We start from the raw sequence: 1,153,433 nt of genomic DNA on the forward strand, positions 1-1,153,433 counted from the left end.
AGAGTTTACCCAACCATTGGGCCACAGATGAAGAACAGCCACGCAGCAAGTGCATGTAGGCATCACCTTTGCCACACCTGCAGGGGTTTGAATGTCTTCAGAATATCTGCGAAGTACACAGGTAGGCATTCTCCTTGGAATATTCATGTTTTGTTTTTATTTAACCTATAAGACGCAATATTCTTCTATAAGCTATGTGTCTAAATGAAAGGACAGAGTATAGCATACCCCTGCATGACTTTACACACAGGAAATTCATCTCTTCATTTCTGAAATGAGATTTTAAATTTATTTTATTTTAGTATTCGTTATTTTAGTACTTGATGATTTGTTTAAAAATTGAAAAGTGTTATTTTGTGAAATATAACATTTTGTGAAAAATAGTATATTTATTCACCATAATTGTTTTATTTCTCCAGTGTGAGTGTGTGTGTGTGTGTGTGTGTGTGTGTGTGTGTGTGTGTGTGTTATGGGTATTCACCCTCAGCCCTTTTTTATTTTGTGTTTTAAGGCACAATCTCACTAAATTGTTGATTTTCTCAGCCTGAGCTGCAATCTGTGATCATTCTGTGCAGCCTCTAGTGCTGGAATTACAGCTATCTATTCAATGTTAAACATATAAATAAGTTTCTATTAATCACATAAATAATTTTTCTATTGCCTTTTATTTTATGCTTTTATAATGCCTAGCACTGGATTACCTTTGATCTATTTGTCATACTGTTAGTTTTCCACTTAGTGCTGTGTTCCTCTCCACCTCACAGCTATTCAGCCTTTACTGCTTTGCTTTCTATTATTATTATTATTAATCATTATTATCATTATTATTATTTTGTATGAGGATCGAATTTGCAACTTCCTTGGCCTCATTTCTATTCTTTTGGCATCCATTTTATGTTACCAGTGTTCGTATATTTTCTATGTCTTATTTTTCTTCTTTCAGTACTCAGATTTTTTCCAGAAATAATGCAGTCGGCTTTTTCTGCCTGTATCTATTTTTTGTGTCTCTTCTTAGATATTTTTGGTGGAGATTTCATTCACATATCAAATTTTTATTGTGATTATTATCTTTCAATATTTAATTAATGGGCCTTTGGGCAATATAATAGTGATGAGCTTATCAAATTAATCTTAAATACCATTTAATACCAAATACCAAATTAATCTTAAATACCAAAGGAAGTACCAACCTTTCAGTTAGAGGTTTCTTTTCCAGTTCTGTAGATAAAGTTAAGATTTGTAAAAGCTAGATCTAGTAGAAAGACCTGCACTGACGTCTGTCATCCGGGGCTTCGTTGGTAAAATACTTGGTCATTCTTATCATGAATACAGAGGTTATAATTTATGTCATTGTGTCAGAAATGCTGCTGGATATTTTAGTCCTTCTACATGTGGTACTTCCTTTAGAATCAGCATTTATGTGTAATGTGTGTGTATATTGTGTAATTTATATCTTCTCTCCCTAAAACATGTTGAGTCTGTTTTTAATAAAAGTATACCTAAAAGGACCATTACATTACAATCAAGTCAATAAATAAAAAATAAAATAATTAAAATCTCATATCTCACTCACTCATCAAACACTTGAATATCCATTGTGCCAGATGTTAATTAAGAAATCAAATCCAGAAAACAAAACAAAACTAAGAGTGTAATATAGTTTCCAATTTTCAGAAATCACAATCTAGTAAAAAGAGACAGAATTAATTATCAATATATTGAATACTATGTTAGATATGTGTGATGATTGTCATCTATAAGCATAGATTTGATTTATTTATCCTTTAAAGTGCAAGTCCACTTACCTTGATTTTCTTAACTTATTATAGGATATCTTGGCAGTCTATAAAGATGAGGAACAGCTTGGTCATTCGTAGATAAAAGAAAGAATTCTTTCATTGTGTTGTACAAAAAGTATACTTAATTATTCTTTCAGAGCTTCTTTATTCCATTATATCAATGCAAATATCTCACATGTCAGTTTAAAAAAAAAACAAAAACAAAGGAAAAGTCAGGTCCATGATCCTTGCTCTCTTCCATACTGGTGAAATTTCTGTAAGCCACAGCAATCTGCCACTAGTGTACATCCTGAAGAAGTTAAGGGTTTGGGCAATTGTATCAGACTTTAAGAAAGCTCGTGATAATACTTACTGTCCTAAAGAATTGACACCCACAAGACACCTTATGCTTTATAAAATGATTAAGTTGAAAGAAGATGAATAACAATAATGCTGGAAGAGAACTTGTTGAATTACATACATTTGAGAAGATGTAGGGCTAAGTGATGTAATTATTAGTCTGAGAATACTGAATTGGATGGATAACAAAGTCATCTATGGATACCAACTTTCTTGAATTCTAAGGAGGGTTTCTAGTACTATTAGAGTTTCCTTCCCATCAAAGATAAGCAAGACTTTGGGCAGGTACACTGAACTTATGACCTCAGGCTTATTACTGCTGGTACTGTTATGGAAAATGTATCTAATTTGTCTTTGATATCTGCTTTTTTTTCCATTTCCATTTATCCTTCCAGGTGATGCCATCATTGTATTCTCTAAACTCAACTCTAGTTTTATCAGCATTCTGCTTGTCTTCTGAAAGCTCGAACTCTAGCCAGTTCTTTATGACCCTCTTGTGAGCTGGAAGTAGGCCAGCTTTCCAAATTTAACTGCTATACCACATCACTCAGTGGATATTTAGCTTCAAATATATCTACTCATCACACTCATCATATTCAAACTTTTACATTTATTTCTTTGTTTACATGCCTTCCTCTATCTGGGTATCCAAATCCGACACCTCTTTCTATTTCCATTATCAACTGCTTATCTACACAGATTTTCCTGGTACTTAAGTTAGAAACAAACTTTCTGTTCTGTAATCATTAACATATCAGCATAGAACTTCATCCCTATATATCTTCACACATACAATTTTCTGCATACTATTATAATTAAATATAAGTCCTGGTCTTTTTAAATTCTGGGGAAAAGACTCTCATTCACTGTTGAAATAGTAATAATAGTTAAGATTTATTGAAGATCTACTCTTATTTTAATATATCCTGCCAATAAAGATTATTGTATTAAAAGGTATCCACTTAAGAAATACAGTTAAAGGATGACACATTAACTGCTGTATTACAGGTGAGATGTGATTGATAAAACACTGTACTATCTGATTTTAGATCCTTTTTTTTTTTGGTGAGCCAGGGTCTTGCTATGTAGTCCAAGGTGGCCTTCAAGTCAGTTTATAACCCAGGCTGACATTGAGCTTATGTTGATCCACCTAGCTCAGCCTCCCAAGTGCTGGGTTTACAGGAATGCACTGATGTACTTAGCTCAGTTCCAAACTCTTGACACTGGCTGCTCATATATGCTCTCCATGTTTTTATTCCCTTTGCTTCTTTTTATTTATTTTTAACCAAAGTGCTTATAAAAGATCTGGATAAACAAATTAAAAAATCAAGAAAGGTATGTATTTAATGGTTATGCGTTTATTTCTTTTTATTAGTATCATTTTTATCCAAGCCCTAAGACAGGAAAATTTTATTCTTTGTACATAGAAGACAATTGATGTAAGACTTTTTTCCAAACACTTAAACAATAAAGTTAATGCTACAATTCTGATTTGAGCTTTTTAACACAAAAAAATTTGTATTATAGGAGTTTTAAAAATTAATATACTACTTTGAAAAAGAATTATGAGAAGGCAGATGTTACACAAACCTAGAATTTGATAACAGACAGTTACATCTGATCTAAATTTTGACCCAGTTGACATTATGTTAATTTCTTCCTCTGCTGTAAATCACAGGGCAGAATGTCGCTCAGGCTTTGCTGTCATTGGCTGAGTCAGCAATTGGCATGCACTTGAAGAAGGGTGGGAGGGACGGGAAAGCCAGAGCATTTCCTGTTCTCTTCTTTTGTCCCTAGTGGCACTGTTGAACTTTCTGGCTTCCCAGAGAACACCAGCAGAATCATTCAGGGCCCTGGCTTTTGTTACTGGCTCTTAGATGTCTAACTTAGGGATGCTTGCTCGTGCCCTCCCTTGATGGGATTCTCAGCCACGCCATCATCTGGGTACCAATTTCTGGTTCCAATTTTAAATAATTTTAAATAATTAAATAGTTCTTTTTCTATGTGCACTCTGACTGATAAAAGAACGTATGAAATCATTGGTGACATGACCAATGTTTTGAAAACTTTTTAGATTTAATATTGAGAATATTTTATAAACGTGCATGCCATTCTTTATATGTGAAGAGAAACAGAGCATGCAGTTTCTTGTCTACAGATAAGAAGTGTTGTGTCAGTAACTATCTCACGCCCTCATTGCCAGTGGTAAATGTCTCCTCTGTAGCTGGTCAGAGTTACTGACGTCATCTACAGCAGTAAACACAGTGGAGTGGGGTTAATTAGAGAATCAGAAGTTCTATCTCAAGCTTGGCAATAACATTTGAATATTTGAAACCAGTTAATGACAAAAGATCCATATAATACTGGAGCATGCAGTTGACATGGTCGAAAGGTCAATTATAAACCTGTCACATATTTTTAAAATTATAACATTTAATTTAATTAACAGAATTGTCCATTGGACTTATCGTGCCCTGCATCACTTTAGCTAACCTTTATTTTTGCCCTCAGTTGTCTTAATTGAGTACAATTATAAACACACCAGAAGGAATATCTATGTTATTTCTTGTATTCTCATATTGGGAAGTGTTTATATGGATGAAGTTCTTTTTTTTTTTTTTTTTTTTGTCTTTTTCCTTTTTATCGGTACCGGGGATCGAACTCATGACTGCCTGCTTGCAAGCAGGCGCTTATGCCGCTGAGCTAAATCCCCAGCCCCTGGATGAAGTTCTTAATTTGGCTGCAGAGAAATTAGAAGTGATAACTGATTAAAAGAGGGTTAGCTGTGTTTCTTTCATGTTTATGTTACAATTTTTAAACAAGAATGCAGAGCACTGTAATATGCCAGGGGCCTACATTTACATATTATGTTAATATTTTCAATACAGCTGGATGGGGAATTTTAGTTCATGGATGGGAAAGGCATCTATTAAGAAATAATAATTATATGACTATTAAATTAGGAACGGGTACCACATCCAAACTCTCAGAGAAGATGGTGGAAAGTGTTAGGTCACAATTAGAAGACCTAGGTTTGAATCTTTACCCAGCTCATTTACTATTTCCTGACTGGGCAAATCCTTGGGAGTAATGCTAGTATCACTGGGCCAATAGAATGGGTGGAGAAATAATGTAGATAAATAATTTCTTCAAAACAAAGAATACAGGGCAACCCACTTGGGACACCTCCTCAGGAGCTTTTCCTATTCCCCATTCCTTTTCTCCCACAAATTTTCCTAAAAAACTAAAAGAATACATTATCATACTACTGCACACAAAGTCTTTAAAAAGATCCAAAAATTTGCCAGGTTTTAATAAGATGGAACATAGATGGTTTTACCATATTTTGATATAAGTGAAAGTAGATATATTTGAAACTTCTGATGTCCCTGTCACTTTTCTTCCCCTCAGAGAATCATGTTTTATGAGAATGAATGGAATTCATGAAAATTTCTATTTCCATGCTGCCCTAGTCATGACGGTGTCTCTGCAAGGTCAGATTACTGAATTTCACATCTGGGAGGTAACTTTGTAAAATAAATTATCAAAAGCAGAATACATGTTCTTTTCATCCTTGTAACAGTTGGAGAAATGTTATGTGAGAAAACTTTCTCACCTTCATATTTTCTTTTTTTAGCAAACATAATGAGAAGAAATGTATTAAAATAATGTATCTGACTAATTAGATACATTATTTCTTTTCTACCTGGGTAAGTTTAAAGTTGATTTTAAGTTTCTTTAAATGACCTATGTATTTAAACTTACAAGTATTTGGTCTAATTGCAAAATATTCCCCTGTGTAAACAATACAATGTAAATTCACAAATATGGTATACTTTTTGCAGATACACAGTGAAAGGAAAACATTGGACTTACTTCCTTGTTATTGGATATATTTAAATATATTCATAAATTTTCACAAGCATTCTTAAAAAGCAGTTTGATTTTTCAAAATAACATATTGGTATTTTTCATAGTGTTACTGACATATACTTTGGGTCACATTTTTTAAAGTAAAATAAGTACTTTTTATATAACACCAGAAATACCTGTTAGTTATCTATTAAATCACTAATTCTCTAAATATTTCTGGTTTTCTCCTTGATTTCTCATTTATTTTTTAAATGTTTATTTGTGCTAGTATATTTGCAGTACATGATGATGTCATTCATTTTGAGTGAAAAGGTGCATGCACAAGACACATCTTACTTCTTTTTTTATCTCCTTTTTCATCTCCTTTTTATCTCCTTTTCCTCCCCACCTCAATTTGTTGGTTCCCCCTCCTATTCATAAAAGGTTTATCTCTGTTTCTGATTATCTGTCTTTCATTTTGCTCTTCTAGTTACTGATATTTTAAGTTTCTTATGTAAAAGAAAGCATATGTTATTTAAGCTTGTGTGTCTGATTTATTTCACTTAATATTATGGTCTCAAGGTACATCTGTTTACCCTTCTTTATGGTAGAAGAGTGCCCCATTGTGTATGAACACCACACTTCCTTTACCCACTCATGTGTTGATGGGCATGTAACTGCTTCCAAGATTTAGCTGTTGTGAATTGGAGGTTATGAACATGATTATGTATACATCACTGTAGTATGATGCCATTTTTTTATTGTTTTGCTTTTTTTGGGGGTGAGATCTTCCTCAAATCTTCTGTCTTTGTCATATGACCCTTTTAGTGTGTTTTTAATATATCTCATCTATGCTTTGGAAACTGTTCACTTTGGCCAGGTGCAGTGGTGCATACCTGTTATCCCAGCACTTGGGAAGCTGAGACTGGAGGATTGCCATGCTTCACAGATACCCTGGACTACAAAGTGAGTACAAGTTCAGCCTGAACTGTCTGGTGAAACCCCATCTCAAAAACAAAGTATAACAAAACAAAACAACAACAAAAAAAACTGTTCACTTGGAATAGCATCCAATTTTATGTTTTGAAAGTTATTTTAAATTTTTGATCAATTGCTCCTGTTCACTCACTCTTATGTCTTCTTGTGCGGTAGTGCCCAAACTTTGGTTAATTTCCACATCAGTTTTCATTTAGGGGCTTCCCGGAAGGTGTGGTTGTCTGGCTGTCTGAGCATGGGGCACTGACAAGTGGTTGGAGCTGTATGCTTGGTAAGGGTGAAGGTGTTCACAAGAACCACCTTTGTGGCTTTTGCCAGATTGTGTCTTGTGAGAAATTCTCAAGTATCCACATGTAGGTCAGTTTTCCAAAGCTGTCACAAGGTGCCCAGGATAATCGTCTCAAAAAGAGGGGAGCTTTACTTTGCACTGTTGCAGAAGCCAGGCCTGTGGTCAGCAATCCTCCAGAGCAAGAGTGTGAGGCAGGACAAAGATGGGGATACCTGAACCTCTGGGGTGCGCCTGAGGGCCAGTGGTGCACAGTGATCTGTTGGAATCACATCTTTAGTCTTGGATCTCCCAGCCACTGCTGCTGCCTTTATATCTCTGGGCGCATCACCCATGCTTTCAGTTTATTCAGAGCCCTTTGCAGGAACAAAATACCCCCTGCTGGATGGAGACCGCAGAGCGACCAGGAAGCCATCCAGGTGATTTCTGCCCTTTTCAGCCCTACCTCTTGTTCTCTTTTGTGGTAGCCACATCAGCTGCACTTCTGCCCTTCTGGGGTTTGAGTCAGGCACCTTTTGCTTTAGATTTTCATCTCTCTGTACTCTGCGACTACAGCTCTCTCAGTTTTGGATCTTCCAGTATTTTTCTGGCAGCTCGTGCTAACTCCTCTCTTCTCATCATTTAAGACTATACTTTAACAGTCTTCCTACTTCAGGAACATTTTAAACAATATAAATGTGAGTAGTCGTGTCTCAAAAGGTGGCCCAGTGAGTTATCTTCAGGTATTGAAAAAAAGCTATGTGACAAAACATATTAATGACAACCTGTAGCCAATGGCTGCAGCCATAGTTTACATTTCAGAATATGTGGATTCCTAAAGAATTATTTATAAAAATAGACACTGTTTCTTGTGAAAACTGTAGATTCTTGTTTAAAGGATTAAATATTTCATAAACTTTTGTCTGCTAATGCCAAAATCAGTGTTAAATTGTGTCAGCATAGTTCAATAGCAGCATTTAGTCGTGGATGGTTTTATCTAGTGCTCACTGAGAATTGGCCTCCTGAGCCTGACTTTGTCTCTTTTAGTCTTATCTTAGCATAGATAGTACAAAGACTTCATTCCAGTGCTGAAGTGTGAAGGTATGAGATAAAGATCACATTACCTGCACAAGAATGAGAAATAGATGACTTACCGTGTTTTCACATTCTGAAGGTTTCTAGGTGAAATTTCCTCCCCATAAATGTCAGTTAAATAAATGTCTGAAACAGTGTTATTTTCTTCTACCAAGAATGGCATTAGAATTTCTATGCCTTATTTTGCCTGTGGGACTAAATTATAGACAGAGCTCCAGAATTTGTTCTGCTATCACTCCTATTTTTAGGAGTAAGATTTATTTAATTAAAATGATTGGGAAAGTGTCACAGAGGCACAGCCCTATAAATAGTGAAGAGATTATAGTTACAAAGACTTTCTTTCCAGAACCAATCATTTACTATTTCTTTCCACAGCATTTGCTTCCTGCCATGAAAAAAAATTGCTTATAATTTTTATGATAAAGTGTAAAGCAGTATTTTTTATAAGTAGGTAACAGTAATATTCTGTTTTTCTCTGGTGACTTATTCCATAGCATATAAATGTGGGTATAGCTTAACAGATAAGAAAAACAGGTGTAAAAAATAAATTAAAAATTAAAACCAAATAATACATTGATTGTGTTTAAAGTGCTTTCTCAAGCTGCATCTTTTGTGTCTATAAATATCTATTTCTGTCTGTAAATCTCTGATTTTTGTCACAGAAGAGAATACTATAAATTGAATTTAAGGAACGCACGTTCTATGATTGGGTCTTGGAATCTGACCCACTCCTGAAATAGATTTACCCAGTCATCATTATACCAAGAGTAGGGGCCACACCTGAGGTATGGTACTGAACACAGTAGCTTGATGGCTTATGGAAAGATGACAGGGATCTACTTTGAGAGAGCACCAGGGAGATCCAGGCCGGGACACAGCATGGGCTCCTAATCTTAAACTGCTTTCATCTCAGGGATTGTAAATTGGTATCTGTTGGTCCATACTCTGACGGATAGGTTTTGTTCTTGCCATAGTGGCTGAGCTCTAGCAAGGTTTACCTACATATTTAAGTCTGTCATGAAAAGCTGAAATACCGGCTCGCAAGCCTATGGCTTAAAATAAATTAGGACAAGCCCACAAAGGGTTAGACAGCAAAATTAATGAGGACCAAGCTGGAGTCTACAGAAAAGGGTAATATGCTCTTCCTCTTCCGACTCTTCTTTGATTAGTTTTTTATTGGGCTCTGGGGAGTGAACTCTAGCGTGTGTGTGCAGTGGGAGAAAGATTGTTCTCAGAAGATCCACGTTTGGAAGCAGTAGCTGGAGACTGTTAAATGCAGATGGGAATAACACAGACTTTGCAAGCTGTATAAAGACTTTGTGAGTCTATGGAGTCTTGAAATTGGGTGGCATTATTTTTGCAGTGGTAGGGTCTAGAAATCTAAGTCAGACTAAGTAACCTCTGAAGTAAAGGTCAACGTTCTAAATTTGTGGGCTTATACTTTTCTTGAAGTCTATCTTAAAGGTCTGTATTTTTGAAAGGCTAGTCTATAAAATATAATTTTCTGGTCTAACTGGTTAACATAAACAAGGATGCAGATTTTAGATTTCTTAAAATTCCTAACAAATTCAATTTTATATTAAATTATACCAGTTTTGAGCAAAAATAATGCATGTGCAGATGGTGCTGAATTGCATAAAATTAATTACATGTGCAAGTTTTTAGTAATTAATTCCAGTGAGGCCTATAAAGATCCATTGTGAGCAGAATTACATGCTGCTTGGCCCCTCTCTTCGAACCTGAAGATTGTTTTTGCATTTTTGAGAGCAAGTTAAAGTGACATAGATTTATAGAGTGCATTTTAGGGGATATACATTAAATTTATTTTGGTTAAAAAGAAAAACTGAGCTCTTGGTTATGACACATTCCATGCTGTGAGTTTTCATGTAGAGGGCAGCCATCTCTCCAGGACGCCAAGGTCAGGGCCACAGTGCTGGGGCCACTACCTGCTGTATCCTGTCCCTTCCACCTGGACTTAGGGCTGTGGGACTGGTCCCATGTCTGAAACCTTGGTTGACGCTTGCTGTGTAATGTTCATTTCCCCATCATTTCCTGTACTTTTCAGTGCTTATAATACAAAAACTTAATTCAGGCAGTTGAATATTTGAGTCTGATATTAAGTGTATTTTGTCCAAAACAGGAAAGCATCTGGGCTCATTAAAGAGGCTACTAATACTGGATATGAAAGGAAACAAGAAAATTGCAGACTTCCAATTCAGAATGATAATACCTAAGTGAGAGTTTTACTAGGTCTTTAGATTCTACTTGGAATCGTGTGTTGTCAAAACCTTTATGAGTTTGGGACTTACGGAACCTGTTAAACCATTCTAATTTCAGCTACATGGGAGGTTTATTTCTATTATGAAATACAGTGCTTGATTTGAATAATGCTTAAATAAGGCATTAAGTTTAGTCATTCCTCTTTCATGCGAATGACATTCAGTAGTATCATGTAGGTGCCAAATTTTAAATATAAGCTTGAAGACCCTTAAAATAACTGCTTCTTAGAATATACAATACAATGTATGGTTTTTTAAGTATCAGCAGTCAGTTTCTTTATCCACACATATAGCTATATCGCTCCACGCTGGATGTATACAAAATTAACCATGGGATTTTTCAGGACAAATTTAATCTTGAGGTGCTTTCTAGACAAAGAACAAAGCCCACTCACATGCACGCACACATGCACAGACACACCGCACATACACACTTCACACTTATTACTAAGATGTTTCTTGCCTGTTACAAGTAGAGAAACTTATACCAAATTTTGCAGGGCTAGGAAGGGCTGCTGGTTCTTTTGCTTTTTAAGCTCATGATCATGTCTTCATTTGAGAACAGGCATTGCCTCGGTAATCAGAGGAGGCCAGTCAGAAGACCCCAAGAAATCATGTGGTCACAAACCTTGTATCCTACAGCAGGAGGGCCTGCATGCCATGCACCTTCCCCATATACCTGTAGGCTGTCCTAGAAGGAGAAGGAGTAGGGAGAGAGAAAGAGAAAGCAGAGAGAAGCTGATCAAATTATATTAAATGATGTGATTAAGCTTTAAACCTATTAACAACAACTGGTTTGTATTTATTGTTTATTCATTTCTTTTAGTCAGAAGATCGGACCTTAAGAGAACAATCAGATCACTTCTATAGATCTATTCTATCCACAAATTTGAGTTGCAACATAAAATATGTGTGATATTTTCAGAAGAATTAACATACATAAGGGTCATATATGTATTTCTATTTATATCATATATTTAGTTCAAATATAGTTCAAAAGCATTCATTGAAACTGGGAATTGTTTTTAATTTGAGTTTTAGTTATCTTCAATGTTTGTCTCAAATTTAAAAATTGAAATATTTGGGATTTTTACTAATCGTCGTGAACAGAATTGCTGACTCAAAAATCTAATTAGCAGTTGTAGAAGTCTTCTCAGGTTGTTATAACAAATCTGCCAGGCTGATTTGTGGTCTGACAGCAGAAACGTGTTCCCCTCCCAGTCTGCAGGTCCAGAAACGTGGCCTCAGGTGGGTGACAGGTCTGCTGAGGGCCCTGCACAACCAGATTGTCACTGTGTGCTCATGTCTGCTTCCTGGAACAGCGCCACCTTTCTCCTCATAGAGCAGAGATCTTACTGGATTAGGGCCTCAAGATCATCACCTCCTAAAGGTTGTGCACCTTAGGGTTAGGACCCAACATACTAGTTTCTGTTGAAGAGAATTCAGTCAGCTTCAACTGTATTATTTACCATGTGTTCGCAAAATTTTCACTTTTGATTTATGCATATATTCTTGACTTTTGGCTTTCTGAAGCATAAGCAATGAATTAAATTATGTTCTTTGTATTTCTTGTGCTCAAATGCTTTTTAAGCTGGTGACTCATGTAGGGGGAATATCATAGTATTTGATTACTGGTATAGTAAATTGACCCCCTGTTCCATTCTTTATTAATTCTGCGAAAAATAGAACTCACATATTTTCAGTTTTAGGACTGTTCCAACTCAGAAGATATTTGAATGTCCATTAATGCAAGCAGTCCTTTAAAATAAAAGTTTTTTAATGTGTAAAATAGCCAATTAATGAGAAGCTACTTTATTTAGCCATACACCAGGCATAAATAAGTTAATTTAGCATAGATAATTGGCATAATATTTTCAAGCAACTATAATCGTATGTTTTCATTGCTTATCCTGATAAATCACACTCCCCAGTACTATGCCACCATCACAACCCTACTAATAGAGGGAGAAATATTTTGGGGCGCCATCGGTCCTACCTCAGAGGTAGCACGTACCTAGGCTGTGTATTGCAGAGGGCTGTCACATCTAGGGAGGCGCCAGTCACAATATATGATAGTGTATGTACTTCAACAAAAATTTCCTAGCAGGTGGCAATAAAATCTCTCCACTTAAGAATATTAATATAGGGAGGAGGAGAACATGGCGGACAGACAACAGCAACTACCGAAGGCTCTCTGGAAGACTCGGCTCAGAGGCCAGGAATGATGCGGACTAAGGAGTCACGAACCAGTAGAGATATGCTCTGCTGACTCAGGAACGAACTGGGCTGAGAGAAACCAACTTAAAATATAGTCCTGGCGCTAAAATAGGAACAGAAAAGGCTAGGTGTGGAGGCTCGACTACGCGCCATTGGAAACCGCGATTTGGGTATCCCGCCGCGATTTGGGTTTCCCGCCGCCCGGCAGCTGGCTGCCTCCACAAGCGGCTCGGCAAGGAGAGACACGCAGAAGCTCGGGAACGGGAGTCTGCGAACGGAGTCGAAAACAGGACGGACAAGAAGGCGTACACAAAAACTGACTGGTGGCAAGGTGAGCGAGAAAACTGAGCCCCTACCACAGTTTGACTCCAGCGGAGGTCTTTTTGGGCTCGGGCAGTCCTGTAGGAGCAGGGCGCCGTGGCAACTCCAGCCACACATTCCCCTCTCGGACGGGATTGGTGAAAAGTCCCTGGCCTGAGTGACGCTGCTGGCGGACTCCCTAGGCTGGCCTAACCCAGATCCCAGAGCCTGACAGTGGCCCGGAGGAGCGACTGACTCCCGCGTAGGCTGCCTCCTCCGCGACTCCCTGGTGCGCAGCGGTGGGCGGGAACAACTAGCCAGCGCAATTTGACCAGGCTGTGGCTGACAGGCAGGGAAGCCGGGCTTCCTTTGTAAGCTTGCATTTTATAAGGAAGAGAAAATATGGGGAAGGGAAGCAACAAAAAAGGCTCCTCGGCACCCAATCCTGAGAAACAGGCAATAGTGGACACCGCACCAATATACATTAAGCGCCATCTAGAGAGCCTCATAGACCAATTCAGGAATGAAGTTATCAATGACATGAAGCTAGAAGTATGCAGAATAGTTAGAGAAATGCTAAGCACCACCCAGGAAAAAACAGATGGTGGAATGGAAGAACAGAAAAAGAGGGGAGAATTGCTTGATGGAGAAAACAGAGAAAACATTGAGTATGTGAAGCAGGTTCAAAGGGACTATCAAGAAATTAAGAAGTCTATCGAAGACTGGCATAACAGCTTGAAAGAAACTAAGGACAGACTATCTGAACTGGAGGGCAGACTTGTAATATGGGAGAATGAAATGAAAAACTTCTTAAAAATGACAAAGAAACAAACAGCAATAATACAAAGACAAGAAGATGATAAGAGGAGCCATAACTTAAGGATTAAGAACATAAAAGAAGAAGTAGGGACACAAACAAGTGAACTACAAAAGCTACTCACAGAAATAATCCAGGAGAATTTTCCTAATTTAGCAAAAGGTAAAGATACTCAGATGTATGAGGCATACAGGACCCCAGCTACCTACAACCCTAACAGAGAAACACCCAGGCATATAATAATAAAAATTCCAGAAATTCAATACAAGAACAGAATATTAAAAGCTGTAAGAGACAAGAAACAGACTACTTACAAGGGAACACCCATCAGAATTACAGCAGATTTCTCTTCACAAACCATCAAATCACGAAGAGCGTGGGGGGAAATAATTCAAGCTTTGAAAGATAATAATCTCCAGCCAAGATTGAGATATCCTGCACAACTGTCCCTGGAAATTGATGGAAAAACGAGGTGCTTCCAGGATAAAGAGGAACTGGGGGAATTTGCAACCACCAATTCAACCCTACAGAAAGTATTGCAGGATATTCTAAAAAAAGAAAAATACAAAGAACCCAGAAATAGTGGCGGGGAGGCTACAACGAATGGAGCAGAGAACAAAATGAAGAAGACAAACTGACAGCTACTGACAGAAACAGAGCTCAACAGAAATGAGACAGAGACGATTGGATGATAGGAACAGATATTTTGGAGAAAATGACATCTTTATAGGTAATACTGATTTAGTACCATCTTGTTTTGAAGTCTCATCTAGCTTTTGTTCTTCTGTCTCCAATGGTCTAAACAGGTTGTATCTTATTGGATTTTATTATGTACGATAGTATAAGCAAAAACCTTGTAAAGACAAGGAGACTATACAGAAACCATTGTTCATTTTCTGTTAGTCGATTCTAAATACTCTATAATGCTGTCATTCTCTTAAATGGTTTTACATTGTTTTGATATACTTAATGCTACAGTATATGAAGTTGTACTCAAGGACTTCAAGGAAAGAGTCAATATGGTAACTACTTTTGGGTCGGAATATCTGGTGGTGAAACACTATTCTGCTTAAATGGTTATGTTTTGGTCTGCCCTGTTTCGCTGTTATGCCCTCTTTTTTTTCTCAATCTCCACTCCATTATTTACTTTTTTATTTTTATCCGTTTAATTAAAGGGAAAAAATAGCAGGATATAATATAGTAACCCACTATGACTTTCTATTATCTCGATTTGAAGCCCTGTATTACTCTCACCATCTTGTTTTTGACTCAGGTTCCTCTATTCTGTTTTGCTGGATAGTATCAGGGTCGAAAGTTTAGGCATCAGCTGAGAAGATAATGAGATTCATTATAACGCCCATTCTCGTTGACGTTTATCTACTTTTGAAGACCTACAATATCTCCAATGTTTTGGTTTTGTCGGTTTTATTCTATACTGTTTTGTTCAATTGTATTACAACTAATGATATAGGCAATTCTATTAGAAATAGCGGGAGGCATTATGGTAACCATTGTTGATCACCTTGTATTATGTTTTTATGTTATCTATTATATCCACCCTTTTGACTTGACCGATTCGGTTCTCTTATGTCACATTTGGTTTTACTCTCTTCCAAAAAAGCAATAAGAACTGTGGGAGCAATGAAACCCCAAATGTGTAATAGTCACAGTACAAAAGAGAGGAAAAGAAAGTGCTCTAAACTATATAACTGCATGTATATTTAAATGTATGAGATAGAAAATGATATCACAGAGTTTTATTGGATCAGTGAACAGAACTGTTTGCAGTATCATTGTTGGAATGTCCACTCTACAAGCTTTAATTTTGTGACTTGAACAATTATTTCTAAGATGGCAATATGTAATCCATTAACTAGTGACCTCCTACTGCACATTTTTTTCTTCTGTAAATCTGTATAACTTGTACCCCTTCACTGTTTTTTTTTTCTTTTCTTTTCTCCTTAAATAAAAAGAAAAGAATATTAGTATAAGGCAACAATTTTCTGTTAAGAAGACAAGTTATTTGAGAAAGAGCCATCTTTTCCTAATTTTGAATAAGGCAGTGAATAGGCTGAATACACACCTCCCAGGGAAATCAGGAAGACTGAATGATTCATAACACTGCCCAGCTTAGAGAATGTTCAAATAAGTATTAACTACTACACTGCTACAATGGTGAATACTACTGTCACCATTCTCACATTTCCACAATGATGAGCAGAGAGGCCTCACACAGGTAAGCAATATCATTCAGCAGAAGAGAGCCTCTTTCTTACTTAGAAACTGTGTCTTCCATCTGGTGTTATTTAAAGAAGCTCCATTGAGGACTTGAACTTTAAATAGCATGAGTATGTAAGATGAAGGAGACTGATGAGTGGGATGTTCCTCCCAGTATTTTAGAAGTGAGGATCAAAGACTTTTAAGAAAGGGTGCACAAGTTCCAGAAAAGCTGCTCCTCCTTCCCCGTTCTGGGTGAGCTATCATGTCAGTTCAAATCTCCCAAGAAGAGGACTCAGGATTTGAAGGATAAAGGGAGGTAAGGCAAGAGTCAGAGGGAAAACCTTCAAAGGGGCCTGTGAAAGGAGAAAGAGAAGGGAAAATAGGTGAGACTAGCTTGGCTCTAGCGCTAGAGTCCTGCTGGCTGGGAACAGCCAGAAGCACTGTGTTTTTTGAGGAACTCCATGCTGAATCGGCAGGTGAAGGAGGTAAGGCTGCCTCTCCATGTGCTCTCTGCAGCAGACTACTTGTGGGAACATCTACATGAGAGATCTGTAGAGCCACTGCAGGTAGGAATTAGTTTTCCAATCCTACCTTGTTTGTTTAAAGGCACAAGTCAAACCCCACACACATACACAAACATGCATGCACATATAAGCATTTTAAAAATGCAGTCGTATGAAGCAAATATTTACAGAATCAAAGAAGAAATAACTATAATAATAGGAAACTTCTGTATCCCATTTTCAATAATAGGTAGAACAGCTAGCCGGGCGTGGTCATTATCCCAGCTACTCAGGAGACTGAGGTGGGAGGATCACTTGAGTCCAGGAGTTCTGGGCTGTAATGCACTATGCCCATCAGGTCTCCACACTAAGTTGGTATCAATATGGTGACCTCTCGGGAGCGGGGGACCACCAGGTTGCCTAAGGAGGGGTGAACTGGCCCAGCTCGGAAATGGGGTAGGTCAAAACTCCCGTACTGATCAGAACAGCTAGACAGATGATCAACAACAAAGGAATTAGAAGTCCTGAGCAACACTAAATGGACCTGACAGATGATACGAACATTTCTCCCAACATAGCTGAGGCATATTTTTTTCTAGTCACCCGGCATGTTCTCTAGGATAGCCCATGTTTTAGGTCACATACCAACTCCTAATAAATTTTCAAATTGAAATCCAGAGATTTTTTTTTGTGATCATAATAGATTGACAGTAGAAATCAATTATGAAGGAAAAACTGGAAATATGTGAAAGTTAACACTCACAGTCAACTAATAGTCAAAGAATAAATCAAAGAAAACAAAGATTAAATTGAGATAAATGAAAGCACAGCATACTAGGATGTGTAAACACAACAAAAGCAGTGCCAAGAGCCAAGCTGTATCAGTAATTAGAGAAGAAAGAACCCAAATACACAATGTAACAAACTTTACAACTTAGGAAAACACAAAAAGGGCAAGGTAAGACCAAAGCTAGTAGAAGGAGGAAAATAAATAGTAAAGCAAAAACAAAATAGAGAATAGAAAAATAATTCTGGAAATAAACAAAACCAAGAATGGGCTCTTTTTTTTTTATTTAAAGAAAAGGAAACAAAAAAATACATGGAGATAAAAAGGGTAGAAATAGTACAAAATTACAGGAAAAAAAATGGTAAGAAATCACTGGTTGATAAGTTACATATTGTTATCTTAGAAATAGCTGTTCAGGTTACAAAATTAAAGTATTTAAAATGACATTCAAAAAGTGACACTGCAAACTTCTGCTCAGTGATCGAACAAAAACTCAGTAATATGGTTATCAGTCCTACACACTTGTTTTACATCTCAAAGAGGGTAAGATTAAACATATCAAAACAACAAAACAGTTAAAAAGACAATTTAAAGAAATAAAGATTTCAAAGCAAGTCCACTGGAGATCTTCACTGTCTGTCTAACTGTCTCTAGTTTCCTGCAAATAGTTGTCCCCATCTTCACCCACGTTATATACTTATTGCATATTATAGAACTAATCAAATCATTACAAAATGATGAAGGCTTTTTAGGTCTTCAAGATCCAACACTAGGAAAGACAATAATAACTACCATTGCATCTCTCATTCTCTTTGTGGTAACCGTCCCCATCTCTACATATGCTGAAATTGAACTCAAGAGACCAGACCAATGTCATTCTAATCCGCGAACAATAGTATTGCTAGAATTTATATCATACTGCTACAAAATTAGCGTTGGGATTCTTAGCGTCTCTTCAGAGTATCTATTCATTACATCTTGCATTATATAATCTGTTCCCGTAAATAATTTTTTAAAAAAAAACTCGTGTGAATTTATACATATATATCTATCCTCTCTGTATTATAGGGAAAAACAAGTAGTAACAAGACAGCAAAACAAATTCCTAGAAAAACATGCAATGGATAAGACATATAAGACCACAATATAGGTGATCTTCCGTAGTTACTATGTTTTCTCTTATTATTTTCAATAGATTTATTCACAACATTGGCTTAATATAGTTAAACATAGTATTGCCTATTTTTATAAAAACACAACTTTGAAAGAATTGTAGGAATTGAGAGCTGTTAATAATTAATACCAGTATGGATATCCTTTATGTCTTGTCATCTTCAGAGTAGTTGCCTCTACTTTTAGGGTTGATACTAACAAGCATACCAAATTCAAATAAAATCAGCCAAGGCCAACCCATGGTCTTATGAATCGGATTCAGTTAAGATCAGTCTTAGTAAGACAATGTAAGTGATACAGGATTTCAGTTTAAGTTAATAGGAAAGTAACCATGGTATAACCTGCTATTTTTGGGTCAGATGTCTGTGCCCTCAAATCTGACATGAGTGGACAGACCAGAACAAATTAAATTCAAACTAAATATGGCGATAAGACTACTGTGTCTTTTAAATCCTTGTACACTATTAACAATGACCTCTGCCTTTTTTACAGTGTTTCAGAGCTGTCTATACTAAAGACTATAGCTTACTGTCTCTGCCTCATATCTACTTTTCTGCTATAATTTGTCCACCTTATTCCCTCATTCCACTGTCTGCCTCCTTCATTGAGGCCTCTCTGCCACTGTTGCTGGAATCCTGGTATCCCTTTCTCTGGAATGTCCTTCAGCACTCTCTGTAGGGTTGGATTGGTGGCCACAAACTCCCACAGTTCCTCCTTGTCTTGGAAGCATCTCATTTCTCCATTAATTTTGAGAGAGAGTTTTGACGGGTATATGAGTCTTGGTTGCATATTATTTTCTTTCAGGACTTGGAATATTTCCTCCCCATTCCCTTCTTGACTTAAGAGTTTGTGTTGATAGGTCTGTTATTATTTTGATAATTTCCCCAATGTAGGTAATCTGCTTCTTTTCTCTGGCTGCTTTTAATATTCTGTTCTTTTGGTGGATTTCTGGAATCTTGATTATTATATGTCTAGGCGTAGATCTGTTTTGGTTGTAGGTAGCTGGTGTTCTGTATGCCTCTTTTATCTGGATATCATTTCTTTTTTGCTATACATGTGAAATTTTGCTTTAATATGTCTGTGAATATTCTTTGTATTTCATTTTTGGTTGCTCCTGCTTCCTCACTCACATTCTTTATTCTTAAGTTATGTATCTTTTTGTCATCTTCTAACCTTTGAATTATTTCTTTCTGGTTTCTTGTTATTTTTAAGAGATTTTTTTCTTTCACGATCATATGTCATAAATCTCTCTTCAAGTTTCAGAAAGCTGGCTGTAGTTTCTGTCAAGGCATTTTGCCAGTGTTCAATGGAGTTTTTAGTTTCTGGTAATCTCTTTGGATCTGTTTCATGTATTCTAAGTTATATTTAAATTCTTCTTCAGAAGTTTCTCTTTCTTTTCTGATTTCCTCAGTTCTTCCATCTGTGTTCTCTTGGGCGGGGCTTGTCATTTCTTTAATTAATCTCTTTATATTTTGCCTCACTTGGATCAGGAGTACAGCTTTAAATTCATCTATGAGGTCATGGAGGTATTTTTTAATTTCAGCTGATGCTGTGTCCAGTATTGGATGGTTACTGTACTTGTTCTCTTCAGTGTTTACTTCTCCTGGGATTATTTTCTCATGTTGTGCAGCTGGAGATTTTTTTAAAAATTTTTATCTCTTGTCATGTTTCTGGTTTCTTTCAGACTGGAGTGTCCTGGGGGTCTCTGGCCCTCTCCGTATTGCTTGGGGCCTTCCAGAAGCGTGCTGACTTGAGTTTTTGCTGTCCTCCCCAATTTGCTGTTATCTGGGGTAGGCTGGGATGCAGGGGTGGTACAGGTGAGCCTCCAGCCTCTGTGCCAGTCAATCCGTAAATTAGGCTGTACTTTCTGGATGTTACTGAGTTGTGACTATTTTGTGTCTGCTTATTGGGCCCCAAGCAGAGGCTTGGTTCAGCCCCAGCAGATCCTGCCAGTTCTCTCTGTGCCAGAAGAAGCTGACTAATGTCACCGTGGCACAGGGTTCTTTCCAAATCCCAGCTGTTCTCTTCCAGACCCCTCTGTGCCTGGAGCACCAGGACAGCGGGTCTCCCCAATTCCAAGATGTCTTCCACTAGTTCTCTGTATGTTGCTGAAGCCAACATGGCATTAGGCTCTGCCCAATTTCAAGATGTCCTCCACCAGACCTCTACAGGAGTGACTTGGTGATGTCACCAAGCCACACGTTCTGCCCAACTCTAAGATGTCTTCCACCAGACTCTCTGTGTTATTGATGTCCCTGTGGTGGCGGGCTCTGCCTAGTTCCAAGATGTTCTCTGGCCAACCCCAGCAGCCACAGGACCCAGTCCCCAGTACTCACCATGGCTCGGTGCAGGTCCTTGTCTTGAGTGTACTGCACACCACGCTGCTTGCTCTCACTGCACTCCTGGCACAGCATGGAATGGTCAGAAAACTGCATAGAGTTTGGCTTCAGAGCTCCAGAGCCTTTCACAATCTCCTGTGGTGCAGCGGGCAGTCCTGGCTGCTTCTCGGGGTCCTGGGTCTCAATTTCCAGCAGTCACCATAAGCCAACCCAACTTTTCCTGTTGGGTCCACTGGTCAGTTTGCCGCATTAAAAGCGCGGGATTTGCAGCGTCCTGTTACTAGCCTTCGCAGTCTCAGCACAACTTTAAATCCTCCAGCCGCACTGTCTTGGTTAATAAGAATTGTTATCCATTCGTCTGGACCTCTCCATGTTGTCATATTCTAGCATCTAATATGATTTCTCCGGAGAGACTCTCCGCCCAGTGCCCTACCAAGCTGCCATTTTAGGATCCAAGAATTGGCTCTTCATCTAAAGACCCAAAAAAGGCCAGCTGTGGTGGTGTATGCCTGTAATTCCATCACTTAGGAGGCTGAGGCATGAGGATCACTGTGAGCTACATAGTGCATCCAGGCTGGAAAAAAAAAAGACCCAAAAGTAAAATCACTAACAATAGTGGGCACATTAGTACTGATTTTACTACAAGGGATATAAGGCCTACAAGGGATACTATGAATAACTGTACAACAACAGATAGAATAACAGTGAAATGGACACATTCCTAATGCATGGTTGCTTAGAGAGACTTAGTAAAGAAGTTTAATCAAGGGTCAGCAGCAAAAGCACCTGCCTGGCAAGCACAAGGACCTGAGTTTGATTCCCAGCCCAAAATAAATCAGTAATGATAAAAAAAACTCACAATAATAACACAAAAGCCTGAGTTCTACCAAACTTTTAAAGAAGAAACATCACCAGCCTCTTTAAGCTCTTCCAAAAATGTGAAGAAAAAGAAACAGATTCAGACCTATTCTCAGAGGATAGCACCCAAAGCAGATGATAACTCAAGGAAACACAAACCAATATCCCTGATGAATACTGATGTGAAAGCCTCAACAAAATACTGGCCTATGGTTTCCAATAGCATATTAAAAAGAGTCAGCATTTTAATTAAGTGGGATTTATTCCCAAAATGTAATAGTATCTCAACATGAAATTCGACTAATGTGATATTCACGTGAACAGAATGAAAACAACACCCACACATGATCGTCTCAACCAATGTATTTCACAAAATCTAGCCCTTTCTTTATAAAAACTCTCAAACCTGGGTTGAAAGGGAAATATCTCAACATGATAATGACAATATTTAAAAATATATGCAGCCATCATCATGTTTAATGCTAAAAGTCTAAAAGCTTTTCCTGGAAGATAAGGAGCTAGGTAAGGGTGCTTGTTTGCATTAATTCTGTTTTACTTAAAAATAGAAGACTTCAACAGAGAAATTAGGTAAGGGAAAAGAATAAAAGGCATCCAAAGTGGGAAAAAAGAAGTAAAATTACCTCTGTTCACAAATAACATGATCTCATTTGTAGAAAATGCTAAAGATCACACACACACACACACACACACACACACACACACACACACACCTCTGTCAGAATTGATACATGATTTCAGGAAAGTCACAGAATACAAAGTCAACACTTAAAAAGGCCTATAACCTTTCTACGAACAATGTGAACATGAAACAAAATGACTCTATAGTAACATCAAAAGCAATAAAATGCTTGGAAGTAAACTAAGATGGCAAGAAACTACAGTAAAAATTACAAAACATGATAAAGAACTTTTTTTAAAGACAAAAATTGTTTAAAGACACAAATGAAAGACACCTCCTATCTATGGTTTGGGTGAACAGTAGTTCAGTTGTCAGTACTACCCATTGCCATTTACAGATTCAAAGTGTTTCCTACCTAGATCCCAATTTTTTTTCCTGCAGAAATAGAACAGCATATTCACAAATTCACAGGAAATCTTCCGGTGTTCTGCATAGCTAAAATGATCTTGTATAGGAGAAGTGGAATATCTCACATTTCTTGATTTTAAAACAGTATAAACAAGAGCAGTCACAGAGTGTGATGCTAAAAACTGACATTCAGACCACTAGCATAGAAAGGGCACAAGTCAACCTCAAAAAATGAGGTTGATTGATTTTTGACAAGGGTGCCAAGACTGGTCAATGGATAAAGACATCATTTGGGAAAACGATATTCACATGTGAAAGAATAAATTTGACCCTTACTTTACATCACATACAATTAACTCAAAGTGCAAAAAAGCACACTTTGAGTACACCAAAGCTAAAATAACAAAATTCTTAAGAGAAAAAAGGTGATTAGTTCCAACAGTGAATTCATTACATTACAAATTCATCCTTCTTTATAGTACAGTAGTATTCCTTTGTGGATAAATACTGAAGTTTCTTTATTCATTCATCTATTGGTGGACATACAGGCCACCTTCAAGCTTTAACTGTTATGAGTTACACTGCTACAAATATGGATATGTATGTGTCACTGTGTGTGATGTTTTTAACTTTTGGGGGAAGCTACCTTGAAGGAGAATATCTGATTCAAATGGAATCTGTATATTCTAGAAATAGAATAGACATTCTGGAAGCACAAATAGAAATTCTAGAAATAGAAATTCTAATTGCTGTTTGATGTTTTGAGGCATCTCTATACTGATTTCCATAGTTGTGGTACCAGTTTATGTAGCAGGATACTTCCTATCCCCATCCTACACCACCACTCCAGCCTCACCAACATTTATTATTATTCAATTTCTTCATTATTGCTATTCTTTCTGGAGTAAGATTAAATCTCAGTGTGGTTTTAATTTGCATGTCTTTAATGGCTAGAATTTTAGTCATTTGTAGGCACATGGATGCAACTTAAGACCATGGTGTTAGGTAAAGTGAATCATACTAACTAGCTTAAATATTATATAACTTCTCTTATATGAGAAAACAAAAGTATCAATAATTTCAAAAATAACTAAAAGTCAGACATTAGGAAACAAGGGAAGAGGTCTCTTGCAAAAGGGAAAGGGATGCAGAAAAGGAGGAAAAGGAGACACAAATGAAGATATACTATGGTTATGGGCATATCTCGTAATATAAATTATGTAGTGCAAACATATACTAATAAAAATTGAAAAATAAGAAAGCATAGGCAACAGAAGAAAAGAATAGACAAATTGGACTACATCCAAATTTAAAATATGCATCAAAGAGCCTATGGGCATAGTGAAAACACAAACCAAAACAATGAAAAATATTGGTAAGACATTTTTCCAAGAAATTGGTAAAAGGTTAATATTCAGATTATGCAGAGGCTTAAAAATTCAGTTAAAAGTAATTTCAAGTGCCTAGTACACCCGTGTGGCTGCCATCTGGGACAGTGCAGGGATAACCCGAAGAGCGTGGGCACCCTTGTGCCTGCACTGTCACCCTGTTGACTGGGTGAAGCAACCAGAAGCCCCGGACTCCAAGACGAAAGCTTTGTGAGGGGCTGCAAAGTCAGCCTTTCAGCCCATGTACAAAAAATACACTTTCATTTAAACCTTAAAAAAAGGAATAAAAAGGGGCTGAGGATTTAGCTCAGCGGCACAAGAGCCTGCCTTGCAAGTGTGCGGTCATGAGTTCGATCCCTGGTGCCATTAAAAAAAAAAAAAAGTTAAAAAATTTGAATAGACAGTTCTTCGCAGAAGATACACAAATGATGAATAAACTCATAGAAAGATGTTCAGTATCACTGGTCTTTGGGTGGATTCAAGTCGAAACCGCGGTGAGGCTCCACTTACAGCTCAAAAGGCACTGCCATCAAAACTGCATGCCAAATAAAGCAAACAGGACATAGTTACTCCTGGAGAGACTGTGAAGAAAATGGAACTTCCGTATATTTTCACTAGAAATGTAAAGTGATGCTACTGTTGGAGAGAACAATATGGTGGTTCCTCAAAAAAATTAAAAATGGAATTACCAGATAAATCCGCTATCAGCTTTTATGTCTGTAGCCCAAGAAATTAAAACAGCAACTCAGAGAGGTATTTGTGTAACTATCTTCAAATTAGCATTATCTTCACCAACCAACAGTTTGAAAACAATACACCTGTATTTTTCTCGTCTCCTTCGTCTCTCTTTGCTGTTTGCTCTGCTCTCATTTTACTGGTGCTCTGACCCTGGGCAGGCCGAGGCTAATGTATGTATGACTTTTTCTGTAACAACAACAATAAAAAAGTTAAATTTTAAAATTAAAAGAAGCTCATAGACTCAAACTATCAAGAAGGAAACATTTTTGTACAGATGTATTAGTATATATTGATAGTCTAAGTGTTAGAGTCCAAAAGTTTAAAAACCGAAAAGTGTATAAAGTAAAAATGTTATAAAGAGCTAAGGTTAGCTTGTTTTGAAGAAATAAACCATTTCTTTGTGAGTTAACACAGTCTAAAGCATGGTGTAATGCTGGTAAGGCCTGCCAGGATGTCCTAGGCCTCCTGCTCACCACCACTCCACACTGACTGGTACACAGCAACTTCCAGTCCTGAAAGCTCTAGACCTGTTTCTAGTCTGAGCTTTCGTACTGCATGTTCAGTTTTTAGGTATGTTCAGGTTCGTAAGTGATTTTGGAATGGTCAGAAAATTGGCTAGTAATATAGTTCTCAGACTGAATTCCTTGGTTATGTGTCACCAGACTGTCTGTGCTATGTCAAACTTCTTTGTGTCAACTGAATTTTTTAAGAATGTTTATTAGATTTGAGTATTTGTTTTACTCTATGTTAGGAGCATTAAATTATTTACTTAGCTATGTCTCTCACTTTTGCTAAATAAACCTCTCTTTCAACATTAATCTTTTTCTGATTAAAATACTGCAACATTTTAAGAGATTAGTATATCTGCATACCTACAAAATCATGTTAATACTGCTTTGGAAGAAAAACCATATAAGCAATAGTGATGTTTTAAAGAGTATGATGACAGTGAGACTGCTGAGTCCATCTGTAAGCATTACAGACAAAACTAAATTTTACCCCATGTCTTTATACTGCACATCATTTCCCAGAGTCAAGACTCATTGCAGAAGGATGTAAGATATTAGAAGGGAATGACGTTTTCATTCTGATTCCAAGCAGCTGAATAGGATCATATCCTTGTAAATCAACTGTATTCACATTACTTGAATGAAAATTACATAGTTGAAAGAGCTTGGCATATGTATCCATGCCCAGAGTCACATTTGGAAAACCAAGTGAAAACACTATTTAGCACACATCTCCCTCATACTGTGAATTCTGTTTTCTGTGTTGCAGAGAGCACAGTACAGCTGGTTTTTTTCCAGCCATGACTTGACCACGCCAAGCCCTTGGCCTCCCTAAGAAGCTCCAGCTTTGCTGACCATTATCTTATATTCCAATTCCCTTTCTTCTGGTATTCAGCAAAATGTGGAAAGCCAGTGTTCCACATCTTCTTTCAATCAAGGACAGTAAAGGGATGGGGAAGGGCTCAGCAGTAATGTTTGTAGACAGTGATGGAACAATCACTTCCTATGGGTTTCAGGCTCTCGACACTGTTGAATTGACAGTATAGGTTGCCTATTTTACTAGCTACTCATTTACTTTCCTAGAAATATTTCTTTTGCTAAATTTATGACAAATCATCATCATAAAGTTCTAGTGTAATTGAGTAAGATTCTTAACAGAATGCTATTATAAATGTAGAGGCCCTGCTAAACACCATAGTATAGTAGGAAAAATATGAAAATCAAAATCTAAATCATTCTGTATACTGTACTGGTCACTTTCTCATTGCTAGGACAAAATGCCTGACACCAACAACTTAAAGGAGGAAGAGTTTATTTGCCTCGTAGTGTCAGAGGATTCAGCCAATGGTTGGTTGGTGCCAGGGCAGAAATGGTATGAAGGAAGATTGTGGCAGAGAAAAACTGCTAAACCCATGATAGTCAGAAAGCAGAGAGAGACCTCTTGCCAGCGTGAGAGATCGGCCCTTGAAAGGCCTGGCCTAGTGACCATCTCCAGGTTACAAGATAGAAAGTTGTATTCTCCTGAAATCCAGAATTACGAGCTCGGTGAGAGAATCAAGAAACATACACTAGATAAATTTTTGGTAGAAGTAGAAAACCATGCAAAGAGGAATGGAATAAACAGTATGCACGGAAAAGGGAATAGTAGAGGAGAGACCGAGTCTGAGGAAAGCGTGCTTAACAGCGAGAAGAGGCAGCAGGAAAAGAAAGAATAAAGAAAAGAAGAAAGGAGAGGAGGCCTGCCAGGGTGGAGAGACATGATAGAGAGAGGAAGCGGACATCACACATTAGAGAGGGGGAAAACTTGGCAGCTTTAAAGGATTTAGAAATTTCAGGAAAAGCGTGACAGAGCCAAAGTTAGGTAAAATGTGCAGTGTTAATGCTATGTGACTTCTGTTTTTCTGAGATTTTTTTTCCCACAACTTTGGATTCATTACAATTTTTATGAAAAAAAAAGTTTAGAGTGTGATCATCATGATATGGCATCTATAGAATTGAGCCAACAAGTGAAGGAAAAAGCTAATTATAAATGTATTGCAACATATTGTTTAATGGTTTGTGAAACACTGGAAGTCATTTTTGAAGAGTAATAAATAATGTGCCCCTTAACTTTTTTTTTTACTTACATGTTTCCATCTAATACCTTTGGATCATTTAAAATCAACTCCAGAATTTTGCATGTCATTTTGACATCTCAGAGAGTTCAATTTATGCTTGAATGTCACCATTAATCCAACAATGCCAGCTTTTTCCTCCTGAAACAGTCATGCTCTTTAAACAGACTAGGCAAATTTAAAGATTTTCATATCCTTTAAAATTTTTTTTGCTTTTTTATTTAATTTTATTTAAAGAAGAAAGAAGAGAAAATTTTAAAAACATGAGAAAAAGTAAAGAATTAAAAAAAATTAACATAAAATTGCTGGTTGGTACAATACATATTGTTATCTTAACAATAGTTGTTACAAAATCAAAGCATAAAAAGTGGCTAGGCACTCAAACACTGACAGTGCAAACCCTTCAGTTCAATCATCTAATAGAAATTTAGCAATATAGTCATCTATCTTATGCACTATACATTTATTATATCCTTTAGAGCACTTTTCTTCCCTTTCACTTTTACAATATCTATTATACTTTTTGAATCCAGTTGTTCTGTCAGTTCTTATTATTTTTTATACTAGTGAGACAATGTGATATTTATTAATGTGAGTCTTGTTTATTTCACTAATGAGGATATTCTCAACTTGCCTCCATTTACCTACAAAGGCCTCAAGATCATCCTTTTTCATAGCTGAATAATGTTCCATATCATAAAAATAACACCTCTTTTTCATGCACTCTGCAGTTGATAGGCATTTGGGTTGTTTTCAAGATTTAGCTATCACAAATTGTGCTGCTATGAACATAGGTGCACATATATCACTGTGACATGACTTTTGCAATTTTTCTGGAAAAATGCCCAGGAGGGGAATAGCTGGATTGAATAGAACTTCCAATCCTAGTTTTTTGAGGAATCTCCATACTGATTTCCACAGTGGTTGCACCAGTCTGCACTCCCAGCAGTAGTGGAGAAGTGTTTCTTTTTCCTGCATCCTCACCATTTGTTATCGGTTGTTTTCTTGATGGCAGCCATTCTTTCGGGGATGAGATGAAATCTCAATGCTGTTTTAATTTGCCACGTCTTGAAAGACCAGTGATGACTAGCATTTCTTCATGTATCTATTTGCCATTTGTACATCTTCATCTGAGAACTGTGTGTGCATCTCAGAGGACCTTTTTTTGGAGAGGGTCTTTGAATTTGGGGCTTGATGTTTTTCAACTCTTTATATGTTCTGGATATATATAAGTCCTTTGTCTGAGGGATTGTTGACTATAATTCTTTCCCATTCTGTGGGTTTTCTTTTCACTTTGTTGATGATTTCTTTTGAAGTGCAGAAACTTTTCAATAATATGAGATCGCAGTTGTTGATACTTTAAAGTGTTTCCCATGCACTTTGCGTTTTGTTCATGAATTCTCTGCTTACCATTATGTCTCCAAGACATCTACCTGCCTTGTCTTCCAGTATATTTAGTGTTTCTCTTTTAATATTTAGATCTTTGATCCATTTTGACTTTAGTTTTGTGCATGGTGATAGGCATGGGTCTAGTTTCAGTCTTCGGCATGTGGAAAGCCAGTTTTTCCAACACTATTTATTAAAGAGGCTGTCTTTCTTCCAGTGAACATGTTTAGCCCTTTTGTCAAATATCAGGTGACTGAGTGTCTTTGTAGTTGTGTTTGCATCTTGTTATCTGTTCCATTGATCTCAGGTCTATTTCTTTGCCAATACCATGCTGATTTTATTACTGTGGCATTGTAGTATAGTTTCAAGTCAGGAATTGAGAAGCCTCCTGTTTTGCCTTTGTTGCCCAGAATTGGCTTTGCTATTCTAGGTTTCTTCTGACTCCAGATGAATTTTAGGATTATTTGCTCTAGATCTGTAAGGTATGTTAATGATATTTTGATGGGGATTACATTGAATCTATATAAAAGTTTTGGGAGTATGGCCATTTGCACAGTGTTGGTTCTTCCTAACCAAGAGCAAGGAATATCCTTAATTTTCTAATATCCTCTTCGGTCTTCTTTTTTAGCACAGTATAATTTTCAGCATATCGGTCTTTTACATTCTTGGTTTGGTTGATTCATAGGTATTTCATTTTTTAGATGCTATTGTGAAAGGTGATATTTCCATAATTTCTCTCTCAATGAGGTTTTTGTTTGTGTACAGGAATGCTATTGATTTTTGAGTGCTGGCTTTGTATCCAGCTATGTTGCTGAATTTGTTTATTACCTCTAGTAGTCTTTTGGGGTCTTCTATGTAGAGTATCATGTCATTTGCAAATAATGATACTTTTACTTCTTTTCCTATTCTTACTCCTTTTATTTGTCCCTCTTGTCTGATTGCTCCGACTAATATTTCCAGAACTATATTGAATAGGAGTGGTGATAGTTGCCTTCCTTGTCTTGTTCCTGACTTTACAGCAAAGGCTTTCAGTTTTTTTTTCAGTTAGTATAATTTTGGCTGTTGGTTTGTCATAGATAACCTTTACCAGATTGAGATATATACCATCTATTCCAAGTTTTTGTTGTGTTTTTAACATGAAAAGTTATTGGACTTTATTGAAAGCTTTTGTCTGCATCTATTGAGATGATCATGTGATTTTTATTTTTGGTTCTGTTGATGTGGTGTATTACATTTATTGATTTGTGTATGTTGAACCATCTCTGCATTCCTGGAAAAAAATCCCTCTTGGTCATGGTGTACAATATACTTGATGATTTACTACATTTTATTTGCCAATATTTTATTGAGAATCTCTGCTTCAATGTTCATTAGTGAGTTTGTTCTGTAGTTATTCTTTGGGTTGGTGCTTTTTCTGGTTTTGGTAGTAGAGTGACACTACAAGAATGAGTTAGGGAAGACCTGATTCTCTTTCAGTTTCTTTGAAGAGTTTAAGGAGTATTTGTGTTAAATATTCTCTAAATTTCTTATAAAATTCAGCTATGAATCCATCAGGACTTGGGCTTTTCTTTGTTGGGGAGTTTTAAATCACATTTTCAATTTTGGTAGCTGATATTGGGTTATTGTTTAATAGCTGATATTGGGATATCTTCTTGATTGAGCTTTGGTAGTTCATATATTCTTAGAACTCTATCCATTTCCTCTGTGTTTTCCACCCTATGTGAGTAGAGATTTTCAAAGTAGGTGTTCATGATCTTTTGAATTTCCATGGGATCTGTAGCAATTTCCTTCTTTTCAATCCTTTTTGTATAGATTGGAGTCTTTTCTTTCTTTTTCTTGATAATGTTGGTCAGGGGTTTATCAATTTTGTTTATTCTCTCATAAAACCAGTTCTTTGATTCATTAATACTTTGCATTTTTTTAGTTTCAATTGCGTAAATTTCTGCTCTACTCTTTACAATTTCCTGTCTTCTACGAGCTTTGGGTTTGACTTGCTCTTCCTTTTCTAGAAGCTTGTGGTATAGCATTAGGTTATTTATTTGTGTTTGTTCCATTTTCTTGATGTGAATACTTATTGCTCTATATTTTCCTCTAAGGACTGCTTTGATTGCATCCCATAGGTTACAATATATTGTATCTGCATTTTCATTGTGTTATAGGTATTGTTTTATTTTTTCTTTAATTTCACCTGTAATCCACTGGTTATTCAGAAGGTTGTTATTTAATTTCCATGCATTTATGCAGGTTTTGCAGGGGTTTTCTGCTATTGATTCCTATTCTAGTGTGCTATGATCAGATATTATGAATGGGATAATTTTGCTCCCTTTGCATTTAGTTAAGAATGCTTTATGAGTTAATATATTGTCCATTTTAGAGAATGTCCCATGTACAGCTGAGGAGAATGTGTATTCTGATGTGGTTGGGTGGAACACTCTGTAAACATCCACTAAGTCCAATTGCTTACAGATATGATTCAGTTCAGTTATTTCTTTGTTGGCTTTTATCTAGTTGATCTATCTCCTTGTGACAGTTAAAGTCTATTACAGTTGTATTCTTGTGTACTTGATTTTTCATGTCCATTAGTATTTGTCTTAAATAGTTGGGTGCTCCTGTTTTTGGTGCATATATATTTATAATTGTTCATTCTTCTTCTTTTAGTTTTCCACTTGCAAGTATGTAGTGGCCTTCTTTATCTCTTTTAATCATTTTAGGTTTGAAGTTCACTATGTCTACAAACAGAATAGCTACCCTTGCTTTTTTTCTGGGTTCCTGTTACATGGAATACTGTTTTCCATCTTTTGACTTCTCATCTATGAGTTTCTTTTTGAGTCAGATGTGTTTCTTGTGTACAACATATTGTAGGATTTTGTTTCTTGATCCATTCTGTCAACCTATTTATTTTGATAGGTGAAATCGTTTATGGATATCACTGATATGTACTGGTTTGATTTTGCCATGTTGTGTTCCAATTGTTGGTTTCCTGCTTTTCTCCCTTGTTTAATTTCTTGTCCATCCTGGTGGTTTCTTTTTGTTGTTGTTGTTCTGGAGATTGTGGTCATATATATCTCTATTTAGCATGTCTTCCAGTACCCTTTGTTGGGTTGGTTTGATGGACATGAATTCCTTCACTTGTTTTTTGTCATGGAAGTGTCTTGTTTCTCCATTAAATCTGAAAGACAGTTTTTTTGGGTACATCAGTCTGGGCTGAAAGTTGTTTTCTTTCAGGGCTTGAAATACTTCACTCCAAGCTTGTCTTAACTTGAAGGTTTGTGCTGAAAAGTCTGCTGTGACTCTAATGTTATTTCCTTGATAGATGAGTTGTGTCTTTCCTCTAACAGCTTTTAGTATTCTGTTTTTGTGCTGTATGCCTGGAATCTTAATTATTGTATGTCTGAGTGTAGATTTATGTTGGCTTGGACTGTTTGGCATTCTCTATGCCTCACTTATTTGTATATCAAGTTTTTTTTCCCTGTGTGTGGGAAGTTTTCTGCTATTACTTCTGTGACTAATTTATTTATGTCATTTGCATTGACTTCTGCATCTTCACTGATGCCTATTAGTATTATATTATTTCTCTTTGCATCGTACTGGAGCTGTTGGATTGTCATTTCATGCTGCTTTGTTGTTTTTATAAGTTCTACCTTTTATGATCACTATCTGTGATCCTATCTTCAAGGTCTTAAATTCTATCCCCAGCTTCATTTAAAGGTTTTACCAGCTTTTAATAGAATTTTTGTTTCTTGGATATCTCTTTGAAGTTGTTTCATGGATTCTACTTGTCATTTTCCTTCAAAGTTTCAATCAGTTTCATTCAGTTTCAGTCAGTCAAACTTTTCATTCAAAGTTTCAGTTTCTCATATTCCTGTAATTTTTTTATCTATTTCTTCTCTAGCTATGTTGAGCAACTTATTTCCTAAGGTTGTTATTTCTCTCTTTACGTAAGACATCATTTCTAATTTGATTTGTTCTATAGCCTCATGGATTTGTTTCTTTACTTCATTTGCTATCTTTCAGGGATGTCTGGTGTATGACTTTTGAAATCCTCTATTTCAGTGTCATCTCTACTTGTTCCTGATGGACTAGATGTTTGAGATTACATTTTGCCTTTTTGTTTTGTCATTTTCACCTTTTGGGTAAATATTTGGTCTTTCAATTCCAACACTCTCAACTGTCCATAGTGTGAATTTTAGAGTCCTACTCTAAAATCTTTTTGATGTTTGTCCAATTTCTGGGTACCACAATGAAGAGGAGAGCCAGTCACCTGAGGGGTTCCTGAGTATCCCATCCAGCCAGCATGGTAATCCACTGTAGTCCAAGGTTCTGGAAGAAGGAGTTGAATCCAAAGATCAACTGCAGTACTAGGTCCAGGAGGCAGGTGGGTTCCCCAAGGAATGGGCCCATGGTGGCAGTCCAAGAGTACTCAGTTGTGCTGGGGGTATCCCAGGTGTTCCAGACCGAGGGGCAGGCTCATGGCAGCAGTCCAAGGTGGCTCAGTCATGTTGTGGGTGTCCCAGGTGTTCCTGTCCAGGAGACAGGCACAGCAGTGGGAGTCCATGGTGACCTAGGCCTGCCGAGGTGACCCAGGCCTGCCAGGGTGGCCCAAGTGTTCTCTCAGAGGAGTGGACCCAGCAACAGCAGTCTGAGGCAGCTAGGGCTAGGTCACACTGGGGCATCCCAGGTGTTCCCGCAAGGGGTGGGCCCAGTGGCAGCAGTTCAAGGCATAAAAAATTATTAATTTATGTTTGCTACACTGTAACTGATTAAGAATCTTTTTGCTACCAGTATGGAACCTTAGCTCTAGAACTATCCTTTTTACTTATCAATTGTATGCAGTACTTTACATACAACAAATATTCAGTAGTTATATGCTAAATGAATGAAGTAACCTTCAATTCATCCTGTAGTCTGTTTAAATAATCCTTCTTCCATTAGTTTTAACGTGTTGTATCTTATTGGATTTTATTATATGTGATAATATAAACAAAAACTTTTATGGACAAGGAGATTATACAGAAACCATTGTTCATTTTCTGTTAGTTGATTCTAAATACCCTGTAATACTGTCATTCTCTTGAACAGTTTTACATTGTCTTGATATGTTTGATGCTACAGTATATGAAGTTATACCCAAAGATTTTAAGGGAAGAGACACTATGGTAACTACTATTATGTCGAGATTATCTTGTGGTGAAACACTATTTTGCTTAAATGGCTGTGTTTTGACCTGCACTGTTTTGTTGTTATGCCCTCTTTTTTATCTCAATCTCCTTTTTATTATCTACCTTTTCATTTTTATCCTTTTAATTAAGGGAAAAATAAATAAAAAATAGCAGGATATATTATAGTAACCCACTTTGATTTCCTATTAACTTAATTTGAAACTCTGTATTGCTCTGACCATCTTGTTTTGACTGATTTTCCTCTATTCTGTTATGCTTGATAGTACCAAGTTTGAAAGTATAGGCAACAACTATGAAGACAATAAGATTCATTGTGATGCCCATTCTGGTTGACTATTATCTTCTTTTGAGGTTCTCTAATGTTTCCAATGTTTTAGTTTTATTGGTCTTATTCTTTAGTGTTTTGTTCAATTTTATTATAACTGATGATATAGGCAATTCTTTTTAAGATAACAAGAGGCATTATGGTAACGATTTTTGATCAGCTTGTATTTTGTTTTTACATAATGTATTATGTCCATCATTTTGATTTGACTGACTCTGTCCTGTTATGTCACATTTGGTTTTACTTACTTCAAAAAAAAATAATAAGAACTATGGAAGTAATAAAACCCAAAATGTGTAATTGTCATTGTACAAAAGAAAGAAAAAGAAAGTTCTCTAAAAGATATAATTGCATATATATTTAAGTGTATAAGATAGATAACCATATTACTGAGTTTTGTTGGATCATTGAACAAAACCGTTTGCAGTCTCACTGTTTGAAAATCCCCTCTATATGCTTTAATTTTGTAACTTCAACAACTATTTCTAAGATGACAATATGTAATTAACTAGTGATTTCTTACTGTTATTTTTTCTGAAATTCTGTATAACTTTTACCCTTTTTCTGTTTTTTTTTCTTTTTTCTCCTTAAATAAAATTAAAACAAAAACAAATAATCCTTCACATTCTTCTTCAGGGTGAGCAGACTTTTAAAGACCTCCAAAGTCTAAAAATGAAAATCAAACACCAGGTACTCATTTGGGTCTCAGTGGCTTTATAGTGACAGATATAAGGGATTTTTTTTTTGTAGTGGGGGATTGAACTGTCAGCCTTATGCTTGCCAGGCAGGTGCTGTGCCACTGAGCAATATCCCTGGCCCAAAGGGATTATTTTTATATCATTAGCTAACATTTTTTATTCCTGGTCCTTAGTTTTTTGAATCCATAGCCACTAATGGGAACTTAGTGACTCAATGGTAGGAACTACTTCATGAGGGAAAGACAATGAGTGCAGTACAAAGACATCATTGCTCAGTTTTCAGTACCAAAGTTGACCTTTTAAATCCAGAGTTTATTGCAAAGAGCAAACAATTTCACTGTGAAAATAACTGATCGGATACTGGCTGAATCAGATAGCTTAGTCCATGAACCACAGAATTAGGAAGGATTCATAATAATTCCTTGAGTCAAGAGTTAAATTAAGCAGGAAAGAATGGAAGGGGGTCTATCAAGAGCTTGTCTGCAAAGGTCTGAGACCATCTTGACATCTTTTCTTCCTCATGTTAGACTCTCTGTTTGGATCTGTGTGAGAAAATTCTGGAGTGGAAGCACACTAGCTATACAAGAGAATGACTCTAGAACAGTCCTAGAATAAACATTTGTGTTAACTTTACAAGACCTAAAGTCATAAAAAGTCCCTGTAAACCCCTTTTGAGGGGCAACTAGTAATGGGTTCAGTCTTGTACCAGACTCTGGGGTGAAATCAGTGCTTCTGAATCAAAGCTGAAAGCAGATGCCTGTACTGCAAATGCTGGGATCCCTAGGGAACCAACCAGATTTGCTAACCCAATTCCACTCTTAGAGGCCCATGTCCTCACAAAAGTGGTATATGTGTTACCAATGTTTTTCTTTACTGTTTGCTTCAGGGAACTTTTTAGATTGTAACTTATAGACAACAGAAACACTTGTGTAAGTGCACTGTCTGATGCATTAGGGCAGACATGTATAACTGTGTTAGCATCAAAAACAAAACAGAACATTTCCACTCACAAGTTACCTCAGTTCCCGCCCATCCACCTTCAAACCTAGACAACCATTGCTCTGTTTAGTATTACTATGTATTAGGTGAAATAAGTATGTATTCTATTTGTGTAAGTCTTCTTTCACTTAGCATATCATCTGTGAGAAGCACCCATGTTGCTTGAATCTATAGTTTCATTTCTGAGTAGTATTCTATTGTGTGACTATACTATACTTTGTTATCATTCTCCTTATTGGTGAGGACCTGGTTTATTTTTACTTTGGGACTATTACGATAAAGTGAGTATGAATATTTATTTACAATCTTTGTGGGAGTAATGTGATTTCAATAAAATACATAGAGGTTAAAAAATTAACAGAAATTCTTAGACATATTTCCACATTACATGACCCAACAAAGAACCAGATTCACAAAGCACAGTTGTTTAAGGTTTATTTGTGGACCAGCAGTGAGATGAATAAAAAATGTAAGCTATGAGTTTGAGGGAACTGGCCTTAGAACCGAGAGACCAGGGTCCCAAATCCCAGCTCTGCTCACATTAGTCATGTGCCCTTTGCGACCCCATTCAAACCTCAGGCTTCTGTTTTCTTATCTTTCATATGAGAAATTTTATTTGGATGACCTTTTAGATCTCTTCCAACTCTAAACCTTTCTGTGTGTTTTAAGGGTTGATCACTTGGAAAATCATGAGTCAAAGGGCACAACACAAAAGTCCACAGTAAAGAATGATGTTTATGATTGGCCATAAAATTGATACTCAGCTATAAAGTAGTTAATATCCTACAATATAGCCTCTTTAATAAATTGTTTTTAAGAGCAGTATGAATTATACATTGCAAAGTTTCCCAAGATTTTTGTTTTCATAGAGTCTTAAGGTTTTGTGGAAGTCAAGGAGAGTCGTGTACTTTTTCAAATTATGCTTTTAATTTTGAGGTGCTCGTAGATTCACCTGCAGTTATGAGAATTCCAAGTGTTCCTATTTATCCATTTTCCCCAAATGGCTCCATCTTGTAGGATCATGCAGCATCATGACCAGGGCTATATGTACCAAGGGACGATTCTGGTGGCCCTCACTGGGAAGTTTCCTGTCTTACTCTTTAAGGCCACCGTGTTTTCCTCCACCAAGACTCCTGACAACTGCTAATCTACCCTCGTGTCTATATTTTTATTTCTAGAAAGTGATTTTTGTGGAATCATATTTAACTTTCTGTAGTTGAATTTTATTATTCAACATAAGTTTCTAAGAGTTCCATCCAGGCTGTTACATGTTACTAGTAGTGCATCACATTTCAGTACTGAGTGGATTCCATGATGTGAGAATGTCAGTGTTTGTTTCATACTTTGCCCTTTGAGAGCCATTGGGTTGTTACCAGCTTTGGGTATTAGGAATAAAGTCACTGTAAATCTTTGTGGATGGGGTTTTGTGTGAACATAGGATTTAATTTCTGTAGATCAATGCACAGACTATAATCATTGGTTGGCATGGTATTTGCTTGTTATATTTTAAAGAAACTATCAAACTGTTTCCAGAGCAGTTGTGACATATTCTATTCATATAGTAATACACAGTAACCAGTCTTTCCACAACCTTGACTACAACTGATGGTGTCATTATTTTTACAGGCTTTAAAAAAGATAGCAGATAGTACAGAGATACCCCACACATCTTCTCCTTTATTAACACTTTACACCCATTTTGTTATAATTAAAAGTAGGTGTTGGCCCATTATTATTAACTAAAGCTGATAGTTTATTCAGAAACCTATAGTTTTTGCATAATGATATTTCTGTTCCAGAACATTTTCTAAGGTAGCCTATTAGATGTAGTTGCCATGTCTACTTAGGTTTCCCTTGGAATAATGATTTTTTTGGACTTTTGGTTACATGATGGTCTGGTGCTATAATTTTACCAGTTAAAGGTAGAAAGCTCTCTTTCCATTCCATTATCCTTACCCATTTCAATTGCCTTAAATTTCTCCTCTACATACTTAGAGGCACATCAGACAATGTGTTATGGTTGACACATTGTGTTAACTTGAGAAGTTTAAAAGTTTAACTATGAGCCTCAGCAGGAAGCAAAATCTTGACTGTAAACATCCTCAGCCTATACAAATAGAGGGCACAGAGCTGGTATGGTGCTCTGGGAGGAGGGGTAGCCTGCTTACAATATAAGGGAGGAGAAGAGGCTTGTTCTTTCCCCACTTTTGTTCTGGCTGCTTTTTCTGACTGCTGCCTTGAAGTGTTTTCTCTGTGCCATTACATCCTGCCTTGGAGACAATTGATTATGTACTGAAACCTCCACAAACAGCGAGCTAAATAAAGCTTTTCTTCCTTCATTTTGGGTGTTGAATATTTTGTCCCAGCAATGAAAGAAAAGTAACCAAGGCACAGTGTTACATTTTTTTTGTTTTAACATTCAAATAAGAGGAGAAAAAAGGTAATTCTCAAGAAGAAAAGTATGTTTTAATGTACTCATTGTTGAATGGGTACATCTTGATGCTCCAGGTCATTTTTTTACTGTTTTCTTTCTGTTTAAAGAATTTCCTTAAGCTTTTCTTATAGAATACATCTGATGATGTTTAATTCTCTCCATTTTTCTTTATCTGACAGACCTTGATTGCTGAAGAATAGTCTACCTGGATATAAGGTTAACCATTCACAGTTGTTTTCTTTCAGCCTTAAAAAGTGCTGTTGGACTTTTCCTGACTCCTTAGATTCTGGTGAGAACTCCCCTGTCATACAAATAATTTTCTACTGTAAGTAGGGTGCTTTCCAATTGCTTCCAAATGTGTTTTTCTTTAGCTTTTAGAAGTTTGACTGTGATATGTCTTTGGGTGAATTTATCCAGGGTTTCCCTGCTTGAGATTTGCTAGGCTCCTTGAATATTTAGGCTTATGTCATTAGCCAAATTTGAGAAATTTTCAGCTATCATGCATTACATTATTTTCCTACCCTATCCTTCCCTCTTCTAGAAGCATGGTAATATGGTTCATTAGAGCTGTATTCCTTTTTAAAAGTCTTTTCTATTGTTCCGATTTGGCTAATTTCTCTACCTTCAACTTCACTGATTCTTTCCTTCATTCTATTATTTGAGTTTTGTGTTTCAATTCTATATTTTTCAGTTCCATGTTTTCATTGCATTCTTTGGTGTGTCTTCTACTTTCTGAGACTTTTTAATGTTTCATTTATTTCAAGAATGATTTTTTTATTGGAGGATTTTTACAATGGGTCCTTGCTGGATAATTCTAATGTCTGTCAGCTTATATCAGTAATTGTTGCCATTTCTTTATTCATGTGGAAATTTTCCTGATTTTTGGAATGACAAACAATTTTGATCTTGACTGGGATTTTCATTTTATGCCATAGGACTTTGAATCTTATTGACACCTTCTGCTTTAGCCCAGAGGTCAGCACCACAGTCACAGGGGTACAAGCTCTGTGTCAGCTTTGTCATCAGAGTCCTACAGATTGGATGTGTGTGCATTGGTCCTGTTCTGCCCACAGCCAGGAGCAATGCTGGTGTTGGCTGCACCCAAGATGTGGAGCACCAAGACTGAAGTGGGAGCAGCACACACTCTGCCACCGTATTCCTAGACATTCCCTTCACAGAAGCTGATGTAGAGCCATACAGAGGAAAATTCCAGGAAACCTTGGCACATCAGAAGCTGTTACTCACTCTGGTGAGCCAGTGTCCAATGATGACAAAATTGGAGGAAGTGCAGCATGGCTTCCCTTCATGTCTAAAGACACCTGAAGTACTCAAGGTTGAAAGACTGGCCATTTGGGGGAAGGGCATCTGGGAGGATGTCATGAGTAGGTTCTGTGTGTTGTTTCTGAATGGCTTCTTCAGTGACCTTTATAACTCTGGAAGGTGATGATAAATTCTATTTTTTCACTAACCCTCCTCTGACATAGCCTTCTTGGGGATGGGGAGGTGGACATCCTTATTAGGTGTGGAAATCCAGGCTCCTCAAGCACCTGGTGGGCATGAGACTATCTTCTTAATCTCATCTGACACTATCAGAAGAAACTGTGACACCACATGATGGCCTGGCAAGGGTGAAAATCTAGGTTTCTCACTAAGACCTTGCTAGCATGGATGAGAAATTGGTCTGCTGCTTTTTCTATGGCTTTTGGCTGGATTAGAGTAGCTATTGCCTAAGAGTTTACTAACTTGGTAGATTTTTTCCTTTTTTTGTTTTTTTGACTGAAAAGACTAGGTTTTGTTGTCACTGTTGTTTTGTCCGTACGCTTTGGAGTTTGTGGGTTTGTAGCTTTCCATCTGCTATGCAATATATGATTTAAATGACAGTCCAGCAACAGCAGCATGGAACTCACCACTATTGTTGTTCTCCATGTCCAGAGGTCTCTGGCTGGACTGTGTCCTTCTCCTTTTCAGAGCTATCTTATGTGTGGGTCAAATACAATGTCCAGGGATTAAGAAAGAGTATGTCAGCTTCATTTCCCAGAGGTAGAAATCTAATCCTTTGTATGTGTATTTAAGGTTATATGTTAGAACTCAAAGAGTAAATTAGAACTGCATGTCTTTCATGGGCTCATTCTAAGAAAAACAAGAAGAAAACTCCTTTATGTGAAATAATAATTTTCAATAATCTTGTTTAAGTTGTGGCCACTTCTATTCTCAGTTTCTGTACCTATCTCGTGATTTCTGAGCTTATTCTAGAGTCTGCATTAGCAGAAGAAATCACTACAAACTGCTGAGAGTTGCAGAACCTGAACCGTGTGATTTATTTTCCTTGATTGATTGAACAGTGTCTGTGCATTTAGTCACCATCAATAACCCCTTCACACCCAAGATTAAATAATTGGTTAATTTGTCTTTTCAAAAGCTATAACTCTCTAAAATTGTAATCTCCCTTAATTATTTACTCCCTTGATAATAATCATTGCAAAAGCCAAATAATCATAAGAAATTACACTGGACATCTCTGCCTGTGCTGTGTCTCAGACAAGATTCTCTTTTCCAGGATCTCAGATATTTTTGTTCCAAGTTGTGCCCATATAGGCTTAGGTACAAATGAATCTAAATGATCTGAATGAGATCCTGACTGCCTAAACTCTACTTACAGGTTAGAGATGAGTGGGGGAAGAAACTCAGAAGTTAACCAATTTGTTGAAGTTTATACAGTGAATAATTTCTGACTCCAAAACTTCAGGTCTTTTGTCTCTTTTTTGAGATCGGTGATATGGAAGACAGTGGAGACATGAGAGAGTACAGCGTTCTGTGAAGCTTCTCTGAATGTCGCCATGGAAACCCATTCAGGCATGCTAAGTACTGACCACATGCAGCACCCAATGCCGAGCTCAAGGTAGATGAGTCAAATAGCATTGCCAGAGAGGAGTGTCCTTCAGCTAGAAGCACTTACTATCTTTCACCTGGAACTCTGCAGTGGTTTATTATTTAAAAGTCCTATGGACATTGCTAGCTACCTCAGTCATGGACTTATTTGCAAAAAAAAAAAAAAAAAAAAAAAAAAAAAAAAAGACAGAAAAGAAAAAATGAGAACTCTATTCAAAAAGCAGAAAATGTGAAGTCATGGATCTATTTAAAAAATTTAGCTATGAATTCAAAAACAGGAAAAGTAATCATTGAAGGCAATCAAATAAAAAGCTTTTTCTTTTCTTTCATTGTATCTTTATTGGCTTTTCAAGTTCTTTTTGCTGTGTAATGTAATTCTAGATAGAGCAAAAATTAAATCAAGTTACTAGCTTTAAACATTCTTCCTTATGTCCATGTCAGTTGTAATGGAGTATAAAAATATAGAAGGGACACAAGTGAAAAAGGATATTTTATGTTTATTGGTCATTTATGTTTCTTAGATTAGAACTTCATTGCTTTCTTTTTACACTGAAGCAAATTCTAAGTCACACCAATGTCTGATTTCTCAGGTTGTTTTTGCCCTGTATCCAGCTCTAGATATAACAGATTACCTTTTTACTTATTTGTGTCTCACTGAGATCTCACACATTGTGAGTGTACCAGAGAGCTGTGTGCATGGGTTGTGAGGAGCACTGTGTACAAATAGTCAGCAGCAGAGGGTGACAGGGATGTGGCCCATCTGTGCCCCTTCCACTCACAGGAATGCTCCATCTTCTCATTCAATTTCATTTTCATTTACAAGGCACAAGTTCAAAGATGAAATTATTGAGGTTTTTAAGAGACTGAGTACTGACCCAAGCACAGATTTGAACCTGAACCCTGAACACAGGCACAGATACATCATGAATCTGGGTCTTGGGGGGGTCACAACAAGTTTTCCTGCATTTTTAGCATCTTAGACCTAAACTATCTTAGTTTTTGTGTTTGTTAACCTTCATGCTACACTTTTAAAAAAATATATTTTGAAGGCAGGTCTTTTCCTGTTCCCTACAGGATTTATAGTTGAGCTCCTTCTTGCAGGTGGGACTTTTTTTTAACTGTACTTTTAGCCTGAGCTGTGTTCCATGTCAGCACATTGTTGGCCCTGTTGTTTGAGTAGAGCTGTCTTTATGTGGTTCCTGACCCCACTGCATGCATTGCTTTCTGTTATTTTTGTGAGTGCTGCTGTTATAGGCCAAAGCCTATTTCGACAATGAGCATATGTGAACCTTCTGCTGTGTATGCTGGCAAAATCATTGCCTACAGTAGAACTCAGTCTTCATAACTGTGCCTTAACTAAACTGTCTCCTGTTCCTTGGTTTTTTTATCTGAAACCCCATAATGCCTATAGCTTGCTGCTGATGTGGTGGAGTGCAAGATGTATTAAAACTACGTCAACATAATATATACATAGATTTTTTTTGCTTTTAAAGACAAAGACACGTGCATACACAAAGTCAAACTGGGTCCTAAGTTTAAGTGTATTTGTTTATGCAGGTTGTAAGTCACGTTCAAAATGTATAAAAGTCTAGCTTTCTGCAAGCATAAATTATTTTAACATTGAAAATAGGTTTAAATAAATCTGTAAGTTACAATATATTAAAAATGAAGTGTGTGCTGTGCCAGAGAGACCTTGGTCACATACTGATCCTTGTGCCTGTAAAATTCATGAGGACACTTCCTGGGACCTTGTGCTTCAATGTGAGTTGTCAGCACACATGGATGAGGGTGCCAGCAGGGAGGGAGATGGTACAGGAAGGCTCAGGGAACAGTTAGTGTGGGGCAGGAGGCAGGGCTTTACAGAAGCAGGGAACTGTGGGTTACCGGTTGAGGAACATCAAGGCCGTTCTCTGTGAAGGATACAGAATTCCTGCATCCTCCATTTTGTAAGTGATTTGTCTAGAAAACAACCAGGCTTTAGTGAACAGAGGAATAATACTGGGAAACGGGCCTGAGGAGAACTGTCTTGGGAAGTACCTGTAGCTGGATGGGAGAGGAGAAAGGCTGTTTTAAGAGGTCACCGAGTGGCTTCAGAGCCACGGACCACAGGTAATAGCTGAACAGTTGAGATGTATCTAATACTATTAACAAACAATTTCAATTTTTTAAAAATTTTAACCAATTTCAACGTGAATTTAAAAGTAAGAGTATTTTTCATTAAAAACAAATGTATCGTTTTGGTAGGACTAAATTTCACTTTAACCACCGAAAGATGATTACTATCGTGGGTGTAATCTCATCACATGGCAGGCTGAGGCAGGAGGATCACTGTAAGACCAGCCTGGGCTGCATAGTGAGACTCTGTCTCAAAAGAAGAAAGAAAGAAAACAAATTTATTTCCTGAAATGTACAATATGTTAAAAAAATACCCTGTGAATTTCAAATATATTACAATTAAAGATAATTTATTTCAGAAATAATTTTATACTACTACATATTGAAATTGTTTTTTATATATGTGATAAACAAAACTATTATTAAAATGAACTCTCTCTCTCTCTCTCTCTCTCTACCGGGGATCAAACTCATGGCCTTGTGCTTGTCAAGAAGGCACTTATGCCTGCTGAGTTAAATCCCCAGCCCCATGTTTTCTTTTTTTATGTGGCCACTAGAAAATTTACAATTACTTATGTAGGTTGCATTATATGTTTACTAATATTCTGAGCTGGCTGATGAAACAACTAGTTTTACATCCAGAAAACATTTTAATAATGGTGATGACAACTGTATTTTCAAGATTCTTTTTTCTTGTCCATATCAATGATAATCTGGATTATCTAGAGTTTATTGAATAAAAGTAAGTGACCAATGTTTTAGGCCATTAAAATTACTTCTGAAATAGTTTCTTTTGACTGAAGTTAAGTTAGAATTCTGGTGAAAACTGGGTTATAGAAATTGATGTGCCAGCTAAATATTGAGCTCCAATCTCCAGCCAGGTGTTCTGGCACGAAGGAAGGAAGAAAGGAAAGAAAGAAGAAAGGAAAAGGAACAGAACAGAAAGGAAGAAAAGGAAAGGAAGAGAGGGACAAAATGATGGCACAGTGGGGATCCAGGATGACTAGTTGTTCTTGAGGAACAAAAGGCCATGAGGCAGCCAGAACCTCAGTATTTATTAAGGAGGAGATGTTTGTTTGTTAATAGTATTAGATACATCTCAGTATTTATTAAGGAGTCAGGTGACTCAGAGTGTGGTGATCTTAAACTAAAGCGTATCTTGCCCTGGAGCATCTTTCACCTTAGTAGTCTTAGTCTTAGTCTTATTTTTACTCTTATTCTTAGCATTAGTCTTAGTCCTAGTCTTAGTAGATGGGAGAGGATGGCCAGCCCCTAATAAGAAAATGGGAAATGTCACAAGGGAGATATCAATAATACCAAGCCTTTGTTTATCCCTTAGGGAAATATCTAAAAGTAACCATTGTGAGTTTGTGGTTCCCAACATTAAGCCAAATTCTAGAAAATTAGACTATATAGAAAAATTGCGATTATGGTAGTATTAAAAAAAATCTGTGTTTCTGCACAACATACTGTGATGATCAAATAGGGAATATATTTTATCCAAACTTAAAACACTACCAATCAAAAAGGTGGCAGATAGATAAGAGCAGAATACAGAGGCTCCCTGAGACAGACAGCTCAGATGCCAAAATAAAACGTTGTGGGGAGTTCCAGACAGAGGAGATGGAATCCTCTCGACCCAAGAAGAAAGTAATGTGAAAAAAACCAGTCAAACATGCAGTCCTTGGGCTACTATCGAGGCAGCTAAGATTCTGTGCTCTCGTGTGCCAAATTCCCACCGCTTTGACTCACTGAAATTGCAGTCACGCTGAAGTTGCACTTAAGTCAGAGGTCCATGAACCCAATGGAGAACAGAGGCGGCAAGGGACCTGCACTGACCTGCAGTGAGTGCCAGGAATAAAAGCCTTCTACGGGAAAAGGGCACCAACTGGACAACATTTTGGAATTGAGCAGGACTGGCAAGAACAAGGAGCAGCAGTGACGTCAGTCAGTTATTCCCTTCCCAGACCAGACTGGTGGGGTATACTGGGCCTGGGCCATGCCCCTGGTGGAGACCCAATAAGTTGTCCCAAACCAGTTCCCTACAGGCAGCACACACTAACGCAGTGAAGGCCTTAGCAGGTTGGCTGATCAGGAGGGGAGGGGGCAGCATATGCTGCCCCTGTTTGCACCTCAATAGCACACTGAAGTGGGCAGGATCACCTAGCCAGCTGCTTCAGAAGAACGATAACCAACAAGGAAAGGGACTGGGACCTCCTGCATACACCTGTATGGCAGAAACCAAAAACATGACAAAAGGAAGAAACAAGAAAAAGTCCTCAGCCCACAGCCCTGAGAACATTTATCCAGGAGAGGTAAATACAAAAGAGACTGAGGGCACCAAACATGCAATATCAGACACAGCAGCAGTGGACATAAAGAGATATTTTGGGGACCTATAGTTCAAATGTGAAATATTTAACCAAGTAAACAAGATATAAGTAGATTCATAAAAGAAATTCTAAGCACCTCTCAAGAAGACACAGACAGAAAAATGGAGGAACACAAAAAAAGGAGAGAAATATTCAATGAAGAATATAAAGAAAACAGAGAATACATGAAGCAGGTTCAAAGAGATTACCAGTAAATAAAAAAAACCATTGAAAGCTGGCAAAACTGCTTGAAAGAAGCTAACTATGAGAACTGATCTTGTAACGTATGATTAAATGAACAAATACTTTGAAGAAAAAGAGACTACAGTACCCAGTGCTGATACCATAGTGTCATGATGTGAAATCCAGAAATACTATTATTCTTTGTTCAGAGTGATTTTAGCCTGCTTTGGTTTGTTTCATCTCTACATAAATGAAGGTATGGATAACTGCATGTATGTTTAAGTGTATAGGATTGATAACTGTATTACTAAGTTTTGTTGGATAGTTGAACAGAACTGTTTGCAGTCTCACTGTTTGAATCCCCATTTTGTATGTTTCACTTTTGTATCTCGAACAACTGTTTATAAAAGGACAATATGTAATCATCAACTAGTGATTTCTTACTGTTTATTTTTTCTTTGAAAGTATGTGTTATTTCTACCCATTTTCTGTTTTGGTTACTCTTTCTTTAAATAAAATTTAAAAAAACACTACCAGATCAGCACTATTGAAGATTATGGATTTCAGAGCTACTCTTTTGGGTTTAAATTCTGAATTTGTTGCTGGGGAAAATTTCTTAACTTCTCTCTTCCTCAAATTCCTTCTTCATTTTGAAGAGAATGGTAACAGCAACCCTCTTCCAGGTCCTGTGAGATTCACAGGACTCCTTCATGCAAAGCCCTTAGAAGAGTACTAGGGACATAGGAGACACTTAATATTAACTCTTACATGTTATTGAAAATACTATATATGTGAACAGGTATACAAATATGTTATAGGCCCAGAAATATTCATCATAAGCAATTCAAGTGAGACAATCCAAGTACTCTTTCAAAATATTTGTACATTAATTTTTCATTTACTTTGAGATGGAGATAATTCACATTTATGTATCTGGTTTCAAGAGTCAGACAGATGGGCTGAGACAATGGCTTGGTCTGTGACTGAGGGCAAAGTGCCTGACCCGTGGAAGTTTCCTCATGTCTGTCAGGAGCACAGATGAGCGTCCACCCTCAGGAGGTAACAAATGGAGAGTTTAGCATAGATCTTGATGCACGTGATCTGATGACTATTATCACTTTCCCTAAAAAAATTCTTTCACCATGCTGTAAACCTGGCACATTTTATTTTAATCTCAATACAAGACTGTTTTTGAATGATCATAGAATTTGAAAGACCATATCATTCAATTTTTATTTTCATTTTCTGTTTTCTCCTTTGAAGTTAAATTTATGATACACAGCCTATTGCTATGAATCTTTTAATCCTCCCTCCAGCATATAAAACTATTAATTTGTTCTGGAAAATAGATATCTGATAAGTCTATTTTGAAACCCAATACCCTGATTTTAATTCTTTCATGTTACAATTATCTTGTGATTTATGCCTCTGATGTAGATGCTTTCTGACTCATTTCTGTTGACTTGACCATGTTTTGGGGCTAAGCAATTCAACAGAAATCATGATTAATAAAAGCTATTTTAAGGTTCACTTCTTTATATAAAACTATATACATTTTCTTTTTTAATAAGGGGTCAAAACTCTTAAATGGTCACTTTCTATATGCAAATGAGACAAGATATTTTATAACAAACGTTTATTTTCTCATTGTCCACATTTCTATACCTGTGTTCTCCATTAGAGCACAGGATTGCAAATGATATTCCTGGTAAGCATTGTGGCAGCCCAGATGCTGACCAATGGGTGCAGGAAGCAGGGACTTTCCTCCCACGCTCCTCTTGACAGAAGGTGTGGAGAGTTTTCAGGGAAGGAAGCTTCTGAAATGCCCGAAGGCAGACTTTATCTTTTGTATTATATGATCTTTCCTACCTGTGAGCTACGTGGCACAATAAAATAATTATAAAATTTATTTTTCTCATCTTTGCTCTTCAGGGTCTACTTAACAGGTCTGATTATTTCCTGACTTGAACCCTGCTTGAGATTCAAGACTAACATTAGAAACAGAAAATACCTATTAAATTTTATGTGCCAGGGGTACTGAACTTAGAAAGGATTCTTAATTTATGTATCTCCTCATTTAAACGGATATATTTTCCCCTTAAAATCCATTTCATTTCAAAGAGGAAAAAAATAAAACAAAATTTCAGAGCACATCAATCAGGGGGCAACATAAATTAATAAACCATCACCTGCTCATCAAGTTGGGGCTGATACGAGAATTCCCTCTTGAAAGAATAAGGAAATGGTGGATCATCAAGGATAACACATTTTCAGTCCTAACAGGGTCTGAAAGACAAGCTGGAGAGGGGGTAAAAGAAGTAGCCAAGAGTTTGTAAAATTAGAGGAAGTCTAGATAGATCTAATTATGAAAATATCCAAGAGATGGGGGAGATAGGAGGGAGTGGAGAGGGGACATAAAGAAAATTAATGTATATGTGTACCATCTACACATAATGGATGTAATCATCATGCACTATAAATTTATACTAATAAAAATAAAAAACTTTTTTTTAGAAAGTCTAAGGATAAAAACATGAGTTGTGGGTGAGTGGAAAAATTACCGAAACTAACAGGTCATTTTGGATGAAAAGCTGAAAGTTTCCTTATGTTTAAATGGAGCCAGAATCCAGTAACATCTTGTGATTAACTTTCTGTTATAATAGTGTATTTATATTAATGCTTTTCAATAGTGTCGGGCACATGGGAAATTGTCAATCAATGGCAGGTTTTATTACTGCCGTGTTTCATCATTTTAATTTGAATTGAGGAAGCTGTACTGGATAGTATTTGCCAAATGTGAAAATTCAGAAATGGCTTCTTATATCATTTCACAAACTTAAGTGGGTATTTAGTGCATGCTATTCAACCTTAATGCCTTCCTGGCTATGTCCTATGTTTTCTCATCTTTATTATTATCACAGGAGGATATAGAATTTCCTGTGGCTCATGATGAGTTCAGTGATTTAGAAATCAAGCCCTGTAGCTACATTACTTATTCAGCTGCTGAACTGTGTGACACACCGTTTCATTAGTCATACCAGGTTGTTTTGGAAATATGTCCCATCAACCTATAAATTATGGAACTGCTGTTATAAATTCATAACAAAACTATATGGGAAGTTTCAGATTAAGTTCATATTCTTTTTGCCTGAATTAAAATATGAATGAGCTATTTTGCATCCCAGACTTCGGTTCACTGAAAGTCTAAAGTGGGAGGATGATGTTAGAAAAAAAAATCTGAGAACACAGTATTATTTCAAGTCCAGACCCGAGCTATCATTTTGACAGATGCATGTTCTTGGCTTATTTTAATACTTAGCTTGAAAAAAAAGATTAAAGAATTCTAGTTCAGTCTTTTTGTGCATTTTCAAATCTACAAATTTTTGTACTCCCATTGGGGAGAGAAGATTGGAAGAGATTCCAAAAACAAAGTGGAAGTTTTCTGTCTGATGATGATTGATCCAGGATGTTGTGGGTGGCTCTCCTGTGACTCTATTTTATTAGCAAACAAGTATATGTCAAGTGCTGGTTTGTATGGTCACGGTACTTGATGTCCTATATGCAACATGGCATGCCATGGATACATATGGCAGAGGATTCATTGTATTGTCAAATGAATGATGTTGATAACAGATGCTATCAACCTGCAGAGTATTGTCTTTTATTCCAAGATACTATGGGGATTTCACAGGCTTGACTGCTGTTTCTCTCCTCTTTTTCATACTGCTGTTACTCACCTCTTAGTGGTGATGGAGATAAATCACAGTAGGATTTAGTACAGCTAGAAGAGGAATTAATGTAGTGACGCCAAACACAGACTACTATGTTATCCTAAGTAGCCTACGCCTAAGGTTTCCTTAAAATGTTGTTAAATGAAACTGGATTCCCTTTTCATAATTGTAGTGCTTAATGTTTGTATTTGGCACATAGTTGAATCTTAGATGTTTGTATAAACAATGTTTCATAACATTTTTTAACCCAGATTTTCAAACAAGTCCATGAGCAGATATCATGTTTACATTATTAGTTATACCCAGCTTTGCAAACTATTCCTCTACCTCACATGCTATGTACAACTCTCAGAAAGATCTTTTGCAGGTACTTTCTATATTAATCTGCTTATATTTTCTTTTTATTCATATGTTTATTGAGTGCATATATATATATATATATATATATATATATATATATATATATATATAGTTTCTGTCTCTGCCTTCTATTGGGAAGACAGGCAGTAAACAAAGAAAAACAAAATACGTATGTCGGTAATTATAAGGAATAAGAAGAGCAAATAGGGTTAGAGTATGCAGAGAGACTGTAGACAAGACAGGGTGTTCAACCTGGTCCCTTCTAAAAAGCTGCTGTTCAAGTAGAGCTGTAAAGGAAGTGAGAGAATAAACAATCCTCAGGTGGCAAGAACTACAAGTGGCTCAAGGCTGGAGTTCCACTGGTGAGGAAAAGTAAGGAGGCTGCAGAGCTGGCTGGGCTGAGGAATGCAGACAGTGATAAGGCAGGAATTTATAAAGGCACTAGGGGCTTCATTGGAGAACTTTCAAATTGTTATGAGGACTTTGCATTTATTCTGTGTGAGCTGGGGAGGGATGCCAAGATGTGACTTATGCCATAAAAGGAAAGCTCTCATTTATTGAGATTGGAACTTGGGAAAATGACTAGAGATAGGGAAAACATTACAAAAGTTTTTGAACGATGTTTTTGGTCGAAAACGATGGTAGTTTAACAGGAGTGTAGCTGGTAACTGAGAAAAATGATAGAGGTGTTTGATGTAGTTTAACGGCAGGGAGATGATTTATTAATAGATTAGATATGGGCTGTGGAAAAATAGGCATCAAAGGTATCTCTCAGAGTCTTTGGAAGCATCAAGCTATGTATCCTGAGTCAGAAACTCATAGGAGAGAAACAATAATCTGTATGTTTAAAGGCCAACAGTTTGGACTGTGATGCTTTCATTTTGAGGTAACTGTCAGCCATTAAAGCAGGGGGGTGCACTGTCAAGTAAATGAATGAGCTTAGAGTGGGGAAGAAGTGACACCTATAATATAATACGGAGGGTCTTCTGCATGTAGATGACATTTATAGCATGCAGCTTAATGCAATCACCTGGAGAGTAAATGCTAATAGAGACAAGGGTGGGTCAGAGACTAACTTCTTGGGGTGCCCCAAAGTGTTAAGGTAAAGAAGACAAGGCAGAATCAATCATACTTCCAAGAGAGACATGAAGTGAGGAAGAATACCAAGACACTCTATCAGAAAAACCAAGAAAGAAGGTGATTCAGGAAGAAATTATGAAGTAAGTTAAGTGCTGCTGAGAGGTTGAGTAAAATGTGAGCAGAGACCTTTACAATATCAGGATCATGATGAGCCCTTTCTTGAAATGTCCTTTCTTCATCTTCTAGCCAGTTACTACTCAAGTTGTATCTACTGTATAAAAATATTAACCCAAGAACAAATCAAACACACAGGTGCATACATGGATACACATACACACACACCCAGAAGAAGAGAGAGACAGAGTGAATGAATGAATGACTGGGAAAAAGCCTAAGTCAATAAAGTAGCAGAGTCTGGGCTAAATGACAGTATTGACAGATGTAGTTTTGCTGGAATGTTGAGCTATGGGTTAAACATGTCTCTTAAAAAGGGAGTGGAAGAAGATGTCAGTGGTATTCCTAGAGCCGGCTATGCTGCAGCAAGAATTAACAGAGAAGAAAGCTACAATGGAGCTTTTGTCTCTGAGCATCATCATCTAGTCTGATGACAAATGAAAGTCAGCTTTCACACATCATGTCACTGCTGTCTGAAGAAAAACAAACTCTTGACATTGATATTACTCTGTATGGTTTTCACCTCAAATATAGTGGCCATTTCTGAATGGTGAATAAATCAGTCTTTCAAATTTAGGAAATAAAAATTTGGAGATATAGTGTTTGCCTTGCAAAGAAGGCAGCCTTTAATAAGAAAAACTGGTACAAAGAAGTTAGAAAAAAAGATCAAAGCCTCCTCAATAAAAGAAGATTATACAGATGACTCATTGGATAACTAGGGATAAAAAGTATAGTTATGAGTGGAATGACACCACACCTACCTGGATGTGAAAAGAATTGTGTCATGCGTTAAACGGAGCCATCTACAATTGTTCTTCCTTTGTGTTAGGCTATTGGGAAAATGTAGAATTGAGGGTTTTTTTTTTTTTTATCGGTACCAGGCATCAAACTCATGACTGCCTGCTTGCAAGGCAGGCGCTTATGCTACTGAGCTAAATCCCCAGCCCCTAGAATTGAGTTTTAAGAAGTTTTTTTTTTTTTCTTCAATCTGCAGCTAATGAAAGGTAGATGCCTAAGTAACTGCTGGAGCATTTATACATACACAGTGCTGGAAGGGAAAAGGTGAATAGATCTAAAATCTTCTAAAAGTAGTCATCTTTTTTCACATATTAATTTTTATGAAGTGTTATCACATGGTCTTCAAGTGATAAATGTTGGCTGTTGTTCTAAGAATGTATTTATTTTCTCTTATTTATAGCAATATGATGGTTATAAAGGTGAAATGACAATTGTAAGTTTGAGGGTCTAGCTCAGTCTTCTTAAACTTTAATGTGCATGCAAACCACCAGGAGATGTCTGGAGGCTCCGATTCTGTGTGGAATGGCATCTGAGGTGCTGTATATCTGGCCAACTCCCAAATCAATTCAATGCTGCTGACTGGTGCATGATTCTGAGTTGAAAGTTACAGAGCAGTTGAACTGGGCTTCCCTCATGATTGTTTGTAGCTGATTCTTTCTTGTGCTGAACCTCTTTGAAGCTGATCCCACCTTATCTGTTTCAATCTTTGAGTTTGTGCCATTCCACATAGATGAAGATCATGTTACTGACCAATAGATGGATGTGCTTTCAGTAGTGAGAAGCAATTTGTGTGTCTTTTCCTGCTAATTCTGTAGAGTTCTTTATTTTAATATATTGCAAATAGATATTAATAAAGAAAATATAAAAAGCACTCCTCTATGAAAAATGAAGCATGCTTTCATAACAAAATAGATTGACAGTACATCGTGTACCATAATCTTACCATAATCTTAATAAATTGTGTACCATAATCTTAAAATAGCCAAAATGTTACTCAGAAAAAAGTCATGGACAAAATGACTATCTTACAAAAAATAAACAGATAATAGCAATAAACTCTCATTTGAAAGAACTAAGAGAAACTAGTAATATATATGAAACTAATTAGGAAATAGAGAGAAGTTCAAACAAATTATTCTATTGTTTCAAAAACATTTCAGTATATATTTCCCAGATTTCTTTATGGCCAAAGGAAACATTTTGAATATTGTGAGTATTCTGTGGCCAAGGAACAGAATGAAATTGTGACCTTGTCCTTGTTACTCCTGTGTCCTAAAGCTGGCCTTTATTCAATTTTGCTAAATCCTTTTGCTAATGAGTCTAAGGATAATGCTAATTGTTATTTGTTGTATTCCAGGACTTTAGGCCAATGAAGTCCTGTTAGAAATATGGGCCATTGTTGTTTGAAGAAGAACTGTATTCAATTTGTAGGAAAACTAATACCAATACTGATGAAACTGATCCAAATTAATCATCTCATAGTTTAAAGCACTCCTCCTTTCCCTTGTCTACATCCTTTAAGACAGTAGCGGTCAACCCTGGCTGTCTATTAGCATCATCCTAGAAAGACACAGAATACCTAAACTGTAATTCCCAACACTCAAAGTTTTGATTCAACTGGTAGTAAGGGTTCACTAGTATGATTTGACTGAGCTTTACTCTTACTTATTTATCAGTACCTTTCTGTCGCAATATGTTTACAGATTCATACTATTCTAGTATGTCCCAATGGCAATTTGGGTTGAGAACAAGTATTTTAAGAGCTGGAAGAGGAGATATTTTTAGATAACTCTCCTTCTCTCTTTTTTTTTTTTTTAGGAAAAATATGAACTATATAGAAAGTGCCTGAAATATAGTAAATATTCAGTACACAGTGGTATTTAACATGTAGGTTATTTTTGCCTGAAGATTCCCTATTTCTCCCAAAAGAAATACAGAAGAGTGACTGAAGACAACTCTAAAACCTCTTTTTCCCCTCCTTCTGTCTTTTTCTCAGTCTATAAGAGCTATTACTCAAGAATCTCAAGGAGCATTTTCTGCTCACCTGTTTTCCTTTTCTCTTTCTTGAGATTCTCACACTTTCAAACCTTCAAGCCATATTTTGAACATTCCAATGAAAATTACAAGATAATCAAAGATTCATAAGAAATGCATAAATTAGTACCAGAACAACTCCGAAGGGAAGTAACTACAAAATAATAGAATCTAAAGAAAATGGCTAAGAATTAGCAATGAGCCAGATAAATGTAAATGAAAAAATTTAGAAGTAGACTATAAAATAGAAGAAATACAAGAATACATACTGACATATCAAAAAATTTAGTATAGGAACTAATATGTAATTTAGAGGAATGTGGATTCAACAAACACCGTAAGAACAACAATAGCAAATAAGAAAAAAATATTTCAAGAAAATATTGAAAGCATACAAGACAGGTTAAACATATTGATTATATCAATAAATACAATTTGATTTGATTATATCAATAAATGCAAGTTGATTAACTCATTTTTCAAAAACAGAATTATTACTAAGTAATGTTCAATATTGCTATAACAGGAGATAAAAATAAACAAATTTAACAATAAAAAGATATAGAAATACATCAAAGGGAATAATGTCTCTAAGCTATTTAAAAATATCCAGATATACATACTATCATGATAATGATACTCAAATAAAGGAACAATAAAAAATAGGGAGGCAAAGAAACATCATATCTGATTGGAAGCTACCAGAGCACTAACCTGCTATCCTAAAAATCAATCATTTCAAAAAAGAATAGGGAATGTTCTCTACTTGGACCTGCCTAGCACACATAAGACCTGGGCTAAATGTTCAGCATGAGGAGGGAAAAAGAAAAAAGAAAGAAAGAATCTCAAACTTTATAGTATAGCCTTATATTTCTGGTGAGTATGAAAGCCTTAGTAGACACTTAATCTATCTAGGTAGTTTATACTAAAGGAATAATAGAATGTGAAAAATAATAGGTTTGTGATTTCTAATAAAGGATTCAGACTATAGTCATTAATGTTATTAGGGGAAAGTTAATGGTGAATGTTCAATTGGAGAGATCAGACTTCCACCACTGGCCAGTTTTATCATCAGGAAAGTGAGGTGATGAGACAACTTGTGTTTTCTCCCTCCATACAGCATGAATAACAGGGCCATCTAGTATGTTTTCAGATTGAGCTTGCATTCTATTGGAAATAAAGGGGTCAGGGGGAGAAGTTAAACAGTATGATCAGGAAGAAGTCAGCCAAATCTAAAATAGAAAGTTTTCTAGTAAAGCATGACCCAGTCTCTCCAATGGCATTTTAAAAAGGTGACTATGGATTCTCTAATTTAATGATAGCTTTTAAAAGATTTAATGGTATGTTATCCATATTTTCCACCTGACTGGGATAGTTATTTTAATTCTGCTTTCCCAGTACTGTGTGGCTATTATTAATCCTCCTTTACTCTTAGAAGCATTTAGCATAGAGTTTTGGATTCTATGATCCTTTTTTTTTTTCTTTTTTGAGACGGGGTCTCACTATGCAGTTCAGACTGGCCTGGAGCTCACTTTGTAGCCCAGGTTGGTCTCGAACTCCCAACAGTCCTCCCACCTCAGCCTCTTGAGTGCTGAGATTACAAGCGTGAGCTACCATGCCCAGCTCTATGACTACCTTCCTTAAGAGACATAAGAAATACACCGAGCCCCAGGATTTAGCTCAGTGACATAAGCACCTGCCTTGCAAGTAGGCAGTTGTGAGTTCGATCCCTGGTACCGATAAAAACAAAAAAGACAAAAAAAAAAAAAAATACACTGAAAAGGCTCTTGTTTGAACACTAGCCAAAACCACATTAAAACCTACCAAAAATTTGTGTATATGCACACAAACTCTTTTTTGCTAACACAGGGGAATCAAGAATTGAGAGTTGAGTGATACAATGAAATTTCCCTTAGAAGATTCTGTGTGACAATGGCAGACTATCCTTCAAAAACATAGATGCAAAAGTGTTGAGAAAGAAAAATCAAAATGAAGTGATGAAAAGAGAACAATTATAGGATCTTGAAAAACATATAGGATCTCTTTATGCTATCTTATCTATTTCCTGTAGTAACCTGAAGTTATCCCAAAGCAAAATATCAGAAAGCAGAATGGGAAAAAAGTAAGGGACATGGTAGCTGTGAGTGCTTTTGGAGAATTTCACAGCATATACTGTCATAGCTAATTGGTCAAGTAGGGTCAAGAAATACAGGATTTTACCTTAGCACCTGGCATAGAAAGGCACTCATGCTATGAGAGGCATTAGGTTAATGAGACAGAATTCAAAGAAAAGTGTGATGTAATCTCCATATGTCTCTGTGGAAGCAGAACTCTGTGGAGTTCCATACTCAGCTCTTTTCTAAGAGAAAATTCCATTTTCTCTTCTGTCTGAATTGTACAGTTGAGTTTGTATAAATGAGGAGTTTCCATTATGCATCTTATTTACCAATTCTCATAGTTTGGATCAAAATTTTAATATACATCCATATAACTCTAAATGTCAAATATCAAAATCTGAATAGTATAACTATTTTCGTGAAAGCATGACAATCTCCAAATAGAAGAGATGAGGCAGTCAGTCACCATCAAGTTTATCGTAACAGTATGTAGAGAATCAGAAAACAGGGGAATATACGAGTGGTTTTCAGAGCTGAATCAATCTGTTATGAGAATACCTTTTCTGCCTACTGTTTTCAGAAAAAAATATAAGGACAGGAAATGAAAATTCTTTTGTAAAGATTCTGATATTTCATAGGCTGCAAGAAATTGCATTCATGCCTTCAGATCATCCCTGAGAGTATAGTCCATAGGGTCTCACCCCTATGTCTCTACATACTGCTGTACAAGAAAAGGTAGCCTGAGGAAAGGGTGGTGGCAATGATCACCATGGATACTGCAATCAAGATTTCAAATAAATTGTGTGGTGTTATCTTGGTACCTGTCAGCAATTCATCCTGGGAGGTGTGAAAAGTACCCAAAACAATGAGTACCCAACAAATTTTTCTGGCAATCGGTACTGATGAATTCTAGCTTGCATGCCAGGTACCAAATGCAATGAGTTCAGGGGCCAAAAGTTTACATGAAAATGCATTGAATACCAAATATGAGTTTCAGAGCAGTTAAGAACCAACGTGTGACTGTATATTTGAGATAGAAGTATTCATTATGTCAAAGATTTTTCTAGATTTAGGCCAGGTTATTTCTTTTCAGTTACTAATGCACATTTATTCCTGACACCTTAAAATATTAATAGATGACAGATACATCAAGGGACTCTTCTTCAAAAAGATTCTGGAGAAACTATGGTTCTGTCAACAACACATGAGCAGAACACTCTTTGGAATATTTCTTATTCCTCTAGTGAATAATACTCTTTGATTGATTATATTTTGAAATGTAGATGAAATCTAGGGTCTTGGTTATTTTTCTGTCATTGCTGGGACAAAATTCCTGATATCCAAAATGAAGGAAGGAAAAGTGTATTTAGCTTACAGTGTTTGAAGGTTTCAGTTCATACTCAGCTGGTTCCAAGGCAGAGTGGTACAGCTGAGGGGCAACAGTTCATGGTGGTTGAAAACAATAAGAGGGAGAAGGGCAAAAGGAAGGAGCACACCTCCTTCCCTCCCTTATATCATATGCCAGCTCCCTGCCCCTGAGCATATACAGCACTTACACTGTTGATCCCAGCACTAGACAATGAACCGATCACAAGCACTAGACTCATCCGCCTGTGAAAGGCCTCTTCCCCAATGACCACACGGGGCTTTGGGGGGGGGCATTTAAACACAAGCCATAACATGCCACCTCCTGACCTCCCAAAGACTCATCACATTCTTTATGCAAAAGAGATTTAGTTCATTTCCAAGAGTTGCCAAAATCCTAACAGTTTCACCATTGCTGAAAGGTCCAAGTTCCAAGTTTACTCTGAGATCTAAGGCAAACTCTTAGCTCTAACCCCTGTACCAATGAAAACAAAGTTAAACACTTCCAGTTTTCAATCGCACAAGATAAATATTACCATTCCAAAGGGTACAAACAAAGGAATGGGACCAAAGGAAGTCCAAAATCCAGCAGAGCAAACAGTAAGTCCTGGAGTTCCATACTCAGCATCCGATGCAACCTGGTTGTGAGCTCCAAAGGGCTTGAGTGATTCAAGTTATGGCTCCCACAGCTTCTCTCTTGAGCTGGCTTTGCTTCCTCCTTGAGGATTCCTTAAATGATCCACACTCTTGACTTTTCCAAACTTCTGGTTCTCCATTTCACCTTTTGCTTCACACTCACAGCTTCATACCCTGCCCTCTCAGGGGCACACTGCCTGGTCTTCCAGGCCTTCTGAAATCAGAGTAGAACCCTTTTTAACCTCAGAACTCTTGAATTCTGTATGCACCTAAAACCAGCACCATGAGAATGATGCTGAGGTCTGCTTCCACCTGGAACAGTAGCCAGACTTTCCTTTCTCTTGGCTATAGGGGTCAAGTACCTGGATCACTGGGCACTCTGAACCAGGTTATGGGGAACAAATTCTCTAGGCCACTGTCATTCTGGAACCTGGTACAGCTGTCTCCAGTTTGGAACTTCATGTGGTCTCTACTAATTCCGGAGCATAGTGCTCTATGGCTTTCTCCTCAAATCAAATTCTTTCACTTTTGTAGTTTTAAGGCTGCAAAGCATGGCTACCCACTGCTGCTTGTGATGCCCCAGGCCAACGTTTCTATTCTCCTCTTCCTTCTTTGCAGCTATTTTTGTACTCCACAGCTTTACTGGAGCTTCCTTTCTAGCCAAACTCACAATGTTTTAAATCTTCCTGCTGGACTCTTTGCTTTTGATTCACAACAAAAATCTGGCTAAAATCCCCCGATTTTGACCATGCTACTGTCTCAACATTTGACTACCTTAAAATTTCTTCTACCAGATCAATTAGTCTCTTCCCTTAATCTTAGTGTCAGGCAAAGTTTACAGACACAAGCAAAATGCAGACAAACTTTTTGCCAAGTTGTAATGTACATCATCTGGAGTCCAACAGACAGTGCAACCCTTCTTCCTGGCAGAAACATCCTAGGCCTGGTCTTTACTGTCAGGATTTCTATCAGCCTTCTAGTCTTCTGAGTTCTGACCAGAATCACCCATACAGGACATCCTAAAGCATTCCAGCTCTACTTTCAAGTGACATCTTCAAATCTTGCCAAACTCTTCCCACAAGCCATTTCCAAAGGCTCTTGAACCACATGGTCAGGTATAGTCACAACAATGACCTCACTCCTCTGATACCAAATTCTGCCTTGTTTACTTTTCTTTCCTCACTGGGACAAAATACCAGCCACCCAAAATGAAAGAAGTAAGTATTTAGCTCACAATTTGTGGAGGTTTCAATTCATAATCATCTGGCTCCAAGTCAGGGTGGTGTGGCTGAGGGGCAACAGTTCATGGAAGCTGTGGCAGACACAAAAAGCAACAAAAACAAAAGGGAAGGAGCACAGATAGAAGATATTGTTCTGTCCTTATATTGTATGTAAGCCAAATGCATTTGGGTGTAGCACTCACACCCATAATTCTAGCATTGGACCGTGAGTCAGTCACAAACTCTAGAAATCAACCTCCATGACTGCATGAAGCTTTGGGAGGACATTTAAACACAAACCATAACACTAGGAATTCTGCTTTACTGGGGCCCATATACTTCCAGAAATTAGAATTCAGATTTAATCTCCCATAAATAACAGTTCATGTAGTATGAGAAGGTGAAGTATAATGAAAAGAATAGGTTGTTTGCCATCAAGAATGTGCATGAGTGTGCATGTGTGACCCTAGAATGGTCACTTACTGGCTTATAGGGCTCAAAGCAACCATGGAAATCAAGATAGATTTAAAAATCAGAGTTAACTAAGATGGCAAATAGGAAAATGATTGTGGATTTATAAATATTTTATATACTTATTACAGAAAATCATTTAGCAATAAACATCTTTGATGGTAATATTTGATAAAGATATAATTTTGTGTTTGTAAATAGTTCAATAAAATTTGGCTTATTTTTCTATTTAATGTTTATTAATAAACTATGGTCTATTTTAAGACATGCTGGGACAAAAAACTTACATAAGACTGAAATGTATAAATCCAAATATAGCTTAGGGCAAGATAGTTTGAAGTTCATGTTTTCCAACCTCTATGTAGGTGGAAACAATTTTATAGACAGCAGATTATCTGATCAAAAATAACTTGGAGTAATAATCTATAGTCAATAAGACAGTAACTGAAATTTGCACTCAAAATAAGAAGGAAATAAGAAGGAAAAGCATTTTCTATGCTTGTTTGGTCAACTTTTCCTTAATAAATGATAATCTTTTGCCTGTCTTTTATAATGGCCAAAAGCAAAGGAATTTCTAGAAAAGCAAGCAAGTAAAATAGAAACAGGAAAGTTTCATTTCCGGTAGAAACAAAGAACAAAAATAATTCAATTTACAAAGCTTGGCCAAGTTGAAATGGCTCTAGACAAAAATCTACAGGATATAAAGGAGAAAGAAAGTTGTTTAGAATATTGTAATGGGATGCAATTAAGGAAAAGAAAATGTAAGCTGAATATCAGAAACAATTTCCTAACAGTCTATTACAGTGTACATTAGTTTCCCCAGGGAAGAAATGGAAGCCTCATTGCTTCAGTCATTTAGAGCTAGACTGATTCCCAGAGGGTGTGGTGGCTGGGAAGGAAATGCTTATGAAGAGTCCTGACAGTCCGTCTAGGTTAATTTTATCACACAGTGAAATTCTGCTCCACGTGCCAGGAGGGATCTAAAATCATTGCAGTGGGGGAGTTCTGTCACTTTAGAGTGGATGGTTTACCTGGCCACAGATCTAGATTCTGCCGCTAGTGTCAGATCATGTTTGCTTCTAGGTAAATTCAGTGTGCTGAGTGCTAGGACACAATGGAAAGAGGGCCATGGATGGTGAAAAAATCTGAGTATGGCTGCAGCTTCTGCCATTCCTAAGCCACAGAGCTTGCTTTGGTCATCTAGAAGAAATGGACTAGTTCCTCCCCTTGACTTCACAGTTTCCTCCAAAGCCTGCTGAAGAGAGAGAGAGGTCCAGTGTGGGTGCTTGTCAGTCATGACCATTGCCTGCAAGACAGTGCTCCATTGAAGGTGCTTGGGAAACCAGTTTGTATTAGTTATTAATCCCTAGTAACCAAAGTGTTCTTTTCATTTCTACAGCATGTGGAACATTTCTTTTTAGTAGTCTTTAGTGGTTTCTAATTTATCCATTTTTTTCTTTCTTACCACAAAGATAAGACTTTGTTCTTCTTAAACACACCCATTTCCCTAACCCCAAGATTTTCCTGATACTTCAGGACCCAGCCAGCATTAATATAAAGTAGAATCTAAGCACTATGTAATGTAAGGCACCATTGTAACTCAAAAAGAAAATCATGCTGATCATAACTGTGACAGGATACTTCATCTCTTGGAATTTTTATTTTTTGCTTCTCCATATAAATTTCAATATTTTACTAGAACATAGTAATTATATAAAATATTAAGTTTCATCTCATAGTTTGAATTCACTCCCATTGTTCTGGTACCTTCCTTTATCCTCCTCTCATCTCCTTCCTGTTTTCTAATTCTCCTTCTACTGTCATGTAGTCTTGCCCCCACTCCTAATTCCACAGATTGGAGAAAATATGACATCTTTCTGAGTTTGGCTTATTTAGCTCACATAATAAACTCAGAAAATTGGAAAAATAAAAGGTAGTTTATATATACAACAGAGTGTTACTAGGTCATAAAAAGGGAAATCATGTATCTGTAGGAAAATGGGTGGAACCACAGACTGTCATACTAGGTAAAATAATCCAGAAGCAGGGAAAGACTCATTATTGTGGTAGAGAATTAACCAGTTACATCCTAGTGAGTGTCTTGAAACTGATGGAGTAAGTTGTCATACTCTTAAACAATTTCACATTTGCAGTGCAACTTTTTCTATATTTCCTCAAAACTTAGGAGTTGTTAATACCAATCCAAAGTTTAGAAAAATATGGTCTCATGTGCCATGCCTTTCGTTAAAGATTTTCAATGATGGACTCAGGTTTTCTCAGGAGCTGGGTTAACCCCTGTTCTGCAAAATTCGTTGTTCACACTTTGCTGCAACAAAAACAGAAGAGCACATTTAATCTCTCAGAGTCCTTCTTCTGTAAGTCCAACAAATCATTCTGTTTCTGCTTTCAAGAAAATGAGTAATTTCACTCATGCCTTTGAGGATGGCTATTTGCTTCTGGACTAGTCAGTGTACATGTCGCTGCACGATTTCTGTGCCTTGTCCAATGGCAATAACATTTCATTTCAGTACAGACTCCTGCTGTAACTTCTGAAGACATTTTAAATGGCAATTAAAAAGCAACAGTTGCAGAATAAACATGACCCAATTTAAGTGGCCATGCTAATAGCCATGACCACATTAGTTTATGTGTAGAAAAGGGTAACTGGCACGTGGTAGAGAGTGGCAGGAAGATGGGCAAAACCAGATTTTCTGGAAACTCCTTGAGCCTTCCATTCTTGTGACATTTTTACCTCAGGCCTCATTCACCTCAGCTGGAAAATTTCACTTGTCCTTGAGGGAAAGGTAAGTTGTTGAGAAATAATCACAGGTAGCTTCTCTCAAAAGAAACTACAGGTCTCCAAGGTGTTCCTCCTCATGTAAGCATCCTTTGTGGTGAAATCCACAAGTTAGAGCATTTGAAACCTTCTTGCCATTTTCAGAATTTGTGTTGCTCTGTCAAGGGGACTATCCCCAAGCCCCCATCCTATAAATGTACTTCCTTCCATGATCATTTCCAAGCAATTCCTCCAGAGACTTTCTGAAAAAAAACCACCTTCCATTCTTCCAGATAGCCTCATGCATTTTAACAAATGTCAATTTCAAAATGAATTCTTGTCTTTTAAGGTGTTAAACTATGAAAAAATATGTGTCTTGTAAATTAGTATAATGACTTATCAATCAAAATAAGTCCTTTCTCTTATCCTTTACTGTCTAGTCAATGACTATTGCTGTATCATCAATGATGTTTGGGTTTCTTTTCCCTTCTAGGGTCAATCTCTAATGATGGCAGGATTAGTGTAAAACAGTTTTTTGTACGCATGTGTGTAACTTTTAAAAGTTGCCAGCATTACAAAGGAATATGTATGCTCTTAGCCCTGTAAGTCTGCACCCCTTTTTCCCAGTGCATGAATAACTATTGAGCACTACTGTGCACTGTACTGAATGTCAGTCTCAGAGAGCTCAGTGAAGATAGGCATGGCACTTGGGCTCTTGCCAAGTCTCTCTGGCATGGTGATCACCTATTTGATGGCCCAGAGAGCTTGAGTGCCACCAACACATGGACTCCAGCACAAATTGAGTAACTGCCCTGCATCACAGACATTTTGGCTTGTATGGTGTGTGTGTGTGTGTGTGTGTGTGTGTGTGTGTGTGTGTGTGCATGTGTGTCCAGATTAGGAGATGCAAATGCACCCAAAATTTTAGTGGAAAGGTAGATGATCTTTTGGAGAAAGCGATGGGGATCATGTGTTGTCGTGTGAGGGCTCCATACCGCATCAGGCCTTCTGTGGAACCGAAAGAGCCAAGTTTCAAGTCAGTAGAATAATTTTTCTGGGTTCTGCGCACATTAAAAAAATAAATGGATAGAAACAACTGTTTAAACTTACTGGAAAAGTACTTTTAAGTGACCATAAACCATTCAAACCCATCAAACCATTCTAAATTTGAGAAGGGTAAGCAAATTACTGGTGGAATGTTTAGTTAGCATTTATTGCTACTTTTCCATGATTCACTTTTAGTGATACCACCGAGCTGTGCTCTTGCTATCACATGTGCACTTTATAGCATATTCAGTGCTCTTGTAAACCAACACATAAGGCTCATTTATACCCATGCTGTGACACGTGGCACATAATTTACCCATCTCAAACAATTATAGGGGCTTATCACTGCTTCTGTGTGTAGGTCTGTTATGCTATTCCTTTATAACAGGCTTACACTTTCTGTATTAAGTATCTTACAGCTCAAATCATGGAAGAAGCTGATTAACCGATATAAGTAATATATTAGCACAGGCTCTAAAACTATGTCTCTGACTACTTATTGTCTCAATATTCTTAAGGTTTCCAAGAATTTAAAATGAGCAAATATCCATCCATATTTTTGTGCATTTACTGAATTCCAGTTAGATAAGCAGTTGATATTCATTGCATCATTGAAAGACTATATCGAATTTAAAGAATTAGATATAGAAAGCTCTTATTTCCCTTGGTTCCTGCAGCTATCTTGTCCAAGTTCCTGTGCTCATGTAGCTTATTTTAAAGTGTGAGCTCCTTTCTTCTAAGGTTACGGTATGATGCTTAATTTTATGTGGCAGCTTCACTAGGCTATCATATCCAACATTCATCAAACATGCATCAGGGTTTATTCCGTGGAATTATTTTGTAGATGTGATTAAAATCTATAATCAGTTGATTAATTTGATAATCATGTGAGCCTCATCTGACGAGTTAAAGTCCTAAGAACAAACAGAGTCTTCCTGAGAAAAAAACGGATTGTAACTCAAGACTAACAAGCAAAACTGCACCGTTCCCAGCAGGCTGGCTGTAGCATGTATTCAAGCCCATGTTTGCAGCTTGCTGGCCTGCTCTGCATATTTGACTACTGGTTTAACTCTGACAGTTTCATAAACCAATTTCTTAAAATGAGTCCTGTTGTAAGATTCACACACCCATCTGGTGCTGCTGCTCTGTGGTTATGACCAACACAGCAGACAAAGATGTGTTCCTGACTATGAGAGTAGAGATAAAAAGCTTGGAACCCAGATTTTGTAATTAGATTATCATACTAGCAGTTCCCATTCTTTGTAAGTCTTAGATCTTCTCACTAGTTTCATTATACAGTCTATCTCATGTTCTCTCATTCGGCCCAACTTGCCGTAAGAAGCACAAATCCATTTCCACGTACTAATATGTGGAAATACAAATCCATTTCCATGTACTGACTATACTATATATTTTTGCTGCTACTTATGATAGGCATCATTAATTGAATGAATAATAAGATGACTTTAGGTATATTTAGATATGAAACAAGTAGTTTATCTGTTATGTTCATATATTGTTTATGTTCATATAGGTCTAAATAAGTGTCCCAATTTCCATAGGCAACACTTTTAGTGTTTTATTTATGAAGTAAAAGCTTACAACCATTCCTCATTGTAAAACCTGGAGGTGTCTGCCCCCTGGGACTCCCGTCTTAGTGCTGCTTTCTGAAGCAGAGAAAACCTTTTATATTCATTGAAATATTATGGGTAATGATCCTTAAAAATTTTAGCCAGTCTAATGAGTGCCTCCCAAGGAAGGAAGCAGTGACAGTTGGAAAAATTGACTACTTTGATATCCCATTGATTAATGCTGCTACAACAGGAACAGACAACAGGAAGATAATTTCTAATACTAAATTAGCTCTGTGAAAGCCAGTCCATTGACTCATATTCTATTCAAAGCAGCACAACTGCTGCTCTTCATATATGACAGAATGCCCAACTATTGCTGATATAGTTTCAGACATATGTTGCATATTTTAGTCACAAGAAGTGCAAAGGAAAGTCAGGAGTTCTGAATTGTATTTGAGCCCTTCTGGCAGAATGAATACTGATTCCATATGCATTTCAGAAGATTATGTTTTACAAGTGAAGTGATAAATATAATGTATTAAAAAAGGTAGGAAATCTTAAAATTAAAGGTTTCAGGGTGGAAGGTGCAATATGCCTGCAATCACAGGGTGTTTTTTTTGTTTGTTTGTTTTGTATTGTTTTGTTTTTTGTCTTTTACTTTTTTATCGGTACCAGGGATCGAACTCAAGACTGCCTGCTTGCAAGGCGGGCGCTTATGCCGTTGAGCTAAATCCCCAGCCCCAATCATAGGTTTTGAAAAAAGACCTTTCTGATAACTTAAATGTGCATACAATAGAACAGAACAGTTTTTAAAATTACTCAGGGAAAAAAAATAGCCATTAAGGATTCTGGTTAAGAAGCCTTGACTATTAATGCGAAAAAGTTATTAAAATTTCTAAAGTAGAAGCATTATAATAATCTAGAGAGGTTTATGATTTTTCCATTTTGTTTCTTGAACTGAACACTATGACAGTTCCTTTGCATTAAAATGCCATCAAGGCTGGCTGCATTGTCCTGTGACCTGTGCTGTTCCAAGAGGTCCCTTGCTCAGCAGGGCCCCACACTTGATTTACAGCTCTGTTGGAAATATAGGGAGACTTTTAATGGTGTTGTCTGAACTTGTATTTTGTAGGTGTGTTTTGAGGGGCTAGTGGAGCACACGCATAAGCAATGGTGACATGAACATATAAATGTGGGACCTTACTCCTTGTAGCTCCCATCCCATAAAATGTTCATGATCCCCCATGAGTGCAAGACTCTTTTTTTTTTGTCCTGGAAATTGAACCCACATACTTTCACTTGGCTACACACATTTCAATACAACCCCCCTCAACTGTTATCTCGATTTTAAGTTGAGACAGTGTCTCTTGGAGTTGATAATTTGCCCATGTGCCGGGCTTATATTCATGATTTTTTTGCCTAAGCCTACCAGAGTGCTGGGATTACAGGCACACGTCATCATACCCTGCTAACCACAGAATTTCTGTGGGCTCATCGAGAGCTGAAGTTCAGAAAGGCACAAAGTCACGTATCTCAATAATAAGTAGGGGAGGCCATGGTTTCCTCTTGAACCAGAATGTGCTCTGCATGCAGAAAGAGGGCAAGGGTGTTCTAAGAAACACTGATGACCATGAAACCTGCCCTGTCCTTTCTTCCGCTGTGACCTTCACAAATTAATTGGACAACTAGAACAAAAAGGAGATAAAAAGGCAAGACAAGAGCAATTGATGATTCCTTCCCTACTCAACAGTAAGCCTGAAATAGACAGTATTGTTAGAGCTACTGCACACCAAGAAATGGAATAAAAACAGGTAAGTTGATTTATGGTCATCAAATGAAAACTGCAAAACAAATGCAAATGAGAACTATGCAAATAACACATGCCATTACAGTGACTCTACTCAAATGGTTAAATGAGCTTATATTCAGATTTATAGGTGGCGTTGGACAACAAAAGTTAATATGCTAATGATTTAATTTTTCATGACTTAGAATGACAATAAACAAAAATGAAATAAAAATCCAAAATGCTATTACAAGTCATGAGAAAGATCATGAACACAGGAGAAAGAAGTAACTTTTAGCACCTTATACAGCAGCGTTATTTTCATGCTTTTTGAGCAAGGGATCTCACTGTTTCATTTTTCACAAAGTCTCACAATTATGCAGCTGACCCTGAATGTCATCAACTCTCTTTTCATGCCTCATCGTTCTTTTGGCTAACCCAGAGTTTCCAGCAGAGGTTCTTTTTGGCTTTCATATGAATTCTTTCCTGTTGGTTCCAGTCCAATTGCCCATTCTGTTCTCACATATTCAAGGCTTTGTTACTTGTTTTGTTTGATTTTTCTATCCACCTACATATAGGATATTGTATTTAATTTTTAAAATTTTAATAGTATAAATGCAATATGTATATGCACAGCTTCCCATGATGAATGTATTCACTATGTATCACAAACATATACTAGTGAAAATCTATAACAAAATAGGTACAAACAGGAAAGATAATATAATATTCCCTAGTAGCAAAATTCATTCATTGGTCCTAGTGATTGGAACAATAGAAGCAAAATTTGTCAAAATAAAATTAAACATCAAGCTAGCTCTCCTCATTTTGGCAGGTTATCTAATTGTACTTCAAAAAGACCTTTTACTCCAATTCTGTTTTTCTCTGCTAGAAGATATTTTTTTCTTTTCTTTCTCTTCCATTTAGATTTTTTCTAAGATGTGTAAGAATTTTCTTCACAACAATTTGGAATATACCGATGGAACACACGTGACTGTTGATTGTCTCATATTCAATCACCAACTAATTATATGCATGAAGTGTTATTCAGTAGTTTTCCAGTTGAGCACACCAACCTATCATACTAATATTTAAGGAGAACTAATATAGGTTTTTCTATTTTAGTTGACTGAAACACCCTCCAAAATATTTGCAAATATTAATATGTATGTGCCTTTGCATTGTAACTTGATATCTGCTGACTGCATGCATATACTCTTCCTGTCTGTTTTCCTATTACGTATGTATATATATATATATACATATTACGTATGTATAATATATATATATATATTTCTCTTTATTTATACAAAAGTGAAATAGGCCCCGATTGTCTAAGTGTTACTTAGCAGGTTACTATCAGCTAGATAAATAAGAAATGAAGTTTATTAATGATGAACAGCTGAAGCTACTAAAGTTGCTACTCAGGATCCAAGGCAGATTGGTTCCAGGTCTCCCAGATACCAAAATTCACAGATCTCAAGTCTCTTGTATAAAGTGACATGGTTATCTCCATATAACCTACACTCAACCTCCTGCACACTCTACATCTCTAGGTTACTTATGATACATAATCCTATGCAAATGCTATGTAAATAGTTGTTATACTCTACTTCTTAGGGAATAATGATGAAAGAAGTCTGTCCCTGTTCAATTTAGGTTATATTATTTGAAATATTTTTGAACCACAATTGGTTGAATCCATGGCTGTGGAGCTAACAGGTAAGGAGCACTGATGAGTGCGCTCTAGAAATGCAAAGTTCCCTTACTAGACATCTGAACAATTTTTTTAAAAAGAAAAAAAATTTCAAACATACCAGTTGTATAGTCTTGAACAAATTGCTTAACTACTAAGCAACTACCACCTTCTTCATTTGTAAAATAAAGTTGATAGTATAGAACTAAACTGCTATTGGAGGCCTTGTACCAAACACACTTTACCTCTTAATACGTGGTATTACTGTTGTCGCTGTTGTTGTTTTGTCACGTACAGCTGATGCCCCAAACCCGTGCCCACCTTCTTATGAACCAGCAGAGGCTGCCTTCGGAATGGAAGCAGTGCTGTGCTGAGGTGCAGTGCTGTGCTGAGTCTTAGCAATAGGAGCAATCTTGTTGCTGGCTCTGAATTTCCCAGTGCTTTGTAGGGTGCACAGCTGCAGGCCCAGGAAGGACAGCAAGAGCTAAGTAAGCAGCTCTCTGAGGAGGGGTAGGGAAGGTATCTGATTACCTTACACACGGTGAGGGCTGGGCTCACCCCCCCCCCCCCCCCGCTTTGAAAGTCGGTCTGATGAAGCAGCCTATTTCATGGGGCAGAGGAGAGGATCCTGGGAACATCCCCAGGGGAGCCCGGAGCGCCAAGGTCAGTGTGTACAGTGACACACTGGAGCAGGAGGCTGGGGCCCTGCCCTTCAGCTCCTGCCTAGAAACCCGAAGCAGCAGGATGGGTAGGGGAATCACTCCAGTAACATCTTTCAGGGTCTTTCAGATAGATAATTTTGCCCTGCATGAACCCTTGCTATAGTACATAGAGAATAGGAAACTGGTAAAAATGATTATAAGGAAAAATTCAATTATTTCTGCTCTGTCTTCTGAATAAATTTAGATGATTTTCCTGGGGGTGGGATGGAATACAATCTTTTAGAAATTTCAAAATGGCCTGGCTAGGCTTACTTCGTTTGAACAATTTCACAGCATGGATGAGCCGGTCTCATCCAAGGCAGCTATGCAGCTGGCAGTATTGGGGAAGATGGTCAGGTTTCTCACACTGGTGAGAGTGTTTCTTGCCTCGGGTGTAGAGGTCAGAGATGCCACCACACATCTTAGGAGGAGAGGATCTTGCAAGGACCAGGATCCTCCCCACCCTTCAAAGGATGATCCAAAGATGCTGACCTATTCACAAAAGATTTCAGATGTGTCCATTAAGAATGTGAAGAGCCTTCTTCAAATACATTTAATCAATTATTTATAACTATTACTCCTACTACACAGGCTTCTACTTGTGACAAAATTAGTGCTGAAGTTCAGGCTCTTGATAGCTTCTTGAAATGATATCCGTTTAAAGATGGTTTTGGTTACACGGCTATCACTGAGAGCAAATTTTAACATCCAGTAAATGTTTGAAGTAACACAGATAGTGAGACAGCCCTAGTGTTATAAAAGGCTTCTCCTATTCTAGCTAATGAAAAATTTTTGTCATTATTTTCCCAACTTTATTGCTTTAGAATCTCATACCCTTAGGTTAAGTAAAGATTTGAAAATCTATTTTGACTTTATCTATTGTCATAAATATTTTGTATTAAGTAGATGTGTAGTAGATTGCTTTTCAGCCAACAAAATAGTAGATTTGCCATAATCTCATGAAGACTTGGAATCATAACCCCAAGCATGAGAGAAAGTTGAGTTTGTTAAAGAACTTACAGTGTTAACAAATACACACATATTTGGGCACATGATTTCATGATTTTTTTTTAAATGTTCTCTCCATTTTTGTACTTTGCTCTGCTTCTGGAAAAATATCTTATTTTAGTCTTCTTTAAAAATTTATGATGCCAAACTAAATGTAACTGCTTCTAGTAAGAAGCCGGACTGCATTCACCATTAATTATTTTATGACCCTGGAGTCATTTTCTCAGAACTTTGTATAATGGAAATTATAATAAGGACTAAATAAGATTATGCAGCAAAAAGTGTTTCACCCCCTACCTGGCTCAGAATGAGGTTCTCAGTAACGGGGCATTATTTTTCCCTCTCTACTCTTGAATTCTTGATCCATTAGAAGTGCTTGTAGCGGTTCATGGTTTATAGGCACCATCCATATTTTAAAAGAAGGCATAGATCCCACTTATCCTTATTTGAATTTATTAGTTTTTACAATATTAGTTTTAAGTACTCTGCTCATTAGACACAAATGATTTAATTGTCTGGACATGCTTCAGATTAAGCAGCAGAGTAAGAAAAACAGACTTACTTTAAAAAACAAATTGGAATCCTGAAACCTGAATTGATATTTTAAACAAAGGGAGAGGGAAACCCCACTTTAAATTCTAAAGGTTTTTTCTTTGTTATCAGTTTGAGATGCAATAGTTTTCCTGCTTTATGTTTGTAAGACAGGATGGGCTGTGATGTTACCAAGCCCACTGGAATCCTATCAGAAAATATTTATTTGTATTGTTGACTTCCTGGGTAATTCATCCTTCTAGCAAGGATATAGTTAAGTAGGAAATTCAGGAAAATGTCTTCCTTTTTAGACTGTAAATCACCACTTTACTATCATTGGAAGTCGTGTGAAGTCATGCAAGGCAGGGTAAATGAAGAGAAGCCAGCCTGTCTTAGCCTGTTTCATGAAGATCTGATGATATGCCCACTTCATTACTCAAGATGCTTTTGTTACCAAGAAAGAAGAACATTGAGAGAGGTAGGTACTCAATGTCTGCCTAAAAGTAGACATGAGTCTCTTCCAACAGATACATAGCAACAGACTAAATAGAACCCACCAGCTGTTAATTTGTTAATTTAGAAAAGCAAGAATATCATGTTTTTTTTGCAGTCCAGATTTCTGTGATTTAAGCATTAACCCATCGTATTTTCAAGTGATAGCTAACAATATGCAAAAATCCACTACTATTCACAAACCTTTGAAAGTTCTAACCTCATTTAACAGATAAAATAAAGGCAGTTTACTCACAACCTTTTAAAGAAGCTGAAAGAATTTTTCACTTAAGGTGAATAGCTTCAAAGACATATGTGTCTTTCTAGTGTAAAACAGCATCCTACCCAGAGAGAACTATGTTAGAAGAAAGCTTGGGGACTTGTCTAGATTAATTTCAGATCTGCCTTCAGTTCCAAAATGACCTCATGTACTTCACTTCATGGTCACCTTCTTGGCCCACTGTGATATGTGGACTGGAGATTGGCTGCCTTGAGATTTTGTTTTTACTTTTCGAGTATGCGAGTGACGTTTGCCTGTTCATCTGAAGAATGAAGTAAACTTGATTAGGTTTGTTCTCCATTTGGGAGCAGGAAATTAACTTGGAAAATGATTTAAATCTGTTGCCTGGGGAAGGATTTTTACTGCCCCAAGTTCAATAGTTCAATTTGACAGAAGCTTCTGCCAGATTTCTCATACATAGCTGTGTTTAAAAAAGGATGAAAACAAAGCTACTTTAAATTTCATTAACTCAATTCTTGTACCTGTCCAAGTCTGGTGATCTGTCAGACACAAAATACTGTCCCAGTAAACATTTCAAGTAGACGCATATTACTAGTTTCAAAGAAGAAGAAATACATGTACTTGCATATGAGTTAAAAGTCTTTGGGACTGTCATTTCATGTAATATTGGTATTTTGTATAATATGTTCTACATTTTTCTTTTGTTTGGACCACAAATATATGCCATGTAAGTCAGGAACTATGAAGACTGATAGAATTTTTAAGTTATTTTGACTTATTTCTGATGATACACATGATAATTATACTGAAAGGTCAAAGAGGGCAAGATATTCATATTAATACCTATTTCAATTTGTGTTTATGTGCAGGTAGATCTCAATTTTGGGTATTCATCTCTATTTATCACTGTGTCTCTATAGTTAACATTGGTGTAAACAATAGTCCCCATGAATGCTAACATCAAAAAGCCCTAACTGTGCAATACCCTCACACACACTGATATTGACAGGTGCCTGGTCTATTGCTATGTTGTTTCTTCTTAAAATCCTTCATCCAATGTCTTGAAATAAGATTCCTACTTTTCCTCAAAGCACTCACACCCATATGTTTTCCCTTCCCCGAAAGAGTAATTTCGTTTCTGCCTGGTGGATTGTAGTCATTGCACGCCAAATTAGGCTGTGGTAGCCAATGGCTCTTGGCCACTCCCCGCCAGCCAGCTGTCTATAAGCCCCCTCCCTCTCTCGTCTCAACTTTGTTTCCTGCTCCTGATATCTACTGGGAGTTGATGGATCTGCCTCTATGTGAGGTTGCCTCAGTCCATTTTCTGTTGCTAAGCATTCACATCATCACCAACTGGCTAAGTTTTAAAGACAAAGGGTTTCTTTGGCCCATGCTTCAAGACAGAGCTCAGGTGGAGTCCCATGATGTGTCAGGGGACCACATGATGGGGCATAGAGGGTGTCAAAAGACCCAGCTGAATTAGATTCATTGCAGACCCACTCCTCAGATAGTCCATTGCCCACTAATCCTAACCCTAATTAGGTTTTTGAGTTCCCACCTGGCTTCACCTTTTAATACTGTAGAATGAGGATTAAATTTTAACCTGTATTTTAGAGGAGACAACCCATATTAAAAGCCATAGCATTGTGTAATCATTGATGCATTGTGTCAACTTGAGAAATTTGGAAGTTTAATTAAGGAACTCATCAGGAAATCAGGGTCTTCAATTTGTAAACATCCTCACCCTGTGCAAAACAGGGCATGGAGATTTTGTGATGGCTACACCCCTACTGGGGGACTGGTAGCCTGCTTACAATATGAGGGAGGAAAAGAGGCTTGTTCTCCACCCCCCTTTTTTTGTTCTTGCTGTTTCTGCTGTCTTCTGCCACCTTGAACTGTTGCCCCTGTGCTATGCCCCCTGTCCCCACCTTGGAGCCTGTTGATTATTGACTGAAACCTCCACACACTATAAACTAAATAAGCCTTTCCTTCCTTAATTTTGGTTGTTGGGTGTCTATGACAGCAACAAGAAAGAAATAACAAAGACACAAGGATATCAGCAGAGGAAAAAGAGCAGAAATTGAGCCCTAGCATGCAAGCTAAATCTTTTGCCTATTAGTGATACCTGCTAGTAATGTATATCTCTTCCCATCATATTGAGTAGCCCAGATCAAACTGTGTGACCAAATTTAACATCAGTGGGGGGGGGTGCAGTTCTTTTACAAGGAGTGTTTTCACAAGGTAGAATCATGAATATTTTAAATAAGATTAAAATCAAAATTAAAATTGCAGTACACATTACATGATCCAGTATATACATGCACAGAAAAACTGATGCAGGAAACATACTAGGTACTTCATAAAGATTTACTGAATGAATATTGCTCTGTGGTGTACTCTGATATTTCTGATTGCATTCTGCATAAAGTACTTATAACAACCCACTATATTTTATATTTTATGATTACAATTTTAAAACATTCATTTAGCAAATGTGAGAACATGAAAGCAATATAATTTCAATCCTTCACTCTTTTTTTCACAAGAAAACATAACATACATTTGATGAACATTTTCTCTGTGCTAGGTGTGTGCTCACAGCATTGTTGTAAAATGATTATAGTGAACTGAACTAGTCATGGAAGAGGTCCAAGGTTATGATTTTCACAGATAATCTAATAGAAACATATGGCGATGCTCACATAAGAGAGGCAGATATGTGAACAGGGAGGCAGCCTTTGATGAAAAAGGTTTCCCCAAAGACATGATACTTATCTAGATCGTGATAAGAAGTCATAGAACTTTGAAATGCTACAATATTAAGACAATTCTCAGCAGCATGAATGTTGATGGCACATTTGAAAAAGCGAGGTATAGTTTAAAAGAGTCATAAATATTGGTGGGAAAATTAGGGCCTTTCACATCACCTATAAACTATTCTTCAGCTACTATGGTAGGTGTAGCAGGAACTCTTGGTCTGGGACCCTTAAACAGTCATGTGAAAGAAGAGCAGCAAAGCTGTAAGAATTTTGTTTTATAGATTAGATGTAAGGTTAACAAACTCCTTAACTCATACTGTTGTTATAGATGAGCTTTTTGTGTCTTCCACGGTACTGAGCTGATTTTTTCTTGTAAGTTTTCCCAGATGAGATCTGTCATTTACCAGTTCTTCAGGTATAAAACAAATCAACCTTGGCATTGTTGTCTATACAAATAAATTCATAGCAGTTAACTTCACATCATTTGGGAAATATGGGAGCATGTAACTTGTAAACATCTAAACATAAGAAAGCTAAGCCATGGTTCTCTGGGATAATACTGAGGCCAGCATCACTATGTTCCTGAAGGATTTCCCCAAGGCATGCAAGATGGGCACTGCTGCATATTAGGAAAAATAAGAAGGAAAAAGGCCAGGAAGAATGAGCAAATTCACAGAGGCAAACCAAAGTTTTCTAGAAATTTTTCACCGAATTTGGCCCCTAACTCGTTAGTGAAAAGTCCAACTTCATATCAAATGGACAAGTCTAGTGTCAAAGGAAGCTGAAAAATAAAAATAAGTAAATAAATACATAGATAAAACTGCAATAGCCCTGGCCTAAATAAAATTAAATTTTCTTATAAGATACCATGGTCACATCTGTCTACCTAAACAGGCTCGCTCAGGGAATCAAATGAGGCAGTATCTTTAAAAGGGCATGATAATTTAAAAAAATCATTAATAAGTAAAAATTTTTAAAATAAGAAATGCATACATTGAAGCCTAGCTAACTAGCTGTCCCAAAATGTATATGACAATTCCAAGTACCAATTCAAAAACATACACATGGACACACATAATTATTTAGAAAAATTGGCTACTTGTCTAGATATACATTTGGTCATCTAAGTCTAAATGCTTTCATACTATTTACAGATAATGTATATTAGTTTATCATTAACTTTCACACATATTTAGATATAGCCATATCAAATACATACACATTAAAGTCACTGAAAAAGTAAAGATAATATCCCTTCTCTTAATTATATGCTACGAAGGACTCAAAATTTTTCACAACGTGATACCATGAATTCATTAGAGGACCTCACATCAAATTATTATTTACATGGTGATCTTATCTTTTCCAAAGATAATTTTAACTGTAACCTTGGAATATATACATTAATAAGGGTGGTAGATGTTCACATTTCCTACAAATTTTGCGGGCAATCTGGAGGGCTCACAGAGTTTTGAAAATCTGAGCAGAATGTGGCCCTGTCTGAAGGAGTCAAGAAGACCAGTGGAAGATTGGTCTTCCATTGGTAACCCTTCTTGGGTGTGTCATGGTACACACTGCTTCAATTATATAGTGATTATTCTATTAGCTGATGAGGATGGGACCTGGTCTAATGGGTTGAAAATGCAACAAGCAGTGTTTTTGTTAAATAATAGAGGGAAAAATAAATAAAAGCTTCCAGAAAAATGTCTTCTTTTCCCCACTGGAAATATTCAAGAGACAGAATCATTGCTGCTTTAATAGCTGACTTTCGAACATGATGGAAGAGATGCTTTATCTATATCTTATCTCTACTTCTGGACATTTATTTATTTCAGTTTTGCATTATTATTATTCCTTTCTAGAACAATTCACCAGTAACTTTTATATCATTACATTGTGATTAGAGCAAGACAGTGTTTGTGAAGACGGTAAATTAAAAAACACTGTAACAAAAATACAAACCAAAATAGTGCAAAATATTATGATCTAGGAGAGAAGAAAATGGTGCCTTGCTAGGAGGCTGGATGCAGAGTCTTTGCGGAGAAATCAGATCAGATGCTAGAATATGACAACATGGAGTGGACCAGATGAATGGATAACGATTCTTATTAACCAAGGCAGTAGCCAAAGGGAAAAATAAAACTAGAAGAGGAAGGGAAAGGAAGGAAAAGCACGGGTGGAGAGCTGAAGCCAGATGTGCTCACTAAGACCCGTTCTGCACTGTACGAGGCACACCCAGAGTATCCAAGATCACGCTGAGACCACAGCTGCTGATAACAGGAGTCAGCAAATCCCATGGGAGTATGCAGTGCACTGAGCAGTGGATCCAAGGGGAAGAGCTATATTGGCTCTTGGTGACTGCTGGAAATTGGGACCTGGGGCCCTGCTAGGCAGCCAGAGCCACCTGGCTGCGCTAGAGGAGACTGTGAGAAGCTCCTGAGCTCCGAAGCCAGACACCATGTAGTTTTCTGACAGATTTGCACTGTGCTGGGAATGCAGTAAAGTCTTGCGGCACAGTGTGCAGTGGACACAAGAGGAAGATCTGCATTGATTCCCGGTGAGTACTAGGGACTGGGTCCTGTGGCTGCTGTCACTGGCTGGAGGACATCTTGGAATTGGGCAGAGCCCAGCACTATGGCATCCTCAGTGACACAGAGAGGACTGGTATAGGACATCTTGGAGTCTGCAGAGCCCGGCGCCAGTGTGACATCAGATAGTCGCCCCTGGCACAGAGAGGTCTGGTGGAGGACATCTTGGAATTAGGCAGAACCCAGTGCTGCAGCAGTGTCAGTGTCACAGAGAGGACTGATGGAGGACATCTTGGAGTTGGGCCAGGCCTGCACTGCGGTGAGATCTGTCATCGAGCCCTGGTGCAGAGAGAATGGGCGGGATCTGCTGGGTCTGAGCTATGCCTCTGGTTGGGACATAATAAGCAGATACAAAATGGTCACAACTCTGTGAAGTCCATAAGGTACAGCCTAACTTGCAGATTGACTGGCACAGAGGCTCGAGGCTAGCCTGCACCATCCCTGCATCCCTGTCTGTACCTCAGATAACAGCAAATTGGGGAGGGCAGCAAAAACTCCAAGTCAGCATGCTTTGGAAAGACCCTAAGTAATAAGGAGAGGGCCAGAGACCCCCAGGACACACCAGTCTGAAAGAAAGCAGAAACATGACAAGAGAGAAATTTTTTAAAAATCTGCTGCCGAACCTGGGAAAATAAGCCCAGGAGAAGTAAATACAGAGGAGAATCAGTGCAGTAACCATCCAATACTAGACACAGCTTCAGCAGATATAAAAAAAAAAACCTTCATGACCTCATAGACAGATTTACAACTGTACTTCTGATCCAAGTGAGGCAAGATATAAAGAGATTAATTTAAAAATGACAAGTCCCTCCCAAGAGAACACAGATGGAAGAATGGAGGAACTCAGAAAAGAAAGAGAAACATCTGATGAAGAATTTAAACATAACCTAGAATACATGAAACAGATCCAAAGAGATTACCAGGAAACAAAACTCCATTGAAAAGTGGCAAAATGCCTTGACAGAAACTAAAGTTAGCCTTTTGAAACTTGAAGAGAGATTTATGATATATGATCATGAAAGAAAAGACCTCTTAAAAATAATGAGGATCCAGAAAGAAACAATTCAAAGGCCAGAAGATGACAAAAGGATACATAACTTAAGAATAAAGCATGTGAGTAAGGAAGCAGGAGTAACCAAAAATGAACTACAAAGAATATTCACAGTATATTAAAGGAAAATTTCCCAAGCATAGTAAAAAGAAATGATATCCAGATAAATGAGGCATAGAGAACTCAAGCCACCTACAACCAAAACAGATCTACACCCAGACATATAATAATCAAGATTCCAGAAATCCACCAAAAGAACAGAATATTAAAAGCACCCAGGGGAAAGAAGCAGATTACCTACAATGGAAAAAATTATCAAAATAACAACAGACTTAGCAACACAAACTCTCAAATCTAGAAGAACCTGGGGGGAAATAGTCCAAGCCCTGAAAGAAAATGATCTGCCACCAAGACTGATATACCCAGAAAACTCTCTCTCAAAATTAATGGAGAAATAAGATGTTTCCAAGACAAGGAGGAACTGTGGGAGTTCATGGCCACCAAACCAACCCTACAGAGAGTGCTGAAGACATTTCAGAGAGAGAGAGAGAGGAAAAATATCAGGATTGCAGCAACAGTGGCAGAGAGGCCCCAATGAATGGGGCAGACAGTGGAATGAGGGAGTAAGGTGGACAAATTAATGCAGTGAAGTAGAATAGCAGACATGAGGCAGAGATGGTAAGCTATAATCTTTAATATAGATAGCCTTGATACACTAAAATAAAAAAAAACAAACAAGCAGAGTAGATTAGGAGACAGGTTCCATCGAGATGCTCTGAATGGGAAATACACTCAACTTGAAGGAGTGTTAATAAACTGAAAGTCAAAGATGAGAAAGCAATGCTATATGTGACAGGAAATCAGAGAGAAATAGGGACAATTCATCCAGCAGCTGCAGATAGATTGAAAAGCCATGACACTTTTGGGCAGTGTAGAACTACACAGCTGGAAGGAAAGAAAACTGTATGACTTTAGTGAGTATAAGAGCACAGCTCAAGATCAAGCTCAGGGGTAAAAGGTTCAGCAACACTCAGATAGACAACTGGCTGGCCCTCTAATCTAAAAACTAAAGTAGCTAGTGAGACCCAAAACATACAAAGCATCCTGAGAAAGGGAAAAGTGAAAAATAGCCTAAAAGGGGAAGGCAGAGGTCATTGTTAATAGTGTATCAGGATTTAAAAGTCACAGTAGTCTTATCGCTTATTTAGTTTGATTTTATTTTGTTCCAGTCTGTCCATTCATATCAGATATGAGGGCACAAACATCTAACCCAAAAATATTAGGTTATACCATCATAACTATCCTTGATTTCCTATTAACTTAAACTGAAACCCTGTGTTACTTACATTGTCTTATTATGACTGATCTTATTTGAATCTGGTTTGTTAGACCACGGTTTTGCCTTGGTTGATTTTATTTGAATTTGGTATGCTTGATAGTATCAAGTCTAAAAGTAGAGGCAACTACTCTGAAGATGATAAGATGTAAAAAATATCCACACCGGTTTTGATTATTAACCACTCTCAAGTCCTACAATGTTTTCAAAGTTGTGATTTTATAAAAATAGCTATGTAATACTATGCTTAACTATATTAAGCCTGATGATGTGGACAAGTCTATTGAAAATAATAAGAGAAAGCATAGTAACTACGGTAGATCACTTAATATTGTGGTTTATGTGTCTTTTCCATTGCATGTTTTTCTAGGAATTTGTTTTGCTGTCTTGTTATGATCTGTTTTTCCCTATAATACAGAGAAGATAGATATACATGTAGAAATTCACACATGGGAAGAATTTTTTAAACTATTTATGGGAACAGATTATATAATGCAAGATGTAATGAACAGATACTCTGAAGAAGAGACATTAAGAAACCCAATGCTAATTCTGTAACATTATGATATAAAATCTAGCAACACTATTATTCACTGTTCAGAGTGATATTAGTCTCTTAAGTTCAATTTCAGCATACATAAAGATAAGGACAGCTACTATGAAGAGAATGAGAGACATTATGATAGTCATTATTGACTTCCCCAATGTCAGATCTTGAGGACCTAAAAAACCTGTATCATCCTGTAATGATTTCATTAGTTGTATAAAATGTGATATGTATTCAATGTGTGTGAAGTTGGGGACAACTATCTGGAAGAAAACTAGAGACAATAAGATAGACAGTGATGATGTCCAGTGGACTTGCTTTGAAATCTGTATTTCTTTAAATTGTTTCTTTATGAACTGTTTTGTTCTGTTTTGATATGTTTAATATTATCCTCTTTAAGATAAAAAACAAGTGTGTAGGACTGATAATCATATTACTAAGTTTTTGTTGGATCATTGAGCAGAACTGTTGGCAGTGTCACTATTTGAATATTACTTTATATGCTTTAATTTTGAAACCTGAACAACTATTTCTAAGATGACAATATGTAACTTATCAACTAGTGATTTCTTATTGCTTATTTTCTGTAATTCTATATTATTTCTATGCTTTTTTCTCCATGTTATTTTGTTTCTTTCTCTTTAAATAATATTAAAAATTATGTTCTTACTGTAACACAGAGTTCTGCACTAGTGCCAAAGCAGCATGCTCTAAGTACCATCCAAGGTCCCTGGGTGCCCCTGATATCTAGTACTACATGAGGTCAAAAAGTATTTTCACAATAATACGAGATCACTTGCCTTTTTCACCGTACTGACACTTGAAGTGATGGTATAAAACAACAGCTTTATAACTCTAACATCTTCACATGTACCAAGGCCTGGCACAGAAAAGTGTAGTTAGTGACTGTGTTTTCTAGCATTGTGTACTCTAAACACACACAAAAAAAGAACAGAGACCAGTTTATCCTACCAGTGTCCTTCATAAAGCACTCATTGCAAAATATTAGTTTTATGAAATCTTGATCTTTGAATGCACAACTTTTAAACATTCTCTATGAGATGTTGGGCAGAGCAGATGCTTAGAATACTTGTGCAATGCATCAAAGTCCCTGGTCGTGAAAATTCAAGCCCTGTAAACTCTACTAACTTTTCAGTTCACTCCATGCTTTCCTGAAAGCCAAACTGACAGAATGTGGTTCTAGGTCCTTGGGTATTCGGTAGTCATTTTCTCAAAAATTAATAAAATGAACATATGTCAAGGAAACAAGACTTACTTATAATATCATTGGCAATCAGTATGTTGCACTGAGAATTGAAATTGTTAAAAGTAATATTAACCAAGAAGAACTTATTTTTTCTGACTTTTCTGAGGAAATCAGGAGTGATAGTAATGAATGTAATTTTTATCTTTCTTTTCCTCTCTCTTTCCCTCTGACCTTTCTTCCTCCCTTCGCTCCTTTCTGTGGTGAGACTTGAACCTGGGGCCTCACTTATGTTAGCCATATACTCTGAGCTACCTGCCCAGGATGTGGTACTGCCTCTTACAGATCAGATAAACTGAACTACCACTTGTCAAGGTTTGGTTTAGAATCAAAGTATTCACAATCATCTGAAAAAGTTACTAAAATATTTCTCACCTTTTCCACTGCTTATCTTTATACAGCCAGATTTTCTTTGTATACTTCAACCAAAACAATATATAACAAAAGGAATACAGAGAAAACTGGAGGATCCAACTATCTCTTATTAAGTGTAGCACTAGATTTGTAAAGACAACACTACTCTTCTCATTACATTTCATTTGTTTTTAAAAATATAGTTATTGTTCATAAATAACATGTTTTAATTTTAACACATAATATATTAGTACTACTGGTAAATAGCTTAATATATAAGAAATTTCAAATTTTCTATTTTAATTTTGGATATGGTAAAAAATCGAGGTAATCACACAAGTAAATGCCATTTTGGGGTCTTCTATTAATTTTAAGACTATATAGGTGTCTGGGGTCCAAATATTAGTGAACTATGCCTACAGAGAAATGAATAAAACATTTTGCTTCACATTATACCATTATTTGACACAACTGAGAATTTGACTCATGGTTTTTGTTCTCCAGTATCCATTTTCATCATTTAGATAAGAAGACAACCTCCTTAAGCTCTCAGTGCTTTTTATTTTTTTATTTTTTATTTTTTTAAGAGTAGAATACATTTATTGAGAGAAAGAAAGCTCCTATTTGAGAGAGACAGAAGGGGTCCCGAGCGGGTTGCCCTCACAGTGCTTTTTAAATCTTAACAATCCCTAAGGTCAGTGTGTTTCTCATTGTGTTTCACATGATGATTATATTTTTTTCTTCTGAAATCTTATAGAAAGTCAAAAATGATGAGCCTTGGTATATTGGTGAACCCATTCTGGGCAGAAATAAAGATAAGAAACCAGTTGAAGGTGTTTGATGCTGCCTTAGCACTGCCTACCAGCCTGGCATTGCTACTCACGGTGCTGGCCCTGGGGGAGCTGCACAAAGCTGTCATCCTGAGTGATAGACACTGACTCCAAACTACCTTAAGCCCTTAGTGGTCTGGTTTGATTTATCTCTTACTTTGTAAGAAAATATAATTCTATCTTCCACTATTTTTACCTAGGATTGTCTTTGGCAGTGGCACTGACAGTGTCTCTGAAAGTTAAGTCAATCTGTTTCTGAATCTCTGTCCAGCAATCAGACATTTGAGCTCTCAGAATATTGTGGAGAGAAGCTTTAAAAGAAATCTAGTAGGGCTGGGGATTTAGCTTAGCGGCATAAATGCCTACCTTGCAAGCGTGTGGGTCGTGATTTCAATCCTTGGTACCCCCCACCAAAAAATCTAGTGCACGATCCACTTTCTATTTTATATTTGACTATTCTGTAGATTATTTTACCTGCAAGGACTGTGAAGGTGAGTTCACCATGCTACTACTGAGAAATACTGGTTCTTGAACTCCAACTCCTGCCTGCCTTGGGAACTTGTTAGAAATGCAGAACCTAGACCTTGCTCTGTGGAATGATCGGTCAGAGTTGGTATATATTTTTCTTCTCCACTGATTTGGAAATTCACTATTATATATTACTACTGAATTAGTAAAGTATTAAAACACTGAAGTTCTGACTTCTGTGAATCACCCTCTGCCCCTTGGCAATAAAGGCTAACATAATTTACTATCATATAGTTCAAGAGCTTGACAGAGTAACTGGGCATTTTAGGGGAGGAATACATATAAAATATATTAGCAAATTTACAGAAGTTTAATTAAGTCTGTGTAAGGCAGCTAATCTATCTCTTCTAGGCTGCACTTTAGAATTATCTGGGAAATTTTTAAGAAACCCAGTCTAGGATAGTTGGTTCAGCATTATTCTATGTGTTAAGATTTTTAAAAACTCTTAAAATGAAGCAAAACAACAATTGAGAGTCAGTGTTATAGAAAACGGCAAAGCCAACAATAGCCCTGCCTTGGCTTCCTCGCTGTAAGCATCTATGTAAGCAGGCACCAAGGATGAGCTTGGTGTTTTCTGAGGCCCTAAAGTTCACTTGTGTGTTAGTTTTTAACCTGCTTTTATGAAAGCAATGGGAAAATTAAACTGAAGTGACGAGGTTATACTGTCAAATAAGTTATATAAAGTTTAGTAAATAGGAACCCAACTTTCATTCTGAAACTGTGATTTGCAGTCCTCCAGGACTCTGTCCAGGTGCTGATTGGGAGCTTTACTAAAGTTATTGCTTACTTTGGTGAAAGTAATAGCTTTGATTCAGGGCACCAAACTACAGTTTTGCCTACCAGCATCTTGATCTTTGTTGTTTCCAGATGTACACACTGCTCCTTGTTTAGTTACCAATATATAAATTACTTGTTTTGCTCAATGGTTCCAAAGATTTAATGCCCATTTTTTGTCTATGTGTGTGAAATTTTCAGAGATGTAATTTGTAATTACTATAAACCAAGTAAAATGATCAAAAGATAATGATTTTTTGTAAACTATAAGGAAACATTGTGCCCGTGGACCTCACACAAATGTTAGATTCCCATAAGATCTTCTGACATGGGATAATCAGTCACTAATTCTTCTTGCACATGTGTACAACCAGACTGTTGTATGAATTCAAAACTACACTTCTCTCTTCAGATCAAGTGGTAAAATCCATCAGCAGCCTGGAAAGATGTGATAAGTTTCTCCTGACCTTAGGCAAGGTCTGCTTCTACCCAGCAAGGCACAACTTGGGAGGGAACCCAATCATGGCTCTTTGGGTTTTGGCAGACAATGCAGCCGAGAGTGACCACAGCAATGTCTCTAATCTTCTCCAGGCTGGCTGTCAGCTCTTAACTGGTTCACAGGTACGCTTCTGGTTTAAGGACGAATAAAATAAATAAATAAATGATTTAAAAGTCCTTGTTGAAATTGAGGGATGAGATTTATCTTTTTCTTTCAGTCTACAGAAGGCTTGCAGTTGTACTTTCTCATCTGTTTAAAATGTAAATACATGTTTTTTTTTTAAATTGAGCATTTGACAGTACTGCAGCTTATGAATTTTTGTCTCAGAGGACAGAGTCTTTTTTTATTTTTTTTTTTTGAGAACTCATTCTTTGTAATGTGCACATTAGCAGAAATAACACCCCCATCTCGTGGTTTCTGTGGGAGGTCAGGAACCTAACTTTGGGGCACCTTGTTGTAAGTTCCAAAAGTACTTCCTGTCATAAGGAGATGGCAAATTTGTGATCCATTGAGTACATGTATTGGCTAATGTTGATGACCACCCCAGGTACCTCTTAAAATTAGAATAAATTATGCTGGACATATTGTTGAGTCTTTTTGCTTGAGGATTAGTTGCTGTTTGTGTTGGGAGTGTGTATCTGTGAGTAATGCCTATTTGACAATATACAGTTGTACAATTTCTGTCTTTCTAATCTCTTAGTGGATTATGTTATACCAATCCCTTTCTAGTTTAGTGTCCATTCAATAATAAAAGCATTTTCTTTCTTTGCTACTTTTGTAGAGAACATTTCTTATTTGGAAAGTTTTGTGTTTAAATACATTTCCACTGTACTGATTTCTCAATAGTCCTTCTCCTGTAGTATTGGAGCCTCACTGGTAACCTTCTAGTTCTAGATTGTAGCTATTTAGTGTTTGTTGCTTCAGCCTAAAAATGCTCAAATTTCAGCCATGTTTTCAGCTGGACTTTATTATTTTGTCACACGTGCTCTTGCTTGCCTTGGAGATTAATGAAGCACCTTCCAGCTGAGTCTGGGTCACTCCTGGAGTTGTGACCTTGGTTGACCTTGGACTCTATATCTGCTCCCTGGCCCCTTCCTCTCTGGCTCTTCTCTGCTTCTTGAGTGCCAGGGGTTTGCAGCTTTCTTCCACTGTGCCCCTCGGCTTTGGAGCCCATTCACTGGATCTGAAACTGCCTGCCAAAATGAGCCTTTTCTCCTTTAAATTGTGTATATTAGGTATTTGCTCACCCGCCATAGCTACTTTCTTGCTAGTAGACAATTTTTGCCAACCAATTTTCATGGGTTTCTTTTTCAGTGAGAGTGTGTTTTACAAATACTATCTATAAAATTCCATCTCCCCTTTATTCCTGAATTAGAAGGTATTTTTAAACCTTCTTAATTTAGATGTAAAAAAATAATTTTAAAAGTTCTCTGATTATTGCCTTACAGAGATTTCAGTAAATGTAAATTGCTAACGTTGAGCTGAATTTTAACTACGGAGACTGACCATTGCTATGGTATTATTAATATCTGTAGGATCCACTTAACCTATTAATAAATGGAGAGAGGTACAGACCTTGGAAATAAGAGTCACAGTTAATAGGGAATGGTCTTACAGGATCAAGAACAATTTCAGCCTTGGCTCTTTTTACCTCCTGAAAGACCTCTTTCTGAACAGCCTTGGAGTTGTACTTTTCAGCCAAAATTCATACAGAAAAATGCCTATTAAAATGGATTCTAAAGCTATTATTACTGGGACTGAGTCAGAGAAAATACATTATACAATGAGTGTTAGAGCCAAAAAAGGAATGGGATAGGTAATGTGAAACAAAGGTGCTCACTGCCTCATGCAAGTGAAAAAGAATTTTGAAGGTCATTTGCACATGAATAAAGACACTTCTCTACTACTGCCTGGTAAACTTTCAAAACACACAACATTAGCAGAATGAGAGTGTGCTTATGCCTTTGGACAGTAGGTTAGTATTATCTGATTTCCATGTGATGGTTATTAAATTTAGATCAAGCAGAAGGATTGTCTGTCTCTGTGATTACTGCCATACAATCATCAGCTTGAAAAAAAAATAAGTAATTGCCTGTTTTAAATACCTATATCAAATACTAAATAAATCTTTCTCAAAAAATAAAATACTATAATTGGTCCTTTCATGTATAGTACTTTAATAAACATAGTAATTCATTTAAATTCAACTTAATGAGCACTTTATTAGGCATCTATATGCATTTTCAAAGTGCTCTGAGTGCTATAAAGGAAATAGAAGGTATAGGCCCTGCCTTTACAAAAGCACAATATCAAAAAGGAATGGAAATAAACTGGACAAAAGTCCAGAAATAATTCTGTACTTTTCTTGGTATGGGATACAAGAGTAATATATCTTATGTCCTCTAGGTGGGACCAGTTTCACATGACTTACATTTACATGGTGGTTTTTCTTTTGCTTCTTCTGTTGCCCCAAATAATTGCTTGTCTATAACACTTTATAGTTCTTTAATAACAACCTTCCTCCCTTATATAAAATGTAGGTGACCAGGTTTCTTCCAAACCATAAAGCTGAAGTTAAAATGCCATCAATATTTGGGGACATCTCAGAGAAGAACAGTTCAGATATGAATTTTAAAAGAACAAAACATTAAGTAATGCTTGTTAAAACACCATAGGGAAGGCTTTATTAAGATCATTGTGATGCATATAGGGACCATTGCAATAGGTCCTTGCAACAGGAAATAGACATTGGCTTTAGCTCTGAATACAGCGTGGACAAACTGGAATTTATAGAAAAGGAGCAGGTTGGAGATCAGAATGTGGTATATTGCCAGGAGAAAACAACAGGGGCAAATGACACTGACTCAGCTGACCTAACAGGATTCTTGCTAAAGACAGACTAGAGTAATCAGATATCATCTGGGAGATGTTGGAGAATGAAGAACCCAATCAGAGAGAGAAAATCACCAGATGCACCAAGGGTATGTGATTCTTGCTAAACTGATTTAGCAAGGCACTTTGGTAAAGTCAGATTTTACAAGAAAGTGCAGAGATGAACCTAGGAGAATTTTAGGAACCTGACTAATCATTGGCCCAGCAAAGAATCTTTATCAATGTTCATTCCTGCTTGCTTTGCTTTATTAAAAGGAGGCTGCGATGAAAATCAACCTGACAAATTTGAGGGACTATGTGCAAAACGTTTTAACTCTAAATGAGGGCTCCGAATTAGACCTGACAGTTTCCCTTGGATGACAGGCTGCCTCTCATGGATACTTTGCAACTAAAAAAGGTCTTTTTCTTTGAGGCAATCAAGCAGTCTCCAGTAATTTATTCAAGGATCTAGGAACTGAGCCACAGCTGCAGGTGGTAGGGTGATTGGGAGGGAGGGGGTAAATGGGTCCTAGTATCCTACTTACTTATTAGAGTCTGCATTAGAGATGTGTTCAGCAAAGTTAGAGTAATGGCAGATATAAAAGAATAATTCAACTGAATGAGTTAAATGCTGAACTGAGCTAAGAGGAAATTTTTAGGTCCCCATGTCTGAGAGACAGCACAATCATCAATGGCAATGGTTCAAAACTGTGCCCTGATAATGCATATCACCTTCTTCCCAGAAGCCCCTATACCTTCTCCCTCCCAAAAGTATGTGTGCCAAAGCTCAGGCATGTAAAGGTTTACCCAACCCCCTGCACTCTCATAAAATAAATCAGCTCACATCAGTCCCCAGAGCCCTACCCCCATCAGAGCCTATATCAGGCAGAACCTATGGTTTGTTTGTAGGAGAGCCGCCACAGCCTTCTCTGTGGTGACTCCCTCTGTGTCCCCCCTCATTAAACTTTCTTATCTACTTGCCTGCTCTCTTTAATATTCTGAACTGCTCTAGATTGAGCACAAATCACTCAGTCAGAAATTGCTGGAAGATTTTAGGGTGAAGATTGGTGATTTTGATTATTATGTCCAGGCATGGACAGCTAGCCATGCATGTCGTGACACAGCTGTGCTGGAACATATACCTTCTGGGGATCCTAAACCTAGTATCTTTAAGAAGCTAAAGAAACAGTTTAAAATAAAAGAAGACAATTTATTTGAAGGTGGGGAAGGGAGGAAGAAACAGAAAACACATGTTGGATGAGTGGGTAGAAGTATTAAAAAATGAGTAACTTGTGGATTCTTGCCCACAGCTCCTGTTTATTAACACCCTTATCCCTTGTGGCTCCTGGAATCTGATTTGCTCCCTGACTTATCTTTCATCCAACTCTGAATTTCTTCTGGCTCTGACCTTTTTTTGGTAAAGGGTAAGATTATGGATGTGTCACGGTTTATGTTGGTGGCCCCCAGGCCTCATGCATTTGCGTTGTGCATTTGTGATTGGTTCATTGCCTAGTGCTTGGATTGGGGGTGTGAGTGTTCCCTGGCCTAGAGGTGGAGCCAGGATGTGATGTAATGGCAGGAAGAAGGTATGTCTTGTTCTCTTGCGGGTTTCTGTTTTGCTGTTTGCAGCCACCATGAACTGCGCCCCTGGTATGCTACCCTGCCTTGGAGCCAACTGAGTATGGATTGAAACCTCCAAAAACTAAGAAATAAATCTTTCCTTTCCCAACTTGGTGCATCAGGTATTTTGTCTCAGCAATGAGTAAAAAGTAACTAAGACAGGATGGGAACCTTATGGACAAGTAGTTTAAATTCAAGGATTAAGTAAAATTGTTCTTATTTAAGAACTTCCTGCTCCTGAGTTTCTTCTGCTTCTTTGCCTTTGTCTTTCTAATGGGCCCAGTCTAGCTGTTTTTGCCTTTCTAATTATTAGAGTCTAGCTGCAGAGGTCAAAGCTGCCTAACAAGCTTAATGAGGTTTTCATCATACCTCTTTCCCACCTACAGATCCCTCTGTTTCCTACATGATGAAGCCATTGTATTTGTTAATTATCTCCTACTGAAATTAGGTTATGTTATGGTTTAGATAGAGAGTACCTGACCTCTCCCCCATTCCCAAGGAAAAAATCTCTTATCAACCCAGAGGGAGCACTTCTGGAAGATGATTGAATTGTAGAGGTGCAGTAATTATCAGTGGATTTATCCACTAATGAATGCAGTAGCCAAGTATACTGTTAGGAGATAGATCACTTGGGTACATGATCTGCAAGGATGTAACTCCCTCCTTGGATGTTTCTTTCTCTCTATCTGCTTCCTGGATGCCGTAATATAAGCAGGTTTGGGTCTACTGTGCTCCTCTGCCATACTATTTCTCTGCATTGGAGCTGGCTGACTATGGACTTAATGTTCTAAAAACTGTAAACCAACATAAACCTCTTTTTTCATGTGTCAAAAGTTACTGAGAAAAAATTTGGTGCCAAGAATAGGATTGCTACCTATGTAGTTCATAGCCTTTGGATCTGGTTCACAGGAGAACTCTGGAAAGGTTTGGAGATACAGGGTAGAGAAGCTATGGAAGTAGAGTAAGTGAAACTGAATGGGAGATTCTGGGATCTCAAAAGACCAGAATGCTGATACAAAAGCAGACAGTGAAGACCAGGCTCAGTAGGTTCCAGTTGGGAACAAGGATCACACTGGCAGTTGGCCTGGGTAGAAAATTTGTCTGTATTTCACCCATGTCCTAACACTTTGTGAGAGACTCAGATAAAGGGTGTACGACTAATTAATCTGTCAGGGGAACTTTGAGGAGGCCCAACATTCAGACTGTGACATGAGTACTACTAGTTGCTTTTAGGCTTATCTATCATGAGTATAAGGACCAAAAAACAAAGATGACTAGTTTGAAACATTTTGCCAGTAGCTAGAAATTAAATGTCTATAAATTTGGGACCTGTAAACTTGGGTCTGGTAAAGTTAGTGCCAAATAGAGTTTGTTGGCTGAAAACATTAGCAATGAAAGGAGCCAAATACTTTACATCAGGGCAATAGGAAAATGTCTTCGGCAATAGGAAGTCCCAGAAATCTACAAGACTCCACCCATTGCAGGGTGCAAAACTGTAGTAACTTCATTTGAGAAGAGAGCCCTTGGGCACTCTGCCTGAAAGGGCTTATCTAGGGAACTAGTTCCCTAGGATTCTTTGCACAGTGCTCAGCCACTGAAGTACACAGAGAGGCTTTTGCAACCATAGTCCCCTATATGGACTGGCTACCGCATAAGCTAGTGGAAAACCTTGGCATCATCTATGTGCTGCTGGTTTTTCAGGCATGCAGAATGCAAGAGTTATATGGCCATGGAGGCTTCCACTCTGATCTTAGAAGAAGGCCTGAGAAGCCACAGTGTCTCTTCAGAGAGAAGTACATAGAGCTGTGAGGGTGAAACCAAACTTGTAGTGGAAGATCTGCCGTGTGCCCACCACTGCCACTAGAAAGCTCACTTCCTGTGAGCAGCCTACATGAGCAGGGGGATGCAGCCAGAACTGTCCCTGTGCACCATCTGCTGCTGCTGGAAAGCTTGCCTCCCTTAGGTAACCAGCACAGGCAGAGAAAAACAACCAGGTATGCCCCATGCACCCACAGGCCACTATTGGAGACTTGCTTCTTTGAGGTAGTCAGTATCCATCAGAAGAATCAGACAAACACACTCCTGTGTGCTGCTTTGTACCTCCCAGTGTAGGCATACAGACTGAGAGAAAAAATACCCCTGGTCATTGGGGAAGTCTCAGTGTAGCTGCAGGGGTCTGGAGAACCCTGCCCTATGCCTTGCTACCTCCCTGGGAACCTGGGTTCAAAGAAAACCAGGTCCCTGGCTCATTCTCCTGCACCACAGAGGAGCAGGCAATGTGGGACCCCACAGCTGGCTTGTTGGGAAGAACCCAGGAAAATGTTAAGATGGAAGAGTCAAAGGCAGTTTCAGACCTCCAGCTCACACAGAACAAGTCTGGGAGATATGCACATGGAAGAAAATGGAGATCATACCTGAAATCTGCAAGAGGATAGAAACTAAAGAAACAAGTTTGTGGAGCTGTAAAAGTAATCAGATCAGAAATAATATCTCAGATAAAGAAGAAATCACAAACATAATGAAAGAATTGCTGAGTATATCAAAAGAAGACATAGATTTAAAAAAAAAAATGTAGCACAGGAAAATGATGGAAACCTTGCATGAACAATATAGGAAGGAATTATAATGCCTGAAACAGATTCAAAGAGATATCCAGGAAATTTAAAACGCAATGGAAACCTGGAAAAACCATTTGAAAGACAGACTTTCAGACCTTAAAGACAAGATTAAAACTAGTGGTCATGAAAGGAAAGTTCTGTTACAAACAAGGAACCAGGAAGTAACAATTCAACAGCTACAAGATGAGACAGAGAAAAATAATTTAAGAGTGATAGGTATAAGTGAAAAAGCAGGGGTCAACATAAATGACACAAAAAGACTATTTATAGAAGTAATAGTAGAAAACTTCCCAAACATAGGAAAAAGAATCTGGCATACAGATTAAGTGAGGTATATAGAATGCCAACTGGCTATAACCAAAATATATCTACACCTAGCCATATAATTATCAACATCCCAGAAACTCAGCACAAGAACAGAATATTAAAAGCTGTTAGAGAAAAACAAAAACAAAAACAAAAACAGATCACCTATAAAGGAAAACTCATCAAAATCATGGCAGACTTCTCAACACAAACCATCAAATCAAGAAGAGTTTGGTTTTAAGTGTTTAAAATCCTGACAGAAAACAACTTCTAACCCAAATTGATGTACCCTGCAAAACTATCTTTCAAAATTGATGGAAAAATAAGATACTTCCATGATAAAGAACAACTGAAGGAATTCATGACCATGAAACCAACTGTACAAAAAGTGCCAAAAGATATTCTAGAGAGAGATCAAAATGACCATGGTTCCAGGAATGGCAGATAGGAGGATCACCTAACAGGACAGGCAATTAAATGAAGGGGAGAAGTGGAGGGCCAATAGGAGGAGGACTGCATGGCAAAGACAAACCAATACATGCTGGTTTTAACCATTACTATAGATGGCTTCAATTCAGCAATAAAAAGAAACACAAGAAGAATGGATCAAGAAACAAGGTCCATCAATATACTGATGGAAACACATTTTAACTTTTGAAAGAAACTTTGAAAGAAAATCCATAGACTGGAAGTCAAAGGAGAGAAACAATTGTTCCACATGACAGAAGATCAGAAAAAAGCAAAGGTAACTTCCCATCAACAGCAGAGTGGAATAAAAAAGATATGGTATTTTCACACATGGAAAGCTACCCAGCTATAAAGTAGGAAAATCTTGAGGCTTTTGTACGTAAATGGATGCAACTGGTAATCATGCTCATGGATGAAATGGTTTGGACTCATACAAGTCAACACTAGTGTAAAAAACAGAAGTTAGTGGGATCCAAAAATATAATATATATTATGAAAGTGATAGGAGAAGAAATACCTAAAGAGGGAAAGTGGTAACCACTGTTAATTTCCTGTTATCTTATTTTGAATTCTTGTATAATTTTCATAGTTTTGTTAGTTTGGTTTTATTCTGTCTTGCTTTGTTAGATTTTACTGTGTCTGATACTATGGGCAGCTATTTTGAAGATAATGGCATATGTTATGGTAACTATTGTTGATTTCCTATTATCTTATTTTGAAGCCCTATAGTACTTCCATTCTTTGGTTTTATCCATTTTGTTTTGTTTGATTTAATTATGTGTGATGGTATGGACAGCTATTTTGAAGAAAATAAGACATTAGGGTAGCCACTGTTCATTTTATATTATACTGTTTTGAAGTTCTATGCTGCTTTCATTCTTTGATTGGTTTTATTCTGTTTTGTTTTACTTTTTTATTATGTTTGATAGTATGGACAGCTATTTTGAAGAAAAAAGACATTATGATAGCCATTGTTGATTTTCTATTATCGTGTTTTGAAGTCCTGTAATGTTTTCATTCTTTTGCTTTGATTGGTTTTATTCTATTTTGTTTTGTTTGATTTTATTTTATATGAAGGTATAGACAGCTTTTTTGATGAAAATAATAGATACTATGATAGCCATTGTTAATTTCCTGTTATTTTGTTTTGAGGTCCTATGATGCTTTCATTCTTTGTTTTGGTTGGTTTTGTTCTCTTTTGTTGTGTTTGATTTTATTGTGTGTGATAGTATGGGCAGTTATTTTGAAGAAAACAAGAGACATTGTGGTAGCCACTGTTGATTTCTGGTTGTTTTGTTTTGAAGTCCTGTATCACTTGCATTGTTCTGTTCTGATTTTCTTTATTGTGCTTTGTTTTGTTTGGCTTTATTCTTTTTAAAATAAAATTTAAAAAAATTATAATGGAAACCTCAAGAAGAGCTGCCAGGAATGTGGGTCATCTTTTTTTTTTTTTTGATTTAAAGAAAGATTAAACAAAACAGAAAATAGGTAGAAATAGTACTTACATTCAGAGAAAAAAAGAGTAAGAAATCACTAGTTGATGTTGTTGTTTTACAAATAGTTGTTCAAGGTACAAAAATGGAACATGTAAAGTGGGAATTCAAACAGAGACTGCAAAAAGTTCTAAACAACTGTCCAACAAAAACTTGGTAACATGGTTGTCAATCCTATACATTTAAACATACATGCAGTTATCCATATCTTCATTTATGTTTAGATTAAACAAACTAAAGCAGGTTAAAATCATTTTGAACAAAGAACAATAGTATTGCTGGATTTCACTTCATGACACTCCATGATCAGCACTGGGTACTGTAGTGTCTTCTTTTTAAAACTGAATTTAAAGAAAGACTAAAAAAAACAGAAAATAGGTAGTAATAATACATACTTTCAAAGAAAAATAAACAGTAAGAAATCACTAGTTGATGATTACAGATTGTCTTCTTACAAATAGTTATTCAAGATACTAAATTGGAGCATATAAAGTGGGGATTCAAACAGTGAGACTGCAACCAGTTCTGTTCAACTATCCAACAAAAACTTAGAAATATGGTTATCAATCCTCTACACTTAAACACATATGCAGTTACCCATATCTTCAATTATGTTGACTTTCAATAAACCCAAGCAGGCTAGTCTCACTCTGAACAAAGAATAACACTGTTGCTGGGTTTCACATTATGACACTCCAGAATCAGCACTGGGTATTTTAGTGTCTCCTTTTCTTCAAAGTATCTGTTCATTTCATCAGTTGTCATACGATCAGTTCTCCTAAACTGTTCACAGATTCTACACATGCATGGGTCTTAACATGTATTTTTTTTTTAAATTTTGAAAATAGCAATTATGCAACAGCATAAGACAGAACAAAGCCAATCGAGACAATGCTGTGAAGTTGGTACAGGATTTCACAGTAGGATACTGGGATAGTAGTACTAAGTACTATGGTATATCTCTTTAATTTAACAATAGCTATCCAGTCAATTATGTGTTGTTAAATCAAATCAAAAATAGAACATTGTAAAATGAATTGAGAATATTAAATAGAGCAAAAGAAATATAGCAAAAAGTAAAAACAACCTATGCCTTCAAACAGAAGATAGAAGGAGATCCCCCAAATTTGCTATACTGTGTATGGTCATCCTCCCAAGAGATGTTGAAATATATATTCCCAGTAGGTAAGGGGGGAGGGGGCAGGTGGGAGAAGGGTGCTTGATTTTCAGCTCCCATGGAAGTTGTCTCACAGGTAATGGTTCTCCTCTACGCCCAAACTTCAGGTGCTTATCAAGAGGGCAGGTGAATAAGCTGCCCCAATCCCTCCATGGCCGGAACTCTGGAGCTCTGTTCTCCTCCTGGTCCGCATTGCAGACGCTTACCGAGAGGGCGGGTGATCCCTCCATGGCCGGAACTCTGGAACTCTTTTCTCCTGCTGGCCCGCGTTGCAGATGCTTACCGAGAGGGTGGGTGAATAGGCTTCCTGAATCCCCCCATGGTCGGAACTCTGGAGCTCTGTTCTCCTCCTGGCCCACGTTACAGACGTTTACCAAGAAGGTGGGTGAATAAGTTGTCCTAATCCCTCCATGGCCGGAACTCTGGAGCTCTGTTCTGTGGGTCATCTTTTAATGAAAGCCATAGACTTTGAGTGGATCTGCTCTAAAAGAGAGGCCATGAGGGTTGCAATCAGAAATGTCACTAAGGCAGGACTTACAAAGCTCTCTGGAGCTCATCTCTCACCACAACTTACCTGAGGTACTGGACACTGAACTATGGAGTTTAATGTTGGACCTGTGGGGTTTTAGCCTTGTTATTGTCCCATCCCATTGTATTTACATATTTTTATCTTTCAGAATACCTTTCATTGGGAGTATTTAACTTCCTTTTAAAATATTTTATAGGGGTTCACAATAAAAAGTTTGCTATAAGTCACAAAAGACTTGGACTTTTTAACAATACTGAAACTGTTCAATCTTTCTGTGACTCTTAAAGATGGCCTGAATGTGTTTTGCATAAAGAGATTGCATGACTCTTGGGGCCAAGGACATAACATCATAGTTTAGATCTAATATGTCCTTCAAAACTCTCATGTGCTCAGAGGCAAAGCTTTTCAGAAGGAGATTGGAGCAAAGACATAGTACTCATTCTTGGATTCAGTAGCTGAGTGTGCTCTTAGGAGGTTGTTGGTGGCCTTTTGACCTGAGAAGATGCATCTCACATTCCAGTTACTTATGTGTCTCTGCTTCCTGGGTGCCATGATGTAACCAGATTTTTGTCCTTCATGATCTTTTACCATCTTTTCCTTCCTTGGAGCCAGCTGATAATGGAGTGAATCTTCTGAAAACAAGAGGCTAAAATAAGCCTTTCCTCTTTAAATCGTGGGTGTCAGAGATTTTCTTCCAAGAAATCAAAAGTGACTAAGGTCTCTCCTTGTGCAAACTAGGCCCACAGATTTTCAATCTCTCTTTCAACGATTATAGTTTTAAAGAAATGGCTCTGAGTCCCATGGAGAAAGATACCACTGGGCTGTAGAAGAATTACACCTCAAGTTTTCTGAAATAAATTCTCAAAGAGAATTCTTAAAGAGAAGAAAGTTTGAGAGTTTATTGTCAGGAAGAAACCTACCTAAAATTTAGGCAAGCTAAGGAGAACTTTGGGTGTTTTGCTTTCATAAATAAATAAAAAAATGTTTAAAACATTTTTTTCATTCCTTCCTTTTCTCTTTTCCCTGAACACACACAAAATATATTTCTTCTACTCATATTCTTTCTCATTCTCTAATCTGTGAAGCCAATGCATAGGATAACAGGTATATTAACCTACTAACCTTTCCTTAGGTTGTATGAACCGATAATAGGCATTTGGATCAAGATCCCACTGTCATGATACTCCTAAATTTAGCAACAATCATATAAAGCATGAAGAAATGTATTTATTTTAAAACTAAATATATTTAAATAGATCATTCATGGGAAATTTGTGATATTTTGTGGGATGTAAATAAAACCATTATTACATACATAACCGTCAAAGGCCCTAAATTAATTTTGCCTATCTTATGATATTGGTGATGAGATAAAATGTGCAAGATAATTTTTATTTTTCATAATACATAATTCATTAAAACTAATATTATGGAGTTCTGCTTCCCTAAATGACATTTTTTATGTTATGTTTGACATTTTTAGTGTTATATTTACTATGTAAGACTAAAATACATTTTAAAGTATAAAAATGTGACTAGATTCCTAATATGATTTAATATAGAAGCAATACTTAATTATAGTCCAAGATCACCATCACAGAATTTACCACCATACACCATGTCCTCATGGTGGTTTGGTGCTCACCGATCACTGTGGAACCTAGCTAGTTCTACACCTTGATTTTCTTCAGCAGAAGGCCACAGAGACAACCACCAAGGGACCAAGCTGACTGAGGATGAGACCAACACCCCAGAGAAGCGGTAAGCCCAGAAAAGCAGGCTGCTTCCAGAAGAAATAACGGATGGATCAGCAGTAGTAACCTTAAGGAAAGCCCATGGCTGATGTAAACTACAAAAGCAGCATGAAGTTTTAACCTAGAGTGAGCTGGAGGTACAGAGCTAAAGATAAAATCCATTGCAGTATCTACCATGTTGCCATAGAAGGTTAATCTGGTTAATCTGAGAATGGGTCGGTTGTGTAACACTGAGCCACAGAGGCTGGGAAGAAGGTAAGCCCTGCCTTCCATGGTAGGAGGCCAGCTTTATTTAGTATGTGTGGGTCTGAAGATGATGGCATTGAGTCCAGTGGTTTACTTAAGCCTACATCCCTCTGGCTACTTCCTTGGGAGACTAGTGCCTGACTGCTTCCCTGTGTACCAAAGTGAGTGTGGATGCAACCTGGCTTAGACAATTGCCATGGTCTCAGGTTTACAGATGGGAACAGGTTGAGCTGGGAGGGTCACCTCACAAACCTGCAGGCTTAGAGTAGGGTGGAAATTTACCGGGTTCCAAAGACTGCAGGTCCTGGAAAGAAACCAAACATATGAAAATGCACAGGACAGGGCTGGGGGGTTTAGCTCAGTGGTGTAAGTGCCTCCTTGGCAAATGCAAAGTTGTGAGTTCCATCCCTAGTACCAAAATAAAAATAAAAAAATAAAAAAAAGAAAGAAAGAAAGAAAATCCACAAGACATTGCTTGCTTTATTTTTTTGGCCTTTATCATTTTTTATGGTGTTTGGAGTATTTTTTCTTTATTTTTGTCATCATCATCATCATCATCATCATCATCATCATCTCTGTTTTGGTTTTCTTTTTTCCTTTCCTTTTCTTTTCTTACTTTTTCCTTTTTAAATTTATTCTCTTATTCTTTTTTCTTTTTTTCTTATTAGTTTATCATCTATTTTTTCTCATGTGTCTTTTTTTGTTGTTTTTTTTCTGTTACCTTTGCCAATTACTATTAATTTTCTTTTATTCTGTAAGAAAATGTCTTGTCTCCCTTTCATCACCTTCTCCTCATCTTCTATTGTTTAATTTTTCAAACCTTACTTTTTTGATGCTGTCATTCCCCACATCCTTTGGCCCTACTAGTATAAACATTAAGCTTTACAAATCTATCAATAATCGACTATTTTCTGTTACTGTAGAACACTATTCTATTGTTAGTGAAGGTAAAGTTGTTCCACTGGGTAGATATCTACTGTAGGTGAATATTTCATTTTTCTCAATGTTTATACTATCATTATATAGCTCTTTTCTATGGATAAAGATTGCATTATTGGTTCTTAGGGTTTATCAATATCCAGTTTCTATTAGGTGCTAAGAGGACTTAGAGAGGATTCTTTTATAAGTTGAAGTAAAGTGCTTCAAGCTCTGAAAGAAAACAGCTTCCAAAACCAGACTGATATAACCTGAGAAATTATTTTCTAAAATTGGTTGAGAAATACATATATTCCCATGATAAAAAAAACAAATAAAATTCATGACCACAAAACCACCACTCCAAAAAATTCTCAAGGACATCCTAGAAAGAGTCAATGAATATAACAATCCCAAATATCCAATAAGATGAAGGCACGTGGTAGAGTAAGCAGTTAATAGAAAGGAAAAAAAGGGAATGAGGAGGAAGATAATACAATGACAAAAACAAGTCAAAACTGATCAACTGTAAGTATCAATGTGAACACTCCGGATTTCCCAGTCAAATGACACATATTGGTAGAATAAGGAAATTGGAAAAGACACAAATCAGTATAATTAGAAATGAAAAAGATGAAATCCTAATTGACATCAGCAAAATGCAGGAAGTTACTAGCAACTACTCCTCAAATCTATGTGTCAATAAAGAAGAAATGAATTGACTCCTGGAGAGAAATGAATCACCAAGAACTAACCAAGAAGGCTTAAAAACCCTGAATAATTCAATAAAGGGCAATGAAATTGAAGTAGTAGTTAAAAAAAAAAAAAGCCTACCAACTCAGAAAAGCCCAGGCCATGAAGGATTCACTGCTAAGTTCTACAGAAACTCCAGGGATGATCTATGCCTGAACTACTCAACCTAATAAAATTGAATGGAAAGACATACAAAGTCATTCCCAGAGGCCAGCATTACCCTAATTCCAAAGCTGGACGTAGATCCAACCAAAAAGGAGGACTCTACGCCAATATCTCTAATGAAAACGGATGCAAAAATCTTCAAGATATTGACAAACAGAATGTAATGAATCGTGAAAAAGATCATACATCATGATAAAGTAAGCTTCACTTACACAAATCAATAAATGTAATTCATCATGCAAACAGAAGGACAAAAGCCACATTGTCATCTTAGTAGATGCAAAAAAAGACTGATACAATCCAATGTGCATTTATGAATAAAACCTTCAACAAAATAGATATAAAAGGATTTTATCTCAGTCTGATAAAAGCCATTTATGACAATCCTAGTGTCAACATCATATTAAATAGGAACAATATGAAAACTTTTCCTCTAAAATCAGGAATAAGACTAAGATTTCCACTTATCAGCTCTCCTGTTCAAAATTTAGCCATGCAAAATAAAGCAATGAAAAGGATATGGATAGAAAAGGAAGAATTCAAGTCATTATTGCTGATGACAAGATCTTCTATGTAGAAAATATTTTTTAAAAACTGCCTACAGACTAAAATTAATTAATGGAGTATTGTAGTTGGATATGAAAATCAACACACTAAAATCAATTACATGCCTGTACATTAATAATTAACTCATTGAGAAAGAAATTAGGAAAACAGTAACATTCATAATAGCATCATGAAAACCGAAATACTTAGAAGACAACCCAACCAAAGAAGTCAGAGACTTCCACAATAAAAATTATATCATTCTGAAAAAGGAGATCTAAGAGGACATTAGGAAATGAAAAGTTATCCTGATTCCTGGATAGGCAGAACCAATCTAGTCAAAACAGTTCTTCCCAATCTGATACATAGATTTAACACAGTCCTCCTCAGAATATCAACAACATTTGTCACAGATCTAGAAAAAAGAATTCTAAAATTTGTATGGAAGCAGAAAAGACCCAGAATAGCAAAAACAGCCCTTACTAGACAAAAGCAAAATGGGAAGCATTATAATCCTAGATACTTAGTTATATTTCAAAACTATAGCAATAGCAGACGTGGGATTCAAAAGAATAGATTGGAGGACATAGAACCAAAAATAGGCACATTCAGCTATTTGATCTTTGACAAAGGGGGCCAAAAAATACACTGGAGAAAAGAGAGCCTCTCTAATAAATGGTGCTGGGGAAATTGGGTATCCACATGCAGAAGATTGAGAAAAAGAAGAAGAAAGAAGGAAGGAAGAAAGAAAGAAGGATAAAAAAAAGGCTAAATCAGCAGTTGAAGATTGTTTTAATGATTTTACTAACTTGCCCCACCTGAAGCTCTAAAGTTAACAATAGCTTAGAATTTGTTTTAACTTTTGCTGAAAGGACATAAAGATTCCTTTGACAGTTTCAAAGCTGTGTTCATCATACAGACCTTCATATTTGATTTCCTGTCTGATTTGTCTTGTGCTCTGGGGCTTTGTAAATGTCCCGGCACTGATTAGTTCTCTGATGTTTTGCATATCACTTGCTTTTTTCCATTGTATCACTGCAGTAGCTGTTGATGTCTGACTTCAGTGATGGGTGCCAATGAACTCCTGGCCCTCTCACTGACTCATCTACATGTCTTCCCACTCTGGTGAGTAGACACCTGACCTCAGGACCAGTTCCACGCCAGGGCCCCCATGCCCTGACGGCCACTGTGGGTACAGCCATTCTGAGTAACCATTTCAATCAGATGGTTTGTGCCATCCCTCCGTTCAGAAACTGTCAGATAGTTAATAAAAGAACAGTTTTAAGAACCTGCAGCGGGAACCCTGTTAGACCCCAGATGGTACAAACGACATTTGGGTAGGTACCTTTCTGCATGCGAGCATCTAGACCGTGGTGTATTAGTAAGATTTCCCCTCAGGCATAAAATACTTCACGTACATGATTTAAAGGAGACGGGACTACCCTGGAGGAGGACAGATGCTCAGGGTAGGGAGGCCGGGAAGCAGAGAGAACCAGAGGAGAGCCTGGGACATGGGCTAGGCTAAAGTCGCACTCAAGGACTCACTCTTTGCAGTGGACCCTGCCTCCAGCTGCCCACTCGTTCATGAGTGAAGCACTGAAGAGGTGTCTTCATGATTCATCACCCCTGCAGGCCTCACCCTGCACCAGGATCAAGTCTCAGTACAGGAGGTTTAGGGGACAGCTGGTACCTAAGCCATAGCCAGTAGCTCTTCTTGGCTTTCCACGTGTAGCCTGCCACTCGCAGATCTGCTGATAGAAGGAACGTCCTCCTGACTAGTAAAACTCAACTGTAATTTACCTTTTTTCCCTCTCTCTTGGAGAATTTAATGTGGCAGCAGGGAAGGACAGACAAGGTCTGGAGGAGAGAAGCACATACACTGCAATCCTGACTTGCCCTGGAATAGTGGAGCACAATGAAACTCTTCTTCATCAGAAATAAGTGAAGGTGAATGTCCCTTCCACTGTGTGACTTGTTGACTTGTGACTGGACAGGAACAGTTTCGCCTGCACACTCTGATCAACTGTGCTGTCTCTTGTTCCAAGGCAGCAGCGTTAATGAACCGAGGGGTCCAGTAGGAAATGCTGTGATTGCTGCTGACTCACAGTGTGTGTACTTACATGGTGACTGGTGGTGATTCCCTTTGGGTGAGTTGTTCTCCATGCTGTTTATTTTATTCACCCTGACAAAAGTGTTGCTGACTTTATGTGGGTCATGAAATATTTACTGCTTGCTCAACTGATGAAACACCTCTCCTGTTAGGAGCTTGCTGTGCACCACAGGAAATTTTGAATTGCACATCTAATTCCTTGATAGGTATTTATGTATGAAAATAGTGCAATATGGCATCAGGGGCAAAGCCATGGGGAATGGAAAGCCAGGGCTGGACAGTGGTTACCTGTGATTCCGAGGTAGTTGTGTTCTATAAGAAGTGGTGAATGTGTGTTTGTGGGACATGCACATTCTAATTCCATGAACAGCACCAATGTCTGGCCCAAGACTCTATTTCAGTCACTCGGGGAATGGGGTGGGAAGTTGTAAAGAAATCTGTCTTCCACTTCACCAAACAAGCTGGGGAAAAGCATCTCAGGTGTCTTTCCTGCTATTTATAACAGGTGTGAAGCTGGTGGTCAAAACTCCAGGCTGAATGCACCCTCTTCTGTTTCATGATACACAGCGCTGACGCAGTGGAAATGCAGAAAGGAAGACAAAGATTTTTAAAGTCCTCACGAACTCCGTAAACAGGAGAGCTTGTCTATGATAGCCTAATTCATGGCGGCTGGCCTCAGAAAGCTGTTCTGTACTTCCGTGGCCCTGGGGAGTGGGTGCTGTCCTCTCATTTCAGTTCTGTTCAGTGCACTCTAAATCACAGCAGCCCTCTAAGTGCTGGCTGGGTCAGCTTCCATGCTGATGGAGCTCAGCTTCCAAAGAGTGATGACAGTGGCAGAATTTTGGACAGAATGGACGAGCCATTTCAATGCAGGGACTAACCTAAAATTCCACTGTGACCATGAAATTGATACATAACAGATGCCTAATGAATGTTTGGAGAATGAATATACAATGCATTTATATATGCACGAATCCAGACTGTTTTTATCACATCTCTTCCACATAAAATTAATAACTATAGATGCTTTATGTTTTTATTTTGTATAATAATCTGAATATTATAAAGAAAGAAAATGCAACATGCTGTCTGGCTCTGGTGCCTCCTGTTGATCACAATAATTATTTTTGTGAATCATATTGGCCAGGTGGGCTCCACTTACTTATATAGCACATTTTTTAAATTGTAATTTGTCAAGTTAGCCATTGAGACAGAAGAAAGATGTTCCACATATGTTCCATGGTTCTAATAAGTTTCAGGCACTCAGATATGTGATTTGGTCTTCTAAGGATACAGAAAGTCTGGACACTTGGTACCAGTACCTCCATCCAATTATTCAAGGTTATGTTTCTGTGTGCTTTGATCCAGTTGAAGATTGCCTGTCAAGCACTATCTATGCCCCTAAACCTGGTACTTCTGTCTCTCAGTTCCTAAAAAGTGTATCATGATTGTTTTCAAAAGTCGTTCTACTGTGAGTGTTGCAAGCTATATTTTACTAATTGAATATATATATATATATATACATATATATATATTTTATGTAGTAAGAAAAACAATTTTATTCATTTTTATGTACTATTAAATGTTATTAAGAATTATCAATATTTATAACTTGAAGATACCTATGATACCACATTTTGCGGAGAAAAATCAAAACTAGATCATAGCTCTATTTTCACCTTTAACAATAACCCTATGGTTTTGTTTTATTTTGTCTTTTTCATTTTTTATTGGTACCAGGGATTGAACTCACGACCACCTGCTTGCAAGGCAGGTGCTTATGCTGCTGAGCTAAATCCCCAGCCCCTAACCCTATGGTTTTAAAGAGCAGGTAGGGTAATGTCTTCTTGCCAGGAAAGGGGAATTGGGAAAGTTTTAAAGTGATCCTTACAGGTAGATAAAATTCTATAGGTGAGTGAAAGTTGTATTATAATATGGAAGCTAGAATATGGCCAGCTTCTTCTGGAAGGATAACATATAGAAAGACATACTTTAAATTCAAAAGAAAAAAGAATTTAGAAGTTAGTAATAACTTCATATACCTAGGGAGAAATTATTCTATCTGTGTAATTTACATGAACATTTCCTTGATGTACTTCTTCTAAACTGGCCTTAGGACAAAAATGTCCTCACTGTATTTCTATCCCTGTAGTTTTAGTTTAGCCACTAAGCCCCTAAGGTTAAATTCTTTGCATTCTGCCTATTTTTTATTAAAATATATCCTGAACTTTTATGTTAATGTTTAGAAACTAACTTCCCAGAATTACAATTTCAAATATGATATTCATTAAATTGGTTTTGATATGTAAGAGTTTACCAGTTACAATTTTACTACAAAACAATATGCAAATGAGCCTGTTCCCACCACCAGTGAGCTATGTGACTCAACTTTCCAATGGTGTTGGTCTGCAGTGATGACTATTATAATTTCTTTTACTTAAAACCTGTATTTAATTCTTAGTCTTCAATGTGTTTACATTTTGTCCAATCTATGTTTTTCTTCTTAATGGATAGCAGTTTTTATATATTAAAGAAATTAGACCATGATTTGTGATATGAATTGCAAACATTTTTGAAACATTTAGTTTCTCTATTTCTAATTATGGTAGCTTTTTAAAAGTACATTCTTTTTATGTAAGTAAAAATTATATAAATGAAGTGCAAATATTATTTTTGAAGCTTTGATGAAGCATAATTAAAATCTCTGTAACCAAAAATTATGGCTTTTTACAAATAGACTAACTGGTTAACACGTGTAAACCACAAGTATGTATTATAAAACTATCACTCTAGACAAGATAGTAAATACATTCATTATCCTCCCTGTGAATTTCATCATAATTGCTTGTAGTCTCTTGATTGTTTAACAGCCTCCCAAAACTCTGAATTCTGTATTTTTATTTTCCTTCAGTTAAAAATATTCTGAGATTTCATCTTTGAAGAAATTTAGGCTCATAGAGTTTGTTTCTCATTTTTCAGGGATCACTCACTGATTTTAATGCTCTGAAAACTTGCTTCATGTACCATGTCTTGTTCTGTAACCGAACCGAGGTGATTTAGTCACTCTTTCTCTATTTTGCATAGTCTCTCCTGTAATCAGATTTAACATCTTTACTTTTGATGTATTTGGTATTTATTCTTCTACTGGGAAGAACTCTAACACTCAGATTTTTTTTCTTCTAGTATCATTTTGTTTGTATTTTTGGAATTTATTTTGGTGTAAAATATGAAATGTAGAATGAGAATCAGTACCATTTTGCCCTTTTGTGTATTTCTTCTTTGAAATGATCTATTTCATAGAAATGCTAGAGTGCTCTCCCAACTGTTGAGTAGTATAGCTATTTGTCATATTCTACATTTCAATATGCATCTGAATGTATTTTGTGTCTCCCTGTTACCCAAATACTGTGTATGAATCTACATTATAATCTGGCAACATAGTGACATAGGATAGAACTCATCGTATTTTGTTCTTGATTCTTCAGAATCTTTTTTGTTTTTTACTTTAATGTAACACAAGTAGTATTAATAAATAATATGTAAAAATCACTTTTCACAAAAATAAAATTTTATAACAAAATAAATGGTTAATATAGTATGTACTCATGATTTCAAAAGAATTGCCAAAATGTTACCCAGAATACAAGTTGTAGACAAAAGAGGGCCATCTTGCAAAGAAGAAATACACAAAAGGGAAAAATTTCTTTTTGATTAACAAAAAGAAACTGCTAGTATAAAGGAAATAAATTAGCATGTGTCTTAAAATATTTTTGAAGCAATAAATAAATAATTTGGGAAATTATTTGAACTCCTTACTTCTTGCTTATCTATCTTCTATTTTGCTCTTCACTGATGTTCAGGGATTGAACTCACAATCACACACTTGCAAGGCAGGCACTTACACTGCTCAACTAAATCCGCAGCCCACCTTCACTGAATCTTACTTGGGTTTTGGCTCTGCAGAATTTGCAAGAGTGTGTCTATTACAAAAAAGTCTTCTAGAATCATGTAAGATTCATAGATTATTTTTAAAAGACTTTGCTTGCTGCTTGTGGCCACCATGAACTGCTGCCCCTCTTGAGAGCTGTGTCATTTTGCCTTGGAGCCAACTGAGTATGGACTGAAACCTCCAACCTGTAAGAAATAAACCTTCCCTTCCCTAACTTTGGGCATCAGGTATTTTGTCTCAACAATGAGAGAGAAAAGTAACTAAGACGGGGCTGGGGATTTAGCTCAGCGGCATAAGCACCTGCCTTGCAAGCAGGCAGTCGTGAGTTCAATCCCCGGTACCGATAAAAAGGAAAAAGACAAAAAAAAAAAAAAAAAAAAAGAAAAGTAACTAAGACAATATATCTGAAGGTTTGTTTTCCACATCATAGTATGCCATGCCATATTAACAACACAAAAATTTGAATTATGATAGTGATTGAAGTACTTTTTATGTTTTACATTAATTACATTAAGGATTTAATATAATTTCCATATCCTTAATTTACATTAAAGACAAAACATGCAAATGTCATTCTGAGGTTAAAGTACCTATTACTAATATTTTGGAGTATTCTGGGGCAGTTAAAATATCTTTTTCTTGTTTTTATAATCCCCAACATGTCAGAATGGGAGTTTAAAAAATCTTGTTTCAGGAATGAGAATACATAACTCTAAATATTTAAATGATGATTTTACACATTCAGTTTAATACTATAAAACATTAGAACTATTTATAAGAATAATTTATCCTCATTAATAAAGCTTCAGTTTGAAGATTTAACTGAACAAATATGCATTCTTGACCTTTGAGTCATAGCCTCAAGTCAAAAAGGTGGCAGACCCTTGGCTGTCCACGGAAAAAGACTGAAGGTTGAAGTGTCTGGCATAAATGCATTGGGAAGGGAAGGAGGTGGTGAGGGAGGAAGGGTGGATGGTGGCAGTGAAGTGATGGGGGACTGTTTATCGCTAATGGCACACTACATCAAGAGTTTGTCAAATGTGTGTAGGATTCATTGCTTGTTTTCACTTAAGAATTCAGAGTGGTTGTTCTGAAAAACATGGCAGTAGTCCAAAGTATGCATAGGAGATGTTAGTGACAATTATGTATCACAATTGCATTAGGGACTGGCTATAAAATCTTTGACTCTTACAGAATGAGTTTGGGAGGTCTTTGGTTTATTAGGTCAACTGCTTGTATTTTGGCACAGTAAAGCTTTCGATCAGCTGAAGGGTTCCAGATATTATCACGGTTTCATTCTACCATTCATCTAAAAGTACTTTTATCTGCCAGTAAAAATTTCCCTTATAAAAACCAAACTGGGCTCCTCAAACAAGAAGTGTGGCTTCTGCATTGCACCTGTGTTGTTGTTGTAACGATAAGATGATTTTAAGGTGATAAAATTATCATTTTACAGTTTTTCAATAGTAAAATGATTATAGTCAGATGCTTGGACCGTAAAATTCTCCTTGCCTAGTACATAAAGGGAATCGTATTTACCGAGGGCAACGAGGTGATGATTGTCTTTTTCTTTCTTTGTTGTCCCCTGTAACCTTTAGCCAGGGTTTTCCATTTGCCTCCCACATGTTGTATCCTCCATGAGATGTACATGTTACCATTAACTTCCTCCCTCTGCCCAGGAGGAGGGTTGCTGATAGTCTTATCCTTACTTAAATGAGCTCCCAGTGTGACAGCTTGCCACAAAATATTAGTTTGAGAAAGCCCTGAAGCAAGACAGGGACGAGTGGGCTGCCAGCGTGAGTTTAAATGCAGGGTGAGGATGAGGGTGAGCTGGGTGTGAAAAGGTGCCAGCATGGCCTCAGGAGGAGGAAGAGGAGAGAAGAAAACTGATACAACAATTGGTAGAACACTTTGTCTTTCACTACAAGACCCTTAGAGCTTCTTCTTCTCTCTGTCAAGTGACTCTCGATGGAGTCCCAGCCCAGTTCTGCTCATGGAACTGTAACCTCAGTGCAGCTCCTCTCTGGCTATAAAAAGGAGACCATTTGGGCTTCATATGTGGAAATGTTGATGCCTTCTTAAATTGTTATTACTGTCAGGCGCAGACTACTAACAAACACGTGTGGTTAAATAATAGTGATATTGGAGAGCCAGAGCAACGTTTTTCATTTCATTGCTGACACAAAGCCTGAAACACAGTCATCAGCTTGAGCCTCATAATCTGACCTCCAACTCCCCAGTTTCTGCTCATCTCCCGCACGCACTGCTCCAGCGGGCAAATCCCAAATCCCATGAAGCTGGCTTCTCCACACTTGCGGCACTGTGCTGTCCACCCTCCACTGTGAACTTTGCCTTTGCTTCTTGTATGGTTTGGTGGCTCTGTTCAATGACCTGCCCCTCAGTATCACCAAAGATACTTACTCATTTGAGGCACTTTGTTCTGTGTTTCTGATCTTAGAGACTAAAAATTAGTAACTCTAAGTAACATGTAGGGCCACATAGGCAAGACAACATACAGCAAAGCCCATGACAAATTTAAATGTAAAAAGCACTCAGGAGAAGCCATAAAACCAATTAAATTTAACATATAAAATATAACGAAATATATAAAGCAATCATGAAATTATAAGGCATAATCAACAGAAATAGTTAAATTTCAAAAATATAAAGTCATCCTATTTTTATGACAGCTCAAGTAAACAAAAGTGGATGCAATAAAACTTTGGATTGCAAGTAACATCCTTGATTATTCTGACGTATTCTAGTATTTCATTGGGCCATATGATTGTGTCTGTGTGTCTAGCTTCTTTATTCAGCGTTACAAGTTTTCTCTCACTGAAATATAATGTTTGTGCATATTTATAGGACATAGTAGGAAAACTTGACACATGGATGCAATGTGTAATGAACAAATCAAGGTTGAAAGCACATCCCTATCTTCAAACATCAATTAAGTCTATACTTTGGTTACTTTTGTACTCTTTTCTTGATTTTTTGAAATACATCGTGGATATGTATTAATAGCATAATTAACGTGCTATACTATAAAAACCAGAATTAATTCCTTCTCTTGTGTTTTGATGCACTTCATAGTATCTGTTGATTAGTATTCCAATGCAATATTCTATGAGATTGACTTTTTACTTTATACAAATGAGGGACAACACATTATATTTTTCTACTTGTTTCATTTAACATAAAAACTTTCAATATTACCCACACTGTGGCAAATGACAGGATTTTTTGTTTTTTGTATGGATCATCCCTCCCCCAATAAAACCTTAGATTGTAACTTATCCTTCTAGTATTCTGCAAGAGGAGCAAGCATTTCTAACAAATTTTAACTTGATAAGCAAGCAACATCTTGAAAACAAGTAGTATATGATATTGAACAACATGATCACAACTAAGCTAATGATTCTTCTCTTTCCTCCCCGCTGCAGGATTGTAAGTGGTCCTCTTCCAACAGCTAGAGGTTATGGAGGAGATCTCATCTTCAGAGGAAGAGGAGAAAATGGTAGAGGACTCCCTCACTTCAAATGAGATCAGGGAGATGTGTAAAATGTGGGGCACAGTATAAACTATTATAGAAAAGCACTATCTGAATGTGATCGTGGCAATATAAATGATATCTGTTTAGCAACAACAAAATGTCACATTTCCATAAAATCCTCAAAAGGAGGCAAAAGCAAGTGTCATTGGATAGGTTCCTTTTTAGAGTTGCAAGAAAAAGATTCCATTAGTGATAGTGAAAGCACCCTACAGAATAACCCTCCTCTCTCTTGTCTCCCTCACACCAGTCACAAATGTTACCAAAGGTAAGTGCAATGTTTATTTTTCTTTGTTTTGTATATTATTTTTTTGTATTATATTACAGTATTGTAATCATTTTTAAATGGGTATTTTTGGATTGTAGGATGAATTATCTGAGTTCCCATTATTTCTGATGGGGAAATTCCTGTGATATATAAATGCTTTGGATTATAAGCATGTTTCTAGATTCAATTATATTCAAAAACCAAAGTTTTATTTTATATATATATATATATATATATATTACATACAATATATACCACGTTTTTATCCATTTATTCATGGAGAGACACTTGAACTTGTGAAAAGTGCTGCAGTAAATATGAGAATATGGGTATTTTCCTTGCTATAATGTCATAATTTCATGTGGATATATACCCTGTGGTGGGATTGTTAGTTCATAAAGTATTTCTAATTTTATTTTTTAAAGGAACCTCTGCAGCATTTTACATTTTGGCTATATCATTCTACCTTCCTAGTGGCAATGTGTAAGCATTTCTCTTTCTTTGCAATCTTGTCATCATTTTTTTTTATTTTAAAGAGAAAAAAACAAAATTTCAAAACAAAATAATAGGAAAGTAACAATGATTAATACATTGTTATCTTTAAATTAGTTACTCAGATGTGATCTTTTTATACAATAGTGTACTACTCAGCCATAAAAAGGATAAACTGGAGACTTTTATAGGTAAATGGATGCAGGATGCAACTTGAGACTATACTCATAAGTGAAATAAACCAGACTCATTTGTGTAAATATAATATTGTCTTCCTAGTATGAAAAGCTGAAAGAGTAAATAAGATCCAAAATGTATAATAGATATTGTGAAATGGTAAGAAATAGTCATCATTTAAAAAAAAAACTTTTTTGATAACAGTCACTTTAACTGGAGTGAGATCATTAGGCAAGAAGTTAGACATTAGAAGACTTGGAAAGTGACAGGGGATTAAGTGAGAACAAGATACAATTTCTCCCCTTTTCTTTCATTTAGTAGTCAGTAACTACAGATAAAATCCAGAAAAGCTTACTATTTCAAGCTCTGGCCCAAGAGAATGTCTCCTCGTCTGAGCATGATGGACCCATACATAGTCCAGACCATGTGAAGGGCTGGAAAAGCCTCGAGGTCTAGAAACAGCTACTTGGGGAGTGAACAGGAGCCTTCTCCCTCTGCAGATGATAAAAATAACTCCATTTTCCTTGTAACAAAATAGTGACCTTGGAAGAAGTGAGTGACATTCTTTGCAGGTCCACTGAATCATAACTGTAATCTCAGTCTTATTTCAGCACAACTCCCATCTTGGTATCTGCCCACCTTCATGCTTGGAAATTTATTCTGTCTATCCACCACTCTGAAAATCTGTTGCTTTGCAGTAGCTTTGCTTATACTCTGAATAGCTGCCTGTGTGTCTTTTCTGAATTCATTCATCCAAGACACAAAGAACTGAGGAGCATCAGTGGTTCCTTATGGTGCTGAGCTCCAGCTTCTCCATGATGAGACGATACTTTGCTTTGGTTTTGATTTATATATTCCTGGTGATGGATGATATTGACCATTTCCCCCTCGGTTTCTTGGTCATTTGTATGTCTTTTTTTTTTTTTTTGAGGAATAAAAATTCAGGTCTTTTTCCTATTTTGAAATACTATTATTTCATGATATTTTTGGTGTTATTTGAATGCTTTTATATTCAGGATATTAATTCTTTGTCCAATGGATTTTTGTAAATATTTTCACTTATTCTGTAGGTCATCTCTACACACTGAGGATTGTTTCATTCACAGTGTAGGAGCTTGTAAGTTAGGTGTAATTTCATTTGATCATTTTGGGGGTTTTTTGTCTATACTTTCTGCAGGGGTGAAGTGTTCTATGATATAGAACTAAAACGTCCATCACATGTTCAGAATTGAGGACGTTGAACGGTGACTGCTCATGTACTGTAAACTATGTTCATCAGTGAATTAGTCCATTAATGAGCTCATAGCAGAGCATCAGAAAACAGGCTCTAGTCAGAAGAGGTGCGCGGCCTGGAGGAGTGTATTCTTGTCTCTGGTTCCTTGCTTCTCTCTTTGCTTCCTGGCTGCTGTGTGATCAGCTTTCTTCCACAATTTCCTTCTGCTTTCCCTTTTCTGCCTTGGAGCCAACCATTATTCATGGACTAAAGTCTCTGAAGCTGAGTCAAAATAAACCTCTGCTTTTCTAATTTACTGGTGTCATGTATTTTGTTTCAGTAACAGAAAAGTTATTAACAGAAAATTTGCACCGAGTGGAGCTGCTTCTGTGACTGAACTTGACTCTATTGTTCAGAATCCTTTGGAGATGGTTTGTAGAAAGAGTTTGGAAAGGGTTAGAGAACTGGGATGGAAAATGTAAGGATGGCTGTAAACTGAACCCAATGAGTGACTCTTGTTTGGCTGAGAAGATTAGAATGTGGACAAGAATTCAGAAAGTAAAGCCAGGCTCATGAGATTTCAGATGGGAAGGAAAACTGTGCTGGATATGGACCAGAGACATGTATGTTTCATTCTGGAAAGTACTTTTTGTATGTCTTTTTCCATGTCTTAAATTCTGTGAGGTTGAGTTTAAAAGTGGTGGCAGGAAATCTGACAGGAAATTTCAACACAACCCAAAACTCAAGATCTGGCCTGAGTACTGCCATCTGCTTTTCCATAGACCTATGCTCAAAGTTAGTAGCAAAAAGCAGAGCTAAAGATGTGAAAGTTGTGCAGTTGGTCAGAAAGGAAGTGCCTGTAAGGTTAGGTGCCTATAAAGCAAGGAGGGTGACTGTAGGAAAGACTGGCACCATTAAAAAGAAGGTTTCCATTGGAACAATAGGAAATATGGCTTGGGGTCATCTCAAAAATTGTTAAGACCCCATCTCACAGGTTCAAGAGTGGAAAACTGTAAAATACTTTTAAAGACTTAGATTTTAAGGAGACTTCAAGGGGCTCTGCTAATTCCAGGCTGCCCAGGGAAGTATATATCCAGACTCCAGCCATCCAGGCACTCATGCATGGTCAAAGGAAGCTCCTGCTACTACTCAAGTTGGCACCAGAATTTGGTGTCATCCACATGGTATTGGTTGTGCATGCATGCAGAATGCAGAAGTTGTGGGGTCATGAAGGCTTTCACCCAGATTTCAAAGGAAGACATAGACAGCCAGACAGTGTACCTCTTAGAGGTCAATGTTTAAAACTGTGAGCATAAAGAGGAAAATGCAGCACAAACCCACCAAAATAGGAGATGCCAAGAATGTAGAACATCTATTGAAGAAAAGTATAGAAAGCAAGCAGAGCAGAGTCAGCCCAAGGACTGCACCCAGGACCAAATGGGTGGGGTTGCTGGAGTCTTTAGAGTTTCTGCTCCATCATGACTTTCCCTGATTGCTGGGCTTTCTTTGGTGCAATCCCTTTCTATTCACCTCTTCCTCTCTTGAAGTGGAATGTATAACCTGTGTCCTTCCATGTTGAAAGCATTTACATTTATTTTTGAGTTTTAAAGAGACTAAGAGAGAAGCATTTGCCTTGAATCTCAGAGTAGACTTTGGATTTGGAGTTCTCAGCAATTCTGCAACTGTTAAGACTTTAGTGACTGGAACATGCACTAAACACCTTCTATATAAGGAGGTGGGCATGATTTGAGGCTGCAAGTGGAATGTTATAGCTTAGATCTAAAGTCAGCCCCAAACTCACCTCTGTTCACAAGTGGGGCTTTTAGAATGTGATTGGCTCCTCAAGTACTATGATCATCACTGGTTAGTCTATTGCAGAGCTCATAGCTGAATGTGCTATTAGGGGGTGGAGTTTAGTCTGAAGAGGTGGTCCCTGGGGTGTGACTGGGAAGGGTACATTTTTGTCCTCTCTCCTTACTTCTCTCTCTGCTTCCTGGATGCCATGGTTTGACCAGCTTTCCTCCATGATGCCCTTCTACAGTGCCATTTTTGCCTTGGAGCCAGCCAGCCATAAGCCAAAGGGTAAAAAAAATCTCTGTTCCTTTAAGTTGTGAGTTTCAGGTATTTTGTTCCAGTGATTTGAAAATGACTAATACATATCCAAAAATATTTCTCCTACACCAATGTCTCAGAGTGTTTCATCTGTGTTTTCTTGTAGAAGCCTTATAGTTTTTAATCTTAACTTTAGATCTCTCATCCATTTTGAATTGATTTTTGTATGATCAGAGGTGAGGAGATTCAGTTTCGTTCTTCTGCACATATACATCCAGTTTTGCCAGCGTCATTCATTGAAGTCTTCCTTTTCTCCAACATCATCAGCAAAATAGCTTTGAAATTCATCTGTTTTGAAAGTATGTTTATTTTTATTGATGTAAAGTATTCTGTTGTATAAAATTCTGTTGTATAAAATATGTGTCTTAATCTACTTTTCCTCTTAATGAAAATCTGGAGAATTTCAAGTTTTTGACTTTTATAAATATAGCTAAAATGAATAGTATGAATCATATACTGTATTCTTTATACAGGTATAAAGAATATGGCTATCCAATTGTTTCAGTGTAATTTGTTTATAAATTATTTATCTGTTATAGTAGGTTACCTTGTCACCTTTGTTGAAAATAATTTGATTATATATTTGTAAGCCTATAATTTTTTTGTACTCCAGCCATTTTTAAATTTTTATTTTATTTCGTGTGTGCATGTGTATGTGTATGTACATATATATGTATCTGAGGTGGGGTCTTTCTGAGTTGCACAGACTTCTAACCCTCCAGCCTTGTGTTACAGCAGTGTGCCAGCATGTGCACTAATTCTATAATATCTTTACTATTTGTTTTGTTGCACTGGTTTATTTGGCTATTCTGTTGCCTAATTTGACTGTTGTGTGTTTATAGCAGCCTGGAGTCAGGTAGGATTCCTTTTATTTTGTTCTTCCTCTATGTAATTTAGTCTACTCAAGTTCCTTTGTCCTTCAAAACTAACTTTAAAATTGGCTTTTAAATTTCTAAAATGAGTTCTGGTAATATTTTTATTGAGGACTAGGTTGAACTGAATCTATGGACCAATTTGGAACTAATATCTTAATATTAAATTTGTAATTAATATCCTAATATTAAATCTTAACCTGTAACTACAGGATTTATCTCATTAATTTAAATCCTCTTTAATTGAAATAAAAAATGTCTTACAGTTTTTAATGCAGATGTCTTATATATTTTATATATATCTTTTGCTTCTTTTTTAAAATCTTTTTTTGGTACCAGGGATCAAACTGAAGACTGCACTTTCCAGGCAGGCACTTGATCACTGAGCTAAATGACCCTCCCTCTTTAGTTAAAAATATACATACAAAATGTTTTAAATACTCTTATAAGTGGTATTTTTAATTTTGTCTTCAAATTTTCACTATTAATATATGTAAATATAGTTATCATTTCAATGTTGACTTCCTGTACTTTGACTGAAGGCACTGAATTTAATCAGTGCCTTGAACTTTTTTGGTAGATCCTTTAGGATTTCCTAAATAAAATAGTCATATTATCTGCATAACAAAAGGGTCTACGTTCTGTTATTGCCACTTTGTGTCCCATTGCTCTATTCATTATCATAGGCTCATGTGGAATAGAGACCATAATCTGGGCTCATTGCAGGCCTGCAGTCCTAGACTCCTGGAGGCCAAGGCAAGAGGGTCACAAGTCTGGGCCCAACCTGGGGAACTTGGTGACTAAACAAGATCTTATCTCAAAAGTAAATAAGTAAATTAAATAAATAAAACAGTTGAGGATGTAGCTCCAAGTGCAGGTGCCAGGTTCAATCTCCAGTACAGAAAACCAGACAAAAATACAGTAACAGTGACAAAAATAGACTTTGGTCTGTGTTACTGATTTTAGGGAGAAAATGTTTAGTGGTTCACTAGATCAGCCCCAGATCTTCAGGATTCCTGAGATGGTTTGAGAAATTTTTTTCTATTTGTAGTCTATGGTGAGTTCTTAAAACAAATGAGAAGTCGGGCATGGTGGCACAGGCCTGAAATCCCAGCACTTGGAGGAAGAGGATAATTGCAAGTTCAAGACCAGCCTTGGCTACAAAGTGAGTTCAAGACCAGCCTAGAATACTATCCAGACCCTGTCTCAAAAAGACAAAAAACAAATGCATATTGGTCAAAACATTTTATTTCTCAGTCTTCTAATGTGATTAATTATATGGACTGTTTATATCGGCTTAACCTTGTATTTGTGGGACAGATCCCGTTTAGTATAAAGCTTACCATTTTTTTGTACATCAATGAACTTGATTTACTAACAGTTCATTAAGGATTTTTGCCTGTATAACTCAGGGTTATGTAGAACAGTGGATAATCTAACAAGCATGCTTTCAATAAGAAAAGTTTCTGATAATTAGAATCAGAGTACAACATCAGTATAAGTATTTCTTCCTTAGGTTGTCTGAAATCAGACACATTCTCCTTCAGATATGTTTGATGAATCTTTGGGAACAGAATCCAAAATAGGATTGAAATTATGCAGTGGCATCAGAGATCATAACATAAAAACTTGTTCTGAATTTAGATTTCTTTTCATGAAATCTTTAAGGGAAATTTTGTAACCTTGTTAACATTTTCCTTTTTTTTTTTTTTTTTTTTTTTTACATTTACAGTTGGGATTTTTCCACTACTGTTGTATAAATTTTTACCCAAAACTCTAAAAGTTTCTTTGAAACTATTATTGTACTCCTTTCATGGGAAATAAGTAATATAACTCAGAAATTATGATTCATGTGACTTTATGGAGCATACAAAAGAAATGCAACAAAACACCCTTACTCTGGTGTTAGTCTACACATAACTAATCATTTTTACTTAAAGCCACAATAGACTTGTTCCTGGAACCATCTTTCATCCAGAGCATAAAAGGTTGATGAAAAATAATGATCTAGCAAAGCTGGAGAAAGCATTAGACAGAACTGTGGTTTTTTAAGCCTCCCCCCAAAAGAACACAAAATAGAGAAAAATAGTACTTCATAATTTAAAACCCTTCATCTAGTGATGAAAATATTTTATAGTGTCACAAAACTCATGCAGTAGTAATTTGGTAGTACAGGCTACTTTGTTTTGATGGGTTAGAAAGGCAAGGGAATTATTAAAACTATGACTCACATTAATTGTAGCTTTGGAGACATCATTTCACCTTTCTGAGCCTCTCATATTTTCTAAGATGAGAGCTTAAAAATATGGTTTGCAAGATTTTTTCAGTTCTCTTATGTACCATGACACTTTAGAATAAGGAATAATCATCATGATGACTCTGGTGCATTGTACAGTGCTGAAACGGCCTTGAGTTATCAGGGAAATCATGTTCAGAATAAATTCTGTTGTGGGCTTTTCTTGTGTTTGCTTATCCACCCCCTCTTCCTGCTTTTCCTGGGACTAGCACCCAGATATTTGCTTGGATATTCCTTCTGCCTTCACGCAGTCCACTGCTTCAAGGTTGGTGAAGGGGCTCAAGTTTGAAATGCTTGGGAGAGTCACATACCTCTGATTTCAGCAGCTTGTTGCTATATGGGAGAAAAAAAAATCTGAGTGGATCGAGTTTCACTGCAGATCTATTATTCAGAAGCTGGAGAAATGCTTTGTATCTATGCATTCCTGAGAAAGAAAGCATGAAACCTTTGGAGCCAGGGTAGCCCTTGCAGAGTCACAGAGCCTGGCTGTCAGCAGGGCCAGCACTACAGAGACTGGCCCTCAGCCTGGGGCCAGCTGAGGAAGGGCCCCAGCCACACTGAGCTTTCACTGAGCCTCATGTCCTGGAGACTCCCAGCCCTTCCAGTGGCTCCTTCTGTAAATGTCTTTATTCTCTAGCTGGTTTTCTTGAGGTGTTTACTTCGAATCAGAAACACTCTATTGGTTTTAATTGGGGAACTGCTTTGATGTAAGGCACTGTGGCTCCAGGGAGTGTGGGTCCCCCACATGTGTGTTTATCTCAGGACAGAGCATGGTCCCAGGAGCTGTGGTTCCTCTTCGTGCCCAGTCACTGTGCCATCCTCCTCCTCCATGCAGCTGCGTACTTCCTTTGAAAATCTCCTGCCGGAGCTGCCTCTTACTTTCCCTAGGGGAACTGCCTGACTGGCTCTTTTTGTGATTCTGGCAGCATCTACAGTGACAGTGTCCAAGACATTCTGTGCCCACTTTGACCAAAGAATCTAGCATTCTCAGCAGGCACTAGTGCCAGAAGAGGCATGTGGATCTGTAGAGAATCATAAGTTTTCTTTATATTAATCCTTTATATTTAGAAGGAGGAGTTTTGTTTCTGCTTGGGGCTCCCATATGCCTTGTCATAGACATGTGAGGGAAATATATGTGCTGTAGAATGGAATAAAGCCAGCCCCAAAAGGACAAAAATAAATAAGAATGGATACGAACAGGGAGAGGGCCTGAAGACAGCCGCAGGACCAGTATTCCTGGTGTGACTTCACTCTGGAATTTCCCTGTTTTTTGTTTTTTGGTCAGTAAATTCCCTGTTAAGTTGAATCTAGCATGCACTGGATTTCTACAGCTTCCAAGTCCCGACTAATAATACGTAAGAAAACCTGCTCAGATTTCTTTATGTGTGAGGGTATCTCCTGGCTAATTTAGCAGCACACCTGTTTATGTCCCTTTCTCCTTGGCGTTTTTACTCTTTTCTCAGTATTGGATACACATGTACTACTGGGGAAACTGATAGCACTCCCCACCCCACCCCGAGCACCCCAAGCCTCCCATTCCTGTCCAAAACCAGCTTCTGCGTGAGGACACACCAGCTGGCTCTTTGAGTCACTGCCTGGGCCTTCTATTGGCACAGACACATCTTTGGGGCTGCGTGATCAAGCATACCGGCCAGGATATGAATTACTTAACTGACATCGCAACATGATACTGCTGACTGTGTACCCAGCATCAGTCAGCTGGTATAGTGGGGATCATGAAAAGAGAGTGTTTTTATCAGTCTTGTTGGCCATAGCCATCTATATGATCATATTGTCAAAGCTGAGGAAGCACTCAGGCTTAACCATTTGCATAAGCCTCACTTGATAGGGCACTTGATCCTTATTTTTGCTGTACTTTAATGGAAAATGCACATTTTTTTTTTTTTTTCATTTTAGATGTTCGGCAATGACCCTAAGGCTGGCACAAATGCAGCTATGTTGCTCATCCCTGCAGTACCCATGCTTAATGAGCTATAGTGTTTTTGATATGACATACTGTGGTTCTTTAAGATATCAGAATACTGGCTGGATAGCACTCAAAATGTGGTTAGCTAGAGTCCCTATCTTCCAAATAACCTGTTGCTTTCCCTTCTCTAAATTCACCTCTCTTACCTGTCCTAGTATCCAAATGCACACGCACACTATTCTATATGAGCAATATCTGCCTTCTGTAGTTTGGTGTCACTCTCTGCTTAAAGGTGCTTAGAAAACTAAATGGAGACATCATTCTCATTCTTGCATTCAAAACTATCCTTAAGAAGCTGTATTACAAACAAGAGGCTGTGTTTTCCTTTGGCATCCATTTCCAGTTCACATAATCTGCTGGGATTTAGGAGTTACACAATCACACAGTGGCAAACAAAGAAAATAATAGATGAACAATGCTTAATATATTGTGTATTGTTGTCTTCAAAGTAGTTGTTCAAATTAAAGGATACACACATTAAAAATGATCAAACAATAACAGCACAAATTGTTCTTTTTGATGAACTAACAGATTAGTAGCATAGTTATCTCTTATGTGTGTGTGTTTATGTATGTGTTTAATCTTTTCCTTTCTTTTTTCTCCTTTCCCCCAATCCAGTTGTTTTCTTTTGAGCAGTTTCTTCCCCTTCCATTTTCACAGTATCTATTGTACATTTTGGATCTTATTTACTCTTTCAGTTTTTTATACTAGGGAGACTATAATATTTACACATGTGAATCTGATTTATTTCCCTTATGAATATGTTCTCAGATTGCATTCAAATATCTATAAAAGCCTCAAGTTTATCCTTCTTTAAAGTGGAGTAATACTCCATTGTATAAAAATACCACCTTTTATTTTTTTTTGAAGCACTTTGTTTTAAATTAGAATGTTCCAAGATTTATCAGAAGTAACTTTTAGATCTCAAGAAGAATTAGAAGGACTGTTACATCTCATGAGGGTAGATTTTTTTTTTATCAAGGTCTTGTTAAAAAAAAAAAAAACCTACACCAACAAAAGATTCAGAGATGTAAGTTCAGAAGGAAAAACAAAATCACTTTATGGAAAGGGAAAGGACATGGGGAAGCAAACTCACTCTACTGGGAAAAGGAGAGGAAATAGGTAGACGGACACGACCTCCTTGTTAAAGAAAGGTAGAGGTCCCAGAGTGGGCACCTGGGGTCTTCATTCTAAGCCTCTTTTATTACATGGCACGAAAGGGCTTTTCCACTTGAGAGCTGGTATAATTTGGGCTGCGAGATCTGGGCGTTGTCCCTTTTAATGCCTACCTGTGCATTCTTGGATAAACACTTCTCTGGCTTCTTTGTGCTGTCCTGGTTCCTATCTTGTGAGATGTACAGCAAAGTTACATTCGAGGCAGAGTTAGCTAAAAGGCTATGTGTGCATTTTAATGTATTACTATGGTGAGAGAATAATAAAACACGTACATGTGTGTGAATGTCTAGCTGATACTGCATATTTTACATGCTAAGTGAGTTTGTGTAATGTGGCCCCTCCCCACTCTGTGTCCTTTTGTGCTTAATTGATGGTGGGAAGAGGAGGGAACTGAGACCTTGGCACCTGGGGGGAGCCAGGACAGGAGGGAGCTGGGCCTCATGGCCTCTTTCTGTGTGTTCTTGGTTGTTTTCTCTGTAGGGTCTTAACTCCTTATTTGCCAGCAGTCTCACTGAGGCCCTTTAACTTTCCTTGCCTGCCCCCTGACTTTCTCTACAAGATCTCACAGTCACTGCTATATCTCTGCGGAGAAGACCTGAATATACAGGTGTAATGCAAAGGATACATGCATTCCGGTAACTACACTCCAGTCATTTTTCCTCTTCATTTTCTCAATAATAACATTTGCTCTTCTTGATGCACAAGTTTCTCAGGATATTGTGACCCTTAAATACTATTGGTTAGCCACATTACCACGTGTATTCCAACTGGCTCATTTTGACCACTTTAGATACAATTTTATAACAAACATGTGAGCCGGGTCCAATCCTTTGTCTTCCTGGGAAGTGTTTGATAATAGAAGAGGAAAAAATTTCTCACCAAAGAGAAAATTGTGGTTGGTGCAAAACTATATTTTCTGTTACATTTTGCCTAGAGTTTTATTTTCCTCTCAGAGGACTATAAATAATTCTTCACACAGTTTTCAGGGGGGTTATATTCTGTACCAACATAAACAAAGGAGGGGCATCCTTACGGTATCCTTTCAAATCCTCAAATGTTTAGCTGTTCAAAAATAACCCCTCCATGGTAACAGAAAAGCATCCTGTGGTTAAAGCACTTTGTGTCCAAGAAATAACTGTGTACCAATAAACAAAATATTAACTGTAATAGATACAAACATTAGCTGAGAAAACCTAACAGAAAATTTCACATTTTTACTATTATATATATATATATTTCTGAATTTGTGTTCAATTCACAAAGCCTAAGAAACAAGAATCTTTAAAATAAGTTACAATGATAAGAAAAATATGAGAGCAGTTAAAAGTATAGAGCACCTCCACAATGCAGAATTTCTTAGTACTTAGTGAGTATTTAGAAAGACATTGATACTAAATTTCCTTTATTGCCTTGTGTGTGGTAGGGTCTTGAGACTTTCTCTAAGGACAGATCATGCCTATGATCTTCTTGAAGACCACCTGCATGACATTTCCCTTGATATATTGCATCTTTCCCCAAGATCTTATCTGACAAAATTAACTCTAATATGAGATTCAGTAGAATCACATAATCTTATCCCAAATAAAATCACTCATTATTAAGGATTCATTCATGCTTTACAAACATATTAGGCAATCTGAGAAACCATGTATTAATCGGTCTGTTTTATTTTGTTTCACTCCTCTGAAGAAAGAAATACCCTGTGGGTTTACTTTGGGACATGGATCCTTATGTTAATTTTCTAATAGGTATCATTAGCATTTATAAAGTGCTGTCTTATAAAGTATGCCGAACTGCCTTCTCAGATAAGGGAGCCGAGGTAACAAGATAATATAGTAACTGAGTGGCAGAATTGAAGTTAATACTCAGACAATTTGGTGCCAAAGTCCAAGTATCGACTCACTACCCATTGAAAATTTGACTTTCAACCTTGAATTACTAGAAACTTAAATCTGCCACAGAATGTTCCATCTATAGGGATGAAGATACATGAAACAAAATCTGGAGACTGGAGTTTTAAATCAAGATGCTTACTTTACAGTGTACCATCAGAGATCCCTGGCATAGAGACTAGAATGTTCAAAGTGCATCATCTATGTATTCTTCCCTTCTGTGCAGTCACATGTAGGAAGTTGCTGTATTCTGTTGCTGTGCCAAGATACCCGAGAAGAGCAAACTAAAGGAGGGAGATTTATTCTCATGCATGGTTTTAGAGGCGTTAGGCTATGGTCTCTTGGCTCGGTTATTTCTGGGTCTGCGGTGAGACCCAGCATCATGGCAGAGGGTGTGGTGGAGAGGGCGGCTCAGCTCACCTTAGCTGGGATGCAGTTAGGAAAAGATTCAGAGAGGAAGGTATCTGGGATACTACGCACATTTTAAAGTTATGCCCTAGTGACCTACGTCCTCCAAAGGGATCCTACTTCCTGATGGCTCATTCAGCTATAAAATCACGGATGGATCAGCGCATTGACATTAGAGTCCTGCTGATCCCGTCACTTCCCCAAAGTCCCATCTCTGAACACTACTGCATTGGGATCAAAGCCCCAGACACGAACCTTGAGGCATATGTTCAAAATATTCTGAGTAAGAATGGAATTAGACTGAGGGGAGTTAATGTGATCACTGTTTTTCCATTGTGTAGTTTAAGGACATGAATTGATGAGTTGAAAGTCTTCCATCATTGGTAGGATGAAGTTCAGTGTTTTCCCCACAAAAACTGTCACCAGTGTGGTGATTGGATCAAAATGAAAGACCAAAGATGTATGCCTAGTCACCATTTTCTCTAAAAACCAAAGAAACATTTAATATTTTCAACTAATTTAGTGAAATCCATGAGTATGGAAAACTATACATGTCATTAAAAATGAAAACTATCATGAAATTCTTGAACTATAGAAAGCAAACATGAATAGATAGTTGAATACAACCATAAATACCAGAAGTTGAAACCTGACCTGAAAGAATACTTCTTTGACAGTAGGGATACTCTTGTTGAGTGGAACCTGGGACTTTGCATAGGGGGATTTAACTGCTGACCTATGTCTTGTGTGCTCAGGACAAATAAATTTCCCTTTCTCTTCTACGTGGACAAGCACCAGTTTAAGTGTTAAATGGTCACAAGATGAAGTAGAAAGATCAGGATGCAGAACAGAATTATAAAACCAGGATAAGAGGGGCTGGGAATTTAGCTCAGCGGCATAAGCACCTTCCTTGCAAGCAGGTGGTCGTGAGCTCAATCCCCATTACCGATAAAAATGAAAAAAGACAAACAAACAAAAAACAAAAAAACAAACAAAAAAACCCAGAATAAGATACCAAGAAGTACTGGGTCAAAGAAAGACAGATCTAGTCATGACCTTTCAAGATATATCCCACACTTAGCATCTCATGAGTACAGGGGAAAGCTGTAAATCAGTGAGGCAGTAGAGGGTTATCTAATTTAAATATAATCACCTAGCTACATATTCCATTTACCCATGTGAAGGAAACGAAGACCATGAGAATCATCAAAAGAAATGTAAGTGCCAATAATATTTAACAAAACACAGTAATAAAGGAAAAAGGAGAAAAGAAACAGAGCAATAGAATAGAAGAAAATCTAAAGCATAATTAATATTTAGTTGGGGAAAGTTACAATAGAGTACTATGGTTATGAGACAACAGATAATTCGGACATTAAAATCAGACTGAGAAAGATCTGGAACAGTGCCCAAGTCTTTGAGTAATAGGAAAACAGTCCATTATTCAGACTAACATGTAGCCAACTGTCATGTATTGAGTGCCATCACTAGCATTTTATTTAGAATATTGTTATGTCTATGAAATAACATTTTTTCCCCTGCCACATTGCTAAATTTCAAGATAGGTTTAGTAAACATCCCTAACTGTTTCAAATAGTCTTAGATGCAGAAGTCGGTCAAATATGGCTGCACTCATTTTTTAACATGATTAGCTAGGATAATTAGGAAAATTGATTCATGTACCTATGTAAGCATTAAATAAATATTATTCATTGGTAGCACTTGCTCAGCGAAACTTCTGCTGAGTTCTGTTCTTCTCTAGTCATATTATTTGAGCTATTGTGGATGGATGTTGTTCACAGCTCAAAAACTCAAAATGTCAAAACTAAGACAGATGAAGAAACAAGCAGAAGTGTCACTTCTTTTTCATTTCCGACGCCCACCCTTAAAGACAGATGCCCTCTATTTTCCCCTGGGAACCACTGAGCTCTTGGATGTTATTGATTGATAGCGTCTCATGCACGTTATCCACCAGAGAGTGGAATCAGAGCTACGGCCCAAATCTGCTCCACTCTGTTGTTCTGTCTTTACAAACATTTGGCGTGTCACAAGGATAAGTTCAAAGTTGACCAATTCATAAAAGTCTATAAAGGGGACGGTAGAACTGTTTCAAGTATACTAAAGAATAACAGTCATTTTTCCTCCAAATGTCACTTTTTTATTTCTGTGTGGAGACAGAATCTCGAGTTGGATGGATTACAATGCTGTGTCAAAATGGCATTTCCTTCCTGAAAGGGACCAGCTGTAGACGAACGTTCCTGTTCCCACCAGCAGAAGTGTCTTTGTCAGTGGGTAAAGTGAAGATGAGAATTTAGGTGAAAAAATATAGCTTAAAATATTAACAAGCTTTCTGTTTAAGTACACTAAAGGTTTCCTTACTTTAGTATCTTTCTGGAAGAGCAGGACGTATGATTTGTACTACAATATTGTTGTAGTATTTCATCTTGAACTCGGTGGCCTTGTGTATGGGATTGAGGGAAGATTTATCAGGGATTAGTTAGTTGCAAAATGCTACACTTGATCTTAGCCAAAAGGCTGAGAGGCAATGGTTAGTTGTAAAATGAAATGGGAGGATGCATTTGTAAGAATGTTCTAACACAATTTTTGTTACACAGTGAAAGAATATGTGCATAAACACTGTTGCTTTCTTTTGAAGTTTAGGGCTGGAGATTTAACTCAGCGGCATAAGCGCCTGCCTTGCAAGCAGGCAGTTGTAAGTTCGATCCCTGGTACTGATAAAAAGGAAAAAGACAAAAAAAATGTATTGTTGAAATTTAAAAATAGTTTAACAGATACATAAAAATATAAAATTACACATATTTATGAGGTGGCATTGATGTTTCAATACAAGTATATATTGTGTAAGATTCAAGTCAGTATAGACATATTTGTTTATTTTCCCTTCTTTATGGTAGAAACATTCAGAATCCTTTTTCTGGCTTTTTGAAATAATGATACATTACCATTATCGAGATTCAACCTCCTGTTGAACAATGCAACAGAATTCTTACTGTTATTTATTGCAACTGCTTTCTAGGTCATCTATAGCATAAATTATTTATACAATCAGCTGATCATAGGATTTAATTAATTTGGATTATTTATTAGAAAGCATCCTTGGGATTTGCTAAGGCCAGATATGAATGACAATATGACTGAGATGAATGGTAAACAGAGTAAATCTTTCCTTCTGCTTGATTCTGTCAGCCCTTACTAAGACAAATATCAATGAGTGGACTGATCCCAAAGAGCCAAACACCAGGCAAAGTCTTCTCTGCCAGTTAACACAAGGAACAGACTAGTTTCCTGCGTTTTCTAGTGAGAATTCCTCCTTAACTTTTCAACTATAATGGAGAAAATTTTAAGACATTAAAAATATCCCAAAAACCTCTTTAGTAAGACTATATTCAAATGTGCTACAATCAGTAATGTTACGAAAGTTGTTTTAATTCTCAAGGAGAACTCACTTTACTGAATGGTACTTTTTCTTTTTTACTTATGCAGAAAATTGGAATGAGCTTACAACCAAAATTAAGTGCTAGTTGAGACCAATTTCAGAACAAAAGAAATGACAATGTAGATATAGATACAAAACAATTAAGCATTATTACTAGAGATAATTGGACTATTGGGATTTAAAAATTCATTTGAAAAAATAACTGCTCTAGTGGACATAAGTAATTGATGGTTTTTACCTTACAGTTAGGAACATTAAGCTAGGGACATTCCTATCGCATTGTAAACTGCAGTATCTTTATGGGTCTGTGTATCTGGGATTTAAAGACTGGTGTATGAGAGGTCTTTCCATTTCAGCTTACTTCATGATCAGTGTGGCTAGCTATGTGTGTTCCTGGTATCAATCATGCGACTTTGTTTTGATCCAGCTTATCTGTCTTACTGTCCTAGTTATATGCTTATTTTTGTTATTGTCTTCTGAAAACACAACTTATTATTAAAGTAATTGCCTCTGATTATTTTGTTGCAGTATTACTTATAACATCAAAATGTCTTATAAGCAACATTTATTTTGACATGTTTGACATGTTAGGCAACTGGGGTATATGATTAGAAGTAAAGATTAATAATACAAATTAAAAAGAATGTTAATTTATTTTTTTCTGAAAGCTTATTAACTGAAGAAGACTTATTTTAAAGACTGTTTTGAGTATATATTGTCAGCAAAATCATGTTCATAGCACAGCTCATTAAATAAAGTAATTTAACCAAAAACAAGCCCAAGTGAGTACTAGTAAGTTATAATAGCGCAGATAAAATTGAATTTCTGTGAAAAACTGTTTGCCTTTTTAGATACTAAGGAATAACTAATTTCTACATATGTATTTAGAATATTAGAGAATTTCATCATTTTTGCTTAACCTTGGGGTTTTTAAGAACACCATAAAATAACCTTAACTTTTTCTTAAGTTGCCGTATTTTTCAAGAAGTTAGCACTATTTTAGATGTTTTTTTTTGCCATTTTCTTACCCTTCTTATTCTCATGAAGTTATTTGTTTAGTCTTTCCTTCTTTCTTTCTTTCTTTCTTCCTTTCTTCCTTTTATGTTTTTGGCAGTACTTAGGACACAATCCAAGGGTGCCCTATTGTGGAATTACATGATTAGCCCTTTTGATTAACTTATTTTGAGACAGGCTCTTGCTACAATGCCCAAGCTGCCCTACGGTCATTTCCTGAGTAGCTAGAACTCTGGGTAGCTATCATTGCACCAGCCATGTACATTCTTTAGGCATAACATGACCAGATTTCATAGAAAGGAATCATTTAAGAAATTAAAAATTTTATTTTCATTTTTCGTATTACATTTTCCTGTTAGACAATCACTGATTTTAATATAGATGAGCCCTGTAAGGTAATGTTCTTTTAGAGGATCTCTGCTAATGTCTATGCAAATGATTTGATTATTTTCATTTGTGCATCTGTCTTTAACTTATTTATTTGCTTGTCTGTTTCTTTGTTTGCTGTTTATTTTTCCTAAAGGAGATGAACTACAAGGGCAGAGGTTTTTGTTTTATTTTAAGCTCCATTTGTCACACAGGACATTCATTTATTTTTTTCCTCCTTGAAGAACTCATGTCTTGTTGCTGAGATAAAATACTGTACACTCAGGTCAAAGGAGGAAAGGTTGAATTTACCACAGTTTGTAACGGTTCAGTCCACTGTGGGCTGGCTCCAAGGCATAGTGGCATGGCAGAGGTTGTCACAGAGGAACAGCAGTTCACAGAAGCCTGCCCTCTATCTGTCCCATTATATTCCATCCAGGCTCCAAGCCTACAGACCAGTGCCACCCACACCTGAAAATATGATGCACCAACAGTCCTCGTACCCTTCATCCACATTCACACTAGCTCCAGCCACCTCTTTAAAGCTCCACCCATGAGAGTATTGAGGGGGACATCTAGATGGGAACTGTACAAACCTGCTTATTTTCTGTTACAGTGCTGAAGATAAAGAAGCTAAATACTGTGAAGTACAAAAAATTAAATTTTAATCGTTATTTTGCACTAAGACCTTCCATCTCTTTAATAAGAGATTATTTATTGAAGAATTGTTAGGAGGATCAAAAATATAACACGTACAGACCATGTAGAAAAATGCTTCCCACACGGTAACTGTCACATTGCTCTTGCTTGTGCAAATTATAGTTCATCTCCTTTAGGAAAAATAAACAGCAAACAAAGAAACAGAGAAGTAAATAAATAAGTTAAAGACAGCTGCACAAATGAAAATAATCAAATCAGTTGCATGGATATTAGCAGAGATCCTCTAAAAGAACATTACCTCAAAGGGTAACTAAACTACATGCAGTTTTGTGTTTGCCTGAGTTATGTTTAATTTCAATTATATTTTAATAGTACACAGTGTACTGATGTGATTCCAGAAAGTGGAACTGTACCAATTGAGAAACTTGTTTCTAATCCACCTTCTTGGACTCACTTCCTCACCTACTTTAGTAATCATTTTTAGAAATGTCTGGTTTAGTCTACCAGTGATACTTTAAACATATAGACTCAAGGAACCAATTTCATTACTATTATTACAATGAGTGACTCTTTGAGTTGATGTTTCCAGATCTACATCTTACATGTTTAAATGTGGCTCCTTTGCTGACCCAGAGGGGGTGTAGTCAGCATTAGAGTGGGGCACTGCAGAGGCGTTGCGGCCTTTCTGAGTACAGCCTCCACCTCTCAGGCTCAGCTGCAACTTCAGACTGAAACACTGCACTCACTCAGAGCCCACAATTTCTTCCCTAACTCCTTGCCAACTCCTGAGCTCAGAAGCAACCACAGCTGGCCACTCCTTGCTGCCCAGTGCAGGAGCTCATTAACCAGCAGTCTTTGCTCTACTGTTCTACTGTGATGGTTGAACCAATTCTCTGAATGAAGCTCCTGTTGCCCAGTCCTCTCCCCTTTCCTCCCTCCTTTCATTGACCTGCCTGGCACGCTGAAGGCTCACTCCCCTGCTCCTGTATCTTTCTTTTATCCATACATTAGTGCTCAGTAAAACCTCTTTGTTGCTTGTCTCTCTTGTATCTGCCCCTCATAGGTCTTGAGCTGATTCAGCTGGTGCAGAAGTGATTTGAGAAAGCATGCAGTAAACTCGGCTTTGATGATTGTATTGTGTGGAAACCCCAACTGGAATGGAACGTGGGACACACAGGAGGGGATCTGTGTGTTCTTTGGGATGGTGTGGTGTGCTGCAGCTCAGAAGCAATGAGAAACAGAACCGCAGTGATGCAGTCAGAAGAATAAAATTCCTAATTACTTGAACAAGTTTACAAACAGTTTCCTCCAGGAAAATTTCAAAATAAGAACGTAGCCCAGAGACATTGATTGTAGCCTTTTCTGAAATAGTAAAGACTCCAACTAAGATCTTCTTATACTTTTGACATACAGAAACTCTGAGATAATAAATGTGTCCTTTTTTAAAAAAATGTGTCTTGTTTTAAGTCACTAAGCTTGTGGTAATTTATTACATGGTAGTAATAATAACAATAATAATATCCAGCTCAGTCAACTTCCTTTAAACCTTACTTGCTGGTAAAGGTGCTGCCCCTCTCCACTAACTGTTTCTGTTTTCATTGAGGACACTGTTAGAAGTCTCTCCTCTGCAAAGTGACAGAAGCTGCCACGTGGTGTGCCTACTCCTCTCCTGGTGGCTAAGCTAGTAACTAGAATCAAACTTTCAGGTTAACTCAGCTAGAAATATACTGAGTCTTACAGTGACAAAAGAATCTTTAATCCACAGCAGCTACAGAAATTAGCATGAATGCACTAAATTAAAAAAACAGTCACCTGAGATTGGAACTTGAGGTTAGTTGATTGAGTAAATCTGAAATGTAAATCTGGATAAAGAAGAAGTCACTGTCTTTGGTGTCATGAATGTGAGTATAGGACATAACACCACAGCAAGCGCCCTCGGGGACAGGAAAAACAGTGCTATGCAGCAATTAGAATCCTGGAGAAATGCTAAAATTCCTGTTTTCCTGGCCAACAGTAGGGGAAATAACAACAAAGATCGGAGACATAGTGGATCCATAATGCAAGGCCTAAAGATGAAGCAGAGGATTCTGTCGAATGTAGAAGCCAAGAGTTTACACCATCCACCCAGTGGAAATAGCAAGTGTTGGAGTGTTGGCAGCATCCTGAGCTGTGTTTGCCTTGCTCCTCCTCAGGCAAGAGCTGATGGCAGGAGAGAAGCTTATAGCAAAGGGAACAGTGGGACCCAGAGTGCATTCTCCTGAGCAACACCAGTGGATCCCAGGTAGTTTCATGGCTGTTGAGATTGGAGGGGAAGCCTTAGAGATTTAACTTGCAAACAATTGAGATGATGGTGAGACCCAAACAGACAGACAGCCATGATCAAGCTCTTACTACTCACAATAAAGCAAAATGTGGAGAACATGATTGTGGAGGTAGTAAAGGCCTCAAATAATTCTGATTCCTTGCTCGGTTCCTGGATCTGAACACATTTTATGAAATGAATTCCACTGACTAAAAAGATAAGGGCTCCAAAAGAGAGAATGTAATGATAGCAGTGTAACGAGTGCAGGTGGTAAGGTTTCTATGAGTCCTGTGGTAGATCCTGTGGTGATGGCGATGGAATTGATGCACAGCAATGCGGCATGGAGTTTATAAACTCTGACATGAAAATGACAGCACATATCCCTGCCTACGCCATCTGCAGCAAGGGGTTATGCACCTTCTGAGAAATAATTCCTGCTGTGTCACAGGGCCCTAGAGGATGGCTGTTAGGAAGTTATTCTCTTTACTCACCAAGTCGTATAGTCAGTGGATCCATCCATACTCCATTCACTGTGAGATAGAAATGCTACATCCTGGATTCAGTGTGAGCAGAGAAAGAACTATCAGTATGACTCGCAGATGGCCATGTCCACATTCAGGGGTGGCAGTGAGAGGGGACTCCTTCCTATAGGACAGAGCTGCTGGCAGGGCACTTGGTCATCTACTCTATCAGAAAGGAGCAGTGGGCTAGATAAAGCCCATACAGATTCCCAGGCAGAGGCCAAGTGCCTAGCACTGGAACTGTAGAAATGGCAGGGAGGTCTGGAGTAAAATGAGGAGAGAGAGACAAGGGACAGAGAACAGAGTTTAGGATTGTCTATCATGTGTCAGTGCCAACAGAAGTTGTCAACTACTACAGAGATACCAAACAACAAAGTAGACAAAATGATTTGGCCAAAGACTTTAGCTGGTCTTCATCTAGAACTGACGTGGAGGGTATTTGAATAGACTGGCCGAAGTGCAGAGATGACAGTCACACATTGGCCCTATGGCCTGTATTGCTACTTACTCAAGGATGACACAGCTACTGCCACCTCCAGATGTTCACCCTTCTGGTGGGGGGCAGCAAGTGGAAATCGCTGACCACCGAGTCACACTAGAGTTCCATTCTAGAAGAATCAAAGTTCACCTCACGGGTACTTATTTCAGTTGTGGGTAATACTTGTGATTCGTTTCTACGTTTTTTGGTTCTTTTAGGTAAGCACCACACAGAAGCTTACTGAATGTCAGATACACAAATTATGGGATCTCTCATGGCATCCACCAAGGTAACCACTTCAGAAGTAATGTGATACAAAAGCAAGACGTTTGCAGAATCTCATCCACACAGCCTGGAGGCAGTTGGTGATGTTGGAGTGATTGGGCCAAAAACCCATGAACAGTAAAGGGGGCAGCCTAACCACCTAGCATTACTGGTAATCACCCACCTGGGGCCTTCATGCTTTCTGTGAGGTCCTAAGTTCATGAAGGGGGAAACTCTTGTCAGGGGGACAGAAGTCCCACACTTGTGAATGTTTTAGGTCTGTGTGTTTAAATATCAGTAGGTGAGAAAAGGCACTACTCTCTTGGCAGGAGTGATTGTCCCTGGTTTCCAGAGGATGTGAGACCTCAGTCCAGCAAGGATGGAAAAGAATATGTGTGGGGTTCTGGTGGCCACTTTGCCACCTTGTACAGACTCTGGTTCAGGTTTGGCTGTGAGGAAGAACGGGTGTCTTCCCTAGCTGGGTGTGGTTACCTGGGGCCTAGATGGGGCAGAGTAAGCGTCTGAGCTGCAGAGACAGCTATGGCCAGCAGCACCTCTGTGAGTAACTGCAGAGACTGGGCTGCAGTTTCTTCCTTCCCGTCTCCTCGCACCTTGCACAAAGGTCACACTTGTCAGAAAGTGAAGCCTTCTGCCTTCTCCCTCTTGACTCTCTTTGGGCATCCCTTTCCGTAGTCACTCACACTGCTAACTCTGCTTTGGAATCTGCTTCTCGGAAGATTCACACTGACACCTGAGGTAGAGGCCCAGGAGGTTCTCATCACTGGGATCAGCACCAAGCAGTCTAATATAGTGTAGAAATCACTCATTTCTTAAGTCACTTTCTCGTACTCCAAAACCATGGAGCTCTGCATGTTTTGTATGTAATATGTCCAACTATGTACACAAAGGAGATGATTATCCTTTATTAAATAATGGTGTCTATTAACCTGAAACAAGAGCAACATTCATGTATACTTTTTGTGTTAACACATAAGCTATAGAAGTATAGAGAGACTCAAGTGAAAATACGAAGTATTATATGTTGTAATATACCTCTTTTCTCCTTAAGGGGAAAAAGACACTTTTTAATGTCGATAAAATCATCTTCAAAAACAAGTACAAATAGGCATTTCTGCAGGCACAAAGGTTAGGTTGCTTGTCTTCTACTGAAGTCAACAGCTGCAGTGGTCTGTGACCATGAATTGAAATGCATCGTCAAAACAGAGCATTGTAGCTAAGTTTACACAGGTGTGTAATACCGAAAATATTGAAGCATTAATAATTCTGGCAGCATCACTTTAGCATTGGTCTAATGAGGATCAGTATTTAAATCATCACTAAAGGAACTTTGGATTTACACATCTTTAGGGATTACTATTTTGCATATATGTGTGTATGTGTGTTTGTGTGTGTGTGTGTGTGTGTATGTGTATGTGTGTGTTCATAAATTGTAAGTTCATAAAAGATGAGAAAGAAGATGCAGAGAGAGTTGTTTCTATCAGCGCAGCATTCATATCAGGTAGAGTTATTTCTTTAATGTGTTGCACGCATCAGGACAGCTTCTACCATGAACCTCTCCTTGTCAAGGACTTACTTCCAGCTGCAAACTCTCCCAAGAGCAGCCAAAGGGGAGATAAACTCCCTGACCTTTCCTGTGTGCTTGAAACCCTATCTCTAGCTCTCATTTCTCTCACTTTAGCCTCTTTAGAATTTAACTATTTGCTGTAATTTCCACCAAGAAGCACCCAAAGTTAGCTGAAATTCATGCTGTGGTATAGTAAAACATTTTATTAGCCTTGTCTTTGGCTTTTTTTTGAGGCAGCCTCTAAATCCTTAGATTTCCCAGCCATCAGAGTGTGTTTGTTTGTTTGTTTGCTTTTATGGTCATCCCAATGAGCTGCAGTAGAGTTCATGCTAGTGAGTGGGTGGTAGAGAATCTCTAGGTTGATCATACTAATGGGCTATGGAATGAGCCAGGTGAGGGGCTTACCATGCCTGGAACGCTCGAATATGTGATTAGAGAGCTGAGGTTTTGAGCTGCATATCAGCCTGAGACAGGGTCAAGATAATGAGTTCATGGGGGCTGAGGATTTAGCTAAGCGGCATAAGCACCTGCCTTGCAAGCAGGTGGTTGTGAGTTCGATCCCCGGTACTGATAAAAAAGGAAAAAGACAAAAAAAAAAAAAAAAAAAGATAATGAGTTCATATTTGACACCTAGGATTGGATCCATCATGCCCTTAGAAATCCCAATTACGACTCTATAATGACTCTCAGTACAGGTTGCATGGCTGAGGGATCTGTGCTTTAGAAATACAGAAACATCACATTTGGGATCTTGTGGACCCTGCCCTGTGCATTGCTTTATTTGACTGATTTTTTTCCCTTTTATAAAAAAACGTAAGGTAGGCATGATGTTTGTCGGAGGTCTGTCAGTCGCTGTACTGAATTCTTCAATCTTAGCTGGTGGTGGGAACTTCTAAGTCAATAGCCAGTTTGCCACTGTCATGGGTGGCCTTGGAGCTTAGCCCTGCTCTAGGTCATGTAAGGATCACTGAAGTTATGTACGGATGGACCGATGCATTTGTGTACTGAAACCAATCCTGACCTGAGCTGAAGTCTGATGTAACTTGAGTTGTGACTTAAGGACTGTACTACAGTCTTTAAACCCCAGAGCATAAGCTTTTCCTAAACCCAACCATCTTATTTGGTGAATTGTTTCTCTTCCCACATCATCAGCCATTCAGTCCAGTTTTATTCCCTTGTAAACCTCTCACAGCCTCGCCTGCAGTTCACATTCACTGTCACTTGTGTAATCTTTTCTATTTCAATACTGTATAAAGTGCTTTATTTCTGCTTTAATCTACTCTGTATTTCTCAAATTTTATCTCTTACCCTTCCTTCGAGCTCAGATCTTTCCCAGAAATGTTCATGAGCCCACTATCATGTCATTCGACTAGCAGATTCTAATTTATTTGTTAAATCAGTGCCTTCTCGGTGTCCAAGCTCCAAGAAGGTCCACGAGGTGGCCTCACACATCTCTTCGACTGTCTCCTTTTTACATATGTAAAACTTTTGCTCCAAACCAATTGCTCATTTTGTTTTAACTGCCAAACAATAAGGATCTGTCTCCATTCCACTGAAAACTGTGTGTGTGTGAAATTATGTTTCCCCTGCCTATTCCCCTTCTTATTTTAGTTCTCTCGCCCTATGAGTATTTTTGGACCTTCTGTTTTTTAGGATTTGTCGTTACCTCTAAATACCTGCACACCTTTTATGCATACTGTATATTTTACAGAGAGTTTTCATTTGATTTCAAGTCTGAATAAACTGGAATTTTAACTTTTTTATTATTCTAGTCCCTTTCAAAAGTATACCATTAGTTTTTGAAAATAAGCAAATATAATAGTTGTTTTGTGATTCAAAGAACTAGCAACATGTAAGACTTGCACCAACTTTCTGGTTTTGTTGTGGGTTTTATCTAATTAACATGCACAGTTGTCTGGCATATAAAAGACAATGAAGGTGGAAAAAATAGTACGGTTATTAATTTTTAAGGAGTTCTGACACAATCTAGTACTTTAAATGGCCTTGAAATTTTAGGGATAGTGTTGTTTATATGACTCTGCTTGTAGCCATTATAGAGAAACTACATTCATTTGATGTTCTTCAATATGGCATGTGTGATTTTTCTAATCCAAACTTGTCTCACTTGAATCTTTGAAGACAACAGAGCTCACAGCTCTCTCCATCAAAACAAACCAAAATACACATGAGAGCATAACCGAGTAGTCCTCACTCTTTCCTGTCAGGAAAGGTCCCATGTCCCAAATATTATTTAAGAAGCAGCATTTCCAGGCAGCTTTGCTATCCTTAATTTAGCATATCTTCTTGCACTGCTCATATGCTCCTGTGTAACTGAAGAGTAAATATTGCAATTCCTGTAATTTTCCCATTTTTGTGGCAAAAAAAAGGAAAACAGGATTCCAGTGTCTCTGAAGAAGGGGGAAGCATGAATCAGCACTCATTTAACAGAAAGAGGGTTTGGGCTGAAATAGCCTCTGTGTGAGATAATGCAGCCTTTTATTAAAGATCACATCCTGGAAATTGCCTACAGGGAATTTACTCAGCATTTTGGGCAAATGAGTTCTTGGATATTACATCTGCATTTGTTTTAAAGAGGTTTCTATATTCTTGACTTGACAAATCAGTAATAATACTGAAGAACTGAATTTTGAAGTGCAGAGCATCTAATCTGGGAATAAAGATAAATGTGTTTGAAAATAAAGATGAAATGGATAGTGAAAATTTACTTTCCTGAAAAGCCTTGTCTGATAAATTTCAACTTTCCTTGTAAGAGCCTACATTACTTTTACTTACTGTCAATGGAAATACATTGTTACAGGGCTTACTTTGTTAAATGTGATCTTACAGTTGCTCTATATTGCTACATTTGAATTGGTGGTTTCTCTCAAACACTAATTTAGATCATTTACAGGCTTGTGGATCAATACATATTTTAATATGCTCAGAAGAAAGATTCTGTATTAATTTCCATCTCATAAAAGGGTTAACAAAATCACATAATGATACAGTTCTATACAATGACATGGTGACCAAAAGGTTGACTTTTACTTTCTTAATCCTGCCTCTTCAGTTAGTTGTATATATTGATTGATTTGGTAAGAAATTAGAGTAGAAGAAATCTAGCATTCTTATTTTAAACACTTGTTTATTTAACAATGTTACAGACATATGGTAGGGTCTGGTAACTGAAGATCATTGGCCATCAAAGTTGGCTGCAGCTGGAGCCAAATGAACACTTCCAATAGGCAGAGCAAAAGCACAAGAATGATTGACTGCTTTTTTGGTGAAGGCCTAGTTCCAACTACTGGAGATTCCAACATCTTCTCAGATGAACAGAATTCATTGGCGGAAAGTACCTGAAACCAAACCAGATAGACACGGTTGACAAAGGCTGCTTGGGAAAAGTTAACATGCAATGAAGATTATGTTATTATAACAGAGCGGTATGCTCTGACAGCAGAGCAGATTCTAAGAAGATGCAGGAGATGAGGAAGCACAGGATAGCTACCCCGGGAGTCATAATTTTATCCCTTAAGTCCCAGATTTCCAGACACTGGGTCAGAGAAGAAGGGACCAGAGTGGAAAGTGGGGAAAGATGCTGTCCTGTCACCAGGCAGGCGGAGCTTGAGCTGTACACTTGGGCATCTGACTGACCCAAAGGTGTAGGTCTCAGAGTCAAGCATGTATTTCTAGGGCTGAGCTGAATAGAGAAGGTTAGGTTAGAATTCTGCATGCAATGTCACTTGTGTCTTTTGAGCCTGCTGCTTTTACATTCCTTAGTAAGAGGCAAGAATTGTTTCAAATTCTTTGCTTGGAACTCCAAACTGACAACCCTTTCATTGTTTGTCAGGCATCTGACCAAGCTTCTGAAGAGCTTAACTTTTGATCTGAGTTGCAGAAGGTGGAAGAAGGATAAAGAGAAGAATGAAAGACAGCATTTTACCTGCAAGAGATACATCAGTATGCTTCACAATTATCAGAAACACTCCACTCAGTCATCACTTTATGAACATGTTCTACACGTTCTACAGTTTTAGGTATTAGAGTTATTAAGACAACAGGACATGTTTCTTCCATAAAGAAATACACATACTCATGGGGACACAAATAAGCAAAACACAAAGACAAAAACTAAATAATGTAGCATGTGGCATTCTCCAGTGAATTTGTGGGAGGGTCAGAAGAGTCAGAAAGTATCTTCGAATAAGTGGGAGTTCAGCCTGAATATCAGATGTATTCATTGTTAAGTTTATTTGTACAAAATAGCTCTCTGCTGAGTTGTGACAAGTGGTTACATCCACGGTAGTAAATACATTAGTACTGGGTTTTGAATGCCATGCTGGGGCATTCTGATTTGGGAGATGCAGGGGATTATTTAAATGTTAAAAGTAAGTGCAGGCACATGGCAGAAATTTACCTATGACTTCTTTCATTAGGGCCCCCAGAAGAAGAGGGAGGACAGGCAGGAAGTTAAATTAGTTATTTGTTTTGTACAATAAATAGGGTACTTAGGAGGGAGCACAGATCGTCAGGAGATGAGACTGGGCTCTGAAGTTGTTTCAGATGGTTTTTCCTTACCATGGTCTTTCCACCAAAACTAGAGGAGAGCAGAAAGCTGTAAACCAATCAGGGAGTGTAGCTACCCAACAGGTATCTCATTCCAAGTCTTCCTGTGCTACTCTCTTAGCATGTAAAAACAGTTTTGGGAAATAATATGGAAACAAATACAAAAAAGGGAAGAAGGTGAAGGTATTAATATTCACACATGTGTCCAAATATGAAGGTATTATCAACATACACAGTAGATGTTATTTTCTTTTTTTTAAATTTTATTTAAGGAGAAAAGAAAAAAAAAGCAGGGAAAGGGTACAAGTTATACAGATTTACAGAAAAAAAATGAACAGTAGGAAATCACTAGTTGATGGATTACATATTGTCATCTTAGAAATAATTGTTCAAGTCACAAAATTAAAGCTTGTAAAGTGGACATTCCATCAATGATACTGCAAACAGTTCTGTTCAATGATCCAATAAAACTCTGTGATATCATTTTCTATCTTATACACTTAAATATACATGCAGTTATATAGTTTGGAGCACTTTCTTTTCCTCTCTTTTGTACAATGACTATTGCACATTTTGGGTTTCATTGCTCCCACGGTTCTTATTACTTTTTTGGAAGAGAGTAAAACCAAATGTGACATAACAGAACAGAATCGGTCAAGTCAAAAGGGTGGACATAATAGATAATGTAAAAACATAATACAAGGTGATCAACAATGGTTACCATAATGCCTCCCGCTATCTCTAATAGAATTGCCTATATCATTAGTTATAATACAATTGAACAAAACAGTAAAGAATAAAACCGACAAAACCAAAACATTGGAGACATAGTAGATGTTATTTTCATCACAGTAGAAGGTGCTTTGCCATTACTCTGCTTCAGAATGCTCCCTTATATTTGAATAGACCTGCTCCACCATTCTTGTCACTTTCTGAAGCAATTTTTAAAGTCTTCTTTTGTGAGTGTCTTTATCAAGTGGCATCAAAGCCATGGTGAGTGCTGCTATTCAGGTCCACTGAACAGAAAGGCAGGCTCACAACATTGTTCTGTGTTCTAATCTACCTTATTCACTGGATCTGACACTGGGCAACTTCTGGTTCTTCTGCACGGGCAACATGATCATGAAACATAAATGTTTAGAACTGATTTAGGACATCAAGGCAGTCAGGACAGTGCAACAAAAGACAGTCACAGAAACGAACTTCTAGACCTGCTCCAGAAAATGGCAAAAATAATGGGATAAGTGTGTTCAAGGTGGGAGTGGGAGGAGTTATATATTGATTGAGGGGCAGTGATAGCAATGTATCTTTTAAATTAATTTAAAAAGTTACAACTCACTGTGTATGTTGATTACACTGTGAACCATTGGTAGTTCATCCTGCAGAGCCTACACGGAGGCTTTGTAAGATGCAGCAGTGGGCACAGAGAAGCACATGTACACACTTTGGGCCTTGGTGTATTAGAATTTTGGCCATAATTTGATGTGAATTCACAGTGTCATTAAGTAAAGAGCATCCAGAGAGTTAATGGCAATGTGCCTTTTAATGTAATACTTTTTGAAATTTAAACAGTCACTGTCGTTTGTCGTCATGCCATGTATCATTCCTTTGCTTACCAAACCTGCTGTTGTCATTTTTAACAGTATGATGAAAATGTTCTAGATGAAGACAAGAATGGCTAATGGGACAGAACTGGCTCCAAGTCAGAGTAGGACCAATAGCAATTTAACGTATCTAAGTATTATTTTAACACCAAATGATCTTTAAAAAATGGTGTGAGAATTAAGCCAAGTCAAAAAAAACTCATCATGATAAATAGCATGGAGAAAAGGAGGAAGAAAACACATATTTATTTCAGGGATTATGATGGGCACATTTTAGAACAAAAATATCTTCTCAAGTTAGAATGTGTATGTATAATGTTTTCATTTTCTTGAGAAGTTTAGTAGAATAATGCTAGTTTATGTTGTAGCTTGGCATAACTGACGCCATCTTGAGCCCTGCATTTAACTAATGCCCTGTATTTGACCCAGGAAAATGGAAAATTACTCAGGGTATGAGTCCCATGAGAAAAGCAGAATGAGCTGTACCCACAAGAGAAAAATTAGTCTGCTCAACGAAAGAAGCAGGATACAGGTGTCAACCAAAATTAATGTAAGGTTCTAGCTGAACTGTTTCCAACAGGATGTCTTCTGTGATTCTCTGTTTTAAAAACTCTGTAACTTTCCAGTTTGGTGCCACTTATTTGGACTCTGAAATGGTGGGGGTCTATATATGAGTGGTCCTGAGCTCAGGTAATTAAATTTCAAATTTATCAATTTGGCTGCGTGGATTCCTATACTGTTGCTCACGAACCCACCTCAGTTTACCACAATAAATTGGGTTATAACATAAACAATATTGAAAAATAATATAGAATTAAGAAATTAAAACTCAGATAAAGTTAAAAATTTATAGGTTATTAGTTACAATTGCATATTCTTAAGTACAAATATTTTATACTTTTGTTTAAATGTAGTTTCATAATGGCCATCCTTTAAGTCATTATGAAAATAGTTACTTTTGACCTCCCCATTGGTAAAATCTACTTTATGACAGGTCATTAGTATATTTTTCTCAAGGATGGAACACCTGAAATTCATCTTTGTCATAGAAAATTAGCAAAGCAGATATCCTATAGATCTCAGGATACAAAAATCATCTGTATATTTTGAAGGCAGTGGTAATCACACAAAGATAAATGAAAAACAATGTACTCCTTCCTTAAACATTCTAATTTATCTCTCAGTTATCTGTTTTTGAAGTATTCATGATTGATTAAAAATCTGTGTAAAAGCTACTTATAACAAAATAAATTACCCTTTAATATCTAATATAGCAACTTAGCATTTGAGAAAAAGAGATATCCATAAAAGCCTAATATATTCAGAATTTGACAAAGTATGACCTATTTACTGAAGCAGAAAAGGCACTGCAGGTTTCTCAGTGCTTCTTTTTTTATTCCAAAGTAGATAAATCATACTTAGTAACTAAAGAGGGGCAATCTTTCCAGACTTAGATATTTAGGGAAAAGCAGGAAGAGAAAATTGGGGCAGGGTTTGCACAGTAATTTTGACTAAAATACTCTCAAGACAAACAACTGGTGAACTTAAAAAGACTTTCTAGAACTATCAAAATACGAGAAACATTTAATGAATTTTTATAAAGAATAGTAATAACTGTAGACTACTCCGTGTCTTTTACCTGATGTGGAATATTTTATCTATCTCTCTAGGTTATCTTAGTTTGTTGAAAAGAAAGTTTGTGTTACTGTCTGTTTCTTGTTTTCTAAGAACGTTTTTGATTTTTGTCTTGTACTGAGCAACTGCTCTGAAGACAGACACATGCAGTGTAACAACTATCGCTGTTCTCTTACTTGGTTATAGGTCATGGGTATTTTTTCATAAAATAAGAAAGAAATCATAGTCATGTTGCTGCTTTCTTAAAATCTACTAAAGTTTTTGTGAGAATTATAAATATACTGGAAAGAGAGAAACAATTGTATTATGCAGAGCCCTGGGCTAGCCGTTGTGTCTCCTCTTTGGAAGCGCTGTTCAGATGTACCAATTTAATTCTCTCTCTTTGCTGGATTAAATACAAAAGTAAGGAAAAACAGTTGGTGTTCATGGGCAATTTCTTACAAAAATAATATATACAATAATAGTAACATACTGTGTATTTTAAAAGGTAAAATATTTTGAGAATTTCACCAAAAGGAAATGAAAATGAGGAAATATGTTTCATCTGCTTTGCTACTACACATACATACATGCAGCAAAATATCACATATTTCTCATTTTATGTTTTGAGCATTAGTTAAAAATAAATAGAACTTAAATTTTAAAAATCAAAATTAAAAAGATATAAAACATACTGAGGCCCTCTGTATGTTGCAAAAAGAAATTTTCGTGTCTTGCTGCAAAATAGTATAATATTAATATAAAGACTGACATACTTTGTATTACTCACATTTAAAATAGATCAGTAAGTCATTAATTCTTTTTAAACCATCCAAAAGTCCTTCCAAAACAGATACATATAAAAAAATTATCGTTTAAAGTCTTATAAAATACTGTCATGGTAATTCATATTATAATTAGTATTATTTTAGACATCCCAAGTGGTTAACAGCATATTGGTAAACTAGAACAATGACTTGTTCATTCCTCAGCCACATTTGTATATTTTACCCTCACCCATGCTTTAAGCTAAAGTTAGACTTAGGACCAAAATTGAAATTTCTAACAATGTAAGTATTTTGTCTTTTTTTGGGGGGGGGGGTTAATATAAATTTAAAATTATATACTAGGATTGAAAAGGTTTCAAAGAGAGTTTTTTTTTATTATTATTAAGAAAGAAAAGTACTGGTAATAGCTTTTAGGACCCTTAAAAAACCACTCCCATTCTAAATCCAGAAGGACAGAAACGATCAATAACACTGGCCATTTGGCTTAATTCAGGTTTTCTTTAATGAACATGCTCCATTCTCACTAAAAGCATTCTTGCAAGCCTGGGATGGATTTCGATTTCCTGGCGACTGACAGGAACAGAGGCTTTAATGAAGCCTAGAGGGACCCACCTTGCTCTGTGCCACTTTCCTTGGCCGTCGTCTTAGTGCCACTGAACTCAGAAGCATATGGCATTTTGCTGTGGACTCACGACCCGTGGATCTACAACAGTTAGCTAAATTAATTTTCCCCATGTTTTGCTCTTTTGTTTGTTTTTGGTATCAGGAGTCAAACTCAGGCCCTTGCGCTTGCCAGGAAGGCACTTATGCTGCTGAGCTATATCCCCAGCCTTTCTCCATAATCCTTGATGTACATTATTTTAGAAACACATTCCAACACCATGGATCATTTTTGAGTATGTAAAGTCTGATAAGTGTAGGCATAACGATCTCAAGGAAATATGAACCCTGAATTGGTTTGATCATTTTATTAATATTCAGTGAGATTGTTTCTATTTCTGTAGTCACTTTCCTAGTTCAAGTAACCATTAATTTGTGTCTAATACAATGTCATTAACACTGGGAATACTTAAAAAATCGCTTCTGATAAATGCACAGCATCTAGACTATTATAGTAGCTCTTGTCCCACTTATTCAAATTTATTCCAATTATTTTCTATCCAGTTGTCAGAAAAAACTCTTGATTTTCTACCATATTCAATTCTCTGCTTGAGAAAGTAGATTTTTTTAACAAATCAAAATTCTATGCCTGAAGTTAAATTTATCTATCAGTTTCTATGGGTTCCCATTTCTTAATCTAGTTGATTTATTATTACTTCATCACAGCTATATATTTCTCTAAAAAAGCACATTTTAATTTTGGGGATCTAACAAATATAGTTAAAATTTCAAAAATGAAAGTTTTAATGAATCCCAGAGTAAATATACCAGTTCACTGGTGAACACTGAACAAGCTTTTGTGATTTCAGAAAATTCTCCTGCCGAGGATCTAAATCAGAGGTGGCCTGGAGGAGCAGAAAATGATGGAGTGCAGAGATGAGGGTGCAGCCATCGCTGCCTCCTTTTCTCCCTAAGTTTAAACCCGTATCATCTATAAGGAGAGGTTTTAGTATTCAGCAGGATAGTAAATCTTCTCAGAGAAGAGTAGTTACCCACACTGAGTACAGGAGGATGGGGGCAGAAACTTTTAAATGAAGATTTTAGGGCAGTCCTGTGTTACACAGAGGGAATCAGGTCCTCCCCTAACATTTCATATTGCAAATGGAAGAAGCAAAACATACTTAAGATCGAATGTCTCAAAAAGTATAAGAGAAATGAGGAGACTTTCAAATGAGGAGACTTTTGTCTGCTTGTGGGGTGACAATCCCCATGTGTGCAAAGATTAATTTTAGAATTCCTCATCTGTAGGTGACCAGTGAGCACGGTTTTGGCCCAGGCCTTGGATTTAAATGGACTGCTTTTCTTGAACGAGATTATTCATTGTTTCTGCATCCCAGGGCCATTGCTGTTGCAGACAATGCCATCATTTTGCAACAACAGCAGAACTTCCCACTCAGTGACTCCTCCGCCCACAACACCTGAGATTTGGTCCATCAGCCCTATCAGGAAGTGTCAATTCCATTATGAGAAAACCACTCCAACAACTATGACATTCAACACAGAGGCAGGCGACAGAGGTGACTACCTGTTTTATCTCATGGGAAGTACGCGTGCCCAGATATATTCTCTGATTTCAGCCTAATTATGTCTTTAGCTGTTTGTCTTTATGTCTGTAATTGCCACGTTACTTTTTTTCTAAATGACAGCTTTTTCCTTTCACTTTCATGCTACAATGGCAGCTCTACAGAAAAAAACAGCACTCTCTGTATTTTATATCCAGCTCTAAATCATTTGATTGCTTTCTACAGAGTCAACCTTCTGTTTCATTAACCACTTCCCAAACACCAAACGCAGGGCAACTCCTGGAAATAATATGTATTTGTTTATCCATTTGCTTCTCCATTTTGAGCTTAGCCTCTTTCTCTACTTCAATCTGGTCACATCAGCTCTGGTATCTCTATGGAATTTCCTGAACTGGAAGTTGTTTTCAGTGGCTAAAAAATGCAAGTGATTTTTAATTCAGTCCCAGGGACATTTGGCATGATCCAGAAATGTACCCAGCCACCATAACAAAAAGTGGTGTCAGCTGCCCATCTCCAAGAAGTATTTGGTCAACAAATCAACAGTGTTGCTGTTGAGAAGCCTTCAACTAATCCAACTGCTTGTATTTCCATCCTGTGCATAATTTGATTTCTATTTGTGTACATTAAATCATCTGTATTGGAATATGAGCTTATAGAACAATATGACAGCACTGTTCGTGTGCTTTTTTCAAAAGCCTACTAAACATCTGGCATATGTGGGCACACACAAAAACTTATACATCTATCATTTATTAAAGAATAAATGTACAAAAAGAAAATTACTTACCAATAAAGCTATGTTATATTCAATGTGTATTTTCTTTGATGACCTTGGGAATTAGGTTGCCATTGAGAATCTTTTGCTAATGAAAATCAGTTAGGATTTTCTGGCAAAGACAGAAGTTACAGGTCAATGCATGTTTTAACTGATATGCAGAAAAGCAGACATTTTACAATAGTGACTAGAGTTTTATAATTAATACACTAATAATTGGAGTTTGAGGTTTGCAGAGCTAGTGTGTCATTATTGCCTATGTTTGTTATGTTGAATTTGTTGAGTTGCTGTTTTATCCTGTGCTACAATTGAGTCTTGCTTCATGAAGGTCTCTTGACTGCTGCACATGGGTGTTGGTTAAATCTGCTCCCATTCGTTTGTATTCCCCTAAATGGAGTATCTAGCTCTTGGGTAAAATAAAACATTGTTACCTTGCCAGTTTGCTGTAAATATTTGAAAATTATTGCTATTAGAATACATAAACAGTTCCTTAACTTCCCTTATGAAATAAGCTGGTGCATTTTGCTTACTAATGAAAGATCTATGCTTGTGTAATATACAGTAGTCTCCCATATAAGTGAAAACAAATGGAGCTAGTGGTTTCCAGGTCTACAGGCCAATGTTCAAACTATCTAGGCCACCATACAATGTCCTCCAAACCTGCTCCTACTGACCCTTTAGGCATATCTTCCACACACATTCTGCTTTTCACTGAACCACTTTCCTTATATTCTTATACAGCTTTCAATTTCTCCATATGTAAGGCTTATGTCTCTTTTCCAAATTTTACAATCATAAAATGAACTTTTGATTTTCTTTCCATTTCATCCTACCTTCCTCTTTAAATTGCTGGTCTATAATTCAGGCATCTCACCTGTCAAACTTCCAAAAAGACTTCTCTTCTAAGCCATATACTTCTGCCTATAAACTCATAATATCTTTACCACTTTAATAATTTATACTGCCATTTCTCTCATTATATTTTCATGTTTTTATTTTAATTTTTTCTCAGACTGTAAAACCTTGGTGGCAAGGACTATGATTTAAAAACACTTTGCATCAAACTCAGCACCCACTGGAATGTCCTATATATAGTAATTGTCCATTATGCAGTAGCTGGATAAATGTTATATGATATATAATATATAATGTTACTTTTGACATAGAAAATATCATAACAATGTAGTTATAAAATATGATATATAGTGTTTTTCCAGTAATAATGTACATGTCAAGAAAAAGTCACATGACTGTTTGCAGCATAATAACCAAATAACATCCCCATAATTCATTGCAGATGTGATAACCAAAAATGACATGGGGACCTTTTGGATCCTGATTTGGACAAAATAATTGAAAAGGGACATACAATCAGAGAAAAGTGTATGCGAAATGTGTACTAGATTATATTAAGAATCTGTACATGCCTGTTATGTCAAAAAATTCTTGCTATTTAGAGACGCATACACAATTATTTTTCAACAAGTTTGATATTTGCTTTGCAATAGTAAAAAAGTATAAGGGAGAAAAAGAATTTACAACCTTTGGCCAAATAGTGATACTCATTCGAGTAAAGGGAAGGCTATATATTGTTCATTATACTGTCTCAATTAGGTCTAAATATTTTCATAACACTAACTTTAAAATGCATGAAGAGCTGCTGCGGAGCTGTCCTTCAATTATTTTTACTGTAGGAGACTATCCAAGAATTTAAGATATTAAGATTCTGGTGCCTTGTACATATTTTTATTTCACTGTGTATGTCCTGCACCTGGAAGCAATCCATCATTTGAAATCACCCATTGGTTGCATAATGTCCTACTGCCTTGTTTGTGGCAGGAATGTACTGAGTGCTTAGGGAATCTAGATTTCTACTTTTCTTTCTCTCAGGACCCCAAAATTATGGTCCCTAAGTGCCTGGCTTATAGGAAGTAGAGTCAACACAATAGACAAATACCCCAAAACAATACCTTCTCTCATTCTTTAACAAAACAAAACATTGTTATTAGTACTATACTTGTGTTCAATATATAGGGTTTGCTTTGCTTGTGTGGGGCTGGTACATGCACATATCACAGCTTAATTCCTTTTCTCATCCCTCTTCCTCCACACCCCTCCCTCCCCCAGTCTCTTGACTCCTCTCCCCTTTGACAAGGGTGTCTCTACTTCCTATGAACTCTCTTTTTCTGAGTGTAACTCAGCAGCCCTGTAAGAGTGTAGATTTGTTTTTCATGGACAGCAAAATGGGATCTACTCCTCAATATCATGGACTAGAGCTGATGTGAAGAAAATCTTCCTTTAATAAATGATGAGGGCTCAGGGAAATGGAGACAGAAAATTGTAGTTAGGCTCTACAAGAAAACAGTAAAGAAATAATGGCAGCCAAAGATGGAAAACAAATGAAACAGTGAAGTGAACTTCAGACTCAGTCATAGCCAGGTCTTCCTCTCATACGCATCACTGTCTCCCCACTTCTCTGGCCATTTTCCTAGACCAGCTCTTCTTTCTCACTCCTTCAGTTGATACAGAGCCTCTATCTCACTTATCACTATTAGCACATCCAAAAATTGTCCCCCAAAGAAATCCAGGTTACATTCTTGGGCTTGATACGGAAACGCAGTCTCCAAAGAAGCCCTTGAGCCTCTCAGCTTTCTCCTGCCACTCAGCTGTCTCTTCCGTGGCTGGGGTTCACCTCTGGCCTCGTGGACAGCTTTCTCAACTTCTCTCTTGTTCTTTTCACTTGTAATCTTTTCTCTGCTCAACAAACACTATGCGAAGCTTCCAGATTACTATAAATCACTTATTGACCACTCCCTGTCTAAACAGAACCTTTTCATGCAGGATACCAGGTTCTATAAATCTCTCCTATGTCTGCCTTCTAATCAGGATTCACTCCTGATTTCTTTAAACACATGAAACTAAAGCAACTGAACCAACTGCAACAGATACTTTGGAGACTCCTTTCTTTGGTTTATGATGTTTCTGTTACATTCCAAACATTTCAACTTGTGATAACTTCCAATTTTTCCTTTCATTTTCCCTTGACATGAAGTCTTTCCTGGTCTTTGTCATAATTATTCTCTGCAAATTTCTGAAGTTCTTGATTTTTTAAAAAATTAGTGTTACACATTAGCACCCAGTGTCAATTTCATTTCTCCATTTACCCTTAAGTACTGTAAAAGCTCTGTTTGATTTATTTTTGTATCTCTGTTCTCTGCCACAGTGGCCTGTGAATAGTAAACGGTTAGCAAATGTTGATTAAAACCTGGTAGCATAATACTGAAAGTCTAAGTAAGACAGTTTGAGATAAAAGTAAAGCACTACTTTCATGAATCTAAAAAATTATGATTTTTCATATGTAATTATGAAATAAATCATTTAATTGGTTTATGCCAAATATTAAATACATTCATTTTTTACATATCACAGTTAATCTTCACAATTATGTCATTTTACAGATGATGAAACTAAATCTTGGGCACTTTACGAAATTTGTTTGTAATGGTCTACCTGATATGCAAATCCTCATTTCCCTGAAGCCAACCCTTAGTACTTTTTTTAAACTTCACTGTGTGTGGGAAGTCCTGAAATTTTAAAGTCTCAAAGGGGTATTAAAAAATAGTTTTAAAAAATAGGATAAAAAATAACAGGATGCATTACAGTAACCTACTTTGATTTCCTATTAACTTGATTTGAAACCCTGTATTGCCCTCACCATCTTGTTTTGACTGATTTTTCCCTTATTCTGCTTTGTTTGATAGTACCAAGTTCGAAAGTATAGGCAACAACTGTGAAGACAATAAGATTCATTATGACGCCCATTCTGGTTGACTATTACCTACTTTTAAAGTCCTGTAATGTCTCCAATGCTTTGGTTTAATTCTGTACTGTTTTTTCAATTTTATTATAACTGGCAATTCTTAAAAGAGCAAGAGGCAGTATGGTAGCCATTGTTGATCACCTTGTATTTTGTTTTTACATTATCTATTATGTCCATCCTTTTGATTTGACTGACTCTGTCCTGATATGTTGCATTTGGTTTTACTCTCTTCAAAAAAAGTAATAAGAACTGTGGGAATAATAAAACCCAAAATGTATCATTGTCATTGTACAAAAGAAAAGAAAGTGCTCTAAAGGTTATAACTGCATATATGTTTAAGTGTATAAGATAGATAACCATATTGCTGAGTTTTTTGGATCATTGAGCAAAACTGTTTGCACTCTCACTGTTTGAAAGTCTACTTTATATGCTTCAAATTTGTAACTTGAACAACTATTTCTAAGATGAGAGTATGTAATCTGCTAACTAGTGATTTCTTACTGTTTATTTTTTAAATTTTGTATTACTTGTGTACCCTTTTTCTGTTTTTTTCTTTTTCTCCTTAAATAAAAAAAAAACTAAAAAAGAATAATAAATAAAGTAAAATATATGTATTCATGTTGCTGATTTATTTAATGAATGAGCTTTTCCCTCACTGTTTTATGGAGCGAATTTTAATTTTTACTTTAAATTGACTACCTAGAAGATAGTCATTCATGTCATTTTTTCTTTAATTACTTTCTTTTATGCGATTTCACATAAATTATTTGCTTGAATGCACTGAAAAACATAATCTTCACTAATTTATCAAGAGTAGTTCTTAGGTAAAAATGAGAAGCTGAATTGCAGCTCACATGCAGGCATGCCACAAGCCTGTATACCGGCCTCACACTCCCACACCTATGTTTTTCCCCACTTCTGGGACTGTTCTCAGAACAACCTCTAATTCTAAAGAGAAAATCAACTTGATGGCCTCAATTTCCACTTGCTTCAAAGAGTTTTGTTTCTTTCCAGAAATCTTTCAATCTGAAAGGATTAGGTAATTGTGAGAATACATGAAATACGGTTCTTTGAAGCAAAATGTCAAATTGCATTTTTAAAATAGTTTGGGAAATGCATTGCTTTCCCAAGATGGTCATTTAAGAGAGTTCATGTGAATGTGAAGAGCTCTGATTGGTGTGTGTGTGTGCATACATATGTAAATGGCTAAATATTTTTCTACTATGTGTATATATCCATATATTCTGATATGCGTATTTCTATTTCCTTAGCTGTACCTATACCCTAAATATTATGTAACTACAATATGTCAGAAATGTCATTAGTACTTGAAAAGGAACAATTCCTTCTGGGACAAGGGAGACAGAAACACTCGTGTGACACAGGTGTGGCACTCAAGGGCCCACAGAGCTTCTGCATCCAGGGGTTAATTGAGGGCTCCTCTGAGTCAGACAGGCAGAAGGCTTCTGCTTCCGGAGCGCTGCTCCCGCGTGGTGCTGCAGGGCAACACACTGGGTGGGTGGGGGGGGGGGCGACTGATGATTAGATACACTGGGAAGACCAGGCCCTTAAAGGCGTGGGAGCATAACACACCTCAAAAACTCAGAAACGCAGGGTGAGAAAAGAAAGAAAATCATTTTATGTTTCAAACACCTTTTATAAAGGTTCCTCCTTGTTTCCTGTACACACCCTTTAATAACTCATTATCCATGTTAAGTAGACCTGTGATATTTAGGCTGAAATTGCTTGTATTTCCTTCCAACAAATACGTACATTGTTATGCCTCACAGTGTCCTGTTTTTTAGTTGGTTGATCATTTAAAGGTTGTGAAACTATGGCACGTTTTTTAATCTCTAAGTGTTAGTTTTTTTAACTTGTGAAACAGAGACGGTCTAGTACCTGCTGATAAGGCTGCTGAAAAATGAGGGTCTATGCACGCAAAGTCTCGCAGCGTGCTTGGCCCCTGCAGGCGCTGTGGTCTCCGGGATTCCTCCAGCTTAGCTGCGAAGCTCTCCTGTTCCCGCGCGGCCTTATCCTTCCTTCAGTAGTTCTCCGTTAGAAGGGTATTATGTAAATGAGCGCACAGTGCTGGAAAGAGCTAACATTTTCTACAGCAAACACGAAATAAGATCCAGGCGCACCAAGTAGCCTAAAATTGTGCATACAGAGTCCTTGGCTCTGAGGCCAAAGAGGAAGCCAAACCTTCGAGGCTATTTTGCACAGTGTGTGTCTGTTGTTTAAGGGTCTGGGACTTTTTCTTTCTGTTCTGCTTTTTGTGAGTTTAAGGGAAAAAAATATATGAATTCCTTCTTCCTTCAGCAGGACCATTCAGGGCCTAAGGTAAAAACTACAACAACAAATCACATGGCTATTTTGGTTGTGCAAAAAATGACAGTGCTGGGGCCTTCTAGCCCCATTCAGCGCTGCAGCATGTGCCGGGCAGAGAAGGGACTCCGGTTACCCCCAGTCCCAAATTTAAAAATTGCGTGTGGTGTTATAACGAGGTGCTGCATTACGTCCTGTTGACCTGGCCATTATTAAAGAAGATAATTACTCGATTTTCCTAAATTTAAAAAGTTGCAAAATTTATGGCCTTTGTGATCTAGCTTTGTATAAATTCAAAAAAATTCCTTAAGTCCTTCATCATTCACAGCATCATCATCGGCCCCAGACAACACACTTTGCTTCTCAGAAAGATAATCAGGTATTAGGCGCCTCTGCATCTATATTTTTTAAAACTAAGAAAGAACGGGTAGAAAAAAACCAACTATTTTATGTATCTAAATATGCACTGTATTATTTTTATAACCTTTACTTTCATGAAGCTAATGTTAAAATTAGATTATTGAGAAATGATTGTTAAAGTGCTCAGTAAATGTAAAATCATTATGCAAATATGTTAACTGATCACAACAATAAATTGACACGTGGCAATTTGATACTTCAGTTTATGATTTTACTTGCTTTATATCTCAAATGAGGGGCCAACCTCAGGCAGTATTTTCACAAACATATATCAATAAGTCAATAAGACATGATGTTTATGTAAGTTAATGTACAATTATCTATGATTACATATAATCATGGATAATTATGTAGCATAAATACTGAAGTCTGACATTTGCTTACCATTTCTCTGTGCCATAGTAATGAATTCTGTTCAGTGATTAGTTGTGACATGAATGATTTTATAAAATCAATTCCAAGATGCACTTAGTAAATTTTAACGATTTATAATCAGGGTGCTTCTCATCGTGAATATCCAAAAATCTGCTACTGATTTTTATATCAAAAGATTTTCATTAAATATGTAACAAATGATACAAAGTTTTGTAACAAGTTAAAGGAGTAGAAGCTGTTATACCAACATATGTCTAGCCATCTTTTGTAGATATATCATTCAATTAGCTTCCAATCCCATATGCATTCCATTCACTTATTTTTGCTATGACTTCCTAGCAAAAATGAACTCTTCTTATTCCTTCGTCATTAAATGCCATGATAGAGGTAACAAACTTCTCTAATATTAGTTTTCAAAGGCCAAGTTGTGAAATATGAACAAGTATCTTAGCAAAAATAAACGGGCTAGAGTGCTCTAACCTATAACAACTTGGATCGGCTTTGACCCAGACATAAAAATGCAGATAACAGCCCTGAAAGCACAGAGAGGGCTTCTAATTAAGAGGAGGAAATCTTCTCGAGGTGACTCAGTTTCAGGTCTTTTGCAGCTTGACCTAAATGTCATTTTTCCCTTTACTTTAAATTTCAAAGCAAAGAAGCAAATCAAATTAATATAACAACTCTGTAATATTAACTTGAAACTAGCTATTAGTGTTATATATCATCTTGCATTTTTATGAACTATTTTGATATTATTCTCATACCCCACATATAGTTTCTGTGGTGCAATACATGGGAAGCCAATTACCCAGTGCTTTCATTCTCTTATAGAAGAGCAGAGTCTGACTTTAGATTGAGAACAGATGATGATATCCTCATGAAAACAAAAGGTTGCTTTAAACTTCCCTAGCCACCTGTCGTCCTCTCAGCATGTTGTCTTCTCTTCCCTTCTCTATCCTAAGATTGTCAGGTTATCCACCCAGCCCGTCACAAAATGCTTACTTCATACTCTGGCAGGTGCTGTGCTAGATCTTTGGAATGCCAAGATGAGCATGTTTCACCTTCCAGGACATGCAAATGATCAGATACTTTCAGTCTTGTGGTTAAGCTGTAACACAGGGCAGAGCAGAGCCGGCCAGGCGACAGAAGAGCTAGGTTTTGTCTCAAGGGACCAGAGAATGGCCAGGAGGATAGGATGTGAGTCAGTGCAAGTGGACTGAGTAGTTATATTTGTAGGTTTTTCTCTTTAGCCTAACATTTTATTTAACTCTTCAGATAGAGCCCTGGAATGCTACATTGATTATTGAATTTCCAGGCATACTCTGTAGCTCCAGGGCAGATTTTGTTTTTCCTTGAGCTTCTCTAGGGGCTTGATTTTTGAGCCTGATCCAGGAGAGCATGACACAAGGTGGCAGTAGCACTCACAAGCTTTATCAGGAGCTACTCTGACCGGTTCTGCAGGAGGGCAGTCCACTGCAATAGGAGTGCAAAGACAGAGATGCAGGCGTGGTGTGGGACAAGGGGACAGGACTGGAGAGGGGTTCATGATCTCGGCGATGCTGCTCAGCAGCATTGTGGGAGAGCTCTGGGTCAGAGAGCTCTGAAGGGCAGTCGTGGCTCATGTCTTAATGACCTAGGACTTGTCCATTGCCAGCAGATGTGGGGTGAAGTTTTGCAAGGCATGCAAAACAGGCAAATCTTGGAAGTATAAAAATCCCCAGACCAAAGATGAGATCTAACAGAGGCCAGTTTTGGCTCATTTATGTCACAGCATCACATGGGTATCATCAGATGTCATTTTAACAATGTCATCCAGGTGTTATAGAAGGATCATCAATCTCAAGAAGAGCTGGTGGGCCTTCCTTCTTAATAGCATGGTGTCATCAATCCCTGAGACAGAAACTGCATGGTCACACTGTTCCTCCCTGGCAACAGATCACTTCCTAAGCATTTCACCTACCCAGTTCTCCAGGTGGAGCTACACGTCTCCTCCTCGGCTTATAGTTCAATGGTCTGCTAGGTTAATCTCATTTAATTTAGAACCTCTTCCCATCAGTTCCCTAGCCAACAGTCAGGGTTGTCTTTTGAAATTTGTATTAGCTCATGCTAGCTTGTTATTTGAGTGTTTGTTTTATTTCACTCTAAGGCTGTGTCTTCCTGGGTTGCCCAGTCTGGTCTCGATCTTCAAACCCTGGGGTTGCAGGCACACACCTCTGCCTTTTAACAACACTCTGCCCAGAAACCCATGCAATGTCTGTTCTTACCTGTCCTCCAGATGCTTCTCCTACCACCTCGCAGGGAGCTTACCAACAGCCACTGACTGACAGACCAGTCTGTGCCCAACCCACACCACGCACAGTTGCATTGCTTCCTGCTGGCTGGGGCTCCTCTACTGGAGTGTAAGCAGCTGCTTTCCTCCTTTAGATGTTGCCTAAATGTCAACTCCCTGGGAAGGTCTTCTGGCCCTGCCTGGAAGAGACACAAGCCTCCCCCCATCCCACTCCCTTTATTCCCTCTCAAGTTTTCTATGTATTTCTGCCATAATAATTTCAGTATGTAATGGAGATCTCCTTTTTACTTATTCTGTGAACTTCTTTAAGCTTCATGAAAGCAGACTCTGTCTCGCTCACTGCTTTTTGATTTGTATTTGTATTTTTGTTCCTTTATTAGGTCTCTAGTGCAGTGCCTGGCACATAATAGAATCTTTACTGTTTGTTAAATGAAATCATGCGTATGGTCATGAAGAATAAAAAAGTAAGGGGAGGGAGAGGATACTTCCCTTAAGTCCTAACGTGCTGTTTATGATGCTATGCAGTTAATGAATACAGAAAATTCAGTACTGCCTTTTTGGTAAGGCAAAGGAATTCAAATAACTGGGAAATAGAAACTGCCTCTGAGTAAGTTTGAAAATCATGAGTGTGAGTACTGGCAATCACTGAGTAAGACTGAGCTACATAACAATAGGTTGTGATCAGCTATTCCCTAAATGTTTCAGGCCAAAGAAGCAAGAATGAACTTCACTGGGATGTGAAACATGTATTAATAAATACTTTGCACTGTGGAAGAATAAAGTAAAAAATCTGAAAATCCTGTCTACCATGCTTTTTTACATTTCTAAGACATTGGTGGCGGTAATGCCTTTTCATTCTTATGTGTCTATTCCTTTTTTCTTTTTTCTTACTGAGTTTTAGTGGAATTTATCTATTCTGTATTAGGAGTACAAATCATGACAAAATAATCATACAAAGAATAAAGCTATGACAGAAAAACATGTTTCCTATGAACTCGGCAGTATTCTGAATGAACCTCAGGTCTCAAGCACACTATGTCTGCCAGCACGGCCACTGAGCCACATCCCCAGGCCTGGGACTTGTTATGTAGGGAAAGGAGTGCTTGATGCTATAGGTGTGTTCTACAGATACCAGGATTGCACCAGGAGAGAAGAAATGGGAATTTGCAGTGATAAATACAGGAATGTCCAATTAGTTTTTCATTATACCATTTGGAAATCATTAGCTTTTTCACTAAAGTCTTTATAGTTTTTATTAATGGGAAACACCAACAGTGAATAGCAAGATTTTCTTGTCTTCTTTCCCTTCTTTGGTGAAAACAAACTGCAAACCAGCTACTTTCTGAGAGGAACAAGATTGTAAACTTACACAACCTTGGAGTGGAGAGACAATTTACTTCTCTGCCTTTCTATGCTGCTTGTTCTCTTCTTTCTACATTTTTTCTTCAACAAGACCGAAGATCTGATATAAGTAATAATTGGGAAGTGTTCTTTGTTCTCACTGACCCAGCCACTCACTATTATTTATGGAACAGGTCTCTATGAGTACTGACTGTGTGCCTGCCTCTGTGCGAGGTTTGTTCAGTAGTGAAGGAAGCTGAGGTAAAGGAAAATTTGTGGAGGAAAGGTGACAACATGGACAAATACACACTTATAACACACAGATGGACATTTGTTCTCTATGTTACTTATACACATGCATTTTTGATTCACTACACGTTTATATGAATTTAAATTTCTCCATTTACTTCTGATGCCTATTTTACACATACTTCATGTGAAGGATAATTATCATATATGCTGCAAAGAAAGTGAGCAGGTTCTGACATACAGAACCAGTTGTTAGTAAAGGAAACCATGAGAAGGACAATGGCAATCCCCAGGAAGGTAGCTCAGGGATATTCTTACATTTAAAGTAAGTGGCAATGGTTCTTGGAGTCTCTGTGCTGTTCAGTGTGACTTGAAGAATCTCTGGTCTAGAGCGTGTCCCATGTGTGTGACCAAATACACACACATCCAGCTGCAGGATGAGTACATAAGTATGTCGCTTAGAAAAGGAGATGGAAATACCAGCACAGATGCTGGCGACATGTAGAATGCATTTAGCTCACAAGCTTATGCTGTGAACCTGCTGTGTGGAGATATAACAGATAAAGTGCCCCTGATCGCAAAGCTCTGAGTGTAATTGGGTAGAATAAACAGACGCCCGAGGAGTGAAACCAGAGGCAATGGACCACGTGTGGAGAAAGCTGTGATAAATGGAACAAACAAAGCCTACTGAGCCTACCAGCTCACCCCTTCTCAAGGAAAGGATTTATTGATGTAGCATTTACTTAATTGATGATGGGGTGGTGGGGATATATTTAGATGGACACAAATGGTAAAGACTTAAATTTAGGAAGACAACTCAGAGGCTACAGCTTCTGGTGAACACTGAATACGACAAAGACTGGAGGAGCTTCCTCTAAACCAGCTCAAGCGCTAGCCTCCTCCTCTGCACCTATTTCCCTCTGCACCAGTGCTGTTCAACAAAGGCAGAAAAGCTTCTACAGGCAGGTCACAAACAGCACATATTTAAAAATAACCAGTGTGTAAGTAAAATCTTGCTAATACTAAAATGATTAAAAATTAAAAATCTTCCTTTTCAAGAAGTTAATTTTTGTCTGGAATGTGAAGTATTGTTAAGATCTGACAAATGTGTTTTGAACAAATGCCAAGTGCCAGTGAAGGTCCTGGGTATCGGCAGGAAGGGCCAGACATTTCCTCGCACAGGTGTGTGTCTGAAGGGAAACGGAATCTGCATGTACCTTAATGTACACACAAGGCAGGCACAGCTCAAGGACACTCCTGGGCAGAGGAGTAGTGGCTGAAAATTCACATCCCCAGTGAAAGAAAGCAAAAGACAAAAATTATTTTAGGAAGAGGATCCAGGCAAAAGAATGGTAGGCATGGGGAAAAACAAGGAAGACTTTGTAATATAGTGTTTTTAGATGCACGGTTAATACATGTTTTGATGTTTAAAGTGTAAAAGAGGTTAACACATGAAAGGATGCAAGACTCTCACTGGAGGCTTCAATATTAAAGGACTTTTGGGAAAATTAAGGTTAATTTTTAAGATATGGAGTTGATTTATGGCTCAAATTTTCTTTGTTGGATAGAAAGCACAAAGAATACAATTTCCAAATGGTTACTAACAAAATCCTGTCATTTCTCCGTGTGGAAAGGTTCTGGGAAAGATTAACCACCTGTGCGTGAGTGGAAGTGGTGCCCGGAGAATGGGATTGAGCAGACAGGACAGGCGGAGCAGCTACGTGAACCCAGCAGGGCTTCATTGCTCTCTACCGTGCTAGGAAGCACATGGGCGATAAGCTTGCCTCCTCCAGCCAGGTTCATAAACAAGATGCTGCTTGAGGACCTCTGACACTGGCATTAGCAATCTTAGAGAAACACACTCAGTGTCCCTGTGGGTCATGGAGCAGAGTGGGCTTGGAGGAGAGTCTTGGAGGTGAAGGAGAAGCAGTAGGCCTGGCTGCCGTGCAGCTCCCGAGAGTCTCAGGTCAGTCAGAGCAGGAGCGTGGCCTGCTGAACAGTCACACTGAGACCTTGTTTTGCACAGGGCGCCTAGTCAGACTGCAGAGTCAGTGCCCAAACAGAAAATGAGATTACGTGCAGTACCCAAAGGGCAGGACTACCATGCAAGGAATTCAGCAAAGAAGAGACAGCTGATCAGAGATTGAACAAGCAAACCAGAAGAGAGTGAGACAACTCCGAAACCAGCAGCACTGTGGCAGCCATGGGCTGGTGACACCTGCCACACGCAGCTTCTCATGACAGGGCGGGAATGGAAGCCAGCCAAACTGGAGAGGCCAGGGAGAGACTGCTGCTGGAAAGGCTAGGGGACAAAGTCAGTGGCATCTCCTCCTGGCCCTCTCCTACCCTGCTGTCCACATCTCCAGCCCCAAGGCTGCGTGGAAGCCGGCGAATGCAGGGAAACAGATGTCTGGGAAAGGAAGCTGGGATCAGCTGAAAATGGATTCAAGAACAGAAAGCCCCAGAATAGAACCTATCCTTTTTTTTTTTTTTTTTTTTTTTTGTCTTTTTCCTTTTTATCGGTACCAGGGATCGAACTCACGACTGCCTGCTTTCAAGGCAGGCGCTTATGCCGCTGAGCTAAACCCCCAGCCCCGGAAGAACCTATCCTTAAGACCGGTTTCCTCCCCCCTGCCTCACCTGGCTAGGTCAGTGGGAACTGGGCGCATGCACAGTCACAAAAACTGATTCTGCTTTACTTAGAAATGTTCATCAGAAAAGACAAGCCAGTGTTTTTCTCTAAAAGAGATTTCATGTTAACATCCTATTTTGTGAAACTGCCTACATGCAAGGTTTTCTCTTTGTTGTGCTAGGGGATGCCACACATGGGAAAGTCTTTGGAACAGCTATTGAAGCCTTATTTGTCTAAATGGTTGTGCTGGACCAACACTGAGTTGGGTCTCTGTAAATTTAGTGGCCATCAATATTTTGATAAACACTATCGCCTGAAACGATGCAGCAGGAGGTTAGGTACCATCTGTTTGTTTCTGTACAAGCACTAACTGCTGAGAGAAAAATCTGATGCTCATTTCACAGATGCAGTATAAGCAAAATGCAAGGTGAAGCCTTTAACATAATTATTGTACTTTTCATTTACATAGTGCTTTGTGCATGTCAGTGATTAGATGTGCTTTCATTTAACCAACTTTACAAAACTTGTGGCAGTTGGGTATAAGTTTCTAAAACATATAAAACCTCAACAAGAAAAACTGAAAAGAGGCAGTGTTTCAGGAGAAGGCTGAACAGCCCTACTGTCTCCTCTCCTGTTGATATTAAGAGAATGCACTCATCAAGCATGTTGTTCTCCACACCAAACATTTTCTGCAGTGTGTCACATATGCTAGCTTGTTTCATCAAGAGTCCTATGTAGTAGGTACTGTTATGTTCTCATTTTAAGGATAAGGAGACTATGGCTCCCAGCTTTCATTAACTGATAACAAACAAAAGATGTATAGTCTAACCAAATACTATCACTCTTAAGCAGCATCTTACTTAAATATTTACTCAGTAAGCAAAATTTCTAATTATAGAGATTTCTGTTTATATTGGGTCCCTTTCTTCTAAAATGTGCATATAATTCGGTGGTGTGCTAATAAACTGGCTCATTGGCTCTCTATAAGAGAAATTAAAGTCCTGGATTATAGCATTTTCCTATGGCATAAATGGACTCATCAACATCCATTAAGCTACCAAAGATGTCCCTGAAGCTCAGTGGAGATGGCATGGACACATGTAGCTCTCCTGAGCCTTACCAATGGGACCAGCTTACTATCACTGATTAAAATTACCACTGTATTGGAGATGACATGGTCCATTCTAGAAATAACCTTAAAAATTAAAAATATGAATTAATTTTACTTTCAATTTTTATGTGATCGGATGTGAGTTAAACTATTTCGTTATGTGTTATTAAACCTTGCATAAGTAGTAATCATGTTTATTTTTAGTATGCTTTTACCAGGATGATTATAAGACTTTTCTGAGATGAATCAACCACAAAGCACCAGGTCAGAAGTGCAGGGAGACCAAAAAAAGCCCCCATCCCCAAGATGCCCAGCAGATACAGGCCTGGAGCAAGGTATCAGGTGTTTCCCAAACCTCAGTTCCATAAACTTATTTTGCAGCCAATATGGATACTAAGATTCCCTTTTGCAGTTTCGAAGTTCTAGGGTTGGATCCAAGTTTTGAATTCCACATATTAGAATATGGAGATGTCACTGAATACTCTGTGGGGGGTGGCCTTTATGGCTTTAAATCTTAGGGCCATGTCAGCTGAATAGAAGCCATCTGTGGAGAAATAACCAAAACTTCCCTTGGTGGCATCAGGGATGAGCTGATATGGTGCTGCCATGTGACAGCAGCCTCTAGGCCCAGCTATCAACTGCCTCTGCCCTGATTCCAAAATCCATGCTTGTTTTTAAGCAGCAAACTGGCACTGTATGAATGAGGTCATCAAAGCTCTCTGAGATCAGCTCATCATTTTCTTTTCCATCAGTATTTTGTTTTCTTTTCAGTCTCTCTTCTTACTATTTTATCCCTATGAAACTGTTTTCAAATGTATTATAAAATTCCACAGGGAAAATATGAGCCTCCTCCCTCTCCATCCCCCAATACAATGAAGGTCAGGGAAGCTTGGCTTCACCTGTGCTGGGAGTTCTGCACTGCAGAATGAGATGAATATTCTTTGTGATCTTCTGGCAGGGCCTTAGGGTTCTACTACAGCCCAATATGGAACAGTGACAAAACAGTTCTCTCCTACAAAAACACAGGCTCTGCACGTAGCTCTTGGGAAAGCTTGGGAAATTTTCCAAGCCTTGCTCCTGCCCGTGGGATAGTTTTGGTGATGCCCCAAGAGGAGAGACTGGACTGAACAGGAGTTGTGCAGAGGTTCTGAGCTGAAGTTTAAAAGGACACCCTGCTATTAACGTGCATACAATCCCCTTATCTCTTGCATCTTTTTTCCATTTAGCTGTTTTCCGAGAAACAAAAGACATAAAAGCTTACTCTTACAAGCTAATGACTGTGAAGTCTTTGGCAGCCCTTGGTTGCAGATCGAAAAACAAAGAAACAGCCCCCAAATTTTACTAAAACATTTGATCATCCCAAAGGAGATCAATGCAATTTTCCTCACAAGCAAGGTAGAATGAGTAAACTAAGTAAATTCAAATGTCTCACTCATTCAGTAAATATGTATTATGCGTATCTTAGAACAACAGTCCCTATGTTAAAGAACTAGCAAAGAAGAATTGAATAAAATATGAACCCTGAGCTTTGGGAGTTTGCAGTCTAAAGTGTAGTCACTAGTCGTTATTAAATTTTTGATTGTGTATATAAATATCAATCAATAATAAATATTAGCCATCACAGAGGATGTTAAATCTGATTTACATTTGATCCTATCATAGATATACTACAAAATAGTTTGTTTTTAGGCATGTATTGGTACAAGCTTGATTACTTTTTCAAGAACAATGGATCTAACAGACTGGATCTAATGCAGTTAGGAATCTGAAATGCAAAATAACCTTAAAAATCAAGATTTTATTTTATGCTAAAAAAGCAAAAAAAAAAAAAAAAGTTTCGCTTACCTCTGTCCACATATGAACTTCCTTTGAAATCTTATTTCTTCTATGGCACCATGTTTTGTAAATCTCAGCTCAAATTAACTTCTTTAAATATCTGCAATATTAATATATTAATATGTTCCACATATATTTTGATACACTACTGATTATTCATAGTGCATGTCAAAATCACTTGGAGAGTTTTAGAAATACACCTTTCTAGACTTCTACCTCAGAAATGTATCCATTCAATGCAAGCAGGGTTGTGACATCTCTATTTTTAAAGCAACACATTTGACAGTGATACACACTTCTAGTTAAGAACCATGATCCATATCACACTAAATGACTTGGCATTTACAATAGCACAGAACACATATTTGTACATTTACACTATCATATGCCAAAGCAAATTGCAGTCCTTTATTGTGGACATGTATAGACTTGAACTTAACTTTGCTATCTATGGCACAGTGAAATTTATAATAGCATGTATTTCTAAACAGTTTTTGTTTGAGAAAAATGACAAGGGATTTCCTCTCAATAACCTTTACATCATACTGTCTCATTTGTTTTTATATTGATACTCTTTATATTGTGATATAACAAATTTGATTATAAGAAATAGTTGTTTATCTGTCTTTATTTCATATAGTTTCCCAGAAAAATTTTGAAATTGAAACAATGCCTAGGAAATTTCACAGAAGGATTCTCTCTGTCTGTCTCTTTCTCTGTTTCTCTTTGTCTGTCTCTGTTGCTCTGTCTCTCTGTCTCTGTCTCTCATAGTCCAGTCAGATTTATACTGGTACTCTTCTTTATTTGGGCTGTGTCAAGGAGAAAAACAAAGAAAAGATAAAGAACTATAAAGTACTCAAAGTGTGAAAATTAATATTTTAGGTGTTATAGTAGCGTCAGAGAAGTCGTTTTGGCCCTAAGAAATTTCCTCTGCATCTTTTTTGTCATATATTCTGATAACCAGTTACTCTGTAAGACACCTAAACATAGAGTGGTCAGAGGTACAGAAGCCTCCAGTTTTCATTTCTAACTTATGAGTCAGTTCGGACCACAGCTACAACAGCCCCTACACATTCATGGGGTTTAAACATCCTGCCATGCAGAGTTCATGTTAGCATCAGCATAGAGTAGGCTCTAGGAGAATCATTAGCACTAATGTAATGATTGATATCAATACCTTGAAATACAACCCAGCTCAGTTGTAGTTCCTTCGGTTTGGGCTCTTTCCTGTTTTAAATAACACAGCACTTAGCTGGAGTGCTATATTTGGTGGCTGAAGCAGGAGGATGGTGAGTTTAAGGCCAGAATGAGAAACTTAGAAAAGCTCTGCCAAAAAAAAAAAAAAAAAAAAAAAAAAATCAAAGGGGCGTGGATCTAGCTCAGTGATTCTTGGGTTCTGTCACCAGCACCACACACACACACACACACACACACACACAGCCATAATAGTTACAACTAAGATACTAAGAATAACAATAGACTATTGATAATCTTTGACTCCAGTAAGTAAAGCCACTCTCATGGCCCAGCAGACAGAGATGTCTAAAACAGAAAACAGAAACATTTCTTGACTCTTCTATATTGCTATCTGGCCAATCATATTTACCCTTTTGCTTTAGAATAAATGAAAATTTGAGGAAGGAACAAATTATCAATCCTATTCTATCACATTCTGCTCCCTCTGTCCAGTTTCACCCCAAATTATACCCATGTTTATCAGATGAGCTTTCATGGCAGCCCTGTTTTACAAAACTGTTTCCCTCTACTACTAAGAGCTGAAACTTGGAAGAATGACTACAGTCATACATTAGGCAAAGGCGCTATGAAGATGTGTTATGTATGACAGGTAGCGTTTCTTGTCATGGGACTTTGTTTTAATCTCCCACTTCCCTTAGTACAAGAAATAATTCAAACATTTATTACATTCTCTCAACAAAATGTATTTCCTTATTGGTTGATTTTTGTTTTGGTTTTTACTCTGTCAGTCAGGAATTTATAACTTCAAATTTAGGTAATATAAGATACAAAATCATGTGCCTATGAGAATCAACACATTAGTGTTATGCTGCTACACTGCGATATAAAAGCAAACAGTTCCTCACTGTTGATATTAATGCAGTGTCTCATTTAGCTCTCATTGGATGCAAAGCACTCTTTTACCCATTCAAGCACCTGTGTTTGGGCTCTATGTGGGCACATGAAGTGTTCTGCACCTGTCTCATAAGCAGAGTTCATCACTGAAATCAGAAGTGGATGAAGGGACTCACCTCACTTCTACAAATGACCAACCACCAAATAACTGGTGTCAGCTTTATCCCAGTTTGGGGGCTCTCTATCAACACCTTGTTGTCTCAGGTGAGCAGAACAACTTCCAAGCATCAAGCAGTCTCACTGACAGGCATCTTTTGAGCATTGCCACCTGAGTTCCCAATTCACTCACGGCCCATTTAACAACCGAGACAGTTGTTAAACATACTCCAAACAAAATAAATTATCAACCTCACCTTTCAAATTTAATGGCTTTTTATATTCTGCTGAATTTTAAAGAAAGTTTAACTTAAAACAGCTATGATCTTTCTTTCTTTTTTATGAGAGCAAATGAAGATGCTGACAATCAGCACTCACTGCCATTAGAATAAAATGTGAAATACCTGTGAGCAGCTAAGACAAGATAGTGAAAATATGGCTTCCCATGACTCGGGCAGGCTTCTGGCTGTTGCGATGGGTATTCTGTAAAGGAAACTGGCTTATGTCTTGTACTAGTCTATTTACTGGCACAAGCACCATAAGCCCAATTGTTTGCCCTCACTGCATACAAAGCTTTATGTCCATTACCCAAAAGCAAAAGATCACGCTGCTCATGGGCTGCTCAATCCATGCTTATGTGTTACTTTCACACCCAAAGTTATTTGATAATTAAACTCTAAGGAGTCACTTGAGAATTCAGTTTAATGAAACCTCAGCTATTATAAAAAATTCTCAGGATTTCTGTAGTGTCTATTAGCTAGAGTATACATCAATATTCAAAAATCTACTCTTGCATGGGAATGAAAGAAACCACACATTCAGAAGAAAAAGACCACTTTGATATTACAGATCAAAATAGGATTCTAAAAGGAAAGGCCAGGGAAGGCCAGCTAAAAATATTTTAATTGCTTTTTTACCTTGTAATACCATTAATATTTCCACTTAAAAACAGCACGGTTAAAGCACTAGTTCATTGAATGATGTATTAATTCAACAAGATTCACTTCACAGAAATTTTTTGAAGTTATTGAAAATTTATTTCCACATAAATATTGCTTTAATTTAAAATGTAATAATTTATGGATTTTGTAGTTATTTGGACATAGCAGAATTCTATTCACAGATTGTTAGTCTCTCAAGATGAGAGATCTAATGCCTCTAATAGGAAGTTGATAGTTTGTAAAAGTGAGGTGAGTCTCTTCATCCACTTCTGATTTCCCTTATTGTCCTAAGCTAGTTGAACTTCATTACACATTGGAAAAAGAAAATAAAAACAAGAATTGAGGAAAAGAGTGCATACAGTTGCCTTCTGGAAACTAAGGATGATTTCACACCATGAATGGTATTTGTAAATTTTGGTTGTATATGTATTTTATAGAACCATGGCTGTATCCATCTTCCCATCCTATGGCATAACAGGGTCAACAGGAGTTTCATAAAAGGCACAAATGAGAAGCAAGAGTAAGAGACAACTTCTCCCTGACAATGCACGGCAGAAATGTCAGTGCTGGGTGGGTGAAGTTCAAAGCTGACTGCTTCTAATTATAAGGCAATGAGCCTTTCACTGTTTAGTTTATTTGCATTATTTATACATTGTCTCACTGCAATATTACAACTGAATTGACTTGAAATTGATTATTTTAGCTCTATAGTTTTATTATTGGTAATAAATAAGGGTGGCTCCTTGGTGCTGTACAACAATAAGAAACTTCTGAGCTGGGAGACTGACTTATTGCGACTGGAATTTTAAAACATCATTTGATACAAAAACAAAGCTTACTGTAACATCGATGGGATTTTTAAAAAAAAATTCTGCATAGTTTTAGCCAATGATTCTTATTTTGGCTCACATCTTTCTATTTTTGATGCTACTGAACAGGTAGCATCCATGGCTATTGCATAGATAAGTGGATTTAGGAATGAGATAATAAATCTTCAATTTACTTTCAATTAAAAATCAATACAGTATGTTACCCCAGTTATTAATAGCAGATTTTCATATGTCAAAATGACATTTTAATAATGTACTAGGAATAAGCCGTGCCATTATTATGTGAATATAGGATATAATATATTGGTGCTGAGTCTAGTCAGATCTACTGGAAAATACTTAAGTGTTTCAGTCTATACACTGTAACCGATTATAAGGGTATATTTTGAAATATAATGAGGATTATATAATTTTTAAGTAATGCTTACATTTTCTGCAAAGGCTTTGGGGAAAACAATTATCTTGTGTTAGACAAATGACTCATTTAGTAGATAATAGCTTTTATACACTTCGTTGTTTCACAATAGAAAAGAGTGTTTCAAACTACCTCAGCCATAAAATTGGAGGTGGGGTAAATATAAAATATGGGATGTACTGTAAGTTCCTGAATTAGGAACATTCCAGTTATGAACTTTCACAGACACAAAGGGACCTCAGATTACAAACATTCATTGATGTGAACAAATCATGGAATGTGATATTTCGGTACCTTGATTCTTTTCATGTTTCTTGTTGCAAACTGAATTGGATGAGAACCCAATCCTGTGTCTGCTGTATTTGCCACTATGTGCTTACTGGATAATGTGGTAGTATACAGTTATACAGTGTATGCTCTTTTTATGCTTTACATTGTATTTTTTTTTTTTCCGGTACCGGGGATCGAACTCATGACCGCCTGCTTGCAAGGCAGGTGCTTACGCCGCTGAGCTAAATCCCCAGCCCCTTTACATTGTATTTTTGTGTCAAAGGTACAAAAGATTTACTTGTCACAATTAAAAATGAATTCAAATGAGGAATATTCTCCTGGAACAGAGAATATTCATTTTTAAGTCATGGACTTACTGTATAATGAATGAAATTGAAAATAAATAATAACTACTACACTTAAGAGATGCATAGCTGTGTATATTGCTGTGGTGCATGATCTCATTAAGAAAACAGTTATTTGTATGTAAATATCCTTTGAGAACTAAGTATTATACCCACTAGTTGGTAAGTTTATGAAATTGACTGAATATGGTTCAAAATGTTAGTATTACTCAGGGTTGTTTTGAGAATCAAAATTCACTTTTCCAGTAAAACAAAGTCTAATAATAAATGAAATAAACATCTGATATCTAATTATATAATTATATAAAAAATATAAAACATTTATGTCTCCATATTTCTCAAAAATACAAACTCAGAAAACAAGGAAATATTTGGTAAATATTTACCAAATATCATTATAATTTATCTTTTTAAATAAACACAGGCACTAGAAAACTCTACTGCATAGTAAGAATCATATGTTTTTGTTTTGGATATTGCAGATATAATTTAAAAATCTCTCATTTATACTTGTTTTGTCTTTCATATTCCTCCCATACATGGGGTTGTGGCAGGTGATAAAGATCACCTCCCTAGCAAATACATATTGTCACATAGACTTCCTCAAGTGCATTCCCTGATCTCCCTAGTGCCCAGGGATGCTGGGAGGTTCTGTGCATCCCAGACCCTGAAGTGCAGAGCTTAGCTGAGATATCTGATCACAGGACTAATCATTAACAAGTGCCTTCAAAATCTGAAAATTGAACAAGACTCTCAAATATACTACTTTTATATCAGAACAGGAGCTACATTTTCTGCACAGAAATACAGAAGATTAATTAATTAAATAGTAAAGTATTTATTGATTTGCCACAGAACCCTTCAACAGTAGGTTTATGACAAATAAGTATATTGGGGTTCCTGCTCTGAATGCACTTAGCCAATAAATACAGACAGAGACAAACTGGACCTAAAAACGGATTCCTTCCAGACAACTACACTCTCATGGAAGAAGCCCAGGTCTCTGCACTGCTAAATGAAATTGTTTAGTAAATTAAATTAAGATCAAGCGCTGATCTGTTTAATTTAGACTCAAACCTTCTGGGATGGTTTCTTCAAAACAGAATTCTTGTTTTATAACTAGGAAATTGTTGTGAATTTAGTATTTTGCAAATCAAGCAAAAATTGAACTTTAAAATTTGGGCATTTAGAAATCTCAATTATCTAAAATTCTTTAAAGATAGAAGGATGAAGTTAAGTATAATCAACAATGGCTGAAGTTACATCAGTTCTAAACTTAGTGATAGACTAACAGCTTGATTTTCTTTCTTTTAAAAGTTCTTGTAATCATACATGCCATAAAAATGGTGCTATAATTTATAATTTTGATACATTTTTAATAATATTGATACATTTTTAAAAAGATAAGGATATTATTTCTTAGTGTTTTAAACTTTTAATTTCAGTTCGTCTCTCCTCCCTAAAGTCATAAAAAATCATTACCTAATTTAACTATTACAAGTTCAGTGAGGAAAGACTCTCGAGCTCCAAAGCCAAACGCTGCTCCGCACTGTGCTGGGAGGGCACGCCGCGCGGGTTTCTGACCCTTCCACACCGTACCGGGAGTGCACGCAGCGCAGATTTCTGACTGCTCCGCGGGCCGCGAGTGCACGCCGCGCAGGTTTCCGACGGTTCCGCACTGAGCCGGGAGTGCACGCAGCGCGGATTCCTGACCGTTCCACCCTGTACCGGGAATGCATGCTGCGCGGATCTCTGACCGATCAGTGCTGTGCTGGGAACGTGGGAAAGGTGGGCGGCGTGGACCCTGGTGAGTACTAGAGACCCTGCGACTGCCGGGGTTGGCCAGAAAACATCTTGGAACGGGACAGTGCCCGCCACCACGGGGACATCAATAACACAGAGTCTGGTGGCAGCCATTTTACAGTTGGGCAGAACCTACAGCTCAGTGGCGTCACTGAGCCCCCTGTAGGGAGGGCTAGTGGAAGGCATCTTGGAATTGGGCAGAGCCTGAGTACGTGTTGGCTTCAGCCTCATACAGAGTTTGGGCAGTTCTGCTGTGCTGGTGCTCCTGACACAGAGAGGTCTGGAAGAGAACAGCTGAGATTTGGGCAGGACCCTGTGCCATAGTGACATTAGTCAGCTGCTTCTGGTACAAAGAGAACTGGCAGGATCTGCTGGGGCTAACCCAAGCCTCTGCTTGGGGCCCAATGAGCGGATACAAAATAGTCACAACTCAGTGACAACCAGAAAGTACAGCCTAATTTAGGAACTAACTGGCACAGAGGCTAGAGACTAGCCTGTACAGCCCCTGCAGCCCAGTCTACCCCAGATAACAGTAAATTGGGGAGGACAGCAAAAACTCAAGCCAGCACGCTTCTGAAAGGCCCTAAGCAATTCGGAGAGGGCCAGAGAACTCCAGGACAGTCTGAAAGAAACCAGAAACATGACAAGAGATAAAAATAAAAAAAAAGTCTCCAGCTGCCCAACAGGAGAAAATAAGCCCAGGAGAAGTAAACACCGAAGAGAACAAGCACAGTAACCATCCACTACTTGACACAGCATCAGCTGAAATTAAAAAGTACCTACATGATCTCATAGAGGAATTTAAAGCTGTACTCCTGATCCAAGTGAGGCAAGATATAAAGAGATTAATTAAAGAAATGACAAGCCCCGCCCAAGAGAACACAGATGGAAGAACTGAGGAAATCAGAAAAGAAAGAGAAGCATCTGAAGAAGAATTTAAGCGTAACCTAGAATACATGAAACAGATCCAAAGAGAAAATCAGGAAACTAAAAACTCCATTGAACATTGGCAAAATGCCTTGACAGAAACTAAAGATAGCCTTCTAAAACTTGAAGAAAGATTTAGGACATATGAACGTGAAAGAAAAAGCCTCTTAAAAATAACAAGGAACCAGAAAGAAGCAATTCTAAAACTGGAAGATGACAAAAAGATACATAACCTAAGAATAAAGAATGTGAGTGAGGAAGCAGGAACATCCAAAAATGAAATACAAAAAATATTCACAGAGATATTAAAGCAAAATTTCCCATGTATAGCAAAAAGAAATGATATCCAGATAAAAGAAGCATACAGAACACCAGCTACCTACAACCAAAACAGATCTACGCCTAGACATATAATAATCGAGATCCCAGAAATCCACCAAAAAAACAGAATATTAAAAGCAGCCAGAGAAAAGATGCAGGTTACCTATAATGGGAAATCTATCAAAATAACAGCAGACTTATCAACACAAACTCTTAAGTCAAGAAGGGAGTGGGGAGAAATATTCCAAGTCCTGAAAGAAAAAAATATGCAACCAAAGTTCATATATCCATCAAAACTCTCTCTAAAAATTAATGAAGAAATAAGATACTTTCAAGACAAAGAGGAACTGTGGGAGTTCGTGACCACCAATCCAACCCTACAGAGAGCGCTGAAGGACATTACAGAGAAAGAGAGGAAGAGATATCAGGATTCCAGCAACAGTGGCAGAGAGGCCTCAGTGAACGGGGCAGACCATGGAATGAGGGAATAAGGTGGACAAATTATAGCAGAAAAGTGTAGTAGCAGACATGAGGCAGAGACGGTAAGCTAGTCTTTGGTATAGACAGCTCTGAAACTATATTTTTTTAAAAAAAAAGCAGAGGTCATGGCTAATGGTGTATAATGATTTAAAAGACACAGTAGCCCTAGTGCCATATTTAGATTGAATTTAATTTGTTCTGGTCTGTCCGCTCACGTCAGATTTGAGGACACAGACATCTTGACTCAAAAATAGCAGGCTATACCATGGTAACTATCCTTACTTTCCTATTAACTTAAACTGAAATCCTATAATACTTACATTGTCTTACTATGACTGATCTTAATTGAATCTGAATCGTAAGACTATGGGTTGGCCATGGCTGATTTTATTTGAAAATGGTATGCTTGTCAGTATCAACCCTAAAAGTAGAGGCAACTACTCTGAGGATGACAAGTTGTAAAGAATATCCATACTGGTATTAATTAGTAACAGCTTCCAAACCCTACAATGCTGCCAAAGTTAAGTTTTTATAAAAATAGGTGATACTATATTTAACTATAATAAGCCAGTGTGGTGGTCAAATCTATTGAAAATAACAAGAGGAAACATAGTAACTATGGAAGATCATCTATATTGTGGTCTTAAATGTTTTATCCATTGCATGTTTTTCTAGGAAATTGTTTTGCTGGCTTGCTATGACTTGGTATTCCCTATAACACAGAGAGGATATATATATATGTGGAAATTCACACATGGGTTCTTTTTTTCTTTTTAATTATTTATGGGAACAGATTATATAATGTAAGATGTAATGAACAGATACTCTGAGGAAGAGACACCAGGAAACTCGAGGCTAATTTAGTAGCATTATGATAGAAATTCTAGCAATACTAATGTTTGCTGATTAGAATGACATTGGGCTGGTTTCTTGAGTTCAATTTCAGCATATGTAGAGATGGGGACAGCTATCACAAAGAGAAGGAGAGATGAGTTGGTAGTTACTATTGTCTTCCCTAATTTGGTACTTGAGGACCTAAAAAGTCTTCAATGATTTGATTAGTTCTATAATATACACTAAGTATATAAGGTGAATGAAGAAGGGGACAACTATTTGTAAAAAACTAGAGACAGTTAGATAGACAATCAAGAACTCCAGTGGGCTTCCTATGAAATCTGTATTTCTTTAAATTGTTTTTTTAACTGCTATGTTCTGTTTTGATATGTTTAATCTTACCCTCTTTGAGAAGTAAAACAAATGTGTAGGACTGATAACCATGTTACTGAGCTCTTGTTCGATCATAGAGCAGAAGGGTTTGTACTGTCACTTTATGAATGTCATTCTAAAGGCTTCAATTCCATAACATGAACAGCTACTTCTAAGATGACAATGTGTAACTTATCAACCAGCAATTTCTTACCGTTTGTTTTTCTGTAAGTTTGTATCATTTCTACCCTTTTTTAAAATCTCCATGTATTCTTTTGTTTCCTTTTCTTTAAATAAAAAATTAAAAAAAAAAAAAACAAGTTCAGTGAATGCTTTGATCATCATTAGACTCTTGATTTTGAATGATTTCATATACATCTGCCAGTAATCTGCTGTTTTTTGAAATATTCAATGTTATGGCATGTCTTTAGTAGATATATGAATATATATGAAGAAATACAAACAACTTAAGAGCCCATCAGCTGAAGAATGGAAGAATGGATACAGAAAATGCATCACACACATGCATACTGGAACACTCCTCAGCTACAAAACAGAAGAAAGTCTTGTCGTTTGCCACAACATGGATAGACTGGGGATCATTAAGTGAAGTGAAGTAGTGCAGGTTCAGAAAGATATGTACCTAAAAGTCTTGCTCATAAGGAGAATCCACAAAGTTGTTCTCAAAAGTTGACAGTAGAGTGGTTGGAGAGGCGGCTGGGGAAGATGGGGTCGGAGGACTGAGAAAAAGGTGATCAGTGGGTGCTGCATTGCGATCAGACAGGTGCAAGAGACTGATGTGCTAGTGTATAGCACAGGGTTACTGCAGCTACAACGGCAGGCTGCACAGTACAGAGCAAGAGGGAAGGGTGCTGAACGTCTCACCGTACAGAAATTAAATGGTTGAGGAGATAGATAATGTTTAATGTCATTTGACTCTTACCCAGCATATACATATAGGAAAACATTACATGCCTCCCCATTAATATGCATGCATAATTTGTATGTTTTTCTGTATCAGCCAAAAATAAATTTAAAAATAAGTGAATAAAGCAATAAAATTTGCAAGTATCCAAATAGACATTTTCCCCAAACAATAACAGTAACAACAACAACAAAATAAGCCCTTCTCTTTGTTCTCTTATCTGTCCGCATGTAGTTGGGAAAATGTCCTAAGGTGTGAGGTATCAGAGATGGTAATAAAAAACTTGAAGATGGTGTTGGCCATGAGTTAGAAGCCATGAAACATCGTGGATAAGGTGGACAGAGAAAGAGGTAAAGGGCATTTTCCTTCTAACAGAAGTTCTCCTCAGAGTTGTTAGGCAGAAGGAAACGTGTGTCTGGGAACTGGCTTTGGAAGGAGTCTAGGCATAGGCTCCAGGTATGCTCAGTTGTGTTTAGAGGCTAAGTGTGATGGCTCACACTTCTAATCATCAGATCCTCAGGAGATGGAAGATCACAAATTCAACGGCAGCCTGGGCAACTTTGTCAGACTCTGCCTCAAAGTAACATAAAAATGGGCTGGCTTTCCCCCGAGTTGACTCCTCAGTATGAAAACAAATTCTCTTACAAATACATAATTCATTATATAGCACTGTGAAGTATGAAACACAGCAGATGAGAAACTTTAGCAAAACTGCTGTTCAGTTGCTGGAGACCAAGCTTCACGAGTGCTCACGCTGTGTTGGAGGAGGTATGTGAAAGCAGGTAAGCGAGATGTTAATGAGGCACACTCCTCTTCCATCTCATAATAAAGTATAAGAAACTGAGATGTAAAAACAGCGCATTGAGAGATTCACCTTTTCTGCCCCACTGTAAATAATCTTTCAAGTATGGATGAATATGGAGGATTGATTATCAGTTAGAAAGAACATTACCTTGCTGATATTTGAACAGAAAACTAGACAGTTAGGGGCTGGGGATTTAGCTCAGCGGCATAAGCGCCTGCCTTGCAAGCAGGCAGCCGTGAGTTCGATCCCTGGTACCGGTAAAAAGGAAAAAGACAAAAAAAAAAAAAAAAAAAAAAAAAAAAAGAAAACTAGACAGGAAACTAGAAATCTGGGCAAATATTATACCTTGTATTGGTGACAGCAAATGCTTTGAGAAGACTTTAACATTGACTGGTACCTTCTCCTTCTCTTGTGGTTTTTTCTTCTCTTTTGGAGACAGGGTCTCACTACATAGATCAGTCAAGCTGCCTTTAACACACTTTGTAGCCCAGGCTGGCCTCTTAACTCACAATGATCCTCCTGCCTCTGCCCTCTGAGATTATAAGTATGCACTACCATCCCCAGCTTCTATTTGTGTCCTGCGTGGCTTATACAAAGATATTTCTGTTTTAAAATTGACCTTTATTCTTTAAAGCAGAATTCTGATCCATGTATTGAAGAACAAAGCCTTAAACTGCCTTCATGCTTATTTAATCGTTTTTTAAATGTAAAAATGAAATTTGGATTATAAATGACTTAATACTATAAAGACTATAGCCCTGATTTGAGACAAATGTAGGATAGTTTCATTTACATTTTTCTATATTAGAAATTTTATATCAGAAAGATAACTTTTAGAAAAAAACTAAGTTGCACTTCAATAGAAATTTGTAATGTTTAAAAATGAATATTTACTATATTGCTACAGAATATAAATATGTCATAGACATCTGGCACTACCACCATTTCAATTAAATTTATACAAAACTGTGGACCTCCATTGGAAAATATGTGAGTTGTTAAAATTTCTTTAAAGTATTGAGTTTTCAGGGCTGGGGATTTAGCTGAGCAGCATAAGCGCCTGCCTTGCAAGCAGACAGTCGTGAGTTCGATCCCTGGTACCGATAAAAACAAAAAAGACAAAAAAAAAAAAAAAAAAAAAAAAAGTATTGAGTTTTCCACCTATTAGCTACATGTTATATTACTTCCTCTTCTGCTGACAAATATTTTATTTTCTTTGCATGCTTGTGAGATCTATAGCTGAAGGGTTTTTCTTTTAAGCTTTTATTAGTACATGTTTGTAGTACACAATGATTACATTCACTGTAGGGAATTGGTCACGTACATAATACATTTCAAGTATTTTTCCCTTTCCTCCATCCCTTCTATTTTTCAGCTTCAGATTCACTCATTTTGTAAGATCCTACGAAGTTAACCGCCATTATATACCGATGAAAATCCAGACTAATGCCAAAGAACACATAAAACATGTTAGATACTTATGCTAAGTTAGGGTAACATTTTAGATACATTGTCTGGCATGTATGTTCAAAAAGCTAAAATGTTCCATTGATTTTTGTTGTTACTACAAATTAATGTTGTATCTTTATACCAACCATAAATCATGGATTCAGTTTTGTAAATTACCCTGCTATTGTATTTATTTGCTATTACTTATTGAAAGTTTTGTTTTTCAGTGAAAATTAAACCTGCCTATGTGACCTGTAAAAGCTGCAGATAAATAATTTTCAGTAACAGTAACCTTCACACTGCAACTGCATACTCAGCCATTCCAGGTTATTATATTATTGTTTTAAATCTCCAAAAATGAAACAAAACAAAACAAAACAAAAACCTCTCATTTTCTACAATATACAAACAAGAAACATAGAGATAGAGAATACTCAATGATTGAAATTTAAAGGTATAAAAGTGGTATTCAAAATACCTACACATTTTTAAGTGAACAAGTAAAAAAAAGAGTTATATTTTAGTAACAAAATTTTAAAATATCATTTATCTTCAAAAAATTCGTGCGACTCTTTTATATGTTACTTTGTACCAATTTCATTTAAAAATCATTAGTGCATTGTCATTAAGCCAAATGGCCTTAGTTTCCCTGATAAATCAAAAGTGAAACTTACTGAAAAATTATAAGCTCCAAAAGCATCAAATTAATTCTAATTTATTTATATTTGAATGTGATAAAAAATTTTTGTTATAAAAACATTAATAGGTATAAAAACTTTCTTCCTTATGAATGGCTGTTACTCTTTAAAAGTCTCTGTTTTGTGCCCAAACTGGCTATCTTTGGTGCTCTAGAGAGGCCCCAGCTGTCACAGGCTCATCATTGCACAGAGTCACAACACTATCTGAAAGAATGAATTGAACATGCACACAGCAACTTCAGAACACACTAAGAACGCTGCCTGGCAAGCACAAGGTCCTGGGTTTGGTGCCTTGTACCAAAACCACTCAGAATGAATCATACTGGCTGGGGTCAGACACAATAATTTTTACTACCTTTGGGAGACAGCACTGTGGGAGCTGGGTAGAGTCCAGGGTCATTTCTGATACCAGCTAGAGAAGGCTCACTCTGATTAGAAGGGAGTTTACTTGTTGGGCCGTTCTCTGAATGGCATTTGTATTCATTTCTGATTACTTTAAGAGCCAAGAAAGTTGTGTGGTTTTTGTTTCTTTTCTTTCTTTCTTTCTTTCCTTCTTTCTCTTTCTCTCTTTCTTTCTTTCTTTCTTTCTTTCTTTCCTTTCTCTTTCTTTTGTGCTATACCACAACTTGATTTTAAATTCTATTATCTATTTTTCTAGGTAGAAAAAAATAATTTCAGCCAACTCTGAAGGTGCTGGTGGCAGGAAGCAAGTGGTCTTCTGCCTTCCGCACACTGGTATGTCCAGGGATGTGCCAGTAGTGTGGTCAGCCCCAGGCCCCAAGGAAGAGTGCCTCTCCCCATTCCAAGCCTACCTGAGTTTTTATGGAATAAATAACCTGCTTTACAAAACCCATATTCAAGGTCTCACTGATATCTTAGACACTGTTGCCTCTTGAGGTCTCTTCACTGCCTCTGCAGAGCTTAGGCTCTAACTATATGGACATAGACCAGTCGATGTCTTTTGAGTCTACTGTTTAACGTTCAAACTTTATGTCCAAACTTCTTCACGCCATGTTACTCAACACGCACACTTCTGAATCCCAAAGTCCTCCTTTTTGTGAGTCTTTTTTTTGAGCTTTAAACACAGTTTTTTTCCTCTTGTTCAGCACTGATGTTTCTGCCATGAGTTACTGCATGCCAAGATGCGGTCTGCGTGGCAAGAGCTCCACAAAGTTAAAAGACCACAGCAACAATCAAATAAAGGTAATGAAAAAACCCTGCCATATGGGTTCAGGCATCCAAATGGTAACAAACAATGGGCTGAGTCTTCTTTCATTGCTTTACTAAATCAAGCCTATGACTGGTTGAAAAGGACAAGAACAAAAGAAAGGTGTCAGGCTTCAAGATGCTTTCTCTTTTTACTTTATAAACACAGCAACTTTTAAAATGATTAAATCAGACTGAGGATGCTATTGGAAGGTAACATTTCAGAATTTCTGTAACTTTTAATCTTTGATGCTCAGCAAGACCCTGCGTGCCTGTGATCTCGGCAAGCTGGAGGAGGAGGCAGGAGGAACTCCCAAGACTGGGGCCCTCAGGGCTCTCCCATCTGCTCTCCTGAGAACTTCTCCCAGACTTTTCTTCTCCCTGGAGGGACAGAGCCAACCCCTGCCCAGTGATGCTCCCATCTTCAGGAACAAATGTGTGCCCACAGCTTTCGTCCCCATGCACCTCCGTTAGCCTTTGCCCGTCTCCTCCTGCTTGGGAACCATCAGGCCCTCTCATGTCCATCCTGTAGCTCTTCCTCCCAGCTAACCTGATGATAGGTATTTATGCAGAGCACAGAGGACCAGATTCAGAAGGGTTTCTGTTTATTTTTACCTCGCTTCAAATATTGGGCCAGCCCACTTCAATTCTTCTGGCATCAGGTCAGCCTGTGCACTGCATAACTGTTCCTGTGTCATTTCAGCCTGCAGCTCGCTGGCTAACACTTTCAGCTCCATGTAGAGAAAGAAGTGTGTTTCCAGTAGCAGTTGGTACTTGGTAACTATTCATTTATCAAACAGAATGGCAGGTGAGAAAGATCAGTTTGCTGATCAATCAGTGAGCTAAGTCAGAAAGATAATGGTGGTTTAGAATTTTGTTTTTAATGTGAATCTCATTGACAGAAGGTAGGCACAGGGTTGGGCATTGTGTGATGTTTCCCTTTCTTTATCTTAGTCAGTGATGTGATCTCCTTGTATCAGTGGAGTGAAAGTACTAATACTTTTCCGGGCAACTGAGGAGGGCAGTACAGTCTGAGGGACAGTAGTTCACAACAAAGAAAAGGGCTAAAAATTACCCACTAACTTGTGTTTCATGTGACAAGCTTTTCAATAAATTCAGAAACTTTGCCAGATAAATACCAAATGAGATCTTTATTAAAAAGATAAAAATAACTCAATTCCTTGACAGCAATCTTTTTCTGATTTCAAAAAATGGCATTTAATGCTTTAACTCACTGCTATAGCTTCATGTTGTATCATGTTTTCATGTTATTAAAGATTAGCTAATTCAAAGGAGGCAAAAAGCACCCTTACCTCTATCCTTCTGAGCCCATTACATCTGCTATTCCATTATGTGTTGTTTGCTTGTGAGTACCTGAAATAGTGAGAAACAATAGAAAAATAAAATTAAATGTGACTCTATAGCATTTTGTGCAAGGCAAATATTTACAATTTCAAGTGATGAGCAACACACACTTTCATAAAACTATTAGCATGCAACTCCAGCTGCAGAAACTGAACAGCAGTATGCCTAAGCTGGTCAGCAGCAAAAAAGTAAACCAATCACATTGACAAAAAGCCACCAAGAACAAAAAAACTATAGTTAAAAAATTAATAGTTTTGGCATTCATCCCTACCATCAAGTCTTTTGCTTTCTCTTTTCCATCAAAATTTAGCTTACATTTGATGTTAGAAAGAGTTGCATTACTATTATTGTTAATTTTAGTTCTGTTTATTGCCTTGAGGGTTATATATTGTAAAATAATTTTGGTGCCTCTAGTTAATGTTAATTAGTTGTTTTAATAGCCTATAGACCTATTTGTTATGTTTTTGTAGGTTTACTTTTTTAACTATCAGGAACTTAATAACTGAGAATATTTAACATTACTGTTGCATAGGCAAAATTACAGAGTTACTATTAGTGTTACCTGTTTAACGTTTAGTCATCCTTTGAGTCCTGCGACATATTTCCTTAATAATCATCAGCCATCAAGTCTGATAGTCTCAAAAGAAATATCAGCCCTCTAAACTGCCTTCAAGGGCGGTGATATTTAGCACTGAAAATTACAAATAAAGTTTTTGAGGTTGAATCGCAACAACTGGCCGGTGACACTGATGATTTGTTTGTCAAAACAAATTGTTATCAACTACAAAAATGAAGTCCACGCACTCCTTTGAGTGAAAACAGTCAAGTGAATCTACGCAATGCTTACATGTTGGATGGGATATTTAATGTGCGGGGAAACTCAAAGGTTGAAGAACTAGGCGTTTAGACAGTGGTAAGTGGTAATCTTACCTCTTTATACTCCATTACTCTTTCTCACGAGAGACGCTAATGCAAACAAGTCAATCAGAATTTGTGTTTAGCAAGATAAAGCTTAGAGGATAGTTTAAAATCCATTTATTATTCTAAATCCATTTTTTTCCATTAACATGTTATACATTAGTGCTTACTAACCATGATTCATGTAACCGTTTAGTTTGTTAACTTTTAAATTGTTTAACAACCATAAGTTATTAATACATTTTAAAGTATTACACAAATATCTTAAAACAGGCTTGGGTTCATTTTTGTAATTTTTAAATAGAAAACATTTTAGGCATCTCTGAAGAAGAAATAAAGCAGGCATTTAAAGCTAGAAAACAAGTAATTCCAAATTTAGTTTTTACAAAAGTTTTCAGCTTTATTGACAAATTATGGCAAACATATTTGACAAATTGTGGTTTCCTATTTAGAGAAGCTTACACATGGAACTTTATGTGTGTTTTTTTTTCCTTTTTAACAAATACAGGTTAAAACACTGAACAAATTCAGTTAGCTACATACATACAGTAGCTGCTTGTTTTCAACCCCATTAAGACAGCATTTAAAATTAAATTTACAAACTTAATATCGAACATCTTCATCTAACTAACAGATATTAAAAGACAGGTTAAAACATCTTATCTACAACTTTATTATCAGCTAGTTCAAAAATCGTATTACAGGCTTTTAGTAACCCTAAACAAAGTTTCGCTAATTGGTTGAGATTCAAAATCCGTTAACAGATTCATGCTCTTTCTTAAAAAAAAAGAAAAGAAAGAAAGAGAAGGAAAAAAAAAAAAGATTACACACAACAATGAAAACAACCAAGAGAATATCATCCTACTGAGTGGTTTATAAACTACGCTTGCCAATGTCTCTCGTTCAGGTTGCTGTTTAAAATATACTAGTGTCAATACCACGCCCACAGCATAGAAAGCAATACAAGAAACATATGTGAGTACTCAGAGTAGTTACCCCTAGGGTAGAAAAGATAAACGAAAGGACTATTACTTGTCTCGTTGCTGTTTACGTGGAGACCACAGGCTATGCACTCTCTTTAGGTGCAGTCACGGGTGAGGAGGACCTTCAATATCTACCATAGGGGTGTTCCCTGTATCCCCCTCTCGTTGACCTGGGGGGCGGTGCCTTCAAGCTGGAGCGAGTTGTGGCCCATTCTTCCGTTGCTATGACAGAGAAAGACAGCGACATGCACATAGTTTTGGTTACCAAAAAATCGAAACAATCTTTTGAGACACAGCAGTCAACCAAGGAAAAGAGACTGAACAACAATGAAAGCTAATGTCTTACTATTTTCCCTACAGTCATTGAGAATAAAACTTTTACGGTATTTTTTTTTTTTAACCAAACAGGAAGTTAAAGTCCTTGGATAAGCACACATTTATTAACTGTTCATTTCAGTGCCACAAAATAGACAGGAGTATTGGTGTAACCAACTCTTCATTTAGTCTTATAATCCAGAGTTCTAAAAGGAATTGATGCAGGAAGTTAATGGTTGTTAGCAGTAGACTAACCTGAGAATTACACAGAAGTCCTAAGTGAACAAATAAACAAACCACAAAGAAAAAAAGGAATAAGATATGTATTCTCACTCCTACAAACAGATAGGAAGACTTTGCAGGGTGGGGTCAAGGGTTGGTATTTTTCACATTCTCTGCAGAGGATTCTTATATGGTCCAGGGTTGAGATGTATTGTGTTAAACTGAACAAGACAACCTGAGAGATAAGCAGGGTGTAGAATAGAAAATATAAAGCAAAAAAAAAAAAAAAAAAAAAAAATCTTATATCAATTTTTCCAAATAACCCAGAAAATAGGGAGATATTTAAGATACTAGGTATCTTATGCATCTTGTAACACATTTTCATTAACTTCGATGTTATAAAATCTCCCTCCAAAATGAGACACAGTCAAGGTATGGAGTGCTACAGGAAATAGCTATTGTGAATTTTGTGTTGGCAAAAAATGAACTTAATTTGAGTTTGTTCTGACAATTTACGTGATTCTAGAAACTAGGTGATGTGTGTCTTTCAATCAGAATTTATCTTTCAGTGTGAGCAGATTTTTGTGCGTGGGTGTATGGGAGAAGGTGGTGTGGACTTAGAGAAAGCAGTCACTAGAAAGACAGATACAGTGACATTGATAGCTGATAGAAAAGGTAGAGGTAGTAGAAATAACCACTGGGAAATTTTAAAATTTAAGGTAAATCAAAGGGAACTAACATAGAGCATTTGCATCTGGATAGTTCAAGCACCTAAGAATTCAAAGACCATTTATGAAGGTAAGGGAAGTTTAATTGCACTCACTATAAAGCAAAGGGGAATAATCTTTGACATAGGAAGACAACAAAAAGTTTATCAATACTGGCAAAAATTGCATTTAAATGGATAAATATTAGGTTTCTGAGGAAATACTTCATTATACCATCATTTTTACAAGTTTTACCTCATGGTTTAACCATGAGTTAAACCTCATGGTTTTATTACTTTGGGAAAATGCTTAGGTATATTGCAATATGTGAGAGGACATAAGATAGGAATGAGAAACTAATAAACATGAGAAACATTACCATTGCTCTGAATACAGGTTTACCTAAATCAGGGCTTGCTAACCCATGGTGCTGGAGGCAAACCTGGCCTGCTGCCTGCCTCTGTAAATAAGTTTCACTGGAACAAGGCCATATTTATTTATTTGTATACTGTCTATAGATGTTTTCATGCTATAGAGGCTGAGTGAAATCATTGTGACAGAGATTCCACTGCTTCCAAGCCTAAAATATTTATACGCTGGATTTTGCAGAAAAGCTTTACAAACATCTGTTCAAATGTATGTTAATTTCCTCTTGAAGGGAGTATGAAGCTGTTGATCTTTCTGGTGTACTCTTTTTTAAAAAATTTTATTTAAGGAGAAGAAGAAAAAAAGCAGAAAAAGGGTACAAGTTATACAGAATTTCAGAAAAAAATAAACAGTAGGAAATCACTAGTTAATGGATTACATATTGTCATCTTAGAAATATTTGTTCAAGTTACAAAATTAAAGCATATGAAGTGGACTTTCAAACAGTGAGACTGGAAACAGTTTTGTTCAATGATCCAACAAAACTCAGTAATACCATTGTCTATCTTATACACTTAAATATACATGCAGTTATATCGTTTAGAGCACTTTCTTTTCCTCTCTTTTGTACAATGGCTATTATACATTTTGGGTTTTATTGCTCCCACAGTTCTTATTACTTTTTTTGGAAGAGAGTAAAACCAAATGTGACATAACAGAACAGAGTCGGTCAAATCAAAAGGGTGGACATAATAGATAATGTAAAAACATAATACAAGGTGATCAACAATGGTTACCATAATGCCTCCTGCTACCTCTAATAGAGTTGCCTATATCATCAGTTATAATAAAATTGAACAAAACAGTAAAGAACGAAACCAACAAAACCAAAACATTGGAGACATTACAGGTCTTCAAAAGTAGATAATAGTCAACCAGAATGGGCGTCATAATGAGTCCCACTATCTTCACAGCTGTTGCCTAAACTTTCGAACCTAATACTATCAAGCAAAACAGAATAGAGGAACATCAGTCAAAACAAGATGGTGAGAGCAATACAGGGCTTCAAATCAATTTAATAGTAAATCAAAGTGGGTTACTATAATATATCTTACTATTTTTTTATTTTTCCCTAATTAAAAGGATAAAAATAAAACAGTAAATAATAAAATGGAGATTGAGATAAAAGAGGGCATAACAACAAAACAGTGCAGATCAAAACATAACCATTTAAGCAAAACAGTGTTTCACTACAAGATAATCCCGACATAAAAGTAGTTACCATATACAGATGACTCCAAACATTTCTGATTTTCCAACAGACATTTTGGAGAATTCCGTGCATTTATTTCACTTAAATTACCTAAAACTGCCTCTGATGTAGTAGAAAGGAAAAAAAATTTTGCAAGCTTGAAAGTGCCTTCCTGGCCTTATGCAAAATGAATGTTTGCCCTTTGTCTGTGAGATCATCAAGAATGTATCTGTGCTTTGTACTCTCATGCTATCATATGACTATCATTATTTTTAACAAAAGAACTGTGCAGTTCTTTGCCTCAATTGTTGCAGTGTTAGAGACTCCCAGGTTGTATATGGTGGGTTGTTTGAGCTGAAACCATCTGAGTTTCAAGTTTTCCCTAGAAATCAAAATCCTGACATTCTGAATGGCCTTGGTAAACACTCCTGCCAAACAGCAAAGCACTCACCAGAAGAGTGACAGAAGTAATCATTACATCCACTGCTAGATACTTTAGAATTTTAAATTGGTATAATCCTGAGGACTTCACAGAGATGACTGACATATCTAAAACTACTAGCTTTATTCAACTTTATTTAAAGCTCATTGATGAACTGAAAAGTCTTTATTTCCTAAATATTTGCCAACATTAAAATAGGGAGTGTCACTGTTTACTCTTGTATCCTTGGTGCCTGGAAAATGCCAAGGTCTAGTAAGTCTTAAATGAAGTAAAACGTTGTATAAATGAAAGGACAAAACAGTAAGTAGACGGGGGAACTAGGGAGGGTTTCTTCCATTGACAACCTACAAAACCCCACAGTAACAACTGAATTGAAAAAAACTGACCTTAATATTAAAGTCCTGTATCTAGAAATGTTTTATATATGATATAATGCCAGATTTTTTTTTTTTTACTTCAAAGGGCTTGTCAGCTAAGCACCAAAAGCATTTCACTAAGAAAACCAAAGGCGCCATTGCACAAAATGTGCTCTTTTTAGTTCTCTGTTTGCTTGTGAATCATAGTTTGCCTTTTCCTTCTTGCTCAAGGTAAGATCAGAAACTCTGTTAGTTTAGAGTAAGTATGATTAGGAGGATTATAAAGCAGTCAAATGGATTTCTACCTAGCGAAAGTAAGTTTTAGATTTTCTAAGATTCCTATTAACAGAAGAAATCAAGGATTTATTTCACTTAATTCAAATCTTGGTGCCATTGTTTACATATTCTCAATAACAACAGTGACCTGAGATTAGCAAAAGCATGGTTTCTTTTTGTGCTAAATGTGCTTCATCTATGTCTCCCGTAATATCAGGAGGTTTACATTCAGTTTCTATTCACAAGTGACACATACCAGAAGCCAGTTTGGGCTTGGAGAGTAGTGGCTCGATGATTATCTATCCAATGTCATCATCATCTTGTGTGTCATTGTATTTTATATGGTGAGTCAATCCTTTGTCACTCATCGACAATATTTAGGTTCTTGGATTTCTTTCCTTCAAGTATCACATAAATTTTAGAAATGTAAAGGGATTCTAATCTAAGTCAGCATAGAAACCTTGGACATGGAAAATACCAAATCACAGAGAGATGCAAATTATTCTAATATTTCCATGATGGCATTTCTCTGAGCTAAAAGGTTGTAAGATCTCTAAGTTATAATTTTTAGAATTTATGTGCCCTCCTGGGATCCTATTATTTAGCGAACAATTGAGTTTAAAATGTTTTGGGATCCCTACAAATTTTTGGATCCCTGGCCAGTTGTTTCTGGTCCCTTAATGTTGTCTAGGATGTCATATTAAAAAGAAAAATTGTTACCGACAGTGAAATTTTAAAATGTCTTTATCCTTTTGGGAAATTTTCTTCCTCACAAAGTGGGTAAGATGCTCTCAGTGCAAAGATCATGGTCATGTGTGAACACTGGCTACAGCATGAATGTGAACTGAATTACTCCTCAGAGAGGGTGCCAACTAACCGCTGTCTGCCAGTCTGAAATCTTTGGAACAGATTACAGAGTTGTGATGCTGAAAATAGCAAGGAGGGATATCAGCAATGGAGCATCAGTGACTGGCAACCATTTCTTGGTTTCCTAGTTCAGATTTTAAATACTATACAGAATATGAAATATGAAATACAAACATTTATTATATGAGTAACAAACCATCAAGTGAATCTTATCGTCTTTACTGAAGATTACCACCTACCAAGCACTGTCTTGAATACGAAGATTGTTTAAGGAGGCTTGTGAAGATTATGGGAAAAAACTAAAATGAGATTTTTATAGATTGCAACACAACCATAAGTGATATTTTAAGAACATGCACTGAGCGAGGAGTCACTTCCATCACTCAGCTGAACTAGAATTGAACTTGCACACTTAAAAATCTCAAAAAAGGGATTTTCTGAGCAACAGTCTCAGAACACAGGTGCTGTTTAATTTATCTAAGAGATTTCACTTCTCCCCTGTGCTAGTTATTTTATATCATCAGGCCTGGTTTCTAAACTGTACCCTCTGGTCTATGAGGTAAGAGACCTACAGTGGCTCACACATCGTAAGAGCAAGCTACATATAAAGGATGCTACTAAACAACACCGATTTTAAAAATAAAACAGAAATATTCAAAAAGGCACCATTAGCAAGTAGGGTGTCAAACTCCATGTATTTGAGATACATCATTATTTGTTTTAGAAGTTACTTTTTAAAAATATTAATGGACTGCTCTTTTAACCTGTGGATCAAGTTTTACAGAATGCCATGAGTACATCTCTATGACCTGCTAATAAGCATTGCTGAGGAGATTTTATTTTGATGATGGGATAAATTATCAGGTAATGATTTTTGTGTACCCAGTATCACTTGCTGACTTTGGAAGCTTAGCCTCAAATTCTATGTTCTCAGCAGAATTAGGCTTATGATGTGGGTATTACAAACTTTGGGAAACACGTATGGTGCGAAGAAGAATCTGGATGATTCTTAAAGCCATGTCTCTTCTCTTCCAGAATTTAAAAACTGAGGTCTTTGGGGGAAAACACGAAGCATAGGAACAAAGGGCTGATATACAAGAAGCTGAACAGCAGAGGAAGTACACTTTTAATATTCATCTTTCAGGAAGCAAGTTTAAATTGTCACCAACTGACAATTTAACTGACTCCAATTTGGAGTCAGTTAATTTTGGAGATCAGTTTCTAAAGGATACTGTGGAGATCATGACCATGAGGACACAGCCGTCACACCACACTTCACTAGCCCTAAGTGCTTGGTGCTTGGTTTTCTTGAAAGTTGCAAAAGAATTTCCAAGAAAAAAAGGAAAAAGTTTTTAACAACAAGGAAAAAGCCTGCTCTTTTTATTTGCACTTATTTTTGGTACTCTATAAAGCAATATGTGAAAACCACAACTAACGTATGAAACTTAAGTTAATCTCTGCTGTCACAGGCTGCTGGGGTCTTTGTAAGTAACTTGTACACAAGCATTACAACTTGATTGGCTAAAATTCATCCTGGCCTGGAGTCACTCAGTTGTTGCTCTTAGTTAATTTCATGATCTCTCCAAGGAATATAAATCTATTTAAAAGTGTATTTTAAATATATGCTACAGATTGCTTTAAAGCTGTCTATTTCCAAAGAAAGTGTGTTAGGTTGAGATGTGCTGCTCTTGTTTTCAGTTTTACCCTCCAGGGGTCAAGCACGTGTGAGGTGCTTTTATGTACGATTAACAAATACACAATTTCCTCACAAGACAGGTGTTAATACAGCTTTCATTTAACAGATGAGGAAACTATACCTCGTAAAGTTTAGTTTGGAGGAAGATGCGAGGTTTTAGTCTCTCATGTTTTATCATTTCTCTTCCATCCTTTCATCTTAAAGAAGTTCCAGTTTGGTTTTTTTTTTCTCCCCTCTTCCCTATTCTTTTTTTCTTTCTTTTTATTTTTGGCTAGAAAACAGAACTTAATTTATTTTAACCCCCTTGGATTACATAATAGTGATTTCTACAATTAATTAGCTACATGAATGAGATTACAATTTAATTTTGTTAACAAGATCAGAGGCCACTTCAGGCTGTTCAGGTGCAAATCTAGGTGTTCTTCCCCTGGCAGTAGAGAGCAGGGTGGCGTGTCTCAGGTGTACTGGGGTTCTAGACCTGAATGACTAAACCATTTCATCCTCCCAATTTGTATTCCCACCATTTGAAACTTGCCCAGTTTATTGTTTTAAGCTGCCAAGGGGAACTGAATAGCACTGCTGGAAGAAATATGGGTGACCAGCATCTGCTTCCACAGATGAACGTGCTGAATTATGTTCCAGGAAGAGGAGTCATTAATTTTCAGTTGCGCCATCAGTTATGCTCTCAAAGACTTCAGTTAGCTTCTGGGATGCATTTACAGCTTTCATCACTCTTCCAAATTTTTAATTAGATGTTCTCTGTTAGAAGAAAGTATCACTTGAGATAATCCATTCAGAGAGTGGGCCCTTCTGAGTACTGTTTTCAACTCTAGAATCACAGGAAGCAGGTGGCAGGCACTTGGTAATTAGTTTTAGAATAGGATATTTAAATATTTCACGCCTTCATTTTGGATCCGTGAGAAGTCCTGTGCAACTGTCAGCTGGCAGCCTCACTCTGCGTGGCCATCTCAGGAATCTCACAGGCAGACCTGTGTTTTCACTCTGCCTCTTCCTCATGATGACCTCTGCATGCCTCCTAACACAGTGAGGGCAGGCTCAAATTGTAATCAGGGAGTCTCAGCTGCCGACATGCAAATTTGTCTGCCTCTGGACATTTCCTTAGGTATCTCATATACAACTTTTCCCTAAATTAAAAGCATCTGCATCTTTTTTAAAAAAAATTGAAAGTAAAAACAAAGAAAAACAATACAAAACAGAAAAAAGGGTAGAATACAGAATTTCAAAGAAAAACATTAACACTAAGAAATTACTGGTTGATAAGTTACATATTGTCCTCTTAGAAATAGTTGCTCAAGTTACAAAATCAAAGCTTAAAAAGTATGCAAACACTGATAATGCAAACCATTCTGTTCAATGATCTAATGGAAACTTAGTAATATGGTCATTTACCTTATATGCTTAAACATCCATATAGTTATATCCTTTACAGCACTTTCCTTCCTTTTCATTTTTACAATATCTATTATGTATTTTGGATTTTATTACTTCCAGTTTTTATTATTTCTTACACTAGAGAGACAGTGTGATATTTACAAATGTGATATTTATTTAAATTATGAGGATAGTTTCAAGTTGCCTCCATTTACCTATAAAGGCCTCAGGATCATCCTTTTTATAGCTGAGTAATATTCCATTGCATAAAAATATGTCTTTTTCATCCACTCTGCAGTTATGGTTGTTTCCAAAATTTAGCTATTACAAATCGTGCTGTTATAAACAGGGGTGCACATGTATCACTGTGGCATGATCTTTTCAATTTTTTGGGGGGGGGGATACCCAGGAGGGGAACAGCTGGGTCTAATGGAACTTCTAATTCTAGTTTCTTGAGGAATCTCCATAATGATTTCCATAGTGGCTGTACCAGTCTACACTCCCAACAACAGTGAAGAAGTATTACTTTTTCCCCACAGCCTTGCAACATTTATTGTCAGTTGATTTCTTGATGGCAGCCATTCTTTCTGGAGTGAGATAAAATGTCAGTGCCATTTTAATTTGCATTTTTTGAATGACCAGTGATGGTGAACATTTCATGTATTTATTTGCCATTTGTATATCTTCATCTGTGAAATCGTGTTCATCTCAGATGCCTATTTTTGAAAAGGGCATTGAATTTGGGGGTCTTGATGTTTTTCAATTCTTTATATACTCTGGATATAAGTCCTCTGTTTGAGGGATTGTCAGCTAAAATTCTTTCCCATTCTTTAGGCTTTCTTTTCACTTTGTTGATTTCTTTTGAAGTACAAAAACTTCTTAATAAGATATGATCGCAGTTTCTGATTCTTTGAAGTATTTCCCATAAGGTTTGCATTTTGTTCATGAATTCTCTCCCTACCCATATGTCTCCGTTTTCTACCTATCTTGTGTTCCAATAGGTTTAGTGTTTCTGTTTCAATATTTAGATCTTTTTTCATTTTGACTTTGGTTTAGTGCACAGTGATAGGCATGGGTCTACTTTCAGTCTTCAGCATGTGGAAGCATCTGCATCTTTTTTCTCCATGCTACTTAATCCTCTCTTTGAGTTTTCTGCTTCAGTGAATCAAACTCCTACCTGCCTTGAAACCCATCAATGCCCTTGGCATCTTCAGGACCCTCTCTTCTGGTCCATTCACACTAGGTGTTCATCAAGTCTTGGTTTTATTCTCTCTCCCTGTACATACTTCATCCATTTCTTTCTACCCTCTTTCACCACAGGTCACTATCCTCTGCCCAGAAAGCTGTACTCAGCTGCTTGTTTTCTTTCATATGGCTTTGTGATCATACAATACATGTGATATATATCATGTAATACATATGATGTACATATATATATATATATATATATATATATTTAAAGATGTTTATTTTATTTATTTTTTTTCTAACTTATAGCCAGAGAGACTTTCCCAAGTACAGTCATTGGCCTCTTTACTTGAATTTGTAACACGTTTGGAAATAAGTCTAAATTTCCTAATAAGGAATTCCATGGAAGCCTAGAATGGCCTGAACCCTGCCTGCATTGTAAATGATGGGGGTGATCATATAAAGTACATGCATTCTATGACATCCACTGAAAAAATTCTAGGGTCTAGAAACATAAGAATAGTTATTAGTAAAATTAAATATTTTAAATATTTTCCTCAAAAGGAAGGATATGCTATCATAGTATAGGAGTGGACTTACAGCTTGTTTAGGGAAAGAACATGGAGGATAAGCCAGTTTAAGTAATGATGTGCAGAAGACTCAAACTTCAGGTCCTATTATAAATTTTGAAAAATGAGTGATCTTTCTTTGCCTAATATATTCAGTGAAACATTAGGTTTTCTTTTATAATTAGTAAATACTTATAGATTAGCTTTGTTTTCATCACTTTTTTGTGGACTTAACTGAAGAATGATAATTTCCGGTAGGAGCTCCCTCCACAACCCAGAAATGGGCAAGGTCATGTGGTGTATTTGAAGAACACCTACTGGCTTCTGGGAGACTTGTCCTGAATACCAAAACTTCCTCTAAATCTACCAGATATACATGAGTCTACAAATACTGATTTAAGAGAAGTCCCTAAGTAGCTATTGAAGGTACATGTTTCCAGTTGGCCAAAAAGAAAAAAAAACTAATGCCAAAGTCCAAACTACAAAAAACAATATAAGGGGAAGAAATCTCCTAAATACGTGAGTAGTACAAAGCATGATACTTTTTATAACCTTTTAGAGGTAAAATCCTAAAATACTTGGTGGCCTAGCAAATTGGCAGTTGGCCTTTCTTTATTAATTTTCATTGCATTCTCTGAAATCTAGATCTGTGGTCGTAGCTGGGTTTTGAATTCTGACCTCTATATCCTGTATTAGTTTTTGATTCTATCTAGATGTGGAAATCTTGGTGCTAGTTTTTAAAAATTGTTTATCTTTTTCTATTTATCTTTGTTCAATACTCCTGGTTTAATTTGTGTATATGCCACATCTCCATTTCATAATTTAGTTTCATAATATAATCTTCTATTTGTAAACTTAGATGGTGCTAAGTTTTATCATTTCTGATTGAGTAAGAAAAAATACCTGACAAAGTTCTGGTTGTACTGAAAAGTGTTCCAAAGCAGCTTTGCTGGCAACAGGCAACTTCACAAGCTCCTGTGTTTACAGTCGAGACTGTGACGACTGGAAATGTTAGCAAGATTCGCTATAATCAAACCCATCCATAGTAGTAATGTTTTCAAATTGTCTACTCTGTTTTAACTTCTATCTATGCATTTTATTCATTATTATATTTAGTAAGCTGTCTGACTCTGTACCATTTCATTTCTAATTACTTTTTATTGTTGAATCTGCAGCATGATATCCCACAGCTATAGAATACTACTGTCTGGTGGTTCTGAATATTTTAAAATAAATGTGTCTTACCTTGGATTTATGTTATCTAAAAAAAAAAAGGACATATGCCCAGTGAAAGAACTTCCAAAACTCAAGGCAGAGGAAAAGATGTAAGTAGTAACTGAACACAGTGTTGAAGCTTCTCTGGTGTTAGTCCAAAACATACCGTCATCAATGTCAAAGAAAACCCTGAATCAATTATAAACCTCCGCATGTCAGCCACAGACTGTCTGAAATGTACTAGACTGAAATGTAAGTATGTTAGAGCATGAAAAAATAAGAAGAGGGAGGATAAAAATGGTGATGCAATGTGATAATTTTTTTCTGGAAGAATTCCACTACTTCCTTTGATTAGTGACGAAGGTAGGTAAGGTAACATGGCTTTATAGACGAGGAGACTTAATGTGTAGTTACCTGATGGTTTCACCCTCTCTACTGCCCTAATTTTTGTGTGAGAACAGAAATGAACCCCACAATGGTCCCAGACCAATGATCCATATGGCAGTTTGAAGACAAATCGGGGAAAGCCTCATAAAACTCAATGGCCCTTGTCGGTGCCACGTAGCCGCCCTGACACCCCGGGCTCTGGCTGCATGGTGTCACTCCTGCATTCTCCAGTCAAATAATGGGCTCTCACTCGTTATGCACTGTGGACTTTTTAGCTAGACTTTGCTTCTGGTCACTGAGAGATGACTGCTAAAATGCCTCTTCCAGAAGATGCAGTGCCGCTGTCACTTGCAGTCAGCCCTACTGGGCTCACACGATAACGCTTCCATTACAAAATTGACGAGGCAGGGCTGGCCATGCTAGATGACCCACCGCCGGCATGGAGGGTTTGGGCTCTGGCCTGTGTGGAATGAGGCTGGGTTTTGATACAGTTTGGTTCATTATGTCCACATTCTGAAATCACAATAGGAGCTCTGCATCCTGAGGCTTGTGGGAACGTCCCCAACTGGCAGTGCTTCACTGAACACCACACACAGACTGATGTGCCGGAAGGACAAGGTGGACAGATGGGAAAGGCTGTGGTCTTTATGCTGGGCATCATCCCAGACGGACCCTCTGCCCTCAGTGTCTCTCCTTGGGGCTGGTTCTGAGGGACCTTTCTGCCATAATAAGACTGTAATTGTAAGCATGGTACTTTGCGTATCTACGAGATATCCTGGCAAAGATCAAATCTGAGGGGGTAAAAGGAGCTCTTGGATTTGTATCTATCTGGTCAGAAGTAAGAGTGTCATGGGTCCCCGTATTGGTCCCTGCTATTTAAGTAAGAAGAATTCTGTGAAGAAGTGCTCCCTTTCCTGCTGAGTGCGGCCTGACGCTGGCCAGGCTCTCCTTTCTCTGTTTGCTCTCCTATCACCTCAGCAACCTGAACCTTAGCTCTTCACTCACAATGAGAACCAGCCCTGGCAGAGGTTCTGGAGGCAGTGTGCGTCACAGCTGCTCTGCTCCCTGTATATGGAAAGCCTTTGCCTGTGCTCTTTCTGGACAATCACTGGATCCAGAGACTGAGCTGAAAAGTCTACTTGTTTTCTCCCTCCCTCTCTCTTTTTTCTCTTAATGATCAACTTAATAATCAACTAAGCTGAAAGTTTAACAGGGCACCAGTATGCTAAAGTCACTAGTTCACTGTAAAAAGACAGTGACAGTGAGTCATCACTAATTGTAAATTCTCAACAGGCATAATTCTTTCAACAAACCATGTCTGTGTGTGTGTGTGTGTGTGTGTGTGTGCGTGTGTATACAAAATCAGTTTTCATTTAGTTATTCTTCAATAAATTATGGTACATATTACAAAGGAAGTATATCACATTTATTTTAGAAAAACATATATATATATATATATACTTAATTCTATGCTCTATTTTAATAAAATATTTTCAGGGCCAAGGGTTTAGCTCAGTAGCATAAGTGCCTGCTTGGCAAACGTGAGGTTGTGAGTTTGATCTCTGGTATCAAACAAACAAACCTCTTCAAGCCCTATAAATGCTGTGAAGGACCCTTTTCTTGGCTGTCATACTTACTTAGGGGCAAGAAAAAATTTCCCAGTTTTATATTTTGTATTCTGTACTTTGTGTTTTAAAATTAAAGCTTTTTTCTATATTTTTAATATAAATCAATATCATATGGAATTATATTTGATCTGTCCATCCCAAGATTCTGGAAATAAGCCACTCAACTTTCTTTTTCATGCATAGTTAAAATGACTGTACCATTAGCTCAGGAGAAAAGAAAGTGATACAATTACTTTCCTATGGCTTGTTTTATTGTCTCCACAAGAGTGTTGTTAGGTACATGTGAAATATAATTTTTGTGGATTCTAACTTTTGAGTCAGTTTTTGAGAAAGTTAAGTTTGAGAGTTAACTGTTCAACACACAAAAAAGGAGTGAATTAAATTGTCCATTACTTAAACTTACAACTTTTTAAAAGTACTTAAAACACAGGTTCTATAATACAATGCTTGATTACCTAGTATTACAAAAGTAGCCTGTGCATAAAGTGCAATGTCGACCACAGGAATGGAAATGTCTACTACAAATTTGCTCATGCATTTTTTTTCAAAGTTATAGTAAACAGAGAATGACAGGGAAAACTGGAATGAAGAATAATCTGGCCTTGTGAGAGAAAGTATAAAGACAGGATAGATATCTATCAAAGGATAGATACTATTTAAGAGCACAGCAAATCTTCAGCCCCACAATGTCCATATCAATCAGAAACTTATTCTGAACCTTAGTTTAAATAAAGTAGATACCATCAAGGAAGCTTTGAAACAATTTAAATGACCAGTTCTCTTCTCCAAAGCTTGTGATCCTCATGCTTGGAAGTGAAAAGTAGACAATAGTATTTTCTCCAAGATCACCAGGTGATTCTGAATTGCATAATCAAAGTTAATAACCTCTAAACTACATAGAAGCAGGTCCCAGTATTTTCTTAAATTGTTGATTTAGGAGTGCATAGTTCAAACCAAAACTGAAATTGCAAATATAGTGAGCCTAAAATTAGCAGGACTAGTAGTAAAGCAGTGCTGCCCCTCTCCTTGTGAATGCTCTATTCTTAGGCAGGGTGATCTGCCTCTTGTCTCCACTAATTGGATCGGATCCCTAACTGGAACCTCTGAAACAGTAAAGAAGAAAATAAGCTAATTGCAAAACTAATTTTACAAATGAATTTTAAGGTCCTCTGAAAGTACAATTTGACTAAGGCTTTCATACTTTCAATTTAAAATAAAGTGTAAAAATCTACACTAAAATTGAATTAATAACTCAAAGTGGTATTTTTTTTCTCAGCAACCTATCTTGCAATGATTTCAATATTAATATATACCAGGAAAAATAAACTACTTGCTCAAATTATTTTTAATAATTACTGAAAAAATTCTCAGTATTAAAAAAACTCATCTCCTATAAAATCAATTTCTTCACAAGCCTATTCCTTTTTACTATTAAAAAATGGTCTTTGTTCTTGAATCGCTTGGCTGGCGTGAATGCCGGTTGGTTTCATTTCCTTTCCTGTCATCACAGATTAATCAATGCAGGACTTATTCTCACACTGGGATAATAACTATTCGAGTTCTTCAGCACAACACGGATGCGGCTGTGTTCTGTAATCGACTCAAAGTGAGCACTTCGGTGCTCCAGGACACAGCATGCAAATTCCTTTTGCTTTCATTCATCTCCAGACAGTGTATTAATACCATTCTCCTCGCTTCCACACAGCTGTCACCTAAAATGCCACTGGAGAATGGGTGCATAATTAGCTCTTCAGTTCACACATTAAATACGGTTTAATAAACAGCTCTCTTCTCAGAGAAGACTGCTGTCCATGCGTATCTGTCACTCAGAGCATTGCTTAACCAAGCTAATGTATGCACTATATTTAAAATGTGTCCTTATTGAATTATGAGCTATTTGAACATATCCAAACAATTTTGGTAGCTCTGATAAGTTAGAAAAATTTTAAAAATGCATATTTTGATTTGGAATTTGTGTCAATCAAATATTTATGCTCTAAAAAATAAATTCAAGCTGTCAGATATCAAATATAAATATATATAGTACAAACCTAATAAAACTCTAGTGAATACTATGCACCTATTCAATAAATATCGACACATTACACATCAAATTTTCAAAATAGTCATATGACATTATTCAGCTATATTTAATATGTAAGTGTTCATATTTGTCTTTTGGCAAGAAATAGTCACTTAATATTTAATATGAGATTATCTGCAGGTAAATAATCTGTGATGTATCTCAAAAAGATACATGACTTTCTTGAAGTCCACATATTTATTATTTCAACAATGAAATATGGTCCAAATGACACAAAACATAGTGTACAGAATTCAAACCCAGCATGGTGGCCTGTGCCCATTGTCCCCGCTTCCAAGGCAGGAGTCACTTGAGCCCACAGGTTTGAGCCTAACATAGAAAGATCTCATCTCAATAAATGTACTTATACTATATTACAAATCAGAGTAAATTGTCAAGCTGAATTTTCAAGCCATCTGAAGGAAGCCTCTAAGAGAGATTCCATGTATGACTTTTCGAGTCCAGGGCCTGTGTTTTTCCTGGAGAGTGGTCTCTCATCCGTGCCCAAGGCCACATGCTCTTTCTACCATGAAAATCAGGTCAAGCAGATGTGGGTACAACTGACTCTAGGCTCTTCGGATAACTGTCCATGTCTGGGAAGTGGCCGGGAACTTGGAAACTGAGGCTGTTCCTTTAGCAGAAATAGACATTCCTTTGGAGTTGAACATCCACATCCATGGTATGATCAAAAGGCAACAGCAAAAGGTGACTAATTCAGAAGGAGAGTGAACAGAGAAATAGAGATACAAGGTGTGCACTTTGGAATAAACATCACTGATGTAAAAGATTGCACAGCTCATTAGACAGGAGCTATGCAATGATATTAGTTAGTACAGGAAATATGCAGAATTCATGAAAATCATCTGCATCTGACACTAGTGGTCTCACACCATCTGTACGTGCACTGCAATTGTACTATTTGGGCAATTGGCTGTCACAGGATGAGCAACCTGCTACTGACTACCTAACGCCTAAATACCCACTGCACTGCACCTGATACCACCAGAAGGTGTACTAATTGGGTGTCAAGATGACGATGTTGAGTTTTACTTTTTGTCACCAAAGCTGATCCTTGCTCTGTCTGTATGGGGCATAAAAACATGAACATTCTCCAGTTTAAATCTCATCATCATATGCGTTAATATGCAAGTACTTTTTCATATTTTGGCTATGAATATAGGGATGTGTATCTTTTTCCAAATGAACATATTAGTGGTGAATTGTCAGAACATATACAAAGGAAATGAAACTGTATTTTGTCAAGGTATGATACTAATGACTGAAAAGTGGAAGAAATTCAATGATAGGAAACATTTAAAGAAATTTTAAGTAGCTTGTTCTGTGCTCTCATTTTAAATAAAATGTGCATATTAATAGATTAAAACTATTGACAAAAATATGATGAATGCAAAGAATCTAAAAATCCAGCAGTGTAATTTGGAGTGATTTAAATTTCATTCTTTCTGTTTACTTACATTTTCCACAGTGAACGTATACTAGTTTTTAGAGTAACAAAAAAATCTTATTTTTAGATTAATCAGATTTATATATCTGCTTAGATTTCTAAACTATGACAAAAAGGAGTTTTATGTGTATATTGTGGTACAGAATTGAAATCAGTACCCTCATAGTAAGTGGCATGCCCAGCCCTTTATACTTTTTATCTTTCTCATTTTTTAGGCAGATCACTGTACTCGCAATGCTCCACCCTGCCCTTCCAGAGAGCTGTGATGACAGCTATCTCACCAAGCCTGGCTAGCATGGAAGAGTTATTTTCAGACATCCGAGACAGGAAACGAGGCACTTCTGCTGAAAAGGTCCGTTCCCTGTCCCGGGGCAGAGTGTGCTTAGACATGGTGAACCCCAGGCCTTGGACATCTGCAGGGGCGCAGCTCTTTCCCTGACTCCAAGCACTGCACATGCGGCATCCTTTGCTGTGAGGTCTGCACCCTGACACAGGCAGCAACACACCTTTGAGACTTATTCGCCTCAGTCTCCTGAACAGGACCTCAACCTCAACAAAGTCAGTTGTTACATTCTGTCCTGAATAATTATTCCCTGACATGAAAATTAGGACTCAGTTTCCAGATTAAAATGCGCACAGAGTTAGAATATTAATATTTTCCCACAAAGAGAAAAGGCATGTTGAACATGAAGAGTAAAGGTGAAAAAATTGCCATCAGATTTTCCTAGAGGCTAAACAAAAGACATAAAAGAATGGTCTGTATTTACACATATCATTGTCTAGTCTTGCAACACTCTTTGTATGACTGAGCTGAAATACTAGTGAGCAAATTGCTGCCTACTAATATCTTCTTACCTGGGGCAGTAAAATCCTTTTCTATATTTTCCTCATTTGTTTATAAGGAATTGTGTGCTGGCAGTTTGATCAACGTGATATCTAGTGCTTATGGAAGGCTGTAACTTCTAAATTAAAGTGGGATATTCTTGAATGTTGGTTCATCAGGAGAACCAGGCAGCTACAAAAGCTCAGGACCCATGGAGTTACAGAAGAGAAGCCAGTTTCCCAAACATGTTATTCTACCTCTCCATCACATGGATTAACATTCCCAAATATAAATAATTAAGAAATGGAAATTCCATCTCTCATGGATTAGTCCATCAGATATCATTGATTCATCTCTGCCCTAGATGTCAGGACTTGGCCTCAGGTGAAGGAGAGCCCAGGAGCAGGATTTTACTAAATTGATGTACTAAGTAAAGAAAATACTGACTTTAATTTGAAAATGAAGATCCCATTTTTAAAAACTGTTTTTAGAAGAATATCATAGTTCTCATTTAAACATAAGCTTCAAGAGATTTTTCACTGTAGTCTCCAGAATTAAGAACAGTGCCTTATGTTAGTGATTAAATAATTATGTATTAAATGTGTAGTGCTCTCTAACCTTGCAGAACACTATAAAAGTTTAGAGTACTGATTTCTAAATTCTAAATTCTACACTCATATGGTTTACTTGGTGCAGTTTACAGTACGGAAACCTCTACCCAGCAGGAGCCAGGTAAGGATGTCCACTGTGTATCAATCTGCTCCAAGAGCCTGGCACTGTCTACGTGCAAAAGACAAATGAATTAAAGAAAAGCCCAGGTTGTGTCTCATTTCATTTATTGTCCTCAGCAACTAAATGAACAATGCACACAGTCTGACTCCTGCACAGCTAAGAATGTGACTGGAATGACAGAAATAGTTACTGCTGTCTTTAACTCAGGATGCTCCAGGGTTAAGGGGTGGATGTGTTGGGGTGCTAGGTAATCTCACACCTCAAACTGTTTGAGCTATGGTGTGGCTAACTGCTTGAGCTCTGGGTTTTGGATGCTAAAGTTTTTATTAAACATCATCTCACCTCTCAGGCTTTTCTACTTTCAATGAGTGAAATACATATACAGAACAGAGCTAAAGCTGTTACTTCCTGTGGTTGCTCACCAAGTGAGCCAGATCTGTGCCAACTTGTCCATCGTTTACTTTTCTGAAAATTTGTTTCTGAAAATAGGTTTCATTTGGAGAACACTGCTACCTCCTGCAGCAGCAAAAGACTGGGTTAATTTGCTGAGTGCTGGAGAGGTTTCATTTGAGGGTGAGCTGTGTGATCATTTTTGATTAGTTCTTTACTTGTTTTTCTGGTAGAACAGTATAAAAGGCTTTTCTTCCATTAGAATAGTGGAATAGCACCTGACAACATTTAGAAAACTATACCTAAAAGGAACATCCTTCCCTTTAAACTAATTCAGATTTAAAAGTAGCAGATCTTGTGCTCTAAGATCCTCTAAACTCTGCTCCTGCTTTTGGTAAAAAAATAAACAAACAAATCTAAGCAATCGAACACTTTTGGATTCACTTTCCTGTTCTGTCACTAGCTAATTTTTAACTGAGGCAAGTTAATCTGTACTGTGAGCCCTCATTCTTCATCTGTAAAGTGCAGATAATGACGTGAGTGTCTGGGATTGCACAGGGGAATTAGCATATGCAGTCAGATGCACATGTAATAATCTTTGGCAGTTTGAGGGGTTGAACCCAGGTCTTCACGCAGTTGAGCAAGTGCTCTATTGCTGAGTTATTGTCCCAGCCTGCTATGGTTTCCATTACAGGTTATTTGTATCACCTCTAATCCTCATCTTATCTCATGGCTCAGGGCCATAATAAACTCCAGGTGGGGTGACAGTGGAGTGGAGTGGTGTAGAATACCCAACCACTGGTGAGTATGGAACAGCAGGGGCTGAGCCCTGCAGCTGTGCTCACACAGGTATGCATCCTTGTGTTCAGCTTCCTCTTAAAGATGGAGATAAAGCACTTCCTGTATCAGCTCATTATAAGAAAATACAGGAGAAAGTATTAAATAATCAGCCTGTGACTGGCAAGGATGGTGATGGTGGTGTTTCTGTCTTGCTGCTGGACTCCCCTTGTGTTACTTGGTTCCAGAAAAAGCCTGTTTTTCTGCTCCCATCACTTCCCCTTGTCCTCCCTCCTGCAGCACTACAGCCTCCTACAGGGCCCTGAACAAACAGGCAGCATTCATCATCATTAAAGAGAACAGGATTCTGAGTACAATTTTAATAAAAATCCATGAAGGCAAATATTTCTGAAAGTATCATTTTTCAGTGGTGGTCATCTGGTGTGCATCTTAAAGAACCAGATACTACTCAGAAATCATGGACTATATCAAGATCTCATAGACTCGATACATCTGTATTGGATGAACTTATGATTAAAGCGGTATGTTTAGTTGAATAATACATTTTAAAATTAACTAATTTCATGGCATGAAGAGCTTATTGATTATTCTCATAGGCCAAGCATTATTGGGCACTTTTAAGATCAAGACATGCTAGAAAAATAATTTAAATAATTTAAAAGTTATGTTTTAATAACAATTTCTGGACTTTAAAGTCTTAAATACTTTAAAGGTGTATTACTTTATGATCTTTGTGACACAAAAAAGATAGTGTTGTCATCAAATTAATTACTCAGGCAAAGGATGTGGAACATGGAAGACACTATTCAGAACACTCACAGTGGCTGTTGAAAATGATGTATGATTGTGATTAATTGCTTTTGAAATTTTGATCAAAATTGATCTGTCCCATTTGAAGGCACTGGCTCCGTAAGTCAAATCTTACCCTGGAATTACGTAAATCAATTCATCTTGGACTTCTGTGAAAACTGGCGGGTGGGGGGGAAAGTCACTTTCATCAGAAAGTCACTTCTGAGTTGTCAGTGACTGATGGATGTACAGATTTCTCTATTTTAGCAAAGAAAAGGTCTTACCGTAGCTGTCATAGGCATCCTCATTTACTCCATGACCGTACTCATAGTATTCAGGCACACTGCAACAGATTTAGACAGCAATCAATGTTACTGCAATGGGTATGTGGGGGTGGGGGAGACTCCACCCAGAAACTCCAATGGAATATGAAGTCAGAATGTGTGCTCAGATAACATCCCAAGAGTCTCTAGGCATAAAACACATTTCTAGAAAGACAGTCAGGGAGAAAAACCCAGGTTATTGATCAAAAGTGCTATGATTTCTTTCATGCTACTTCACTATTTCTTTACCACTGTCTTCCAGTTTGATAAACCAAGCTTCCGCTAAAATGTAAGTACAATACTTCAAAATTTCTCAAGAACAAAAGTTATAGGGGTCTATTGCCAAGAGAAAGAGCTATATAAGTTGACAAGCTGGTCAAAGTGGATGGCCTTCAATGCTGTTATCTTTGGAAATACACATCTTCTCTTTCCAACATTCCAACTGTGATCACGTGCCCCCCAGCACTGCCCAGCCGCCTCTGTGCACTTTCCAAACAGAGAAGGGATTACTTTTCAATCAACGATTTCCTAAATACTTCCACATTTCAATCGCTGTCAAAAGGCTGTGTTTTATTCAAAGTATACTTCACTGCCATCCACCTCCCTCCTGCAATCATCCTCCCGTTTTTCCTCTGAGGCTTCATTTCTACTAGTTTTTAATGTCTGACATATGTTCCATCCTTTTTTAAAATACTACTTTGGCCACTTTTATTTAAAAAGAAAGAGACAAAAAATGGAGAAAAGAAAAAGAACGGTAGAATAATACATAATTACAGAAAAATAAATAGTAAGAAATCACCCGTTGATAAGTTACATATTGTCATCTTAGAAATAGCTGTTCAAGTCACAAAATTAACGTATGTAAAGTGACATTCAAATAGTGACACTGCCAACAGTTCTGCTCAATGATTCAACAAAAACTTAGTAATGTGGTTATCAGTCCTACACACTTGTTTTTTATCTTAAAGAGGGTAAGAATAAACATATCAAAACAGAATAAAAAATTCAAAAAGAAACAATTTAAGCATTTCAAAGCAAGTCCACTGGAGATCTTCACTGACTATCTTATTGTCTCTAGTTTTCTTCCAAATAGTTGTACCTATCTTTGCACACATTGAATACATACTGCATATTATAGAGCTAATCAAATCATTACAGGATCATGAAGGCTTTTTAGGTCTTTAAGATCTGACATTGGGGAAGATAATAATGACTACCATAGTGTCTCTCATTCTCTTTGTAGTAGCTGTCTTTATCTTTACGTATGCTGAAATTGAACTTAAGAGACTAGACTAATGTTACTCTGAACAGTGAATAATAGTATTGCTAAATTTTATATCATAATGCTACAGAATTAGCATTGGTTTTCTTAGTGTCTCTTCTTCAGAGTATCTGTTCATTACATTTTGCATTATATAATCTGTTCCTTTCAATAGTTTAAAAAATTCTTCCCATGTGTGAATTTCTACATGTATATCTATCCTCTCTGTATTATAGGGAAAAACATATCATAACAAGACAGCAAAACAAACTCCTAGAAAAAAAGCAATGAAAAGGACACACAAGACCACAATATTAGGTGATCCACCATAGTTACTATGCTTTCTCTTTTTATTTTCAATAGACTTGTCCACATCATCAGGCTTAATATATTTAAGCATAGTATTACATAGCTATTCTTATAAAAACACAACTTTGAAAATACAGTAGGACTTAAGAGCCATTAATAATCAGAACCAGTATGGTTATATTTTACATCTTGTCATCTTCAGAGTAGTTTTCTCTACTTTTAGACTTGATACTATCAAGCATACTAAATTCGAATAAAATCAGCCAAGGCAAAACCGTGGTCTAACAAACCAGATTCAAATAAGATCAGTCATAGTAAGACAATGCAAGTAATACAGGGTTTCAGTTTAAGTTAATAGGAAATTAAGGATAGTTACCATGGTACAACTTGCTATTTTTGGGTTAGCTGTCTGTGCACTCAAATCTGTTATGAGTGGATAGACCAGAACAAAATAAAATCAAACTAAACAAAGCGATAAGACTACTGTGACTTTTAAATCCTGATACACTATTAACAATGACCTCTGCCTTCCCCTTTTAAGCTATTTTTCACCTTTCCCCTTCTCAGGATGCTATGTATGTTTTGGGTCTCACTAGCTCTTTTAGTTTTTAGATTAGGGGGCCAGCCGGTTGTCTATCTGAGTGCTGCTGAACCTTTTACCCCTGAGCTTGATCTTGAGCTGTGCTCCTTTACTCACTAAAGTCATAGGGTTTGCCTTCCTTCCAGCTGTGTAGTTCTACACTGCCCAAAAGTGTCATAGCTTTCCAATCTATCTGCGGCTGCTGGAAGAGGTGTCCCTATTTCTCTCTGATTTCCTGTCACATATAGCTTTGCTTTCTCATCTTTCAGTTTATTAACCCTCCTTCAGGTTGAGGGAGCCTGTCTCCTAATCTATTCTGCTTGTTTTTTTATTTTAATGTATCAAGGCTATCTATATTAAAGATTCTAGCTTACCGTCTCTGCCTCATGTCTGCTACTCCACTTCACTGCATTAATTTGTCCACCTTACTCCCTCATTCCACTGTCTGCCCCATTCATTGAGGCCTCTCTGCCACTGTTGCTGGAATCCTGGTATCCCTTCCTCTCTCTCTCTGGAATGTCTTCAGCACTCTCTGTAGGGTTGGGTTGGTGGCCATGAACTCCCACAGTTCCTCCTTGTCTTGGAAACATCTTATTTCTCCATTAAATTTGAGAGAGAGTTTTTCTGGGTACATCAGTCTTGGTTGCAAATTATTTTCTTTCAGGGCTTGGATAACTTCTCCACAGGCTCTTCTCAATTTGAGAGTTTGTGTTGATAAGTTTGTTGTTATTTTGATAATTTTCCCATTGTAAGTAATCTGCTTCATTTCCCTGGCTGCTTTTAGTATTCTTTCCTTTTGGTGGATTTCTGAAATCTCGATTATTATATGTCTAGGTGTAGATCTGTTTAGGTTGTGGTGTCTGGAGTTATGCCTCATTTATCTGGATGTCACTTCTTTTTACTATGCTTGGGAAGTTTTTCTTTAATATATCTGTGAATATTTTTTGTAGTTCATTTTTGGTTACTCCTGCTTCCTCGCTCACATGCTTTATTCTTAAGATATGTATCCTTGGGGCTGGGAATTTAGCTCAGCGGCATAAGCACCTGCCTTACAAGCAGCCAGTCATGAGTTCAATCCCTGGTATCGATAAAAAAAGGAAAAAGACAAAAAAAAAAGTTATGTATCTTTTTGTCATCTTCTAGCCTTTTGATTGTTTCTTTCTGGTTCCTCGTTATTTTTAAGAGGTCTTTTCTTTCATGATCATATATCATAAATCTCTCTTCAAGTTTCAAAAGGCTAACTTTAGTTTCTGTCAAGGCATTTTGCCAGTTTTCAGTGGAGTTTTGTTTCCTGGTAATCTTTTTGGATCTGTTTCATGTATTCTAGGTTATGTTTAAATTCTTCATCAGAGGTTTCTCTTGCTTTTCTGAGTTCCTCCATTCTTCCATCTGTGTTCTCTTGGGAGGAGGTTATCATTTCTTTAGTTAATCACTTTATATCTTGCCTCACTTGGATCAGAAGTACAGTTGTAAATTTGTCTATGAGGTCATGAAGGTATTTCTTTATATTGGCTGATGTTGTGTCTAGTATTGGATGGTTACTGTGCTGGTTCTCTTCTGTATTTACTTTTCTTGGGCTTATTTTCCCATGTTCGGCAGCTGGAGATTTTTAAAATTTCTATCTCTTGCCTTGTGTCTGGTTTCTTTCAGACTGGTGTGTCCTGGGGGTCTCTGGCCCTCTCCTTATTGCTTAGGGTCTTTCTGAAGTGTGCTGACTAGAGTTTTTGCTGCCATCCCCAATTTGTTGTTATCTGAGGTACACACATGGATGCAAGGACAGTACAGGCTAGCCTCCAGCCTCTGTGCCAGTCAATCTGCAAGTTAAGTTGTACCTTGTGAATGTCACAGAGTCATGACAATTTTGTAGCTGCTTATTGGGTTCCAACCAGTGGGACAGTTCAGCCCCAGCAGACCCTGCCAGTTCTCTCTGCACCAGGATTGGCTGACTGATGTCACCACAGTGCAGGGTTCTGCACAAATCCAAGCTGTCCTCCACCAGACCTCTCTGTGCCAGGGGTGACTATCTGATGTCACCATGTTGCCAGGCTCTGTCCAACTCCAAGATGTCCTCCACCAGTCCTCTCTGTGTCAATGACACCGCCATGGTGCCAGGCTCTGCCCAATTCTAAGATGTCCTCCAGCCAGCAACAACAGCCACAGGATCCAGTCCCTAGTACTCACTGGGAATCAATGCAGATCTTCCTCTTGGGTCCACTGCACACTGCGCTGTGTGTCTTCACTGCATTCCCAGCACAGCACGTTATCGGTCAGAAAACTGCATGGTGTCCAGTTTCAGAGCCCAGGAGCTTCTTGAAGTCTCCTCCAGCATAGTCAGATGGCTTTGGCTACTTCACGTGGCCCCAGGTCGCAATTTCCTGCAGTCACCAAGAGCCAATATAGGTTTTCCCCTTGGATCCACTGCTCACTGTGCTGCATCTTTCTGTTAAGGGTCTGGATTTGCTGCCTCCTGTATTCAGCAGCTGCAGTCACAGCGTGACCTTGGATGTCTCGACGTGCCTAGTACACGCAGAATGGGGCTCAGTGAACAGGTTGGGCTTCAGCTCTCCACCCACACTTTTCCTTTCTCTTCCTAGTTTTATTTTTCCCTTCGGTTACCACCTTGGTTAATAAGAATTGTTATCCATTTGTCTGGCCCTCTCCATGTTGTCATATTCTAGCATGTGATCTGATTTCTCCACAGAGAGTCTGCACCCAGCTCCCTAGCAAGCTGACATTTTTTCTCCCCCACTATATGTACCATCCTTGAAACGGCTGCCCTCCCATTTATTGTCTCATAGCATCTGCTTCTATAGCCCAGTACCACAAAACCCACAGAAAAGGGTGATTTGTACAGACCCTTCCTGCATGTGTTTGAGGGCAGCCAGCCCAGCTGCTGCTCCCACTCCTTCTCTTGTCAGGATCCTGACATTTTCAAATTCAGTGGTCTAGATTCAGTCACCATTTTATCATAGAACATGGTTGATCATTCTGTGTCCTTTCAAACACTTCATTTCCTTTGAGATCCCTCTGAGGGTGTCTGAACCCACTTCATTTCTCTATTCTTCTCTATTGGTGCCTTCCCATTTTCCAACCAACTGAACGTGGGCAGCACTGGGACTCAGTAACCAGAAGTCTCCCCTTTGTGGTCCACATTCCCTATATTTGCAGCTGATGCTGTGGTCTGCATACTTTCTGCTCTGAGGACTTCCACACTCTGTCTCCCCACACAGGCCCTCCTGGCTCCTCTCTCTCATGCATGCCCCCTGTTCATTTCCATTTGCATGGCAAACTGAACATATCCAAGTGCAACGTCTTTCCAGCTTGGTCTCGTTCCTTTTGCGTTCCTCACATCTTTCTCAGTGGTGACTCCTTTACCACTGCTTCTTTTACTAAACAGCATACTATTTTCTCTTTTCTCTCACATCCAGTGTTTAATTTGAACAGCAGATTCTTTTACTTCTGTTTGCAAAATACGTTTATGACCTCAACATGTCTAAACAGATTCATAGCTATAGCTGTGGTTAAGAGCTCTCACTTTAACAAATACATTTACATTTTAACTGGTCTTGTGCCCCGCTTGCTGTTTCTGTTGTCCACAGAGAAGTCAGTCATTTTTATAGGTGTGAATTAGATCTCAAGAATTCTCTACTGAAAATCTATAGGTGTGAATTAGATCTCAAGAATTCTCTACCGAAAATCTTTCATATATTTTAGCAAAAAAAAGATAAAAATCTTATTTGCCCATGTGGCTGGCTTCCCTGGTATGTCCACTCTCTCTACCACTCATTCCTTTTCCACTCAGCTCTGGGCCTGCTGAGCTCTGGTATGCTCCTTCAACATAGCAAACACATGATTGCATCAGGCTTTTTTATTTCCTGCTCCCACTTCCTGCAACAGTCCTCCTCTGGCTGCCTGACCAATCCCTCGCTTGTTCTTTGCTCTCTCACTGTAATGCCCCTTGAGATGTTTACTTGCTCAACCTGTGTGAACTACACCTACATGTATCCCTGGCATTTACCAGTCACATCGTACATGACGTATGAATAAATACACAGGCCTATTTTGGGGCTGCTTTCCTCGTGTAGAATGCAAGTGCCTTGGTATAAGACTTTAATTCCTCTCTGCTCACTTGCTGTTACTGTCCTAGGCTGATTTCCTGGAACAATCTTTGGCACATGGTAGCTGCTCAAACTATATTTATGAAACAAAAGAACCAACTATTCATAGAAAGATTGGTGCTACGTAGTCTCACACAACCATATCATAGTTTTAAAAGGGCGCTCACTAGGTAAAAAGTGATGAAAAATAAGTTAGCATTTGAATAAACAATTCCTATATACTTTGGTTTTACTTTGGGATCGGTAAATATTTATAGTTTTCCCTTCAAAAAGCTCTATGATTTAAAGTTAGGTATTGGTCACTTATCCTCTTTTTGACTTTTAATTCATAAATATCTCAATATTATTTATTTCTTTTATATGATTAAGAAGGTGGATTAAATTTAGGGCTTCATGCATTCAAAGCAGGAGGTTTCTCATTAAGCTACACCTCCAGCTTGCATCCCTTTTAAGCATGAAATATATGCTGTGAAAGTGGCTTAATATCAAATATCAACTGTATAAGGTCTGAGGTTGTGCGGAGGGTGCCAAGGACAGGGTACAAGAGAATAGAGAAAGGCCTAAACTTACACTCTCTGAATGTAGCTGTCTATATCCCTCCAGGAATTCTCAGAGGTCTCAGTATATTAAGTATTAAAAACTTCACTAATAGAAAATGAAGAAGAAGCAAATAATGTAATATAGAACTCTTTTTAGAGATGAAAAGAGAGGCAGAGACAAGTTTGATGATCATTATGGGATGCAATTTATAGTGCACTAACTTCCATTTTTGTACAAAAAAGCTGAGAAAAAAGATGACCTAGCCCAGCTCTCCTTGCTCAGAAGATTTCCACACAAGACACTCAGTGAAAGCACGCAGTGAAATATGCTCCTTAATCTTGTACAAGGCTGTGCCACTGGCTGGTGGTTAAGTGTTTCTGTCTTCCTTCATGTACTTGTCTTAACAGGAATAATTCAATCTGATTCAGAATCTTCATATAGATGTAGCAAATTCCTAACAATTTCCTTATTACATTAAATCCATGGAAGACCAAGGGAAGACGGTCATGAAAAAATAACAAGCAGCATTCCTGTTAGTAGGAAAAGAGACACTAGTATTTTGATTCCAACTTTTCCCTGCCTTTGTTGCAATCAGTTTTTCTGACTAATCCTCTGATTGCACGTCCCAGAGTGTGCTGGATGAAGACTAGCAGCACCAAATACAATCTTGTGGTATTATTATATTTATCACTGTTACAATTTTTATTTTAATAGATGAAAATAAGAGAGAGAAAATGCATAGCAAAGAGAGACACTCTGACAAAAAAGCTGCAGTTGTTGTCTATCATAAATGATACATACACACCAAAGAGGAATTCTAACTTTTAGAACTCTGAAAAAGGAAAATGGAACGTAAAGAACATTTTTAAAATAATGGGTAATGGAGAAATGATGGGTAATAATCATAATGGCCCCTACAGACTTTGTAACTTTGCTATTTGATATCAGTTTTTCCATGGGAAAATCCTACTTAGGTAAATGGCTTGAAGGTAGCAAATGTATCTCTCAGTTACCCATTTAGCTTGATGTAGCCCTGTAATTAAATTAGGAAACATAGGATGTGTGCAAAGGTAGCCGTGGCAACCAAGACCATTTCTGATGTAGGAATAAGTTCCTCATCTTGGACTTGTGTTCCTTCACCTTCTTAGGCTAGCATTTATCCTGCAAACAAAGACAGTGTCTAAGGATCATGGACTGAAACAGAGGAGGATCTCTGCCTCCAAATGGTAACAGGAGTAGATATACTCTGCACTCTCTTTTTCTGCCAAGATTGTTAAAAAAATAGATATTTAAAAATATTGTTTGAGAAACTAAATCTAGAGTTTCTAGGTCACAATAACTTAGTTGACCATACAAGTCATAGCTCTACATAGTTTAGTATGTAGAAGTATGGACTGTTATTAAAGTCCTAAACTATAAAGTTATTAACTTAATAGAAAACTGAAGGACACAAAGTTAAAAAAAAGTCGATAGAGGAGGAAGCAGATGGTTCTCATTATACCATTGCCAGTGACAACTTAAAAGCTAACAGGCCCTGTACATTCATTCAATACCAGGGAAAAATGTTGAGTAAAGCCCAATGGTTAGTGATCCTTGTTGCTTTTCAAAAATTTATGAGCTACAAAAGCTCAAATCAGAAGGGGTCACATTGCAAGAAGAAATGAAAGTAAATGGAACCTTCGTGAGAGCTATTTATCCCTGATTTTTGTTAGTTTTATAATGTAAATTGATAGAGGGGTCAGATATGTGAGATTTAACAGCATTAGAGAAGTTAGCTGCTTTGTTCTCCAATAGCAAGAGATAAGTGTTGCTTGAAGACGTCTTTCCATTTTCCCATTAGTCTTTGTGAATGTACATGATGCTTAGAACATTTCTTAAGTCTCCCAGCATGGACTACTAAGAAACATGAGATAAACACTGTGAAGTTTCCAATGAGGACATATTCTACTGTGCCCGATGCAGAAATGGCCATAGATAAGTCCAGTTACCCTATCAGTATGAAGAAAGTCCTTCTGGGAAATCCAGCATAACTCCCATAAAAAAGAACCAAGGCTGCCAGATACACTAATCAAAAACTTACTTCTCTGGCTTCCTCCCTGCTTGGCAGGATTGTGAGCTGCTGTCGCCATTTGTCCGTTCAGTTTTTCCTTCTGTTTTCCTAATGGCAGTGTCTGTGAGTGTTATTCTGCTCATTTTTGGCCACTTCACACTGAATGTTGTGCATTGGTAGGGTAAGGAGGAGACCAGTAGGAAGGATAATGTGTTGTCAGACTTCAGTCACATCAAGACCTACCACTGAAAAGGCTGCATATTTCCTGGAGAGCCTGGATTGCAGTCAATCCAACTGAACTTGGGTTTTCTTGGATGGGGAGGAGATAGGTACATTTGTTTATTTACTTTTGCTTTTTAATAATGGAAGAAGGAAATTTACATATATTTAGATGACTACAGGGTGTGGCTATGAAATACTTCTAATTGCATCCCTCCAAAATCCATTTGTTCTTTCCTTCATAGATGAAACTGATCAGCTCAAGACTCATATTCCCAGGCACCCTTCCACGTGAGCACTGCTATGCATGGAGTGATGTCACAAATCCTTTACAACATAAACAGTTTTTATCACCATGGGTTGGAATTTTGTTGCCAAATTATTTCAGAAAGCCAGTCTAAGGAAAAAACTTTGGTGTGGAGCTTTTAGTTAGGAAGTTTGAAGATAAATAATGGTAGTTTTTAACTATATAACATTCAATTTCTTTTTCTCTACTGCACTCTATTTTCATGAACCTGGCTGGAAATGTCAGGGCTTGGAGCCTTTGGAACACTCAGGTTAAGGATGGAATCTGATTAGTCTGAGTCTCTCAGTGAGGCACTTGCACCCAGCACAGCTGCTGGACAGGTCTGTTATGGAGGACAGAGGTCAGAAACTTTTCTCTCCTGCAAGCCACTGGACTGTGGTACCTATTTCAACTTAAGTAATATAATTGGCAGTTAAAGATTAATAAAAATTCGGTAAATATTTCTTGAATGAACAAATAAATTATTGGACAAAAGAAGTCAAAGAAGAGATCATTGTATCTCAAAGACAGTCTCAGAAAATTTAGAGATTGCCCAATTATATTGACAGCAATAGGAACAGTAAAAGAAACCAAAAACCCACTCACTTATTTTCTAAATTCAGATTAAAGTTTAAAAGTTTAATCTGATATTGTCCCTGCCTTCTTTATAAGACTGTCTTTTCAAACATGTATTCATATCTAAACTCTTCTTTTTTATATAAAAGCTAACATATTGTGTAGAATTTTATCAGTAATTAGATATTATCTGGGTCAATGCAGGTAATATGCTTAATCTGATTTTATATATGTGCTAGATCCTAGAGAAATTGTATTTGCTGTAACCACCAGGGCAATTAAGTTTCAAAAAACCAATATTTATTGTAATTTAAATAATTCCTGTTTAATTGTAATAGTGTGTAAAGAAATCTTCATCTCAATGTTTTCTAAAATATGAGCTACAATTATAGTGAACTGAAAATTAAATCAAATTATGTTTATACAGCATTCATTTGACCATTTTTTACAATTTCAATATGACAAATGAAACAGATACTATGAAAAAAAAGTTTCTGAGTAATGATAAAAGTGTAAAGACAACAATGTATGCCATTTTTCTAGCCAATTTATGCTTTTAAAATTTTGTTGTTATTGTATTCAATGTACCTAACGTATTTGAAAAGATTTTTACATAGACAAAAGGTTATGATAGTCAGACAAATTAACATATGTTAATAAATATAGTGTAAAAATCACATATGGTTTTAAGGGTTACAGTTAGAGCTAGGGAACCCTAACAACCACATAAAAACACATTCCAATTTGTAAAATATTAAAAATCAGGACTAAAGAATGCCTTGTGGAATTTACAGTCTAGTACAAAAACAAATAAATGTTAAGCATTAATTATAAATTCATTTTTTATATTCATCAAATGCTGAAACCCTAAAAGTAAGTAGAAAGTGGTCAGAGAAGAAGGAATGAAGGAGGCTTACACAAGAGTCGAGCCCAGCCAAGGGCGATGGACAAGAAGGGCGGCATCAGCAGTGACTTCAGGGTGTAGGGAGTCATCAGAGGTGGATGGGGCTCAGTGTTCAATCTCGAGAGACACTCAGGTGACAGAGCCTCAGAGATCTTGTATTTGCTATGGGGAGCAGTTTATATTTTATCTTAGGAGCACTGAAGAAAGGCATAGGTATGATTGTGTTTTAGGCAAGCCACCACGTTGTTGATATCTTTCTTTTTCTGAGGCTGTACCATCAGCACCTGCCACAGTGTCAAACACACATCAGATGCTCAACAAAAATTCATTGAATAAATGGATGAATGAATAATTTTTACAATATTTATCTACTTTGTTTTTATTTTTACACTAATACATATTTTTTGCATCCATGAACTCACACTTACTTATCAAATTAAAATGGCTGTGGGAAATTTTCATATTAAGGTATTTGAAAATATAACTCAAAACTGTTTCATATCAGGAGATAATACATTCAAGATTTGCAGCATAAGTAGGAAGTCTATTTTTAACAGGTTTGCACATGTTCTGGATTAACTTAAATCAGCAATTCAAAAGAACCTTTTAAAAGACTTGGTAGATTCAGAGAGCAATCTATAAATTAAAACTCATATTTCATTTGACTTTACAGAGTCAAATGTCAGGATTACAAACAAGCACTATTTTTGCTCAATTTTTATGAGTATTTCAAAACATGTTCAGTTAAGATGAAACTCACGTTTATTAAGTGTTATTTCTCTGTTGATTTAAATTTTTCCTACCCCCTTGTTACTCCTATCACCTGAATTTTAGAGTTGAGAATTTAAAAATGGAAATTGGGTCTTAAATATTTAAAATCATTTGTTTTAAATAAACATTTAAAACACTAAATTTCTTTGTTTCATTGAAATTCTTCTTCTACTGCCCTTCAGAAGCAATAGGATATTTATCTCTCCAGCATATTTACTACCTGCTTCTTTATCCAGTGGGGGGAAAAAAAATTCGTGAGAAACCATTATGTGCCACACACTGTTTGAAGTGCTACGGCATACGGCAGTCCACAAAACAGAGGAACTTGTGCTCATGAGGTTCACAAGTAAAATTTTTAAAAAATTAGACCAAGTTCTATAGTTGCCAGTATGAAAGCTGGAAAAGCAGATAAAATCACAGGCAAAGTGGGTGAGAAATTCCCAAAGAGGTGACATTTGGAGTTACAAAAGCAAGCCTCAGAAATTTAGGATAAGCTCATTCTAGTGTGTAAATAAACAGAAAACAAATTTGTGTTTTTTTCAAAATTACTGAACTAAATACATGAAACATACATAGATACGTAGACACATAGATACGTAGATATCTCAAAAGTGAGAAAGAGAAAGAACTGGGAGTGCAAGAATTCCAGCCTTGAAGAGGCTCAGTGGTGCATGACATTATTAAGTGAATTATCACATGCCTTTGCTACAAATGCACAGAAACTCTTGAATCTTAGTTTGAAGTGGACACAATTTTAATGATTTACATGTATTTCTTTGGTTGAGCCATAATTTATGAGTAGGATTTCAGTGCTTGAAACATTGGTATAATTTATAATTGTTTCAATACTTTAATCTAGCAGCAGGCTTGATTCTCCGACTGACATGTTGGAAAGTCAGTATATTTTTTATAAAAAATGGTATGTGCAGTGCAAAAAGAAAGATATTTAAACTTACAAGTGAGAGCTGCTATTTTCTGTTTTTATGAGTCTGTCATCCGGGCAAATCATTTAATCTTTCTGGACCCCAGCATCCTCACTTTAATATAAGTGATGATTTTGTCTATCTCAAATATGAATGAGATAGCCTGATAGCTCTGTGATAAGTGCGTGGTACCTTTCAGGGACCCAAGAAATATTAATAATAGGCAATCCTCCAATTAATGAAGGCATAGACATAAAGCTCCTCTTTTTCATATTGATAAAGGTTACAGCACTGAGAAAGTTTCATCTTGAAGTATTCTGAAACATTCAGTAACCATCCATGCCTTCTTAAGTTTCAGTTGATGATATTTAATGCACACAGGATGAAATATGGGCTGATTATTCATAAAGGAAGTGACATATTTGTTCTACTCATAGATTAAAGATCAAGATAGATGATCTATATAAAGCATCTGGCATAGAATTATGATCAGCTTTGCAATGATTTCCTTTATAGAAATTGGTATTTTGAGAGCACCACTTCACGCCCCATATTACACTTCTGTATGCTTTTGTCTTCTGGATTTAACATAATGCATGCATTTCTGCAAATAATCTCCTGCTGTAGATACTCTCTAATCATTTATTTTCAGTTTACATTGTATTTTTCACTTATTTTGACCCTTTATCTCACACATGAAGAGTGAGTAATTTTGTAACAAAAACATTAATCTCCTGTTTTACTGTGTACAATTCTCACTACATTGTAGAAACTGTATTGTATAAATAGATCATCAACTGACTAGGCTCAGTGGTACATGACATTATTAAATGAACTGTCACATGCCTTTACTACAAATGCACAGAAACTCTTGAACCTTAGTTTGAAATGGACACCATTTTAATGGTTTACACATATTTCTTTGGTTGAGGCATAATTCATGAGTAGGATTTCAGTAAAACACTGTATAATTTATAATTGTTTCAATACTTTAATCTAGTTGACTTTGAGCCGGGATGCATTGATGCAAGCTACACTATGACCATGTGTTAATAATGATTTATTTTCTTCCCATTCAAATCACAAATGGGATCTCACCTGTGCTGCATAATATTCAAAAATCAGTTGTTATTTATGGAAGCATTTCATTTTTACACACCACGCTTGAGAATTTACATAAGTGTACCAAATTCTATGAAAATAAAATGTGTATTGATAGCAATGATCCTGTTTTGACAAAATTTGTTTTGTTGTGAGGAAGTATGACCACCTGCATCCAGAAACTCCAGGCATGGGACTGAAGTAAGGTAAGGTTCTGGCCCTTTGTGAATGCATTTGTGAATGCATTATGAAGACAGTACTGCTACATATCAGTAATGATAAATTATTGCAAACAGAAAGGCAATCAGACCTCCAACTGCCTGCTTTTGTGCACCACCACTGTGGCATGCTTTGAACTGAAACATACTCATGCATTTTCACCTGGTCTTTCTCTAGTTTTGAGGCTGCGGAGTGATACCTGGGCCTAGAGCACAAGTCCCTTTGTTATGTTCTAATGACCTTTCCAGCCTCTGGCTCCCATCCCACTTCCCATACACGGTGCCAGGTCTCTCAAAGACAGGAGTCTTCCCATGATGACCATGGGTCCCTGGTCATTGTAATCTCTCTCTATATGCTATTTCCTCTGTTTCTTCACTTGGAAAGTGTATGCTATCCTCCTAGATTCTAGCCTAGTAGTCAGTCTCTCACTGCAGACGCCTCCAACTTCCAGACCAGGCATTATGTCTTTTATTTGTTTCTGCAAGAGTTTGATCACATCATCCTACAGCACAGCTCTCATGGTTTAAGACCCGTTCTTGTTTTGTTCTGTTTTATTTTTCACGCTCGTCCTCTAACTTAATGGTTCTCAATATCTAATAAGCATCACGAGGACATTTCGCTAGCATACAGATTCCTGAGCTTTATGCTTTAGATTCTGATTCAACTGCCTTCATCAGGAAGCAGAAATTTCTTATTTGACTTTCAGTATTTCTCAATAAACAGAAATCTGGCTTTGTATTTTACATAGGTCCAGCATGATGACACTGAGTAAGTGCTTGTTGAATAGGAGTAGTTTTGAACAGTTACACAATTTCTATGTGAATTGTTTGTCAGTCACCTAAACAGTACAACCAGAGAGATTCAGGGATATGTTTATAACTATTCTCATGGAATATTTATTAGTGGCCAATGTCAATTTAAAGGTTTCTGCTAATACCCTTGGTAATGTTTTCCCAAAAATTTCATGAAAAGGAATTTGAATAAAAAAGATAAATACAAGATGAGCTAAGAGGTACAACTAACATGCTTATTTTAAAATTAGCATTCAGCAAAAAAGCTCAAAACCAACCACAAGAGGCCTAAGCAGCAAAGTAAAATATCATAGAGATAAATGTTCATTTCTGTTCTTAGGTTAAAAAATAAATTGGAAAGATACAGGACGCTGGCTTGACAGAAGTTCATTTAGGAAGAACCTAGTTTTCACTAAAAAAAAAAAAAAAAAAAAGCTTAATACACCCAGTAATGTGACACTGGTGCTTAAAATCGTACAATCGCAGTACAGTACGTTGATGGTCTTGGAAGTAAGAAATTTGAAAGGACATTTCTTTGTGTGCTCTTATCTCATAGTAGATCTCAAGATCACTATGCCAAACTGCAAATGGACACCTGAACCACTGCAAAGATTTTAGAAGGGAAAACTGGGTACTTGACAAAACCAGAGGAATGATAAATCAAGAAAAGTTAAAGAAAACTGTCTATGTGAGCATCCATCCTAGTCTATTGTATTTCCAATACAATAAAACTAAATAACAAGTGATTATTAACTATCAATATCAGATAGAAATACACAGTTACTCTGCTGATTATTTTGGGTTTGGCTGAGGCTGGTTGATCTAGGCTGACAGCTGGATCTAATCACCAAGTTCTGTTTCAAGCTATCTACGGGGTGAGGCTCAGCCCTGCCTGAGTTTGGACCTCTGCTCACTACTGAAGTCTGCACCAAGGAAGGCAGGTACTGGGGAAGCTCCTGTCACAGCAATGGCAGAGGTAGTGGGGGATGCACAGTCCTCTTAAGGCTGAAGTGTAGAAGTGCATTATTGTGTTAGTCAAAAAAGGACACATGGTAGTGAGCAGGCAGAGAAACATATTCCATTTGTAGAAGGACAAAATCAATTGCAAAGAGAGAGGAGAGGAACTTTAGCCACCAATATTTGGTTTGGAATTCAAGATTGACAGAGGGACATGATCTTTAAGAAAGGAAGATAGATGGAAAGAAACAAAAGTTATACTTGTGTGTGAGTAGCTTCATGAGTCAGGTTAGAGGCCGATGCATGTAAACAGAGATCCTCCTCAGGGAATAGTGCTACTTCAGGTTAAGCGTTTCCTAACAAGCATAGTAAATAAGATTAAACATGGAATAAAGTGTCTAGGAAGCAATATGATGTTAGTACAAAGGGCCCAGTCATTGGAATAGGACACTTCAAAGCTTGGACCCATTATTTATTAAACTATAAAGTTCCTGCCATGGTAAACATTCTTTATCTGTAACAGGAAGATAAAACTACTTACCTCATATATAATGTCTACAAAGTACCTAATATAAGTAGCTGGCACATAGCAAATGCTTGGCAATATGGTTTTATTGCTTTTATTATTGTGAGAACCTTACTACTTTAGGAAATAATCAAGTATTCCCTGCCTAACCCTTCAGACTTTTATTTTTCCTTTCTCATATATCTCCTATAATTTAAATTACTGAGTATTATATAGTGAAAGCTACAGTCACTTTATTTCCAAACTAAAAGCTCTAAAACCAAATATTTTTCTTAAATTATGTTTTTATATAATTTAGCAACAAAATTCCAATGTAAATTGATAAGGATCTATTTATATTCATCTTCCAATACAATAATATTAGTATGTATTTTAGGTCTAGTATCCCTGGGGGCAATACAGAATACTGAATATAGGCTATACATTGTATTGGCTTTCTAAAATACAAACAGTTTTGGATAGGAAACATCTGATCTAAAACAACACAAAGACAGGATTGTCAGCCTGTGGTACATTAATGTACTGTACTGTTCCCTGTTCTACTTACACTACCAGCAAACCCTTAATAAGCATTAATGTAATGTGAGAGCAAAAAATGTTGAGGAAGTCATAAAGGGAATTTTAATTATGGAAAGTGCATACCTTCTGTATCTTTTTCAGTATCCAATATTTATGCTAGGAAAATTCTATTCCCTTTTGAGGTCCTCTCATGATCCCGTTTTTGTTTTTCCAACCCTAAGATTTCAGTGCCCATCTTTTATATTCTGGCTGTAGTATCAGGAGGAAACACTCTCTTTTCACACTCTCAGGAGGCAAGTGCAAAGTAGCAAGACCTGGAAGTTGTTTCCTGTTTTGTTTTTAGTATTTTGACATGCAATATTTTTAATATTTTGACTATGATCTCAGAGAAGGCAATGAAAGCATAGACAAGTTATTCAAGAAAGAGATGAAAGAGCATCTAACACAAAAGCTGCTGAGCTCAGGCTACAAAACTGCTGGCTAAAAAAAATGAATAATTTTATCCAGGAACAAATTTGGTTTTAATAGCTTTTATGGTTGATGAAGCTGTGTTTGAATACCATTCTTTTCTGGTTCCCGAGAACCATATCCAGACTTCGTGGTTTTCTTTGTTACTTCAGCTGAGCACTCTGGTACTCTTAATTACCTTATGATCTGCTCACTCTGTAGAACACCTGGCTCCTTAGCCATGAACTGTGTTGTTACTCCTTCGTATTGTCACTGATAATACCCTCATCTGGCTAAGTTTCACCTACGAGTGAAATACAAGGCTGTTCTCAGCGCTGCTTGAAAGGCTCCACCTTTCTCCTTAGATGGCTTCCCACATCCTCTCACATCTTCTAGTATCATTTTAAGCACAGAGCTTACTACATGCTGTATCTTTTGTCTTCTCCCTTAATTATTTACAAATAAATCCCTGGACTATGGATAGGGCATCTTCACAGATCATGTACTGTCCTCAAATAGCCATGTGGAAGGATTCTTTATTACTATGTCTTTGGAAGCAGGACCTCCTTATTCTGATTATTTTATGTAGAGCAGAATATAGAAAACAGTGGCCAGGACTACCTACAGCCAGTTTTGTTGGAAGTGTTTAGTTTCTCTAAATCAGTTGCTAGCACCGAAAAATCAGGACTTTATACTGGGAAACTGTTGCAAGGTTACATTTTCCAAAACTGACCATCTTATGGTTTAGATCTAACCTGTCTCCCAAAAGACTCATTCAGAGAGATAAAATACTCAGAAGGTTGCTGGATCACAGAGGCATTGTACTCATCACTGAACCAGCCTATCAGTGTGGCCTGGATGGAAACACAAGAGGTCAGTCTTTAGGTGAGTGCCTCTGGAAGTCCTCTTCTTCCTCCCCTCCTCATCTCCTTTTATTCTTCTTCCTCTTCCTCCCCTTCCTCTTCTCTTTCTCTCTGATTCCTGCTTGCCATGAGTTGACCAGGTTCCCTTCACCATGCCCTTCCACCACTGCTGTTTCTGCTTACAGCCAGCCTGCCCTAGAATGAACCATTTGAAACAATGAGTCTAATAAACCTTCCTTCCTATAAGTTGCAGCTTCTGGGTATTTTGTCCCAAGGAAAGGAAAGGCCCATAACAATAATTTCCATCTTTGAACCAAGTCAATCACTCATTTACCAGTGATACCTAATGCCTCTTCTCTGAAATTTGACTGGACCCAAGACTTACTTAATAACATGACAAAAGTAAATCATAAAAGGCCAGACAACTTCTATGTTGTTGACTGGGACACTCATATCTGGCACCCTGGTGTGCCATACTGAGAGAAAGCCTAAGTGACATGAAGAAGACTTTATATGAGCACCCCTTTCAGCAGTCCAGCTGAGGATTTAAGATTTAAGATCAGAGAAGAATCTTCAGATGATTTCAGGTCCTAGTCATTGGGTTATCTCGGTCTTCTGAGCCTTCTCTGATGAGCCCCAGAAAGAATGCAACAGAGACAAGCCAGCACTGTGTGCCTCGTGAAATTCCTGATGCACAAAATCTATTAACATAATAAAATGGTTATTTAATACCACAAGGTTTTGGAATGGTTTCTTAGCATGGATGGTAAGTGGAAAAGTCTAGATTTCCAGCTTATCTTGGAGAGGAAGACAGAGGAGCTACTACTGGCTGGGACCTTTTCCTTATATAAATTACATATAGTGGTATTGTGCAGTTGAACAAAGTCATTTCTCTAGATTTATAACATACTTTCAAGTTTGTTAGTCTCTACAACTCTTCACTCTATATCTTGGCAAACATATTCACGAAGGTTCCTGACACCTTACGTATGTTTAAAAATATGCTAAAAATGCTTCTAACAATCCATTTGTCCATTTAATGCATATTTGTGTGCTCATTGCATATTTTCTCTGACTTTTTAGTAAGAAGATGGTTTACAGGTCAGTTTTCTCGTCATTGGGACTTAAAACCCATAATTAAAAGATTTATTTTGGCTCATGGTTTCAAGGGTTCAGTCCATCACTGGCTAGCTCCAATGAAGGAGCAGCGTGGTGGAAAGGCCTGCCAGAAGAAATCTGCTCCCCCATGGCTGCCAAGAAGCAGAGAGGAGGTTGTTCAGGGACAAGAATACCCTGTTGCAGGTCAAGTCCCCATTGGCCCACTTCTAGGGTCTATCATGGAATACACAAGACTTTGGGGCAGGGGGAATATTTTAGCCATAAACTGTAATAATTACTTTCTCATATGTAAAATGACAATTCATTCTCTCCATAGCCATTTCATGTCATAACTTACATATTCAAAGAACTGGCGTGCACATGTCTAATTTACTAGTGGCTGAAGTGTGACAAAATTTGGTTGTGCTAGTTTCTTCTATTTCTCTTCCTACTTCCATTTTCCCTTCCAGTCTGTGCTGTGTTTCAGGGGTTATCAAGGGTACCTTCAGCTCTTCGGTTTCTTAATTTTGCTTCCTAATGAGGAACAATGATAGGAGACTAAAAGAAGGAAAAAAGTGAGACTGGGGTATTAACTCTCTATGGGAGGACCATGGTAACCTTTTGAATCAAAGGTCTCAGCTCAGATCAGGTGGCCTCTCTCTCTCTCTCTCTCTCTCTCTCTCTCTCTCTCTCTCTCTCTCTCTCTCTCGGTACCCAGAATCGAACTCATGACCTTGAGCTTGCCAGGCATGTGGTTACACCATGAACTAAATCCCCAGGTGACTGCCTCTTGTTTTTAGGTGGCCTCTCTTACAACTCTCTCTGTCTCCTTTACATTTCCCATTTTGGTAGCAGAGTGTTTCACTCCAGGAATATGAGACCCAGAGACTGGAATTATCTCTTATGTTATTCTGCCAGTGAATATAATTCCGTATTACACTTACCTCAATTTATCCTAATTTGAGTACCATTTTCCCTTTCTACAGCATAGGTGTTGGTAACTACAGATATTCAAAAGGGCATCTGTCTTCATTTTAGAAAAGTTTGGCATTTATTGCTGTATATTTCAGAGGGAGATATATTTTTGCTTTCTTGGCACATTGCTTCAATAGTCTACAAAGATGGCATTTTCCCTCATAGATTATGTTGGTTCCTCACCTGACTCATGGTTCAAGGAAAATAAAGGTTTTTTATTTAGATGCTTTTTGCTTTGCACCAATCTTCAGTTTAACAATTTATACTGGAAAAATTGTAATCTCTTAACATTTCATAGGTAAATTAAATTAATAGTAGAGTCAAAGGTCCAAAACTGATCTTTTGACTTTCATTTGTAATATGAGAATTACATCCAAGTAAATAAAAGATTTTCCTTAATCTATTATCTGCTGCCAATTCTTGATTAACATTTGTGCATCAGGCAGTTTTCTCAAAACCTTGTAAAACTATATGGTTTTAGGAGGTTGTTCTCTGAAAATGTTAATGTCTTTGAGAAATACATAAAATGGAGTAGGAGAATATGACAATATTTGGCCTAATTAAAGATGTTACTCATAAAATGGAACTTGCGTAAGTCAAAGGCTTCAAGCAAAGCAACCCCTGGAAACAGTAAGAGGAGTTCTGCAGTTGCAAGCTCTACATAATAAAATCATCCTTCTGGTTCTTTACTTGTTCTTCTGATAGGCAAGAGGAAAGGCTCATTGGAGATTGCTCCTATTATTCTCCTTAGCAGTTATTCATATGTTATTTAGTTAAGCTCCTCCTGAATAATCTTCCGTAAAGTACCCTTTCAGATCCATTTGAAATTTCCCAGAATTAATGATGTCTTACAAAACAACGGGGATTAATTAAAGTTGTTACAGCTTCTGAACTCCAGATGAACCTCTTGTAGTGTCATCACCTGGCAAATGTCCTCTGACATCTCGGTTGAGGAGGATGAAGTAATTCCACGTAGGTGCCCCCCACCTCTGCTTGCTTTCCACAAAGCCGTGCTCACACGTGGTACCCACTCAATTAAAGATGGGTGGACATGTGGAACAGTTTTCTTCCTCTCTGCTCTACAAAAGCTAATATTTTCTATTTTTTCAAAATTTAAAACCAACATTTCCTCTGACTTGGAGTACTACAAATCAAATAATATTTATATTCTTTGCCAAAATAATGTTCAAGTGATTTATAAATTCTGGAGAAATTTAATGCCTATGTATTTCTCTTTATTTTATTTCTTTAAAAATAATTTTGCTCAATAAATTCAAATCTTATACTTCAAAGTCCAACTAAAGAGCCATCACTTGAAAAAACAATCTAGGCTAATACTGATAGAGAATAAAATTTTTCTCTCCTAACTTCTAACAGTTTATTACTCTCTAATTGTTTGGCTTTACTAACTTCAAGTAGAAGTACATAATAAATAAATAAGTAAATAATAAATATTTAAATAAATATAAGAAGTCATGCAACATATTCAAAGAGTTTCTTATTAACTTCAAATTATTAGAGAAATGTCAAAACATATTAAAATTGAAAAAAAATATTTTCATTGCATGGGCCCATCCCATCTGGCACAAACCATTGTAAGTGTTTATTTAGCAATATTATTTACATGCCTGATGTGCCATTATTTGTGAGGCCGAGACAGGAGAATTATAATTTTGAGGCTAGCCCAGTCAATGTGAAGACCTGTCTAAAAAACAAAGCACAAATAAACAAAAAACAGAGAGATAAAGAAAAAAAGCCTGTTTAATAGACTTTTATTTTTTTCTCCCTTTCCTTTTCTTTGCAGGAAGGGAATTTAAACACAGGGCCCTCATATGAGTTACATTCCCAGCATTCCTCCCTTCATTTATTTAGAAGGTCTCACTAAGTAGCTAAATTGCCCCATCTGGGTTTGAACTTACGATCCTGCCTTAGCTTCCTAGGGCACTGGAACTATAAGCATGAGTCATCCTCTCCCACTCTTAACTGAGTTGTTCACGTTACCTTCTTTGGATATAGTTAAACCAATGAAACTAACTGGAGATAGGGATTTAATAAATTACCTAGTAATGCTTTGGTGTTTATACATTGCAACATGTGCCATATTAAAAATTCCTTATAGAGTTTTCTGCAGTAATAGTATATTCATGATATTTGTTTATTTATTTATTGGTAACTGGGATCAAACTCACAACCACGCACTTGCAAGGCAGGCACTTATGCCGCTGAGCTAAATTTTCAGCATTATTTATGTATTTTTAATCAATGTACTGAATAAGCATTTATTGATACTCTCTAGTGTTTGAGATATTGTATTAATAACTAAGGTATGTTTTTGACTCAAATAGGCATTGTATAATTATTAAAATTTAGGACAATAGTACTATGCTATAAATTTCATGACCTAGTTAATTTGTCACTTCATGTGTAACATTAAATTATCTGACAAATGCATGTGGTTTTGTCAGTAAATATGATACATGTACAATAATTCTGACTTTGATGTTCTTTGAGGAATGACGATCTTATTTTGTGTTACCATAGTGCAGAAAATATTGAGGTTGATATTTCATGTAGTCAACAATCACCAGCTCAGCACATACTCAAGGAGATACCTAATACCTGATATTTAAGCCATATAAGGATATAGAAGACAAAAATTCTAGAAAAGTAATCTCAGTATAAGATGGGAAAAAAGCTATCGAAAAGAAAACATATAGTGGCACTAGAATTCAGGGCTGAAGCAGGTTATTCCCATGAAAAAGAGATAAGGAAAGACTTCTTGGAAGACACCAATTGTGTGCTAGAGGAATGGAAAAAATTTAGCCATGGAAAATTAAGTGGACAGGAAAGGGAACAGAAAGCAGCAGAGGTGCTATAAAATGTTTTGCCTAAAAATTGTGCTTAAAAATTACAATGCTTCCTTTCCCCAAATTATTGTTACCATTAATTTTTATACATGTTGTTCAATAATTCTAATAATTATGCTTCAAATATTCACTATAAATCAGCGTTTAGTTACCAAAATCCTAAAATTTTCTTTGTCCTGTTTCTTAAACTCAGTTAAATTTACTTAAATCTCACTATAAGAAGACACAGAAAACCCCTAATTTTTAGAAAATTATTTCAAAACCTCTTTAATTGAAATGTAGTTTACTGACGTAGATGAAGGAATTGTCATGGCCTATTCTTGTCATGTTTGTAGTATGTTATTGCATTTTCTTCCAGAAGGTTTCCAAACAAGGTACAGAATTTTAGTATCACTATTTTTATGTACTTAGTGTGCAATGATTTGCTGCCAATTCAAAAAATTACAGATGTTCCAACTTGAAAATGTTACAGAAGTTCTAAATATGTAGACAATTTGCATAAAATGCTCCATTTAGCTTTTGTGATGAGATGCCAAAGATTCCCGTATCCTAAATAACTGCTGTGATCCAATATTTGAGGCAACTAAAATATTACTCAAAAGCACAAGCTCTTGGCTCATGTGGCTCTTCTAGTTAACCCACTACCAATTAACCAGTTACTCACTGTTGAAGAGAATCATTTCCATAATAATATGCTAAGTGACACTTGCCTTCACACTCCTTTACCACTTTCAAGGTGCAAAATCCAAACTCTGCATACATATAGCATGCTTTTGGGTCAGAATGACCTTAATGTTGTTACTTTCTTTGTCACTTGACTTGTCCAAATATTACTTAATAAGATGCAGGTCCCCTTGGGTGACAATAAAATTGGTAACTGAATGATTCGTGCCATAATGATTTTGAACAATTAGTTCTATCGACTTCTATCTTATAGCATAAACAACAGAATCACTGAACTGTTACATGAGTTGCCTCTGTTTTCTGTGAGAAGAATCAAGATATGTGCAGGTACTAACTGCTTATGATAAATGTGATCATTATGTATAGCAAAAGTGTATCAATAAAATTAATTTAAAAATATACTTTGTTTTATACCAATTTTATTCAAAATTGCCAAAACATAGGAACAACCAATGTGTTTCTTCAATTGGTAAATGAGGAAATGAGACTGTGATACATCTGTACAATAAAATATTGCACAGTAATGGAAAGGAATGGCGTACTGATATGCATGCATCAATATCATATGCATAGTAGCCTGCTGTGTGTCCCGAGGGTGTATTTTTATTTTCATTTTTTCTTCTCTTTACTGGGACCAACACTACACAGCAGAACCTTACTTTGCACTTCTAACTTTCCCTACTGTTGCAGGCAGCTGAGTTAGAAATATTATGGGGACAGTGAGATAGGGCTAGGTCCTCAACGGAGCTAATGTAGACAACTGGTAGCTACTGGAGAACCTGATGTCTCCTGCTCTGGGCCAGGCCTCAAGACAAAAGACCATACAAATGCACCAGTATTCTGAGACTGATACCCTAAATTAGTTCCCATCCCCCTGGGAAAGAGTCACTGCTCTGTAAGAATGCCCCCTTTCTGTGTGACTAGCTTCCCTATTTGTTCCTAATGTAATCAGTTTTACCTGAACTATTGATCTCATTGGATAACCATAGTTATGTCCCACTGTGAACCCATAAAAGTCCCTAGAAAAGATGGAGTCCCTGGTAACCCACTCAGGACCCCTTCTGTCTCGCTTCAGACGGAAGCTTCCTTTCCCTCAATAAATATATTCTACTCTTACCTCCCTTGTTCCTAAAATTCATTCCTCAATTTTTGAGACCATAAACTCGCGGACATAGTAAGTTGGGTGTTTCATTTCCCTATATTACTACCTCAAATAAACTTTGCCACCATTAAATAAGAAAGAATTTGCCCCTTGTCAGAGTAACAAGGACATTTCCTGATCTTTTATTTTTCAAATGAAAATTACGCTTTAAAGTCACATTGAACAAGTTTCTTGATTTTACTGCTACCTTAATTACAAGTTCACTAAAATAATCTCTAAAAACTACAGTATTTAGTTAAAAATAAGCCTGTTTAATAAGTTGATTAGTTCTGATGATCAGTCTCAAAATAATTTCACTGTTTGCACTTGCAAGATTATTATGTTTTACTTCTCATACATAGTCTAGTAAGCAATTTAATAATTTAAAAAGGTAACAGAAAAGCCAATTGCTTGAAGCTCTTGCACAGGATAACTCATATTCAGATCAAAGAGAGGACCCCTGAGACAGCTGCCTTGGCCTGGCAGGGCCTTACCTCTGCGTTTGTGGTGCATAGCTGTGGTCGTAAGCCTGGTAGGTCTGTTCCTCATACTCCTCTCCATAGCCATCGTCATAGCCCTAAGACAGAAACAGCAGAAACTCTGATTAGTAATTATCTAATTAACTCTGATCTACTTTGGTTAATGGAGTTTTAAACGGTATGACTTTGGTTGAGTTTTTCTGCTTGGTTAGAGAATGTGTATCACACATTACTAGATTAACATTCCACATAAGTGTGAACAAGATTATGCGGGCCAAGTACTAATGTTTGTTAATTAAACTGCATATCAAACAGGAAGCCACACCTGCTTTAAGATTGATTTAGCATTTATTTTTGCTATTGACATTATTGTTATTGATATTAGTGAAGAAATTCAAAATAAAGCAACTTACCTGACAAGAAATGGTGGTACTAATGTATGTGTTACAACCCCAAATGAGGTTTTTCCTACTAATAACAATCATAGTTAAGACACAAAGCAAAGTACAGGACCCTTAAGTTGTGTTCACCTTTCAGTAAAAATAATCTGCAGTCGCTATTGACAAAATACATAGCCATCATTAAATGGAAAAAGTACACATAGGAATGACACAAAGCCCACTTACTTTGTTCTACGCATGATAGTTTTTAAATTTTTGCAGTAAAGTTATGTGCTGAGTGTGATTACCTGAGTCATGCTAACCAAATGAATGCAGGTTTGTCATTTCAGAATGCTTAAGCAAGCTAGCAATTATGTACTCCAGCTATCAATCACGCGATGTGTGGTTCAGTGGCTTTTCCTGTGGTCACTGACTTTAAACCCTGCCATCCATCTTGATTACTCCTCAGTCCTGGAAAATTCTTTGGCTTTTCTTCTAAATTTCTGCTGATACGTTTTTTTTTCAAAATATATATTGTCCCATTCCTACCCCTTTATACGTTCATTTCAGTCTCTAAAGGCTTATAAATCCCTGTTTTTGACTTATGCCAGAAATGTAAATAGAAAATGTTAAGGTGTATAAATTTCTCCAAAAAAAAGTTGGTTAAACTTTTAAATCCATTTAATTGGAGAAATGATGTTTTTATGATTTTGATTTTAAAATATCAAAAACTCATTTATTTCTTTTGTCTTGCCTGATTGCCCTCTACAAATATATTATGTACACATTTTTTCATTTTTAGATTCATGATTTTCATTTTGTCATATTTTTGCTAAATGGTATGGGATAATTTCTCCATTAGATCTTTAAATACTCTGATTTTTAAAAACATAAATATTCTAATATCATCTTTAGAAAAGAATTTACAAAAGAGTTGTCATAAATTTTAAAATTATAAAGTATTCCCAGGCTAATTATTTAAAATGATAGTAAAGGTTTTATGTCCAAAAACAGTAATTACTTTTCTTCCCAAACCAGCGGAGTTCCTTTAGTCTTTATTAATTTAGCATTTTTGTGTTATTAAGTAGCATACGTTGCTTGACATGAATTTGTTATTTTCTATTGCCAGCCATAAGTTAAGATTTAGTTCTAGTATAGATTCCTTCCCCTATTTCTCATGTTCCTATCTTCCTGATACATTTTCATCATATTTTTTGTTAAATATAGTCAGTGTCATTAATAACATATAATTATTATTAAAATTATTGTACATAGTACAATTTTATCAAAATTATTATGTAATGCAATTCTTTTATTTTAATTTGTATTTGTTTTCCTAAAGTTAATAAGTGGTCATTACTTTTATTATATTCTTGGTTTTCTACTTATTTAGAATTAATTGATTTGACCAATATTCATACAAAATAAGTGATTTTCTAAATACCCAAAGCCATCTGATAACATAGCATCTCCTTCTGGGTGACACAGCCCCACTCCCTAAAACCCCCCCTGCACGCAGGTCCTGACTAGTGGACCTGTGGGCCTGAAGGCCCCGGCTTTGCCCAGGCCGGTATTAATGCTGCATTCTTCACCAATGTCATCCGTTCCCAGATCTCAATTCTTGCTGAAACCTTTCTTTCAGTAATCTCTGTAGGAAAGGAATATTTTGATTTTCTCTTTTCCTTCTTAAACTTTACACTTGCTCTCTTACTTGCAGTAGGTGTTTTAACTTCAGAGCAAAAAGTATAATCACGAAAACTCATCTATCCTTCACCTGCATTTACTAACTCTTGAGAATATATATATATATATATATATATATATATATATAATGAATATATACACACATACATATATATATATGGTTGTCATGTTCTATAAATTTTTTCTTTAAAAAGAACCCTTAAAGTCAAAGACTATTTTCAATAAGAAAACTGTGAACTTTGATGCAATGCTTTTTACCACTGCACGTTGCTTATTACTTGTACATAATCTAGATTTGTTTTGTTTCTTTCTTCATTTTTTCATTTGCTAAATACTCACACTCTTTTTACTGTTTTTACATTTTATTTTTGATTAACAAGGACTGGTTACACATATTAATGAGTTTAATCAGTGCAATATTTCCATGCAGGCAAGCAGTGTGCACCGATTAAATCCAACCTCCCTTCAACCTCTGCTCACATACCTTCATCTTCCCAAATGCTATCAGCTCCTAGTCTGCACTCTGTCGACATACCACCACTTCCACACATGACTGAGAACATAGCATGCTGGTCTTCCTGTGTCTGGTTTATTCCCTGAACACAATGTCGTCCCACTGCATTCATTCTCTATGGCTGAATGATATGGCACTGTGTGTAGTGCTCTGAATTTCACAGGCAGCTCTGATGGTACCTTTTGTCACTCACTTTCCTGGGTACTCAAGGAGTTATTTTCATTTTTTAGGTATGAGAATTATCTCTCCAGTTTTTCTTTCCTTTTCAAGTATTAAGACAGTGGGTCTTCTGGATTGGTGTATTAATTTTATCTGTTTGTCCTTGGTGATTTTTTATTTTTATTTTACTTAAAAATTCCATAAATTCATCTTTTATCAGTTTATGAAACAGTTAACTCACATGTGCACACAGGCATTAGCTAGTAGAGCGCGGAGAGGATTTCTGCATTTTCAAGTACAGTTTAATCACCCCATCCTCAGCTTCATGGTTCGCTCTTTTGGCCTCTGGATGCAAAAGTTCATTCCCCAGAGCAGCAAGTTGGGGGCAACATTGTGCTCTATGATGAAGACCCACTGGGTCAGTGGGTCAGTAGGGGGTGGCCTTATGATTCTTGCTGCAAGTGCCTCAGGGGTGCAAACATCATCTCAAGCATGCAGGCTCAGAGTTTCCCCCAAGATTACCAAGTGGCTTCACTCACCTTCCCTTCCTATTTAGACTCATCAGCTCCAGCTCCTAGTTAAGAGGTAAGTATGTCTTAATCTGTTCTGTTTTGTTTTTATTTATATTCCACAGCAAGGAACCAGAAGAGGCAGGGGTGAGGGTAGGTATGTTTTGAAGTCACAGAGTACCCTAAAATCCCCATTTCCCCCATTTCCATCTGTTAAAATGCTACTGACGCATGATACTAATTTCCATGTTACTGTCTTCAGGAAGCATTTCTTTCCCTTGTGAAGCATATGATGACCTTTAGTGCTCAAACTTCTAACAGCCTGTTGTATCCTCTGACAAAAATTTGAAATGTCTAAGCATGTGGTATGTTTATTTTTGTGAACTCTTGTTAGAATTTAAGTTAGAAATTAAGTTACAATTTAAACAAAGATTATATCATAATCACTTCTTAGTCGCTTGTGGTGATTAGTATAGGGGATCCTGTAGACAAAATAAGTATATACTGAATTGTTAATACAGCGCAAAGACTGTTATTTTCCAGTGTAGATATAGATAACTGACTCAAATAAATTATCACTAAAAGAGAAATATTTCAAATGATAGGTCTATAGCAGTAGCATCTCTATAAGGGATAGATTTATCACTTGCTTTAGGGAGACTCTTACATTTTACATTCCATTACTTGCATTTTTACTATTTTAAGAACTACAAAAGAAATCCATATAATATAAATATTCCTTGTTAAGCCCCATTTTCATAAAGCATAGCATGCAATGGCCTCCAAATTGCTGTACTTGGTATAAAATAGAACATAAATGTAGATACATGCACATAATCCATTTTTGTTTCCCAATATTTGACTTGTTTTTAAAATTGTCTTTAATGAGAAATATTTATCAACTTGAATATTTATAAATGTATTTGTGCATGTAAATATTAAAAATAGACAATACTACAAAATAGTGATACATTGAGAGACCACAGTCACAAAACAAAAACCTTTATAACATTTAGGATGCCATCATCCATCCTAAATATTACTCTCAAGTCTTCGTTGTATCAATCAGACCATTGTCTTAATGCTAACATGAAGGGAGAAATTGTGTGCTTTCTGAAGGAGAATGAAAACTGAAGTATTCAGGGGCAACAGGCTGCGCACAGACAGGATCTAAAGCATCCCTGGGAAGGGCACAGACCCCAGCCTCTGAGTACTGGATTCCTGATCAGATTCCCAGACATTAGACTTCATTCACAATTGCAATCTCTCCACACCCCATTTCCTCATGAGAAAAAACAGGGAATGATACAAACTATCTGATAATCTTACTACTGGAATTTATCTATAAGCACCCATAAACCACATCCACATCCACACACAAACATGTGTGCTCCCCCCAACATATCCGCATCACATTAATAGCTACTATGATTTTGGTCAAAGAAGCTGGCTTTGAGAACGGCATTATGAACCCTTTAGAGAACAAACAGAACTCCTGAGGGCCAGTAGCAGGGTCAAATTTACAAAGAATGAAAGCCAAGCAGTCTCTTCTACATTGAAATTATGCCAAAATATAGACTTTCCTTTCTTCTTGAGAATTCGAACGTGGCTACAAAGCTGAGTTGGTATAGGTTCATTCATTAATTCTATAAATATTTTTGAGTACCCAGTAGGCTGTTACAGGAGCTAGAGTTTTGGCAATACAATACAATAGCAGAAATACAATAACAACAGCAACAGTATCAGGAAAACCAGCAGACTGATATGCAAAGAATTTTTACAAAGCTATACATCAATAGAAAAGAAATACAGCAAGTAGACTGCAATTCTGGAAACATTCTGGGAACTGTAAATATTCTTTTGGTTTTCTAAGCCTAAATATGCAGTGCTGGTGGTAAAATCTATAGACTAAAGGAAACATCCTGAAAAACAGAAGGGAAGTAGCCACTGACCACAGGTCCAGTAGATCTGTCTGAGAACTAGTGTGGCTGCTGACATAGTAATAGAGTCACAGAGCTAGCAGGGCATGTGAGACTTCTCAAAGGATCTTGCAACTCTTGAGAAGTATTTTTTTTGAGACCTACATAGATCTAGGATCATATTTTTGTGGCTTTCTTATGAACTGTGCTGGTCAAGTTCTAAGATCAATCACTAAGGTATACAGTTTCCCTCAGAAGCCAGTTGGTATCTGCAAGAGATTCACATTGAAAATGGTTATTTAGATAAGAAACCAAAAGAGGAAAGATAAAAAATTCTAAAGCTGATATTATTTCATTATTTCTACTGCTTCCTTTGAAGAAATTATTCATATTATATCCTGGTTTATTAATGCATTCCTATGAAAAATCAGATGCTGAAGTTATCTGGCTAAAGCAGTTTTAAATTATCAGGAGTCTCAATGTAGAATTCCCTAGAGCATAAAGTGTACATCTGACATTTTAGTAAAAGAAAAACCCCCTAACCAATTAGCATATTTACTTTTCTGGCTGTATACAGATGACTTGGAGTCTACCATAAATAAAAATACTCAAGCATTTATGATTTGTTCCTTTCTGGAACGTGGTCCTCGACAATTATCTCTTATCTCTAAGATTTCCTCATATTTGTATAATTATTAATGCTTTGGTTTTATGTTTTAGGAAATAAATTTAAAAGGTCTTTTTGGCTATTTTCCGAGTCTTTGCTGAGTCTTCCACAAATCATTTAATGTACAATACAGGCCTAAATTGAAGACCTGAGCAATAATGAAAGGAGAAAATTCCTTGTAAGTTCCTAAAAATTATAGATTACTTTATAAATCTGTGTCATACACAAAGCAGCACACAGAACATATAGGTATTACTATGAACACACAGGTGTATACAGTTGGTCTTTTTCAAATCTACTTTGGAAGATATATTTCTCTTCTTTACTATGCCTACTCATATTTCACGTTAAGGAGATTGTTTTGACTCAAATGTTTGTTCTTGGACTATAATTCCTATGCTAACTCCAGTTTTCAAAATGAAGTAATTGTGCACTGGATATAGAATAAAATTGGAACTCAAGGGAAAAATTGTATAATACTAGCTTTACACACAGCTTAAAATAATAGTAATTCATCAGACTTCATAGTGACCTCAAAACTACCCATTATATAGGCATTATATATAAAAGAAGATTCAGATATGAATCCTGTCATTGAGATGTTCTTCTCTTTCTACTTACGAAACACTTTAAGATGTTCTTCTCTTTCTACTTAAGAAAAACTGATCTAAAGAATTATGTGTGTGTTTACACACAAATACATTATAAAGCATATAATTTATGAATAAAATATAGAATTTATTATACATCCTACCCATATACAACTTCAGTATGAGTTGTTAATTCTGTCAAAATCCACGGTTTTATAATAACATAATAATAAATCATAACAGATGAATACATGATTAGTATCTAATTTAGCAAAGGAAGTTTCCATGTTATTGCTGAACATGTATGGCTGGCCTGAAACTACACTGACAGAATGAAAGAGAAATCTCAAATATGTTTACCAGAACTTTAATGTTAGCAATATGAGCAACTTTTTTTTTAAATTAAGAAATAGTTGTCACAACTTGGAAGAATATTTCAACAGTCTGTCCTATTCAGCCTAGAGATAAAACACACACTTTCAATTAAATCTTCATGAATAACATTTTCTCCATAGCTTTCTGCAGGGGAGATAATGAATGAAACGAAGAGTCAAATCTCAGCTGTTAGCATTTGCTATCCGTGACACAAAGGCACCAGGTCACAAAATTTGGAACATTTCCAAGGCATCCTGGGAGGCAGTGTGAGCAGCTGTAGCACACCACTGCAAGGCCTGCAAGAAGATCAACAGTGTACAAACAACTGACACAGCAGTGGAAAGAGCCCCAACAGAGTATGCCATAGGTGCTATGGGAGCACAAGAGAAAGCCTATACCTGAGAGTCTCATGGAGAAATTTGAGGGGACCTTTAGCCTAGGACAAGTGTTTGAAGAAAACTCAATATTTTCCAGGTAGAAAAGCCAGTGAAATGAGAGCATTCCTTTTCAAGGTGTAGCATGTATGAATGAATAGTATCATGACCTGCAATAATAATACTGTGCATCGTGACCTGCAATGATAATACTGTGATCTCTGAATCAGGAAACAGCAGGGATCCACACTAATGAAATCCACGAGGGTCAGTCTGAAGTGTTTCCTAAACCATTGCAATGGTCTATCCGTATCCTGTAGGAAAGGATTCATTTGAAAGGGCTCATGTAGTAGGATGACAAAAGATTTGCATTCTGTTATATTTATAAAACTAAAGATATCCTAGGTCTTTTGGGAATCAAATCCATTGTATATCAGCTATTTTTTTGAACTTGCTATTGATAGTTACTGTGAAGTTCCTGAATAATAACACTAACATCTATGACTATATTTTTTCTTTTTGGTTTTGTTGATTTGGTATTATTATTAATGTACCTTGACATTTTTCACCAAACACTTCCTATTATATACAGAGATTTGTGAAGACTCTGGCTGATGATATTTTCTTATAAAGAATATGAAGGGTTACTGTGGCAGCCAGTTAGAATACAAGGAGGAAACCCTGACACCATTCAGAGTTGGTTTAAGGCAATTAGGTATATAGAATTTGAAACTTTAATAGTTAAATTTGATATATTAGTTCTCACAGTCAGTATTATGTAGAGTACAGCTGAAGTAATCACCATTGTATGCTGCATCTACAGAGAAAAAAAGCTTAATCTACACCATGCTCTACATGAAGATGATGTTACAAGCCTCATATTCCTCTAGGAAATGAAAGTGCAAACATCAAAAGCAATAAATATAATCATATTATACGGGAAGGTCTTATCCTACAAAACATCAGTCAAAATTTATCAAAATATATTGATATAATATTTATCAAAATATATTGTATAATCCCCATGCCAAATGTTCTTGTTTGTTTATTTTCAGACTGACCTGTAAAAATTTCTGGCTTTATTCTTGTGCATATTAATAACCACAGATGTAAAATCTAAAAATATGACAAGAATAGAAATAGAGCCAGTATATTAAGCAGCTTTGAGATATGTTTTTCAAATCAGTAAATCAATACTAATTCATAGAAGCAAAGAGTCTGAAGATTTCTTCTGAGTCTGAAAAAGGAGGAGGGCAGGGTGGTTAATGAATATTGAGTTAAAAGACAGGAGAGAGAACATCTGGTGTGACACACTGTATTTTTTCAAAAGTTAGAAGGAAGAGTTTAAAATACTTTTATCACAAAGATATGATAAATGCTTGAGGAGCAAGATATATTTACCCAGATTTGAATATACAAAAAATCTACCCATAACACAATACCACATAGTGCCCCATAAATATGTACATTTTTTAGCATGTGAAGATTTTATGTTAAGTAAAAGATAAATTTAAAACAGGAAAAATTAATCCTCACACAAAATAGTTCACTACATATAGAAAACAAAAAGTTTCCAAAATATTGTATTATATCATTAACAGCTGGGTGTTTTTTTTTTCAATTGGTAATTGAATTTGAATTTGCCTATTTTGAAAGTTAAACTGGACCATGAGGGCCATTTTTGTAGGTCAAAATGGTCAAATGTTGGCCATTCCCTAACATCAATCTATCATTAATATTAAGAAATATAAAAAGGACAATTTTCTTTCAACTGAAGAGAAGTGAAGATGTTTTGCATTGCTAGGAAGTTTCTGTGGCTTCCAGAAGAAAATCATTTAGAAATTTAAAGATATGAAAAGTCATCCTGCCTCTGTTATACACCATTTTCTCTGAAGACTTTAAAATTTTAACAAGCCTTGGTGACAGATTTAGCATTTGATCATTGTCCTCAGTTGGGATTTTATTTTCTGTAAAACGTCTGTGAGTATTTAAAGAAATACATAAATAAGATAAAATGATGTGAAATTTCTACAATAAGAAGAGGCAAGGAAAACAAAGTCAAAAAAAAATCAATAATAATCAAAAACACCAAACATTCTAGAGTTAATTTAATTTTGATGGCGAGGATCATAAATTTGTCCCAAATCCTGAATGCAAAGTACAGAAGCAGTTTGCAAATGCTGACCTTTAATATTACTGAATATAATTAATAGGCCTGATAGCACCTTGGCATTTAACTTTCTTTATGAAGTATGGTTAATTCTTACAAACAAGTTCCTTTCTAAGCTTAATTATTTAAATAATAAAATGCAAAGAATGTCTACTGCATATATGATCTTTTGGTGGTAGTTCAATTTGTAAAATATATTATGAAATAGTATTAAAATATAAAGTCCACACAAAATGCCAATATTATGAAAGTCAATATTTCCTTAAGATGTAAGGACAAGGACTACTCAGGACAAGTATTTGCTGAACAGTGTGTTATTTATATATTTTATTGTGTTTCTTCCTACACTTTTATTACACATTCTGCTTTTCATCTTGTATAGGTGAGTTTCTTATAAAATATAAGATTATAATGTTGTCTTCCATGGCTTTTTCCCCTGAAAGAATGCCTGCCTTTTAGAGATGACCAGCTGATTTGGAAAGTAGGGGATGGATATGTTCAAATGTGTAGCTTTTGGTGCTGAGCGGGAGGTCAGCTCTCACTGTGTAGGTCATTATGTGGTAAAAACTATCCAAAGAGTAAATGGTTTACACCATTAGTGAGGAGTCACTGTACCTAACAGTTTAGTTCTTCTCACGAGGCGATGCTTACATTTTCAGTTTTCTGTAGAAATCAGTGCATAAATCCTACGAAATACCAACGTGTGCAACATCATTGCCTCTGTGTAGACTGCAGCAACTAAATCACTTCCCAATACATATGTACAGGCAATATAATAGCTACATGCTAAACATTTCTGAAATACACTTTTTTGAGAAAGGAAAAGTTTCTGAGATCTGGGTGTGATGGGAGGACCTATGAAATCCCAGCACTCTGGAAAGCTGAGGCAGAAATATCGCAAGTTCAAGGCCATCTTGAGCAACTTGGCAAAACTGATCTTAAAATTTAGAAAAAAGGCTGATGATATAGCTCAGTGTGAAAGCCCTGGGTTCACACCCTAGTAATGCAAAAACCAAACCAAACCAAAACAAAATATCATGGAGTAAGAGCCCATTAGGAAATATCCTTGCTAGAATTCAAATTCAGTTTTATGGCAACCAGTATTTAATCTCAAAAAAGAAAAACAAAAGGCTTAACATCAATAATGGCAAAATATAATCTCATAGGTGTTTTAAAATAATAATTATAACAACAACAATAGTTGGAGGTTTTTGCTATTAAACATTATGAAAAATTAAAAAAATTTGAGTTAATAATTTTGTGAATATGTTATATATAGAATATCAGCCTTAAAAGAGAAGAAAATTTGTCATTTGTGACAACATGGATACATATGGAGGACATTATGTCACGTGAAGTAAATTAAGAACAAAAACCATGTTTTCCCTTACATTAAAAATATAAATAATTGAATCTGTAGAAGAAGTGGTTACTGAGGCTCTTAGATGGGAAGAATCAGGAGACAATGATGAAATAAGACAGAATCTCAATTAGGAGTGTGGATGTTTTTAACTTTGTTGTACAGTATGGTAAGCACAGTTAATAAGTACTGTACATTTCAAATTTTCTCACCATAAAAATTGCTAAGTATTAGGGATAAAAGATATGGTAACTATTCCATGTTGTTCATAAATCATAATGTTAGGGCTGGGGATTTAGCTCAGCGGCATAAGCACCTGCCTTGCAAGCAGGCGGTCGTGAGTTCGATCCCTGGTACTGATAAAAATGAAAAAGACAAAAAAAAAATAAATCATAATGTCACTTTGTATTCCATAAATTTCAAGGATTATAGAGTGTCAATTTATAGTAAAAAGAGTAATGTATCTTTAAGTTGACATAAAATTAGATGAAAACATAAACTGCCATAACCCTGAAAAGTCTACATTGCTTCTTCTTTTGTTTAATTTTTTTTTAAATTTTATTCAAGGAGAAAAAAGAAAAAAAAAACAGAAAAAGGGTACAAGTTATACAGAATTTCAGAAAAAATAAACAGTAAGAAATCACTAGTTAATAGATTGCGTATTGTCATCTTAGAAATAGTTGTGCAAGTTACAAAATTAAAGCATATAGAGTAGACATTCAAACAGTGAGACTGTAAACAGTTCTGTTCAATGATCCAACAAAACTCAGTAATATGGTTATCTATCTTATACACTTAAATGTACATGCAGTTATGTCCTTTAGACATAGTCATGTCCTTTTCCTCTCTTTTGTACAATGACAATTACACATTTTGGGTTTTATTACTCCCACAGTTCTTATTACTTTTTTTTGAAGAGAGTAAAACCAAATGTGACATAACAGGACAGAGTCAGTCAAATCAAAAGGATGGACATAATATATAATATAAAAACAAAATACAAGGTGATCAACAATGGTTACCATAATGCCTCTTGTTATCTTAAAAAGAATTACCTATATCATCAGTTATAATAAAATTGAACAAAACAGTAAAGAACAAAACCAGTAAAACCAAAACATTGGAGACATTAGAGGTCTTCAAAAGAAGATAATAGTCAACCAGAATGGGCATCATAATGAATCTTATTGTCTTCACAGTTGTTGCCTATACTTTCCTTGGTACTATCAAGCAAAACAGAATAGAGGAAAGTCAGTCAAAACAAGATGGTGAGAGCAATACAGGGTTTCAAATCTAGTTAATAGGAAATTAAAGTGAGTTACTATAATATATCCTATTTTTTATTTATTTTTCCCTTAATTAAAAGGATACAAATGAAAAAGTAAATAATAAAAAAAGGAGATTGAGATAAAAGAGGGCATAACAACAAAACAGCACAGATCAAAACATAACCTTTTAAGCAAAGTAGTGTTTAATTTGAACATTAGGTGATCACATGATAAAATGTACCTTTAATTTTACTCTTTGCAGTATTTAATTATTCTGCCTTCTTTTTGTCTCCTACATTTCTGTAGTATTTTACCCAAGGAGACTGGCAGCCTATAAACCTTTTTGCATAATTAGCAATAAGCATTATCAGTTGTGAAATAAATATGCTTGCCAAATATATATTTTTAGTGAAGCTTTCTGGTTTCTGCTGAATAGTAACATGTTCTACCATAATAGTTTCATATCTGCTTCCCTTTATTAGAAAGAATAGAAATTAATCTCCAAAGTTTTACAAGTTTCAAAGCCAATCTATTTCTGTGGATCCAAAATGTTCAGTGTGATTTAGGGTTCCATGAAGGTGATTCTAATTCACAAATAGTCATATTAATTTTCTGTTAAAAAGAAAACTATATAATAAAAAAGTGCATCATTAACTATAGACTAATACAAATAAAATTTGGTGCTTGGTGGGAACATTGGAAGCTTGGGTAATTAGAGAATGCCCAGGCAATGATTAAAGTTAGAATTCCTGGGACATTTTAGTTATTTTTCCTATTCTGTTATGAATGGCTATTAACTTTGCATTTTTTGAAAAGATTCAGCTGTCAATAGATTTCCTCTACTCCCATTTTTATAATGCCTTTCTAGAAATTAGACAACAATATGTTCAATTCAGTTAATGAACAGAATTATAACTAATGAAACTAAAAGTTTACAGTAATGGATTCATTTTAAATGTGTTAATGCTTAATGGGCTTCACATTGTACTGCAAGCCACAGAACAGCATCCACAGCAAAGGCTTAAAGTTAGTTGTGTATCTCTAAGTCTTTCTGACTCATTCAAGTCATGAAGACAGATAAGATTGGAAATGCTATCAAAACAGAACAGGATCAAGTTTTAGAAAACAATGCACATTTTGCACATCAAGTACCTAAAGGTTAAAATGAACACAAAGGAATTTGCATATTTTAATATATTAGTAACCATAGGAGTCTACCAAGCTGGTCACCCTGGAAGAGAGTCTTTTGAAAGGTCTTTCTACTCCAGTTTCCTATACTTGTAGTTACTTGATGTTGTTGCATTTTATATTGCTATTTTAGGCTGTAAGAAACCAAAATCTAAAATACTGTTGACATTATCAGAGCTGATCTGATTCAAATGATCTCATTCAATCTGAAAGTGGCAGAGAATGAATTAGGAAACAAATTTTAAAACTGAACACCACCTAATGACTTCTGCACACTTTTTGGTCTTTCATGTTAGAAGTTGAAAAGGGATTTTCCGTCTTGTAAAACAAAAGCATGAAAGCATGATGTATCTATTTAATATTTTTCAGTTTTTACTCCTTAAATATTTCAGTTCTGATCTTTGATAACATTTTTTCAATTAGAAAGCAATTTAAGAACCTATCACTTGTTAGTAAATAAGACGTTTTATATTTTTTCATACAATGATCACTTTCTAATAAATTATGCATATGAAAATGAAATAACTAACCCACTTATATAATCTTCATTTTTATGGCAGTTATTTCTCTGTAATATGGAACAAAAGCAACAAAGACTCTTTTATATCCTGAGAAGATAGCATTTCTAATATTTTCTGGACTATTAGAAATATATTAAAATATGATAATGTACTTGTATTCATCTTTAACCTTTTGGCAATAATATACGTGAAAAGCCAGAATCATTGTTTAAAACTTTATCCTGTTCTTAGTTACAACAAAGTTACCAGTTTTATTTTCGGGGAATGTTGTTTTGCAGTGCTGATTGCAAGTTCAGGTTAACTTTTTGTTTTTTAAATATTAAGAGTATTTTCTCTTGTTTCAACAGGTAGGGGCCTCATTGGTAAATCAGATTTAGTTCTCCTTTTTAATACTCTATTTTTAAGTTACCCTGTTCTACTCTAGCCAGGGTCTTTTAAAAAAATACCTTTTCTTTTTCTTTTTAAAAAATGATATCCCAGGCCCTAGTTGGAGCATGGCATTCACGGCCATCCTGGAAGCTGGCAATCTGAGCAGGGTGGAAATAGACACAGCACACATCATCATCGCCCAACCTGACCCACATTCATTTAAGTTTCACATGAGATTTAAAAAAAATAATTCCCAAACCAGGTGTGGTGGCACACACTGATAGTCTCAGCACTCCAGAGGCTGAGGCAAGAGGACTACCACAAGTTTGAGGCCACCCTGGGTTACATAGTGAGTTCAAGACCAGCCTGAACTGCATAGTGAGACCCTGTCTTTAAAAAATCCAGTGAAAAATGTTTCAAATATTTTGGTGGACCACAGCCTGCTATATTTAACATCTTTATGTGTAACTAGCAAATGTAAGGTATTTGGGCTTTGCCATATAGGAACTCAAATTCCCATCAAAGAGAAATTGAAACAACTACATTATTCTACAAGTGGTTCACTTTCCATGCAGTAACTGATTTCTCCCAGACCTGCCACTGCCACCCCACTTGCTGTGTTGGTTCCTGTTAAAATCCTGCTGCGTCAGCGGCTGGACCTCACAGAAGCCAGCAGCGGCTGCCGCTTGGTCTCCGTGTGGTGGGGATGTTTTCCATGTCTTCTCACAGTCACTTGAAGCTGAGGACCGAAATGTGGCTACTGTGACCCAGGAACCAAACCTTTAATTTTCTATGTTAATTTATTTAATTTTAAATTTAAGCAGCTGCTGGGGGTTACTGGACACCGTGGACGTGGGGGCATGAGTGAACAGAGGCAGGGGACAGCAGGTGACTGAGCAGGGAGTTTTAAAGGACTGTGTTCTTCCTCAGATCAAACCCAGCCTTAGAAGGAGAAAAAGGCAAAGGTCTTTGATTTTATAAATGCCACAAGAATGGAAAAGTGATCTTTTTTGTGAATTCTGCCATCCATTCAACCATATTTTCCTGTTCTTTGTGCTTTTGGGTGATTTGGCTTTTCAGTAACTTAGGTGGACTGTGGGAACTTTAAGGAAATATTCTATATGGCACTTTCACAGGAGCATTCAAAAATAAAATCAAGAAAACAATGGTCTAATAATGATCTTTGTCAGTTCTGAGAACATTTCAATGTACAAACATCTAGAAGACAGTTTGAGGGTAACATTTCTTAACTCCGCATTTATTGTAATCATTGTAAAGATTCCACAGCAGATGAGAAAAGAATAGAACCATATACCCAAATCTTTAATGAAGTTAACACTTCCATTTTAAGGCAAGATCTTATGTTTTCAGGGCTGCTATACTCCTTTACATATTGGCAGAGTGACCTCTAGGTTTTATGTCTGAGTGACTGCTTGCGTTTAGCACTTCCATAGCTCATGAGGAAGAGTTATTTTTAAGATTATAGGTTTGCTGTATGGAACAGGTTTGAAAGCACCAGATTCACTTAATTGTGATGCTGGGCATGTTTAAAGCAAGAGCAGCATAAACACAACATTCTGGTGGTAAGGAGTATTTTAAAGAAAGAAAGATGACAAGGGAGACTGCGGAGAACAGCAAAGGAGACAAAACCTAATTTTTTAATAGGTTATGATATGCTTAAGTCTAAACAGGCTCCCTTTAATATGGTGATGAGTGGGAACTAAAGTAAGATAAGAATGTTAGTGATGAAACAAAAACTCAGGGCGGTTGAGTGGGGGTTGCCTGTGGAGTCTGGGCCCCTCTGTCCTCTGCGTGGATGAGGATCCTTCCATCCACACAGCTGGCAGTGGAGCAGCCTGCTGAGCGCTGCCCTGGCTCTCTTCACTACCATGTTCCTGGTTCCCAGGCAGTGGCTCCGTCAGTATGGCCACTGATGCCCAAGTGCTCTTCGGATTCTCTGTTTACCACCTCATCTCACTTTTAGGGACGCAATCAAGTGTTTCCGGAAAAATCCATCTTACAACCCCGTGCTCCAATATTTTTTTCATTTTCCTCCATCACATTTTGCTGGCTTACCACAGAGTGACTGCCTCGTTTACTCATTTGTGACCAACAGAAAGAAGAACTCAGAGGCTATAAATCATCACATGGATAGTCACATTTGACAAATGTTTTACCTCATTCCAAAGCTGAATTCTCTTGTTTGGATTTTTATCTTAAGTGTCCTGCACACAGTGTAGTAGTATGTTTCTATCAAGAGCAAAGTATACAATGACAGCAATTACTATGTTATTACTATTATTATCATATAACACCCTTAATACAAATGTGTAACTTGCATCACATCATGGGATAGTAAAAGAATCCTGAGTGGCATCTTGTGGGATCTGTGCTTAACACTTAAAACAGATTCTTCTGTTCACTGTTAGGAGGCTTATACTTTTATTAACCCCATTTTACAACTGAGAATAATGTATTTTTTAAAAACAATTTATACTCGATTTTGGAGCTGCTGCATTTACTAACGATCTCAAATGCTAATTACAACGTAAAGGGTAACATATCGTTTTTGATCATCTGAGTCCTAGACGGTAGGGGGAGGTGGCAGAGGTTAAAGCATTCAGGACAGAAACAGTAAGGACAGGAACTGAAACAACTGCCCAAGGTTTCATACACAGAAAGGTTGCTTTATTGCAGGGGCACAGATCCAATGGGATGAGGAGGAGAAAGATGCTCAGAGAAGTGAAGAAAAGGCATCAGTTAAGTGATACGAGGCTGAACTCTACGATGAGAGTCACTCTCAGAGCCCTTCATGCGTTTGATAAGTTAATGTACGATCTCAATGCTAAGTGGTGCTACATATCCTCTGGCCAAGTAGGAAACAGGTGCTATCTCCATTTCAGATTGGTGTGCGGATGGATGGGAGGTTAGGTAGTTGGTGGATTAGTTTGTTAGAGTGACCACAATGGAATACAGACAGGACCGTGCCAAGGGTCGACATTCATGTTCTCACCACTCTAGCACCAAGTGATCCAAGGTGCTGTAACAACAGACTTGCCTCCTCCAGACACCTCTCATGGCTCAAAAATAGTGTCTCTTTCACTATCTTTACATAGTCTTTCCTCTGGGTGTATAGTTCTCTGCCTCCTAATCACCCTTTCTTATAAGAACACCAATCATATTGATTTGGGACCCTAACTAGGAATCCCATTATGAATGAATTAATTTTTTAAAGGCACTATCTCCAAATGCCACCACATAATGAGGGCTGGGTGGCTGAGACCCAGTTCTGCCCGTACAGGAAGACAGGCACTACACAGCACAGGAAAGTATGGGATTCCACTTCCTGGCACAGGTCTTAAGAGGCAGTCTGGCCAATCCTGGTTAGGTTGCTGTGGATTAGATTCCCATCAAAACTTGAATTTTACTTGGATTATTCTGCAACATAATAGTTTGTTTTCCCTTTTTATAGGTAAGACGAATAAGCTAGACAGAGTTTAGGTAACGTGCTCAAGATCTTACAGATTCCTAAATAGCGGATGCAGGAATTTACTTTATCTCACACTAAAGCCCAGCTGTTTTTAATGACATAATGCTAATATATTTACTTTTCTTTAAGCTAAAATACCCAACATAATTAAAACTAAAGTACAAAATGGTATGCTATTCAATTACAATATATTGAAACTTACATTCCATTAGAGTTTGCTAATATTTGATTAGATTTTCATAATAGATTTGAACAAACTGAAAACTTATTTTACCAGATAAACACTAGGTATATTGAGAGCCTGAAGTATGCACAATTCTAGTGATTGTTAAAAAAAAAAAAAAAAAAAAAAAACTAGGACAAAAATCTGTCAAATGGAGGTCCCATTCTAGTTTGTTTGAGATGGAGACAGAGAGTAAATAAAATGACTAAACTGAGTATAGGTTAATCTATATGGAATAGATATTATGGAAAAATAAGTATAACCAAATTTTGGCATGGGGTAGAGTATGTAAATTTAAATAATATAGTCAGGTAAGTTTTCCTGAAAGGTTGAAATTTATAGTATTATCTGCATGAGAGGATATGTTCTGGATTAAAAAAAAAAAAACAATTTAAATAGAACACTTGCAGATTTCCGAGGGAACACAAACTCTTAGTAAAATTTCTTGGGATATTTTATTCCTGAACAGGACTGCACTGGATTTAGTAATTCACAAAGCAGAGAGAAGAGGAACATCAGCAATAAAATGAACACAGCGTTCCTCCCTGCCCTCCCTTTGCTCTCTGTCTGTCCCTCTGTCTGTCTGTCCTTCCCCGCCAGCCCCTCGTCCCTTCCATTCTCTCCTGTGCTTCCCTTGCTCACCTCTCTGTGTCTTTAGGGCTCCTCCTTGGGCAGGGCACAGGGCTGTACCCATAGATGCCTTGCAGTCACATTATCTGTAGGCTGTCTTAAGGGGGACAAAAGCTTTTTCTCACTCTCAGTTTTGAAATTCTCAAAGGAAGTCACTCATTCCCGCTGTACCCCTCTGTGGCTTGGGGATGATGGGACATGGCTTGAATGATTCCTTACCAACAACCATATATGCACAGACAGAAAGGTATGGTCAATTTTGGATGGATAAACTCAACCATATATACACAGACGAAAAGGTGTGGTCAATTCCAGATGGATAAATAGACACAAAATAGACACAGACACCTTTCTTAAAGCAGAGAAAGAATCTCAGTCTCAGTCAGTTCTGCGGAGTTAGCCATATTTTGCTCATACTTCTGCGGTGCTGAAATTTTTATTTTTTTCTGGCAGACTTGATGAGAATAAGTGACCATTACTGGGCAAAACTCCTGATTCTCTGTGAGGTAAGGTACAAGTCTGAGAACCAGGAGCTACAAATCTGAAAATGTTAGAGACAGAAAAGGGAAGATTTCATAAAAGCCCCAAAGTGATTCTGTAAGAGTAAGCATTATGTCCCAGGATTCTTGGGGTCACCTTCCTTTTCGATGCTGTGGCTTTTTAAAAAAACTTTGTTCATAGCTTTTACGAATTTTGTAACTGGTCCTTGAAGAAAATGCAGTATTGAGTATAAAGTCTACTTCCTCATTGTGGAATAGATGCCAAACTAGGAAGAATTGTAAAGAAAAAAGTTGTGAATGCACAAAGAAATCTGGGGATAAAAAAGCAGGAATTCAGGGACATTATGCTTCAGCTACACTTTTGAAGACTAATGTGATGTTGCAGTATTTTTTGGTCAATAGGGTTAGTGGATAGAACATTTTAAATATTATTATTTTCTAACAAAATTTCAGTAAGATTTTGATATCAACACCATATTTATCTACAAAATTTAACAAAATGGCTGTTTGAGCACAAATTATGTACTTAGCTGCTTTACATATAACAAATCTGTATGTTAAAGAATTATTTTCAGGTACTCTTATCTGAACAGTTTGATGGTTATGTTATCTTAAGTACAGGATAGTATTTTTGTGTTTAAAAATGTACTAAAATAGAACATCACTAGGGATTAGCTAGAAAGAATATTTTAAAGAAATGCTTTCAAGGTTAGGTATCAAGGTGAAATCTTTAATAGATAAAATTTCATGTAACCTCACATTCTTATTTAATTGGTCCATATTAGAGATTGAACATTGGTAAATTCCTAAAGGTCTCCAAGGTGTAGAAATAAACACCCAGCTTTAGTAGTCATTACTATGGTGTTTTATTCGGTTTAGATTATAGAGGTAAGTTATTAATGAGATTAAGAAGTCACCAAAACTGGTTTACAAAAAACCACAGCATTTTAAAATGAATCTCATGATAGTTACATTTTTTAAATATAGGCAGCTCTTAAGGTAATCATCTTGAATATGCACATAAAATTTAGTAGATGCTTTAAAAAATGTACAAAGTGTGATTGCAATGTACCAAATATTTAGATATTATTTTTTTTACAGTAAAAGATGCATTTGAACCCATTTATTCCATCTTTCTTGCATGCATGTTAAGGTCGTCTCAGAAGGCGTCTTTCATGAGTGTCTTTAGTTGCCCTGTCCTGGTTGTCTCGATGTCCAGAATCAATTCAAAATATTTTTTTCATGGTCATTGTGACTGTGGGGAACAGCCAGAATTCTCATAGTGCCAGACCCAGGGAAAAAGCCAAAGATACTGCAGTGTTTTAAGAAGGCCGCCTTTCTGTTGGATGGCACTGGGCGGCAGTGTTCCCCGCATCTTTCAACACACCTCATGAGGACACTGATGAGAGAGTACTTCCAGAACAGCTTCAGACTTCAGAAAGAGGCAGGAATATGCTCAGAAGTGGAATAGCTGGGTTGAATGGGACTTCCAATCCCAGCTATCCTGTCTTGTTATGTTTGCTACTATAGTGTATGAAGGTATACTCAAATATTTCAAGGAAAGAGACACTATGGTAGCTACTGTTAGGTCAGGTTGCCTTATGGTGAAACGCTATGTTGCTTAAATTGTTCTGTTCTGACCTGTGTTGTTATGTCCTCTTTTATCTTAACCTTTTTTTAAAATAAAAAAATTAGAAAAAAAAGAGAAAGAGGCAGGAACATGGAGATAAGTATATTTAATGTGAAGAGTATTTAGACGGGGTGTTAATGTCAACATAACACTTAAATGCATTTTTAAAATTAAACATAAACTATATTTTGATCATATCTCATATCATAATACTTAATTATCTGAATGTAGTGTGCACCCAATAAAGACTTATTGGCTCAGTACGAGGACTCAGAAATGACAAGTTCTATGATTTGGAAATGGTACTTGTTCTGAGACCTTTCACATGTTAGTTGCTTATGCAACATCTTGATTAATATAATGCACCTAGGGAGATTATTGGTGAGAGTTACACATTAATATATGTACAATCTTTACTATATCAATCTCATTGTCAACTAGCATTTTACCCTGTCTTTGACAGCTGAAGTGTATGCAATGGACCATTTTCTAAACCAGACACATAGTTTTGACAAGGATAACCAATTTTTAGGACTGAGGATTTAGCTCAGTGGCACAAGAACCTGCCTGGCAAGTGTGAGGTCGTGAGTTCAATTCCTGGTACTTTCCCTCAAGAAAGAATAATTGATTTATGAACGTACTAGCTGAATTAGGGAGTAATTTTCATTAAATATTTATAAAACACTGGCTATCTGTAAAAGGTGAAAGAGTTGTAAGATCTGAAGATAATCCAGAATATGGTTATTTGTGAGGTACATTATGAGTCTCCTGTGTTTCAAAGTTGATATATAACTTGTTCTGGATACCAGTCAGTGGCAAATAAGTCATATCTGGAAATGTTGACTAATGAAATAAACACCTATGAATTTTGCTGAAATATAAAAATAATAGTTTAGTTCAAGGTAAAGTGAATATTTTCCAACTATACAATTTGACATCAGTATGCACAAGCATCTTATATAGGTGTGTACTAATGGGAGTATTACCACAACCAAGATGAACATATCCATTATTCTCTAAGATTTTCCCATGCCACTTTATAATTCCTCTCTCTCCCCCTTCACCCCAGATTTGATGCCCAGACCACCACACATCTGCTGTCTGCTGCTAATCAGTATTTTCGAGAATTTTCAATAAATGAAAAAGTACAGTGTGTGCTAATTTTCACCTACTTCCTTTCACTTAATATCATTTTTTGAGTGGCACTCATCTTTCAGATTTTATCAATGCTTTTTTATTGTTGGGTAATATGCTACAGTATGATTTGCTTTATCCATTAACATGTTCCACATACACTTGAAAAGAATGTTTGCGGCTACTGGGTGACATTCTAGAAAAGTTAGATAGGCTAAGTTGGTAGTATTATTCAAGTCTTCACAAATTTGAGGCCATCCTGGGGTACATAGTAGTGTCAGGAAAGTCTGGACTACATAGAGAGATCCTATGTCAAACAATCAAAAAACAAAAATAAGTTTTCTATTCTTTGATAATTTATTTTCTGTTTAATTATTTACAGAGTTCGTTGAAACTCTCACTACAATTGTTGATTTAGCCAATTCTCATTGAAAATCTATCAATTTTTGCTTGAAGTACTTGAAGATTTCTCATTATGAGTTTAAATATTTATGATTATTGTGTTTTGTGATGATTAATTGACTCATACAAAGCATTTTATTTACTCTTGTATGTTTTGTTGTGAATGTTATTTTTATACAGAATAGTCATTCCAACTTTCTGTAAATAGATTTCTATTAAATGTGATTTAATATCATAAAGTTCACATGCTTAAAGTATGTATTTTAAGAATACTGGCAGTCACGTAACCAAAATCTAAATTTTGAGTATTTTTACATTCTCTTCTGAGGCTTGTAACAACTAGCAATTTCTTTCCATCCACTACTTTCACTTCTGCTACAACCTCCCACATGGTTAAGGTAAAACTAACCTAATTTGTGTCTCTAGATTTCCCTATTCTAGAAATTGATTATTGGGACCAGACAGTATATGGTCTTTTGTAACTGATTTCTTTCATTTAGTATAATGTTTCTGAGGATTATCCATTCTGTAACATAGATGAATATGCTATTCTTTTATTGCCAAATGACATCTTGTTGTATAGATATGAAGATGTATTTTGTTTATCTATCCATCAGGTGATATTGTATGGACTGTTTCCACTTGTTGTTTAAATGAATAATGCTGCTTCATGTATTCAGGTACAAGTTTTTGTGTGGACATGTTTTCATTTTTCTTGGGTATATATCAATGGATGAATTTTCTAAATCATTTGATTAACATACACTTAGCATTTTGTGAAAGTTTCAACCTAATTTTCAAAGTGGACGTTTCATTTTACATTGCCACAAGTAAAGTAGAAGAGTCTCAATTTTTTCATTTTGTTCACTCCCTCATCAATTTTCTTTTGCTTGGTGATAGAATCATGTATGTATGTCATGGCTGGAACCTAAGGAGTCTCCCAGATGTCTTATGTTCAGAGGTGGGGTTTCTGGAAGGTGACTGGACCGTGGGGATTCTACAGTCATCTCTACATGGGCTGGATCTTCTGCTTTGATACGTGGGAAGACTGATTTTAACATTTGGACCTCATGGGAAAGAAGAGTTGTTGAAAAGTCCATAATGCTGCAATTGAGAAAAAAGGAACAGAGCTAAGTAAAGATAGTGCTTCTTGTTGGAAGTACCAGTCTCCATAGAAGAGCTAGAAAATGTTAAACGTTTGATAAAAGAGGTCACTAGAGGAATATCCCAAGAGCTAGACGGTGTCTATAATAGAGGAAACTAGAGACATGTTCTCATCGGTAAAGCAAATGATGTTAGAAAGTTAAAGAGCTATGTCATTGACATTGGTCACAAAATAAATTGCTGAATTCAATATAAAACAAGAGAAATTCTCACAAAATGCAGAGAAAAGCACTAAAGAAACCAAGATAAAAAGGAGGGAGAAAGAGATATATTCAGAGATACGATGTACAGCTAAAAGAATACCTGAAATAGAGGTGAAAACAATGAAACTGAAACAAGGAATTAATCAAAGAAAAGTTTCTAGAGTTATAGAAAGAAGTAGGCCTACAAATGAAGTCTCACAAGATATCTTTAAAATACAATAGAAAAACATCTCTAGACATATCCTTGTGAGGTTTTAAATTTTAAGGAAAAAGAAAGAAATTTGTAAGTGTCCAGGCAGAGAAAGCAGGATACTTATAAAGAGGAAAATGTCACGCTGATGTCAAATTTTTCTCTTATAATTTTAAATGCCAGAAGACAATAAAACATCTACAGAGTTTAAAGAAAAATAAATTTGAAACTAAATGCAAAAATAGGTATTTAAGTCAATTTATCATTGAGTTGTGCACAAAAATACAATATACACTTTGCAACTTTCTAAATCTGAAAATAAGTAAAAAGTTAAAAAAAAGTAGTACAAGAGAAAACACCAAGAAAGTGTTAAAATTAGCATAAAAGGTATCAACAGAGGAAGAGATGAGTTACATTCATAAACTGGTTAAATGCTTAATTAATAAAATCCAAGGTGAGTAAAATAAAAGAAATTAACCTCTGACCTGAGATACTCATATTTGTGTAAAACAAAGGATGAAGAAGTTAAAAGGTTATAGACGCACTTCAGGTTACAGAAATGAAGAGCAGTTCTTCATTTCTATAACAGAAGTGAAAGGATATTACATGATATTTTACATTGAAGAAGCTTTTGACATATTCATATGTAAGATTATTGTTTACTATTGTGATATGGATGGTACTTTTATGGTTGTAAATCAATATAGATACACATATTTTAAATTACACTTAAAATTAAAGAATTTTATTCACTTAAAACATTGAATAATGCTTCAATTAAAAAGAAAAATGTAGAAGCAGGAATGGTGGTGCATATCTGTAATCTCAGGACTCAGGAGGCTGAGGCAGGAGGATCATTGCAAATTCAAGGTCAAACTTGCCCACAGAGGAAGATCCTGTCTCAACAACAACCACCACCAGAATAGATGTAGTAAAAACTGCTGGACTCAGACTTCAACAGTTACAGTTGCTGATAAACCAAGTAAATGGAAATTTAAGAAAAAATGTCAAGATATAAAGGATAGCTAAGCAGGTAAGAGGTGGCTGTGTGTAGGTGAAGACTGTATTACTTTGCTGCCTGGTTTGCATTCTTCAGATTACTTTTTCCAGTAATACTTTAGTATATTACAATAAAGCACAAATGCCCACATTGCATTAAAGGGTTGGAAAGCAATAAGATTAACACTGTAAAATCACATACTTTCAAAATATCATAAACCTCCCTGCAATATAGTGGGGGATTGACGCCCGGACCCCTTTGAGATGCCTGAATCTCTTACATAAAATAGCATATGATTTGCATGTCAACTAAACAAACATCCTCCTGTATACTTCAAATAATTTTAGATTAATTATAATACCTAATAAAACATACGTAAATGGGTAGTTAATAATGAAAACAAAATGTCTACACATATTCAGTACATACACAATTATCATTTTCCTGAATATTTTCAATCTGTGGTTGGTTGACTCCAAAGACAGGGGACCCAAGTAATTGGAGGGCTGAGTACATGATGGAAATGTACATGTGCCTGTGTAGTTTTCTTCCAGTGCTCCTTATTCCTTTGTGTAGACTGGACTTCACTGCGGTACAATCATATCTTTCGCTTGATGAACTGCCTTCCATACAGGTTCTAGTAGGAGTCTGTTGCTGATGAATTAGTTCAGTTTATGTATGTCTGAATAAGTACTGATTTCATCCTCATTTCTGAAAGTAGTTTTTAAAGATATAAAATTCCACACTAACAAGCTACTTTCCCTTTCCTTGCAGTTCTGTAAGAATTGCTTCATCATTTCTGGAGTACACCATTTCTTATAAGAAATCTTTGACAGGTATTACCCATTTCCTTTTAACCTTGTGTAAGTGGACTTTCATTTTCTGACTACATTTAAGGTTCTCTGAGTATTGGTGCTTTCATTATAAAGTTTTTCAGATCTGAGTTTAAATATGGAGAAATTTCAGCTGTCATTTTCAAATAGTTTTATGTCTCTCCTTTTTTACCCTCCTTTCTTGAAATTGGAATGGTACTATTCTTTTTTCTCTTTCTCTGTGGAAAGTTTCTATGGTTACATGTCAAAGTTCTAAAAAACTGATTTTTTTCGTGTCATGTCTCAATTGTCATTAATCCCACTTAGTTTACTTTTTACAGTACCCATTCTAGTTTTCTACTCTAAAAGTTGAATTCGTGTCTTTTTTATACATTCTATATGTCTACTTTGCAGTCAGAGAAACTAGAATATAGCTAAAACTGTTTTCATGTCCTTGTTTATTAGCTCTAACATCTGTATCAATTCTGGGCCAGTTTTGGTTAATTGATTCTTCTCTATTATATGTTCATGTTTTCCAACTTTGCATTTTTTTATTTTTTTGGGTGTAGTATATTGTGAGTTTTTCTTGAGTGTAAGATATACTTTTATGTTCATAATATTATTTTATTGAGTTACTATTTACTTATATGGAATTTTTTTTCTTTTCTAATACCTGTTAGGTGGAACCAGGGCAATGCTCAGTGTAGACCTCATAATTTTATGTACTCAGTGAAAGGTTTATTTATTTGTACCCTCATCAGCATCTCAGTGTTTTCAGTGATGTTCTCCAGTACCTTGTGACATCTGAGCACAAGTGTTCTTTCTCGGCTCATGTGAAAACTTGGTACTGTTACATCAGAAAACTTCAGAAAGTAAGTCATTTTTCTCACATGAGTGTATTCTTCACACACATACATCATGGTCAATATCCTGCAGATCCTATAATTCTCTATGTGCATCTCTCTTCAGTCTTGTATTCTCACAATTTGTTGTTCTCCTGGCTTCTCAGCTCTGTGTTCTCAGTTTGCGAGTCTACAATTGCTATATGAGTTCGTCCTCATTGCATCACAGCCTGAAAAAAATCACTCCAGGTGATGGGGCAGCTATAAAGCTCATCTCTCCTGGTCCCCGTCTCCCAGAGGTCATTGTGCTTACTAACAATGTCCAGGGGTTGCAAAACAATTGTTTCATGATTTGTGTTTTTTGATTTAAGTGAAAGTGTAAGTCCAATTCACATGTGCTGGAAGCATCTCTACTATCTGAGTTTTCATTTTAATGGAAATACACTTGGCACTCTCCTCTGCACTAGAGTTGCACTTTTGACATACATGTTTTTTGCAGGCTTCCAACTTTCTATCTGCCCATCCCCACTATGGCTTGCACTATTGTGTGTGTGTGTGTGTGTGTGTGTGTGTGTGTGTGTGTGTGTTTACATGTAGAAGTTCAAAAGATCGCACTCTTTCAAAGAATATAGTGAAAAATGTTTTAAAATCATCACTTTTTGTTTAAAAGAAAACAGTATTTTAAGCAGATACCCATTTACATGTACAGGTGAGCAACGTTGACCAGTGCAAAGGCTGCCTTCTCTGACTTCCTTCACAATGTGTAGCAAGAGCACTTAAACTTCGTACTGCCTTAGTCATGATTTTTCTTGGTTTCCTCTGTGTGTGTGTGTGTGTGTGTGCTTATCCCTTTGTGCTTATAAGAATAGGAAAGTTAAAATTTTATGCCCATTTTCTGTGTGTAATATATTTCTAAGTGCATATATGAAAGAGGTATCAATAGTAATTGTGAACTATCTTGCACCTCATCATTTAAAATATCATTGAACTATTAATAAAATGGATTTACTTTTCCTAATTCTTTTTCTAGAGTTTCCTTTCAATTAAGAAGCTTTGTTTTATCTTAAGTTTCACAGATACCAATGCCCCTGGAGATGCAGTCATAATCCCTAAGCCACTTTTTTCCAAGAGAAGTCTCATTCCTTGGTGAAGGTTGATCCTGGACCCGTACCTCTCACCATGTAATAAACTAAAATTCAAATGGATCAAAGGGATAAATATTAAGGCAGAAACACTTAATGTGCTGGAAGACAGAATAGGCAAAACTCTTGACAACATAGGTGTAGGCAAAGACTTTATAAACAAAATCTTACTGCACAGGAATTAACAAATAGTATCCCATCAAATTAAAAAGCTTTTCATAGCAAAAGAAACCACTAAGAGTGAAGAGACAACCTAAAGAACAGGAAAACAATTTTTCCATCTACTTCTCAGACAGAAGATTAATATCTAGAATACATAAAAAACTAAAAATACCCCAGACCTCAAATTTAAAGATCCAATCCAAATAGGGGATCTGAAATATACTTTTCACATGATGAAGTTCAAGTGATCAATACATAATGAAAAAATTCTTTACATTGCTGACCATTCAAAAGTTCAAATTAAAACAACATTATGATGCCACTTCACTCCAGAGAGAATGGCTATTATTAAAAAATCAACTAATGACAAATGCTGGCAAGGCTGCAGGGAAAAAGGAACCCTTCTCCATTGCTGGTGGAAGCATAAACTGCTATGACCTCTATGGAAATCAGTGTGGGGATCCTCAAAACACTACAAACAGGTTACAGTGGCCCCAGCTATCCCACTTCTAAGTATATTCCTAAAAGAGCTGAAGTTATGCCTCAGTGATACATGCATATCTATATCTATGGCAACATAAATTATAATATCTGGATGTTGGAAACAGCCCATAGATTCATCAAAGGATGAATGGATAAAGGAATTGTTGTATTTACATGCAACAAAGTACTATTCTGTCACAAAGAAAGACAAACTCAAGGCAACTTGAAGTAGACAGATGTACACTGAGACTATAATTTTAAGTAAAATTGTATCTTGTGTGAGGAAAACTGAAGTACAAATAAAGAGCAAAATGAAAGACAGATATCAGAACACAAGAAGAGCTTTTTCAAAAGAGGAGGGAATGACAAAAGAGGGGAGGTGAAAGGAAGAATGAAAAAGGAATTTAAAGAAAAAAACAAAGAATTAGAAGGAAAAAATGTAAACAGAAGGAGCACAAAAAGTTGGAAGGAGGAGAAGGGATCATACAATGGAGTTAAGATGTGTCACACACATGCACAAAGTTCCCATGATGAATGTGATCATTATGTGTTGCAAATATGTACTAATATAAACTTAATTTTTAAAAATAAAATTATTTTGGAAAATGTCTGAGCTCTTTTCTTTCTCTTGTTAGCACAATTCAGCCTCAGGTAATGGAGAACAGGCATGCCCTCTGTTATAATAACAGGTATCATAAATGGTTGCATTTGGTTAAGCAACAAAAATTAAATGAGTGCTAGCAGCCTAAAGGAACTAGAAGCTATGTAAAGAATTTTTAATTCAACTTTAATTAACTTTTGTTTTCACCTAGAACATTTCGTCTTTTAAGCTCGGCCAAGGTCTGAGCCTGTGGGCAGAAATAAATGCTAAGCTCAACTTACTGGAGGAGAATTCCACTTCTTTATACTTCAAAAATATAATATGAATTTTAATTTTTTCCCTAATGCTAAACCCTATCTAAAAAAAGGAGATAAGCTACATAAAATGAATGCTCTGCTATTTTTAATTGGCTAATTCAATTATACATAGTCCTAAATATTTCAAGGGTTCATAGGTGAGAAAATTCAATAAATTTTTAATTGTTTTCACAAAGTATTTGTATTTTTCTCTTAGAGAAGTTTTCATAAAAGCATATAAGAAAAAAGAGACAGCAAGTCTTGAAGACCAGCAGACCAAAAGAGTCAGAGAGAAGATGACTTGCAAAAGAAACGTCACTAACAAGGACTAGAAACTCATGCATGTTAGGGCTATTTTATGATGTCTCTTGGTTTTAGCTTATTTGAAGCAGATATAAAGAGTCCTAAAAATTTATGGGAAATTAATAATTTTGCAGAGTCTCCTTACATTAAATATAAAATCTAAATATATCAACAGATACAACATTCATACGTTTATTAAGTAGTACTTTGAGAAATGTCAGGAAGAAATATTTAAATAGTTTTGAAAGTTCCTTTAGTGATTGAGAGATAAAGATTACAGTTTTCTTTTCCACATTGTTTATGATTAATATTAAATGTATTTCTCCTGGTGAGATTTAGGGAAGGAGTGAGGGTTGAAAGGTACTGAAAGTGAAATCTGCAGCTGCTTTGCGTCCCCAGCATCTTCGGGGGCCATGTGGGACCTGTTTTGCATGCCACGGGCAACAGCTATTTCTGTTGTCTTTTTAGGTAAGGTTTCCCTGACAAACTGGTCTACGTTTTAATGCATTGTCAATGAAGACATGTAATGGATGCGTGAAGCAAAGCAGGTTCCCAAAAGAGGTTGGCAGTCACATAAATTGGCTTTCTTAGGAATTAATCAAGATGGTTAAATTTAAATTTAATAGACATCTTTGACTACTATACACATTTTTAAAAAAAGAAAGTATATGTGTGCTTAGCAATCCATATAAGTATATATTTAATTTTTTGCCAGTGACATATAATATTTGTTTATATTTTCTATTATAATAATATACTCGTGATATCAGCTTCTAAAATGCTAATGGTTCAATTTAATTTATAGGATTTTATATACACCACATAACATGTTCCTGAATATTTACAAAACAGAATTGAAGATCACTGCATTAAGGTACTTGGTACTATTTGTCTAAAGATTTAATACCATGAATGTCAAATAAAAATTACCTAGTGCAAGTTTGTTAAACTTAATGATGAAAAAATCTATGAAATATATACATAAGTACTAAATGGATCTGTCACTACAGCATGATACAGTAGAGAACTAGGAAATGTGAAACCAGATTAACTATTATATGAGTTTGGCTTTAATTCTTTCTATTTTATAAAATGATAGTACTAAAAGTCTACATTGTATTTAGGTGGGGGAGGAGGCTTTACTTTTTCCTATATAATGGAATAGGTACTTCTGATACCATAAAATGACACAGGACCAAATTTTGTCTGATTTGCATTTTAAAAACATTTTCTGTAATAGTTGTTATTGCTAATAGATATGTAAGTTCAATTATATATCAAATAATAAAATAAAATATTGAGAAGTCTCATGTATTTCCCTTGGACTAGGCCTAAGGTATATTAAATAAGAGTAAAAACTCTTCGTGTTCTTTACTCCAAATGGCAATTTCATATGCTAATAAGTTGTTTTGGGGGCTACCTGGGATGGAACCCACAGCTTTGGCACTAAGCTACATTCTCAGGTATATGCTTCAGATTCTTTGTCTTGTTTTTTTATTATGAGATTGGGCCTTACTAAATTTCCCAGGCTGGATTCATACCTCAGTCTCCCAGAATGCTGGGAATATAGGTGGGAACCACCACACATGGCAGCACTCTTATCTTAGCAGAACAGAAAATAATATCACCAAAGGAAAGAACATATTCAAATTTTTATATCAGCCTTTAGATGGTTTAATAAAAACATCCTTTGTAGCAGATTTTTGTCTTGGACATAATGAACAACTACTGAGATACCTTATTGGCAGGTTAGAGTCACACTCTCGAGGAACTGTGTAATTCCAGAGTCTCACCTAGCATCTTGGGTGAGACTAGGGTGCAGGAGCTGAATCAGCACTGCCTCTTATGTATGCCCAGGACATGTAAGAGAGCGCAATCTTGATCTCTTGTGTAAATCCTTACTGTAGTTCAGTGAAACAAGTATTTCTTCACCACATGACAGTTGAAGAAGCTTAGATAGGTAAGAACACAAAACCAGCTTCTCTCACTACAAATTCAGGTACCACAGCCTCTCCAAGAACAGGGCATAGTAAACATGACTTATGGAGAAAAAGAGTTTCCAGGAAAATGACTGAGGACAGAAATGCTGTGTGATGAATCTTCCAGATGGCTCCTTTCACTAGGATACAGTGGGTCCACATCACAAGTCACTGTCTGGACTTTTGCTGTCTTCTTTCCTCTTTCCTCTGCCTCCCATGAGTCCCAAGTGCTTTGTGTCATATGCCCACGCCAAGAGGCATTAAATTATGTTTTTAGTTTCTTTTAAGTTTCTTCTTTGGTCAGGCTAGAGCATGACAGGAAGAGGAAGGACCCTTCTATCTTATTTCAGATGCTTAGAGATTTGATTCCTCTTGGTTCCATAACAGCGTTTCAAGGTGCTTTGCTCAGGATGATCTAATACTTATTTCTTGCCCAACTTCTATTAGTGTCAGACTGATTTCCACACTGACATCTCCTTTTCCTCTGTTAGGCTCACTGAAATGCACTTAGGTTTCTAACTGCTTCAAAGAATAAAAAGGGACACTGGTTTTCTGGCCTTTGGGCATACTGATAAATATCAAGCTAAACATCCTCCTGTCCTATATTCTGTCAACAAGAGTAGAACAAACCCATCAATTCAACAATACAAATTTAAATGGGCAAATGCAATGCAGTCTATTGATTTTATTTCAACTTAATGATGCTAAAACTCTTTAGGTCATTCTTTTCAGGCCTACCTTCTCGCACCCCATGAATATTAGAAGAGCCCCAACTCAAAGTTTCTTTCTGGGGGAGCCTTAGGAAAGACACACATGAGAAGTCTATCCTGTGCTATAAGGAAAGGTCAACAGTTAGTCTTAGGAATGTGACAGTGGACAGGGATGAAGACAGCAGGTGGACAGCTGGCTTTAGAGGACTGATTTTTAGATAGATGTATGGTTAAGAAATTTTTAATTGAAATAATGAAGAACAAGATAGGGTAATCTATAGAATAAAGTGACAAATAATACACTATTCTTGAACAATACCCAAGGAAGAAATTAAAGAATGAGAACAACATTTCAAAAAAAAGTATGTTTGGGGACAGGGTCTTACTAAATTGTACAGGTGAGACTCAAACTTGCAATTCTCCTACCTCAGTCTCACATAATCAAAAATGTATACCGCTGTGCCTGACCTCAGAATGTGTATAAAATGTCAGTTTTTAAAACTACTCAATCAAGAGCAATGCAAATGGGAAACGTGGTACTGCAAAATAGGCATGTGTAATAATTACAACTCATTAATACTCATGCTAACTAATGTTTGATGAGTGTCATATTTCAGGTACTTTGCTGCATTTTTAATGTTATCACTTTTTTTGTAAAGACAAGGTGTAGGAACTATTATCCCCATTTTACTGATAATGAAACTGAGGCGCCAAATCCAAAACTTCACAGCTAGTGTGTGTCCAAATTGGCAATTAAGCCCACCCCTTTGACACTCAAAGTTGATTGCTTAGCTTTTACAGATGGAATCCAATTACACATTAAAAGAAGCTAATAACGCTGATTTACTATCATCTTGTTTTGAAGCCCCACCAAACTATGGCTCTTCTGTCTCCATTGGTTTTATCATGATGTATCTTACTGGATTTTATTATATGTGATAATATAAAGAAAAATTGTTATAGGCAAAGAAATAATATAGAAACCATTGTTCATTTTCTGTTAGCTGGTTTTAAATACTCTACAATGCTTTTATCCACTTGAATGGTTTTACACTGGCCTGGTATGTTTGAAGCTATAGTATATGAAGTTATATTCAAATATTTCAAGGAAAAAGACACTATGGTAACTACTATTAAATCGGGTTATTTGGTGGTGAAGCACTAGGTTGCTGAAACTGTCATGCTTTGACTTGTATTGTTATGTTGTTATGTCCTCTTTTATCTCAATCTCTCCCTTATTCATTAAAAAATTATTTATTTATTTTTTATGATTTTTTTAATTAAGGGGAAAAATCAAAAAAATTAGCAGGATATATTATAGTAACTTTTTTGATTTCCTATTAACTTCTGTATGATAGTTCTGTATGATAGTATTAAGTTTGAGGGTATAGGCAACTACTTTGAAGGCAATAAGATTCACTATGATGCCCATTCTGGTTTGACTATTATCTTTTTTGGAAGTCCTGTAATGTTTACAAGGTCTAGGTTTTATTGGTCTTGCTCTCTACTGTTTTGTTCAACTTTATAATACCTAATGAGATAGACAATTCTTTTTAAGGAAGCAAAAGGCATATGGTAACCATTGTTGATAACCTTGTACTCTGTTTTTACATCATGTGCTATGTCTATCCTTGGTTTTGATTGACAGCTTTGTTTTGCCATATTTGACTTTATTCTCTTCCAAAAAAAAAAAAGTAATAAGAACAACAACAACAAAAAAGAAGCTAATAAACTGTAGTTGTTCAGTTCCTCTCTTGGATGAAGTTTTCAATGAGCTAATTATCCATCTTCTGCAAATAATCAACATTTTAGAGATATTTCAAAGTACATGATAAATATTCAGTACACCATTACCTGTGAAATAGAAATTTAACCAATGACTTAAGAGTAGTGGTCTGAGAAATGAACTCATTATACTGAAGATACTTTTTTTTTAATTGCAGAAGTAGAAAAATAAATCTTCAAAGCCAAAATGTCAAATACTTCTAGATTTTAGAAAAAACACTATATTTTAGCACGATTAATATTTTTTATTGAAATCCCGGAATTTATACACGACCATTTTTCACTGTTAAATCCACTTATGACTCTTAATAATTCCTAACGAATAACACTTTAAATTAAATCTAACTATGAATCTTTTTTCTAAATCCTAAATTTTAGATGTCTGAGAAAACAACTTCTCTCATCTATCTATCTATCTATCTATCTATCTATCTATCTATCTATCTGAAAATTAAAAGTTTAAATAAAAGCCTGCTAAAGTCAAGCAGACATATCCAGACCAACCCTAATAATAAAATATTCCTTCCTTTGGGTAAGCGTGTCTGACAGATGGCCTTAAAGTACTTGAAATGTTCCTTTGTGTAACCCCTGTCTTTACTGTCTTTGTATACCTGATAACCTCGCAATGTAACTTAAAATGTAACAGGACATTTCTTCCTCTGTGTAACTCATGCTTTGTATAGCTGATGGTCTTGCAATGTAACCTAAAATGTTAGCAACCCAAGATTCACGCAACCTTCCAGTCATATTGCACTAAGTTTGCCTCTGTTCCTCTCCTTTGCTTTCCTCATAAAAGCCCCGAAACACTGTCAGCAGGGTTGGCTCCTTGGGAGAGATCCCAGTCAAGTCAGCCAGCATAATAAACTGCCTCCTAAGCCTCCTCAGTGTCATTGCCTCCTGTGTCCAGTCTTGTTTCTGTAACAATATAAGATGATCTATCTATATCTATCAATCTATCTTGCTACCCACTGTTGTTAAACTCTCTGGTGAATCTCCTCTGACAGTCCATTAGAAGCCAGTGCGTGTTATCTCAGTGGCATCCTCAAGCATGTGAGGCACCTGGCCCACTGATATGCAACACACAGGCACAGTTTTAATTTTATTTTCATAGATTGCCTAACATTTCTTTCATTTTATCTCTAGATACCAGGATGATATTAAGAAATTTAAAACAAATGTGCATATAATTTGTTCTTGCAGTAATTCTTAACTCTAAGTTCATACAAATGCTTGCTCAAAATAAAGAATAAGGTAAAAATTTTTAAAATGTGGATAATTTTCACATTATAAACTAAACCTCTCCTTCAAAAATCAACTCTAATAAATCTAGTCTTCAAATCTCAGGTGGATACTTTTTACAAATTCATTTTTGAAAACCCCATTAAATGTAGTCCCTGCCATGCCATCAGTATGACAAAATAAGCTCATTGGTAAAGAAGAAATTATTTTTCTAATTTAGAATTTTTCAAAACCATTGCTTTTCCTAACCCTTTGAGACTGGAAGAGAGATGCTGCTGCACTTGCAACTCCGCAAGGAAACCTGCCCTGCCTGAACTTTCCCCCTATTTAGAGTCTCACGCTGAAAGTTTCTCACAGCAGGAAAGGACACAGAGCACGTGTATCAGTTCCCATAGGCCAAGTTAAGAATCCCAGAAAAATGCCAGAAGACGTCTCTGGACTTGTGTCTTTAGCTATGGAAGTCGGGAACTGTTTGGTTTAAGTGTTTCAGTTTGTTTAGGTGTTGTCTCTGAATAGTTGAAAACCCATACTCTGTCACCATTAGCAAATCAAAGCTGCTCATTGTGCTGATTGACTAGGGGCCCTAAGCTGTGAGTGCAATAAGCAGTCTACCCGTTTCTTCCAGGAAGAGGACTTGCTATGAAAATAAGGTACCAGCTCTTTAATTCTCATTTCATCAGGGCTCAGGTTTGTACTCCTGCCATCAGGTGAGCTGACTGGGGCAGGACAGACTTTTCATGGGTGCAAAATCCATGAACTAATTTGACTTGCTAGGTTTTCACTTCTGTTGTGGACTATGTAAAAGGTTGTTGCTCTAGTACAAATTACTGTACAATTATGGCAGTGGTCTAACATGGAAGAAAGCCAAAACAGGAATGCTTATCACTTCGTCCTTCTTCTTCTTCAGCCCTAATTTCAACTCCTTTTCCTGTTTGTGCACAAAGAGAATTCCAATCAGTTCCTCACACATCATCAATATCTGCCCCAGGCACCACATCCTCATGCATTGTCATTTTCTCTGTTAGATCACTGTACTTGGTTTTGTATGTTTCATGCATCTAGCAGGCCACATGGTATTCAACTGCCATCCTGCAATCCCATACTACGTGATCTTCAGCAGCCATCATGCTGCAGCTCACATGGAGGACAGCTGCCATCTTGTGGTCCTCCGCCATGTAAGAGTGCACTGCCATCTTGTAACAGGTAACAGAGTAAATAGCTGCCATCTGGCAATCCCTCATCATGGAATTAGCAGCACCCAGCTTGTTGCAGGCCACGTGATGACCAGTCGCCATCTTGTGCTCCTTCACCATATAACTGGCAGCAGCCATCTTGTTATGGGTTACAGTAACCAGTTGCCATCTTGCGCTTCCCTCTCACAGGATGATGAGAGGCCATTTTGTGCTTGAACACCTGGTAACTGCCGCAAATGCCTTCTGGGTGGTTGGCTGCTCAGTGGCCTCCCATTCCATAGCCTTCTCAACTTCAATCCCTGTTCCCTCATTGGGAACAGGCTGGTATCCTGGGACTAGTTCATATTCATGATTCTTTCCTCCCTCACCAACCTATCTCACAATAACTGTAAATTAGGTTCCTTTTCTGCTACTCTTATTTCTGTTAATTAACCTACAAAAAGGTTCACATAAGTCTATTATAGTTCAAGTTGGCCAAATATATTTGAGTGCACTCTGATTTTGTAAGATGTTTGTCAATCTGTATATCTGTTGTCTGTTTGTCCAGTCTATTTATACTGTGAAGATCATCTGTCCATGTTTGTCCTTTTATCTGCTCTGTAAACAGCTTTTCCTTTTTTTTGAGATCAACTATCTTTTTCCTTTTCCTTTTACATTTTCAGATCATTTAATCAAGGTTTATTTGTGTTAAAGATTTTAAAAGCATGCTTTCACCTAGGTTGCCAGTTGATTAAAATGATGCTAAAACTCATTAAACAAAATTCCTTGGGGTGAGGAGAACTTGGATAAGACTTCCTTGAGAGCTTGGATAAGACTGATGAGTAAGAAAGTGGCCACCTAGTAACTTTAACCAGCTCTTATTCATTAATTGGAGGCCACAATAATCTCTATAGCCTTATGGAAGACACACCAGCTAAAGTTCATATGGCTAAGACAATTCATTGTTGATGATCTTATGGTATATTCAAGTCTTCAAATATCAAATTGGTATTGTTTATGATGACAAACATTTTCTTTTAGATCCAGACATCTACCTTTTTCTTGTGTTCCAGCCAAGAGATTCAAATCAAGCCAAGATGAGGTCACCAGTCAAATGATAATTTTTAAACAAAAATTTATAAATGTATGTTATATATATGCCGCTATACTATGAGATAGCTAAATATTGAGCAGTCCAAACAATGTCACAAATTTAATCAATGATATCCTATTAAAGAACATGTGTTACAAATGTCATCTCAAATGTTTAAACACCCATGGTGAACAGAAAATAGCAGTTCCATTTAATGTTGGATGTTAACTTTACTGCCTCTACTACATTGTACTGTTATCATTCTTTTCTTCTGGATATTCAACAACTAAATTTTAGAGATAATTATAAGTTCCTTTTAGATTCCTTTTACTGGGATGCACAAGATCTTTTTTAAAAAAGTTGTGTGATGCATATTGAGGCTATCATTAACTATACTCAATAGGCTTTAAATGATACTGCAGTTGATCTCTCTCCTAAGTAAAAAGGTAAAATTAGTAAAACAGGCCATCCTCCAAAATGAGATGACATTAGACATTCTAACAGCATAGGAGATACTTACACAATTGTAAAAACTAAATATGTGTATGACAAATCAATAACATGTCAGTTTCTAAAATTCCCTGGACCTTATTCTTATCCTCTTTATGGGAAGCCATTACTAAAACTATACTCATAAAAATCCTGTTGATTATATTAGTTGGTCTCTGCATACTTAATTGATTCTTTGCCTTTGTCTCCACTAGACTTAAAGTTGTACACCTACCCAACATTAAAATGTCCTGCTTTCTACTGAGGGCCACTAGTTAAAAGCTCTGCAGAGGATCCCTCACTGCCAATTGACAACTTCAACCCCCTTCAGCCTGACAAAGCCAAATTGGTCATTGCTCATTACTCCTCATGGTAGTTGGGTTACTTCAGAGGAAAAAATGGTACAAGCAGCTGAGTCAGTTAAAAATATTATAGGCAAAAAAAATATTATAGGCAGTCAGACAGGGCTAGGGCCTCAAAGGAGTCAGCACAGAGGACCAGAAGTCTTGTGAACTTGGAGAAAACAGATACCTCCCACGGTAGGCCAGATCCCAAGACAGAAGGCCAAACTTTGCTCTCAAACCCCACAGGGAGACCTTCTTAATATGGCTGTCTGTGTTTTCAATAACAGAGATAAAACTCAAAAGGAGGAAAAATAACAATCTGATCTTTTAGCAGTGGCACTTGGAGCTCTAAGACAGGTAAACCAAAGCAAAGCAGAGCTGCCTGGGCCCCTTCTGGACTGTGCTTCAAGTGCAACAAGGAAAAACAATGAGTGAGAGGATGCCCCCTTTGTAATCTCAAGAGCCATTGGAAGAGTGACTGTCCTAACTGCCAGAGAGCAGGTAAGCCATCCTTTAACTTCTTGCCCTCATATTCATCACTAGCTAATCTACTTGGACTTGCTGCTGCTGATTAATGAGGCTTGGGGCCTACAGCCTACATTAAGGTATCCTTCTGAGAGCCTCAAGTCTCATTGGAGGTCTCAGGTAAGATATTCTGTGACTTGTAGACACAGAGGCCAAGTATAGTGTTCCTCCTGAGTTTTCAGGCTGTTGTATGAAGTCTCTGTAGTGGATGTTGATGGCCAACCTACACAGCCTCTATAAATGGGGTCCATTTCATGCAGGTTCCAAACTCTCTTCTTCCACCCATCACTTTCTGATAATACCAACATGTCCCATACCCCTTTTATGTAGGGATCTTCTCCAAAACATCTCCTCTACGTTCTCCCTCCCCACAGCTCTGGTCCTCCAAACACTCTCACATTGTGCTGCAAAGCTGTCTCCTCCTGTCCTTTCTTTTCTGGCTGATCCCATAGTTTGGGATACCTCCAACCCCACCTGCACTACCCATGCTATACTTACTTTAATTCATCTCTGGGATACTTACTTTTTCCTGTGTTCCCAAATATCCTAAAACTCCCAAACATTTATGGGAACTTAAACCTATAATCAAGCATCTTTTAGACAATGTTTTTTTTAAAACCTACCCATTTACTCAACAATACTCCTATTCTCCCCATACTCAAGCTTAATGGGTCCTATTGTCTGGTACAAGATCTTAGGGTAATAAATGACACTTCATCCAGTGGTGCCAAACCCGTGTACTATGTTCTTTCATATCCCTCCCTCCACCACTTACTTCATAGTCCTGGACCTTCAAGATGCCTTTTTTACCATCCCCCCTACACCCTGAATGTCAGGATTCCTTTGTGTTTATGTAGACTGACCCAGACACTCTCAGGTCTCAATGACTAATTCATACCTGTCATCACCATGTTAAAACCTCTCCTCAGGGACATCTACCCCCTTCCTTTCCTACTCATCAATTTCATGGAAACACCCCTGGTCAGGACTGGCAGATAGCTTTTACACACATGCCCCACCACAAAAATTTCAAATATCTTCTTATCTTTGTCTGTACTTTTCAGGATAAATAAAAGCCTTTCCTACAACACCGGAGAGATTGCAGATATAGTTACTAAAGTCCCATTACAAGAAATCATTCCAAGGTTTGGTCTACCTCAGAGTATCCAGTCAGATAATGGTCCAGCCTTTGTTTCTGAGATCCCTCAATAGGACTACAACCAAAGTAGAGTGGCCCCTACCTGGTCTTCCTTGGAACTTCAGTGGTGGTCAAGGTCACTGGACTTCCATTCCTGTTCCACATCACTCAAGCTAACTGGTGCCCTCCTAACCCTAACTACCCCGACTCTGAACATCCTGAGTGGTCATCTCATCTCCCATCTCCTATCTTCATCTCACCAAGGCCCCACAGCCACAATTTTCAGGACAGGTCTTGTTTTGTTATCCTATTTGATGTCTGATCCCTTATATTCTAAACATAAGACCCCTCTGGGTCTTGGAGACACAGCCACAGCCCTACTTACTCTTAGTTTATAATTTCCCAAGCATGATTCAACAGTCAGGCCTTACATTTCTCATGCTTCCCATCTCTCCAACTCAGTCCCTGGACCAAGGACAAGTCCTCCCTACACTTTTACACTTTCAGAGGGGGGAATAATTACCTCTAGTAATTCCACCCCTCCCAACTCCACACTTATTTTTCAGATTCTTCCTCACCATGGCCCTGATGGAACAACATATTTGGATCAAGGGCACTTTTCCTTCTACCTTGCCTGGGTCCTTTAATTATGACTCATAATTACTCATAGCACCTTGTCTTTTTATTTCTCCAATCTAGGATGTGAGCATTTACCAACAAAAAACTCCTTGTCTGGACTAAAACACCTGGTACCAGCTTCTACATGGGCATCAACTGTCATCCTGTCAACCCCCTACACCCCACACAATGCCTCTGTCCAGCAGAAAGTAGTAAGAAGGTCTTTGCCCTTTACCTAGCAATACAAAGATGGGAATGAAAGGTTCTTGCCCCAATATAAATTACTGTACATTTATGCCAGTGGTCTAACATGGTGGAAGGTCAAAGTGGGAATGCTTACCACTTTCTGCTTCTTCTTCAGCCCTAACTACAGCTTCCTTTCCTGTTTGTGCACAAAGAGAATTCCAATCAGTTCATCACATGTCATCAATATCCATCCCATGTGCCACTTCTGATCAGAGTTCATTTAACCCTCTTCCTCTCTGTATCCGGTTGAAGGAGACAGCCCAACTGCCGTGGGTTGTGTGCTGTTTTCCACATCCTCAATAAACCTGTTCTTTTCTTTTTTATACTTTTTGCTTCTATTTTGCCCCAGAATACTAACACTATGAAATGCCATTTCCAAAGTGCCCACCTATAACCTTTAAGTTCAAGAAACCTGGTTTATCATGCAATTCCAGGAAGTATGTGAGACTTGAATATAATTTCTTTCAATAATCTGATTCTCAAAAACCATCACAGGTGAATTAAATTACTCCTCTCTTCAGAAAATGTATATTGTCCACTAACATGACCACATTTTTGCTCAACATGGCTTGCTAGTCAAGTATCACTGTGGGACAAATACTGCCGCATTTCAGCAGGCTGCAATGATGAATGCTTGGGGTTATGTGTTGCCAGGGGCATGACTGGACTTGTCCTGAGCTCCTACTCCTCTGGGACTGGATGGCTGCTAGGCCACAGGCTCCCCACAGCACTGGCAGTAGAGGGGGTACACACATCCCATGTCTTCCCTTGCTTTGTTTACAGCATATTGCATTGGCCAAAGCAAGGCATCTGGCTGTTATACTAAGATGCTGAAAAATTAAAATAATTGATTAAAAGATAATTAACAAAAATAGTTACTTAAAAAGATAGTTATTAGCAATATTGTCATTCTGTACTGAGCTCGTTACCCTAATAACCAAGCACCAACCACATAGTTATAAATTAACTGATCACCTCATTATGGTGTTCTGCAATGCGTCATGTCCCCCACCTTAGTAACCTGTGTGCTATGTCAACTTTTGTTCCCCTTGTAAGAGACAAATGATGTTGTGTCAACCATTGTTCCCTTTATGAGAGACAAATGTTCCTGGAATTGGCAGACCAAGGGCTATTAGTTGGCTAGCCACCCACTGTGAAATGCCTCTGACCTCAAGTAAAGGGGAACAAAGGCCCACCTTGTTTCTGTTTCTTATCAGTATGTACTTAATGATCAATAAGCTAATCATAAATGAACTATAAAAATCAGTCAAAATTCTAACTCAGTTGCACAGCTTTGCAAATTCCATCTGCACTGTATCACTGGGCCCACTAAAATAAAAGTGCTTCTGCCTAAAAACAATGTCGTTCTGCCCCATCTTTTCCATCTCAGGGGTTTTGCCCCATTTTTCATCTCGGGGGCCTTTTGGGGGAATTACAACACTGGCCAGGTTTATAGCCAGGAAGTAAAGAAATTTGCTTTGCGCATCCCAAGGCAATGGCAAAGGCATGAGTGTATAATATAGGACAACAGCATGAACAGTTGAGGACAACGCTTGAAACTATCACAATGGAGAAAGACATTTTAAAAACTGCATCTCATTTTTCTAGGAAAAATAAAAATCTTCAGCCCCAAACTTGTTATGTTAGCTGTAGGCAGTTGCCTCCTGTCACTCAATTTGTACATTCTCAGGCTCTCCTTTTCCAGTAGTGCTGTTTCCCTTGTGCATTCCAGAGGTCTAAGGTGCTCATCCTCTAGGCTGGGCACAGGCAGCACCTTTCCCAGGAAGGGCAGATCCTGCAGCCCGGGCTTTCTGAGTGGTGCTGTAAAGGTCTGCCTCAGTCTTCCCAAAGCCCTGCGAACCTGCGTCTTATATTCTCACATCGTATCTACCAGCACAGTGCAAACATTTGTGAAGGATTTGCTGAAAAAAGAAAATGGAGACCCCAAAGAAGACAAACCAAAAGACACTGTCCTTGCTTTTTAAACTCATATTCTGGTGACCTAAAAATGCATATTGTGCCAATAATTTCAGACAAATGAATTTAAAGTATAAAAGCAAATTGATTTTCTGGATGAGACGAGGTTACATAACTAAGTGGCTTACCCATTTAACAATGTAGTGTGCTGGAGCCACTTAACTAGGTAGACTATCTGTTACATAGTTTAGTGTCCTCTCATCTCCTTTTTCAGCAAGATAACTTAAGTGTTTTCCTTGAAGCTAGTTATATTTTTATATCACATAAAATCATAACATATGACATTGTTAAGAGTAGCCATTACCCACAGAAACTAGGGCTTTACTGTGAATTATATATGAACTACAGAAGAGCAATATTAGAAGGAAAATGCAACTTTTAATGTTCATGCAAGGTTAAAAGTTACTGAAATAACTTGATAATATCAAGCATCACCCTTTTAAATCATAAAATGTGAATCATTGAAGCAATTAAGTTATAGCACTCAAATCTTATTAAAATCATGAAATCAAACTTAGAATGACTATATCAAATAAGTTTTCTTTTATTCTGCTAAAAAACAAACTCTTAAATGTAATAAAATCTGAAATTAAATCTATCAATAAATACAGACTTCTCATCTAGGAATAACTCTTGAGACTGTCATACAGAATTACCTTAATATTTGAACACAGATTTATTAAATCATGAATTATGTAATTTGAAAATACATGCATCTCCCTACAGAGTTTTAGTGTTTAAGCAACCTTAGCCTCATATTCTAGGCATTGATTCTCATTAAGGATATGAGAAGTACTTATTACTCTATTCATCATAATAATTGAATGATAACACTTAAAATTATTTCACTTAATGATTTCATCAAGCAAGGTATTTTATCATTTAGTAATTCTATGCAGACTATCAATTATTTTGAAGTGATAAATAATATAAATAAAAAAGCATTCTATACTAGGACCATAGGATGTGTGAGACAAGCCAATTTTGCCACAATATGGTTCTTCTAATTACATACCAACTTTGTTTTATAAATAAATTTAACAGGGAAATTAGTATGATATGTGGTATACCTTTTAAATGATAAACAGTGTGGACATTTATTATGTATCTATATATATATATATATGCATAAATATGAACTTTTTCACCTTAATACAGCCATACAATTTCTGTTGAATATATTAAGTTGTGCAATATAATTTGACACTGTATATTGAATTTTGCACCAATAAAGTGATAATCTTACATGGAGCAACCTAATATAAATGTTTATTGGCAGGACATTACATATCTGTGTATTTATGCATTAATGTTAATGTTTCATTATTAATTTCTAGTATATAAGGTATCTAGTTTAGTATAAATTTCTAAAATTTTTAAATATTTGTGCATGAACTGGCAACAAAGCAAAATGAAAAATGGAAAAATGCAAGATATGCTATTCAGAACCTAATATTTGAAGAAATAAAGGTCTTGTAAAATGAGATATTAGGATGAGAACCTGTTATTGCTTATGGCTCATCTCTAAAAAATTGCAAATAATCACTACTATTTGTAATATAGGAAAAACAATATTGTTATTTTGTGGGAATATAAATTTGTATTCCTGTTTTGAAGAGTAATTGAACATTTATCATAATGCGTAATATGTGAAAACCCTAGAATTTAGCAATATATTTTAGGACTCTAAATATATGACTAGGTAAAAGTGCAATTGGGTCATGTTTTGAAAAAAATGAAATGTAGTCTTGTGCAAATGCATACAAAATTGGAAAGAGTTAAAGGTTGTTAACAATAATGCCTGTGGAATTGGCATAGTAATTTTCTTTTTAAATTATACATTCTAAAAACACAGAGAAAATGCATTACAGTTAGATTCTTAGCTTTCCAGTATATATTTAAAACTATTATCTGTATTTAAAAGTTATTCCTTTCAAATATAAAGAAAATAAATCCAATTTTCACCTCCACTCCCTCCCCAAAAGGCAGAAAAGTATATATAATTTGTGACAGCACAATAAGTAATAAGATGGAATGAACTTTCATTGTCCAGTGGAATGAAGTTCTGCTTCTTTCTTGCTATTTTCTTCAGTTGAATTTAGGCAAATGCAGTTACTAATTATGTATATTCATTTTCCTGCTGAGTAATTCCTTAGCTAAAAATATTATGAACATTCATACACATGCACAGACACACAGAGACACACACTCCTCCTGATCTCTCCTGCAATTGATACCACGTACCCTTTGATGACGGTGTTAAAACTATATGCAATGCTAGCCTCTAAATTACATTCACTTATTCAGTTCCCAAAATCCAGGAAGAAAGGGAGAGAAAGAGAGACAAAGTTTAAAGAAGCCCTAGAGCCCTGTGAAAGAACTTGATGGTCAATTGTGGTTAGAGCTTAGAAGACCAACAGACTATAAGAATGCAGATAGTAAAGAGAAAGCTCAGGAATTGAAGAAAAACAATCCATGTGTATTACACTTTGGCAATATAATTGTCTACATATTGCCTGTATCCTACGATTTTGTGGGAGACTGAGATAAAGGGGAGAGGACTAAATTCAAGGCAGCCCAAAGTTCAAGCTGTGGTTGTGGTTGGCAGCCTTTAGGTAGACCTACAGTGCAAACTATAGACAAAATCAGAGAAGAAAAATTTGAAACATAGTAAAACCTTGGATTGTAACTTGTTTTGTGACTGTTCCACAAGACTGTAAAGCATTTCTAATAAAATTTAACTTAATAAACAAGCAACATCTTGAAATCTGAGTAGTATGCTGTGCTAAACATCACCTGATCATAACTGAGCCAATGATCATTCTCTCCCAACACATCCATCTCTACTTGCTGTGGGACTGTCAGTGTTCATTTCCCAACAGCAATGGATAATGGAGGAGATCTCACCTGCAGATGAAGAGAAGAAAGAGGCAGAGGAATCCTTCACTTCAAATGAGATTACAGAAATGTGGAAAACAATGCAAAATTCTGTTGCAAAGCATCACTGAAATAAGAATGCAGCATTATGAGTAATGAATTTGCTTAATGACAATATAATGTCACATTTCAACAAAATCCTCAAAAAGAGACAAAAGCAAGTGCCATTGGACAGGTTCCTTGTTATAGCTGTATGAAAAGAAAAAAAAATATTCCATTGAGCCAATATATTGCAGTAATTCTGTGAGTGATAATAAAGCCATCCTACACAATAATCCTAATCTCTCTTGCTTATTCTTGCACCAGCCATGAAGATTTTCAAAAGTAAATGAATGTTAATTGTTTGCTTTTCTTTATAGTCTGTTATTTTGTATTATAGTATTGTAATAATTTTATATGCATATTTTGGTATTGTGGAACTAATCATCTGAATTTCCAGTGTTTCTTATGGGAAAATTTGCTTTGATGTACAAGTACTTTGGATTGCAAGTGTGTTTCCTAGCTGAATTATGCTCCAAAACCAAGGTTTTATTGTACTTAAATTTTGGCCTAAAAAGAATCACTTTAAGAATCAGGGACAAAGTAGATATGGTTGCTAAAGAGATTTGCACCATTAAAAAGAAATCAAATACTTTGAACTGGGACAAGAGAAAGACAACTTGAGGGCATCTCAGGAATCAGCAAGACTCCCAAATCAAAGCTTTCTTTTGAGAATGTTTATGTGGGAAATTGGAACTTTTCCCATGTTGCTGGTTTTTCAAGCATGTAGAATACAACCATTGTGGGGTGAGAAAGGCTTTTACCCATGTTTCAGAAGAAGGCAGTAGAGGCCAGGTAGTGAGCCTCTGACGAGATGGCAATGTATGAAGCTGTGGAAATAAAACCAAAGATGCTGTGGATATCCCAGTAAGCTGGACTGTTAAATGTCAAAGAAATCTGCAGAACATGAGAGGACCCAGATGAAGAGAGAGCTTGAGTAGACTGCACCCAATAAAGTGAGGGTGAGGCTGCTCAAACCCTTGACTTTACGTATCATCAGCATATACTAACACTGAGGTACAGGCTTAATGTTGACATTGCTGAGTTTTAGTCTTGCTTTTTTTTGATTCTTTTTTTTTAAAATCACTGTATTCCTTCTTTTGGGAGAGGTAATGTCTACCTGTATCATTGTATCGTGGGATTATGTAACTTGTTTTTGACTTTTATAAATGTTCATATAAAAGCTTGCTTTTAGTCTCAGAAGAGGTTTTGAACTTTTGAAAAATGTTTAAGCTTTTGAGACTTTGGGGAAAATAACTGAATAAAAGATTAGATACAAGATAGTTGTAGCATGGAATAATTAATGTAGATGGAATAATTAATATATTATTGTACTGTCTGGAGATTAAGTATGGGTTATGAGGATGTGTTTGGGTGTCAATAGGTGGGAGATGATAAATTTGTCAATGTAAAGTGCACAACTGGGGTGTTTGTGCAGGCCATGGAGGTGTGACTTTAATATAAATGGTCTTCACCCTTTCTAGTGTTGTTTGTTTCTCTGCTCTTCTTTCCTGCTGCCATAACCTAAATGCACTTTAGTCATATCTTGCCTTAGAGCCAGCTAACCACGGACTGAGTTTCTTGAAATCATGATCCAAAATAAAACTACACTTAGTGTTGTGGGTGTAGGGTAGTTTGTTCCAGCAATGCGAAAGCTGACTAATATAGTAAATAGATCATGTAGTTCATTCTGTCTCGATTTTCAGGAGTGGGAATACTAGCTCAGATAAATTGATGGTTATCAATATTGCTTCCCAAACACACACACACATACATACACCAAGAATGTATGCTCCATCACAGCACTGTTTTACACAGAGTTGGGAAGTTTGTTAGTTTAGATTTTACTTCTATAATAATAATTCAGGAAACTTTAAAAAAATTCATGTTCATATTTTTCTTTACTTAAATACCTGTGTACATTTTATACAGTTCTTCAGTATTTCATAGATATAAAATTTGTTACATATTATATTAGACTAGCTAATTTACTTATTCTTAAATATTTCTAATTGTTCTCTGTTTTGATGACAGTGTTACAAGGTGTTTAGGAATGTAAAGTGATTTATTTTACCATGTTCCTATTATTAGACATCTAGTTTGTTTCAAATATATGGTGATTATATGTAATTCTTTAATGAATATCTGAGCTCATAAGTCTTTGACTTTATCTCTTCCTATATCTTTAGTACAGATTTATAGAAATAATGTCAATTGCCAAGAAGTGTTCACCCCTAATATAAAATTATGAGTAAAATTATTTATGACTTTATCATAATTACATACTTATTCTTATTCTTATTCTTATTATTTTGGTACTGAGGATAAAACTCATGATCTTGTGCTTTCCAGGTAGGTGCTTAAGCCACTAAGCTAAATCTTCAGGCTCTTACAATTTTGAGAATATTAGATGATATACTATTTTGGGCTATGAATAACTTATAGTTTACATCTTGTTATTTTTTGTTAAGAATAAAATTTGTAGAGCCATTTTGTATAAAATACTGTAATCACTCAGCCTTCCATATGCTTCTCCATGAGAAAAAATAAAAGGTTTCATACCAGACATTTCCTCATTCCTTTTATTATGGTTTTGTTTTCAATATGCAGAGTCTTCTGACCAATCATGAATCTCAAGTACTCTTTCCTTCATTAATGTTGATGTACTAAATCTGTGTAATGATACATTGCCAATTTGAATAATTGCATTATTTTTTACTTTCCTGCAAATAGTTTTATTTGGGAAAGTTTTACTTGTATTCCTTAGAAGTTATAGTGATGTTACTTTTTTACATGAATTTGTCAGAGCAGAATGGATTTTCACAGTAAAGATTTACTGTGAGATCAGTTCATCTCAGGAAACTAAAAAGAAAGTGTGTGCCTTTAAACTATTAGACTGCACAAAGTTTCTTTTTCCCTGTTTGGAACATCAACACATGTATGTTTAGAATACATCCTAATAAATTATTATTAGAAGTATCCAATTAATGAAGTAGTATGTTCTACTGGAATGGCACTAATAAATTTGTGAAAACAATGTTTTTTAGTGCATCAATGCTGATCAAAATTTGGTAGTTTTCTATTTGCTGATGTGATCAAAGTAGTAACTTTACACATCATTATAAAAGAAAAACCCCAATTGGATATTACTGGTAAGTAAAATATTACTCATTGACTTTCATGGTGTACATTATTGGTTGGTGTTTGGATTTGCTTTATGTCATCCATAACTGAAAGAAATATTATGGCACATAAATTCTTGAAAGCTGTTATTCTTATAGGTGTTAGATTTCAGTTATGATTTCTTCCATACTTACTGTCATTTAAAACAAATCATTTGATAAACTTCTGTATTTTATTTTATTAAGAGAGGAAACAGGATTTTTTTCTTTCTCAGGTGGAGCTCAAATGTTGCTTTATTTTATCAGGCAAAATATCAGAGTGAGAAAAATTTGTTGATATACTTTTGACATCTAATTGTGAGGTATTTAGGAAATATATCGGCAGAGGCCCCTTCCTTTGTCTGGAGGAGGAGGGGTCCCGGGTTCCTGGGGCACCTCGGCCCGTACCCAGCCGCGCCTGGCCGTCGGTGTTCGGAGGAGGAGCTGCGCGGATCCGGAGCCGCCTGCAGAGGCCCCTTCCTTTGTCTGGAGGAGGAGGGGTCCCGGGTTCCTGAGGAACCTCGGCCTGTGCCCAGCCGCGCCTGGCAATCGGTGTGCGGAGGAGGAGCTGCGCGGATCCGGAGCCGCCTGCAGAGGCCCCTTCCTTTGTCTGGAGGAGGAGGGGTCCCGGGTTCCTGAGGCACCTCGGCCTGTGCCCAGCCGCGCCTGACCATCGGTGTGCGGAGGAGGAGCTGCGGGGATCCGGAGCCGCCTGCAGAGGCCCCTTCCTTTGTCTGGAGGAGGAGGGGTCCCGGGTTCCTGAGGCACCTCGGCCTGAGCCCAGCCGCGCATAGCCATCTGCGTGCAGAGGAGGAGCGGGGTAGATCCGGAGTGCCCGCAGGAGGCCCTTCCTTTGTCTGGAGGTTTGTGGATATCTCTGCAAGCAGGGAGGGATCACAGGCTCCTGAGGCACTGCGGTCTGTGGTGAGTACCCTAACCCGGCTGCGATCCAAGAGCTGTGGATCTACCAAGGGGCAGGTGGGCGCACAGTGTCCCTGAGGCCCAGCTTGTCTGGAACCGCGGAGTTCTGAACAAGCAGAGAAGGGCCATTGGTTCTGCAGGCCCAATGGCCTGGGGTAGAGTGGTGCCAGAGTCTCAGTAGCTGCAAACATAGAAGGGGATTTTCAACAGATCCTGAGGAGGCTTTCAAATAACACTTGAAACACAGAAATATAGGAAAATAACAAAACGAAAGACCAAATTACAACCTCAAACCTCCAGCCCATCTCAGGAAACCCTAGGAGAAGTGTATCTAGAAGAAAATATATCCCATCCTCCTCATATATTAGACACAATAGCTACTGAAGTTGACAAGCAACTCCAGGAAGCTTTAAAGAAATTCAAACTCGAAATAATTTCCCAGATAAAAGAAGAAATGATAAAAGAAATGAAAGAGATTCTAAATATATCTAAAGAAAACACAGATAAAAAATTGGAGGAATTAAACAAAAAGATAGAATCCCTAGACGAGCAATATAAGAAACAAACAGAATACATAATGCAGATGCACAGAGATATACAGGAAATAAAAAACTCCACTGAAAGTTGTAAAAACCGCCTTAATGAAAGTGAAGATAGAATTTCAGACCTTGAAGACAGGATTGCAGCAAGTGAACAGGAAAGGAAAGATCTTTTAAAAATAACAAGGAATCAGGAAACAACAATTCAACAACTGCAAGATGATGCAAAGAAGAATAACATAAGAATGATAGGGATTAATGAAAAAGAAGGAGACAACATAAAGGATATCAAGAGGATATTTAGAGAAGCAATAGCTGAAAACTTCCCAAGCATGAGATCAGAAACTGACATCAGGATCAGTGAAGCATATAGAACTCCAAATAGTCATAAGCAAAATAAAACTACACCCAGACATATAATAATCACCATCCCAGAAATCCAACACAAGAATAGATTATTAAAAGCTGTCAGAGAGAAAAGACAGATCACTTATAAAGGAAAACCTATCAGAATCACAGCAGACTTCTCATCACAAACGATAAAGTCAAGAAGAGCATGGAGTGAAGTATTCCAGATCCTAAAGCAAAATGATTTCCAACCTAGACTGATATATCCTGCAAAACTATCATTTAAAATAGATGGTAAAATACGATACTTCCATGACAAAGAACAGCTGAAGAACTTCATGAACACCAAACCAACCCTGCAAAAAATATTGAAAGACAGTTTAGATACACAAAGGAAAAAACCACTAAGCAAAGCAAATAATTAAACAGAACAGAAAGATAAAGATGCAACAGCAGAGAGATAAGAATCCTACAATTAAACAACATTTAACAGTAATAACCATTAATGTAAATGGTCTCAATGCACCAATCAAAAGAAACAGACTAGCAGAATGGATCAAGAAACAAAATCCAACCATATGCTGTTTACAGGAAACCCATCTAACCCAGAAGGATACTCACAGACTGAAAGTCAAAGGATGGAAAACAATTCTTCATGCAGCAGGAATCCAAAAAAAGGCAGGAGTAGCCATTCTGTTTGCAGACAACGTGAACTTTAAACCAACAATGACCATAAAGGACAAAGAAGGTCACTACATACTCGTAAGGGGAAAACTCCAAGAGGAAGAGATAACTATCTTAAATATATACGCACCAAACTCCAGAGCGCCCAGTTATATAAAACAATTATTAACAGAAATGAAAACTCAAATTATCAGTAACACAATTGTAACGGGAGACCTTAATACGCCATTGACACCAAGGGACAGATCGACCAGACAGAAAATGAGTAAAGAAATAACAGAACTGAATCACACCTGTGAACAAATGGGTTTGATAGACATATACAGAATGTTCCACCCAACAACATCAGAATACACATTCTTCTCAGCAGTACATGGATCATTTTCTAAAATAGACCATATATTAGCTCATAGAACATATTTAAACAAGTGCAAAAGAGCTGAAATCATCCCTTGCATGTTATCGGATCACAGCGCTCTGAAATTAGAAATTAATGATAAAAGATACTGCAAAAATCCCACAAACACATGGAAACTGAATAACACACTCTTGAGTAATCAGTGGGTCACAGAAGAAATTAAAGAAGAAATCAAACAATACCTAAAAGAAAATGAAAATGCAGATACAACTTACCGGAATCTGTGGGATACAATGAAAGCCGTTCTGAGAGGAAAATTTATTGCACTGAGTTCCCACATCAGGAAAACAGAACGAATACAAATAAATAACTTGATGCTACACCTCAAACAGCTAGAAAAGGAAGAGCAAGTCAAGCCCAAAGCCAAAAGAAGAGAGGAAATTATAAAAATCAGAGCAGAAATCAATGCAATAGAGACTAAGAAAACAATCCAAAGGATCAACAAATCAAAGAGTTGGTTCTTTGAAAGAATAAATAAAATCGATAAGCCCCTAGCCAACCTTATTAAAAAAAGGGAAGAAAAAGCTCAAATTCATGCAATAAGAAATGAAAAAGGAGAAATCACTACAGACCCAATAGAAATACAGAAGATCATCAACACCTATTTTGAAAACCTCTACTCTCAAAAGTTTGATAACACAGAAGAAATAGACAGTTTCTTAGAAGCATATGAAGTGCCAAAGCTAGATCAAGAGGATGTAAAACTGTTGAATAACCCAATCTCGGTTACTGAAATTGAAAATGTAATTAAGTCCTTACCCACCAAGAAGAGCCCAGGCCCAGATGGATTCACTGCAGAATTCTACAAGAAATACAAAGAAGACCTAATGCCGACACTCCTCAAACTATTCAATGAAATTGAAAGGGAAGCAATCCTGCCTAAGTCATTCCTGGAAGCAAATATCACTCTAGTACCAAAACCTGAGAAAGACCCAACTAAAAAAGAGAACTATAGACCGATCTCCCTAATGAACACAGATGCAAAAATCCTCAATAAAATATTGGCAAATAGGATCCAGCAAATCATCAAGAAGATTATACACCATGACCAAGTGGGATTCATCCCAGGAATGCAAGGATGGTTCAATATACGCAAATCAATAAATGTAATTCACCATATCAATAAAGCCAAAAATAAGAATCACATGATCATTTCTATAGATGCAGAGAAAGCCTTCGATAAGGTCCAACATTTATTCATGATAAAAACTCTACAGAAAATTGGAATAGATGGTCTTTACCTCAATATAATAAAGGCCATTTATGACAAACCAACAGCCAGCATCATACTAAATGGCCAAAAATTGAAAGCCTTTACTTTAAAATCAGGCACAAGACAAGGATGTCCTTTATCACCACTCCTATTTAATATAGTACTGGAAGTACTAGCCAGAGCAATTAGGCAAGAAAGAGAAATAAAAGGGGTAAAGATAGGAAAAGAAGAAGTTAAGTTGTCATTGTTTGCAGATGACATGATACTCTACATAGAAGACCCCCTAAGCTCCATTGAAAGACTCTTAGATACAATAAATAAATTCAGGAATGTGGCTGGATACAAAATCAATACTCAGAAATCAATAGCATTCCTATACACAAACAACAAAACCACAGAGAGGGAAATAAGGGAAACTGGACTATTCACATTAGCAAGCAAAAAAATGAAATATTTAGGAATTACTCTTACGAAAGAAGTGAAAGACTTACACAGTGAAAACTATATTACACTGAAAAAGGAAATTGAAGATGATCTCAGAAAATGGAAAGACATCCCTTGCTCATGGATAGGAAGAACAAACATTGTGAAGATGGCCATTCTCCCAAAACTCTTATACAGATTCAATGCAATCCCAATAGAAATACCATCAACATACCTTATAGATCTAGAGAAATCACTCCTAAATTTCATCTGGAACCAGAAGAGACCTAGAATCGCAAAAGCAATTCTAAGCAGCAAAGACAAAGCAGGAGGCATCACAATCCCTGACTTGAAATTATACTACAAAGCAACAGTAGTAAAATCAACATGGTATTGGAATCAAAACAGAGCTGAAGATCAATGGAATAGATTAGAAGATACAACCACAACTACAAACACACTCAACCACCTTATCTTCGATAAAGGAGCCAAGCAGGTTCACTGGAAGAACGACAGTCTCTTTAATAAATGGTGCTGGAAAAACTGGCTCTCCATTTGCCAAAAACTAAAGCTAGACCCATGTCTATCACCATGTACTAAATTAAAATCTAAATGGGTCAAAGATCTGAATATTAAAACAGAAACGCTAAATCTATTGGAAGACAAATTGGGTAGAAACCTTGGAGACATAGGAGTAGGTAGAGAATTCATGAATAGGACTCAAACTGCACGGGAAATACTTCCCAGAATCAATAACTGGGACCACTTCTTATTAAAAAGTTTTTGCATGTCAAAAGAAATCTCCAGCATAGTGAAAAGAAAACCCACAAACTGGGAAAAGATTTTAGTGAACTCTCTCTCAGACAAGGGACTCTTGTCTAAAACATATAATGAATTAAAAAAACTCAGACCTTCAAAATTCAAAGATCCAATCCAAAAATGGGCATCTGAGATGAATACGCAATTCTCAGATGAAGAAATGCAAATGGCAAATAAATACATGAAAAAATGCTCATCATCATTGGTCATTAGAGAAATGCAAATTAAAACCACACTGAGATACCATCTCACTCCTGAAAGAATGGCCAAGATCAAGAAAACCAACAACAACAAATGCTGGAGAGGCTGTGGGGAAAAAGGAACTCTCCTGCACTGTTGGTGGGAGTGTAGACTGGTACAGCCTTTGTGGAGATCTGTCTGGAGGTTTCTCAAAAAGTTGGGATTGGAAATCCCATTTATTCCAGCTACTCCACTTCTAGGCATATTCCCAGAAGAACTGAAAGCATCATACCACAGGGATATATGTGCACCTATGTTTATAGCAGCACAATTTGTAATCGCCAGATCTTGGAAACAACCCAAGTGTCCATCAACTGAGGAATGGATAAAAAAGTTGTGGTATTTCTATACAATGGAGTATTATTCAGCTATAAAGAAGGATCGCATTGAGATATTTATCAATAAATGGGCGCAGCTTGAGACCACACTCATAAGTGAAATAAATCAATCTCGCATGTATGAATACCGAATAGTTTCCCTAATGTAAGTAATGATTCAAATATATAAAAATATGTGATAATCATGATTCCCCATTATGTGGCCTTGAAGCCTTATAAAATTTTCACTTATTAATTAGAAAGGCTTTACTCTGGGCTTTTTGATATGGAAATATTTGAAGCTATAGTATATGAAGTTTTATCCAAATATTTTAAGGAAAAAGACAGACACTATGGTAACTACTATTCTTTAAAAAAAATTATTTAGCTATTTCTTATGTTTATTTTAATTAAGGGAAAAACTTAAAAAATTAGGATATATAGTAGTAACTCTTTTTGATCTCCTATTAACTTGTTTTTGAAGTCCTGTAATACTCCCAAGATCTTGTTTTGACTGATTAGACTCTGTTCCATTCTGTGCGATAGTAGCAAGTTTGAAGGTATAGGCAACTAATTTGAAGGCAATAAGATTCACAAAGATGCCCATTCTGGTTTGACTATTGTCTCCTTTGGAAGTCCTGTAATGTTCACAATGCCTAAGTTTTATTGGTCTTGTTCTCCACTGTTTTGTCCGGCTTTATAATATCTAATGAGATGGACAATTCCTTTTAAGGAAACAAGAGACAATGTTGATAACCATTGTTGATGACCTTGTACTCTGTTCTACATCATGTGCTATGTCTATCCTTGGTTTGGACTTACAGCTTTGTTTTGCCATATTTGACTTTATTCTCTCCCCCCCAAGAGAGTAATGAGAACTGAGGAGTAATAAAATCCAAAATGTGTAAATTTTGTTATAAAAAAGAGAGGGAGGGGAAAAAAAAGAGCTCTAACGGATATAACAACAAGTGTGTTTAGGGATGTTAAATAGCTGACTATATTAATGTTTTTGGATCATTGAACACAGCTGTTTGCAGTCTCTCCGTTTGAATGTCTACTTTGTATTCTTTGATACTGTGATTTGAGCAACTATTTCCAAGATGATATTATGTAATCTATTAACAGGTGATTTCTTACTGTTATGTTTTTTTTTTTGTAGTTCTGTATTATGTGTAACCTTACACTGCTTTGTTTTGTGTTTTTCTCTTTTTCCTCTTAAATAAAAAAAAAAAAACAAAAAAAAAAAAACAAAAAAATAGATAGACCTGTGGGGGGGGGGAAAGAAATATATCACATATATTTCTACTTGACTTTTGAAAAAGTTTTCCATATTTTATGCGAATGTTATAGCCCTTATTAGCAAGGTAGACAACACATATACAACTAAGTAAAATTCTCTTATAGATAGGATAATTTTATTTAAACTAAATAATTCTAGTTTTTTATTGCTGTTTTTGTTTTTGTGAGTTCACATGTTGACTGAAAAGGATGACTTCAGCTACAAGTTCTACTGAGGTCAAATTCACTGATGTCTATATAGAATATGCCATTCCTAGGCAGCAAAATATACACAGATTATATTTATAGAAATGATAAGTTATCATTCTTGATGTCATGCACATAAAATTTCTCCTTACATATACTTTAATGTATTAAAACCAAGATGCATGCAGGAATAGTGAAGGTAATTTAGTGATGTTAGTGTGGTGAGGACTGTGGTTTCCAACTGAGATTCTTATATTAGAACATGACTTTACCACTTTGTTTCCTTGGTAAGTTTCTAACCTCTTTGTTCTTCAGGATTTCCATCTGCGAAGTGGGTAAAGTAAGTTATCTTGTAATTTACATAAAACAGAATTGTGCTTAGAATCTAATAGCCTTCAAGATGCTAATAACCATAGTAATAATGTCTCATTGAAAAGTTACATACCTAATCATTAATATGTGTTGAAAACTTAGTGTACACAAAACAGTATCTATGATCTTGGCAACTTGCAAAAGTAAGTGGAAAAGGCAAATCTTGCAAAAGTAAGTGGAAAAGGCAAATCTTGCAAAAGTAAGTGGAAAAGGCAAATCTTGAAAACTTGCAGTGGGAAAAAACATTATGAAAATGTACATTAAATTTTTAGCAAAACTGAAAATTATAAAATAGATGCTCTAAATATGAACAAATAAAGATACAAAATATGAAATTGGTAAGCACACTGCCATGGAAAGAAGTATAATATTAATGTTTTGAAAAGGAAGTAACAAATGTTTTGAAGCCCTGTCTGCATATAGATATCGGCCAAAAGACAATGCACTGAAAAAAACATGGAGACCTTAGAAATAGATTTGTAGCTGTTGTGGCGTTCATCTAGATGTCCCTCAGGGCCTCATGTGTGCACAGGTGGGGCTTTTCAGCGGTGGCTGGGCCTAGGGTGTGTGATGCTGAGATCAAGGGGGTGTGATTACTGAATCAGTCCACTGATTGTGTGGCATAATTCTGGCCCATCCTGGGTATGGGTGGCATCACCCTAAGAACAGGGAGCTTGCACGGAATAAAAGGGAGAGCATGCTGTTTCTCTTGCTGCTTCTGTCTTCTGTCTGTTGTGACATGAACTGTTTCTCCTCTGTGAAGCCCCTCTGCCACACCACCTTGCCTTGGAGTCAGCCAACTTGGGGCTGAACTCTGTACAAATTATGGGCTAAATAAAAGTTTCCTCCTTTAACTTTGGGTTTTGGGTAGTTTGTCCCAGAAATTAGAAAAGTAACTAAGACAGCAGCATATTGTTTTTAAACCACAAAACCCAAAATTTTGGGCTGCTTTTATGTGAATGGTGTTGGCTGATGATAACTTCTTTACATTTCAAGACATCTCTGGAGTTAAAGGGCTCAGAGTTTGGCTAGTAAAACTAACCTTAACAGATATATGAGCACATAAATCATGAGAAAGAGGAAAAATTTCCCTAAACACATTTATTTCACTTAATTTTCATAGGGGTCAAGTAAAGACATTGATTTCATTCTCAAGGCCAAAAAAAATAAAATAAAATAAAAACCCATTTACTTTATGTAGTTTATCTACCATAGCTCATAAATTGCAAAAATAGTTATGTGAATTTTTATTCACCTTCTAAATTCATATTTTTCTCTGGAAATCATACTGTCAAGAATTATAATGCAGACATTAAATAGCATAGACCTCATATAGAATTAGTAGTCCCTTTGAACCTGCTTCACGTATTCTATGCTTTCTCTGTTTTCTCCATCAAACAATTCTCCCCTTTTTTTCTGTTCTTCCATTCCACCACCTGTTTTTCCTTGGGTGGTGCTTAGCATTTCTCTAACTATTCTGCATACTTCTAGCTTCAGGTCGTTGATAACTTCATTCCTGAATTGGTCTATGAGGCTCTCTATATGGTGCCTTATGTGTATTGGTGCGGTGTCTGCTATTGCCTGTTTCTCAGAATTGGGGGCCGAGGAGCCTTTCTTGTTGCTGCCTCTTCCCATGCTGCCTCTTCTTCTCTGTTCCTTATATATGCAAGCTTATATAAGAGGCCCAGCTTCTCTCCCAGTCAGCCACAGCCTGATCGAATTGCGCCAGTTAGGTGTTCCCGCTCACCGCTGCGCACCAGGGAGTTACGGACCAGGCAGCCTACGCGTCTCCCCTCCCGGCCACCATCAGGCTCTGGGATCTGGGTTGGGACAGTCTACCAGGTCCGCCGGCAGCGTCACGCAGGCCAGGCACTTTTCACCAATCCCGCCCGAGAGGGGGATGTGTGGCTGGAGTCGCCACCGCGCCCTGCTCCCGCAGGACTGCTCGGGCCCAGAAAGTCCTCTGCTGGAGTCAAACTGTGGTAGAGTGTCAGTTTCTCTCACTCACCTCACCACAAGTCAGTGCACGCCTCCCTGCCGTTCGCAGATTGCCGTTCTCAGAGCTTCTGCACGTCTCTCCCCTTGCCGAGCCGCTGTAGAGGCAGCCAGCCGCTGCGCGGCGGGAAACCCAAATCGCGGCTTACAATGGCGCGGTTCCAGCCTCCACACCGAGTCTTTTCTGTTCCTGTTTTAGCACCAGGACTGCATTCCAAGTTGGCTTCTCTCAGCCCAGTTCGTTCCTGAGTCAGCAGAGCATATCTCCACCTGCTTATGTCTCCTTAGTCCGCACCATTCCTGGCTTCTGAGCCGAGTCTTTCAGAGAGCCGCCAGTAGTTGCTGTTATCTGTCCGCCATGTTCTCCCGGAAGAGTCAAATGGCAACTTAATTGTGTGTACTGAGCAATTGGCTAGATCTTACATCTTTGACATCCTCCATAATATATTAAAAGATCACTGTGTGTCTTTCCGGTCTGCAAGAGTCCTTCCATGAGGCCTGTAGGCCGTAGAAGTCTCAGTAAGCAGTCTAGCCGGGACAGAAATTCTCAGCACTACCGACCTCATATAGAATTAGAAAGTAATGTGTAGGGGGAAAATGTTGAAGTTGTTATAAATACCGTTATTGAAGCATACATTAAGATTAAAAGGCAGGCCATGAAGACAAATTTTTTAAACTCTAAGGAGAGTACTAAAATAAAGAACATACACTCAACACAACATTTTAGTGTCTACTTTCATACCACTAAAAGGAAGATCTATTATTAAATAGGAATTACAAAATTCCACAGAATTATTGTAAAGTTAATTGAAAATTCTTGAGAAATCATGCTTTATAGAAAGGCAGAGCACAAATGTTACCTGTTAGTTTAGTTCAGTCCCCACAAATAGGTTTAAGCACATAATGCTTTGCAGAATCAATGGTGATTTAAATCCAGAACAAGACGCTAGGTTGTGCTGAACAAATGAAGTGTATATACTTCATACTTTAGGGTGCTTTTCAAAAGATGTCTTTATTAGAAATAAAGTACAAATCATTGTAAAATTAATACCCTGGCAAGAGATCCTCTTTGGTGCTCAACAGAAGTGCTGTTATTTTTCTCTCTACTTGTTAGAAGTATTTGCTCTTTAGTTTCATCAAGACTTCTTATGCATTAGGCTTGAAAGATGCTTAAGTGCATACAATTTAAAGCAGCAATTGCTAAAGAAATTAATCAAAGCTCTCACAATACACCTTACTCCAGAGTTTTTGAAAACAACAGTATAGGCATGCAGCAGTAGCCTGAACCAGCAAGAAAAACTCTTTAACAGCAGTTCCACTTTAAAAACACCTGCACTGTTCTACCTGTTCCTCAAAATAACTACAAGTTAAAGAAAGGTAACATCCTTTAAACTATCCTTGACATAAGTCTATTCTCTGACTTCTAAAATTAAACACATGAATTTTTCCGAAAATATTAACTTTTCTCTGGTGCCCTTTCTTTAATTAAATTATAATTATTCACTGTGAGATGCGGTTTCTAAAATGCTTAGGATTCTTGTGCACCAGTTCCAATTATGTACAATAATTTATCTTTCATGCATTGCTCTGTCAGATGCAAAAGCCTCCCCAAAACAAGTTTTTATGTGGTTCCATCTTTCTGTCTTCTGGAGCAGTCCATGCACACATCACTGTTTGCTCTTGGACCATTTCATATTACACTTTTCTCAGTAGAAAAGATTGGTGTCAATTTGGAATTGTTTTTAAGGGTTATAAGGTCCCTTGTATTTTTAGTTCATTTTGATTCAACTTTATCATGCTATGTTTTTCTAGATATTTCTCTAATTTAAATGTTCACATTTATTTTCAGGAGAATATTTGCAATACACTTATTTGATTAATGCTCTTGTCTGTGTGTTTTAATTCATCAGTTTGCTCTTTTTGCATGGTTGTTTAATGAGAGCTAGCAAATTCATTACCCTTATTTTCCTTTTTGCCTTTCCACTCTCCTCCTTCTTTATTTCTTTTTTTAGAAAATTCTGTCTTGCCTAAGAATAGATATTCTGTCCCATTCTGGAATATTTCTATTTCATAAATTTCTGTTCTTATTTTTCCTTTTTTCCTATTACCTTCTTTGGAATTTTTTTTATTCTGTTGTCACTTATTGTACTTGCTTAATTCATTATATTTTAACCTATCTTCTTTACTAATGTGCTAGAAGTGTTCTTTTAACAACATGTCTGAGTTGTAACAGATAGCATTTTCATTATCTATGAATTAAAAAGTCTTTCTTAGAAGCCATTATGACTTCTCCCTTGAAGTGCTGGGCATATAAAATATATTTCTTATTGCTTTGTAGGTTGAATATATTCAAATAATGATCTAAATGTTAAAGATAATTGAAATTGAATATTTACTTTAGTCTTTTTATGAATACTTTTTCTAAATGAGCTCATATGTTGAAAGTAGTATGATCTTGTCGTTGGTGGGTGCGGAGTAGAGAATCTGCCATTACACCTTACAGGAGTATTGAAGCTTATATCATCATGTAGTTAGCTATATCTGTAATAAAATGTTTTTTTCTTACTTTACTGTTACTTTTTTATAGTATTGCCTTTCTGCTCAAATATTATCATCATTATTTTCTTTTTAAAAGTTTTCTTTGATATATATTTGATTTGTTTTATAATATTTGTTTTTGGAATGCATCCCGTTTATAATTGATATAATTATCGTACATTTTAATTTAATACCCACTATATACTCTTGGTTTTTGATTTTTTTCATTTACATTGTATATGTTGTCTTTCTTTCTTACACCTGTGAGGTTTTTTTCCTCATTTTATACCTTGTTCTCTATAACTTTGGCAACTACATAATTCACTGATGCATATGCTACTGGCTTATATATGCATTTTTATTTATTTTATTTTATTTATTTTAAATTGATACAATTATTTTATCTTACATAGTCATATTTTATTTTTGGTTTTCATTTTTAGAAATACTTAGTTTTAAATTTCTATGGTATATGGAGAGTATATACCTGTAAAAGGGTAGTTCTTTACTTTTGACATTTTGAAAATGCCATTGTTTTCCCTTTATTTCTATTGTTGCTGATGAGAAGCCAGCATGATAACTTCTAACAAAAAAAAAAAGAAAAAAAAAATAAAACCCAAAAACCAAAAACCAAAAACACATTTACAGTACTCTCATTTGCAGATTTAAATGTGAGGAATTGCAGAATTCCTGCAAATTTAATATAGAATACTTTAAAAGAAGAAATATGTTCCTGAATAGAAAGACACAGCATCAGAAATGTATGGACATGCTCAAATTAATCTATCAGTTAACACAATGGAATTTCAAATTTTAAAAGGTTTATGCATATATCTTACAATTCATATAGAGGTATAAACCCTCAAAAAACTATTCAACAAGACTACTTCTACTCAGTAATAAGACCTTACAAAATATTGGTGATTGGTATCTTTAGCTTTATTTAGGGATAAACTCAAAGAAGTAAAAGTACACATCCATGACTATATAAGAATATGGTGTACAGAAGTATGAATATTATACATAGAAGATGATACAATGGATTTTTATTTTTGTAGCATTGGGGACTGAATTCAAGATTTCACACTGAGCCACCACTTCTGCAATTTCTTTATTTACTTCCTTACTTACAGATGGGTCACACCAAGTTGCTAAGTTGCTCAGTCTGTGCTCAAATTTGCAGTCCTTCAGCCTCCCAGAACGCTGTGAATCTCAGGTGCATACAACAGTGCTAGGCTAAGCACTGTGCATTATCTAGTAAATATGTTCATGCAATGTGCTTAACAAGAAGAAAAGCAAAATTTGAAATGTATCTTACAATATTTATAAATATCTATTACATATCTAAATCTAAAAGTAAAATATATGCACGTGAAAACAAAATGTATGACAATACATTTACATGAGTGGGTAGAATCAAGTTTGAAGGTAGACATGTTGTACCCATGTTATTAAAGACCACTGTGCTCACAGGTGCATGTGGACGCAGTGAAAATATAAAAAGAAACAGAAACTCACCAAATTAGTAAACATAACCGTGAAGGAGGAAGTCAAAACATAGAGATGTAGAGGGGGCACCAACTAAACCATAACATTTTGTTTTTTAAAGATAAATTGGCTAACTACCCCTCAGAAGTCTTTCATGAAATGCAAAGGAAAGCAATATTGCCAAGATCATTCCTAGAAGCAAGCATCATGCTGATACCAAACAAACAAGACAACCGTAGAGCAATCTCTTTAATGAACATACGTGAAAAAAATCCTCAGAAAGATACTGGCAAACATAATGCAGTCAATCATCAAAAACTGTACACCATGCCAACTAGGATTCATCTCAGGGATGCAGGGATGGATCAACATAAGAGAGTGAATAAACGCAATACACCAGATTAACATAACTTGGGACAGAAATCATATGATCATACCCATAGAAGTAGAAAAAACATTTAACAAAGTTCAAAACCCATTAATGATAAAAAATCCCATAGAACACTGGAAAAGGTGGTTTATCTCAATTTTGTAAAGCCATCTATGACAAACTAACATCACACATCAAAATAAATGATGAATCCATCTCATTGCAGAAAGAATGGCTGCCATCAAGAAATCAACTGAAAATAAATGTTGGTGTTGATGCAGGGAAAAAGGAACATTTCTCCAGTGTTGGTGAGAGTGCAGACTGGTGCAACCACTGTGGATTTCAGCATGGAGATTCCTCAAAAAAACTAAGATTGGAAGTCACGTTCAATCCAGCTATTCCTCTCCTAGGTATATTCCCAGAAATTGAAAATGTCATGTGCACATATGTGCACCTATGTTTACAATAGCACAATTTGTAATAGTTAGTATTTTTTTTTATCAGTACCAGGGATCGAACTCACGACCACACGCTTGCAAGACAGGCACTTATGCCACTGAGCTAAATCCCCGGCCCAGTTAAATCTTGCAAACAACCAAAATCCCATCAACTCCAGAATGGATGAAAAAGATGTAGTATTTGTATATAATGGATTATTATCTACTTATAAAAAGGATGATCTTGAGGCTTTTATAGGTAAATGGAGGCAACCTGAGACTATACTCATAAGTGAACTAAATCAGACTCCTCACATTGGTAAAATCATATTGTCTCCATAGTGTAAGAAATAAAAAAAATAGTAATAAGGTCCAAAGTGTATAGTAGATATTGTAATAATGAAAGGAAAAGAAAGTACTCAAAAAGAAAGAACAATTTGTATGTATACACATATAACTGTATGTATATTTAAGTGTGCAAGATAGATAACCATACTAATTCTCTGTTCATCAAAAAGAATAGTTTATGCTGTCGTTTGTTAATTTATAAGCTTAGATAGATTTTGTAACTTGAACAGCTATTTCTAAGATAACAATATGTAATACATTGACTAATGTTGATTCCTTATTGTTATTTTTTAAAATTCTGTATTATTTCTATCCTTTTTTCTATTTTCTTTTTTGAAAATAAAAAAAAAAAAGAAATAATCAAAACCTGAAAGCTTTCACTTAAAAATCAAGAACAGGACAAGGATGTCCATCATCACCACTCCTATTCAAAATAGTTCTGGAAACATTAGCCAGAGCAGTTAGAGAATGTTGGGAGCCGTGGCACTGTCAAGTCATCAGACGCGGTGATTGCGAGGCCTGTGGGAAAGTACAAAAGCCTGGGCTAGATTACCCCTCTCATCGAGCCCGCCTGTGTGGCACCTGTTTCTTATCACCCCACTAAGTTCCCGCCTCACAGGGTAGTCTGCCTAGCTATTAATCCTATATATAGCCAGTGCCTCCACCCCCGAGAGAGAGAGAGACTGAAGCACGCAAGGAGCCGCGGGGAGCGGACCGGTAGAGGCTTCGGGGCAGACTGAAGCACGGAAGGAGCCGCGGAGAGCGGACCGGTAGAGGCTTCGGGGCAGACTGTATAAGGAGAGAATAAAGAAAAGCCTGACCACCGCCAGACCTTGTCGTGTGTCTTTCCTGCCAGCCGGGAGCGGACATCGACATTTGGTGGCCCGCACGGGGATTGATCAACCCCGAGACGCGGCGGTGGACTGCATTCTCCTACACAGTGCTGCAGCTGCAGGACAGGTGAGTAGAGGATAAGCCTGGGCCCTGGGTGGCGCGCACCTACAGGGTTTGTAGACTCCTCTCAACCTCACGCGTAAGTGGCGGGTTTCTTGGGCCTCACGCGGTGAGTATGAAACATAACACCAGAACTTAAGGTAATAAAAGAGTGTAAAACATAAACATAGAAGTAAAAATAACAGAAGATATATTAAAAATGGGAAACATGCCAAGTAAAGATACACAGCCTTGGTGTTGGTCCTTCGGAGACTCCTAAAGTCCAAGGACCTCAAGGTGGGGCGTAAGACTTTAGAAAATTTCCTTGCAGAGATTGACAGCTTTGCTCCCTGGTTTCTGCCTACAGGGCATGTAAACCTGCCCTCCTGGGAAAAGTTGGGCAGAGACCTTTCCCTAGCAGAACGGGAGGGTAGAGCTTCAGTCTCTGCTCGTCCATTGTGGGAAATGATACACACGTGCCTAAAGAGTGAGGGTAGTTACGGGGGGAGCTCTCAAGAACTTGTAGAAGTACGCGAGGTGTTTGAACAGGCACAGTGAGGAAGCTCCCGAGAAGGGTCCGTCAAGGAGGGCAGAGATACAAAAGAGGAAGCCGAGGCGCGGTTTGTGTCTTTCCGCAGGAATCGGGACGAGAGCCAATGTGGGTCCCAGAGAGGTTGACGCGACAAGTCCCTCGACTGAAGATCAGGCCTGTTCCACCAGAGGCCAACTGCAGACCCAACAACAAGATGAGCCCTAAAAGAACTGCAGGACAATCCCTTTTTGGGGGCCTGGAACGGCTTGCTCCCCTATGTGCTACCCTTGTATACGCATGGCTCGCTCGCATGGCCTACGACCGCGTTTAAAAGTGACAGGCTTCCCACATTCTCCTCCCTAGACAACAACATGTAGCAGGGTGGGTGAGTCAATGACGGGTAAGAGCGTGCCTCCCCAGCACGACTCAACCTAAGCCAGGCCCTACCCCGTTCCGCTCGAAAGCCGCTGGATTGTTAGATAAATTTCTCTCCGAGGGGATTCGTGGAGAGAAATGAGTGCATGCCTATGTGCAACCAGGTTCCGTCCGGTTCATTCCTGGCCCTAGAAAAAAGGACGAGGGCCTCAGGGCCTTGGTGGACCCTGGGACGGCCGACCAGGGTCTACGCTAAGGGCCTACGGTGGGCCTCAGTTCGGGGCATAGGCCTCTGCACTCTATCCAGGACGGGCTGCGATGCACGTAGCCATCATTTAAAATAAAATAGGGGGAGATGTTGGGAGCCGTGGCACTGTCAAGTCATCAGACGCGGTGATTGCGAGGCCTGTGGGAAAGTACAAAAGCCTGGGCTAGATTACCCCTCTCATCGAGCCCGCCTGTGTGGCACCTGTTTCTTATCACCCCACTAAGTTCCCGCCTCACAGGGTAGTCTGCCTAGCTATTAATCCTATATATAGCCAGTGCCTCCACCCCCGAGAGAGAGAGAGACTGAAGCACGCAAGGAGCCGCGGGGAGCGGACCGGTAGAGGCTTCGGGGCAGACTGAAGCACGGAAGGAGCCGCGGAGAGCGGACCGGTAGAGGCTTCGGGGCAGACTGTATAAGGAGAGAATAAAGAAAAGCCTGACCACCGCCAGACCTTGTCGTGTGTCTTTCCTGCCGGCCGGGAGCGGACATCGACAAGAGAAAAGAAAGAATACAAAGAATAGGTATAAGAAAAGAAGTTAAATTATCACTACTTGTCTATGACATGATACTCTACATAGAAGACCCCCAAAACTCCATTGAAAGACTCCTAGAGTTAATGATCAAGTTTTGTAGCATAGCAGGATACAAAGTCACCACTCAGCAATCAGTGGCATTCCTGTATACAGACGACAAAACTCACCCAGAGAGGAATTAGATAAACAGCAACTTTCACGGTAGTATCAAAGAAAAATGATATACTTAAGAATCAATCTAAAAGGAAGGAAAATACCTTTGCATTGAAAATGACAGTACACTGTAAAATGAAATCAAATAGGAAATCAGAGAATAAAGATATCTCTTGTTTTTGGCTAGATAAAACCAGTAGTGAAATGATCATATTTCCAAAACTGTTGCACAGATTTAATGTAATTCCAATCAAATCACAGAACTAGAGAAGACAATCCTAAAGTTCATATGGAACCAGAAGAGACCTAGAATAGCAAAGGCAATTCTGGGCAACAAAGGCAAGACACAATTTATTTGCAAAGAAAAAACAATTTCAAAAACCAAAGTGGTACTGCTTGTACTTAAAGGTAAGTGCATGTTTTTGATCACATGTAGAAGGATGGGGTTCTGCTTCATGCAGCAGGGGATGTAGGGAAGAAGTCCAGCAAATGGGCAGCATTTGCCATACAAGGCTACATCACTGCTCCTTAGATGTATTTGAGTGGTACCTTCCATCAACTAATTTCAATAACAATCTAGTAAGCTAAAGTGCTTTTATCTTTACACCGAGGACACAATAATCAAAAATCCACCAGTAAGAGAGAAATGTAGGTCTGTCTGGCTACAATATGAAAAACACTAAGTGATCTTCGAAACTCAATTATGTTTATTCCACAAACGTGTTTTAAGCATCTGAGAAGCACCAGGCCTCTCTCACACAAATCTGTACTCTTTGATTGTCTACTGTTGACCTCTGGACTTCCAGGCCCTCTATGGAAAATGCCAAATGCCCAATGCCAAATGCCAATTCCTACTTTCACAGTTATAACAGACACACATTGATTGACTGTTGCCTAATTTTAACATAATTGCCTCCAAATTAAGAAAAACAAAATAGTGCGGGTCTGTGTTTCTGCCCAGGTGGAACGGTCACTGTGATGCACTCGTCACACTGTCCCCAGCCCATACGCACAGCTCCCTATGCTGAGAGTGGAAACATAACAGTATAGAAGTTTAGGAACCTCCGCGCTGCCTCATCCCAGTCTCGCTGCCAAGCAAAAGGTAACCCTGGCTGCATCCAGTTCCTAGGAGAGCTATTAGAGCCACACAGCACCGCAGCACCGGTTAGCAAGGTCCATTGTTACTTTCAGAGAACAGTTCGTTCACAAGTGTGAAACTTACATGGACACTGTACAGATACCGCTGATCTTGCCTACTGAGATAACCTTAAAAAGACGTGATTTTAGAACATAAGAACTATTTATAAATTGTAAATTTTTGTTTATTCTACTTGGCCACTGAAATAATCATAAAAGTAAATAATTACTCTTCATTACATTCATGTCTTGATTAAGGCAGTATTTGAGCTTATTTAACATTTGAAAGGTAAAATACTTTCCTTAGGAAAGTAGGAAAGAATACTTTTATGGATTTCATGACTATTACTCCATGGAGTACTTTTTCTTTTAAAAAAAAAACCTATATTTTTATAGCAGTATAGATTTAGTGCACTTAAATATACCCCTAAGTATATATGAACATATGTTTAATTCTGTATAATGCATGACAAGATTTTATAGTATTATTTTATATTTTTCTTTCAATTAATTTGTATATTTTTAAAATTTACAAGAAATAATAAAAATTTTAAAAATTAATAATAAAAATCACTATCACTACATTGATTTGTATTGCCTATTTGGTTTTTTTGGGGGGAGGTCAGTCTTATTTGTTGTAAGCTTAGAAACCCAAAATGTGCTGTACTTATTATATAGTGTGCCTTTATAACTTGTTCTTTTCCTGTAAAACTTGCATAATTGCCAGTTAAGTTGCAATTTTGTGGCATATCCCACCACGTAACCCCTTCCCTGTGTCCCTGTTTCCTGTAACTGCTTGTTCTGCCCCACCCACCCCCCATTCCTGTAAAACTAAACCAAATTACCTGTTATGGAGACAAGCTGATCCTAAGACCCTGACCCCTCCCCTTACAGTTTACTGCTTTATAACTCCCTGCAGTTCCTTGCTGGGGCACACTTCCCTGACTGCTTTCTGGAACAGTGTCGCCACTGAGCTCAGCTAATAAAGTGCTTCCTTTTTAAAGTTTTTTGGAGTCTGTCGTTTTTTTGGCCATCACATTTTTGAGACAGGGTTTCACTGTGGAATTCAAACTGGCCTTGAACTCAAACTGGCCTCCAATTTGCAGTGATCTTCCTGCCTCAGCCTCCTGAGTGCTGGGATTACAGGTGTGTATAACCACGCCCAGCATTTTTGATGGCATAATTTGAGTCAAAGGAATAAGTGAAAGCCGAGCCTGGACTTGAAGCACATTCTTTGTGCCTGCTAAGGTAAATCTGTGTAAGTCTTGAGTTCCACTGCAGGGAATTTTAATGTTGCACTGCTTTAGTTCCAAGATATCAGATATTATACTTTTATAGGGCATTAATCAAGCAATTGTATATATATATATATGAGTAGACAGAGATACGTTATAGAAGCACCTTTTCTCCTTTTCATTACTTGTACTTGTATTTTGAGGGCTTCTCTTTGTAGATAACTTCTATTATAGAAACATCTATATTTTTAAGCTAAGTCTTTTTCTTTCACATAGTTAGGATTTTTTAAATAATGTGTATCTTCAATAAAATAATCAAGAAATATTACCATCACTGTAACATCTTAATGAAACACTATACTGACTTAGATTTTCTAATGTATCAGCAACTAATTTTAAAGTACATATGCCTCTTTTGTCAAGTTACTTTTAAGCTAGCTTGCTTCCAGTTAGAATTTCTCACATAAGTCCATTCACATATAAAACACAAATCTCTGTTAACACTTCCATGACCTTGATTAAATTCTTCTTGTTATAAAAGATAGTTGCATCGGTAGTTAAGAAGAGTTGAGGAATAATCTTTAATGTAGACATTCTATATTCACATTTCTGCTTTCTTCTGTGGTTAAAAAAGGGATATTAAAATATTATTTAGGATGATTTATTTATTTATAAAGTAGTAAGTCAAGTGTATTAGCTAAAGCATGTTGTCTAAGTTACATAAGTAAAATTATTATGAACAAATGTGTATAACATTACTCAGTAGGACTGGACTTGCTCATTTTACAACAATCCTTTTGCAAGATCTCAAGGGGTTGCAAAACTCCCAAGAGTCATACACTAACTACTTCATATTTCCCTAGACCTAAGTACTTCTGATTAGATTCTGCTTCCCAAAGGTTCTACCACCTCTAACACATCACCTTGATGATCAAGACTTACTCATAATGGGTCCTTGGGGGACTCTCATAACATATGTGCACCACATTATCTAGCTACTAGTTTTATTTTATCTGTCATTCTAAGGAATAACTGAGTTTCTTCAGAGACTATAGTAACTGAATATAAAAGTTCTAACTTCTTATTTTAGTTTTCATAACTGATAAAATTGCATATATTTATGATATATAACATGATGTGCTGATGTAAGTACATATTGTGAAGAGGTATTGCAAGCTAAAATCTTTCTTCAAGATGAAAATATTTGATGCTGCTGGAAAATATCCCCTCTTCCAGTAAAATATATTCTTCTTTATGAATAAGGAATGACATAACACTATCAGTAATCCAGCTAGAAGACCACTACTGATAACAATATTAAATGAAGTGTTAGGAGAGAATGGAAGAACAAATTAAATTTCTATTCATTTATTCAAATAAAGGCACTATTTGAATGATCATCCAGTAGCCATCATTGTATCATTTGGTGGGTATCTTATTGGAGAAGGCATGTTTCTATGGCCTAACTGTGCTTTTTTAGTATGTTGAGTAAAATGCAGATGACTAGGTGTAACTACCATTAGTGGTTTAAATCTGTAAAACTGATTCTTAAATATTTGAAGGTAGAATTATTTTTCAGTGCACAATTATGTTGTTTCTATGTAGTTCTAAAGACAGAAATTGATACTGATTTATTGATGCAGTAGATTCAACTGTGCCTTCAAACACATTATAAACTTACATTTTACATGTTAGGCTATAAACATGAAACTACAAGCAGAATTCTAGTTCTAGTTCCATTAACCACTTTCTTAAAAACTAGATGTCAGTGTAATTACAATGAAATTGAGCTTCACCATGAGGTTTTTGAAGAAGTATTGATCCAGAGACAAATGCGATTCCCCTCAATGACGTGATCCATTTTCTGCTAAATGTGGCTCTGTAATAGCACCAGAGTTATCACTGTCAGAGCCATACTTTTGGAGTGTGTTCTCATTAAAGATAAAGCACTGAAAAACACATAAATGAGGAATGCATGCTGTATAAGATATTTTAGCTTAAATTTGAATTACAGTCTAAATTTCTGTATTTCATTGATTGTGATAGTCGTAACAGAACAATTGGATATTTCAGTATTTGAAATGAGAGATTATGGGAATGTGAAGCAAATATTCAAAGTACCATTTAGTTGTTTTAAAATCAAATTTTCATTTTTTAACTATTTATAAGGCTTAAAGCAACATAAAGATTAATGTATAAAAAAGGAATGAAGGAAAGAAAAAAGTGGAAAATTAAATGAAATTCAATTAAATTTGACACATGATCATAGCAAAATCTATTTCTTCATTTCCAGGATTAAAATAAAAATGATCTGTAATAATGACATTTGATCATATTTAGTAATCCAAGTTGTAGCAAGTGCAATCCACTGGATAAAAGGTTAAATGGTTAGGTGATAATGTCACATTTAAGCGCTTGCCTCCTGACTGTATTTGCAGAAGTAAAAATGTACTAATATCAGACTAATGTTCTATAGTTGCTTTGTGTAGTGGCAGCACAGTAGGCGTAATAAATCAATACAACAAATTGTCAGATCAGTAATGTAGCTTCTCCTGTGGTTCTGCTTCTCATGAACGCAGTGACAATTGAAGAAAAGTGATTACTGCAACCAGAATTCTAAATGAGGTTTGCTACCAATTAGTTTACTGCCCAAGTACATGCTTTGACATTTGGCTAGCTAGACATTCAGGTAACTTTTCATGCAGAAGAATACTATTATACACAAGCTGAAATGTTCAGCTATTCTAATGTCTTAGCTCATTGCTGAAATTGGTGCTGGCAAGACATCTTAAGAAAATACTGACCTTCAAACTTTTGTTTTCTTCTGAGCTGATGTCAAATCAATAATTAAAAAAACCCTAAAGTCAATGTTTTATTGATACTCAAACTAATGTGGTTTGCAAAAACTTTTTATTAAACTTTGCAAGCCAATGTCAGCATAAACTATTGTGTCTGGAAAATATCAGCCTCAAAAAATTATCTGACAAATGTGATGGAGCTTGGTTGACACATTCTAATCAAGACCCGACCTCTTCTTTTCATCATTTCAAGACTATAAATAAATACTGTGGCAATCTTTATATTGTAACTAGGATTTAGCCATACAAATAATAGAAAGAAGCCTGGTGCATCAGTCACTGAATATTTTTGTTTTATAATTTGTAAAGAAGCTTTTATAATGTAAACATTTACAGAGTGTTATAAGAGAATATATATGTGTATATGTGTCTGACTTACATCACAGTTTACCATGCATAAACACTGCTTATACAATAGTTTTTAAAGAAAATGAATATTAAAAGAATACTAATATTACCATGAACAAGAAAGGTTGATATTTAAAAAGATACTGCTTATTACAAATTGAAAAATATGTGTATAAAGATCTGGTGTGTTAGCTTTCCATCACTGTGATGAAATATCTGAGGAATATCCATATAAAGGAAAAAATATGAATTTTGACACACTGTCTCAAAGGTTTCAGTCCTTTGTTATCTGGTTTTATTGTTTCTAGCCCTGGAGAAGGCATAAACATTATATGAAAAGACTTAGAAGAGGAAAGCGATACAACTCATGTATCCAGAAAGCAGAGACAGAGAGAGTAGGAGAGGGAGGGAGGGAGGAAGGAAGCGGGGGAAGAGAGGGAAGTGGAGGGAGGCGGTAGGGGTATGTGTGCACTTGTGTGAGCAGACGGCTTTGTCCTTTTGCTTTGTTCCATTCAGAGCTTCCACCCCATGAGATGGTACCGCCCGTATCCAGGTCAGGTCTTCACCAACAATTTGTTGTACCATAGCCACTCATCTTCCAAAAATAGCCTCACAGATGTACCCAGAAGTCTGGTTTTCTAATTTCCTAGCTGCTTCTCAGTGCAGTCAGGTTGGCAAAGGTTAGCCATCTGGACACTTAAGCTTAAATGTGAATAGCAAAGGGCACTTCTAGGTATGTCTTAGTGGGTTTCAGAGTCATGACTTTGGACTCTGTATCTGCTTCCTGGCCTCTGTCTCTGCAGCAGTGTTGTGATGTTCTGTATTCCTGCCACTATAAGTCAGTGGCTTTGGTCTACTACGGTGGTCTTCCATGATGTTTCTGGCTTGGAGCCACCCAACCATGAACTCAGTCCTCTGAAGCTGTGAGATCAATGAACTATTTCTTTTCTTAAGTAGATGGTGTTGGTGTTTTGGTCCCAGCAACGAGGAGCTTACTAAAAACACCATTTCATATGCCAAAACAAAAATGACTTTAAGAGTAAAATATTTAAAAATATTTAGAGTGGGGGTAAAAAGAATCTACTTCTTAGTAAATATGAAGAGAGTAACATACTGCACTATGGTCGAAGGTTAGAGAATGAGTGGTATTTTGGATATACAAAGGGAATAAAGGGAATGGACACAGTCAACATGTTTCTGATACTTCAGCTTCAGAATAATTGCCATATTGCAAAGTCCAAAAGCACTTTGGCTGTTCTCCGTATCTCCTGGTTTCATGCAAACTTCAGGAATTTTTTCCTGACATCTGTGAGAATGCTGTGATACTTTAATTGGGACTGCATTAAGTCTATATAAAAGTTTTAGAATTATAGTCATTTTGAAAACATTTTTTCTTACCCAGCAACAAAGGATATCTATTTTTTATATCCTTTTTATTTCCTTTTCTGGGGTATGGTTTTCATTGTAGAACTGTTTTACTTCCTCAGTTAGGATAATTCTGAAATATTTTATTTTTCTTGATGACATTATAAATGGTATTATTTTCTTAATTTCTTTCATAATGAGATCATTATTGGTAAACAAAACTATTGACTTTTGTGCATTGGTTTCGTATACTGCTACACTGCTGAATTTGATTATTAATTCTGTAAGTCTTTTGTTGGAATTTTATGGGTCTTCCACATAGAGGATCACGTCATCTGCAACAGTGAAAATCTGACTTCTCCATTTCCCTTTAATTTCTTCCTCTTGATTGCTCAGCTAATGTTTTGACTACTGTGTTGAACAGCAGTAGTAAGAGCAGACATCCTTGTGTTTCTGATTTTCAAGTCCCTTGTGTCTCAGATTTTTCCTATTTAAAATGATGTTGACAGTAGCCTTTGCATAAATTGATTTTATCAGACTGAGATAAGGTCCTTGTATACTTATTTTCTTCCATGTTTTTATTACAAATGGATGTTGGATTTTGTCAAAGGCTTTTTATGTATCCATTGGAATGAACATAAGACTGCTGTCCTTGTTCTTTTTACGTTCATACATGCGTGTGTATGTTTATGCTGAATCATCCTTACATCTCTGAGAAGCCCCGTCGGTTATGACATTATTACTTTATGATGATTTGCTGCACTGTTTGCCACTATCAAGTTTAGGATTTTTGTGTCTATGTTTCTATCAGTTAAGTGACATTAACTGATGCTCTGGAATGAACTCTATAGTAATAAAAAGTGTACATTTTTCCTTCTTAGTGACTATTCAGCGCACAAAAGTCGGCCCTGGGCACTTTGCTTGTCATATTGCTTCCTTCACACTTCACCCATATCACCACTGTGTAGAATTCACCCTTCACCACTGCGTAGAATCGAACATACCACCTTGCTCCCCTCACATCTCCATGTCAGTAAACATGGGGTTAGTCCTGGATTGAGTCTCTTTGAACTTCAACCAAATTCATAAAAGAAAGCAATGAATTAGCTAAAGTACCTTATGGAGCTCTAGGTGAAAATTTACATTAGCTAACTTTCAAGTCCCACGCAAATGTGATTTCATGATTATTTGAATCCTGTGGTGAGAAAATGTCAGGTACATTCTTCAGAGTAAAATAGATACTTGCTCACAGAATGAAAACCAGAACTTTGAGCTGTTGTTATCCTCTGTTTTAGTATGATATAACAATAGATTATGATTTAAGTTAAAATGAACCAACACATTCAGCCTATGAACTAATTATCAATATTCAAAATTATGTATGTTAACATAACTTTGCTTTATGTAAAATTTAGGGTGGCATGGAATTGTCCAGTTTCAAGTGAGTTTGGAATATGTCATTGTGATGGTAGATTGACTGTGCCAACTTGAATAAATAACACCCAACGAAATTGGTTCAGCATAGTTCTGGGTGGGAAGATGCACCCTAAGGAGGAAAATCACCGGAATGTTATCAAATGGAAATGAAAGAGGAAGGATTGCTTCTGATTCTCGGGAGGCGCTCCAGTCTTTGCTCTCAGTTGGAATGTCTTCTCTTGGATTCTAGCACAGACTCTTCAGCCTTCTGGTGCAGAGGCCTCAGTTTCCTGTTATATACCCACACAGGACAGTACTGTGGGCTCCAATCCTTTGACTGAATCCTTCGCATCTCCAGTGCACAGTCCTTCTGCACTCTTCTACACCTGAATCTGTCTACGCCAGCCTGGCAAATTCATATATTTGTATATCTTGCATTAAACCAATTTCTCGAGTAGGCACTGACTGATACAATGGCATATATAACACAACAAAAGTAATGTTTTTTTTTTTTTTTTTTTCTCTCCAAATAACATTATCTTCCCATAATTACTAGGTATATACTATTTCATAGTTTGGGCAAAAGTAATGGGTTTTTGGTGGTCTGTTGTTACTTTTTTTGTGACATAATGACTTCCTCTGCATTTGCAAGAGGTTTTCTAGGATTACCTATAGTCACTGGCAACAAATAAGAGGGGAAGAAAGTGGTCTCCGTAGTGTTTGGTCCCATGACTTTGGTATGATTAGGGGAAAAGACAGTTTCTGTGAGCGTTTCTATCCAGGAAGCAATTATAGAAGAAACAATGTCCTGCTCTTGCTTTTAATAAAAAATGCTGAATTAATTTACTCAGACAAATCAATGAGTTGTAGATTCAGTTTTAACCTTGGGTATTTTCTTCATCCTTGACCAGGCATCACATATTTGTCACTGGCATAACAAAATATGCTCCAGGCTTCGTACAGTTTATATGTGGGTGCCTACCATAAAGTCATATGATTAAAGACTTTTTAATATCATATCAGAACAAACATTTTTCCACTAAATCCAAAAACACATTGGTTTGAGAAAAAATGAATTTCTCATACTACTAATAATTTGCCAAACAGTAACTAAATTTCAGTTAAATAATTAGAATATAATGCTTAAAATGTACAAAATGCTTACACAAAATAGTTGTTATGGCTTGCATTGTGCCTCCTACCCCAAAAGATGTTTCAGCACTCACCTCTGAAAACCTCATGAAAAGGACCTTATTTGGAAATAAGTTCTTTGCAGATTAATAAAGTTAGCACAAAATCCTTAGGGTTGACACTAACTGAAAATGGTTGACGGTACCCTTTTTTAGAGGAAAGGCACCCAGATGAAGACAGAGAACTACAAACAGAAGGTTTGTTGACAGAGGAAGAAATTGGAGTCATATTGCTGTGTGCTACAGAATGCCAAGGACCAGTGACCACGGGCAGAAGTATGGAGTCAAGGAAGGATTCTACCCAGACTACCAGGCTACAATGCTCTGCTGACATGCTGGTTTCAGACTGACAGACCCCAAAATTTGGAGAAAATTAATTTTTATTGTTTTATGTCACCTAGGTTGTCATACTTTGTAACTACAGTCCTAGGAAATTAATACAACTGTGTTACCTATTTTTAAAATCCAATTTCCCAAAGAGAGGCTAGTTTATTTTTCAAGCATAAATCTATTAAAATATAGAATGTCATGCTATTATTTAATGAAACTAAATTAATTCACCATGTTCATTTAAGGTGACCTTTAGAACCCTCCCAGGTGAGTTTTTTAATGCTAATATTTGTGTGTGCAAAATACTCCTGTTAAATCTATGAGAATTGTTCTAGTTTAAACCACATTCTTTTTACAGTTTATTCAGTAGCTGGAAGTTAGTGGATTCCAACTTTGGTGTTTCTTTTTAAGAAAATTTACTTAATGATATTTTTTGCTATAGTCTCCAGAAATAAGTAATGTGACAATAATTGCTGAAAGTAGAGATACAGAGATATAAAATCTATACTATGAATTACACACAGATTTCCTGAAGAAAAATCCCCAAATTAAACCTGATTTCTCTATAATTTAAATTTTGCCCCTTGAATGATAAAACTGTTACAAAGTGCTAATGATATTTCTTGAGCATTATTTTTGATAGTAATGAAAAATAAATACTGATGGTGGTATTCAAGTTAAATAAATTATCAAAGAGCACTCATTTTAGAAAATGATAGGATGTAACATATTACTTTATGATTTTCTTGTGACTGTACAAATGCCTTCATTTGTTTGGCCTCTCATTTGTCACTTACAGAGTCAAAATATCACAGTAATACATTACCATACTATAGAGACATGGCACGTATAGAAATGCTAAGCATTGTATTAAAAAAACTCATAGTGTACTGCATATCCACGAGTGTATTAGACTATTTCTTTTGAGAAAAAAAAATCTAGTCCTGCAAAAAAATAAAGTACATTAGACTTGAAAAATAAAGTGTAATGTTTTTAGGTAGTCTGTTCCCAAATGTTTGTTTTCAAGGAGATTTGTAGTTCACAAAAACCAACTCTGTTATTATCAATCACACTGTTCTGGATATTTATTAGTTGTTGTCTACATTAACACCAAGTCAAATCCGCGGTTTTGTACAGAATGCTCTGCAACCTCACCCAAGTAACCTTTACATAGACTTACAAGTCATTGGTGTATAATAAGGATAGCTTCCACTTAATGAAGCTAGATCTTTATATTTTTAACACTCATTTAAAAAACCAATTAACTCTGGCTCTATTGAACAAATTGAACAGGAAATAAATCAAGTGCTAAAACAATTGGTGAGTGCGAGGGTTTCTGTAATTAGGGTGTTGAAGTGCCCAAGGCTGTCTAGGCAAGGTTGAAAGTGTTGATTGACAACTTCTACTCACGAAAGGCATTTTTGGCACCACCCCGTTTCAAAACTCAGAGGCTTGAATTGCAGAGAAATATTCCTGCAAGTGTCATGCAATTTACAATAGGAATTTCACTTATACTTCAATATATATATCTTGCCAAGACATTATCTATTGTAATTAATAAGATGCAAGTTTACATTTCTTCGTATCAGTTCAGATTCAGAAAGGATATAGTGCGGCCTGCTTAAAAACTCTTGAAGAGAATAGGACAGAAGAAATTCTAAGGACTAGTCTAGGGGAAAGGTGAAAGAAAAGGGTTATTAGGGACACTTAAGGTAAAATATGTTAAGATGGTAAAAATTGGAATCGTCAAAAAGAGAAGTAGAATCTCCAAAGTAAGAGTTTGGGAATGGTGACCTGACACTGTCGGCAAAGAACTGGTATCCTAAAACATCCTGGTCTCAGTACAAAAGGATCCAATTTAGGCTCCTATAAATTCACATGGTTTTACTTGAGACTAGGTGCAATGTACTTCAGATTATACTGGTCCATGTTCGCCAGATAATTTTGACGCTGGAGCATAACAAAGAGGTCACTGGAAATGTGTGCTTTCTTTAGTATACCACTAAATTCACATTTTGTTATAGTCATCTACTTCTTATAGATTTGGTGACACTAAGCCACTTTAGAACACAAGAAGTCTGGAAAGATAACAAAATCTAATTTCTAGATCCAAAAAAGGAGAAAAACAGATATAAAATATTTATATCACCAAGTATTATCTCCATTTAACAATTTTTCTTGTTAATTTAGGTTAATTTTCCCCTAGGATTATGTCCCAGGAGAACTAGTTTATTGAACACCAAAATATTTGGAAAAATCTATAATTATCTTTAAGCTAATTTGTATATACATTAGTCCCTACTCTACATTTCTTTCTCTCTTCTTTCCCACTGTTTCATTTAAATATATTTACTTTAGCTGTAACATCTTAACATATTTTTGCAATTGGAATGTTAGTAGTCTATAAAATATAAAATTATTTATACCTCAAAATAATCTTAAGGATGTGAATACGTGAGATCAAACAATAGCATAAAAATAGACTGAAGATTTTTTATTCAGTTTTAATGAATAATTTCAATCAAAGCTTTTTCATATTAGTTTATTTTCTTCAAAATATTTGTTCTAATGCAGCATAGTTTAAGGAAACAAGAGCCCACTTCATCCATAATGTAATTTTCTTTCCTTTTTTTCCTTCTAGAGAGGTTTCCAAAATTCTGGCACGGATACATTACTGTTTTATGCTGGATACAGATTTACTTATAAATATTACCCACAATTGTGTCTTCAATATTCTATTTATTACTAGCTGAGGACACTGTTCTTTCTGATATTAAATTAGATGTATATATACTCTTTTATAAATAATACTGTACATACAGTAAAGTTCGTCCCTAATACAGATACTGTTCTCCTACTTAGGGAAAGCAGTCTCCATTTTTGCTAATCTACAGGTGGTGAAATATCAGAAAATAAAAGAATGTGACAACTCTTCTAACAGGGAGGAAGAAAATAAGTGGGTAGAGTAGGGGAAGTTTCTTTGAACAGCTGAGTTTCCATGAAAATCAAGTATGGAAGTGGTCAAGTGCCATCTGGGAATGAGCAACAGGGCAAAGGAAATGGCAGAGCCAAAGTTGTGAACAATGAACAAGGGTGTACTTTGCAGCAAAAGAAAGTACTGAGGAACACCTCTGAGGTACTTAATCCTTCATCAGTCAGGTTCCGTGAGACTCAGGGAGGCTCCTTAACTTGCCCAAGCAAGAAAATGATGATGTCAGAAGCCAGTGTGACATGGAACACGCTCTCCAGCCTGGGCTGACAGCAGAGCCACTAACTCTAGTGCAGCCGAAATGGGCAGACTGACCCAGCTAGCTGTGGTTTGTTTTTTTCAAATGGAAATGCAAAGTTAGTGATGGTCTGTGAGCTTCTAACTTAGTATTTAAAAGGACAACCCTGGTGCTGGGAAAGCGTGGGTCATTAGAGATTAAGTATGACAAATTTTAGAAGACTTTTTCCAGAACTTCTGGCAAGAAACAATGGTGACTCACATTAGCCACACTGGATATAGAGGGTTCAGGATCTGGCTTGCCAGGTTAACTCACATAACATCCTTTGGGAGTTCATATGAAAGGTGGAATGGGAGAGCCCACCTATAGTTTTGTTCTGAGCAAGGGTAAATGGAGGTGTGAAATAGAAGAGGAGGGCTGCTGGCCAAGACATGAATTTTACAGTGTCTGAGGTTATGAAATATAAAATACGTGCATTGTTTTAAGCACACAGTTGGATTAATTAATCTGAATTTTGAAGACAGTTTAATTTGGGAAAAATGATTTAGGATTGATGAAAATTAATAATTAGAGGTCAACTAACACTTTCTGTGCAGGATAAAATTTGTCCTTAGGTACCGTCTAGTATCACATTTGTGTGTGTAACTGCTATATTTTAAAATTTTCTGAGCTCATGGAGTTTATTTATGAAAAGGTCTCATTTGCTCGCAAATTTCCTATGGTTTCTTCTATGCACATGGAACACATTTAGTCAAACCAGTTACTAGGATCACGGATTGTAATAAAAGATTTTCTTTGGAAATAAATGATGCTACAGAACTGAAAATTTGGAGAAACAAGTGTTACAAGGCTGATCTATTTACCTGGCATCCCTTCTGCTTGGGTTTCTGACATTAGCTTTGATGGGACTGACTTGATTCCAAGTGACAGTGCAAGGAGAATTTTACTCATAATTGGAAATTTTGTATCAAATAACTACTTAAATTGACTGAATCAGAATTTAAACATTTTCTTCTATTATTCTTTCTTGGATTCCCTCAGATGAAGCATTATTAGAGACCTCTATATTTCTTTAGTAATCAAATATAAGTTCAACCTTGGTAACTTGGATCCCTTGTCTCAGAATATTTGGTTTTTTATTTTCTCATAATAGAAGTTCTTAAAATGTAATTTGTGAACCAATTCTGTCAGAATCTAATGGGGTACATTTAGATAATATTAAATTGTAGGACACAGTAAGACTTCTTGCATCACAAAGTCTAGATTTGTAGCTTAGAAAGCTGTATTTTTACTGAGCTCCTAGGCTAATTCATGTTTTCATTTGAAAATGAGAGCTTACTACTCTAGTCTGTAGAATCTGAGTAGCTGCATTATACCATTAATGGCATGGCAAAGTGATGTGAACGAAGACTCAGCTTGAGCCACCTGGAAATTCTGACTGGTAATGGGTAAGAATCAATGACGTAAGATGTTAAGCTCATACAAAAGATAAGATGACATTTCTAAGATAAATTGCTGAATCAAAGGTGACAGTTGTACTGCTCAGTGGCTGTGTCTATGTCTCCTAGGGTGTGGTCCCTTACTTTACTGCAGGTTGCTGGAGTGATTGGTGGAAGAAGCTCATTTTACTGCAGTGAAAAAATTTTTCTTTACTTATAAACCTTAGAAACAATTTTAAAATTTTTTGCTAGGTTTTAGATATCTACAGGGTGATTTCAATATCATATTGCCAAGATATTTTTCAATCTATCAAACAATTTACTCATCTTTATATAAATCCAGAACAACACTGAACAATAAAAAAGAATTCCTGGTACACTAACAATTGAATTCAATATACACAGATTTCATAGGTGCCTGAAGTATTCCAAATTTGAACCTACTGGGTTGTTCACTGGAGAGAAACCTTCATTTACCAGTCAGAAATAAAATGTCCACACTTTGGATGTGTTCCTTATTTGATGGTTTTCCATTATTATTATGGAAACCTTTAATGGTTTTCCATTATTATTACTATAAAATCTAACTTTCTAAATACTTTTACTTATAAGTGCATGTGGCCTCAGAGTAACTTTCGTGGGTCACCTGTTGCTCCACAATCCACATGTTCCTGTTCATTTCTCTGTGTGCACCAGGGTAGTGCTGTGGCTTTAGACATCTTACCCTTCTGGAATCTATCCTCATGCTCCCAGGTGGCTTCTGCACCAACCCACAATGCTGTGTCTTTCACGCCCACTTTCCTAGGGAAACGATCTTTTCTCTGTGCTCATGAGCTAGCTCATTTATTTCTATATCAGTCTTTGAAATAGACCATTATATTTAGTTGTATGCGTTTGTAAGTCCATACTCTCCCAGTTAGCAAGGGCCATTCCTGTTTTATTTTTTTATTTTATAGCTGTTATGTCTCCAGTGTCCAAAGTCAAGTCTAGGTTACTGTAAATGTACTATTAATATTGTGGTGGTTTGAACTCATAGTCAGAGGTGCTGGCTTCTGAGTTTCTTGAGTTGAAGTAGATTTCATGCATCTGCCTAGATTCTACAGCCATGAGGATGGATGAGCCATACAAGTAATGGTCAAGAAGGCATGATTTGTGAGACATACACCACAGTGTTACCAATCCTTAGCTCTTACTAAAGTTTCCTTCGAGCTCTTCAGAGAGGATAAATGAAGAATTTACACTGGAACCCTTCACCAGAGTTGTGTATAATTTTATGCACAAAACTAAAATATTTAAGTGCATTTTGTTCTTTTTGAGAATGTGGGTTCAGTCTTTCACAATACCTTTACTATCCTTTATGAAATTTTCATTTCAAGAAATCTTTAGATGCAGAGATTGGGTAGAACTCATCTGATGGCCAAAGATTTCTATCTAGTATCTCAAGTAAATTAACTCAGAAACAAAATATCCCTTCTAAATATTGTATGAATATGGGATATTTCCTTCATAATATGATGATTGCTATCAGTAAACTAGTTGATCTTTATAATTCTGTTAATCAGTGGAGTAACTGCTATAAAATGGCTTTCCATTACTCACTTTCCTTGATTTTTGGAGGGTATCTATAAATTGTCCTTTATTATAACAGCAAGTTTTTTTTCAGAGTATTTATATATTCTTAGGATGACTTTATAATGGATATAAAGGTTGTTCAATTTACTGTTTTCAAAAATATGTGGCTGCTACAAACCTTGAGATTGCAAATTAAAACTGAGAAACTTGGGGCCATTAAACCAACCACATACATCTTCCGATGAAAACAAGCACCAGAAAAAAACATATGACCCAAACTATCAGGTCTGTAATCTAAGTTCAGTCAAATAGAAATGTGTACTATTAGTCATTTTTAATTTAGGGATATGAAAAAAAATTAGTTTTACCTTCAGGGTTTTCCCAGAAGATGTTTTCCCCTTATTTTAATAATACAAGAGCCAAATGCCTTTAAAATTGAAAGACGATGGAGCACTTGTGTTGGTCACTGATTTAGCTCTAAATTTATTTATTTTCATTAGTTTTTTTTATAAGTCTGAATTTAGTAAAGCCTGTTACTATTTTTATTCAATTTGTTTAGGCAACATCTCTATAGCACAGGCCTCTACTTTGTACTAGAATCAGAACACTAGAAGATGCAAGTTTTAGAATTTCAACTTTTAAATTCCTCAGAAAAATCAATTTATTTTGGAATTTCCATACAACTTACAGAACTACCAAGATTTTAAGTTTCATTAAGACATTAAATCATTTCTGTTTGTGTTAGATGACAGTATGATGTAGCGCAAATTCAGGTGTGAAACAGATCACTGGATAAAACTTAACTTCCTAAAAACCAAATTTAATACATATTTTTAAGATGAGAATAGGACATTTATCATAAAAATATCATTCAACTGACTGTCAGACTGCCAAATAATGACCTGTATTAAAATTGGGTAATTTATTCTGTGTTTTAAAAATCAGTAATTTCACAATTTTCACTGGAAAATTTTTCATAGAGATTCATCTTTTTATTACAAATTTGATTTAATCTTCACTTTTTATATTTATATATTTTAACTGATATTTGGGGACAAATTATTTCATTAGAAAAAATCATGTAGAAAATTTTATAATTCAGATTCTAAAAATACAATTCATTTGCATTAAAAGGGTATGTTTAAAATGTCAGTTTTTAAAAATTCAATTTATAAAATAATTCTAATAATCTACATATTTTCTTTATTGTGAAATGAAATCCATTGTCAATTAGTGTTTATCTAAGGAGAAATACATTTTTAGTCTTTTGGATCCACAGTATTTCTGTTGAACTGGCTCACACTTAAATTCTACTACTTTGTAGCTACTCACCTAAACTCCCTACACCCTTCATTTTGGCAAGTAGCAGCTTGACTTCTGTGTACTTAATCAAAATTATCTTGAGTAGCTTTGTAGATGGCTTTAATTTTTTTTTGTGTGTGTAAAATGCATCTTCTATAAAGGTCTAAAAGGAAGTTTATATAGAGAGGTGTAAAACATTAAAGAGTAAAAATCACTGTCTGTGATATTTTGACTGAGTGCTCAGAATTGGCCACACAACAGGTCCACATGAGACAAATGGAACATGTAAGACACGGACACTGAAGCCCAAGGTTTGGGCTTCTGTCCAAGCTAACCAGAGAAAGCCACCACCTGTTGGCTGGTCACTGGATCTCAGTGTCCTCCTATGCAGAATGGACATTATGAGAATAATAGCTGCTTCATATCACCATACAAGGACTGAATTACAGATATAGTTATAGCTTAAATATGTCTGTTTGAATACCTATATACCATATATACTAACATAAAAATATCAAATGTAAATGTATATATTTAAGTACAGATTAAGTATGTGTAAAATTCTCAAAATAGTATCTTCCACAATATTAAGCACTATACAATCAACTGTTAAGTAAAATTTTAAGAAACGATACTGGATTAGGATATGAGCACAGAAGTGATTCTATTGAGGAAATACATGTTTACTTTGATAACGTATACATGGCTCTAAACATGACTTTGTAGTCCATAAAGGTGTATAATGTAAATATATTGTATTAATTTAAAATGCATTTAGATTGGTTTAGATAAAAATTAAATCTAAATTAAAAAATACTGTAGCTTATGAATGATCAAAGAGGTTTTACCAAGGTTTTCAGTTTTTTCTAGTTTCCACAAGTCTGCTCTCCAGAATGGTGTTTTTACAGGGCTCTCTAATGCTTATCTTGTGCTTGCTCCCTCCAGCTGCACTGTGCCCATACACTGTACCCAGCACATGCCCATGGCGGGCTCAGTGATCAGGCTTTCTGCCATCTTGTTTTCTGGTAGGTAAGGACGAGAGAGATGCTGGCAAGGGACTAGAGAGAGGATGGGAGAGAAAGGGAAGTGGATGGCTCTCCCCAGGCCACCCTTGTTGTTAGCAACAGTTGCTGTGGAGCAGACTGTTTCTCAGGGCTGCTGCTTCCCCAGAGTCCCTAGCTGTGACATCTCGGCTCATGCCTTGAGGGTAAGATTTTGAGAGCACTTCCCCTTGTGGAAATGGTCTCTCTCTCTTTCCTGTGCACACTCCTCAATTACCCCTGCGAGTGTAGCATACTGTGAATGAGTGCAGTTTGGTTCACTGATTAACTGGTTACAAATTGGCCTTTCTGGTGCATAAAGAAAGCTCCTGTTGAAGTTTCAAAATAATAGGATAATTCACTATTTCCTTTCTGCCCTAGAAGCACTTATTTGCATAAAACCCAATGGTTCTTCAGGGAGACATTTTCTACAGCTTATAAGCCCTAAACATAAAAGTTGGAGAGTTTTGAGTACTTTCATAATGTTTCTAGTGTGACTCACAGACCCAGAACAATATTAAAAGAGAACCCATCATAGCATGATGTAGAAAAATAGACCTCTAGACTTCTAGCTGGAAGGCACCAAGGCCTTTGTTCTCCTCTTCAATTATCCTAAATCTACCAGAACATAATTTCAGTAAGGAAATAGTTGAGACTACATACAATTAAACTGATTGTTTACTTCATTAGAAGATGTAGAATACAGACAGCTCAATGATGAATTCAATTTCTAAGTGCTGGAGTTAAGCACACATCTTGTGGCTTTGGGAAAGCCTATTCAGAACAAATGTTTGTAGTTTTCTGAAGCAGTTAATTATTAGTTTACTCATTCTTTCAATGGCCCTGTGCTAGCAAATGTGATGCACTAAGACCTGGATAAACAGTGATGAACCAAATGGAAAAAGTCTCTATCCTCATCAAGGTCACACCTTGGGCCAAAGAAAGCAGTGAAACAGTCTGTCTGTGGTCCTTACACTCCCTTTGTGGGCGGGGATGTGGGTGCTGGCTGTCCCCAGCTTCGTTTCCTGGTCAAGCAGATAGATACATAATACCCGTAAGTAGGAAGATGATTTCCTCTGTCAGCAGTGCTAGTCAGGGTGCCCCTGCTAAAATGTTACTGAGCCAGTAAACACACAATCAATGGGCTTACAATGAACATAAAATTATCATAAACTGGGTGGCTTACACAACAAAAATTGGTTTTCTCACAATTTTGGAAACTCTGAGTCTGAGATCAGCATGGTTAATTGCAAGCAAGGACTTGGCTTCCCAGAGGCATCTTCTTGCTGTGTCCTTGTACAGTGAGAAAGAGGAGAAAATTCTCTTATGTCTCTTTTCACACGGGCACTAAGAGCTTCACCCTTCTGATCACATTCTAAGTCTGCCTTTAACAGCTCCACACATCACACAGGAGACTGGATTCCAATATATGAATTTGGAGAGGGACACATTTCAGTAAGCTCCTCCAGACTGTGCCATATACTGATGTGTCCGTGACAGAATTTATTATACTGAGCACTTATCATAGTGTCTGTCTATGAGACCGTGACTTAAATGTACAATCATTCATTTAGCTTTGTAAATTTTTACCTATTTAACATACAATAATACACATTTTATAAAAGATTTATTAAACCATTTACTTACAGGTTTATTAAGCCCTGTGGGGAAGAGTTCCACGGTCACAAGTAAGGCTACAAGCAGAAAATGATTCCCATAAACTCACACACAAAATCATTTTTAAGGAAGCTAAGAGCATTAAACTATTAAAAATAGGGTTATATGTAACACTTGATCTTTAATACAGTGCAAACAGGGCAAAAATTTGACCCGCTGACTGGGACCTAGAAAACTCATAGGATTGCAGAATGACAGATGTTGTGGCTCAGTGACCCTGAGTGGAAAGCAATGTGCTGATAGGAGCCGATTCTAAACTGATTTCATCTCTTCTCTCCCCATATTCACTCATAAACATTTCAGAATAACTGCAAAAAATTACATATAATTCCTACTAAAGTAGATCTACTACTCTGAATCGGTGCTGCAATAAATTATAAAAATGGAAAAGTTCACGCTGCATGCAGTTAACCTTTAAGAAGCCTGAAGGAAAAGCATGGGAAGTCACTTCAAGTCAGACTCCTTGCCTCCCCTTTGTTAGATTCTAGATGTTGATAATATTTGAGAAGGTGACAAGTGCGTGAACGCAAGTAGAACTGGTTGTAGGGTAGAGATATGTGAGCTTATGCTTGCCCTAATCAGGCATGAATGGCCTGTTTCTGTTCTTATTTCCTATTTAGAGCAGGTCCTGAGTGAATTTCAGGAATTATGTATGGAGAGCTATAAAGCAGTTGTTGTTGGAAGTATTCTCTAATACCTATCATCAAAGTCTTTTCCAAATTTATCCTCATGGAGCTCGTTGTCTATGAAAAAAACTGGAAGGAATTATTGGCAAGCAACAGAAAATATTGATAACCTGTCCTCAACTTTCCCTAAAGTGATGGGGAGAGATGAATGCTGACTTCTCCACTTACTTTTGGATTCTGCATTATTTGTATACCGTTAATTGTTGGAGCATTTGATTTCCATTTCTCGCTCCTTTTACTACAAGGAACCCGCAAGTCCAGCCTTTTCTCAACAGCTGGCTGCTTACACTTGGCATTTGGCACTTGTGTCTCTGGGCTCCCATCTGTAAGGACAATGTCATACAGGTCACCCTTCCACCTTTGAGCTAAATGGAAAAACAGGAAAATAAACAAATAAAAATAAAACAAATAAAAAAATAAAAAATAAACAGGAGTTTATTAGTAACAATACACTATAGTATTTATTACAGGTCATGATAATAAAATGAAATTAATTTTAGGGATGTAGATAATTTGATGTTTGGTAACATTTTATTTTGTCAAGTCTAACTAAGGTGGTCATAAAATAGGCTATTATTTTGTATTAAGGAAGGAAAATATTTCTAACTAAATTTATGATTCTATTACTGTTGCCTCCTTTTTGTTTTCTAGTACAGGGAATTAAACTCACGACCTCACATTTATCAGGCAGGTGCTTATGCCACTGAGTTAAATCCCCAGCCCAAGTTTATCTCTTTGTCAGAGATGCTATGATTCAAAAATATATATATATCTGAAATTCTGAGAAAAACTGCAGTTGGATCAAGTATACATTTTCCCTAAAATGTACTGAAAATTGTGCTAAGCACAATGTCAGGTCACGAGCTCAGTGAGCTGCTCCTCTTTGAAATTGTCAGCTCTCTGGGTTTAGAAATGGGGTCCTCAGAACTTTGGAAGACATGGCCAGTAGTTTCTATATCAACAGAACCTGAAACTTTAAAAGATATCTACCAATATCTTCTGTTGTTTCAAACTGGAAGACACAAAGTGTATTGCTAATGTCATTATACTACAGACTAAAAACACATAAATGATAAAAAAGCAATTTTAGACATTATTTTCCACCCAGTGCATCTGGATTTACATCCCTGATGCAGATGCGAACAGCATGATTCTGACAGGAAAAAAGTGTGTGCTCTTGTGTGTGAAGAGTCATTCTTGGCATTAAAGTTTGTGATATACCTTTACTATCAGTTATCTATTAACACTTTTTAAATGGCTTAAAATAAATCTTGAGATCCTAATCAATTTTCATATAATTATTCTTATGAGAAAATTAAATTCTAAAAAAAAATTAGTAATATATGAACCTATATAACATAAACCAATCAGGAATCAGGAGCTTCCTCAGCTGTTTTATTTGCCTAATTTTTCCAGTCCTGATGATTTAATCTGGACTCTAGCATGCTGTGCAAGCACTGTAGCACTGACCTATATGACCAGCTTCCTACAGTTTTATGAATAAAATTAGTATGCTCAATGTATATAAAATGTATACCATAAGATCAACAGACTTATCTTTAATTTCTCAAATATCTTCTCAAATCTCATAGTTATTCAAAATATGCCAACGTACAACAGTATTACATAATAATTTTCCACAATGATTTCTAAAGGACAATCATGACCATAGCAAACTATAATATATTCTGAGTGTATTTCTGGAAAATAAATCATTAAATGAAGTGAAGATATTTATAAACTAATAAAACAGGAAGGTACTTGATATTCTAAATTGTTTCTAGATATCACAGTAACAGGTATTTCAGGGTTGGCTTTTTCATGGCATATATTTGTAATACATAAGAATTATATTTACTTTCAGGAACTGCACAGGATTAGTTCCAGAAACAAGGCCACTTAACTCATTATTTGGAGTATGGCTTTGTATATGTTCCTGTCTCTCCTCTTTCCTTCTGTGTATACTTGCAGAGCTTCAAATAATTTCATGAGTGCCAGCAATGTGACAAAGCAAGTAAAAAGTGAAACTTGACACAAGAACATCTGAACTCAGCTGCCATTTCTGCTTTGGAAAGGCCCTGGGCTTGCTTTCCTCCAAGGAGATAGTTGTTAACATACTTAACCCAAAGGGTTGCTGCCAGCATCAGATGAAAACATATTTGTAAAATCCAGTTTTAAACTCTGCATTTTCCTGTTAGGCAAGCACTTTGTTAGGTATTGAGGAGGCTGACTGATAACCCATTTCTTAAGAATGGTAAAGAGGGGGAGAAAGATACAATGACTGAACTCTAGTTGTGGTCTGGGTGTCAGACACTGCCGTAAACCAATGCCTGTGGAATGGTACCTTGAACACCTCTTGTGTATTACCAGACTGAATCATGACATGTGCTTTCCAGCCTGTAGCAAACAATATAATTCTTAAAGGCTTTTGAAAATTAGCTTTAGTCTATATTTTTATCTTTATTAACATAGTAAATTTATTAAAGTTCAATTTTCATAACAATATTGACATACCTTTTCTATCAGACATGTATAATTTATGTTGATCCTCATATAAACGCAGCTGCAACAGCATGATAATTTACTTTGGTTACAACTTTTGCATGATACAGTCTTTTTTTAATATTTCAATGGATTTACCAGAATGGATGATTATAGGACAAAATACACAGGCTGTTTACTTGAGCTATCTGAGAATATCTAGGAAATTACAGTGTGTGGGCCTATTATTGATATGGATGTGAATGGTCCTATAGCATAGCCACAGAATTTTGCTAGCAATTCTTTCTGGCCTCAGTGATGTTTTTCACATTAGCTACATTCTTTGTATTGGAGTCTTTCCAAAGTTCTTGTTTTTGATTAAATTCTAGGCCAGGCAATTGCTAACACCTCTGAAAATGTAATATTTTTGAAATAGCTTTGAAAATGCTATTTCATTCACACACCCTGTAAGGTTTTTTCCTATATAATACCATATGTTCAGCTTCTATCATATATTCCCAATTCAAAAAGCCTTCTGTCTTGTGATGCATCACATCAATCAACAAGGTGTTTATTGAAAGACATTTTGTCATGAGCTATAACATTCCTTCCAGATACAAATTAAATGAAACCCCAGCATATTGCTCCCCATCATTCATCATTCAGAGAAACTGGGTAAGACAGGCTTTTATGACTTGAAAAGCTACTCCAAGGACAAGTGCAGTTCCAGCCATATTTTGGTGTGAAAAATACTGTGGTTATGCTGAACTTGTGACCAGTGTCTCTAAAAAAGCATATTTTGAAATTCATTAAGAAAACCTATCAACTGAACATAATCTCTCTGGGCATCTCTTTCATTGTCTTTAAGGTTAAAGAACATTTTGTCTCCTCTTTCCTTTTTTCTCCCATTCTTCATTTGAACCTTTTATAAAGGACTCTGTTATCAGTGTTTCTTGCCAGCGTTTGGCAGAATGCTACAAATGAGCAGATTATAGGACAGAAAAGGATCAACATCCAGTAAATACTGATGATTTACATCTCTTGATAAATTTTTCAAAAAGAAAATCATCTTATTTTCATTTTCTGCACAAACATACCTTTCGCTTGTGCTTCACATAACCTTAGGAGTAATTACTGTTTTGCCTTTTTACCATGCATATTGTTTCTAAAAATTAATAGCTTAAAAAGCATGCTCCTTAAGTAGAAAATAAATAGAAAGAACTGCTTTGAGCTGTAAAATATATTCTAATTCTTGATATCCCAAAAAGGCTTTTTCCCTACTTTCTTGAATACTATTATTTAGAAACAGAATAATGTATTTAATGAGCATCTGAATTGAAGCTACACTGAAACTGCATAATGACGTGAGCATGTAAATGAAATCACTTAATGGCAGAAAGCTAATTAGCAGCAGAGGATGAATTCTTTCACCTTTGGTAGTTCTGATTTTATTTCAATTTTCTTCATGATAATTGAAGTAAAGAATATGCTCAAAAGCTAATTTCTTTTGGTTTAAGGGCACCTACTGCATTTGCATTTACTGCTAGTTATTTGTGAAGCAAATGCAAAAATATCACTGTGCCTAAGTCCTTAGCAGAGGGACAAGGCAGAGACCTGACTGTTAGCTGGTTTTGCCATGTACTTCTCATTAGAAAGAAAACACAGACAGCAAATTTCATTTTCTAAAACACATTTTGGATGAAATCTTAATGCATGAGTGTCTTTTGAAAAATGGTTAATTTAATAGGAAAAATACATTCTATTTTATGTTTGCTTATAATGTAGCTCAGGTTTACCTAATACAAATTTATTTAAAAGTTTCTTGTGGCAAAATTCTTAAAATAATAATAATATATTATATATATGATTTGCTGATTAAAACTTTTCTTGTTTAATTCATTTTTAAACTCACTTTGTTCTCTCCTTTCCATTAAAAGAGAAAATTAGGACAAATGTATTTTTTGGATCTTACTGGGCTTTGGCAGCAGTCAGGAAGAAAGGTGATTCTGAACTCCCTGTCTCTTCACATGTGCAGAAAATATTTATAGCTAGGTACAGGAAAGTGCCCCAAAGAAAACAAAGGGAAGCAGAGACACACAGACTGGTTACAGCTTCAGTCTGTACTGCTTGGACATGTTTGAACAGTTGGCTGATTGTGACTGACTGAGACACAGCTACTTGTCAGGAGAGCAGGTTATGGTCAGTTCACATTATCAAGTTGTGATATCAAGATGCAGTTCATTATGCATGGAGAAACTTTTGGTCCAACTTAAAATATTTATGGGCACAGTTTCAACCAAATGTTAACCTTCCCTCCCTTGGTCTTTTCTGTCTTCTTTGCTGCCTCCCATCTCTGCTCTTCTCTCTTTCTTCCTCCTCCTTTCTTTCACATGCCCACAATGAGCATAGCTAAGGGATGCCAAGTACACTGGCCAGAGGTCTCCCAGTGGAATTGTTTCTGCCAGAGTGACCTCTTTACTTATCCTAGATTTAAGTTTGCCAATTTGGTTCATAGTTTGAATCTGAGAGCTTTTAATTCTGCAGAGATATAGCTGAAATCCACTGTTGACATGACCAATGCAGACGGAGACAATAGCTTCACACAGTGTCAGTTACAGAGGTTCCTCAAAAACTCTCTTCCCATGCCTGTGTATTAATCCCACAAGAAATGTTCCTTGTCAGTACATTTTACCTCCAATGGCAGGGATCTAGAAGGACTATATCAGTGCCAGGGGTCTTTTACTAATAAACTGTGCTGTGTGATGCCCCTGTCATAACTTATTGATCATGATGTTTTATTCCTCGCTTTCACTATGTAAAGACATCACTATCAGCTATAGTCATCTCACTGGAGATGCTAAGATCTACTGAGGTAACGGATGAGAAACAGTAGAAAGGTAACAACTTATAATGCACTGTACATAACGCTTTCCTCCAACTCTTGAGAGATTTGACTTATGCCTCGAAACAAATTCATATCAAATATATGTTCTAAGCTAAACTTCAACAGGAAAAGAAGTGCTGTGGTATTATTGCACTATGCAATAGGGTACACATCATTTATCCCTCAATCTTCAATGGAAATAAAGAGAATTTGTTGTTCATTACTTTTAAATATGAAGATATTCCCCAAGATGACAAGCATTAGAGCAAATGAAGTGATCTACAGTAACTCTCTCCTTACTTTTCAAAGTGAGAAATCTACGATTCACCAGGAAGCAAGCGTTAATGCACAAGGTGGCGGGACTCAGTGGAGCACAGCAGGGGTGAAAATATCTTCCCATTCTCAGTGCAGTTTCCTGACATCCTCTGTCACACGGGCTAAGAAATGTTTGGGATTTTATCAGACTGAACAAAATTATCAACTGATGTTTCCTCATTTTTGCCAACATTTTATTTGCTATGAAGGGATGACTCACACTTTGGAACTGTCTTCTCTATGCCCAAGGCAGAAAGTGTAATTCATAGTTTTGATATGCACACCCAGGTCACCTGTAGACAAGGACTTCCTACAAAATGAGATACAGTTTTTTTTCCATTTGAAAAATACACATACATCAGATGGATCTGAAAACCTGGCAAAATGACAGGAAGATCAAGGAGTCTACATTTTTAAAAAACTTTATGACATATTTCATGTTTATTATCTATTTACTCAAATAAAATTAGGTGGGACACATTTTTAATGCTTCCAATAAATAAGAAAAATGTGCCTGCAGCATGAAAAATCCTTTGACTGCAACAGATTTGCAACAGATGAATCTAATTTGTATTCAGACACCAGTGCTATAAGTAACTAGCGAAATAAAATAGATGTCTATGACCTCTCTTTAATTATCTAGGAAGGATGACGTTTCAGTTGGCTGAAAGTAACAACAGCATGGCTATACTTAGTGTTATACCAATTAGGTAGGAATTCAAGACAGAATACACACAGATGCACACATATATACAGCAGATTAGTCTCGCTGTATGAGGTTGAAAATTTATATGAAATGAAAGATGCTGAATCCCTGTCTACCTGGCTAGAGCCAGGTTTCACCTCATATCCAAGATTGCCATTCTCTGGTCACTCCGACTTTCTTTCAGTGGCCCAACAATTCATCTACATTAGTGGTTTTGTAGACACCTCTCCTTTGGCTGGAAAGCTGTTCCTTGTACCACAGCTGGATAATTTCTCATATACTCCAGATCTCAGCTTAAAGAGTTGTGGGAAATACATACCAAAATACTTCTTCTTAAAAGAAATCTCAAAGACCTCAGTTTAAAGTAGTTTATTATTTTATATTAGCAATACTTACTTTTCTTACATAGAATTTACAGTACAATTTGTAATTATATATTTATTTTTAACCACATGTGTAATTTCCCTATTACTCCATCAACTCTGGGACTGTTTTCAGTTATATTATACTACATCTAGGTATTGCTATGAGAAAATCAGTAAATGATGGCTTTGAGAGTGTACAACTGATGCGATGGTCAGGTAGATGAGTGGATAGAGCCCAATTCTGTTACCAAAGTAGGCAAAAGTGTTCAGGAGTAAAGTATAAATTTCCACGGTGGGTTATATGTAAATCCAACCTTCTTTATTTTTTGTGTGATGCTGAACAAGTTAATAATCTTGCTTAGTCTTTGTTTATGCTTTTGTGTTTTGGGGTTTACTATAGTAATTAAATTAAAATGATTTTTAGGATAGGAAAAGTTTTTTTAAAAAGGTGAATAGTAAGAATATAGGAAGATTGATACCTTAGTAATTACGAATCAGTGAAAGAAAAAGGATCCAGTGTTTTGATAGCCCTGTATTGAAAAGAAACCTTAAAAATAATGAAGCAGAAATGCAAATGAAGAGACAATGAGCATTATGGGGATACTGAAAGAAGGAGGTAAGAGTAGACTAAAAAGAAGCATGGAGAAGAAAATAAAAAAAGTGCAGAAGTTCATGACTAACGGCTTCCAGAGTTTCAGTTCACCCACCCCCGCCCCGGTGTGAATATTTATCTTAGGATAAAACATTCATTTTGAGGTACTCAAAATTAAGCAATATGTTGTCAGTGAAATTACTTAATTTTTGTTGCCTTTATAAAATAGTACTCATCTTCAATATTATGAGTACAAAGCATTTTGTACATATAAAAGTATCACATTCAGAAATTTTCAAGAGTTTTGCATAATTTTAAGTTCAAATAGATACAAACTTGAACAAAAGTAGCAAGGTTTACATTACAAAAATATTAAAATTACTTACATTTATGTAACTGTTTCTGTGTCAAACTAGCAAAGTATCTTTTCTTTTCTTTTTTTTTTTTTTTTTATCGGTACCGGGGATCGAACTCGCGACTGCCTGCTTGCAAGGCAGGCGCTTATGCCGCTGAGCTAAACCCCCAGCCCCCAAAGTATCTTTTCATAGCATTAAAGTAATGACCTTTGACATTTAGAAGGCAGGTAATATACTTTACTTGTAAGATTTTCATTTATTCTAAAATTCAAGCCATAGAATAGCACCATCAAGCAACAGCAATTTTCTAATTAACATAACATACATAATAGTTAAAGCTACTCTAAATTCTTTATACAAGTTCTTCCTAAAAGCAACAAACACTTCCCCTCACTCCAATTCTATAATCTGGGGGCATTTTAGCTCTGCTGGTGTCCATCAAAAGCATAGGAAGTTTGTTCATTTAAGGCAAACTAAACATCTAACAAGCTGTAACAAGAACAAAATAGCCTCAGTTTAAACACTCTTTTTCAGCTTATTCTCCCTGCCCGCTATTTAAATACTCTAAAAACAAACAGTAAAATGAAACACACTAGGCATTGTTTTGTGGGGTCTATTAGAATCTAAACTCTTTGCTGATGGGGTCTATAGCTATAAATTTTCCTAATTTCTTACAACCCACATTGCACATGAGAAATGTTCACCAAGTACCTTTTCATCATATTTATAAAAAACAAAATTCTTCCCTTTAAAATATCATCATTATATTTAAAATAGAGCAACAAAGTAAAAAGGAATAAAAAGTGACATCCAGTGCATAACGTGGCTTTACAAAGATTAATGTTCTTCTCTGATTTCATTAGCAATCTCATTAATTAATATTTATTGATTTATTACTGATGACCTGGCCCTGGTGCTATGGTTAAACTCTTCTTGTTTCTACACAGTCTATTAAGCTAGAATTGACTGCATCTTTTCAAATGATTCTTGCAGATACATCTACTTGACAGTGGTATGAATCATTTACAACAGTTAGCATTGAAAAGCACAGATGATGCCATAGCATTTATTATCAAACATACTCATTTGAAGAAGTAATTGTTCTGCTACCAGGGCACAACCTTTCATATCATTCCTTAAAGAGGTTTTTATGAAGATGGAAATTTAATTTTTTTAGTAGCTACCAAGTGCCATGCATGAGTACTCACTCCTCATTTTTTAAATCATGCATCTCTACCCAGAGGTAATCACTAGCTAATTTGCTGATTTATGGTTGCAATTTACTAGCCTTAAACATTGTAAAAGCATTTTTGTTCCTTTCTCAGAGCAACAGCAGATGAAGAATGTCTATCTTTTATATTCTCAGCTGAGTAAAGAAAATTCACCTCACCTCTGTGTTCTTGGCTTGCATGACACCCAAAATTGCTTTCTTATTACGTTCCTGCAGAATCTGAACTGAAAATAGTGTTTACCCAGCTACCCAATCTGAAAGCTGCTAAGATTCTTTGTATTGCTATCTATGACAAAACAAGGTCAGAACTCCCGTTTAACATGGGACTCTAATAGCTATTACTTAGGCAGCGTTCTAGTGACATACATACTAAAGAGCAAAATTGGTTACTGCTGCATAGGCTGGCAGAGACTGGCATGCATGACGTGTATTCATTATTCAGTGGACACAAACATTCACATTCAAACCTTGTTTTAAATAATGACAGTCTATGTTAGCTTTGCATGTGTGACCCAAATTTTACATGACACAAAGGAAACCTTTTAAATGCTTCCTGTGGCTGACCTGTAGCTATGTCATAACTGTTAAAAGACCTGAAAAGGTCATTGTGAAAAAGCAGTACTGTGTTTCTAAATTGGCAGACAAAACACAGATAACACACAGAGAGTAACAAGTGCTGACAAGGGTGTGGAGTAATTGGAACACTTGTGCCTTGGTGAGAATATAAAGTGGCACAGCTACTTTGGGAAAAGCCCTAGTGATTCATCAAATAATTAAACACGTTCATCATACAAATGATCGATTCCGCACTTAAGCACACTCATCTAGAGCACTAGAAACAGGATCAAACAAAAACCCGTATACAAATGTTCATAGCAGAATTATTTATATTAGCTACAAATGGAAACACATCAAGTGTCCATCAGTTAATAAATGTATCTGCAATGAGGGATAGCCTTAGAATGGAATGGTATTCAGGTATGAAAAGGAATGAACACTGGATACATGTTGTTACATGGATAACCACTGAAAATAATACACTAGGTGAAAACCAGGCACTGAGGCACACATGGTCTTCCATTGTGTTTGTCAGAAATTTCCAGTATTAGCAAATCAGTGCCATCCAAAAAGCAGATTGGTTCTGGCCAGAAGCTGGGAGAGAGGAACTTGTAATGAGCATAGTTTCTGTCAGGAGTGGGAAAAAGTAGATTGGAATTAGATGGTTGCACAATTTTGTGAATATAACAAAATCCCAGTAATTTATACTCTAAGAAGCTCAGTGATATGGTGTATGAATTGAATTTTCCATTATTATTTCACTGTTTTTATCTTGAGCGGAGGTGCCTCTTCACACAAGGCCCTGATAAGTCATTTTTATTTTCACATGTACATAGAAGCTTATTCAAACTAACTTGTTTCAAGAATCACTTCCATTAGCGTATGATTTAGTTTTTAAAATAGGCTATGGATAATGCTCACGCCAGTGTAAAATGCAGGCTGTTTTTCAAGTATCCTCCTCTTTAGGGAAGCAGGGTGAAAGAGGAGGAGGACAAAAGCTGTTTCTCCTTGAGGATTGTTTCTACATTTCTACAGACACACAGGTTTTCAATATTTCTACATTTGCATACATTCTTGCTTTGTGCCTTGTGCAACCCTATTGCCTATAATGATTTCATTTCTTTCTGTGCTGTTGTTCATATGCTATCCACTTCTTACAGGATGTTTTGTTTCATTTTGTTTTGTTTTTGTAGTAGTGGGGACTGAACCCAGGGCTTCTCTGTTGAACTACAACCCTTTTTAATTTTTTATTTTGAGATTAAGGTCTGGCTAAGCTGTGCAGGCCGGACTTGAAATTGTGATTCTCCTGCTTCAGCTGCCCACAGTCCTGAGATTCAGGTCTGCTCCAGGCTTGACTCTTCTGGCTCATTTAAATCATAGGCTAAACCGATATCTCATTTAAGCAGGAAGCTTGACTGGTATCATGGTTTATACCCAGCAACTAGAACACTGCTTAGCACACAGCAGAAATCCAACGAATAAATAAATGAAAAGATGCATATTAATTGACCTTTAAATTAAGGTATTAATGGCATATTTATTCTATACTCAGTATTTCCCCCTTCTGAAATCATACAAAACTACCTTTGCACTGCGCGCATATTCAGATGTACATTTGACATTTTATGCATTCTTTCTTCAGTTCTGGGGAGCAAACCAGGGCCTTGAGTATGCCAGGTAAGTGCTCTAACGCTGAGCTTAACTCGCTCACTATACATTTCAGGTATTTGGGCATTTGTCTTTCTTTTCTATCTTAGGCAGTTCTTATTTCCACAGTTTTACAATACAGCACCTTGTACTCGGTCTCTGCTCTGTCAATACTGGCTGAATCAAATTGTTCAGTAGAGCTCAATACACACTCTTCAGAAAATGTATCTATTTTGCCTTTTTCTCCTTGCAGGCTGATTTAAATAAATATTAATGCTTAGAAAGGAAAAAAAAACTTTACCCTAGGTAAAATTGAGATATTATAAATGTTTAATTTTTACTTACAATGGTATATGTCATGATAAATTTTTCTTGGAAATTTGGTTTTTATAGAATATATATTAAAAATATATACAATTAACAGAGGAACCTAGACAGAAATAGATCCAAGTCTTGTAGCTTCTGAAGGCAAACATGTATGTTGTAGGTGTTCTCCAATTTTTCAAATAGTTAATGATGGGAGAAGACATCACTATCTAATTCTTATTAAAACCAAAGAATATAGTTCTTCTGGTGACTTTGGCATTATGGTGATGGCAGTGAAATTTCAGAGCACTTCTCACTGTTATTGGAGCATGTGCTGGTTGGTGGAAGATTTGAAAGGAACAAATCTGACAAATTCATTCTGGCACTCTTTCAACGAATGGGAGTGTCTCGTAGAAGTCATACATCTCCCGTTTCTTTACCACTACTATAACTACTGTTTCTAGTCAGTGGTAATATAGACCGAATTACAAGTTACTGATCTAAGTACACTGTCCACAGAGAATAATTTAGGCATAAATTTTTTGGCATTTAGATGCAATTATATGCATCATGAAATTCACACGTTGATTCCCTAACCATTAGTACCCAAAATACGACTTTGAGTTTTTAAAGAGATTATTCAAATAAAATAAGATCACATGCCTGATTATCAAGAGATATAATGTAACAGGTGTCATGAAAAGGAACGATTAGGATGCATACAGAATGAGAGAGGTCCGCCATAACACAGAAAGAGGGTAGCCATTATTGGCAAGGCAAAGAGAGAGCTCAGAAGGAGCCAACCTTCTGACCTTGGACTATGGACATCAAGTCTCACTAAGCAAATGTATTGTTTAAGCCAGTTAAACAATTGCAACTCTAACTAACAAGTGTACTAAATGAAGAGTTGAATATTTATTAACAAAAACTACTAATCAGTAAATTTTAATACAGCATGTATTTGCCAATCATGAAAAGAATTAGTATAAACTTGTAAACGTATTCTATGCTGGTAATAATCAGAGAAATTTAAAATGAAATAGTATTGAATTTAATCATCTGTTATGCGAAAACTTTTCAGTTTAATTCTCATAATACCTAGAATGACTAAATGTGAAATCCTTTACTGGTAGAAGTCCTTTTTCATTAAACCTTTATGGAAAATGATTAAGATTATTTTATAAAGAGATTTAACTAGACCTAAAATATATTGTAGCCAAGCAACTCTACCTTCTTAAATAACATGAACAGAGTGTTAAAACTGAGTGTGTATGTGTGTGTATCATAGGAGTTATGTTAACTTTTTAATTGAAGTGTTACAATGATGAATACATTAAAAACCTATACATGTAACAATAATACACTGTATTATACAATATATTAAAAAAGACTTTAGTGTTAATTCTAATGACAGAAACATGAGCAATCTACTGAAGTGCCACATCCAGATTCTTTCCATCCTTGTATGTTTGGATACTGACCTATTTATTGCCTGACTCTGAAATATGAGCTCTTGACAGTGACCAGAGAATCATTTGTTTTTGGTGCTTATATGCAGATGCACCTCTTGGTTTCACAAACAATTTGGTTTATAATCAAAAATAATCATTTAGACAACATTTTGTTTTGTTTGCAAACTATGCATTAGGTGACAAACACAACCTCAGCCATGTTTTCTGAACAAACACAAGTTGGACATTTTTCCAAAACTGTGGAGCCCAGGTACACTATGTTTGGTACTTGGTAACTTTAGGTCCTTTGGTATTGTTTCAGCTTTTTTCTATGGATTCAGGCTTATTATTCTGTGTTTCATGGGCCTTCTATGATTCAGTGAGATAGTGATTCAGCTCCATCATGAGCTTGAGCCTAATGGGCTAACTGTAGTAGTTACAAACTTTATGGACATTAAATATAGCTCACGAAGTATTAGATGATAAAGAAATTGAAGGTTATGTCATTCTATATAAAAATGATTACAATAGTTTCATAAATATAATACAGTTATACCGTCATACTTTGCCCTCTGTTTTTTGGCATTTGTTTGTTTGTTTTGATTTTGTTTTATGTTTTTTATTTTTATTTATTTTTTTGCTAATACTCCAGCAGCAATGCCTTTTGGGACTTGCAGGTACTCAAAGGGGTCTAGGTCCCTTCTGGAACTGCTGGAGGTAGACTGCAGCCAAGCAGTAGAACACAGAATTTTTGTTAATCTTGCTGCTCTGACACATGCTGCTTGTAGACTGTCTTAGAGGAAACTGCTATGTCAAGAATATAAAGACAATTATAAAAGACAAGTCTCTGACCTTCTTTACTCTGTGCTGATGAGCCTAGCATGTAAAGGATACATATAAAAAGAACAAACTTGCTCTGGGGTATACTTAATCTGGTGATTATATGAAAAGTTCAATAATGATAATAGAGTCAAATAGACTTTGATAAATGGCCAGCATTCCCGAAGGTCCTTTATTGTTTTTGTCTTTCAAATCTGTGGATTTCAATAATCTCTTGAATTACATATTTCAAAAATAAATAAGGAAACTGTGTGTTGGATATGTCTTGAATATGGTCACATAACATATGAGTAACATTTGAAAATATAATTTTAATATAAAATTTGAAAGAATACTTAAATCTCTTAAATTTTCATGTTTTTATTATGATATTCTTTTTATGTAAGTCAATCAATAACTCTATTAATAAAAATAATCACAAATGTTTGACAGACTTCAAATAGGAAACAGGTATGTGTAGAAGAGAAATTTTTAAAAATTAAGGTGGGTATCCAAGTATATTTTTTCTTATGTTTCTCCAAAAAAATAATCTCTTCACTAGAAGTGCTAACTTCTTTTTTTAAAAACTAACTGATTTTTCATAGATAACAAAAACATAATTATTAAATATGTATTTGTAGATAACAATTGTAACATACTATCAGCAGAGTAAACTCAAGTTACTTAAATACATAGAGCTTTTATGCATACTTGTAGAGTTGATCAGATAGTATGAACTTATAAATCTCAAGCAGGCCCATGAAGAATTGTTTATAAATTATTAGCAGACACTCCTGCTTTATATAAAATATTAAAGTTCTGGATATCTAACTCTTATTAAAAAATAGAGTATAATACGGTGAAGATTTTTCAAACAATAAATGGTACACTCTATGTAAACAACAGATCTATTCAACTTACTAAAGGTACTTGTAAAATGTATTTAAATTGTGATAAGTCCTGTTTGGCACCCTGAGTCATGACAAATAATATCATGCATTAATATTATTTTATTCATTGCAATATATTATACAAAGATCCTCTCTTACTTGAGAAACAACAGCCTCCTACTTTATTACACTAAATCTATGACATATTCTAGGCCACACAAACATAATGAAACTTAAAATTTTATTTCATTGTTATTGAAGTCTGCAAGGAAATATCTTGTGCTTTTTTAAAAACTAAGGAAATCAGTTAAAATAAAAATGTAACATTAATATTTCACATTTAAAAATGTACTGTCTCTAAATTTCTAACATTATAATGTTGCATATAAAACCTGATATCTAGGAAAGAGTTGTATACTGGTCATATTTTCTAGGAAACTATGCAAGTAATAAAAGCCATTTTAAAATATTCAATTTATATAGTTACATATATATTGCAATTTAAAGTTTTAAGGTTATAAAGTTGTAAACCAGGAGTGTTGATGCACTTCTGTAAACCCAGCACTCTGAAGGATGAGGTAAGAAGATCACTGTGAGTTTGAGACCAGGTTTGGCTACACAGCCAGTTCATGGCTAACCTAACTACATAGTGAGATTCTATCTCAAAAACACCCAAATGGATTGCAGAACGCTGAGCACCAAAGAAAGAGACTCTCTGATATTTGTAACTCAGACAGTAGAATATAGCAATGTGAAGATGAGATGAGGCAAAAGGGTATCTGGAACCCAGCAAGGATCTGAAGTGAGAATTAGGAGTCCACATGGAGAGCAAAGAGAGAGATCACAATGCAGAGGAGGGAGGTGCAAGTGGTACTTGTTCCCTGAGCTCCAGCTTGAGGCACTGGAGGGGTGGCTGGAACTCACAGATGTACAGTGACTCCTGAGGAGCCCAGAGGCCTCCACAGAGAAACAGAGCAGTGGAATGGAGCAGTGGACACAACTGACTGCAGTGGCTGGTGAGGTATTCAGGTTCAGGTGTACCCCAGGAGAGAGTGATTGGCTGGGAGCCATTTTGTAGAGAAGTCAACTTGGAACTCAGAGAAGCTTTGGGCCAGATCCATCTAGTGGCTCCCAGTATCCGGGTGAGGCAGAACCAGCTCAGGTTAAAAGGAGATCAAGGAGCTGAGTTCAAGTTGGCAAGTAGTCAAGTTAAGCACATAGAATCACTCGAAATGCTACAGGCTGAGCAAACTGGAATGTAACTTCACAAACAAAAACCAGAAGCAGCCTGAATTTCAGTGGAACTAGAGGTCTGGGTTTGTTGGGATTAATGACCACTGCCTAAATTCTATTGTTGGCTTAGATCAATTAACATAGATTCGCGCTCTGTCTACTAATGACAGTACAGACATGCCCTGAAGTGGACATTTCTTTTCTTGCTTTTTTTCCCTTTCTTTGTTTTTTATATATTTTTTATTTTTCTATTTTCTCCTTTTTTCTTGATTGTTCTTGTTTTTATATAAGTAAAAACATTGTTTCTAGGTTTTTTTGTTTTCCCATTTTGTTCAGTTTTTGTTTCTTTCCCTCATGTCTTCTTTATCAGTTTCCAAAGTTTATGTAATCTTCCTTTGTCTTCTTGCCTTGTTTCTAATTGCTTTGTCTTCTTCTATTTCTCTCTTTTTCCCTCTAACTGCTTTTAAAACATTTTTGTCCCATGAGGGTAAAATAGCCATATTGAGGGGATGTTTATTGTATACAATTTTCTGATTTGTCTTAGACTTGTTTATATTACTGGGAATCTTGTTCACATTGTTAAAAGAGGCAAATTACCATGATTTCTCACTTTCTAGGGTATTTGATGCTATTGTTATTACTAATTGTACTACTTCAACTAAGGTGATACAATTATTCTAATCAGTTGTTCTCCCTTGTATGCAAGACTGAGTTTTCCTGAAGGTCAAAACAATACTCTAAGTCAAGGGGCTGTGCTGGAATAGGCAACAACTTCTCATCCCCAACAAACTGAAGGGGTAGGGTCTTGCAACAGACTCAAAACCCAAAATTCAGCTCACCTGGAAAACATCTCTGAGAAGTAGTCGTTTACTAAGAGTTCTCAATACTAACAAAAAAGATACCTACCATAAACAATTTATAAGTACTAAAACAGGAATTAAACTAAAAAAAAAAAAAATAGAACACGAGAAACCACAGAAGCCTGAAACAACCCCAGACTTAAGCTTACAAAGGCCAACACAGGGGACAATGAGGTGAAATATTGCAAAAGACACCCACCTGGATTCTCTGAAGTGGTAACAGTGAAAGCAAAAGAATGAGGGTCTAGACAAAATCAAATTAGAAATAATTTCTCAGACAACTTAGGAGCCATAATGAAGTACATGATTATCAAATCTAGAGAAGATAAGGAGTAAACAAAAAAATTGTAGAGCTTAAGAAAACAATGGAATGCTCAACATAGGAAAGAAATGGGATTCATGAAGTAGATTCAGTCATGTACCAGGAGGTTAAAAATTCCATTGAAATTAAATGCTGCACAATGAAGCAATGTGAGGACAAAATGTTAGATCTACAAGTTAGGATTGCAGATAGCAATCATGAAAAGAAAAAAATTTCTTAAAGAGAGCATGGTGCCACAAAAAATCCAACAGCAATTAGATGATGTAAAGAATAACATAAATTTGATTAGAGTCAATGAAAAAGCAAAAGATAGTGCAAGTGACATTAAAAAATGTGTTCAAAGAAGTAATGTTAGAAAACTTTCAAAGCATGGAATAAGAATTTGATGTAAAGATAAATGAGGTATATAGAACTCCATTAGCCATTATGAAAAAATAAAACATCCCAAAATAAAACATCCAGGATTCTAGAAATTCAACAAAAGAACTAAATATGAAAAGCTGTTAGATTAAAGAATCAAATCACAGAGAAACACCCATCAGAATTACAGCAAACTTCTCAATACAAACTCTTTAGTCAAGGAAAGCTTGGAGAGAAGTATTTCAAGTCCTAAAAGAAAACAACCTACATCTCAGATTAATGAACCCTATAAAATTAGTTTTCAAAACTGATGAAAGAATAAGATACTTCCATCACAAAGAATGCCTGAAAAATTCATGACCACCAAACCAGCACTCCAAAGTGCTCTGAAGGACATTCTAGAAAGAAATAATAAAGACTACAAGTCCATGAATTCCAACAGAATGTAATAGGCAAGGCAAGTAATGCCCCTACTCCTCCAACACTTTGATGAAACTGAAAGGAAGCAATACTCCCAAACTCATTCCTGGAAGCAAGCATTATCTTGATACAAAAACCAAAGGAGTCACCAAAAAAGAAAACTACACGCAAATCTGTCTTATGAACATAGACCCAAAAATTCTCAATAAGATATTGGCAAACAAAATGCAGCAATTCATCAAGAGGATTGTACACCATGACCAACAGGATTAGGACCAACAGAATAGGATTCATTCTGTGAAGGCAGGAATAGATCAACATACCCGAATGAACAAATAAAGCCCAATCACATAGGAAATGTCAAAAAGAATCAACAAAGAGGATCTCATTGTATTAAAAAGCTTTTGTACAGCAAAACAAACCACCAACAGAATGAAAAGAAAACCCACCAAAAGGGAAAAAATCTTGTGCTATTTGTTCTTCAGACTAATATCTAGAATATATAAAAAACTCAAAAAAATAACACACCCCTACATTTAAACATACAATCTAAAGACGGGCATCTGAAATGCGTAGACATTTCTCAGATGAAGAAATAAAAATGGCAAATAAATATATGAAAAAATGTTTAAGATCCCTGGTCATTCAAGAGATACAAATTAAAACTGTGCTGAAATTCTATTTCACTCCAGGAAGAATGGATATCTTCAAGAAATCAACAAATAACAAATCTTGGAAAGGCTGTGGGAAAAAAGGGATTCTTCTTTACTGTTGGTGGTAGTGTAGATTGGTGGAAATCAGCGTGAAGATTCCACAAAAAACTAAAACTAGATGTTCCATATGACACAACTACTCTCCTTAGTATTTTCTCAACAAAACTAAAAGTATCATACCACAGTAATATGTACACATCCACGTTTATAGTGGCACAGTTTGTAACAGATAAATCCTGGAACAATCCAAATGCTCCTCAACTGATGAATGGATAAAGAAGTAGTTTTTTTTTTTTTTTAATACAATGAAGTACTTCTCTGCCATAAAAAGATAAATTTACACTTTTGTAGGTAAAGGGATGCACTTTGGGAACCATAGTCTACAGTAAAATAAATCAGACACACATGTTCAAAAATCACAAGGTTTCTCTGGTGTGAGAAACTGATAGGTAAATAAGGACCAAAATGTATGATAGCTATAATGAAATAGGAAGGAAATGTTCAAATGGGAAAGGAAACTAGGGAGGATGGAGGGAAAAAGAAGGAAGGGAAAAGGAAAAGAGAACTGAAGGAGAAAATGGAACAAAGCTTTGGTAAATGAGGGGAGGGTGTGTTGAATGGAGGTAAGGGGAATGCGGAATAAAGAATAAAGGTATATTACATTCAGGCACAAATTCCATATGATGAATATGGTCATTATGTATATCTGAAATGAGCCAATAAAATTTAAAAAATCAACATAAATAAAGTTATATAGAGATGTAGATAAGCACTAGAAAAATAAAAAAAAACATATATTGTTGTTATATTGTGGATGAGAAATTCAGTGAAAGTTTTGTATGTGTTAGACCCAAAGAAATAAAAACATATAAAATATTTAAAATATAGTTTATATAGATGAGCAGAGAGAAAATCAAAGGAATTTGCCAAGTACCTTAAATTATAAAAAGTTTGATTCTAGAGTTAACAACTCCAACTGTAAATCCTTGAAGTACATTTGCTACTCCATGCTGATTACTGGAGAGACTATTAACAAAATATACTTTAGGCAGAAAAAAATTATCCAAAGAAGACATTATAAATAAGACACACAAAACAAATGATTGAATCTAATAAAAGATATATAAAAATAAACTTAAATATCTAAATTCAGGAATAAACAATACTGAATAATAGTATACGATTCAAGAGATATATGAGAATCTAAATAATTGGTTTTAGGTGTGATTTGAAAGGAGGTTTGAAATACTGATTGTATATATTGTTAAGCACAGGCCCAGATTAATAGGACCAGGGTCTTGAAATTATTTGCATTAGAAATAATTTTTGGCAGTATTTCTCATGATTACATTAATAAACAAAATTTAATTATTAAATAACAAAAAATTTAGGATAATTATACCAATAATAAATCATAAAATATTAAAGAAATAAAATATAAGTTGTTAAGGTCTAAAAAATGTGAAGGATACAGAACTAGAAGTATGGAAAGGGAATAAGAGCTTAGTGGAAAGATACATACAGGTCAGTGAATTTAATATTATAAATATGCTGACACTTTTCCAAACAGTATGTTAATTCAATTTATATGAAAGGAAACAAGATCAAGAGAAAATAAGGTGGCCCCAAGAAAGAAGCAGCAAGGCATCTGTGTGAGCATCCAGACACAATAAAAGCTGACAGCTAAGTTGGTGTATTTGGCTGCAGAAAAAAAACAGGCACCAGAACTGTGAAATATATACAAAGGTCTGAGTAGGGTTTTCACAGCTGTAGGGAAAGAATGGACTTTAAAAATTCTATTGTCTCTTTATCAGAGAAAATGAACAGATTACTATATCATGCCTCAACATGATTTGACTTTAAAAATATGCAAATGCTGACTCACTTGTTACAAAATCTAAACAATTGTCCATTTGTAAGTAATTACACACACACACACACACACACACACACACATATATATATGCAACAAGAAAACTGGGTGATAATTCTCATCTAGTTCAAGATATTATTATTTGAGGGAAATAATGAGAAGTAGGACTGCAAAGGTATGCAAAGTAGTTTCAGATTTGTAATGTTTCATTTTTAAATCTGAGGGTTTATGTATATTTATTAATACTATATGCTTCAATTTGTATAATTATATCACATAACTCTTATGTATGTATGTATATATATATATATATGACGTTTTCATAGTAAAAAGAATTATGAAAGCAACTAAGTACAGAGATTAATTCATTTTTTAATTTTAGGAGAATTATCTTTGACTATATAATATTTCTTTTATACTCAAAGCAGAGAAGTTGATTCATTTATATGACTTTTTTCTCTGTACAAAGACCCTGTATTCAATTCCCAGTACTGATAAAACAAAAATAAAAATAGATTCAGGGTGTCTTGAAGCAAGATATGAGTGGTAGGGTGGGGTGTGGGCAGGTAGAAGAGAAAATCATGCTTATGTGTGAAAGGCCAGTCCCAAAATTAACCCAAAAAGCACATCAACAAAAATACTTATAAGCCTGTTACAGAGGCTGAATAATGTGGTCCTTTCTATGTGTTTCATGCAGAGCCTATTAAAGATGGTATGCTTCAGAAACCTTACAACCTGCACTGCCAGGACAGACCAGGGAAGCTTTGACCAGGGGAGTCTCCACAATGCCATGAAGTATTGTATCTATCTTTCTAAAGAACTGTCTCATGATTACGACACATGCCATTAAAATTAACCTTCTAATAATCATAAAATACAAACAAGTCTTTTTCATCCTTTCCTGTTTTCTTCAAATTATTTTTCTCCAGATCCACAATAATTCATCATATATTACTTTATTTCTGAAAGCAAACTATCACATTTAGTTATAGCTCTCCAACTTTAAAAATTACTTTTTATATTTATTTATGCAAGTATCACTTTTTATTATTTGATGCATGGTTCTGATTTTTTCTTGCTATTATTCTGCAAAGTTGAGGTAGTGAGATTCAGGGATATTCCTTTCAGATTTAAAAAGCTGCTAGAGATGAGAACATTCTTTATCTGTTTGTCACATGGAGTATCCTGAAGCAGGAGCAGTTGACAAATAAATGACCAACTAAAAAGATTAGGTCTTGGAACATCTTCCAATTACTCACTCTGTGGCCTCCGAGCCATTACCTTGAAATTCAGTTGTTCCCTCTCTGCCTTACTGATCACAGAAGTCTCTAAGTGGCCTTCATGTCAAATCTAAGGTGCTAAATTTTATAAAAAGATCAATGTCCACAACATTTTTACTGCCAAATATATTTTTTTAAAAGGATGCATTAAATTGGAGTCTGTCTCATACATGATGGCTAACAGGTTCTTTCAGAAGAAAACAAGCAGTACACTTGTGTGAATATTTATCTGACAGTAGCTCACAATACTAGATTATTACAAATGGCAGAGACACAGCATTACCTGTGAGGTGACATGGGAGAATTCATCACCAGAAGTAGGTGGCTTTATAGAATATTGCTATTACTGTACCTACTTTCTTCTAAAAAAGTATGGGGACCCAAGGTCATCTGTCATTTAGCAAGACACTCACCTGTATAACACCTCCATCACTCAGACTTAGACCTCTGTGGAAAACGACATTTTTCTTTAGTAGTATTCAGTTGCTGCAGAAAGTGATTTGGCAGTTTGTGGCATAAAATATGTATATTTAAATTAAAAGGGTGAAAGAAGCATCACAAGAAAATAATTTTATGTAAACTGCCAGTTCCAGAAACTAATAGAATGAACTCCCGATGATTTTAGATAATGCTTTGCTCCACTTGACCATGCAGCCTCTTTTAGAAAAAGAGTATGTGGCTTCAGGTAATTCATCCAGGTTAAAATTTCATGGGGTTCTTTCTGCCACTAGTGTACAAACATATCCCTTGTAAATTTGATTTTGATAAGTATCATGAGATCAAAATGTACACAAGACTGGGGTTGGTTAAATATGCCCTCTAGAAATTCTCTGGAAGATTTAGGAAGAGATCCCAGCAATCAGAAAATAGTAGTTTTTCCTCTTCTCTGCCTCACTCACATGGAAGCTGAGCATTGTACAGTTCTTCTGGCTCAGGCTGGGTCATTCCTACAGAGCATGTAACTTGAAGGAACCTACCCCGCTCCCTGAAAAGTTGCAGAGCTCTGACAGCCAAGAAGCAATATACGACCCTCAAAAAAGTGAAACTTCTTTAAGAACCATCTGTCCTCACTATTATGCAACTGGAGCAATGACTAAAAATACTTTTGGTAGATAGGTGCTGCTTCAATATAAGGCAAAAACCTTTATGTGATAATGACCTTATATTTAAAATAATTTCTTTATAAAATGTTTCAAACATTCCACTGAAAATAAATCTCTAGTCACTATATGATTACATTATATTATTCTACTTAGTGAAAATGAGTATTTTTTATTTTAATTTTAAAAATCTCTTTTGAAGATTATGTTTTTGTAACTAAAGTTTTTATGGTGATGGAGATGAATTGAGAAACACGGCTTATAGTAAAGAAATATTTGAGTAGGATTTTATTTTTAATTACCTAAAATGCACAATGACCAAAATGTTAAAGTTACTTGAAGAGTTTGGTCCAGTTACTAACTGTGGCTTCCACATTGCTACATCCTTTTCTCTTTTCTATCCCATAGACTTCCAGTGGTTTTTACTTCCTCTGGTGTCTAGCTATTCTGATGCCTGGAGGCCTACACAGCTACATTAGTCTTTCTTTACAAACCTTTTTCTCAAACTTCTTAAAAATATGCAACCAGTCCCCACCAATAACCAACTTAACTATGAATCCCTTCCAGGCATTTTTCCCAGTGACTTATTTCCTTCCTACTTGCTCCCTCCCTGCAGGTAAGCTTTCACATATAAGACAGGAGCAGCACTTAAGTCATCCAGTACCAAGAAGGTAAGTGCGTCTGTGTTCACCAGGGCTCAGGGAAGTGCTTGCCACATATTAAGCGCTACAGGATTGTGGCTTAGAGACTATAAGAATCTTCCTAAACAAACTGATAAATCTGGCAAGGTTAACTCTGGCAGTATTACTCACCTTTTTTAAATCTCAGTTTCCCCAACTGTAAAGTGATAACTACGATATAATAAGATTGCTGCAAAATTAATTGGTTGAAATATGGAACTGCAAGGTATGTGGATCACAATAAGTACTCAATTATGTTATTTGCTTGGATTACAGTGTCACTGTTGTTAACACTCTTGTTTTGGTTGCTACTTTCATTAGTCTAAACTTCCAATAATCTGGCTATATATCCAACTGCCCCAGACTTTTCTGTACTTAGTATTAAAATGTCGAAGATTGCTCACTGCTTTCCACTACATTTCTGTATTTTTACTATAGCACTGGACTTAATCAGTTCTCTCTAAGTGGAAACAAAGCATTCCAAATGTGTTTAGTTTTAATGGAATTTCCATCTGGCTTCCTAACTACTACAGCCTCAGTTAATAAAGAAAATAAAGAATATATCAGCATAAATCTACCAATGCAACCTAGAGTCACCTTTACAAGTTATATTGTGTTCTGTACCTGTGAGCTATTTTCTTTTTGGTCATTTTGTCTTTTTTTGGTGAGGTGTATAGATATCTCACTTGTTGCCCTTTTAAGCATGACCTTTGCCTTTTATGTATTTATAGTCGATAAAGTGTTGGTTTTGAAGATAGAGCTGTCTGAGTCTGTTTCCAAGTAATATGATTGACTGTTGATTTATGTAATTCTTTGAATTTAAAATTAGTGGAAAAACAAAGCTTATATTGCTCATTTTTATTATTGTTGTGTAATGACATATAAAAATCCTTAACATGTAATTATATAATAAAAGTGGCCACCTTTCTTATGTTGTCTCTGTATGTGGAAACTGTCATAATAGAGAATGGATATTAAATGAAGTTGAATCTGATAGCATAATATATTTTAATATACTACATTTGCTGCATAAATTTCAGGATTTTCTCTCTTGTTTATTCCTGTTTTCTTATTCTTGGTTAAGAGCTCATTTGAAAATGAAAGACATTAGCTAATAGCAAGCAAGCTCATACAAGTAAGGTACTTACTTTCATCTACTCATATTACTATACATAAAACAGTAAGACACTTAAAGTTCATCCTTTATGCAGGAGGGAGAGGTTGATGCTTTTAACAAATAAGTAACTAGAGGAGTTTAGCACTGTAGGAAAACAAATATGAGTTTAACATTTGAGAGACAACAAAAACCCACAAGATGTCTTTCAGATTTCTGCAGTTCACCTACACAGAAGTAGGCAAATCCTACACAGAAGTAGGAGGAATCCTAACTTGGAAAAACTCTAAACTGAGAATTAGGTGCAGATACATGAGTGTGAAGAGAAGAGGTACTTGCTAAATACAAAAGTCCACAAGAAACTTGGGATTCAAAAAATAAGTCAGCATGAAAAAAAAAAGACTTAAAAGGTTTTGGAGATTAAAGCTGAAATTTTGGTGGCGGGGGTTTAAATCTTGGTAGATTTATTTTAAGGTAATATTCACTGTTATTATTTTCTGTCTTTTAAATCTGAAGAATTTTTTTACATAAAAAGAAAATCTTATAAAAGTTCTTGACAAGAAGTAAAATATATTTTTATTTAATTATATTTATCAGTGGTGGGCATCAATTATTGTTTTGACTTGTTTTAATTCTGCAAAGGAATAAATCCAGGTTATATTTAATCAATGACACTGCTATGAAAGTGACCACTAAAAATTACAGCATACACTGAATTACATCAAAGGGCAACAGCTTGTATTTTCAAATAGTTCACAAACTAGTTCTGGCAAACCAAGGGAGAAAGAGAATCAGAGGGAAAATTTCTCTTGTTCTCTCTGTTATACAATTCCTGTGATTCCTACGTAACATTCTTTACCACCCCCCTCCCCACACACATATACTAAGAATAGAAAAGACAAGGAAGATTTCAGGCTTATTTGAAGTTGTTATGAAGAAACAAAGAAAGATCACTTGAAGGAACAAACTGTTCATCTTCCATCAATCGAAACCTTCTGTTGGTGCTGTGTAAGATAAAGAACGATTTACTTTGTGTGAGTGCTGATAAGTAGGAGGTGCTGCAGGAGAGTGAATGTAAACACCTGATGGAATATGAAGACTAAAACAAACCTCTGAACTTGGCTTCTAAGAAATAGGAGTTAGAAAAGGTCCTTCCTGTGTCCTTCTGTCAAACTGATCCAAAATAAGGTTATATATAAAGGAAAACTTAGGTTTCCATCATCAGTATGAAGAGAAATAGTCTTAATTCAAATCTTTATATTATTAAAAGTATTACAAAGAACATTTGTAGCTATCCCAATAAATTTTTTTTGGCTTGCAAAACGTTATATGCAATAAACTTAATAATGTGTGTGACAGAAAGAGTGGTCTTTATTTTCCACTGAATGGAAAACTCATAACAGAAGAGAGCTGCAATATGGGGGAGAAATCCTATTTAACGATTCCTCTTTGGATTTTTGCAAAGGTCAACGACAATCTCACTACATAGAATATTTGTATTTAATTAAGTTTTCCTTGCCAGAAAATGATAAGGACATTGCTGCCAAAACACACTGAACAATGTTTCTTAACAAAAGAGAAAAGATGAATTTAATAATTCTTAGGCATGACTTGTCCATCCATAGAGGATGGTGATTTTTTTCAGTGAGGGTACAATTGTCAAAATTATAATTAACTCAGAAGAAATAAAATATTATCTATTGATTTGTGCCCCAGGAATACTTTTAGAAACACATCTATATAAACACATCAAGATTCAACTCATTTTTGTTTTTAATCCTTAGGCCAAATGCACGAATCAAAGATAGAAAATAACAGAACCTAAAATATAATGTAATTTAAACTATGAGAAGTAGCACTCCCTAGGGCCAGGGCAGCAGTGTGGCCTTCTGCCACTGTTGTCATCCACATGTCCCCATTAGACACTCATTAGACCATGGCATTTTTCCCCAACAGAGCCTGAAGGAAACTTTAAAATATCCTGTGGTACAATCCTTTCCTGCCAGGAGCAGCCATCTCAAAAACTCAGAGAGGAAAACTATTTTCATCACTCGAGTCTTAGAAAGGATATTAGTCATCATTGTAATTATCAGGTGCGGGATTCAACACAGTCCTGAGTGATGCTGCCAGCAGAGGAGTCTGCATCTGTTCTAAAGTCATTTAAAATTTAAAACATACTGTTTGAAAGATGCCTCACTCAGACATCAAATGTAGAGGAAGAGTGGTCAGAATTTTGAGCAATGATACTATTAATTGTACAAGTAAATGAATCTGTAGAGAGTGCATAAATGACACTAACTTTCTATGAACATTAGAACCAGTGATACTACCTGGTCATATAGTTTTACAACCTTTCAGTTATTTGTCATATTAGTTACATTTTGAGCACCAAGAACCTGCAATGTATTGTAGTAAATTATTCTCAGTAAAAGAATACTGGTATATGAAGCTCAAACAAGAATATTTAATGGAAGACAGGTAGCTGATTAGAAAGTAGTAAAAATCTTCTCATTAGGAGAAGACTCCTTGCTCTTACGCAGAAGATGTGGTGACATGTGGCTGCCCTCCAGGTATCTCCCAGATGAGATCCAACCCTTCCTTCCATGAAAACAGCACAGGAATTGATTCTGAGTATTATTTAATACCAATTTTCCTCTCCTGCCCAAAACTGTTCCATACCCATGGAACTGAAGGTTGGCAGCTTGATCTCATTTATGAAACTGTTAAGGACTATTGATTTACCAGGGAATTTCTAGTTTCCTTGCTGTTATTGGGAAGACGATTCAGAGTCTGCATTAGATGAGAGCATGGGCTGGAATGCTGATGATAGGTTTTAGTAACGCTGACAAAAAGAGAAACTTCTCAAGAATTTTTCATAATGCACTTTATAAATCAGGTTAACATGATTGATTATACCGGGACAAACTCAGGTAGCATTGAACTGAATTTTAATTATTTTCTCCTTGCCTTATCATGCTATCATACACCTCTTTCATGTGTGGATATTAACCTTTGAAGTAATTTAAAATTAAAATTGGACCAGTATTTCACAAAACAGAAGTTGCTTTGTGTTCCTAAGGTGACTGTGGTTTTAATCTTTTTTTTTTTTTAAGGGAGAATCCAAAATTGTACAATTTTTTCCCTGCTCCAACCTACTCTAGTGCATATTTTCTTAGAAATTTTGCCTTTAGTTTCCTTTATAGGGACAGGTCAAGATACTGTGGGTTCTGGAAATTATATGATTTTGTATTCTTTAAGAAAGAGTAAAAAATTATGAATACAAAGTTTCCATAAATGCATATATTTATTTTGAATGAGAAAAGCAATCATAACCAGTTGTAAAGTTTCAAAAGATATAATGTTACAAATATAAAATCCATAAGAAAATATATTTTTGCTTTGTTAGTTAAAAGTCATCTATGCTTTCCTCCTACTTTTTTAGAAGTAAAATTTTTTGATCGTTTTCTAATACATCAGTGGTTTTATAATGTTTCCTATAGAGAAGAAAGAAAATTCAGGACAGTTTTAGTTTGCTTTATTCCTACAGAAAATAAGTGTTGTAACCGATAGTTTTGAAAACTTCTCTCTCACAGCTTGTGATTGGTAATGTTATAGTCTGCTAGCACACTTCCAGACTTGGGAAACTGCGCAGCAGTCTCCTTCAGGGCTGAACTACTGACAGTTTCCCACAGGACAGCTTTCACCACACAACGCGAACACCATTTCCCTTCCAGTCAGCTTGTGCTGGCTGACCCACACTGTAGAGAGCCCTCTGTCAGGGAACACCTGGGTCACTGTACGGGGGACAGGCTATGCGTATTCCTGGGTTTATTTTTGTAACACAACAGTAGTGATACTTAAACCATGCAAAGACATTATGCCAAACTAAAGCAGGAGCATCAGCACCCACTCTGGTTGGTTTCTCCATGCCTAGCACTCCGTTTACACTCTGCGGGAGCCTGGACTGTGCAAGCAGGTGCTCCTCACGCAGGCCCACTGCTGTTTGATTTTGGGCCTTGCTGCACCTAGCCCGCGACTGTCTTCCTTGCTATGCCCACATTTCAGGAATCCTTGTCAGGCCTTTCCCCGTCTCCATTCTCTTCTGCAATACACCCTAAACACCTGAGAATAAGGTCATTTCCCCAAACCCCAGCTCATTGTTTGCTCAGATGTGAAGTTACCAGTCTTTGAGGTCATTCGTAACCCCATATTATTTTCCTCTCCTGCATGATTTCCATTGTTCCCTTAGGTGAAATTTCTGTTTCACTAAATTATTTTCCCAGTTTTTTAAGATTTGCTTTGAAAGACTCCTTTTCCTTGTCTTTGTCTCACCATCAAATTCCTTTACACAGTGCATTTTCGCTTTCTGTTTTTTTCCTTTTTTGCCTTCTCAAAATTATCTATTATCCAACCTTCTGTGTTTCTTCTCTTAGAGGTTTTCTAAAACATCCATAGCCATCAGTGAGAATTCCCTGCACAGAAGCACACACAGTCTCTATTTGAACCAATATATGCTATGTCCAACTGTCTTTTATTGAATATTTATATAAAATTTTCATATTTGTGTGCATATGTATAACATATTTCCAAAAATACTGTGAGTTCCATCCAACTGCAATTACCAGTCACTTAATTTAGAACTGCAATGAAATTTGAGAGGCCTTTTAGTATGTATGAAATCTCATAAATGGGGAAAGATAAGAGCAAAAAAGACTTCTAATAAAGGAGTCAAAGCTTTATGTAGCAAACATTCATCCTGTTAGTTACTGGACTTTTATCTCCCACTAGATGGTAGGCTTTTAAGCCATACTTCTGGCAGCTAGTTACTGGAGATACTGAATTCTCTGTGGTTGGAAGTTTTCTTAAAAGGGCCGGGAGAGGTCCTAAATACTAAAACAAAGATTCCAAAACTGATGAATGTTCTGGATGGAAGTAGGAAGTAAAAGTTACCAGTATAAACTGATACTATGCAGGACACTATGGTCCTTTCCTGAGCAAAGCACAATTTACCACGGCTCAATGTATACCAAGACACAGAAGCTGTGGAGAAGAAATATGGGTATGCTCTCAACTCCAAGCTTCACTTTCCCCATCATTAAAGCAATGCAGTCCATAAGGGGCTGAGAATCATTATGAGATTAACTGAATTACTATACAGTGACTGGAATCTGACAGGCAATCAAAAGTTTTACTACATTCCCTTTTAATGCATTATACACTGGTAGAGCTGATAAGATTAATATTTTGTTCTGTGGAAGTTTTTGTTGAAGTTTATTTCTCAGTTCTCCAAGTCTACTTGAATCATGATGGTGGATCTTGGCAGGTCAGTGATAAGAAGCTTTAAAATATTTAAAGTGTAGTTAGGATATGTAACAGCAAAGCAAATTCACAAACTTTTTTCCCCCCAGACTCAGCTAAACACTAACAGTAGTTTTAAAACAGAAATCTCAATTTCTGTACACTGTTTCTTGTCAGGCCAGTTGCAAGAAGTGGATTTGATTACCTATGTACATTCTATGTCGTTAGAAATTTAATGCTGAGACCCGGCAGGAGAGAACAGAGTCTGAAGAATGAATGGAACCATGGTGTGATTTATAATAAAGGGATCCTTTGCTATGAAATTTTATCTGAGTGCTAAAAACTCCTTTGAGAGGGCTTCCAGGAAAGATGGCGGATAGGTAAGAGCAGAATACAGAGGCTCCCTGAGACAGACAACTCAAATAATACATCATGAGGAGTCTCAGACAGAGCAAGATGGATCCTCCCAATCCTGAAAGAAACTGAAGTGAAAAGAACTAGTCAAACATGCAGTCCCAGGGCTACTATTAAGGCATCTAGGATTCCGTGCTCTCATGCACCTGAATTCCCGCTGCTTAGACTTGCTAGAACCACAGTCACACTGAAGTGCAGTCGCACAGAAGCGGAGGTCAGTGAGCCCAACAGAGAACAGAGCCAGCAAAGGACCTGCATTGACCAGTGGTAGTGCCAGGAATAAAATCCTTCCATGGGAACAGGGCACCAACTGTACAACATTTTGGAATTGGGCAGGACTGGCAAGAACAAGGAATATCAGTCACTTCAGTCAGTTGTTTCCTTCCCAGACCAGATTGGTGGGGTATACTCGGCCGGGCCACACCCCTGGCTAAGACTCAATAAGTTGTCCCAAACCAATTCCCTACACACAGCACATACTAACACAGTGAAGGCCTCAGCAGGTTGACTGACCCAGAGGAGAGCGGCCAACATACCCTGCCCCTGTTTGCACCTCAGTAACATGCTGGAGTAGGCAGGACCACATAGCTAGTGTGCTTCAGAAGAACTATAACCAACAAGGAGAGGAACCAGGACCTCGTCTATACTCCTGTATGGAAAAAAACAAAAACATGAGGAAGCAACAAGAAAAAGTCCCCAGCCTTGAGCCCTGAGAATACTGATCCAGGAGAGGTAAATACAAAAGAGATTGAGGGCAGCAAACATGCAATATCAGACACGGCATCAGTGGACATAAAGAGATATCTTTGGGACCTCATAGACGAGTGCAAAAGTAAAATATTTAACCAAGTAAATCAAGATTAATAAAAGAAATGCTAAGCACCTCTCAAGAAGACACAGATAGAAGAATGTAGGAGCACAAAAAAAGGAGAGAAACATTTGATCACAAATATAAAGAAAAAATAGAATACATGAAGCAAGTTCAAAGAGATTACCAGGAAATAAAAAACTCCATTGAAAACTGGCAAAACTACTTGAAAGAAACTAAGGATAGATTATCCAAACTGGAAGACAGGTTTGCAATGCGTGTTCATGAAAGGAAAAATTTCTTAAAAATAACACGGAAATAGGCAGTAACAACACAAAGACAAGAAGATGACAAGAGGATCTATAGCTTGAGAATAAAGAATGTGAATGAAGAAGTAGGGGCACAAACAAAGGAACTACAAAGGCTATTCACAGAAATAATTAAGAAAAACTTCCCAAGCATAGCAAAAGGAAATGATATTCCAATGTATGAGGCATACAGAACTCCAACCAAAACAGAGATACAACCAAACAGTCCTATAATCAAAACAGAGCTACAACCAGGCATAGAATAATGAAGATCCCAGAAATTCAATATAAGAACAGAATATTAAAAACTGTCAGAGAAAAGAAACAGGTCACTTATAAAGGAAAACCCATCAAAATCACAGCAGACTTCTTGACCCAGACCATCAAACCAAGAAGAGCTTGGAGCAAAGTATTCAAGTCCTGAAAGAAAATAACCTCCAGCCCAGACTGATGTACCCTGAAACACTGTCTCTAGAAATTAATGGAGAAACAAGATGCTTCCAAGACAAAGAGGAACTGGGGGAATTCACGACCACTAATCCAACTCTACAGAGAATACTGAAGGACATTCTAGAGAGGGAGAAAAGTACCAGGATTCCAGGAACAGTGGAAGAGAGGCCTCAATAAATGGAGCAGACAGTGGAATGAAGAAGAAAAGCAGACAACAGTGGCAGAAAAAGAGCACAACAGAAATGAGGCAGAGAAGGTTGGCTATAATCATTAATATAGATGGCCTTGATACACTTAAAAAAGAAAGAGAGAGAAACACAGGCAGAGTATATCAGGAGGTAGAGTCACCGAGATGCTCTTTATGGAAATATAAAGATTTATATTTCCATAAAAGGATTTATAGACCAAAAATCAAATATGAGAAAACAATGCTCTATGTGACAGGGAACCAGAGAATAGTAGGGGCAACTCAACCAGCACCTGAAGATAGGTTGGAAAGATAGGCTTTAATAGGTAAAGGAATACAATCAGAGATCAAGTCCAGGAAGGGGAAGGTTCGGAACCACTTAGGTAAATAGCAGTTTGCCATCCCTCAATCTAAAAACTGAGGGTGTTCGTGAGACCTAAAAATGCACAGTGCACCCTGGGGGAGTGAAAGGGGAAGAATAGTCTTAAAAAAGAAGGCAGAGGGTATTATTAATAGTGTATCAGGTTTTAAAACCCACATTACTCACACCGCTCTGCTTAGATAGATTTTATTCTGTCCCAGTTTGTCTACTTGCACTAGATCTGAGGGCACAGACAGCTATCCCAAAAATAGCAGGATATAGTACAGTAATCATCTTTAATTTCCTATTGACTTAATATGGATCCCTGTATAACTTATACTGTTTTATCATGACTGATCTTAGTTAAATCTGGTTTGTTTCTTTGCTGTTTGGTATCGACATATTTTATTCAAAACTGTCATTATTGATAGTATCAAATCTGATAGTATAGGCAACTACACTGAAGATGACAAGATTCACTATATACCCATTCTGGTTTGAGTATTACCTGTTTTTGAATTTTTATATTATCTACAAAGTTGTGTTTTTTATTAATATTGTTATGTACTGCTATATTCAATTATACTATATCTGATGATATAGACAATTCTATTGAAGACAACAAGAGACAACATAATAACCATTGTAGAACTCCTTGTATAGTAGTTTTATATGTCTTTTTCATTTCATGTGTTTACAGAACTATGTTTTGTTTTGTCTTGCTTTGTTCTGTTTCTCCCTCTAATATAGAAAAGATAGAAATACATGTTAAGACTCATGCATGCATAGAACCTATAAACAGTTTACGAGAACTGATCTTATAACGCATGACGAAATGAACAAATACTTTAAAGAAAAGAGACACTATAGTACCCCGTGCTGATCCTTTTGTGTCATGATATGAAATCCAGAAATACTATTATTCTTTGTTCAGAGTGATTTTAGCCTGCTTTGGTTTGTTTAATCTCAACATAAATGAAAATACGGATAACTGCATGTATGTTTAAATGTATGGAATTGATAACCATATTACTAAGTTTTTGTTGGATAGTTAAACAGAACTGTTTGCAGTCTCGCTATTTGAATCCCCACTTTGTATGTTTTGAATCCCCACTTTTGTATCTTGAACAATTATTTGTAAGAGGACAATATGTAATCATCAACTAGTGATTTCTTACTGTTTATTTTTTCTTTGAAAGTATGTATTATTTCTAACCTTTTTATGTTTTGTTTAGTCTTTCATTAAATAAAATTTTAGAAAGTAATAAAAATAAAAACTCCTTTAAGATTTTCACCATCTACTCAGCATGGTGCTATTATTTTGTTATAATCGAGACACTTGAACTTTTGTTTCTCTTACCCCATACAGAAGAATCAATAGTCTAAAATTAGAAGAGAAAGGAGAAACACTTGACTGTAGTCTGGATTTGTTACTAATACTTTAAAGGTTGTTGTTGCCAGTGTGTTAAACTTTATATATACTCACTGAAGTGCTTTTTCTAAAAGAATAATTAAAATATGATAGGTGACAGATTTTATTAAAATGAGTTCTGAAAAATATGAATTCTAGCCCAATGATATGTTATTTCAGAGAGAGTCAAGGATATCTGCCAAGTTCATACTATTTTATCCTCTCTGGAAAGTAGTGTCTCCCCTGATTATCCTTGGATGTGGGCATTAAAATTTTCTTTTTGTAGTTGTGTGAAACTCTCTCCTTGCCATTTATCTTAGAGCACTGATTTGTAGACTTCCACCCAGTAGTTAGAGGAGACAAAGGAGATGCCTGCTAACCTGGCTGAATAAGATTCTCTTACCTAGGTCTGTGCATTAAGATGAGACAGTCAGTCACACAGTGTCTGTTGGTGGCCAGAGCTGGACATGCAAATGGCTGCTCTATGGGGGAATATTTTAGTATGAATTTAGTTGCACTGACCAGAGAAGCCCAACTATTCAGTCCAGATAAAACTGGAATAAACATATGATCCAAGGAAAAGAGATGAGATAGGGGTAAGATTCATGATAGTTTTCTACTTCCTTAGCCCAGACCTTTCTTAAGGTCTGATGGCATTACTATTACTAGATTTCATGAGCCTATAACTGTATAACACAACCTCAACATCAGTTATTTCCATTTCACTAAGACGCTCAAAGTGCTTCTTCTGCTATTTGTAGTCAATAATGCTTAATTAATTCACAAAATACAGGTAAAGATCTAGGATTTTAGTAGCACATAGTTTAATAATACTGCATAGTACATGATAAAACATTGTTGTCTTTCATTGAATGTGTACAGTATTTTAGGTAGTTATTCATGCTAAACTTACATGTTTAGGCATATTTATTTATAATCTTTTATATGCTCTTGAGATGCTAAAATGATTATTCCCATTATATAGAAGAAAAGTCTCATCTTCAAAGCATTTAGAAAGTAATACTCTAGTGACAATGGTTGAATTTCAGCCTTGGGATGCAATTCTCTGTTTCAAAAGTCCACCTCCTGCCCATCTAGCAATATTACAGGCTTTCCTATGGCCAGACTCCTCTGTTTAATACCATTCCAACTGAGCTTTCAACTTCTTCATTGGGTCCCTATTTATAACAATACATGAGCCTTCAGTTTAACCCTGCTGCCATGGAAACTTCCCCAAAAGCCATCCTTGGCTTACTCTCTTTCACACATCCCACAGCTACCGTGTCTTAGTTATTTTTTCCACATCTGACATAAAATAGTGGACACTCAAATGTAAAATAGAAAGTTTATTTAGCTCACTGTTTGTAGAGGTTTTACTCCATCATAGGTTGTTCAAGGCATAGTGACAAGGTAGAGGGGTGTCGCAGAGGAGAAATAGTCCAAAGCATACAGGCAGGCAAGAGTGCATTAGCACCTTTTTTATTGCTTATATTTTATGAAGGTTACCCACCCTGAGGCAGGGTAGCACTCACATCCTTTACTCAAGCCAGCACCATGCCAAAGCCATCAGTGAACTTATTTAGTCATCACGCACCCTAGATCTAGCCCTCGGAGAAGTCACATCTATGACTGCAGGAGGCCTTGGGGAAACAGCTAGACACAGCCATAACAGCCCAACACCAAATCCTGACAGACTGCTCCTGAAGGGAGAATCTGGTCACTGGTCAGCCCTTCTATGCTGTTGTTTGGCCAGTGGAGAACACTGAAACTAGTTACACTGTCTCTTTTCTGCCGTGCATCCACCTCTATCCTCATAGTCTACACTCCATGATGCAGTCAAAAACCTTTTAAAGTATGAACCATGTCACTTTTCAGTGTACAGTATTCAGTTCAGTATTCAGGGGACAGTATTCAGTGTTCAGTGTACAGTGACCATGTCACTTTTCAGTTCACTGATAGTGATGTGCTACGCTGTACTACACACTAAGTTGGTCCACTCATCCTTGGAACTTACTGACCACCTCTCTGCACTCTCTCTACTTCAGCTCTGATGTCCTGCTTTCTGACCCCTGGAATATTTTGAGCAGGTTTGATTTCAGTCTTTACTAACCACTGTTTCCTCTACTAGTGATGCTGTTTACAGAGGCAGCTCTTCAGCTTGGACTCTGCTTCATTTAGGCATTTACAGTCCTGGAGAGCTATCCACTTCAGAGTCTCCCCCTGCAGTTCCTCTCACCACCAGACTGATTTCTTTATCTATATATGTTAATTGTCTGTCCCTCCACCCCCCTCCAAAATGCAAGCCTATGAAAGCCCACATTTGATCTTTTAGCTACACAAGTCTGTCTCCAGGGCCTCAGAACAGAGCCTAGAATAAGATGGAGGCTCCACCTGACTGAGCAAACAATTAAGAAAGACTAGATACCTGAAAGTGCAAATTAAAAAAAATCAGATTACATAGCTGTAACATTTTCTGTTTCTAAAGCAAAACCCCTTTGCTAGATTTCTGCTTTAAAACTATAGCTCTTTCTTCTCATGTCTGTGTAACATTCTTATGCTTTGTGATTTACTCTTATTTATGTTGTATTACAGCAGTTTCTTCACTATGAATTGAATTATACATTATCAAATTTCCATAAATATAAAGCATTTGATCAATAACAATATAAATGCAATATAAAGCATTTGATCAATAACAATATTGACTTCTGTTACCCCAAAAGCTCTTCTCTCATTTTTAATTGTTATAAGAATGTTTGCTTTAAGCTTTTTATTGAAGGATGAATAACAGGTAATTCTCATAAAATCTATGGAGTAAAAAGATTCCTCAGAAATTATAAATGAGTCCACCTTCCTTTTGTGGATTTTTAATTCATTCATTTAACATGTATTTATTTTGCAAATATTACATCTCAGGTGAAAGGCAGCAGAATCATAGCATGTTCCATTTATTTACAGGATTAAATACATTTTCTGCCTCTAATTTTGCAATTGTAATAATTGCTGAAGTTTTAATATTGATGCCAGATGTATAAAAGCTACTAAGTGATTACATTTTAATTGTTCCAGTAGCATTAGAGTTCTGTAGTTAATTTTTCTTCGCACTTACAGATTTCAGCAAATGTTTCATGTTCAAGCAGTAAAGAGATCTCTAAAAGCTAACATATAATAAGCATTAATATACTCTTACTGGTACCTATCAACTGTGTTCACTTTTTATTAGGATTAAGTTTTGATTGGTTATTAGCCAGCTCATAAAACATTTATGTTTTCAGTGTCCAGAATGACAGTACTTGTCCTTGAAGAGTTTGTATTTATTGAGTAATAATTCACAGAACACATTTTGAAACAATACTTAGATCAAAAAATGGGAAACTGCAGTGGATAAAGGCAGAATAAGTCTCTTATAGGATAATGACCTGGCTTACGTCAAGTTATTTAATATTTATAGTGATTCCATGATCACAGAAAGCCAACCAGAAACTCCGTTTTTCATGTTTTGAAGTCTGGTAGAAAAAATGGACATGAGGACTAAAATACATTGCCTATCCCTTGTGGAATTCTGACCATGTAAAGGAAGACTCGAAGTGTATTTGGATATATAGTATGAACTGAAGATTCCCTGAACAGGAAAGGGGGATACTTAGAAATACTATATTTCTTCTGCTTATTCTAGACTTTTTCATTATGTATGCTTATCCCGTATCTTTCAAATAATAAAAGAAATAATAATGTTATGTAAATGATAGACATCTAATTTTACATCACTACAGAAGTTTATATTTGTGCTAATTTTTGTCATGTCTCAGGGAAATTCTCTGAGTACATGAAAAATCACATTATGTTTATAATTATTTCTAATATAAACCTTTCTAAATATAAGAAACCCTCAGGACAGGTTGACATGAAAAAGCAAGCTATCTAAGAGGCATAAATAATGACAATGGCACCTGCAGTGAAAGCTTTCTGCACAATGCTCTTGTGTAAATGCACTGCTTAAATTCTACTGCAAATGACATCTGTTTTCCGCAATGAGCATAACTTCCTCTATTCATGGTGTATGAATATTTTTGAGGCTTAGTTTCATAACTAGTCAATTTACCTTGTGCTCACAATCAATTTCTCTAAGGTACTTACATATTCTTCATAAGCCTCATGGGCAGGAGGAGGGGGTGCTCTGTATCCTGGCACTGTTGGTGCCCCCCGAGCTCGAGGGGTCGGGACACCTCTTGCTATAGGGGGCACTGGCAGGGCTCCACGCGTCACAGTGGTTCCTCGAGGGGTGAGGACACCTCGTCCAGGAGGTGGGGGAAGAGGAATGGCACCCCCGCGACCCCTAGGAGAAACAGGTCGCATACAGATGAGAAAAAGCAACAAGCAAAGAGAACGATAACAGATAAAAATTCCCATCTCACAGCCTCTATACAGAGGAACAAAGCTGAATTTATGTTTCTCACTGTGTGTATGTGCCTGTGTATTTTTAGTAGAGATTAAAGTGTAAAATATTGGCTTTCCATACTAAAATATATTCTTTAAAAACTATGATTTATTCTCATAAAAAGTATTAATATTCTCCATTACATAGTTACAAAGCCAAAGAATAAGAAAAACCAGGAAACAAACACCCACATTGATTGTATTCTAGTTTGTAAGAACAACCAAATCAGCACAGTCTGAGAATAGAACTCACTGAACCCTCTAGGAACTGAGTACATGTGTGACTGTCCTTCTATTCAGCAGATTCCTCAGAGTGATACGCTATGTTGTCATTTACAGAACAACTCTCTGCTTGCACTGTGATAAACTGTGTAGCGCTCAGCATGGTATTATTCTGCTCAATATCATAGCTATGTTCAAGGTTACTTGCAATTCCAATTCTACCCTCACTGACATCATCATGCATGCCATCCCCTGAGCTGGTGAAATCACACACACACACACAATGTATTTTCATATAGTTGCTATGGTGCTACTGAAATATATTACTATTTCACAATAAAATGAATGGATTGAATACTCTGTATTGCAGTTCCTGGAACAAAGGTAACCTGCATTAAGAGGACGAGATCAAATGGTTGCTGACTTTTATGGTTTTTCTGAGGCCTTTAGAAAGGCTGAGTGTTTGTCTGAAATCTTTGGGCAAATGCATGGTTATTTCACTTTTTATTATATCTGAAAGGTTGGCCTCCAGAAAGTAGTGCTTTCAGCAGGAACACTAAAGCTTTTGGAAAAATGATGATCATTGGGATGTCAACAACAACGCTGGCTGCACCCCCAGATGGGATGTAGGTTATGTTTTCTGCTATGAATAGCAGCCAGCTGGCTCTTTCTTGCTTGCAGAAAATGAACTTTGAGAAGTGAAGAGTAAGAATTTTGGTAAAGCTTTTAAAATTTTTAAATAGATTATAGAGCTGTACAATAGAAAACTTAGCAGAGGACAGGATGAGCTAATTTATGTGGAACAGTCCTGGACCTGAGGATACAAAAGAACCAGAAACCCAGCTCTGGTTTCCTGTACAGCATCTAGGAGTACAATGTTCTACATTAGCATAATAACTCAAAACAGATCTATAAAAAGGCTATAAATAACCAATTTCACCTTCACTGTGTCTCCCTGCACCTATCTTTAGCCTCAAAAGTAAAATGAGCATGCAGCTAGGTTTTGCAATTCTGTCTCAGCTGCCTGCTCAGTTTGGTATTTTAATACTCTCAGAAATGTTCAAGTTTGGTAACCTATAAGTCAATTAACCTATGTGGTTATACAACTGAATAAGTTAGTAGATATTTTAATTAGATGAGAAGTATATTTTTTCTATGGAAATGCAAATTCTGAACATGTAACAGTTTTTTCTGAGTAAGCGTACCTGATGCTAATATCAAATCTATTTTTTCCTTTCATTTCTTCATCAGCCGATGCCCAGCTCAGCCCCAGGAAGCCTTCCTTCTGGGGCTGGTTCATCACTGCCTGTGCACTCCATCCTTCCTCTTGAGCATTTAATCCTGTTGCTGCTTGCAGTCCGAGAGTCACACCACCTATTTCAGAATACTGTCTAGGGCTAAATCTATAGATTTAGTCTTCTTTCCTTTATTTTTCTGACTTCTTCAAAGAACATTTTCTGTACTTAAATCTTCTCCTTCTATTCAGCCCTGAACCTGCTGTAGTCAGTCAGGTTCTTGCTTTCACACCAGGTGCAGACTGAGATCACCGGGTCTCCACCTACCTCCTTCCACCTACACTGGGCTCATAGCTCTGGGACTCTGTGGCTTCTCCATGAAAGGTAGAGCATGATTTGCAAGCTGTGTGTTTGGGTTTCCATGCTTTCCCTCAGGTCTCCTCCTTCCTCTTTCTCATCCCTCGGCTATTTCACTACTTCTGTTAATCGAATCCTTCTGAAGTATGGGTGTTTCCAACTTTTGTCATTAATTTTCTTTCTTCCTCTCAAGGATAAATCCTGCAGCCTCTAATTCTAAAGATGGCTGTTTACTCCCTAACTGCATGCTGTGCCCTGCCTTAGGCTCATGATCAGAAAGTTCTATAATTATCTCTATAGTAGAGTTACTTAAGGATCTTTAAAAAATTCCAAATTCCAGGCCATTCCACTGGCCTGTTGAATGAGTCTCTGGAAGCAGGAAGCCTCCACTGACTCTAGAGCACCAGCTGACCTGAAAACCACCTTCCTATACATTAGTATAACCTTTTCGATAATCCCGCAGTCAAGCAGCAGTTCTCAGCTACTCTAAATGATGATAAAACACAGCACAAAGAGAACATGCCACCTGCCCCAGGTTGCACAAGCAATCCACAAAGCTTGGATTAATTACAGGGATAATTATATTCTTCATTTAACTTTATCCTTCAAATAATCTTACCAGTCGCTTACCAGATAATAATACCAATCGCTTACCAGACTAGACACAAGAGAGTTATTTTTGTCTCAAGCCACTCTTATTTTCCAACATCCAACTGACATAATGTTTTAACCTCGAATCAGCTCTGCCTCTATACTCAAAGGCTGGTCATGCCTGTGAGTCTCAGATAACGGACTTGCTTTCCACTGGCTTTTGTGCATTGAGCCAGTTTCTCTCTGGCCCCCTTTCTCTCTCCCAATCACTCTAAGCCTCATGACCCTCTGCTTTAGAGACAAATATGATTTCTCTCCAGTTAAAATTCATGGATTCTATGTGTTAGTTCTCACAGTAGTAAACAAAGACTTTCAAAAGCTGCCTCTTACATTTCACTTTCCATGTCTCTCTCTCTGAGTATTGTAGTGATGATGTGTATAAAGATATGTTGTATTTTCTTTCTTCAGTTATATAAAATGAGTTATCATTATAATTTATAGATTTAATGCTTTGTTCTTTGGTTTGCATCATTACTGAAGGATTACTTATCATACAGATATGTTTATTAAATTCCTTTAATTAAATATACTTTCAAAGATTTACTAAAGTTATAAAATAGTTTAGATAATTTTTCAATGATCTAAACAAATTAAAAATTTAATTTTAATAAAGCTTTACCCCAATTGAAATCTTACATAGGTTACTAAATTATAATTGTAATGTTATAATAAGGAATACTATTATGAAACAAAACTATTGTGAATATCAAGACAAATAAATAGAATAATTTTCAAATGATTCTAATTTCAAGGAATAGAGAAGAAATGAGGGCTTGCTTTAGCAACTGCACATGCACTTCAGTTACATAATGTACAGCTCCTAAAAATGACATTTCTGAGCTACAGAAGAGGTCATTTTACATGGTTTAGGTTACGTGATTAAATTCATTTAGGATGACTTGCAATGATGTCACTTCATAATCCATCTATCTACAAGAGATCTAGAGACGTATACAGTTTTATAAACTGGTGTAGTCTTGCAAAAAGTAACATGTGGCATTAATTCTTGCCAATAAAGAAGTGATCCCAAGTTGCATCAGAGAATTCTAATTTTAATTTTCAGAAATAAAAATATAAAAATTAAGCCCTCAAACAGTTTTAGAAATTTTTCCTTTAGTTAAATCTAATTTTTAGAATTGCCACACTTTACATACAAGGTTAGTTTTATCTTTTATATCTTACTTGGAAAATAATTATTCAGAACTTATGTCTGATAATTGTGAAACTTTTTGAAATGTTTATAATTTAACTGTTAAAATTTTGGCAGTGGTGGTTGAAAATATTTGGGCTGTAATTTGAGATATAAATTAAATCTGCAAAATATCTTAGCATTTCTCAAGATAATTTCCAGGCCATATATGAAATAATATTCTGTATCTCCTTTGGAGTTGTAAAGGCCAATAACAGAATCAAGAAAACAAATGAGTCAAAAGTCTGTCTGAAGGCTATGAGCATTATTTATTTTTGTTCTAACTTTTTGCAAACCTGTGCTTTCTTTTCAAAGCTTGACAAATTCACAATCTACAAAACAAATGCTAACAGAGAAAGGTTTCAGTGTAGTTGCAAAGTGAATAAAATCAAATATGACTCTTTCTGACCACAAAGGATCAAATGCATCTGCACTCTGTATTCCTTGGCCAACAGCAATACAAGAAGTGATCTGGTTTTCTTGGTTGGTGACATACAAATTACTTGTATCTATCTATCTCCATGTTTACCTTCAAAGATTAATTCTATACAAAGGCTTTTGAAGGCAAAAATAAAATATAAGTTTTCTTTTTGTGCAAGTGGTTATTGTGTTAAAGGAGGCAAATGTTGTGTATCTATTTTTTCTAATCTGGGGATAAAACAGGATAGTAGAGTTTTAGGTTCATGTCCTTACTTTTTAAGGACAGTTGCTAAGAGCTCAAATTGTGAAGTCTGGAGTCAGACTGCTTGTGTGGTCTTAAGTAACAGTCTGTGCCGCTTCAGCACCTCAGTTTCTCTAAGTAAATGGTAGCTACTCCTAGTGTGTGATGAGTTTGCATCTTTATGAACTTACTAGGTGCTGCATGAGTCATTATACTCTTCAGCTGTGGGGGTGGGATTGTGGTTGACGCTTTGATTCCTGGTTGTGGTCTTGACACAGAGCAGGATAGAAGATGGCTGCCACTGCCCTTTGCTGCTGATTCATTTAAAATAGGAACCAACATACCTTGAAGGGGCCGTGGGAGCTACTCTGATCCCTCTGCCTCTGATCCCTCTGCCTCGACCAGAGTCCTCTGAGCCATTTAAGTAAGATAATTCACGTAGTTGCTCCTGACGAATTTCATCATTGTAGTCCTAGAAGAAAAAGTGAAGGAGTTAAAAAGGGACATGAATTTCTTAGAGCTAAAAACAAAACAAACCACAAAGCACACAATATGAAAATAAACCTTTGTGCTTTTTTGAATTCTTGCATGCAAAATATAAACTTATACAAAGAAGATATATAAAGAACATATACCAAGAAGATATATACATATATGTCATACATATATGTCAGTTTTTATATAGAGAGAAATTAAAATTGCTTCTTCCAGAAAGTACTCTGTAGAATATCAGAATAGATTTCCCAAGGTGTTGCTTAAAGTGTTAGCTAAAAAGGGAAGGCAGTATAGAATAAGGAGTTGGAATGCACCATGGTCATGAGGATTAATAACAAATAACAACATTTGGATGAATATGTGCAGATTATGAATGAATGCATGATTTTCAAATAGCTCCTAATGCATAAACCAAAAGAGGAAAATCCCAAGGTCCAACATAGATGCTGAGTACATATTGAAATCATAAAAAATATGTAACATGGCCCAACTTAAGATACCTGGAAATTGTAGAATCCCACCAAGCAATCCATTGTGCAACATGTAAAAACAAGGATTTTGTATGCATTTTATAACTGGGATTATTGAACTGGACAGCATTAGGAGAACATAAATTTCTCAGTAACAACCAGTGATTCAGTCCAAATCAAAGGGCTATCTTTATATTTCATCGATGTGGAACTATGTGAGTCATTTTAAGTATACTGAAGAGTGAATATGACTCATTATAGATGAAGGCTTTATTTTTAAAGAAAAAGTGCCAGTCATATCTGTTTGTCTTTTGAAAACACACACAGACACACATGCACACATTGCCCTAGTATAATTGGACAAAACTGAGTTACTGTTTGCACTATTTGTTTTAATTGGCCAATTTGATCTATTATTCCTCTCCAAATATACCTTTAATTGAAACCAGGCTAGTGGATTTTCTCATAGTGGCTGGAAGTCGACGAATTCAGAGTAGATATACTTGCAGAAGGTGGGCCTACTGAGTGATATTTGAGGCCACATTGTAGGATGAAAAGTCAACTGTGATATCTACAACAAGCAATGCCCATTTGTTTCCACAGACAGAGCACACACGTGTTTCAGTAGTAAAATGAAGGCTACACACAAACACACACCTCTCCTTGGAAACTAGCATAAATGTGTTTTCCCACAGAAACTTCTTACACATGCCCTTTACCTTGTGCTTCAGAAATGGCCTTGATTATAAGCACAATGGAGAATCACTGCAAAGCATTTATTTTATTTTTAACATGTTGCTTTCATGTTATAATCAGGTGCTCTTCAGGAGCTCTTCAGCACCTGATTATAGTGATAATATATAACACAGATGATAAAAGAGTCATATACTAGAAAATTATAGTTTCTATCATAATGTATTATTCAATTTCTGCCTCCTAATTTTCACATTTAAGCCTCAACTATACTAAATAATTGACATGTCTATTATTTTATTAAGATCAGGAATGTAATAAATTGCTACTAGTGGGTGAAGTGACCAGCTGCCATGAACAGAAACATCAACCCCATAAATCTCATGTAATACTGGTGATTTTAAAGGAAGTATTTGTAGGTTCTTCTCTGAGGAACACACATATTCACTTAGAGTCCCTAGGAATTACAGAAAAAGACTGACTTTATTGGCAATGCTGAAGCTGAGAAAAAGTTTAACAAACTGCATATACATTCATTATATACAAAATGCACCTTAAAGTATACATGCTTTATACCTAAATCAGAAAGTATTAGCCTAGAGATGTGGTCCTCTTCATTATATAATCATAAAACAGATGAAAGAAGAAAAACAAAAGGCAGAAGAGGAAGAAGAGGAGGAAGAGAAGAAAGAGAGCAATATACTAAGCAAATGGTGATACAATGGTTCCCTGTTTGTTTATAACTTCTTGTATCCACACAGACCAACTCACAAATTCTGGCACTAGTCATAAGATTTGCCTTAGCTTAAAAAAATAATTAAAAAGACTTCCAGGAGAACATGGCAGATAGATAACAGGAGCTATGGAGGCTCTCTGAGGTAGCCAGCTTAGAATCCAGGATTGGTACAGTGTGAGGAGTCCTATACCCTGCTGACCCAGGAACAAACTAAGCTAAGAGAAACCAACTGGAAATGCAATCCCGGTGCTATAACCAGAACAGATAAAATCTCAGCCATGAAGCTGGAACCCGTGCATCTGGAAGCCACAATTTGAATTTCTTGCCACCGCTGCTGCATCTGAATCGGTACAGCAGGAACAGAGAGATAGATCCTCTGAGAGTGGGAATTGGTGAACAGAGTTGAGAGTGGGACTCGTGGGGAGCCCTGCATCCATCTGTGGTGAGTGAGAGGAATGGGGACCGTCCATAAACTAGGAGGCTTCAACAGAGGACATTCTGGGACTGGGCAGACTAGCAAGAGGTTGCAGTGACTTTAGTCACATATTCCCCTCTCAAGCGGGGTTGGTGAGGAGTGCTTGGCCTGGGTGATGCCGCAGACTAAGATGCAGTAGGCTAGCCCAAACCACTAGGCTAGTCCCAGCACCTGGCGGTGCCACCTAGCAGCGAAGCCTTGAGTAGGTTGACCTGGAGGCGTGGGACCAGCAGAGGTTGCCCAGGTCTGTGTCTCCCTAGTACACTGAAGTGGGTGGGAACACCTAGTGGGTGCAATTCAATCAAATTGTAACCGACAAAGAAAGAAACTAGGCCTCCTATATATGCTTGTATGGAAGGAACAAAAAGTATGGAAAGAGAGAGCAACAAGAAAGGGTCCTCAGCCCCCAATCCTGAGAACACTGATCTAGGAAAGGTAAATGCAAAGAATAATGAGGACAGAAAACATGCAATATCAGACACAACACCAATAGACAGAAAGCGATATCTCTGGAGCCCCATAGACGAGTTCAAAGGTGAAGTTTTTAATGACCTAAAGCAAGATATAAGTAGAATAGTTAGAGAAATGCTAAGCACCACCCAAGAAAAAACAGATGGTGTAATGGAAGAACAGAAAAAAAGGGAAGAATTGTTTGATGGAGAAAATAGAGAAAACATAGAATACATGAAGCAGGTTCAAAGAGATTACCAGGAAACTAAAAACTCTATTGAAAGCTGGCATAACAGCTTGAAAGAAGCTAAGGATAGATTATCTGAACTGGAGGACAGATTTGTAATGTGGGAGCATGAAATGCTCTTAAAAATAACAAGAAAACAAACAGCAATAATACAAAGGCTTGAAGATGATAAGAGAATCTATAATTTAAGAATTAAGAAGGTAAAGGAAGAAATAGGGACACAAACAAATGAACTACAAAGGCTATTCACAGAAATAATCCAGGAAAATTTCTCTAATTTAGCAAAAGGTAAAGATACTCAGATGTATGAGGCATACAGGACCCCAGCCACCTACAACCCAAACAGAACAACACCCAGGCATATAGTAATCAAAATTCCAGAAATTCAATATAAGAACAGAATATTAAAAGCAATCAGAGACAAGAAACAGATCACTTACAAGGGAACACCCATCAGAATTACAGCAGACTTCTCACATAAGCCATCAAATCACGAAGAGCATGGGGGGAAATAATTCAAACTTTGAAAGATAATAACCTCCAGCCAAGATTGATATATCTTGCACAACTGTCCCTGGAAATTGATGGAAAAACAAGGTGCTTCCAGGATAAAGAAGAACTAGGGGAATTTGCAAACAATCACTTCAACTCTACAGAGAATACTGCAAGACATTCTAAAAAAAAAAAAGAAAAATACCAAGATTCCATGGCAAAGGGCCACAATGAATGGAGCAGAAAGCAAAATGAAGAAGACAAACTGACAACTAATAACAGAAAAAGAGCTCAACAGAAATGAGGCAGAGAAGGTTGGATGGTAGGAACAGCTATTTTGGAGAAAGCAAGACATCATATTAGCTAGTGCAGATTTAATATCATCTTGTTTTGAAGTACCATCAAGCTTTTGTTCTTCTGTCTCCATCGGTTTTAACATGTTTTATCTTATTGGATTTTATTATATGTGATAATATAAACAAAAACTTTTATAGACAAGGAGATTATACAGAAACCATTGTTCATTTTCTGTTAGTTGGTTCTAAATACCTTGTAATACTGTCATTCTCTTCAGTGGTTTTACATTGTCTTGATATGTTTGATGCTACAGTATACAAAGTTATACTCAAAGATTTCAAGGAAAGAGACACTATGGTAACTACTTTTATGTCGACGTATCTGGTGGTGAAACACTATTTTGCTTAAATGGCTATGTTTTGACCTGTGCTGTTTTGTTGTTATGTCCTCTTTTATCTCAATCTCCTTTTTTATTATTTACTTTTTTATTTTTATCGTTTTAATTAAGGGAAAAATTAAAAAATAGCAGGATACATTATAGTAAGCCAATTTGATTTCCTATTAACTTGATTTGAAACCCTGTATTGCTCTCACCACTTTGTTTTGACTGATTTTCCTCTATTTTGTTTTGCTTGATACTACCAAGTTTGAGAGTATAGGCAACAACTGTGAAGACAATAAGATTCATTATGACACCCATTCTGGTTTGACATTATCTTCTTTTGAAGTCCTGTAATGTCTCCAGTGTTTTGGTTTTATTGGTTTTGTTCTTTACTGTTTTGTTCAGTTTTATTATAACTGATGATATAGGCAATTCTTTTTAAGATAGCAAGAGGCATTATGGTAACCGATGTTGATCATCTCGTATTTTGTTTTTACAGTATGTATTATGTCCATCCTTTTGATTTGACTGACTCTGTTTTGTTATGTCACATTTGGTTTTATTCTCTTCAAAAAAAAGTGCTAAGAACTGTGGGAGTAATAAAACCAAAAATGTGCAATTGTCATTGTACAAAAGAGACGAGGAGAAAGTGCTCTAAAGGATATAACTACATGTATATTTAAGTGTATAAGATAGATAACCATATTACTGAGTTTTGTTGGATCATTGAACAGAACTGTTTGCAGTCTCACTGTTTGAATGTCCACTTTATATGCTTTAATTTTGTAACTTGAACAACTATTTCTAAGATGACAATATGCAATCTATTAACTAGTGATTTCCTACTGGTTTTTTTTCTGAAATTCTGTATAACTTGTACCCTTTTGCTGTTTTTTTTTCTTTTTCTCCTTAAATAAAATTTTAAAAATTTAAAAGAAAATGTAACAAATGCAGAACCTGGAAAAGTACTTGTGCATAGCTATTTGTACTTTCTTGCCACTGGAAACCCTGATGCCACCAGGTGAAGAAATTCAAGCTAGCTTCTCAGACTCCAAAACACCATGTGAGAGAGTTTTCAATTGCCCTTTTCCTCCACAACCATTGCATCTCGCATAGGAGTGAGGACATGGTAGCCTATCTAACCGTAGTCAAGATACTAGGGAAACAATCACCTGATAAACTCTAGAATCAGGAGAAATCAATAATACATGATAGCTGTTATCCTTTATGCACTGTGGTAGTTTGAGAAAAATCAACAAAACACAAAGGGAAACACAGAAGAGTTAGCATGCCACAAGACACATACTTCGGATGCACAAATGATCAGTCTGTCTCCAAACTTGCACAAGAGGGAGTGTTCTTGGGCATAGATGGTATCTGAATTTCTTGAGGCAGGTATGGTTTAGTGGAAAGTTAATACATATGAATACTGTAGCTTAGGAGCATAACATTCTTGAGTTTTCCACTACATCACTTTATTTCATGCTCTCCAACTCAACTGCACTGCAGTTTACTTCCTAGACAGCAATCTGTCAACATGGAGAGCTTCTGCCACTCTTACCCATAGGATTACACTGTACACTGAATGTTTTACTGACATTGAATGTTGTTATTGTTTCATATAAGCAAAACTGCTATGTTAACAACTGAATTCCCTATGCAGTTAGCCGGAAACACTCTGTTTTAAGAGATGAGTTATCGGGGCTGGGGGTTTAGCTCAGTGGCATAAGTGCCTGCCTTGAAAGCAGGCAGTCGTGAGTTCGATCCCTGGTACCGATAAAAAGTAAAAAGACAAAAAAAAAAAAAAAAAAAAAAAAAAAAAAGAGATGAGTTATCTTTCAAGCTACGGTGGCTAACACATTGCAGACCAGTACTTGCAGGTTCAAAAGGCCGAGAAACTCAGGTGTGATCCTCTGAAATCTTAGTGCTCCAAAGACCACACTATTCAAGACTGTCTCTTGGCTGATGATGAAAACTATTTGCCAAAATTGCTCTGTAGATGTCAAAATAGCTCCATTCAAGAAACATGATCTTCTCTATACTTCATGATTCCATGAAGGACCTGAGAACTCATCTTTCAACTTCACTGAATCAAGGTAGTCTAGAGGGTCCCACCAGTCTTTCACGGGGCACAGACAATGCAGAGGGAAAGCTCTCTGGCCTTATTTGGCTTCCTCTCTTTTCTCAAGAACATTTGCCTCTGCACTCATTTTGGCATGGACTTTTTAGATGCCCCAAATTAATAGAGAGAGAGAGAGTGGCTACAGAATCAATTTCCTATGATCAAAAAGCTGAAGGCTTTGGTGAACTCATTTATCTTAAAGCTGGTGGGCTGTATTTTATGCAGCACACTTTGCACCATGATTAAATAGCTCTACTTATCAGTCTTCTAAAAAGTGGTTTTTAGATAGGCTGAGCATTATTAAACTGAGTACCAAAATAAATAATCAGTAGTTTTAAGAAAAAACGTGTAAGTTGGCCAAACATTTTCCAATACTTCACTTAATAAAAAATATTAAAGACTAAAGGAGATGAGCAAACATAAACCATATCTTGAGTTGGAGATTAGAACAGCTTTGCAATAATGGAAAAGCTACTGCCTGCATGTCAACGGTGAGTATGAGAGATTAGGGTACCAAATAGTAGAATATCTTGGTAGGAAGAGTTCCAAATCTTAATTTTATTTTTTTCTGTAACATCCAGAATTTTTTTGTTATTGTGGTACTAGTATAAGTTTTTACAATTATGTGACATAACAACAAAATTATTCATAATATTCTATGTCTGTTCCTTTTTCCCAAGGCAAAATAAATTTACCCTATGAGATAATTTCCATGAAATTCATGAGTCTTTCTTTTTGGCACTCTGACAAAGCCCACCCACTGTTATAGCAGACGATGCAAACAGTACACACAAAGCTCAGAACACACAGATGTTTGGATGTTGCTAGAAAAGACTTATTATGCTCACAGTCTGTACACTTAATGTATACGCATACTATCTCGGTTTTGCACACTGCTGTCCATCTGTTGTGCTGGCATTTTGCCCAAATACAAATTGGAAAGATTATTTCACAGGCATTTTGATGCCAGGTAATGGCAGACTACTTGGGGGCACTGTACTGACTGTTTTCCTGCCAATTCCCTTCTGCTGAAACTCCAGGGGCACTGGTGCCACATATTTAAAACTGTGATTAGAGGTACTGGTAATGTGCAACTCAGCTTTACTAATGCCAAGACAGCCAGACGACATCAAGGAAAAATGACAATACAGTGTGCAGTCCTTCAGGTGTAGCAAGAATCTCTCTTGTAGCATAACTTCTAAATAGACTTGCAAATCATTAAAAACCCCAGCAAAGAAAATATAAAGGAGGTAAATCTAGCAATCATAAAAGGAAAATAATCACTTTTCCATGAAAGTCTTTAGTGATCAAACAGAGCAAAGTAGAATCTTGTCAGTTAAGAAACGAAAAAGAGCAAATCGAGTGGATGTTCATGTGCAGTCATGAACTGTGCCATAAAATAATAAGGTTGGAAAATCCTTAATAACCCAGTCTTCTAGCACATTATTTCTCGGGTGGCTCATCTAAGAGTGTGTGAACAGAGCACAGGTTTGTGAAATGGAGCACTGTGTCCAGCACCTATGGCCTGTAGTGTCACTGCAGGCAGCCTATGGGCCCATGCTCAGGAACTCGACCCCAAAATTGGGCTTCCAGGAAGGATCCCAGTTTTACTGTAGCAGACTCTCACTGTTGGCCATACAAAAGATGGTGATGGTTGGAAAGCAGACAGAATTCAAGTTTTGCTCCTAATTTTTTCACAAAATATCATTTCTGGACTAATTCTGTTTCTAGAAAACAAGAAGGTAGTCATAAGGAATCAACTAAACATTTCCCAAGGTGTATCCACAATATCTTCTCAATAAGAAGATTCCTGTGAATATTGACAGGAAGGAAGTTACTGAACTATTACTTTCTACTATAATATCAAAGTACAAGTGATTGGTATGCTGTGTATATATGAAAATGTGGCTATATATTTATTCATATAGTAATTTTTCTGCAAAGTCATACTGAAATAACAATTGCTCCCTAAGCTAACTCATTTATGTATTTCTTTGCCAATAAGAGACACGATGAGAGAAACAGAAAATTTCGAATAACTAGTTATAAGTAGTAGTAACAGCCTCTTGAGGAGAACGAGGATATTTCAGAGTTTTACACATTGCTTTGCAGCACTAGTTTAATGCTGGTGTAAGATATGAATTGTGATTGCAGTCTTAGGTCTCCAGTGGCAGAAGGAGCCTCCTGTGGTTATTAAATGCTTCAGCTTTGCTTGGGCATTTAGCAAACCACAATCACCACCCTTGTCTGTCTTGTGCACTATCACGGATACTGCTTCCAAACCATAGGTAAGTACAGAGAATATGTATGATCTCTTCCTGCCTCACTGTCTAGATAACAGAAAAGTGGGAGTATACATCCAGATTTTAATTTTATGATGGACAAAAGGATTCTCCCAGGTGGTTTGATTTCACTAGGTTTCTAAAACGTATTTAGTTTGAAATTAATTCTACTTGTATTTACAAGCCAGCCATCATAAGGCTTAGAATTCATTTTGAGGAGTTTCATACAGCCTTATATTCAAAAGTTAAAAAAAAAAACACTTGTACAACTTTGTCATTTTATAGACCTATGTTGTTTTATTATTATTATTAACATACTATAATATTATATTATAATTATTATTTGGTACTAGGTACTAAACCAGGGCCTTAAACTCAGCTGCAGCCCAAACTCTTTAAATCTATGTATGTATATATGTGTATATGTAAATATATATATATGAGAGAGATAGAGAGAGAGAGAGAGAGAGAGAGAGAGAGAGAGAGAGAGAGAGAGAGAGAATTTCTCACTAAGTTGCTTATTGGCCATGCTAGCTATAAATTTGTACTCCTCCTGCCCCAGTCTCCTGGGATTACAGGTATGTGTCACCATGTCTCTCTGAGTTATTAATTTTTTAGTAGTTACTAATTTTTAAGAGGCAAAATGTACACAGAAACTAAATCTCATAAAACTACTTTAAAAAAAGAAACCTGCAAAAAACTGCTTTATTTTTCTAAACTGTATGAAGTACAATTAGAACTTTGAGACTTTCCCCAAACTTTTGAGATATCTCAATGTCTATTTTATCTACTTCAGAATAGAGCTACACCATATTTATAGATATATAAATTAGTATTAGAATAATTTTCAAGTACTACCTGTACATTACAATCATGGTCTTGTCTTCATCATTATCAGTGACACTTTAAAAAGTTTGAAAATTGATGCAAGATTAATTAAAGAATTAAGATTTCAAGAGAATGAGAAATAAAACATAACGCCCTGTAAAAAATTGTAGAGTTATCTGATAATTTGATCTCCAACAGACAAAGAATTCTTAATACCCCACAGAGTTAAAGAAACAGAGCAACTTAATAAACAGGAACCACAGAGAAATTTCACCAAAGATATTCAGATGGCACATAATATGAATACTCAACACCATATGCTATTAGAGAATTGCACATCAAAATTAAGAACTATTAGATACCTATTAAAATTTGGAAAATGCAAAATTATAATGCCAAGGGTCTGGGGATTTAGCTCAGTAGCATAAGCGCCTGCCTTGCAAGTCGTGAGTTCAATCCCCAGTACCAAAAAAAAAAAAAAAAAAAAAAAAAAAAAGAATTATAATGCCATTTTAATGCTAGTGAAAATGTAGAATAATGGGAAATTTTACATACTGCTGGTGGGAATTCAAAATAGTATATCAACTTTGTAAGACAGTGTGACAGTTTCTTACGGAGATAAACATATTTGCTGTATAATCTACCAACTGTGTTTCTTAGTATCTACCAAATGAGCTGAAAACTGCAGAGTAACCTAAAAAGAGATATTTATAAGCAGCACTAATCATAACTGGAGAAATTTAGAGGTGATCACGATGTCCTCAGTAGCTGCACAGATGAATCATGGAGCAATCCAAATTGGGGAATTATACATCAGCACATTTACAGGAGCCATCAGGCCCTGGATAGATATTGAAGATATGCTTATTAGTAAGTGAAGAAGCCAGTATAAACAGGTTGCATGTTGTATGTTGTCAACCACATGGTATTCTGAAAAGGTAAATCGATGTAGACAATAAAGGATCATTTATTGTTTGGGGGTAAGGTGTGGGAAGAATATACAGGTGGAATCCTGGGATTCTAGGGCAGTGAAAATATCCTCCATAATACTACCATGGTGGATACATGCCATACATGTGTCAGAACACAGACAATGCACAGCATCAAGAATGAACCCTAAGGGGCTGGGGATTTAGCTCAGTGGCATAAGCGCCTGCCTTGCACGCAGGCAGTTGTGAGTTCGATCCCTGGTACCAATAAAAACAAAAAAGACAAAAAAAAAAAAAAAAGAGTGAACCCTAATGGGAAGCTTGGACTCTGCATGATAGCACTCTAACTAGGTTTATCAAGATTCAGAAATGGAGCACAGTGGTGTGGAATATTGGTAGCAGAGGAGGCTCCCCATATGTGGAAAATCTCTTTACTTTCCTCTCAGTTGTTTTGTATACTTACAATTACTCTAGAAATGGAATTTCTTAAAATCCATCAAAATATGATTTGACAGTATGATATTATAAAACAGACAATCCCATTCAAGGTGAAACAACCTGTGCAAGGTTAAATGTAGGGTAACCAATCCATCTTGGTCTTCATCAGAGATGGTAGACTACCGCATCCTCCCCCAGGAGCACACCTCAGATCCCCATGGAGCTCCTGCACCTCACCAGCAGACTGCATTCATTCTATGGCACCTCCGAGAGCGAGGAAGGACTGGAGGATTATTACTCCTTCAAGCCTCAGAGTCTATGTGATGGAGGTGAGGCGAATCACAAGTAGGAATCTTATGGCAGAAAATATTTTAAATGCTTTGCATTTCTCATATGAATCTACCTTTTCCTCCCCTCTCATTCAGATGTCCTGTCAGCCTAGACTCCTGAGAAATTAGGCCTGCTAGAATTGGAAAAAGATAGATGCTGAGTCAGAGCTCCCACTGTGCAGCACATTCTATAAAGGGCTGGTTGAAGAGATGAATTGTCCCCCAAACCCATGTTTAAAGCCTTGACACCAATGTGTGTCTGCAGATCAAGTGTTTGGGAACAGCCTTGTCAGAGGATGGGGATCCATGGTTGGTTGACAGCCCCTCTAGGCAGAGATGCCACAAAGCTGCCTATGCACCCCACTCCTTCTCTCCCAGTAAAGGAAGCTTGGAAGAGGGCTCTGACCCAGCTCATCCATGCTGGCACCATCGTCTGAGAGCTCCGGCTTCTCAAACCTTGAACCCCTGTATTTCTGTTGCTGAGGCCTGCCAGTCTATGTGCTGTGTTGTTGCAGCCAGAGATGATGGGAACAGGCTACATGCCTGCTGCTTTCCACACGCTCTTTCTGAGAACAGTCCACACGCTCCTTCTGAGAACAGAAAATACAAGAATGCTGTATCATCTTTGCTGCCACATGGGTATAACTGATGCTATCCTGAGTGGTGCAATGTGTTTGACATGTGTGTGGAGTTTAGTTGTTTGACTAACTAATTAAGACTAAGTGTTGATGCAAATAAGTCAGATAGGCTACTTTCTAGCCTGGAGACAGAAACACAGCTATATCTGGGACACTGTCTGTGTGCCATGGAATGAAACACAACTTTCTTCTCCCCATTATATACATTATCTTATCTCTAAATGAAGTCAAGTAAATCTATCCACACTTCTACAGATACAAAGAAGATTCAAGCTACACAGCTAGGTGTAATCTCACATAGTATTTCCATTCATGGGCGTTACATGCATGTGGACCTAGGAGTACACGTTTATGAATATATAATTGCTTAAAATTAGAAAGAAAATAAAAATTGTGTGAAAAGGCCAGATAAAGGAAAAGCGTACTACATAAACAGACAGACATGTATGTGAAATACATGATTTTGTAGAAATGTTTTAAAATACAATGGTTGGTTTAAGGCGTAGTAGGAGAAAGACAGCAAGAGCAATAGAAATGTGACTATGGGCCTGAGAGAAGTGGAGATGAGAAGCTCAGTGTAACAAAATGAGCAATAAATGATAGCATAGCCATTTGTTGGCACACTGGAAATTGACTGCACAGAGCTCAATGAGATCTAAATTCGCAGTGTGATTAGATGAAACTGTGATGTCAAAATCATTTATGTAAACCAGCTGGAGCAAAAGACCAGTTTTACTTTCATTTGTAATATGCTGGATACTGTTTCTGCAACACTCCTATCTGTAGAAATATGACTAAAAATGACCTGTCCTTTGGTAGCTTTTTTCTAAAGGGTATCTTTTAAAATTCTTTATTTCAGATTATTTCTGGCCAGGCTCACTGTACTGTCAAATCTAAAACAAAACAAAGAAACAGAAACACAAAATCATAACCCCTTTCAAATTCTGAAAATTGCTGGCATCGTGATGTGTGATGTGCTAACGTAGAGGATCTGCCTCCCGTTGTGGAGCTGTGAGATCTCATACTGTGCTATGGAGCCTTTGTCATATGATGCTTCTGCAAACAAGAGGGTGAAACACCTCTTCAATGTCTTTTCCTCCTCTCTACATTTCTATGAGTGGTGTGATACAAATCCATATTTATATATTTTGAGTTGTAACAAAAATCAATTTCTACTTAACAAATATGATACATAACCCTAGAAGTTTAAAGTAGATAAAATTATACATATCATGACACAATAGAATATTTAAGTTAATTTTGTGGTAAAGAAATTTAAGTCTCATGACAGTTTCCATGAGTTAAGGTTTAAAAGTATGGCCTGAAATGATCTTAGGTTCTGTAGTGGCAGTGTCTTACCCAAATTATGAACATGATTGTCTGTTCCATCTGCTTGGGTCACAGGCATTGACACCTGTCTGGTGGCTGAGTGTAAAATGGTAAGCCTTCAAAGGCCTCAACATCTGTGTCTACAAAATGAAATTAACAAAATCAACAAGCAAAATCCTATGAGTGCAGGAAGAAATAAGTAAGTAAACATATGTAAACAGCTTCGGACAGTGTCTATCACACACGGAGGGCCAGACAAGTGGTAGCTAATATTTTCCCATGGAGATTTAGAATATCCTATTCTGACACATCTGTTTGAAATGGCAGGCTGGATCAATTGTGAACATTTTAGTTTATTTCTTTGAAGATTTTAGCCAAAAGTTCAATCCTAGATATTATATGTGAAAACATTTTAATCGTACTTTTCTTTGGACTACAATAGACTATGAGATATGAAAAATTTATTTTAGAGTATTAAGGCCAAAAATGAGAAGATTTTAACACAAACTCTGCTTTGCTAAATTCAGGAAGATGCATGGCCATGAGTCAGTTTGTGATTTTTCCTTCTGGATTGCATTCAAACAAGTTGAAAGCTTCCTGCTTCAAGTAGGAAGCTTTTCTGGCCTGCATAGCTGGAAGGAATCCAATCCCAAAATGTGCAGTCAGAGCATATTTAGATTTAGTGTCATGGTATCATCCATCCGACATAAATGTTCAGGGAAGAATGAGGAAACAAAGAGTTTGACTTAAAAGTTTTTATAGAAAAATAACTCATGAAAAAGGTAAATATTTATGGTAAAATGGGAGATTTCTTCATCAGTCCCTGTGTTTGCATTTCATAATGATTACATTTATCATGGGGAGTTGGTGCATGAATGAAACATATCTTAATTGCCTTTTGTCTTATTCTCAATCCGTGCTACCCCGCCCGACTCCTTCCAACTCCTGGTCCCCCTTCCCTTTTGCAAAAGCTGTTTTCATCATTTCCCCTTCAATTCTTTTTTAACCATCCCTGTTCTTCCCTTTCCTCTTCTATTCATTCTCTCTTCTGTTCCCCCATTCATTTGAAAAAGATTTCCCTACTTATTTACCAGAGAGAGAGAGAGAGAGAGAGAGAGAGAGAGAGAGAGAGAGAGAGAGAGAGAAGGGGCTAGAAGAACAGAGAGAAACAGAGACATAGAGACAGAGAGATTGTCACATAAGAGAAACTATGCAATAAACTCATGCGTCTGACCTATTTCCCTTAACATTATAGCCTCAAATTGCATCCCTTTGTATATGAATGCTTCAAATTTATCTTTCTTTATGCAGTACCCCAAGAAGACAAAAAGTAATGAAATAAACTGGTTGTGGTGGTACATCCCTGTAATCCCGGCACTTGGGAGGCTGAGGCAGGAAAATTGCTGTGAGTTGGAGGCCAGCCTGGGCTACAAAGTGAGCTGCAGGCCAGCCTGAACTGCAAAGAGAGATCTTGTCTCAAAAAGACAAAAAAAAAAAAAAAAAAAAAAAAAAAAAAAAAAAGTAATAAAATGGTTGTTATACTAAGATGCTGAAAAATTAAAATAATTGATTAAAAGATAATTAGCAAAAATAGTTAGTTAAAAGGATTATTAGCAGTATTGTCATTCTGTACTGAGCTTGTTAACCTAGTAACCAAGCACCAATCACATAGTTATAGATTAACTGGCCGTGCTGTCACGCTGTTCTGTATGCATCTTTCCCCAAGTAACCTGTTTGCTGTGTCAACCTTTGTTCCCTTGTAAGAGACAAATGATGTTGTGTCAACCACTGTTCCTTTTATGAGAGACAAATGTTCCTGGAATTGGCAGACCAAGGGCTGTGAGTTGGCTAACCACCTACTGTGAAATGCCTCTGACCTCAAGTAAAGGGGAACAAAGGCCCACCTTGTTTCTGTTTCTCATCACTATGTACTTAATGATCAATGAGCTAATTGTAAATGAACTATAAAAATCTGTCAAAATTCTAACTCAGTTGCATAGCTTTGCAAATTTCATCTGCATTGTGTTGCTGGGCCAGCTAAAACAAAAGTCCTGCTTCTTAAAACAATATTGTTTTGCCCCATCTTTTTTCCATCTCGGGGGTCTTGCCCCATTTTTCATCTGGGGGGCTTTTTGGGGAAGTACAACAATAGCAACATATGTCAAAGTACCTACTCAAAGAAAAAAATTAATGCAAGAATAATACTCACTTCTAAGTCAGATTTTTTAATAAAAAATGAAAAGGCAGAGCATATTATATAATATTTAAATTAAATTTTAAAAATTTCACTCATTTAGGGGACACAAAGAGAAGGAAAATATAAAATATCAATTCATTGGTTAAGTATCAGTCATCAAACATATTATTGATATTCAAATTGCATGGTAATATCTATAAGCAATTAACAATGCAAGCCAGAGTTACAGGTGATATCAAGGTATTTTTAATGCATTTGTCATTTCCAGTGCTTACATTCAAAATAAATGTTAAACTGTACTGTTCAACAAGTGTGTTCTTCTGTCGTTAATGTACTAAATTGTTTCTCCTGAAATTTCAAATAGAGTATATTCTATTAACATCTTGAGTTTCATTACATACTCATTAAAACAACTGTAGTGACTTTCTTTTAATATGTAAATGAATATTTTAATAAATTAACTATTTTCTGGTTGGAAAGATTCCTGAGATTTTAAAATTTTTATATTAAAAAATTCTGAAACTGTTAGGGATAAGCAAACAAGTAACATGAGACTGACATTTTAAAAACAGGTAGTAATCTTTCTTCTTCAAAAAAGTAAGTATGACAATAGGTTAGGGTTTATATTTTCATATCCTAGAGTGCTTTTTTTTTTTTTTTTTTTCTTTTGGCTGTTTGTCATACAAAAAAGTCAGCTAAGTCTGGGAACCAGTGCATGTGTGGGCCACTGCCAGACTGGAACAGCTAGACTCCAGCCCCTTTCCAGGGCACAGACTGGCAAACAAGAAGTACCAATTCCTCCCCCAATCCCACCCCACCCTGTAAACAACCTGCTTACCCCAGAGAAACACAGCTGTGATGATAACTATGGAAGTGAAATGAATTGGATGCCTGTGGTGCTTTGGTGTTTCACTGACATTGCAGGCCTAGGGCCGTGGTCTGACCCTGGGTTCAGAGGACAGTGGTACGCAGTGTGACTTCTAGGGTGTCTCCTTCTGAGGGCTGCAGTCACTTTTGATTCCCTATGGTCTTGTTTTGAAGGCCTATGTCATTTCCATTGTTTTGCTGGGTTGGGTTTCATTCTCTTTTGTTTTGTTTATACCAAATCTGATGGCATGAGCAGATATTTCAAAGATGGCAAGATATATTATGATAGCAATTTTAGATTTACTATTGGCTTTTTAAAAACTCCTTTATTCCATTCATTTGTTATTGTTTCTATTCTATTCTGTTTGATTTTTTATATGTCCAAAGTTATCTGCAGCTATTTTGAAGACATCAAAAGGCATTAATGGTAATTATCATTGATTTCATAATGTTTTGAAGTCTTGTATCTACTGGTTTGTTTTGATTGGTTTTATTCTCTTTAAAAAGAAGTTGGCTACATTGTTTTCACTGTTTGCTAAGTTTCTTTTTCAACTGAACAAAATATTAAGGCTACTCTTTCAAGTCAGTGAAAGGAGCTTACTTTTTCCAGTAGCTGACTGATTTTTCATTATATTCCTGTAGTTTACATTTGATCATTTATTATTGATTCTTGAGAATTTCCCACCCTTCATTATTGTAATGCTACAGTTATCATGCTATTACATGGCTGCTTCTAATTCTGAGAGCAGATTCTCTGAAGTATGACTCTAGAAGTCTAAGAGGAAGATTCTGAGTGAGCAAGAGTTTCTTCATCAGTGCTATGTGAAATAAAACAATCTACAATCAGTTAAAGAACCACCCTGAGCACTAGGAGGAATAGTCGATGTCTCCTACCTGAATCAGAAGTGCACTGTGGCTAAACAGACTGGAAAACCCCTAAACACCATGCATGCGGACAGGATGCATGGCAGATCCTGGGTCTCGCTTAAACAGCTATTTCATGGACCCAACAAATCTTAAAAGCAAGGCCCCAACGGATCAGTTTGCAAGTAATTTTGTGGCATTCTTGAATAAAGTTTAAAAAATATAGGAACCTAAAGACATTTACGACTTAGTAAAGTAAGGCTCATGATATGTGACTGTCTATACAAAAATATTAGTAAAGCAAAGAAACAGATAGGATGGACAGGGAAAAGCACATGCTTGCAGTCCCCACACTGAGAGGCTGAAGCAGAGCGCAGCGAGTTCAGGCTTAGCCTGGGCAACACAGTGACTTAGCAAGGCCCTTTCGCAGAGTTAAGGATGCAGCCCCCTGCAAAGGCGTTGGGGTTACGCCCCAATATTATCACGCATGAGCGCACACAGTGATTGAAAGTAACCGGAAACAGCACAAATGTTACAATTAGCTGTTGCTATGCTTCAATCCAATTGTCCCCCAAAGTCTCGGGCTCTGTGAGGTGGGATTTGGGGGAGGAGTCTAGATTGTGGCGGCCTGACTGGTACACTGATGAGTTTACCAGGAGTATGATGTTGGGTTCCATAAACTGCATTCCACATAAGAAGCAGTTAGGTAGATACAGGGAGGAAAGACCTAAACTGAATTTCTAGTGGTAAAGTCACAATATGTAAGATGAAAATACAAAAAAGAGATTAAGATAGATCAGACAAAACAGCAAAAAAGATTCACAAATTGAAAGATATAGCAACAGAAACTGCCCAAAATGATCACTAGTGATAAGAATTACAAAAACAGAAGACATAAATTTTTAATATCAGAAATGTGATACAATATCACTACAGTTTTTGCAGATTAAAATAGCATGTAACAATATTATGGCCAACATTATGCTGGTAAATTAATAACTACATGAAGTAAGCAGGTTATCTGACAAACTCGTAATTTACTAAAGAATATAAAAACAATAGATAATTAAAACAATACTTTGTATGTAAAATGTTTCAAATTTATCTGGTTATTGTAATTAAAACCTTTTCTACAAAGTGAAAAAATGAGTTTAGATCTCTTACGTTGTGAAATTAAGAAGAAATATTATTGTTTATGGAAAAGTGTTTATGGAAATTCAATAGAATATTTCTCAGCTCAATATATAGGAGAAAATGGCCTTTTCCTGAAGAATAAGAGATTTTTGAAATTATAAAAAAAGTTATAAAACAAATTAAAATGAAAAATTCCATAATATCTTCCAAAAAAGTAGGAAAAGCATTTGACAAAATCCCACATCTTGACTAAAATAAAGAAAAAGAACAATAACAACTCAACAAAAGAGAAATAGAAGAAAATTTGCTCAGTCGATGAAAAATGTGTGACATTAGTGTGAAAGACTGAATTCTTTCCCCTAACATCAGGGAAATCTTCAGCTGTCACTTCAGTTCAGCATTGCATTGGAGGTTTGGGCTGATAAAGAAAGCAAGAGTAAAAGATGCTTAAACTGTGAAAGACAAAGAAATTAAACTCTTTATTGACAGGTAACTAATAATTTATGTAAAGAATCTAATGAACTTTACTGAAAACTTAATAGAAGTCATTAATGAATAAATTGACCAATGATATGAAGTCCAAGTATGTAGAAAGTGAATTATTTTTATGTATCAGCAATGAATAATCAGAAATTGAAATTACAGAAATATACTTTTTCCAATATAAAAATTATAAAATAGAAATAATCTGACAAAACACATGTAAGACTTATACACTGAAAATTAAATAACTATGCTGAGAAAAATTAACTTTTTTATTGACTGATTAAATCAATTATTCTTATTGAGTGCATACAATGCACCAGCAAGGGGATCCAGGGATAAACGAAACTGACAAAAATTTTTGTCTCAATTGAGCTAAAATTTTAGTGGTAGAGTGACAAGCAACAAGTAAAAGAGTAAAATAATGTATCAGCTGATGACACAAGCTACTTTAAAATACAGCACGAAAAGGAGAGTCAAAATGCTAGAGAAAACAGCAGTGATTTTCAGTGAGGGTCAGAGGCATTCAGGGGAGTCCTCCTGAGATTAGGAGGATTCTGTGTTCTGGGGTGAACTAGGCAAGGTGGGAACAGAAAGGGCAGACAGGGGAGGCTGTGTGCTGAGAAACAGGGGTGGAGTCAGCATCCTGTCCCTAGGAAGCAGGATCTCTTAGGAAGTCTTGAACAAAGGAGTGATGTGATATGATGTGAGCCTTCAAAGGGCCATCAGGGTTTCTGGATTGACAACAGGCAGGAAGGGGGCCTGTGTGAAATCAGATTAGTGACTTAGCTATTTTAACAACTTGATTTTTTGGCCTAACAATATGGTACCTAAATAAATCAAGCACATGGCAATAAATCCAAATAAGGATAACTTCTTTTTATGCATCAAATGGCCACTCATATTTTTTTCTTTTTTTGATATTTGGCCATCTATTTGGAAACAAACCCTAACCCTCGTTGATTACTGAGTAAGGTGATCAGCCTGGAACAGTATGAATTGATTAAAACCAAAGGTACCATATGGGCTTCGATTTAAACTGTTAATTTTGGGTTAAGTCATTTAATTTGCTCACTTTAGTGAGCTTTTTTTTTTTTTTTTTTTTTTTTTTTTTTTTTTTTGTAATGTGGTATTTCAAACAACAAATAGTCTTGTGATTAAATTGTATGAATTTTGTCCTCACAAAATTAGTTGTTAGAATCATCAAGATTTCAGACAAAGTTGAAATTCCTGAATGATGTTCTGTTTCATAGGACTGTATTGTGTGCTGTGCTTTGCAAGGGCTTAAAGTCATTAGTTAATGATTCTATATGCAATTTATATTGTTAAATATTCAATATGCACATTTTGAAAGAAAAAGTAAGATTATTGTTATAAAGGTATTAAGAGATACTAGCTCACTGATTTACAAAAATGCCTAGAACATGTACTATGAACTGTGGCCATTAATGACAGGATCTCTTATAGTCAAAAAGACAAAGGTATAATCAATTAAATAAAAAAATGCATAGTTTGTGGTACAATAAAATTCTAATGAATAGTTTTATATGAAAAATTTACTGAGTATTACTACACAGTACATATTTTATTTTGCATGTATTATGTATCCAATCTCCACATACTCATAAGTTAAGTCTTACTAACATTTTCAGAACAAGGAAACTGACACTAAAATTAAATGCATTTTTGCAGTTCTAGTACAGTTTTGCAATATATCATTTGTGAGCTCATTTATAACAATTTGGTAGCTCAAGGAAATACCATAACCACATTCATACTCCATTACTAAGCAAACAAAAGTTGATCCAATTCACAATCAATGGATAAAGTACATAGTCGTGCTAGTACTGTATAAAGTACATTTGATGCACAGAAGTGGAAAATCAAAAGATAAGATACTTGCTTTGAATTTTATTAGATGACGTTTTTCAACTAGCTATAAAATTGTGGCACTGTAGCATGTAGATTCATGTCTGCTAGTAAAATAGGGAATGAGAGCAAATAATTACTGGAATTCGTTTTGCAGATGTAGAGGTTGATGTACTGACCTCTCACCAAAAGAGCTCTGGCTATCTTGAATGTTCTTCCTACACAAAAGAATCTTTCTGTTGTTAAAGGAAATGCCAGGAGGTGCTAATCTGCTCTCATTGGTGAACAAATCACATTCTGTGTTTACTTCCCTATATAAAAAGCTGGAAGCTTCCACAGGACAAATGCAAGTTTGTCTTACAGAAAACAATGTGATTGTAATCAATTCACATTGTGATTGCCTATTCAAATGCAGTATATAATATTGCAATTTCCTTTCACTTCTACATTCAATTTTGTACTTTCTTAGTAATTGTAGTTCCTGAAAGTTATTTAGTGTAAACTGCTAAGCAAAGCTCAATGAATTCAAGAGGAAATCATTGCTTTTTCTACCTTCTTATTTACAAACCTCTAATCCTTAGAGGGAAAAACATTTTCAAGGTACAATTTAAAATCATTTCATGAAAACAGGTTAGTGAGCAGGAAATATGAGCCTGTTATTTGTATAATTCTCATTCTGTTGAAGTATGAGTAAATTATTCATAGTCTTCCATTTTTATTCCTTTTATTTAATGTGATTCTTCCCACTATACTTTCCAGCACATTTTAAAACTATACAAACACAAAGACTCATTTAATATCTTAATATTATATGGCATCTTTTAAGAGGAAACTACATGCAGATGGTTACATTTTGTAGACAGAACAATTAATCCTACAGGATGTATATGTTTTCTTAAGTTTATCATGCTTGTGATTTCTAACAAATGTTTTAAAGGCAAAGATAACATCATCTAAATCACATTTATGGCTGAAAGTTAGATTTAACTTGCTTTGGAAAAATTACAAAACTGAGGTTGTTGGCCATAAAATTTTATTTCATTTTTGATTCCCTATTCCATCATTACCATTCTAAAAAGATTATGGGCAGCTTTTGTGTAACGAAATTTGAGAACAAACAACATTATTTATTGCAAAATATAATTTAACAATTACATAAAATCTATGAGTCTATTACAGGGAAACTCCCTTGCCCTACAGATGGCTGGCAAAGAACTCCACTGGGCAAGGAGGTCAGTGCTACCATACCAGAAAGCTGAACCTGGTGTCTGCACAGAGTGGGAGAGTGTGGAAGGGAAGGCTACAAAGCAAACGGCCAGAGAGAATTAGAAATGGGACTCAGGAGTCCGTCCCTTCACTGGAAAACTGATGCCAGGTCTGCCCCTGAATGTGTGACAACTTCACCACCAACCATCAAGGGATCAGTCAGTTATTATAGTTACTACAGTTCTGTATACATACCAAATACAGTAGTCAATGTTATGCTTTTTTTGTTTTGTTTTTCTGAAATTTTTGGAACCTACTTGTTTTCATAATAGCCCAGAAAAAATTTTAGTTAGCCTTCATTGCAAAGTAAAGTTTTATAGTATGATGCAAATTATGTGATATTTATTGCCTGGATGTCTTATATATTTGTTCCAATTCAATTGTGTTTGCTGTTTTAGATGAAAAATTTTAATGTTAAACCTAAGCTTTTTAAAATAAAACTTAATGTTCAAAGAAATATAACATTTAGAGTGAAAGCCTGTATCCTTCCCGCCAAGACTCATGTGGGAGGCTAACCGCAGGGTGATGCAGTTTGGAGGGCCTTCAGGAAGTGACTCAACTGAGAGCATGTTTCAGTGTGGAGCCCCAGTGAATGAGAGAATTAACATCCTCATCTGTAGCTAAGGACAGGCCTTTCTGTGTGCCTCTCTGTAACAAGGAAAGGCCCTGTGTGGACCTGAGACAATGACCTGACAAAGAATCCAACCATGCCGAGGCCCTGATGGGGGACGTCCGGTCTGTGGAACCTAAGAAATAAATACTGTTTAACTACACAGCATCCAAGAAATTATAACTTAGCAAGAAAAGTTTTTACTGATAGTTGCACTGTAACATCAAAGTATTTACATAGTGGTTTTCATAGTTACATTTAAATTTGTGGTGTATGCCCAAATAAATAATAAATATCAATTCTCTTACTTGTATGCATTTCACTTAGGTAGCATTTTATTAAACCAACTGATTTCCACCATTTATTTATCTTAATAATGTAACATGCCTTCCTAAAAGTCTGTTTCTACCATTTGCGTGTCTCTGAGTTATTATGACTCACATCGGTCATTCACATTCAATTTACTGAAAAAATGGGGAAAATACCAAGACATGAAAAGAAGACTTTAGCCATTTGAAATGGATCAGAGACAGAAAACCACTTACTCAAAATGTGTAATTCAGAAAGACTTACTGCTTCTGTCAAAGTTCCTGAATATTATCATGAAATTTAAAAAAAAAAAAAAAAAAAGCACTAGAAATCCAGATTCCGTGACAAGCACAAAACTAACATGGTACAGCCATTGTAATTAACTGTCTTTAATATGTGTTTAACAGAAGAAAATTAAGTGTACTATAAACAGATACACTGTATCTTTTAAAATTCTTGGGTGAAGCTCTTATGAACTTAAATATATCAGCCCTGGGTATCTTAGGTCTCCTTATTCCTTAAATAACAGACTCACTTTTAAACTTCCCTCTTAGTATTCAATTACACCCCTCAAGATTGGTATGTTGGGCTTTCATCACCAGTGCACTAGTACTAAAGGGCAAAGCTTTTGAGAGGTGCCTGACCTGAGGGAAGGACTGGGGCCTCCTAGGGAAGGAGCACCTCCTTCCACCCTTTTTTTTTTTTTTTTTTTTTTTGGTCTTTTTCCTTTTTATTGGTACACTCACGACTGCCTGCTTGCAAGGCAGGCGCTTATGCCGCTGAGCTAAATCCCCAGCCCTCTTTCCACCCTTTTGTTCTCTGTTTCTCTGAAGGGCTCAGCCACAGGCCCTACTGTGGAGGCAGACAGCAGCCCTTGTTCACAACTACTCTGCCAGAGCCTTGGCATGAATATTTCTGTCTCCAGAACTGCGAGGAAATGGTTTGCTTTTTCTTGAATGACTGCAGTTCCTGGAGTTTCCTTAAAGCAGCCTAAATAGATGCAGATACTGCCCCAAAGCCGACATTCCATTTGCAAAGCCAATGAACAGAGAAGCAAGGGCTTAAATTCTCCTAACTGACAATTTTTAGGAAAGGCTTAAGAGAGTAACTAATCCTGGTCACTATGTGAAAATGTCACTTGCTGAACGTTTCAGGGAGTGATAACAGATTCCGTGGGCCCATAGAAAAAGTTAGTTCATGAATTGCCTAGAGGATGAAATGCACAACTTGGAATTAAAATGGCACTTTTTGTGGATGTTCGAAAATATTCTTTATTCTCCTTCTGCTGATGAAGTATACTCAAGAATTTTGTCAAATTTTTTCTTTGTACATGCTTCTCTCTGTGTAAATACTATTTTTGATGCTCTACAGTATAATGAATGTGGGCCTAATTATCCTTCCCAAGGCTTTACATTATTTTTAAGAGTTAATGTATTTTCAGTCTTGAAATTTTTTCATAAAATATTCTTTAAGTCACACATCTGCCTCATTTTCTTGATTTTCTCTTTGAACTCCTGCTAGAAATACATAGAAACTTCTTCCTTCCTCCACAATTTTCTCATCTCATGATTATGTGTTCTGTTAATCAGCCCTGATCCATTTCTGCATATGTTAATATTCTCAATTGTATCTGATCTGCATCCTTTTGAGCTTTTAATTTTAATTATTTTATTTTCTGGAATTTATATTTGGGTTTTTTGGAAAGGATCGTTTCCTTTGTTTCTTAAAATGTCTTTCTTGCCTTGTGAACTGAAAAGGTTTTGGCCCAGACGGGACACTGTAGCTGAAAGAGCCTCAGCTGGAACCAGGGAGCTCCTATCTCCCCCACCCCTAGAGATTTACCTGTGACTCTATTTCCCCCCACCCTTAGGAATCTGCCCCTGGTGCCAAACCTGTGCCAATGAAATACCTGTGTATCTCTAATGGCCCTAGAGCACTACCCTAAGCTTAGGTTACCTCTATACCTCCCAGGCCATGTGTCTGCCAGAGAGATCCCCGGACTCCAGCGACCAGGGGTGTCGGTTATCCCTCTCCGTGTTCTCAGAAGAAAGGCCTCTTTTGTTTTATACTTCGTATCTTTTGGAAATAATCCTATCATGAACAATATATATTCTTTCATGTATTTCACCATTTTAAACATTCTTAAAGTTTCTCTTAGATTTTGCTAAAATATTCCTGGATCCTTCTCTATAACCCCTTTCTGACTACAGCATGATGTCATTAGGTTTCTTATGTCCCCACCTGCTTTGTAACACTTTATTGTTAACTCATCAAGAGTCTGATACACTCTATGTTCCTTTGATTTTTTTGGTGATTTTATTAAGTTTCTTTGGGAATTTGTCTGCTATGTGGAAAGAGCAAGAACACCAATCAAACACCTATTTGTGCTGTGAGGTTGGAAGTCACAGACTTCCCATTTGCTTCTGAGCACACAGCCTTGGAGTCAAAGACCCATGTCTTCACTTGGGTTCCTTTATCCTTTAACAATGTTTATAAAGAAATGCAGAACCAGAAACTCCTGGACAAAGATGTCCATGGTCTTTATTACCAACTCGAAGAAGAACTCAGCTTCATCCTCTAAGGACATCTTTATATCCTGAGCTACATGGGTTCATTCCTAGAAACCAACAAAATTTACTTTTTAATATCTCATATCGTCTTACTTGGAAATTTTACTACTGGCAGTTTTTCAGTGAGCATTTGTATGTGCATGGGGTGGTTGTGTCTAATCTCACCATCCATCAGAGGCACCCAGTACACTTCTACAATCCTAAGCAAGAAATTCAGACCGCATTGCCTATCCTTCTGTTTAGTGCACCAAGCCTAGGCATAAATGTAAACATAACAGCCATCATCTTTCTTCAGAGTGTAATCTGGTGGTGATTTAAGGAAGTAAAACATTTACATTTAATAATTAGAAAATAGAAAAAATACTGATTTAAGATCAGTGAATATTTGAAAGGGGAGTAATATTCTGAGTGAATGAGAAGAAAAATTTCATCAGAGTTAAGAGCTCAACTGGCCTTAGAAACAGATGGGTTTAGGACAGCTAGAGTTTTAAGTATTTCCAGTCAAATAAGCAGATAAATGGGGTGTGGGGTGGCTGGACAGTGAGGCAGAGGGAAGTATATTGTGGCCATAATAACAAGGCCTGACCTTGGGCAGACTAAACACATCAAAGAGCAAATTCTTAAGACTTTCAATATTACTTATTAAGGTGTGTGTGTGTGTGTGTGTGTGTGTGTGTGTGTGTGTGTACGCACAGTACTAAGGACTGAACTCAGGGGCTTCCTGGGCCTACTCCCTAGCCCCATGCCAAGGGCTTTTACAGTAGGAATGCCACGATGTGAAGCTGTCGCCCCAGGAAGGTTGATCTGGCAGTGTTCATGTCATAGAATGAGAGGACAAGGCAAGGAAGGCAATGCAGCTCAGCAGGTGGGTAAAGCAGCAGAGAGAACAGGGACTGACAGGTGGCTCGGTATATTGGTGCCACTTGTTTCCACACACACTTAGATTTCTGTGAGCAAGCGCCAGAGGGTAGAGAAACTTAAAAGGGAGAATTTCCGTATGCACAGGAAAAGCAAGATTGCTGATCCTCCAGCACTGTGGTTCCTCACTGTGGTGCAAATACAAAAGTCCTAAGGGACATGTGAACCTCAAGGAAGGTAAGACTGATCTCTAGATTCAGATTCTGCAAACTCTGATTTATATTCACTAGTGGTTTTCAACTAGAGGGACTTTCACTGCCTAGGGGACAATCTTTGTCCCCAGATCTTTTGATTATCACATTGTGTAGGGGACAGGGGTGCTTCTGGCATCTAGAAGCTTGAGGTAAATGATATTGCAAGATAAAATATCATGCATAGGACCCTCCCTAGCACAACACAACAAAGAACTATCTGGTCCAAAGTGCAAAGTTTTGGCAGCCTTAATGTACACTGCTGTAATGAACTGTACTTCTATAATTGTTGCTAAAAAAAAAGAGTAGAAGTTGCCTACTGTATGTGGATACATTGATGCATTCAATGAATGTCAGACATTAACTTCATAGGACTCATAGTTCTATGCAACCCATTGTAACCTGCTCTATTTACCCTTGTACTTACTAAACTAAAAACGTCTTAGTCTGATTTCAAATTACATAAGTTTATGCTTATTTTAATTTTGTCTTTCCACTGTCTACACCACTGTAATTGAGTGTAAACTGCACCATCGCAAGAATCTTTCTAAGCATATTTCACTAATACTCCTTTCATTGGTGCTTTGCACAGAGGTGTCAGTACTGTTTTGTGTGAATGAATGAATGGTGATCAAAACAATACAGATCTGTGGTAGCCTAACTCATGTCACAGACTTTTAGAAATTCTTAATCTTAGAGAAAAAGAAAGTAGATATGAATGTAAAGTTATCTTCCTTATACTCACTTCCTTCTTTATATTTTTAAGTAAAGCTGTATTTTAGACTCCAATAATTACCCTTCTTTCAAGAACCAATGTGAGGAACCCATTAATGCTGATTATAGATTTTGGGGAAAATGTTAGGGCATACTGACTCATTCCATATTGTTAGGGAGCTAACAGTACCAAAGACAATGGGGTTTTAAAACTACATATTTCCTAACAATTCAAAAGTGCTTTTCCTCCTGGAAACATTATAGCAGAACGTTTTATTCCCCTGATAGCTCACAATAAAGTACACCTGTTTTTACTTAGTTCTTCTGTTTTTGGTACTTTAGTCATGAATCATCTGCTTAACACTAAATTATTTAGTTATCAATGATAAATAAAAGTCTTAAAGCAACCTAACATTTTGATATTAGAAATATAAAAATTATAAGAAACTAGTAACAATGAAGCAATAAATAAATGCTCCAAGTAATTAAATAACTGTTGCAAATATATCATTGTATAACTCCCATTACAAATTTATATGGGTGGTACAAACTTCTAATCCTAATATTTGGGAGGCTGAGGCAGAGGATCACAAGTGAGTCTCGCCTGAGCAGCCAAACACAACTGTCTCAAAATAGAAGAAAAAAAAATTTTTTTTTTTGGTCTTTTTCCTTTTTATCGGTACCGGAGATCGAACTCACGACTGCCTGCTTGCAAGGCAGGCGCTTATGCTGCTGAGCTAAATCTCTATCCCCAATAGAAGAAAAATTTTAAAAAGACTGAGTATGTATGTAACTCAGGGCAAAGGCTTGAGTTCAATCTTCAGTATCACACATACACACAAAGAGAAAAATCAAGCTAGCTCTATATATATATTTAGCTATATCATGCTATATATATATATTAAGCTATATCATGCTAAAGTTGAGCTTTAATAGTGTCCCATTAATTATGTAAGAGCCCTCAAACAATACCACCTCCATTGTGTGTGCGTGTGTGTGCGTGTGTGTGTGTGTGTGTGTGTGTGTGTGTGTGTGTGGTTTTGGGGATCACACATGCTAGGTACGCATTCTTCCGCTAAGTTCCACCCTCTTGCCTTATCTTAGTACTCTGAGATCATGGCATCTTAATTACACAGAATATCCAGCTTGATTGTGATATCTGCAAACATACGTATGAAACACTCTGGTTTTATCCATCCCTTTTATCCTCCTTTACCTCCTGCCCCTTCTTTCTCTTCCTTAACAAGCCCTATTTGACCTGCATTATTTTTTCTTCGGGATTCCATATGAGGAAAAACATAGGACAGTTTTCTGTCTGCCTTATTTCTCTCAATACAATGATTGGGAAATAATCCATCCAACTTTCTGTGAGTGATAAGATCCCATTCTTCTCTGGAGCTATTATCTCTGCAATGTATGTAGGCCGTTGTGCCTTCATCCATTCAACTGAGGAGCACCTAGCTTACTCCACAACTGGACTGTTATAAATCTTCTGTGATCACGTGAGTCCGCAGGCATCTCTAGTGCATGGTTTGATGCCCTCAGCTAAATGCCAAGGAGTGGTATAGCGGTTTCCAATGGTAGGTATGTTGTTCGTGTACTATCTTGGTACTACATACTGATTTCACAGTGCTGTACTAATTTACGCTCCCACCAGCAGTGCTGAAGTGCTCCTTTTTCACATGCATCCTTGCCAGCAGTTATTGTTTTTGTGTTCCTAATGCCAGCCATTCTGACTGGGGTGAGATGGAAAATCAAGGCAGTTTTGATTTGCATTTCTGGTTGCTAAGGATATTGCACATTTTTCATATGATTATTGGCTTTTAAGAGCATCAGTTCAGTTCAGTTGCCTTTGTCTTTGGGCGGTAATTTTTTTTTTCGTTCTTTACATATGCTGTATATTAATCTGTTGGAAGATGACTTGGCAAACATTTTTCCCATTCTGAGGCTGTCTTTTCACCACTCCTTCACTGCGCAGGGCTGGGCCACTTGCTGATTCATTTTCTTGCTTCCTGAGCTAAGCAAGTGCTCCTGTTCAGGAAGTCATAGCTTGGGCCAATATCTTGAAGTCATTTGTCTTATTCTTCTCATCGAATCTAAGGTTTGGGTCTTATACTTACATTTTTTGATCTGCTGGAGTTGATTTTTGCAGAGGGTGAGAGACACAAGTCTAGTTTCAACCATGTACATGTGGATATACAGTTTTCCAGCACTATTTGTTAAAAGATACTGGTCTTTCTTCAATGCATTTTTTGGGACTTTGTCAAGAGTCAGTTATTGTAGCTGTTTGTTTCTGTGTCCTCTATTCTATTGTCCTCTACTCTTAAGATAAGTAAAGTACATGAAAGTAACAGAGGATTACCTCAATTGTAAGACTGTTCATAGATCAGTAGTAGAGGCTGTGCTTTGCATTTGTGAGGCCCTGGGTATAATCCTCAGCACACAAAATAATAATATTTAAATTTATTATTTTCTCAGAGGAATAACTATGTCTTGATATTTACTGTATTAAGAATATGTGATAATGATATGTTACCACTTCTCCGTCCCAGCCATTTCTTCTACTTTGTTACAGCTTTGGTAAGGTTTTTGTAGTAAGATACAAATCTTTCCCGTGAAGCATATCTGGACTACAGCAATATGTCTATGTATCACCTTTGGCCTTCAGATTGTGTCAACACTGATGACCACTATATGACTCATTCAAGTTAGACATTTAGCAACATTAAAGTATTTGCAACATTATAAAGGAGGATTATCACCTATAAAAATGTACCAAGCCACCACTTGAAAATTACTTTTCCTCCTTTAAGATTCAAGATGGAATGACAATGAGAAAAATGTTTTTGTAAAGGCACAGGGGTTGAAGGCTGAGCTCACCCATGCTGCGCCTTGAGGATACTAGATTATACTCAGCACAGTATCCTTCGTTTATTTCTTTCAAACAATGTAAAAGATTAGTCTAAAGTCAAGACTATCTCAAAATGTTTCAAATCTAATTATTTCAAGTACAAGTAAAAGAAGAATACTGTAAGAAAAGTAAGAAAAATACTGTGTCAGTAAGCTCCTGGAAGGAATAAAAATAGGAAGGAGAATAGACCCAAAGTGGGTAAATAGACAAAAACTTCACAGAGATGCTGGGTTTTAAAATGATATTCTTGTTTTCAGTATGGAGTTATATGTTAAAGCAGATTAAAGTTATTAGCAATCAAGACAGAAGACTGGGTCAAATCTTGTATAGAAAACCACATTTCAGGGCTGGGGATTTAGCTCGGCAGCATAAGCGCCTGCCTTGCAAGCAGGCAGTCGTGAGTTCGGTCCCCGGTACCGATAAAAAGGAAAAAGACAAAAAAAAAAAAAAAAACCACATTTCAATTTTGTTATTCACATTTACTATTGACGTCAGACATCTGACAATCACCCATTTCTTGGTTGCAATCATTGTGCGTAAGAAGATACTTGCAAAGTAGAGGATATCTATGGGTCAGCTAATGAAAACCAGCAAAAGTAAATCACAGACCAGCTCATTAGCTCCACAGATTACAATTTGGAAAAGACGGCACATGCTGATTCCTATTTTTGGTAAAGACACGACCTTCAACTGCAGGACATGGAAAGGGACATAATGTTGACACAATCTGTCTCTCTGTGTCCTGCAGCTGAATGTGTCCCCTGCCCCAGGGAATAACCGACTCAAGATCTCCTGGCTTCTGCAGTATGGGATGGAGATATTTTTAGGGAAGAAATGAATTTTTGGGTGAAGGAGAAAAAGACAGGAGGATAAAGGCTAAAGGAAAATATTGCACGTGGCTTTGTAGCCCAGGAACCCCTGAGAGACATTAAAAACTGTGGTTTTTCTATAAATTTCAACACTTCTGGCAGAGGCTAAGGCAGAAGAATTGCAAGTTCAAGCCTAGTCTGGGCAATTCAGAAAGGTTCTGTCTCAAAATCAATAATCAAAAGACCTGGGGGGATGTAGCTCAAATCAAAACCTGGGTTATTCCCCAGCCTCAAAACAAGAGCAACCAAAAGAGGTATAGGATATTGTGGATCATCAGAGACATAACATCACAAAATGGGCTTAGTGAATTTTTTTTTTTTTTTTTTTTTGGTCTTTTTTCCTTTTTATTGGTACCAGGGATTGAACTGACGACCATCTCCTTGCAAGGCAGGCACTTAAGCTGCTGAGCTAAATCCCCAGGCCCAGGCTTAGCGAATCTTGACAACAATTTTAAATCACTAAAAGTTGAGTTACAATATAAAATGTGTATATTTATGTCTGTAGCCCTCAGTTCAAAATTTTTGAGAATTACTGGTGCATGGTAGGTAGATGACTTTTGATTTCAGTTAGAGCCAAAAAAAAAAAAAATGCGAAAAAACCAATGGAAAACAGGAAATGATAACCCATAAAAAATGAGGTTTAGAGTAGGTATAGAGAGCACAGTATATAGAGGAAGAGCAAGTTGGGAATAATTCACTAAAAAACAGTATGTGAGAGATTGTAGTTTACAAAGGCTAATATTTAGTTAAATTTTATATTGCAAAATAATTAGGATGACACTATTCTGGAAATGTCAATGAGTATAAGAAATGAAAATTATGTAAAATTCAAATAAATATGAAGGAAATATTAGGACTTTGTACTGATAAATGATTTTATATGTACTAAAGTAAATGGCACTTTAGCTTAATTTTTCATGTGTTTTAAAATATATTTGTTGATTATTTTATCAGTATGACTTACTTAATGTGTTTTTATGCCAAGGATAACTGCATTGAAAGGCAAGTATGAAATCTAGAGGGTTTTTCATTTTGCTTTTTAGCCAAAGAAAACATAGTCAATATTTAACATACTTTTGCCACTTAGTGACTACTTCTTTAATTTGCAAAATTACATTGGTAATTTAAGAATAGAAGAAGTTTGACATATCCATCTGTCTGTGCACTGCTAACCACTTTCCTAAACTTTCTGTCATATAGTTACTTTTTTTCTTTCTTTTTTAAATTTTTTTTTGGTAAAGTATCATAATTCTTTCATAAAGCATCACTAAGTGTTTAGAAACTAGAAATAATGCATGGCGGGCAGTTAATATCTACGGTGGTTTGCATCTGGACGTCCCCCAAGCCTCACACAGGGGGCGCTTATCAGAGTGGCTGGATTATGGGAGGTGATGCTGGATTAGCCCACTGATTGCTGTTCTGGGTGTGCATAACAGGAAGGATCCCCCACTCCTGCCCAAAAGGTCTGCAGCCTGGATGGAAGGTTTGCTAGTGTGCTTTCTGCTAGCTGCCCGCCGAGCCATGGATTGTTTCTCCTCTGTGCTGCCCCTACATGCTGCTCTGCTTTTGAGCCAGCCAGTTATGTACCGAAACCTCTACAAACTGAACCAAAATAAACCTTTCCTCCTTTAACTTGAGAGTTTGGGGTATTTTGTCCCAGTAATAAGAAAGAAACTAAAACACTCTCATATAGTCTAAGTACTACAGTAAGTGGCTGTGGTGATAGTGTTGGTGATGCTGGAAGTGAGAATAGACAAAATGAGCTTTTTCTGTTAAAAGATATTGTTGCAAACCATTTATATACCTACTATCAATTGTAATTCCATTTATATATTTATATATAAGACATGCAGCTTGTGTAATTATATAAAATTATATGAAACTTTAAAAGAATAACTCATATCCCCAACATTTTACTTAAATTCTCAGCTATAAATATTTCTTAGATTTAAATATATCTTCCTAAATGAAAAATCAACTATAAATTGTCTTTACCTACCATTCTCTTACCTCACACTTTAATGTTATAATAGGAATCAACAGTATTATCTATAGTTAATTTAATTGTTGACACATATGAAGAAAGTCACCAGAAAGTTTATCAGTGCAACATTGAAAGCCAAAATGTGGTGTTTTCTTATATCTGAAAGTTTTGAAAGCTAGCAGTTATGAATTTCTTTCAAAAAAATCTTAACAGAATCAACAAGGAGGCGGGCGGCAGGATGACTAAAAATTCCTGTGTGTTGGAGAATAGCTGTCTTTGGCTAGCTTACAAGGTGACAGCTGATACACTGTCAAAAAGGCTCTGTGAAAATGCTTTTTTGTTGCATCTTAATTCTGCTCCCTTGGATACAGTACAACTCTGAGACTTGAATAGCTTGCTATTTAACACTAAGTGCTGATGCTGAAAATTCAATATATTACTTTCATGTAAATGATCGTATAGTAATCACTACCAATATCCCCAGCTTCCTTCTGAAACAGATGCTAGGAAATGAATTTCCTGAATTAAGATGGTAGAGTGCTGAAATGCTCACTAAAAGTTAACATTCCAGATGTTTGAAGGCTCTTTGCATTCCAGAATTTTATTTTCCACTGAGATGGTGCTACCTTCTGTTTTCTGGGTCAATCAATGATGTTGATAATGATTCTTGGTTCTGTGCTAATATACTTCCATCAAGTGCTACACAATATATGTTTGCTATATAATTCTTTTATATTGATGTATTTATTTCAGCTATACTAGCTTTTAGTTTCTTGTTCTCCCCAGAGTAGGATTATGTGGCTTCACAAGACTTAGAATGTATAAGATGTCTCCTGAGGATCTTGAGAGATATTTCCTTTAAGCTGATTTCTCTTGAGGTGATGCTGAATATCAAATCAAAGAAGAGGCAGAAGCAAATTTTCACCAGTCTCCGTGTAGGTGTGTGTATGTATCTTACATTATTTGTCTATATTCATATACGAATTTAAATATATTGAGTGCTCAAATTCATTCTTGCAATTATAGTCATGAAAATCTTACTGATATGCTCATGGTTAGGAAATATTTACCAAGCTATGGAATTATCTAGTGTCACATACACACCAACATTATGTATTTCCTTGTCTGGCATTTTCCCTTGGTAGAATGTCAGGCATACAGTGACACATAGATTGGCCATAAGTGTCATGTTTCCACTGATTCTTTGTTCCATGATTCTTTTGTCATGTTCCATGATTCTTTTGCTGAATACATAAGATATCACTATTCAGAATGGGCGATAATAAAATGCAGAGAAATTTTAGTATTGATAAAGCTATATTGGGGACAGGTTTACCAACCTGAATAATTGCTACAGACAAGGTATCTCTCACTCTAAAAATGTAGACTTGAAATTGACAAAAGTCACCTTTTACAAACTGGGAGTAAATTCTCTCTGGAGAAGAACCCTTGGTCAGTGGTTTCAAAGTGTATCTCAAATAGGTTAGTAATGGGGGAGTGAACGGGTGATTTATTTTTGCCAACCTGCCAATCAATTTTAATTGACATACAAAATAATATACTGTAGTTTTTTAAAAGTTACTTTTTCTGCATTAGTATGGGGGGCAGCAGAGCAGTATTGCTGCTATGTTCTTTATTATAAGAATGTCTTAAGACATTTGAAAATGTGCCACCTAATTTAACAATAAATATAGATTGGCTGTGTAACCCAGTGACATGATAATATAATACAATCCCTGATAGTAAGGGTACTTTTAGATATTCAAAGTCAGGAGTAGGAAAAGGAGAATGTAGTGTAAATTAGCGAACATTTTATAACTGGCACCAACCATAGGTTAGTGGTCATAAGGTGACCTTGACAGAGCTATTTACAGCTTTGTTTAAAAATGTATAATTTAACTTGAGGTGAATAAAGGGTCTGTCTCACAACAGTGTTTCCATAAGCAATCTCTCAATCTTTTACTGAGGTTTTTTTTTTATAGTCAAAGACATTAAAAAAACACATTAGAGAGATTCTATAATTACACTTTTGCAATTAAAATAGCTTACTAAAGTGAAATAGAATATTATATAATCAAAGAAAATAATTTTTTAGACTAAGAATTACAATACTTTTCAGAGTTCTGTAATAATTATTTAGAAAATCAAGATTAACTATTATGAATATCTGATGTCAAGACTAAAGCAAAATTTGTCAGATTTCATACACATTTTCAATTTCATTTTTATTTACAACATAAGAATATGTAGCCAAACACTGGGCTCAATTTTTCATTTTTGAGTAAGGATGTAAAACTTTTCAAATGCTAAATTAGGTGAGTTGTAATTACAAGTGTTATGTTACAAAGGCATGTCAGAATCATCATATAAGGATGAATTGATGGGGGGTGATGGCCTTTTGTCAGTACACCACTGACTTGCTGGAATCCTAAAACATTTTTGGATATACATCAAATGTTTTTCTACAACTCTGTCCCATTCATGCTTCTGTTATTCCAATTTGGACTTGTAAGACTATTCACTGAGTGCCTTTAAATATGTTTTCAAAATCCACAAGTACAACTTGGACATTTTGATAAGGCCATGTGTTGTCCCATGACTCACATCTGTCCCCCTTATATTATCTACTGTTTTTTCAAGCCATGCATAGTTGTCATTAGGATGTAAATCCATGAAATGGCTTATGAAGACATTGTAACAAATGCCATAGCCTGATGAGTCAAACAGATTACATATGTTCCCAAACTCTACATGGCCTGCAACTGTCATTAACAAAACCAAATTAAATACATACCTGTTTTTGCCTTTCTAACAATCCTTCTGCTAGATTTCAATTCATAGCATTTGTATGGCTCTTCTATTGTCTTCACTGACATACAGTTCAGGGAAGCTGTCGTATAGCAATTCTTATGCTTGTGTGTGTGTGTGTGTGTGTGTGTGTGTGTGTGTGTGTGTGTGTTTTGGTACCAAGAATCAAACTGATGAATTTGCACTTGCCAGGCAGGCACTGAGCCACTGAGCTATTTACCCAGCTCTGAGTGTTGTTGCAATTCTGTTTTCATCTCTATTTTGGAATTTAACTTTATAAATTATTTGTAATTAATGTGTAAACAATTTGAGTATATTAATGGCAGAGTAAAAACAGCTCAAAGTTAAAAAATCTGTTTCTATCACACTCAGTTTAAAATATTGTAAAACATTAAATGCATAATTTATAATTAAACCCTGTATATATATAAGAATTTCAAAGTGCCATCATATACGTTCAATCACCACAGACCCCCAACAACTCAGTGAAAAATAGGGAGCTATTTTTCCATCTTAAAGGTGAAGAAATCATGGTTTAATGGTCCCTCTGCAGTATTCTTTTTAAATTTTATTTTGAAGAGAATAAAACCAAACCAAATGAAACACAGTAGTCAACTGAAACCATACAATGAACACTTCAAAACAAGATAAAAGGAAATCAATAATGGCTAGCGCAATATATTTTGTTATCTTTGAAATAGCTGTCCATGCCATAAAATATATAATAAAATTAGACAAATCAAAACAATAAAACCAAACTAAACAGAACAATGAAAACAGTATGGGACTCAAATCATGATACTAGATTAACAATGGCCACTGTCTTCCCTTCTTAGTACTTCCTCCTCCTTCACTTTTACAATATCTATTGTGCATTTTGGATCCTGCTAACTCCTTTAGGTTTTATACTTGGGAACAACACAATATTCACCCATGTGTCTCTGAACCATTTCACCCTTGAGCATGATCTCAAGTTGTATTTATTTACCTACTAGAGTCTCAAGATTATTTTTCTTTAGAGCTTAGTAGCTTTCCTGCCATGACTTTCTTGTCCACTCTGCAGCTGACGGGCAAGCTACCCCCACTTCTTTCTGGTTCCTTGTCACACAGACCATCATTCTCTGTCCTTTGACTTTCAGCCTATGAGCCCCCTTTCAAGTTAAATGTGTTTCTTGTATAAAGCATATTGATGGATCCTGTCTCCTGATCCACTCTGCCTGTGTTTCTTTTTATTGGTGAATTGAAGCCATCTATATTAATGGTTATGGTCAACATATACTACCTGTCTCTGCCATGCTATTTTCCTGTCTTTGGCTGCCTACTTTTCTCCTCCATTCCATTGTCTGTCCTGTTTGGTGATCCCCCTCTGTTGCTATTCCTGGAACCATGGTCTTTTAATTTCTCTCTAAAAGGCCTTCAGTGTTCTTTGTAGGATTGATTTGGTGGTCATGAATTTCTTCAGTTGTTCTTTGCCATGGAAATAATCTTGCTTCTCCATTAATTTTGAAAGATAGTTTTTCAGGGTACATCAGTCTGGTTGGAAGCTGTTTTCTTTCAGGACTTGAAATACTTCACCCCAAGCTCTTCTTGATTTGATGATTTGTGTTGAGAAATCTGTTGTGATTCTGATGGGTTTTCCTTTATAGGTGATCTGTTTCTTTTCTTTAACAGCTTTTAATACTCTGTTCTTGTGCTGAATCTGAGATTTTGATTATTGTATACCTGGCGTAGATTTATTTTGCTTATGATTAGTTGAAGTTCTATATGCCTCACTTATCTGAATGTCACTTCCTTTTCCCATGCTTGAGAAGTTTTCTGATATTATTTCTGTAAATAGACTTTTAATGTCTGTGTTGACCCCTGCTTTTTTATTCTTAAGTTATGTTTCTTTGGGTATCTTGCAGCCATTGAATTGTTACTTTCTGGTTCCCTGTTATTTTAAAGAGATCTTTGCTTTTGTGATCACAGCAACAAACCTGTCTTAAAGGTCTGAAAGTCTACCTTCAGTTTCTTTCAAGTGGTTTTGCCTGCTTTCAATGGAGGTTTTAATTTTCTGGATATCTCTTTAAATCTAATTCGTGTATTCTAAATCTTTTTTATATTGTTCATGCAAAGTGTCCCTCATTTTCCGATGCTCTTCTATTTCTTTTATCTATGTCTTCTTTAAAGATGCTTAGCAATTCTTTTATTATGCTTTTCATTTTACCTGAGATAGGATTTCTGTTCTAATTTCTTTTATAGCTTCGTAAAGTTGTTTCTTTACTTCAGTTGTTATCATTTCAGATATTTTAAGTGTGTGACTCCTGATCTTTTCTGTGTTTATATTTCCTGGGCCAACTCTGCTTGGGTTGGAGGCCAGAGACTGTCTTTTGTTCCTTTGTCTTGAATGTTCCTGGGTTCTTCCAGACAAGTGGGTAGTGGTGTTTAGGCACTCCCTGCATTGGCTACAATTTCTCTGAAGCCAGACTGTTTGGTTCTTCTAGCCAGTGCTGGCTACATGTATCTGATGTGACCATTGGGTGACCTGGTACAGGGCTGGCTGCTGCTTTCCCCAGCTTTCACTGGCTTCCCAGTGCCTGATGGGAGTGTGTGGGGGCATGGAGCTCAGTCCAAGAAATTTCTACTGGTCTTCACCATGCTAAGAGCTGCTAGAGGAAGCCAATAGCAGTTCTGGTTCTGGTCTTATCCAGCCCAACTCCAAAATTGCTCCTGGCCAGGTGCTCTCTGCCACATGAGGACCGAGTCCTCTGCACGCAGTGCAGTTCTCCACATCCACTGCTCCACTTCACTGCTGCATCTCTTTTCAGAGGCCTCTGGAGTCACTAGCTGCCATGCACTGTGACCTTGCATCCCCAGGTTCCAACAGCTCCTCTCCCACAGTGGGTTCGGCTCTGATGAAGGTGCCACCTTCTTATTTACTCTTTCTGTTGGCTTCAGTTCTCACTTTAGATTCTTCCTGGGTCTAGGGGACCCATTTCTTTCCTTCTTGCCTTCCCTACGATGCTATATTCCGGCATCTTATGTCTCTCAGAGAGGCTGTTTACTCTGCTGCTTACTGCTCCGCCATCTTCCTGGAAGCGTCTCTATATGTTCTCAATAAAAATGTTGACTGTAAATCTTCAAACAATGATGCAGTTCTTGAAAGTTACACCACGTCCTTGATAATGTATATTGATAAGTATTGAGGCAAAGAGTAGAAGGCAAGCATTTTTGCAATTGCCCATCCCTGCTCCACACATGCGCTTGAACACCTGCTGACTCAGAACCATTGAAACCCAGAAAGAAGTGGCATTAAAGAACATCATAACAATTCATAATACTATGAGGAAGACTCTCATTATGCCAGCTCAGTCTGATGAAGTGCAGAATTTCAGTTAAGACTGCCAGCTTTGGCTACAGCCTCCTTCCTGTCTGATGACAACACTCTTCTGCCTCGCGCTGAAAAAACAAGCTGCTAGAACAAGTAAGGACCATCTCAGTCACAACGTTGTTCTGATGGGACCCTCTCTTCATGTTTCTGAAATTCATCTGACCCACACATGCTCTGGAAATCAAAGTCACTGGCCACTCCTGTTGGAGGGATGGAGTGCTCCCCCTCTGCCTACTTAGAAGGCACAAATGCCGTGGAGAGAACACATTTAGAGGCTGAATCAGAAAGAGTGTGGGGAGAGCAGAGGCCACAAGCTAATGAAACCTATGCAAGCCACCATGGTTAACTCAGCAACAAACACAGAAATGAAATCTGTGAGTAACTTAAAGAAGATCTGCAATAAGTTTCTCAAACCCTCAAAAATGGTGGAGCAAAGGAAAGAGATGGCCACAGAAACACTCCAAAGGAACAGACAGACGTCAAGAGAGTACTGCGACAAAGTCAGGATTCGTCGGTGGGTAGCAGACAGGCAGAAGTGGGCTCTGTGTCCATTCCTGGACACCACCTGGCTTAATGCAGAGAAACAAGCTGCTGCGGTGCTGGTTGGTCATCATTTCCAGGGTCACCTGCCAAGATGAGCCATGGTGTGGGGCACTTGCTTTTTATTATTATGAAGAACTCGGCCTAAGGGAGGGTTTTGAATGTGTGCTGGGTATGTGCCTGTGTGTAGGCAGGTGTTTGTACACTTGGCTGTCTGTGTGCCAAGAGAAACAGAGGTGTAATATGGATGATGGCAATCGCTGTGTATATTCCCAGAAGACTTCCAGCTGGGCCAGTGCTGCAGTCAGCTTATCTGAATGTGGAAGACATAGGTGAGGCACAGAACAGTCGACTCACAGTCACAGTGAACCACAGCTTTGACCACATCATAAAACTCACAGACAAGACTGAACCCAAGCAGTGCAGCTCCCATCTGCTGAGTTTCATGGGTCACAGTTTTGAAGCTGTGACAGTCATTGCCAACATCTACCAGGACATCTGCGGCTGCTCATCACTGCAGCCACCACCACAGCCCAGAGAACAGCAGGAACAGGCTGTGGGAATCGTGACAAACCCTGTCCTACCTGATAGAGTCACAGGGCTGGAATGTCTCCTCCTAACTGATGAACAGTGGTGTAAGTAAACACGCCCTCTAGTCTTGGTCACTAAAACAAGATAAATTCAACTATCCCTTTCCACTACATCTGACCCATGTGGCAAATTCTCTGAGGTTCTCTGTGATTCTTTTAAATCATGTTTTAAAGTTCAAAACATTACTACAGTATTCTAATTGGTTATTTTTAAGTTCTTACATCGAATAAAAGTCACTATCATTATCATTATAATCTATCTTCTACTTTTATTGTATGCTCTTCCTCTCCTAGTATGTAATCCTCCCACCTAGGATTTCCTTATTCACCTAAATCATTTTGCTCTTTTCTCTGTACTTGCTCTCCATGGTATAGCAAAATACAGCGGAACAAAATTTCTAGTCTTCTCAATCTGGAGGAAAGGATTTCTACTTTTTTAACCAAAGCCAGGTTTCACTGAGATGTAATTAGTCAGGGCAGTGATGGTGAAACTTTTAGAGATGAGTGCCCGAACTGCAGCCTAACATCCACTTATTTATGACAAAGTACCAACACTGAGGTGTCACCCAATGCTCACTGCTGGGGTGATGCTGGGCGGTCTGGCTCATATGTGCACAGAGTGGTAGGTTCACCATCACTGACCTAGGCTGCTTCAACATGTGTCACGGTCAAGAACAAGAGCTCTTGTGTTCTGTTGTTCTCTTGTTTGCAGGGTAAAATGCCTGCACCCTTGCAGCGAAGGCTGTTAGTCTTCTTCATGCTGTTCCGTTCATACTGTTCAGACTTAGGCATCTGTGACTTAAATTTTGTTTTATTGTAACCACTCATTGCTAGAGTCATTTTCCTAATTCTCAGTACATTAGTATTTACTCTTCATTATATCCAAAGGTCCATTTTAGACTTTGTGTTGATCATGATTGTTTCATCTATATATATATATATATATATATATATATATATATATATGAGGGATTTTCTTTATAACTTCATTCTATTCCTATATTAAATGTTTTATTTCTCCAGCACTTAAAAAAAAACATAATCTTCCATTTAATTTTTCTTCTGTTGCATGTCTTCCTTATACTATGCCTGTTCTGTCCTCTGTCTTTATTACTTGCTCTGTTGAGGTTTGACTTCGTGATCCATCATTTCAACTACGCCTTTGACAACTCTTTTGGTCCTTGTGTCTCCTTGTTCTCACATCAAACCTATTTGACACAGACTCAGCTCTCAGTTAGTCCAGTGTTGTAGTATTCCTGCCTAGCTTGCTGGGGCAGGGAGAGGGATACAGGACAAGGAACTCCAGCAATAAAAGCCGTCACTGATGCTATTTTAACAATATTTTCAAGTTTGCCTCGCATTTGCTATTGCTCGCTCAGTACAAAGGTTATTTTTACATGTCTCTAGTTCTTCCATCTTCATTCTTATCAGATAACACTGCCTTCTACTTCACAGTCACTGGATGACATCATTAAGAATAAAAAATATTGATTTAGGTTAAAAATATAAGGAAGCACTTTTAGTTACCACATCACTTGCTATCTGTATTTATGGGCTGCCTAAAGCTTTTGATATTTTCTTAAAAGATTTAACCTTAAATGTCATGAAATTTCAGCAAATAGGAAACATTGACTTCTGAAGTTTTCTGAATTTAAATTTGATAGATATATCAGACACAAGTAATTAAGACTGGAAGTTCCTAATAAAGTCAGAGAATCAATTAAATGGAAACACACGCACGCATTTCAGCCAGATTTCTTTTGGCATTAACAGGCAACAAAATGATGCACCACAGACTGCCAAGCTACAGAGTTTTGTAGACCACTTCTGAAATGCAGTATGCAGTTTGTGGCAACCATCTGCTGAAATCTCTTTACTCCCTGTCACTTGGCTCAAATGAAATTAAATATCGATAGAAACAATTTCTGTAGAGAAATTAGGAAAGTTAATAGGGAAGTCAATTAAGGGTTTCATGAGATTTTAGTCTTACTTCTTGATACTGCTACTGTTCTTTACTATATAGCAGAACTAAAAATAAAATACAAGATGCAAGAGAAATTAGACTTTGCCGAGTACAAAGAACATGGAGGCAGTTCTTCTGGGTTAGGTAAAGTATGGCATTAATTAATAACAAAAGCCAAGCTGACATTCGATGGCAGCCATATTAGTAGAAAAATTCCAATAAAATGGTAACTTCAGTTGGATAATAAACATTAAGTATCTTTAAATGCCACTGTCAGTACTTTTTGGCTTTCTGCCTCTGAGCTTCTATATTCTAGCCAATGTTTCCTTTCTCACTGACTTAAGACTTGGTTCTAATTTCATTTTTAAATATACAGGATTAAAAATCCCTGTCTCATAATAAAACACTTTCATGATCAATATTGGCTTATAAATTGTGTGGCTTGGAATTTTTTTTCTTTTTTTGTACCGGGGATCAAACTCATGACCCAGAGCTTGTCAGGCTGGTGCTTATGCTAGTGAGCTAAATAGCTGACTGGCTTGGAATTTTTGTTCAGTTCCTTGTCCCTTGATACTAAGTTATTTCTGCACATTTGAAGGGGTTGGCTTTTGGGGTCTCTGTGATTATTACTGGGCTCAGAAAGTACCCCATTACCAACCCTGCTGACATGCTTCATGTCTGAGTGAACCAGCACTACTCTGTGATCTGCTTGCATGCTGGGATTGCAGCACTGTTCTCCTTCTCTCATTCTAGCAGTTTTCCTGGTCCATAACTCTACAAACTCTAGCTATCTTCCAGTTCCTCTACCCCAGGACGTTCCAGCTCTCTCTCTCTTTGTCTCTCTGTCTGTCTGTCTCTCTCTCTCTCTCTTTCTCTCGACAGTAAATGAGAACTCCCCAATTCCAGAAGACTTTATACTGTCATCTCAAAACTGGTACAACTGTTCTACGTAATCAGCACAGACCAATTAAATTCTACATCCAGGTAAAACAAAAAGCTTATAGCTCAAAATTAGGTCTTTAGTTCATCTGCAAGACCAACATAAGTTGTTTCTTTGTCTTAAGTCACTATGTTTCTAGAATTTAAAAAAATATTTTATTTCTTTTTGAGTCACAGAGATATAACCTAGTCTGAGTAAATATTTTCATGTATTTTAAATCTGAAACCACAGATTTATTTAGTCAAATGATATCTATGTGCACAGTTACATTCTTAATAGTAACTGACTCCATTAATTTGTTGATTACTACTTCACGATGCAAATACTAATTTACAGATGGAGAGAATATATTAATGCATGGAGGAGACATAATATTGGGCTGAATTCTTGAAGATGATCTTTATAATTCTAAAACAGTTTAACTGCTTATTATAGGCCAAATTGAGAGATTAAATGATATGGGTAAAAATCTACTACATTTGCTTTTAAAAAAAGAAACAATTTGTTTATTTTTATTTTTAGAGCATTTAAATTTTAATTATTAATGCAAAATAACTATATAAATGATTTTTCATTGCAACATTTCCACACATGTCCTCATATGCTTCAATCATCTGATCGTGTCCACTTTTCGGTCAGTCTTCTCTTGACTTCCTCTCTGTTCCCTTCCCCTATCCTTAGTCCCTCCTGTACTCTCACTGCTCCTTTTGGTTTTATTTTTTTTTCCTTTCCATCTATTTGTAAAAGAGGCAAATTAAATGCCCATTTTCTAAAACAAAACCAACAAGAGCCTTGCAGGACTGGTGCTTCCTGAAAAAACAATCAGAACTACATGGTAATTTTTATGCCCTGAAAGAATACTATACAAAGAAGAAAAGTAGAACCTTTGGTAACTGATTGTGGTTCCGCGTGCAAAATTGTGAAAGCCAAGATATTTAAATATGGTATTAAAAAGTTTATAAGCAGTAATCCCTTTCTATAGTTTCTGGAACAATTGACAATAATACTAAAATATTTTCTACATCCACATTTCTGAAGAAACATGGGAGAAACTTTAACCAACTACTCAACTAACCAATTGCTAACAGCCATGTTTTTTGCATGATTTGATATTTTAAAATTCGGGGCTCACATAAAGTTGAATAAAAGCAAAAAACCCTGAATATCAGGTAAAAATATGACTAGCTTACTCTAATTTTCTAAAATAATCCTTAAGGGCCATAACATTTCAACAAGCAGGATATATCTTCACAAAACTCCAAATTATGTACAGATAAATTCTGAGCATTTATAAAACTGTCTTACACAAATGACAAAATTTCCTATGTAGATTTATTTTTATAGTATATATATATATATATATATATATATATATATATATATATTCAAAGTGAATTGTGAGTTAAAATGGTTGTTAAAATAAATTAGACACAGAAGCTTACATACCCCATGGCTCCTCTTACCTAAGAAACATTAAGTATAAGTAATTTAAAAATAAAAATATACTATAGACAACAGAAAACAGGGAGATAAAGTTGTTGCAAATGGAAGGAGATCTAGTGATGGGGAGGCAAAAGAGGGGAATAAGAAATAAAAATGAATAAAAGGCATTCTGTATATATGCCATTGTGTATTATGTACTGAAAACATGTACTGAGAAAAAAGTGTAAAAGAAGAAAAAAAGAACAGGAGTTTATAGAGAAACTGAGTCAGAATGAGGCAAAATGAGTACATTCTGCAATGCTTCTCCAAATGCATGCAATGAAGCAGGCTCCAAAAACCAAATGTCAGCATGTGAGTTTGGGAAGAAGATCACAGTTTGGAGTATCACTGAGCCAATGGTAACTGTAAAACATTTTCCCATTGCTTTATTTTCTAGCTTGGATTACAGTCTGTCCACAAATTTGGAAGTGACCCTGTCTTGAAAAAAGAGAAGCCTGATGTTTTCCCTGTGACTTTTCAAGAAAGTGAGCATTATGCTGTAACAGCAACATGACAGCACTCTTTCATGCAGCGATTCACCTAGCTTGCATTATTTGCAATAATTGACCCAATAATTATTTACTGGATGCTTGTTAATGGAACCAATAGCTATGAGTATTATAAAGTAGCTGAGAAGGTGGTATGCTTTATAAAAACCAATAGAGAACACAGCAGGGTAAGGCAAACAGGTATGGGCAGGAGGAGTGAGGTAAGTTAAGCAGGGTTATTAGCAAAGACTTGGTAGAAAAAAGACATTTAAAAGAAGAGCTGCAAATGGGGAGGGAGGGTCTATGCTGGACCAGGCGGGGAAGAGGGGTAAGCACCCTGTCTGAAGGCCGCAAGGAGGCAGTCAGCTGTTCTTCTCCAGCTCAAGTAAGGTTAGTGAGTGGCCAGAGGAGGGGAATGATTAAAGGCTCATCCTGGAGGCTGTGTTTAAAATATGTAAGTGGAGATGATACTCACAATAGCACATTTTATAGGAGTATTTTATAAATATCACTCTAAGTAGGACAGCATGATTTCACATTAAGTATATGTGTGCTTCTTTATGGAAACTCAATGGGGATTGGGTTTCATAAGAAATATCAAGGAAATGTAATTCATACATGCATTCATGTTCTAAGACAAGTACATCTTATGAGCAATCTTCAGTAAACATGTCTCACAACTGAACTTTGATAGGAATTGAGCAGATAAGCACCTATTGTAGTCAGGTGTTGCAAGGACAGTAATTACATACAGGACAAGGAATTTATAGTATTATTTTATTATCGTCACCCAGAGTTAAACACAGAGTGTTTCTTGATTTCTTCTGGGACCCATTGGTTGTTTAGGAGATATAATACTAATGGTGTTAACTTGACCACCAGTTTTAACCTGTAACAGCACTTCTATTATTAATCTCTGGACGGATCTGCCGGGCAGGTCTAGTGCATTGTCAATGAAGAGTATAACCATATGTTCTGAAAATTTTCAGTTACATAAAATTTTAATTAATTTGGGCCATTCTCCCAAAACTGTTAAATGGATTCAATGCAATCCCAATGGAAATATCTCAACATACCTCATAGATCTAGAGAAACGACTCCTAAAATTCATCTGGAACCAGAAGAAACCTAGAATTGCAAAGGCAAGGCAGGAGGCATCACAATCCCTGACTTGAAGTTACCCTACAAAACTACTGCAATAAAATCAACATAGTACTGGAATAAAATCAGATCTGAAGATCAATGGAATAGATTAGAAGATACAATCACAACTACAAACACACTCAACCATCTTATCTTTGATAAAGGAACCAAACATGTTCACTGGAAGAACAGTAGTTTCTCTAATAAGTGGTGCTTGAGAAACTGGCTCTCCATATGCTGAAAACTAAAACTGGACCCATGTGTATCACCAGGTACTAACCTAAACTCTTAAGTGGATCAAAGATCTGAATATTAAAACAGAAACACTAAATCTGTTGGAAGAAAAAGTGGATAAAAATCTTGAAGACATAGGGGTATGTAGAAAATTCATGAACAGGAATCAAACCTCACAGGTAATACTTCACAGAATCAATAAGGAATTACATCTTATTAAAACGTTTCTGCATGTCAAGAGAAATATCCAGCACAGAGAAAAGAAAATCAGAAACTGGGAAAAAATCTTAGTGAACTGTCTCTCAGACAAAGGAGTTCTGTCTAAAACATATAAAGAATTTTTAAAAAATCATACCCCTGAAATTCAAAGACACAATCCAAAAATGGGCATCTGAGATAAATAAAGAGTTCACAGATGAAGAAATACGAATGGCAAATAAATATATGAGATAATATTCATATTCATCAGTCATTAGAGTAATGCAAAGTAAAATCACACTGAGATTTCATCTCACTCCAGAAAAAAGGGCCAGCATCAAGAAAACTACCAACAACAAATGCTGGAGAGGCTGTGAGGAAAAAGGAACTCTTCTGCACTGTCTGTAGGAGTGTAAACTGTTGCAACCACTGTGAAGGTCAGTCAGGAGATTCCTCAAAAAGCTGGGATTGGAAGTCCCATTTGACCTGGCTATTCCACTTCTAGGCATATACCCAGAAGAACTGAAATCATCATACCACTATGATATATGTGCACCCATGTTTATAGCAGCACAATATGTAATAGCCAGATCTTGGAAACAACCTAAGTGTCCATCAACTGAGGAATGGATAAAAAAAAGTTGTGGTATTGTTATACAATGGAGCACTACTCAGCTATAAAGAATGATCATGTTGCGATATTTGTAAATAAATGGATGCAACTTGAGACCATACTCATGAGTGAAATAAATCAAACTCACATGTATAAATACCATATAGTCTTGCTAGTGCAAGAAATCATAAAAGTACATAAGATTCTATGGTAATTTTTCATGATTCCCCATTACATTACTTTGAAGCCTTATAATGTTCTCACTCATTAGTTGGGATGGTTTTATTCTGTTTAGTTTGATTTTATTATCTGCAATGGTATGAACAGCTATTTTGAAGAAAACATGACATTATGATAGCCATTTAATATTATTTTGCTTTGAAGTCCTATCATGCTTTTGTTCTTCTGTTTCCATTGGTTTTAACATGTTGTATCTTACTGGATTTTAATATGTGTGACAGTAAAACAAATATTTTGTGGAAAATGAGATAATACAGTAGCCATTGTTCATTTTTGGTTATTTGGTTCTGAATGCCCTGTAATACTTTCATTCTTGTGAATGGTGTTATACTATTTTGTTATGTTTGACACTATTGTATGTGAAGATGTATCCAACTATTTAAAAGAAAGAGACATTGTGGTAGCTACTGTTAATATCAGATTGTCTTGTGGTGAAGTACTGTGTTGCTTACATTGTTCTGTTCTGATCTGCTTTGCTATGTCCTCTTTTGTCTTAATCTCTTTAAAATTAAAAAAAAAATTTAAAAAGATGCATGTTGTACCAGAATTAAGGCAAACTCCAAAATTCAGGTAAACATTTTTAACTTGTTTACACTGTCAGAGGCTACTTCTGTCAGTCAATATCTACTGATGTTGATTGTGCATTTCGAAGGATCAAATAGCTTGCGGCTTGTAAACAAAATTGAGTCTTAATTCTGGGCTTCATAGCAGAAGTCAGGTAAACACAGTATTGAATAGCTCTCATTCACTCTCAATTCATACTTCTTCCTAAACACATGAGACCTGCATTAGGCTACTAATCACATTTTTCATTTCTAAAAGTAAAGTCACCATTTCTGAAAAATGATCCCTTTTCTCCTTTAAATTGATGGGCTAATATTCCATGTGATAGGATTTTTAAAAATTCAAAGTAATGCCTGAAGAATTTAATTAGTAATGTGCTTCACAGACACTGAGTTATCTAAAAATCTGAAAAAAAAATCATTGTCTTGGTCTTTGTTTCAAGTGATTCTGACATTCAAGTCATAACATAAATAACAGACAAAGGAGCAGAACAGTGGTGTGGTAGAAATGAAAGAGATTTACATAGATTTCCACATATCAGTTAAGGAAAAAATATATTTTGTCAAGAGGATTAAAAAGTAATGATCTGTACATTCTGTTCTATGCATGGGTAAACAAGTAGATGCTTAGAAATATTCAGACATTTTAATGTTTTGCTATATAATTAACTGTACTCTACTAATCCATGAATATCAAAGCACTGTATAATGTGGAAATCTATTAGTGATTACATTTTAAAGAGGAAAACAGAAAGAAATGAAAATGGGGCTACTGAGCATTTGATGGATAATGTTTGGAGAGCCATTCCAATCGGAGGTGGAAGTTTGGGTGACTGCAAGAAATTGAAGTGTAATAGACAGCTCACAGTCATGTCTTCACTTTTGTGTACATTTTTATAATGAGCTCTGTTTCTTGATTGTATTACTGGGAGAAGTAGTTAGGGTCAGTTAGCATTAGACACTAAAAAGCCTCATATTTATTTGAAGTTTAGAGACTTTTTCCCTGTTTCATTTGACCAAGCGTTATTTCTAGTAGAGGAAAAGAAATCTCTGGGTGAAACACACTCTAAATGTATGAAAATTGATTCAGCATTTGTATTATGCTTAAAATGAAATTTGGAGGTGAAAATTATACCCTGAAAGGTAATGAACTACTGTACTGTGTGGTAGTAAAATTACTTTGCAGGAAGATAAAATATTCATTCATTCAAGAAGATAATGGTAAGGAAACCTGCTTTTCTGTTATAACTATCTTCAGATAGTGTGAGGCAAAATGACCTGTGCTTTTCACTATAGATCATTTAATAGCTAATATAAAATAAATTTAGCATCTTAATGCAGTTTTTAGTCATGCACTTTTTTTTATTTAAAGAGAGAAGAAAAAAAAAGAAAGGACATAAAAAACAATGCAGTAAAAGGGTACAAATAATACAGTATTTCTAGAAAATAATATATACAGTACGAAATCACCAGTTAATAGGTTACATATTATCTTCCCAGAAACAGTTGTCCATATAACTAAATTAAAGTATATAAAGTGAACATTCATACAGTGAAATTGGAGACAGTTCTGTTCAATGATCCAACAAAAGCTCAGTTATATGGTTTTCCATCCTACACACTCGAACATACCTGCAGTTATATCCCTTAGTCCACCTTACTTTCCTCTCTTTTTTACAATTGCAATTAGACTTTTAGGGTATTATTACTCTCATAGCTCTTATTACTTTTTTGAAGAGAATAAAACCAAATGTGACTAAGCAAAACAGACTCAGAACAGAAGGGTGGGCATAGCACGTGATGCAAAAATAGAATGAATACCAGGTGATCGAAAGTGGTTACCATTGTGCCTCTTGCTATTTTTAAATTGAGTTATCTATATCATCAGGTATAATAGAATTGATCAAAACAGTACAGAACAAAACCAATAAAACCTACACTGAGGACCTTACAGGACTTCAAAAAAAAAAAAAAAGGGGGGGGGTAATAGTCAATCCAAATTGGGCATCATAGTATATCTTATTGCCTTCAAAGTGGTTGCCTATACCCTCAAACTTGATACTATTAAACAAAATAGAATACATAATAATCAGAGAGAACAAGATGAGGAGAGCAATACTGGGGTTCAAGACAGGTTAATAGGACAACAAAAAAGTTACTATAATATGCCCCATTATTTTTTAATTTAGTTTTCCCTTAATTAAAAAATGAGAGAAAACAGATTAATTTAAAAATAGGGGGGAGATTGAGATAAGAGAGGACATTGTAATAGAACAACGCAGGGCAGAACCAAGCAATTCAAGCATCATTATGTTTCACCAACCAGATAATCTAACATAATAGTAGTCGCCAGAGTACCTCTTTCCTTAAACTATTTGAGTGTAACATCACATGCTATAATATCAAGCATATCTAGATATTGTGAAACCTTTCAAGAGAATGCAAGAATTACATGGTATTTAGAACCTTCTAATAGAAAACAAACAATGGTTTCTATATTATCTCTTTGCCTATAAGGAATTTTGTTTATACTACAGCATATAGTGAAATATAGTAAGATACAACATGTTAAAAACAGTGGAAACAGATGTACTACAGCTTGATGGGACTTCAAAACAAGATGATATTACATCAGCACTAGCTTTTATGTTGTGTTGCTTTCTTCAAAATAGCTATTTGTGCTATCATAGATACTAAAATCAAACAACCCAGGTTAAAACCATTGCGGTTAATGAGTGAAAACATTATATGGCTTCAAACCAATATGATTGGGAATCATGATTACCACATACTTCTATGTATTCTTATCATTTCTTACACTAGGGAAACTATTTGGTACTTATACATGTGAGTTTGATTTATTTCACTTATGAGTATGGTCTCAAGCTGCATCCATTTATTTATGAATGTCTCAATGCGGTCATTCTTTATAGCTGAGTAGTACTCCATTGTATAAAAACTACCACAACTTTTTTATCCATTCTTCAGTCGATGGACACTTAGGTTGTTTCTAAGATCTGGCTAGTACAAATTGTGCTGCTATAAACATGGGTGCACATATCACTGTGGTAAGATGCTTTCAGTTCTTCTGGGAATATGCCTAGAAGCGGTATAGCTTGGTCATATGGGGCTTCCAGTCCCAGTTTTCTGAGAAATCTCCAGACTGACCTCCACAATGGTTGCACTAGTCTACACTACCACCAACAGTGCAGGAGAGTTCCTTTTTCTCCACAGCCTGTCCAGCATTTGTTGTTGGTGGTTTTCTTATCTTGGCCATTCTTTCAGGAGTGAGATGAAATCTCAGTGTGGTTTTGACTTGCATTTCTCTCATGACCAATGATGATGAACATTTTTTCATATATTTATTTGCCATTTGTATTTCTTCATCTGAGAATTGTTTATTCATCTCAGATGCCCATTTTTGGATTGGTCTTTGAATTTTGGGGGTCTGATTTTTTTTAATTCTTTACATGTTTTAGACAGAAGTCCTTTGTCTGAGGGGCAGTTCACTAAGATTTTTTCCCAGTTTGTGGGTTTTCTTCTTACCACGTTGGAGACTTCTTTTGACATGCAGAAACTTTTTAATAAGAGGGGATCCCAGTTATTGATTCTGGGAAATATTTCCTGTGCGGTTTGAGTCCTGTTCATGAATTCTCTACCTACTCCTGTATCTTCAAGGTTTTTACCCAATTTGTTTTCCAATAGATTTAGTGTTTCTGTTTAAAATTTAGATCTTTGATGCATTTAGATTTTATTTTAGTACATGGTGATAGGCATGGGTCTAGTTATAGTTTTCGACACATGGAGAGCCAGTTTTTCCAGCACCATTTATTAAAGAGACTGTCGTTCTCCCAGTGAACATGTTTGGCCCCTTTATCGAAGATAAGGTGGTTGAGTGTGTTTGCAGTTGTGGTTGTATCTTCTAACCGATTCCACTGATCTTCAACTCTGTTTTGGTTCCAGTACCATGTTGATTTTACTATGGTTGCTTTGTAGTATAATTTCAAGGCAGGGATTGTGCTACCTCCTGCCTTGCCTTTGCTGCTTAGAACTGTCCTTGCTATTCTAGGTCTCTTCTCACTCCATATGAATTTTAGGAGTGATTTCTCGAGTTCTATGAGGTATGTTGATGGTATTTTTATCGGGATTGCATTGAATCTGTATAAAAGTTTTGGGAGAATGGCCATTTTCACAATATTTATTCTTCCTATCCATGAGCAAGGGATGTCTTTCCATTTTCTGAGATCATCTTCAATTTCATTTTTCAGTGTAATATAATTTTCCCTGTACAGGTCTTTCACTTCTTTCGTGAGACTAATTCCTAGATATTTCCTTTTTTTGGTTGCTAGTGTGAAGGGTGTGGCTTCTCTTATTTCTCTTTCTGTGACTTTGTTGTTAGTGTATAGGAATGCTATTGATTTTGAGTATTGATTTTGTATCCGGCTACATTACTAAATTTATTTATTATATCTAGCAGTCTTTCAATAGCATTTTGGGGATCTTCTATATAGAGTATCATGTCATCTGCAAATAATGATAGCTTAACTTCTTCTTTTTCTATCTTTATGCCTTTTATTTCTCTCTCTTGTCTAATTGCTCTGACTGGTATTTCCAGGGCTATATTAAATACGAGCAGTGATAATGGATATCCTTGTCTTGTGCCTGATTTTAAAGTAAAGGCCTTCAATTTTTGGCCATTTAGTATGATATTGGCTGTTGGTTTGTCATAGATGGCCTTTATCATATTGAGGTAAAGACCATCTATTCCAATTTTCTGCAGGGTTCTTATCATGAATGAATGGTGGACCTTGTCAAAAGCTTTCTCTGCATCTATAGAAATGATCATGTGGTTCTTACTTTTGGCTCTATTGATATGGTGTATTACATTTATTGATTTACATATACTGAACCATCCCTGCATGCCTGGGATGAATTCCACTTGGTCACGGTGTATGATCTTCTTGATGATTTGCTGCATCCTATTTGCCAATATTTTATTGAGGATTTTTGCATCTGCGTTCATTAGGGAGATTGGTCAGTTCTCTTTTTTAGTTGGGTCTTTCTCAGGTTTTGGTACTAGAGTAATATTTGCTTCCAGGAATGACTTAGGAAGGATTGCTTCCCTTTCAATTTCATTGAAGAGTTTGAGGAGTATTGGCATTAGGTCTTCTTTGTATTTCTTGTAGAATTCTGCAGTGAAACCGTCTGGGCCTGGGCTTTTCTTTGTAGGTAAGGATTTAATTACATTTTTTATTTCATTAATAGAAATTGGGTTATTCAGTAGTTTTACATCTTCATGACCTAGCTTTGGTACTTCGTATGCTTCTAGGAATCTGTCCATTTCCTCTGTGTTATCAAACCTTTGAGAGTAGAGGTTTTCAAAATAGGTGTTGATGATTTTCTGTATTTCTATAGGGTCTGTAGTGATTTCTCCTCTTTCATGCCTTATTGCATGAATTTGAGCTTTTTCTTCCCTTTTTTAAATAAGGTTGACTGGGGGCTTATCAATTTTATTTATTCTTTCAAAGAACCAACTCTTTGATTCATTGATTTTTTGGATTTTTTTTTTAGTCTCTATTGCAATGATTTGTGCTCTGATTTTTATAATTTCTTCTCTTCTTTTGGCTTTGGGCTTGACTTGCTCTTTTTTTTCTAGATGTTTGAGCTGTAACATCAGGTTATTTATTTTTATTCGTCTGTTTCCTGATGTGGGAACTCAGTGCAATAAATTTCCCTCTGAGGACAGCTTTCATTGCATCCCACAGAATCCAGTAAGTTGTATTTGTGTTTTCATTTTCTTGTAGGTAGTGTTTAATTTCTTCTTTGATTTCCTCTGTGACCCACTGATTAGTCAAGAGTGTGTTATTCAGTTTCCATGTATTTGTGGGAATTTTGTAGTATCTTTTATCATTAATTTCTAATTTCATAGTGCTATGGTCCGATAGCATGCAAGGGATGACTTCAACCGTTTTGCATTTATTTACGTATGTTTTGAGAATTAATATATGGTCTATTTTAGTAAATGACCCATGTACTGCTGAGAAGAATGTGTATTCTGTTGCTGTTGGGTGGAATACTCTGTATATGTCTATTAAGTCCATTTGTTCACAGGTGCGATTCAGTTCTTTTATTTGTTTGCTGATTTTCTGACTGGTTCATCTGTACATTGGTGTCAATGGTGTTTTAAGATCTCCTGCTAGAATTGTGTCACTATTAACTTGGTTTTTCATTTCCATTAGTACTTGTTTTATATAACTGGGTGCTCTGGAATTTGGTGCATATATATTTAAGATAGTTATCTCTTCCTCTTGGAGTTTTCCCCTAACCAGTATGTAGTGATCTTCTTTATCCCTTCTGATCATTATTGGCTTGAAGTTCACATTGTCTGCAAACAGAATAGCCACCCCTGCTTTTTTTTCCAGTTCCTGTTGCATGAAGTATTGTTTTCCATCCTTTGACTTTCAGTCTGTGGGTATCCTTTTGGGTTAGATGGGTTTCTTGTAGACAACATATGGTTGGATGTTTTTTCTTAATCCATTCTGCCAGTCTGTTTCTTTTAATTGGTGCATTGAGACCATTTACATTAATGGTTATAACTGTTAGATATAGGTTTACTGTTGACATGTTATCTTTCTGCTGTTGCATCTTTGTCTTTTGGTTCTGTTTAATTGTATGCTTTGTTTAGCGGGTTTTTCCTAGATGCATCTAGGCTGTCTTTCAGTATTCTTTGCAGGGTTGGCTTGGTGATCATGTAGTTTTTCAGCTGTTCTTTGTCATGGAAGTACCTTATTTCTCCATCCATTTTGAAGGACAGTTTTGCAGGATACATCAGCCGAGGTTGGAAATCATTTTCCTTTAGGATCTGAAATACTTTGCTCCATGCTCTTCTTGACTTTATTGTTTGTGCTGAGAAGTCTGCTGTGATTCTTATAGGTTTTCCTTTATTGGTGATCTGTCTTTTTTCTCTTACAGCTTTTAATATTCTATTCTTTTGTTCGATTTCTGGGATGGCCATTACTATGTGTCTGGGTGTAGTTTTATTTTGGTTATGGCTATTTGGAGTTCTATATGCTTCACTGATCTTGATATCATTTTCCAGTCTCATGTTTGGGAAATTTTCAGCTATTACTTCTCTAAATATTCTCTTGACATCCTTTATGTTGTTCACTTCTTTTTCATTTTTCCCTGTTAACCTTATGTTGTTCCTTTTTGAGTCATCTTGCAGGTGTTGAATTGTTATTTCCTGATTTCTTGTTATTTTTAAAAGATCTTTCCTTTCCTGTTCACTGGCTGAAATCTTGTCTTCAAGGTCTGAAATTCTATCTTCTAACTTCTCCCTTGAGGTGGTTTTCACAACTTTCGATGGAGTTTTTGATTTCCTGTATATCTCTTTGCATCTCCTTTATATATTCTGTTTGTTTCTTATATTGTTCATCCCAGGATTCTATCTTTTTGTTTATCTCCTCAAGTTTTTTTTTAACTGTGTATTCTTTAGATGTGTTCAGCATCTCCTTCATTTCTTTTATCATTTCTTCTTTTACCTGAGAGATTACTTCTAGTTTGATTTCCTTTAAAGCCTTCCCAGAGTTGCTTCTTTATTTCAGTTACTATTATTTCAGGTATGTGGTATATATTTTCTTCTATTCACATGGCTCCTAGGCTTTCTTGGGATGGGCTGGATGTTTGAGACTGCATTTTGATCTTTAGTTTTGTCATTTTCCTATATTTTTGAGCTTCAAGGTTTGTTCCAAGTGAGGTAGAGAGGTCACCCAGGCTGGGACAAAATTCCCTGCTCCCTCCTTACCCCCTGATTTCGACAGGAAGCTGGATCCTGGGCCCCAGGTGAAGAAAAGAGTTCACTGGGCTGGGGCGGGGTTCCCTGCCTCTGCTGGTCTTACTGGACCAACAGGGAGCTGGAGCCTGGACCCCCAGGCGAAGAGGAGAGTTCCATGCCTCCGCTGGACTTCTAGTCATGCACTTTTATATTCTTTCCCTAATACTAAGATTTTGAGGTGTTTAGTGTAAGGCCCCTTAATCTTAGGTCACTGAAAATCAATCACCTGCACTTTTGTGTACCATGGTAATGAGCACACACATTTTTCAGGGCAACATTACTTCCTCCAGTTATTTCTTTCTCCCTCAAAGATCCATAATCATTGCAGGAAATGAGTAAAACACAAGAGAGGATTAATGTTTTCCAGATTAATTGGAAAACTGTTTCTCAAAGTGCTCTCATGATGATCACTGGTGCAGCTGACTTTAACAAATGTATCAAAAATACAAATTAGACAGCACATCTAGAAGTCCAGGTCCTTGGGATGGGATGGGATGTGGTGGCTGATTTCTTCATGTTGTCACTAGCCATGTGACACATAAGGGTTGGAACTTCGTAAGTATTCCAACTCTGATGTCATCTTCTGGGAAGGGGAATTTTTGTGAGTCTTTAAATTTTAATAAACCACTAGAATAAAGGCAATTTATGACTTCTCAGACATTACAGATTTTTTTGTCCTTTCTATCCTATATTTTAGAAAAACTTCTCCCTAAAAAGTGAAAGTCAAAAGGCTCATGCATTTATAAATTAATAATTTCTAGCAATCAAGCTAATTGAGGCAGTATTAAGAGCATAATTGAGCAATTTATTAAATAATTCCATTTCATGGAAGAATGTTATAAACTAAGACTTATCAAAATTGCTTATTACATGAGATATGATTAAAACATACAGTGAATGCTTAAATTTAAACAAATTTCATTACATGCTGCCATTGATCCACCTCAAATACTCCCACTTGCTTCAGACGCATTTACCTCATCACACTGGCCATTTTTTGAAGCAGCTCTGGAAGCCCTCTTTCATCAGTGTCCTCTGTTGTGTTGTCGTGGCTGCCTTGATCCTATGCATTGATTCAAACAATCTCATTTTCATCTTAATTTTGACTCTTGAGAGCAGCCAGGAGTCACAACATGTCAGATTCACTGAAAAGTATGTAGGGGTTCAACGTAATGTATTTATGACCCTGCCTTTCTGTTGGATGGTATTTGGCAGCAATATTCACTGGATCTTTTATTATACCTTGTAAATGAAAGGGACCTTCTAGAATTGCTTCAGAATCTGGCAAGAACAATAGAGTAAGTGGGTTTAAGTGAGGGGGTGGCATTCTGAGAGGGGATTCATGACATGTCTTTCACAGTAATAAAATTTAAAATTTTAATATTCACTGTATATTTTGATCATCTATGCGTATTGTATATTTTCTTTTAACAATGAAAAATTACTCAGAACATCTGCCCATTTTAGTATATCTAGATCACTTTTAACCTTTTTTTTTTTTTTTTTTTTTTTTTTTTTGAGCCAGAGTCTCGATATGCAGTTCAGGCTGGCCTTGAGCTCATTTTGTAGCCCAGACTGGTCTCAAACTCGCAATGATCCTCCCACCTCAGCCTCCCGAGTGCTGGGATTACAGGCATGATCTCAATCATGTATGCATACTTTAATTAATACATTTTAAAATATATTATTCAATTAGTCATATGAGCATATTAGGACACAAGAAGTTACAAAATGTCATATTTGGATTATAAGGTTTTCTTATATATTTATTTAAAAAATACATAAAACATCATTGACACTTGAGAAAGGCAAAAAAGGACAAACAAAAGGAAGGGAAATAACAATGAGAAAGACAGTGGCAACAGTGTATCACAGTAGATCTAAGGCAAGAAAGAATTAGATTTATTTGAAAATGCCTTGAAATTTAAGCCACTTTCCAAGCAGTGTATCCCTGCCTGTAATTGCAGATCTGTAGAATAAGAGGTTCCGATAGCAAGAGAGCCCCAACTGAAGGGGAGCTGGAGTGCAGGGGCGGGGCAGGGCAGAGCTGGGAGCCTTGTGCCAGAATCCGGCTCCTGAGCACAGTCCTGGTGCTAAGCACATGGAGTATGGAGGGGAGGTAAAGGAGAGGAAACCTGGGTACAGCTGGAGAAGGCAAGGTGCAACAGGGAAGGGTTGCTTTCATGGCTAGGGCACTTCTTGAATTTCCTCACTGCCAGAAACTGCCCTCTGTCTCGCTGAGGCTTTGTGTTACTGTCTTTCCTATTCCTAAATTTCCATGAGAATCTGAGTACATCACACACACGCACACACACACATACACACACACACACACACACACACACACACACACACACACACACACACACACAGGAGCGCTTTCTCATTGCCCCTTCCATAGCAAATGAAATACTCATTAAATCTATAATTTCATTACCCAGGGAAGAGTACCCCAAAACTCCAGAATGGTAATTTCAAATAGTGTTAGCTTGCAGCTTAGAATCAAACAAGGACACTGTACCAGAAATCACACTGAGGACCTTGAGCTTGCCAGGCAGGTGCTGCGCCACTAAGCTATATCCCGGCTGATAAAGTAATTTCAAGTAGATGGTAACTTATCTCTATATTCCTAAGCATAACCAAGGACTTATGTTCATTATCATGCCTGTCCCTCCTTTCCTTCTGTGCTTTAGTTTCCAATATATTTTAGTGTACTGTATAGTAAATGATTTGCTGTACTTTAAGGAAAGGAGGCATCACATTGAGAAGTGATACATAATTTCTGGCAATGTATAATTTCTACACATATCATTTTAAAGCTTCTAGTTCTGCCACAGGAGTTCTGACATACACTGCTTACTTATGTTTAGAATAAATGAAAAGTTCTTTCACTGAGGAGCACAATGTATTTGTGCCATAAAAATAAGGATTGAGAAACAAGAAGAGCCAAACAGAAAAATATGAAAATGTTATCTAATTAATCAGTATCTAAGAAAGCACAGGAAAATGTTCACCTGCCTTGACACTAAAAATAATGTTGGAAAGTGCATATTTAATAGTAATAAGTCCAGATTCACCTACTTGACAAGAAAAACAATTATATGATGCTCTAAATATATAGAGGCTTCACACGAACTATACAACCATGGCTACCATCAAGTTACCTCTTTGGTCCTCTTCAGGACAGACTTAGTGACCATACAGCATCAAGCATTCATCTCTTGATAATGTCCCACATGTGGAACTGATCAACTATCCCTCTGGCTGTCTAAACTTATGTAGTTCAGGTAACCATGCTGGCTTTTACTATCCTCATGGGAAATGATTCTACCAGTAGTTTTCAAATGTCTCTCTTTGGAACTCAATGGTTCAGATAATTCCTTAGGAGATTCCTCAGAAACAAATAGTACATTTTCAAATATTTTTTTCTCCTAACAATTACTATTTAAATCCCCTTACAGGGGTGTGCCTGGGAGAGAACAAGTCAGTATTTCCTGAGAATCAGCCATGCTGGAACTTGGGGGCCAACCAAGAAAGCAATAGCCACCCTTCCTGATAAGTGGCACAAGCCACAGGCAAGCCAGGGAGAGAATAAGTCAGTGTCTCCTGGGAGCCTACCAGTGCAGCTTGAGACTCAAACTTTCCATGCTTTCCCCCACCCCGTCACGCATAACAACTAGATGGTTTCGAGGTCAGCTGGAGATGATAGCAACTAAGATACATAAGGCAACTAAATGCTTATATTGTTTGGTTGATTATGCTGATCTGGGGTCAGAGGTCTGCACATCTCTTGGGAGGATGACAATATGCAATACAGCAAGTATGGGGGATTTCCTTCTATCTTGTCTTTGAAACCCAATATTGTTTTCAGTGTTTTGCTTTGTTCTAATTAATTATTTTGCTCTATTAAATATTCTGTTTTGATTGGTTTTATAGTGTTCTGTTTTTGGTTTGGTTTTGCTATATCTTATTGAATGGACAACTACTGTGACAAGATATACCACAGCACCTATTATGGTTATCCTGGTATCCTGCTCTGAAGTTCTGTACCAATTTCACTGCATTGCCTTGATTGGTTTTGTTTTGTCTTGTTTTATTGTATTTTACTATCTTTAAAATAAAAAAGAACTACCTTACAAACTTATCAATTGTTCTGAGCTTGACCTCTACAATTATATGAATGAGTTCAGATAGGCATGCAAATAGAAGATTTGCATAGAAAAAATTTTCTATGACAGAAAAAAGGTGTGTATTTGATGTCAGGGAAGGAGGGTACTCAAATAATTTTTGGAAATGATTTTATCCTCACCCATCAGGGCACAAGATTGATAATGACCTTCATACAAGGGCAATCTGTGCTTTGCGGTGTTTTGATTGGAACATCTAAGTTCTTCAAAAAGGTTTACTACCATTGGTCACAGGTTTATACATTTACTAATGAGTTGTTCACCTTAACAAATGCTCTTTTACATGAAGAATATGTTTTAAAAAAAAGTTAATCCTTTTTGCATTTTAAAATCTATTTGAGATAAAATGATGCCTATCTTTGGGGAGGAATAGTTTTAGCTGAAATCTTATCTTTACTGTAGCTTGTCCAATTATGAAATTAAGGACCAGAATTTCTCCTTTCACTTTTTAAGGAATTTTACTTTGCTTATAGTGTCTGTTCTTGTTTATAAATTATCTCTGTGAAGATGTTTAAATTCCTCAAATAAGACTATTAGAAATGAAAAGGAAAGGGCAGAAGAGGACTGACATGTACCTCTTCTTAAGGAAATGTGCTGATACTCGATGGTGTGTTTGCTCCCTCCAGTGTTCTGGGTAACTAAAGAGACCAATGAATGAGATTGAGCAGAGTTATTATAATAATCAGTCAGTTGCAAACTTATTTTGACTTAAAGATAACTACTGGTTGGAAAATGTAAAGTTTCAGATGAGAGAAGTAATTGAAAGAAATCACAGCTTCTTAGAATTCCAAAAAGTCTCAAATGTCCACTTCATAAGTGTCAAACTCTAAAATCCTAAACTTTACACAAAGAAAATGAAGAACATGGACAGAGGATGTGTAAGACGTGGTGGCTATCTGAAAGTAGGGAAGATTGCAAACATCGCAGTTGACTCCCTATGTAAAGAAAAATTTTGTAAGCTATGGGATTCTTTGTACATGAATTCTTTGTACATTTACAGTATAATGTAGTTCTGGTGGCTGAGTTGTCAAAATAATACCATTACACATCAGTAATTCAAATTTCACTACCTCATTCTTTGGCTTAGTTATTTGGAAAAAACTTTCCAGTTTGCATAAATAATATGAAGAGTTAATTAGTCAATATAACTGTATTTTCAGTGTGTCTCAAATATATTTTAATCAACCCTATCATTTTAAGGACACACTTTACAGGAACCTAAACTATTCTTCTTAATTAATGTTAGAAGTAATGACAAAATTCAAAAATCCCTGATCTTGTTTATGGAACAAAATACTTTGTATTTTGATATTTTGGATGCCAAGATATACTCCTGAATTCCATGTATTTAAATTAAATATTAATAGTTTAGCCTCTCCCATCTTATTTTTGGCTTTTTATATGAAAAACTAACAAAAGATATAATGTGATAGCAATATCAGCATAACAATAGGATTTCAAGATAGACTTAAAAAATTCTCTGTAATATCAGTAATCTTACATAGTAAGACGTTATTATTACTTTTGTAATTATTTATCATATTCATCTCCAGATCAAAACCCGAATAGCCAATAATAAATATTATATGCAAATATATAAAAGTGATATTTCCTGTTTTATCCAAATTGTTTATGTCACTTATGAACAACTTTTCATTATACACAAATGTCTAACTAGGTCAAATTTTAGATATTGTATGGTTTTTTTATTACCTAATCTGGAAAACAATGTATTGTGAGTAAATTAGGATTTGAGAGTTGGGGCTGGGGATTTAGCTCAACGGCATAAGCACCTGCCTTACAAGCAGGCAGTCATGAGTTCGATCCCCGGTAGCGATAAAAAGGAAAAAGACAAAAAAAAAAAAAAAAAAAAAAAAAAAAAAGACTTTAGAGTTAAGTGTCCTTCTCTGTGGTGTGCTCTGATGGTAAACGCATTGTCATGCCCAGTCTCGGTGCCCTCATCTGAACCAGAGCCACCGTCTGTCCTCAGACTCGTGAAGATGACAGATCATGCCTCTAACCCTCTACCCAGAATGCCCTGCTGGCCTTACACCCTAAATAATGCCACTGCCCCTCCCCAAGGAAAAACCTACAGTTATGAGAGTATAAAGAAACCATTAGTGTAATTGTCCATTAATGACAAGAGTTGTTATGGGTATCTTTATCAGTGAAACAGGCGCTCTGACCTCCTCCCTGCAAGTGCATTCATGAAGAACTGGGAGCTGTGCCTGTAGGTGTGAGAGCGCAGGAGAGAGATGCATGAGTCGACCACGTGTCTTCCCCACTGCTACTTCCCACACCACGCACTCACCCTGAGTCCAGGAAGGACAGGGAGGTGGAGCTGTAACTTTAATTTTAAAGTAAAATTATAATTTGAATATAACTACACATCTTAAGACGTAAATAGCCTAAGCTTTTTCTTATAGGACAATGAATGGAAACCTATGCTATTTATTCATACTGTGATTTAAAAAAAAATATTGGACCTGGGGGTAGTTCAGCAGCAGAGTGCTTGCCTAGCATGTGTGGGGCCCTGAGTTCATTCCCACATGCTTAAAAATTTTTAACAAAGTGACACCATTTACAGAAAAATATAACCAACTCTTGTCTGTATCACACTGAGTACAAAATGCAAACCATGCGGGAAAGCTGGTATTCAGGTTCTTGTATGTGTATCCTTATTCTAGAAAAGCTGGGCAGAAGAAGCAGGAAAGAAAAGAATAACAACCAAGTATGAGAGATGAGGTGCAAGAGACATTTCTTCAAGCCCTCTGGATATCTGGTTTAAATACTGTGTGGAGGAACTGGTGCCTTTTTCACTAGAGCTTGGCAGTTTCTGAGCAGTAAAATGAGATCAGTTAATCAAGGAAGGGGATTTCAAAATAAATTTACAGTGCATCTCATGTAGATGAAAAATTAGCTGATTAAAGAGCAAAAACTAATTGCTAGAACACAAGTTGAAGACATTTCTGGAATACATAATTTTGCCACAAAAATCTGTTTTAAAATGTTATACTCTAAGTTCTTCTGGTTCCAATTTTAAACTCTCAGTATGAAACAGAATCTTTGACTGTGGGTGTCAACAACTCCCAGCAGCAGCTCACCTCTTTCCTTCTCCTCTCTCTTAGTTAACTCTCTCAGGATGGCAGTTGCCTTTGATAGTTTGTTTGTTTGTCTACATTTTTAAAAAATCATTTTCTGTTTCATCATTCTTGTCTACTTTCTCTTCACCTTTATCTTCCTCATGTAATCAAACATAGTCAATCTGATCTCTCTTCAATATATCTCAAATAATTCTTCATAATCTTTATCTTTTACATTCTGCAAATAGTTTTCTGGGTTTTAAATTCTATCAGTATTGTCACAATGTAATTCATATTCTAAGAATGGGGCCTGGCATATATTTGGTGCATTAACTAGAACAATTTATCTTACTATTATGTACTAATAGTACATTGTAACTGTACATTAATGAGTATAATTTATTTTACTTATTTCTAATTGTTTACTCAATTAAAAATTTAATGAACAAGTTATTTAATAGATTCTGCTTAGTGACTGAATTTTTGCCTTTGATTCCTCTTTTTGGACCAGGTTCTTCAATAATCATTAGTTTTCTAAAGCTTCTTCCATCTCCAAAGTCACTTACAATGTTAGCATATATTTATTATGTTTCTACATTAAATTACAGAATGCATATTCAGTGATGTTTTAAGATAATGTAAAATTCACATTTAATCCTCTATAGTTCTTATATAAGTATGAGAGTTTGATAAACTGAAGAGCTAAGAGTCTTGCTTTGGAGATCAGCCCTGGATTTAGACTTACAGATCTTTGGCAACACAAATAACTTTCAGGAATGCTGCTAGCCCACAGGTTAAGGACTACAGAATTTATAGAATTGCAAAAGCACTTCTTTTGACTACAGTATCAGCTAATGGAGAAGAAGTAACTCATCAAGATGAAATCAAGGTGCTGACAGAAATGAGAAAAGGATTCTGGGAATCTACAAAGCAATTGAAAGGCTTGCACAGGGTGCACTGGGAGACTGCAGAACTCTCACAAGAGAGAGCAGAGATAATTTGTGACAAATTGCGTCCTAAGGTACTAAGCTTATCATAACATCCTAACTCAAGACTCATAATTTGGCCCATCATGATGCAGTGAGCATTTGATCATCTGCACTGACTAGAAGTAAAAGAAACTTCCATTAAGCTTTGTGGGAGAATTGCACTCAGATAATTACTCAATGTTCCTTTTCTCTGTCTTCCAGGTTATGCCAACCAATCAGTAGTGCTAAAGTGGCCTTCAATTCCAATAATAATGTAATGCCATTACTAGTTGTGCCTCAGAACCAATAATTTTAGTCATGGTGTAAAGTCATAGGTCTTTATTATCCATTACAACTTATCAAGTAAGAAACGCTTGACATTTGGTAATTATGAATTTCTTAAATAAAATCTGACTATGGTCATAGTGCTATAGCAATTCAGGAACCACTTTGGAGCAACTAACAATTACATCAATTCATGTGGCTTTGTGCTTATTTCCATTAGCTGTCACACTATTAGAATACAGTTAATTACAAACAGAAAAAGGAATCAATTGATTTTTAAGAGAGAAATATGAGGAAATTCTTGACAACATTTTAACAACCACAACTATGAGGGAATGATATCTAGGTTACGAGCTGAGCTACCCTCACTGCACTGAGGTTTATTCACTTATTTATATTATGCTATAATTGAACTTTCTTTGGCTTTAAGATGTTTTTATAATAAAGTTAGAAATCCTGGCATAAGCTAGCCAAAATGTATCAGCTACCTCCTAACTCTTAGGTCTTTCCATTTCTCAATGGTAGTTTTGCTGGCTGGTATTTTTTGTTGTTGTTGTTGTTGTTTAATATATTGTTTTTCCTATATATTTCCCTGTACAAAAGATTGATGAAGTTTTCACTTTTTATCAAGTATGAGTTTCAGGGATACAGCCTTTATCGGTACAAGTTTGCAGTACATAATGTCTACCTTCTCTGTGTGGAGTTGGTACATGTACAGGCGGTTTCATTCGATTGTCATTCTCTTTCCCTCCCCTCATGTCTTGATCCCCATTGCATCTCAGAAAGATGTATCCCCTTTGTTCTAATCAGTGATCTTTGATTTGCTCTTATTTATAATTTGGGTTTCTCATGTAACAGAAATCATGGTGTGTTTAAACTTGTGTCTGATTTACTTTACTTAATATTATTGTCTCAAGGTGCACCCCTTTTCCTAAAAAATGACTCAAGTTTATCTTTTTTTATGGCAGAGAAATACTCTACTTTTTACAAACACATTTTCTTTCTCCCTTCCTCTATTGATGGGCATATGGGTTGCTTTTTATATTGATTGGCGTCATGGCTTGAAACTGCGTGTCCCACAAAGCCTCATCTGGTCACAGGATGAGCTTTTCTGAGGTTGCTGGATCTACAGGGCATGATACAGAGATTGTGGATATGGTGCTAGGAATGATTCATGGTGCAACACTAGGATTGAGAATGCCTTGTCTTGGGCGGGCAGCCTGGATGGAATATAAGGGTCTGAAGCAGGCTGCTGTTGTCACTATTTGTTGCTTTGTTTCCCTCCTGCCTTCTGCCTGCCATAAACAGATTCTCCCCTGAAATGTCTTTCTGCCATGCCACCCTGCCTTGGAGCCAGCCAAGTATGCAATGAAACCTCTAGACTTTGAGTTAAATAAAACTTTCTTCCTTTAACTCTGAATTGAGTATTTTGTCTCAGCAATGAGAAAAGTAACTAAGAAAATCTTCCAAAATTTTATTAAAAAATTTCAGCCTTAAAGTCTAGATCTCTCTTTATCTTCTAGACTGAAAATATGTACTTTCTTTTGTATTTTCTTTACATCTAGCTACTTTCCTGCATGATCATTATTCACATTTTCCTGTTTCAGAGGTACAGTTACAGTTTTTGAAGAATGGAAAGAAAGAATGTTCTCCAAGTCCTTTTACCATAAAGAAGAAAAGGATTTTACTTTCCCTTCATAGTAAACTCTTAGGTTTTCTACATGGATTTCTAAGATCTTAGAAGGGAATGTTATGGAATATGTCTGGATGTCTCCCCAAAGCCTCATGCAGTCATAGGTGGAGCTTCTTCAGAGGTGGCCGGGTCTAGAATGTGTGATGTTGGGATAAAGGGTTTGTGATTACTGAAGTAGTTCAATAATTGGTTTGGCACTTCCACTTAGCCAAGTATCCTAACTAGCGTATAAAAGGGGCTAAAAGAAGCTGCTATTGTCATTTGTGGCTCGTTGTTTGTTTTTCTGTCTTCTATATGCCATGAAGGGCTTTTCTCTGTGATGACCCTCTGCTATGGCATCTTGCCTTGGAGCCAGCCAAGTATGAGTTGAAACCTTTACAAATTGTGAGCTAAATAAAGCTTCTCTCCTCTAACTTTGGGTGCTGGATATTTTTTTCCAGAAGTAAGAAAAGTAATATAGAGAAATAATGTCCTCAACCATGCTACTTCAAGAATTATGGCTATCAACAAGACACATGTCCAATCTAATGAAGGAAAGAAGGGACTTACACTTATGTGTATTTTTCTCTGTGCTGAATTGACTTTAAAGTCTTGCAGATGAAACTAGTAAAGGACACACATGCAATTTTACGTAAAATATAAATAATATATATATATATATATATATATATATATATACATTTTTCTTTAAATTATATGACTCTTTAGTGGTGGTCATTAAAATCTTAAACCAGGCATGATGAAATATTTTGAAGTTCCGTCACTTTTGATAATGCTAAAGTGTTATGTATTATCTGTATTGAGACTGACAGGGTTCAATGAAAAAGTTTTAAATTTTAACTTTATAAATAGCACAGTTATTCGAATCTTTTTTTTTTTTTGTTTCTTTCAGTGGGCTAGAAACCAAACAAAACTTTACGTGTGTTTGGTAAGTGGTCTACCACTGAGCAACACTCCCAGTTCTATAGTTATTAGAGAAGGTAACTGGATAATTTTTTGTTGTCTGTGACCTAAGTCTAATATCCTAGCTGCAATGAGACTCCCTCTTCAGCATATATACACATTCAGTGAGCAACATTTTGCTGAATGCTTCATGATTTCTATTCATTAGACGATGTACTATTTCAATTCTTAGTTATTATTATTCAAAATTTCCAATTCAATTTAATAAAAGAAAGAGTCTGCCAATTTAGTGAAGTAAACCACTGCCATTATTTTGAAGTAACCCATTGGCTTGAGTTAGAAAAAGGGAACTGTATTTGGGATACTAAGGGGCCCTATCAAAACACAACCGATAAAACCATACGTAGCCATCCCGGTTCTGCACTACCACAGAAAGGAATAGTACAGCATGCAATGGCAATGTTTTTATACATCCTTTTCCATCTAAATGGAAGGAAAGTATGCTAACATCATTGATGCATATATTAACTTAGGATTTTATATCCCTTTTGTCATTATTCATCAAGCAATTTATACACAAACACAAAAAAATTTAATACAGTGGTTCTTTGAAAGATGGATTTATAATTGGTAGTGTTCAAATTAATTTCATTGACCTCCTATGGTATGTTTGGACAAGTGATTTTTACATAATGAAACAAACAAACACACAACAGGCACTTCAATGTTTGTGTCTCACAGTTCTGGAGATGAGTGAAGCAGACAGTACCATCCTTGCTTGGTACTGAAGCAGACAAAGCAAATGGGGAAACAGTATCAGGCAGAAAGAATTTCTTAGATGGCAAAATACAATACTGAGACAGGCATCAGCAACCTGCATGGCATTTACATATTTATACATGTATTTATTTTATATAGATAGATAGACCCTAAGGAAAATGAGTCGGAAAATGTAAGTGAAAATGGTGAGAGCATAATGCGACACCTTATTGATATGTTACATAGGGGGGTCAGCAAAACTGTGAACAAAAATATAACAGGATGGTATGATGGAAAGTGATGGAAGAAGGTACTCTGGATTGCATGGCTGGGGAAAAATTTCCCACAGAGCTAACATCTGATGTGATGCCTGAATGACAAGAGCACAGCCATGTCAATATCTAGAAGAAGAATCTTCAAATGCTGTTAGTGAGCAGTGAGCCCCTGCACATCAGATGAAGAAAGCCATGAGGGAGCAGCTTGAAGGGCAGAATGAAATTGCAGAGCTCCATAGGAAGGAAGCTCACAGAAGACACAATGAGTTACTGTATTTCACTGGGGTCTCTACATATGTTGTGTCTTGATTTGGGGGTGCTATTCTCTGAATGTGACCCAGGAATTTATTTGATTGCTTTGCAGAAGGCTTGATGCCTTTTGCTTGGCTATTCTATCAGACCAATAGTCAAATACCATGCCAAGCATGATGCTAGATAATTTGGGATGCAGTGTGGGCCTAGAGGGACATTACCAGCCATGTTTTATGCACCCACACTTCAGGGGAGGAGAAAGTGAGATATAAGTTTTACAATGAAATACTGTCTTGTCACATACATTTTACATCAGAAGTCATTCTAGATCTATCTACTGTAACAATAAATTAGATTTTAAAAATTCATTTACATAGTGCTTTGTGATGTTCTAAGTCCCTTTATATGCACTATCCTATTTATATTCACAAGAATTGTGATAGAATTTAATTATAATTATCTTCATTTTAAAGATGAAAAAGTTGAAGCTCTGAGAATTTAAATGACTTGACTACAGTCATGAGATGCACCAGAAATTTAAGCAGTCTGAGCCTTCCTCTGTTTTACATATATCACCAAATGTCTGGTCTGAACTAAATATAGTAAAATTACTCACTCAATATAGCACTAGGCATTTCATTGAAGAGAAAAGGAAGTGAATGCATATCATGCACATCCTTAAGAAATATGAAATCTATTCAGAGAGTTTTTCAGATGAGCATCAGATAATAGCTTTGCAAAAACACTATGTGCAGTTAAGTATATTCAGATTAGTTTGGGATTATTCTATAATCTTTTGACAAAAATTAAATTTTAAACTGGGCATAGAAATAATGTTGCTAGATCTTGATGCTTTTATGTTCCAGAAATTCTCTCTTCTTCTTTTTACCTATTTTAAAAATCACTGCCAATTGATCTTGCCCATTTCCTGTAACATTATTGCTTAGCTTAAATATCCAATTTCTTCACTTTGTAGATTAATTTTATCTACTCACTTTCTCTGCTGAACAGTTCTGCTTAGACAATGCAGAAAACTTTACTCAGCACTTCCTTCTCATATTTAATCCCAGTGCCAAACCTGATGCCAAGATTTCTAAGTGAATGACCTCCCCCTAGAATGCCAAATTGTCCACACTTAGGAAACTTCCCTCATTTAAGCTCCTCTATTTCTTAGAAAATCAGTGAGTGCTACTCCATGTGCAACTTTAAAATTGCTGTCATATTAAACAAACATTCTGTTTTTCTCACTAGATGCAGTGAGTTTATTTTTCTAACTTTGCATGAAGTTGACAAATGTTTGATTCTATTATATTTGATTATTTTACACAGTATCTTACAATGAGCCAGCACCTGGTATACTATCACATACAATATAATCAATTATTTAAAATAATATAATAGCCTTATTACAGATAAATTATATATCTAATCTCTTTCCCTTCCACTATACTTGCAAATGTTTTTTAACTTAACTAGAAATTCCTAAATACCCATTTCAGGTGATTAAGACACAAGGAAAAAAGTCCACTTCAGACATGTATCAGTAGTATATGACAACATGCCACACACTGCGCTAAGTGATTTTTGTATTGTTTTCATTTCATCTTTATATCAACTTTATAGATACATTATTAGTTTGCAATATGGGTTTCTTACTAAAAAGTCAGTGAAGATTGGAGGTGCATTTTAAAATCAAAACTGATGAGAAACATCTCTATAAAAAGTAAAAAACGCTTACAGGCACCAGGAACTTTTTAATCTCTTCCAATGCGTGACTCATACGTGAGTAAGCTTCCCCAGGTGGAGCGAACACTTCAATTAGAACATGAAGTTCATCACTCAAGTGTGCATATTTGGCTTCCCCACTCTTCCTTAGCTCTTCTTCCTGTGAAAGAAAGAAGTTACTTTTAGCCATATATATCTACCCATCTTGCATTGGCTTAACATTTGCTCAAAATATGACAGAAGGACACAATCTAAGCAAATTTTCCTTAAGTAGAAAGAAAGCCTTTGAGAAAGATCTGCTGTAAGCAGATCTTTTAAAGATTTAAACATTATTTTTGAGTGTTTGAATGACTTTAAAACCACGGCATAATTATTATCTATAACACATTTTAATCAACTGAATGAAAATGCTAAATTGCTGCAAATAAGTCTCAGGAAAGAGGATTAATCCTTCAGATTACATTTACGTTTTGGAAAGAAAGGGTTATTTTGTCTCTGATGTACACTAGTTTACAGACTGTCAGCAAAATATGATCACTGTGTTCTTTAAAAGGACCAGAACTTCCCAGTAACTTTTCCAGAATTTGTAAGTTACTTGCTCATAATAAAAGTAAGCTGCCTCAACTGAATGGTCAGAGTGTCAAACCAAATGCCACTTGCAGTCCAAATTTCCACTACATGATAATCCCTGGATTCACACTCGTGTTTTTCCTATCGCTTGCTGCCTCATTCTGGCCAATAGGATTATGTCACTAGGATGGTGGTAAAATACTACATTGGTATTGATTCTACATGAGCTGCACAGGCTTAAGCAACAGTGCTGGTACTTTGTCCTCTAGATTGTGCTGTAAGGCATCCCACCATCCCCTACCACCTTCAGAAAGGCCTCCTGAGTCAATAAGACGATGCCACACACATGATCCCTATATATATACAGGGAGATGCATTCATTATCTAGTTACAGAAATAATATTTACTAGCATCCATTTAAAGACCCACCAGATCAATCAAATACTTTAATTGCCCACATGGTACTAGGACTGCACAGCAGCCTGGTCATTACTGCTGTTAGATTATGCTGTGGGCTAATCTGTACTTGATACTAAACTGCATCAAGCAATGGTCAGTAGCATTTGTTCCCAATATGGTTATATCAGCTGTGTTTGCTATTGTTGTTGTATATTTTGATACTATCTTGTTGTGCGTGCCCTCCCAACTTTTTAAAATTTTCCAAAAACCTCCAGATGAAAAAGATGCTGTTACAAAATATTTTACTATACGTATAAATTGCTCCTATAGCTGTAATAAGAACACCATTGTACATTAATCAAAATATTTTCTTGTTAGACTCCAGCTTCATCCTTCCATTTTGTGGCTAACCCATCAACGTGTCAGTTTTGTCATTTTTTCATCTCCCAAATTATTCATATGCCAATGTATTTGATGGGGCATGTAGAAGACATTTCATAGTGTTTTGAATAGACTAACGGGTAGGAAGAAAATCATGCTGCATTTTCTCCAATCATAAAGCCATTTCTTTACTCAGGTTAAAATTCTCTTTCAAAGTTCAACTATTTATGGTCTAAAATTTTGGGACGCAATGAATTATATTGTAGAAGACCAGTTAGGAAGATTAAGGTCTAACTGGCTCCTCCGTGAGCGCCAAGGAGACAGAGGCTTGCAGACTTGCTGACACACTAGGGAAAAGGAGCACAGCTGAGATCCTGTTGTTCACACAGACATGTACCACGGATGGTGGGAGGCAGATGAATCTTCTGTTACTGTAATTGCTTGTACCCGTGTCTGAGTGAAGAAAGGCAGGGTGAGCCAGTCACCGAGGGCACTTTGTCAAAGGTCAAGAGGACCCCAGCCCCATTCTGTGTCTCTTTGGGTTTCATCTTGTCGTACCTTGGTCAAGTACAAACTTGCAGGCTAGGTCCTACACTATACTAACTAATAAGGCTTTTTCATTGTTTAGGAAAAAGACACACAATTCATTATTATATTTAGTATGCTTCCCATTATCCCCTTATCCAGGACAATAGCTTGCCACAAAAGCAATGTGCATATCCTATCAGACCTTCTTGGTTGTTACAATGTTATTTTATAAGTAACATATTTGACTTGATGAAGATGCAGAAGAAATTTCACCCAACTTCCCTACAAAAGACTAGAACAGAGTCAGCTGCCACAGCCTTCCTGTGAGCTGCTCCACTGGTCATCCAGGAGATCTCTAGTCAGGAAAGAACTGAACTCAGCCACCAGGAGAGTTCAAAACCTATCCTGTGGCAAGGGTTATGGAAAACTTCCATACCAAAGTCATAAGTAACCTCTGCCTTCTTGTTTAATTTTGGTACAAGAGTCCTTTGCACATCTTCATGCATTTACTCCTCATTGTGGTAGCTTGGCATAACTAATGCCATATTGTGACCTGTATTTGACCCAGAAGAGTGAAAAATACTCAGGGTACAAGTCTCATGAGAAAAGCCAAATGAGCTGTACTGCAAGAAAAAAAATTAACAAATAAGCAGGATACAGGTATCAACCAAAATTAATGTAACATTCTAGCTAAACTGTTTCCAACAGGATGTCTAGCTTTGCGGTTTTCTTTTTAAATGCCCTGTGATCTTCTAGATCGAGGCCACTTGTTTTGACTCTGAAACAGGGGTCCACAGGTGGTCACTGAGCTCAGTTGATAAAATTCCAGAATTTATCAACTTTGCTGCTTGGATTCCTATATTGTTTAAGAACCTACTTCACTCATTACTGAGTTGTCCTTCATCCTGTTGTCTACTTGTTAGGCTCATAGTCACGGGACCCAGGTTGGCAAAGGAGACATTCTGTTACAATACATACACATTTCAATGATAATTTATTGTAATCAAATAATCATGTGACTGAAGTTTTCATTGTATCAATTACAAACACAGTCTATATGAATAAGTAAAACAACAGAAACTTGTAACTCAAAAGACTTTTGTGTTGCTCATAAAAGTTCATATGAGCAGCTTTTTGACAAGAGTCCCTCCTAACCTAATTGCTTCTGTGGCAAGCTATTGTCCTGGATAAGGGGATTGGCCATTGTGTCAGTTCTCATTAGACTACTCCAATTTTAGGAGAATTGGCATCTATATAATAAGGTATTTACTCTTCACCCCTAGAAATTTACTCTTAGCAAATGTTAAGAAAAGTCCCAGTAATCAGAAACTTCATAGTAATATATAACAACAGCTACCTCTTAACTGGAGTTTATTTCAGTTATTCTCCAGATATAGGTACAACTACTTCAAAAATTCTATGAGCAGATACCAACTAGCACTTTACTGTAGATATTCTGTTGTATCCCTGAGTTCAAGAAAGAGCCTTGAACTAAGAGTTAGAAAATGTATCTTAAAAGAACTATCTATGCAAAAATGAAGCAGATATGTTGTTCCGTGGTCTCCAATTCCGTTACATGCACAAGAAAGGAGCTAACCTTAAAGCTGATTTCAAATGCTGTTATGTGGGCTACAGTGGTTCTAAACACAGGCATCCTCAATGACCCCTTCAGCAAAATGAGTACTTCACTCACCCAATCACCTCTATCCAGCTCAACTGGCATCTTTTTATATTAGAAAATATCAGATAAAAGCTATTTTTCTTAAAACTCAGTAAAATAAAACACTAGATAATACTAGAGAAGATGCTATCTGAAGTTTCTTGTAACTTTCAAATTTTTGATTTACCGGGGACTTCTATTCAGAGGCATTCTGACATTTAAATCCCTAGTATTAGAAAATAGCATTTTATAAGTAGATTCTGTGCTACAATAGATAATATTATCAGGAAAATTCAAAATCAGTGGTCATATTTCAACTTAATTTTTGAACATCTGCAATAGGGCAACCACCACACATTTTCAAATATTGTGGCATGCCGTCTTCTTTTTTTTTTTTTTTTTTTTTTTTTTTGTCTTTTCCCTTTTTATTGGTACCGGAGATCGAACTTACGACTGCCTGCTTGCAAGGCAGGCACTTATGCCGCTGAGCTAAACCTTCAGCCCCATCATGCCATCTTCATACCCAGATTTAGAGGTCTCTGGAAGTAGCAGAGAATAGAGGTAAGAAAAAATGAATTTTGAAGTCCGCAAAACCTATACTTGCATAACAGCTCTAATATTTTTTATCTATAGTATTTGAAAATATTTCATTTTCCAAGCTTCATTTTTTTATTTATAAATCACAGATTGTTCAGAAAAAAATGAAATGCATGTCTATCTATCATCTATCTTTATCTCAAGTATAATACCTGGCATATTTCAAGTACTACTCAGATATAAAAGGTTTTCTCACAAAGGAACTAAGTAACTTAGTTGTGGTCATTCTGTTAGAAGAGTAAATTCCTTCTGCTTGACTCAAAAACCACATGTTTACATTAATGGATATTTACCTATGAATATTTAATTCACTTGAAAGAATGTAACTACACAATTTTCAAATTAAATATTGATTAGATGTAAGCAAAACTATATAGGTTTTATTCAGGTGTAGTTTTTAAGTGTATAATTTTAAGGGACTATGTTCTCAAAAATTATTCTAAATTCAAAAGTTCAAATGTTTTGAGAGGATACAGAAAAATTAACACCACTGTGTGCTGAGTCTGCTCAGGGTAATATAACAAACTACCAACAACTGGTAGAGTAAATCACAGACATGTATTTAGCACAGGCCTGAAAGTCTTAAGATGAAGGGACTAGCAGACTCTGTCCCTGGATAGTTGTCTTCTCCTGGCTGGGAGAGAGTCACTTGCTTCTGGTATCTTCACATGCTGCAGACAAAGGCTCTCCAATTTATTCCTGTTCCTACAAGGAACTAATCCCAGACTGAGTTCCCCCAACCCCTCCTCCAAATAGTAGGGATCAGGGCTTCAACATACCATACGGGGTGCAGCAGAACACATTCAGTCTAGTTCTGGAATTTGTAATGTTCAGTAAATCATAACGTTATCTAACCCATAGTACATGGAGATATAACAATGAAGGCTACATACACATCACTGACCTTAGTCACCCAGTTTATGTATTACTGCAATGGGTTACTGTTATGGGTTACTGCAATGTTCCTCACTCAGGAATCAAATGTGTGCATTATAGCATAGTGGTAGCAGGCTGTTCTCAGTAGCTGCACTGGGGAAATACAGGAAGAAATTGTTGTGTTCACCCACTTGGTACAATGAACAGCAAGGTAAATCCACATTTGTCAAAGTGTAAATGGGCAAGTTTTACCCACATTATTACATTTTTGTGCATCTATAACTTTTTACATACATGTTTTTGTTTTTATTTGCTGGTGAAATTAGCCCAGTTCAGCATAGTGTTGCATAAAAATCCACTTTTACAATTTTGGGAGGAGGTTGAAAGTGAAGCAGTATTTGAACTATCAATGATGATGTAGATCATGAAGCCAAAATTAGCAAGATAGGATAGATAGAGAAGTACAGAATGAACCCTTGATTCAGATGAGGTAGAATACAATAACGCAGATAACTATTTGACTAGTCAAAATGTTACAAAATGGACCTGTGTACCTGAAAGAGCCTGCATTAGAATTACGTCAGAAAACGTTGCTTCCTTCTCACCAGAGATCAAACCCATTGGACAGAATGACAACGCTGCAATTCAGTGTGGGAAATTGTAACAGAAGCTATGCGACAAGTTTCAAAATATATAAATAATGAAATACAAGTATAACAATCTATATACATCAATAGTAATATTCAAAAATAATTTATAGTGACACCTTACCATCTGAGCTAGAAGCCTTCATAGCAGTATCTACTCATTCTAATTGGTAGAATCTGAAGGATTTATGGAGAAGTGACATATGAGGTTGAGATTTTTAGAACAATCATGACACTCAAGAGATTTGGTTTCCTTCAAAATTGACTGTTACATTTTGAAGACAAAAAGACCCACCAAGAAAGAAAAATAAAATTCAACAATTGGGTTGCTCATTAGTTGAAAACTTTGTTTCAACTGTCAAGAACTTATTCACCATCCAAAGACAGGACAAGTGAAAAACTTTAATCACTTTGTGGTTATTGAAGATTTCAGCAATATATGTGAAATAAACCTTCCTAATATGGTGTAAAAATATATATCTTGGTAGTTGGGAAGACATTTTGCACCTTGAATTTAAAAATTTATCCTGGAACTTGGCCATTGTGTCATTATTCATGTGGTAATAAACCCTGTAATTCTATGAACAGTTTTTGCATCAGTTTCAAAAAGTATTTCATATTTGGTTTATGAATCAGCCATTAAAGTTACATTTGGAAAGAAAAAAATAAAGAAACATAGCTGACCACTACAGGAGCTATTCCCAAGAACAAAGCCAAGATTCCTGAAAAAACATTGCAAGTTTACAATGGAGAAATTTATGGTACAATTTTTGAATTTCAGACATTGAGGGTCATACAGCAAAGAAAAACAGTAATATTGATATTGTCAACAAACAACATGATGATAAAACTAACGGTAAAGTCAGGAATGGTGGTGCACAGCTTTAATCTCACCACTCAGGAGGATACTGTGAGTTCAAGATCAGCTGATGCTACATAATTCAAGGCTACCCTGGACTAGACAGAAAAACCTTGTCTCAAAACAAACAAATAAAAAGACTGATACAAATGAAGCCATAGATGGCCACATTTTATAACAAAATGAAAGGCTGAGTAGATGTTGTTGACAAGTTTTGTCACTGAAACACAAAGTGTTGGCCAATGGTTGTGTTTCACTGACTCCTAAACATGTCAGGCGTAACAGAAATTGATAAATAATCAATTACAACAGGAAGAATTTTATGTATATGCTCCAAGAATTCCACAAAATTAAAAAAAAAAAGAATTTTGTGAACAGGTAGGTGAAACATCACAAGAACCTCCAAAGGAAGCAAGGCGACCAGTGAGATGCCAAGCACCTCCCACCACTGAACACAGGAAAACACATTGGAATGCTGTCAGGGCAGGCTAGACCTGTGCTCCAGACATGCTGTGGTCACAGTGAAGAGTGCTGTAGATAGTTCTTTGGCAGAGTTCTGTTTGTATTTTCATCAAGACCACATAGGAATTTATTTCTATTGTTACTTTTTAGATCTTCTTAAGCAGATAAAAGTGGATCTTGAAAATCATTGATATGGGAGCTGAGGCTTCACAAAGTGAGTTCCAGTGCACCAGCTAGGGCCGGGAGAGAGTTTAAGACCATAATTCCCAGCGGTTAAGTGCCTACCCAGCTTCCAGACACACTGGATTAAACTTCAGAGGTTTCTCCAGCTCCACTAGACCATGACCAGTGACCTACATTCAATCAGGGGAGCTGAGGGCATGTGAGGTGAGCTCCAATGCATTGGTGCTAGCCTGGGGAGAGCTTTGGACCATCACCCTCAGTGGCTAGGAGCCCACCAAGTTTCCTGGGACAGTGGAGGTGGCTTGGGAGGTCCTGTGGGCCGGACTGGACGATGCTCAGGAACCTCCATTCAGTCCCAGGAGCTGAGGGCATAGGAGGCAATTTTGAACACACCCAGGAGAAGCTTTGGAACATCACTTGAAACATGGAAATATAGGAAAATGACAAAATGAAAGAACAAAATGCAATCTCAAATCTCCAGCCAATCCCAAGAAAGCCTAGCAGCCATGTACATAGAAGAAAATATATGCCATACACCTGAAATACATGAAATAATAGCAACTGAAATAAAAAACTGCAGGAAACTTTAAAGGAATTCAAATTAGAAATAAACTCCAAGATAAAAGAAGAAATGATAAATAATGAAAGAAATGCTGAACACATTTAAGAAGACACAGTTTAAAAATTAGAGGAACAATGCAAAAAGATAGAATCCCTGATGAACAATATAAAAAACAAACAGAATACATGCAGCAGATTCAAAGAGATATACAGGAAAACTAATTCCATTGAAAGTTGTCAAAACCGCCTCAATGAAAGTGAAGATAGAGTTAAAGACCTTGAAGACAAGATTGCAGCCAGTGAACAGGAAAGGAAAGATCTTTTAAAAATAACAAGGAATCAGGAAATAACAATTCAACAGCTGCAAGATGATGCAAAGAAAAACAATGTAAGATTGATAGGGATAAATGAAAAAGAAGGGGACAACACAAAGGATATCAAGATGCTATTTACAGAAGTAATAGCTGAAAATTTCCCAAACATGAGAATGGAAACTGACATTTGGATTAGTGGAGCGTATAGAACCCCAAATAGCCATAACCAAAATAAAACTACACCCAGACATATAATAATCACCATCCCAGAAACCCAAAGTAAGAAGAGAATATTAAAAGCTGTTAGAGAGAAAAGACAGTCACCTATAAAGGAAAACCTATCAGAATCATGGAAGATTTCTCAACACAATGAGGTCAAGAAGAACATGGAGCAAAGTATTTCAGATCCTAAAGGAAAACAACTTCCAACCCAGACTAATGTACCTTGAAAAATTGTTCTTCAAAATGGATGGAGAAACAAGATACTTCCATGACAAGGAACAGCTGAAGAATTTCATGATCACCAAACCAACCATGCAAAGAATACTGAAAGACATTCTAGATACACATAGGAAAAAAACACTAAGCAAGGCAGAAAAACAGAATGAAAAGGTAAAGATACAACAGCAGAAAGGTAACATGTCAATAATAAACCAATACATAACAGTTATAACCATTAATAAATGGTCTCAATTACCAATTAAAAGAAATAGACTGGCAGAATGAATCAAGAAACAATATCCAACCACATGCTGTCTTCAAGAAACACATCTAACCCAAAAGGAAACTCATAAACTGAAAATCAAAGGCAGAAAACAATATATCATGCAACAGGACCCCCCCCAAAAGGGGAGGTAGCTATTCTGTTGGCAGACAATGTGAATGGCAAACCAAGAATGATTCAATGAAGTAAAGAAGGTCATTATATATTAGTTAGGGAAAAACTTAAAGAGGAACAGATAAATATCTCAAATATATATGCACCAACTCCCAGAGCACCCAGTTATATAAAACAAGTATTAACAGAAATGAAAAACCAAATTATCAGTAACACAACTATAATAGGAGACCTTAACACACAATTGACATAAAGGGACAGCTCAACCAGACAGAAAATCAGCTAGGAAACAACATCACACCTGTGAACAAATGGACTTCATAGACTTATACAGAGCATTTCATCCAACAACATCAGAATATACATTCTCTGCAGTACATGGAACATTCTGTAAAATAGACCATATATTAACCCCCAAATTATATTTAAGCAAATGGAAAAGAATTGAAAGTATCCCATGCACGTTATTGGATCATAGCTCCGTGATACTAGAAATTATATATAAAAGGATTTGCAGAAACCACACAAACACATGGAAATTGAGTAATACACTCTTGAGCAATCAGTGGATCACAGAGGAAATTAAAGAAGAAATTAAAAAAATGCCTACAAGCAAATGAAAGTACAAATATAACTTACTGGAATCTGTGGGATGCAATGAAAGACATCTTCAGAGGAAAATTTATTGCACTGAGTTCCCACATCAGGAAAACAGAACGAACACAAGTAAACAACATGATGCTACACCTCAGACATCTAGAAAAAGAAGAGCAAGTCAAGCTCAAAGCCAAAATAAGGGAAGAAATTATAAAAATCAGAGCAGAAATTAATGCAATAGAGACTAAGAAAACAGTTCTTTGAAAAATAAATAAAATTGATAAGCCCCTAGCCAACCTTATTAAAAAAAGAAAGAAGAGGAGGAGCTGGGCAGATCTGGGGTGCCCTCACTGGCCTCTCTGCGTATCTGGAGGACTCTGGATTTCTGCGCCCAGACTGCTGGAGTTCCCTCAGGCTTCCAGGTGCAGTGAAGGAGAGAGGTGGGTTTAAGGCTTCCACATCAGCCTCCCCATTCCCGGCTTCATTTGGAGACCTGCTGAGCTCCCGATAGGTGGGCTGGCCCACACTACCAGCCTAGCCCAGCCTGTTTAGCTGCCGCGCCTGGCCACAGGTCTGCAGAGGAGGAGCTGGGCAGATCTGGGGTGCCCTCACTGGCCTCTCTGCGTGTCTGGAGGACTCTGGATTTCTGCGCCCAGACTGCTGGAGTTCCCTCAGGCTTCCAGGTGCAGTGAAGGAGAGAGGTGGGTTTAAGGCTTCCACATCAGCCTCCCCATTCCCGGCTTCATTTGGAGACCTGCTGAGCTCCCGATAGGTGGGCTGGCCCACACTACCAGCCTAGCCCAGCCTGTTTAGCTGCCGCGCCTGGCCACAGGTCTGCAGAGGAGGAGCTGGGCAGATCTGGGGTGCCCTCACTGGCCTCTCTGCGTGTCTGGAGGACTGTGGATATCTCTGCAACCAGGGAGGGTCCACAGGTTCCTGAAGCACTGCGGCCTGTGGTGAGTACCCTAACCCGGCTGCGATTGAAGAACTGTGGAGCTTCCAAGGGGCAGGTGGGCGCACAGTGTCCCTGAGGCCCAGCTTGTCTGGAACTGCGGAGTTCTGAGCAGGCAGAGGAGGGCCACTGGTTCTGTAGGCCTAATGGCTTGGAGTAGCGCGGCGCCAGAGTCCCAGTAGCTCCAAACATAGAAGGGGATTTTCAACAGATCCTGAGGAAGCTTTCAAGTAACACTTGAAACACAGAAATATAGGAAAATGACAAAACGAAAGACCAAATTACAACCTCAAACCTCCAGCCCATCTCAAGAAACCCTAGGAGCGATGTATATAGAAGAAAATATATCCCATCCACCTCATATATCGGACACAATAGCCACTGAAATTGACAAGCAACTCCAGGAAGCTTTAAAGAAATTCAAACTCGAAATAATCTCCCAGATAAAAGAAGAAATGATAAAAGAAATGAAAGAGATTCTAAATATATCTAAAGAAAACACAGATAAAAAATTGGAGGAACTAAACAAAAAGATAGAGTCCCTAGACGAGCAATATAAGAAACAAACAGAATACATAATGCAGATGCACAGAGATATACAGGAAATAAAAAACTCCACTGAAAGTTGTAAAAACCGCCTTAATGAAAGTGAAGATAGAATTTCAGACCTTGAAGACAGGATTGCAGCTAGTGAACAGGAAAGGAAAGATCTTTTGAAAATAACAAGGAACCAGGAAACAACAATTCAACAACTGCAAGACGATGCAAAGAAGAATAACATAAGAATGATAGGGATTAATGAAAGAGAGGGAGACAACATGAAGGATGTCAGGAGGATATTTAGAGAAGTAATAGCTGAAAATTTCCCAAGCATGAGATCAGAAACTGACATCAGGATCAGTGAAGCATATAGAACTCCAAACAGTCATAACCAAAATAAAACTACACCCAGACATATAATAGTCACCATCCCAGAAATCCAACACAAGAATAGATTATTAAAAGCTGTCAGAGAGAAAAGACAAATCACTTATAAAGGAAAACCTATCAGAATCACAGCAGACTTCTCAGCACAAACGATAAAGTCAAGAAGAGCATGGAGTGAAGTATTCCAGATCCTAAAGCAAAATGATTTCCAACCAAGACTGATATATCCTGCAAAACTATCATTCAAAATAGATGGTGCAATACGATACTTCCATGACAAAGAACAGCTGAAGAACTTCATGAACACCAAACCAACCCTGCAAAAAATATTGAAAGACAGTTTAGATACACAAAGGAAAAAACCACTAAGCAAAGCAAATAATTAAACAGAACCGAAAGATAAAGATGCAACAGCAGAGAGATAACATTCCTACAATTAACCAGCATTTAACAGTAATAACCATTAATGTAAATGGTCTCAATGCACCAATCAAAAGAAACAGACTAGCAGAATGGATCAAGAAACAAAATCCAACCATATGCTGTTTACAGGAAACCCATCTAACCCAGAAAGATACTCACAGACTGAAAGTCAAAGGATGGAAAACAATTCTTCATGCAGCAGGAATCCAAAAAAAGGCAGGAGTAGCCATTCTGTTTGCAGACAACGTGAACTTTAAACCAACAATGACCATAAAGGACAAAGAAGGTCACTACATACTCGTAAGGGGAAAACTCCAAGAGGAAGAGATAACTATCTTAAATATATACGCACCAAACTCCAGAGCACCCAGTTATATAAAACAATTATTAACAGAAATGAAAACTCAAATTATCAGTAACACAATTGTAACAGGAGACCTTAATACACCACTGACACCAAGGGACAGATCAACCAGACAGAAAATGAGCAAAGAAATAACAGAACTGAATCACACCTGTGAACAAATGGGTTTGATAGATATATACAGAATGTTCCACCCAACAACATCAGAATACACATTCTTCTCAGCAGTACATGGATCATTTTCTAAAATAGACCATATATTAGCTCACAGAACATATTTAAGCAAATGCAAAAGAGTTGAAATCATCCCTTGCATATTATCGGATCATAGCGCTCTGAAATTAGAAATTAATGACAAAGGATACTGCAAAAATTCCGCAAACACATGGAAACTAAATAACACACTCTTGAGTAATCAGTGGGTCACAGAAGAAATTAAAGAAGAAATTAAACAATACCTAAAAGAAAATGAAAATGCAGATACAACTTACCGGAATCTGTGGGATGCAATGAAAGCCGTTCTGAGAGGAAAATTTATTGCACTGAGTTCCCACATCAGGAAAACAGAACAAATACAAGTAAATAACTTGATGCTACACCTCAAACAGCTAGAAAAGGAAGAGCAAGTCAAGCCCAAAGCCAAAAGAAGAGAGGAAATTATAAGAATCAGAGCAGAAATCAATGCAATAGAGACTAAGAAAACAATCCAAAGAATCAACGAATCAAAGAGTTGGTTCTTTGAAAGAAAAAATAAAATCGATAAGCCCCTAGCCAACCTTATTAAAAAAAGGAAAGAAAAAGCTCAAATTCATGCAATAAGAAATGAAAAAGGAGAAATCACTACAGACCCAATAGAAATACAGAGGATCATCAACACCTATTTCGAAAACCTCTACTCTCAAAAGTTTGATAACACAGAAGAAATAGACAGATTCTTAGAAGCATATGAAGTACCAAAGCTAGATCAAGAGGATATAAAACTGTTGAATAACCCAATCTCTGCTAATGAAATTGAGAATGTAATTGGGTCCTTGCCCACCAAGAAGAGCCCAGGCCCAGATGGATTCACTGCAGAATTCTACAAGAAATATAAAGAAGACCTAATGCCGACACTCCTCAAACTATTCAATGAAATTGAAAGGGAAGCAATCCTTCCTAAGTCATTCCTGGAAGCAAATATTACTCTAGCACCAAAACCTGAGAAAGACCCAACTATAAAAGAGAACTATAGACCGATCTCCCTAATGAACACAGATGCAAAAATCCTCAATAAAATATTGGCAAATAGGATCCAGCAAATCATCAAGAAGATTATACACCATGACCAGGTGGGATTCATCCCAGGAATGCAAGGATGGTTCAACATACGCAAATCAATAAATGTAATCCACCATATCAATAAAGCCAAAAATAAGAATCACATGATCATCTCTATAGATGCAGAAAAAGCCTTCGATAAGGTCCAACACTTATTCATGATAAGAACTTTATAGAAAATTGGAATAAATGGTCTTTACCTCAATATAATAAAGGCCATTTATGACAAACCAACAGCCAGCATCATACTAAATGGCCAAAAATTGAAAGCCTTTACTTTAAAATCGGGTACAAGACAAGGATGTCCTTTATCACCACTCCTATTTAATATAGTACTGGAAGTACTAGCCAGAGCAATTAGGCAAGAAAGAGAAATAAAAGGGGTAAAGATAGGAAAAGAAGAAGTTAAATTATCATTGTTTGCAGATGACATGATACTCTACATAGAAGACCCCCTAAACTCCATTGAAATACTCTTAGATACAATAAATAAATTCAGTAATGTGGCTGGATACAAAATCAATACTCAGAAATCAATAGCATTCCTATACACGAACAACAAAATTACAGAGAGGGAAATAAGAGAAACTGGACTATTCACATTAGCAAGCAAAAAAATGAAATATTTAGGAATTACTCTTACGAAAGAAGTGAAAGACTTATACAGTGAAAATTATAATACACTGAAAAAGGAAATTGAAGATGATCTCAGAAAATGGAAAGACATCCCTTGCTCATGGATAGGAAGAACAAACATTGTGAAAATGGCCATTCTCCCAAAACTGTTATACAGATTCAATGCAATCCCAATAGAAATACCATCAACATACCTTATAGATCTAGAGAAACCACTCCTAAATTTCATCTGGAACCAGAAGAGACCTAGAATCGCAAAGGCAATTCTAAGCAGCAAAGACAAAGCAGGAGGCATCACAATCCCTGACTTGAAGTTATACTACAAAGCAACAGTAGTAAAATCAACATGGTATTGGAATCAAAACAGAGCTGAAGATCAGTGGAATAGATTAGAAGATACAACCACAACTACGAACACACTCAACCACCTTATTTTTGATAAAGGAGCCAAGCAGGTTCACTGGAAGAACGACAGTCTCTTTAATAAATGGTGCTGGAAAAACTGGCTCTCCATTTGCCGAAAACTAAAGCTAGACCCATGTCTATCACCATGTACTAAATTAAAATCTAAATGGGTCAAAGATCTGAATATTAAAACAGAAACACTAAATCTATTGGAAGACAAAATAGGTAGAAACCTTGGAGACATAGGAGTAGGTAAAGAATTCATGAACAGGACTCAAACCGCACGGGAAATACTTCCCAGAATCAATAACTGGGACCACTTCTTATTAAAAAGTTTCTGCATGTCAAAAGAAATCTCCAGCATAGTGAAAAGAAAACCCACAAACTGGGAAAAGATTTTAGTGAACTCTCTCTCAGACAAGGGCCTCTTGTCTAAAACATATAAAGAATTAAAGAAACTCAGACCTCCGAAATTCAAAGATCCAATCCAAAAATGGGCATCTGAGATGAATATGCAATTCTCAGATGAAGAAATGCAAATGGCAAATAAATACATGAAAAAATGCTCATCATCATTGGTCATTAGAGAAATGCAAATTAAAACCACACTGAGATACCATCTCACTCCTGAAAGAATGGCCAGGATCAAGAAAACCGACAACAAATGCTGGAGAGGCTGTGGGGAAAAAGGAACTCTCCTGCACTGCTGGTGGGAGTGTAGACTGGTACAGCCTTTGTGGAGATCTGTCTGGAGATTTCTCAAAAAGTTGGGACTGGAAATCCCATTTATCCCAGCTATTCCACTTCTAGGCATATTCCCAGAAGAACTGAAAGCATCATACCACAGTGATATATGTGCACCTATGTTTATAGCAGCACAATTTGTAATCGCCAGATCTTGGAAACAACCCAAGTGCCCATCAACTGAGGAATGGATAAAAAAGTTGTGGTATTTCTATACAATGGAGTATTATTCAGCTATAAAGAAGGATCACATTGAGATATTTATCAATAAATGGGCACAGCTTGAGACCATACTCATAAGTGAAATAAACCAATCTCGCATGTGTGAATACCGAATAGTTTCCCTAATGTAAGTAATGATTCAAATATATAAAAATATTTGGTAATCATGATTCCCCATTAGGTGGCCTTGAAGCCTTATAAAGTTTTCACTCATTAATTAGAAAGGCTTTATTCTGGGCTTCTTGATATGAAAATATTTGAAGCTAGAGTATATGAAGTTTTACCCAAATATTTCAAGGAAAAAGACACTATGGTAACTACTATTAAGTCAGGTTATAAGGTGGTGAAGTACTAGGTTATTGAAACAGTCATGCTGTGACCTCTATTGTTATATTGTTATGTCCTGTTTTATCTCAATCTCCCCCTTATTGTTTCAAAAAAAATTATTTAGTCATTTCTTATGTTTGTCTTAATTAAAGAAAAAATTCAAAAAAATTAGGATATATAAATAGTAACTCTTTTCGATTTCCTATTAACTTGTTTTGAAGTCCTGTAGTACTCCCATGATCTTGTTTTGACTGATTAGACTCTGTTCCATTCTATATGATAGTATCAAGTTTGAAGACATAGGCAACTACTTTGAAGACAATAAGATTCACTAAGATACCCATTCTGGTTTGACTATTGTCTTCTTTGAAAGTCCTGTAATGTTTACAATGCCTAAGTTTTATTGGTCTTGTTCTCTACTGTTTTGTCCAACTTTATAATATCTAATAAGATAGACAATTCTTTTTAAGGAAACAAGGGACAACGTTGATAACCATTGTTGATAAACTTGTACTCTGTTCTACACCATGTGCTACGTCTATCCTTGGTATTAACTGACAGCTTTGTTTTGCCATATTTGACTGTATTCTTCCCCCCCCCCCCAAAGAAAGTAATAAGCACTAAGGAGTAATAAAATCCAAGATGTGTAAATTTTGTTGTAAAAAAGAGAGGGAAAAAAAAAAAAGAAACGGAGCTCTAACGGATATAACAGCAAGTGTGTTTGGGGGTGTTAAATAGCTGACTTTATCAATGTTTTTGGAACATTGAACACAGCTGTTTGCAGTCTCCCTGTTTGAATGTCCACCTTGTGTTCTTTGATACTGTGATTTGAGGAACTATTTTCAAGAAAATAGTGTGTAATCTACTAGCAGGTAATTTCTTACTGTTATGGTTTTTTGTTTTGTTTTGTTTTGTTTTGTTTTGTTTTGTTTTGTTTTGTTTTGTAGTTCTGTATTGAGTGTACCCTTACGCCGCTTTGGTTTGTTTTGTGTTTTTCTCTTTTTCCTCTTAAATAAAAAAAAAAAAAAAAGAAAGAAAAAGCTCAAATTCATGCATTAAGGAATGAAAAAGGTGAAAGCCCTACAGACTCTGTAGAAATACAAAAGATCATCAACACCTATTTCAAAAACTGCTAATCTCATACATTAATGCAGAAGAAATGGACGGATTCCTAGAAATATATGAAGCACAAAAGCTGGGTCAAAGAGATGTAAAACTGCTGAATAATTCAATTTCTATTGATTAAATTGAAAATGTAATTAAGTTCTTACCTACAAATAAGAGCCCAGGCCCAGACAGATTCAATGTGGAATTCTACAAGAAATACAAAGAAGACTGAATGCCAACACTCTTCAAACTCTTCAATGAAATTGAAAGGGAAGCAATTCTTCCTAAGTCATTCCTGGAAGCAAATATTACTCTAGTACCAAAACCTGAGAAAGACTCAACTAAAAGAGAGAATTACAGGCCAATCTCCCTAACGAACATAAATGCAAATATCCTCAATAAAATATTGGCAAACAGCATGCAGCAAATCATCAAGAAGATTATACATACACCACGACTAAGTGGGATTCATCCCAGGGTGCAGGGATGGTCCCACAAACAACAAATGTAATCCACCATATCAATAGAGCCAAAAGTAAGAATCATGTGATCATTTCTATAGATGCAGAAAAAGCTTTTGATAAGGTCCAACACTATTCATGATAAGACCCTTACAGAAAATTAGAAAAGATGATCTTTACCTCAATATGATAAAGGCCATTTATGACAAACCATCAGCCAGCATCATATTAAATGGCCAAAAACGGAAGGCCTTTACCTTAAATTCAGGCACAAGATGGGGATGTCCCTTATCATCGCTCCTATTCAACATAGTACCGGAAATACTAACCAGAGCAATTAGACAAAAGAGAGGAATAAAAGGGGTAAAGATAGGAAAAGAGGAACTTAAATTATCATTATTTGCAGGTCATATGATACTGTACGTAGAAAACCACCAAAACTCCTTTGAAAGACTCCGAGATATACTAAATAAATTCAGCAATGCAGCTGGATACAAATTCAATAGCATTCCTATAGCATTCCTATACACTAACAACAACATCCCTGAGAGAGAAATAAGAGAAGCCACATCCTTCACACTGGCATTCATAAAAATGAAATACTTAGGAATTAATCTCACAGAAGAAATAAAAGATCTATACAGGGAAAGTTATAACACCCTGAAAAAGAAATTGAAGAGGATCTCAGAAAATGAATAGACATTCCTTGTTCATGGATAGGAAGAATAAATATTTTGAAAATGCCCATTCTCCCAAAACTCTTAAACAGATTCAATCCAACTCCAATGAATATACCATCAATATACCTCATAAATCTAGAGAAATGACTCCTAAAATTCACATGGAACCAGAAGAGAACTAGAATAGCAAAGGCAATTCTCAGCAGCAAAGGCAAGACAGGAGGCATCACAATCCCTGACTTGAAGTTATACTATAAAACTATTGTAAAAAAATCAACATAGTACTGGAATAAAAACAAATCTGAATATCAATGGAATAGATTAGAAGATAAAACCACAATTACAAACACACTCAACTACCTTATCTTTGATAAAGGGGCCAAACTTTCACTGGAAGAACAATAGTCTTTTTGATAAATGGTGTTGGAAAAATTGGCTCTCTATATGCTGAAAACTAAAACTAGACCCATGCCTATCACCATCTAAACTAAAATCTAAATGGTTCAAAGATCTAAATATTAAAATAGAAACATTAAATCTGTTGGAAGACAAAGTAGGTAAAAATCTTGAAGACATAGGGATAGGTAGAGAGTTCATAAAGAGGAATGAAACCACATGAGAATCAATAACTTCACAGAATCAATAACTAGGATCATGTCTTATTAAAGACTTTCTGCATGTCGAGAGAAATATCTAGCACAGTGAAAAAAAAACACACACACACACAAACTGGGAAAAATATCTTAGTGAACTGTCCCTCAGACAAAGAACCTCTGTCTAAAACATATAAAGAATTTTTAAAAAGCCGGAACCCTGAAATTCAAAGGCCCAGTACAAAAATGGGCATCTGAGATAAATAAAGAGTTCTCAGATGAAGAAATACAAATGGCAAATAAATATATGAAAAAAATGTTCATCATCATTAGCCATTAGAGAAATGCATATTAAAACCACACTGAGATTCCATCTTACTCCAGAAAGAAAGGCCAGCTTCAAGAAAACTACCAACAATGAATGCTGGAGAGGCTGTGGGGAAAAAGGAACTCTTCTGTACTGTTTGTGGGTGTGCAGACTGGTGCAACCACTGTGGAGGTCATTTTGGAGATTCCTCAGAAAGCTGGGATTGGAAATCCCATTTCACCGAGCTATTCCACTTCTAGGCATATACCCAGAAGAACTGAAATCATCATACCACTATGATATATGTGCACTCATGCTTATAGCAGCACAATTTGTAATAGCCAGATCTTGGAAACAACCTAAGTGTCCATCAACTGAGGAATGGATAAAAAAGTTGTGGTATTTTTATAGAAGAGAGTACTACTCAGCTATAAAGAATGATCACATTTGGATATTTATAAAAAATTGATGCAATTGGAGATCATATTCATATGTGAAATAAATCAAACTCACACGTATAAATATCATATAGTCTCCCTAGTGTTAGAAATGGTAAGAGTATGTAAGAGTTTACGGTAATCATGATTCCTCATGACATTGCTTTGATGCCTCATAATCTTTTCATTCATTAGTTGGAATTGTTTTGTTTTGTTTTGTTTGATTGTATCATCTGTGATGGTATGAACAGCTATTTTGAAGAAAACAACACATTATGGCAGCCACTGCTGATTTAATATCATCTTGCTTTGAAGTCCTAGCATGCTTTTGTTTTTCTGTTTCCATTGGTTCTATCATATTGTGTCTTATTGAATTTTAATATGTGATAGTACAAACAAATTTCATATGGAAAATGAGATAACATAGCAGCCATTGTTCATTTTCTGTTATTTGGCTCTGAATGCCCTGTTATACTTTTATTCCCTTGAATGGTTTTACACTATTTTGTTATGTTTGATACTATTGTATGTGAAGATATTCTCAATATTTCAAAGAAAGAGACATTATGGCAGCTACTGTTAATATCCGGTTTTCTTATTGGAAGTGCTGTGTTCCTTACATTTTTCTATTCTGATATGCTTTGTTCTGTCCTTTTTTGTCTTAATCTCTTTAAAGAAGAAAATGAAAAGAAAATCATTGATGTGTATTCTACACATTCATTCCATATTAAAAATTTATTACTTTATTTTCCAGTTTAGTACACATGTTAAACAGAATAAGGTTCATAAATTAAAATTAATAATTCATCAATTGAAATACTTTTAAAATTAATTGTGGGTATTACACATTACCCACAATGGGCCTTAAAAGAAATTTACCATGATGCCCCCCTAACAATCCCAGTTCTTTCACTGAATAACATGCAATAGTAGGCAAGCGATTTCACTGTTTTGGGCTTCTAATTCCTTCCCTGCAAAATGATGATACTGATATAGTAACCACAATAATAAACAGTAATCATATATCATGATCACTAAATGTTATTAGAGTAAACATCTGAGATTCTAAACAGCATATAGTACTAAATTACATATGAACCCAAAGAGTTAGTGTATTCTAAGACTGTTCTAAAACCCTAGTTAATCTCCTATGAGTAACTTTTCCACTGATAGGAATAACCTGAATAATAAAAAAGTTGAAATGCATGATATACATTATACGTGATTTTTTATTTTGGTTTTTACTTTAGTAATTATTATTGTCATATTTTATCCTCAATTTTATAATTTACTAAAGTGCTTTTTGTAGGCTTTTTCTTCTTATGCCCCAGGGAATCTTCTTTTAACATAAATCCTCTTCAGAAATAAGTAAAGTCTATTGTCTACACAGCTTTCATCATCAAGGAATTCAAACAAACACATATTTATTATTTATATCCTGGCCTGAATGGAATTTATCTGAATCTATAAAAGCATTTTTAAGTAGGCATATGTGAAAGTTCTTAAGCCACTTCAAATGAGCTGCCCAAACTGCCAACACGTGACACAGAAACTGTGGCTCGAATCCACAGGGCACCATCCACCCTCCTTTACTCTCCTCCCAAATCCCTGCTCTCTCTGAACCACATAAGGCAACAGTTATTTCAGAGCAAGGTCTTCCACCAGCTACATCAGGGGAGTCTGCATAGCTACACACTCGTTTCCATACCCACTGGATTTACAAAGAGCAGAGTACACCAGAAGATCAATGCAGCAAGGAAGATTTTTTTTTTTTAAAGTCTGGGACTTTCAATCTAGAAAACAAGCATTGCTAAATACAATTATCTTAAAATTGGAGATTGTAGGATTACTAAAGTATATGAGCCTTAAATTAGGAAAATCAAATCAGATCTCTGCAGATTACAAGGGTGGTCCAACTCCTCAAGGTATCAGGTGGTAGTGTCCAGAGCAGTGCCTATAAACCATCAAAAAAGGCATTCAGTCTTCAAGGATAGGAAGGAAATTACCTTGACCAAATGGAATCTATATGAAAATTCATAGAACTCCTCTAAGCTAACATGTAAGAGATCTGTGTTCATACACTGTGTTTGAAAGCCAGGTGCTTAGTAATGAGGATATTTGTAAGTACTCATTTTATGGGAAAGACAAAAATGGAGAAGACATATAAGTTTTCTGCTCCAACTGCTTTCTCAGTTCACAGAGAGTGTTCTGGGCTCAGTCAGGGTTCTGGAGGAAGGACAGGTGTGGGGTGCTGGATAGAGCACAGGCTCAGAGTTGGATGATGAGACTCAGGCAAAGGATGAGCTGTCACAAGTCCACAGGAAAGGCACTCTGCCTTTTACTACTTTAGGAATTTTCTCACTACTGTATTTCAACAGCTATAAATAAATGTAACAAAGAAGAAAATCAAGCAAAACATCTAAACATAGGCCATCTGAATATAAGTCAACTGAACTGCTGGAAAAATATTTGAATAAAAAAGTTTGGAAAGCTGAAGAGACAAAAATCCAGATACAAAAATTTACGGCTTTAAAACATATGCTTTCCCATGTGGAGAATAAATATAAATTAAAAATTAGAACCTACATCCTCCCTGTTAAAATAAAGTAAGAGTGCTCTTTCTTTGCTCTCCTTTTCCTCAAAGCATTCACGTTAGGACACTTACTACTGTAAGGATTTTCTCCTCCTTTTGAAGTCTGGAATGTGTCACTAAAGGGCTCAGGAATTTACTTTGAAATGGAAACTTCCATGGAGACAGCACTTCTGTCTCATATTTCTTTGGGAGAATGAGAGCCCATCAAGGAGTATGTTACTCTATGCCACAAAACTGTTGCCTGTTATAAAAAGAATGTGTTGTTCCTCTGGATAAAGTTAACTAGCTAATTCAGATAGTCACCCAAAATACTAGGGAAAGTAAGAATAATCCATGGGTGACATCATGTGTGAATACTGTCAGAATTCTCTTACTTGGGGCTTAGTTTTGAGAATATGAACCCATACTAGCCCTGGCTATAAAAAACAGTGAGATTTCTTTTTCATTTTGCAGCCTCTTTGGGTTCCCTGTTTCATGCATCACATTCTGAGATAATGTGCATTCAATTCTGTGTTTATTTCCCATTCTGTCTTTTTAGAGAAGATTTTTGGTTGGGTGAAGATTTTGGTTTACATTATATTTCCCCAATTCCCTTTTAAACCAGTGCTCACCTATGCTGTTAACATCCTGCCCATATACCTGACATTACTATCTCCAGTCCACTGGGATGTATTTGTCTTTTTTGCCTGAGGGTTTGCTCTGGCCTGGGGGTAACTCTGCCCATGCACACAGACAGAAGCACCTGTCTTCCCAAAGCTCAGGCACTGGGGAGAGATAGGGAGGTGCTGGCTATAAATACCTGAGGTTTAACTTGCTCAGTCCCCAGGTGGGCTCACCTGGTCTCCCTTCTTAGAATTCCCTAGGAGGGTAAATTCCAGTGGTCTCCAGCTTTAACTTGTTGAAGAATACATCTAGTCTGGGCTTTGCTTACTTTCTCATTTCCTTACTCTTTTACTTGAGCTATTAACTCCTTCCAAATAAACTTAAACCCTAGTAAATCTCAGAGCAACACCACTCCTTACTTAGTGTTTCATACTGTTTTCTGCGGAACTCAAACCAAAGCAGTTCAGGAGATCTATTAAGTAGAGGAGGACTGAAGTAAGGATGTCTCACCAGAAAGATTAAATGCAAAAAGCATTTGATGAATAAACAAAATTAAAAATGGAAATAGGAGAGATGTGGAAGATATATTTAGTAAAAGCTACTACATAAATACTAGGAATTCCACAATGGAAAAACAAAACACCAGGAAAACCAAACATAAATAAGAAACCTGATGGAAGAGGAAAATGTCTACAATAAAGTATACCTTCCTAAAATTTCTGAACATGAACTAAGCCAAGGAAGCAAACAGAAAACTCATACAAACTTTTAAAACAAAACTTACAAAGCAAAAATAAATGATTTGCATTGAACTTCTCATCTAAGCATTTCAGAATTCAGAAGTAATAGCAACATATTAAGTAGTTACTGGGTCCTGTGCTTCCTGCTTTGCACTTGAAATTTTACTTCTTGCTCCAGAAATGGTCCTAGCCTTTGACAACCTTTCTCAAGAACTGAGATCTGTCTGACTCCTCAGTTCCAAAGCCAGGGGTCCTCATTATATAATAATATTATATTACATGTCCCATTATAAAGTTTGACATTGTTTATGCTCTTCCAAAAGTAGAATGCTAAGGCTAACTGGAATGAAGTCCAGCAATGTATTTTCACTAATTCAAAGAGACAAGTCCTACTTCCAACAAGGCCCAGTAACCTGAAATGAATGACGGTTGAATACCCTTTTTGTATAAGCCATAAGTGGTGGTACAGGCCTATAGTCCCTGCCCTTGGGAGGCTAAGGTAGGAGGATTTCAAGCCTGGCAACTGAAGCAGCAAGGAAAATAAAAGATGTGCATCAAATACATAGGTAAAAGTACAAAATACTTTGCAATCACTTTTCTTAGCATGCTGATTCTTAGGGCAGTGGATCCTATATTTCAAGAGGTGGCATCCTCAGGGAATGAAGAAATCTGGAACAGGCATTTTATGAGTCTCCAATTGGACCCAGGAAAAAGTTGTGCTGAGGAGAAACCATGACCAGTGAAGAAGTTAAGATGGTCAGTGAGCAGGGGAAAGTGTTGGGGAAAGGACCATAAGTCATGGGAGTTGGAGAAATGACCTACCTGCTGCCTTTCTGTAGAGATAATGGCTGTTTTCCCTGGGAAAGAAACACTATGTACAGACAGCCTTGAGCACGCTGTGACACTGTAGTCAGTTTGGGTCAGACCCAAGACACTCTGCTTTAAGCCACTTCTATTGGACCAGTGTACTTACAAACTACCACTGGGGGCAGTGCTGGCATTTTCTTTGTCATCTGCCACAGGTATCACTCACACAAGATCCTTCCCCAGAGGATTCCCTTTTATCTTTTTGCTGTCTGCTGCTGTGTGGTACTACACTATTGGACTGTACTCATACGTGCTGTGCTTTTATAATAGATTTATTCTCAATTACAAAGGGGGATCTAGGAAAGAAATTTTTGTCTAACCTGATAGACAGTGCCAGAATTGCCTCTGAGCCCAATGATGCACAAAGGGCAAGTCTGCACAGTCAACCAATAACAGAAAAGCAAATATGGCAAATCCCACTTGGCACAGGGCATATGCCTGGATCTGAAAGGAATCTGAGAAGAAGTGTATCTATTTCAGGAAGGATAACTTATGCAAACGGCCATGCTTGTGAAGGAGATGGGAGGATACCAAAACAGATCTGATTCAGGTACTGAAGTTGGGGTCACTCAGTCAGGGAGGGAAAACAACAGCAAACAGAACAGAACAGAACACTACAAAGGTCAGAAGAAGAAGGTTTTGCAGAGCTGTACAGATGCTGTCCACAAGGAAAGTGTTGGCTGCAGACAGCGTGATGTGATATGCAGTGCTTTCCTTTTAAGAAATGTGTTATACTGATTCTCAGGCAAGTAGACTAAGAAGCAGACACCATTAGGAATATAAAATGGCTAACCACTGACTAAAATATACCTGGTCCCAGTGTGAACAGGCTCCCACAGTTACAGTGGGAGTTCAAGGTCAATATATGCATCAGCAGAACACAGACAGCCACTTTTAGTTTTCTGAAAATTAAACTTGATCATGTTAGTTCCTGCTAACAGGACTGGGTTGATGTCTTATATACCTGAAATTCAGTAATCCCCATTTGACATTCCAAACCTTTATTACCTGACACAGGATCAGTTCACCCATTCATCTTCTGCTACCACTTTTGTAGATACCATTTTTGAATCACAAGAAAACGCTCACCAATCCCTGAAATCACCATCCTCTTCTAAGACCCTATGAACCTTTGTTCTTGCAAGGTTCAGAACAGGTCTACCGGGCTACGCTCCAGACTCAGCACTACAGAAAACATTGTTTCATAGTCCTACATGGAACACCTTCTAAATGAAGTTATATCACAGATATCTGACATTATGGTATCCACACTTTCTGCAGGCTGTGGCTTATATTCCCATGTATGTGTGTATAACTTGAGCAGAGCGGAGTATAATATACAGGCTATTTTGAGAGGATTATAGTATCTAAATACATGTCTATTAAGCTTTCAGTTATTTGGAAAACAAGTTTCCAGGGAAATAAGAAAGAACATAAGAATTTGGTCTTTTAAATAATATCTTACTGCCTGATCTTTCCATTTTCTACACTTTGTGCTGTTGTAACAAAAATACACATGGTAGTTTCTTAGAGGAAAGTTTCTGCTACACTCTTGTGAAATCAGAGAGGATATGTTTTTAAAGAAGCAAATTACTTGGGAAAGACTACAATTGTCTTAAGCAAATTTTATTTTATGAAGATGTTTTTTTCTAAGAAATTAATCTCTGTTTCCAATCAATGGATTGAAGGTTCTATAAGTGCTGAAAAATACAAGTGATGGGCTAGAGAAATTTGTGAGACCTCTGAGTGAGCACGTGGCAAACTTGCATTTGTAATTAAGCCAAGAGCCACCACTCCCAAAAGAGTGAATATGATGACACTGAAGCTGCTACCAAATTTCTGTTGGGCCAGAAAAGCTGAGGAACATTATCTGTAAGTCCATGCAATTGATATCTTTAAAAAAATCTGTAAGGAGGAACATGGGTGGAGACGTAAGGACTTGGATGGATGTGGGTTCCTTCTTGTGCTTTTTACTTCTTGGTAGTTTTTGTTGAATTTGGGCCAGAAGAACTTTTCCTCACTAACCTTGACAGGTATTGTTTTTAGGAATCTCCTGGAAGTCTTGCATCATCCCACACAGATGTTTGCACAGAGTTTATACTCTCTGACTCCTACTCCAAGAAGCAGAAACCTTTAGGCACTATAGCACAAAGGAAACAACAACCACATCAGCTTGAAGTAATGTAATTATCCTACAGCAGTAATGATCAGAGGGCTCATAAGAAAATCTTAACCTAGGCTGTCCGATGTTTGGCAGATCCTTTCTTCATCCAGGCCCTTCCTGACCACTGTGAGCCACAGTAAAGTGTGTGTCCATCCATACTGGCCAGCAGTGAACAATAAATAGAAAAACAGAGGTCAATGCAAAGGGATATTCCTGCACTCCATTCTTTCAATCCTGTAAAACTACGTTGTAGGACTTTTTGTTGTGAGATCAGTTGCTTGTTCTTGTTGCTAATTTATTAAAGTTATGAGGTGAAAAATGCACATATATTGACTATACACAATATCTTTGAGCTGTTCTGTGTATTTTCTCATTTTTAAGATTATTTAAAACTTACACTAGGTTAATGTTACTTGTGTTCTGACTTTTTAGGAAACAGGTTTCTTTGAATAACTCAGATGAAATTAGAAATAGATTAAATCATATATGCCATTCTGTGATAACTGTCAAGTTCACAACTGATAATCCTATTATATCCCATATCATAAAAACAGAGACTAAATTCAAGCCTGAGGCCAGACGCTGATCTGCAGTAGGATTTGCTATTTTCCTCACTGCTGGCTGCTCAGGGAATGAGCTAGCAGCAAGGCAACAGCCAGAGTGCATGAGGAACTCTCTGTGGAAAGCTAAATGTAGGTTATCGAATCTACTGTGCATTCCCTTCCCTGCTCACCATAGGAATGCTATAGAAGCCTTGTCCTAAAGAGGATTTCTACAAAGACAAGTAATCCAAGGGTATAGTCACTCCAGTCTTAAAAGATTTCATTTGGGATTTGAAGGATACTGGAATAGAGCTCACTTACAAGAACAAATTTTGGTAATAGCATGGATTGGCTGTAACTTTTATTTTAGAGCCCAATTTTGGTAAGAAGAAATTTAGTCATTTACTTAAAAATCTTCTATCATTATTCTTTTGACACAACCTACATTGGTGTGAAAAACAAGAAACTAGAAAGATCTAGATAGTGCTTGTTTTGGTTTACATCAGATTACCCCCCCACACCCCCAAGTCTCATGCAATCATGGACACAGCTCAATCTATCATTTGTGACCTATTCATTGTCTGGCACTGGGATTGGTGGTGTGAGTGCTATGCTTGCTCTGGGGTGGAGCCAGCATACAGTGTAACAGCAGGAAGAAGGCATGTCTTTCTCTTTTGAGGTACATGCTTTCTATTTGTGATGCCCATGAACAATGGCCCTACCACATCACCCTGCCTCTTGGAGCCAACTGAGGGATGGACTGAAACCTCAAACCTGTAAGAAATAAACTTTCCCTTCCCTAACTTTGGGTGTCAGGTATTTTGTCTCAACAATAAGAGACAAAATTAACTAACACAATGCTTTAAGTAGTTTCTAACATGCACCTTAATTTTAAGTGACATTATAATGTATAACTGCCTTGATGTGAAGACTCTGTGCTGAATTTTGAAGTGAAGCTTGAGTTCACAGAGTGTAGTGGTTAAAAGCATTGTAACAGCTTATATCTAGACATCCTCCAAAATCACATGTATTCACATAGGCTGGCTTCTAAGAGTGACTGGATCATGGGTATGCCCTGCCACATTAGTTCACTGATGGGATTAGCACAATTCTGGGAGCAGATGATGGATTTATTGAAGAGGTAAGACTCACCTTGGGTTTGAGTTGGAATAGGTGGTCTTTACCTCAATATGATAAAAACCATCTATGACAAACCAATAGTCAGCATCATATTAAATGGTCAAAAACTGAAAGCTTTCATTCTAAAACCAGGAACAAGATTAGGATGTCCATTATCACTACTAGTATTCAATATAGTGCTGGAAATACTAGCCAGAGTAAACAAGAGAGAAACAAAGAGAGTAAACTAGAGAGAAACAAAAGGAAAAACAATAGGAAAAGAAGTTAAATTACCATTATTTGAGGATGACATAATACTCTACAGAGAAGACCCTCAAAACTCCATTAAAATACTTCTAGGCATAATAATTTAATCCAGTAATGTAGCTGGATACAAAAACTCATAAATCAACAGCATTCCTCTACACAAACAACAAACTCACTGAAAAATAAGCCATACCCTTCACAATAGCATCCAAAAAATGAAATACTTAGGAATTAATCTAACAAAGGAAGTAAAACATCTATTCAGTGAAAATTACAGTACTCTGAAAAAAGAAATAGAAGACATCAGAAAATGGAAAGATGTTCCTTGTTCATAAATAGGAAGAACAAATATTGTGAAAATGGTCATTTTCCCAAAATTGTTATACAGATTTAATGCAATTCCTATGAAATTACCATTAGCACACTTCACAGATCCAGAGGAATCATTCCTAATATTCATCTAGAACCAGAAGAGCCTGGCAAAGGCAATACTGAGCAACAAAGACAAGGCAGGAAGCATCACAATCCTTGACTTGAAGTTATACTATGAAGCTACTGTGACAAATCAGCATGGTACTGGGATAAAAACAGACCTGAAGATCAATGGTAGATTAGAAAATACAATCACAACTACAAACACACTCAACCACCTTATCTTTGATAAAGGGGCAAAACAAGTTCATTGGAAGAAAGTCTCTTTAATAAGTGGTAATAGAAAAACTGGCTTTCCATATGCTTAGAACTAAAACTAGACCCATGCCTATCACTATGTACTAAACTAAAATCTAAATGGATCAAAGATCTATATATTAAAACATAAACACTTAATCTGCTAAGACAAAATATGTAGAAATCTTGAAGATATAGGGGTAAATGGAGAAATCATCAACTAAAATCAAGCCACATGGGAAATACTTCTGAGAATCAATAACTAAGATCTCTTCTTATTAAAAAGTTTTGAATGCCAAAAGAAATCTCCAACAGAGTAAAAAGAAAACCCACAAATTGGGAAAAATTTTTAGTTAACTGTCTCTCAGACAAAGGACTTCTGTTTATAACATATAAGGTATTTTAAAAAATCAGATCCCTGCAATTCAAAGATCCAATCCAAAAATGGGCACCTGAAATCAATAAACACTTTTCAGCTGAAGAAACCCAAATGGTAAATAAATATACGAAAAAATGTTCAGCCTAACTGGTCATTAGAGAAATGCAAATTAAAGCCACACTGAAATTCCATTTCATTGCAGAAAGAATGGCCAGGATAAAGAAAACTATCAACAGCAAATGCTAAAAGGGCTGTAGGAAGAAGGGAACTCTTTTGCACTGTTGGTGGGATTGTAGACTGGCGTAACTACTGCAGAAATCAGTGTGAAGATTCCCCAAAAAGCTGGTATTGGAAGTTCCATTTGACCTAGCTATCCACATCTGGGCCTATTCCCAGAGAACTAAAAACACCATACCACAATGATATATGTACTCCCATGTATATTGCAGTTTTTAATAGCCAAATCTTGGAAACAACCCTAAAAGCCTATCAACTGATGAATGGATTAAAAGATGTGGTATTTTTATACATTGGAGAACTACTCAGCTATAAAGAAGGATCACACTGAGGCTTTTAAAGGTAAGTGGATGCGACTTGAGACCACACTTACATGTGTAACTATCATATTGTCTCCCTAGTGAAATAAAGTGAAAGAATAAGATTCAAAGTCTTCAATAAATAATGTAAAAGTGTAAGAAACTGCTCCAATGCGAAAAAATTATGGAAAAGGAGAAAAGAAAGAGGGGAAAGAAAAAAGATATAAATGTGTATACATACATTTAAGATAACCAAGATAATTGTGGTACTAATTCTATTAGTTCTTGGAATAAAATAGTTAACATTCATAGGATTAGATCAATTTTTCACGTTTATAACTGGTAATGTGAGTACTCTTTTGAAGATAACCATGCAAAACAACAACTTCAGGTTTTTTTCTTACCACCTTGTTTTGAAAGACTATACTGTCATTGTTTTGGGCTCTTTGTTGTCTCTTTTGTTTCTTGTTTTTCTAGTAATTTGTTTTGTTTTTCCCTCTAATACAGAAACATGTATAGGCTTATACATGCCTAGAATTTTCTCTATAGAATTGACAAGAATTTATTTTATTACATGTAACGGTATCAACAGCTACTCTGAAGAAAATGAGACATTATGGTAGCTTTTGCTTATTTCCTATCATCTTGCTGTGAAGTCCAGTAATGCTTTTTAGTTTTTGTTTTGATTGATTTTAGTCTGTTTTGTATTACTTAATTTCAATATATATGAAGGTATGGACTGCTATTTTGAAGAAAACAAGAAACATTATAGGAGTCACTGTTGATTTTTCTATTGTCTGGTTTTGAAGGCCTGTAAAGCTTTCATTCTTTTTTTTTTTTTTGATGGTTTTGTACTATTTTTGCTTTGTTTGAATTTATTGTGTGCGAAGAAAACAAGAGACATTTTGGTAGCTACTGTTGATTTCCTGTTGTTTTGTTTTTGAAATCCTGTGTTGATTGCACTATTTTGTTCTGATCTACTTTGCTTTGCTTTGTTTCATTGTATTCTCCTTAAAATAAGAAAGAAAGAAAGAAAGAAAGAAAGAAAGAAAGAAAGAAAGAAAGAAAGAGAAAGAAGAAAGAAAGAAAGAAAGAAAGAAAGAAAGAAAGAAAGAAAGAAAGAAAGAAAGAAAGAAAGAGCAAGCAAGCCAGCTCAATCCTCTGGGAAAGATGCCCAGACCCCAATTCAACCAAAATCAACAGAGTTGTAGTCAACTCTGTCAAAGTAACTCAAGCATTTGAAGAAAGAGATAATTAATTTAAAAACCGAATTATAGCAATAAACTAAATAGTTTAATTATTATGTGTACAGTTCTTGAAAGGAATAATTTTCTTTTCAATGTATTTAAATTCAAAACCTGAATGGAGATATTGAAAATGTCAAAATATTCTGAAAGACTATCAGTGAGATAAAACATCCTTAAAGCAGTTTAACTTAGGCAATTTAAAGAGTGAAAAGCAACTGGTTTAATTCATTGAACAAGTATGTAAGCCATCTAGTAATCATCCTTCACTGGAAAAAGTTTATCCATAATGCACTAAGGTGATGTTTATTACACTCCTGAAAAATACTACTCCGGAATTTCTGGAAAGCATAGAATTCCCTTTAACAAAAACTAAGACTTGTTTTGGATTTACAGGGTTCATGTTTTTGTATTGAAATATTTAATTTCTTCTCTATCCTATGAAAAACCCAAGATTGATGGGATATCCCACAATAAAAAAATAATTTATTTACTGTTCTTTCTGTTTCAAAATCTTACTCTTAAATTAAAACATACATAAAAGTTCCAGAATACATTGTTTGGGTCTTCCTTTTTGGTATGTATTTTTAATTGGGGATGGAGGGTGAGCCCAGGGCCTCACAAAGTACTATGACTGACTACTTCACTTGAACTGATCTGCAAGGCAAGGCAAGACACAGCTTTCTTCTCCTTCCGACCACTGCAGTGACCAACATTCAACTCTAACTCATACATGATTGTGTGTTCACATGTGAATAACTCAGGAAAACACATATCCACATGTACACGTGTTGGAATTGTATATAAGCTGCTTTAAGATGAATTATATTTCAAAACTTTATTGCTTTTTATTTACATTTTCTTTGTTTTGAACTTCTTAGTATTATGCACTTACATGCTACTAAAATTCTTCATTGTACTAAGGAAAATTAAAGATTGATTTGATAGTACTGAACTACTTTAGGAATTGAAAACACCCTACTGATCTTAAAAGTGAACCTAGAAAGTGAATTGACTCATTTATATTACAAGAAATGTCTGATCACCACTTCCCACAGTTCAATTTTTGATGACATGTGATCACTAACTCCAGTCTAGACAAAAGCTTTCTCTAGTGACTCCTGAAGTTTTTGCAGGAATACATGCATCTGTCCTTCTATTAGCAAAGGGACAATTCAATTAAAGAAATTCTAAATCTAGATACCTTCTGAAATTGACATGTGTATTGCTACACGTGACAAAGTATACAAAAATTCATGAGATCAAGCATCTATATTAGGAACAAAAATGATACATAATTTTTAAAGGCATTTTCAGCGTTGTCCTTTCCTTTCTATACCAAAGCACATATTGCTTTTGTGAATTCAAAGGAATGACCTTTCTAAAGCCTCAAATTGGTCTATACAGTGCAAAAAAATTATAAATATTTTTAATATTTCCAAGATTACATTCATTTTAATCAATGTGTAAGTTAGGTGATATATCATTATCCTGGAGAGTTTTGGTAATTCTAGAACACACTGAATTTTAAATTCAATTAAAAATTAACAGTATGGAAGCTTCTCAAAAAACTACAAAAAGAATTACTGTATGATTCAGCAATCTCACTACTAGGTATATGTCTAAAGGAAATGATACTAACATGTCAGAGTTGTCTGCATGCTCTTCTTCATGACAACATGATTCACAACGGATATGAAAAGGAAAACTGGCTACAGAAGAAAACATGATACACGTTCATCACAGAATATCACTCAACCACAGAAAAGGAATTTGCAACAGCCTGGATGGATACATTATGCCAAGTGAAACAAGCCAGGCACAGAGTCAATTACCACATGATTTCACTCATATGTGAATCTTAAAAGATGAATCTCACAGAAATTGAGAGTCGAATCGGGGTGTATCCCCAGCTAGATAGAGCAGGGAAGAGAGAGGAGGAAGGAAAGTTGATCTATGTGCACTAAGTTCTTGTTGCATAGGAACAAGAGTTTCTGATATGCTATACGATGCCTGTAGATAACAATGATGTTTGTGCATTTCACATAGCTAGAAGAAAGGATTTTGAACATACTTACCTAAAGAAATGACAAATGTTTGAGGAGATATATTCAACTTGATTTAAACATTATACAATGTATGCATGTGTTGAAGCAGTATATGGTATTGTATAAATAAGTAGAAATGTATATTTTATGTAGTAGTTAAAATGAATGTAATGCAAATTAATTTTTAAAAACATAGAGCTGTTAAATCATAGAAAGATATATTTTGTTTTTAGAGATTTTATCCTTTCCATCAAATTGACTGCCTATTTGATAAAAACTTTGTAATAAAATAACATATTTAGAATATTGGTTATGATTCAATGTAAAAATAAAATTAGATCATTATATTATGGTATAAGTCAGAGGATATTAAGCAGGTTATTGTACCATTAATAAAAAGAAACAAATAATAATAATAAAAGATTAATAAATAAAAAATAAAGTAATAGCTGGCACAAATGGATGGCAGAAGTATATCTAAGTTTTAATAGAGGCAAAAGGCAAATAAAAACTAGGAGAAAGAGCAAAATACATAGAAAACAAGTAGTTATTAATAATCACTAAAAGAAACAACATACAATGGCTGGTTTAGTGACTTTTGTTTTTAGCATTACATAAACATTGTGTAGTATAGCTTCTGTGTAAATTAACATTTCGGAGTATTTTTACAGAAATCAATGCATCTTTGAGTACATAACTTTTACAGAAAATGTGTCATATTTGTAGCAAATTTTGCAAAATGTGATATTCAACTAGAATCTACACTTTTTTTGTCTATGTTGCCAAGGCTGGTCTGAACTTGGACTCCTTCTGCTTCAGCCTGCTCACTGGCTAAGATTGTGTGTGCCTTTAAGCTTGCATTAAAAGTTCAGTTTTGAGGCTGGGTATTTAGCTCAGCGGCATAAGTGCCTGTCTTACAAGTGCACGGTCATGAGTTCGATCCCTGGTACCGATAAAAAAAAAAAAAAAAAAAAAAAAAAAAAAAAAGTTCAGTTTTATAGAAAGAAACACATAAAACTAAGACTTTAAAAACAAGAAAAATATCTGTGCCATGTTTTGAAAATGGCAGAGATTGTCTATCAACGATTAAATTATGAGACATATAACCCTGACAGAGTCAAATTACAGAGCAAAGCAAGCAAAAGTCCATAATGTTTAGTATGTGTAAAAGTTTGACTGGTATTTTCATTTCTATAGCAAAAATGGAAAATAAGAAAAATATCCACACCTTTGTTTTAAAAATATAGGTCTTAGCTTTGTCAAATTACAGGCCCAAAACTATTAATTTATTTAATTTCTAGTGACAGTTTAGAAGATGAAAGATTGAAGTGTTAAAAGGGTAAATAACCACTAATCTCTATTTTTTTTCCTGCTTGACTATAATGCAACCTTAGAACACCTCCAGCACAGGATTTCACTCAGTCGCTTACATTGAAATGAAAACAAAAAACTGCTGGGACCTGTACAGGCAGTGGGGACCAGAGAGGGGGTGACAGGAGATTAAGAAAAAACTAGACATATCCTAAAAAGAAAGGTGGGACCAGGTGGGACCTGACCTCTCTTATGGAGAGGCAGCAACAATCCAATGCAGTCCGTGTCTTCATCTGTATATAGAAGAAAGAGGGAAAGCACATGACAGGGCCAAAGTGCAAGGTCTCAGCATATTGCTAAGAACACTGAAAGCAAAACATTCTCAGAGCTATCAGCTGTAGTTAACAGGGGAATACCAAAGTCAAACACTTGTAGTCCCAACAACTTGTTTATGTGGCGTGCCTCTGGCACTCCATGTACTCTGAGCTGGCCTTGCTCCAGCCCTGAATGTATAATCAGCTTAGCTTCTCCCCACAGGAAACTTTTGCCATCTCTGCATTGTTAAGAAAATAAGCAATGGAGAGTTCTAGAATTAAACCAGTTTATAAAAACTTGGTATTGTTCAGTGGAATTATAGCAAAGGGAGGAAAAGATATCAAATTAAGTAGCCGGATTTTTGAGATTCAGTCACTGTCCTGTAAGTGGTAGGCATGGGTTTAGGTGTATTTGAGTAATTCAAAATTAGAAAAATATGGACAAATAGGAAAATAAAAACAAACCTGGGTATTATGAAAAAGGATGACTGTTAAACCACCCTAAAATTAAATAGCAATATATCCAATTGACATACATACAAATCAAAAGAAGAAATTATCAACAATGACACAGTGCAAAAGTAACACTCAATGTACCTTGCATGACAGCAAACACTCGCTCTCGAGAACTAATGCAGGGAATGTGGGAAGCAGTCTTTCTTGGTGAGGGCATTTGTAGCCCCCACTACTTGCTCTCTTCTCTTGCCCTTTTCTTTTTGAACCCCCCACTCCAGTCTTGAAAATTTCACTTCTTTTATGGCCTATAGATTATAGTTTAGATGCTTAACTAGCCATTAGACTTTAAACAGCAAGTCTACTTTGGCCAAATCCCCAAAAGGTCTCCTTCTCTCCCCTAATTGGCCATAAATACTATAGAAAGTAGAGCAAATGATTCTATCTCAAGGAGGACAAACTCCCTGATGTCCACCTTCTGTGTGTCAGTTAATCAGATGTGTAAGAAGCTATTGTAACATTCCAAAGTAATGATGATGTTGTAAGAAGTGGTATCCATAGCCATCCTCTGACCTTGTGACATTGCATATGGGTATAAGGAGAAAACAGAACAAAGGATTAGGGTTAGCAGCCCACCACCTGAATTTTGCTCTTGACCCTGCAGCCCCAAATGAAGTGTCATTTATTTCTCAACTCTTGGTTTCCTGTGGGTAATTTTCATGAGTGGGCTGTAACAATGGGTGTTTCATCTATATCAGTGGAGTGGCATATTATGTTTCAGTCACTTTACTAAAGAAGGGCAATTTAAAGGCTAGTGAAACTAAAAACATCTAAGCATCTCCAGATCAAAGTCCTTAAAAAGCAAGTAAAATAGCTTTTAGTGCAATCAATGGTGTTAGTGCGCCAACAACCTCTGTTCTAACCTTAAAATCATCAGTATACCCAGTGTTTCACTAAGCATAGTAGTCATACACCAGAATTTTCTAGGAATGAAGGACTGCTAAGAAGACCTTAGTAGGTTGATGATACAAAACTGAAGACTTTACAATTGTTTGTGCTTCTACAGATTGAGGCTCTTCTTACTGTAATATTGTGCTAAAATCATTGAATACATTAAAAAATAAAAATATTTTAAAAAAATAAAATACTTGTCAGAACAGCAGTAGATAGGCTGCTGACTTGAAAGCACCTGCTGGGGAGGGGATAAAAGTGTAAATCAAAACTTAAGAAGTGCCTGATTTATAAATGACTTCCATTTTGGGAGAAAGTTCCTAAGTCAGATTCATCCTTAAGTCCAATAAAGTGAGTCTTACACCCCTCTGACACCAATATAAAACATATATTGCTTTGTGCTTCCTATCAGTCCCCTCCACATTGCCGTAGCTTCTCATCCTGCTCCTAGACACCCTAGGCTCTGACAGAGCATTGCACCACAGTATATTATTGTAATGCACAGTGAACACAAAGCAGCATTGCTGTGACAGTGTCTAGCAGATGGAGCTACTTTCATGATTTGTTCACATCTGCAAATGCTTTTAATGCGAGGTCCATTTATATCTGTGAATTTTTCTAAGTTGGGGACTTCTTGTAACAGTAACAGCAAAGTAAGTTTCAGTGGCAGGAGCCAGGACCAGGGTTTGAATAAGATTAGGTTACTCACAACTACTGAGTGCTTGCACTTTCCAGCATCATCAAGACATCCTGGCTGTGGCTGCCATCACTTTTTGCGCGTGTTGAGTATGAGGACCAGGAAATACCACCAACAGTATTGGTGCAAAACATACATGTGGTGAACAAGCCTGAAGAGTGCTTTGATTCAATTCTTTGTACTACCTCCTACTCATACATTTCATAAATAGGGACAAGGTGGATTATCTTAAAGGGCTTTTGCTGAAAGAAGGTTATTTGAGGAATTATTTGAAAGAAGCAAGTAAACTTACAAAGAAGATCAAAAGGAAAATTAAATCTTAATAGGTTATGACAGTGCACTTGCTCTCAATGAAGCATAGAGGGCCAAGGTGCCTGTTCTCTGCCCTGGGCAGTCATTCAGGAAGGGAATGCTACTAGAACTATTTGGTGTTCCTGTGTTAAGCTTTCCTTATGGGGATTAAGAAGCTTAATCAGCACAACAATTATTTTCAAGTCTCACAAAGAGACTTGATTTTCCCTACATGGATCTCCAAAATTTTCTATTTTTAAAGCTGGATCATGTGTAAATTAATGGATGTGAGGACTTTTTTTCATATGTTATTAATACTACCACTAACAGTCAAATAGCAACTAGAATTTTCCCTCCATTATATATTTGCTAGTCAGTTGGCAGTGAAAAACTTCTGTTGGAAATATATTCTCAAATATATTTATTTAATAAAAATATCTACTTTTAATCATTTATGTACTCTATAGCAATTATTACATATAATAGTTATGAAATAATTACCCTTATGTAAATATGTTTAACTGTTAAATATTATATCTTTTATTTTTAAATGGTGTTCTTAATATTTAATTATATAATTAAGCAATATAAAATTACTAAAATTTTAAAATTTCAGTGATTCAATAAACATCACAAAAATGTAATATAAATATCTGTGACCACAGAAATTATCTAGTGTACATATTTCTTCTACAATGGCATTATAGTCACAAATGTAATAGAAATAATTTTCTTTGAATATAGGCATAGCTTTAATTAAGATGAGAGTCTCTACCTACCTTAGTAACACTACCTTTAAATTGTGGATTCTTCCAAATACATTTGAAATTATTGTTTTTAGTTTGTCAATTGTAATAATACACAAAAAGAATAATAACAAAACAAAATCACTTGAAGAATGAAAGTTCCTTATACAGAAGAGTATAAGAATCAAGAAAATTAATGTAACCTTTGTTTATTAGTTCACTAGTCATTTTCCTGTTAACATTTTAAAACCTTAGAGTTTAGTTCTTTATTTACTTTGATTATAGAAAGAATTAAATACTGTTTTAATCTAAAATTGCACTTAAGAGAGATTATTGTTTCCATATGTAATCTGTGAATAAAAATAATTATTGATAGCTTCGAGTTAACATTTGAATTTATGAATAATGGATATAGCATTTATATTCACTTTTTCCCATCATGCCATATTGAAATGATATTCAAATTTCTTGACTGTAGCAGTAGACACAGCTCAGAGGTTTGGCTTAAAATAAATAATCAGTACAATATAAGTTTCAGTAAATGTTTTCACTGAATCTGTTTATATAATCTGTCAATTGTTATATATTATCACTAATAAAAATATATAACTATATTTACTGTTAGTAGAATGCATACGTAATTATTAAGATATCATTGTATTATATAATTTCATTTCAATCAACATAATCAAAACAGAATTGTTATAAACTTTAGACAAAGTAAATTACTTTAACTCAATAAATCTCATAGCATTTAGAATTCTGGGCATAGAATTTTGTAGTGCACACACAAAAATATAATTTAGCATTAAAATCTATACCATGTTAAACTGCAATAATATGAGAGTTAATTCAATTTTATGGCTGAGAATTATGACCTTTCTCTTTTATTTTTCATTTATTTAGTACTAGAATCAAACTCAGGACATTGCACTTGCCAGGCAGGTGCTGTACCACTTAACTATCTCTCCAGCCATCCTTTTTCCCTTTATTTAAAGGCAAAAACCTACATTTTTGAGTTTAAGTTAAAAATCTGATTAGAAGTTTTAATGTTCTTGCTAAATAAATATGACATTAATGTCATTGATCAGTAGTGTTACTGATGCAAATATTATTTTAAGTGGTGTTTTTTAAAAATTTTATTTAAGGAGAAAAAGAAAAAAAACACAAAAAGGGTACAAGTTATACAGAATTTCAGAAAAAAAGTAGGAAATCACTAGTTAATAGATTACATATTGTCATCTCAGAAATAGTTGTTCCAAGTTACAAAATTAAAGCATGAAAAGTGGACATTCAGACAGTGAAACTGCAAACAGTTCTGTTCAATGATCCAACAAAACTCAGTAATATGGTTATCTATCTTATCCACTTAAATATACATGCAGTTATATTCTTTAGAGCACTTTCTTTTCCTCTCTTTTATACAATGACAATTACACATTATGGGTTTTATTACTCCCACAGTTCTTAGTACTTTTTTTTGAAGAGAATAAAACCAAATGTGACATAACAAAACAGAGTCAGTCAGATCAAAAGGATGGACATAATACATACTGTAAAAACAAAATACAAGGTGATCAACAATGGTTACCATATTGCTATCTAACCAACAATGGTTAGCATCTTGCTATCTAAAAAGAATTGCCTATATCATCAGTTATAATAAAATTTAACAAAACAGTAAAGAACAAAACCAATAAAACCAAAACACTGGAGACATTACAAGACTTCAAAAGAAGATAAGAGTCAAACCAGAATGGGCGTCATAATGAATCTTATTGTCTTCACAGTTGTTGCCTGTACTCTCGAACTTGGTAGTATCAAGCAAAACAGAATAGAGGAAAATTGGTCAAAACAAAATAGTGAGAGCAATATAGGGTTTCAAATAAAGTTAATAGGAAATCAAAGTGGGTTACTATAATATGTTCTGCTATTTTTAATTTATTTTCCCTTAATTAAAAAGATAAAAATAAAAAGTAAATAATTAAAAAAAGGAGATTGAGATAAAAGAGGACATAACAACAAAACAGCACAGGTCAAAACATAACCATTTAAGCAAAATAGTGTTTCACCATAAGATATCCCGACATAAAAGTAGTTACCATAGTGTCTCTTTCCTTGAAATCTTTGGGTATAACTTCGCATCAAACATATCAAGACAACGTACAACCATTCAAGAGAATGACAGTATTACAGGGTATTTAGAACCAACTAACAGAAAATGAACAATGGTACTGTTTAATCTCCTTGTCTATAAAAATATTGTTTATATTATCACATATAATAAACTCCAATAAGTTACAACATGTTAAGATCAATGGAGACAGAAGAACAAAAGCTTGATGCACTTCAAAACAAGATGATATTAAATCTGCACTAGCTATTATGATGTCTTGTTTTCTCCAAAATAGCTGTTCCTACCATCCAACATTCTCTGCCTCATTTCTGTTGAGCTCTTTTTCTGTCATTAGTTGTCAGTTTGTCTTCTTCATTTTGCTTTCTGCTCCATTCATTGTGGCCTCTCTGCCACTGTTTCTGCAATCTTGGTATTTTTCTTTTTTTAGAATGTCTTGCAGTATTCTCTATAGAGTTGAATTGGTGGTTGCAAATTCCCCTAGTTCCTCTTTATCCTGGAAGCACCTTGTTTTTCCATCAATTTCTAGGGACAGTTGTGCAGGATATATCAATCTTGGCTGGATGTTATTATCTTTAAAAGCTTGAATTATTTCCCCCCACGCTCTTCATGATTTGATGGTTTGTGCGAGAAGTCTGCTGTAATTTTGGTGAGTGTTCCCTTGTAAGTGATCTGTTTCTTGTCTCTGACAGCTTTTAATATTCTGTTCTTATATTGAATTTCTGGAATTTTGATTATTATATGTCTGGGTGTTGTTCTGTTTGGGTTGTAGGTGGCTGGGGTCCTGTATGCCTCATACATCTGAGTATCTTTACCTTTTGCTAAATTAGGGAAATTCTCCTGGATTATTTCTGTGAATAGCCTTTGTAGTTCATTTGTTTGTGTCCCTACTTCTTCCTTTACCTTCTTAATTCTTAAGTTATAGATCCTTTTATCATCTTCAAGCCTTTGTATTATTGCTGTTTGTTTTCTTGTTATTTTTAAGAGCATCTCATGCTCCCACATTACAAATCTGTCCTACCATTCAGATAATCCATCCTTAGTTTCTTTCAAGCTGTTATAAAAACTCTTTCAATAGTTTTTAGTTTCCTGATAATCTCTTTGAACCTGCTTCATGTATTCTATGTTTTCTCTATTTTCTTCATCAAACAATTCTCCCCTTTTTTTCTTCTTCCATTCCACCATCTGTTTTTTCTTGGGAGGTGCTTAGCATTTCTCTAACTATTCTACTTATATCTTACTTTACTTTGTTAAATACTTCACTTTTGAACTTGTCTATGAGGCTCCAGAGATATTGCTTTATGTCTATTGGTGTCTTGTCTGATATTGCATGTTTTCTGTCCTCATTATTCTTTACATTTACCTTTCCTGGATCAGTGTTCTCAGGATTGGGGGCCGAGGACCCTTTCTTGTTGCTCCCTCTTCCCATACTTTTTGTTCCTTCCATAAAAGCATATAGAGGAGGCCCAATTTCTTTCTTTGTCAGTTACAGTTCATTTGAATTGCACCGGCTAGGTGTTCCTGCCCACTGCAGTGTACTAGGGAGACACAGACCTGGGCAGCCTCTGTTGGGCCTGCCCCTCCAGGACAACCTACTGAAGGCTTCACTGTTAGGATGCATCGCCAGGCACTGGGACCTGGTTTGGGCTAGCCTACTGCATCTTAGCTCGTGGAGTCACGCAAGCCAAACACTCCCCACCAATCCCGCTTGAGAGGGGAATATGTGACTGAAGTCACTGCAGCGTCCTGTTCTGGCTAGTCTGCCCAGTCCCTGAATGTCCTCTGTTGGAGCCTCCTTGTCTATAGAGGGGTCCCCGTTCCTCTCACTCACAGCAGGTCAATTCAGGGCGCCCCGCCATTCACATTCTCAACTTTGTTTGCCAATTTCCGCTCTCACAGGTTTCACCTCTCTGTCCCTGCTGTGCCGATTCAGATGCAACTGCAGTGGCAGGAAATTCAAATCACGGCTTCCAGTGGCGTGGGTTCCAGCTTCAGTGCTGAGATTTTATCTTTTCCAGTTATAGCACCGGCATTGCATTTCCAGTTGGTTACTCTCAACTTAGTTCATTCCTGGGTCGGCAGGGTATATCTCCCCTTGCTTAGGACTCCTCACACCGCACCATTCCTGGATTCTAAGCTGGCTAACTGAGAGAGCCTCCATAGCTGCCATTATTTATCCACCATGTTCTCCCAGAAGTCTGAATGGTTTTATTATCTCAGTTGTAGTTTTGTAAAGTCTGGAAAACTCAATGCTTGAGAGAGCAGTTGGTTTCTACAGGATGATTGCTTCTACTTTGCCAGTCTCAGTTTTGAGGAGGCTCTGCTCATGTGCAGCCTGCTGGCACATCTGCTGCAGTTTCAATCCACTCTTCTTTCTAATCAACAAAGTAACACTATATGTGCAAAAGGACTACTTCATGAGAATCAGGTACATATGCAAATATATTTGCCATACAAAGACACTGTTATTAACCTTAACAATTTTTACTACTATTTGTAATACTATCATAATTCTTTTGAAGTCAGTGCAATACTCCCTAATATATTAAAAGAAAATATTAAGGTTCATTCATAATATAAGAAAATAAAGTATTTCTGTGTGCTTTAGCATTATGAATGATTAAATCTTTTGAAGAGTTATCTCCTAAAATATGAACTGACTTTATTAAAGTTACAACAATATAATTTTCAATAAATTCATAGACTTATTAGTAATAAAGGAAAATATTTAAGGACAAAATTAAATTTGAGTTAATATTAGTTTATTTTAGAGATAAAGTATTACAAATGAGTTTGAAAAAAGATAGGACACAGAAATTAAAGTCATATTTTGAAGCTGTAAAGAAAAAAACTATATACTTATGTATTTCTAAATGAAAAGGTGAAAATAAACTACATATGAATTAAAAAAAAGAATGATAAAAGATTTAAAAATAAGAAAACAACCTTTGGAAATTAAAAATAAAACTAGTAAAACTTAAAATTAATAGCAGACCAATTTACAGATGATACCAGTTGAAGACATAAACAGATGTTAAAATAATTATCCCAAAAGCAACACAAAGGTACCAGATGTAAAGTTCACGGCAGATGTAAAGAAATGGAGTATGGAATAAGATTATGAGGCATACATTCAGTGATAGCTTCCAGTGGGGAGAAATGTTGCCTCATACTCAAGATAAAAAAGAGAGGTCTACCCTAAATAAGTAGGAAAGAAAACGTAGAAGAACAACTGATGACCCATGCAGGGTCTAGTGTAAGACACGGCAATACAAGGCACAAAGAAATGTAAGAAGGACAATGAGATTCCTAGAAGAAATGACTGCCAATTAAAAATATGTGTGAAAACTCATTTTGGAAGAGGGGGACCAAGATTAAGTTTTTGTGAAAGCTATCAAACAAACTTTGCAGAGAAATTGCTAAAAATTGTATTCAAGAAGGAAGACTGAACTCCAAGTGAAAGCCAGAGGTGCAAGGAGGAGTGAGCAGAGAGATCTGTAAGCATCACTACTTTCACTACTTGATTAGGTATAATAGTGATCTAACAAAAGACCACCACAACCTAATGTGTGGTTAGAACTCTCTCTCTCTCTCTCTCTCTCTCTCTCTCTCTCTCTCTCTCTTAGATTCACCAAGCAATATATATTAAAGTGTACTTAATTTCTTCTACTGTTTGTGGGTAGAGCTAAAACATTGATCATAATCTTTTAGTTGGGCAAAATAAACATTTAAATAACCTTTCTCTCTCTTTCTAATATGTGTGTGTGTCTATATGTGTGTAATTACAGTATATATATATATATATATATATATATATATATATATGCAGACACATTTGGAAAATTCAGTAATAAAATTTTCTAATTAAAGGGAAAAATTATAAAATCTGTAATAAAACCTGTTACAAACCAGATATTTAATAATAATGATAGAAGCACTAACATATCCATAAGCATAAATTATATTAAGTCCCAAATTAAGAGACAGGAGTTGTTGGACAGAACTTCTTTAAAGCAACCAGTTTTGTATCATAATAAGAAACTCAAAACAAAATAAAATAATACTGAAAGTTAAAAAAATGACAGGTTATGACAGAAAATATTAACCAAAAGAAAACTTACATGTATACCTTCAGTAATGTAAGAGAGCAGCTTCTGCTCTTTAATCAATGTGTCTACTTTTTAGTATCACAACCATTGGAGTCAGAAAACTTCCTCAGATAAGAAAGTTATGAACACAACTCATTTCTGTACACTTAGAGTTTTAAAGAATTCTCTTCTAGCTTCCGTTTACTGTTACATACTTTCCAGCACCTTCTAATATGTTTTTGATTAAATATTTCATCTAGATTTGATAATTGATGTTTGGGAGCACCACTTTATCCTGCTACCAATACTCACAGTGCTCAAGAGAAAACTATTTTGTTGTTTACATCTAGAAATTTTTGCCATAACATAAATATGCCTTACCCATTTTTTAAAACAAACCCTTGAATTTTCTTCTCTGCCTGACTTGTTGATGGCACAGATCATATTTTATTCATGCTAAGTTCTCATGTGAGTTTAATTTGTTGAACAAGTCATTATCTCTCAAAAGGAGAAAGCTAACCTTAATGTAGAACTAACATTAAGCCATGCATATATGTTAACAAGGAACAAGTGCATACCACTTGTTCCCTCCACTCTCTAGGGAAAATAAAATTTATCATGAGAAGTTCAGCGGCTGAAAAAGGGATGCAGGGACAATGGGGAAGTTTTTTGTTTAAGTTGAACTTTTAATGTTATCCATCAAAATAAACGGCAAACACTTCTGTTTGATGTCTTCATTCCTATGCCATATTTTAAAGGCACATTGTATTCAGGACAAAAATTGCATGAGAATATGTAAGTTGTGTTATCTCTGCTGTAAAAATATATTATAGCCCAGGAGAAAGAACCTGAAAAAGCAAAGAAAATAACAGACACACATGAATTCCTAATACTATACGTTAAAAAGTACTCAGCATTGTTGATATACAGATAATGGAGCTCCTCACATGAAAAAGCAGAAAAACTCACATATTCTGACTGAAGTATTCTGCAATTTTATCATTTGTTTCATACAAAAGTTCTCATTTGGGAAAAAATGATGTCTGCATTTAGGGCCCCATAAACAAACAAAATACACATTTGCAGGTGGGTATTAAAGAAATGCTTCAGAGTTTGCCACTTGAAAGGAATTTTTTAAAGTCCTAAGTAAATAAAAACTTTATTTCTACTCATGTGACTGAAAAACTTATCCCTGTACTAAGTTATTAATTTCATTTTTGGAAGAGGGCAGCATTAGTAATATACCTTTGAAATTTGGCAGCATTTAGAGTAGTACTTGATAGTCAACTGTGATGAGTATCAATCGATTTAGTATGAATCTCTAAATTTTAACTATTCCTAAGTTGTATGTAACATCTGACTTTTGAGTTGGGAGCATCAAAAATTGTAAGCAAAAGTAATGAGCATGTGGTTATGAGCTCAATACCAAGTATCAAAAAAATAAAAATAAAAAGCATTCATTGGATGGAGTATTTCCCAGAATGTTCCTTTCCTCTGGATTCAGAAGCTGAGCCTCCTGCCTGACACAGAAGAGGGGCAACCATGTCACTGACTCACACAAAACAAAGCCCCAAAGCTATAAATGACAGTGCTCTGTCATGTCATAATCACTGGAAAAGTTAAATTTTCCAAAGTAAAGTCACATATTGCCAATCTTGTCCATCAAAATTTGTATCAGAAAAGGAGCTCTCTTGATGGAATGACAGTGGGTGACACACACAAATTCTTAAATTCAACACATGTGATTTTAAGTCCCAGATCTGCCACCTCATACTTAAAAACTGACATTTGACAAGCTCCTCAGATTCGTTATCTAGGACACAGGGCAATGGTTCCCCCTGCCACCCCACCTGTAAGGCTTAAAGGATGAAACCTATACAATTATGCCAGTGCAGTTTCTGAAATAGAATAAACATGAAAAATGGTAGCTATTAATGATGTTGTCATCTTTATTATTCTCAACTTGGAAAAACAGATAAACAGCAGGCCTCAAATGAAAATGCAGACTCTAACAGCTGCTGACCACATGGCACCAAATCCTGACATAAGGATTCTCTTCCTCATCTCTGACACATCAAACATAGCTCTTTGTTTTGGGTCTGTTGTTATAGAACATACAATGTTAAAGTACTCTGTCATCTAAACATTACAGCTTTATTTTTAAAAGTATGTGAAATAATTGAGTGCCAAAATAAAAATGTAACAAGGAAACTGCCATACAATAGTGCCTTAAGTAATAAAATGGACATCTAGAAGTGATTAAAAAGCACAGATTGTTGAACAAGGAAGGCTTAATGAGACATTGGGCACTGTTTTGGAAGAACTGGCAAGACACAGTACAGGACCAGATGAAAGGGCAGAGACCAAGGGACAGCAATCCATGAACTGACACCCCTTTGCCTGTCTTTCTGTACACTTTGGCTCCACATAATTTTTCCTTAAAAGTAGTACATTAAAATAGAGTACAAAAATATAGGGTGAACTTTTATGTAATCAATGTCAGATTTAACAGTCCATCAACTTCTTATAAAAATACTTCAAATCCTTACTGAAAATTAAAGCAGTATTTCCAGTATGGTTCAAATTGAGACTTACAAAAATTGAAAGTATTGTATAAAAAAATTTATCACAGAACTGCATGTGTGATTACAATGGATGATTTTAAAGCAATAATACAGAGAAAGATACAACAAAGGCCAAAGATGATTTTTAAGAATTTTCATTACAATATTAACTCATGAGTTTTATTAAACTTTCACTGTGAATTTCCAAAATGCTAGCTATCTTGAAATTCACCTTTTAAAACCAGAAAAGCAAAACCTATCAGCCAAGAAAACTGAGGCCTCAGCACTTTAATTCTCACACCCCACATGAACACACCTGGCCCTCTCCTTCCAGGTTCTCCCTCTCAGTCATGCTCATTTATTTGCCCTCTTTAGCCTTTTTGGTCTCTAAACAAAAGCTCATTATTAACTAAGCAGCAGGCATGCAATGGCAGTAGCATTCTGATATGATCAACCTGCTGTACAAAGGAATTGATCTGATCAGGGTGTTCCTACCTGTTCAGAATCAAAGATGCTGAACTTAAGGACCACCTAGAATGTGGAATGAAGTGGGTAGAAATGGTTCTGTAATCCCTCCCGCAATGCTGACACAGTCTGTAATACTACTTACAATCAAGAATGTTACTCTAAAAATTAACAAGACAAAGCACTGACATGGCACTCATGAAAGTAAAACACAAAAGCCTTTGGCTTAACGGCATTCAACCAATGATAAACACTCCATGAAGCAGGGAATGCATTTTACCTATTAGTTTTCAGCTGGGCATGGTGGCACAGGTCTGTAATCCCAGCACTTGGGAGGCTGAGGCAGAAGGATCACTCCATGAGTTCAAAACCACTCTTGGCTACATAGTGAGTTCAAGGCCATCCTGGGCTATATTAACAGGACCCTGTCTCAAAAAAACAAAATAAAACAAAATAACAACAACAACAAAACAAAATCTAATGATTGGGCTGTGGACTTAGCCTAGCGTCATAAGCGCCTATCTGGCAAGTGTGAATCCTGAGTTCAATCCCTAGTACCAAAAAACAAAACAAAGCAAAAAAGCTAATGATTTTTCATATGCAAAGTTAATTTGTCTCCATTTTCACTGAAAATTTGAAATTTTTTTTACAATACTTAAACATAATTAAAATAAATATCTCAGTCAACTTCTCAAATCTTCCTATTCCCAACAACATGCTATTTTAAAAGGTAACTGATAGCTTTTTAATTTACCAGTAAATGCCATTTATCCACATGGAAAAGAATGCTGCCAATGGGGAAGGAATGGAAACTAACCTGGTTTATTTATCACTCAGGGTTTTGCTCTATTCAGATACAGACTGGATGATATTGGTGAATTATAACTGATTCTCAGGGTGAGACTTAATAATGCAATGCTACTCATGAAGTGGCCCTGTCTCTCTGGGAAAGACACAGGCAGGGAAATGATGCAGTTTACTTACATGTGGTGTAAGGGCACTTAGGAAAGACCTCTAATATGTACATAAGAAATAAAATGCTGTGATTCAACTATAAAATTTATTTCTAATAATTTTATTCAATATTGCTGGCAGAGCACTTGTAGACTTAGATTTTAAAATTTACAAATCCCATGCATATATAAAACCAATATTAGTGAAACACAGTGATCAGGGCATTGCAAGGTGTTTTCACATGCCTTACATGCCATTTCTGAATGTTGTGTCACATCATTCACTGCTCTCTATTTTATGCCATAAATATCAAGTTTTGCTGAGTTACAAACTGCTCAAAACTCAGTAGCATAAAATGATAAGCACCATCGTTCTACATCTGTCATCAGCCGGGAGGTGACCACACAGTTTCGCTGAGGGTGACTAAACATCCCATGTGTCTGGTAGGTGACTGGCCAGTAGCTGGTAGAAGTCACTTTTGGTCAAGTGTCACATCTTTCTATATGTCTCCCCAAGAAATGCTAACTTCATAACATAACGTTCAAGAGAACAACTTCCTTCAAGACCCTGCTCACACCAGGCCCAATAACCCCTCATTGGCCAACATGAGGACTCAGTTCCATGGCATGCACCAGACTAAGACACTTGTCAGGGTGTGCACTGTAATGTGGGCACAATCCAGAGGATGAACACACGCATGCTGCAGACAGGGTCATCAGCTCAGTCTACCCCATTCCTTCCTATCCTAGTCTGAGTCATCAGGCACAAGGGAGGAATTAACATTTCTCAAAAAAAAAAAAACAAAAAACAAAAAACAAAGTATCATCATTATTCTCTTGGCTTTCTTCCAAAATAAATAAATTTGGAAATGTTGAAGCTCACAGGCAGACAACGACAACTACATTTATGACTGTTGTTAGGTTTTTCATGTTATGATGCATGTGTCAATACCAGAAGTGTAGAAACATGAAAAATAAGCATGTAAAAATGAATGACATATATGTAAGTTATGTAACTTATGGCTTCCCAAATAATGGAGAATGCATTAAATTCCTAATGTACTACCAGCACAACATTTGCCTCCCTTGAATAACTGGTATTTTTGTCCTATTTTACAGCAATACTTATTCCAAATATATTACATGAAACTATGTTTAACACTGAGTTCAATAAGGTAATACTGATATTCTTGGCTAGCATATTTATTCTTATCTCTACTGTTGGTACTTTTTAGAATTGTTTTAATAGATACATTTGATAACAGACCTCTTGTAGCAACTGCTGATAAATACTAAGCACTTATTCCATGTTATCTCTTTATGATTATAGCTATTTTAGTATCTTATTTACACTGTGTTTATCATAAATCCTCAAAGTATTAAGAGCAAATGTGAACAGTAAATCTGAAATTATTTTTTCTAAGGATAGCACAGATTTAAAATGACCTAGTACCAAAATGAGGGTAATATTTACTAATCAGGAAAGAGAGACATCATAAGAGATATCTACATCTAATAAGCACATGAAATGCATTCAATGAATGTTTTTGACTTGAACCTAGGAGCCGACTTCTCCCTGTGTGGCAGTTTCTCTCCTGGTGTGTCCATATGGATGTTAGCAAAGCACCTAGACTTAAAGCTTGCCAGTGCAGCTCCACCTGACAGCAGCTGTTTATCTTGCCCCAGTTCCAGGAGTTAACTGTTGGTTTTTCTTCCCTGACTGTATCATGTCTCTCAGTGAATTCTGAATTCTGTGATTTTGATTATCCAAATAGGCTACAAAGCCTTTCATTTCTCTCTCTCTCTCTCCCCCAGAGTTCGTCTTCTAGTTCAAATCAGCACTACGTCTTTACTTGCCCAATGCAGCAACTGCCCATCTACTTTTCTGTGTGCACCCTAGTCCAACCAAAACCCATTTTTACTAAACTGTTATGCTTGTAAAATACAAATCAGGTTCATTCCACATTTTTCCTGTTTGAATTAAAGTAAAAACAAGCTCTTTTTTTCTGGCTTACATACCCTTTTTGTTAGACTATAAAAATTATGTTTAGCATAATTTGAAATCATAGCTAAATTTTATCTAAGTTATTATTATTTTTGCATTATCATTATAAAAATGAGGCAGTACAGCACAAAATTTCTATAGCACTCCAACTAGCTTCATATAAAAGTTTTATATCTTGCTAGTTTGAAGGTCATGATTAATATTCTTAAGCCTTAAAGACTTGATTTCCACATGTTTAGAAATTCTTCACAAAGAGTTGTGAAGATTAAACTAGATTATACACACAAATTTATTAATGGAGTGCTCAGCCCATAATAAGCACATAATAAAGGGTGGTAGTTATTATATTACTTAATGAATAGCATAATAAAATATTCATAACATATTATAGAAGGAAGTAATTGAAAGGTACAAATGAAACAGTTAATGAATATTAACAAACCATTACAGATGACAGAGATGTGAACAAAGAGGTAACAAAATGAGTGCAGTAATGATGGAACAGGGCTTCAGCTACAAGCACCACAGGGAAGCAGCAAAATCAAAACTTGTGGGGAATCCCAGTCTTACATCTTAAAAGTAATTATTTTCATTTAAAGAGATATTGTTTAGTTTCAAAGTCAATGGACTTATTAAAGTAAGTTGGATCATTCAAATTGAAATCAAATTTACACCTTAATAGTAGTTGTTGAAGATGGGAAAAACAACAATAACAATAAAAACATGATACAATATCCAGAATCTGAAATAAGCCTTTTTCTAAACTGTTTTATTTTCATTTTTTATTACTTTAGTACATTGTTTTATAGAACTAGGGATGGAACCCAGGACCTCATGCCTGCAGTCTTTTATGTTTAATTTGTTATTGAGATAGAGTCTAAGGTGCACAGGCTGGCCTCTTGTGATTCTCCTGCCTCAGCCTCCTGAGTAGCTGGACTTGCAAGTGTGTGCCACCATGCCTGTGAAATATCAAGTGAACTTCCTCTGGGAACTATATTAATTTTGAATTTAATCAAATAACTTACACACATAATGACTATTACTATTAAATTTAACAGATGTATTTGTGAATCAAATGTTAATTTTAATTGAAAATAACTTATAACAAATATTTTAATTTCAAATTACCAACACAGCACATTTATAACTAGATAGAAGAGATAAACAGGCAGATAACACACGTCATCAGACTTCATCTCCAGAGTTCCCTGTGAACCACACAGGCATTTCTAAGGAATTGTTAGGTAACTGCCTCTCAGTCCCGAAAGGGGCTAGACCCAAGAAGAGTAAGCAGCTGGAAGCTGACCTGGCCTCCCGCGTGAAGTTTAGGTGAAACTACTGCGGTCATCCTCCAGTGACCCTGACCCTGCTCACAAAGCCAGAGGCACTCGCACAGCCTCACCCAGGCCGCGTGCTGTGCAGCTCGGCGAGTCCAGTGACACGTTCCCTGCACACGTGTGTGCCTCGAGCGAGTCTGAAAAGTCAGCGCCTGGCCTGCAGAGCGGAAGGCCCGAGCCGTCAGCCTGGCTCAACACAGCCATCACCCCCCCACTCTGCGTTTTGAAAATATTGACACTAATAAAAAGAAGCCACACTTTTTCCTGATGCTCCTGGGCTTGTCAGGCTTTCTCTTTCCTTTTCAAAACATTTCTGCGGTGCATCCTCTTTCTGACAAATTTTTTGTTTTTTCAAAGTCGCCACCCAGGAAAAAAATTTTTTTACTACTGGTATTGGACACAGGAGGCGCTATATTTCCAGCCCTATCTCATATAGAGTTTTGCTAAATTTCCAGACTGACCTCAAATTTGAGATTCTTCTGCTTCAGCCTTCTGGGTAGCTGGGATTACAGGTATGTATACTTCTTTAGCCCAAGAAGCTTCTTTAGATTATTTTACATCATGCCAGACAACGGATTCCACCATTCTACTCCTGTTATTTACAGTGTCCACATCTTTTAGGATTAGAGTAAGACCAGTGACAGATGCACAGCATGTTATCAGCTGATGCTCAGTGAGGCGATTTCACTCTTCGTGGACTCCTCCCTTGGCTCTGACCTACAGTGAAGTTTCATGCTGCCAACTGGCAATATACCACCTAACAACATGTCCCATTCACAATGCGGTGTGACATGCAGTTAATACGTCACTCTACAAATGCACAGCTGTACACTTTGTGGGGACAGGAGGGTTCCTGGAGATGGAGAAGGAGGAGGGAGGGGAAGGATAGGAAAAAGGGTCACATACAAATGTGCCAATCCCCTATGAAGAGTACATTTACTATCTACCACAAATACAAACAAATGAAAAATTAAAAAAAAATAAATACAAAGACACAAGCACTCATCAAAGGTCACTGATATAACCAGAGGCAGAGAAGCATTTCAAGCCAGAATCAGTCAGAAGAGTACTAACAACCTGGGTAGAAGAGATGTCGGAATCCTGCTCACTCCTGCATCCTGGGCCTGTGGGCTTCACGGGTGCAGTTTCACTACAAGCTTCTGATCAGAGGGTCTGACAACTAAGTGGGTCACAGCAGTGAAATATGCTGACACTAATGATTGCTACAGCCAAGAAAATATTATCATACCTAAGACTGCACATGTGGTTTACACAATAACAACAAAAATACTCTAATGCAGTGAAATTATTAGATAGTATATCCTTCCTGAGTTCTTGTAATATTATTTTCCACTCTTCAATATATGTTTCATGTAAGTTTGATAAGAATTTCAAAGTAAGTATACTTGCTTTCTTTTAATTTCTCATAAATAATGGATAAATACACTGGACAGTTTTTGTCATGTCCTCCTAGAGATATAAAGATGTTTTCTTTCTCAACTTAAAAAACCTCGACATTTTAATTGAAGTTTTTACAAGGGTAAAGTTATAACAAGGGACTCATCTTTGTCAAAATGCAAGTTCCAAATTGTTCAGTAGATAATTAAAAAAGAGCTATTACCTAGGAGTCAAGGCATAACAAATTGCTATCTAATTCTCTTTGAAAATTGTACAGTATTGGCTAGAATAAGAGTAATAGAATAAAAAAGAGAAAAAAATAATTTAAATTACATAGCTAGGAATATGTAAAATTATAATTTAAGGAACATGAAGTTCAAATGCCTTTAGTAGCATAACTAATCTTTCTTAAATAATATATAATATTTATTTGATTTCTAAAATCATTTTCTTCCTAAACTGAAAACTTAAATTTACTGCTGTCTACTTATAAAATACAATAAATATTTTCAAGTACATGTAATTATTTTTGACCATTATGAAATTTTCATATATTTAAAAATTACATACTTCACATTATAATAACAATAAGAATCCAGTTTCATTTCAAAAATTTTAATAATAAATCTACTTTCTTTTCTTTTATCATCTTTGATTTATGATTCTATGTTCAGGAAACAAAGGTTTTCAAGAAAGGTTAAAAACATTTACAATGACCAAAGATGACCATTAAATGTGTTTGGGGAGAAAATGTATTTAGTATTGGCATGGATGATACTAGTACAAGAAAGAACATACAGTGCTTGGAGGACTGTGGAGTTCTAAGCAAGCAGGCGAGCGCCACCAGTTCCAGAGGCCCTGCGTCCTGGGGTAAGTGCCCTACGCACTTTCTCCTGAGTCCAGCTTGTTTGGGACCCTTGTGCCTTCCGGGTGCACTGGAACAGCTAAGCGGGTCTGCCTGCATCTGCCTCCCCATTTCAGCTGAAGAAAGCAGGTGAGCGCCACTGGTTCCAGAGGCCCGGTGGCCTGGGGGAACTGGGTGCCAGAGTACCAGGAACTGAAGGCATAGAAGAGGATTTCCAACAGACCCCGAGGAAGCCTTAGAATAACACTTGAAACACTTGAAACACAGAAATATAGGAAAATGACAAAACAAAAGACCAAATTACAATCTCAAACCTCCAGCCCATCCAAAGAAACTTTAGGAGCGATGTATATAGGAGAAAATATATGCCATTCACCTCAAATATAGGACATAATAGCAACAGAAATAAACAAGCAACCCAGGAAGCTTTAAAGGAATTCAAACAAGAAATAACCTACCAGGTAAAAGAAGAAATGATAAGAGAAATGAAAGAGATGCTGAATATAGCTAAAGAAAACACAGTTAAAAAATTGGAGGAACTAAACAAAAAGAATCTCTAGATGAGAAATATAAGAAACAAACAGAATACATAAAGCAGATGCACAGAGATATGCAGGAAATCAAAAATTCCACTGAAAGTTGTAAAAACCGCCTCAATGAAAGTGAAGATAGAATTTCAGACCTTGAATACAAGATTGCAGCTAGTGAACCAGAAAGGAAAGATCTTTTAAAAGTAATAAAGAATCAGGAAATAACAATTCAACAACTGCAAGATGACACAAAGAAAAACAACATAATACTAACAGGGATTAGTGAAAAAGAAGGAGATGACATAAAGGGCGTCAAGATGATATTTAGAGAAGTAATAGCTGAAAATTTCCCAAACATGAGATCCGAAACCGACATCAGGATCAGTGACGCATATAGAACTCCAAATAGTCATAACCAAAATAAAAATACACCCAGACATATAATATTCACCACTCGAGAAATCCAACACAAGAATCGATTATTAAAAGCTGTCAGAGAGAAAAGATAGATCACTTACAAAGGAAAACCTATCAGAATAACAGCAGGCTTCTCAGCACAAACAATAAAGTTAAGAAGAGCACGGAATGAAGTAATCCAGATCCTAAAGGAAAATTATTTCTAACCTAGACTGACGTACCCTGAAAAACTGTCCTTCAAAATCTATGGTGAAATAAGATACTTCCATGACAAAGAACAGCTGAAAACTTCATGATCACCAAGTCAACCCTGAAAAAAACATTGAAAGACAGTTTAGATACACTTAGGAAAAAAACACTAAGCAAAGCAGATAATTAAACAGAACAGAAATATAGATGCAACAGCAGAAAGATAACATGTCAACAATAAACCCACATATAACAGTTAAAACCATTAATGTAAATTGTCTCAATGTACCAATTAAAAGAAACAGACTGGCAGGATGGATCAAGAAACAAAATCCAACCATATGCTGTCTACAAGAAACCCATCTAAACCAAAAGGAATGAAAAGTCAAAGGATGGAAAACAATACTTCACACAACAGGAACAACAACAAAAAAAGCAGGAGTAGCCATTCTGTTTGCAGACAATGTGAATTTTAAACCAATAATGATCAGAAGAGACAAAGAAGATCACCACAAACTTGTTAGGGGAAAACTTCAAGAGGAAGAGATAACAATATTAAATATATATGCACCAAATTCCAGAGCACCCAGTTACATAAAGCAAGTATTAACAGAAATGAAAAATCAAATTATCAGTAACACAATTGTAACAGGAGACCTTAACATACCATTGACAGCAAGGGACAATTCAACCAGACAGAAAATCAGCAAAGTAATAATAGAACTGAATCGCACCTGTGAACAAATGGACTTGATAGACATATACAGAGTGTTCCATCCAACAACATCAGAATACACATTCTTCTCAGCAGTACATTGGTCATGTATTAGCTCACAGAACATTTTTAAATAAATGTAAAAGAGTGGAAATTATCCCTTGCATGTTATCGGACCATACTGCTTTGAAATTAGAAATTAATGATAAAAGATACTGCAGAAATCCCACAAACACATTGAAAATGAATAACACAACCTTGAGTAATCAGTGGGTCACAGGGGAAATTAAAGAAGAAATTAAAAAATACCTACAAGAAATTGAAAATACAAATATAACTTATCGGAATCTGTGGGATGCAATGAAAGCCGTCCTCAGAGGAAAATTTATTGCACTGAGTTCCCACATCAGGAAAATAGAACCAATACAAATAAATAACCTGATGCTACACCTCAAACAGCTAGAAAAAGAAGAGCAAGTCAAGCCCAGCACCAAAAGAAGGAGGAAATTATAAAAATCAGAGCAGAAATCAATGCAATAGAGACTAAGAAAACAATACAAGGTTCTTTGAAAGAATAAATGAAATTGATAAGCCCCTAGCCAACCTTATTTAAAAAAGGAAGAAAAAGCTCAAATGCATGCAATAAGAAATGAAAAAGGTGAAATCACTACAGACTCTATAGAAATACAGATGATCATCAACACCTATTTCGAAAACCTCTACTCTCAAAGGTTTGATAACACAGGCGAAAAAGACAGATTCTAGAAACATATGAAGCATCAAATCTAGATCATGAAGATGTAAACCTGCTGAATAATCCAATTTCTATTAATGAAACTGAAAATATAATTAAGTCCTTACCTACAAAGAAGAGCCCAGGCCCAGATGGATTCACTGCAGAATTCTACAAGAAATACAAAGAAGACCTAATGCCGACACTTCTCAAACTCTTCAATCAAATTGAAAGGGAAGCAATCCTTCCTAAGTCATTCCTGGAAGCAAACATTATTCTATTACCAAAACCTGACAAAGACCCAACTAAAAAAAGAGAACTATAGATCAATCTTCCTAACGAACACAGATGCAAAAATCCTCAATAAAATCTTGCCAAATAGGATGCAGCAAATCATCAAGAAGATTATACACCATGACCAAGTGGGATTCATCCCAGGCATGCAGGGATGGTTCAACATACATAAATCAATAAATGTAATCCACTGTATCAATAGAGCCAAAAGTAAGAATCACATGATCATTTCTATAGATGCAGAAAAAGCTTTTGATAAGGTCCAACATTCATTCATGATAAGAACTTTACAGAAAATTGGAATAGATAGTCTTTATCTCAATATAATAAAAGCCATCTATGACAAACCAACAGCCAGTATCATACTAAATGGCCAAAAACTGAAGGCCTTTACCTTAAAATCAGGCACAAGAGAAGGATGTCCTTTATCACCACTCCTATCTAATGTCATACTGGAAAACTAGCCAGTGCAATTAGACAAGAGAGAGAAATGAATGGGTTAAAGATAGAAAAGAAGTTAAATTATCCTTGTTTGCAGGTGACAAGATACTCTACATAGAAGACCCCCTAAACTCCATTGAAAGACACTTAGATATAATAAATAAATTCAGTAATGTAGCTGGATACAAAATCAATGCTAAAAATCAATAGCATTCCTATACAGTAAAAACAAAATCACAGAGAGAGAAATAAGAGAAGCCACACCCTTCACTCTAGCAACCAAAAAAAAAAAAAAAAGAAAGAAATATTTAGGAATTACTCTTATGAAAGAAGTGAAAGACCTATACAGGGGAAATTATAATACACTGAAAAAAGAAACTGAAGATGATCTCAGAAAATGGAAAGACATCCCTTGCTCATGGACAGGAAGAATAAATATTGAGAAAATGGCCATTCTCCCAAAACTGTTATACAGTTTCAATGCAATCCCAATAAAAATACCATCAACATACCTCATAGATCTAGAGAAATCACTCCTAAAATTTATCTGGAGTGAGTAGAGGCCTAGAATAGCAAAGACAGTTCTAAGCAACAAAGGCAAGGTAGCAGGCATCAGAATACCTGACTTAAAGTTATACTACAAATCAACAGTAGTAAAATCAACATAATAGTGGAATCAAAACAGAGCTGAAGATCAATGGAATAGATTAGAAGATACAACCACAACTACAAACACACTCAACCACCTTATCTTTGATAAAAGAGCCAAAAAGGTCCACCGGAAGAACGACAGTCTCTTTAATAAATGGTGTTGGAAAAACTGGCTCTCCAATGCCAAAATCTAAAACTAGACTCATTCCTATCACCATGTACTAAATTAAAATCTAAATGGATCAAAGATCTAAATATTAAAACAGAAACACTAAATCTATTGGAAGACAAATTAGGTAGAAACCTTGAAGACATAGGGGTAGGTAGAGAATTCATGAACAGGACTCAAACTGCACAGGAAATACTTCCCAGAATCAACAACTGGGACCACCTCTTATTAAAAAGTTTCTGCATGTCAAAAGAAATCTCCAGCATAGTGAAAAGAAAACCTACAAACTGGGAAAAAATCTTAGTGAACACTCGCTCAGACAAAAGACTTCTGTCTAAAAAATATAAAGAATTTTTAAAAATCACACCCCCAAAATTCAAAGATCCAGTCAAAAAATGTGCATCTGAAATGAATACACACTTTCCAGATGAAGAAGCACAAATGGCAAATAAATACATGAAAAAATGTTCATCATCATTACTCATTAGAGAAATGCAAATTAAAACCACACTGAGATTCCATCTCACTCCTAAAGGAATGGCCAGGAGCAAGGAAACCATCAACAACAAATGCTGGAGTGGCTATGGGGAAATAGGAACTCTCCTGCACTGTTGGTGGGTATATAGACTGGTGCATTGTGAATGTCTGTCTGGAGATTTCTCAAAAAGCTGGGATTGGAAGTCCCATTTGTTGCAGCTTTCCACTTCTAGGCATATTCCCAGAAGAACTGAAAGCATCATACTACAGTGATATATGTGCACCCATGTTTATAGCAGCACAATTTGTAATCACCAGATCTTGGAAACAACCTAAGTGTCAATCAGCTGAAGAATGGATAAAAAAGTTGTGGTAGTTTTATACAATAGAATACTACTCAGCTATAAAGAAGGATCACATTGAGGTATTTATAAATAAATGGGCACAGCTTGAGACCATACTCATAAGTGAAATAAATGAAATGCACATGTACAAATACCAAATAGTTTCCCTATTGTAAGAAATGATTCGAATATATAAAAGCCTGTGATAATTGATTCCCCATTTATAAGACTTTGAAGCCTTATAAAGTTTCACTCATTAATTGGAATGGCTTTATTCTGGCCTGTTTGAAATTATTGCCTGTGATGATATGAACAGCTATTTTGGAGAAAACAAGACATCATAATAGCTAATGCTTATTTAATATCATCTTGTTTTGAAGTCCCACCAAACTGTTGTTCTTCTGTCTCCATTGGTTTTATATTGTTGTATCTTACTGAATTTTATTATATGTGATAGTATAAACAAAATTTTTATAGGCATAAAGATTATATAGAAACCATTGTTCATTTTCCATTAGCTGGTTCTAAATACTCTGTAATACTTTCATCCTCTTGAATGGTTTCACACTGTCTTGATATGCTTGATGCTATAGTATACAAGGTTATATTCAAATATTTCAAGGAAAGAGACACTATGGTAACTACTAAGTCAGGTTATCTTGTGGTGAAGCACTAGGTTGCTGAAATTGTTATGCTTTGACCTGTATTCTTATGTTGTTATGTCCTCTTAAGAATCTCTCCCTTTTTCTTTAAAAAATTATTTATTTATTTTTATTATCATCTTTTTAATTAAGGGGAAAAATTAGCAGGATATATTATAGTAACTTTTTTCATTTCCTATTAACTTGATTTGAAGCCCTGTATTACTCCCACTATATTGTTTTGACTGATTATAGACTCTGTTCCATTCTGTTTGATAGTATCAAGTTTGAGGGTATAGGCAATTACTTTGAAGGCAGTAAGATTCACTATGATGCCCATTCTGGTTTGACTATTATCTTCTTTTGAAGTCCTGTAATGTTTCCAGTATTTAGACTTTATTGGTCTTGTTCTATACTGTTTTATTCAATTTTATTATACTTCATGATATAGGCAATTCTTTCTAAGGTAGAAAGAGGCATTATGGTAACCACTGTTGATAACCTTGTATTTTTTTTACATCATGTGCTATGTCTATCCTTTGTGTTGACTGACTGCTTTGTTTTGTCATATTTGGTTTTATTCTCTTCCAAAAAAAAGTAATAATTACTATGGGAGTAATAAAATCCAAAAGGTGTAAATTTTGTTGTAAAAAAGAGAGGAAAAAAAAGTGCTCTAAAGGATACAACTGCAAGTGTGTTTAGGTGTGTTAAGATAGATGACCGTATTACTAAGTTTTTGTAAGTGTTGTAAGTTTTCTCACTGTTTGAATGTCCACTTTGTATGCTTTCATCCTCTAACTTGAACAACTATTTCTAAGATGACAATATGTAATCTATTGACTAGTGATTTCTTACTGTTTTTTTTGAAATTCTGTATTACTTGTACCCTTATACTGTTTTTTTTATTTAAAAAAAAAAGAAAAAGAAAACATACACTAAAATGATTCCTGTTTTTTTTGATATTTCACACTCAAATAAGAACATATTATACTGCAAGTGTAATGACACTTAAATATGTAGTTAATGTGAAAAGATTATAGAATAATTTTCTATTTATAAATGTGAATTTTAAAGATAAAGAAAAATATTTACTGAGTGTCACTTAGCATGAAATAGTTGGAATACAGCCTACAATCCACATCCTTCTCTACTTATAAAAGAGATGAAGAAACAGGGCATGGTTTATGTCTAGTGTAGTATTTTCATATATGTATTATTTACCTTATAACACACAGTGTGCATTCTTCTAGTTAAAAAAAAACGAGTTAAATTGTAGTATATACAATTGAGCTCATGGATGAATACACAACATTCCATTATGTTGCTGAAAAATTCACACTCTTCTCAGTAGCACTTGGAACATTTTCCAGAAAAGATGTTTCCAGGAATTAAAAATGTATGTTTTCAAGAATTTAAAAAAAATTAAAATAGTATTAAGCACCTGTACATACCACAATGAAGTTGGAAAACAGTAACAGGAAACTGTGAAGATTATAGACACACATGAAAATTAAATATCTCCCTCTTGAACAATGAATGGAGCAAGAAAGAAATCAACAAGAAAATTAAGACATAACTTGAAACAAATAACAATAGAGATACAGCATACCCAAACATATGGTATTCAGCAAAAGCTGCACTAAGAGGAAAATTTATAGCACTCAATATCTATGTCAAAAAAGCAGAAAGACCTGAAATAAATAAATTACTGATAAAATTCAATGAGCTAGACACACAAGAAAAAAATCAAACCTAAAAGTAGTAAATGGAAAGCAAGAGTGAAGAGGAGGAATAAATGAAAATGAGACTTCAGAGAAAAATTCAAAATATCTATGAAATACATAATTGGTTATTCAAAAGGTAAACAAAATAGACCCTTTACCTGGAGTAGGAAAAAGAAAGTTGAAAAACAAATCAAGAAAATTTGCAGTAGAACGGGAGACATCATATGGTGATGGCAAAAAATACAATTAATCTTTGAGCTTACTTTGAACAAATATATTTCCCAAAACTGATAACCTAGAAGAAATATATCTTATCAAGACTGAATCTCATTGAAACAGAAAATCAGAACAGGTGAGTATTAATCACTGAGTATCTTGGTTACTTTTTACCCATTGCTGAGACAAAATATTGGACACCCAGAATTCAGGAAGGAGAGTTTATTTAGCTCTTGGCTTGTGGAGGTTTCAGTCCATACTTAGCTGGCTCCAAGGCTGGATGGTATGGGGCATCCATTCCTGGCCAGAGCAGTTACCAAAGATGCTAAGAGCAAAAATGGCAAAGGGAAAGGCGCACTTCTTCCCTCCCTTAATACTGTATGCTAGCTACCCATCCCTAGGTGAGTGCAGCACTCACACCACCAATCCCAGTGCTAGACAATGAGTCAATCACAAATGCTTTTGCCAGGCCTCCCCCCTCCATGACTGCATGAGGCTTTGGAGAAACATCCAAACACAAACTCTAACACTGAGATTCACTCAGTGATGAAAAGTCTTCTATCAAAGAAAATCCCATGCTTCAATGCTGAGTACCACCAGATATTTGCAGAATTATACAAATTATTCCTGTATTTTTCTAAAAAACTGAAAAAAAAGAAAATTATTCCAAGGTTTCTATATGAAGCCAATATTTCCTAGTATCAAAACATGAATACACACAACAAAAAGAGAAAGTTATAGGTGAAATTAAAGTTCCTTGAGGAATACAGAAAAATTTCTCAATAAAATACTAGCAAAGTGAATATAAGAGTTTGACCCCAAGATTATATTCACACATGCTCATGTGGTCTTCATTACAGAGATGTGAGGACAGCTCCCTATATTCAAATAATACATATGATCTACCACATCAATAGAATGAATTAAAAAATAACAATGAATAAGGAAAGGGTACATAATTAAATTCAATACCCTTTTATGTGAAAAATTCTGATGAAAACATTAAACATTGAAGGAACATATCTTCACTTATAATAAGCCAGCCACTGACATTACACTGTAAGGGCAAAAGATGAAGGTTTTATTTCAATAATCTGGAAGAAAAAAGAATATTCACTTTTACCACTTTTATTGACCACAGTGTTGCAGGTCTTAGCCAGAGCAATTAGGTAAGAGAAAGAAATAAAAGACATCAATATTGGCAAAGAGGATATCAAATTGTCACTGTTTATATATACATCATATATAGAAAACTTCAAAGATTCCACAAAACATATTAGAACTAATGAATTAGCTAAAGCTGCAGGATACAAAGTCATAAAGAAACCATTAGGATCATTGCATGCCAACAGTAAATTATCTAAAATAGAAATCAAAAGACCATCTCATTTATAATAACTCCAATACATCTATGAACAAATTTAATTAAATAGGTTAAATGTCTATAATTAAAATTAGAAAAAAAGGATGAAAGAAGTTGAAGTGAAAACAAAAAATGAACACATATATTATGTTTATAGATTGGAAGAATAAACATTGCTAGTATGTCATATTATCCGAAAAGTTGTATAGATTCAGTGAAATCTCTATAAAAATTCCAGTGACATTCTTCACAAAAACCAAAATTCATATGGGACCAAAGCAAACAAAAACAAAAAACCTCAAAAAGCCCATATAGCCAAAGCAATCTTGAGCATAAAGTAGTGGAGATATCAAATTATGTGACTTACAAAATTTACCAGAAAGCTATAGTAATCAAAGTAGCATGGTATTGGCATAAAAACAGATATACAAACAATGAACCAACATAGAGATTCCAGAATTTAACCAACACAAGCCCATTCAACTGATTTTTGGCAAAAGTGCAGGAAGCATGCAGAAAAGAAAGAACAACTGCAATAATTGATGCTATGAAATATTCTGTATATACCTGAAAATGGATGAGAATAAATTCTTGTCTCTCATCAACAAATGATACAACAAATCACATAAATAAACTCAAAACAGAAGAAAGACTTAAATGTGAGGTCTGAAATTACTAAGCTGCTGGAAGAAAGCTGAAGGAATGCTTAAGGACATGTAATGGTAAGACTTTTCTAGACCAGACATGAAAGGCACAGGAAAAAAAAAGTTAAACAGAGGCAAATGGGACTGCATCAAATTTTAGCCTACCAAAGAAAACGAACATCAGAGTGAAGTAATAACCTATAATGTGGACAAAAACATCTACAACACACTTCTGCATATATGAGAAACTCAAAAATCTCCATACCTTAAATGAATGAATGAACCAATCAATCAATCAATAAATCACCCTAGTAAAATCTAGACAATAAAATTAAATAGATTTATCAAAAGCAGTCATACTAATGGCCAACAAGTATATGGGAAAATGCTCAGTTTCCCAGAACATTAAGGAAATGCCAATAAAACAACAATGAACTATACCTCACAAAAGTGAAAATGGCTATTACTAAAAATGATGCATAACAAGAACTGTCAAAGATGTGGAGACAGGAAACACTTCCACACTGTTATTAGAATGTCAGTTAGTACAACCATTATCAAAACAACATAGAAGACCATAAAGGAATTAAATGTAAACCACGTACAGTGGTATGCATCTGGAATTCCAGTTTTTTGGGAAGCTGAGACAGAAAGATCTTGAGTTCAAGTTTGAGCAACATAATGAGACTGTCTCAAAAAAAAAAAAGAAAATTAATAACAGAACCACCATATGACCCAATAATCTACTTGTATATCCACCAGATTCTTGGCAACATTATTCACAGTAGCCAAGAAATGTGAACAAAATGTCCATTAACTGACAAAGGAATATGGAAAATGCTGCATACACATGACGTAACACCACAGGCCATGACAAAAAGAATTCAATCATGTCATATGTGACAATGTGTATAAGCAGAGACCATTATGGTAAATGAAATAAGCTAAGCACAGAATGCTAAGTGCTGCATGGTGTCACTCACAGACAGAATGTGAAAAGGTGACCTAATAGAATTTGAAATGGAATTCTAGTTACCAGAGGCTGGGGATGTGGGGGCTGCAGAGGGAGGAATGAAGGTAAAGGAGACTGTCCTCAGTTATAGCTAAGTAGGGTTATGAATTTTTTTGTATGTAACTACACAGTAGGTGACAATACAAAATAATAATGAATTGCATGTTTCACTAAACTGGAATAATTCTGATTGTCTTCACCACAAAGAAATTATGATCAGAAATGCTTAGCCAGATTTAAACACTGCACAATGTATATGTGTATCAGAACATCAATATTACTTGTACAATTTGTATATTTTTATGTAACAGTTAAAAATAAATTCAAATTTAAAAATGAAATTTTGAAAATTTATATAAATGGCCCAGGTGCAAGATGAATGTGTCATCCTAATCTGTCATATGTCGTCTGCGATCCTTCTTCTAATGCAGTGAGAATTTCTAGGTCACCAGAAAAAAACATTGAAATGTTTTGTTTCTACACTTTCCTATTCCACTTCTAGCTTCATGGATAGATACTCTGAAACTCATACAGGAAATCACAGATATGTCAAAAACAAGTTCATCTAAATAAAGTTTTAAAAGGCATGGAAAGCCTTTACAGTCTCCAGTTATACTGATGATAACCAGAATTATTACTCACACCTTGGAAAATAGATGGACTTAATGCTATTTCCGCATTTTGCTTAGGGTATGATTAGAACTGATTCTTGAATGATAAAGCTTAAATGATAAAGATTTTTCCTTCTTGCACTCAGGATTTCTGTAATTTCTCCCCGTATCAGCAAGAGATCCAGTGTGGCATGATGTTCATGGTTGTGGGCCTTTCTTCAGAACTCCTTTACTCGGGCTTATTCCTTCTATGGGTTTAGATTTCCAGGTATATTTCTCAGTCAAACACACAGAGTAAAAGTACATCTTGTGACTACTGAGGAAACCTCACAAGAATCTGTCCTATTTCTTTCATTTTTCTTCCGGAGATATTTTGGTTTTCAGTGGTCCTATAACCTTATAGTTGGAAATTACAACTTTCAACTTTGGGATAAATTTAATAAAATGAGGTAGGATAATCAAATTCTGTCAATCTAAAACAGCTGCACCACTGGGGCTACAGGTGTGCACCTGTAGATATGTCTTTGTCTTGAATGTTCAGCAGTATTAAGGATAAAAATTGTCTTCAAAATAAATTTATCCTGTATTCTGTACATGCAAATTTATTCTGTATTAGTATGAGGTTGTAACACTAGACACAGTGACATGGAGTCACCTGCCACAAGTCAAAAAGCACCATGTGTACCCAGAATTAGTAGAGCAGTTTGATTGCAAGAAAATACCAAAGCTGGGATACAAACCTATGAGCTGATTAACCACTCCTAAGGTACCACTTCAACCCATGTTAAGCTCCCTGATCATACTCATTTCTAGGTGGGTTACAAAGAGGCTGGATGATATGCAGAGGTCAAAGATATGCAGAAGCTGATGAAGACTGGATCTGAAATGTCCTTACAGAACTAGGAGGCAGTTGGGGTAGAGGTGGGAGGTGAAGCAGGGCTTGATGAGAATTGTTGGAAGCACTGTTCTTTATACTAGTGGCTTAGAGCAAGTTTTAGTTGTGGAAATAAAGGTGTGAAGGATATGCAGGGGAGTCAGGCAGGGTCTTTGAACTTGTTGGTGTAAAGCAAGAGTCCTGCTTTCCATACCAAGAGGGGGAGCAGCAGAAAGAGAGTGCAGAGGTGCTAAACTTCAGACATCAGTGCCTCATCCTTCTGCTTCATGTAATTCAGGAGGAAAGCAACACAAAATATAAGACAATGTAGCAAGTCCCCATAATGTTTTTGGATTTTTCTCATGAAAATAATTGTGTTCAATTTTAGACAAAACTGTAAATGTAACTGACCAGTACATTAGGAAAATAAAATAAAATGTAGCCAAAAACTATAACTCAGCAGCCTAACAAACTATATTATTAGAACAATCATTGGATCACAAACATTTTAATGAATTTAATGTTCCTTCAGTCTGTATTACTTAAAAATTAATGATAGAATAGTGTTTAGCAATAATAAATAAATAAATATTAAAATTAAGTTAATAATTGATTCATTTCTTATATACTTAATCTTCTGTCAACCTGAATTTAGTTAGCATTCTGGAAGGTTCTGGCTCCTTACTTGAATAATAAAAAGGAAAGTAATCAGAAAAATAGTAAAACTGATCAAACAATAGTTAACATTTAAAAAATCCCATGCATGAAATACTTTCCCAAATACTTTACATATTCTTGTTTTCTATGTTCAATATCTCTATGAAATTGGTACTACTCTCAATCCTATTTAACAGGTAGGGAAAATGAGGAACCAAGCATTTTGGTGACAGGCTCAACTGATCTGGAATAAAAGCTCAGTTTCATAGTACATGCTTTTTACACACAGACCCAGAGTTTAGCTGGGTTTTTTAGAATCCTGAAACTAAATTCATAAAACACAGATCTGGTTACTCTCTGCACTGCATTGCATATATGATCTGTTTGCTTACTTTTTACACCGATACCAATGCTGTCTTCCTATAGTAATTCATATGCCTGAAATCAGATAGTCTTTGCTCTCTAAGTCTATTGCTGTTAAACATGCTTTCATTTCTCTAAGTCCTTTGTCTCACCACATAAATTTTAGAGTCAACATGTCATTTTAATCCATAAGAAACTTCTAGGATTTTTCTTGGGAATGATGTAGCATCCATTGATCAATTTGTTGACAACTGATGTCTTAAAAATACTGAATATTGGGGCTGGGGATTTAGCTCAGCGGCATAAGCACCTGCCTTGCAAGCAGGCGGTCGTGAGTTCGATCCTTGGTACCGATAAAAATGAAAAAGACAAAAAAAAATTAAAAAAAAAACTGAATATTCCTAGCAAATAATATATCGAATCCATATATTTCTTGATTTATTCAGATTTTATTTTCACTCTGCAAAGTTTTGTGATTTTCAGTGTAATCTCTTGGACTTTTTGAGACTGAGCCTTATGATTTTGTCTTTTGTGATGTGCACATAAACTTTATGGCTTCTTCATTTAAACAACTCAATTCTTTTCTAAGAATATAAAAAACAGCTTTTATATACTATCTTGTATCTTGTTGTCTTGCTAGACTCATGCATTAGTTTTAGTTGGTTTTAGAAATTCCAATGGGTTTTTTTCTCCCAATTATTCACTTTATTAACTAAAGTATTTTTGTGAATAAAATGTACAACATGCTTGAAATGTATTTTGGTAGCAAAATGTTGCCTATATATAGCTAATACTGTCAGAAGACAGATTTTTTTCTTTTCCACTTAGTGTGCTCGCCTACTGCACAGGTCACCGCTTCCATTTCTGGCATGAACGGGAAGAACGGAGCTCTGGAGCTTGGGTAAAGGACTCAGTCTTTTAAAGTGAATGCTCTAGGTTTCCATTAATCTCCTTCAATAAAGCTAGAGAAGTTTTCCTCTATTCTAAAGTTTATCAAGATTATTTTCATTAGGATTAGTGAATTCATCAAATGCTGTTTTAGCAGCCACTGAGGTTACCAAATGTTTTTTTTTTTTTTTTTCTTTAAACATGTCCTGTATTCCTCAGGTTCTGTGATCAAGAAAATATTGTCATGTATCTCTTCTTCTCCAGACTTTGGTAGTTTCTATCTTTTACAGAATTTTACCATTACACCTAAGCTGGAGTGTTTAGTAACATAAAATCATTCTGCACAAATTATTTGCTTTTTAATATTTTTAACACCATCATAATAAAACCTCTTTAATTCCTGTTACTGATAATTTATTTCTTCACCTTGTTAGTTTTATCAATTATATTTATGCAAAAAAGATTTTAAAATTTTTGTTTTTATATTTCACTAATGTTCTTTGAACTTTATTTCCTTTTTCTCTTTATTTTGGTTTAATCTGACCTTTCAATATTTCTGAGTAAGATAAACTCACCGATTTAAAATTTCTTCTTTTTTTAATGTAAGTGTTCAATGTCATAGCTTTTGCCTGCCTATGGATTTAGTGGCACCTCTACCATTTTGATATTGTATGTTGATATTTATTCAGTTCAGAATGATTTCTAATGTGGACATGGTGGTACACAGCTGTAATTCTAGGACTTTGGGAGGCTGAGTCAGGAGGATTGCAAGTTCATGTCTGGGCTGGACAACTCAGTGAGAGCTTGTCTCAAACTAAAAAGGGCTGGCTCAGTGTTAGGTCCTGGGTTCAATTCCCTGTATTGCAAACAAAACATAGAAAAACCAACTTTCTAATCCTCCCCTTTCTTTTTTGAGTTTAGTTTCAGATACAAAAAATGTGCATATTAATAGAGTAACTTGTCAAGTCTATACTAAATATTTAAATCAAATTAAACTTATTTCTACAGGTGACTGAAATTTCTTCATGGTAAAACTTCTAAAATCCCGCTTTTTTAGATTGGTAAGTGTGCACTGTGCCGTGGGTACAGACAATCACCCTTTTGTGAGAGGGCATGGCTTTGTGCTCCCGCCTGACCTGAATCTGGTTCCCAGTGACTGAACTCAAGCCTTCCTTCCTTCTCCTCCCATTTTCTCATCACACTGTTCTCTCCATGGCTATGAGACCAGCATTTTATGCCTCCACATTAACATGAGAACATGCAGTAATTGTATTTCTGTGTCTGGTTTATTTCACTTACCATAACATTTTCCTTTTTTAATATAATTAGCATATATAACTAATTATACTGACGAGTTTCACTGTGGCATGTCCATATCTGCCTATCTAGCCCTCTACCCTCTACCCCCATTGTTGCTGAACACCTCCAAATTCCCCTTTTACTTTTCTTCTTTAACATTTTTACATAGAAGAGAATACATGTGATATTTCTTGACATATGTTTGGGTTGTTGGGCTTAATGTGTCTTTCGGTTCCACCTATTCTCCTCCAAATAACAAGGTTTTGTTGTACTGTAGGTAGGCTATGTACTCCAGGACCCATGTGTGCTCGTGTGTGTGCATGTGTTCACATGCATGCGTGTTTTTTCATCTGTTGACAGTTGTCTAGGTTGGTTTGAAGTCTCAAGTGTTGTGAATAAGAGCATAATAAACATGGGAACACGATCTCTCTTCTTAGGCTGATTTCCTTTCTTACAGTAAATAACAAGGACTGATAAAGCTGGATCATATTGCAGTTGACTTTTGAGTGTTTTGAGAAACCACTCTATTTTCCATAGAGAATATACTATGCTACATCCCAGCAAATCATGTACAATCTTCTCTCTCCACTGCCTGGTCAGTATCATTTTAGTACTAGCCACACTGACTGATGTGAGATGAAATCTCAGTACAGTTGTGATGTGACTTTCCCTGATGCTGGCTTCATCAAGCATTTTTATATATTCATTGGACACCTTTGCTTCCTGTTTTATGTCTGTTCAGATCACTGCCCGCTTATTACTCTGATCATTTGGGAAGGTTTTTCTTTTAGTCATTTTTGAGTTCACATATTCTCTTTACTTATTTTTTTCCTTTGTGGTTCAGAAATGTTTGATTTGTGTACTCATATTTATTAATGTTTCCCAGTTTATTGGACTTCTATTTAGGAAATCACTGTCTGCTCAATATCTTGAAGTAACTCCTTTATATTATCTTGTGGTATTTTCAATTTCATGTCTAAATAATAAGGTTTTGTTGTAGTTTGAGTTCATTTTTGTACAGGAGATATGGGGTACAACTTGCATTTTATACATCTGGATATTCATTTTTCCCACCATCTTTTTTTTTTTTAAAGAGGTTGTTTTTTTTTCATTGAACTGTGTTTTGACACCATTATTAAGAATTGATAAGCTTAAAATTATGTGAATTTATTTCTGAGACTTCATTTATTCATGCAGTTCTAAGAACTGAGCTCAGGGCCTCAGGCATACTAAGCAAGAGCTCTACCACTGAGCCACATCTCTTCTTTGCCTACCTAGCCTGTACATCTAAGTTTTTCTATTTAGAATCATATTATTTCCAAACAGAAAGGTTTTTATTTCCTTTTACTAATTGTGTCACTCCCCCCTTACCTGGTTATTCTTGCTACAATTTCTAGAGTAATGCTGATTAAGAGTGGTAAAATACTTACTTTGTTCCCAAGAATGTTTCTGTTCTTCACTTTCTGTGACATCGGCTATTTCTAGTGTATAATACCCATTTTTTACTTTGAAATATGATTTTTATATACACTTTATTCAGGGCTTTTATCAAAAAGAAATATTTAATTTTATCTAAGAAAAAAGTTTTGTTTTCATCTATTGAGATGATCATATGATATTTATCTTTGATTCTATTTATTACATTTGCAGATTTGCCAATGTTGAGCCATCTTTACCTAAGTGGAACAAAAGCAACTTGATCGTGGTGTATGATTTTCTTTACTGTGCTGAATTCCTTTCACATGTATTTTGTTATAGATTTTTACACCTAAAGTCAACAAACATATTAATCTACAACTTTTTGTGCTGTGTCTTTATTGAGTATTATTATCAGGTTGATATTTACCAAAAAAAATGAATTTGGAAGTGTTCTTTGCCTTCCTATTTCAAGGAATATTTTGAGAAGTTTCAGTGTTAGTTCTTTAAAAATCTCGTAAGAGACAGCAATGAATCCATTTGGTTCTGGATTTTTTCTGTGAAGATGTACTATTCTTTGCATTTAACTTTTTATTTTTGAGCTATTTAAGTTTTGTGTAACATATTGACACAATTTTTGTAAGCCACTTTTCAAAAAGTTGTTTCTTCCAGATTTTAAAAAATATACTGGCCTAGTTTTCAAAATACTGTCAAATGATCTTATGAATTTCAGTGGTATCTATCATAATGTTTCTGGTATTTAGTTTTATTTCTCTTGTTCCACTAAATGTTTGTAAATTTTGCTTTTCTTTTTAAAGAATTAGTCCTTACTTTCACTGATTTTTTTTTTTTTCTTTTTGAGACAGGGTTCCAGTATGCAATTAATGTTGGCCTTGAACTTACTTTGTAGTCCAGGCTGGCCTCAAACTCACAGTGATCCTCTCACTTCTGCCTCCTGCCACAGTCTTAGTGCTGAAATTACGGGAGTGCACCACCATGCATAATATTCTGTTTTCTTCTATACTTCATTTCATTTATTTCTGTACTGATTTTTATACCAAATTTCCCTTTACTGACACTGTGTTTGGTTTGTTCTTGTTTTTCTAATAGTTTGAAATACATGATTAGAAATCTATTTAATCTAATTTATATTTGAAATCTACCTTTGATGTAGGTGCTCATTACTGCAAATTTTGCTCCTAATAATGCTTTTGCTATATATCACACATTTGATATGTTGAATTTCTATTTCCATTTAATTCAAAAACTTTCTAACTTCGCTTTCTGACTTTGTCTAAACAATTCTAGTTTAACAGTGTCTTGGTCAATCGACCATGTGTTTGTACAATTTCAGCAATTTCTTTAGTTATTGATCTAGTTTCATTCTATGATCCAATCAAATGCAAGAGAGTATTTCCTCTTTTTGAATTTGTTAAGACTTGCTTCAAAGCCTAACAAATAATCTATTTTGTAAAAAGTTTCATGTGTAGCCAGCGTGACTTGTGGTGCTGCTTTGTTGTCTACTGTTGAGTTCACTTTCAACTGAACTCTAAAATGTAATCTCACTACAGTGTTTTTCATTGTTATTTGTGGATTTGAACTCCATGTACACCATTTTTAAGTCATAAAGCCCCATTGTTTCTGCCAGTCTCCTAAAGTTGGGGATACTTTATTTCTTCCAGCAGGTTTGATATAGGCAGCAGAATAAGTAGGACACGCCCTCTGTGGAAACTTCTATTGTGGTAGTAGTAGTTCTAATTAGGAACTGAAGATTTCCATAGCATAGTTTTTATTGCCTTTGTTACTTTCCAGAAATTTGGAGGCTGATAGCCCCAGTAATCTTGAAAGATATGGCTCTTGTATTTTGATTCAAGGTGCTACAGTTCCAAATGTTTCACGCGGAGCCTGAATTCACAATTTCCCCTCTGACTCTCTGTCTCTTAATTAGGGGCATTAAAACCATTTACATTTAATGTAAACATTAATGTATTTAGATATAAATCTTTTATGCTATTTTATTTCATCCCATATGTTCTTTTCTTTTCTTTTCTTTTCTTCTTTTCTCTAGATTACCTGAATAAGTCTGGTTCACTGGGCCAACCATAATTATTCTCCTGTGATTTATTTTGGGCTTATACCCACATCTTTAATTAGTAAAAATCTACTGTCAAAATTATCACACTTTAAGACCTGCTGGATATTGAGCACATCAAACAAATATACCCCACTATTTATTGGTATTTGTTGAATTACATTAATAGACTCATATGATTTCCATGAAATTATTTTCAAACTGTTTAAAATTTTCTTTCATTACTTGAATGTTGTTATAAGGGCCTAAGTGTATTCAAAATGCTTTAGTGAAAATGATCAAAGGTAAAATTCTTGCAAAACAAAATACATAAAATTAACACAGTGGTATAAAAAGAATCATATTGTGTTTTACCTTGGCAAAAGTTTGTTCTTTAGTATAATCTGATTGGTGTATGACTTACTTCATTGAAAGGTTATGTCCATCTACATATCTGTATATTTTTATTTAGTCCTATCTCTGTGTTAAATGTAAGTATGACATGTGAGGGTACTGTCACTTCAAATAAAGATAGAATTGCTTATTTGCATAGGAAATAGGTAATGTACAATGCATGATCTGAATATTTGAATAATTTTGAAATGAGTTTAAATTAAATTTTGTTTAAATTAAATTATGGTTTTCCACTGTATCAGTTTAGGTGTTCACACATGTATCTGTCTTCCATAAGGCTCTTTTTACACTTACTGATACTACAGTCCAAATTCTCAAGAGTCGTGTGTATGTAACTTAGTAGACTTTATTACTATCTTGTTCTTGCAAGGTAATGAAGCCTATGGATGAGTGCTTATACTAAAGTCTAATTTATAAAAGTGGTTATACTCATTACAGTAACTGTATACTTATACTTATATTGCCTGACTTTTTTTTTTTTTTTTTTTTTTTTTTTTTTTTTTTTTTTTTGGTCTTTTTCCTTTTTATCGGTACTGGAGATCAAACTCACAACTGCCTGCTTGCAAGGCAGGCGCTTATGCCGCTGAGCTAAATCCCCAGTCCCCGCCTGACTATTCTTAATCTTACTGCATTTCCATGTTTGATTTTACAAATAACATGACTTAATTATAAAAGCTAATTCTTTTTTGAAAATCTACTCTTTAAAAATGACAACTGTTACATTACATATTATTTCATTGACTTTTGAGATTAAATTTATAAAGGAATTCAATGTATTTTTCAATGTACAGAGATTGGAAGGGTGCTTTGTTTTATAAAAAAGGTTTCTTTGTTATATATATATATATATATATATATATATATATATATAGAAGCTAAGTATTATCAACTACTTTAAAATAATTTGAAAAACACATACCTTACTAACACTTGAAGAGGAAGAATTACAGAATGCACTTTGTGCAACTTAAAACACAGCCACAGGTAATAGTGTGGAAGAATTTATGACATACAATTTATACAGAGATTGCATGAGGTTTTTAATCTATTGAAACAGCATGTTTCTGACAGGGTAATGAGTTATGACTAACAGCAACTATCTTGCCAACCAAAATGCACATTCATTCTGCTAATGACAGCAAAATGATGTCACTCCAGACATACTGATATATGGTATTTCAAAGTTAAAATGTAGATGTAAACAAGCAGAACTGTACAACAGATTTGCATAACACATCATACAAGGCTTCCAAGAGTCATTTTAGTGAGGTAAGAATATCATACTGATACTACAGATACAAGACTAGAATCTCAGTAAGGAAAACCAATATTTTCAACTGGAGAGAAAGAAAACAGCAAGAAAATCTTCCTTTTAGCGGAGGAAAGGAGAAACAGTCTGATATTTGCAAAACAGACACAGCTGTAAATAGGAGAAGAATTTTTCTTTTCATGTGCTATACTAGGTACTAGTAAAGTTCTTGCACCATTCAAAGGATTCTTCCTCGGAAGCAAATTATTCACAAAGATTAAAAATTTTCTCTTCATGAAGTGAAAGTGTTTAGCCACCTGCAATGACAAATTTTCATATTCAAACATCCTCAAATTTGCCTAATCCTGTAGAACTCTTTGAGTTAGCAAATCTATCCAAAATAAAATGGCAAATCTAGAGAATATATTTATCCTTCCGTGTCTCACTTTTTCTTTAAACACAAGTTGAGATACTCTATTATCTATTACAGACTAATAGATTCGGGAAAATTTATTTGTACATTATAACTTCCAAAACAATGAAGTTTATGCATACAATTAATATAATATGAGATTTGCTTTTCATTTCTAGTAGTTCACTAAAAGTTTCATTTTCTTTTTTATCTTGATGAAACTCAAGATTATTCTCTTTGGGGTCTTATTTAATAATGTATTTTCTAACCCACTATCACTGCATTTAAACTCTAAGGGAAAGCCCACTCCAAAAACTTCTGGATTCTCATCTCATCAATGACATCTTTGTATAATGTGTGCAGAGTATTAACTTTCTTCTAACAATTCAAAATCTGATAGTTGGAATTGATTTATTCAGATTTTTTTGCTTTTGCATCATTTAGTGAGGACATATGGTAGCAACACACAAAAAAGGTTAAAAGGTCTCAGAAAACTAAATGAAATTAGCATGAAGCCATCATAAAAATAAAATAAAATAAAATAAAAACATTACACCTTTAAAAGCCCAGACAAATGGCAAATATGCAGCCTTGGAAATATTGGAGATACTTAGCTTGGAATATGGGAAAGAAAAAAATGCAACATCTTAGACACAAGCATTTTATATTTCATTATAAACTCAAAATTTCTAAATGCAGCTAAGAAAATTTATTTTTGCAATTATTCATGAATCCATATGTAAGACAGACTTATGAAAATGAGTTAACTACAATGTGTGCCAGATTGTCAACTAATACTATATTTTCCCAAGCCATTTCTGTATTGCTCAAAAAGTCTGGCATGTGTGTCACGGGGTACACCACGTGGCTTCATTACGGAGCAGTGAGGCCTGGTGGTAAGAAACACAGGGCAGGCGCCAGTGTAAGAGGCCTCCAGGACTGATGCTTTCTGCAGCCTCTAAAAGCAACTTTGCTTTTCAACTTTCACTTTTCATACTGAATTCATGCCAATTTTTCTTAAATAACTGAGAAAATGTAAGTCACAAATACCTTATTTAGAAAGGAAGTTTTGTTGAAAAATAGTTATTCTTGTGACAACTCTTATGAAAATTCCTGAATAAATAAAATTTCACCTTAGTATTTTTTAGGTCTCACAGAGATTAAAGAAATTTACTCCTAGTGTAATATAGTGACAACCATTAAATGAAACAATTTGTGTTTCCTTAAAACACTGCCGCATTATGTCAAATTTTCAGTTACTAATTATGAAATTGTAATTGTAAAAAATTTGAAAATTTGATAGAATCAATTTTCTTAAAATAACAGTTATGCAAGGAATTTATTCTGCAAAATACATGGCTCAAAAACAAAGTAGGAATAGAATTTGTTTACTACATGATCTATTATTCAAATGATATCACTCCTGGTTTACCATTGATGCAGTTATTGGCATCTGATTGTTTTCTGAAGGTTTGTGCTCATGTAACTTAACCAAAATAATTTGCTGAACATCATTATCCCAATATAATAAAATATATACATGTTACATATGTATACAATGTCAATGAATACATTACTTTGGCATACTGTAATACTTTTCTCGGTGAAATTATTAATAGAATTTACAGTACTTACTGTCTATTCATTCATCATTTCCTATGGCTTAAAAGGTCTGTGTACCTCCTTGAGTATTAACTTACAATAGTGCTATAATAGAAAAGAATTCCAAAGTGAATAAATATTACTTAGTAATTCATTAGCATCATCCTACAATATTCACTTTTTAAAAAATTCAATGTTTTCTGTTAACATTGTTTCTACAAACATCAACAAAAATAGCTGAAAAAATTTTAAAGTTCTTTACACGTATTTTTAGAAAACCATAAAGTAGTATAATTTTTCCACACCGGAAACGATTCAAAGTTGTAACTTTAAAAATTAAAATGACTTGCCATACATACAGGTTGAAGCAAAAACATATTATGAAAGCAATTTATCAACATAAAATAATTTATAGGCATCATTCTTTCTAAATGAGAGATCATTAATTTTGGATGATATTATAAACAAAATGACTTTGTTAGGTAACCAAATTCTGTTTATCATCTTCTTGAATTGTTAATCAAAGAATCTAATTTCTCTGGGCTCTAAAGAATTGCTGCTTTAAGCTTTCATTTTTTCATCATCCTATTTAACTGTAATCCTGTAATTTAATTGAATGTAATGCAAATACTGCCTGTACTGTGGCAATACAAGAGTTCTTGAAATAGTAACCCATTAAAGTATATTAAAAATATTTATCATGATTCTCATGAGTACCAATAATACAATAAAGAAAAACCTGGGATATGTAATTGGTAGAAGTAATTCACAATAATGACTTTCTATTTGTCCTCATGCAAAACAGTCAGAACAACAGCCACTAAAATATCCTACAAATAAAATGCAAACTCACTTTTTAAAACAAAGCATTAAATTTAATCTTTTTCAAGAAATACCTAAAATTCAGATGTAAATCACTCTAATGGATTTGTTTTTCAAAATTTTCCCGTATTGCATGACTCATAAATTTAATGAACTGTAATTTAATTAATTAATTTATTTATTTTGGTGTTACTGAGGATTGAACAGGGCCTTTGTACTGAGCTACAGTATCTGTCCTTTTTATTTTTATTTTAAGACAGGTCCTTGGTAAGCTGCAAGATTCAAATTTGCAAACTCTTTGTCTCAGCCTCCCAGACTGCAGAGATTACAGGTATGTACCATCATGCTGGCTGATAGGTAATTCTAATCAAGCACATATGAATTTTATAACAAAGGATAAAGACTAGAAATATGACTTGGACACTATGTAAAAACACTATTCTAATGGTGATTTACATTTTTATCTTGGAACATCAATTTTCAATTTTGTATTTTTTCAATCACTATTTTTCAACTTTGATATTATTATCTATTTTCTAGTTCTGTTTTCCTATCTTTTAAGACTGTACAAAGGGAATTTAAAAAATATTGTCTTCCTATTTCTATGAGTGTTATCTTACTATTGACATGATTTTACATTATGAATAGTTACATTATCTTTTTTTTTTTTTTTTTTTTTTTTTAAGAGGAAAAAGAGAAAAACACAAAACAAACCAAAGCGGCGTAAGGGTACACGCAATACAGAACTACAAAACAAAACAAAACAAAACAAAACAAAAAAACATAACAGTAAGAAATCACCTGCTAGTAGATTACACACTATCTTCTTGAAAATAGTTCCTCAAATCACAGTATCAAAGAACACAAGGTGGACATTCAAACAGGGAGACTGCGAACAGCTGTGTTCAATGTTCCAAAAACATCGATAAAGTCAGCTATTTAACACCCCCAAACACACTTGCTGTTATATCCGTTAGAGCTCTTTTTCTTTTTTTTTTTTTCCCTCTCTTTTTTACAACAAAATTTACACATCTTGGATTTTATTACTCCTTAGTGCTTATTACTTTCTTTTGGGGGGGGGGAGAATACAGTCAAATATGGCAAAACAAAGCTGTCAGTCAATACCAAGGATAGACATAGCACATGGTGTAGAACAGAGTACAAGTTTATCAACAATGGTTGTCAACGTTGTCCCTTGTTTCCTTAAAAAGAATTGTCTATCTTATTAGATATTATAAAGTTGAACAAAACAGTAGAGAACAAGACCAATAAAACTTAGGCATTGTAAACATTACAGGACTTCCAAAGAAGACAATAGTCAAACCAGAATGGGTATCTTAGTGAATCTTATTGTCTTCAAAGTAGTTGCCTATGTCTTCAAACTTGATACTATCATATAGAATGGAACAGAGTCTAATCAGTCAAAACAAGATAGTGGGAGTACTACAGGACTTCAAAACAAGTTAATAGGAAATCGAAAAGAGTTACTATTTATATATCCTAATTTTTTTGAATTTTTTCTTTAATTAAGACAAACATAAGAAATGACTAAATAATTTTTTTTTGAAACAATAAGGGGGAGATTGAGATAAAACAGGACATAACAATATAACAATAGAGGTCACAGCATGACTGTTTCAACAACCTAGTACTTCACCACCTTATAACCTGACTTAATAGTAGTTACCATAGTGTCTTTTTCCTTGAAATATTTGGATAAAACTTCATATACTCTAGCTTCAAATATTTTCATATCAAGAAGCCCAGAATAAAGCCTTTCTAATTAATGAGTGAAAACTTTATAAGGCTTCAAGGCCACCTAATGGGGAATCATGATTACCACATATTTTTATATATTTGAATCATTATTTACATTAGGGAAACTATTCGGTATTCACACATGCGAGATTGATTTATTTCACTAATGAGTATGGTCTCAAGCTGCGCCCATTTATTGATAAATATCTCAATGTGATCCTTCTTTATAGCTGAATAATACTCCATTGTATAGAAATACCACAACTTTTTTATCCATTCCTCAGTTGATGGGCACTTGGGTTGTTTCCAAGATCTGGCGATTACAAATTGTGCTGCTATAAACATAGGTGCACATATATCACTGTGGTATGATGCTTTCAGTTCTTCTGGGAATATGCCTAGAAGTGGAATAGCTGGGATAAATGGGATTTCCAGTCCCAACTTTTTGAGAAATCTCCAGACAGATCTCCACAAAGGCTGTACCAGTCTACACTCCCACCAGCAGTGCAGGAGAGTTCCTTTTTCCCCACAGCCTCTCCAGCATTTGTTGTCGGTTTTCTTGATCCTGGCCATTCTTTCAGGAGTGAGATGGTATCTCAGTGTGGTTTTAATTTGCATTTCTCTAATGACCAATGATGATGAGCATTTTTTCATGTATTTATTTGCCATTTGCATTTCTTCATCTGAGAATTGCATATTCATCTCAGATGCCCATTTTTGGATTGGATCTTTGAATTTCGGAGGTCTGAGTTTCTTTAATTCTTTGTATGTTTTAGACAAGAGGCCCTTGTCTGAGAGAGAGTTCACTAAAATCTTTTCCCAGTTTGTGGGTTTTCTTTTCACTATGCTGGAGATTTCTTTTGACATGCAGAAACTTTTTAATAAGAAGTGGTCCCAGTTATTGATTCTGGGAAGTATTTCCCTTGCGGTTTGAGTCCTGTTCATGAATTCTTTACCTACTCCTATGTCTCCAAGGTTTCTACCTATTTTGTCTTCCAATAGATTTAGTGTTTCTGTTTTAATATTCAGATCTTTGACCCATTTAGATTTTAATTTAGTACATGGTGATAGACATGGGTCTAGCTTTAGTTTTCGGCAAATGGAGAGCCAGTTTTTCCAGCACCATTTATTAAAGAGACTGTCGTTCTTCCAGTGAACCTGCTTGGCTCCTTTATCAAAAATAAGGTGGTTGAGTGTGTTCGTAGTTGTGGTTGTATCTTCTAATCTATTCCACTGATCTTCAGCTCTGTTTTGATTCCAATACCATGTTGATTTTACTACTGTTGCTTTGTAGTATAACTTCAAGTCAGGGATTGTGATGCCTCCTGCTTTGTCTTTGCTGCTTAGAATTGCCTTTGCGATTCTAGGTCTCTTCTGGTTCCAGATGAAATTTAGGAGTGATTTCTCTAGATCTATAAGGTATGTTGATGGTATTTCTATTGGGATTGCATTGAATCTGTATAACAGTTTTGGGAGAATGGCCATTTTCACAATGTTTGTTCTTCCTATCCATGAGCAAGGGATGTCTTTCCATTTTCTGAGATCATCTTCAATTTCCTTTTTCAGTGTAGTATACTTTTCACTGTATAAGTCTTTCACTTCTTTCATAAGAGTAATTCCTAAATATTTCATTTTTTTGCTTGCTAATGTGAATAGTCCAGTTTCTCTTATTTCCCTCTCTGTAATTTTGTTGTTCGTGTATAGGAATGCTATTGATTTCTGAGTATTGATTTTGTATCCAGCCACATTACTGAATTTATTTATTGTATCTAAGAGTATTTCAATGGAGTTTAGGGGGTCTTCTATGTAGAGTATCATGTCATCTGCAAACAATGATAATTTAACTTCTTCTTTTCCTATCTTTACCCCTTTTATTTCTCTTTCTTGCCTAATTGCTCTGGCTAGTACTTCCAGTACTACATTAAATAGGAGTGGTGATAAAGGACATCCTTGTCTTGTACCCGATTTTAAAGTAAAGGCTTTCAATTTTTGGCCATTTAGTATGATGCTGGCTGTTGGTTTGTCATAAATGGCCTTTATTATATTGAGGTAAAGACCATTTATTCCAATTTTCTGTAAAGTTCTTATCATGAATAAGTGTTGGACCTTATCGAAGGCTTTTTCTGCATCTATAGAGATGATCATGTGATTCTTATTTTTGGCTTTATTGATATGGTGGATTACATTTATTGATTTGCGTATGTTGAACCATCCTTGCATTCCTGGGATGAATCCCACTTGGTCATGGTGTATAATCTTCTTGATGATTTGCTGGATCCTATTTGCCAATATTTTATTGAGGATTTTTGCATCTGTGTTCATTAGGGAGATCGGTCTATAGTTCTCTTTTATAGTTGGGTCTTTCTCAGGTTTTGGTACTAGAGTAATATTTGCTTCCAGGAATGACTTAGGAAGGATTGCTTCCCTTTCAATTTCATTGAATAGTTTGAGGAGTGTCGGCATTAGGTCTTCTTTATATTTCTTGTAGAATTCTGCAGTGAATCCATCTGGGCCTGGGCTCTTCTTGGTGGGCAAGGACCCAATTACATTCTCAATTTCATTAGCAGAGATTGGGTTATTCAACAGTTTTATATCCTCTTGATCTAGCTTTGGTACTTCATATGCTTCTAAGAATCTGTCTATTTCTTCTGTGTTATCAAACTTTTGAGAGTAGAGGTTTTCGAAATAGGTATTGATGATCCTCTGTATTTCTACTGGGTCTGTAGTGATTTCTCCTTTTTCATTTCTTATTGCATGAATTTGAGCTTTTTCTTTCCTTTTTTTAATAAGGTTGGCTAGGGGCTTATTGATTTTATTTATTCTTTCAAAGAACCAACTCTTTGATTCGTTGATTCTTTGGATTGTTTTCTTAGTCTCTATTGCATTGATTTCTGCTCTGATTTTTATAATTTCCTCTCTTCTTTTGGCTTTGGGCTTGACTTGCTCTTCTTTTTCTAGCTGTTTGAGGTGTAGCATCAAGTTATTTATTTGTATTCGTTCTGTTTTCCTGATGTGGGAACTCAGTGCAATAAATTTTCCTCTCAGAACGGCTTTCATTGCATCCCACAGATTCCGGTAAGTTGTATCTGCATTTTCATTTTCTTTTAGGTATTGTTTAATTTCTTCTTTAATTTCTTCTGTGACCCACTGATTACTCAAGAGTGTGTTATTTAGTTTCCATGTGTTTGCGGAATTTTTGCAGTATCCTTTGTCATTAATTTCTAATTTCAGAGCGCTATGATCCGATAATATGCAAGGGATGATTTCAACTCTTTTGCATTTGCTTAAATATGTTCTGTGAGCTAATATATGGTCTATTTTAGAAAATGATCCATGTACTGCTGAGAAGAATGTGTATTCTGATGTTGTTGGGTGGAACATTCTGTATATGTGTATCAAACCCATTTGTTCACAGGTGTGATTCAGTTCTGTTATTTCTTTGCTCATTTTCTGTCTGGTTGATCTGTCCCTTGGTGTCAGTGGTGTATTAAGGTCTCCTGTTACAATTGTGTTACTGATAATTTGAGTTTTCATTTCTGTTAATAATTGTTTTATATAACTGGGTGCTCTGGAGTTTGGTGCGTATATATTTAAGATAGTTATCTCTTCCTCTTGGAGTTTTCCCCTTACGAGTATGTAGTGACCTTCTTTGTCCTTTATGGTCATTGTTGGTTTAAAGTTCACGTTGTCTGCAAACAGAATGGCTACTCCTGCCTTTTTTTGGATTCCTGCTGCATGAAGGATTGTTTTCCATCCTTTGACTTTCAGTCTGTGAGTATCTTTCTGGGTTAGATGGGTTTCCTGTAAACAGCATATGGTTGGATTTTGTTTCTTGATCCATTCTGCTAGTCTGTTTCTTTTGATTGGTGCATTGAGACCATTTACATTAATGGTTATTACTGTTAAATGCTGGTTAATTGTAGGAATGTTATCTCTCTGCTGTTGCATCTTTATCTTTCTGTTCTGTTTAATTATTTGCTTTGCTTAGTGGTTTTTTCCTTTGTGTATCTAAACTGTCTTTCAATATTTTTTGCAGTGTTGGTTTGGTGTTCATGAAGTTCTTCAGCTGTTCTTTGTCATGGAAGTATCGTATTGCACCATCTATTTTGAATGATAGTTTTGCAGGATATATCAGTCTTGGTTGGAAATCATTTTGCTTTAGGATCTGGAATACTTCACTCCATGCTCTTCTTGACTTTATCGTTTGTGCTGAGAAGTCTGCTGTGATTCTGATAGGTTTTCCTTTATAAGTGATTTGTCTTTTCTCTCTGACAGCTTTTAATAATCTATTCTTGTGTTGGATTTCTGGGATGGTGACTATTATATGTCTGGGTGTAGTTTTATTTTGGTTATGACTGTTTGGAGTTCTATATGCTTCACTGATCTTGATGTCAGTTTCTGATCTCATGCTTGGGAAATTTTCAGCTATTACTTCTCTAAATATCCTCCTGACATCCTTCATGTTGTCTCCCTCTCTTTCATTAATCCCTATCATTCTTATGTTATTCTTCTTTGCATCGTCTTGCAGTTGTTGAATTGTTGTTTCCTGGGTTCCTTGTTATTTTCAAAAGATCTTTCCTTTCCTGTTCACTAGCTGCAATCCTGTCTTCCAGGTCTGAAATTCTATCTTCACTTTCATTAAGGCGGTTTTTACAACTTTCAGTGGAGTTTTTTATTTCCTGTATATCTCTGTGCATCTGCATTATGTATTCTGTTTGTTTCTTATATTGCTCGTCTAGGGATTCTATCTTTTTGTTTAGTTTCTCCAATTTTTTATCTGTGTTTTCTTTAGATATATTTAGAATCTCTTTCATTTCTTTTATCATTTCTTCTTTTATCTGGGAGATTATTTCGAGTTTGAATTTCTTTAAAGCTTCCTGGAGTTGCTTGTCAATTTCAGTGGCTATTGTGTCCGATATATGAGGTGGATGGGATATATTTTCTTCTATATACATCGCTCCTAGGGTTTCTTGAGATGGGCTGGAGGTTTGAGGTTGTAATTTGGTCTTTCGTTTTGTCATTTTCCTATATTTCTGTGTTTCAAGTGTTATTTGAAAGCTTCCTCAGGATCTGTTGAAAATCCCCTTCTATGTTTGGAGCTACTGGGACTCTGGCGCCGCGCTACTCCAAGCCATTAGGCCTACAGAACCAGTGGCCCTCCTCTGCCTGCTCAGAACTCCACAGTTTCAGACAAGCTGGGCCTCAGGGACACTGTGCGCCCACCTGCCCCTTGGAAGCTCCACAGTTCTTTAATCGCAGCCGGGTTAGGGTACTCACCACAGGCCGCAGTGCTTCAGGAACCTGTGGACCCTCCCTGGTTGCAGAGATATCCACAGTCCTCCAGACACGCAGAGAGGCCGGTGAGGGCACCCCAGATCTGCCCAGCTCCTCCTCTGCAGACCTATGGCCAGGCGCGGCAGCTAAACAGGCTGGGCTAGGCTGGTAGTGTGGGCCAGCCCACCTATCGGGAGCTCAGCAGGTCTCCAAATGAAGCCAGGAATGGGGAGGCTGATGTGGAAGCCTCAAACCCACCTCTCTCCTTCACTGCACCTGGAAGCCTGAGGGAACTCCAGCAGTCTGGGCGCAGAAATCCAGAGTCCTCCAGACACGCAGAGAGGCCAGTGAGGGCACCCCAGATCTGCCCAGCTCCTCCTCTGCAGACCTATGGCCAGGCGCGGCAGCTAAACAGGCTGGGCTAGGCTGGTAGTGTGGGCCAGCCCACCTATCGGGAGCTCAGCAGGTCTCCAAATGAAGCCGGGAATGGGGAGGCTGATGTGGAAGCCTCAAACCCACCTCTCCCCTTCACTGCACCTGGAAGCCTGAGGGAACTCCAGCAGTCTGGGCGCAGAAATCCAGAGTCCTCCAGACACGCAGAGAGGCCAGTGAGGGCACCCCAGATCTGCCCAGCTCCTCCTCTGCAGACCTATGGCCAGGCGCGGCAGCTAAACAGGCTGGGCTAGGCTGGTAGTGTGGGCCAGCCCACCTATCGGGAGCTCAGCAGGTCTCCAAATGAAGCCAGGAATGGGGAGGCTGATGTGGAAGCCTCAAACCCACCTCTCTCCTTCACTGCACCTGGAAGCCTGAGGGAACTCCAGCAGTCTGGGCGCAGAAATCCAGAGTCCTCCAGACACGCAGAGAGGCCAGTGAGGGCACCCCAGATCTGCCCAGCTCCTCCTCTGCAGACCTATGGCCAGGCGCGGCAGCTAAACAGCACATTATCTTTTTATACTAAAAAATTTTCTACATATCTAAATTTTTATAAATCTGCATTTGTATTTAATATGCAATTGTTATGGTTAGAAAAATTCAATACCATTATATATTAGAACTAATGAACATTTTTTTATTTTTTTATTTTTATTTTAAAGGGGATAAAATTAAACACAACAAAACAGAACAAAATAAAACATAAGAAAGCAATGTAAGAGATATAAATTTCAAAGCTAGACAACCTGAGATCTTCACTGCTTATTATACTATCCTGTTTTCTTCCAAATAGTTATCCATGTTTTCACATAGAGATTTCATATAAAACAACATAGTATAAAACTGATCCGAACAGAATGATGAAGGCAATTTAGGTCTTCAAAACTAGACAGTAGGGAAGAAGAACTAATGAAAACTTTAACTTCAAGATTTATTAGCTTAGAATAGGTTTTGCCAGTTATAATCTTTCCTTTTAGCTTATATAAGGATCACAACGAGGGTGAAGGCATGGTGAATGAAGCAGGTTTCCTCATCATTTTTCAATTTCAGTTATGGCTTTCAAGCTCTTTATGTTCTGAGAATTCTTTTTTTCTGCTGAAGGTACCAAAGTATTTCCACCCCAAGATCAGCTTTCACTTATTATCTCACTCTTACTTGTTTAACATGTTTCTCAGTTTTTAGAGAAACTTTATTATATCTAAACTCCTGATAAAAATAAGATTCAACTTTAGCAAATATTTTTATGCATATAGCTGCTTCTACCATCAGATTATCTGAGAAGTTATAATTCCTTGAAGGTGCCCTTACTGATGAATTTTCCTGTCTGAACAGATAGAGCTTTTCATACCTTTGGAAGGTTCACAGATGGACTGCAGTAGTTTCTATAAGGGGAATATGTCGAGAAACATCATTATCATGAAATTAATAAAACCCCAGGGAAACACAATCCTTATTTTCAGTTTCAAGTTATTTAGGATTTAAAATTTATTAAAAAATAAAATATGAAAGTATATAGAATGTGTGTAAAAATATATGTGCACACTACGCACAGCATACATGCAATCTTTGTCCCTGTTTTTGTTTTCTAGAAAACAACCCCTAAAATGCTTACAAATTTTAAGTGATTAGGGAAATAAAGGGAAATGGAGCATCTCTCATGCTCCTAACAAGTCCTCTTCCCCACACTTGACTGACTGGTGCGATTTGGAAAGGTCCTAAGGAAGTAGGCTGGCTGCCAGAGGATTAAAAGCCTGCACCTTAGGCAGCCATTCTCCCATCCTGCAGGGAGGGACAGAGGCAAGGAGTTTAATACTGATTCAATGATCAGTGGCCAAACATCTAATAAATCATGCCAGTGTGATGAAGCTGCCATAAGATAACCCCAAAGGATGAAACGTGAAGAACTTCCAGGAGTGAAATGCTCAGGGGTTAGGAGGAGAGGAGAAGTCTCATGCCACACCCAGTATCTTCTCTGTATATTCTCCAGCTGACCCTGAGTTACATCACTTTATAGCGAGCACAGTAAGTTCTTAGTTACTTTTCTCACTGCTAAGACAAAATACCCAACATCCAAAGTGAAAGGAAGGTTTACTTGTCTCACAGTTTGTAGATGTTTCAGTCCATAATTGGCTACTTCTAAGGCAAGGTGGCTTCACAGAACAGAACAATTCAGGGTCAGAAGATAGCAAAAGCAACAAGAGCGAGCAAGACAGGTCTCTTTCTGTCCCTTATATTGTATGCAGTCTACCGGGATTAGGGCAGTGGCAACCCAATCAGTGGACTGATACCTCAGTCATCCACCTTTAATCTCTGCATTTTAATCCTAGCATTACACTACAAATAAATGACGCACACTAGATTCAGCCACTTTCAAAGAAAAACCCTATGACCACATGAGGTTTTTGGAGAACATCTAGGCACAAACTGTAACAGTAATCTAGTAGGTAAAACGTTTATCTGATTTCCACCAACCACTGGAATACAATATGGAACCTGAGACGGTGGTTGTGAAAATGTATAGTCAAGTCAGAGAGTAATTATAGGTAACATGTGGACCACAGGTCCAGTAATGGGAGGGGCACTCTGCAGAGCTGGGCCAAGGTGTGGGGCTGTGCTCCTTCCAGGGGCTCAGTAGCAGAATGGTCAAAACTGCAGGATGGCAGTTGCCTTAGGAAAAGGGACATGGGGGAAGAACCCACACAATCTGTGGGTTGTGTTCTTCTTAATCAGAAGAATTAAAAATAACAAGGAAAAATTAGTGTTTTTTTTTCAAAATGCAATGAGTATGTTATTTTTTTAAAGTGTACAAAAGCATACTTGAAAGAATAGTGAACTTGAGTAGGCCAAACTTAGGATAACACTCAAGACTAATATTTAACTTTTCTGCACAATATATTTCAATAAAAATATCTTACAATACCTCAAAATATCATCTGTATGCATGTTGATATATTCACACCTTTGTCGATGGTCTAGTTAACCTGTAAATAAACTACTTAACTCATATGGGTTCTTTCTGCTTACCTAGAGTAAATGTAATAGTTTGATTAGGGTACTGCTAATCTGTCAATGAATATTTCATATTTACTTTAAGGTACTAGTTAGTATATATGCTTACATAGTCCATGCATCTTTAGTTAAACCCTCCAGTTACATGTTTTCACTGTATTTGTTTTTCATAGAAGAGAACATTTGTGTGCAGGTGATAATGTGTGTGCAATAGCATAAACTAGAAACACACTGCCGGCTTCTTTTTTAAAGATATTGGCAAAAACTTTCTAAAATCAATTTTCAATTAGTCAGTCTGGCAGAATATGAAAATTTAATTGTCAACACCTGTTATAATTCACAAGCCCTCCAGCCTTAGTGTATAAACGGTGTATCTTTAGATAAGATTGAGAAGTGATAACCTAAGTTTTGATATTTTCCTTTGTACTTTGAACTTTACCTCTCCAATATAGAACTAGAATTTGGTTCTTTTATTTGGGGAAGGAGAAATAATGGCATCATTTTCATGTGCAGGTAGATCAAGAAAATCATATTACCAATGAGTTAGATAACTTTTGAAAAGGTTAACTGTAGTCATGTTACTTTATGATTCATTTAAGTAATGATTTCTTTTATTTAAGAGATGTTGCACAATAATTATCTAAAATTAATTTTAATAGCATGTAATATGATAATATTAAAGTACAAAACTTCATGAGCAATGTTTTAGTAATCGCTGTAATAAACCAGTGGGACAATAGCAACAAAACTTAACTACCAACATTAACATGACCAGCAGGTATGTACAGCTTGAAATATAGGAGAGGGGATATTTACTTTTTAATGTGGATAATGTATAGTTTTAAACAAACCTTTCAAATAATTTTAGGATATGCCCAATTTACCTGACACCCTTCTCATGAAACTGTTTCACAAAGAGTGTCAACACTTTAACTGAGTAAACTAAACCTGCCATCTAATATAATATCCAAGACATTTATGAATAAGTAATATCATCACAAAAGATAGCCAGGTTAAAGTATTAATTTTGAATTGCCACGCAATGGATCACAGAAGATAAACATTCTCTAGATTAATTACATAAGCGTGACTATTCCCCATTATATAGAATCATGAGTGGCTCATCTGCATTCAGTACAAGAACACAGCACATAGGAGAGAAGATCAGAAATCCAAGCTGCAAGGATAAAACAGAAGCAAAAATGGCATATTACCAGCCTTTGTGGATTTTCATAATAAATCCATCTCCAAGATTTCCACAAGTAAGGCAATGATATTAGATATAGATATTGTACTTTTACTTATATGCATACAGAGATAAAAGCACCTTTACTAAGAAATAAAAATTTTAATCAGACAAAATGAGATATTATTGTCTGAAATAAGCCTATCTTCTACTAGAGAAAACCACTCCTTTGAGTCCCAACAAAGATACCTTTGAGTTTCATGGCCAGAGTTATAATTTTGAAATACAGGAAAAAAGAGAAATAACTTTTTTTTTGAACAGCTACAAGAGATTCACTACAAAACTGTCAGAGCTGAGATATGGAAATCTGCCTTAATGTCAGGCATGAGGGAAGAGAGGAAGCCTTCCTAGTTTTACACTGTGGAGTGCCAGTAATAAGCCAGGGCTCTTGTACCATCTGTTTGGAATCTGACGCAATTCTTTGGTGAGTACTCCCTTAGAACAATATCATTTCCTCAAGTATCAACCCTAGAGTATGAAATTCTTCAGAGAAGGTTAAGTTTTCCTCTTGGCTGTGGTGTTTGAAATGCCATTGCTAATTACATGGAAATATTAGACACTTTATGAATCAATTGGGTAGAACTATTTATGTTGATACAGATGGCTTCCTTTATCTAACAAATCTACTCTCTGCTGAGGAAATCATAGTCACCAGTTTACTTTGGAATTCTGTCACATTTAGGGCATTGCTCTAAAAATATTCTCCCAAACTCTAATTTAGACATTCATATTTGTAGAATGAAAAATGAATAATGAGTGTTTCCAGAAGTAATAAATGTTACTAATGTCATGTGAACTTTACCAAAACCCTGAGTAAATATACAAACAATACAGTAAAAGTCTTTTCTAACTTTCCTCAGAATTTATATTCCAATAATAAATACAGCAATGAAAAAATGATGTAGAAGTCCTTGTGTTTTAGCTTTTGATGAATATATCCTAAATTCTCTACTGTGAAAACATATAAATCTTCATAGCAGCTTGATTCATAGAAGTCTAAACTATAAACAACCTAAATTACCATCAAGAGAAGAATGCACAAACAAATCATGGTACTTACACAATGGAACACCTGCTGGTGCTACACAACAACAGGTGTGATCCCTGAAAGCACGATGTTATCTGAAGGAATGCAGGAAAAAGTCTGACCTATATACTGTGTAAGCACATTGATCAAATTCTAGAACAAGTCTAAACAATAGCGAACAAAAGCAGGTAAGACCTCCTTGGGGACCTGCAATGAAAGCCCAGAGGAAATTTCAGAGATGAAAAAACTGCTTCATTTTGATTTTGGTGATGGAAACATTACTGTATACATTCAAAAGCTTAACAATGGTGGATTTCAGTGTAAGTTGTACCTTAATAAAGTGATGCATGAACTAATGGCATGTTCCTAGCGATATTAATACAACCAATGGTCAAAAATGCAACAAGGTGGCAGTTTTGCATTAGAATTTAAACAACTTTTAGTAATGTGAAAAGAAATGCTTCATTAGAAGCATTTATCTATATAGTGAAATATATTTTGGTCAGTTTCCTAATCTATAAAACTGTATAATGACAACAAAGGAAACTCCAGGCTCCAGAGACTTGAAGATACTCTAGTAGAGGCCACGCTGTGCATAGCCCTCTTGCAGGTGCAGAGGAATGGAGATGTCCCTATCAAGATCCTCATGGGTAACAACCCCACAGCAGGCTGCTGGCTTGGATATCAGGGAAGTAGGGGCATAAGTTTCCATCTTCTACCCAGGATTTGCAGTGTCTGTGACAGACAGGAGACTGGAAGAGCTGTGATCTTTTCATAAATACATCACATCAAGCCCACTCATTTGTTCAGCAGCCAAGTCATGACCAAACACTATGGTCAGCTCAATCTTCCTGAATGCTTAGGTAATTTTGTGATATTTAAAGTAACAGACTCATTTTCAACCTGCTTTTCTTGGGTTATAATAATTTAAACAACATGAAAAGAGAAAACAGTAAAGGTTATTTTTTCCAAAGTTATGATTCCTGGATGCTAATCTACTAGGTAAAACTATATTATAAAATTAGTCTTCATGTTTAATTTTGTTATAGCATAATTTTAAGTACTCCCTAATATGCCCAGCTACCTCAAACAAACTACTATCTCTTAAGTACAACATATTATGGCTATATGAAGAAATGAATGAATGAAACATATTTTAGTTGCATGTTATTTTGCATTCCAGTAACCACTTTTTATTATATTAAAACTATAGTTGTCAACATAACTGTATCTTACTCATATTGTGAAATCTTCCTTAAGATATATCATAACAGCTACAATAAAAATTTCCCCATATTTTCTTTTGAATCATTAGTATTAAATGTGGATAAAACTTTCTACATAAAAGTTTTTAAACTAATACTCATAGATTTGCAATCCTGAAAATATTAACTCAGCATGAGTGGGACATGTCTGTTCAGTTTATAGCTACCATTGTATTCTGCATTATTTACATGCCTTCTTCAGTAGAGGTCACTACTGACGTAGATGAGTTTGACTTAAGTAAATATGATACTGGTGGTGACGCTGAAAAAATATATCCTAAATATCACTCATATTTGAGAAAATAAAAGTGTAACTTATGAGTATTTGAAACTATGAACAAATTTCTATATTTTATCATTTAATTTGAAAACATTTAAGGTAGAACAAAAAAAGCGACAATGAAGAGTAGGAAAAAACGTTCCACAAAAGTCTAACAACAGCAATGCAATGTTGGCAGGCATGCAAAACATGCAAATGGACAAGATCACTGTGAAGGAACAAAAAACAATGACTGCAGGGCATTATGAAGTTTGCAATGTGAGAATAAAGCTTCTGCAGATATTCAAATTCTTTAAGAACCTCATTTTTTTTCTTCTTTTCATGTTGTTTCTGTGTTGTTTTAACGCCACAGTGAGGCTAGAGTTGTAGATATGAGCAACTGTATACATCTAGCACAGCACTTTCTTATCCAGGGAAAATCACAACAAAGAATATTGCAGAGCAGTTTACAGCCAACTTCAGAATTCTAACCTCAAAAACCAAATTCAATGTTGGTATTTTTAAAATTAAAAACAAAATGTTCAGATGAACCAAAGATGAAGGAAACTTCTTTGCACATCACATATTAAAACAAAGGACTTTCATAAAGAGCCTTAGGTGTTACATTTCAGACATTAGTTACTTAGATGTTACCAGGCTTTTCTGTATGCACTTCTAAGGCTCTCCTACCTGGAACTTAGTTCATACCAGAGCCCTGTGTAAGGGACTTCTGTAGATGCACAAAACATGCCCTCTGAAAGAAACCAAATGCTACAATTAGCTATTCCTATTGCAAAATAAATACATTTCATTTGTATCCTGGGCACTTCATTTTCCACACTTTTCTGACTTCACTCTTGTTAAGTTCATACACACAGAAAACAATTAAAAATGAACTCAGTCATGTTGTAACTCATTACATCAGGAGACTCTGACTTTTCGGTCTTTCTCAGGGCTCCTTAACTATAGTTGGGAGACAGTGCTTTCTAAATTTTAACAAGGATTATCAAGTACCCAGACAATCTTTCAATCATGCAGGACAACTATATTCAATAAAAAAATGGTTCAGGTATTTGTGACTGATTAAATCATAAATGCAAGAATTTCAAATGACTTGTAAAGTTAGAAAATTAATAAGGATATGGCAGAATACTCAAAAATAAACACAACCACGACCAAAATTCAGAATGTGAATCAGTGCTGCTGGTGCACTTGAGTGGAATACAGAATTCCTCTTTGAGGTGTCTCCACTAGGTATGCTGCTCACCTAACTGCCCTGACATTCCCCACCCAGCGCTGAAGAGCTGTCCAAGTTTCTCTTCAAGGACTCAAGTTTACAGTGGGCCCCATTTTCAACTCTTTGAAACAAACACTTAAGAACATCCTTCTGAAAAGGTGCTACCCTGACATTCTTATCCAAGGTTCTGGAGGAGACTGATTGCTGGAGGTGGGAAGGAGCAGAGTAGATGGCTAGGTAACAGCTACCAAAACACAGGTGGAAAGATAAAATCCTGCCAGGAAGCAAAGGAACACTGTTCACAGTAACCCACTGGACAGTTTACGAGTAACATCAAACAAGCAGCTTGAAGCTTCTACACACAACACAGTAAGGAGACTAAAACACTCTGCTGTGATGAGAAACACCGCATTAAACTATTATATTGTGACTTACAGATATACACAACTATTATTAATTAATAAAGAATTTAATTTTTTTCAGGAGACAGAAATTTTAACTATTATTGAACAGAAATACTGAATCACACTGTACGTCACAAATGTGTGCAACTAAACCAATAATGAAACAACACCTAAATTAAATGATTACTTATTTTTTTAGATAACTATTTAAATTAGGTTTAACACTAAAATTATTAATAAACTGATGATTGGATAAAGAAGATGTATTTTTTATACAATGGAGTACTATTCAGTCACAAAGGACAGACTTTAGACACTTCTAGGTAAATGGATGCACCTTGACACCATATGCTTAAGTGAAGTAAATTGGACACACATGTGCAAATATCACATTGCTTTTCTGTTAGATAATGAAAGTGTAAGGAAGGACCAAAATATATACTAGATATTGTGAAATAGAAAGAAATTATTGAATGGGAAGGAGAACTATGGAGGGATTAGGAAGTAAGGAAGGAATGGAAAAGAAAAAAATGAGGACAGAAGGATAAAATGGAAGCAAATCTTTTGTAAATAGGAAGGAAAGAGAATCTGGAAGGAAAGAGGGGAATGGGAAAAAAAGAGGACTCAAGGTATATCATGTACACATATGACTTCCCTATGATGAATGTGATCATTAATGTGTATTTAAATTTTATCAATAAACAATTAAAAATAAAATTCAGAAATTTAAAAAAATCTTAAAATGAGAAAAATAAAGCTGTTTAATTTTCTCTCTGATGGTCAATTCCTTTATTAAAGCAATGATAATTTATATGAATCTATTACTTTGGTTTCTGGGTATGTGAGCAAAGCAAGAGTAGTGTTGGGTATTACAAAATGATGGAAAGTATATTTTAAAGACAACCTATGTGATATACTTGAGAAACTACATAAATGCTAGATTTCCTCACCATACAATTAATGAATTTTATATTAATCATTAACCAACACTTACCATTAAAATTACATACATACCATATACGAGACAGAAAGAGAACACTAAATACATAGGAATGAGGTATTCAAGTGACATATACTAACAATAAATGTGGCATATGGATGCATGCAGTGAGCTGAATGTCCTTATGTTACTTGGACAATCGTCCCTAGTTTAGTAAACCAGTAAAAGAAATTTTAATGAGTACAAACATTGCAAGAAATCTTGATGGTTTGTGTACTATATAAATTTGGTTTCCAAATCTAGCACAAAATTTTGCATGAATATTTTCTGCGATGAGACAGGTTTTCAATGAGCTGACTTGGTCAAAAAAAAAAGAATCCAAGTAAAAACAATGCTCCTGTCTTGGACTGGAACAGTACTTTCTGTGTGCTACGATTTATTTCCTAAGATTCCTCTAGTATCCCTAATAAGATCCTGCAGCACTGGCACTGTCAAGTGGTAATAAAATTAAGCAGTCTTACAGAGAAACAGGACTAATTGTGCTCAACCCTAAGTTTCCTAACATTACACCAGGTCTTCAATAGCAGAATAAACCAGCATCATGATGAGCCTTGACCAGAACCTTCTACTGCTGATGTCTCCCAATAACATGTTTCCTGGAGAGAAATGTTTGAATTGCCTCTATCAGAAGACTTTGCCCTTAACTGGCAAGGCATAAGATATGGCTTCGGTATGTGCTTCACTCATTTGGTAGGATAATCAATTTCAAAGTAGGATGCAATGAGAAAAGTGAAATGGGTTACCCCCTCTCAACACACACACACACACACACACACACACACACACACACACACACACACACAAATGAATTGATGTGTAGTGACTATAAATAGAAAGGGGCAGAAATGAGACTAGCAAATGTAGTTTTTGGAAAAATGTTAATAAGGTAGGGAATATATTAACATTATATACAAAGTAGTGATAATGTGCTCTAGTTAATTATTGTTGCATACCTAAGCATGCCAGACTTATTGGCCTAAGATAACAAGCATTTTATTACGGTCATTATATGAATCGATTCTGTGGATCAGTGATTTAAGAAGAATAAAATGAGTGTATTGCCCCTGCTCCATAATATCTTCAGCCATAGGTAAGACTTGAGTAAGCTAGTGTTAATAAGATCTCCTGTAAGTTGTGCCATATTCAGGTTGACTAGGAGACAGACAAACCCCAGCCCTCTCCTGTGAGTCAGCACCATTCATGGATTGTGGTGTAGGAGAACAAAAAGTCATCAAGAAGTTAGACCTCCTGTGATTTGGTGCCACCACAAGCTGACTGGGAAAGAACCAGACACCAGCCCCTTCTGGCACACAGGCAGGGAGACAAGAAGAGCCAGTATTCCCCTGACCTCAAGCAAGCAGCTGATCCAGAGAAACATAGGCTGTGATGATAGCTAGAGGTAAAATACAACTTAATGCTTGTAGTGTTTAGTGTTTCACTGACTTTGCAGGCCTGGAGCCAGTAATATGATCATCTATTCAGAGGATAACAACACGCAAAGTAGCATATATAGGAGATTTCTTTCTGAAGGTGGTGGCGATTGCTAATTCTCTATTATCTTGTCTCAAAATCCTATATCATTCTCATTGTTTTTCTTGGTTGGATTTTATCTTGTTTGATTTTGTTTTATCTGATGGCATAGGCAGCTATTCTGAATATAACATATATTATGGTAGTCATTTTGGATTACTACTATTTTGTTTTAAAGTCCTGTATTACATTCATTGTTTTGTTTTTGTTGATTATATTCTGTTCTGTTTTGTTTGATTTTACTATGTCTGAATGTGTTGGCAACTATTTTGAAGACGAGGCATTATGGTAACCATTGTTGGTTTTCCTATTATCTTGTTTTGAAATTCTGTGTCACTTACACTGCCTTATTTTGACTGGCCTTATTCTGTTGGATTTTGCTTAGCTTTATTATCTCTAAAATAAAATTTTAAAAATGGCTAAGACTAGAACCATCTAGATAATTCTTTACCCTTCATCCCTACATGCAAAGCTTGGAGTAAGAGGACTTCATGTACCTAAGCATGACTTCTCTGTAATTCTGGCCTTCCTGCAGGAGAAAGCCACAGGATTTTCAGAATCCTTTTAAGGCAGCTTTAAACTACAAGAGATAGAGATTCCACAGTGTAACCCTGGGAATCACAAATGCTTCTACTAGTTACAAGCAAGTCATTCAAACTTTTCAGATTTAAAGGGAAGAGAACTGAACTTTATATCTCTCCCTAGAAGAAATGCCAAAGAATTTGCAGCCACCTTCCAAACTAACATCAAAGGTGAAAGTCAAAAGGTTTCCAAGATACAGTCAGTCCTTATCTAGATTGGTTATATTACATGTGAGTTTTTGTAACAATATTTTGAAATGGACAGTAGAGTTCAGGACAAAAAGATTAAGCCTTCCTCAGTGGTAGAAAAGAATTGTTTCATTGTAGTTCTAGTTATAGCAACAGTGAACACCTGCAAATTTGTTTTCATAATTCTGACTGTTTAGTAAATAAAAATTCACTCCCATATGATGAAAGCAAATTTGATTTTTTTACTTTCTCATTTTACTCTTCCTGGGAGATAAGGGTAGTGGTTCAAACAACCAATCACAAGAGGAAATGGGGTAAAAGCTACTACATTAATAATATTTTTAAAATTCTTTCTTGCATATAAAACAGGTTTATAGGTGTGATATTAAGTTCCTGAAAACTTTCAAGCCCTAGGTCTTAATTATAATAATTAAAATAAATTTGTCTATCTCTGAATAAAATCATTGAAGAAAAAATGAATGATTTAAAAGACTGTATCTTTGACTAACAATACATAAAATACTATTAGGGAATTAAACTTTGTCATTGAAGTTTATGAAAAAGGAAGCCTGGATAAATTTATGACTTTTTTTTTTCATTACAAAGTCACAGCAATGACAGCAAATGACACATTACACACACATGCAAGGATGAAGACACTAATGTGAAAAATTTTATCTCACAAATATGATGGCATCCTTTATTCAACTGAAACTTAATTTGTATAATTACCTGATCACTTACAGTCCAAGAATATTATGAACAATTTTATTGGCTTAACATTGAAACCTATATTTTATTATGCCTCTATAAAATACACACTCTTTACACAATGGTCCTTACTGCATGTACTATTTTTAGTTTGTTAACTCGTTAGAACTCAGATCAGAGAAAGAGAAGAATGTGGTAAATAAAATGAAAATTAAATTTCACCTAAGTACAATTTAGGATACCTTCCTTGTCCTTCACAAATTCCAGTGGTATTTAAACAAATTATTCTGTTTCTTCCACTGTCTCTGCAGGAAACCAAGACAGGCTAGGAATTCTTTCCCACTAAGGGAGGCTGTGAGAGAAATAGTGCTGATCTTCTGTGATCTTTATTAGGGGCATAGTTAAAACTAAAGTCAGAGTGTCTGGGCTCTTGATTTATGGGATTACAGATTGCTTTGATCAGGGATCTATGCAGCCACTCACAGACTGACTGACAAGCACTGAGCACAGCTTGGCTCTTCAGGATTTGATAGACTATGGGACTGTTTGATGTGAGGCAGAGCCCACAAGACAAAAGAGAGGAACAGGAATGGTGCCAGGTTCATATCCACATTGCCTACCAGGCAGGCACATCTCTTTCAAGGTTTTCAGTTGATTTTATTGTTGATGGCCTGCAGGCATCATGGGCAAAGGCATCTTGCCCCCAAACTCTGCAGCTTCAAAACTGCAAAGGTAAAATACTTTTCTCAGAGGAGAAAGCCACAGGGCACCAGGTTCTAGAGTGGCAACGGAGACCACAGGAGGTTCCAAAATGACGCCAGCCACACCAGATTCTAGAATGGTGCTAGCATAGAGAAGCTGTTCCTCACAATCAGGTTCAGAGAGCTCAGTGATCCAGACACTGGACAGCTACAGCCTAAAGAGGAAAGGCTGGCTACTGCTCCAGGTGGCAGTGGACCTCTGCAGCATCCACATGGTCCTGGTTTTAGGCAAATGGAGAATGCACGAGTTCTGTGGTTAAGGAAGCTTTCGCCCCAATTTCAGAAGGCCTTAGGGACCAGGCAGTGTGCCCCTGAGAGGATAATATGTAAAGGTGTTTGTGAGAGGTCAATAATGTATTGGGGACCCCAGAAGTTTTGAAAAGCCAGAAATGTGGATTATCCAAGGAAGGCTGCAAAGACAGAGCAGAGGAGCCTTAAGAGAGAAGAAGCTATGGAAGCTGAAACCCCTGGAAGTGCCATGGGGGTGGAGTCACTCAAGCTGTTTGGAGCTTGCAACCAGATTATTTCAGATGCTGAGCATGGAACTCCAGGACTTAATGTTTGCTCTGCTGGATATTGGATCCAATGCTTTGTATTCCCATTTGCAACTTTAGGAATGGTAATGTTTATCTTGTGCCATTTTGCATGTTGTAAGTGTTTAACTTTGTGTTTATTTGTAAAGGGGCTTGCAGCTAAGAATTTGCCTTAGATCTCAGAAGACACTTGGACTTTTTTGGCAATGCTGAAACTGATAGGACTTTGGTAACTCTTGGAGATGGACTAAATGTCTTTTATATAAAGAATGTGCATGAGTCTTTGCGGGGGCAGGGGTTAAATGTTATGTCTTATGTCAGACAGCTCCATCCAGGTCTCATGCAATCATGGATGAGGCTGAATCTAGTGTTTGTGACTGGTGCATTGTCTGGCATTGGGACTGGTGGTGTTAGTGCTATATCCATCCAGGGGTGGAGCCAGCATACAGTGTAATGGCAGGAAAAAAGTGTGCCTTTGTCTCTTTTGCTGTTTGCACTTGTTGTTTGCGGCCCCCATGAACCACTGCCCCTCAGCCGTGCCATTTTGCCTTGGAGCCAACTGAGTGTGGACTGAAACCTCCAACCTGAAAGAAATAAACCTTCTCTTCCCTAACTTTGGCATACGCATTTGCCTCAACAATGAAAAAGTAACTAAGACATGAGTTCCTCTTGGTGACAACCAAGTCTGCAAGAAACTTTCACATGTTCCTATCTCCTCACTCTTCTCTGGGTTGTGTTAGGTCAACTGAATTCTCTCCACTTCTAGCCTATCTTCATGAGGATGATAGGTTTGTCCTTGTTTCTGAAGATAAGCCTCTTCCAGTCTCCCTCACCGATCTTTACCATCAACCATCTAGAAATGACAATGTCCCATCAGAAGCTGCAGTAAGTTACTCTCGAGACAGATGCTCAGAAGCTATGGCTCCAGAAACCAGCAACAGCCTGGTTCTGAGGACCAGCGAGTTCCATGGTATGCAAAGGATTTAGACTTTGATTGCTGAACCACCAGTTAATTCCCTGAAATGTCTTCAAACATTAGACATAAACTGTGTATTATATTTTCCTGATTTCTCCAGGAACACCATTCATCTTACAATTCACATTTTATCTTTTATTCACACATTCCTGGATAGTTTTTAGCAGACTGAGTTCTTATGTTTTGAGATCTGACCAACGTGTGAAAGAGCTCATGAATAGATGATATGCTATTACTACTGCTGTTACTTTGAAAGGTACTGTGCCCTGTTTTGCTTTGTTTTTTGTCTTTCTTTTTTTATAGAGTTATGATATAATTAAATGCCAAGAAATTTCCTCACCACTACCAAAAACAAAATAACACAGAAACTCAAACTTGTTGAATTTTCTTACTATATGCCACTAGAGGTTAAGGATATATATCTTAATATATTATAGAAAATATATTTTATATATTAAGCAGCTCATTTACTAATGATCTGTGAATAAATGGTAAAACTTCACATCTCAATAAAATTCTTATTAGATCCACAAAATCAAAATTAAATGACCCTGTCATTTTTCCTTCCTACTAATTCAAATAATACTACATTAATCAATTTTAAAAATTTTTTTTAAATAGGTCATGATGTTTAATTAAATTATAAACTTTGGGAAATCTTGTTCTTGATTAATTTTTATACAACAAAATAGTGAATATATTGAGCAAATAATAGACACAAAGTAAATATTTTTCATTTAAATGTTTTTCTTTGACCTGAAAATTGTCTCTTCAACATGTAATAAAGATCATGAAAAACATTTTAAACAATAACACCATCCCCAAGACATAAAAACATCCACATCAACATTTCTTTAAAAATGTGAAAATGAGAAATTAATGTTTTTTAAACAGCTGCCTGACACTGGGAATACAGAGCTCACTGATCTTGGTTTGTGCATACTTAAGGAGTGCCTTGTGATGTGTGTATTTTTCCTTTTATCAAATAAAATTCAAACACAGATTTGCTGCTGCATGTTGATCTTGATGCCGGCTAATTTAAACTTTAAACACAGTAATGTGAGAGGACTGAGTGGGGATTGCCTAATGTTAAGTCAAGGAATCTTTGTCAAGCTACGTACAAATCTCTGTGCATGTGAAGTGTGTGTGTGTGTGTGTATACACTTAAACAATGTTCCATTGACACTCTAAAGTGGTACATATGTAAATCTACAATCTGTAACTTGAAGATTGGGGTATCTGAACACATGTTAGGTACAGAAAGACAAATAGCATGAGATTGTGAAGGATAAAGCTCTGGGCTTGATGACCTGGGAAGAGAAAGAGGATTTTGTCACAGGGACTGAGAAAGAGACCAACAATGGTAGAGGATAGTGCAAGTAACTTTCCAGAGAGTTTTACTACCAACGTGTGCTAAGGAATCAGGTGATTCACAAAAGGAGATAACTACACTATACAGCAGTTATTAAACAGTGATGTGGCTACAGTGTCAATACAGTTTACAAGTAGTTACAGATAAAGGTACAGGTTCTCCCTCAGACTTTCACACTTAGTGTTATCACTCTAATTTATTATGTTTTTATGGTTTCCTTCTCAATAATTAATGGTCTATCTGATCACTACTAAGCCATTGTATCTACTATCATAAAGCTCTTTTCCCATTACCTCTTTTATTTTAATCCATAATAATTACCAATGTTTGGAGATAAAGAAATTTATTTACGTATTTTTATTAGAATTTAAACTCTAAATTTGGTGAACTTTTATTATTTTTATTCTGTTAACTACAATAGTAAATTACAATAGTATCGCAGTAAATACTATTTCAACTAATAGATGAATATATGCCAGTTTCTGGGGCTGTATGCATATACACACAATTTCATTAAAGAATAAGATGAGTTTTATTTAGTTCTTATAAAGAATAAAATCATATAAAAACTTCTTGCTCAGGTCATGTGATGGAAAAGGAAAATAGGAGCACAGTATTAACTTTACCAATGATTTAACCTTATTTTTATTAAGCTTAATTAAGGTAAACTTTTTCATAACATGCCTGTAGTTTTCTCAGCTGTGTTTTCAATAATTTTGACAATAAAGGCTTAATCTAGATTTGAGAAAACATATTTTGAAGTATAATATATTACAATTAGTAAATATTATTTTATTTAAACAGAAATAAGAAAACAAAGTAGAACCAATAAAGATGGCCCAGCCCCAAATAAGAAAGAGAATATTATGCAATAAGTAATGCAAGTAAATTATACCTAGTAGAAACTCAGCAGAAGCTTAAGGGGAAACTAGATTTTCATACTAGTACTTAAAGTAATACTACCATGCTCATAGGGAAAAGGGAATTCAATTTATAACTTTATGATCAGGAAAACTTGTCCAAACACATTAGGGATGAAAAGTACCTATCTTTTTTAAAAGACAGAGTGACTACATGAAGTTCCCACATATGCAAAGCTGATTATCTGGGTCTGTGGAAGTTTATGGTTTAATGGTTTAATGAGATAAACAGGTAATGCAGCAAAACATATTAAGTGATAAAAGAGCAATTAGCCTATTACAGGCACTCAGGGGATCTCTAGTGGGGAGATACCTGATCTGAATCTTAAAGCATGCATAAGAACATAAAAGCATACAATATTATGTCTACGATATAGTTACAAGACTATATTTGGTGAATACTACAAAATAGTATCAAAGAATATATGAAAATAAGGACATGATATGTCAGTTTCACTTTATATTTAAAAAAACACAAATTCATTTGTGGCAAAAGGCAAAAGCTTATCTGATGACTAGATGCTTTAAAATACTTACAACATTCATTACACATTCAGTCAGACAACCAGAGACAGGAAGACTGTCAACAAAGTACTCATTACTAAAATTGTACACAGTATAGAATAATGAAAAGTTACTCTGAAGAAAAGGCTGGTGAAAACTATGTCTCCCCATATTTTTCAAGTGGATTACTCATCCATTGTAAAATAAGGCATGTTGTTGAAAGTCTAATTCAGATTCACCATAATAAAATATTTTCTTTGATACATATTTTGCATCACATCACTGACATTTCTTAATATAAATTCCTTCACTGGAGATGTCTGAATAGTAGTTTGAAGACAGAATTTCTAAGTAACTTCTTAAATAGTCTCATAATCAGAAATAATTATTTGAACATTTCATTTTTCTAGTGATGTAATAGATTATAAAAGTATAGTCTGCCCAAATGACACTACCATATACTTTCACTACTTCTCAGTGAGTTTTCAAAGATACTTTATAAATTCCTGCAAATAGTTATTTCTCTCAAACATTGAGTTCTAGTTCACAGTAATTCCTGTAACTTTATAAAATAAAAAATGATATAGTTTAGATGTGAAGCAAATCATTTCAAGCATCAAACTTGATACATTTCTTGGCTTGTTCTTTTAGGAGTCAGGTGCACTGTCTAATATCATTGAAACATTTCAAGAAATAACGAGGATTCTCTTAGATTTTTAGATAAGTATTTGAAATTGCTTCAGGTAAGAGGATCAAAGTGAAATAGAGCAGAGATAATGTGAGAAAATGATACAAGGGCTATGACTAGGTTATGTGATTGAAGAAATAAATGGGATCCAACTAGGGAATTTTTAAAAAATGAACACAGACGTACAGAAACATTCGGCAGAGGATCCAAAAACTGAAAAGATCTAATAGAAAACTACACAAAGGAATAAAGAGAATGAAAATAGAGAATATATGTTATGAAAGAGGAGGTAATGTTTGAATTTTATTAGAATAGAAAAGACTTCCAACCAGGGTTGCGGGATTCACGAAACAGTCACAGGAATTGGCAGAAGGGCACTGGGACGAGTTTATCCACGGGGCCACCAGTCCTAAGGGTACCGTACGCAGGTCACATACCAAGCTCAAAGTGCAGTACCTTTGCTTTGTCTCTCATTGATCCTTTGCCCAGGATTGACATTTTAGCACCTGTTTCTTCCTGTAGCCTCTTCAAGGAGTTTCCTCTTGGTCCGAGCAATTTCCCCACGAAATTGAACTAGGAAACAACATCGACAGAATGTCTTTTCAGTTAGAGTAAAAATGTGGTTTTTGCTAAGAATTGAAAGGCTATGTGTTTTTCAAATTTAACCGCTGAGAATGGGGTTATATTAGAATACTTGCTCTCTCTCTCTACATTCTCTTTCTCTCACACACAGTTCAGACCTCTAAGACCCATTACAAAAGAGACACCTCTTCCTAAATCAATGCCAAAATTCATACTATCTTGACTATATGTATTATTTATTTATACAGTCAAATAAATTACACCCTCTAGAATGAGTCACAGAGGTATGCAAAATTTCTAAAGGCTTTTTCTTATAGATTATTGAGGAAACTAAATAATTTTAGTGCATATTTACTGACCTTCAATATTGAAAAATGTTTTGAATTTATAAAATGTTTTAAATTTATTTTTAGGTGAAATGCAATACTTATATTAAACTTTGCCTGTGTGGGTAATACTCTACGATAAAATGCATCATTTCAAAGAAGAGACTATTACTCTGTAATTTTATATTCTTTATACTACATAGTTGTTCTTAGGAACAGCACATTAAAAGTGTGAACAAATAAAAGTTTGACAACATTAAACAAAAAATACACAAAGCAGTTTAAATGAAAAATTGTAGAATTACATACACTTTGTGTATTCATTCTAAAACACGCAGGTGGACTTTGTATGTCAGCCACCTAAAGAAACATTATCAAACCAAATGATTCAGATTACCTTTCATGCTATTATTAACACTAATAATGTGGAGGTTAAAATTCACCTAAAGCTATGTTAAGAGCATGAAAGACAAACATAATTAAATTAAGTAGGTACCTTCTAGTTCAGTGTTTTAATATTTTCAAAACCACAATTCTATATAGTATAAGAAATATGTTATATCTCTCAAGAAATTGTCTGAGTCTGGGATGTGGGGCAGAGGCCAAAAAAGGTAGAATGACACAATGGTTACAGAGTTTTCTGTTTTTGATCATGAAAGGTTTTAAATTAATCATAATGATGGCTACACAACTAAGGAAACTAAAAACCAATGGACTGTACTATTTAAGTAGGCATTATGAATAGTATGTAAACTATCTTAATTCAATATTTTTAAAGTACATATTATTAAACTATTTTAGAATGTATCATAATGATAAAGAAAAAACTAATCATTTTTCCTTTGAGTTCATGATAAAGACAAGATCTACTGTTAACACTTTTATGTAATACTGTACTGAAATGTGAATTGCTGTATATATAGGTAAATTGACAAATGGAACAGTTTAACGCCTAAAATATACACATCCAAGGTCAAGTAATTTTCAATCAATGTGCCAATGCAACAAAACTGGAAAAGTCTTTCAACAAATAGTGCTGAAAAAGTTGTATATCTGTATGCAAAAAACAGAACAAAACAAAAACAAGAATAGAAAAACCATTGATGCCCTATTTGAGCCTTAGGCAAACCTTGTTTTGAGACTGACTACAGACATAAATGTAAAAAAACAAAATTATAAAGATTCTTGGAAGAAACATACATGAATAATTTTGTAAATTTGTAGTAGGGAAAGATCAGGAAACAAAAAGCAAGTGCATGTATGGACACACACACACACACACACACACATAGAGAGAGAGAGAGAGAGAGAGAGAGAGAGAGAGAGAGAGAGAGAGAGAGAGAGAGAGAGAGAAACAATAGGCAGACCCTAAACCTATTTTAAAAACTGAATAGAAGAATCTAAGACAAGGGGAAAATACTCTGGAACAACTAGAAGCAAGTATCTATAAAGAACCCCATCAAATCAGTAATAATACACAAACACATGCTCTAGTTCAATTCCCAGCATGAAAAGAAAAAAGAACAATGGCTAAAATGAAGACTGAAACCAAATGTTGACAGAAATGTGCAATCCCTGGAACAATCATTGTTGGCAGTTTAAAGTAATACAATTACTTAGGCAGAATTGGACAGTGTTTTTTGTTTGTTTGTTTGTTTGTTATTTGTTTTTAATGAAGTTAAATATCTAGCTCTACTATGGCCCAGTAGTTTTACTCCAAACACTGCATTCAAGATATATAAAAACTTACATTCACAGAAATACTGCATGAGAATATTAGTCACATTGTAGTCACAATCACACTATTTACTCACAAATAGGCTAACATCAATTTTTGGAGAACAAAATTTTTAAACACAAATGGAATGGAATTAGTAATTGACACCATAACATGGATACATATCACAAATATTTGAGAGAAGAAAGACCAATACAAGACCATATCGTATTAAGACTCCTTTACCACAAAAATGTAATGGCAAAAGTAATACACATTATTAGAATTCGTAAGAATGGTTTCCTGCTGAGAACAAAGGATGGACCAGGCCTGGATATATGGTGGGATAAGGAGCTCAGTTAGGTACTTGGTTGGAGGTATAGGCTCACTTTGCCAAAACTCATTATGTACATGCTTGAGATCAGTCCAACAGTGTTCTGACTGAGGAAAAATAAATAAGGCTGAAAACTCATAAAAACATTTTAAAATAATACCACGAATAAATGTACTACAACAAAATACCAGTACATGACTGTACAAAGGAATCTCAATAGGTATTTAGAAAATAAATCATTCCAAACAATGTAAACTACTCCAGAGAAATGGATAAATATCCAGCAACTCATTTTAGTACACAAGCATAACCTTCATAACATAATTATGCTAGAAGAAGAAACTGATAGCCTAATGTCACTCATAAATAAACAATGAAAAAACACAAATAATGGAAAAGTATAACCATTCCTGTTACACATGCAAAAAAGGTCCATCATGACTGGGAAATGTTATCATTAATACAGAAAGTAGTTTAGGATTTGTAATCATTCATTATAATTTTCTCACTAGCATAATGATATGGAGTAAAGATCGAACAAAAAATTTTTTAACTCAAGTTTAATCATGACGAAAATCATAGTATCAAAACAGTAAAAATTACTTCCCTAATTGATATAAGATTTCTACTCAAAGTTGTAAGAACAGTAGATAGTAGATAGTAACAGAAATATGTACATTATTGCTATTGTATCATTTATTTAAAAATGATTTATTTAAAAATGTTATTTAAGACAAATGTAGAAATATTAGAAAGCCAAAAATTGTAGTTTATATAATTACATACATAATTACTACTAAATTATTATCAAGAAAATTAGTAATATTAGTAAGAAAGCCTTGCAAGGTGCTTTAAAAAATCAAAATAAAAATCAATAATATTCTTTGCATAACAGCAACACATAGTTAAAAAGTATTTTTTACATGAAAATACATTTATAAAAATAGCAAAAAGCAAATATTCTAGGAATGAATATACCTATGTAACTTCAAAATGTTTGGAGAATACAAGAAATACATAAAGACACTGTGCAGATACAGAGACCATGTTCATAAAATTGTAAGCCACAATGAAAAAGATATTTAGCCCTGTGAATTTAACCTATAGCTACAATGTAACTCTATTTGAAATTACAATAGGACCTAGATTATTTTATGAACTCATTCTAAAATTTGTTTGAAAATACTGAAGTTCAAGATAAAGTCAAATTCCTAGAAGTGAAAGAATATATGCAACGCTGCTCAAATTATGCACCAGGATTTAATATAAAGCTCTATTAACTACAAGGGTGATGCTGCCCTCTGGCACATATAGGCAAATCAGTGGACTCTAGAAACCAGTGTATGATCCCTATGCATGATACAAATGACACATGATGACCCATATGACATAGGTAAAAGATCCCAACAGAAGTCCACCTTTTAATCCCCAGAACCTGTAAGTATGTTACTTGCAGAGACTCTGGTGTAAGCTGAGCATCTGAAGATGAAGAAAGAATCCTATGATACGCAACTGAGTACAATGTCCTCAGAAGTCTGAAAGGGAGGTGGCAGCAGGCCATGTGACAACAGAGGTGGAGATGCCAGTGATGTTGGTGGTCACTCTGCAGCTGGAAGATGGTCATATGCCACAGGATTCAGGTCACTCTTCCTAGCCAGAAGAGGGATGACACATTTTCCTGTAGAGCTCAGTCAGGAGTATCACCTTGCATGCACCTTGTCTTTAACCCCTAAAGATCTCCTTCAGATTCGGATGTCTGCCACTGTACAGTCAAATTTGATTTAAGCCAGTGAATTCAAGCTTTTAGTAATTATAGAAGCAATGAGAAACTATACACTAAGAAAAACTACTTACTATTATATATAACACAATGGCTATCCATAATACATAAAATAAAATTCCTACCCCTTCATTAAAAACACATTCTCCACCAAAGGAGAAACAGGAATGGGTAAAACATGAAAAATTCAACCTTATTATAAGTAAATAAAGTAAAATTAAGGCCACAAAAAAAGATAATATTTGTTACACACTTCATGGTAAAAAAGAAAAAGGAAAGAAAAGAAGTTGCACATTGGGTAGAATGTGGAGCCAGGAGACTGTGGAACCACCACTGCTTTTGGGTACAATCACAATCATTTGAGCAATGTCCTGTAAGCTTGTGCATGCACTGATCTATTGTTTTCTATACAACTCCCTGTATATTCCCTGAAATCTTAGAACATGTGTAAGAAAGAGTGTTAATGCTTATAATATCAACAATACTTGGTAGAAAATAATGATCCCTTCAGAATAGTGTGCAGTCAAGTTAATAACTCACTCCCTGCTGTTCACCGCTGGGGCACTCTGAAGGCTGGGCTGGGGGGAAAGGCAGGTGCTGCCCTCGGGTCTGTGCTTCATTTTGCCAGCCTCCTGCATGGGACACAGCCAACCTGATTTCCTGTTTCCTCATCTGGAGCCCTCTTGTCCTCACATCTCAGAGAACTGGAACTCCACTGTCATGTCTAGAGTGCATTCCCTACTGCCCAGCTCCAGGGGAGCTCCTCACTGAGCTAGTTTTTCCCATGTTACCCTTCAGAGTGAGCTATTCAAGTCAAGCTCTGTAGGCGCACATTGTATAAAAAAGGCCACAGCTGTAAATTAAAAACAATTATTCTGAGTGGAAAAAGGTCTTACATATAAACTTATATAATTACACGAGAAAGTAGTAAATGCCATAAAAGAAATACCAAAATGGGCTATGGGAATACAAATGAAGAAAGAAAGGGTTTCCCACATGAGAGTCAAGGAGATGGTTTTGCTGGGGGCAGATTCTGGACATGAAAAAAGGTAAGGCAAAACTAGCTACAAATAGGAGAATCATTTCAGAAAGGTAATAGTACAGTAAGAGAAATACTACAAATAGAAGAGGCTATTAACTGTTGTTTGCATTATGTATTCTGTTTGTTTCTTATATTATGTTTTTTTTTGTTTGTTTGTTTTGTTTTTTTTGTTTTGTTTTGTAGTTCTGTATTACGTGTACCCTTACACCGCTTTGGTTTGTTTTGTGTTTTTCTCTTTTTCCTCTTAAATTAAAAAACAAAAACAAAAACAAAAAAAAAAACTGTTGTTTGGTATAATCTTGATAAATAATGGACACATAAAATAAAACAGGGAAACCAGGAAAAAAGAAGAAAAAGATAAAATATATGGAGAGAAAGTAGCGGCATTCTTTTTAAAAAGGCAATATTTTAAATTGGGTGGAAATGAGAAGTACAGAAATGAGTAAAACTCTACTCTCTTGAGTACAATGCACAGATATATTTTAGTAACAGCAAAACTTTATTCTACAAACAATTATTCAAAATGACAGTGTACCACAAATGAAATTATAGAATACAGGAAGAAAATTTTAGAGGGAAGTTTTAATTTATTCAATTTAAAGTAATCTCCAGAGAAACTCATTATCCATATATGAACACACATTGAAAAGGAAATTTGAACTAAAAACAAAAAACAAAAACAAAACAAAAAAACAGAGATAAACTGCTAAGGTAGAGGAATCTGAAAGGAAAGCCCAAAAGGGAGACTTCAGAAATGCTTTTAGTTAGAGGAGAAAACAAAGAAAAAATGCAAAGAACTAATTTTTGGAATAATATGAGGGATAAAAAAAGATATAAGGAGATTACAATCATAAACTACTTACTCTACAAACACATATCAGATGACAATGCTGCACCAAATGTCGTGGTATGAAAGGTTTACACTCCACATTAACATATGATTAGATCTTCAGGAACCATTTTCTAGGGAAAATAATGAAGCTGACATGGGAGGTATGGGGAGTTAGGGCAGAAGAGAGAGAGAGAGTGGCAATGGAGATGCTCCTAGTAGAAGAACTGCTGTGTGAGAAGACACACGCAACAGGACAGGTATGATTAACAAGAATTTCACTCAGTAAGGGTAGGAAACCTGGCTGAGGGGTGACAGAAAATACTGAAAACTTGAGAACGTGGGTCCTTCAGTGAAGGCAGAGTGACTCAGCAGAAGGCAGGCTGAGTGGCTGGGAGTGCACCACAGATGGCCTATCATTTGTTTTATCCCAGTGTCCTTGATGGCAGTGTGAGGAATGGCAGGATATGCAGGAGGCTGCAGGGCTCACCAAGCTGCAATGCCTGCAGAGGCCCTAGAAGGAAGTGGTCAAGAATTTGAGGAAAATTGACACAGTTCATTGGATTGCCAACAAGGAAGACTTACGATTCTGGGTTAAATGAAAAATATTACAATATGTTTAATGTCCAAAATTATATGACAGTAAGAGAATAAAGGTTATATAAACTAGAATTTAAGGAGGAAAGCTTACTGTAAAAATAAAAAGCAGTTACTCTTGCCTGCCATAAGATTTAAAACCACATCATGCATTGTTGTCATCAGAGGAAACAGCTGAATCTGAAGAAAACATACATAGCTGGAGAAGGAAAATCCATTTCTATTCAGTATAAAAATATGGATCCTCTAAAATGCGTTGTTGGCTTATGCTTAATCAATATTTGCTGACTAAATTTCAAATATAACATGGCCTATGTTAAAATCATATTATACTTTGTTACAGCAAAAGAATTACTCACAGGACACTGAATTTCAGTAACAAGCGAGGTTTAACTCAAAACTGCAGTGGTCAGTCCACCCTGCCATTAAACTCCTGACTACTTGTTGTTAACTGGCCCCAATTTCTTTGTCCACTCCTGTTATAAATTGCTATATGAGTTCACAAGTTCAGGGGGTTTCCATGGATACCACCTTTGCAGTGCTATCATCGCTCTGAAATGTTACAGGACCTTCTTATATATCTGATTAACTGACTCACAGAATGTGGGCACCAAGTGCTTTGGTATCTTGAGATAAATCCATGTTTCCCTTTCCATAGTTTTTCTGGCCTATTAAGGGAGAGGAGCAGACTTTTTGGGGACTTGGCCAAAGTTCACTTGCTGTTTGAAGTCTAGCTGTTGAATAGGTATCTGGGTTATAATTTATAGGCCATAAAATAAATGAAGTTTTCAAGACTAGGGTCTGAGGGATTTCAAAGAAAAAAGATGAGAAAAGCAAGCAAATAGTGGAGGGTTATGAACATCCTTACACCTTTACAGAAATGGCAAAGAAATTTACAAACATGTTGATAAAACTGAATCAACATGAAATTTAACACAATAAACATACATAATTCATACTTTGCAAAAGTAATTCTTCCCTATGATTCAGCACATTTGGTGTATGTTAATCATATTAGCCTTTCACAGAAAGACAACTGAAGAGCCTTTTATTCTGTAAGAAGTATCTTAAATGTCTTCTGAGACACACCAGTAAACAATTCAAAATACCTGTCCATAATGACGTTATTTTTACTCAAAAAGAGTCCTTTAAAATATTCTAAATTGAAAAGTATTGCACTAAAACACAGACTAGCTATTATCTTGAAATCAACCTACAACAAATGCTGACAGGGTTTGTGTGTGTGTTCATGCGCACGAGTGTGCCCTTTTTCATTTTCGGTGACAGTATAAACTGGTACAACCACCACAGAAATCAGTATGGAGACTCCTTAGAATTCTAAAAGTAGATGTTACATTTCAACCAGCTATTCCCCTTCCAGGAATTTTCCCTAAAGAAGTAAAGACATTATACCACATCATACCTATGTTAATAACAGCACAATCCATAGCAGCTAAAGCTTGGAAGAGGCCTACATGTCCATCAACAGATGAACAAATGCATTATGGTATCTATACATGATAGAGTACTTTCTTGCCATAAAGAAATATATCTAAGTCATTTGTAGGAAAATTGATGCAATTGAGATAATAATATTAGGAGAAGCAAATCAAACACACAAGCATAAATACTGTATGGTTTCTCTTATATGAGTCTTTCTTATAAAAGAAACTCAATACAGAAATAAAATGCAAGAGAAAAAGTTATTGTAATCCAGGGTGAACAATATGTCTAAAAGTGTAACTTGATTTAGTACACTATCTCTATGTCTTTATGTTTTTCAATCTGATGTTTTAATATGTATTTATTTATGATTAACTTTATCAGGACTTATAAGGTAAACAAATTCCATTCTGGCAAAATAAAAGGTAGGTGGAAGGAAAGAGGAAAAAAATGAATTCAGGTATGTTTTGTGTAGGTACCAATTCCCCACAATGAACGAATTCATTATATATTGTAAACACTTACTAATAGTTTTAAAAAATAAAAATAAAATTATAAAAGTAAACACAGACATCATGTTAAACACAACTCAAATTCAAAACCTAAATTATCCAGCATGCACTACTTTCTGAGTTGAGATGTTTCAAAGTCCTTTACAGATGGAACTTTTAAGTGTCATGTACAGAGGCTGGTAAGTGAATGTTTATTTAGTAGTGACATGCAGGTAGCTACAGAACTTTCTTTTTATCTGAATCTTTGTTATTTGAAAGCTTAACAGATATTTCTCTGACTTTTCACATATTTTGAAAAGAAAAAACCAATGTCAATCATATTCCTGTATTTCAGAATTTTAAATTTCTTTAAGGCAAAATTGAACCTTCCAAATTTTTGTGATTGGCATCAGACGTAATTCTTTCTTCCTACAGGAAAGCTTTTATTTATATGTCATATAACAAATTTATTGCAAGCTATATTTACATACGTAAGTTAAAGACATTTTTGCTTTAAAGGGCTTTTAAATCTCTACACAATATCATGGTTAACCACATGCTCTTAGGTTTGATGAGAACATGTTCACCTACTCAGATACTGCTTAAGGAGCATCTATATATGCCACAGACTGTTCCAGACATGACAGATACAGAAGAGAACAAATCCTCTGTTAGTACATTCTAATACACATTTATTTCAAGCCTAAGTATATTTAAACAGCCATTGTTGCTACTGTTCCCTGGAGGCTGTCCAGACCTTTCATGGTTAAAAATGCACTATCATAGCACTTTGTATTTAACAACATGCCATTATAAAAAGATGTGCTGTAATTTCCTAAACTTAGTAATGAGTAACAAAAATAAGGTATTTTAAATTACTTCATTTTAGTGCTGCAAATCTGTTCAATATTAGTTAAAGGCATGGGAACAGAAAATAGGATACTCAAAATTGCTCTATACTACAATCCAGGTAGCATTCCTGCCTGTTTTCCTAAAATCAGCTCCAACTAACATTAATAAGTTCACACTGAATCCAAATTTCAAGTCCTTCTTATTAATGAGGGAAGAAATTACAGTCATTTCATATTTGAATAGAAACATACACAAAACATAAACTCTATTATATTTCTACTTGTACACAATCCCATTCAGGCAATGGACTTTGTCCAACTATAGCTGCCTTAAGAGTACTGTGGATAAATTTAAAATTGCCATGGTAATGACTCATTACATGATATACTGTACTCAGACACTCTCTGCTATTACTTTAAGCATATATATTAAAATATAATTTACACATCACACATGTCACCCACATTTCAACCATTGCAAATGTAGTTTTTTTAATATATTCAAAAGATTGTGTAGCAATTGTAAAAATCTAATGTTAGACTATTTTCCCCTTAAAAGAACTCCATACCCCTACTCCTCATGCCATACCCAGAACTACTATAAATCTCATTTATATTTCTATAAATTTTTCTCATCTGCATGTTCCACATAAGTGAGGTTATACCTTATGTGCTTTTTATTTTTTCATTTACCACTTTTTACTTAGCATAATGTTTTTAAGGTTCATCAACACTCTAAATAAAATTTCACTGCATGGATAAACCTGATCTTCAAGGTTCATCAGTGTTCTCAATACAATTTCACTGCATGGATAAAGCAGATCTTATACATCCACTTAATGAGGTATGCACACTGAAGTCATGTTCACTTTTTGCCTATGATGAATAATGCTGGTATGAAAACTCATGAAAATATTTTTGTGGGGTAAATGGTTTCTTCTCTTAGGGATATGTTTAGTATTATAGTTGTTACATTAATTGAGGAACAGACAAACTATTTTACAAACTGGATGCACCATTTTGTATTACCACCTAAAGAAAGAGTTGGGTGTGGTAGGAGAGGCTAAAATCCCAGTATCCCGGAGAGACAGAATCAGGAGACTGAGGCCAGCCTGGGCTACACTAGCCTGGGCTACACCAGCCTGGGTTACATATTTAGTTCAAAGCCAGTCTGAACTACAAAGTGAGACTGTCCATCAAAAAACCACATATATACCACATATATACCAAAAAACACATTCTTATAATAATCATCATCATCATCATATATGAGTGTTTTTTGATATATTTTGTACATAATATGAATGTTATTTTTGGTGTATGTGGTTTTTTTGTTTGTTTGTTTGTTTGTTTTGTTGTACGTTCGGTTTATTTCATATTCTGGCTACAAGGCCCTCCTCAGGTATATGATTTAAAATGTTTCTTCATTCTTGGGTTGTATTTTCATTTTCTTAGTGGTTTTCACCTACAGAACAAAAGTTTTTAATCGTGTTATAGCGTGACTTTTTGTTTTTTGTTGCTTGTGCTTTTTGCATCCTATTGAAAATATAGCTGCTTGTCTCAGATTTACTTCTAATTTTCCTTAGAAGAATCTTCTAGTTTTAGCTCCTGTGTTAGCATTTACTTTGAGTAAATTCTGGTGTATATTATTAGCTAGGGCTCCCACTTTAGTGTTGTACATGTGTTGATCCAGCTGATCCAGTAACATTTGTTGAAGAAACTCTTCTTCCCCAACTGAATGACACTTACTGCCTTGTCAAGAATCACTTGGCCACAGGAATAGGCTACTTAATAGTATTTCCATTTCTTTGTTCTATAATTTTACCTTGTGCCAGTCCCTAACTGCCTTGATTGTTGTAGCTCTGAACAGTGTATTTAAAACTGACAATTTGACTTGTACAAACTTTGAGGAAGAGGTACTAGAGATTAAATGCAGGGATTTTAACTACAGCCCTAGCACACACATACCCTTTTTTTTTTAATTTTTACTTTTGATTTGAGACAGAGTCTCCATAAATTGCTAAATTATCCAGGCTAGCCCTGGATTTGAGATACTATTGCCTTAGCTTCCCAGAGTACTGGGTTTGCAGAAATGTACAACCACACTCTGCTGAATTTGTTTTTAATTTTCAAGACTGTTGTTAACTAGATTTTGATCTGAATCTTAGGTTCATCTTGTCAATCTCTGGTAAAGCAGCTGAGACTTGACAGAAATTTCCATGCAATGAAGCTGTTATTTTAATAATATTAATGTTCCACTCCATGAACATGAAATTTTCCTATTTATTCAGATCTTTTTGAATTTATTCCAACAATTGTACTTTCAGTACTCCTTGGCATGTACTACTTTATTCTATGTTATTGCAAAATGGAATATTTTATTAATTTTTGAGCACTTATTGCTATTTTATAAAAATACAATAGCTTTGTACCCTGATCTAATGTTCTATAAAGTTGACAGATCCTTTATTAATTTTGATAGCACTTTGGGTAGATGTGCTTGTATTGACTACATACAAAATCTTACCAGATACAAATGGTTCACTTTTTCTTTTTCAATCAGAATGAACTTATTTTTTTCATTTAGTGGCACCACAGAAATAGCACAAGTTGACATATTTGTCTTATTCCTGATTTGTGGAGAAAGCAATCAGTCTTCCTCCACTGAATATGGGTCACTCTGAGATACCTTTCTTCAAGTGGATGGTGTTCTTTTGTAATGCTAGGTCCCCCCCCACACACACCTTTTGGTTTTTAATCATGTCAGGCTATTGGATTTTGTGAGATTCTTCTTCTGCATACATTGAAAAACTTATATGGTTTTTGTCTTTAATTAGTATGGTACATGATATTAATTGACCTACAAATACCATCCCAATTTGCATTTATGAGCTATGACTAATTTTAATGGTGTATCATTTATTCTATCTGTGCTAGATTTGGTTATTTTGTGAAGATTTCTGCCCATAGGTCTTCATTAGTGACACCAACCTGCAGTGTTTTTTTTGTTTTTGTTTTTTTTTTTTTTTTTGTTCTCTCTGCTTTGATTTTGCACCCAAATGTCTTAGCTTTTTAAGATGTATGGAGAAAAGGGTCTCTCCTCTTTTAATCTTTGGAACAGTTAATAAAAATAGGCTTATGTGTATGTGTTTTATAATGTTTGGTAAAATTCACCAGTTTGACACTGGGATTTCTTTGTAGGGAAGTGTTACGATTATCAGCTTTATCCACACTTTTCATAGCATTACCTTTTCAGATTTTGTTTTTTGAGTATGTTTTGATAAGCTATATGTTTGTAATAATGTATCATTTTCATATAGGTTACTTAATTTGTTAGCATACAGTTGCTCATAATGTTCCTTCAAAACCTGTTTAGAATTTTACGGTCAGTAGTATTCTCTTCACTTTTGTTCCTGATTTCAGCAATTTCAAATGCACTTTTTTCCTTGATCAGTCTAATTAGATATTTGTCATTGTCACTGCTCATTAAAAGAACAAACTTTAGAGTATGGTAATATTCTTCCAAATGCTTTCTTCTTTTTCTCTTTATTTTTCTTCTTTCTGTTCTAGCATTATTACCTTTCTTTTGTTGTTGTTGTTTTGTACTTTAGCTTGCTCTTTTTTCCCTTGAACACTTTTATTGTTGAAGTTTAATGAATTGAGATCATTCTTAATTTTTAACATGGGAATTATTACAATTCAGATCACTTTCCACTTTTTATTTCTTGTTTCTAAATTAATTCTGATTTGCTATCCTATTCTATTACTTTTCTTTCCTTATCATGTTGCTATCAGCCTCCTCTTAGTTGCCATCCCACCAGATTTTCACCATATGTTAATGCCCTTAGTCACACCCTTTTCCTTTCTCTGTCTCAGATGTTTGCTCTTCTAGGGAGAAGTGGAAAACATTTTTGGGTTATGGCCTGCTCTTGTTCCCGATCAGGACGTGGCACCCACTGCTCCTGTGGAAACACCTTCACTCTTCACCTGTGGATGACAATGCAGTGGGCACAAGGGCTGTGGACCTGCTCTTAGCTGGGCCTCGTGGGAGCAAGAAGAGCTGAATGCATGGCAGACTTGAAAGCATCTCCGAGGCACATGAACCAACCAAGACCATGCTGTATCTTCCTACTGGGGAGGAGTCTCAACACACCCTCTAAATAAATGAGTATTAGGGTCGAAGAAGGCAATGTAGATGAAGTAGACTGTAAGTGTGTGTTAGATGAGCAGGTCACTTGGCTGTAAGGGAATGGGTGCCAAGGGTTCCATTCTGAGAATTTGCTGAAAGTTTGCTTAGAATCACATAGCTAAAGGATTAGGATGCCAGGTTAAAGGGTCTTGCTATCATTCAGTGTACAGAAAGAGCTTTAACCAGGCAGGGATATTATGTTCATTGCTGTGTCTACAGGGCTTGCCATGGTGGCCAGGGACACTAGAGAAGCTACTAAACAAAATGAAAATATAGCAGATGCAGGATGCACTTCAAGGTCTTGTAGAACCTCAAGAATAAATTACTTAAATTTATCATGACAAAACACAGTTTGTGTTTTACAGTGTTGCATTTGACAGAATTAAATTTCCTTAAAGTGTTCCAGGTGAAAATCCTAAATATGATCACACAGTGTTACCCTTCCCTCTCAGATGAGGTAGTCCCTGGCTCTGATTCAGCATCTTCCTGTCTAGCCTTTGGCTTCTCTCTTGCAACCTCTGCTCTCACTCTAATACAAAAAGGAGAAGGGTATTGTGGGGCTTCCTCAGAAGTAAGATAACCCCGTCTGCTCCATGATTTATGCTGGCTCCATCCACCTTTGGTTGGTGCAATCCCTTGGAGAAAAATGGTCCATGCCAAATTTTTGCCTGCAACGTGGCAGGTGATTAAGGCTTAACCTTTACTTTCAGGTACTGTCCTAATTGATTGTCAGCAGCTGGATGCTTGGTCATCTATTACACCAAAGAAGGAAAGGAACAGAGGAATGAACAAGTAAGAAGTGTCATGTCACAAGGCTGCATTAGATCAGGGAAGAAGTGGGATACAATAGAAATGCACAGTGCCTCTTTTGATTAAAAAAGGAAACATGAAGAAATACAGCATTTATCTTCGTAAGCACTTGTGCAAAACAAGGGAAAAGGCACTTCACCACACATTTGAAAACACACATTTATAATCCTCATAATAAGTATTTTTGTTATTTTCAGTAAAGTAACTTAGCAAATGCTAGGGACTAAGAATGTGTGTATGATGCTTGCTTGAACAATTGCCTGTTTTTCAGCAATTTTGCAATCCAGTCTGATCATATAATACTTTAATGTTTTCTAAACATAATATGGCTCAAATGTGAAATATGTGGTTGAAAATTTACAAATTTCTGGCTTCAGAATCCTTTGACCAATATTATAAAATAATACAGAATTAATGGGGGACAATCAAAAATAGTGTAATTTTTTGTATGTGGTTTTTAATTTTATCTTTTTTTATAAATTGATCAAGGGTATAAAGCATTATCACAGAATTAAGACACACATATTTTTAAATATGTAAATGTGTTTTGGTTATTTAAATTATCAAGATTTATAATTGACAAATATGATTTCAATTGTACATTCCTAAAGAATTATTATGATCATTTTCACCAAAACAAGGAGGAAAATATGATTAATTGACTTTTAAATGCAAAATATCTAAATTTGTCATTTATTCTGTATTAGAGGAAGCAAGAAAGGACTCATTTGTATTTTAGTATTCAAACCATAAAAACCATAACAGAAACTGAAAGCATAACTTACTAAATTCATTAAAGTGTGCATGAATTGCAGTAATTATTCCATATCAAAGATATTCCAAAGAAAACTGTACCACAGAAAGTATGCTTAAGGTACTTAAGGTACTATGCTTTCAACTTCCGTGGTGTTAAAAGGTTTTAAAGTGCTTTGATGCAAAATGGTAAATGACATACTTAGAGACAATCAATATTTTTGCATTTACTACTCAAAGGGAACATTTTTGTGTGTCATTGTTAGGAGACTTACTCTTAGAAAGGAAGCTAGCTATACGTTAAAATAATTTCTTGACCAAATCTTTATTGTAATAACTACATCTCCATAGGTAAATCGCATTGCTAGGTGACTTGCAAAGAAACAGTCATGTGGCAAACCTACTGGATTATTTGGTACCACCTTTGTGAAAACAAGTGCTCTGAATCATGAACTAAGCTTAGACAATAATTCACTAGGATCCATGATTACGTGTCCAATGTAAATAAAGTAGGTCTTTGGTTTTTCTATGGAAGGGAGATGTGATTCCAAATTTTAATTTAATAAAATTTGAATTTTCTCTTTTAAGCAGAAATTGACTTCAAATTTGACATGAAATTATCTAAAGAATAATCCATTTCCTATAATTCTAAAATACAACTATCTATTGTTTTAAAAGGTAGGTTTATTGAAATTAATAATAATCAAAACACGTTAGAAATACCATAGCTGCTACAATATATCTAGCTCTACTGTTTAGCCTAGGATTCAATGCTAGCATTCATCAAAAGTCTTTAAAGCTTGTGTTTTACGTTTACTATGGCAGAAAAGTCTAAGACACATATAATATTTCATTGTTTTAAGAAAAGTGACATATGGTATCTGAGGATCTTAATGATATTGATTTTAGTTGTTGAGAATTTCTTTTTTTTGCATTTTTTTAATTTATTCTTTTTAAAATTTAATTTAATTTAATTTTTTTAGTTTATTTGTTAATATTAAGAAGAAAAGGTAAAACAAATTTCACAACAAAATAATAATAAAGTAACAATTGTTGAAAATTATGCATCATTATCTTTAGTCACTCAAGTACAAAATATGGGCATAAAAATTTCTTCAATCAATAATAGCACAACCTTTCCTATTCAGTGAACTAAGTGACAAGTTAGTTATACACTACAGTATACTAACTTGCATTTTTTTCTTTTCCCTTCTATCCTTTCTCTTTTCCCCTATCTTAGTTTCTTCTTTTTATTGAACAGTTTCCTCCCATTTCACAGTGACTATTGTATATTTTGAACCTTATGGTTGCACATATGTCACTGTGGTGTGATGTTTTTCAATCCTTCTGGGAAGATACACAGAAGGGGAATACCTGGGTTGAATAGGACCTCTAATCCTAATTTTTTGAGGAATCTCCACACTGATTTCTACAGTGTTTATACTAGTCTACTCTCTAACCAACAGTTGAAAAGGGTTCCTTTTTCCCTACAGACCCAGCAGCATTTTTTATTGGTTGATTTTTTTTTAAATTAAATAATTTTTTAATGAATAAGGGAGGGGATGAGATAAAAGGGGGCATAACAACATAACAATACAGGTTAAAGCATGACACTTTCAGCAATCTAGTGCTTCACCACCAAATAACCTGACTTAATAGTAGTTACCATAGTGTCTTCTTTAAAATATTCAAACAAAATTACAAACAGTATTTACTTAACAAAGCTAAAATGAAAGTTTAATACACCTAGTTGCCAATATTTGTTTCCCTTTATTGAATGCTTAGAAATTAGGAAGAGAATATATAGTTCAATGTGAAAGATGCTAATTGGACTTTCAGATACCTTTTCAAAGAAATGAGTATGTATGGACATGAAAAGATTCAGGTATTTTGCAAGCTTTCTGAGAGGGTAGCACACCTTTGATAGAGCTTTCTTGTGGCCAAATCTTAGAAAAAGATGATGCAATATCATGTTCACAACATTCCTCATGGAAATTGCACATCTACAAATATATGAAACTTTGAAATGTACTTGTAAAATACTTGTGAAATATATTTCTAATGGCTCTACAGAGAGGTTCTCAACTACATGGAATTATACATTTGAAAATTTTTCATAAGACAGCATTCTTCAAGGCAAAGCAAGAATATAATAATCAATACTTAATAAATATTTTTAACATTCCAAAAAATGTATTAAACATTTGTTTACTGTTAATTCATAAGGCTAACCTAAGCCTTTTTCTTGAAATGAAGGCATTAAATGTTACTCAAGTGCTGATAGAACATCGAAGAGTACCTGAGAGATGGTTATTCTGTTAGACATGAGGATTTTGGAAAAACTGTCTCTTTAATTAAAAGGATCAGTTGCAGATAACATAGATTTTATACATTCAGTAGCATTCAAAATAATGTCTTTGTTTTTAATTATAGCCAGTCTAACTATGGTAAAATAACTTTGTGTTTTGATATGCAGTTTTGTGATAGAAGAGGAACTGAGCATTCTGTAATATATTTGCTGGTCATTTGTGCATATTCTTTTTAAAAGTATTAGTTCTGTAGCCCATTTTTCAATTGACTTGTTGTTGGTGTTAAGCTGACTCTCTGAAAAAATACACAAAATAGACCAATCTTCACCCATTCTTATTTAATAAGAAAAGATATAAATTAATTCAATTATAAATGAAAAGTATGAAACTCTTGAAATCTAGAATATTAGTAATTTGATAATGTGTACTCCAATAAATTAGTAAATTAACAGGAAATAAATATATTCCTAGACACATATGAACAAATAAAACTAAATAAAGAAGATTTGAAAAAGAAACAGCCCAATTATAAGCAATGAAATTGAGAAAGCAATAAAAATTCTACTAACCAAGAAAAGCATAGGTACCAATGGATTCAAAGCCAAATTCTACAAGAACTTTAAGAAGGTTCAAACGTCAATATCCAAACTCTACAATGAGATTGGAAGGGAACCAGCACTCTCAAAGACACACCTGAGATCAAGTACTACCCTGACTCTAAAACCAGAAAAGGACCCAACCTAAAAAGAGAATTACAAGATAATAGCTTTAATAAACATGGATGCAAAAGTTGTCAAGATACTGACAAACAGAATATGACAAATTCTCAGAAAGATCCCATATCATGATCAACTAGGATTCATCCCAGGGATGCAGGGATGCCTCAACATATGCAAATCAGTATGTGTAATATATCACATAAACAGAAGCCAAGACAAAAATCACACAGGCATCTGAACTGATACAGAAAAATACTTTGCAAAAATACATCTTTTCATGATAAAAACCTGAAGAAAATACGTATAAAAAGAAAATGTCTCAATCTAATAAAAGTCAATATTATATTGAATGGAAGAAGCTAAAAGTTTTTCCTCTAAAATCAGGAACAAGACAAGGATATCTGCTATCACAACTCCTGTTCAATATAGCTTTTGAAACATTAGCCAGAACAATAAGGCAAGAGAACAAAAGGAAAACTGTTGATGAGGATATCAGAAATGGAAACATATCTCCTACACAGATTTAATGTGATGTCCATCAAAACACAAATAGTGTACCTCACAACACTACAGAAAACAATCCAAAACTGATATAACCTAGGATAACAAAAGACATCCTGGACAAGAGCAAAGTAGAAGGCATTGCAATCTCAGACTGCAAGTTATATTACAGAGCTACACTGCAATCACAACAAAACAAAACAACACAACTAGGGGGAAAAAACAGTGAAACAGTTTGGCTCTGTGGAACAGAACAAATCATGCAGAAGCAATTCCAAGCACATTCAGATCTTTGATAAGTGAGCCAAAAGTTTACACTGGAAAAAACACAGCCTCTTTCACAAATGCAGCTGAGAAAACAGGCTATCTACAGTCAGAAAATGGAATCCTGACCCAGGTTTCTCATCATACACTAAACTAAATGAAAACAGATAAAAGATCTAAATGTTAGAACATAAATACAATTTGTTGGAAACAAAACAGGTAAAAGACATACAGATATAGGCAAGGACTTTCTGAACAGAAAGCCAATGGTATAATAATACACATGTGAGATTATATCAAATTAAAAAGCTTCTGCTTAGCAAGGGAAACAAACAACAGAGGGAGAGACAGCACACAGAATTGGAACCCATTTCGTGCCAGTCATTCCTCAAAGAAAGGACTAATATCTAGAACAATGATGATAAACCTTTTGGAAATTGATGCCTAAACTGCATGCCAAACATAGTTATTTATCAAAAAGTGCCAACATTGAAATTAAATCAGAATACTGAGGCTACAGTTTAGAAAAAACAACTTCTACAACTCATGATGTCATCACAGAGCAGACTTTGCATGCTTGCTTTGGCACCCAAGCCATAGGTTCACCACCATGGATCTAGAATGTACAAAGAACTGAAAAACTTAGACCCACCAACATAAAAGACACAATCCAAAAATAGTAAACTGAAATGGACAGACTCTTTTCAGCCAAAAAACAAACAAATGACCAATAAATACATTTACAAATGTTCAACATCTCTAGTCATAGAGAAATGCAAATTAAAACAATACTGGGATTCCATCTTACTCCAAGAACAATGGCTATCATCAAGAAATCAAATAATAGCAACTCTTGGTGGGCCTTTAAAAAAATGGAACTCTTCTATTGGTAGTGGGAATGTAAATTAGTATAACCACTGTGGAAATCAGTATGGACACTCCTCAAATAATTAAACAGTATAAACAGTCGTATTTGTTTAAAGGTGTCTCTGGAATCATCACAAATATTCTGAACTAATAACAAAGACTAATGAAAATGCATGACATTATTCATGTTGCATCATTAAAGATGAAAAATGTGTTTTCTGTAAATAGTCTTAATGAAGGATTGTATGAACTGATAATTACGGTTTCTCACATTTCTCAAAATATGCTTCAGTGGAGAAAAGTACTTCTATTAAGTAGTTCATTAAGTTTATTTCACCATTACAGAAACAAGATTTTCCTGACAAATTAAATTATGACTATTTCCCTTTGCCTTCTAGAAAGATAAGTGATTCACTGGATTCTGAATTCTGATGATACATGTAAATGAAGACAAGTTCCTATAAAATCATCACATCAAAGCAGTTAAATGTAGACACAACTCAAACATCAAAAAATAAGATGACATGCAAGTATCTGCATATTACTGAAGTTTACAGAAATTAAAATTTAAATATTACTCAGTTTTTTTTAGGTTCCTTAGTACCCACTATTTCTGAGAACATCTATTATCTTAAGAAATACATAATTGGCATATCATTTATATGGGGTGCAAAAATTGGTGAGTTACTAGATAAAACTGTATGAGGTGAATTTCTGAGTTAAAGTAATGAGAGTATACATCAAAAAAGGGCCACAGATTCAGTGGGAAAGCCAGAAAGCATATATAGAATGAAAATATAAAATGTATAGAAAAATAAAAAAAAATGTGGGGCTGTGAATAAGCAGTAGAAAAGAAGTATCATAAAAAAGTATCATGAAAGAGAACTGAAACGGACTGGGGAAGATTATTGCTAAAAAAAGCAAAATGCTTCTCAAAAATCAAAAAGAAAAAATCCAATGGAAAAACATGCTACTGAAAATTTGAGTTCTTTACTTTTAATAGACAATTAAAATTCCTGCATATGAGGAAATAAAGAGTTTAATGTACAAGTGAAACACAATTTGATATTAAGTACACACAAACACAAAATGCTGTGAAAGAACCATATCCATGGAGTTTAGTGTCTAGGACTTCATTTAAAAAAAAAAAAAAGGAACCTTATTTAGGAGAATGACAAAGGGCAAAGATCTTGGAACAAAGTACAGAGAGGCAAAAATAGACAATAAGGCTCTGGGTACGTTTAGGATTGTTATAAGGCTGCAGAGTTACAGAATATTATAAATTAAAAATATGCACAAGAGAAGCAAGGAGAGGGAGGGATGAGAAGGAAAAAAATGATTTACTTGAGTAAGATCAGGTTAGAATTGGAGAAAATATGGGATCTGATAGGGGAAGTAAGACTGATTTTCCTTTGGAGTGAGTGAAAAATGTGATTTGCTAATAAGGGAATGGACTCTTGGCAGAGCTTTAGAGGACAGGCAATTATTTAAAATTTACTAAGAATTTGAAAGGATACTACAAGAAATAAAACAATTACAAATAGATGCTAAAAATACAACTCAATATCTGAAAGAATATGTAAATTATGCCTCTAATGTGTCTAGTCACATCAGAAAGCTGGCTTAAAATACAATGGAGCATTAATAGAAATTTGTCAGCCAAAAGGAGAGAAGACTGTATTACTGAATATTTCAAACTGTGGGACCATTCTGCGATTCTGACTGAAAAGAATAGAATTTAGGAAAAACAGGGAGGGCACAGAGATTTTAAGATTTGTTATGACTGAAAAAGAGTAAGAAGAGATCTAAAATTACAGACTGTGCAACAGAAAACTGAGAAATATGGGTTTAGATTAACAGATGTCACAGAACTCTGGCAGAGAGGCAGTGGTGGTGCAGGACGTGGAATCTTGTGGAATGCTCCAGTGAACAGCGACTGAAGTCACCAGGTCACCAGGAACCTGATGAGGATTCTCCACAAACCAAAAAGATAAGTGAAAGTTGGCATTAGCAGCTGTTACAGGTGAAGCAGAGTGAGCCAAGGTGTCTGACAAACCTCTAAGGAAAATAATATTCATAATGGGAACCAATTTGAGACTGGCCGTTGAACGGTGGACAGATTTCTCCCCAGACAGGCAGGTGTGCACGGGCGTCCCTGGAGTCCAACAAAGTCTTGTGGTTCCCAAAGTCTCTCAAAATTGACAATGGATCTACTTCAACACACAGCATGATACTAGGAACATGTACCAAGAGAACAGGCAAAATTAGAGCAGAATAGGGACAATAAAACTAAAAGAAAAAGAGATGACAGCCAGAAAATCACAAGAGAATGTATCACACTTCGTAACTCTGAAATAGAAAGAAGTAACAGAAGAAGTAACTATGTCGATTCAGAAAACATGTCTGAACCACGCATCCTGCTAGAAGGTCAGACAGTCTGACTTCATACAGAAAGGCCCAGCGGAGGGAGGTCACAGTAAAAGCTCACAAAAGCATGACTCAGCAAGAGAAACCAGATCTCTGTAGCCTTTCCACAAGTCACAAAAACACAGCAGGCAGTCCAGTCCCCCCAAACAGGTCAAATTTATAGGCTATTATTTATTAAATTAAAACTCATTAGGAAAGATAGAGATAAAGATAAACTAGCAGTAGAAAACTCGTTAAATGAAATTTTGGAAGGAAAGAAGGAATTAGAGATAAGGGACAATCATATTGCAAATTTAGACTAGCTCTATAAGGAACAAAACAATGAAAAGAGAATGTAAAATTCTTTTTAATGAAAGTTGAACTTAAGAAATTTTAATAAAAATTGATAACTGCTGACATATGTAAAAAATACAAACAGAATTATAACATCCCTAAAGAAAACCAAAGCAACAGAAGTAACAAAGTGAAGAAATTGTTCTTCAAATTAAAAAAAAAAAAAAAAAAGATAAGTAATGCTACATGGGGAATGTAATGCCATGGATCTGAAAATATCACCCTCAAATTTTCAAAATTAAAAATATGCCAAATAAATTTACAACAAAAACAAATAAACCTTTTGACATCTGAAGAGTGATTTACAAGAAACAAAATGTGGTCATCATCAGGGCTTTTAACAGAGGAATCTACACTAAAAATAAAAATGTAGAAATACAATTTAAATCCTGAAAGAAAACATGACCCAAAGAATTTTACACACAGCAAAATTTTGATCATAAAAGCCAGACTCAAGATACTAATACACAAGAATTCAGAAAGTACTGTTCTCAAGAGTACTTGCTAAGGAGTTCTATGGCGAATTAGTTTTGGCTAAGAGGACAAATGAGTCACTGAACAAAGAATCAGTTGTATAACTTCGACCCTAAGTGAAAGGTCACAGTATACTGTATAATTTCATATGCTCTGACGAGGAAGGATGAGGTCACTACTTTTTTTTAAAGGGGATACAGACAGCATACATGACTTGCACCTGCCCTTCTTCCTCTCTGTCTCATGCTTGCACTAATCAAATGTAGTAGTTCTGAGACTATTTTGTGCATAATTTGTGATCAAACATGGAAGTGTGGAATATGCTCATTTTCTGTCGCTCTACTGCCCACTGCCACAACTGTCCTGTGGCTTAAAACAATGCAATGTACTCTCCCAGATTTTCTATGAGACAGAAATCCAGCCTTCAATTAACTGCATGTTCTTTTATAGCCCCGCATTATTGCAAATAAAAGATTGTTCAGGGCTGGGCTTTGATTCTGAAGGACAGACTGCGGAAGAGCCCTCTTCCCCACTGACAAAGTCATTGGCTGTCTTCAGGTCTTTACAACTGTAAAACTAGTAGCTTCCATTGTTTTGTTTGTATGTTTTTTTGTTTGTTTTAGTAGGGGTCTGGCTGTTGGCCAGAGACTACCACAGCTTCTAGAAGCCATCTAAACTTTATAGAAATCATGTAGAATCCTTTCCATAAAGGTCACTAATTTATTTCTTTCAAATCCATTTTATTCAAAAACAAAAAAGAAAAAAAAATCACAATAAAATTACAAAGCACATCAATCAGGGGGTAACAATGGTACACACACTGTGCATTGTCATCCTCAAATCATTCACTCAAAGCCAAAGACATCTGCCTTCAACTATCCAAACAATACCACTACAAATCTCTCTCTTCAGTGAACTCAGAAAAATCAGTAGTATAACAATCTTAACTATTTTTATATACATATAAATATACATATATTTTTTCTTTCAGCTTGTCACACTAATGAAGCAATATGATGTTTACAGGTGTCTTATTTAGTTCACTAATGAGTATGTTCTCAAGGTGCATCCATTTACCTATAAAAGTGTCCAGTTTACCATTAATGGCTGAGTAGTATTCCATTGTATAAAAAATACATCTTTTTTATCCATCCCTTGGTTGATGGGCATTTAGGTTGTTTTCAAGATCTGACTATTATAAACTGAGCTTCTATAAACATGTCTGGTACATATATCACTGTGGTATGATGCTTTTAATTCTTTTGGGAAGACACCCAGAAGGGAAATAGCTGGGTTGAATAGGACCTCTAATTCTAGCTATTGAGAAATCTGCACACTAATTTCCACAGTGGTTACACCAGTCTGCATTCCCACCAACAGTGGAGAAGGGTTCCTTTTCCCCCACAGCCTCGCCAGTATTCATTATTGCTTGATTTCTTGATAGTAGCCATTCTTTCTGGGATGAGGTGGAATCTCAGTATTTTTTAAATTTGCATCTCTCGAGTGACCAGTGATGGTGAAACATTCAGTTTTAATCTTCAGTATGTGGAGAACCAGTTTTTCCAGCACCATTTATTAAAGAGGCTATCCATCTGTCTGCAAATGTGTTTGGCACTTTTGTCAAAGATAAGGTGGCTTAGTATGTCTGGAGTTGTTTCCGCATGTTCTAATCTATTCCATTGATCTCAGGGTCTGTTTTTGCCAGTACCACACACAATAGCTTTATAGTATAATTTCAAGTCAGGAATTGTGAGGCCCCCTGTCTTTTGTTGCCCAGGATTACCTTTGCTATTCAAGGTCTCTTCTGGTTCCAGATGAATTTTAGGGTTGTTTTCTCTAATTCTGTGAGATATGCTATTGGAATTCTGATTGGGATTGCACTGAATCTGTGTAACAGTCCTGGAAGTATGGCCATTTTCACTGTATTAGCTTTTCCTACCTAGGAGAATGGGCTATTTCTCCATTTCCTACTACTTCAATCTTTTTAAGAGTATTGTAGTTTTCAATGCAGAGGTCTTTTACACTCTTTGTTAGATTGATTCCCAGATATTTCATTTTTTTGTATGGTATTGTAAAAGGTAATATTTCCCTAATTTCTCTCTCGGTGAGTCTGTTATTCATGTATAGGAAGGCTACTGAATTTTGAGTGTTAACTTTGTAACCAGCTACATTACTGAATTTCCTTAATTAAATCTAGAAATATTTTGGTGGAGTTTTGAGTCTTCTCAATAGAGTATCTTGTCATCTGCAAATAATGATAGTTTAACTTCTTCCTTTCCTATCTTTATTCCTTTCTCGTTTAATTGCTTCAGCTAAAGTTTCCAGTTCTGGGCTAGGGATTTTGCTCAGTGGTTCAAGTGTTTTCCTAGTAAGCACAAGGTCATGAGTTCAGTCCGCAGTACAAAAAAAAAAAAAAAAAAAAAAAAAAAGTTCCAGGACTGTGTTACATTAAGACTGGAGACAGTAGACATCCTTGTCTTGTTCCTGATTTTAGACAGAATGCTTTTCAGTCTTTGTCCATTTAGTATGATGTTGGCTGTTGGCTTGTGGTAGTTGGCTTTTTATCAGTTTGAGATAAAGACCATTGATTGCAATTTTCTCTAGGGTTTTTATCATAAATGGGTGCTGAACTTTGTCAAAAGCTTTTTATGTATCTATTGAGAGGATTATATGATTTTTCCCTGGACTTTTTAATATGGTATATTACACTTATGGACTGATGCATGTTGAACCATCCTAGCACCCCTGGGATGAATCCTGTTTGATTATGGTGTGCAGTCTTCTTGAAAATTTGCTGCAGTCTGTTTACCAGTGTCTTGTTGAGGATTTCTGGATCAATGTTCATTAGGGAAACCGACCTGTAATTCTGTTTCGTAGTTTTGTTCTTCTTTAGTTTTGGTATCAGGGTAAAATGCTTCCTTCCAGGAATGAATTTGGAAATGCTGCTTTCCTTTCAATTTCATTAAAGAGTTTAAGATTAGTGGTGTTAGGTTGTCTCTAAATTTCTGGTAGAATTCAGCAGTGAATCCATCAGGGACTGGGCTTTTCTTTGTTGATAGGTTTTTAATTACACCTTCAACTTCACTTAATGATACTGAGTTATTTAGGATTTTTATATCTTCTTGATTCAGCTTTGGTAATTCATATGTATCTAGGAATCTATCCATTTCTGTATTTTCCATCTGATTAGAATATAAGTTTTCAAAGTAGGTAGAGATGATTTTCAGGATTTCTGCAGTGTCTTTTGTGATTTCACCTTTTTTCATTCCAAATTGCATGGAGTTGAGTCTTTCCATTTTTTTGATAAGATTAGCTAAGGATTTGTCAATTTTATTTAATCTTTTAAAGAACCTACTCGATTCACTGATTCTCTGTATTATTTTTTTAGTACCCTTGTGTTAATATCTGCTGTGATCTTTATAATTTCTTCCCTTGTGTGATCTTTTGGTTTAGCTTGCTCTTCTTTTTCTAGAAGTCTGAGGTTCAACATTAAGCTGTTTATATACATTTGTTCTCTTTTTTGGATATGGGCTATAAATTTCCCTGTTAAGACTGATTTCATTATATCTCTCAAGTTCTGATATGTTCTACATTCATTATCATTCAACTGTAAAAAATGTCTAATCTCTTCTTCAATTTCATCTGCGACCCACTGTTGTTTAGAAGAGTGCTATTTCATTTTCATGTGTTTTTGAAGTTCTTGTGGTTTCTGTTATGGATTAAGAACTGATGGTCAACTTAATGCCAGCTGGATTACATCAGCATGGCACTGATGGAAGATGCTCCACCTGAGGAAAGGTGCCAGAATAAATAGGTCGAGAAGAGGGGAGGTGTGTAGACATTGGGGAATTAATGCGTTGTTGCATTGAGGCATTGTGGGTTCTCCTATGAGTTGCTGTTTGAGCCGTTGGTTCTCCTGGGGAGAAGCTCTGGTCCTCACATTGAGCATTGATTCCTGGCCCCAGAGGGGAAGACATGTGCCACTTGGTCTCCAGGATGAACTCATCACGCTGGCTTCCAGGCATGTACCCGACTGTGCTTGTGGGAGGAGGACCTCGGGGCCTCCATGTCGCTGAGGGTGCCTTCAGGACATCCCTGGTCTTTGTTGTGAGTGTAACTTCTTGGCTCCAGCATAGAACCCTCACCCCACCAGCACAGCTCCTTCACCCTGCTGGCATGGACTTTCTGGCTTCCACTGCTGACCTTTGGGCCTTCCCAGCATGGATCCATAAAAAAGACTGGTATGAGTCCTTCTTGTGGGCTCTGGACCTCCAGTTGGACTCATGGGAGACATTGTCATGAGCTCTGGGTTTTTATCTGGACTCATGTAGGACATTGCTGTGGGATTTAGGCCCTTGACTAAATATTCTATGTCTTTGGTGTTGCAGATAGATTTCCTGCATTTTCTTGTGTTAACTCCCAGTGACCATTATAAAAATAATATTATAAACTCCATGTCCTGATTTTAATTGTTCTCTGCATAACCCCTGACTACAACAGTTTCATTTGGCATAGATTTCCAATTTCATTGCACTGTGGACTGACAGTACGCATGGGACAATGTCAGTTTCTTACCTTTCCTTAAGCATGTTCTATGAGCCAGTATGTGGTCTATTTAGGAGAATGTCCAATGTGCAGCTGAGAAGAATGTGTATTCTGATGTTATGGGGTGGAACACTCTATTGACATCTATTGAGTCCATTAGCTCAAAAGTGTGATTTAGTTCTAACATTTCATTATTGAATTTTTGTCTGGTTGATCTGTCTTTTACGAAAGTGGGTATTCAAGCCTCCCAATACAACTGTAACAGGGTTTATTTGAAGGTCTATTAGTAACTGTTTTATATAGCTGGGTGGACTGGCATTTGTTGCATACATATACATATTTGTTTATTTATTTTGTTGCTGTGGCATATATATTTATGATTGTTATTTCTTCCCCTTGAATTGTTCCCTTTAAGAGGATGTAGTGATCTTTATCTCTCTTAATCAGTCTTGACTTAAAAAGCACTATTTCTGCAAATAGAATAGTTACCCCTGTTTTTTTCTGGATTACTGTGGCACAGAATGTTACTTTCCATCCTTTGACTTTTTGTCTATGAATTTCTTTTTGTATACAGCATATTGTTGGATCTTTCTTCTAGATCCATTCTGCCACTCCTTGTCTTTTGACTGGTGAATTGATACCATTAACATTGATGGTTAAAACTGATACATAAAGATTTATTCTTGTCATGTTACTTTCCTGTTGTTGGTTATTCCTTTTTATCCCCTCTCCTCTTATTGCTTTTGTTTCCTGGTGGATTCCTCTTGCTGGGGTTCATGGAACTGTTGTCCTTATTATCTCTTTCTAGAATGTCCTCCAGAGCATTTTGGAGTGCTGGTTTGGTGGTCGTAAATTTGCTAAGATGTTCTTTGTCAAGGGATTATCTTATTTCTCTATCAATTTGGAAAAATAGTTTTGCAGGACATCAATCTGGGTTAAAAGACATTTTGCTTTAGAACTTGGAGCATTTCACTCTAAGCTCTCCTTGATGTCAAGAGCTGGTGCTGAGAAGTCAGTAGTGATTCTGATGGGCTTTCCTTTATAGGTCATTTATTTCTTTTCCCTAACAGCTTTTATTCCTGTGTTGAATTTCTGGAATCATATGCCTGTATATCATTGCTAATTGGAATTCTACATGCCTCACTTATTTTTACATCAAATTCTTTTTGTCTACCAGGAAAGTTGTGTCACGATGTCTGCGAACATGTTTTTAATGTCATTTTTGTGGTATCTCCTGCTTGTTCATGGACTCCAATGAATCTTAAGTTTTTCTTTTTGTCTCATCTAGCAGCTGCTGGATTCATTCCTCATGTTCCTTGCTAGTCTGGAGAAAGCTTTTCCTTTTCCTTGCTAACTGCAAGCCTGTCTTCAATATCTGAGATCCTGTTCTTGCACTGGTCTAATTTGTTTTGAATACTTTCAATGGAGTTTTTATTCTCCTGGATAGATGCTTAAATCTACTTTAAGAATTTATAATTTCTTTCTTATGCTGAGCTTCCATAATTTGCTTAAGCTCATCTGTTTTATTATCTGTGTCTGCTCTAACATTGCTAAGCATGGTGTATATTTTGGTAATCTCTGTGGTTATTTGAAAGATTATTTCTGATTTCATTTTTTCCAGAGCCTCATTCAATTTTTGTATTGCTACCACCCTGGAGAGACTTGGTGGGGAGTTTTCAGACTGTCCCACCTCATTGACCCCTGGGTTTGCCTCTGATGAGCTGGATGCCTGCAGTTGCATCTTGTATAAGTGGATTCTCATTTCTTTTCTTTTTTAGTTAAATTCCTGGAGTGATGCTTGTAAGCTGCCTTTGGTAGGTTGCTTTACTGGTGGTATTTAGAACCGTTGGTGATGATTGCTTCTCTGAGGGGTCTTTTAGGTACAGCTAGTTTTAGGGTTTGAGTCTGTTGGAAGATCTGACCTCTTCAGTTTCTTAGAGATGAGAAGTTTTTGCTCATTTGGTCTCATCCCTGGTTCTTCGGCACTGTGCCACAGTATATTCTGTGACCTTCAGTTAATCTGAGTCTTGAATTATCAGGGCCAACAGCTTTTTTTTTTTTTTTTTTTTCTTGCAGTACCAGGGATTGAACTCTGGACCTCAAACTTGCAGACACTTATGTCACTGAACTAAATGACCAGCACCAACAGCTATTTAGAACATTTATGTCAAAATGGCTGCAGTGGTACCAATAGCATCAAACACAGCCTAGAAAACAATAAAGGGAGCTAATCTTTAATTTGCAACTTTTAACCATATGAACTAAATTTGTGATTAAATAACAAAATGTAAAACAAACCAGATAATTATATGCAACACGTAAGTCCAACACTTTAGTGCCAATTTTGCCCTCAGGGGTTAAAACTTTTAATGGATTAAAGAGAAAACAGAGAAGTAGAAGAAGAGAAAGAGATTAGAAATAAGGTTGGCAGATGTACTTAAGCAACTGATTCTTGAAATGGTTAGGAATGGGATCATATATTTCTCTCAGTTCCTAGTTAAAGCTTCAAGAGTAAATGGTTCCAAAAATAGGCATTATTTATGTATTTCAAGAATGCAGAAGAAATTAATGCTCATTATCAACCAGTAAGCATTAACGAACAACCCTGAGTTAGGCACTATGAATGCATTTCATGGACAGATAATTAAGTGGCCAAGCCAATCCTCTTCTGCTTCATACACTATAACCCTAGAACCCAGCTGTATCTGCTAGTAAGCTCCAGAGGTTATGAAAGGTTCTGTCTGGCATTTGTTGAGAGGCAATTATACATGATACACCAAAGGGACTGGGAATGTTTATGTGCCACAGAGGACTGAGGGACTGTTTTCACTATCCCAGAGTCAGACAAGAAAGAAACAGAATTTGCTAAAATGAATTAAGTATGCTTCAGATGTTACCCTGCCTTTAAATGAAAAAGTCATCAAAAGAACTCAAGAATCTTATGTCCCTGATTTCATGTTTATTTTAAAGACTCCTAAATGAAAGGGAAAAGCATCATTTTATTATAGAATATTCAAGAACACAATTTTAGCAAGTGTCACGAGGAGTGTGAGTCAATAAGCATCTCAAGTCACACTTGGCAAGGTTAGAATGGCAGGTGCTCTTATGAGAGAGAAAGTTACCTCTTCCCAGCTGCAGGGACACAGAAACTGGGAACAGCAGGACCTGTCATCATGTTCAGTGCCACCTGGCTATTGCACTGCCATAAGGAGCTGAGTCACAAGACCAGATGTTCTGTCTTCTCCAGCCCTTTACAGGCCCCGTCTACTCCCTACTGTGTCCCACTGCATCAATCTCTTAAATGGTATTCACTAGACTACAGTTCAGGAAAATCTCAATTTTGTCAACATGATCTAGAAACAGCTGATCACTTTTAGGAGATAACCAACTCCAAATATGGGATCAACTTCCAATATTTTCTCCCATTTTTCAATGACATCGTAAGTTATATACATAACAGTCAAATATTATAAAGAAGAACTTTAACAAATTCTAAAAAACCTGCAAAATCAGAATGGTGATGACTAACAGAGATCATATTATTTTATATTTATTTCAATCTTTAAGAGTAGGCAAGAAAAATACTTAATACTAATCAAAACCGCCCATCTGATTCAAACAAAACATTTCATTATAGCTCTGCTTTTTCTACTATGTTTTCCTAAAACCTTCTCATCTTAAACTAGATATGAATTTATAAAGTATCTTTATTTTTCATCATTCTTGTATGAATAATTTACAAGCAAATTATCAAAGGCATTAAACAAACAATGGGCAAGATAATCGCTTAATTTTCATTTCAGAAAAGGAGATTCTAATTTTAGGGTAAATTAATGGCTAATCCATAAAGCAAATGGTACGGGATACAGATGATATTTTATCTGTACAGTTTACAACTCAAACTGTAAATAGCCAGTTTGAGTTTTTGGTATGATGACATTTTATCTGTAGACCCCTTCTCTATCTTGATAATAGTGATTTGGATAAAATCACAATAATTTGGAAAGTATTGATGGCAAAATTTTGAGTTTTTTACTACTGACTTATTTAATATTGGGAAATGAACTGACAGACAAGCCATTATACTTCTATTTGTATAAATATGTTTATATATTTGTATAATATATTTTATTATAAACATTTCTCAGACAAGTTTTCCATCTTCCATTAAGTGAATTCAGCACAAACTTATAAAAATATCATAAAGTAACTTTCATCAATATATAATAAAAAAGGGTAAAAATAAGGGAGTGGAGAAGCTGACTTGCCCTTAAGTCAAATGGATGAGAAGAGAAATTCATGCCTTAGAATGATCCTCCAATAATTTCAAAAGTAGAAAAAATTTACTTCTAGTGAATGAAAGTGTATTTTCAAAATTATTTTATAGCAATACAAGAACTATAGCTTACTGAAATGTCACCTTGAGTTAAAAAATATTTAGGTAATTTTTTATAAAAGTATAGAAAAACTAAAATCACAAGGTATGAAAACCCAGGTCTCCATAATCAAAATCACAAATCTATAATGAAGATAATTCTGCTTTAAAATGTTTATTTCTACCAAGATATAACAAATAATCCCAGGGAATACTACAAAATGTCAGCAAGCACATTTTTGGCAGTGACAACCTCAAAGGAGGGAGGTGAGCTCAAACAGCTTTCAAGTAATTTCATGGTCATGGTACTATGGTGTTTTTTTTTTTTTTTTATCTTATTCTATGGGGAAGAAACATAAAACAGAATTTCATAACACAATAGAATAATGTCATCTTCAAAGTAGTTACTTAGAATACAGGACATGGGTATAAAAATTCTCCAGTTGATATCAGCACAAACCTTCCTTTTCAGTGAACTAAGGAGACACTAATAGTATAGCGAACTTGCATTTTTCTCCCCTTTCCCTTCCTTCCTTTTCCATTCTCCCATCTGTATTTCTTTTTCCTTTGAAACAATTTCTTTCCATTTCATGATATATATTTTATATATTAGACCTCATTTATCCTTCCAATTTCTAATACTAGGAAGAAAATAAGATGTTTATACATGAGTCTGATTTATTTCACTTATGAGTATGTTCTCAAGGTTCATCTATTTACCTATAAATGTCCCAAATTTATCCTTCCTTATGGCTTAATACTCCACTGTATAAAAATACATCTTTTTTATCCATCCCTCAATTGATGGGCATTTGAGGTGTTTCCAAAATTTAGCTATTAAAATTTGTACTGCTATGAACATGGGTGCACATGTATCACTTTGGTATGATGTGTTTAATTTTTCTGGGAAGATACCAGAAGGGGAACGGCTGGATCAAATGGGACCCCTAATCCTAGCTTTCTGGGGAATCTCCATAATGATTTCCTTAGTGGTTACATCAGTCTACACTCCCACCAACAGTGGAGAAGTGTTCCTTTTTCTCTACAGCCCTGCAAACATTTATTATTTGTTGATTTCTCAATGATAGTTATTATTGCTGGAGTGAAATGGTATCTATTATTTTAATTTGCATCTCTTGAATGATAAGGTCATAGATTTTTTTATGTACTGCAATTAAACCATTACAGGTTCTGAGCAGAGTTAGTATGCGATCCATTGTAAAACAGCATTTTTTTTCTGTAATCAAATGTAGGAGTAGAAAGACAAGCAACATTGGTTAAAAGAGTAGTGTATTAATTCTAGAAAGGGACAAGAGAAATGAAGACAAGAGTCAGCCATGGAAAAATGGTAAGATTCTGGATATGTATTATCAATAGATTCCTAGAGCTTCCTGTCAGATATGGGTATGAGATACAAAAGAAAAGAACTAAAGTTTTTCTGGTCTCAGCCAATTAAAGAATCAAAGGCATAAAACAACTGAAGATGGACAGAAGGTCAGAAGTTCAGTGATGAACAAATTAACCTCAGGATTATTAATTTTTATATTTGAAAGTTCATTATCAGGGCCTAAAAAGATCATACAAAGACACCACCCCAGGGTCAGAAATGCTGCCCTAAGCACCACCCTAATCAGAAATTATATATACGTCCCATGCTCCATTTTTCTGGCAGAGAAAGCCAGGCCCTGGCAATCATGGAGTTCTCTCGGCACCCTTAGAATAAAGGCTATTTTTATTTTATATTCTCTCTTTTATTTGAAAACCCTATCATTTGGTTCCCTGACCTGGCAGGCAGACCGAGTGGCTCCTGGGAACCCCTCTCAGTTTGAGTCCTTCTGCCTAAGAACCACATTTTTTTCCTCCAGGACTGTTTACTTGCTGCCACTAATCGGAATACAACAGCGACCTTCCTCACTGAACACAGGTGAGCTTCCTTCTGGGGTTTTCTGTTTCCATTCCTTAGCAATCTTGTAACAGAAAACCCATCCTGCCACCCCTGAACTGTTTTTACACTCTTTAGGCCATATGGCTTGAGGCAAGATAGACATTTTTGTTTCCTGGGACCCCGCCCCACACTCCTCTGTAAACTGGCCTAGGAGAAAGGGTATTGGACTTTCCATGTCACACTTTGAAAATAGGTGACAATCTCTTTTGTTAAGTGTGACCCAACACAGCTTCCATGTTCCTTGGGGGAGCTAAAGCTCTTGTGTCCCATGGCAAAGATGTTTTCTCAGCTCACTTATAATTTGGTAATGGGGACCACTTCCTGTCCCCCAAAAAGCACACCTTTGGGGTGCCTGGTTCATATCCTTGGTGCTCTTGGCCTCTAGAAAGCTATAAAAGCCAAAAAGCTGATCTTTTATTTATGCTTTTGTCACAATGGTGGCAAGTTGGCAGAAATCCTTCATCTTTAGGCCTTTTTCACTTTAAGGACATGTTCTTCTCTCACTCTGTCTTCTGTGATGGCCCAAATACTTCTGGCTCGCTCTGCTCCTCTAGGATCTCCGTTCTCCCCACTGGACTGCTTTAGATGATGTGGCTCCTATCTTCACAGCTCTTCCCCTGCATCTCTCATACCAACCCCACAGCCTTCTCAATCGGAGGTTTTTTTGCCCCTTGCACCATCCTCTCCCCCCCACTAGCTGAGCCATCTGTTCCATAGGAGGGTTCTTTGTCCCATTCCCCTGCATCAACATTTTCTTCACTGCCTCACTCAAATTGGCCAAATATATTTGACTCTAATTTTATAAGATGATTGTCAGTTTACATATCTGTTGTCTGTCCATTTGCCTGCTCTATAAACAGCTATTTCTTTTTATTTGAACTCAACAATTTTTTCTCCTTTTTATCATTTTCAGATCATTTAATGAAGGTTTATTTGGGTTATAGATTTTAAAACTATGCTTCTACCTAGGTTGCTAGCTGGTCAAAATGATGTTAAAATTGGGTAAACAAAATCCCTTGGGCTAAGCAGACATTGGACAAAACTCCAATTGCTGAACAAGGGAGTGGCCACCTGATAATTTTAACCATTTCTTGTTCATTAATTGAAGGCCCCAATAATCTCCATAGCCTAATGGGAGACACCCCAACTAAATAAAGCTCATATGATTAAGACAATTCATTGTTGCTGATCTGATGGTATATTCATGCTTTCAAATGTAGAATTGAGATTGTTTATGATGACAAGTATTTCTTTCAGATTAAGATATCTGCCTTTTTCTTGTATTCCGGTCAGGAGATTCAGATCAGACCAACATGAGGTCACCAGTCAAATGCTAATTTTTAAACAAAAATTTATATAATGTATATGTTACAGTTAGAGATGCTTAAATAGTGAACAGTCCAAACAATGTCACAAATTTCTTCAGTGCTCAAATGTTAAAACACCCATGGTTAATATAAAATAATAGTTTCTTTATTGTTCTATGTTAAGTTTTCTGTTTCTACTGCATTATACTGTTATCAATCTTCTGGATTTTCAACAATTAAAATTAAGAGATAATTATAAATTTTTTTGGATTCCTTTTGCTGGGATCCACCAGGTCTTTTCCAAAAAAGGTTATATGATGCATATTGGGGCCATAATTAACTATATTCAACTGGCATTAAATGACACTGCAGCTGATCTCTCTCCTAAATAAAAAGGTAAAATTAATAAAACAGGCCATCCTCCAAAAATCAGATGACATTAGACATTCTAACAGTGTAAGAGGTACTTATACAATTGTAAAACATAAATGTGTATACGACAAATGAATGTGACATGTCAGTTTCTAAAATTCCTGGAACTTATCCTCCTTATGGGAAGCCATTACTAAAGTTATAATCATAAATACCCTGGTGATTGTATTATTTGACTCTTGCAAACTTACTTGATTCTTTGCCTTTGTCTCCTTTAGACTTAAAGCTCTACACCTACCCAAGATAAAAACCAGATGTCTTGTGACTGTGAAGGAGACAGATACCTTCCACTGTGGGCCAGATCCCAAAACAAAAGGCTAAACTTGGCCCTCAAACCCCACAGGGAGACCTTCTTAAAAGACTTTTCACATTTTCAACAATAGAGATAAAAATCAGAAATCAAAATAACAATCTGATCTTTTAGCAGTGATACTTGGAGCCCTGAGATAGGTAAACAGTCACAAGGTGGAGTTGCCTGAGTGCCTTCTGGATCATGCTTCAAGTGCAACAAAGAAGGAAGTTGGGCAAGAGAGTTCCCAACCTTGGTGTTCTTCTGGGGTCTTTCCCCATTGCAATCTCAAGGGCCATTGGAAGAGTGACTGTTCTAGCCACTAGAAAGTGGGTAAGACATCCTCTAACTCCTTGCCCTCATAGGAGATCTCATCACCACGGGATTTATCACTGACTGATCTAATCGGACTTGCTGCTGAAGACTGAAGGGGCTCAGGGTCCATGGCCCTCCATTAAGGTGTCCTTCTCAGAGCCCCAAGTCCCACTGGAGGTCTCAGGTAAGACATTTGCTGTACTTGTGGACACAGAGTGTCTGTACTTGTGGACACAGAGTTCTTCCTGAGTTTTCAGGATGCTATATTAAGTCCTCAGTCTCTATGGTGGGTGTTGACAGCCAACCCACGCAGCCTTAGCAGACAGGGCCTATTTCATGCAGGTTCCAGATTCCCTTCTTCTCTGGTCAATCCCATAGTTTGAGATAACTCCAATCCCATGCCATGCCTATTTTAATTCATCTCAGGGATACTTCAATTTTTCCTTGGGTTCCCCAATATTCCATAGCTCCCAAAAATTTATAGGGACTTACACCTATAATTAAGCGCCTTTTAGACAATGGTTTTCTTAAACCTAACCATTCACCCTATACTATTCCCATTCTCCTGGCACTCAAGCCTGATAGGTCTTATCACCTAATGCAGGACTTTAGGGTAATCACTAATGCTGTTACCCCAATCCACCCAGTGCCAAACCCTTATACCATGCTTTGTCATATCCCGTCCTCTGCCACTCACTTTACAGCTGTAAATCTTAAAGATGCCTTTTAAACCATCCCCCTACACTGTGATTATCAAGATCTCTTTGAATTTACATGGAGTGATCCAGACACTCTCAGGTCTCAACAACTTACTCTGACAGTGCTCCCCCAAGGGTTCAGAGATAGTCCCCACTTCTTTAGCCAAGCTTTTGCTGCTGACCTTGCAGAACTTGATCTCAAACCTAGCACTCTCCTTCAATACATAGATGACTGTCTCTTATGTTATCCATCCCAGACCTTAGCCCTTCAGCATTCAGCTAGTCTCCTTAATTTTCTTGCCAGTCATGGGTACAGTGTCTCTCCTGCTAAAGCCCAAATAGCTTCCCCAAAAGTCACATATCTAAGTATATTTCTCACCCCCACTACTTGTTCCATCACTACAGATCCTAAGGCTATTCTTCAAGATCTCCAGGTGCCCGCAACTAAACAGATTACATCTTTCCTAGGTTTAGCTAATTTCTTTCATCTCTGGATTCCTAACTTTGCAGCTCTAGTTCAACCCCTCTACAAGGCTTCTAAGGATCCCTTATCAGAACCCCTAGATCCCACTATGTCCATACATGCCTCCTCTCATAAATTGAAAGAAGCTCTCCTAAGGGCTCCATCCTTACCCCTCCTGACTCCACCGAACCTTTCACTCTATATACTACCTTTCAGGGCCACTGTGCTGTAGGTGTACTAGGACACAAGAAGGTACCTTCTTTTCAAGTTGTAGTCTACTTGTCAAAGCAGTTGGACAACACAGTAAAAGAATGGGCACCCTGTCTCTGAGCCCTTGCAGCTGCAGCCCTACTGACACAGCAAACTAAGAAGTTTATATTAGGACAGTCTATTACATTACACTTACCACATCATCTAAATGAGCTTATCTCACATAACGCACTCGCTACCCTGATGACCCCTTCTTGCCTTCAACAGGTACATCTAGCTCTCTCTCAGGAACTTTGTATCTCTATTGCAACTAGTTTCTCTTAATGTGGCAAGTATATTTCCCACCTCAGAGGTCCATCTTTACCATGACTGTATTGAGGTCTTACAAATGACTCCACCCCTTTCCCTCACATTAGTAGCACACCTCCCTCTTTAGTCTTTGACACATGGTTTATAGATGACAGTTCAACAAACACAGACAGCCAAAAAAAAAAAAAAAGACAAGATATGCAATAGTTAAAAAGCCAAAAGTTATAGAGGCTAATCCACTGCCATCTGGAACATCTTCCCAGAAGGCAGAATTTATTGCCCTTACTAGGGCTCTTACATTAGCAAAGGACAAAGTCATCAATACATACACTGATTCAAAATATACATATAGCATTTTACAGTCTCATGCCTCTATCTAGAAAGAAAGGAGTTTTATTAACTCTCAGGGAACCCCCATCATTGATGTTCCTCTTATCCTTAAACTCCTAGAGGCAGTACTCCCAAAGCAGGCGGCAGTTATTCATTGTAGGTGACACCAGAATTTTGCAGATCCCATTGCTCAAGGCAAAGCCTTTTCAGATTCACAAGCCAAGTTAGCTGCACAAAGGCCCTATCTTTCTCATCTTCTCTTGTTAGTCCCAAACAGTCTACTTCAACCTAATTCACCAGAGCAGTTACAGTTACTTCATAAACCAGGTTACACACAAAACACTCAGGGATGGATTTTTCCAGGGATCAAACTTGTTCTCCAAGATCAGCAGGCCTTAGACATCATCACTGACTTACATAACTGTTTCCATATACGATTACAGACTCTATACAGACTCTTAGCTCCAGTAGTCACACATCCTTCTCCAAATGCTATCATTCTTCAGAGTGCTCACACCTGTCATCTCTGTGCTAGGACCTCTCCTCAGGGACATATAGTACCTCCTTTCTTTCCTACTCATCAATTTTGAGGACACAGCCCCCGTTAGGATTGACAGACAGATTTTACACATATACCCCGCCACAAAACTCTCAAATATCTTCTTACCTTTGTTTGCACTTTTTCAGGACAAAAGCCTTTCCCACAATCAGAGAGACTGCTGATATACTTACTAAAGTCCTGTTACAGGAAATCATCACAAGGACTACAACCAAGGTGGAGCAGCCCCTACCTGGTCTTCTTGGCAATCCCAACAGTGGTCAAAGTTGCTGGACGGCCACCCTGGTTCCACATCACTCAAGCGGTGCCCTCCCAGCCCTAAATCTAACCATTCTATCACTCACTTATCTCCGTCTCACCAAGGCCTCACAGCCACAACTCTCAGGCTAAGTCATGTTTTGTTTTGAGTCATGAGTAATGTCTGTCCTAAGTGCCACCCCAGTGTCAGCAATGCCACCCTAAGCAACACCCCAATCAGAAATTATATATATATATGTCCCAGTGCTCCAGCCTTTTGGCAGAGAAAGCCAGGCCCCCAGTGGTCATGGAGTTCTCTCTGTGTCCTTAGAATAAAGGTTTTATTTTATATTCTCTCTTTATCACACCAAAAACCCTGTCCATATATAACATTAGTGTTAAATATTTGCCATTCTGGAATAAAATTATGCAGTTAATATATTCTAGTATATTTTAATGAGGTTGCACATGGAGATAAACTAGAAAATAAGTTCTATTTTTCTATAAGCAAAAATTAAAGTTCCCATTGTTTAGAGTTAAATGTATTTTGAGCTATTCCATTTTAAGTAAATTAAACCAGTAACACTGGTAAAACATCAAGCCATTTACTACCATAAGGAACAGTACAAGTAGTTATGCCAATGAACCCTTACATTTACCCTTATATTTTCTGATATCTCAACTACGAATGTTCTTACATTATATTCCCACATAATATTAGAGGGAAAGTCCAGTAGATAGTCAGATAAAGACACAATGGGTTTTCAGCTTTTAGGGAAGCTTAAAGGCCTGGGGATAGATTTACACTCCAGCAGGAAGTAACCAAAAACTAAGACAGAAAAATTATGAGAAAAATTTTTTCCAGAGACTGCTTCCTGGACAATGGACAGTTGCCTAACAGACAGGAAACAAAAAGATGAAGCCCAAACCCATCCTAGTTTCCTGTTTCATGGGATTCCTGGCAATGGGGCATTCTAGGGTTCCACGGCAAAAAACAGTGAATTTAAGAGACCAAATTGAGAGTCCAGGGAAATCAAAGCACATGGAATTCACCTGAGAGTATTAAAGAACTGCTAGCTAGAGGCAAGCCTAAGATCTGTAGAATTCCACTATGTATTCAGGATAAAAATCATCCTGTGAATCTGCAGAAACTATCAAAAGAAAAGGATGACTTGTAATGATTGAGGAGAATAATGCGCAGCACTAACTATGAGCTACAAACAGTGCTTGTTCTAAAGAGTCAGCTTGGAAAAGTTTCTGTGGTGTGTTTTGGCACTAATTTCTAATGTCATACACTATAGTCTGATAATATGTATGGAATAATTTCCATTCTTTTGTATTTACTAAAGCATGCTGTATGTGCTGTCATGTGGTCTCATTTGGAGAAAATTCCATGTGCTATTGAGAATGTGCATTCCATATTCCACTATTGTTTATAAAGCACTCTGTAGATAAATATGAAGTCCTTTTGTACAGAGTTGGTTTAACTCTGATAATTCTTGCTCAATTTTTTGTTTTGTTTTTATCTAGCTGATTCATCCATTTGTGACAGTGGTGTACTGAGACCCCAACTGTATGGATGTTTATCCGATTTTTCAGGTCTCTTAGTGTTTCTTCTGTGAAGCTAGGAGTGCTGGCACTTGGTGTATACATGTTTTTAACTTAATATGCAGCGATATTTTGTCTTTTCTGATGTCTTGCACTTTGTCTGAAATTAGAATATCAATTTGTGCTTTTCTCAGGAGTTCTCACTCCATAGAATATTGTTCTCTGTCTGTTGATTTTTAATCTGAGAGTTTATTCTTGAATTAAATATTTTTCATATACTGTACATTGTTTATTGAACCATTCAGTCAACCTGTATCTTTTGATATGGGAATTGAGACTACTCACTTTGACAGTTATGCCTAAGAGATACTGACTTATTTCTCCTGTTACTGCATATTTTTCCTATTACTGATGTACATTTTTCCCTCCTGTTTTGCTTTTCTGTTCACTCAAATGTATTCATTCTTTGGAATTATTGGCATTACTGGCATCATTGTTTCTTTCAAGGATATCCTTGACAATTTTTTAATGCTGCATTGAAATAGACATGGATAGGAAAAGAACTTTATAATTATTGTTGAGGACATGATCATAGACTATCCCAAACTCCACCAAAAGAATTCTAGAACTAATAGCTAAAGTCAGTAGTATAGCAGAACACAACTCAATTCTCAGAAATCAGTACTATTCCTGTACAATGATTAAAAAAAAAAAAAAACCTCTACAAGAGGGAAATTAGGAAAATAATACTGTTTCAGGCAGCTGAGTTACTTGGTTAAAATTATTATAGGCAGTGAGATAGGGCTAGGTCCTCAATGGAGCCAGTGCAGACACCTGGCAGCTGCCAGGGAAGCAGAAGCCTCCTGCTATGGGCCAGGCCTCAAGACAAAAACCATACAAGTGCACCCATATCCCAAGGATTCATACCCTAAATAGTTCCCACTCCTTTAGGAAAGAGTCACTGTTCCTTTGGAATGCCTGTTTTGTATGTGACTGGCTTCTCCATTTGTCACTAATGTAATCAGTTTTACCTGAACTATTGATCATATTGGCTAACTATAGTTATGTCTCACTTTATGCCCATCTGTCTTGTGAGTTCCCAGTCTTTCCCCACCTTGAACCTATGGTTTTACTCTATGAAAGTTCCTGGAAAGGACAGAATCCTTAGCAACCCACTCAGGACCCCTTCTGTCTCTCTTCAAATGGAAGCTTCCTTTCTCTCAATAATATATTCTACTCTTCACCTCCATTGTTTCTAAAATTCTCAATTTTAGATAATATAAACCCAAGGCATAATAATTTGGGGCGTTTCATTCTCTTATGTCAATAAGTTTCACATTAGCATCAAGAAAAATGAAAAACTCAAGTATTAACGTAACCAATGAAATGAAAACTACGGTACTCTGATAAAGAGATCAAAAATGATATCAGAAAGTAGAAAGTGTTGTAACCTAACTAAAGTGCCACCATCCTGTTCTATAAGCATCATTACCCTGAACTTTTTTCCAATTTCTGCTTCCTGTGAATTACCCCTTTCGAGAACAAGTTGTTCCTGGAACTAGCTGACCCTTGGTTGTAAAACATTTGCTGACCACTAATTGTAAAACACATGGTCTCAGAACTGGCTGACCCTTGGTTGTAAAACATTTCATAATGATTAACTGCCTGTTTACAGAAGCTCCCTTACTCTTCCTTGTGGTTTTTCCTTTTATAAGCCTCCCTGTAACCTAACCTAGTTTTACAGCTCTGCAGGTTCCAATGCGACTGTGCCACTGGGTACCAGCTTAAATAAAGTGCTTCTTTTTGCATTTTAAAGATGCCTTGCTCCATTTTTGAGGTACAGCATTTTGGGGTACAACAGAAAGATGTTCCCTGTTCTTGGGTAGGCAGAATAAACAGAGTCGAAATGGCGAAGTTCCAAAATTGGTATAAATATTTAATGCAATCCCAATCAAAACAGCAATAGCATTCTTTACAGAACTACAGAAAATGGTTCTAACATTACTGTGGAGCCAAAAGAGATCTAGAATACCAAAGCAGCTTTGGAAAAGAAGAGTATGGCAAAGGCATCATAATCCTGGACTTGAAGTTAAACTACAAAACCACAATGAAGAAGAAGGAGGAGGAGGAGGGGGAGGAGTGGAAGGCGAAAGAAGAGGAGGAGGACGACAAGTAGCAGCAGCAGAAGGAGAAGAAGGAGGAGGAGAAGGAGGAAAAGAAGAAGGAGAGAAAAAGAAAAGAATAAGGAGAAGAAGGAGAAGGAGGAGAAGGAGGAGAAGGAGGAGAAGGAGGAGAAGGAGGAGGAGGAGGAGGAGGAGGAGGAGGAGAAGAAGAAGAAGAAGGAGAGAAAAAGAAAAGAAGAAGAAGGAGAAGGAGAATGAGGAGGAGGAGGAGAAGGAAGAAAAGAAGAAGAAGAAGAAGAAGAAGAAGAAGAAGAAGAAGAAGAAGAAGAAGAAGAAGAAGAAGAAGAAGAAATAGCATAGTATTATTTGGGGAAAAAGAAACCCAGACTTGTGGATCAGTGGAAAACAGAAAAAACAACTCCAGGCACATACAGGCTTGTTATCTTTCACAGAGCACCTATATTCTTTCACTAGCAGGAAGCCTCTTTCACAAAGGATGCTATTCATATACCAAAAGTTGAACTTACACATATATCTCTCACCATCCACTAAACTAAAATAAAAATAAATCAAATACCTAAATATTAGAACAGAAATATTTAATCTGCTGGTAGACAAAAACAGGTAAAATGCTTGAATATATAGGTGTAAGCAGAAACACTCTGGACAAAACCCTATTTCCTATAAAAATAATAGCAAGAATCAACAAGTGGGATTACATAAAATTTTAAAAAATCTGCTCAGAAAGAAAACTTCCAACAGAATGAACAGACAACCTAAACAATGGAAAAAACATTTTTGTTACTACTCAAAGAGTTAATATTTAGACTATAGGCAAAATACAAAAGAATTTGACCACCAAATTTAAAGACCCAGTAATAAAATGAACATCTGAAATGAACAGACACTTCTCAGATAAATAAAGGCAAACAGCCATAAATATATGAAAATATGATGAACGTCACTTTGTTTAGGAAATGCAAATTAAAATAACACTCGCTTTCCATCTCACTCCAGAGAGCTATCAGCAATACAAAAATAATCAGCCAAACAAATGGTGGTGTGGCTGTGCAGAAAAACAAACACTTCTTCATTGTTAGTAGTAATATAAACTACCATAACCCTTATGGAAATCAACATAGAGATTCATCACTCAAAACAATAGAAATTACATTTTATCCAGCTATTTCCTACTAAGTATCTTCCTAAAAGATTTAAAGACTTCATGCCATAGTGTTATATATACACTGATGTTTATAGAAGCACAATTTATAATAGCTAAACCTTGGAAAGAGCCTATATGTTCATCATGAGATGAATGAATAAAGAAAAAGTGGTATTTACATATCTATACTGTGGAATACTACAGTAGCATAAAGAAAGATAAACTTGAAACGTGTAGGAAAATGGACGCACCTTGAGCCTATAATGTTAAGTGAAGTAAATCACATGCACAAGTTCAAAAATGGTACGGATTTTCCTATATGAAAAATTCAATATATAACAAAGTATAAAATAAAAGATATAATAGAAAAAAGAGAGACAGAAAAGCTACTGTAATTCAGCATGGACAATGTAACTAGTATCTCAACGTGTACCTTGATTTAGTATAATGATCTTATGTGTTTGTATTTTTTTTATCTATTAGTCTAGTTGTTAGTCTGTGTGTGTGCACACATTTGCATAAATATGTGATAATTAAATTTATAAGAACTTAGAAGATATATGAATAAATCAGATATTGGCAAAATAAAAGATTGGAGGGAAATATAAAAAGTAAAGAATTGAGATATGGTATGTACATGTACCAATTCCTTAAAATGAATAAAATCATTAGGTACTATAAACATATACTAATAAAATTTTTTAAAGGTCAAATAACTTCTTGATATGAAAACTAAAATATCTGCAATTAAAAATGTTAGATGCAGTGAGCAACAGATTAAACAGTTCATAGATACACTGCAATAGAAATTCCTTCAATCAAACATAACAAGGATAGAAATAAATGGAAAGGGTAACAATGAGCTGTAAAACAATTTCAAAAGCCCAAATATTCACTCATTTATATATAAAAGCACATTATATGCATATATATGTATACACATAAATTTAAAAGTGCATAGATAGTATTTTCAAGGCACTATCTCTGAAATTTCTCAGAATTATTGAAAACTATTAAACAAAGGACAAATCATTACTCATCTGGCAAGAGAAATAATGATGAAAACCAGACCAAGGTACAAATTACTTGTAACAGTCAAAAACTGAAGCTTTTAAAAGCAGTAGGAGAATAAAGGTATATTGAAAAATAATTATGGACAAAAAAGGACATTTCTCATCAAAAACAATACTAGCAGCAGACAGTGAAATAAGATTTTTAAGGCACCAAAAGAGATCACTGTTTATCTAGAGTTCAAAACAGTGAAAAAGCTCTTAAAAGTGAAAATAAAAGAGTCATTTCAGAGATAGCTAAACGTACTCAACAGCAAAGCTTTGCCATGAAGAAGTGTATAGGATGATCTTCAAGTGAAAGAAAAATAACACCAGAAAGATATACAAACCAACCTTAAGGTCTGTAGAACAGTTTAATTACTAATTATGTAGGAAATATTCAAAATTTTAACCACTTAAATTACTTTAAAAACCAAATAAAAACTACAATCTATTAGAAGTCTTGATCAAAACAAATACTTTTTTATTGAAGTCTTCACAACTTCTTCCCAGAATCACATATAAATTCCTTCCATGGATACAAAACATGTTGAACAAAGCAGACCATACTGCAACCTTTTAATAGCCATATTAACTTTAAAATGACTCAAGTCATTCAAAATATGATCTGTAACCACAATTGAATTAAATTTGGTATTTGTAATAGAAAGAATCTTGATCATATTGAAATCTTTGGATTCTAAGTAGCACACAAGTAAATAGGGAGTTACTATATAATCATATGGAAAAATAAGAACTTAATTGAAACTAAAAGAAAACCAAGCCACCAAAGACCACAATGTGTGAATTCTCACTCAAATAATGTATATCGAGAAGTGATGGAATTCTGGGCCTATTTTCATACAGCAATGTCTGAAACTACCTCAGGGTTTCCATTTAAGAAACTGAAAATTGAACAAATTAAATCTAAGATATAAGGAGCAAATAAAAAAAAAGTGAAACCATTTCAGAAAGTACAAAAATATAGAGAAAAATTAATGAAATGAAATAATGAAGATGAGTAAGATTATAGACCTTCAGATAGATTGGTCAGGGAAAGGCAGAAAATGTACAAACTACCAATAACAGAAATGAATAAAGTGATATCATTATAAATTCTAAAGAAAACAAGGCAATATCATGCACAATGCTGTTCCTATAAATTTGGCAGCACATGAGAAATGAATAACTTTTTGAAAAGGTATAAACCTTCTTAGGGGAGAAGTAGGTCATTTGGATAGAACTACTAAGAACTTCATTGTTTTTTTAGAAATCAAATAATGACTTCACTTGTGAACTCTATCAAATATTGAAAGAAAAATATGAATTCCTCAAAAATTGGTCCAAAAAACTGAGGAAGGGCTAATAATCACCACCCCATCCAAACAAGTCAGCCTTCTGATACCATAAAGCAGAAAAAAATTCTAAGAAAAATACAAACCACTTTCATGAATTTAAATTCAAAAACTATAAATGAAATTTTAGTTCATAGAAGTTAAAATGTATAAAAATGTCATTATTTTAATAGCTGAAAATTATTACAGTTGTCAAACCTCAGCTGTATTAGAGTGAACTACTAGACTGTTATATATATATATATATATATATATATATATATATATATATATAATTTGGAACTCCAATCACAGTATCTGATTCAGGTAGTCTGAGCGAGGTCCTGAAAATCTATACTGCAGTAAGTCTGCACATGAAACCAATTCTGTTGTTCTAGGATTCATGCTTTGAGAAACACTGATTTATTAGACATCAATTTAACTGCTACATGAATAAGTAAGAATACAGTTTAAACCGATGGTAATAAAAGGAAGCTACCTCAATGGGGAAAACTGCCTATCTAGGATGTAGCTGTTGTTCATTTTAAATCTCACCTTGCATAGAGAATTTCAATTTCAAATAGGAAAGTGTAGTTACTGAGCAAGAGCTCCTAAAGTTGGCGTTAAGATCTGAAAAATTCCTTTTTTATGAGACCAGAACTACATTTCTGTAATCTACAAATCTGAGTTACTTCCTCAGTGAATGGCAGAGCCTTATTAAACATCTTTAAAGGGGTAAATGGTTACTGTGTGTTTGAGCATGCTTGTCAGATGGGACAGCCACATCTCTAATCTAAGAATATTAAAATATCACAGTGGAGCAATATATCTAGAAGAAAGCTTTAGGGTACAAAATATTCAGGCAACACTGAAAAACTAGGGTATGTCCACTGGGACTTGGACAGCAAATCTGTTTACTAGGTTCTTGTAAACAGAGAGTCAAGTAGAAGACTGGAATATATACAGAGAAAGGCAATGAAATAGCCTCACAGCTTATATAATTTCCCTTTACATAACAAAAGAAAAAAGTAGGGTAATAAAATGGGGGGACAAAACCTATAAAGATACTAAAATATTATTCAAGTTTCATCTAATTTTCAAAACATCACTAAAATAGAATACCTTTCATTGTCAAGCAAGAATTCTGTCCCCAAATTGTTCAACAAAGGCCTATATGTTTTTAGCAAACTGACGCAGTGCAAATGTTAGAATGACAAAGCTGCTGGTACATCAAAATGATCCTTGGAAGCAGGTATGGTGGTGCATACATGAAATCCTAGCACTCAGAAGGCTGAGGCAGAAAGATCACCTAGAGTTTAAGGTCTGCCTGTGCTACACAGTGAGTTCAAGGCCAACCTGAACTACAAAGTGAGACCTCGTATCAAAAAAAAAAAAAAAAAAAAAAAAAAATCAAAACAAATTCTCTTTAGTCAGTGATCTTCTATGGAAGTAATATGATTTTAAAGAATAACTATGAGTTAAAACTATGATATAATCTACTCACCCACCAAATCAACTATCTACCTATCCACATAGTTAGCTACTGGTTTTTGAAGAATCATTTGTTTCTAATATGTGGCAGTCAAAAATCTTTTGAGGTTGTTCAGTCAAGGCCAATCAAAGTGTTCAGTGGACAAATTTTCTCAAATATCTCATTTGGGATTTAAACCAAGAAAGTTGTGCCACTAGAATAGCTTTTCATTACAGACTGAAACTTAGAAGAATCCTGTCATGAAGAAGGTGCTGCATGTGGAATCGCATATTTGTAACTGCAGCAAGGAGGGAGGCTCAAGCAGGAAGACTGCAAGTTCAAACTCAGCATAGGCAACTCAGTGACTTGAGCAAGATTCTCTCTCAAAACAAAAATAAAAATAAAAGTATAGCTAAGTATGACAGCACAGCACAGCAGCACTGGATTTAATACCCACTCCAGAAAATTTTTTTTTAAAAGGGACATCCTTTCTGCATACATGTTGTCACCATGTTCAGGTTCTGGTTACATGTAAGTGTTCTTCAATACAGTGACCTCCATATAAAGTCACGCAATGAAGATTCATAGTTGAGAGAGGACAAACAATATGGTACTCAGATTTTGACAGCCATGACATAATTTTGCTTTACATATTATGTATATAATATAAATGAGAAAACCAAAATGACCAAGAGTTAGTGTGCAAAAATTATTTTTTGGAGATTTAGATTTAACATTAAACACAGAAAATTGTAAAAATACTGATTTTTTTTTTTTTGCTAACCTCAACTATGGCAAGTGATGTTTATGTTGATATAACCAATCTTAGCATCCTTTACTTTTCCTCCAAATGCTATCTGTAAAAAAAAGGCCAACATGTTCAGATACTTTTTAAAAATGTGAGATACCTCACATATTTGCTGTTTATCATTTGAGAAAAGCTACTTGACAAGTAAACAGGAAACATCAGAGATCTGATGAAATATATTCACTAACATGAAATTTACAAATTTCAAGCTTTAATGTTATCCCAATTTTCACCATCTTTTCAGAAAAGAGGCTGAGATACCCAAAAAACAGAATCCATGAAGATCCATTAAATCCTTCAATGGTCAAAAAGGAAGGCGCAGTATGTCTTAATGGCATATTTCTACCAGGTAGCAGTTCCGAGATGCTAAGCAGATCACTAAACTGCCCTGAACCTTTTTTTTTTAAATTGGAAAAGTGGATGGAGTAACACAAGCTTAAAGTATAACAAATAGAGTAAAATATGTAAAAGTATTTTTAAAAGCCTAAAATATTAAATAGAATATAATATATAGCAATATTGCAAAAATTTAGTAGTACACATACTATTTGATATCTGATTATATAGTGAGCTCAGTGATGAAAAGTAGAAGTCTTAGGTTAACAGTAAAGAGAACAGCATTTTAAGCTTAATATCCATTATCATTCCCTACGTAATGTTCCTAGTCCTGTAAATACTTTCACTATACTATCTTATGACAGTTCTGTTGCGCTCACTTGACAGAAAACAAATTATGGATATTAAGGGAGTATATCTTTGTTAGAGAGCCTAAATTCTCAACCACTTCAATCTTATTATCTTCATTAAATAAACAAAACACTACAATAAATGGTTGTTGAGTACAATACATGATATCATTGACCTATTTCAAACAATCGCATTAAAATTTGAAAACGATCTAGCTATTAAGGAAATACAATGTTCAAAGTGTACTGAATAATTTTCAAATATATGAGTGTTTTCACTGGAATATTTTACAGAAATTCAAATCTGGCTTTAAAAAATAACAGTTGTCAATCTATTTGCAAACACTGAATTTAGGAGTGATTCAACTGGAGTATTAAAATGACTGAACCGTTGAAATATTCACAAAGGAATGTAAATTTGCCACAATAAAATTAATGTTCTGGCTGCTGATTTTTTCAACAATTAGCTTTACACCAAAGGGGATTGGGCTTGAATACAAAGCACCATCAGTTAACATAGGACTTAGAGTATTCACAGGAGGAGGCATGGAGATGAGTTAGAACACGCTTAAGGGTCTTGTTTTCTCCTGATTGCTGCTATCACCATTAGAACAAGCCGTGGGGTGTAGATACTATCATTATCCAGAGGTATTGCAGTTTGTCAAGGTCAGGCAATATTTCCAAGGTCACAAAACCAAACTGCATAGGTAGGATAAAAGCCAAGCCACAGCCTCTTAAATTCTACTGGATAAACTTAATCTCAACAATTGTGTTTATGCAGCCAAGCAGCTGGCCAAAGTACACCAGCATTCAGAAGTCCAGGGAAATTATTTCTTTCTGACTAGCAAAGACCTTATTTCTTGAGCCTGCACCCCTCCTGTAGGAATATGATCAACCCATTCTTATGGAATTATAAAGGGATTTGAACACCAAAGTCCAGTCAAGTGACGGCATGCATTTGTAACAAGATCAACTGTTCCAGCACCTTTAACTACAAAGTGCTTGCAGATAGCACACTTATAGTTTAGATCTACACTGTCCCCCCACCTCTCATGTACTCAGAAGTGGGGTTTTGAGGGCAACTGGATCAATCCATTGGTCGTTCCACAGCTAAATGTTCTCTTTGGAGGTGAGGTCTGACCAGAGGTGGTCATGACAGTGTGGCCTGGAAAAGTGCTTCTCCCTCTCTGGCACATTTCTCTCTCTGCTCTGCTTCCTGACATCATAATGTGAGCAGTTCTCTTTCATGAGACCCTTCCATGTGCACTCTCACCTTGGAGTGACCATAGAAACCTCTAAAAACCATGAGCCCAAATAAACCTCTCCTCCTCTATGCTGTGTCAGGTATTTTGTCTCAGCAGTAAGAAATGACAAAGGCAATGTGTTATAAGTGTATCTTTAAACCTGAAATGCTATCTAGTATTTTAAAAATGGTGTACCTTGGCACCTACTACTCTATAAATGCTGATATTATTGTATCTGTTATACTGTACAACACTCAAAGCATATTTGTGCAAAGTTCTAAATTTTCAGGAAACACTAAGCCACAAATAACAGAACTCCTGAATCTTATCATTGCCAGTACAACTCAGGGAGATGTGCTTTGAGTATATGTGGAGCATATGAATCCTGGATGCTGTCTGACACCACCTGGAGCTCTGCAGCCTATGGACATTTATGAACATTGATCCCCTTGTTGTTTTGGATGAGTTCTATTCTGTTGGCAGATTTGAGTTTCTCAATTAAAATACAAACAAATGTCATGTGTTCCTTGTAAAACAAATGCCCTTTTGAGTCTTGATAGCATGCAAGGTAGCTCAAACAGTTTCACACTGATTCATTGATTTTTCCCCTTTTTGCCTGCCCTTTTCCTTGAATATATTTAAAGTGCTTTGGTAAAGGTTAAGAGTGACTTCAAAATTGCTAAATTTGATCGACAGTTTTCTCATCTTACTTGACTGGCTTGTAAAGATTTGGCAACCTTAAATCCTGGGGTCACAATGTGGTTCTCTGCTTTTCCTGAAGTGACCCTGGTAAGATATTTACTTCCAAGTGACAGATAGAAAAGGCTTATCAGAGCCATATTCCTGAAGACCAATATCAAGCAATTTATAACCACCTGCAACAGCAATGCACTGGTCATAAAGCAAAGTCCAAGCATCTCAGATATAAACTAGTTCTCATCTACCTCCCTCTCATGTTTTCCTTTCAGGTGACACCATTTGGAATCAAATGCTGGGAACTCACGAGGTTTAAAGATTGTAATACGTAAACCTGTTATATGTCTTCATTAGGTATAATTTTTCCTGGAAGGTCCTCTTCCTACTTCCAATGGAAACATGCTCAATTTAAGAATCAGCCCTATTAAAAAACCTTTCCTGAAATCTCCTTTTCATTACACCTTCCAGGGGGCTCCCAGATACAATCAGCACACTGGACTGCATTTGTAAATATGTATCTGTGACTCCTTCTAATCTGGGAACTCTATGGATAGGGTTTGAATTTGTACTTTTTCTCACAATTAGAGCATGTAGTTTAACATTGTACATGGATGTTAAGTAATCACAAAAAATACCAGTGTTAGTTTTAGCACTGATATTCGGTATCCACATGCACTCTGATAGTCATAATGCATTACAATATGTTAAAAAAAGGTGTTGGTGTGTAAAACTAGTATTACACCTGTAAATGCTTTTGTCTTTACAGTTTCTTTTGTATCTTTATTCATCCATGATTCAAACTTCATATTTGTAGATCAAATGTATTCATTACTACTCTACCATTAACAACAAGCATCTAAGAACCCTGCGTAGTTTAACAAACCAGTCACTATTCAGATTTCTGATATATTCCCCCCACTTCCTAAGAAGAATCCATCTTCCAATGTTTTCCATTCTTTATACACCCAGAAAGATTTCCTTACCTTTTCTTATTTCTGCAGCTGCTGTTTTAATAATTTCTCATTCTGGGATAGAATCCTGAGCTTCAGCACCACAATTTATTTAACTGTACATGTGGCTTCCCCTTATTGATCATGCTATTAACTTCAGTTCTGTTGCTTTAACAGCTTCTCTTTGTGAAATTAGCCTTCCTTTGCACTAATAAATGAGCAGGCATATATTCAGATCATAGCACTGTTGACTGTACGGTTTGCAGTTATTAGGGATCAATGGACTTAATGCTCACCAACTCCTATGACACAAGGATTTTCTTTGGTTTGACTTGGAGTAGAGGAATGGTATCATTTCAATTCCTTACCCTGATATAATTTCAAATTGAAGCCCAAAAGACTGAAATACAATAAGAAATACACATAATTTCCATGCATTTTAAAATATTTTAAAGTATTTTAAAATATAGACTTTCACACTTTCAGTTTTGCTTTACATGTCATGCCAAGTTGATAATGCAAAAGAAAAAAAAAACCAAATATTGCAATGGTTGGAGTTTAGATGTTCCCTAAAGCCTCATGCATTCACGGAGGCAGGCTTCTAGAATCTGTGATTTATTCATGGTCCAATTCTGGGATTATGGATGCAATACACTCACCCTACAGTGCGTGTGGCCTGCATACAATATAAGCAACAGAGTCTTCTCTGTGCTTTCCTCCCTTTTTGTTCTTGTTGCTTTTTCCTCACCATAAATTGTTGCCCTCTGCCATGCTGAACCCAGAAGATTAAGGACTGAAACCTCCACAAAGTGTGTGCTAAATAACTTTTCCTTCTATAACTTTGTGTATAGGTATTTTCTCTCAGCAATGAGGGAAAAGTAACCAAGACAATTTTGTATTATTAAACTCTCTTAAATATAACATCTTTTGAAAACTTTTGCTCAGCACGGGAGAAATAAGCACTGAAAAATGGTCAATTTTATCTCATTCTTTTTTTTTTTAAATTTTATTTAAAGAAAGAATAAACACAAAGGGAATAAATAATACATACTTTCAAAGAAAAAATAAACAGTAAGAAATCACTAGTTAATGATTACATATTGTCCTCTTACAAATAGTTGTTCGAGTTACAAAAGTGAAGCATATAAAGTAGGGATTCAAATAGTGAGACTGAAAACAGTATTCAACTATCAAACAAAAACTTAGATGGTTATCAGTCCTATACACTTAAACATACATGCAGTTAGCCATACCTTCATTTATGTTAAGATAAACAAACCAAATCAGGCTAAAATCACTCTGAACAAAGAATAACAGTATTTCTGGATTTTACATCAAGACACTATGGAATCAGCACTGGGTACTGTAGTGTCTCTTTCTTCAAAGTAGTTGTTCATTGCATCAAGTGTTTTAAGATCATGTAAACCTTTTATAGGTTCTACACATGTATGAGTCTTAATATATATTTCTATCCTTTCTATGTTAGAGGAAGAAACAAAACAAAGCAAGACAAAATAAAACATATAAAACATTAAACAAAAAAGACATAAAACCACTGTATAAAGTGATGTAAAGTGGTTACTGTCCTGTCTGTTATCTTCAATAAAATTGTCTATATCATCAGACATAATATCATTGAATATAGTAGTACATAACAATGTTAATAAAAACAAAACTTTGTAGATAGTGTAAAACTTCAAAAACAGGTAATAATCAAATCAGAATGGGTATCAGTGATTCTTGTCATCTTCAGTGTAGTTGCTTATATTCTCAGACTTGATACTATCAATAACAGTTTGGATTAAATCTGTTGATACCAAACAGGAATCAAACAAACCTGATTTAACTAAGATCAGTCATGGTAAAACAGTGTTAAGTTATACAGGGCTCCAGATTAACTTAATAGGAAATTAAAGGTGATTACTGTGCTATATACTACAAAAGCCTCAAGGTTTTCCTTCATTGTAGCAAAGTAGTTCTCTATTACACATAAGTATCCTGTCTTTCCAATCTATCTGCAGGTGCTGGTCGAGTTGCTTCTGTTACTCTCTGGTTCCCTGTCACATAGAGCATTATTTTCTCATATTTGATTTTAGGTCCATAAACCCTTTTTCAGTTAATTATGTTTCCAATAAAGAACATCTCGGTGGACCCTACCTTCTGATCTACTCTGCCTGTGTTTCTTTTTTTTTCCTTTTTTTCTTAGTGTATCAAGGCCATCTATATTAGAGATTATAGTCAACCTTCTCTGCTTCATCTCCACTGTGATGTTTTTGTGCCATTAGTTATCTGCTTTTCTCCTTTATTCCACTTTCTGCTCCATTCATTGAGGCCTCTGTGCCACTGAACTTGAAATCCTGGTACTTTTCTCTCTCTCTAGAATGCTCTTCAGTATTCTCTGTAGAGTTGGATTGGTGGTCGTGAATTCCCCCAGTTCCTCTTTGTCTTGGAAGCATCTTGTTTCTCCATTAATTTCTAGAGACAGTTTTTCAGAGTACATAAATCTGGGCTGGAGGCTATTTTCTTACTTCACTCTAAGCTCTTCTTGATTTGATGGTGTGTGTCAAGTAGTCTGCCATGATTTTGATGGGTTTTCCTTTGTAGGTGATCTGTTTCTTTTCTTTGATGGCCTTAAGTATTCTGTTTTTGTATTTCTGAGATCTTGATTATTATATGACTGGGTGTGGCTCTGTTTTGGTTGTACGTGGCTGGAGTTCTGTATGCCTCATACATCTGACTATTAGTTCCTTTTCCTATATTTGGGAAGTTTTCCTTAATTATTTCTATGAAAAGCCATTGTAGTTCCTTAGTTTGTAACCCTGTTTCTTCATTCACATTCTTTATTCTCAAGTTATAGATCCTCCTGTTGTCTTCTAGCCTTTGTATTGTTACTGCTTGTTTCCTTGTTACTTTTAGGAAATTTTTCCTTTCATGATCACACATTGTAAATATGTCTTCAAGTTTTGATAGTCTATCCTTAGTTTCTTTCAAGCAGTTTTGCTAGTTTTCAATGGAGTTTTTATTTCTTGGTAATCTCTTTGAACCTGCTTCATATATTCTATGTTTTCTTTATATTCTTCAACAAATGTTTCTCTCTTTTTTTGTGTGTTCCTCCATCCTTTTGTCTGTGTCTTCTTGAGAGGTGTTTAGCACTTCTTTTATTAATCTATTTATATCTTGCTTTACTTGATTAAATATTTCAGTTTTGAGCTTGTCTATGAGGTCCCGAAGATATGCCCACTAATGCTATGTCTGGTATTACATGTTTTCTCCCCTCAGTCTCTGTTGTATTTACCTCTCCTGGATCAGTGTTATCAGGGCTGGGGGCTGGGGACTTTTTCTTGTTTCCTCCTTTTGTCATGTTTTTGGTTTCTTCCATACAGGTGTATACAGGAGGTCCCAGTCCCTTTTGTTGTTGGTTATGGTTCTTCTGAGGCACGCTCGTGAGGTATTTCTGCCAACTCCAGTGTGCTACTGAGGTGCAAACAGGGGTGGCATATGCTCGCCCCTCCCCTCTGGGTTAGTCAACCTGCTGAGTCCTTCACTGCATTAGTGTGCACTGCGCATAAAGAATTGGTTTGTGGCAATTTATTGGGTCCCAGCCAGGGGTAGGACCCAGGCCAAGCATACCCCACCAATCTGGTCTGGCAAGGAAACAACTGACTGAAGTCACTGCTATTCCTTGTTCCTGTTAATTCTGCCCAATTTCAAAATGTAGTCCCATTGGTGCCCCTTTCCCATGGAAGGGTCTTACTCCCAGAACTCAGGTATGCAGATCTCTTGTTGGCTCCAAGCTCTGTTGGGCTTGCTGACTTCCGACTTCAGTGTGACTGCAGTTCCAGTGAGACATATCAGCAGGAATTTGGGCAGCTCAATGAGTCATGGCCATGCGAGTTCAGGCACTGCAGTGAGAGCACGGAATCTTAGCTGTACCAATAGTAGGCCTGGGACTGCATATTTGACCATTTTTTTTTTCCTCTTTAGTTTCTTCCTGAGTCCAGAGAATCTATCTCCCTCTGTCCAGGCCTCCCCACTATGTTTTATTTCGGCATCTGAGTTGTCTGTCTCAGTTGTCTGTCTGAGCCTCTGTATTCTGCTCTTATCTATCTGCCATTTTTGTTAAACTCCTTCTCATTTTTAGTTAAATAAAAAATGTCTACTACAAAACATTACCAACATGGCAATCAGTTACACACTGCTAGGCTGAAATACAGGCAATGTATAACGAACAGAAGTTATTGTTCTACAGTTTTTTTTATATAATTCATAATTAAAGTTCAAATGGCAACTAATTTTTCCTTATTTTATGATAAAATTTGCTGTTGCATTGTCTACTACTTTGTCCTAACTTTGTCTTTTGGAGCCACACATAAATATCTATCTAGTATTTATTTTTCTAAAGGTTTTTATTAATAGGAAGAATACCAGTTTCTTTCAAGCCTAACATTTTTAGTTGGCACATAACATTTCCAGATTCCTTAGACACCCTGGTTATAATTTTATGTTATTTTTCTGATAACTTAATTGATCAATTCATGTACACAAAATTCCAATTACTACATACTTCATATCTTCCAGAGACCATGAGCTGAGCTGAGGGGCTACTGATGGAAAACAGTCAATCAGTAATAATCGAACATCAAATTCTGTCTTATTTTTCATGAGTCTAACATACAGCCCAAACTCTCTGCATTTAAAGGCTACAAATCTATCCCTTATAATGGTATATGCACTTCTAGGGAAGGGTGCTGGGTCTTTATGAGTTGTACATAAAAGCATAGACATGAAACCATGCTAAGTTCAATCCTGTGCCTGCCCTTTACTCCTACAGACCTGAGTCTGTAGCTCTGTGCACATACCGCTGACTGTAGAGTGGAGATTCTAAGGCTGCAGTAGGAATTTTTGTGATTGAATTTTTCAGTTGTTTCTGTTAATCTTACAGATGGTGAAATATTTCAACGATTTTGCAAATAGATGTGCTCTCAGTTCAAATATTCTCTATGTGAGCCTCTTCTCTTTAAAGATGTATATTCTTAAGAATTTTAGTGGAAATAAAAGAGAAATGATTTTTAGGAACCAGACACTAAGCTGAAGATTTCAGATTTATCTTAATGTTCTCTCTCTTTTCCCTTGGCTGTTTTCTTATATGAAGAATATGGTAGTGACAAAGTATCTAAAAGACTGCCTACCTTCCAAATACATAGGTGAACTGCTTGTGTTATTTTGTATTTTAGCTTAGTAAATTTAGTATTACCTTTAGTATTTGGCTTAGTAAATTTTGTATTTTAGCTTAGTAAATTTAATTTATATGGTTTAAATATATCTTTAATATAGATATTTATAATTATGACAGGATAATTTCTTCCAGATGAAAACAATTATAATTATGCATCAAATACATATTCACATTAAATTAAAACCACAGCCAGTATACTAATTAATATAAAATTAAAGGTAAATCTGACATAGTTATGTTCTTCTTATAGATCTAACATCATAATTATACTATATAATTCCTACATAACATAGTTTTATGAAATAACAGTCCCTTAAAGACACAGTGAATATGATGCATCTGACTACTGCTACATGAGAAAAAGTACCTTTTTTATTCATGAAGTTTTATGTCAGACTTAACTGAAAAATGTATATCATATTCTAAGGTATTCTAAGGTTTGTTGAAATTATTTCAATTTGGTGCAAGTGGATAAAACAATAGTAACTTTTCTATGTTTAATGGGATAAGAATCTGAAATAACTTTAAGTTGTCTGTATTTGCAAAACACATAAAGACAAATATAAATTTGGTATTCTAGGTTCAATTAAAAGTCATAAAAATGGAGCTATTAATGAAAAATAGCTAAGTCATTTTAGTGATATACAGTTAGCTTTAAAATATTTATAAAATAGTCAAATAGGGAAACACTGACAAAAGCATTCTCTGCACTGTGGATTTTAGTACTGTGATGTCCAACAGGAAGGTAACCATTGATATGACTATTTAAATTCAAGTTAAATTAAACCCTATGCAAAATTCAGTTCTTACATTTCACTCACCATACTTGAAGTGCTCACGAGTCAACGGGCCAAGGACCACTGTGTTAGTGCAAACAGTACATTCTCACCAACACAGAAGGATCTACTGGAAAGTAGCTTACAGAGAATGGTAATCCAGGACAATCAAGAACTCAATTGTCACTGTCACCTGAAAGCCATTAATATTTCAAAATTGAGAGAAATGTAGTTGAGATTTGCATACACTAATAGCAATTTTTATGGATTTAGCTTAATTTGAAATGAACTTAATTATCATGGTAACCTACTCCTCACTATTCGCGTGTTTCTAGGAAGATACTTAATACAGACACATACTGTAGTTAAATTATTTTAGTTATTCTATTGATTGTAATGTTCCAAGTCTCAGGTTTCTTACTCTCTTCACTTCCAGCAAATAAATTCCAATATGAAACAACAGAAATGATACACCATAACATGGATCCAGTTTTGAACATCATTACCATGGCTTGTTTTGGTATAATTTGCAAATTAGATGAGAATCTAAGGCATGTATCAGCAACTGTTTTCTACAAAGATCTAGGTGCTAAATATTTTGGACTTTTAGCCAAATGGTCTCTTAGAACTACTCAATTGTGTCCTAAAACAGAGAAGCTATAGATAATATATAAACAAATGGATGTAGTTGTTTTAATAAGGATGACTTATCAAAGGACAAAAGATAACAAGCGCTAGCAAAGGCATGGAGAAAGAGAAGACTTGCATACATTTCATGAGAATCTAGACTAGTGTTGCCATTCTGTAAAACAGCATGGGAATTTCTAAAGAAATTAAAAACAGAACAACTATTTGACGTGGAAATTCCAATCTTTGTTATTTTCCTAAAGGAAATGAAATAAAACAGCTCAAAGAAATATATACACTCCCATGTTCAATGCAGTATTATTCATAATAGCCATAATATAAAAACAATCCGCTTCTATAAATAGATAAATGGTCAGAGAAACTGCAGTATTTATACACAGAGGAACAACATGCAGTTTTCACAAAAAGAAATCCTACAACTTGTAACATGGAGAAAGCTAAGCAACTTTATGCTAAGACAAAGTTGCCAGACAAAGAAAGAAACATACTGCATAATTCCATTTGCATATGGAATCTAAAAGAGAAACAAAAGGACTACAAAGAAACAGAGTAGAAAGTGGTTCCCAAAACCTGGGTGAGAGGAAATAGGCAGGATATAAGTCAAAACTCACAAAGATGTAGTTATTTGGTATAAAAAGTGTAAAGATCAAATGTACACCATGAACTGTATAATTTTCTAGATTTTCGGTATACTTCCCATGAAAAAGGAAGAAAAAAAAAGAACTATGTGAGATGACCAAAATATTAATTTACTTGACCGTAGTAATAACTATGTATTTATCAAAATATCACACTGTAAGTCTTGAATACAATAACTTTTTAAATCCACACATGAAAAAATATGTACTGTTAAAGTTTGGATATTAAAGCGGCCCTCACAGCATGCATATCCAAGGCTGAGCCATGGGTTCATGGTGCTGCTGGGACTCAGTGAATCAGAGGCCAGGTGGAGGAAGGAGGTGACTGTGCATGTCCATCTGAGGGGCACCGTGTCCCGGGCCCCTAGTTCTCTCCATCTCTCTCTGCTGCCTGGCTACTATGAGGGCATCAGTTTTGCTCAGCTGCCCTCTGTCTGCCATGATGCTCCATCTTACCACAGGCCCAAAAGTGATGCAGCCAAGTGACTATGGACCAAAGCCTCTGAAAAAGCCAAAATAACCCTTTCCTCCTTTAAGCTGAAACAAGTCATGGAAATTGGTACACAGGCCACAGTTTCTCAATACTGGGTCTAAAGAGTCTTGTTTCTAATGACTATAATTTATACAAAAAATAGAACTAAAGCAGGGGAAGAATTTTGTTCTAATCATACAACTTAATAAAAATTCTTTACATGAAATAAGTTTAATAATTGCAACAACAGTGAAAATGATGAAAAGGGAATTAGAGGAGAAAAGAGAGGGCAGGAAGAGAAGGGGATATTTAAAAAGAAATAAACTGTGTGTGTGTGTGTGTGTGTGTGTGTGTGTGTGTGTGTGTCTACCCAAGAGGACTGAAAACTATGTATACCAAAAACACACACTAAAAACAAAAAAAAAAAAAAAGAAAAAGTTCAGTTTGACTGATTCCCAAACACACGATATGCTCTTAAATAGAAACAACTAAGTCTAACTGAAGTTTCGCATGACTCCATTCCATGCTTTTATCTATTACATCATCTTCAAGATTATTTTAATTTTTGTAAACTGCTACCTAAGAAATAGTACTTGTTTTTTTCTTAAAAGAAACATCATATTTTCTTATATTATGTTTTGTAATGCTCAGTTTCATATTTTGATGGCAAAAACATGAAAAAGGAAGATGATGTATAAACATTTCTAATGCTAAGATGTCAGCCAGTGGTTAGCTACCACATCCTTGGGATTCTTGAGGTCTACCTGGCTGGCACTTGCCAAACACATGAAGGTCACAGTCTGTGAAAGTCAGCCCACTCACTCAGGCAAAAAACACAGCTCTGCGAGGACTTCTGTCAGAACACACTCTGGTGATGCCTGCTAATCTGGCTCGGTCTCCCCATACATATTCCTTGTCATTCTCTAATGTACAGCATTAGCACCTGGATGCAAATCCTCATTTGAGTCATCTTTTTTTTTTTTTTTTAATCAATGTTATTCTCAGAATATTGTAGCAGATTGTTTCGTCTTTTAGGTTTCTGGCTCAATGTCAACGGAAATGGAGCAATGGAAATGGAAATGGAGCAACAGAAATGTGAGCAAACCACAGAGGCCCGACTTACCTAAAAGGTCTAAATTCTAATTCATTATCATAGGCAGCCACAAGTCAGCCACTTGGCCCTGCTTTTTGCATAAGAAGGTTTCAAACTATTATCTACTATAATGCCTCATTTTTAAACATGGAGGACTGAACAAACAGCTCAAACACTGCCCCTTTACAAATTATGATGTAAAGTTTAACAGATCGCTTCAGTCAAGTTTATATCCTGATGTTCTCCTATCCAAAAGAACAGCTTCTTGTAAGTGATTTTATTATTGGTCACTGAGATTTCACTATGACCTCAAACGGTTATAAAAAAAAAATCTTCAGTGTGTCAACTTCTTGTTCTGCTGCTGTTTTCTCTGACCATTTCCTGTTCCTCTGTAGGAGGCGTCTACCGCTGACAAATGCTATGGCCAACTACCACAGTATACAACACAAGTGTGATCACGACCTTCTCAGTAAGACTTGGAATTCAATATGTAAGCAACATGAAAAGGCACTTAACCTCTGCCCTCCTATTTCCAGATGCCGTGTACATAAAGGCTATCATACACTCCCATTCCACTATCTAGGTTATCCTGACCTGCTCCAATTATTTCATAATTGTCATTTTCACTATTTTTACCCTTGGAATGCATTTGCTCTTCTGACTAACCAAAGAACTTATAGAAACAGCACCACTTCTGCAATTAAAACAGTATTGATAAAAGTAATTTGGTATTTTAGAAGATCTATATTTCAAGGTGATTTATATGAAATTCTTATTTATAAAGTAGGTAAGCCTCTAAATTTCTATTTATAAAAAACTTAACTGAAAACATTATCTTTTCTCTGCGACCGAGTTAAAGACTGATAAAACACTGATTCTGCAATGAGTTCCTCATTGCATTTTCACTTATCCTAAAATAGCAGTCTGTTGCCAAACAATAGAAATAACAGAATAACTGACAATTATCAAGGCCAGCTAGAAGTTTGTGATTAAACCTAGAAATGGTTCTCTGTGAAACTGACTGTGAATTACAATTTATGAACCCATTACACTTTGCAGATTTGACTTACATAGATTATTCCCTCAAGACAAATTTGAAGAAAACAGAGGTATGTCACCAAAACCTGTGTGCTATTATTACAACAAAATACATATAAGGTGAAATACAAATTTACATCTTAATGTTTTATCTTATCCAATTACTTGCATGTTTCACTAAGAAGAGTTAAAAATCACTTAAAATTATTCCAAGGCATTGTGTAAAAACTGGCATTGGCAAACCATAAGTAATTGTTTGGAATGCAGTTTTTCCCTTTGCAAATACAATGCTCTTCTTTTTATCTCAAAATAAGTAATTCTGGAAAGAACTCATTTAATAGTTTAATACAAAAAACAATTTAAGAATATAATATTTTTGAATCCTTTAGTTTGGAATGTATCTCTTTTCAAAACACCAACAAAAATTTTCAGAATAAAATGTTTCCCTAGACACCTAAAGAGTAAATAAGTACTAATTTATAATAATATTTCCTTATTTTTAATCGCTGTGTAGAATGGCATATGTGGAAGAAATACAAATAAAAGACTACCATGTAATCCCCATCTGCTACATATTGATTCAGGGTACACAGTCCTCATTACACAGAGCCTTCATTGGTATAATATACACTTAATCAGAGCTGTATGACACTGATGAGAATAGGGAGAACAAGGTCATTGACTTTTAAGCCATGCCAGCAGCATGAGATAAGTCAACCCATTCATTAAGTGACAACCAAGCACAGAGGCTGCTGTAAGACTAATTAACTCAGCTTCCATGCACATGGCTCATGCTCTGCTACTGCCCCCTAATGCCAGTTTCATCTTCTGCCTTTATCATATCAGACTTCCTATCAAAATTACTGTACTGTCCCACTTCCAGTCCATTTTCTGTGCTTTCAAATAAGATTTCGCTTGGCAATCACAATCCCTCTAATAGCACATTTTATTTACTTGTGAAGACTTATTTAGGATACATAAAATGTCGAATATAAACAAAGACAATCTAAATTTTCCCCTTTGATATTACTTTCTTTGCATATGTTTGGAAGCTCTATTTTTTAATAGTTTCCATTAAGAATTCCAAATATCTCAAGAATATTTTTTAAAAATGATACAATGCTCTTAGATCAAGCAACTGATAGAGTATTCAGTCCACTGGAACATGCTGTGAAAAATATTTGTATGTTGTAAAGGCAGGACAATTCAATAATGCACCAACTGTAGGAAGCATTCTACATAGCATTCTGGAGCTTAGATTTTGCAACCAGACTCCCATATTATAGAAATAATTCAGATAGTTATATGAAGGCTACATGCAAGTAGGAGATTTAGGTAATAAATATGCAATAAAATGATAAAAATTTGGTGTTACCAAAATTAACCCAGTTCAAAGAGAACAGACACTTAGAGGAGTTCATGAGCGTAAGTCATTTACTGAAATTTATGTGTGTGCATGTATGCATAAGTGTGTAATGCCCTATGTTGGTATAATATGCATGTTACTGTTATGCCTCCTTCTGAGTACAAAATGTCTACAGCCATTACAAGATTCTCAAAAAGATGTACAAAATCCCTTAAAAATAATAATAACATGTAGAGATGGTTATTTGTACTACAGATTTAAAAGGTAAACTTTTTTTTTTTTTTTGGTCTTTTTCGTTTTTATCGGTACCAGGGATCGAACTCACGACCGCCTGCTTGCAAGGCAGGTGCTTATGCTGCTGAGCTAAATCCCTAGCCCCAGTTACTTTTTTCTAAGCAATTACTCTATTCCTGCATTATTTGGCACCTTTTAACATATACTGGATGCTGTTCATTTCACTGAATACTAACATGATTGTACCCTCAGATCCTAAGCTAGAAGAAAGGTGAACTGCAGACCTCTGTGTTAAATTTGTTGTATCTAAAGCATAATCTCTACTGTAGTTTTCCTGGACTTAATACAATGCTTTTCCTAAAACATTTTCAAGTATTATTTAAAGGGGAAAATATTCTGAGTAATACTAGCTCAGGTCATACTTTTTAATTCATCAAAAGTAGAGGGAAATACATGACAACCAGGAGTTCTGTAGGTCTTTGCCACTGTGTCCCTTTCTCTCCAGTGGAAATACTACACTTTCTCTGATTACACTACATTTGTGTTGAAAAAGGAGTAATGATACAAGCAAGTAGGTTTAATCTGTCACAATGCTCTAAAATACTAGTGGAAAAACTTTAGTGAGGCTTCTGGTCATCAAAAGTCCACATGTAAGCAAAGAGGACACAAAACTGAAAGCTAACAACCTTCTTCCTTTTTGCTGAGTTGCAGTGGTTGATGTATGTCTTACAGCTGGAAAGATGGTTGATAAATATTCATTGAGCACACAATTATGGAACATTGTATCTCCTTAGGTAATTTTACATATATTTCAATGAGAAACTTAGAGTGTCCACAAACACTATTAGCTCCTCGAAGCACTTAATACTGCTTTACATGTAAATATGGTATTGTTTTCCACCTAAAACTATAATTAGCATAATTATTAGTGGTACTATTTATAACTCTGAAACCATACATAGAATAATCGTCAGGAATATATGAAAAAATTGATATGAAAGAAAGGAAATATGAATATACAACAGGATGAATTTTGGCCTTGAATTGAAAGAACTAAAGTCCTGTAATTAAAAGTGCACATAGTAGAAATAAGTACTTGGGCGAGGAATCTAATATATAATAAGATAAAACAAGACAGACACAGCATCAGAATATATCATACATATGGCAATAATATTAGTGTACACCATTCCACTATAATGACTGAATTAGTTTATGCTTCAAAGATTAATAGTAAAAATTGATTCTACTACTAACAAAGAAATATTTACTGGAATATGTATCAATATGTTTCTTTAAATAAATTAAAGTTCCCACAAACATGTGATGTGCAAAATTTGGTACTAGTTGTGATATGACTGTGACAACTGATTTATTTTGACTAAGCTAATGTATGCGAACTCTAACTCACCTGCATACCTGCACACCTCACAATGAAGTTTCTGTTTCTGAAATTGTATTGTATACCACACTAAAGTCACAAGTGATTTTTATTTTTACTTGGACATGACATCTTAACATTGATTTTTTTTTTTTTTTTGGTCTGTCTGTCACTGGAGTCTAAACTCAGGGTCTCTGCGCTAAACTACATTTAGAGCACCGCTCCTCTTTATATGGGTACTAGGCATTGAACTCAGGACCCTGCACTTGTTTTGAACAGTTCTGTTCAATGATCCAACAAAAACTTAGTAATATAGTCATCTGTCTTACACATCTAAAAACACTTGCAGTTGTGTCCTTTAGAGCACTTTCTTTTCCTCTCTTTTTTACAATAACAATTACACATTTTGGGTTTTATTAATACTACAGTTATTACTTTTTTTTTTGGAAGAGAATAAAACCAAATGTGACAAAACAAAGCAGTCAGTCAAAACAAGGGATGGACATAGTACATGATGTAAAAACAAAATACAAGGTAATCAACAATGGTTACCATAATGCCTCTTGCTACCTTAAAAAGAATTGCCTATATCATCAGGTATAATAAAATTGAACAAAACAGTACAGAGCAAAACCAATAAAACTAAAACATTGGAGACATTACAGGAATTCAAAAGAAGATAACAGTCAAACCAGAATGGGCAGCATAGTGAATTTTATTGCCTTCAAAGTAGTTGCCTATAACCTCAAACTTGATACTATCAAACAGAACAGAATAGAGTAAAACCAGTCAAAACAAGATGGTGAGAGCAATACATGGCTTCAAATCAAGTTAATAGGACATCAAAATGTTACCATAATATATCCTCCTAATTTTTTAAAATTTTCCCTTAATTAAAAAAAAATAAAAATAAATAAATTTTTTAAAAGGGGGGCATTGGGATAAAAGAGGACGTAACAACATAACAATACAGGTCAGAACAGAACAATTTAAGCAACATAGTGTTTCACCACAAAATTTGATAGTAGTTAGCATAGTGTCTCTTTGCTTGAAATATTTGAGTATAACTTTGTATACGATAGCATCAAACATATCAAGACAGTGTGAAACCATTCAAGAGGATGAAAGTACTACAGGGTATTTAGAATCAGCTAATGGAAAGCAAACAATGGTTTCTATATTATCTCTTTGCCTAAAAAATTTTGTTTATACTATCATATACAATGAAATCCAATAAGATACAACATGATAAAACCAATGGAGACAGAAGAACAACTGTTTGGTGGGACTTCAAAACAAGATGATATTAAATTATCACTAGCTATTTTAATGTCTTGTTTTCTTCAAATAGCTGTTCATATCATCACAGACAATAATATCAAACAGCCCAGAATAAAACCATTCCAATTAATGAGTGAAAACTTTATAAGGCTTCAAAGCCACATAATGGGGAATCATGATTACCACATACTTTTATGTATTTGTATACATTTGTATATGTATTTCTTACACTAAGGAAACTATTCAGTATTCATACATGTGTTGAGTATGGTCTTAAGCTGCGCCCATTTATTTATAAATATCTCAAAGTGATCCTTCTTTATAGCTGAGTAGTATGCCATTATATAAAAATACCACAACTTTTTTTATCCATTCCTCAGTTGATGGACAGTTAGGTTGTTTTAAAGATCAGAGATAGTGGTAGGTAGAGAATTCATAAACAGGACTCAAACCGCATGGGAAATACTTCCCAGAATCAATAACAGGGATCACCTCTTATTAAAAAGTTTCTGCATGTCAAAAGAAATCTCCAGCATAGTGAAAAGAAAACCTACAAACTGGAAAAAAAATCTTAGTGAACTCTCCCTCAGACAAAGAACTTCTGTCTAAAACATAAAGAATTAAAAAAAATCTGATCCCCAAAATTCAACGATCCAATCCAAAAATGGGCATCTGAGATGAATACACAATTCGCATATGAAGAAATACAAATGGCAAATAAATACATGAAAAAATGTTCATCATCATTACTCATTAGACAAATGCAAATTAAAACCACACTGAGATTCCATCTCACTCCTGAAAGAATGGCCAGGATCAAGAAAACCATCAACAACAAATGCTGGAGAGGCTGTGGAGAAAAAGGAACTCTCTTGCACCGTTGGTGGGAGTGTAGACTGGTGCAACCATTGTGGAGGTCAGTCTGGAGATTTCTCAGAAAGCTGGGATTGGAAGTCCCATTTGTTCCAGCTATTCCACTTTTAGGCATAATCCCAGAACTGAAAGCATCATACCACAGTGATATATGTGTACCTATATTTATAGGCTCCTATTTCTAAATTCTCCCCCATCTCTGGGAGCACTCCGGGCTGGGATGGGGGAAGGTGGGTGCAGAGGGGCATAGGGCTGCCTGCAGGCTGGGTGGGAGGCGACTGCACAGACTGACCAATGTGGGCAGCTCTGCGCTTTCTTGGGGCACTCACCTTTGGGGCTTAGAGCTCCTCCCAGGCGGCCCCATCCCCTGAGTGGCTCAGCTCAGGCCAGACCACCAGCGTGGCTCTGGGCATCAGTGTGGAGGAAGTGGCAGCGGCAGGGCAAGGGGTCATGGCCGTCCAGCCATTCCTTCCTAACTTTCTGAGGTAGCCATAAATTAGTTTCCTTTTCTGATATTCTTATTTCAAGAGATCTCTATTAATTGATCTACAAGAAGGTTCACACTAGTCTTATTTATTATAGTTCAAATTGGACAAATATATTTGAGTGTATTCTAATTTTATAAGATTGTCAGTCTACATATGTGTTATCTGTTTGTTCAGTCCATTTATAATATACAGATCATTTGTCCATGTTAGTCCATTTGCCTGCTCTGTAAATAGCTGTGTCTTTTTATTGGAGCTCAACAATCTTTTTGCCTCTTTTGCATTTTCAAACCATTTAATCAAGGTTTATTTGGGTTATAGATTTAAAAAACATGCTTCCACCTAGTTTGCCAGCTGATCCAAATGATGCTAAAATTGGTTAAACAAAACCCATTGGCTTGAGGAGACATTGGACAGGACTTGAATTGATAGACAGGAAAGTGGCCACCTTGTAATTTTAACCAGCTCTTGTTTATTAATTGGTGCCTCCAATAATCTCCATAGCCTTATGGGAGACACCTCAACTAAAATTCACATAAAAAGACAATTCATTGTTGCTGATCTGATGGTATATTCATGCCTTCAAATATAAAACTGGGATTGTTTCTGCTGCCTTTTTCTTGTGTTCCAGCCAGGAGAGTTAGATCAAACCAACATGAGGTCACCAGTCAAATAATAACTTTTAAACAAAAATTTATCTTATGTATGATGATAAGTGTTTTCTTTCAGATCCAGATATATGCTTAGAGATGCTTCACAAATTTCTTCAGTGCTCAAATATTAAAATACCCCTGGTTAATAGCCATTTAAAATGTTCAATGTTAAGTTTACTGCCTATACTGCACTGTACTGTTATCAATCTTCTGGATGTTCAACAACTAAAATTAAGAGATAATTATAAATTCCCTTTGGATTCCTTTTGCTGGGATCCACTAGATCTGTTCCAGAAAAAAGGTTATATGATACATGCAAAACAAGGAGACCAGCCCTGGGGCAGAAGCCAGGTTTAAACCTTTCCCAGCCCCTCTGCTAGCCCCTCAACTGACATTAAATGATACCATAGCTGATCTCTCTCCTAAATAAAAAGGTAAAATTAATAAAACAGGCCATCCTCCAAAAATCAGATGGCATTAGACATTTTAACAGCATAAGAGGTCCTTATGTATGATGAATGACATGTGAAGAGTTACTTCAGGCATGACTCATGACCAATTAATATTTCTGAAAGATTAAGTGGTAGACTAGAAGCTAGAGACTTATCAGTTACATTAGCACAAGTAAGAGGGTGGTTTCTCAGACCAGATGAAGAGAAATGGAAAATACCCTCTGCTGAAGGAAATGTGACCACCATAAAGGTGAGGACAGAAGAGTGCTAGGAACAAAATCCAAGGACCTACCTTTAGCAACCACAGAATGGAGGTGCCACAATTAGAAGAAGAAAATGCAAAGGAAGAGTATTTGGGTCATATTGTGTCACACATACTTTGTCTGAAACAACTGAACAACATAAAATTGGAAGCATAATGCTTCTCATCTTTTCTTGTGCTCACAGACAACAATTTTGGCTCTGGAAACATCATGGGCAGGGAACACTAAAGTCCACAGACTTTAATGGGACTGTTCAATGACACCAGGTGATTACCATACATAATTTTATTTTAATAGGACATTATTAAATGCAGTATAGAAAATATGTTGGTACTAATTATAAACCTTCACACTGATCTTACAAAATCTTACAAAGATTCCTTTGTGGTGTCAGTTGGTACTTCATAAGTGTAATAACAAACCTGCATAAATGTTTATACAAGTTTTCATGTAAGCTATACTGCAATTTATCATTTAAATTTAAAAATATATTTTCTATATAGGAATGGAGCACACTCATTGAACATTTGTGTCTCATGTAGCAGCCCCTGCGTTTGATCCAAAGCAACACAATATAAAATATAATAAGACCACAATGGCATCATCTTCCTGTAATAAACACTAACTTATAGTATAGTACTATTTTAATAAGTTCATAATTTTCTATGATGGGGTTTTCCTAATTTATCAAATTCCTGAAAATTCTTGGCAATTTCTCAATTTTTAATTCATAAAAAAGTTAGTAATGAGCTTTCTCACATATATCTACCATTGTATATTTCATTGTCACATTAAGTCATTTATATACATGAGAATGATCTACCAAAAGGCTATCAAAGTTGTATTTACATCAATCATGCATAAACACAGTTCTGATACATATTTTACCAAAATAAATTATACCTTTCTTTTACAACCATGATTTAAAAATTATAAACACTGACTCCTGGTAAATTTGTGAAGTGTTTTTCAAATGTATGTGCAGAAAATTTTATCTTTTTGTTGTTGTTGTTGTTTTCTTTTGCTTTTGAGACACAGTCTCATCATGTACCCCAGGCTGGCCTTGAATTCCTAATCTGCCCGTAGGAGCCTCTCTACTGCTGTCATTAAAGCTGTGGGCCACCAAACCCAGCTTCAAATTTGTTTATAATCTTTCTGTTCTCAATTTTCAATATTTGTTTGTCAATTCATCAATTCATCAATACTAATGTTTTCCTGCATTTTTTTTTTTTTTTGGTAAGCAAGACAATTTCAAAGAATCAGTTCATGAGTGAATCTATTTTGTGATTAATGATTTTTCTAAATTATCATTGAGATTATTATTTCTCATTTAAGCTTACTTAGTTTTAGCTTTCTTGGAGGCATTTCTAGTATCTTATATCCATTTTTACTCAATACTAATAATTTTGACTGAATTACCTCTGAGAAAAATCTTGCTTGTATTACATATAATTTGTTTCATAGTGTATTTTATGTGAAATTGCCTTCTAGCCAATAATTTCACCTTATTCTGGATGAATGGCTTTATTATTTCTTTTTCTTTATTTTTACTTCTAAGTGTCTAAGATTTACAGTTTTGCTTTAGGTATTAATCCATTGTTGAATCATGTTCTTATATAACAATATGAATTAAATAATAAATACTTCAAAGGGTTTACTAAATATTTAATTACTTGTGGTACTGCTGGTAGACACCAGGGCCTCTGTACTGAACTGAATCCTCACCCACTTTTTTATATTTTAAAACAGGTTCTCCTAAGATGCTAAGCTGAGCAGGTAGGGCTCAAACTTGTCATCCTTCTGCCTCAAACTCCCAGAGTGCTGAGATTATATTTGCACACCATTACCCTTGGATAGTTTTTTTTTTTTTTTTTTTTTTTTTTTTTTTTTTTTAAATCTTGACTTTTAACAGAAAATGAAATGTTGTTCATTTTATTTTGATGAATGTTGTAGGGATAATCTAAAAAAATGTACACTTTGTGCTGCATTAAAATTTTACAAGTATATTACATGTTGCATACACATATATACAATGCATACTTATGTGTTTTTAAACAATTTTCATACTCTAATATCTGTTTTGTCAAATACCATAGGAAGCATAAAAATGAATCCTAATTAGGGCCTGTCTCTGTGTTGTCAGTTCACTGATTTATTTTCTTAATTTAATTACATTTTTTAGTAAAATTTAGGTATACAAATGATCACACATACGGAATTTGTACCATATCAAGATACTGATGTATCTTGATTCCTTCCCTCCAACCCCGAGGCAAATGAGCAAAAATTTTTCTGATTTCTAGTATAGTTTCTACGTATTTCTTAATAATATACTATTCTGTGAATGCAACTTCATAACATGTTTTCATTTTAATTTTCTATTTGCCTACAGCTCTCTTTCATCATTGAATATTTTTATATTATTTTTAAAGTATGATAATTACAACTTATTTTTCTTTCTGATTTGCTGAAGATCTATATTCCTAGGATGTAGAATTCAGTTATTTTGCAATAGGTGCACCTCTTCGAAAAAGATAAGCAACTGAATTTTGTTCATAAACCTATCTAAACTTTGATTTCTTTCAATAAGTGTGTTTAACCCAGTCATATTTAGAGTTTTATTTGCTACCTTTTTCAATGGTGATACAAATTTATACATCCTACTCCTATTCTTCCTAGTGACAAACTAATTTTTAATTACAAATGTAAGAGAGTGAGCGTCTCTGCCCATGGTAATAATGGAAAATTACCTACAGACACTTCTTGCTCCTGCATCACATGACGTAAGAGAAAGCACATATTTTCCTCTTGTCTCTTTACACTGCCCTCCTCTGTGCTGATCAGAATTTATTTTCTCAGCCTGTAAGTTAATTCCAGATTTTTGCATAATTATAACTAAAATTCCTTTAATGTTCATATAATTTTATATTAAAATGAGCTCCTTATTCTTAGCTATAATTACCCTTTTTCCAATCAGGTTTAATTGAGGTACATTTACATACTATAATCTTCACTCATTTTACATATAATTCAAAGAGTTTGAGCACATTGCAGTCATTGCCTTCTTCTTGTTTTCTTTATATTGTTTTGTTTCATTTTTGAGGCAGGATCTGCTTACACTGGACAAATTGGCCTGAAAGTCCTAGACTGCAGAGACCCTCCTGCCTCCACCTTCCATGTGGCTGGACTACTGAGGCTGGTGCTACTGCACCTAGATTGCTCTTCATTCTATGATTCTACTTCATATTCTTCTAAGATTTCACTGCTTTCAAGTACAATTACTTCACCAAAGATCAATGTATTACTTTCTAGGCAACAAAACAAAACAGCAAGGCATGTGTTGCTGACTACACAGAAATGTATCCTGTTAGTCCTGCAGGCTAGAAGGGCAAGATGGAACTGCCTGCAGGTGTGGCTACTCTGTTGCTTCTCCCAGGGGCCTGCACATGATGACCATCTGCTGTGCCCTCATATGGGCCCTCATCTCTGTGCTCACATCCAATCTGCTATGCACACTGGGTGATGGCCCACCTTAAACACCTTAATTTAATCACCTCTTTACAGTCTGTTCCCAAGCACTCTTGTTTTCCAAGGAACTAGGTGACAGGGGCTCAACACACTTGCCCATGCAGGGAAATCTTCCCTTAACAACAAATAGAGAGTGAGTGAAACTGACTGGGTGACAAGCATCTTCTCCAAGCGTCAACACTGCACAACATTTCTATGTGTCTTTCCATTCTTGATTCATCCTTTCCCTTCTGGCCACTTCCGCCAGGCAACGAAGCTATTGTACCACCAGGGATGAGACAGTCAGTATTGTTTTTCTTCTGTTCTACTTAGAAATCCATTTTCCCTAAGTCTCCAGAGTTGGAAGTTATCAAAAGACCCTCAGCCTAGATTTGGCAAAGGTGTTGATGAAATAATAAAACCACTAGTTTCTTTTATCTGGTTCTCTGCCATGATTCTGAGAGATTCTATATACATACTGCTCCTCATGATTATTACCATGTTATTTCTCCTGAACTCTACCCACAGGGAAAAAGGGATTGGTTTCCACTCAGCAGATCACTGATTGATAAGAAATAATACTTCCCAGAAACAGGAAAAAAGCAAAACCTCCCTGCTGTTAAAAAAAAAGCCTTTCTCACTGCATCTTTTATTTCCATACTCTCCAAGCAAGCAAAGACCCAAGGCTCTGCCTTGGATTACTAGTTTCCCAAATGATCTAAACAAAGGAATTATTTAGAGCTTACTAATTCATTGCCTCTTTTCACTGCTATCCCTTACTTTTATTAAGTCTTGCTTTTAAGTAAATCCTTTACAAATGTTTTTTTTTTTTAAAAAAAACATAGAAACTTAAGATCACCTCATGGCACCCAGTAACTCCAGCCAGAGGCGTGCGCAGGGCAGCCTAGATGCAGACCTCTCCTGAGACTCCTACCTTCTCCACAGAATACCTTGCAGGACCCGGGGGACTCTAGACAGAGGTTCCCACAGGGTCAGCCTAGAACCAGTCCCCTCCTGCTATTCCCACCATCTCCACAGACAACCTTGAGGGACAGGGAACTCCAGCCAGAATTTTGACCCTTTCTCCCAGAACCTTGGACTACAGCAGATTAACCGTGCTAGCTTGAGGGGAGATTCAGTGACTGCCTCACCCAAATGAAAGATCTTGGCAGGCTCCAGTTAGTGGGGTACGTATGCCCCTAAAATAGACATGTGCAATGGGTAAATAGGCCAGTAGTAAAGTTCCCTCAACCTAACTGTAAGACCTTGGTGAGTCTGACAAGAGTGTGGGTGACTCCTTCCTGCACACAGAAAACATCAGGCAGAGTGAGGACTGTGCCAATGACTTCCCCAACATGGAGAAAATCAAAAGGGCTTATGAGACACACAGGCACACAATAGGGACAAGTAGGGGCCTCAGTCAGCACAAACACTACAGACAGGAAGATTTGCTGATCTAGAATAACATAAAGATAAAGTAATAGCAGGAACTAAAAGTCGACCTACACCAATACGACTAGGCTTGACAGCTCAGGAAGAATATAAACTCACCGAACAGGCCCTGCAGTTTAAAGTCAGGTGATTGGCCTACCTATTCATTGAGGGACCCAGCAACTGGACAAACATAAACCTTATATTAGGATCCCAAGATACAGTTGACACTAATGGGATTGAAGGACCAACTATTAACCCACAAGGGGAAAATGGTAAGACGAAAAAGGAAAACGCAATTTCAAACATCTAGTCCACCAGGAGCAAGTACAGGAGACATTGAAATACAGGAATTCAAAAGCAACACACTGGAAATCTCTGCAAGGATAGCAAGTAAAAAAAAAAACAAAAAAAAAAACAAACAAAAAAAAACTCTATGAGGCTATAGAGGAAATCAAATTAGAAGTACTCTCCTCTGTAAAGATAGAAATAACAACCTTATTAAAGGAGTTGCTGAGTGCAACTAAAGAAGAAATGAGAAAAAAGTACAGGAGCTTGGGAAACTGATTGAAACCTGAATGAACAATATAGAAAACAAGCAGAATTCATGAAATAAATTCGAGACATCCAAGAAACAAAAAACTCTATTCAAACCTGGCAAAACCATTTAAATGAAACTGAAGATAGGATTTTGGACCTTGAGGACAGGATCACAATCAGTGATCATGAAAGGATAGAACTTTAAAAAATAACAAAGCAGTATGAAGTGACAAACCAGCACCTTCGAGAAGATGCCAAGAGGAAAAAAAAATGTAAGATTAATAGGCATCAGTGAAGGTGCAGGAATCAATGCAAATGGTATAGCCAAAATACTGAAAGAAGTAATAGAAGAAAATTTCCCAAACATGGGGGAAAAATCTGATATGCAGATCAGCGAGGCATACAGAATGCCAGATAGTCACCCAGACATATAATAATTAATCTACACCCAGACATATAATAATTAATGTCTCAGACATACAGCATAAAAACAGAATACTAAAAGCTGTTAGAGAAAAGACACAACTCACCTATCAAGAAAAGCCCATTAGAATCACTGCAGACTTTTCAACATGAAGTCAAGATGAGCTTGGAGCGAGGTATTTCAAGGCCTGAAAGAAAACAACTTTCAATCCAGACTGATGTACTCTACCCAGCAAAACTTTCATTCACATTTAATGGAGAAACAAGATACTTCCATGACAAAAAAAAAAAAAAAAAAAAAAAAACAAACCTGAAGAAATTCGCATCCACCAAGCCATCCCTAGAAAAAATATTGAAATATATATTAAACAAAGATAAAAATGACCACAATCCCCAGAACAACAACAGAAAGAAGCCACCAGGCAGGACAAACAATTAAACAAGGGGTTAAAGCAGAAAGCAAACAACTGGAACATAACATGGCAAAGTCGAGCCAGTACATATAAGTTATATCCATAAATGTAAATGGCGTCAATTAACTATCAAAAGAAATAGGTTGACAGAATGGATCAAGAAACAAGATCCCACAATATGCTTTATACAAGAAACACATCTGACCCAAAAAGAAACTCATAGATTAAAAGTCAAAGGATGGAAAACAGTATTCATGCAACAGGAATCCAGAAAAAAGCAGAGGTAACTGTTCTATTTGCAGACATCATGAACTTCAAACCAAAGAACATTAAAAGAGATAAAGAAGGTCACTACATACTCATTAGTGAAAAAATTCAAGAGGAAGAACTAACAATTATAAATATATATGCCCCAAATACAGGAGCACCCAACTATATAAGACAGATACTAATGGACATGAAAAATCAAATACACAAGAACACAATTATAACAGGGGACCTTAAGAGCCCATTGTCACAAAGAGATAGATCACCTAGACAAAAATTCAAGAAAGAAATAATAAAACTGAATCATACCTGTGAGCAAATGGAATTAGTAGATGTTTACAGAGTGTTCTACTCAACCAGATCAGAATACACATTCTCGTCAGCTGTGCATGGGACATTCTCCAAAATAGACCATATATTAGCCCATAAAACATTCTTAAGTAACTGCAAAGGTACTGAAATTAACCCATGCATAATATCTGACCATAGTGCACTGAAACTGGAAATTAATGGCAAAAAAATCACAAAATTTGTAGAAAGCCAATTTTTCCAGGACCATTTATTGAAGAGGCTATCCTTTTTCCTGTGAACATGTTTAGCCCCTTTGTCAAATATCAGGTAGCTGAGTGTCTTTGTAGTTGTGCTTGCATCTTCTAATCTGTTGCATTGATCCTCAGGACTATTGCTTTGCCAATAACATGCTGATTTTGTCACTGTGGCTTTGTAGTATATTTTCAGGTCAGGAATTGAGATGTGTATATTGGCTTTCCACATGCTGAAGACTGAAACTAGATCCATGCCTATCACTATGCACAAAATGAATGTCTAAATGGATCAAATATCTAAATATTAAAACAGAAGCACTAAATCTACTGGAAGACAAGGTAGGTAGGGATAGACAGAGAATTAATGAACAAAATGCAAGCTGCACGGGAGACACTTCAAAGAATCAACACCGGGGATCTCATATTATTGAAAAGTTTCTGCACTTCAAAAGAAATCATCAACAGAGTGAAAAGAGAATCCACAGAATGGGAAAGAATTTTAGCCCACAATCCCTCAGCCAAAGGACTTATATCCAGAACATATAAAGAACTGAAAAACATCAAGCCCCCCAAATTCAAAGACCCTCTCCAAAAATGGGCATCTGAGATGAACACACAGTTCTCAGATGAAGATATACAAATGGCAAATAAATACATGAAGAAATGTTTACCATCACTGGTAATTCAAGAAATGCAAACTAAAACAGCATTTCACTCAGGAAAGAAGAGCTGCCATCAAGAAAACAACTGATAATAAATGTTAGTAAGGATGCAGGGAAAAAGGAACACTTCTCAACTGTTGGTGGGAGTGTTGACTGGTGCAGCCACTATGGAAATCAGTATGGTGATTCCTCAGAAGACTAGGATTGGAAGTTCCATTTAACCTAGCTATTCCCTTCCTGGGTATTTTCCCAGAAAATCTGAAAAGGTCATATAACAGTATATGTGAACCCATGTTCATAGCAGCACAATTTTTTTTAAATTTTAATTAAGGAGGAAAAAAAAACAGAAAAAGGGTACAAGTAATACAGAATTTCAAAAAAATACATAGTAGGAAATCACCAGTTAATGGATTACATATTGTCATCTTAGAAATAGTTGTTTAAGACATAAAATTAAAGCATACAAAGTGGACATTCAAACAGTGAGACTGCAAACAGTTCTGTTCAATGATCCAATAAAAACCCAGTAACATGGTTATCAATCATATACACTTAAATATACATGTAATTATATCCTTTAGAGCACTTTCTTTTCCTCTCCTTTTTACAATAACAATTACACATTTTGGGTTTTATTACTACTACAGATCTTATTACTTTTATTTGAAGAGAATAAAACCAAATGTTACAAAACAAAGCAGTCAGTCAAACCAAAAGGATGGACATAGTACATGATGCAAAAACAGAATACAAGGTGATCAATAATGGTTACCATAATACCTCTTGCTATCTTAAAAAGAATTGCCTATATCATCAGTTAAAATAAAACTGAACAAAACAGTAAAGAACAAAACCAATAAAACCAAAACATTGGAGACATTACAAGACTTCAAAAGAAGATAATAGTCACACCAGAATGGGCATCATAGTGAATCTTATTATCTTCAAAGTTGTTGCCTATACTCTCAAAATTGATATTATCAAGCAAAGCAGAATAGAGTAAAATTGATCAAAACAAGATGGTAAGAGCAATACAGGGATTCAAATCAAGTTAATAGGAAATCAAAGTGGGTTACTATAATATACCCCGCTATTTTTTATATATTTTTCCCTTAATTAAAAAGATAAAAATTTTAAAAAATGATAAAAAAGAAGACTGAGATAAAAGAGGACATAACAACAAAACAGCACAGGTCAGAACATGATAATTTAACATAACAATTTAAGCAACATAGTGTTTCACCACAAGATATCCCGACATAAAAGTAGTTATCATAGTGTTTTTGGTTCCACTGCCCTGTATATTGTATGGCACAGGTAATGTGCTCAACAAGTACACATTAAATAAGTTAGCTTATGGATAACAAATATAAGGGTTAATTCACATAACACAAGTAGAGCACTTATAAGAATTCAACCAGATATTAGTCCTTTCACTGCTATTTGTAATGAGATTTTATTATTAATAAAAAAATTCTTCCTAATAAAAGTCACAGACAAAAATAAAATAGAAAGAAATGGATGGAAGAGAAAAAGGGGAGAGAAAAAAGAAGAAGGGAGAGGGGAGAAAGGGAGAGGTAGGGAAATCAGCCTTGGATACAAAAGAAATGGGGGATGAAGATACCTATTACTGTCATCTCATCAGTACAAGTCTAAGCTAGACATTCTCTTACATTTAACATGTATTAGCAGTGGATGGTCAGCTAACTAACCTACATAAACTCATTTTTTTTTCATGTGTGAGGTTTTAGAGTTTACAATGCTAAGAGTTAACAGGATTAAGTGCTATGATAAAGGGCACCATGTAGGAGCGTTGGTGCTGGCCTAGGATAAATTCTGACTTCAGGGTAGTCTAGTTTGAATCATTTTAATTCATGGTAACAACAGATCAGCACTACTAGAGTCTTAAGAAATATACTTATCCAAAGAAAAAGAGCAGATCTGACCCAGCAGTTTGGGGTGAGCTCACTTACTGCCACATTCCAATTTCAACCTTTGGGGGACTCAGTGTCTCCGTTCAGAATGGCCCTGACAGCATTTTTGCTTAGACTATTTTCAAAAAGGCAAAAAATAAAAAAAATAAAAAATAAAAAATAAAAAATAAAAACAAAAACCCAACAACAACAACAAAAACCCAGAACTTTTAGAAACTACACCATACCTTGAGGACGTGTTCAGCATAGTACAGTCCAGAAGGTAAGTCAAGTGTTAGACAGCTCGTTTAATTAAAATAAAAGAAAGAGAAAGAAAGAAAGAAAGCCAGCCAGCCAGCCAGCCAGCCAGCCTCATTCAATTGATGCTATTTACATCCATTCATAGCTGGCCAGTGACTACTATAGCAGGGAGGGACAATACCTTGCTTAGGACCTTATAACTAGTCATTTTAATTCAGAGCAGCACCATTTGAGGGCCTGAACTCCAAACTGATTTCCACCCTTCTTTCTAAAATGGTATTCTGCCAAAGACTTATGTAACTCATGCAGGACAAGTCACCTGGGGAACACAAGTCATACTGAAGCCAGTATCTTTATTTACCCTGCAGCAGGCTCTTCAATTGCATATTTAGGTTCTGTGAGCACAGCAGGTAATGGCAGGGAGCCCTGGACCCTCAATGCAATGAGGCTTTGACTCAGGTAGGGCTCACCAGTGATTCTGTGTGTGAAAGAAAGTGTGTGAAGAGGACATCCTAAAGGATGAAATATTTCAAACCTCATGGCATGCTCAAAGCTATAAACATTAGCCTGCATATTTTAAGGCCATATCTCAAGGGTTAGTTCCACTCTCTTCCAAGATTTAAATTTACTACCATAAGCTATGAATGAACTGAACATTAGGGAATGACCTGTCAACAAGTCAAATTTCAAGTCTGAATTTTCTTGTGTAATTCTAATGCTGAGCAAATGATGAAATTCCTTAGTATTTGTTTGCTGTAAAAAATGTCAATAAAAAATAAAATAAGAACTGAATCACATTCACAGAGGCCATGAATATTTAATCTCACGTAACAAATGGTCACCTTCTTTTATAGTGCACTCTGATGAGTACTATGATAAAAGCCAATGCATGACCTTTGAAAAGATAAGAGTTTTAAGCAATAGAATAACTGAGCACAATGTCTTCTCACCTTAATTCAGCATGATCTAAAAGTAAATGGTATTAACACCTTTATTTTTATTTGTTTATTATTTATTTATTTTCTTTGAAAGCATGGGGAGAACAATGTCAAAGGATTATCAGTGGTTGCTACAAGGGCCACACCTAAGTTCTGGCAAGCTGGGTAGGGACCTCAAGGCAGCTCCTTTCAGACTCACTAAGCCACACTAAGTGTAATTCTCTGTTTATAAAATCTCCCAGAATGGTCATTTCTTTTGAACCATGAATGCAGTTCAAGTAAGAAACATTCTGTTCCCAACCCAAGAAACACTCCATCTAGACTTCCTGAAGTATTTATTCATGGTATATTTGCTTGTTTTCTGGTGCTTGACATTGAGCCTGGAGCCTTCACACTGAGCCACATAACCCAGCCCTTTTTGTATTTTGGCTGAGACAGGGTTTTGCTAAATGGGGCAGGTTGACCTCGAACCAGCTCTGATCCATCTCAGGTACCTGATTACTTGCAATAAGTGAGGATCTACCATTCTACTGCACAGTCCCAGGCATCTTTATGGGAATCTCGCTGCACCTTGCCCGACTCACCTGCCTTCCTGAAGTCTTGACTATCTAGTTTCTTTTTTTTAACTACAGAAGCATGGAATTTTGCTTTTATTTTAATTGCTCAGTAAATCATCTTGGCAATAAAGTGATTATGGTACTTCCTGGATAAAACAGAACTAGAGGAAATAAAGCAGGCTCTGGTGGTGCATAGTGAGTGGCAGGGCAAGAAGTGACCAGAAAGGATGTCATAGAAAACATTCGTGCTAGTTCTGCAAAGACATGCAAACAAACACAATAGGTTCCAGAGGCACAACAGCACCAGACGTCACTGGGATTCTGTTGCCATCTTCTTCTCCCATCTCTTGTTTCTTCTGCCTTGTCTGTTGCATTACTTCCTAACTTGGATTTTCATAGGACAAAAAGGGAAAGAAAAGCCCTAATTATGTCACCAGGGTATTTCATAGGACTTATAACCGGGCAACTTCAGTAATGAATTAAATTTTAATTTACAAAATATAACAGCAAATCTATGGATTTGTAATCTATTGAAAAAGAGGTAGGTTTTGGACTTACACGCCTATTCCAACCCTGCCTATGTTCTCTGCATGGAGATCACTTCTTAATGTCTCCTAGTTTCTCCCATTGATCTTAGAATTAAGAAAAAAGGAAAAAAAAGCAGAAAAAGAAACAGGAGTTCATAAATAAATGGTAAAAAGCATCCCACAAACAAACAAACAAACAAAAAAAAACAAAATAAAAAGAGTATTATAAAGTTGAGAAAAAGAATGTTAAACAAAGGCTCACTGTAGTCAAAGTACTTGACATCATGATACCATGTCTGAATTTTATTTAGAATCTAGTTATACAACCACATTAGAAATCTTTCAGCTTTAAAGATAATTCATGCCCAAAATATATCAAAAGATAAAAGTGATTTATGGCACAATTCAAGGTCAGGACTATCTACTACCTACTATTCTTATGGAAATGTCATAGAGACTGGGTTTAGGCAATGAAGATTCTTACACTAATGAATGAATCTATTTTAAAAACTCAGGAGGCTTTGTGGAAAGAAAATGAGAAGGACAGAATTCTTCAGAAACAATCTGCAGGGTATGTAGCATGAATATATTAACCTCTTTTCTGGAAGACATGGTGGGTGGTAAGCCTGGAGAAATGTGAATGGACTTGAGTTGTATGGAGGAGGTAATAACAGACAGGATTTGAGACTACAAAATCAAAGAAGAGTCAAAGATGACACTCAAATTCTGCCTGTGCAACAATAACACAACACTGATCTGTGCCATTTATTCCAATAGCGTTAGGAGAGTATGGGCAGATGCAAGTGAAGGCACAAGTGGGTTTAATCTTGTTTAGCTGCATTAGGACAGTGAGGTAAAGCTATCAATTAAGTTACTAAGTACACATGTAGGAGACTGGGCATCATTAGCAAACACATGCATGATTTGATGATTGTGGCAGATGAGCTTGTCAAGGATTGATACAGAGTGAAACAAGAACTCAGGTCAAGACTCTAGATGTACAACTCTGCCTCCCATATGGGTTTAGGGTCACTAAGTTGATTCTGCCTTAACACTGCCCAAGACAAAGCCCAGTGTGGATGAATCATTCTGTTCATAAGTCTTAATTTCCTTTAATTCATGAGTATGAATGATATAATCTGAAACTATTTCTTTATAGAATAATTTTTAAAATTCACAATACTAGCTATTCCCAGACATCTCTTTCATAGTTAACAAAAATAGAAAAGTTCACGTAAGTCATTTGCAAGAAGAATAAAGATAATAAAAGAAGTATTTCTGCATAATTTTCCATTTTTGTGAATACTGACACACTCATTCCCAGTGGTGTGTATGGAAAAAAAAAGTCAAATTGTAATTTAAAGCAGTTGATGGGTTCATTTCCTAACACGTGTATAAAATATGATTGCAGCAATTTCTCTGTCTAGTAAGACAACATACTGTTTGGAGGAAGAATTTTGTATGTTAATTACATCTCTCCATTTAGTTCTCAGGATATAGTCAGAAACAGGTGTACATGTACTAAAACACTAAAAGGATCTCAGCCATGGCACTGATCTAGAATCATATCTGATAGCTCAGGTACAGAATTACTTCTATATTTCTTGAAAGAAAAGCTACAGGTAAGGAAAGATTCCAGACCTACAGTACTACCAGGTTACAAAGACATCCCTATGGATTGCAGTTCCTCTATTAAGAGGACTCCACAGTAGGATATACTTTATGCTGATCTTACACCTCTGCTCCTCTCAATCCTATATCCCAAACAGCATATTCTTGGTGTTTCTGTTCTTTTGTTTTTCAAGTAATTATCTGTTTTTCCATATTCCTTTTATATTTTAGCCTGTACAGTTTAAGGAATATTGTTAAAAACAATTTGTGCACTTACTACAGTCCCAAGAATTACTCCATCTTTGTGTAAGATCTTCCGAGGACAATGGCTTATTAAGACACTTCTTGACACTGGTGATAGCATCTCCTTCATTTTCATATTCATGAGTCAAATACCAAGTGAATAACATATAGATCCAATAAATATCTCTTGAATGACTGAATTAATAGGAATTAATATTCTGAAGAATGTGCAGCCCAGGTAAGCTCTCTTATATAAAGGTCAAATAATATTCAATACACTGCACTTATTAAAAATGGGTAATTAAATAATAAAACTATAATCTGATATTCAGTGATAAGTTGAAAGTGATCCCTGGTTAACCTTTGAACATCATTTTAATTAAAAAATTCAGTTAAGCAAAGTAATTGATTATCTGGGCACTGGAGCAAAATAAAATTTTCACTGCAACCTTTTCATTCTTACAGTTGGACGTCCTCCTCTGCCAAGAATAGAGTTGCAAGGCAGAAACATTGAGGTTCCTTCATAGGACCTGCAACTGGAGCAGGTGCCCTGGAAATACTGTAGCAAGAGGCAAGGGGCAACCTTGATTTGGCTCTGTTCTAAAGCAACTCCTTCTGCCAGCAAGAGGGCTGTAGAGCACATTTACTTATTTTATGTCCATTCAGCAGACTTTATTGCTAGACACATGTTTGTAACTGGATTACAATTGTAATTGTGAAAAATGGGGAATGTGCCACACTGGCTCTAACAATCTACTGCAGAAAGACTAGCACAGCAAATAGGGAAATTACAAAGTACTCAAAAATGAAGTGGAAAAAAGAAAAACCTAGCGACAGAGATGGGCAAAGTTTCTTTGAGCGCCTGAGTGGGAACAAATGTCTTTTTTTTATTTTATTTAAGAGGAAAAAGAGAAAAACACAAAACAAAACAAAGTGGTGTAAGGGTACATGTAATACAGAACTACAAAAAAAACATAACAGTAAGAAATCACCTGTTAATAGATTACATATTATCATCTTGGAAATAGTTGCTCAAATCACAGTATCAAAGAATACAAAGTGGACATTCAAACAGAGAGACTGCAAACAGCTGCGTTCAATGATCCAAAAACATTAATATAGTCAGCCATTTAACACCCCCAAACACACTTGCTGTTATATCCGTTAGAGCTCTTTTTTTTCCCCTCTCTTTTTTACAACAAAATTTACACATTTTGGATTTTATTACTCCTTAGTTCTTATTACTTTTTTTGGGGGGGGGGGGAATAAAGTCAAATATGGCAAAACAAAGCTGTCAGTCAAAACCAAGGATAGACATAGCACATGATGTAGAACAGAGTACAAGGTTATCAACAATGGTTATCAACGTTGTCTCTTGTTTCCTTAAAAAGAATTGTCTATCTCATTAGATATTATAAAGTTGGATAAAACAGTAGAGAACAAGACCAATAAAACTTAGGCATTGTAAACATTACAGGACTTCCAAAGGAGACAATAGTCAAACCAGAATGGGCATCTTAGTGAATCTTATTGCCTTCAAAGTAGTTGCCTCTACCCTCAAACTTGATACTATCATACAGAATGGAACAGAGTCTAATCAGTCAAAACAAGATCATGGGAGTATTACAGGACTTCAAAACAAGTTAATAGGAAATCAAAAAGAGTTACTATTATATATCCTAATTTTTTTAATTTTTCCCCTTAATTAAAACAAACATAAGAAATAACTAAATAATTTTTTAAAGAATAAGGGAGAGATTGAGATAAAACAGGACATAACAATATAACAATAGAGGTCAAAGCATGACTGTTTCAGCAACCTAGTGCTTCACCACCAAATAACCCGACTTAATAGTAGTTACCATAGTGTCTGTCTTTTTCCTTGAAATATTTGGATAAAACTTCATATACTATAGCTTCAAATATTTCCATATCAAGAAGCCCAGAATAAAGCCTTTCTAATTAATAAGTGAAAACTTTATAAGGCTTCAAGGCCACATAATGGGGAATCATGATTACCACATATTTTTATATATTTGAATCATTACTTACATTAGGGAAACTATTCAGTATTCACATATACGAGATTGATTTATTTCACTTATGAGTATGGTCTCAAGCTGCGCCCATTTATTGATAAATATCTCAATGTGATCCTTCTTTATAGCTGAATAATACTCCATTGTATAGAAATACCACACTTTTTTATCCATTCCTCAGTTGATAGACACTTGGGTTGTTTCCAAGATCTGCAGTACATGGATCATTTTCTAAAAGAGACCATATATTAGCTCACAGAACATATTTAAACAAATGCAAAAGAGTTGAAATCATCCCTTGCATGTTATCGGATCATAGCGCTCTGAAATTAGAAATTAATGATAAAAGATACTGCAAAAATCCCACAAACACATGGAAACTGAATAACACATTCTTGAGTAATCAGTGGGTCACAGAAGAAATTAAAGAAGAAATTAAACAATACCTAAAAGAAAATGAAAATGCAGATACAACTTACCGGAATCTGTGGGATGTAATGAAAGCCATCCTGAGAGGAAAATTTATTGCATTGAGTTCCCACATCGGGAACAAATGTCTTAAAGGGGACAGAAGTTTACTGAGCAACGAAGAGCTGTTGCAAAGGCCCCAAAAGGTTTTAAAATAGCTAGGAGCCAGGGTTTCTTCCCTAAACAATCAAACATGGCAACTCAGAAGATAACATTAGGATGACAGTGGCAGTCCCAGCACACAGTCCCTAGAAGGCAGCTGTGAGCCTCTCCCCCATATCCTGACTTCAAGTAAACCAGAGCCTCAGAGCCGAGCAGCAACACGAGTGACTCAGTCTAATCTGTGACTTGAAGGCTGTGTGGTTTGGATGTGCAGAAGCAGAGGGGACATTTAAGAGGCTATTGCCATAATGCAGCTAAGAGATGACGACAGCTAGAAAAACAGCAACGAAACTGGAAACTGCTTTTTTTTTTTTACCAAGTCTCTAAAATTTTGGTAAAATATATAGAACAAAAAATTACCATCTGTCTTGGTTACTTTTTTTTCTCATTGTTGCGACAAATATCTGACCCTTAAAATTACAGAAGGAAAAGTTACTGTTTTTGAAGGTTTAAGTCCATACTCACCTGCCTCCAAGGCAGGGTGGCATGGTTAAGGGGCAACCAGTCATGGTAGCAGCAAGTAACAGAGAGCGATCAGGGTATAAAGGGGGAGAGCACACCTCCTTCCTTCCTTTATACTATATGCTGGCTCCCTGACCCTGGGCGGGTACAGCACTCACACCATCAATATCAGGACTAGACAATAAACCAATCACAAATGCTACATTCAGGTGTCTTCATGACTGCATCAGGCTTGGGGAACTCTTATTTATTTATTTATTTATTTTTTATCGGTACCAGGGATCGAACTCACAACCGCCTGCTTGCAAGGCAGGTGCTTATGCCACTGAGATAAATCCCCAGCCCTTGAACTCTTAAACACAAATTATAACAGCATTTTAGCCACTTTTAAGTGTGTGATTCAGTGGAATTAAACATATTCATAATATTATGAAATTATCACTATGACCATCTATATCTACAGCCTTCATCTTACAAAGCTACAACAGTACCCATTAATAACTCCCCATTCTCCTCTCTCCCAAGGCTCCCCCATTCCATTTTCTGACTCTAGAAACTTGACTACTTGGAAATACATAATACAGTGATACAAGTGGACCCAGGCACTACTTGTCCTTTATGAGTAGCTATTCAATTAGTACAACACTCTCAATGTTTCACCCATGTTGCAACATATGATAAGACTCTGTTCTACTTTCAATCTATTTCTGACTTTGAATCTAAAATGAATCTTTTATGCACAGTATTTAGTTGAATCAGGTGTTTTGTACTGATCCTGACAACTTGTCTTTTGACTGGAGAATTTAACCCATTTGTGTTTAAATTATGAAGAAGAGAAAATTTACTTCTGTCACTTTGCTATTCATTTTATCCATGCCTCAGAGCTTCTTTGCTCCTTGTTTCCTCTATCATTGTCTTTTGTGTTTATTTCTTGTTGTAAAATATTTCAATCTGTTAGGCATTTTATTTTCAGTTATGGTGGAAATTAAATTTTCCATTTCAACTATAAAATTTTAATTTGAATTTACATAAAAGTTTAAACTGAACTTCAAAAGTATGCAAAAATTCCATTTATGATTCTGTCACCACTTGATTGTACCAAATTACATCTTTAGTCACTATTCCTTAGCAATAAATGAACATTGTAATTCTTTAGAATATATTATTAGTCTTTTTCACTGTGTAGTAAGCAGAGTATAGAGTTACAACCAAAGTTACAATTACATCTTTAAGATAATATTTATACATGAGCATCTTAAAATATGTAGAAAACAAGGAAATAGAGTTATAAATCATTATTACAACAATACTTTTATAGTTGCTAATTTATTTGCCTTTGTTGAAATATTTCTTCAAATGACTTCAAGTTATAGTTACATTAAAAGTACTTGTATGGTAAATCTGCAATGTGATCATTTTCAGAAACATTTTCTATAGGTTTGTTTTGTTTGAATGGATCGTATTTTCCTCTGCATGTTGCAATTTTTTGTGTTGAAAACTGCACTTTGAGCGTAATAACATGAAAATTCTGAAACTCAGACTATCTCTTTTTCCCAAGCTTTGCTAGTCTTTGTTCTGGTTTTTTGTTTGATTGTTGTAGGCTACCTCTGTGCCACTAATCTGTCTTAGATGTCAGTCGAAGACTTCTACATTTGGGCATGCATGGCTACTTTCTAATTTTCACTATCCTAGTCTCGAAAGTCTTTCTCTCCAGAGTGTAAAGAAGGACTTCAACACTTTAAATTCCCTAGAAGGTACTTCAGCTAATTGAGCAAAGGATATAGAATAAGGAGTGAGTTTCAAAAATAACAGCTGCCCTCTTCTTACCTGTACCTGGAAGTCAGTGAGAAGAGCACACTAATCATTCTCTGGAGGACGATGGCTCTCTCACCCACTCTGGCTCCCAACAACACATTCATGCAAGCTCTCCAAAAACACATTCATAGCTATCCTCCAAGATTGTTTCTGGAAGATGGATAGCTCCTACTATGCTAAGATCAGAAACAGATGAAAACTGATTAACTTCCCAGAGGGTTGCAATTCCTCAACAGACAGCATATACAGAGTTACATCAAATAGACGCTGGTGCAACCACTGTCTAAGCAGAGAGACAGGCTACCGGTGCTTCCTACTTACTATACTCCGAGAATCGACTCTGGCCACTGATAATACTGTGAAGATACAGGCTTGATTGAAGAGAAATAGTGAGAGTCAAGAAAAAGTCCATGGCTTTTAGTCTGACCAAGTAAAAAGATAGTGTTGTCCCCAACTAAGAGATTACAAATGAGAAACATGAGTAGTAAGAAAAATACTGCATCTGAGTCATCAAGATACCTATGTGGTGGTGTTCAGCAGGCAGTTCCTTCTTTGGAGAAACTGCCTTTGGAGGCCTTGCTTGCATCATCAGTTTATATCATACATAAACCATACCATACCAGATATAAGATAATGGGACAAGTGTATAGACACAAAAGCATCGTGGACAACATCAAGTGACTACAACATTAAGAAGATATATGGAATAAATCAGCAATCTAGGCTGAGAAGTATAATCAATTATGAGAGAAGATGAGATGAAAACAAATTGTGCTTTCCTGGAAACCAAATGGAGATAACTAATCACTGATAGCTCAAGACCTTATTTCTTTCTATTAAGCTCTTACTTTCTGCATAAGGCAAAAAGCAGGAACCATGGAAAATCATAGGGTTATAGATTATATTGTGATGGGAGAAAAAGCTGAAGCAGCTAAATCTCCTCAATATTTGGACCAAAGTGTTTGATAATAGTGAGTTTTCCTTTTAGTCAACATCCAAACCTCTCATTGCTGAGTATCAAAATAACGTAAGTTCCTGAATTGGGGAGAAGATTCACCCACATGACCTATGAAACATATTCCAACTAATAAGTGGATTATTTTTGCCTTACTTAATATGAGAGGAAAATTATATCTGCATTTCTATATGTGACTACTTGCAATGTTAGTATTCTGTTCCCAGAATTATCTTAATGTATACTTATATAAAAAAGATAAGTTACACAATAGTTTAATACAAAGAAGAGAGACTTTGGTAAAGAAACCTGGGCTCAAATGATGACTCTTTCAACAACAGACCATGTGGCTTTAGAAAAGTTTCTTCAGAACCACCCACATTGTTCCTGAGGGAGAAAACGTAGTTTAATATCTGACATTCACTGGGTACTCAGAAAAATTATTAATTATCTGAGAGTCTAGGCTTTATAACTCTATGATGTCTTAGCTGCTCTATTAACTTGAGTTACAGGCTACATTCTTCATTTATTTATAGTCTTTGTTCATTAACAGGAAGTAGAAAGTACATGAGTTGTTCATGAGAAAAATTTTCATCATTTTAAAACTCATAGATTTCTATAGGTTAGGAAACACTTATAGGGTCAAATATTTTATGTATTTTAAGATGCCCATTGCTTGAGTTAAAATAACAAAATCTACATGTAATGAATTAAAGACAAAAGGTTATGAAAAGTGAGTGGCTGAATATAACTTCTAAATTGTGATTTCTTAACAATGTGATTTTTCTTAATCAGCTCTTTGGAGGTTCAGTTTTCTTATCTCTAAAATGGGAATGATGATATCATTATAATTGTTATAACAAATGAGTGAATCCATGTCAAAGGACTTTATACTGCAAGATATCAAAAATATAATGAAAAATAATACCTAGTTTTTACTAGTCACTTCTCTATTCTGGGGTGGAAAATTTCCACATAAATGTGATTTGCCTATTTTAACTGTTTTAATTTAGCCAAAGTTATTTCAAAAATTTTATTTGTAGTAAAATGACACATTAATAGTGCCTAATGTAAATAACCAAAAAGATAGCAACTGAAAAAGTATGGGCCCCCTTTTTACATCTGCCTACCTATCTTACATATGTGTGCACATCTATTCACTCATATATATGCATACATGTGTGCATATATATATATATATATATATATATATAAAATACTCAAGGAAATATTTACATACAAATGCTGATAATTCTCTTACAATGCAATGTGTACAAATATGTAATTCTAAAATAAATTGCCAGTTTAAATTATCATTACTTGCAGATGACATGATACTCTCCTTGAAGACCCCCAAAACTCCACTGAAAGACTACTAGGTATAATAAATAAATTCAGCAATGTAGCTGGATACAAAATCAGTGCTCAAAAATCAATAGCATTTCTATACACTAACAACAAAATTACAGATAGAGAAATAAGTTAAGCCACACCTTTCATACTAGCATCCAAAAATACGAAATACTTAGGAATTAATCCCATGAGAAAAGTAAAAGATCTATACAGGGAAAATTATAATACCCTTAAAAAGAAATGGAAGATAATCTCAGAAAATGAAAAGACATCCCTTGTTCATGTACAGGGAGAATAAATACTGGGAAAATGGCCATTCTCTCAAAATTGTTATACAGATTCAATGCAATCCCAATGAAAATATCATCAACATACCTCATGGACCTAGAGAAATCACTCCTAAAATTCATGTGGAACCAGAAGAGACCGAAAATAGCAAAGACAATTCTAAGCAGCAAAGGCAGGGGCAGGAAGGATCACAATCCCTGACTTGAAATTATACTACAAAGCTACTGTAATAAAATCAACATGGTACTGTAATAAAAACAGATCTGAAGATCAATGGAATAGATTAGAAGATACAACCACAACTACAAATACATTCAACCACCTTATCTTTGATAAAGGGGCCAAACACGTTCACTGGAAAAACAACAGACTCTTTAATAAATGGTGCTGGAAAAACTGGCTCTCAATGTGCCAAAAACTAAAACTAGACCCATGCCTATCACCATATACTAAACTAAAATCTAAATGGATCAAATATCTGAATATTAAAAGAAACACTAAATGTGCTGGAAGACAAAGTGGGTAAAAATATTGAAGACATACGGGCAAGTACAGAATTCATGAACAAGAAACAAACTGTACGGGAAATACTTCCCAGAATCAGTAACTGGGATTGCATCTTATTAAAAACTTTCTGCATGTCAAAAGAAATCTCCATCATAGTGAAAAGAAAACCCACAAACTAGGAAACAATCTTAGTGAACTGTCCCTCAGACAAAGGACTTCTGTCTAAAACATATAAAGATTTAAAAAAAAAATCAGATTCCTGAAACTCAAGGTCTCAATCCAAAAATGGGCATCTGAGATGAATACACACTTCTCAGATGAATAAATACAAATGGCAAATAAATATATGAAAAAAACGTTCATCATCATTAGTCATTAGAGAAAAGCAAATTAAAACAACACTGAAATTCTATCTCACTCCAGAAAGAATGGCCAGGTTCAAGAAAACTACCAACAAAAAATGCTGGAGAGGCTGTGGGGAAAAAGAAACTCTCCTGCACTGTTGGGGGGAGTGTAGAATGGTACAACCACTGTGGAGGTCAGTCTGGAGATTCCTCAAAAAGCTGGGATTGGAAGTCCCATTTGAACCAGCTATTCAACTTTTAGGCATACTACCAGAAAAACTGAATACATCATACCACTGTGATGTATGTGCACCCATGTTTATAGCAGCACAATTTGTAATAGCCAGATCTTGGAAACAACCTAAGTGTCTGTCAACTAAAGAATGGATAAAAAAGTTGTGGTATTTTTATGTAGTGGAGTACTACTCAGCTATAAAGAATGATTACATTGAGATATTTACTAATAAAAGGGCACAACTTGAGACCATACTCATAGGGAAATAAACCAAACTCACATGTATAAATACCATATAGTATCTCTAGTGTAAGAAATGGTAAAAATACATAAAGAGTTTATAGTAATCACAACTCCCCCTTACATTGCTTTCAAGCATTGTAATGATGGCACTCATTAGTTGGAATGGATTTGTCCTGGTTTGTTTGATTTTATTATCTATGATGGCATGAACAGCTAACTTGAGGCAAACAAGTCATTATAATAGCCAGTACTGATATAATATTATCTTACTCTGAAGTCCTACCGTGCTTTTGCTCTTCTGTTTCCATTGGCTCTATCATGTTGCACCTTATTGGATTGTATTATGTGTGAAAGTATAAACAAATTTTCTATGGAAAATGAGCTAATATAGTAGCCATTGTTTGTTTTCTGTTATTTGGTTCTGAATGCCCTGTAATACTCTAATTCTCTTGAATTGTTTTATACTATTTTGTTATGTTTGATACTATTTTATATGAAGTTATGCTCAACTATTTCAAAGAAAGAGACATTGTGGAAGTTACTGTTAATTATGGGTTATCTTCTGATGAAATACTGTGTTACTTACATTGCTCTGTTCTGATCTGCTTTGTTATGTTCTGTTTTGTCTTACTCTCTTTAAAATAAAAAAAAATTAAAAAAATAAATAAATTTCCAGCTTTGAAATAGCTTTGAATAGTCTGAGTCTTTATGATATTAATTTTGCAAATTTCTTTACAGAAGAGAATTTATACACTCAAACGAAAGTAACTTTCCAAACATATTACAACCATTATTGCTTATAATAAAACTTTTTGATGAATCTATTAGAAAATTTAAAAATGCTCATCTGGTATTTTTCTAATAAGTAATGGTCAAGTGTTTTATCTTATTTGCATCAAACCATAGCTGACATATACTCTGTTGATTTCTTTAGCTTTTTATTCTATCAGAAAAACTGGATTCATGGTATGCAAGACAATGGGTTTTCTGTAATCTGTTTCTCATGTTTCTCAATGTTTGTCTTTTTATTTTGACAACTAACATTACTTTTGCTTGTAAAATGATGTCATATTCTACTTACGCCTTCAATTTTTTCCCATCTTTGATGAATACTATCCCTACACATTTTAAGACACAATTTCCCATAAACCATTCTAGTATTATGCTTATTTACTTACAGGCATTTAACTGTAAGCTCAGTTGGAATGTATATTTGTGAACAGATGATTCTGAGATCTAATTCTCCTTTTCTTTCACCCACTACTGACTTATTAATTATCTATTCAATGCTTACTAAGTAAATTACATCTCTACCTTGTTGCTAAACATCTATTTAGCATCTTGGTGTGTCTATTTCACGAGGAATGATAAATGATCTTTTCAAATGGCTCAGTTGTCTTGTATGTTCAGTAAATTTGTTTAATAATAACTGATTTATCCCAGAGGTTTCTTGTTACTTGAGGGAAAGACACTAATTTTTTATTGTTATTCAAAAAGCTGATGTTTTTCTAATCTCAAAAAATTCAGTGCTTTGATTTCGATCAGTTTTGGTTTCTTTCACATGGTCAAGTTCATCAAAATCAAAAATAAAATGGGAATCCACTCAGTTGTGAGAATGCCCCTTGATTTCAATAGTGATCTACCTTTCCTCTCTTCTCTCTCAAATATCTTTCTATATAGGAAGTTCCTTCTAGTGTAACAACAAAAGGGCCAAAAATGCAGTCTGTACCCTAATAAACTTAGAAAAACTTACCAAAGGATTGCTGAATTAAACAAGCAAGCAAAGAATGACAATCCTGGAGATGGAAGAGGTTTTGGGTCTTTCTGGATCCCTTGAGGGCTATAATTTGGGGAGTCTTTCAAAAAACAGTAGCAGTTAATGAGCCATCTGAAAAAGTTTCATTTGAAAATGCTTTCATTTCTCCAGTTGACAATAACTGTGAAAAAAAAAAAAAAAGCAACATTCCCATGGGAAGTGTGCTACAAAGGTTCAATCTCCAACAGACCATGGCTAGAAGGGGTGGGATTATAAAATTAGTTCATGCCCTTGAAACAGAAAAAGTGGTCTCAGTGTATCGTCTTTCTGTTTTGCTTTCTTGCCATGAGGTGAATGCTCTGCTTTACCACACCTTCTTCACCTTGATGTACTGCCCTGAGCCAGGCCCAAGAGCGGCAACCTACCATGACTAACATGGCTAAAGCTGTCTGCAACATAAACCTTTCAGGAACAAAAAGGTAGCTAACATAAGTGGGAAAATACCAGCAGGTGATAAAAGAAAGACAAAGAGCTGACAGGGAAAGGGAAAAGAAAAGGGGTTAGGGGAAGAAAGGGGGTGAAAAAGGTGGATGGGAGGAAGAGGCAGGCAGGCAGGTCTCATGACAGAATGGAAACAACCACTTAAACTGAAGAGGCCTGGCCACATGCAAGCAGGACAGATTGGTGTGGTCTCACGAAGCATGATGGCACATATCGTAAAGGTGTGCTGAGCCCATAAAACGGAATGTTGAGAGCAGCAACCCACATACTTCAGAATTAGGAATGCATGCATCACTGTGAGATGGAGATAAAAAGATGGAAAAAATACAAAATGAAAAAATAATGTGTAAGGTGCATGAGAAAGGCATTAATCAGAAAGGAGAAGTACTAAAGGTTAAAAGCACTGCAAATGTTTAAACTTCGCTGGGAAGAGCCATCACACTGGACAGCATGCAGCTACAGGCACTTTGGAATTTTTTTTTTTCCCTCATAGGAAATGTGAATCTGTGTGTCATATCATTTTCTCAACTGAGATTTAAATTCACAGGTGAGAGACTAGGTAACTGGTATAAATGAAACTGAACTCATAAAAGCCTATCAAATCCTCTTTTCTATTCCTTTTAGAAAAATAAAAAGCAATGCAGTGCAGTGGCTTCCATCTGCTAAAGATGAAACAGGTGGAAATGATAAGCTACAGAGTGGCTTCTAGAAGACCCTACCACTTAAAAAAAACACAGAGGGGTTTCCAAGAATACAAGTGGTTATGTTTTGAGTTTGAAAGGTGGTTGTGCTCTCTACACTTGGTAACTGGATTGCTATGAACTACCCTTAAATGATCGGATAATTACTTAGAAAGTTAGGAAATAACATTCAACACTGATTCAGATTTGGATATTTATTTCATCTCTGAAGCACAAAGACAGGCACAGAAGCTCAGTGGGAAGGAACACTGTGGGCTGCAGCTGCAGATGAGACTAATTCTAGCCAGGTACATAGATGAACTTGCTCTCTGGGACTGAGCAGAGGGAAATGCAGAGCAAGAGAGATGGTCTGAACACATCATGGAGCTTTAATTTTCTGCATTAATCTGCATACGGAATGGATTTGAAATGCAACAGAGGAACATGGTTATGTTTGATCTTAATGAGGGCCAGATTTGAGGTGGATTTACACTTCTGGAGGAACACTGCTTTAGAAAATACTAGCAATGACTCAGGTTAAGAAGTAAAAAGGGAACCTTGGGTAACTTTAATTGAAGGAATAGATCTGATATGTTTCGGTGGATTCTGAAAATACATCAAAAAACTATTTTTAAATGGCACTGAGAATGAATTGCCAAGATGAACAAGTATATCCTGACTTCTTAAACTTCAGGTGGCATGTTCCACTTATCCAGGACTATCCAAATTCACACCGACTTGTGAGACTTGTGACAGGCATGCCTTTTGCTTGCTGGGAGCTACAAAACACTGCACAGCCTCAGCCACTTGTGGATATCTCCACTTGTCAAGCCCTATAAGTTACTTGTTAGTCATACAAAAAATCTGGATTTTTTTTTGCATTCTAAAAAGATGAAAATTTTCTTCATGAAAATAGAACGTATACAGTAAGCTATGCTTTAAGTCTTTTCTTTACATAAAATGGCTTCACATGTCAACATCAGATCACCATGTAATCTTGTGGAAGACATTTCAAACTGCAAATATATATATATATATATATATATATATATATATATATATATATATATTTATATATATCTATGCCCTACACACCCCAAAACACTTAATGCAATTGGCCAGGACAAAATTTACACGTGTACAAGCAATCACAATGAGCTATGATCATTGCTTGCTGCAAAACAATTCTGACTGTAGTATGTATACTACTAGAGAAGTTAAAATTTGAAAAAAAATGTGTACTGGACTAAGACATACAACGTCTGTGGATTAAGACATAAAGAGCTAATGATAAGAGTGAGCCACAGGCAACTGAGTTCTCAGGCAACTGAATTTCTACAAAATACAGGATAGTATACTGACACATGTTGCCTCCTTCAAGGAGGTTCTCAGCCTGAAATATCTACCAATGCAAGCAGATGTGCAATCTTTACATGTTTGTTACACTTTTCAAACAAAAATTTATTGTGTATATTTAAGATATACAATATGGCTGGGAATTTAGTTCAGCAGCGTAAGTGCCTGCCTGGTAAGCACTAGGTTGTGAGTTCAATCTCCGGTACAAAAAAAAAAAAAAAAGATATACAATATGATGTTTTGTTTTGGGAAATATGTAGACAGTAAAAATCATAGTAGAACACCCTAACATGTCATTTCACATCCTTTTTGTGGCAAAAGCAGCTAAAATGCACAAATCTCTAATATATCTCTTAATTTTGTCATGAAAATATATTAAAACTGCCTATTAAAATAATTTACTAGTGTGCCATACTTTCCCAAGTTAAATCATTAAGCTTAAAGTACTATAACTAAATCATTTCTAAAGTGCTAGAACAGCATTCTCCTTTTAATTGAGTTCAACAGTACATTTTAGGTATACATAATGATCACACTCATCATATAGAATTTGTACGTGTACATGATATACCTTGATTCTCATTTTTTTCTCACTCCTTTCCCCTCCCTTCATCCTCTCTTCCTCTGCTTATTTACAAAAGCTTTGTTTCTGTTTTTTTTTCCTTCTTTATCTTTTTATTTTCTTTTTCCTTCATTCTCCCGCCCCCTCCACTCCCTAGTTCCCTGTCCCATCTGAACATTTTCTTCCTAATTCAGAACATGTGTTATACATTTTGGTCTTTATTTAGCCTTTCAGTTTCTCACAACAGAGTAATAATGCAGTATTTACAGGTGTCTTATTTTACTTAAAAGGAAAGTCTCAAGGTCATCCATTTACCTGAAAATGTCTTACGTCTATCCTTCTAGAACAGCATTCATCTGTAATTTAAACTCTTTAAGTTCTTTCAACTTCTTGTAGTTAGTATTTAACTAAGTCAGCAAATTAACTTTAAGTTGGACATTCATGGAAACAAAATCTATCCAAAAAGGTCAAGCGGTAAAGTCATGAAAAGCATGATAAGGTCATTTCCCTAGGAATTCCCACAGTTATTACTGTCCTTTGTTTGAAAGAACTGTGTCATCATTAATTATTGGTTCAAGGGACAGCAGCATCAGGGAGAGAAGACACTGAAAGTTGTAGAAAGCAGGTCTTTCTCCACTGGACTCTCTTGAGGAATCATTCACCCTCCTTTACAAAAGGTTAAATCTTAAACCCATAAATATTGTGCTCTGGGCATGGGCTTGTAGTAATACACGGTATCACACATTTTATGTCGCTCCATGTATATAAGACACCATCTTAACTATTAACTCCCTTATATTTTTCTAAGAAGTGGGAAATAAACATTCAGCATGAGAGAATCACTACTTTTAAAATAAATTATAGGTTTAAAAAGATTATAAAAAGCTGGGCTTAATAGCACACACCTGTAATTCTAGCACTTGGGAGATTGAGGTAGAAGAATCATCTTGAGTTCAAGGCTAGCCTGGGCTAAGTGAGTTCAAGGCCAGCCTGAATTACACAGCAAGATCCCATCTCAGCCCCCACCAAAACAAAGTTTATAAAAGATATAAAAAAGATTGTTTTGAAATTTATAAATTTGTTTTCACAGTATAAAAACAAATTATGCCAATTTCAATGTGTGATTCTGATGTTTCTCAGCATTCCATTCTTTTTGTAAAAAAAAGCTCTGCAGTTCTTTTATTAGTAATAATCAGATAAAGGGGACATTCCTTTAAAATATAAAAGTATTTGGCAGACTACCAAATAAAGAAAAAGTTTTTCTTTAAGATGAATTGTTAAGATAACTTCCTAAAACTTTTAGCAATTAAGAGCTATTATTTTTCGTATTTTAAAAATTTTAAGTGAATATGCAAGTATGATCAGTAAAGTTAAAATTCAAGGGTTAACTAAAAAATGAAGGATCTAGAATCACAACTACACTAACCATCTTCATATGTAACACAGATATGACTCTGACTAAGTTATAATCTTCTAGTTACCTCATCTGGAAAAGAAAATTTTTACATATTCTGTGATTTCCAAGATTAAGTACTTTATGATTATAAACTCAAAGAATAGTCCAGTGATATACCTTACTGTAATAAAAACAAGCAGCTCTACTTTGAACATATTCTTATCAATTCTGAAATTAGACTTCACAAGAAGCTTCATTCGATATGAGTCTTGTTTCAGCAGTTATCATCTCAATAAAATACAGACTCTTATAATACTCAGCACAAATTACTCATGGGGATTGTAAGAGCCTTCTGTTCCTCACCAATTCCATTTGGTCAGAAACCTGAGAGGTGCACTTTATTTAGAAGCAGTCTTCCAGTGGCCTTCCCATACCCACAATAGTCAAATGTCATTTTGAGAAACAATATCAAGTTATATCAGACATAAATATACAATTTAAGGAAAAATATTTCCCTTCCAGGCTATAACTAATGAACCAAGATCCTCAACAAATAAACATTTTTGATATTCCATCAAGTTTCCATCATATATCATTATACAAAACTTTTCATGCACAATTTATGTGAATTCAAAATTTAATAATCAAAAATAATCATTATAAGTAAATCAAAATTTATTACAAAAATATATAAAACTACTAAATGTATATTTCCTGTAATAAAAAGAAAGCATGTCTAGCTAAAAAAAACAACAAAAATTTTGCATGTCATCTAAAATACCAAACCTGAAAGGTGAATTTTATGTTTTACTGGGTTGTAATATTTTGTGAAATAATTGTAAACAAAATAATCTACTTAGTTATATTTACTAAAACTCAGAAGACAGTTGATAAACTACAACATTTACTTCTAGAGTCTTTATTATTCAAATAAATACATAGCTTCAAATTCATAAAGTAGATTATCATCTTGAATCACTAAGTTTTATTTTAGTTTTTTGTATTTATTTGACAATAAAAGAAACTTTTCCCAGATATTTGAAATTTATTACTGCAATTTATGAAACCATGTCACTGAGTGCTATAGTTTAATAGTCTGATGCAGAAGTAGTTGAACAAAAGCTGCCATTACACAAAGAATAAGATAGCAAGTATTTTTATAAATAAATCTCGAATATAGAAGACTAGAGCTTCTAATCCTAAAGTCTAATATATGATATGTTGTTTTCCTAGATACTCTGCTGATTAGCTATTGTTGATTAGCTTATGTATATTAAGTAATTTAATTCTATTCCGTTTTATAATATACATATTAACATGAACCAGAACATAATCAAGCAGGGGTGCATATCTGTACAAATTGGTGAGTCACTAATATGTTAAATAAATAACAAACATCTAAGTATACTTCCTATATTCATAGAACAATTTTATAGCCTACAATGAATATCAACTTCATTACTGAATTTGCAGTGCTTTTCTTCCTATGTGTATGTACATGCTTACACATATGTATATAATGAAGGCTTAAATGTTATTTTATGAAAAGCATGAATAAAATGTCTTATATTTCTCATTTCTTTCTTAATTTCATGAAAATAAAGCTCATGTTGCAGTACCTTTGGGTATTGTTTGACAGGAATCAGTACTCTTTCTGAGAGCTTTATGTTTTTGTTGCTGATGACATCAAGATATTTCTTTTCTTCATCTTCCTTTTTTCCATCAGAACCTTGAAATTTTTCAATTTCTGAAAAAGAAAAAAAGAAGTGAAATGACACCAGAAACAATTATCCATATACTGATTGCTCATATTACTCCTTTTCTACAGTAAGATGCTGAAGAATCTCAATGCAAACCTGAAATAGCACTTTGCTAGCAAAGGGTGATGTTGCTGTGAGGAAGATGACCTGTGTCAACCAGAACCAAACTACGAGCAATGAAAATAACACTTTTACATTGGCAAAATAGAGGCATTTAACCAACCTTAATAGTTCTTAACAAAACAGTAGGAAAATATGCCCTTTCACTGTTTAAAAAGCAAATATAACTTTCCAAAAAGCAATGTGTATTTAAACTGGTTTTATTTTTATTCACAATTATTCCAAAAAGAAAATTTTTAAAAATAAAGTAATCATCCAGTTCCTAAAATACACAGCAAAGAGAAATTGTGTATTTTTAATTATAACCAGTCTTAAAAACAATTAAAAAGGGTCAAAAAGTTATAACACAATGATTGTACAAATGTTAGCTATATTCATCAAGAATCTTTAAATTGCCTTGATGTTTGACAGGAAAACTACTAGTTTTGTAATACTATAACACTTCCAAATATAGATATTTTAAGCTTATACACACTATTTAATCATTCTTTGACTTTTGATTTATTCTAGAAAATTTTGAACTTCTAAAATGGGTATTGAAGATATAGCAGAAAACAAGAAAATGTCTCTGCTTTTGGGAGTCTATTTTTAGTGAGAAAAATGAACAACTCGAAGATGAATACATGCAAAGAAATGCTTCCAGTGGGAGAAGCAAATACAATGAGGCTATAAAGATAATAAAAGGAGAATAGAGTCAAGGGATGGGACTATTTTGTAGAGTGATATTCGCGAAAAGCCCTAAATGATGAAAGAGTAAGCCCCGGGAAGACAGAGAAGTAGAGATTTATAGTCTGATGAAGAGAAATCTTTCTTGCTCTTCAAAAAGAAAGAAGCCAGAGAGCCTGTGGGCTGTAAAACAGTGAAAGTGAGAAAAGATTTAAAGGTGGTCACAAGACATACTGTCAAACTTTTCTAGGGCATGTAGTATTTCTTGCTTCCAATGTGAATGTGAAACTAGACAGTTTTGAGTTGGGGAAGTTGCCATGTTTAATTTTTAATAATAAAGAGAACATCATAAACAAAAACAGTCACAGGAGAGGGCAAGCAAAACAAAAACACAATTTCTAGTCATTTAAATGAGAAACGATACTAAATTGCACTTATAAGGCAGCAATGAGATGGTGAGAAAAATATATAGTTAAAACTAGAATTCCAGCCTGGCATGGTGGCTCACACCTAATAATCCCAGCACTTGGGAGGCTGAGGCAGGAGGATCATTGTGAGTTCGAGACCAGCCAAGGCTACAAAGTGAGCTCAAGGCCAGCCTGAACTGCACAGTGAGATCCTGTCTCAAAAAAAAAAAAAAAAAAAACAAAAAACCTAGAGTCCCCTTTGTGGATTTCACTATACAAAATAACTGTAGTAGAGAGCTATAGAACAAGTCATTCTTCTAATTCCCTTATATATATATATATATATATATATATATATATATATATATTAGTTACTTTTACAATAAACATTATCTGCAATTATTTCTTCTTTCTTTATTTTTGGTTATCTGTACTGTTCCAAAAATATTTAATAAATCAAAACATGATGGTAAAATTTTCATACTTATTTTGTTACAGATGCAACAAATTACTCCATGTCTGTTATTCTGGAATAAATATAATGATTGCTGTTCACTATGGACATTTTTAGTACATAACAAATTGTACTGCACTGTGAAACAATTTTTTAAAATTGTTTACTACTTCAAAATGTGAAATGAACAATCTATTTACTGCATTCTTTATTATTCTATTTTCGACTAACAGATATCTGAAAATTCTTTGATGCATCTTACAGAAAAATCTCTAAGGTTGTGGATAGTAATCTATTAGCATACTACTCTGACTCACATGGACTTTAAAACCAGCATTTTGAAGTATTACAGGGGAACCTCAGTTCATGCACTGAATTTGTTTCATAGTTTGGAAAAGCTGGCCACATTTGTGCTGGTAGGGCAAAGAGGGCCACGGTAGTATTTGTCACCTGATGTAGAGTTTACAAACCAAAACAAAATGTGTTTTCAATCTGGGGAACTGAGCTGCCAAAGTGAGTTCCAGCACACCACCTTCTCACAGGAGAGTTTAAGATCCCAGAGGTTAAAAACCCACCCAGCTTCCAACCACACTAGACTGGGCTCTGCAGATTTCAGGACTGCCTGGGCCATGCCCAGGGACCACTTCTCTATCCAGGGAACTGAGCTACCAAAGGTGAGTTCCAGCACACCAGTGCCAGCCCTGAGAGAGTTTAAGATCATCACTCCTAGTAGTTAAGGTCCTGCAGAGCCTCCAGCCACACTAGACTGGGCTCTGCAGGTTTAAATCTTGGCTGGGCCACGTTCAGCGACCTTCTGGCAGTCGGAGAAACTGGGATACTGAAGGTGAATTCCAGCACACCAGCTTGGGACCAAGGAGAGTTTAAGATCATTGCTCCCAGTGGTTCAGTGCCCATCCAGCTTCCAGCCACACTAGACTAGGCTTGGCAGGTTTTTGCAGCCTAATTAGACCACGTCCAGTGCCTTTTTTAATCAGGGGAGTTGAGGGCACATGAAGTGAGTTTCAGAGCATTGGTGTTTTCCTGGAGAGAGTTTTGGACCACCATCCATAGTGGTTAGGAGCCTGCCCAGCTCCCTGAAACCCTGGAGGTGGCACAGGAGATCCTGTGGGCCTGACTGGACCATGCTCAGCAACCTCCATTCATGCCCAGGATCTGAGGGCATAGGAGACAATTTCCAACATGCACAGGGGAAGCTTTAGAACAACTCTTGAAACACAGAAATAAAAGAAAATGACAAAACAAAAGATCAAAATGTAATCTCAAACCCCGAGTCCATCCCAAGAAAGCAGAGGAGCCATGTACATGGAAGAAAATATATGCCATACAGCTGAAATACCTGAAGTAATAGCAACTGAAATAAACAAGAAACTCTGGGAAGCTTTAAAGGAAATCAAATTACAAATAATAGTAATGAAAGAGATGCTGAACACATCTAAAGAAGACACAGTTAAAAAATAAGAGGAAAAAAAAGATAGAATCCTTGGATGAACAATATAAGAAACAAACAGAATACATGAAGCAGATTCAAAGAGATATACAGGAAATCAAAAATTCTATTGAAATTTGTCAGAACCATCTCAATGAAAATGAAGATAGGTTTTCAGACCTCAAAGACAAGATTGCACCTAGTAAACAGGAAAAAACATCTAAAAAAATAAGAAATTGTAAATAACAATTCAACAGCTGGAATATGATGCAAAGAAAAACAACATAAGGTTGATAGGAATAAATGAAAAAGAAGGGGACAACACAAATGATATCAAGACGCTATTTACAGAAATAATAGCTGAAAATTTCCCAAACATGAGAATGACATTCGGATTAGTAAAGCCTATAGAACTGTAAATAACCATAACCAAAATAGAACTACACCCAGACATACAATAACCACCTTCCCAGAAATTCAGTATAAGAATAGAACATTAAAAGCTGTTAGAGAGAAAAGATGGATCACCTCTAAAGGAAAACCTATCCAAATCACAGCAGACTTCTCAACACAAACAGTGAAGTCAAGAAGAGCATGGAGTGAGGTATTTCAGATCCTAACGGAAAATGATTTCCAACCTAGACTGATGTAACTTGAAAAATGCTCCTTCAAAATGGATGGGGAAACAAGATACTTCCATGACAAAGCACAGTTGAAGAGTATCATGATCACAAAAACAATCCTGCAAAGAATACTGAAAGACAGTCTAGATACACATAGGAAATAACCTCTAAGCAAGGCAGACAATTAAACAGAATGGAAAGATAAAGATGCAACAGCAGAAAGATAAAATGTCAACAATAAACCAATATACAACAATTATAACCATAAATGGTCTCAATTCACCAATTAAAAGAAACAGACTAGCAGAATGGAGCAAGAAACAACATCCAACCATATGCTATCTGCAATAAACCCATCTAACCCAAAAGGAAAATCACAGATGGAAAACAATACTTCATGCAACAGGAAACCAAAAAAAAAAAAAAAACAAACAAACAAACAAAAAAAACCAAACAAGGGTATTTATTCTGTTTGCAAGCAATGTGAACTTCAAACCAAAAATGATCCTAACAGATGAAGAAGAATATAGTTAGGGGAAAACATCAAAAGTAGGAGATAACAATCTTAAACATATATGTACCAAATTCCAGACCACCAAGCTATACAAAGCAAGTATTAACAGAACTGAAAAATCAAATAAGCACCACCACAACTATAAATTAAAACATCATTGACACCAAGAGACAGATCAACCAGATAGAAAATCAACAAAGAAATAACAGAACTGAATCACATCTGTGAACAAATGGACTTGATAGACATATACAGAGTGTTCCATCCAACAATATCAGGATATACATTCTTCTCAGCAGTACATGGGACATTCTCTAAAATAGACCATATACTAGACCACCAAATATATTTAAGTAAATGCAAAAGAGTTGAAATTATCCCATGCATGTTTTCAGATCATAGTACCATGAAAGTAGAAATTAATGGTAAAAGAAACTGCAAAAACCCCACAATCACATGGAAATTGAATAATCCACTTGAGCAATCAGTGGGTCACAGGGGAAATTAAAGAAGAAATTAAACAATACCTAAAAGAAAATGAAAATGCAGATACAAATTACCGGAATCTGTGGAATGCAATGAAAGCCGTTCTGAGAGGAAAATTTATTGCACTGAGTTCCCACATCAGGAAAACAGAATAAATACAAATTAACAAACTGATGTTACACATCAAATATCTAGAAAAAGAAGAGCAAGTCAAGCTCAAAGCCAAAACAAGATTGGAAATTATCAAAATCAGAGCAAAAAATAATGCAATAGAGACTAAGAGAATAATCCAAAGAATCAATGAATCAAAGCATTGACTCTTTGAAAGAATAAATAAAATTGATAAACCACTATTTAAAAAGGGAAGAAAAACTCAAATGCAAGCAACAAGGAAAGAAAATGGTGAAATCACTACAGACTCTATGGAAATTCAGAAGATCATCAATACCTATTTCAAAAACCTCTACTCTCATAGGTTTGATAACACAGAAGAAATGGACAGATTCCTACACACATATGAAGTACCAAGCTGGACCAAGAAGATGTAAAACTGCTGAATAACACAATTTCTATTAACAAAATTGAAAATGTAATTGTCTTTACATACAAAGAAGAGCCCAGGCCCAGATGGAATTCCACTGCAGAATTGTACAAGAAATACAAAGAAGACTAAATGCTGACACTCCTCAAACTCTTCAATGAAATCAAAAGGGAAGCAATCCTTCCTAAGTCATTCCTTGAAGGAAATATTACTCTAGTACCAAAACATGAGAAAGACCCAACTAAAAAAGACAACTGCAGGCCAGTCTCCCTAATGAACACAGATGCAGAAATCCACAGTAAAATATTGGCAAACAGGATGCAGCAAATCAACAGGAAGATTATACACTATGACCAAGTGGGATTCATCCCAGGCATGCAGGGATGATTCAACATACATAAATTAATAAATGTATTCCAAATAAATGTATTTGGAATACATTTACAATGAATTCCAAATATTAATAATATAGCAAAGACAATTCCAATAGAGCCAAATGTAAGAATCACATAATCATTTCTATAAATGCAGAAAAAGCTTTTTTTAAAAATTTTATCGGTACTGGGGATCAAACTTATAACTGCCTGCTTGCAAGGCAGATGCATGTGCCACTGAACTAAATCCCCAGCCCCTAGAAAAAGCTTTTGATGAGATCCACACACATTCATTATATGAACCTTACAGAAAACTGGAATAGATGGTCTTAATCTCAATATGATAAAGGCCTATACAACAAACCAACAGCCAGCATCATATTAATTGGCCAAAAACTGAAGGCCTTTACCTTAAAATCAGGAACAAGACAAAAATATTCCTTATCATTGCTAATATTCAACATAATGCTGGAAGTACTAGCCAGAGCAATTAGACAAGAGAGATAAATAAAAGGGGTAAGTATAGGAAAAGAGGAAGTTAAATTATCATTATTTGCAGATGACATGATACTATACAAAGAAGAGCCCCAAAACGCCACTGAAAGACTGCTAGATATAGTAAATAAAATCAGCAATGTAACGGGATACAAAATCAAAACTCAAAAATCAATAGCATTCCTATACACTAACAACAAAATCACTGAAATAAGAGAAGTTACACCCTTCACACTAGCATCCAAAAAAATGAAATACTTAGGAATTGATCACATGAAAGAAGTAAAAATCTATACAGGGAAAATTTTAATAACCTGAAAAAGAAATTCAAGAGGATCTCACAAAATCAAAAGACATCCCTTGTTCATGGAAAGGAATAATAAATATCGTGAAAATCGTCATTCTCCGAAAACTGTTATAGAACGTCAATGTAATCCCAATGAAAACACCATCAAAATACCTTTTAGTTCTAGAGAAATCACTCCTAAAATTCATGTGGAACCAGAAGAGACCGAATATAGCAAAGACAATTCCAAGCAGCAAAGGCAGGGGCAGGAGGCATCACAATCCCTTGACTTGAAGTTATACTAAAAAGTAACAGTAGTAAAATCAACATGGTACTGGAATCAAAGCAGAGACGAAGATCGATGGAATAGATTAGAAGATACAACCACAACTACAAACACACTCAACCACCTTATCTTTGATAAAGGAGCCACGCAGGTTCACTGGAACAACGACAGTCTCTTTAATAAATGGTGCTGGAAAAACTGGCTCTCCATATGCCGAAAACTAAAACTAGACCCATGCCCATCACTAAACTAAAATCTAAATGGATCAAAGATCTGAATATTAAAACAGAAACACTAAATGTGTTGGGAGACAAAGTTAATAAAAATATTGAAGATGTAGGGGTAGGTAGACAATTTATGAACAGGAATCAAACCTCATGAGAAATACTTCCCAGAATCAGTAACTGGGATCACGTCTTATTAAACTTTCTGCTTGTCAAAAGAAATCTCCAGCATAATGAAAAGGAAACCCACAAACTGGGAAAAAAATCTTAGTGAACAGTCCCTCAGACAAAGAATTTCTGTCTAAAACATATAAAGAATTTTTAAAAATTAGACCCCCGACATTCAAAGACTCAATCCAAAAATGGGCATCTGAGATGAATACACAGTTCTCAGATGAAATACAAATGGCAAGTAGATACATGAAAAAATGTTCATCATCACTACTCATTAAAGAAATGCAAATTAAAACTACATTGAGATTCCATCTCACTCCTGAAAGAATGGCCAGAATCAAGAAAACTACCAAACAAACTACTCCAACAAATGTTGGAGAGGCTGAGGGGGAAAAGGAACTCTTCTGTACTGTTGGTGGAAGTATAGACTGTTGCAACCATTGTGGAGGTCAGCCTGGAGATTTCATAAAAAGCTGGGACTCAAAGTCCCATTTGACCCAGCTACTCCACTTTTAGGCATAATACCAGAAAAACTGAAAACATCATACCGTGATATATATGCACTCATTATAGCAGCACAATTTGTAATAGCCAGATCTTGGAAACAACCTAAGTGTCCGTGAACTGAAGAATGGACATAAAAGTTGTGGTATTTTTATACAATGGAGTACTGCTCATTTATAAAGAACAATCACATTGAGATATTTATAAATAAATGGATGCAACTTGAGACTGCATTCATAAGCAAAATAAATCATACTCAAAAGTATAAATACCGTATAGTCTCATTAGTGTAACAAATGGTGAGAGTATGTAAGACTTTATGGTAATGATGATTCCCCATTACATTGCTTTGAAGCCTTATAATGTTTTCATTCATTGGTTGGAATGGTTTTATCCTGGTTTGTTTGTTTTTATTATGTGTGATGATATGAACAGCTATTTTGAAGAAAACAAGAGATTATAATAGCCAGTGCTGATTTAATATCATCTTGCTTTGAAGTCCTACCATGCTTCCATTCTGTTTCCATTGTTTCTTTCATGTATCTTATTGGATTTTATTATGTGTGAAAGTATTAATAAATTTTCTATGGAAAATGAGATAATATAGTAGCCATTGTTTATTTTCTGTTATTTGGTTGTGAATGCCCTGTAATACTTTCATTCTCTTGAATGGTTTTATACTAATTTGTTGTGTTTGATCCAATTGTATATGAAGTTATGCTCAACTATTTCAAAGAAAGTGACATTACAGTAGCTACTGCTAAATACAGGTTGTCTTGTGGTGATATACTGCATTGCTTACATTGTTCTGATCTGTTTTGTCCTCTTTTGTCTTAATCTCTTTAAAATTAAAAAGTAAAAAAAAAAAAGAAAACAAAATGTACCACATGCTTTCGTTTGCAAACCAAACTGTCTCTAAACAAAGCATGTGTTAACCGATGTACCACTGCATTATACTGCTTACCTAGATCCTGCCTGAATGAAATCTATGTGGTGCCGTATCTACAGTGATGTATAACTACTTATTTGCTGTAATTTACCTAAAGAAAAGCATCTTTAAACTTAACTTTTTAACAATAAGGTAAATGTCCACAGACTTTTCTGTAGTACGGCAGCATCAGCTTCCTACTTTTCTACTCCAAAGTATTCATAAATCACTGTTAATTGATGGTGTTTTAAGCAAAGAAGCAGTCTATATCCATACCTCTCACCCCATTATATAATTGCTATATCCAGAGCTTGACAGCTGCAGGAAAGGATATTCATTGGTTCCTCAGATAACCACAATGAACTTCTATCACTACTATCTGGGAATGTGCAACTAATGCACACTTCCCAGCTCTGCTGAGCAAACTGCAATGTGAGATACAATAAGTAGCTGACTCAATTCCCAGTCTGTTTCATGAATGGCTCTATTGTCACTTTGTCATAAAAAGAAATTGAATTTGTGTGACATTATTTGCATTTCACAAACTACTAACTTAGGCTTTTTTTAGACATTTATAATTTGATCATTTCATGATTAATTCTAATAACCTTCCCACCCAAAAGTAGAGCTGACTGAAATACTATTTTTTGCTGCTTTTTTGCTGATTTCTGCAATTTCTTACATGTTTCTTTTGCTTTCCTGATACTTTCCTGACATGTCTTCACAATCAATAGTTCAATAATTGCATGTGCCAACTGCATGTCACAAAACTGTATGCTGAAACTTATTGAACTGATTTTAAAACCAAGAAAGCCTTTGAATACAACATCTTTCCTTTATTTTCAGTTTGAAATACTTTGTTTCATGATTAATGCTTGTCTGCTCTGGAACATTGAGACAATACAGATATTCATGAAACTCCAATGGCACACAGAGCTTCATCACCCCGAAGTGGGTGAACAGCACCGTGTGGGGACATCAGTTGTTTTCCTACACATCTATGTAATATCTTCTTAAATGTGGCTGCCATATTACTGACGAATCACATGCAACATAATAGGGTCAGGTTATATGTTTTTAAAAAATATTTAACTCCAGATGATTTAATATTTCATATTCTTTCATGATTTTTTTAATTCACTCAAGAACTATTTTATCAATCAATGACTGTAATTTGTTGGGGCTATGACTACAGTAGTATTCCTTCATGGAGAATACACAAGATTGGTTTTTTGGTAATGTCTCCATTCACTTTGTACCAGCTCACCCACTTGTTTAAGTCAGGTGATAAGAAGACATTTAAAGTAAATTTTTAATTCTTCTCCTGTATTACTTTTTTTATCTTCTTTAAGGCCATATAATTTTTTTCAATTTTCCTTTTCTTCTTTTGTTTTATATTTTTCAATTTCACTATAACTTATTTTACTTTTTATATTTTTATTGATAAAATGTTAAATGTCATGAAACTTCCTTGCAAAATGCAAAATCTATGGCTGCTTCTGTAGATTCAAATTAGTTGTACTTTCATAAAAATTTCTTGGTAGAATTTTTGGATTTGTTATTCTCAAAATGGTTAGCAACATTTTACTGAGATACTAAGCTAGAAGAAGGTTTCTGTTTTCATTTTGTTTTAAAGATGTATAGTCTATCTTGTTTCTGTATTTTCAAATTGAAAGGGGGACTTTCTTTAGGTTAAATTTTGGATATAAGTCACATTGTTCACAAAAACTATGTATAGTTCTTCACTGCTGAGGTCCAGACTGGGACGTAACTCAGTGAGATCTGGTTTCCTCCTCAGAAGATCCACTTTACAATGAAAGGTATGTAAATATTTACTTTGAATACTTACTCAGAAGTGCAATTTTGTTCACAGATAGTGTTCATACTTAAATTGACTAAATTAAACCACTATTCTGTTTTATAAAATATAGATGGTATACACTCACAGCACAGCACAAGTGTTTCCACAGACTATTACTTCTCTCCAAAGAGGTTAGTTTTTAGCTATGAAAATGCAACACCTAATGGGAGAAAGAAACCTGAAGTCTAAAGATGGCCTCATAATCCAAGTGACACAGAATCTACAGAAACCATTAAATAAATGTGTTTTTGGTAACTCTATAAGCAATGTGAACATTACTGTGTCTTATATATGTGCAAAATTGTAGAAAAGTGGAAAGACTGTAAAAGAAAGAAAAAATAATGGTCTTACTTTAGAAACAAAAGTTCTATGCAAAGTACTGATGCTCAACAGGGAGGATAGTGTCTCAAAGTCTCAAAAAGGTAACCTAAAAAGAACCTGCAAAATGGGCCAATACTGTACAAACACTCATCTAGAAATGATTGTGAAACAGAGTGTACATTAGTAATGTTACGGCACTAAAACAAGACAAGCACTTAAAAGTCTCTGAAAAAGAAAAACGATAAGTTTCTTATATAAGAAAGAAGTTTTCCCTAGTTGGGGAAAAAAAACAGTTTGGAGAAAAATCTTAATAGAACATGAATTGAGGAAATTATCAAAAGTAAATAGTTTATTATCACAGAAGCTTTCAAAAATCACAGACATGTTTTTCATTGAACTGTGAGTAATGGACATATTACTGTACTCAGCCCCATATTAGTCTACCTCATGAAGAAAAAAATAATGGATAAGCTGACAAGTAATGAAAGCAGAAGAGAAATATATCACAAGGAAAATACTAAAATATAAAACTAAGAGTAAACAAAAAGATAATAAAAATGTGTCAGAAATAAATAATACTCTAAATTAGAAGAGAAAGATGCCAAAACTCAGTAATAAAATAAGTATTTTTTCCGATATAAAGAATAAAATAGAAGACTAAAGAAACAAACAGAAAGGACAAAATGGAAAAGTAGTGTTGGAGACCACTATGAAGTAGCTCTGAGCAGGATTTAAATTTTACTAATTGGCTTTCTATGTTTACCTGTCTATGTTAGCCTGTCCTAGGCCTAGGCCTCTTGCCTGGCCACGGGAGCTGATTCATAGTAAGCAAATGTCTTTGAATCACTGGTCCTGGCTGAGGCCTGTAGTGGCCTGTGAGGCTGGAGATAAGGCCACAGCTGCGGACACTTTGGCTCCAACCCCAATTAACAAGGTAGAGACTGCAGCTGCAAAGATTACTCCCGTAGTCTCACTTCTACCATGTCTTCATGATAAGACAGTGCTACTGAATTAACTTGATTCATAACCTAGAGATGTCCTTGACCTGACTCTCAAGGTCCTGCTCATTGCCAGCACTTTCCTCAGTCTCTCTGCCCTTTGTCATTGGTCCTAATACAAGGGGACTGACCCAGGGAATCCTTTGTATTTACCCTTGAAGCCTCAACTTTAATTAAAGGGTTTTGACCCCCCTGGAGCCCTAAAAATCATGCAATATGTCTCTTTTTATTTAATCTCTGCTGTACACTTGTTTGGGAGATCGGGGATCTAGGACAGAATCTGATAATTGGGAACACTGATAAAGTTAGGAAGATAAGAAATAAAAGTTCGGAGAGAAAATGACATATATAAGATGAGCAAACAAGTACCACTGTAGGTGTAATTAGACTTGCAAATGATAAAAAACAGAACCAGAAAAAAAAAAAAAACTCAAAACCTGTAACTCAAGATACTACTTCATAAAATAACTATGTGATAATATGATATGAACTAGAGTATGAATAACTCAGTTTTCTGACTTAACTGAGACAGAAAGAGGTATAAAAATAGAAGAAATCAGGAAAAGTAGAGAAAGGTGGAAAAAATGGTACTCACTAGACTAGAAGTTATTCCCAAAAAATAATCAGTTCCAGAAAGTTTAAGTTGCAGGCTATAGAATACAGGTAGAGTTACATCTGAGCTCCAGTTTTTATTTGCTGTTTGATTTACTTAACTAGCTCAACTTCTCATCTAGAAATCAAGAAAGTGTTCTTAGTGGTGTTATGAAAATTAAAGGAAATACAAGGGACATGAAATGAGACTGAAGGAGCAGAGGAAAACTGAGGCACTAGGAAGAGTAGACGGGCAACATATACACGTAATGTGTAAATGTACAGAAAGTCACAGGGACCTCATTACTCTACAGGGTTAACTCTGAATTGGTGATAAAAAAATACATTAAGTAAATTACACAGGTAATCAGGTCAACATAGTGTCTTGGAAAGTGTTATTGTTGACATTACTAATATTATCTCAATAATATTAATAAAACATTTGCTTCCAAAAAGACCAAGTGAAATTTGAACTATATTCTTAAGGAAAATTACACTGAAACAGGGAGTGAAGAACTAGCCTCTAGGTTAACAAAAGATTACAGAACCTAGATCAATGACATCTCAGATGAATTCTAACTGAAGTTAAATGAAATAATGCCAAATTTTCTTTAACTATTCCAAAAATGTAAGAGGGAACACTTGCACATTCATTTCCTAATCCTAAATCCTGACAAAGAGCCTACAGAAAAGCTGAATATGGTGAAAATACATTTAAGAATCATCAAGAAACATTAGGAACCTAAATTCAACAGTATATTTCAAGAACCATACACCATGGTCAAATGGAATGCAAAGACGTTCCAATATATGCAAAGCAATCAATTTGGTACACTGCATCAACAGAAGGATAAAAATAACATGATAATCTTAATGCTGAAAAACTACTTCACAAAATTTAGTAGTATAGCTTCAGATAAAAATTCTCAATAAATTAAGCATAGAAAGCAATCGCTCAAAAAAATAAAGATGACATATTGTCATGGTTTATGTCTGTGGCACCCAGGCCTCATGAGTTTGCATTGTGCATTTGTGATTGGTTCATTGTCTAGTGCTTGGATTGACGGTGTCAGTGCTCCACCCACATAGGGGTGGAGCCAGAATGTAATGTAATGGCTGGAAGAAGGTGCGTCTTGCTCTTTTGCTGGTTTCTGCCTTGCTGTTTGTAGCCACCATGAACTGTGGCTCTGCCATTCCACCCTACCTTGGAGCCAACTGAATATGTACTGAAAACTCCAAAACCTGTAAGAAATAGACCTTTCCTTCCCCAACTTGGGCTTCAGGTATTTTGTCTCAGCAATGAGTAAAAAGTAACTAAGACACATATGAAAATCTCACATATTATCATCACACTGAAAGCTTTTCTTCTGAGCCCCAAAGAAGGGATGGAATCTCACTCTGGCCATTTCTATTGAAAAGGATTACTACTAAGTCCTAGTCAGAAAAATTAGACATAAAAAAGGAAAAAAATCCAAATTAAAAAGTAAAATGCAAAAATACATGTAGTCGATCTGATTATAAATGTAAGAAAGCCTAAAAGCACTCATAAAAGCTATTACAATCAATAAGTGAGTTCATTCAAGTTGCAGAAAACAACACATAACAAGTATAAAATGCTTAGGGATGAAATAGAGAAGGAAGTAAAATACTTGTACAATGAAAACTGTTAAATATTAAAGAAAAGTAAAGAAAAAAATGTAAAGATGAATAACAATAAATGGAAAGAAATTCAGTATTCATGAATTAGAATTAGTAATAATTAAAATGTTCATACTATCTAAGTAATTCACAAACCCAAGATAATCCTTATCAAATCTCAGTGACATTTTTACAGAAATAGAAAAAAGGCAGTTCTAAAAACCATATGGAACCACAGAATAAATAACCAAAGCAGTCTGACAAAGAACAGAGCTGCAGGCATCATATTCCGATTTTAAATATACTATAAAGCTACTTTGTGAAAACAGAGAAGTACTAGCATAAAAGTGGAAATATAGATCATGGAAACTGAATAAAATCCAAAAATAAATCAACACAATTATGGGCGACTGGTCTTCAATCAAACTGCCAAAAATACAAAGTGGGGAAAAGGCCATCACCTTAATAAATGATGTTATCTAACATCATGAATACAGATAAACTCCAAAGGCATTAAAAATATAAATGTAAGATCTGCATCTATAATACTTTTGGGAAAAAAAAAAACAGAGTAAAAGCTTTTTCACAGTCACCTCGGCAATAATTTCTTAAATACAATCCACAAAGTAAATGCAGGCCAGTGGGATTACATTGAATTAAAAAGTCTTCACTGTAAGTAATATGAGCAAATGCTTGCAAACCACACATGTGATAAGAAATTAATTTCCAAAACATGTAAGGAACTCCTACAACTCAAGAGTGACAAACCAAATAATGAGTTAAAATACACAAAGAAGCTGTATAGATATTTAGCTACAGAAGACATGCAAATATACAATAGACATATGAAAAAGTGCTCACTAAGTATCAAAGAAATGAAAGTCAAAACTACTATGAGGCATCACTGCACAACATGTAGGATGAGTATTACCAAAAAACCACAAAAGACAAAGTGGGCAAGGATGTGAAGAAATGGGAACCTCTGTACATTGTTGGTAGGAACATAAATTGAGGGAGCCAGTACGGACAACAGTATGGTGATTCCTCAAGCAATTAAAAATAAAAGTACCAAATGACCTACAGGCTATGATCTGCATAATCTTATCTTCCCAAAGCCTACATGCCGAAATTCCAAAACCCAAGGTGAAGATATTGAAAGTGCACATCTTTGGGAGAGAACTGCTTCCTGAGTGCAAGGTTCTCCTGAGTGGGACTGTTTTATAAAACAGACCAGAAGGAGAGCTCCCTGCCCTCCCCCACCAGGTCACAAGTAGAAGGCACTATCTATGCTATGCAAAGTGAGCCTTCACTGGATGTTGCATTGGTCAGTACCACGATCTTGAACTTCTCAGCTTCCAGAATTATGAAGAATAAATTGATTGTCTAAGTCATCCTGTTTACTGTACTCAGTTTTTAGTAACTTGAAAGGTCAAGACACCAGCCGGCGCACTTCTGCTATACATCCAAAAGACCTGAAATTAATATCTCAAAGATGTGTTTATATTTATGGAGGGACTGGGAACATGCTGTACCACATTACATAAGCCAGACACTGGACAAATACTGAATTCCACTTGCTTGGTCTGAATGGCTAGGGTCTCCCCCAATTTACATATGGAAATCCTAACCCTGAAGAGATGGTGTTGAGTGAGGCTTTGGGCTAGTGAGTAGGTCATGAGGGCAGAACCCTCATAAATGGATTAATTCCCTTATAAAAGAAAAGCTCATTTACGCCATGACCTCTAAGGATACAATGACAAGGCATCACGAAACCAAGACTGCGGGCCCTCATCAGACATCTGCTAGTTCCTCCAGACTCGGAAGGAATACATTCCTGTTTATAAGCCATCCCGATATGGTACTCTGTGACAGCATTCTCAATGGAACAACAAAGCGCTGAAACAAGGAAACCAAAGTCGTCACACTTTGAGAAACCAACACAGAATAGCAGCAGACAGGCTGGAGGAAAAGGGTGAGGCAACAAACAGTGCAGTTTCAATTGTGCAAAATGAGTAAGTCCTACAGAAGGATGGTAACACAGTGACTAAAATCAGTGATACTAAACTATAGGGCTGAAAATTCACTAGCAGGGAGAATCTTGAATGTTATTATTATAAATCATAAATAAGTGAAGACAGTGTTTGGTACCTCTAGAGGGAATGAATACCTTTACAGTACTGGTTGGGATGGTTTTTTTTCACATATGCATACTTATTTCCTAATTCATGGATGTACATACATTAAATATACACACAGTTTGTACGTCAAACACACCCCAATAAAAAGGAAATGTTTGTATTGTTGTTGCTTTTTTGAAAGAAATAATTATAGATGTCACTAGTAAACTAATCATACTATATAATTCTTGCATAGTAAAAATGATTCTTTGCTACTCTGAAAATATTTTTGTATTTTATACCTGTCCTATAATTGTACCTTAGGGCAATCGTGAACCTCAAGAATTAGTGTCAAACAGTTGAAATTTGATTTTAAAGTAATTCACATAGCATAAGTAAAATGTCAATGGAATAGATTCTATTTTAAAGATATGAACCTCTAGATTCATATTAAAACATTTTCTTAACCCATTCAAGTCACAATTTGTTCCTTCTAAGCTAGGTGTACTGGATATTTTTATTTCATTTTTAAAAAGGGTAGAATTAAACAGAACAAAAATCATAAGAAACAGATTTCATGCCAAGACAATTGGAGATCTCCACTGTTTATCATACTGTCTCTTGGGTATATTGGGTATTTAATAGTGGCCTCTCACACACTTATACTCAGTATTTACAGACCTTCAGAAGTTTGCTTGGGATTTTTTGCATATTTTCATTATTAGCTACTAGATTGATTTATCATACTGTGACTGTATCTTGATATTAAAAATCATTTTATTGTGATACTTATTTTTGCAACCAGCACATTATAGAGATTCACATTTTAAATGCATGTCACATGATTACACAAATATCTACTCACATCGATGGCTATTCATCAAAAATAAAATTTAAAGTTATATAGTATTTTTCCCTTAAATTAGGGTAGTTATACATTTTAAAATTTTGTAAAATAAGTTACTTAATTCCTACTCCTTTGAAAGACAGTATATATGTTCAGGAAGCTTATGATATACATCAGTTAACCCATTGTTCTGATTAATGGAAGTAAGGACTGTTTACTTTCACTATTTCACTAAATGTTACTAAATAATGGCTGTCTAGGTAAACGAATAAGTATAAAAGCCAGAGGCCAGTGAAAGAAAATTGGCCTATATGACATGGGTCTAAGGGTCACTAGTAATTAGATTTGGGATAAATCTTCCAGATAAGACACCTCACCCTAATATGTACAGGAAGGCAATGTGTACAGGAAGAAGAGTAGAGAAGGGATCCTGTCTAGATTATTTTTCTCTCCTTGCTGAGACAAAATACCTGATGCCCCACAATTAGGAAAGGTTTATTTAGTTTACAGGTTTTGGAGGTTTCAGTCCATACTCAGCTGCCTCCAAGGCAGGGTGGTGTGGCTGAAGAGCAACCAGTCATAGCGGCAGCAAGCCACAACAGCGGACAGGGTAAAAACCCGGAAAGCATGCCCCCTACCCTTATACTGCCGGCTCTATTCCTAGGCGCTCACACCAGTGAAAGAAAATTGGCCTATACAACATGGCTCTAAGGGTCACTAGTAATTAGATTTGGGATAAATCTTCCAGATAAGACAACTCACCCTAATATTTACAGGAAGGCAATGTGTACAGGAAGAAGAGTAGAGAAGGGATCCTGTCTTGATCTTAGCCACACCACCCTGCTTTGTCTTGAGAGCTGGACAACAAACCAATCACAAACGCTAGACTCAGCTCCTCTAGAAAGGCCCACCTCATATGACACGAGGCTTTGGGGGCACATTCACACAAACCATAACAGATTGTAAATAAGTGGACATAGGGACAACGTTGAGTGTGTGTGTGTGTGTGTGTGTGTGTGTGTGTGTGTGTGTGTGTGACAAAAAGGCAGAGACAATGAAAGAAAAAGAAAGGAAAACTTTGGAATAATCATCTGATCACATCTGTTTCACCGTATGATATTTGTGTTGGTTTAATTTTTATTTCATTTTTTCTCAGCATTTAACCCTGTTTGCCCTACATTTCTCATATTAACATCACTTTAACAAATAAATCACACAATCCCGTTTGTCAAAATAATATATGAAAAAATACTGAACATGTGTGAAACTACTGGTGCCTAATTGCTTTATGAAGGGTGAAATGCATGCTCTTCCAATTATAATGCATGCTTGTAATTAAAATTAAAACAAAGGAGAATATAAACTTTATGAAAACTAGGGTTTTCTAATTCTGGGGAAACTGTAAGGAATCAAGATATATTTAATTATTAAAAAGATTTTGAAAGCAATTTTAAAGCCATTTATTTGTATACAAACTAAAATTTTGGAACAATGTTAAAGGAAGAACATGAAATTGGTCTGGGGAGAAAACAAGTTTTGGTCAATGAAATACAAATGACCTGTATATATTACAACAGGGAAAAAAGCCAGTATTCAATATTTTGTAATTTATGCTCACTTAAAAATATCAATAAAAAACTTGTATAAAATGAAACATTTATAGGCATTAAAAATTCTGTTAACTACAATACAAATGCTGCTTAATGGTCTCGCAATTAGAATTCTTTGTTCTACATGGAACATAAACAAGCTATAGTTACATAATATAACAAAGGGTTTACTCCTCTTGTCCCACCCTCATACTACTACATTTCATTTTTAATTAATTAAATTTATTGGTAAATTTTAGATATAATGATCACATTTATCATAGGGAATTTGTACCTGTACATGATATATCTTGATTCCTTTTCCCCCATTCCCCTACCCTCCCTTCAAACCCCTTCCCCTCCTTATTTACAAAAGATTTGTTTCCATTCCCCATTTCATTTCTAAGTAAAAATGCTTCATCGTCTTTCTATTTTTGTAGAACCAAATCTTTAATAATCAAGGTGAAGAGAAGGCAAGCCTATAGCCTAATAGAAAAACATTTCGCATGTGAAATTCCAGAGATCACTATAATACAGTACAGTAAGTGTTAAAGCTTATATCTAGATGTCCCCCAAAGTCTCACAAAATAATAGGTGAGGATTTTCAGAGGTGGCTGGGCCTATAGTGAGTGATGCTGTGAATAAGAATGTGATGCTGGGATTTATTTCAGATGCACATACATTTACAAATTTTATGTTCAAAAACTGTATGAACAAACATCAGTGGTAACATGGCCAGTTTGGTTTTGGTTTTTGCTTTCTCCCTCACAACTCTATGAGATCAGTAACATCCCACTTTTCAAATACAGCAACTGTTCAGAGAACTAATCTAATATATATTACGAACATTTGAGGGGAAAACACTGGAAGGAAAAGGACTTCAAAAACTTGTGAATTCAAAAAGTAATCTCAACAGGAACCAGCTTCACTTATAATACTTAGAAATTTGTCCTCACATAAAGTATTTTGCAGGATGGGACATTGAAATTTTATGCTTTGCCTTGATTACCTCCAAGAAGCTTGTCACTAAGAGTGTCTTCACTAGCTCAGACAGAGATTTCTTATATTGTTCTTATTCTTTTCACTATATTTGACTTTTCTTTGTTGAATCATGCAGCAACATTCTTTCTTTATTTTATGCATGCTTTTATTATTAGGTGCCTCAAACCTACCTCAGAAATAGGTTATAAAATGTCACTTTGTCTTGTTTAAAACTATGTGTTATTCTGCACTGATAGTAATCAATCTAACAACTTTTTAATGCAAAGTATGTTTAAATTATGCTTTTGGTTTGTAGTTAAATCTAGGTGCTAAATAGATCATTGTCACTTTATAGATATTTGATCTCAAGCAAGTTAACTAGCCTCCATTTTCCAATTTTTTAAAAGTTAAGCTATCAAATGTTGACCTCATGAAGTGTAGAATTTTGTGCAGAACTCTGACAATAATTATCACACAGCATCGGTATTAAGATGCCTCACTATCTGTCTCCCTCTAGTTTTTCATCTCTGAGCAGAAAGTCCATTTCACCCCTCTTTAGAGCCTCTGCCTCTAGCCAAGCAACTGAAAGGGAAGACTTTAAGGATACTAAGACCTAAAAATCTGTTTTCATCATGTAAAAATGAAACGCATAATTTCTGACAAAACAAGGCTACATGGCGAGACAATAAATAATTATGTCCGCCTGCAAGACACATTGTCATGAATACTGGATCTGTCAGACTCAAGGTTAGGAGGTTATGGTGCAGTGTGGGATGGCCAGCCTCTTAGAGATTTCAATGTTTCAAATAGGCCTCTGGGCACATGTGCCATAGGTTCACTGCCACTAGTCTAGTGGGTACTGAACTAATTCGCAAAGTAGAGAAGGGTTGGAAAGTTGTTCCCAAACACCAAATAATGTTTTCCTTTTCAATGGTGGCATGAAAAACCATCAGATACATTAACAATAAATCAGTACTAAAGAGTCAGTAAATAGTGAGAAAATTACACAAGTAATTTTTATTTGATGACTGAAATAGAAATGATATAAAAATTATCCAACCATGTTTTCACCAAGATTAACAACATCTTAAGAAATTATTTTAACTACCACTAGTTCATTTCAATGGGCTGAACCTATTAAAACGGTGAAATTATCTGACATTTTTCCTGTCCACTTCTCCTGCCTGCCTGTCCATATTACGACTATTTTGAGGGTCAGTTCACAATGCCGCTTCCCCACAGAGCTGTACAATGCAACTCACAGAAGTCTGATTCCTTCCAAGTTCCTCTCTCTTTATTCTTATACTACATTTTTGGATTATATTTCGTCTCAGTCATGAAGCTGTATTTCAACTTTCTAGCCTTGGATACCTCACTCAAGCTTTCTGGGCTTCAGCTGTTACTTCACATCTATTCTAAAGTGAGAATCAATTTAAAAAGGGCATGCTACTATATCCTTAAGAATACATACATCCAGCACTAACAATGTGTCTGCCACTCATTAGTCCTGTGACATTTGGCAACCAGAAAGATGACAGCTCTTCCTTCCTGAGTGTTTTCTATGTGGTTTATAATGCTCTAATTCACACACTTACATGAGAATCCATTTACTCAAGTTTTGTGTATCATATTGCTTACTCACAAACTCATCCTCAAAACTTTATTACAAGGTACTTAGAACAGTACCTGCTATATCACATCAATATGTAAATGTTAATTATTTTATTTACTTTTGAGAGGTAGACATAAAAATTCATTGACATATTTTGCATCAAGAAAATCAAAGATCATGACAGCCAACACTTCTGTATTTCACATATTTACAAGTTATCTTTAGGAAACTGTTAATAACTAATAGAATTGTCTACATCATCAGACATAATATAATAAACATAGCATTACATAGCAATTTTAATAAAAACACAACATTGGAGACATCATAGAACTTCAAAAGCAGTTAATAATCAAACCAGAATGGGTATCTTATTACATCTTGTCATCTTCAGAATAGTTGCCTCTACTCTTAGACTTGATACTATCAAGCATACCAAATTCCAATAAACTTAGTCAAGACAAAACAGCAGTCTAACAAACCAGCTTCAAATAAGATCAATCATAGTAAGACAATGTAAGTAATACAGGGCTTCAGTTTAAGTTAATGGGAAATTAAGGATAGTTACCGTAGTATCGCCTGCTATTTTGGGGATAACTTCTGTGCCCTCAGATCTAGTAGGAATAGACAGATCGGAACAAAATAAAATCAAAGTAAACAGAGCGATAAGACTAATGTGGCTTTTAAATATTGATACACTATTAACAATGTCCTCTGCCTTCCTTTTTTAAGCTATTCCTTATCTTTCCCTTTCTCAGGATGCTATGTATATTTTGAGTCCTACTAGCTTCCCTAGTTTTTAGATTAGGGGGGCAACATGTTGTCTACCTGAGTGGTGCTGAACCTTTTTATCCCTGAGCTTGATCTTGGGCTGTATTCCTTTACTTACTAATGCCACAGGGTTTCCTTCTTTCTAACTGTGTTTTCCACTGCACAAAAGTGTCACAACTTTCCAACCTATCTGCAGCTGCTGGACGAGTTGTCCTTATTTCTCTCTGGTTTCCTGTCACATAGAGCATCATTTTCTCATCTTTGACTTTCACTTTGTTAACTCTCTTTCAGGTTGAGTATATTTCCTATTCAGAGTATCTCAATGGATCCTGCCTCCTAGTCTACTCTGCCTGTGTTTCTTTTTGTTAGTGTATCAAGGCTATATATATATTAGAGATTATAGCCAGTCTTCTCTGCCTCATCTCTGCTATTCTATTTTTCTGCTATGATTTGTTCACTTTTGTCTTCATTCCAATGTCTGCCCCATTTACTGATGCCTCTCTGCCACTGTTACTGGAATCTTGGTATTTTTTTCTCTCTCTAGAATGTTCTTCAGTATTTTTGTAGGGTTGGATTGGTGGCTATGAACTCCCACAGTTCCTCCTTGTCTTGGAAACATGTTGTTTCTCCATTAATTTTGAGAGAGAGTTTTTCAGGGTACATCAATCTGGGCTGGAGATTATTTTCTTTCAGGGCTTGGACTACTTCCCCTGGGCTCTTTTTGATTTGATAGCTTGTGTTGAGAAGTCTGTCATTATTTTGATGAATTTTCCTTTATACATGATCTGCTTCTTTTCTCTGACTGCTTTTCATATTCTGTTCTTGTGGTGGATTTCTGGGATCTTGATTATTATATGTCTGGGTGTAGATGTGTTTTGGTTGTAGGTGGCTGGAGTTCTGTATGCCTCTTTTATCTGGATATCACTTCTTTGTCCTATGCTTGGGAAGTTTTCCTTATTTCTGTGAATAGCCTTTGCAGTTTATTTGTGGTTACTCCTGCTTCTTCGCTCACATTTTTATTCTTAAGTTATAAATCCTCTTGTCATCTTCTGGCCTTTGAATTGTTACTTCCTGATTTCTTGTTATTTTGAAAAGGTCTTTTCTTTCTGGATCAAATGTTCCAAATCTAGCTTCAAGTTTTGAAAGGCTAACTTTAGTTTCTATCAAGGCATTTTGCCAGCTTTCAATGGAGTTTTTAATTTTCTGGTAACCTCTTTGGATCTGTTTCATGTATTCTAGATTTTGTTTATATTCTTCACCAAAGGTTTCTCTTCCTTTTTTGGGTTCCTCCATTCTTCCATCTGTGTCTTCTTGAGAGGGGCTTAGCATTTCTTTCATTAATCTTTTTATATCTTGCCTCACTTGGATCAGAATTTCAGTTTTAAATTTATCTGTGAGGTCACGAAGGTATTTTTTTGTGTCCGCTGATGTTTTGGCCAATATTTCATGATTGCTGTACTGGATCTCTTCTATATTTACCTCTCCTGGGCTTATTTTCCCAGGTCAGTGGCTGTAGGTTTTTTCTTATTTTTTTTCTCTTGTCATGTTTCTGGTTTCTTTCAGACAGATGTATGGTGGAGGTCTCAGGCCCTCTCTGTATTGCTTACAGTTTTTCTGAAGTGTGCTGGCAGGGGGCTTGCTGCCCTCTCCAGTTTGCTGTTATCTGAGGTGCACGCAAGGACTGTGGGCTAACCCCTCCTCTCTGAACCAGTCAATTGGCAAGAGCCTTCAGCAACTAAGCCTGTGCTTTGCAGACATAACAGAGTCAGGACAGTTTTGTCCTTGGCTATCAGGTCCCAACCAGGGGCGTGACTCAGTCCAAGCTGATCCCACCAGTTCTCTCCTGAGCAGGGGCCACTGACTGATGCAACTGCAGCTCCACACTCAGGCCTTGTTCTGCCCCACTCCAGGACGTCTTCTAGCTGGCCACACCTGCCACGGGATCCAATTTCCAGCACTCATCCGGAATTAATGCAGCTCTCCACCTTGGATCCACTCCATGCTGCGCCATGTCCTCCTGCCAAGGGCCCGGGACTCACCAACTCCCATTATCGGTAGCTTCAGCGTGATCTTGATATGTCTGACTCCACAGTGTGCCCAGCACAGTGCGGGACCAGTCTCAGTGAGCATGTCTGGTCCAGACCTCCACCTGGGTTTTTCCTTCCTCTTCCTATTTTTTTTTCCTTCAGTTTCCTCCTGGGGTTGCGAGAATCCCTCTCACTTTGTCTGGCCCTCTCCATGTTGTTAAATTCCAGCATCTGAGCTGTTTTTCCCAGAGAGACTCTCCACCCAGCTACCTATCAAGCTGCCATCTTCTTGTCTTCCCCCTGTTCTGATTTTTAACATTGAGTAACATCACCATAATCAATATACATCATGTGTTCCTTTGTTTTGGTTATATGGGGTGTTTATGTTGGTGCTAACACTTACAATAAGGTGCTCCTCTACATTATGGGGTGCAGCAATTGAAAAGAATCAATTACACAGTAGGACCTTAAGACACACACTACAGATAGTTGAGGCTAGTGGAATTGAAAGATCAAATATTAACCTGAAAGGTGAAGATGACAAAGTGAAAAAGCAAAATACCATCTAAAACATCTAGTCCATCAGGCACAAGTTAGGAGACATGTAGAGGACTTTAAATAGAGGACTTTAAAAATCACATACCCGAAATCTCTGAAAAGATAGCAAGTGAAATAAAAAAAAAAATCCATGAGGCTGTAGAGGAAATCAAATTAGAGGTAATCTCCCATGTAAAGACAGAAATAACAATCTTAGTAAAGGAGTTACTCAGTGCAGCGAGAGAAGAAATAGGTATGGGGCTGGGGATTTAGCTCAGCAGCATAAGCACCTGCCTTGCAAGCAGGTGGTTGTAAGTTCGATCCCTGGTACCAATTAAAAAAAAACAGTACAGAAATATGGGAAACTGATTGAAAGCTTGAATGAACAATATAGAAAACAAGCAGAATCCATGAAACAAATTCAAAGACATATCCAAGAAACAAAACAATCGATTGAAAACTGGCAAAACTGTTTAAATGAAGTTGAGGATAGAATTTCAGACCTTGAGGACAGTATCACAATTAGCAATCATGAAAGGACAGAACTTTTAAAAATACAAAGCCGCATGAAATGACATACAGCAGCTTCAAGATGATGCCAAGAGAAACAATATGAGACTAAAAGACCATTGTTGACTTCTCTACTGTCTGCTATTGAAGACCTAAAATGCCTTTATTACCCTGTTCTGATCAGCCTAGTAGTATTTTGTTCAGCATGAATTCACTGTGTGTGAAGATATGGACAACTATTTGGAAGAAAACAAGAGACAATATGATAGATAGTGAAGATCTCCAGTGGTCTTGCTTTGAAATTGTTTCTTAAATTGTTTTCCTATGATCTGTTTTGTTCTATTTTGTTTTGTTTAATTTTATCCTCTTTAAAATAAAAAAAAAAACAATAAAATATTCCCCCAAAAAAGACAAATAGGCATCAGAATAGATGGAGGAGTCAACAGAAATGATATTGGTAAACTATTCACAAAAGTAATAGCAGAAAATTTCCCAAACATGGGGAAAAATCTGACTATGCGGATTAGTGAGGCATACAAAATGTCAGTCACAACCAACACAAATCTATACCCAAACATATAATGTCTAAGATCCCAGATATTCAGCATAAGAACCAGAATACTAAAAGCTGTTAGAGAAAAATACAACTCAGCTATCAAGCAAAGACCATTATAGAAGCACAGGAGAATTTTAAGCCCAAACCCAAAAGTCAAAACAAGCTTAGAGTGAGGTGTTTCAAACCCTGAAAGACAACAACTTTGAACCCAGACTGATGTCCCCGGAAAAACTTTCTTTCAAAGTTAATGGAGAAACAAGATAGTTCCATGACAAAGAACGACTGAAGAAATTTATGTCCACAAATCCAACCACAGAAAGAGTACTGAAATACATACTAGAGAGAAAAATGACCACAATCTCCAGAACAACAACAGAAAGATACCATCAGGAAGGACAAGCAATTAAAGAAGGAGGGAGGGGTAAGCAGAACTGGAGCATAACATAGCAAAGTTGAGCCAGTACATATCAGTTATATCCATAAATGTAAATGGCATCTACTCACCTATCAAAAGATACAGGTTGACACAATGGATCAAGAAACAGGATCCCAAAATATGCTATATACAAGAAACACATACGACTCAAAAGAAAACTCATAGATTAAAAGTCAAAGGATGGAAAACAATATTCCATAAAACAGAAACCCAGAAAAATCAGGAATACCTATTTGTTTGTGGATAATGTGAACTTCAAATCTAAAATGATTAAAAGAGTAAAGAAGGCCAATGCATACTTATTAGTGGAAAAATATAAGAAGAGCCAATAATTATAAATATATGTGCACAAAACACAGGAGCACACAACTGTATAAGATAAATCCCATGGGCATGAAAAACCAAATACACAAGAACACAATTATAACAGGTGGTCTTTAACGTCACTGTACAAAGAGGTTGATCAACTAGACAAAAAGTCAGCAAAGAAATAATAGAGCTGAATCATACCTGTGAACAAATGGACTTAGTAGATGTTTTACAGAGTGTTCCAGCCAATCACATCAGAATATACATTCTTGTCAACTACACATGGAACATTCTCCAAAATATATCATATATTAACCCATAAAACATTCTTAAATAAATGTAAAGAGATTGATATTATCTCATGTGTATTATCTAACCATAGAACACTGAAACTGGAAATTAATGGCAAAAGAAATTGCAAAACCTGCATAAATACATGGAAATTAAATAACAACCTTCTGAACAACCAGTGGGTTGCAGATGAAGTTAAAGAAGAAATGAAGCAGTACCTACAATAAAGTCTGGCAGAAAAGAAGACTGTGTGGCTTCGTGACTGGGACACAAAAGACACCCTAGTGTTTGGTGGTTCTCCCTTTGATTACAAGTCTAGAAAAAAGTGAGCTGTCGGGTCCTGGACACACTGGACGGGCCCCGGAAATGCACTGTGTTGGGAGGAACCAAGGTCTTCCGCTAACACAGGACAGGGTGCTACTAATTAAAACTTTCCAATGACTGCAACTTCCTCAGAGATCCTGATCCAAAACCAGGAATCCAATCTTTTCCTAAATTGCATGCCTACAGAAACTGTGACAAACATAAATATCTGTCATTTAACGCTGTTCTGTCTTGAGTTTATTACACAGCAGTAATTAGCAAATTGTGATGTGTGATAACATTTTGAAGACTTTTTTATTATTTGATCTGATTCATATTTTCAATATCTTATTCTAACACTTTTATCTAGAAAGGCGAGAAGGGAGGCAGAAAGACCAGTTGTAAAGACAGACATACTAAGCCAGGAAAGAAAAGATGAGGATGTCAAGTCATAGGACAAGGGCTAAAAACTGTTTGGTTGCTTAGACAGTAGAGGCTTCTAGTGCACTGGATTAGAAGTCTTAGGAAGAGGGAGGAATCAAAAATGACTCCCAGGTTTTTTGCTTGAGCAAGCAGATGCCTAGCAGTAGCATTTATAGACATGAAAATAACAGAAGATCAGGTTTAGCAGGGAAAAGAATGAGTCTTGCTTCCACTGTATTTTAGGTGGTATCTAAGAGAAGATACACGGTAAGAAGATAAATGTATAATTCTCAAGCCTAGGGAAAAGGCTGGAGTTTGTTATATAAATTGTGAAGGGATCAGCACATGCTCAAGTTCATAAGAATAGGATGGGATAAGAATATTTGCTTCCAAGGAGTGAGCCCGTGATACTCTAACATGGAGAAATGAGAAAGAGACCAAGAATTAAGCAGAAGCAGATGAAGTAACAAGGGGAAGTAGTGAAGGAGGTTTAAAGTAGGAAAAAGTACATCACCAAACGCAAGAGAAGGAAAGACCTTAAAAACAAGAAAGAAATAAGCTGGCTTAATCTACCAAGAAGTTTAAATGTAAACTAAATGTAGACTTTGTAAAATGAAGTTTACTGGTTATCTTCTCAAGAACAGTTAAGTGGATTTACAAACAGATGGAAGAAGGACATATTTAGAATAGAGACAAAAAGGGGGCACCTGCTGTTTGCTTATTGCTTCTTGCCTCTTACCTACCATGAACTCTCTCTCCTTTATTTAATGAGTAAGTGGCAAAACAGTGACACAGGCTTGCTTCTCCATGGCCTAAAGATTAAGTTCTTCATTTGCTTCCTGTCACTAAAAACTGAACTGTGTTCCACCTACGTCTCCTCCTACATTTGTACCCTGCTTCTTGAAATCTTGAAGTTAGTACACTGTGTCCTCTGCTCACAAGTCATTGAGCAAACATGCACCTTCAAAATCTGGGCACTGGCAGCAACCTTTCCTCCCTCCTCTGAGTGACAGACACAGTTCTTTTTTAGGCAGACTCATTTTAGACATTCATGTAACATAGTTACTCATTTCAGGTTACATTTATCACTATATAATGTGATGTTTACAAGTTTTCCCTCACTGACTTCCTTGCAGTCCTATGACTAGCTTGAAGCCATACGGCTGACATTTTTGAAGCCATAGAGAATATCGTATTTATCATTTTTCATTCTCAGTACTCATTACAAAATGGATGAGTTAAAATATAACTTCAAAGTCAAACCTACCAAATCCAGCTTGCTGAATGTTTCTCTAAAATAATGTCTAGCTTTTAATACAAAAAATTCATAAAATAATGTGCCTTTGGCATAAAGATTTAGATGTTGTTTCCATAGACATATTCACATGTATTTCTATAAAATCAGTACTGCATTTAAAATTCATATGCATTTCCAGAAAAGGTGATATATTTTTATAGTATTTGGACTATCTTTTGTGCATTTCTGGATTGGTTTTCATCTCATGTACATACATGTCTTAAAAGGCATATGGGAAAGGAAAGTGGCCTATAAGAGGAGTCACATGCATTCAAAGCAAAATGCTTTCATATTTCATTGTTTAGTGATCAGAAATTAGCATTTTAAGCAAAAACCCTAATATAATCTCTTTTTATACACAGATTGACATTTAAGTCTAATTTTGCTTGCATTTTAGAAAATTGGTTTGAAAGTTTCAAATTAACTAGTAATGAACTGTAATTTTTGTTTTTAAACATTCAAAATAAGCAGAAAGCATTTTTATTCCATATATTTGATGCTAAAAGTAAATTACTATCTTAGGAAATCTATACTCATTAAATTATACCTGATTTTCTTACATATGTATTCGCCTGCATTTATTTCCCCAGAGTGAATACAATATATGTCCTACATTTGTGGAGAAAAGTAAGATTTTACTGTTACCAAGTATATCTTGTAAAATACTCTCTTAATAAAAATAAAATAACATTTAAAATCATCAACTCAAATTCTGTTGGCTTGGTTTAAATTAAATTTTTTTCTGAGCCTAGTAACTCAGATTATATAAAACAACACTTATTCATCATTTAGATTAAATTGGCAAAAAACCTACAATCAGATGTGCTTAAATTTGTAATAATTTATATTCAAGATGTTCAGAAGCCTAATTACATTATGCATCTTGTGTTAAAAGTCAAGATTTCTGATTGCATAAAAGTAAGCCATATTCATTGGAAATAAAAATCTTTAGTATATCAATAAAGCTGTTACTGAAGTAGAGCCAAATGTAGTAAGCTGCTTCATATGCAGCATGATCCAGGGCATAACTTCTTCACTAAATACTTTGCCTGGCTCAGCACAGAATGCAGAGAGTAGGCCCAGCTTTAAATGCTAGCTATCTGCTGATCACTTGTGGCAAGCATCATAATCAATTTTTTTGGTTTATACCACTCCTAAATTCTTAGCTATGTAATTAAAGCCAAAATTATCTAGGGTGAAATGGGAAGTTTATTAAATACTGTATGTCTACAATATTTAAGAAAGGCTATTTAATTTTTATGTATTTGGAGAGAGTACATAGCCACGACTTTTAAATTCAGACTAATCCAAAAAGACATACTCATTTATACCATCCTCAAAGATGGCAAAATGTGGGGGCAGATATCTGGAATCCCTGCACTTGGCAGGCAGAGGCCATGAGGTTAAGGCCAGTCTGAACTACACAGACAGACACTGTCTCAAAAACACAAAAATGTAAAAGGTGGGGTGGGGGAGAGAAATAGACTTTGTATAAAACAAAGAAACCACATCTTTTCCTACCTGTTACAAAGTTTTCATAATTAGATATAATACAATTTAAAGGGTTGGTGGTCCAGGTCATCTGTTTTCTACAGTAAAGGCTAGCCCTACCACCTTACTCAGAGAAAGGAAAGACTCTCAAGTGAATCCTCCTGAGTAGACCTCTAGGAGCAGCATAAGACATACAGAAGCTGTATCCTCAACATTCTGAGGAACTGTCACACCTTGCTCGTTGCAAAGTAAAGGTATTATAGTTCAGGAGCAAGTGCTAGCCTTGTAATTTTCTTACATTCTACTGCTTATTATCATTTTTGTCTAAGCTACCCCAGTGTGTCTGAAATGGTATCTCTCTGAGAATGTGACTTGCATTTTTAATAAGCAGGAGTGCTGAGTACCTCGTACTGTCATTATTGATAATTTTCACATCTTTTCTGGAGGAATATCCATGAAAGTCTGTAGTCCATTTTTATTTGGATTATTTTTTACACTACTACATCATAAAATTATCTATGTCTTTGAATGTAAAATTCTAATGAGAAAAATTATTGTCAAGTATTCTTTTCCTATTCTGTGTTCTCTTTTTCAATAGCATGGTATTATACATAAAAGTTTAAATTTTGAAATAAACCAACATAGCAAGTTTCCCTATTCACATTTCACTTTTTCTTCCCTCTCCTGGCACCCTGAGCTACTTTACCACTGAGCTACATACCCAGTCCTTTTTGACATATTTTATGTTTTATTTTGAGACATGGAATCATTAAATTACTCAAACAAACCTCAAACTTGTGCTCCTCCTTCCTCTGCCTCCAGAATAGCCAGGATGACAGGCATGGGTCCCCTTTATGTAGCTTGGCACTTAACTTTTATGTCATGCCATTGAAATCACTGCCTAAGTAACAGTCACAAAGATATCTACTCCTCTTTGTCCTTCCCAAGTTTTCTAATTTTACTCCTTACAGAAGAAATTGGGTTAAGTGGTTGTGCAGGCCAGGACACAGGAGTCTAACTTCATCCTTCTGCATGTGGATATGGAATTGTCCCATCATACTTTTCAGAAATAAAGATTTCTGACATTTCATGGACTTGGGACCCAGGTAAATAATTCAAAAAGAGCAAAATAGAAAATCCTGGCAAAGACATCGAGAAAAGGGTAAAGATGACAATGGGAATGTTAGGGAAAACTCTAGGAAAAAGGAGGTTCTTCAGAACTTTAAAGACAGATATATCATAGGATCCAGTAATCTCACCACATCAAAAGGAAATGACACCAGTAACCATGCTACCTTCTCTACCCCCAAGTCCACTGCAGCACTAGTCATGCTGGGAGTCATGTGCTGGGAACAACCGGCATGCCCATCAGAGATAAAACAAGCAGACAAAAACGAGGCCCAGACTCACAGAATGGTGTTCAGCCAGGAAAAGGGCCCTGGCATCCATGTACTATGGATGGGCTTGAGATCCTCGTGTTAAGTTAAATGTCAGGCACGAGGAGACAGCAGTGAATGATTTCATGCCTATAGAGTCTGAAACAGTTTATCTAAAAAGCTGAGAGGAGAATGGTGGTTACGAGAGACACAGTCTCAAGGGTGGGTACTGATCAAGAGGCACTATGTCACACTCACACAGAAGCAAGTTCTGTTGTAGTATTATTGCATAGTAGAGTGCCTACACGTAAAAGATAATATACTGCCCATTTTAAATGCTACCAGAAAAAATATAATTGTAAAACAGGTTCTTGCAATGCAATTCATACTGGCCTCAAATTCAGAGATCCTCCTGCCTCAGCCTCCCAAGCAGTGGGATTTCAGATATGCACCAGCTATAAGAATTTTTAATGTCTTCACCATAAAGAAATGATGGTATTATAAATGAAATTATTTTCAGATACATTAACATGGGTCACAAAAATACAGTCTCTATTTGTGTGATCTTGTATCCCACAGCCTTGCCAAACTGATTTATTATTTCTAATGTTCTTGTGTGTATTCTTCAGGACTCTGACTGTCAATTACATTTGTTATGTGTGTTCTCTGAGCAATCTACCTTAATTGTTTCTCAGTGCAGTAGGACACTATCATTAGCTTTTTTTTTCACATCATCAAAGGTTTTAATGTATAAATTCAAATAGTTATCCTTGTTACATCAAAAAAAAACCCTCTCACTTAGAAAAATAAAAAATTTGTTATAAAACATAGCTGAATTTTTTTTATTCTATAGGAAATTTAACGCTGTGAAATAATAACAGCACTCTGAGAATCTTCTCTGAGCTAAAACATAAATACAAAATCTGTGAGCACTGGGCACTCAATAAACCTTCAGTAAATAAATGTAAAAATAAATGATGTGCATAAAATACATGAAGTGTGCAAAGTCCAACTGAGAAAAGTTCATGAATTCTCACCCTCGCTGGAAAGTCTCTGTGGGGAGAAGGCAACACAGCACAGATTTTTGGCACAGGCTGGACAGTAAGACACTGAGCCCAATTTCATATAAATCAATAAAGAAGGAACAGGACTAAATTGTAGGGGATGAGTTTTTAAAGATGCAATAAAACAGAAGCACTGCTTTGTAAGCACTGAGTTGCTTGTGTCTACCTATATTAAAAACAACAAAATTAGCACCTGATATGGATACTAGAAAGTGATTTTTCCATTCCCTTTAGGATCTAAAATCTTATAAAAATATTATCTAATGAAAACTAAATTATACTTTTAGAAAAAAGAATCTGGAAAGTCCTTGTCTACACTAGATTGTTACATTTTAGAGTCTGGGTAGGAGCACATAATGAAAGCCACACTACCATAAATCTAAGTATTTAATTCAAAAAGATGCTGGCAAACAGTTACATTTGTTCAGTTGTCTACCATGAGAATCAGACCTTTCTAACACTGGTGCCTGTTTGCTTACTTCCTAGCATGAATACTTGGTGAACAGTGGGATAGGATTCTGACGTCTAGAACTCTCCCAAGTACTGTGTCACAGCAGCGTGGACTCTAAGAAGCAGGCTCGCTCTCAGAGGACTCCACAAGGCCACACTCATGTGCGTGTTGACACCCAACCTCTCCTGGAAGCCATGCCTAGGGCATACACAACCGTGGTGGGGTTCATCCTTAGGAAGATAGACAGGCCATGGTCCTGAGGCTCCTCACAACACCCAAAGCCTATACACCCATTAAACGGCAGTCAGATCTGATCTCAGGAAGATGGCCCAGAGGAACTGGACTAAAGGCCCAGAGCTGGGTATGAGGCCAAATTCGCAGGGATTTGGAGTTTCAGGTGCTCAGCATATATTCTGAGAGTAGCAAGGGACACTGGGTCTATAATGAATAATCCTAATTTCATATAAATAAATGGAGAAAAATGTTGGAATCCTTAACCCATGCAGAGGGTATAGCCAGAGAGAATTATTAGGGGTTCCCATAAAATCAAGCACACAGAGCTAGCTTCTCTAGCTCAAGTCTAAAAAGGACAGTATTTATGTTGGTCATTTTATTACTAACTTTGTTCTCCAGCATTTTTTTTTTGTCTTTTTCCTTTTATCAGTACCAGGAATCGAACTCACGACTGCCTGCTTGCAAGGCAGGTGCTTATGCCGCTGAGCTAAACCCCCAGCCTCTGTTCTCCAGCATTTTACTAGCAATGTGAAAATCACACTAACAACCATGGTTGTCAACTATTTACATCATTAGTCTTACAGAAAAGTTTCAGAAAGGACTTAGAACATGAAGACCTTCCTTCTAAAGGAGGAATTAATAAATGAATTTGCCACATGTAAATTATTTCAAGGACATTTAGATCCATTAGCAAATTTAACAGTCTTATATTTCCCTAAAATTCCATCACAACCTGAGACAAATATAATGACGATATGTACTGATTTAAGTAATATCAAGTTAAAACTTGCAAAATCCATTTTGAACATAGGTCAAACAGAATTTCTGAGAATCTATATTTGACTGAAGAAAAATTGTGCTTATAATCAAATCCGCATGAATTCTAACTGGTATCGCCCATAACACATCACCAATCATTTATGAAAAGTGTCCCTTAAAATTACTCTAAGAATATCACTGCTAAGGATAATGGCTCCCGAAGGAGTTTACCACCCTGTAGAATACATCTTTGCCAATTCAAGTATTTTTCAAACTAAACACTAAAAATCAGCTTTCTAGAGTTCAGTCTTTCAGACCCATAAACATGAAAGTGCTCTACTACTGTATCTTGCAGAAACAAACTCCGTGAATTTATACAGATTTTAGCATACAGATAAGAATTCTCATGCTTATATAGACAGATGAAAGCTTGTACAACAACACAATAGGAAACGTAATTAAAATGAGATAGATGCAGCAAGCATTTGAAAGATGTTTTGAAATTTGTAAGAAAAAGTTGTGAATTTTTTAGCATATTTAGAAAAATATTAAAAGTAAAAACATGAAAATGCTCAAAATATTTTGAGGTATCACATCAATGTAATCTACCTAATACATAAATAATAGAAAATAGTGAGCTATATGATGGAAAGTATATATTTGTGACAAAACTAAGTTATTTTGCAAGTTCAAATTTTTACTTCTTTTCAATTACCTAAAAATGATTTTTAAATAAATTTTAGAATGAAAAAGTGTGTAGTTTATTAAGTATATGTACAATAAAAAATTTGTTTTTAAGATTCACTGTCCAACTTCTTTGCATGGGGACCAGGCTCCAGCTTCCTGTCAGAAAAGTGAGTCTGGCAGAGGCAGGGAACCCCGCCCAGCCCAGGGAACTCTCTTCTCCTCCTGGGGACCAGGCTCCAGCTTCCTGTTGGTCAAGTGAGTCCAGCAGAGGCCCGGAACTGGCTTTTTCACCTGGGGACGAGGCTCCGGCTTCCTGTCAGAAGAGTGAGTCCAGCAGAGGCAGGGAACCCCCCACCCCCACCCCACCCCCATCCCCCCAAACCCTCCCTAGCCCAGCAACTCTTTTCTTCCCCTGGGGATCAGGCCTGGACTTCCTGTGGAGATCAGTGAGTAAGGAGGGGGCAGGGAATTGGGTTCCAGCCTGGCTGACCTCTCCCCCTCACTTGGAACAACACTTGAAGCTCGAAAATATAGGAAAATGAAAGACCAAAATGCAGTCTCAAATATCCAGCCCATTCCTAGAAAGCCTAAGAGACATGGGCATAGAAGAAAATATATGCCACATAACTGAAATACCTGAAATAATAGTAACTGAAATAAAGAAGCAACTCTGGGAAGCCTTAAGGAATTCAAACTAGAAACAATCTCTCAGGTAAAAGAAGAAATGATAAAAGAAATGAAGGAAATGCTGAACATATCTAAAGAAGACACAGTTAAAAAAATTGGAGGAGATAAACAAAAAGATAGAATCCCTGGATGAACAATATAAGAAACAAACAGAATATATAAATCAGATGCAAAGAGATATACAGGAAATCAAAAACTCCATCGAAAGCTGTAAAAACCGCCTCAATGAATGTGAAGATAGAATTTCAGACCTCGAAGACAAGATTGCAGCCAGTCAACAGGAAAGGAAAGATCTCTTAAAAATAACAAGAAATCAGGAAATTACAATTCGACAACTGCAAGATGATGCAAAGAGGAACAACATAAGGTTAACAAATGAAAAAGAAGGGAACAACATAAAAGATGTCAAGAAGATATTTAGAGAAGTAATAGCTGAAAATTTCCCAAACATGAGATTGGAAACTGATATCAAGATCAATGAAGTATACAGAACTCCAAATAGCCATAACCAAAATAAAACTACACCCAGACACATAATAATGGCCATCCCAGAAATGGAACAAAAGAATAAATTATTAAAAGCTGTCAGAGAGAAAAGACAGATCACCTATAAAGGAAAACCTATCACAATCACAGCAGACTTCTCAGCACAAACAATAAAGTCAAGAAGAGCATGGAGTGAAGTATTCCAGATCCTAAAGCAAAATGATTTCCAACCTAGACTGATATACCCTGAAAAACTGTCCTTCAAAATGGATGGAGAAATAAGATACTTCCATGACAAAGAACAGCTGAAAAACTACATGATCACCAAGCCAACCCTGCAAAGAAAACTAAAAGACAGCCTAAATGCATCTAGGAAAAAACCACTAAACAAAGCAGACAATTAAACAGAACTGAAATATAGAGATGCAACAGCAGAAAATGTCAACAATAAACCAATATATAACAGTTATAACCATTAATGTAAATGGTCTCTGTGCACGAATTAAAATAAACAGACTGGCAGAATGGATTAAGAAACAAAATTCAACCATATGCTGTCTACAAGAAACCCATCTAAACCAAAAGGATACCCACAGACTGAAAGTCAAAGGATGGAAAACAATACTTCATGCAACAGGAACCCCCCCAAAGCGGGCGTGGCTATTCTGTTTGCATACAATGTGAACTTCAAGCCTATAATGATGAAAAGGGATAAAGAAAGTCACTACATACTGGTTACGGGAAAACTCCAAGAGGAAGAGATAACTATCTTAAATATATATGCACCAAATTCGAGAGCACCCAGTTATATAAAACAAGTACTAACAGAAATGAAAAACCAAGTTAACAGTGACACAATTCTAACAGATTTTACACACTATTGACATCAATGGACAGATCAACCAGACAGAAAATCAGCAAAGAAATAAAAGAACTGAATCACACCTGTGAACAAATAGACTTAATAGACGTATACAGAGTATTCCACCCAACAACAAGCAGTGCATGGATCATTTCCTAAAACTGACCATATATTAATTCACAAAACATATCTAAATAAATGCAAAAGGTTGAAATCATCCTTTGCATGCTTTCGGTCATAGTGCTATGAAATTAGAAATTAATGATAAAAGATACTACAAAATTCCCACAAACACATAGAAACTGAATAACACACTCTTGAGTAATCAGCGGGTCACAGAGAAAATTAAAGAAGAAATTAAACAATACCTACAAGAAAATGAAAACACAAGTACAACTTACCAGAATCTGTGGAATGCAATGAAAGCCGTCCTCAGAGGAAAATTTATTGCACTGAGTTCACACATCAGGAAAACAGAACGAATACAAATAAATAACCTGATGTTACCACTCAAACAGCTAGGAAATGGAGAGCAAGTCAAGCTCAAAGCCAAAAGAAGAGAAGAAATTATAAAAATCAGAGCAGAAATCAACGCAATAGAGACTAAGAAAACAATCCAAAGAATCAATGAGTCAAAAAGCTGGTTCTTTGAAAGAATAAATAAAATTGATAAGCCCCTAGCCAACCTTATTTTAAAAAGGGAAGAAAAAGCTCAAATGCATGCAATAAGGAATGAAAGAGGAGAAATCACTACAGACCCTATTGAAATACAGAAACTCATCAATACCTATTTCAAAAACCTCTACTCTCAAAGGTTTGATAACACAGAGGAAATAGACAGATTCCTAGAAGAATACAAAGTACCAAAGCTAGGTCAAGAAGATGTAAAACTACTGAATAGTCCAATTTCTATTAATGAAATAAAAAATGTAATTAAATCCTTATCTACAAAGGAGAGCCCAGGCCCAGATGGATACACTGCAGAATTCTACAAAAATACAAAGAAGACCTAATGCCAACACTCCTCAAACTCTTCAATGAAATTGAAAAGGAAACAATTCTTCTGAAATCATTCTCAGAAGCAAATATTACTCTAGCACCAAAACCTGAAAAGGACCCAACTGAAAAAGAGAACCACAGACCAATCTCCCTAATGAACACAGATACAAAAATCCTCAATAAAATATTGGCAAATATGATGCAGCAAATCATCAAGAAGATCATACACCATGACCAAGTGGGATTCATCCCAGACATGCAGGGATGGTTCAATATACGTAAATGAATAAATGTAATACACCATATCAATAGAGCCAAAAGTAAGAACCACATGATCATTTCTATAGATGCAGAAAAAGCTTTTGACAAGGTCCAACATTCATTCATGATAAAAACCTTGCAGAAAATTGGAATAGATGGTCTGTATCTCATTATAATAAAGGCCGTCTATGACAAACCAAGAGCCAATATCATACTAAATGGCCAAAAATTGATGGCCTTTACTTTAAAATCAGGCACAAGACAAGGATGTCCCTTATCACCCCTCCTATTTAATATAGTGCTGGAAATACTAGCCAGAGCAATTAGACAAGAGAGAACTAAAAGGCATAAAGATCGGAAAAGTAGAAGTTAAGCTATTATTATTTGCAGATGACATGATACTCTATATAGAAGATCCCCAAAACTCCATTGAAAGACTGCTAGATACAATAAATAAATTCAGTAATGTAGCTGGCTATAAAATCAATACTCAAAAATCAATAGCATTCCTATACACTAACAACAAAGTCACAGAGAGAGAAATAAGAGAAGCCATACCCTTCACACTAGCAACCAAAAAAATGAAATATCTAAGAATTACTCACATGAAAGAAGTGAAAACCTGAACAAGGAAAATTATAATACACTGAAAAATGAAATTTAAGATGATCTCAGAAAATGGAAAGACATCCCTTGCTCATGGATAGGAAGAATAAATATTGCAAAAATGGCCATTCTCCCAAAACTTTTATACAGATTCAATGCAATCCCGATAAAAATACCATCAACATACTTCACAGAACTCGAGAAATCACTCCTAAAATTCATGTGGAGCGAGAAGAGACCTAGAATAGCAAGGACAGTTCTAAGCAGCAAGGTCAAGGCAGGAGGTATCACAATCCTTGACTTGAAGTTATACTACAAAGCAACTGTAGTAAAATCAACATGGTACTGGAACCAAAAGAGAGCTCAAGATCAGTGGAACAGATTAGAAGATACAAGGACAACTACAAACACACTCAACCACCTTATCTTCGATAAAGGAGCCAAACATGTTCACTGGGAGAACGACAGTCTCTTTAATAAATGGTGCTGGAAAAACTGGCTTTCCATATGCCGAAAACTAAAACTAGACCCATGCCTATCACCATGTACTAAAATAAAATCTAAATGGATCAAATATCTAAATATTAAAACAGAAACACTAAATCTATTGGAAGACAAACTGGGTAAAAAACTTTGAAGATACAGGAGTAGGTAGAGAATTCATGAACAGGACTCAAAGTGCACGGGAAATACTTCCCAGAATCAATAACTGGGATCACCTCTTATTAAAAAGTTTCTGCACATCAAAAGAAATCTCCAGCATAGTGAAAAGAAAACCCACAAAATGGGAAAAAATCTTAGTGAACTGCCCCTCAGACAAAGGACTTCTGTCTAAAACATATAAAGAATTAAAAAAAAATCAGACCCCCAAAATTCAAAGATCCAATCCAAAAGTGGGCATCTGAGACCAATAAACAATTCTCTGATGAAGAAATACAAATGGCAAATAAATATATGAAAAAATGTTCATCATCATTAGTCATTAGAGAAATGCAAATTAAAACCACACTGAGATTTCATCTCACTGCTGAAAGGCCAAGATCAAGAAAACCAACAACAAATGCTGGAGAGGCTATGGGGAAAAAGGACCTCTCCTGCACTGTTGGTGGGAGTGTAGACTAGTGCAACCATTGTGGAGGTCAGTCTGGAGATTTCTCAAAAAACTGGGAATGGAAGCCCCATTTGACACAGCTATACCACTTATAGGCATATTCCCAGAAGAACTGAAAGCATCGTACCACAGTGATATATGTGCACCCATGTTTATAGCAACACAATTTGTAATAGCCAGATCTTGGAAACAACCTAAGTGTCCATCGACTGAAGAATGGATAAAAAAGTTGTGGTATTTTTATACAATGGAGTACTACTCAGCTATAAAGAATGATCACATTGAGACACTTGTAAATAAATGGACACAGCTTGAGACCATACTCATAAGTGAAATAAATCAAACTCACATGTATAAATATCGAATAGTTTCCCTAGTGTAAGAAATGATAAGAATACATAAAAGTATGTGGTAATCATGATTCCCAATCATATTGGTTTGAAGTCATATAATGTTTTCATTCATTAACCGCAATGGTCTTAACCTGGGTTGTTCGATTTTAGTATCTATGATAGTACAAATAGCTATTTTGAAGAGAAGAACACAACATAAAAACTAGTGCTGATTTAATATCATCTTGTTTTGAAGTTCCATCAAGCTGTGATACACCTGTTTCCACTGGTTTTAACATGTTGTATCTTACTATATTTCACTATATGCTATAGTATAAACAAAATTCTTTATAGGCAAAGAGATAATGAAAAAACCGTTGTTCATTTTCTATTAGCTCATTCTAAATACCCTGTAATTCTTGCATTCTCTTGAATGGCATCACACTGTCTTGATATGCTTGCTGTTATAGCATAGGAAGTTATACTCAATTTAAGGAAAGAGGCACTATGGCGACTACTATTATGTTAGATTATCTGGTGGTGAAACACAATGATGCTTGAATGGATCGGTTCTCCCCTGCGTTGTTCTGTTACAATGTCCTCTCTTATCTCAATCTCCCCCCCCTTTTTTAAAAATTAATCTATTTTCTCTCATTTTTTAATTAAGGGAAAACTAAATTAAAAATAGTGGGACTCATTATAGTAACTTTCTTGGTTTTCCTATTAACCTGATTTGAACCCCAGTATTGCTCTCCCCATCTTGTTCTGTCTGATTATTCTATATTCTATTTTGTTTGATAGTATCAAGTTTGAGGGTATAGGCAACCACTTTGAAGGCAATAAGATATACTATGATGCCCATTATGGCTTGACTATTATCCTTTTTTTTGAAGTCCTGCAAGGTCTTCAGTGTAGGTTTTATTGGTCTTATTCTGTACTGTTTTGATCAATTCTATTATACCTGATGATATAGACAACTCAATTTAAAAATAGCAAGAGGCACAATGGTAACCACTTTTGATCACCTGATATTCTATTTTTGCGTCATGTGCTATGCCCACCCTTCTGTTCTAACTGACTCTGTTTAGCTTAGTCACATTTGGTTTTATTCACTTCAAAAAAAGTAATAAGAACCGTGGGAGTAATAACACCGAAAAAGTCTAATTGTTATTGTAAAAAAGACAGCAAAGGAAGGTGGACTAAAGGATATAACTGCAGGTACGTTTGAGTGTGTAGGATGAAAAACCATATTACTGAGCTTTTGTTGGATCATCTCCAGTTTCACTGTATGAATGTCCACTTTATATGCTTTAATTTTGTAATTTGGAAAACTGTTCCTGGGAAGATAATATGTAACCGAGTAACTGGTGATTTCTTATTGTATATTTTTTTTCTTGAAATACTGTATTATTTGTACCCTTTTACTGCTTTGTTTTTTTATGTCCTTTATTTTTTTCTCTTTAAATAAAAATATCCAAGCAATATTTAAAAGCTATCTTAAAGAGAAACCTCAGTTAAGTACACGACTTGTTTTAATTATTTGTTTCAAATTAGCATACAAATCTAATATTAGAATCTGTAGAAAGTGCTACTTTAATAACATCACACTATTTTTAATATATGTAAAAATCTGTAAAGTTCTTTTTTAATTTTTATTTCAAACACTGACAAGAGGACATAATGAATCAGATCAGAACAGAACAATTTAAGCAACACAATATTTCACCACAAGAAAATCCATAATTAACAGTAGCTACCATAATGGCTCTTTGTTTGAAACAGTTGAGCATACCTTCACATACAATAGTATCAAACGTAACAAAATAGTATAAAACCATTCAAGAGAATGAAAGTATTACAGGACATTCAGAACAAAATAACAGAACACCAACAATGACTACTATATTATCTCATTGTCCATAAGAAATTTTATACTACGACACATATAAAAATCCAGTAAGATAAGACATAATAGAACCAATGGAAACAGAACAAAATCATGGTAAGATTTCAAAGCAAGGTGATATTAAATCAGCACTGGCTCTATAATATCTTGCTTTATTCAAAAAGCTATAAATACTACAATAAAATAAATAATAAAATCAAACAAGCCAGGATAAGCCCATTCCAACTAATGAATGTTATGCTCTATATTTATCACCCTAGTAACCATGTACCTGGAGCACTGACCACATTGTTATAAATTAACTGACCACATCGGTCATGCTGTTCTGTACGCATCTTTCCACCCCAACCTTAGTAACCTGTTTGCTGTGTCAACTTTTGTTCCCTTTATGAGAGACAAATGTTCCTGGAATTGGCAGACCAGGGGCTATGAACTGGCTAACCACCCACTGTGAAATGCCTCTGACCTCCAGCAAAGGGGAACAAAGGCCCACCTTGTTTCTGTTCCTCATCACTATGTACTTAATGATCAATGAGCTAATCGTAAATGAACTGTAAAAATCAGTCAAAATTCTAACTCAGTTGCACAGCTTTGCAAATTCCATCTGCACTGTGTCACTGAGACAGTGAAAGTAAAAGCGCTTCTTTTATAAAAGACATTGTCTTGACCCATTTATCATTTTTCATCATGGGGCCTTGTTTTGGGGGGGTTACAACAATGAATGGGACCATTATAAGGCTTCAAAGCAATGTAATGGGGAATCATGATTACCATAAACTCTTATATACTCTTACCACTTCTTAAAATAGGGAGACTATATGGTATTTATACATGTTAGCTTGACTTATTTTGCTTCTGAGAATGGTCTCAAGTTGAGACCATTTACTTATAAATATCTCAATGTGATCATTCTTTATAACTGAGTAGTACTCCATTGTATAAAAATACCACAAATTTTTTATCCATTTTTCAGTTGATGGACACTTAGGTTGCTTCCAATATCTGGCAATTACACATTGTATTGCTATAAACACAGGTGCACACATATCACCGTGGTATGGTCTTTTCAGTTTTTCTGGGAATATGCCTAGAAGTGGAATACCTGGAGCAAATGGGACTTCCAATCCTAGCTTTTTGAGGAATCTCCAGACTGACCACCATACTGGTTGCACCAAACTAAACTCCCACCAACAGTACAGGATGGTTATTTTTCCCCATAGCCTCTCCAGCATTTTTTGTTGGTAGATTTCTTGACCCGGGTCATTCATTCTGGAATGAGATGGAATATCAGTGTTGTTTTAATTTATATTTTTCTAATGACTAAAGATGATGAACATTTTTTTTTATGTATTTAGTAGCCCTTTGTAGTTTTTCATCTGAGAACTGTATATTTATCTCACATGCCCATTTGTGGATTGGGTCTTTGAAGTTCAGGGGTCTGATTTTTTTTAATTCTTTATATATTTTAGACAGAAGTCCTCTATCTGAGGGACAGTTCACTAAGATTTTTTCCCAGTTTCTGGGTTTTCTTTTCACTATGCTGGAGATTTCTTTTAGCATGCCGAAACTTTTTAATAAGATGTAATCCCAATTGATTCTAGGAAGTATTTTTCCTGTGGTTTGATTCTTGTTCATGAATTCTCTACCTACCCCTATGTCTTCAATGTTTTTACCCAATTTGTCTTCCAATAGATTTAGTGCTTCTGTTTTAATATTCAGATCTTTGATCCATTTAGATTTTAGCTTAGTGCAAGGTGATAGTCACGGGTTTAGTTTTAGTTTTCAGCATATGGAGGGCCAGTTTTTCCAGCAACATTTATTTATTTTTTTTAATTTTTATTTAAAGAAAAAAAATCCAAAACAGTAAAAGGGTACAAGTAATAGAGAATTAAAAAAAAAAAAAAACAGTAAGAAATCACTAGTTAATAGATTACAATTTGTCATCTTAGAAATAGTTGTTCAAGTTATAAAAATTAAAGCATACAAAGTGGACTTTCAAACAGTGAGACTGCAAACAGTTGTGTTCAATGATCCAACAAAAACTCAGTAATATAGTCGTCTATCTTACACACATAAACACTTGCAGTTGTAACCTTTAGAGCACTTTCTTTTCCTCTCTTTTTTACAGTAACTATTACACATTTTGGGTTCTATTACCCCCACAGTTCTTATTACTTTTTTCTGGAAGAGAATAAAACCAAACATAACAAGCCAAAGCACAGTCATTCAAAATAATGGATAGACATAGTACATGATGTAAAAAAAGAATACAAGGTAATCAAAAATGGTTACCATAATACCTCTTGCTACCTTAAAAAGAATTGCCTATCTCATCAGGTATAACAAAATTGAACAAAACAGTAGAGAACAAATCAATAAAATCAAAACATTGGAGACAATAAAGGACTTCAAAAGAAGATAATAGTTAAACCAGAATGGGAAGCATAGTGAATCTTACTGACTACAAAGTAGTTGCCTATACCCTCAAACTTGATACTTTCAAACAAAACAGAATAGAGTAAAATCAGCCAAAACAAGATGGTAAGAGCAATACAGGCCTTGAAATCAAGTTTTTAGGAAATCAAAAGATTTACTAAAATATAGCCTAATTTTTACAAAATTTTCCTTTAATTAAAAAAATAAATAAATTTTTAAAAAAGGGGGAGATTGAGATAAAGGAGGACATAACAACATAACAATACAGGTCAGAACAGAACAATTTTAGCAACATAGTGTTTCACCAAAAGATAATCTGACTTAATAGTAGTTACCATAGTGTCTCTTTACTTGAAATATTTGAGCATAACTTTGTATACGATGACATCAAATATATCAAGACAGTGTGAAATCACTAAGAAGATGAAAGTATTACACGATATTTAGAACCAGGAAACAGAAAATGAACAATAGTTCCTATATTATCTCTTTGCCTATAAAAAATTTTGCTTATGCTATCACATATAATAAAATCCAATAAGATGCAACATGATAAAACCAATCGAGACAGAAGAACAACAGATTATGGGACTTCAAAACAAGATGATGTTAAATCAAAATTAGCTATTATAATGTCTTATTTTCTTCAAAATAGCTGTTCATGTCATCACAGACAATAAAATCAAACAGCCCAGAATAAAACAATTTGAATTAATGAGTCAAAACTTTATAAGGCTTCAGAGCCATATAATGGGGAATCATGATTACCACACACTTTTATGTATTCTTATCATTTCCTACACTAAGGAAACTATTTGGTATTCATATATGTGACATTGATTTATTTCACTTATGACCATGGTATCAAGCTGCATCCATTTATTTATAAATACCTCAATGTGATCCTTCTTTATAGCTGAGTAGTATTCCATTGTATAAAATTACCACAACATTTTTTATTCATTCCTCAGTGCATGGACACTTAGGTTGTTTCCAAGATATGGCTATTATAAATTGTGCTGCTATAAACATGAGTGCACATACATCACTGAGGTATGCTGTTTTCCGTTCTTCTGGGAATATGCCTAGAAGTGCGATAGCTGGAAGAAATGGGACTTCAAATCCTAGCTTTTTGAGAAATCTCCAGAATAACTTCCACAATGGTTGCACCAGTTTACACTCCCATCAATAGTGCAGAAGAGTTCCTTTTTCCCCACAGCCTCTCCAGCATTTGTTGTTGGTGGTTTTCTTGATCCTGTCCGTTATTTCAGGAGTGAGATGGAATCTCAGTGTGGTTTTAATTTGCATTTCTCTAAGTAAGATGATGAACATTTTTTCATGAACATTTTTCATGCCATTTGTATTTCTTCATCTGAGAAGTGTGTATTCATCTCAGATGCCCATTGTTGGATTGGATCTTTGAATTTTTGTGGTCTGATTTTTTTTTTTAAATTCTTTATATGTTTTAGCAGAAGTCCTTTGCCTAAGGGAGAGTACACTAAGATTTTTTCCCAAGAACTGTGTTTCCTTTTCACTATGCTGGAGATTTCTTTTGACATGCAGAAAGTTTTTAAGAAGAGGTGGTCCCAGTTATTGATTCTGGGAAGTATTTCCCACGCAGTTTGAGTTCTGTTCATGAATTCTCTACAAACCCCTATGTATTCAAGTTTTTACCCAATTTGTCTTCCAATAGATTTAGTGTTTCTGTTTTAATATTCAGATCTTTGATCCATTTATATTTTAATTTAGTACATGGTGATAGGCATGGTTCTAGTTTTAGTTTTTGAATATAGAGAGCCATTTTTCCAACACTATTTGTTAAAGAGACTATCATTCTTTCAGTGAAACTGTGTGGTCCCTTTAAAAAAGACAAGGTGGGAGTCATAAAAATGGTGGCTTGCTAGGGGATCGGGTGGAGAGTCTCTCTGGAGAAATCATATTAGAAGCTAGAATATGACAACATGGAGAGGGCCAGATGAATGGATAATGATTCTTATTAACCAAGACAGCGCAGCTGGAGGATTTAAAGTCGTGCTGAGACTGTGAAGGCTGATAACGGGAGGCTGCAAATCCCGCACCTTTAAATCAGCAAACTGACCCGTGGACCCAACAGGAAAAGCTGTGTTGGCTTTTGGTGACTGCTGGAAACTGAGACCTGGGACACGAGAAGCAGCCAGGACTGCCCCGCTGCACCAGAGGAGAGTGTGCAAGGCTCTGGAGCTGCCAAGCTGAATGCTGTGCAGTTTTCTGACCATTCCACGCTGTGCCCAGAGCACAGTGAGGGTGAGCGGTGTGGTGTGCAGTAATCCCAAGAGGAAGACCTGCACCGAACCATGGTGAGTACCGGGGACCCCGCAGCTGCTGGGGTTGGCCAGAGAACATCTTAGAACTGGGCAGTGCCTGCCACCACGGGGACATCAATAACACAGAAAATCTGGCAGCAGACATCTTAGAGTTGGGCAGAACCTATAGCTCGATGACATCACCGAGTCCCCCTGTAGGGAGGTCTGGTGGAGGACATCTTGAAATTGGGCAGAGCCTGACGCTGTGCTGGCTTCAGCATCATATAGAGAAGACATATTGGATTTGGGCAGATCTGCTGTCCTGGTGCTCCTGTCACAGAGAGGTCTGGAAGGGAACAGCTGAGATTTGGGCAGAACCCTGTGCCATAGTGACATTAGTCAGCTGCTTCTGGTACAGAGAGAACTGGCAGGAGCTACTGGGGCTAAACCAAGCCTCTGCTTGGGGCCCAATAAGCAGATACAAAATAGTCACAACTCAGTGACATCCTGAAAGTACAGCCTAATTGACGGATTGACTGGCACAGAGGCTGGAGGCTAGCCTGTACCGCCCCTGCATCCCAGCCTACAGCAGATAACAGCAAATTGGGGAGGATGGCAAAAACTCAAGTCAGCACGCTTCTGAAAGGCCCTAAGTAATTCGGAGAGGGTGAGAGAATCCCAGGACACTCCAGTCTGAAAGAAACCAGAAACATGACAAGAGATTAAAAAAAAAAAATCTCCAGCTGCCCAACATGAGAAAATAAGCCCAGGAGAAGTAAACACTGAAGAGAACAAGCACAGTAACCATCCAATACTCGACACAGCATCAGCCGAAATTAAAAAATACCTTCATGACCTCATAGATGAACGTAAAGCTGTACTCCTGATCCAAGTAAGGCAACATATAAAGAGATTAATTAAAGAAATGACAAGCCCCGCCCAAGAGAACACAGATGGAAGAATTGAGGAAATCAGAAAAGAAAAAGAAACTTCTGAAGAAGAATTTAAACATAACTTAGAATACATGAAACAGATCCAAAGAGATTACCAGGAAACTAAAAACTCCATTGAACACTGGCAAAATGCCTTGACAGAAACTAAAGACAGCCTTCTGAAACTTGAAGAGAGATTTATGGCATATGATCATGAAAGAAAAAGCCTCTTAAAAATAACAAGGAACCAGAAAGAAACAATTCAAAACCTAGAAGATGACAAAAAGATACATAACTTAAGAATAAAGAATGTGAGTGAGGAAGCAGGAGCAACCAAAAATGAAATACAAAGAATGTTCACAGATATATTAAAGCAAAAATTCCCATGTATAGCAAAAACAAATGATATCCAGATAAAAGAGGCATACAGAACACCAGTTACCTACAACCAAAACAGATCTATGCCTAGACATATACTAATCAAGATTCCAGAAATCCACCAAAAGAACAGAATATTAAAAGCAGCCAGAGAAAAGAAGCAGATTACTTACAATGGGAAAATTATCAAAATAACAACAGAGTTATCAACACAAACTCTTAAGTCAAGAAGGGAATGGACAGAAATATTCCAAGTCCTGAAAGAAAATAATATGCAACCAAGGCTCATATACCCGTCAAAACTCTCTCTCAAAATTAATGGAGAAATAAGATGCTTCCAAGACAAGGAGGAACTGTGGGAGTTCGTGGCCACCAATCCAACCCTACAGAGAGTGCTGAAGGACATTCCAGAGAAAGAGAGGAAGGGATACCAGGATTCCAGCAGCAGTGGCAGAGAGGCCTCAATGAACGGGGCACACAGTGGAATGAGGGAATAAGGTGGACAAATTATAGCAGAAAAGTGGAGTAGCAGACATGAGGCAGAGACGGTAAGCTATAGTCTTTAGTATAGACAGCTCTGAAACACTATAAAAAAAAGGCAGAGGTCATTGTTAATGGTGTATAAGGATTTAAAAGACACAGTAGTCTTATCGCCATATTTAGTTCGAATTTAATTTGTTCTGGTCTGTCCACTCATGTAAGATTTGAGGGCACAGACATCTTGACCCAAAAATGGCAGGTTATACCATGGTAACTATCCTTACTTTCCTATTAACTTAAACTGAAATCCTGTATTACTTACATTGTCTTACTATGACTGATCTTAACTGAATCTGAATCATAAGACTATGGGTTGGCCTTAGCTGATTTTATTTGAATTCGGTATGCTTGTTAGTATCAACCCTAAAAGTAGAGGCAACTACTCTGAAGATGACAAGATGTAAAGGATATCCATACTGGTATTAACTATTAACAGCTCTCAAATCCTACAATGCTGTCAAAGTTAAGTTTTTATAAAAATAGGTAATACTATGTTTAACTATAATAAGCCAGTGTTGTGGACAAATCTATTGGAAATAACAAGAGAAAACATAGTAACTACGGAAGATCATCTATATTGTGGTCTTATATGTCTTATCCATTGCATGTTTTTCTAGGAAATTGTTTTGCTGTCTTGCTACGACTTGGTTTTCCCTATAGTACAGAGAGGATAGATATATATGTAGAAATTCACACATGAGTTTTTTTTTTAATTATTTATGGGAACAGATTATATAATGCAAGATGTAATGAACAGGTACTCTGAGGAAGAGACGCTAAGAAACCCGAGGCTAATTTTGTAGCATTATGATATAAATTCTAGCAATACTATTGTTCGCTGATTAGAATGACACTGGACTGGTTTCTTGAGTTCAATTTCAGCATATGTAGAGATGGGGACAGCTATCACAAAGAGAATGAGAGATGCAATGGTAGTTATTATTGTCTTCCCTAATGTTAGATCTTGAAGACCTAAAAAGCCTTCATCATCCTGTAATGATTTGATTAGTTCTATAATATGCAATTAGTATATAAAGTGGGTGAAGATGGGGACAACTATTTGTAAGAAACTAGAGACAGTTAGATAGACAGTGAAGATCTCCAGTGGACTTGCTTTGAAATCTGTATTTCTTTAAATTGGTTTTTTAACTGTTTTGTTCTGTTTTCATATGTTTAATCTTACCCTCTTTGAGATGTAAAACAAATGTGTAGGACTGATAACCATTATTACTGAGCTTTTGTTCGGTCATTGAGGAGAAATGTTTGTAGTGTCACTTTTTGAATGTCATTCTAAATACTTTAATTCTATAACCCGAGCAGCTATTTCTAAGATGACAATATGTAACTTATCAACCAGCAATTTCTTACTGTTTGTTTTTCTGTAATTTTGTATTATTTCTACCCTTTTTTTATCTCCATGTATTTTTTTGTTTACTTTTCTTTAAATAAAAAATTAAAAAAAAGATAAGGTGGTTGAGTGTGTTGGTATTGTGGTTTTATTTTCTTATCTATTCCATTGATCTGCAGCTCTGTTTAGATTCCAGTACCATGTTGATTTTACTACAGTTGCTTTGTAGTATAACTTCAAGTCAAGGATTGTGACACCTCCTGACTTGCCTTTACTTCTTAGAACTTTGATATTCTAGGTGTCTTCTCACACCAGATGAATTTTAGGTGTGATTTGCCTAGATCTATGAGGAATGTTGATGGTATTTTATTAGGATTGTATTGAATCTGTATAAAAGTTTTGGGAGAATGGCCATTTTCACAATATTTATTCTTCCATTGTCTTTCCATTTTCTGAAATTCACTTCAATTTCTTTTTTCAGTATATTATACATTTCACTATATAGGTCTTTCACTTCTTTCGTGAGAATAATTCCTAAATATTTGAATTTTTTGGTGGCTAGTGTGAAGGGTGTGGCTTCTCTTGTTTTTCTCTCAGTGAATTTGTTGTTAGTGTATAACAATGATATTGATTTTTGAGTATTGATTTTCTATCCAGCTACATTGCTGAATTTATTTATTATATATAAGAGTCTTTCAGTGGAGTTTTGGGGGTCTTCTATGTAGAGTATCATGTCATCTGCAAACAAATAATAATTTAACTTCTTCTTTTCCTACCTTTACCCCTTTTATTTCTCTCTCATCTCACTGTTCTGGCTAGTATTTCCAGTACTATATTAAATAGGAGCAGTGATAAGGGACATCCATGTCTTGTGCCTGATTTTAAAGTAAAAGCTTTTAATTCCTGGCCATTTACTATGATACTCAATGTTGGTTTGTCATAGATGGCCTTTATTATATTGAGGTAAATACCATATATTACAATTTTCTGTAAAGTTATTATCATAAATGAATGTTGAACCTTATCAAAAGCTTTTCATCTATAGAAATGATAGTGTTATTCTTACTTTTGGCTTTATTGAAGTGGTAGATTACATTTATTGATTTAAATATGTTGAACTATCCCTGAAAGCCTGGGATGAATCCTCCGTGGTCATGGTGTATAATCCTCTTGATGATTTGCTGCATCCTATTTGCCAATATTTTACTGAGGATTTTTGCACCTGTGTTCATTAGAGAGATTGACCTTTAGTTCTCTTTTTTAGTTGGGTCTTTCTCAGGTTTTGTACTAGAGTAATATTTGCTTCCAGGAATGACTTAGGAAGGATTATTTCCCTTTCAATTTCATTGAACAGTTTGAGAAATGTTGACATTAAATCTTCTTTGTATTTCTTGTAGAATTTTGCAGTGAATCCATCTGGGCCTGGGCTCTTCTTTGAAGGTAAGGACTTAATTACATTTTCAATTTCATTAATAGAAATTGGGTTATTCAGCACTTCTATATCTTCTTGATTTAGCTTTGGTACTTTATATGTTTCTAGAAATCTATTTCTTCTGTGTCATCAAAACTTTGAGAGTAGAGGTTTTCAAAATAGATGTTGATTATCTGTATTTCTACAGAGTCTGTAGTGATATCGGCTATTTCATTTCTTATTGCATTAATTTGAGCTTTTTCAAATAATGCTGGCTAGGGGCTTATGAATTTTATTTTTTCAAAGAACCAACTCTTTGATTCATTGATTCTTTGGATTGTTTTCTTAGGCTCTATTGCATTGATTTCTGCTCTGATTTTTATATTTTCCTACCTTCTTTTGGCTTTGGTCTTGGCTTGCTCTCCTTTTTCTAGATGTTTGATGTGTAGCATCAGGTTATTTATTTGTATTTGTTCTGTTTTCCTGATGTGGGAACTCAGTGCAATAAATTTTCCTCTGAGGATGGCTTTCATTGCATCCCACAGACTCCGGTAGGTTGTATTTTACTTTTGTTTGTAGATATTGTTCAATTTTTCTTTAATTTTCCCTGTGACCCACTGATTACTCGTGTGTGTTATTCAGTTTCCATGTGTTTGTGGGATTTTTGAGGTATCTCTTATCATTAATTTCTAATTTCATAGCGCTATGATCCGATAACATACAAGGGATAATTTCAACTCTTTTGCATTTATTTAAATATGTTCAGTGTGCTAATATACGGTCTATTTTAGAGAGTGACCCATGTACTGCTTCAAAGAATATGTATTCTGATGTTGTTGAATAAACACTCCATATATGTCTATAAGTCCATTTGTTTACAGATGTGATTCAGTTATTTCTTAGCTAATTTTCTGTCTAGTTGATCTGTTGTCAATGGTATGTTAAGGTCTCCTGTTATAATTGTGTTACAGAAAATTTGGTTTTTCATTTATGTTAATACTTGTTTTATATAACTGGGTGCGCTGGAACTTGGTGCATATATATTTAAGATAGTTACCTCTTCCTCCTGAAGTTTCCCTTAACGAGGTATGTAGTGAATTTCATTATTTCTTCTGATCATTATTGATTTAAAGTTCACATTGTCTGCAAACAAAATAGCTACTTCTGCTTTTTGGGGGGTTTACTGTTGCCTGAAGTATTGTTTTCCATCCTTTGACTTTCAGTCTGTGAGTATCCTTTTTGGTTATTTGGGTTTCTTGTAGAGAGCATATGGTTGGATTTTGTTTCTCGATCCATTCTGCCAGTCTGTTTCTTTTAATTGGCACATTGAGACCATTTACATTAATGGTTATAACTGTTATTTGTTGGTTTATTGTTGACATGTTATCATTCTGCTGTGGCATTTTTATCTTTCTGTTCTGTTTAATTGTCTGCTTTGCTTAGTGTTTTTTTCCTAAGTGTATCTAAACTGTCTTTCAATATTCTTTGCGGGGTTGGCTTGGTGATCACGAAATTCTTCAGCTATGCTTTGAAACGGAAGTATCTTATTTCTCCATTGACTTTGAAGGATAGTGTGTAAGATACATCAGTCTATGTTGGAAATCATTTTCCTTTAGGATCCATCACTCATAAAAATATGGAATCCTTCATGAATTTGTGTGTCATCCTCACACAGGTGTCATGCTACGTTCCAATTTTAGTATGTGTGCTACTGAGGCGAGCACCCAACAACATTTATTAAAGAGACTATCTTTCTTCCAGTGAACATATTTGCACCCTTTATCAAATATAAGCTGGTTGAGTGTGTTGGTAGTTGTGGTTGTAACTTCTAGTGTATTCCATTGATCTTCAGATCTGTTTTATTCTAGTACCATGTTGATTTTATTACAGTAGCTTTGTAGTATAACTTCAAGTCAGAGATTATGATGCCTCCTGCTTTACCTTTGCTGCTTAGAATTGCCTTTGCTATTCTAGGTCTTTTCTGGTTCCAGATGAATTTTAGGAGTGATTTCTTTAGATCTGTGAGGAATGTTGATGGTAACTTTCATTGGCATTGTATTGAATCTGTATAACAGTATTGGGAGAACGGCCATTTTCCCAATGTTTATTCTTGTTATCCATGAACAAGGGATGTCTTTCGATTTTCAGAGTTCCTCTTCTATTTCTATTGGAGTTTATTATAATTTTCCCTGTATAGATCTTTTACTTGTTTCATGAGATTTCTAAGCATTTCAATTTTTGGGATGTGTGAAAGCCATGGCTTCTCTTATTTCTCTCTCAGTGATTTTGTTGTTAGTGTATAGGAATGCTACTGATTTTTGAGTACTGTTTTTGTATCCAGCTACATTGCTTAATTTATTATATCTAGGAATCTTTCAATGGAGTTTTGGGTGTCTTTTATGTAGAGTATCATGTCATCTGCAAATAATGAGAATTTAATTTCCTCTTTTCCTATCTTTACCCCTTTTATTTCTCTCTTGTCTAATTGCTCTGGCTAGTATTTACAATAGTACGTTGAATAGGCGTGGTGATAAGGGACGTCCTTGTCTTGTGTCTGATTTTAAGGTAAAGGCCTTCAGTTTTTGGCTATTTAATATAATGCTGGCTGTTGGTTTGTCGTACAGGGCCTTTATCATATTGAGATAGACCATCTATTCCAATTTTCTGTAAGGTTCTTACAAAGAATATGTGTTGGACCTTATCAAAAGCTTTTCTGCATTTATAGAAATGATCATTGATTCTTACTTTTGGCTTCATTGATATGGTAGATTACATTTATTGATTTATGTATGTTGAACTATCCCTGTATGCCTGGGATGAATCCCATTTGGTCATGGTGTATAATCTTCCTGATGAATTGCTGCATCCTGTTTGCCAATAGTTTATTGAGGATTTTTGAATCTCTGTGCATTAGGAAGATTGGCCTGCAGTTCTCTTTTTTAGTTGGGTCTTTCTCATGTTTTGGTGCTACAGTAATATTTGCTTTGAGGAATGACTTAGGAAGAATTGCATATCTTTTGATTTCATTGAAGAGTTTGAGGAGTGTAGTCATTAAGTCTTCTTTGTATTTCTTTTAGAATTGCACAATGAATCGGTCTTGGCCTGGGCTTTTCTTTGTAGGTAAAGACTCAATTACATTTTCAATTTTGTTAATAGAAATTGGGGTTATTCAGCAGTTTTACATCTTCTTGGTTCAGCTTTGATACTTCATATGTTTGTAGGAATCTGTCCATATCTGTGTTATCGAACCTGAGAGTAGAGGTTTTCGAAATAGGTGTTAATGATCTTCTGTATATCTACAGAGTCTTTAGTGATTTCACCTTTTTCATTCCTTATTGCAAGAATTTGAGCTTTTTCTTCCCTTTTTTAAATAACGTTTGCTAGGGGCTTATCAATTTTACTTATTCTTTCAAAGAACCAACTCTTTGATTCATTGATTCTTTGTTTTCTTAGTTTCTATTGCATTAATTTCTGCTCAGATTTTTTATAATTTCCTACCTTCTTTTGGCTTTGGGCTTGACTTGCTCTTCTTTTTAGGTGTAGCATCAGGTTGTTTATTGGTATTCTTTCTGTTTTTCTAATGGGGAACTCAGTGAAATAAATTTTCCTCTGAGAATTGCTTTCATTGCATCCCACAGATTTGCTAAGTTGTACTTGTATTTTTCTTTGCTTGTAGGTATTGTCTAATTTCTTCTTTAGTTTCCCCTGTAACCCACTGATTTCTCGAGTGTACTATTCAATTTCCAGGTGTTTGTGGGGTTTATGCAGTTTATCATTAATTTCTAGTTTCATGGTGCTATGATCTGATAACATGCATGGGATAGTTTCAACTCTTTTGCATTTACTTAAATATGTTCTGTGGGCCAGTATATTGTCTATTTTAAGAGAATTTCCCATGTACCACTGAGAAGAATGTATATTCTGATACTGCTGGATGGAACACTCTGTATAGGTCTCTCGTTCATTTGTTCACAGGTGTGATTCAGTTCTGCTATTTCTTCGCTGATATTCTGTCTGGTTGATCTGTCTTTGGGTGCCAATGTTGTGTTCAATCCCGTTATAATTGTGTTATCATGTATTTGGTTTTTCATTTCTGTGAATACTTATTTTTATAGCTGGATGGTCTGGAATTTGGTGCAAATATATTTAAAATTGTTCTCTCATGCTCTTGAAGGTGTCTCCTAACTAGCAGGTAGTGACCTTATCTCTTAGGATCATTCTTGGTTTAAAGTTCGCATTGTCTGCCAATAGAATAGCTAATCCTGCTTTTTGGGGGTTCCTGTTGCGAAGTATTACTTTCCATCCTTTCAGTTTGTGAGTATCCTTTTGGGTTAGATGGGTTTCTTGTAGACAGCATATGATTGGATGTTGTTTCTTGATCTATTCTGCCAGTCTGTTTCTTTTAATTGGTGAATTGAGAACATTTACATTAATCGTTATAACTGTTATATATTGGTTTATTGTTGACGTGTTATCTTTTTGCTGTTGCATCTTTATCTTTCCATTCTATTTAATTGTCTGCCTTGCTTAGATGTTATTTCCTAAATGTATCTAGACTGTCATTCAGTAATCTTTGCAGGGTTGGTTTGGCGATCATGAAGTTCTTCAGTTGTTGTCATGGAAGTATCTTATTTCTCCATCAATTTTGAAGGACAGCTTTGCAGGCTACATCAGTCTAGGTGGAAAATCATTTTCCTTTAGGATCTGAAATACTTCACTCTATGCTCTTCTTGACTTCATTGTTTGTGTTGAGAGGTCTGCTGTGATTCTGACAGGTCTTCCTTTATAGTTGGTCTGTCTTTTCTAACAGCTTTTAATATTCTATTCTTATGTTGAATTTTTTATGTCTGGGCTTAGTTTTATTTTAGTTATGGTTATTTGGAGTTCTATAGGCTTAACTAATCCAAGTGTCAGTTTCCATTCTCATGTTTGAGAAATTTTCAGCTATTACTTCTATAAATAGCCTCTTGATATCATCTGTGTTGTCCCCATCTTTTGCACTTATCCCTATCAACCTTTTTCTTTGCATCATCTTGCAGCTGTTGAATTATTTTGTTTATTATTTTCAAAAGAGCTGTCCTTTCCTGTTCACTAGGTGCAATTCTGTCTTTAAAGTCTGAAATTCTATCTTCACTTTCACTGAGACAGTTTTGACAAATTTCAATGGAATTTTTGATATCCTGTGTGTCTCTTTGAATCTGCTTCATGTATTGTTTCTTATATTGTTCATTAAGGATTGTATCTTTTCATTTTTTTACTCTAATTTTTTAACTGTCTCTTCTTTAAATGTGTTCAGAATCTCATTACTCTTATCATTTCTTCTTTTACCTCAAAGGTTATTTCTAATTTGAATTCCTTTAAAGCTTCCCAGAGTTGCTTCTTTATTTCAGTTACTATTACTTCAGGTATTTTAGGTGTATGGCATACATGTTCTTCTATGTACATTGATCCTATGCTTTCTTGGGATTGGCTGGAGATTTGAGATTACATTTTGATCTTTTGTGATTTTCCTATATTTCTGTGTGTCAAGTGATGTTACAAAGCTTCCCCTGGGCATTTTGGAAATCATTTCCTATGCCCTCAGCTCTTGGGACTGAATGGAGGTTGCTGAGTATAGTCCAGTCAGGCCACAGGTCCTCCCCACACCTCTAGTGTTTCAGGAAGCTGGGTGGGCACCTAACCACTATAGATGATGGTCCAAAGCTCTCCAAGGACAAGCACCAATGTGCTGGAACTCACTTCACATGCCCTCAACTCTCCTGAAAGAGGTCGCTGGGCGTGGTCTAGTGGGGCCACAAAACCTGCCAAGCCTAGTCTTGTGTGGCTGGAAGCTGGGCGGGTCCTTAACCACTGGGAGTGATAATCTTACCCCAGAGCTAGTGCTGGTGTGCTGGACTCACCCCTGGAAGCCTAGTTTCCCAGACTGAAAGAAGGTCACTGGGTGTGGCCCTGCCAGGCTGAGAAACCTACAGGGCCCAGTGAGGCTGAAAGTTGGGCATCTCCTTGACCAGTGGGAGTGATGATCTTAAACTCTTCCTGGACTTGAGCTGGTATGTAAGAACTCATCTCTGGGAGCCCAGGTCCCAGGATTGAAAGGAGGCCACTGGGTGTGGCCCAGGCAGAACCAAAACCTGCAGAGCCCAGTCTAGTGTCTTTTGAAGCTGGGCGGTTCCTTAATCACTGCAGAGATGATCTTAAACTCTCTCAGTGAAGTACTTCTAAGAACTACTACTTTAATAATACATTGTACACTTTAAAATATCTAACGGTGAATAAGAATTTTGCAATTAATTAGAACTTAGGACTCATCAGTCATGACTAACTCACCTTCTAATTTATCTTATTATCTTTTGGTAACCCAAAATAGAACATCTTCTAACATTCCTAATTTGTTTTTAAAATCTTTATCTATACATATATAACGTATTTTTTTCCAGGATCCACATAAAATGCCTCTACATATGTACACATATCTATAGGTAGACACACTCCTTCCACTTTGAGCATGAGCTGCAAAGTGTTATGTCATTGTAATACTGAGAGGAAGACAAAGAAACATCCAGAGAAGCAGAAAGAAGATAACAGGAGGAAAGAAGGATGGGAAGATATAGAGGGATGAACTTTTTCCTTTACCGACTAGCTGCTTAAGGCAACTGGGACACAGAAGAAAACAGAACCAAATCCTACCATCAGGGAACTTATGTGCATGTGGTATTATTCCTATACCCAGAGCATACTATGAAAAATAAAACTGAAACACATCTTTACAGTCTTATGGGCAGAGTGAACACCAATTGATTAATTATATAAAACAATATTAAATACAATCATGGTATCACTAACGAAAAGCATGTGATTATATAACAGAGAATGATGTGAAGGGAAATCCAGGTGCCCTGAACATGGGGGTTACTCATCTCTAACTCAACCCACTTCATGTGTGGTCATCATGTGGCCCTTTTCACATCACCTCAGGAACTGTCACTCAAAGTGTCCACACAAACACCAATTTTCAAGGCAATGCTATTGCTGAGTTACACACCTATCACTTCTGGCTCTGGAGCATATGTCTTCTGCCAGCATCCATAAAAGCATGGTAGGGTAACTCATTAACATACACTTGATTTGTTATACTTAGGTCACTTACATAGCTCTCAATATTACAACTCAAAGACCTTGCAATTCCTCAATCTACAAAGTTGTACAATGCAATGACAAAACTAAGTTCTTATTATTGTGTTTGTGCTCCTAAATAACAAAAGAGCACTCCTGAATTAGGAAGGAATCACTTTCCTGTAGGACACCTCAGATCCAACTTTAGGAAAAGCAGGCCATCAGAGGGGTAGTAAATGGGAAGTAGTAAATGGGAATAGTAGGAAATGGGGTAGTAAATGGGAATCTATGCTTTCAAAAGAAACCAGGTACAGATGTACAGTGATGGGAAAATGATTTTAAATATAAAAGTGATAGAATGAAAATAAATTTTCTTTCTGAATGTTTCCTCTTCTCATGCATCAAGTACAATCTAGGCCCAGAGCATGGGCAATGGTAGACAACATACATATTAATGTATCCCTCATGGATTACTAAATAGATTGTGATTAACTGTGGTTAAGAAGTGAAAAAGAAAGCTTGACTAGCATATGGTATCTCTCGTGTGAATAAGGCAAGGTATAAATAAAGAGAAAAAAAAGCCCTCAGAATGAAAGAGAGAGATAGATCTTTTGCAAATGAAGGGTCAAAGAGACCAAGGGCATGGAGAAGCAGGCAGGAAAGGGTAGGAAAAAATATTCAAGTTGTGCCATGTATGTGTACCAAATATCCAAAATGAACCTACACACTATGTCATAAACATGAACTAAAAACATTAGTAACAATAATAATGAAAGAGGGGAAAGAGGATCTAGAGATAAGAGGGAGGGATGTTTCCTTCTTGAAATTGTACATAAGTTTAGAAAATAATATTGCTTAAGTAGAATCCATTGCCTAGACCTCAGGTTTCATTTTTCTACCTAAATCTTTATGCACAAACAAGTCTTAATTATGATCAGCAAATGCTCACAAAGAACATCTCTGACTATGTAGGTTTTCTCCACAGTGTTATTTGATGAAAAGCAATTCAGGCAAACACATATTGATTGAATCATGCAATCACTGTAAATGGAAGTCATTCTAGATGCCTTGTTATCAATAGAAAGCACCTGTAGAGTTCTAAACATGAATATTATGTGGAGCCCCACTTCTTGCCAAATGTTTTCATATATTTCATTTATTGATTAGTTTAAATGTTTACCTTTAGGAAATAGAAAAAAGCTCATGTATCTGAATATTCTTGATAAATATATAAATGAAACAATAATAAAAAGTTCAAATCCGGAATATTTTTGCTAGTATTTTACATAACTATTGTTTTCCCAGTTATTTTTTGTTCCATGGTTATGTTTTCTGTACCATAATCTATATCATTTTGTTTTTCCTAGATTTTGCAATATGTGTGTGTTAATGATGACTCTCATCTAAATAATGTATTTTTAAGAATTAAGGGCAGATTTGAAAGAATGCTATTTTTCTGTGCAAGAAATGAATAAAAGTTGACCATCTAAAATGCTGTTAGTTTAACTTGTAACTTCAATCCTATAATTATTTCCCATAATTAAAAATGATCACATTTTTCCTTCAAATGTACACAAACGTATGCAAGTGTGCCTGCACACCTCTGGACACAGTGCAACGTGTGAATCAGCAATGGACTTTGCTCATCTAGGATGCTAAGTAACTACTGAAGCTCTGCCGCTTGTTCTTTGTGAGATCCTTTTAAAGCCTGTGTGCCATTTAATCCTGAAAGGTACAGAATAGAATTTTGCCTGTTATGAAATCAAAAGATAAAAAAAATGGAAGCCACTTTAAACTATTAAATATTATTTAAAATGTGGTATATCATATACAAAAGGTATATACACCAACACATACTTTAACAACATCATTTTTTTTTTATTTTAAAGGGTGTAATTTATTATACGAAGATATACTCTGGTATGTGTTATGTCTATTTCATCCAAAAATTCCAAAACCAACATAGTTATTCTTAGAACAAATTATTTTAATAGTGAAGTGAGAATATAGTTAAACCAATATTCTGATTCAAAGTAAGTCATAATCTAATCACCGATTTTAATGATTTCAAAGAAGTTAAAACTCTTCCAACATTATTCTCTACAACGAGAAGACTCATATACTATAGCAAGGCAGCAAATATTTCTTAATAAAATTCAAAAATGATATAAGATTCCATCTATAGGGAATAATCAGATGCGCAGGCTGCTGCTGGACTGGAACAGAAAGTGTTCAACCTCTCCTCGTGAGTCAGTACCATTTGCAGACTGGGGGGTCAAAAGAAAGCCACACCAGCAAGCAAGCTCAGTGCAGGAACCAGCGCCATGCATGGGCCACTGCCAGACTGGAACAGACAGACCTTGGCCCCTTCCAGCATGCAGGTTGGCAAACAAGAAGTAACCAACCTCGCCCCACCATAAGCAATAGGCTTATCCACAGGAACTCAGGCTGTGATGATAGCTATTCAGGTGAAATGCAATTGGATGCCTGTCGTGCTTTGGTATTTCACTAATATAGCAAGTCTATGGCCAGTGGTCTGATCATAGGTTCAGATGATAGTGGTATGCAGTGTGACATCTAGGGGATGTTCTCATTCTGAGGGCTGAAGCCATTGTTGATTTCCTATAGCCTTGCTTTGGAAGTCCTGTATTGCTTCCATTGTTTTGTTTGATTGGGTTTTATTCTCTTTTCCTTTGATTATGTCAAATCCAATGGCAGGAACAGTTATTTCAAAGATAGCAAGATATATTATGGTAGCAATTTTGGATTTACTATAGGCTTTTTTTCAGGTTCTTTATTGCATTCATTATTTTGTTTTTATTGTTTCATTTCTATTTTGTTCTGTTTGATTTTTACTATGTCCAAAGTTATCTGCAGTTATTCTGAAGACAAAGGCACTGTAATAACTATTATTGATTTCATAATGTTTTAAAGTCCTGTTATCTTTTATGCTGGTTTGTTTCAATTGGTTCTATTTGTTTTACCCTCTTTAAAATAAAAAATTCAAATAAATCAAAATAAAGCAATACAACTTTAAAAACCAACTCAGATTCATTCACTCTTTCTCTTTTTCAAAATACACATATGCACATGCACTCACACATGGTTACAAAAGATCCTCTTCAGATTATCTCATATCAAAGTATATAAAATGTAATATCATAAATTAAACCTTTATATTCTTTTTTAAAGAGAAAAAAACAAAAAGCAAAAAACATAAACAGCAGCAAACTCACACAATAATACTATAGATTTTCAAAACAGAATGAAAGACATTTAATAATGGTTGTTACATTACATATACTTCTTTTTTTCAAAGAAAGAAAACAGAAAAACAGAAAAGGGTAGAACAAAATCGAGTTCAAAAAATTATCATCATAGAATTGCTGGTTGATACATTACTCATTGTCATCTTAAAAAATAGTTGCCAAAGTCACAAAATTAAAGCATAAATAGTGGCTGGACGCTCAAACACTGATAGTGCAAATCCTTCTGTTCAGTGTTCCAAAAGACATTCAGTAATATGGTCATCTATCTTACACACTATACATACCAGTATACTCTTTAGAGCACTTTCCTTCCCTTTCACTTTCACCCTATTTATTACACCTTTTGGATGCCATTATTCTGTCAGTTTTTACTTTTTTTACACCAGAGTAACAATGCGATATTTACTAATCTGAGTCTTGTTTATTTCACGAATGAGGATATTTTTAAGTTACCTCCATTTAGCTATGAAGGTCTCAAGATCATCCTTTTTATAGCTGAGGAGTATTCCATTGTATACAGCTCTTAAGTTTTTTTTTTTTTTTTGTCTTTTTTGTTTTTATTGGTACCAGGGATTGAACTCACGACTGCCTGCTTGCAAGGCAGGCGCTTATGCCGCTGAACTAAATCCCCAGCCCCATTCCATTGTATACAAATACCACATTTTTTTCATCCACTCAGCAGCTGACGGGCATTTTGGTTGTTTCCAAGATTTAGCTATCACAGATTGTGCTGCTATGAACATGGGTGTACATGTATCTCTGTGACGTGACCTTTTCAATTTTTCTGGGAAAATACCCAGGAGAGGAATAGCTGGGTTGAATGGAACTTCCACTCCTAGTTCTTTAAGAAATCTACATACTGATTTCCAGTGGTTGCACCAGTCTGCATTCCCAACAACAATGTAGCAGTGTTCCTTTTTCCCACATCCTCACCAACACCAGTTGTTTTCAGTTGTTTTCTTGATGGCAGCCATTCTCTCTGAAGTGAGATGAAATCTCAATGCTGCTTTAATTTGCCATTTCTTGAATGACCAGTGATGGTTAACATTTCTTCATGTATCTATTTGCCATTTGTGTATCTTCATCTGAGAACTGTGTGTTCATCTCAGATGCTCATTTTTGGAGAGGGTCTTTGAATTGGGAGGGGGGCTTGATGTTTTTCAGTTCTTTATATGTTCTGGATATAAGTCCTTTGTCTGAGGGATTGTTGACTTTAATTCTTTCCCATTCTGTGGTTTTTCTTTTCCCCTTGTTGGTTTCTTTTGAAGTGCAGAAACTTTTCAATAATATGAGATCCCAGTTATTGATACTTTGAAGTGTTTCCCATGCAGTTTGCGTTTTGTTCATGAATTCTCTACTTACCCCTATGTCTCCAAGACTTCTACCTACCTTGTCTTCCAGTAGATTTAGTGTTTCTATTTTATTATTTAGATCTTTGATCCATTTTGACTTTAGTTTTGTGCATGGGGACAGGCATGGGTCTGGTTTCAGTCTTCGGCATGTGGAAAGCCAATTTTTTCAACACCATTTATTAAAGAGGCTATCTTTAGAGTGGACATGTTTAGCCCCTTTGTCAAATATCAGGTGGCTGTCTTTATAATTGTGTTTGCATTTGTTATCTGTGCCATTGATCCTCAGGTCTATTTCTTTGCCAGTACCATGCTGATTTTATAACTGTAAGCCTTTATATTCTTGTAAATATCACTATTTACAAAAATAGAGATGCCCACTCCTCTTCAAATAACACTATCCTAGAACATTAAATTCTTTTAAAGGCAGGACATTATATAAATAAAATGATTAAAACCATTCACTGGAAATTTGCCTAAATTGAATATTGAATCTCTCTTGATGTATACATACAAAAACAGCTATGAAGAAATAAACAGCGTATACACTAATAATGCATTAATGCCACAACACAAAAATCTGCGATCACTTGCAAAGTAAATATTATGATATTTACCATGTGACACCATATTTTCCGTGATTATAGGATTTCTGTTGGGTAAAAGATAAAATGTTTTATTCTACTATGAAGAAATTAGCTAGGTAACTCCAACATGCTTTAATATACAGTATAAATGAACATCAAATTTTAAAAAATGGTATTATTTCCATAAGATACATTATATATTTACATATATATGTGCATATAAATGAGTATTAACAAACATATATGCATATATATGTATATGGAGACAGAGAGAAAGAAATAAAATATAGAAGGGGGAAAGGAAGGTGTTAAGGATTGAACTGTGCTGCTATAAACATGTATGCACATATATCACTGAGGTTCGATGTTTTCAGTTCTTCTGGGAATATGCCTAGAAGTGGGATAACTGGAACAAATGGGACTTCCAATCCCAGCTTTTTGAGAAATCTTTAGAATGACTTCCACAATGGTTGCACCAGTCTACACTCCCATCAACAGTGCAGGAGAGTTCCTTTTTCCCCACAGCCTCTCCAGCATTTGTTGTAGGTTTTCATGATTCTGGCCATTATTTCAGGAGAGAGATGGAATCTCAGTGTGGTTTTATTTGCATTCTCTAATGAATAAGATGATGAACATTTTTTCATGTATTTATTTGCCATTTGTATTTCTTCATCTGAGAAGTGTGTATTCATCTCAGATGCCCATTTTTGGACTGGGTCTTTGAATTTGGGGTGTATGATTTTTTTTTTTTAATTCTTTATATGTTTTAGACAGAAGTCCTTTGAGGGAGAGTTCACTAAGATTTTTTTTTCCAGTCTGTGGGTTTCCTTTTCACTATGCTGGAGATTTCTTTTGGCATGCAGAAACTTTTTAATAAGACATGATCCCAGTTATTGATTCTGCGAAGTATTTCCCGTTTGGTTTGAGTCCTGCTCATGAATTCTCTACCTACCCCTATGTCTTCAAGGTTTTTACCCAATTTGTCTTCCAATAGATTCAGATCCATTTAGATTTTATTTTAGTACACGGTGATAGGCATGGGTCTAGTTTTAGTTTTGGGCATACGGTAAGCCAGTTTTTCCAGCACCATTTATTAAAGAGACTGTCCTTCTTCCAGTGAACATGCTTGGCCCCTTTATCAAAGATAAGGTGGTTGAGTGTGTTTGTAGTTGTGGTTGAATCTTCTATTCCATTAATCTTCATCAGGGAGCAGGTTAAGTCTGTTCTATCAAACTAGTAACAGAGCTGTGGTAGAACAATTCCTAAAGATTTAATTATAGAAATAAAGTAATTAAATATTTTAGTAAAATATGCCAGTTTTAAGATGAAAAACTAATCCAAAAAGGAGAAACATTTCTATTTTTGGTCATCAAAAACAGTAGAAGAAAGTATAAAGATTTATAGGTTTCAGAGTTAATTAGGAAATTAAATTTTAATTTGTGGGGAACAATAACCAGTATAGCACTGGGAAGTGAAAAATGTGAATACAGCATAGATAATCTTCTCTATATCAGTCTTTCTCTGCATTTTAGAAGGATGTTTCCTTGAGACAGAAAAAAGAAGAATCAAGTTTGGGATAAGTATGCCAAGGCATTTTTTCACATGCTGAGCTTAATATTGTTGTGTCATCAGAAGAATATAAATAAAAAGGACCTTCAGCAACTAGAAGTCTACGGTACCCTGCCCAATTTATGGAGCCAGCAGAAAAAGAGAGGGTCATGCAAAGTCTTAAACATCAAAAGAAAACCAGTACATTCAAAGTAAGGAATAGCTTCAGCGAGAACTGACAGCAATAGGAGAAATGATGCATGAAAGGACAAGTCAGTAGAATTCTGTGGAAAGAAGAAGCTAGTTGTTGTCATAGATTTCAGACACAAATTACATATGAGGTGATGCTATTCTTTTTAAAGCTTCCTAAGGTAACACATGAGAGGCTGTTTTCTCAAGGAGATCTTATGTTAAGATAAAAAATGCTAAAATGTCTTGCCATTTATGAATAAAATATATTTAGAAATATCCAGGTCTTAGTCTTTACCTGAGACAAACTCAGCTACTTTCTCTCATATCCCTCGCAGGTCTCTCTCTCTGTATGCTTATATTCTGCTTTCTTCCTTTCACCTGTTTCACTGTTTACCTCAGGGATTTAACTCATACTGCTGAAAATGCATCCACAACAAAGGCTCGTGTGCAAATATGGTGCTGTTGGGCTCCTGATGTCATTTACTTTTTTCTTACAACCACTGAAATATCTTATACCATCTTTTCAGATACACAAAAATACTACATATTAAATTAGGACAACAATCATATAAGTGCAAGAAGTATAAAATTTTAATATATTGCTTTTTAAATGTATTAAGTAGGATTATGACCCTAGAAAATCATAGTGATGCGAAAACCTTATAATAAAATTTCCTAGAAACAGTAACTTGTGTGACCGCTGGCAATGGCAGATTTTATCAGACCAATTCTCCCTGAGATCACAAAAGTGAACAATGGACATATTAAGAAAAACAGCTGATAGAAGGCAATTAAAATGAACACATGTAGGCCTGGGAATGGCTGACATTATTTCTACTTTCCTCCCTTTGACCAGAAGTTACATTCATGACTACAGCTTACCTGAAAGGGAGATTTACAATGGTAGTGTTCTGTGGGTTCAGAAAGAAGAAACTGGCCGGATAATATTCAGTAAGTCAGTATAATCTGAAGCGTGCATATTATAACGACAGTGGCAAAACTGAGCCAGACACTAAGTAGTTCTCACACAGACTTTTCTTCCCTCCCTAACAGATCAACAACCATCAATTTCCTCTTTTTTTCTCACTCAATTTCACTTCTTCCAAAGTTAAGTGGTTAAAGTTCCCATTTCACTACTTTTCATTAATATTTTTATTCACCCACTTAAGAAAGAAGTATATATACACATCAAGACCTAAGAGAAAACCAACAAATGAAAATAAAAAACCTCAACTGTTAATTTAAACTTGTCATTGTTCTCACAGAACACTAACAAAGGTTGACAGAACCACCCTTTTCCCTATGGAAATTCAGAATCCATTGAGAAATAAGAGGGAGATAGTAGAAAGATGGATAAACCATGTTATTAGTAACAAAGTGGAAACTCAGAAGCATAACTTATATACACGAACAGGTGCATTTCCCAATTCTAACTCCAGAATGTGATATGCCTCACACCTCATCTAGCTACATCCAGTGTTTGTGATCTCCACACTTGGATGGGAATGTTGCCCATTATAATACAAGGTATGAAAAAGCCTAGAAAAACTGCATTCCTAGAAAAAGAGTAGCATTTGCAGAAGACAATGAGATTGGATTATGCTTGGTCAATTTCTTCTTCCAAATCAGTCATATAAATCGCTTCTCCTCCCAGAGCAGAGAACAAGAAGTTGAAAAGCATCCAGACTGGGAAGATGGAGGGTCTTCTGAGGCACAAAAACAACAAGCACTTAGAAGAACCTGTGCCCAGTCACAGCAGTCAGGGAAGACCCTGGAAGATATAACATGCATAACACTAAAATTAGAAAGTAAAACTTGCCGAGGTTATTTAGACCATTCTGAGTTTATAGATTCCATCATAAACTTTCTAAAACACTGGAATAAAAGTGCTTTAATACTTTTGGCTTCAAAACTAAAGAATTAAGAATCAGCACTAGATTCTGAAATATAAAATTTAATAACTTGTCAAATTTTCCGAAAAAGTAAATAAACATTATTTTAGTAAATTGGGATTATACATGAACCACACATGCGAATATAATCACTCAAGATTTTTACCTTGTAAATCCTTATAAAATAAAGAACATTTGAAAATAAATCTTTATGTCATTTGTAGGACATAAACTGTCTCTCTAGTATTTTATATTGTTGCTCGGAAATAACACTGTAAAAAATTCTTGTGATAAAACTTTTAAAACTTTAAGCATTTTAGACATAATAAATATGTTTATATGATTGAGTCCATAATACACAAATTAGACTCAACATTTTAATCTTTGTTTAGCCATAGGATGTATGAGATACTTATTTCTAAGAGTTTTAAAATTCCTTTAAATTATGTATTTTAAACCTCAATAAACTCACTAAAGCTGCCTCCCTACTATCAGGATCACTGTACATGAAAATATTCAGTCATGTGAAATATCAGTGACAAAGGTAAATTTCAATAATATATCAAGAATAAAAGGGAGTTATGCTTCTTCTAATTAAACCACCTTGAAACTGCCTTTCTTCAAACTCATGGGAGCCACCACTGTACTCTAATTATCTGAATCTCGTTTTTGTTGTCCACATATAAGTAAGATCATGCAACTCTTACCCTCTGTTGAAGAATTAAGAATTTTAAATAAAGCCTGCTGAGGATGCCCGCCAGGACCACATGTCCATGACTAGAGAAGCCTGATAATAGAACATTTTTTCTTTATGTAAGCTTGTCTAACAAATGGCTTTAAAATGTAACCTGAAGTGTTTCTTTTATAACCTGTTTTTTATTGCCTTTGTATAACTGGTAACCTTCCAATATAACTTAAAACATAGTAAGAGATTTCTTCCTCAGATAACCCATGTTTTGTTGACTAGTGGTCTTATGATATAACCTGAAATGTTTAAACTCCTTTAGCAATGCAAAGACATCACCTGACCCTCCAATCATAAGATGCCCAATCTACTTTGTACCTCTCAGCTGGCCTTCCCCATAAAAGCCCAGAATCCCACTGGGCAGGGCTGACTGTTTATGGAGAAATTCCAATCAAACCCACAAGTGTAGTAAATGACCTCTTTTAGCTCCTTGGTGCTTCCCATGCTTGGACTGGCTGTTCAATGCATGTAGTGTCCTTGAGCTTTCCGCACACCTTTGTGCTGGACCAGTCCCTCATTACACTACTTTCTCTACTTCTCTTCCAGATCCCTGACACGATCAGAAGAAAATTATCATACAATCTTAAATTCTACACTTCGTTTTTTCCCTTCAAATAAATGACTCTTTTTGTCTCAATCTACAAAAACAAAACGTGTGTATTTTTCTTTTGGGTTCTAATAGAATATTGTATAAAAACAAATTACTGGATACATTATAGGAATTCCAAGTCTGCCAATCTACAATGTTGTGTCTCATACTGGTGTCTGTATGGTGAAAAAAAAAAAGAAAAAGAATACAAGTAAGGTACATTTCTAAATAAAATTCATGACAATAATTCATTTTGCAGACCTTTAAAAATCTCTTAACAGAGCATATCTAATCTGTTTATTCTAAGCACTGACTCTAAAAATTCTTATGAACTATCAAGAAATGTTTACTATCTTATAATAGAAATAGATTGTTTAAAGGTTAAAGGACTAAAATAGCCAAATAATAACCTTAGCATTTAAAATCTATTCTAGCAGCCTCTAAAAAACTCAACTTTCACAGGCATTGCATTGTGATGATATTTGTTTTGAGGAGCAAATAAAGTCACATGACTAGGTACAATAGTTTGTTCATCCTGTTTTCAAGGTGCTGGTGCCCCAGCCTCTCCCTTCTTTTGTTTTTGTTTTGTTTTGTTTTGTTTTGTTTGTTTTGATAAGGTCTTGCTAAGTTTCCAGATAGGAAAGAAATCTATCATCCACTTCTTCTTCCTTCCAGAGTGCTGAGATTACAGGCATATATCAGTTCTGATGTCACCAAGGTTTGACCCATTTGCTTCAAATCACTTAAATATTGCATTTTTCCTTTCTTTTTTTTTTTTTCCTTTTCTGTTATACAATCAAAGCAATTTTTTTTCCCAATAGAAGACTTGAGAAAACTGAAAGTCCAGATCCCTAAATTTTAGCTAAACACAAACACCTGAAGTTTTGCACCTGAAAACATTGTATTGGGATCTTTAATTTTGGGTCTAGAGAATGAAGAACTGGCAAGAAAATCAAGGACTTAAAAACTATAACAATGGATATAGGGCTCGGAACCAAGAGACCTCTCAAAGAGATGCTCTGATTAAAAAATAAGACTGTGTCTTGGTTACTTTTCGCTCCTTGCTCAAACAAAATACACAACACCCAAAGTTAAGGAAGGTAAGGCTTGTTTAGCTCACAGTTTGTGAAGGTTTTAGTCCATAATCAACTGGCTCCAAAGCAGAGTGCCGCACGGCAGAGGGCAACAGTTCATGGTGGTGGCAAATAGCACAAGCAACAAGAGCAAAAGAGGAGGAGCACAGGGGGAGACTCTTTCTGTCCCTTATAGTGTACGAAGGCCACAGGCACTTGGGCGTAGCACTCACACACATAATCCCAGCATTGCACCATGAGTCATTCACAAACTCTAGAAGCCCACCTCACTGACTGCATGAGGCTTTGGGGGGACATCTAGATTCATACCATAGCACTATGAGACTATGGTCTTATTGTCCTCAACATTTCCACAAAATTACTGTTTATTCTGAACACTGAATCAATACAAACAGAATGTGTGAGTTTAATGCACAATGGTAAATGAGTCTATGCTTTTTTCAAAAGAAAACTGAGTGTCAAGTCTTATCAACCTAGAATCATACTGACATTAATCTGAATTCCTTGAACTCTATATTCAAAAGATCAGGAAAACCAAAGGTTAAACAACTAAAAGAAGTGTTAACAATTGGCTTGTGAATTTTTTACTCAAAGGATATAAATTCCATGCCACAGTATTTATTGTTCTGAAATACTTCTGACTTAGAAGCAACATTTATTTGACAACTATTATGGACTTTATTAAGTTCCAGAGGTTTTGACAGGCTTTATGGATGCAAATATTATTGCTGTTTTCCAAACATATAATTGGCAACATTTGTGGTAAATGTGGTAAGAAGAATTAGCAAAGTATTAAGGAAACAAAGAATGAAAGATAGGGTATCTGGAGATAGGCTTGGAATAGAAATGACAATTAGGCTGTATTTTTCACAACAGTGACCAACTTATGCCTCGATTAGAACAGTCTGACTCTAAAAGATGTGTCAAATTATCCTACATAAGATGGAAACACAATTTCCTATACACAGGAATGGGAATTTATATTGCAAAAGTCAAAGATAAAAAACAACTATATCATAAAGCACCAAAAACACAGAATTCTGAGAGTTTGTTAGCATTAATTGTTAATTGGCAATGACGAGGAGAGTCTGTTTCAAAGCTGGAATTTTGGATATTCTGAATCAAATTTCCAAATCAATTCATAGTTTAAAAATCTAAGAAGCAACAAAAGACCAACAAAGGGAGGAAGTACCCAGCCAAGACCCATGAGAAAAGCAAAATTTGGAGAGGAAACCTTGGGCTTGCTCCTGCAAGTGGAACATGCACCAACACAAGAAAGCAAAAGGCTCAGCCATGCAGCTTGCCACAAGCTGGTTAATCAGCAAGATTAAAAATGTAACAGAAGACTGCAGCCCTCCGTGCTCAGAAGCCAGGCGGTAAGGCCTCTAAGTGTATAGTCCTTAAAAACCCTAAAATATGACACAACTAATTTTTGAATCTCGATTGTTCCAGGCACTTAGCAGAAGAAGAGCATATGCTTTTTGGAGTCAGATATCATCAAACAATGATTTTTAAAGTAATTTTCCTAGTAGCAATATTCAGGACAAAAGAAAGACACGTAAAGCAACAAAATATAGACAGAGCAACCCAAAGCACAGGCAAGAATTGGAGAGTGTAGAGAAGTAAAATTTATCCAAAAAGACTGATATTCTATATTTATGAAGATAAAATTTGAAAATAAACATTTATGTAGAATTTTATAATTATTTAAATATGCATATTATAGTTTTTAAAAAAGACTCAAACATAATATCCAGAATATAAATATTCAATAAGCAACATTTAAAAACTAAATGGACTGATTTAACTGCAGATAAAACAGTTGGGAAGTTGGAAAACAACAAACTCAGAAACTATAAAGAAAGTAGGAAGAAAATCAAAAAACAAAAACAGGTACTAAACAATAGTGGAAACAAAATGAAGTCCAATATAAATCTTGCTGGCATGCCAGAAGGAAGCAACACTCCCTTATAGACTAAAAGTTAAAGAGGGAAATATAATAATTTAAAGGTTATACAACTGATGAAACACAAATTTAAAATTATAATCAATATCAAGAAAGATAAAGATAAATACATATGTGGCTACATACAGCAAATAAAAAAGAAAATATAAAATTACATTTAAATAATAGAATAAAGGATGTACAGTAATAAAAATTAGCTATAAAACATAATTAGGAAATTTTTATATAGGAATGCATAGTAGATGAACCTTGGAACTTTAACTTTGCAATAGTAAAAATTATGCGGTTATTAGAAGAATATTTTTATTAGTAGTAAATACTGAAATATTCAGTAGAAATGTTTTATAACTCTAAGTTTGAAATTATACATATACATACATGTAATTATTTTAAAAAGCAAGTTACATATTTCATGCTTAATTTGTGTGTGTGTGTGTGTGTGTATATATATATATATATATATGTTACAGATATTGAAAGAGGTAAAGCACATATGGTAAGACATTAACAATTACTAAATCTAGGTAGAGAGTACATAGGGATTCACTGTATTAGGTTATTGACTACTCTATGTTTTAAAGTTTTTCAAAATAAAATGTTGGAAGAGAAGGAAAAAATGTAAACAAAATTTTAGTAAACAAAGAGGGGAAGACAGCTTCAAGGGAGGGGTGTTGGCTGGGGAAAAAGGATGCAAGATACATCCTATGATGTATGTGATCATTATGTGTGTCTAAAATGCACCAATAAAATTAACAAAAATAAACAAATAAAGTAAAATGTTGGAACTAGGAAAGAAAAACAAAGAGAGAAGATTAGAAGTAGGCAGGTGAATGAAGTAACTTTCTGGAGAGTATTAGATACACTGACAGATACTTTTCTCAATAACGGCAATTCACAACAGAAAAGAGTTGGAAAACATTCTCAAACAGTCTGATAAAGAGTTAAAAGCAACTTGGAATTCTATCCAAATACAAGTAGTTTCCAAAATGAACCTAAGAAAGAGACTAAGTCCATTAAAGCAAAGAATTTGCCACCCACAAACTACAGAAACTGAAATACTAAAATTCAGCAATAGAAAAATTATCTAAAGTGACAGCAGAAAGATAAAGGGACAAGACAGAACAATGAAATAGCAGCTATGTAGAGTAACTAACTACATGGTTACTTCCTTTATAAGACAAGGAAAGATTCAATGCAATTTGACACATTTTACACACATACACACATGCATCTACATATATGGGTATACACATGTACATGCACACATACACATAGTTAAAACGCACACACAGAGTGGTATAAAAGCTCCAGTGGTTAAACAGGAAGTGAAATGTGTAAAGGTATTTAACTAGATCAGCAGAAGAGTGAAAACAGCAGGACTATGAGAGTGAAACATAGGACTATTAACGTATAGTAGAAATGGCATTTCTAGGATAATGAATGAAAAAGCTGCATGATAATACAAAGCTTTACAGTAGAGTGGAATAAAATAATACAAAGGATCTCTGAAAAACAGGTAGAAATGTTTAACATGAAGACTACATTTAATAAAAGCATACTGTACAACTAGAGATTTGTTATACTTGCATTATCTAAATACACACTGAAAGTTCAGAGATTTACAAAATTAATCCTGAGCTTAAAGATTATGATACATGTATCATCTGTAAATTCAACATATTTTAGTGAACTATTCACATTTCCTGGTCTGAATATTTGAATCACACATTGGACAAATGGAAAAAACATGATTAGTATATCAATAGCAAAAGTATTCATTTTAAGAGATTTACATTTAAAATTATTTTATACATTGGTATTAGAAACATAATAGTCTTCATGAAACCCAGAGATTCCCTTTATACATGTTCTAGAATTAACATAGTGTTGGAGCACAAATTCATTCTTTGCTGAAAATATGAATTACATGTACTTTAATATACAGTAAACAGTCCTGAAAGAGGCCAGACTGTTTGACTGATCCAACAGTCTATGTAAAATTTATTTGAACTTGCTTTTTTGCTTTTTACAAATATATAAACTACAAAGCAAAATATAGTTCATAAAATTCCACAAAATAGTTTTGAACTAATTCTGAATCATATTAAGCAGGAAACCGAATGATAAGTGTGACAGAACGAACCCAACATGGAGGCACTTCAGTGGTCTCCACCCATTAAGTGACCCTCAGACTCTACACTGATAGAAAGTTGTTGGCTGTCAAAATGTAAGGAAATTATTTTAAAAAGTCAAAACTCCAAGATGACCTGGTGTTGTAGACCACTATGAAGCACAGCAGCTCTGAGCAGGATTAAAATTTTACTAATTGGCTTTCTATGTTTATTTGTGAGCCTGCTGATTCATAGTAAGTGAATCTCTATGAATCACTGGTCCTGGCTGAAACCTGTAGTGTCCTGTGAGGCCAGAGATACCTCAAAGGGCAAGAAAAACACAGCTGCGGACACTCTGGCTCCAACTCCAATTAACAAGGTAGAGACTGCAGCTGCAAAGATTACTCCTGCAGTCTCACTTCTACCATGTCTTCATGATAAGACAGTGCTATTGAATTGACTTGATTCACTACTTGGAGAGGTCCTGCTCATTGCCTGCACTTTCCTCAGTTTCTCTGCCCTTTGCCTTTGGTCCTAATACAAGTGGACTGACCCAGGGAATCCTGTGTCTTCACCCTCGAAGCCTCGAGCTTAATTAAAGGGTTTTGACCCTCCTGGAGCCCTAAAAGTCATACAATTTGTCTCTTTTTATTTAATCTCCACCGTACACTCGTTTAGGAGATCGGGGATCTAGGACAGAACCTGATAACCTGGGATTTCCATTTTGCAATAGGGCAATAATCTTCCCTTTGTCTAAATACTGTTCTGAACAGATTACAGTAATATAGCACAGTGACAGCTACAACAGAACTCAAGTCAGAATGCAAGGAACCACATCTTAACTTCCCTATTTGACAGCAACTTGACAGATGCAAAATGCAGAAAGTGATTGCAATAGTTTGTATTACTTAAAATTTCTAATCATAATTATATATTATAACTAATGTTTTTAAATATCATTATACTCTAACTCCTTTTAAATTTATGAGAAGTGATCTATTCAGGATTCAGAGATCAGTTAAATACCCAAACTATGTCAATTCTACTTGCTAAACCAGATAACCAAATGCTGCAGGTATCAAGAATTTAACAAACATACACATTGAAAAACCTTGCTGTTTTGATTATTTTGATTTTCTTCAATAACCTAGGATCCTAATCATCATATGATCAGCATAAGTAATGACTATAAATAACTAAGAAGCGTGGTAAAGAAAATTCAAGCGCTGTTACAGGTACATCTAAATATTTTTAAAATATTAATAAATATTACATTGATTTAGCTAGATACTAAGCTTGAATTTTAGTTAAGTACACATTATAAAGTTCTCTTTACCTTCAAACATGTTTTAAGACTCTTTAAGGAAGATTAACAATTTGAATGGTTTTCACATATTCACAGGAATATCTTTTGTTTTGCTAGTAACAGTCACATAGTCTATTGCTTGAAAAGTGCAAATAAGCACAAATGTGAATTGTCCAACAACACCTTGTGTCAAGTTTCATCAACTCTGTGCATCTAGATGCAGCTAAAATAATGGAGATAAAATGTATAGGACAGTGTCATTTAAATTCCGAAGGATACAGTTGTAGCTTGGCATAACTTGTGCCCTGTGTTTGACTCAGAAGAACGAAAGATTACACAGGATACAAGTCCCATGAGAAAAACAGAATGAGCTGCATGCTCATGAGAGAAAAATTAATGTGCTCAACAAAGAAGAGGGATACAGGTGTCAACCAAAATTAATGTAAGAATCTAGTTAAACTGTTTCCAAAAGGATGTCTTGCTTTGCAGTATTTTTCTTTAAATGCTCTGTGACTCTTCAGCTCAGCACCACACGTTTTGACTCTGAAACAGGGTCCACAGGTGGTCGCTGAGCTCAGCTAATAAAATTCCAAAATTTATCAATTTGGCTGCTTGGATTATTATACTATTTATGAACCCACTTTAGATACATTTAATAGCTTTCATTTTTTTCCTTTTGCTTTTTCTTTCTGAAGAATTTATGATCTCTGGAAGCATTTATTCTCCGTATTTATTTAAAATAATGTGAAATAAATGACCTAAGTAGTCATGATATATGGCTCAAGACATCAATCCATCTTGATTGCCTCTAGATGAATTCTTATGAGGTACTGTTATAATATTTTTTATAAACATTAATTTATCATGACAAGTCAATACAGGTTTATTATATTAATATGCTTTGAAATAATTCGCTTTTCTAATATACTCAGTGTTGTATCTATAAAGGTAGTATTAAATTCAAGTAACAACATTTTTATTCATGAAAAAGGAAGTTATTGGAACAAATGTTCATTAGAATGTAAATTATATTTTTGTTTTATGTGCACAAAATTACAAACTGGCATGCACAGTAGAAATAGTAAAACACTGTAATATGAGTAAATTTGTGTGCATTTAGACTGTGGATCCATCACACCAAGATCGCTATTTTCAATCCTAAGAAATGGATTTGGTAAAAATAGTTACTTAACAAATGATAGGAAAAAAATAGCAAACAGTACAGTTCTAAATACCTAAACTCTGGAAATAGCCTTGAAACTCAGCCACAGACAAAATGGATGAAGAAAGTATAGTATATATATACATAAGGGAATATTATTCAGTCGATGTAAAATCATGTTACTTTTAGGAAAACGGATGAAACTTGTGACCACTATGCTAGCCAAAATAAGTCAGCAATAGAAATTTAAATACTGTATACTTTCTTTTACACGAAAATCCTAAAATATAAATATGTAAGTAAATAAAGGAGAGGTGGAAAGAAACTAGAAAGTATGCTCTTGGAATGGCAAAAGGGAATCAGGGGATGGGGAAGTAAAAGACATGAGTGAAAGCACTAAAAAGGGTCCCAATAAAAATATCACTATTCTATACTGGAAGCTAACACTAATAAAATTAAAAGTGAAGAGTTATAACTTCAGCAAATATAAAATAAAATACCCACACAATGAATAAATATCAGAAAATAAATCAAACTGTCCCCTCCTCATAGAACTGAAAATGGCTTTCAATCTACCTAATACTAATGTATAAAATGGAAAATCTTAATTTTTTAAGTTGGACACTGCCAAACAATGGAATAACTCTAAGAAAGGTAAGTCTCAAACAGAAAGTGCTGCCAAGTCAGTTTTCACGGGGGAAAAAAAAAAAAAAAAAAAAAAAAAAAAAAAAAAAAAAAAAAAAACACCTGCAGCAGGCACACAAGACACCAGAAATTTACACACATGCTTGTTGAAACACACACATAAACCACACACCCTCCCACCCACACACCTGAAACACAGTGATTATACACATCTCCCATTTAATTTAAACATGACTCCATAGACAAGTATATATACTCATTTTTTTTATTTTGCTCATTTATTCTCTATTTTATTGTGATTTTTCAGGGGGTCTTGGGGGGAATCAACTGGGGACTTTGTGCTTGCCAGACAGGCATCATGCCACTGAGCTATATCCCTGACCTTTCTATTTCATTGTTAATTTCTCTCAAAATAGCTTCATGTGAGTTAGGTTGGGTTCAACTGCTAGTTAACAGAAAGTAAACTCAAACAGGTTCCAGTAAGGAAACTGATTATTTGACATATGTACAAGTCTAGGACTAAACCAAGCCACCATGGAACAAGGGGCCAAACACCAAGCTGACCTGGCTCTCCTTGAACTGGACTGAACACTTACCAGGCACACAGGACCTGGACATAGTTCCCTGTCAGAGTATTAGCTCCACGCATGACAATAACAAATCCCCACTCACACTGTGACCTCAGCATTTCCTTTCAGTCACATTTGATCATATTCATTTGCCTTCAATTGCTAGGAAAACTTCACACAGTTACAGACTGGAACTCAGGATTGGGCCCTCTGCACCCATCAAGAGGATTACTTTTCAGGAGTTCAGAGCTGTGAGAAGGGTCTATAGCGTCACTAGCCTTCTGCTGGGCAGAAAGAAGGCAAAGAGAGGAAGGAGACAACATCACTGACAGATACTGTCCTGCTCCCCTACCCATCTTATTATCATCTCCTTGCTTCTAGACCCTGAACGTGGGAAAGAGTAGGTTATTAGCTTTCTTTTAAAAGTTATGATATCATGTTCAGTTCATAGAGAAGGCTTAACTTTTAGGATCCAATAAATAGTTGTCAAGCTTTTAACATTTAAAAGAGGCATGTAAAGTGTCTTTAAAAATAGCAAAATTAGAAGGAAAAAAAAAACTAGTCTTAAAAATGGCATGTCCACAAAACTAGCTTTAAATCTGGTAACTGTCCACAAGAACTGTGACATCAAATCTTTTTAAAATCTCTAGGACATCCTCAAACACAGCACTCTTTTTCTGTATTGGGAGAGATCAAAGTGAAACATTTCTGTTTAAACTAGAATCTATGGTTTGGAGAAAGTCTCAAAAATTAAACTCTCTGTTTGCTAAATAATATTCAATAACCTTCGGTAGGCCACTTAACCATCCACCCTGTTTAAAATGTAGGTTCATTACTAATTAGGCTACACTCTTGTTGTAAAGATTAATCTGCACATTAAAGGGCAATTCAAATCAAACAATTTATTTATTCTTTCAGGCAAAATTACTTAATGAGTACTTTCTATATGCCAGGTACTAGGGGCATGATGATAATACAGAGACGTATGTCTTTTGCACTAGAAACCTGAGTTTACCACAGAGTACAGGACTCTCAGTATGTGTGACAGATAAAATAGGCATTAATGCCATTAAACGCCTAAGCCTTCTTGAGCACTGAGCACCTCCTCTCTGACATGGCCAGTCAGAAGTGACCATTCACAGCAATCCTTGAAAGGAATCATCTAGAGAAGCTTCTGCACTACCACAAAATCATTCTCTGTTATATTCTAATGGCAAGACAGATCAGACAAAGATTAAAGCTGAGCTTCTAGGTTAAAGTGAAGCCCTAGAAGGGTCCCCTTCCACACCAGATCCCAATTAAAACAAATTACAATGTAATACCACCGTTTTGGTACTGAAATTTTAAATGATGTGGTTGGTAATGCTCAACACCTAATAAAATATTTTCGTAAGTCAATCTAAGAAATTACACACCGTTTTCACAAATTGAGGATGTTTCCAATTACTTTAGGCTCTTTATTGAGCTAACTCAAAACACAAAAGCATTGGACTAATGCTTAGATGATGTGTTTCTATTTTAGTTTTTTAGTTGAAACATAACCACATCCTCAACACCACTAGGCAGCAACACCACTTTTTCCATCTTGCAACCCTCCCTACTTGGACTCTACATTTATCTCTCCATTGCTTCCTAACACTCTTCTGCTGTTTCAATCCTGAAATTGATGCGATAATCTTTCAAATGTCCCTAAAACACACCTTTGTCCATGTGCATTAGTTTTATAACTGACCTATTTATCAGCTTACATTCTTCTCTTTCACTGACCCTGAGTTGAGAAGTCGTGTTTTCTTTTCAAGTTTGTTATCTGAAGATAATTGTGAAATAATTTTGTTTGTGCTGATTCTGACTTCTGGTCCCATAATTGTACTCATTATCTCTAGGATCAGATGCTATGGCCTTGTCTGGGTTTCCTTGCAGACTATTTCCAATGACTGTCTCTAAAAATGAAAATTCAGAATTCCTTTGAGAAGTTCAGGAAATATTTTCAGTTAACTTACAAGTTGAAAACGGAAAAACATTTTGAGCCTGTTTAAAATTTAACAAAATAAATGAGAAATCCAGCAAATATTTTCCTTTATCATCTAACACACCCAAATAAGCAACAAACTGCAACTCCTCCAGAGTGCTATTTAGTGATTTATAAAATATAAAAATGATGCAAAACACACTGAAAATAATGTGTGAGTGAAGAGGAACAAAAGAGCAAACATTTTAATTTCCAAGTAACCAGTGTTAGACTGTAAGGTTAATTATACTACCTGGACTATCATTTTTTTTTTATATCACAGGAGAAAGATTAAATTATCTTCAAGTTTTTTCCACAATATACTTCTGTTTATAGTTTGTTTAGTGGAAATAATTATTAAAATTAAACGCGATCGTGGCATCAGCATTTCCAAAAGAATTCTCAATTGGCATTTTTGATGTGTTATGAAAATGTGATATGATTGAACTGAGTTCTTTTGAATTTCTTATTGCATGGTATTTTCTATGCCTCAAAAATAAGGGAGAATATTTTTCTTTTGAAAGTTTCATACATACCTATGTAGTTTTACTGAGGTTTATGGATTAATTGAACATTAATTATTTAATCTGAAGCAGTTACCATATAATGTGTTACAACAGTAATTAAGAAGAATTCATAAAAATATCTGACTTCTGGTTTTTGGGATTACAACATAATTCTGATCAGAGAATTTTAGACTTGTGTATATGAGTAATACATTAAATATTAAACATAATGTAATGGTCTAATTTTATATACTTTTCAGGATGAGAATACTAAGCCTTTCAAATAACAAGTTGGAAAAACAAACATTTATAACGATAATGTGATTTCTTACAGAAATATTACAAATATGAGTTTTAATGTCAGCCTTACCATTTATTGGCTTTTTCATTCTCTGTGCCTATTTCTTTATCAATAATATGAGAATACAATTGTATGTTTTTAAAACTGTTGTTTTTAAAATTGAAAAAAGGCAACATACACACACACACACACACACACAGAGAGAGCAGCTATCACAGGAAAGAAACTCAGTAAATTTTTAGATAAAAATTACATGATGCTAACCTTTGTTTAGGGAAATATATAAAGACCACTGATTTCTGTGAGTGCAGATTTATAAAATAACTTGTCAGTTAATCTTTAATAAATCACTTTTAATCTTAATTATTTTATAAATAAAACTTTAAAAATATTCTTGCTACCCAAAGACAATATATGATTCAGATCAATATATGATTCAGATCAGATCTGATGATTCCGAATCAATACTAGAATTTTTAGGATTATGTTGTCAGGATTACAGCATTACCTTTGGAGCCCATGACCTGGATCGACAGTCTACTTGTTCACTAAATGATTTAAATTGCTATTTATTTATTTCACAGACTGCCATTATTTAAAGATTATCTCTGACCTTACATGTAAGAGAATCTGAAATTACATAAGCATCTTTGAAATATGTTTCATAGGAAGGGCAGAAGTTCTGAGAGTTAGTTGTCTCTTATTTTCTCAGTCCTGACCTAGATCAAGGCATCTGTGATGTTATACAGTGAGAATATAGTACCACAGTTAAAGGTCTTGTTACAAATAAGTTTGATGTAAAAGGTATTATTATATATAATTAAGACATGAAAAATAAGTCCAACAACTATTACTGCAAAGTCTATCTTTCAGAAACCAAATGAATAACCATATCCGGAGATATCTGAAAGAGTTCCGGATGGGACTTTTGCTTGTATAATGGGAAAGAAGGAAAAATGTGATGGGAGAAAGAGAATAAACATCAGATCTCTTCAAAATCAGGTGTTTTGTGTAAGGATAAAATTACTGTACTGAAAGGAACATAAAAGCATTTCAAAATATACACAAAACAGTGAAAAGGAGTGGGGAAAATATATCATCTGCACCCACTAGAGGGAAAATATTCACTTCCTGTGGAAAACAACACTCTCACCATTTGTCATGTCAAGAAAACACTGGTTTGTGTTCTTGGCAAGACTGAGATAGTATAGTAACTGTTCAACTTTCTTAAGTGTCAGTTTCACTTGCTGTATAATTACTGATGTATCTCTGTATCATATGGTCTGGCACACAAGATTTTGCAAATCAGTTCATTAATACCTATGTAGAGAAAAATACACTTCTCATGTATTACGAGGCCAGTGCTGCTACTAATTCTGCAAGAATCCTCTGGAAAAGACAAGACTGTGCTAACTGTGATTACAATGGAACTGACAGGTGATTGTGGCCAGACAAATTTTTGTAATTTTATCACTTTATTTAAATTTATTCTCCTTAGGAGGCAATCTAAAGATATCTCAATAACATGGTTTTGACTTATAAAACTGTATTTTCTGAGAAAACATATAAGAAATAAAATTAGTTTGGGGAAAAAGGAAAAAAGTTTTACTTAAAAGAATATATAAATTCCTAAATGTAGAAAAATGGTGGAATTATTAAAATAATCTCAAATACAATATTAATGTCAGCCATGGATACCAAGACAACTGGATAAAAGATTTTAGAAAAAGTGTGTACACTTAGTATCAAACCACAGCTTCACAGATTACTTATAAATTGCAGGGGAAATTTTTTAATTTTTAAAATTGATAGATCAGTACCACCTTACTCAAGCAAGCTTAGTATTAGCAAAAGTGGGACAAACTGAAATCACATAATTATTTTATATCTCAATAATGTGAAATGCCAATTCAGAGGTCATCTGCAGGACTTTTGCAAAAATGACTAATCTGACTTTAAAGATGATAAAACAATTTAATAAAAAGATGCTATAAAATTGTCAGATTTTACTGTTCAAACATCAAATATTAAGAAAGAAAAAAGGTGGGAAATTTTCCACAATAAAAAGAACCCAAACAGACGTGACAATAAATACAATATGTGATTTTTATATACTACTCATTTTTAAATGGAACATATAAATTATACATGACTGAATCAATGTTGAATTTCTTCCTTATAATAATGGTATGGTACCAATATAGAGAACATCCTCTTTCATAGGGTTACATCCTGAAGCACTTAAGCTAAGGATGAAATACTGTATATTGACATCTGTAGCTAATTTTCAAGTGGTTCACAAAATCATATACGTTTAATGCATAAATATGTTCACTTCAAAAAGTGTGACAAAATGCCAATTCAAAAGAAGGCTTATAGTTTAAACCTTTTAATTATTTCACAATAGATTCAGTATGCTGTTAATATAATTTCCATATATAACACACTAGTTTATCTATTATTAATATATTAGTATAGTGCATTTGTCACAACGAAAGAACAAGCATTGATATTTTAACAAAAGTTCTTACTTTATTCAGAATTTCTTAGTTTTTGCCTCATGTTTTTTTCCCGTTTCAGGATCCCGTCTAGGACAGATTATGTTCGGAAGCTAATCACCTTAAATTTCTCTAGACTGTAATCTTTTCTCAGGCTTTGTGTTTTAGACCTTCAAAATTAAAGGGACTGCTTATTGATCCACTATCTTGTAGAATGTCTATCAGTTGTCAGTTGATGGTTGCTTGGTATTTTGTTCAGAATCAGAATGAGGTTACAAGTTTGGGGAGCTACACAACAGTTAAAGATGGCCTTCTTGGTACATAAGACCAAAATACACACTATGAACACAACTTATCTCCACTGATGTGGACCTTCACTAGTCAGCAGAGGTAGCATCTGTCAGCTTTCTCTGCTGTATGGTTACTCCTTTTTCATTTTTCCATATTGTATATTTTCACGATAAATATACATTTGAATAGCAAGATATTATATTTCATATCCTTGTATCTTAAGGTTGAAGAAATAATGTAAATTGTATGGATTTCTCTTATACAGTATATATAGTCTTCTCTATTTGTATCACTATAGATTCAGAGATATTTATTTTATATTTTGAATTATCATCCAATATTGAGTTAACCTAATTCACATTTTACTGAAATCACTTCCGATTTGTATTCCGAAAATGTTCAATGCAGTGTGTTCTGACATGTACCCAGTCACCTCCAGTTATTTTTTTTTAACTAGGGAAGTGTAGCAAAATTTAAATCTGGATACCAAGTCTGTTTCTTCCCTCCAGTTTATTGAATGCTAGGCAATGTGAGCTAAAAAAAATAAGGAAATATGTGATACCCTTGACACACAATATTTCTATTTTTACAAATTTTGGAACACAGACATCAGCACTGATTGATGTATTCAACTCAAATTCATTGCATGGGGTTATTCTAGCCTTCTCTCGCTACTTGACCATAATTTTCCACCATCCAAACAATGACAGATGTGATTCTACAGTTTGTCACGGGTTTACATCCTTCCTGAGTTCCAGTATACATATGTACAAGCTGAACCCATATTTCTAGACAGTGTGATCAACAGAATACAGTATTTATTTGCAGCTGTATCTTTCTTTAAATCTTTACATACATCACAGTGCATAAAATACACCGGCCATATTTTTATAATGAAAATATGTGCATTAGCATAAAGGTACTTGGTTGTGCATCTCAGTAGTTGTGCTGGGGAATACTGGATGCAATCTTTGTGTTCACCTACTTGGTATGATGACTGGCTAGGTGTGTGCCCATATGTAAAAATGTAAATGGGTGGGTTTTACTGACTTTATGTGCCAGGCGACCTTTTTTTGTATTTATAATTTTTAATTACGTTTTTTATTTTCCATGTAGAATTAGCCCAATTCAGTGCAACTTAACATGAAAACTGCTTTTACAACTTTATGAGAGGAGATTGAAAGTGAATCATCAGATGATTAAGCTACTGACACTGACTTGGATTATGTAAGCCAAAGAAGTTAGCAAACTATGACAGAGAGAGAAGTACAGAATAAAGATACTGATTGAGATGAAGAAAAAAACAATGTAAATAAATACTTGACTAGTCAAAAATGCTACAAAGTGGCCATGTATACCCAAAGATCCAACATTAGGATTACCTCAGAAATGTTATTAGGTTCTTACCAGGGATGAAACCTACCAGACAAAATGCCAACAATGTGATTCAATGTTGGAAATTGCTTGCAATGGATGATATATTACAAGATATTTTGAAATATACAGTAATTAAATACAAGTGAAACATTTTATATTATCAATAGTAATACTCAAAAATACATTAATCATGATACCTCACTATCTGAACTAAAAGCATTTATAGCAGGACTTTATCATTCTAATCATCAGAATCTAAAGGATTTATGAAGAAGTGAAATGTAGGATTGAGAGTTTTAGAATAATAATGACACTCTAGAGATTTGGTTTCTTTCAAAATTGACCATGTTTTGACAAGAAAAAAACCTGTCAAGAGAGAAAATAGAAAAACATCCAACAGTTTGGCTGCTATTTGCTTATTTTTGAAAGCTTTGTTTTAAACTCTCCAGTAATTTATACGCCATCTAAATACATGGCAACTGACAAACATGTATATCATTCTGTGACTGTTGAAGCTTTTGGAAATATATGCAAAATAAAACTACAAAATATGGTGTAGAAATACATACCCTGTGAGAGGTGAAGGCAGTTTATACCTTGAATTTAGAAATTTATCCTAGAACTCAGCCACCAGGTCTTCATTCATGCAGTAATAAACACCGTTCTGAAAAGACTTCTGCTTATTTCAAAAAGTAATTAAAATATTACATTTAACAATTAGTGCATAATTTATTCATTGATGTTACATTTAGTAAAAATAAAATACCAATTGACCAGCATGGGAACTATTCCCAAGAACCAAATGGAAATTATTAAAAACATGCTGCAAGTTCATGAATCAGACATGTATCGTACAATCTTTGGATTTCATAAAGACCTAAATTGGCCTCCTTGATGATAAAAAAAACCCAAAGTAGCATTGATACTATCAAGATTACACTATGATAAGACTGGTAGTTAAGCCATGCAAAGTGGTACACACCTATAAGCCCAGCACTCAGAGAGATTGAGACAGGAGGATCCTGTGAATTCAAAGTCAGCTGGTGCTACATGGTAAGTGAAAGGCTTCCCTGGTTATTGAGATGCTGTCTCCAAAAAACTCAACAAGAGAAGAGAAGAGGAGGGGAGGGGAAGGGAGGAGAGGGGAGGGGAGGGAAGGGGAGGGGAGGGGAGGAGTGAATGCTCAACACAAATGAAGCCAGAAATTGTCACATTATACAACAAAATGAAAGACAGATGTAGATGCTGTGGGTAAGTTATGCCACAACTATGATGTCACTCAAAACACAAAGTATTGGCCAACAATTGTGTACTACTGGATCCTAAACATGTCAGGTATAAATAGGTTCATAGTTCACAAAGAAAATAACAGGAAAAGAATGTCACAGGAAATTTTCTTTGCATATTTGACTGGAATTGATAAATGAGCAATTATAACAGAGAAAAAAAAGTGTATTTTCCCAAAGAGCTCGTCAAAAGAATTCTGGAGCACATGTGTGAACAGACAGGTAAAACATCATAAAAGCCTCCTAAGAAAACAGGAAAACCAGTAAGATGTCAAGTATGACCTACCAAAGAAGATAGGAAAACAAAACACATGTGCAATCTGTGTAAGCAATGCTTGTGCATCAAATAGGCTGCTCTCTTATGTGAAAACTGCTTTATCTGTGTTAATGAGAGTATTATTTTGTAGTAGAGTTTCATTTGTATTCTCATTGTATTTCACATAGGAATTTATTTGTTGTATTTTTATATTCAGTCAATAAACAGTTAACAGAAAATACTGGTGTTCATTCTAAACACTCATTACATGCTTTGTATTTTACTTTATTTTACTGATATTTCATTTTTCTGGTAAGTACACATTAATAGGATGTACCTCGCAAAAGAGGAAGATGAGAGGTAACAAGCATGGTCTACCAAACAGGAAAAAGAGCTAATCACACGTGCCATCAGTGTGAGACTTGTGTATGGAACATGCTGTTGTCATGTGTCAAAACTGTGTTCAGTATGAAAACTGAGGCAAAGATTATTTCCATGGTAGAGTTTTCTTTATATCCTTATTGTAGTTCACACAGGAATTTATTTCTGCTGCTATTCTTTAGATCTTATAAGCAGGTAAACAGTTGAAGCTGAAAATGTTAGTGTGTATTCTACACACTCATTACATACAAAAATCTAGTATTTTATTTTACTGAATTTTACTGCCCTGTAAACACATTGCTTGATAAAGAACTTGTAAAAGTAAAACCAGTAATTCATCAATAGAAATATCCCTTTAAAAAAAGTGGCCATTACAGATCTCCATAATGCTCCTTTTCCAAAAATTAATCATGTGCCCTATTATTTTAGAACCTTGCTCACATTCATAAACTTTTTTGGTGGTGTTATCAGTCATTGTTATTTGGGGCTTTTTTTTTTTTTTTTTTTTGTAGGTTTGGTGTATTTCAAAATTTTTAAAGTGTGGAATGAATGAAGTGAAGAGTATAATCTTGGAAAATTAACACAATCATAAAACTATGGCAACACATTAGAACAGGCTCACACAGCGACACAGAAGAGCACAGAAAAATAAAGACTTCCTGGCTAAAGCTTCATTAACTTACTGCTAACCTAACAGTAACTTCTTGGGAAATAACTACAGAAAGGACGTTGGGATTCTATGTCATCTAAGGATGCAAAAAAGTTTTCCACAAAAGTAAAAAAATAAATAAATAAAAACTAAAAACTGATTTTTTGTCTTTTTTTAACATATGAAAAATCTCATCAATTCATACATTTGAGGTGAAAAGCCTAACATAAACTTTGGGACAATTTTGAAGAGAGTAATTTTCATTTAAAAAATAGGAAGAAAAATGCAGGGGTTCATTAAACCACCTAAAGTTGGAAATACGCTTACAGCAGCCTTCGTCCACAGGGCTGTACGTGATTTCACCGTCATGCTCAATTTTCCTGAAAGTGCAGCACACTACCGTGACGGTCTGCTGGGGAGCTCCGGGCTACAATCAGATGCTTAACTTTCCATATCACCATTATCTAAGAGTAAAACTGCAAGTAAATTAGTGAAACAACATATCCTATTTTTTATTTAAAAGGGAGATGATAAAACAGTTGGCATAATTCCTGGTCCATACTTGCTACTCAAACAATGTTAGCAACCATCATGATTATCTGGGATGCCAGTCCATGAGCCAAGCATAACAAAAGAGTGAGTATTATCTATACACAGACAGCCCGACTCTGAGGCACTCCTTGCTGCACTGCTTCAGGGGTCAGGTTATTTTGTCGGGAGGTAAGCAGGAAAGATGTTCAAATAACAGCTTGTGAAATTCAGCAGCAGGGAGTATTTGACCTAACTTACATGTTTTGACTTAACAACTGAGAAGGCATACTTTGTAGAACTGATTAAATGATTTTATACTCTTACTCTTTACATTAATAAAAAAACACTTTTCATATTATATTACTAAAATTCAGGCATAAACCAGTAAGTCTAGAGTAAGACCATCATGGCCACAAAAGAGGATAAAAAGAATAAAGATACAAAGAAGACAAGGAAAACTGTCACTTTCAAATTGTACTTTTAAGACAAAGTATAGCTTTAGGAAAATGTCTTTCTTCCTTCCAAGAAAGTCACTCCAAAGGGAAAAAGTCCTCAGCCTGTTCATCGGACTGGTGCTTTGCACCCATGATTTGAGCCTGTACCTCCCTTCCCACAGACCTCATCCTCCAGCAAGCAGGACTCAGGGCATTGCATACCTATAAACTACAAACACATACAAGTGGCTTCCTCCTAACAGCCTGTGAGGTAGGGAACCTGACAGACAGCAGGAACACACATCCTATATCATCCATCTTGAGGACACCCCTAAGATCACACTGAAAAACACAATCCTAAACCATGATGCACCACTCTCTTGGGGACCTGCAATTTATTCTCTCTCTTTTATTTCTGCTTAATCCACTTTCCTGAAGTTTCTTACTGATGCATCGATAATTTCTTTCTGTGACATAATTTCATTCTGTGAATTTAAAACCTATCTTTGTAAGGGTAGGGTAAGATGAGGTTCCCCTCTCCTCTTTTGGGGAACTCCTGAGATGTTATGACACACAAATATAATGAAACAATGTTACAGCTTTGAGAACCCACTTCAAATATATCAACCATTTCTTACCACTTGCAGGTGCTTTAACCATTTTAACTGCACAAAACAGTCCTATGGAGAACATAAAAACAGGTTATGCATTTTACTTGATTTGTTTTACCCACTTACTGAAAATCAGCATAAAAACACATCTCCATGCAAGGTTTTTCAACAGCTGACTCTTTGCATAGGTAATTCTGTATGTGGCAGTTCTCCATGCATTACAAGATATTTAGGAGCGGCTCTTAACATCACTAAGTCCCCTGCTGTGACAGGCAAAACAGCCTTCACATGTGGCCAAAGGTCCCTGGGGGGAAAATAATGCTTCAGTGGAAAGCCAATGATTTAAAAGAATGACATTAATCAAATTTAAACAGAAGAATGTTTGATAATAAACAAGAAAGCTTTTAGTTTAAAAAAATATTTTTCTAAAAGTGAAATTTTATTCCAAAACAGACTGAACTAAACCTCAATAATGCTGAAGAAAAAGAAAAATATGTTTGCCTTATAAATTGTCTCTTCCCAAGTATAGAAGTGAACAATGTAGTCTCTTTCAGAACCAATGCTTTTCTTGTTTCTTCAAAGACATCTGCCCCTATAGTACTGACACAATTTAAAACCCAATCTGAAACTGGTCTACATCTTCCATCTGCAAAACATGCCTTTTTACTATTACGTACTTTGTCAGGTGCCACAACTATAACACTCCCAGAATGACAAAAGAGGTGAGGAAAGCAGTGTGCATATTCAGATCATTTATTGTCAGAAACACCATTCCAATTGGTGAGCTTTGCATCAGTTTAGCCTGATTCTAAAGATGGAGATACTGTAAGTATCTATACATAATCCTTAGTGCTATCTCTTCAGACATAGTCATGTTGCACTATCAAGACCATATATATATATATATATATATATATATATATATATATATATAATATACACACACACATTAATGGAATATTTGTTGTGAAGTTGTTAGTATTTTGTAAGTGGGTGTCTCAGTTACTTTCTCACTGCTGGAACAAAAATACCTGACACCCACAATTTAAAGAAGGAAAGGTTTGTTTTAGCTCACAGTTTATGGAGATTTCAGTCTACAGTCATATGGTTATGAGAGGGTGTTGTAGGAAAGGAAAAACAGTCCACGGAGTGGCAGACAGGAAGCAGAGAACCCTCCTTCTTCTTTCCTTTATGCATCAAGAATACAAGCCTATTGATTGGCGCCAACAGGTTTACACCCAGCATAAACTTCCCTATCAGTACGTCAATCATCCAGAACCAGAACTATGCTAAACCAACCAATGGACAATCCAACATCACACACCCATGATCCATTCGCTTCTACAAATCCAACCTGTGTGAGCACATGAGGCTTTCAGAAGACTTGGAACAGTAGGCAACACAAAGATCCTCTGGGCTTCTATAAAGGTCAGAGAACCATTTGATAAAGACAGGAATGATGCAATTATCTATACCTGTGGTCAACTCCAAAAAAGTATTTCTCCAACACAGCAGATACACTCACACTCAGTGGCATCAACATACAAATCAAACGAAAATGCTGATAATGCTAACCAAACTACAGACATGTGTGAAAAGAATAGAGATGTCCACCCTCAAGGGTATCTTTTTGTATTACACTTCTGCTTGGAAATGTGACTTATAAAAGTCTATTATTCAGTAGAAAGTAAGACATAATTACCGCATTAGAAGAAAAAAAAAATACTAGTTAGATACATAAATGTGTGATGAGAGCACAGATTTGCTGAGTTAAAACCAGTGGGAAAGGTGGGTTTTGGAGTACCACTCTGGGATGTAGCCAGGGATCAGGGTTCATAAGCCATGGGTCTTGATCTGTAAAGTGAAGATGTCACTGCCAACCTTGCCAAGCTGCTGAGAGGAGGGGTCAGGCGGTAAGCCAAATGCCAAGGTTTGAGCCTGACACAGCAGATGTTCACCAAACAGCAGCTGTGAACACTTAACAAGGAAGCATCATGTGAATGCATGGTTAAGATGGTATGAATCCTGCAATGCCTTTTTCATAGTTTTAAGAGCATCCTATATCTTTTTCTTTTTAATCAACCAGTGTGACTGATCCCATGAATCATATTTCCAATTATTGAATATTACTGCCATTCACAGAATAAAGTTAAAAAAATTATTTCCTCCCTCTGTGACTTGTGACCTAAAGATAGTCAAATTTGCTAATAACTTATTTGGGGTTTTTTGCAATCTAAAAAATTTACAAATGAAATTAGTTTCTTTTTGTTTCATCTGCTTTGAGTTTATCCTGTTGGGCTTTGCTTGCTATCATATATGTAAAAGGTGAAACATTCCCTTTTTTAAAAACACAGCTCTCCTATGTTTCCTGAGTGTTTTAAATTTCTGAGCTGAAGCAATTTTCCTGCCTCAACCTCTCAACAATAGGTGTTTACCAATGCCCCTGTTTATTTCTATATTTTACTATATTGAGAAAAAAGTATTTACATATCATAAACGTAAGTTCCATGAGAGGAACCTATTTTAAATGTTTCTTTCCACTGTTAAGCAAATATACTTTTTAAAGAATTTAAAGGAAGCCGAGTAAGTAACTTCAGTCTTCCTGTGGTCCAGCTCTACCTTAAAGAACATAAAGAAAGAAATAGGAGAACAGTAATAAATGCCAACATTGTAAGGTGATAAAGAAAGCAAATGGGAATTGTCAAATAGCAATCAAAGATAGTCCTGAAAATAAATTTAGAGAGAAATGAGCTGGACCTTAAGGGAAGCTCAGCTCAGACACACACAAAAAAAATCTTGTTTGTGCAACATCTCTGTGTAGATGGATGAACTGAATCACCATGGTATCAACTCCTAGTGCCATTAAAAGAGAATAAACAAACAAAAAGCCCAGATTCAATCTGCTTCTGAGGATCTTTACATCCCTCATGTCTTTACAATGCTGTCTCAATGGGACACAGCGCCACTTGCTGAGTTCCAGCAACTGCACCTGGAGTTACTATGTAGACCATGGTCTCCTGCGCCACAGCAGCAAGTCCTATCCTTGTTTCCATCGAGGAGATAAAGGTGGCTTTTTATTTAGAAGAGGAAATGTAGCATTTTCTGAGTTCTCCAGCATATTCCCATTGTCTCTATACTGCAATAAACTTAAAGCCAACATTTTCACGCAGCTAGGAAAGGTTACGGAGACTGATTACTATATATCTGAATGTAATGTTGAAACTACAAAAGCTTTTCATGTTAATGCATTTAGAAGATATGCTGTCTGTTTTTTGTTATCCTACTACATTTAAAGACTTTTTTCTTATTATTTTTCTACTACTTTACTCTCAAAAATGTCATCTCTGCTGCCCTGAAATCTCAAAAAGGAAATTCTAATTGAATGCTTAGCCTGATGCAGTTTACACAAAGAAAACCCTAGCTTTGCTACACTGAAAGAGACTTTGTTAACTATTATTAGAAGACCATGTAATTTCTCTGCATTTCTAATAGTGGCTGAAATCTTTAGAATACTCAACACCAAATAACAAGATTTAATTTTCTTTCTGTATGTACTCCAAGTTCTTTCAACAGAAATCGAAGTGCTGACCTAAAAACATGTTGACTGTTGAAATAATCATTGGCGAGGATCAGCCAAAACAATATACATTTAGTTTTGCAAAATTCCTCCTATACTTTACACACAAAATTGAGAAAAATTAGGGGCCCATATATATCTGCTGAAAAGTTTCAAGAAATATGACAAATATTATTATATATGCATACACATACATGTAGACTCATGTCAAATAATGCTATGATCTAAGGGTTTAGAAGTCTTAATGTAGTTACTTGACATATGATTGATATCAAATGCATTAGAATTTTCCCCCATGAAACTAACCTTTTCTGATCCATGGAAGAGTTACCCAGAAAGGAAGAATGTATACTAAAGTATGGAGATACTGAGCTATCTATCAAAGAGGACAAAGAAAGATGTAACATCAACAGACAAAAAAACAAATGGTAAAGAGCTAAAGGACCTGTATAACATGTTGTGAATCACTCAGCAAGTCACACAGGACAGCTCGACTTACATGATTTTGAATCCTAGAAAACATGTTTGCTCAGCAAAAATAAATCTAAACTATATCCATAGGAAGTAGCATCTCTTCCCTTTCTTTGTTAATGGCTCATTTTTTCAAGTGTGATTCCCCACATATTTTTGTCATCCAGTCTGGAAGAGTGCACACCAGAACGTCTGTACTTGTTCTTTACAATCTACAGCATGAAAATTCTAAATATTCTACTTTACAAAATAAAAGGATTAAGAAATTTCTCACTTTGTAGAATACAGGACATTTAATTCAAGCATCCAGAAGAAAGATACAGTTATTTGTAAATGCTGATAAGATAGCAAAAGACAAATGAGCTCTCATTTATCTTTAATGAAGTTTTCAAGGAAATATATCTATACTTACATAAGTAATTTCTGAGTTTCAAAATATTTTTCCCAATTTCGTATATTAAAGTATTACTTTGTGACCCCCCCCCACACACATACACATTGTATTTCAATTTCAATCACAGAAACCGAAAGTTTGTAAATGAGCCATAAGGAGTGTCAACAATACAGAATTAGCTGATTACACAATATTTTAAGTTCTTCTGAGGAAATCTGTGACTACTCAAGTCCGAGGCCAAAAGATGTAGTTGAGGGGCTGGGGATTTAGCTCAGCGGCATAAGCACCTGCCTTGCAAGCAGGCGGTCGTGAGTTCGATCCCCGGTACCGATAAAAATGAAAAAGACAAAAAAAAAAAAAAAAAAAAAGATGTAGTTGAAATAATTTTATCAATAATTCATTATTAAGATGAAGGCCCAAAAGTATTCACCCAAACTGTTTCCAGGAGAAAAGGAGGCCATAATTTCTCTGAAACCTTTAGTGGGGCAGGGATATACCTCAGCGTCATAAGCACCTGCCTGGCAAGTATAAGGTCCTGGGCTGGATTCCTGGTACAAAAAAAGAAAGAAAGAAAGAAAAAGAGAGGGGAGGGGAAGGGAGGGGAGAGGAGGGGGGGGAGGGGAGGGGAGGGGAGGGAAGGGAAGGGAAGGGAAGGGAAGGGAAGGGAAGGGAAGGGAAGGGAAGGGAAGGGAGGGAGAAAGAAAGAAAGAAAAAAAGAAAGAAAGAAAGAAAGAAAGAAAGAAAGAAAGAAAGAAAGAAAGAAAGAAAGAAAAGAAAGAGAGAGAGAAAGAAAGAAAAAAAGAAAGAGAGAGAGAGAGACAGACAGACAGACAGCCAGACAGCCAGACAGACCATCTGGAAAATGCCATCTTTCTTTCTTGGCTCTGACTCTACAGTCAGCCATAGTGCTATGGTTACCACTTCTAGTGCATCTTAAGACCTACCCAGTTGAGCCACAACTTTACTACAACATTTAAATGCTATTCTCGTGTATGTTATAGTACAAATTATACCCAAAAAATGTGATTACATCTATAGTTGTTTACCAGAAACAAGCAATTTTTAGTCTTACAAGTAAAGAGTTTGAAAAACTGTGCTACTGTTATAAAGGTGAATCTTAAATAGAAAAACTAACTGTATTCAATATTTCACAAATATATCATGTACATGAAAGTTATTTGACATGTAGAGCTTTATTTTTTTCCCTAAAATCTGGCAAACTTGTATTCTAGACTTTGTTTTGGTTCTGTCTCCAAGACTGCCATTTCTCACTGATGAAACAGGAATAAATAAAACTTCTCTGAGAGAAATCAGGAAAAGAGATTTTAAAAAATCTCCAGCATTTTTTTCACAGTAACTAGAAAAACTCAGTATTTTAAAATTTTCAGCTACTGCTCTTAATTGCAGGTGATTACAACACCAAGGTATTCATGCTATCTTTCTTCTTGTCAACAAAAAGGCTGTAGGTAGATATTAGTTTCCTATCTAAGAATCCCCTCAGAGAGTATTTGCTTTACTCAAACCCAATGAAAGTTCAGTGGGGAAGTGGAAGAGTTTTCCTAGAGTGGTATGTATCTTTCTTTACATTTTTAAAACGTAGATTGCAATTCTGAAGCATAGTATTTGAAATGTCAGTCTCCAAATAATTTTCAGATAGCTTCACTATCCAGGAAATAAGCTGTTCATAAACTAGTAATTCTCAGTGCTTTTAGCTCCACCTTTTATCAGGTCTATAATAGTAAGATAAATTTAACAAAGTTAGCATAAATTATGATGTGACTCTGATAGCATTTATTACTTTCCTATTAATTAAAATGGTGTTACTAACACAAGCATATAATTTAAATGAATTCAATGAAGTCACTAATAGAATGAAAGGCAGGTATATGCGTGTGCATGTGTGTGTATGTATGTGCGTGTGCATGCTTATGTGTAAATCTGTTGCCAATAAAATACCTCATCCAGTTTCATTTTCATTGGTGGCACTGTAATTCAAAAGACTGTGTAGAGTATTAAAAAAATTACAGGGTAAACATGTTGCACTATCACCAATTCAAACAGAAAAACAACCCCAAGATAACTGACATCTATCTGAACATCTCAGTAAGGACAGTACTCAAAAGAAACTGGGCATCGAAAGTTAAGGACCTAGGAAAAGAGAGATGAGGAGAACCTTCAATACTATTGTTCTTATCTATAATACTTTTGAATAAATAACTCTTTCCATTTTAGCCATATACGGATAGCAAATTTGTTCGCAAAATAATGAGTATCATAAATCTCTTGCCACTCAGTGCTGAAGAATCTGTTTTAGAGCATGCTTGAAATAAGTCCATTCAGCCATTTCTACACAAATTCTCTCAAATAATTTACAAGCTAAACATAGAAAATTAGTAAGAAGAGGTAGTATACTGTAGCTTAATTGTTACATTTATGTGTGTATGTATGCATATGTATTTAACTGTGTATATGTATGCATAATTTAACCTTTATGTATAGTCACGATGGAAAATGCAAAAAATCCATACACTGTGCCCTTAAGGAATGTTTCACCCCTTAAGGCCCCCTACATTATAGTTTATGAAATATACCATAAGTCATATTTGCAAAATGAGTATATTTTTACAAAAAATTGTTTTAAATGTGTTTCTAAAAAAATGTACTTAACAAAGGAATATTTATCACTAATCACACATTTATATACCAAAAGCTTATGTAGATAATCACATAAAGCTTAATTTTTAAAAAATATACAATATTTGGAAAACTAATAATTTATTTTTCTCTTTGATTAGCTCATAAATATTAGGACACGTAGGAAATATATAAAATCAAATATGAAAGATGTTTAATTCTCACCTGCTGTGAATACAGGTGGTCATGTACCTGGAACTGAAAGCTGCCAGCTGATTCTCTATGAATAAACCAGTGTCTGACATGGGTTCTCTTTCTCTACCAGCTTATTTTCCATGTGTAACAATTCAGAAAAGTGACTTGGAGAGAGCATGTGCTTCCACTCTTAAAGATGAGGTACAGGATGCATGTTTCTATTACACGTGACAAATCACTGGAAAAGTTTGAAGTTTCCATTTACAAAAGGAGCCTCATCACAGGTGCAGAAGTTCCACTGAGACCCAATCTCACCCTTGTTTAACTTTAACACTGTTTTTTTCCCGGAAGACTACAATTAAATTACAGAAAAACACTTTTGTACTATTTAAGATGGCAAATGGAAACAGTTCCAAGAGCCACCCCTCAAACCTTCATTCAAAGGAATACAAAATGCATAGTGACTCTCTGGACAGGTGCATAACACTGGGTTCACAAAAAGGAAAATGCCTTCTTTAGGTTAGTTACTGTTAATAAAATACCAGTTATAGGTCATTGTTTAGACACCTTTGTATACACATCTGCAACATTCTCTCTGACATTTCACCTAAATGATACCATAAAATACAAACTTCAGTACACAGCAGCCTTAATGAAATCTGAGTCTAACACGAAAAGTGCCCTAATAATACCATTTATATCAATTTGTCCACTATGTTTAAATAATTTCCAATAATGAATTCTAAAACCTAAATTGGAAAACTATATATACAAACTTGGATTTCAAATGTAGAAATACAGAGATCATATCAAAAGACAGAGAAACAAGAAGGCAACTAGAAAGGAGAAACGGAAGAAAAGCAGAAAAGATGGAAGGAAGGAAAGATCGGGCATCCCTGGTTTTCAACAGAGAATTAGAGTTTGGTAGGAACCTGTGGAGGGATTTATGTGTTGGGAAAAAATTACCATTTTTTTTTAAGGTACTGGAGATAAAATCCACCATTAAGTTACCACTGCAGTCTTCTAAAAAAAAATTTTTTTTTTTAATTTCAACACAGAGTCTTACTAAGTTTTTAAATCACAGTAAAAACTAGACCAAGTGTAGGTATATCAAGACTAGATCAAAGAAGCACAAAGAAGCATCTGCAGAGTTTCGAAGTCTCATCACAGACTCACTAGGTGCAAGGCACATAAAAGGAATTAAAAAACAAATAATCACTTTTATTCAAAAAAATGGGAATGATGTAATTATTCTTTAAAAGTATCACTCATCAAAAACAAAGACATGCTCTAGAAAGGATCCAGAGAAAGAAGGTTAAAGACACAATGTGTCAACAGAACAATGACCCTAACTTAGACACTGTACTAGATAGAGGGACTGCAGGAACATACAGACAGTTGTGTCACTTGCATAGTTCTACCCAAAATGGTAGACTGTACCTGTTAAATTAAGTTAAATTACTGAGTTTGACAATTAAAATGAAGTTACATAAAATAATGTACCTACTCTAGGATAATACCCATAGAGTTACTTAGAGCTGAGGTAAAAAATTATGACACAAGAAACTTATCCTCAATTGTTTCATAAGAATAATTATCTTAAAGTATATGAATGGAGGTAAAAGGTGTGCTGACACCTCCTTTCACAATTTCCCTGTAAATTTTACTCACTGTGTCTTTATCTGTCCCAAAAGTTCATAAAGGAAATTAAAATGACTTTACATTTTTGACAGCACTTTTGATTATTTAAATGGGTTAAAAATAAATTTAATGAATACATTTTCTCTCTCTACTTAATGTATTCAAATTCTTAAAAATACAACTCAAATGAAGAGTTCCTTATAGAATTTTCCAGTTACTATTCACCTGGCCAGTGTATCAAGGATATGAATTTGAATCACACACATTCTTAAAATGTTACATGAAAGTTACAAAGTGAAAAAAATACAATAAATATGATCATAACTATGTAAAAACCCAAATTATATCTAAAATAATAGAATGCCATATATACATCATTAGTAATCAGCTCAAAATATTTTGCTTAATATTTTCATGGCTTTTCTTCCAAAACCATACTGTAAATATTTCAATATACACTCTTAAAAAAAAAACAGATAGCTTCATAGCTACTTTCTTCTTAAGGAATATGAATTTTCATTATAGTATTTTTGAGGCCAATTACTTTGAATGCTATTATTTTGGAGTTTTATTTGGCACACAGTACTGCTGTCAACCATGAACACTACCCTCTCATTTTAATTGGGAAATTTGGCTTAATGTATATTAACTTACATATGAATTATTTGTAATTCATGCATAATCATGTAAATTTATGGACACTCGTGGCTTATTCACTGGGCCTCCCTCTACCCAGCTCTCTCCTGAGGAAAGCTGACTGAGCCAGAACTAGGCTAAACAGATGCTCCTTGGGGGTTTGTACATTTGGGATGAGAAAAATCAGAAAGGAAGTTGATCAATCAATTTCTTTCTCTACACATACATTCCTTCCCTTTCTTTGCTAGAACTGATCTGTGACTTGAAAGCTGTTTAACACTTGGGTTCCCTTTCCCATGAAATATCTCTCTATCATATGAATGCATAAAATGCAGACATAGAGGAGGAAGACGAGAAGGAGAGGAATCTTTGGAATACATTTATAATAATTTTAAAATAACTATTTTGTAATAATTACACTAGCAGCCTGTTTCCCTGGAGTCTATATTTCCTCTTTTTCCTAAGACTAAGACCTTTCGACTTGCCTCAAATGCTCTCTAATGCCTAAAATGATGGACTGATAAACTACTGCAGTTAGCAGTACTGCTCTAGAATATTAAAACTTGACTCTCTCTGGTACAACTGCATGGAGTTTTCTTCATCTCCTCACATAGCCCTGGAGACTAGCAGTCAGAGGTGTTTCTTTACTTGGGGAATTCTATTAGCAGCCATGCACAATCGCACACACAAGAATTCGACATTTTAACCGAACTGTAATGACTGACTCAGAACATCACTACTGACAGAAACTCTTCACAACACAAGGAAAGGTGTAACAGGAAGTAACACAGCATTTCTTTTTTGTAAAAGGTTGACAAAACAAATGTCCAAAAGCCATTGCATCATAACTTTAGTTCTGTTTCAGTTGCTGTTCATGTGTCTCATGTGTATGACCAGCTCAGGGAATGGAAAGTTTCAGATTCAAATACCATACAATTCTCACTTACTCTAAAATAATGGTCACATTTTGTATCCTCTCCAAACTGTACTCATTCATACATTCAACAAAACATTTGAATGTTTACTATATCCCAAAGACTTTTTCAGGTACAGTGAATGAGGGACAAAGGATGCTCATAAGAAATTTACAGTAAGACCAAGTGGAAGTAGGCAATAAGGATACATAGAACTTAACACATCTAAGTTAGTGATGCAGGTTTTCAATAAAAGGAAATATAATATTGGGATAGAGAAGGTCAAGGTGACTACCAAGCTGGTCATAAAAATCCATCTAGAGCTGTAACAGAAATAATGAGATGGAATGAGCTACACAAAGATCTGAGGCTTTCTCAGAAAACTAACGAACTACCAGTCCAGGAAGAGGAGAGTAGCCATCAAAAGAGAAGGAAAGCAGGCCTCCTCAAGGAAAATGGGCACTGGAATGAAAGTGATACAAAATCAAGTCATGAGAGTAGCCAGATGAAGCAGAAGAGGCCACAAGGAAGACACTGCTTTTCATCCTAACTGCAGTAAGCAAAGTTCATGACTTCTGAAACCTGAATGAAGGAAGGGATTAAGCAGAGATAATGACACAATCACAAATGTTGCTTTCTGCCCCATGAGCTCTGGGCTGAGAGTCAAAATCTTACCTGAGAGTCAAAGTACAGTAAAATCTTCTCAGTTATATAAATGTAAATGTAGTCACTACAGAAGGTAGCACTTTGTAATAGGAAAAACATAAATAGAAACTGTTAAATAGAAAAACTTAAAAATGAATCATCTTTCAAGAGTTCCCTCACACATCTGCCATTCAAAATTCAGAACATGGCTTTCCCATAGAAGCAATTAATGTTATTTTCCCATGGTAGTCTACAGAGTCCTATTTTATCTCTAATGTGTTAGTACTAGCTTTAGTTTTGAAATCACAGGATCAAGTGATACAAGAAAAAAGCAACTGTTAGATGACAGCCACCATTATTCTAAGCAATGATTAATTTAAGCCCACTGCACCACAATGAAATAGACACTACTATTATTTCCACCTTATAAATAAATTACTAAGAAACAGAGGCGAGCACACAGTCAGCTGGAGCCGCCTAAGTCTACGAGAAGTCACATCTCCCCACCACTTGGCCCAAGTGGCGGACATGGAGGCAGAGGACTTAACATTTCCCTGTTGACTTCTCATCTTACTCTGGCTCCATTCTTACCCATACCCCCAATTCTTCTTGCTTAAAATGAGAATGTTTACCAAGTACCACTGTTTTTGGAAGAGTTTAAAATTCTTTTTGATATTTACAGAGGCTCACACCTAATAATTTGCCTTAAGTATCAGAGAAAGCTTTGAATTTGGATCTTTGAGCAATGCTGAAACTGGTGAGACTCTGGCGTCCCTTAGAGATCAGAGATTGGCCAAGTGCATTTTGCATAAAGACATGCACATAAACCTTTCTGGGTCTGAAGTGGAATATTGTGGTTTAGAACTAAAACATGGTCAAAATTTCATTTGTTTAGAGGTGGGGCAAAAGATTGGTTCATGTGAGTGCTACAGTCATCAGCTGATTAATCCACTGATGAGTTTGTAGCTGAGTACAACCTATACAACTGTGACGGGCAGACTCTGCTCACCGCTTGCAGTTTTTTCAGCAGAGCCTCTAGTTTCAAGCATCTCAATCTTTCTAGAGTCTCTACTGTTTCTTTGACTTCACTCTCATGGATGAATTCATCACCTTCTCAGGGCGTCTAGTCAGAGAATGTTACCCTGTAACACAGTTTTGCAAAGCCTCTAAAGCTTTCTTCTGAAATCTGGGTGGAAACCTCTAACACACCATATCTCTTACACTTCATATGCTTATAGAACCAGTGCCACATGGATAATGCCACAATCTACTACCAGCCCAAGAAGTAGCTGAGTGCCTTTGGGCCATGGCTGCAGTGGCGTTTGAGTTTTTGAACTCTGGGTGTACTTTCCCTGGGTGGCCCTGCTTGTGGCCCTAGACCTCTCTTCTCAAAGTAAGGACTTTCATATAGTTAAACATTTACACCTTTGGGCCTGTGATGAGAGAGGTTTAATTCGTCAGATGCCCTGAAGCCACCTTTCCTACTTTCCTGGTGTTAAGTATTCTTCAAAATTATTTTTGTGATACTGAGGATTGAATGTAGGACCCCTGGACTAAGCTGCATCACTAATGCCCCCATCCTTTCTCTTCAAATTTAAAACAGGGTCTTGCACTAAATTGCCAAAGCTGAGTACTTTTATCCATTCTCCTGTCTCAGCTCCCCAGCATATTGGTAATTAGTTTTGGCTGATTTACAATGGCATAACTCTACACAGCAGCCACATTCTCATGGACCCCAACTTTACACTCACTCTCCTTCTGGCAAGTCTGCAAGTACTTCAAATGCTTTGGCTCTACATTTTTTTTTCCTGACTCACTGTAGATCTGATGAAAACAATAGCAATAACCATGCATCAGCCTGAACACTGGGTTCTATCGAGATTTCTTCTGCCATATTCATTAGTCCACCACCTTCAAATCAGCCTTATAGAAAGTCTTAGGATGTATGCTAAATGAATACAAGTACTTTTAAGGATGAAACACACATCAATCTGTAGTCCAGTTTCTACTATAGCATTTGTTCCTAATTGAAACCAGATGCACCTGGCCTATATTATCTATATTTTTATCAACATTTTACTCATAGGAGTTCCCACCAGAATCACCCATAAAGCTCTGCTTATAACATTCTAGGGCTTCTCCTGTCTGCATCTCAAAACTTTCTCCAAAAATCCTCCCACGAACCAGTTCAAAAGGTTTCTGAACCACATAATCCAAAACAGTAAAAACAACCACCTTACTCTTGGTACCAATTTTCTGTTAGTTTTCTATCACTGGAACAAAATGCCCAATAACTACAAATTAAAGGAGAAGAGGTTTATTCGCACTCACAATTTCAGAGGGTTCTGTCAGATGGAAATAAGTTTAAGTTTCAGGAAAAACGACAATGTACTAGCCCCATCGATTTTGTGTTTCTCAGAGAAAAACTCTTGAGGTTGGCCTGAAAAAATATCACGGTTGCAGAATATGGTAGAAGAAACTATAGCAAACCATGGTAGTAAGGAAGAAGAGATACATATATACAGAGACAGAAGCAGAAACACAGAGACAGAGATAGGAAACATAGGATTTAGGGACAAGAATACATTCTGCTAGGTCACATGCCTGGTGACACTACTCCATCAATGAGGATGCTACTCCTAAAAGCACATTCAGCTATGCCCTGTTAGTGGAGTCATCATACTCTGAATGCCCTTATTTTAAACACATGTGATCTTGGAGAGTTATTTTAGATGTAAACCGTAACAATACAGATCAATCCTCAATGTTACCTTATAGGCTAGATTAAATATAGTTTCCATTCTACAGAAGAGAAAACTGAGGTTTACAAAATAATGAGTACTCTTTTCCAGGAGAACACAAGGTATACATACTGACATGGGAATTTAAATCTCAGCTTTCTAGAAGCTCAGTCTCAATGTTAACCATTAAGTTTAATATTCCCCTAAACAAACAGTTCATAACATAATACACTGTCATGATTTAGTTGTTATCCTTATTACCAACACTACTACTGGGTTGTCAGATAAACTGAAGGAAAATATAACGCACTAAAACATTTGAAAAGCATAAAAAAGAACACTTTGTACACTGATTCTTTCCTCTTTTTTATGAATTGTAAACTGTCTTTATAAAATTGTTAAAGAAAATATCTGAATAAGTAATAAATACATTATTCTTCACAGCAATATGAAGCATTAAATCTCCTATGATGGTCACTTGAATCATTTACTTATTTGTCCTTTAATAATGTATTTATTATGAAGAATCACTAGGAACATTCAATGTCAGAAAATCGTCAGGCAGTTGTTGTCCAACCCTTTGGCTTATTTCCCAATTCTGAATAAGAAAAGCACCACCCTTTGCTTGCTTAGGAATGTAAAAGCTATTTTCAGTCAAATATTCCCTTATTTCCTGTCCTACTCCCAGAGTTTCAAACTTTTCACTCGACTTGATTCCCAAAAAGTTTTTCTCTGTGAGACACAAAAGTCATGGGACAGTTACCTTGCCTTTCTTCCCAAAGAATAAACTCTATTCCATCTTCTAGTCTTCATCTACATAAGAAAATTTTTCAGCTGCACTGTCTGAGATGATTGGCTTGTCCTATACATGAAGGAAGTTTGCCTAGTTAGAAGACATGGAAATAAGCACGTTCCTACTGGGGTTCTTTGCCGAAGGTTTCAGCTCTGACATGTCCTTGTCAGGGATGTCTCTTGAAGTGATTTGGAGAGTGTCCAGTGTTAGCACAGAAATGCACCTCACCTGACAGGTGTCATTCCCTAATTTAGATAAAAAGAATATAATGAAAAGATAAATTGATACTACCTAGAAGTCCCACATGTCCAGGCATAGCTCAGAAGAGAAACCAGTCTTGTGTTCTAATAGGTAAATAAGGGAAAGGATAGTATTTCAACAAAAATTAGAAGAAACAAGTCAAAACCACAGTGATTTTCTTTTGATAAGACATTTCTGGTTCTAAATAATTGATCACTGTAGAAAAATTTGGAACTTACTAAAGTTAAATTGAAAATAATTATGGATAATTACAGAATTAAGAGTTCTGACACATACACTCATGTTTATATCAGAATCATACTGTGTACAATTTTTATTCTATAGTTTTAATTAGCCCTTATATATTCTTCAAATATATTTCATTCCTTGGATTTTTAAAAAGTATATGACATAACTGATAATTTCTGACATATATGATAATTATAATAACTTATAATTTCACTTTCCAGCATGCCATCATATACTACTCTAAGAAAAAATATCCTAGATAAGCAGACAACTGATGGCAAAAAAAAAGAGCATAACAGAAATGAGGCAGAGAAGATTTTATTCAAAACTGGTATGATTGATAGTATCAAGTCTGAGAGTATAGGCAACTACACTGAAGATGACAAGACTCTACGATATACATTCTGGTTTGATAACTGCCGGTTTTTTATATACAAAGTTGTGTTTTTATTAATACTGTTATGTACTGATAAATTCAGTGATACTATGTCTGATGATATAGCCAATTCTATTGAAGATAACAAGAGACAAAACAGCAATCATGGTAGAACTCTTTGTACAAAGGTCATACATGTTTTTTTTTTTCGTTTCATGTGTTTATAGGAATATGTTTTCTATTGTCTTGCTTTGTTTTGTTTCTCCCTCTAATATAGAAAGGATAGAAATACATGTTAAGATTCAAGCATATGTAGAATCTATAAACAGTTTATGAGAACTGATCTTATGACACATGATAAAATGAACAGATACTTTGAAGAAAAAGAGACACTAAAATACCCAGTGCTGATCCTGGAGTATCATAATGTGAAACCCAGCAATAGTATTATTCTTGTTCAGAGTGATATTTGCCTGCTTGAGTTTGTTCAATCTCAACATAATTGAAGATATGGATAACTTCATGTATGTTTAAGTGTATAGGATTTATAACCATATTTCTAAGTTTTTGTTGGAGAGTTGAACAGAACTAGTTGCAATCTCACTGTTTGAATCCCCACTTTATATGCTCCACTCTAGTACCTTGAATAACTATTTGTAAGAACACAATCTGTAATCATCAACTAGTAATTTCTTACTGCTATTTTTTCTTTGAAATTATGTAGTATTTCTACTTGTTTTCTCTCTTGTTTAGTCTTCCTTTAAATTAAACTTTAAAAAAGAGACATTACAGTGACTCTAACACTGCCCAGTGCTGATCACGAAGTGTCATGATGTGAAACTATTATTCTTTGTTCAGAATGATTTTAACCTGCTTTAGTTTGTTAATCTAAAAATAAATGAAGATACGAATAACTGCATGTATGTTTAAGTGTATAGGATTGACAACCATGTTACTAAGTTTTTGTTGGACAATTGAACAGAACTGTTTCCGTCTCGCTGTTTGAATTCCCACTTTATATGTTCCACTTTTGTACCTTGAACAACTATTTGTAAAATGACAACATGTAAACATCAACTAGTGATTTCTTACTGTTTGTTTTTTTTCTCTGAACGTATGTATTATTTCTACCTACTTTCTGTTTTGTTTAGTCTTTCTTTAAATAAAATTTTTTAAAAAAGAAGAAAAATCCTTATATATCAATAGTCTTGTTAATGTTTTCATGAGATAATATGAGGAACACAAAGGAATTATTTGGATTTAAAGTAAAAATCAGATGATAGAAAATTTCTTTATTGAAAATAATACTCATGCTCTGATAACATGATTAAAATAATCAGCTTAACATTTTATGATAATTTCTATAGTTAAATCACATATTGCAGAAAGGTAAGATGTACGATGAGGCAGTTTTCTACCCACCAAATTAATTACCACTAGCCCTAAAAATACTATTTTAATATCAATAAAATCATAAAAAGTTCTAAGCAGGAATAGTTTTTAAACTTCAAATTTACAGGCAATCTTATATGGAAAAAATACTTTATTTTCTTGCACAATTCTGTAAATATAATTTCAAAGACAGCTTTAAATGGTCAACATCAGACCAGGCAGGACTTAATCAGGTTCTGGTGTGACATAATCAGGCCGGCTAGGTGCTGGTAGAAAGGCCATGTGGGGCTGAACAGAACACTTGGGCTTTTGCTGTCAAAAATGTTCTGTGTCCAAGTTGGGAAGTAACCAGCTGCATAGGCCTTGGTCCTGCCACTAGTATAAGTAAAGCAATGCTATGTATTTTACAAAGCTCAGTTGGGGAGCTCAAATAAATAGTATGTACCAATTACTTTCATTTTGTAAAATCTTAACAGATTAATGTAGATCATGTACATAAAACATCTAGATAGAAATACAAAATGACACTTTCATGAAACACAATTCTTATAATCTGGAAGACTGAGACAGGAACAATGTAAGCTTGAGCGTACCCTGGGCAACTTAAGCGAGATCTTGTCTTAAAATGGGGAAAAAAAAAAAAAAAAAAGATGTTTTAAAAGGGGCTGGGGTGGGAGGAGAGGTAGCTTGGTGGGAAAGCCCTGAGTTCAATTCCTAACACCGAAACAACTGAGAGTCCCATCGCCAAAACCCTGATGGTGAGAGAGGTCTGACTAACCTGTGAGTTTATACTGGATCACACTAGAGATAATGCCCATTCTTCCTAAATGACACCCCTTGCTTACCATTCTACAATCCTAAAAAGCGTTAAAATTCCACACTTCTGCAAGCAGTTGTGCACTAGATCTCGATGCCCTTGGTCTCTCTCCTGTTCATGGAAATACAAGTTTAGATACAGGTATCTCATCTCCCCAAAACTTACACAAAAAGCCTTCTCATCTGGAAAATCTAGAGACCTCTTCTAAGGCTGACCTTTCATATGTAGACATCAAACCCTGATAACACATTTTATAAGAAAATCACCTCCTGAATAGGTTCGCTGCCTCTATCGCAGGTTTAACCAATACTGCAGGAAAAGCCATCCTCAAATTTTAGGTCTGAATATTTTCTTTTAAACTGCTTTCTCAATTTGTAATGAGTAGGCATGATACCTAAATAAAAAAGCAAGAGTCAGGAAAACAATATTTTTATGAGAAAAACTGATTTAATAATACTTCATAACAGCATTAGTCTAGACTTGCTGGATAGCATTCTTCTCTTTCCTCAAAGTCAGGATGCCCTCCTCTTAAAATCATGTCACTGAAAGTATCTAATTCCAGGTCATTAAGCAGATATACTTGAATTTGAACAACAGAAGGGATCCCAAATGAATGTGATAAAGTTGTTTAGCTAAGAAGCTCTGAGTAAATATAGCAATTTTACTGCTTTATGATAAATGTTTCCCATTGCCAAAAGGGTCAGTACTCAGCTCACAAGGGCACATGTTTCTTCAAGATTTAAACCTTGTCAGTTTCCCTGATGTCCACTGTCACACAGGTTTCTGTGCTCCAACTCCAAGAAGTGCTGCATCAGAGGGTTCAGTATATCAGCACCATGGCAGCCTTTGCAATTGGACAGATGCCCACTGGTCTCAATGAAGAGGAATAGAAGAGGAAGTGCTGTTTTACCATAAGAGAAATGCACAGCGATCTCCTGATACCTAAAATCATATGCCATGTATTATGGCCAAAACAATGTATGTATGTACATGCTTCACAATCCTATGAATGCCGTATCATACAATCTCTAAGAGAGACCAATAAACAATTTCCTATTAGTGGTTGTGTTCATCAGCAAACATCCTTAAAGCTGAAAGCAGGGTCTTCTGTTACCATTTTAGGTAAACCAAATTATACCTTAAGCTGGAAATTAACTATTTAAAGTCCTACATTAACGGTCTGCTCCCCAGACATTCCAGTTTGAAGAATGTGTAATTTGTGGAATTTATAAATTTTAAACTAATGAATATTAATTACAAAATTCATGATCATTCTCTTGTACTAGGGGTGCAAAATGGTTCATAATTTGGATGATAATTCTGAAATCTCTGACGTAGCAGTGGGATTTTTCTCTTTTCAAAGTCCTTATAAAAATCAGCTGTGAAAGACAGGGGCACACAATAGTTTTCCTCCATTTGAGGCTTTGCTGTTTTTATTTTAAACTGGTAAAATTGGCCAAAGTCTAAGACCATGTAGAAAACTGCAAGCAATGAAGATAATTGTCATTGAGTTATTTCCAGGATTCAAGTTAATACAGAATGTAAAGCATATCAGAAATTCATTAAGGTCATCTCTCCTGTGGCCTGTATTTAGTACAAAGAAATCTCCTATTGCATGGCTTTTCCAAGTCAGTTTTTCCTCCTCTGGCCTTTGAATTTCTTTAAATTTATTCTGTGTGCCCTGTAAAGAAATAGCAGGATATTTGGGTCCAAATATCTGTCTGGAAATGAAACACAACATAATTTTGGTACAGTACCAGATATAAGTACTCAGAATTTTTTGTGCATTTCCAACATTTAATCTCATCCACCACATTATAAAATAAGGCTAGTCTGGCATGTAACCAAATGAAATTAACCTCAAATGAAATTAAAATACATATCAGGCAAATCATGAAATTATACCATCTTTTCAGTCAACAAAATTAAGCATTTTATATTAATTTCCATCTTGAAATAGGACCAGAAATATTATTGAAAGCTTAGAAATGATATCTTATGAATCTGAAATATAAGTCTCAATAAAGTTTTGATAAAATTCATAGAAGGTCAAGAATCTAATCTAATACTTTCTCAAATTCTACTAAAATTGTAGGTTGGAGAGCTTATTTTATTAAGCAATGCTTTAGAATCTTTGTTTCCTAGCATTTAGCATAGTATTTGATACAGTTAAACTTAGTAAATATTTGCTAAATTCATTACTGAAATATTTAAATGGAAATGTGACCACTATATTTGAGTGAATAGATGTAGAAAAAGGCATTTCAAATAGATTTCTGTGTCTTCACATTTTGATGCAAGCACACAAGATTTATTTCAATATGAATGCCACTACCAGGAGAGCTGAAATGGATGTTTACTCTATTTAAATGTTGCATTAAAATATGGGACATAAAAGATTAGCTAGATTTTTTTCAAAAAATTATATTTTGGTTATTTATGTACTGATTTTTGGTACCTGATATCTGGTGATTGGGATGTCTGCATATGTCTTGTTCATATGTTGGCTGTATGCTCAATTTAGTTGTTACTGTAGACAGTTTGGTGTTAAACAACAGATAATTTCTTGTTGATGTTTTCTGATTGTATTTTCTCATAACCATGTGTTTCATGGTACCTTTTGAGAATAAAAGCTCCCCTTGGTGCTTTTATTTGGTAATAATAAAGATAGCAGTGACCTGTGAGTAAATATTTGCTAAATTCATTTCTAAATTCATTATTTAGTCTACAAAGTATCTAGAAAGAGATTCATATCACTTTCAAAATTAAAACAAATCAAACCTCTTAGAAAAATAATCTATCAAATACAAAAAAAGATATTCTATAATTTTTCTCTATAGAAAAAAAAATCTCTCTAAATACACAGCAGATCTAAAAACAATCAGATATTTGGTCAGTGTTATCTATGCCCACTAATATTCCCTCATGCTTTTAAAACTCACAGGGAAAACAAAAACAAAAACAAAAAAAAAAAAGGAAGATAGGTTAAAGTCTACGAGTAAAACATAAATATCACATGCATTAGACCTGAAAACCATACACTATTATGACCTGTATTTGCCAAGAAAATTCAAAGAATGACTCAATAGTAATTTAGAATTTATATTTGCATTTTCCATATTACCTGGCACTATAAGAGTATTTTATTCAATGTCATTTTTAAAAGCACATTTAGTGCTATGAAATTTCCACAGAAAAAAAACTCAATTTATTTTCTAGCATAGTTTTATAAATTATTTCTTATGATTGCATGAGAAACCAAAAGATGTGGATTATTTTCAATGCTTAAAACTTTAGCATCACTTTCTAGTATTTTTAAGACCTTCCAAGTAGGTACTGTAATATTCGTTCCTATTTTCTCAATGCTTACATTGTCAACTATATTTTCTGAAATTTTTTAAACATAGCAATATATGATTGCCATATATTACTGATACATGATAAAGTCCACTGTGACCTAAACAACACATTATTTGTGTTAAGTAGAGTACTACTCTATCAATCCAGACTAGAATTAATATCACTTTTTCATAGTTTGCCTTTGAAAAATGATTTCACTTCTCAAATCAGTAAGATAATCTCAACTATACACGAAAGCATAAAAATCTGAGAAACTATCAGTATATACAACTTGTATTTTTAAATACTAATGTCAAACTAAGTCTTCTTGCTACTTCATATTTAGTAACTTACAAAAACTTACACCAAGTTCTGAGATAAAATTAGTCTTTTAGTTACTGGTTCTCTTTCCTTGCTACAGAGAAATATTCATAGTTAATTCTTGTACGAAAATGAGTTGTTCACATTTATTGCTATTGCAAAATGCTCCAATTTCAGAGATACCCTGTGAAAATCACAGGTCACTTATTATTATTACCAAATAAAAGCACCAAGGGGAGCTTTTATTCTCAAAAGGTACCATGAAACACATGGTTATGAGAAAATACAATCAGAAAACATCAACAAGAAATTATCTGTTGTTTAACACCAAACTGTCTACAGTAACAACTAAATTGAGCATACAGCCAACATATGAACAAGACATATGCAGACATCCCAATCACCAGATATTAGGTACCAAAAATCAGTACATAAATAACCAAAATATAATTTTTTGAAAAAAAATCTAGCTAATCTTTTATGTCCCATATTTTAATGCAACATTTAAATAGAGTAAACATCTATTTCAGCTCTCCTGGTAGTGGCATTCATATTGAAATAAATCTTGTGTGCTTGCATCAAAACGTGAAGACACAGAAATCTATTTGAAATGCCTTTTTCTACATCTATTCACTCAAATATAGTGGTCACATTTCCATTTAAATGCAAAATCAGTTCATTTTTTTCTCTTAGTGATGTTCGAATTCAACCTGGTGGCTTTTAGAAGCTATGACAGAGCATCACTTAACTATTTTCTTTTTCTGTACTATAGAAGCTGTTAGAAGCCCACATTTAAGTTTAAAGTTTGTACTGTCTTCTAAAGAGTCTCACAGACATAACATCATATGATTAACAATTGAAGATTTAGCCTATCCTGTCATGAACACACTTCTACCCATGGCGGCTCATCAGAATATTACCTCCAACTATATATTACGAAAATAAATTCTAAAGCAGAAATAGATTCAGGACAGTAGTAATGGGAAAAGAGAACTTGGCTAATATCAATAAAGAAAAGAACTGTTTGAGTAAGTTTGGATTTACAAACTGGGAGCTAGTAAGCCCTCAAAAATTTTATGCAAAATTTAAGAGAGGTAACAAGGGCCTCTGAAAGTATTCTTTGTACAAATATACTAATATATCATTTATAAAGAAAGGACAATTAGTTAATATTGTTCAAACAGTAAGTGAATAAATGAAGAGGGGAAAGGCTACAAGACCGTCTCCTGCATGCCTCCTTGCTGAAAACAGCTACCTTCATTCACTTTCACAGTGGCAAGCAGAAGCAACAGGATTACTATTACATTTCCTTCAGGTCAACAGTCACCATCTACTGAGATCACTTGCAAAATATATTAATTATACTTGCATTTTATGTGATTTATCTCAAGGTCTGCTTCTGGAGAACACTGTACAACTTTGTATTTCTTTTAAGTAAATATGGACCTAACTTTAACTTCAATAAATAGAGGGCGAATCTGAGAGAACAGAAACACAAATTACTCTAACAAAGAAAAATATCCACTATTTAGATTGATACACTTTCTCTGTCATTTCATTGTCAGTGGGAGTATTCACTTGTACGAGTATTAATAAACTGAAGTCCCTACTTCAGTGAATGCTTATAAGGAAACTCAACTAAAATTTGTAAGAGACTGTTACCCCAGGATCAGTTCTAATTTTCCTTAATCGAAGTTATTTTGATTGCAAGTAACATCCTCAACTGAAACTATCTTAATAATGAAAAAGATTCTCTATATCTGAATACAGATAAAGATTAAAGATGATATTCTTGAAAAATGGAAAGAGAGTGGATGCTCTGTGCATCACAAGAATGATAAGGATGTAAGGTACGGCACTAGTGAACCAACTACGTGTAACCACTCCACAAATAGCAAAGCAGGACCACAAGATGAGGTAACTATTTAAAGGCACTGCGGTAAAAGACTCATAACATTAATACTCCTCCAAATGCTCCCCTTGCTTGGAACACACTTCCTCCACCACTCTCCCTGCTCTGAGAAGCAGTTCTAGAAGTTCTCTTGTGTGAGCATTTCTAGGAGGCAGCACTAAAACTACTGTGAGTGCTGCTCCCTCGTGCCACCCCACAGACAGGCAGGTTCACAAAAGCATTGTGAGGTGTCCTGGTTTGCAAAAGCATTGTGAGGTGCCCTTGTTCTTTGTCTGCTCTAGATCCAGTACCATGTGACTTTTCCCCAAAGTCAAAGTGATTATGAGAAGTTAAGAACTTTGAGTCACTTCAGGACATCAAAGCAGCCAGAACAGCACAATTAATGACATCATTACAGAGGACTTCCAGAAGTGTTTTAGAAAGCGCGAAGTGCAATGAGACAGAAGGGGGAATTTACTGAAAGGATTACTGGCAATAGTTCAATACTGTGAGATTGCAAAATCATGAGCTAAAATGTATATTCATAGATACTCTAATCAAAACTTCTATTTGCAAGAAATAGAATACACTACCATTGGAGAAAACAAAGTACTTTCCTTTACTTATAATTTTTTATGAGGATTTTTCTGGGAATACATTTCATTCAGTAATTCACAATTCCGTATCATTTCATGGCATCTACATTCATTGTTCTTATTGTCTTAAATTGTCTTAAGTTTAAACATTTTTTACACTGCAATCCTACTTCCAAACTCCATAATACAAGATCATTTTCCTCTAGGGGTAGCAACCTTCCAGCCCACACAGAAACACTGCCGTGAGAGTTACCTTTGTCAGATGCCAGCCCTGATGTTTCCTGTCCCTGTAGATCACTGCTGAATCTTATTCTTGTTGTTTTTCAGTGTTGATGTAATGAGTTCACACATGTCTACCAAGTGACAGCGGTTTGGTACCTGTGTGCCACCAGTCACTCATACCCTCCAGCAATTTCAAAGCGTGGTGCCATGTCTCACAGTGTGGCAACACTGGCAGTTAATGAACTAGAGAAGATCAGATCAGAAGGGTCTACCACTATGGACACAGGCATGGGTTTCAACTGTTGGTCTACAAGTATGCTGACATTAGTGACAGCAGGGACACCAATTCTGCTTTTATACAATATATTTTTCTTCCAAAAAACATGTATATATACATGTTTATATGTATATATACATATACATATATACATATATGTGTATATGAATATATACATATATGTATATATGTATATATACATATATGTGTACATGTATATAATATGTGTACATGTATATATACATACATGTATGCATATACATGTATATATAACTTGTTTATATATGTGTCATGTATTTAACATGAATATAACCAACTATCTAAAATTACATAGACCTTTCTAATCAAATGGCTCATGTGTACATAATTTCCTGCTATTTTTGATACTAGAACATCCTTTGCTATTACAGCAATGCTCAGGTTTTACTAGATGTGACTGCTGCTCATCATCAGCAAACACCTGACTTCTTTATTCATAGAATGATCTACTCATCAAACTCAGTGAACACCATTGCCTCTAAGAGAGTTTGTCTTCTCAGTTACAATAAGAATAAGTTCAAATTTCTAGAAGGATTATGTTCTAAATCAGTGATGGTGAATCTTTTAGAGCTTTCAATGACATAAACAGCCTTATCTGGTATATGTGCCATAGGTTCACTACCAGTTCTCTAAATTAACAGGAAAGGGCAGAAATGTTACAAAGTCATTTATGAGTTAAAAGTACCATACAAAAGTACTCATGCTGTGCTTAGTAGCTTCAAGAAGGTGAGTGATTCCATTAGTACCAAGACAAGATGTGGAAGTTCAATACTGGAAAGCAATGCCCATGCTATTAAAAATACTATAATCTTTATTTTGCTCTGTTTCATGTATGTAAATACACACAAGCCTTCACTGTGTTCACATTATACTTTTGAATAGTGTTATGAAAAGAAAAGCCTGGCAGGAAGAACTGAGCATTCAAACCTGAAGAAAGAACCATGCCTTGTTTTGACACCTAAAAGAAAAGTCAGTTCTACATGGAACATAAATCTATATTTAAAAGCTCAACTCATAAAATTTATAGAAGAAAACATTGGGAATGACTCTGTGACTTTGAAAAAAAATTTCTAGAGAAAACACAATAATCATAAAAACAAAAAAATGCTAAATTAGACTTCATCAAAATTAACAATCTTTGTTCTTCCAAAAGATAATTAAGAAAATGGAAAGCTAAGCCACACATAGAGGGAAAATAATTGTATGGAACATAGAACTAACAGGATGCAAAATTCATAATGTATAAATAACTTTCACACAATAAAAGACCAACAGATCAACTAAACTATGTCAATGTTCCCAGCAATCATTTCAAATGCAAATACACATGAATGAACAAAAAGCATATGAAAATGTGAAGAATGAAAGAAATGCTAATTAAAACCACAGTAAGTTACCACTTCAAAGGAGAATACGTGTTGCTAAAAATATTGAGGACTTCAAATGTTGGCAAAGAAGTGCAACAAGCAGAATTTTCACTTAACACTTGGGAGAAGGTAACGTAGTAAGACCTTTTCAGAAAACTTGCAATATCACATCATGTAAGGTTAAGTGAAATGTAACTTCAGAAGCTAGTAATTCTACTACATGTAAAGAAAACATATCTATAAAAACCTTAAATATGAGCATTCATAATAAGTTATCCATACAATAGCTAGCATCAAAAACAGCTATCATCCATCAGTGACTAGATAAACTGTAGCGTTTATACAATGGAATACTACTCAACAATAAAAGAAATCCCTGAGAAATGAAACAGCACAGATGACTCTCAAGGATATATGGAATTCAAAAACAGAGAAACATACATTACTGTATTTTCCCATCTGTATAAAGCTGAAGAAGAAAGTGAGCTGTGGAGGTGAAAATCAGAATAGTGATAGTTAAAGGAAATTCAGATGGTAGGAAGGGGTTTTGAAGGAGACTACTTAATCCATGGAAATATCATGTGAAGGAAATGGCTCACAGACTTATCAAAATTTAACAAATCTGACATTTGGATTCCAGCTGCGCTTGGAGAACTGTGGAGTTTCCAGCAAGTAGGCGGGCACACACTATCCCCGGAGCCCAGCCTATTTGGGACTCCTGCACCTCACCATCGGTGTGCAGAGGAAGGGCTGGGGCGAATCTGGGGTGCCTGCATCGGCCTCCCCGTGTGTCTGGAGGACTGTGGATATCTCAGCAAGCAGGGGAGCATCGCAGGTTCCAGAGGGCTCGCGGCCTGCGGTAAGTGCTCAGTGCACTCTGCCCAAAGCCCAGACTGTTCGGGACCCTCCAGGCTTCCGGGTGCAGTGAAGTGGATGAGTGGGTTTGAGGCGGCTACATCCACCTCCCCATTCCGGCTGCGCTTGGAGAACTGAGGAGCTTCCAACAAGCAGGTGGATGCACAGTGACCCTGAAGCCCAGCTTATCCGAAACTACGGAATTCTAAACAGGCAGAAGAGGTCCATTGGTTCTACAGGCCCAGTGGCTTGGGGTAACTGGGTGCCAGAGTCTCAGGAGCTGGGAACATAGAAGGGGATTTCCAACAGACCCTGAGGAAGTTTTCAAATAACACTTGAAACACAGAAATATAGGAAAATGACAAAACGAAAGACCAAATTAAAACCTCAAACCTCCAGCCCATCTCAAGAAATCCTAGGAGCGATGTATATAGAAGACAATATATGCCATTCACCTCAAATATCAAACATCATAGCTACTGAAATTAACAAGCAACTCCGGGAAGCTTTAAAGGAATTCAAACTCAAAATAATCCCCCAGGTAAAAGAAAAAATGATAAAAGAAATGAAAGAGATTCTGAATATACCTAAAGAAAACAGAGTTTAAAAATTGGAGGAACTAAACAAAAAGATAGAATCCCTAGATGAGAAATATAAGAAACAAACAGAATACATAATGCAGATGCACAGAGATATACAGGAAATAAAAAAACTCCACTGAAAGTTGTAAAAACCACCTCAATGAAAGTGAAGATAGAATTTCAGACCTTGAAGACAGGATTGCAGCTAGTGAACAGGAAAGGAAAGATCTTTTAAAAATAACAAGGAATCAGGAAATAACAATTGAACAACTGCAAGATGATGCAAAGAAAAATAACATAAGAATGATAGGTATTAATGAAAAAGAAAGAGACAACATAAAGGATGTCAAGAGGATATTTAGAAAAGTAATAGTTGAAAATTTCCCAAGCATGAGATCAGAAACCAACATCAGGATCAGTAAAGCAGATAGAACTCCAAATAGTCATAAGCAAAATAAAACTACACCCAGACACATAATAATCACCATCCCAGAAATCCAACACAAGAATAGATTATTGAAAGCTGTCAGAGAGAAAAGGCAGATCACTTATAAAGGAAAACCTATCAGAATCACAGCAGACTTCTCAGCACAAACAATAAAGTCAAGAAGAACATGGAGTGAAGTATTCCACATCCTAAAGCAAAATGATTTGCAAACTAGACTGATGTATCCTGCAAAACTATCATTCAAAATTGATGGTGAAATACAATACTTCCATGACAAAGAACAGCTGAAGAACTTCATGAACACCAAAGCAACCCTGCAAAAAAATACTGAAAGACAGTTTAGATACACAAAGGAAAAAATCACTAAGCAAAGCAGACAATTAGAACAGAAAGATAAAGATGCAACAGCAGAGAGATAACATGTCAACAATAAACCAGCATTTAACAGTAATAACCATTAATGTAAATGGTCTCAATGCAACAATCAAAAGAAACAGACTAGAAGAAAGGATCAAGAAACATAATCCAACCATATGCTGTTTATAGGAAACCCATCTAACCCAGAAGGATACTCACAGACTGAAAGTCAAAGGATGGAAAATAATACTTCATGCAGCAGGAATCAAAAAAAAAAAAAAAAAGGAGGAGGAGTAGCCATTCTGCTTGCAGACAACATGAACTTTACACCAACAATGACCATAAAGGACAAAGAAGGTCACTACATACTCGTTAGGGGAAAACTCCAAGAGGAAGAGATAACTATCTTAAATATATATGCACCAAACTCCAGAGCACCCAGTTATATAAAACAACTATTAACAGAAATGAAAACTCAAATTATCAGTAACACAATTGTAACAGGAGACCGTAATACGCCATTGACACCATGAGACAGATCAACCAGACAGAAAATGAGCAAAGAAATAACAGAACTGAATCACCCCTGCAAACAAATGGATTTGATAGACATATACAAAATGTTCCACCCAACAACATCAGAATACACATTCTTCTCAGCAGTACATGGATCATTCTCTAAAACAGACCATATGTTAGCTCACAAAACATATTTAAACAAATGCAAAAGAGTTGAAATCATCCCTTCCATGTTATCAGATCATAGCACTCTGAAATTAGAAATTAATGATAAAAGATACTGCAAAAATCCCACAAACACATGGAAACTGAATAACACATTCTTGAGTAATCAGTAGGTCACAGAAGAAATTAAAGAAGAAATTAAACAATACTTAAAGAAAATGAAAATGCAGATACAACTTACCGGAATTTGTGGGATGCAATGAAAGCCATCCTCAGAGGAAAATTTATTGCACTGAGTTCACACATCAGGAAAACAGAACGAATACAAATAAATAACTTGATGCTACACCTCAAACAGCTAGAAAAAGAAGAGCAAGTCAAGCCCAAAGCCAAAAGAAGAGAGAAAATTATAAAAATCAGAGCAGAAACCAATGCAATGGAGACTAAGAAAACAATCCAAAGAATCAGCGAATCAAAGAGTTGGTTCTTTGAAAGAATAAATAAAATCTATAAGCTCCTAGCTAACCTCATTTTAAGAAGGGAAGAAAAAGCTCAAATTCATGCAATAAGAAATGAAAAAGGTGAAATCACTACAGACCCAATAGAAATACAGAAGATCATCAACACCTATTTCGAAAACCTCTACTCTCAAAGGTTTGATAACACAGAAGAAATAGACAGATTCTTAGAAACATATGAAGTACCACAGCTAGATCAAAAGGATGTAAAACTCTTGAATAACCCAATCTCTGTTAATGAAATTGAAAATGTAATTAGGTCCTTACCTACAAAGGAGAGCCCAGGCCCAGATGGATACACTGCAGAATTCTACAAGAAATAAAAAGAAGAACTAATGCCGACACTCCTCAAACTATTCAATGAAATGAAAGGGAAGCAATCCTTCCTAAGTCATTCCTGGAAGCAAATATTACTCTAGTATCAAAACCTGAGAAAGACTCAACTAAAAAAGAGAACTATAGACCGATCTCCCTAATGAACACAGATGCAAAAATCTTCAATAAAATATTGACAAATAGGACGCAGCAAATCATCAAGAAGACTACACCATGACCAAGTAGGATTCATCCCAGGAATGCAAGGATGGTTCAACATATGTAAATCAATAAATGTAATCCACCATATAAATAAAGCCAAAAGTAAGAATTACATGATCATTTCTATAGATGCAGAAAAAGCCTTCGACAAGCTCCAACATTCATTCATGATAAGAACTTTACAGAAAATCGGAATAGATGGTCTTTACCTCAATATAATAAAGGCCATTTATGACAAACCAACAGCCAGCATCATAATAAATGGCCGAAAATTGAAAGCCTTTACTTTAAAATCAGGCACAAGACAAGGATGTCCTTTATCACCACTCCTATTTAACATAGTACTGGAAGTACTAGCCAGAGCAATTAGGCAAAAGAGAGAAATAAAAGGGGTAAAGATAGGAAAAGAAGAAGTTAAATTATCATTGTTTGCAGATGACATGATACTTTACACAGAAGACTCCCTAAACTCTATTGAAAGACTCTTAGATATAATAAATAAATTGAGTAATGTAGCTGGACACAAAATCAATACTCAGAAATCAATAGCATTCCTATACACTAACAACAAAATCACAGAGAGGGAAATAAGAGAAACCACACTCTTCACATTAGCAAGCAAAAAAATGAAATATTTAGGAATTACTCTTGTGAAAGAAGTGAAAGACCTATATAGGGAAAATTACAATACACTGAAAAAAGAAATTGAAGATGATCTCAAGAAATGGAAAGACATCCCTTGCTCATGAATAGGAAGAACAAACATTGTGAAAATGGCCATTCTCCCAAAACTGTTATACAGATTCAATGCAATCCCAGTAAAAATACCATCAACATACCTTATAGATCTACAAAAATCACTCCTAAAATTCATCTGGAACCAGAAGAGACCTAGAATAGCAAAGGCAATTCTAAGCAGCAAAGACAAAGCAGGAGGCATCACAATCCCTGACTTGAAGTTATACTACAAAACCACAGTAGTAAAATCAACATGGTATTGGAATCAAAACAGAGCCAAAGATCAATGGAATAGATTAGAAGATACAACCACAACTACAAACACACTCAACCAACTTATCTTTGATAAAGGAACCAAGCAGGTTCACTGGAACAACGACAGTCTCTTTAATAAATGGTGCTGGAAAAACTGGCTCTCCATTTGCTGAAAAATAAAGCTAGACCCATGTCTATCACCATGTACTAAATTAAAATCTAAATGGGTCAAAGATCTGAATGTTAAAACAGAAACACTAAATCTGTTGGAAGACAAATTGGGTGGAAATCTTGAAGACATAGGAGTAGGTAGAGAATTAATGAACAGGACTCAAACCGCACGGGAAATACTTCCCAGAATCAATAACTGGGACCACTTGTTATTTAAAAGTTTCTGCATGTCAAAAGAAATCTCCAGCGTAGTGAAAAGAAAACCCACATACTGGGAAAAGATTTTAGTGAACTCTCTCTCAGACAAGGGACCCTTGTCTAAAACATACAAAGAATTAAAAAAACTCAGACCCCCAAAATTCAAAGATCCAATCCAAAAATGGGCATCTGAGATGAATACGCACTTCTCAGATGAAGAAATACAAATGGCAAATAAATACATGAAAAAATGTTCATCATCATTGGTCATTAGAGAAATGCAAATTAAAACCACACTGAGATACCATCTCACTCCTGAAAGAATGGCCAGGATCAAAAAAAACAACAACAAATGCTGGAGAGGCTGTGGGGAAAAAGGAACTCTCCTGCACTGTTGGTGGGGTGTAGACTGATACAACCTTTGTGGAAGTCAGTCTGGAGATTTCTCAAAAAGCTGGGATTGGTAGTCCCATTTATTCCAGCTATTCTACTTCTAGGCATATTCCCAGAAGAACTGAGAGCATCATACCACAGTGATATATGTACACCTATGTTATAGCAGCACAATTTGTAATTGCCAGATCTTGGAAACAACCCAAGTGTCCATCAACTGAGGAATGCATAAAAAAGTTGCGGTATTTCCATACAATGGAGTATTACTCGGCTATAAAGAAGGATCACATGGAGATATTTATCAATAAATGGGCGCAGCTTGAGACCATACTCATAAGTGAAATAAATCAATCTCACGTGTGTGAATATCGAATAGTTTCCCTAATGTAAGTAATGATTCAAATTATAAAAGTATGTGGTAATCATGATTCCCCATTATGTGGCCTTGAAGCCTTATAAAGTTTTCACTTATTAATTGGAAAGGCTTTATTCTGGGCTTCTTGATATGGAAAGATTTGAAGCTATAGTATATGAAGTTATATTGAAATATTTCAAGGAAAAAGATAGACACTATGGTTAACTACTATTAAATTGGGTTATTTGGTGGTGAAGCACTAGGTTGCTGAAACAGTCATGCTTTGACCTGTATTTTTATGTTGTTATGTCCTCTTTTTTCTCAATTTCTTCCTTATTCACTAAAAAAATTATTTAGTTACTTTTTATGGTTTTTTTTTAATTAAGGGGAAAAATTTAAAAAATTAGCAGGATATATTACAGTAACTTTTTTCATTTCCTATTAACTTGTTTTGAAGTCCTGTAATACTCCCACTATCTTGTTTGACTGATTAGACTCTGTTCCATTCTATATGATAGTATCAAGTTTGAGGGTATAGGCAACTACTTTGAAGGCAATAAGATTCACTAAGATGCCCATTCTGCTTTGACTATTATCTCCTTTGGAAGTCCTGTAATGTTTACAATGTTTAAGTTTTATTGGTCTTGTTCTCTACTGTTTTGTTCAACTTTATAATACCTAGTGAGATAGACTATTCTTTTTAAGGAAACAAGAGACATTATGGTAACCATTGTTGATAACCTTGTACTCTGTTCTTACATCATCTACTATGTCTATCCTTGGTTTTGACTGACAGCTTTGTTTTGCCATATTTGACTTTATTCTCTTCCAAAAAAAAAGTAATAAGAACTAAGGAGTAATAAAACCCAAAATGTGTAAATTTTGTTGTAAAAAAGAGAGGGAAAAAAAGTGCTCTAAAGGATACAACTGCAAGTGTGTTGAGGGGTGTAAAATAGCTGACCATATTAATGTTTTTGGTTGGATCATTGAACACAACTGTTTGCAGTCTCTCTGTTTGAATGTCCACTTTGTATGCTTTGATACTGTGACTTGAGCAACTATCTCTAAGACGATAGTGTGTAATCTATTAACTGGTGATTTCTTACTGTTTTTTTTTTTTTTTTTTTTTTGTAGTTCTGTATTATTTGTACCCTTACACCACTTTGTTTTGTTTTGTTTTTTCTCTTTTTCCTTTTAAATAAAATTTTTTTTAAAAATCTGACATCTGAAAATGAATTTCAAAATTCATAAAATTTTACCTCAATTTTTGTAAAAGTAAGACAACCAGACACCCCAGAATGGATTTTTAAAAAATCTTTCTTACTTTCTGCCATGGGATCACTATTGTACATACACTTGGCTAGGATATAGGTGATATCTGGATGGTCTCTTGAGAGTTGCCAAGAGCCATTTGATAAGTAAGCAAACAGGCTCAAGAGGATTTAGAAATTTTCCCACTGTCATAAGGTAGTAGAGCTTAGATTCAATTTTTGAGTTAGGCTCCTCGTCTCTTCCCAAATTTTTTACTACAATGCAGCATAAGAAACACATTTTATATAATGACCTGGCAAATCTACAAACAATTGGTCCCACATAAAATCAAAATAAATGTTTCATGAAGTAACATGTAAATATGCACACACACATATAAATACACATATATGTCCTTTTTCCTTAAGTCCAAATAATCATTCTTTCTTCCACAACAGAAACAGCTATTCACAGAAGGTATTATGTCAAGATAATTTGTGTCTTTTCACCCTGTTATCTCATTCAGTATATAGAAACCCCCATCCTGTAAGAAGCTTTAAGGACGTAATGGATGTAATGACATAGTACATTTAGGTATTTTATCTTATGCTCATTGCTTTTGTTGTTGTTGTTGTTAGTTAGTTTTTGTTTTTGTTTTGGTGTCGGGGATCGAACTAACGACCTTGTTTTGCCAGGCAAACACTTGTGCCACTGAGCTAAACCCCCAGCCACTTATGCCCATTGCTTTGCTCAACAGAATGGAAGCAATAACTCTACTGACTGTAGGATCACAAAGGATCACAAAGGATCACAAAGGGTAAAGAACATCAACAGTGTTGAAGTGGTTTACAAGACCACACTGGCTAACAAGTCAGGAAAAACCATCGAAAGAAAAAGTAGATACAAACAATAGATTTTAGAGAAAGAATCAGAATTCCAAGGTCAGTATTAGGAAATAAGAATGAAGTTTATGATAGGAGATGTAGTTTTGTAAAGAATGATCAATGTTACACTAAAAAATTAGCAACATGGAAGCAGAAAGGATGGATAATTGGGACAATGGGACAGAGTGTAGGAGTTGTACCACATTTAAAATGAGCAGAAGAAACAGTAATATGTCACTGTCATTACTACAGTCTTAGTTTAGAAGGGTGTCTCCAGTGTGCATACAAGGAAAAGCAAGTAAGCAGTGGTTAAAATATCCCACACAAATTAATACATATCTCTTTCTACATGAAGTCGAAATTTTCAGAAAAGTTCTCTGACTTTTCTCATGATCTCACTTCCTAGTCACTCCTAAAATGTAGAAATAGGATTTTCTCCAATTCTTCTTTCAGTCATCTTGGGTTGTCAAATCTTTGTCTTCCTTGAACTATTTGCAACACTTAAACCTATTAACCAAATCCTTCATTCTTCCAATACCTTATTTAGCTGATACTGAACTTAATCATTTCTACCTACATTCTTCAAAACTTTTCAAGACTACTGTAAAGTAGTCCACTTTACAGACTACTTCACCTCTATCTTGCTCTTAAATGCCAATTTTTTTTCCTGTTCCTGGGGATTGAACTCAAAGCCTAAAAATTCAACTACATTCCCAGGCCACTCTTTATTTTTTATTTGCAGGCAGGATCTCACAAGTTGCCCACACTAGGCTCAAACTCTAGATCCTCCAGCTTCAGCCTTCTAACCATTAGGACTACAGAAATGCATGACCACACCCAGCTTTCTTGGGCTTTTGTCCTAAGCTTCCTTTACAATGACTCCAATGTTCTTGGTGTGATCTCTCCTGCTTTGCAGGTCAATTTTGACAAAACCGAACCCATTTTTAGCAGGACAGATCTTTCTCTCAACCTCTCTCTCCATCTGCACTTTCAGTTCAGCACTCAACAGCCCCTGCCATGTAGAGCTTACTTCAGTACTAATCCTTTTTCGATTAATATTCCAATAACTGACACCACTATTAAACCAATGACTAGGCAGCACCCTGGAAAGCAGCATTCACCAAGCTTTGTTTTTCCTGCCCTCTATCCAATGCAAAACTTTACATTTTTCTTTTAAATCTGTCTCCTGACCCCACATACCCCTGCACCCAGCAGATCATTAGACATCCCTCCTCCCCACCCCAGAGAGCCGGGCAGCTGGTGAGATCCTTGGACACCCCTATTCTCTACCCCTGAGACTTGGGCAGCAGTGGGATCTTCAGATGGCCCTCCTGACCTCACAGACCCGGCCAGCCAACGGGATCCTTGGATGGCACTGCTCCTCACCACAGAGACTTGGGAAGCCGGCAGGATCACCTGCCACTCTGTACTCCAACCCAAAGACCTCATTAGCCCATGGACTACTAGCAAGCCCTTACACCACTTACAGAACCTTGGTGGGCTGGTGGGAGCTGCAGCAGCCCCTCACTCACACAGAGGACCTCAGCAGGTCTGTGACTCTGTGGTGAGTTTCTCCCTCAAATAGAGGACCTAAGTGGGTAAACAGGAGCAGCAGTGATCCCTCCCCTCCACCTTGGTGAACCCAGCAAGAGTGTGGGGGAGTCCTTCTTCCATACTGAGAACACCGGGTGGATTGAAGAGTGTGCCAACAAGGCCTCCCCTAACTCAGAGGAACTAGAAGGATCCCAAGAGACTCCCAGTGATACAGTAGAGTCCCAGAAGAGGCATACCCAATAGCCAGGTAAATTTGGCAGCCTGGAACAGCCTAAAGTCATAGTAACAATAGGAGCTAATGGTTGGTTTACATCAATACTCCTAGGCTAGTCAGCCTAGGGAGAAACACACCTAAGGCCTGATGGCCCCTCCCCTTCATTGTGGGACCAGGCAACTGGACAAACATCAGTCACATGGTAGGATCCTAAGACACACAACAGATAGTTGAGACTAGTGGGATTGCAAAGTCCAAAATAATAACCTGAGATAAAAGTGACAAAATAAAAAAGCAAAATGCAATCTCAAATGTCTACTCCACCAGAAACAAGTACAGGAGACATCAAAATCGAGGATATTAGAAGTCGTAAACCTGAAATTCCTGAAAAGACTGCAAGTGAAATAAAGAAACAAATCCATGAAGTTACAAAGGAAATCAGATTAGAAATAATCTCTTAAGTAAGGAAAGAAATGACTACCTTAATAAAGGAGTTGCTCAGCATAGCTAGAGAAGACATAGATTTTTTAAAAAAGTACAAAAGCATGGGAAAATGATGGAAACCTTGAATGAACAATGAAGGAAAGAAACAGAATCCATGAAACAAATTCAAAGAGATAAAAGGAAATTAAAAATTCCATTGAAATGGAAAAAAACATTTGAGTGAAACTGAGGATAGACTTTAGACTCTGAAGACAGGATCTCAGCTAGCAATCACGAAGGGAAAAACTTTTAAGAATAACAAGGGAGGATGAAATACCAATTCAACAGCTTCAAGACGATGCAAAGAAAAATAATCTAAGTTTGTTAAGTATCCATGAAAATGCAGGAGTCAATGCAAATGACGTAAAAAAAAAAAAAAAAGCTATTAGCAGAACCAATAGCACAAAATATCCCAAACATGAGGAAGGAACTGGATATACAGATAAGTGAGGCACATAAATTGCACAACACTCATAACCAACATAAATCTACACCCAGAAAGATAATAATTAAGACCCAAAAAATTCGACATAAAAACTAAAAGCTCTTAGAGAAAGGACACAACTCATCTATTAAGGGGAGCCTATTAAAATTATAGCAGACTTCTCAGCACAAACCCATAAATCAAGACAAGGTCGGAGTGAAGTATTTCAAGCCATGAAAAAATACTTTCAACCCAGGTTGATGTACCCTGCAAAACTTTCTTCGAAAATTAATGGAGAAATAAGATAATTCTGTAATAAAAAACTGAAGAAATTCATGTCCACCAAATCAACCACAGAAAGAGTACTGAAAGACATACTAGAGAGACAGAAAAATGACTAAAATTTCCAGAACAATAACCAAAAATAAAAAAAGCCACCAGACAAGGCAATCAGTTAAACAAGGGGGAAAAGCAGGAAACCAACAAGAGAAAAAGAACATGACAAACTTATGTCACTATATATCAGTTATAACCTTCAATGTAAATGGCTTCCACTCACCAATTCAAAGAAACAAGTTGAGAGAATGGATCAAGAAATACGTAGTAAAATCAACATGGTATTGGAATCAAAACAGAGCCGAAGATCAGTGGAATAGATTAGAAGATACAACCACAACTACAAACACACTCAACCACCTTATCTTTGATAAAGGAGCCAAGCAGGTTCACTGGAAGAACGACAGTCTCTTTAATAAATGGTGCTGGAAAAACTGGCTCTCCATTTGCCGAAAACTAAAGCTAGACCCATGTCTATCACCATGTACTAAATTAAAATCTAAATGGGTCAAAGATCTGAATATTAAAACAGAAACACTAAATCTATTGGAAGACAAATTAGGTAGAAACCTTGGAGACATAGGAGTAGGTAAAGAATTCATGAACAGGACTCAAACCGCACGGGAAATACTTCCCAGAATCAATAACTGGGACCACTTCTTATTAAAAAGTTTCTGCATGTCAAAAGAAATCTCCAGCATAGTGAAAAGAAAACCCACAAACTGGGAAAAGATTTTAGTGAACTCTCTCTCAGACAAGGGCCTCTTGTCTAAAACATATAAAGAATTAAAGAAACTCAGACCTCCAAAATTCAAAGATCCAATCCAAAAATGGGCATCTGAGATGAATACGCAATTCTCAGATGAAGAAATGCAAATGGCAAATAAATACATGAAAAAATGCTCATCATCATTGATCATTAGAGAAATGCAAATTAAAACCACACTGAGATACCATCTCACTCCTGAAAGAATGGCCAGGATCAAGAAAACCGACAACAAATGCTGGAGAGGCTGTGGGGAAAAAGGAACTCTCCTGCACTGCTGGTGGGAGTGTAGACTGGTACAGCCTTTGTGGAGATCTGTCTGGAGATTTCTCAAAAAGTTGGGACTGGAAATCACATTTATTCCAGCTATTCCACTTCTAGGCATATTCCCAGAAGAACTGAAAGCATCATACCACAGTGATATATGTGCACCTATGTTTATAGCAGCACAATTTGTAATCGCCAGATCTTGGAAACAACCCAAGTGTCCATCAACTGAGGAATGGATAAAAAAGTTGTGGTATTTCTATACAATGGAGTATTATTCAGCTATAAAGAAGGATCACATTGAGATATTTATCAATAAATGGGCGCAGCTTGAGACCATACTCATTAGTGAAATAAATCAATCTCGCATGTGTGAATACCGAATAGTTTCCCTAATGTAAGTAATGATTCAAATATATAAAAATATGTGGTAATCATGATTCCCCATTAGGTGGCCTTGGAGCCTTATAAAGTTTTCACTCATTAATTAGAAAGGCTTTATTCTGGGCTTCTTGATTTGAAAATATTTGAAGCTAGAGTATATGAAGTTTTATCCAAATATATCAAGGAAAAAGACACTATGGTAACTACTATTAAGTCAGGTTATATGGTGGTGAAGTACTAGGTTGTTGAAACAGTCATGCTGTGACCTCTATTGTTATATTGTTATGTCCTGCTTTATCTCAATCTCCCCCTTATTGTTTTAAAAAAATTATTTAGTCATTTCTTATGTTTGTCTTAATTAAAGAAAAAATTCAAAAAATTAGGATATATAAATAGTAACTCTTTTTGATTTCCTATTAACTTGTTTTGAAGTCCTGTAGTACTCCCACGATCTTGTTTTGACTGATTAGACTCTGTTCCATTCTATATGGTAGTATCAAGTTTGAAGACATAGGCAACTACTTTGAAGACAATAAGATTCACTAAGATACCCATTCTGGTTTGACTATTGTCTTCTTTGGAAGTCCTGTAATGTTTACAATGCCTAAGTTTTATTGGTCTTGTTCTCTACTGTTTTGTCCAACTTTATAATATCTAATGACATAGACAATTCTTTTTAAGGAATCAAGGGACAATGTTGATAACCATTGTTGATAAACTTGTACTCTGTTCTACATCATGTGCTATGTCTATCCTTGGTATTGACTGACAGCTTTGTTTTGCCATATTTGACTGTATTCTCCCCCCCCCCAAAAAAAAAGTAATAAGCACTAAGGAGTAATGAAATCCAAAGTGCGTGAATTTTGTTGTAAAAAAGAGAGGGGAAAAAAAAAAAGAAAAAGAGCTCTAACGGATATAACAGCAAGTGTGTTTAGGGGTGTTAAATAGCTGACTGTATCAATGTTTTTGGATCATTGAACACAGCTGTTTGCAGTCTACCTGTTTGAATGTCCACCTTGTATTCTTTGATACTGTGATTTGAGGAACTATTTTCAAGATGATAATATGTAATATACTAACAGGTGATTTCTTACTGTTATGTTTTTTTTTGTTTGTTTGTTTGTTTTGTTTTTTTTTTGTTTTGTTTTGTTTTTTTGTAGTTCTGTATTACGTGTACCCTTACACCGCTTTGGTTTGTTTTGTGTTTTTCTCTTTTTCCTCTTAAATAAAAAAAAAAAAAAAAAAAAAAAAAGAAATAGGATCCAACAATGTGCTGTATATAAGAAACACATCTGACTCAGAAGGAAACTCTCAGACTAAAAGTCAAAAGATGGAAAACAATATTCCATGCAACAGGAACCCAGAAAAAATCTAGGGTAGCTATTCTGTTTGCATATAATGGGAACTTCAAACCAAAAATGATCAAGAGGTAAGGAAGGTCAATACATACTTTTTAAGGGAAAAATTCAAGAAGAAGAGCTAACAATCATAAATATATATGCACTGAATCCAGAAGCACCCATCTATAAGAGACAAAGATTAATAGACACGAAAAACCAAATACACAATTGTAACAAGGGACCTTAATACCCTATTGTCACCAAGAGACAAATCAACTAGACAAAAATTTGGCAAAGAAATAGCAGAACTGAATCAAGCCTGTGAACAAACGGACTTACTAGATATTTACAGAGTGTTCTACCCAACAACATCAGGATACACATTCTTCTCAGCTGCACATGGGACGTTCTCTAAACTAGACCATATATTACCTCATAGAACATGCTTAAGTAAATTCAAAGGGATTGGAATTATCCCATGTGTATTATCTGACCATAGTCCACTGAAAGTGGAAATTCATGGCAAAACAAACTGCAAAACCTACATGAACATATGGAAATTAAATACACCCTGTTGAACAAGCAGTGGGTTACAGAAGAAATTAAATATTACCTATAATTCAATGAAATGCAGATATAATGTAACAAAATCTGTGAAATACAATTAAAGTAGTCCTAGGAGAGGAATATATAGCAAAAAACTGTCACTTCAGGAAAACAGAACAAGCACAAATAAACAACCTAATACTACATGTCAAATTTCTAGAAAAACATGAGCAAGTTAAGCCAAAGTTCATAGAACAGAGGAAATTATAAAGATTAGAGCAGAAATTAATGCAATTGAGACTAAGACAATAATACAAAGAATTAACGAATCAAAGAGTTGGTTCTTTGAAAAAATAAACAAACTTGATAAGCCTCTAGCCAATCTTTTCAAGAAAAAGAAAAAAATTCAAATTCATGTGGTAAGGAATGAAAAGGGTAAAATTATTACAGAATCCATGGAAATCCAGGTCATGAATGCCTACTTTGAAAATCTTTATTCATACAAGGTGAAAAACACAGAAGAAATAGACAGATTCCTAGAAACATAGGAATTACCAAAGCTGAATCAAGCAGATAAAACAATTTTGAATAAGCCAATATCAGCTACTGAAATTGAAAATGTGATTAAAAACTTACCAACAAGGAAAAGCCTAATGGATTCACAGCTGAATTCTACAAGCAATTTAAAGATTTATAACCAATACTCCTCAAACTCTTCAATGAAATTCAAAGGGAAACAATTCTTCTTAACTCCTTCCTGGAAGCAAGTATTAACCTGATACAAAAATCATATAAAACCCCAACCAAAAATGGAAAGCTATAGGCCAAACTCTCTAATGAACATCTATGCAGAAATTCTCAACAAATTACTAGCAAATAGAATGCAGCAAATCATCACGAATATTATACATCATAAACAAGTGGAATTTATCCGAGGAATGCAGGAATGGTTTAACATACACAAATTAATAAATGTAATATACCACATCAAGAGAACCAAAGACAAAAATCATGCGATCATTGCAACAGACACAGAAAAACCTTTTGACAAAGTCCAACACTTGCCCATGATTAAAAACTCTACAGAAAATCAGAATACATGGTCTCTACTTCAACCTGATACAAGCCATCTATGACAAACCAACAGCCGACATCATACCAAATGGAAAAAAACTGAAAGCTTTCACTCTAAAATTAGGAACCAAACAAGGATGTCCACTGTTACCACTCTGATTCAATATACTTTTGGAAATATTAGCCAGAACAATTAGACAAGACAGAGAAATAAAAAGAATAAGGATAGGAAAGGAAAAAGTTAAATTATCACTATTTGCAGATGACATGATATTCTACATAGAAGACTCCAAAAAACTCCACCAACAGACTAGTAGAGTTAATAAGCAAATTCAGAAGTGTGGTTGGATACAAAGACAGCACTCAAAAATTAATAGCATTCCTGTACACAAACAAGAAACTCACTGAGAGATATTATGGAAATGTCGCCTTTAAAATGAAATATGTAGGAATCTACTTAACAAAGGATATATAAAGACCTATATGTTGAAAAATATAGTACTCTAAAAAAAGGAGATTAAAGAGGATGTCAGAAAATGGAAAGATATACCTTGCTCTTGGTTAGGAAGAACCAACATGGTGGAAATGGCCATACTCCCAAAACTGTTGTACAGATTTAATGCAATACCAATCAAAATACCATTAACATACCTTAAAGATCTACAGAAAACACCCCTAAAATTCATTTGGAAAAAGAAGAGACCTAGAACCAAAGCAATTCTGGGCAACAAAGGCAAGGCAGGAAGTATCACAACCCCTAACCTGAAATTATACTACAAAGCTACAGCGATAAAATCAGCATGGGACTGGCAAAAAAAAAAAAAAAAAAACAGACCTGAGGATCAATGGAACTGATCAGAAGATGCAGACACAACTACAAAGACACTTAAACACTTATCTTTAACAAAGGGGCTAAACACATTCACTGGAAGAATAGCCTCTTTAACAAATGATGCTAGAAAAACTGGCTTTCCACAAGCCAAAGACTAAAAGTAGATCCATGTCTACTAACATGCACTAAACTAAAGTCAAAATAGATCAAAGATCTAAATATGAAAATAGAAATACTAAATCCACTGGAAGACAAGGTAGGTACAAGTCTTGATGACACAGGGGTAGGCAAAGAGTTCATAAACAAAACGCAAACCACACGGGAAGTACTTCATAGAATCAACAACTAGGATCTCACTTTATTAAAAAAGTTTTTGTACTTCAAAATAAACCCTCAAATTCATTTATAACTATTTTGTTGTCTCCCTAGTGTACAAAATTATAAAAATAAAAAAAAACTGAAAGAGTAGTAAGATTCAAACTGTACAATAGATATTGTAATAATGAAATATAAGAAAGTGCTCAAAAAGAAAGAACAACTGGGATGTGGGAAAGGAGAAAAGGAAGAAAGGAAAATATTATATGTATGTAGGTATACATATATTAACGTATCTATGTGTATGTATGCAAGACCACTTTTGTAGTTAGGGGTTGCACAGAGAACTATTAGAATCAGGACATGGAGTTTATAATACTGTTTTATGATGGTAACCCAGAGTTAACACAAGAAAATGCAGAAAATCTATCCATAACACCAAAGACCTAGAATATTTAGTCAAGGCCCTAAATCCCACAGCAATGTCCCACATGAGTCCAGATGAAAACCCAGAGCTCATGACAATGCCTCCCACAAGTCCAATTGGAGGTCCAGAGCCCACAAGAAGGACCCACGCCAGTCTCTTTTACGGATCTGAGCTGCGAGAGCCTAAAGGTGGAAGCCAGAAAGTCCATGCCAGTGGGATGAAGGAGCTGTGCTGATGGGATGAGGGTTCTATGCTGCAGCCAAGAAGCCACACTCACAACAAAGACCAGGGCTGTCCTGAAAACCACCACAGCCATCCTCAGTGACACAGAGGCCCTGAGCTCCTCTGACGATAAGCACAGTGGAGTACATGCCAGGAAGGCAGCGTAGCAAGTTCATCCTGGAGACGAAGTGGCACACGTCTTTCCTTCCAGAGCCAGGAAGCAATGCTCGATGCGAGGACCAGAGCTTCTCCAGGAGGACCAAAAGGCTCAAACAGCAACATGTAGGAGAACTCACAATGCCTCAGCACCTCAATGCAATAACGCATTAACTCCTTCCTTCTCCTTTCCACCTTTCTATTTATGCTGGCAACGTAAGGTGGAGCATCCTATACTCAGCGCCATGCTGATGTAATCCAGCTGGCGTTAAATTGACCACCAGTTCTTAATCCATAACAATAACTATACTACTAATCTCTGTTAGTTCATCAAAAAGAACAGTTTGTGCTGTAATTGTTTGTTTAACCATTTTTATGCCTAGATCTTGTAACCTGAACAACAACTTCTCAGATAATAATATGCAATATTTTAACTAGTGTTAATTTCCCACTATTTTTTTTGAAATTCTATATCATTTCTATCCTTTTTTCTGTTTTGCTTTAAAAAAATCTCTTGTATCTTTCTGCTTTTCCCTGTCTGCACTCTTGTTACTTGAACTCAGCTCTGCACAACTCACTCCAAACGCTATTCTCCCTTGTCATGGCTTGCTACATCTTATTATCTATCCACTCCAGTTTCCACAGTGCAGTCACATGTGATTTGCATGAAACTCTGATCACATCTGCCTGCCTTCAAATCCTGTCCTTGACTTACTATTGCTTTTCACATAACTCCAAACTCCTTAACATAGTTCCTAAGATCTGTATGATAAAACTTCATTGCTATGGTCAAGCTCACTTTTCTTGATTCTACACTTTTCCATATCTGAGGCAAAGTTACTCCTGGCCAGCTCTTGGAAATGCTGTTTGCTGCACCCATGTATGATTATCTTCAGTCTACAGCTCCTTCTTCACCGACTCAAGCCCATGTTCTATTTATGTGGTAGATCTCAGCTTGCATGCACCTTTCTACTGACGCCTCCCATTACCTCTACAGACTTCAACAGGTAACCCATGCAGCACTCAAGGGCCATCCACTCTGTGTTATCACTGCACTTTGCAGAGCCCATGTAAATTGCTTATTCAATTGTCTGCACCTCTTGCCACCTCCTCCCTGTGTAATGAAATGCACAGTAAAACCAATTTAACCAAGTCTTTACTTTGATTGCTCAATTCCCTATGTTAACGCTTACCAAACATATAATATGCATTATCCTTACATGTATGTTAACTACTCATTTTACACAAAGACCAACTATTTGGTTTATTGCAACTCATTCAAAATACTTATCACTTCCTTTAATTGCTTTAATTATCATAGTGTTTTATTCTACCAAGTAGTCCTCTTGTGTCTATAACACACTTTCTCATCTCTCACTAATTGGAGAACACTAGCTTAATGCATAGCCATCTATCAACATGAAGTCCATTCCAAAGCAATATCATATAATAAAGTACCATCTGCTTCTGCATACCAAATGTTCTTTTATCTTCACACAATTCCTTAATGGGCCTCTTCTTCTACCAGGTCTTGAAAGGATAACAAAGCAACTTCTAATTCTCTGTTCCAGTAAAAAGAAACATACAGTGGAGACAAGAATGATACTTAATCCAATTTTATACTTACTTTTCCCCATTTATACCATTTAAAAGGCCAAGCATATCATGAAATGTATATTTAGTATTCATTTTCTATATTCATTCATCTATTCCCACTCTATAGTCTTCTTTTATAGAATAAATGCATTGCTGCATGCAAATGAAGTTCTTTAAATTTCTTACAGAAAACTATTTGAAAAGAAACCATGAATTCTACAGTAATGTAGTTAGTTCAGTTTTCTAAAAGTTTCCAAAGCAAGATTCTGATATTCGCTTAAACAAGCAATGTTCAATACTGTTTAATATGTTAGATTGCCTTTTGACACTCTTTCATACCTTTTTCTGGCATTTATCTAAATTCTGGTTTAATGCTCTTTTAAAAATCCAAAATAATTATGCTATCCTCTAACCTTTTGCGTTATCTTTTCGAATATATAAGACAAGGACAGTGTGATCTGCCTTTCATGACAGAAAGTAAAGACATGAGCCACAGTACACATTCAATGAAAGTGACTATAAGCTGCCTCTTTTCATCTCAAAATTAAACTTCTCTTTCAGCCTCTTTGCAGTTTTTCAGCTACCAAATCTCCCTCTTCTCAGTGGCTTTTCAGGTCCAATGGTATCTAACATACAATTCTACCAACCTACTAAAACTATTCACACTTCAAATAAAACAAATTTCCTCTGTTCTTCTATAAGAAGAGTAAAAATTCTGATTTTTACTGCTTTAAAGGAAATGGATGTAAACCACACCATTTCTGGAACAGTAAAGTAACACCAGCCAATCTGTTTCAAAGTTATTAAATCCTAAGTCTCTGATGCTATACATTACACTTAAATTCAGCTGTGTGGCAGAGCTCTCTGTTTCAGACCAAATGTGAAATTTGCTTACTTCCAAATGTTCAGCAAAACCTGTGCTGCCTCAAGCCGTAAAAGGACCTAAAGTTGCTTTGTGTCTGGAAGAATTCAGCAAATGTAAGCAATTCTCTAAACAACATGGAGAGAGAAAATGCCTCAGCAAATCACACAAAGTTCACTAATTGTTTTTTCTTTCTTTAAAAAAGCCTGAGATATTCCCACTGTCGGCAAACATATCCCAGAGCTCTCATTCCAAGTGGAACATTCAGAAAATAAAGGCTATCATCATAATCCTTGGCCAGTTCCTACACTGGGGTAAACTCTTGAAACATCGAAAATTTTCTTGACTTTTATATAGTATATTGATATTGTATACTACATCATCTAATCCTCCAACTGGGAACTTACAAGAAGAGATAAAAAAAATAAGGTGATGTTTAAATTTTTTAAATTTGTTATAGTAAAAAACATATTGATGGTAATATCCCTCAAAATATTCCCTCTTGCTTTGAACACACTTATTCCATTGTTCTTGCCATTTTTGGGAGCAGTCCAGGAAGTTCTCTTTCTTAAGTGACTTTAAGAAATGAATGCTGGCAGTGCAGCACCATCCAATGGAAAGGAAGACGTGTGAAAACACTGCAGTGTATCCACATCGACAGTATTCACTGGACTAGTACCATGCAATTTCTGTTCTTTCCAAAGTTAAAACAACTGTGAAAAATAAAAATAATACTGTGTCTGGATTAAGAACATGGAGGGAGCCACAAGAACAAAACTAAAGACACATATTTCAGAAGTTAACGGTAATAGTACTGTTAATCTCCCACAGACTTTGTATCCTAAAATTTGGCCTTCTTTCAAAGCCTGATGAATGTGTGGGGAAATGGTCATGCACAGCCTCTAGATAAGACATCCTGGGTTTCAGCTCCACCACAGTTTTGTTGTATGAACCGAGATAAATTACAAAGCCTAATTTTTCTCGTTTCTACAACCAATAATAATAACAATTTCACAAGATTATGTATAGATAAATGGTGATAATATACATTAAGTATGCAGCACAGTCTCTGCCAAAGAATAAACTTCCAAGAAATACTTTCAACACAACAGCAATCAGAAAGAAGAGAAATCTCTGATTATCATGACCAACAAGAGTCAGAACCTTTCTTGAATTTCTGTACCACTGATCTCAAAATTAATGGAAAACCTAGTATACCTTACATGTACCGCTATTTAGACTATATATATATATATATATATATATATATATATATTATATGTCATCTATATTTATAAAGCTTCATAGATGTATATACGTACTCTAGTACATATCTCACATATTTACATAACTTTATGTATTACCTTTACATATACTATATATATATATATATATATATATATACGCACACATGCACAAATGTTAGTAAATATACAGATTATAGGACTCATAAACATCTGATACCTCTTCATATACCAATAGTATATTGCACACAGCTGTTACCTACATAATGACACTGTATGATCAAATGCTGTAGCATCCTGCCCCAACAGAATTCATTCCCCAAAATACAGCTTACCAACAAAGATGTCTCTACTAAACAGCCTAAAATGTTTGTTTTTCAGGTGTTCTTGAACCTGTATTATCTTTCTGTATTACAAATCACTTTAGAAGTCATGCCGAAGAGGCCACAGTTTGTTTCATTTGTTTTGAGAAATAAAATATCAATGTTAGAGCAAAAGAATGCTTGATCATGATTTATCAAATACTGGACAAATAAAACATGCAAGCATTACAGAACTCTCTACCTAAATAAATGAGGAAATCGCATCATATAAATATTTGCTAAGCTTAATTTGGGCAATAACTACTTACCATTCAGGGTTTTTTAAAATTTTCTGTATTATTTTCTTTTTTTTTCAAAATTCACCTATTTTAGAGAAATGGTGATAGTGAATCTATGAATATATTAAGTTTTATACTCCTAATACTTTCAAAAATCAAATAGCTGTTAGAATAATTTCAATTAAGATATATTTGTTACAATCTATACAGACCAAGAAAGCAAAGATCAAATCCAGTTTTCATTCAATAATGCATAAATGCAAGCTAATGATACTGCACAAGCCTGTCTAAGAGTTTCTGAAAACTACTTCTAAATATGTCCTTTACCTAAGCATCTGCTGTGAGAACAAAGAACTTTCCACCAGACTGTACACCCAAAGGGAAAGTGAAAATAATGACAAATTTTACTTCCACTCTTATGTACCCTGCCACAAAAAAGGCTGAAAGGAAATAAAGAGAAAAACATTATGACTATTATTTATACCAACTTACCTTGGTCATCATGGCCATATGTTACCAGGCAATAAAATGTTAACAAACATAGCTAAACATACATCTGTTAGAATTTTTATAAAACTAATGAACTGAAACAAACAAATGAATGTTACATGTTGTACACAGTCTTTCTGGAAAGTGGAAAAGACTGAAACAAACAAATGATGTTACATGTTGTACACAGTCTTTCTGGAAGGTGGAAAAGAGGCACAAGATACAGATCCACACATAGAAATCACACATCAATACTTTCTCTAAATTTCCTCTGTGTTTCACGAATAATAGACTAATGCTATAAGAACTGGTAGCTCAGAAAAATTAACTAAAGTAGAATACACAATGATGCATGTCCACACTTATTCTTATAGCCAAACAACTAGAAAAAGGACAACCCTAACAAACCATAAAACTGTAAGGCAGTAACTATCCCTCTCTGGTCAAAGAAAACAGAAGCTATTGTTAGGTGGCATGTATCCATAACCACAGCACTTTGGGTAGCAGTCCACAAGTTCCAGCTCAACCTAGGTTACTTGCTGACCAGAAAGACTGCCTCAAAATCTTAAAAAACATTTTTGAAAGGGCTGGGGATGTTTTTGAAATTCAACCCCCAGTACTGGAAAAAAAAATACAAACCACTGTTTCATGCTCATGCCTATCAAAAGGGTTAAGCAGAGAACATGGATTTCCAGTCTCACCTTGAGATAATCAGACACTTCCCTCCTGTAAGCAGTATCAAAGAAGACAGAGTGGGAGACTGAGAATTCATTTCTGCCACCATGAGATCTACTACTGTCAATGGAGGCCACAGTCAGATCCTAAACTGCAACCTGCAAGAGGAGCAACAAAACAGGTGTAGTGGTGCACACTTGTAATCCCAGCACATGGGAGATGAGATTCCTCATGAGTTTGAGGCCAGCTCCAAGTGGATTCAACACCTGCCTGTACAACCTAGCAAGACCTTGACTCAAAATCGTAGCAACAAGACGCTCTTCCACCTCCAGGCCAGGGTAACATGAAGCTACATGCCTGTTGGAACCTCCACCATGATTCAGGAGGCATAAGATGACTCCATCCTTCTCAGTGCTCTCAGGAGGCACGCAGGGAACATGAGTAGGTGGTGGCCAATCATCTAGTCAGAAAAAGGTCAATGGATGCTTAGCCATAAGCCTACATTTTCACCTCCACCTGGAAATAATGACAATGGTACTCTAACTTTTTAAGAAAGAGTGTCATGAGATGTTTGATAAAAGATAATGCTAAATAATATGTAGTATCATAATCCTGAAAATATCCAAGGTACAAGTGAAAAACAAAAGTCATATACTATGAATCAGGAAAACCCTGATATGAGTGATAAAAGGAAACCAAGACATGCCAACAAACACTGGGATTATTTGACAAGGATCTTAGATAATCATCACAAAAATGCTTCAAAGCAATGAAGATCATGCCTGAAACAAGTGAAAAAACAAATCTTAGCAAATAAGTGCAAGATCAGAAAAAGATTGAAGGAAATTTTAGAATTTAAAAATATGATTAATTATATCTTAAAATTTTATACTGAACAGAAGAGGGCAGTCAAAAGAATCAGTCAATTTAAAATATAACAATAGAAATTCCAATCTAAATCACAAAGAAACAAATGCTCAGATTTTTAAGGATTTGTCACTGTCATTAGAATCCAAAAAGGAAGAAGGGGTAGGGCTCTGTGCAATCATCTGGTTATTCCTGGGACAAAATACCTGACACCAAAAAAATTACAGGAGGAGAGGTTTATTTTGGCTCACAGTTTCTGAGAGTTCAGTCCATGGTCAACTGTCTCCAAAACAGAAATGGCAAAGGAAAGAGAACAGTAAAGATGCTCAGTCCATGAGATCTAACCCATAACAGGCAGACAAGATATTTGAAATGTGTTGAAATAATGGTTATTATAGACAGAGATTGTTTAAAAAGAGGGAGATCTTTCAGGTGATAAAATAGTTTTGTGTGTTGATAGTGACAACTGTCACATAAATCTACACATACAGTAAAACTGTATACACACAGTACATAAATATCACTTTCTCAACTTGGATATCAAACTATAGTGACCCAAAATATGAAAGTTCAACAGTATCCCTCTGTACCTTTTAACAGATTCTACAAATGATTCATTATTTCAAATTGTGTTTTAAAATGAATGGACTAAAATATCTTAGCAAATCCCACTAGTTTGTATAATTAAAATGTGTTAATTATAATAATTTTATTATAGAAAAAAATGGAGAATTTCAAGGTGGTTCCCTGGGGTTTTAAATTAAGCAATAATAAGATATGACTAAAGTAAATGCAGACAGAATTCCTAAAATTTTATCTCTGCAGATATCTTCTAAATATATCATTGGAAAAAGGAAAGATACAAGGTTGATATGATTTGCTTAATAAAAACCTACAGCCTTCCACACAAGAGGATGACATTAAAAATTCAGAGACATAAGTCATAGGTCTGACCTCAAGCTTACAGGCAGACAAACAAGATCAAGCAAAAATGCATGTTGCAACGCAGCAATGCAAAGGTCACAAAGAACATCAGACCTTCACTTAATAACTAATGAACAAGAAGAGAAAGCTATTGTGAAAAGTCACAACCTGCCCAACACCCTCTAAGAGAGAGAACAGCAGAGCATCAGGGTTAAGTCAGATGACAAAAGGAGGCAGAGAGGACAAAGGAGGCCAGGGAGTCTGATAGAGAAAAAGCTTGCAAAACGTGACTGAGCCAGGCACCGCTGAGACAACAGTGAGTAAGGCTGGACCTTTCATCACATGAGGCACTGCCTAGGAAGAGGCAGATGCAATCTGATAATTGTGAAACGATGGTAACCTGGACAGTGTCTATCACTCTTCCTTAGGTATGATGGGTAAGGAAATATGTCCAGCTTTGCATGGGTAGGTAAGGGCATGGAGGCTGTAGAAAATGATCAGTAAACGCCTTGCTGTATCTGAGTTCGGTTAAGCAGAAAAGATGAGGAGACGAGTCCAGAAAGGACAGGCTGTAAGTCAAGGACTCTGGAATGCACTCTGCAAAGTTGAGAATTATTGAAAATGTGATGTGATCAGATTGTAGCTGTGAGTGAATCCTTCTGAAATCAATGTGTGTGTTCATGTGGAGAAAAGGGGAGTAGACAGGTGGAGAGTGTTCAGAGCAAAAGTAAATCAGTCATGTCCAGGGCTTAGAAGCCCAAGGGATGGAAAGAAATTGAAAGATTCAGAGCAGGAGGTAGAACTAGGAGACATGAAGAAAGGTTAGAAAACAGCTTAAGTTTGGCAATTGGGGATGATTCTGTCATGACCATCACCAGTTTTGGGGCAGTGGTGAAGACAGGAGACTATTAAAGAGGTAAGTTACAAAAGTGAGGCGGCCGGTGTGGATTAATATCATCAGAAGCTTGAAGGAAAAGAGGCTTTGTCAAGAAAGACTGATTTGACTGCTTTCGCACAGCTGTTTGTTAAAGCTAGTTAGGCTAGATCCCATCAAGAGGCTGCCATCAGAAAGCAAGAAAGATGTTGGCATGAAGAAGGGAAACACCTACAGACTGCATCAAAGACATGGACACCAAAGACAGTCCAGCAGCTATAGAAGTTTTTATGTAGAAGGAGGCTAAGGAATGCCAGAGGAGACAGGCATTTCCCTCAGTAAAACAGAAGGAGAAATCACTTTCTGATAGTGAAGGACATGGGGAATATAAGAGGAGGGCTGGATTTTTCCCTGAAGAGGAAAAGGACCAGGCTTACATAAGCTGGAGGTAAACACAGGCAGATGGCCACCTAAGAGAACATGGTATTTTAAAACCCTCACTGAATCATTCTTCACAAATAGCTTATTTTGATTCTGAGTTCAAATTTCGTTCAGCAGTCATCCAAACAGTAAAACAATGCGTATTTTCCTATTTTCTTATGAAAGCTACCTTCAAAATGAGGTTAAGGACACAATGGAATTAGTTAACAAAAATATCTTAAAAGTGTTGTTTTATATTTGCATAATTTTCAGACACATTTGTGTTATGTTTGTATAAAATACCAATTATCACAAACAGAATTTTTTACCCTTAAAAGGCTGCCTGACAAGTACTACATTTCTTTTTACAGATTAAAAAACTAAGTTTCACAGAGAGAGAAAAATAATCTATCCTGTCTTTCACAGATGGCAAAAGTGGTGATACTTCATCTTAAATGTTGTACTTGATGAAGTCGAATTTTCCCTGCTATATCATAAATTTATTTTAATTACAAATCAAAAATAACTGGAATGTAATTTTTGCCCATGTTTGTTTTGCACAGAAATAATATTGTCTTGAATCTACTGGCAAAAAAAAAAAAAATATTAAGCTCATCAAGAAGAAAAGTCAAATTTAGAGGTATGTAAATACCATTTTTTATCAAAAGCTAGTTTTAAACCTAATATCAATAAGTTCTCCAATATGTCAAACTCTATAGAAAATACTTAACCAACACAAGCAAAATTTTAAAATGACCCTTATTAAGAACTCAAGTGTAGGGGCTGGGGGTTTAGCTCAATGGCCTGCCTTGCAAGCAGGCAGTTGTGAGTTTGATCCCTGGTACCGATAAAAATGAAAAAGACCAAAAAAAAAAAAAAAAAAAGAATTCAAGTGTAGTTAAATTAGTACAAATCATTCTTCGTAACAAATTTTAATCATTTTTGTCCTCATATTAAGAAATTACATACTGTAAAACTGAAGGCCAGTTGTGGAGGATAGGGAAAGTGTTTTACCAAAATCTGAAAGTAGTACCTAGAATATTTCTAACAATATTTGAGCTTCTGGGGTATCTGTAAATTATTTGATTTCACTAACCCATGAGTTAACCAAAGCAATGATAAACATACCAATCTTTGTGAGGAATTCAGGTTAGGAAACACTCTCACGTGGACAAGAATTTATTAATACTATATTCCTGAAAGCACAGAATCAACATTAATTGAATCTATAAGTTTGAACAGATCTGTGTCTGTCAGCAGTTATGCATAACTGCAAATAAGAATATTTCCAAGAATATACACTTCTGACCCCACCCATTGATAACAGTTCAGGAGACTTAATTTAAATCTGTCCCCAATGCCCAAAGTTATGTATATGCCTCAAATTACATTATAGTGCAATAAATGTACTATTAACCATTAAATAAGGAAGCAATGAAAAAAGTTCCAAAAATATGAAGCCATTGACTTTTGTGTTCTGAATACACAAACCACTCACCCTTCAATCTAGAACTTAATTCCAACTGCAAGGAAACATATAGATCATCTAGACCAATTCCTTAATTGAGAGACAAAGAAATTGGGCCCTGGGAAGAGAAGCTTACAAAAATCCAGTTTAGGTAAAAGCTGAACTAAAATCCAGGTATCAGGATTCACAGTCTAACGCAATTCCCAGAAGTAGCCTAGATATAAATAAACCTCATGCAATTTCATCTGGCAAGCAAATTCAGAAGCTGAGAGGAAAGAACTTTAGGAAACATGCTGAGTTTGGCATTTCATCATATTTGAAAATACCTACTATAACAAATGAATAATTAAGTAGCATTATAACTACAAAAGGTAAATTATTTTAGGTAATTAAACAAATGCTCTTCAAATCACACTATGCAAAATCACTTATAAGTAATAAGCGAATGCATAAAACGTTTTCTCAGAAACATCCCTACTGAAACAAGAAACAAGTAAAATGAAGGAAAATACAACAAAATAACAATAGCCAATAAACTAGTACTTTTAATTCGAGCCTTCAATATGAAATGAAATAGTCGAAAATGAGCACTGATTTGTATCTATCACCAATCAAAAGGCAAAAATCAATTACTGTGAAAGCCACTGCTTTATATCACTGCCCTTGTAATGTTTCAGTGTCTGGAAAATCATTGCAAAGAACTGAATCTTGTGAATCATCCTTATTACTCACTCCATCTTGAGACTGCCTGCACAGTTCTGACTGAAGCGTACTTTGGAGTGCACCTTTCTTCCAAATGAATATCATGTCAGGATTATTTATAGGCACTGCCTTCCATCAGTGGATTTCCAGGTAAGAAAAATAAAATTAGCTCCACAATACTGTTCTGTAGAGATCTGAAAGGAAAGCTAGAAATCTTGGCAAATGTCCTTTTGGGAAGATCATGAAAGCTCTACAATATAAAATATACATTAAAATTCTCTGAGCTTCTAAAGAATATTCACCTTATACTCTAACAGGCATATATAATGAGACTCAACTGCAATTACAGATGTAACTGAAAGCCTGTGCATCTTTTTCTATGAGTTTTTATGTACTCTAAGATTATTAGCATCACTTCCTCCCTTTCTTTATTATGATTTCCATGAATGTGAGCATCTCCTTTGTTTCTTACTCAGATGCCTTTTTCTCTGTTTTGGAGATTTCCTCCTAATTCTTTACAAAAGCAGGACATGCTTCCCCCTGCTGGGAAAAAATTAAATTACAAGGTACATCCGAATACCTTCTAGAGTCCTGCACTGAGAAATCAAGCTGTGGTAAAGACAAAATGTTAGGGAGCCAGATGCAGCCTGCTCTGAGGGTTCTAACCTTCAGGAACACAGTTGCAGGAGCAATGCACTCCGTTAAACAGCTTCTCATATGCAACTTATCTGGCAGTTTTCAAGTCAAAAACTCACATTAATGACTGATGAATTAATCGGTGAATTAGCTGTCCCAAAGAGAACTTCAATTAGAATGTCAGAGAAAATAACCAATTTGTAACTTTTTTCACTTTAAAAGCATTCTCATGCCAAATGAAGGCATTTCTGGGAAAATATACTGAATTAAATTATTTGAGAAGATAACTGCATTTTTAGTCATTTTGAACAACTGTAACAATAGAGTAACTTGTCTTTCTATAGTCATTTGTTTTTTGTCTTTTCTTTAAAAGTAGGTGAAGTTTTTTTTTATTGACTCTTGTTGTTTCCCACTTTGATTTGTTTTCTCTCTGAATGCAGTATGCATACTTGCATTTTACTCCCCAGTACTCTACAAAACCAGCCTTTTTCTTGAAAACAGTTTAGTCCTTTCATATTTCACATTCTCATTATCACCATGTTCTTGATTGTTTAGCAAGCAAATTATAAATAACACTCCACCAACAAAATGTCAAAATAAAACCAATGTCTACAGGAATCACGTATAGAAGGTCAGAATGTTTATCTTCCACGCACAGTCAGGTCTCAAGGAATTGTTTCAATGCTGAGGAAACAAAGTTGAGGAAGTTGTCACTCTGGATTCTATTGTGGGTAAGTCCCTAACAGCCCAAGCTACAAAACTGCACTGTGGCCAAATTGATGATGTAGCAATTCATTATTAATGAAGCATTCATCCAAAAAATCTGCAGTTGTATTTTTAAAAGGTGTGTAAAAGAGCTCCTGCTGCCCTGAGAGTCTGGCGGTGGCGGCATGCCTCCTAGCTGCGTGGCGTGATTATGTGCCTGCGTGTGCCACGCAGAAGTTTGTGCGTGTGCGCTTCTTTTTTCCAACAACCTTCCAAGCGATGCAAAGGCCAGTCCGCCAGCTCCTGGGCGCTTGGCGGGGACGCAAGGGATCGGCGAGGGTCCGGGAACCCGCGTCCTCCGACCCGCGCGGCCCGGCGCGCCACAGCCCTGCCCACGGCCGGCGGCGGCGGGTGACGCCCGCTGCCGCCCCGAGACCCCGCGCCCCGCACCCCCAGCACCCGCCGAGCGGAGGGCCCGTCACTGTCGCGGTCCCACAGGTCGCAGTCCCGGCCCGGGGCGCGGGGCGGCCGGCGGCCCCGAGCGGGCGCCTACCTTCGGCCAGCAGGCGCGAGGCGTGCACGAACGAGGGGTCCAGGCTGTCCTTCTCGGCCATCAGCTCCGGCAGGTATTTCTCCTCAGCCATCGTGCGCTCGGACCGTCCCCGGGGAGGGAGGCAGCGCGAGGCTGCGCGCTCGGGACGCAGGCGGCAGGCGGCAGTGCCGGCTCCGCCTCCGCGCGAGGCCTGCGCGTCCCCCGTGACCCGCCCGCGCCCACTCTCGTCCCGCCGTCGGCTGAGCGGCCTGCGCCCACGCCTGTCCCCGCCGTCGGCACTCGCCGGCTCGCCCTGCCCGCCTCGCGCGGCGGCCTTAACTGGAGACGCGAGTCAGGGCGCGGCCCGCCCCTGCCGTGCGGCCATTGGCAGTCGCTCCAGGGAGGCGTGGCGCGTGCGAAGTGTGCGGGCTCTCATTGGTCTATGCGCACGTCGTCTCGTCTGACGGGCAGGAGGCCGATGCGGCGGGGAGGGACGCTCGGAAGGTGCAAACGCTTTCTCCTGGCAGCCCCGGTCACCAGTGGTTGTTAGGCATGCCCAGTTCTGCAGAACCTCCCGCCAGGGCTGCGCCGGGCGGAGGGTGCAGAACGCGGGAAACGCATGGTTCACCTGAGAGGCGCGGGACGGCAGAGAAGGGATAAGTGGCGAGCCCGGGTGGGGACGCGCGGGAGGTCTCGCGAATGCGGGTGAGGACGCAGGTGCGCGGGCTTCTCCCGGCACAGGCACAGGTGTCCCCTTCCTCGCGCGCCCCACGGTGCCGAGTCCATAGGCACCGAGCGGAGCGTCCCAGGGTGCAGCGCCTCCGTTGACCCACATGTGGGGACCCTGGAGGATGCTCCTCCATAAACAGATGGAGCAGCTCAGGGTGATGCTGTGCATTGCGTCCGGGGTGGGATCTCTGCAACGTCGGTTGTTGCTAGTTCTCTGTCCGCCTCCCCATCCTCGTCCCGGGTGGGTGCAGGGGCTGCACGTAGCGCTAATTAATCACCTGCGGTGTCTGTAGATCAGATCAAAAGGATTGTGACAGAAAAGAAGTTGGCAACAGATACCTAAAGTGGCCTTGGCTTCCTACTTTCTCCTTAGTTTAACTGTGACAGAGTTACTTACTACCCATCCCACCACTGTTTAAAGGGAGTTCGCTCATCGCAGTTTTCTTCACAGTGGGGTAAAGCCCATTGCCCCTTACCGAGGGACTCCAAAATGTAACTTGTGGGTTTCCAAGGTAGCAACCATCTTCTCCATGGTCTTGGGGTGTCGTATCATAAACCTTTTTAGTTCCTCCTTTGAGTTAGAAAAACATGTTACCCAACTTAAAAGATGCTGAAACTTTTCCAAGTTCTCTTTTCCTCATTTATGCATTTTTAAATGGTATTGTGACTTTGGGCTATTCAGGCAATGTTTAAAAACTTTAACTGGCCTCACATCCATTATCTCAGTTTATCCTCACGAAAGTCCTCCGAGAAATATGAGCCAAGTTTTGCTTTCTCTGTTTTGAGTGATTTTGAAAGTAAGGCAGACAGAAGTGTGAACCTCATACCTGATTGGTGCTAAAGACAAGGTTAAAAAGTCAATTTTAGTGCCTGTTAGCTTCAGGTTGTACTATTTTAGATATGTTGAATATTTATTTTCATGTGTATATATTTATTAAATGTGTAGTAAATACTAAAAAGACCGTAGGGACTGTACTTGAAGAAACACTGATGGCCTAGGTACATACGTTCTATTTCCAGCCATTATAGAGCTGTGTTCTAATGGAGGAAGACAAAACAACTAAAGGCACAAGACAAATGGTAGTTTCTGACTGCGGTACAAGCCAAGCAGGGAACCAATCACAGAGCCAAGAAAGACAATGCAAGACAGCACACACCTATTTGTGTGTATACACATGTACACGTGTACACATATTCATATCTATGTGACATTTAAAACACTTGAAACTAAGCCAAACAGAAAAGGCAGTAGTTGTATACAGTGTGCAGAGAAAGAGGTTGGCTTATTCTTGAAATTGACTGAGGTCAGTGTAGCTGCAGTGGTTTTGGAGGAAAAAAAGAAGAGGGAAAAATAAAGAAAGAACAAACTACTTGGGATTAGTAGGTGGAAATTTATGTATATTTCATTCTGAATGTAATAGGAGACCCTCAGGAGCTGTTTGGGTTTGCTTTCAGCATATGTCTTCCTAGCTAGCACAAGGAATTCTACTTTCTAACAAGTAGCATGGAAGATCCACGAAGAGAGTGCTTTCTGTTTTATTAGATTGCATGCAAGGTGTTTAGCAGTGAAGATTAATGCAATGTGCACATGGTTTGCAAGGCAGATATGAAGGAAAGACATGCTGTTGGTCTTCAGAGCAGTGGAGGTTGAATGAGACCAACTAACGGAAGAAGTTTTAGAAGTTTAGAATATAAAAAATAAAAACATATTTAAAAATGTACAGTCATTGAAATCCTATTTTTGCTTTGCAGCATACCAAGAGGTTAAAAGCACATGGTGCCAATGGGGCATGCATATACTCTTTCATAAATCAAAAAGATACAGTAATTCTTATTATGTCCAGCAAAAGTCATTACATTATTCTTTCTGCTCCTCTTTTCTAAGGCTAACAGAGCACTAAAGCAGAGCATGGTTCCATATGCCTATAATCCCAGCTCTCTGAGGGGCTAAGTAAGAGGATTGCAAGGTAGAGTCTAGTCTGGAAAATTTAACAACTTCATTTGAGATTCTGTCTACAAATAAATAATTTTAAAAGGTCTGGGGTTATACTCAGTGAGAAAGTCCTAGATTCAATCCCCAGTATTAAGAGAATAAAAAAAGAAGGGAAACTGCAGAGGGCTAGCCAACTGACTTTATTATGTAATATCTCTAGTTGTCTGTCTTGGTTACTTCTCTCTCAATGCTGAGAAGAAAATACCCCACACCCAAAATTAAGGGAAGAAAGGTTTATTCAGTTCACAGTTCATGGAGGTTTTAGTCCCTAATCAGTTGGTTTCAAGGCAGGGTGGCATGGCGAGGCGCAGCACTTCAAGATGGCAAAATACAGCGAAAGCACCAAGAACAAAAGAGGGGGTAAGGAAGCGACTTTTCTCCCTTATATTGTATGCAGGCTACTTGCCTTAGGGCAAGTGTAGCACTGACACCATCTCTGTGCCCTTCTCTTGCACAGTATCAGTCCCACTGTCTTAACTTTCTAAACTTCTCAAGTTGAAACAATTATTAACATTTCCAATGTCCATGTTATATGTATTCTTCTAGTTGTCACCAAAATTAAAACTTTTGTACTGTCTCACATGATCCCTTAATCAAATGCCTAACTAACCTCAACTCTAACCCTAAAATAAACATTAGAATTAAAATTTTTTAAAGAAAACAATATCCTAAGTTTTAGAGTGATCTGTGTGCTGATTACATGACACATATTATAAATATTATAAATTATTACAAATGTTATAAAATAAAACATGTAAGACCCATGAATGCTCAACAATACTTCAGAATTGACTCAAAAAATACTGCCTGTTCCCAAATGGAATATGACCAATTAGGGGAAAAGCTCCAGTTTCCCATCCATACCCTTACCAAGCGTCAGATCCAAGTGTTTTCAATAGATGGCTCTATATCACTATGTGTGCTTTATTTGTGTATGAATATTCTACAGGCATCATAATTAGCTATTAAATATCAGAACAACATTGTGAAGTCAAGCATTTGATAAATATAAATTCTAATAGAGAAATTTCTCTGTATGGTTATTGGGTATAGAGTATTATGTACTTATACATGAATAAATTTTATCTGCTGGTAAGCTTACTTCTTCTAATGGTGCAGATAACCAAAATAACCACTTATTTGTGTAACATAAGCACATATTTATCTCATTTTAAGCATAATTTCTACATGTTTTAATGTAGTTCTACACATTTGCCTACTCCCAAAAATAGGATATTGTGGAAATATTTTTGCCAACTAAATTTGAGTTTAAAGTCTATGTAAGGCATGCATTGTAGAATATGATTGCAGTTAGTATGCAAACTGTATTCAATACTTTCACCTGCCCTTGCAATAAAGGCTAAGATAAAGGGCATTTAATCATGCTTATCTTTGAATACTAGTAAAAAAATATATATCCTGCATCAACAAGTAAAACACATTTTGTGTTTCTGTCAGATTTCTTACAAACTGTATGGATACCAAATTGGCTTGATTATTCCAAAGATGCACAGTACTTAGTCACAGTAAGAATCATAGATTAACAAGATTATCTCCCCTCAATAATTTACAACCTCCTGTGTAATGATAATGGAAGCTGATGACCCTCATTTACTTTGTATTTACTTAACCTACTAATTATGTGGTGCCTAGGACAGAGTATAATAAAGAACTGAAATATTGACTGACTCACTTTCATTTACTGGAGTCGCTCAGAGCCCAGAACTATAATAATTAAATCATTTGGACAGCTATTTTAATATTTCAATTTCTTCTAATTTTGCTAAGTGTATGTGTGAAATTAATTCCACATTTTAAAAAATTTCCATGAAGTACTTTTGGGTTTTAAAAGGGACTAGGGAAAATGGAGGCCTAGCTCTCTCATAACAGTAGAAATAGCACATTCAGTGGAAAATTTCTCATTTGTAATGTGTTTAGAGCCAAAGTTGTGCTGTATGCTAATATGTATTCTGCACACAAAATTATTATGCACCACTGATAGCTGTAAAGCGTGTGTTTTCTGACTGGAAAGCTTAAATTATTATACATATTTTAGGTGAAACAATGTGTAATTTAAGACGAGCAGAAGAAAGAAAATGACTAATAATTGTTGAGAGTCTACTGTGTTTGGAACAGTGTCATTCTGAATCCTCATAAACTTATAAGAAAAAGGTCAAAGAAGGAACTGTTCTACTCCACAAGTGGCCTAACAGCCCAAATAATCCATTTCTAATGTTGCATAATTGGTGTTTGGGAAAGTGACCGAGTTCCCATTGTACCTCTACTGACAATTGCCGCTGATATGTTTTGCTTGGTGGGGGTGGCAGCTGAGAAGTAGTAATTCATTACTGGGAGGAGGATGAAGCAATCATTACAAGGTGAAAGTTATTTACTGTCTTATTAAAATTAAATCCTTAAATTGTTGAATTGTAGCTCAAGTATTGATTACTGCTGCAGATCAATATATTAAGGCAAAAAACCACATCAGGAAAGGGTAGCAATTTTCATACACAGCAAGTGAAGTCTTGATCATCACTGTTGTATTCAGTATAAAATGAGGAAATGAAGATTGCAAGGTGGTTTAATGAAAACAATCTTCAAATACATTAAAACTTCTGCTACAGAAGCAGATGTATAAGCAATTATTTTATGCCATGAATAAACAATTATTTTATACCAAGGGAAGAAAGATAATTAAATTTTAATTTAGTTTAAATAAGATTTCTTTAAAAAAAACAATCCTACAAAAATACTCAATATGGAAATATTATTTTAAGAAAGTGCCATCTATTTGAAGGTTTTCAATTAGGTACTGGTTTGGTGTAAATTTCTTGATCATTCTTTTCTCAAGATTTTGCTAAGCAGAAAAATAATCATTATGAAGTCCTCCTATGTAGAGTAATTCTGTATGGAATAGCTTTTATAAAACACATATGGGCATTTGTAGAGAATAATGATTTAATTAGAAAATACCATTCCAAATCCCAGAATGTGTCATTTCAGCACTGGATAGAGAACAAAAAAAGAATGAGAGAAACCAAAGATGTAGACATGGTCTGACAGATACTGGATAACAAGCTGGGCAATCCAATCCTCATTTGGATTCTGGCCTATATTTTGTTCTTGTTTCCTCTTTTTGCTTTACAGGACACTGGTGGGGTAATCAGTAAGACATGAACAAAGTCTTTTTAGTTTCCTGATTTTCCTAGTGGTATTGTGATAATGTAAGAAAGTGTGCTGTTTGGAGTATACAATAAAGTCTTTATAGGTAAAAAGGTGTCATAACTGTCTCTTATTTTTAAATGATTAAGAAATATATACAGAAAGTCAGACTGAATGGCAAAGTGAATGTAAATGTAGTAAAATATTAACCCTTGGAGAAATTGGCCATGGGGCATATAGGGATTTTTTCTATTATTTTGCAACTTTTATGTAAGCCTGAAACTTATTTGGTAATAAGTATTTAAAGAATAACTTCACCATATTTTATCCACACATTAAGTGTTATATTTTATTGGCTAGCCATTTGACAGCAAGCCCATATGATAACATAGTATTTATAATAGTATGAATTGAATGCACATAGTTAACTTTGTAAATGTTTTTGACACAAGGTGTCCTATGTGATTTAAACTGGACTTAACTTCTTTGTGGATCAGACAGATTTCAGTCTTAAAGTGATCCTCCTGTTTCAGCTTCCCAAGGCCTGAGATTACACACATGTGGCACTTGCTATACCAAGTTAATTTTTTTATCAGTACCAGGGATCGAACTCATGACTGCCTGCTTGCAAGGCAGGCACTTATGCCGCTGAGCTAAGTCCCCAGCCCCTTACCAGGTTAATTTTTAAAGAATAACTTTACAAATCACACTAAAGATAACAGGAATGTATATGTGAATTGCCTATTTATCTCTTCTAAAGATATAACAGTTATATATGTTGGGTCAAGTATTCCTTTTAAAATTTACAGTAATAGCAATTTATTAACCATTTTAAATTACTCTGAACTACAAACATAACTATACATTTGCTTTGAAAGATACTAGAAATAACTACAGTTCTTTTTTAATGACAAATATGTGAACAGAAAGCTTCAATGTATGTTCCTCTTGGACATGCTCTTGGATATGCCATGATAGTCCATGGCTTTACCACGTATCTTCAATATGTTTTCATCCAGATTCATGGGCATCATCAGTAAAGTTTTGCGTGCTTCTTTCTAAAATAATATGTTGTGCATGTCCTTGAATATATTTTATTGGCTTATTCAGAATCTGAGGAAGGATGAATATAATGAGACAGAGGACTAGAAGTTCTTATCTTCTGTGTCAAAATTTCCCTTGGTTGCAAAAGGTTAGGCGCAGCAAATGTGGCTTGTATTATTATAGGAAAGGTAAAAGTGGTCATTGCTTCATGATAAAAAATTCAGAAAATTAGAAATAGGGGGAGGAGCAAAGACTGCAGATACATAACAACTGGCTACAGAGGCTCCTTGAGATAGACAACTTAGAATTCAACATAATACACAGTAGCGAGCCCCAAACAGAGGGAGATGAATTCTCTAGTCCCAAGAAGAACTTAAGAGGGTGACTTGCTGACCATCCAAGATCCCGCTGCAACTTGTCAAGCCGTCCGAGGTCCCGCCACTTCAACTCACTGGAGGCACAGTTACGTTGAGTTCGGGCGTTGGTGAACTGAAGGGAGAGGTAAATTGGCAGGCTGCCTACATTGACCTGTGGTGAGTGACAGGAGTGGAGCCATTCCATAAATAAGGGGGTTCCGGCAGATGACATTCTAGAACTGGGCAGGACTGGCAAGTACAAGGGGCAGCAGTGACTTCAGTCCATTGTTCCCTTCCCAAATGTGATTCGTGGAGTTAGCTAGGCCTGGGTCACGTGACCTGGCTGAGACCCAATAGGGTATCCAAAATCAAGTCCCTACAGTGGTGGAACACACTAACCACACTAACTTAGTGAAGCATCAGAAGTTTGACTGATCCAGAAGGGAAGCGGCACAGAGTAATACAGTGCAACCCACAGCAGCTTGACTGATCCGGAGGGAAGGGCCAGCATGTGCTGTCCCTGTCTGCAACTCTCTAGCACACAGCAGTGGGAAAGGTCATTTAGCCAGCACACTTCAAAAGAATTGTAACCAACAAAGAAAGAAACGGGGGCCTCCTGGAAGAAACAAAAAAGATGGGAAGAGGAAGCAACAACAAAATGTCCCCAGGTCCCAAACCTGAGAACATTGACCCAAGACAGGTAAATACAAAGGAGAATAAGAACAGAAACATGCAATATGTGACACGGTGCCAGTGGGCATAAAGAGATATATTCAGGACCTCATAGATGAGTTCAAAAGTGAAATATTTAGCCAAATTAAGCAAGATATAAGAAAATTAATTGAAGAGATACTAAGCACCCCTCAAGTAGACACAGATGGAAGAAGGGAGGAACTCAAACAAAGGAGAGAACCATTGATGAAGAATATAAAAAATATAGAATACATGAAGCAGATTCAAAGAGATCTCCAGGAAATTAAAAACTCCATGGAAAGATGATAAATCAGCTTGAAAGAAACTAAGGATAGATTATCCAAACTGGAGGACAGTTTTGCAATGTGAGAGTATGAAAGGAAAAACTTTTTAAAAATAACAAGGAAATAAGCAGGAATAATACAAAGGCTTTAGCAATGACAAAAGGGTCTATAACTTGAGAACAAAAAATGTGAAAGAAGAAGCTGGGGTACAAACAAAGGAACTACAAAGCTTATTCACAGAAATAACTAAGGAACACTTTCCAAACATAGGAAAATGAAATGATATTCTGATATATTAGGCATACAGAACTACAGCTACCTACAACCAAAACAGAGCTACACCCAGGCATATAATAATCAAGATCCCAGAAATTCAATATGAGAACTGAATATTAAAAGTCATCAGAGAAAAGAAACAGATCACCTATAAAGGAAAACCCATCAGAATAATGGCAAACTTATTGACACAAACCATCAAGTCAAGGAGAGCCTGGAGTGAAATATTCCAAGCCCTGAAAAAAAATAACCTCCAACCCAGATTGATATACCCTGCTAAACTGTCTGTAGAAATAAATGGAGAAACAAGATGCTTTGAAAACAAAGAGGAACTTGGGAAATTCGCAACAACCAATCCAACTCTACAGAGAATACTGCAGGGCATTCTAGAGAGAGAGAAAAGTAATAGGATTCCAGGAACAGTGGCAGAAAGGCCTCAAAGAATGGAGCAGAAAACAGAATGAAGAAGATAAGCAGACAACTGATGGCAAAAAAAGAGCATAACAGAAATGAGACAGAGAACATTTTATTCAAAAATGATATGAGTGACAGTATCAAGAAAAGCAACTACACTGAAGATGACAAGACTCTACGATACACATTCTGGTTTGATAACTGCCAGTTTTTGGAGTTCTATACTATATACAAAGTTGTGTTTTTGTCAATACTGTTATGTACTGATATATTCAATTATTCTATGTCTGATGATATAGCCAATTATATTGAAGATAACAAGAGACAACACAGGAACCATGGCAGAACTCTTTGTACAATGGTCTTATATGTTTATTTCATTTAATGTGTTTATAGGGATATGTTTTGTTTTGTCTTCCTTTGTTTTATTTCTCCCTATAATATAGAAAGGATAGAAATACATATTAAGATTCATGCATGTGTAAAATCTATAAACAGTTTATGAGAACTGATCTTATGACACATGATGAAATGAACAGATACTTTGAAGAAAAAGAGACACTAAAATACCCAGTGCTGATCCTGGAATGTCATAATGTGAAGCCCAGCAATAGCATTATTCTTTGTTCAGAGTGATATTAGCCTGATTGGGTTTATTCAATCTAAACATATTTTAAGATATGGATAACTGCATATATGTTTAATGGTATAGGATTGATAACCACATTTCTAAGTTTTGTTGGACAGAATTGGTTGCAATCTCACTGTTTGAATCCCCACTTTATATGCTCCACTTTAGTATTTTGAATAACTATTTGCAAGAAGACAATCTGTAATCATCAACTAATGATTTCTTACTGTTTATTTTTCCTTTGAAATTATGTATTACTTCTACCCATTTCTGTTTTGTTTAGTCTTTCTTTAAATTAAATTTTTAAAAAAGACACTACAGTACCCAGTGCTGATCCTGTAGTATCATGATGTGAAATCCAGCAATATTATTATTCTTTGTTCAGAATGATTTTAATCTGCTTTAGTTTGTTTAATCTCAACATAAATGAAGATATGGATAACTGCATGTAGTTTAAGTGTATAGGATTTATAAACATGTTAACTTAATAAACATGTTATTAAGTTTTTGTTGGACAGCTGAATAGAACTGTTTGCAGTCTCACTGTTTGAATTCCCACTTTACATGTTCCACTTTTGTATCTTGAACAACTATTTGTAAAACAACAATATGTAAACATCAACTAGTGATTTCTTATTGTTTATTTTTTTTCTCTGAACGTATGTATTATTTCTACCTATTTTCTGTTTTGTTTAGTCTTTCTTTAAATACAATTTTAAAAAAGAAATACATAGGAACTTCCTTGGGATTGTAAAGGGCATTTATGGAAAACTGAGCTAATTCATATTCAATAGCAAATGACTGAAAGTTTTCCCCAAAAACAAAAACAAAAACAAAAAGACAAGTTTACTTAATTTACCATTTCTATTCAACAGAGTGTTAGAAGTTTTATCTAGAACATTAAGACAAGAAAAAGAAATTACATACAAATTTGAAAGGAACAAACCAGTTGATCCCTATCATAGATGCCCTGATTATAAGCAGAAAATTCATGAAAAACTCCCAGAGCTAATAAACAGTGTATCATGTTTGCAGGCATAGGATTAATAGCCAAAAAAACTTTGTTTCCAAACATCAGCAACAAACAATTGGAAAAGTAAGTTATGGAAATTTTTATTTACAATAGTACACACAAAAATACCTAAAAATAAATTTAACCAATGAAAGGAAATACAGTCTTAAAACTATCAAACATTTCTGAAAGAAATTAAAGAATACCTAGTACACGGAAGGATGACACATGTTCATGGTTTGGAAGACTTAATATTATTAGGCAATATTACCTATGCTAATCCACAGAGTCCATATGATTCCTGTCAGTATTTCCAGGAGCATATTTGTAGAAGTATAAAAGCTAATACTCATATTCGTGTGGAATGCAAATAACCCTATATATCTAAAATTATATTTAAATGTAAGTTATGGAACTTACAGTTCTTTTTTTTTTTCTTTTTTTATGTTTTTGAGACAAGTCTCTACACAGGTCTGGCTGCCCTTGTGCAGCCCACGCTGGTCTTGAACTTGCAACAGTCCTCCTACCTCAGACCCCTGAGTGTTGAGATTACAGGAGTGCACCACTGCGCCTGGATATGAAACTCACAGTTCTTGATTTACAAACTTACTTTCATTGCAAAATAATCATGATAGTTTAGTCCTGTAAAAAGAATAGACAAGCAGGACCAAATGACCAGAATGAAGAATCAAAAAGCGAACCCTAAAATAATTCCCAGCTGATTTTCAACAATGGTGCCTAGACCATTAAATGGGGAAAAGATCATTCAATAAACAGTCCTTTGACAAAAACAAGACAAAAAAGTAAAAGAGATTGAAGTTGGACTCCTGCATTATACCATATACAAAAATTCAACTTAAATTGAGTTAAAAACCTAAGAAAGTTTGAAAAACACACATAGGCATAAATCTTTATGATAATTGATTGGCACTGGACCAAACCCATAGGCAAGAAAAGTAAAAGATACATAAATTGAACTACACACAAATTGAAACATCCATGCCTGAAATGGTACCACCTTATCATGAAAATGCGAATACAATCTATAGATGGGTAGAAGATATCTAAAATGAAATGTCTGATAAAAGTTTTGTATCCAGAATAAGTGCAAATCAAAACTTTGATGCTGCACAATTCTACCAATTATAACAAACAACAAGTTGTGACAAGGATAAGGAGAAATGGAAATCCTTAGACACTGCTGATTGAACTATATAATGCAGAAATTGACACAGAGTCTAGTGATGCAGGGGTCATGGAACCTAGTATGACATCTCTTCTGAAAGTAAGCATGACATAAACATATGACCCAAAAATTCTACTTCTAATACACACCCAAAGAAATAGAATAGCTATGCTCATACTAATATTTGTAGTCACATATTGGTATCAGCACTATGCATATTTGCCAAAAGATGGAAAGCCCAATGTCTGCCATCTATTGATGAATAAAACATAGTATATCCCTCCAATTTAATATTAGTTATAAAATAAGTTACTGATATATGCTATGTAGATATTCTTTCAAAATATTGTGATGATAAAAATATTGTTGTTGTTTAGTCAACTTGCTGTCTCTTGCCTTTCAACCAGATAGCTTTCTCAAAGGCACTAAGTAGTGATAGAATAGAGTGGAGTTATTTAATTAAACAATAGAAAGGCTTTTGTGCATGCAAGCAAACACAAGGAATGAGGAACTTAACCAAAAACTTGTGAACTATCTTCCCCACAATAAGCACTCAGTGAGTTTTGTTTGAGTCTAAAATGTTTTTGCTATTTTGCTGATAGGCTCTTTTTACGGATTAAGAACTGGTGGTCAACTCAATGCCAGCTGGATTACATCAGCATGGCATTGAGTGAAGATGCTCCACCTGAGGAAAGTTGCCAGGATAAATAGGTGGAGAAGAAGGGAGGTGTAGAGGGTTGAGGCATTAAGGAGGCATTGTGGGTTCTCCTACGAGTTGCTGTCTGATCTGTTGGTTCTCCTGGAGAAGTTTTGATCCTTACATTGAGCATTGCTTCCTGGCTCTGGAAAGGAAGACATGTGCTGCTTGGTCTCCAGGATGAACTTGTCATGCTGCTTCCTGGCACATACCCGACTGTGCTTGTCATTGGAGGAGCTTGGGGCCTCTGTGTTGCTGAGGACGGCTGTGGTGCCTCAGGATAGCCCTTGTCTTTGTTTTGAGTATGACTTCTCCACTCCAGCCTAGAACCCTCATTCCACCAACACAGCTCCTTCATCCTGCTGACATAGACTTTCTGGCTTCCATCGCTGACCCTTGGGTCTTCCCGGCACGGATCTGTAAAAGAGACTGGCGTGAGTCCTTGTTGTGGGCTCTGGGCCTCCAGTTGGACTCATGGGAGGCACTGTCCTGAGCTCTGGGTTTTTATCTGGACTCATGTGGGACATGTGTTGTGGGGTTTAGGCTCTTGATTAAATAATCTACATCTTTGGTGTTGTGGATAGATTTCCTGCATTTTCCTGTGTTAACTCCCAGTGACCATTATAAAAATATTATAAACTGCATGTCCTGAACCTAATTGTTCCCTGTGTACAACCTCTGATGACAGCACTCTCAAATTATTTTGCCCTGAGTACTAATTAAGTAATACAATTAGTCACAAAATCTTGAATAATTAATGCATTCATTACTAAAGACAAACACACACACATGATACATACAAACATTATCCTTCGCTCTGAATAGTATGAAGTCCCCCTTCTGATATTCTGTTGGCCTTATCTGACTACTCAACATCATGATCTCCTCCTCAGACAGATATCAGCAACAAAGTGTGATCTGGACTCTGCAAAGCAGCAGACCTGAGCAGAGACTCAAAGAAGTGCCACAGCCATGGTGAGGTTGGGTGAACAGGAAGGCTTACAGTGCAGAGTGACTAAGTTTATTACTCATTGTTTCTGATTTTAGGGATGGGATGGTTGAATTAGAACAGTCACCCTCAAGGACTCAGTGACTTAGCTATACACACTTATTCCAAAAAGATGGTAAATTCTTTGTTAATTTGTTGAACAACAGAAAATGAATACAAGAATTAATATAAGAATAGTACGTGTGAGTAGCAGAATTAAGGCTTTCAAAAGCTTTCTTTTTTCCTGTAAATTTTTTTTTCTGCTAAGTTTTCCATAACAAGAAAATTTATTTTTACAAAGCAGCTAAATGGAAATGTAACTGACCTCAAAATATATAATATTATTCCATGATTACTAATATGTGCTTTCATTTAAAATTAAATATAACTTAGCTGAAAGTATTAGCAGTGTGCTGTGTCATTAATATTTATGAAGCTTTCTTTGGCAAAGTTTTTAAAACGTGCTAAAAAATTTCAAGAAGGACTTGTGCAAAGTAAAATCATGGGAACTTCATGTTTCGTACAAAACCAACCAAAATAAGAAAGGAAATCAAATCAATGATGGGGGAAAAAAGAAAAAGAATACACAGAGTAGTAAAATCTAAAAGTACTCTAATTATATGACTCAGAAAACCTTTAAACAAAATTAATCAAGATACAGATTGGATTGAGTAGGAGCACAGAGAATGATGTTATTCAAACAGTATTGGCTTTTTTGGGGGGGGGTAATTATTACTGAAAGAAAAATTGCCGCTCAGAGAAAGGAAAACCAAGATACTGATTTTAACCGCTGACTACAAAGCAGGTTTATATGGGTTATAGGACTGATCAACTTTCATAAGGTAGTCAGGGGCACTTAATCCAATTAAGTGGATTTCTAGGGCAAATAAATGACCTCCTGTGTATTAGAACATTTTCATGCTCATTACCTTACAAGTGAAAAGGCACTGAAAGTTTTTACTTTCTTACAAACAATTATAGAAGCAGCAGCAGACAAAACACTTTTTAATAGTAATTTTATTTCTGTATTTTGTGCTTGAATTACAGAGAGGCCAATTAAATTTTATTCGTTAAAATATTATTCTAAAATATATTCAAGGCATCTTCTTTGGAGACAATGTCTAAATGATTTAAATCTTTTGGTTTCCCTCTGTTCTGTTTTCACATGGACAGTTAAATACAGTGAATACATATTTTATAACATTATTTCAGAACAGAACATTTTAAGATCAATGCTAATTGCTTTTACATTTAAGATCACATCACTCACTCAGTGGATGTTTGTTGGCATGCTTGTAGCTTTATCTGAACAATAACTATAAGGGAAGGAAAATGAAAAACATTCAACCTGAAGGTAAAAGCCAAACATCAATCATCCCTTAAAAGATAGTAACATCCTTGGATAAAGATATATACATATTTTTTCTAACTTCCTTTTTATCCCCCCATCCTTCTTTCCTTTCTTTGCTTATTTTCTTCCTTATGCAACTGAACAGTTTCTTTCTGGTATTCTTTTAGTAAAAAAAGAAACATTATCCCCATACTTATAGGACTTTGAGACTAATGGGTGAGATAGAAAAAACAAAGAAAAAATAAATGACATTGTTATTAGTGTTATAACAGGGAATAAAGGAGTTCTGAGAGGGAAGAAAATGGGATTGATGGGAAGTGGCAATTTTGGACTGGATTCTCAAGAAAGATCTCTTTGAAGAAAGAATATTAAAATGAAAACTGAAAGATAAGGACCTATGGAAAGGATAGAGTTAGAACCTTCTAGGCAGAGAACAGCGTGTATGCTACACCATGAAGCAGAAGAAAGCCTAATATGTTCTTGGCTGACTGCAGAGTAGCATGAAGGGAATACATGGAGTGATAGACAAGAGCCAGGTAAAATCGGAAGCTCAATTGCTATTTTCACAGACCTAAAGATACTTTTTAGGTAAGTGGAGCAGGTGAACAATTTCTAGCCAATATCACCAAAAATTGAAGTGCCACATGCTTTAGGTGGTCTCTGTGTAGGGAGGGAACAGCCCTCTCCCTGACAGTCTTGCAGCTGTCCTGCGCCATGGTGTGAGCTTGAGAATCACTCTCTAATATTGAACAGGAAGGAGCTTAGTTCTCTAACTACTTCATAGAATCATCACAACAAGTGCTTCATTTCATTTATATTAGAACAAAACAATGACATTTTTGAAGCAATGATTATTTGGGGGAGCTTTTTATTGCATCTAATAATGAAGAACTCTAACATCATAGTTCAAATGAGAGAAGATTGTGCTTGTACTATAGTAACCATGGATACGCAAAGAAGACAAATTCAATCTAACACATTTTGGAGTAGAGCAAAAAAGACTTCATGATAGATTGAGTATGAGAAGATAAGGGAAATAGAAATGTCTGTAGGAATTAATCCAAGATTTGTGGCTTGAATATAGGTGGTGTTATCGTTACTGATTGGGGAGGAACTGAGGAGGAACAAATTACAAATTTTACAATTAACTATAATTTTGTCAGAAGACTAATGTCAAGCTTAAGAGTTTTCACTGAATTTGAATTAAGTTTTTTATGTTCTCATGAGTATATTAAATTACTGTGCAAGCAATGCTGTTTTCTTATGTTGGTATGTATTATAGAGGTAACACTACCATCACCATCACCACGATGACCACCACCACAGCACCAGCACCAGCCTACTCTGCTAGCCTTCTTCATTCTTTTCTAAAGGGATACCAATATTTTTAATGGCTCTTGAACTATTTGATTGGTTTAGAACATTATTAACTTTGTACCTTAGATAGGATTTATGATCGTTTTACAGATAAGTAACTCAGACAGATTAAATAGCATCACCAAGGTAAATAAAGAATTCAAAGTTAGTTCACCAAAGCCCAAGTCTATGTTCTATTGACTAAATGTTCTTTCTTGTTTATTCATCCTATGAATATAATCAAATTCTATGATACTATCTTCACACTAATTATGTAATAATAAAAACTGCTTTTGCTAATACATCTACATACTTGTCTTCATACATTCATGTTCATATACTGAAAATTTTTTAAAAAGGAATAATATACAGAGTTCAACTAGAGTAGAACTTTTGCAAGAGAAATCTGTGTCTCCGGGCAACCCCGACATTGATTAAATAGAAGTTTTGAAAAAATTATAATTCGGTTCTGTCTTCAGGCAGTGCATTATCAAAGCATAATTCCTTTTAAATTAGTTGAAAAAAACCCATAGGGAATAAAAAGTACAAATCAAGAACAATAATTTAGGGCATAATATTTAAATGAGAAAGGAAGTAAATAAAAGGGCACTGAAATTCTAGAGAGGAGAAATCACAGAGTATCCACTGGGAAAGAAGTTGGAATATATTCTTATAGAAAAATAATAGTTTAGTGATACAGAGGTCTTTTCCCTAGGTTACCTCTTTTTAAAATGCTCTGCTCTTCATAAGATCATTGCCCAATTTTCTAGTGTTCAATGATTCCACTATGAATATAGATTAATGTACCATACACATTGCTTGTCCTTAGTTTTAGACCCAAATGTAAAGAGATTATAAAAACAAAAACTACATTATCTTACAGTCATGGAGAACCCATTATCTGAAAGGATTTGTAGTAGGTGAGTGGATATAAAAAAGAAATGAATGGTTTCTCACTTGAAGGAGTTCACATCCTGCTGAAAGTGTATATATATATATATATATATATATATATATATATATATATATATAAAACTGCAGGCAAGAGAAAGCTGACATTATGTTTATGCTACATTTCTTAGTCCACAAAAATGAGCATTGCTATTCATGGATTTTAGTATGTAGTTGTAGTTCATTGCTAATGGTTATGTTGGAATAGTAAGCAATAATTTAATACGTAAATAAATTATGCCTTTATAAGTGGCCTTAAATTTATGCTCACTTGGCATATTTGAACACTGTATGTTAACAATTCAATGATATTTAACCCCAGATTAAGGCTTTCCAGTTGAGTATAGAGCAATTCATGTAAAAATAATTGTTTATGTCAGCCCATTCACCTCATTTTTAAAAAACTTTTATTTAAGAAGAAAAAGAAAAAAAACAGAGAAAGGGTACAAGCTATATAGAATTTCAGAAAAAATAAACAGTAGGAAATCACTAGTTAATAGATTAGATATTGTTATCTTAGAAATAGTAGTTCAAGTTACAAAACTAAAGAATATAAAGTGGACTTAAAGAAAGGAAAAGAAAGCACTCACTTCATTTCGTACATTTTATTCTTGATGATGTTCACTAAAGTATTTTGGGGTTCCATAAGGCCCTCCCTTTCTGCTCTATCCTTTTTTCTAGTGAGAAAATTGTGTACTTGCAGTGCCTTCTGTGCTGTGCTGGTATCACTGGGGATGCGACCTCTCCACCATTCTTGCCTCTGGCCTGGGGTGAATAGTAGGACTGGCCAGTGGTACCATTACCACTCCTAGCATATCAAAAAGATAACATGCTGCCCTCTCACAAAGCTAATCCTTCCCTTGTCCAAACATGACCTCAAAACTTCCAGATATCTTATATTTCTATTTGAAAATACTGTTTCATTTAATACACATGTTTTCCCTATATTTTTCTCAGTGAAGCATTTTTATCTTTGCTCATTTTTCCTATTTATTATTTTTATTTTATTTTTTTTTTATCGGTACCAGGGATCGAACTCACAACTGCCTGCTTGCAAGGCAGGTGCTGATGCCACTGAGCTAAATCCCCAGCCCCTCTATTTAATATTTTTAAAAGAAGCTTATCCTACTAGAACTTATTCTTTTCATGAAAATTTATTACATTTTCTAAAGTATACAGATTAAATTTTATTGCTATTTTCTAGTATATTTTATATACCAGGAAGAGAGACAAACTATGCGCAACACTTATAAAAATGAAATTGATGGAGATAAAAAGGCATTTTTAAGTAGGATAGCTGTTCAGTTGTGGCGGGTGTTTTAAAAAGTAAGCTGTGAGATTTTCTGACAACTAGATGTACAGTAAGACCTTGGTGTAGGAACATAATTTGTTGGAAACAAGCTTGTAATCCAAAGCTTGTATATCAAAAGAAAAAATTTCCTGATAAGAAATAATGGAAATGAGTATGATTCATTCCATAACCCAAAAGTATTCATATAAAAAGGCAATACTGTAATATAACACAAAATAATAAAGAAAATACGAAACATAAAGAGAAATAAGTAACCTGCACATACCTTTGACAACCTTCTTAACTAATGTGAGGGAGACCAGAGAGGAGGGTGATTGTGTAGGATAACTTTCACTGTCGTGAATGGAATCATTGCTATCTATTGGAATCTTCCTTTTCTTGCAGCATTAACAAGGAGCTTCCCCAATGACATTTATTTTTGCTTCCTCCTAAGCATTTCACAGAAAAATGACATTACATTATCACTAAACAAGATCATAGCTGGTGCTACTATACTTTTATTCAGGTGGGGGCTTTTCTACACAATTTTGCAGTTTCCCACATTTTACACATCTTCCTAATCTCACTGAAGTGAGAGATCTTTCTGACTTCTCCTCCTTCTCTGCAGATAAGCTCTCCTTCATAACCTCTTGTTGTTGAGAAACAATCACCCACAATCTGAGAGAGGCAGGGTACCACTGGCTGGGTTGTGATCATGTGTGTGACATTTGGCATCACATAGTTGTGTTGCGAAACATAGCTTGTTGAGTTAAAATGTGACAGAAGTGTTTGCTCATCTTTGGTATGTGCACAGAACAAGTTCCTTGCAATCCTAGGTTGTATGGTATTTTCATTCCAGCGCTAGAGCAAATATGTCTAAATAAAAAATAAATACATTTTAAAATTTATTTTTACAGTAATTTGAATTTTCAAAAATAATATATTAGTTTTCATGTATGTGAGTGTATATAAAGTTTCTTACAGTGGATAGTTCATTCTTACTCTGGTTATTGAAGCGAAGAAGTGAAGGTCAAATTACAAGTTAGTGAAGTAGCAATGTCACTGTACAGGGAAGGTTTTTAGAATATGAGCAAACTTTACTTTTCCTAGTTATAAGTATATAGGTCTCGCAGACGTGGCACAAAAATGCACAACAGAGTAGATGGAGAAGGAACAGAATGAAAATAACTATGGAATAGATAACCACCGAAAAGGTGCAGTCTGAATGTCAGATGGAGGAGTTTTGTTCTCCTTCCCCAGAGCAGCCTCATTCACATTCTATACTGTGATTTCACAGTAAGAAATAAGGCAGTGAAGACACTATAAGAGGTTACGTAAGTAAAACAAGCCTTTTATATTTAAACGCTTCAATGTCTACTATAAATGCCAAATTTGTAAGTTAAATGTAAGAAAATGTGTTCATTAGTACATTAAACTAGTTCCCTATCAAGTGAGGTTCATTTTCAGGGTGGTACAGGTAATTTAGTAAGAGAAAGGATAAACCCATATTTAGGCAGGATTTGAGGATCAGCTCAGCAACTGCTGGATATTTGTCTTGTCAAGTTATTGAAACTTTCCCTGCCTCACTTTGTCCATAGCATAGGGCTCAGACAAGTGTGAAGATTTTGGTTGTTTTGATACTTGTCAAACTGTTAAGATAAGTGTCTAATAAATTGTAAGAGCTCAATATTTGTTAATTATAAGGAGTGTTATTAACTAGTGTAACTCATTAGTAAAATAGTGACAATTCAATAGATTAATATATCATCAGAGAAAAATAAATAGGCAAATATAAGTTGGAAAGGCATAACACTAAATGCAATACCTATTATTGAAAATTTAAAGAAAAGGGAGATAAATTTACTTAAATTGATAGAGCTTATAAAGCTTTAACAAATGATTTATGTATCACTGCTATCCTATTTTAGTTACTCTTATTCCAATGTCTTCCTTAGGACACTAGTATTTTACATGTCTACTACAATTAGAATAAATTGTACAGCTGGATTTAGAAGGCAGGGACATTTTCATTTTGCCCAGATTCCTTTTACCTATGGTCCTACCTAATAATAGGGAAAATAAGAAATACATAGAGACCAGGTGAAATCTAAAATAACACCGACAGCATCATGTGTCTCTACCACACACCTTCTGAGGCACATTTAGATTGCTTTCAAATTTTGTTACTATAACTGAAAGTGTAAACAGTGTCATTTTCACATTTGTACATGGATTTCTTTAGATAACTTCCAAGAAGTAAAACAGATTATTAAAATACTGAGAAATATTTCTAAACGAACCTCCATTCTTTTTAAAATTTTATAGTCCTGTCAATATTGCATCATCTCTTTGCCTTCCAACTTTAATCACCATGACTGTCATCAAACTTTTGGATCTTTGCTAATCTGAAACGCAGGTGAAAGAAGTATGATTTTATTCAAATCTATATCTCATAAAAGTGATCAAATATCTTAGTATGCATGGAAAATTATATTTTGATTTTCTTTCCTGTGAACTGTTTTCCTGTGAACTGTTGAAGTTAGAAAGATGTTTCTAGTGTTATTTGACCTTTTAGACAGATTCATGGTATGCTTTATATATTAGGGAAAGCATTCATCATATTAAAAGATGTAAATAATTTCTCAGATGTCAATAGTTTCATTTTGTTGTTGGATAATGTGTATAGAGAAAAAAGTAAAAATCTTACTTAACAGTTAAATAATTTTTAGTGGATAGAACACACAAAAAACCAGCATGGAAGTCAAGAAAGAGTAACAGAATCCCAGAAACTCTCTTTCATAATCTTCCATTCTTTACTCATTTTCCAAAGGTAATCATCATTTAGATATTTGTGCGACTATACATTCATTTTGCAAGTTTTAAAATTTATAGAATTTGAGTCAAAGTAGTATAGTTAGAAACAGGAGAGAGGAGTAATCCACTCCTTTCCCTCGGTCATTATTCATGGTTAAGCCTAGGACTCACCAGGCCCAGTGCCTGAGGCAGTAGATAATCAACGTGCTGTGAGAGACACCTAGAATCAGGATATCTGACCTTTTTTTTTTTTTTTTTTTTTTTTTTTGCTGGATGTGACTTTTTAATGTTGCTTTTTTTGTGAGAAAGCAGAATCTTAAGTAAATGTCCTTGGTTAGTCAATCACAGAATCAGTAAATTATCCAGTATTCTTTTCTGGGGCAAGAAATACATATTAAGGTTAAATACACAATGCAATATGAGTGAATAATTAAGGACATAGTGACTGTTGTTCCATCCAGGAACAGTGGCCTCCCACCGAGGTGCTCCTCTTTCAGTCTCATTTTAGGGTCAGCCTGAGTGATTTAACTGTTGGGCGCGGAGTGTGTGTCAGGTAACAGCTCCTCACAGATTGCATGTAGGATGTGAAGACACAGTCCTGTCATCCTCTATCCCATAGGAAGCAGCCACCTTTGTAAATCTTGTTTTTTGAGTTAGATTCCTAGCAGTGGAGTTTTTCAGTCACAGTCATTGAACCTCTGGTCTGACCAGTTCCTGTACATGGGTCTGGGAGATGCACAGTGTCCAGGCACAGAGCTCCATGGTGACCTCTGGCAAATGCAGCTCTACAAGTTGTGCATCCCCATGACATCTCAGCAGGCAGCACAACAGCATGACATGGCCTCACCTCTGCTTCTTGAAGATGGATGAACATTGCCTACAACTTGAATAACTTTCTTTTAAAAAATACTGATGCTCACCTTCTGCTTATGGATAGCTGGAGTTATGGACGGGAAGCTTCCTCTTTCTCCTCTCTTTTGCCTTTGCCCTTCTTCCTGTTCTTGCTACCATCTCATAATCTTCAATGTAAATGTAGCTATGCACTACTTACTACAAAGTGTACAGTTGGCAAGTCTTTCTTTGTCATGCACAAGACAAAGAATATAAAATCTTTGTATTTTTTTAGAACTTGTATCATTGTTATATGACATTTATAAGTATGTTAGTCATACTTCATTTTAAATATACATTCTGGTCATTTGTATAGCAATTAATCAATCATGAGCCTCCTGTAATATTCTATTATGTAAATATATCCTATTTGCTTATTCATTTTTTGCATCTTGGTGACCATATTTAGGAAGTTCCTAACCTGGAGCTGTTGAAAATATGTCTATAATAATTATTTTGTTTATTTTTTGGTAAACATATATAGAATGTATAGAGAGAACATATATAGAGAATGAGACAGAGAGAGACAGACAATCCATCAAAAATACATACACACTTCAAGAAAAGAAAAAGAATATGACTTTCTTCCCTCATATGGTATATTACCCTCATATGGAAGACTCTAAAGGATGTTTTTGCAGAAAGTCCATTACACTTGTTAAGGCAGAGAGCAAAATGAGAGAAATAACCCATGGAGGCAGAGCGTGGGTACAAATAAGCTTTATTAGCTGCCTCCCGCGAACTATTGGGATGTTAACCCCAAAGGCCACGGAGTTAGGGTTATATACAATTTTAGTTCCGGGAAGAAAAGGGGAAGGATATATTGTCTTGGAATCTAGCTGTCATAGAGGGTACTTTCTGTCCCATTAGGAGTGGAAGGCAAGGTGTAATCAGTCATCCTACAATGGCTCAGGGTGAAGCAAAGGTGAGGTTTTGCAAGGAACGATTGTGGGGACTGAATCTTACATCCTTCTTATGGCTAAGATGTCAGCTGAGCCCTAAGGTGGTGTTACTCTGGCTCACTGCCTTATCACAGTGTCTGGCCCTAGAGGAGAAATAGAAAATGCATGTGTAGCAAGTTCACTGGGACCAAGGTTATCCAAGCAGCAGTTCCCTGTACTAATAAATGTTTGAAGGCTGAGTACACCACTTTGACCCCCTTTTGTAATTGTGGAGTCCAAAGGTAAATTGTATTCAGCTCATCGTATCTCATTAAATTTAGCATTAAATATTGATACAAGTTTTTTTTTTCTTTTCCTGAAGTATGTATACACTTTTTTTAAAAACCAGGCTACCTGCATATGAAATTAGCTATGGAATTAGTAGCATGTAGGCTTGTAGATATTTTAAACTGTACTACTACAGTGGCAAGCAGTAACACCAAAACAACACCTGGAATTTGAAGGTGGATTTATTTAATGTTGGACGGATACTGACTATGAATCAGTCATTCCTCAAAATTTCAGGCCCCCATGCTTGGTAGTTTGGGACTTATATGTGATAAGCAAGTAGAAAGAACAGAAGCAGAGTATTTGGCAGTTATTTATTGGTTCTTACAGTGTGCAACATACTGACCAGCTGTGCCTTACAGTGATCAGCCATTTCTAAGAAATTGAAGCAACCAGAACTGCGACAGGAACTATTGCCTGGGTGAGATTTTGTGCTGCACTACATATGACCAAAAAGTTCTTTCAAATTATTATATAAATTCATATCGTTATTTATATGCATGCTAGTTTCAATTTCTCTAAATCTTTAAAAACTTACATTCTTATTTTCTTAAAATGTTGTAGTGTAGATAACCTAAGTGGTTCCAAATCTTCTCACTCCTGGACTTGATGTCCAGTTGTATTCCTTTACCTACAAAAGCCTCAAAGTTTTCCTTCATTATAGCTAAGTAGTTCTTTAATGCACATAAGTATTGTGTCTTTCTAACCTATTTGCAGGTGTTGGTTGAGTTGCTCCTATTTTGCTCTGGTTCCCTGTCACATAGAGCATTGTTTTTCTCATATTTGATTTTTGGTCCATAAACTCTTTTTCAAGTTAATTATATTTCCTATACAAAGCATCTCAGTGGACCCTACCTCCTGATCTACTCTGCCTGTGTTTCTTTTTTCTTTTCTTTTTAGTATATCAAGGCCATCTAGCTAGAGATTATAGCCAGTCTTCTCTGCCTCATCTCTGCTATGCTATTTTTCTGCCATTGGTTGTCTACTTTTCTCCTTCATTCCACTATCTCCTCCATTTGTTGAGGCCTCTCTGCCACTATTCCTGATATCCTGTTTCTCTCTCTTCTCTCTCTCTCTCTCTCTCTCTCTATCTCTCTCTCTCTGTCATCCTTTATATTCTCTGTAGGGTTGGATTGGTTGTCTCAAATTCTCCCTGTTCCTCTTTGTCATGGAAGCATCTTGTTTCTCCATTAATTTCTAGAGACAGTTTTGCAGGGTACATGAATCTGGGCTTGAGGATATTTTCTTTCAGGGCTTAGAATACTTCACTCCAAGCTCTTCTTGATTTGATGGTCTGTGTTGAGAAGACTGCCATGATTTTGATAGGTTTTCCTTTATAGATGATCCATTACTTTTCTTTGACAACATTTAATATTCTGTTCTTATATTAAATTTCTGGGATCTTGATTATTATATGCCTGGGTGTAGCTCTGTTTTGGTTGTAGGTGGCTGGAGTTCTGCATGCCTCCTATATCTGAATATCATTTCCTTTTTTTATGGTTGGGAAGTTTTCCTTAATTATTTCTGTGAATAGCCTTTGAATTTCCTTTGTTTGTACCCCTGCTTCTTCATTCACACTTTTTATTCTTAAGTTATAGATCCTCTTGTTGTCTTCTAGCCTTTGTGTTGTTATTGCCTGTTTGTTATTTTTAAGAGATCTTTCCTTTCATGATCACACATTGCAAACTTGTCTTCAAGTTTTGATAGTCTGTCCTCAGTTTCTTTCAAGCAGTTTTGCCAGCTTTCAGAGTTTTTAATTTCCTGGTAATCTCTTTGAATCTGCTTCATGTATTCTAGATTTTCTTTATATTCTTCATTGGATGTTTCTCTCCTTTTTGTGCTCCTCCATTCTTCCATCTGTGTCTTCTTGAGAGGTACTTAGCATTTATTTTATTAATCTACTTATATCTTGCTTTACTTGAATTAATATTTCACTTTTGAGCTTGTCTATGATGTCCCAGAGATGTCTCTTTATGTCCACTGATGCTGTGTCTGATACTGCATGTTTGCTGCCCTCAATCTATCTTGTATTTACCTCTCTTGGATCAATATTCTCAGGGTTGGGGACTGGGGGCTTTTCTTATTTTTTTCTCTTGTCATATTTTTGGTTTCTTGCATCCAGGTGTATAGTGGAGGTCCCAGCCCCTTTCTTTGTTGGTTATGGTTCTTCTGTAGCACGTTGCCTAAGGATTTCTGCCTTCTCCAGTTTGCTGTTGGTCATTGAGGTGCAAGCAGGGTTGGCATATGCTGGTCCCTCCCCTCCAGGCCAGTCAACCTGCAGGGGCCTTCAGTACATTAGTGTATGTCACATGTGTGGAATTGGTTTGGGACAACTTATTGGATCCCGGCCAGTGGCATGACCTAGGCCAAGCAGATTCCACCAATCTGCTCTGGGGAGGTGCAACTGATTAAAGCCACTGCAGTTCCTTGTTCCTGCCTGTCCTGCCCGATTCCAACATGTCTTCCAGTTGGCCTCCCCTTTCCCATGAGAGGGTCTTATTTCCTGCACTTACCATGGGTTAATGCAGGTCTCCACACTGGCTCTGTTCTCCATTGGGCTCACAGACTTCAGGTTGACTGTGGCTCTGGTGAATCATGGCAGTGCGAGTTTGGGTGACTCTGGCAAGTCGCAGCAGCATGAGTTTGGGCTACTCACGCAAAAGCGCCTTGGCTGCTAATCTTAAGCTGCTACAATGGTAGCTCCAGGATGCATGTTTGACCAGCTCTTTTCCCTTTAGTTTCTTCCTGTTTGAGAAGGTCCATCTCCCTCTGTACGGACCACTCCAGAATGTTTTATTCCAGCATCTGAGTTGTGTTTCTCAGGGAGCCTCTATATGCTGCTGCTTACCAATCCACCATCTTTGCGAGACTCCCTAGCAATTTTCTTGATATAGTGAAAGAGGTGGTATAATCATAACTTTTATAATTTTGTTTCCATTTCTCAGGATTCATTCTCCATTATCACTTAATGTCTACTTTGTTACTGTTTCATGCAAGGAAGTAAATCCTGCACCTGTTTATCTGTCTTCACAGATGCTAGAATCTAAAAATAAATTTAAGAATAAAAACTGCACACACCTACTTCAGTCACCATCCAAACTGGGATGGATAACATACTCAAATTAGAAATTTTTGAAGAATGTTTATATCCAAGACAGCGTGTATTCATGGATCTGATGGTATATTGAGAAACCACTAACAATCCTAGGTCTTTGCAGCAAAGTTGTTATTAGAATTAGTAGCAACGGTTCGGGTGTAGGACCAAAGGTATATAATACAACTCTCAAGTTTTGATACAGTTTCCTGGAGAGGACCCATAAACTGAGATGCTTTTCAATGAGACCATCTGAGAGGGACCGTGATCTGAGATGGCTCAGAGAGGGAAATGTACCAACCTCACTTAACTCTGTCCTTCTCTTCTTCTATCAAAGGCTAAAGCCAAATTGGAAGCCAAAGGACAAAAAAACATGGGAAGCTACATATGGGGCACCTCCCTGAATACAGAACAGGTATGTTTTCAGGAGAGATCGACAGTGTCCAGTGCAGTCAGTGTTTGGCATTCCTTTCCCTACTCAGTCACACACACTAGTGACTTGATGGTTATTTCTGCTTCCTTCATGTTCCTTATTTTCTCACGTCCAGTTTACCATTATATTTGTAGATTCTGCATCTTTTAAAAGATGATTACAATTTTACTTATTTGTTTATTTATGTATTTTTGTGGCACTGGGTAGTGAATCCAGGCCTCACATGTACTAGGATACCACTGAACTCTACCCCTAGCTCTCTACTAATATATTGCATATGTGTTGCTTCCTCTCCAACTTTATGGCTACCACTGCTTTAAATACTTTCTTAAATACTTTTTTGAGTTCCCTCATGTTTAGTTCATGTACTGTTTAAGAAATGATATCACAGAGTTTTATTGGATCAATGAACAGAACTGTTTGCAGTATCATTGATGGAATGTCCACTTTACAAGCTTTAATTTTGTGACTTGAACAATTATTTCTAAGATGACAATATGTAATCCATTAACTAGTGATTTCCTACTGTTCATTTTTTTTCTGTAAATCTGTATAACTTGTACCCTTTCCCTGCTTTTTTTTCTTTTCTCCTTAAATAAAATTAAAAAAAAAAGAATAGTGTGATTTAAAATGATTCAAATCTGATGACACAATTTACCCACTTTCTATTTTGCATTTACTAAAGCTTCTTAACATGAATTTGAGAACTGTCTGTTTCCTGGCTTCATTATCACCATCCTAAGTAAGAGACAATCACAATAAAATACAAATGTGATGCTGCTTCGTTTTCCATTTACCCACTGACACCTGCTATCCTAATTTTTAAATTTCATCAACCTTCAATTATAGTTATTACTAAGGTACTATTTCTACACAGTGTTGAACTAATGCACTTCATCAACCAACTGATGCACCTTCAATACATTAAGTAAAGAAAGATTTCTTTATATTATTGAGCTTATGAAAAAGCTGCTTGTTATGTATGGCACATCTAGTTTCACATTCAGAATGTGAAATGGCTTTTTTATTCTTAAAATATTTAATCGATACCTAATTCACCATATTGCTTAGTGAATCATCAATTAATTTAATTTATAATCCAATATTTATGTTATGTGCACAATGAAACAATCTAAGTAAGATCTTAACATTTTAAAATCTCAGTTTCAAGGAATTATTTAAGCCATGGTTATGTATCACAGATAAACACAAAGCAATATTATTTGAATGGTACAACATTTTTATAAATCAGTCAATAGTCATATATATAAATAAATATATATATATATATATATATATATATATATATATATATTTGGGCTGGATATCCCAAGAAGGAGATGAATTTTTAACAAAGAAACACCAGGGTTTGCTATGTTACAAGAGAGAAAAATTAATGAGCTATACTTACAAAATTTGTTCATGAAGTAAGCCCAGTTCTTTGTCATCTCTTTCCATTGTTTCCTGTCACTGAAATATTAGGTGTCACTATCCTTTTTTATATTTCCTTTCTTTCTTTCTGTTCTGTTCTTTTTTAATATATACTGGGAATTGAACTCATGGCCTTGTGTTTGCCAGTCAGGTGTTGTGCTGCTGAGCTATATCCCCAAACACTTTTTGTTACATTTCTAGAAAAGTTCAATTATTTTTGGAATATCTGTATCTTTATCTAATTCCACTACTTCTTAGCTTGTTAGTTGCAGCAAACTTCTCTTTGAACCTCAGTTTCTTGATGTGTGTAATTATGAATAATAAAATGCTACCAGTGATGTTATGAGGATCAAGTGAGCAAGTTCATTAGAAATCCTAACACAGTGTTTGGAATATAAGACATAATCTGCACTTATTACTATGATTAAAAAATAGCTCATATTCTGTCCCTCCTTGTCTCTAAAGTTAATCATATAATCTGATCACAGCCTTTGCTCCCAGACAATCTGAGGGATCTAACTCTTTTGCTTTATAAATCATCCACTTCTTCCTTGGCACTGTGTCTTTCTTACTGGCATTGAAACATCTGAATATTACTCCACGTGAGACACACTTCCTCCAGCTCTCAGTGTGGCGCATGCCTTCACCTCTTTTAGACCTTGCTTTAAAGTCAATTAATCATGAGACTTTCTCACCCTACTTCAAACTTCACTCTTCATTCGTCCTTACACTTTCCCATTTTCCTACTTTGTCTCTGTGCAATTTAAAACTGTCTCACATTTTTCATAGTTACCTGTGTATCCTCTGTCCTTATGCTCCCAGTAAATTCCATGTGGGCAGGTCCTTATACTATTTTTCTAACTCACTGCTGCCTGATATCTGATAGGAGACATTCAGAAAATACTGACTGAAAGGAGAAATGTGACAATAAACTCATAAGCTAATATTTTGAAGACTCAAATACTTAAGCTTCTGTGTTTCTCTTGTCTATGCTTCACAACACATCAGACACAAAGAGCTATCTGCGCTGAAATATTTTTACTTACCTTTCCTTTCTTGCTCCTCGGAAAGTTGCCCTCTCTCTCCTCCATTTCACTGAAGTGGTTTTTGCCAGTTAAGTAACATATGCATGGTGTCCTATTGGTGCAATAAAATGATGGTTGGCTGTGCATTCTATTCTTAGCATCAACTATGAAGAAGACAAGCTCATCCTTTCTAGAAAGTCAATATTATAGTTTAAAAAGTTTTTCATAGAAGGAAAATATACAAAAATTAATGTGTTTCAGAGATTCAGAATAAGTGACCTCTCAGGTTCACGAGCCATCCTGGGTAGGACAGTCAGTGGCAATGTGAGAAAGAGAAAGTAGTAGGAAAACTGTATGACCAAGTAAATCTTATAAGTTTGCTGGAGGAAAAAATTGCGAATGATGTTCTGCATCAGAAGACATGATGTAGGCAACAGGTGAGATCAAGACAGTTAGTATCAGAGAACAATTCTTATTTTCCTTGAATTTTATCCACCCCAAATTCGTATCTTTCACCTGTAACTTACACTGAATCTGGCAATAGGACCTTTAAAGAGGTGATGATGTGGAGTAAGACTTTAAAGGAGGCACAGGTCCAACCTAACTGTGTCTATATGAACATGCAGGTGGACAGCAGCACTGGGTGCTCACTGAAGAAAAGTCTTCCGGGAACCCAGCAGGAAGTGCCTTCTGTGAGCCATGCAGAGCCATCTTAGGAGAAATCAAACTGGCCAAAATTTCACCTTTGACTTCCAGCCTCCAGAGCCATAAGCAAGTGAATTACTATTGTGTAAATCACCCATTCTCAGGTAATTAAGTCAGTGCTGGAAAATAAGTACATTTCCTCAGATCTTGGTGCAGACTATAGAACAGAAGAATGACCAAGGAAGGAAGCACCACAAAAGCTGAAGAAGCACCATACATTGATAGCCATGATGAACCAGTTAGTACTGGAACTTTTCCATATTTAAAAACAACAACAACACCAACAATAAAAATACAGCTCTTCTGCTTATATAACAACATTTTGAAAGTTACACATTAGGAGACAGAGCATTATAGTCCTTAGAAGAACAGGATAAGTAAGTTGGGTAGTACACATGCAATAGTCCAGATTTCTTTGGGAGGAATTTTTTTACAACTGAAATTGATTCTGCAACTGCACTCAAATCTACCTCCTCATCATTTCTTTCTTGTATTATTTCAAAAATTCCAGCCTCTCTATCCTACTATTGGCCTGTCAAAGTCTGTGGCACAATAAACCACACAAGTTTAGCAAACAAAATCCAGCCCCCCCCCCCCAGTTTATTCCTACCACAATTAGTAAGGAGGTCTAATCCTTGCCTTGGCCGTAAGACTGTTCATGAATTTGCTTCCATAAACATTGCCCTGTTCTTTGCCTTTGTACCAGCCACATAAACTGACTTCCTTTTCCAGAAACAAAATCAGTTTATTCTCCTGAACATTTGCTTAGTGCATGTCTTCTAACTTTACAAATAATTTCTCACCCAAAGCTACTTGTCAGGCATTTCTAGTTTACCTGATCTCAGTTAACTACTTCCTCCAAAGATAACCTACAGCTATTTAAATTATTGGTTTTCTTTATTTTATTTTGTTTCTTACTATATTATAGTTGGAGCTGGAGACAGTTTGTCTTCCAGTTATGTCCTTAGAGGCCAGAATACTGAAATCAGATACTCAAAAATCTTTATAGACCCTAAAGATAAATAATAAAAGAAGGAAAAGGAAGCACTAGCGAGGGACAAATGAGAGGGACAGATGGGAGTAGAATGATTTAGACAGAAGGATAAGGTTTAGCAGGATCTTGTTTGAAATCACACCTTTGCCTGCTTCATCCTTTTAATTAGGATATTCCCCTTCATTTCTTTGTACCCTGAGAGCACATTTCATTTAATCATAGGGATCCTTGTCAAGAGACTCCTGCTAGGTAATCTGACCTCAGACAAGCCTTGTATTTCACATAGTTCTGTCACTCAAAAGGAAATGCGAAAAAACAGAGAAAAAAATGCCAGTTTCATCCCTTAATAAAGTCTATGTGTCCTTGTATCAATTCAGTCAGAATAAAATCTGGGAGCTTCATGTTTTGAATAAATGAGACCTAGAGATGGATCTAAAATGTTATAGGATTGGAGTCATTGTGAAGACCTGATCCAGTGTTGCCAGAGGACATCGCTGAAGGAGGACCAGTGAAGACTAGCTGAGGATACGTCACATACTTGTATGGTTCCTAAAAACCTCAGCTGCAAACTGGGAGCTCTCCCTGTGTTGAGAGGAAAATAGATTCTTGCAAGTTTTAAATATCAAGGTGGCCTTAAAACATGAAAAGCCCGGGAGGGCAGTTCTGCTTCTTAACTCCTCAGAATGAAGGAGCCCAGGTATTCATGCTTTCCTACAGCTTAGTTCAGAGTCCACCAAAGGGTTTCCCTCAATCAATTTGCTCTGGAACACATGTACTGAAAAAAATTAATAGATGATATTGGTGAAAAACTGTATAATAGATATTTAAATAATTGAATTTAGTCCTAAGAAGAGATCATGATTAGTGTAAACTGAATTTTATGCCTCATCACTATGCTATAAAACAAAAAGATCTTTTCATTTGGACACCTAAAGGTGAGATGAGGCAGAACAGTGCTTACCAAGTTAGTACCAGGATAAAGAAGAGGACAATGACTAAGAGTTCAGAAGGTGATTTAAGCAGAGATGACCATTTAGAGACATTGATAGGATGGCAGAGAAAACAACTCCTTGCACCTTCCGGTCAACATTTGCTGTAGACATGGGAAGGCATTTTTGCTGTAGACATGGGCAGGAAAAGTTCAATATAAACCATATGTTCATAAAAACAGGTTTATAAAAGTATGGACAGCCCTCTCCCCCACACTGGAAGACCTCAGCAGTGAACAGGATTGTTGGCCACATTTCCGCCACACCCTTTTTCCTGGACCTGAAAGACCTCAGCAGCCTATGGACCATTAGCGACCCCTACCATCACCTACAGTACCTGGGTAAGCAGGTAGGAGCCTTGATAAACCTTCCCCCCACCCAGCAGACCTATGCAGACTAGCAACAATGTGGTCAGTTCCCCCTCAAACAGAGGACCTCAGTGGTTCAACAGGAGCCTGAGCAAACCCTCATCCCCATGTTGAGATCTGTGGCAAGCCAATTCTTCCAGGGGAACACTGGTGACTTCCCCCTCCCCAGAGAAACCTGAAAGACCCTGCAAGACCCCTAGTTACACGGTAGGGCCCTGGTTGGGGCACACAATGTAGACAGGTGGGTCTGGCAGCCTGGAATGGCCCAAAGCTGCAGTATAAATACAAGCTAAGGATTCACTCATATCAGTACTCCTAGTCTAGTTAGCCTAAGTAGAATATAGGACTCACCCAATATGTGCTGCAGGAAGAATTCAGGTGACTGGCTCCTGCCCTAAATTGTAGGACCCAGCAACTAGGAGAAGATCCACATAGTAGGACCATAAGACACACATAATGGACAGTTAAGACTAGCAAGATTGAAAACACCAAACTATTAATCCAAGAGGTGAAAATGACAAAATGAAAAAGCAAAATGCAATCTCTAACACAAAGTCCATTAGTACAAGTACAGGACACATTGAAGTAGAGGACAATGGAAGTCATATGCTTGAAATTTCTGAAAAGATAGCAAGTTAAATAAAAAACAAATCCTGAGGTTACAGAGGAAATCAGGTTGGAAATAATCTCTCAGGTAAAGATAGAAATGACAATTGTAATGAAGGAGTTGCTCAGCATAGCTAAAGAAGACATGGATTAAAAAAAAGTTCAGGAGTATGGGAAAATGATGGAAACCTCGAATAAACAATATAGAAAAGAAATAGAATTCATGAAACAAATTGAAAGAGATATCTAGGAAATTAAAAATTCCATTGAAACCTAGCAAAACTGCTTGAACAAAACTCAAGATAGACTTTCAGGCCTTGAAGACAGGATCGCAGCTAGCTATCACAAAAGTAATAAACTCTTAATAATAATGAGGGACTGTAAAATAATGATTCAACAGCTTCAAGAAGATGCAATGAAGAATGATATAAGAATGATAGATGTCATTGTAAATACAGATGTCGACACAAATGACATTTAAAAAATCACCATAAGTAACAGCAGAAAATTTCCTAAGCATAGGAAAAGTATCTAATATATAATAAGAGAGGCATATAGAACTCCAAACAGCCATAATAAAAATAAAGCTACACCCTGACATACAATAATGAAGATTCCAGAAATCCAGCATAAAAACAGAATACTAAAAGCTGTCAGAGCAAAGACACAACTCACCTATCAAGGAAAGCCCATTAGAATCACAGCCAACTTCTCAACACAAACTCGTAAGTCAAGACAAGCTTGGAGTGAAGTATTTCAAGCACTGAAAGAAAACAACTTTCAACCCAGATTGATGTGCCCTGCAAAACTCTCTAAAAATTAATGGAGAAATTACAGAAAACAACTAAAGAAACTCAAGTCCACCAAACCAATCCTAGAAAGAATACGGAAAGACATACTAGATAGAGATGAAAATGACTACAATTCCAAGAACAAAAATAGAATGAAACCATGAGGTTGGGCAAGCAGTTGAACAAAGGGTAAAAGCATGGAACCAACAACAAGAAAATAACATGACAAAGTTAAGTCACTACATATCAGTTATAACCATCAATCTAAATGGCCTCAAATCACCAATTCAAAGAAATAGATTGGCAGATTTGATCAAGAAACGAGATTCAACAATATGCTGTATATAAGAAACACATCTGATTCAAAAGGAAACTCATAGACTGAAAGTCAAAGGATGAAAAGAATATTTCATGTGACAGCAACCCAGAAAAATCAGGGGTAGCTATTCAATGTGCATGCAATGTGAACTTCAAACCAAAAAATATCAAAAGAGATAAAAAAAAAAAAGGTCCCTGCATACTTGTTAGGGGAAAAATTCAACAGGAAGAGGTAACAATCATAAAATACACCAAATACGGGAGCACCCAACTATATAAGGCAAGTACTAATAGACATGAAAATCTAAATATGCAATAACATAGCTGTAGCAGAGGACCTTAATGCCCCATTGTCACAAAAAGATAGATTAACTAGACAAAAGGTCAGCAAACAAATAACAGACCTGGATCAAACCAGTGAACAAATGGACTTGCTAGATGTTTACAGTGTTCCACTCAACAATGTCAGCATACACATTCTCAGCTGCAGATGGGACATCCTCTAAACTAGACCATATATTACCTCATAGAACATGCTTAAGTAAATGCAAAGGGATTGAAATTAATCCCATGTATACTATCTGACCATAGGGCATGGAAATTGGAAATTCATGGCAACAAACTGAAAAACCTACATGAACACATGGAAATTAAATACACCATGTTGAACAACCAATGGGTTACAGAGGAAAGTAAAGAAGAAATAAAACAATACTTACAATTCAATGAAAATGCATACACAATATGATGGAACCTCTGGGGCATAATGAAAGTAATCCTAAGAGGGAAATATATATCAATAGACTGTTACATCAGGAAAACAGAATGAGCACAAATAAACAACCGGATGCTACTCCTCAGGCTTCTAGAAAAAGATGAGCAAGTCAAGCCCAAAGCTCATAGAAGGGAGGCAATTATAAAGATCAGAGTAGAACTTAACACAATTGAGACTAAGAAAACAATAAAAGAATTAATGAATCAAAGAATTGGTTCTTTGAAAGAATAAACAAACTTGATAAGCCTCTAGCCAACCTTATCAAGGAAAAGAAAGAAAAAAACCCAAATCCATGTAATAAGGAATGAAAAGGGTAAAATTATTACACATGCCATGGAAATCCAGAAGATCATGAGTAACTACTTTGAAAATCTTTACTCACACAAGGTGAAAAACACAGAAGAAATGGACAGATTCCTAGAAACATATGAATTACCAAAGCTGAATCAAGCAGATAAAACAATTTTGAATAAGCCAACTGAAATTGCAAATGTGATTAAACACTTACCAACAAAGAAAAGCTCAGGTCATGATGGATGATTCACAGCTGAATTCCACAAGAAATTTAGACTATATTCAACACCAATACTCCTCAAACTCTTTAATGAAATTGAAAGGCAAACAAGTCTTCCAAACTCATTCCTGGAGACAATACTTCTCTGATATTAAAACCAGAGAAAGACTCAACCAAAAAGGAGAACTATAAGCCAATCTTCCCTATGAACATAGATACAAAAATTCTCAATTAAATATTAGTAAATAGAATGTAGCAAGCATCAAGAAGATTATATATCATGACCAAGTGGGATTCATCCAAAGAGTACAAGGGTGTTTTTACATATGCAAATCAATAAATGTAATACACCACATCAGCAAGAGCCAAAAAATCATGCAATTACTACAATAGATATAGAAAGCTTTTGATAAAGTCTAACACTTGCGATAGGTCTGCAGAGGAGGAGCGGGGCAGATCTGGGGTGCCCTCACTGGCCTCTCTGCGTGTCTGGAGGACTCTGGATTTCTGCGCCCAGACTGCTGGAGTTCCCTCAGGCTTCCAGGTGCAGTGAAGGAGAGAGGTGGGTTTAAGGCTTCCACATCAGCCTCCCCATTCCCGGCTTCATTTGGAGACCTGCTGAGCTCCCGATAGGCGGGCTGGCCCACACTACCAGCCTAGCCCAGCCTGTTTAGCTGCCGCGCCTGGCCACAGGTCTGCAGAGGAGGAGCTGGGCAGATCTGGGGTGCCCTCACTGGCCTCTCTGCGTGTCTGGAGGACTCTGGATTTCTGCGCCCAGACTGCTGGAGTTCCCTCAGGCTTCCAGGTGCAGTGAAGGAGAGAGGTGGGTTTAAGGCTTCCACATCAGCCTCCCCATTCCGGCTTCATTTGGAGACCTGCTGAGCTCCCAATAGGTGGGCTGGCCCACACTACCAGCCTAGCCCAGCCTGTTTAGCTGCCGCGCCTGGCCACAGGTCTGCAGAGGAGGAGCTGGGCAGATCTGGGGTGCCCTCACTGGCCTCTCTGCGTGTCTGGAGGACTGTGGATATCTCTGCAACCAGGGAGGGTCCACAGGTTCCTGAAGCACTGCGGCCTGTGGTGAGTACCCTAACCCGGCTGCGATTGAAGAACTGTGGAGCTTCCAAGGGGCAGGTGGGCGCACAGTGTCCCTGAGGCCCAGCTTGTCTGGAACTGCGGAGTTCTGAGCAGGCAGAGGAGGGCCACTGGTTCTGTAGGCCTAATGGCTTGGAGTAGCGCGGCGCCAGAGTCCCAGTAGCTCCAAACATAGAAGGGGATTTTCAACAGATCCTGAGGAAGCTTTCAAGTAACACTTGAAACACAGAAATATAGGAAAATGACAAAACGAAAGACCAAATTACAACCTCAAACCTCCAGCCCATCTCAAGAAACCCTAGGAGCGATGTATATAGAAGAAAATATATCCCATCCACCTCATATATCGGACACAATAGCCACTGAAATTGACAAGCAACTCCAGGAAGCTTTAAAGAAATTCAAACTTGAAATAATCTCCCAGATAAAAGAAGAAATGATAAAAGAAATGAAAGAGATTCTAAATATATCTAAAGAAAACACAGATAAAAAATTGGAGGAACTAAACAAAAAGATAGAATCACTAGACGAGCAATATAAGAAACAAACAGAATACATAATGCAGATGCACAGAGATATACAGGAAATAAAAAACTCCACTGAAAGTTGTAAAAACCGCCGTAATGAAATTGAAGATAGAATTTCAGACCTTGAAGACAGGATTGCAGCTAGTGAACAGGAAAGGAAAGATCTTTTGAAAATAACAAGGAACCAGGAAACAACAATTCAACAACTGCAAGACGATGCAAAGAAGAATAACATAAGAATAATAGGGATTAATGAAAAAGAGGGAGACAACATGAAGGATGTCAGGAGGATATTTAGAGAAGTAATAGCTGAAAATTTCCCAAGCATGAGATCAGAAACTGACATCAGGATCAGTGAAGCATATAGAACTCCAAATAGTCATAACCAAAATAAAACTACACCCAGACATATAATAGTCACCATCCCAGAAATCCAACACAAGAATAGATTATTAAAAGCTGTCAGAGAGAAAAGACAAATCACTTATAAAGGAAAACCTATCAGAATCACAGCAGACTTCTCAGCACAAACGATAAAGTCAAGAAGAGCATGGAGTGAAGTATTCCAGATCCTAAAGCAAAATGATTTCCAACCAAGACTGATATATCCTGCAAAACTATCATTCAAAATAGATGGTGCAATACGATACTTCCATGACAAAGAACAGCTGAAGAACTTCATGAACACCAAACCAACCCTGCAAAAAATATTGAAAGACAGTTTAGATACACAAAGGAAAAAACCACTAAGCAAAGCAGACAATTAAACAGAACAGAAAGATAAAGATGCAACAGCAGAGAGATAACATTCCTACAATTAACCAGCATTTAACAGTAATAACCATTAATGTAAATGGTCTCAATGCACCAATCAAAAGAAACAGACTAGCAGAATGGATCAAGAAACAAAATCCAACCATATGCTGTTTACAGGAAACCCATCTAACCCAGAAAGATACTCACAGACTGAAAGTCAAAGGATGGAAAACAATTCTTCATGCAGCAGGAATCCAAAAAAAGGCAGGAGTAGCCATTCTGTTTGCAGACAACGTGAACTTTAAACCAACAATGACCATAAAGGATAAAGAAGGACACTACATACTCATAAGGGGAAAACTCCAAGAGGAAGAGATAACTATCTTAAATATATACGCACCAAACTCCAGAGCGCCCAGTTATATAAAACAATTATTAACAGAAATGAAAACTCAAATTATCAGTAACACAATTGTAACAGGAGACCTTAATACACCACTGACACCAAGGGACAGATCAACCAGACAGAAAATGAGCAAAGAAATAACAGAACTGAATCACACCTGTGAACAAATGGGTTTGATAGACATATACAGAATGTTCCACCCAACAACATCAGAATACACATTCTTCTCAGCAGTACATGGATCATTTTCTAAAGTAGACCATATATTAGCTCACAGAACATATTTAAGCAAATGCAAAAGAGTTGAAATCATCCCTTGCATATTATCGGATCATAGCGCTCTGAAATTAGAAATTAATGACAAAGGATACTGCAAAAATTCCGCAAACACATGGAAACTAAATAACACACTCTTGAGTAATCAGTGGGTCACAGAAGAAATTAAAGAAGAAATCAAACAATACCTAAAAGAAAATGAAAATGCAGATACAACTTACCGGAATCTGTGGGATGCAATGAAAGCCGTTCTGAGAGGAAAATTTATTGCACTGAGTTCCCACATCAGGAAAACAGAACAAATACAAGTAAATAACTTGATGCTACACCTCAAACAGCTAGAAAAAGAAGAGCAAGTCAAGCCCAAAGCCAAAAGAAGAGAGGAAATTATAAGAATCAGAGCAGAAATCAATGCAATAGAGACTAAGAAAACAATCCAAAGAATCAACGAATCAAAGAGTTGGTTCTTTGAAAGAAAAAATAAAATCGATAAGCCCCTAGCCAACCTTATTAAAAAAAGGAAAGAAAAAGCTCAAATTCATGCAATAAGAAATGAAAAAGGAGAAATCACTACAGACCCAATAGAAATACAGAGGATCATCAACACCTATTTCGAAAACCTCTACTCTCAAAAGTTTGATAACACAGAAGAAATAGACAGATTCTTAGAAGCATATGAAGTACCAAAGCTAGATCAAGAGGATATAAAACTGTTGAATAACCCAATCTCTGCTAATGAAATTGAGAATGTAATTGGGTCCTTGCCCACCAAGAAGAGCCCAGGCCCAGATGGATTCACTGCAGAATTCTACAAGAAATATAAAGAAGACCTAATGCCGACACTCCTCAAACTATTCAATGAAATTGAAAGGGAAGCAATCCTTCCTAAGTCATTCCTGGAAGCAAATATTACTCTAGTACCAAACCCTGAGAAAGACCCAACTATAAAAGAGAACTATAGACCGATCTCCCTAATGAACACAGATGCAAAAATCCTCAATAAAATATTGGCAAATAGGATCCAGCAAATCATCAAGAAGATTATACACCATGACCAGGTGGGATTCATCCCAGGAATGCAAGGATGGTTCAACATACGCAAATCAATAAATGTAATCCACCATATCAATAAAGCCAAAAATAAGAATCACATGATCATCTCTATAGATGCAGAAAAAGCCTTCGATAAGGTCCAACACTTATTCATGATAAGAACTTTACAGAAAATTGGAATAAATGGTCTTTACCTCAATATAATAAAGGCCATTTATGACAAACCAACAGCCAGTATCATACTAAATGGCCAAAAATTGAAAGCCTTTACTTTAAAATCGGGTACAAGACAAGGATGTCCTTTATCACCACTCCTATTTAATATAGTACTGGAAGTACTAGCCAGAGCAATTAGGCAAGAAAGAGAAATAAAAGGGGTAAAGATAGGAAAAGAAGAAGTTAAATTATCATTGTTTGCAGATGACATGATACTCTACATAGAAGACCCCCTAAACTCCATTGAAATACTCTTAGATACAATAAATAAATTCAGTAATGTGGCTGGATACAAAATCAATACTCAGAAATCAATAGCATTCCTATACACGAACAACAAAATTACAGAGAGGGAAATAAGAGAAACTGGACTATTCACATTAGCAAGCAAAAAAATGAAATATTTAGGAATTACTCTTACGAAAGAAGTGAAAGATTTATACAGTGAAAATTATAATACACTGAAAAAGGAAATTGAAGATGATCTCAGAAAATGGAAAGACATCCCTTGCTCATGGATAGGAAGAACAAACATTGTGAAAATGGCCATTCTCCCAAAACTGTTATACAGATTCAATGCAATCCCAATGGAAATACCATCAACATACCTTATAGATCTAGAGAAATCACTCCTAAATTTCATCTGGAATCAGAAGAGACCTAGAATCGCAAAGGCAATTCTAAGCAGCAAAGACAAAGCAGGAGGCATCACAATCCCTGACTTGAAGTTATACTACAAAGCAACAGTAGTAAAATCAACATGGTATTGGAATCAAAACAGAGCTGAAGATCAGTGGAATAGATTAGAAGATACAACCACAACTACGAACACATTCAACCACCTTATTTTTGATAAAGGAGCCAAGCAGGTTCACTGGAAGAACGACAGTCTCTTTAATAAATGGTGCTGGAAAAACTGGCTCTCCATTTGCCGAAAACTAAAGCTAGACCCATGTCTATCACCATGTACTAAATTAAAATGTAAATGGGTCAAAGATCTGAATATTAAAACAGAAACACTAAATCTATTGGAAGACAAAATAGGTAGAAACCTTGGAGACATAGGAGTAGGTAAAGAATTCATGAACAGGACTCAAACCGCACGGGAAATACTTCCCAGAATCAATAACTGGGACCACTTCTTATTAAAAAGTTTCTGCATGTCAAAAGAAATCTCCAGCATAGTGAAAAGAAAACCCACAAACTGGGAAAAGATTTTAGTGAACTCTCTCTCAGACAAGGGCCTCTTGTCTAAAACATAAAGAATTAAAGAAACTCAGACCTCCGAAATTCAAAGATCCAATCCAAAAATGGGCATCTGAGATGAATATGCAATTCTCAGATGAAGAAATGCAAATGGCAAATAAATACATGAAAAAATGCTCATCATCATTGGTCATTAGAGAAATGCAAATTAAAACCACACTGAGATACCATCTCACTCCTGAAAGAATGGCCAGGATCAAGAAAACCGACAACAAATGCTGGAGAGGCTGTGGGGAAAAAGGAACTCTCCTGCACTGCTGGTGGGAGTGTAGACTGGTACAGCCTTTGTGGAGATCTGTCTGGAGATTTCTCAAAAAGTTGGGACTGGAAATCCCATTTATTCCAGCTATTCCACTTCTAGGCATATTCCCAGAAGAACTGAAAGCATCATACCACAGTGATATATGTGCACCTATGTTTATAGCAGCACAATTTGTAATCGCCAGATCTTGGAAACAACCCAAGTGCCCATCAACTGAGGAATGGATAAAAAAGTTGTGGTATTTCTATACAATGGAGTATTATTCAGCTATAAAGAAGGATCACATTGAGATATTTATCAATAAATGGGCGCAGTTTGAGACCATACTCATAAGTGAAATAAATCAACCTCGCATGTGTGAATACCAAATAGTTTCCCTAATGTAAGTAATGATTCAAATATATAAAAATATGTGGTAATCATGATTCCCCATTAGGTGGCCTTGAAGCCTTATAAAGTTTTCACTCATTAATTAGAAAGGCTTTATTCTGGGCTTCTTGATATGAAAATATTTGAAGCTAGAGTATATGAAGTTTTACCCAAATATTTCAAGGAAAAAGACACTATGGTAACTACTATTAAGTCAGGTTATAAGGTGGTGAAGTACTAGGTTATTGAAACAGTCATGCTGTGACCTCTATTGTTATATTGTTATGTCCTGTTTTATCTCAATCTCCCCCTTATTGTTTCAAAAAAAATTATTTAGTCATTTCTTATGTTTGTCTTAGTTAAAGAAAAAATTCAAAAAAATTAGGATATATAAATAGTAACTCTTTTCGATTTCCTATTAACTTGTTTTGAAGTCCTGTAGTACTCCCACGATCTTGTTTTGACTGATTAGACTCTGTTCCATTCTATATGATAGTATCAAGTTTGAAGACATAGGCAACTACTTTGAAGACAATAAGATTCACTAAGATACCCATTCTGGTTTGACTATTGTCTTCTTTGGAAGTCCTGTAATGTTTACAACGCCTAAGTTTTATTGGTCTTGTTCTCTACTGTTTTGTCCAACTTTATAATATCTAGTAAGATAGACAATTCTTTTTAAGGAAACAAGGGACAATGTTGATAACCATTGTTGATAAACTTGTACTCTGTTCTACACCATGTGCTACGTCTATCCTTGGTATTGACTGACAGCTTTGTTTTGCCATATTTGACTGTATTCTTCCCCCCCCCAAAGAAAGTAATAAGCACTAAGGAGTAATAAAATCCAAGATGTGTAAATTTTGTTGTAAAAAAGAGAGGAAAAAAAAAAAGAAAAGGAGCTCTAACGGATATAACAGCAAGTGTGTTTGGGGGTGTTAAATAGCTGACTTTATCAATGTTTTTGGAACATTGAACACAGCTGTTTGCAGTCTCCCTGTTTGAATGTCCACCTTGTGTTCTTTGATACTGTGATTTGAGGAACTATTTTCAAGAAAATAGTGTGTAATCTACTAGCAGGTAATTTCTTACTGTTATGGTTTTTTGTTTTGTTTTGTTTTGTTTTGTTTTGTAGTTCTGTATTGCGTGTACCCTTACGCCGCTTTGGTTTGTTTTGTGTTTTTCTCTTTTTCCTCTTAAATAAAAAAAAAAAAAAAAGTCTAACACTTGCTCATGATAAAAACTCGACAGAAAATCATAATACATGGTCTCTACCTCAATATAATAAAAGCCATCTATGACAAACCCACATCATACTAAATAGACAAAAACTGAAAGATTTTATTCTAAAATCAGGAGTCAGACAAGGATTTCCACTATCACCACGCCTATTCAATATATTTTTGGAAATATTAGCCAGAGCAATTAGACAAGACAGAGTAAAGGAATAAGGATAGGAAAGGAAGAAGTTAAATTATCACTATTTTCAGATGATATGATACTCTATGTAGATGATCCTAAAATCTTCATCAAAAGACCACTAGAGCTAATAAGCAAATTCAACAAATGTAGCTGTATACAAAATCAACACTCAAAAATCAGTAGTATACCTATACACAAATAATACACTAAGAGATAAATTATGGAAGCAACAACTTTCACAATAGCATCAAAAAAAAATGAAACACTTGGGAATCAACCTAACAAGATGTAGAAGATCTATACATTGAAAACTATAGTATTCTAAAAAAAGGATATTGAAGAAGATGTCAGAAAATAGAAAGATATCCCATGCTCTTGGATAGGAAGAACCAACATAGTAAAAATGGCCATACTCCCAAAACTGTTACACAGATTTAATGCAGTTCCAATGTCATTAAAATACTTACAGATCTAGAGAAAACATTTCTGGAATTCATTTGGAAATAAGGAGACCTAGAATAGGAAAGGCAACCCTGGGCAAAAAAACAAGGCAGGAAGAATTACAATCCCTGACTTGAAATTGTACTACAAAGCTACTGTGATTAAATCAGCATGGTTCTGGAAAAAGAAAAAAGAGACCTGAGGACAAATGGAACAGATTAGAAAATGCAGTTACAACTACAAAGACACTCAGCCACCTTATGTTTGACAAAGGGGCCAAACATGTTCACTGAAAGAACTGCGGTAGTCTCTTTAATAAATGGTGCTGGAAAAACTGGCTTTCCACATGCTAAAGACTACAAGTAAACCCATATCTATCACCATACACTAAAGTCAAAATGGATCAAAGATCTAAATATTAAAATAGAAACACTAAATCTACTGAAAGACAAGGTAGGTAGAAGTCTTGAAGACAGAAGGGTAGACAAAGAGCTCATGAGCAAAATTCAAACCATACAGGAAGTGTTTCAAAGAATCAACAACTGGGATCTTACCTTTTAAATAAATTTTTGTACTTCAAAAGAAATAACCAACAGAGTGAAAATAAAACCCAAAGAAGGGCAAAAATAGTTTAGTCAACTGTCCCTGAGACAAAGGACTTACATTTAGAACATATAACAAATCGAAAACACCCGGCCCCCACAAATTCAAAAATCCAGTCTAAAAATGTGCATCTGAGATGAACATGTACTCCTAAAATGAATAAATACAAACAGCAAATAAATATATGAAGAAATATTCAACATCACTGGTCATGGAGAAATGCAAACTAAAACAGCACTGTGGTTTCATCTCACTCCAGAAAAAAATGGCTTCCATCAAGAAATCAAATCAATAGCAAATGTTAGAGGGGCTGTGGGGAAAAAGAAACTATTCTCCACTGTGGTGGGAGTGAGAACTGGTACAACCACTGTGAAAATCACTGTGACAATTCCTCAAAAAACTATTTTGGGAAATCTGATTCAATGAGCCATTCTGGGGATTGCCCCAGAAAAACTTAAAACTTCATGCTACAGCAATATATGTGCATCTGGGTTTATAGCAGCTCAATTTGTAACAGCTAAATCTTGTGAGCCACCCACATTCCCATCAACCATGGACTAGAATTAAAAGAGGTAGCATTTTGAATATTGGAAAAATACCCAGTCAAATATACTTGTATTTATTAAAATCATCTGCATTTGAATATGGACACAAAATATTTTTAGAAATGTTTCATTTTATTATTTTCTATTCTGTGACATATAATTAATATATACATGTATATATTAATGATACTGTGTTGAGATACATAAGTATTATACACGTTTAATTAATGTATCTGTACACACTTTATAAAACTAACTGTAAAATTAAGAATGATATAGTACAAAAATTGACTGTTTGTGTCATCAAATATCATTATACAAATGCAATTTAAAACAAGATTCCATTGTGCAAGTATGACAATGTGAAAATCCAACACAATGATACAACCAAATGCTAGTATGAATATAAGGCAACAGAAACTTCTTTATTGTTGACGGAAATGCAAAAAGGTACAGCCACTTTGGAAGATGGATCATCAGTTTCTTCAAAAGTAGACATACTCTTACTATATAATGTCAGCCACTCACAATGAATTGGAAAGTTAAATCAACCCAAAACCTGCACATGAATCTTTATGATAGATTTATTAATAATTGTCCCAAATTGGAAGCAATCAAGGTATTCTTCACTACAAATGGATAAAGGAACTGTGGTATACCAGTTTTAATGAAATATAATTCAGTGCTAAAAAGAAATCAGCTATCGGGCACAAAAAGTCAGGGATTTTAAATGCATATTTCTAGGTGAAAGAAATCAATGTGAAAACATTACATATATTCTTGTTATATGATGTTCTGGAAGAGGCACATCTTTAGAGGTGGCAAACATACCACATATTCTTAGGAGCTTGTGAGGGATTACTTGGTGGGGAACAGGATTTTTAGAGCATTAAGGTATTTTATGTGTTGCTATAATGGTGGGTGCATATTATAAATTATGAAAACTCATAAAATATAAAACAGTAATGTGGGCTTAGTGTACACTATAGTTTTAAGGGATAATAATATGCAGTATGTAGGTTTACTGGTTAACAACTCTAGCACTGTAAAGCAGACTATTCATGACTATTCATGAGGCATGCATAAGTATATGGGAACGTGGTACACTTTCTACTCAATTTTGCTGAGAAGCTAAAAGTACTTTTAATTTTTTTAGTATAAGAAATAAAAACTCTATACCAATGTTGTATTTGTAATATAACAGCATGTTTATACTGCTGTTAACAATAATATTTTAATTGCCTGGACAACTAGATTTTGTGGATAAAAGTAAAGTCTTTCTCACTGAGTTTTCTACTGGCTCCTTCAGCTGGAGTCTCATTGCTGCCAAGCAATATTGTTATATGTTTTGTTGGATTCTTATTTTTTCAGCAGGAGACACTGTAAGAAGATATTGTTCTTCCTTAGTCATCAGCTTGTTCTTTCTTATTCAACTCCAGAAGGGGGCTTTGTTTGCAATTTATTTATAAAATAGGACCATCCAGTATAAATGCCACATGCTTTCTCCTCAAAACACCTCTGTTCTGTTATAGAGTACAGAGTTCCAATCAGTACATCTGTCTACTGCTACAAAGCACTGTAGGAATTTAACTCATCATTTCTGGTTTTCCCCCAACCTGTAGTCAACATGGCCCATCAGCATTCCAGGGAAGGGCTGAAACTCTGACCTGCCAACTCCTATTTAGAATCAGTATGCCACGTACAACTTTCCATTCTTCTAAACTTCACATTTGCTGCGGGGCTGCGTCCCTTCTCTGCCCAGCCACTTCCCAGTGAACACCTTCTGACCCTGCTGTCCTTTGTTCAGCTCAGTGCACAGTGAAGTAGTCAACTAATTAATCAAAGGGTAAAAAGGAGTAAAAAGTGGAACCAACTTCTAATGTTAGGGAATTTTCTCTGATAAATTTAATTGCACCCATACACAATTAATTAGCATGAGTTCCCAGACCAAATGAATGAGAAGTCAAGGCAGAATGCTGCAGCACAAAAGTTTCTCGGGAATATACTGATCAGTTAGACTGGACTTCAATTAATCTTTAAAGCCTGAGTAAGGAATTAATAGGGTGACAATCAAAATAGAAGGAACTACAAGATATAAACTATAATTTAAGGAAGTTCCATAGGTTGCATAGGAATTTTTGAAAAGGACACAGCTATGTCCTTCTATTGAAGGACATAAGAATTGTCAACTTTGGACTAAAACTTGAAGGCCTGAGATTTCTGAGAAACGAATTTTACCTGATTGTGAAGGCAGTGGACAACCATTGAAAATTTGGTGGGAGTCTGATGTCATTGCAATTTCACATTATCACAAAAGTTTTCAGACAGAAATATTTAGGACATAGTGCCATTAAGAGTGACAGTCAGGTAGATCATCAAGCAATAATCTATGTAACTTATTCTCACATAAAATAACAAGTATCTCTATGAACAGTCAGTGAGTACTTATGTAAGATTTGCAGCTCAGGAGCTATACTGCTATTGATCAACTTCTGGCTCCAACATTTATTGATTTTGGTGACTGTGAAGACATACTTGGTTCCCTTATTTGGAAGACAGTTAGTACTTTTATCGGTTTTTATTTGTTATGATGGTCATGTAAAATAAAATAAAATAATGAAAAGCCATTAGCGTATTGTAGGTACATAATAATAAATCACCAAATATACCTGTTGTAACCATCAATATTATTAACTACAACATAGTAGTAGATTTGAAATGGAAAGTAGAATAAAGAAGTGAAAGGTAACTGAGTATTTTGTAATTTATTAGACAGATATGGCAAGAAGCTGAAGTTATCTCAGGAGGTTAATTCTGGGTAAGAAACAACAAGTGCTATTAATTAAAAATGCAAGTGAGTGGGAATCTCTGAGTTGGGAACCAAAATAATAAATGTGGGTTTGTTCATAGTGAATTCCAGGTACAAACAGGTCATCTAGGTAGAGCAGCTCTTATGCAATTGAAAACATATTTTATGCATCAAGGATAAGTACAGCATTTCTAGAGCTGCATTGAGAGAATGAATAGCAGCTGAGAGGATGAAACCTCTAACAGCAACAGCAAGTGATAGCTCTAGAAATGGAGGAATCTACCTGTATCTGTTGACTTTAAGGCTATCTTCTGAATAGTCCCTCTTACATATGTTTCGGAAGTAAATATTGCTTGTTTTTCTCTAGAGATGTCAACATTTTCTGTCCCTCCTATCTTAGATCATTCACCCATAAGTCATTTTTTATTGCCAAGAAAATAACCACCTGGCCCTGCTTGAGGATGGTTGCACAAAGCAACGGGAAGAATTGCAGCCACCTTTCCCTTCATATCTGATGACATGTCAGGGGACCAGCTCTTTCAAAGTTTGTTTATCCTCGCCTGTTTACTCAGACCCAGTCAGAGAGACTGAAAAATAATACACAAAACAGTAACTGTCCTATAGACACAAAAATGCATTATGATGAATATTTTCCCCTGGAATTCTTTAGTTCTTGTTAAAATTCTTAATTTACCCATTTAAATAGTTCCTCTGAGTCTAGCAGAGTCTTTCTACCACTTTTTGCTTTGCATTCTTTCATATTCTCTAGGGATGAGCTCCTAGGCTACTTTCACACTTTCTAATAAAAGATGTATTTCCACATTTCAACTCTCTGTCTGTCTGTCTGTCCACCTATTTATCTAAAACTGTTTTTGTCTCCTTAGGTATACCATCACGATTTGGGGCTGTTCAGAAATGCATAGTCCTTTACAACTGCTCTGGAATAAAGATTATTTTTTAAAATTTGATGTAGAAAACATTATTCTTCAAGTTCTATTAAAGATACTTTTTGAGAAACTAGCAGCACGGAGACTGTCTAGGAAATAATCTTAGTAACTTGGCTGGGAGGCAAAAACTACACTGAAGTCTGGAAACCTCTGTTAGTCACTCTCCTGTCACTGGGGCAAAATTCCTGACATTACAACTTCAAGGCATTTATTTGGCCCAGAGCTCCCCAGGGGTTCAGTCATTGATTGGCTGGCTTCAGTGCTGAAACAGCATGAAGAGGAGCCTGGCTGATGAAAGCTGCTCAACCAAATGCAGCCAGAAAACAGAGAAGGAAGAGAATACTTGGGGTGAGAACATACCCTTCCAAGTCACAGCCTCGGCAGCCCACCCCTTCCAATTCCCCAACTTGTGTGTAGCACATTGTGGCATAAACCCATAAATGGATTCAAATGCAGCCCCATGAAGCAACTGCCTTCCAAAAGTACCGCCTCTGAACACGAGACTTTGGAGAGACATGTAACATTTAAACAATAACGTTGTACCTCTGGCTCCCAATAGGCTTTTGTTCAACTCATCATGCAAAGTGTGCTCAGTCCATCTCTAAAATTTGTCAAAATCTTAACAGTTCCACATTTCTGCAAAGTACAAGTCCTAAATCTCCTCTGAAACTCAAGGCAGACTCTCAGTTGGGTGCTCCTGCGAAAATAAAAAAAAAGAAAATTAAGTACTTCCAACATTCAATTACACTAAGTAACATTCCTGTTCCAAAAGGGAGGAATGGGGCACAGAAATGAACTGAACACCACCAAGACCAGTGCCTACCGGGGTCGACATTAAATCCTGTAGCTCTGTGTCCAGCATTGGGGCATGTAAACTTCAAAGGGCTGAGGCTTCCCTCTCCCTATGGCAGTCTTTGGACTGGCTCTGCCTGCGAGTTTTCTCAACACACTTTATACATTTCTAGCAGTTCCAGCTTTCTGGGGTCTTCACTGCACTTTGGCTTCACTGTTACAACTTCATGCATTGCTCTCTCAGGAGCAGGCTGCTGGCCTTCCAGGACTTCTGAAATCTGGTTAGCAACCTCCAGGACTCAGTCTTGAACTCTATATCCCTCAGAAACCAGCACCATGTAGATGTTGCCAATGTCTGTCACCAGCTTGAGCAAGCTTGGCTCCTTGAACCTTGACTCCAGTGCCCTGCCTCTGAATGCTTGGATGACTGTATTTGAGGTACATTTCCTTGGATGGCCCTGAATGAGCAGAGTACTCTGGAGATTTATTCTCAAAGCAAACTCATTTATAAGAGTTTATCTTTGTATACCCTTGAACCTTGGGATGGTGGGGTCCAACAATTTCTTGAGATACCCTTATGTTATCTTTTTTATTGTCACAATGTAAAGCACTTGATATTTTTTGAATGCCAAGTTTTTCAGCTTGACCTCAACTTTATACATGCTTCCTTTTTAGCTAAGTTTCACAATTTGCACATCTTTTGTCTCTGCTTCCTGATTTTCACTATAAATATGTCTGAAACATACCCATGCAATGACCTATATGTTTGGCTGTCTTGAAATTTCCTCTACCAGATTAATTAATCTACTGTCTTGGTCTCCTCAAAAGTCTTAGGATAAAATGCAGACAAATTCTCTGTCAACATGAAGCTGCATGGTTGTTAGTCTAGTTGCCAATAGAGTTCTGGTTCCTGCCTGAAACCTCATGAACCTTGCCTTTACTGTCTGCTTTCCTATCAGTACTAAAGTTTTCAGTCTCTTACCAGAATTGCCTGACAAACTTTTCTTACAGCATTCTAAAGCTTCTCTAGGCCACATTTCCAAACATTTCCAAACTCCTCCCCAAAACCCGGCTCCAAATGTTTCTAAAACACATTATCAGATGCAATCACAGAAACAATCAGACTTCTCTTGTACCAATTTTCTATGTTAGTCACTTTCCCATCACTAGGACAAAATGCCCCATACTCACAATTTAAAGGAGGAAAGTTTTATTTTGGTTCACATTTTCTAGTGGGTTCAGTCCATAATTGGGTGACTTCAGTGCACAAATGGCATGGTGGAAGGGCATGGTAGAAGAAAGCTGTTAAACTCATGCCAGATAGGAAGAGAAGGAGGAAGAAGAGGAAGAAGAGAGGATAGGAGGAGGGGAGAGGGTAAGAGAAGAAGAATATCCCTTCCACCCTTCCAGGTTCCCCTAATCACGTCCCACCTTGCCCTCATGATCTGATCACTTTTCAAAGCCTTGCCTCTGAATGCATGGGAAATTTGGCAGGTATTTTAGCTTTAAACCAGTACTCAATTCTAAAAAATAGCATTAACATGGCACAAAGTGGAAATATTTTGAGATCCTATTTGTCTAAGGAATTTACTTCACTGTTTTTGAGTTGAATTTAACTAAATCCTAGAGATTTTACAAATATTGGCATCTATTTCAGATAAATAAAAAATGTATTATATTTAACAGATGTCTTACTTTCTTTTGGTACTGTTCCAGATAGCATTATATGACACAGAGATTTCTGTATTGACTTCTTGCTTTTTTCCATCTCCAAATATCAATTTAATTTGTTTTCTTTCTAGCCTGAAAATGAGAAATTTAATCAATGGTTAGAATGAGGTCATCTCTTGCATTGAACATTGTTGCTGTGCCTGAGGTAGAGGTCACCCCAAAATAATGACCCTTTCTTATGGGTTTACAAAAAGCCCCAAGCATCAATGCAAAATCAAGATGGAACTCAGAAGAGGAGACATGATGCTTTGCCAATATTTTGTTTAATTACCTTTTGAAGAGTGAAACTCAGTGCCCCAGTATAAGTTTTTCCTTGTGTATTGTGTCTTCTTGCCTTTTCATTATGAGACTTGAGGGGTACTAACAAAGAAATAAAAAGAATAGGGAAGTATTTCCACGTTCTGACCAAAGAATGCCCAAGGAATTACTGAGTGGATCATAGAATATGACTAGAGAGAAACACAAAATACAACACTATTACCCCAAAAGAACTGAATTTTGTTGAAAGTAGGTAAGGAAAAATAATCTATTTATATCATAGTTAACAAATGCAAAAGCATTTGTTCAAATTTTAGCTTTAAACAATTCTATGCGCTTTATTTTAACTTCATTGTAAAATGTTGCTTTCATTTTGTCTTCAAATATATGATTCAGTATTCTGCACAGGACGATGGATCAGTAAATGTATTGTACTGATGTATCTTTGATACATGCCATATGAGATTATATAAACTTCAAATGTAATTATTAATATTTTTATAATAGTGGTAGTCTACAAATATTGAATACTTATTATGTGCCAGATATAATACATGACTTTGCATGATAAAACAAATAATCCCTGTCTTCTTGGGACTAATACGAAATTTACATATGTATTTATCCTAAAAATTATTTATGAGGGAAGTCAGTTTTAAAACAGAGAAATGTGTAGAAACCCATTGTGTACTCACAGGTCAATTCCAGTTTTCTAAAGTGGACATGTTTGTCATAATTCAGACATCACAGTGTATAAATGTAATGCAACATCATATGCTATCCCATAACTATCTACACTTGAATTTTTACATATCATTTAAAAATTGAAATTTAGAATATTAAGATTCTAATAAGATAAAAAGTTCACTGTGCTTGGCATAAAATACATAATGAAAACCCAGTAAAACTTAGCTTTTCAATACAGTTTCACCATATACAAAATGCTTTTCAAATAACTTTAGAACACAGAAAGATTCAGGTATACAACTACACGCTGCTATCCATTAAATAATTATATAACCATGGGTATCTTTCTGGATTTATTTTTATCCAAAGGGCCATAATGTTCATAATTAAACTCATTCCTATAATCTCTTGACTATGATGATACATTGTTTTGCATTCAATTTACTAAATGATTATTTAGACAGCAAATACAACAAAGAGAAGGATTCCACTTGTAGGAGCTAGGCAGCTAATGTGTTGTAAATGTTTCCAAGTATTCTTGGCTTCAAAAATAAATAATTGTACAGATCTAAAATACAATTATAAAATACAATTTTAACTTGTAACTATCTTATGATCCAGCAAAAACAGTAGATTAATCTTTTTAAGGAATTAGATTTGCAGGCAAGGAAAAATCTATATCAAGTTAATTATAAAAATTTAATTAAATTTATAGATTTCAATAAATAACTGAGGAAATTACTATAACATCTGTAGACTGTCATCTGCATATTATTAGCTAGTTATGAAGTTTGAATTTGGGGGCTGAAACTTTCAATTATTTGTATCAAACCAAGAAAAAGCAACAAAAGCTATGTTGACACATATCATTAATTATTTGAAAACTATCTTATGATCCCTAAATCTCAGCATTTCTTTGACAGGCCCATAATCTCAACAAGTTTCTTTAAGATACAGAAAACCTAATAGGAATACTGAATTTTACAACTAAGATTTTGTTGTAGTGGTTTAAAGATAATCATATCTGTGGATTTTCAAAAGTTAAACAAGGAAGTAGAAAAGCTCATATCCTTGACCTGATTCTAGCTATATATTTGGTACGCTGAGAGTCACACACGGAGACTCCTTATTACATTAATTCTATTACAGAATCATAAACTGTGTAAACTGAAAGCCCCACTTGTAGTGAGGCGGGGACACTGGCTCATTCACTGAGAGACTCAGGAATCAGCTTCCTTTACATCTAGGCTACAGGGACCAGCTGCCCGGTGAAGGATGGAACACTGCTTTCAACTTGGTTAGTGCCTATTTAATTAGAAAACTTTGACTGTGAATTATCTTAAGTTGTAAAACTGTTAAAATAGTGAAATGTCTGTGCATTGTAACCAGATTTACAGGGCTATGGTTAAGATTAAACGAACTCAGCTATGTCATCACCTATGAATAATTTATCAAGAAAAATAAAAATGTATGTCAGTATTATTATCTTTTTTTTTTTCCTCATGGAAATTCTACCATAGCTTTGTAGTTGATGTTGATTCAATACTAGAGACACTATATTTTCAGCCTAGTACATCTCACACAAATAGAGACCTTTTATCAGCAAATATTTACAAGATACTTCCTTTCACTCCTAATGAGATGTGCAGCAGCACCTATGGAGAGAAACAGGCTGGTAATGCTTTAAAATCCAGCAGCCTATAAGGAAGCCATCCTCTGCATGGAACCTGCATGCTGGCATCTTACAGGGTGCCAGAGTCAGGGCGGGAGGCAAGAAGTTTACTTTCACGATTGTAGAGTCTCCTCATTTGCAAACCCTACCTAAGGACTTCCCTCTTCAGGGCTTTCCACAGTGGAAAAGCCTGTGATGGCTGTCTTTGGGTCACTTTTTTTGGTTTTTGTGACATTCAAAAATACCTGAACAAAGAAAATTCATTCTGTGTCATCTGTGTTTTGGAATTCTGAGCTAAGGAACTGATATTGGAAGGTGATTTCCCTGAAGTCATTTAGGTAGGCAAGTGTTCTGTAGTTAGTTACATCACATAGCTTTCTGAAGGCGAAGCTGTTGAAGTGTTTGTATCTTCACCTATTTTTCAATATCAAAGAAGTCTATCAGAGTTTACCTATGGAGTATAATTACTTCTGATAGTTACAGTGTAAAGAAGTATGCAGAAGTTTTCAAACATTGTTTTTTTAATATAAATTCCTCTGAGTACAAGAGAAAGGGACTCCAAAATTAAACTGCATGGAGACAATCTCACTAGAACTTCCTGTTTCTAATTCCTGGGAGGAGGGACTTTGTTTATTACTGTAGAGTTTCTTTGCTATCAAATCTATCCTTCTTTATAAAAATATGTGTATTTGTCAGTTTAGACTGAGAAAATACAGTAGACTGGATGAATAAAACAACAGAAATTATTTTTATCATAGTTTTGGGGTCTAAGATTCCAATCAATGTTCTCCCAGGATGAGATGTCAGGTCAGATTACATTTTTTCCTCAGGGGGCAGAAAGGGACAGTCAGAAAGAGACAGAGACAGAGACAGAGACAGAGACAGAGACAGAGACAGAGACAGAGGCAGAGACATAAACAGATCTTTTTGGTTTTTTAGAATATGATTAGTTTTGTTGGATTAAGACCTCACCTTTAGGACCTCATTTAATCTTAATTAGCTCCTAAAAGTGAAAGACTTGCTGTACAATACGATGACATTTGGAATCAGTGCTTAAATATAATTTGAGGTAAGGAACACAGTTTAGTCTGTGGCAGTATGTTTCCTCAGTTATGCCTCATCCAGTGGGTCCCAAATTCCTGGAGGTACCAAGGCAGGGTGAGGACCCTATATCTGGCACGCTGTGAGGTTCCCCATCATTGTGTGCTCTAGCTAAAGGATAAAAATGTCTCACACTTTTTTTTTCTGGTCAGAACCAGCTGTTTGATGCTGTCTCTGTTATTCTGTTCTCTGTGCGCTCTCTCTCTCTCTCTCTCTCTCTCTCTCTCTCTCTCTCTCTCTGTCTGTGTATCTATGTCTCTCTGTCTCTGTCCTCTCTCTCTCTTTCAGAACTTCATTCATGAACTTCATTTGTTCTCCCATTCTGGGTGTGAACTGAATTGGCAAACTGAATCAGATTTCCCCATAAGGCTCAGTGTACATAAACTTCATCCATTTTGAAACATATGTATCTTTTAACCATGAAAATATGAAACAAAGTACCAGACAGCAGAGTGTGAAGAGAGACATCGTTTAACTGGCTTGAGGAGACTTCTGACATGGAGGACAGGAAGATGGGTGAAGAGGAGGCTATTGTTTGGAGGGAGGGTTCCCCTCCAGAAACACACTAGGGAGGTCTTCTACACAGGTTTCCTCTCTTCTTTGTCTCTTGGCTGCAAGGTCAATTTTGATGAAAAATCCACCAGGTGTCCCTCGTTTCTTCACAGGCTTTATAATCCTCTGGAAATTCAAGACTGTGTTATTGTTCATAAGCGTCAACACTGTGCTCTGTACAGTCACATTGGGGTGGTGAGAACACAGACACCCCAGCACTCATCCCATTTTCCACAGTGGATTTCATTGCATCCCTGCTGACCTCCTCTCCGTCTGCCTCTTCCCCAGTGGCTGCTCCTCAGCAAGTGCCTTCTGCTGCTCACCCTGGAGTTCAGCGAGTTCTCCCATCATCAGCTCCTCCTTATAGTCCTCAGCAAGCTCCTCCATGTCTGTGCCATCAATGTGCCAACCCACACTCTTGTCCATGGACACAACCTCCCCAATCCCTAGCAGCAGACCCTTCAAAGTCACGATCAGTGGCACATCTGGCCACAGTTTCCAGTTTAATATCCGATATGTGTTATCTTCCCAGGCCTAGTTGATGAGATTGATGCAGAAGATTCTGGAAATATTTCCTCCAGAAATGCTTCAGAATCAATGACGTCTCTCCAGTGACATCAAAACACCTGGTGAAGAGCACCTTTGCATATCATTTATTTAAGCTCCTGTTTTTAAGCTTACCCGTCTCTGGACTGCAGAATAGATGTCATGTTGAGGGGAAGAACTTGACTTTTGTGAAGTTACACTCAGTGTCCTAAGGCGGAGGGTGCCCTGGGGCATTGTTCATTGGAAGAAGGCACCTTTGAGGCAGTCGTCAGAAATGTATGGCTTAATAGAGGGTGCAATCACAGTGTGCAGCCATTTCATGAACAATTGCTTTCAGGCCCAAGTTTTTGTCCTGGCCCTCCATGAGCAGGCACCTGGCCTCATTCACATTCTGTTCCTTGAATTTCAAGAGTTCTGGGAATGGTCTGCAGCAGTGGCTTAATGTTTAGATCAGTGCTTATGTTCACACACAGCAGAAGTGTTCGTCCGTCCTTCATGGTATTGTGCCCCCGCAGTGCCTTTCCCCATTGCATGATACAGGTTCTGTCCAGCATCTTCCAGAAGAGCCCTGATTCATGGCAGCTTATCCTTTTGCTTTCGTGAATTCCTTGCATTCTTTCTTATAGGCTTCTGGAGAAACTGGAGAAACTGGAAGCTACACTATGTCTTGTCACACTGTACATGTTTCTCTTGCAGAATTGATCAAACCATCTTTTACTGGCTTTAAATTCATCGCTCTTTGCACTTGTAGAGACATTTTCTTATGGCGAATCACTGTGGAAATGTGTGGTTGTTTCCTAAATCATTGCTTCACTATCACTATCACCTGCCAGCTGTTTCGCATTCGCCCACACCAGTGAACATTTCTCCACCTCTTCTAGCACATACGCTTTCTGGTGGTTAACATTGCTGCTCTTTTTGCCACATCAGCTCTTCTGATGGCATCTCTGTTCTTTAGGGGTAAAGATTATTGACTTTACTGTCCTGTGCTACCAGGGCAGATCACATGAATACTATGCTTGTGCTTTTCTACAATTTCTTTCTTTGGTTCAATTGTCATTTTCTTTAAAACCTTCTTCCCACTATTCTTGCCCTGTACTTCTTGTTGCCCTCATTATTGCTCTGTACTTTGTTGCCGTCTGTATATTCTGGTCACCTTCATTATCTCTCTGCTCTTTCTTTTTACCACCATGCTTGTTCTGCACTGTCTTTGAAGCCATGCTCGACTGAGTAATGATGTACAGTACAAAAAGCACACAAAAAGTTTCATATCAAGTGTGCACAGGTCTGTCTGTGGGTGTGAGCATGACTACATGAAGCCACAAGCATGTATGAGAGTGAGGAAGATGTTCATGTTTGTGTGGGGAAGACAGCAAATGTCTTCATTGTCAAAGGAAACAAAATGTTACTCAACACTTAGTTTTATACATTACTTTTCTGTTTTGGTTCTGGGGATTGAACTCACAACATAATGCTTGCCAGGCATGTGCTTATATCACTGAGCTAAATTTCCAGCCCTACTTAACACTTCTGATGGTGAACTGAGATGTTTACCAACAGAACTGTTCAGGAAACAGAGTATTACTATGGTAAGTCCTCAATAAATGATATTTCTTTCATCTCCCAATATTTTCACTACAATTATATAATTGGCACTTCTCACTCATTATTATTCTACATTAGAGTAAGTGGTAAAATGTACAGTGTGTTGGCTTTGACCTACTTGGGGAGGGAGCTGCCTGTTTGGGTTAGGTTTGCTACAATATCCAGTATAGAAAGTCTTTTACTGTTCACTAAAATTTATCAATGTGTATCCACATTGCAAGTTGCACTTTTCTCCACAATCTCTCAAATTCAACCCACCTGCCCTTGAACAGTAGCACAAACAGAGGAGAAAGAGAGGTGATCATAAGGAGGAGTGATAATAAAGCCCCAAGATATGCATGGGGAGGTTTTTTTTTAAGTTAAGAGAGCAAATGATTACATTCAGCTTAAGGAGTGGGCCTCATATCTTTACCACTCATCTTCCTAAGAAAGCTGAAGTTAGGTTTTTCCAATAAAGAAAAGTTATATGCCATGGGGAAGGCCGTGAAAGTCAATTCCAATTGCTATTCAGTATTTTTTTATGGCAAAAATTGGATTGGAAAGGAATCCCACACTCATTTTCTAGGATGCTATGAGGCCATCTGATGTTTGGCTTGGTCTTATTGTAATCTTAGCCTATATAACAATAATTCAGTCATTCAAGCTTTTCTTTTCATCCTTCCTAGTGTCTGAAAATAAATGAGAAACAAAAATGCATCCTTATTAACATATAATTCACATACCATAGAACTCTCCCTTTTCAACCGTAAAAGCCCATGGTTGTTAAAATGTTCATAGGTTTGTGCATTCATAATGATATTCATGAATTGTGGACATGGCATTGACACCTGAGCCTTTGGGATGTGACTAAGCTCTTATGAGTGTTCACTCCTTCCATATTGAGAGGACAGACAGAAGGTATGTAGTGAGGAAGCACAGCCACACCACACACTGAATCCATTGGTATCATTTTTTGCTGAGTTATTTAGTTTTTTCATTATTGAGATGATAAGAATTATGTATTTAGACACAGACCCCTTATTAGATATCTGTTTGCCAATACTGTCTGTACTGCCACTTTGAGCATTATCTCTTTACTATTTGTTGATGTCATCCTTTAAAATGGTAGTTTTCAATGCTGATGAATTACAATTTATCTTTTTCCTTTTGTTGATCTTTATTGTTCTTCTGGTGTTGTCTAGGAATCATGTGCCAAATCCAACATCATATAGATGAGTCCTATGTTCTCTTCTAAGAATGGTCATTCCCTTTGCTATTTACTCTTAATCTGGCTCTTGGTATGATGAGCACTGTCGCATTCTAGGCGTTATCTCAAGAGTCATGTCTTCAGAAATGTCTTTGTCTTCCTCTATGTCTCATTTTCACTTTTGACAATTTACTAATTTTTTTGCTGTCAATTGCCACCCACTGGAATAGAACCTTTCAAAGTGCTGAGTTATTTTTGGATGCCTATTGCTCCTTCTTCTTAGACACTCAGTTAATAGATACTAATAAATAGTAATAGAAAAACTCCACATGGGTACAAATCAGAGTCAGGAAGAAATTCCTACTGAGCCTAATAAAAGTAGATGCACCCATGACTTGTGTGTATATATCTTCACCTGTTAATCAGACATTTAAGTTATAGTGTGTCTATATTCAGAGCTCATGATAAGAATTTGGGGTCAATATACAAACATCAGTTCAGGGAAAGAAAGAAACATGTGTGTAGCAGAGACCTAGATAGAAGATCTAATTTTCTTACATTAATTTCCTAACAGTTAAAAAAATTGATTGGAAAGCCAAAATTTGATATGTAGGAAAAGAGTGTGATATTTAAAGATCACCTTGAGACTATTGATCTAATCACAAAAGGTCAACTATTTGAATACACAAGCAATCTTCCTAAATTAACTGCATTTCAAATGCATTACAAGCAGCAGCAATTTCTACATTGTAATGCATATGCCTTTAAAATTTTAATTAAAAACAACCCATTCTAAAATTGTGTTCTTCATCTTTGGTTTGTCAGTTTGTTTGTTGTCGCAGCACTGGGAATGAAGTGGAGGGTGTCACACATGCTAGGCAGAAGCTCTTCTACTTACCTGTACCCCCAGGCCAAAATTCTGATTTTTGAATAAAAAACCTTTCTGAAAACTAAAGACATTTCAGTTTTTAGAAATATGGCTGCAGAAATTTTACTTTGCTTTAATATCATAAGAACTAACAGTTTCTTAGTCTATATATATATATATTTGTCTTTTTCCTTTTTATCGGTACCGGGGATCGAACTCACGGAGTCTATCATATTTGAAAATTTGGAATTATCTTTCGGACATGGTATCAGATGAATTTCTGGTATTTCTTATCGAGATTCTGTCCATTAAATTCTCAACTTTTCACTGTTGCCTAAGACTCCTTCAAGAAACATAATTTTACTTCTTCACTCCATCACCAAGCATTTAGCATTGTTATTCCAAATTATTTATTTAACTACTTCATCATTTGTCCGAAGAATCAATTTAGCAGCAAATTTGTTCATGTACTGACCCTCCCAAGTATTGTTTGAGCACATATCATTCTAGTCAGTCAAATCATGGATTCAATACATTTGATAAAACTGAAACTTTAATATTTCCTCTTATCTTACAGAAATTAACAAAGATGTACAACTTTTGGTTATCCTACATGTAAATAATTGGAGAGATAAGTGGTTAAATATACATCCAGGCTAGAATTATAATAATTTGGTGAGCCAGGCCCACTTTCTGTCTCTCTGCTAATTAAGGCAAATGATTTTACTAAATATTGGATTGCCAGAACCATTCTCCTGGACTCATTCTTTCCCTTCTATGTATAGTATCTCACTACTTTACTGATCCATCTAAATCCCATTTTGCTTTTAGGGCTTGCTATGGCTTGTGTCTAGATGTCTCCCCAAAGCTTTATGTGGTCACAGGTGGTACTTTTCAGAGGTGGCTGGATCTATGGTGTGTGATGCTTGGATTAAGGATGTGATGCTGGGATTGGTCCATGGTGTGATGCTAGGGCTAAGGGTTTGAATGCTATTCCCCTCAGGGAGGCTAACTTGGATAAAAAGAGGACTGCTGTTGTCACTTGTTGCTTGTCACTTGTAGTATCATTTGCTGCCTTCCGCCTTCCATGAACTATTTGTCCTTTGTGATGCTCATCTACTACACCATCCTGCTTTGGAGCCAGGCAGCTATGAACTGAAATAGACTCTGTAGATTGTGAACCAAATAAACCATTGCTCCCTTAACTTTGGGTGTCAGGTATGTTGCATTAGCAATGGAAAAAGTAACTAAGACAGGAATTTTGACATTTGAGGTTTTACTTTCCTAGCTGGATTATCTTATACACATCTAGGACTGCACCCATCTTAATCTTAAGGTTCAGTCATTTTACCACCACTAATTGGCTCTCTTAAGAACCAAAAGATTTTAAAGAAATATTATTGGCCCCCAAATTATACACCAAAGAATAAAAGATTTTAAGCATATCTCCAGTATGGAAGAGGAGAAATTAAAGAGAAATTGAGCTCATAAGCAAGAAAGGATTCCACACACACAAAGTGTATCAGAGGAGACAGAAGCAATGAACAGTGGGGTGATAGTAGTATAGTATATAATAGTGATAGAGAAGGAAATATATTTTTCACTTTGGTATAAAAAATTGTGTGATTAAATTAGGTGATTGATGTTGTGATGAAAAATGTTCCAGAAACTCATACCAAAGCAGTACTGCTTAGAAGATCTGATATGAGAGCTATACAGAGGGTTAAGAGAAAAAGATTATATACACTGCAACAATTATATATTGTTAGTGTGGGACTAGCTTCTGATTGGTCTCTGAAATTATGTTTGTCACACTGATTATGTTAGATGTACAAACCTGTGTTTCATTCTTGTAATCGACTCTGTAGTCTTGACAGGCTTGATGACTGGACAAACTGTGGTATCCTCTCCTCGGAGACCCTCTCAGTGACTGCCTGCGGTGAATTAATGAAGCAATGTGTGTTTTGTACTTAGCTGAGCGCTCACCACGTGGTAGTACACACTGGAAGGTGCTGTCATGATTAATCGGTTATCTAAAATGCTAAAATTTTCTGGAATTCTACACCATTATTTTGGTTTATGATTCCTGTGATGTATAAAGCAGTCTCAAAACTATTTTTCCTAATAAAAATCTCACTGTAATTTTATGAATAGAATCTTTTTATTTGTACTATTATTTCTCAGAGAAAATCTTTAGTTTTGAAATTCCATACTTCTTGATAATACATACATATATATATATATATATATATATATATATATATACATCTATCTATCTATCTATCTATCTATCTATCTATCTATCTAATGTATTTGTCACCAATGGCTTATATGCAAAACATTATACCAAAATAGAAAAGCTAATTTATAAAGTAAATGGTTTTGAGGTTTTATCATTTTGAAATACTATGATTCAATAGACTATGGGAATAACTCACAAAGATATCAAAAATGCAATTAATTGTTTTAGTCTCAGGGAGAGTAATAGCAAAAGATGAAGGAGATCTGGAAATCATCCAAATATTGGAAGCAGTGAGCAAAGGCTCAAAATTAAGTTCTAATGCTATAAAAAAACTGTGTAATAAGATGCAATAATTTGTTCAAAGGGAATAATCAAAAATATTTGTCTGACAGAAGAATGTGTAGATACTGGATGAGAGAGATAATGGTGGTAGAAACTCAAACAGGAAGCCATGCTTCACGTTGAAATAATGAATCCGCAGATGTCCAGAACTTCCATATTAATATTTGAAGGATGTATCTCTCCAGCCCTCCTACTCCATCCATCTATCAAAGTTAATAAGGAAATGGATGTGTTCACATGTAAGGAGCTAAGGAGATTCCTTTGAACGAGAGATATCTTCTGACTATGAAGCAGCCAGTGAGGATGACCATTTAAGACATGGCCTACAGTCCTCTAAGCACCACTTCACTGCTCACCTGGTGTCCTCACCACCTCTGGCTGCAGCCACTGCTCCAGTTGCCAGTTTCCCCTGGACTTGATTAGCTTCTTGAAAGTGCAACCTAAGACAGCTCCCCAGTCCTGCACAGGTCCTCTCACTGCCTTGCCCTGTTTCCTATAAACACGTCCAGCATGTATAAAGAGGAATGAGATTTGATGTGAATGGCTGCTTGCATTGTGGCCACCTTAGTCCTTTGGAATATGGTAGCAACTCTGTGGTGGGTTTCATAAGGTCCCTCAGTGTTGTGGTGTGTGACCATTGCTGCATAAAGGATAAAAAAGATTACTCAGAGATGAGATTCAGTGCTCAGTCACTGAGAGGATCTAGAGGGGCTGATTGTTGGGCATAAGAGAAGCTCGGGGAAAAGCAAGTCAGTGAGACCTCTGTAGTTCTTTATTTATAACTCAAGGACATGAGAAAAAAGACACAGAAGAAAAGCGTTTTGTAAAATACTGCGTAGGAGTTCTGGTCAAGGGACAGGGCTGAAAAGGATTACCTGCTACATGGCTTATGTTAACCTAATTTAAGCAAATTTATTGGGTAAGAAGCTTATCACAGTGATTAGAGGAAAATAGGATCTGAGAATAAAATATTCTGAGAATAACCTACTTTTGATTGCACTGACTGTGGTCATGCAGATCTGCTCTAAACTGAGCCATGAATTCTAGAAGTTTGGAACTGTTCTTTCCAAGCCCCCCTCCTCCAGCATTCGTATCAAGCATCCCTGCAATCAGAGTTCCTCACACCTCAGAAGTGAAGGAGCCATCGCTTAGAGCATGGGCCACCTCACTGGAGTCAAATTTTAATTGTACTTTTTTCCTGTTTGCTTGTTTGCTTTTCATCCTTGTGTCCTCGAACCTGTATCAACGGCTGTTTCAAGGGACCTAGGCTAAAACTATATGATTCTGGCTTTTATGGCACCTTTTTAATGCTTTTGTCTTTCTCAGAAAATGATCAGTTGGTTTTCTAAAGCAGTCATATGGCTTTATGTATTTTATTAGATTTGTTTATCCATTTATTTAAAAAGTCAAATGGCAGGAAATAAAGTTGTTTAAAATCCACTGTAGGAGTAAAAACTTAGCTTCATTGTAGGAAGAGAAATGTAGCGTCCTCCTTTGTGTCAACACAAGCCTAATGCAGACCCCATGTGTGGTCTTTTTTATTGTCAGCCTGGTGAGGCTATTATATACCTAATGCAACTAAGCACAAATTGACACGTTGCTATGACAGTATTAAAAGAGAGGGTTAATTTATCATTGACAATAGCCTGACTTCAAGAAAAGGAGACTACCCTCCACTACGTGGGTGCACCTCATTGTGTAAGTTGAAAGGCTTTAAAAGCAAAAGCAGAGATTTCTCAGAGAAGAAAGTTTGCCTCTGGATTGAAGCATTAACTCCTGCTAGAGATGCTGCTGGGCTACTGTATTTCGTATCTGATAGGTAGTCTCAATAGCCACACAACCCACTCTTTGGAAGTCTTTCTCTTTGCACACACACACACACACACACACACACACACACACACGCATGTGCGCACACACACACATGCTTGCACGTTCCATTTCTCTGGAGAACCCTGACTTCTAATATCTTTATATAACGCGTAATATACTCCATAAAGAAAATTTTTGCCATCAGGAAAACATTTACACTGAAATAATACATGAAAAAGAATATAAATTTTTGTAGGAGAATTTGAATTGTGCACATTTACTCCTGTCCAGAAAGATACGTAATTGCTTTTAAAAAGTAGACTGGAAAAGAGAATATCAGTAACTTTACAGAAAAGAAAGCATGAAAGTCAGGAATCAGTGAATCCAGAGTGACAACATGAAGAAGGGATGGACCTGGGTGTTGCAGGACCAGAAAAGCTCTTCACCTCCCTGCTCTGCCTCCCCCGAAGCTCAGAGCCCCAGATTACACCTTAGAAGAACATGGCATATTTGTCTCAGGTGGGAAGTTCTGCTGATGGACAGTCCTCAAAATTACTAAAACCATAAAAACTAGGTAATGCTGAGACATTGTGACAGACCTAGAAAGACCAGGGGACAATGATTAAACGTCACTGGTAACAAAATGAATTCTGGAAAAGAAAGAGGATATTGGCAGAAAATTGGAGTATCCAGATAAAATCTGGAGTTCTTTTAATTGTAATATATTGATATTGTATTCTTGGTTTTAACAAATGTACCAAAAAATGTAGGATGTTAAAATGGGGGATATTTGATGTAAAGTATATGGAAACAATTTTTATTTTCTTTAAAAAATTTTCATAACTCTGAAATAATTGCAAAGTAGAACTAAAGAGATAAAATATTTACTTCCCCTCGATATTTAGTAAGTCATGTTAGTAAATTTGAATTTTATGAAAATATTTTAAATATCATTGGTTAAAATACTGTTATTTAAATATTCCAGTACCATAATAGTTGTAAAAGTTACATTATGCATACAGAGAGGAAAAGCTTCATATAAATGCCAAATTTGACATTAGTTCAGCCATAATTTCTCTACTTTAGGAGAAAAACTCTAAAAAGATATTAAAATCAGGGAGAATACAACATGATGTATATCATGACTTTTTCTTCTCTCATTGTATCTCACTTTACTCCTGGAAAACAAGATCTAAACTGAAATTTTATTATCAATAATACAAATTCTTTTTATTGTTCATAAAAACACAAAATGATCTATAAACAGGACATTGATATTTTTGTTCTATTTGTTTCAAATTGCAGTTATGAAATATTGCAAATAAACTTACCTGGATAATAAAAGCAGGCTATTTGTAATAAAGTAAGAAAAACATAAGATTTAATAAAATGTTTTATATTTGTGTCATTGATATTTTAGCATGTATTGGCAAACATTATGCTCCATAGGAGAACTGAAAACATTCTTTGAAACATTTTTTCTTTTCATTTTATTTCTATATAACGCAGTGAGAAAAATCACAAGCTATTGTTTGTCAAGTTCAGTTCATTTCACATTTGACTCACACTATTACTAAAATGTAGAAATGGAATATAAATTGTATTTTGAAATATCATTTCCATCTGACTGTTTCCTGAACTCACTAGCAAGGTTGGATTCTGCACGTTCCCTGTCTTTCTCTTGTGAAAGACCTTATTTCTTCCCTAATCAGGGTCTTGTGTGCTAACTTAATTTAGGGCAGTGTGTTTAATGAAATGCTTCTGTTCCTAGTTTCTCTTAATTGAGGGTGGCTATGAGATGTTGCTATAGGCAGCAAGATCAACCCTGTAACTAGAGTGAAAGGACTTCTGAGAAAGTATAATTTCTCTAATAATAGGAAAGTCTTAGCTAGCATGAATCTTTTGCTCTCTGACTTTTGTCATTTTCATCTTGCTGTCTTATTTGCTAGAGATTGGGAAGGTCTAGCCAAAAGGTTGGAGCCAGTGGCAATGTCCTGTAGGTGTTTACATCAAGAGACCACAGGACCCACTACAGAAGACCCAGGGCTCTGCACCAGGAGGTTATAGGGTCAGCACTAAACACTAAGAGTCAGCTGGTGCAACAGCAAACAGAAATACCAAAACATCACACGGGACCTGGAGACAGATTTATTTAACATGGATGGGCACTGATAGGGATTCATTCCCAAAGTATCAGGCTCTGAAGGCTTGGAGAGGAAGGTTTTTGTGGGGTTGCAAAGGCAGAATGGTCTACCAACTGGGGATTGGTTCTTACAATGTGCATCACAGTGATCGGCTGTTTCTGGGAACCAGAAGTAACAGGAACTAAAGCAAAGGTTACTTGGGCAACTAAAAGAAACTGAAGCAGAGGAGCGGGGACCTGCTATACTGGAAGCTGAAAATGTGCATCTAAAGCCAGGAGATATGCCCAAACGAAGGTGAAGACCAGTACTCCTCCAAGGGAATAGCTGGAGCTCCTCCAAAGAAAATCAGCTGAAATCCTTCCCTCACATTCTTCTATTATACTCTTCCAAAAACACTCCTTAAAATGGGCCTTCATGCCCAGAACCATGCTGGCCATCCCCACACAAGGTGACAGTTAATCAGTTACCCACCACAGCCATCAGTGGTCACTGGGACAAAGCGCACCTGTCTAAGAAAGCAGACCAGGATGCTTGAATAAGTCATAATCCTTGCTGACTTATTCAAGAAACTTCCTCAATTCTGGACAGCCTATCTCCACATTCCTTATAATTGATACATGGACATCACTATGTAGTAAAAACACTATTAAAGTTTCTGACACACACAAATTCTATCATTTGTGTGCTATCTTCTATGGAAGAAATTGAGTCAAGATCAGTTTGTTCATCCTTAAATGCCATGGCCCATTTTAACATTGACTCTCCTGAACACACAGAAGATGGAGGAAAGATGTTTGACAACATGTTTTCTGGTAGTTGGTGACTTAATGACAGTCTTGTGCTCTGCCAATAGTTTAATGCTGTCTCTTGGCTTGAGGATGATTTTATTTCATGTTTCAAAATTACTACCAATGTCATTAACAGCACTTGCTTATTGGTATGTGTGTATTTCTATGTTCTATAATGTTATTGCTATCACTCTTTATTTAGTTGTCTTTTAAAAATAGATTTTAATCCTAGTCATCCTTTTTAAAAAGTATTTTACATAATGTTGGAATGAAATTGAAGAGTATATTCTGTCCTCTGTGTAACCTAATATTACATATTCCCATGTTGGCTGTTTAGAATCCTATTAAGATGATATGTGGTGGCACAGAGTAAAAATAAAATCTGTTTTCTCAAAGATGACACAAAGAGCTTTAAACTTCTCATGTTAAGAAAACCTAGCTATTGAGAACTAGTAGTTGACTGATTGTGTCAGCCTGAGTAAGAAATACTCAGTTAAGTAGGAAAAGCATAGTTCTAGGTTTAGCTGAGGGGACTGACTGAATGCAGAAGACTCACCCTAGAGAGGCCGTCACTTGAATGATATAATATATAAAGAAGAAAGGATCAAGTCTTTTTCTTGGAAGAAGTCAGTTTTCACCTTCCCCTTAGATATCATCTCCTGGCTTCCAGGCAGACACTTCAGCCTTCTTTTAGGGACCCTTTTGCCCTCTGATATCAACTTGCTTGGGACACTACAATGACCTCCACACCTTGAGCTGGATCCTTCAGATCTCAGCACATAGGCAGACCCTCTGCACTTTCCATATCTGACACTGTGGGCAGCCATTGTAAACAAATCTTGTAAATTCATATGTATATTTCATGTATATGTATATATATATATATATATATATATATATATATGTATGTATGTATATCTCTCATTAAGTCATTTTTCCAGTAAACATTTACTGATGCAACAACCTGAATGCATTATTGTGGCTTCATGACTGCTTCAAACACGGTGCAGTAAATAATTTGTCCTCATTCCAAAAATGAGTCTAGTCTTTGTCATCAGCTCCTGATTGATAACCTCTAAACTTTTAGAATATTTCTTTGCATTAAAATTTATTTGCTTAGCTGGAGTTCTTGAGCCGGATAAATATAACTATGTGTTAGGATTAGAATTATGTAATGCCAAGAATGTGATTTAGTTTGGAGATTATGGGTGGGGCAAGATGGTAACAAGATGATTTGCATTGGGCAATTTGGTCACTCAGTACTACTTGTGTTCTGAAAGAACTGAACACTGAGGTTAACCACATGGATAGTCAACAGAGTTGACATGATAGACTAGATATCAGAGACCTGGTCAGCTCTTTTGACTGGCAAAATTTTATGCTATTGCAACACTTTGTTGCTGGGAACTTAACACTGCTCACAATTCTATGCAAGAAGACAACTAGAAGTCAGAAGCTGGACCCCCTGTGTTTGGAGATCTCCTAGCTATGCTTGCCATGGTTTAGATCAAGAATGCCCCACCCCTCAAGCCTCATGTGCTCAGAGGCAGAGCTTTTGGAAATACGTGAATCATGGGAGCTTATGGCTGATTTGCTGTGAGGAGCTGGGGTCTGATCAGAAGAGGCAGTCCCAGGGGCATGACCTGGAAGGGTTATCTGCCTAGATTATATACCTTGATTCTCTCTCTGCCTTCTACTGTCCTCTGCTGTGCCCTTCTGCCATGCCATTCCTCACTGGAGCTGGCTGTCTGAGTATAATATCCACGAGTGAAGGAAAGCTTTTCCTCCTTGAACTTGTGGGTGCCCAATATTATCTCTTAGCAGGAAAGAAACTAACAAAGGCATTGCCTTTTGTGTCTTTTTTCTTCACTGTATTTAAACCTGTAACTAGCATATTGTAAACATGAAACAGCTGTCAATGAATTTTGGGAATCTTGGTAGCAAATTTTTAGTGTAACAGTACTCTTGGACTCTTGAATTTGCAATTAGTGTCAGAAGTGAGGATGTTCATATGCTTGTCCCCTTAATATGTCACTGACCTGTATTTCTATTTTTTGTTCTACACAAACTATGACTTCTGTCTTCTAGAGGACATACAGTTCAAAGTGGCTGCTAGAACTCCATGTATTATGTAAGAAGGCAAAAAGAATTTTAAAAGAAGCTAAAATGGCAAGGAGTTGTCTCTCCAACCTTTGCAAACTTGATCCAAACAGCTTTGCCAAGCATTAAAAATGTATTTAGGTGAAACCTTTTGGCCATGTCTTAATGTATGGCTACACTTAGCTACAATGGTCTTTTGGAAGTCTTCTGATTTTGGTGGCAATGCACTCAGTCAAGATCAAAATTCCTCTATGGAAGAAGGGATCATGAAGGTTGAGTTAGAAAACTAGTGATCTCTAAAATATAAGCTATTAATAATATTCTTTATGTAATATAATATGTGTAAATCAGCTTTTGCTAATGAAAATAAAATATTTGAATATTGTAAAGCTTTCCTAAAAATTAAATACGTGAAGTTATGCAAGAAAAATGAAGACATGATTTCCACACAAAGTCTTATATAGAAATCACTGTAGTGTTATTCAATTCATAGTATCCACCAACTTGAAAGGATTCAGATGTCAAGTAGTGAAGAGATGTTTAAATATGATAATTTAACAATGAAAATACTATTCACTGGAGTTCCAGTAAGGATGGGGGATAGATAAGAGTAGATCACAGGAGCTCCCTGAGATAGTCAACTAAGATGCCAAAATAATACAGCATGGGGAGTCCCGGACATAGGGAGATGGATCCTCTTGACCCAGGAAGAAACTAAGGTGAGAAGAACAATCAAACAGGCAGTCCCAGTGCTAGTATTGGAACAGCTAAAGGTTCAGCACTCGCGCTGCAGTGCCCAAACTTGCACAGCCATGACTTACTGAGCTACCCAAAGTCCCACCGTTTCAACACACTGGAACCAGAGCACACTGGATGGGTTGGCAGGCCCAATGGAGAGCTGAGTTAGCGGGGACCTGCATCGATCTGTGGTGAGTGCCGGGAATAAAACCCTGCCACAGAAAAGAGTGTCCTTCCAATAGAATGACATCTTGGAACCAGGCAAGACTGGCAAGAAAAAGGAACTACAGTGACTTCAGTCAGTTGTTCCCTTCCCAGATGGGATTGGTGGGGTGTGCTTGGCCTGGGTCATGCCCCTGGCTGAGACTCAATAAGCCATCCCAAACAAATTCTCTATTTGCACTGCACAAACTAACACAGTGAAGGTCTCAGCAGGTTGAATGACCCAGAAGAGAGGGGCCAACATTCACAGCCCCTGTTTGTATCACAATAGCACACTGGAGGAGGCAGCATCACCTAGTCAATGTGCTTGCTTCAGAAGAACTGTATACACCTGTATGGAAGAAACAAAAAATATGAGAAGAGGAAGCAACAAGGAAAAGTTCCCATCCCCCAACTCTGAGAACATTGATCCAGGAAAGGTAAATACATAGGAGATTGAGGACAGCAAATATGCAATATCAGACATGCCACCAGTGGACATAAAGAGATATCTTTGGGACATCACAGATGAGTTCAAAAGTGAAATATTTAACTAAGTAAAGCAAGATATAAATAGACTAATAAAAGAAATGCTAAGTACCTCTCAAGAAGACACAGAAGAAAGAATGGAGGAACACAAAAAAGGGGAGAACCATTTGATGAAGAATATAAAGAAAACATAGAATACATAAAGAAGATTCAAAGAGATTACCAGGAAATTAAAAACTCCATTGAAAGCTTGCAAAACAGCTTGAAAGAAACTAAGGATAGATTATCCAAACTGGAGAACAGGTTTTCAATGTGAGATCATGAAAGCAAAAATTTCTTAAAAATAACAAGGAAACAAGCAGTAGCAATACAAAGACTAGAAGATGACAAGAGGATCTATAACTTAAGAATAAAGAATGTGAATGAAGAAGCAGGGATACAAACAAAGGAACTACAAAGGCTATTCACAGAAATAATTAAGGAAAACTTTGCAAACATAGGAAAAGAAAATGATATTCAGATGTATGAGGCATACAGAACTCCAGCTACCTACAACCAAAACACAGCTACACCCAGACATATAATAATCAATATCCCAGAAATTCAATATAGTAACAGAATATTAAAAGCCATCAGAGAAAAGAAACAGATTACTTATAAAGGAAGATCCTTCAAAATTACAACAGACTTCTCAACACAGAGTATCAAAGCAACAAGAGTTTGGAGGGAAGTATTCCAAACCCTGAAAGAAAATAACCTCCATCCCAGATTGATGTACCCTGAAAAACTGTCTCTAGAAATTAATGGAGAAACAAGATGCTTCCATGACAAAGAGTCACTGGGGGAATTTGCATCCACCAATCCAACTCTACAGAGAATACTGAAGTACATTCTAGAGACAGAGAAAAGTACCAGGATTCCAGGAACAGTGGCAGAGAGGCCTCAATGAATGGAGCAGAACATGAAATGAAGACGACAAACAGGCAACCAATAGGACAAACAGGCAACTAATGGCAGAAAAAGAGCACAACAGAAATGAGGCAGAGAAGGATGGCTATAATCTCTATATAGATGGCCTTGATACACTAAATAACAAAAGAGAATCACAGACAGAATAGATTAGGAGGTAGAGTCCACCGAGATGCTCTTTATAGGAAATATAATTAACCTGAAAAAGGATATAGGAAATGAAAATCAAATATGAGAAAACAATGCTCTATGTGACAGGGAATCAGGGAGTAATAGAGGCAACTTGACCAGGACATGGAGAGGTTGGAAAGACAGGCTTTAATAGGTAAAGGAATACAACAAGAGGTCAAGTCCAGGAAGAAGAAGAAGGTTCAGAACCATTTAGGTAAATAGCAGCTTACCCCCCTCCAATTTAAAACTGAGGGTGTTAGTGAGACCCAAATATGCAAAGTGCACCCTGGGGGAGTGAAAGGAGAGGAATAGTCTTTAAAAAGATGGCAGAAGATATTATTAATAGTGTATCAGGAATTAAAACCCATAGTACTTGCAACACCACTCTTCTTAGATAGAATTTATTCTGTCCCAGTTTGTCTACAAGCACTAGACCTGAGAACACAGACAGCTATCAGGATATAGCACAATAATCACCTTTAATTTCCTACTAACTTAATCTGGATCCCTGTACAACTTACACTGTTTTATCATGAACTGATCTTAGTTAAATCTGGTTTGTTTGATTGCTGTTTGGTATTGATAGATTTTGTTCAAAACTTATGATTGATAGTATCAAGTCTGAGAGTATAGGCAACTAAACTAAAGATGACAAGATTTACTACAATACCCATTCTGGTTTGATTCCTACCTGTTTTTGTAGTTTTACACCTTCTACAAAGTTGTGTTTTTAGTAATACTGTTATGTACTGATATATTCAATTATACTATGTTTCATGATATAGCTAACTCTATCGAAGATAACAAGAGACAACATTGTAACCATGGTAGAACTCCTTGTACAGTGATTTTATGTCTTTTTCGTTTTATGTGTTTATAGGAATATGTTTCATTTTGTCCTTCTTTGATTTGTTTCTCCCTCTAAAATAGAAAGGATAGAAATACATGTTAAGACTCATGCATGTGTAGAACCTATAAACAGTTTATAAGAACTGATCTTATGACTCATGATGAAATGAACAAATACTTTGAAGAAAATTTTAAAAAAGACACTACAGTACCCAGTGCTGATCCCAGAATGTCATAATGTGAAATCCAGCAATATTATTATTCTTTGTTCAGAGTGATTTTAGCCTGCTTTGGTTTGTTTAATCTCAACATAAATGAAGATATGGATAACTTCATGTATGTCTAAGTGTATCGAATTGATAAACATATTACTAAGTTTTTGTTGGATAGTTGAACAGAACTTTTGCAGTCTCGCTGTTTGAATCCCCACTTTATATGGTCCACTTTTGTGTCTTGAACAACTATTTGTAAAAGGACACTATATAAACATCAACCAGTGATTTCTTAGTTTATTTTTTCTTTGAATGTATGTATCATTTTTATCCATTTTCTTTTTTGTTTAATCTTTCTTTAAAAAATTAAAAAATACTATTCATCAATGAAAAGGAACGAACCATGGATACATTCTATAATGTAGATAAATCTCAGATTAATATACTACATGGAAAAATCTGGACAAAAAGACTATAGAAAACGTTCTTTACATAAATGTTCAGCAAAAGAAAATAGAGACAGAAAACAAAATGTAGACTGTGAAAAGAGCTTCAGGAAACCTTTTTAGGGTCCTAGACATATCTTAAAATTGGCAGTGATAATGGATACCTGATTCAATAAAGTTATTAAAAATTCTTGAATGATATTCTTACGTTGGGCATATTTTAAAACGTATGGATTTTGCTTTAATAATGTTTCCTAAAAAGACATAATTTTCCAAGGAAGATGTATTAAGAAGATAACTTTGCAATACCTGTATAAATGAGAGTTTTTCTACTAGTTACAGTGAATCATAGGTTTCCTGATGACTGTGTTACGTCACAATAAAGTTTGTTACAGATAAAAGTTCTTACATCCTGTTCCATCAGTGTAGGTAGAACCAGGTAATTTTCATTTTAATAAGTATTCAAGTAATTATTTTTACCCTTAAAATCTGAAAAACCTTCATCAAAAGAACTAAGTAATTTGGGTTAATATCATAGTACATTGAGGACATGGAGTAGGTACAGAGTTAGATGTTTATTAGCAACTTTCCCACTGTCAGGAAATAGTATCTGGGACACACAAATTGAAGGAGCAGAGATTTATTTGGTACATGGTAGCAGGGGTTCAGGTTGCATTTAGCTGAGTCTGATGGGAATATTCTGTGGTAGATAGGTCTGAAAGAAGAAAGTTGCTCAAGTCATGCAGACTGGATCCAGCAATCCACCTTCTACAACCAGGTCCAGTCTTTTAATTGTGGCCCTGTCTCTTGGGTTTGAACTCATCAATGGATTAACCCACAAATGAGTATGTATAGCATTTCCCTGAGCTAATACTTTTCTGGAATCTCCACTTCCCAACACATGAGGCATTGGGAAGACATTTCAGTTCTAAAAACAGATTTCATTTTTAGAGCACAATACTGTAAATACTGTCATGTATTTGAAGAAAATCATAGATGTATTCATAATAATAGAAGTGAGTTGCTTTCAAGTTTTAAAACCACAATATCTCATGATATAATGCAAATCTAAGAGATAAGGTAAAGGCCTTGCACACAATAAATATATTCAATGAAAGAATTTCAAGTCAGGGAAGACAGGAGCATTGAGCTAGATACACTGGATTTAATTATGACATACCAAATGGAATTTGTTTAAATTGTTGATATAGTTCCCTCTTTAAGTGTCAGAAATAAAATTCAAATATTTGAAATCTAAGTACAAAAAAGGAATCCTAATTTTTGTGTGATCTCAAAGGAGAAATATGACATTAGGTAGTTTTAAAATAGAAAGCTAATTTAATGAAGGTTAACAAGTCACGGTACTGATGTTGTCTACATTATGCATCATTTGCTAGAAGAAAAAGCAGAAAAAAGTGAATCCATTTTTTAGAAAAACTCCCAACTCAAAGAAGGAAGGGAGAACAGATTTTAAAATATAATAATGAAGATCTACTATTGAGTGATTCAATGGATAATGATAATTTTGAAAGTGATTTTTGAAATGAGATAGGAACTAAAAGAGCTTTGGGGAGCAAAATAATTATTGCTGAAACAAAACCAGTGACAAATGAGATTTCTATTTTTTTCTCGTCTAAATTTGTACATCATTCTTGAGAACAGAGCAAATGATAGCAATTCCTCAGAACTGAGGAGTCATTTAAAAGTCTTCGCTTGGATAGTAATTAGGGATGAATTAATTATTACTTCAAAATAATGAAAATGTAAATTGTTTAGAGAAGGCAGTTGAGTCTACCATATCTGGATTTCTATACTTAATAACAGTAAGAACTTTGACAAATTATTTTTGTTTTCTCATTCCAGAAAGTGGGAGTGATAATAACACCTTCAGCTTATTGTGAGGACCTGGTTGATTGCCAGGCTGCAGTCGGCATTCTGACAGTAACATATTACCTGAAACCCTCAACTGAAAAACTAGGAAGACTTGAGAGCTTGGGAGGTTTCAGTCCAAGACTGGTTAGCCCTGTGGTTTGGGCTATTTGGAAGCTGCAGTGGTGATAGAGAACACGTGATAGAGAAAAATTGCTCACCTGAGGAAGCTGGGAGCAGAGAGGAGAGCAATATCCCATAATTCTCTTTGAGACTACACCCATCAATCTCGGAACTCCCAGCAGCCCTGCTTTCCAACAGTGCCAAGGGTGGGGACCAAACCTGTAACACAGGAGGCTCTGGGAGTTTTGCAGACTCAAACTGTGACACAACATGATTTAGTACAGTGCCCATGCCTTCAACAATGCTTAGTTCTTATTACTGAATTTACTATGCATGCTCTAACGGTCTGTTTGTTCTAAAACATCAAATTCAAAAGAAAAAGCAAACAAATTTTTTAGCCATCAAATTCTAACACATTAAAAATCTTTTTTCCATTAAAGTCATTTGAGAGTGGCTCATCCAGCTCTCCTGCCTTTAATCACATTTTGTCCTCTGCTTGGAATTTCTATTTGTTTTCTTGCCCTCCTAATCGCCTATCTTTATCTTAAGCTTTCTGACAGGCTTGTAAACCCTCTCTAGCACAAGGTAAATGTTCTCCTTTATGATTCCTCTAATACTTTTTATGCAATAACCTCATTGTTTCACTGCACTCTTTTATGACAATGTTTATGTTAGCAAGCCTTCTTAAAAGCAAAAGTGCCTCTTATATTTCCATAGTTATCACTAGCACTTGGTAAATATTTGGATTTAATTGGTTTGAATCAATACATGCTTTAGAAATATACTGAAGCTCTGATATGAGTGGAAACAATTAAATAGTTAAAATTAATAAAAATACATAAATGAGCGCTTACAAGAAGTAGGTAAAGCTTCTGGTGTGTGATGCAAAATCACGTGATTATAGACGACCATGTAGCACTGAATATTTAAGAAAGCTATAAGGAAGTACCATGCTTTGTTTTCACCATAAAGAAATGACAATGTCTGAGTAAATATGTGTGAACTGATATAAATGCTACAAAATGCACAATCAAGTATTACATTATATCCCATTAATATGAAAAGTTGTGGTTTTATATATTAGCTGAAGAAACAATTAAAATTTTAGATTTAGTGTAGATATATTCAAAGATTGTATTCATGGAAAACATTACCCTCTTGGCAAATGTCCCTACTATTCGTTCAGTTTTGAATATTTAACTAGATAAACTGTCACTTTCATTCTGGTATCTATTAAATTCTAGTGTATACTTGTGCTCCATTCTTTTCTCTCCACTAATTTCTCACTACTAATTTCTCATTCACTAGCTAGAGCTGGTTATATGCAAACAAAGTACTTAGGATAAGTAAGGCTTTGATTTTCTGTAAAGATTTGCTTTTATGTTTTACTGTATCAGAAATTGTTCTTGCTCTTACAACTTTCATTTTTTCAATATTTGGAGATATAAATTGTGTCCAACAAAACCTGCAACTTTTAAAATGACTTTTTACTCAAACGATTTCTATCTGTAGTACTAATTTGCATATGAAAACTCATGCACCTTTATTTCTTTGTAAAGATGTATTTCAGAGCCATTTCTATTTAATTAATGCTTAAAAGAAAGCAATTTACATTATCTTCCAATATATTAAGTGTGTGTTTATTGATTAAGGCAAAGATGAACACAGTATGGTGTCTAACTTTTTGTAGTGCCCAACCTAGACATGACGGCTTGTATTCATTGATGTTTTTATTTCTGAAAAACAAACTTGAAATGGTCATCATGGGAGATATCTATATTGAAAAACAAATGATAAGTAATTAAAATAGATTCAAATTAAGAAAGAGATAAATGAAAAATTAAACTGCAAGAGGGAAATGAAATAAAACCCTAATGTATTAGCAGATACTGGAACTCAGCATAGGAACTATCCCCTATAAAATAGGATATGATAAAAATAAGTCCTGCAAAAGCTGGTCTTTGAGTTTCAATTTGATGGACAGGAGTACATTTGTAAATGGAGAAAGATGTATCAGGTCAAGAGAATCATACAGTTATTAGGAAATTGTATGTGTGTAGTGCATTTGAGAAAGACAGTGAAAATTATGGTACATGTGAACAGCAGAAACATATTTCTTACCAAAGGCAGGCTGACTAGAATCACAAGGTAGAAAATCTTGCAAAACATGCTAAGTATGAAACAATTTTCTCCATGTTTCAGGAAATTACAGAAAAATTCTGAGGAGAGTCATGAGCAGTTTGCTTTGAAATGGAAATAGCTATATAAAAATTGAAATTAAAGTAATTATTGTAATAGTCAAGTTTAAAATAAAAAATATCAATCAAAACTGCTATCTCTAACTCGTGATGCTAGGAATTTACTCTTTAATCTCTTTGTACTTCTAGGGATATGCAGCCCTACAGAGCAAGAGTATACTAACTCATGTATATAATAGAAACAATGTGATTTGCCAGTATACATTTGAATATGAAGTTTAGAGTGCAGATTTAAACAGTTTTAAATAGTATAGAAAGTTAATTTTCCCTAGTTTCTAGATTTTTAAAAAACCAAACTAGATATCCTTTTCATTTCTGCAGAGTTTCTCCAAGGATGGAAGAGGAGGAATGGAAGGGAGGGACCAGTGAGGAGAAGCAAAAAGGATCCTGTGTGTTTACCAATTCCCCACAATGAATTATCTATTACGTATTATAACCATTTACTCATCACATACTTTTAAAAGCCAAGCTATCCAAAGAATAACAGTGATACTTAATATTGTCACATAAATTTTCCCAGACGACATGACCGGGTTGGCAAGGAACTGAGCTTTCAAGGTCTGAGCTTTCAAGGAGCTGTGGGTGCCTTGTGGACTACAGTCCTGCCAAAGCTGCAGTCCTATTTTGTTCAGCTACTAACTGTATAGAGAACACAGACCACAAAAGCAAGATCAAAGATGAGAAGAGTACTTGGGCAAAGCTGCGTGTCTTGGGGGCTCCCACCTCATCCTCAGCAGGAGCCTCTGTCCATCTCAGCAAGCTTGGTCCAGCTGCAGGTGTGTGTGTGTGTGTGTGTGTGTGTGTGTGTGTGTGTGGAGGGCTGTGCCCAAAATGGTGTTAATATGGCTAAGGTCCAGAGGACAATTGTTGTTACACATGTATTTCAAAAAGTGAAGACTTTTTATAGCCATGTAATTCTATATAAAAACAATACTATTGAATGAGTCTAAGAACTTTTTCTGAATTTATAAAATAATCATCTTTCCTTTACTATACTGACTTTTCTCTTATTGTATCCATTATTCTAAGAAGTATTTGGGAAAATAAACATCTTTATTTTGAGCTCCATTTTCAAGGCTGAATTAATGTCCCAAGATATCAGATTTGGAAGATTATGCTTTGGAATCCCCAGAACAACACTGAAGCAGTTCTCCAGATTTCCCCTCATGATTGGAGCTTTCTGACTGCAGTGTCTCCGTTGTCCATTGTAGATGAGAACAATCAGGTTGTTGGACCGGGTGTTTGTGGACAGGAGTGGTCAGAGTTTGGACAGTTCAACACCCTTTTCCGTACTATCTGTGCTTTCCACACCTACCCATTGGCATCTGGTCCAGTGCTGAAGTGGGCAGTCTCTGCTCTTTGGTGAAGTGGACAGCTGCAAGAGTATCAGCTGCAGTTCTGCTGCTATGCCTGGCAGAATCTTTTCCATCAAGGATACTTGAGACCTTATTATTTAAGGGAAGTATATAATTCTACCCTTTATTTATTTTCATCTTCTAATTTTGTTTTCTTCCTGAATTTGTCAAAGCTGTGACCATTAAATCATTAAAATTCTGCTACTAGGAACTCTTTTTTTTTAATTTGGAAAAAAAAGCAAAGCAGAAAAAAGGGTAGAAGTGACACAGAATTTCAAAAACATCAGTAAGAAATCACTAATAGTTGCTCATCACAAAATCAAAGCATAAAAAAATGGACAATCAACCAATGACAGTACAAACCATTCTATTTGAAGAACTAACAAAAACTTAGTAGCATGTTTATCTATCTTACACACTTAAACATAAATAGTTATATTTAGAGCACTTTCCCTTTCATTATCTCAAAATGTATTATACATTTTGGATCTTATTACTCTTTCAGTTTTTATTATTTTTATACTAGAGAGATAATACAATATTTACAAAAGTGAGTCTTATTTATTTCACTTATGAAGATAGGCTCAAGTTGCCTCCATCTACCTATAAAAGCCTCAAGATCATCCTTTTTATAGCTGAGTAATATTCCATTGTATAAAAATATCAGATCTTTTTCATCCAGTCTGCAGTTGATGGGCATTTTGGTTGTTTCCAAGATTTAGCTACTACAAATTGCACTGCTATAAACATGGGTGCACATGTATCACTGTGACATGACCTTTTCAGTTTTTCTAGGAAAATACGCAGGAGGAGGATAGCTGGATTGAATGTAATTTCCAATCCTAGTTTTGAGGAATCACCATACTGATTTAAGAACTTTTGAAAATGAAAGTCAAAGGCAGTGTGAAGAGACCCAGTTGTGTCTTTAGAAAGAGTATAAACTACTATAGAAATATTAACATCATATTCATGGAAATGTTTTCCAAAATAAACAATTTATTTTTATTTATAAAATTATTTAATATCTAAATTGTCAAGTAAAAGTTGTATATATTTGTAGTATACAATGCTGATCTATACAGCATAAAAAATACAAATAGTTTTCATTCATGAAGCAGTTTAAAATTGTGGCAAATATTGTCAAAAGAATGCTATTAAGTTCCTCTTCATCTTTTATTTTCTTCTTTGGCTAATTAAAAGCCAGCCCACACGGGGAAAAATAATTCATAAAATTTAATGATCTTTTGTCATTTTCATTCTTTTAGAATGAAAGTTCTTTTATGTTTTAGTCCAAATAACATTACTTAAATTAAAAATATATTAATTCTCTGAAAATTACTTTAAAATATCAGGAAGTAGAACAGCAAAATCCATTTTCAATCCAGTTACAGTAAAAGAAAGATCACAAAATTACAAAATACCTAGAAATTGAAACTACTTAATACTTTTTTAAAAATAAAGAAAATATAGATTAATTTTGTGGTAATTAGCTGAAAGCAACCATTCATATTTATTTTTACACTGATTAAGAAATGAATGCTATGTAACTTTGAAAAATTAATTTTCCATATGAAATTTTTGGAACATTGAAATGCTGGATTTTTAATTTTCTAATGTACACAATAACTCAGAAAGTTATACTCATCAATAAGTTAGAGAAATCAAGAAAATAAGAAACAATACACATGAACAGGTAACATATTGAAAGAGAAACATAAGCACAAAAATAAGTATTAATATATAAAAATGTTCAACTTTACTTATAATTCAGAAAACATGGTATAATTCCAGTCAATTATAAGTAATACTTGATTTGGAAAAAGTTTATATGACAAAACTATATTTTGTCAATATGTAATTAATACAACAATTTTGATAAGTAGGTTAAGAATATATATGAAAACTTAAAACTTGCGCCTTGATTTAGCCATTTTACTACTATGAACTATACTTTAAAAATGTAGATATGAATATAGATATGGATATAGATATAGATTAGATATAAGTACATACAGACACATCTAGAAAGTCTGGAGTAACAAATGAACAATATATTTTTATCAACAGAGCATTACTCAAGCTAAATCTTTTAAATCTGTAAAATAAATTTTAATCCCAGTACAGTTTTGTATTTTCTAAAGAAAGAGTTCTAAAACACAGTATTGAATTCAAAAATAAAATTTAGAATCAGCTAGTAGTTTGAGTAATGTAAAATTATTAGTCAATAATTAGCAATTTCATAGAGCTTAAATTATATACTCCTATGTATAATATAATCTAAGATAAACCCTTAGAGATGCTATAGTGGAAGAGAAAGTGGGTGAAAGCTTGGAATAGGAAGGATTGTATTATTATGTACTTACTATGTTTCCTAAATATATGACATTACTACTTTCATTTTAACAAATTAATGAGGATTACTAAGTGATAGGCTAACAGATGATTTTATTCTTTTCATGTATGACTTTGTAGGCAAACATATTTGTACGTATAATCCTTCAAGACTAATATGTCTGCTAGGAAACTTCCACAACAATAGAATTACAAGCCACCAGAGAATATTGACATTAAAAAAATTCACAAGAACTTTACTAGCAATATTTATTATATATTAACACTGTTATTTTCATCATTAAAATAGCCAGTATAGATGTATAGTATTTTGAACCAGGGCCTTGCTATGTTGCCCAGGCTGGCCTTGAACTCATGTTCTTCTTACCTCAACAGTCATAAGCACCTAGAATTACAGGTAGGCAACATTGCCCAAAAAGAAAACATGTAAATGACATGTCTTTCAAAATAGATATTTCCTAGCATGTTTAGCTTTTAAACTTCTTTAATTTTATTAATGTATTTTTGGGTGGAGATAGTAAAATATCTTTTTAAACTGTTTCTTTTAATTTTTTTAAATTTTAAAGATAAAATCCAACAAAATAAGACAGAACAAAGCTGATTAAAACAATGCAGCCAAATTGGTACAGAACTTCAAAGCAGGATACTAGGAAAGCAACAATAACTACCATAGTATATCTTTTTTTTTGTACCAGGGATGGAACTCATGACCTTGCGCTTGCCAGGCAGGTGTGTATGCCCTCGGCTAAATCCCCAGCCCCTACTATAGTATATCTTATCTTCACAATAGTTGTTCACTTAATCAGATATATTAAAATCAAGCAAAAAACAAGATACATTAAAAGCAATCAAAACAGAATATTGAATGAAGCAAAACAATCAGAACAAAGCAAAACAGTAAAAATATTTGACTACAAAGACAAGATAGAAAGAAATTCCCCATAGAGATGCTCAGACTGGTTTTTTTTTTGTTTTGTTTTGTTTTAAAACTAAAAAAAAAACACAAAGGACACAGAATTTCAAAACAGCATAATAGGAGATTAACAGTGATTAATATATTGCATGTTGTTCTCATCAAAGTAGTTGCTCAGATTACAAGATTTAGGCATAAAAAAATGATCAAACAATGAAAGCACAAACAGTTCTTTTTGATGAACTAATAGATAATTATACTACCTGTCTTTATGTACTGTTTTTTCTAGTACATGATTTTGGCACATTATTGCATTTATCATGGGGAACTTGTGCATGTACAGAACACATCTTAATTTCTTTTTTGTCCCTTTCCTTCTCATAACTCCTTGTTCTTACAAACTCTTAATCTCCTTCCCATTTGAAAGCTCTATTTTCATTTATTCCTTTGATTTTCTTGTTTCAGTCCTTTTGCCCTTCTTTTCATTCCCCATCTCTTGTTCCCCTTCCCATTCAAAAAAGATTTTTCCCTATTTCATGTTATGCCTTCTAATTATCTGGTTTATTGGGAAATAAAGAGATTTATTAACAAGTAGCTGTTAAAACCCATTAATAATTGCAGATTCAGTTGAATTGGCATGTTTACAAATATTTCTAAAGGGAATAGAGGGATTTCTTAAAAGAATAAAAAAGACATACTAATCCCTAAAATGGGAGAATGCATTAGTTTAATCGAGCAAATATAATTTCATACCACGAACTTTCTTGTATGACTGCTTGTAGGATTACAGACTCAATTATAAGTACTGAGCAAGTTAAGATTAGTTTCCCTACTTAACACATTATTGCTGTCTCAATGCCTACAACCCATTATTGCTGTTAGTTATTTGCCTTTATATTAGAATAAATATAAAGTAATAATTACATATGTTTTGAGTAAAAGACATGAATTAGTGAATTATAACACATAATATATCCCAAGAAAATAGAGGAAATTTATAAACGTACTTTAATTGTGACAAAGCCTTTCTTTGATTCAGGATTCTATGTAAAAAGGCATATAACAGGAGGGTTTATGGTACTAATCTCTGAAACTTTCTATTTTTTTCAATGAGGAAATTGTGTATCAGATAGAAACTGTTACTGGGTGAACTATTCTCCACTGAAAATCCTATGTTGACTCCTTCCAGTGTGACTATCCATGGAGAGAGGGTCTCTAATGACATCATTAAAGATTAAGTGAGGTCCTAAGGATGGGACCCTAATTCAATAGAATAACTGTCCTTAATAAGCAGATAAGCAGAGGATGACATACCAGAAATAGCTTCTTTTACCCAGCACACACACACACACACACACAGACACACACACACACACACACACACACACACACACACACACACACGTGTACATGCACATGGGGTGGGGAGACCACAGAGCAAAGGTCATATGAGGATATGAGGACAGGGCAAGAAAAATGCCATCTGAAAGTCAGGAAGGGAAACACCACTAAGAATCCAACCATTCCATTTTCCAGAACATTCATAAAATAAATGTCTATTTTTCAACCATTCTGAAGTATCTTGTTAATGGTAACCCAAGTAAATTAACATAAATCCAAAGTGTAGTTGTTTCCTAGTCAGTTAGACACTTGAGTCTGCTTTTTTCCCTAGTGGCTTTTAGTGAAGGAGATGGGTCTATGCAAGTGCGTTATTTTGCATAAACCATTAAACAGTCATCTCAAAATTAGGCCAAATACACTTAATCAGTTCTTCTTCAAACACAGTCGAGTGTGCTTAGGGTTGAAATGGAACCACATGATCCACTTCATATCATTATTATCCCAGGTGTGGTGGCACAGAATAAGGAGATAAAGTGCCTGGCTAGTTCTGTGCTAATAATACAACAGATGATATTTGCTTCCTAAATTTTCCCAGACTGCACTGCCAGCCATCTGTCCTGTATTTACTCAGCAGAAGATTTTCAAAGCACCTGCCTCATCATTCTTTTTGTACCAAGGCACTACCATTTCCCATATTTAAAGTGTCTGAGACTTCATTAGTCTGGTGTTACAGTTTGTATCTAGATGTCTCCCAAAACCGCACACACTGATAAGATGGGTTTTTCAAAAGTAGATGGATCTAAAGCATGTGCTACTGGTAGGAAGGGTGTGATGCGGAGCTTAAAGATGTGATAACTAAATTAGTCTATAGACTGGTTTAACATAGTTCTGGGTGTGGATAAGAAGCTTTTTCTGTGAAAAAGTTATTGATTCTTTGCAGTATTTCCTATACAGTTGGGTTTGTGTTCATGAAGATTTTGCCCACACCTATGTCTTCAAGAGTTCTGTCTCTCCTCTGGAAGATCTAGTGTTTCTATTTTAACATTTAGATCTTTAATCTATTTTGATTTTAGTTCAGTGAATTTTGGGAGATACGGATATAGTGTTAGTCTTTAACACATGAAAGTTCAGTTTTTTCAGCGCATTTATTAAAGAGGCTATCTTTCTTCCAGTGAATGTTGTTATTCCACTTTTCAAAGAAAAGGTGTTTGAGTTATTTTTGCATCTTGTAATCTGTTTCATTGATCTTAATCTTTTTGTTGTTATTTTGTTATTGTTTGTTTGTTTTTGTCTATCATGCTATTGTCATCAGAGTGGCTGTTTACTGTAATTTCAAGTCAGGGATTATAGTGCCCCCTGCCTTGCTTTTATTGCTGAGAATTGCTTTTGCTATTCTAGGTCTCTTCTGGGTTCCAAATGAGTTTTAAGAATGTTTTCTAATTCTGATGTGCTAATAGTATATTGAACAGTATTTCATTAAATCTGTATAACAATTTTTGAAGTTTGGCCATTTTCACTATGTTGGTTCTTCCATTTTCTGATATCCTCTTTGATACCATTTTTTTAGAGTACTATAGTTTTCAATGTAGAGATCTTTTACTTGCTTTGTTAGATTGATTCCTCCGTATTTCATTTTTTGATATTGTTATGAAAGGTGTGATTTCCCTAATTTTTCTATCAGTGAATTTATTATTTGTGTATAAGACTACTATTGATTTTTGAGTGTTGCTTTTGTATCCAGCTATGCAACTGAATTTGGTTATTAAATCTACAGGTCTTTTGATAGAACTTTTGGGATCTTTTATGTAGTGCACCATGTCTTCTGAAAATAATAATTTCTTTCTTTTATAATCTTATTCCTTTTATTTCTTTCTCTTGTATAATTGCTCTGGCTAATATTTCCAGAACTATATTGAATAGGATTGGTGATAGTTCATATGCATGTCTTCTTCTTGATTTTAGAGTGAGAGTTTTCAGTTTTTGATCATTTATTATCATTTTGATCATTCCAATTTTCTGTGGGATTTTATCATGAATTTGTATTGAACTTGCCAAATGTTTTTTTTTTTTTTTTTTTTTTCACATGATCACCTATTGAGATGATCATGTGGTTTTTGTTTTTGGCTCTGTTGATATGGTGTTTTACATTTATTGATTTGCGTGTGTGGAACCATTCCTGCATACCTGGAATGAATGCTCATTGGTCTTGGTGATTAACCATCTTGATGAGTTGCTGTATTCTAGTTGTCAGTATCTTATTGAGAATGTTTGTATCTATACTCATAGAGAGATAAGACTGTAGTTCTCTTTTTTGGTTGGATCCTTTTCTCATTACCCTCATTGTCAGGGTAATACTTGCTTCCAGGGATTACTTTGGGAGTATTGCTTCCCTTTCAATTTCATTAAAGAGTTTGAGGTGTAATGGCATTAGATTTCCTCTAAATTTCTTACCAAATTCATCAGTGAATCCATCAGGAACTGGGTTTTTCTTTGATGGTAAGTTTTCAACTACATTTTCAATTTCATTGACTGATATTGGGCTACTTAGAATTTTTGTATCTTCTTGATTCAACTTTGGTAATTCATATGTAATTAGGAATCTCCATTTCTTCAGTGTTTTCCATCTTATTGAAGTTTCTTAAGGATGGTATTGATGATCTATATTTCCATAGGATCCATTGTGACTCACGACTGCCTGCTTTCAAGGATTGTACTTATGCCGCTGAGCTAAATCCCTAGCCCCGGTTCTTGATTTTTGTGTCTGTCCTAAGACCCTATCTTCCATATTTATTAAGGATGAGATGTTTCTGTTTGACTCAGTATCCAGTCCTTTGGTTCTAGGCTATGATGATGGTTATGACTCAGATAATCACAGTGTTGACATATAAGAGACCACAACTGATCATAACAGGTAAGATACCCTAGTTAAAATTGTATCATTAGCAATATCAGTAGCACAAAGCATGGCCTTGAAACTGACAGACTGTGGAAACTATTAATTTGGTAACTTTAACCATAGGGGCAAGTTCTACAACATAAATCAGGAACTGTAGGAATAATTTCCCGTTAGTAGAGTGATTTTATGCTATAGTGAGGAAATTTAAGAGGGATAGGGGATAAACAGAGAGATCATTGCAGAGAAATGTAGTTGCAGCAAGCCTGGAGGACAGAGGATGATTGTGCAAGCTTTGAGAAACTGAAGAAGAGGCCAGGCAAGAAAGGAGGCGGAAGAAATCAAAAGATTATTAAACCAAATTGGAGAGACCAGACACAATGTTCAATCACATGAAAATATGATCAAGAGAGAGACTTGAGGGAAGAAGACAGAACAGAATAAAAACAAGGTAAAAACCTAAACAACTTAAACAAACAAACAAACAGGCAGAAAAAGGAAAATGAAACAGAAAAAGATGATAAATTTCCTCTGTTGTCTACAATTCTGTAATAGCGTGCAAGTCAGAGCCCAACACTACTGGGTAACCCAACTGAATGTGTAGTAGTTTCCATTCTGAGCATGGGACTGATCTTGGCCTCTGAAAGTGGGGGACTGGGCCAGAGTCTGCAGCCAGAAATTTTCTGTGTGTGCCTCAGCAGCCCAGCTGCTCCTTATCCTGTTTGTCTCTGTACTGCTCTCCCAGCTGCTGTGGTGCATTAGGCAGGGACAGCTAGGGTTGCTCCTAGTCCTATATACAATTGGCTTCTCCCGTTCCTTGCATGGCCTTCGCTGATCCACCCCCACTGGCCCATCTGCATGCTGTCAAGCCATCTATCACAGGGCCGGTGGGGGTGGGGGTGTTGCTGCCTCGGAGACAGCACAAGGTTGCATGGTTTCCCTGCCATCCAGCAGGTTGAGTACCAGTCTCCCAAGGCTGTTTAAATCCTGCATGTCTGCCACTCTTTGAAGCCACTGATCATAACACAGGAAAGGCCATGCACTGTCTCTACTGCAGTCCCTAATCTTGTTGCCACTAAGGGTTCTAGTTTGTTGCTAGGGCTCATGACAGAAAAAAACCTGATGGCCTACAAAGGAGAGGAGCAGTTTCCGGGTCACTCGCCCCTGTGTGTGCTGATGAAACTTGCTGCCTGCCTGCAGCATCCTTTGTGTGGAAGAAGGCAAAAGAGCCAAGGGACCTTCCATCCCAAGTCTATCCTGTGTGACTTTGGTTAGCTCCACCTTCAAAGTCCATCAGATTCTTGGAGACTGCCAGTATGATGCTTCTTGCTTTGCATGCGGGCAGCAGTGCCAGTGGGAGCCTGGGGGCTTGTTTGATGTTTTATAAAGCCCTATGGCTATGCTTCGTTTGATCTCCAGGTCTCTCACTTCCGATTGATTGTAGCATCACGATGTATGTCCCTTTCTTCTCATTACTTACAGTTTTAGTTGATTTTCTCTGAGCAGCTCCAATGTGGCTCCTCCTCTGTTCAGCCATGTTGAATGCAAGTGTAGTTTTTAAAATTAGTGTATGTTCTCTGATTTTTGCTTCATTTCTGTTCTTATGATCGTGTATCATGGTTAGTTGCAATCACTTCAACATAGCATTTTAGTCCAGATGCTTATTCCAGGTCTCATGATAACCATACACAAAACTCTGTAATAGGCAAACAAAAATAATTAGAAAAGAGTCAAAACAAACCACTGTATTAACTCACTTAATTCCAAAGACAGACTGCATAACACGAAGAAAGGAACTACAATGCTAGAAAACAAGTTACCAAATGGTTGTAACAAGAACTTATTTGCCAAAAATTAGCTTGAATGTAAATGAATTAAATTCTCTGATTAAAGAACATATAATTATTGAATAGATAAAAATGAATACCTAAATATGTGTTGCCTACATGAAGTTCTCTTTCCTTCTAAGGAAATGTATATACTGAAAGCGAATGGATACAGTAAAATATTCCACACAAATAAGTCTGAAATGAAGCAGTATTTGCCATTATTATATGATATGATATGATATGATATAAAATAGACCTTAAGTCAAAAGCTGTAGGAAGACTAAAGTCATTACACAATGTGGAATGGTTGTAAAAGGAAATACAGTAAATTCTTTGATTGTGTGTAACTTTTTCTGTGAGTTTTCTACAATATAAATAAATATTTCTAGCAAGTGTAAAATTGATAAATGAGTGATTTCTTGCAATGCAGGCAGAATGTGATGGCAAACACCAATGATTAAAAGTGAGTGGTTCTTCTCTCACTCTCGCTCCTTGTGGAGTTGTGAGCAATTGTATCCCTAACAGCAAGAGACTATGGAGCAGATCTTTCTGCAGAGGAGGAGAAAATTGTGGAGGAATCACTCACTTCAAATTAGATTAGGGAGATTAGTAAAACGTGAGAAATAGTACAAAATTTTGTAGAAAAGTGACTTTCATCAAAATAATTTCCATTCAATGCAACTTTCGTCAGAATAACAATGACATTGTCTGAAAAAATAGATATGACACTCACTCACTCACTCACTCACCACTCACCCCTAGTAACCAAAGACTTTGTTCTTAACAAAAGAACAAAGCAGAAGGTATTGTGCTTCCTAACTTGATATAATGCAAAGCTGTAGTACTCAAAGCAGCATAGTACTGTCATAAAAACAGACACACAGACTATTAGAACAGAGTAAAGAATCTAGAGGTAAACTCACACATTGAATATATCCACTGACTTTTTTGACCAAAGTGCCAAGAGCATTCTCAGGAGAAGATGCATTCCTTTGAGATAATGGCACTGGGTATCCACATGCTGAAGCATGAGACTTGACTTCTGGCACTCACTGATAACCAATTCAACCCAAGTGGACTGAAGTCTTATATGTATGATGTGAAAATATGAGAGCATTAGAAGGAAACAGAGCAAATGCCTTAAGACATTGGAATTGCAAATTGCTTTGGAACAATACTCCAAATCTCATGAAATAAAAGGCAACATAAGAAAATGGGATTACATCAAACTAAAAACCTGGAAAACAAGGAAATGGTCATTGGAGTGAGGCAATGTGCAGAATGGTAGAAAGTATTTTCAAACTTTACATCTCACAAGCAGTTATGCAGAATAAACAGCATAAGGAAATTTCAAATCTGAAAATAAAAATCATATAACCTGCTTCAAAAATTGGAGTAGACATAGATGCTTCTTTAGAAAGACATATAAGTAGCCATCAAGTATGTTAAAAATTGTCAAATTATTCATCATCAGGGAAGCAGAAATCAAAACCATAATGATGGATCACCTTAGTCTGGTAAGGTGACTGTCATGAAACAGGAAAAAGATAACAAATATTGGTAAACATGGGTGGAATAGGGTATCCTTGTTTATCACTGGTTTAAGTACAAATCAATACAGCCATAATGGAATACAACATGGATAATCTTCCCAAAGTTACAGATAGAGTATGATGGCACATGCCTCTAATTCCAGCACTTAGGAGGCTGAATTAGGAGGATCGCTCTAAATTCTGACCTACATGCATAGTAAGTTCAAGGGCATACTAAACTACATATTGAGATTATATTTAAGCCACCCAAAACAACAAACAACACCCCCCAGAAAATAACAAACCAAAGAAACAGACAAACAAAAAATTGAAACTAGAACTACCATATGGCTCAACAATCCTAATACTAGTTATATTTCCAAAGGAAATGAAATCAATGTCTCAAAGACATCGCACACCCATGTTCATCACAGCACCATTCTCATAAGACAGGGAATGGTATAAACACTTTTCAACAAAGAGGTGGCCAAAGGAAACAGGATTTATACATAATGACACACTATTCACCTATAAAAAGAATGACACCTTGTTATATGGAACAACATGGATGGAGCTGAAGGTCTTGTTTTAATTGAAATAATCCAGTTACAGAAAGACAAGGACTGATGATCTTACTCATATTTGGAATTTTAAAAGTTGATCTCATGGAAGGTGAGAGTAAAACTAGCGTTACCAGAGATTAGAAAGAGAAAAGAGGAGGGAGGGGAGAAGAAAGGTTGATCGATGAGTACTTAGTTGCACTGGATAGGGGTAAGAGTCTCTAGTGTACTATTGTGCATGAAAGTGATGATAAATAAAATTGATGTATATTTCACAGAACTAGAAAAATGACTTCTCAATATTTTCATCATAGATAAATGTCAAGTGTTTGAGGAGACAAATTTGTTTCATATTATGCAATGCATGGATGTATCAAATCACATAGTACCCTCCAATATGCATAATTTTGTTTTTATGTATCAGTCATAATTTTATTGTAAGTCAAAAATGAAAAGCACAGTCCTATATTTCATGGTGCAAATGTTATATGTAAATTGTTTAATTAGTTTTACTCTGCAATTTGTAAAATCTTCTCTGTGATAAGAAAAACAAATTTAGAAATGACAGGCAATTTTAAATATGTCATTGCTCCTATATGAACAGCAATAGAATGCCTGACATGTGAACTGTCATTAAATATCTGAAAAATATGTCTGTTACCTAGTACTTGCTGGATGCCACACATCCATGTAATGTGAGGGGCTATTTTGGTCCTACTGTCATCCTTACCTATCCATCCTACATCATACCTGTTATGATTTGTTATGGATATGTCATGCAATCATGGATGTGGCTGAGTCTGCTATTCATGATTGGTTTGTTACCTGGTGCTGGGATTGGTGGTGTAAGTGCTGCGCCTGCCCACCGGTGGAGCTGACATAAAGTGTAAGGACAGGAAGAAGGTGTATCTTTCCTCTTTTGCTCTGTTTGTACTTGCTGTTTCTGATGGCCACAAACAGCTGCCCTCCCATGCCATCTTGCCGTGAAGCCAGCTGAGTATGGACTGAAACCTCTAACCTGTAAGAAATAAACTTTTTCTTATTTCACTTTGGGCATCAAGTATTTTGACTCACCAACCAGAGAAAAATAATGAATACAAGGATTGTAAATAAATCACAGTAATTTCAGAGCCCTAGCTTACTTCAGATATTTTATAGATATGCTACTTCATATTGAAGAAATTTTTGTATTGAGAAAGATGATAGGAAAAGGCAAGATTGAAAGGAAAGATCAAAAGTTCATATTTGTATTCACTAAATTTACATACAAGGGTGCTATATGGGCATTTGGAAACCATGCAAAATAGACCAACAATATTACTAACATTATTGTTAATTTAGCACAGAATGAAAATCAGTAAACACTGAGAAAGCCTGAAATAAACATAGCATACAAAAAATGCCAAAGTGGTGGAGTACTCAACACCAACAAGGAAAAACATGCATAAGAGGATAGGAGAACTATTGATGAGAAAAGAAATGAACTGCAAAATTAACATCCATGCCCTCCAGGTGCCAGGTATAGTGGTGCCAACTGCAACTAATGCACTTTGGGAAGCCAGTGTTGGAATTTAACTTCAAGTCCCACCTTAGCAAATTAGTTCAACCCTAATTCAAAATAAAGTGTGTATGTACATAGTTATATTGCCTGGAAGTATAAAAATTGGGAAGCATAAAAATATCCAGTGCAAGCTCACAGAAATGTTCTACAGATCACTATTAGTCAAATAAAAATAAAATCTATAGTGAGATACTGCCTCATACCCATTAACACGTTTATTATCAATAATACCAGAAGATAATCAGTACAGAAGAAAAATGTGTGGAAATCAACCTTGTGCAATTTGGTGGGAATTTAAAAATGGTTCAGCCACTGTTGCAAACATTTCTCTAAAGTTTAAAAATAGAATTACCAGATGAGCTAAAGTTTTACTTCCAGGTATATCTTGTACTCAAAAAATTGAAAACAACATCTCAAAGAGATATCTGCATGCAGCATTCCCGGCAGCATTATTCACAGCAAGTAAATTGTGGAAGCAGACCAAATACTGTATCTATCAGTGGATGAATTGTGAAGTGCAATTTGATATGTACATACAATGGGATATTATTTAGCTGTAAGAGGAAGATATTCTGACATACACTACAGTATGGATGGAACTTGGGGATGCCTATAAAATAAGGCAGTCATAAAAATCCCAAATGCAGTGTGACTTCACTTAATTAAGGTATATAGATAAGTTTATAGAGAAATAAAACACAGTAAAATAAATGCCACCATAAGATAGGGAAGTAAGGAGAGAGGAATTGAGAGTTGTTTAAGGGGTGTAGATTACCTGCTTTCTATGATGAGAAGAGTTTAGAAACCTATGTTGGGTAAGGATTACACAACTATGTGAATTTACTTTATGCTATGGAGATGCACCTTTAAATGGATAAAATGCTAAGTTGTATATGTTGTATATTGCGTTTATCTTGTCAAAATACCAAAAATGGAAAAACTATACTGCACTATAAGCAAAGAAATTAGAAATGCTTAGCCACAAAATAGTTCTGTAAATTTTATTTCTCATTTGACAAATCAGCTAAAGCATTATGTGTATATAGTCCCAGACCTAACTTGCCAGTAAAAACCAGATGACATTTCATTTTGCTATAAAATAGAAATGGATTACTTATAGTCTGATAAACATCATTACTTTTTTAAGAAAATAAAATAAACTGGAAATTTAAAAACTAACCAGACATTTTATACTTAAAGGTGTAAATAACTGTTTAACCCATTTGATAATTACAGTTATGCCTACAGAAAATACATATAAGATTTTCAAAAATAATAACCATAGTCCCTCTCATATAATGTTATATTTTACTCAAGCTCCTCTTAAATATTATGTGGGAGTTTTAACACATACACGCATAGACTTCTAGGGAAAAAAGTGGCTGTTACATGCAAAGGCAGAAACCTGAAGAAACCATAATTACCTCCCCCACTGTTTTCCAGGAACAGTACATCTGATGGCTCATCACTTCTGAAAGACCCAGGAGTAAATGCACCAGACAGCTTAAGAGAGCTGTGGTATATTCAGCAGGCTACAAAGGGATTCATCACATGGAAATCTCCATTAGTGCTAATGGGAGTTACTATAGGGAATTTTTATCTTAAAGGTATAAACTAAAAATTGCTTTTTAGGTTGTCCACTTTGAATGGATCTCTCCTTTTGTCCTACAGAATTCATAGTAAAGATTATTTCATTAGGAATAAATATCAGTACTTCAGATTTCAAGATAATTTTACATTAAGTCATCCTTTTTCTGATGGATGAATTTCATACGTTCCTTTTGAATCCTTAGCAGCATGCCCCGGGCTTCCTTTGTCATTTATTCCAGTGAGTAGTTAAATAGTACAACAAGTTTTAATGTTAGGTTGATATGCTACTATGATTAGTCATATAATACATGACAGAGCCAAGCAAAAAAGAGAGCTTCTCATTTTTTCTCTTTTCTGTTTTTCTTCTTTTTAAAATTTGCTACCTGGGTCTTGAATATAACTGAAAGCAGATTACCATGGGGCAAACATATTTTATTGGGAGCTTTCAAGGTACTGAGTAGACAGTTTGGGAATAAAAGCTGCCATGTTTTCATCAGGAAGCACTTTAGTCGAGCTGCATTGGTTGGAATAGGAATGCTAGGCTCCTTACCTCTCTCTGCTCCTCAGCTTTCTTTACATTCTGCACGCTTTATTGCATCAGCTAAGGACGCTGTGCATCATCATCCCCAGAAAAGAACAATACAACAGTATACAGAACTGAAAAGGGTTAATTCTCCCACTTCTGAGTTTCAATAAGCTAGCTCTCAAAGTGAGGATATAAACTGCTCGTGAGCAAAGATGGTGGTATAGAAAGTAAAGCATGAATCAGAGTAGAATCTTCCATCCCTGAGACCAGAAAATAGTATCCAGGGGGAAGGAATGGGAGGTAAATAATTAACTGTCGTAGCACATGGTTTTAATTATATCAGATCTATGTAATAGTTTGGATCAAAGAAAAGAACTGGCAAGTAGACAGAACCAGCGCTTGTATACCAGAGAGACCCTGGGAAACAGCAGTTCTCCAGAGAAGAAACAGCAGCAAGTGGGCCTGGAAAGAGGAGAACTATCATAGGGATTCCCCCTGTGACCTCCATGTGACAGTTTACAGAGTTCTTGAGTTTCTAAAGGCAGGTCCTGGAGTCCTCATGTGGGAAGCCTTACCTTACAGAAGGCCAGATATAAACTTGCTACCTTTTCCTGAAGGCTCTGCTTATGTTACAACTTCAAGGAAAAGGAGATTCTAAAATGAGAAATAGGTCCAACTTCACTATCCTCCAAATGCCAAATGGGAGACCTTAGATTGATAGTGAATTAAAAATAATAAAGCAACCTATATATCTCAATGGACTAAAAAGTCTAACCACTTCATATTTAGAGTACAAAGCAAAGCATAGTTACCATGGAGAAATGAAAAATCAATCCTTCTTGGTCTTTGGAACCATGACAAATGAAATATACAGGGGATGTGTAATTTTCTCTTCAACTACTCGTGTCCTTATTATAAGAAAGCAAAGGAGAACAAAACAAGCCAAAGACACAGAAACAGTGATAAATATTTCCATTGTGCCAGAGAGTGTGCTGAGCACTGCAGTAAAAATAAGGGAATATACTTTTTTTCTCAAAGAGGCTGAATATAGCACAAGAGAAAGAAACAATATTAACTTTGATACAGGTAAATGTATTTTTAATGAGTGGTCCCAGAAAGGACATGATGTCCTGTATGTTACATTTTTTCATAGAATCTGAATAATCTCTATCTGGAGTTCTTGCAGATTGCATTTCTGCATGCTGTAGAAGTTTGGCTTAGTGACCAGCAAGATTCATCTTATTGATGATATTCTGTAGTTTTATGATAATGATATCCAGAAAATGAGATTGAAATGCATTAATATTTGTAACAAAAACCAGTTTAAATTAATTCTTTGATTATGCTTCTTAATTTCAAAGATCCACTCCCATTTTACTTTCTTTAAGTGTTTTTTCACACACATTGCATACTTATTATATTATTTGGCTCACAGAATAGAACTCATTATCACTTAAATTATTTCAGTAAATATTTCAATATCATGAACAAACAAATATCTAGGAATTAATAATAACACGACTTTGCTGAGGAACTTACATGTGACTTTTGCCTACGTGAAAATGAACAGAGAAACCTTTCACTAAAACAATCTCCGGCACAGTCTGCAACTTTCAATCCTTCATGAGGAAACTTTCTCTGATGGTTTAAATGCATGCTGACTTGGGTGACACAAACAAAGATGAGTAAAGCAATTTTAGCAGTGCAGGTGTAGGCGTCAGCTTCTGATCAGTAGCTGGGGTAGCAAGTAGGCATAGCTTTTGGAAATTTTTCTGTTCTGTGATCAGCATTTGTAATTTCACCCTATAGTTTCAAGGGACATTCACAGAAAGTCAAAGAAGAAACTTTAGAGACAAAAATAAATGAAATAGCATGTGCTCAAACCAACAATATGTGTTTTTTGGGTGCAGAGAGTGAAATGCCCACTAAGCATTGGAATCTGCTGATGGTTTTAATTTAATGTAGTCACATTTGTATCCCAGAGCTAAGACAAAGTTTCTTATTAAAATACAGTAATATAATGTAATTCCACAAATATTTCTGGGTACTTAGTATTTTTCTTATTCTGTAGTGAGCTTATAAAGATGAATGACAAGAATGCCTCCCTTTAAATAGTTTTCAGTTAAGAATGCAGTAGAACACAAACATAATTGCACATACAACATACGGGTATATATGTGTGTATTTCCAGGGCAAAGCATAGAAAATCTGAATAATAAAGTAGAAATTTTAAAACAGGGGACGGCATGCAGATGGAGACTCACATGGAATACATAAAACTCTGTATTGTAGAGGATATGCACAACTACTCTCCCTTTCTTGAAAAATTCTTTCTGATTTTTTTTAGGCAGCAGAACAACTTACCGACTACAGCTTTTAGACTCCTTTCCCAGTCATGTTACTTCTACACACAATCTAAATATTTGGAGCACTTTAGGGATGAATTTTAACACTCCTTTTCTTCACTACTCATCCTTGGTTTTAACTGGTGTCCTTATTCTGATGATTATTGAATTTTTACAACCATGCCTTCTGTTAGATCTAACCTCCTGTTAGATCTAACCTTCTGTTTGATCTAGGTTGATATATTCTACTAGAAGTCTTCATGTGGTTATTTTGTTGGAATCCCAAGTATTATGGTTTAGATCTGAGATGTGTGCCCCAAAACTCAGATGTTCAAGCAGATGATTTATCCTTCAGGCTATGTTCACCAGTGGTGTCATCCCTGGATGAGTCATATCTGAATGTGCAGCCAGGCGGTGGGACCTGTTTATAGGAGGGATCACTGGGAGCATGACTGGAAGTGATCTGGTCCCTATCTCATCCTCTCTGCTTCCTGGCTGCCGTGTGTGGAGAAGATTTCCTCTGTTGTATCGTCCTACCAGGCCATTTTGCCTGGAACCTTGAAGCAAAATCAGCCTCTCTCCTTTCAAATTGTGGGTTTGAACATTTCTTCCAGTGAAGGGGAAGTGACCAATCCAATAGGTAAACATAACAATTTGAGACTATTTGTTTAACCCTATCATTCACCCAATTTTGATTTTGTCACTGCTCAGCAGAGTGTCCGAGTCCAGCAGTGGAGTCCCAACTTTCTCTGTAAGCTCTGAGCTCCTTACCAAAGCTTTCAGTCCTACTTCTCATGACCCCTCCTCCCTACATCACATTTCAGTCATTTTGCCTTCTCTCCCACTCAGGAAGATAACTATTTTCTGTCTAGGGTTTTTGCTTATTCTGTCTTCCTGAGTTATTCTTTCCCTGCTTCTTAGTTTAACTAGTCATTTTTATTTCAAAATACTATTTCATTAGTTATTGCTATTTATCTATTTAAAACTACCTCTACTATTCTTTGTTACACTAAACTATTATTTTCCTTTTGAATTCTACTTCCAAGATTTCTTTATGTATTATAATACATATTACCTATCTAATTCCCCACCACATACATTTAATAAAGAAAACTTGTTTATATATGCATATATAATTTATGTGAACAATAATATGATATGTATTATATTGAGGGCAAGGAAAATAAATTGATTAAAAGAAAATAATGGAAATGAGTTTATAATAGAAGAATTCAAAGTCTATCATATCAAACTACCACATTTCATAGTAACAATTTTGCAAATGATTATTGAATTTGATAAAGTTTTTGACTAATTATACTCTAAAAAATCATATAATATTCTATTGAATTTTTATCTCCTGGTTAGGTCTTTCTATTAATGTAGAAATGACTTCTATATAACATTTTTATTTACATAGCAAAATTTTTTAATAGTATAATGAATAAGGTGGAGTGATAGCTTTCCACTGTATTTTAGGCAGGTAAATTCATGGTTATTTGAGCAGTTCTCAAAAAAAATGAGTACTGATTAATGAAATTTTGTCAGTTTAAGGAATTTGCTCTAGGGTTACTTTGCAAGTTTGTAGTTTGCCTTATTCTATTTAACTTTATAGAAAACCAGAGTTACACACACACACACACACACACACACACACACACACACACAGCACTACAGTAACAATTAGATCACTGTTACACAGCAAGGATTTTCAAATATTACATGACAGTATCATAATAATATGTCAAAATAAGCTAGAGTAATGAACTTAAAGCTAGGCAAATAAGGCTCATTAAGAATAATCTGGTATCTATGTGTTCAGTTTAAAAACATAGGTGTTAGATGCGTGGGATGGTTCTCATCAATTTGAGGGATAGCAGACAGGGCATTTCAGTGATACTGAAGCTTAACTAGAAGCTGTCATCTTCTAATTGCAAAGATAAAAATGGAAGTTGGAAAAGGAATTCTATTAATGGAAAGATATTGTTCAAAAGGAGAGACAAAAGATCTGAAATGTATATTCATAGTTCTTCAAGGCTAGGAAAAATGTTTTGGATATGACATTAGCAATTAAAAGCATATACAGAAAGTAAAAAATGCCTTGAAACTCTTATTTAAGCCCATGGTACATAAAATTGTAAATCAGAAGATTGAGTAGCTGCATTACATGAAGAGAAAATTTGGATTGATTACTTACAATCTTCAAAAGAAAAATTTCATGATTTTATTTATAGATAAAAGTAATATTAAAATGCTAAACAAAGAAATAAATATATTAATTAATTAATTTGTTTTAAATCTTCCATAGAGAATGGTATCTTGTAATGATGTTATTTATTATATATTTAAATACTATGTAGTAAAGAAGGCAACTTATATGCAATATGTCATGTAACTCACACAGAATAACTTGCAAAAGTAGATGTAATTGCCTTGTTATGTATTAGCAAATTGAGAGGCAAAGTAATTCAATAATTTTTCCCAAAGTTCCAAGTATAAATATAGCACTGAAATTAGTATGAAATTTGAGCTTTTATCAGTTTAAATTCTTTATAATATGTTACTTTTTGTAGTTTATTTATAATTTATTTTACAAAGGTGGTGAATTATTGTGATGCATATATTTAAATTAAAAGGAAGATGTTTAAAAATTATTGTTATGTTCAAAATCTGGATATATAATAGTAGAAAATACAAATGCCAATAGTTTCTGAAAAAAAATGTTTCTTTGAAAAAAATTTATATTTACTGATCTCAATCTCATACATTGTCTTGTAGTGACCACAATAATATATTGGGGGAAGTAAGTATGGCCTTTAATATTGCTGAAAATAATTTCAAGTTTAGATTCCATGCCACAATCAGAAAGTTATGTGATAAAGCTATACAAGAAATTAACAATGAACATTTGTGTTATTAACAGTTTATCTTTGTGTTAAACTTTCCTTACTATATTCTCATAAAATGCCTTTTCATTTTACATGTAAGAAACAGAAAATCTAAAAATTGACATGATACATTTGAGGCAGCAGAGGAAACAAGTGGAAGGATTTAAAAAATCACAATTTAGCCCCCTACTCAAAATTTTATGATATTGATTGCATAGACTCAGAATAACAAAAGCTGTGAGTGCATATTACATAAATTGCTGCACATCAGAAGCAATTTTATTGACAAGAATTTATCATTTACAGCTTAGACGCTGAGATGTGTTGTTTAAATATCACATGACTTTTCTTATATGAGAAATCCAAAATATAAAAAGAACAAAATAAAAAAGTAGATCATAGGAAACAGAGAGGTAGATGTTTCACAAAAGGAAAGGAGTGGAATAGTAGGGGAGGGAGGAAAGTGGCATGGGATCAGTAAGATGTGAATTGTGACCAACTGTCTATGGGGAATATAATCATTACATATTACAAAGATGCACTAATGAAAAATAAAAGTTTTTTAAAGTGATAATTTGATTATTGCCCTTTCTAGTTGAACATTCTTAAATCTCTATGTGAAGTCAGGGTGAAAATCTGCATCACATTCAAGACCATCTTTACTTCATTTTTTTAAAACTTTCCAGTAACTACACAGTAGTAGGAGAAATAGAACATTAACCATATCCTCTACTTGAAAGAAATTCTGTACTGTCCTTTTGTACAGATCATTTAGTTAGTGATATACTGAGCTAATTCAACTATCAAGGTTGTAGTGTAAAGAATATTGCTTGTGGAAAAATGGTTTAAAACTCTAAGAGCATTAATGTATTCTTATAGACTACATATTCTATTAAATATAATTTCTTTTAACTAGCATTGAGTGGAAGTAACAATCTAGTTGTTGCAAATCAATAATGTTGACAATATTAATAACAATCTTTTCAGTGATCCAGGGAATCTCTTTGCTGAGATTAACAAAAGGACTTTGACAGAACCTTTGATTTATGGTGTCATGATAGAGAATATATTTAGATTTAAAATAAACTTTATATTATATAAACAGCTAATATGCTTTAGGTTAATATTTGCTAACTTCTTTTTTAACTAGTTCTGTAGAATGAACCTAGCTCAGAGTTGCTATGCCATTTGTTTAAGGTATTGATTAGTCAGTTGTGAAGTTATACTTTCTAGTCATGGGTAAATTAAAGAATACAAGAATTATAATCTTGTTTCTCAAAACCAGTCTTGTAAATTTAATTATAAAATATTCATGGTATTGAATATGACTTGGAGACAGAAGTATTAGAAAGAAAGAGAAATATCTTCCCAGATTGTATTTAAGTTTTAATGTGAATGTATATGTGCAAAGTATGCAGGTGTATAACTTCATTTATTTAACTATTATATACCGACTTATCATGCCATTGTTCAGTCTGAATTCATTTTCTGTATTTCCTTGTTTCATTTTTATATTCTGTCATTGACAAAAGTGTTATGTAAAAATTTATTTCATGTAAAGAATAGAATCCATCCAAAATAATTGAATTATTTTATTTTTAAAAAAACCATGATGTCCCTTTAGACTCCTATGTCAAAAATCATACTCAAAATGATGTGTAGTATTATTCAATAATGTTGAAAATGGTAATAAGTCGAAGTTTACATAAGTAAGTGACACATAGCAAAAGAGCATTGACATCCTTATTGGATATGGCAAAGGAAAGACTGATTGTTGAATGTTACTATTTTGGTGAAATATCATTAAAACACATGCTGCCAAGGAAACAAAGAAACAAACTAAAGCCTGCCAGCATGCTTCCAGAAAGACTAGCTAACAAAATATGACACCAACTGAGCAAAATGCTCCTCGCTAAGCTAATAGCCCACAGAATGGTGGTAGGATGCAATCTGACCGTGGGGTTGAGATTTTCACAGATGCCACTGTACATGGCAGTTCTTCCACCCTTTCACAGTGAATAAAAGGTGAGCCCTGCAATGAAATGAAGAGCTGTATCATCACTGAAACTCATTTTAAGTAAATAGTATGTGTGATTCATGATGGAATTAAAGCAGATTTAGGAATCACACCATTAGATCAAATCCATGAACAGCAGGACTGGTACAAGTCAAGGCCTGTCATTAACAACACAAGGCTCCACAAGTCCTGAGCCAAGCGAATATCTGCAGTGGGTTTGGTACTGCTGTGGTCACATAAACTCAGCATAAAAATGAATTATAAAGTGTTGCTAAATATGTGCTTTATATAAAACTGAGAACAACTGAAATCACAGTTAGAAAATGAAATTCTATAAGGTCATGCTGGAGCATAATTTCAAGCTGCAGGCATAGCCCATGACTGCTGGGAAACCATAGCAACAGACAGACCAAGCCGGCATGTGAGTAATCTGGGATGGGGTGGTCCTTGTAAAGGGAGGAAGCTGAGCTGTTAGCAGGACCGAGCCTGTAAGCATAGAACGAGCACACACCATCACTTTTGTGGGAGGGAGAATGAAATCTCGTTAGTCACAGTATTCTAGTGGATGTCAGCCCCAGCAACGCCATCATTAAACAAACATTATATAGGAGCCTGTCATAACTGTAGAATCCATCTACTGGAACTATGCATAATGAAATTATTTTTGTAATTCAGTAATTTATTTTTATTGGAAACCATTTGAGGAAAATATTACTCTATATAAAAAATAATACACCATACTAGAAAAGATCTAATATGTATCATCTAATTTTAATGTCAAGTCATTTTATTGATAATCTAAATTTAGAAATTGCTGATATAGGAAATGCTGATGTGGAAAATGGTAAGAAGTAATGGCTTTGTCAAATGTTTAAAATAGAGATTTAAAATATGATCAAGTGTTGCTTAATGATGAAGATATATTATAAGGCTTGTCTTTAGAATTCGTCATACATACATAACATGTGCAAACCTACATGGCATACACAGGTCAGCCACTCTACTAGACCTCTGATGAAATTAGGAAAAATGACAAAGATGAAATGCATGAAGATGCAGGTCATGTTACACAGCAATTTTAAATAAAGGTGTACATTCGTTAACCAAAAGGTTGTTATACAATGCATGAGTGTATTTACGTAACTCTTATTTTGAAAAAATAGAACATATCATTTTTCTCAGCATAAATCCTGGGAATATGAAGCTCATATAAATGTGCAAAAATGAAATAGGATTCATTTCATATTTATACAAAGGAAAATACTTTTTCTCTATTGTCTACTACAAGGAACTTCATTACAGCATTATGTAAAATAAACCACTGACCACTAATATGATATAAGGAATTCTCTATAGTTCTTTCAATTATTACTGTCTTGAATATTTATAAACCTGGACTGTACATTTTCTTGCATGAAGTAGCTATAGATCATGAGTCATTAGCCATTTACATGGCTAAAAAGCCATGTAAATGCATTTTCAAAGAATTATGTTTAAAAAAGGAAAAATGGGCAATTAAAGCCAAATTTTAAGTGTAATTCCCAAGGTAGTGTTTTAATTGAGATATTTTTTCATGTTACCAGTGAAATACAAAGTCACATGGAAGATGAGAATATTTATGAATTAAGATTAAAAACAAGTCTGTAATTTAGTCCAAGAAGATAAAAGAAATAATATCAAATAGTTTTATGTGTTCAGAACTAGATTAGCTGAAGGTCATTTTCATAAAAATGATTCTTAGTAACTGATATTAGCAAATAATTATGAATGAAACTTTAAGCTTGACAATTTTATTTCCATAAAAACCCATAAAATATAACAAAAGAAACAAAAAGTAGGTGAAATATGCCCTGTTTAATGAAACAGAAAAAGAGTGGAAAACTCAATGCATACTTTATAATGAAAATCTGTCAACTATTCTGAAATTGAAAAGGAAAAAAAAGGGGAGAAACTTGATCTGGAGCTGACCTGCATCTCCTTAGACAATGGAAGATGAAGGGACACTGATAGGTCCCTGGTGGTGTATACAGTACTGTGTTCTTAAAGGGCACATCTAACGTGCTGTCTAACATAGAGGTCGGTGGTCATATGAGAAATTTGGGTGTTACTTCTGTTCCCCAGGTTATAAATGTAGAGCAATTAGATCTGAAGGGGAAATTCTAACAAGCATCACTTATTATCATTTAAATTAGGCTCTTAGAAAAGATATCCCAATGAAGAAAAACAAATATTGCAATTTAAAACTCCCTGAGTGAAGGAAGAAAGAGGCTTTAGCTTCTATCAACCAAATGAACATAACTGTGACAGGCCATGTGTTCTGTTTTGTTGTGATGTGTTGTGTTGTATTTTATGGAAAAGGGGTTGATTCCAAGGCCTTCATTCTGAGATACAAACCTTGCCCTTTTATTTCATTTTAAAATTTTGAGACAGATTTGTTAAATCACTAAATTCCACCTTGGGATTCCCTAGCCTCTCTCTCCTGGGATCACAGACATGTGCCACCACAGCTGGCCTGGAGGCCGTGTTTTGGAGGATAGCATACATAAACCACTTAGCGTTCTGAGGAACAGTGACGTGTTAAAATTGTGTTGTCCCCAAATGCCTTTCCTCCTCACTACCCCAACCCTTATTCAGCAAATAGCTGACATGTATATGGAAGGAACCAGCCTGGCATACATGTATTGATATGACAGAAATTCAAGGAGTGGAAATGAAAATGATTAAAGTAAAGATGAAAAAAGTAGGAATAATTTAGAATAGTTCTCTTTATTATATGCATTATGCCACACAATGTCTTTTTCATGAAGAATTCATCCAACAAAAATGACACACAAGAAAGAAAATGGAAGATAGCAGCTTCTGGTAATAGGTAAGGAACTGTAACTTAGGGAAAGCAAACGGTCACTTAGACTAATATGTCACTGGTGAGTAGAATTAGAAGTTTTGAGATCTGACATCCATATTGCAAGGAAAATGGGTCCAGAATGAATCAAGAGCAAGATTGAATCGTGCCAATCATTCATGACAACCCTTTCACTGGTTCTCAAGTTACAGTGCTGGTTTGTTTTACATATTCATCTCCTCTCTAACCAGCTCAGCTGCCTTTCTTGAAGCTGACTGGTTCTAATGATCAGTTCTTAATAATCATTCATGTCAACACCATGCTCCTTACAAAACATAAGGTTGCAATTGGTGTTTACTGTTTTCTTGGTTAGTGATATTGGTCTCAAGGTGAAGAAATGACAAAAAAAATCCTTTCCAAATAAACTGAAGGTTTATTTTCACAAAAACATGTCTTAGTCACATGGATTAAACAGTTAAATAAATTAAATTTAGTATCTAGGATAAGTATATTAAATTGAAAATAAATTGTTTATAGGTTACTAGTATCTTAAATAAAAACTGATAGCCTTTATTTACAAAAGAAACTATTGATTTTCTGTTAAATTAGTTTTAACTGTTACAGAGGACATAAAATCATATATACTTATGAGACAGCATGTGAAGTTTAAATACACTGTGCAATATGCAAACTAGCATACTACAAAAGCACTAAAAATCCTTTCTCTTTTTCACAATGTACAATTGTTGTTTCATCCCCCTGTTCTGTACCATCCTATACAGCTCCTACTCACGTCTTGTCTCATATTGTAACTCAAGTACCCACTGATCAACCTTTCCCCATCTCTCCTTTGCCCCTGCTTTCCTCAGCCACATCTCTCCTCTTTTGGTACCAGTTTATTTGGAAACTTTGACTTTTCTAATCAATGTCAAGTGATAGAGAAGAAATTCTCACAAAAGCTCCTCAATTTACTATGGGGTTGTAACTTGATAGACTTATCAGAAGCTGAAAATATCTAAAGTTAAAGATATATTTAATAACTCAGTCCATGATAAAAGCTGAAGAATTCTAAACCAATCCATTGTGAGTCTGTGTTTACTCCACATAGCTCAAAGTAGCTGCCCACAATATGCCATCCCAGTGATAATGAAAATGCTGGCTTGACACAGTGATCACTATGCCCTACTGCTTCTCTCATTCCCTGGCTGCCACCTGATGTGGGAGGGAAAGGTGTGACCCGACTTTCTTTTTCACTCTAAACTTGTGAATTGTGATCTCAAACTGGCTCAAAACACTGAGAAGGAGTTAGATGTGCAAGACTGTTCTTACCTAGATTGATAAATTTCTAGTATAGATATGTGGGTTTTGGGTCTAATGTGTATTTTAATCTGATATTTCCTCTCTTGAACACTTTAGAAGGGTTTCTAGGAAAACCCACTGGTGATATTTTCCTGAACTTGTTGAAGCTTGTGGGTGCACTTTCCTTGTATCCTTCCTTCTAATAGCTTCACTCTCTTCCTTCTTACATTTCCATTTCTCTTCAAACAATTTTCTTAGAATACTAAAACTGGTCTTTCTTCAATACATCACTTACTTTTGAACCTAGGAAAACTCTCAGGTACTTTTGCTGGGACACTTTTCAGAAGTCAAACCAATTCTAGAATAGCAGCAATTTCCTTGCTCGCTGCCCCAGATGTCAAGTAGATTATCCAATCCTTTAAAAAGTCGGTCCCAGGATAGGGAGCAGGCACTGGCCCACGCAGTCCTATCCAGCTACTGAACACTTGCTAAATTATCCTAGATAGAACTAACAGAAGCTACCACTTCACACATTATGAAAATGCAATAAATACAAGCAATCAAATGAAAATCATAGCGAGGTGTCCCAAGAAGAAACTCTTGATTATCTCTTGTAGATGTCCACACCTTTGTCTCATATCCTAAACTGTATATAATTTCTTTAAATATGACATCAAAGAGTCTACTTATTTTCAGTGTCTTTTAGTGAAAACTCAATAGTATGGGTGTGAAGAATGCATATCTCATTCAACATATAGAATATTTCAATCACCTTAAAAAGTTATTTTGTCCTTCTAAACTATCGCTATCCTCCAGTGCCAGGCATTATTGATGTGTCTCTTCATTGTGTATTAGATTTTTTGCCCAATACCATTTTTAATATTCACATACACACACAGCATGAACTCTTCTGTTTTGCTTCTTTCATTTTGCATAATTTGGAAGTTCATTTTGTTGCATTTATCAATATCTATTTATTTTGAGTAAGGGTGTCTTTTACAAATGTATCAGAAATTGTTTAACAGTTCACTTGATGGTAAAAACGATTACTGCCAGTTTGGGACTTTTATGAATAAAAATGGCACAGATATTTATGTATAAATTTTTATGTGAACAAATATTTCATGCTCTTAGGTTAACATTTTTGATCATATGAAATGTATGAATTACAATTTAAAAGTTATACTCAGTTTTTAAAGTATAAAAAATTCTCATTAGTTGTATGAGTTTAAATCAGTTTCTCACCACCACTTGATATTTTCATTCTTTTTATTTGTAATCATTTAAATAAATAAATGTGTAGTATTATACCACAGTGGCTTTAATTTACACCACTCAGTAACTTTGACTCCTGAGAATCACTCTATTTGTATATTTTCCTATACTCACATATAAAGTCTGAGGTCACTCTCAACTTTCTGTCGTGATGCGTGACTGACTCAGTTGGGGTGAGGACATGAGACAGATTCACAAGACACAGCACTTCAGTCCTATGACTTAGAAAATAAACGTTAAAAGCTTAAATGAATTCAGGTTGTAAAAGAAGGAAAAATGGAAGGTGTTTAAATGGCATGAAAATAAGAAAAGAAATAAAACAATATTAATGCAGTAAAGAAAAGGAAAGAATGTCAGAATGAGTCTGTCTGAATATTAAGTTAAGGAAGACGCTCAGGAATGGTATACTTAAAAAATTCTATAAAGTGGGGTAAAAGGGAGAAAATAATAGATTGTAGAAAGAGGAATTTCTTTGAAGAAGTAGCTCAAAAAGTAACATTAAATTCACAAATACTTTTTTTTCCAGCATTTGTAAGCTAAACTTTTTTCTTTAAATTTCTTCTGCTTTTCATGTATATTTCTATGAAGATTAAAGGAGTTAACACAGCATGTGGTGGGCACTATGAAATTGTCTATTGTCATAATTGTTTAAAAAAATGTAAAGACTTCCTAAACATGTAATAAGTGGAGATCAGTTTAAAGATTGTTAAGGAAATAGCAAGTTTTCCTCGAGTCTGACAAGCAATTTCCTAATGATCTAGGACAGCTGGGAACTCGAGATGGAAGAGCAGAAATGTGATAAAGGGATGTAAAGGGACAGAAATCAAGAGTGTCGAAAAGAGGTTCAGAGATTTGAACAACAGGAAGCGTAAGGACTGCTGTAAGGAAATAGAGAATGTGGAAATCTAGAGGTTGTTTTCAACGAAGAATTTAAGACATGGACATATTGAAAGTTAGAACAATTGTCAAGTACACAGAATTGTTGCTAGACCTGGGATATCTGAAGGGATTGTAACATTCAACATAAATTCAATGAAAACCTAAAATTACAGTGTACTCCACAAAGCTGTGATTCAGAGGTCGAGACTTCAGTCATTCGCAGTTTTCCTTAGAACTTAGCTAATAATTGTCTGAGGAAACCCTCGCAATTTCATAGACACCGCAATTATTTTTAGCAATTGCTTTTTAGGAGGAAGTTTCCAAGTGGCCAATCCGAGAGTGTTGCTGAGTCCTCCTTGCTGCTAATTGGCTGCTGCCCTGTAACCATCTCTGGCAGTTGCACTAGTTTCCCCACATCATAACAGGTTGCTGTATCTCGCTGTAGCTGACGCCAGTGATCTTAGCTTTGTTCTTCGTAAAGCCCTAAGAGCCCTAAATGATGCCAAAATGTTCCTCACCATCTAAAGCTTTATTAATACAGTATTTTATTAAATTAAGTTACATAGTTGTGTGTGGGGGGTCATAGCATCTTTAGAGTTTAAACTATTAAAATAGAACTGTATAGAACTTTCCTGACCATATTTGAAGTTCACTGTTTTTCACAATTTGCAATTGCTCTAGGAATGTAGCCCCTTTGAATTTCAGATGTCCACTGTATATTGTAGAGCTTACAGAACCTAATACTTTTAAAGTACATGATGTATACAGGCACACATACTCTCCTAGTCACATGCAAACAGACTTTGTGTTTGAGGATATTTATTTTTCTAAATTGGCATGAAGACAACATTTTAAAAAATGTAAGATCGACTTACAGCTTACAATTCTGTAAGCAAATACATTAATGACTGTTCCCTCAATCCTTTATTCTAATTAATATGACAGTGATTTATGAATGCCATTTTTCCTATTAAAACAATGAAATGAATATTTTCCATGTTTTCTTATAAAATAAAAATATAAAGTATATCCATGCCCATGACCAATAGGCTCTAACCAACATATTTTTAAAAATTAGCTTGTTAATTTTCTCCTCATTTATAAGCAGTGATGAGTTTTTATAGTTTTAATTCTTCCAGTAGTTCTCTGGTTTAATGTTCATATACACATATTTGGGGTGTACTTACAGATAATAAATCCTCATCACTGTCAACTTATTCCCATTCTAGCTTTCTAATAATCACCTCTATGCTCTCTTAGACTCTGCTTAAGAAATAGATGCTACATTTTTGTCCACTGTAGGCAAATATCAGAATATCGAAGATGTCTCTAATTTTACTATACAGAATATTGTTTCCAGCTGCATTGGTCACCTACTTTCTTCATTAGTGCAGAACAATAAACTTGAAGATACGTTCACCTCAATGACTTCCAGTTTTTTCAAAAGATTACTTCAAAGCTTCAAAGTGTAATTGTTTTTTAGGAAGTAGTGAACACTCATATGTTACCATGGTGTTGACAATTTCAAATCAATATGAATATGCTTTTACTATTCATGCAGGAATACACAGGAAAGAAGCATTATGCTTCCACATCAGTAACAATTCTGAGATGAATCTTCACTCTGGAAGATTAATTTCATGTGATGAGCAGCCTGCTTTGAATTGGAATATGAATCAACTGATTACTAGGTTCTATTGATGCAGGATATTTTATGGAAACTTCCCCTCCATGAACTTTGATCATAAATTACCAAAGTGAAAATGAAAAAGATATCCATTTTATATCACTAGCAAAAAAATTATGAATCTTTCTTATCATTTAAGAAAATTTTAGCTAAATGTTTCAAAATTTCTTCTGGAAATATATTGATTTTACTCTGTAAAGTAACAAAAAACAGTCCAGGTAAGAAAGTATCTTACAATTTTGGCTCTACTGTATGATGATCATTGTTTAAAGCCTTGCACAAAGGTATTTAATATTTCCTTCTTTAAAAAGGGTTGTAATGTGAATTCAGTGAAATGGCTATTGTTGAAAGATCCTCATCTAATTAAACACAAGCAAATGTGTCTTAATTCATGCCCCTAACAGAAGTAATCCTTTTATATCATGGCCAAATTCAATGCTCCCAAAGGATTTAAATAATTGAGAAAGGTGCTTAATCAAAAGCAGCTCATTATTCCAATTCACTTCCTGTTAAACATGAATGATGCTTCATTTCCAATGTTGTGTGCTCTCATGGTGACACTTTAATTATTCACTCATTTGGAGATCAACCAATAAATATTGAATAAGTACTATACAGACAGCCCTGCTCAAAAATTAATGCTATAAAAAACTGCTAGTCGTCAAGTAACACAAAGTTGAATAGGAAAGAAAAGGCATATATGGCATTAATTGTAGGAAAACATGGTCAATGTCAAATTGAGATGATCTTTCAAAAAATTAAAACATTATTTTCATGTCTATCTTCTCTCCATAATTCTCACCACAATACTGTTTGACACTTTAATTCTGAAACTTTATTTGACTTGTCCTATGACAATGTCAGACATGTAACCATGATGGAGTGTTGGTGGTGGCAATGGTAACACTATTAGTTATTGGTTTGGGGTCATTCTCTGTCAGCCACTCTTCTATGTAACTGATTTGTATTAATGCAGTAAATCCTCATAACATTTCTATTATAGTCACAAGGTAAAGACAGGGAACCTGAAAGACATAGGAAATCAGTCCATATTCACATATCTGGTATAGATAAAGTCAAAAAGCAAATCTAGGTTGTTTCCAGAGGTCATTTCATCAACTGCTACACAGTATTATTTCTTAAGTCGTGATTACATCTGCACCATAGCAGAATATTCATACAAAATTCTTCCCCTGTATTAAGGATTTGATAACCTTCCTACAAACGGCAATACAATAAACACTGTAGACTTTACAGACCACAATATTTCAGAAGCAAATATTCCACTATACTGCAGTGAGACAAAATAGACATAGACACTGTGGAAACAAAAGGGCATGGCTGTGTTCCCGAAACATCTTAGGGACCCAAATAGGCAACAGGCTGCAGCTGGTTCATGAGTGTAAGTTTCTCACCAAAGCCAGAAGTATCAGAACCAAGTATCAGAACAGGGAAGTGTTATATATACCTGAGTATGTTTACTTACTTCAAATTTTAATTTCTGTTGAGTAGATATGACAAGGTTATACAAAAACATACACTATGTTTTTTATATTCAGAGGTCCTCAAATTCTTCCTTGTAAATTTTCTCAGGAACTTCTAAGTTCTTGATTAATTACTTGCAGTGTGACCTTAGAGAAATCAAGGTTTAAAGTATTTGATAACTTTTCAATTTTTAAAATGCACTTAATACAACAATTGTCCTACATAAGTTCAGATTTCCATCCAATCTTCTGATTCCTAGACCTTCTTTATCAGGTCAACATTGACAATTAAGTTCACTTTTCCCTCAATTGGCATTATTTTCTTAAAATCATTGTATGAAACAATTTAAATACAATACAATGCACTATAGGAAGCATGCGTTTTGATGGGTTTGAACAAGTTTACAGCAGTGTAACTAGTAGCTCACACTCAACATGTAGAATATTTCCATCATTTTATAAAATTATTTTGTGCTTCTAATTGCTATACCTACCTCCAACACCAGATAATTGTTGATGTTTTCCTTCATCATATATTAGGTTTTTCTTTCTTATGTTTTTATAATGTTTGCAAATATAGTGTGAACTGTTCTGCTTTGCTTATTTCATTTTGCATAATTTTGAAGTTTATTTGTTGCAGATATCAGTATCTATTCTTTTTATTTTCAGCAAGAATCTCTTTCACAAATATATCAGAAATTGTTTAACAATTCATTTGATGGAGAAAAAAGTTGAGACTTTTATGAATAAAAATTGTATAAATGTTTATACATGAATCTTTTGTGAACATGTATTTCATTTCCTTAGATTAACATTTTTGATCATATGAAATATGTGATTTTAACTTAAAAATAGTATCTAATTTTCAAAGTATAAAATATTCTCATTAGTGGTATGAGTTTAAATTAGTTTCTCATCAGCACCTAATATTGTTGTTCTTTCTGTAACTATTTAAGTAAATGTGTTGTATTATACTCCGGTGGCTTTAATTTACAACATCCAGTAATTTGACTCTTGAGCACTGATTGTATTTATGTATTTTCTATTCACACATTTAAGTGCCTGTTTAGATATTTGTCTGCTTTTAAAATTAGAGTTTTTCAATCTCCCTTTTGAGATTCTGTGGGTTATGATGTATTCCACAGCACCTCCATAGATTTTCATTTGCACAGATTCAAATTTCTGTCTCAGAAGTTTCCTGTCTGTACAACTTGCTATAAAATTTCTTACTGTGAAATGTGCTCTGGCAATGAATTTCTTCTTTATTCTTTGAAAATACATTTTTATGTTTGAATGATATTGTTAATTGGGTATAAAATTTAGGGCTGAAATTTGTTTATATTTTGATAATTTAGAAGATCCTATGCCAGTGGTTTCCTGATGGCATAGTTTTATACCATATTTACTGTATTGCTTTCTTCTGCACGTAATGTGTTTGTTTTTCCTTTCTAGGTTCCTTCAAGATATCTTTATTTTTTAAGTGTTTGAAGAAGGTGTGTGTGTTTGGGATTGTCTGAGATTAAATCGGTAGTGCAGTATTTTTCATTATTTTTGGATAGATGCTTGGCCATTACCACTTTAAATATTTCTTCCCCTTCTTTGTTTGTTCTGGGGATTCTAATTATATGTGCAAAATACCACTTTATATTATTATTATGTTATTATATTATAATATACGATATTATATTATCTTATTATTATTATTATTGTCTTAGCTTTTTAAAGAAATACTTTGTTCTCTTCTTTTCTCTTCCATTTCTCTCTCTCCCCTTCTTCTTCTTCTTCTTCTTCTTCTTCTTCTTCTTCTTCTTCTTCTTCTTCTTCTTCTTCTTCTTCTCTTCTGTCTTCTTTTTTTCTTCAGTTTGGAGAATTTACATTGACCTTTCTACAACCGTACTTTTTCCATGTAAGTCTGTGTCATATCTGTCTATGAGTCTCTTGAGGACATTTTTAAAAAATCTTTGTCAGCATATTTTTTTAGAAGTTCAAATCAGCTCTTACTTCTTCCCTCACATGACTTAATCCATCTGCTCCTGCATATTCTGTGTCTTCTCCACCAGAATATAGTCTTTTCTGTATTAATCTTAATTATTTTAAATTTCTTGTCCAATATTTCCAAATTGGAGAAATTTCTGAATATGATATTGCCTGTTACTCTAATTTTGAAATAGCTTGTTAACTTTGCAGTTCTTTGTCTTATATTTTGTTAGCAAATTTTAGACATTGTATGTATGACACTAATGAAAGTGGTCAATTATTTTCTGGATGTGAAAACAGGCACGTATCCATATGTTTAGGATTATTTTCTCAGTTATATAAAGGACTAAACCTTTAACTATCAGGGTCAAAATACCATTGATATAATAGAGATCATTATCAAATACATGTTGCTATGACCTATCTCAGACAGCACCTTCCATATACACTAAATGGCATATTTAGCGTGTGCTCTGATTACAGTTCAATGAGTTTTGGGTCCCACATTGAGAGAAGGTATCATTAAAAACTTACGTTCTCTTTGATTCAAGAAGCTGGGCTTTAAAAATGACTCTCCATTTGCAATCTAAAAAGTACAAGACCAGCCAGTCAGATATTTACTGTGCATACATTTTATAATCCAAAGCCAGCACCATAACACTAAGATTTCCACAAACCTTGTGCTCTTTCCTGACTACCCAGAGACGTAGCTGTGTCTGAATGAAAGCTTCCCAATAGAGGAAATGACTCACTTTATTAGTCAATGGTTTGAACTGCCGCGAGTGACTTCTAGCATTCCTTGTGTACAGGTAGGTAATTTAGTGCTAATTGGTCTTTCTCATCTCCAGCTGCTATACACACTAACCCTGGATCCCATTGTTGTCATTTCCTAGTTATCAGTTGCCCAGAATGTATTCCCTTTGTTCATTTGTTCTTGTTCTGTCTGCTGGGCTTGCGTCTAACTTGAGCCAAGTGGATGAGGGCATTCATTTAGCTTCCGAATATTGACCCTCTCCCTGAATCCCATTATTGCAGAATTCCCCTTTGTATTGGTGCTGATGTGGCATCCAGAACTACTGGCAAATTATCTTCAGAGGTGCTATGGCTTTATAGTAAGAGCAAGTCTTTACATCATCATTGGGAGATTACGTTTAAAATTTGCAGAGATGAAAGGAAATGGCTAAATAGAACGCAGCTTCTGACATTAGTATTAATATATTATTAACTTAAAAATTTATCTTCTATTTAGCTATACAATATAAAAGAGAAAACAAAGGACTCTTGAGATCACAAAGGTAGTATTCCCTCCTTAGACATAGGTGCTCAATGCTCACTTATACAAAGCCACACCCCTGTTTCTGGCATTGGTAACACTCCCGGGCAAAACATTTTTTCTCTGTGTTGAACTTCTTAATTCCTTTGTTTGCCTCCTTGCTAATCAGTATGGTGCCCAGTCCCCCTAGGATTGTAAATCAAGTGATTTTCAGGTTAGACTGCTAACTGTGGAAAACCTATTCTGAACATTCTGTACATAACTGGAATTACTCATTAAATCAAAGGAAAAAAGTGAGACATGTTTTTCCTCTTGATTTTTCTGAGGCCTACTCTAAGTCATACTAGCAATGACAGGACAGGAACAAAGAGGTGATCTCAAGGAGATAACTACAGATTGGAAACCTGACTTTAAATCTCAGTTACTTCTCTAGGCATTGAGCAATGAAAGTAGGTCTACTATCCAGTTGTTGTCTTTGTTTTTGATAGTGAGTAGTTCATCTGAATGCTTCCATCATAAAATGGAGACATGGTTTTAAGCGTTCCCAAACATTTCTACAAACTCTGATATATTTTTCAAAGTCTGAGTCTTATATCTGAGTTTGCTTGGATCCTTGAGAGATGTATCTTCCTACCACATAAACCTGATCCCTTCAGACACTGGAAAGACAATTGGAAGACTAGCAGAGAAACTGATATTGAAGTGGACCTGTTTCTAAGTTCCTTTCCTAGAAGTTACTAGCTACACAATCTAGAATAAGGTGACTAACACTTGTGAGTCTCAAGTCCTCATTGTCCAATGGAAAATTCACTTACCATGTTTATTAAGGCGATGGGATATTGTAGGACAATGTGTTGTGTAATCAGTTATATAGTGTATGAAAGAAAGATTAACGTGTATTATAATAGGGCTGGGGATTTAGCTCAGTGGCATAAGCACATGCCTTGCAAGCAGGTGGTCGTGAGTTCGATCCCCGGTACTGATAAAAAAAAGTGTCATGATAGCATTTAATTTATCAAAGATTGCAACACTGGACTTTTAGGCATAACTAGACAGATCTGACTAATAATGGTGATACAGTGTACAAATTCTAGTGATTATATATTGTCCGTTATAAGACTCAGCTGGCTGTGTTTTATTATCCTTAGGTTTTCCTTTTCTTTATACATGGTCATAATCATGATGTTAAAAAGCCCCAGAATTTCTAGTTGTGACAATGAACTGTAGAGTAACCAGGAGAGAATTTCATCTCATTCTTCTTTTCTCAACAGAAGATGACAAAATTCGGTGACAATAATTTAAAGTGGTGTCACATCTCTGGTGCTAATTTTTGGAAAGTTATAGAGTATTGTGTTCCATTTGTATCAAATGTGGTGTTAAGGGATGGCAGAAATGCTAGTGTTGCTGCCAGAAAGCCACTTTTCTGCTCCGTGACAATGAGAACAGCAGCCGTGCTCCTTCTGGGAATAGCTGTGGTGATGATAAGGTGTCAATCTGAAGAGTCCAGAAAGTACTGAAGAAACAACAGTGTTACATTTTTCTTCACTTTGACTTAAACTTTCGAAGACTTTTTCTTTTCTTAACTGTTGGCCTGATTTATTCAATACTCACAGTAGATGCAACTTTTTAAAATATACTACTCCTAAGTACTTCTAATTAGATAGTTTTAACAAATAAAACATTCACATAGAGAGCAATCATTTTATGAGCCTTCACAGGGAGCAACTGTAAGATGTCTATATTTTTTGTAACCATACAGCTCATTCTTTGCTATTCTCAAGATAATTGTGTATAGGATAATAACTTCAGAGAATATTAATGTATCTGATGCCGGAGCTATTACCAAGCATAATTTGCACCTTTCATGCTACTTTGAATATTTTATTTATGTTTAAATGTCAACTATGCAACTCAAAATGGCCCTAAAAGAACACTAGCCATCTCTCTCTTTGGATGAATATATCCCCATATCTTCCCTGACAATATTAAATGCATGAGGATTTAGGTTTGAGTACATTTTATGTTTGCCGATGACTGCAGAAGAAAAATTTCCATGAATAACTTGTCCCTTTTTTAAATGTATTTCCAAAACAAAGCTATTGTACAAAAGTGAATGTAAAGTAGTGATTGAGGATTATCCCAAATAATGAAGTGATCTACATAAAAATGAGAATAATTTTTAAGTGCTCCAGAATCAGGAAAAAGAATCTAGTTAAAAAAGAAGGTTAACTTTTTGATGAACTTGAACATTGAGGTATAACAAGTGAAGCATGAGTGAGAAAATTTGATCATAAGAATATTTTTCTTTTTGAATAACCACTCTATACCTTTTCCTCCCAATTCCTTCAATAAACAATCCCTGAAACATGCATTTCCTCAGGTCTTTTAAAGTGCTTTTCCAAGGGAAATGAGTGACAGAAATAACTCAGTCTCTCCTGCTGCTAAGATAGAGACAGGCATAAGAGAGCAGGCAGCACTAAAATTAGAGCCTGCGGCGGGGGTGGTGGTGGATCACATGTGCAGGGCTGAAGCAAGGCTATCTGGGGAACAAAGAGTACCCGAGGCAAACCAGGTGAACAAGCTGTTTCCGTCCAGAGAACACCAAGCCCTTAGGCTACCATGCAGGTAGGTTGCAAGGTAGAGAGGTGCCATGCAACATCAACCTGCTGAATGTACAAATAAATGTGGCCCAGTAGTTCCTTTCCTCCCCTCAAGAAATACGGCTACAGCTGACCTTAGCTTTCTATATGTAGACTTAGTTTATTTCTCAGTCCTACCAGGGTTCTTCACCGGGGAACTTCAAGAGCTCCACTGGACATGGTAAGAGCCCATATTTCCTTACCGAACACAGCATAAGTAAGTGCCTTTCTATGAGTTTAAAGGACAACTTGAATTATTAAGGAGGCTTAATATTTAATAATTATTGCCAAAAGGATCTCCTACTAGAAGAAGTTTTCCAGCCTCATGAGGCCATAAGGAAGTGGACAAGGCTTTGGGCAAAGAAAAGTAGTTCAAGTGATTTCTCTACACCAGCAATCAGGTAAGAGGAGGATCTAGGCCTTTGGAGAACCAATAAATGTACAACCAGCAGAGAAATAGCATTAAGACAGGCTGACTGCAGCTAGTAAGTACAGGCAAAGACAATGATACCCAGGAGTACTATGGCTCTGCCTCAACTCTTGATGTGTGGGGTGTGGAGCTATGCACATTGTCCTGTCTAACTCAGGCAAGCACATAAAGCAGTGTCTCTGATCTCTGTTTCCCTTTCTGGTCTCTCTGTCACTCTGTGTGTGCGACCACAGCTGGAATGCTCAGAATAAAATCTCTGGGAAGGAGCACAAAGAATGAATAGTATCCAACACGAAACTGGAATACTTAAATAAGTCCAACTAAATTTTCACTATTAGAATAGGATTGTTGGTAATTAAGAAAACTGAAATTGCACGGAATGCTATTAAGGGACATGACAAGAGCAGAAAGGGGAGAGTTACAGGGTGGAGTACGCCTAGCAAGATCAAACATACATTTTTAATCTTTGAATTGAGATTTCTAAGGTAAGCTCATATTAGATTTTAATACTTCATTGAATGATTGTGAGAGATTTTTTAAGAGCAATATCATCATTGCGTGTGATAAACCTAGAACTTCTTTCCATATTCTTTTCATTTGCTTTCACATTTATCCTGTCGACCAGACAACTTTAGAGAATCTGGTTCATGTAAAAATTTCATTTTGGTATATTATGGGATATAGTGCTATTATTGGTGACTTAATCCATGAAGTTTTGAGGTAGTTTGTAATGCATAAATATTTTGGAATTTTTTCCCAAATAATAAAATTGTCTCCACCTCTTCGACAGAGTAGCAGCCCATCATATTGATTCTTTTTCTATTAAAATTAAGCTGAGAGCCACAACTCCACTGTGCTTAATCCCCAGCATCCACCACCTTAGCAATATATGATGTTAGACTCAAGCATTTCAGCTGGGTGGCAGCCTCAGATACATTTGTGTTCTGATTGATTTTGAAGGACCTCTGCAGTCAATTCCACAAGGAGGAGGACATCAATGCACATTCTCTCTGATTTCTAAATCCTGCTGCAGACACTGTCTTGGCCATATGCAAGCACTGTATGTAGGCAGATTATTTAGTCAATGGTATGTTTTTGCATCTGGGCTCTTGCAGGTTTTGTTGAATTCTGCCTGCCTTCATGGCATCTAAAGTTTGATTTCTTCTGCAGTTGATCCCTTGAAGGTTCTCCATGAAGTGATCATTCCTCAGTTCATCTATCCCCTCTCAAATGCCCACCTAAGTTATAAAAGTGGTTCTCCTTATTATCACATAAGAAAAGTTTGTATTTTTCTGAAATTGATTTTTTTTAGATTTGGAGGAAGGAGTCTACTGCTTTTTATAAAATAATATTTCTTATCATAGGAAAAAGAATCTTCCCCAGTATTCTACATTATCACAAGAAGTATACATATTTAAGGTTGGGACTGTTTTTAGCCATTTTACATTTTAACTTACCTTGAAAAAATAATCACTTTTGCATTACAATCTCTAGTGAATATGATATCATGTTGTTTTTTTCATTCCAAAATTAAATCACTTGTTTGATTTTCTGTCTTTTTACATTGAATAAAAGAGAGCAAAACAAGACAAACAAAAGACTGAAAACTTACAAGTAGTTTGTGTTAGTAGTGGTAACAACAAAAGAAGCGTTCTTCAATGCAATAAAATGTAACATTAGCTATTAGTTTAAGACAGAAAAATTTCATCGCATTGAAGAAAAGTCCTTTTATAATTAATTCTAAGAGTCTATTATCAGGAAGAAATCATTATGATTATATGTCTATATGATTTTTCTGTAGGGATCAGTAGATGTGATAAATTGCATTAATAGATTTCCCAAGAGAATGCCCATTCTTCATATGATGATCATACCTTAAACATAGTGGATGGTTATTTTTCTATGGTGGTTTTGAAATTCATTCGGATGTTACATGGAAGTTTACATTTTATATTGGTGGTTATTTCAAGATAGATTTTTACAGCAAGAATGGGAATTGTAGTCATCTGTAGAGACACATGTGTTCATAGCAGATATCATATTTGGTGAAAGCAAATGAGACTAATGATTCATTATTTACATAAGTCTTGTTAGCAGCTACTACTAATGAATCAGAGTTGAAATGAGAATGAAAACTTACTGTCATTAATCCATTCTTTTTATTTTTTATATTCTCATTGTCAACTTTACCACTAAATTGTGTGATGCCATTTCATGCTTTAAAAATGTCATGATGTGTAAATTTTCTATTATTAGAAAATTTTAAATAACTTTTGAACATATCTTCCCTAGTACTATTTCAGGAGGTGAATTTTTAATAAAAATTTCAACATATTCTATGGCTGTTGATTGATGTAGCTTTTCACAAAATTTGAATTAGTTCTTTGTAGCTTTCCTTACTCAGTGTACCTTTCATTGTATTTTTTCACCGCTGATAATCAGTGAAAACAACTTACATTTATTATCATAAAAACTAATCATACTATTAAATCTTATATATTTATGTCTTCCTGTTCTGACAATTTTCTTTCATACATATTTCTATATGAAATGCAATATTTTTAAAAAGTTCGTTTTATTAATGTTTTGTATATTCTTGAAGATGTTTTATACTATGACTTCATGAGAAGCATTTGGTTTATGCAGATTAGCTCAGTCTAGTGGTATATAATTCCTGTATACTCTTTTTTAAAAATTTTTATTTAAAAGGAAAAAGAGAAAAAACAAAACAAAACAAAGCAGTGTAAGGGTACAAGTAATACAGAACTACAAAAAAAAAAAAAAAACAGTAAGAAATCACCAGTTAATAGATTGCACATTATCATCTTAGAGATAGTTGCTCAAGTCACAGTATCAAAGCATACAAAGTGGACATTCAAACAGACTGCAAACAGTTGTGTTCAATGATCCAACCAAAAACATTAATATGGTCAACTATTTAACACCCCTACTAATACACTTGCAGTTGTATCATTTAGAGCACCTTTTTCCCCCTATTTTACAACAAAATTTACACATTTTGGGATTTATTACTCCTTAGTTCTTATTACTTTTTTTTGAAGAGAATAAAGTCAAATATGGCAAAACAAAGCTGTCAGTCAAAACCAAGGAAGACATAGTACATGATGTAAAAGCAAAGTACAAGGTTATCAACAATGGTTACCATAATGCCTCTTGCTTCCTTAAAAAGAATTGTCTATCTCATTAGGTATTATAAAGTTGAACAAAACAGTAGAGAACAAGACCAATAAAACTTAAATATTGTGAACATTACAGGACTTCCAAAGGAGATAATAATCTAACCAGAATGGGCATCTTAGTGAATCTTATTGCCTTCAAAGTAGTTGCCTATACCCCCAAACTTGATACTATCATACAGAACAGAACAGAGTCTAATCAGTCAAAACAAGATAGTGGAAGTAATACAGGACTTCAAATCAAGTTAATAGGAAATCAAAAAAGTTACTATTATATATCCTGCTAATTTTTAAAATTTCCCCCTTAATTAAAAAAACCATAAAAAATAACTAAATAATTTTTTTAATGAATAAGGGAGAGATTGAGATAAAAGAGGACATAACAACGTAACAATACGGGTCAAAGCATGACTGTTTCAGCAACCTAGTGCTTCACCACCAAATAACCCGACTTAATAGTAGTTACCATAGTGTCTGTCTTTTTCCTTGAAATATTTGAATACAACTTCATATACCATAGCTTCAAATATTGCCACATCAAGAAGCCCAGAATAAAGCCTTTCCAATTAATAAGTGAAAACTTTATAAGGCTTTAAGGCCACATAATGGGGAATCATGATTACCACATACTTTTATATATTTGAATCATTACTTACATTAGGGAAACTATTTGATATTCACACATGCGAGATTGATTTATTTAAATTATGAGTATGGTCTCAAGCTGCATCCATTTATTGATAAATATCTCAATGTGATCCTTCTTTATAGCTGAGTAATACTCCGTTGTATAGAAATACCACACCTTTTTTATCCATTCCTCAGTTGATGGACACCTGGGCTGTTTCCAAGATCTGGCAATTACAAATTGTGCTGCTATAACATAGGTGCACATATATCACTGTGGTATGATGCTCTCATTTCTTCTGGGAATATGCCTAGAAGTGGAATAACTAGACTAAATGGGACTTTCAATCCCAGATTTTTGAGAAATCTCCAGAATGACCTCCACAGTGGTTGTACCAGTCCACACCCCCACCAACAGTGTAGGGGAGTTCCTTTTTCCCCACAGCCTCTCCAGCATTTGTTGTTGTTGGTTTTCTTGATCCTGGCCATTCTTTCAGGAGTGAGATGGAATCTCAGTGTGGTTTTAATTTGCATTTCTCTAATGAACAATGATGATGAACATTTTTTCATGTATTTATTTGCCATTTGTATTTCTCCATCTGAGAAGTGCGTATTCATCTCAGATGCCCATTTTTGGATTGGATCTTTGAATTTTGGGGGTCTGAGTTTTTTTTTTAATTCTTTATATGTTTTAGACAAGAGTCCCTTGTCTGAGAGAGAGAGTTCACTAAAATCTTTTCCCAGTTTGTGGGTTTTCTTTTCACTATGCTGGAGATTTCTTTTGACATGCAGAAACATTTTAAGAAGAAGTGGTCCCAGTTATTGATTCTGGAAAGTATTTCCCGTGCGGTTTTAGTCCTGTTCATGAATTCTCTACCTACTCCTATGTCTCCAAGGTTTCTACCCAATTTGTCTTCCAATAGATTTAGTGTTTCTGTTTTAATATTCAGATCTTTGACCCACTTAGATTTTAATTTAGTACATGGTGATAGGCATGGGTTTAGTTTTAGTTTTCGGCAAATGGAGAGCCAGTTTTTCCAGCACCACTTATTAAAGAGACTGTCGTTCTTCCAGTGAACCTGCTTGGCTCCTTTATCAAAGATAAGGTGGTTAAGTGTATTTGTAGTTGTGGTTGTATCTTCTAATCTATTCCATTGGTCTTCGTCTCTCTTTTGATTCCAATACCATGTTGATTTTACTACTGCTGATTTGTAGTATAACTTCAAGACAGGGATTGTGATGCCTCCTGCCTTGCCTTTGCTGCTTAGAATTGCTTTTGCTATTCTTGGTCTCTTCTGTTCCAGATGAATTTTAGGAGTGATTTCGCTAGATTTATAAGGTATGTTGATGGTATTTTTATTGGGATTGCATTGAATCTGTATAACAGTTTTGGAAGAATGGCCATTTTCACAATGTTTGTTCTTGCTATCCATGAACAAGGGATGTCTTTCCATTTTCTGAGATCATCTTCAATTTCTTTTTTCAGTGTATTATAGTTTTCCCTGTATAGGTCTTTCACTTCTTTCATAAGAGTAATTCCTAAATATTTCATTTTTTTGCTTGCTAGTGTGAAGAGTGTGGTTTCTCTTATTTCCCTCTCTGTGATTTTGTTGTTAGTGTATAGGAATGCTATTGATTTCTGAGTACTGATTTTGTATCCAGCTACATCACTGAATTTGTTTATTATATCTAAGAGTCTTTCAATGGAGGTTAGGGGGTCTTCTATGTAGAGTATCATGTCATCCCCCAAATTCCATGTCATGATAATTTAACTTCTTCTTTTCCTATCTTTACCCCTTTTATATCTCTCTCTGGTCTAATTGCTCTGGCTGGTATTTCCAGTACTGTATTAAATAGGAGTATTGATAAAGGACATCCTTGTTTTGTGCCTGATTTTAAAGTAAAGGCTTTCAATTTTTGGCCATTTAGTATGATGCTGGCTGTTGGTTTGTCATAAATGGCCTTTATTATATTAAAGTAAAGACCATCTATTCCAATTTTCTGTAGAGTTTTTATCATGAATGAATGTTGGACCTTATCGAAGGCTTTTTCTGCAACTATAGAAATGATCATGTGATTCTTAATTTTGGCTTTATTGATATGGTGGATTACATTTATTGATTTACATATGTTGAACCATCCTTGCATTCCTGGGATGAATCCAACTTGGTCATGGTGTATAATCTTATTGATGATTTGCTGCATCCTATTTGCCAATATTTTATTGAGGATTTTTGCACCTGTGTTCATTAGGGAGATCAGTCTATAGTTCTCTTTTATAGTTGGGTCTTTCTCAGGTTTTGGTACTAGAGTAATATTTGCTTCCAGGAATGACTTAGGAAGGATTGCTTCCCTTTCAATTTCATTGAAGGGTTGAGGAGTGTTGGCATTAGGTCTTCTTGTATTTCTTGTAGAATTCTGCAGTGAAACCGTCTGGGCCTGGGCTGTTCTTTGTAGGTAAGGACTTAATTACATTTTCAATTTCATTAACAGAGGTTGGGTTATTCAGCAGTTTTACATCCTCTTGATCAAGCTTTGGTTATTCATATGTTTCTAAGAATCTGTCTGTTTCTTCTGTGTTATCAAACCTTTGGGAGAGTAGACGTTTTCGAAATAGGTGTTGATGATCTTCTGTATTTCTGTAGAGTCTGTAGTGATTTCACCTTTTTCATTTCTTATTGCATGAATTTGAGCTTTTTCTTCCCTTTTTAAAATAAGGTTGGCTAGGGGCTTATCGATTTTATTTATTCTTTCAAAGAACCAACTCTTTGATTCGTTGATTTTTTGGATTGTTTTCTTAGTCTCTATGGCATTGATTTTTGCTCCGATTTTTATAATTTGCTCCCTTCTTCAGGCTTTGTCCTTGACTTGCTTTTCTTTTTCTAGCTGTTTGAGGTGTAGCATCAGGTTATTTATATGTATTTGTTCTGTTTTCCTGATGTGGGAACTCAGTGCAATAAATTTTCCTCTGAGGACGGCTTTCATTGCATCCCCCAAATTCCAGTAAGTTGTATCTGCATTTTCATTTTCTTGTAAGTATTTTTTAATTTCTTCTGTGACCCACTGATTACTCAAGAGTGTGTTATTCAGTTTCCATGTGTTTGCAGGATTTTTGCAGTATTTTTTATCATTAATTTCTAATTTCAGAGCGCTATGATCCGATAACATGCAAGGGATGATTTCAACTCTTTTGCATTTGTTTAAATATGTTCTGTGCGCTAATATATGGTCTATTTTAGAGAATGATCCATGTACTGCTGAGAAGAATGTGTATTCTGATGTTGTTGGACGGAACATTCTGTATATATCTATTCAATCCATTTGTTCGCAGGTGTGATTCAGTTCTGTTGTTTCTTTGCTCGTTTACTGTGTGGTTGATCTGTCCCTTGTTGTCAATGGCATATTGAGGCCTCTTGTTACAATTGTGTTACTGATAATTTGAGTTTTCATTTCTGTTAATAGTCGTTTTATATAAATGAGTGCTCTGGAGTTTGGTGCATATAAATTTAAGATGGTTATCTGTTCCTCTTGGAGTTTTCCCCTAACGAGTATGTAGTGACCTTCTTTGTCCTTTATGGTCATGGTTGGTTTAAAGTTCACATTGTCTGCAAACAGAATGGCTACTACTGCTTTTTTTTTTTTTTTATTCCTGCTGCATGAAGTATTGTTTTCCATCCTTTGACTTTCAGTCTGTGAGTATCCTTCTGGGTTAGATGGGTTTCCTATAAACAGCATATGGTTGAATTTTGTTTCTTGATCCATTCTGCTAGTCTCTTTCTTTTGATTGGTGCATTGAGACCATTTACATTAATGGTTATAAATGTTAAATGCTGGTTTATTTTTGACATGTTATTTCTCTGCTGTTGCATCTTTATCTTTCTGTTCTGTTTAATTATCTGCTTTGCTTAGTGGTTTTTTCCTTTGTGTATCTAAACCGTCTTTCAATATTTTTTGCAGGGTTAGCTTGGTGTTCATGAAGTTCTTCAGCTGTTCTTTGTCATGGAAGTATCATATTTCACCATCAATTTTGAATGATAGTTTTGCAGGATACATCAGTCTAGGTTGGAAATCATTTTGCTTTAGTATCTGGAATACTTCACTCCATGCTCTTCTTGACTTTATTTTTTGTGCTGAGAAGTCTGCTGTGATTCTGATAGGGTTTACTTTATAAGTGATCTGCCTTTTCTCTCTGACAGCTTTTAATAATCTATTCTTGTGTTGGATTTCTGGGATGGTGATTATTATATGTCTGGGTTTAGTTTTATTTTGGTTATGACTATTTGGAGTTCTACATGCTTCACTGATCCTGATGTTGGTTTCTGATCTCATGTTTGGGAAATTTTCAGCTATTACTTCTCTAAATATCTTCTTGACATCCTTTATGTTGTCTCCTTCTTTTTCCTTAATGCCTATCAATCTTATGATATTTTTCTTTGCATCATCAGTTGTTGAATTATTATTTCCTGATTCCTTGTTATTTTTAAAAGAGCTTTCCTTTCCTGTTTACTAGCTGCAATCCTGTCTTCAAGGTCTGAAATTCTATCTTGACTTTCATTGAGACGGTTTTTACAACTTTCAGTGGAGTTTTTTTATTTCCTGTATATCTCTGTGCATCTGCATTATGTATTCTGTTTGTTTCTTATATTGCTCATCTAGGAATTCTATCTTTTTGTTTAGTTCCTCCAATTTTTTAACTGTGTTTTCTTTAGATATATTCAGAATCTCTTTCATTTCTTTTATCATTTTTTCTTTTACCTGGGAGATTATTTTGAGTTTGAATTCCTTTAAAGCTTCCTCGAGTTGCCTGTTCATTTCAGTAGCTATTATGTCCTATATTTGAGGTGAATGGCATATATTTTCTTCTATATACATTGCTCCTAGGATTTCTTGAGATGGCCTGGAGGTTTGAGGTTGTAATGTGGTCTTTTGTTTTGTCATTTTCCTATATTTCTGTGTTTCAAGTGTTATTTGAAAGCTTCCTCAGGGTCTGTTGGAAATCCACTTCTATGTTCCCAGCTCCTGGGACTCTGGCACCCAGTTCCCCCAAGCTACTGGGCCTGTAGAACCAGTGGCCCTCTTCTGCCTGTTTAGAACTGTGTAGTTCCAGATAAGCTGGGCTCCAGGGACACTGTGTGCCCACCTGCTTGCTGGAAGCTCCACAGTTCTCCAAGTGCAGCCACAATGGGGAGGCGGATGTAGATGCCTCAAACCCACTTATCCACTTCACTGTACCTGGAAGCCTGGAGGGTCCTGAACAGTCTGGGCTTGGGGCAGAGTGCACTGAGCAGTTACCGCAGGCCACGGGGCCTCTGGAACCTCTGATGCTCGCCTGCTTGCTGAGATATCCACAGTCCTCCAGACACACAGGGAGGCGGATGCAGGCACCCCAGATCCACCCAGCCCTTCCTCTGCACCCAGATGGTGCGGTGCAGGAGTCCCAAATAGGCTGGGCTCCAGGGACAGTGTGCGCCTGCCTGCTTGCTGGAAACTCCACAGTTCTCCAAGCGCAGCCGGAATCTCCTGTATACTCTTAATCAGCCATATAACAAGAAAGTCTTGTAATTCTATCAGTTTTATTTCATGTACAGTTTGGTGCTATAAGATTCATATTATGCTTTCATATTATTTCACTAAGTTGAAAATTTACAAAAAATTTTTGATGATCACTTCAAATTTAGCAATGGTTTATTTAAAGGCCATATTTTACATTATTGTACAACTTATTTTATTTTTTATATTTACTCACTATATTTTAAATTGTATTTCTAATGTGAATTAATCTTTAGCATATTTTGTTTAATTGTGTATTTCTTAAACTACATATACTTGGGCTGAAAATTTTTATTTTCTCAGTAACACTCCTTTAAACATAAAGCTGATTTGGTTCTGTCTATACAATCTTCATGAGCCTTTTTTCTTTTCTTTTCTTCTTTGACATCTTTAAGATTAAATTTCACATCCAATTTCTTTTCCACCACTTGCTTAGAAATAATACTCTAACTTATTGATTATATCCTAGAAAAACACATGTACCTTATTGAGTGCTAAATTAATCTTTTTCCTTCTCTAGAAAGAATATGTCTATTTTTAACACCCTGTCCCAAATTATATATTTATATTGTCTGATATTTACATCTATCTTGTTCTTATTATTTATTTTCAGTGTAAGATATTTTAAGTAAAATAGAATTAAAGAATGTAAGAGAGAGGTAACTACAGGATGGGATGGAATGGGCTATACAAACCCACTCTAATTGCAAATTTCACAGGGTTCTCAAAGCCATCTTCAGGCTTAATAACTTGGTGGAAGGACTCACAGAATTCGGTGAAAATGGTTATATCTTGGTTACAATGTACTGCAGGTAAAGAGAACAGATTGTCATCTGAGGAATAAAGTACATGAGTTAACATTCAGAGGTGTTCCAATTGTGGTGCTTCTAGATGTTCCCTCCCCAGGGTTGTAAGCCAGAATACTCTCTTTTGGTAATGACTCGTGCTGCTACACAGGGAAGCTCTTGCTGTCCAATTTTTCTGAGGACTAGTTACTCAAGTCTACTTGCCCTGGTGAGTCTCCAGGTTTCACAGTTTGATGTGATGCGAGGCGATGGGTTTAAATTTTACATTTCATCATGTGGCTCAAAATTCTCACCACATCACATTGTCAAAAGCCCTATCATACATGACATTCCTAGGACACACAGAGAGATTATCTACTGGCAGGCAAGAACTAAAGCTACACCTCTTCTGGGAAAGTAAAATGTGGTCTATTTTGTCAGGTTATCAGAAATTTCTAATACAATTAAAGTGGAAACTCAGGGAAAAACATGCCTTATTGTTTCTGTATAACCTCAACCATAAATGCAAATCCTCTTCTTTTCCTTCTTTTCATGCCTGACAGTAAGACTCCATAATTTCTGAATATTCTAAAGATCAAAAACAACTTATTAGATATGAAATCTTAAACAGTGGTGACAGAATTTTGGTCCTTCTGAATCTTAGAAAGTGGTGACAAAAATCATTGTGTTTGATGCTTGTAATATTAAAATCGTGAAATACAATAAAAGAAGAAGAATATCTAATTTATAATAATATGCTCCAAGAAGACTCATAGCGAGGGTGTTTGTATTTATCTTTAAAGACACATAATTCCCAATGAAGTTTAAAATTCAAATAATCAATAATTTTAGAGTAATTACATCTTGAATACTATATACATATGTATCCTAAACTTACTCACTGTAGATCTGAAAATCAAATTTAAATTGACATGTTATGTTTTATCTGGAAACTCGGGATTCAAGCATTTTTTTCCAACCCACTGTGTTATGGCTTGTGTCTGGTTCTCCACAGGTGGGGGTTTTTCAGGGGTGGCTGGATGCAGAGTGCATGACTAATTCATAGAGCAATGCTGGGAATAAGGGTGTGTGATTACGAAAGGTCTCCACTGACTAATTTGGCACAGACCTAATCCTGGTAGCCCAGAGTATAAAAAGGGCAGAAAGATGCTGCTAAGGTCTCTCCCTGCCTTGCCATTTTTGCTGTCATCTGCTCCATGAACTGATCCCTCTACCATGCCACCCTGCCTTGGAGCCAGCTGGTTATGGATTGAAACCTCTACAAACTGTGAGCTAAATAAACCTTTCCTCTTTTAACTTTGGGTGTTGGCTATTTTATCTCAGCAATGAAAAATGTTAACTAAAATGTGGTAGTACTATGAACCAAGAAAAGATGTGATCATTAAAATTTGGTCTTGTGTAAAACGTTCTTGAAATCAAACAATGTGCTGAAGTAACTACATCCCTTTACTGGGTGTTGTTATTCTTTATCATCACAAAAACAGCACATTGATTACAGAGGTGATTACTCCCTCAGGAAGTTAGATCATCTTTTAGCTGGACTAATTTCAGCATTGGCTCATGCTTTCCACTCTGATTTTTCAATGCCTAGATAAATAAGAAAATATCAGTTTACGAAGAGTTTAAAAAAACTGTTAAGTTTAAATATCTTACAATCATTCTTATTTTTACTGTTCTCGTCTAAAAGTATTCAAAGAAATGAAGCTTTAAATGGTTTAAGTGATGATATAGGGCCTCAATAACACAATATCCATGGCTGTTACATAAACTCTAGGCACATGGTTTGACTTAAAATAATGCGTACTTTATCCTAGATTCTTTAAAAACATTGCTGTTTGGATAATCACATAGTGAAAACTTAGTATGCTTAAGTCCTATTAGATGAATTGATAGGCAGAAACCAAAAATGTGATACACTTTCTGATAGTTGCAGTTAGCATCAAAAATAGTTGTAAATAATAATAATGCCCCAAACTGACTTATACATTTATGAATTGTCATATGCTTAGCTACTTTTTTAACCTTAAAATGGCACTATTGATCAAATAAGTCTTTTACTATGTGTGATGAGAAAGAAAATGTAAAGAATTAAAAAAGTATAGTAATGCATTTTTCTTAACAAGAATTAATGGGAGTGCCTATTAACTCTCCAATTCTTTAACTAATCCAATTATTGAAAGCCTTGCATTATTCTAAGATATAGTGTCTAGTATGTCTCAAGAGATTTGTGGAAGTCAGGGAAAACTAGAATAAAACATAAATTAATCATCCTTTGTCTTTAAAAAAGATGCAGACAAAGGGCTAGTTAAAATGGTATTCATAAATGCCTCACTTGAAAAATGCCACTTTCCATTATTTTCTACCTTTATACTCATATTGGCCTATCCAACCCTTCCTGTATTCATTATTGGAATTATACACTGAATTCTTAATGAAAACACCATGCAGAACATTACCCTATGTTACAAAACAAACACGGTAGGTTCTTTCATTGAGTTATAAACTAGTGGAGGAAAATAGATGAGAAAATTATTGGGAGAAAGTGTACAAAATAGTAAAACCAGAAAAGCTTAGTGAGAACAGAGGACAATTTTCCTTAGAGTGCCTGTGTATCAGTGAAGGGTGGTATATGAGGAAGTATTTCTAACAGGACATCCATCAGCCAAGCAAATCTAACACATTCCCACTGGAAGTTATTTTCCTTAATGTTGATGGTGTGCACTGCTAGTGTGGGCTAGGATCATGGTGAGGAAAAGGAATAAAAATTATATTATTCCAAGTCTTAGCACATACCAATATGGAAAGCCAGACCAAACTTTAAAAGTAGGCTAAAATATAGGCCATAATATACAAGACACAAGGCAATATTTTGCATGAGTGCTCTCAATTGCTCAGTGCTCAGATAAAAATATAAAAGCCTCACTTATTAATGTTCCTATTATTGGCATAGATCCAGTAGTATTTTTATTTGCTCATTTAAAATCAAAATAAAAAGTAGAAATGTTTTTCAAAGCCATCCCCAATCTATCTTTAATATTAGTTCTTATTCTTTCAAACTCTTCAAATTTGACCCAAAATATGATCTCAAATGAGAGATTCAATATGTTCACTTTTGAAAATCCTTAATATATATATATATATATATATATATATATATATATTTTTTTTAAAATTGGTTCCAGAGATTGAACTCGTGACCACTTGCTTGAAAGGCAGGCGCTTATGATGCTGAGCTAAATCTCCAGCCCTTTTAAAAATATTTTTGTTGTGCCATTTTGTGACATTGCTAACTAATTACCTTTATTTTATGTCATCAGATTTTGAGTCTGGGCTTTTCAATCAAATATCATGCATGCTAAGTGAGATTCAAACATGTTTATTCATTTTGTAATTTCTGATCTGATCTTTTAAAAATTATTTGATGAGGGGAAAAACGATTGTGGGAGAGATATTTGAAGCAAGTGTGGTTATGGATCAGGTTGCAGAGGAGTAACATAAAAATAAATTCCTGTAAAGTGAATTTTGATACTAATGAGCATTATAGCACAAGAGTAAGATAATTTGATGTTTTCTCTCTTCATGAAATTATGCTAAACTTTTTCAATTCATTTTTGTAAGATATGGAGTTTTGATTTTACAGATTAAGATTTATTTCAGCATTTTTTCATTTACCAAACTTTTTGGTACAAATAATTTGTTCACTGTTGCACTATAAGAGGTATCATTCTGGTAAATATCCTTTAAAATTTAATGATAAGCAGATCTAGAACTTCAATTCTCTATCTAGGAAAGTTGATGGAGTTCTAATATCAAGACAATCTACAACTATTGATCTACAACTGTGGTCTGCAAGATGAGAGAACAACTATTCATTGGTTACTATAGCTAGCAATACTTTCTTGACAAATCCATCAGATGAAAATAATTACCACATATGATTTACTGATAATTTGTCCACATACTAGAGTGAATGTGGTGTTGTTTCCTGTTTATTATTGTAGAAAAATCTTTTTATATGAAGAATTTTTCACTTGACTAGAAGATCAAGGATTCATTCTTACCCCTGGTCCATGTTGTGATGATGATGATAATGATGATAATTTAGTCTTTGAGTCCTTACCTTGTATCAAGTGTTCTGCAAAAACATTTTTAAATTATGGATTTATTATCACAAAGGAAATGTAATATTATTTTCCTTGCATTACATCGGATGAAACTGAGCTCCAGAATGTTTAAGTAACTCATCGAAGGTCACGTGGCTAACAAATGGCAGAATTACAGTTATATCTATTTTGAACAAGAGAGCCCATACTCTGAAATGTCATGCAAAATTGTCATCCTTTACAATTGTGAACTGCCAAGCTCTTCCGGCTAGAGAGGAAAGAAAATATCTCTTCCTGTACATAGATATTCTGAGTGAAATTAATTAAAATTAATCTTATTGTCTTGCTTATGTCTCTTCATGTTTCCTATGATTTCTGTTTCATCCTGTACTAAATGCCTTTCTTCCTTTCCTTTCCTTTCCTTTCCTTTCCTTTCCTTTCCTTTCCTTTCCTTTCCTTTCCTTTCCTTTCCTGTTTTTCTTTTCCTTTCTCTTCCCTCCCTTCTTGTCTCCTCTCCTCTTTCCCCTTTCTGTCCCTTCCTTTATCCCCACCTTCCTTCCTTGTTTCTTTCTCTCTCCCTTGTCATTTTGTCTCTTCTACCTGATATGTTTTCTATGTTTTCACTCATTCACACATGCACCACATAATTACAAGATGTGATCAAAATATAGACTGAATGTTCGGATAAAATATTTTATTACTGTAAAGGCACATTGCTAACAGCCTCCCTCAGAGTATGCTCCCTAACTTCAAATATTTATCTTGATGTTCTCGTCACTTTTTGAAGCAGCTGCTGAAGATTTCTTTCATGAGCCTCCTTAAAAGGTGTGGGGAAAATTTCAGTCATTAACTGGTGTCCAGTGCTATGCAAGGTCATTTAAAGGTCAAGATGTGACTTCATCCACCCTACTCACTGGTTTAGCACTATACAAATTCTGGCTTCTCCCCATAATCCGAATGTGTGGAATTAATTCAAGACATCAATGCAGCCATGACACCTCAACTAAAGACACTCAGGAAAGAGGACTTCCAGACCTGCTTTGGAAGGTGGCAGGTATAAGTGTTTTTAAAGAAGAGGGGTGTATTTAAAGGAGATTAATGGTACTGTGGTACATTATAATAATTTTTAATTTAAATATTTATTATATTAATGATATCTCACAAGCTTGGATCATATAGCTTGATATGTATTAATATATGAAACAACTAAGTGAAGCAAAACTACTTCGTTCAACCCCTGGTTTTTAAAATAAAGTAAATAACCCTTTGGGAACTTATAATAAAATATATTTGTTCCATATGCTTTTATCTTGTCAAAAGGATTTGAAATGGTATCATAATTAGACAAAGGCAGCTTAAGAAGAACAAAATTATATGATCTAATTGCTTTATCTTTAATAAAGTTTACAATTTCTATTTAAGTAAATTTAATATCAGTTTGGAATCCACCATTTTGATGTCTAGCCTGACTAAAATTAGAAATGAAATAACCTATACACAAAATGAATCTTCAAAATCAGAAGTAGTTGTGTAATTCCAGTACTATAGGAGGCTGAGGGAGGAGATTTATCGGTTTGAGTCCAGCATGGGTAGCTAAACAATGTAGTAAGACATTATCTTAAAATACAAAATGAAAAAAAAATTTAAAGGGCTGGAGATGTAGCTCAGGACAAAGGCTTTGTGTTCAGTCCTGGGAAATACAAGGAAATGAAAATTAGATTTAAAAAAGGATTTTCAAAGTTATGGTAGTTAGGAAGAAATTATTTCAAATACTGTTATTAAGCATTCCAAAGTTAAATTATAGCATCACATTAATCATTTTGAGAAAAAAATACGTGGCATTTAATTGAGTTGATGGGTCTTGGATATTTGTTAAAAGAAAGCATGGGAAAATAATGGCAGAACAATTGTGGGGACGCACAGCACAGTGTAATATTAGATGTTAACCACTTTAAGTGACAGCTGATACCAGAGCCAGGCCAGTGGAACACAGGTACAATTTCTTATCTTCGTCCATATGGAGAGTTAGGTGTTTCAGGGAAGATTAATGGATATTTGGAAAGAATCACAATGAAACGGCTCCAATAAGAATTTTTAGTAAATCAAAGTTCTACATGTCTCTTTTTATTTCTACTGTTAATCAAATTATGAGATTATGTAATTTTTATTTACTACTATCTAAAATTCTGTCATATAAACTAGAGGAAAATATTTGAGATAAGTTCTTAATATAGAATAATATTCATTAAAATGGAAATGTAGTCTTCCTCCAAAAAAAGAAAAGAAAAATAGATTGTTCAATTAAATTAAAAATTCTTTTTTTTTTTTAAACCAAGAATTGAATTTATAGCATTATGCTTGCCTGGCAGACGCTTATGCCACAGAGCTAAATCCCCAGCCCTTAAATTAAAAATTCTAAGTGCTCATAATTTACTATCTATTAAAAATATTAAACTTTAAAAATTCAGCTTCAAATATTTGTATGGGACAAAAGGCAAAATGGTTATGAACAATCTGTATTTTAGAAAAGTTACAATTCTTCCCATGGAAGTAGAATTAGGGCAATTACATGTACTTTTCTCAAGGTCATTCTTTTGTACTGAATATTTATTAGTTTGATGTTATAGAAAATATGACCTTGAAAAGAGAAATAAAATTGCAGTATTTTATGTGGGTTGTCTTTACTTTCTCACTTAACAAATAATTGCATGTACAGCAATGTGACAAAGCTGGACAGGACATTTCCTGACTGAACATAAAATTTGGAATTATTCATTCATATGTCTTTAATACCGCACTAAGTGATTATAATTAAATAAGATTTAAAGTTAAGCTCATATAGTTGTATAGAAAAATGCTAAATATCAAAGGAGATTATCAGTAACAATAAAACTTTTATCATGCATACGCATCATCAAAATTAGTTTTTCATGAAATTTCACTTAGTTAAGTAAGTAGTTTAGGTTAATGACCTATTACCAGTAAACAAAACAAAGACTACTTTGACTTAATTTTTTTTAACACTTTCACATGCCTGCGATTAAACTGAAACATACCTTGCAAACACTGGCTACCAGACACATAGGGTACAGATTTCTTGTGTGTGAATTCAGAAGTTGTGTAATTCTTGAAGAAGTTAAGGAAGAGCTTCTTGATTTGAAGAGAGCAGACACAGCATTTCCATTCACAGTCCGGGTGCAAATGCTTCTGATTGAAGATACAGATTCTTCAGCCCCTTCCTAGTACACACCAGTGACTTACGTTCCCATTGCTTTTCCTGCCTCAGAGTCAGCATCTCTGTGCTCTTTCCTGCTGCCCTTCTCACTGACTCTGTTAATGCTACTCAGAACAAGTATTTCTTAGTCTCCTGATGGAGATTCCTGTGGGAGTTCTTCCTAGGGTCCTAGTGTCCCCAACAGAATTGCACAAGAAAGTAAAATAAGTTGGACAAGACACAGAAAAGGCAGCAAAGGTAAAGGTGTGCATTTACTGAAGATGGAAAGGAAGTGTGCTGAAGAGTGAGTCCAGATCAGAGAAAGGCTCACAGTTCCTCTTGTTATATCTCTCGTGCAAACCAGGTACTAGGATAGACGCCCTATCAACTTCTGGTGTGGCTTTCTGCCATGTATAAACTGTCCTACAGAAAGGAAGGACCAGGGACAATGTCTTTTGACAGGTTTCAGTACATGCAAATGAAGATTTGAAAACAATATCTTCAGACTGATCCTGTGTACTGCATCAGAGTCCAGTGAAGAAGTGAAAATAGTTGCTTTTTATTTGGTTCGTGTACAATGATGATGGCATCTCCAGACTCTAAGTGTCCCTCTTCACAGGAGCGTTCTCTCCCCAACAGTGTCCCTTGCCTGTTGCCCCATCTTAGGTGCACCCGTTTCTAAGGTTCACATTAGAGAGCTTGGAATGTCTAATATTTAACAACATGGTTTATAGGGGCCAGATTAAGTAGAAATTCAAGAGTATTTCTCCTGCTGCTTTAAGGATTTTTTTCTCTGGGTTCGTGACAAATTGGTGTCACAAGTTAAAATTTAAGTATTTTCACTACATCCCAATAGTTTTCCAACTCTTTTGAAATTTTCATATTCTACATGTTGACATACTTTTCATTACCCTTTTTTTGAGTGATTATGTAATTTGTGGAAATCTGAAAATTAGTGTGAAAGACTTACTCATCAAGATGCAGGATGTATGTATTTTGACATCCTGATGCTGAATAAAAAAGTGGAACAGAATTAGTTTTGAAATACATATGTTACACTCACATATACCTATGCATCTGTATGAATGACATGATGAAGGTATATTAATGTAGTTGGCTCTTCACACAACTATACAGGGTGAGAAGTCATATACCAGCCCTTCTGCAAGAAGGAGAACAAGAGAATTCAGCAGTGTGAGTTCCTCTAAGTTGGAAAAGCTAAGAACCAGGGAAAATGATGGTAGTATAGTTCTTGAGTCTGATCCAAGTTTCAGAATACAAAGACCAAAGAACCTGAAATCTGTATAAGAGCAAATAATGGAGAGAGGGAGACAGAGAAAGAGAGAACTTGAAGATTTGAAGATTATGAGATTTTTTTGGAAACACTGTTAAACAAACTAATGAGACATTGTGAGAATTCCAGGAGAAAAGAAAGAGATAGGGAGAGGAAGCTTAAAGAAGCAGTCTAAACTCCTCAACTCCAGGGAAGAGGTAGCTATCCAAATTCAAAAAGCTTAAAGTATTCTCAAGGGGAATATAAACAGCACTACAATTAAATTGTCAACCTCAAACAGAATTGTGAAAGAAACATGGCAAAAGCGATTTGTCTTATGTGAGAGTCCAGTGGATTTCTAGGTGGAAATTTGCAAGTAACTTGAGAGTGGTGTGACATATTATCCAAGAAGTAAAATTATAAAAACAATATCCAGCAAAACTATAATTTATACAAATAAGGAATGATGGAATTTGTCACCAATCTGCATACCTTCAAAAAATCTTCAAGTTCTTTAAAGGAAAATAAAAATATACTGAATATCAATGGAAAAACATATGAAAACATGAATTTCATGGATATAGGTAATGGAGAATAATGTAATGGTATTATGTAAATTAAATCTTAATACAAAAGCTGAGATATAAAAATGTTATGGGTAGCTATAACTCAATAAGTTAATGAGTAAACTATAAAAAGTAGTAGTTCTAATATTTTTACAGAACAGTAGGTGATTACAGTTAAAAGCTCATTAAATATTTTATAAAATAAGAGTTCAAAAGCCCAAAACACAAAGGGGATACATTTTTAATGAGATGAAAAGGTTGATCAACTTGATTACTGTATGTTGTATAAATGTATCAAATTGTGAACTATACCCATAATTAAGTATAAATTATTGTGAGGTTGAAAATAAAGTCTTTAAATGTGGTACATTCTGTTTTTAGGATCACAAAGTATCAGAAGGCAGAAGTAAATTGTACAGACTTTATGTGTAAGCAAAATTAAATTGCTCCCAATTTAAAATAGATGAACGTGACTGCAAGATAATTTATGTAAGCTTTGGGACAAAAACAAGGGAGGAAACCCTGTAATTGATATGCAAAGATAAGTAGGAAGCAACCAAAGCATCAGTGTAAAAGTAATCAAGTAACAGAAGAATACAGCCAGAAAGCAAGAAACAGACTATTCAACTAAACAGAGACAGAATATTCAACTCAATGACAATACTAATTCCTAACCTATCAGTACTTGAAATATGAATGGGTTAAACTTACTGTATTCTATCATTTTCTGTTACTATAACAAAATGACTTAAAACAAGGTCTTCTCAGATCATGGTTTTGGAGTTGAAGAGTCAAAACAGCACGATGATGTCTCTTGTGAAGTCATTTTTGGCTACATGACATTGTCCCAGATGGCCCCATGGAAAGAACACATGTTAGAAAGAGTGGTGACATGGTGAGCCAGGACCACAGAAAAAAAACAAGTCTTCTTGTGAGTCCTAGCCATGTTCCCATGACAGCAGCACTGGTTTCTTCCAAGGGCATGGCCTTCAATGACCTAATTACTTTCCACTACACCCAACCTCCTAAACATTCGTCTCTGCTTCACATTAATTACTACCTGGCAACCAGTTCCCAACACACGACCCCTCAGAGGACAGTCTGCCTCTCAATCAATGCCTCATTAATCAAAAGTGGTAGCTGAACAGAGAAATGATCTTGGTGTCAACTATGTATTGGGGATATATAGACTCATTAGAGATTTGTGAAGTCATGTAGGCTCACAGTGCAGTAGGGAAAAGAATATATTGTATACAAATGATGACCAAGAGTAAAGATGGGCTATTTTTATGTCACACAAACTACATCAAACAATTTCTGTAAAAGACATAGAAGGACAATTGTTAATGATAAAATGATTCATTCAACAGAAGCTATAGTGGTTATAAATAATTGTGCAACTAACATCAGAGCACCTAGACATATAAATATTTGAAGATCTGAACAGAAACACTGATAGCAGAACAATAATGGTAGATTTCAACAATCTATTTTCCATAATAGAACATGGAGAGAGAGAGAGAGAGAGAGAGAGAGAGAGAGAGAGAGAGAGAGAGAGAGAGACTAATTGTATAGTACTGCAGGCCAAATGGAGTCAGCAGAAACCTCAAAATTCCAAATGAAAAATTGACATACCAAAATTCATGGAATATAGCAAAAGTAAAACTAAGAGGGAAGATAATAGACATCTCTTTTCAAACAAGAGATCTCAAACAACCTAACTTTATACCTCAAAAGTGAACAAAAGATGGATGTAACACTAAAGGAGACTTTAGCCCACATGGAGAGTTGTAAAGCAGAAGAAAATTCTACCAGAAGAATTGGTTTGCTGTGTAAGTACTGCATGCTAACCAGAGTCACTGGAGCACAAGGTTTCCTGAACAGATAATAATATGACTAACGAAAAGAGAGACGATCAAAATAACTAAAGAGAGAAATGAAAGTGAGACATTACAATGGATGCCTCGGAGAAATGATAATAAATATTATGAACAATTATGTGCCAAAAAATTGGGTAGGCCAAAAAAAGGGAATAAATTGCTAATAATATATAGCCATGCAAAACTGGATCAAGAAAATAAAAGGCAAATATAAATAAGAATGAACCACTAATTAATTTAAAAAAACAAAGTTTTCAGCAGTACAGTTTTAGGATCCTGTAGGATTATCAGTGAATTCTAGAAATATTCAGAGAAGGCTTACAACCTATCCTTCTTAGAGTTGTTCAAAACATAAAAGAAAAAGGAAGAATTCAAATTTAATTTTTAAAACAAGCATTGACTGGATTTAAAATCCAGATAAAGGCCCTTAGGAAAAGAAAATTATATACTGGCCAATATCACTGATGAGCATAGACCTGAAATCTTCAATAAAATACTAGCAAAAACATGTATGATGCCCCAAAAGTTTAATGCACTACAACCAAGTGGAATTTATCTAGAGATACAGGGATATTTCAATATAGGCAATCACTCAAGGAGATATTGCCACCGTAACGTAATGAATGATAACCACATAATTTCTCAATAGATACAGAAAACATATTTAACTAAATTTATATCCATTCATGACAAAAACTCTTTCCTAATACATGAAGAAAGAATTTACCCCAACACAATGCAGATCATGTTTGAAAAGCATACAGAATATTTATAATCAGTGAGATATAATAGAAAGCATTTTTCTAAGAACAGGATGTTAAAGAAATGACATCTACTTTGAGCATTTCTATTCAGCAAATCCAACCCTAGCTCAGAGGTAAGACCTCTCAGGACGATGGCTTATAGGATCCTCCCTGGATACCAATATCTGTGAATGCTCAATTCCTTACATAAAATGGTTCAGTAGTTACTTACGTGACCCACTCATGTCATTCATATACTTTAAATTAGCTCTAAATTTTTTGTAATATCTAAAACAATGCAAATGCTTTGCAAAGATTTATTGTAATATATCTATTCATTATAAATATGATTTTATTCCAGTATTTTTGACACCTTGTTGAGTCTGAAGATGAAAAATCCTATCAGCTAAACTGTGTACCTGAACGTTTGTAACTCACAAATATATGTACAAACTTGTGAATATTAATAAATTTATGAATATATTCAAATACTCATAAATACTTATACATTCATATAAAATCAATATAAAATATGAATTCACAAGTATACAATTATATATAATTATGCCATAGGACTATATCACACCTATGACATCTAGGATATATAATTATAGTATAAAATATATAATGCATTATGATATATGAATACATACTATGATTGATATATGAATACATATGACATATTATATACTTAAATTAACATAAAATGATTATGGATAAAAATCACATTTAATACATTTATAATCTCAATTTTAATTTTATGTATGTAAAGTTTTAATTTTTAAAAATTAATTATGACATTTAAATAGACTTATATTAAAATATAAAATTATCAAATTATAATAAATGTACATTATACAATATTTCTCAATAAAGTTACTATATAGAATTATATAACATCATTTATGTGTACATAATGAAAAGTTTATGTGTGTAGGTGGACTACATACATAAACAGGCATACAAACATATACTTACAAATATATTTAAATTCGACATTTACATATATATATAAAATGCACATCCCAGAACACTGTGTCTCCTTAGGAAAAAAGAAAATCATAACATTTGTCACAGCATAGACAGACTGAGGTCACTTACTGCGTGAAATACGTTGTGTACTTTCTGATACCTGCATGAATAATTGTGTCTTCTGACACAGTCAGCCTCATGGAAGCCACCAGAGCTGCTATCCAAGGCCCAGAGGGAGGAAGAGGCGGAGCGGTGCAGGTAAGTGACCGAAGGCTGCTACTCTGAGCAATAATTATGACCTGGAGAGTGACACAGTGACTGTAATTAAACACAAACGGTGTTGTGGGTTTGAAATTTGCTAAGAATTAGTATTTTAAATGCTTTCATAAAGAAAGAAAAGAGTGAGGTAACTGATACAGAGTCACTGATAGATTCTGCAAGCCTGGGGCTTAGCTATCTCTAACATGACATCCACCCAATTTGGCACTGGCCTGAGAAACAATTTCTCTCTCCAAAAGTAACTTCTGTGTTGTTCTTTTTGTTCCAGAAATAAACTATCCACTCCTTTTGCTCATGCACTGAGTCCTCTCCAACCCCAAGACTCCACAGCCACCCAAACATGTCATCCCCCAGCCCAACTCCATAAAAACCAATCCTCAGCTCCCTGTGTTTGGAAGGATCTTGCACTCTTCTGTAGCCCTCCCTTGCATGCAAAAAAGGCCCCTTTATATCTCTCTACCTCTCTCTATCCTCAATTGTGCCAAGAAAACCTAACAGTCAGGAGAAATAAATTCATTACTCGCTTGCAATGATAATCTCACAATGTGAATATATATATATATATATATATATATATATATATATATACACACACACACACACACACATATCAAAACAAATCAGTAGAGCATCAAAAGCAACATTCCAATTTTGCAAATTAAAGTTTTTGCCTAATTCTTACTGTGTCCTTGGAATAAGCCTCCTATAAATGTAAACTTTTAAATAGCTGATACAGAAATCTTCTCCATTTCTTTGCTGGCACGTGTATACTTCTTATGCTGGTATCTGTGAACACCTTTTCCACTCCTCCTTCAAGAGGAAGCGTTACTTTTACTACCTTGTACAGCCTGCTGCTTCCCTCCCTCCCTCCCTCTTTCCTTCCTTCTTTCTTTACTTTTACTTCCTTCTTTCCATCCATCCTTTCTTTTTCTCTGTAATTTTTCTTTTCTTACATATAGAATTTAGATACATATTGCCCTAACTAAAATTGACACTATTGGATAAATGGATCTTACCCTACTAAATTACTTCCTCTTGCCTACATCAATACTTTGGATTTTTTTTTCTTTTTCTCTGAAGTAGGTTTTTTTTTTTTTTAATTTAAAGAGAGAGAAAAAAAAGAAAGGACGTAAAAAAAACAGTGCAGTAAAAGGGTACAAATAATACAGTATTTCAAGAAAAAAAAGTATACAGTACTAAATCACCAGTTAATAGGTTACATATTATCTTCCCAGAAACAGTTGTCCATATTACTAAATTAAAGCATATAAAGTGGACATTTTTAATAATTTGCCTTTCTTAAACTTTTAAAAGGTACTTGCTAATTTCTTTTTTTTTTTTTTTTTTTTTTTTTTTTTTTTGGTACCGAGGATCGAACTTGTGACTGCTTGCTTGCAAGACAGGTGCTTGTGCTGCTGAGCTAAATCCCCAGCCCCATAGCTAATTTTTAAAGCTAAATTCTGTTACCTTGTGCTCTATGCCAACCTCAGTAGCTGCTTTTATATCATTCTGTCTATATCATTCTTCTCAATAGCTACTTTTACATAGGCATCTGTGTATAACTGGTTCAGTATAGTTTTTTATATTTTGATTGTTGGATTAATTCCTATTGATTGAGATGCTTTTCAAAGTTTAGTATTAAAGCCGTCAGCCTAAAATTTAAATGGCACTCCTCTTGATATTCTTAAAAATTGGCATATCATTGAAACTTTTTAATTAAAGTGGAAGTCTCTTAAGTAACAATTTTATAGTAACAGTGCATAAAACCTGAAAACCTATAGCAATCAGTTATTTCTGAAATTAAGAGCATGCATAATAAAACTTCAGGGCTCAGAATACTGGCATTCTCCTATAGCTGAAGCCTCCCAGACCAGCATCTGTGAATCTATCTCCTTATAGACAAAGGTGGAGAGGCAAGAGAAATGGGAAGTACAGTCACATCACTGATTCCTATCCATACACATTTAAGAAATCAAATATTACTGACACATTTGTAAGACACAAGCTAACTTAGATGAACTATATCTGAGAATCTGGAACAGATCTATATTTGATAGTCCAAAACAGATGAGGGAAGGGCTCTTCTGAAACGTTGAGCCCTGAGTTTAATGGTGACAATAAAGAACAACATCTTGGAATACAATGAAAATAAAGACCAGGATATTGTTAAATAATAGGGTAAAAAAATAAAAAGAAAGATGTAAGAAATGTCATATTTTAAGAAAGAACTCATGAAATTAAAGAAATTGACCAACTTGGTTAACCCTTAAAAATGTTTAAATATAAACATGATTTGAATAATCATATCATACTAATAGTAATATTACTTATTAATAAGAAAACGACCATAGTATTTTATGTGTTGATTAAAAAATGGAGTTTTTAACATTCATGGTAACAAAAAAAACAATCGTCTTTACATTTTCCACTTTTTTGTCTTTTTGAGACAGGGACTAATTTTGCAGTTTAGGCTGGCCTTGAGCTCACAGCATAGCCTACGCTGGTCTCGAACTTCTAGTGAGCTTCCTGCCTCAGCCTCTCACGTGCTGGGATTACCAGCATGTGTCACCATGTCTAGCTCATTTTTCTATTTTTCAAAACAAAATCTCACTGAAATTAAATAAATATCTTAAGATTACAAAACTAGCTAATGGCTAAAATAAAACCAAAATATGAGCCCTAAAGTTTACCATTTTAATATGTTTACAAATTGTAATCGTCCCTTTCCTCCAGTTAGTTTCAATTGCATTGTGTCTGTCTCCTGATGCAAAACACAACTATAAAGCCACATTATACAAATAAGAAAAGCACATGTTTCTGAGTTAAAATAATTTTATCACGTTTAGTGAATCAACAAGAGACAAAGCTTGCTTTCTCACTGTTTTGTTTGAACCATAATTATGAACTTCCTTTACCACTGAATTTGCCTGTTATTCTAAAATTATGCACTTGAGATCTTGCAATGGTAGAAAATTCATGGCCATAAACAAAAAATGGCTGAGACAGCATACATACATTTGCACAAAAATTTCAGGAATTTTTTATTAATCAAGCCTAGCTTACTAAATTCAATATTTATTTTCTATTCTGTATTGTATTATTATTATTATAAGAAGAGACATTTTTATCACTTTTCATCCTTATTTTACTTAGTACTTCATAATCATTTTTTCATTTTCTCATTTTAATTAAATTTACTATTGGTATATTTAATTATATTTTAATATTTCTTCAAGTTCCTTTCAAAACATTTTTATAAATCTCATGGGTGTTGTAGTCTGTATGACTTATATGTTACATGTACTGGCAAGGTTGACAATGCAAATTAAGCATATGGAAAATCATAAAAAACTCAAATGGAAATTCTGAGTGTTCTTTACTTCTGTAAATTTTATGTTCATATTTATTTTAGAAGTTACCAAAAAATGAGAAATATAAAAGTATGGGAACAAAGAGTACATGGCAAAGAAGTTCTAGAATCATAACAAGGTCTCCAAATATATATGCAACTGAAGCTCAAAAAGAGAAGATGAGAATAGATAGGAAAAGTGTTTCAAGAAATAACAACAAAAATTTCCTAAATTATTAAATGTCATTGAAATGTTTAAATGTATTTTCTTAAAAATTTATTATGTGAAAGACACATTATCATTAATTCTCTTCAAAATAAACCCCTGTTGTAGTCAGGGGTTGTTCAGAGAACAATTAGAATCAGGACATGGAGTTTATAATATTATTTTTATGATGGTCACCCAGAATTAACACAAAAAAATGTAGGAAATCTATCCACAACACTACAACATAGAATATTCAGCCAAGGGCCTGAATCCCACAGCAATGTCCCACATGAGAACAGATGAAGACCCAGAGCTCATGACAATGCTTCCCATGAGTTCAACTGGAGGTTGAGAGCCCACAAGGATTCATGCCTTTTACGGATCCATGTGTGGTTATGATATTGATCCTGTAACCAAAAAAAAAAAAAAAAAAAAAAAAAAAAAGAAAAATATGTATAGACATAAAATATTTGGCAACAAATATTTTGGCAAAAGCAAAAAGAAATAAATCTATATGTAATGTATCAGGCTCTTACATTATACACAATGTAATAATGCTTTTCCTTGGTAAGTTGAAAGGTTATAAGTTGATCAACAATGAAAATTATAAAAATATTGTAACAAGAAAACAGTCTTGAGAGGGGATTTATCTCAGTGTCTCAAGTACTTGCCTGTTAAGTGGAAGGTCATGAGTTTGATACTATGTGCCAAACAAACAAACAAAGAAAGAAATTTGGGGCCTTGAGACTTAGCTCAGTGGCATAACTACTTGCCTGGTAAGTGCAAGGTTTTGAGATCAATCCCTGGTATTAAAAAAAAACAAATAAAGAAACTGGTCTTTGATGGGAAAGAGGCATTAATTCTTAAAATGAAACAACTTTAGAAAAGAAGGGATAGAGAAAAAGTTCCATTTCTCGTTTCCTTGGGACAGAGGAAACTATAAAAGAAAACCAATGCAAAAATTTTTCAAAACTGAAAAAACATAAAATCCTACAATTTTGTTACATATTCAATTCAGCTCAATGGTGAAATATTTCATAGAAATAACATAAACACTGACTATATAGACAAAAACATGATACTGCTATAATGGATGTATTGGAAAGTATAGTAGAATGGAGTTGGGGACTGGGAGAAAGATGGTGGATAGATAAAACAGCTGGCTCCCGAGGCTCCCTGAGATAGTCAACTTAGAATTCAACATAATATAGCATGGGGAGCCCTAAATAGAGGGAGATGAATTTTCTCATCCCAAGAAGAAACTAAGGTGAGAAGAACCAATCAAACATACAGTCCTGGTACTATTATTGGAATGGCTAAAGATTAAGTGCTCCTGCTGCAGTAGGCGACTTGCAGAGCCATCTGAGGTCCCACCACTTTGACTCACTGGAGATGCACTTACACTGAGGTAAGGGGTTGGCCAGCCAAATGGAAGGCTGAGCTGGCAGGGAGCCTGCATCAACCTGTGGTGAGTGACGGGAGTGGAGACATTCCACAGAAAGGGGGGCTCTGGCGGATGACATTCTGGGACTGGGCAGGACTGGCAAGTACAAGGGGCAGCAATGACTTCAGTCCATTGTTCCCTTCTGGAACAGGATTGATAGAGTGAGCTAGGCCTGAGTCATGCAACCTGGCTGAGACTCAATAGATTATCTGAAATCAATTCCCTAAAGCGGCGGCACACACTAACCACACTAACACAGTGAAGCCTCAGAAGTTTGACTGACCCAGAGGGGAGGCAGTGTACAGTACTACAGTGCAGGCTTCAGCAGCTTGACTGATCCAAAGGGGAGGGGCTAGCATATGCTGCCCTTGTCTAAACTCACTAGCACACTGCAATGGTGCTTCAGAAGAATTGTAACCAACAAAGAAAGAAACTGGGGCCTTCTGAAAGAAACAAAAAAGATGGGAAGAGGAAGCAACAATAAAAATTCCCCGGGTCCCAAACCCTGAGAACATTGACACAGGACAAGAAAATACAAAGGAGAATGAGAACAGCAAACATGCAGTATCAAATATGGTACCAGTGGACATAAAGAGACATCTTCAGGACCTCATAAATGAGATCAAAAGTGAAATATTTAGCCAAGTAAAGCAAGATATAAGAAGATTAATAAAAGAGATGCTAAGCACCCCTCAAGCAGACACAGACAGAAGAAGGAAGGAACACAAACAAAGGAGAGAACCATTTGATGAAAAATATAAAGAAAATATAGAATACATGAAGCAGATTCAAACAGATTACCAGGAAATTAAAAACTCTATGGAAAGATGGCAAATCTGCTTGAAAGAAACTAAGGATAGATTATCCAAACTGGATAACAGTCTTGCAATATGGGATTATGAAAGGAAAAACTTTTTTAAAATAACAAGGAAACTAGCAGTAACAACACAAAGGCAAGAAGATGACAAGAGGATCTATAATTTGAGAATAAAGAATGTGAATCATGAAGCAGGGGTAAAGCAAAGGAACTTCAAAGGCTATTAACAGAAATAATTAAGGAAAATTTCCCAAATATAGCAAAAGGAAATGATATTCCGATGTATGAGGCATACAGAGCTTACCTACAACCACCTACAACCAAACAGAGCTACAGCCACCTACAACCAAAACAGAGCTACACCCAGGCATATAATAATCAAGATCCCAGAAATTCGATATAAGAACAGAATATTAAAAGCTGAAAAGAGACAAGAAACAGATCACCTATAAAGAAAGGCCCATCAGAATAACAGCAGACTTCTCGACACAAATCATTAAGTCAAGGAGAGCCTGGAGCAAAATATTCCAAGCCCTCCAACCCAGATTGATATACCTTGCTAAACTGTCTCTAGAAATTAATGGAAAAGCAAGATGCTTCCAATACAAAGAGGAACTTGGGAAATTCACAACCACCAATCCAACTCTACAGAGAATACTGCAGGGCATTCTAGAGAGAGAGAAAAGTACTAGGATTCTAGAAACAGTGGCAGAGAAGCCTCAGTGAATGAAGCAGGAAACAGAATGAAGAAGATAAGCAGACAACTGGTGGCAAAAAAAGGGCATAACAGAAATGAGGCAGAGAAGGTTGGTTATAATCTCTAATACAGATGGCTTGATACAAGAAATTAAAAAAAGAGCAACATGTGGAGTAGATCAGGAGGTATGGGCCAACGAGATGCTATTTGTAGGAAACATAATTAACAGGAAAAAGAGTACATGGACTGAAAATCAAATATGAGCAAACAATGCTCTATGTGACAGAGAACCAGAGAGTAATAGGGGCAACTAGACCAGTATTTGTGGATAGTTTGGAAAGACAGGCTTTAATAGGTAAAGGAATACAATTAAGAGATCAAACCCAGGAGAGAGAAGGTTCCAAACCACTTAGGTAAATAGCAGGTCATCACCCCCAATTTAAAACCAAGGTTCTTGGTCAGACTCAATAATTTAGTGTACCCTGGCGAAGTGAAAGGGGAGGGAGAGTATTAAAAAAGATGGCAGAAGATATTGTTAATAGTGTATCAGGATTTAAAATCCACATTACTTGCAACACTCTGTTTATGTAGATTTTATTCTGTCCCAGTTTTTCTACTTGCATTAGATTTGAGGGCACAGACAGCTATCCCAAAAACATCAGGATATAGCACAGTAATCATCTTTAATTTCCTATTATCTTAATCTGGAGCCCTGTATGACTTATACTGTTTTATCATGACTGATCTTAGTTAAATCTGGTTTGTTTGATTGCTGTTTGGTATCAACAGATTTTATTCAAAACTGATATGATTGATAATATCAAGTCTGAGAGTATAGGCAACTACACTGAAGATGACAAGACACTATGATACACATTCTGGTTTGATAACTGCCTGTTTTTGAAGTTTTATACTATATACAAAGTTGTGTTCTTATTAATACTGTTATGTACTGATATATTCAATTATATTATGTCTGATGATATAGCCAATTCTATTGAACATAAGAAGAGACAACACAGGAACTATGGGAGAACTCCTTGTACAACAATCTTATATGTCTTTTAAGTTTCATGTGTTTATAGGGATATGTTTTGTTTTATCTTGCTTTGTTTTGTTTCTTCCTCTAATATAAAAAGGATAGAAATACATGTTAAGACTCATGCATATGTAGAATCTTTAAACAGTTTATGAGAACTGATATTATGAGACATTATGAAATGAACAGAAACTTTGAAGAAAAAGATACACTAAAGTACCCAGTGCTGATCCTGGAGTGTTGTAATATGAAACTCAGCAATAGTATTATTCTTTGTTCAGGGTGATATTTGCCTGCTTGGGTTTGTTCAATCTCAACGTAATTGAAAATATGGATAACTGCATGTATATTTAAGTGTATAGGATTGATAACCATATTTCTAAGTTTTTGTTGGATAGTTGAACAGAACTGGTTGCAGTCTCACTGTTTGTATCCCCACTTTATATGCTCTACTTTAGTATCACGAGTAACTATTTGTTAAGAGGACAATCTGTAATCATCAACTAGTGATTTCTTATTGTTTATTTTTTTCTTTGATAATATGTATTATTTCTACCCATTTTCTGTTTTGTTTCTTTAAATAAAATTAAAAAAAAAAAACATTACAGTACCCAGTGATGATCCCAGATCATCAAGATGTGAAATCCAGCAACAGTATTATTCTTTGTTCAGAATGACTTTAGCCTGCTTTTGTTTGTTTAATCTCAACATAAATGAAGATATGGATAATTGCATGTAAGTTTAAGTGTATAGGATTGACAACCATATTGCTAAATTTTGTTGGATAGTTGAACAGAACTGTTTGCAGTCTCACTGTTTGAATTCCCACTTTATATGTTCCACTTTTGTATCTTGAACAACTATTTGTAAAAGGATAGTATGTAAATATTAACTAGTGGTTTCTTACTGTTTATTTTTTCCTCTGAATGTATGTATTATTTCTACCCATTTTCTGCTTTGTTTAGTCTTTCTTTAAATAAAATTGTTAAAAAAGAAAGGAGTTGTATAGGATAATTACAATCTCTCCATTGAATAAAGAAATCAATAGCTTCTGTATTAAACTTTAAATTATGAAATATTGCTGTCCAAATTATCTGGACAAACATGGTAGTATGGGTTCTGAAAGCATTTCTATGATTCTAATCTAAGGTGAGAAAAAAGAATTAAAATAATTAGGAAAGTACTTTTGTGCATTTGGATTGAGCTGGTCAACCACTATAATTTGCCTAGGTGAACTGTCAATGGCACGTTTTTAACATTGTAAGAGACCTCAGTAAGGAAAAGTAGGTTAGTGAAACTCTGGCTGTAGTAGAGTGGACATATACCTCCAGCCCAGAATGTAGGGCCCCTCACCTTCAGCAGTATCCCATGTTTGTTTTTTTTTTTTAATTGAACAAGAGTCTTGTTAAATTATTAGGTTGCCCAGACTGGGCTCTAGTTTGTGATCCTCCTGCCTCAGCCTCCAAAAGAGCTGGAATTATAGGCACATGTCACTAAGCTGTACTTCATATTTGTAACTGCAAACCATCTTATAGTCTAAAGCTTCTGTGGAATTTTTGTCAGGTAAAATGGTATTCTGATTAGGATAAAAGCTAAGTTTCTTTAACAAAAACATTTCAAAAATATTCTTTTAGTAAATAGAAATTAGACCTTTCATAATTTGAAAAGACCAGAGGTTTATGGGTAGTTAAGCCAAAATTATTGGATTAATTTTTCTGTATTTAGTATTAATTTAGTCTCTGGTATCTAGGAAAGTCTTTCAGATACTGCCATTTTCTTGCTATGGCAAATGGGAGAGAGAAAATTTATGACAATCATCTTTCTTTGAAAACTGTGACTCAGAAATTTTACAGATAAAATTCAGCTCTCATTCATTGGTCTAAACTTAGTCACAGAGTTGTATTTGGCAAAAAGGAATATAATCTCTGGCTAACCATGTTCTTTACTAAAAACAGGAGGCTTTAATTACCAAACAGTACACTTTAATTATCACAAAGGAAAGAAAGCAGAATAAATACTGGGGGAAATCAGCAGTGTCAGCTACAAAGAGTTCCTTCTCAGATGTATCTTTTCCTATGTATTCACCTCAGGTTTCTTCTACTTCACTTATCAGATTTCTTCTAAAAACTTTTGTTCTAGAAGTTTGATAATAATAGCAAATAATAATAGATCCCTTATTTACTCCTTGTTATTTATTTATAGCTTTTGAAAATATATTTTCCTGTCATTATATTAAATTTTCATTACAGAGAAAAAAGCAATTCATATTCCCAGTCTTTAATCTTGATTTGTCAGGTCTATTTTTTGACATTATTTATATTTCTTTCTTTAACTCATGCAGTGAAAAAAATGTTACGTATTATTCAACAAATTAGATTTACTGTATGCTGCAGTCAATGAAACTAAAAATCTTTGTTTTAATAATACTTTAATGTGGTCACTAAAGTAAAACGCATTTGTCCATAGTTGTTTAAGTGCCTTTACATACATGAATAGGAAAAAATAAGGTGAGGATTAGAAAGTCAGAGAATTTAAAACAATTTGTCAAAGAATTCCACAAACACATGAAAAGTGATTAAGACACTCTTGAGTATTCAGGGGGAAATTAAAGAAGAAATTATACAATAACTACAAGAACATGAAAATACGATTACAACTTACTGGAATCTGTGGGATGCAATGAGAGCCATTATCAAAGGAAAATTTATTGCACTGAGTTCCCACATCAGGAAAACAAAATGAATACAAACATATAATCCGATGCTATACCTCAAAAGCTAGAAAAGAAGTGCAAGTTAAGTCCAGAGCCAAAAGAAGAGAGGAAATTATAAAAATCAGAGCAGAAATCAATGCAATAGAGACTAAGAAAACAATCCAAAGGATCAATGAATCAAAGAGTTGGTTCTTTGAAAGGATAAATAAATTTGATAAGCCCCTAGTCAACCTGATTTTTAAAAGGGAAGAAAAAGCTCAAATTCATGCAATAAGAAATGAAAAAGGTGAAATCACTACAAACCCAATAGAAATACAGAAGATCATCAACTTGTATTTAAAAAACCTCACTCTCAAAGGATTAATAACACAAAGAAATAGATTCTTAGAAACATATGAAGTACCAAAGCTAGATCAAGAGGATGTAAAACTGTTGAATAACTCAATCTCTGTTAATGAAATTGAAAATGTAATTAAGTCCTTACCTACAAAGAACAGCCCAGGCCCAGACGGTTTCACTGCGGAATTCTACAAGAAATACAAGAAAACCTAATGCCAACACTCCTCAAACTATTCAATGAAATTGAAAGGGAAGCAATCCTTCCTAAGTCATTCCTGGAAACAAATATTACTCTAGTACCAAAACCTGAGAAAGACCCAACTAAAAAAGAGAACTATAGACCAATCTCCCTAATGAACACAGATGCAAAAATCCTCAATAAAATATTGGCAAATAGGATCCAGCAAATCATCAAGAAGATTATACACCATGACCAAGTTGGATTCATCCCAGGAATGCAAGGATGGTTCAACATACGTAAATCAATAAATGTAATCCACCATATCAATAAAGGCAAAAATAAGAATCACATGATCATTTCTATAGATGCAAAAAAGCCTTCAATAAGGTCCAACATTTATTCATGATAAGAACTTTACAGAAAATTGGAATAGATGGTCTTTACCTCAATATAATAAAGGCCATTTATGACAAACCAACAGCCAGCATCATACTAAATGGCCAAAAATTGAAGGCCTTTACTTTAAAATCAGGCACAAAACAAGGATGTCCTTTATCACCACTCCTATTTAATATAGTACTGGAAGTACTAGCCAGAGCAATTAGGCAAGAGAGAGAAATAAAAGGGGTAAAGATAGGAAAAAAAGAAGTTAAATTATCATTGTTTGCAGATGACATAATACTCTACATAGAAGACCCCCTAAACTCCATTGAAAGACTCTTAGATACAATAAATAAATTCAGTAATGTGGCTGGATACAAAATCAATACTCAGAAATCAATAGCATTCCTATACACGAACAAGAAAATCACAGAGAAGGAAATAAGAGAAACTGCACTCTTCACATTAGCAAGCAAAAAAATGAAATATTTAGGAATTACTCTTATGAAAGAAGTGAAAGACTTATACAGTGAAAATTATAATACACTGAAAAAAGAAATCGAAGATGATCTCAGAAAATGGAAAGACATTCCCTTGCTCATGGATAGGAAGAACAAACATTGTGAAAATGGCCATTCTCCCAAAACTGTTATACAGATTCAATGCAATCCCAATAAAAATATCGTCAACATACCTTATAGATCTAGAGAATCACTCCTAAATTTCATCTGGAACCAGAAGAGACCTAGAATAGCAAAGGCAATTCTAAGCGGCAAAGACAAAGCAGGAGGCATCACAATCCCTGACATGAAGTTATACTACAAAGCAACAGTAGTAAAATCAACATGGTGTTGGAATCAAAACAGAGCTGAAGATCAATGGAATAGATTAGAAGATACAACCACAACTACAAACACATTCAACCACCTTATCTTTGATAAAGGAGCCAAGCAGGTTCACTGGAAGAACGACAGTCTCTTTAATAAATGGTGCTGGAAAAACTGGCTCTCCATTTGCTGAAAACTAAAGCTAGACCCATGTCTATCACCATGTACTAAATTAAAATCTAAATGGGTCAAAGATCTGAATATTAAAACAGAAACACTAAATCTGTTGGAAGACAAATTGGGTAGAAACCTTGAAGACATAGGAGTAGGTAGAGAATTCATGAACAGGACTCAAACCCCACAGGAAATACTTCCCAGAATCAATAACTGGGACCACTTCTTATTAAAAAGTTTCTGCATGTCAAAAGAAATCTCCAGCATAGTGAAAAGAAAACCCACAAACTGGGAAAAGATTTTAGTGAACTCTCTCTCAGACAAGGGACTCTTGTCTAAAACATATAAAGAATTAAAAAACTCAGACCTCCAAAATTCAAAGATCCAATCCAAAAATGGGCATCTGAGATGAATACGCAATTCTCAGATGAAGAAATGCAAATGGCAAATAAATACATGAAAAAATGCTCATCATCATTGGTCATTAGAGAAATGCAAATTAAAACCACACTGAGATACCATCTCACTCCTGAAAGAATGGCCAGGATCAAGAAAACCAGCAACAACAAATGCTGGAGAGGCTGTGGGGAAAAAGGAACTCTCCTGCACTGTTGGTGGGAGTGTACACTGGTGCAACCACTGTGGAGGTCATTCTGGAGATTTCTCAAAAGCTGGGATTGGAAGTCCCACTTAGTCCAGCTATTCCACTTCTAGGCATATTCCCAGAAGAACTGAAAGCATCATACCACAGTGATATAAGTGCACCTATGTTTATAGCAGCACAATTTGTAATCGCCAGATCTTGGAAACAACCCAAATGTCCATCAACTGAGGAATGGATAAAAAAAGTTGTGGTATTTCTATACAATGGAGTATTACTCAGCTATAAAGAATGATCACATTGAGATATTTATAAATAAATGGATGCAGCTTGAGACCATACTCATAAGTGAAATAATCCGAACTCACACATATGAATACTGAATATGATTTTTTACACTTCCCTAGTGTAAGAAATGATTCAAATATATAAAAGTATGTGATAATCATGATTCCCCATTATTTAGCTTTGAAGACTTATAAAGTTTTAACTCATTAATTGGAATGGCTTTATTCTGGGCTGTTTGATATTATTGCCTGTGATGAAATGAACAGCTATTTTGAAGAAAACGACATCATAATAGCTAGTGCTGATTTAATATCATCTTGTTTTGAAGTCCCACCAAGCTGCTGCTCTTCTGCCTCCATTGGTTTTATCATGTTGTATCTTACTGGATTTTATTATATGTGATAGTATAAACAAAAATTTTTATAGGCAAAGAGATAATATAGAAACCATTGTTTCTTTTTCCATTAGCTGGTTCTAAATATCCTGTAATACTTTCATCTGCTTGAATGGTTTCACAGTGTCTTGATATGTTTGATGCTATAATATACGAAGTTGTATTCAAATATTTCGAGGAAAGAGACACTATAGCAACTACTATTAAGTTGGGTTATCTTGTGGTGAAGAACTAAATTGCTGAAATTGTCATGCTTTGACCTGTATTGTTATGTTGCTATGTCGTCTTTTATCTCAATCTACTCCTTTTTCATAAAAAAATTTTATTCATTTTTTATTATATTTTAATTAAGGGAAAAAATTTTAAAAATGAGCAGGATATATTATAGTAACTTTTTTGATTTCCTATTAACTTGATTTGAAGCCCTGTATTACCCCCACTATCTTATTTTGACTGATTTTACTCTGTTCCATTCTGTTTGATAGTATCAAGTTTGAGGGTATAAGCAACTACTTTGAAGGCAATAAAATTCACTATGCTGATCATTTTGGTTTGACTATTATCTTCTTTTGAAGTCCTGTAATGTTTCCAATATTTAGGTTTTTCTAGTCTTGTTCTGTACTGTTTTGTTCAATTTTATTATACCTAATGATATAGGCAATTCTTTTTTCTTTTCTTTTTTTATCAGTACCAGGGATCAAACTCACCACCATGTGCTTGCAATGTAGGCGCTTATGCCGCTGAGCTGAACCTCCAGTCCCTTAGGCAATTCTTTTTAAGGAAGCAAGAGACATTATGGTAACCATTGTTGATAACCTTGTATTCTGTTTTTACATCATGTGCTATGTCTATCCTTTGTTTTGACTGACTGCTTTGTTTTGTCATATTTGGTTTTATTCTCTTCCAAAAATAAAGTAATAAGAACTATGGGAGTATTAAAACCCAAAATGTGTAAATTTTGTTGTAAAAAAGAGAGAAAAAAAAAGTGCTCTAAAGGATACAACTGCAAGTGTGTTTACGTGTGTTAAGATAGATGACCACATTTCTAAGATTTTGTTGGATCATTGAACACAACTGTTTGCAATCTCACTGTTTCTCCACTTTGTAACTTAATCCTGTAACTTGAACAACTATTTCTAAGATGACAATATGTAATCTATTAACTAGTGATTTCTTACCGTTTTTTTGTTTTTGTAATTTTGTATTACTTGTACCCTTATACTGTTTTGGTTTTTTTCCTTTAAATAAAAAAAATTGTCCAAATGGCGTAGCATCACTGTAATTACTTCATGTGCAACAGCTATTCTACTTACGCTTGAATCTAGAATTGTGGAATAGAAAAGAAGAGAATTGAACCCCTTTAGAACTGGAAATTTTGCATGTTAAAGTCACTATAGATAAGGGATATAGATTGCAACAGAGTATTTTTTTCTGTGCAGCTAACATGAGCTACATATGTGGTTTTCTTAGATAGTTTTACAAGCTCAAACACTTTCTCATCACAATTAAAACATGAATTGTATTATGTATTATTGATATTTATCATATTAGTATTTATTATTAATATGTGTCATAGTGTTTTGTATACACTGACTAATCTTAGAAAACAAATTGCAAGATGATCTAGTCCTATTATTGTTTTATTTTTTGAAAGGATAAGAAAAAAGCCATAGAGATGCTAAATACATGAAAAAAGATGATGGGAAAATTTTTGCATGAGAAATTATACAGAGATCTTTTCACACAGAAATGATAAATTCACTTCTTAGAACACAACGTATGTCCATCCATCTATTCACCTACCTGTGTTTCACTGTCATTTGGATAATGTGTATAACTCATTTTCATATAAACCGACATGGTTCCAGAGAGGACATATTACATTTAAGTTGGTGAAGTTTTTGTATTTGTGATTTCTAACAGCATAATTTAATTCCTCTGTGGATATTTTTTATTATTTCATTAGCATGCTGTTATTTAATTCTTTGTATGCATTGATGGTAACTACTTTGATGTTTTTATTAGTTGAATCCTAAAGCCTATTGTATTCTATTTCATGCCTTGAAATGACTGATAACAGAGTCCACTTTACTATTTTTCCTCTGCAGAAGGAAATTGCCCTATTTCCCCAGGGCTCTATTACTAGAAATATGTCACTTTGATATTAAATCCTACAAGGGAAATATAATTTGAAAAAATACATACTAGTGGTAGCCAGAATAAAGATAGGGTTTGTTAGGTTTTGCTTTGGCACACTAGAGAAACAAAAACAGAAAAAGAAAAGGAAAAAAGCCTTTACAGGGGCAGAAGGAGAGCTGCAGAAGAGTACAAGATCCCTCTGAGACAGACAGAGAAGAGGTAGGATTGTATTTGATTTGAGAGGGGGTGGAGTTTGAAGGAGGAGGTAGAGTGACGTATAGACAGCTGATTGGGGAGATGTTGGCGCATGCGTGCAAAGCGAGGAGATCAATTTGGCTTGGAAGAAGGAGAAGTTAGCGTGGAAAGGAAGGGCTGTCTTGTTTAGGGTTTAGCGGTGCCTTGTTGAGCAGGCGCCACGCTAACTCTGGGGGAGCTTCACAGGGGCGGAACCCATCAGGGTTGAGTGGAAGGAAGTCAGGGAAGTGACTGAATGAATGAACATTTCTGGACAGTGGTAAGTGCATAGAAGTCTTCATGTATTTTTCAAAATGGAATAGCCAAGATTTATCCACTATAATATGTATAGTGAATAAATTGGCCCTGACCGAAGAGAGCTTTGGCCTTTTTCTTCTGGTCCTTTGGAGGTCACTTCTAAACTGGAATTTACCAACAGGTAGAGTATTTTCTTATTCACAGGGAAAATCTTGGAGGATAGCTGAGACTTTATGCTAATGAGCGGGCGGCTTTGACCTCATAATGCCAGTAGATTTCCCAGGAAGAAAGTAGACCCCACAAGAGACCGAGTTCAGTGAGATGGATAATGAGCCAATCACCATGTTTGCGTGATGCTAGCAAAATATTTGCATGCTAAAATCTGAGTGACATTCCTACAATGGCGATTTTCCCCTCCTATTATCCCACATTGATGGCAGTGTGTACTATTCACTGAAAAATGGAAGTTTAACATTTGGAACCCTCCCAGACTCTTCTCTGGGCTGATTTTATTGTATACTTTTCTGGCCTTGGGTATAGATTTCTGTAATGTTAGCAAATTATTGAACTGGTGAGTACTTTTAGAAACTCCCAAATTTGTACTGTGCCTCTATATTTTATCTGATAAAATAATTTAAAAATATAACCTAGTGAAAAAGTGAAGTATAGTTGGAAATATACATAAGAATAACACAATCTTGACAGAATGGGAATGGGTGCTGTTATCTATAGAAATTAATTGTACATAATAGAAAGCTAAACATCCCCCATTTTTAGACTTTTATCCACTAAGAAGATATATATGAGCAGAGTTTAATTCTATTATAATTTACTTATTCTCCATCTTTCAATAGTCATCAGCATCTTTGTGCATAGTAACTTTGTACTTTTCTATGACTTTGTACTATGAAATTAAATTTTTAAAATTAGTTTGTATATATTTGTAAAGATCACATTTATTTAATGTTAGATTTTTGTCAGTTTGTTACTTTTTTGACTACATGATATTTTTATAAGCCTCTTTAATCAGTAAGTTATTTAAATTTCTTTAAATTGGTCAGCATTACAGTTTATAACTAAAATGTCCCTACAATTGTGATGTGTGTGGAAGGTAATTAGACCACACAGATGACATACTGATCAAAGAATTCATCCATCCAAGAGTTCAGTAGGCAACTGTGGTATTGGGGGATTAGGCCTGGTGGGAGGTGGGTCACTAGTTTTGTTGTTGTTGTTGTTTTTGGTACTGGGAACTGAACTCAGGACCTTGCGCTTGCCAGGCAGGCACTGCTATATCTCCAGCCTTGGAGGTGGATCATTGCAGCTGTGACTTGAAACAGTATAATCTTTTTTCTGGCTCCTCCTCCTGGCCGGTCTGCTTGCAGGCTGCCATGGGTTCCTCTTCCCCTGTGCCCCTCTGTCATTCTGTTCCTGCTTCAAAGGTAGTGGACCACAGACTGAAACCATGAGCCAAAATAAATCTCTCCTTGAAGTTGTGTCAGGTGGTATTGTGTCCTTGGGATGGAAAAATGACTGAGGAATTCAGTTTGCCATTAATAAAAACAATAGAGCATACAGAGGATACAGATTCATTCAACAGAAAACTCTCAGCCTTGAGCTTAGGCACACGTCCTGCTGAAGATGGGCCTGTGCAGTCCCGACAGCCGTGAAGTGGCTGACTGGACAAGTGAGCGGCATTTTCCCTTTCAAGAGCTCATCATAAATACTACATTTAAGGACTAAATCCTAAGGAGACCTCTTGTAGGATTCTTTCCTGAACACAATGTTAAAGGTAGGCATTCTGGGCCCTCACTGCACTGCTGCTTTGCCTGAAAGGAGCCAGGTATATATACTTTCCGAGCTTCCAGGCTATTACTTTTTTATGTGCACTGAAGTTTTTCTGACTTACCAGTGAGGTCTACATTTGCTGACTGAAAATATAAGATTCATTCTTTTGAAAATAAACATAGGTGGCTTTTATTTTTCTAATTGTTATACATATTTTAAAATAGCAGATTTTTAAACTTATTGATTACCCATTCATGCATAATAATTGAAAATTGGTTAAAATGTCTGCGGTGCTTAACTAACTTTCCTTATCAGGATAAATTCTCACAAATATGACTCTGAATTTTAAAAATGCTGTGCTCTCTCTGTCTCTCTCTGTCTCTCTCTCTCTCTCTGTCTCTGTCTCTGTCTCTCTCTCTCTCTCTCTCTGTCTCTGTCTCTGTCTCTCTCTCTCTCTCTCTCTGTCTGTCTCACCCATCCACCCCCCCACACACACACATACACACACAACTTTGCACTTCGTTACTTTTTTTTTTGAGATGGAGTTTCACTGTGAAGTTCAGGCTGGCTTTGAACTCACTCGGTAGCCCAGGCTGCCTTCAAACTTGCAGCAGTCCTCCAGCCTCAGCCTCCTGAGTGCTGGGATTAGAGGCATGTGTCACCACGCCCGGTTTGTACTTCATTTCTAAAAACACTGCAGGTCCAGGTTTATCTTTCAAATCTTTCTACTGTGAACTATCAAATTTCAGTATCCATGGGTCTCACAAACTAATTATGTACCTGGTCTGAAAAGAACAGGAACTGTAATCTCTGGATAGAGACTGGATCTTGCCCTGTTTCTCAATAGCTATTCAATTCATACTTCAAGGAAAGTTTACCTCTGCACCTAAGGTAAAAAAATACTGCTTCTGTCTACTTTTAACTCTGACATCTCTCCAAGCAGTCAAAAAATACGTCTTTTGGTAGTAGAAGCAATATAGAGTGGTAGAATGGATTCTGGACAAGAAATTCAGATATCTGTGTTCCAGCTCTGCTCTTGCTAATGACCCAGAGACCCTTTAGACAAGTAATGTGTTTTCTATGAGCCTTTTTTCTTCATATGAATGATAAGGAAGTTATTAAGTGCTCATTCTAAGTCTTTTCACTCAGGTTTAGCATTTGGTCATCCCAGGACCAAAATCTTTATGTTTCAACTTTGCAGCAGCAGATTTTGTCTTAAATCATTCTGAGGTAACTCTTGTCCAAACTGGTTGCTACATTTCCAGTAAATGTGCCTCCAAGGACTGTGTATTAAAAACCTAGTCTTGATGTGATACTGTCAGGAGGTGGGGGAACATTTAGGAGTGAGATTCTGGAGGAAATTCCTCCTGAGATCTTGGCCTTTTCCTACTTCTCTTTTGTTTCCTGGCTATGAGGTGAGCTGTCACAAGTTTCCCACTTTACCACTTGACACCTGTACTGGGAAATCTAAAAATCATTGCCTGATCTTTACCCACACTTTTAAATGTGAGCCATAATAAAAAAACTTCCTCTTTAAAAAGTTAATTATCTTAGGTATTTTGTTAAAGTCCTGGAAAACTGGTTAACGCAGAAAATTGGTCCCCCAAATGGGGCTGCTGTTGAATATAAATGAGGTGATGTGGAGGAGCTCTTGAGATTGCTTTATAGGGGGAGTTTGGAAGAATTTGGGAAACCAAGTTAGAGTAAGCCTGGAGTGCTGCAAGAAGAGGTTTCCGTGAAGCTGAGATTGGAGTGAGGAGAGTAAAGCCAGTGCTGAGGATGTTTCAGAGAACTCAGTGAGGAGCAGGGCTGCGGGCTGTCCTTCTACAAACTGACAGTGAGGAATAACAGAAAAAAAAAAACAGATGTTTTCAGAAAATTTCAAAATTCACAGTTTGGACAGAAATGGAACATGTGTAAAGGTGTGACCAAAGACAGAGTTGTAGTGCCACTTCAAGAAAGTCAAGTGCTGTGCATGGGGACAGCAGAAGACTTTGCGCTGGGACTTTTGTGCAGTGCAGGGATGCTGAAGACACTGGCAATGGACTGGGTGCATTTGACAGTTTAAGATGAACATAACCCTTGGAGGCCAGAGATGGACACAGTAACCATCTCTTTATCCCCAAGGTCCACATGTACTGAAGTCTTGGTCCCTGGGATGACATTACTTGGGAGACCTGGGACATACAGCACATGGGCACAGTGGAAGGAGCTTAGGTCACTGGGGTCCTGCCCCTGAAGAAGACTTTGGGTCTTGGACTGGTCTTACTCCCCCTGTGCTTCTGGCCCTGAGGTAGACAGTGTGCTCTGTGAAACGGTTCCCAGAACTACCCTTGGTGCCCCTCACAGCAATCGTTCTGCCCAGTCATGGACTGAAACCCACAAAACTAATGCCAAACCAGCTCTCTTTCTACATTAATCATCTCAGCACACTGGTCAAGAATGGTTCTTCTACGAATCCTACATAATTAAGTACCTTCTATGAAGCGAACCCCTTGAAAATCAGAATTCAGACAAACCAAAGTTCTGTTGACATTCTATCAAAAACCAGGTTGAAAAAAATTCAGATTATCTTTGTTATATACTCAAATGAAACAAGATGAGGGAAGGGACTCCTTTTAAGAAGGAAAACAAGTTTGTTATTAATTAATACCTTTTAAAGAATCTTTGAATAGATGAGTCCCAGGTCTTTAATGTGAAAAGAAATAATTTGTTATAGAAAATAACAGAGAAAAATAGTGTAGGTGATGTAGATGTAGAGTGAGAAGCTGTAACTTGTTACAGAAAATAACAGAGAAAAATATGTGCAGGTGAGAAGCTGATGAGATCACTACTACACAAGGAAAGTATTTTATTCAGTAATTGATTATCTTGGTTTTAAAACTTTCAGATGATTTAAAAATTTTCAGACGATGAGCCCATGTCAGGCCCTAGGCATCCTGGGTCCCCTCTTCCCACCTCACTCCACTTCAAGGTGAGGATAGAGAGAGAAGGTTGTAAGCACTGAAATTGTGCCTCTGCTGTGAAGAAACCTGCTCTTTTGGATGATTTGCTAAAACAGTAAACTTACTGAGAGGATATTTCGAGTTAATCGGTTAAAAGATGTTATTTCCTAAACAGAGTAATAGCAAAATCAGTTAAGTTCAGTGTAGGTACAGGTACAGGAGAGGAAAGTGAAACAATAAATGGAGACCATAGTGTAAAGCCATAGAAATTACAAGCAGAGGCTTATAACCTCCTGGGCAATGGAAGTGGGATTAAGATTAGTGGTATGTTGCTTATACAAATAAAAACTGTTAGGATGTTTATTTCAAGATTTCATGTCATGGCACACCCAGGTGAGTGCCAATCCCCACCTAAAGTATGGAATCCGAGTCACAATATCAATTTCCACTAAAAACTTGAGCAGATGTTAAGTGTCAGTCTTTTTAAAACCCCTCTGGTCTGTAAATCTATCAAATTTCAAAAACAACTCAATTTTTTTTTTCTGTCAGTTTAATATAACCCATTGGTAGGGAAATGAGAATACAATCTGAAAAATAGAAAACAAAACAAAAACACCATAATTGGGGATGTGAAGGAGGTGTTGGGTATCATTGTTTTATGGGAAGGATAATATCTTCAAAAGCATGAGGAGTCTGAGGATATAGGAATAAATGTGGATATGTTTTAATAAAAGAGGACTTCAAACATGCACAAAATTCAAGAGAACAATGTAATGAAACACAGTGTTCCACTACCCAGCTTGGAAAATCAGTGGACCATCATTTTACCAACATCTTCTCTCCCACCTCAAATTATTTTGGAGGAAATTTGAGATATATCATTTTGTTAGAAAACATTTCAGAATATTTTTAATTCAAAAGTCATAATACTATATTGTACTTAAAATGTGAATATATTTTCTTAATATCATTTGTGTTGATTTTTGATTATCTTTTGAATTTTTAGGATTTATTGTACAAGTATCCACAAAAATCTACAAATTGTGATGGTTAATATTTTTTAAAGTGTAATTTTGTCAACTGAAGTATTTTCAAATGATATCTAGTTATTTTCTCTTGTTTAGTTGCCTTGGCTAAAACTTTCAGCTAAATATTAAATAGTAAAATGCAGATTCAGAAGCAGCGAGGCAGAGTGAACGTGGTGAAAAGTCACAAAACAGCGAGCCCCCATAAACCACTGTTCTTTAAAAGTTGATGTACTGTTGCAACAATGGAAAGATTAACAGTGCAATGGGGAAGTTTGAAAAACAGTTCAAATTTGGAGTTTATTTTATGGTCATCTCAGCATTTTATCAGTTGACATAAGGTGAATTTAAGAAACTGATGTTGAAGCAATTGATGTTGGTTGGTTGTGGCCATTAATCACAATATGTCCATTAAAATAAATTCAGAAATACCTAGCAGACTGGTGAAACACAGTTCTGGGTGTGTCTGAACACTTTTCAAATTGCGGGAAGAAAATCTACCCAAGGTGTGAACAGTGCAAAGCAATACTCATGTCCTGGACCAGGAGAAGGAGCCCAAGTTCCTTCCTTTGAGCCCCTCACCTTCAGACATACCCTTCAGGTTCTTTATCCTTTCTGGCCTTTTAGCCTTGGTCCCTGCTGCACCCTGGTCCTTCTGGTTCTGCAACTTCCATCTCCTGGGTCCTCAGGTTCTCTGGCACACAGATAGCTGTACTGGTCACTCTCCTCCTGCTGGGACAAAACAACTAACTGACAGCTGTAACTTGAAGGAGCAGAGCTGTATTTTGGCACAATTTCACGAGATTCAGTTTGTGATTGGGAGACTCCAAGACAGAAGGGGCAAGCAGATGGCACAGAGGAGGAAAGCTGTTGATTACATAGCAGCCAGGATGCAGAGATAAAAGGAAGGATGCAGGGAAAGAATACACCCTTCCTCATCACACCCTCCAGTGGGCCTAGCTCTGAAAGGAGGCTTCTGGGAGGCACTTTAGTTCCAAATCCAAACTGTCGCCATTGTGGATTCTGCTGCCTCTGAGCCTATATAATGAACCTCCCCTGCATAATTATACATGTATTTTCTCCTGATTCTGTTCCTTTAAAGAACCCTAATTTACACAGTGTATTGTTGATAATTACCACGTACACTAGCTTTTGAATGATTGCCATCAATTGAAGTTTATTGTAGTGAACAGAAAACGTCAGTTAGAGTGAGTGTGTAGGTGAACCTCTTCCTTCCCTACACACAGAAAAATGGTGACAGCCCCCACTGGCCTATATCAGCCATGCAACCCAGAACATCCATAAGTTTTCAGCTGACAAACATTATGTAGTTCGTCACTGGCAGCCAACACTGTTTTAACACTGCAGCTGCTAACAGGAGGGTCACACATTCAATTCTTTGATGTAAGAGTTTTCATTCCTTTTATAAATGTAACTGCGATTTCTGCTAGACTGCTGAACAGAGGATTATTGGGAGATATCACTACAGTGGAGTGGGGAGAAGGAGCCAAACTGAGTGCATCTTTCTACGCTTGTAGCTTAAGTGGAAAATCTTGTTATTTTGTTAATAAAATTCCTCTCAACTACCAACAAAAATTTCATCTATTCTCAACAATAAATAATGTCAAAGTTAAACATTTTAGACCAAGGAAGTTTCTTTTTAAGAAGCACAGTCATTCTTTATGATCTCTTGCTTAAAATGATCACATGTAACTTAATTCAGCTCTCTCTACCAAAAATTCATCTCATTTGCGTAATATTCAGGCCAGCCACGACCACATTAGGGTTTGGCATTTTTTAAATTCAAAGCATTAAGATTGAGTATATTAAATATGAACTGTTAGCTATTTCAGGTAGTCAAAATGATCATTTTAGCTCAGGAGCTCCCAGCATAAAAGTTTCTTGATGATTATCCCAGTCCATATACTACATTGTATTCAGATACATGTGTCTGAATACATCTTAATACACATATATGCTTTAACCTTTTGAAGGTGAGATATATAGATCACTTGCTATAAATCCAATCCCATAAGATGCTGCACTGAAAAGTTAAAGGAATGACTAGGAACATGTGCTAGGATTTTTGTACAAATGACAAATATTATTTATATCCAAATTTGTATTATCAATCTCTGTTTGCTATTGGTCTTTGCTTTGGGAAGTTAGATTCTTTTCTTGTAAGCTGTCAGGCAGTAGCCATTTTCAGTTTTATGAGGTATACACGCCCAAATTACTTGCCTGTGCTGTTGTAACATGATGTCAACCTAGATAACACCCAGGTGAGTGAGTGCTGTTGTTTCCATGAAACTTTGTAGACACTGAAATTTTAATTTTATATACTTTTCAAAGATAGTTTCGCTCATTTTTAAATTAGGACAGTAGTGCTGGTGAACCTTTGGCATACACATTATTTGTTTTTCTTTTAAGACAAAATATGTTAATGTATGAGTTTTTTATTTGTAAACTACAATCTGTGTTCAGGTGTAATTTCAGGGTTGGTACTTTGCGGTAAGTAAATGAGTTTGGAGTGCACTTTGGGTACTCATCTGTAAAAGATTCACCATCACTGACTTAGTGCACAGCAATATTTTTACAGAGAAATGGTAAAAAAGAGAAAGAGATTAGGTAAGATCTATGTGAAGTCAGTAAAATCAGTCAATATCTCATAGAATGATAGAATTATTTTTTGGTTGGTTGAAAATATAGATAAGGGATTAGAAAATTTACCAAGGGGCAACCCACTAATGTGACTACAAATATTAATGTGACTAGAAATAATGTGTTCTTTTTAAGATGAAATTAATTTAGCATAACTGTATATGATGTACCTCTCACTAGGTTCAGTTATGGGGTTATAATAATAACACATGGAGAGTAGCTTACATGCTAGTTGAGGTTTATAAACTCTACGTGAATAACTATTACATTACAAGGAGTTGTAGAATAAAGTTCCTACAAAGTAAGTAATAATGATTTTGAAATATTGATATTATTGAATTGTAATGGGGAAGAAATTAGTCAAACAATTTCTAAAAAGTTAAGTGGCACGAGAAGAATACCAAAGAATGAAGTAGAATATGCAAGCTCATTGAAATAGAATGTTATGCTTTCCAGAGTACAGAGACATTAAGAGCAAAGATGAGAAGGGATGTTAGTAGGAATAAGACCAATGAAAAATTTACCTCAAAACTTACAATTAATTAGACAAAATAATTTTGCAGAGCGTGTGCTAAAATTAAATGTCATAAAAAGGAAGTTATTGTCTTCATTTTATTATTTTCTTTGAGCACTTACTGTGTGTAAAATTTGTAATTATTAAATAGGATATGGATTACATAAAACCAAAGAGTGCTAAGGTATGGTAGTAAGATACAATTTCCCTTGTCTGGATGTGACTCCTTTCACTGCCTTTCAGAGACACCTGCCCACTTCCATTCTGCCTCCACAGCATAGACACGGTTTCCTCTGTCTGCTCCACTTCCTCAAAGAGTGAATATCTTTCCCACTTTGGACTTTGACATCTGTACTCACATTTATCTCTTCTGCAGGGTTTCTGTTTATGTAGCTTGTTGTTAATTCTTTATTCTTTATGCTCATTTAAAATTTCCATAATACATGTCTTCTGAAATCAAATTACACTTTCCTTATGTCACATTCTAGTAAACTCTACAAAGCAGGGATTTTAATCTTGGTCTCTATTTTATTTTCAGGCACTAGACTAGTTCTGAACCCTTAGTAGTTGCTCATTTGAACTTTTAGTAGCTGCTCATTGAATATTCCAACTACTGTATAAATGCCTCAGTTACTCAATTGCCAGAAAGAATTACATGTGAAAAAAAAACAAGTTAACTGTAAAAGACAGCTATACATTATAACATTATACCTGTAAATACGGCCCTTTGCAATACTAAATAGGGAGGCAATTACTTCTGATTTGGGATTTATGGAATAAATTACAAATGAACTGAATTTTAGCTGTGTTGCAGAGGGAGTATTTCAGAAGAATATGACAGAAATAAACTCAAGGGACAGCACTGAGTGATTCTGTGAGAAGAGCTTATGAGGCTAAGCCTCTAATAATATCACACAAAATCAAGTAAACACTACCACTATGGTGCAGTCGCATGGATCAGGGAGGGGTTTTTATTCATTAAAAAGAATAAATTTCATTTCAGAAATTAATTTGATTTTCTGCATTTCAAATTGAAAAGACTTAAAAGTCTAATCCTGTGAGTTCTATTGAGGAGATTGTGAATCTAGAATCAGTGGCAGTCTGTCAGTTCTTGGGACACGAAAGGGGGTTTAAGGACTGACTACAACAGTTTTGCTAGGAAGAATTTAATTAGTCTGAAGCTTTGATACTGTTTTAGTTGGTATGTAGTGATGTGCTTTCCATAAAAATATAACATATCTGGCTTAAATACGAAATGATTGGACACAGATATTTTGCCAAATTCGAGCATGTATCACAATGAAGACAAATAAAATAACAGTTTTTTATCAGTAACTTAATATATAGTAACTGTTTGATTTCCCTTACATTTAAAATGAAAATATCACTGTCTGTTGATTCTAAAAGGAATAGGGTAATTAATATAAGCTGTTATTCAAAGTAAGTATCAATAAGTAAGAGAGACAATAGAATTCATAGGTACTAGCTAGGGCAAGTACTTGTTTTCACATTCACTTAAAAATAGATTTTATGCACTTATTTTTAAATGATCAATACTCGCACTTGTTTGAAATATAGAATAGAAACCACAGCTATAAAGATGAATAAAGTATTGCTTAGTGCTTAAAAACTCATTTTATCAGTACAGAAAATATGTTACAGGACATAGATTCACTTTTAAAATTCAAACCAGTAGAACATTCAAGAAAGGTGCAGTTTTCTAAAAATATACTTATTGACATAATTAATAGATATAAAAACAAAAGTTAATGGAAGTCTTTCTCCAGTACAACATATTTTCTTCATAAATAACTATTAAGAAATGTTGCAGATGGATTTCTGGGAGAACATGGCGGATAGATAGCAGCAGCTTCAGAGACTCTCTGAGAAACAACTCTTAAAATCCAGGAATGGTGCCGGGAGAGAAATCCTAAGCAAGGGGAGAAATACTTTGCTGATCCAAGAATGAACTAAACTAAGAGAAACCAACTGGAAACACAATCCTGGTGATATAACAGGAACAGATAAGGTTTCAGTGCGGAAGCTGGGGCCCGTGCCACTGGAAGCCGCAATTTGAATTTCCTGCAGTGGCTGCTGCGTCCCAATTGGCACGGCAAGGAGAGAGGCGCAAAAGCTCTGAGAGTGGGAAGCGGTGAATGGAGTTGAGAGCGGGACTGGCCGGGAGCTCTGCATCGACCTGCGGTGAGTGAGCAGATTGGGGACCCTTCCATAGAGTAGGAGGCTTCAGCAAAGGACATACTGGGACCGGGAAGACTAGCCAGAACAGGGAACTGCAGTGACTTCAGTCACATATTCCCCTCTCAAGTGGGATTGGTGGGGAGTACCTGGTTTGGGGGACACCACTGACTAAGACCCAGTAAGCTAGCCCAAACCAGGTCCCAGGACCTGGAGGTGCACCTAACAGTGAAGCCTTTGGTAGGTTGACCTGAAGGGGTGGGCCCAGCATAGGCAGCCCAGGTCTGTGTCTCCCTAGTACACTGCAGTGGGTGGGAACACCTAACCGGCACAATTCAAACAAACTATAACTGACAAAGAAAGAAACTGGGCCTCCTATATACACTTGTATAAAAGGAACAAAACATATGGGAAGAGGGAGCAACAAGAAAAGGTCCTCAGCCCCCAATCCTGAGAAACATGCAATATCAGACACGGCACCAATAGACATAAAGCGCTATCTCCAAAGCCTCATAGTTCAGGAATGAAGTCATTAATGACCTGAAGCAAGATATAAGTAGAATAGTTAGAGAAATACTAAGCACCATGCAAGAAAAAACAGATGGTGGAATGGAAGAACAGAAAAAAAGGGAAGAATTGTTTGATGGAGAAAATAGAGAAAACATAGAATACGTGAAGCAGGTTCAAAGAGATTACCAGGAAACTAAAAACTCTATTGAAAATTGGCATAACAGCTTGAAAAAAATTAAGGATAGATTATCTGAACTGGAGGACAGATTTGTAATATGGGAGCATGAAATGAAAAACTGCTTAAAATAACAAAAAAACAAACAGCAACAATACAAAGGCTGGAAGATGATAATAGGATCTATAACTTAAGAATTAAGAACATAAAAGAAGAAGTAGGGACACAAACAAATGGACTACAAAAGCTATTCACAGAAATAATCCAAGAGAATTTCCCTAATTTAGCAAATGGTAAAGATACTCAGAAGTATGAGGCATATAGGACCCCAGCCACCTACAACCCAAACAGAGCTACATGCAGGCATATAATAATCAAAATTCCAGAAATCCAATATAAGAACAGAATATTAAAAGCCATCAGAGAAAAGAAACAGATCACTTACAAAGGAACATCCATCAGAATTACAGCAGACTTCTCGGCACAAACCATCAAATCACAAAGAGCGTGGGGAGAAATAATTCAAGCTTTGAAAGATAATAACTTCCAGCAAGAATGGTATATCCTGCACAACCATCCCTAGAAATTGATGGAAAAACAAGGTGCTTCCAGGATAAAGAGGAACTAGGGGAATTTGCAAACACCAATTCAACTCTACAGAGAATACTGCAGGACATTCTAAAAAAGAAAAATACCAAGATTCCAGAAATAGTGGCAGAGAGGCCACAATGAATGGAGCAGAAAGCGAAAAGAAGAAGACAAACTGAAAACAAACAACAGAAAAAGAGCTCAACAGAAATGAGGCAGAGAAGATCAGATGGTAGGAACAGCTATTTTGGAGAAAACAAGACATCATAATAGCTAGTGCTGATTTAGTATCATCTTGTTTTGACGTCCCATCAAACTTGTATTCTTTTGCCTCCATGGGTCTTAAAAGGTTGTATCTTATTGGATTTTATTATATATGGTAATATAAGCAAAAACTTTTATAGACAAGGAGATTATACAGAAACCATTGTTCATTTTCTGTTCATTGGTTCTAAATACCCTGTTATAATGTCAGTCTCTTGAATGGTTTTATAGTGTCTTGATATGTTTGATGCTACAGTATATGAAGTTATACTCAAAGATTTCAAGGAAAGAGACACTATGGTAACTTTTTATGTCAGGATATCTTGTGGTGAAACACTATTTTGCTTAAATGGTTATGTTTTGACCTGTGCTGTTCTGTTGTTATGCCCTCTCTTATCTCAATCCCCCTTTTTCTTTTTTTAATTATTTATTTTTTTATTTTTATCGTTTTAATTAAGGGAAAAATAAATAAAAAAATAGCAGGATGCATTATAGTAACCTACTTTGATTTCCTATTAACTTGATTTGAAATCCTGTATTGCTCTCACCATCCTGTTTTGACTGATTGTCCCCTATTCTGCTTTGCTTGAGAGTACCAAGTTCGAAAGTATAGGCAACAACTGTGAAGACAATAAGATTCGTTATGATGCCCATTCTGGTTGACTATTATCTTCTTTCAAAGTCCTGTAATGTCTCCAATGCTTTAGTTTTATTCTTTACTGTTTTGTTCAATTTTACTTTAACTGGAAATTCTTCTTTAAAAAAGCAAGAGGTAGTATGGTAATCATTGTTGATCACCTTGTATTTTGTTTTTACATTATTTATTATGTCCATCCTTTTGATTTGACTGACTCTGTTCTGATATGTCGCATTTGGTTTTACTCTCTTCAAAAAAAGTAATAAGAACTGTGGGAGCAATAAAACCCAAAATGTGTAATTGTCATTGTACAAAAGAAAAGAAAACAAAGATAGATAACCATATTACTGAGTTTTTTGGATCATTGAACAAAACTGTTTGCACTCTCACTGTTTGAAAGTCCACTTTATATCCTTTAATTTTGTAATGAACAACTATTTCTAAGATGAGAATATGTAATCTATTAACTAGTGATTTCTTATAGTTTATTTTTTAAATTTTGTATTACTTGTACCCCTTTCTCTGTTTTTTTCTTTATCTCCTTAAAAAAATAAAAGCCCTACATAAAACTGGAAGAAAAAAAAAGAAATGTAACAGAATAAATAAATTCCAAAATGTACAGTAGGTATTGTGAAAGTGAAAGGGAAAGAAACTGCTCAAAATAAAAGAATAGCTGGGATAGGGGAAAAGATAAAGAAAAGAAGTGAAAATATTATATATATATAAATTTTTACTATACATACATACAATATAGATAATTATCACTAATCTCCATTAATTCATCAAAAAAAAAAACCAGTTTGTGCTTTCATTGTTTGTTTGATCAATTTTTATGCCTAAATCTTATAATCTCAACAATTACTTCAAAGATAATAAGATGTAATATATTTACCAGGATTAATCTTTTATTATTTTGTTTTGAAATTCTCTATCATCGTTTTTTGTTTTAAAATAAAAAGAAATGTTACATAAAGAATATACATTCAAATAGAATTCTATATATTACAGGAAAGTTAGGAAAAAATGGTAAAATGAATGCTAATTTTTATTAATCAAAATATTGACTGTATTTGTCTTGTTTCTACATACTTTTTGTCTATTTCAACACAGGGTTGTAAGCATAAATGTAAAAGCAGATTAAACTATATATGGTTTCAGTTTTTGATATTTCCTTATTGATTGTTCCCATGTCCCAAAGATATGCAGCCTCATTGTTACTACTAATAGAGTATCTGTCCCAACCAAGAAGGACTCAGATTTGAATGGATACATGAAGTACTCTAAATACCTCACAGTAAAATAAATCACAGCATGTAACACAAGATGTGTTCAAAAATACTGTCTAGATTCAGGTACCGATGACTAGTTTTGAATTATTCTTGCAATGTATGTCATTACATTTAAAATTAGTATATCGGTCCTGGTGATTTTCTCTTCTTCCAATGTTGCACATTTTGAATGACAACATTTGGTGACTCAAGAGGTGAAGAAATATAAAGGCTGAGGAGTTTGTCCAAGTTCAAAGCAACAGACAGGCTAGTTTGAAAGATTCTTCTGAGGTAATATATCACTTTGGACTATAAATGAGGATAGACTAATTAACTTCTTATCCTGGAGTGGTATAAATTTTATTCCTATAACACTTTTATTTGGAGGTAGAAGCTTGAACTTATAAGAAGAAACTCCATGGAAGGAAGTGCTGTATGTGAAAAATTTCAACCTGTTAATTAAAATTTTATAAAATATGGTGATTATTACAAAAATGGGAAAAGAGAATTGGAGAGTTTGGGGAATATTACAGGTAGGGTAAAGAATAAATTAGATTCTATATCAAGCATAAAACAAATAAAAGTAATTATTAGAGACATGAAAATCCTGCTACAAAATGAAATGCTAATAAATACCTACATATATCAATCATTATGTATTTACCAAAAAGACATTTTGATTAACTTCTAATTGTTTCATTTCACCAACAATTGAACCTAAAATTCTAAAAGAGTAATTCTAGAAAATGTTTTCTAAATAATTCATCACCTGGGTCTGGAGGAGTGAATATTTCTGCAAGCAGGGAGGGATCCCAGGTTCCTGAGGCACCTCGGCCTGTGCCCAGCCGCACCTAGCCATCGGTGTGCAGAGGAGGAGCTGGGCAGATCCGGAGTGCCTGCAGAAGCCCCTTACTTTGTCTGGAGGAGTGAATATTTCTGCAAGCAGGGAGGGATCCCAGGTTCCTGAGGCACCTGGGCCTCTGCCCAGCCGTGCATAGCCATCGGCGTGCAGAGGAGGAGCTGGGCAGAGCCGGAGTGCCTGCAGAAGCCCCTTCCTTTGTCTGGAGGAGTGAATATTTCTGCAAGCAGGGAGGGATCCCAGGTTCCTGAGGCACCTCGGCCTGTGGTGAGTGGCCAGCACAGCCTGCCCAAATCTCAGACTGTTCCGGACCCCCCAGGCTTCTGGGTGCAGTGAAGTGGAGCAGTGGGTTAGACGCCATTACTGCCGCCTCCCCATCCCGGCTACACCTGGAGGTCTGTGGAGCTCACCGGGTGGGCGGGCCTACACTATCCCCCGAGCCCAGCCGCGCCTAGCCACCTGCGTGCAGAGGAGGAGCTGGGCGGATCCGGAGTGCCTGCAGAAGCCCCTTCCTTTGTCTGGAGGAGTGAATATTTCTGCAAGCAGGGAGGGATCCCAGGATCCTGAGGCACCTGGGCCTGTGCCCAGCCGCGCCTAGCCATCAGCGTGCAGAGGAGGAGCTGGGCGGAGCCAGAGTGCCTGCAGAAGGCCCTTCCTTTGTCTGGAGGACTGTGGATATCTCTGCAAGCAGGGATGGATCACAGGCTCCTGAGGCACTGTGGCCTGTGGTGAGTACCCTAAACCGGCTGCGATTCAAGAGCTGTGGATCTACCAAGGGGCAGGTGGGCGCACAGTGTCCCTGAGGCCCAGCTTGTTTGGAACCGCAGAGTTCTGAACAAGCAGAGGAGGGCCATTGGTTCTGCAGGCCCAATGGCCTGGGGTAGAGTGGTGCCAGAGTCTCAGTAGCTGCAAACATAGAAGGGGATTTTCAACAGATCCTGAGGAGGCTTTCAAATAACACTTGAAACACAGAAATATAGGAAAATGACAAAATGAAAGACCAAATTACAACCTCAAACCTCCAGCCCATCTCATGAAACCCTAGGAGGAATGTATTTAGAAGAAAATGTATCCCATCCTCCTCATATATCAGACACAATAGCTACTGAAGTTGACAAGCAACTCCAGGAAGCTTTAAAGAAATTCAAACTCGAAATAATCTCCCAGATAAAAGAAGAAATGATAAAAGAAATGAAAGAGATTCTAAATATATCTAAAGAAAACACAGATAGAAAATTGGAGGAACTAAACAAAAAGATAGAATCCCTAGACAAGCAATATAAGAAACAAACAGAATACATAATGCAGATGCACAGAGATATACAGGAAATAAAAAACTCCACTGAAAGTTGTAAAAACCACCTCAATGAAAGTGAAGATAGAATTTCAGACCTTGAAGACAGGATTGCAGCTAGTGAACAGGAAAGGAAAGATCTTTTAAAAATAACAAGGAATCAGGAAACAACAATTCAACAACTGCAAGATGATGCAAAGAAGAATAACATAAGAATGATAGGGATTAATGAAAAAGAAGGAGACAACATAAAGGATATCAAGAGGATATTTAGAGAAGCAATAGATGAAAACTTCCCAAGCATGAGATCAGAAACTGACATCAGGATCAGTGAAGCATATAGAACTCCAAATAGTCATAACCAAAATAAAACTACACCCAGACATATAATAATCACCATCCCAGAAATCCAACACAAGAATAGATTATTAAAAGCTGTCAGAGAGAAAAGACAGATCACTTATAAAGGAAAACCTATCAGAATCACAGCAGACTTCTCAGCACAAACAATAAAGTCAAGAAGAGCATGGAGTGAAGTATTCCAGATCCTAAAGCAAAATAATTTCCAACCTAGACTGATATATCCTGCAAAACTATCATTTAAAATAGATGGTGAAATACGATACTTCCATGACAAAGAACAGCTGAAGAACTTCATGAACACCAAACCAACCCTGCAAAAAATATTGAAAGACAGTTTAAATACACAAAGGAAAAAACCACTAAGCAAGGCAAATAATTAAACAGAACAGAAAGACAAAGATGCAACAGCAGAGAGATAAGATTCCTACAATTAACCAATATTTAACAGTAATAACCATTAATGTAAATGGTCTCAATGCACCAACCAAAAGAAACAGACTAGCAGAATGGATCAAGAAACAAAATCCAACCATATGCTGTTTACAGGAAACCCATCTAACCCAGAAGGTTACTCACAGACTGAAAGTCAAAGGATGGAAAACAATTCTTCATGCAGCAGGAATCCAAAAAAAGGCAGGAGTAACCATTCTGTTTGCAGACAACGTGAACTTTAAACCAACAATGACCATAAAGGATAAAGAAGGACACTACATACTCATAAGGGGAAAACTCCAAGAGGAAGAGATAACTATCTTAAATATATACGCACCAAACTCCAGAGCACCCAGTTATATAAAACAATTATTAAAAGAAATGAAAACTCAAATTATCAGTAACACAATTGTAACAGGAGACCTTAATATGCCATTGACACCAAGGGACAGATCGACCAGACAGAAAATGAGTAAAGAAATAACAGAACTGAATCATACCTGTGAACAAATGGGTTTGATAGACATATACAGAATGTTCCACCCAACAACATCAGAATACACATTCTTCTCAGCAGTACATGGATCATTTTCAAAAATAGACCATATATTGCTCATAGAACAAATTTAAACAAGTGCAAAAGAGCTGAAATCATCCCTTGCACGTTATCGGATCATAGCGCTCTGAAATTAAAAATTAACGATAAAAGATACTGCAAAAATCCCACAAACACATGGAAACTGAATAACACACTCTTGAGTAATCAGTGGGTCACAGAAGAAATTAAAGAAGAAATCAAACAATACCTAAAAGTAAATGAAAATGCAGATACAACTTACCGGAATCTGTGGGATGCAATGAAAGCCGTCCTGAGAGGAAAATTTATTGCACTGAGTTCCCACATCAGGAAAACAGAACGAATACAAATAAATAACTTGATGCTACACCTCAAACAGCTAGAAAAAGAAGAGCAAGTCAAGCCCAAAGCCAAAAGAAGAGAGGAAATTATAAAAATCAGAGCAGAAATCAATGCAATAGAGACTAAGAAAACAATCCAAAGGATCAACAAATCAAAGAGTTGGTTCTTTGAAAGAATAAATAAAATCGATAAGCCCCTAGCCAACCTTATTAAAAAAGGGAAGAAAAAGCTCAAATTCATGCAATAAGAAATGAAAAAGGAGAAGTCACTATAGACCCAATAGAAATACAGAAGATCATCAACACCTATTTCGAAAACCTGTACTCTCAAAGTTTGATAACACAGAAGAAATAGACAGATTCTTAGAAGCATATGAAGTGCCAAAGCTAGATCAAGAGGATGTAAAATTGTTGAATAACCCAATCTCGGTTACTGAAATTGAAAATGTAATTAAGTCCTTACCCACCAAGAAGAGCCCAGGCCCAGATGGATTCACTGCAGAATTCTACAAGAAATACAAAGAAGACCTAATGCCGACACTCCTCAAACTATTCAATGAAATTGAAAGGGAAGCAATCCTTCCTAAGTCATTCCTGGAAGCAAATATCACTCTAGTACCAAAACCTGAGAAAGACCCAACTAAAAAAGAGAACTATAGACCGATCTCCCTAATGAACACAGATGCAAAAATCCTCAATAAAATATTGGCAAATAGGATCCAGCAAATCATCAAGAAAATTATACACCATGACCAAGTGGGATTCATCCCAGGAATGCAAGGATGGTTCAACATATGTAAATCAATAAATGTAATCCACCATATCAATAAAGCCAAAAATAATGATCATTTCTATAGATGCAGAAAAAGCCTTCGATAAGGTCCAACATTTATTCATGATAAAAACTCTACAGAAAATTAGAATAGATGGTCTTTACCTCAATATTATAAAGGCCATTTATGACAAACCAACAGCCAGCATCATACTAAATGGCCAAAAATTGAAAGCCTTTACTTTAAAATCAGGCACAAGACAAGGATGTCCTTTATCACCACTCCTATTTAATATAGTACTGGAAGTACTAGCCAGAGCAATTAGGCAAGAAAGAGAAATAAAAGGGGTAAAGATAGGAAAAGAAGAAGTTAAGTTGTCATTGTTTGCAGATGACATGATACTCTACATAGAAGGCCCCCTAAGCTCCATTGAAAGACTCTTAGATACAATAAATAAATTCAGTAATGTGGCTGGATACAAAATCAATACTCAGAAATCAATAGCATTCCTATACACAAACAACAAAATCACAGAGAGGGAAATAAGGGAAACTGGACTATTCATATTAGCAAGCAAAAAAATGAAATATTTAGGAATTACTCTTACGAAAGAAGTGAAAGACATACAGTGAAAACTATAATACACTGAAAAAGGAAATTGAAGATGATCTCAGAAAATGGAAAGACATCCCTTGCTCATGGATAGGAAGAACAAACATTGTGAAGATGGCCATTCTCCCAAAACTGTTATACAGATTTAATGCAATCCCAATAGAAATACCATCAACATACCTTATAGATCTAGAGAAATCACTCCTAAATTTCATCTGGAACCAGAAGAGACCGAGAATTGCAAAAGCAATTCTAAGCAGCAAAGACAAAGCAGGAGGCATCACAATCCCTGACTTGAAATTATACTACAAAGCAACAGTAGTAAAATCAACATGGTATTGGAATCAAAACAGAGCTGAAGATCAATGGAATAGATTAGAAGATACAACCACAACTACAAACACACTCAACCACCTTATCTTTGATAAAGGAGCCAAGCAGGTTCACTGGAAGAACGACAGTCTCTTTAATAAATGGTGCTGGAAAAACTGGCTCTCCATTTGCCAAAAACTAAAGCTAGACCCATGTCTATCACCATGTACTAAATTAAAATCTAAATGGATCAAATATCTGAATATTAAAACAGAAACGCTAAATCTATTGGAAGACAAATTGGGTAGAAACCTTGGAGACATAGGAGTAGGTAGAGAATTCATGAACAGGACTCAAACCCCACAGGAAATACTTCCCAGAATCAATAACTGGGACCACTTCTTATTAAAAAGTTTCTGCATGTCAAAAGAAATCTCCAGCATAGTGAAAAGAAAACCCACAAACTGGGAAAAGATTTTAGTGAACTCTCTCTCAGATAAGGGACTCTTGTCTAAAACATATAAAGAATTAAAAAACTCAGACCTCCAAAATTCGAAGATCCAATCCAAAAATGGGCATCTGAGATGAATACGCAATTCTCAGATGAAGAAATGCAAATGGCAAATAAATACATGAAAAAATGCTCATCATCATTGGTCATTAGAGAAATGCAAATTAAAACCACACTGAGATACCATCTCACTCCTGAAAGAATGGCCAGGATCAAGAAAACCAACAACAACAAATGCTGGAGAGGCTGTGGGGAAAAAGTAACTCTCCTGCACTGTTGGTGGGAGTGTAGACTGGTACAGCCTTTGTGGAGGTCTGTCTGGAGGTTTCTCAAAAAGTTGGGACTGGAAATCCCATTTATTCCAGCTATTCCACTTCTAGGCATATTCCCAGAAGAACTGAAAGCATCATACCACAGGGATATATGTGCACCTATGTTTATAGCAGCACAATTTGTAATCGCCAGATCTTGGAAACAACCCAAGTGTCCATCAACTGAGGAATGGATAAAAAAGTTGTGGTATTTCTATACAATGGAGTATTATTCAGCTATAAAGAACGATCGCATTGAGATATTTATCAATAAATGGGCGCAGTTTGAGACCATACTCATAAGTGAAATAAATCAATCTCGCATGTATGAATACCGAATAGTTTCCCTAATGTAAGTAATGATTCAAATATATAAAAATATGTGATAATCATGATTCCCCATTATGTGGCCTTGAAGCCTTATAAAATTTTCACTTATTAATTAGAAAGGCTTTATTCTGGGCTTCTTGATATGGAAATATTTGAAGCTATAGTATATGAAGTTTTATCCAAATATTTTAAGGAAAAAGACAGACACTATGGTAACTACTATTCTTTAAAAAAATTATTTAGCTATTTCTTATGTTTATTTTAATTAAGGGAAAAATTTAAAAAATTAGGATATATAATAGTAACTCTTTTCGATCTCCTATTAACTTGTTTTGAAGTCCTGTAATACTCCCACGATCTTGTTTTGACTGATTAGACTCTGTTCCATTCTGTGGGATAGTAGCAAGTCTGAGGGTATAGGCAACTAATTTGAAGGCAATAAGATTCACAAAGATGCCCATTCTGGTTTGACTATTGTCTCCTTTGGAAGTCCTGTAATGTTCACAATGCCTAAGTTTTATTGGTCTTGTTTTCCACTGTTTTGTCCAACTTTATAATATCTAATGAGATAGACAAATCTTTTTAAGGAAACAAGAGACAACGTTGATATCTATTGTTAATAACCGTGTACTCTGTTCTACATGTGCTAAGTCTATCCTTGGTTTTGACTGACAGCTTTGTTCTGCCATATTTGACTTTATTCTCCCCCTCCCCAAAAGTAACAAGAACTAAAGAGTAATAAAATCTAAAATGTGTAAATTTTGTTGTAAAAAGAGAGGAAGGGAAAAAAAGAGCTCTAATGGATATAACAGCAAGTGTGTATAGGGGTGTTGAATAGCTGACTATATTAATGTTTTTGGATCATTGAACACAGCTGTTTGCAATCTCTCTGTTTGAATGTCTACTTTGTACTCTTTGATACTGTCATTTGAGCAACTATTTCCAAGATGATAATATGTAATCTATTAACAGGTGATTTCTTACTGTTATGTTTTTTTTTTGTAGTTCTGTATTATGTGTAACCTTACACTGCTTTGTTTTGTTTTGTGTTTTTCTCTTTTTCCTCTTAAATAAAAAAAAAATAAAATAAATAAATAAATAAATAATTCATCACCTGAGAGTTAAAATATAAGTTTGACAATTGGGTAAATGTAATAATGTTTAAATAATTTTATCTGTTTTTTTTTCAGCAGAAATGTATTCAATACAGTTGTATTTTACCTCACAAACTATATATACATCTTTAAAAAATTTGCTTAACTGAGAAAAGCATTACATAGTATGTCTGAAAAAAACTAGTATTTTATTTTGAATTATTTTATTTTTGTCCATAGATACAGATAATAGATTTTTTAACTATAGATATTTCCTTCTTTAGTAGTCTTCACACACACAAACAGACATGTATGCACACATACATGTACACACATGTGTATGCCAAATATTAAAACAATAAGTCTAACACCAAAACCTTTAAAGAATTGAATCAGAGTCTTCACCAGACATGTGCAAACACAGCTGTGATGAAACTGTCATGGAAATGATCCTATATTTATATAGATATACATGTCTTTGCATGCAACAGAACAACTCATGCAGAGAAATTGTTTCCATATTCAGGAGTCCTTTCTTATCCAACTTAACTTTCGATGGTTTTACTTACCCAAGGTAGACACTTGTGAAAAATATTGTGAAAAGTTATAGCCATGATTCGTATTTTAAATGTGTTTAGAGGAATGTGATGAAATCTCACAGCCACCCCTCTGTACTGCCTTGTTCAGGGCCTACATAGTCCCTTCATCGAGTGCCCTCCTGGTCCACACTGCCCATTGTGAGCCCTTCAGCAGCCCAGGCCATCAAGCCCCCACAGTGGACTATTGAATGTGGCAGTGCTTATTTCCTGTCACCTTAATTTTGCTTGTTATGACCTCAAAACACCAGCAGAGCGATCCAAGGAATTCAGATATGTCAAAAAGGAGTCCTAGAGGACACGCTTTAAGTATAAAGTGATTTTACAATAAAACGTGCTGAGAGGAATAGGGGAGGGAAGGAGAGACAGAGAGAGACAGTACATTCTCACAGCTTTTGCTACAGCATAGTGCTTTAATTGTTCTGTTATTATTAGTTGTTACTAATATTATTCAATGCTATGTAATTCTAGGTATCTATTGGCAGTCTTGGAACATATTAGATGATTGTGGTTGCTAATATGCAAATAAGTGATTGATAAAAGTTGAATAAATGTCTTTATTAAACTCAATGATGTCTTTATTAAACTCAACCTTACAAAAAGGTTGATTATTTTCAACCTTTAAGTAAGCCTTACACATAATGAGAAACATGTGAAACAAAATGGGATGTGTTTTTGATCTCTTTATTTTAAATATACTCCAGGCTGACCTTGAACTCAATGTGCCTTTCTGATGGCCTAGAATTTATGATTCTCCTGCCTCAGCCTCCCAAATGCTAGGATTACAGCTATGCACCGTACCACACCCAGCTTTGAAATACGTTTAAAAACATAAATCACTCCACTTAATTTCTTCACTCAAATACGTGTTAATTGATCGGCTTCAGTGGGTTAGACTTTTTCTGTTTTAAAATACTGAGTTTAGATTAAATCAGAAGGTACAAATCATAACGATATATTTCAGTCATTAAATTAGATATTTTTGTCTTATTTATATTAAATTCTTTTTCAGAGTAACTAAAGTGATATCCTTTGAAATATGAAATCTTGGTTGTTAGATTTCCCTTGCCTTCAAGAAAAGGTGTGGAAAACCAGAGTGAGGGAAAGGGTTGCCAAAAGGGAATTGCTCACACTGAAGAAAAATTGCTCCCCACTTGTTAGAAAAGCAGCAAGACATTATTGTTTCTCACTATTAGTGTGGTAGGGTTCAGGTTTAGTGTAATAGGGGACCAATGGAATTGGAATCTGAACACAGTAAAGACAATTGATGATTTTGGTTTTTTTTTTTTTTTTTTTTCTTTTTTGATACCAGGGATCAAACTCATGACCTTGCACTTGCCAGGAAGGAGCTTACAACACTGAGCTAAATGCACAGCCTGGAATTTCTATCCAGTCAGTAAGGTGGAGAGTCTATAAATGGGTACTCATGAAGAGAAATGTTCTTGCTAAACAGACATAATGGGATTCTTACTCAGGTATGGTGATTAAATGTCAAGGGTGTGGGAGTTTTGCTAACCTGACCCAAGAAAATTCTTGCGGCAGCTGGGTTAGACAAGCTTGAAGACAAAACCTGTTAAAGAGATGTAGTTAAAAATATGACCCAAAGACTTCCTCTAAAATGTGGTAACCTGAGCAATTATTTTGAAGATAACAATATGCAACATAACAACCGTTATTAACTTCCTATTTTCTTGTTTTGAAAACCTATGTCACTATTTATTGTTGTTGCTGCTGTCATTTGGACTTTATTGATGTTTTTGTTTGATTTTATTTGATTGCTTTTTGATTTTTCTGTGTTTTTTCTCTTTAAAATAGAATAAAAAATTTAAATAATAAAAATAAATTGGGTCAATAAGTTTTGGTAATTCATGCATGTCTTTGGTAAGAGGTTTAGTTACTATAATTTATTTATTCTGATAACTCAAAGTATGGTAATGCAATGATCTACGTGCTTTTCATATTAATTTTCTAAGGTATGTGAAATACATAACATCCTCAGACACATGTTACTATAATAAAGGTTTTATGATGACTAGAATCTCTATGAATGAATTTAAATTTACACAAGATGCTCTGATTATTATTTGTCTTGTGCTTTGAATTTTGATTGATTGGTTGATTATTCTTCCAATATATTCTGAGAGAAATCTGATTCTTGTTTCTATTATGTATCCAACTTCAGAGCTTTTATAAATTTAATAAGAAAAATAGAAAGTCAAATTACTGTCTTAAACTGATGAAAGAAATAATTGTGAGAAAAAAGAAAACCACATCTTGAATTGAATAGAATACAAAACAAGAGACTATAAGCAGTTTATTTTTGAGAATTTATGGATTTATTATTTACACATTAGTCATCAATGTAATCTAATAGAAAAAATTAACTTAGGAATCGTATTTCATATCAACTCATGAAAATTTAGGCAAGCTATTTAAACTTCCTTGCATCTCTGTTACTTGTAGAAATAATTGTTACATTATTACAGGCTCTCTTTTTGAGAATTGTAAAGAATCATCAGTTAAGGCATGTAGAAATTTTCTTGGAAAGGATAGTACAATGAGCAAGGTCACAGTTTTATAACTCAAGATGATCTCGGTATTGTTCCACTGAATTGGGACTCATGAAGTCCTAAACACATCACTTACCTGTGAAGTCTCAACACTTGCATGGCCCTTCCGGGTTCTTTAACTTGTCCTCAAATTCCAGCATCATCTGTTTCCTGAACACACTTTCACCTCACTTTCCTCAGTATTCGTACAAAAAGTCCCTATCATGCTGTGCTCTTTCTGGATGTCTCGTCCCAGTTTCTTTCACCCAGTTATTCTTATTTCTTCATTAAAAGTCAGTCATTCAGCAGAGCTTTCTAATTTCCTGCAATAAGCCAGTTGTTTCTGCTGTAGAGTCACAGATCATTTATTGTTTTCTTTGTGTCCTTTATTGATGTAGCCGTTGTATAGGCATTTATATAATGACTGCCTTAATGTCTACTTGCTCACACTATCCTGGGATCTCTATGAAGGTTTGTGTCATGTCTGTTGTATTCAGTGTTTACAACCCCTAGTCCCTGACACAGCAATGCCTCGTGTCTCAAAAGGAAGATCTGAACCACAGTTGAATCTAAGAAGCCATGTTATTGTGGGAGATGGAGTCCTGAATGGGTTTCCAGGTTCTTGTGCTTGATGAGCAAAGAGTTGGAGGTGGCACATGACAGTAAGGAGACAGCAGTGAAGGTAGCAATCCTAAGGATGAAAATGTGGGGGTTGGCTTGGAGATGTTGCCCAGTTTAGGTGACTGGAGAATAGTTGGTCCAGCATGAGTGGAAGGATTTGTTCCTACAGCCTCAGTTGTACTATCTATAAGAGCTATATTGTATCTGTTAATCACAAACTATTGTTTGTAGCAATAATTTGGCTAACACCAAGAAGAAAATTGCTGGCTTTCAGCACTACCATATCTCATCATGTCACGTTCCTAAATTGGCTGATTTCAATTTACTTTAGCCATCAAAATTGCTTAAGACATGTAAAGAAGACATAAATGCATGCACCGAGGCAGGTTAACTTCAAAGAAATTCCAATGTCATGACTGGAAGTAGAGTTTAAAAATCACACTAAATTTTGTTTAAAAGAGCATTGTGGGGGGTGTACAATGCCCACGTTTACTTTTAAGAAATATTTTGTTGATGAATTCTTAGTCTTAATTTTTTGAATTTTATTTTATTAAACAACATGCACTTAAGGAAATAAAAATCACTAAAATAAAATATTAAATTTTTAACATATAATTATTATGTAGAATAAATATCAACATTTTCAACAACTGTTTACCTGCTTACAAGATCCTAAACAATAACACCTGGAATAAATTCCTGTGTGAACTTCAAAGAAAACACAAATAAAATTCCACAACAGGGGTAACCTTTGCTTTAACTATCATGCCTAGCCCAGTCTTCACACATGACAACAGCATGTTCCACTCACAAGTCCTTCTTATACTGATAGCACATGTGCTTGTCTTTCTTTTCCTGTTTGGTGACCATGCTTGTCACCTCTTTTTGTCTTCCTCTTTTGTCAGGTGTTTCAGAAATAGTAATAAAATCAACATTTTATACATCAGTTGTATTCTTACTAAATCTAAAAAGTAACAACAGAAGTAAACTTCTATGTGAACTAAAATGAGAATACAAATAAAATTACCATAAAAATAATCCTTATTTCAATTATTATACCTCAGATAGTTTTTATATATGGCAGCAGCATGTTTGATGCAAAAGTATTGCTTACAATTACAGAACATGGCTTTTCTTATTTTTCTGTCATTGGCAGGACATACTCAACATCTTACTGATCTTTTTGTTTTCTTAGGGTGTTCTTGCTGTCTTCTCTTGTCTGTTCATTGGTCTGTTCCACAATTCTTTTGTGGAGTTCTTCAGGCAGATACATACTGTTCTTCCTCTGTTGTACTTGATCATTTATAAATTCCAGTCCCAATCCTCTAAGAAAGTTTCTTCATCATATTTTGTGCTTGTTATTTTCTTTGTAACCTATGAAACTACTTATGTTTAAAGATGGAGTGAAACACAATCATTGTCCAAAACTTCATGTTTTGAGTGACATCATAGTTGCTGCATAACTCATCAACATCTACTCCACCTTTCATTTGGTTGTGACATGTGACCATTTCTGGTTTCATTTATACTGAGCATTCTCTACTAATGTTTGTTTGGTTGTTTGGTTGGTTTTTGGAGACAGAGTCTCAATACATAGTCCAGGCTAGCCTGGAACTCATTGTATAGCACAGGCTGACCTTGAGCTCACAGGATTCTCTTGCCTCGGCCTCCTGAGTTTGGGATTATAGGCATGCGCCAGCATGGACAGCTTCACTATCAATTACTTTAAATTGTTTATCAGTGCACATTAGCCATATATAATAATCATATTCATCATAGGAAATTTGTACATGTACATGATGTTTTGTTTCCTCTTTTTTTCTCAATCATCTTCCTTCATCTCCCCTTCCCTCCTTCTTTTCAAAGCATTGTTTCCATTTATATTTTTTATTTTTTTTTCTTTTCTTCCTTTCCCATTCCCCCCACCCTAGTTCCTCTTTCCTTCTGAACAATTCCTCCACATTTCACAATATCTGTAACATATTTTGATCCATATTTACTTCTTCAGTTTCTTAAACCAGGAAGACAACGCCGTGTTCACACATATGAGTCCAATTTATTTCACTTAAGAGTATGGTCTCAAGTTATACTCATTTACCTAGAAAAGTCTCAAGTTTATTCTTTATGGCAGAATAGTACTCCATGTTTTAAACAAATCATATTTTCTTTATTCATTTCTTCGTTGATGGACATTTGGGTGGTTTACAAGACTTAGGTATTACAAACTGGGATGCTGTTAGTGTGGATGCACATTGATTGCTGTGAACATTTTTAATTCATCTGGGAAGATGCTCAAAAGGAGAATAGCTGGGTCAAATGGAACCTCTTATCCTAGTATTTTGAGGAATCTCTTTTCTGATTTCCACAGAGGGTGAACAAGTGTAAACTCCCATCAACAATGGATGAGTGTTCCTTTTTCCCCACAGCCTCTCCAGCGTTTGTTATTGGTTGATTTCTTGATGAAAACCATTCATTCTGGACTGTGATGCAGTCTCAGAATTGTTTTAATTTGCACCTATCTAATAACCAGTGATGTTGAACATTTTTTAATTTATATATTTGTCATTTGTACATCATCAGAGAACTGTGTATTCATATCAGGTACTTATTTTAGCATTGGACCTTTAAATTTGGGGGGTCTGGTTTTTTTTCAATTTTTTGTGTGCTCTACATATAAATCCTTTGTCTGAAGGACAATGGCTAAAATCTTCTTCTACTCTATGGGCTGTTTTTTCACTGTATTGGTGATTTATTTTGCTGTGCAAAAGCTTTATAATAGGATGAGATCCAAATTATTGATTCTTTGTATTATTTCCTGTGTGATAGAAATTTCGTTCATGAACTTTTTGCCTACAACTGTGTCTTCCAGAGTTCTGCTTATGGTATTTTCCATAATATTTAGTGTTTCTGTTTAATATTTAAATCTTTGTTCTATTGATATTTTAGTTTACTACATGGTGATAGGCATGGATCTAGTTTTCTGTCTTTGGTATGTGGAAACCCAGGTTTTCTAGCACTATTTATTAAAGAGGCTATCTTTCTTCTAGTGAAAGTGTTTGGACCCTTTGTGAAAAATAATGTAACTGAGTGTGTTTGAGATTGTGCCTGCATCTTCTAAGCTGTCCCACCTCAGCTTTTTTTTCCTCCAGCATTATGCTGTTTTTATCACAGTAATCAAGTCAGGAATTGTAGGGCCCCCTGCCTTAGCTCTGTTACTCAGAATTGTATTTGCTCTTTTAGGTCTCTCCTGGTTCCAAATGAATTTTAAGAATGTTTTCCTTAATTCTTTGAAGTATTATAATGTATTTGGATTGAGATTGAATGAAACCTGTATTTAAATTTAGGAGAACAACAATTTTAGGAGAATGACCTCTTGGATTTTTGTGAGATTCTTTGTGATTTTCCCTTTTACTTTCATAATTGCTTGAATTTGTGTTTTTTCTTTCCTCTTTTTGATAAGGTTGACTAAGGGCTTATCAAGTTTTTTTTTTAATTCTTTCAAAGAACCAACTTTTTGGTTCATAAATTCTGTGTATTTTCTTAGACTCTATTGCATTAATTTCTGCTCTTATCTTTGTAATTTCCTCCCTTATATGAGCTTTGGGTTTGATTTCTTTTTTCTAGAAGTTTGAGGTTCAACGTTAGGTTGTTTATTTCAGCTTACTTTGTTTTCCTTGTGTGTGCGCTCATCACTATAATTTCCCTCCAGTACTGCTTTCATTGTATTCCATACATTTTGATATGTTGTATTGACATTATAATTTAATTGTGTATACTTTTTAACTTCATCTTTAATTTCCTTTCTGAACCATTGATTGTTCAGGAAAATGTTGTTTGCTGTAGTTTTTGTGTTTACTTATGCTGCCAATTTCCAATTTCATTATGCTACGGTTAGATGGTATGTATGGAATGATTTCAGTTTCTCCACATTTCCTTAAACATACTTTGTCAGCTAATATATGGTCTAGTTTGAATATTGTCCCATGTACAGCTGAGAATAATGTGTATTCTGATGTTTCAGGGTAGAACTCTGTAGACATCTACCAAGTCCATTTGTTTACAGACTTGGTTTAATTCTAATATTTCTTTGTTGATTTGTTTTGTGTGGTTGATCTATGTATTTGTAAGAGTTGGATATTAAGGTCTCCCATAACAATCATGTTAGTGCTTGTATGGGTTTTCACGTCTGTTAATGTTTACTTTTTGTAGTTGGGTGAACCTGTGTTTGGTGCATGAATATTTATGACTGTTATCTCTTCTTCTTGGATTTTTCCTTAACAAGTGTGTAGTGACCTTGTCTCTGGATCAGTTTTGGCTTATAGTTTGTAGTGTCTGTGAATAGAATACACACCCATGCTTGTTTTTAGGGTTCCTTTGTCATTGAGATTGTTTTCCATCTTTTGACTTTTAGTCTTTGAATTTCTTTTTGGGTTAAATGTATTTCTTGAATATAGTATGTTGTTGGATCATGCTTTTTGACCCATTCTGCCAGTCTATTCTTTGGATTAATGTGTTGAGACAATTTATGTTGATGATTAGACTCCTACATCATGTGACTTTTCTTTTTCATGTTGTTTTCCTATTGTTTGTCCCAGTCTTTATCCTCTGTTTAAATGCTTGTCCTGCTTGGCAGCTTCTTTCTGTTGGTGTTCATTTGTTTGTGGCATTTGTTATCTAGTTCTAATATGCACTTAGGAGATTCTGTAGAGTGTGTGTGGTGATCATAAATTTCTTCGGTTGTTCTTGGCCATGAAAGTATCTTATTTATCCACCAATTTTAAAAAATAGTTTTTTGGGGTACATCAATCTGGTTTGAAGCTTATTTTCCTTTAAGATTTGAAATACCTCACACCATGCTGTCCTGGATTTGAGGGGTTGTGTTCAGAAGTCTGCTGTGATTCTAATGGACTTATCTTTAGAGATGAAATTTTTTCTCTACTTGTTTTTAATATTTTGTTCTTGTGATGAATTTCTGAAATCTTGCTTATTGTATGCCTTGGTGTATATTTGTTTTGGTCATGGCTATTTGGAATTATATATGCTTCATTGATTTGAATGTCATATTCTTTGTTTTTGAAATAAAAACAAAGAATAAAGAGTGACAGAATTTTAAAACAAAATAATAGGAGATTAACAGTGGTTATTATATTATGTATTGTTATTTTCAAAGTAGTTATTCAGATTACAAGATACGGGTATGAAAAAATGATTGAACCATTAAACAGTGAAAATGCAGACTGTTCTTACTGCTGAACTAACAGAATAGTAGTATAGTTATTTTATATATAAATCTATCTTTTCCCTTCTTTCTTTTCTCCTTTTCTCTATCCCAGTTGTTCTTTTCTTTTAAGCCTTTGGCAATACAGCTCCATGTCCTGTGGTAAGCACCAAGATAAACAAGAGAACAGAAACTAATATTCAAACTGGGTAACAGAACATGAGTCAATTTAGGCAAGTACTTCAGTGTATGATATCCATTCAATCTTCAGCAGTGCATTGAATCATCTGCTTCCAGGGGTGATGACAGCGGGACTTTGAGTGCATTATCTCTTCAGGGTAGTATTGAATGGAGCCAATTCACTGAGGTAGGCCTTCCAACAATCATCAGAAGGAGCTATCTTGATTCTGGAGTGATGAATCCAGGGGTTTTGCTACTTTCACTGTGGTGGGAGTAGTCAAAATAGAGGGTCCCTTCATCCTATAGATAAGAGGTCTTTTTCCAATCTTTAATCTAGACCATGTCATCCAGGCTATGAATACGAGCACAGGTATCAGTAGAAGAGATGCTCTTTCTGTTACGTTTTTATGTATCAAAGAGAAAGTTTTCTCTAACTGGATAAGTTGCTCCTGCAAGGTGACATTTTCCAAGTGGCATAAGTTTCCCTAGAGGCCCTTTGTGATGAGAGTTTCCCAAACAGAATGTCAAAAGAGGTGTATCCAGTGGATTCAAATGATGTCCTGACCTTCAGGAGCACCATGGGTAGCAAATCCATCCATGGTGCTGTCTCTTGGTGATATTTAGTTAGTATTGTCTTTAGAGTTCAGTTTATCCATTTAATTTTCCCAGAACTTTGGGATCTATAGGCAATGTAAAGATTCTGTTTCATTTTTTAGTTCTTTGGTCTGTCTCTGGCTCATTTCTGCTACAAATAATAGCTCACTGTCATTAAATGTAATCAATGGCAGCTCATCTAGGAATTATTTCTCTTAACAAAACTCTGCATATTTTAGAAGCCTTTTCAGTCCTAGTGGGGGAATGCCTCTGGGCATTCAGAACAAATACAAACAAGGACCAAATAAATACTTGTATCCTTAAAATGGCTTAACTTCAGTAAAATCTACTTAGAGGTCTTCAAAAGGAGAGAGTCCTACATTCTGAGTTCCAGGTGATGGCTGTGGCCTGTTAAGGTCTCAGTCCTCACATAAACTTCGTATCTTTGGTTAATGACTACACAAACTGATGTCAATTTTGGCTCAGAAGCTGGGCCGTGGCAGTCTTACTTCTGTGAGTGACGTCATGGGAATGTTTTATCCAGGAGTAGGCTAACTCCTTTGGTAAGATCATTCAATCACCCAACAAAGTCTGGACTGTTTGGATCTACATTTGTTCCTCCTGTTGATCCCATTTTGTTTATTCTGTATAATGAAGGGAACATCAGTGCAGACTGAGAAGTCTTTGGTGGAATCTCATGTTGTGCCTCTACGTTTTGAATTCAGTCATAGTCTTCCTGTGTTGACCTTTCTCTGGCCAGTTTGGCAGCCTCTTTTGCCTTCTGATTTTGAAAAGGATGGAGTCTTTTACCGTTTGATGTCTCTGGCAATGTATGACTGCACCTTCTCGAGTTTTAATGTAGTGGCTAGAAACTGTAGGATTGCATCTTTATTTTTGATTTGTTTTCCCTCAACTGTCAGATATCTATGATCCTTGTATAGTGTCCCATAAACATGAATTGTGGAAAACATATATCCAGAATCTGTATATATTCATCTTTTTTGCTTTTGCTCAGTCTCAACTTGTATGAGTGCCCAGAGTTCAGTTCACTGAGTGGGCCAATTTGAGAGCAGAGGCCCAGTTAGAAGCACTTCTTCAGTGGTGAAAATGGTGCAGCCAGCCCTACAATGTCCATTGTAGCAGGGCTACTTTCATCTGTGAATGAGGTGTACTGAGAACCTGTTAAAGACTCCATTTGAAGATCAGACCAAGTGGCAAAGAGCTCATCTGTCAGCCTAAGATAGTTGTGGTCCGGCTATTTGAGCTCCGAAAGCAGATTGGTGGCTTGTTTTAGAGTTTTAAATGGCAAGAAAGTGAGTCAGAAATTTCCAACAAGCAGTTCACAGTACTGGGTGATGTGGCTGTTCAAAAATAAATGGTGTCCCTGACTGTTGAGAAGCTCAAGAACAATATGGGATACCTGAACAGTCAGGTTCTGTCCCAAAGTCAATGTGTTTGCCTGCTTAACAAAAGAGCTGTAGCAGCAAGTGCCCACAAATAAGGTGGCCATCCTTTTGATGTTGACTCCAAAGGCTTAGACAGGTAAGCAGCAGGCCTTTCCTTGGGTTTTTGCCATTTGAGTTAGGACCCCTGAAGTTGTCTTTCAGCATAAAGAGGTGGAAAGAGTAGATTATATCTGGGATTCCTAAGGCCAGAGCTGAGGCTAAAACCATCTTGATCTGTTTGAATACTTTAGTTTCTTCTAAAGTCCAATTAATTACCTCTATTTCTGGTGTGGTTTTGTTTAGCATATCATAGAGTAGCCTTGCTTTTTCAGCAAACTCAGGTATCCATATCCCATAAAACCTGATTGCTTCAAGGAATTCTCTAAGTTCCCTTTTGGAAATAGGCTCTAGAATGAAATAGATGGTTTCTTTTCTCTCTGGGCCTAAGTTAAATTCTAACCATCTGATTTTTGTGTATAGGCTTGAGCTTTTATTCCCAAAAGATCTTATAACCAGTGATCAATAAGGAGGTGACTGAGAAGGGCTTTAGCTCCCTTCCAGTAGTCTTTTTATAGAGTTACCTGTCAGGATATCATCAACATACTGCAGTCACATGCAGGAGAATTCTTAAAACCTTGTGGAAGGCAAGACCATGTAAGTTGTCCCCTTTGCCCTGTGTTGGGGTTCTTCCATTCAAGTGCAAATAAAGCCTGGCTGGCAGGGATCACTGTAGGCAGAAGAAAGCATCTCTTATGTCCAAGCATGTGAACCACACATTGTCAGGAGGGAGCAGGCTCAAGAGAGTGTACAGGTTTGGAATCATTAGGTGTAAGGTCCCTGTGGCTGCACTAACAACATGGAGATCACAAACCCTGGACAGAAACCTCCATTTGGTTTCTTTATTTGGAGTAGGGAAGTGTTCCATCTACTAGGATTCCTGCTTTCTTTCATCTGTAGATGTAGGGCAGGATTCCAAGGTGAGCTTCTTGTGACACTGAGCATTGTCTAACAGCAATAGGAGTAGCATTCCATCTGAGTTCAATTTTCAGAGGTAGATGGTTAGCAGCACCAATGGTGAGTCTTCTGCCCACACATCTGGGAACATGGTTTTAAACTCTCAGGATTATAGTCTCTGGGTGTTCCTGTCTAATGTATTCACCAGTCCTCTTCTTGAGGCACCATCAAAGTTAATATCAAGTCTGCAGCTGTGGGCTTAAATGTGAGAGATGGTGGCTGGTTTGGGGCATAGGAAATAGTTGACCCCAGTTTTGAAAGGAGGTCTTGTCCCAAGAGTAGAATAGGGTAGTCAGGCGTGTACAGGAATTCATATTTGACACAATGTTTACTAATCTCATAAGTAGTAGAACAACTTGTCAGTGGGGATCCTTGTGACACTGATTACTTGAATCTTCTAGAGATCAAAGAAGCAATGAATTGAGCCACAACACAATGTTTTGCCCCATCATCTATATAAAAAATCGTTGATTTTTCTCCCCGTTGTGGCAGTGACCAAAAGCTCCCAGGGACCCAGTCTGGCCTATTCATTGTCATTGAAAAGTGAGAGCAGGGGTTAAGACTGTGGCAGGCTCAGCTCTTAGAAACTTGTTACTCTTTTAGGCAGAGGGGACCTTTGTCTTTCAAATGTTCTAGCTGTTTATATCGGGCCACAATGGTTTGAACCCAAAGTATAGGAATGACTACCTGTTTTGAATTGGGGGCTCTATGCGGTCTTGCTTTTGTTTTTGCCCCAGTAGATAGATTTGATTCATCTAGGGTTTCTTTGAGAGTGGCTTTCTCATAATTACAGTCAAGAGAACAGTCTGGTGATGCTTGTGCTCTTTTTTGTTTATTTTGTTTTGTTTTTGTTTTCCTCAGTTTGCAAACTTTCTGGGCTATTTGAAGTAGCTGGGAGGCATTTATACCAGAAAACCCATCAATTTTCTGAATCTTTCTGTGGATGTCAGGGATACATTGTCACAAAGACTGAATCTATCATCTGCTGATTTTCTGGAGCCTCAGGGTCAAATGGGGAATAGGTTCCATATGCTTCTTATAGACTCATAAAGTTTAGTAAGGCTTTCATTAGGTTCTTGGATAATTTCAGCAATCTTGGACATATTAATCGCTTTTTTCTCCCTCCTTTATCCCTAACAGAAGAACTTTGTGATACAATTTCCAAGCAATAAGGCCCTTTGCAGTATTGAAATCCCAGTCTGGATATGAGGGAAGGAAGGCTGTGTTTACCCAGGCAACAGTGTCCAGAGTTTGAGGTTTATCCTCCCTCAGAAATGTGGGCATGCTGTTCAGTACTGAAGAGGATCAAGAGAATTTGACCCATGAGAAAGGTTGGTAGTATATTGCAGGTTGTTGGTTTAGTCCCCTTTGACCACCAGGATATCCTTGAAGAAGCATCTGGCGATATGCTGAGTTGAGCCAACTGCAAATAGGCCTGGGCTCAGTGGGTTCTTGGCAGACAGGCTGGGCAAGGAGTGGTGTGAGTGACAGGGGTGGAACAGGCTGTTTTGGGAGTCGTGTAAATGGCAGGTATAGAGCAGTAGAGAATGGTTGACAGTGGGTGAAGGGTGGAACAGGCTGTTTTGGGAGTAGTGTGAATGGCAGGTAGAGAGCAGTAGAGAATGGTTGACAGTGGACTAAGTTGTATTGGGGGTGGAGGCATTGGTAGCAGTGATGTGGCAGTGGAATCCGAGTGGGTGGGAGCTTCCACTGCGTGTGGAATCATGGACAGATTCAGGTTGTTGCCTATGTATAGTGGAAGAAAGTCTTCATCAGAATTATCAGGCGGGATGGGATAAATCCTCTTTGTCTTTCTGGTCATTATGTCTAGGATATCTGAGATCTGGCCAGTCTGTTTTTATTATGAAGAGAATTCCTTTTTCCTGGTAGGCACAGTTCTAAAGCCAGGGTTTTATGTATTTGTATAAAGATACCACAGCTTTTTTATCTATTCCTCAGTTGATGGACACTTAGGTTGTTTCCAAGATCTGGCTATTACAAAGTGTGCTGCTATAAACATGGGTACATATATATCACTATAGTATGATGTTTTCATTTCTTTTGGGAATATGCCTAGAAGTGGAATAGCTGGAACAAATGGGACTTCCAATCCCAGCCTTTTGAGAAATCTCCAGACTGATGTCCACAATGGCTGCACCAGTCTATACTCCCACCAACAGTGTAGGTGAGTGCCCTTTTTCCCACAGTCTCTCCAGCATTTATTGTTAGTAGTTTTCTTGATCCTGGCCATTCTTTCAGTAGTGAGATGGAATCTCAGTGTGGTTTTAATTTGCATTTCTCTAGTGAGTAATGATGATGAACATTTTTTCATGTATTTGTGTGTCATTTGTATTTCTTCATCTGAGAATTATGTATTCATCTCAGATGCCCATTTTTGGATTGGATCTTTGAATTTTGGGGATCTGATTTTTTTTAATTCTTTATGTGTTTTAGAAAGAAATCCTTTGTCTGAGGGACAGTTCACTAAGATTTTTTTCTCAGTTTGTGGGGAGATTTCTTTTGACATGCAGAAACTTTTTAATAAGACGTGATCCCAACTATTGATTCTGGGAAGTATTTCCTGTGAGGTTTGATTCCTGTTCATGAATTCTCTACCTACCCCTATGTCTTCAAGATTTTTACCTAATTTATCTTCCAACAGATTTAGTGTTTCTGTTTTAATATTCAGGTCTTTGATCCATTTAGATTTTAGTTTAGTACATGGTGATAGGCATGGGTCTAGCTTTAGTTTTCAGCATGTGGAGAGACAGTTTTTCCAGCATCATTTATTAAAGAGACTGTCGTTCTTCCAGGAAACATGTTTCACCCTTTTATCAAAGATAAGGCAGTTGAGTGTGTTTGTAGTTGTGGTTGTATCTTCTAATCTATTCCATTGATCTTCGGCTCTGTTTTTTATTCCAGAACCATTTTGATTTTATTACACTTGCTTTGTAATATAACTTCAAGTTAAGGATTGTGATGCCTCCTGCCTTGCCTTTGCTGCTTAGAATTGCTTTTGCTATTCAAGGTATTTTCTGGTTCCAGATGAATTGTAGGATTGATTTCTCTAGATCTGTGAGGTATGTTGATAGTATTTTCATTGGGATTGCATTGAATCTGTATAACACTTTTGGGAGAATGGCCATTTTTACAATATTTATTAGGTTCTTAGTTTGTCCATGAAGAAGGTGAAACTGACAAGCTAAAACTAATAGGCCAACTGAGGAATATGCCCAGGGCAATCTGATTTTATTTGAGCTTGTTGCATTCCACATTCTCTTGGGGTCTGATGAGATCACTCCTGTTGCACAAGGACTCCCATTCCTGGACCACTGAGGATACTCTGAGAAAAGACTGGAGCGTGCCCCTTCTCATCTGTAGGTGGAAGGTTGAGTCCCTGTTATGATCAGCAGGCCTCACTGGTAACCTAAATGGTCAGTAAGGTATATCCTGGATGAACCGCCAGGAAATGTTGCAGAAAATGGAACCAAGTCAGATGGAAGACATTTAGCGGTGTGGAGCCTGTAATGCAAGGAGCTTTATTACATTGGTGGACTAACAAGAATATTAGTTCTAAACCATCAGCCTCATTTTGGAGTTAATAAAATACTTGTATATGTTGTTAACAGAAAATACAAAAAAAGTACTAGCAGAAAGTACTAGGAAGGCTGATAGCAGGACTTTCTACAGTTGATTACCTATTGTCTCATCATACATTGCTGGCAGATTTGTTTCAGGCAAGTTAATTTGGGGTTTTATAGCCTATAGTAGGAAGGTCAAGGCTAAGATAAGCAGGAGAAATCAATTACTGTATTAGGCTGAGCAGAGCTGTCTGGGTGATATCTCCTTGAAACCTTGGATGAGTTAGCATAACAAGATGCACTTTTGTCTGAGTTACACTTACATACTGCAGCTGGTATTGGAATGCCAAAGCGAGATGGATTTTGCCACACTGTAATAATGAGAATAGGCTGCACCTGCCTTTTATCATCTTTGAATGCAGTAACAGACTTATAAATTTTAAAATTTCCTTTACATTCACAGTTGCTTTACAATATTATTTTCCTGTTGTTGGTTGCTTGTCTTTCCCCTCTGTTTAACTGCCTGTCCTGTCTGCTGGCTTCTTCCTGTTGGTGTTCTTGTGCTAATTGTCTTCATTTTCTCTTTCAAAGCATTCTGAAGAGCTGATTTGGTGGTCATGAATTTCTTCATTTGTTTTTTGTTGTGGATGTATCCTATTTTTCCACTGCTTTTGAAAGATAGTTTTGGGGGTATATCAATCTGGATTGGAAGTTGTTTTCTTTTAAGCTTGAAATACCACAATTTGATTTGAGGGTTTCTTTGGGAAGTCTGTGATTCTGAGGGACTTCCCTTTATAGGTCGTTTGTTCCTTTTCTCTAACTGCTGTTAGTATTCTGTTGTGTAAATTTCTGGAATCTTGTTTATTGTAGGCATTGGTGTAGATTTATTTTGATCATAGCTATTTGCAGCTCTATATGCTTCATTTATTTGTATATCAAATTCTTTATCCATGTTTGGAAAGTTTTCTGCCATTATTTCTGTAAAGATTTTATCACTTTTGCACTGTCTTTAACTTTCTCATTAACTCTAAGCAAACTTACATTGTTCTTTTTTGCTTCATCTTGCAGCTGTTGCATTGATTTTTTTAAGGGTCTCTTGTTGTTTTTAAGATATCTTTCTTTGCATGTTTGCTATCTGCAATCCTATCATCTAAATGTGATAGCCTATCCTTGCCTTTGTTCCCATCCTGAGGGATACTGGCAAATAGATGAAAACCATATACTTCTGTATGAGACATATCTATCCTTAGGCATGCAGAGAAACCCTTCCTGTATGGGTAGAGGTCTTTCCTGTCAGGTCAGAATGAGCCTTGGAAGTGTTAAAATTCCTCCTTAAGGAAGAGACCTCTAGGTTTTAGTTACCTATGTCCATCCAGGTGATAATGGGCCCTCCTTCACATCCTACTTTACACAGGGAGTCCTCAAGACCGAAGGAATCAAATAGCCCCACCATGCTGCCTGAAAGACCCTGTTCTCAGTGAAGGTTGAATGAGCCAAACAAACCCTCAAGTGCACTTTATCTAAGTTGTGGCAGGAAGTCCACCATAAGTGACTAGATATCCTCCCAATTGCCTTAAAGAGGCCTTAGAATACTCCCAAGTCCTAACAATATCAGTCTGAGACATTGTATAGGATACCCTTCCTGACCTCAAACCTACATACTGACACTGAGACTTTCCAACTCCTCCAGTGTATCAGCCTGCTGGGAACCTTCAAAAATGCCCGCTAGGACTATGTAAATAAGATTATTCAATTCTCAGGGCCTAGCAACACCTATCAGTTCAAGATCTTCCCTGGTGATCATGTTCTAATCAAGACTGTAAGGAGAGCAGGTCCCAGGACCAACTCATCCCCAAGTGAAAAGGCCTTTACATTGCCCTCTTAACTATGCCCTTTTCCATCGACCTTCAGAGAATAGATAGTTGGATTCAACTTTCCAGGGTAGAAACTAAGGACTAGAAAATGCAAACAGAGACCACAATCCTCCTATTCCTGTGAACCAACAGTTGACCTGGAGTTAGTTGTTTTTTTTGTACTGGGAATTGAACTCAGGACCTTGCAGGCACATATGCCACTGAGCTAATCCCCAGTTCGAATTTCTTTTCAGAAAACACAGCCAGCCTGCTGAGTCAAATAAGCAAACCATTCATTCCCTCTTAAACAGAAAAGTATTTTATTTTATTTTTTTGTACCAGGGATTGAACTCGCAACCTTGTGCTTACCAGGCAGGCGTTTATGCCACTGAGCTAAATCGCCTGCCCTCTAAGCAGAAAAGTAACATCAGTTCCATACTAGAAATAGCATCCTTCTTGTGTGTTTTGTGTAATTGGTTTTGCTACTCTCTTGCTTTCCATGACTCACTCTTGAGATCCTCGTTGCAAGTTATAAAATGACTTCTTCTTTTGTCTTATTATTCTTCATGAGATCCTCTTTGGTGGCTAAGGATTACCTCTAGAGGAAATAATGAGCAGTGATTATGTACACAGAACCTGAAGTCTAACCCATCTTATTGAATTATGCTTACCTAAGGACTGCTTGCTCTATCTTTGTCCATCAGCCCATATAATACTCAGCTCTTATCTACAAGAAAATAACATACCACCCCAAATATTAAGGGACTAACCCTTCTGATTAGTGTTCTTAGAATTTTCAAGTCAACGCAGTAACCAAAGTAACCTACTAAATAAGGAGGGCTGCTACCCTCCTCCGATCCTATTCCGGTAGTTTTGCTCAGGTTTTTCCACAAAACAACATAATGGACCAATATCCATTTGCATATTACTTAATTTCAGGTGCCCCTCTATGTATAGAGAACTCAAGACCATGGTTGGAGTCGATTTGGGCATATTTAGAAAAAAAAAAAAAAAAAACTCCCTTTGCAAACAAATTCTAAATTTAAAGCCTCCACTGGACCATGTCAGCATCCAGACATACAAGCTACATCCTTTGGGCAAAGGTTAGGAAACAGGATCAGAATATTGCCACGGGAAACCTCCAGTCACGTTTCTGTATTCCCATGGGAAGAGTCCTCTCATCCCATGACCAGTGACTCTTTGCCAGTGCCTGGTTGTCAAATCTCATGACTGTTAGTGGATAACGAAATTCTATAATTTGGGAAAATAGAACTATCAAAGCTATTCCAGGCATTTCTGATGGGCCCTTTCAGCCTTTGACTGGAGCCACACTGGCAAGACTGTCATACCTCAGAATAACTTTAGAAAACTGTAAGGTCCTAGATATTCTGACTGCTGAAAGAGGGGATTAAGTTTGCTTCTAGGAGAAGAAGGTTGCTTCTGTGTCAGTAAGTCTGGAATAAGGAGAGACACAGTGCAAAAGCTAGATGACCATGCTTCCAGGATCTACCAGGAACTAACTGAGCCATGAGGATCCTGGTTAAAAATCTGGAATTGGGCATTCTGGTTACTTCTCTTACCAAGGTCTTTGTTACTGATTCTCATAGCCTTATTATTTGGACCATACAGAATTAATCTTTGTCAAATTTGTTTCATCTTGTTTAGTAGCTGTTGAACCACAGATGATTCAAGTAAAGGACCAAAACTTGCATTCATATTTAGATATAAATGATATTTGATATTATTCATGTCAATAAATCCTTGGAGTAGGAATATGGCTTCTAGATGGCCAGGTCAGGAGAGTGAGAGTCCCATGGTATCCACATGGGTAGTACTAATGTCCCTGTTCAACAGAAAGAATCTATAGAAGATAGACTTCTACTTATAGTATCTCTTAAAGATTCTAGGTCTCTCAGGGAAGAATAATATAGACAGTATGTACAACTAGGACTATGGGGTTGCTCCCCTGTACCTACTGGTAGATGACTCTCCTCCACTCATCCACACTCACTTGCTCTTGAGCAGTGCCCCAGTGCTAGCCTCTGTGGCCTCTGGCTTACTATCCAGAGGCAGAGATAAGAAAAGAAAAAACCCCTGAGCCTGCTGTGGAAAATTTCAAAATCTCAAGCCAGAATGCCTAGGTGCCAGGCCCTTCTGTATGACCTTGGGTAACTTTTCTTCTCCTGGAGCTCTGTAAAGGTTCATGCCTGTAGACTGCATTTCATATATCCACTTATAGCAGAATGAATGGTGGGACAGACGTGGGTAGTAGATACAGCTGACATGACTCAGGCTTCCTGTCAATCATCTTGTCAATCATAGTCTGGAAAAATCCCATGGGAGGTGCCTTAGACCCAGTGCAACATTTTAAATCCCTAAATCCACTGCCCTCAGCACTCATGCCATTTTCTCTTTGCTCTAATGAGCTTGCTCACTCTGAGCACAATTAAACTTGGTTGCCGATTCCTTACTGTCAGTTGCCTCATCCAGTTCATTGTTGTGCACATTAACATAGGAACCTATTCTGTACCCCCTCACCCACATCTTATGAGAGTAATTACATTTTAAAGTGAGAAAGAAAAACAGTAAATAAGGCAAAGATATTGTTCTAAATTAGCAAGTTACACACATGTGAATTTTAAAAGTGTACTTCTAATCATTAATACTTAGAAAATAATCAAACATCAGATAACAAATTATTTCTCTAAAAATATGTGTGAAAATAACTAAAAATGGAAACTAATGAAATGCTTAATTTTACTGAATAAATAAATTTTAGTATATCCTCAAGAATGAAAGTTTCTTCCTCCAATTACACATCCTATGTTGTCAACCTGGACATGATAGCACACACCTGTTATCCCAGCATTCCACAAGACCGAGGCAAGAGGATCACAATTTTGACCCCAACCTGGGTAATTTAGAACTTAGTGAGAAACTATATCACAATAAAAAAAAATAATAATCCCAAGGCCCAGGGTGTAGCTAGGTACAAAGACCCTGGGACCAATCCCCCGTATCAGTAAATCAGTAAAATTAAAAATTATATTTTATCAAACAACTGAAACATGAACCAATTCACAATCTGTGTTTAATAACAGAGTTTTCACTGCAATGTGTGCACTGTAATTCAAACCATTCTACAATAGACCATAATATTTTTAATAAAAAAATATTATCTAAGGGTTCATGCCTGTAGACTGCATTTCATATATCCACTTATAGCAGAATGAATTGTGGGGCAGACATGGGTAGTAGATACAGAAGTAGTTTTCAGAAGTAAATTGAGAAATTGAAGTGTCCCCAAAGAATGTTTAGGCTTAGAAATGGGTTAGGTCAAATTTAAATTTGCAGAAAATACTTGGGAATTAAAATGTCACATTTATCAACTTTAATTATCATAATTATTTTATAAAGGTCATATATATATATATGTAACTAAAATAAAATTATTTGAAAATGTAAGCTATGAATGTGTCTACAATAAATACATGGGTATATTTTTCAAGGTGATACCAGGAAGCTCCTTAAAGTACCTCATATTTCAGTAACCAGAAAACTTCGTATGAAGCTCTTACATGTATTTTCATTGATAAACTTGAGTAAATTTTGTATTTAAAAATTAATTTTCTTTTAACATTTCAAAATATGTTCAGTTTTGCCCAGAAGAAGTAAAAGGATAATGAGAAAAAACTAGAGATGGAATAGGAATAACTGTAGTTATAAAAGAAACAATTATTATTTACCTTTTATGTTTATTCTGAAAATTGTTTTATGATTTAGATTAACTACCGTTCATGAATGACTGAGGTTATTGTTAGTATTTATAAAACTATATGAGAATTCTATTTTATGATAAACATGAAATACTTTAAAGCCATCAATAGATAAGTAGGTCACCAGTAAACATTTTACCAGAGAATGAATTAAATAATTTGTAGGAATCTATATTAGCTATAACAGATCCTGTTTGCTGATGCATGCTTATGATATTAGAAAGAATCTTGTAAACAAATAAAAATTCAACCAGAAATCTCACTTTGCTCTTTTTAAATTTATAGTTTCAGTTTTTAGTAATTTTATTTTGATAATGACTTTCCAGTTTACTTGTTTTATTTTTGTTTTGTAAGCCCTGGGAAATTATTTCTATAGGGAAATGCCAACATGAACATCTTTCTTCCAAAGAATGCATAATATATAAGTGGAATAGTTGCAAATATGAGTCAATATTTGCCACAAATGATTTTTTTGTGCTCATATAATCTTCATGTATCTCTGTGCTCTTAAGTTCATACTGGGGAAATGTTGAGAGCTTTGTATTGACTCCATACAAGTTCAACAGTGTGATAATTGCTTTACCATTTGGGGTTCATATCATTTTATTTTTAATGATGTCAGAATATAAAATTTTTAAAAACTCATAAAACTTGTTTGTACGACTGTTTAGGTAGAACAAATATACACTATTGATGCAGGCTGTTGGTTCTTGATGCTTTCCATGTTAGCTCATGTGAATCCACCTCTCTAAACCAAATTTAACTATAATTCCCACAAATCTTTATGATATCTCTTAACAAGAGAGACTGGGAGAGACTCAGCTCTCTACTCTGTTAACCAGCAAGAGCACCTGACTGTTTTATTCAATCTCTATCCTTTCCTAGCCCTCTTTTTCTCAGTTTTTCATTAAATTATTTTTGTGATTCTCAAATGGGTATTTGCCCCATTATTATACTTTAAGAATAGTTAGAGCTAATTGAACATGCATCACTGTATTCATGGCACCCAAGCAGAGTGTGGCTATGAAAAATGCAGAGAACAGAGCTACAGAGTAATTGGGCTGTTTCTTTAGGGTCTGTTCATTGGCAAATCAGTTATTATTAACTGCATTTTAATGCTCTTCAGTTCAAAATTAAAAGCTCAGAAAAAGTCTTCAGTTGTCCCTTGCTTGTTTCTTGGTAAATGAGGACAAAGCAGACTCAAAAGCTGTGTATGATGGAGGAATCATAATTCCCCACAGAAAATTCAGATGTTGTTACTAGATCATGGTAGGAATAGACATTACAAACCCAATCTGAGAGCTTCTTGTCACAGAGAGTAAACAAACAGTTGTCCACTCTCAGGAAGTTCTTCAAATTGCAACATCACACAACCTCAAACAAGTTATCATATTCCCTTTGCTATCAGTCTCCTGTTAGATGTTTAGCAGAAAGTGAATCTATCTTCATTAAAATTTATTACGCCCACAGATATTTTGGGTCAATGGTCATGGACTCTAACACGGCACATTGCTGTAAAGCTTTTGTGGAACATCAGTTGTAAAGTCAGTGTTGCCCTCCTGTTGTCACATCATGAAGACAGGGCCTCAGTCTGTTCATACCTTGCTGTACTCCTGGCGTATACACAAAGCCTGACACAAAACAGCATGCAAATATATTTGAGTGAATAAATCAGAGAAAGGCTGCAGACTATATGGTTCTCATGGATATCTTTTCCCTAGAATAAATAAGCAATTGTTTAAGTCTAAAATTATTTTAAGAAATATTTATATATAGATACGAAATCCAGGAAAGTCAGTCCTAGAGGTTCTAAGAGAAAATGGATATATTAATTGTAGATTAGGCTCAACTTAAGTGTATTACAGGACATTTTACCAGTATAGAAAACTATGTTAGTTGGTCTTATTCCAGTTTATCGCCTATAGAGAGCAGAAAGGGCAACTTTTATGGATAGTTATGAGTGTTTAAATTCTTACAAAAGAATTCAGGAACTGTGAGGACTATAGCTTGACTCTATTTCATCTAAGCACAATGTAACTTTCTTAAGTAATCCTCACTGAAAACTTGTGAAAATCTGTCAGAAGAATGTATTTTATTATCTATTGATTCTCTCTGTTGACATATTCATTAGGTGTTTATTTATTTTTTACAAAAATGTCTTCCTTTTCAATTGTCCAAGCTACCAATGGCTGAGATATTTATATTGACTCTTGCTCGTGTTCTATTAAATGGTAATTATAGAATTGACTTCTAAAAATTAAGCTGTCTTGCTCTAATTCTTGTTTTCCTACTCTGTAGATACTTCTTTAGCTAGGAAAGTTCAACTCTGTTGCCTATTTGGTCAAATGAAGGTGTTCAAGTGTTATTGGTTGTAGCAACTTAGTGGTATAGATAATAATGTAGAGAACTGTGATGCTAGTATGGGCATTTATTAGATTTGTGCCCTTGGAAATGATTTTTATGAATATCTGAATCACTGTCTGAAATTTAAATAACATTAAATGTATTAAATGAGGTGCTACCTTAGATTGGCATGCAAGTTGATCTATTCTTGACAAGTATTCAAAAAATGCTCATTGTCTTCATTTCCAAACAGAAAATGGCTTTCCTTTTTCTGCCGTAGTAGACTATTAATAATTGAAAATTTTCTTTCTGCTTGCTGTATGTTTCATTTAAAAAACCCTGATCTGCTAATCATCTATGTAGAAACAAAATGGAAAACTATGCAAAAACATAATGCTCCTTTTTCCCCCTGCAGCCTCTCCAGCATTTGTTATTGGTAGTTTTCTTGATCCTGGCCATTCTTTCTGGAGTGAGATGGGATCTCCTTGTGGTTTTAATTGGTATTTCTCTAATGATGCTGAACATTTTTTCAGGTATTTATTTGCCATTTGTCTTTCTTCATGTGAGAACTGTGTATTCATCTCAGATGCCCATTTTTGGAATGGGTCTTTGAATTATGGGGATCTGATTTTTTTAAATTCTTTATATGTTCTAGATAGCAGTCCTTTGTCTGAGGTACTGTTCACTAAGATTTTTTTCCCAGTTTGTGCGTTTTCTTTTTACTATGTTGGAGATTTCCTTCAACATGCAAAACTCTTTAATAAGACATGATCCCAGTTATTGTTCTTGTGAAGTATTTCACATGCGGTTTAATTCTTGTTCATGAATTCTCTACCTATGCCTATGTTTTTAAGATTTCTACCTACTTTGCCTTCCAACAAATTTAATGTTTCTGTTTTAATATTTAGATCTTTGATCTATTTAGACTTTAGTTTAGTACATGGTGATAGGCATGGGTCTAGTTTTAGTTTTCCACATATAGAGAGCCAATTTTTCCAGCACCATTTACTAAAGAAACTATCTTTCTCCAATAGTCGTGTTTGGCCCCTTTATCAAAGATAAGGTTGGATGAGTGTGTTTGTAGTCCTAGTTGTATCTTTTAATCTATTCCATTGATCTTCAAGTCTGTTTTGATTCCAGTACCATGCTGATTTTATTACAGTGGCTCTGTAGTATAACTTCATCTGGGATTGTGATGCCTCCTGCTTTGCCTTTGTTGCTTAGAATTTCCCTTCTATTCTAGGTCTCTTGTGGTTCCAGATGAATTTTAGGAGTCATTTCTCTAGATCTGTCGGTATGTTAATGTTATTTTGATTGGGATTGCATTAAATCTGTATGACAATTTTGGGAGAATGGCCATTTTAACAATGTTTATTCTTTGTATCTATGAACAAGGGATGTCTTTCCATTTTCTGAGGTCATCTCTGATTTCTTTTTTCAGAGTATTATAATTTTCCTGAAATAGATCTTTTACTTCTTTTGTTAGATTAACTCCTAAGTATTTCATTATTTTGGATGCTAGTGTGAAGGTTGTGGCTTCTCTTATTTCTTTTTCAGTGATATTGCTATTAGTGTATAGGAATGCTATTGATTTTTGAGTGTTGACTTTGTATCTAGCTACATTATTGAATTTATTTATTATACCTAAGAATCTTTCAATGGAATTTTGGGAGACTTCTATATAGAGTATCATGTCATCTGCCAATACTGATATTTTAACTTCTTCTTTTCCTATCCTTTTATTTCTCTCTCTTGTCTAATCGCTCTGGCTAGTATTTCCAGCACTATATTGAATAGGAGTGGTGATAATGGAAGTCCTTGTCTTTTTCCTGATTTTACAGTAAAAGCTTTTAATTTTTGGCCATTTAATATGATTCTGGCTGTTGGTTTGCCACAGATGGTTTTTATCATAATGAGGTAAAGACCATCTATTCCAATTTTCTTTAAGGTTCTTATATCATGAATAAATGTTGGACCTTACCTGAAGCTTTTTCTGCATCTGTAGAAATGATCATGTGGTTCTTATCTTTGGCTCTATTGCTATTGTGGATTACATTTATTGATTTACATATGTTGAACTGTCCCTGCGTTCCTGGGATGATTCCTGGCAAAATACATAACTATAGTAGGCATATTTTACATCATGAAACAGTAAAACACCACTTGGTCATGGTGTATAATCTTCTTGATGATTTGCTACATTCTGTTTGTCAGTATTTATTGAGAATTTTTGCATCTATGTTCATTAGGGAGACTGGTCTGTAGTTCTCTTTTTTGTTGGGTCTTTCTCAGGTTTTGGTGTTGGAGTAATATTTGCTTCCAGGAATGAGTTAGGGAGAACTGCTTCCCTTTCAATTTCATTTAAGATTTTAAGGAGTGTTCAAACAAATGAACAAAGAAAAAGCAGAGTCTTTCAAAAATGACTTTGGTAGGTGGTAGGTATTGTGAAAGAAACTTAAGCAAAAGGCAGTCTGAAGAAATGCTGAAGATAAAAAGTAGTGTAGTTATATAAGATGTAAAATAATTTTAAATGAATTGCAGAATATGGATATTTCAAAGGTGGAGAAGCATGAACAAACAATAAGAAATATTTAATAATACTGTAGTAAGTGTGAAGTTGAAGAGTTTCAGAAATTAAAGAGAGATTCATGAGAGGTGAAGTGATCTTGAAACTCTTGAGGGCAAGAAAACTGAGATAAAAGGAGAGACTTAGAATTTATGTGGGTAACTGAGGCAGGGGGCATAGAATTCCCCCAGCCCCAGGGCAGACCTTATGGAAAGGACTAAGATAAATCAATTCTCAGCTTTGAAGTGAAGAAATTAGAAAAAGGGAACTTTTTGCTGTTTTGGTTTCTATTTCCCTTTCCCTCTCTTTTCAGTGGAATTCCAAAACAGTGGTAACAAAGGACATTGGCAGCATAAGAAAAGGCTTTGTTAAAACAAAGAAGGGTTTGAAAGGCAGAAAGAAGAAAATAAAACAACAAAATTTTAATTTCTAGGACAAGGAGTTTGGATTTTGATGTCTAGGTGATTGTAACTATTCAGTTACAACACTGGACTCGATCAATAAACACATAACAAAACCTGTCCCTATATTTTCCTGCTTTTTAGTCAATCTCAGATAATTTCAAAAAAAACATACAAAAAATTATCAATTGGAAACATTATATACTGCATAATTTTTCACAAAATAAGCTTCACTTCTTTGAATTCTTCGGTGTTAAATACCAGCCTTGCGTGGCTTAATGGCCAGTTGACTGTTAATACATATAGTATAAATTTGTGACCATTATGACATTTTAGTTTAGAAAATTTCTGAAGAACAAATTATCAATCTGATGTCTAATTGTTGGCAAAATATGTAACTATAGTAGGCATATGTTAAATCATGAAACAATAAAACACATACTAAATCCTTAAAATTGAGACAGATTCCAAACTAAGATAAATATTCAAATGATAAAAGAGATATCATTTAATAAAGCAAAGAAACAAATATTTTCTCAAGTTAAATGTAAATATGTAATCAGCATTGAGTAATCAAAGGCTAATTATCTTATTATCCTGGATCCAACCACACAATGCAGCAATCAAATTATGCTCAGATAGTAAATATTTCTTAGCTGCTTTTATTTTCAAGGGTTCAAATGTTTTGATCTGTCTGCGATTAGTTTACACTTAATTTGAAGAATTAGCCTGTTTGACTTATAATTGAAAAGTAAAACAGAAATGTATATGTAAAAGAAGTGCACAAATAATTTCTATAAGCACTGTCTTTATTACTTTTTATCAATGGAATTTAATGCACACCATAAAAAGGAAGAAAAGTGAGTTTTTTCAAGGTTTTGATGGAAATCTTCATTTTGCTTATTTTTTCAGGGGGGGTTTTACGTTAGATAAATACAAGCAAATGGCTATGAATTACCTTTCCTTAATAAGGGAAACCTTGGTTATGTACTGTTAAGTGACGTCTAAATTAGGTAGAGCAGGTAAAGGAAGGCATATGCAGTTAATAATAAGGAAATTATCTTTAGCTTATCCATATAAATTAAACATTTTTTAAAAATGGAAATAACTATAATTTGGGTGGTGTAAAGTTTAATAGTGAACATCAAAGGTGATTCCAATTGTCCACCCTAGTTAATGATACATTCCCAAAAGGCAAAAGGGTTCATAATGTTTGTCTTTTCCATTTAATGATTGCAGCAGGAAATGGATTATTCTAGTCCTGAAGTCATCTCCACTCTTTTCTCAGGGCTTTTATTTTGGAATATTGGCAAATGAGTGTGGCAAACCCATCACCATAGATGATGGGTTAGAACATAAGACACTATGGAAGTACTTGGGGAGCAGCAGATCTAGCTTTTGTGGAGAATGAAACTCACATAATTTCTAAGAATCCACTTATGAAAAATAACAGAAGATTAAGTACAAAGCTGAATGTTTATTTAGGAAAATAAAATACTTCACTTTTTTTTGTCTTTTTCATTTTTATTGGTACCAAGGATTAAACTCATGACTGACTGCTTGCAAGGCAGGTGCTTATGCCACTGAGCTAAATCCCCAGCACTACTTCACATTTTTTAAAATTGCAAATTTGAAAAAATTGACAAATACCGAAGTCATCACAAAAACTGAGAAAAGCACTGCAATATTTCTTGATTTTAAAAAAATTGCATGTAAAGAGCAAAAACAAAAACAGAAAAAAGCATAGCAAAAATACAGAATTCAAAAATAAATAAACACTAAGGAATCACTAGTTGATAAATTACATACTGTCATCTTAGAAATAGTTGTTCAAATTACAGAATTAAAACATACAAAGTGGACATTCAAACAGTGAGACTGCAAATAGTTCTGCTCAACAATCCAACATAAACTTAGTAATATGGTCATCTATCTTACATACTTAAACATACATGCAGTTATATCTTTTTGAACACTTTCTTTTCCTCTCTTTTACAATATCAATTATACATTTTGGGTTTTATTACTCATACAGTTCTTAATGCAGTGTTTTTATTACTTAACTGTGCCTTGTATCCCCACCAAATGTCTTACAATTTCTACGTTTAGTTGGCAGTAGACTTTGATAACTTGTTCATAAGATAAAAATGCATCTAAACCATATTTTTGATAGAATAAATAACCCCAAATTGTTTTTAAAATGTTTATATATAATTCCTGATAGACAATTATTTTTACAGCTCATATTGATAGTATCAAACAAATACACTTATTATAAAAGTACTTTCATATATGAGCTGTGAAATTTAAAAGACCTTTTCCAGTTTGTCTTGGAGTTCCAAGCATTTTCAAACCTGTTTTATTCATCCTTATCCTACTGGTGCTTGGCCCATTATGATACCTTCACAAGGGTCTGTCTGATTGTGTGGGAGTCCCTGTGTGAGAGGACACTGAAATCACTCCTAGAGTGAGACATCTAGCAATTATTTAATTAAATACGGATGTGTTCACAGATTGTAAATTATATCTGCTTAAGCTGTAACTGAATATATTCCAAGTCATTTTGCCTTTATTGGATTATCAAAGTGCCTGTAGTCATGCCAATATCACCCAAAAAGCAGGCTAGCAATGACTATTTCAACTAATAAATTGCTTTTGTAATTTTACAGAAACTTATGACTAATCAAACACATTAATATGGTACTTTCAGGAAGCAGTCCTTGCAAATGGAGGAATTGTGACTTGTGAGCTTTATCAGTTTAATGGTGAATATATTCCTAAGTAATGTGCTCACTTTGTGCCTTATTATCTATGGTCAGTGATTTCCAAGTTTAAGACCTTTCCTCATCTTACCATAAATCAGTTCTTCTGTGAGATAAAGACCCACCCCTTTAATTCACATATTTTATTGTATAAGGCAGTGGTTCTCCCTTTCTTTACCAAATATGTTAACTGAGAAACAGGATCTTAGTATGTTTTGGATTATTGACTGCCAAGACCCGCTCAGAGAAAAGGAGAATAGCTTCTTACTGGAACAACTACAGTTTCATACTTGAAGAAGAAACTATCTTCCTAACACCAAGAATCAAGGTATAGTTAGGCTCAGGTCTCACTAACTAGGCAAAATCTCACCCTTTGTACTGTCAGATCAAATCATATTCATTGTCAATTTTGTTTCTCCTTTTTTAAATTTTTATTTAAGGAGAAAAAGAAAAAAAAACAGAAAAAGGGTACAAGTTATACAGAATTTCAAAAGCAATAAACAGTAAGGAACCACTAGTTAATAGATTATATATCGTCATCTTAGAAATAGTTGTTCAAGTTACATAATTAAAGCATATAAAGTGGACATTCAAACAGTGAGACTGCAAACAGTTCGGTTCAGTGATCCAACAAAAACTCAGTAATATGGTTATTTATCTTATATGCTTAAATATACATGCAGTTATATCCTTTAGAGCACTTCCTTTTCCTCTCTTTTTTACAATGACAATTACACATTTTGGGTTTTATTTATTTATTTTACACAGTTTTTGCTACTTTTTTGAAGAGAATAAAACCAAATGTGACATAACAAATCAGAGTCAGTCAAATCAAAAGGATGGACATAGTACATAATGTAAAAACAAAATATAAGGTGATCAACAATGGTTACCATAATGCCTCTTGCTGTCTTGAAAAGAATTGCCTATATCATCAGTTATAATAAAATTGTCCAAACAGTAAAAAACAAAGCCAATAAAACTAAAGCATTGGACACATTACAGGACTTCAAAAGTAGATAGTAGTCAAACCAGAATGGGCATCATAGTGAATCTTATTGTCTTCACAGTTGTTGCCTATATTCTCAAACTTGGTACTATCCAGCAAAACAGAATAGAGTAAAATCAGTCAAAATAAGATGGTGAGAACAATACAGGGTTTCAAATCAATAGGAAATCAAAGTGGGTTACTATAATACATACTGCTATTTTTTATTTATTTTTTTACCCTTAATGAAAAAGATAAAAATACAAAAATAAATAATAAAAAAGGAGATTGAGATAAAAGAGGACATAACAACAAAACAGCACAGGTCAGAACACAACCATTTAAGCAAAATAGTGTTTCACCACAAGATATCCCGACATAAAAGTAATTACCATAGTGTCTCTTTCCTTGACATCTTTGAGTATAACTTCATACACTGTAGCATCAAACATATCAAGACAATGTAAAACCATTCAGGAGAATGACAGTATTACAGGGTATTTAGAACCAACTTAACAGAAAATGAACAATGGTTTCTGTATAATCTCCTTGTCTATAAAAGTTTTTGTTTATATTATCACATATGATAAAATCCAATAAGATACAACATGTTAAGACCGATGGAGACAGAAGGGCAAAAGCTTGATGGGACTTCAAAACAAGATAATATTAAATCAGCACTAACTATTATGATGTCTTGTTTTCTCCAAAATAGCTGTTCCTACCATCCAATCTTCTCTGCCTCATTTCTGTTGAGCTCTTTTTCTGTTGTTTGTTGTCAGTTTGTCTTCTCTTCATTTCACTTTCTGCTCCATTCATTGTGGCCTCTCTGCCACTGTTTCTGGGTATTTTTCTCTTTTAGAATGTCCTGTAGTATTCTCTGTAGAGTTGTATTGGTGGTTGCAAATTCCCCTACTTCCTCTTTATCCTGGAAGGACCTTGTTTCTCCATTAATTTCTAGGGACAGTTGTGCAGGATATATCAATGTTGGCTGGAGGTTATTGTCTTTCAAAGCTTGAATTATTTCACCTATTTTCTTCATGATTTGATGGTTTGTGCCTAGAAATCTGCTATAATTCTGATGGGTGTTCCCTTGTAAGTGATCTGTTTCTTGTCTCTGACAGCTTCTAATATTCTGTTCTTTTATTGGATTTCTGGAATTTTGATTACTATATTCCTGGATATAGTTCTGCTTGGGTTATTAGGTGGCTGGAATCCTGAATGCCTCATAGATCTGAGTATCTTTACCTTTTCCCATATTAGGTAAGTTCTCCTTGATTATTTCTGTGAATAGCCTTTGCAGTTCATTTGTTTGTATCCCTGCTTCTTCCTTTAAATTCTTAATTCTTAAGTTATAGATCCTTTTATCATCTTCTAGCCTTTCTGTTGTTACTGCTTGTTTCCTTGTTATTTTTAAGAAGTTTTTCCTTTCATGCTTCCATTTTACAAATCTGTCCCCCAGTTCAGATTATCTATCTGTAGTTTCTTTTAAGCTGTATGCCATCTTTCAATAGAGTTTTTAGTTTCCTGGTAATCTCTTTGAACCTGTTTCATGTATTCTATGTTTTCTCTATTTTCTCCATCAAACAATTCTCCCCTTTTTTTTCTGTTCTTCCATTCCACCATCTGTTTTTTCTTGGGAGGTGCTTAGCATTTCTTTAAGTATTCTACTTATATCTTGCTTTACTTGGTTAAATACTTCACTTTTGAACTCATCTATGAGGTTCCAGAGATATTGCTTTATGTCTATTGGTGCCCTGCCTGATATTGCATGTTTTCTGTCCTCATTCTCCTTTGCATTTACCTTTCCTGGATCAGTGTTCTAAGGATTGGGGACTGAGGACCCTTTCTTGTCGCTCCCTCTTCCCATACTTTTTGTTCCTTACATACAAGCGTATATAGGAAGCCTAGTTTCTTTCTTTGTTGGCCACAGTTGTTTGAATCATGCCAGCTAGGTGTTCCCACCCACTGCAATGTACTAGGGAGACACAGACCTGGGCAGCCTATGCTGGGCCTGCACCTCCAGGTCAGTCAATCTACTGAAGGCTTCACTGCATTAGGGTGCACTGCCAGGTGCGGGGACCTGGTTTGGGCTAGCCTACTGGGTCTTAGTCCATGGAGTCACCCAGGTCAAGCACTCCCCACCATTCCCACTTGAGAAGGGATTATGTGACTGAAATCACTGCAGCATCCTGTTCTGGCTAGTCTGCCCGGACCCAGAATGTCCTCTGTTGGAGCCTCCTAGTCTATGAAAGGGTCCCCATTCCTCTCACTCACTGCAGGTCGTTGCAGGGCTCCCCGCCAGCTCTGCTCTCAATTCAGTTTGCCGATTTCCACTCTCAGAGCTTTCGTGTCTCTATTCCCTGCTATGCCAATTCAGATGCAGCAGCGGTGGCCGGAAATTCAAGCCATAGTTTCCAGAGGCGCAGGTTCCAGCTTTGGCACTGAGATTTTAGCTGTTCCAGTCGTAGCACTGGGATTTCCAGTTGGTTTCTCTCAGCTTAGTTCATTCCTGGGTTGGCAGGGTATATCTCCCCCTGCTTAGGACTCCCCACAGCGCACCATTCCTGGAGTCTAAGCTGGCTATCTCAGACAGCCTCCATAGCTGCTGTTATCCATCCACCATGTTCTCCTGGAACTGTTTCTCCTTTTTTTTTTTAAGGGTGTAACTCTTCTTTAGGGATTTTGCTTGACAAAGTGTGGAATGTTATCCTTTTATCTTTTGTTTTGGCTATGTAATATTAATACTGCTGGGATACAAAACTTAAGAAGCTAGATTATAAAATTAAAATTAATTAGATATTATGTGTCTTGGTTACTTTTTTTTTCCTAATTGCTGGGACAATATACACAAACCTCAAAACTAGAGAAGCAAAGTTTTATTTAGCTTAAAGTTTTTGGAGGTTTCAGTACATACTCACCTGGCTCCAAGGCAGGGTAGCATGTCTAAGGGGCAACCATTTTTGGAAGCTGTGGTCAACAAGTATGAAAGGGTAAAAAGGGAAAAGCACCCTTCCTTCCTTCCCTTTTATTATATGCTGGCTACTCACTCCTGGCCAGGTACAGCATTCAAACCAACAATCCTAGCACATGGCAGTGAACCAATCAATGCTAGATTTAGCTGCCTCCATGACTGCATGAGGCTTTAGGGGAACACCCAGACACAAACCATAAAATTTTGCCTCTTTCAGTGCTATTTTTTTAAATTTTATTTAAAAGGAAAAAGAGAAAAAACAAAAACAAAACAAAGCGGTGTAAGGGTACAAATAATACAGAACTACAAAAAAAAAAAAAAAAACAGTAAGAAATCACCAGTTAATAGATTACATATTATCATCTTAGAGATAGTTGCTCAAGTCACAGTATCAAAGCATACAAAGTGGACACTCAAACAGTGAGACTGCAAACAGTTGTGTTCAATGATCCAACCAAAAACATTAATATGGTCAGCTATTTAACACCCCTAAACACACTTGCTGTTGTATCATTTAGAGCACTTTTTTCCCCTCTCTTTTTTACAACAAAATTTACACATTTTGGGTTTTATTACTCCTTAGTTCTTATTACTTTTTTGCGGGGGAGAATAAAGTCAAATATGACAAAACAAAGCTGTCAGTCAAAACCAAGGATAGACATAGCACATGATGTAAAACAGAGTCAGTGCTATTTTCTTGATTTAAAGTAGTTTTTAACACATAGTAAGTGCTTTTGAATTGAATACCAATAGTGGTTATCTTTTCTTATAATTTTACCCCCAAGCTGAACATCACTTTTCTCATTTTAGTAATCATCTTTGTCAAACCTGAAATTTCCATTTGGTTTGTTTGATTTTTTATGCAGGAGATTCAGAATAGCCAATTTCAAGGTCAGAGTACTAATGCCTTTTGATTCCAAACTTTGTTATGAAGCTGAAGTAGTCACTGTGATGTGGTCCTGTCCTAAAGATGGACTTGTAGATCAGTGAAACGGAACTGAACATATCGTGGTTCTTTTGAGTCTGTGCTGGCTCTGTGGCCTGCTGTAATTAATACAGTATGGACTTAAGCCATGTGAAGCGAGTCCTGAGCCTAAGGTCTGGTAGCACAACTGCCAAGATGTGGAGGCCCAGGCACCCCACTGACCATCTAGAAAAGAACTGGTATCAAATGTGAGCCCTAGGAGTGAATTCCATTGAATGTACTGAATGCGGAATTCTCAGAAGGCTACACTTGAACCAATATCTTGAGAAATTGAACTGCCCTGCAGAGCTCAGTCAATTCACACAGTAAACAAAGACAAGAAAATGGTTGTAGCTTTATTTCCCTAGGTCTCAGGGTGGTATACCATTTGTACAGATATTTTTAACAAAGCATAGCATATTTCAGATTTACTTGCTAGTGAGGATGAGAAGGTTACTAAATTTTTCCTGTTCTGGTATTTTGGTCAAATGTGATGTGAAGTATGTGCTTGATACAGCACATAGTTTCAGCTCAGCTACTCAGTAATATGACATTGCCTTGGTTTTTTAAATAGAAGTTATGCAATGTCGAGATTAGAAACCTGTTTCCTTTGGTGAATAGGCAATAAAAATGTATTTACATTCTTTTATTCATTTATTTAATAAATACTTATGAAATTATTATTTTGTTTGGGAAATGTATGAGAATAGGATGCCAGCTTGAATAAAAGAACAAATTTTTATGACTACACAGAGATATTAATTATGGAGATTGTAATAATTTATGTCACATGTGGTGGACTGAATTTGTGAGAAAATCACATGAAAGGCATGGAGAAGTGGGTAAATTCAAGAGAAAAAACACTTTGCATGTGACATCAATGCTTCTGGTGTACTAATTATATGCAGCAAGAATTAGAAGGAGAAATAAAAGCTCTTGGGTATCATGAAAAACCAGAATTGGAAACAAGTTTATTTGTTCTGTATCATTGATTTTAATAGATGGAACTCTTGCAGTGTGTGATGTGTCTGAGAGAGATTCCAGCTTCTCATGTACATTAAGCCAAGAATTACAAGTATACTGTTGTAGTGTGGCATAACTGATGCTATCTTGAGCTCTGCATTTAACTAGTGTCCTGTATTTGACCCAGGAAAATGAAAAATTACTCAGGGTATAAGTCCCATGAGAAAAGCAGAATGAGCTGTACCCACAGGAGAAAAATTAACCTGCTCAACAAAAGAAACAGGATACAGGTGTCAACCAAAAATTAATGTAAGATTCTAGCTAAATTGTTTCCAACAGGATGTCTTCTGTGATTCTCCCTTTTAAAATCTCTGTAACTTTCCAGTTTGGTGCCACTTGTTTGGACCCTGAAATGGGGGGGGGGGCTGTATATGAGTGGTCTTGAGCTCAGTTAATTAAATTCCAAATTTATAAATTTGGCTGCATGGATTCCTATATTGTTCACAAGCCCACCTCATATACACCTGCTATGGCTTATATCTAAATGTCCCTCAAGCCTGTGTACTCATAAGTGATGCTTTTGGGAGTGACTGAACCATAGATGTGTGATATTGGATCATGGGATTAGTGATATTGGATCATGGGATTAGTGATACTGGATTAGCTCGCTGATGGGTTTATAGCTGGATAGGTATGTGAGTGGATGAAACCTGGTAAGAAGAGGTGGGTCGCAGTGGGCATGGCCCGGTTATATCTACCTCCCTCTTCCTCCCTTGAGAACTTGCTGTCTCCTGCCTGCCCTGCCACGAACTGTTTTTACTCTGCCATGCTACCCTGCAGTCCATACCCCAGCAGAGTATCGACTGAAACTTCTACAAACTGTGATTTAAAATAAACTTCTCCTTCTTTATTTTGTGAGTATTGGGTATATTATCCCAGACTGAGAAAATGAACTAAGCACCTGACTAAAAAGGAAAAATAAACAAAAAACAGCTACATTTCTTGAAATTAAGAAGGAAGGTGTGCTCAAGCCATGCAGGTTTATGCCAGCAAAAACCAAAAGTTGGTTGGATGGGGAAGTGTTGCCTGAATGGAAGAGAGAGAAGAAAGATAAACTAGCATTTTGTACTGAAAAGAGGTATGCCCCACTTTGGGCATTTCTCCCTGGATCTTTCTGCATACGATTGGCAGGATACTGAGTCATCTCAGGGGCATCCAATATGTATGACTCTCCCTCCCACAGTTCACTGTGTTTTAGTTATAACCATAACATGAGGGCCCTATGAATGAATTATTACTGACATTTGAGTGGCAGAAGATTACTTTTGGTCAACCACTGAAGCTAACATGCCTTTTCTCTGACCTGGAGTTTTAGAGACTTTGAGAGGTTTTGTTATTCTTCTGATTCTAGTAGGACACTTGAAGGAGGGTTGGCCCTGAGGTGTTGCCCAAATTTAGCTGGTAAAGGGGGAATGACATTGTTCTCTGGCTGGTTCCCTGAGGTCCCCAGGCTGAAGTAAGGAATCTGTCTCAACCTTTTAAAAGCAAATTTGTAGGTTCACTGACTCCTATTAGTGAAAAAGAAATTTCAGGACATATCAGTAAAAGTCACACAAGAAGGATTTCTTTTAGGATGTGCTCATAGAATGGAGCTTAGCTCCAAGAGATGAGACGTGTTACAAGCCAGAGTGGGGTACATTTCAGGGAGTCTTCAAGATGGGTAATTTAGGATGTGTATCCTCTCTGCAGGTTACAGCGCAAGCCAGTTCCATGGATTTGAGGTTGTGACATGTTGCCCACCAGTACTGCTGCCTGCTGAGAGTGGAGGATGTATTATTTACAGGTAAAAAGGACAGGTTAAGAGGCTGAATTTACTGGGTTTATTATAAAAAGACTTTTAGGAATTTGTGTGTGTGTGTGTGTGTGTGTGTGTGTGCATGTGTGTGTGTGCGCGCGTGTGCATGTGTGTGTGTGTGTGCGTGCGAGTTTCCAAGCAGGGAAAAAGGTTTGTCTTGAAGCTGCAGTTTTTCTTAATTTTAAAATCTCAATTTCCTTGTTTCCTTGCTAACTAGTTTTTGTTTCTTCTGTACTATCTCAGTTCCACAGCCCCAAGTGTACTGTTGTATTAGGGGGAGGAGAATGGGAAGAAAGATGAATTGAGATGTGTTATTCACATGTACCATTTCCCCAGGAGAAATGTAGTCACTATGTACTAAAAACATGTAGCTGGTAAAAAAATGAAAATGGAAAAAGATTTCATTGAAATAGCTGAGGAAGATGTTTTAGCCTGAGTCCAAGCTAAAAAGATAAAGATTAGAATGACAGTTTGCTATCATCATAATATGGATGTACATAAAATTATGGGGAGAAATAAGATTGTCCAGACAGCATTTCAAGTGAAAAGTGAAGAGGATATGAAAGAGGAATGGATAATATAAAGACCTAGTAGGGGAAAAAATCCACCAAAATGGGAAACATATGGACAGAAATAGCTAAAAATCAGAGGCTCTGATTCTGTGAAATGCTTCTGAATAAGTGTGCAAAATAAGGACTATGAGAACAAGTCACATTCACAAGTGAGCCAACCACTGGTGAGTGTGAAAGGGAAATTTGGTGGGATAGTGCAACATTAGTGAGCTTAGGAAGTGAAAAGATGATGAGTGGATGAGCATGGGAAAAGTATTTCATGAAGTTTATTGAGAAGAGAAAACAGGACATAGGGAAGTACCATCTGTGGTGTAAAAGGGTGGTGAGTGGAGAAGGTGAGTGTTTTCTGCCTAACATGCAAGCAGTAATACTGCAATATCTTCAGAGAAGTTAAAAGCAATCAACTAAAGTTTGTTTTCAAAAGCAGTTAATGATGGAATACTCTTCTCTGTCAGAGAACGCCACTCATCTCTACTGGTTTTCTCCTAACACCACTGAGAAGGAAAATCATATAGCCACCAAAAAAAGTTTCGTGACTTATTTTGTATTTATAAGAAGGGTATACTTGACAGGGATTTAGCTCAGTGGCGTAAGCGCCTGCCTGGCAAGCACAAGGTTGTGGGTTCAATCCCCGGTACAAACACACACAAACACACACACACACACACACACACACACACACACACACACACACACAAGGAAAAAGAAAAAGAAAGCTCGACTCTTTGAGGCCAGGAGACAGAGGACAATGGGCACCAGCCTGCATAAAATGAGTAAACTGAAGGCCAGGACCTGAGTAAACTGAAGTAAGCCTCAGAAAATTGGAGCGCAAAGGACAAAGGACTAATAAAATCTGCTGAAGACAAGAAGCCTAATAACAGCACCAGTAGCAACTGCGCATTTTTATGTCCACAGGTTCATCTGTCTAACTCTTTGTTGCTCCAAAGGGTGCCTAAAGCCACCAGACCGGGTCTCTTTCTCCCTCGTTGTCCACTCTTGAAATCTGCTCTCCACCAGCAAGAGCTTTCTTTTTGTTTTTTCTAATAAACCACACTCCACTCGACTGATTCAAGGCTGTCTCATTGGTTTCATTCTTCCCTCACCCTCAAGACAAGAATTCAGTGAGGGCAGCTGGGGATTTAGCTCAGTGGCATAAGCGCCTGCCTTGCAAGCAAGCAGTTGCAAGCAGTCACAAGCAGTCGTGAGTTTGATCCCTGGTACCTGGTAGCGATAAAAGACCAAAAAAAAAAAAAAAAAGAATTCAGTGAGAGAATACTGGTCACATCATGAGTGTGCCGATGTTGATGTGGCCAAAATGGCCCTAACATTTTCCTCAGCTGGATTAAAATGTAGACAGCATAGGATTTATGCTTCCAGGCTTGTGACCTCCAGATATCTTCCCCTCCTTTTCCAGATAATTTGCACTGGAAAATTTAAAATTGCGTATAACTTCCTGAGCCTTTAAAGTGTGAAGCTTTTATAAGGCTTCTTGATCATCTTATGACCATAAACTGTCTCTCTCCAGGAAGTAGGGACAGCCTCTTTGAAATGTGATCCAGGGCCAAGGTCTTGTCTCTTTTAGAGGCCTAAGGAACCCTACTGAGAAGGGCCTTACTTCAGGTTTTAAGGCTATCTTGTCTTTTGAAGACTTAAGAAAGTTTACTTTTCTTTTGGAAGCCACTTGGCAAACACAGATGATTTACCATCCCTGCAAGCCTAAGTTATAGAAACTCTCATGATCATTATTTTAGTGGATTTCACATTGCTTTCTTGTTAACCTTTTCTACAACAATTGCTTCCAATAAAGTTTTTTTTTTTTTCTAAACCTGTTTATATTTGCCAGTGCAATCTTTTTTCTTTGACAGGAAGAAACGATTAGAGACACTGATTGAAGAGAGGAAAGAGATTCCCAATAGAAGGACACTTGAAGAAAGGTGAGGTAAAAGATATATAGACAACTTTATTTTAACCTAGGGAAAAAGCATTCTGATTTTTAATCTAGTGTTACAAATGGCATCTGTCTTTGATGAACTGGCTTCTGTTAGAAGATAAGGCACTCTTATTCTTTGGTTAGACTGTGAATTCTTTGACATCTGTATATTAAAAAGCTAAAATTAGCCAGTAGTACATATGGAACTTTGCTAAATTTTCAATCTCAATTTTTGCTTTCTTCAAAGTTTGTTAGATAGTATTTCAGGAGGAACACTAATTAGATTTTTATAGTATTACTATCTTATCTTAATTCAATTGCTTCTTCATATTTCACAGATATTTTACATGGGTATGGTTAATATTTATTACACAATTGAATTTCTACTTTTAGTTGAAATATCATAAAGTACCAATATTACTACATCTCAAACTAGCAAAAGATTCATTAGTTGAGTTCAGGCTCAATGTTATATTTTAGCCTTAAATAATAAAAGATACTCATTTAGACATTTAAACTCAATAAAAGGAGGTATTTTCTAATAATTTTCAGCAGTGGTAATGCAGTTAGAAATAATGGAGCTGCAGGAGAAGCTTCCTTCTGGCAATTTAAATTTGAACAGCACTCCCTGATGCTTCCATCTCCACCACTGTTCTGAGAGAGGTAGAAAATAAAACAACCCATCTTCGGGAGATCGTTGATTCTCTAGGCAAGACCTTTAGTCACTTTCATCACACTCCAGGCTCCCTAAGAACACATGTCGTGCATTAAGATCATGGTAAATTCGGGGACAAATGTGTGTTGACAACCCTTGAGATAACTCAGCACCTATCACTCATTGCTGTCAATCACACTGAGAGATTCAGGAGGAGGTACCTATGCTTGGGTGTGTGGTCTTCAAATTTGAAAAGCCTGGCTTTATCCACTTGATCCTGCTGCTCCTACCAACGCTGTGTCAGCTTCAATAATGATGTCGCCCTAAAATGTCCCTATGTAGTTTGCTGGTTCTGGTAAGACCTATTTAACATTGTGTGACAAAAGTCAATGCTAATTTTGTAAGTAACATGTTTTATAACGATTTTCCAAGTTTTTAAAAGATGGAAATAAGAACTTTAAGAACTTTAATACTGCTATATTTTTCTAAAGAACTAAACATTACAGATGATTGAATTTGATTGGCAGATCTTGCATTGATATTAGTTAACCATGTATTTGGTCTTTTTCTACTGTGTATATGTCATGTGCAGCTAAATACAGTTTAAATTTTATGAGTAATATATAACTGTGTATCTAGCTAGTATGATTTTATAATTTATAATACTTTATTCTTTCAGTATTCTCTATTTTAATTTTCATTTATATGAGAAAACAAGAAACCTCAAAATCTATTGAAACTAAAAAATAATATTGATAAGAAATGAAAAATTATTTTCTTTTAATCCGATGATATGATGATCTTAATCTAACTTCTACATTGTTATGAGTCTAGTCTGGTAGATATTTTTTTATGGATGATTTGCAAATTATTTTCTAAGCTTAGTTTCTGCTGCATTTAAATCAGAAACTAAGATTGAATCATTTTATGGATTTACAATTATTCCAAAAGATTTTATCTCATTTAAGATATTTTCTATTTAAATTGTGCAAATTTTTAAGCAAATAATCCTTGTACTTTATTAAGATCAGAAACTAGTAAGAAATGTAGGACAGAGTTCAAACTGAGATGTAACACTTAAAATATTTCAAAATGTTTTTAAATGAAAGCACTCATTTCAACCCAGTTCACTCTTTAAATGGCCTCATGAGCTTTGAAGGAATCATCACATATTAGTTAAGAGAGAGAAAGAGTACTATGGGAAGACTCTTGAATATGCAAATTAATCCATATTAATTAGCTCTAGCAGCCATATATCTTAAGTTTAAGTGTTAGAATTTAGCTAAGGCAATGAGACCAAATCAGATCTCCGTAATTTACATTTTTATAGTTCTCCCTCAAGCAAATCTAAGATTGGCTGTTACTGCCACAAGAAGGCATCAGCTAGCATTTAAAGCTCGTTGCACTCAAGGCTGTTCATTTAAGTATGATCCCTCATTGATTCTCTAGATTTCTGCTTAAACTGGAAATATTTTTAAAAGGCATACACTTTTCTAAATTAAACCATGGTAAGCAGCATTTCTGTAAGCAAGTGACTGCTAAAATATGATGATACTTCATTTTCTTTGAAATTTGTTCATTTGTCCAACTGTTTTCATTTTTGTCTTTCTGTCTTCTTCAGGAACCCACCAAAGTCTGCTGCACAAGATTAGGACTCAGTTCCAGCATCAACACAAACAAGGAGCCAGGACTGAAACAGGCTCAGTGAGTCCTTCCATTTAATTTAAGCCATGCCACTGAAAACTCTCAGTGAGTCATGTTTAGTCATTTTGGACAAAATATGAACCTGTTAGAGAGTTTGGTATCACTGAAAACAATATTTTAGTATTCACTTTAGTTATTTCAATGATTTAAACAGAACTTTTTTGAAGAGATTCATTTTAAAAAGGAAAAAAAAATTCTGTTCCTGCCGTTGTGCTGCATGATCATGGACATTCATTTTCTTTTTTTTTTTCTTTTTCTTTAAAGAAAAGGAAACAAAAAAAAATACATGGAGGTAAAAAAAAGTGTAGAAATAATACAAAATTACAGAAAAACAAATGGTAAGAAATCGCTGGTTGATAAGTTACATATTGTCATCTTAGAAATAGCTGTTCAGGTTACAAAATTAAAGTTTTTAGAATGACATTCAAAAAGTGACACTACAAACAGTTCTGCTCAATAATGAACAAAAACTCAGTGATATGGTTATCAGTCCTACACACTTGTTTTACATCTCAAAGAGGTTAAGATTAAACATATCAAAACAGAACAAAATAGTTAAAAAAAACAATTTAAAGAAATACAGATTTCAAAGCAAGTCCACTGGAGATCTTCACTGTCTATCTAACTATCTCTAGTTTCTTACAAATAGTTGTCCCCATCTTCATCCACTTTATATACTTATTGCATATTATAGAACTAATCAAATCATTAAAGGATGATGAAGGCTTTTTAGGTCTTCAAGATCCAACATTAGGGAAGACAATAATAAGTACCATCGCATCTCTCATTCTCTTCGTGGTAGCCGTCCCCATCTCTACATATGGTGAAATTGAACTCAAGAGAACAGACCAATGTCATTCTAATCAGCGAACAATAGTATTGCTAGAATTTATATCATAATGATACAAAATTAGCATTGGGTTTCTTAGCATCTCTTCTTCAGAGTATCTGTTCATTACATCTTGTATTATATAATCTGTTCCCGTAAATATTTTTTTTAAAAAACTCGTGTGAATTTCTACATATATATCTATCCTCTCTGTATTATAGGGAAAACCAAGTTGTAACAAGACAGCAAAACAAATTCCTAGAAAAACATGCAATGGATAAGACATATAAGACCACAATATAGATGATCTTCCATAGTTACTATGTTTTCTCTTGTTATTTTCAATAGATTTGTCCACAACACCAGCTTAATATAGTTAAATATAGTATTACCTATTTTTATAAAAACACAACTTTGAAAGCATTGTAGGATTTGAGAGCTGTTAATAGTTAATACCAGTATGGATATCCTTTACATCTTGTCATCTTCAGAGTAGTTGCCTCTACTTTTAGGGTTGATACTAACAAGCATACCAAATTCAAATAAAATCAGCCAAGGCCAACCCATGGTCTTATGATTCAGATTCTATTAAGATCAGTCATAGTAAGACAATGTAAGTAATACAGGATTTCAGTTTAAGTTAATAGGAAAGTAAGGATAGTGACCATGGTATAACCTGGTATTTTGGGGTCAGATGTCTGTGCCCTCAAATCTGATATGAGTGGACAGACCAGAACAAATTAAACTCAAACTAAATATGGCGATAAGACTACTGTGTCTTTTAAATCCTGATACACTATTAACAATGACCTCTGCCTTTTTTATAGTGTTTCAGAGCTGTCTATACTAAAGACTATAGCTTACCGTCTCTGCCTCATGTCTGCTACTCCACTTTTCTGCTATAATTTGTCCACCTTATTCCCTCATTCCACTGTGTGCCCCATTCATTGGGGCCTCTCTGCCACTGTTGCTGGAATCCTGGTATCCCTTCCTCTCTTTCTCTGGAATGTCCTTCAGCACTCTCTGTAGAGTTGGATTGGTGGCCACAAACTCCCACACTTCCTCCTTGTCTTGGAAGCACCTTCTTTCTCCATCAATTTTGAGAGAGAGTTTTGACGGGTATATGAGCCTTGGTTGCATATTATTTTCTTTCAGGACTTGGAATATTTCTGTCCATTCCCTTCTTGACTTAAGAGTTTGTGTTGATAAGTCTGTTGTTACTTTGAAAATTTTCCCATTGTAAGTAATCTGCTTCTTTTCTCTGGCTGCTTTTAATATTCTGTTCTTTTGGTGGATTTCTGGAATCTTGATTATTATATGTCTAGGCGTAGATCTGTTTTGGTTGTAGGTGGCTGGTGTTCTGTATGCCTCTTTTATCTGGATATCATTTTTTTTGCTATACATGGGAATTTTTGCTTTAATATATCTGTGAATATTCTTTGTATTTCATTTTTGGTTGCTCCTGCTTCCTCACTCACATTCTTTATTCTTAAAAAGTTATGTATCTTTTTGTCATCTTCTAGCCTTTGAATTGTTTCTTTCTGGTTCCTTGTTATTTTTAAGAGGCTTTTTCTTTCACGATCATATGCCATAAATCTCTCTTCAAGTTTCAGAAGGCTGGCTTAATTTCTGTCAGGATATTTTTCCAATGTTCAATGGAGTTTTTAGTTTCCTGGTAATCTCTTTGGATCTGTTTCATGTATTCTAAGTTATGTTTAAATTCTTCTTCAGAAGTTTCTCTTTCTTTTCTGATTTCCTCAGTTCTTCCATCTGTGTTCTCTTGGGCGGGGCTTGTCATTTCTTTAATTAATCTTTTTATATCTTGCCTCACTTGGATCAGGAGTCCAGCTTTAAATTCATCTATGAGGTCATGGAGGTATTTTTTAATTTCGGCTGATGTTGTATCCAGTATTGGATGGTTACTATGCTTGTTCTCTTCAGTGTTTACTTCTCCTGGGCTTATTTTCTCATGTTGGGCAACTGGAGATTTATTTTTATTTTTATCTCTTGTCATGTTTCTGGATTCTTTCAGACTGCAGTGTCCTGGGGGTCTCTGGCCCTCTCCGTATTGCTTAGGGCCTTTCAGAAGTGTACTGACTTGAGTTTTTGCTCTCTTCCCCAATTTGCTCTTATCTGGGTTCGGCTGGGATGCAGGGACGGTACAGGATAGCCTCCAGCCTCTGTGCTAGTCAATCTGTAAATTAGGCTGTACTTTCTGGATGTCACAGAGTTGTGACTATTTTGTAACTGCTTATTGGGCCCCAAGCAGAGGCTTGGTTCATCCCCAGCAGATCCTGCCATTTCTCTCTGTGCCAGAAGCAGCTGACTAATGTCACTGTGGCACAGGGTTCTGCCCAAATCCCAGCTGTTATCTTCCAGACCTCTCTGTGACAGGAGTACCAGGACAGCGGGTCTGCTCAATTCCAAGATGTCTTCCACTTGTTCTCTGTATGATGCTGAAGCCAACACAGCATCAGGCTCTGCCCAATTTCAAGACCTCTCTACAGGGGTGACTCGGTGATGTCACCAGCCTCAGGTTCTGCCCAACTCTAAGATGTCTTCCACCAGACACTCTGTGTTATTGATGTCCCCGTGGTGGCGGGCTCTGCCCAGTTCCAAGATGTTCTCTGGCCAACCCCAGCAGCCACAGGACCCAGTCCCCAGTACTTACCAGGGCTCAGTGCAGGTCCTCCTCTTGAGTCTACTGCACACCACGCTGCTCACCCTCACTGCGCTCCCGGCACAGCATGGAATGGTCAGAAAACTGCACAGCGTTAGGCTTCAGAGCTCCAGAGCCTTTCACAATCTCCTCTGGTGCAGCGGGGCAGTCCTGGCTGCTTCTCGGGGTCCCAGGTCTCAATTTCCAGCAATCACCAAAAGCCAACACAGCTTTTCCTGTTGGGTCCACAGGTCAGTTTGCTGCATTAAAGGCATGGGATTTGCAGCCTCCTGTTATCAGCCTTCGAAGTCTCAGCATGACTTTAAATCCTCCAGCCGTGCTGTCTTGGTTGATAAGAATCATTATCCATTCATCTGGCTCTCTCCATGTTGTCATATTCTAGCATCTAATATGATTTCTCTGGAGAGACTCTCTGCCCGATCCCCTAGCAAGCTGCCATTTTAGGATCTCTCCGACATTCATTTTCTTCTAGAGAATTCTTCTGATTATATAGGGATTACACAATGATCTATCTCTAAGTAGCATTATATAAAATCTTGCACTGCTCTGTTTTAGATAGACCATTTCTGAGAAGTCCTGCGTGAAGATTTCAAAGAATAGTGTTTCTTAGGCTGTATCTTAAGGAAGACTTATTTCATCTCACATTATTTTCGCTGTAATTTATAAAGCAAGCTCCTCACTTCTCAGGGCACCAAAACATGTACCTCATTTCTCAAACCTAGCTGATGGAACAAGGAAAAGTCAGCTGGGTTTCAAAGTAGTGGACAGCACTACAGTAAGTATCAGTCATCACAAGGTAACGGGGTCAGCAGAACCACAATTTAACAGTGAGCTGGAAGAAAAATTAGCATAAGCCATGCCTTCCAGGCATCCCTTGTACTATGAAGGTTGTAGATTATGCCATTCCAGGTAATTTCTTTACAAATACTTCCTGAAGCCATAAGACAGAGATCTTCAGACACATTTGAATTTTCAATTTCATATTAATCTCATTTCTCAAGAAGACATTTTTAAAAATCCAGATTATCATTTCCTCTGGTTCTGTAGCAATGAATACTGAACTCTTGCAGTATTGGAATTGTGATGTACACCTCCTCAGGTTGTCACAAAATTGATATAGCACAGAGAAAATAGGAATTGAGAGGTCCATTATGGTAATAAGTGGCAGATAGGCTTCTGTTGTTCAGTCATGAAAACAGAAGTCATCTGTTTGGCTACTGTAACACCAGCTACAGTCACTCACTTCCAGTAGCTAACTTTAAATTTCAATCAACTAAGCATTTTTACTTCATCATAAAAGTCTGATATTTCACTGTACTACTAATAATCCAATTATGGCCTTTAAGAATTACTGAAGTACAAATAGTATACCTGAATATAGACAAATTATTCAATTAAGAAAAAAATTCTATATTCTTTCCTTTTTCTAGTGTAGGAGTAAAAATGATAGGTGTGTGTGTGTGTGTGTGTGTGTGTGTGTGTGTATGTGTGTAATTGCACACTGCCACTATTGTGTCTGGTTTATATCATGAAAGTGAGCTGCTTTCAATTTTTTTTTGCAGATTTTCTTTTAAACAGATGGGAGTTTAACTGCATCATCTATAGTTTAGAAAATAATTTCTGTTACAAAACTAACTTCTAACAGAAAACTAAATTTGATCCGTGTTCTAGTTCCACCACTCTAACTGGAGGTTTTGAAATGTCTCCATATATTGGCCTAGCCCATTCTGTCACACTCTGTTCCCAGCCACCTCATTACCCTGGTGTAGAAGTGTGTCCACACCATCCTGTCTTGGTCACCTGCTGTAAATCTTTTTGGAGGTTTCATTCATTTTCTTATTTGCATACATCACAAAGAAAGAATGGGAGATCTAAAGTGGAGAGGTTCCTTCCTAAAGGCAATGGCCTTGTTACAACTCTGAATTGCAAATAATGTGTTTTTCTTGCTTCACTTATTTGTGCTTTCAAAAGATTCCTTACTAAGATTCCACTTCCTTACCACTCATTCACTCAACTACCCTATATTTCAACCCCAGAATTAGTACTGACATCCAAAAAGGCTCCTTTTCAATCTAGTAATGGCCCTGAAGTCATGTAGGATACACAGCTTAGAATTATCGAAGAGATGAGGGAGCTTAGGTATTTATGTACCAGCCCTCTGACAGTTGCTGGTTTAAGACTAGGAATGCGGGAGAGATTGCATCAGTCCTCCACTCCCTCAGGCGCACAGGCCAGGAGCACGTGCAGAAGGACTCGGGCTGTGGCAGTGCAAGTTTTCAGTGGGTGCTGAAGTGTGCGGCCATGGGATTTGGACAGGGTCACATGAGCTTTCTTATATCTCAAACAGTCGCTACTAAATGACATTTTCCTCCTACACAAGGGTTCTTTTTTAGTCACTTGGGCCTTCTTAGTGTTGAGATTATCCAGATTCCATGCTGGGTGTCTTTTTTCTATGCTCTTCTTTGTAGGACCCTAAGGAATCAGTGATTCATTCCTCACAAACGATGCCCCCTAAATGAGGGTCACGCCAGCTTCAGTGGCACCTCCTGAATAACAGTTTCTCTGATGTTAACTCTTGCCTGATGGGTGAACTCAAATGTTTCAGCTTGCAAAATATTGTAGTCCGCTTTCTACTATAATTTCTAAAACTGATCAATTGTGAAATGACTGGCATCAGTGTATATTTATAGGAACAAATTCATTTTTCAATATCTGTATATGTATATGTACAATATGTGCTGATCAAATCAGTATAATATTTCCATCTCCTCATACTTATTTTGTGTTTGGAAGATTTTTTTTATTATCTTATACTTATTCATAAAATGTATAGTGAGGTTCCAGGAGAACATGGTGGACAGATAACAGCAACTACTGGAGGCTCTCTGAAAAACTAGACTCAGAAGCCAGGTATGGTGTGGACTAAAGAGACATAAGCAGGTGGAGTTATGCTCTGCTGACTCAGGAACGAACTCGGCTGAGAGAAACCAACTTGGAATGCAGTCCTGGTGCTAAAACAGGAACAGAAAAGCCTCGCTGCTGAGGCTGGACCCTGCGCCATTGGAAGCCGCGATTTGGGTTACCCGCCGCACGGTGGCTGGCTGCCTCTACATCGGCTCGGCAAGGAGAGAGACGCGCGGAAACTCTGAGAACAAGAGTCTGCGAACAGAGTCAAAAACAGGACGGGCAGGGAGGCATGTACTGACTTGTGGCGAAGTGAGTGAGAGAAACTGACACTCCACCACAGTTTGACTCCAGTGGACTTTCTGGGCCCGAGCAGTCCTGCGGGAGCAGGGTGCGGTGGTGACTCCAGCCACACATTCCCCTCTCGGGTGGGATTGGTGAAAAGTGCCTGGCCTGCGTGACGCTGCCGGCGGACCCTGTAGGCTGGCCCAACCCAGATCCCAGAGCCTGACGGAGGCCGGGAGAGTCGGGCCCCTCGTAGGCTGCCTGGTGCACAGCGGTGAGTGGGAACACCTAACCGGCACAATTCGATCAGGCTGTGGCTGACAGGGAGAGAAGCTGGGCCTCTCATATAAGCTTGCATATATAAGGAACAGAGAATATGGGAAGAGGCAGCAACAAGAAAGGCTCCTCGGCCCCCAATTCTGAGAAACAGGCAATAGCAGACACCGCACCAATAGACATAAAGCGCCATATAGAGAGCCTCATAGAACAATTCAGGAATGAAGTTATCAATGACCTGAAGCTAGAAGTATGCAAAATAGTTAGAGAAATGCTAAGCACCACCCAAGAAAAAACAGATGGTGGAATGGAAGAACAGAAAAAGAGGGGAGAATTGTTTGATGGAGAAAACAGGGAAAGCATAGAATACGTGAAGCAGGTTCAAAGGGACTACCAAGAAACTAAGAAGTCTATCGAAGACTGGCATAACAGCTTGAAAGAAACTAAGGACAGACTATCTGAACTGGAGGGCAGACTTGTAATATGGGAGAATGAAATGAAAAACTTCTTTAAAATAACAAAGAAACAAACAGCAATAATACAAAGACAAGAAGATGATAAGAGGATCCATAACTTAAGGATTAAGAACATAAAAGAAGAAGTAGGGACACAAACAAATGAACTACAAAAACTACTCACAGAAATAATCCAGGAGAATTTTCCTAATTTAGCAAAAGGTAAAGATACTCAGATGTATGAGGCATACAGGACCCCAGCTACCTACAACCCAAACAGAGCAACACCCAGGCATATAATAATAAAAATTCCAGAAATTCAATACAAGAACAGAATATTAAAAGCTGTCAGAGACAAGAAACAGACCACTTACAAGGGAACACCCATCAGAATTACAGCAGATTTCTCTGCACAAACCATCAAATCACGAAGAGCGTGGGGGAAAATAATTTAAGCTTTGAAAGATAATGATCTCCAGCCAAGATTGAGATATCCTGCACAACTGTCCCTGGAAATTGATAGAAAAACAAGGTGCTTCCAGGATAAAGAGGAACTGGGGGAATTTGCAACCACCAATTCAACTCTACAGAGAGTATTGCAGGATATTCTAAAAAAAGAAAAATACAAAGAATCCAGAAATAGTGGAGGCCACAACGAATGGAGCAGAGAACAAAATGAAGAAGACAAACTGACAGCTACTGACAGAATAAGAGCTCAACAGAAATGAGGCAGAGAAGATTGGATGATAGGAACAGCTATTTTGAAGAAAATGACATCTTAATAGGTAATACTGATTTAGTATCATCTTGTTTTGAAGTCTCATCTAGCTTTTGTCCTTCTGTCTCCAATGGTCTAAATAGGTTGTATCTTACTGGATTTTATTATGTACGATAGTATAAGCAAAAACCTTTTAAAGACAAGGAGATTATACAGAAACCATTGTTCATTTTCTGTTAGTCGATTCTAAATACTCTGTAATGCTGTCATTCTCTTAAATGGTTTTACATTGTTTTGATATACTTAATGCTACAGTATACGAAGTTGTACTCAAGGATTTCAAGGAAAGAGACAATATGGTAACTACTTTTAGGTCAGGATTATCTGGTGGTGAAACACTATTCTGCTTAAATGGTTATGTTTTGATCTGTGCTGTTTTGTTGTTATGCCCTCTTTTATCTCAATCTCCACTCCATTATTTACTTTTTTATTTTTATCCTTTTAATTAAAGGAAAAAAATAGCAGGATATATTATAGTAACCCACTTTGACTTTCCATTACCTCGATTTAAAGCCCTGTATTACTCTCACCATCTGGTTTTTAACTGATGTTCCCCTATTCTGTTTTGCTGGATAGTATCAGGTTCGAAAATTTAGGCATCAGCTGTGAAGATAATGAGATTCATTATAACGCCCATTCTCGTTGACTTTTATCTACTTTTGAAGACCTACAATGTCTCCAATGTTTTGGTTTTGTCGGTTTTATTCTTTACTGTTTTGTTCAATTGTATTATAACTAATGATATAGGCAATTCTATTAGAGATAGCGGAAGGCATTATGGTAACCATTGTTGATCACCTTGTATTATGTTTTCACATTATCTATTATGTCCACCCTTTTGACTTGACCGATTCTGTTCTGTTATGTCACATTTGGTTTTACTCTCTTCCAAAAAAGTAATAAGAACCGTGGGAGCAATGAAACCCAAAATGTGTAATAGTCATTGTACAAAAGAGAGGAAAAGAAAGTTCTCTAAACTATATAACTGCATGTATATTTAAGTGTATAAGACAGAAAATGATATCACAGAGTTTTATTGGATCATTGAACAGAACTGTTTGCAGTATCATTGATGGAATGTCCACTTTACAAGCTTTAATTTTGTTACTTGAACAATTATTTCTAAGATGACAATATGTAATCCATTAACTGGTGATTTCCTACTGTTCATTTTTTTTCTGCAAATCTGTATAACTTGTACCCTTTCTCTGCTTTTTTTTTCTTTTCTCCTTAAGTAAAATTAAAAAAAAAATAAATAAAATGTATAGTGAGTTATTCTGTATTATTGTCCCCTCTATGCACTAGAGCTTATTAAATCTTCCATCTAATTGTATTTGAATACCTGTTCTCCCATCTCCTATGTTCTACCCTCTTTCTGCCTTTCTGTGACATATAATAATCACTATTGCACATGATGAATGACCCTTTAAAACATCTATACATGTGAGAGAACATGCAGTACTTGTTTTTTTATGCTTGACTGATTTCACTGAAATGTAAAGTCTTCCATTTCCATATATTTTGCCACAAATTATAGGATATCATTTTTGTGGCAGATTAATATTCCTGTGTTTATATATTTTCTATGCTACCTTTTTTTGCATTCATTCTTTGATCTAGGTTGATTACATTTCAACTATAATGAATAAAAATTGACATGCAGATGTCTTTTTGATATACTGATATCATTTTCTTTGGGTTTACTTGGTACCCCAAAGTAGGATGCATGATGCATCAGACTTTTGTTGTTTCATATGGGAGATCTACTTATTTCCTGAGGAATCTGTAATAGCTACGCTGATCTAGATTCCCACAATTAGTGAGTGAAGTCTCCCTTTTCACCACATTTTGATAACATTTTTGATCACTTTGATGATAACCATTATAAGTGGGATAGGTCATCTTATTGTAGTTTTTATTTGTATTTTCCAAACAGCTTGTAAGAGTTAATTTTTATATATATTTGTGGGCCATTTGAATTTCTTCTTTTAAAAAGTGTCTATTCATATCCTGTGCCTATTTAAAGTGTATTTTTGGGGGATTTTTGTATGGAGTGTTTAAATTCTAAGTATTCTATATGTTGATTGTGTGATAGTTTGAAAAAATCTTTTCCCATTCCATCCACTGTGTCTTTATTTCCATTATTGTACAGTAATTTCTCAGTTTGAAAGAAACCCATTTGGAAATTTTTGTTTTGGTTTTCTGTGCTTTTGGTGTCTTATCAAAAATCTAGTTTTATTAACTTATGTCTTGAAGTGCTTTTCCTGTATTTGTTCTAATACTTTCACAGTTTCACAATGTTTCATTTAGAGATTTTTGTTCTATAGGGTGAGAGATACGAGTCAATCTTTGCATAATACTATCCAGTTTTCCCAGCACCATTAGTTGAACAGGCCATTCTTTCTCCAATATATTTTTGGTTATTTTTGTAAAGCATCAGTTGATTAAAAATCTTTTGTGCAGTGAAAGCAAGGTATATATTTTGAATAACAAAAGCAAAGCCGGAGGCATAGCAATACCTGACTTCAAGCTGTCCTGAAACAAAAACAAGTATGTGGACAGAAGAGTAGATAAACTGCCTCAGACACGTTCAGCTATTTGATCTTTAATAAAGAGGCAAAAACATGCGTTGGAAGAGCAGGTGGTGCTGGGAAAACTGGTTACCTGTGTGCAAAAGTTCAAAACTGAACCGTTATCTCTCACAATGTACGAAAGTAAAATCAAAATGGATAAAAGATCTAAATATTAAAACATATTAAATCTACTGAAATATAAAATAGGTAAAATACCTGACGGCATACATGTAGGAAAAGATTTTCTGAAAAGAACATCAATTGCACAAGAAATAACAGCAATGATAAACAAATCTAACTTTACCAGCATAAAAAGTTTCTCTGTAGCAAAATAATTGATCAATAGAATGAATAGACAATGTACAGAAGCAGAAAACATTTTTCTAGCTACTCTTCAGACAGAGGATTTATAATTAGAATGTACAAAGAACTAAAAAAATTAAGCTAGCTAAAATTAAAGATCCAGTCAAGAAATGGGCAAGAGAAATGAATAGACACTTCACTGAGTAAGAAAGACAAATGGTCAACAAATATATGAAAAACTACTAGACTTACCTGGCCATGAGAGACATGCAAATTAAAACAACAGTAAGATTCAATCTTACTCCAGAAAGAATTCTGATCTTTAGGAAATCAATCAACATATACTGGTTTGGCTCTGGTGAAAAGGAACCCTCCTGCATTGTTGGTGGGAATGCAAACTAATACAACCTCTGTGGAAATCACTATGGAGATTTCTCAACTGAAATTAGAAATTCCATGTGACCAAACAATCCTCCTGTTAGGCATCTGCCCCGACAGATATCTAACAGGAATTATAGCAGAATACCTAACAGTAGACAGAATGACAGATTTGAGACATTTGTAGGAAAATTGATGCATCAGGAAAATATAACGCTGAGTGAAATAAACCAGACATGAGCCTAAATACCATGTGGTATCTCTCATTTAAGTGAGTCAAAGTACAAACAGAAAATAATAAGTATAGACAGGAAGGGACAAAGAGATGGATATTTACAGTAAGAAAGGAGTTCGAGGGAAAACTCTGAAGTGTGAGGACAAGACAAAGTGGCAGTAAATAGAATAAAGATGTGCCATGCACAGGAACTTAATAACCTCAACTAATATAAGCGTGATATGGAATAACATGATCTAAGATTGATAATACCAATAAGAATGAAAAGCCAGGTGGGGAAGTAGAGAACGAGGTAGGTAGGGGAGGAGAGGGGTGATTAAAATTTAAAGGAACAAGTTGTGGTATATATATGTAATCATTCCCCAAGATGATTTTAAAATGCAACAATTGGAAACATTCTAGTCAAATAAAAATTCACACTTTATTATGTTTCAATTGCCTGCGAGTCTCTTTTTGTGCCAAATATTGTGCTGTCTTGATAACTATATATAGCTTTGTAGAATATTTTAAAGTCAGACAACAATTTCACTAGATTTGTTCTTTTCACTTGTCTGCTTTGTCTTTTGTGCTTGCATACAAATTTTAGGAATTTTTTTCTCATTCTATGAAGAATTCTATGAAGAATTCTGATATTTTGATGGAGACTGCATTGAATTTTGAAATCACTTTGGACAGAATGGACATTTTAGTGACGTTAGTTATTTCAAACCCAAATGCATGGGAGATCTTTCCTGGGATTTTTGCATGTTCTTTTCAATATTTTTCATTAGAATTTGTCATTTTTGTTATAGAAATATTTTCACTTTCTTGATCAAATTTATTTCCAGATATTTCAGAAATTCTAGCTATTGTGAATAGGATTCGCTCCATTAGTGCTTTTGGAAGAATCTTGCTGTTGATGTATAAAAATGCTTGTGACTTTCATATGTGGTTTCTATATGGTTTTGTCTCTTCTAATAGCGTTTTAGAGGGATCTTGTTTTTTTTTTTTTTTTTTTTCTACACATGGAATTACCATGTGTAGAAAACAAGGATCGCATGACTTTCTCCCTTCCTGGCTGGACACTGCATACTGTCTCCTAGCTGTTCTGATTCAGACTACCCATTCCTATCCTGCATGGGAGCAGTGCAAGTGACTTGTTCCACATTGTGAAGGAACAGTGTCCAGCTTTTCTCTTTCCTCTGAAGTATTGGGCATGGGTTTTGCTATATGTTCATAATCCTCCTAATTTGTTTGGTTTTTATCATGAAGGAGAGTCAACTTTTATCAAAAGACTATTCTTCTGCAGCTATTGAGATAATCATACAAATTTCATTATTTGTCTTGTCACTGTGATGGGTTAATTTACTGATTTGCAAATGTTGAGCGTCTTTCCTGTCTCTAGAGTTAGTTGCACTTGATCAAGGTGAGCGTTCTTTGTGGTGATGTTAGATTTGATTTGTTAGTATTTTACTGAGAATATTTGCATCTGTGTTCACTAGCAATATTAGCCAATCATCCTCTTTTCTCTTTGTGTTGTTGTCTGGATTTAATACTGGGGCGATTCTTGCCTCTTAGAATGAGCTTGGAAAAATTCTTCTGATTTCAAATTCTTTAAATAGTTGGAGAAAAATTGTCACTAGTTTGTCCTTATCTTTCTTATTTCTAAATTTGGTCGAACTTAGCGGTACACAGTGTATGATTTTTCTTTCTTGGGAGACTTTTCATTATTTATCTAACCTCCCGACTCATTATTGATCTGGTTAGATTTTCTGTATCTACATGGTCCAGTTTTAGTACATGCATAGAAAAATGCATTTGTTTTCTTGTAGGGTTCCCATTTGTTGGCATATAGCTTTTCATACTCAGATGATCCCTTGCATGTTTGTGGTATTGGTTAAAATGTCTTATTTTATTTATTTGCATCTTCTTTTATTCTTTAGTCTAGAGAAGACCTTGACATTTGTGTTAATCTTTTAGAAAACAAAATCTTCATTTTTTTTAAGAGATAATTTTAAATTGAATACATAGACACTGAGCTATGGCATGGACATTAAGACATAGCACGAAAGTGTTACTAAGAAAAGAACAACTACACAATTTGTAGGTAAAATCAAGTGCTTTTTATGTGGAGAAGCTATCTGGCTAAACAGCATACACAAATGTGTATAGATACATATTTTCAAGATTAAAAGTTTATAATAATCTGACAATAATGGAAAAATAAAAACATTAATGCACAATATCTGAAGAAGAAAATGAAGCAGATGGAAAGCTAGTCAGTACACTGTTTTATATTTTCTGGGTAATTTGACATTTTAAGGAAGTTTGTATTTAGCTATTATTTGTATAACTCAAAACCTTAAAAGTGGGAAATAGAACTTATTATGTAATTGTTATTATTAATATTTACTCTTGTTTAGACTATTTTGTCCTATATAATCATGCAGATGATGTGAAGCTAATAATTCTATTATATTGATATTACTATATTCTTCAGCCTTTTGTTAAATTTAAAAATTTGTGCTTTATTTTTTATTGTGAACATACTGTATAGTGATATAAAACTATCAACTTGAAAACATGGCTGCATAATTAGGTGAATTTTAACACTGTAAGGATCTGTGTTTTCTTTAATATACCCTCAGAGAAAATAACTAACTTCAAGAGAAATGTTTTTTTTTTTTTTTTTATATTAGAACAGCTTAAACTGCTCTTTAGTTGCTTTTCATGGTGAGGAGAGGAGATGACTCTGGACTCTGCACCTAGAAACCCTAAACCCCAGTGGAAGACAAGGGCCCTGTCCTGCAATACCCTTGGGCAGCATGACCCACATTCAGACAGTTAATTCTCTCGGAGCAGGTCCAGCCCTACCTGGACAAAGAAAGGCTTTAGGCCATTGACACAGTAAAATTGTCCTGCTTAATATCACTCTGTGGAACACTTCTGCCTTTTAAATTAATTAGCAAATGCAGTTAATTTCTCTGAATCTATTTGAAGGCTTAATTAAGTTTTGTTTTCAAGTCTTACTCTGTGTTCAGAAATAAAGTTACAGAAAGATTAGTCTCTTTCAAGATTATTATGAATGTGAGTAATTAACTCTGCCATCATGTATTATACACGTTAGACTTTTCCTTAATCAAAATTTTAGCCATTACTTCAGAGGCTCTAATTTAATTTTGTAGAGTATCTTATTATAAATAGCTCAAAGGTATTGACTTTTTTGCAAGTAAATTAAAATTTTAAAATGCTTTAGTTTAAAAGAAACACATTTTCTGATGTTATTTGTCTTTATGTAACTTCAAACTTTTTGAAAAACTACAAGTACATTATAAGAAAATCCTGCTTATTCCCTAGTTGATCACACATTTTCATTTTATACTGCTGCATGTTTTTGATTCCTCCCCACCCAGTACTTGACACATTCCTACGTGCCTGTGTGAGCGCCTCTTGTGTCTCATGACTGCAACTAACATTGCACATATTTTTGGCTACTTGACTACCTCACAGCCTGACTCCATGCTCAGCCTGTTCTTCAGGTCAGTTCATTTCTCTCACTCAACCTCCGGGTCAGGTACCATTCTGTCTTGCCACCACTAAAAGACTCTTTAAGTATATGAGGTGAGTTTTTCCTTAATAAACCTAAAGTCTTTTAGAATATTCTTGACTTTTTATGGTGGTTTGCATTTCGCTGAGATTTTCCAGTGTGTTTACTCTTTATGATAATACTTATCTTTCAGTCAAAATACTTTTACAACTGCTTTGAAGATCTTGTTCCTAAATTCCTAAATTCCACATTTGGATAGTATCAGGTAATACATTCATTTCTCTCTTGTCCAAAGATAGAATTTTCTTCAGATTCACATATTTAATGTGCTGGTTTGCCTTTTGGGGCTGGGGCTGCCATCCCAGGCATGTGAGTACTACACTAGAGGCTTAGAGGTCTGTCACTTTTGTTGGTCATGCCTTTGCTAGACACAGCCACTGAACTCTCTCTCCTCTGAAGTAGGGGAGGAATTTGAGTTCTTGCTCAATTCTTTCAGCATTTGGTCCATTGCTGTTTGAAGGATTTGGCCTATTCATTGTGTACGTACAGTTTCTGGGAAAACAAAGAATGCAGGCAGAATTTGTACATGGTCTCGGGTGGTCTTCTCTATTTGTTAATCTCTCCTTCATAACCTGGTTCTACTGGGACTCCCCTGAAGTTTGGTTTCACACCTCTCCATCAAGTTAGACTCTAAATTTCTGCCTGCACTCAAACAGACCACCTGAAGCTAGTACTATGAGAGTAATGGATAACTGAGTTGGATACTTTGCCTGTTGTCACCAGTCTGCTAGAGTCTACGCAAAAATGATTAACTCAGAAATCTGGAATAACCTAAATATGTCAACTGTCTACTAAAACCAAGATATTCCTATTAGGAAGATAATTTTGTTCATTTTAATGGAAGTATACTTCAAAACTGAAACTCCATAAAAATTCCAAAGTTATTATTGGCTAATGAATAAAGAAATAACATAATTTTATTAGGTTATTATAGCCTCTGGCAGTATAGGATATCTTTTGTCATTAAAAAGAATGACCAAAAAGAAGTTATGTCATTGGCACAACTTTCATTCTAAATTCATATGAATGCAGCCTACAATTTAAGTCATCTCTTTTAGTTCGTGCAGTATTATCAAGGTGACTCACCATGAACCTCTTTTTAGACCAATTATTGTCTTGTGTTCTCTCTTCTGTCTTTTCTACACACACACACACACATACACACACACACAGAGAGAGAGAGAGAGACACTAGTATCATGTGATATATGGATTTAATTCTAGCATGACAAAAGAAATCAGAAAAGTGAGCAATTAATTTTACCTGTAAATATCGCTCAGATAACATTTAAATGAACTTTTTAAATGGAAGGTTGTGATAGTCTGAAGGAAAAGCCACTCATTCTGTGGAGAAGGGGCAACATGAAAAATGGCATGCAGCTGTCAGTGCACTGTGAGAATCTGGAGCCACGAATCTGTACGGCATGTAGTAGGGGTACGAGACTGACCACTGACCAGTTGGTAACTAATGGAAGGGCACAGCAGCCATGGAGTTACCAGAGCTCAAACGCTACCTGAAAATGCTCAAAATTTTCCAAGAATGGGTTAAAGACTGTCTCAGAATATCCATGTAAGTTTGCACCTACATAGAATATCTATTTATCAAAAGACAGTTTACAAATCCTTTAGAACCTTTGAAATGTGTAATAAGTTTTACAGGCACGTAGTAAAAATTCTGAAGAAATGTGTCTCACTGAACTTTCTCATTTCTCCGAATACACCATACAAAAATCTTAGAAATGTGTGCATAATCTTAGAAATAATTATGCATAATCAAGGGTAAGTACATAATTATCCTCCTTTTTGAAAATATATTGTGGCATATCACAAACACTACCACGTGAACAGCTCAATACATGATACCCTCTTTTTTAATTTAACAGTGTATCCTGAAAGATATTATATATTAAAATGTATATTCCTAAGTAAAAAGGAAAAATAAGAGAGATTATAAGCACATGAATTATTCATTTTTGCTTGTCTTATTAATTTTATGACTAATTTGATGTCCGTTAGATAATAAAAGTGTAATATTTTTACTACTTTTACTGAATTTATTGAGTTTTTAAAATTTAAATTTTTAAATTTATTGAGTTTTATTTGAATTTATTGAGTTTATAAAATCAAATACTTTATAATCAAAGCAAATATTTTATAAGTAATTTGAAAGTATACATTTTGTACTCTATTGTGATACTTAAAACACATTAGTACAAGCAAGGTTATTTAGGTTTTTTTTTCCTGGGAGAAACCTGGATTTTTTTCCTTTATGATTTTAGTGCATTTTTATTTATAGGTATGTCTACCAGATTTTCAGTGTGGACCAAATATTTATTTCATGCGATTGTTGTCATTACTTTGAATTTAAACCAGAAATATATATTCTGTGACATTAATAACTATTCTAAGGAAAAAGTTAATTTTTACTTTCCTTCTTTGTATTTTCATTTTCCATCTTTCTGTTATTTCGTTTAATTTTTACTATACATAGTATGTAGTTAGATTTTGTTTATGTAATATATCTTTTTTCCTTTTAATTGATAAGCAAATCACAGATTTATAGAGATGAAATAATGCTTGGTCTTTAATTTTGTCATCTTGATTTATGTTATTTTTCCTAGATTTCATGTTGTACTTACTTTATTGCTCAATAAAAGCTGAGTTTCTCTTACAGTATGTGCTTATTTTTGATAACTTTAAAAATCGCCACTCTGCCAAAGTTATTGTGCTCATTTATTACTGATTTACTTAGTGGAATGCATGTTCTCTCTGATTGCCTGTGGATTTTGCTCTGGAGATGCTGGTGAAACTGTTGCCCATCAACTTTCTTCCACCTGTGTAATCTTCACCACCTCATACCCTGCTGCTGATGACTAGATCCAGGTTATCTTCTCACACAGAAACACACACATGTACTTTTCATTGCTTTCTGACATGTAAACAATTTGTCTTCCTTCCAACACACACTTTTCCTTCACTAAAAACTACATGCCACCCATTTTTCCTTTCTGTCACACAGTTGCCAAGGCTGCAAAAGTGACAGAGGTTCTTAGTCACTTCAGCTTCTTTAATAATGCCCTGAATGAAGTAATCTTGAGGGATATTTTGATGGCAGTTTTTAATCACTGATAATCTGTGCTGCTCCTTTAGCTGTGAAAAGCCAGTGCTCCCATCTCTTGGAGAGGTACATGAGTGGGCATTAAGTTACAAGGATTGACAACTCACACCTGGGCTTTACTTTTACTACAAGGGGAAGTGTATCATTTGTACATCTGTAGTAGTTTTATTCTTGTTATCAGAAGAAATTTTCATTCATCATTTTTATGACTCCTGTCATGAGTCAGATAGAAAAAAGGAGAAAAACTGTGCTTGTGTATCATTTTACAGAATTCCATTAAGAATTTAAGGCTGAAGGGTTGTCAGAATTGTAACTATATTTTATATAGATAATCACAAAGGCATAAAACCAAATTGATTCAATTGTGGTTTTAAAAATATCCACTAATGCTCCAAATATAGTTACATGTATCTAAATAACTTTTATAAGACAGCTAATGATTTACAATTAAATTTGTGTGTTTTACATGAGAAGTGATTTAAATACAAGATTTCCACAAGTAACTAAACACTTATGAAATCACTTTGATTTTTGTTAATGTGTGAAGTATTTTTAGAATTTAGGAACTCATACGTTTAGAACTTGGGTGATTTTTAACCTTATAAACATCACTTTCACTAATAATATTATACCTGAGAAACATTTCCTCATCCCTTAATATTTAAAAAATGTTAGTAAGTATTTTTGAGGGGGAATCCAGGAAAGCTAGTGAAGATATGGCTTCTGTTGAGAAGGAAAGATTACTGTGTATAATGTGTATATTTTCAAGTCCAAATTTGAAGGAAATTGCCTATTATAAGGACATAGAGATTTTAGTTTGGAAATAGGGGAAAAATTAATTGAAGAGAGAATGTTTTGAAATGAAAATGTCCCTTAAGAAGTTGAGAGTGGAATAGTGGTTAGCAAAGGCTACAAGGGAGTATGTGGAGGGGTAAGGAAAGGTTTTTAAATCTGTAATAAATTTAGATTTATCAAGATTGAGAAGTTGTGGTGTGCTATTGCATGGTTACGTTGATTATAGATGTGCAAAATGTACTGCACATTCACAAAAACTAGAGAAAAAGATTTGGAATGTTTTCACTAGTACCAGAGGCAGTCCTAGAGAAACCAGGAGTTTGTCCCTGACATCTAATGATAGGTGATGGACCCTTATCCCCATCTCATGCCTCTTTTTTATAGAATTTCTCACTCTAACCCAGTATTCTTGTATTGTTGCCCAGTTATTCTTTGCGGCCAGTATATAATTCAGTTTCCTACAGCATGTTTTTCCTGTTTAATTCTTGCTATTATGCTTCTCCATTATAAATTTCTGTGATTTTTGTCTTGAAATAGAGAAATATTCCATTGGTCACAATCTTCAGTGACTAATTTATTCCATTAATAAGTAAATACTAATATGATAATTTTATCATCAAATTTAGTGACTTTTTTTTTATCCTGGCAGGGGATAAGAGGAAGAGACTAGCAAGGGGCACAAGAAAACTTTGGAATTGTGTTAGATATGTTCACTATCTTGAAAGTAATAATCTTACTAATGGTAAGATGTTTGAAAATATACCTGATTGTATGCAGGAAATAGTCACAGTTTATTGTATACCCATTATACACCATAAAATAAACAGTAAATTCTTATTAATTGAAATTATTACAGTAAACACATTTTCTATTTGATTCTCGAGTCATGCTAGGTCAGCCTTCTAGGGTTTGACCTACTCCTCTGATAAACATTCATGCTTGGTCTTCATTGCTATCTGCCTTCTGGAGGTGCAAATTACTTCAAATTCTGCCAAAGAATCCACTTACTGCTTAAGATTTTCATTAAATTGTCCATTCACAGATCAGCTTTCTATTCACCAGTTCTTATAGTCACCTAATGCCACAATCCTATAATAAACATGTCCTCCAGAGTCCCTGAATGCCAGAGCCTTTACATGGGCTTGCTGTAGCCCATTTCATGCCATCACAGTCCAGGCTCCTAAATAATAGCCATACAGAAGCCATAGACAACACTGCAGGAGGAAATAGAGATGGGTCTTCATTGCCATTCATTTACAGAGTGAGCCTTGCACCCCATCTTGGTGATCAGATTCCAAAACCACATTTGGTATCCCCTGTCCTACACCCAGTTCCCTAGGTGTAGATTCTACACAAACGGACTTATTAGGGAAAAGTAGTGTGCCTTGGGCAGAAAGGACTCAGAGGAAAGCTAAACAAAGATATAGAGAAACTAATTATAGCCTGACTTTACAGGGAGCTTGGAGTCTCAAATTGCTTCGTAGTATCAGTCCTGCCTTGATTCAATGTGACAGTCTTCAGCTGCAGACTGCCTGGCATGTAGGGAGACAAATTTCAGTTACAGAACTCTGAAGAGCTAAGGGTATTTCTTCATCTAGTAGAGCATTTATGAATTTGGGAACCAGTATTCATAGTAGCTAGATATTTTGGGCAGCGAAGGTGTAGTCAATGAAAACCAAATGAGAACAATCTCACAGATGTGTTAGCAACTTTGTTAGCATTTTCAATGAATCAACTTTTGGCTCCATAGATAGTTTTCACTGTGTGTTTGTCTTCTTTTTCATTATTCATTATCTTTTTAAAACAAAATGAAAGTATAATTGAGAAAATTTCATATATTTTTGTAGTGTGTAGCATGAGATTTTGATATGTGTATCCATTAGTCAACAATTGAATCAAGCCAATTAACACTGTCTCATCTCATGTATCATGCTCTTGTGTTGAGAACATTTAATGATCTATCTTAGTATTTTACAAATATTGTCCTGTTTTTAATTTTATCATTTTCTTCCACATCTGTAAGGATAAATGCTGTAATTTTTCTATCTTTAAAGATGGATTTCAGGTCATTGATTTTTCATGTTTTTAAAATATAAAAAAGAAGTGATAAATATTTGAGATGATGGGTTTCCTTACTCTGGTCCCAACATCACAAAATGTATGTATGTATCAGGAAATCACATGGTGCCTCACAAGTATGGACACTTTTTATATTTCCATGAACCAATTTGTTTAGATGACTTAAGGAAAATGACACTTTTTTTAAAAATTTATTTAAAGAAAAAAAACAAAACAGAAAAGGGTAGAAATAATACCTAATTTCAAAAAAATAAATGGTAAAAAATTACTAGATGATAAATTGCATATTTTCCTCTTAGAAATAGTTGTTCAAGTTATAAAATTAAAGCATACAAAGTGGACTTTCAAACAGACTGCAAACAGTTATGTTCAATGATCCAACAAAAGCTTAGTAATATGGTTATCAATCCTACACACTTAAACATTCATGCAGTTATATCCTGCATGAATATATTTAGAGCACTATCTTTTCCTCTCTTTTTTACAATAGCAATTACAAATTTTTGGTTTTATTACTCCTACATTTCTTATTACTTTTTACACTAGAGACACAATGTGATATTTATAAATATGATTCTTATTTATTTCACTAATGATAGCCTCAGATTGTCTCCATTTGCCAATGAAGGTCTCAAGATCATCCTTTTTATAGCTGAATAATATTCCATTGTATAAAAATATCACATCTTTTCATCCACTCTGCGGTTGATGGGCATCTTGGTTGTTTCCAAGATTTAGCTAGTACAAATTGTGCCGCTATGAACATGGGTGCACATATATCACTGTGGCATGACCTTTTCAATTTTTCTGGGAAAATACTCAGGAGGGGAATAGCTGGATTGAATGGCTTTTCCAATCCTAGTCTTCTGAGACACACTTTTAAAAATAAATTTCAGGTGAAAAAAAAACAAGATGATCTTAGTGTTAAGTATTCCCAAAAATATGAAATAATAAAATTAAGTATATGAACAATGTAAAATGAGTCATAAACAGTTTCATGCTCAATTGAGGTTGTCAGAAATCTGAAACATCAGAGATAGAAATTCCATTTTAATGAAATTAGTCTTAAATGAGAGTGCATCATCTCCTGGATGGAAAGCACAAGGTCAATAAACTGGCCTAGGGTTCACAGAGCTCCCTGCAGAGGTGAGGCATGTCCTTCTGTCTCCTTCCAAATGTTTTTGTGATGGGGAAATAAACACGCAGAATCTGTGGTATTGCATATTTTAGTTAATAAAAAAGTGATCTTATTTCTATTAGCTTCCAGATATGGCTTCTTTTGGATTGCAAGCCTAAAGTAGTCGCTGTAGCCAAGAGAGTGAGCCAGTTTGACAGACACCTTGCTTCAGATGCATCCCTCTGATTTTAGATTAGAGGGCCAAGGTTCTAAGGAAAGGTGGTGGTAATGTTTCATAGCACTTAGATCTCCCCTTAAGGCAAATCTCTCTCTCTCTCTCTCTCTCTCTCTCTCTCTCTCTCTCTCTCTCTCTCTCTCTTTCTCTCTCTCTCGCTCTCTTTCTCTCTCTCTCTCTCTCTCTCTCTCTCTCTCTTTCACACACACACACAATATAATTAGGATTTTACCCATTTCTCCTCTGCTCCCTTGTATATCCTCATTCTATCCTCTAGTTTTAGTTTCTCCAGGAAGTATGAATTGTGTTCTGAGGAAAGTATAATTTTTATTAATAATTCTTAACAAAATTCTTAACAAAATTTAAAATTCTTAACAAAATTTAAATTCTTAATTTAAATTCTTAACAAAATTTAAAAATAGAGGATCTCTAAAATAGAATGATCTACTGGCCAAAAATCCCTTAACCCCTAAAACTATCAAGTCTGAGGGGAAACTGAGGAAGTAAGAGTGGCCAGATTTTTCTGGGGTGGAAGGGGTTAGGTCCTAGGTAGGGCTGACCAAAGAGAAGTATTAAACAGATGATACTAAGATGTGAGGTATATTATGGAAAATTGAGGAAATTCACATTCATGCTAATTTTTAAAACACTAGACAAGAGAACAACTTTTTAAAACACTAGACAAGAGAACATTTTTTTATAGAGTGGGGCACATATGATACTGATAAATGTGAAAACTGTTATGGTTTGTATCTACATGTCTCCAACCCCCACCTTCTCATGTGTTCAAAGGTGGTGCTTTGGGGAAGTAACTGGATCATCAGTGCATGACACTCATTAATGAATTAGTCCAGGATGAGTTTATGGCTAAACGTGAGGTTGGGAGTGATTGGAGGAGGTGGGCCACTTTGAGTGTGGCCTGAAAGGGTCATTTCCCACCCCAACCTTGGTCTCTCTCTGTGTCTCTCTCTGTCTGTCTCTCTCTCTGCTTCTTGCTGCCATCCATGAGCTGTTTTCTCACTTCCATGCCTCTTTGCCATGCCACCATGCTTTGGAAACAGCCCTATATACTGAAAACTGTACAAGCTCTGAGCTAAAGTAAACTTTTCCTTCTTTAATACTGTGGGTTTTGAATATTGTCTCAGCAAATGAAGAATGCAACTAAGACAATATTTGCAGGAGGAAAGGAGATAAAAAAATATTTGGTAAAGTTTCTCTTTTGCAAATCTGAGATGCTGAAGATGATTCAGACTTGTGGATTTTGTCTTAAATGATATCTTGCAATATCTTGATCGGACATTCCTTTCAAAGTCAAACTTCTTTTCAAAGTTAACATGTGAAATACCATCGATGTGAAAGCAGAAAGGATGCAATATAGCTCATTTAGTGCATTAACTCCTGATGGTATAAGCTGAATAAAATCCCTCTTTCATAGTTCCAACAACAAATTCTTTGTTTCAAATACTCCTAGTAGTGTAGAACTTCCTATCCAATCAGATTTTTTAATCATTTTGGTTTCACAACCTGTCATTTCAATTTTCTTCATAAAATTAGCATAGCAAAGAGACTCTTGTCTTCTTCAGATATATAACTTGTAGCAATAGAAACAACTGTAATGTGTCTAATATTCCCATTTTCTCTAGTGAAGTAAACATTTCCTACCTCATTTATGACCAAATCCAAACAAATACTGGAGTTTTTTTAAAGGTAAAATGACAGTAATGCTATAAAGGCATCCTTTTTATATCATTGAACACAGAGGTAAATCTATTAATAAAAAGCATCCTTAAGAGAAAAATATTAAAATTTTAATGTTATTAAATTACACTAAATACATTAGAAAATCCTACACCTTGAATGCTACAAAAAAAAAAAAAAATCACAGGATGACCAATACCACATGTGTTTGACTTCAAGACATGTTAAGATTTTGGTGACAGTATGGTATACTTTATAAGTTCAAGTTTGGCTTTGTGCTTTGATAGTGAATTATATTACAGAAAGCTATGATTTGAAAGTTATTTAGAAAATATTTTGGAATACTCCAAAGATAACTTCAAGAATTGATTGTAACAAAGACTATAGGCATGACTCTCCCACATTTTTTATTGGATTTAAATGCAATAATATAGCAAATGGTTTAAAATTTTGTGATAAATAAATTAACAGCACTCTTTCACTGAAGACTTTCTAAGTGACACAAGCACAGCGTGGTGTCATGTGCATACTTTCATCTCAACACTTGGGGAAGCTGAGGTAAGGAGATTGCAAATTCGTGTCCAGTCTGGATGCTTAGTGATTTAGTGAAAAGTAAAATGTTGCCAGAGATAATAACCTAAGTGGGGGGAGGGGGGAGGAGGAGAGAGATAGATTTAATGCTCCATACCGAGAGAGAGAGAGCAGAGACTAGTGCAAATTCTCATAAAAACGAGTATGATATTAACCAAATTAACAGCAGATTCAAGATAAAGTAAGTACATTTAATATGTATATATGTTTTTAAAGTCAGAACATATTAATTATAAGAGAATAATGACTAGGGTAAAGAAAATTCTAATTTCTGAATAGTTGCGTTGCTTTATATACCTAAATATGCTAAAACAATGGAACTTGGAATTGCAAAATGACAGGATGTTTATTGAGGAGAAGTATGTTTTCAGAACATTTTGTTACTAACATTACAACAAATGATTTTGCTCATAATTCTGTGGTTTAATCCCCTGCCATTTTATCTCTCCCAAGTTCTACAGTGTTCGTGAGATGGATATCTGGAGCTAATTCCCACCTGCAGACCCTTTCTGTATTCACCCTGTCATTCATTTCTATCACATATACTTTCTGTCCCTCATCATGCATTTATTTTTTGCTTGAACATTTTAACATAATGAAAACAATTTTCACCTAATATATCAACTTTCTTCTACTGCTGTAACAGATTATCACACGCTTAATAGTTTTAAATGGCACATGTTTATTATCAAGCATCTCTGGAGGTGAGGAGTAGAAATGGGCTTACCTGAGAGAAACTGTGAGGTCAGCATGGTTCCTGTCCCTCTTGCTGGGGCTCTAGGGGAAAGTAGTCACTCCATGATTTCCAGCTTTCAGAGCTGCTTTTGTTTTTTTTTTTTTTTTTTTTTTTTTTTTTGCTTGAACTGGGACCCACATCTTCAAAACAGTACGACAGCACCTCCACTCTGTGTCTGCTCTGGGCTTCATGTCCCCTTCTATCCCTTTTGTCCCTTGAGTTCCTGTTAAGAGGTTCCTTGTGATTTCCTCAGGTTTCTAGGTAACTGGGATATTCACCTTGTCAAGGTCTTCATCTTAGTCCTGTCTGTAAAGTCCCTGTTGCTGTATAGGTTACATCTGAGACCCTGGCACAGAATTAGACAAAGGGGCAAATTACTCAGCCCAACACACATAGCTTGTTTTATGCCATGTATAGAACTATAACAAAGAAAATTTGAGCCCCTTTACTTCAAACAATGTATTTTTAATTCATAGGCATTTAAAATGTACATATAGCTTTGGATAACCAAATATGTGACACATGAATTATCTGCTTTCTTTAGAAACCTGGGGTTTAGGTAACCAATGTAATGTGAATATCGAAATGCGGATTTGCCATTACTGAAGATGTTACAGTCTCTAGAGTGATTGGTGTTGTGACTGAAATCCGTGCGTGAATACACAGGGAGGCATTAGTTGGGGCCTTGAGGTGGTGATCAGGTAACAGGAGTGAAATCATCATGATGGGATTGATGTTTTTATGATAGAAGACTGAGAGACCCCCTCCCGTCACTCTGTGAGGACACTGAGAGAAGGTGCCATTTTTGAACTAGAAATTAAGTCATCACTTAACACCAGATCTTGGACTTCACAGTCTTCAGGATAATGAGAGATACATTTCTGATACCTATGAACACCCAGTTTATGGCACTTTTTATACTGACCTGAGCAGATGAAGACTTCCATACCATTTTAACATAAATTTAAAATGGAGTTTGAATACAATATGTAAAATACTTAGCAAATTAGTGCTTAGAACTCTTTTTATTTTTCATTTTTAGAAATTCATTGTTTAGAATTGAAGCCCACAGTCCATCCTCTTTTTTCTTTAACCCACAATAAGACGCAAAGCCCGCAACAATGGAAAAATATTCAAATTTCTAGGCATTTTCTGGAACTAAAACGTGGGTGCAGAACTTATCAGCAACCAAGTAATAACCAGAAGACAAATGACAAGTTTTTCAAGAAAATGTTTGTGAATCTTTAAACAGCATTATTAATAGGCCCCAAGACTGTCTATTATGTCTTAGTATTAAAATTGTAAGATGACACTGAAAAAAATGAGAGAGAAACCATTCCAAAAATCATGACTGATGGTCTATATCCAAAGCCTAAGGAGGGCTTTCATTGCTTATAAAGCCAAAGATACTGAATTAGAAAATTATCAACAACCATGATTTATTTTATGTTGAATGCCTATACCAGCTCTCTGAATGAAGACAGAAAGATTCAAAATAAATTCTCTTTGTGTTTATCCTTGACGTCCATATAGGAATCATTGTAGCCTCCTCTCTAGGGTGATGATTTTTTGGAAAATCTTATACCCCTGCTAGTAATTTCATCAAGTTTCTATACTTTGTACCATCCTGGGATATAATTGGGATGTAGCTGGAGAGAGGTAAAGTAAGTAAATCAGGGCTTTCTGAGCACAAATCCAGTTTTCACAATGTAATTGCTGAAACAATCACAGACTATATTTAATATCCTTAGAAGTAAAGCAATCGTGATGCAACATATAGCTTATGACATGAAACTTAAACTACAAGGAAGCATAACTTTTAGCAGTTTAACTACATAGCAATTATTTTGGTTGCAAAAAAAAAAAAAATGAGGTAAACACTATCACCCGAGCCCAGCCTGTTTTGTTGCTGCCTCTGGCCATCGGTGTGCAGAGGAGGAGCTGGGCAGATCTGGGGTGCCTTCATCGGCCTCTCCGTGTGTCTGGAACACTGTGGATATCTCTGCAAGCAGGGAGGGATCACAGGTTCCTGAAGCACCGCAGCCTGTGGTGAGTACCCTAACCCAGCTGCGATTGAAGAACTGTGGAGCTTCCAAGGGGCAGATGGGCGCACAGTGTCCCTGAGGCCCAGCTTGTCTGGAACTGCGGAGTTCTGAGCAGGCAGAGGAGGGCCACTGGTTCTGCAGGCCCAATGGCCTGGGGTAGTGTGGTGCCAGAGTCTCAGTAGCTGCAAACATAGAAGGGGATTTTCAACAGATTCTGAGGAAGCTTTCAAATAACACTTGAAACACAGAAATATAGGAAAATGACAAAACGAAAGACCAAATTACAACCTCAAACCTCCAGCCCATCTCAAGAAACCCTAGGAGCAATGTATATAGAAGAAAATATATGCCATTCACCTCATATATCGGACACAATAGCTACTGAAATTGACAAGCAACTCCAGGAAGCTTTAAAGAAATTCAAACTCGAAATAATCTCCCAGATAAAAGAAGAAATGATAAAAGAAATGAAAGAGATTCTAAATATATCTAAAGAAAACACAGATAGAAAATTGGAGGAACTAAACAAAAAGATAGAATCCCTAGACAAGCAATATAAGAAACAAACAATACATAATGCAGATGCACAGAGATATACAGGAAATAAAAAACTCCACTGAAAGTTGTAAAAACCGCCTTAATGAAAGTGAAGATAGAATTTCAGACCTTGAAGACAGGATTGCAGCTAGTGAACAAGAAAGGAAAGATCTTTTGAAAATAACAAGGAATCAGGAAACAACAATTCAACAACTGCAAGACGATGCAAAGAAGAATAACATAAGAATGATAGGGATTAATGAAAGAAAGGGAGACAACATGAAGGATGTCAGGAGGATATTTAGAGAAGTAATAGCTGAAAATTTCCCAAGCATGAGATCAGAAACTGACATCAGGATCAGTGAAGCATATAGAACTCCAAATAGTCATAACCAAAATAAAACTACACCCAGACATATAATAATCACCATCCCAGAAATCCAACACAAGAATAGATTATTAAAAGCTGTCAGAGAGAAAAGACAGATCACTTATAAAGGAAAACCTATCAGAATCACAGCAGCCTTCTCAGCACAAACGATAAAGTCAAGAAGAGCATGGAGTGAAGTATTCCAGATCCTAAAGCAAAATGATTTCCAACCTAGATTGATATATCCTGCAAAACTATCATTCAAAATAGATGGTGAAATACGATACTTCCATGACAAAGAACAGCTGAAGAACTTCATGAATACCAAACCAACTGTGCAAAAAATATTGAAAGACAGTTTAGATGCACAAAGGAAAAAACCACTAAGCAAAGCAAATAATTAAACAGAACAGAAAGATAAAGATGCAACAGCAGAGAGATAACATTCCTACAATTAACCAGCATTTAAAAGTAATAACCATTAATGTAAATGGTCTCAATGCACCAATCAAAAGAAACAGACTAGCAGAATGGATCAAGAAACAAAATCCAACCATATGCTGTTTACAGGAAACCCATCTAACCCAGAAGGATACTCACAGACTGAAAGTCAAAGGATGGAAAACAATTCTTCATGCAGCAGGAATCCAAAAAAAGCAGGAGTAACCATTCTGTTTGTAGACAACGTGAACTTTAAACCAACAATGACCATAAAGGACAAAGAAGGTCACTACATACTCGTAAGGGGAAAACTCCAAGAGGAAGAGATAACTATCTTAAATATATACGCACCAAACTCCAGAGCACCCAGTTATATAAAACAATTATTAACAGAAATGAAAACTCAAATTATCAGTAACACAATTGTAACAGGAGACGTTAATACACCACTGACACCAAGGGACAGATCAACCAGACAGAAAATGAGCAAAGAAATAACAGAACTGAATCACACCTGTGAACAAATGGGTTTGATAGACATATACAGAATGTTCCACCCAACAACATCAGAATACACATTCTTCTCAGCAGTACATGGATCATTTTCTAAAATAGACCATATATTAGCTCACAGAACATATTTAAACAAATGCAAAAGAGTTGAAATCATCCCTTGCATGTTATCGGATCATAGCGCTCTGAAATTATAAATTAATGATAAAAGATACTGCAAAAATCCCGCAAACACATGGAAACTGAATAACACACTCTTGAGTAATCAGTGGGTCACAGTAGAAATTAAAGAAGAAATTAAACAATACCTAAAAGAAAATGAAAATGCAGATACAACTTACCGGAATCTGTGGGATGCAATGAAAGCCGTCCTCAGAGGAAAATTTATTGCACTGAGTTCCCACATCAGGAAAACAGAACGAATACAAATAAATAACTTGATGCTACACCTCAAACAGCTAGAAAAAGAAGAGCAAGTCAAGCCCAAAGCCAAAAGAAGAGAGGAAATTATAAAAATCAGAGCAGAAATCAATGCAATAGAGACTAAGAAAACAATCCAAAGAATCAACAAATCAAAGAGTTGGTTCTTTGAAAGAATAAATAAAATCGATAAGCCCCTAGCCAACCTTATTTAAAAAAGGGAAGAAAAAGCTCAAATTCATGCAATAAGAAATGAAAAAGGAGAAATCACTACAGACCCAATAGAAATACAGAAGATCATCAACACCTATTTCGAAAACCTCTACTCTCAAAAGTTTGGTAACACAGAAGAAATAGACAGATTCTTACAAGCATATGAAGTACCAAAGCTAGATCAAGAGGATGTAAAACTGTTGAATAACCCAATCTCTGCTAATGAAATTGAAAATGTAATTAAGTCGTTACCCACCAAGAAGAGCCCAGGCCCAGATGGATTCACTGCAGAATTCTACAAGATATACAAAGAAGACCTAATGCCGACACTCCTCAAACTATTCAATGAAAATGAAAGGGAAGCAATCCTTCCTAGGTCATTCCTGGAAGCAAATATTACTCTAGTACCAAAACCTGAGAAAGACCCAACTATAAAAGAGAACTATAGACCGATCTCCCTAATGAACACAGATGCAAAAATCTTCAATAAAATATTGGCAAATAGGATCCAGCAAATCATCAAGAAGATTATACACCATGACCAAGTGGGATTCATCACAGGAATGCAAGGATGGTTCAACATACGCAAATCAATAAATGTAATCCACCATATCAATAAAGCCAAAAATAAGAATCACATGATCCTTTCTATAGATGCAGAAAAAGCCTTCGATAAGGTCCAACATTTATTCATGATAAGAACTTTACAGAAAATTGGAATAAATGGTCTTTATCTCAATATAATAAAGGCCATTTATGACAACCAACAGCCAGCATCATACCAAATGGCCAAAAATTGAAAGCCTTTACTTTAAAATCGGGCACAAGACAAGGATGTCCTTTATCACCACTCCTATTTAATATAGTACTGGAAGTACTAGCCAGAGCAATTAGGCAGAAAGAGAAATAAAAGGGGTAAAGATAGGAAAAGAAGAAGTTAAATTTCATTGTTTGCAGATGACATGATACTCTACATAGAAGACCCCCTAAACTCCATTGAAAGACTCTTAGATACAATAAATAAATTCAGTAATGTGGCTGGATACGAAATCAATACTCAGAAATCAATAGCATTCCTCTACACGAACACCAAAATCACAGAGAGGGAAATAAGAGAAACTGGACTATTCACATTAGCAAGCAAAAAAATGAAATATTTAGGAATTACTCTTGCGAAAGAAGTGAAAGACTTATACAGTGAAAATTATAATACACTGAAAAAGGAAATTGAAGATGATCTCAGAAAATGGAAAGACATCCCTTGCTCATGGATAGGAAGAACAAACATTGTGAAAATGGCCATTCTCCCAAAACTGTTATACAGATTCAATGCAATCCCAATAAAAAGTACCATCAACATACCTTATAGATCTAGAGAAATCACTCCTAAATTTCATCTGGAACCAGAAGAGACCTAGAATCGCAAAGGCAATTCTAAGCAGCAAAGACAAAGCAGGAGGCATCACAATCCCTGACTTGAAGTTATACTACAAAGCAACAGTAGTAAAATCAACATGGTATTGGAATCAAAACAGAACCGAAGATCAATGGAATAGATTAGAAAATACAACTACAACTACAAACACACTCAACCACCTTATCTTTGATAAAGGAGCCAAGCAGGTTCACTGGAAGAATGACAGTCTCTTTAATAAATGATGCTGGAAAAAATGGCTCTCCATTTGCCAAAAACTAAAGCTAGACCCATGTCTATCAGCATGTACTAAATTAAAATCTAAATGGGTCAAAGATCTGAATATTAAAACAGAAACACTAAATCTATTGGAAGACAAATTAGGTAGAAACCTTGGAGACATAGGAGTAGGTAAAGAATTCATGAACAGGACTCAAACCGCACAGGAAATACTTCCCAGAATCAATAACTGGGACCACTTCTTATTAAAAAGTTTCTGCATGTCAAAAGAAATCTCCAGCATAGTGAAAAGAAAATCCACAAACTGGGAAAAGATTTTAGTGAACTCTCTCTCAGACAAGGGTCTCTTGTCTAAAACATATAAAGAATTAAAAAAACTCAGACCCCCAAAATTCAAAGATCCAATCCAAAAATGGGCATCTGAGATGAATACGCAATTCTCAGATGAAGAAATGCAAATGGCAAATAAATACATGAAAAAATGCTCATCATCATTGGTCATTAGAGAAATGCAAATTAAAACCACACTGAGATACCATCTCACTCCTGAAAGAATGGCCAGGATCAAGAAAACCAACAACAAATGCTGGAGAGGCTGTGGGGAAAAAGTAACTCTCCTGCACTGTTGGTGGGAATGTAGACTGGTACAGCCTTTGTGGAGATTTGTCTGGAGATTTCTCAAAAAGTTGGGATTGGAAATCCCATTTGTTCCAGCTATTCCACTTCTAGGCATATTCCCAGAAGAACTGAAAGCATCATACCACAGTGATATATGTGCACCTATGTTTATAGCAGCACAATTTGTAATCGCCAGATCTTGGAAACAACCCAAGTGTCCATCAACTGAGGAATGGATAAAAAAGTTGTGGTATTTCTATACAATGGAGTATTATTCAGCTATAAAGAAGGGTCACATTGAGATATTTATCAATAAATGGGTGCAGCTTGAGACCATACTCATACGTGAAATAAATCAATCTCGCATGTGTGAATACCGAATAGTTTCCCTAATGTAAGTAATGATTCAAATATATAAAAATATGTGGTAATCATGATTCCCCATTATGTGGCCTTGAAGCCTTATAAAGTTTTCACTCATTAATTAGAAAGGCTTTATTCTGGGCTTCTTGATATGGAAATATTTGAAGCTATAGTATATGAAGTTTTATCCAAATATTTCAAGGAAAAAGACAGACACTATGGTAACTACTATTAAGTCAGGCTATATGGTGGTGAAGTACTAGGTTGCTGAAACAGTCAAGCTTTGACCTCTATTGTTATATTGTTATGTCCTGTTTTATCTCAATCTCCCCCTTATTCTTTAAAAAATTTATTTAGTTATTTCTTATGTTTGTCTTAATTAAGAGGAAAAATTTAAAAAATTAAGATATATAATAGTAACTCTTTTTGATTTCCTATTAACTTGTTTCGAAGTCCTGTAATACTCCCACGATCTTGTTTTGACTGATTAGACTCTGTTCCATTCTGTATGATAGTATCAAGTTTGAGAGTATAGGCAACTACTTTGAAGGCAATAAGATTCACTAAGATGCCCATTCTGGTTTGACTATTGTCTCCTTTGGAAGTCCTGTAATGTTTACAATGCCTAAGTTTTATTGGTCTTGTTCTCTACTGTTTTTTCCAACTTTATAATATCTAATGAGATAGACAATTCTTTTTAAGGAAACAAGAGACAACGTTGATAACCATTGTTGATAACCTTGTACTCTGTTCTACACCATGTGCTATGTCTATCCTTGGTTTTGACTGACAGCTTTGTTTTGCCATATTTGACTGTATTCTCTCCCCCCCCAAAAAAGTAATAAGAACTAAGGAGTAATAAAATCCAAAATGTGTAAATTTTGTTGTAAAAAAAGAGAGGAAAAAAAAAAGAGCTCTAATGGATATAACAGCAAGTGTGTTTAGGGGTGTTAAATAGCTGACTATATCAATGTTTTTCGATCATTGAACACAGCTGTTTGCAGTCTCCCTGTTTGAATGTCCACTTTGTATTCTTTGATACTGTGATTTGAGCAACTATTTTCAAGATGATAATATGTAATCTATTAACAGGTGATTTCCTACTGTTATGTTTTTTTGTTTGCTTTTTTTTGTTTTTTTTTTTTTTGTAGTTCTGTATTACGTGTACCCTTACACCGCTTTGTTTTGTTTTGTGTTTTTCTCTTTTTCCTCTTAAATAAAATTTTTTAAAAAATGAGGTAAATGATAATGCTACTCATTCAGAGACATGGTTTCAAGCAGTTTTCCCTTTCAGTCTGTAACTGTCAATCTAATGGTTGTGGTGAGTAACACCTATTATAAAATAATCATTGTATCCCATCCATTGCACCTATATTAAAGGCAATACAAGCTATATGTGATCCTTCTATTTGGAAAGCATAAGCTTTCCCAGAAATAATTGCAGCAGATTTCTACTAGATTCCATTGACCAGAACTATGTTTAGAATAACATCAGTTTTTGCAAAGAGTATAAGTGTTCAATTGAATTTGAGTTTTAGATAACTATGAATAATTTTTACTATATGTCCAATATATTTGGGGCATGAAAATTATACATTACTCTTTGGGATTCAAATTTAAATGAAATCCCATACTAAATCAGCAACCCTAATTGGGCCATAATTTTACTATTCTAGTACAAGTGTCTCATGACTACAAAGCATGATCAAAGTGAATGTTTGAATTAAAAAATTTAAAAATTCTTTTTCCTCTTTCATGTTTATAGTTGTACTTCTGTGACTACCTTAGTTTCCTGAATCAATGCAAAACATGTACCTTTAGTTGTCATTTTGACTTTGGAAGGAAGTCAGAAGATGTTTGGTGTTATATCTGGTGAATAAAGTAGATGGGGACACATCATAATGATTTTAAAAGCCTGATTTTCCTTTGACACTCTGCATCAGCAATCATTGTATACATATTTTTATCATACCTCATAAATGCATTCACAGAAGAGGACTTCTGGAAATGCTTCAGAAAGTGACCAGAATGACAGGGGAATATGTTCAAAGAAGAGGGAGTGTTTTATAGAGATTAATGGCAATGTGTCATTTATTGTAATTATTTTATTTAAACATACATAATGTCTTTGAGCAGCTCTTGAATCTTAAGCCAGTCATGATCCATGATTTAGATTTAAATATCCCAAAGGCTAAAAATAGACCATCGTCTGTCCCCATGTACTAAACTAAATTCAAAATGGATTAAAACAGATATACTAAATCTGCTGGAAGAGATTGACAGGTACACGCCATGGAAGGACAGCCAGATATCAGTACCGTGCACAGACTGCAGGAGAAGAGAACAAAAGTCACGAAGAAGCAAGTCCTCCCTAGGAATAGGTGCCATGCATTGGCTGCTGTGGGGATAGCCAGATGCCAACCTTTTCCCATGAGTCAGTGCCATTTACGGACTGCAGAGAAAAGGAAAAAGAAATCACCAGCAAGCAAGCCTTCCCTGCAAATTGGCACCATGCATGGGCCACAGTAGGGAGAGCCACATGCCAGCCCCTTCCAGCATGTGGGCTGGGAAACAAGAAGAGTCAACCCCAGCTCTCACCCTAGCAACCAGCTGACCGGGAGGAACAGGCTGTAATTATGGCTATTGAGGTGGAACACAATTTGATGCTTATGGTAGTTAGTGTTTCACTGACTTTGCAGATCTAAAACAAGTAGTCTGATTATCTATTCGAGAATGGCAATATGTAGTGAAGCATCTATAGGGGATCTCCCTTTGAGGGTGGTGGCCATTGTTAATTTCCTATTGTCTTGAAGTTCTGTATAATTTTCATTGTTTTGTTGGTTTAGGTTTTTTTTCTGTTTTGTTTTGTTTGATTTTATTATATCCAATGGCATGGGCAGCTATTTCAAAGATAACAAGATATATTATAGTAGCCATTTTGGATTTACTATTATCTTGTTTTGAAATCCTTCTTGCATTCATTATACTATTTTTATTGATTCTATTCTGTTGTTTTGTTTGAGTTTGACTATGTCTGAGTGTATTTGCAGCTATTTTGAAGATAACAGGAGGCATTATTATAACCATTGTTGATTTCCTATTGTTGTAAAATCCTGTGTCACTTACACTGGTTCATTTTGATTGGCTTTGTTCTGTTTGTTTTGCTTAATTTTATTCTCTTCAAAATACAAATTTTAAAAATTAAAAACATTGAAGACACCTAAAATTGAATTAAAATACATAATTTAACAGACATATGTAGAAAGCTCTGGGACCTGTCAATATTACAGAAAAATCATTTGGCAGAATTCCACACACATCCATGTCAAAAAGTAAAAACAGAAAACTTTTTTGATCTAACTGAGAGGATTTGGGAAAATTTACATGTAACATAATGAACGTAAATAACTGAATGTTTTGCCTCTGCTATGCTACATGGGTATGTACCTCATAAATTTATTATAAAGCTCTAACCCCAAATAGGATGTTACGGGAATATCTAGTCTTTGGAAGGTAATTAGATCAATTTGTGAAGGTTTGCTTATATTGGGATTAATGCCCTATTAAAAGAGTAGGAAAGACAGGATATCTGTTCTCCATATGTAAGGGTTAAAGAAGATAGCCATTTGCAAAATAGGAAGAATTTAGACCTGCTGGGACTTTCATGGACTTTCCAGCTTTCAGACCTTTGAAAAAGAAATGTTTATTAAGCCATGAGGTTCATGTCTATTTGTTAACAAGAGCCCAAACTGACTGTGAGAAGTCCTATGATTGTGAACTAGTCCTGCCATTGCAACTTCCATTCAACATTTTGCTGGAGATTTTAAGTACAATAGGAAAAGAATAATAATGAAGGGCATACAGTTTCAACATGAGCAACCCCTATCTCAGATATTCAACATAGCCATCAGAAAAGTACAAATAAAATTGCTTAATATAGATCAAGAATGAATAAGATGAAAAATGAAAATATGGAACAATGAGAACTCATTAATTCTTGTTCATTATGCAGGTAATCAAATCACTTTGAATTATTCATATATATGAAAATCAGGCTTTTAAAATCATTATATATATATATGATAGATAACTATACCACTGGTTCATCAAATTAACAGTTTGTGCTTTCATTGTTTGATTGTTTTATCATTTATTTTCATGCCTATATCTTGTAATCTGAACAAGTACTTTGAAGATAACATTATGCAATATATTAACCAGTGTTAATCTCCTATTATTTTGTTTTGAAATTTTTTAACATTGTTTTTATTCTTTATTGATAAATAAAAAAGACACAAATCTACTGGAAGACAAGATAGGTAGAAATATTGAAGACACAGGGGCAGGCAAAGAGTTCATGAACAAAATGCAAACTACATATGAAGTACATAAAAGAATCAATAACTGGGATCTTATCTCATTGAAAAGTTTTTGCACCTCAGAAGAAATCACCAACAGATTGAAAAGAGAAATTACAATGAGAAAAAAATTTACTCAACTGTTCCTCAGACCGAGGACTTTTATCCAGATCGTATAAAGAACTGAAAAAAAAATCGAGCCCTTAAATTCAAAGACCCAATCTAAAACTGGGCATCTGAGATGGACATGCACTTCTAAGATGAAGAAATACAAATGGCAAATAAACATATGAAGAATATTCAACATCACAGGTCATTTGAGAAATGCAAATTAAAACAACATTGAGATTGCATCTTCATAATGAATGACTATGATCAAGGAATCAACCAATAACAAATGCTAATGGAGCTGTAGAAGGGGCACTTCTCTACAGTTGGTGGGAGTGTAGACTAGTACAATCACTTGGAAGTCAGTGTGAAGATTCCTCAAAAAACTAGGATTGGAGATCTCATTCAATCCAGCTAGTCCCTTTCTGGGTATTTTCCCAGAAGAATTGAAAACATCATACCACAGCAATATATATATGTATATATATATATATATATATATATATATATATATACACACCTATCTTTATAGCAGCATGATTTATAATAGCTAAATCTTGAAAACAACCCAAATGCCTACCAATTGTGGAATGGATAAAAAAGATATGGTATTTTTATACAACAAAGAAGTACTCAGGTTAAAAAAGGATAAACCTGAGGCTTTGATAGATAAATGGATGCAACTTGAGATCATAATCATAAATGAGATAAATCAGACTTGCATGTGGAAAAATCATACTGTCTCTGTAGTATAAAAACAGAAAGAGTAAATAAGATCCAAAATGTACAATAGATATTGTGAAAATGAAAAATATACACATATATATACCTATATATATATACACACTCAAGACAGGTAACTATACTACTAATCTCTGTTAGTTTATCAAAAAAAAATAGTTTATGCTCTCACTGTTCTATTGTTTGATTTTTTTATGTCTATATCTTGTAACATGAACAAGTACTTTGAAGATAAAATTAGGTTAATCTATTTTTTGAAATTCTGTGCATCATTTTTGTTCTTTTTTTGTTTTTAAAATAAAAAAAAATGTCTCCAAAGACAGCAAAATTAAGGTTTGAGAATAGCTAGATTAATTCTTATATAGTCTTTGCTTTCTGTGTACGTATCTATAACTATAAATGAAATACATTTTTGGATCATGCATACTGCTTTATAATACATTTTTCTACATAATTATGTATTTCTATATACATCATGTGATGATTGAATGTCATAACTCAAGAATGCACTATAATTTATTTAATCGTTTTTGTACACTAAATGACATAATTAAGTGTGAATTCTCTATTATGTTTAAATATACATTAGTGAACATTTTATGCTGAAAGAGATATGGTTTCCCACAAAATGACTAACAGTATTCTTGGACAGGAGTTCCTTCCATTGCTTTGTGTGAGCTGTGAACAATCCCAGGTATTTGCTCGATTTTTTCTTCACATTCATCAGGGAGCTGCCAGGCCAGCCTGTCTTGCATGATATGCTGCCCTGTCTTTCCGTTAGCTGTGAACTACAAACGTAATCACTGCAAAATGACCATCTTCTATGCTTTTTCACATTCGCCGTATTCAGTTAGAACAGTAAAATACCCATTGAGATTGCACTGAGATTTACTGACACTGAATATTTTCAAAAATACAGGAATTGAAATCTTTAATTTTTTAGATTATATTTTTTCATAATTTAAATTGGCATATTTAATATATCTCATACTGGAGCAATGATAAAAACAAGTAGTAATGAGTAAGCTATTCACAGTGGTAAGCTTTTGCTTTTCATTATGATACCAAAGCAAGACAAATAATCAATAAATTGTTTGTACACAATTCAGTAGCAGTTCATGTTTTCTCACATCAGATTGGAAAACACAGACAATTCATTTCCATTTACATCTGCGCAAGCATCCCAGACCGAATCGCCAGTGTCAGAGAAAGATTAATTTTTCATGGCACGTTTTTTTTTTACTGCTGCTTTAACCTATAGCACAAGGTCAGAGGTCCACTTTGGAATGTTCAGATAGAAAGGGGATATTTCAGGGATGAGTATCAATGTTGGAACATCCTGTTTAATTTCCATATTATCTACACAGTCTATGTTCCAGAGCCTGATTTCTGTCCTAGCAGGAGGACAGAAAAGGCTGAAACTGACCTACTTCTTGCTGAGCATGGGATGTCAGGCAATAAAGCAGAATTAGGCAGTGGGACAGTGGCTACCAAATCCATGAGGACCACTGACCACCACAGCTGCGAGATTCTGTGCCTGCTTCCTATATCCGGAATCGCACAGCAAGACACCGCATTGTGAGAAGCTATGCACTGCAGAGTTCACTTTAATTTACAGCTAGCAACTACAGCTGCAACCCAGACTCCCGGACTGTATAAAAGTCTTTGTGCATACAGAATGTCAAAAACTAATGAATTCTGACTTCATAGAAGATGTTCTTACATGGCTAACAAAATGTAATGACCTGAAAGGTTCTGGCCCCAGAGACTGAGATCAATTCTTTAATTTTCAAATTGCCTAAGGTTATAGATTTTCTTTGCTTTTTCCTTCCTGCTAAGCACTGGGTTTACATGCTACCTCTTCTGCGTGTTGCAGTTTTCAGCAATGTGTGTCACACTCATCTTCCCTTTCTCAGAAACATGGGAGGCAAAGAAATTGTGTTTTAGGCATATACATATACTTATACTCCATATACATATACATGTACATATACATATACATATACATATACATATACATATACATATACATATACTCCAGCATATACGTATACTTCACTGATCCGAATTTCATTACACAAGTCTTGAGCAACATTAGAGAATCTAAGTAGATGGCAAAAGAATGCACAACTTTAAAATCTATTATACTGCAGCTACTGGAAGTTGTTGTCACAACATTACAGTAATAAGTACTTGACAGAGGACATGACAGGTTCCCTTCCTGTGCTGAGTTCTGACCTTGCTTCCCCTCCTTCCCTAAAATTACCTTGTTAGATTTACAGTGCAGATCCCCAAATCCATCTATTTTGCCAACAAATAGCTGTTCTAAATCTCTGCCTTCATTGAATTTGCATTATGCAGGAGACAATCAGCATCCTAAGAAAATTTCAAACAGTTGTAATTGCAATAAAGAAAATGAAATAGGTACCATGAAAAAGAATGGGTAGGGAGTTTCTACAGAGGCTTCTCAATCTGGGGCATCAAGCTTTGCACCTGCAAGTCTTCATGGGAAAGATCAACCAACATGAAGACAGGATTTTACATGCTGCAGTTTTTTATTTAAAGTTATAGTTCAGTCAATCCAAGATTTCCTTTAGGAAATCCTGTGATGGTACTGAATGTAATAAATCTTATGAAATAAATAGATTCCACTTACTGAATCAAAACACATACCTCTTTCTTCTGTACCTATTTAATGTGTATTTATGTCATTTCTCTTTTTTTTTTTTTTTTTTTTTTATTTAAGAGGAAAAAGAGAAAAACACAAAACAAAACAAAGCAGTGTAAGGTTACATATAATACAGAACTACAAAAAAAAGCATAACAGTAAGAAATCACCTGTTAATAGATTACATATTATCATCTTGGAAATAGTTGCTCAAATCACAGTATCAAAGAATACAAAGTAGACATTCAAACAGAGAGACTACAAACAGCTGTGTTCAATGATCCAAAAACATTAATATAGTCAGCTATTCAACATCCCTATACACACTTGCTGTTATATCCGTTAGAGCTCTTTTTTCCCCTTCCTCTCTTTTTACAACAAAATTTACACATTTTAGATTTTATTACTCCTTAGTTCTTATTACTTTTTTGGGGGGGAGAATAAAGTCAAATATGGCAGAACAAAGCTGTCAGTGAAAACCAAGGATAGACTTAGCACATGATGTAGAATAGAGTATACGGTTATTAACAATAGTTATCAACGTTGTCTCTTGTTTCCTTAAAAAGATTTGTCTATCTCATTAGATATTATAAAGTTGGACAAAACAGTAGAGAACAAGACCAATAAAACTTAGACATTGTAAACATTACAGGACTTCCAAAGGAGACAATAGTCAAACCAGAATGGGCATCTTAGTGAATCTTACTGCCTTCAAAGTAGTTGCCTATACCCTCGGACCTGATACTATCCCACAGAATGGAACAGAGTCTAATCAGTCAAAACAAGATCGTGGGAGCATTACAGGACTTCAAAACAAGTTAATAGGAAATCGAAAAGAGTTACTATTATATATCCTAATTTTTTAAATTTTTCCCTTAATTAAAATAAACATAAGAAATAACTAAATAATTTTTTTAAAGAATAATAGTTACCATAGTGTCTGTCTTTTTCCTTGAGATATTTGGATAAAACTTCATATACTATAGCTTCAAATATTTCCATATCAAGAAGCCCGGAATAAAGCCTTTCTAATTAATAAGTGAAAATTTTATAAGGCTTCAAGGCCACATAATGGGGAATCATGATTGCCACATATTTTCATATATTTGAATCATTACTTACATTAGGGAAACTATTCGGTATTCACACATGCGAGATTGATTTATTTCACTTATGAGTATGGTCTCAAGCTGCGCCCATTTATTGATAAATATCTCAATGTGATCCTTCTTTATAGCTGAATAATATTCCATTGTATAGAAATACCACAACTTTTTTATCCATTCCTCAGTTGATGGACACTTGGGTTGTTTCCAAGATCTGGCGATTACAAATTGAGCTGCTATAAACATAGGTGCACATAAATCACTGTGGTATGATGCTTTCAGTTCTTCTGGGAATATGCCTAGAAGTGGAATAGCTGGAATAAATGGGATTTCCAATCCCAACTTTTTGAGAAACCTCCAGACAGACCTCCACAAAGGCTGTACCAGTCTACACTCCCACCAACAGTGCAGGAGAGTTCCTTTTTCCCCACATCCTCTCCAGCATTTGTTGTTGTTGGTTTTCTTGATCCTGGCCATTCTTTCAGGAGTGAGATGGAATCTCAGTGTGGTTTTAATTTGCATTTCTCTGATGACCAATGATGATGAGCATGTTTTCATATATTTATTTGCCATTTGCATTTCTTCATCTGAGAATTGCGTATTCATCTCAGATGCCCATTTTTGGATTGGATCTTTGAATTTTGGAGGTCTGAGTTTTTTTAATTCTTTATATGTTTTAGACAAGAGTCCCTTGTCTGAGAGAGAGTTCACTAAAATCTTTTCCCAGTTTGTGGGTTTTCTTTTCACTATGCTGGAGATTTCTTTTGACATGCAGAAACTTTTTAATAAGATGTGGTCCCAGTTATTGATTCTGGGAAGTGTTTCCCGTGCGGTTTGAGTCCTGTTCATGAATTCTCTACCTACTCCTATGTCTCCAAGGTTTCTACCCACTTTGTCTTCCAATAGATTTAGTGTTTCTGTTTTAATATTCAGATCTTTGACCCATTTAGATTTTAATTTAGTACATGGTGATAGACATGGGTCTAGCTTTAGTTTTCGGCAAATGGAGAGCCAGTTTTTCCAGCACCATTTATTAAAGAGACTATCGTTTTTCCAGTGAACCTGCTTGGCTCCTTTATCAAAGATAAGGTGGTTGAGTGTGTTTGTAGTTGTGGTTGTATCTTCTAATCTATTCCATTGATCTTCGCCTCTATTTTGATTCCAATACCATGTTGATTTTACTACTGTTGCTTTGTAGTATAATTTCAAGTCAGGGATTGTGATGCCTCCTGCTTTGCCTTTGCTGCTTAGAATTGCCTTTGCGATTCTAGGTCTCTTCTGGTTCCAGATGAAATTTAGGAATGATTTCTCTAGATCTATAAGGTATGTTGATGGTATTTCTATTGGGATTGCATTGAATCTGTATAAGAGTTTTGGGAGAATGGCCATCTTCACAATGTTTGTTCTTCCTATCCATGAGCAAGGGATGTCTTTCCATTTTCTGAGATCATCTTCAATTTCCTTTTTCAGTGTATTATAGTTTTCACTGTATAAGTCTTTCACTTCTTTCGTAAGAGTAATTCCTAAATATTTCATTTTTTTGCTTGCTAATGTGAATAGTCCAGTTTCTCTTATTTCCCTCTCTGTAATTTTGTTGTTCGTGTATAGGAATGCTATTGATTTCTGAGTATTGATTTTGTATCCAGCCACATTACTGAATTTATTTATTGTATCTAAGAGTATTTCAATGGAGTTTAGGGGGTCTTCTATGTAGAGTATCATGTCATCTGCAAACAATGATAACTTAACTTCTTCTTTTCCTATCTTTACCCCTTTTATTTCTCTTTCTTGCCTAATTGCTCTGGCTAGTACTTCCAGTACTATATTAAATAGGAGTGGTGATAAAGGACATCCTTGTCTTGTGCCTGATTTTAAAGTAAAGGCTTTCAATTTTTGGCCATTTAGAATGATGCTGGCTGTTGGTTTGTCATAAATGGCCTTTATTATATTGAGGTAAAGACCATCTATTCCAATTTTCTGTAGAGTTTTTATCATGAATAAATGTTGGACCTTATCGAAGGCTTTTTCTGCATCTATAGAAATGATCATGTGATTCTTATTTTTGGCTTTATTGATATGGTGGATTACATTTATTGATTTGCGTATGTTGAACCATCCTTGCATTCCTGGGATGAATCCCACTTGGTCATGGTGTATAATCTTCTTGATGATTTGCTGGATCCTATTTGCCAATATTTTATTGAGGATTTTTGCATCTGTGTTCATTAGGGAGATCGGTCTATAGTTCTCTTTTTTAGTTGGGTCTTTCTCAGGTTTTGGTACTAGAGTAATATTTGCTTCCAGGAACGACTTAGGAAGGATTGCTTCCCTTTCAATTTCATTGAACAGTTTGAAGAGTGTCGGCATTAGGTCTTCTTTGTATTTCTTGTAGAATTCTGCAGTGAATCCATCTGGGCCTGGGCTCTTCTTGGTGGGTAAGGACTTAATTACATTTTCAATTTCAGTAACAGAGATTGGGTTATTCAACAGTTTTACATCCTCTTGATCTAGCTTTGGCAATTCATATGCTTCTAAGAATCTGTCTATTTCTTCTGTGTTATCAAACTTTTGAGAGTAGAGGTTTTCGAAGTAGGTGTTGATGATCTTCTGTATTTCTATTGGGTCTGTAGTGATTTCTCCTTTTTCATTTCTTATTGCATGAATTTGAGCTTTTTCTTCCCTTTTTTTAATAAGGTTGGCTAGGGGCTTATCGATTTTATTTATTCTTTCAAAGAACCAACTCTTTGATTTGTTGATTCTTTGGATTGTTTTCTTAGTCTCTATTGCATTGATTTCTGCTCTGATTTTTATAATTTCCTCTCTTCTTTTGGCTTTGGGCTTGACTTGCTCTTCTTTTTCTAGCTGTTTGAGGTGTAGCATCAAGTTATTTATTTGTATTCGTTCTGTTTTCCTGATGTGGGAACTCAGTGCAATAAATTTTCCTCTCAGGACGGCTTTCATTGCATCCCACAGGTTCCGGTAAGTTGTATCTGTATTTTCATTTTCTTTTAGGTATTGTTTGATTTCTTCTTTAATTTCCTCTGTGACCCACTGATTACTCAAGAGTGTGTTATTCAGTTTCCATGTGTTTGTGGGATTTTTGCAGTATCTTTTATCATTAATTTCTAATTTCAGAGCGCTATGATCCGATAACATGCAAGGGATGATTTCAGCTCTTTTGCACTTGTTTAAATATGTTCTGTGAGCTAATATATGGTCTATTTTAGAAAATGATCCATGTACTGCTGAGAAGAATGTGTATTCTGATGTTGTTGGGTGGAACATCCTGTATATGTCTATCAAACCCATTTGTTCACAGGTATGATTCAGTTCTGTTATTTCTTTGCTCATTTTCTGTCTGGTTGATCTGTCCCTTGGTGTCAATGGTGTATTAAGGTCTCCTGTTACAATTGTGTTACTGATAATTTGAGTTTTCATTTCTGTTAATAATTGTTTTATATAACTTGGTGCTCTGGAGTTTGGTGCGTATATATTTAAGATAGTTATCTCTTCCTCTTGGAGTTTTCCCCTTACAAGTATGTAGTGACCTTCTTTGTCCTTTATGGTCATTGTTGGTTTAAAGTTCACGTTGTCTGCAAACAGAATGGCTACTCCTGCCTTTTTCTGGATTCCTGCTGCATGAAGAATTGTTTTCCATCCTTTGACTTTCAGTCTGTGAGTATCCTTCTGGGTTAGATGGGTTTCCTGTAAACAGCATATGGTTGGATTTTGTTTCTTGATCCATTCTGCTAGTCTGTTTCTTTTGATTGGTGCATTGAGACCATTTACATTAATGGTTATTACTGTTAAATGCTGGTTAATTGTAGGAATGTTATCTCTCTGCTGTTGCATCTTTATCTTTCTGTTCTGTTTAATTATTTGCTTTGCTTAGTGGTTTTTTCCTTTGTGTATCTAAACTGTCTTTCAATATTTTTTGCAGGGTCGGTTTGGTGTTCATGAAGTTCTTCAGCTGTTCTTTGTCATGGAAGTATCGTATTGCACCATCTATTTTGAATGATAGTTTTGCAGGATATATCAGTCTTGGTTGGAAATCATTTTGCTTTAGGATCTGGAATATTTCACTCCATGCTCTTCTTGACTTTATCGTTTGTGCTGAGAAGTCTGCTGTGATTCTGATAGGTTTTCCTTTATAAGTGATCTGTCTTTTCTCTCTGACAGCTTTTAGTAATCTATTCTTGTGTTGGATTTCTGGGATGGTGATTATTATATGTCTGGGTGTAGTTTTATTTTGGTTATGAGTGTTTGGAGTTCTATATGCTTCACTGATCTTGATGTCAGTTTCTGATCTCATGCTTGGGAAATTTTCAGCTATTACTTCTCTAAATATCCGCTTGACATCCTTTATGTTGTCTCCCTCTCTTTCATTAATCCCTATCATTCTTATGTTATTCTTCTTTGCATCGTCTTGCAGTTGTTGAATTGTTGTTTCCTGATTCCTTGTTATTTTCAAAAGATCTTTCCTTTCCTGTTCACTAGCTGCAATCCTGTCTTCAAGGTCTGAAATTCTATCTTCACTTTCATTAAGGCGGTTTTTACAACTTTCAGTGGAGTTTTTTATTTCCTGTATATCTCTGTGCATCTGCATTATGTATTCTGTTTGTTTCTTATATTGCTCGTCTAGGGATTCTATCTTTTTGTTTAGTTCCTCCAATTTTTTATCTGTGTTTTCTTTAGATATATTTAGAATCTCTTTCATTTCTTTTATCATTTCTTCTTTTATCTGGGAGATTATTTCGAGTTTGAATTTCTTTAAAGCTTCCTGGAGTTGTTTGTCAACTTCAGTAGCTATTATGTCCGATATATGAGGTGGATGGGATATATTTTCTTCTATATACATTGCTCCTAGGGTTTCCTGAGATGGGCTGGAGGTTTGAGGTTGTAATTTGGTCTTTCGTTTTGTCATTTTGTATATTTCTGTGTTTCAAGTGTTATTTGAAAGCTTCCTCAGGATCTGTTGAAAATCCCCTTCTATGCTTGGAGCTACTGAGCCTCTGACACCGCACTACCCCAAGCCATTGGGCCTGCAGAACCAGTGTCCCTCCTCTGCCTGCTCAGAACTCCGCAGTTCCAGACAAGCTGGGCCTCAGGGACACTGTGCGCCCACCTGCCCCTTGGAAGATCCACAGCTCTTCAATTGCAGCCGGGTTAGGGTGCTCTCCACAGGCCACAGTGCCTCAGGAGCCTGTGATCCCTCCCTGCTTGCAGAGATATCCACAGTCCTCTAGGCAAAGGAAGGGACTTCTGCAGGCACTCCAGATCCGCCCAGCTCCTCCTCTGCAAGCAGATGGCTAGGCGTGGCTGGGCTCGGGGGTTAGTGTAGGCCCGCCCATCCATCAGGAGCTCAGCAGACTTCCAAGTGTAGCGGGGGGGGGGGGGGGGGGGGGGGGGGGGATGGGGAGGCAGCTGTAGTGGCCTCTAACCCACTGCTCCACTTCACTGCACCCAGAAGCCTGGGGGGTCCGGAACAGTCTGAGATTTGGGCAGACTGTGCTGGGCACTCACCACAGGCTGAGGTGCCTCAGGAAGCTGCGATGCCTCTCTGCTTGCAGAAGTATTCAGTCCTTCAGACAAAGGAACGGGCTTCTGCAGGGACTCCGGATCCGCCCAGCTCCTCCTCTGCAGGAGATGGCTAGGTGCGGCTGGGCTTGGGGGTTAGTGTAGGCCCGCCCATCCATCAGGAGCTCAGCAGACTTCCAAGTGTAGCCGGGGGGGATGGGGAGGCAGCTGTAGTGGCCTCTAACCCACTGCTCCACTTCACTGCACCCAGAAGCCTGGGGGGTCCGGAACAGTCTGAGATTTGGGCAGACTGTGCTGGGCACTCACCACAGGCTGAGGTGCCTCAGGAAGCTGCGATGCCTCTCTGCTTGCAGAAGTATTCAGTCCTTCAGACAAAGGAACGGGCTTCTGCAGGGACTCCGGATCTGCCCAGCTCCTCCTCTGCCGTCATTTCTCTTTTATAATGTTTTACAATCTTAGCAAAAGTGACCTTTTTTTCTTTTGGCCTAGTAATTTTACTGGTTTCTCAAATTTTATTTGAAATCCCATATTCCAAGTGAAAACTTCTCTGTTGCTAGTTCTGTTTGAACTCTCAGTTGCCTCTCCATTTCCCTGTGGCCTGACCTATCATCAGGCCCCTTTTCCTGTTTTCTCCTCATGGATAATGAAAACATGCAACTATCAGGATTTTCCTTTCTGTTTTTAGCTCTACAGATATTAGAAACAAATTTATGTTTCCATTATAGCAACAACTTTGGACATTATAATGCTTATCTGTGTTCTTGTTTTCCTCTTGGTCTACTCTTCCTATCCTGGTTTAATTTTCCCCAGACCTGATATTTTATTAATATCTCAGCATTTTGTTGGCTGTGTTTTTGTAATCCATCCTCTAACTCCTGTGTGGATTAACTCAGGATATAAATAAGATACTTGCTTAAACTTGTTTCAATGCATTACCTGGTAAAGGTAAATGGTAAATCTCAGTCCTGTGGATTCTCAGAAAAAAAATATTTTCTTCTACATTTTAAAATTTTCATTTTATTGCAAAATGCCTCTATCAGAAATAATGAATTTTTTTTCTAAAGCATTCATTTGTAAATATCAGGCCTAGACACTACCACATTTTATTGATTTATTTCTGAAGATTTCTCAAAATGTCAAGGCTATTTTAAGTGTTAATGGGAGTAATTCTTCCAAGGACTTGCGCTCTTTTTGTTTTCTGTCTTCACATGTATGTATTATTTTATCCCTGAGTATGATTTTAGTCTTATTTATATTTAATATGCATCCTATTTATCTAATAATTTCAGGACTTGACTATAATGTGATGTAGTAAATTAAAACAAAACACTAAGACATGTCATCACTTAGAAAATACTGATGTTCCCCTACACAAATCTTAATCACTTGTACGGAAAAATATCAAATTTTCAAATGCTGAAAAAGCTAGGAAAGTTAGTTCACGTAGCTTGCTAGGTGAGACTATCTTTAATGCACAGCAGTTCTTGTAAATTACCAAGGAAAAAATTAACGTCAAAAGCAAAATGGTCAATCTGTTTGAATATGTCAATCATGGAAAAATAAATGAAAATATTAAAAAGAGATACAATTTCACTGTAATAAATGCAATTAAATATAAACAACCATGAGATATCATTTTTTAAATTTAGCAGTCAGAGATTAAGTCATTCAATAATAATGTCTTACCCAGAGTACCAAGAAATAACCTTCTCACATGACATTGGTAGAAGTGTATGATACTATAGATTTCAGAAAATAATGTTTATCACTTTTATTTCTAAAGTCCATGGTCTTTAATCCAGCCAGTTTACTGGTGGGGAGATTTTGTAAGTATAAGCTAATTAATCATAGATACTTCAAAAGCTTATTATTTGTAATCTTAAAGCAATTAAAATAAATGTACCAAAATATGACCAGTTACATTTTATCATTTTAATTTTAACATTTCTTTAGTAAGTAATTATTGAGTACTCTTTTCCTGTTATGGTTTATGTCTAGATTTCCCCCAAGAGCCTATTGTGCTCATAGGTGGGTCTTTTGGAAGAAGACAGGACCCTGGGGTCACTACAGCTGACATGGTTTTAGGAGATGGATCTGGCCAGAGAAGGCAAGTAGGGGGGGGGCATTATCAGAAAGGCTGTATTTCCCTCCCCAGCCCCTCGCTCCCTGATCCTGTGCTGTGAAGTTGTACCAGCCTGTTTCCTGACCACCCTGGTATGAGCAGCTTTTGCTTCACCATGTTTCCTCTACCATATCATTTCTGTGGTTAAGTGTGCCCAACACAGATTGAAACTTCTGAAGTATGAACCAATAACCTCTTCCTTTACATTTTAGATGCTGGGCATTTTGTCTCAGCGACAAGAAAAAAAGAGTAAGAAAGATGCAGGTACTGAGAAGTAGGATTTTATTGTCACCATACCTGACCATGTAGTTTAGAAGCTTTTGGATATGGTTTGTAGGAGGAGTTTAGAAAGGTTTGGGGATGCTCTAAGTCAGGCTTGACGGGGGATCTGGTTGGAGTTCAGAAGACTAATGCCAATAAAAATCAGACGGTGAAAACAAGTCTCAAGTGGTTTCAGTTGGGAACAGGGATTCCACTGGGAGTTGGAATGAACATGGGGTGTGTTATTCTGTGGCAGAAAATCTGTTTATACTTTCTCAGTCCTGAGAAGCTGCATGAGACTGAGATTTGCAGGCTGATTAATCTACTAGGGAAAATTTCAAGGCAGTCTTATGTTCAGGCTATGACATGGTACTTACTGCTGATTTCAGTGAGATTTACAATGAGAAAGAGGAGCCAAAAAATCCATTTAGAGTTTCAACAGAAGGAAATTCCTGTAAAATAGGGGCCTGTAAAGTTTCAACCAAGGAGCCGTTGATTGCTGAAGAGATTAGCACCAAAAAGAAAGCAAATATTTTGGATCAGGACCCTGGAAAGATGCTTTGTGGGCATTACATGAATTGGCAAGACTCCTCCCTCCATAATCTCATGGGTGCATGGCTGGAGAGCTTTCACTAGAGAAGCAAAGACTGGAGAGTTTTCACTGGGAACCTAGTTCGTTCAGGGCCAATGAGGAAAGAGTTTCCTGGGGTGGAGGTATCTCTTGTTTATAGCTTTTTCTGGGCTTGAAATAGGAAAAAAAAATACTGTTCCTTTCAAAAACATCACCAGACTCCTAATAAATAAATAATATTGCTCCAGTGATAGGAGGGTGGATTAATCAAGGAAGTTTTAAAATAATTGGGTATTGAGAAAACATGATCATGTGTCTGGGCTACAATAAGAAAAACATGGGAAATTTTGTCCAAATAAGAATGTGTTTCTGGCTGGTTGTGGTGGAGTATGTCTGTAGTCCCAGCACTCTCAAAGTCTGAGGCAGGAGACCCACAAGTTTGAGCCCAGACCGGGCAACATGGAAAATCAATGAAGACTTGTCTCAAAAAGTAAAGAAAGGGGATATAGCTTGGTAAAAAGGCCCTTGGTTCAGTCTCCAGTTATAAATAAATAAGTAATCTTTTTACTCTCTCCTCAATAAGCTGGCATTAGCATCGGATAGGTGCATTGGCTTTGCTCTAGACTACTAAATTAGACAAAAATTAATAGATAGAAAGGAACCAGGCCCTCAAGGGAGTCAGCACAAAAGAAAAGACACATCAAAATTGTGACTGGAGATGAACTGGAAGACATCCAGGACCGCCAGCCTCGATGAAGATAGCAGCTTGACATTGACATAATCAACACCACCTGGTCCAGTGAGCCTAGATAAGCATGAGGTGCATAAGTGGGAGACAGGGATACCCTGATTCATAGTCCAGTCCCTCCACTGTGATGTCCTTATTCCTATGTTAGAAGTTATAGGTAAGATCAAGTTAACAGTGTTGACTATATACCCTCCCTACCTGTCTTATTTCTTGAGTGAACCATATTAACTGTTATGGTTGATATATTGTGTCAACTTGAGCAGTTTAGGAGTTTAACAGAGAGACTCAGCAGGAATCCAGGGTCTTACTTTGTAAACATCCTCGTCCTGTACAAAGGATGGCAAGGCAATTTTGTGAGTGCTACACCAGCCCTTGAGGGGGCGTGGTGGCCTGTGTACAACATAAGCCAGGAAAAGAGACTTGTCTCTATCCTTTTGTTCCGGCTAGTTTTGCTCTGGCTGTTGCCTAGTAGTGCCATGCCAACGCTGCCTTGGAGCCAACTGATTATGGACTGAAACCTCTATAAACAGTGAGCTAAATAAACTTTTCCTTCATTTTGGATGTCAGGTGTTTTTTTCCCAGTAATGAGAGAAAAGTAACCAAGACACTAGCTGAGCTACTATAGTTGTGATCCTATAGATTGATTGTTGTTTTAGAGATAACCCACTTTCAGTACACTTCTTGTCTCTCGGGTGCTCTTTCTCAATAAAAATTTTCCTACTTTTAGCTTCTTTTGTGCTCGTGTCCATCCTTTGGTTACCAAGAGACACAAATTCAGCACCTATGACATCCAATAGGTTTGGAGTCACTTCCCTGAAACAATGCTAAACTTGGACTCAGCAGTTACCAAGGTCCACTCCATAACTTTCTGCAGCTAGTATTAACCTTTTTCTAAATGGAATAAAGTAACTTTAAATATGTATTTATTCATTTTCATTAGATAAAATCCAAAATCAACAAAACCTGCTATTAGCTTCTGCTTATGAATCCATTTTTTTACTTAGTGTGGTGGCTGGAATGATTCTTCATGCAGAAATTTCTAATCAGGTGATCTCCCGGTGTGAGGTGTGGCTAACACTGCACAGCTAAATAACTGGAAAGCTTAATTTTTGGGAAACATAATTTTGCTGAAATAAGTATTTTTATCATCTTTGTATTCTACTGAGGCTACCAATCTTCACTGAAAAGAAACAGTCATAGTAGATATTTTAGTATTATCATCATTAATTGTCAAAGTAGCAGTAAGAATTTTTTTCAAGAAAGCTTGCTATTATAATTTTTTGAAAGGGCATAACTATGATAATTTGTTATCTCCCATGTACTATTTCCAAAGTATACAATTTGTATATTTTCACTTACTTATGAAGACCTATAGTGACTTGAAGAAGGTATTTTAACCTAGATGTATTGATTCTTAATATCTTTTCATGTGTGTTTTTTTGAAATAATGAATCATTTAGTGTGCTTCTCAGCATTTCAGGACAAGTATTACATCACATATCTCTACCTCAGTTCTTTTTTTGGTGGTCATGATGTTCTTGTCACACCAACTTGGTCAACACAAATTCATGCTTCATTTAGAGGTTACTGTATTTCGCTTATGTGCTGTAATATAGCCCCTTACCTGTAGTTTCACTTTCTGTGCAGTTGTCTATAGTTAACTGTGGTTTGAGACTATCAAATGAAAAATTACAGATATGATTCCTGAGTTTTAAATTTTGTACCACATTGAGTAGTGTGATATTGTGCTGTTCCATCATGTCTGGGGACATGAACCGTCCTTTGTCCAGTGTATTCACGATGTTTACACCACCTTCCAGTTAGTTACATAGTAATCTTGATCATGGGGTTGCCTAGTGTCTTACTGAAGAGTTTGTATTTAACTGTTATTAGTAGCCCAAAACTGTCACAGTCCCTAAGTTATCTATTTCACTTCATCATGTAGGTGTTATTCAGTCACAAATCATGAGAATGATTTTTGAGTACAGCACAAAATATTCGGAGAAAATTTGTTGCTCTTCTTTTTAATATTATCAATCACTTGACCAACTTACTTAAACTTTATCATAGTATAATAGTGTGTAATGCAGTATAAGAGACAGCTTAGCTAGTTTATAAATAGGCAGTCAATCCAAGAAAAAGTATAAAAAGTTAAAATAAGGGCAGACGGATAAGGATCTCTCTTCCTTGGCAAAACCATTTTAGGTACAGAACACTAAATGAGTATCTCCTCTCTATCGGTAGGCTGGACTTGGACAAACTTAGGATTGGTTTATCACCACATAACCGATGGTCATGAGACCATATTAAAAGACCCAGTATTATCCTGGTTTCATAATGCAGGGGGATTTTGAAATAATCCCCAAATTATAAGTAATATGTAACCATTAGAAATTTTGAGAAATCATAGGAACATGTCTATTACAACAAAGAAAATGAGAAAGGTATGATTTTAGTTGTTTTTCTTGTTGCTGAAATAAAATACTCAATGCAAAGTTAATGGAGGAAAAGTTTGTTCTGCCTTGCAGTTTATAGAGGTTCAGTCCATATTCAGCTGGCTCCAAGATAGGCGTGGTGTGGCAGACAGGCACTGCAGAGGAGAAATAGTGTATGGTGGATGAAAGATAGGAAAGCAAGCAAGTGATAACCACAGGTCTTTCTATCCCTCATAGCTAATCCAGACTATTTAGGCTGGGTAGCACTTACACTCTTAATCCCAGTGCCCTTGATTTTAGCATTGCATCATGAATAAATTCCAGAATTACGTACTCTAGATCCAGCCACCACTGGAAAAGCCTTACCTGTGACTGTATGAGCCTTTGAGGGGACATCTAGACACAACCCTTAACAGGTGTGGATATTTCTTGTTTCTATCTTTACTGTTTTTCCTTGGTTCACAAATATTTGTAGGCTTTTTTTCTCTTTCCTTTAGACAAACTTGTTTTCACTTTAAAGTTAATATGATTGAAAGTCATATATTTGTGTATTACATATTCAAAAATATGCTTTGAATGTAATCTGTTACATTTTTGATTAACTCAACTTTGAAAACAATTCAAAATTCACATAATGGAAAAGCCTTTTTCACCCTACGCAAAATCGCTTTCTGATAAATTAAATGTGTCCTGAAAAATTCTGATCTATGTCTTCAATGCTTGTTTCCTATTCATCTTTTAAAAATGTATTGTTCCCTTTCTGGAGACCCTTTTATTTTTGAGAGATACACAACATTTTCATACTCTGCTGTTCCAGAAACACTTCCACTCAGAATTCATCTCCAGTTCCCTGCTTGAAGGACATCCCCTGGAGAGATGGTGTACCGGAGACATCTTCTCTAGGAAGGGTCACCAAGCATGAGGCACAGTTTCTACGAAAGGACAAGCACTTCATTCTGAAATTCCTGACACTGGCATGATATGTGCAGACAAAAGACCTTTGCTTTAATCTACAGATACATACAACATTAGACCAATTTATTTTGAAAGCTACATCTTTGTTAAGGATATTATTTCCCCAGTGATAAGATCTGCCTATTATACCGGTAGCTAATGAGAGAAGTGAGCTTTCTCTTTATTAGACAATATTAGCACTTAAACATGAAATTTTATTGAAATGAATTTTTCTGTAATTGCAATCATTATGTATACCTACTTATTTGCAGATTGTCATTAAAATAAATGTCACGGTAGTTGCTTTGACATCATGAATATTATAGTGAATGCAATTTGCTAATCTTTAAATAAAATATGTATATTTTTTATTTAGTCTATGAACATTGATATATAGACATATATAAGTTATAATCATCTGAAGAACAATATCTTCATTTGACATATTTTCATTATGAAATTATTGACAATTTTAAATAAGAATTTTAATCTTGGACAAGGATCATTTATTTGTTGCATACTTATTTGCAACTGAAACAATAATTTTAAAATGAATCATAAAAAATAAGCTTTCTTTATTTCTTCATATACTATTTTTATCAGACTGTTTTTGTATGTTAATACCAATTTTTGAATATAATTCAAATTTGATAGTATTATTCTGACTGTTAGGAAGTGATGCCATAGGAAAATTTTGTTTGAATAACAATGGCTTTTAAAAATAATTTATAATGTTAAAGCATTTCTTTCAATGATTTTCTTTTTAGTTTTACCTAAAATGAAGGATCTAATTTGTGCAATCATATGATGTAATGTTGTACCATTTCCATTTTCTCTAGGTTTGGGTTTGCTGTTGCTTGTATTCTTTTCTTTTCTTTTTTCTCCCCAGATTCATTACTTCTCTAGTCTGAAGAATTCGTCTCCCATTTGTTAGCTGGAGTAACACTGTTTTCCCTGTTAAACTATTTAGTAGCACAAGACTTAATCTATTCTGGAAATGAGGACTGTGTCTCAATGAACTCACAAGTTCAGAGTAATTTGTCAAAGTTTAGAAAAATGCATCCCAGCTTGACAACAGAAATTAGCAAAGAGGAGTTCGGTGAAACGCTGCTGTTCTCATTAGTACTGCAGGTCAGCAAGTAATTAGAGAGCACAAACAGCTGACTAGAGCACTTTTTATTTAGGACTTCTTGCTTAATTAGTGGTAGCAATTCATTCCTATTTTTCGAAGGATCACATTAGACTATCATAAAAGTGGTCTATGGTTTGATTTAACCATTTGTAAGTGAAGAATGAAGACTAAGTTTTCAAGAAATACTTAAGTCACAAAGGCACCACCATGCATGCTAGAAGCAGGAGAGTGAATTCCCAAATCAGCTTGGCAACTACAAATTTATTGCCTTTGACAAATCACTGATGCTTCCAACTTTGATATATTTTTCTGTAAGATGATGAGAAAAGTCTAGGCACCATCCCTTTATAGAATTCATGTCTTTCTTCCTGATCACTGGCTGCAACTCTGCCTGGCTGAAGTATGAATGGCAGGGCATCTTAGGGAAGAGGGAGGAAATAAAGCAAAACAGAAAAAAGGATAAAAATAATACAGAATTTCAAAAAAAGTAAGAAATCACTAGTTGATACATTACATATTGTTATTTTAGAAGTAGTTGTTCAAGTTACAAAATCAAAGCATTGGGGCTGGGGATTTAGCTCAGCGGCATAAGCACCTGCCTTGCAAGCAGGCAGTCGTGAGTTCGATCCCCGGTACCGATAAAAAATAAAAAAGACAAAAAAAAATCAAAGCATCAAAAATGAACAATCAAACAATGCCAGTATAAACAATTCTGTTTCATAAATTAACAAACAGAAGTATGATTATCTATCTTATACACCTTAAACGTACATATGGTTATATCCTTTAGTGTACTTTTTTTCCCTTTCATTATTACTTTTAACTCTCTCAAGAAGATACCAAGAAGAGGAATAACTGAGTCGAATGGATCATCTAGTTTTAGTTTTTGAGAAATCTCCACACAGATTTCCACATTGGTTCTACCAGTTTACACTCCCACCAATAGAAAAGAAGGGTTTGTTTTCTCCTCACAGACTCGCCAGCATTTGTTATCGGTTGATCTCTTGATAATTAGTCATTTTTTCTGGAGTGAGATAAAAGAAATTTTAAAAAGTCATAGGCTCATTCATGTTCTGATCCACACAAATAGGTCAAAATAGATAATTCCATGGAAATGTTACCTAAAGCCAGTTAGAATTCTACTAAGCGGATACTGTGTACCGTTTATTTATGGAAGAAAAATGTCAATATGTAATTATTTTTCTATATTTCATATGAGGAGGCTTCTAAGTTTACTTTGAAACTCTAAGAGTGTCTCTCTGAAAGACATTTGAGCCAAATTTCTTATTAGGTAGATTAATCAGCTGCCAGCCTGTCAATAAACTAAAAGGCAAAAATTAAATTGAGCACTGTCTAAAATATATGTTCATACAATAAGAAGTTGACCACATCATGTGCTAAAATCTAAATACACCAAGTATCGTGAAGAAATAGGGAAAGAAAGTAAATTCATTCCTTCCCTCCACCGACCACTGGCTCATATATTTTTGTAGCAAAATTCATCCAAACCTTTTATGATCAGCTAGATTTAAGGCTCTCTAATTTAAGGCTCTCAGAGAATTGTTAATGTTATAGATTCCTTAATTGTTTTTATCAACAATTATATCGATAACTAATGTGAAAAATATAGAAATATATTTGTGAATATTGATATATAAATAGGTGATATATTAGAAAGCTGTCTGGTATCATATTAAGAAAGTAATAGAGATGATCAGATGGAACTGTTGAATATTAGGTTACCATTTAATATCATAAATATGATAAAATACCAAATAAAATGTCATATAAATATTTACAAATATACTAAATAATCTTTGACACAATTCAACACCTGTTTTCAAAATAAAAGACAACGTTTAATTCTAAGGTCAATGTCTTATAGACTGAAAACAGTAGGAGCATGTTACTAAATAGAAACATATCGAAGGCAGCTGCTATGTTTGCTACTATTTAATAGCTATTATATACTGTCATAACTAGGGCTGTGGTTATATGTGGACATATCTTATTATATTAATATATGCATATATTTATGCCAAAGAAATTAGAAAAGATAAATCAGTTAGTAGTAAATATTTGGGAAAAAGAAGAAGAAAAGTATCTCTACTTGCAAGTGATAGTGAACTTTGGAAAGCTAAGAGAATCATTAATGAAACTAACATTTAAAAATTAATAACTGAAAAACAAAAAGCAAGACAGTTTTCAGCAATCAGCTGCTTTCTTTCCATACAAGGACAAGGTAGAATATTTAAAATGAGAGAAAACCTATTTGTCATAGCAGAAAGTGCCAAAGTGTTTACTTTAAAAAATTTAAAAGAAATATGCAAAGACTTTATGAGGAAAAATTTAAAACACTGAAGCAGGCCTTATAAAGTCAGATATCATCTCCTCTTTGACAGAATAACTCAACATAATAATCATATGAATTCTCCATAAGGAAATTTGCAAAATAATACAATCCTAGTAAAAATGCCATCAAGCTTTCGAATAGTTAGGTAAGTCAATATAAATGTTTATAGAGCAATATTAAACATGTAAGTATAACCAGAAACACATTTTTAAAATGTTACTTGATTTGGTAGCTCTATGAGATTTTCAGGTGTATTTTAAAGCTTTAAATACGATGATATTCCCCTGACACATGGCAAATAGAATGGTGGAACAGAATGGAAGGCCCAGGAATACATTCACAAGTATACAGAAATTACTGCACAATAATGGTAGCTTCTCAAATCACTGGAGCAAAATGGACTAAAATAAATGGTGCTGTGACAAATGGCTAGCTGTTTGGAAAAGATTAAAATTAAATCCATACTTCATGCCTTATACAAGAATAAACTACAAATGCATCAGCACTTAAATATTATAAATGAAGCAACATACACACTTTCACCTCTACACAGGAAAAGTATGAACAAATGTGTCTGTGCACATACAAAAAATTAAAAATATTAGCTAGAAACTAATGATATTGTTTACTCATTAGAGGTTGAATTGCTGGGCATAAAGAACAAGAATGAGCAAATGAGAATAAGATCAAAGGAAGAAGAGAGGGACTTTTATTGATTATGACAGGCATACATTTGTGTGTATTCATACTTATGGGTAGACATATATATATATATATATATATATATATATATATGCAGGATATATACATACATAGGTACATAAAGGAAAGGAGCATCTGTGCATATGTGGATATGTGCTTACTGGGCATGCCAGGAGTAGCTAGCTTTAAAGGCTTAGAAGGCAATGTTACTCCTGTAGCAATGAACAAAACCAATATCCAAACTTGGATTCCACATAAGATTTGTCATCAAAGGAAAGCAAAGCTTTGAAAAAGGCTCTGATTTCAGGCCATATTTAGTACATATTTGGTAGCAAAGGCTGGGAAGATCAGTGCAATAAAATAAATAGTGATAATAAAGTCAAACAATCACCTTTGAGTCACATATTCATATACACAAATAAAAAAATAATAAATAAGACTAGCACCTATACTAGAAAAATTTTAACTAATAAGTGAAAGAAAGGCTATGGAAATAATAAATCATCATTTGGCAAATAACAGCAATAAATTATTTAAGCAGGAAAGATTAATAAATGCTGAACTTTGTAGGTGCAAATTTGTATAATCTTAACATATCTTTTCACAAGATTCTTAATTAAGAAGAAAGAAAAATATAACTTGATAGTGAAAAATTTTGGCAGAATAACCCTTTTTCAGTTATCTTTGAACAGTATCTGAGCTTTAAATCCATCCTTTACTGTTTGCTCTGAGACCCAGAGGCAGAGCCTATAAATATTTCTTCCCGGACTCCTTTGCATGACGTTAGGAGTGGTCTTCTGGTTTTTGATCCTCTGGTGGGTTGCGTTACTGAGCATGGCTTCTGCAGCCCACAGTCCTGTGGCACACAGAGCACACAGCATCTGAACCTCCTCAACTGACTTCTTAGGAAGGACCTCTGCCTGGCTTCCTACCATGCACACAGCCCAGACCCTCAAGGAGCCTCGTGCAGTCTCCACAGTGTGGCCCAGTTTAGGAGCGACATTCCTGAGGATTCTAAAAGGTGTATTTCTGTAAAGTCTTAAGTGCAGATGTGAATGAACTTCAACAGCTGGGAAGCCATGATCACAGTCTCTCCAGAAGGATTGTGGATTACAGCCCTGAAGAGAACCCTTCCCAGATTTCTTCCTCTCTCTACTATCCCTTAAGCACAGTAGTCTCATCATCCATGATAGACTGAAAGGAGTGCAAGGTGTAGGGATTATGATGAGACTGCAGACTACTACAGCCCTTATGGTAACAAATCAGAATGCAGATCTTCTGCTTCAGGTGACCCCATATAAAAAGCTCCCAGAGTGTTTGGTGGATAGAGGCCATTGAATGGATACACTCAACAGAAGGCTGGTTCACATTCTGAGTGAGGAGGAGCAGAATGTCATGCAATGTAATCATGCTCCTGAAGACAATACAAAAGTTAAAACCTGTACATTGTTGATTCCTGGGACTTTACATTTCATATTTTAGGCCACAGTTGCCTGCAGTTACTGAACACATATGTTATGGTTTACACATAAAATTGCCCCCAGGAGCCTTGCACCTATAGTGTAGCCTGGTGGACAAGGGTGGATCACCAATGGCAGGGTTTGGAAAGAGGTGTTTTCATCTATGGCTTTTCCTTCTTTTTCTGTTCTGGCTCCATGACCTGAGTGGTTCCCTCCACCACTTCCCATGACATTTGTGCTCTGGAGCAGGCAAACCTGGTCTAAATTCACTAAAACCGCAAGCCAAAATAAAACTATTCTTTGAGTTTGTCCCATGTTACAGGAAAGTGACTAACATACCATGCAATTAAAAACTGCCTTAGGAGGTAAGAGCGTTAACTGCAGGCCCTCTCCATGTAAATGCCATTCCTGTATCGCTTAATATTCCTATTGTCTCTTACTGGCAATTTTAATCACGCTAGATATTTATAGTTAATATTCCTTACAATAACTGTTCCCGATTAGATTTTTATGTATTTTCTGTCTCCTAACAGGACCTTTTAGGGTATATTGACCTCATGTCCTCGATTTGTATTGTTCTTCTCCTCAAAATATCATATCAATTTTTAGTATTCTTGACAAAAATAAATAATTTGAATTTAGTCACAAGGAAACATACAGATCCAAATCAAGAGAGTCTAAAAATGACTAGCCAATATTCCTCAGTAGTGTGATATATGAGGAATGAAATTTTTTAAAAATTAAGCCTTCTAGGAATTTATTATTGCACTTCTAAAAATCTTGAATACTTATCCTCGAGCTCTCCCGATCTTGCCTCTCTCTCTTGTCCCTGACCTCAGCTCATGGTACTCTTCTTCTCCTCCTATGTGCTCCAGCTTCCTGGCTTTACTTGGAATCCCAAGTTCTTCCTCTCTGCCATTCTCTGCAGAGTTTACATCTATAATAGTCATTAATGGCACAGTCAAGCTGAACTAAACTCAACCTATGGGAACTATGAAAACAGACCCCTGCCCACATGACTTCTCATTCTCCAGTTGCTACACTGCCTACCACCTTCAAATATTAAATAAATGTCACCTGACATTGATCATTTGGCATTTATGAACTCAACTGGTAAATTCAAGGTTATTTTAACTAAATCATTATATTTTGCCATTTGTCTACATGGGTCATGCCTAGCTTTACATTCTGTTCTTTTTTTTTTTTTTTTTTTTTTTTTTTGGCTTCTGTACTATTGTCTCTCTGATTCCCTTATGATCTCTTATACTCTTTTTCTTTGTTCACACCCTGGACTTATGCCCTTCCTTAAAGGTTTTCTTATAATTTTCTTAGGCTAGAATCACAGATCATAAATTATAGCCCCAATCAGGGCTATAATAAGTGATAGAATTGTGGGGACCAGCAGCGGCTAAAACAATAAGTATGAAGTATAAATGACCTTTATTTTGAGAAAGTGGGGAGAGACACCCCCTTGACACCCTGGGGTGCGGTATCTCCCCCCAGGGTCGGCGATCTCTCTGGAACACGTGGAGTGGGGGCATACATGTAGCTTAGGTTGGGGGTGGAGCCTGAGGGGGCATTAGGGATGCACAGGTAGCCCATTGGTATTCTTTTGGCACCATGGGTAAATTCCTAGGGGTGGGGGAGATGGAGCTCCTTGGTTCTGCCTGAGGCCTTACCAGCTACAGTGTTCTTCCTGGGGCAAAACTCTTTCATATCCTATCTTATGATTATTATTATGAAAAAGGGCAAAGTTTTCTTTCTTCACTGCTTCTGCTGGAGGGGGGCACTGTACTGGGGTCTAGGGGAGTCAATGGGATGACAGTTGATGCCCAGGTAAAAACTGGTACCAAGTGTTTTAGCCAGGACAACTTCACTGGTGAATGCATGTATGTTACATTAGAAAAACAAAGAGACAAGATGTTATGAGGAGGCATGGCACTATCATATTTAAGGACCCAGGTAAGGTAGAAGGAAAGGTGCCTTTGATTTAGACATGTTATTATATCAGGACCACGTTGAGGTAGAAACATTTCCATGGTAAGGCAGAATTCTGAAAAATAAATGTAGGCTTAGGAGGAGTGAAGTTATGAGAGGTGATTATTCCCCCATCTGAAAGGGTAAAAGTTAAGAGGGTAAGGCTTGTCTCTGGTATGCATGATGTGGGTGTCTTTAGAAAATACTGTTAAGAGTCCTGCTGCAAAAAGAATAAGAAATTAGAAACCAAACTGGATAACAAAAATGACAGCTTGGCTTGAGGCCTTGGTAAGGCAGAGATGAGTAGGCAAAAGGATGGTTAGCTTTAGGGCTGGAAGGGCACCACTTAGCCTGAGTGATGTGAAACTAGGATGGCAGTCTAGCAACTTTGATCACTGTTTGAGGTTGCCAAGAATATCAGGTATGGGTCACTGTAACCTGGTTGTAGTCCTTGGAATGATTTGCTGTAACAGGATTTTAGTAAGTATATCAGCAGTTTTCCTGGTTGTGGGAAAGGCTTTTATGTATCCTGAAAAAGTATAAACAAAGTGAGAAGACAAAATGTATCTGTCAGTCTTGACCAGGGCTGCCTGAGAAATTGGTGAATAAGAAAGGAAGGAGGTGGTCTTATATCACTGAGGAGAGGTTTACTAGTGATAACAGGTGTAAGCTGTTGAGACCTCAGTGTCTGGGTCAGCCTGTATAAACACAAGGGAATAAAAAAGCATTTTTAAGATTTAAGACTGTAGAGTGAGTGGTGGAGGGAAGATTTGGCACCACTGGGTGGATTGGGAAGAAGTAGTCTGGAACTGCATGAAACAGGCCCTGTTTGTAAATGGCATAGGTTTACCCTCAATACCTCTCAGAGATTGAGGACTTAGTAGCCTGAAAACTCAGGAAGAACTCTGTATATATGGCCTCTATGTCCACAAATATAGAGAATGTCTTACCTGAGACTTTTAGTGGGACTTGGACTCTGAGACGGACACCCATAAAGTGGGCTGCTGTTGGCCCTGAGCCCCGTCAGTCTTCAGCAGCAAGTTTAAGGAGATCTGTCAGCGATGAATCTGGCAGTGTTGGCATTTCCTGTGAGGGCTGGAAGTTAGGATGGCTTACCCACTCTCTGGTGGCTAGGACAGTCCAGTAGCCCTGGGGTAAGGTCCCAAAGGAACGCCAGGATGGGGCATTCTCTTGCCCAATGTCTTCTGCTGCATTTGAGGCATGGTCCATGGGGGAGCCCAGGAAGCTCCACCTTGTGTCAGTTTACCTGTCTCAGAACTCCAAGTGTCACAAGTGTTATTGTTATCTCTGTTGTTGAAAACACGAAAAGCCATATTAAGGTCTCTATGAGGTTTGAAGGTCAAGTTTTGCCTTTATGTTTGGGATTTGGACTACAGTAGAAGGTATCTGTAGAATTAAGTAAGTATGCAGGAGTTAAATATAATCAACAGGGTATTTATAATTTTAGTAATGGCTTCTCATAAGGAGGACAGGTCCAGAGAATTTTAGGAACTGACATGTCATTTATGTATCTCTTTATGTTATTAAAATGTCTAATGCCATCTGATTTTTGGAGGATGGCCTGTTTAATTAATTTTTTATCTTTTTATTTAGGAGAGAAATAAGCTATGGTGTTATTTAATATCAGTTGAATATATTTAATTATGGCTCAGTGGAGGGCCAAAGTCTTGTCTATTGCTGGCTTATTTAACCTTGATTAAATGGTTTGAGAATGTAAAAAATAGCATCTCGAGCAGAGCCATCGAGCTGCTGTTTATCTATGTTTGTGGTCACAGTGGCGCTTGGGCCTGGGGGTGGGGACTGGTCCAACGTGCAGGCAGAGCATGCCCAGTGTGGAGGTAGGGCACACAGAGTGAAGTCCAGGGGGAGCGCCAGGATGTAGCATGCAGGGCAGGCTGGGACTGCCCTGGAAACACACACAAGGCAGCCATGGCAGTGGGCGCACAGCACATGGGGGGCAGAGCTGGGCAGCAGCCTGACTCGGAGCTGAGCCGCCATGTGGAGCCAGAACTGCTCACAGGGCACGCAGATTAGGGTGCAGTGTTAGAGCCTACCCTGTGCGGACCTGGAGTGCGGCATGAGAGCAGAGATACCGCACTGAGTTGGGGCGCGGTGTGAAAGCTTAAAGCAGCCCGCTCGTATCTCTCAACACTGTTTGGGCTCACCTCTCTCATCTTGGCGGGGAATGGGTTGGTGTGCGGTGGAAAAGGGGAAGCAGTGAGGAGACAAAGAGGATGCTGGCAGGAAAGGACACACATTCTCAAAACAAAGGCTTAAAGATAGAGAGTTTTGTAAACTTGTCATCAGTGTGATAAGGTATAAATAGGTATGTTTTTTTTTTTTTGGAGGGGGCACAGGAAGTAGTCCCCAAGATAAAATCTGGTGTGGGGTCTGGCCCAGGGAGTTATAGCCAGATGAGGCAACTAAGTGGTCTACTAAGTGTAAGTCATCACTTTTTACTTGTTTTAAACCTATCAGTATCATATGGTTCCAAAGCTCGTAATACTTGGCCATCACCAGTATATACAAGTGGATTTCTTGTGGGTTTTAGTAACAGCTCTGCCCGTGAGAACTTAAAAAGCTCTGAAGGACATGAGAGTCTCCCAGAGTGGACACAGGTTGACCCATAAAAACTCTGCCTTGGGCTATCTAAGGATGTGAGAGCATCATGTGAACTCACAGAAAGGGGAGAAAAACCCGCCTGGGGCCTGGGGCCTGGCCCAGCGGCAGTCTCCGGGGGTTGTTCACCTGTGGTAAATTGGGTTGGTCTTGTTTGCGAACCAGCAGCAAGTTTACAGCTCCTGAGTGTAGAAGTGAGGAATTAATGCAGGATGTAGTCCAGTCCTGGTCCTGAACGGCAGGGGACTCAAACTGGGAGGGCCCCAGGAATCTCTCGTCTGCCGTTCCCAGTCAGGGAACCATATGACAGAACTGTGGGGGACCAGCGGTGACTGAAAAGATAAGAAGTATGAAATATAAATGACCTCTATTTTGAGAATTTGGGGAGAGAACCCTGATCCCCTGGGGCGTGACATCTCCCCCTGGGGTTGGCGATTTCTCTGGAACATGTGGAGTGGGGGCATACATGTAGCTTAGGTTGGGGGTGGAGCCTGAGGGGGCATTAGGGATGCACAAGTAGCCCATTGGTATTCTTTTGGCAGCATAGGTAAATTCCTAGGGGTGGGGGAGATGGAGCTCCTTGGTTCCGCCTGAGGCTTTACCAGCTACAGTGTCCTGTCTGGGCCAATAAGTAGCCCTTTCAATAAGTAGCCAAAATTCATAAATCTTACTATATGCCATGATTGGTCTTATTAAAAATGCCATCTGTTTTCATGGATGTGCTATAGCAATCCTTACAACCCTTCTATGCATACGCTAAAGTAACAGGGCTTATAACAGAAAGTCTCCAATGTTTCATTAGCTTAACTGTTTAAGAATATTTTGATTGATTTTGGTGTCTACCTGTACCTACAATGGTTTTTCTTGTGACAGTAGGGATGGAACTCAAGTCCCAGCACATCCACAATGCTATACAAAACTCTCTTTCTGCTGAGATGTTGACCATCATTGAGTGTTCCATAATGATTTATGTATAGCTACAGGATGGAGAAAAAGAATGAAGGGAGATACTACAGGCAGAAGAGGTGTCTCTGGTCCAGGCCCATGAGTGTCACATTGTGTCTGCTCTCTGCAGTGATCAGCACCTAGCTATGGGATCAGGAGGAAGAAGACTTAGGCTTTGTGAAGACAGAAATCTCTGTCACTCTCTCTGTGGAAACACGGCCAAGGTGTGCAAAGCATGCATGTCATGTTGGTAAGCTGGTAGTTAAGTTGATAAGAGTAAGTGAAACACGAAATTTATGAGTGTGTTTCAGTACTCAGGGAAACTCTTTGACAAGACATAAATGACCTGAGTGGAAGTTATGGATTCTTCATTTTTAGAATTGCCAAACAGATCTTCAAGTAGTACATGTAGACCTGAGCACTGCATTAATGGAGACTGTTAATCTTTCACTTCCTGTGCCCCCAACCCTTGGTTTAGATATGGTAATGTGGAGATCTTTCAAATGTAAGGTGCTCTTGTAACTTCTTCCTCTTAGTTGTCAAAGACAAGTGGTACTTTTATCTTTTAACAGTCTCTTGCAGTTCACCTTAGTAGAGTTATGGTGGAGGCTCCAGAGCTAGGTGATCCATTTTAGCAGACTAATTTTGGTTTTCACTTTGTTTTCCCTCAGAAATAGGTTAAGTTTCAAATATTCTATGTGCTCTAATACATGCAAAATTATATTCAGAATTTTTGTGCTTTATGTGACTATTTATAACTATTTCCTGAATGTACTATCTTCAATATTATAATTCATAGTTAAAAATACAACTTCCGGGATTATCCACCTTGGATTTCTGTCTTATCATTTAATAGCTATGTGACCATAAGAACTTTAACTTCTCACAACTTCAGATTCCTCACCTAAAAAAAAAAAAAGAAAAGAAATGAAGGTATGATGGGAATGTGTTAATGAGTTAGCACATTCCCATCATCTAATCATAATAATCATCTAATCGTAATAAAGGATTTTTTCCTATATTTTTTATACTAATTAAATGGCATAAGTACCTTCTAAACTGCTCAAGTGAGAAATCTGATTGCTATCCTGAACACCTTCTCTGTCTTACTTTTTCACATATAATTAGTTGTCAAGATCTGTTTATTTTATCCTTGTGACAGTGATAACTGGCTTTTTCAGAAAATGGATTGTCTTTCCTCTGAGTGCCTGGCTAGATACCACTTCCCACACCTTCTTACAGTGAGGTACCATTCTAGGACACGGTGGGTGTTATGTGCCCCTCCCAGGCTGGGCTCACAGGGACCTGTGGACCAGATTTACCATTCTCTTTCCCTTCTGTTGATGATACTGGGACTCCTAGGGTGACACCGGATTTATACATGGAAGACAGCAGAGCTTACATGATTTGGGGTCTGGAATTGACCGTGCATAAAGAATACTGCCCCATTCCTCCCCCACCCCCAGTTACTTTATATCTTATCTGGAAGTTTTTTACTTTTCAGGTTAGAAAGAATTATACATATACTGGGAACTATTTGTTGCTGTGGTGTCTCTACTTTTACAGTCCTTTCTGATTCTTTATAATCTGCTGGATATTTTCTATGCCCCATAAAGCCCTTCAGTATTATTTACTTTTCCTCTTCCTTTGTGTTTGGATTCCCTAGTGTTTCTTGTGTGCATCATGTTACTTACCTGTACCAAACCATTTCATCGACACAATGGAACATGGGTCATATTCCCTTTGAGCTGTTTCCCCAGTGCATAAAATGTCACTGACTTCTTCATTACAAATCAGATTCCCATTTAAAAAGAATTGATTCAGATATTCTTTCCTATTATTCCCCACCTCTCTTTCACCTCCTGACTACATGTATGTGTTCAAATCTTAGCCTGTATAACACTCTATTCCTTTGGGCAAATACTGCTCATGCCCTTAGCAAATTTGCTTTTAAAATATGTTAATATGGCCGTTAGGAAATTATTTTGTAACTATTAGTTTATTGCTTTATTTTCTAGGAAGAGATTATACATTCATTTTAAATTGCATATTTTGTGTGTTTTAATATAACCATTTTGAATTACCCAAGATGCAGTAAATTACAAAATGAATGAATGTGCTATTCTTCTAGGCTACATAGGAAACGTTCCTAAGGTTTAATGACTAAAAAATTCTTATGATTAAAAAACCAGAAGTTTGTGAAGCAATTGACCAAGTTTATCTTTGAGGAACCAGTTCTTGAGAAATCAGTTGGTGGAATAGACTGTTGCAGGAGCCTCTCCCAAGGGGCGTGGCTGCTTAATTAACATTGCTGAGTCTCAAGGCTCTTTGGCCTTTTTGCTCTCTCATCTTTGAGCTCACCCTCACCCCCACCCCACTACTATGTGCTGTCTTATCCTCCAGAGAAACTCCCCCCTGCTTGTGCTTATCCAGCATGGTAATCTCAGGGTTATTGAACTTTTCCATGGCAAATGGCTTTGAGAAGAGCTATCTAAAAGCTAGTCCTCCATTTTTGAGTAGATTCTGAAAGACTTGATATGATAGTGCCAAGATTCCTCAAATATCACTTCTGTACTCTCTTAGACAAGTAAGTCCTAAGGGAAGCCTCTTTTCAAGAGAAAGGTAATTGGACTCCATCTCTTAGTGAGAGAAACAGATGGAGGTACTAGTGAAGCTTAGGGCTTGAATGTTTATAGCACAGTGCAAAGGTGAGGGAAGAGGAGAGGCCTCTGAGAAGTGATTAGGAGCTCTCAGGAATGGTATTAGTTATGAAAGGGGTACCAGGGATATACCTTGTTTCTCCACCTTGTGAAGACATGGAAAGAAGTCAGACATCTACGAAGCAAGTAGCATAGCTGTAATGAGGGACGGATCTGCTGGTGTTTAGGTCTCAGGCTATAAGGTGCTCCTGTAGTCTGTAAGCCACCACTGGACATATCCTACTAAGGTAGTCTGAACTGGCTAAACAGTACATTCCAATTAAAGCATCAGTAACTGAAGAGTTAGTATATTAATATTTAGATTAAAACAGCAAAGCAATTCATTATAAAGTTGAAACTTAGCACACTGAAGTATACATGGTACCGTACTGATTAGAAAATTCTAGAACATGGATATGCCTATAAGGGAATCATAGTGCTGTCTACTGTACAGAGTAAATTATATTTTCTGGAACAAATTCAATGAAAGACCAAAATGAAAGTATTCATAGAAAAAATTGGTTGTAATGCTACCTAATATTCTCTGAAAAAAGGTCTTCCACAATAGGCAGCTTTCTGAATATGGAAACCATGGAAGAATAAAAGTGCATATAAGAAATGTCTGGTTTTATTGTATTACAGCTAAAAATTTTTCAGGCTTAGGATCTTATCTCCAGGAATAAGGTGGCACTAACAAAAAAAAGTTTGTATATCACAGCTGAAAGAGCTTAGGTTTTGTTTTTGTTTTTATTTTTTTCTTTGTGGAGACAACACTGAGAAACTGCACATCATTTGCCTGCATACCAACTACTCTATTCCTGCAGGTCAGGTGTGGAATTTCCTTTATGCAGTGCAATGTCAGCGTATTTTGAACTAAGGTACACTGGGAGCTTGGATTTTCAGATCAGAGATGTACAACATGTGTTATAAAGTAGAGAAAAAAAGAAAATGGGTAACTTTCGTTTAACAAGTGTAAATATGGTCGTACATGCAAGAGTTATCACTGAGACGAAGTGAACCTTGTGAGCCAGTGGCGTGTGGACTTTCACTGGAAAGGAACTGATGCCACCATCATCAAACACCCCAGAAAGGAGGCTATTTATTGGACAATAAATGTTGTAAGATTTGGAACAATGCTAGGTGGAGAAGTCCCTCTTCCTAATCCAGAGCTGTCTGGTTGGAAGACACCACGTACCCCAGAGCTCCTTCAGGATTGCTATTTATGTTTTACACACCCTGTGAAAATAGTTTGGGATCGAATTTACAGTAAGGGGCATTCTGCCCATCATGCAGTGAAAGGAAGCACAGAAGTTCTCTGCAGCAGGCTAGGTTTTGTTACAGCTCTCAATGGGACTCAGAATGACTATATCATATTTTAGTCCCAGGAAAAAGCAACCACTCTGGTTATTTCAGGGAAAATAAAAAAGATTTAAGACAGGAAATCGTAAGGCTAAAAATTCAGGAAGGAACACCCAAGGACACCGCTTAACTGGTCTGTCAGGAGAGTAGCTACCTGTGTCACAGTGAGAGCAGAAGGGGCTGGGACTGCTGCACAGGGCCTGGTCCCCTGCAGGGGTGCTGCAGGGGACTAGGCCACCACTGTCCCTGCCTCTCCACAGCCCAAGGCCACCAGCTACAGCACTGGACCCCTCTGTGCAGCTACCAGCAGCAGCAGCAGAAGAGCCTTACTGTTGCCCTCTAACTCTCTGAGGGATGAAGTTAATTTGGTTCCATAATGTGCATTTATAACTCTGGCTGTGAGAAAATCTGAAAGGTATTCTTTAGCCTTCTATATTTCACCATGAAGGGGCCAGAGGAAATGACTAATAGTGCCACTTCACCTTGTCCACTGAACAGAGCTTCTAAATGCCTGACAGTGGGTCACTTAAGGGGTACAGTATGGACCAAGGGCACCAGCCTGTCTTCAAGACTGTCAGACCCCAGCAGTCATCACAAATAACTGAGCTCTGTAAGGAAATGCAAACCAACCAATGAGAACAAGGTGCGTGGGTTCGAGTGCAACACTTCTGAAAACAATCCAGAAAGCAAACCTTAGAACCAAACTATTACATTTCCCAAATAAAACTCTAATAGAATCTATTTTTATCCATCCTAAACCCTAAAACAAGCTTATAAAATGAAAGTTCAATAGCATTCAAAAACTAATTTGTGAATATTAAGGACATTATGTTTCTTTATTAAAAGACTTGAAAACTCTCATTTTGGTGATAAGAAGTTTTCATATCAAGTCAGTATTGAAACTAAATGGTGCGATTTTGCTGATTTTTTAGAACACAAAATGAGCACTTTTTCAAGTTGGCAACCTTGGATTACCTTGCAAGAACAGCATTTGGAGTAAATGAACACATCATAGAGTCACAGTCAGACTGATCTCACGGGCATCAGTTAAATGAATCACATCTACAGGCAAGAGTGTGAGCCTGAGACCGTGCTGTAGTGTGGGCAGGACTGAAAACAAACTTGCAAATAAATCTGCACCTGAAATACTATTGCCCTCTTCCTGTAACTATGTTATTACTTTTCTTTTGCCCAAGAAAATTAAGACATAAAACTCTCTATACTCAATTGTGTACTTGTATTTAATAAAAATAACCTGAAATGCATAAATTATGCTTTAAATTCATGTAACAGTGCACTTAAATGGGGCTTATTACCAAAGAAGTTAGGATTATTTTACGCCAATAAAAGTAATCCTGTGAAAGTTAAGTAACACTGATGTTCAGAGTCTAGTCTCACACCCTCTGTGAAGTTGTTACTAACACTGATTTTCACAAGAATCTTTCCAACTTTCTATTGTATCTATGTATCTCTTTATTATTATACCAATTGCCTTGAATTAAACTTTGGTATGATTTGCTGTCTACATTAGTGATGTTCACTCTTGTAGTTGATGTTTTTATTGATTTCTGCATCTTATTTCTAAGATGAAAATCATAGCATCTCACATCAAATAGATGCCCAATATATGTGGGTTTAATAAATACCTGGAATTGCTCATGCCTTGTTTCCCGTGCATCTTTTTGAGTTCACTCAATAAGATACAAGGTTTTAAGCCATTTGACATTCTTGTCTATGACTGTATTGTAGGAAAAAAAGGCTAACACACCAAAGAGAAATTTATATAACAGCCAAATGACAAATTATGGAATTATGCATACAATTAAGATAACTCAAAATAGGGGAGAGAGTTCAGATGTATGCAGGTAAACGATAAAATTATTTCACAAAAAATCAAATAGAAGTTACTACCTGTCTGTAGATTTCTCAAAAGAATTTTTTCTGACATTAGAAAATAATTGTCAGCATCCTGAGGGGGTAAAACAGTATTTTCTATATTTTACTAATGTGAAATTATAAAAATAATAGTTCTCAACTTACAAGAGTTAACCTACTAGAATTCTCAGAGATAAAAGTAGGAAATAAAATTGTAAATGTCCTAAAATACTGTTGCAGTGTTTTTAGCAAAAAACACTGCATTATGAATTATGCATGACACATAAGTAATATCCTGAAGAGTACTGAGATTATTACCACACAGCTCCTATTCTGACATCGAAGAAAACATTATTCCCTAGTTAAAAGAAGATATCTCAAAATAAATAATAATCTGCAAAACATGCAGTAAGATTCAAGGTGAAAAATAGCTATGTATTAATAAGGACATAATTACTAAAATGAGTTCTACAGTATTACTTTTACTGTATGAATCAGATTTTTCCCCTGAATTCTAGACGATTGACTGAAGTACAACTTATCATAAATCTGAATATACTAAATTTTAATTTTATCATTCATTTGATCTTACTTTCTACTTCCTGAAATAACTTGAAAACAATATTAAGAAACAAGAATAATTCATTTATCAAAGATTACATATTAAATAAAATAATATTAGACTATTTTTTCTTGGGTATTCACAGGTAGCTGATATCTTTTATTGATTTAGTATCAAAGACTTTATAAGTACCATCAACGTCACTAACAAATAATTGAGTTACATAAAGAGCTAACAGGTTTGAACAGGTTCATTCCTTCTTTGGTAATTAAAGGAGTACAAAGGAAAAGTCCTAAGCAGATACTTAGCTTTTACACTATCCACAGAATCTGAAAAACAATTTAAAAACTGGATGGAAGACGTACCAGTAAAAATGCTTACTCTGCATTTTCAAAGAAAAATGAAACTATACCTATGTTTATATAACTATTAATAAATAACATATTGTACAAGATAGCAATTATTTTCTTTTTACTAGATAAACTCCGTTTGCTAGTTTGTGATATAAAATGGTTTTCCAAGTGAGCCAGTTCAAAATGAACTAAGAAAATACATTCTATTTGAAATATATTTCAGTTATTATAAACTATTTCAAGTAGATAATTTGAGTTTATTTTTGCATAATCTGAAGTGTAAACATACACGTGATATAAAGTTTAAAATTCTTGTACAGATCGCTATGCTTCTGGAAATTTCACTACACAAGTGACTGCTCATTTTTTCAGAAAGATTAATCTGGTTTTGATATGAAAAATTTTGTTGATTTTATTTCTGAGGAGTACAGAAACTTTCCCTCTTGTCACAGTTTCCCTTTCTTCTAATTCTTAAAAGGATCTTTGTTTTGTCTCTTTAAAAAAAGTAGTCAATGACTATTTTCAGAAATGTAGGCTGCACTGGTCAACTTAAGGAGCCAGAGGGGTTTCTGAGAGAGTGAGGAGCCCAGCAGCCAAACAGGTTTGTCTGGTTTTCATCAAATTCTCCAACTGGTTTGTGGAGGGGAAAATGATTCATTGGCTCTTATGCTCTTAACTAGAAAACATCTCGTGGTGTTTAAGTTTTTCATGACTTTTGGTCTTCATGCATCTCCCTCTTCTTGTATTTATGTATTTATATATCTGTTAATATCATGTATGGCTAGTAATGGCTTATAAAAAAGAATAAGCACACACATGTTTTCTTACATATTTGTAATTTTAATGTATCTTACTGTTCACATTCATGTATATTCATTAGCAATATCATTTACTATTTCATTTTCTCCTTAATTTTGTTCTTGTTTTCCACTGAGGATTAAAACTATGTATTATTGTAGAATGCAAACTCTTAGATAGTTGAGGGAAGTAATCAGTAACTATTGATCCTTGGATATTGAATGAAGCAGAAGAGAAACTGACACAGAAAGGAACATGGAAACTTAAATAACTTTTCAGCAACTTAATTTGAACACAATATGGTTGCCTTTTTAGGTGAAATCATGAAGCAGCTTGGTCTATTGTGTGTGAAAAATTTACATGGATCCCACAGTAGGATCAAGTAACCCAGAGCCAGAGATAAACCTTGTATTTGTTGGATCTCACATTTCTTCCCATTCTCCCATGTGTTTTGAGGAAGACAGGAGACTGAAGCCCACAAACTGCACATCCTTGAATTGTCCTCAGCTGACTTCTAACCATGCTTTGCTAACAGGAAAATCTGGTGGGAATATGAAAAACATGAAGAGAATAATAATTTTTTTCTTCTTCTGGGATGCCTCCAGCCGCACTGGCAGCAGCAACCAGTGGATCTGAGTTTCTAGGTCAGAGTGAAGTAGTCAGATTCGATTGTCACTCCTGGTAACATGGCTAGAGCAACTGCCAAAGACAAGTGCTCTAGCCCTGTACCAGCTTTTGTGGGTAGTTTCATACTCCAATTCTTCTGTGGAGAATGGCTTTCCGCAGGCTGCAAGTGGTAACTGTGAAAATAAAGACAGATAAATAGATCAAGATAGGTTAGAGAAAACTTCAACTTAGAATTCTGCAATGTTTCTTACAATCATCCCATGAATATTAAATGTATTTGCTCAAATTATTATCTCAGAAACTGTGTGCAGATGCTGCAGTAATATAAAGTCAGATTAACAGGTTGTTGTATAACTGTTGAAATCAGAAAAGATAATAAGTGATAAGGTACTCTAAGTTCTGACTAGAGTTCAAATACAGGTTGTGATTACTGGGAAAGCCACTTCTAAAGAACAGACCTATGCATCACCTTTAAAAATAAACAACAATATTAGAAATAAGTCAGTGCCTTTTCTTCTTATGTGAACAAAACCATAGTTCTGATAGTGATATGTTGGAATTTACAAGACTCCTGATCTACAGTCCTTAAACGAGCATTCAGCTTTCTTTCTGTATAACTGAGTGCATTGCTGAGAGCAGAATCCTCAGGATGAATGCACTCTTCACTAGTAAAGGATTTTTTTAAGCCTCTGTTGGCACACTGACCCTGAAATATTGCAGGAGTACAAGACTGATGAAGAGGAAATGTTGATGCTTTTGAAAGTCTGTGGTTTTGGCATATCTAGGAATCCAGAAGATGAATGGATATTATAACATTTACCAATTATCTCTACAATGTAAGTGATATTAGATAACTTCATATATTCTTCAAATCTCAACAGATGTTCTTAGATGATCTGTTTTGGCTGTTTTGTTGAACTATAAAACTGCTATTCAAAAATGGTCAAATATCAGTAATTTTATACTATTCAACTTAATAAAAAAGAGTTAGTTTTTCCATCAGACTTTCCTGATTTGAGAGAATTCAGGAAGTATAGAACTCATTACCCATGAAGAAGACTTGGTAATACTATAACGTAGATAGAAATTATCCACTGAGCTTTCCAGAGACCTCCTCATTTCCCCTTTAGAATGCCTAATCCTTATTATTTTCTCCAGCACCCAATGACAGCTAATCACTTCACTGCACACTGCATTTGTGTGTGCACTATTGTAACAGATAATTCATTATAGAGAGATGAATGAAAAAAATCCCACCCCACTTAGATTGCCATTCGACATACACTCTCTAAAATTCTCCTGGAACTAGGATATGGTATAGGTTTAGGCCTGACCAAAAATGTCTATTGGGCTCATTGCTGAACCAGACATCAAAGTCCCAACACCAAGATCAGCAGTTATATCAGTCAGGACTTACTAGAGAAACGGACATAACACAAGATATACAACTGTATAAGAAAATACAAGATTGGCTTGTAATGATCAGCCACAAAGTTGAATAAGGGAGAGTGCAGAGGGTATCTGCAAGTTAGAGACTGAAAGGTCCAGCCCAGCTTACTGTAGTGTCCTGTGCAAGTCCATATCAAGAGGCCGGTGGGTCTATGATGGAACACTAAAGCATTATGATGGAAGGCTGAAGAATCTGTTATGAAGACTGAAGAGTCCCAGGCAGAAGCCAAACAATATGTTTTAGAAGCCAGGAGATGACATCCAAGCTGAAAGTGAAGACTGGAGCTCCTCCAAAGAAGCAGCAATCAGTCCCTGCTCATTTGCCTTTTAAATGTATGCAGGCTGCTCCCCTGGGGTGAGTACAGCACTCACACCATCTACCACTCCTTCTCTTGCACAGGATACGGATGGATGTTACAAACTAGGGACCCTATCACACCCCCCCATCACTTAGTTAAAGTTCTGACCTTCTCAAACTGCACAATGAACAATATCCTAGAATGCTAACTGCTTATCTTCTACATCCTAGTATATAAAGCTGCTGAGTCACTTAGTTAAGCTTCTAGATGTCTCAAGTTGGCACATAACAATCCATAACAATCCATCCCCTATCAACTTGGCAACCAGACATATTTCTTTAGATCAACTTCCAGATATGAATATATGCTTATAATTATACCTAACATGTTATAGCCATCCTTTATACACATGAAAACATACTAATTTCCTCATCAGAATAGGCAAATTTTCCTTAGGTGATGCTTATTCTTATCATTTTAGCTTAACAATCTATAAGAACCAGTATTAAGGCTATCAACATTAAATTACATTAGAACTATGTTACAATCCTCTTTTCTGTAGCTGATCACAGGGTCATGGCTGGTATTTAGGGCTACCTTCTTCTTCCATTACCCATTCTGTATTTCTTTGATTTTCAGTGGGCACCTCAGCAGGTCTTGCGTCTTTCCCTGCTGGGGTATAACCCACACCTTTATTCCTGAAGCCTCTGAGCTGTTTGTCTTTCTGCCTATATTAGGTTGCTGTAATTTCCCATTGACTTTAATAACAGGACATGGCAATATTAAGAGGCACCCTAAAGGATCTGCACTCCATGTATATTCTTCCTTTTCTCCGTTGTGGAGTACTAGTCCAATTTTCCCTTGACAGTCTGGGTCAGTCACTCCTGACAACACTGTGATTCCCTGTTTAGCTTGTTTCCTCAGAAGCATGAGGAAACCAAAATGACCAGAAGAAAGTCTTAGCTTCCAACTCAGTGGTATCATTGTTGTGTTTCCTGTTAAAGGATTTCAATTCTCTGGAATCAGGACTTCTAAGCCAGCAGAACATAAGATCATGGGGACAGGAAGCAAAAATTTGCTCGTGGTTCACTAGGGGTAATTGTGAGTGGTACCAGTGCTACTTCTATCCCTTGATTCCTGAACCCATGAATCCTAGGTACGGAAAACACAGCACCATATAGTGGATGCTGATTCAAAGTATATATGGCCTTTTGACGTGCCTTAGCCCAGCCCTGCAAGATATTGCTACCTAACTGGTGCCTTAACTGCATCTTTAAAAGACATTCCACCTTTCTATCAATCCAACTTCTGGATGGTGAGAAACATGGTAAGACAGTGAATTCCATGGGCATGAGCCCAGTGTCTCACTTCTTTGGCTGTAAAATGTGTTCCTTAGTCAGAGACAATGCTATGTGGAATTCCATGATGATGGATAAGGCATTCTGTGAGTCCACGGATGGCAGTTTTGGCAGAAGAATTACATGCAGTAAAGGAAAATCCATATCCAGGATATGTGTCTATACCAGTGAGGACAAAGTACAGTACCTTCCATAATGGAAGTGACCCAATATAATCAACCTGCCACCAGGTTGCAGATTAGTCACTCTGGGGAAGGATGACTTATCATTGGACTCAGTACTGACCTCTGCTTCTGGCATACTGGGCATTCAGCAGTGGCTACAGTGAAATCAGTCTTGGTGAGTGAGAGTTCATATTGCTAAGCCCATATATACCCTTCCTCCCTGCTACGATGGTCACTCTGTTTGTTGGTCCATCGGGCATTGACTGGGGTCACTGAAGAAGAAGGTTGGCCACTAACCACAGAACAGGTCATCTAATCTACTTGATTGTTACAATCTTCCACTGCTGATGCCACCTTTTGGTGAGCATTTACATGGGAAACAAATATTTTTATATTCTCTGCCCACATGGAGAGGCCTACTCATGTACTTCTAACCCAAATATCTTTATCACTAGTTTTCCCATCATCTTCTTTTCAAGTTCCTGACCATCCAGCCAAACCACTGGCGACAGCCCATGAGTGAGTATATATTTGCATGTCTTGTCATTTCTCTTGCCAGACAAAATGCACTACTAAGTGCACTGCCCAAAGTTCTGCCCACTGGGATGATTTTCCTTCACCACTGTCCTTCAAGGATGTCCCAGAAAGGGACTGTAATGCTACAGCTGTCTATTTGTGGGTGGTGCCTGCATAGTGTTCAGAGCCATCTGTAAACCTGGCCCTAGCCTTCTTGTTCTCTGACAGGTAGGTGATCATATGGTACACCCCGCAAGGCCATACGTGCATGCTGGGAAACAGAAGGCAATATAGTAAGTGTAGGAACCATAGGTATCTGGGCAACTTTCTTGTGTAATTTACTTGTACCTTCTGGACTTATTCTGGCCTGATCATGACTATACCATTTCTATTTAATGATGGGCTGTTGCTGTGCATGTCCAACCTGGTGGCAACTCAGGTTGCATGGTGATTTGGTATCCCATGGTCAAGTGCTCAGTTTCCAGTAAGGCCCAATAGCAGGCTGAGAGCTGTTTTTCAAAGGGAGAGTAGTTGTCTGCAGATGACCGCAGAGCCTGGTTCCAAAATCCTAAAGGTCTCTGCTGCTATTCACCTATGGCTTTGTGAGATGTACACTGCATATTGCATTTGTGTATGGATCATTATAATGGATAATTCATTATAAAGAGATGAATGGAAAAATCCCACCCCACTTAGATTGCAATTGGACATACACTTTCTAAAACTCACCTGGAACTAGTTATGGTATAGGTTTAGGCCTGGCTAAAAATGTCTATTGGGCTCATTGTGAAGCAGACATCAAAGTCCCAACCCCAAGATCACAGTTACGATAATTATCAAAATTTATGATTCTAACTTCTACACTTTCAGTGAGTAGTTCTATGAAGCAGAACTACAAGAAAAATCTCCATTTCCACTGAAGTCTGCTTTCTCCTTTTTTGCTTTTTCCTTTTCCTTCTTTGAAAGAACTCTTTATCATAGATGATGTTAGACTGTGCAGGTCTGAGAAACTGACAATGCTTCAAGTGCAGACTGATCAGAAACACTGAGAAAGGTTACTTGTCTACTGGAACGTATCAGTGGAGATCAAGATACCGATAAATGTGTTCATTACAGTGCAGTCTAGATGGTGAACATGAATTTATCTGGTAGATAAATCTGTGTTTGGACAGCCCATTAAAAAAAGCATTAACAATTTTAAATGCATCATGGAGCATTTTATTACCCTTACCTATTGGCTTGTGAACTCAGTATGTAGGGAAGAAAAATATCTGAATTAACATACATTTCCATTTTGCAATGTATGTGTATTGATTTCATTTCAAACCAATTAATAAATATCTTTAAATGTCAACATCAGCAGTATAGAACTAGAATTATATGTCTCTGAGTACAAATTCTGTATATCTTCAACAATTAATAGCAATTTTTTATGGAGTGTAACTTTTTGTTCTTTCTTAATTCATTTTTTGTGAGCTTAAGAACACGTTAATTGGAACTATAAGTTATAGAAAAAAGACCATCACTAAACTTGATAATTATTTTAAAGTATTCATTTAGGATATGTTATAAGAAAATTATAGTTGAATTTCCTGAAAAGCAGATATTTAAAAAGGTTATTGATAAAAGTGACCCAGGTTTTATATTATTTATAGTAATTCTATCAAAATTCAGGCAGACAAGGAGAAAACACTTTAACTCTTCAAAACATCAGAAATTAAATTTGCAAAAATATTACTCAGGTGACAGAAAAACCAAGACGTGAAAGAACAAGAAAGTGGCTGAATCCAGAGGTTAACACAACAAGAAGGGGCAATACGGACAGCAGAAATTCCTACAGAACACAGCAGCCAGATCCCAGCGCAGCCCAGAACCTCCCAGGGATGTCCAGAAATCTCAGGACCACAGGCAGAGGAGGGTGAACTCACAGGACGCTGTGGCCTCTCCTCGACAGACAGCCAGGAGAGAAGGTGAGGGGTGAGTCCCTGGCTTCTGCCTCCCTCTCTCCTTTCAAAGTTCTGCCAGTGCTTTCCACAGAGTGAGCTGGTCACCATTTGAAAGGGGAACTAGAAACATTTGGTGGCCTTGCAAGTGGAGGGAGAGGAGGCCTGATGGCCTTGGCTGCCTCCTTCTGTGGCTATGCTAAATTCGCACTACACTTCTGCAGGGCTACACTTACACAGGTTAGCACCACAGGAATGTTAATACAGCCCATTCTTGAAAATGTGGGTCTTCCCGGCAGGAGGCTGCAGCTGGAGCCTCCCTAGAGGCTTGACCTTCTTCCTAACCAAGTTTTCTTCCAGTTGCTTAAAAGACACATATTGCCATCTCAAGTCACACCCGATCTCTGTGTTTCCTCCTTTTATTCCTTCACAGCCCTGTCCACTAAGCCTCTCTCATGTCTTTGGTAGCTTTCAAAAATGCTTTTATCACCTTCAGTGGAATAGCTGATGCAACTAAGCAGGATGGAGGTTCTGGGTATTAGTCACAGAGAACCAATGATATTTAACATCCTCCCCAAAGTGGGTGTCTTGTGCTACTGTCATTATCCCAGCAGAGTACATCGGGGAGTAAATTGTAGAACAGAGACATTGAGATGGATAACCCTGAGTGTCAGCTGCAGATCTCTTTGGTCCCCTGAGTTTACAAGGTTGTCTCATCCTTCTCTACCAGGGACCTGCATGGCACCTGTACTCGATGATATTCCTGCAAGCTAAAAAAAAAAGTCTCCATTGATTGTGCCTACTCCCTCCCCTTGAAGGCACAAATATAACTACCATAAAATCTCAGCTTAACCTTATTGAGGAGTTGCTGAATTAACAAAAAAGGGAGAGTGAAGAGCAAAGGAGCTGAAAGAACTATCCAGTTCTACAGGAACTGGGAGAGTATTTGAGAAGGCTGGATCAGGGAGGCTGGATGTGAGAATTCATTCATGTGGAAGCTCAGGATTCCTAGCGTCATACCCTGGAAAATACCCTCCAAGTTGGGATGCTGACTGGTAGGGGCCATGTGAGAGCCTGTAGAAACTGAGTGGATGTTAAATCTGGAGCTGCTGGAACAAACAGCAGAGGAAGGAAGACAGGTCTTGAAGGAAGTGGTCATGCTGGAATGGTTCTATGATATAAAGACAGAAGTCTCAGTAGAGAGAAGGGAACACAGTGTGTGCAAGTTACAAAGCTATCAGAGTGTGCCGGTGAGAGGCTACTCTAAGGGCAGAGGTGATGTTCTCTCTCCACGATCTGTGTGCTCTGAATTGCGGTCGTCACTGCTTAGTGTGAATAAAATGTCATTTTTACAGAGTCTCTGTCTGTTAGTTATTTAGGCTGAAAAGGTGGTAGGTTATACCTGTTGCCCTCTTCTTAACTAGTCTTTCCTCCGGAGAAGAAGCTTCTCGAAATACAAGGCTGCAGTTCTTAAAGAGCTGCTGGTGGAAATAGATGTATGTGGCTCTAACAGCGCCTTGAGCAGATTTCCTCTGCAGAGGCAGAACTGAGAGGTGGCCCTGGTATCTGCCCTTCCATGCCCATACTGCAGCCAGCTCAGGACAGCCAGGCTGCAGCAGGTCCATTTCTGCAAACTTTGAATTTCTTGAGCACTTTGGCTCAAAGATTCCACCTTGTTCTGACCAAAACTCTCTTGCAATGTGAGACTCTTTGGAGAATTCTTCCTGCCTTCATTTCCCAGGGGAAGGAGCAGCTGGGTCTGAGGCTGCCCCTGTTCTCCAACTGCCTGCCTTCTCCTTCATAGGTGTTTCCCACAGTAAATACACGTTCGACAGTTGCTTATCAAAGGATCTAAATTGAAACAATATTTGTTGTAGTCAGGGGTTGTGTGGAGAACAATTAGAATTAGGACACAGAATTTATAATATTATTTTTTGATGTTCACTCTGAACACAAGGAATTGCAGGAAATCAATCCACAACACTAAAGACCCAGAATATTCAGCCAAGAGCCTGCATCCCACAGCAATGTCCTGCAGGAGTCCAGTTGAAAACCGAAAGCCCGTGACAGTATCTCTCATGAGTCCAACTGGAGATCTAGAGCCCACAAAAAGGACTCATGCCAGTCTGTTATATGGATCCGCCTTAGGAAGGCCCAAGAGTCAGCAGTGGAAACTAGAAAGTCTATGCCAGTGGAGTGAAGGAGCTGTGCTGGTAGGTGGAGGATTCTACACTGATGCCAAGAAGTCACACTCATTATAAGGACTAGGGCTGTCTTGAAAAGCACCACAACGATCTTCAGCAACACAGAGTTTCCAAACTCCTCCGACCATCAGAACAGTCAAATATGTGCCAGGAAATCAGCATGACGAGTTTGTCCTGGGGATTAAGCGGCACATTTCTCCCACTCCGGAGCCAGGAAGCAATGCTTGATGTAACGACCAGAGCTCCCCCGATGTGAACCACAGCCACTCTCACCAAGGTCCCGAGCTCCTCTGATGACAATGGTTGAACTCACACTGGGGAAGCTAGTCATGACGAGCTCCTCCAGGAGAACCAAAGGCTCAAACAGCAACATGTAGGAGAACCCACAATGCCTTGCTTCTCCTTCTCCATATCTCTATTTATTCCAGATAACTGTCCTCTAGTAGAACATCTATGTTCAGCACCATGCTGATTTCATTCAGCTGGTGTTAAGTTGACCATCAGTTTTTAATCCATAACACTCTTCTTCCTACAATATAGATCATATATTGAAAAAGGGTAAGAGTGGTTTGAATAGACAAATACAGCAATGTTTCTAGAAAAAAATCAAGAAGGTTTTTATTAATTTATTTTGTATTATTACAATTTTTTGGTACCTGGAATCAAACTTAAGATCTCATGCTTTCCAGATAGGTACTGTGCCACTAAGCTATAACCCTGGCCAAGAAAGCTTTTAGAAGTATTTGAAAGCTTAGGGGCTGGGGATTTAGCTCAGCGGCATAAGCGCCTGCCTTGCAAGCAGGCAGTCTTGAGTTCGATCCCTGGTACCGATAAAAACCAAAAAGCCAAAAAAAAAAAAAAAAAAAGAGAAGTATTTGAAAGCTAACATTATTTGTAATTTATATAATTAACTTCTTATTTAGCAATTTTATGGATAGAGTACAATGACTATATATGAATTACCTACATAAACATATAAATTACATATCTAAAACAAAATTTAAACATTGATTTGAATATGATCAATTAATGTCTTATTTCTCAAACTATAACTTTTACTTGTATTCATATTTCAAGCCAATTTTTAAAATAGAAGTTACTTAATTTAGAAGTTACTTAAAATAGAAGTTACTTAATTTTTTTCTTCAGTGTATACATCCCTATGTATACATTCTGTAGTTTTCCTTAATTACAGCAGCTAAAGTAATCGTGATACATTGCTTAAAATACTATAAGACTGTTGTAAAATTATATGGTCAATAATTCAATCTATTTTTGTACTTTGGCTTGAATTTTTAATAAAATATTTACACAGGTGAACATGTAGTACTACAAATTATCCTGAACTACCATGTTCCCTGTTTTAAAATCAGTGCAGTGTGTAGAAATAACACAAATGTCCACCATGAATAGAATTAAGGAATCAAAGAATATCCACATAATGTTGCAACAATAATGAAAAAGAACAGACAACTGCTGCATAAAAATGTTGATGAGTCATAAACATAACTGAAAAAAGGCAGACAAAAGAATGCATAATAATTCTAGTTATGTAAATTCAAACAAGGGAAAGTTAGACTTTGGGTCAGATGTCAGGACTGTTGCCCAGTGTTTGTGGGTATGAGAAAGGATACAGTAATGGGGAAGAGGGGGATGGAGACTCTTGGAGTATTCTGGGTACTCTAATTCTTTGCTTGGGTGGTAACTTCATGAAAGTGAACATTCACTTTGTAAAAATGAAGGTGATGCTGTCATTTGTGTATGGAATACATTTGTTAAAATGTGCAAATAAAGTCTAGGAGTGGTTTGTAAGCTACAAACTGGTATACTATACTGTCTTTGCGCAGTTAAAACCAATGAAAGACTGCTTTACCAGGCACACACGTCCACTTCCCTAGTAAAAAGGAGCACATGAATTTCCCAAATGTTAACCTATTCTATGCAATGTGTAAACTATTTTAGAAGCTTCTAGATGCATCACATTGCTGCTGAGGCAAAGTAAAAACCTTGATCATAACCTGCAAGTCCTGCGTCACCTTGTGCCCCACCAACCTGACCTCCTTAGCACAGGATTTCGGCATGTGCTCCTCTACCTGTCTGCTGTTACACTTTCCCCTCTTCACTTAGCTCTCAGTCAGCGTCTTGACTTCAGTAAGGAAAGCTCTCTTGGGATAAGCCTCCAGAAAGTTCTTGAATTTTGGTGTCTCCTTTCAATGGCCTCATTAAAGGTAAGATTTTTCATATTTTTGTGATTGATTGCTAAAGTCTTGTACCAGTTTATATAACACTATCATTTCAGTGAGAATAGCCATCATTTCTGGAATTCAGTTATTTGTATTACCTTAGCTGTTCTTTCAAATGTGACTCGTGAGCTTGACTCACAAGCAGAAGCAAAAACAGTCCAGAGAATCCCTATGTATACATTCTGCAGTTTTCCTTAATTACAGCAGCTAAAGTAATCATGATAGATTGCTGAAAGCAGGAAATTAATATAAGTACATTATTAACTTAAATGTGATATACAGCTTTTTACTATACGTGTAGATCACTGCCTTTTAATACAGTGTCTAGTGCATAATTGGCAGTAAATATTTTAAATGCACAGAATGTTAGAATACAGAAAAATCATACTATAACCTAAATTTACTCATATAAGGACGTAGTATTGTTTTACAAAAGTACCCTCCCTTCTAAACTTCCCGAGATTTAAGATTTTCCACTACGTCTCTGAAAGTAATGATGTAAATTTATACTGTTTCTTCCTAACCAATGCCAAGTCTCTGATGTCAGAGTTCTAGGAACTTCTCTACAGACAAGGTAACCTACATAATTAACTTTCAACCAAATAAAGCAGTTTCATACTGCCAGAGGTGAGCTGGAAGTATACCCAGAAAAAGTAAGTATTTGAGAGACATCATTGTATAAAAACATATTGTATGTCTGTTTAATTTCATTTGCTTGGAATAGGCAAGAACAGAGCAGACCTGTTCACCATTAGATACTAATATAGGAATGTGGAGAATATTTTCATCTCTCACCATGATCCTGAGATATTTTCTTCTCCACATTCCAATAAGAATTTCCAATGATGCAGAGGCTTACTTTATTTCCCAAGCAAACTTAATTAAATTCTCCAGATTAAAGTGATTGAGATGCTCTGAAACAATACTTTGTGTGCTTTTCTGCCAACAAAATCCTGGACCTAAATTCTCAACTTTAGGTTTTGTGTTTGTCATAGTTTTACTCACCCATCACTACCACTAACCACCTAACTCTTCCTGTACCCTGTTGTACATCTAGGCTTCGTTTAGAACAACCTCAATGACAACAACAGCAATAGCAACACTGAATGTGTACCTACTGCTTTTCTCTTCCATGGCCCACTTGTGCCTAGTTATATCCAAAGACTAATCTATAGGTTGATTTTCCAAGACCTGATTTTGCTAGTCCTCCATCAGGGAGTTAACCCAAGGCTGAAGGGTAAGGTTAAGATCTTGTTTAGTTCTCCTTGAGGAATTTCTATGACTCCCTAAGACTATAGTCTTTTATCAGTCTCATTAAGTTTTCATCTTGGACAATCCTGGAATTAAGAATGAGATAGCTATGCCTGTTTAAAGATGATGTTGGTCTTCTTTGAAGGGAGTGTGTTCCTTGTCTTTCTCCCACAGTGATGAAATTTAAGGTCAAATCTTTCAGACTCTCCATGCCTGTTCCATGCTGCTCTGTAGTATCATAAGTATTAACAAGAAAAAACTGACAGGAAGTGTATTTCTCCTGCAACAAAAAGATGTTATTAATTGTGTTCCATTAAGAAAATAGCAATTTCTCACAAATACTGAATTTAAGTAGCATTTTCAATAGGTAGAGAGAAAAATACATTCCATTCTAAATTCTGTTTAATCACTTTTTTTAAAAATCATCGGTACTGGGGATCGAACTCACGACTGCCTGTTTACAAGGCAGGTGCTTATGCTGCTGAGCTAAATCCCCAGCCCCTGCCTTTTTGTTGTTGTTGTTGTTTAATCACCTTTTTAAATCTCCCAGGATGAATATGTTCATCATTGACTTTTTAAAAGTGACTGAGGAACATACTGGAAAAAAATTACTTCATTTTGATTATCAGAAAAAATATCTTTTAAATTATTAAAATCTTCAAGCAAATGCACCTATAATTATGCATTTGAAAATAAGGCATTGTTTCACAGCCATTAAAATCCCTCTCTCCTGAGGGAAGGGAGCAGAGTTGCTGCTATTCAGGTGAAAAACCACAGTGCCGAGATGGACCCAAAGCTTCCAGAACTGAATGTTCCCAAAGAGGGCTCAGCGTGGTCAATGTGTGTGTGTGTGTGTGTGATTTGAATGGTTTATTCAGATGCTACCCAACTATTGATAGACATTCAATTATTAAATAGTAAAACAATTCAAATTATCTGTGTCACAGAACTACTGAAACAGAGTAATTCAAGCTAAGTCTATTCTTTCTTAGTTAGGACCCAGGAGTTCTCCTAATGTGTGAAATATTCTAAGAATCATGTACTATCTTTACTTTCAACACTTTTTACTGTTTATATTGTGCAAAAATATCTTTTTTGGGGGGGAAGATGCAGTGCCATGAATATGCAGTTTCCTAAAGGCATTTTTGAATAAAGTAAGTTTTTTGATGGATTATACATACTTTTAATTTAGGAAGAAATTCATTATATATGCAACATAACTGAGGACTCCCTTAATAAATAAGAGAGTCTAGGTAGATATTTTACTTCTTCCATCAAATAATATAAAATACAGCAGACAGAAATATTTTTTAATAACAGGTAACATGGTAAGTGAAATGCAAATAAGGGTGAGATATACATGACCCAATTTCAGTTTAGAAAATTGTGTAGTCTTCTCAGTATTGACCATTCATGTATTTTTATCTAAGTGAAAAATACAGAAAGGTTTTTTTTTTCATATCCTAGTTTAGTGGACATATCTGAATTCAACCATTAAAAGGAGTATAAATCTACTAGCTTATTATTTCAGAGAAAACAAGAGAAAACTTGTTTCTCTCTTGAAGCAATGCAACATTTGAAAAATTAATGGAAACTTTATGTATATAAACATTTTGGCAAGAGAGTTATATTTTCATCCTTTTATACGTATCTTTGGGATCTGTTGAATTTTCTGATTTATTATAACCCCTTTCATCATGCTGTCCTTTTCTTACTGTAAACTCTTTTTGAAGAATGAGATATCATGTAAGCTAGAAAATTGAAAAAAATGTACCGGTAGATACTGGGTGATGGAGGTCAGCAGGGGGAACTCTTTGCCCAGCTTCCAGCTCTGCAAGTGGCTGCTGCTTGACGCTTTCCAAAGAAGAGGTCAGGGCCAATTGACACCTGAATATTGAAACTATAAAGTGGTTGGTAATAGCAATATGATTCTATAAAGGAGATATAAATCATTTTACCTCGAAAGCACTTTGACTGAGGAAAAAATAATTTCATATGTTCAAAACCAAAGTATCCACATCTTAGTCAATGCAAATAATACTATGTTGATAGAGATAATGACAGTTATATTAAGGATAGAAGTATCTGTAATTTAAACTGTAAGATGAAGAAGTCATCTTTTAATACAAAATCTTATCACATCAGTTTCAATTGTGTATAAGAAAAAACATAAAGAAGTGTTGTCCTCATTTTTTCTCCACAGGATATTTTATTGAATCATGATCTGAAGAACCAGTTAATAGTTAATAACATTTTCACATAAGCTAATTTAGAATGCTATTTAAAATGGTATGGGTAAAAACAGAAATGAATTGGGAAGTGTAAGAATACACAATGACAAAAGATAATCAAAGACAAAGAAATTGTGACATGTTAAATAGATAAATGAATGTATGGAAATGCATATTAATCTGAGATTAAAAGCCTGACAAAAATGCTACACAGAACCCATATATCATTGCCATTTTACTACATGAGAAGATAGACAAATTTGCAACCTGTAGGATGTGACTTAATCAATTTTGAGTTGCTATAGGTTAGCCAAGGTGATGTCAGTTAATGGGTTTATAATGTTGAAATCTCTCATGAAATAGCAGTCACATACTTTTATATCTAGATTTTAGCTTTAACACAGTTTAGTTGAATGATCTTGGAGAAAACATTGTGTATCCTTGTTACTCTACTATTTAAATATAAAATAGTAATAATGTTACCTACTTCAAATACTTAAAATTTTGATACAATGATGGTTAAAAATACTCATCATTTATATTTCTATATTTAATATATTTTTATATTAAATATAGAAATATGCACAAAAATTATTAGGGTCTGAGACTCAAAAATATGTGACTGCATTGCAATATTTGTCTTGAAGCTGGCTTTAAAGAGAAAAGATTTCTCTTAAAATTGAAACAAGCGAAGTAGGAGTGTTAGATGCGCTTGTGATTTAACACTGTTGGCTGACTCATATTTCTCTGTGGGTTATTTTGTTGCACGTGTGTATTTTCTCTGATTCCCCAAGGCTCCTGGACAGTGAGAGGCCTACAGTGGTGCCCACAGTTGCCATTGTAGGAGCAAGGTAAGAGAGGGGTTTGATGCACATTGATTGTCAGGAAAATTAGAGATACCAGGGTCAGGGTAACGAAAATGGCAACTGTGTATTGACATAACACAAAGGTATTTCAGTGATGAGATGTATTTAGAAATTATTACCATATGCTCATGATCACACCGACCACAACAAAGGAAAATGCCCGGGAAAACGCAGCACTAGGAAAGATGGATTCGTAGATACTGTTGCCAAATCTGCCACGTAAGAGTGAGTAGAGCAGAATGGACATGCTGCAGAATGGGGACAGCAATAGTGAGAGGACCAGGAATTCAGGTAAGCACAGGGTCAAGGGAGACCCCACCACTGCATAGGGACACCTGAGCCTGAAGTTACTGTGATACTGAGGCAGGGTGTCCCATAATTTAATGTAAATGTCTCTCCTACATTATTGCTTAGAGTCCTTCCTGGTACCCCTACTCATGGACCAAAGTCTGTCTCAGAGGCTTCACAGCTATTTGGGTCAGGTCTCCACAAACTATTAAGGGCAATATCTGTAGATAATGTATTACTGTGATGTTCAGCACACCTACAAAATATCTGCACAGCAGCACCGAGATTATCTTTTGATCAAATTATAGGATGCCATAGTCTAGAAGCTGACACATAAATGACCACTGCTTCTGACCTCTCTCTCTCTCTCCCAGAACTGTGTGTTTGTTTGCTTGAGCCCCTTTCTTCTGCTTACTTAAGACAAAAATTTTATTGGTGAATTAAACATTTAGTACATCAACTGTCACACAGGTAAATACACGTGAAACTTCATTGAGTTTATACAGGAGGTTGGTATACTCAATTCAACAGTTTAAAAATGCATCTATGACCACTAAGAATGTTGTTATAGTTTTTCAACAAACACCTATATGACACTGAAAATGTAAACCACAGAATTTCTTTTCAAATGTCACAAAAAATCACAAGTTACTTAGCATAATTATTTTAACCCCTACAGATTGAGAAAATCTAAATGAATAATCAGTAGGAAAACACCATAAAATTAATCACTTCTGTTAATCCTAAGCCCCCAGAACTGAATGGAAAGAGCAGAGTATTTCTATTTCAAATTGAATGCTGTTTGTGATGAATGTATCACATGGTTTGTGCAATAATATAATATACAGAATAGCATGATATTCTGTATGATTTATAATAATAAAATTCCAATTTACAATACCTGTAATATTCACTAACACATAGAGAACACAGCATTGTGGTTAAGTTATCCACGATTCCTCTGATATGTTACGGCAGGGACACTTAACTGGTTATTAAATTCTGTAACAGTTCTTGCTATCAGGTACAATATTGTGAAAAACAAAATCAAAAGGGAATCCAAAGCATGAGATTACAGTGCTGCAGGCACCTCAACATTCCATCATAAATGTTAACTGCTCAGCCATTGGCAATGAAATGGATTTACAGGTTACTTTCTCAGTGTTTATTTTGTTTTCCAAAAATTTTGATCTCTGGCATCAGCAAAAAAAATGTACCTTGAGGCTCTGCTGTTATTCCACACTTGTACACAAAGGCTATTATAATCATTTGGCCTTTGGTTCCCAGCTGTATAACGCAGCTCACCTTTATGGCTGCAGGACGGCACTGCAAGTCTCAAGGAGCCTGATACCATAGTAAGTGATTAAGTGGAAAGCAAGTAATAGCTGCTGGTGTCCATTTTGTAGGGCATTTGACAGAATGGAGAAATACTGAACGTAATCGACAAAAAAAAACAAGCTTCACCAACCAATTTTCAGCATAATGTGCTGTCATAAGTACATTTCTACCTTCCAGATTCTCCAGAAAAGAATTTCAACACATCACACACACAAGGGCCTGCAGCATCTTGCTGTGTTTTGAGGGAATCGACACTTACATGAGTCAGTGACAATAAAGTTGTGTGTTGATTGCATCAGAGATTTTAAAATGCAAAGCAATGAAATGGCTTTCTGTGTTTAAGAAAAGCCAGATCCTAGTCTATAACTCAGAGGGAGAAAAGAGTTATCTATCTGATTTCAGGCACTGTTGAGTACTGTGACAAATTTTAAGACGTGTCTTTGCACACTGATTATGAAAAATATATTTATAAAAGCATCTTCTCCAAGATTTATGGGACAGATAAATCAAAGCAATAGTTAATAGATTTTCAGGGGAAAAGCACTGCAATAAACAATTTTTTTATTCCAGGGTTATGATAATAATTATCATACTCTCTGGCATGTTCTGAATTTCTTATAATAATTGCATTTAAGCAAAACAAGAAATCCAAAGTAACATAAGGAAATGAAAAACATGTAACTGCCAACTTTAAAATGGAAGAATTTCAAATTTTATCTATGTGTAATTTATGCATCATTTATCGTATATGAAAAGATAAATATCAGTAAAGACATGTTAGAAAAAAAGCAGTGTATGCTGCTATGATATTTTAATACCAAACCTGATAAGGACTGAAATTTGCCTTATTTGATTTGTTCTGGTACTTTTAAAATTTGTAAAGTCAGTAAAGACTTTTATCTTACAAGATGTGCCTCACAACACAAGTTCATTTCTTGGTGGTAGCTGTACTCTTCAAGGAGTGAATTATATTTTTTTCTTTGTTTGCAGGGTCTATACAATACAAAAGTATAGTTCACAGAACAAAGAAAAATGTAACTGAATTATTGTAGCTTCTGAGAAACCCAAGGAAATTTCTTATTTTCTTTACGACCCTCAAGAAGAAACTCTAAGGTTGTTCACTAGGGAAAGGTCAAATTATGAGATTGTTTCTCAGGGTGAAAAGTTGTTACCAGCACACAACTTAGAAATGCACCATCAGCGGCACAGGCAGACCAGAGCTCCCGAAGCTGTGTGTTTAGAGCCAGGTCTGTGTGCTGACCCACACGATCTATGCACTTCAATTCTTCAGGGCACCAGAGTCAGAAACTGCTTACCAGAAGCCACCAGACACCAACTACTTTGTTCTGGATCAAGAAATAGATTACCTTCTCATTTGAGAAGGTATTACAGAGTTGGATATGACATTTTATATCAAGTATGATTTTAATACTGTGCACCAGCTGATAAAGCATTTGCTAAGATAATGTCTTTTTATCTGTAATACTCCACCAAAGTCTTTAATGTACATTTAGTCTTTGATGATGTCTACCACTGTGCTGGCTGTGTGGATGCTAAAAAATGACATTGCTACAGAAATAATGATATTGCTTTTACAAATTAAATCCACAAAAGCATGCGTGGAATAATTATAGAAGATTAGAGAATTGTTTTAAAATACTTTTATGTTTTTAGAAATTATATCAACAGAAACTAGTTGCTTAGAGCATGGTTTTAGTAAAAGATAAGACATGTAGAGAGAGGCAGAGAGTCTCTAAAATGAGAAAAATCTTAAAGCCTATCAACAAAAAAGACTACAAAAGATGAAATTGAAAAGATATTGATAAATATGTTGAGCAAAACATTATTACCCATCTTTTAACATATGTTCATATATATATATATATATATATATATATATATATTACATATATACATATATACATATATATGAGATAACTGTGTGAGTGTGTTACCAATATTAAAGAAAAGGTTTTTGAGTCACATAAAACTAAGAAGACAATCCAATTTCAGAAGAGAGAAGAGGTTTGTGGATGGGCACAAGTATCACGTTATAGGCACAGGACAGAGATATGGAATCGAGAGGAGACATACACGAAGACCCAGAAGAGGCTCTTGAGTGTTTATCAAGGCTGAAAGAAGCAGCAGGGTGTCTTTTCACATTGCTTGACATTCTGATACACAGCTGCCCTCATCATAGCTAGAGGGTATTTAGATAAATTTTTGTGCGCTGGGGATCAAACCTAGGCCTCGTGTATGCTAAACACTTGCTCTACCCCCGAGTTTTATTTCAACTCTGATAATAAGATAGAATAAAACTAGGTGGAGTAACGTTTAATTAAAATTTATCTCAAAATTCCAAGACTGTTCCCATATCTAGAACTACATTAGAAGAAATGCAAGATTTGTTATCTGGATACTCTCCTCATAATCAAACTTCATCACTGCTAGCAGCATAAAGTATTTCCAAACAAGTCAAGTTAGGAAAAACTTTTATTTCTCAAATATGAAGTCAGATATGAGCTTTCAACTGAATAGAGTATAACCAGTCTGCCTAAATATTTTTCAGGATGTAGGAAACTCAGATCCAAATCTTGTCCATTAACTATAGCAAGTTACAACAGTAATAGCACAAGAAAAAGTGTAAGACTTGTTTGATTTAAACATTGAACTGCAGAGAAACCTTGAGGAAACAATAAACTTGAGCCATTCTCCTGTGGAAGAATTGCAACTGTGGAACAAGTTTGCTGAAGCATTATGACTTTCCTATTTAATATCCTCGACATCATTAACAAAGAGCATGAGCTAAATCAAAATATGCCTACAAAAATAAATTGTTTGAAAATACGTATCAGTAAAGTGGTATGAGAGGAATCATCAATATGCATAAGATAACCAGTAGTTCCTGCCTGTAATGATAATGGTAATGATATCGGTTTGGCAATGATGAGCAGTTACTTAATCCTACTGCAAATCACACTGGTGTCATCTCACTTTTCATTTGTCCTTTATTTTAATCTCCAGCCCCAATAACCTCATTCACTCCCTCTGTGCTATGGCAACATTTTTTCTATATCCCAGTGACTAAAATAATACGCAAAATAAAACATATCAGCATGAGATTTTTGTTAACAGCATACATAGACTAACACAAATAATTAGCACATAATGTGTTGTTGGAATTTTAAAGCAGTATCTCCATTTAATGTATTGCACTGTGGGCTACAGATCCCAGGTCAGCAGCAAGTGGTAATATTTCACTTTCCAAATATAAGCTTAGTTCTTATCTTCTGAATGTAGTAATACAGTATCGTCATTTTAACTTTCTGTAAACTAAACACGAATTGCTCTTACGAACTTCTTTTTATTACTAAAAAATGCTTCCATAAGCCCTCTGGACACAATTACACAAAGTCTACTTATTATAGTAAGTTCAGCAAAAGCCTGCCTGAAGCTCTTGGTCTCTGTGTCACACATGTGAAAAGACATTTTATTTGTATTCACATTTTCAGTTAAGGACTGGAGCTTGTACTTTCCCAAATGTCTCGAGTGTGACATAAATGTCAAGTGTAATTTCTAAGTCATCAGAATGCCTTTCTCTGTTACTTCTTTTTTTTCATACTGCATTCATCCCAGTCATTATTCATCTTTTTCTACAATTAGAACCAAAATTGTTGGCTGTGTGAAAATGGCCCCATAACATTATCCAGTGTAAGCACAGAAACACATTTGATGAAATGACCTCGAAAGAATGCCTGTCACTTCAAGAAATGAATAAAAAAGAAACCATAGCTTAGTAGTCTTAATTCTTACCAAGATACCCTGGGATGCTAATCATCTCAGGTATTTAATGTTTTAATATTTAATATTACTCTGGGGGAGAATTAATCCCACTGAAAAGATAATCTACTGGACTTCTATGACACTATAACCCATACTATTTTAGATCTTCCGATATAGAGAACTATAGTGGAAAAAATATAAAAATTATTTTTATATTTAAGATAATAAGATTTTCAGGACTGTGATTCCTTTGATATGGGAAATAAGCAGGTGATCCCTCTGATCAACTCAATTTGTGCTTAAAGACACTGTAAGACCATGAAAGTCTCAGTAACTTTCAGTTAAATTAAATCAAATTATATTAGGCTAAATTCCTACCCCAAAACTTAGCCTTCTACTAAGGAAACAATATAACCAGGAATTGAACATCTTAAGATTCACAACATTCAATGGTATTTTTTTTTTCAAAAATATCTAGAGATTGGGGATGTAGCCTAGTCATAGATCTCTTGCCTAGCATATGGGAGACACTGGGCTCTCTCCTCAGTAAAAACAGGACAAAATGACCTAGACATGAGGTGTAAAATATGACCCGTAAGTATGGAGTATATAGAGATACAGGGTGAGAAAAATGATATAAGTTACTGACAAGGACTTTAAAACAGTTATCTATATGCTTAAGGAGCAAAATAAGAGCATAAATATAATGGAGAGAAACATAGAAGTGGTAAAAATAAAAGAAAGGCCAAAAATATAATATTTGAATTTTTAAAAATTGCTACATGGATATAACAACAGATTAGATTATCAAGACAAAAGTTTACTGGAAGACATAGCAATAAAAAGTATCCAAGCTAAAAACAAAACAAAAAAGAAAATAAAAATGTTGATCAAAAAATCAGAGCAGGGCCTCCTTGGTCTGTGGGAGGCATCAAGTGGGCAGGAAAGAAGGATAGAGGAAGACAAAACGCTTGAGAGAATATTAGCTAAAAATGTTCCAAACTTCATGTCAAACATAAACCACAGAATCAAGAAACTCAACAAACTTCAAGCAATATAAACAGATTATGGTACTAAGTCTAATTGTAATGAGACTCTCAGGAGCATTGATAAAGAGATGGGACAGTATTCAGAGTGAAATTAAAAATTAAAATGACCTATGACTTAGATAAAAATACATGCCGTGAGAAACTAGAATAGCACATTTGTAATTCACCATTTAGGAAGGAAGTTGTTTCCCCAGAACTTTATAATTAAAAAGTGTCCCTTAAGAACTAAAAGTGTACCTGAGGTGATGGAGATGTTAATGTGTTTCACTAATGATAGTTAATTATATCCACACATACATGTACATGTATGTTTGTTTCATAACTTTATGACTTTACATTAACTATATGAATTAAAATGTATTACACTGAAATACCTTTAAAATAATAAGAAATTAAAAAGACATTTTCAAAGCTGAGAGAATTAGTTTTGAGCAGATTTTTATTTCAGGAAAAAGAGTGCGTGATGGTCCCTTTTATGTGAGGAAACCTCAAGTATAAATAATGTAAAGACCAAAATAAAAGATAGATGATAGGAGCCAGGGAGCCAGACATTATGGAGGATGGAAGGAGATGTGGAGATGGAGGGACAGAGGAGTAAAATGCTCAAGATGTGATGTGTGTAAACAGCTATTCCCCATGATGATTTATTATGTAACACAAACACATACTAATGTAAAGGGAGAAAAAACACAGTGCTTAAATTTATTACATCAAAGGAAAAGTCATTAGATCAAAGGAAATTAATAGCAACTAGAATTCATTTCTACACTAAGTAAGCACAAAAATTGGTAAATATTATCCTTCAGTGTAACTGGAGAGCCCAAGGAAACTAACAGATAAAAGGTAAAGGGAGCTAGATAGAATTAAAGAAAATGTTGCAGGACTACACAGGAAGCTGAAATTCACAGGCAGAGTTACGATGAGCTCTCGTTAAGCTTGACTATGTTTAAGTGGAATAAAAGTCATGTGGAATAAATATGTAAATGTATGTAAACTCTAAATATGAGTTTTCAAGGCCCTGACCTGATCACTGTAGTAAAACACAATTTCCAAAGACATTAACTAAACAAACAAGTCTCAGTACCTTGAGGAGCTGCATCTATGAGTGGGGGAAGCACAGGAGATAATACGCTATAGTGTGATTTAGGATAGCCATGCTTACGTAGCTACGTAAGCATGCAGCAGTTTCTCATATATTTTTAGGGGTAATTGACTCCAGTGAGACACATTATTCTTAGTTTTTCCACATAAAAGCATTTGAAGAAATTCCATGCAATCAACTCATTGTTCAAGAGACATAATTAATTAGTTATCAATAAAATTCATCCCAGAGGGGAAAATTACTTGAGAGTATTCTGTCAAGGGAAACTGAAACAGGAAAATAGAAGGTGGTAAATGGTGCTTTCTGACATCTGTTTTACTTAAAGAGCATTTCCATTTCCATTCTGTAGATTCTGGATTGCATATTCAATACGGATCATACAGAGCTAGAGTGAATTTAAATACAGCCTGTTTTCCAACATCCAAACCCAATTTTCTTGTCCCATACTTCTGTAGAGGGAAATATGAATTCTTTTTTTTTTTTTTTTTTTTTTTTTTTGTCTTTTTCCTTTTTATCGGTACCGGGGATCGAACTCACGACTGCCTGCTTTCAAGGCAGGCACTTATGCCGCTGAGCTAAACCCCCAGCCCCGGAAATATGAATTCTAAAATTGGAAGGATTCATCTAGTTAGGCCAATTAATTTACAATTAAGAAAAAGAGCTTCCCCCTTAGAAATGTCATATATGCAAGATCTTACAAAAAATTCTTCTACATAAAACAGCTGAGAATAAGTAGCTCAAATAACAGATTTATGGCTTTTTCTTTTTAATCAGATGCCCTTTTTAAAAAAGGAAATATTCTAGCTCATGAATTTGTATGGACTTTCTTCCTCAAGTGAAATGCAAGCTTTTAATAATATTCAGTATTCTTCCGCTGTTCTCTCTGAAAAACATGAAAATTTTTGTTATAAAGGGGAAAAATATGCCTCTCTTTTTAAAGAAAATCGGTCCAAATTGTTATACCTTCATAAAATGAGTTGTTCTCAGATGATATAACCTATTCCATAATTCCATAACGCCCTCTTTGTGCTAATTAAGCCATGGTCTCAAGTTTTAAACCTCTCCCTGCTTGCCTTCTCTGGTTGGATCAGGTTTGTTTGTACAGATCACATTTTAACTTTCCTATTAGATTCTCCCTGTAGGAGTTGCTAGAGGGAAATGCAGTGCTGGGGAGGAAAGAAGCCCCATCTTATTTGTTACCTTCTTGATTCTTGTTCTTGTCAGCATCACCCCGTCAGTACCTCCTTAGACTGCAACAGTCGTTCCTGTTGGCAGCTTTTCCTGACATGCGTAGAGCTCCAGGCTTATTAAGCTGTCTTCAGGGACTTCTGCCATCCACACTTCCTCCCAAGACATCTGAGTCCCTGCACCCAGGATTCCGCCTCTAAGCTTTTAGATGCTAAAAATTCCTGCCTACTTCTTTCTTTTTCTTCTGTCTCAGGGTTTGCTCCTGCTTTCTATTGTCTTCATAATTCCTTTTTACCATTCTTTTAAGTTTTTGAATTCTTATATTTTATTTTGAAGGCTTTTAAGATTTTAAATAACTGTTTTCCATCATTGGAAGAAATGGCTGGTTATTTTGTTTGTTTTCTTTTTCTTGACTAGACCCCAGCTCATATATTTTCTATCACTGCTGCTTAATTCTGAGAAAACATAAAATTGAATATTTCCTAGAACCACAGCTTCTTCAATAAGACATGGCTGAAGCCACACTTAAAGCACCAGTATTTTATCTCTGGGCTCTGGTGTTGTCATGCTCACAGTTGTGAACAGAAATCACATCTCTGCCAATCAAAGCGAGCGAAGTTGCTCAGTAAGGATGAAAAGAAGCCAGTCATCCTTGTTGCCCTGCAGGTCCCTCTGAGGACCTCCCCTTCCATCTCAGCTCAGCACGTGGTCATCAGGGACACAGTGGTGCTCTGAATGTTGTTTTACCTGTTACCTATGTTGCTGAAGGCCTTGGCAAGCCTGATACCTTAACATTAACCCACAGAACACAATTCTCTCATTGTAAAATTGTCATTTCAGTTCACAAGAAGGTGAAATAACTTGTTGAAAGACACACAGCCAGCAAATAACACTGCCAAAAGTCTACCTGTCTTTTATAGTCTATTTTCACTGTTTTTTCACATGCAAACATAAATATATGATTATAAGTATACTATTTTTATATAAATGTAAACTTAACTGAAATCTGATCCCAGGTAAAATTAATTGCTCCCATTTAATAGAACCAAATGTTATCACAAGTTGGGTATACACAAGAGAGAAATCAACGACCCCCCTATATAGTAATGTCTGCCCTTTCTAAACTCGAGTTGAATTTCAATTTCCTATTGTAATCGTGTTAAAAACTGAGACCTTTAAGAAGTGGTAGTTCATGAGGGCGCCACCCTATTGACTGGTTCACTCTTTTTTGTTCTTTATCTTTGCCCTCTTGCCTTCTGCCTTGTAATATTATGGCAAGAAGGCCTTGCCAGATGCTGGGACCTTAACTCTGAACATGCCAAGCTCCAGAAATGTGAGACAATTATCACAGTCTTATAACTTGTGCAGTCACAGATAATCAGTACAAAAAAGGGTTGAGAAAGCCCCTTAGCATCTATATGGAAATCTCCACGAGGCTCTGAGACTCACTGGCATTTTGTGTCTTGTACTCATATGCTGGACTTATACCCCCAGGGTACAAGTCAACTTCAAATATTTTCATCAGTGAGAATATTATCAAGTCAGCTTGAAATAACGGAAAGTAGAATAAAGGTCTCTTCATTTAGAGGCTTTTCCTAAAACAATTACATTTTCTACCTACATGAAGAACTTTTTCAGAAGACAACAAAATACCAAAAAAAGAGGCTGCACAAAGGAATCTTTATTCTGGGCCCTCATATGCTAGATAAATATTAGTATTTATTGTTCAGTGGTAGCTAGGAGAAGTACATTGATATTTTCAATGCATTTGGAAAATATCACCTCGAAAGCACTTATTTCAGATATTCATGACTCCTTGCTATTCCTTTCTCTTGGGTAAATGATGGGGTGTGCAAACCTGGCATTTTCCGGTTCACAGGATTATACATTGTAAATAAATTCTATAGCTGATTAGACTCTATGTGTTAAGAACGATGCTAGTAGAGAACTAACTGTGGCTAGGACAGCCATGACTGTATTCTTCATACAGCGTACACTCTAGCAGGGAACTGTAATTGAATTCACTCTTTATAAATAGGAACAGCACATAAATCCCCAGGCAGAGAGAGCATTTGCTGGTAGAGCCCCTCTGACACTGAAGGCCTGGGAACTCCAAGAGAGTCACTGGTACGAGAGTCTGTGTAGAAAGATGAAGAAACTCAAGTAATGTCCACAGATGATGGCAACAGCAAAGATTGCTTGCCCTAAGGGATGAAAGCTTTTCAAACGCAGGCAGATTTCCCTTCTTTTACCTCCTTCCATCCAGGCCACAGTGGTGCCAGGTCCGCGGTAAGGGCTCCTCCTTTGTTGGCCCATCTGGATACCTAGCACCTCTGGAAACACCCTGCAGACATCCTAGAGCTACAGTGCTAGTGTACCAGGTGTTTCTTAATACAGTTGAATTGATACTCATAGTTAATCCTCACATGCATCGGATTTTATTTTGCTTTTTCAGCTTAATCTGTCCTGCCTCTGTAAATCTAAAGATTGTCTTTTCCTCCCGTGTCTATTTATACCTCTTTTAGGGCTAACCCTTTCTCTCCCCTATCTTTCTTCATGATGTCTCTGATTAGGTCTTATTTTGTAGCTCATCAACCACAGAAAGAGAGAGTCTTTGCTGGCAACCAGGAGCAGAATTTCCATGGAGATCTTTGGGGAGGAGATTCTTCTAATTGGTTGGAGATAAGACAAGTCTTTATTAATAGTTAAGCTGACTGAACTGTATACAATATTATGCTATTTGACTCCAACATTCTGTGATAAAGTCAGATATTATTCTTACTGTATCTATCTCCCTGGCAAAGAAGCTCATGAGGCTCAAAATGGTGATAGGAATGGAAATTTACCTGAAAATTCCAAACTCCAGCAGTGAGCAGCATTGTTTGTTAAATGTAGATGAGGACTTGGAAAACACTAAGGAGCCAGTGAGAGGACCAGAGAGGTAAAAAAGAACATTTTAGAGGATGGAACCCAAAGCACAGGGAGAGCAATTTCAACACAGATAGTTGAATGATGCTACAGAATGAGTGAAGAAGAAAATTGAAGTAAGACCAATGGATTTTAAATATTTAGGTAAGGAAGGGAAGTTACACTGCTGTAAAAGTACAATGCTGTATTGGAATTGACTTTAGTATAGCTGAAGAATAACAGCAAGGAAAGAAATAGGAATATTTTTCAAAAGAGTAGCAGCAATGAGGAATAAGAAATGCTTTTGTTTTGCTATGGTAGCAGAGATAAATTTTATAATCTATGAGTGATAAAAACAAGCATGTGCTGAAAACAATTGAGAAATAAAATGAAAACGTACTCAAAATAATTTAGAAATAGAAACTTCCTTAGGAAAGTATGTATATATATATATTCAAACTAGTTTTACTGTGCGTAATTCAATAGAAAACTGTCGACAAGCTTGTCAAAAATCCATCTTGTTTACTTGATACTTTATGTGCTCTGTAACTAACCACTTACTAAAGAGCAGAGTCAACGTCTTCTATGCTCCAAAGTCTAAATAGCAGTGACCGTGTCTCCATCTATTATCAGTTCCTGATTGGAGCAGAACAAATAGCAGCTAAAGGTTATCAAGGACAAATTCTTTACCTTTACTAAGCTGTCTCCAGCTTAGCAATTTGAGCCACTGCGGTCAATAAGCTGTCTTCTCCTAAAATGCCCAGCAGTATTTTTGGTGTCAGTGCAGAGCAATTTTCTTAAGATTTTTAGGTTCCCAGAGTCTAACTAGACCTTTTACTCCTTTTTAAAGTCTCTGACAGGTGCTGAGTGTTCTTAATTAGTTTGAACCTTTGGAAAAAATAAAAGTACAACGAAACAAGTTGATAGCAGCATTTAACAGTCTTTTTCTCTTCCCTTGTCTCTGTCTTTGGCTTTAATAGAAATATAGTTTTACTTCCTGCTGAATTTTGATAAATGTGTTTTCTTTGCATGTCCAGTGAGATAGTGCCTTATTGGAAGCATTTTATTCTGGAATAATTTTGAAAGACAGCTCAAAGTTCAAATGTGAACTTTGAAGGAAAGAAGAATTAGATTATAGACATGACTGTTGTATTTTCGTGCTTGTATCATTTTGGCAGTTTTTAAATTAACCAACTGCAGGTAATCGCTTACCTTGGGTGGAATGAAAAGATAATGAACCAGAGGAAAGAGCAGCCATCACTTCTGAAGCTCACAAACTACTTTTCTGAGTTCGGGAAAGAGACCTTAACTTCCGGTGCAGTCCCTTAATTTGTCTAAACTGATATATAGTGTAGGAAATTAGTGATTTCTTGCTTCTATGAAGCCCAGAATTACACTTTTTCAACAAAATCTCTCACAGATCACTAGTCAGATATTAATCAGTAGTGAAGTCCTTTTTGAAAGAGGGAAAAGGAATTCTAAATCTTGCTTGATTACCTTTATTTTGTAGTTCTACAGTTTTTTATCAGTCCATGTTTGTGATACATAGTGTTTATATTCCTCGTGTGGACTTGATACGTGTTTATTTTTTATGGTGTGGAAACAAGATAGCAAAGTGAAAGATGATTCATCTCAAAGGAAAATCACCATCACCCAAAGATGGGGCAAAGATGGATCAAGGGACTTTGTGTCCTATTTTGGGAGAGTCTCTGAATGCTTTTGGTGGCTTATCAAGGATGGCTGATAAAGATCAATATGACATTAAAATAACTTCAAGAAAAAAGAAAGAAGGGGGAGGAGATTTAGCTCAGCGGCAGAAGCACCTGCCTCATAAGTGCTAGGTCTTAAGTTCGATCCAGGTACTTTTGTAAAGGAAGGAAGAAAGAACAAAGAAGGAAAGAGAGAGGGAGAGAGAGAGACAGAAAAAGAGAGAGAGAGAGAGAGAGAGAGAGAGAGAGAGAGAGAGAGAGAGAGAGAGAGAGAGATCTCTCGATCACTGACCTGGGAGGATAGCTTGAAAGAAAAATTTTATCTTTCAAATTTTACTAGCAATTTGCTAACAGTATTAAACTTTGATTGAGTTGTTTCAGGAGTTTGGGTAGAAGAGAAACACATAGTTTGAGTTTCTTTTCTTTAGTGAGTGTTATGTTGAGTGGAATAGCAATTGCCATTATTGTAAAGGCTAAAAATTTAAGGAAGATTCATTTGGATAAATATTCTTTGCCCCTTTAGAAGCACAAAAAAGCATCTTGACTGGTGTGAGGCATATGTTATCCTCTGAAAGTGCAGAAGCAGTGTATCACAAACCCAGGGGTAGTTGAAAGTATGTCTCTAGGCAGGATGAAAACATCATTCTGCTGGCAGCCACATTCCTCCCCAAAGCTTCTCTTGGACTCTGATATAGATGGCCTTTCCTGTAAAAAAGGGAAACAACTAACCTGGTAGTATAGTTCAGATCTGGAAGTCCCCTCACCAAAGCCTGTCCTGGGAGACAGGGTTTGTGGAAGGTAGCTGGATTATGGAGGTGCTAGAAGTGGCTTGACATTGGGCTGTAGGGCTGGTCACCAGAGGTGGGCCGTCACTGAGGGCATAACCTGGAGGGCTGTACCTCCCATTCTGGCTCCTCCACTCTCTGCATCCTGCTTGCTGGGATGTGGGCAGCTATCTTCCTAGTGCTCTTCGCCGTGCTCTTCTCCATGCCCTTTCTCCCTCGAGCCAGCTGCCTATGGACTCTGAAGCCAAGAGTCAAAATATATCTTTCCTCCTTTAAACTGCTGGTGGAAGGTATCGTATCTCAGTGAGGAGGGAGTGACTAGGACATAGGGAAAAGAGTCATAAGTTTGTCACTGATCACTCTGAAAGGGAAATGTTCTGATTTAACATTTGGAGGAAGCATGCTTGTATTCTGATGAAAGCAACCTTTTCCAAACTATTAACGGAGGCATCTCTATACTTTTGTCAGATATTTTCCAAAACACTCTGTCTAAAGTATGTATTTTGTTTTTTTACTATTCTGACTTTTGTTTGCCAGGTTTTCGTTCAAAGAACATATCAGATTTTAAGTATATATTTTCAGTGTGCATTCCATATATTCATTCACTACTGACTCTGGTTCACAGTACTGCTCCAGTTTTTGAGTGAATGAATCAATTAGTAAACAGTGACAAGAGTGCCCATGAAGAACTACAGAGCTGTAGAAACTGTAGAGGAGACCGAAGAAAACAGGAGTCAGTGGGCAGATGGACCTGCCAGGCGAGATCAAAGGCTAATATGTTCACTCCTTTCCCTGCTTTCAAATTGGATACTTTGTTTAATTTAAGCTTTCTTTTCGAAGAGGAATTTTTCCGTGTAATTTATTTCACAGACCTAAAAATTCATGTCTTGTGGGTTAACTTTCTCTTTTGCTGACCCACAAATTTGAGACACAAGGAATGGTTAGAATTAAGGAATTTTTTAAAAACTTTCATGAATTAAGCTAGATGATTCCTACTGTCACACTGCAGTTAGGATTGTTTGTACTTAGCAGTACAAACACTGGCTTTCATAATTTCTGGCCATTTTATAAAAGTAAATACAAAGAACTGTCAGAACATGACATAAAGGAAATGTATGTAAATATGCTTATGTGATTTTTCTATACAGACTTATTAAAGATATAATAGAAATTTGCAAATGAATTTTAATTATAGTTTACTTTTCAGGAAAGTTTTTATTATAGTAGTATTAAGGAATTTTCAAATTCCCAAGTAATTGATGCACATCCTTCATAAGTTTTAATGATTTACCGTATAATTTCACAATTCAAATTCATTAAAATAACCTTCAGGAGTTCTTCATAAGCAGAGTATATCTATGAATAGGAGAAAATAGGAGTTATTTTTTTCAAAGTTCAACCCCATTTCCAGCTATCTCTTGATTTGCCTCAAACGTGTTCTTTCTAGTTGCTTTTGCAACTTCTGTGCTTCATAGTAAATGTCTACAGCAACTTAGAAAATTTTCGTGTTGGAAAAATATTCAATAGAGAAAGAGAAGTTTAGAGGACAAAAACTGAATCTGACAGGATGCCCTGTAGCCTCCAGTATAACTGCTTTAAAAACTAGGGAATGGAAAACTGGTAAAGTGTTACACTCTCATAGATCTTGCAGGGATTAGAAGTTATCATTTTTCGGGCTGGTGAGGGCAGCGTGTCTCAGCATGGCCTGCTGCTGTGTGGTGATATATTTGGCTGTGGAGATCAAGCTGAGATAGTATAATACTCATGCCTGCTTAGGATTTTCCCTAAAGACAGACACAATACTACAATAATTGTGATGAATTGTGTGGCACTCCTTCAAACAACTAGGCTCCCCTTGATTCTGCAATGGTTTAAAGCAGGTTGCCCATGCTGGGCTTTTTGTTTTGACTTTTCTTTTTTTCTCTTTTAGTTTTTCAATTATATTTTCCAAAGAAAATGCTAAGACTAAAATCACTTTGTAAAAGGCAATAATGTAAGCCTTTGATTTCATGACCTTTGAAATTTTATGCCAAAACTTACCTGAGATTTAATTTATGGCTCCATTAAAGCAAAAGGCATTTTATTTTCCTATTTTAGTGGAAGTTTGACTTCAAGTTATGTCTGTTTCTAACTGAGATGTAAAATGTTTGACACTTACAGGTCATTGTTGACTACTGAAATGTTGAATTCTTTCTGTATGCCAGATAACAGGCTAATTATTGAAGAAACTAGAGTATGATTTGTCCTTGTCAAAGAATTTCAACTTGAGAGTCTTGCTGTAAATTCAACATGATCTATTGTCCTTTTCAAACTTTCAATGGCAACATTCACAGACAAATCAACATTTCATCCTTTTCCCTACTCTAACTCCAAAAGTCTGTTATATTTAGGCAGCAGAAGGATTGTCAAGATCATGTGACACTCAGGACAATTTCTGCTTCTAAATATGGACCAAAGATGGGAAATATGAAAATGGGCAGTCAGGTGAGGATAACGTGTATTTCAGTAACCTAGCTTGTCATTCTGCAATTCACTTCAAAATTCATTAGAGTCATAAAACATGAATATATGTGTAATAGCTGACTGTATAGGGATAGCCTCTTTCCATGTAGACAAAGAGAACAGGATAGTTAATGTGCTGAAAAGTTCACAGGAGATTTGTGAGCTCACTGAGCTCAAAACTGATACAAGGAGTTTTCTGTAAAATGCCGGGTACTTTACGAGAAATAGTTATTTGACTTGTAAGCAGCATATGCAACGAAGCTGGTGCTATTGGAAATAAAGATCTCAGGATGATTTTTAAAATCTCTTTGTCTTAATAGTCTTTTTCTTTACATACTTAATCTATTTTAGGGCTTCAGTTCTCACTGTTAGAAAGTGCATCCTGAATCATTCTTCCAAGTAACCTTTGAAAATCTTCACTTGGGTTTTTAGCAGTTTGAACCCATTTTGTCAAATACTGTACTTACTGTGTTCTTTTCTCTTCTATTGGCAGGAATTTTCCTCTACTGACTCAGATTCAAAATTCCACTAGAAACCATGTGAAAAACTGGCTTACTCAACCCAGGAGAACATTGGCACCATTCACTATAACACAAAGGATGATAAGATAGATACTCAGGGCAGCGGTGACACAAATTAAAGCAAAGAGCAGAAACGCATTTCCATCAAACACACACTCCTCATCGTGTTGGAAACCGTAAACATCAGTGTGTTTTTCAGTGGAGGCAAAAATGCAGTGAGATAAAGTAAAGGGGTGGTCTAAAATTATGTATAATGGCTTCAGCACATCGTAGATAGAAGAAAGTAACTGTTCAAAAGCATGTAACAGAGAAATCAGAGGAGAGATTATTGGGTCATGGTCTCAAGTAAGAAATAGTACAAAAGAACATAAAAATGCCAAATTGTTGCTTAGATAAATTACTTATTGCATTTAGATTCATAGGGATGACGACTATGTGATTCATTTTGGAAAAATCACAGAAACATAAAATTAATATTTAGCACATGCTGCTGTGTGTCCCCCAGTAACCATTTTCTCTCCCACATAAAAGTAAAACTCCCAGTCTTTACTTACGCCTCCTCAAAATTAGGCCAAAATTTCTCAAATAAACGTTATCCAGACCAGGCCTTGCTAGTGATGCCTTGCGTTACTTTCTTTTCCTTTGCCCAGTGACTGGAATGGATAACTGAGAAAGCAGCACTTTGTCTATCCAAGAAATAAAAGCAGCAGGAAAATGGAAATTTGAACTTTTTCTGAAGGATGGGTCTGTATCAGCTCTCATTTTTATGAGGGAAGATATTTTAATTCCTTTTAAGCCTTTGGTAATATTGGGTCTTTGTTTAAGCAGAATAATACACGAATAATACACGGCATAATGTAGTAATATAGAGAATGATGTAATGAAAGTGAATTGAGAAAATGGAGACAGGATTTTCGAAGACTTCCTACAATATTATCTAGGAAAGGGGCTAGAAAGTTCCTGAAGTAGTTTGAGGGTAGTAAGAGAAAAAATAATGATGGCGATGCTGGTTTGGCAAATATTTGAGTACATCGAACAGCCAATGGCAATAATATAGAGGACAGATACAGCTTGAATATAAGAAATAGGGTCATTCAATAATGTAAGATTAATTAATAAGAAAGTATACATTAAATTTATAGAGCATCCAGTTGTAAGGGTGTTTCCTCTTTCACAGGGGAATGAAAACCTAAATATACTTACCTTCATATGCTTGCATGGCAAATTCCTGTGCATTTCACTGTACTTGCTCTATAAAGGAACATGAAAAGATTTGTTGAGAGGTGGAAATGCCTGAGATTTAAGAAGACTGCAATGTTTCAGTTTGCATGCACGCACTCATGCATTGATGATGAGAGCAAGTTAAAGGAAGATGACTGAGGAGAATTAGCAATTTGATTCAGTTTGAAATTATTGATCATGAATTTATAATTGAACTTCTTATTTGACTTTCCTCAGTAGGGTTTGCTGAGTTGCAACCATAAGAAAATAGGATAGCTGGGTTTTCCATCAATATTCATAAGACAACAGGGCTAAAAAAGTTATGATATCAACAGGTGCAGTCCAGAAGACATAGTGTATTGAGCTTCAGATCTGATGACTCCCATATTTAAGTGACCACTCTGTAAAGCCCCCTTGATCCAACATGGTTAAAATGCGTGTATCCAAGAGATCAACCAGGAATCTGATACTTCTTCCCTTCTTTTCACATCTCTCTTTCATTTACATAAGACGCATGCGACCATTGCTTTGGTGCTATTTTCATTGAAAAAATTCATATAAGAAGGTCATAATGTCTATTTTTGAATGAATAAATTAACATATACTTAAACTCCAGCATTCTGGGCTTTCAATGCCTAGATTTGAGTTCTAACTACCAGAAAACACAAGGTCAATGGAAGCACAGGCAGAGTTAAGTAGGCAAAATCTTTCCACATCAGATTGCACTAGGAGAAAGACACACTCTTCCTCATCCTCTTCATTAGATTATATGCAGAGTTGTCATTGAGATATTCTCTGTTTATATCCAGTACTGGCTGAAGGAACTGTAGTTGATGAGTATATATTTCATGCTTCAATTAATATAATTATATTCTGATAGTTTAAATCCACTGTTGGTTTTTCCCACCTCACATCTAACGTCAGGATGCCATTTGATGATGATCACTTAAAGGTGTGGACTGCAGATCTCTACCAACTTTCATTTAAGGCTCAGCTGCTGCCTTGGGGACCAACCTATTTCCCGGCGTTTCTGTCAGCCAGACTTTTCTTTCCCAGTGTGACTCTGCTGCACATGTTTCTTTTTGTTTTCTCAGTATCTGACAACAAAGAAACACATAGGCAGTGCATCCTTTAATTGTCACTCAATCTATCTTTTTATCTATTTTTAGATGTTTCCAACTGAAAAAAATGTATTTTCTTTGGGGTACCTAAAACTTAGGATTTGCTTTTAGGATTCTAAGATATTAGAATATTTGTACAAAAATGAAATCACAACATCTAGATCATTTTATTATTAAAATGTTCAAATAAAGTTCTATAAATGTCCATGGGTATAGGTATTTGAGAGAATAATAAAAATAATTAGAAAATCTCTGTCAGTATTTTTAGCTCTTTTGAAAACAGAATTATTTCCCCAATTTTAAGTTCTCCCAGAGACTTCTGGCCATATAAATAATGTTGAGAGTCTACAATCATAAGACAGTTTTGTTAAATTCTTGCAATGTGTTTTCTGTCTTTATGGAAAAGGGAGACAAAATGAGTAAATTGATTGAATTAGTAATGAAAGACTCTATACAAGAAAAGCCCATGATCAGATAACTTTACTGCTGAGATCTGCTGAACATGTAGATAATAACTAATACCAATTCTCTTTTAAGCGATTCTAAAAAAACGAAGAGAAAATAATTCTTCTGTACAGCATGATTCTGATGCCAAATTAGGTAAAGACACAATAATCACATAGAACGTTGTCAAGCACATCATTGACAAATACATATGTAAAATCCACTCAAAAGTACCAACAATGTATTAGCAAACCTAATCCAAAACACATTAGAAAGGTTACTCATCATGATGAAAAGGAACTCATCCCAGGGATTCAAGGATGGCTCAACATAGGCAAATCAACAAATATCACAAAGCATATCTACTAAAATAAACTATTAGAACTAACATATAGATTTATTACTGTTGCAGCATAAAATAATAAAAATCAGTAGCATTGCTGTATTCTATAGTGAATTATAGGAGCTAGAAATCAATTTCATTTGTAGTAGCTCTAAAAATAATAAAATACTGACAATAAATATAATCAAATAGATAGAGATCTATACAATAAATATTGTATAACATTGAAAAATTGAGGAGAGAAGATGTAAATAGAAGAACATCTTTTGTTCACGAACCAGAAGAATCAGTACTGTTAAAATATCCATACTGGCCAAAACCATCTATGTAGCTAATGAAATCCCTTGCAAATACCAATGACATTCTTCACAGAACTAGGAACAGTACAGACTCTTCAGCTTCCTATACTGACCCTTTGGTTTCCCAATGTAGACTCAAATGGAACTCTGAGTGTGCTCCAGGATTCTGATTCTAACTGTATCCTCCACAGTCCAGTGCACAGTGGACCCTTCTTCCTTCTTCTGCCTGTGATTCTGTCAAGGTAGCCATTGTAAATTTATCTTGAAAATCATATATACGAATTTTATCTAGTGATCCCTAAGTCTGTAGCTGACACCGATTTTGGTACCAAGAGTGACTCTAGAGAAACAGAATTGTAAGAATGAATTTCTTTAATGGCTTTAGTAGTTCCTAGATTTGGCTAATTGGAGGAGATGCAAAGTTGCAATGGTCTTTCTTCCTGATAATGTGTAGAGTACCGATCATCTATGGTATGAACTGTTGAAAGTAATAGCCATCGTAGGACCATTTGATTATCCTACCTCATCCACTTGTAAGATGCAAGGGTGTTAGTAACTTTGTGTACAGTACTTTGGAATATTTTTGGCAGAGTGAAATATGATGATGTTGGCTGGTTGCTTCTAGTATCTCTAGACAAAAGAGTAAATGTTAATCATGAGATCTAGACATGCATATAAAATATAAATTCTTCTAAGTGGTAAGATAAAATAATAAAGGCAAATGAAAAGCAAAATAATTCAAATTTATTGGAATGTGTCCTGAAACAGAATCTTCTTTCCTTTAGCTGCAGGGATGAGATTGCAGAAACCCAAACCTAAGACTTCATAAATCTATTGTCTGAAACACACAGTGAGTTCAATGCTCAGCCTTGAAGGTATTTCAAGTGAAAGTGAGGGCACTAATTCAAAAAGAAATAGATGGAGATATTTGGGAGGGTCTTGATGAGGCTAAGGAACCTGAACTAAATCCTGGTGAGATTATTCTGTCTGAGGAAGAGATTTCCCCATCATCAGAGGCAGAGTCATCCTGCGAGCCACCTACTGTAGTGTTTCCTCTGTTCTTCCACCTGAGAAAACTAATGCTGTGTGGGTGAAACATAATAAGTCTGACATGCCTTAAAACCCGTCTCTACCACCCATGTTTGCCTCTCACCTTCTTAGCAGGCTCAAATCCCAGAAGACTCCTAAGAATGAGGTATATAGTGTGACCCATGAGGATGCCCACTCTTCTCCCAAAGAAATTCTTGAGTTTTCTAATTCTTAAAGGTTTGGGAAACAAATACAGGAATGAATTTTAAGAGTGTGGAATATTGGTGGCAAAAAGATAGATCAGGCTGAGTTTGGGTCCATTAAATAGAGATTCTGAATTTTAAGATGTTAACAATTTGGCAGACATAAAGATCAAAAGATGGCCTGCCGTGTCTGAGCTAGAGACGCCTGGTATTTGGTTTACTGTTGATGAGGGGAATTCTAGAGTATATTTGTCATATTAAACCTCCTCCTCCACACTGGAATGGTCTAGAAAATGTACCCTTCACTAACATCTTGAGAAACAGACTCATGAGGGGTGCACTAGCATCCCTGAAAAGCCCAGTCATTGCTCTTCTCTGTATGTCAGATCTTGGGGTGGCAGTTACTCATTTGGTAAACTTAAAAGTGATGGTGGGTTTAACTGGAACTTAGAGTGTCAGGGGTCAATTGACAGCTCTCAATCACCAAAGACAAGATAAATATGCTTACTATAATGTATAGTAGAAGGAAATCAATGATTGAATTGGTCTAACACATGTAGACCTCTGGGATTGGCTGATTAGTAAAGAAAGAAATAGATAGGAAGACTAATAATGTTTTACTAGGTTTGTATAATATGGTAAGTTTTAAGGGCAAATGAGGACTATATCAAATTTTAGTAATAGACAATCATAGATGCTCAACCAATCCCCATATTATAGCCAGTTTACAGGCCCAGAACCCCTTGAATGAAAGGGAGGTCAGGTCCTCTTGGGGGAAAGACTCTGATACACCATCAAAAATTTATACATTCCTGTCCCTGCCCAAGGGATCTGAAAACTTTTACGTGGGAAGCTGTACACTGGGGAAAGGGAGGAAGTCAGAAATGTCCAGGACCACTAGACACCGGTGCTGAACTAATACTGATTTCTGGAATCCAAAAGGTCACTGTGGCCCTCCAGTAACAGTAGCATCCTAGGGAGAGGGTATAGCTCAGTAGTCCAGCAACTGTATGGAAAGTGCAAAGTCCTGAGTTAGATTCCTTATATAAAAAAAATTAGTGGCCTATAAAGGTCATGTGGTCATTGGGGTTTTATCAAAGATGCAATTCACAGTGGGTCCAGTTAGTCCCCAAATCCATCCTATGGTTATTTCCCCAGTTCAATAATGTATAATTGGGATCTATAAACTTAGTATTTGGCAGAATCCTCACAAAGGATGAGAGTTATTATAGTTGGAAAGGCCAAAAGGAAGTTATTACAATTTCCTTTATCTGGGAAAGTAGTAAACCTAAAACAATATCACACTCCTGGACGGATTGTAGAACTTGAAAGACGCAGGGGAAGTGGTTGCCACAACATTCCCATTTAATTCTTCTTCTTAGATTGTACAGAAAATAGATGTGCCTTGGAGAATGATGGTAGATTTCTATAATTTCAAGTTGTAACTCTTGCACCACATGTAGTTCTTTGCTTGAGCAGATTAATACATCTCCTGGTATCTGATATACAACTATAGATTTGGCAAATACTTTCTTCTCCTTACCTATTCTTAAGGTTCACAAAAAACAATTTCCTTTTAGCTTCCAATAACAGAAATACATCTTCAATGCCCTACTTCAAGGGTACATTAACTATCCAGTCTTGTATCACTATTTTAGTTCCAAAGTTCTTGAATTTCTCTCACACAAGCTATTTCATTTGTCCATTATATTATTTACATTTTGTTTATTAGGCTAGGTGAGCAGGAGCTGGTAATCATTTTTGACTTGTTGGTAAAGCACTTGTGAGCCAGAGGTAGAAAGTAAGTTCAAGACCTCTCTACCTCAGTAAAATTACTAGGTGTTTGGTGGTATGTGGCTTGCAGAAAGCCCTTTTTAGATAAAGATGAGTTGTCACACCTAGCTACTCCTACAAACAATTAAAAGGCACAGTACCCAGTGAATCTATTTGGATTTTGGATGTGCCAATCTGTTAGTTTTGAATGGGGCCTACAACAAGAGAAGGCTCTGGAATAGGTTCAGGCTGCTATGAGTGTTCTCTACTATTTGGGCCATATGATCCATCTGATCCAATGGTTCTTGAAGTGTCAATGGAAAATAGGTCTTTGTACAAGGGAAAGAATCAAGACCTGTTGGGGGGCTTGCTGAAGGCCATTAAAATACAGAATTGGTAGTAAAAGGTGGTAGTTATAAATACTGGATATTACCATGCAACCAGCTACAGAAATAAGAATTGATTTGGTTAATATTCCAGTGTATTTGTATATATTGAACAAATATATTTATTTTGTAACAATGTTTATAGACTTGATAAGTTTACTACTGGCTCTTAAGTACTATTAAATCTATATTATAATATTTAAGTTACAAAATGTTAAGAGGAAGCATCACTGAAAGAAAAAAACTTTGTCTTCTACTCTAGAAACAGAAATACTGCACTTCTGTTTATATGGAGGATAGTTGTATGATGTTATGCTTAATTGTGAATTTGGTATTGTGTCTGGAAACCAAGCATGATTAAATAAACGTTGCCCCGTTGTCAAGGGGGTGAACTGTAATGGTTTAGTGTGTTTTCAAAGTGAATAAAAACACCTAGTGAATTAGTTTAATACAGCTTGCTATGTGTGTGTCTGGATGTCTGGCTTACTGAAAAGGGAAGATCTCCTGGGTGTGGCTGGCACCAAGCAACAAGCATGTAGCCTGGAGGGAACAAAATGGATAAGAAAGGGATAAGAAAGTAGCATTTGTGTTTCTTTGAAGGAACATCAGTCTTTGCCAATACTTTTGGATGTTCATCTCCAGCCTTCCAATGCAGCGCCTTGAACTTCTCCATACAGATGAGCACTGACAGTCCAGCTCTCTAGTGTGCAAAAGGCTCTTTTGCTTTCTTCCAACCGTGACTCTGCAGGCAGCCACACTGGATAGACATATGGATGATAGATACCAAGATAGATATAAACAGATAGATAGATAGATAGATAGATAGATAGATAGATAGATAGAATATAAATTAACATAGAAATCACGGAAAGCCATATACAGTTTCTCAAAGAAATTAAAAATAGAACCAACACATGATTAGAAATTACTCTTCCTAGAGTGCTGAAAGCAGTATGTCAGACAGACATCTACACTCCTGTATGAATTTCAACATATTCACAGTTGCGCAGAAATGTAAACATCCTTAGTGCCCATTACTAGTGGATAAATAAATCATGGTATATATGAAAGGTAATCTAAATTTTTAAATAAAAGCCTTCCCAGGATGCCCACCAAGACAAAGTGGGTATGTCTGGCAGGCTGAATAACAGAACACTTCTTCCTTTATGTAAACCTCTGCCTTTGCTTTCCTTATGTAACTGATGGCTTTACAATGTAATTTAAAATGTAATGGGACATTTCTTCCTTTGTATAATCTATGCTTTATATAAATGATAGCCTTATGAGGTAACTTGAAACATTTAGATTCCTCTAACAACCCATGACAGCAATTGTATACACTGAATTTGTCTTTGTAGCTTCCCTTTAAAAGTCCTGAAGCCCTGCTGGGCAGGGCTCTGGCTCTTCTGATATTAGTCAGAAGCCCAACGGTATAATAAACTGTCTCTTTAACCTCTGTGGTCCCTTTCTTGTAATGCTTGGTCTGTTTTCCATAACATATACAAATAGTAGAATACTATTCAGTCATAAAAAGAGCCCTGCCATACAAGACAACGTATATGGAGTGAAACTAGAGATTTTTATGTGAGGTGAAAGATAAGTGGTACATGATCTCGTTCATACATGGAATCTGAAAAACTTCAAGTCACAGAAATTGGGAATAGAGGTTACCAGAGGCTGGGGAGAATAATGTGGGATAGAATTAGCATACAAGACACAGAGAAAGGTTGATCAGTGGGTTCAAAGTTGCAAATATATAGGAATAAGAAGTTCTGGCATGCTATTGCATAGTTGATTGACTGGAGATACAAAAGAAAGTACAAAAATGCAGCATACACTTCAAAAATCTAGAAAAATGTTTAGATTTTTTACTCAAAAGATATGTTTAATATTTGATGGGATAGGTATGTTTAATATGATTTCCACATTACAGAATGTATACCTGTATTGAAGCATCATATTATCCCATGAAGATGTTCATTTTTATGTTCCCATTAAAAATTAATTTAAATTAAAAAAACCACAAAGTTACAGGGCAAAAGACAAGGAAAATGTAATTCGGGTATCATCTGTGAAGTAAACTCTCCTTTTTGTGCTGACTTTTGGTCTCTTTGGAGTTTAGGTTCAGTTTGCCTGCTCCCTGGGACATCACCTAACATCTTATGTGGTGATTAGCACATGACATGCAGACTTCCATGAAGTCACTGCCTCTTCAATGTGTCTGGACTACTTGGAAGAATGTTAACACAATTCAAGCTGTGATATTTATGGCACCTAAAGTTACCATCTTATGCTAATGATGCACTCATAAGTAAAAATAAACATTTAGTCTGGGAAAATGAAAGAGGATGAGGGGATGTGGAGCATAAAAAGAAGGAAAAGATGAGAATGAAATGCAGAAAAAATCAAGAAATTTTCTGAGGCTTATGAGTGGTTATATTATTTTTTAAGTCTGGATATATGTTCAGGATTTTATCCTTTGCTCTTTCAATGTCATGAAGTACTCTGAGAATTCACTTAATGGCAACATTTTTCGTTATCTTACCCTGAGATACCATCCTTTTCTTCACAACCATTTTCCATTGTCTTTGTCAGTAAATTCACTTTCTCCAAGCTTTCCTGGATGCTCCTCCTAACATCTCTCGAGTTGCTACAGTGTCAGTCAGCTATTTGCTCTGCACCTTCATTTATGTTTGACCTGAATCCTGCAATTTCAGGGTGCAGTAAAAATTCTGTCATGCTTCATGGATATTTCTCTCTGTGAACTTTCTGCTTTGAGCTCACATATTTTGCATTGTACGTTTTATGCTATATTTTCTCCAAAATTGAACTGAAATATTACATGATCCTCCACTGTAGTGTTGACAGTAAGTCTGTCTGAAAAAAAGGGTTGAAAAAATCTGAATGCTATCAGGTCCAGTGGCTGATTATGAAGTTGCACTTACTAGTAAAAATTAAACGTTCACACTTCAAGCCCCAGGATGACCTGTAGCATTATCCAACAGTAGTAATCAAAGGGTTAAATATTTAACTTACTGTATCTTCCTATTTCTGGGAGATAATCTGATACAACTATGCACTTTACTGTTTGTTTGCAATCTGGGTAACAGATGCACAGTGGTCTGTATACAAAAGCTTTCAAAAGGAATATGATTGGCTAGACACTATTGTGTACATTCATGAATTAAGAGCAAGAAATAATATTTATACTTAGCAAAATTACAGTAACACACAATGGTAGCTGAAAGTTGTGTTTGGGAGGATTGATATTTAACTAAATATTCTTAGCTGAAACATGCATTGAATGACACAAAATAAAGATGATCTATGCTCTTGTTACCTACTATTTCTTAAATTAAGCAGCTTTATTAATTCTTGAAATTTATGTTCCTACTATCATCACTGGAAAAATGATTTTTGAGCTTTTTCCAAGCAGGAGGAGCAGGAATGGTGAAGGTGTAACAAAGAGTGAACAATGGTGGTTTCCGGAGAAAAATAACCGTGGCTCGCTCATCAGTTCTCCCCAGCACTGAATTGTGCTTGTGGTAGAAAGCATGAATGAAAGAAAATTAATTACTTCTGATTTGTGTAACCAGTCAATAGACTATTGCATTGAATGAATTCAATTTAATGAATACAATTTTAATTTCAAATTATAGGTACATAAAACCTACAATCATATTCATGTTATAAACCTTTTCTAGGAACTGAGACTTCTTAGATCTGAGGAAAGAAGTGTATCTGAGTCTATTTCTCCTTACTGGGTCTCAGAAAAGCATTTTATTTTTCCTTTTTACCTACCTGTGTAAGTTGCTGGTAGCTTGTTCTAACATCTTGAGCTAGTGATTGATAAGCTTTCCTTTTTCTCTAAGAATGAGAAAACTTTATTGAGACTTTATTATCTCTATGTATCCCACTTTAAAAGTTATAGAAGACCATATCTAACTAATGAAAAATGATGAATCCTAACTTCCGGAAACCAAAATACTATAGTAGATATAACCTTCCTTCCGAGGAGCATGTGAATTATATGTTGTGTACAATTAGCAGGTATGTGGAGACACAATAGCGTTTCTTTGCTTTTCTTTTTCTTTTTTCTTTTTTTTTTTTTTTTTTTTTGTCTTTTCTTTTTTATCGGTATCAGGGATCGAACTCACGACCGCACACTTGCAAGGCAAGCGCTTATGCCGCTGAGCTAAATCCCCAGCTCCTAAAATAGTGTTTCACATTAAGTAAAAAGCCGTCTGATTCATTTCACAGTCATGAGGTTAATGTTGTTTTCAATGTTAGTGGATAGACAGCAAGGAGATAGGTTTTAGAAAGTAAGCATTATTTTCTTAGTACTACTTACTGTCTGTTGATGTCTTACATTAAATTCATCTTTCTTTTTATGTGTGTAACCATCTGTGTATATATTTAAATATGTAAATACATTATATAATATGCATAGTGTAAACTTTACATGTCTATTATTTTTAAATGAAATAATATTGCTCAAGTAAAAAATATAATTACTGTATAGCCTATAATGTAAAACTTCAAAAATGCAAACTTAACCTACCTTTATATTTTTGCACATATCAATCTTAACTTGTTAAACTAAAAAATTAGTCTAACTGGATTCAGCAGTTTCTCTGGAATTTTTATCTCTAGTTTCTATTAAATTGCTAAAAGAATCAGAGTAGAACACAAAATAAACAACAATTTTTATGTATACTGGGAAATGATCATCATAACTTTTACAGTGGATTGTATTGATACTTTTCTGAATTAAACATGCCTGAACCTCAAAATTCTACAGAGGAAAACATTTTTATATTCAGATATTTCTTTAAATGATAAGTTCTTATAATAATCCTTACTGAATTTAAAATTTCCCATCTGTGACTGGAGTTTCAATATATCTGAATTCTTATTTAATCTTGGTTCTGGATAAAATTTACTGTAGTTGAAGGATGGAGTGGTTGAAATGATGAGAAGAAAAAGATGAAGGCAATGACTGGAATCAAACCTGCTAAGGTAAGATGCTGACTCGGTATCTCCAACATCAGGAAGTATGCACGTTGTGCTCCCACCAGGAGAAGAGGGTTGAGAGCCATGGATTCAAAACCACAGGATCCTGCAAACCTGAATGGAGAGTCCTTCTGCTCAGTGGCAAACTCTTCTAGGCAGGCACTGCGCACCGTTTCTGATAATACACCCTTGATTTTTCCACTCTTCACTCATTTCAGTGCCTTTTTTTAAATGAAGAAGAAAATAGACATAAATCAAGGCAGATAAAGAGAAAGAAAAAAAAAGAAGAGAGGTGAAGGGGCTGAAGGAGAAAGGAAAACCATTCCTGAACGATGTTTACCCTGAAGTAACTTGGAACAATGTTTTTTTTAGAGGTCTAACATGGACCAAAATTAAAATACCCTTAATATTTTTTTGAACTTTCTGCTAGTGGGCCTGAATTCATGTATGTTATACTTACAGACATTTTCATTCCATAGAAAAACCAAATATAAAATCTTATAAGCATCTGTGATTACAAATACTTTGTCTATTTAGTTAATTTTATCTGAAGCCATAGATATATTTAGTTATTACCATTCTACTGTATTCATTAATATGTCATGTTCAGTTACAGTGACACTCAAATTTTACCATACACTTGTAAAACTATAGTCATGAAATGGGACCCCACTTGGAAAAGAAAATAGTTCCTGCACAAAGTGCAACCTGTTAAGTGTCATTTCCGTAGCTTGCAAATCCTACAATTCTCAATTCACATCTAGCAGTCTCCCTGGACTTCTCAACAGAAAATCATTAGCAGAGAAGTGGAGTGGGGTCTCAGAATCACACACACTGAACTATTTTCACAAAATGTGTTAGAAGAAGCTTACTGGTCTACCCTGAAGCATCATCAAAGAATTGGTATTTAACTACATTTGTCAAGATAAATGAACAAAGTACATTTTTGACATGGTTGGTCTACATTTTTAATCATGTTAGCCAGCTTGTCCACTAATTCATAACAAAAGTCAGTAATTGGCAGATTGTTGTCATTTATGTAAATTTGGCTTAGCCTTCTATATTTGTAATCCACAAAGGAACCTACAATTTCATGGCTATTTAAATATTTAAAATGAAGATTTATGCAATTATTTTTTTATGGGGAAAGTTTTTTATCTTTTACATTATAAAATATGGTTATAGAGCACGTGCTTATAATACTTAAAACAAAAATTTCAAAAAATAAGTTATTTGATTCTTAGTATAAAATTTTTAAATCTAAATAAATAATTAAAAATAGTCAAAGATAAACAAAACATGAGAAAATATGAAAACTAATTGGCTAAGTGCATTAAGATGTAAATAACTCAATATACAAACAGATGGAAGAATTTCAAAACACAATTAGACCTTGAACTTGGAAAGATGATGTATCTCATTATGATTTAAAAATGCAAAGCAAAAAACCAATTATACAATACCATGCACTTAAACAAAAATTTTAAATACAGTCAATTTAGGTGAGAGTGTGAAAAAATGTTTATAATGAAAGCATAAAATCATAGTTTTTTAAAACAAATATTTGGGGAAATACGAAGGATTAAAAAACTGAAACTATGCTTTTTCATACAGTATGCAAGATTCTGTACATGTAATATACATGATGAATATAATACACATAATATAAAAGCACATTTGTGATTTTTTATCTTTACCTCAAAAGATATCAATTTTCTAAACAATTTCTTTATATTTTGATAATTGTGGTAAGAATATAAATTTTGTTGCACTGAGCAATAATTTTAAGAAATGATTTTTTAAAAATAGAATCATAAATTAAAAGCCTTATAATAGAAAAAAAATTTTATAGAGTTTGAAATAACTGTCAATTATACTATGGCATATTAATAATAGCCCATTCCACAGACTGGGATTCACGTGAAACTACTTTTTTGAAGGGGAGAACAAAATTTTGAATAGTTTTAGCTTAAGCTTAAAACATAGTTTTTTCTCTTGCAGTTTAAATAAGTTGCTCACTGCATCAAAATAGAAACTACTATGGGTAATGATGAGTTTCTTAAACCACCAATACTTACTGAGGAAAATAGATTTTAATCACTTTGTGCTAGTTTAAAATTCAAAAATGGCAAAATAAGAATGGACTTTTTGTTTTTAATGCTACACATGATCTCATATTTGCATAATTTATTTTTCTATTTTAAAATTATGTAGCATGGACATGCAACATTTACACAAAACTCAAAATGTGTCAATACCTAAATGCAAAGAGAAATAATGTTGAGCACACTTGGTGCCAGAGTGGAGGCACGCACAGCGGGTGAAGCCAAACTGCACCACCTCAAACAACAAATGTAAAATGTAATTAGATCTAATTACATCCTAGACTTATGTTCCCTAATTTCTCATTCTCTTGCTACTCATGTATATTGATTATACCACATAATCACATCGTCTTTTAATTGGTCTGTAGTGTTTCACCGATGTATATGTTTCTTTCTCATATCACTGTGAGGCTTAAAAAAAACTACCTTCCCTGCATTCCTGAGTATAATTGACAATGATGAAAAATTTCTTTAATGAAAACATAGTGAAGCAGAAACAGTTCAGTAGGGACTGGTAAATTAATTAATTATGCAAGCAAAATGTAATAGGGAATGTAAGATTCTGGTTGGCAATTGGATAGTAATAATATTTGTGTAAGTATCAACCAAAGACTATTGTTCCAATGTATTAAATAGGAAATGAGAAACAGTTATGTTAAAATAACTGTGAATTAATTTCATATATCCAGATATGATTGGGATGGTGCAAAATAGTGCCAGGTTATAGGCAGCTGAGTTATATAGAAATATTACAGGCAGTAAGGCAAGGCTAGGCGCTCAAGGGAGCTAGCACAAAGGACCAGATGTCTCGTGACCTTGGAGGAGACAGACACCTCTGCTGTGGTTCAGACCTCAAGACAAAAGGCCAAACAAATGCAACCGCATCCTAAGCATAAACATCAGGGACTGATATTCTAAATAGGTATGGATCACTTTGGGGAGCCCAGGAGTCACCATTCCAAAGCTCTACCCAGAGAGTCGCTGCTTTTTAAGCATGCCAGCTTGGTCTGTGACTTGCTTCCCCATTTGTCCCTGATTTGTTCAATTTTACCCGAACAATTAATCTAATTGGTTGATCTTGGGCCCATCTCACCTCATGGTTTTGTGCTGTAAAAGTCCCTAGAAAAGACAGAATCTTTGGCAAACCATTTGAGACACCTTCTATTTCTCTCCCATTCAGAAGCTTTCTTTACCTCAATAAATATTTTGTCTTAACCTCCATTATTCCTAAAATTCATTCTTCCGTTTTAGAGAACATGAATTCAGACCAGACATCTTGTAAGTTGGGAGTTTAATTCTCCTATATTATTATGACATTGAACATAGATTTAAAACATATTGAATTGAGTTCCACTTAAAATCAGTTGTACATCTTAAACACTGTGATAACTGTTATTCCATAGAAAGTAATGAAATGTGATCATGATATACATATTTCTTCCTTAATATATTTTAAAAATTTAAGTATTCACAATGCTGTTAGACCATGCTTTATAAATGTGAGTTCCACATATCTGGAAAGTTATATTATTCTAAATCCCGATTATTATATCTAGCTAAAAGCATTTGTTTACATTGAGGGCTTATGCCACTTCAAGATTAAAATTTTAACAAACACTCTATGCAACAGCTAAAGTACATCATTAAAATCTCCTGGGTCTTCAGTAACATATTTGAAAAATCATATTTTATTCAAATATTTCACCCAGTTCGTTAAAGTTGTTGGGCAACAGAATCGGCAACATATTTCTTCCTGTATGTAATCAAGAACAATAACAAAGCATTTCTAAAGCTATTTAAAATTGTAAATGCATTTCCCTTTGTCTGTGAAAGCTGATGTGATACTTTTGCCATAGGAATGTTACAGGTAGCTGAGTAAGTCAAAAAATATTATAGGCAGTCAGACAGGGCTGGACCTTAGAAAGAGCCAGTGCAAAAGCCCAAATACTTTGCAGTCTGGGATGAGACAGATACCTCCTGCTGTGGACCAGATCTTGAGACAAAAAATCAAGCAAATATACCCATAGCCTAAGGATTGATATTCTAAATTGTTCTCTATCACCCTGAGGAAGCCAGGAGTCACCATCCCAACTCCCTATAGGAAGAGTCACTGCTCCTTAAACATGCCCACTTACTATGTGACTTGCTTCCATTTATTCCTGATTTAATCAACTTTACCTGAGCAATTAATCTTATTGGCTGATCACAGTTCTGTTTCACCTTATGCCCTCCTTGTGAGCTCCCGTGTTTTCCCCATCTTGGATGTATGTCACTGTGTGGTTTTAGTCTATAAAAGTCCCTAGAAAAGACAGACTCTTTTGCAACGGACTCAGGACCTTTCTGTCTCTCTTAGACAGAAGCTTTGTTTCTCTCAATAAATATATTATGCTCTTACCTTCTGTTGTTCCTAAAATTCATTCTGTGATTTTAGAGCACAAACTCATGCTGGACACCTAGTAGGTTGGGAGTTTCATTCCCCCATGTCAGGAACAAGGGTGAGACAGTGTGAGTCCAAATTGTTATCTTGGTTGAATAATGACTCATCTTCGAGTCCCATATTCACAAACATTTACACAGCATTTACTGAGTGTTGGCCACTAACGTATGCATAACTACCACATAACAGGTATTACAGATAAGGCAATGGAGACAGGGAGGAAATGTAGCTAAGGTTTTAAAAACATGTGTAAGCTTTGTTATAGTTTGGGTATGTTTGTCATTCCCAATCCCAATCCCAATTCTGGAGATACAGACTGATATGGATTGGATCTGTGACCTGTTAGGAACTGGACCACACTGCAGGAAGAATGTGTTGGACAAGGCAGAGGGGCTCCACCTCTGTTCTCAGGGGCACCCTGCTGTTCACCTTACCACCTGAGGGCTTAAGCTCAGCCTCTTGTCAGATCAGCGTGACTCTGGCTTCTCAGAGGAGCTCTGGTCCTGTTGTGAATTGCACATGTAAGTGGCCTCAGTTGCACACGCATCATGAGGATCTAATGCCTGATGATTTGAGGGAATGCAGAAACATGATGAAAATATATATTAACGTTATCACAGAGGCTTGACTGAAAAGCACTTGAATCACTCCCAAAACAACCCTCTGCAAAAAGCTTGCCTTTCACCAAGCTGGTCCCTGGAACCCAAACTGCTGGGACTGCTGGTCTCTAAGCCACTTGCACAGAAACTTGGTCCCTACTGTGTCTGTGCTGAGGTGGCAAAACTTGGAAAGCAGGATATGGTGGCAGCTGGTTGTATCATTGAGGTGTCCCCCTCAGAGGTCCTCCCAGCAATCTGGTTAGTCCCCGTGAGAGTGCCTGGTTGGTTTCTATAAGAGCAGGCTGATAGGACAAGGGTAGGCTGGCTCCTAAGTCACTCTTGGTTCTCATTTCACCACCGACCCTCTCCGCTTCTCACTTGTGCATAGACCACGGAGCTGACTGCCACCTGGGGATGTAGCCAGGGGCTCAGTGTCGGGGCTGCCCAGTCCCAGACTCTGCCTCCACACTCCGAGTTACTCAGAAGTGGTTATCTTTATACATTATTTAGTGTCAAAACTTTGTAGTTCCTGATTTTGCATTCTTAATAGCATAAAAATGGTTTCTCTATAAATCATGGCAACATATTTAATTGAATCACAGTAAATACAGCAGAATATAATTCTTCAGAGAAGTTATCCACATTATACAGCCAAGAGAAATCTCAACTTGCACTTTTGCTAAATACGATATACACAATTTACTTATTCATATAATTTCCTAACTCAAGAATAAAGTTTAATAATTTTTTTCCTAAGGAAACATATCTTAAGTCAGATGGTCAAGTAAATAAAAAAACCCACCTTTGTAGTCTCTATGAAAACCACTATGTATATGTGTGCATATATACATATATATACATATTTTGATATATATATATATACATACATACATATCTTATACACACACGTGTATGTCTAAATCTAGCAAGACATTTAAGCAAAAGAAACTACAAATCAACAGGGAGAGAAACTATGAAAGCATATAAACATAAGGTTATTAAATCACTCACTTCTGAATGATCATGGATGTTGAATGATCACTTTTGAAAGTGCATTGAAGAAATCATGGGGAGGCTGGAAAGACTCATAAAATCAAACAAAAATGAAAACAAAATAGACCAGAAGCTGCTGGACACAGTGAGACAATTCTAAGAAATAAGTTTGTAGATACAAATGATTATGTTAGAAAGTGAGAGCAATCTCAAATAAATAACTCAATGATATATCTCAGATTATTAGAAAAAACAAGACCAAATCAAACTTCAAATCAATGAAAGGAAAAGCTAATGAATACCAGAGCTAAAGTTAATGGAAAAAAAGACTAAATGAGCAATTCAAAGGCTCAGTGAATCAAATAGTTCATTCTCTGAAGACATAAACAATATTGACAAAACTTTACCTAAAATAACCAAAAGAAAAAAGGAGAGGATGCAAATTAAGGAAATCAGAGATGAAAGGGGGGAAAATAAAACAGATATTACTGAAATCAAGAGGATGATTAGGGACTATTTTTAAAACTTTTATTCCAATAAATTGGAAAATCTAGAAGAAATAGATAACTTTTTAGAAAAGCAAATCATACCATAATTGAGGCAATAGCATATATCAATTTAAACAGTTAACAATGAGGTTAAAGCCATGCTAACAAAGTCTACTAGAGTCCAGAATCAGACAAATTCACTATAGAATATTATGAGATTATTTTTTCTGAACATAAATTTTAAAATTCTCAATGATTTCTTGGAAACAGAATTCAACAATACATTAAAATATCATACACCATGAGCAAGTTAGTTTTTTTCCAGGGATGCAAAAGTTATTCAATATATACAAACAAATAAATATAATACAGCACACATCTAGAATTAAACAGAAAAGAAACATGATAAGCTCAGTAGATACAGAGAAACATTTATATAAAATCCAACACTGTCATAATAAAATCCCTAAAGAAACTAGTTATTAAATAATCTTACTTTAATATAATAATGACTAAGTATGACAAACCCAAAGCCAATATCATATTGAGTGGGGAAAACTTAAAGCCTTTCATTTAAATCTGTGATGACATAAAGATGTGCATTTGCACCACTTTGTTTAAGACATAAATTTTAGCTAGAAAAATTAGGCAAGAAAGAGAAATACACACAATAAAATAGGTAAGGAAGAAGTCAAATGATCCTTATTTGCAGTTAATATGATCTTATCTTAAAAAGATTGCAAAAATATCCTCCAGAAGACTTTTGAATCTTAAAAATTCAGCAAAGTGACATCATACAAAGCCAACACACAAAAATTAAAAGCTTTTCTCTATCTCAATAATGAACACACAAAGAAATCAAGAAAACAATTCCATTCATAATAACTTCAATGAAATATCTAGGGACTAACTTAACCAAGTTGTTGAAAGACCTCTACAATCAAAATGTAGAACACTGAAGAAATAAAATGAAAAAGACCCTAGAAGATGGAAATATCTCCTGTTTTCATTGATTGGTATGATTAACAATGATAAAATATTCAATTTATCAAAAGGAATCTACAGATTCGATACAATTACCATGAAATCCCAATGACATTTTTGAAAAACTAAAAAAAGTTTTAAAATTCATAGGGAATTTAAAACCCCAACAATATCCAAAGTAATCCTGAGAAGAAAGTGTAATGGTAAAGGCATCACAATATCAGATTTCATAAATATTGCAAAGCAAAAGTAAGGAAAGTGACATGTTAGTGGCATGTAAACTAGAAAAGAGTACACAATAAGCCACCTTGCACTTACAACAATCTGATTTTTGACAATAACACTAAAAATGTAACACACATTGAAAAAAAGGTGACCACTTTAACAAGTGGATGTGGGAAAAGTGGATACCCGTATGTAGGAGAACAAAACGTATTTATTCTATCACCCTGTATAAAAATCAATTCAAGATGAATAAACAATATAAATATAAGGCATGAAACTGATAGAAGAAAACATAAGGGAAACACAAACACAGGTAACATCTTCCTGAATAGGTCAAAAACTAAATGTAACCCTTGATGAAGGAGATTGCACCAAATTAAAAGCTTCTCCCCAGCAAAGTAAACAACAGAGTTAAGATACAGTCTACAGAATGGGAGAAAATTTTTGTCTCTGTCTTATGACAAAGGCTTACTGAGAAATTAAAATAATATCCCCAAATAATTCAATCAATAAGTTGTCAAACTGAATAGATATTTCTTAAAAGAAGTACAAATGAACAAAAAGTTATGAAACTCTATTGAACATATTTACTTATTAAGGAAATGCAGATGAAAACTTCACTGGAAAACAAAAATTATGAATGCTTCTGAGAATGTGGGAAACAGGTAAACCACACACACTGTTGGCAGGAATGTAATGAGTAGAGTCACAGTGGACATCAGTACTGAGGTTCCTCGAACCTCAAAATAAACCTCCCATCTGATCTAGAGGCAACACTTTTCAGTGTCTTTAAGCTACCACACTGAAGGGATATGTGAATACTCATATTGCAGCATAGTTCATAACTAAACTATAGAAGCAGGCTAGATGTCAATCAACTGGTGAATGGGTAAAGAAAAATTGGTATATACACCGTGGAATATTATTCAGCCACAAAGAAGGACAAAATATTGCCATTTGCAAGAAAATTCATAGAGCTAGAGATATTCAAGTTAAGTGGAATGTACCAGATTAAGAAAGACAAGTATCACATATTTCTCCTGGTAGGTAGAGCCTAGCGGGAAAAATAGAGATTACCTGAAATTAGAAGGACACTATCAGAGAAGAAGGGTATCAAGTGGGAGCACAGTCATAGTCAGAAATTGTAAGTAGAACTGATCAGTGTATGTCATGTGCATGTAAAAATATGCAAACTTGGAATACTCTATTTTTTATAACTAGTATGAACAATATAATATTTTAAAAAAGAAATTGGAGGTAGCTATGTTAATATTAAAACAGACTTTAAAGCAAGACAATTCTTCATGGAAAAGGAAGGTTATAACATATTGATGACAGATTTAATATTCCAAAAGACATAATAGCACTTAACATGTATATGATTAACAACAAAGTATCAAAATATATCAGGCAAAACTGACAGGTATAAGAGAAAAGTTAAAGACTTCAGTTGTAGTAGGAAATTTCAATAACTCTTTATAGGCAAAAGTCAGTAGGAATACAGTTATGCGTAACACCACCATCCATCAACTTGATGTGATGGACATTTACAAACTACATCCAATATCAAGAGAATACATATATTTCCCAAGCTCCCATGAAACATTCATCAAGACAGATCCCATTCTACGCTATAAAACATAGCAAATTTAAAACTATAGAAAAATTGCATGATTTGTTCTCCAGAGGGACAAATAATAAACAGATGGTTAGGAAATTTCAAAATACTACACTTGGTACTTAAAGCAGTGCACTTCTGAATTACACAAGAGTTAAAGAAGATATGTCAAAAGAAACTTTAATGTATTGTGAACTAAATGAAAATTTAAAGAATCAATTTCTGAGATGAAGTGATAAAAGTTCTTAGAGAAATCTACAAGCTTCAAATGCATGTTTATCAGAAAATATAAAGACTGGAAAATTAGTTACCTAAATTTCCATGTTGTGAGACTAAAAAGAAAAGTTTATTAAATCTAAAGTAAACAGAAGAAAAGAAATAACAAACAATAGAGAAGAATCAATATATGTAAAAATCAGTAGAAAAAAGTGAATAAAACCAAATGCTGATTCTTGGAAAATATCAATAAAATCAGTACATTTCTGGTGAACTAAAAAAAGATGCTACAAATTGGTAATAAAAATGGAGAAGACATCACTAGAAATCCCATAAATATTGAAAATACATTTATAAAAGGATATTGCGAACAAGTCTATATCCAGAAATTAAGGAACCTAGACAAAAATAACCAACTTCTCAAAAGGCACAATACACACAACAAAATATAGTCTGAATTGGTCAATGTCTTTTAAATTCATGATATCAATAATTATTCACTGCAATGAAAAATGCAAAGTCTTGAGGGAGTCTATTAAATATTTATGGAGAAATTATACCAAATTTTTTTGACAAGATAGAAGTGGTGAGAATGTTTCCCAACTCTTTCTATTAGGCCAGCCTAACCCTAATGCTAATACCAGAAGAAAGATACTAACAGAAAAGACTGAAGTTCAATATCTCCATGAATATTTATATTCAATAACAATAACAATATATATTGTTAATATATATCTCAACAATATATTAACATTTTTAATCCAACAATGTATAAAAAGTATTATAAACTGTAACCAAGAGAGTTTTATGCTAGATATGTAGGGCTGCCTCAACATTTGAAAATAATCTCATGTATTTCATTGTATAAAATGACTAAAAAACGAAATAGAGGAAAAGTTACAGCAAAAGTATTTAACAAGATCCAAATTTCATTTATAAAACAAATTATAAACTAGGAATGGAAGACTTCCAAAACTGATAAAAATAATTACAAAAATTATACAGCTGACACCATACTTAATATTCAGTAACTCAAATTTTCCACCAAGGTTAAAATAAAGTAAAAATTTCTCTTATTCATTGTTTTTTATACATTATCTGAAGTCTTAGATAATATGCAAAAGGAAATAAAATGCTCACAGCCTGAAAATGAAGAAATGAAAGTTTTCTGCTCATAGATGACTTGATAATCAATAGAAAATCTGAGAGAATTCAGAAAACTCCCATAGAAAATGACTTTTGCAGGATTTTAAGGATACAAAGATAATACAGAAAAGTCAATTTGAGGCTGGGAATGAGGTCAGTGGTATAGAGTTCTTACCTTGCATGTACAACATTCTAGGTTCAAACCCCAGCACCACAAAGTGAAAACAAAACAAAAAGTCAATTTCCCATAGACTAACACTGCAAAAATAGAATTTAAAATAGCACCCACCCCAGTGAAATATTTGGTGTAAATCTAAAATAATATTGACAAGATTTATATGAGAAAATCTGTAAACTGATGAAATGAATTAAAGCAAGAACTAAATAAATGAACAGATATTGTATATTCATGGACAGGAAGACTCAATATTGTCAAAACGTCATTTCTTCTTGATTTGATTAGTGTATTGAGTGCAATTAGAATAAAAATCACAGAAAATTAGTTCTTGGATAATCTTAAAATTTTGAACTATATCTTTCAGAAAACAAACTTCAAATAGATCACATATCCAAAGGTAAAATGCAAAATATAGAACTCCTGGATGATGACACTGGAAAGTGTACATAATCTTGGGTTTGATAATAGTTGTTAAGAAATAACAGTTATAAGTCATGGAAGGAAAACTGATTATTAAATTTTAGTGAAATCAAAAGTTTTCTGTACTGTGAAAAACACTGTCAAACAAAACACAAATCACAGATTGGGAGAAAATATAATAAAAATATGTATAAAGCACTTTGGGTTTTTTATTAATACATATTTCTAGCATATAATGATTACATTCACTGCAGGGAAGTAGGACTTTTAACTCAACAGTAAGAAAACAAACCTACTAAAACAATTGGATGAAATAACTTAAAAAAAGAAGGTACGCATATGCTTTAAAATAAGCATATGAAAAGATGTGCCATTCCATTAGAGCCATGAAAATTAAAATGATAATAGAATATCACCACTATCCTGCGCAAATGTCTAAGATCCAGAACACTGACAACACTCATTGCTAATGAAGACACAGAGCAAAAGAAACACTTGTCCATTGCTATTAGGAATGCAGAATAACAAAGCCACTTTGGAAAACAGCTTAGTATTTTTTTTTTCAAAACTAAGCATTCTATGGCTAGGTGATCCAATAATCATGCTCTATGGCATTTGTCTAAAAGAATAGAAAATATTCCCACACATACACTTCCAAGCATGCAATTTTATTCATAATTGACAAAACTTGGAAGTAACCAAGATGTCCTTCAAGTAGGAGAATGGACAAACTATTGTTCATTCAAATGTTGAAATACTTAGTGCTAAATATGAGTTATGATGTAGAAAAAAGGGATCTTAATTACATATAAGTGAAAGAAGTCATTATAAAAGGCTATATATTATTTCAATTATACAACATTCTGGAAACAGTAAAATCAAAGGGAAAGTAAGAGATGAGTGGTTGCCAGAGATAGGGAGAAGAGAAAGACAAATAGCTCACAGAAGGGTGGGAGGTCAGCAAAATTACTCCATATGACACTGAATGGTAGACACAAGGCAACACTTGTGCAGTCCCATAGAATACAATGCCAAGACTGAATGTGAACCCAGCCTGTGAATGCAGGGTAGTAATGATGTCCTAATCAGATCCGTAAGTTGTGACAAATGCATCACTTTTATTTAGCGTGTTGATAGTGAGGGAATTATGATGTACAGAAGCAGGTGTATAGAGAGAGTTGTCATATGTCCCTCTTTGAACCTAAAATAGACATGAAAAAAACTCCTCAGGTAGAAAATTCCCAGAGCTTTTATTCTATATGGATCAATTTTGATTCTTTGAATGACTAAATATAGGAATAAAGACCAGATTTGTGCTAAGAGAACAAGCAGGGATGGGAGAGAATTGGATATGCAACAAAGGGCAACAAAACTGATCCTTCTGGTGATGGAATTACTCTGCTACTCTGTACTGTGACCTTATCAACTAAGAAGAGTGTCTTCAAGGACAGAATACCAGTACAATACCCTTCTTATAATATTTTATTAGATGTTATAGTATCTCTTTATTATTTGGAGGATGTTAGGCTACATGAACTATACCTGTTTTGGAAAGATAAACCTTGAACAATTCCACTTACATGTGGAATCTACAATAGATAAACTCATAAAAGCAGAACAGTGTGTTCTGGGGGGGGGAGTACAGAAATGGAGACTTATTCAGTAGGTATAAAGTTTCAGTTATGATACATTAATATTTTCTAGACATTTTCTGCACAACAAATAACTATAGTGAACAATTCACTATTGCATATTTCAACATTTGTTAGGAGGGTAGTTCTCATTTTAAGTGCTCAAAAGCAACAATAAAAAAGAAGGAAGAGGAGGAAAAAGAGAAGAGGGCAGAATATGAAAGAACATAGGAACATTTTTTCCTATCATAATGAGGATTTCAAATATTCTAGCATCTAATTGAGTTTCACTTACTGGACATATATGATATAGAAAATCATACCCATCATTTGAAGAATAACTATTCTTCTCCAGAAAATAGGACTGATAAACAAGCAATGATGATGAAATAGACTGGTAAGGTAAAACACGCAAGAAACTTGAAATACAAGGTATTTATCTTTGGTATTAATGCTTTTGTATAATACTTATTATTAATTTTAAATTAAAATTGCAGGTTTAAATGTTTATTTTGTAGGAAAGAAAATGGGGAGTGAAATAATTACTGTTAGAGATGTTAATTATTTATAGTATAATTATTTTTATATTTTAAAGCAAGAAATGGACAATATTCTTAAAAATGAGACAAAGAGTACACAAGGAAATTTCAGGAGGTGTTGAATGTGTCTCTTATGGTGCCTGTCTGATGAAATCATGAGTGTTTGCATATATCTATTCAAATCAGATAGTATAATTTGAATACTTGCAGTTCTTTGTATATCAATTAAACTCTATAAAGCTTTTTTGGAAACTGAAAGGATATGAAAAGTGAAGAACATCTTTGTGTGAAGTGTTTTGCAATCCAGTTATCTGGAGAATGTTGACACGAACTTTTACTTCACCTGCTCCTGAGAAGCTGAGTGGCTGAATCTCTGGATTCAAAGGCTGCATATTCTGTACCTGGAAATATTGGTCCCACCTCAATACATCAGGTGACTCTGAAGATACCCAGTTTTTAGGAAACTCAGATCAAGAGAATATCTAGCAAATAAGTCTGCAGGGCAAGCTGCTTTGATTCTCTATGATCCAACAGCCCCAGTGATGTTAGAGTTATCTGTGAATGAAAACAAATCTTACAGATAAGTGTGGAAAGTCTCAACAGACAATTTCAGTGCAGACCTTTATGATTCTGTAGATATTCCATGTTGTCCATTTGAAAAAGACCTCTTCTTGAGAACTAGAAGAAAGGGAGGAATTAAAAATCACTTAAATACATGCAGTTCCTTTTTGAAATATAAAATGTTTACAATTATTTCAAAAAACTCGGGTTGAGTTCAAAGATCTAGGATTAAGAAATTCTGAGGAAAAGATGCATGCATGGGCCTGAAGAATTGTCCCCTAAAAGCAATATATTGCTGAGTTTTGAAAGATCTCCACCACAGAGGAAATCCCCCAACTGTGTAGACAACATGAGTTACCTCCTGAATATGAACCAACTTCATTGCACTATTGTGAGGCTATGCAGAAAATCTTCAACCGAAACTGAAACTACAATGATGCTTGATCATTGCGGGCTACTTATGCCTATGTGGACCAAAAGAAAAGAATCCATATGTGGTGGGAAACATAATCCACTCCAGTCATTACAATCAACTAACATTACTTATATAGGTTGGGGCTAGGAAGGGAATGTTTGGAACCAATGGGATTTACTAGAGCCTTTGTTTCAGTGATTTAGGTGATTGGACAGTTAAAAGGGTCAGACATAGCACAGCGACTAAGAACTCATTCTAGTACCTCATACTCATAAGGGAATTAAGATAAGTGGTAGAGAAATAGCTGTATGTGTATAACTCCAGCACTTTGGGAGGATGAAGCAGGAGGATAGCGAGTCTGAGCTCAGTCTAGGTAACTCAGGGACTTAAATGAAATTTTGCTTCAAAATAAAAAATCAAAGTGCTGGATAATGTAGCTTAGAGCGAAGCCCTGTGTTCAATCTCCTACACCACACACAAAGAGATAAAAAAGTGGAGAAGTGAGATTTCAATTACCTGTCGGTCTCAGGGACCTGATGAAGAGGTGAGAACTGTAACTTATTTCAATAGCCATAATTTATTAAGACTCCCAAGCTAATAGCTAGCCAGAAACAGACTCTAAAATTAAATGAAAATTGTTGAGTGTTACAAAGGCTGGCGTTTATTCATAATCCCTATGCACATTATGTTTTCTACTTTTGTGGAAATCAGTTTCATATGAATTCTTACCAGCATAATTACAACCTGGTCTCACTTGACTACTGGACACACTTTCATCCTGTTCTTACACACTTTTAGTTCCTGCTCCAAGATTTGATATCATAGTGGAACACACCCAGAGGATGGGTTCAGAACTTGTGAATGTGAATCCCAGAAGTCTGCAGAATTTAAATCTCTGTGGGAAACCTTTGATCAATAGTGAAGAGGAGTTGGTGTAAATGTTCTCTCTTTTCTCCCCTGTACAGGGAATCACATACTTCCTCAAGGAATCTATCAAGCTGGCATCCAACACAGCAAGAGGCTCTGACTCACCAGTTTTTCCCCAAGCCAGCTTAGGGAGCATGGTTTGGCCTGTGGCTAGGACTTCCATGCCCTACTTTGCTTCCCTTTTCTCCCTCTCCTGCTCAGTGGGCTTCAACAACTTGCTCAGTGCCCTTCCTGGCTATCTAGGGGCCATTCTCCTCCATGCTGCTCCAGCCACTTCAGAAGCATCACCTTTTCGAAGGGAGCATATATCCCCGGGGGACTAAGATCAGCAAAGGAGGATCTGGAGCCCCTATTTGAATTCACAGCAAGCCTTTCATTAGGATTCCATAGTTTCAGCTCTCACCCTCACTGAAATAGACTTGCAAGTTGCTTCATAAGCAGCATTTCCCAAGCACTTCTCTGAAGGCCTCCTCCTGTGTACTGGCCCCATTATACTACCCTCTGTTACTCTTGCGTTTCTGTGAACTAGCTTGTACTTTATTTTTGAGTACTGTGAGTAGAGTGGTTGCCTTCCAAAAAGAAAGAGAATAAAAATTTAGGGATGTTCACACCAAAGATCTGCAGAGGCCAACAGTCGAGACCAGCTCCTGGTAGAGCTGGCCAAGGGTACCTAGCAGAAGCTGGCATCAGATGGTGATGAACAGCAGCAGACTGTGTCAACTGTCAGGATCTTGCATGGCTTTACTCAGTGTCATCTGGAGACATCAGGAATGCTAGCAGAGCTGTACTTTTCTGATACACAATTTCCATCTAAACCATGGAAACAACCTTGGGTGATTGGCAATAACCCAGCAATGACATTTTGGATTGTCTCAGTGCTTTCTGCTCCATTTTCCTGTCTCTTGTTCTTGGGATGAAAAGTCTTAGGAAAAGCTTTTCATTTAATCATGCATTTTAGGTTCCTCTTTCTCAGGCTGACATAGATAAACAACAATGTTAACTGTAACAGTATTGTTCTCTCCCTCTCTGTCTCTCTGTCTCTGTCTCTCTCTGTCTCTCTCTGTCTGTCTCTCTGTCTCTGTCTCTCTGTCTCTGTCTCTCTCTCTCTCTCTCTCTCTCTCTCTCTCTCTCTCTCTCTCTTTCTCTGTGTGTGTGCGTGGTCCTGGGGGGGGGGGGAGTTGATAAACTATGTAGACTGGCCTCAAAGTTGCAACCCTCCTGTGTACCTTAGCTCCTGGTATATGGAATTACGGGCCTGTGCCACCATGGTTGGCTGTAATCCATATTCCTAAAAGAATAAGGAAAACAAATAGGAAAATAAAACAGAGACAAAGTTGAGTGAAACTCAGCATATTTTTATTATGAAATATCATTCAACTAATTAAAAGCCTGCACTGAAACTTCATGAATCTGAAGGCGTATATTATTCACTAAGAAGCAGGTAAGTACTAATGAATTTTTGTACTGAAGTGAAACCAAGCTGTGTGCGTGTACATATGATTGTACACAGCTGAAGGACGTCAGACAGATGATGTTTAAGACTGATTGTCTCACGAGATGAAATAGGGACCAGAGACCATTAACTTCTTTATTCATCTTTGAATGTTTGCATTTGTTGCAAAATGAGTAATAATTTAGAATTTTAAAATACAAAATGGAGGAAAAAGTATGCTATGATGATCATAATTTTTATAAAAATAACTAACTTTAATCACTGAATTTTTAATTTATTTTAAAGAGGATAAAACAAAACAAAACAAAGCAAAGCAAAGAAGAACAGAACAATGCAAGCAACACATCAAAACAAGACAACAGGAAATCAACAGTGCCTAGTGTATTGTCTCTTGTTTTCTTCAAATTAGTTGTTCATGCCCTCACACATAATAATACCAAACAAAACAAAACAGAATAAAACCAATGAAACAAAGAATTAAAGTATTATAGGACTTCAAAACATGATGATAAAAAACCAACAATGATTACTACACTACATCCTGTTATGTTCAAAATAGCTGCCCATATCATCAGACAGTAAAATCTAACAAAATAAGACAGAATAAAACCTAACCTAATAAAACTGTGAAAACAACACAAGAGCTCAAGACAAGACAATAAGAAACTAACAGTGGCTACTACGTTTCCCTTTTGAGAGTTTCCTCCCCCATCGCTTTCATAGTATCTGCTGTGATTTTTGGATCCCACTAACTCCTTCTGTCATTTATGCTCCAAACTCTTCTTGACTTGATGGTTTGTGTTGACAAATTTGCTGTGATTCTGACTAGTTTGCCTTTATAGGTGATCTATTTCTTTTCTCTAACAGCATTCAGTATTCTGTTCTTGTGCTCAATTTCAGGGATCCTGATTGTAATATGTCTGGGTGTAGATTTATTTTGGTTATGAGTAGCTGAGGTTCTATATGCCTCACTTATCTATATGCCAATTTTTTTTTCCATGTTTGGGAAGTTTACTGCTACTATTTCTGTAAATAGCCTTTTAATTTCTTTTTTAAAATGACATCTGTGTTTTATTACTTTTTTTATTTAAAAATACATGGATATAAAAAAGGGTAGAAATAATACAGAACTACAGAAAAATAAATGGTAAGAAATCACCAGTTGATAAGTTACATATTGTCATCTTAGAAATAGCTGTCCAGGTTACAAAATTAAAGTATGTAAAATGACACTCAAATAGTGACACTGCCAACAGTTCTGCTCAATGATCTAACAAAAACTTAGTAACATGGTTATCAGTCCTACACACTTGTTTTTTATCTTAAAGAGGGTAAGATAAACGTATCAAAACAGAACAAAATAGTTTAAAAAAAAACAATTTAAAGACATACAGATTTCAAAGCAAGTCCACTGGAGATTTTCACTGTTTATCTAATTGTCCCAAGTTTCTTCCAAATAGTTGTCCCCATCTTCACACACATTAAATACTTACTGCATATTATAGAACTAATCAAATCATTACAGGATGATGAAGACTTTTTAGGTCTTCAAGATCTGACATTGGGGAAGACAATAATAACTACCATAGTGTCTCTCATTCTCTTCGTAGTAGCTGTCCTTATCTTTACATATGCTGAAACTGAACTTAAAAGACTAGACTAATATCACTCTGATTAGTGAATAACAGTATTGCTAGATTTTATATTATAATGCTACAGAATTAGCACTGGGTTTCTTAGTGTCTCTTCTTCAGAGTATCTGTTCATTACATCTTGCATTATATAATCTGTTCCCATAAATAGTTTTTAAAAAATCTTCTCATGTGTGAATTTCTACATGTATATCTATCCTCTCTGTATTGTAGGGGAAAACAAATCATACAATACAGCAAAACAAATTCCTAGAAAAACATGCAATGAAAAAGACACACAAGACCACAATATTAGGTGATCTGCGTATTTACTATGCTCTCTCTTATTATTTTCAATAGACTTGTCCACATCATCAGGCTTACTATAGTTAAGCATAGTATTATATAGCTATTTTTATAAAAATACAACTTTGAAAACATTGTAGGACTTGAGAACTGTTAATAATCAATACCAGTATGAATATCTCTTACATCTTGTCATCTTCAGAGTAGTTGCCTCTACTTTTAGGGTTGATACTATCAAGCATAACAAATTCAAATACAATCAGCCAAGGCAAAACTGAGGGCTAATGAATCGGATTCAAATAAGATCAGTCATAGTAAGACAATGTAAATAATATAGGGTTTCATTTTAAGTTAATAGGAAATTAAGGATAGTTACCATGGTATAACCTGGTATTTTGGGGTCAGATGTCTGTGCCCTCAAATCTGATATGAGTGGACAGACCAGAACAAATTAAATTCAAACTAAACAGGGCGATAAGACTACTGTGTCCTTTAAATCCTGATACACTATTAACAATGACCTCTGCCTTTTTCTATAGTGTTTCAGAGCTGTCTATACTAAAGACTATATCTTACCATCTCTACCTCATGTCTGCTACTCCATTTTACTGCTATAATTTGTCCACCTTATTCCCTCATTCCACTGTCTGCCCCGTTCATTAAGGCCTCTCTGCCACTGTTGCTGGAATCCTGGTATCCCTTCTTCTCTTTCTCTGGAATGTCCTTCAGCACTCTCTGTAGGGTTGGATTGGTGGCCATGAACTCCCACAGTTCCTCCTTGTCTTGGAAGCGTCTTCTTTCTCCATTAATTTTGAGACAGAGTTTTGATGCGTAGATGAGTCTTGGTTGCAAATTATTTATTTTCAGGACTTTGAATATTTCTCCCCATTCCCTTCTTGACTTAAGAGTTTGTGTTGATAAGTCTGTTGTTATTTTGATAATTTTCCCATTATAGGTAATCTGTTTCTTTTCCCTGGCTGCTTTTAATATTCTGTGCTTTTGGTGGATTTCTGGAATCTTGATTATTATATGTCTGGGTGTAGATCTGTTTTGGTTGCATGTAGCTGGTGTTCTGTATGCCTCTTTTATCTGGATATCATTTCTTTTTGCTATACGTGGGAAATTTTCCTTAATATATCTGTGAATATTCTTTGTATTTCATTTTTGGTTACTCCTGCTTCCCCACTCACATGCTTTATTCTTAAGTTATGTATCCTTTTGTCATCTTCTAGCCTTTGAATTGTTTCTTTCTGGTTTCTCATTATTTTTAAGAGGTCTTTTCTTTCAGGATCATATATCATAAATCTCTCTTCAAGTTCCAAAAGGCTGGCTTTAGTTTCTGTCAAGGCATTTTGCCAGTGTTCAATGGAGTTTTTAGTTTCCTGGTAATCTCTTTGGATCTGTTTCATGTATTCTAAGTTATGTTTAAATTCTTCTTCAGAAGTTTCTCTTTCTTTTCTGATTTCTACTGTTCTTCCATCTGTGTTCTCTTGGGCGGGGCTTATCATTTCTTTAATTAATCTCTTCATATCTTGCCTCACTTGGATCAGGATTCCAGCTTTAAATTCATCTATGAGGTCATGGAGGTATTTTTTTTATTTCAGCTGATGCTGTGTCCAGTATTAGATGGTTACTATGTTGGTTCTCTTCTTTGTTTACTTCTCCTGGGCTTATTTTCTCATGTTGGGCAGCTGGAGATTTTTTAAAATTTCTATCTCTTGTCATGTTTCTGGTTTCTTTCAGACTGGAGTGTCCTGGGGAGTCTCTGGCCCTCTCCATATTGCTTAGGGCCTTTCAGAAGCATGCTGACTTGAGTTTTTGCTGCTCTCCCCAATTTTCTGTTATCTGGGGTAGGCAGGGATGCAGAGACAGTGCAGGCTAGCCTCCAGCCTCTGTGCCAGTAAATCTGCAAGTTAGGCTGTACTTTATAGATGTCACAGAGTCACGACTATTTTGTATTTGCTTATTGGGTCCCAACTAGTGGCTTGGTTCAGCCCCAGCAGATCCTGCCAGTTCTCTCTGTGCCAGAAGCAGCTGACTTATGTTACCGTGGCACAGGGCTCTGCCCAAATCCCATCTGTCCTCTACCAGACCTCTCTGTGCCAGGAGGGACTATCTAATGTCACTGAAACACCAGGTCTGCCCAATTCCAAGATGTCCTCCACTAGCTCTCTCTGTGTCACTGACGCTGTCCCAGTGCCGGGCTCTGCCCAATTTCAAGATGCCCTCCACCAGATCTCTCTACATCAGGGGTGACTGTCTGATGTCACCGCACCGTGGGCTCTGCCCAACTCCAAGATGTCCTCCACCAGATTCTCCATGTTACTGATGTCGCCATGGTGGCGGGCTCTGCCCAATTCCAAAATGTCCTCCAGCCAGCAACAGCAGCCATGGGACCCAGTCCCAAGTACTCACCAGGACTCAATGCAGGTCTTCTTCTTGAGTCTACTGCACTCTGCACTGCTTGCCTTCACTGCGTGCCCCACACAGCATGGAATGGTCAGAAAACAGCACAGTGTCTGGCTTCTGAGCTCCAGAGCTTCTCAAAATCTCCTCTGAGAGCAGCCAGGTAATCCTGGCTGCTTTGCAGGGTCCCAGGTCTCAATTTCCAGCAGTCGCCAAAAGTCAATACAGCTTTTCCTCTTGGATCCACTGGTCAGTGTGCCGCGTTAAAGGTGTTGGATTTGCAGCCTCCCGTTAGCAGCCTTCGCAGTCTCAGCACGACTTTAAATCCCCAGCTGCACTGTCTTGGTTAATAAGAATCATTATGCATTCATCTGGCCCTCTCCATGTTGTCATATTCTAGCATCTAATATGATTTCTCCACAGAGACTCTCTGCCCAAACCCCTAGCAAGCTGCCATTTTTGAAACTCTTCTAGCCTTTTAATTTCATTTGCATTGACTCCTGCTTTTTTGCTGACACCTATTACTCTCAAATTATTTTTCTGTGCATCACCTTGTGCCATTGAGTTGTTATTTCCTGGTTCTTTATTATTTTTAAGAGATCTCTTCTTTCAGGATCATCAGCTGTAAATCCTGTCTTCAAGGTCTGAAAGTTGATCTGTAATCTCTTTCAAGTGGTTTTTGCCAACTTTTGATGGAGTTTTTAATTTCTTGGATCGCTCTTTGAATCTGTTTCATGCATTGTAAATCCTTCCTATATTGTTCATTCAAGGTTTCCATCATTTTGCTATGCTTCTCTTTTTTAAAAAAAACTATGTCTTCTTTAGAGACGCTCAGCAATTCTTTCTTTATATTTGTGATTTTTTTCTTTGACCTGAGATGTTATTTCTGATCTGGTCTCATGAAGTTTTTCTTTACTTCAGTTGCTATCCTCTCAGAGATTTCCGGTGTGCCATTTCCATTTTCATGCATGACTGTATCTCCTAGACTTGTTTTGTTTGGGCTGGAGGTCTGAGATAGCTTTTTGCTCCTTCATCTTTACATTCTCCTGGGTTCCTCCTAACAAGCCAGTTGTAGGTTTCCAGGTACTTCATATGTTAGTTGTCCCTCTGAGGTGAAGCCAGGCACTTAGGTTTCTGTATTCCCAGGATTACAGAGAGATAGCAGGGTGTGGGGCAGGCTTCTCTAGAGCCATGCAGCTATACTGGGGCTTTCCTGATGGCCAGGGGTGCCTGATGGTGGGGCTGTTTCTTCTCTCAGCCTCTTTTTCCTGCATAATGCAGGAACTGCACTCTAGGTCATTTAACTCTCATTGTAAAACTTCATTATTTTAAAGGTGCCTTTTGTCTTCATGTTCTTTGTTTTGTTTTGGTGATGGTGGTCACTGTTGAACTCAAGGCTTTTACACTGAGTTACATGCCAAGTCTATTTTTATTATTCATTTTAAGGCAGTATCTGAATAAGTCTCTTAGTAGTCCATGCTGAACTTGGGCTACCAATTCGTGACTGTCCTTACTTTGTTGCACAGTGTGTCAGGAGAAAAAACTTTACTTCATTTTTACTCTGTGGGGCTACATTAATTAAGAAAGCATTTAACTAAACCAACGCTTTGGGTTTCTCATTTGTATTAGTAGAAACAAATGTTTATAATATAAATTGACAGCAAATAGTCCTTTTTAATAAATTGCTTGCCTGCAGAGAAAAATTACATTTTAATAACCAGTGGGATAAGGCTGTAGCAGTTTTTCAGAATTTTACATCCATCTTAAGGTATGATGAAGTATGTCACGTTACATTAAACAAATTAGACTTACTTGAGGAATATGTTGATTATGGTTTCTATTTTTGTCTGTTTATATAACATAGCGTATGTGTATGATAAATAAGTTGTTACTGGAATGTATGCTTTAAAAAAAGCAAGTTAGGTTTTAGACTACTCAAATTTCATCATGCCACTTAGAATTATTTACAAAATAGCAAATCTGAGGTGAAAAAAGCCTGTAGAATTTTTCCTGTTATAAACAAGCTTCATATAGGAAGAACTTTTGTTTGTTAGGATTTTTGTTGTCAGTTATAGAAGCTTTATAATATTCAGTGTGACCAAAACAACAAAAGATATTTTAAATCTATTTGGCAATTGCATATTATGGGTCTCTAACACCTAGGAAAAAATCATCAGAACAATTAAAGAGTTTCTTCTTTTCTTTTAGAAAATTGCTGCAAAGTATTATATGGTAAAATGATTAAAATGCTAAAGCTTAGCATTTTAAGTTTTAGCTAAGTTTTAGCATTTTAATCATTTTACTTGTACAATTCATGGGCATTCCATACATTCATACCATCACCATTATCCATTTTTAGATTTTGCATCTTCTGAAACTGAGATTCAGCCAGCCCAACATCTGCTCTTTGTACACACCTTCAACCCCAATGCCGGCACCCACCACTTCTGTCCGAACCTCACTGCTCCGGCTAATTCATGTGGGTGGAACCATGCCATATTTGTCTGTGTCTGGCTTATGTTCCTCAACATAATGTTTTCAAAGTCCATCCATGTTGTAATGTTGGCCAAAATTTACTTTCTAAGATATTCATTGTATATGAATACCATACCACTAATGAAATTGTAGAAGTGGGTTTTTATTAATTACATAATCAAATATAAAATTTGTGTGCATGGATCATTTTAAACTTATTTTATGAGAACCAGTTATGGGCTTGTCCATCAGTCCAATTGGAAATACACTGTCCATACCCTATCTTTCATGGTGACTTTATGTTTCATAATTGTGCATATTTTAGAGTTGAGGCAAACATTTTCTTAAATTTCTTGTTCACAGAAAGTGTATCTTATATTAGGAAAAAGTATCTTGCAATTTTCTGAACTTCTGAGTGTGAGTTTTTTAACTATAGATTTTTTTTCAGAAAGAGTTTAGAAAATCTAAACTCAACAGAGTTTAGAAAGAATAGAAATCAGTTTCTATTCCTAAGCACTGTGTGAAACATTGAAGATTATTAAAAGCATGGCATTCTTTTTCAAAATCTGTGCAACACTTTTTAACATTACAAGGACACTGAATGACTTACAGAAGCTAAACATTAATTTCAGTTCTATCTTTTCAATCTCTTTATAAAGCTACACATTTAATAAGCAATTAACTTTTTGAGCACCACATTACTGAAAGCTGTTGCTTTCTGTGTATCTCACAACAGAATGGCTTAAGAGTCATCTGTGGCTGACTTAGCTTCATCTGCTTAGACAATAGTAGGTTCTTTTTTCAATTTCTTGTTAAGAAACCCCTCAGGTTTTTCTTTCCTTAAAAGGCCTCTTTAATTTCAGCAGAATGATGCATCATTCCCATCTTGAAATACTAAATATCAGAGTGATTATTGAACAATGGAATGTTTCCATTACTTTTGTCTTTCAGACAGTTTTTGTATCATTAATTTTTTAGTGCCTGAAGAGTATTGCAGTATTCTAAAGTGGAACCCTTTTCCCAATGAGTCTCATAAATCTCATGGCCACTGTGGTCAGAAAGCAAGAGGCTCTTATAATTACAGGTATTTCCCATCCAAAGACAAATACTTTTGCAAACTTATTTTTACTGCTGTGATTACAGAGAGGGAGACATTTCAGGAGCACTTGTATGAATAACATGATGGGTTCTGCTTAAGTGGTCTGCAAATATGGGTTCTGGTTAAACCCAAGTAGCTAGCCTGCTATATGAACTTGCAAATATCAATTTATTCTATTAGAGATTCACATTTATAAAATAGGAATTCTTCTGATAATGTTACTATATCTTGGATAATAACTCAATAATGGATGCATTATAATTGTTTTCAGAAAAGATGAGAGAAATTCTTTTGATAAAATAAAGATGACTTTCTGAAGACTCTTGTTAAACAAATTTGACATTTCTAACTCATATTGAGACAATACTATTTAGTTTTCTAGGAAAACACATTTTATAAAAGAAGGTATAAACAAGGTTGGTGTTGTAAATTAGAGACCTCAAAATTCAATCTCCGGAGTTGATAATCCTGTGTATATTTGAATAGTCAGCACAGAAAAAACAGTTTGAAGTATTGTGAACACTCACGTTGAAAGATTGAGGAAAAAAAAAAACATTTTAAGCCCCAAATCAAAGTATCCACAAAAGATAATCAATGTCTTTGAAGGAAGTGACTATAGAAAAATTTACCTAAACATATTTAATAATCACTGACATTATCTCCAGCTTACTATATGCTGACTTTCAACTATAGCATGTAGGAACCATGGCAGTACTTTTTCAGCAATCAGGTCGGACAGCTTTTTGTTCCCAGGGCAAAATGTTTGACATATACAATTTAAAGGAGAAAAAAAAATTGTTTTTGCTCATGATTTCAGATGTTTTAGTCCACGGTAGGCTGGCTACAAGATATGAGCCACTGTAGGGAGAGTGCAGGATGGAGCAAAACTGCTTTCTTCATGGCAGTTGGAAAGAAGTGAGAGCAAGCAGCAGGCAGTGGGGGAGCAAGGGGCAAGGACCAGGAGGTGCCCTTCAAAGGGCTCTGCTGCGCCCGACCTCCTGAGAGACCATTCAGTCAGGGACTCATGGACGGAGTATTCCACTGGTGCAATTAATGCTCTCATGGCCCAATTTCTTCTTAGATTATGCCTCTAAAGTTACCGTACTGGGAAACAAGCCCTCAATACTTGAGTCTTTGGGGGACATTTCACATTGAACAATGACACATGTCCACCAACAGTTTTATAGACTTCGATAGTGTTCAAGTATGTTGTGTATAAGTAGATGATAACCAGTATGATCTGCAAACAATTTGTGGAAGAAGACAAAAAGCGAGTAATGTAAGAAATAACATTTTCAAAATAATTAACATACATAAAACTTAGCCAAATATCATATTTGTGCCCTTAGTTCAGACTTGGATGGAAGATAAATGTCCAATAAAACCATTTATGTAAAGTCAATGAAATTTCATAAGTGTTGTGGATAAAGGTAGATTGATATTTTTTGATAGCTTGTGTTTTTAAGACTTGTAATTTTGTTACACATTACTATATTGATTATTTGACAAATATTTCCAGGAATTATGAGTTCAGTTAAATTAGTTACCCTCACTTTAAATTTTATACACTAAGTCTGGCCAGTGTACTGTTTCCATTTGCATTATTTCAGGTCTTTTATTAAAAATTTTATTTACTGTACTGACTATTTGCTATCATAGTTGTGCTACTTACATGAATCATCTTTTCTAATCTTAGGCAGTTATACTATAATATCTATCTGTGCTGAAAATAGGTAAAATGTTGTATAGATGTAAAAATATAAAATACTTTTCTTAATGATTTTTAATTTTGATTATTAAAATCAACCATGAGAAAGCCAAGAAGAAGAGACTGCCGAGGAGTGCTGACCTTAAACTATGTAGTAATGCTGTGTTTGGGAATACATTAAACAATATTTAAATCTGAGAAAAAAATTACAAAAGTGATCCCAAAATGGTGGAATAGTGTGAAAAACCTGTATATTTGTATACCTATTAAGTATTTCCATCTGAACATTTATTTTATTAGCACTACACACCGTAAGTACACATTGTTTAAGTGCTCATTTTCTCTTTTAAAACCATTTCGTATTTACTAAGTAAATCACATCCTAAAGTGTCTGTTTTACTTGATTTATTCCATATAGTTCTGGAAATACCTGCCAGAACTATTAGGCAGGAGAAAGAAACAAAGTGCCTCCAAATTGAGAAAGAATGAGACAAATTGTCACTGTTCGCAAATGACAAGATCTCATACACAGAGATCTAAAAATCTCTATTGAAAAAACTCCTAGAAATAATACATGAATTCATCAAAGTTACACAATAAAAGATCAACATTTAAAATTGGTAGCATCACTATATGTCAGTAGCAAATCATCTGAAATAAAAATCATAATATGCAATCCCATTTACTCTCACATCAGCAACAAAAGCCTAGAAGTAAATTTATCTAGCACGTAAAAGATCTCCATAGTGACAACTGTGAAACATTGATGAAACAAGTTAAAGGAGACAGATAAATTAGAAAGATATTTGAAAAACTGTTATTGTTAAAATCTCCAAACTATCAGGTTGCAGATTCAATGTAAGTTCTATTGAAGTACCAAAGATACTTTTCACAGAACTACAAAAGAAATTATACAATTTATGTGTTACCACAAAAACTGAAGTAACTAAATCCATCTTGAGGAAAAAATGATAAAGCCAAAGGCATTATACTATTGACTTCAAAGCATACTATAAACTTGCAGTAATCAAAGCAGTCTGCTAGTGACATAAGCCTAGAAGTAAACTGGTGCATCTACCACAAACTAGGTTTTGATGAAGGAGGTAAGAACACCCAATAATAAATGACTCTGATAAAATTGGATGTTCACATTCGGAAGAATGATGTTTCAGCTCAGCGGCATAAGCGCCTGCCTTGCAAGCAGGCAGCCATGAGTTCGATCCCCGGTACCAATAAAAACAACAACAAAAAAAAAGACAAAAAAAAAAATCAACTCTAAATTGATTACACATTTAGCATTAGTCCTGAAACTATGAAATTACTAGAAAAACATATGTAGAAGAAGAAATGCGTTGAAACATAACATAAGTATAGGCAAGGAGGTTTTGCACGACAGCTCAAAACCACAGGAAGCAAAAATGAAAACAGAGAAAATGGTGTTGCATCAACTAAAAATGTTCTGTACAATAGAAACAAATAGTGAAAAGACAATATATAGAAAGGTAGAATATATTAGTGTTCACACTGGGAGATGAGATAGAAAAATACAATGAATGTTTAAATGAGAAATATTTGCAATGAGACACACTGCCAAGGGTTCCACTCACACTCACACCCTTGCTTCAAACATTCATCCCATCTCTTCTGCCACTTTATGAAGCATGTCTGAAAGCTTTGATGAAGTGAATAGCTTTAGTTGTGATATGATAGATGCTTCAGTTGTTTGAATAAATTCAAAATATTTACCTTTAATTTGTTTTAAGTTGTTTGAATAAATTCAAAATATTTACCTTCATTTTGACCTGAAAATGAGCTAAAACTATACAGTGAGGGAAAAATAATACTTTTAACAAGTTCTGCCTTCTCATTCTTACTGGAGTGATTATGTTATTGAAATTTTTATTTGTATTTCTCTGATAATCAATGATACTATTCATCACATACCTGTTGAGCACCTGTGTGTATACTTTTGAAAAACATCTACTTAGGTCTTGTCCAAAAATTGACCTGTAGAAGTTGAGAGAGGAATGGCGGTTGTCAGAGGTCAGGGGAAAGTAGAGGAAGGAGGTGTGAGGAAAGGTAGGTCAGTAGCTACTAACTTACAAACAAGTAAAAGTAAAATGCTCTGGAGTGCTATGACACAGTACTTTGACCATATAAGCGTAATATGCCATACTTCTCAAAAAGAAAGAAGGACTTTAAATGCAAAGAAATGATAAGTGTTCTAGGAGGCAAATTTGATCTAATTTTAATATTAAATAATATGTAAATATATCAATCATTCTATGGTACCTTCATTAGTATGTGAAATATTTATGATTTTATTTATCCCTTAAAACTACAAAAATTTAAAAATTATAACTTGAAAACTACTGCCAACATATTAAACACATATGATTAATAAAGTAAAATGGATTTTTTGCACTTGGATATATATACTTTTCTATAAGTGAAAAAATTTTTCTCTATAGTGCATCAACTTGAAAAAATAAGGATAATCTATTGTATACTATCTATATGTTCAGATTTAGAATTGCCTTGGGAGGCAGTCTGGAATCAAATTCTGAATTGCTCACTACGAACTTTATTTGGTTGAATAGTAGTGACCTACCCTGTAGCACGTTGAGCACAAAACACTGGATTTTCTCCATTCAAAATCTCCCACTTTCACGAATACTTAATTCCTTGTCTTACCAAACATGATGAATAAGAAGTAGGAGGGGGTTAGGTAAAATGTAGGTTCTTAACTAATCTCTTCCTCCTCTCCTTTTAGATCTGTCTTTATTGTCAATCCCATGTTCCATCTCCTAAAGTGTGGAAGTCCTACCTTATTATTGCACATCTCCACATTTGCACTCTGTCATCCATTTTTCAAAGAACTACACAAGTTGAATCAAATCATTCCTTTCCTTAAAAACTTCACGACTGAAGAGGCCTTTACATTGCTCATTGTTTAACGTGGTATCTGCACCTGGTTGCTACTTAAACACTGATTCAATGAAGATTTAAACAAAATCTCTCACAATTTGTTAGGAATGTATTCATACTGATGTATGGAAGCTTATTGAAGACACATTTCTGACTTATTATTAAATTCTTAAGAGATACAACTTATTAAACAATTTAGAATTTTGAAAAATCTCTTCAGGAAAATTGAACATAAATTTTCCAAAATTTTGATTTTTCATTTTGCTAAAATGGCATTCTAGTCGAGCATGGTGGCGTTATGTGTCAGCACTCAGGAAGCTGGGACAGGAGTCCCACCACGAGTTCAAGGCCAGCTTAGGCTACATAAAGAGTTCAAAGTCAGCCTGAGCTACAGAGCAAAATCCTGTCCCCAAAAATAAATAAATAAATAGATAGATAGATAGATAGATAGATAGATAGATAGATAGATAAAATGGCATTTTCTTCATTGATAAGGTGACCTTTTTTATTCATAAAATTGTAAAAAAAAAAATTACAGCAAGGCAAATGGTCTACTCCACAAAACAAAATTTAACTTAGTAATTTGCATCTCCATGCATTATAAACGTACATCATCGAGCATAGAAGTTACAGTTGACCATGAATTAGAGTTATAATTCCACTGATGAATTCTCAGGGCACAAAACCATGGGTCATATCCTATAGATTTTAATATAAAACACTTCTCAGGGAGTTCCACTTCAAAACAGAGAAGACAGGTGTGAATTAGTAGTCATAAAATGCACTGTTCTATGAACTCCATATTAAATTAATAAAAGAAATATGAGCCAGGTTAGTAAGAGATAAAGGTGTATTTTTTAGTTTGCAAAAGAATATAACCACATCTCCTTTTTAGAAATAGATAGTAATTCTGCAATTTGGGGGGGGCATTTTAACCATTTTCAAAGAAATAATTTTACTAAGGAGTAAATTTTAAGTAAGATAAAATATTTGAGATTTGAGAATTCTAGGAAGTAGAAAGTCACAGAGGCAAATGGTATTTTACTTATTAGCCTAGTGTGTTAAAGTCACAAAGACATAATTTTATACTGGATCTGCCAGGGAATATGGGCTGCAGGATTACCTGATCCCATCTTACAAATGAGGAAACTGAGCATCAGATATGTCAAGTGACAAACAGCTTTTGGATTTGGAATCAGGGTGCCAGCCTGAACATCAGCCATGGGACTTTCAGTGGCCAGATTTTGTAAATTACTTAAACTCACAATCTTCCTAAAATTATTTTCTCGTTTGTAAAAGGAAGAATGATATCATCATTGCATATCATTGTGTAAATAAATGAAGCAATGTATATTAAAGTATAGCAAATAGGCATAATATCTATTTATTAAATGACAACTATTAGATGGGGGGATGTGGAGCCCTACATGGACCTCGAATCCTTCATTTGTCACCCTGTTTCATTCTCCATTAAAACAGTGCCTTTTTGCCCATTTGTATTACAGTTTCATTTCATTGTTTTGTTGTCAGGCTTAGATTTCTTCTACCACAGTTATCTCAATTCTCTACCTTTAGAAAACCCAGGTGAACTAAGTCTCACCTAGAAAAGAAGTTGGCATCAAGCTGTTAGGAGCAACAAAATCATTACAGAACTACGGAGGATCTGGAGAGAAGGGAAGCCTCACACAGTGTTGGTGGAAAACCATATGGAGGTTACTTCAGAAACCAAAAGCAGATCCACCATTTGATCCAGCCGTTCCACTGCTGGGTAAATACACAAAGGAAATGAAACCCATACGTTGAAAAGACGACTTTATTCTCACGTTTGTTGCAATCTAGTTAATGATAAGAATGAAAATAAAGTGTCCATCATCTAATGAACAGATGAAGCAAATGTACTATAGATACTCAGGAGAGTACTATTTGGCCAGTAAATATGGACTAATCTCATTGGTGACAATGTGGAGGGAACAGAATATTATGCTAAGTGAAATAAGACAAGCACAGAAATATAAGTACTGCATGAGTCTTTGCATAAGTGAACTGCAAAACGTTGATCTTGTGCAAGTTGAGAGCAGACTGGTGATCCCCAGAGGCTAATGACAGCTTGGCGGGGAGTGATGGAAAAAGGCTGACCAATGGATATAAATTATGATTAATCATGCAAAATAAATTTTAAAAATTTTACAAAGGCCAAAAAATAAATATAAGGAAGTATAGAAATATTTTGGAAACAATGTTATTCAGTTGTTTAAAATAATTATTTGGGCTATATACGTGGAAAGTGAGAAAATAAAATTATTCTGTTTTCAAAAAATGTATTGATTTTTAATTTGTTTATTCAAACAAGTTTCATTTGAAATATTAGGATTTCTAGGCACACATTGTCATTAGTTGCTTACAGGATGAAAACTTAAATATGTATTTGAGTAGTCTACCTTCCAGATACATTTTAGCCTAACATTTTATTTAAGTACTTTTCTTGCTGAAATGATCTTTCTCATTTTCTTCCTAAATTTCAAGTAACCTTTATCTTCTTTGACGTTTCCACATCCAGTGAAAGTCAGGTGTTGTCTGCACTGAACTAAAAAGGAAGGCACTAAGTCGTTCCAATGTTTTTGTGCAGTTAGTGTTATTTCTTCTCTGCTCTGTTGCTTTCATTCTATAATCTGCCACCTTAAAATAAAAAAAGGATTCACTTCAGGACGTCTGATTTTATTTCTCTTCTCCAAGTTCAGCTTCAAACGAACATCCTGAAAAAGAGCACTTGGGGCTCCACGTGAGGCTGTGGCTGCCACACTCAGGCTGTGGCCTGGCACCGGCTGCACACGGGCTTGGTTCTCTGACAAGGACGCCTGCACGTGGCAAATCCGATGAACTTCTCAGGAGAACATGTAGCATCAGTCTATGAGCATTGGTTGCATTTCTTTATAGCAGCAACACATTATAAATTCAAATGAACAAAATATATTATTTATGGTAACACCAACGCATAAGATAATTAGGTATGAATACAGCAAAAATATACATATAAATCTCTCACATTGAAAATTCCAAACTATTGTTGAGGATAAGTAAAGATACAAAAACATGGAGAGATATAATCTTCATGAATGAAAAGTTTTACTATTATTAAGATACAAAATTTCCCCAAATTGATCTTTTGATTTAATGGAATGTCACTTGAAATCTCAGTAAACTTTTAGTAAAAATTACCAAGGTGATTCTAAAATTCATGTAGGATGACAAAATTGTCATTGAAATTACTTTGAACAAAAGAAGGAACATTTTGGAAATCTAATACCACGTGGTCTGAATCTGTATAACAAAGCTATGTAATGACAGTGTGATATTGGCATAAAGATAGACAAACAGATCAATGTGAGAGTTTAAAGACAAACGATTTCCTGCAAAGGGAATAAAGATCTAAAGGTGTTTCAGAAGAGAAAAATAAAAAATGACAGATCTTTCAATAAATGATTTTGAACCATTGCTTTCACATATTCATATGTGAAAAAAGAATTTTGATCCATACTATGGTTCATGTATAAAATAATTATATCTGAAACATAAAATACAATAGTTTCAAAAATAAAACAAGGTAAAACTTTTGTGACAATTGAGCTGGATAAAAATTTCTTAGCAAAATCTATAAAAAATTGTGACACCAAAGAAAAAGTTGATAAAACTGTACTCTGCAGTTTTTGAAAAACACAAAAGAGATAAAAATGATACTTTTCAAGGGAGGCATAGCTGCTTGCGTATGGAATTTAAAATGATAACAAATTAAACTAACTTGTCAAATGGGAAAGTCCCTTCATAAATATGGAAATAAACCCAGTAAAAATACTAGGGATTAGAATATTAGAGCCTGGGGAACAAGGAAATGAAAATTCAAATTACTATACAATTCTATCATATACCAATTAAAATATCTAACATTGAATAGGCTAACTTGGGTCAGAAGATAATCAAATACTTCTAGCAGAATTTGAAAATAGATTGATCTTCCAACAAAAAAGAAATTAAAATTAAACAAGCACCTCCCATATCAGACAGCCACTTTACCCCTAGATAGTTACACAAAAATATGAAAATGTATGTCTATATCAAAACCTGTGAAAGTCTCAAACAACCTAGTGTTCAGGGTATCTTCCTCTGCAACACTACTCAGCAATTAAATGGTTGGATTATTGGTAAGTCCAAATGGATAAAATACAGAATAACTATGATGAAGGAAAGAAGCCAGGAAAACTAGCACATGCTATTTTACTATATTCATATGAAATGTGATAAAATTAATAAAAATGCAACAAAATTTAGTAAGAAAACAGATCCGTGTTTTCTAGGGTTTCAAACAGTGTGCAGGAAGGGAGACTGTAGTGTGGAAAGCTTCCCGGAAGGCATGAAAAACTCCAAGGAGTGACTGACACACGTTTTTGATTGTGAGGGTGGCTTCACATCGATGCATGTCAAAACATCAAATTTTGAAGTTGTGTGGCTCACTCCTCAATGATTCTTCCTCAATAGTGCAGATAAAAATGAAAAACAGGTATGAAGCATGGCATAAAATTTCAGAAAGCAAATAAAATTTAGAATATAAATGATAAGTATATTTTTAAATGATATTTTTGTAGAACTTCAATGGGGACCACTGTCTAGAACTTCTTGCTCTTTTTTTTAAATTCATGCATGTCAGTAATTTCAAATAGTGAGACTCATTTTGGAACTTTGGTGCATTCATTTAACATATCTTGATCATTTTAAGTTGCTTAATTCCCTCTTTATCCCACCTCCAATTCTCTTAAGTTTCAAAGTCTACCTTCTAATTTCCTAACATATTTTATTTTATTTTGTGCATTTATTTATTTAGTTTCTTCTATGACAGAAAATACAATATTTAATTTTCTGAATCAGTTTATTTTGCTTAGTTTGATGGTCTTAACTTCCCATTTTTCTGAAAATTCATTCTTTACGGCTGAATAATATTCCATGTATGCATGTATCACTTTTTCTTTACGTACTCATATGTTGACAGGCATCTTGACTGCTTCCAGAACTTAGTTCTTATAAATTGTGCCTCTATGGAAATGCACATGCATATACCACTGTAGTATTTTGTCTTTAATTGTTTTGGAAATCTATCCAAGGGAAGTACAGCTGCATCTAGCAGTATTTCTATGTCTAGCTTTTTTAGGACTCTCCGTACTGCTTTAGTTGCATTAGTACACATTACCACCAGCAATGTCGCCAGGTTCCTTTGTTTCCCACAACACTGCCCACATTCATTGTGCTTTCTGTTAATTTTTTTCTGTTCTGTTGGGTTTCTTTTTTGTTTGTTTCATTACACATATGTTCTTGATGATATCCACTTGAATGGGGTAAGATGGATCCCTAAGAAGTTCTGATTTGCATTTTCCCACAAAGTCATATACTTACTATTTGTGTTTCTCCTTTGAGAGGTATCTGTTCAATGGGTTTGCCATTTTCAAATGGGTCATTTTTTGAGAGGCTAGTGTTTTTTTAATTCTTTATGCTGTGTATTCTACATATTAGTCAGAATTGTACCTTGCAAAAATTTTCTCAATTCTGTATGTTGTCTATTCACTCTGATGGATGTTTTCTTTGATATGCAGAAAAATTTTTAATGCAGTACAATTTGTTATTGATATTATTTCCCATGCCATTGAAATTCTGTTCAAGATGTCTCCGCCTGTGCCTACAGTTTCAGATGTTTTCTCTATGCTACTTTCCAGCAGCTTCAAAAATTTCTGTTTTTACATCTAGGTCTTTGATTTGTTTGCTTTGCTTTTAGTAGAGGGAGATAAGGATCTCAGTATTTTGATACCATTTCCAGTTTTCCTATTGTAGAATGTTGCTTATTTCCCATGCATGAATGTTACTCATACACTGTGATGTTTTTGTATCTTTTTTACTCCACATCTTCAATGAGAGAAACACTCTGCTCTGAGAGGCAGTTGCTGCACAGTTAGAGATGTCCTAGAGAGCTACATCTGTTTTATTTGAAAATCTACCAATTGGTGTAGTTCTGTCCTTCTAAACACCAGAATTTACTCTCTTGCACAGATCTGGAAACACATGAAAGCACCTACCATATACTCAGTTTATCTTGTCATTTTGGAGACAAATTACTCCCTATTCATCTCTTTCAGGATTCCCTCGAGTGTATTAGTGTCACTCTTAAAGCATGGGACACAATCCAGGAACAGTAATCTGAGCTTAATATGATCAACACATAGCACAAGAAAGCTCTCATCTCCTTTGCTCTAAGCCCCACAGCAACCCCAGATTGGATTCCCTTTTCTAGCAACTGTCAGTCATACTGTCAGTTCCTGTTGAATTTGAAGCTAAATAAAACCTCATGTTTTTCTTGTTTTCAACAGAACTGCTATAAATCATGTTTTTATTTATATAAAACCAACTGTTTGAACTTAACTATAGTAATTTATATGTGCTTCTGTGAAATTACATCTTGTTTTATGCTTCTTGTTTCTGACTACTGAGATCATTTTGAATCCAATATTCCCTCTGCTATATTTATAGTTCTTCTTAGCTTTAGGTAATTCACAAATCTCATACAACATTTGATTTCTTGTGTTCTCTTTCAGCCTTATATTCCCCTCTAGCTACCAATTTACCTTTCACCTTCAGATCCCAATTACAGGAGACCTATATTATTTACAATGTGCTTTTCTTTAAAAAGTAATTTTCCGTTTCTATGGAACTAGTAATTTTAAAAATCCACTCCCAATTCACAAAAAAATTGTGATCTATTCTGGTCAATTCAAATACTGTATTTACAAGGTTACAGTGGCTGATTCATGAAATAGGCTATTATAAGCATATTTTATCTTTCAGATACACTATAATCAATTTCAAAATACCATACTGAGGTCAAAATAGTGGGAGAATGTGATCATGCTATTAAAAAGACAGATGGAACTTTCTGAAATTAGAATAGCATCAAACCAATTGACAATCACAGGCAACTGAAGGAAAGAACAAAGCTGTGTAAACTTGTGTTAATTGAATCATAATTAACACTGTGATCATGCCTTAATTTTCCTGAAATGTTAGCTAATTGATTTTGTTTTAATGACATTAGAGACTTAGGCCACACATAAGTAAGTTCTTTTTATTCACTAACTGTCTAGAGAATTAAACAATTGGAAAGAGTATCTTACAATACCAGAAATGTATTCATTCGCCTTTAGATCTTTTAATTCCAGATGTGCTTTGTGAGGCTGAACACTCTAAGCTGAGTTCTCCTTATCTGAGATTTCAGATATTTTCAGTTCTCAGAATATTTAAATAGACATAATGAAATCTATTAGGGATAGGACACAAGTCTAATTCCAGATTCATTTTATGTCATGTCTGCCTGACATACGTCACCTAAAATAATTTTATTTAGTACTTTCAAAGCATCTGCATTTTGGTTGCAAGTTATCACATGACATCAATTGCAGAACATTCCACTCGTATTATCATTACTCAAAAAGTTTCAGATTTTGTAACGTTTTGGGTTTAGATTAGAGGTGGTCCACCTGCCTATAATTTTGTAGTGCTACTGTCTTCAGTGCTGTTGAGCTTGTTCACAGCCTCCTAAGTTTCCTTCGATCACATCAGGACAGGTAGTCTCAGCCATGATAGGCAGCAGGAAAGCTTGAAAATAAGTCTCCTTCCTACCTACCCTGATGTCAGTAACTCGTCAGCACTCCAAGCAGCAAAGCAACAGAAATGGGACACAATAAAAGCTACTGTGTGTGATTTGGCCTTCGTGCTTTAGAGACGTTAATCTATTATGGTCTCACAGTAAAACTAGGAACTCAGGACTATTTTCATCCTCATTTTCAGGTGAGGAAATAAAGGTACAAAGAGGTTAAATATCTTGGATTGTAAATCTAGACTTAGTACACAGTATCTTGGATTGTACACAGTATCTTGGATTGTACACAGACCTAGTAGAAATTGCATCTCAGTGATCTTAGCATCCTACAGAGATTTGCAACTCCTTAAATAATATTGATACTTTCCATTTATATGGGATTAGGAAAATAGTTTTCTAGTTTTGATATTTGAAAGGGTTTATCAGGTTCCCCTGAGCATTTTTATAAACTTCTTATAATCGTAATATAATTTAGAACTTTATTTCATAAAAATTTCAATATATTGCCATAACACTTTTGCTCACATTGTCTTTGTTATCCATTGATTACTTCAGATTCACATTTTGTTGGCTTTGTTATCATCTAAGTTCTTCCTGGAGTAACGGTTCAAACATACTATTTGTTTGTTTATTTTCTATTTATATATTTATTTCTTACTGATATTATTCTGAATTACCTAGTTAAATGTGTGTAGGTGTACTTGTGTAATTTATAAAATAATCATTCTTCTATTAGGTCACACTTTACTTGAATTACTCAAAGAATATTTACTTTTCATTTTATTTACTCAATGGTTCTGGGGACTGATCCAGGGCCTTGAGACTAAAGGCAAGGATTCTACAACTGAGTCATAGTTGTAGTTGTCATCCACCCCTCAAAGACTATTTACTAATGTGAATGCTTTTGTTCCTTGAGAGTTCACTGTCCAATATCTTTTTTCTTTGATTTAGCCAATAGTAAAGTAACATAACAGTTTCTTTCCAGGAGTAAATGCTGTTTATATAAAAAATTTGTTTCTTATTAAAAATTTTCAAGATGATTTTCATATTTTATATATATTTTGAAATTACCAACAAATTAACATAAATCATCTCAAGCCTTTGTTATATATTTAATGTTTGCTTGTTTTCTTATTTTATGTAACAATATCTCAAAGATCTCTTAAATATTAAGAGACGACCAGAAAATGATGAATCAATCAACCATGAATTTGAGTATTGAGTCTAACTTTTACAAGGTTTAAAAACTCCTGCAAATTGACTTGAATTTCATTATATAAAATTTTTCAAGGTTGAATTAACCACCATAAAATATGTAGAAACATTATCCTTGAATGTGATAATAAGTATGAAGCTCTTGTCATATTTCTTGACATAAAGTAAGCATCCAAAAATATTGATTTTATACATGTAAAACAATATTTCCTATGACTTAAATTTAAATATTACTTACACTTTAAAGACAAAATAATTTAAATGAAGATGCCACTCAATTCTTCCTTCCATGATACTATATAGAAGCAAAATCTTAATAATAATTATGAGTATAATGATTGATTGTGATGGTTTACATGCACAGTATTTAAATTGCGTAGAAGTTGTATCTGCCACTACATCTTACCTCTGAAGATTCATGATGTATTAATTCCCACCCCTTCCCTTTACAAATGAGTAAGTAGAGGCTTTGAAAAGTTAAGGAAGTTGACCATGACCAGTCTGTTCCTGTAAGAGCTAGAAGTCAAATTTAGTTTTGTCTGATGCTGATCTCTTTTCATCGAATGGTGAAAAATAGTTCTACCTACATGCAGGAGTCCATCTATTTTGATCTCAAAAATTAACTCCTAACAATACAGGTCCATAAAACAGATCATGATGTCTTTTGTAAGTTCAAGTCTGTGCCATGTTTATAAAATGTTATAAAATACCTTATTGGAGATTTTATACTAAATCACAGAGATAGATGGATGAATGAGTAGATAAAGATGAATGGAGATAGATGAAAGATAAATTGTACTCAGTATTTCTCTTAGGAAAGTATACCTTGAATGATGGTTATCACTATTTTCATGTGAATAAGTTAACTCACCCGCTTAGAAAATAAGAAAAAAATATTTAGGATAGAGAAAATGTATCATCTCTTTTAGGAATAAATAAAATTGTCCCAGTATTAACTCTGGCTTAGTTATCCATGACCAGCATGATGTAATAGTTTTAATCTGGATAACTAGTTCACTTTGCTTATTGTAAGTCTAATTTTTCAGATTACCTTTAATAATATTTTATGTTGGAAAATTGTCAGTGAATGCAGAACTTGAAATACCAAATGTTTTATTTAGTTTCTCATCACCAGGACACAGTATCTCTTACTCACAAATAAAATCAGGAATAGTTGATTGTGGTTTATAGTCCAAAGGTTTCAGTCCATAGTTAGTTGATTCCAAGGCAGGCAGCATGGCAGAGGAGCATGACAGAGGAGAAACAGCTCAAGGTTGGCATCAAGAAGCAGAGGGCAACAAAGGGAAGAGGGAGGGACATATGTCTTCCTAGGCTAGGAGTCTTGTGATCCACATCCTTCTGCAAGGTTTCCCCTTACAGTATCACATTTAGTTACAAACTGGTCAGTGGATTAATCCACTGATGTGTATTATACACCCAGTCATCTCCCAAAAGTCCAATAAATGACTATTTCAGGCTTTGTGAGGACATTTAAATGTAAAACATAATAATCTATCATAGCTCCCAAAAAGCTCATGTGAATCTCTGTGCAAAATACATTTAGTCTGTCTGTAAGAGTCACCAAAATTCTAACAGTTTCAGCATTGATGACAAGTCCACATTCAAAGTTTCACCTGAGATTTAAGGCAAACTCTTAGCTGTGATCCCATGGAAAGTGAAAAGAAAATTAAACACTTTCAGCATACAATGGTACAGGATAAACATTCATCTTCCAAAAGGTAGAAGTAAAGGAATAGAAAGAAATAGGACCAAAGTAACACTGAAATTCAAAGGGGAAACATTAATTCCCATAGTGGCATGTCTAGCATCTGGGCCATTTGTGCTGAGATGTGAATTCCAAAGAATTTCAGCAATCCCACCTGTCTAGCATTGCCAGGGTGGTAGTAGCCTTCTTGGCCTCTATCTTGGGCCAGCTTTGCTCACTCCTTCCAAATTTCCTCATGTGATCCAGAGTCTTTGCTTTTCTCAAATCCTGGGGTCTCCACTGCACTTTCAGTTTTGAACTCACAGCTTTACACACTACCCTCTCAGGGGCACACCACCTGGCCTCCAAGGTCTTCTTCTGAAATTTGGGTAGAATTCTTCCTGACCCCACAACTGTTGCACTCTACATGTGCATAAAACTAACACCACATAGACCATGCCAAGGTTTTCTGACAGCTAGAATAATAGCCTTGCCTTTTTGTGTCTTGCTGGTTGTTGTGGAGACCTTTGAGACCTGAATGGCAGAGCATAAAATGAATCCTTAGGAATCAATTCCCATTCTCTAGGCTACTGTCATTCTGAAGCATGATGCCTTGCAACTCTCTTCTCAAAGCAAAGTCCTCTACCTCCTTCAAAGTGTGGCATTTGGTGGTTCTTAACATTCCCTCAAGGCATTTTCTTTTGTATTGTCCAGATCCAAAACTTGACTCCTTTTAATGACTATCATTTTAGCAGCCAACTTTTCTTCTTTTCCATTATGTAAGTCTCAACTTTACCAGCATTTTTTGAGACAAACTCAAAACTTTTAAACTCTTTCATTCGTGCTTTTGTTCTTGATTCTCAGCATAGACTCATGGTTTATCAAAGCTTTTGTAGTCTCCATAGTACTTTAGTTTTCACACTCATAGCTTTATATACACTACCTGGCCTCCTAGGCCTTCTGAAGTGTGGGTGGAAGCCTTCCTGACTCTACAATTTTTCATCTTGTGTGTGCCTAAAATCAGCAACGTGTAGATGATGCAAAGGTCTGCCTGCTTGGCTGGAGTAGTAGACAGGATTCTTTGTTTCTCAGCTGTAAGAGTCAAGTGCCTAGATTGCTAAGAGCTATGGACCTGATCAAGAGGAACAAATTCCTTAGGGTACTGGCATTCTGAAACATGGTACCCTGAGACTCTCCCCTACTACTCTCTACTAAAATCTGTCTTGGTTGCTTTCTCATTACTGGGACAAAATAACTGACACCCGTAAGTTAAAGGAGGAAAGGTTTACTTTGGCTCACAGTTTTTAGAGTTTTTACTCCATAGCCAGCTAAATCCAAGGTAAGGAAGGCCACATGGAAAGGGGTATGGAAGAAGAGAAACAGGTCATAGGTTGGCAGAAAGGAGGCAGTGAATCAATGAGTCTTCCATACCCTTTTTATTCCATTCAGGCTACAAAATTACTGGTTGTTATTGAGAACAACTGATCTGGAGAGCATTCACATGTGTGGATCTGAGCACAGAACACCCAAGGAACACTCTGAGGACATGGAGCCTCCCAGCTAAACAGGTGTTCCAACCCTGAAAATATGGTGTGTGAGATGCAAGCTAATTGTTAGGCAAAGTGTTTTCACCTGATATCAACTTTCTAAATATATAAATAAACACTGCAGTGGCTGAGGAGTTCCTTCCCTCCTGTCCAGAGAGAAGGCTCCACCTGACCTCAGCTTTCTGTATATTGTCTTTTATCATTGTTTCTTTATTCTCTTACTGTGTTCTCCCTGGGAACTTTGAGAACTGTGCATAACATGACAGATTTGTGCCTGAACACTGCATCAGGGTAAGAAAAAATAGTAAGTAGGGAGACACTTCTAATTGTGCACACAAAAGATAGAGAAGTACATTGATAGTATCAATACTGATCACACAGGTGTATTGATATTGATATCAGGTATAAAACATGGGGAAAGGGGTTCTCAAAGAACATGCATATAGAATGTATATATATATATATATATATATATATATATATATATGATTGTTGTATTATTGATTCCTATATTTACTTTCTTTTTGTGGAGAAGCCAAGAGGCAAACAGGTTCTAGAGAAGCCAAACTGAGAAATGGGCTCACTAGGATCAAAGAGAAACAGGCTCACTAGGGCCACGGAGAAGAATGGACTCATTGGAGTTTAAAGAGAAAAACAGGCTCAGGAGAAACAAAATACAGAGAGTTGAATTGATTTCACACAGTGTTAAACATGAGGTTAGTCCTCAAGAACAACAAATGTATATACAAATCATCATTCTATTATGGGTTCCTATACTTACTTTTTTGTGGACTTGGACTAGAATGTATCTTAATGGTCACATACTTATTGAAAGAATCATAGAATATTTGGCTCAGAGCACTATTTTAAAAATCAAGTCCTGAGTGAGGGGAAAATGGAAACCATGCCTGCAGAGTTGGTGACTGCCATGTCCTTTGGAGAGGGGTGCTGGAGATGGAGCCCATCCTAGGTGGCAAATTGAGAGTGACAGATAGAGGCAGAAATAGCAAGTTGGAACTCCAGGGACCTAAATATGGAACATGGGTTTTTCTTCTTAAGATTGATAATGGCCTAACTTGTATGAACAGTGCCTTCCAAATATTTTGTGAAACTTTTTATATATCTCTTAACCATGGGAATTCCTAATAACTCTCAAGGACAAGAAATTGTTGAACATGCTCACCATTCACTCAAAATTCAATTACAAAAACAAAAGGGGGAATTCTTCCCTACAAAATGTATGCCACTTCACTTGGCAATATTATACTATGGAATGGATGTACAGCAACAGAAAGACAATTCTTTCAGATAAAGGAAAAAATGTTAGGAAAGGCCCTTTGGGAAGACCTTCATACTGGATAATGAAGGGGATCCAGCCCCCTACTCACCTGGAGTAGAGAGTATGTTTGCATTTTCCAGAATGCAGAATGGACTATCTGGGACCCAGAGCTGGAAAAGTAGTTGATTCCACATTTTA

General features: G+C 35.9%; 1 protein-coding gene, 1 long non-coding RNA gene and 1 pseudogene across 11 annotated transcripts; 1 reads left to right on the plus strand and 2 right to left on the minus strand.

Annotated features, from left to right (window-relative positions):
* Window positions 1-136,320: 136,320 nt before the first annotated feature.
* Window positions 136,321-772,800, minus strand: Khdrbs2 (KH RNA binding domain containing, signal transduction associated 2). Of its 10 annotated transcripts, XR_010050024.1 has the most exons (16): window positions 772,493-772,798; window positions 627,955-628,082; window positions 528,217-528,333; window positions 425,143-425,289; window positions 354,950-355,077; window positions 349,991-350,189; window positions 224,779-224,861; window positions 199,521-199,579; window positions 179,328-179,500; window positions 177,940-178,068; window positions 177,326-177,386; window positions 161,134-161,224; window positions 150,445-150,595; window positions 144,738-144,837; window positions 142,380-142,470; window positions 136,321-136,551 (listed from the first exon to the last, which is right to left on the minus strand). XR_010050024.1 is itself a non-coding variant. In XM_063256923.1 (9 exons), the coding sequence occupies exons 1-9, from the start codon at window positions 772,581-772,583 to the stop codon at window positions 179,403-179,405; spliced, it is 1,050 nt and encodes a 349-aa protein (XP_063112993.1). In that variant the 5' UTR covers window positions 772,584-772,798; the 3' UTR covers window positions 178,670-179,402. The 10 variants fall into 10 exon arrangements, 2 of the variants coding, with proteins under 2 accessions (XP_063112993.1, XP_063112994.1); XR_010050029.1 differs by lacking the exon at window positions 199,521-199,579 and having other exon boundaries at window positions 772,493-772,799; XR_010050022.1 differs by lacking the exon at window positions 177,940-178,068.
* Window positions 680,909-681,002, minus strand: LOC111754630 (U6 spliceosomal RNA; annotated as a pseudogene).
* A 179,723-nt stretch (window positions 772,801-952,523) lies between the features above and the next one.
* Window positions 952,524-993,049, plus strand: LOC134477815 (uncharacterized). The gene is made up of 4 exons (XR_010050031.1): window positions 952,524-952,834; window positions 987,901-987,994; window positions 990,444-990,512; window positions 992,785-993,049. It is a non-coding gene; the product is annotated as an uncharacterized LOC134477815 (long non-coding RNA).
* Window positions 993,050-1,153,433: the final 160,384 nt, after the last annotated feature.

The sequence above is a fragment of the Cavia porcellus genome, unplaced genomic scaffold (genome assembly GCF_034190915.1).
Source record: "Cavia porcellus strain 051 isolate PalLab524CR breed Dunkin Hartley unplaced genomic scaffold, mCavPor4.1 scaffold_10, whole genome shotgun sequence".
Lineage (NCBI taxonomy): Eukaryota > Metazoa > Chordata > Mammalia > Rodentia > Caviidae > Cavia > Cavia porcellus.

What these genes read in the sequence shown, in the direction of transcription:
- Khdrbs2 (XM_063256923.1), bottom strand. Translation starts at nt 772,583, where the DNA reads ATGGCTGAGGAGAAATACCTGCCGGAGCTGATGGCCGAGAAGGACAGC. An exon ending in CTCGCGCCTGCTGGCCGAAG is followed by an intron (nt 628,083 to 772,492) that starts GTAGGCGCCCGC and finishes TTTCTTTTTCAG; the next exon opens with AAATTGAAAAATTTCAAGGT. An exon ending in TTAAAAAGTTCCTGGTGCCT is followed by an intron (nt 355,078 to 425,142) that starts GTAAGCGTTTTT and finishes TTTTTCTTCTAG; the next exon opens with GACTACAATGATGAAATTCG.